This window comes from Typopeltis vanoorti, chromosome 12, assembly GCF_054136105.1.
Source record: "Typopeltis vanoorti isolate ZY-2024b chromosome 12, IOZ_Tvanoo_1.0, whole genome shotgun sequence".
Lineage (NCBI taxonomy): Eukaryota > Metazoa > Arthropoda > Arachnida > Uropygi > Thelyphonidae > Typopeltis > Typopeltis vanoorti.
In genome coordinates this window covers 95,272,807-96,361,412 of record NC_143560.1, presented here as the reverse complement: position 1 = coordinate 96,361,412, position 1,088,606 = coordinate 95,272,807, and the positions used below count along the sequence as shown (strand labels likewise).

The 1,088,606-nt window shown below is 35.6% G+C and overlaps 9 protein-coding genes and 3 long non-coding RNA genes across 15 annotated transcripts; 8 read left to right on the top strand and 4 right to left on the bottom strand.

Annotated features, from left to right (window-relative positions):
- The first annotated feature begins 42,999 nt into the window (after positions 1-42,999).
- Positions 43,000-62,511, top strand: LOC150101031 (uncharacterized). Of its 2 annotated transcripts, none has more exons than XR_016549147.1 (4): positions 43,000-43,135; positions 60,893-61,071; positions 61,188-61,266; positions 62,321-62,511. It is a non-coding gene; the product is annotated as an uncharacterized LOC150101031 (long non-coding RNA). The 2 variants fall into 2 exon arrangements; XR_016549148.1 differs by lacking the exon at positions 43,000-43,135 and adding an exon at positions 54,198-54,313.
- LOC150101032 (uncharacterized) lies at positions 47,831-53,047 on the bottom strand. Of its 2 annotated transcripts, none has more exons than XR_016549188.1 (3): positions 52,842-53,047; positions 50,424-50,562; positions 47,831-48,212 (listed from the first exon to the last, which is right to left on the bottom strand). It is a non-coding gene; the product is annotated as an uncharacterized LOC150101032 (long non-coding RNA). The 2 variants fall into 2 exon arrangements; XR_016549189.1 differs by having other exon boundaries at positions 50,424-50,524; positions 52,842-53,023.
- A 1,249-nt stretch (positions 62,512-63,760) lies between the features above and the next one.
- Positions 63,761-72,520, top strand: LOC150101030 (uncharacterized). Its single transcript, XR_016549185.1, has 3 exons — positions 63,761-63,802; positions 71,513-71,655; positions 72,386-72,520. It is a non-coding gene; the product is annotated as an uncharacterized LOC150101030 (long non-coding RNA).
- A 3,996-nt stretch (positions 72,521-76,516) lies between these two features.
- Positions 76,517-117,184, top strand: LOC150101029 (cilia- and flagella-associated protein 95-like). Its single transcript, XM_090402152.1, has 5 exons — positions 76,517-76,590; positions 90,142-90,253; positions 95,361-95,488; positions 104,203-104,332; positions 116,888-117,184. The coding sequence occupies exons 1-5, from the start codon at positions 76,517-76,519 to the stop codon at positions 117,182-117,184; spliced, it is 741 nt and encodes a 246-aa protein (XP_090258278.1).
- A 33,554-nt stretch (positions 117,185-150,738) lies between these two features.
- Positions 150,739-309,912, top strand: LOC150101028 (uncharacterized). The gene is made up of 10 exons (XM_090402151.1): positions 150,739-150,916; positions 228,101-228,249; positions 245,618-245,695; positions 255,767-255,864; positions 275,717-275,788; positions 276,598-276,715; positions 280,462-280,529; positions 294,996-295,071; positions 309,379-309,505; positions 309,794-309,912. Exons 1-10 carry the CDS (start codon positions 150,799-150,801, stop codon positions 309,910-309,912), a joined length of 1,023 nt encoding a protein of 340 aa, XP_090258277.1. The 5' UTR covers positions 150,739-150,798.
- Positions 309,913-316,431: 6,519 nt separating this feature from the next.
- Positions 316,432-425,157, top strand: LOC150101027 (uncharacterized). The gene is made up of 10 exons (XM_090401303.1): positions 316,432-316,511; positions 338,951-339,095; positions 356,031-356,099; positions 363,780-363,953; positions 369,386-369,451; positions 382,221-382,298; positions 386,136-386,225; positions 395,388-395,450; positions 410,101-410,367; positions 424,851-425,157. The coding sequence occupies exons 1-10, from the start codon at positions 316,501-316,503 to the stop codon at positions 425,112-425,114; spliced, it is 1,227 nt and encodes a 408-aa protein (XP_090257429.1). The 5' UTR covers positions 316,432-316,500; the 3' UTR covers positions 425,115-425,157.
- Positions 425,158-445,193: 20,036 nt separating this feature from the next.
- Positions 445,194-652,531, bottom strand: LOC150101026 (cytosolic carboxypeptidase-like protein 5). The gene is made up of 13 exons (XM_090401454.1): positions 652,520-652,531; positions 630,331-630,747; positions 616,943-617,114; positions 584,189-584,361; positions 579,684-579,867; positions 570,925-571,446; positions 555,166-555,429; positions 541,938-542,107; positions 537,189-537,315; positions 494,076-494,263; positions 476,453-476,607; positions 460,124-460,741; positions 445,194-445,919 (listed from the first exon to the last, which is right to left on the bottom strand). The coding sequence occupies exons 2-13, from the start codon at positions 630,714-630,716 to the stop codon at positions 445,657-445,659; spliced, it is 3,222 nt and encodes a 1,073-aa protein (XP_090257580.1). The 5' UTR covers positions 630,717-630,747; positions 652,520-652,531; the 3' UTR covers positions 445,194-445,656.
- Positions 652,532-708,415: 55,884 nt separating this feature from the next.
- Positions 708,416-806,556, bottom strand: LOC150101025 (KH domain-containing, RNA-binding, signal transduction-associated protein 2-like). Of its 2 annotated transcripts, XR_016549162.1 has the most exons (9): positions 806,403-806,556; positions 746,495-746,643; positions 738,628-738,744; positions 733,934-734,080; positions 733,454-733,840; positions 728,578-728,636; positions 724,086-724,165; positions 723,424-723,618; positions 708,416-708,573 (listed from the first exon to the last, which is right to left on the bottom strand). XR_016549162.1 is itself a non-coding variant. In XM_090401438.1 (8 exons), the coding sequence occupies exons 1-8, from the start codon at positions 806,545-806,547 to the stop codon at positions 723,503-723,505; spliced, it is 1,200 nt and encodes a 399-aa protein (XP_090257564.1). In that variant the 5' UTR covers positions 806,548-806,556; the 3' UTR covers positions 721,329-723,502. The 2 variants fall into 2 exon arrangements, 1 of the variants encoding a protein (XP_090257564.1); XM_090401438.1 differs by lacking the exon at positions 708,416-708,573 and having other exon boundaries at positions 721,329-723,618.
- A 15,327-nt stretch (positions 806,557-821,883) lies between these two features.
- LOC150101024 (uncharacterized) lies at positions 821,884-872,967 on the bottom strand. The gene is made up of 18 exons (XM_090402150.1): positions 872,859-872,967; positions 862,208-862,308; positions 858,376-858,453; positions 855,774-855,868; positions 851,716-851,823; positions 848,342-848,459; positions 846,939-847,006; positions 846,769-846,844; positions 846,548-846,653; positions 843,240-843,321; positions 831,477-831,621; positions 830,794-830,970; positions 830,619-830,684; positions 830,051-830,128; positions 829,130-829,219; positions 827,333-827,395; positions 827,043-827,201; positions 821,884-822,377 (listed from the first exon to the last, which is right to left on the bottom strand). The coding sequence occupies exons 1-18, from the start codon at positions 872,965-872,967 to the stop codon at positions 822,081-822,083; spliced, it is 2,016 nt and encodes a 671-aa protein (XP_090258276.1). The 3' UTR covers positions 821,884-822,080.
- A 10,752-nt stretch (positions 872,968-883,719) lies between these two features.
- RpL15 (ribosomal protein L15) lies at positions 883,720-920,507 on the top strand. Its single transcript, XM_090401253.1, has 4 exons — positions 883,720-883,804; positions 889,441-889,623; positions 911,261-911,397; positions 920,159-920,507. The coding sequence occupies exons 2-4, from the start codon at positions 889,452-889,454 to the stop codon at positions 920,462-920,464; spliced, it is 615 nt and encodes a 204-aa protein (XP_090257379.1). The 5' UTR covers positions 883,720-883,804; positions 889,441-889,451; the 3' UTR covers positions 920,465-920,507.
- A 29,636-nt stretch (positions 920,508-950,143) lies between these two features.
- LOC150101022 (sodium- and chloride-dependent glycine transporter 1-like) lies at positions 950,144-1,008,365 on the top strand. Its single transcript, XM_090402222.1, has 15 exons — positions 950,144-950,300; positions 959,001-959,178; positions 964,027-964,158; positions 967,325-967,497; positions 967,594-967,784; positions 971,198-971,330; positions 976,134-976,268; positions 979,275-979,378; positions 980,608-980,732; positions 982,020-982,132; positions 989,731-989,859; positions 996,554-996,653; positions 996,757-996,857; positions 1,001,600-1,001,755; positions 1,008,119-1,008,365. The coding sequence occupies exons 1-15, from the start codon at positions 950,256-950,258 to the stop codon at positions 1,008,311-1,008,313; spliced, it is 2,010 nt and encodes a 669-aa protein (XP_090258348.1). The 5' UTR covers positions 950,144-950,255; the 3' UTR covers positions 1,008,314-1,008,365.
- An 8,337-nt stretch (positions 1,008,366-1,016,702) lies between these two features.
- LOC150101021 (sodium-dependent proline transporter-like) lies at positions 1,016,703-1,087,684 on the top strand. Its single transcript, XM_090402149.1, has 18 exons — positions 1,016,703-1,016,717; positions 1,018,638-1,018,806; positions 1,025,474-1,025,605; positions 1,027,904-1,028,076; positions 1,030,896-1,031,071; positions 1,032,624-1,032,756; positions 1,032,975-1,033,109; positions 1,033,192-1,033,295; positions 1,035,696-1,035,820; positions 1,037,718-1,037,830; positions 1,039,188-1,039,316; positions 1,039,871-1,039,970; positions 1,040,438-1,040,538; positions 1,042,376-1,042,531; positions 1,045,954-1,046,098; positions 1,071,782-1,071,940; positions 1,079,692-1,079,823; positions 1,087,599-1,087,684. Exons 1-18 carry the CDS (start codon positions 1,016,703-1,016,705, stop codon positions 1,087,682-1,087,684), a joined length of 2,283 nt encoding a protein of 760 aa, XP_090258275.1.
- Positions 1,087,685-1,088,606: the final 922 nt, after the last annotated feature.

Genomic DNA, 1,088,606 nt, shown 5'->3' with positions numbered 1-1,088,606 from the left:
CAACACTTTTCGGTTGTAATGAGATGAGATGACAGTTTCATTAGGTTAGGAATAACATGTTCCTTTGGCAATGCGTCTTTTTTTTTTTTGACAATGTTTTTTTTTTGGCGATGTTTTTGACAATGCGTCTGCCAGTGCTAATCTCTACTTGATTATTTTTCGCAAATCGAAATCATATCGTTTTCCATAATCTCTTAAAGCTAGGCTATCAAACATGACTTTAAGAGAGTATGTCGATACTGCTATTCTGAGTTAGTCGCGTTCCACTAGCAATACCGCATTGTCACTGTGTGATCACCGGTGGTGGTTTATATTTCATTAGGTTTCTGAGATGAACAGTCCCATACTACTTGGAAAGCGAATCCGTTTTGTTTAAACACCTGTCTAGCAACAAGCTATATAGGAGTGGAGATAGCGCGGTATTGACTGCAGACAATCAGAATAATCTGACACGTCAATAGTGCTGATCACAATGGGACACACAAAGGATCTTTCGATGTTCGATAAAGGGTTTATTGTGGGTACCTGTCTTGCTGGAGTCACGATTTTGGAAACAGCAGAGCTGACTGGTTTCTGAAAAGGTGAGATATCCCAATTGTTTAATCAGTGGGAAAATAACCGTCATTGCTTGTCTAAGAGGCGCAAATGAGGTCCTAAGACAGTCTATCAGGAGAGAGATCGCCGTCGTCTGAGAAGGTTTTTGCGAACAAACAGACGGATGTGTGCAGCAGACCAAAGCATTTAATGAAGGCTGTTCCCGACCCATATCTCGCCGAACTATGTGCAGGGAATTGAAGAGGATCGATATTGGCAGTTGCATGCCTATACATAAAATAAAAGTTTCTGATTCATTGGCCTGTGTGTGTATACAGTAAGAGCAGGAAATTTTGTATACTCCCGATTTTCTAGTGGAGGATATAAAAATAGGGATATCTTAGATAGAATGAGAAGGATTGCTTTATTTCATGCTCTCTTAATATCTTTGATATTTTATCCGTCACGTGTTAGATATACGGTACATTACTCCTCCTGTATAGCCTGAATGTCCTCTTGACGATTATTGTGGATCAGATCCTTTAAGTGACAGGTCATGCAAATAGCTGAAGTCACAACGATGTCCAAAAAAAAAAAAAAAAAAATATATATATATATATATATATTCTATACTATAAAATGATAAGCTGAAATCTACTCTTACTATAAAATGATAAGCTGAAATTGGAAACGGATGTGACGTCGGCTTGAAACGGATGTAGGCTGTAACTTTTTTATGTAACGTTTTTGTCAAGTTATTTGAAACGTTTTGAAACTCAGGGGCTACCCTGAGTGTCGAGTCATCAGAATTCAAGGAGAACCGGCCTACCAGGGGTTGGGCGCCGTAGGCATCAGGGGGCGGAGCCCCCTAGTATATATATATAAAGTACTACAGCTGCTGAAAAGTGCTACAATTTCGTACTATAATATATGAAAGATGTCGAAACGAAAAGAAAATGAAAGATGTCGAAATGAAAAGTTTTCTTTTCGTTTCGACATTCCACAACAAATGAAGGTCAAGTATTCTGGGAACAAACCGAAATGGCCTATACCACCTACAACAGTGACATAATCAAATTCAAGGAGACATCCGAAGTGCTGTGTATTCCCAATGTAAGGAAAACCAATTACTCATTTTACATCACATCTGTGTTCTAAAATATCTCAGTCACTCAGATCTAGAAATGATGGATATTATGCTTTTCAACACGACAGTATTACACGCTTATGATACTAACATGAGCATATAATTAAAATAACTAACCGTTTATTATAACCGTGTACTTTGAATGTTGTAATTGCTGCTGATTTGTCCTATCCATATTTGTGTATTTCACCTGAAGAAGCGCACTAAAAAGAATGCGTCAGTTTATTTCCTTTTATTATTTCCATGAGTTGAATACAGGCAATCCTTAAACACATGTATAAATTTTTATATTTTAAGAATTAAAATTCACTTTATTTTAATTATTTAATATTAATTTTTACATTTTAAGAACTTTTGTTCTAATTCAAAATGCTACAAATCGGGTTTATGATGAGGCAGTAGGTGTCGAATTCCAAGAATTTGATACTTCAGTAAACCGTAGCGAGATTCACTCCGTATAACGCAAAGTCATTGATATAAGCAGTACAAGTGAGATTGTTATTGTTTCCTCCTGTCAAATATTTGATATCTTCGTTGAGTTGTAACAAAGGAACGTGTCACTAGTTAGTTATCAAGGTTATCTTGGCTTTGAGGAGTCCTTGCCAATTAGGTTAAGTAAAGTTCTCACATGACGAGAATGTTTGTTTCGCATCAAAACATTTCAGCGATGCGTGATTCGTTAGTGGGACCTTTTGTGAGCATGCAGTTCGAGTTTTAAAAGCATGAACTATGATATACATACAGTATTTGAAAAATTATGGGCTGGAAAATTTTAAAAGTTCTGAGGAATTTCTCAAACTTTCGACTAAGTTTCGTTTTAAAATATTTTTTTATGATGTGTTAATGTTGAAATTCTTGAACAAAACATTTTTAGTGAACTATTGAGAAATAATGCTAACATACGCCAAAAGTATGTTATACAGAATATAGGAATAGAAATCATCAATTTGTTAAAAAGTCACTTTTAAAAAGTGTGTAGTCTGAAAACTTTTCCAGAAAAGCTTTTTTGGCTGCAGAAATAATTAAATTTCAAATTTTAGTTTGATTCGTTTTTGTTTTTTTTTCCCTTTTTCTGCATTAACAAAGTAACCGAATATGATAGATTATATTCCAAACTAGTAGTCTGCAGATCTGTATCAATTCCGACGAAAACAATTAAAAATCGCGATACAGTACATGTATATTCGTAGCCGGCCTGGTTGGCCAAGTGGTTAGCGTATCCACTCTCCCACTAAAAAAAAAAAAAAAGATTGCTGGTTCGAATCCCGCTTTGGGCATAGATGTTTGTGATTGTCTGTGAAAATAGTAGTGATGGTGGTGGGCTGTAGATGATGCGGTTCGCAGTAGTTGGTGAAGACAGAGAGTTGTAGAGTAAGTCCCTCGATGACTCCTTGGAGGTGTCACGTAATAATAATAATATAATGTATTATATACCTCTTCCATAGCAGCAATTCAAAATCATATTTTCTCCTTTAGTCCTTTTTTTTTTTTTTGGCAACTCTCACCACATAAGGTTCTAAACCTAAAATATATTGGTACTGAGGATCAGTTAAAGGCCCTTGTAATAGTTCCTTGTATCGTCACAGACTACAAAGAACGGATTCTAGATTTGGCATTGTCTAAAATGAGATGTTACATCTAACGAATGCATAATACGTACTGTGAAGGAATCATGTAAAATGTTGTTCGGATAGTTAGAGTGGACAGATTGAGGTTTTCCTAGAAAGAACAGATCAAACAGATCAAGTTAGGGCGAGTTTAGTAGTAGTGCAGTTTATTTTTTAACTACGATACCAATGTAGGCGGTAGAGTATTTTGGATATATTAGCAGGTTTTTTTTATTAATAATTTTTTTTTGTTGTTGTCTTTCATAGTAGGTAAGAATATTTACATAAGGGATAGAGCATGCAGCGAGAGGTGAAAGTCTCCCCCCCCCCCCCCATACATACAAACACACACACAGAAAAATTGCTCTCCATTCGATGTATTTTCTCGACACTGCCACCACCAACATATTCGTGCTCCCTTCAGGCACGATCTTGCAGAATAAGTGATAGCAAGATTATTCGGTAATGGTTGAGACACCTCTTGATGCATTACGATCAAATTCTATATCGTGTGCTATCCAGTATCGGGATTTCAAGACTAGCTTACTGCTCTTCTAGAATTCTGGATTCCTATATTGTTTAGCATGTGTTATGCAGTACATTGTATGTAAGCTAAGGAAGAAGAGACAAACACCGCAGACCTTACTATACAAACATACTAATAGCTATATAAATAAGGCGTATAAATAATCTAGCAGGCGTGTTTTGTCGGGAGATGAAAGTCTTCTATCGTTTAATACTCTAGTTAGCATTTCCTCCATCTAGAGAAAGCATGCATTTACAACAGCAATACTTGCTGGGTTCCAGAACCCCGTTTATGGAAATACATCACACTGCGAGAAGGCAGAGTTGGCTTGGTTGGGAGAGGCTGTATTCTTCTTTCTTTACTTAATGTATATCCAGTTCCTGTAAATGCCACTCGTTTTATTTTAATCAAACATACCCTTCCATTGAGAAGAGAATTAGTAAACATTAAAACTGCATTCATTATGTGGAATCGCGCATATTCGGTTTTCTCCTCACAGCGTCAACACCGAACGCGGGCATAGGATCCTTTGGAAAGTCCATTATGCTCGTCAACAAGTCATATTAGGCATGAGTATTTGTTTAAGGAGAGTTCCGAAATAAATCCTATTGATCTCTAATTTTTTCTATCCAAAAGTTTGGAAAATTTTGATAATATACGGTTGTCAGGTAATTCTTATTTTAGCACACGAGTGTTATGTTAGGCAGCTGACACAAATTATTGTATAATCTGTTGTTACACGAAAGAATTCCATTCTGTTTGTCACATCATATGACCTTGACAGTTGGCTGCTTGTTATTATATGGTCTTACCTTGTTTCAAAATAGCATGTAGCCATTGCCGAGGATGGCTTGAGCTATTCTTTATATCGTGTTTACTCTGCTTACCGGTGTTTCATGTCGGATATTATTGGAAAGAGTACACGTTACTTATTTCCAGCAATATTGACGCAAAGAGTGGCGATAATCAATTTAAACAGAAAGTAGGAAAGAAATGTATGAATCTGGAATGTTATTCTGAGGATTTTTCGAAAAAAAAAAAAAAAAAAAAACAAGTGGGGGGGGGGGAATCACAATTCGAAAAAAAAAAGTTTCAAAAAAAGAAATGAATGTGAAAAACGCGCTAATAACAACAACGTCTAATCTCAAAATAGAAATGAATGCGGATTAAATCAATATTAGTAAAAGGAAGAGAAAATTAATTTAAGAAATGAAATAATTTACTATGAATAGTGTGGTATCTTAAACAACAGCTAACTTTAGTTTCAGCGCTGCCGCCGATGACTTGGGTTAAATACTACTCATACTAGTCTGGTAATTTAAATAATTTTCTAGCAACTTCTGGTAAATTTTGTGTGATGCATAAAAGTAAAGGATGTATAATAAAAAATGTTCGTTTTTTTTATTAGATTCTACTTGTTTAGGTGATTTGATCCCTATCAAAATTTCCACTGAGCTTCAAACCCCCACCCCGAAGCCAGAAATGCCGTAAATTGGATTTAAAAAAAAAAAAAGGAAAAGGGGGAAAAAATATAAATACACAGTGCTTGATTTTTTTTTTAATTTCCCTATTTTTTTCAACCATAGAGTAAATAGTAAATATGATGTGTTATTTTGTAAATTTTTGATTTTGAAAGATTTAGAAAATATCAGATTTTCTTAGTCATTACAGTAAAGCCTTCATTGATCGTTTTTTTTTTTTTTTAAATATTGCAGCAGTCTTTTTATTGAATCGTTTTCCATTTATTGTAACATTCAGCCACGTGTTTCATTCATTTCTCTCCTCCCCATATACTGCTATCAGCTATTCTTAGTTTTTTTTATTTATTTATTTATTACGACACCCTCTTGATTCATTCGTTGTTGGAAAGGCTGTTGTTATTTATTACAACAGCATTCCAGTCGTTTTTTTTTTTTTTTTTTTTTATCGTAATAAGTTTTCATTCAGTCGTATTTTATCCATTGCAACAATCTTTTAATTCAATTGTTTATTTATTTATTTATTAATACTGGCACCTTCATTGGAGTCCAAGACTCATCGCGTACAACGTATTTACACTTAAAATTTGCATTTATTACCATAGTCTTCTTATTAGTGTTTGTTATTTACTGGAAAGTTTTTTCATTCAGTTTTTTTTTTTTTTTCTTTTCCAACATGCTTTTCACTTCATTTTTTTTTTATTGCAAGAAGCTTTTCATTAATTTTTTTTTTTTTTATAGTTACAAACTTTTCATTTAATTGATTTAACCATTAACACTAGCACCATTTGCTTGTTTGGCGATGCATGAGTTCACATATGTACACAAAGGTGACTTCCCTTTCATATCGTGCTGATAGTCCATTAAGTTTTTTTTTTTTTTTTTTTGTAATCTGGACACAAAACTTTCCCGTTTTCTAAATCCTGAATGTACATGATGACGATCTTAAGATATGATGACTATTGATCAGTCTTTGTCGTGTGCAGGTAGCAATGACGTCATTCCTGGTAGTTAGTTCCATTTCTTGAACACGTTTGCGTCAAAGAGTTTTGACTGTTGTTCAAGGTTAAAACAATAAATTTTGAAGAATGTACAAATTGGTTTCCGAAAAAAAAAAAAAAAATTACCACAGCATAGAGCAGTCGTTGAAGTATTAATATATAGGGTTTGGACATATAACGCACACTTGGCATTTTTGATGTGTGTGCGTGTGGTGTGTGTGTAAGTGGGTGGATGGTTGGCCGCACGCACGCACGCACACACACACACAGACACAAATTTATGTTTGCAGTTGCGTTATTTCATAGCACCATGAGAATATTTCACTAATACATACACTGCTTGCAAAGAAATGAATGGACACAAGTGTGAGGAATAAACAGCTATGGCACACACATTAATAAGATGTAGGACCTCCTTTCGCTGCGGTGACTACAGCAATCCTACGGGGCATACTTTCCACAAGCATACGATAGCTATCAATTTTAAACCATTCTTCCTGTATGTATGTAATGAGGTCTTGGACTGAGGTGGGACGGACGTCCCTTGACCTGACCCAAGGCTCCACATAATCCCACAGATGTTCAGTACGGTTGAGACCAAGGTTCTGTGGAGGCCAGTCAAGTGTGGTGACGTTCATGTCCACAAACCACTCAGTTACAGCAGCAGCAGTCTTATGACACAGCGAGTTATCTTGCTGAATTAGACAATGGTAAGTTCCGTACAAAAGGCCACAAAATAGGAAGCATTGCATTGTCCAGAAGGTTCGGTTTTCTCTCGGAGTTCACTGTTCGTCACACCATAAATAGAAGTCCGCGAGGCCAAACCAGGACCATACCATTAGACCACCACCACCTCTGAATTTCATAGTTGGGGTTACCCACTCTGGTAAGAGACGTTCAGCAAGCATCCGCCATACCCACACTCATCCATTATATCCTGCCTCTGTTCGGTAGACTGATTCGCCGCGCCTCCATAACACAGCTTTCCACTCTTCCTTGTCCTACTGTACACGCTCTTTCCACCACTGAAGACGATGCTGCATGTTGGTTCGGGTAATGTCGGGCTTGCATATTACGGTCCTTTTCATAGAAACCCATATTGTAACCTTCGGTTCTGAAAGTTCTTGTGCAGATTCGTGTCCCAGTGGATCCCCAGAGCTCTGCATTCAACGTGTTGTCCGACGAATAGCGGTTTTTACATATTACCTTTCGTAGCACCCTACGGTCATACACATAACATCAGTTAATGTACATAATATTTACATTTAAAATTTGCCTTTATTTGCGATGGTCTTTTTATTAGTGTTTATTATTTACCGGAAAGTTTTTTTCATTCAATTTGTCAACAATTTGCCGAACATATAGACCTGCATCATGGCATCCTATCACGATGCTTCTTTTATATTCCCTCAGTTTTCTTCTCGCAGACATTTCACCTGGACACCGTGCACTGACTAAGGAGCATCATATTCCTCCAATATTTATATCTGCTACTAACATGTGACTCGTTACATGGCATGATGCACCTTGCCCATGGGGCAGGGATGTCCATTAACTTCTTTCCAAGCAGTGTATCATTGAATCAAGCTCTATACATGGCAGTAACTATGGTAAAATTTGTTTCATTTATTTGATCTTCTCTTCATCCACTGCCAAATTCTCTTTACTAGTGCGGTTCTTTATGATTATTTAGTCAAGTGTGTGTACACTCATTAACTGAAATATTAGAAGTCTCCAGGTTAAATGAAATCCATCAGTAGCACGTCATTCCTAACCATAAATGGCAAACATAAATTAGCAGCAGTATACATTCTGGAGACATCTGTATTCATGACTGCGAGTGTGTGATGATGGCAAAAATCGCGACAACATTAACTTCGAGCGGCAGATGATAGTGGAAATCTAGCTGTCTGGTAAGAGTATCTCAGAAACGGTTTTCCTGACAGGGTCGCCACGCACAACGATGCTGTCTCGGGTATACCAGGAATGATGTGGTAAAGAAAGTCAGCTTCCGGAATGTAGTGAGAAACAGTTGAACGATGCGAGAGAAATACAGGAATCGATACAGTCCAACATATATATCTCAAATGGTTGTACAGTGCAGTCCATGGCCACAAGTGTGTGTGTGTGTGTGTGTGTGTGCGCGCGCGCGCGCGTTTTCCTACCAGGAGGTAATTTATTCCTACATGCTCTATTGCATACAATGCATATATTACATGTAGCTTCCAAGTACTGATTAACATTTATATTTATATTCTTGTATCAATATTCGTATTTACATGTATATTTTTACATCTATATGTATGTATTCCAACCTTTACATTCATATTTATATCGCTCGCGCGCGCGCGCGCGCGTGTGTGTGTGTGTGTGTGTGTGTGTGTGTGTGTGTGTGTGTGTGTGTGTGTGTGTGTGTGTGTGTGTGTGTGTGTGTGTGAGAGAGAGAGAGAGAGAGAGAGAGAGAGAGAGAACCGCTAAAGTGGGCAGAGAATATGGGCATCGGGCGCCATAAGACTGTAAAAGGTCCGAAGTGATGAACCCCAGTTTCTGTTATTTAATGTGAACAAAAAGACAAAAGTGTAACCACAGCACGACTCCACTGACTCCATGTGTTTGATTACATCAATGAAAGGAGCGGAGGGATTGCTTTAGGCATGTTTTCCTGGCATGCCTTAGGTCTTTTGATACCAGTAAAGTAAGGGTGAATACTACTGCGTACCTGAATATCGTTGACGATCTAGTATTTCCACATTTCTGTACTCATGTAGTTACGAATAGTACAGAAACAGACTCCCCCCCCCTCACACACACCCAGTCACCAGATGTCAATCTCGTTGAGCATTTTTGAGATGTGGGGGAACAAGATATTCATCAAAGGCGCCCAGATCTATTACTTAACAATACTAGTCAGATCTATTCAAATTGGATAGAAAATGACGAACTCTTTATTTTCTAACCAGAGAAAAGAACCGCGAACTATTGCAGACCTAAATGAAAACACCAAAGTACCTATGGAAACTTGCGGACTATTTTATCCATCATCATAACTACGTTACCACTTCTAACCGAGGAATAAAAACGCCAACACGTTAGCTGCTGTCAAGAAACTATAGTATTTGATTGTAATTTTTGATAATAACCACATATAAAGGAGTCATTTTTCCGACGAACTGACTTACTATTCTCACTGTACCTGAAAGACACTTCTCCTGGGGTGAAACCCCAGGAGGTGTCTATCATTATCTATCATTTATCTATCATTAGAGAAGACAGTGAACATTTTATTAGGTACAGAAGATGGCATTTGATAAATAGCATCCCTTTAACCTTCAAAATAGACTTAAAAGAATCCTAAAGCGTTCAGTATGAATGCTGACTCATGCAGACTCGATAACATTCATTCCTAGTTGCCTGTGATCGGAATGGGGGCGGAACATTATCCTACAGATGTAGGATTGAGATTTGGTGACTGGACACGCTTATATATATTAGTCATCATCATCATGCTCGGAAAACATACTCTAATCATCTATGCCTCTTGTGATGGTGCGTTGTCTAGTTGTCCTGCTGGAAATGGCCATTTCCAAATGGATAAACTGTGAGCACATAGGGAAAACAGCAACACCGTTTCAAGTGGACTGTGGCATTCAGACGTGACTCCACTAGCATGAGAGGGTCTAATATATGATTAATAAACGTTCTCCACATTATGACGTCATCATCCCATGAGCCCTACACTCAACAACCAACTGAAACTGTGTCCCGTGATTTATTCTGCTGTCGCCATATCCTGGCAAACCGTTATTGTTAATCAGATGGAACTGGGATTTATCCGAGAAAGCGTTTTTTTTTTCTCTCTTTTTTTTTTCTGTTCACTCAGCTTATATAACTCATCGTTTGTCATACTTTGGGGCCAAAATATTTTCAATGCTTTACATGCAGACATTTTGTTAGAAAACTATTTAATTTAGCTTCCTGTTTTTTGTCAATTTCATGTCAGGATCACTATAGATGGCTATGAAAACTGAATATGGCATAAAAACTGAATATTAACACCTAGTATTAACACTACTATTAATACAACAAGCAAAAAAATCTGATAAGAATTCTCAGGGATGGGAAATTAAAATGTGCTGTGTTTACCTACAAGAATTTAATTTCCCATACTGGAATAGCAGAATGGAAGAACGGATCATTTGCTAAGGAAGCAATTATGAACGAATAGTTAGAAATAAGCTATAAAAAGTATTCCAAGTCAGTAAAAAGACCACACTTCATTATCGTTATAGTATATGAAAGCTTTTCCACGAAAAGTGAGTTAGTCGTTTTATATACGGAGATAGGAGGTTTTTCCACATGGATTATCGGGATTATTGCCGCAGAAGAGAATAAACCAGTCACGATACCGAGTCCATGAATATAACACTCGTTTACTTTGCTTTAGTACATATTACTGTTGTTTTAGGATTTAAAAGTTTATATAGAATCTGTAGGACAGTAAGTACTCTGTGGACGATTAAATTATCAGGGAAACCTAGTCTGAAGACCAAACAGTTTCATGACACTTCATGGAGAACGCGAAGAACCTTTATTATAAGAACCTTTGAACTGAACCTGACTTCTCCGGTTTCATAAGGAGGCGAAGGATTTTTATTTTCCAGAAACTGGGTGTTTTAATCCCGCAAAACGGACACACCAGCCAGAGAATACATATATTTATCACACATAATATACTGTCATAATTTATTATGATAAATTTCAAAAACCTATCCCGAAGATATTTTATAGATATTCATTCCACATTAGGATTCAAACCTACAGTGTATTTGCTAATAAGCGCGAAAGTTTTTTATCCTATGGACCATCCCTATATTTTTTGGTGTATCTATTTATTCATTTATTATTAGTATCATGAATAATAATGTTATTGATTTGCTGTGTAATAGTTTATGTAATTCTGGGCGGTTTTAATACTTTACATCATCGCTTCCCAACGGGGGGGGTACGTGCTGGGACGTTCAGGGTTTAAAACTGTACATTTTTTGAGGCACTGAACAAAAGTAATAAAATAGCTTATTTAAAAACAGCTATTTTAAAAAACAAGGAGTACAATTTATGGTTTAAAAGGGATACACAAGTGGAAAAAGGTTAGGAACCACTGCTTTACATGAATAATTTGTCCCACTACTATATATTTCAGTGCATTTGGGTATATATGCACCTGTTTGGTCTTAGAAACTAACTGGAGTGAAGACGGTTTGGCGGCCAGTAGTTGGCAACACTCATTGATCATATGGCACTAAGCCTTAGTTCTTTTATTGTCTATATGTATGCATATAAATATACACACAACTAGTTTCATCTTGGTTGAAGACTTCATGGTTTTTTTTTAAAATTTATTTTGTTATTTTCCCGGCTTTTAGTTACTTGTATATCATTCAATCATGATAGTATATTGCCTATAAGCGATTCATACATAGTGATCATCTACAAAAAGTAGCTATAAAACTTATTTTGTACCGATTTTTTCTATCCATTATTGCTTTCGCTTTCACGAAGCCTGGTTCTTTATGTTCTGTGACGATCCCTGCAGACATACTGCGTGCATTTTTGGACCTAATGACGTCGTGCACGTGAAAGACTTATGGGCGTAACTGCTGAATGATTTAAGTTCTTGCATGAAAGCAACTCCTGATCAGCAATGCAGTTGGTGAAACGCAGCCATTACAAACGAGCGTTGTAGTGCGGCGTCTTTCCCTGAATGTTTGCCTAATCTGCATAAAATATCCAACAGGGACTCTTAATATGAAGGACTAACAATTTCAACATGTTATCGTACGCATAAATAAAGCATTTTTCAAAGGGCATTAGAATATTACATTTTTAAACAATATAACAATCCTTAAGTATTACAAAATAAAACGAACTTATAAGAACTACTGTCTTTTAAATAAAAAAAATACTTTTTATATAAAAACACTACTTTTGTTGTTCAAATAGTACTGCTTTTATATGATTTGTAATTATTATTTCGACAGATAACATTTTGCAAAGTGAATTTTATGACCTTCTCACAAAATTTTCTCGCACCTACCAAACAACAGTTACTAAACTATTTTACGTTAGTAAAAATAATAATTATACTTATATAATTATACTTTAGCCTACTTCTCGTAAGGAAAAATTTTAGTTTAGCAGTATTAAAACCCCTCTTTCCGCTGTCTCTCTCTCCATGTCTGTATAATTCCCTTTTCCGCTAACAATCTCTGAAATCGTGAACCAACCGTCATCACACTGGATGCCTTCTTAATGCATATTTCAAATTGCGTTTAGCTGTTCATTTGTCCTGTACGCATATCTGTTATGCTAATTAGCATCAACTCTCGAGAATCCAAATAACTAACCATCATTGACCATCAACGCACGGCTTAATAAATCCTCCAGTTTACCGAGTTATCTTTATTTTATTTTATATTATTGTAAGCTAATAAAACACATTTCGAAATGAGAAGGCTGCACCGAATTTCACATACAGAATATATAGTTTTCTCCTGTCTTCAATTTCAATCAAATGGGCAATCGCATATTTCGTTCTAGATGACGTATCTTTCACTTCCCATGTGCAGGCAGAATCTCTTGCCATAGAAACAGGAAGCTTCCATGGCAAAAGTCAACGTAGATATACCCATAATAACTGCTATTGTTATTTATCTACTGCTATCTCCATGCTAACCTTTTCTTCATCTTAGCCACTGATATTCCTCGAATCTAGAAGAATGCTTGTCTACAAAAAGTAAAATACAACGCTTTACAGCGATTGGACAACATATAATTCTACCTATTTAAATTAAATCTTCTTTCCATATAAAATTCTAAGTGCTGTAGAATCCCATAAATGGTTAAAAATATACTACAATAATTTATAGTTTTATGTTTGAAAAAAGTTCGAAGAAAAAATTTTTCCGTTATTTTCATCAAGCCTAGAAAAATTTTTATAACCATCATTGGTTATAACTCATCTAAATTTTCTTGGGATACAATATTAAAGTGTTCATAGAAAATAAATATCAAGAAGGTGGCAAAATATTCTGGAGGTTGTTGAAGAAGCTTAGGAATGGAGGAAAGAGTGCTGTAAAATGAGTTAGAGATGATAAAGGTGATATGAAAACGGAAGAAAAAGATATCCTTGAAGTATGGAGTAATTACTTTGAAAAACTGCTAAATGAAACAAGCTGTGATGACAGCACAATGGTAAAAAACACTGACCAGGCATGCAGTCAGGAATACATATCCATACTTGAAGTAGAAAAAGCCATCAAAGACTTGAAATGTGGAAAGGCAGCAGGAGTAGAAGATATTCGACAGAAATGCTGAAGTATGGTGGTATAAGAGTCTTACAGTGGCTGCACTGCATAGTTCAGAGAGCCTGGACAGAGGGACGAATTCCCGATGATTGGAGTAGAGCTTTCATAGTACCCATATATAAAAAGGGAAATAAAACTGAACGCGAGAATTGCAGAGGTATTTCCCTACTGAGTGTTCCTGGCAAGATCTATGCAAGTATACTTGAGAAATAGTTGAGAAGAATTGTGGAAGAAAAGCTTGGTGAAGAACAAGCTGGATTCAGGCCAAATAGAGGCTGTCAGGATCAGATCTTCACTTTACGACAAATAGTCGAGAAAGCATGGGAATATAACAAAGATCTGGATTTAAGTTTTGTCGATCTGGAAAAGGCATATGACAAGGTGCCAAGAGAGAAGCTATTCAATATGCTGCAGTTATATGGTGTCAATGGGGCATTATATCAAGCAATACTTAGTCTTTATTTGAGTTGTAAGTCAGCAGTTAGAATTGAAGGAAGTACAGGAAGATGGTTTAATGTTAAATCTGGTGTGAGACAAAGATGTACATTATCCCCTCTGTTATTCATTATCTATATGGATCATCACATTATGAAGGAAAGTGGTATTAAACATGATATCAAAATTGGAGATGTTAATGTCAGCTCTTTGCTTTATGCGGATGATGTTATTCTTCTAAATAAATCCGCTACAAGTCTGCAAGATTCTCTGACTAAATTGAATAACTGTTGTAATAGATATGGTATGAAGGTCAGCAATAAAAAGACAAAGACAATGAAAATAGGCAGAATCATTGAAAATGTTAACAGTGTTGTGAGTGGAGAACCTGTGGAACAAGCAAAACATTTCAGCTACTTAGGTACGATTTTTACTGAAAATGGTACATTAAATATAGAAATATACAACAGAATCAGCAAAGCTGGTATGGTGGGAAGTCAATTGAATAAATTCATATGGAATAAGAGAGAAATTAGTCTGAACACTAAATTAGCTGTATACAAGACAATGTTCAAATCAGTTTTAACTTATGGATCTGAGAACTGGGTCAGAAGTAAAACACTTGACCAAAGACTAGAGACCGCAGATATGAGAGTCCTGAGAAAGATTATAGGCGTGAACAGATGGCATCAATAGCAATATCATATTAAAAACGAGGATATTAGGAAAGAACTTACATTGTCAGCATCCAGGAATGCGTTAGCAGAGCTAATCTCAGGTGGTATGGTCACTTAAATAGAATGGGTGAAGAAAGATTAGCAAAACAAGTGTTCTCTGCCAGGTTGGCAGAAAAACGACCCAGAGGAAGACCAAGATATAGGTGGATTGATACGGTACAAAGTGCCTTAGACGATAGAAATATAAGATTTGATAATGTTGGAGTCTTGACAAGTAACAGACTGATTTGAAGAAAAATTGTAGATAGGAAGTTAGTAATGATGTAATTTTTTTTTTTTTTTTCATGTAGTACTATCATATCCTGTATACTCCTGTGTGTACATGGCAGGAAATTAATGATGATGATGATGATGATCATTATTCTATTTTTATTTTTTATTTTTACTGTCTCCATTAGTTGCTATTTTTCTTTGGGGTTTTATCTCCTTTAAAAATATAATAATTATATGTTATTTAGACATTATATTCAATAAAACTATTTTTGCACTATTACTGATTACAATAACTTAAAATTTGTCTCAAACTATTTAAAATATTTTATTAATAATTTAAAATTATACACTATTTAAAAGAATACAAATGAGATTTCGGATGACCTTCGTCCCCTTAAAAGCTACTTTTGTAAAACGAATGTCATATTACTCAACATGTGCATTGTTTTTAAACTTAAGAAAAGATGCATCGTGGTGTTTATGAAATACTCTAATACATAGTTAATTGGCCGTAACAGTCCATTGAGCCGAACGTAAGGGGAAGACGAGAACAATGTATAGTTTCGCACTAGAAACTCATCGTGGGAGTATGTTGAAAACATTCTTTGTTATAATTGCCCCACTATTATTTAATGACGTCTGCAGACGGCGTGTTTTCTTTCCCTGTCGTTACGCCTGGCAACAGAGAAATAAAACGCCATCGGTTTAACTACATTCATCAAATAACCGTCTACGTTAGTAAACCCTAATTTGTTTATCAGACACTCAAAGTATTTCAATTACTTTAAATTTCATAACCTCAGCTATCGCTTCTGATTTATTTTCACTAGTGGAATAGACAACAACAAATATATATATATATATATATATATATCCACTGATGAGACTTCAATAAAGGTCGAAACCTGTCTTGGTATCTTTAATATTTAATACATCTCCGTTAGGGGATGTGCTTTGCATTAAGGGTAAATACCAAGGATAGTGATCAAAGCTTATCCCACCTTTACCACGAGTTGCTTGGACTTGCACTACGTGCGGAGTCGCCCAGACTTGCACTACGTGCGGAGTCGCCCAGACTTGCACTACGTGCAGACACAATCTTGACTTACTTCTCTGTTTGCTTACTTGGGAAATAGGATTAAAACCAAGTTTTATTTAAAATTGCTTGGTATCTTTAATATATAACATATCCAAGGTAAAAAAAAAACTTTCTACACACATACACACACACACACACACATATATATTATTCTTCTTATTGTGCTATCTTCTATCGAAGGTCAGCGACCATCTTGGCGAACAAACTGCGCTCTTGTGCTAATCTGAGCTGTTGTGCACTGCTCTTTCCTGTCCACGTCTTGATGTTGTCAAACAATGATATTCTTTTTCTTCCCTCTAGTTCCTTTGCCACCAATTCTTCCTATCAAAATAGTTTGTAGAAGTTGGTATTTGCTGTTTCTCATGATGTGGCCAAGATATGATGTTTTTCGTTTCTTGATTATTTGTACAAAATGTTTAGCTTTGCCAATGGATTTTAAGACATCTTCACTGGTAATTTTTTCTGTCCATGATATCTTTAGCATTCTTCTGTATAGCCACATCTCAAAGGCTTCAATTATCTTGATGGTTGTCGCCTTCAATGTCCATGTTTCAACTCCATAGAGCAGAATAGACCACACGTAGCATTTCAGCATTCGGCATCTGACTTCCATGTTTAGGTCTTTATTGCAGAATAGTGTTCTCATTTTCATGAAGGACTGCCGTGCGAATTCAATCCTTGTCTTTATATCTATTTCTGGATCCCACCGTTCATTAAGCCAGCAACCAAGATATTTATATCTTGACACTTGATCAATATTTTTCCCATTGAGTGTCAGTTTCATTGATGAGGCTGGATGTTTGCTGATGATCATGTATTTTGTCTTGTCGATGTTTATATTTATTCCCATTCTTTGGCTTTCTATGTATACTCTGTCACTGAGTTTTTGGAGATCCATAATATTATCTGCAATTAGCACGGTGTCATCTGCATATCGAAGGTTGTTAACAATCTTTCCATTTATTGTGATTCCCTCTGAACATTCTTCTAATGCTTTTTTAAAGATTACCTCTGCATATATGTTGAACAGGAGTGGTGAGAGCACACATCCTTGTCTGTGGGGGGGGGGGGGGGTGGGGGGGGGGGGGGGTGGGGGGGGGGGGGGGTGGGGGGGGGGGGGGGTGGGGGGGGGGGGGGGTGGGGGGGGGGGGGGGTGGGGGGGGGGGGGGGTGGGGGGGGGGGGGGGTGGGGGGGGGGGGGGGTGGGGGGGGGGGGGGGTGGGGGGGGGGGGGGGTGGGGGGGGGGGGGGGTGGGGGGGGGGGGGGGTGGGGGGGGGGGGGGGTGGGGGGGGGGGGGGGTGGGGGGGGGGGGGGGTGGGGGGGGGGGGGGGTGGGGGGGGGGGGGGGTGGGGGGGGGGGGGGGTGGGGGGGGGGGGGGGTGGGGGGGGGGGGGGGTGGGGGGGGGGGGGGGTGGGGGGGGGGGGGGGTGGGGGGGGGGGGGGGTGGGGGGGGGGGGGGGTGGGGGGGGGGGGGGGTGGGGGGGGGGGGGGGTGGGGGGGGGGGGGGGTGGGGGGGGGGGGGGGTGGGGGGGGGGGGGGGTGGGGGGGGGGGGGGGTGACACTTTCCAGATCCTGGCCATCTTGTCTCGCAAATTCCCATAATCCGGATGCCCAGCCTCTTCATTTCTCTTGTGGCATTTCTTAATTTGCCAGCTTCATACAGAGTTCTGACATTCCAAGTTACAATTTTAAAAGTGGACACCATTTTGAGCCCGGAGATTCTTCGCACCCCTGTCCCATTTAAGAGACGCCGGGAACTTGGAGCCAATTGTAAGGGTTTGCTCGCCATGGTGGTTGTTCTGGAGATAAGGTAGAGCAGTAGTTTCTCCGTTTGCTTTCTGCTCTGCAGTATTACAGACGTACACAATATAATCATATTGCCATCTGCAAATCTCTGATCACAAGCTTTTCCGTCATCATTTGGCTTCAACCTTGTGTCAGTACTGACAATGCTGCTTCCCAATGTCAGGGGCAGTGACCCCAGCAGGTGCTTATTTAATGGCGGCACTACTCGCCATGTCACCGAGTTGTCATTGGGCTTTGTGAGGTTTTAAGTGAAACAGAGTTGCCACTTCTGCTCCCCCACGCCCTGATAGCTCAGTCGCTGTTGGTCCACGGCTGCTTATTCCCCAGATTGCTCTGCTTATATCGCAGCTAGCCTCCATATCTGAAGGCTGTTCCCCGATCCGCCACCTGGGGACGCACCCGGTAGTAGTCAGCTCTTCCCCGGGCTATATATGTATATACATATATACTATATGTATATATATATATATATATATATATATATAATATTCATCAAAGCTTGATTTGCTTCCTCAGTCTTAAGAAAAGGCTGGTTATATTCCACCAATTTCAGCCTTATCCAAGGGCCTATGAGTTGTGGAAATACTTTCTGAAAATGAAACAAAGCGGCCTTTTGCAGCTGCCCAATTTTTAATCCATCTAACTCGAGTGCTTCTAGATGTTTTTTCAATGTTTTAGGGATAGCGTCTAAAGCACCTATTATTATGGGAACAACTTTCGTTTTCTTTTGCCAGATTCGTTCAACTTCGACTTGCAAATCGCGATACCTTGTAATTTTTCGTTTTCTTTGTCGTCAATCCGACTATCTCATGGTACTGATATTTGGATAAACTTAACACCCTTGTTTTCACTTTTTTCAACCACTGTTATATCGGGTGTATTACATTCCAAGCTTTTGTCAGTCTGGATTTTGAAATCCCAGAGTATTTTAGCTTTTTCTTTCTCAACCACTTTCTGGTGAACTTTATGCTTCCCATAGTCTTTAGATACACGAGTTGCTTAGACTTGCACTACGTGCGGAGTCGCCCTGACTATATATATATATATATATATATATATATATATATATATATATATATATATATATATAAACTCGGGTTTTTCGTCCCTAGAACAGATTTACAGCTAAAAAAAACAACTTGTCCTTACGGGATGCAACAGATGCTGCATTAATTCGTTCTGAATATACAATCATATATCATGAAATGTTCATTTTTTTAAAAAAAAGTTATTTAATCATAACTATTCAGCGAAGTTTTTAAACGCATGTATTTCAGTTTGATTAATACTTTATAATTTATTCTATTCCCAGAAATCCATCATTGTTTCTTTTTCTTTCTTTTTTAACCTGTGGGCATTTTTTCTCCCCACCGAAGAGTGTGCCACTTGTCGAATAGATTGCGCTATTGTAAGCACTTATTTCTTATTTGTATTCACAATTTATTCGTCTGGAAGTGTTGTTTCTTTGATTACATTCTACTAAGAAAACAAAGGCTGTATAGACTTTTGCTTGAAAAGTGACTTCATGTACGAGTCATGAATGTCACTAGTCTTACTACAATGAAAATGTATTGGATCCTTTTTATATATATAGAGAGAGAATTAAGCTACTTTTCTTTTCTTTTTTCGTTCTTTTTTGCAATGTGTTGATTGTAGGAGGCTACCTAAAAATAATAATAATAAAAGGGAATAAAATTTAGGCTACCCTAAATAAAAATAAAAATAACTTGTCTAACCTGTTCATTTGGTAAAGCTATGCCTGTTTATTACAAAATATGCAAATTCAAATTCAGAGCTTTGCAATTACTGAAGCAAAGATCTTTTAACACATGCATGCTCTTTTCCTGAGAGATTTTCTCTAAAATCCAATTTTGTATTGCAACCCTAACCATCTCCAAGATCTTCACTACTCCAGAAACGTATACTTGGCGATAATATTCCACACAAATGTATAATTAATGACCGATAGCCATACAGTTTGGTTAAACCTGAAGTTAAAGCACTTTTTCATCACAACACTGCATAAATAAGAGATATTTGCTAATTGTGATTGTATTTTTAAGATTTCTACTCTATACTCTAGCGTTAAAAATAGAGTATCGAAGAATCTCTAGTAATAACCTTTATCAATCCGCAGATTGATAAAAGAAGACTTTGCTCTTAGCTGAGGTAAATGACTGATATGTTAGCTTATACAAGTCATTCGCCACATGAAGTATTTTCTTGTGAATAAATATTCGAATGCGTATTCCCTTATGAAGATACGCAGAATTTTACTACTTTCACTACCGGCGTCTCTTCAGTGCTAATGGTGTGATGCCAGTTTCAATTGTTTAAATTAGAAACTTTTTTTTTTAGTTAAAAATTCGACTAAAAGTACCCATTGAATAATAAATATTTATTTCCGTTCAAATTAGAATCACCTGCTCTCTCTTAGTTTAGAGAGCTTGCGTAGTCCAGTCGGCAACGATGGCCTTTGGCTGGAAAGGCCTGAGTGCAAATCCCTTCTAAGATCCTCAACGAATAACTTATATGAGGGCTTTTCAGCTGATGGTAAGTTATACAGTCTCATACTGCTGGAAGGATCTGTAAAACCTGTACTCGCGGGATTCAACCCATCCTTGTATGAAAGAGCCTGAAAGAGAGAGAGAGGAGGAAGACTTCAATTTAGGTATCTAATTTTTGACGTAGTAGCTTTATATTGTTTTGCTTTTATTATATTTATTTATTACATTATAACGTAATAATAATGTTAAACTATATATATGTAAATATTGTATATGATAATAATCTTTTTCATTAGCAAAAACATTATTAAATTAAATTTGCCGAGAATATAATTTCTTGTCAATTAATTTAATTTATAACCAATTTTTTAAAAAAATACACAAAACATTATTAGTTGTAGTATTTATGTAAGTTGCAGTGTAATAATATTAATTACTTTGTGTAGGTGTGAACTGTAACTGTATTAAATATGCAAATTATAACGATATGAATTATGATCTATACTGCATCGCTGTAAAGAAAATGTGGTATTGTTGCCTCAGTTATACAATATAAGCATGCACAGTAATTTATTTGAGACAATAATATACTTAAATGTTTATAGAAATGTAAGTATAACGTGAAATATTCGAATATTTTTTAGTACGCGTTAAATATAATCTACCAATGGTAAAATCGCTAATTATTTTTTCAAAACGAGTTTGATACCATTTTCGTATGCTGTTATTCGGAATCAAGCGCATTCCAATAGCAAACCATTACTATCGCTGACAGGTCACAGAAGGAACGGAGATTTATGTTTTACTCAGTACTGCGATATGAATGACGATACTGTAAGTAAATCCAAATATTTATGCACTTGCACATTGCCCGGTTATGTTAGAATGGAGGGGATTAAGCGATAACTTGTCTTATCGCATTTGAGCAATTTCACGCAAATTGTTGATGAACAAAAGTTTACGTTAAACGGTGTATTGTCCTCTGAAAGCGTCCCTTAATCGCACTCTTGACTAACCCCAGCATGTTTATTTTCGACTGATAATTTAGTTTTACTCTTTACATTTCTTCATTCAGCGCACTCAAATTAACCCTCGATCGTCAAATATTTATTCTCAGTGGATTTTGATTCTCCATAGAGAATGGAAAATTTGTTATAGCAATCATTCATTATAATCTTATGGTATATGGCTAAGAATATATCAGTTTTTAACTGTTTCAGTTTATTTTTGTAGCTCAAATGATTATAAATAAGCATTTTAAAGTTATATATTGCGTAAAACTACTACAAAAAGTAATATTTTATTTATTATTGCTTTTTTGCGATGGTCGCAATACTGAGGAAGGAAGAATACGAGTAGGCCGTGTTTTCAAATGAAATTCTTGGGAGAACAGACTCCACAAAAGAGAAATTATATACAGTATATATATATTAGTCCTCAATAGCAAACTAACTGGAGATACTAAAGAAAGAGAAAATTGTTGATACAGTATGGCGCAGAAAAAAAAATACTGAATAACTACCATGAGATATGTTATGGAGTAAAACAGGTCTATTAACAAAGAAATATATGTTTATACGTGATGATTTGTACGTCCACAACTATCGGTGGAATCTTGGTCGGATAAAGCATTAACGACATAGATTACCTCGCTCGAAATCAGCACCTTGTCTTTCATGACAGGTTTCGTAGCGTATGCGAACTGTAGAACGTTACTGGTTTGATGGGTGAAGCATATATGCTTTTCGTATTCTCCTTTGAGAGGGAAGTTCTTTGAGTGGAGAGTTATTAAGCTTTAAGCTCGCCCTGGAAGGGCAATGAGATTAGCTGAGCATAGAATTGACTTGGGCCCTTTGTATTTGTAGACTTCTGCTTCATTGTAGTATGAAGCTTGTTTGATCAGCGGGTTTGGATGATTGCTTGTCTTGGTGAAGAACTTTTCTGCTAGATCATGAAGAAGAGATGTGATGTAGGTATAATGTTGATTTCTCTGTGAATCTGGGAGTTTCTAATGAACCATGGGGCGTCCAGAACCATTCCCAGGCATTTATTCTGTATCCTCTGCAGTTTTTGAATGTTTGTATCCGAGGTATGGCTCCATGCAGGAGATGCGTAAGTGATGACTGGGCGTATTACCATCCTGTATATGAGTAGTTTGTTCCGAGTATCCAGTTTGCTTCTTCTGTTGATCATAGGGTAGCGCATGCGACGGTTCTCTTTCAACTTGTATATTTACACATACAAGTAGCTAAAAGGTGTTGCACTTTATTACTAAAATACTCTGGATTAGAGATAGATGTTGAAAGTTTTTTTTCACTTGATTATACTATAAATTAAAGATGCCGAGAAATTATATTCTTGGTTTCATCCTTTATCCAAGTGGAAGCAAAGTTTGCGCGTTAAGTAATTTCACGGGTGCCAGCATCACTTCTGGGTCTAGTTCCCAGTGATGAGACCTCAATAAAGGTCTAAACCGGTCTGGATAGTGACCCTTCCCATAATGCATAGCGTTATACATGTCCGCAAGGATATGTTCTTTACATTATGGAATACTAAGGCAAGTGATGAGAACTTATACCACTTTACCACGAGTTGCCCCAGTCCTGAAATTACTTCAGGTGCAAACTTTGTTTGCTTACACTTGGATAAAGGATGAAATCAAGAATATAATTTCTTGGTATCTTTAATTTATATTTAAGGTGGTTTGTTATCAGCACTCAGTGTTTGAGAAAAATGCAGGTATCTGGATAAGATTTGCAACGCAAGTCTATGTTGTTTATAATAAAATAGATAGAGATTTGAAAGAAATGAACTTACCAAAAAAAAAATCCTAAATCAAAATGTTTATTTGCACTGCCATATTTAAAATATCTACTTCTGCAGGGGAAACATATTTATATTTTCTCCGTTCTCTTTCAAAAATAGCATCTGCAGGAGAGAGAGAAAGAGAGAGAGAGAGAGAGAAGTAAAGTACCTCGCAGGAGTCCATGTACGAATAGTGAGAATAGCAACAAGACTCGTTGAATGGTTAAACTAAGTAAATAAGAACCAGTATCAAAAACTTCGGTTTACTCGAAGAAAACAAAATTTGTCATTTTCTACAGATTTTTGTATCTTCTGACTTCACACAGTATAATGCACCTCAGAAGTCAGACCTGCTTGCTGAATATTTCAGATTAAAAAAAAAAAAAAAAGTAAAATAGCTTTTTAATGCATAGCAAAAAAGAAAAAAAAAGAGAGAGAAACTACTAAACATATCCAGTTTAGCAACTTTGCTTCGAATTCAAACAATTGAGTTCTACTTTTTTAAGGAAAAGAAATTTGCAAGGGCATGAACTGCAGGTTGATGAGCAAAACGTCGAGCGAATTCAACCGAATGAACAGGAAATTTTCTGAAATATTATGGAACAGTTGGAGTTCAGGCAACGAATCTTATAGATCGAACAACTTCCAAGTATTTATTTTAGGGAATCTTCTCTGCCATTATGACTCTCGCCCAGTAAAGGTTTTAAAGTATTGTACATGAGCTATTTTTATTCTCGGTAGTAGCAGGAATATAGATTTTATCTATAATCCTGCTACTACTGGCATTTGAATCCCCAACCTGTTCGCAAAGAGAAGACTTTAAATCCTCTACCAAAGCTTGTAAATCCAAAAACAGTTAACAGATTATGGATCCGTGACTAAAGACGGAATGAGAGCTTGAACTTTGACCTTTATCCCAATCGAGATGGCGTGGGATAATCACATAATCTTTAATGGAAATGAATACTAATATTACTTTTTGTTGCTGTTTCCGTCTCATGTATATTAGCTTGCATGCAGGGAAGGAGCACCGTCATGCGCAGTGTTCAACAAACCACCAATACCAGGGTTGCTATGGAAAGGAGCTGAAAAGTTCTCTCACAGCTAAAATCCATTTCACCAAGGCCACTAAGTGACGATCAACAACCTTTAAAGTGCATTACAGTGGCACACGAGCTTGCAACGTATGAATCACGCAATGCAGAACGCGCTGTCTGCAAATACATATGTTTATACCAGTTGAATAACTGGTATAAACTAATTCAGTGTCCCTTTTTCATATTTTCCAAGTTGCTAATAGTAATTTTGTCTTTCTAGACAGTTGCATCTAAAAGCAGCTGCTATTTTATGCCATGCTCTCCCATAGGTTAAGCCAAAGCCAACCTTTGCTATTAGAATAGACAATCCAGAGGAAAAACACATGGGGAGGAGGAAAAATATCACATTTAAAGCTTTTATAGCTATTATTACTTAGCATGTACATGCCCAAGACATTGCCCAGAACTCATTGTAGATTGGAGAACTTTGCGAAGTGAAAATCTGGATTTCCAGAATTGAAATCTTATAGTTCGATGTTAGTTTGTAACAAATAGCCCATTTTTTCAAATGTTATTCTGTACAACAGCACAGAAATAATTTAAATATAAGAATATGATTTAGTTTGCGCTTTTGGTCGTTTTTAAAAATTAATTAGACAGGTTAATTAGATCATACGACGTGTTAGGTTCCATACCATCTCGTACCACGAATTTCGTCGTATAGTGAACCACTTTTTTTTTTTTTTTTTGAGGTAAATATATGACGTAAATAAAGCCCAGCAGGTGGAGAGGATGTTGCGAGTGGGAACACTGAATGTTGGAAGCATGACTGGAAGGGGAAGAGAGGTGGCAGACATGATGAGGAAGAGGAAGTTGGACATTTTATGTGTGCAGGAGACAAGGTGGAAAGGGGGAAAGGCAAAGGAACTGGGAGATGGATATAAATTGTTCTACTCTGGAGCGAATAACGAGGGAAGAAATGGTGTAGGAATTGTGGTGTGTGGCAGAATGAAGGGTGAAGTACTGGATGTGGGTAGAAGGAACGACAGGATCATGCGAATGAAATTGGGTCTTGGAGAAGAGCGGGTGGTCGTATTATGTGTATATGCCCCGCAAGTTGGTTGTACAGCAGAGGAAAAAGATGAGTTCTGGAACGTGTTAGATGAAGAAATGAGGGAATTGGAAGAAAATGAGATGGTGATTGTCGGAGGAGACTTGAATGGGCACATAGGAAGACAGAATAGAGACTGTGAAAGGGTGCATGGTGGCCACGGAGTGGGAATGATGAACCAGGAAGGAGAGAGGGTTGTGGACTTTGCAGTAGCGTTTGATCTGGCAATTGTGAACTCGTTTTTCTTCAAGAGGGAAGAACATTTGATAACATTTAGAAGTGGTAACAACAGCTCACAAATTGACTACATTTTGACTAGAAGAAAACATCTTAAGGTTGTGACAAATTGTAAGGTAATTCCAACAGATCAAGTAGCACAACAACACCGACTGCTGTGCGCAGACTTTAAATTAAGATCGAAGATAAGAACTTCTGGTTGCCATGGGATGAAGACAATTAAGTGGTTTCGCTTAAAAGAAGAGAGTGTGAGGAATCGTTTTAGGGAGAGAGTGTTAGAGAGGATTTCGGATGGACTGGAAAGTGTACAAGATTGGTGGAAACATAATTCAAAAGTAATCCTGAGCTGTGCAATCGAGGTGCTTGGTGAGACATCTGGAAAGATTAGAGAGCAGAAAGAGGGTTGGTGGTGGAATAATGATGTACAAGTGGCAGTGACAGCTAAGAGGAAGGCAAAGCAGAAGTGGGATGAGTCAAGAGTGGAAGAGGACAGAGAGGTGTACAAACAGAGAAAACAAGAAGCCAAGAGAGTTGTGGCACAGGCGAAGACCATGGCATATCAAGATCTGTATGATCAATTAGAAACAAAGGAAGGACAGAGAAAAATTTACCAACTAGCGAAATGTAGAAATAAAGCAGCTAAGGACATCTTACATGTGAGGCAGATCAAAGATGCTGAAGGAAGAGTATTATGGAGGGATGTGGACATAAGAAACAGATGGAAAATATACTTTGAGGGACTTCTGAATGAGGAAAATGCAAGGACTCACAGAGGAGATGGGCAGCCTTCTGAGGGGATGGTGCAGAACATCAGTAGAATGGAAGTGACGGAGGCCATGAAGAGGATGAAGAATGGAAAAGCGGTGGGCCCCGACAGAATTCCAGTGGAGGCATGGAAGGCACTGGGGGAAGAGGGAATTGACCTGCTGTGGGACCTGTTCATGAAAGTTTGCCAACAGGAAAATATACCCGAGGAATGGAGGGAGAGTACTCTTGTTCCCATCTACAAGGGTAAAGGGGATGCACAAGACTGTAAAAATTACAGAGGAATAAAGTTGATGTCCCACACAATGAAGATCCTAGAAAGGGTTCTTGATGGTAGATTGAGGGAGGAGGTGGAGATTGCAAAGGAACAATTTGGCTTCATGCCTGGTAGATCAACAACAGATGCTATCTTTGGGTTACGACAGATGATGGAAAAATATCGAGAGAAACAAAAGGAGCTACATCTGGTATTTATTGATCTGGAGAAAGCATACGATAGAGTGCCAAGGCAAGAAGTCTGGAGGTGTCTGAGGGAAAAGAAGGTGCCGGAGAAATATGTCAGGTTGGTGCAGGAAATGTACAGAAATGTGAAGACAAGTGTTCGGACCTGTTTGGGACAGACAGAAAGTTTTCAAGTAACAGTTGGCTTGCATCAAGGGTCAGCATTAAGTCCGTTTCTGTTTAATATTGTGATGGAGGTGGTAACAGAGGAGGTGAGAGAAGATGCACCTTGGACAATGTTGTATGCAGATGACATCTTGCTCTGTGTAGATTCAAGAGAAGAAGCGGAAACTAAACTGGAAAGATGGAGAAAAGTACTGGAAGAGAGAGAGGTATGAGACTGAGCAGAAGTAAGACAGAGTATATGTGTTGCGCAGTGGGCGGTGGCCAGGAGACAGACCTGGAGCTGGAAGGAAATGTCATCAGGAAGGTGAGAGACTTTAGATACTTAGGTTCGACAGTGGAAGAAGATGGAGGAGGTGAGAAGGAAGTGGGATGCAGGATACAAGCAGGTTGGAGGAACTGGAGGGAGATGGCTGGAGTGTTATGTGATAAGAGGGTGCCGATCAATCTGAAAGGCAAAATTTATAGGACAGTAGTGAGGCCAGCTATGACATATGCTATAGAAACTGTGGCCCTGAGGAAAAATAACATTAGCAGGATGGAAGTAGCAGAGATGAGAATGCTTAGGTGGATGTGCGGTGTGACCAGAAAGGATCATCTGAGAAATGACTATGTCAGGGGAACAGTGAAAGTTACGAACTTAGGAGCAAAAATACAGGAGGCAAGGTTGAGATGGTTTGGTCATGTGATGAGGAGGGAGGACGAATATGTGGGAAGAAGGGTCATGCAGATGGATGTGCAAGGAAGGCGGAAGCGTGGGCGGCCAAAGAAGAGATGGAGGGAGCTGGTAGAAGAGGACTTGAAGATGAAGAACTTGGATGTGGTGACAGCCCAAGACAGGAAGGTGTGGAGGAGACTCATAAGAAACAGTGACCCCACTTAAGTGGGAGAAGCTGCAGAAGAAGAAGAAGAAGAAGAAGATATGACGTAAATAAAGCATTTATTTACGTCACTTATGCAAACGAAATACTTAGAATAAGTTTGCAAATGAAAGAGTCATTCGTTGAATAGCTTGGCATAAGGGAAGAGTTTGATCATCAGTCTACACCATTAAAAGTTTTTCCATTTTGACAAGAAGATTGACACGTTTTCGGTTAATTGTAACATTAACTAGTGTAGTACTTTCCACATCACTAAGAACTTTAATATTTGTTTTAAGCAACCGTAACAACATTAGTGTGAGAGAAGTTTAGCCTACTGCCTCTCTCAGTGTTCGATACACCAGCATTTCCCAAACTGTGGGCCTCGGCTTCCTTGGGGGCCGTTAGTTTTGTTGAGGGGACCGTGAAATAATGAAAACAAATTTAAAATGTTTAAGAGTAAGTAGATTTTTTTTACCTTAAAAGAAACATATTTAATTTTTATTATTTATTATTTCTTTTTTGTTATTTTTTATATTTTAATGGAAAAATCACACACACAATGAATATTACGAGGGTAGTCTGAAAAATTCTCGGCCTAACAATGAAAAAACGAATTTATAATTTCAAAATTATTTTTATTTTTCAACATAATCTTCCACAAGACTAATACATTTATTCCAGTGATGTTCCAGCGCTATTATCTCGTCCCTGTAGTAGTTCTCAGTAAGATCTGCAAAATACCCCTCTACAGCTGCAATCACCTCTTGATTCGAAGAAAAACGCTGACCAGCGAGGAAATTTTGGGAAGAGATAGAAGTCAGACGGAGCCAAATCTGGGGAACAGGGTGGATGTTCCAATAATTCATAGTGCAGATTCCTTAATTTTCCCATTGCCAAAACACCTTTGTGGGCAGGTGCATTGTCCTGATGAAAGATGATTTTTTTTTTTTCTTTTGCAAACCGGGTTTTTCTCACGATTATTTTCGTCTAGTCTTGTTAAAAGATCGGAATAATATTTCCCGGTTATTGTTTTACCCTTTCCAAGATAATTAATAAACAAAATGCCTTAAGCATCCCAAAACACCGATGCACAGAAACACCTTTTCTGCTGATGGAACCGACTTTGTCTTCTTTGGCGCTGAACAACCGGCTTCTGTCCACTGTTTTTACTGCTGTTTGGATTCTGGCATGTAATCGTGAATCCAAGTCTCATCCATAGTAATAAATCGACGGACAAAATCAGTTTTATTCTTGTTAAAACGCTCCACGCACTGTTCAGAGATTTTCATGCGAGTGCGTTTTTGCGCAAAGCTTTTTTCATTTGTAATTCTTTATGCAAAATATATCCTACACGTTCTTTTGAAATTCCTACAGTCTCAGCAATTTCACGCACTTTGACTCGCTGGTCATCCAATAGCATATCGTTCACTTGATCAATGATTTCTGGTGTTGTTACACTTTTTGGACGTCCTTCACAGGGATCATCTTTAAGGCTGGTACGGCCACGTTTAAACTCGGCAGCCCATTTCTTAATTATTATGTTTTTTTTTTTTTTTTTTTTTTTTCGATGTGGGCCATGAAATATTTAAATTTTTCCAAACGGGTCTTTATATCCATAAGTTTGGGTAGAACTGCGATACACCATTGTCACTAAACTTAATCATTTTAATCTTAGCATGTTATGTAATAGGTTTACACGTCGTTTTCTTTTCATTTGAGCAACTGCATCCCTACTTTGAATTTTCTCTGCCATTATTAAGATAAAAAATAATAGTTGTAAGTAGCTTATATTTCACAGCGAAACATCAAAACAGAAGAAAGAAGTAGCGAGCAACGACGTCGTAAAGAAACAGTTTACGAAAACCTGCATCGATTGATTTGGAGCGTTGTGTCGCTAAAAAAAAAAAAAAAAAAAAGACGAATGCATCTCTTTTAAGCGGGCATCGGTCATAATTGAAAAGCGTCGTAAAGCCGCGTATCACCGTACGTTTGTTTGTCAACGCAGTGTAATCGCTGTTTAATCATTTTCACCCAGCCGTATGTGTATATCCTTTTTTGTTTTTAGAAGTGACTTGAGGAAAACACAACAAATGAAAGAACATATTTAGAATTTTATGATGTTATTTCTTGGCACCTCGATATTGTAACATGACTCTGTATGTGTGTGGAGGGGAAGATACTACACTCACACTATTCGCCTGTTTTAATGTATTTTAATGTATAAAAAGAGTCTTAATACTCAGAAGTGATGCATAACTTTTTCCATCCAGGAAAAAGCTGATGATTTTCTTGAATGATGCTACGACATGAACACACAAATTTCCTTACTTTGACTGAAACATATCGCTGAACATATTCAGCGATATAGTGGCAACTCTAAATTTAGAAGGTATATTATTGAATGTGTATACATCAAGTATTCGCTTATTGCTATTATTTAAATTGCAATCTCTTAAAATAATTTGCATATTTTAGTTTGTCTAGTTCCAAGTGTACCAGTTGTCCATTTCTTTATCCCTTGTGTGTTAGGGCATGGAAATATAACAGGAATTTTCACCACACGCAGAGAATAGTAAGGAAGCATGAACTTGTATTTTAAAATAGCTTATGAAAGCCCAAGCAAGGAAAATATTTGGCGAATTGTCAAGTGGAGTAATGCCATCTTGTGTCACAGGAAAGTACTATTAAATTTTAAATATAGCGGCAAATTATAATGAATGGAGCTGCCCAGCATTTTTTTTTTCGAATTTTAATTTCCTGTGTTATCGTCAATTAGAATTTAATTTATAAAAGACATATTACCATTTGATTTAGTGGCAAATGAAAAGGTGCTTGCATTTTTTCGTAGATATTTTATTAAAGTGGTGGAGACAGTACTTGAAGGATCGATAAGAGAAGATATAGCACAAGTGTGACAAGGACTCTGCAGATTCAGAGCAATCTGATTCTGCAGAGTACTGTAGAAGGAACTGTCTGATTTTGTTCTCAGGACCAAGAAGGAAATATGATAAGGAAAAAAAAAGTAAATGTAAAGGATGAGCGATGAAAAAGAGGAATGAACAGATTCCTCTTAGCTCTGAGTTGTGTTTCGATCGTTTTTCACCAATTCATAAATTGCCTTGGTATTGCTCCCAGTGTTCCTTTGCTAATTGGAACGGTTGTTACTGTTTTGCTCTAAATTCATTGAATTTTAGTCGCATGAAAGTGCCTTTATACTTTGAGGCACTTTTTTGTCTATCCTATTACCCCCTTACACGACGTCAATAAACCATACATGTTGTTCTTCGACTATAGTAATGTCTGGCATATTGAAAGGCCATCTGTCTGAATTTTAAAGTCCCATAATGTCTTCATATTTTCATTTTCAACAACTTTTTCAATTAATTTCCATAACTTTTTCCTTTGACAAGTTCCAGTTGTGTAACTTTTGCATCCCAACGACGCCATTCTTTATAGTCTGTGTTTAGCAATCTTGTTGCACAAACTCATAAGATGATTCCAGTGTTTCTTCTTTTAGCTTTGCAGAGTTGGCATTTTATATTATTACCTATCTTGTCACTTTTTCGCCTTTATTATATATTAGTTTTTTAATTTATTTTTAACTTCATTTATCATTTTTGTAAACACTTTCAGAATTATACAAAATATACGTATAACCCAGGAGCATAAGACCTTCCGGACTACAAAACCCAGTATATAAATATTACGCATATACACATGGCAGAATAGCGCAGAACACAATAGTAGTGAGCGATAAACAAACATTTAAAAACAAAGTGTAAAATGTATACAGACTGTAAGAGCCAGCACTTCAGCTAATTCACTAGTATGGTATTAATTCATTTATAAATTTATTCTAAATAACTATCAGTATTCTTAGCGAAATTCAGGTACCCCTTGATCCGATTTCTGTATTTGTTTATGCTGTTTTCATTCTTATCAAGATTAATAGGATGTTAATGATTTGGAGGCCAGATAAATATAATGGTTATGTATTATTCTTTTTTGTACGTTTGTGATTACATATTTCCTGCCCGCCTTTCTGCAGAAGTAAACCTTCTTGTCTATTTCCATATTGATTATTAGATTTTAAGACCAGTAGTATCCTTTACCGATATATACCGTAATTGTCGAAGTACTAACATATTTAATAGGGCACATTTGGATTCATTTTAGCGTTAGTATGCAGGGGGTCATTTTAGTTAGTATTGTAGTATTCAGTGGGATGTACCACACTGACACCTCTAATTTAATTAGGTTCTGCCCCAGCTTATATCTTACAATATTTAAAAGTTAAGAATCATTTTAAAAAAGAAAACTGTAGATAGCATAAATCTTATCCTGTTGCATACTTTTCTAACATGTTTCCAGCTTATGTTGCTATCAAGTTTTAATCCTAAATACGTTTTAGTATTAAATTCGGATCCCACGCAGTTGCAATATAAGTTACGTTTACAATCCCAACTCTGTGGGAGTATATGGATGAAGAAATTCGTTTAACTAATGGTTGCATTTTTTTTTTCAGTTAAAAATTTATAAATCATAGACTATTAGTTTCAGAAAATCCATGTGCTATAAATTTTGTTTTTTCAGCATAGAGAGTAAGTTTATTAAAGTAGTTCCACTCTAATAAACGTACTCAGTTTGTCCAACTGATATCTAAAAATAGTGACAAACCAGTTTGTCACTATTTTTAGATTGGTATTTACCATATTTTGCATTTCATTAAAGAATCTACAGCGAAGATTAGTAAAAGTGTTTATTTTTCACAGTAATTGTAAATGTACATTATAAACAAAAGTGGTCCAAGCACAGAACCTTAGGGAACTTCGTAATTTAGCTGCACTAAGGTGGAGCTTTTGTTTATTCTACTATCTGTGATCTGGAAGTTTAATGCATTTTAAAATAGTCAAGAGCATTACCTCTAATCACTACAGCCATCAGTTTTTTTTATTTTTATTTAAAATATCATGGGATAAGGTGTCAAAAGCTTTCTGCAGGTCTATAAAGATTGCTAAAGTTAGTTTATCTTGATCTCCTAATGAATATATTAAAAATATATACATTATGAATATAGTAAATTGTGAAGTTCAGCAATGCGTATTCCGTACTTAGTTTCTCCTTTAATGCTTGTTCTTCAGTAACAAGTAGCTGACTTTCTGCCGCTTTCTTGAAAATGCCTTGTTAAAGTCATTGCAAAGTCAAGCATCTGTAAAATTTTCTTTCCATGCTCCGCAAATATTAACAATGGAGTGCTTTATTTTTCCAGCTTCTGATTCTTTTGTCATTTCTTTCTCCTTATACTACTCCAATATATTCATTGAGCTGAATTCAATTAGTGTTTTTTCTGTATTTACCTTGACGTAATCATTCATCATTTCAGTACTTTCCCTTTTTATTCTACTGTTACTACTTTTGTTTGCTTGACTTGTAAAAGCCCATGTCATTAATTCCGCAGTAAACAGACTAAAGGTCTCACTCAATCATCAATCTATTTATCATATACTATGCCTTAAACTTATTGAAACCCAGCATTCAAAAGAAAACACTACTGCACTGCATTTCACTCACCGACCACTTTTTCATGTAAAAAACAACAACAACAACAACAAAATCCCTACTTCCTTGTTTCACCGCATTCTTATACAATTTTCAGGGAGGGCATTTTTGTTCTACTCCATCTCTTTACTCTATGTATAATCTCCCTATTAAACAGGTAAAACTCCCTCGCCGACTTAAGCATCTATCATATTACCTCTTCTCCACAACATCATTCTGAAGTCTATTGAAGATTATTGCCTTAGTTCCTCATCTCTTTATTCTATACAGTTTCCTCATTAACAGAAACCAAACAACCAAATGTACGCACTATGCTTCCAAAACAAAGGTTTGCCCTTTTTTTTTATCTAAAAAAAAAAAGACTATAAATTTCTTTTATCTATATAAAAGAAAGACCTTACTCCGTACAAATCCCACAATTCTTGATGTTGTTCGTAAGAGGACAATTCGGTTGACTGATAGCCTCTCTCTCTCTCTCTCTTTTCAGACACTCTCATAGACGACCAGTTTCTGCATTGTGTCTCTCTTTTCTACAATAATTTGTAGATTATATTAGACTATTATTGATCACGTTTTCTGTCTCTGCCAAACCTACAACGACACAAGCAGCAGCTATCTGAGATCCTTTTACAGTTTGAACTTCTACTTACCGAACCTGCTACTTTCTTTCATCTTTTATTCCATCTACCTCTATTCTGTTGAACAGCGTTTCCTATTAAGTATTCCCCAATGACAACAGCCTCCAGTTCTTTAAAAAGAACATCAACAGATTACTTTTCTCTTAACCCCCTCCTTAAACACATAGCATTTAATTGCTATAGGTTCTGGTGCCTCTTGTGTGTGTGGGTGTGATAGAAAAAACAAACAAAAAAAAAACTGGGTTGGGGGAGATCAAATTTAAAATTTCAACTGTTATAAATATTTTGATTATTTTATTTAATCAAATTTCAGATAAGCCAGGTGTCCATTTTTACTCGCCTTATATGGACAACAATGCATGGAAATGAGACAGGAATTCTTGCCATACACATACTTAAGGAAGAATGAACTTGTATTTTAAAATAGCTAATGAATGACAGAAATACATAGATAATCTTAAGCAAAGAAAATATTTGACGTCAAGTATACCAGTGCCATCTCGTGTCAAGAGGAAGTACTATTTTAATGACCATGTTAGTTTCTTGTAAACAAGGTAATAAAAGAAAAAAGAAAATCAGTATATTTGGAAAAATGCTTATAAAATTTTTCAGATCTAATATCTGATTATATACCTGTCTAAAATATCAAGTTTTTCTGCAGTTTTTCTATATATGTAATTAGACACATCCGATCAAATAAATAAAAAGAAAAAATTTACAACGTTCCTTTTGATGTTAAATTTTGCGAACATTTTATAAATGAATTTCATTCAAAAAATGTTCATATTTAGTTAGTGTGTATTTCAGTTTATTGCATAAAATATTTAAACGAATAAAAACGAAGTTTCATGTCATTTACAGAATAGTGTAATGCATGATATACTGTGGATAGTCTCTTTTGCAGTAAAAAAGTAGTTTTTTACTGCAAAGTAATTTTTTCTGTAAACTACTTTGCAGTAGTTTACAGAAAACTGCATTTTCTGTAAACTACTTCTGCTGTTGCCTTATAAGGAGATTTTGTAATAGCGGTTTATTGCTGCAGTTTGATGTGGTTAGTATTGTTGGTGGCATGTGTGTGTGTGTGTGTGTGTGTGTGTGTGTGTGTGTGTGTGTGTGTGTGTGTGTGTGTGTGTGTGTGTGTGTGTGTGTGTGTGTGTGTGTGTGTGTGTGTGTGTGTGTGTGTGTGTGTGTGTGTGTGTGTGTCAGTGTGTGTGTGTGTGTGTGTGTCAGTGTGTGTGTGTGTGTGTGTGTGTGTCTGTGTTATGGTCCATCGAGTCGTTTCCGACTCCTGGCGACTCCACGAACATACACTCTCCATTTCGATCTGTCCCTGACCATGTCTTTCAGAACCCTCCAAGCACACTCCAGTTGCTTCTTTAACTCCATCCACCTATCTAATTCTTGGTCTTCCTCTTCTCCTGCTTCCATCAACTTTAGTCATCATCTTCTTCAGACTGTCATTTGCTCGCATAATATGTCCGAAGTATGACAATTTTTGCTTGATGATCATAGCTTCAAGGGAGCAATCTGGCTTTATTCTGTCTATCACTGATTTATTGGTTTGCTTTGCAGACCATGGTATTCTTAGTAAGCGTCTCCAAACCCATAATTCAAATGCATCTATCTTCCTTCTTTCACTGTTTCTCGGGGTCCAACTTTCACATTCATATAGCACCATAGGGAATACCATTGCTTTCACGATTCTGATTTTTGTTGCGAGGCTAATATCTTTATCTTTAAAGATCTTGCTTAAATTTGTCATTGCTTTCTTTCCGAGTAATAATCTTCTTCTAACTTCTTCGGTACAATAACCATCTTTATCAATTCGGGATCCTAGGAACACAAAATTGTTAACTGCTTCCATTTTCTCCCCATCTACTTCAAAATCATTAAGTTCACATGTTGCCATTACTTTTATCTTTTTGAGGTTAAATTTAAGACCATATTTAGCACTTTCTTCTTTAACTTTCATAATAAGTTCCTTCAAATCTTCTTTGCATTCTGCTAGCAAGGTGGCATCATCCGCATACCTCAAATTATTAATATTTTTTCCACCAATTTTAATTCCAACTGAAGACTCCTCCAGCCCTACATTCTTAAAATGTATTCGCTGTACAAGTTAAACAGGTAAAAAAGAAAAAAAAACAAGGATAAAATACATCCTTGTCGCACCGCTTTACCTATTGTGAAATACTAAGTTTCTCCAAGTTCTGTTCATGTTGGTAGCATAACTAGGAAGTAATTCTGCTAATGATACGAACTCTACTTACATATATGAATACAGAAATGTCACCAATATCACACCTAAATCGCCGCTTGTAAGTCAGTAGCTAAACTATTATACACTTGTCTACTAAAGTAAGCAAAGTTAGATAAATAGATAAATGGAGGGGGGGGGGAAACATTTAAATGATGGGCAGAGTTACTGAGAGTCAGTGAGTAGAGACCCGACCTCTCTTCTCTAATGAAGATATAAAAGAGTTTGTGAAAAATGAAAAAATATTTGAGATTAAGCAGTTTTTAAGTGGAACATATTGATTAACTGCAGGGAGGAACTATTATGCATACGGCTCTGCTTGCCAGACATTCTGAGAGCGTCTGTTTTTCTCTCTCTCTCTTTTTTTTTTTTTTTCCATTCATGAATTAAGCAGATAGGTTTTGCTCAAATGAGTCGCATATCAATTGAGCAATGATATCTGGAAAGTTTGCTTTTTGTTCGAGGAACGCCTTGGATGACTTTGAGGAGTTTGTGCAGTATCCATCTCATATGTGATAAACTCGGCAGTAGTTTCACAGGAAGAGAGAAAAGTACGTTAGCATATCTCATGGAAATCAGTGGGCGTTGATTATTGTATTCGGTCTATGCAGATTATTCAGTCTACTGACTGAAGACTTCAGTAACAGCGCTCAAAGAATGTTGTTATAGTTTTCTGTCTAGACTAGAATGTTTAAAAGAACACGGATTAGGTGGTAAATGATTTTAATAACCCGTGGCGAGACTACCGTCGAGAATAAAAGAGTACACTAAATTTAACCCATTTAAAGTAATTGTTGATATTAAACTATACACTACTGACTTTTTTTTTTTTGTTTCGATACCTTTGCGCACGTGAAACTTACCCTTCGACTTTGAAGAAGGGTAAGTTTCCTTCCTCCAGTTAATCATGCTAGTGTGAAGGATCCTGTCACAAATTGTTATGAGTATCATCTTTAAAAAAAACAATTTCCAATTTCTGCGCATTCTCCTTTAGAATGCGCAGGCTGCGCCTTGAAAAGTTTTTCGGGATTTATTACCATATATTGGAAAATTCTGAATCCTGAATATCTTCGTATTTTCTTCCATGTTTTTGACTTTATATATGAATCAAAACGCTAAGCGAGTGTTCCATTCTAACTCGGAGGAAACGCATGTCAATGCCACATTATTACTATTATTACTATTATTACGGGCAACTCCAGGGAGTCATTGGACTCATCGAGGGAGGCCCCAAATCATATTCATCACAACTATTTGACATTCATACAGTATCTATCATACCTCGCCTTAAACTCATTCACTGTCACAGCATCCACCACAGACTCAGGGAGCGCATTCCACTCATTCACTACTCTAAAAGTAAAGAACCCAGCTCTAACACCTTTACTAACCACACTTTTGCCCAGTTTCCATGGATGTCCCCTAGTCCTCCCACAACCAGCCCTGTACTCAAAAATATCTTCTGAATTAATTTTATAGAAACCCTTCAGTAATTTGAATGTCTCAATCATATCTCCCCTCCTCCGCCTATCAACCAATTTTTGCAACCCACAAATCCTCAACCTGTTCTCATACGGTTCATTCCACAGACCTGCTATCATCTTGGTCACTCGCCTCTGGATCCTCTCCACCTCCTCCCCATCAAGAAGAAACCTAGGTGACCAAATCTGAGCACAGTAGTCTAGATGGGGTCTTATCAAGGCTCGATAGAGAGGAACAATAACCTGCTTGTCATCGTATTCTTCAGCAACCAAGTGATTTGATGAGCTGTTTTGGTCACTTTTGCAATGTGTCCCCTAAATTTCAATTCCTTATCTACCAACACTCCTAAATGGACTCTACTCCCGAGTAAACCACTCTCTGATATCTCTCCGTCAACCACCCTCCTATCCATCTCACCAACCCTATGTCCATTCCCATATGCTGCAATTTACTGATTAGAATTCCATGTGGAATCCTGTCAAAGGCCTTGGCAAGGTCCAGTAGAATCACCGTAAACCCATTACCCTTATCCAGTTCAGCCGTCACTGTGTTATAATACGTGAGCAAGTTACTGAGGCATGACCTACCCTTCACAAAACCATGCTGTCCCCGATACAGTATCCCATTTTCTTCTATCCAATCTTGTATTTTCCTCTTGACTATTTTCTCTAAGACCTTGACAATGATTCCTGATATGCTAATCGGTCGGTAATTTACTACAGCAGTCTTGGAACCACCTTTATGCAGTGGAACTATTTTCCCCTCTTTCCACCCGCTCGGGACTAACCCAGACCCGAGACTCAAATTAAACAAAATGGTCAAGGGTACTGACAATTCTTTAGCTGCTTCTCGTACAACACGAGCTGGTATACCATCCAATCCCACAGATGTATTGACATTGAGGTTATGCAATAGACTACTCACCTCCACTTCATTCACCACAATTCCCGTATAATCTACTGGTTTATTCGTTTCTGCAATGTCACCACCTGGATGATATACTTTTGCAAAGTGCTCACTCAGTAACTCAACTATCTCAACTGATTCAGTTACCTCCCTACCATCGGCATTCTTTAAAATCAATCTGCCATGTACATTTTTCCTTTTACTTGCTACATATCTAAAAAACTGTTTAGGATTCTCTTTAGCCTGCATGGCCAATGTTCTTTCGTAATCCTTTTTTGCTTTTCTTACCACAATTATTATCCTGAAGAAAATATTCCTGCAACTTTCCTTTAATACCGGCTTATTCACTTTCGATTGCAAAATGTTGCTTACGTCCTAGACAAGGATTTAAACCGAGGTATTTAAACGATATACGTGGTTCTTTGGAATGTGCGACGAGCTCTACCCAGAGTTGTGTGTCTAATCCAGCATACTCAGATTTTAATCGGTTTCAGTATTTATTGCATAACTTCTCCAAAAAAAAAAGTTATGCACATTTGATCGAATACATGAAATCCTTTCCCCTCTAACATATGTAACAATATATATATATAAAGATTAATAAAAAATAAAGAGGTTTATAATTAGAATAATACACACGCATATTATGATTGCGTGCTATGGTGACTTTCCCTTTATTTCATATGAAAGAAGGAATTCATTTTCCAGAGCCGTTTATCCAAATCACGACTTCGAATCAGAATTCGAAAAAAAATGTAGTGAGATGTAGCGGGAATAATTTCTTATAACGTTAAATCATTGCTAAAATCAGCATGTATAAGATTTGTGTTGTTTCATTGGCAAGCATTAGGTACATTGGTCGTGTTGCAGTAGCAGACGATTTTAGGAACATTTCATCCAAGTTATGAGAAGCTAACAAATGTACTTGTTGTTAGTTATCAAGGTTATCCCAGCCAGACTTTAGAGCGTTCTTGCCAATTAGGTTAAGCGAAATTCTCATGTGGTAAGAATGTTAGTTCCCATGACACCAAAAAATTTCATTTAGTTCTGGAGGGATGACGTAGTTTGACAATTCTAGTTCATTGAGAGAAAACTATTTGAGAAATGTTTCAAATGTGAAGAGAAGTAACATTGAATTACATACTAAACGTGTGGACAGACTTATGTGTTCGTCGTACATGTTGTTTATTTTTTAACGGTATATATTAGAACACATAAAAATAAGTAAATAATTATTTATTAACTTATTGCTTATATTTCGCTGGTGTTATAACCAGCATCTTCAGAGCACAAAAACACAGTTTGTCACAATACGCGAGACTATAACAACATGATGTAAACAACGAACTAGTTAAACAAAATTTTAAACAAAATTTTAACAAAAATTTTGTTTAACTAGTTCGTTGTTTACATCATGTTGTTATAGTCTCGCGTATTGTGACAAACTGTGTTTTTGTGCTCTGAAGATGCTGGTTATAACACCAGCGAAATATAAGCAATAAGTTAATAAATAATTATTTACTTATTATTCTGTGTTCTAATGTATACCGTTAAAAAATAAACAACATTGAATTACATACTAGTTATTGCCATTACAGGATAATTGCGTGATTCGATTGGTTATGTGGGCAACGACTGAAACAGATAAACAATGACTGATAGCTTTTAACTGCTCCTGTTCTTTGGTCGGGTTGTTTGTTTTTGATGAATAATCCTTTCTTCTTTCTCCATATGAGATCCGGTAACTTACCTTCACTCGAAAAGCACTTCACATGTGAAATTTTGTCGCATATAGATCAGATTTGTTCCCATGTATTTCCAAGTGAAGGACAAATGTCGCATCATTCTCCTGATTGTGCTACGGAGGCACTGCCTGAAATCGATATGCATTTCTCATTTAAAAAAAAAAAAAAAAAAAGTACAGCAGGTACAACAGCACTCATTCCCGTACTCGACCAGAATGACAGTCAACCTCTGTCAATCATTAAAATACAACTTAAATTTCTCCAGTACCAAACGAGATGCAAAAAAGAACCAGAATATGAGTATGGCGAAAAGTCTTAGTAAGAATCTTTAAATTATGGTCAGTAAACTAAAAAACAAAGACAATAGTTTACGATGGGAACAGTATTGTCTGCACTAGTGTAAGTTCTATGGTCGATTTTTTTTTTTGGGGGGGGGGGAGGATGAATCGGGAGAAAACTTATTTATCCGCGCCAGAAACAGCTAGCTAACTCAGAAACTCGTGAAAAATGCTTAGACTTTGTCAGTGACTAGAATCGAACCTATAAAACGATCTTTCTTCAGGGATGGCCTAATGCTATGGATGCAAACGTCATTTCCACAAAACTATGCAGACACTCACACACGTGACAAACCCCAAAACCTATATTGCATTGTGGGACGGGTCAAGGAAAAGTACTCTGTTAATATTCTTTCTTAAGAGCTAGCGGTTATAGTCTTTGAAGCATACTTTGTGGAGGTGGCTGTTACCTAGAAATGAAGCAGATGGAATGCAAAATGAACGAGAGTAGAGGCTTAGCTGTAAAAGAATGATAAGCCACTGCTGCTCGTTGATTTAGCCTAAATAGGGAAACATAATGGATTCCTGTTCTGCTGAAGTTTTTCTAAGCCTTTCTTTGGCATAGGTGCCAGCAGTACACGAGGACTTTTCAGAAATATCCCGAACAGATTTTTTTTTTTTTTATATATAAAATACATACAATTTATTTTGATTGCTTCTCAGAGTACATTCTACTGGATTCCACTATGAGATTGTGCTACCTGACGTCTGCAACTGTCATATATTTGGTGGTATATGTGGATAATGCCAAAATATTGCATTGTTAAATTTGATTAGTATAAAACGAGTAGAGACCCTCTGGAGACGCCAGTCTTGTCTAAGGATTCCTTGCAGCTCAGGTTCGCGGAGGATAGTGCATTGTAATAGTGCAATAATCAGAATAACCGAATTTCCAACGTTTTACCGATGAATTGCACCTCGAAGGCGTTGGAGAATGCTTCTTTATCGTGAGGTTTATAGCTCAGTCTTCGCAAAGAAATTTCTAATACAACCACCCTTCGCAGGAAAGCTATCGGTATTTCCTTTAATATATTGAAATTTGGAATAAAAATGAAATGTATCGGAAGGACTCAACGCTGTTTCTCCGAATGTTTTTTTTTTTTTTTAAACATTTCATTAGAACATCCAGATATGTTGGCAGTTCAGCATATGTAGATGTTTAAAAGTGTATTGTATTATGGTCAAATAAGCATTTGTATTTGAGGCCATTTTGTATTATGGCCTCAAAGTAATAAACTTAATAATAAAGAACAAGTAAAACATGAAACAAATGAAAGTTTAGGGACAATCGTGAACTTTTATCTAGAATGAAAATAAACACCACGGAACGTGATAAATCTATTACACAGCTTGAGATTTCTGTGGTGTGAAAGTCCATTGTTATTTATCATGCGAGAACCACGTATAGCAAGAGAACTGTTTAATGATTAGTTACGTGCATCTTCAAATTAAATTACAAAATTAGAAAAAAGGTATTAGCAAATTTCTAAATTAATCACTTATGCATCGAATGAACTTAAACCAGATGTTGATATAGCACGGTGTGTCAGACACGTGACTAATTGTTGCGATGTGGTGTGTAACTTCTATAGACTAATTTTTTGATATGTCGGTCTTTGATATATGCCGACCATAGCTGGTTCAAGATGAGACCTTGATTTTTGTTACATTGGGTAAGACACCGTAGCATTTCGGGAGCTTTAAATCCGTGAACATACTTGTTCATCATTGGTATGTTCTCTGAGGTGGAGTTCTCCGTATCGACCCGTCTCTTCAACATAACAAATCCTTGAAAATTTTATCCCCTCCTGATTGTTTGAGAGGAGAAGGAGGCTGTTTTGGCGATCTTGGCATCATGGACACCTTTTGTACTACGTGTAGGTAACTTTCAAGTTGTATTGCTTGAGTATTTTTGCTTGATTTTTTTTTTTTTTTTTTTTTTTTTTAATGTAGGGAAAAAAACGGCAGTTAAGTTGGCTTGCTGCTGGATATTCCCTTGGAATAGTCTATTTAAGCTATTATCGATGGTTTTAAGATTGCAGATATTTCTTTGTGAGTACATCTCTAATATGTTATTTCTTGTTGCCTTTTATTGTTCATCACTGGGTATTGAATGCTCTGTCTGAGTGTTTTAATAATGTCCCTTTTTTTTTTTTTTGGCAGGCTGATGATGCGAGACACTAAGTAGGTATCTTCCAGTGTTTTGCTTTTTTCTATAGACTTCAAATAAAAGTGTGTGTCATGATTCTCAAGGAAAGGAAGTAATCTGATTCTTCGACTTCCAATGTGAACTGGATTTTATGGTTTGTTACCATGGTAAGTATGTGAAAGTATGCATGTTTGGTAAGTATATGAAATGGTGGATGGAGGGATTCTTCTATACCTGATCGGATGACAAAGATGTCATCCACATACCTCAGCCAAAGGCTGTGTTAGGATTATGGCAACTATTCAGGGCTGTTCAAATGACTCCATGAACATATTCGTCAAATGCGGGGAAATGGATGGATTGCCGAGTCTGTTTGTTCATAGCGAAGGTCTTGAAACTTGAAGAAAGCGTTTTCCAGGCAATGTTTGAAAGGTTTGCCAGTGTCGGTTGGAAAAATATCTTTTAATATTAGTATGGTGTCTTGTGGCTTCCAAACTTGTCATATCTGTTGGATCCAGTTCAATATCCTAGATTTTGTGTTTCAATAAGGAAATACCGTGAGTAGGCATATTTAAATAAATTATAATACGGGAATTAACTCACGTAAAAATTTGATTTTTTGGTATAACTTTCGCCTGAGTATCAAACGCATTTTCAGTACAAAGCTAATAGAACAATAACTGACAATTCCAGAAGGCTCCACTTAAGTAGCTAATGTAAGATACTCACGCAGTCTCTTGAGATCCTTCTGTAAGGCCACAACATCAGCTCTGATCTTTATAGTCTTGAACTAAAAAAGGTCATTAAATTTCCTAATTTATTAAATATTCAATACCTTGAACCTGAACAGTCTGGACTTGCAGAGCATGCCATCAACATTAGACATAGAGTTCACTGGAACAAGACAAGAGTCCTTCACAAAAGTCTGTTCCTCATGGAACGTCTTTATAAAGAAACATGTGAAACTTTACCTTACTCTCCTAACTTAAACAGAACCGATGGTCTACGTCTGTCCCCTTTGTTGGAGATAGTACTTTTTAAATCAGCTAATCTTTCCTAGCTTTTTTTTTTCTTTTTTTAATTGTGCACATATATATATATATACAGTATATATATATATATATATATATATATATATATATATATATATATATATATATGTTTAATTTTATTTATTTATCTTTTCGACAGTACTTTTTTAGTTGGAAAGACCTGGATTGAAATCCAGTATAGGACACGAAGAAATTTTGATATGGTTTTTCAGCTGAAGATGAATTAATCGGTCTTATATGGCACGGTTTTTCCTCTGGAAAAATCGGATTTTTCATCCTTCAAAAGCTGTTATTACTAGCCTAAAAATAAACGCATCTGATAGACTTGAATAAAGTGAACTCACCGTCAATTCTTTCGGCTATAATTCGAAACCAATCAATAGATATGCTTATATCACCAATTATCAAACTTTTATTATGATCAAATTTGAATTTTAATAATGTACTATTGTCAACTGTAGCTCTATTATTATTATTATTATTATTATTATTATTATTATTATTATTATTATTATTATTGGTGTGTAAATGTAATGAATATGTTTTTAGAAAAAGTTATTTCATTTGTTTTGTTAAATTCAAATTAATTTTTCATTTCTTTATTTCTCTTAAAATATAGTTTTCTTAATAATAACGTATCACTTATTGATATTAAATCAAAACATTTAATTAAACGCCTGTTCTTGGATGAGTTCGGAATGTTTAAATATATGACTGGCTTCAGTTGACGTCTTCATGGATGAAATTTTAGAAACATTAAGTACGTGAGAAGAAAGTGAGATGCTTTAAAAATAACATTCCATACATTTTTTATCGAATAAATAATAAGTATTTGAACCAGCCCTTAATTCTTAATACCTTTAATTTTCGTTATACTTTGAAATTTCGTTAACTCTGCATTATTGTGAATTTGAAGCATCCTTCAGATTTTTTCAATAAAAATCCTAATAATATTAGTCTCTCCCCCCCTTCCCTCCTTCAAATGAGTTATTGCTCAATGTAAAAATCTTCAAATGAAGTTTTCGTTTCAATGTGTTGAACGTTTTGACCATTATAAATCATTCTTTCTCCACTTCTAGCTTTCTCTAATGAGTAAGATCCTCACCTCCCCTTCCCCCTCCACACTAGGTTCCTGAAATACTCGGAGGTTGTTGACCTCCCTCAGTGCTTTGCTAGTGACAATCGGGCTATTTTTTGACCATCTGGTAATCGGAGATGGGCATCTAGAATTACTTTACATTACTTCAAGAGTTCGTGGGGTCCATTTCTTAAAAAAGGACACACACACACACAGAGAGAGAGAGAGAGAGAGAGAGGAGCGTACTGTTTTTTTTAATTTCTGATATATTTTACTATATTTTACTTCCACATTTTCTTTTAGTTTTATACATTTGATCTCTTTTCTCGTTATCTAAGTTTCTTTCTGCTTTCTCTTTCTCTCTCTCTCTCTCTCTGTGTGTGTGTTTTATGTGAGTCCGTCTCTCTCTTCTTCTCTCTTTCCTTCTTTCCACTGATAATTATTAATAGAAAGAATGAAACATATTTCCGTCTCCTACCGCTTGCATAAAGCAAGTGCTCGTCACGAAAAAAAATTTCCTTGTTCTCAATGAATATTTTAAAGAAACATGTTTTACAGAAGTTTTCATAGACTGTCAATACTTTTCTAGGAGGAATATTTTTGGCTGATTTCCTGTGACTCTACTTAATACTTGAATTTATGCATCTCTTCTGCCCGGTTTCTTTCTTTCATTTGAATATAATCGCTTTTCTGGTCCTCTGTTTGTTTGTTTTTCTTTCCAAATTTGCAAAACACAGTTCAAAAATTTTTTCTTTAATCGAAGTCTTATGATTACTCTTGCTGAATTAAACCTGCTTGACAAACTCGGACTTTTAAGCCATTTAGAAGACGAAAGAAATATTTGTTTTAATATCTAGATTTTCTATAGTTGAATTAGTTGCTCATAAGAAGATATGTGTGCTTTAAAAGTGAATATTTTGATAAATCTCGTGGTTCTATCAATTGTCTTGCGTATTGTCATGTAATTTGTATATTCATTTTGACTTAATTTTAACATTATATGAACGAAAATATTATTATCTCACTACATTTATTGAGTAGACCTAGCAGAAAATTCAATGTTATTATGAATAAGAAATAGGGTTAATCTCTGCCAATTAAGAAACATATTTCTGTATATGAGACACATTAATAAAAGAAAGAACCGTTTTCTGGAGGAAAAGTAAGACCAATCAAGCAGAAGCAAATATAATTAGGTAAAAAAAAAAAAAGCTAAAAGTTTGAAAAAGAACCTAGAGCCATTTTTATTTTATGTACTAAATAGTTAAATCTATTGTCATTTGTAACATAATTTTATACCGTTTTATAAAATTTTAGTGAATATTCAGAATACCAAAATTTCAATAGTCCCTCCACCATGATTGATATGATTCGACGTGCAAAATATTAACTACCAGGTACTACACATTTTGCAAAACTCACCGGATCAAATTGAATGACATTGGACTGAAAAATGAAAATTGCTATTTATTTTTCTCGTGACAGTGACTGAGTTTTTTCGGAATCCTGTTTTTTTTTTTTTTTTTTTTTTTTTTTTAATTCAAACCATTACTTTTCTAAATTAATTCGGTAATTTGTGGTTCCAATCTCACATAGGACTCGAACCTGTATAAGAGCTCTTCAACTGAAGGTGATTTAGCCAGTTTCATACGAAGGGAGAAGATTTTTTTTTTTTTTTTTTATTACTAAAACTCGGGTTTTACATTTCACATTACAGGTAAATGAGTCAGAAGTGCATCTGCAGTTAACAGACAATACTTTGGCTTCATAAGAATTAGTTGCTTCTGCTGTAATTTAAAAATAACCCAATCCAAACCTAAATTTATGAAGCTGGTTTGATGACTTTGTCAGTTTTGAAGATCTGCAAATAACGTTATTTTTTCTGTATTTCGTCTATTTTATTATTTATTTATTTATTGGTTTAATTGTTAGGAGATAAATCCTTCTAATAGCATAACTTCTGTCAAATTTCCATTGATTTTAAGGCAACTATAAACTTCCCCATTGTAGGGTTATTAAATTTCATACCAACCTGATATCTCCACTAGCTGATTACTTTCAGCTTTTTACCCCACTTTCTACCTGGTGTTGCTGTGGTATTTGCAAGTCTGTTAGTCTGCTAGTAGAAGGATTGTTCAATGATCGTTCGATGCAGGTGATCTACGCAAAATGGCTTGCATCCAACACGCACTGCAGGACAGTCAAAGTAGAAACTAGGCCTTGTTAAATACAAACTTCGTGAGTTAAATAAAATTTCAGCAATATTAGGATAGAAACATTAACTAGTAGTATAATGATAAAAAGAGAGTTAAAAGTTGAACACACACACACACACACACACACACACACACACACACACACACACACACACACACTTGCCGAACAGCGAAAAATGTCTAGCGTTGGTAGGCTATTTATATATCCTTTCTACTGTTATACTTTTGCTTTCAAACTTGATCACTGACATTTGCCTGCTTGAATCTTTGATAGGAGTGTTTTTAAAACATAGTGGAGGAGAATTTTGTTTCTTTTGGCTTCATATAGTTGTATTTTTCTGCTTCCGCTCACCCACTCCCAAATGGGATGTTCTGTAGGATTTGAAACCTCCCTTGGGATTGATTAAAAATAATACAAAATACAGATGAAATAATTAAGGAAGAATGTTGTGTAACTGCTCATCATGATTAATAAGTAAAAAAGCAGTGATGTTTATAGATATTTATTAAAATACAACTTCGGTAAAAGACACGTTCAGCAATGTAATTATAGATGGTAGAGGAATATATATATATATCATTTAAATGTATATAATGTGCACAGGCGTTAATTTAAATGAACGCCTGTTAGTTTTAATTAACAGACAAGAGACATTTTCTATTTTATGTTTCTCTTATTTATATTTTGTTTATTTTAATATTTAATTAATGTTTCTGCAAACAAGTTCACAGTTTTATTAATGATACAAGTTATTTATTTATTTATTTTTTGAACGTCTATTTACAGTATATGTGGAACATTAAACTGAGCATATCCAATGTGAACATAGGTACTTTGAATTTAAATGGACTCTGAAATCCTGGAGAATGGCTTTAACTATTCTTGAAGGAACTTTTTCTGAAAGATAATGTAACAATTTAGTGAGATATAATGCAAAGTAAAGCAAGCTATGTTTCCAAGTAATTATTAACATTTTATACATCATAATTATAATATCTCCCCTGCATATTTTTCTCCCTTGTTGGGTATGAAACATAAGCCAAGGAAAAATACGCAGATAATATTTCAGCAAGGAAAAAAAGAATAAATGAGAAGAAAAAGAGAAGAAAGAAAAAGGCATTATAGAATGAGATATGTAATCGTCTAAAAACAGTTAAAAGAATCTTCATTATTGTTAAATTATTTGGTCACTTAACATTAAAATTCAGTTATTTTCTTTTGCTTTATTAGTCGATCATAAATATTAAAAGATCTACAGAATTGTCAACAAGTTTCTCCAGCTATTCTGTCAGGCTTCTTCAGGACAAGAAAGTCGGTACAATAACGTTTACTAATAAAAAATAAGAATGGAGTAGCACAGTCCTCTGGTCGACTAATAAAGCAAAAGAAAATAACTCAAGTTAAAAGAATGATTATTTATCATTTCGTTCGATAAAATTCTTTCCCATAGAGGAAAAAAAACAGAAAGAAAACAAAGCTTCATTAGGGAAAAGCTTGGGATGTTTATTATTAAGAGAAGAAAAATTCATCCAAATGCAAAATATCAGATTATCAATGTGTACTTTTCTTTATTTGGGCACTTTACGGGTGTAGTGATTCATTCTTTTAGAAATAATTTCGATTTTTTCACTTGGTATCCGAGAACAGTTTCCCTCCAAACCATATTCCGCAGAATAAATGGTACCCAAATTCAGAAAATATCTATAGAAAAATTACGAAAAAATCTGCGAATTATTTTCTGTTATTCTGTTATACCCATTCTCTTTAACCTTCGGTTATTCCCATTGTTTCATTCCCATTGCCATACACACTATGTTGCAAAAGTGATACGGCCGTCTACATTATTTTTCCCCCCTTCGAATATTGATATCTATCGACGAACAACGTGCATACCGATTAAATCGTACGATGCTGGAAACGGGACATGGTTTGGTTTTACAATTGTTATAATAATATTCAAGCCCAAGTTGTGTGTTGTCTGTTGAGTTTCATGAGCAGTGTGGACTGGTCTTGCAACACGATTCTGCTCAGTTTCCCTCGGCGTTTTGCAAGAACTCTCCCTGCTGACTTTTGGGTTCGGCATCGGAACTTCTTTGGCTGTGGAGAACCTTTGTGTCTCCACTCTATTAACTGTTCTTTAGTCTCTGGGTCATAGTGATGAAGCCATGTTTCATCAACAATCACTATACAAGCAAAAAAATTGCACCTGATTTTTCAAAATGACCAAAAATCTCTTGAGATGACAGCACACGTTCTCTCTTTTGGTCGGAATTCAGACATTTGGGAACCCACTTCCTCAGAGCTCCTGCATGTCCAAATGTTGGTGGATAATAATCCCAACTAGTTCCTTGGATATCCCCAGAGTCTTTGCAATGTTTTTGGCTGGTATTTGTCTGTCATCAAGGAACATGGCATGCACTGCATCGATGTTTTCAGGTGTGATCGCTGTGGAAGGCCTTCCTGACCGGGGGACATCTGTTGTCTCAGGATGCCCAGTTTTAAACCTGACCACCCATCTGGAAACTGTTGGATATACTGGGGCATAGTCTCCCAAATTCTCACACAAAGTTTGATGTCGGTTGCGGACTTTTCTTGCAGCTCGAAAAACTTGACCTCTGTGTCTTCAAATTTCTTTAAAACCTCTGACATGCCTTCTTATATATCCTAAAAGAAAAAGAACAAATTACTACAATTTGATGAAACATGGGGATTAAAGGGTTTCAAGATATGTTCTTTCTTGTGGTTATATTAGTTGCTTTAATATCATTTATTCTAGGTGTTTATTAGAACTTTTCAGCCCCCCCCGCAACGTAACATGTTCAACTTTAGTGATTACCGGAAAAATGGTCCAAAACACCCATGCCTGTTTATTAACATTTAATTAAAAGTCTGCCTTGGAGAGTGGCGTGACATTCATGTCACGAAAAATTTTGTATTGAAGGTTTTTGCTTATTAATAAGTATTCAGTATTTTTGGCATCTGCAATGCTCAGAAAATTTTATTACTTTTAATAAGCAGTTCTGAACACTATTAAAAATAAAAATTATTAGGATGAAATTTCCTTGGGTAGTAGTGAAATTAGTAATTTTTATGTAGTAAAATACTCACCCACCAAGCATGGTTGACTTTTTTCTTCTGAGCGGCCATCAGCAACAATGAAACCAATATTAACATAATCTTTGCCATTAGAAATTTGAATGCGACCATTCCTGAAACGATCAAGAACAAGATGATACAAAAGACACATCTGCAATGAGAAAAGAGTATGAAGTATTTATTTGAAATCATCATGAAAATATGTATGCATTATTCCAAACAACTTAGAATATGAAGAATATCACATCGTTTGCATGTTATGCGGAATGAAAGACGTGAGCTTCTAGGAAGGTGAGTTGAGCAGTCCGGTTCCGGACTGCTCAACTCACCTTCGGTTAACAAGACCTTATAAATACTCTTGGCATCCTAGATGAGACTTGAACCTACGTCTTTTCAGTCACTGGGCAATGGCAAGCTGCAGTTTGCTTCATGAGGGAGAAAGAACAAGAACAAAATCTTTAGAAGCATGTTTCGTAAGATGCCCGTTTAGTAAGATTTTCGTTATTAGAAACAAAGTTCACATTTCTTTAGAAGTTTCATGTTGCAAAACAACCAAACCGGGCAGAAAAACACTAACAGAATAATACCTGACCATGTACATAGTTGTTGTTGTTGCTTCTGCCATAAATCCAAACAGCCACAATTTCCAGAATTTCTCTAATCGGGTATCTGACTGAACATGAAGCATACAACTACATTGCAACTAAAAAGTAGCTCATTGTTTAATAACTGTAAATCTTTATGAGATAGTATTCATAGGGCCTGTGTAGCTCATTAGACGTGACATGTGCTGTCCACAGCGTTAAACCGTCCGAAAGAAAAGCGTCACTAGTTCTATTCTAGTCACCGCCTACAGGAACTTTTACTAAGCTTTTTTTTTCAACCGATTCGGAGATAGGCGATCTCTGGCAAGTGTTTTTTTTCTCCCGTAAACGCAAGAAAATCGACCGTTTAGCCCCATTTGCAGACAGTAAAATATAGTGTTAGGATTAGGGACCATGAGATGGCGGCACTTGTCAGCCTCATTTCGCAGTGTTCTGATTTCTGAGTTCCTGCTTTTGTTTAATGTTATCACATCTTCAATTTCTACATTGTTCTCATCTCTATAGTTACATTTATTTAACGTATTCTCATATTTTTTTGCACGTGATTAAGCTACATCTGTGAATACTTGTCTGACAACTCGTTTGTACATTCTTATTTCTCTGCCTTTGTTCTTGGCTTGTTGGCTTGTTCTTGTGCGTTCTCAAACTGTTTTCAAAGTCCTTGTTGTATGTCTTATTGCATTTTTAGATTAGTTATTAGCTGGATTATTTTCATAAAACTTCCTTAGTATATGCCGCATAGAATTGTCTAAAATGTCACATTTCACATTAATTTTTCAAGGAATTGCAACAAATAATTCTGGTTGTTCTCCTGACATTTGACATTCGTGGTATGTAACCACGTCCATCTGATTAGTTGAATGAAGTTTCTGTGATTCCACACTCATATCAGCACTTTCTAACGATCCAGTCATGGCTAGTGGTTAGTTGTGTACAGTTAAAAGCGAGTCCGAGATTGTTTAAGCCGATGTTTGGTTTGTACTTAGACACCTTTCATTTAAAAGATGGCTATGGATTTCAGTACGTGAATTATGGCTGAAACTTGTAACATTTGTGGACACTCTAACTCCTGATTATGTCTTACTGAAACGTACAGCACTTAGTTTACGATGTTTTTTTTTCCCTTTTCACCATTCCGTCTTCATATTTTAATAACCTCATCTACAGTTGATTTCAGATGTTCCAATTGTGCTTCACTCGCACGAATTAACTGATAAATAGCATACTAACCAACTAACATAATATTGTAGAAGCTCATTGATTGGTAATCGCTCCCATTTTCCTCTTTTTTTTTTGTTTACTGTACATGTGTTGTTTAAGAAATTAAGGACGTCACTATGATTTTCTCAGCCCTGTGTATTTGCGTATATAATTATATGTGTATGTGTATTTAAGCATTTCTAATTCCCCTTGATAGCATTTACTTTTTAGTGATATTTGCACTGATCCGTGAACCTCTGAACTACGCAATTTTTCCTCTCCTCTCAAGAGATATTTGGATATGAAAACCAAATGAATTGGATTTAATTAAAATCGCGACAGTAATTTCGAATTAGTTGAAACAAATTTGACACAACAGAATAGAAAATGAAAAACTGCCGGGTAGTATGCACTGGTTTGCGCTAGTCGAAAAGTACTAAGTGGTGCCAAACATCCATTGAAAACTGAACTAATTCTTGTTTCCCACAATGAGAATTATTCTAATTATAAATGTTGAAAGTTTTGCAATTATGAACTTACATAGTTTCAGACATGCATTTTCTTAATTTTCAACAAAATTAGCAGTGTTAAGAATATTTTAGGAACATTATGTCATAATACTTACGTCTAGAAGGCATGTTGGCACTTCAAGTCTGTTTTCAGGGACTTAGCAATCAAAAGAATAATTAGATAAATAAAAATTTCGGAGTTTTAGAAAAATTAAGTGAATTATTCATTTATGTAATTTAAAAACTGATTGTTGCACCTTCGTATTTTGTTGTCTTCCGTTTAGGTATTTTCCTTTTAAAGTCTCGCTCTCGATCCACATGTCTTCCTCTTCCTTTCCATGCAGGACGGAAATCCTGTTCAGAATCTAGATAATAAATCGAGAAAGGAAACCGATTTCATATTTTTGTGGGAGAAAGAATCGGTCTTTTGAAAATTTGTATTTCTTTCTCAATTTCATGTTGACATATGAAAATTAGAAAACTAACTAAGCCATACGTAATATTACATGAAGCTGAACCTGTTTCTGTGTTTGCAGTAAAGTATTATTATTTTTTAAATGAGTATATACGAGGTTCAATGGAATAATCTTTTCCAACATTTTTGACTCATTTTAGTGTTATGAACCTTTATTTGCTTGACATATTTTTCAGCAGGCGACAACACCGCATCGCTGTTACAGCATTCCAAACATGGGATCTTTACTGTTCATGTCAACGAAGTGCTGTATGACTTTTATTATCGCGATAAGTTCACACCAAGTGACATGTATTGATACCACCCCTCCCAATATAAGAAGTTTGAAGGATTTACAATCCACGACGATGGAAGTATTGTTTAACCAGATTTATCATTCGTGGCTGAGTGCTATCAAAGCAGAATCACTTTGACAATAGTCTAGATGACGTCCTACCAGTTTCTTATAAAGAAGACGAATAGCTACTTTTTTTTCCCTAAAAGCCAGTGTCTTCAGCATCGCAATAATCCTTAAAATTTGCAATGGAAGAAATATTCATTATAATTTTCCTTGCATCATCTGTTCGAATCAATTAAATGTCTCCCTTCAATCCCATTATATGTTTTTTAGGTGACAAGTGAATTTCATCCCTAGCGTGAAACTGTCTCCCTGCTTATTGAAAGCCTGAAGTGTTTCATATTTGGTCTATAGAGCAGAATTTCTGGAGTATGTGAAAAAAATTAACAATAAAAAAAAATCTGTTATTCCTTTCCAATTACAACCTTTTGTAAGTGGAAATTACATAAAAATCCGTCTCCAATATCATTAGCATATGAACTAAATTACTGGCAGGGTTGGCCCAATCGATAGTTTCTGTTCTTTCTAACCTATACGCTGTGGATTCAAATCCAGCTGTGGTATGTTTGTTTGTGATTGGTAAATTATGTTCATGTTTTTTGGTGTCCATTGCTACACTGCTTACTAGAGGCCTCAAAGGGCTTGAAAAAGGTCCATGCTTACTAATTTATCTCAGATATCTACTTGCACCTATCTACAGAAGGACAGTCTATTTAGCTTCGTCACGTCAGCTCCTCGAATTTGAAACAAGTCAAAATGGATAATCCAGTTTTGAAGTAAGTTAATATTCATGGCTTTGAGTAAGTTAATATTCTAAGCTTCTTTGGGATAAGTAACCCACACCGATAGTAATCTTGCACTCTTTCTTCTCGCATTAATTTTTGCCTTTTATTTATTACGCATCAGTCGTTAAATAAGATATTTTAATATCGTGAACTCAACTGCAGTGTTACATCGTACGTATATTTCTAGCTTGATAGGTAGAAAATGTATCTATGTGCCTTTGAACTTTACCATTTCTAATCTTTGTATAATAATTTCGCAAGGAGATATTTTAATGAGGAAAGAGGTGAATTCTTTGCTTTGTATTTATCATTTTCATAATTTCGGCTGTAATTATACCGTGTGTAAATATATGTAGTTTTTATTTATTTCTTTATTAACTTTGCATGCTTTACAAGTGTCGAATTTACAAAAATGAACAGTACTGGTAACATAGTACTGGTAACATGATATTTCCTTAAAATTAACATTTTTACAGGTTCTTAGATTTGTTAGAATCGATTATATTCTTTATATACCCACAAAAAAGAATTCACACTTGCAAATCATTTCATGAAAACGAATTCCATTCAAAAAATAACCAGCAGACAGATGTTTTGCTAGCGTTATTTCTTCTAGCTTTCGCTATGTGTACTAATTTTATTTTTTTCATGAACTGATATTTAAAAATTTGGCATTTTGTTTGTTTTACATCATATAAAAATTGTTTGGTGTTAAACCTGGATTAAATGTCTTAGCACAGTTCTGAAAGGAACCTCGTTTAATTTTCTTCCTTTTATTTGTTTTATTAACTTTTGTTATCCTCAGTATCTAGAACCAGGAATTGAGTTGTCTTTCTGTTGCTGTGTAAAAATAACGTAGAACTTAACTTGATTTTTACACAGTAATACTAACTAGGATTAAGAACATGTGTAACTGCCGTACGTCGTCTTCACGAGTATTTGTGCATGACAGCTACATCGCACTTTCCATAGATGAAGAAGGGCACTAAAAGCCAACCGATTTTCAACAGTTAAAATTAAGGGGTTAGAACGATTTTCAACAGTTAGAACCCTAGCTCCCTTTTAGAGCATAAAAGCACCCAGTAATTATTTAAACGGGCAGTTAAACAATTATAAGTAGGTAGGGTACGCATTACAAATGAATACAATAGGTGCCGAAAGAAGGAAATGATTCTTTATTGATCTCAGAATTAAAAAGGACAAAACAGTTAGCTGTTGAAGAGGACCGAGACAACCCAGACAAACTTTGAGCGAGACGCAGAACAAGAAGTTCACCTGGAGACTGGATTGCTAAACTGGAGTCATAAAAAAAAAATAAATAAATAAAAAACCATACATTTTATCAACGAGTACAATGAGGGGACACAATTAGATGGAAATTGTGAAAAAGAGAGGTGATGTAATAAAATAATAGCGTAGAGCATGGTCAGTAACTGCAGGACATGGCTGTAAATATAACTGTGAGACATTGATGACAACCCGGATAATGTTTGTCTCGGTGTAGAAAATAAGATGAAATCGTAGTGCATATGAAGTATGACAAAAGATACTTTTTTTTTGACATTCTCAATGCAAGTTGAAAGGACAAACAGGTTAGTTTTATGCTTTAATCAAGTTACTACACGATATTTATATACATAATATCTTTCCTGTAGATAAAGTCATTCCTGCGTGTTTATTTAACCCGTTGGTTAAAGGATGATGTAACATCTCGATATAAGACGAATATAAAGCGAATAACTTATTTTTATATTGTGATTCCTCTGTAAATATTATTTCCTTTGGATTGTTGCCAACATGAATTGCAGGGAAATGACCTTGTCACTGTTTTTGACCTATCATCCGTGATTTATCAAATCATGTTCATTGACATTAAATATTGTACCGAGTTACTGAACTATACGAATATATTAAACAAAACGGAAAACTAGTAATAAAGTAGGAAAGCGGGCGAATGTTCCGTAAAAATCGGAGTCCTCTGAAATTAATCTGCTACCAAGAAAGTGTTTATGATGGTCAGATTTCATCTATCGCAATCAAGCTGAAGCCAGGCCTTCCCTCTCTTTGTTTTAAAATACATACAAACACATTCTTCTATATTATCATTATTATTATTATAAATTTGTGACCTGACAGACGCGATCTAACATGTAATACTATGTGACTGAGGGTTCAAAAAGTATCCCCAAATCGGACATTCTCTTGAGAATAACCAAAAAAAAAAAAAAAGACAGATCTCTAAACATAATTCGGAAAATCTTGTTTAATACAGCAATGTTATTTAAGCGAAGTTCCACATGCTTTTATTTCCGCAATAAAAATTAGAACTGTTAATTAGTTATATTTTAATTCATGTGGCATTAAGTACGCTTCCCACAACGAGCCTAGCAGATAGCACATTTATAACATTTCTTGTAAAACTCATTCTAGAATTCTTTTGTAAAACGTCGACACGATGAACATAATTATTATCATCACAATACTGTGTAGCTGCAACAACAATGTCAGTTTATTGTGAACTTGTTCGTGTTCTCTTTTTTTTTATTATTATTTTTTATTCTTATTTCCCGAAGTAAATGGTGAATTCACCTAGCCAACGAAGCGTGTATTAATAATAGCAAATTTTGTAGTTGAAATGCTTTCGTAGTTAACTACGAGTGACTGCTTAATTCCAGTTCGTTCGCCAGTTGATAGAATGCATAAAGCCAAAACTACATCTGTTCCGGACATGAAAGGTCAACCGAAACCGGTTATCCTAATGTAACCAGAAACTTCGGTATGTGAACTTTTCAACGAAGACTCAAATACAGGACAGAGGAGGCGCAAGTATATGCGCGTGTTTGATTATTTATGATTTCATCTTAAATTTTCAATTGTGAACTGTGCGCATGCTTGGTTGTCATAATAACAAAAATATAAACAACATAATAAAATATAATGTTTCTGCTCGTTTTATATTTCTAATATACTATGTCGCTGTTTTTACTTTTTTTTATTTTATGAGAAATTTGCAGGTGGCGCTATAACACGTAAAACTTCGTGGTGGAGAAAACAACCAACATTACCTGCTAGCTTCAATTAATTTTGAGAAAGATGATGAATCAGGGCCAATGATTTGTTGGAATGAGAAATTCCGGTAGTTAGCACCCCGGGGGCAAATTACAAGGGGGAAGCTGGGGGAGGGGGTGTATAAATAGGATGGCTGCTACGCTTGTGGTTATTGTTATTGCTTTGCACTTCTGTAGCATTCCTTTTCAAGTTAGGTAAGTTTGTGTTATGGAAGAATATTCTTGTTATTGAGATAGACGGAAAGATAATCAGATAGCCATTAAAATGTTAAATAAAAAATAGATCAAAGGAAAAGAAAAAGTGAGACTTTTGAGAAAAACATTAGCTTGGTATATTTAAATATATATTGCTAGACAGTAGTATTGATTCGTAAATATGTAATTTTATTTTTGGGAGTTGTGAGAGCATATTTATGCAAAATGAGTTATTGTTGCGTTAACATTAAGTATAGTTAACTTCAGGCGTTTGGAAATCAGTGATCTAAAGCATCGAAATGATAATACCATTATTTATGCATTATAATTTAATTATATATCATATAACTAGAAAATATTATTGAATCATATTGTATGGTTGCAACTTGAACGGAAAGAGCTTAGGTCACTAAATTAGGACTATCACATTTGACTACCAATAATCCCAATTCTTTTTCAGCACTTTTATGCTAATATGATAAATTAATAGTAGAGATAGGGGCAACGTTCATTATATTCATCGCATATAGGGCGAAACATAGCTAACGATGTTTATAATGCATTCTAAAAGTGTGGCAAGTATCCTAAACAGTTGTTAAAATGTGCGCTTCTTCATAGTATTCTTGTTATATATTTGGTTAGAGGGAAGTGGAGGAACAGTGGCAGCCAGTTCAGTATAATAGCGCCCTTGGGAATATCTATAAAAAGATATAATGTGGAAAGAGAGCATCTACAGGAACGCGACTAGTGGGAGTCAGTGAGAGAAGGGTCATCTATTAAGCAAATAGCTCTCTTCTGAAAACAGTCTAGAATTAAGGTAGTTTTCTACGCGCGCGCCATCCCAGATGTAAGAATAATATTCTTAAGTTGGGTGGATTTTGGATTTATAAAGTGTTAGTGTCTTGGTCATCTAAACAAAAGTTAAGAATACTGATGCCAAGAGGTCTGCCTTATTTTTAGGAGATGATACTATTGTTCCATTAGGATGAGCGAGAAGTAGAAACATTGTGTGGTAGAATTTTTTTAGAAGTTGTACGCTTGAGCGGTAGCAATAACCACACCTTAGAAAAGAAATATAGAAATCTCCCGAAGGTAATCCCAATTGTCACGTAACGATACAAAGTTGATGGCTGGTAGAAGGACGACGTGTAGAAAAAGAAACAAAAACATACACAAGGTTATGATCCGAATTGCAAGAGGAGAACTAAGTGAGCGGTGTGTTTGGAGGAAGAACTGGCGAAGATAATAATGAGGGAAAAAGGAAAGAATATAAATTTAAAATTAAAAAATGCTCCCGTTTTACCCTGGCAGACATAACATAATACTTATTCCTCACATGACTTGTTATATTCTAACTAAATGGACCAACTGTTTTTAGGTGCTTTTTGCCCAAACGTTCATCATCCATTAGATTCGATTTGATTGTTCATTCATTATTCCTTATTATTCGTTACTGGCTGAACGAATTTTATTGCAATTTGAGATTTGTATACGAGACTTTTTTTAAGCTATCTCAGTTTTTTTCCAGCTTTTCTTAATTAACAAAACTATATTGTGTACTGTTTTCATGAGTGGGAGAAACGGAGTGAAAAAAGTGCTCTTTTTGAAAGCCGACGGTACCCTTTCAGAATAGAGAGCCAGGTAGAAAATGACTTGATTCGAGTTGTTTTTATTTACGACCGAAATTACTAAGGTTATGAGATCAATATATTATATCTGTAAACTGCGTGTGTTCTGGCCATATTTATCTACTTTGTGGGATGAAAACCCTTCCTCTGCTACATGAGCACCATCTAACTCATCTTCACTTGAAAAGTCCTTATAAACGCTCTTCGTGTCCTAAACTGGATTCGAACCCAGGACTTTTCAACCAGAGGACATCGTCGATACTGACTGAGCTGCAGAGGCTCCCTCCCAGAAAATGGCACTGATGGTTTTGAGATTGTATGGTGTGAGAGCAGTTATTTAGTAGGATGTTGCCATAGACTAGCAACTTAAAGGGTGATGAGCAGAAAATGTTAAAGCAAATTGGCTTGGTAAATAGAGAGCCGATAAACATTATGGCAGATTTCAACTATGATAATATAGACTGAATAGGAAATGAGCATATTGTAATAATGGAATTCATTTTTTTTTTTTTTAGAATTCCTTAAGGACAAATGTTTTAGCATATGGTGGAAGGAACTTGAGGATCAAGGATTCTGGATTGGTTATAGCACCAGAGAATGTGATTATGACTGTATTTCGTGAGAAGGTCATAACACATTTGTCTTTATTTCATGAGAATGCTAATACAGTGGAGATGAGAAAGAAACTTAATTTGGGATTACAATGAAAGTGATGATAATAATCTTAGAAACCGGCTTGAAGTAGCATATTGGATGGAATAATTTGAAAGTAAAGAGATCAGTAGTGTATGGGAGATAGTTAAGGAACGTTTGTTAAAAGCAATGTCAGATCGTAAACCAAGGTTGAAAAAAAAAATACAAAATATGGAGTAAAATCGATTACTAAGGAAATTAAGCAGGAATTAGATGAAAAAAGAAATTATGAGAAAAGTATAAAATGAGAAATGGAGAGCAGTTCCGTGAGGAAATAAAATCCAAATTGGAAGGGCGACTAATATAGTAAGGAAGGAAAAATTAGACTTTGAGTGGCGACTAGCACTGCAGTCGTAGAATAATCACAAGGAATTCTTTCGTTATGTAGCGAGCAGAAGGAATGCTTGTGGACGAATGACCTGCCAGATGAAACAGGTAGTCAAGTGACCACTGCAAATGACATACAATAGTTATTTAATGAATATATTATTAGGATATTATCCTTAATTTTATCATCCTTTATATTATCCTTAGTTTTATCATCCTTTATATTATCCTTAGTTTTATCATTCTTTATATTATCCTTAGTTTTATACCTAAAGTGACTGAAGCGAATATATTTGAATTCTAAGTATTCTGGATGTCAACAAGGTGGTGGGACTGGATGAGATTTCGTCACATGTTTTAAGAAAATTTGCTAAGGAACGAATAAAAGGTGCCCTTGGCTTGGTTAATGATTGCATACGCTATTTGTACAACTATGCTGGAGGATAAAACGATGCCAAATTACACACGAATGCTGTCAAATGCACAATTTTACGTCTCTAATCATTTCCTGATTTCTTTCGTTATGAATAGGCTTAGTGAACATTTCCGAAACTAAGAAAGAAATGTCTAAACTTATGTAGAGAACTTGAAATCATTGTTTTTATTTTTTTTTCAAAAGATCTCTTACCACAATCCTTTTTTCGTATATTTTTATTTAGCAGATTTCTAGCTTTTCGCTGTGTAATATTGAAACTTCAAAAGCAATGAGAAGAACATGTGTGTTTTTCTGTCTGTTGTTTCTGCTGGCGGTGATTCTACCAAGAAATTCAGAGGCACAAATTAGACGCGCTATCTGTAGGCGTTTTCCATGGATATTTTTCTGTAGGCGTGGCTCTGGGTACGTTTTACTGTTCTCCTATCCTTTTGCATGAAGTATAAGTAAAATGCAAATAATAATAATTATTATTACAGATATACCACCAATCTACCTAACACTGTATTTTTATTCTTCAGTTCAAGGGAACATTTCGAGCCGTCGGTTGGAATAAAAAATGGCGAAGATGCTGACAACTTAATTTTATAAAATGTTCAGGTAAGTGTTGGAGAGCATCTGTTTGATCTGGAATCGAGTAATTCTTTCCAGAAATAAAATTTCTGGAAAGAATTACTCGATTCTATATTGATTTTAATCCTCTGAACAGTGAAATGCATGTGGGTTTGAATATATAAACTTTTCTTTCTATTTTGATTAGTATTTGTTTCATAAATGATATTCCGTAATCGTTGTTTCGTAAAATATAAAAAGAAATAAATGAATAAAATCTAGACTTTTAAATGTTTATTTACTGCCTGTGTGTTTGTTTACACTAGAATAAACTTTCAATCGTTATTTTCAGTTACTGTAATTTCCAATTTATTCTCAACCATCGTAATCACATATAATGGTTGCCAATCGTCATTTATAGCGCCACTTTCCTTTTCATTATTTTTTTAAGATAGTTATCATAATATATGGTGACCATTCGTTCCTGATTTTCGTGTACAGTCCACGGAACAAGACAGTATTTCTTACCTTGCTTTTTTTATTTTATTTTATTTCGTCTGAGGGATTCTATTTATTAGAGTTATTATCAGAGTTAAAAATATTTGCTTATGGAGCATTTATTGAGAAATGGAAGCAAATCCTTGTATAAAGAAGAATATACATTCTTCTTTATACCAGGAAGTGGAAAAATTTTTCCACTTCCTGTTAATAATGTAGCTAGTTAAGTTTCATAAAATTTGGCTTTTTGTAAATTAGATATGTATTATACAAATAAAATGCTTGTGAAAAAAAAGTATTATTTAAATATGGTGTCCATGTTTACGAAATCGCCAAGAGAAAATGCCTACGTTATCATAATAAGTATTTTATTTATCTAAAGTTTATTACTAAATTTAATATCGTAGGACCAAGTTATAAGATATAAAAAGAAAATAAATGCATCAAAGTTTGTGTGTGATGAACAGCGGGCAGTTGTAGTCCTTAGGGAAAACTGAGAAAGGCAGAATGAAAAATGTAGAATGTAGAATGAATTCAGAATGAATGAATGTAGTCTTTATGATTATATAATTTAGTTTTAACTATGTTTTTATGTTGGTTTCAGACATTCGACACCACTTTCTACTTCATCGCATAGATTCATCTTCCAGCGGGTCATATAACATTCCTAAGGAAGAACTCCAACAGTCTGGTGCTATGACAACATATAATTTATCTATGGAATAATTTAAAGATTTTGCTGTACTAAATGATATATAGAATGTATCGTTTGGAAAATATATAAGGCACTTCCTATGAAACAGTATTTGCACTATTCATATCTAATTTCATTGATTTATGTATTCTCTTCCTGGACATTGTTTTATACATTTTTGCTGTTTGTTTTTTTTTCCACTAAAAGTAAGTTATATGTGAATCATAAGTAACTCCATTGAAGTAATAAATGATTATAATTTATTTATCTTACTTTTTTTTTTTAATAACATACGCTCCATAATGAAAATAGTTATAGAACAAAATATTTATCAAGAGCACGAAGAAGGCTTTATTTTGTGAATAAAATAAGTAAGCCCAAGAAAATATTGTGACACGGGTAGATAATTTGACTCCAAGGTAATATTTTATATCTCCTATCAAATTCATGTGAGGCTTACTACAGTTTCTCAACTTTTGTTAGCTTCTATAAAGTATATATAACTTTAATTTTCTAAGTTTTTTACCACCTCCCTCCCCCCCGTAAGCATTTAGAGAGAGAGAGGTAAAGCTTAGAAAAATCTTGTACCAGGAGAATATCCTGCCTTGTAACAACATTGCCAAATTATCTTAACTCTTCTCTAAACAGAATTGCTAAGAGTTGGCTGATTAATCCTACCACTTATCATTATTACACGCACCCACACCCACAAATCCTATCCATGAAGGGTTTCAAATCTTTAGTACATTAAGCACTGTAGGAAAGTTAGATAATCCAGAAAGCCTGCTTACTAGAGAAAAAACATGGAACTTAACGTCGCTTCAGCCAGTAGATTGTGGTCTCCCACCAGATGATGATATTGAACCACCATCTAAAGGCATCCCGAAACATCCATACCATCGTGGGATTCTGATCCGCAGCCTGTTGGTTTAAGAGCGGAATACACAATCTGCTTGGCTAACTCAAGCCGTCTTAGTATTTAAGAGTGCGTTTTTTCCCAAATAATATTTTAATTGAAAGTTCAATAATATGAACTTTTTTCCTGATACTAATTACTGAGATATATCATTCTGAAAGTTTGAGCCTTCAATATTTTCTTACCCCGCTTTTATTATATCAAATCGAGACAGTATTTGCTGTGAGGAGAAGCTTGTGAAGCAAACATTTTAATGTTACATACTAAACATTCTAATATACTCACCCCTCTCTATATTTGTCGTTTGCTATATTTATTGGAAACTGTTACGTACCTTGTCAGTACGGAGAATTATTCCCAGGGGTTTCTACAGAAACAGGAAACAGTCGAGTAGGAGAAATATAAATAACAGGTGTCGTTCTGATGCTATTCTTGTGTCAAGCTAAAAATTGTTCTTTTCTAAGTTTGTTTTATTGGTGAGTAGTAATTTTGATATTCTCTTGTAATCGGTTGTTGTTTTATCGTTATACTTGCAAATAGAAATTTTTCTATTTGGTCACGTTTTTGCTGTATGTTTATATTTAAGGAGTGTGAAACTAAAATACGATAATACCACATGGTAATTTTTGTTTCTTCGTCGAAATCGCATTTACTCCTGCAAGAAACTTCCTTTGTAATCTTTTTGAAGTTAAAAAGATTACAAAGATTACCTCTTTCTCTTTCCCTTAGAATGCGATCATTCTAAGGGAAAGGGAAAGAGGAATGTATCTCCCTAATAATTTTCAAGTTAGAAGAAGCAAACTAACATATTTTAGAAAGAAAAAAAAATCATTATAAAATGATAAAATAGGATAGTGTAGATATTATCTGTAATTATTAAACTTTTAAAATATTATTAATATTATCTGAATAATAACCTAAATATCAGTACAAATATTTATATTATTATTATAAATCAATGTTTGTGGAAATTTTAAAGAGAACACATTATCTTGGCCCGGTTCGAATCCTACTGTGGGTGTGGATGTTTATGATGATAGCTGGGAGATGAATTTCATCGTTCGCTGTAAGACCACTGTTCCACATATTGGAAGCCTGAATGGCTTGAAAGAGTTATATTTTGGTCTAGATATACAGATCTAGGATTCCAGAACTGTGTAAAAATAAAATATAAAAAATTCAAAAATAAATAAAAATAACATTTCAAAAATCCTTATTGAATTCGTGGAACATTAGTACTATGGGCTGGTTAAGGATTTTTATTTATTTATTTTTTTTTTTTACCAAAAAAAAGTTTTGAAACTTTTCATGGGCGGGAGTTGCATACAGAAAAAGTCACTTAAAAATCATGACAGGGAGAAGGGGATGTAGAAGTGTGTGTGATTGTTTGTGATTGCAATCACAAATTAATAAAGATCAGCTCTGCTGCTATTACCCGACTAGTGGCGGGTAATAGCAGCAGAGCTGATCTTTATTAATTCGATATATTCAGATTTATAGAATGCGTAATTGGTTATTAGTACATTTAAGGTTATTCGCAATGAATTATCAGGAACAAAGAGTTTGTATGACGGTGTGCAGTGACTCTTAGAACATGAAATGTTTATTTAAATATAAAGAGCCAATCGGTTTCATTTCGGCGATATAAACATTATTTAAATTAACGGGATATTAAATCCCACATTGTTTTAAAACCGAATAGGAAACTCAAAGATTGGAATCAGAGAGTTTCATGCCGAATATAGTATAATAAACTATAAAAGTATCGGCGACTACTAGTCTTAGTACGTAGTACAAATTCGGGCAGCTCGTAGCAAAGGTGACAAAGTTCTGATCGCTATTCTCCATAATGTAAAAACACATTTCCTAGGAAATGTATGCTGTTATTACATTATGGTGGGAGGTCACTACCCAGACCGGTTTCAGCCTTTATTGAGGCTTCATCAGTGAGTAGCTAGACCAAATTAATACCAAAGGGTATAGCGAAAAGAACTTATATACTCTGCTATACGAGATGTCAAAAAGGTGCAACCATTAAGTTACTTAAATATAAAGAGCCAATCGGCTTCATTTCGGCGATATAAACATTATTTTTCCTATTCGGTTTTAAAACAATGTAGGATTTAATATCTTCCTAATTTAAATAATGTTTATATCGCCGAAATGAAGTCGATTGGCTCTTTATATTTAAGTCACTTAATGGGTGCACCTTTTTGACAACTCGTATAGCAGAGTATATAAGTTCTTTTCGCTATACCCTTTGGTATTAATTTGGTCTAGCTACTCACTGATGAAGCCTCAATAAAGGCTGAAACCGGTGGAGGATATTATGAGTTCGCTCCCTTAGGGTTTTTGCCTTAAGGGAGCAATTTGAGTCTCCGGGGAAAGTGTTCTCCGGCACAGCCCGCTGAGGGGCTTTGTCGGTGAATGATTTTCTTCGGAATTTGAGCGGTTCTGCTCGGTGGCGGCGTGTGGGTAGAAGGCCTTCACTGAGTGGAGCAACGCTGAGATGGACGGTCTTTCGCCCACGATTGAGGGGCCTAGGGATCGTCCGAATTTTTAGAGACGGCTTTACTTATTCATAAGGCTGAAACCGGTCTGGGTAGTGACCTCCCACCATAATGTAATAACAGCATACATTTCCTAGGACTTAATGGGTGCACCTTTTTGACAACTCATATAGCAGAGTATATAAGTTCTATTCGCTATACCCTTTGGTATTAATTTGGTCTAGCTACTCACTGATGAAGCCTCGATAAAGGCTGAAACCGGTCTGGGTAGTGACCTCCCACCATAATGTAATAACAGCATACATTTCCTAGGAAATGTGTTTTTATATTATGGAGAATACCAAGAATAGCGATCAGAACTTTGCTACGAGCTGCCCGAATTTGTACTACGTGCATTTGCTCACGCTAGTAGTCGCCGATACCTTTTTTATAGTTTATTATACTATATTCGGCATGAAACTCTCTGATTCCAATCTTCGAGTTTCTACCCAGACCGGTTTCAACCTTTATTGAGGCTTCATCAGTGAGTAGCTAGACCAAATTAATACCAAAGGGTATAGCGAAAAGAACTTATATACTCTGCTATACGAGATGTCAAAAAGGTGCAACCATTAAGTTACTTAAATATAAAGAGCCAATCGGCTTCATTTCGGCGATATAAACATTATTTTTCCTATTCGGTTTTAAAACAATGTAGGATTTAATATCCTCTTAAGTTGAATAATGAAATATTTATGATTGACGCCAAAAATGGTTTTGAAAACACTGCGTTCTGTTTGTGCCTGAAACGTGCAGACGAAATAAAAAAAACTCCCAGGTTTCTCATTCTTTGTATAAAATGACTAGATATCATTAATTTAGTTGACTAAATGAACCTCTACCAAAGTATTCTTAGAAGACCGAACGAAGATCGCATTGTTTCTAAGTTCGCCTTGGATCTGAAACAATGCGATTCCCATTCTGGGCGGTGCTTTCCAGGAGTAGATCAGATAATAAGAAAGTCGGGCTCTTTCTCAAAAGTCTTTACTGAAAATGTTGAACTATGAGTTTATAGCAACGAATCTGAAATCATATTTCCAATATGCATCGTTAAATAGTTTTAATTTCCCAATGTTCTTCTCACAAAATAGACGAAATAATTAACAGACACGATACACTGATCTTTTATAGTCTTAACTGATTCGAAGAGTTCACTAACAAAAAAAAAAAAAAAAAAAAAAAAAGAGCTCAGCGAATGAGATCGAAAATTACAGGCATACTCGGTTTTTTTCATGTTGTCGAAGAGATCATAGGGGATTTGTTCCGCAATACCAAAAGCACAAAGCGAAGTTCCCTTTTTGAAGGAAAGTATGCTCAAGTTCATTCCAGAACTTTTTATCTCTGTCTGAATGTGAACAGCGAGTTACTTGCCTATTCGACAATATTGTTCAACTCCAATTCTAAACCTGGTTTTCAAAGTTATTGCGCAATTGATGATGATGATACTAAATGTTTAAAATGTGTGTTGAAGTTGGCCAGTTACTTGTAATAAATACCAACCATTTGCGTCTATAATCTTTAAAATGTCTTCGGGTTTATGTAAAATATAAGATAGCTGTACACATAATCGGTCTTTGTATTTCCAATATTATGCTAAGTACACTTTAACGATGACACTCTTAAAACCTTTCTGATAAAGTCAATTTATCAGTAAGGTACTTCTGCTATCTTAATTTATAATAAACACGGCATCAATTGATTCAGAATAGCTATATTAAATAGGTATTTATATGCTGATAACGCTTTGCACAATACTCAACTACGCTTTGACTGCGTTCTGAAAATCCACTGTATAATCAGTGATGCTTTTATTAAACACGAGTTCTCAGTTATTGATAACAGTGAACGCTTCTTCGTAAAAGGTACAGGACACCTCCAAGAATTGACCATCAGCGAAAGGTGATGCCGCATACCCGAGACGATGCAGCATACCCGAGACGATGCAGCATACCCCCCCCCAATCCAGAAATAATAGCCAATGTAGGATTCTACACATCTTTCTAAGTTCATCATAAAAAGGCTAAAAAGGAATTACCAGAGACTGTTTTTTTTCATCTCGCAGAACAGACAAACCGGCTAGACGTAATTTACACACTATACAGGCTCTCAACCAGACAAATGAACTTCAGCTTTAAACATTATTAAAATGAACGATCTCAACTCACAGAATAAATGATCGCTTAAGTAAATGCACATGGTGGTTTTAGCCAACATTTTATAAATTTAAAGATCCATGGATGTCCTAATTTTCCATCGTTTGGCTCAGTCCTAATTTCTTATGGGACTGTAAAATTCTATATTTAACTTGTTCAACTATTATTTACTGACGTCAGTGATGTCACGAACGAGAACGGGAACAAGTAGTTGTGATGTCGGACTAGAGTAATGACAAGGACGACAAAAGTTCTCCGACAATAACCACACATGATAATAAACTATAATTTTCTCTCGTTTTTTTTTTTCTTTCTTCCTGATGTATCATTAATACCATCAGTATAATAAAATGAAAGATCAAAGTAACATAATACATCAATGTAACGAGTAACTACCTACTGTTTTTAGTATGTAGGAAAAAACAAAACAAAAAAACATTTGCTTCGTTTTAAAGGAAAGCAAGCACTATGATTAAAAGATAGATTAATATAAGCTTACAGTTCTGCATTTTTAAACATTTCAGTGTAATAGTAATTAATAAAAGAGTGGCTGGTGTTCACTTAACGAAGATCTGCAATATCTATCCAACAAATCAAAGATTTTTTATATAAGAATGACAAAGAAACTACACCCGCATGCTTGTATAAAATTCTGATCATATTACGAAAACTATGAAAATCCGGATTTCATTTTGGTGATAATAGGAGCAGAATATTAAGAAGTTATTCTGAAATTTAAAAAAAAAAAAAAAAGCTAGTTTCCTGAAGAGATGGATAGTTTTTCACAGCGTTAAGCATACAGACCTCAGAACAAGCAGTTCGTAGACAATACACACGCCTCATAACCTTAGTTTTGTCGATGTCGATTTAATTCAAGACAATCACCCGATCAATAATTTGAAACATAGGGATGATAAGGTTATATGTAATGAAATAATCGAAATTTAATAACCTAAAGATTTATTTCAGCATATAAATAATTGGCTTTAGCAACGTATCAGTATCTTTACAGACTTAAGTCAAAATGAATATCACGAAATTTCGATTTCCTCATACAAAAGCTACATTTAATTAATAAACAAAAGAGTACATTCTCAAACTTGTTATAGGATTTACCGTTTTATTAAGGAATGCTATATGTTGCAAACGATGACTATAATTTCACTTTCTACACAGAATGCATGATTTTGGTGCTTGAGAGAATGTCCGCTTCTCTTTTTCGCAGTCAAAGTTCCCCCTTATATCAGAAAATATACTTTCTTTCTTTTCTTGTTCTGCTGTATCAGAAAAGTTTTTTTCTTAATCAACAAATGTCACGTTTCCAAATGGAATTACTTTCTGTCTCCCCCCACAATCGGTCATAGCGCCTACTTACTATTTCTTTCGTTTTCTTTCGATTTTTTTTTTTTTTTCAATTCATAGTCTAAGTAACCATCATAATCTTTTGAATAATGATGCAACGTCTTCATTTTCTAAATAGAATAAATAATATTCGTTTCCGTGGATGGATTACTGCTTTTGTTTCATCAGTCATATCTTCTCTAGTGCGAAATGAAACTGGGTATTAAATTAAAGTTACCAAGAAATTATATTCTTGTTTAATTCTTTATTCAAGTGTAAGCAAACAAACTTTGCGCGTAGTGGCCCAGACCGGTTTGGACCTTTATTGAGGTCTCAGCGGGAACCAGACCTAGAGGAGATACCACCCGAAACTGGTCTGGATAATGGTACTTCCCATAATGCTATGCATTATGGGAAGTACCATTCTGAATACTCCGAAAGAATGTGTGTTTTGCCTAAGGATACTAAGGCAATTAATGTGAAGTATACAGAGATTAGTATACAAGTAGCCTAGTCGTAAATATACTTTACCGCATAGTTTGCTTACTTTCTTTTGGATAAAGGATTAAACAAGAATATAATATCTTAATTTAATTTATAACCAAGTAACTTTTTTTTTTTTTTTCAAAAACCAGGTATTACTAATAGTCCTTGTGTATCTCTGTGTAAAGCATTTGTTTCTAGACTACCCGAAGAACGACCGTTATTTGTTCGATTCTAAAGTACTTTTTTTCGACCGTTTCCAAGTTAATCGATCTTTTGGCACAGCCTATTAGAGTTTTCCCTCTCCCGGAAACTCGGATTTTACGCCGCCGTAGTTACTTCACGTAATCTCTTCCACAAGAACCATGATTTTTGGATAGCATGAGCTCACTCAGTGAGGGCTGAAGGGCATAGACCGGCTGCCCGCCAATCTTCAAAAACAGTTAGGGCTAAAGAAGCTCCGCTTACTCCCTTTGAGAATAAAATACCTTGCAGGATTCATTTATTTTTATTTTATAAATATTACTAACGATGTCTTTTTATCCTCGGTCGCTCAGGCCATATCAGAATATATCCAAGGGAACTCATTCGGTAGATATTAAAAAAAAAAAAACACTCAGTTACCTTTTTTAAGTGAAATTAAAAATCAACGATAAGTGGATTTTGAACGACTTATGGGTAGGATTACAAAAAAAAAACATGCCGGATTAGCTGATAATTTATGTGCAGTGTCTCATTTTAGCGTACAGATCTTGGTGAATCAAGGACTCTTTTAAGGGAATGCACATCACATGGATTATCTCCGCTTCTGGTAGCGCGCACACATACACACACCTTTGCTTAAGCCAAAAAAAAAAGAAAAAAGAAAAAAAAATAGACTTAATTATTCCGAACGGTTGATGGTGACCGTTTTCTTTTCCTATCAATCCGAAGACAAGTTGAAAGTATGGTAGCTGATCGGTTACTATTAAAATGAGTAAATGTCTAAGATTTATATTGGTTTGCTGTTTTGAGGGACTATAAACCCTCCATCTCCGTATGAGACCAGCTATTCCGATAAAGGTGCCTCTTGGCATAGAGACTTCGAATCCAGCTGTTCCAGTCCAAGGGCTCTGTCGAAACTAACTAGGGTACGAAGAGGCTCTTTAAACAAATTAGGTACATTTAATATTCGCTATTATTTTTGGAAAGAAATAACAATGTCTCATGGCTTTCTGTGCATAGCAAATGTTTCATTCAAGAGATAATATTTTAATTTATTTTAGGAACTTTTAGAAAGTACTAAATTATGCAATGTTAATCAGCAACTGTGGTCCGAACTTAAAATTCCAACTCCAACATGTGTCTTACAAATATATATTATGAATAATAAACATATTAATAAATAATATAATAATAAATAATAATACATATAAACAATATATATATATATATATATATAATAAACAGGAAGTCAAATTTTCTTATGACACTCCAGTAGTTATTAATAAGACCATTCTTCTTTTTTTTTGTAGTGCAATTTGTTTTTCTACTTAGATTTTGCTATGTAAGATGTGAATTTATGTCTTTGAGTCAACATATCTTTAAGCTATTTATTCCCAATACTATGTTTTTTTTTTGTTTGTTTGTTTTTATTAATTGTACAATGTTTTTATTTCAGGAAATACTTTCGGCGATGAACGCAACAGTAATCCTCTGTCTGTTGTTTGCTGGCATGATGATTCTTCCTACTACAACAGATGCTTTTTTTTTTGGAAAAATAATATGTTCTGTTTTTCGTTCCTTGAAGTTTTGCAACAAAAAGTAAGTTCCCCTTTCGGGACAGATGAATTTGCATTACTACAGTCAATGAAATAAATTTTAGGGTTATCATATATCTCACTAATATGAACTGTTAAGTAGGGAGAGCCTTTAGGAACAAGGTCGTGCTGATATTTCAGATCAGAATGCCACAACCAGACGTGATTGCCAAAACACGAAGAATGTTACGAATTAATATTTAAACAGATCTCATTGTCCATTCGATACAGAAACGAGTAATGACCTACGGCGAATGGAATTGGTTTTCCTGTTCTAATTAAAATTGTATGGACGTGCCTTTACTCTAAACACGCGTTAAAATCATAGTCACCGAGGGAGAGGGGCTCACTTAATGTGTTAATTATTAGAACAGTTGCTTTCACAGTAAAATACTACTGAACAGTGGTATCTTTTTTTTTCTTTCATCAGGGAGAGAGAGAGAGGGCTGAAATTATTTATTTCTTAAAGATTGTCTCTTACTCTCCATAATGAGTCTCCGTAGTTGTCGTTAAAGCCTAGGTCCTTTGGTCGGAAAGACCTGGAATCGTTTTTGTTAAAAAATTTTAGGTATCTTTAGAGAATGAATTGATAGGTAAATGTTCTGTATAGAGACTTGTTGAGATCAATACGTTTTTTAGGAAAATAGTATTAAGACTAAAGATAGTTAAAACCTTTCGGAAGCTATAGCTGATTTTGGGATTCCAAGTAATCTTTTTTTTTTTTTTTTTTTCAGTGTACAAGGTGAAGGCCTGATTGAACCACGAAGCTTGAAGAATGACAAAGATTCCGCTGGAAATTCGAATTGAATATTGTGTATGTGTCAAAATGGACTAGCTTGCAATAAACTCTTATTGGCTTAAAATGTAAATTAGTAATGTTTATTCGACCAAAATATGACAGAATTTTCTTCATTGCCATATCACCGCTGTTTCAGTATTTCAGATTAATGTAGAAAATGCTGGATATGTTGAGTAGGATACTTTATCTTCTGACACTTTTTTTATGTTGTATGTTAGAGCCTAGCAAAAATCGAACATATGAGACATTTTTTAGAACTGTATACACCCATTTATAATTTTTATTACCAGATATATTTAGTAATGTTAATGTTATAATTTTAATTTAAAATGTAAATATACATTAAAATTATGTACAGTGTGTAATAATGCACGTATAACACTTATATAGTAATATTTTCCATTTATGTTTAATGTGCAAATTGTAGCATAGAAACGGTTTGTTCTACAGTAAATTGCTTTCGGAAATTTAAGCCAAATCAGATAAAGCTTAAAGTCATATATTACTGCAGATTAATGTTAGATATCAAATCCAATATCAGGAAGTTTTTTTTTTCTTTCTTCTCAACTTTCTGCCCATCCACGGTATTAATGTGCTATAATTTGAACAGTCTCTTATGGGTGAGATTTTCATAGAACACGTGATTGTGATTAATTATCATACCCAGTTTGCTTTACAGGGAATTTTACTTTTATTTCAGTAGTTATTGTTTTGTGAAAGAATCTCAGAATCACATAATGGAAGTATTGGCACAACTTTTAGTCAATATGTGCATAAAGCAGCAGTGTACTTTGTAGTATATCAGAACCTGTGGTTCATATTAATAAAACTTTGCTTATCATTTTATGCAGTGTACTATCTGAAAATTTGACACTATATGATGCTGCTAAATCGGAAACTCATCGCTTCGATTCTAATAATTTCCAGTCGATTGTAATCGACTATAGGGTTTTTCTAGACCTCCCCCCCCCCCCCTCGGCCAGTTCTTGAGTTAATCGAGAACTGGGCGAAGAAAAAACTACTTTCGCGCAGAATTTTTTCTAGAAAAAAATTTTGGTTTTAAACCTTTTGTAATCCAGAAAAAAGACCCTACTGTAATTATCATTTAATACAATTATTACTTGTGTATCACAAGCATGAAATGTTAGATTCGTGAATCATTGTACTTCAGAATTTGAAAAAAATATCAAACTTTGGGATACGGCAACCAATGGAACTGTTGTCGACTAAATAAGTTCTTATGAATTTGTAAAATGCAATAAACTCTTACTTATGAATCAAATATAAGGGAATGGGAATTATGAAAGAAAACTTCAGTTGAAAATAGTTAAAAAAAAAAAAAAAAAAAGGAGAAAGGAATTGATTGGTCGAACTTTAAGGTTATTTAGTTTAATTTTTCTTTAGTTACCCGTGTTACATTGAAATAGTACTTCGATTCAAATATTGTTTTAAAAATAATATGTTACGATAATATTTTTAAAATAGTATTTCAAATAAGAAGGCGATTCCATCGTGCTTCTTTCAGGAAGGCCTGAAATCCTACGAGTACTTTTTTTGCATCTTTACGCGCGTCTTTCTTTTTTTTAACTTCACTCATTCGATAAAGCATTCCTTTCTTCCACTTCAGTTTCTTACTTACTTCTTCAGTTCGTTACTTTTAAAGATTTCCACACCTTCTAAGCAAAATGTGAGACTATAAATGCATAATTAGAATAATTGTTGTTTATTAATTTGTAATATAGCACTGTACAGAATAGTACAAAGGGTATGAAAATATGGAATATACGTACCAGATAACTTAGAACATTTATAATTGCTTTCCTTTTCTCTTGGCAGCATAAAATAATATTTTCTTAACCCCAGAAATGCTACCATTGAGACATTCTTGTTTTCACAAGAGACTTGTTCATATAGCTACAGAAACAAGCTACGTCATCTTTCACAAACTATGCAAAGCAACGCATCGGAGAGTAGCACTCTAGCCAGTAATAGTAATAATCACCAAAACAGGAAAACACATCACTGGATAAGAAGAATAATTCTTCTTGAAAAGGATGAAGTAGAAATGGAAGAAGACTAATTCTACTTCCTTTCACGGTGTTGAACTATCTGTAATATGGCCTCCGTAGCGCAATTGGGAGAACGATGGTATTGGAAGAACGACATTGCGTCCTTCGATTGGAATAGGCCTAAGTTCGATTCTCGTCGCGACAGGAGGAATCTTTATCTGGACGTTTTCAATCGAAGGTGAGTTAGCCGATCTCATACGGAGGTAGCAGGGTTTTTTTTTCTCCCGCATACAGACAAATCGGCCCTTCAGAACACACGCAATTTACAGACATAGAATACTAGTTGTGGTGGAGGTGGGCGGTAGATGGCTTTGATGGAGATGATTCGTAGTAGAGGTTCGGTGTAGTGGTTGAGACAGTTGTAGGTGTTCTCCCGCGATGAGTCTTCGGACTCCTTGGAGGTGTCAGGAATAATAATAATATGCTGTTAAGGTATATAAGAATATTTCTTAGTAACTTATCAGAAGTACATCAACATTCCTGTTAAATTAAAGCCTTAAATGGAGTTTATGCGAATAATACTAACAGCTATGTCTTCTAAATTGCAGAGAACACCACATTACCACATAAAGACAAAAGCAATACGCATTTACAGAAAATAACGGTCAGTTTAATTAAATTATTCAATTAGTTGTACAAACTAGTGAAGACGTTCATAGAATAATTATGTGTAATTGCAGCACTCCTTGTTTTAGAACAAAATCACAGGTTTTTATTTGAGGAAAGTATCTATTGTGAAAAATTCTGCACTTGGCTTCATTAACATTATGGAAACAAGAGGGATCATATGAAGTAGACGTTATGAGTACTTCTGTTTCAATCATTACGAACCTGCTGTAGTACTGTCTACTAAATTCTGCACTGTAGTACTGTCTACTAAATTCGAGGACGGTGGCTTGGTCCCTTGTTTATAGCAAATGTTCATCAGGCTCTTCTTATTACCATTGTAAATGCTTTCATATATCCATAATGGTAAGGAATTCAAGTTTAGTGGTCTGTATGAATCTGCTGTTTGCATGCAGTGAAAATTTATGACTCGTACAGCTCTTTTATATATTAAAAGGTTGGTCGATTGGTAGAGTCTCTGCTACTAATGGCTCAGTTAAGTAAGTTTGAGCGCGGTTAGTAGTTGGAAGGGTACCAATCGTTCGATGCTGTTGGCACACTCTCCCTCGATGAGTCTTTGGACACCCTGGAGGTGTCAAATAATAATGTAAAATTTTGAACTCTAGAGTTCTTAATTACGAACGAATTATATGAAATGCTAATAAATGATTTCTAGAAATACTGCATTTACCCGACTTTATCGCTCTGAAAAATCAAAATCGGTCCTAGAATGGGATATTGATGATGTTTTAGAAGTATTGGGGTAAACTGTTGAAGCAAGCCCATGATACGTGATTGCGTTGAGTCATACAGTTATCTTTCCTGCTTTCAGTAAAAAACAAAAAAAAAAAACCCTCAGTTTTTTTGTTCATTTTTCGTAAAAGGAAAAAGAATTGAATTTATTCTGCTTTCCGATGTTTGAAGCCTTTTAACAAGATTTAAATATGTCCATGTAGAGTCTAGCAGTTATAATTTTATGACAGATAAACGTTTAATTTTCATTTTATTAAACAGTTTTAAACATAAAGCTTTTATGATTTTCTCTGCAACTATGAATGATGATTTTCATATAATGTTTTTTTTCCTTTTTTTTTATCGACTCAGCCTCTACAATAGACATTAACTGTCCAATTTAAAATCACCAAAAGCAGATTTTGTAGTGGCGTTTATTTGCTGTCGATTTTTGAGTTATTTCGAAAATAATATATTTCAAACGAAAGGGGGCGTTATTTCATTCTGCGCTTACTAGAACTACAGTTAAGTATAACGATGAAAGTGATCTGTATAGCGAAGAAATTTCAGCCATTTTTCTGTGTTTTTTAGTTATTGATAACACTTCGTTTTTCGTGAAAGCAACTTCAACCTCCGATACTCAAAACTAACGCGCAAATATGCGTATAGGTACTCAGACGCTTAGATCAAAAGAAGGAATGAGATACAATCTTAACGTCCTAAACGATGAGTGGTAAGTGATATAGTCATGGAGCTATCTAATATTAAAATATAGTCATGTCGACTCCATATTATTATTATTTAATATACAATCAGTGCTTCAATTTCTACCGGAATCAAATCCAAATATAAATTGCAGCTATTCACGGTTTATAACCACGAACAAGTATCTGTTGGTGTCTCTAAGCCTAGCGAAAGTTCATTTTATTATTATTTCGTAAAGTGGGCATTACATATCTTAAAATTAAATTGTGTTGGCGGTAATGATTAATGGTAACAAATGTATAGATGGCGTTCAGACAGGATAACCAAAAGTTTAATTAAAAAAAAAAATCAACTTGGTAAGTTACAAATGGTGTATAGCCTGTTAAGAAACGGTAAACAAAAAGTTGAATTTTTTTAAAAAAATCAGGTTTTTATTTTTTTAACTAGTAGTTAATTATACATGCTATAGCTTATATCAAAATATCAGTAGAGGAAACACTCTTATTGCATAATATGGATAATATAAAAGTTGATTTTTGAAATTAAAATATTATTCTGAGGTATGTGCAGGTTATTATAAAGTAGGCTTATTAGAACTCGATTAATTTCTGTATAATTCCCGTTTACAGCAGCAAAATTTGTTTAGCATGTATGTATTTTAGTTGTTTTCAGTATGTAGGTTTGAAATATTTTAGATTCTTAAATAGCAGTGCATTAGCACTATATTTAATACATTTTAATAATTATTAGGTCTGGCTATTTTGTTAATGCAGTTGTTATTAAATTTGTTACAACCCGAAGAGTTGTTACCAATTTATTAGGGAGCGTAGGTTTAAAGGGTGGCTGGTGGATAGATATCAAAGAGTGGTTTATGGAGGAACTGGGTCCAGGAGAAGGCAGGTGACTAGTGGTGTACCTCAGAACTCGGTGCTTGGTCCTCTATTGTTTAATTGTGCATTAATGATATTGGAAATAATTTGAAAGGAAATATCCACTTGTTGGCTGATGATGCAAAATTAGGAAGAGCGATGGTCAATTCGGATGATGTAGATATCTTGCAGGATTACTTAAATAAGGCGACGGTATGGGCTAATGTAAACGGCTGTCAGTTTAATGTGACTAAGTGTAAGGTGATGCACTTCGAGAGGATGAGGTCACGTGCTGTTTTAGTATATTAATGGAATTGAACTGCAAGAAGTTGACCAAGCAAGGGACTTGGGAGTTATTGTGGACGGAGAACTTAAGTTTAAAGAGTATATTGCAAAAGTTGCCAAAACATCGCATCAAATTACATGGTTGTTGAAGAACACACCGACAAGCAGGGATAAGGAAGTGATTCTCCCACTTTATAATGCATTAATAAAACCGCATTTGGATTATTGCGCACAGATCTGGTCGCCTGGATTTCTTGGTGATGAAGGTGGAGAGGATTCAGAGGCGAGTTACAAAGATTGCTGCAGGTCTGTGGGATGTTTCTTTCCTACGAGGATAGATTGAAGATCTGTGGTCTCCAAAAACTAGCTGATAAAAGTAGGAGAGTAGATATGATAGAGGCATATAAATTATTAAAGGGGTTTTATAGGATTGATACTGATGACTTTTTTTAAGACCAGTGCAGAAAGGGGGAGAACGAGGGGCCATCCCTGGAGATTGTGCAAGAGTGTGGTTAACAAGGGTGTTAGGACTAGGTGTTTTGCTTGGAGGGTTGTGAATGGGTGGAATGCGTTGCCAGAGGTGGTTGTGAATGCTTTGTCTGTGAATGAATTTAAGAAGTATGATAGGTATTGTGTGAATAATGGTTAGTGTGTCAATGTAGGATCTCCCGCGATGAGTTTTTTGACTCCATGGAGACACCGTTATAAATTAAAATTTTTTTTTTAACATTTTATTATTTCTCAGATAAATTACATACATTATATGAAGACAATTATGCATAACAAATACTTTCTCGTACATAAAGTTTTTTTAAAATACTTTATGTACGAGATATGTATGTGATACGTATAATAACAATAACTGTTTACAACATATATTATTATAATATTCATAATGATGATTATTACAGATGTTTCTTTGCAATTTTACACTCTAAATATACAATATCAATGGATATAATCACTCTATATTGCATACTTTTGTTACAGTTATTACATACATTTGATTACATGTGAAACATTACTTACATTTGTTTACATATGATACTTACATTGCATTTGTTTACATATAATACATACATTGCATACTTTGGTTTACATGTGATACGTACATTACATGCACTTGGTTACATATACATCTTGGATGAGAACTAATATCTCTGCTTTTATCCTCGAAGCTTATATGTAAGCTTATCTGAGGATGACACCAGTTGGTTATTATTTATTGTTTTTTTTTTTTGCTGTGTTGGGAAGCTACGAAATCTGTGATTGAGAAATTCGCGCGTGCACTCGCACGCACGCGCGCGAACGAACGAACGAACGATAACTTGGAATGTATTGATGCGTCGCTGAACTGGAAGCCTGAACAAATATATTGTGTTTCATTAAGTTTGTATGGTATTTTGGGTGCGTGTTTCTTGTTCATAATATGTCCTTAGAGCTCTTTTCAGGCTATTGTAGTTTGTAAGGTTTCTGTATTCAAAAGGTAATTTGTTTATCATGTCTGGGATGTAGAAGTTTCGGTGGCCTTTCCGTAGTGATTATTGTATTTATATGTGATATAATTAGTAGTCTGAGGTCTTGTTATACGGTATGTATTTCTGACTGTCCTGTAGTTGGCATCGAAATAATGTTTTAGCAAAGCTGCAAAACCCTAAATGTTTTGCTGTCAGTATTTTGTGTTCTGACATTGCAATGTATATAAGGTCGTTATTTTCTCTTTGTTCCCAAAAGATCATTTTGTAGTAGCGACATTAATCTATTTAATTTGTAGGGTGCACAGAAAGCATACGTTGTTATAGCGTATCTTAGTATATTTTGGCATAGTGCTTCGTATATTAGTGTTTTTAGAATGGGAACTATGTCTTTTAACCTGTAGAGTTTGCCACTTTTTGTTCGGAGTTTGTTGTGTAGATCGTTTATGTGGCTATTCCAGTTCATATCTGCATCAAAGTAAATTCCAAGGTATCGTATTGTTTCAACCTGAGTGATTGTAGTGGTTTTGCTGTTCTGTGTGTTTTTTTATGTTGGAAAGTGGATGGTGGATGGTTATATATTTGTTATCATCTGGTCGAGTCAGTGGATTTCTGAATATCATTAATTTTGTCTTTTCTGAGTTTAGGTGTATGGAGTTTTTCGTGAGCCAGTCTATGATCAGATTTATGTCATGTTGCATATTTGTTTGGGCCATGCTTGCATTATTATGGATGGATATTATTGCTGTATCATCTGCGTATTTGGAATATCTTACTTTTGAGTGGTAGCTGATTAATATCGTGCGTGTAAAATGTGTCAAGAAACGTGCGTGTAAAGAAAGCGTGTAATAATAATAATACCCTAAGCACATTTGTGCCTTAATAAATTGCAACTAAGTGTCTTCGTAGCGGTGTTGGATGAACGGCGGGACATTGCACTCTTCGGTTGGAAAAGACCTCTATTCAATTTTCGTCATGACTAGAAGAATCTTATGTTTTTTATTATTTTTTATTTTAAGGTAAGGTTCCCCTCGTCCAGAAACTCAGATTTTTCAGACAATATCATTAGTGAGAGATGGTATACGTATATGGTGAATAGTGGAGTGGTAGGTAGATGGAGGATTAAGTAAGCTAGACAGTGGATCGTGGTGGACAGTGCCTTCTTACATGGATTCTTTGGACTCCTTGGAGGTGTCAAGTAATAATAATAATAATAATAAAAGTAATACAATCTGGTGGATAAAATTTCATATACCTATTTTTATAATCCATGATGTGAGATTAGCTCAAACAATAGACAGTAGTTGGCTGGTTGTCGTCCTATAATTGTGAGATAAAAACATAATTGGAAACCAAGCCACCAAATTTCCAAAATTATGCCTTTCTGAATTCTCTACGAAAATTGCCTATATCTATTTAATTTTTCAGGTGGACATGATTATTATAGAAACTCATCATTCATGGACTAGCCACCGAACTCATCATGCAAATACTTTACAGCCAATTTATTTGTAATAATCTTCTGTGATTATGAAACATGGAGTGGATTAACTCGATCATTTTTCATTGCGCTACATTGCGTACATTCAAGTGTAGTGTTGTTGAGGTTTTAGTATTTTTGTTTAAGAAAGCAGCGTATAATTTTATATTATTTGCGCAGTTTTTTTGGGACTAAAAGCTGTTAAGGATTTTTTTTTTTTAGCCTTAATTTAAATTAGTTTCTCTATCTGTTTTAGTTGAGAGAAGTTCGCATGGCCATTAAATTTTTTTTTCTTGATCCATCTGTATATTAGATACGTATGTTATCTGATCAAAAATATCTGGATGCCTGCTCATCCCAACTCGTACTGTAATATAAAAGACAGTATAGGTTCGATTCACCTTTTGCTGCTGTAACAGTCTTCCGTCTTCTGGGAAGGCTTTCCACTAGATTTTGGTACGTTACTGCGGTAATTCCTTTCCATTCTTCTAGAAGAGCATTAGTGAGGTCGGTCAGTGATGTCGTGCATTTGGCCTGGCTCAAAATCGACATTCCAATTGACAAAATCGACCTGGCTCAAAATCGACATCCCACATTTGTTCGATAGGATTACTGAACTGATCTCACTTTGTGGACGGCGCTGTGTTGATGTAGGAAAAGGCCTTCACTGAACTGTTGCATGCAACTCCACATGCATGGCAATCGAACTGTTACCATGCATGTGGAGACACAGAATTGTTTAGAATGTCAGTATAGTCCGCAGTGTTAATATTCCCTGGAACAAAGGAGCCCAGCCTGAACGATGAGAAATATTCTCCCAGACCATGATGAATTCTCTACCAGAAGCGCGATTCATCACTACACAATTTGCGTTTACACTGCTCCAGAGTCCAATGGCGGTGAGCTTGACTCCACTCCACCCGACGCTTGGCGCTGTCCTTGCTGATGTTAGGCTTGTGTGCGGCTGCGTGGCCATGGAAACTCATGTTTGCCAGCTCCTGACGAAAAGTTATGGTGCTGGCATGGCTTGCAGAAGCATTTCTGAATCGATTAGCGAGTCTTTTCAACCGAGGAAGGGCGATTTACAGGGTGTTCGGGATAAATTTGACAGTTTCGTAAGGAAAAAGAAAATCTTCTTTGTATCTATTAAATTTAATGAATTGACAAAAAAAACATTACAGGCAGAGTTAATTACAATACTATCAACAAGATTTACTCAAAATAACCACCATTAGCATCGATCACAGCTTCAATTCTGCTTCGGAACCTCGAACAAGCTGATGCTGCAGTCTCCCTGGGAAGGGCCGCAAAAACTGTTTTAATTTTATCCATTAACTGGGCTTTTGTATTACTGGAAGTGCGATTGGTGTCTTTTTCAACTGCGCCCCATACAAAATAATCCATGGGGTTAAGGTCTGGGGAGTTTGGAGGCCAAACATTTGGACTGGTGAAGTCGTAGAAATTTTCAGACAACCATTTTTGACTTTTCCCAGAGGTGTGGCAAGGGGCCGAATCCTGCTGCCATACATACGGCCTACCATTGCCTACCCTTGTTATCCAGGGCTTGACTACAGTTAGCAACTCCACGAACAAAGCCCGAATTCCAATGCCAGGGTTCTTCAACACCTGTTCCTGCAGATTTGCGAGGAATTCTGCTGTACGAACGCAATCAGATCGTCTGCTAGGGATCTTTCTTCTTGCTACATCCTCGTAGTCACCATTGCAAGTCTCTAGTTCATGCCTGATTGTTTTTACTGTATTCAGGGAGCATTGGGCAGCAGTCGTAATATCCTTATTTTGATGGCGGGCACGAATCATCATGATACAAGTTATTCTCTTCCATGATTCAGGTGGGTTCCAGCTATCCATCCTTTCTGACATCTTGTATGTGAATGAAGAAGGGTCCAAACTTTTAAATGAAGAGAAGTGTGTGTTAATACATGTAACTTACGGAAAAATATAATTAATTATAAATATGTCAAATTTATCCCGAACACCCTGTATTTGCGCCAAGCGCTTCAGCACTCGGCAGTCGTCCTCTCTGAATTTTATGTGGCCTTACAGGTCGCAATTGTGCGATTTCTGCTCCTTGGTGTTTACACTCAATAATAACATCATTTACAGTTGATCTGGGAAGCTGCAACAGGACAGAATTTTTCCCCTACTTTAGCTGTGGCAAAGGTAGCATCCTACGATAGTGTCATGTCGAAAGCCACTGAGCTCTTCAGTATGGTTCATTTTATTATTAATTTACTAATAATATTTGTATACGAAGACTGCAAGACTCGATGCTTCTTTTTCTAGCTGTGCGAGCTGGCCATGGTTGCGATGTATATACACTGGTGTCCTAAATCTAAGGACGAACACTATTTCTGATGATTACAACAGTAAATTCATGCGAATCAGCTTGTGGCAATTTGTATAGCTGAAAGAGTAGAAAGTAAGTACACATTCAAATTTTCAAATCGCGCGCAAAGGGATCACATGATAACACTCAACAGGATAAAATTAAAAGGCTGCGCTAATCGAATTGGTTTGAAGGAAGCTCTTTTCGTGAAGGAATAAAGTTGCAAACTTGGATGTCTTGTAATGTCTCAAAGACATAACTAGATGATTTCACACGGGAAAGAATTATTCGAAAGGTTAAAGAAAGCTGCAGAATTACTAATATTGACAGAGTTTGGAATCTCACATAGCGTTGTATCCAGGCTCTGGGTCGCGTTGCAAACCAATGGAATGTTTTCCAGATATTTGCTAAGAGGGCGTCTTCGCTCTCGCATGGAGAACGAAGACAGATTTTTGGTTATAAAGCAAAGTGTTGTCGACGCACCACCGCAGGTCAGCTTTCAAGTCTGCTCCATTCAAGCACAAGTACACGGATATCTCGACAAACTGGCAAGATGTCTGCGACAAGTAAGCGACCAGCATTAATTGAGAAATTTGATAAAAGGAAACCATCTACTATAACTGCAGTGAACTTCCAGAGAGGAAACTGGCAATTTCTGCTTATCAAGCTACCATCCTATGGTATATTAATACCATATGATGGTAGCTTGATAAGCAGGCCACAGTGCAAGACTCGATCAGGATGGACAAAAGATCCATCTAGGATCTCTTGCTTCCAGGCTAGATGGATGGTGGATGGAATAGATGCCAGATGAGTATGACAGCGTGAAGAGATGATGCAGGACAAGTGTGAGTTCTGGAGCTCAAGCTTTTAGTACAATAGGAGGAATACCACCAGGACCAGGAGACCTGTTGGTATCATGGCTGACGAGGATTTTTTCTGATGTGCATCTGATGAAATTTCATAAGAGATATACTATGAATAGTTTGTGGTGGGAAGAGTTCTTCCTTGGTCTTACTAGAGTTGGAGGACGAACTCCTCCTATCATTCCACAAGCTATCCATAGTATGCCTCCTCTGAAATTTCACTACTGACCTTCCATGTTTTCACTTCTCTAATGTCACCATTCTGATGGTATAACAGAAGTTGCGTCCTGCAGCCTTCGTAAGCGATCAGAAGGCACGACTGCCATTAGGATATGAGACAAACTTACTACACTTAGCTCTTAGAAAGTCTGCTTTGGATTTGTTGATGATTTTTTTTTTTTTCAATTATTAAGCTATATTAAGCTATATTGTGGGCTGAGTGAGAGACTAAAGTGTTTGACTGAAGCCATGACTGAATATACGTATTGTGCATATGTTGAATTTTTTCATTTGGACAGCTTTAGCACAGTCATTTGAAAACAAGAGTTTGGATAAAGGCTGAGCATTTTGAATGCAGTAGGGAATGAAGACACTCAACCATATGAGAACAGTCGAAAACAATAATCAGATAATAGAAACGATGCGTAAAAGTCCCGCAGGTCATCCCAGTTAGCACTCTTGATGTGTCACAGGATACGAGGCTGTGAATGACTGGGAGAAAGCCGATCTGTAGCAAAGGTTATTGTCAGACTTGCCAAGAGGAGGTTTAATATCAGTGGTGTATTTGTAGGGGACGATAGTTAAGAAAAGGTCTAAAGTGTTGGGACAATAAAGAGGAGTGTTTGGAATTCTGATGGGCTCGTGGATGATTTGGATTAGATCATTGCTGATAGTAAACATTTGGACCAGCTTGGTCTGCGAAATTGGAGAAGGGAAGCCAGTTCTGAATTGTGGATGTTGAAATCGCCGAGGAAGATTATCTCGCTCTTGAGGTAGTTAGATTGCATGTGATAGACTTTCAGAAATAGATAGTCAAAGAGGTCTGTGAAGTCATCCGATTTTGGAGAACAGTAGAGGCAGCAAATGAAGGCATAAAGTGAGTTAAAAGATCTTGAGCCAGATCAGATCATATAAACTGAATTACATGTCCAATAGCACAGCTTTCACTCTTCTTACGAAAGAAAATTGAGCAAAGTTGAGGTAAGAGGTTGTTGAAGGCACGAGCTCTGGTTCAGTGATAAATAGTATATCAGGTTTTGATGACTATAGGTGGTGGTGCACATCATTGATATTAGAATTAAGAACCCTGATATTAGTAAAGTCAATATGGAAGATTTTTTATTGTGAGCGATTCCGAGGTTCTGTTAGTTTTTTCTTTTTAGTGTATTTTTTTATTTAATTTATTATTATTATTATTATTATTATTATTTTTGTAAGTTTTTTTAAGTGATTTTGATGTTTTTTGCGATAATCTACATTATAATGTGGATTAAAACAAGAATGCGCATCTCTTATATACGGTAATATGCATTTTTTAAATATTGACGTAATACGAGACGAATAAAATGCTCTTTAGAGATTGCTTTTAATCTTGCACATTCCGATCACGATTCTTCCAATTCAGAAAAAAAAAAAATTTATGAACTCTAAAGGACCTAGCGGAATGCCACTTAAAGACGAATTCGCAATGCGTTCATATATGCCTTGATCATAAGGAATGGTTACATGTGGCTTCCTCTTGAGGGGCCGAAGAAGAAACCCTATAGTTATTTATAGTTTTGTTGATGAAAGAACCATTAGGCAGGAAAGTGGATTAGATTCGCAGAAACATTACTGTTCTTAAGAACTGATCTCCATCGAACTCATTTCCTTTGCTCCACTGCTACTTTCCTGCAGAAAGAAATATAAAACAGCAAATCCATTTTCTCATTTAATGGTTTAGGTAAGTCGTACATTAGCAAAACCATAAACAATGTAGGGCTCTTCCTTCAACCTATTTCTCGAGAAGACATGACCAATGTCATTCCTTATGCCAAAAGCATATCTGAATATACGTATTATGAAGAAACATAAGCCTCTCGGTCTTCAAGTGGCATCCTTTCCGATCCGTAATACTTAATTTCTAGGATTTGCCAAAGCACAGAGTTTTATATTGCTATCTCTGGAGTTTATCATATTCTTTACATGGCTAATTCTGGAGATCTCTAGCTTACATCAAGCCCAGACTTGTTAAACTTATTATTACTTCTCAAGTATTTCCCAAAGAATCTTAAGTACAAGATTCTTTGGGAAAAAGGCTCGAGTTATGCATAAGTGTAGTTTTATCATAGAAAGATTATATAAGGCTCTGAAACATTGCAATATCGGCCTAATCTCAATAGATCTGTTCGGTTATGTTCACCTCTGTTCTAGGAGGTAGTGCTCCTTAACGTTACACTGTCAATGCTTTTTTTACTTCATAGGACTTTTATGCATTCAGAATGTGTGATGGTCTATTCACTTATGATTTCACAGCTAGCATTGTTTAATTTTTTTATTTATTTTATTTTTATTTTTTAATAAATTTCCTCGCCTTGTATTCTAATTGAGTTAATACCGAGGATAATGCTCTTGGTAAGGAATGAAAATTTTATAATAAATAATTTTTCCTAAGGTGTCTGTGTAGGCTTGTAGCATTGCAGACTGCCATAAGAAAGACATAAGTTTCATTCTAGGCGCCCGAAGAGAGGAACGTACTCAAAGGCTTATTTTTATTTCTTTATTTATGTATTTGCAGCCAGTTCTTCTATTGATCTTTGGTGCAGGCAAGCAGGATTCCTCCCTTCCCTTGGAAACTGGCTTGTAACTCTGCCACTGAGAAAAAAAATTGACCATAAACTCACACTATTTTATACAGTATTACCAGTTAGGGATCAGGAACATGAGATGGCGATATTTATCTGTTACTCTCTCTTTCCGAAGACTATAAAATCATCGACAATCGTGAACTAAACTACTGCTGATAATTAAAGGTGGAGTCAGCTGCCTATCGATTTTCAACACAAGTTTGGACGGAAACAGTTCTCCCTGTTCCCTTTGGAAAATAAACGGGGTTAGAAAATTTATCCATCTCTCCACTTTTTATGTAAGTTGTCTGTTGTTTATTGTTTTAAAAATATAATATACAAGAAGACCGTTGTTTAGCAGTTAATAATTAATTAATGAAACCACACCAAACGTTCAGGTTATGATATTTGACATTAAAAAGATAATGGAAATGGTTATCTTACAAATACACTGAGTATTAAACTGGTTATCTGAACACAACATTATAAAAATTAATCGAGAATTAGATTAATTTTTTGAATCAAATAACATATTATGAAAGCTGAAATTATTATTATTATGACAACTAGATATGGAAAGAATTGTAGATAGAGAAAGTAGATTTAAGAGACAAAGCATATTTTAGAGACAAATATTAACTGCACACAAAATTATTTTAGATAAAATAAAATAAAATATTTTATTTTATCTAAAAATATAAAAAATAAATTTTATCTAAAAATATAAAAAATAAATTTTATCTAAAAATATAAAAAAATTTTAGGGATAAGACATTTCATATATATATGTGTGTGTGTGTGTGTGTGTGTGTGTGTCGTTTGCACACCACGGCGCCTAGAAGAAATTTTTCTAAGCCTTTTCTAAGCCAGATATCGACTAACCCGTTCCCGAGTTAGTCGATTTCTGGCACGGGCAAGCGGGTTTTTTTCTCCCAGAAACTCAAGAAAATCGACCGTAGAACCCACATTATTTCAGACATTAAATTCGAGTGTTGGGGGTTAGGGACCACGAGATGGCGGCACTTGTTGAGCCATCTCTCTTCACTGCGTGCCGCTTAATTAGTGATAGCCTTGGGCCAGCTATCTCTGATTGGGTACCAGTGGGGATTGAACTACCCACGCAGTCTCCAAAAAGGTTAGATAGGGCTAAAAACGGCCTCGCTTACTCCCTATATACGGGAATAAAAAGGCGTTAGTTGATATATATATATATATATATATATATATATATATATATATATATATATATATATATATATATATATATATATATATATATCAGCTGCATTACTTACTGCTTGTAAGTAATGCTAATATATATTATATGAAGGGTACAGGGGAAAAACAACTTCAGTCCAATTTTTGTGAATTCAACCTAATGCTGCCATCTGTTGGGGATTAAAGGAAGGTTTCATCTCATAAATACGACTTTCTGCATAAACAACCTCAGTCCAGATAAATGAACGGAGAATATTTCTTAAACTTGGGAAGAACACCCTCAGTCCGAGCGGTTGTATGGAAAAACAACTTCGGTCCAGTCACATCAACTATTATCACTATTGCATCAGCCATTATTTTGTTATCAGTGGTTTGTTGAATCACTACTAGTTTTGATTATAGTTTTACTGTTTTGGTTTTACGAGTATTTTAATTGTTTTTTTAATAATAAAAAGTAGTGTGGAAATGATAAGTGATTATTCTAATAGTTCTAATGAAAGTGAAGCTGATACTAAAGAAAAACTCAAAGAAACGAAAAAAAGACAGGTAGGACTAGAGATGTAATGAAAATTCTTCGCGCAGCAACACGAAGTTGGTCCTGACTTTATGCAAAAGCTATCGTTGTTTCGAAACTATTCCTGATGCCGAACGAAAAAGAATTATTCGTGATTTTAACTTATTAGGGAACTATAATGACCAAAACTCTTATTTCAGTGGACTAATTACAATCCTTCCCGTAATGAGAAAGCGTCCGCGAGGGTGAACACGGCTTTATTTGCTTTTCGTCTCAGATTACTGCAAGGCGGCGATGAGGGGAATAGCGAAGATGTCAGAATTTGCCGTAAAGCATTTATTTCTTTGCATGGTATATCTGAAGAACGAGTGAAAAGGATTAAAAACTGTTTGATAAATACTGGTCAGTCACCTAAAGATGGGCGTGGTAAACACCTAAACAGACCCCACAGACATTTCAGAAGAGACTAAGAACAAAGTTAACAGTTTTATTAAAAGTCTGAGGGGACGAAAATCCCATTATTCGCTAAAAGAAACTCAAAAATTATACCTTTCAGAGGATTTGAATATCTCAAAAGTTCATTTAATGTACATACAAAATCACCCAGAAAATGAAGTATCATATGAAACATGCAAATTTTAAAGGACAAAAAACCTACAGTGATATTTTACAAGTCGGCTTATTCCGGGGCGTATGAAAGTGCATCTATTGTAAAGAAAACTATAAAGAATCAGAAGAATAAAAAAATACATAGCAGAGAAACTGCGCTACAGAGTTTATACACTGCCAAAGTACCCATAAAGTTAGCGAAGTATAACGACCTACTCCACCAGTCTCAATTTTTAGAGCGGCCAAATTCAAAAAAAATTTACGAAGACTTGCTGTATAATGATGCTCCAGAGGGTGGCGATGACGACAACGTTGATGACCATCCAATTGATGATTGAAATAAATGATTATTTTAAAACTACAATATTTTAACTACTTAAATTTTTATTACTTTTTACCACATTTCATTTTTTGTGTATTATTGCTTACTTAATAAAGAAGCACGTACCAACCTTTGTTAGTATAATAATTCCCTTAGTACATATTATCTTTAAAACAAGGGATGCGATCTGATCCTTATTTATAAATTAAATAATTAATTAATTAAAAAATCAGATATTACCAATCCGATTAATAAAAAAAACGTGTATAACAACCATTTTTTTTTATATAGGCATCAACTTAGCTGGAATTTACCGGGGAAAAACCACTTCAGTCCGGCCATTTCGACAAAAAGTCCATTATTTGCCATTTTTTTTTAATTTTTAAGTACTATTTAAATTAATTATGCTTAATATACATGAATGTACCATATCTATTTTTTTTATTTTATTATGCTATGTTTACTTGCATTTTGGCAACAAGGAAAATTTAATTACGTTTTTTTCGGAAGTCAATATCGTGGACTGAAGTTGTTTTTCCCCTGCACCCTTCATATATATACTTACCTGCTTGTATGCTTACTTGGGAAAAAAGGATTAAAACCAAGTTTATAAAATTGCTTGGCATCTTTAACATACAGTATATATATACACTTTGGAGAAATTATTATAATAAAAGAAAGGAAATTTTTTATAAACCTGATATTGGATAAAAGAGCGCTTATGCATTAGACCAATAACTTTATAAGTGTATTTGCTTTATTTTTTAAGGCACGAGCTGGTCCAAGCTTTTCCAAAAGACTATGATATCGAGCATATCGATCCAGGAGAACGAAACCTTCGTCGGTCATCCTACCTCCATTTGGGATGGGTTCCAAGGCATGTAAGTATGCTCGAAGTTTTTAATAGTTAAAGCGAGCAAATTGTTTTAACTACAAAATTATCAAAGGAGACCATCCTTAAAAGAAATCAGTTTTTTAGAATTTTTTTATCCTTTTTTTTTTTTTTTTTTTTGTAAATACCTCTTCCCTCCTGAGTATTACAAAGATGTCACATTTTGGTAAAGAAAAGACGACATGAATAACTCTATTATTGGTTTGCATTTAAAATTTCCAATAAATTTAGTTTTATTTATTTATTTTCTTCTTCGAAAAAATTCCTTAGAAATGTGGCCGTTTTTTTGTTGGTCGCATTGTTGTAAATATAAACATTCGTCTACTGTCATATCACATTCTTTGCAGAGCTTAATAATAATAGTGATATAATTTCAGTAATTTATTCATGATTAGTACTGAAAAATTATTTTCAGAGAAAATATTTTGTTTTTCTATATAAAGGAGTCAAGAGCCGTAACTGGACAAAATAGTAACTTCTTTTATTGAAGAAATAAAATAATATTTCATTAGAATGCTCCGGTGTGTCGTATTTGAACATCAAAGCAATGTAGGAATTACTTCTTTCCCCTATCTCTGTTGACCAGTGGAAATTTCTAATTTGTTGGTCTCTCTCTCTCTCTTTGTCTGTGAAGGGGGGGGGGGAAGAGCTCTACTTTTCCATAACTGTTTCCCAGGATAAGAGCAGAGTTGTCCCCATGCTTTCTTTATTAATTACTCTTTTTAATATTTATTAGCATTATTATTATTACATAACGTATCCAAGACGTCAAAGGCTCCGCAGGAGGGTAATCTATTCCACAGAATCTAACGACTACTACCGCCATCTACCGTCCATTATTATTATTATGTTTCTGTAAATTTGTGTGTGTGTGTGTGTGTGTGTGTGTGTGTGTGTGTGTGTGTGTGTGTGTGTGTGTGTGTGTGTGTGTGTGATTTCTGACTGATTTTAGTGGCAAAGTATGCTTTTCTACCCTCAAGTTTAAAACTTCTGAACATAAAAGGAGGCGCGGAATCATAGCATCAGGAGCACTCGAAACCGACCAAAGATTAATTATAAACTGATTTTATAAATGCAAAAATGCTTAGTGAACTATTATAAAATCGTTGACAATTTTATGTGAAATTAAGATTTTCAGATTTAATGAAATATAAATACTTAGCACCAAGTATAAAGATATTTAATATGAACTTGAATACGGAGATTAAATGACAAAATCCATGACTTTCGACATTAGTTAACACTATAGGTTCTCATTATTATTAAGGGTAACTTCCGTTGTTTCAAATACAGTATTACACGACTGATGCTTTTTCCTTGTTATTATTACGCGCTTGAAGTTATTTGGTTCTTAAAGAACTAATTTATCTCGGTATTCTTTCGTGTTTTACCTGTTTGTCAATGAAATATTCGAAGAAAAAGAAAAAAAATTAAAACATTAAAATCGTTTTTTTTCTTTTTTCTTTTAGAATATTTCCATATCTTTCTCTTTGAAATAATCGTTTATTCTACAATAATTAAGGCATTTACATAAATTAGTATGCTTACCTCAGTTAGTCTGCGATAAAATAAGTTCACCCTCTTGCCGATTGCAGTATACTAATAAGGAATTTAAGGCGGATTTACGTTATGTAAAAATAGCTTAAAGATGTATTGACTTAAAGACAGTCATCACATCTTAAATAACGAGTCAAATAAATAAACTAGGACCGCCACTAAGGGCAGCTAAAATTAGTTACCTATTTAGGGTACTAGAAATATTTCAGTCATGATTTGTGTGTGTGTGTGTGTGTGTGTGTGTGTGTGCGCGCGTGCGTGCGTGCGTGCGTATGTGGGTGAATTTAGTAAATCAGCAAATATCACTGCTCTTAGAAATTAAGTCGCCTTGTATCCATGCGTCATATTTATATGATTTCATATCTAACAGTTACTGTTAGTATTATATAACTTTCCAAGAAATTCTAAAAGCAAATGCAATATCATTATTACTCAGCTAAAAAAATAAGACCAGATCGTCCATTAAAGAAACTTAATGATAGCTTCTGAGGCTGGAACAGGCCATAATAGGCCTAAATCCTTGAAATGCATAATGATGAAATATCATTAACACTTGAAAACAGTTGCTGTGCATGAGCCATAAAGCATTATTTCTTTCCACAAATAATTGTGGAAAGTACTGTACTTTCCACAGTACAGCGAACTCTAACGTTTAATTGTTATTTTAATCCTTTATGCAACATCAAAAAGAAGCTCATTTTCTAAAGTGATTTCTAATAGTAAAACTATAATTTATCTTAAATGCTTTTTATCTGACCCTTTGAAAAAGCCCTTGACACCTACTGACTTTATTGATTCACTCCTCAGCAGCTAACAATCGACTCGTTGATTCCAGATGTTTGATGCAAACTGCCTGGCAGAATTCCCATTCGTCATTGTTTCTAATTCGTTTGACGGTCCTGTTATTATCAGTACGTTTCATTTAATCTTCCGATTATTTCCTCTGGTGCTTTTGGCCTGAAGAGTTTTTTTTTCATTTAAATTTATCCTTCAAGACATGCATACCGCTAGAAGAACACACACAATTAATAGGCGTAATAAATAATATCAAACAGCTTTAGTTGCTTCAGTCGCAATTTAAAACAACCCATTCCAACATACCACTGGACGAAGTTACAACTTTCTCTTACCCACGTCAGAGATCAACATCATCCTATGTTCTTTCCGGTGTTTGTTTATAGTACCCTTCTTAGTAAGCAATCCTGTCTTTTCAATCAGTACAGACTAACATGAATAGAAACGAAGATATACGAGGGTGATCGGAAAAGTTCTCGTCCTCGACCATAGATGGGAACACTATCGGCAAGATTTTTTTGGTACATCTGTCATAAGCATCCATGTGAAATTGCAAGTGGTTTGTTTTATACAGCTGTCTCAAGCAAAAGTGTTGTCTGTATCCCTTGAGATGGATAAAATTGAGTATCGTGCGGTTATAAAATTCTTTATAAAAGAAGGTTTAACGCCAAAAGAAATTCATTCGAAGTTCATAAAAGTTTATGGGCACTCTTCTCCTTCGTACGGCCACTTTTAAACACGGCAGCCCATGAGAAATGGGCTGCCGTGTTTAAAAGTGGCCGTACCAGCCTTGAAGATGATCCACGTGGTGAAGGACGTCCAAAAAGTGTAACAACACCAGAAATAATTGATCAAGTGCACGATATGGTATTGGATGACCGGCGGGTCAAAGTGTGTGAAATTGCTGAGGCTATAGGCATTTCAAAAGAACGTGTAGGATATATTTTGCATGAAGAATTGCAAATGAAAAAATCCTTGAGCAAGATGGGTGCCACGCTTGCTCACAGCAGATCAAAAAAGCACTTCTTGAAAATCTCTGAATAGTGCTTGGAGCGTTTTAACAAGAATAAAACCGATTTTGTGCGTCGATTTATTACTATGGATCAGACTTGGATTCACGATTGCACATCAGAATCCAAACAGTAGTCAAAACAGTGGACAGAAGCAGGCTGTTCAGCGCCAAAGAAGATAAAGTCGGTTCCATCAGCAGGAACCGACTTTTTTTTCATCGGTGTTTTGGGATGCTATTGTTTACTAATTATCTTGAAAAGGATAAAACAATAACCAGGAAATATTATTTCGATCTTTTAACCAGACTAGACGAAAACATTTATGAGAAAAGACCCGGTTTGCAGAAGAAAAAATCATCTTTCATGAGGACAATGCACCTGCCCACAAAGGTGTTTTGGCAATGGGAAAATTAAGGGATCTGCATTATGAATTATTTGAACATCCACCCTATTCCCCAGTGGTGTAGGGTCGATGATCGCCCCTCTCAATACACACCAAAAATACTACAAAAAGTCAAAACTACCTATAGGGAAATAAAATAAAACACTATGTTTATTTTTGAAGTAAAACTTTAATTTCAACATTCTAAAATGTTATTTTTCTTGCTTTTCTATTAGCAAAATCGTCGATGACATTGGCGAAGTCTATTTCATAGTAATGTAGGTAATTATTAATCAATTTTAATTTAGAAAAACTCCTCTCACAACTAGCAACTCTTGCAGCAATTGTGAGGAAAATTCGCAGTAGTATTACAATATTTGGAAATGAGTTCTTGAGACTGTATTTTGGAATTAACTGCAAAAGTTTAAAAAGGTTCAAAATGCCGCCCGAGGCAGACTCCACATCCTATCTACGCCTCTGCCATTCCCTAGATTTGGCTCCCTCTGACTTCTATCTCTTCCCAAAACTAAAACTCTTCCTCGCTGGTCAGCGTTTTTCTTCGAATCAAGAGGTGATTGCAGCTGTAGAGGGATATTTTGCAGATCTTACTGAGAACCACTACAGGAACGGGATAATGGTACTGGAGCCTCGCTGGAATAAATGTATTAGTCTTGTGGAAGATTATGTTGAAAAATAAAAATAATTTTGAAATTATAAATTCGTGTTTTCATGGTTAAGCCGAGAACTTTTCAGACCACCCTCGTATATATTATCGTCATGAATAGTCTAAAAGTGAATATTCTGGAAATCGATTAATTGCTTCATAAGATGAAATAAAGGAAACTATTCTATATATAAAGATTGGAATCCCAAAATCGCTTGGAAGCTGCTCATATCCTACAAATAAAAACTTATGAACAAAATTGGAGTTTTTTCTCTTTAATTTAACTAAAATAGGCAATTTAAACGAATTAAGAAAACTTTGTATGGATTTGCATTCAATTCTTAATGATGAAAGTAATAGCCACTTTGACGGGAATGAACTCTTTAAAGAAATTAAATCTTTAAACCGTTTACTTCCAGAAAACATCAATTCGCCGTTAGAAACTTTACAATTTTTAAAAGCAAGCAATTTGCAGAATATAGTTCCGAATACTCTTTTTTTTTTTTTTTCAAATTTTTTTTCTTCCCATCTTGGCATCCGCAATTTGAAGGGAGTTAATATCATTTCAGTCTATTGTCATTTCTTATTAATTAGCTGAATTGATATTTTAAGCCTGTTAGATAGTAAATATATAAAAAGAATCCAAGCATTGAAGAAATGAATAACAAAAACAAACTTTTTTCCTCAGATGGTGAAGCCTAATTCAGAATCAAAGGATTCTATGGATGAATACGCAAAATGGAAAGAATATAAAGGCGTTTCCAGACCACCAATGGTTAATGCCGGTAACTTTGGAGATACTGTCCTAGCACAAAGGTAAGTTTTTTTTTTTTTTTTTCCATACTGTAGCCGTTTTGAATTATCTTGCTTTATGAATGTCCGCTCCCAGTGCCTTTAATTTCAATTAGATATCTCTGAACCAAATCATTTTTCAAAACAGAGTTGCATATATGATATTGGGTTTTAGTATGTAATTTATAACATTAGTGTAAGAGGTACAAGTAGGTTCGAAAGCAGATTTAATTCTGTCTTGTTTTAGAAATTGCGCTATGTCTCGAAAGTCTACCGACGTGAAGTAAGGAAATGGTACATTTATAATCTATATTTGTAAATGTTCGAGTTGGTTTCTCGGAGAAGAGTAATTTATTTAGTAACTTTTTCGAGTAGCCATTTAGAAGAAATTTATGAAATAGAGGATTACGTTCATCATTTTTTTTGTTTCATGATCTTAATTTTTTTTAATATATCCATTAGTACGTTCATTTTCCTCATGGAGTTGTTAGTCAGTAGACAGCAAAACATGTAGAAGCTGATATATGGCGACGATTAAATCCCGCAATTCAGAAACACACTTACTAAAACCCTCGTATTTTGGTTTTAGTAAGTGTGATTAAATAATTTAATTATTTACCAAATAATTTTTAAATGTGTTTTTAAGGTATGTGACTATTTCTCAAGTGACTTAATATACATTTTAATATGAAAAACAATCAGAAGAAATCGCGTAACGCTTTTCTGTTCCTGTCGGGAGTAGGTGGAACTCTTAATTTAGCAATAGCTTTTGGAACTCGATGGGCAGCTGATCTCCGTCCTTAGCCATCGCCAATATATTCAAAAATATAATAATAATAATAATAAATCTCCCAATACAGTTTTACTCTCCAAAGAATATGGAAGAAACTCTTTTACCTGCAACTAACTTTTGGAAATTAGTTGGTAGCCTTAATCTCCAACCTTAGTCATCGCAATATTCATGGTTAAGTTCATGGTTATCAATGATTTTCAAGGCCTAACTGGAAAAGTACAGCATATAACTGCTGCCAACTCACATCCTAAACTGCAGCACTCGTACTGCTGTTTGAAATAGCATGTTTTACGGTTGTTTTTTTTCTGAATTGCAGTTTGAAAAACTCGAGGGAGGAAAAACCCTATTTGCCTGTACCAAAAATCGAATAGCTCGAAAACCGCAAAAAAAATAAATAAATAAAATAAAATAAAATAAAAATAAAAGCGACCTACAAAACGATCCTCTGGTCTATGACTAAATTCGCACCTGTAACAGTCTCTTTTTGCGGGGGGGGGGGGGGGTCTGGTCTGGTATTACATCACAACCAAAAATGTTACCACAAGGCTACATACATCCTTAATGAAATTTAATTATTAAAGTACTTTCATTAAAGCAGTTAATAAACAAACGAACATATCAAATAGCCTAAATGACAGTTTCTTTGACGTTGTGTGCACTCTCTTCATGCCACTAAATTTTAAATAAATTAATATTGATTTTAGAATAAGATTATTATTATTATTATTTTATTTATTTATTTATTTATTTATTTTTTTTACCACTAAATTTAATGATAAATTATGCCAACAAGTTTCACCAACTGGGCTGTTTGGCTTCTTCAGGGCATACAAACAGTAAAGACAACTCAAAGTCGCTAGTACATAGAACAAACTATAAAATATAACAAAATTAAAAAGACGCGTAACACAATACGCATGGAGCGTGTGTTTCAGTAGTTATTGTTGTGTGTGCACGCTCTGTAGTCTGCAAACCTAGCGATCTTATTAGGGTTTTCCGTATGCCAGGCAGGATCATTCCTTGATTTCTGTTTAGGCTGCTTTCAGAACGGAGAACCACTGTGATTTCTTTGAAATTGCGACACCGGAAATTTTCTTCTAGATAGGGCATGGAACTTTTGTCCCGTTCAATAGTGTGGCTTGTGTTGAAGAAGTGGAGGGGTAATCATGAACTATCTGTTCTGTTGTTTTTAACTTCCCCTACGTGTTCCTTTTTGCTTATTTCAAGACTTCTTGATGTCTGACCTGCGTAGTTTAGACCATAAGAGCAAGGAATGTTGTATACTCCAGCGTATTTGAAGAAGGCATTGTGGCTTTTGGTGACCTTAATATGTTTCGGATCATCTTGATCGGTTTGAAAGTAACTCTAAGGTTTGAAGAGTGTTGCAATCTTTTTTGACACTGTTCCTGCATAAGGGAGGGCAATTGAGTCTTGGCAGATTGTTGTTGTGTGGGGTTGCTATGAAGAATCTTTTTAATTAAATTTCTTGGATAGCCGTTGTTTACCAGAGTCTGTGATATATGAGTTAATTCTTCCTGGAGGTCTTTTTCTTCTGATACGATGCTGGTGGCTCTATTTTTGAGCATGCGTATGATGCTGAGTTTTTAAGAAATGTCAAAAAAGATTGCAACACTCTTCAAACCTTTTGAAATTAGAGTAACTTTCAAACCGTCAAGACGATCCGAAACACATTTAGGTCACCAAAAGACAGCAATGCCTTCTCAAATACGCTGGAGTATACAACATCCCTTGCTCTTATGGTCTAAACTACGCAGGTCAGACATCAAGAAGTCTTGAAATAAGAAAAAGGGAACACGTAGGGGATGTTAAAAACAATAGAATAGATAGTTCCGGATTAGCCCTCAACACAAGGGATGAATGGGACAAAAGTTCCATGCCTTATCTAGAAGAAAATTTCCGGTGTCGCAATTTCAAAGCCACAGTGGTTCTCCGTTCTGAAAGCATCCTAAACAGAAATCAGGGAATGATCCTGCCTGACATATGGAAAACTCTAATAAAACCCTGACATATGGAAAACCCTAATAAAACCCTGACATATGGAAAACCCTAATAAAACCCCGACATATGGAAAACCCCAAGCTTGCCAGAATTTAATTTCTATGCAAACTACAGAGCGTGCACACACAACAATAACTAATGAAACACACGCTCCATGCGTATTGTGTTACGCGTCTTTTTAATTTTGTTATATTTTATAGGTTTGTTGTACGTACTACTAGCGACTTTGAGTTGTCTTTACTGTTTGTATGCCCTGAAGAAGCCAAACAGCCCAGTTGGTGAAACTTGTTGGCATAATTTATCATTAAATTTAGTGGTCAAAAAATATATGAATACAATAAATAAATAAAAACATGTAACTAAAAGAAGATATCTAGAAGCCAGATACTAGCCAAAAGAAGAAGAAGAAGGCTTTTTTATGAGCATTTTTCCATTGACCATTACTGTAAGAATATTAAATATACAGGAACTTTTTTTAACTGTAACAAGAGTGATTTCTCTATAACGCTATTTTAAAGTTTTAAGAAATAAAAGTCAAGATTTCTGTGTCCGTCATACATTTTACCTACAAACTTCAAATTCTGTGTGCACTTCCCATTTCTCTGATAGAAAACCGCTGTTTAGATTCAGTTTTACTCCTTGGCTTCGGATAATTGTCTTAGCTTCTTATCAAAAATGAGGGATTTAGTTTTTTTGATATTTTTGACACTAGATGGAGGCACAGGTTAAATATGTACTGATATCTATTGTTACAGGGGGATAAAATTCGTTAAAATGAGTAAATTATCTAATATCTTTTATTCACTGCAGTAGCGCACTCAGGGTTTAATCTTGGGGGGAGGGGAGAGTTGAGTAGACGATTTGAGAATACAGACTATGCATCCATACGACCTACTATGACTGAACATCTGCAATGATCGCTAATTCATAAGTAGTATAGAAATAGAAGACACGACACAACATAAATTAAAAAAATAATAATTTTATTAATTAGGAAAAGATTTTTGTAAAATTTTCTAGTGTTTTTTTCCTTTTTTCTTTGGGGGGAGGGCCCCTGTCCCCCCTCCTCTGGGTGCGCCACTGATTCACCGTAAGTAGTTAGAGCCTTTTTTAAGTACTAATAATATTTTGGAAATTTGCGGACAGCCGGTCTCCACTGTTAGCCATCATCGAAAGTTGAGTCCATTAGCTTCAATAAATTTAGAGGTATCGAGGTGGGGAGGGGGAGAATAAGTATAGCAGACAACGGACACCATCTCGTGATCGTAATGCTTTTCACTTATTATTGTGTGAAAAGGATGTAACATGGATCAGTTAAAACAGAAGCCAGTTCTCTAACTAAGAAAGCTGGGGGGAAAAATCTATATGACTGTTTTATAACTTATATTCAAATCTTCTAAAAACCATATCTTTTACGAGAAATCTGAAAATTCGCAAAAAATTATTTTATGAGTGAAGGAAAAACAGATGAAGCCACTACAAAAAATAGTTTTTAATATATACTATCTAGAAATAAATCAAAGTAAACATATTTATTTTTTTGAGAAAAAAATATATTTTAAATATATTTATTTCTTTGTTGAAAACTAATGCGCTTAAGAACTGAAGCCATTACTTACTATTATAATAACGGAATTAACTCACGCAAATTATTCTTTATTCGTAGAATTTTCGCCTGAGTATCACAGGCATCATCAGTACAGGTACAAAGGCTAATTAAACAATAACTGTGATATTCACAAAGCGCCACCTAAGTACCTAAGGTTAAATTTCCTAAATTTATTTAAAAACTTTTTTTTCCCAATATATATATAAATCAATATATTTTTATACAATTACAAGTTAGGACAGATTTGCTGATTTATAGAGTATTATCTCCCACAAGGGGTAAAGACGTAGACCATCGGATCGGTTTAGGTTAGGGGGGGTGAAGTTACGTTTCACATGTTTCTTTGTAAAGCCGTTCCATTAGGAACCGACTTTTGTGAATGACTTTTGTCTTGTTCCGCTGAACTCTATGTCTGGTGTTGATGGCATACTCTGCAAGTCTAGACTGTTCAGGTTCAAGGTACTGGATGTACGACTTGTGTTCTTCTAACCAGATCAGAGCAAATCTTCCTGTTTGTCCGAAATATGATAACCCACAAGAGCAGGGAATCTGGTAGACACCTGGATATCTGAGATGTGGGAGCTTCTCCTTTCTAGAGAGAGGAGAAGACATGAGGAATGTGGAGATTTTTCTGACGGGTCAAAACGCTACACAAATCTTTAATTGTTTTAACACTTTAGCTGCGCATTCGCTAATGCCTTGTACATAGGGGATAGGTATACGCGTAGGTTCTTCTGTATTTGAAGAGGATGCTGGAGCACGATTCAACAAATCGAAGGAACAGCAATGGGTAATCCAATATCTCCTGCTATTGCCAACTACTTCATGGAGCACTTCGAACAACGTATCTTTGACAACATTACACCCAGACCTAACCTTTGGTTCAGATATGTGGACGACATTTTTGCCATATGGAAGGGCACTTCGGAAGAATTACAACAGTTTCTCTCAAAAATAAATACACTTCATCCAAGGATCCAGTTCACCCTAGAAGTAGAAGTAAATAAGCAGTTAGCCTTTCTAAACCTCTTAATTCTTTGCCAACCAGATGGTAACCTACAATTCACAGTCTATAGGATGGAGACTCATACAGGCCAGTACATTCATGCTGAATCACATCACCATCCCAATCAAAAGGCAGGTACCATAAAAACACTAGTTCATAGAGCCCACTCCTTTTGTTCTTCAGAAGAACTATTACAAAAAGAATTGTAATATATTGATTCCTCCTTCATATTCCAATGGTTATAAGAATTCCTTCATAAAAAGAGCTTCAAGTAGTCATACTCTAGTATCCTCTTCAAATACAGAAGAACCTACGCGTATACCTATTCCCTATGTACAAAGCATTAGCAAATGCGTAGCTAAAGTATTAAAACAACTAAATATTTGTGTGGTCTTTCGACCCGTCAGAAAAATCTCTACATTCCTCATGTCTCCAAAGGACAAGCCCCCACATCTCAGCTATCCAGGTGTCTACCAGATTACCTGTTCTTGTGGGTTATCATATTTCAGACAAACAGAAAGATCTCCTCTGATCCGGTTAGAAGAACACGTCGTACATCCAGTACCTTGAACCCGAACAGTCTAGACTTGCAGAGCATGCCATCAACACCAGACATAGAGTTCAATGGAACAAGACAAAAGTCATTCACAAAAGTCGGTTCCTAATGGAACGGCTTTACAAAGAAACATGGGAAACGTTACTTCACCCCCCCCCCTAACCTAAACAGATCCGATGGTTTACGTCTTTCCTCCCTTGTGGGAGATAGTACTCTATAAATTAGCAAATCTTTCCTAACTTGTAATTGTAAACACATATATTTATTTATATATATTGGGAAAAATTTTTTTTTTTTAAATAAATTTAGGAAATTTAACCTTAGCTACTTAGGTGGCGCTTTGTGAATGTAACAGTTATTGTTTATTTAGCCTTTGTACTGTACTGATGATGCCTGTGATACTCAGGCGAAAATTATACGAATAAAGAATAATTTGCGTGAGTTAATTCCGTTATTATAATAGTAAGTAATATGTCTACTCACGGTATGTCCTTACTGAAACTTAAACCGAAGCCATCGAGTAATTTTGCGGGGTGTTGTACGGTAGAAGTTAGTCCAATTGTTTATGTAATCACCAGCTTGTTTTCTATTTGCATTTCATGTGCGTGAATTATTGTGCAACAAAATAACTTATAATTGTGGGATTCCTGAACTGCCCTTAATCACCCTCGAGACTAGTTGTATTCTGTAAATTGTAGAATGTTTATTTTCGACTGTTCATTCAGCTTTTTTTCCTCTTTTTTATTTGTTCATTCAGTGTTGCAAATTAATATTCGAAAGTCATTTTCTTCGGTGGATTGGTTTTATATTCTCCTTACTGGAATGTGGAAAATTGGTAAAACATTTTCCCTGACCATTGAGAACTCTCTTTACAAAGGAATTTTATATTTACAACACGTGATACTACTTTGGAATTATTATTTCTTCGAAAATATTTTTGAGCTATTTTTGAATTATTGTATTCCGATCATAATATTTCTTGATTTTAAGCTGTATGTTGTTGATACATCTTCCTATCCATTTACCTTTGTTTAAAGCTTTTCATTATTATAATGCCTATTAACTAGATTATATCAAAAGTTCCCATTTATTCCCCTCTAAAATATTTTGGGAATTTCATAAATTCATAAAACAGGTGTCATATGAAAATTAGCTATAAATAATCATATTTTTATCATATAAACCTAAACTTTTCAAATATAAAATATTGCTAATATAAAATCATTAAAAAGTGTTTCACATTAACACCTTCCCGAGAAAATTATTCATCCCCCCCCTCCCTCCACAAAAATGGACGTCCCCAACTCGGGAAGTTCAGTTTACTCATCCTACGGTCTGCTTTGCAATATTATTAAATTCTGTATATAATGATATTAGGAAAAAAATAATGTTACTTTACTAAATGTAGAAATTTTGGCCTAAAGCACTTTGTAACAGAGCCTCAGTAGCTCAGTCCTCACCGATTATGCCTTTTTCGTTGAAAGAAGCTGGATTCAGGTCCATTCGGCTAGAAGAACTTTTCAGTTGAATATGAGTTAGCCGGTGTAATGTGGAGGTACCAAGAAATATTCTCTGGGCTCGCCACTATTCTCAGATTTGGCAAACTCTTATTTGGAACCTTTGTCGAAAAAATCTCAAATATTAATCCAAAACTATCTCTTTGGCTTCGTTATGTGGAAGATGTCTTTGCCATTTGGAAAGACACAGAGCAAGCGTTTCGTCTCTCATGTACGAAAGGTTGGAAACCTCAGGTACATTGCTACTATAGGCAGGTTAAGGATATTTAAAATTTATATTTATTTATTTATTTAATCTGGAAATTCTGCTATAGAGATCAAAGATGGAACTTTTTTCATGCATCCAGACCACAGGCTGTTAGTTGGAGAGCAGATACATTAACCACTTGGCTAATCATGTCGGAAAATAAAAAGATTGCTCTTTTTTTATATGAAGTGAAATATTTAAAACCCAGAATAATTTTTATTTCGGAAAAAGAATCGCCAAAAGTAATGCCATTTCTAGATATATTCAATAAACATAAACTGATAGCTCATTGTCTACGTTAAATATCGTAAAATTATTTCCAGAAAATTGTTTTTTTCAACCATTAAAATGCTTAAAGTGGTCAGTGAATACACGCAGTTCGCTGCCATCAAGAGATAGAATTAACAGTCGTAATCACAGTATTAATTCCGTTTTTTTTTTTTTTTTGTGAAACCATGACATACCATTGAGTCTTACGTAGAGAACGGCTACTTTTTTTTTTTTTTTTAACCGTTTACAGATTGAGCTTTTGGCATTCGAACATTTTTGAGAGAAAAAACGTTTGGGTCACGTTTTATGTTTTTCCACTTTAGGTGTCAAATAGAACTTCCTTGTATCCAGGTTCACCAGTCAATCTTGTTTCTGAGGCAATTTAAATGTCACAAACAGCATCACTGTATAATATATTACTTCAGTTGTTATGAGTTACAAAAACAAAAAGAGATTACGATTTTAGGAACACGCGAATTTTAAGGAGAACAGTTTTTTGTTTTTTTTCCGCTGGATGACGATATTTTTAATATATTCATTTATTTAAAAATTTGTGTGTATGTATTACGCTATTCGCTTTCACAAATGATATCATCCAGCAGCACCAGCAACGCAATTACCCCACTTAGTAGCATTTAACAAATAACTAAATATAAGAACAAAACAACGTTTATTAATGATATCTTTCTTTGTTATTTATTTATTTATTTTTCCCTTCCAGTGATATTACAGAGGCTAATCCAGTACTGAAGACGATGATGAGACGTCATCATGTAGATTGGGATAGAAAGCCGCTATCCGTAACGAAATCGGACTTCACGTATCCCGAAAGGCTTGGGGTTCCTCGCCTGGTAAGTAAAATTCTGAATAAATTCACAACTCCCTAAAATGGTGGGTAGACTCAGAAATATATTACTTGTGCGATAAAATATATTCTTAGCATAATCGCTTACCATTGCCTTTTAGGCTACAGAAGCTGGTTTATGTCTGTTAAGTGCGTATATCCGATATTAGTTTTTTTTTTTTCTTCAAAAAAAAAACCTCCTTTTTTGGTAGTAAAACTCAACTTACCCTTCCCTTTAAGGTTGTTTGTCTCGGTGTGGTTTGAACGCAAATCTTTCCAAGCCACAGTAAGTGTTCAACGAAATAACGCTCAAGAAGCAAGATGATTGAGAAGAATACCCAGCACTTAAACTGCTAGTAATCTTATTTAATTTAGTTGCTTATTTGAAAGGTAATTACGGCAGTGAAAGAATCGAGGCAATGACACAATGCAGTGGAAAATATGAGATACGCAAATGATCATTGCAGCTCATCATCTCGATGTCAAATGAAGGCTGGAAGGTGTCTCTCTCTCCTTAAATGTAATGGGGATAGGGATCCATTTTCCCCACTGTTTCCCCCCCATTTTTATGGCAGTTGTCCATGAAATCTAAACTCCTAGTATCATGGGTGATCTAAGGGTTAGATAATCCGGAAATGTTTTGCTCTAAAGATTAAATCTAGTACTTTTTTCAGCTCCCAGTCATCGTTTTGTGATCTCGCATTGCACATTAAAATCACTTTCCACCTAAAGATTTTGTTTTTAACCACTTAAAAGGCGGGGCTTGTAGATCGTAATAATACAGACCATAACACCTAATTGTATAGCGATTTTTCAAATTAAAATATGCGACTATCCGTTATGTGGATTATTACGGACACACCTTACAAGCCTGGAGTTGCCATGGCGCAAAAATATGATTAAAAAAAAAAAAAAAACACTAAAATGCAAATACATTGCTGCAATAGGTTTTTAAAGTAGGATCCCCTTCCACCATAACGAATTTCGCAATTTCAGCGTTCACAAAAAAAAAAAAAAAGAGAAGAAAAGCTTGTTTCAAACACGCTTTATAACGTTTCCTTAAAAAGTAACTTTAAATATAATTTGTTGTGATTGAAATGTTAGTGAACATTAGATATATATATATATATATATATATATATATATATATATATATATATATATATATATATATATATATATATCAAGAATCTTTTTTGTTTTACTTAATGTCTAATTAAAAAAAATAACGTCTCGCAAAATTTTTAACAGTTTCGTTTTTCTACGGGTATAGTTGTTAAAATTCTCTTTTTTACCAGCTAGGTATTCTATCAAGGAATCTCGAATCATCAAGTAAAAATCGTTGGTTTGAATTTCATTCATCTATCGTTTTCGTTTGAAATTAGAATTAAACTATCAGTGGCAACAAAGTAAGACTTTGTGCCAAAGCATTCCCACTGATAACAGAATAATGTAATTAGTTCCTATTATTATTATTATTATCTTCTCAGCGTGATATCAATGCGAATTTGTAGTGGGATGGTTTTTTTTCTTTTTCCCCTTGCAGAGTAATTTCGTTTGTGTGCTTATTTTAAAAGCGACAGTTTGTAATTGTAAATCAAAGATGCAGACTATAGTTCTGACTATAGATTAGTTTTGGCATGACTGTGCAGCCAAAATTGGAAATTTCATGGAGTCAGTTGAGTAAAGGTTATATCTGACTATTTTATATTAGGCATTTTTTTCGAATTCTCACAATTCATATTCTTGTTAGTCTCACCTGGATTTAAAAATCTGTTAAAATCCAAAAGGTGCTCGCCAAGAGTTTTGAAGCTAACTTGGAAAGTTTAGTTTGAAAAGTGGTTTAAGCTTCTGTTCTTGGGATTGGCGCTGAACTATTGACTAATAGCGGGGGAAAAAAAAAAACCTACAACAAACCCTAAAGTTAAATATTTGTTTTTACAGGAAACAAGATGAGTGCACAAGATTTTATAAGGAAATAGGCATTGCTTGTCCTTGTATGACGGCTTCATTTCTGTGCTTTCGAGCTTTAACGTCAAATTTTCCGATTGCACTACGGAGGTATTACAAAAGAATGCAACTAAAAAGGAAATAACTTCATTCCTTCTGCTCTACCACTAAAAGGAAACAAATTTCAATGCCATTGTATTCAAATAACGGTACGGTGACTGTCACTTTAACACTATAGTGGTGTAATGGTGTAACAGTGATTTGTCGGTCATCACCATAAACAATAAAATTACACGATAACCACAGTAATAATTTAATGAGGATACAGGTATTTCGTATTGAAAATAACATTACATCATCAGTGTGTAGAAACAAACAAATCAAAGAACAGGAATTTAAGGTATATTACAACAATCGGTTTGCCAATTAAAAATGGTTGCCGCGAGCTAGAAATTCATGTTAATATTAATAAATAATATTAAAATTATTTTTGATGTTTACATGAAATTAGAATCTTACGTAAAAAAACTTTTGGGGGAGAGAGAGAGAGAATCTTCCCGACTCAGGTTAGGCCGATGTAAAATAGCTTTACAGCTTTCTTTGAAAAGGCGTTCATATTTAAAACTACTTCTGTGAAGAAGACGAGCTTCATCCCACCGGATACTGGGTTTTTAGTGTCAATACTATGCAGCGCCAGACCAGACTTTTGAGATTTCACGTATTTAATGTAGTTCCGATGTTCATAAATTATTTTTTCCTCAGAACAGCCTGTCTGCACAAAGTATGTCAGATTACGAGGGTGGTCTGAGAAGTTCTCGGCTTCGACCATAGATGGCAACACTATCGGCAAGATTTTTTTTTTCTAAGTTGGTACATCTGTCATAAGCATCCATGTGAAATTGCAAGTCATTCTATCAAGCAGTTTGATTTCTTCAGCTGTCTCAAACAAAAGTGTTGTCTGTTCTTTGAAATGGATAAAATCGAGTATCGTGCGGTTATAAAATTCTTTGTAAAAGAAGGTTCAACGCCAAACGAAATTCATTCGAAGTTAATAAAAGTTTATGGGCACACTTATCCTCGTTTTCAACAATTAAGAAATGAGCTGCCGAATTTAAACGTGGCCGTACCAGCCTTGAAGATGATTCACGTGAAGGATGTCCAAAAATTGTAACACCACCGGAAATCATTGATCAAGTGCACGATATGGTATTGGATGACCGGCGGGTCAAAGTGCGCGAAATTACTTGGACTATAGGAATTTCAAAAGAACGTGTGGGATATATTTTGCATGAAAAATTGCAAATGAAAAAGCTTTGCACAAGATGGATGCCGCGCTTGCTCACAGCAGATCAAAAACCACTCGCATAAAAATCTCTGAACAGTGCTTGGAGCGTTTCAACAAGAATAAAACCGATTTTGTGCGTCGATTTATTACTATGGATGAGACTTGGATTCACCATTACACACCAGAATCCAAACAGCAGTCAAAACAATGGTTAGAAGCCGGTTGATCAGCGCCAAAGTCGGTTCCATCAGCAGGAAACATCATGGCATCGGTGTTTTGGGATGCTAAAGGCATTTTGTTTATTAATTATCTTGAAAAGGGTAAAACAATAACCGGGAAATATTATTCCGATCTTTTAACCAGACTAGACGAAAAAATTTGTGGGAGAAGACCCAGTTTGCAGAAGTAAAAAATCATCTTTCATCAGGAGAATGCACCTGCCCACAAAGGTGTTTTTGCAATGGGAAAATTGAGGGATCTGCACTATGAATTATTGGAACATCCACCCTATTCCCCAGATTTAGCTCCCTCTGACTTCTATCCCTTTCCAAAACTAAAACCCTTCTTCGCTGGTCAGCGTTTTTCTTCGAATCAAGAGGTGATTGCAACTGTAGAGGGGTATTTTGCAGATCTTACTGAGAACTACTACAAGGACAGGATAATGGTGCTGGAGCATCTCTGGAATAAATGTATTAGTCTTAAGGGAGATTATGTTGAAAAAAAATTGAAATTATAAATTCGTTTTTTCATTATTAGGCCGAGAACTTTTCAGACCACCCTCGCAGACTTGCAGACCACTTCCGCAAACCTCGTACATTCACAAGGAATCTAGTAAACACTAGCTCAAGATAGGCGACAGTTTGTCTTTTGTAGATGGTAACAGATAAGAAATTTTGCTTATCGGAAAATATGTGGGATTGAGATGACATTTCTTCAAAATTCTAGCAGTAGGTTCAGAGATACCAGAAATATAAGGGGATTGGAACCCTGCGTTCTGTTGAAGAATCCTGAGGTGTTGGAACATAGGAATCAATTATCTGCTGGATTTGATGAGGGGTTGTAACCATTAAATTCGACTAAAGTTTTGATAGTGAGAAGTTCTTGTTGTAAGCTTGAAGGAGATGAGCACACATTATGTGCTCTATGAATTAAAGATTTGTTAACACCAATATCTGAGAGGTGTGATGAGAAGACTTTTGATGAATGTATCTGCCAATAAAGTAGGTTTTTGATAAACACTGGTTGACGAAGTACCGGAGGCTGTGCGAGTAAGCAGGATATCCAGGAATGGTAACTACCAGCATTTTCTTTCCCCATGGTGAATTGAATGCGTAGGAGACGGTTATTGATTCGATGTAGGGAACTGGTAGTAATGCTGCATTCTGAATAGAAGAAATTCGAAAAGTTTCGACCCATTATCAATAACAAATGCGAATTGATCCGAGAATTCTGTAAATTGGTTCAGGAAGGTGTATTCAAGATGTGATACATGTCTATTTAGGAAGATGAGTGTAGTAAGGTGTACAGGAAATGGAGAAAGAGAGAACACAGCTTAGTGGATATATGAGGCTTTCAAAAAAAAAAAGAAAGAAAGAAAAATGGAAAAAACGCCGAACATGTTTGTTTATTGTTTGGAATTAAGCCGAAGCAGCTAAAGCTAGAAGGTTCATATATTATTGTCTGCTGTCTATGTGTTCTTATGGCTGGCTTGCTTATTTGTGAGATGAAGTGCCCGAGTTTCTGGCAAGAAAAGTCTGTCATCTCCTCTTGCAACCTGTTAAAGATGAAGATGGGATTATTCAAATCAGAAGTTGAATGGTCGTAATCGCTTGCTTCGATGACCAATTCGACTAGCATTTCTTTTTCTTCAGAATTTCCAAAATGTTTATTGCAATAGTGATGTTATAGTGGTACGTATTATTATTGTTCTTCTAATGGTAGTTTTATGCAACTCAATTCAACTAGGACAACTAGATTCTGAAACCTCAAAATCGAAGCTAGCGTAGAAATTAACGGTCCCAGATGAGCGCATGATTTTATTTGTAACATATCTTTATTTACATATATTATAAACAAAAAAGAGTATGTAAAGTAAAAACTGTTCTTAACTTTTCATTGGACAAAGAGACATTCACGGGAAACAAATCCCAAAACATTTAAAAATGTTTATATGTCAATAACGTAGAATGTTTATATATAAATAATGTAAAATATTTATTAAATAATGTTAGTGTTATGAAAAAAATAAATCATTCATTTTTGTCGTTAATATTCGCCACTAAGCACTACAATTTTCTTAAAATTCAGTCGATAATACAAGAACATAATGAATATACGGGCAGGGGGGGGGGAGTCCGCTAAGTTCTGATAAACACTCAGAACAAAAATGTTTTTTTCAGAAAATGTATTTTCTTTTAGGATATATATAAGAAGACAAAATTAATTAATTTTTGTTCTAGGAGTTTATCGGAACTTTCCAGATCCCCCCCCCACCCCCTATTATATTTCGATCTGAAAATTAGAGATCATTATCAGTGGCATTAGGTAATGGAATATAAGGTAGAAATAGAACAATGGACACATTTAAAATTGAGAGCTGGGTAATATTATAAAGAAAATCAAACTGATTAATTGTATTATTAATTATTTAAAATTATTTACTTATGTGTGATTATGATAATCCCCCCCCCATATTTCTGAAAGTGAGCAGCAGTCGTTACAATTCAAATTCGGACGATGGGGCAAGGCTTTGGCGCTTATGGCTACTCCGACGGAGTAAGCGTGTTTCAGACCATGGGCTATAATGGTCGATATCTATTCCATGTTGTACAAGGCCCAGTTTCTCAGATTTTCCACTGATGATGATGTAGAATTGGTTTGTCCGAAATAAGAGAGGTGATAGTCACATAGAATCTGGTAGATGCCAGGAAGCGCCAGAGGAGAGCGCTTATCTTTAGACTATGCTTTGCTTCATCGTTCGAACTTGAATTGGAATAACTGCTTCTCACTTTAAAAAAAAAATATGGGAAAGTTTTATTCTAATCACATATGATTAACTTTTTTTAAAAATAATTAATAATACAATTAAGAATAGCTAATAATACTAAGATTCTTCAGTTTTTTGCTTTGGCTGTTTTATGTATAACATCACGCGGTTCTTGCTGTCTTAAATTAATCCATTATTCTCCTTCTCCTTGTATTCTATTACCTAATGTTATCTATTGCCACTGTTGATGACCTTAATTTTCAGATCGAAATATATGGCCTTTTAATAAATATTATTCATCCTTTTCTTGTGTTATCGTGTGAATTTTAAGAAACGTCATGACACAAGCATCCTTAAAACAGCGAGAGTACAATTTTCAGTAATATGGTATTATTTTTTTAAATTTTGTCGTAAAAGTTCATACATGTTAAAGCTAGTTCGAAATATACTTCCTCGTGATTTCAGTCCATTCATGAAATGCTATTTATAATGGAAATCATTCTAGCGTAGTTGAAATAATAGTAAACAAAATATAAATTTAGTAAGTACTGATTCAGAAAGACTCATTCGAAAAATTGCATCTATTGAATAACTGTGAAATTATTTCCCTACAACTGTCTGGTTCTTGACATTTTGTGACATCTGATTTGTTTTTTTTTTACAACATCCAGAAATTTTCTTTCAGCTATTTCTTAAAATTGCACACAATGTTTGTATCCTTCATTAAAGGTGTTTGTACATGTTTGCAATAAATATATATATTTACTAGGGCATGCAACATATAGATAACTGTGGTGCCATCTAGTGTACAAATAAAGAAAATAAAGAATTGCTCAAACAACTATTAAATGTAAGCAGTCCCCAATTAATTTGAAGATCAAACTGTTTTATTTTGAATTTATTAAAAATAAAAGCAAAACACTAAAGTTTGTTGCCGAAAACATGGAATAATATATCTTGACTTAGAAAATAAATAGAAATAACAAGATTTAATAAATATCCAAATATTATTATTATTTAACTGTCCGCCCAATCTGCAAAAGTTAAATAGGACTAAAATGGCCTCGCCTACACCCTATAAGGGAATAAAATGCGTTAGCTGGGTTTTATATCCATATAATATCCATTATTATTTTGTAGCGAAGTATGGAAACAGTATTTATGTATTGTGTGTATGCGCACTGCTTCGAAAGAAATCAACGGACACTCCCATGGCCAAGGTGCATGGGAGTGTCCGTTGATTTCTTTCGACACTCCCATGGCCAAGGTGCATGAGACCACAAAACGAGTTACGTGTTTGTAGCAGGTTTATAGGTCAGTGCAACTGTGTTCAGTTGTAATGGCTGCAGAAGGACACGGAGTTTGAAAAAGGCGTTGTGATAGGATGTTATGTTGCAGACCTATCTGTTCGGCAAATTGTTGACAAATTGGATCAACAATCAGTGATACCACACTGAAATGGAAGTTAAGGCAGTCAACTAAAAGTGCTGCCCGTAGTGGACGACCTATCACACTCACCGAACGTGACATTAGGGTGCAACGTGAAACCGCCATTTGTCGGCCGACACGTTGAATGTAGAGGTCCGGGCATCGACTGGAACACAAATCTGCAAAAAAACATTCAGAATCAAGTCTCGCAACATGGATTTCCATGACAGGACCGCAATATGCAAGCGACGCCTTAGCCGAACCAACATGCGGCGTCGTCTTCAGTGGTGTAAATAGCGTGTACAGTGAGACGTGCAAGCTTGGAAAGGTATGTGTTATGGAGTGACGAATCACGCTACATCCTCTACCGAGCAGATGGAGGGATGTGGATGTGGTAGATGCCCGATGAAAGTCTCTTACCAGAGTGTGTAACCCCAGCTATGAAATCCGGAGGTGGCGGTGTGATTGTATGGTCCTGTTTTTCCTGGTTTGACCTCGGACCTCTATTTGTGGTGCCACGAACATTGAACTCCGAGAAGTATCTGATCATTTTGGACATTACAATGTTTCTTATTTTGTGGCGTTTCTATGGAACTGACTATTGTCTCTTTCAGCAAGACAATGCACACCATGTCATAAGGCTGCTGCTGTAACTGCGTGGTTTTTGGACATGAACATCACCACTTGACTGGACTTCACAGAGACCTGATCTCAACCCTGTTGAATCTGTGAGGTGATCTGGAGCGTTGAGTGAGGTCAAGGGACGTCCTTCCCACAGCAATCCAGAACCTCATTACATGCCTATAGGAAGAATGGTCCAAAGTCCCCATTGATCATTATTGTACGCTTGTGGAAAGTATGCCCCATAGGATTGCTGCAGTCATCGAAGCGAAAGGAGGTCCTACAGCTTATTAAGGTGGGCTCCATGGCTGTTTGCTGCTCACACTGTGGTGTCCGTTGACGTCTTTCCAAGCAGTGTATATACGCGTGTGTGTGTGTGTGTGGTGGAGGTATATATTTTTACTTTCTTCCTCAGAGTGGTTTAACTCTGAACTGCAAAACAAGAAAGAAATCACTGAAACCTAATTCCTAATTAACCTTGCACACATTTATGCAACCTAATAATAGAAAAATAGAAAATCCCTGATTACCGGAGACTCAATAAAATCATTCCAATACATAAAAAATGAGATAAAGGAAAATGTGACAACTCTAGACCTATATCATTGCTGAGCTACGTGCTTACAAGATCTTTGTTAGAATCATTAAAGCGGAATAAAGAAAGAGTATGAAGAAGTAATGAAAGAAGAACAAAGGTTTCATATTTGGAAGAGGAACCAACGATGAAATCTTCATTTTACAGAGACTAACAGATGTAACTCGAGTAAAGCAAAAAGCCATTTTGTATGCTTTATAGACTGCAAGCAAGTTTAGATTCAGTAGAATTAAACTGCATGATAGAAATACTGCATAAAAAAGGATTGGAAACATATCTAATCAGAATGTGCTATAAAGACGCACAGACAATAGTAAAATTCAGGAATATTGAAAAACAAGTAAAATCCTATCCTAGAGGGGAATCATACAGGCCGCCCCCTCTCTCCTTACTTGTTCAACCTGTTCCTCGTAGAGGAAATTGGAGAATCCTTGGAAAATTGCCTTGGAGCAACTGATAGTCGATAATTTAGAGAACCTAAAATCAATTATTTCTGATCTAAATCAATTATTTCTGATCTAAATCTAATCAGCAACAAATGCCACTACAAATCTCGATAAGACAAAAATTATAGTAATGGACAGCGTGAAAAAATATATCAATGTTACAATAATAATAAAAGAATATAATACGTGGACAGTTTCAAATATCTCGAATCATTAATCACTGAATATTTAAGTTACGTGAAAACTATCAAGCACTGAATAAGTCTGGGATGGTTAGCAATAAATAAGTTTAATAAAATATGAATAAACAAAAAAGAAAATAGCCATAGCTTAAAGACTTCAACTCAGTGATCCTTCCAGTGGCACTGTACGGAGCGGAGAGCTGGTTCACTGGCAGACTAGAAGAAAAGATTAAAACATCTTGAATCAAAGTGCTTAAGAAGAATCAACGGCACAAAATGGGGGGGGGGGGAAGCAAATCATAAAGTAAGAGAAGAGTTGGGCTACAATGATAACACCCTAATTGGCTACACGAGAGACAGCTATGGTGGTTTGGGCACATAGCCAGGATGTCCCAAGAAAGACTACCGTATGTCCTGCACGGAAGGGTTGAGGGCGACCGAGGCAGTAGACAGAACCCAATTTAGAAAAAGAAGTCATGGAATACTTAACCCATCGTCATGAAAATGACGATGAAAAACTTCACTAATATCTCTTTTAAAGGATATACTCCCTCAGTCTTCCATGTGTAACTCTTCTAATTTCTGCTCAGTCTTCACATAGTGAAGACACAGAAACCTCACAGTTTTTCACCTGCTGTGCTTCTTTTCTTCCTCCGAACATCTGAAAGATTAGCATTGTTCCATAATATTCTTTTTACATCTGCATATGCATGGGAATACACAGAGCCTCCCGCTCCAGTCCACCATTATGCGCTACCATTTCAGCTCTGAGCTTGAAAACGACGCTAAAGTTCTCTGTGAAAAACTAGTGAAATGAAGAATTTTATAACTTCCGCTACTTTCATTTTGAATTTATGGTTAAACTGGCGGAAGTTATAACAATTCTTCATTTCACTAGTTTTTATGCACAGAGGTAAGTTCACGTTATCCCGGATCCACCCCAGAATCCTTGGGAGTAGATCCGGGATTTAAGGATTAAGCTCTGACTCCTGATTCTTAATTTTGATGTTTAATCATTTCAACCTAGTGTACCCCTTTTAATATGATTTTTACAATTGTTTTTATGTTGTTTTATGTAATTTGTATGTGTTATCCTGAGACTTTTTACATCATACTAAATAAAATAATAAAGTGCACTTAATTATTTTCACAACGTGAACACAGCGGTAACTTTCGCTTCCCTGTCATTGACAACATATTTTGCAAATAATGTTTGTCTACATACAAACAACACCAACATTACGAAACATGAACAGCTCATACAAAATTACAGTCAAGCTGTACTCATTTAATAAATTTCTTTTATGTCTAATCAAGCAACCAAAGACAAAATAACATTTCAAAACGTCTTGCTCTCCACATACAAAAAGAACAAACGTTTAACAACTTTACAAAATAATGCCTCATTATTCAATTCTTACTTTAACTTAATTATTTTCTTATTTTTAATTTGTGGGATATCTGAATTCTAATACAGATATCCTATACTATGAAACTTTAAGTTTCGAAAGTGATGTAAAACTTCAACTTGAGTTGCCTTGGTATTTTACCAATTAAAAGATAAGCTTCTCAGGAGTCTATATAGTTTATTAGTACTTTACGTATTTCACTATCTTAATAGACAGCTGTTTCGGAGCATTGGGTTTTATCAGATAGTCAGAGATCCAATGAATATCGGAAGCTTAGTTCATGTTTGATATGTGAAGGGTGTGTATGTTTCGTAAGTGAATAAGCAAATTATGTAAATCATACTTATTGAAGAAAAGAGCTCATTAGACTGAATCATAGCTTACAAATTAATTAGAAGAGACCATGGAACTCTTTCGAGCCTATTCAGCCCTCCAAGTTCATCTCCCACCTAAAGATATTGATAAGCATCCATCCTGCAGTAGGATTCGAACTTCCTACTACCTCTTGGTTGCTAGTGCGCTAACCACTCACCCAACCAGGCCAGTAGTATGCAAGTTAACTAGTAAATTTCATTGCAGTGGTTTCTAAATATAATATCCACAACGTTGTTTGTAATGCTGAAAACATCTGCGAAAGATTTTTCCATTTTAGTGAAATCATCAGAGTCGCAGGGACTAACATCAAAGGCCTATGGTCGATGTTTTTCAGTTCCATCGTTTTTTTCGGTCACTTGGCAGATTTTGTTATGTAGCTTAGCCTAGCGAATAACATTTCTTTTCTGTCAAAATGTGGCTGGATATGAGTTTAATTATTTTCAAATTATTATCAAATATCAATGGATTTTGATAATATTTATTCTATTTTACTCATTAATTTTGTAAGCCTCCTAAAGACTTTCGTCCGATGAGTCCACCACCAATGTCAAGTTGAACACGGTGTTATACTGGGAACACCGATTATGGACTGAATCCATAGGTGAAACGTGATTTATTTATTTCTATGAGAAATCATTTCACCAATAATATGAACTTCTCTCAGTTTTGAGAAACTTAGCCTATGTTAATCTCTGCATATCAATCAGAAGGAAATGCATGAGTAAATCATTACCTAAATAATATAATAATAATAATAATAAAAAAACGGTTGAACCATGTAATCCATAGCAGCCGTATCTACAGCATTTTCCTTGTTTCTCTCCCTTTTACAAATCCGCACTCTATTTAGATTCCTTTGCACGGGGTTTCAGATGGTCTTAAACAACGACAGTGTAAGAAACAGTATTAAAAAATTGAAATTGTTAAAATGATTGAATGTTGCGACCTCTTAAGGCATCTTAGGTAAAAGTGCGAGCACCCTCCACGCCCCAATCAACAATCCGTCCTTTCATTTTAGCCCAAATGGGTCGAATTTCCCAGGTGAGTTGAAACAACGAAGAAACAAACATATTTCAAATCTGTTGAAATCGAAATGTCTGAAACAGTTATGTTCAAAAGTTGGTCGAAGTCCATTGAACGAGGAGACCTGCAAAGATGTATCATCTTTGCAGGTAAAATAGGTAAAAAATGACATTTATATATTATCATTGAATTTACCTATAACACTGTGTTCAACTTGATGTTGTGGTGATTTATTCATTATTTTACTCTTTGATTTTGTAAGCCTCCTAAAGACTTTCGTCCGATGAGTCCACCACCAATGTTGTATCGTAAGTGTCACTCACAGTTCACTGACATTTTTGATGGACGTCACAGAGGAGTCCAGATGTTCCCCAAGGAGAGCGGAGCTTATGTCAACACACCCCTTAAAAGGAAGCACTTTACTGATAATAATCCCATCCTTGGCGAACCCTTCTTTGGGGTATTAGAACAGGTAAGAGATATTCTTAAATATAGTGATATAGAATCAACATTTAGTTTCCTTCATGAAGAGTTAAACTGTACCCCAGTTAACAAATGAATTACCGAAAGTTATTTCATTGATTCTTAGCTGGGACCTGGAATTAAAATCTTTTAATTTTAATTCCATTTATTAATTTTAATAAAATTAAAAGATTCATTACTTCGCAAATGCAATAGAATTATTGCATTTGCGAAGTACTTCGGCAGAGCTGCTGGCAGATCATCAGAGAAGTTCCCCAATTTAGGTATCACTGTAGGGGGTGGCAGGGAATGCACTACTTAAGTAAATAACATATGCATCAACAGATTATTATTTTTATTGGTTGTTAAAAATCTGTACTTGTCATCGTGATGACACGTAACAGAATTTTAAAAAAAGTGTATTATCAACAGAAAGGATCAAAGTATTGGTTACATTGATTTTTCTCTTTTAAGCTTATCACACAACTTTTAAACCTGAAATTAAAATTTAACTCTTAGTTTAAAATAATCGCCTGTCATCGAAAGTTGATTGACTTTTGTAGCAACTTCTGAGTTCGTTTCTTGGCACACAGCATATGAAGTTACAGTCGTTCTTAAAAGCTTAAAAATGGTACTTGCTTGCTTTTCAGGGAGCGTGCATTTTAAGGGAGCATGCGTTCCAGTTATTTGTCGACTAAGAGTTAAATTTGATAGCTGATTATTTCAGCAGAGGAACAGCGAATAATAGTATTTTGCAATTGCACGATGTTTTCTATTAAGAAAAAGATTGTCTCGGGATCCATCATAGAGAAACTGAACATGGTTTCTTCCGTCTGCTCGAGAATTCACGAAATATTAGTAATCTTGAAGGACATGATTTTTTAGAGAGAGTTCATCTGCAAACTTGTCTTAACATAAATGAGCAGATCGCCTGCATTGTAATAGTGAACCGGAAACCTAACTCTAGATGAGATATCCTTACTGGGAACAATTCCCATCCAAAAAGTATTATAGAAGAGGTAGAGGTGAAGGAAAATCGATTCTTCCTAATATAGACATTGTGCTGAAGATGCCATTCTTCCCGCTTTTTTTTTTTTTTTTTCATGGATAGCTGTGTTGCTTTTTCTAGAGCGCAATCATTTCGAAGTATGAAAGTAAAAAAAAAAATACTGAACAGTAAAAAACGAGAAGCGATTAATAGCTTCATATATGAAATGTATTTAATGAATTTTGTTAAGTCGATAACTCTTTTTGGAATGCCTAGCTTTTTGAATATTTACAGATCGTTAAAAAACTTCGAAGATGAATCATGAAATATTAAAAAGTTGCGCTCATAAATACTGTGTGACTGAAATTTATTTTTTTCCATGCAAAGAAACAGTATTATTCACACTTGCTTTGTGATTAGTAATTGTCCATATAGATTTAAAGGATAACAAATAAGAATCCAACTCTGATAAATCGAACTCGTACTGTTTTCATACAGTAATGCCAGTTAAGATTGGGAACACGAGATGGCAACAGTTTTTACCGTGTGCTCCTTTGACCAGCAGATCTACAAATTATCGGCAGAAATGAACTCAACACCAATGAGACGAAGGATGCAGACCGGTTGCTTAAAGTGTCCAAAAGTTCGAGTTAAAGAATTCCACCTGCTCTCTTTGGGAATGAAAATGCATTAGCAGATATAATAATTATTATTCTATTTTAAATAAGAAGGCAGTCATTTCCCCTAATGTTTATTGAAAGCTTCTTGTTTTAATCAATTGGTTTCCAATGTTTTTGGACCTCTAGATAGCTAAGCAGATCCAAGGTAATATCTTGTTTTGCCTAAGTATGACATAACATTTTTGTCATACGGTTGTCAATATGTAGTAAACATAAGCTAAGCAGTCTGCTGACCACAATAATGCGTTTATTCTGCTTATGATAAGAGACTGCAAATATTTTGAGAATCATACGATCTAAGGCCTAATTATTGTAACTTTATTTCTGACAGCGTTAAGACGTCTTAGGATAATTAGTATCAAACAAGACATAATAGAAGAGGTCTGGTGATAAAACAGAACCCTCGAAAAATCATGGCAACACTAAATTGTACATTCACGTCTAGTCTTCTCAATTGAATGATTAAAAAGAACAAACTGGAAACTTTGTATTTTAAATAATCATGCTCTAGTTCACACTTTTTTATTTTGATGTATTGTGTGCTAGAAATAAAAATTAATATTTGGAGATTTTGAGTTTTCACTTCAAACTCTATACAGAATCCTAATGAAGTTGAGTGTGTGATTTCAGCAGGAGACGAAAGTATTAATGGAGACCGAATTTGATCAGTATTCATTGAATTATATACATACGTGAAACTTGAATGTCTACATTATAAGCCGACACTTTAATTCTCGAGTCTCAAGAATGACGCATTTAAAACAAAAGGTAACTGTTTTTTGAAATCTGTTTTAAAATGTTTCAGAACTACTAGTCTTCTCCTAAATCTTGTTTTCAATTCAGATATTCGTATAAATCTTTGATGTATTAAATAGCTGGATTTATTAATTAAAAGCTTTATATTTTCAATAATTGCTTATAAGCATCTGTCACCCGGGCTATCTGCTGTGTGTACGTTCAAAAACTTCTATGAGTCCTTTCCTCCCAATATACTTATTCAAGGTCATCACTAGAAGGGAAAACACGTCCTGGAGTTGGTGCTTTAACTGGTCTTCGTATTCCTAAGTTACTTCAGAGTTCTGGGTTCTAATTTGGTTATTTCGTATACAAGACGGAGCTCGGTCATTTCCTAGTTAGGAATAACTCCAATGCATGAGGTGTCGGTTCTCTAACCGAGAACCCATGCCGTGGCTAAAGTCCATTGTACGGAGAGGTCTGTACTATTTTTGTTAAGCGCGAGAACTTGTTTATGGATCAGGTATTAAGAAGATGAAGACGAAAAGAAAGATCATGAGTGTGTTTTGATTCTCTCCAGCTTTTTCCTTCTCGCCTGACTATCATACAGATGTTTCTTCCTGGAAACTCGGGATTTTCGTCCCCAAAACAGGCAAACCTGTTAGAAGACATGCAATTCACAGACATAATACGCTGGCATATAGCCTTATCTGCTGCAATTCTAAACAGTCCATCCGCCAACTGACGTATATTGCTTTTTGGTAACCAGTATTAGGATTTTATAAAGCATATAGCTGAAAGTTAGATTCGCTTGGTGATCGCTAATTACGACGGAATGTTGTTATTTGGTTTAAATGAGAATTGTCTGTCTTGTTAGCCAAGTGGACAGCGCCCCAACCAATAGGCTGGGCGTTCGAATCCATGTTTGTGAATTTTTCGGTGATATGTGATCTTCATTTACACACTGTGAGATCCTCCCACGCTTAGTAGAACCCGAAATTGGCTTGAAAATTGTTTGGTTTATAGAGCAGGAGTTCCTAATTATACTGCCCAAGGTAGTGATCCTGTTCAATGAGAAAAAGAGTTCTGCAAAGCTCCTCAGGTTATTATATTCTCATGACTGCTTGGGTCATTATAATGACCCGAGATTCCTTCCTTAGGTCACTGGAAATTGGAAAAAAGTACAGCAAAAATCTGTTTTTTCATTAAAGTAAAAGTTGAAAAACTAAGCCAAACGGTTAGTTTCGCAGCACCCTTCCATTATCGTTTATTAATCTACTGTATACACCAAAAATTGTTTGCAAGATACTGATGGCTACAAAATATATTAATACGTCTGCTTTTGTACTTTATGTATTTTTTGTTCTGGAAATGTTGTAAGTTATTTTTATTTTTTGTAGTCATGCTGTTTCGTTGAAAATATGATTGCTTTGAAATAAATCGTTCATTTGGTATCTTTACCGGAGCTTGATACGTCTGATGTTACAAGAAGACGCGATAACAAATCGGAGAGAGTAGGAGAGAGATTCAAACCTAGATATTCAGATAAAAAAGGTCTCCGTTTCCACAATAAAGTTGTCATAGACTGTTATTGCAGTTTGTCAGTCTAATAAAGAGAATCGCTATCTCGTTATATAACAGCTAATGATTGTAAATGAGCTCAAATATCATCTTTGATAGCGTCACCACCAGTGTTTGTTGGATGTAAAATTTTATTGATGGCATTTTAAATGAAGGCGTGTTAGTTCTGGCTGATAAGAATGTTTGCATTGAGCAGAGCAACCAACAACATACCCTAGCTGATACTGTGTCAAACAGCTGCGAACTATGAGGAAATAACCTATCTTTTTTTATGATATATACTGAAGGTAACGTAACAGGGAAAATTAATTAGGATGGATTTTCAATACCAAGCATTATAGCGTACATATCTGCTCTCCATTTAGACCGGTTGTGGCCGCCGTATACAGAATCTGAGTTGACTAAACCGATAATAACAAATATTCAACTACCGCATATATCTCAACATGCCTTTTAACTGTGTGTGATTGTCCGTAATTGCGTTCCATTTGAAATATACAATAAACGCTGCAAAAGTAATGAAAGTTATGTTTCCATCGCTTCTGTAGTTCTTGTTTTTTTTTTTGTATTATTATTATTATTATTATTTAAACAGCTTTTTCTGTATCGTAGAAGCTATCCGTTATGTGGATTTTGTTTCTTCGATGACTCAGATGCTTCATATTGATGGACTCTCTGAAATTCTTTTCTGCAGAGAGTCAGTCAATCTGAATCATCAACAGGCATATTCTTTAGATTCAGAAGTGGGTTTTCAAAGCCAGTTGCCAGGAATTCGTATTAATCGTTATATACGCTGTGGCAGATTTGAATTACATATATTGCTATGAGGCCATAGTTATGTAACTATGTTACACAAATATGGCCTCATAATATAAACTGTTTTGTATTCAGGCCTTAATGGAGTGGTTCGTGGAGAGTCAGCCGAGAGATGCTGAGTAAATACTATTTCTGTTGTTGTGGTCCCATTCTTGATTTTTCTTGTAATTGTAATTTTTGATATTTTGATTCTCAGCGGTTCCATTTTGTGATGATTGTGCTTTTAGATGTTTCTGCCGTAATCTCAAAACATTCCAATCCATAACCTTCCCTGCTGGCATCCAAATCATTGGTACTAACTAACACCAGCATGCCTGTTCGAAACCTCAGTGATGTCACAACTGTTTACAACTCACAGCTGATATAGAGGGAGGATGTTTGTTATTATATCGCACATGCAAAAATGTATTGAGCAGTGATATGCTCAAGTCTGAAGTGCACGTATGGCACGTCCATAACTGATGTCTTCTTCAGGGATTACAATAAGATCAACAATTGAAAAAAATCCTAAAACCATTCCGCCTCTTTTATTACACTGGAACCAACTAAGTACAAGTTAGAAACCTCAAAACGACAACTAGAGTAGATCATGACAGAAAATTATAGATGTGATAAAAAAGTATCAGAAATAAATTTGTGTGTATCCACATCGCTGAACGCGTGGGGATTTGCATCTACAGTACATTCTCAGTAGAGGTCACATGCACGGCAGCAACTGCCTGGTTCATTCAGTAACGACTTAGAACTTGTTCTATAAATACATCCGCGCTCATTCGATGTAAATGTAACGTAAATTTTTTCTGCAGTCTATTCTGACAAAATTTAGTTCCATAGCCTCCCCCTACCTGACAATCAACAACCGACACGCTTGCCAGTGTGGAAAGAACTTCTTCAGCGATCTACACGCAAAGAGAAATTATTAAACCATATCATAACTTGGAATGCTACCAGCGCTCAGGATCTCGCGCTGCTTAACAACAACAATAATAATGCTTACTAACCCCCCCCCCCTGTCGCTAGAGCACAATCAAATAACCTAACGTGCAAAGTTTTCGCCTACGATCCAAAAACCAATGCTCAGTTATCTCAGCGAAAAGAGGTTAAACCTAACTGATATAAAAAATGAATATATGGTGAATCAATAGTAATTTAAAACTATAATTAGTAATAATATAAATTATTATTGATTGCAATCTTACGTTATTGGTTGATTCCATATAGTTCATTTATACCGATTACGGTCATATTACAGTGATATTAAAATAGCGAAAACGTTTTGCGAATTTTGACATTTTTGTTTTATCATTTCATAAATTACAATTGAAAATCATCAATTGACAAAATATAAAGATCATTCATTTTATCCGTCAGTTGCAGTTCTCTGCAGTGACCTTTCGTTTTTACGGTTTCGGAAAGTTCGAATTCATAAAGCAAAAGTATGAAATGGTTTTGGCAACCCGAAATCAATTAATACTGTTTTATTTATTTATTTTGTGTGGGTGTACCAATCTTCAAGACACAGACAAGTCTTTGGAGTGTCCATCAAATCTATTATAGCTTAAAAATACACCATATATTACTAATGTATTTCCAAAATATATGAAACGATATGCAAATCTAGCACTTATTCTTAGATAACAAAATTATTAGTTGCCACTCTGAGTCAAATCGAATAGAAATGCGATAAATACTCTATGAATCCGATAGACCATTCTAATGGATAACTATCGGATTTCCACTTTTTGATTTTTAACCTCTGGTCTGCCTTCCGTTAACTTAGATTGTGCGTACCATCTTCTTAGCGCGTGACTCATTGATATCTCTATTTCAGCAAACCAGTTATCACTTACAAGACCCATTTAGATACTAATAACACCATAATCACACGCGGAGCCTGCCGATTCCGCCTCTGTAGTGGCGCTGGTTATCTGTTTACCCTTCATTTTAATAGCCCTTAGAAAGCAAACGACTTGCTGATTATCTGGTTTACTCGCGAAACAATTCTATTGTTCCTCTACGTGTGTGTTTACAAGTAGTTTGTCAAAATCCTCTTTTTTTTTTAAACTAAATGTTTCTACCCTACCATATCCTGTTTCTTTTTAATATTATGAAACAATTGTTGGAAATATGCACTTGCAACTTATGATACCTATATGTTTGTACCAGCTGCTATAATTTCATGTCCATGATAACGAATCTGTTTAGTAATTCACATATTTAACTTTCATGGTTATTGTATGGCACGGGAAGTGGAGTTCTCAGAAAAACAGTCGATTCAGAAACGATTTTATTGCACCATTTTATTATTATTATTTGTATCAATAAATAACACTTGCAAAATTACTCATTTAATTACAAGCCATACTTTCACATTCAGTCCATTATAACGCAGCTGAAAAGCTAGCTTCATAGCACTTTGAAAAAGCATTGAGAATTTGATTAATTTTCATTGCCAAAAATAAAGGAAATTAAATAAAGTAAATCAGGAAAAAACAGTAAATCATCACGGCAGGGACTCTTATACCAAGTACTGTTGTAAGTATCCTACTGCTCTTATTATGAGCATCATGAGAATCGCCATTCGACCCGATGTACTCTTCGATTCCAATTTGAACTTAGATTGTCGCGGCCTCTTTATGTTAATTACTTACTTCGGTTGTAATTTCAATTATCCAACATTGAAGCCTTAAATTGAATTAAGGAAGGAACTATAGCACAACGAAACGTGAGAGAAACGTCCATAAAACATGCTTAATTTCCCTCTTCCTCAACAGACACCTCTGCATCGTTCAAATATCGACCGAATTTGGAATTATTTCTTGTGTTGCTTTTAAGTCCCCTGGGAAAATGAGCCCATTGGACTAAAACGAAAGCGAGGATCCTGACGGTCTTTCCTTTGTAGATATCTCTAACGATCATTGTTTCACCGTTTTTGATCACATTTTGAGCAGAATTTGTTGTTCCTGTGTTGTTTTTTATGGTTCTCTGACCATTTCGTCACAGAAACAAAATGGAGGATATAGCTGTAAAGGTGCGAAAATATATGAAATCCTCTAAAAATAAAATAAAAACTCGTCTCGTATGTGAAAATGAACGAAATACAGTACCGAGGAAGCTAGTTGGCTGCAATTTAAAAGGGTTACTGACGGTTAAAATGTTATGAATTCCCTTCTGAAATTCAAGAAATATCAGCAACAAACCCATTGAATCTAATGCAAGCAAAGTAGCCGATTCTAAAGTGCAACGAACTCTTTCTTCCTGAAAGCTCACTTACTTTTATACACGTGTGCTTCTTTTATGAAATATGAAGTACACAGCATAAGTCTTAATCTTCATTAATAGTATGGTATAGCTGAAAATGAAAATGAAATGTGTACAACATATCAGGCATTCACCAGACAGTCTTTTAACTGGCTCAGATTTGGCGGAAGACGACTTTTCTCCCGGATCTGTTTTTCTAATATGTCCCACACATTCTCAGTGGGGTTCAAATCCGGGCTTGGTGGTGGCCAGATAACATGGCGGAAGTTGATGTCTGCTGTCATGCTCGCTGAACCACTGCTAAACAATTCTTGCGCGATTGACAGTAGCATCGTCGTCCATGAAACGACCTTTATGGACGATGGAGGGATAAAAAGTCAACAATTGAGGATGGAGTTGATCGGCAACAATATTTAGATATTCCTTGGAAGACCCGACCTTCCAGCAATATCAGGGGACCCTTTCCGTACCAACAAAACATGGCCTACATCATGACACCACTTGCAGACCCTTGTGTTGTGTTTTACAACGCAAGCTGGGTTCATTGTTTCATGGGGCTCCCGCCAAACTGTGCCTACCGTCGGTACAGAACAAGGCCTACTGTGACTCGTCGAACCACATGACTTTTTTTCCAGTCTTCCAGTCACTGTGTGATCCTGACACCACTGTAAACGAAATTTCCGATTCTTTGCAGAAATAAGTCGTTTCCGCATAAGCATGCGACTGCCAGTACGGATCCTGTTCAATTCCCTGCACATAGTTCGGTGAAATATGGGTTAGGAACAGCCTTCATTAAATGCTGTGGCCAATTGCTGCCCGCAGGATGTTTGTTCGTTCAAGCCTTGTCAGACGACAGCGATCTCGTTTCTGACAGTCTTAGGACCACAGTTACGCCTCTTAGATAAGCAATAGGTTATTTTCCCTAAAGGCACTGATTAAACGCCAGGGATATGTCGCATTTTACGAAACCATTCAGCTTTGCTGTTTTCAAATTCGTGGCTCCAGCCATACGGGCACCCACAATATCTTACTCTGAAAGATGCTTTGTTTTTCCGATTGTGATCAATACTGTTAACAGTTACTGACCTGCAACATTCTTATATAGTTGCCTAGGACACGTGATGACTCACATGACCAAGTATTTTGCATATATGCTGCATAAGTAACGTTTATATACATCTGCATAAAGGTTTCTAATTCAGTGGCCGGTATGTGTATTAGGAAGAATGAAGAGGGTGAGTAGTTAGTATGGTTATTTCGAAGGTGGATTGTGAATCAATGACGACTACTCGTATTTAGAAGATTACAGATGTGATTAGTTGGCAGTGAGTATGAAAGTGGCAAGGATGTTGTTAATCACCATTCAACAGAGTTTAGGATTTTTAAGAAGAATTTTCAAAACGCATTCTCGAACGAGGGATTAGTATTCCATGAACATGAGACAATTGTTTTTGAGGTCTTCATTTCCCAACCATCAGCTTCAGAGTTTGTCCTAAATTCTTGATTGTTTGTTCATGACAACGTTTCCGAGTTGAAAAGGATTCTCACCAGAAATACTATGAATGCAATCTTCTAATGAAAGAAAGAAGGAAACCGAAGGGGATAAATGGAAGCAGTTCGCTTCGATGATTTGGATTTCGGGTTGTAACACTTAAAAGACCAGAACCTTAAAGGCACTGGCGGAGAACTATAAGGATTAAAACGCCATCCATTTCCTGGAAAGAATGTGGATATCAGTCGCAAAATGTTGAAGGAAAACCGTTGGAGATCGGTTTGTGTGTGTGTGTGTGTGTGTGTGTGTGTGTGTGTGCGTGCGTGCGTGCTGCTTATTAATAAATTTAGATCAGGGTTTTGAATTAAGGACGGTTATACTTGGATATTCAAGAATTGAGTTTGGGTTATTTTGAGCATGATAAAGTTCTATTCGAGTGAATGCAGAGGAACCCAGTTTTAGAAAGGATATTTTTAGAATTGAAAGAATTAGGATTTCAGGAATTAGTAGAAAATGTAAAATAAAGAAAAAATTGTGTGATGATTTTTCCTAATTTTCTACAAAGTTTCTTGTCAGACTTTTCACTGTTGCATAACGAAATTTCATCATTTGATATCTGATAAGTAAGTGGCAAAGTTTGAAAGAGAAACAAACGGAATTCTTTAATTGAACACGTTCTATATTTGAATGCAGTACCAAAATAAACACCCGTAAGAGCTGCTCTTTTTGTGATAACATAGTTATAATGGCTCAACAATAACAACACAAAAATTTTGTTGTTTCATATATTGATTTTCCAGGCCTTCATTTTCCCTCCACCATAACGTATAATTGTTTCCTTCTTCGCGATTATATCCTCAGAGACCACTGACTAAGCCATTACATTTATACAGTGGATCTCATGCAGTGTTGATAGAATAGCACTGCTAAATTATAAATGAGTGCTGAGGAGCTAAATGTGCATTAGGGAACAGTGGCTGCCATAAATGGTGGTAGCTAAAGTTGCCTAATGTTCTGTTTACTTTTACCGTCAGCTTCGGGTCTCATTAAGAAATTGACAGCAGTTTCAATCGCTCCTGAATGTCAGAACCTCAGATGCGTTCTTAAGAATTGCGATGTAAATAGAAAGTAATAACTTTCTCAACCGCTATATTAAGGAGTTGTTTTTGGCGTACATCTTCTCTAAAACTCTGAATATATCTAAGTAGTCGTCCTGGTTAAAGGAGTGGACAGTGTCTCCGCTATCCAACCAACCGACAGGCTAGTTTCTAATTCCATTAGATGAATTTCATCGTCTGATGTGTGATAGACTATTAACTTTCTTAATAAGAGTTTAAAAAAAGAATTCTTGGTTGGTCTATAGAGTAGGATTTCTGGATTATCTAACTTTTAGTCCACCCACGCACTAATGTACAATAACTTTGCACTCTTTGGTAAATCCGATATGGATTGTATATAAAAGTAATAATATTGATTGACAGTTTGGCCCACAGGAACGAATTCTCGATGCACAATTCTTTTCGACACACACCCACACACACAAATCATACTTTTTTTTTCCTTTGAGCTCAGTACTAACCTTAGAGTAGTCCCTCATCTTTCTTTGAAATCTATGAAATTTCAAAGATTTCAAAAATCTCCAAACACAGTAAACAACTGGGTTATAAAAGAAATTAAGCCTCATACACATGATATGAAAACAACCAAATAACTCATAATGAAGTATACTACATTATGCTATATACTACAGTATACGCAGTTGCCTAAGTCGTATATCTGTCCTATGGTCATAATACGACCAGTGGCGCACTCAGAGGGGGGGAGGGGACCCTGCCCCTCCAAAGAAAAAAGGACAACTAGAAAAATTTCCAAAAATCTTTTCCTAATTAAAATTCATTTTTTAAAATTTATGTTGTGTCGTGTCTTCTATTTCTATACTACTATGAATTAGCGATCATTGCAGATGCTCAGTCATGGGTCGTATGCGATGCGTACTCTCAAGATTAAATCCTGAGTGCGCTACTGAATACGACGAACACATAACTCATAGCCAATAAAATTGAATATGCCTACTAAGTTAATGCATAATAATAATAATCAGTTAATCAACCTTTAATTTTCATTCGGACAACTTAAATTATTTACGTAGGTCCGTTTGTATCATGCTTTGAAAAACCATTCCCCAGATTTAAAATAAGCGATTTAAACTCACTTACGCGGTAAATATTATGAATATGTACGTGTTGTTAACGTGAGGTATCACCACTTTTCAGTCTCAGTTCAACTAACACTTTAATTAACCAACATCAAGAATTTAACGTAATGCTTGTTTACAGAATAATTAACGCATCTGACTGACTTGGATTGAATTACCAAAACTTATTATGCGGCTCTTACCTAGAGGGTGAATAGTCACGTACAAATTTCTTAAGCGTATATACACCCTTTTGTTGCGTAATTTATAAGAAAAAAAAATTCTTTGCATTACAAGCAAAAGAAATTTAAGAGGACAAATTCTGTTTACAATATTTTTACTGGTACACAATTCATGTACAATAAGCTATATTCACATAAACGAGATTTGAGTGACATTTTTTGTAGTTTACAACCCCCCCCCCCCAAAACGCACGCACGCACGCATATAGACCCACATACACAAATATTTATATATGACACATATTTATAGGTACATGGGCGTACTGATTGGGTAAATTGTTGCTATTGGTAAAGTTGTGTACAGGTAAAGTTGTGTTATTGGTAACATATGTTTCGGCACACATTTTCTCACTTCTACGCTCTGAGGATTCAATTTCGTTTCTAATTGCTTTTGGGGAATTAGATCCAGAAATATTTGAAATGCAAGGGGGGATAAAATTACTTTTAAGCATAGTTGTTGAGATTGGGGATCTGAAAAACTTGGTTGAAACCACAGAATACATCCGGGACTTCCCGAAAGTATGTGTTGGTGTGGCTTTCACAATAAAATCATACAACTTTTTTTTTTTTTGGTGGAAACAGCCAATGATTACGGCAATGATTTCTTTGGAATGAATTACATTTTATCATGGTCGGAAGCAGGAGTCTCATTTTTTCTACAGGATGGAGAGCCGCATCGCTTCGTCACTTGCAAGAGATGTACCTAATTAGAAGTTTCCAGCCTGTGGGAGCGGAGGTCCAATCACTTGGCCTTCTAGATCGCATGATTTAAATCTCTCTCTCTCTCTCTCTCTCTTTTTTTTTTTTTGAGTCATATCAGAAGTGTAGTCAGGTATACGAAAGATGTGATGAACAGCACTAATGACGAATGATATGTTTCCGATGAAGTATAGGAAAAGACCCTTAGGGTGCTTATCTGCGCTGAATTTATTTCAAATAAAGTTCATTTGTCTTCTTCTTTTACTGGTTCAGTTCATCACTAGTTAAAATTTCAACTATAGATAAGAATATAACGCGTATCCTACAGCGCGTGCGTGCGTGTTATAATATAAATTTCGAGTCGCTGAAATCATAGCAGAGTGGCCGGAGTCAATTTCTGGGTTCTTTATTACAGCGACTCGAAATTTATATTATAACACGCACGCACGCGCCGTAGGATACGCGTTATATTCTTATCATCCACTTCAAGGTTAATCAATGAGTCGCATACCAACATCATTAACGTGGTGTCCTAGATAAAGTCGCATAATTTAGAAATCAGTTCAAAAGTGCTTTCTGTTGTAGATGTCACTTTATTAGCAAAAGCTTAATTCATAATATAAGCAGCTGTGTTTCCAAACAAATCCCTGACCTATATAAAAAAATAAAACATTGCAAGATCTCCATATAAATTAAGCGTAGAATAGAGGAATTCATCAACAGTGTGTGTGTGTGACCTTTCTTTTGCAAAGATGACACTACCAAATTTGAGGTTAAGCTGTTTAGTCTTTTTTTAGATTCGTGGCGAAACAATGTAAGATTTTTTTCTTTATCCGTCTGTAGGAATGGAGACGAATTTTAATGAAATTTGGAATTTGTTATGTTGGCTAAATTTTAACAGACAATTTAATGTTTGTTTTAAATTATATTGATTGCCTAAATTAGGCGAAATAATTAAATGTTTTTGTGCTACTATACGAACTAAGAAACAGCAGTGTCTGAAACTATCATTTTTTGTTATAATTAAAGACGTCACTGTTCTGTGATTAACAGGACTGCACTTTTTTTCCCCAGTAGTCTCTTGCAATATATTCATACCCTTTTTTTTATTGTACCCTGACTAATTTCAAAAATGTCGGTTTATTCGATGTCATTCACTAGCGCAGCTGATAGCAACGGTACGCCGTATAGGAATGATGCAGTTTGCTCAATTAATCATCATGCTATAACGCTCCTTATTAAAACATATCAGTTTATTGATGCAGAGTATCTTAGCGATAACGATTTCACTTATTTCTATCAGTTGAACCTTTTTTTAAAAGTTTCTATGAATTGAGGTATGGTGAAGTGTTTATTTAATCAAGAACGACGTATATTTAATTGTGGAAAAACTATTAACGAAAAAGGACATGCTTAAATTTAGCGAGTCAGGCAAGACTTTAGGTTCTAATTGCAGTTATCGGTTAGCCTGATGGATGTTTGGGTTCCTCAGAATTGACACTGAGGTAACTAGCGCTACGAGGCGAGCAGTTGTCTCTGAATTGCTTTTATTCACTGAAGTAAAAAAAAAAAAAAAAAAAAATCCTGCCGCAACGATGCAAAATTGGCTAAATCAACCTGTGGAAAAAATCTTGTTTGGATATCGGTATGCAGTACCATTGCATACCGATATCCAAACCAGATTTTTTCGACAGGCTGATCTAGCCAATTTCGCATCGTTGCGACAGAATTTTATCTTTTATCTTTTTCAAATCGCCGTAGTTGAGTGCATTTCAGCGGGACTAGACTTTTCTAATCCTAAATAGCATTCCTTTCCATGTAATTGTTTGTTTGTGTGTGCGAGAGAGAGAGAGAGAGACTCTAATAGTCGTTGAATGGAATCATATCCGTAATGATCTTCAGTTGAAAAGCCTTATAAATATACCTTGACGACGTTCAAACTAAAATACCTGAACTTAGTATTTTCAGCAGAAGATCGTTCTTCCACCTACTTCACTCAAGCATATTTTGGCTTTGATTATGTAATTATATTCAGATACTATCGTGTATTTTTATTATCAGAAATTTAACACATAATGCGAATAAACAGTTGTTTATCATATAGGCTAACATTGAGTGATGTTCAAATATTGCAATACCATATATTTTAACTTCTGGAATCCCAAATGCCCATTAAAAGAAGGCATTTATGTAGTATATGAAATAAGTTTTTTTTTGTTGTTGTTGTTACTCCTTTCAAAATGAAGCTACTACATTGCCTTTGCATTAGAAGTATCACTTCACTTTTAGGTGTTTCAAAACAAATTATTAGAAGGGAGGGATACATAATTACATAATTCGAGGTTCCTCTTTGAGACCTCTTGGGGAGAAGTCCTAGAAGCAATATTTTGCCGAGTCTTGTCCAGTCTCTGATTTGAATTGTTGTTGATGACTGCATGGAGTGACCTGTGAAACACTACACATGCACACGCATGTTATTTTCATATACAGTAACATATACCCATCATGGCGTCAGTTACTTTTTCACTAATATGTAACCCAACCACCTACAGCGGTGACTTATAGTCTGACACAAGGTGTGTCATTTATTCACCTTGATTCCTGGAGTAGTGTAAGAAATCATGCCAACTGCTATCGGTTTTGCAAAGTTGTTCATAGTTTTTATGAAAAGTGAGAGGGAATTTACGTATTTTTAGCAACCCACAAAATTAATGACGCATTTGTGACGTCACCACTTCAGCCCCTGTGCGCTCATCCTTGAAATATGACAAAACTTAGTAACTCTGAAACTTACCACTACAGAAGAATCTCTATACTTTTTTCTCTTCAGACATACCTCTGTCTGTATATAAAACAACTGTTGCATCACATGACGAGAAGTATTAGCCCTCGCCCCCTTTTCAGAAAATGCTGCGTCAGCCAGTGGCGAAAACATCCTGAGATTTACAGAACACGTTGCATGATACTTAATACACTTTAAGGTAAACAGATCTCATTTAGCAGTTTTATGTTATAGTTTCTGGCTGCTCAATTGAAATTTTGAGACCTCAGAAATGTATTAAATAACTATATTTGAAACAAATGTTAAAATATTGTCTTATGTAAAAAATCTTAACAGCTAAAGTACTATATATTAATAATAACTAGAGAATGTAAAGAGAAGACATATCTTAACTACAATGATCTTTTAGAAAATACATGATGTAGGGTGAAATTCGAAACGAAGTTATCACTGGAATGTTAATGATGGCTTCATTTCCTTGCTTATCTGTTAGAAGAAAAAGGAGGTGCGGAAACGTAGATAAAGTCCTCTGTTAGGAATCTGTGTTCATGATAGCATTTTATGAGATAAAGCAGATTCCTCTGTTGCTAATATTCGACACACTTATTTTTTTAAATTGGTTTTTCAGTTGCACTGATTTGCTTCTTTTTTATCATATTTTTATTGCATTTTTCTTTCTTTTTATCGAATTCGTATACCCCATAGAAAAAGTCAGTTGCTTCTATTACTCATTCTGTAACTTCAAACGCCATGCAAAAGTAAAGAGGACCATAACAGCAAAATTTTGACATGATGCGTCAACTAGCAAATATAAGTCAGACATGCCGGATTTAAATGTCGGTTATATAAAATTCCATTTAGATTTTATTAGCAGTTTCCATTGAATTAGAAACTAAATCTCCTCATTACAAAATAATTAGCCACATTAATTTCTTTTCCTGACCTTGCTGAGATGGAAGCGAGCACCGCGAAGTATTAGCATCTGATACGTGTAGCGCATAAAATACCATCATTCCGATATCAGATACGCATCCATCAAGATTGACTCTTTGTTTGTTGATAGTACCGGGTCATCTATAACATTCTGTTTTCGCACACTCAAAGAGACCTGGTTGTGGCCTATTCAACAGTATGGAAACCATGGATTGATGCAATTAAACCCAGCCTCACATTACAATCATAATACAATGCCGCTGTATTAGTGCTATCACTATGGTTGATAAGGTTCTATGATTTTTAACTGAAAACCTTGTCATTTACATCTCCTAAGGTAGCCTATCAAAAGATTGCTCCCTAGTTTCGGAGTGTTTAGTGGTTCTGATATTTAGTTCTTTTTTCTTTTTTTGCTGTTGTTCCCCATAACAGACTCTATTTCAGAAGTTCTGCTGAATCACCCTAGGAGTATATCCTCTGAATCATCCATATATTTGATTTTGACCTAGACGAAACTATTACCTCCGGAGTTACTGGAGCCTTACTTTGATTTGAATATCTAAAAGCTTTTCCCCAAGTTTTTACTTGCATCCATCGTTATGCTATGAGCAGTAGCATTCTATCTTGTTGCTAATTACACATAGATACAAGAATAATACTCTCTAAGCACACTGGTGTACACCTGTGCCTTTCCATCAACTTATTTATCTTGTGTGACATAAAGTCACCTACTAAATTCACGCTAGTGGATTTCAGTCACTAAGGTTCGTGATGGAATACGTACAAGGATTTTCAAGAAATAGTAGAGGAAGTAAGTGATAGTAGAGGACATTAGAGGAAATAAGTGATAATTCTAGTTTATGAGCCTTTATGCTGAAATCCCTCATACACCTGTTTGTCTTCACTATAAAGTAACTGATCAAAAACAACTATGTTTCCCTAAAGACATTTGTTTGGCTCTCTCCTATTTTTAAATGCCATTATATAAAAGAAACACACACACACACACACACACACACACACACACACACACACACACACACACACACACACACACACACACACACACACATATATATATATTTCGAGCAACAAACGAAGTGACCGTTATTTGATTGGTTAACTATGAATTTCTTCCCTTAATAAATTACGTACAAACTAACAGCAGTGTAAAGGTAGTTTAAAGCATACATCCAATTTTTTTAAAAGAAATTAATATCTATCCCAACTGCAATACTAGAACTGATATTCATATTGAACTATTTTTGGCATTACAGAATCCCGTTTTTTTCCCCGTTTTGAAACATGACTGCCATGCTTCTACGTAAAATGCCAAGATGAATATTTTCAGGTTGTTCAAATGATACAGAAATAGTTCAATACCCATTTCAGCTAGTCTAAACGACGTATTTTGCGTGACTTAGTCTAGCTGATTATTAAGTTGAAACAACTTAATAATCTACAAATATCCACTAAAAGCCACAGAAAAAAAATGCGGCAATATGGCTGTAGTAAGAATTTATTATAAAATGCTAACATTATTAATAGTCCTCATTTTTTCACTCCCACCAAGAAAGGTTGCAAACTTATTGTACATTAGTACTGGGTGCGCTATGGATTTTTTTTATTATTTTTAATTTTATATCCTTCACGAATTTTATTATAGCCCATTCATTCGTCCGTTTTCCCTATTTATCTTTGTTCGATAGGCGAGAAAGGAATGCTGCAGAAATGTGGATTGTATGCTTCTACAGTACAAAAATATTTCAGAGATTTATCACCCTATCAGCATGTCCAGAAATTTCTACATGAGGGAAGGACGTGAGAAGGCCATGATTATGATGGCTAGATATGCCTACTGTTAAAAACGCTCACCTTCCGCGATAACTCACTCGATACGATTGATAAAAGCCTCAATTTATTTAGTACAAAGACCAGCCACATTCGAATCCGGTTTAAGGCATAATATTTGTAAAACTCCATTTTAGTCATGATTATATAGCTTCTGAGTTTGATTATTTATTTTTTTTAGAAGAAATAAATAAATAAATCATTCCACTTGTGGCATACCTGGATCTACCCTACAAATTATTATTCACTGTTTTTTTTTTTTTTTTGAAAGAAAAAAAAATCATAAATAAGAGTTATATTAGTGGAAAGGGCTAAACTCAATGCTTAAGAACTAAATTTAAATGGAAACCAATCTGCATGTATACCTGAAACACGTTTAATGTAATTTTGGTACAAAGCTGTGAATGATAGTTTGTTCGTGAACAGAAGTAGAAAAAAACATTGTAGCAAGTGCGTTAGGCCCTTCTATCAGATTTTAGAATTAACAGGCTAGTTCTGATGAACCATTTTAAAATCTAATCTCCTCTAGTTTTTCTGAAACCATTTTCTAAATTGAATATCCGGTGGGAATTCTAAACTTGATTGTGATACGTACATCAGATATGCAATTAGATTATTATTCCGGCAAGAAAACGGTTTTTCTATACAAGTGAGATAATAAGAATCATTGATTTTTATGTTTGCTGTAACCAACGGGAAAAAAAAACTCCCATGCGACTCGGAGCAAGTTCTCAAATCGACCAAACCGATTATTTAAAAAATTATTGATAATTACATAGTTTCTTAAAACTTTGGTAACATGGTCCCTAGAAAATTGGATACCAGAGCTTTGTTTCTCATTTACCAATTTCGGATTTACCAATTTAGATGAATAACGCGCATGGAAGAAAAAGAAACGTCCTGAATACGCGACAGTGTTCAGTAATAGGGTGAATTGATAGCATAATCATCAAATGTGAGATATGTATTGGAAGGATTATCATGACTTTCACTTTTCCTTCATATTTATCTATTGGAAGAATATGATACTTATGTTGAAGAAGAAACGTGTTCAACGGTCGCAGCAGCATTCTCACATTTAATTGCTTACATTCTCTTTCTCGCAGTCGTTAAGGATGATGTCCCATGCTCAGAAATATTGGGGTTCGAATCCCATCTAGGATTCGAAGAACCTTCATAACAGTGCTTAAGCCATGAAGTAGTTTATCTAATATTGAGGTGACTGAGTTTACTCTCCGGATACCGGGATTTTTTCATCCCGTAAACACAGGTAAACTAGCCAGAAGAATGTACGTTATTAATAGTCATAATACATTGGCCTCATAACCTTAGTTGCTTTGGCTGTAATTCCAAACACTAGCCCTCCCCCCCCCCCTCTTTTCGCAATTCAAATACCAGTAAGAAACCAATTTACATACACAGTAAGGAACCAAATGCTTAAAACATTAGAGCTCTTGCTAAAGTAAAATTTGATTCCAGTATTTCCTTTTGGTTATTTTGCCTTTTCAATTAATATTATACTATTCATTACACAAACCCATTTTATCTTCTCTTTCTTCTGATGTTTTATTCGGTTTCATTATAGCATGAACCAGTATTCGGAATATATCTTATTTGAATCCACTAAACATCTCATAACTGCACATTTTTCTTTTCTTTTTATCTCCCCTCTCCTTTCGAATAGTAGGTAAAATATTAGAGTGATTCATAAATCCAACTAGTTGGTCTACATAACGTAAGGCTTTAGAAATGATACAATTACATTTGCGAATTTAGTGAATGACTTTTTTTTTTTCATGTGCATCCCATTCATGAAAGACTGTATATCATCGGTAGGCTAAGGGTAAGAAAAATCAGTTCTCTGATCCAAAGACCAAACATGAAATGTTTTCAAGCTGCCTCATGCATCTGCTAAGCAGGATGATGGTCTTACGCTTGCTGCTGAAAATCATTTCCCACCTAAAGAGAAACATTCGTGCCTTCGTGGAATCCTAATGCACAGCCTGTTGGTTGGAGATCAGGTAAGCTATGTATTGACAAACAAGACTAGTAGGTCTACTCTGAAACTTAATATGAATAAAATAGGAGACGAGCATATTATAAATAGATCAGCGAATGCCAGTTAGAGGGTAAAAATAAAGGGATATTTTGAATTGTGATTATGTTTTGACAGCTTGCCAGGGATCTGATCGAATTCAGGATCGGTAATTTTTCAGAGATGACCAAGTATCCAGCTGAAACCGATTTCATAACAATATTTTTTGTGTGTCTGTTACTCCTGTACATTGTGACTTTCCTGTGTGCTTTGTATCTTTTTTGTTTACCTTAAAGTTGTATCTTTTTTGTTTACCTTAAAGTTAAGAACACCAATAAGATATCTTATTGGTGTTCTTTTAGCCGCTAACATTGTTAATGTAAAAAAAACGTGTAAATCTGGCTAAAAAATTCTACCAGTACAGAGAGAGTTATACTTCTGAAAAACAATTAAAAAGGTGATTATCCAAAGCCTGTATGAGCTTACGTTAGATACTTCGGTGAAGTCAGCTAAGAAACTAAAAATTAAGTTTTAATAGCGCAAACTGTGCTTCGATCTTGCAGATGATTTCTGGGCAGCAGCAACAACAACCAGCACTTAGATTCGAATTAATTCGAATTAGTGATTATAGCCATACAGGTTTACGGAAATAAGAAAGGGATCTTACTGACATGTTTATTTACGTATCATCCGCAAATTGAGATACAATGGTTAATTGGGTACACGATGGAAGAATGATATTAACTGATCACTGCTCTTCATGGTCATTGATTTCTGAACTGGGTTTTTAGTTAGTGGGACTATTTTGGAGCTGAACCTAACTATTTTAGCGTATTATTGTAGTGTAGGCTGGTAAGCCTTCGTTGTGTGTGTGTGTGTGTGTCTTGATTTTTATCCTTTCCCGTAACGTGCGTGAAACTGATGCATGCGCTTTAATGATCCCATCTCATCCTAGAAATATGAGTTAAGGAAAAGAGTAACGGACACGCTGTTGTCAACTAGTAAGTTTGTTTTTGGCCACCAGAGAACAAACTTACTTTGGACACAAATGCTTACATCATATATTCGTATAGCCTTAGTTACTTTGAGTAATCTAAATAATCAACTAACAAAAGTAATGTCAGTTTAAAGTTGTGAGCGTGGTCTTAAAAAAGGAGCTCTGGTATAGTTTTCGTCACGTTCGATTTATGAATCACTCTAATATTTTACCTACCATTCGAAAGGAGAGGGGAGATAAAAAGAAAAGAAAAATGTACAGTTATGAGATGTTTAGTGGATTCAAATAAGCTATATTCCGAATACTGGTTCATGTTATAATGAAGCCGAATAAAACATCAGAAGAAAGAGAAGATAAAATGGGTTTGTATAATGAATAGTATAATATTAATATTTGCAGTATAATATGAATACTGCAAAGCGGCATTTTTGATACTGAAAAATGCATCGTTTAATTGAAGTTAAAGTGTGGCTCCTCGTGGCATTTGGTTTTTTTTTACATGAGATATTGTCGCATTTAAAGCAACTCTCGCAAGAAACTTATTTATTTATAATGATAAAATATATTTTGTAAACGTTTTTAATGCATAAATTCATTTCAAAATTATATCTTTAAATGAATTTAAATTTTAAATTTAAATAAATTTAATTAAAAAAATTTAAGCTCGAATACCAATGAAAGCTTATCCAGAACAGGCTTTTATAAAGATAAAGACCTAAAGACCACTGAATTTTACCAAGTTAAAGGAGGCGAAGTTAAATACAACAAAGTAATGATTCATGAACTTAAAGCTAGTAAATTTTAATTTATGAATTATACGTTATAAGAATATTAGTGGGATTATTGGACGATATCAAGGAAGGAAAGCTTTATTTGTCAGTCAGACCGCTTTTTTTTTTTTATGTTGGGCCCATACACTACAGATTGGTTGGTCAACCTATAGTACATTAGTACCGTGTATGGGAATAGAATTGGGAAACGAGGAACTTGTTCACATTGGATTTGAAGGCCTGCTCATTGCATTCCTTGGGAAACACGAAAGAGAGGACTGTTCCAGAATATAGCAGCAGTAGAAATGAAGGAGGAGGAAGAGAAACTTGTTCTATGAGTATGGAGTTTGACAGTGAAGGGATGTTGGGTGGTAGCTGCATGTTTTTCAATGGATTTGGTAGAGAGAGAGAGGGAGGGGGATTATTGAAAATAGTTCTGATGAATATTTGCCATGGAAATATGTATAGAAAATGCATGCAGTGGATACCTAGACCCCTGTGCGAGAATGGTTGGAATGAGATGAGTAAGGGATGAGTAGTTAATCAGTCTGACTATTCTTTTCTGTATTGTGTCAAGTATGTTTAGGGGCACCTCCCAAGATGTGTGAGCAGTACTCAATGGATAGACTGATTTGTGATTTGTACACGGGAGATAAAGTAATTCCTTGAACGAAAGAGGAATCCTAATTTTTGGATGTTGTGTTTAATGTCGAGTTTAAATCGATATGAAAGTTTTATTTGTCAGTTAAACTGCTTTTTTTTTTATGTTGGGCCCATACACGACAGATTGGTTGGTCAACCTGCAGTACACTTAAAAAATTACATGAACTTATTTTTTTTTAAGATATAAGCAACAAAGAGAAAACGGTTCATTGATTGAGTGTACCACGTAATTCTTTGGACTCGATGCGAGGTGTTTTCCCGGAGTCAGATATGAATAATTTTTCAAAATTACTGTATGTTTCAAGTGCGGAATCGTGTTTAGTTAAATACAGTGCAACTCGTGATTTTGTAGCAGAGGGGCAGCATTCAGAATTATAGTAATTCATTCATAAAATATTTCACTCCTTATCTTGTCTGTTCAGTAAGTTTAATTGTGTAATATTACAAAAGAAAGTAATTAAATAGCACTGCATTTTTGTTATGAACTATTGAAAATTTAAAAGGCTAACCGATAATTTGTCAACGAAGTAAGAATACTGACCAACTCTCTAATCTTTTCTTCAGTAAAATGTAAGTAAAATAGGTTAAACCAGAACTATAATTGCAGCTTTTTTTTATTAATGTATCGTTTTTTATAAATATATTTATATAATTATATAATTAAAAAAAACTTAATATATATAAACATTCTGAAAGGCAGTTTACTAAAATTGTTGAGATTTTTATGAATTAGCTTGTTTATTAATTATTTTATGTGGATGCCAAGTTATATTTGCCAAAAAATAATGTATAATGCTGATTAATTGTTTATAAGTTGCATTCATTTGTTTCCTCTGAGAATGGCAGATTAATTGCAAGTCATAACTATTAAGTGACGTTTGTTTATTAACATTTTCTGGCTCTGATAATATTAGGTATTTTACGGGTACACTTTCTGTTCACTCTGAATTACTAGCGCACTCTATAAATTCATCAGACTGTGATGAAATGCTGTTTCAACTTCTCAGACAAAAAGACTTGGCTGCATATTATCTTAGTTATATTACTTGCAACAAACCGCTTGCAAGTAACGAATGGACGCAGGCTGTGTATTCGACTCTGGCTACATCCATAGCAGTAAAACAGAACATAATTACAGATAGTAGTGATCATGGTTAACGGTAACGTAGTTGGAAAAAATGCGCTGACTAGAGACCTTTAAGATGTTTAATATGGAACGTTGAAGAATGGGCATGAAAAGGCCTGAAGCACGTTTCACAATTGTTTATTTTGCAATTAGTGCTTCAAGACTGATGCATTTGCATATTTTAACCTTTTGGTTTCCGTATTCCTGCGAAGAGAGACCATTTATTGAAACCAGTGCGCCCTTGGCACGCATCTGAAGATTGAGGAATACAACTTCATGTTTGTTAATTAAATCGTTCAACCTTGCAGGGTTGTATTGAGAAATGCATTTTATGGTTGCGACGATCAGTTAGCTGCAACAACGCGATATAATTGGAGAATATCCCCACAAAGTTAGACAGCGAAAGAGAATGAAATTAATAACGTTAAGAGTGATGCCATAAACAGGAAAATATAGGACACATTTGAATCCTGACATCGTGAATATTGAAGGCCAGAATGGCCTTCTGTAACACTAAGATTTTCTCATTCATCGTGGGGGTTGGGGAGGAAATTCTGTTTATATGCGATGTCCTCTCTTCCTATAGAATTTATCTTGTCTTGATGAAACATGAAACAAATTAGGAATGTCCATTGCAATTGGTTCCGCCCATTGTTGGCGTGACGTCATGTGTTCAAAGCTGTATTAGGGGGCTATCATTTATCAAAGGAGGACGCCTAACGACTGAATATAACCGACGGTCTATGTTGTAACCAACTGCCGTCCACATCCAAAGTGACGTCAAAAAAACTCTCCAAAGATGTCTCTGTCCTATCCTGTCCGTCACGCCAATTAGGAGCCGTGCGTTCCTTTACAGTATACCTTTCTAGCTCGTGCCGTCGCATGCCACATCAGCAAGAATATTTTCACGGGTGCGTACTAAGTAGTTTTCTCGGCTCATTCGTCAGAGTCTGGATGAGAAGCGTTTTCCGCCGGTTCATAATCGGCGGCCACAGAGAATATGCCAACCTCATTGACGAAATGGTAATAAGCAGCGGGTCATGTGTCATCCGTCTTCTGTCCGTGGTGTCCGTGACGGCGAAATGACACGGGTCTAATACGATGACTAATGTTATACAAGCTAATACAAATGGACTGTTTACCTAGTGCAAACTCGATTCCGTCTTTGAATGTGTCAGTGACAGTCGATATTTCTTCTATGCTAAATTGAAGAAAGTCTTACTTCAAAGCTGTTTAAATTATAATCGTAATTCAATGGGTTAGATAGTGATAAAGGCTAAAATAATCAAACAGTAAGCAGTGCTTCCATAGAACTTGAATGCGCAAGTTCTATGGAAGTTCTATGATCGCTCATAGAACTTGCGCAAGTTCTATGATCAATGGTGCCTTAAAAATTACATCAAGAAATTAATTCTAAAGAAAAGTAAGCTAATGGGGCTTAACAGGAAATGGTCCAATTAGAAAGTAAAATAGCTAGAGAGTCCTTGCTGTTAATTAATATGAATTAATAGTTCTAAATAGCCTAAGAAGAAACTCGATTAATAAGATGGCTATATTATCTAAGTTGATTATGTTATGTGGCGTCGAGGTATGGACAAAAGAGGAAGATGACAAAAGAAATTATTTTTTCTAGAAATGAGTCAGTGGGCGAAAAAAAAGTGGGCATGATAGAAACATAAGTTATTACAGGGGTTTTATAAGATTGATACCGAAGAGGTTTTTTTTTTTTTTTTTTTTTTTTTCCATGGCAGAAAAGGGGGGGAGAACAAGGAATCACCCCTGGAAATTATATAAGAGTTTAGCTGGAAAGGGTGTTTAAGGACCGGATCTTTTACTTGGAGGTTGGTGGATGGGTGGAATGAATTACCAGAAGTGGTTGTGAGTGCGTTGGTGAATGAGTTCAAAGGAGAGGTATGATAGGCATTGTGTGAATAATGGTTGCAGTCAATCTCCCGTTTTGAGGCTTTGACTTCATTGAGATGGCCGAAAATTAATAATAATAATAATTTATGGAAAACATTGGAATGGAAAGAATATCCATACAAAGGATTCCTAAAAAGATGCAAATATTAGACGATACAATGAATCGAAATTCACGAAGTGACTAAAGATCGAAACCGGTCACTTATTCCCCTAACATCACGAAATGGTGATGGTAATGTGAAATAATGTCAATAAGCAAAGGAGACACTATTTACCAGTATATATTGGAATCTGCATTTCGACTATCCAGAACAGTGTAAGCACACCCAGAAGCCATGACAATATAAAAATATTAAAAAATGGTTTTAGACGATATATTATTACTGAAGTTTTAATGAAGCTCCTACAATTTCAAATCGATATAACACAGCACACTTATTTTGTTTAGGAGTACCCCTAAGCCAGCAAGTTCAAAAATTAAAGGTGCTCCTAAATAAAATATTGATCATAAATGGTAGCTTGATTGAAAATGAGCAAGATGGATCGAGAAAAAAAAAGATATTAACCCATTTGTGAGCTGTGTTATAGTCGGATGACACATTGCAGGCGTGTTTGTATGTCTGAAGGTTGTAATTCTGGTTGTTTTCCATGTGAATTCCACTCACGAAGGTAGTAAACTATAGTGCAATAATGTTGGCGGCCTAAGAAGATATCCGGAAGACCCTCTTTCTGAGACCAAATGTGGACGTTTTTCAAACCATTTCATTCCTATAAGAAAACACCTTCCTTCTAATGACTGCTCAACATCCATGCAAGAGTAGGTACGAAACCTGTCTGTTGGTTGGACAGCTAAGAACCTCCAATCGGCCAACTCGATCGGCAAGATGGGACGCATGCAGTCAGTACTGTTGAGCAGACAGAAGAAAGTCTTCCTTTCTGCAGAAAATCAGAAGTTAATGCTAAGAAACTTCTAAAGTCTGGTAAATCTTTAATAGTAACAGTCAGCACCACCAGTTGCATTTGAAACGTTATCTGATGCCAGCTTGTATAACCACTCTTGCAGCAGTTGCTAGCTTGCATAGACAGCAGATAGTCACTAGACCAGTAACCACCAGAAAGATGCTTCATAAAACAGGACACCGCATCCTCTATAAGTCTAGATTGCCTTCTACCAACTCCATATAAATCATCGTGACGTATGACAGGAAAAAAAAGAAAAAAAATTGCACTACTGTATATGCATGTGTGAACCGCATTTAGCTAATGTATGTTTTTTTTTTTTAGCTTAAAGGCGCTACACACTTCCATTGAACACATCTGAAATGTTTCACTATGTTTCACTATGTTTCACTAATGAGCTAGATACTATTTTGATGGAGGAAGGGCGGTGAAGTAAGATCTCTGCAATCATCTCGCTCTTGTTGGGATTGTGCTCTGAAGAACTGCATTATGACGCACGGTAACCCTGCTCCCTATTAAATGTTACTCTTTTTTAATTTCAAATAATAATCTCTGTTTTTATCTGTGTCCAGATACTTTCGGAGGATAATGTATTCATAAATAATAAAATAATGCAATATAAAAGGGTTCCCAACTTTTATTATGTATCGACAAATAACGGAAATATTTGTGCACCATTAGAGGATGGGAATTTGGGATGAATACTTTTCGTTCCTTAAGAAATAAATACAGTCAGAAAGTTCACTTCATATTTTAAATTTAAATTTCTAATACAATAGTACAACACCTATTAGTAGATTATACAAGATTTTAATACGAAGTCTTAATTGAGTATTGATTGCTTTATTGAGCATAATTATGTCCTATCCAGTGTAATATTAGTTAACTCTAAGGGAAAGGCTGGCTGCAACTTTAGTTGATTTGTTTCTGTATTCGTTTTTAATGGTTAGCATTGCTGAGAATTCCGTTCGACAAAAATATGATGTGTAAGAAAAAAGTTTTTTTTTTCAAAATTTATTTGTGTCGTTTGCTTAATTTGTAGTAAAAAGGAATACAATTTTTCTTTTTTAAAAGAATTCTCTATGGCTATATTACAAAATAATTCTATTCATTAGAAATTTTTTAACTGAGAAATCATTCAGAAAAAGTCCTGAATAGTTTTCTTCATAACCATAAAGTTCTGTATATGTGTTTCTCGTAAACTGAAATTTAGTCTCGTTCGTATTTTCAGGAATATCATGTAAATACATTGAATGTAGCACGCAACTCATCCAAAAAGAATCCAGGCAATTAAAATTTTGACTCGTGAAACGTTTATACTTCTTGAGGATGCAACTGAAAACGTTAAAACTTTCTGCGTGATAATTACTGAAAACGAAGTTTCTTATATCACTTATTTCATTGCACAAATTGTAAAATTTTGTGAACTCGAAATTTAATATAATTGACTATATTTAATTATTAGTCTAAACGTTTTTTTAAATAGGGTAACCACTTTGGTAATTAATACTTCGCAATTATACTTTGATATTGGGAAATTTTGTCTCAGGTGCAAGTTACTTCATTTTAGCTACATTACTTTCATCTGTGCCTTTTATTTCACGAACTCTGACAACACACTCCAATAAAGTGATGCATCTTCAGTGTGCAGTTGAAGTATAAGTAAATGAAGAATTGATGCATCTTCAATTCTTCATTTACAATTTTATTTTAAAATTTTAATATGAATTATTAATTAAATTTTGGATTTTTAGACGCTTGGTTATTTAAATGAAAATGCGCACTTACTTTATTGTGATTTCTTGAAGGGAAAAACGATACGACTGTCCTTATTTCTTTCTTCTTCATATATCATCCCACACACTTTTAATCAGTTTAATCCGTTCTGTTTTCTGAAATATTTCATTCAGATTAGGGAGTTCCCAGAGCGAGAAGTCTTTTTCTTCTTTTCTATTTATTATTTTTTATGCCGAATTTATCATCCGGGTAATTAGTTCAGTTTATAATCGTACCTAACTGTGGTGCATGGAGTGATAAACTGATTCAAAACTGAAACAGCAGTTAAACAATAACAACAACAACACATCACAAAATAATGGCCCTTCATAAATGGGCGTCTCATTCTATGTAAACATCTCATTCATATTGATCGCACTAAACAATACTCAGTTAATTAGTCTAGAACATTATTTATTAACAAATTTTATTTAATAAATTGATTGCGTTTTATATGTAATTGTTTTTAAAATAAATTGTCAATTTCGATTCATATATTAGCGTAGTATTGTTTGGTAGGTGGTACGTCAGTTCAACTCATAACTCAGCTACACACTTTCTATGAAAATAAGACATCAGTTATTCCTTACCTTAAGCGTGGAAATTAGATTATTCACGTGAGAGAGAGACATGAATTGTGTGTGTGAGTGAAATCGATTGGCATTAAGGCACCAACCAGAGCTTGGTTACTGGTTACTTTATATATATAAAACGTATATATATATATATATATATATATATATATATGTGTGTGTGTGTGTGTGTGTGTGTGTGTTTATACTTTCTACATTTATATATATACTTTCTACATATATATATATATATATATATATATCACGTTTTTATGTCACGTTTTTTGTCATACCAGCTACCGGCTCTTACCAGCTCGGGGAGGGGGGGGAATCCTCCCCTAGTATATATATATATACATATACATATATATATATATATATATATATACTAGGGGAGGATTCCCCCCCCTCCCCGAGCTGGTAAGAGCCGGTAGCTGGTATGACAAAAAACGTGACATAAAAACGTGATATATATATATATATATATATATATGTGTGTGTGTGTGTGTGTGTGTGTGTGTGCACACTGGTTGGAAAGAAGCTAACGGATACCATGGTGTAAGAAATAAACAGCCATGGCGCCCACATTGATAACATGTAGGACCTCCTTTCGCTGCGATGACTGCAGCAATCTTACTCGGCACTTTCCACTCTAGCGATCAATAGGAATTTTGGACCATTCTGCCTGTAGGTATGCAATGCGATCTTGGACTGTGGTTGGGCGGACGTCCCTTGACCTCACTTAAAGTTTCAGATCATTCCACAGATGTCCAATAGGGTTGTCAGGGCTCTGTGGAGGCTAGTCAAATGTGGTTATGTTCATATCCACAAATCATGCAGTCACAACAGCAGTCTTATGGCAGGGTGCATTGTCTTGCTGAAATAGACAATGACCAGTTCTTGTGTAGAAACGCCACAGAGTAGGAAGCATTGCATTATGCAGAATGTTCCGATACCTCCCGGACTTGTGTTCGTGGCATCGCAGAGAAAGAGCCAAGGTCAAACCATGCATTATAGGTTTTCAATACACGTTCCCTTATGTTTGCACAGATTAAATACAGATAAAGAAAATTATTAACGTCTCTTTAAATGTATGCACATTTTTTTTAAGTTACTGGAAAACTGATGTCAGATATATGATCTACAAGACAGAGGAATGAACACAGACTATAACCATGTATAAACGAAGAGAATTAATATTTAGAGTGACTTTGCAACTGAACCGAGAAAGAATGTTCAGTCCATTCTCTTTCCGGTTTTGAAACGAAACTGGACTAATATTGAGAATTATTACTGAAGTTTTTGCATTTTGAAAATGAATTGAATAATAGATGAACGATGCCCATGATAGTATTTGTAGTAAAGGTGCAGAGAAATCGAGCAGTATTCCTCGTTTCACTGGTGGTATCTTTAAGATTTTGGCTTGGACTCTCCAGACGTGGGAGAAAATATTCAGTCCTGGACGAATGTAGAATTTATAGAAAGTAAGCAGTTGCTCAGTTGAGTAGTAATGTATAAAGCAAAAGAGAAAGCTAAACTTTTAGCTTTGAAGACAACTAAGATATAATAGATAAGAGAAACACGATTATTATTTTAAGGAGGTAGGTTGGTAGTTTACAAATGATGGTCACTGATGTACTGAAGGAAGAAAGTGGGGAAAAGAAGATCCACGATGTATCACAGTATTAGTACAGCAGTCAGAAAATGCAAAGTTATTCATTCATCTTAATGTACAATTATCGTCCACAGAGAGGAAAGTACACATCCTATAACAACGTGCAGAGGAGGAAGAAAGGTTGCTGAGGAGAAATTTATATCAGATCCAGTCAGCTTTTAAATTATTAAGCTAACAAAATGGACGGAATCAAATATAATAAAATATTCATTCCCGCTTTTTTAATATCTATTTGATAACGAAGATTTTAATTAGCACACGTTAGATGAAAAACAGTTTGCATAGTGTTATAGTCTCGGTCAAATTCGAAAGAAGGTTCATAAATTACTGGTGTATGTCTTCCTGTTTCCGTCTTTAAGGCTGATCCAGAATTCAATGACTTTTGTATTCTTCCGTGTTCTTTTAGCCTGAAGTTTCCACAGTATGTTCTACTGAACTCGAGAATAGTGCATTTTATGTAAATTACTTTTATTTACATAAAATTTTCTGCAATTTTTTTATGGTTTTTATGTGGAGTTTGCTAATTAGATTATTTTAACTTAGTATTTATTCTAGACAAATACTGTTCAGTCAGTGTACTACAAATTTAAATGAACTTTTTTTTTTCAAAAATGGCTGTAGTGTGTGGTGCATAAAAATGTCGATTGTATTTAAATAAGGAAAGGATTCAATAACAAACACGAATTTCTCAATTTGTTTATTTATTTATTTATTTATTTATTTTTTTTTGAAGTCGGCGCTTTCCATAATGTTTAAAATTAGTTGATCAGTTGTATGCCAATTTCTGCTAGCATAAGAGAAGCAAAACTGTATTGGAAGGGGGAAAAAAGGAATTTTGCGGAAGTCACATAAATAAGATTTGTCCTCATCTTCATGTTTCTACTGGATGTGATAATACCAGCCAGTAGGAACAAAAATAAGTTTTAGTAACTTTCATAATACAATACAGCGTAATAATGAAAATAACTATATACAGTATATGACTCGGATTTTCATTCCGTAAAACAGGCAAATCGGCTAGAGAACACACGCACTGAACACATTTCCAATCAACAACTACCCACGAAAAGCTACAAACCTGTAGTACATCAGTACCGTGCATGCGATAAGGGTTATATAATTCGGAAACTCTTCTCCAGAGAGACATTGAATTTTTTTTCAAGCCATCCAACTTCAGTCTTCCAATAAGCACTTCATCTACCACTTTAATGACATCTGTAGATATACGTGCATGTATTGGGGTTCGAATCCACCTGTTGGTTGAGGAGAAGCTGTCCACTTGGTCAACAAAATCAGCGAATTACTGAAATATTAACGAGTTAAAAGTTTTCATATTTGCAATTCCGCCCCTCTTACGGGTTATCGACCAATTCCGAATGCGAAATCATGACTTACTCGTATTTCCCATAAGGTGTTCATTACAAGGATCAAAAGTCAAGCCATCTCACCCCATTTCGAGGAACCATAAAGAGGGCATTTATTTATATCGTACATTTTCTCTCTCTTCATTTTGAGCGGTAATGGCTAATGCCTGGTACTGCTACAGAGCAACTTATCACGACTTTTATTATTGCTTTCAAATCACTGCTTAATGATTGCTCATGCTTAATTCCTATATTTTATTTTCGAAAGCATAAAAAAAGTTCTAAATCATTCGCAGGCTCCCCGATGCCGTTCTTAAATTTCTTTTGATACATGAATGATGGAGAGAGGGGGAGAAAGAGAGCATTGGCTAAAGTCCACAAGAGCAGTCGACCTTGTGATGTGATACTGAGAGGTAAAAGAAGTGAAATAGCATTCGCATGTGATACTTTAGTTTCTGCTGGTCAGAACAAGAGTACAACCGTGTGTGGAAACCTTCCTGGTAGACTTGGATGTCATTCATCTTCACAATTAAATTTTTAAGACACTTCATAGAATTCTTTACGTGGAACTTATTTACCGGGGAACGTATTGCCGGCACGCATTTTTCACATAATGCTTCAAACATTCTCTCTCTCTTTCTTGTCATAGACTACTAACGTAATCTTTACTTGACTTGAATTGTAATTCATATTGTCATGACAGTGCTGGGATATGTACAACTATTTTGACTTTAGCCGAGGTGTGATTTTTAATTATACATATCATCTCCTAAAAATTCGAATCACTTGTCAATCATTTATTTGTCTTAAGTGCCGAATTTTTATCTCGAAGTGTTGCTCAACTTTTAAGTTTAGCGTAATAGTGAATCACTATATTAAAAGACAGACGTAGGAAACACCTATCAGTAATACTCGTTATCTGACCTTATAAAACGACTAGATAATATTTTTCTTTGCAGTTCAATTGTTTTATTCTTAATCTTTCTCTCCTATCATTCCTATTCTTATTTCTCAGTATTGCGTGTTCTTTAGAGTGATCATCTTTGATTTCACATTCTTTTCCGTTACGTCTTATCTGCTTCCTATAGATTTCCTTTGTCTACTAACACATTATTATTTCTTCTCTTTTATATGGCTAATGTTAAACCTAATTTATTTGTTCCCTGTTGTTAAATAATCAGCATTTTTAAATAAATCGACATTAAACGTACATTACACAAATGTCGTACTTCCCAGGCATATTACTTCCTGCTTTTGCTGATGTCAAATACAAAACACTCACTGTGGCATAATGAGTAAGCTACCTTTCTCTCGGAATCGTAAACAGTTGCAGAATATGATGAGAGACGCTCCAATAGGAGCGTCTTGCCAGGTACATTCCAACGTCAGATTTCACGTGGGGGTCTAGCTTGTACACCCTTCGTAATGTCAACATCTCAATTCCTCAACGTTGTCTTATCACTGATACCTGTACAGCCAATCGAAACACATCGGAATTTCACAGGGAGAGAAAGAGAGGGAGAGCGAGCAAGCGGTACATCACACGCAAAACACGTGCAAACGCTTCAGTCTTGATCAGCGACGTGAACAAGCGACATGGCAGGAGTTTGGTTTGCGGTGTCCGTACCTACGGAAAAACATGAACGTAAGTTGAGACACTTGGATGAAGACAAAAGTAAAGGCCAGAAGGTTACTAATGAGCGGAATAATACAGGTAGGTTTATTATTTATTTTTTCGTTGCGAAGACTTATTTGCGTGTTCCTTTTTTATTCTTATTTAGATTTTGTGTGTATGCGTAAGATGCGAATATTGTATTAGGTACGAACGTTGTTTGTCGTACATTATCACGACAATTTCTTTAAAGCTATTGTTTGTTTGTCTGTCTGCTATGCAAATTTCGCTGTTGGACCCCCCCCCCACACACACACATCATATTTTGCTTTATCTTTCTATTTGATTATTCGAAGATCGAATGCTATGTTTGGATCCAAAATTTTGCCTTTCCATCCATTCTTTCCTTCGGATTATCTTTTCTTCTGATGCGTTTTTTTTAAAAATTATTATTATTATTATTTTTTAAATAAAGAAAACTGCTTACCTTTTAGGTTTACTTCCACCCCCCCTCTTCTTGGTTCATTTTTTTCCTCATTTGATGTAGGATAGCAAGTTAAAATATTTGAAACACTCTTAAAATTAATTGAAATTTGAAGATGTGTTCGTGTATAATTAATGGAAGAAAACTTGGGTTTAAATATGTTGCGTGGAATTTGAAAAATGAAGTGGAAATATAATTCTTCAAGACTGCAACAGGTCATTTAAAAGAAATGAAATAACAAACATAATTGAATTAAGGGCTTGATCAACGCGCTGTTTTGTTTTGCTATTCAATGCATGATATTCAATGTTTTGCTATTTTGTTTTGCTATTCAATGCATGATAAATGTGTAGTGTCTGAGGTTGGTTTCAACGTTCAAGTCTCGGATCGGTTTAGTAGAGCTTAGTTATCTCACGGGTGTGATAATAGTAACCAAGCTAGTGGTCGAATTCGAGACGAGTGAATGAAGACGCTGTTGTCTAATATAATAAGAATAATTATTTTGATTAATTTGATTGTAACTTTTGTGGCGTACTATCACTTGTACTTAATTTTCATGATAAAATCATACTTTATGCAAATAAAAAGTTATGAAAGTAAGAAATGTTGTTAAAATTATGTCAGTAAACTCTGTCGTTGTAATTTATTTTTTTTTTATTATTCCGCAATTATTTCTCTACCGGGGAGGGGATGGGAGAAGTTATCGAACGGAATAGATAGCGTTTATCCAACAATTACCAGCGAAATAAAGACTTGCAGTAATAACGTATTAAAAATGAACAAGTAGCGAGCATTAAAGAGCATAAATCCTCAAAAAATAAAATAAAACGAAAAAATCTAGATGGAAAAAATCGCAGAAAATGAGCAAATCGGGTCCGCTTGTTTTCTGCTAGAAGAAATCAGAAAGACAGAATTCGCCCTTAAAGTCGCGTGTAATGCCTAAAGAGAGACTCGCATACAGTGATAGCATTCAGCCTCTGGACCGGATCGAGTGGGAGTTTACTTTAAAAATTCGTTATAAGCAAAGTTCTTCGTATACGAAGTATGGCTAACTTATATTCTAAAATAAAATTTCAATAAACGATTGTAAATCTGATCATTTATTTCGCAGAGTAACACAAAAGTGCACTTTTCTTAATTTTTGCTCAATACTATTACTTAAAAAAAAAATCATTATGTTCGTTGTCCTCAAACTCAAAACATGCGTTTTGAGTTTGAGGACAACGTTGGAGGTTGTCCCAATGCCGTTGGGGGTTCTTCTCCGTGTTTAAAATCTCAGTTTATCAGATCTGCAAGAGTTAACGCGGTGAGGTAAGCTAGATCTTCTCTCTAATAGCGCGTTCGATGTCACGATCTGTACAAACCTTATTAATGAAGACCTGTAGGTAGTAGAATCGCCAAGTGAACCATCATCACTTTTTTTTTCTTTTTTTTTTTTATAACTGGAGGCTTGAAGTGATTATTGCCATGTTTGGTTTCCTTTCGTGGTTCGTCTCTATCAACTAAGCTACGGAATCTCGATACATGCATCTCAAAGAGTCAAACCTAGAATGCCTGTTGAATGATCTTGCTCAAGTTTCTTGTCATGCTTTTGTTTTCCTTTGTTGGATTTATCGTTTATTGGATTCCATGATGAAGTAATTAAATAATAAGTACAGCAAAAACATTAATTATTTGAAAATATAATTTACTACCTTTTCGTTACTGGATTGGCCCTTTAAATTTCTCATATTCGTTTGCATTTTCGTCAAGTTAAAAAAAAAAAAAATGTTTTGCTTAGAAAATTATTTTTTATTCGATTTTATCCAGTCTGCAGCTACTCGCCGGCTGGCAAGATGCTCGAGCAAGTGAGCGAGTGTATTTGTTGATCTCTGCCTTTCAAGATATAGCAGTTCCGTAGATCGGGTACGCCGGACCAGGAGGCTTACTTCTCGAGAAGTTCGCGAATAATCCTGCTGCCGCTTGCTCTGCCATATCATGCCTGGAGGGAATCTGAATGTAGACACATATGGGGAAAGGCCTTGTCGACGTAAGAGCAGATGTTTCTAGTTTGTCGAAAACTTAATGTTGCTCTTCATCTGCAAGCTTGTACTCTGTTATTAACATCCTCGGATCACCCAATCCGAACAACTACACTTTGCATTATTTCTTCCGTCACAGGAAGTTTCCGTAGTTCAGTTAGTAACAATAATGTTCTTTGGTTGGAAAGCCCTGGGTTCGAATGTAGGAAGAGAAGAGCCGTTATAAGAATTATTTCATCTGAAGACGAATTAGTCGATCTCACGGAAGTGGCAGGGATTTTCATTCGGCAAAATAAACCTGCCAGGAGAACATGCATTTAATAGATGAAATACGCTAGCCTCATAGCCTTAGTTGCTTTGGCGTAATTCCAAACATTCGCAACCTTCCATCACTGCTACTCGAGTATTTGTCAGATTTGGCGTGCATGCCTTCTTCAACCCTCCATCCTTTAGGATGGGTAGAGTGTCCTGATTAGGGGTTACGGCGAATTAATGCAGTTTTCATGCCACTCGTTTGCGGTCTGTAGATTTGTGTGTTCACGAGGCCTTAGGGATGAAAAACAAGCCTGACTTTCCGGGAGAAAAAACCCTCCACCTCTGTGTGAAACCGGCTAATTCACCCTTTAATCGAAAAGAGACGTGGTAAAAGTTCATCACGTCATAGACGTGATTCGAACTCGGGTCGTTCCAACCAAATAGTTCGTCTCTACCAACTAAGCTACGGAATATCGACAGATGTATCTCAAAGAGTGTCCAACCTAGAATGCCTGTTGAATGATCTTGCTCAAGTTTCTTGCCACACTTCTGTTTTCGTTTGTTGGATTTATCGCTATATAAATTCCGATAACGCACTCTGATATCTTTGAATAGTTATCTCTGAAATTTTGGTATTGAAGTTTAAAGGTATTGAGTAATCGTTATAATCGAAGAACCGTTATACTTAAGATCGATGAAACCCATGGAATCTTATAATTACGTTAGTATGATAAGTTGATCACGTGTTAAATAAACCAGAAACACTTCTGTTGAGTGTACTGTTTTCGATGCACATCAGGATCTTGGTTATGCGGGAGTGGTAGTAAAATTCTCTAGGTATTCGAATATATACACAGAGGCCTTCTGAACAAGCTGCCATCGTATGGCCTCCCTTCTAAACTGGATTGCCAGCTTCCTCACTGATCGTCCATTGTGTGTCATGATGGATGCTTCCTCTCATCAGATTTCCCCATAAAAGAAGTGTCTCAAAGTTCTGTGCTCTTACCCACGCTCCTTCTCCTTTCTCTGACTTCAAATCCTATTCACAGCTTCTTCGACGACAGTACTTTTCTTCTCTTGCTCATTCGATAAACCCTGCAGTACCCTAATATTAGATGCCTCAAGTTCTTCCATAGCTAGACTTGAACACTGACCTCCTTAACATCCTGAAATGGGGCGAAGACAACTTAGTAAATTTCAATACAAAAAAAAAACAAACTCGAGCCTGCCTTATTACCTACAGGAAAAAATTTACCTCATCCCTTCCCCTCTCAGTTTTGACAATGTACCAGTTTCCTTTCAAGATCAACTTTCTCTTCTTGGGTTGACTTTGACATCCAGTTTATCCTGGCACAAACATATTACTCACGTAACCTCCTTTGCCTCTAAAAAGCTTGGTGTTCTTTTCAGTTCTAAGCATTACTTCTCTTCCGCTCAACTTCTAACGCTTTATAAGTCTCAGATCCTTCCAACTGAAGTACTGTTCCCACATTTGGGGTGGAGTACCCAAGATCTCTCTAAGAATTCTTAAGAGAGGTCTTGAAACTAACACGACCTTACAGACTTCCTTCCTTCGTTCACTTTATCATAGGTGCTCTCTTTCAGCTCTGTGCCCGTTCTATAGGTACTTAAATTGGCATTGCTCCTTTTGAATTCGCTGCTACCATTCCTCTACTTTCTTCTAATCATAGAACTAGAGTGGCCACTGACCAACACCCATATACTGACCTGCTTCGAACACACCAAACTAACTTCTCATCAGTCTCTTTCACTCCATCCACCTATATTCTTTGGAACAATCTTCCCAATGCTGTTTTTTTTTTCACTGAGTGCAACCTCCCGCTCTTTAAGAAACCTATCAACAGGCTACATTTTTTCCTTACATTGCCTTACACTTGCCACACACGGTACTATAGTGTTATAGATTTCTTTACCTTTTATGTGTGGGGTCAACATAAATTAATCAGTCAATAAATAAATATAAATAAACACACACACACACACACACAACATTAACACCACTGTGAGAATATTTATTTTTAGTACGTATGGCGTTCCCCCGTCTCTTAGGACGGGTTGAGCCCTCCTAATGAAGGATTAAGTATGTATTTTATGACTGTACCGTGTGTGTGTGTTCATGGAATCGGTTTGCCTGTTTTGAGGGACGAAAAACCCTCCACCACTCCGTATGAGACTGGCTAACTCACCTTTAGTCGAAAGAGACCAGATATATAATGGAAGGGAATTCCCTTCCTCACGTCATGGAAGGGAATCGAACCCAGTCCGACCAAAGTGCTTTTATACCGACTGAGCTACGGAGGCTCCTGATATTAATGTATTATCACGATTCACAATTTACCTCGAAAGTGAGTTATTTTATATGAAATAAGGGAAAGAGGACATGGTACATGCAGAATAAGTTTCCACCGATTCATTCAGTGGAAACATATGTCGTAGATAATACGGAGGAAACTTGTTTCGGTGCTACTTTTCACTATACTGCTATTATTCTAAATACAATACAACAGCAGTGTAATTGGCGGCAAAATGATTCAACAGGTAATTAAAAAGTTTCGGTGCTCTACAATTAGTAGTAGTACTACACGAAACTAACTACAGTGTATTATTAATAGCTAGTCTACAGATCTTTTTTTTATTTTTATTTTAGTGTAATGGAATGAGAAGAGGTGTTACGTTTCTTGGGGTGACTGTCATATATTTCAAGGATATCATGCTCGTCGCACGGTAGGAGTGAAAAACAAAAGAAAGAGAAATACAAGAACATAGCTCTGAATTTCTAATGTGGTTTTAGTCGTTTTAAGTCTCTGATAAGTTGTTATTGGTAACACTGAGTTTTATAACAAGTTATAAGTTCAATAGGGTGCATACAAATGCTTATTCTGATAAGTGTCATGGTCTGTATGTTAGATTTAATGGATTTGAAATTTGAATCACTGAAGTTCTGTGCATTCTAATAACAAAAACGCTGTGATGTGCATGAGGTTCGGGTATGATACTTTATTATTATTAGTTGACACCTCTAAGGACTCGTAAGAGGGCGCTCCATTCCACACGACCTATCGTTTTCGCTATACTTAAGATTGGTATAACCGATTCATAAACACACAGCCATTTTCTGTCCCCAAATATTATTTTTAGTTAAATTATGTGTGTTTTTGGCCGATTTATCTGTATGCGGGATGAAAAACCAGAGTTCCTGGGGGAGGAATCCGCTACTTCCGTGCGAAATCGGCTAATTCACCTTCAGTTGAAAAAGCCCATTTAAAGATTCCTCTCATTACAAAAAGAACTGAACTGGAACATTTTCTAATGGAAGGGAATGCCCTGTCGTAGTTGCGCTACTGAGACGCTTATATTTGTATCTGAACGTTCGAGTATACTGTTTTTCGAGTATTACAATTTCATTGCAAGTACTAAGTAACATTTGGAATAAAAGGATTTACTTTCAATTCGTCGTCTCTAAGGATCATGGGTAATTCATAGGCAACGGATTTTGTAAGCCTTTGGATTCTGTCTTTGAATATTTTGAAGACAACTCCATCCATAGTACTTATAGATCACCATGATCAGCGAAGATGTATACCTCTTGGCCTTTCTTTTATGTCAGTCTTCCTAGCACTTATCCCCAAGGAAAGTTCTCCTCTCCCATTTGTGTTCCCTCGTCTTATTATTACTCGTGTAATTATATTTTCCTCATTAGTTGCTATATTCATAATCTTAGCCGCTTCGGCTGTAATATTACCAACCAAACCCGCTATATCATTCATATTTTCCTCGCATCGTCATTCTACTTCGTCTAAATAATGTATCTTTAATAAACTTAGGCAACTCTTCATTACAAAACCCAGCAATCTTACAAACATGAATTTAGATGAAATCTTCTTGTTCATCTGGTATATAACACATTGGCTTCCATAAATTAAGAAACAACGAGAAAAATCACGGTAACTCAAAAGCTGTGCGATGAATTTTTATACAGTTCGGTGATAATCAGTATGATATGAGACGTGAAAGAAACGACGACAAAAATTTCAAATAAATAATTTAATTCAGTCACAAATGGGTACACGAAGACAATGGTCAAAAACAAGAGGGCAAAATGAGATTGTCAAATTGCCTCAATAAGGAATGTGGTCACTCACCCCCCTCACAGCAATACAGCGTCACAACGACGTTTCATACTGTTTTTAATGGTGTTCACCAGCTCAGTTGGTAATAACAACCATTGCGTCTGCAAAGTTCTCCTAAGTCCTTCAAGATTTTGCGGAGGAAGATTTGAGAGCAGCACCACGCCTACTCAGAGCATCTCAAACATGTCCAGTAGGATTAACGTCAGCAGATTTGCCTTGCTAGTCAAAACGTACGATAGTTTCTTCTTGAAGATAGTGGTCTACGAGCTTCGCTCATTGAGGACGAGCATTATCGTCTTGTAGGATAAATGTCTCCCCTTTTGCACCCGCATACGAACGAACATGGAGATCCAGGATTTCGTCTCTAAACGTTGCAACATTCGTGGTTTCGGTAGGTAGTACATAGAGGTTGGTGCGTCCACCCAACGATATGTCTCCCAAAACCATCACACTGCCTCCATCATAAATATTGTTTACAGACGAGTCCCGATTTGCTCTACAAAGCAATACGAGCGATACTAGACGTGCTCTGATTTGGGCAGAACCAGGGACATATCATTCTCTAATGTCCGTGAAAGGAACGCATTGTAGATGAAGGTAGTATGATGGTTAGCGGAGATCTAGTTGTGTGAATACAATGATCTGTATGTTCTTCCTAAAGAAACTATGAATGCTGCAATATATAGAGACGAAGTCCTCTCATATGGGTGCGATAGGGAAGACATCTTACAAAACAATAATGCCCGTCTTTATCGAGCGAAGCTCCTGGAACAATATAGTTAGCCAGGTCTTCTGACCGTAATTCTGTTCAGCATGTCTGTGATGCTCTACGTAGACGTGTTGTGGCTCTATACCCCCACCACCACAAAAAAAAAAAAAAAAAAAAAAAAAAAAACTTGAGGGACTTAGGGGAGCTTTTCAGGAGCAATGGTTATTACCAAGTGAGCTCTCCTGGATGCCATTATCAACAGTATGAAATATCAGTACTGTATTACTGTGAGGAATAACCGCGTTTCTTATTGAGGCACTTAGAATATCTCATTTTCACCTTCTTGTTCTTGACCATTGTCTTCATGTACCGATTTATTAGTGAATTAAACTATTCATTTACAATTCTTATGAGTGTTTCACATCTCATATCATACTGCTTTTTACCGAATTGCATAACAGTTCATCATACTTACAGTTTTTGACTTAACGTAATTTTTTCTTTTTTCCTTAATTTATGGAAACGAGTGCATGTAAAATCACTATCTTTCTAGAAGCTTAAAAAGTAATAGTTGCGAATCAAGATTTTCAATAAACTATTATTCTGAGATATACTTGCAGCACACATAGGGTACCAATTTGCCAATCGGTGTTGATGTTTTATAGATAATAGGTAATGCTTCGAAACTTAGTAGTAAGTAGCTCGTACGTGTTGTTAGCGATTCAGTCTGTTTGTGGAATCGTTTTCGGAATACGTAATACTTCACCTTATTAGTTATTTTTTTTTCCCCTCCAAAATTGGCTCGTATTTTCGTTTTCTGTATCGATATTTGTTTCGTTGCCAAAGTTTTTTAGTTTCATTAATTAGATCTTCCACTGTTGTAAAAGTATTGCAAATCCTTTACAATTTATAAACAGGCCAAACACTAATCCTATAAATTATCATTTTATCGGATTAGTATTTCATTCATTATAACATTTGATGTGATTTTTAAATATATTAATACTTTGAAATATATTACATAAATTCATGAGTCACAATTAAACGCCGGGTACCTCTCATAGCAGTTTGAAATGACGTAATTGTCCTTCAGACAGGGAAATCTTGGGTTCGAGTCCCATCTAGGAACAAAGAATTTTTATAAGGGCTTTGAGTTAAAAACGAGTTAACTGGCTTCATACAGAGTTGGTAGGGGGTTTACTTCTTTCAAAACGGGCTCATCAGCCAGAAAACACACGCAGTTAATTTACAATATATGGATGCTTCTGTCGAATTACAACCAGATCAGTGAAACGCCATGAATGTAAGCTTAATGTGTTCACCATAACAACGTTGGCAGTGGGATGCGTTAGCGGTGTTTGTTCTCTTTGTTACTTCAATAAGAGATCACAAATCTTGAAGCAATACGAATTACAGAAAAGATGGACATAACAGATAATCGATTTTTGCAGTATTAGGATAGTACTATTGTTGAGTAGACTAGTAATGATATCTTTCTAATAAAAATATAGTACTGAAATGAATTAACAATAACCAGTTAGATGTTAAATTACTGCGGCCAGTTAGTGTGTGTGTGTAAATTCACTAACACCTTTTTGATTTCCCCAAGAGAGTAGGCCGCACTCTTTCCCCACCAATTTTTTTGCAAATCAATAGGCAGCCGGTCTTCACCTGCGCTATCCCCGTAGTTCACTGTTCCTCAACGTTGTTTACGAAAGGCGGAGTTTTCTCATCACTGCATACAAGCAACTGCCACCATCTTGTGTTCCTAATTGAAGTTGATATTTATTATATATATATATATATATATATATATATATATATATATTTGGTTTTCGTGGTCGAATTTGAATTGCAGGGTAAAAGCTTGCATATTTTCTGGGAGGGAAAATCAAACTGCTTTTATGAATCCCCTTCTGAATCTCACACCTTCAGCAAATTTCGCTGCTTGTACTTTGTGCTACAGCATATTTGGAAGCTTCGTCTTTCGAACTTCAGGCTAATAGCCAAGGGTATCCTCTGTCCTCTAGGTGGCTTCCTTCAAGACTGCACGCTTTTTTATTTACTTGCTCATTTCAGTCGTCCTTACCAACTTCGTTAACATGAAAAAAGTATGCATTGTGTTGTTCTGGTCATGATGCCAGTATGCTAGCAAAATATTGGAAACTAGTTATTTTGTTTAAAAAAAATTACTATATACACTGGTTTCCATAGATTAAGGAACAAAAAAAAAATCGCGATAACTCAGAGGGAGGGAAAAAACATATCAAAGTCAGGTACGTTATATAAAACGTGACGCTGAGTCTTTTTATTGCATACAAATGAGTGACATTTGTCAGCGGTATATGCAAGTAAGCCACGGCATAAAAGCGGACGTTTTGTCCATTTCGTGCCTGGAAAACGATATTTCTTCATAGCAAGCATCTTGGCTATGGTACTGCAAAGCAGAATTTAACTGATGAATTTAGGTGGCGAGCCATCGTAAAACTAAAGGCTGGCCAAAGCCAGGCATACGCAGCCAGATGATTGCATGTGAGTCGTTCCGTGGTTCACAGACTCTGGAGCGAATTCCAAAAGTCACAAACAGCATCCTGGAGATACAGCGAAGGAAGGCCATGGGCTACGACCGCAGTGGGTGATCGATATCTCCAACTATTTTCTCGCCGAATCAGAAGTGCTACAATGAATTAGCTACGATCTGACCTCTCGCCGGCTACAGGAACATCGATATCTGCATCCACTGTGTGCAGAAAGCTTCACGAAGGTGGTCTATTTGTTAGGCGACAGTTAGTCTGCGTGGCCTTTGCACGCCACAGGAAAGAACGTTTGAAATGGGTCAGTCTCCATATCAACTGGATTCAAGACCAATGGAGGTCGATATTGTTTAAAGATGAATCCCAATTTGCTCTACAAAGTGATACCTAATCAACTTCATGGGTTGGAAAGGCATCTCGTTGGGTGGACGAACCGACCTGTATGTGCTACCTACTGACTATGAATGCTGCAACTTAGAGAGACGAGATCTTGGATCCCTATGTTGGTCTCTATGCAGATACAATAGGGGAGACATTTATCGTACAAGACGATAATGCTTGTTCTCATTGAGCGAAGCTCGTGGACCAATGCTTCAAGAAGAAATGTCGTACGTATGGACTATCCAGTCAGGTCTCTTGACGTTAATCCTACTGGGCATGTCTGAAATCTTCTTGGTAAACGTGTCGCTGTTCTCAAACTCCCTCCCCAAAACCTTGTGGGACTAAAGAGATCTTTGCAAGAGCAATGGTTGTTATTACTAATAATACTAACTGAGCTCTTCAACAGCATGAAACAGCGTTGAGAGCGCTGAATTCCTGTGATTGGTGATCACATTCCTTGCTGAAGCACTTTGACCTCTTATTTTTGACATCGTCTTCAATACTGTAGTATACCATTTATTTATAATTTTTCTGGGTATTTCTTCCACATCTCATATCATATCATACTGATTTTTACCGAATTGTATAAAAATTCATTATACAGTTTTTGAATTATCGTGATTTTTCTCATTATGCCTTAAAATTCTAGTTCATAACCGTTGTCGACCGATCCTTGAAAATTTCAAACCACTGAGTATATTAGGCTGTCCGATGACTATCTGTACAGTATTATTGATACTATAGTGCAATGGTTGCCGAACTTCCTCGGACACCGAGTTGAAATCGCAAGGAAAAAAGTAAAATGAAGGCTATGTCATCCATGTATACAGAATTGGAAGAACGGTGATGTAACTGAAGAAAACTGTTGATAAAATGCGCGCGCGGTGTGCATATACAATGCATTGTTAGAGCGATTATAATGCTTATTGAAAAAAAAAATCAAAATACAATTGTATAGCAACCACTTAATACACTTCTCTTACAATAATGCATATATATATATATCAATAAGATGATTGTGTGTGTGTGTGTGTGTGTGTGAGAGAGAGAGAGAGAGAGAGAGAGAGAGAGAGAAACTTTTGAACTCGGTTTTCAAAAATGTCACATCACGTTTCACTGGAAAAAAAAAAGGATATGAAACGATCAACTGATCGTCTCATATCCTCTTTTCTAATCTTAGATTTATTCAGTTTAATACGACAATTTTTTTACAAGTACATTGCGATAGAAATCAGTATTAGAATAAAAGTAAAATTAAAAACCAAAGTAACCAACGCTTTAACTGCTAGTCGGTGAACTTGTTTTAACACCTGTCTAAATATTAGGCACTTACATATCATTTGTGGCTGTGAGTGTTTGAATGTAGTGACTTTATATAACCAAATTACTTTTAAACTGTTTTCTTATATATTCTTGAGGACTGAATGAAAATCATTAGCGGATGCGTACAATAATATATAGGTTTATTTGTGTGGATCAGAATTCACTTATCGATTATAAATTACCTGTTTTTGTTCCACATGCGATTAACGAAAGGTTCATTCATTTTTAGGAAAACGTCATGATTTAAAAATTGATTCTTTGAATGGTGATTTACTTAAGTTTAAATTTTCCGTTTCTTCATTCATTTTCAGCTTTATAGAATTAATTGTGACTCATTACGCAAGAACTAGATTTTAGATATAATATTAAGCGGCAAAATCTCATTTAGGCGTGAAATTGAATCAGTAATTTTAATAGTACCACTTCCGTATTTGTGTATCAAGATCAACATTTAATGCGACTAATACTAAAAATTTACTAGCACGTACTCCGCCATTGCTAGGCTTTAGTTAATTTTATACTGAATTACATTGTTTTGTGTCTCAGATCCACCTTTTTGGTATAATGAGCCAGATAGACAGTTCGTACACCAGAAGTTTTTTAACATTCTTAATTAGAACCGTTACTGAAACGAAGATAGCTGGTAAGTGGCTGACCAGTTATGTTATAGCGTGTTCATCAGTTGAGTGTAGAATATGTTTTTGTTGCGTAGGCTTGAAATTACTCATCCTAGGTATGCCACTTCTCCATTATGGTTATGTGAAAATCATTTATGCCTGAACGATGCGTTCCACTACGACATCTCATTTTTTTACAATGAAATTAAAAGAAAAAAGTCATGTCATAGAAGTAGATTCAAATATGATTAAAATATCATTTTCCATAATTATATTCTTCCAGTTGTGAAAGTTGTTCTGGGATGTAATATGTCACTGACCAACGGTGAACCATCAGTTGGAGAATATCGTGGGAATTATTATGCGCTTTTCATCCTTTTCAAGAGTGACACGAACAAATTAAACCATATAAAGTTAGAACCCAATCTTAATCATTTCAGAACAATTGCCTTTCTGATTACATACAGAGTTCTGCATCAGTAAGGTACCTGGCGGGAAAGGTCAGTGTGCTCTGATTATTCCTAATAGAAGTTCTCACTTTCTTTATAATTTTTTTTTTTCTATCTACATGTTATCATTCGGCAAGAAAACTTCAATACAATTATGAAAGTTTCCAAGACAAATATTAAATCGTCATTTTGGTATAGTTTTTTCGACAGAGATATATGTTATTGTTAACGGTGAGGGAGAAGAATCTATATTCCTTAATTTTTATCATACATACGCCACCGCTGTTTACTATTCTTCTTGGTTCTGCAAGTTTTCTTAAATAATCTTCCCTTTATGTATTAGGCTCAGCGGCCTAATCCTGTCAAAGCCATATAACTTTGGCTTGATAGAAATCTAACTATATATTAACTGGTGGATTTGTCTGTTTTGCGGAATGAAGAACTGGAGAATGTACATACCTTTCTGCCCCTGTATAAGACCGGATAACTAAGCTTCAGTTGAGAATACCCTTATAAAATTTTTCTACATCGTGGATGGGATTCGAACCCAGGTCTTTCAAATCAAATATCATCCTGGTTACCGACTGATTTACGAAGGCTCTTTAAATATTCTCTTTGCATAAATTTCGGCAGTAAATTCATCGAATATTTTCCAACTTCTTATTATTCTTTCTGTTATTTTCTACTACTTATTTCTGCTCTGAAAACTTGGGCTCATATCCCTCCCCCCTCTTCCTCCTTATGCTTATGGACAGAGCTGACTCCAGCCAGAAAATCATGCGTAAGCTTGGGCGACACGTTTACGAGAGTATGCCACTCTTCATTTTGTTTTTTTAATTTTAATACTATAATTCTGTAACTGTTGTTATATTAAAATAAAAAACGATTTACATTAGTAGAAAAGGTTTTATTTAATGAAATACGTATATTTCTATTTTAATTTTGAAGTAAAAAAAAAAGTCAGCCAAAAGAGGGAATGCTAAAATATTTTGCTTGAGACGGCAAAAATCCTAGAGCCTGTTCTGCTTATGGAATAAAAATTTAAAATTCGTAGAAATACTGGCTCCGCATCCCCTTTCTCATTCGTACATTCTTCAGTTATTTTTACCCTTTCCCCCCATAAATGTTCATCTTATTGATCTAGTCGATTTTTCACGAACAGCATTGATGCTTTCGATTCAATAACTCCTTATTGCTAACAGTGACGTCATTACAGGTATCACGCTTAGTATTAATTAGAGTATTTGCATCAGGTATGTTTTTCTTCTTTTTTACGATAACAACGTTGTCTCTCTCTCTCTCTGTGCTGTAATGATATTGTTAACACTAGGAACACTACAATTCATGTCCAAAGGTTAAGGAGAAGAAAATGATTTGAATGATCCTGGCCAATTATGTCTTATAGGGAATTGTTTAAGAATATCGAATGCAGAGTTTTCCATTTACTCTTCAACTAAGGCTGTATGAGTAGTATTCTTATATCCGAAAGGAAGAAATCTCCTTTCTGGGAAGACATTAGAGACGGGAATCGCACACTGAATATACTTTGACATTAAAACAACTTGCCACTGAGAAGTTATACTGTATTTATGATCATTTGAGCTAACCTGTGTGCACCTTTATGTATTAACCAGAGCATATTTTAAAATGCGAATTAGAATGTCATGCATTCAATAAACGTTTTGGTGCGTGTGAACACGCACAGTTTATTGAAATTGGAAAGTGATAGTCTCATTCAATATATGTGACAGGTTATATTGTCCCAAACAGGAAAAACGACAACAACGGTTTAGGTTATATTTTTAATTCTCTTTTGTTGAGCTTTTGCTAAGGCTTAAAGCAGACTGCGTATAAAATAGAAACGAGAATGATATAAAAGCGGATAAATAATGCAATCTCCCTCCTATATGCACACCTTCGTCATGATGCGTGGTGTACAGTTGGTTAATTATAACGATTATTTTGAATTATAACAGACTGCTTTCAAGAGTTAATTAAAACACTTACCAACTTTCTTATAAGGTAAACGAGGGAAAGAAAGGAAAAAAAAAAAGAAAGAAAGATAGGATGGATATTCAAGCGAAATTGTTAGCTGTGCGAGCATAATGAAAGCAATTTCTAAACCTCAAATCAAAATAAAATGAATACATTTTTACGAAAGAACTGAATAAATAAACCTAAAAATAGCTCGAAACCTAAATAAAAAATAAGAGAAACTACAAAGTAAAAAACAGTATATGAACTTTTCTCCGCCATATTATTTCTGAATTTATATATTCCTGAATAAATTAATTGAGATCCTATCAAAACTTCTGAAAGAGTGTGAAACGTTCTCTAGAACTCTATTCTGTTAGCATATTTTTATGCTTTGCAAGAACTCCATTCTATTAATGAGAAAGTTTATGCTTGTTTGCTCAATACACCTTATTCAAATATAACTCCGCATAAGGAACCAGATGTGGCGGATAGAGATTAATCTGCCAGATGAGATGACCCTTATTCTCAGAAAATGGATGTTCCATTTTAGAATTTCGAAGGCATAGATGATCCTGCTTTTTTATCAAGTTGGTTATTCACTACTATCCTAACGTTGGGACTCGAATAATTATACTTCCTATTCTTCTGTTCTCACGCAATATCCTGCCATTTCCTTTTATCTGAACTGGTCTGCGAAAATTACGGAATCATCGAACCATCTTTTCTAAAAGTGCAAGATATCTGATTCATAATGTGTTCTGTCAAACTCAGATGTTCCTAAACCTTTTCTGCTGATGCTCCGCATTATTTATTTCAGACACGATTACTTCATGCTCAGCTGAAATGCCTTTTGATTGAATAGTGCTAGTTTTCAAAAAAAAAAAAAAAAAAACTTCCGTGACCATTTCTAATGAGTTATTTCGCAAAGTTTACGAGAGTTTTCTTTAATTTTAGATGTTGTGCACGAAGGTCATATTTTAGCTTGCTAGGTCTGACGTTTGTTGCTAATATGTCAAGAAATATTATGCGCCGAAGCTGTTCCTTATCACTGAACTAGTAAAATTTAAACTATTAATGATTCATCGTATTTTCTTGATTTTGATTTGTTAGTCCCACAACTTTAGTACTTGCGGTTTTATAATCTTTGTTTTCACTCCAGGCCAATACTTATTCTTTACTACTATTATTGTAATAAAAGTATTTTAGCTTTCAAGAAGCGTTGACTGAAATACATATTTAGAAATGCGCCATTTTGCCTTCGGGTGTTGAACTGGACCGAAATACATGCTCAGAAATTCGCGATTTAAATTTCTTGATTGAAGGAAAAGTGAAAAATACATAACAGTGAAGAATACACAACCTCGTTTATGCGGGATTATTCTTTAGGGTAAAATTTTCCATTTCTGGAATGAATCGTAATCGCAGAATACTGCCATAGAAAGACTATGGAAAATAATATACAGTACATCAACATCACCGTTCTTGTCCCAAAGTTTCAGTGGAAATATTAACTAAATTTTAACCAGAAATAAGTGCTTGAAACTCTTTCGTTATTTTCTATTACATGCATAATTAATGAAATTAACTGAAACTTACTTTATTTTCTTGTGAAGGAAAATATGAACTTGGTAAATGCTAGTAAATTCATTGCTTCGCAAGTCACCTGCCTGTATTCCTGCAGGAACAAGTGGTAGTTCTCCCATGAAATTATTTAATGGGTAAACCTGAACGCTTCTCCAGTCTTCTAATTACCAGACCGTGCCTCTAGTAAATATGGAACTGGGCTGATCACGTTGTATCTGTGTGAGCTTCCTTTGGGAGGTAGAAAATTCATTTTGCCAAACTTCGAGAAGATGATACACTACTGAGAAGCAATATTTGACAGTATATTTAATGTTATGGTAAACAATTTGGTACCCGTTATATATTCGATGTCAGTATGATCATCAGGGGCTAGGGGCTAACTTCATAATCATTGGTACGTTCGTGAAATTGAAACTCTTTCTCATATTTCAGAAAACCATTCTTGTTTAACTTCTGTTTTTTAAGCAGCCTCCTTCACTCTGTCTACCCCAGAGACAACCTTCAGTATTTCAAGAAAGACATCGACAGATTCTCCTTTCCTCTTAACCCTTGCTCTCTCACAATGCCGATGTGGTATAGGTTTTGCAACCTTTCGTGTGTGAGTTGGATATAAAAACTTATAAGGATGCTTTGTATCGATATTTAAGCGATTTTTCACATTCCTACTTTGCCAAAACATAAAGTATATTATCGTTGTTATTACTTTCCCCACATTGGCTCACAACCTATCCATTAGGTAGCACAGTATCTATTTGACGTAGAACTTCATTCATTTAGGCACCACTCTGATCCGAATTTATTTATACCCAAGACTATTTACGTGATTTCCCATTACGTGATTAGACTCCAGATATGTAAATATTTATTTTTACATCTGGCATGACATGTTTGTGTAGGTTTTCATCCATTCCTTTACTGTGGTTATCGTTGTTTTTGTTTCCCAGATACATATTTTTAGACCAAATTATCACATCTCTCTGGCAAGTTTAACTATATCTTTCTGATTCCATCATTTTCATTGTTTGTTACCGTGTCATTTGCATATCTTGGATTATTTTTCTTCCACCGAATAAAGAGACACTGCTTTGTATTTCGTATTATTCGTATTCCAAACAACGTCGATAATACACAGCTTTGCTGGACTTTTCTTTTTCTTTTATATCTATCCTTTCTGAAAGCGTGTTGTTTTTTAATACTAGAGATATTGTTGGTTCCAGTATGTTATTTTTTTTTATTATCCTTAAATCTTTTTCAGTTCAGTCAAATATTTTCCTACAATATATGAAAAAAACTGCAATTTTTGTTTGACATCTATGAACCAGTTGTAGACCTGTTTTTGTACCACAATTGATCTTTCGAGGTTTGATGTTGCATCGCTTGTGCTTTTCTACTTCTGAATTTTTATATTATTCTTCAGCTGTTATTTCATTTATCGAATTTTGACTTCTATCCAATGTTTTTAGAAGAAATAATTTGAAGGCATTGCTCATTAAGTTAATTGTTCTGTAATCTGAACATATCAGTGATTTTAGCTTCTTTTGTATCTGGATGATAATCAATTTTTTTATAGTTTTAGACAATATGCTGTAATAATTTATTAATTTTTTGCTAATTGAACGATACTTTTTAATCTCTTAAATTCTTTAAAAAAATCATTTGTTACTAAATCTTGATCTGATGCTTTTTTTACATCTTCGGTTAAAATTGAAGTGTCGTCTATTCCATTCTCATTTGCTTATTTATTCATTGTTGTTTTAATATATTTCTTCCATTGTTTAATATTCGGACAGAATATTCCTTTTTATTTTATTTAAATTGTTTTTCTTTTTTAATTCTGAGCTCCTTTATTTTAGTGTATTTTGAAGAATCAATATATCGCAATAGATATTAGCAAATCAAAATATTTTGCAGAATCATAATGATGACAAACGCTTTAATTTCTTGTTATATTTGATATTCAAATATATTTACATTGCCTCATTATATTTCTGTGTTCTTTCTTTAATAAATTTTTATATTTACGTAGATATTTACCTGTCTCCTTGTTTTCTTTCTTTTTGGGAATGGATAACTGGCAATTTTATAGCATCCATTTCCCCCCCCACCACCACCATGTTCTTTGGAGGTATGGACTATGAACTATTTTCTTTTGAGCATATTTTCTTGAAATTATTCCAAGTCTTCATTATAACACCCGCCCAATTCTCTTTATTTTCCATCTCGTTTATTATTTTCATAATGTAGTAATTCTTTAGAGTAGATCGTTCTGGGGCGTATTCCAACTTATCGTTGAGTTTAATCTCAAGGTTTTGTTAATACTATTTCTTACTTTGAATTTTATTTCTACTCTGGCCAGTGGATTGTCGTCCCTGAATTACAATCAGCACTAGGCAAATTTTTAGTTGTTGTTGATGAAATTTTAAAACCTGTTTTTGATCATTATAAAATGGATTTGATTCCTTGTCAGATCCACAGGATTTTTCCATGTATATAGTCGTCTGCACCTTGGATGGTTTTTAAACTAATTCTGAGCTTTAGTGTATTTTGAAGAATCGATATATCGCAATCAATATCAGCAAATCAAAATATTTTGCAGAATCATAATGACGACAAAGGCTTTAATTTTTGTGCCTCATTATATTTCTGTGTTCTTTCTTTAATAAATTTTTATATTTAGGAAGATATTTACCTGTCTCCTTATTTTCTTTCTTTTTGGGAATGGATAACTGACAATTTTATAGTATCCATTCGCCCCCCCCCCCCCTAAAGTTTAAACTAAGTACTAAGTAAGAAATAATTTTTCTTGCAAAAGTCAATATTTTCCTCACAATATATCTGTGTTATTTCCTAATTACTCATTCATGACACCCATTACTGCCATCAGAAACTCATCTGGTTTGACTTGTTTTAACGTTTCTGTAACCTTTTCAATTCTATCATCCTCATGATTCGAGGTAGGGCATATACTTATGTGAATATAATGATGTATTTATATGAATATTGTGCCGCGAAGGGTTGCTGCACAGAAACTTAAAACAGCATTATTTAAAAAAACAATACATTTATCAAAAATTCGAATGGCTATTCTGGTCCGTCCAAAATTCATCGTTATTATACAATGTGCAAACAATTAATTCGTTCTTTAACAGAAATTGTCCGAGAAGTAGTTGAGTGAAGGTAAATTAGGCCTAGATGTTTTCAGGGCAAAATGTTGCAATAACAATTAATTCAGTGCTATCATTTTACTCCTCTCCTCTACTCTAACATTCTTTTAGGTCATCTTATTAGTCGTCTGCTTACCTTCATTCTGGTCATTTAGTCCTGCTCATGTATTGAATAAATTATTTAAGTGTGTAAGGACTTGCTCAGTCATGACGAAATGTAAAGTAAAATGGTTATATTTTCGAACAGTGTAATCGCTGTATGAAGGGACGACTTCTGTGGGAGTTCTGAAGGGCGATGAGTCCAATTAAATACTTCTTTAGCTAACGGTGTCAATTACGCAAATTATATTTCCCAAAGCAAACGGTTCCCGTTAGGGTGTCATTTCCAAGCAGTCAGTGACTCGTATTTGGAGTTACCGAATCAGGGATCACTTAAGGGTTACTAAATATAACCTTCTTAAATTGGACTTAAAAAATTCCTCCTGTTTTTAATGAGAAAAAGATTTATTCTCGCCTTACGAGTTCTAATGTCACTTCATTCTTATAAATCGAGTAGTAAATAACTCCAAGTAGTAAATACTTAATGGCATAAAACTGATTGCTTTATAGTTCAGAGTTCTTCAAACAAACTTCAAAGTTTGTTTGAAGGTAAAATTTATTAAGAATTTTATTCTTATTCACATTCCAACTCTAAAAGACTCGTTTTGAACTTGCGGATTTACTCTTATAAAGTATTATTGTGTTTACTTTCAAATTTTCCTTCGCATATTTTTCCATTACTGTTTTTGACAGGAAAGTTAGGGAAAAATTCCAAATAAATCCCCCTCCCCCCATATATTTATACAAAAATTCTTTCAGGAAGTAATCCGTCATCTTGGTTGGATATTCACGGTAAAGAATCGTATACGCTTTATTCCTTTTCTATCTCCTGAGCGTATAAGGGAGAGAGGGAGGAAGAGAATGAAATAGCACTGAAAGATAAATGGTTTGATCAAGGACACGTAGTGAACAATACGAAATTTTTTGTCTTGTTGTTGTTGGTTACTGGCGATTCCGTTTTAATTGACGTCCGGATCAAATACGCTGTTTGCCCCTCAATTGTTACCTACCCCGAGATCCAAATTAATGTCTATATTATATTTATTAGTCATAAATTAAATGTTTAGGAGATATCCTAAGTGATGCCAAGCTTTTTGGACAGAAGGAGATGAATCTGTCGTTTATTTATAGATATAGAAGTTATATTATGTTGCAAAAAAAAAAATCAAAATGTTTTCTTATAAAATTAATTTGTTTTCGATTAGAAAGAGGCGATTTTTTTTTTGAAAAGCTTTAAAAATTTAAAAACATATCAACAAACAATTCAAAATATTAAAAAAAAGAAAAGGTTGCATTGGCAAATATAAATGATGTAGCTGGATAGAAATTTGCCATGAGAAAGGAGATGAAGAATTTATTATATGAAGAAAGAAAAAAGAGCGAGACTAAAGAGATTGACTACGCTACAGGTGTAACAATGGTGACTAGAGTCGGAGAGTAGAATTTTATTTTTTATGCGAATCCAACCTGGATTAGCCTGTTATCAGTACATCAGCATGCGCTGACGGTTGGATAATCCAGAAATCCTGCTATTGAGACTAAACTTGAAACCTTACAGACTCAGATTCTCCATTTTAATGTTTTATTTTGTAAGTCTTTATTTTGTTACATACGTCACCATAACACTAATTACGGGTATAGACCATATTGGTCTGTTCCGGTCTCATTATCCATCTAATATCCTTTTTTTGAAATCTTCCCTGCCTTCTCCTTCCAATTGGCTTATATTTTAGTATTCGTTTAGGATGTCGGGTATTGGCCATTCGGTTTACATGTTCAATCCATTTTTGTTTATAATTGTTTAGTTTTTCTTCTATTGATTTTGTTTTTAGTTCTTTTAAAATGTCTTCATTCCTTTTTTGATCTAATAATGTGTATTTTGCAGTTCTTCTCATAAATCTCATTTCACTTGTTTTTATTCTTTGTTTATCTTGTTTGTTTATTGCCCAAATTTCACTGCCATATAATAATGTGGACACTGCTAAAGTATTGTATATTTTCAAGCGTGTTTCTTTTTGTATTATATTTGGGTTGAGTGTTCTATTTATCAGGCCTATACTCTGTAAAAATTTTGAAGTTTTTAATTTTGTCTTTTTCTCCTTCATATGATATTTCACATCCAAGATAACTGAAAGTATTTATCTGTTCTATTATTTTATTATTAATAACTATTTTGCTTCTAACTGGAGTTTGTCCACAAAATGCTATTGTTTTAGTTTTATCTATGGAAATTTTCATTCCAAACTGTTCTACTATAATGTTTAAATTATATATTGCTCTTTGTAAATTGTCTTCCTTATCTGATATTATTACCTGATCATCTGCAAATAATAGCGTATTTATTTTGTTCTTCCTGGAAATTTCTATACCTTGATTGTTTAAGGTGTTCCACTGTATTAATATTTCATTAATGTAAATATTGAAAAGTATTGGAGACAGAGGGCATCCCTGTCTTACTCCTTGGTTTATAGATTGTTTTTCAGACAACTTTTCATTTATTTTTATTTCATTATCTTTGTATATATTCAATATTGCATGTAGTAAAATATTAGGTATATTTATCCTTTGTAATATATCAAACAGTATATTGATATTTACTTTTTACTTTGCCAAATGCTTTTTCGTAATCTATAAACAAAAGATGACTTTCCAGATTTAATTCTCTTCTTTTTTCTATAAGTAGTTTTAAACAGAAAGCTGCATCCATTGTAGAGCGTCCTTTTCTAAATCCATTTTGACATTCTAATAATATTTTTTCACACTATGTTTTTAGTTTTTCATTAAGCATTCTTCTGTATATTTTGTAGCATGTATTCAATAAACTAATACCTCTGTAGTTAGCAGGATTTGTTTTATCCCATTTTTTAAATATGGGTATTACTATGCTTGCATGCCATTCTATTGGTATTTGTCCATTTGTATATATTTTATTTAAACATTTTAGTAATCTTTGATGAAATTTTTTTTCCAGCAAATTTATACAGTTCGGAGTTTATCCCATCTTCTCCTGCTGATTTGCCATTTTTTTATTTTATTTCGGCTGTCCTTTAATTCTTTCATTGTTATCATATCATTTAAGGTATTTTGCAAGTTTCTGGTGTAATTATTTTTGATGCCAGTATTATCCATCCAAAGATCTGTAAAGTAATCCAAGAATTCTTTTACATATATTTCACAATTTATATTTGCAGTTTCTTTTATATCTGCATTCATGGGTTTTATTATTTATTATTATTTTGTGTTTTAGTATTTTGTACACACTGGATCTTATTTTGTATATGTCATTTTCTAGATATGATACAAATTTTACGCAGCTTTCTCTGTGTCTCTTTCTGGTTTCTCTTTTGGCTATTGCTCGTCTTTTTTTATATTCAATTTCATCTTGTTTTTTGCTACTTAACCATCTTTTAAAAGCCAGCTTTTTATTTTCAATTTTTGTTTTTATTTCATTGTCCCATATATGTAATTTTTTATTTTTATGATATTTTTTGTGAGTTCATAGACTTTCATGTGCTGATGATGCGATAATTTTTTTTATATTATTCCATTCTTTCTCAATGTCTTCATTTTCTTGTATTTTTTGTAAGTAGTTATTAATCCTCTGTTGGTATAAATTTCTTATACTTGAATCATTTAGTAGTCTTACTTTGTAATTAGATTTTGTTTCTCTAGTTTGTTTATTTTTTTTGTATTTTTTGTAGCCAGTTTGGTGGAAACCTTAGTTTTGCCCGTACTAAATAGTGAACTGTGTCGATTTCTAGCCCTCTTCTAACTTGAACGTCTAGGAAGAGGTTTGCTGCTTTTTCATTTGCTATCAAGTAGTCTATTATTGATTTTTGTCCTCTTGCACACCATGTATATTTATGTATATTTTCATGTTTGTAAAATGTATTCATTATTTTTAAATTATTATATATTGTATAATCAATGAGTCGCTTTCCATTTTTGTTTACTGTTGGTTCTCCAAATTTTTGTATTTATATTATTATTTTTTTAAAACAATAAAATATTATTATTTAAAAATAAACAATGATATTTTTATATTATTGTTTATTCTTTCATTCCTATTCAGGCATTAAGATCTCCGGCTATAATTATATGATCTGTTTTATTTAATTTTTCATATATTCCTTGTAACACTTTGTAAAAGTAATCATTTTCTTCTTCTTTTCCTTCTTCAGGGGCATACACTCCAACAGCTGTTAAATTTTCTTCATTTAATTTTAATCGCACTTCTAATATTCTTTCATTCCAGTATGTATAAAATGAGTTATTTTTACTTTAATTGATTTATGGATTCAAATCATTAACAACAGCTTCTGCATGTATTTGTTTGTCCACTCCACTATATATGATATTGTAGTTAGCTATTTCTTTTGTTCCTTATAAGTTTCTTTTTTTGTTTCTGTAAGAACTTTCTATATTTTCGTCATTTAAAATTTTTATCTAATTCTTCTTCTTTATGTGCTATGCTTCTAATGTTCCATGTAGCATATTTCACCACTTTTTTTTCTTTTTCCAAAGTTTCTTAACCTTTTCCAGTTTGCGGTCGTTTCCCATGTTTTCTGTCCGGTTTGGAGTTCGTTGAGACTTTCGTTGTTACATACGTAATAATAAAAATTCACACGCTTCAGTAAGCCAATGAAGTAAACATGCATTTTTTCACTTCACCTATGATATTTAAATCGTGCATGTTGTTGAACGTGAAAAGTTTTACGCTAATAACAATCGTAAACTTAGCGCGCATACGGCACTGATCTACTCTATAGGTCTTGTGACCTTTCGTATGTGAGTCATATATACACTGCTTGGAAAGAAGTCAACGGACACCTCATGGGCAAGGTGCATCGTGCCATGTAAGGAGTCGCGTGCTTGCAGCCGGTATAAATTGGAAGAATATGATGCTCCCAAGTCAGTGCAACTGTGCCGGCGTGAAATGGCTGCGAGAAGGAAACTGACGGAGTTTGAATGAAGCGTTGTAATAAGATGCCATGTTGCAGGCATAGTCAAATTGTTGACAAGTTGGGCCATCATCGGGTCAACAATCAATGATGCCATTCTGAAATGGAAGCACATGAGTCAACTGCAAGTGCTACCTGCGGGACGACCCACCATACTCACCTAACGTGTCCTTAGGGCACTACGAAGAATAATATGTACAAACCACCATACGTTGGCCTAGACATCGAATGCGGAGTTCCGGGCATTCTGAAAGTCTGGAGCACGAATCAGTACATAAACATTCAGAACTAGCTCACAACATGGGTTTCCATGGTAAGACTGCAATATACAAGCCCGTATTACCCGAACTAACATGCAGCATCGTCTTCAGTGGTACAAAGAGTGTGTACGGTGAGATGTGGAAGCTTGGAAAGTTGTGTTATGGAACAATGAATCATGCTACACCTTCTACCAAGCAGATGGACTGGTATGGGTGTAGCGGATGCTCGGTGAACGTCTCTTACCAGAGTGCATAATCCCAACTATGAAATTAGGGGGTGGCGATATGATAGTATAGTCCATTATAGGAAGCCAACTTTAAACAAATTTGGCTTCCTATAATTGCCAATTTATACAAATAATTGCCAATTTTCTGATTAACTTACTTAAATTTGCCATAAGTTTATTATTATGTAATTATCTAATAATAATTAATAAAAAAACTTAAAAATACGTGTTAAATATACTTCATCTGGCGGTTGACTGCTAAGTGATCTGGCCTGTAACGGGTTACTTATTCCTCAATACGGACTAAAGGAAACTAATTGAGAACCCTTGTCCTCTAATGAATATTAATATGTCTTGCAAGTGCCGGAGCATTCATTAAAACAGGTGGTCTCTCTCTACATAATCATGTCTTGCTCAAACAAACGTTACAATAACATTGGTCTGACAACAAACCTAGCTGGTTAAATATTTTCTTGTTGCAGTTTCCGTATGCAGCTGTAAATACAATTCACAATTTCTTACATGTCTGAACGTATAACAAAGTATAGCATGAACAAAAAAAAAAAAAAAACATTTTCTGTTGTCTTTGTAAGTAGTATTATAGTATTCCATTCCACATATCACTTCTTCCGTTGTTCCCACTGATTTAAAATTTCATAGGTGACATTCATCCACAAACTTGGTTTCAAACTATTATGATTACAGCTATTTTGCCTGCTTCAGTTTAGGAGTACCCCTGTTTAGATGTCATTGGCTATTTACTCATGGATTCTTAGGGCATTATGAGTGTAGATGTACTAAAAAGTATATGTAGCCTAAGGAATAGAAAATTGCACATACCTTTTTCTGGGTGTTGTGGCTTTTCCTCAGTCTGCGATGTCGAAAACTGCAGAGTGTGTGTGTGTGGGTGGGGGGGTAGGCAGTATGGTAGAATAAGTTAGAAAAACCCGGGTTTTTTTCGTAACATATAGAAACATATACTTTTATATAGGGTGGGGAAAAATGAAAGGGTTAATTTTTTTTTTAAAATAGGGAGGGGGAAGGGGAAAGGTGGTTGACGGGGTGTGGACCGTTTCGACTATTCGTGGTCGTCATCTGAACACATTGGGAAAGTGGAAGCTATGGCAGGTCGGGTGAGTGCTTTTGCTTTAGAGGTGTTTGTGTTGTCTCCTATTGGTCGGGGTTGTGACCTCAATTTTATGTTGTGAAGCTTCCAATTACATAATCTCCGAGGTTTGGAAGCTTCACAACATAAATTTCAATTTTTTGCGCTTTGCGGGGCCCTGTGCCACAGCACACCCATGAATACGGCCTTAGCCAGGGGCGTTATCAGACTTCAAACCTCGTGGTCTCTCAGCAGAGCGGCTTTTGCAGTGCGTAGTTGCGTCACTGGTGAAAGCAAAAACACTCTCCATCTTATTAACTAATTTATCCATATTCTACTTGACTAATTTTTGTCTGATATAGTTCTCGTTTCCGTAGTGCAGTATGTTTACGAGAAATTTTAAACTGACAAGGGGTTTAGCTGGCAGGATTTTTCTCCCTTAAACTTCGGTTTCTTCTCCATGCCAAAATAGATAAGCGGATCTTAGAACCTGTTCCGCCATACAAAGCAGACCATTGTTGTAGAGTCTTCTACAATGTAGACATTCTACATCAGTACCAAATTACGCTTATAGGAAGCTAATTTGGCAGCAATAAGGACATTCACTGTAGGTGAAGGAAGACGAGATTGGATAATTATCCTAACGGTGCAACGTATAAATAGTTAGCAGTAATACAAATGGCAACTCATGCTGAGTAGGTGTTTATTTAGTTTAAGTTAAGGGATATTACATCCCATATCGTTTCTTAGCCGAATAAGAAACTCAGAGTTTCATGCCGAATATAGTAGAAACTATATAAAGTTCGGCGATTCCAAGCGTAAGCAAATATCTGGATACTGCAGCAACTGACCCTTAAGGTAGTGCAAGCTGAGGCAACTCATGTCAAAGGTGGAGCAAACTCCGATCACTATTGGTTTATTTAGATTTTCGATAGCTTTTGTCTTTAGATTGGAGATGAATTTCATCGCCAGTGAGACCACTGCCTTGCTTATAGAAGGTCTGAAATGGCTTGAAAAAATTTCATATTTGGTCTCAGAGCAGTTTTTCTCGACTATATAAAAATAAATTTTAAAAAATACATATATAAGCTTATTTAAAAAAATCCTTAGCCCACCCACGATACTTATAGGTTTACAAAAGAAACCTTTCGTGTAGTAGTCACAAAACGTTTCATATTAATCTCAGAAAAGTCAGAGCTCTGAATAGGCAATGAAAACGGTCGATATATTTTCAGTATTATATTTTCGCTCAGGAATTTAGTGTACTGCTGTTGATTCTACTACAGAACAAGTTCTGTTTCGTAATATTTTTCATTCAGAACTAGCAACTGAAATTCCGTGGACTGAAATGTCCTCGGCATTTCAGTCACTAATTCTAATAGTTAGCAAACACAGCAGAACAGCATATTCTTTGTGACAGTCATGAAAAGAAATTTGTAGTTTCTGTTACTTCAAGAAGGGAGATGTTTTTTGGATTGAAGACATTAATAGAATCATATATTAAGATCAGATCAGGAGAAGGATTCTGTTTTCGTGAAATAACATCATTGGATTTTAAAAGGATTAAAATTGAGTAGATATGGAAATCAGCAAGAGTTTGGATGATCTCGGAGTCTTAATTGGTTTGTACATTACAAGGGCTTCAAGGAATGAGGAGAGCAAAGCATCAGTATATGAAAAGCCATAAAGCTGACTAGTGAAAGAAGATAACCGATAACAGAAGGAATAATGGATGAAATAATCGAACCCGGGAGACTCCAGCCTTGGTATAGAGGTTGGAAGATATAAAGCCATCTTCCATCCTTACACGCAGCGGGTGACAGAGAGGAAACTAAACACAACTACAAATTGTACGAGAAAGATCATAGGAGGATGTCTCTCTCTCTCTCTCTCTCTCTCTCTCTTGTGTGAACTTTTTTTGGAGCATGTTTTGTTCGGTTGATTGATCGGAAAGACGTAAACAAACTTAGAGTAGTAATTTCATTTACTGATATTTTGTGTTTTTGAAGGAATTTTTTAGTATTTTAACTTGGAAAGCTAGGCTATTTTTTTTTATTTTTTTAGATTAATGATTTGTCTTCGTCATTTGAACATTGCTGAGTTAACCTTTTTGAATTTCAGATCCAAAAGGTGGCTACTGTTTAACAGAAGGTCGGGAAGAGTAGATTAATTTATGACCAAAGTGACTAAATCTGTAATACCGTAATATTATGTCAGTATGTGCATGTATTCTTCGGTAGTTTGCTCTTCCTAAGAGAGGGAACCCTCACCCCTGTCACTTCTATGAAACGCGCAGGAGGGACAAAAATATACAAGAAATTTTAGGATGTCCAGCAAATACATAGAAAAAAAAACAAGCAATAACATACCAATTTAGATGATATTATCACAAAAACACATAACGAAAATTATTTCCCAGAAGACCTGTTCTCATTAAAAAAAAACAAAAAAACTCAACAACCAAGTTAAAAATATCCCAAAATAACTGCTATGAATTTAAGCCTCAAGGTTTGCTAAGGACTTTGAAGAATGCAGTTAGCTCATGCATATGTTTGAGTTATGTGGCTTAGCAGCCATAACTTTTAGGCTTTAGATAATTGAAATAATAGATTGTGCAAAAATGTTACAGGCAATGCTCATAACTCCAAAATTTCAAAATAGTTAAATATCCCCAAACCTCTTAGTGGTGCTTGGCGTACGAATTCGCATCAGTAATACTTTTTTAACTTGATCTTCTTTTTTTATGCAGTCATCTTTTGGTGGGAGGGTTGATCAAATATTTGAATGCAAATTACAATGTTTGTTATCTAAACAAATTGCATAATATGAGGTGTAATATCTGCCAAAACAAGTCTTTATTTTAGCTTTCGAACTGTTTTTTAAAATAAAATAATATAAGCGAAAGAAGAATAAAAGACGGAGTTATTTTGTAATCCGCATGCCTCAGATTTTATTTAATGCAGTTGTCTCCAACATTTTCAATTTCTTTGTTCATCACTGAGTACTAATTTGATGAGCAGCTATTTTTCAGCTGGCGGTTCATTCTCATCATTTCTAAGAAAAAAGATTTCATTTCATTTTATTTTATGCAATCTCCCAGAAAGAGAGAGACAAATAGATTGGCTCTCTGATATGTATCAGCGAGTTGTCTATGGAGGAGCGATATTCCCAGAAGAGGAAAGTTACTAGTGGTGTCTGAGAGGTCTGACTGGTGATATTCGGTTGTTTGCAGATGATGCAAAGTTGGGAAGAGATATAAGGAGTAGAACAGATGCTGTAGCTTTGCAAGAGGACTTGAATACACTGGATAAATGAGTAAATGAGTGGGGATTTCAATTCAATGTTGGAAGGTGTAAGGTTTTGAAATTTGGGAAGAAGAGATGAGATGTAGAGGACACAATCGGTGGAAATATCTTGGATGTGGTAGAGAAGATGAGAGATCTGGGAGTGATTGTAGACAAGGAGCTAAAATTTCGGGGACATGTTGCTAAAATTGTGAGGACAACACAGCGGATGATGCGGAGGGCACCGACTTGTAGAAGTAAGGCTGTTATGTTATATATTCCCTTGTATAAGGCTTCGATCAGGCCACGTATGAATTACTCTGCACAGATTTGGTCACATGGTTTTCAAAAAGATAAGGTGAAGATGTATTGGAAAAGGTTCGGAGACGATTGATTAAGGTAATTTCTGGTCTGGAATGTTGAGTATGAAGATAGAGTGACAAAATGCAATTTGCAAAAATTGGTGGATAGAAAGAAGAGACGGGATATGATCGAGACATATAAGCTGTTAAGAGGTTATTACCAGATTAATATCGGAGAGGTTTTGCACAGAATGGGTGAAGATAGGAAGAGAACAAGAGGTCATTCCTGGAAGCTGTATAAGGAGTGTGAGCAAGGGAATGAGGAGTGGGTTTTTTTTTGCATGGAGAGTGGTGAGTGATTGGAATGCATTGCCCGAGAATGTGGTGAGCCCAGTGATAGTGAATATATTTAACGCGCGGTATGATAAACTGTGTGTATGATAGTGGACCTTCCACGATGAGTCTTTGACTCCATGGAGGTTTTTTATAATAATAATAATTGCAAAACAAAATTGAGAAAATTCTCATGAATCCAAGATAGATTGAGATTTTAATGATATAACGAATGGAAACTAGATTCTCATTAAATTATTTAATTCGTTCATTAAATTAGAATAAAAAAATTAAGGTTTTAACTTAAAAATTACAACAAAGTAAACCTGCTTATTATAGAGTTGTTGACTCCTATTAAAAATGGGCAAAGCGTTTACTTATTTCGAAGGGGAAGGGAATGGCGATGGAAGTAGGAGTGCGAAATCGAAATACTGTATGCGATTTTAAATTAAAGATTGGGGAAAAGGGAGGAATAGTCTTCAAAAATATTAAAACGAATGAATTTCTGATGGCATACTCTGATCCACTTTCCAGTGCTTGTAGTATGTTAGTATTAATCCACTCCAGCACAAGGAAGCAAAACGATGCACTATTGATGTCTGCACGTATCAAAAGCAAAATGTCCTTGATAGTCTCGTACACAAATTATTCCCGATTAGGTACATCACCAAACAAACGGAACACTGTCACACTAAGTAACCCCTTTCAAATAATTGCTCATACTATCTTAAATTCGTTTTTGGTATCTGATCCTAAACAATAATTTCCAGAAGTTTATTTTAATAATCAACTACTTACTGAAATATTTCCTTATTTCTAATGTTTCCCTGACCTTTCATTATTTTAAATGATCTCATGGGATTCCATTTTTGAAGAAAAAAAATTTAAAAACTACTAACTCTTTTCATTTTTGTCATAAGAACCGACAAGAAAACCTTTGCTTGCCTTAGTTCGCTAGATCATAAAGTTTAAACAGTTTATGATAATACGGCTGCTAACAATACAGCAGAAAAAAGTATTCAATATTAGCGATTATTTTATTAATCTAAAATAATTTTGCTTTCTCAATATTTTTAGATTTAAATGAAATGAGCTCTCTTAATGCTCTGATTAAGTCGTAAATCCTCTCACTTTAAAGGTTTATTATTCCGTTGCTAAGATCATAACAAAGGTGCCAAAATTGTTATGTCAAGTGGTACTTTGCATGTCAAGCCTGTGTGAAAATAAATATGCAAGTCAGCATTCTTCTGTCGATTCGAGTTGAGATAACGTAGCGAATTTTTCTTAGTCAGTCATCTACATTGTGAAATTTCCTGTTAAAAAGAATTAATGGCACTTCTGCTACAAGCGATACATGAATATTGCAGGTTTTAAAGAGGTTTATAGTAAGGTAAAGCGGAATACACTTACCTTGCAGTTTCCATAAGTGCATATTAAGTTTTCGAAAAAACGTATTTGACACTAACGTATAATTTTCTGTCATATGGATTTGAAGAAGATGCCGTAGGATAGTAACGACGAGCCTTTTTCATCTAGTGTGCCATCAAAAGGGTAAAAGAGAATTTTTCCCCATCTTCGTCTGCACCATTGTACAGACTGTATATCAGTTTAGGATGTGAAATATAGTAAGGAGGAAAAGACATCAAATTAAAAACTTCAAAAAATTTTTCAGGTTACGGGCCTGATTAATAGAACTCTCAATTCGAATCCTGTACAAATAGAAACACGCTTAAAAATATACAATACAGTACTTTGGCAGCTATTACATGCTAGCGAAATTTGGGCAATAAATAAGGTATAACAAAGAATAAAAAAGTGAAATGAGATTTGAGAAGAGCTGCAAAATACACATTATTAGACAAAAAAAAAGGAACGATGATATTTTAAAAGAACTAAAAATGAAATTAATAGAAGAAAACCTAAACAGATATACACAAAATTGCATAGCATGTAAATCGAATGACCAACACCCGATATCCTAAATAACAATTAATAAAACATAATAAACCAATTTGAAAGAGAAGGCCAGGTTGACCTCAAACGAGGCTATTAGATTAAAATTAAGACCCGGAACAGATTATAAGGTCTATATCCGTATTTAGCGTTATGATATATAACCATCCCTTCATAAGAAACGATTCAAAACCAGTGAGGGCAAAAGGAAGACATACAGGAAGAAAGGAAATAAGGAACGCGTAATAAATAAAATATGTAAATAAAGATGATAGTTTGATACTTCAAAAGAACATTAAATCGGGATTTGAGTGTTCGATGCCTTGTTGCTAAATCATTCTTTGTTTACCCACTCTAACCTGAGTATGGCATACTATATCCGCTTTTAAAAACATATATAATTCAGATACACAATTTAGATTTTTTTTTTTTTAAGAGTACTTCTGCGGCATGCTACTTTTAGCATGCGTGCTATGAATTCTTCAGCTTGCATCACAGTCTGTTTATTAATAAACTGAAAAAAAAATCCATATAAGCACGGTGTAATTTTTTATATATTATTCCCCCGCCCCAAGAAATGTTGTAAACCTTTCTTGGACGGGGGGGGGGATAATATATAAAACATTAACTTGGTGGGTAAGCTAACTTTTTATTTTATTTCTTTTCCAAATTATCCAATTTTATTTTCCAAATTATCATTATTTAAGAAGATTGTTCAATGCCAAACATTAACAGCCGGTTGCTCTGTCTGTTTTCCAGATGCGGGGACGGGGCTAGGCATAGCTCTTATTCTAACAGGGAATGCTATTCAAATTTCGAGAATAGACTACATAGTGGCAGCATCCCAACGCAATATTTTTGAGCTGGGAGCAGGGTGGTAATTATGCAAGTTCTCCTCTTTTTTCTTCTTATTTCCTTCCCTGAAAATAAGCCTTCAATGAGCTCCTTTAAATTTTTCACAGGACCAGATAGCTCTTTCATTAGCCTTGTTTCGCCCTCGGTTCTCTTTTCTCTCCCCACTCATTTCCCCACACAGCTGGATTACACAGCACAAAGTTATGCCACTGTAAGCTGACGGAAATCCACATCTCGTGACGTCAAACGTGATGTAAAGCATGACTTGATCCCTAATAACAAAAAGAAAATATTTGTAGCACCGTAAAACTAGGATAATATATATACTAATAATTATATATATGATATACAAAGTGTCAAATTTTAGATGAGTGTTTTAAACCGCGTGCCTATATTTAATATCAAACCACACACGACAAGCGACAAACCTGTATAGCATATCATTGCTGTGTGTAGCGTATAGATGGAAGTTATGAAAGAAGACATTTTATTGATATTTTTCTTGAACAGCTAAAGGGTTGTAGTTGTTTATTAGGAATGCTCTTCTAGAGAAGAGAAGGAGACTGAAATGAAAGAGGAAGAGAAGCAGACTCTGAGTTTGCAGTTGGACTGTAAAATGTTGGGTAGCTACTGTTCATATATTAACAGGCCCAATGAAAATTGGAGAAAGGATGATTACTATTTCGGTGAATAAACGACCCAGAAGTGCCTATAGAAAATGCATAGAGCAGAAATAGATCTTGGGAATTAGTGGTTGAATTGAATCCTTGAGAGAGGAATCTACCAGCCTAATTACCTTCCTCTGGAGAGCATAAAAGATTTTTAGGGAATTTTAAGTGCATCAACAGTATTTCTAACGCTGGGTGGAACGGAAAAGGATGTTTAGTTTTTTCCAGATAAGAAACTATCGATGTTAAAGTACTTTTTGTAGAAGATATTGAGGATATTTGTGCACTTCAGAGTTTATCGAATGAGTAGGAAGATAAAGTACTGTCATCAAAACCATGAATAGGATTATTGGTCAGTGAAATAAGAGACGGAGGGTAAGCAATAGAACATATTCCTAAAGCACTATTTCATTGGTGAAGTTCTAAGAGGACGTTATCCATCATTACATGATGGATGGCGTCCATTCACTGGTCAACCACAGGGAAAGATAGCTACCCAATTACAGAGAGTAGAAGGTAGAACAAAATGGATGACAGTTTACTGAGAATGCCTCGATGCCGTCCAACGTCTCGCAGTCATCAAAATTTTCCGGAAATGTCAAGAGCAACAACGCAAGTTGTTTCTCCAAAGCTTTCCATGGCACGTTCCTAGTGGTGAGTGATGTAGGTTAACTCCACTAATCTAAAGTGGCAAATCCATACTGCTGGTCACTGATGTCCTCTAGTTTTTGAAGAAGTTATTTATTAGCCTATGATCATACTGTGGCTGGGATGCCCAGACTGACGTTTGGCACTATCTTATGAAGCCAATATATTACTATTCGTTATAATGTATTTTTGTCAATAAAATGCTTGTTCTACTGGCTGGTTTGTCTGGTTGTGGGAGAAAAAAATTCTTCCACCTCCGTATGAGTTCGGCTAACTCACCTTCAGTTGAAAAGACCTGATAAAGGTTTTTAGTGTCCTAGACAGGTTTCGAACCCATGTCTTGCCAACCGAAATGCTTTGTCTATACCGACTGAGTTATGGAGGCTCTGTTGGAGGAGTTGCTGTTGATGACCTCTATTATTTTGGGGGACTGACATGTATGTGATTAATCAGTAGTTTGACCACAGATTCATCTCTCGTGTGTAGAACGACTTGCTTCCATGTATTGGGATAGATGCCAGCTGAGTACAAAAAATAGGTGTTAGTTCTAGTTAACAACTTTTTAATATAACAGGAGATATAGTATTACGTGACTTGCCTTGGTCATCTGTGTGTAGGAGCTAGAGGAGAAAAATTGTCAGGAAGTCAGCATTATCTTTAAGTTCTGTGACACCGGTGCCATCTGGATGAGAAAAAGAGAAGTAGAAGCACCTGGCAAGAGAAAGCACGACTTTCTCTTGCGAGTTCTCCTCTCATTTGGAGAGGAGAACTTTTTACTAATAGTCCTTACAAAGTTTGATGTTTGCATTTGTTGTGAATCAGTGTAGGGTGGATGTGCAGCTAGGATTCTTGCCATATGAGACACCTGCTGTGTGCTGAATTTGTTTTGGAACTGCCTTAGTACACCTGTTGTTAAATCATGGCTTGAAAAGGGATATTTTTAAGGGGAGGGGGAAGAATGACATCCTCCTTCTTCTCCTTACACACACTAAAAGCTTTGCATAAGATTGTTCCTGCGTTAAAACAGATCGATAACACATTCGCTATGGATTTTTCGGTATAACTAACAGTAATTCCTTTAATCTAGATATGTGTTAACCAGGGGCGAATTCTCCATGCTTGCTATGCTTGCTGCGCAAACTCATTAATTAAGAAAGAAGTAATATTTATTTGTTAATAAATGCATGCATTTATAAGCATTCCATTTAGGCTTTTACTTTTGTAGACAGAAGACGTCTTAAGCTTGCGCGGCAATAATTGAGCTTTACGTTGTGTATCGAAGGCCGATGCTTACTCGTCTAGTCAAAGCTACCTTGACGTGCTCGGTTGTAGGAGCTCCCAGGTCTTCACTGCAGCACTGAGATTTCATGCGCGCGCATAGCATTTCCGCTCTCCACGTCGTCTTAAACACAGGCCATACGCAGTCAACGTAGCTCTAACCAGTGAACTTCAGCCAGCCTTTATAAGTGTGCGTATTGCTTGGGAAAATTAAGTTACAACCATCTTTTTATGACGATGTTATTGACCAGTTCATAAAGAAGAACCGTAGGGTAGAATTTGTATTCAAGTAGCTAAATTGAAAAAGATAGAATATCATTTGTAAAATAAATGTTGTATTTGTATGATTAAATGTACATAAATTTCTAAATATATAGTTTTAAATGATCAGTAATTCATTATTCTGCTAATCAAACTTCAATCACACCTCTCACTCCCTGAACGATAACAAGAGCAAGCGTGAATTTCAAGACCAGCATTCGCCCCTGGTGTTAACCCGGTATCTGCAATCAGTTTCTTCAGAATCTCATTTGCATGCCGAAAAACGCACAGCGTATAGAAAAGAAATCAGATAAGGAAAACGTGAAGCATAAAAACAAACAGAAAATCCTACCTGGCTTACTACGTTACAAAGAAAAAAAAATATTGGTATAGTCCGAGCGATAATACAGTATATCGCAAACTTCCAGAGAAACTTGAATCTTCAGAAATGATAGCCCACACACACTAAATTAAGCCTTGCAGACGAGATATACGTAGTATTATAAATAAATGAATAAAACGATTTTCTAGGAAATCACTGTTACAGTCTCATAGGCGTTAGCTTAGTAAGTACGCCTGTGCTAATTTCATTTATTGTGGGGAGGATAGCAGCAGGATTTGTAGAGCACGTATGACAAAAATGTTGTGTAAATGATAATGTAATACATTTATTTCTGTTACTGTGTTTACATATAACGTCTTCATATTTTACAGAAGAGAAAAAGCTAGGTGACAGGAATAATAGGAGGCGTATAAACTTCGTTCTACAATTGCATATTAAAGAGATTATTATGATGTTTCTTAGCGATTTTTTTTTTCTTAAATTTAAAAATTTTCAAACACTCCAATAAATAAACAATATTTTTCAAATAATCCAAGGTATTATTTGTGAAATATTGTTTGTTGTCATTTTGCTTTGGCGTGATTCTTTCTTAGCAACTAAAAAAAAAAAAAAAACTCAGTGAATAACCATAGTTTGTCTCGACGTTTAAATTTTGCCTTAAGGTTGCGCAATTTAATATTTTCTGCTATGGTGATGTATTATTTTATTTATTATTATTTCTTAATTGTATGCCGCGCACACTTGCTTACTAAAAATTATAGTCATACCATAGGCTGATGACAATCAAATGTAAGGACAATTAAATATTAGAAAAAAATATGACGTAAACACGACAGACAAATTATTCATCATATTAGCATTCCAATGTGTTAAAGAAGATAGCCAGACTAGTCTGCTACTCATGTTTAAATTAAAAAAAGTAATAATAATAAAATATGTAAGTTATAAGTCCAATTATAAAGGCAAATCAGTTATAGAGCACACGCAAAAAAAAAAAAAAAAAAATCAGTGTCTGAGTAGTGTAGACCGTGGACTGTTTGGTGTATTAAAAGAGTAGATGCAATTTCTTGGAGGTGTCATGTAATAATAATATTATTTAGTCTGAAAACGGATTTTGCTTATAATATAATGTTCAAATATATGAATAGTTATTGGTATAACCGTATAAATTTATTATATAAATCAATTTGGATTTTGAATCTACTTTTTTTTTTACTGCTATCTATTGAGAGCATGCAAAAAAAAAAATAATAAATAAATAAAAATAAATAAATAAATAAATCATTTCCTCGAAGCTTTGTTATTCTCTGTATTTCACTATTATGCTTAAGTAATGATTTGACGAAAATACTCATATTATATTTAAATAACTCTAACTATGATAACAAAATATTTCCTTGGCTTGTGGAGCATGATTGCTTGCTGCTGTTTCATGCAGAAATAATTCTTAGAAGTTAGAAATTCGAATTGTGATTTATGATCCATTTCATGTACGGTTGTTGTGTTGTTTTGCATAGGAAATGGGGTCAGATGAGAATCTGACAACCTCAGAGGAGTAGAAAGCAACCAGTAGAATACAAGATGAGAATGCCTTCTGCTGCCTCGCTTGAAAAGATATTTTCATTATGGAAGGAAAAGACTGTTTCTTAATTGCAAGTGGACGGTGATGAAACACATTCAGAATGAATGATTCTTCACCGATAACCTCGGTGATTGGTGGCGTAATTTACTTATTTACTGAAGGATATTGAGGAATTTTATTTACTTATTTGTGTACGTTGTGAGATGCTCTATATTTAGCTTTAACATAATGCACAACAAAACTGCTTTCAGTAAATCAGTCTTTATTAAACCTCTTCTAGGAAGGTAAGAGCAAGCTGGGCCTTGGAAAGACCCGAATTGGAATCCTGTCTATGACGAGAGGAACTTTTGTGGTATCAATCAAATCATGAGTTAGCTAGTCTCATATGGAGGTGAGATTTATCCTCTCTCAAAACAGGCATATCGGTCCAGTGAACGCATATCCATAGACATAACATACTCACTGTGAGATGAAAGAGATTAGAGCCTCACTATCTTATCTTTCTACTGCACATTATTGATCTCAGGAGTAGATCCATAATGTGCAGTAAAATAGAACATAACTACTGATATTGGGTTTTATGTTCCATTAAACCCAATACCACTATCTGGATCTTTTTAGAAGATCTTTGACTCGCCTTCCTCCCAATTCTAACTCCCAAATCTCTTAAATATGTGCATGATAACTTTTTAATTTGTTGCTAGTTTTTCTTTGCGAAATAAGTGGGAGGAATAAATACAAGTCAACTGGCTGTTGAAATTGCCCACAGATAAATGACTCGCATAATCCTTTGTAGGTAATTATTTACTCAAGAAGCAAATAGCAGAACTCTTATGGGCTGTATCCTAAACAAGTCGCAGTTTTCTCTTTTAAAACAGCTCTTATGAATTTTAATAGAATGGGATCTTTATTAAAACATTCGGTTTTAAGTCGGATGTACAATTATAACTACCCTTTTACTGTGTATAATTGAAGTTTATATGTGATGGATCATGTATAAAGAAAAGTTTTCAGTTTTCCATCTTGACTGCAGCAATTATGATTAGTGCCAATGGTACTTCCTGAAAAATCCGAGTTTCCGGGATGAAAAATAGACAAATCACCTAGAAGAAAGAACGCGCAATTTAGTCAAAATACACTGACATTATAGCCTTGGTTGCTTCGGCCGTAATTCTAAATAACAACTTTCATTCTTGCATCTGATTAAAAGCCAGTGGATAATTTATTACTTTGCTATGTATTATGTGCTACTATTACAATGTGATGTGCTAATCATTATGCAGGGGAACTCCATTTGTGGGTAACAACTAATGGCTTGTTTACTCGGGAGCATTTTAACACACACACACACACAGAGAGATGCAAAACACTTTCTTTTATATTATAAACGGCAATTGCTTTAGCAGCAGTTAATAACTTTTAAAGAGCTACTTCATGCCGAATGAATTTTCAAGCATGTGTATTTTACCAGTTTAACATCAGTAATGCCACTTTGAAAAGTAATCCAGCTGCAAGAGGAGAAGCTATTGCAGGGATGAGCACGTTCCATTTAATTATGAATATTAACAAGGATGTACATTTAGAATTCTCAGACGACTGTTACTTAAAATGAGCCAGGTGAGAAATTGTTTCTAATTTGTGGCTACCAATTTTACATGGGCTTAGTGAGAAACTTCGGTATCCGATTCGTTTTTATCAATTAGTGAGGGGTAAGACGAATGCCGTTCACTATATTCTACCATTGGGATTTAATAAATTAATAAAGCCCTAAAATTAATTAAACCCGAAACGTGTACTGAAGATTATATTTGAAGAATATCAAAGTCACCATCTGGAAAGGTGTGTCAAAAAATTTCTTCGAAGTAGCATTTTATGGCGAAACCGTAATGCTGGTTAGCCAAACAGCTATTTGTGAATTTAACTTCAACATCATTCCATGTCTCAAGGCAGGTCCAAGGTTATAAAAGCAATCATTATGGAGGTAGTAAAAAATTTTAATTCAATCTAATACACTATTTAAGTATATATATTAATGTATAATACTTAAAGTTGAGTTAGCGGAACACAATTTGACTTTTTTCCGTAGTCTTAATCACCCAACCTGCCGAAATGGATCAGATATCATTCACCTGTCAGTTCGTCCAGGATAAACAACCAACTTCTATCTGTTTATCTTAATTACCTTACTTGGCTTTTAATTCCTTAGTGGTAAATTCATTAACAGATTAACTGTGATGGAAACGTGACCTTTAAAGACTGCATAGCTTCAGAAATTTTAATGTGTGCGTGTTTCAGTATTTTAACAGTGTGCTAAAAATAAATCCTCGATGCGTTTTAATCCCCAAAGGGAAATAGCCGGTACTTCTTAGTCCAAATGTTTGGCAAACAATTGGCGTCCATTTCATTCTTCAGAAGATGAGTGCAGTCTCTAGCTTTCGTCGACAGAAGAAAGCAACATGAGCAATATGGCCGACAATTGCCAGTTTATGTTCATAACCTTGGCTAGCATAATACAATATGTCAAAACAGTATGTATTTTACTGTCCATTCTTGCGATTTGTGAGTTTGTGTTTCTTTAATAGGAATCCCCTTCCCTGACTACTTGCGCAAAGATTAGCTAACCCAGGGATGCTGAAAAACAGTTCCTCTGGTTGGTTACTAGAATCGAATAGATTTTTTTCTGCTCTAAATTCCTTCAGCCTCAGTGTTATGAATTGAGGTTATGTTTTTGACAGTACCGATTGAACCATATAATACCACACTGAAGTAGCATTTAAACGGTAAATAATAAAGAAAAAACGCATTTATTTAATAATGAAAAAAAAATGAAATGTTACAAATACTGTTTTACTTTCTTAGAATAAAAATCTGCGCTTAGTTCTAAACTAAGGATTTTTTTTTTTCCCTCAATCAATTTTGCTGTAGCACTAAAGCCATCCTGACCATGGTCGTAACCTTCGCGTTCCATGTTTTTTCAGATATCCTTTCCGTATCATCTTCTTTAATCGTTCCATTTCTATAAATTTCTCAGTTGTAGGCTCCTTTTTTTTCATGCGAATTCAGCAACCCATTTGAACTCGCATGGAAAAAAATTAGCCTACAATTGAGGAATTTATCGAAATAGTACTTTTAGGAATGAAATAGAACTTTTAGGACTATTTTTGGAACTTCTAGAGCACAACCGATCTGCTGTTTCAGCTGTGCATAGTTTTCTTCCTACTCTTTCTTGATGAGATACGGCGTGTTCATTCTAGATCTAATCGTTTTTATAGCATCCAAGTTTTGAAGTTTCTTCAGAACTCTTGGATCGCTGGATTAACTTCCAGCGATCCAAGCATCAGTTTAAAAAGGGAGAAATGAACGAGTATATTATACAATATTTTGTGATATAACGCAGTTATTAGACAAAAAACAAACCACGCTGATTCAATTATTAGAAAATAATTCATACGTGTTAAAATATTGTATTTTTAGTTGCGCTGCTGTCTCAGTCAGTCGGCAGCTGCTGTTGAATGATACTGTCCTAATAGAAAAGTATTGTACTGTATTTTGTTTGTTCACAAGATACTGTATATGAATTAAAATAACTTTATTTACATATGAATTACAATAAAATATTGCAAATATTTCCAGTAATTACTGGAATTATTTGGAAATATTTACGACTAGTATAAATTCTACGAGATGCCGGGAGATAGATGCAAGGCGATCAGGATGCCTATCCGTGTACGGCAGAATGATGCTGACTGACAGACCACAGCGTACAACCGATAATAAAACTTTTAAGCAATAGGAGTTCTAATAACTTTAGAAACATGATTTGTTTTTGATCGGATAACGTTTACGTCACAAATTGCTGTATACGTATTTGCGTTTAAAAAAAAAAAAAAAACTGTGCATCGTGCGTAAATCGCTTCACTGGCGCAGAGAAGAATTAGACTGTAGCCTACGGTTGTAGTGAGCTATTGTAATTTTCTTCGCTCTTCACTTATTAACAGTTAAATTCCAAATTGTTTACAGTATGGTTCATATTTGTGCCCTCATAAATGCACGGAAAGAGAAAAAGTGAATATGAAAAACCTAATCCTATCCATAAGTTTACATTACAAACTTAGAGGCGTTTTGAATTGACTGCGGTCTATAAGAAATTTGGAAAGTGATGAATTTTTAACGGAGTTCGAAGATATCCATCATGGTCAGCAGTGCCTTGTCATTGCTACAGGGAAATTTATTGAGTTCAGAACAAACTACATGCCAATTTTTTTATTTTAAAAAACTAAAAAAGTAAATCCTGTAATATATTTTTATATTTGCATAATTATATACATTTCTCGAAGTATTGGATTTTAGTTCGATGCATTGAGTGTAGTCTTTTATAGCACAACCTTTCCTAGGAACAAAACCTTAATTCATAACAGTTTTATGGTAAATTAAGGTTTTACGATTTTTCCAGGAACCACTTAAGAATCCAGAGGGGTGGGGTAGAATCTACTGTATTTTTATTTTCCAATCAGTGCAGTAATCAACATATTTTATTCCTCTTTCGTTTAACTGGTAACACTGCAGCAATTCCAAGGACGGGTTCGGCTAAAGAAGCGAGTCCAACAGAAAGAGAGAGTGTGTAAAGTAAGAATCGGGTCGCTGAATGTGGGTACAATGAATGAGAAGAGTAGGGAGATAGTAGACATGATGAGAAGAAGGAAGCTGAAGATCTTGTGCGTGCAGGAGACAAGGTGGAAGGGCAATAAAGCAAAGGAGCCGGCGGAAGGATATAAATTGTTTTACAGCGGGATGAATGAGAATGGAAGAAACGGAGTTGGAATCATCATCGACAAGGAGCCGAAGGGTGGCGTCTGCGAGGTATACCGGAAGAACGATCGGATTATGAGTGTTAAACTTGAGATTGGTGGAAGCGTGGCTGTGATAGTGTGTGGATGCGCGTCACAAGTAGGTTGTGATGAGGAGAAAGAGGCATTCTGGAGAGAACTAGACCAGGTAGTAATGGGAATCCCTGATGGTGAGAGAGTGATCGTCGGAGCAGACCTGAATGGCCATGTAGGAAGGCGAGGAAGTGGTGAAGAAAGGGCGCACGAGGGTTGGCGTAGTGGTGAAAGAAATGAAGAAGGTAAAAGAATCGTAGAGCGTGCTGTGGCCTTCGACCTGGTTATAGCTTACACGTGGTTTAAGAAGAGAGTTGGACACCTCATAACTTATAAGAGCCGGGATAGGATGAGTCAGATTGACTATATTATGTGCAGAAAGAAACATCTGAAGGAGGTGAAAAACTGTAAAGTTATTAATGGAGAAAGTGTAGCGGCACAGCACAGGTTGGTTGTGGTAGACTGTGATATAAAAGGGGAAAAGAAGAATAGACGGAAGTGGCGGAAAGATAGGCAAATAAAGTGGTGGAAATTGGAAGAGGAAGTCCAAGGAATGAGTTTAAAGAAAAGATATTGGAAGGAATGAAGTTACCAGAGGATGTGAAAGAATGGTGGGACGTAAATAGTCGGAATATTAGAAAAATTGGAGAAGAGGTGCTCGGTATAACATCAGGAAAGGGGCCGCCTGAGGATAAGGAGGCATGGTGGTGCAACGAGGAGGTGCAGTTGGAGATCAGGGAAAAGAAAGAGGCAAAGAAAAAATGGGACATGACTGGAACCAGAGCGGATAAGGGGGCATATAGATTAGCGAAGAAAAGTGCAAAGAGAGTTGTGGCAAGGGCGAACCCGAGGGCAGTTGAAGAGGTTTATGAAGTACTGGAGAGAAACGGTGGTGAAGCTAAGTTGTTGAGAATAACGAAAGCTAGAGATAAGGCCTCGAAAGACATAACACCAGTTATGTCTAGTTAAGCAGATAAAGGACGCCACAAGAGTAGTACTACAAGAGGAGGACAAAATCAGAGGAAGATGGGAAGAATATTTTCGTAATCTACTAAATGAGGAGAATTAAAGAGAGAGGTGTGAGGATGGAGAAGCAAACGAGGGATTGGTGCAGGACATTAGCAGAGAGGAAGTTTATTGGGCACTAAGAAAAACGAAGAATGGAAAGGCTGTGGGGGGCGGACCAGATACCTGGAGAAGCTTGGGAAACGAGGGCATAGCCATGTTATGGGATCTGATGAAGAAAATAATCCAACAGGAAAAGATACCAGAGTAATGGAGGAAAAGCATTCTCGTCCCAATCTGCAAGGGACAAGGAGATGTTCAAGATTGTGGCAACTATAGGGGGATCAAGCTGATGTCACACACGTTGAAGATATGGGAAAGAGTAATTGAAGGAAGGATACGGCGGGAAACAAAAATTGGTGAGGAGCAGTTTAGATGTATGCCAGGAAGAGGGACAACGGATGCAATATTTGCGCTAAGATGATTGATGGAGAAATATAGGGAGATGCAGGCGGAGCTACATATGGTGTTTATAGACCTGGAAAAGGCGTACGACAGAGTGGCCAGACAGGAGGTATGGAGGTGTATGAAGAAGAAGGGGGGCTGTCGAAAAAGTACGTGAGGTTGGCGACGGAGATGTATGAGGGAGCGAAAACTCAGGTCAGGTCTAGTGTCGGCATGATAGAGGGGTTCCCCATTGTCGTAGGGTTCCATCAGGGATCAACTCTGAGCCCCTACCTCTTTGATCTGGTCATGGATGTACTAGTGGAGGACGTCAAGAAGGATCCGCCAGGGAACATGATGTTTGCCGATGATATTGTTCTCTGCGAATCATCTCGAGAGAAGCTTGAAAAGACCCCGGAAGAGTGGAGAAAGGTATTGGAGGAGAGAGGCATGAAAATTAACCGGGTAAAGACCGAATATATGTCAACGGGGAGTGACAAGGATATGATCATACGACTACATAGTGAAAGGTTAACTTCAGGGAAGAAATTCAAGTACCTTGGGTCGGTCGTCGAGAGGAATGGTGACCTGGATGAGGAAATACAGCACCGAATAACATGCGGCTGGATGAACTGGAGGAAGATGAGCAGGGTCCTGTGCGACAAGAGAGTGAGTTGTAAGATGAAAGGAAAGCTGTATAAGATGGTGGTGAGGCCGGAGATGCTCCATGGCGCGGAGACGTGGCCTATAACAAGGCACAGGAGAGGAAGATGGAGATGCGGATGTTGAAATGGATGAGTGGTGTGACAAAGAAGGACAGGATAAGGAATGACTACATCAGAGGGACGATCAAGGTGGGACCGATCGGTACGAAGGTACAAGAAAGCAGGCTGAGGTGGTTCGGTCATGTAGAGAGGAGTGAGGAGTATGTTGGTAAACGTGTGGAGGGAAGGAGGAAAAGATGCAGGCCAATACTCAGATGGAGGGATAAGGTGGCAGAGGATCTTAGGGAGAAAGGATGAAGTCGGGAAGATGCCCTGGACCGGAGAATCTGGAAGAAGAAGATTAAAGATGTGAACGCCGACCCCGTTTAACACGGGATAAGGCATAGCGTAAGAAGAAGAAGACTGCAGCAATTATTTTTGCATTATTTTGATGAGCGTGTGCCTGGAACATATTCTGTGTCATAATGATTTTTTAATGTAAAATGATACTAGCAAATATAATTTATTGAAATAAACATGATTTTGAAAATTTTATATATATATAGACTGGGGGCTCCGCCCCCTCTGGCGCGTACGGCGCCAAACCCCCCGAGTTCCGGGCTGGTAAGCCAGTAAAGACAAAAAACATGACATAAAAATGTTTCAAATTTCGGCTTATCCTTTTATATATAGAGAGTAGATATATTTTTTAAAAAAAGAATCGCTGGAAAGATTCCAATGTAGATTGCAATGCCAGAAATCATAGCTTCAAAATCATAATCTTTAGCTTCAAAATGCAGTCTTTGTAGGATACTCATTTCAGTAATATATTAATACTTAACTGCTTTCAAATATAGTATTTTGCTTTTATTAAGAAGAGATGTCACAGTATACTTTGTTTCCAGTATTTCAGTAGAAATGCATTTTTAAATATCACAAATTGACTACAGGAAGTTTTTTTCAAGACCTTTCTTCGGCTGGTTCCTGAGTTGTAGATCTTTGGCACGGCAAAGTAGGGTTGTTTTCCCTACTGGAAATTCGGGTTTTTAACCCCTCATATAAAAAGCCGAGCGTGGAACTCTCACTATTCGAGCATGAGCTCATATAAGTAAAAGCTGACAGATAAAGACTGCCTACCCATCTGCCTTCAAAAGGTTAGTTAGGACTAAAGAATCTCTGCTTGCTCACTTTGGGGAATAAAAGACATTTGAGAATTTATATTTGTTTTTCACGAAATTACAAATAATGATACTTCTTGCAGACTATCAGAAAAATCTTTAGCTTCAAAATGCAGTCTTTGTAGGATACTCATTTCAGTAATATATTAATACTTAACTGCTTTCTGTAAAATATATTATGTTGCAGGAAGTCTGGATATATAACATATACAAATTGATTCAAAATTTATGTTCACTGCGAAATTTCAGAAAAGAAATAATCTGTTGTCTTTATTGAAACAGGTGGATTGTTGTCTTTATTGAAATCAATTTTGTAATTCGAGTATTCCAGCCACTACCTCCTGTTCTCTAGTTCGTGCACGCATGCGCGAATGTGAATGTAAGTGTGCGTGGGGGCGCACACTTACATTCCTAGCTTGGTTATCATTATTCGAATTTTTACAAAAAGATATTTCTTTTATATTTTATGATATAAGAATTGTTCTTTTTATTTGTCATAAAAATATTATTGCTTAGCATGTATCGCAAAATGCTTTTAAGAACCTGGTAGTTATTGTTGTCCGTTTGTATGTAAATAATTCTGAGACTTTGGCTCGAGGGATTTAAATGAAATTCGGTGTTTGGATTTCTTACAAAAATTGTCTCCATGTATATTAAATTTTTGATCCAGCTGGACAATCAGAATTATCACAAAAGAAATTATGTCGAACTTACAAGTGTAGTCCAGTTTTGATTTCAATCGCGTCATTTTTATTCCCAGAATTTGGCAGAACACTTCTGGCTGATATTATTAATTCCCTACTGATGTTGTATTTAAAGCCTTTATTTCGATTTGTCCAGTCGTTTGTGGTGAAAACACGAGATAAAATGAAATACATAGATATATATATATCTCTATGGTACATAAGCTAATATTTAACGAAATGCTTGCAGACTATCAACTGCATTTCATAATAGATTTTTTTTTTTTCAATAATGACACCATTCCTTGTCACTCCAGTCAACCGTAGACTTTTTTTTTCTTTTTCTTTGGCACATATATTGTAGACAGAATTTTGTTATGCTATTATCATGGTCCCGTTGAAATGACAACTTTTACGTAAAATTAGTTTATTCTAAATGCTAAATTTAATTCAAGACAGAAGAAATTGTTATAGCTAGGAAGAAAAAGTTATCATTTCAGTTCCATTAATCAATAAACAAGGACAAAGAAATGGAAAGGATAATTAAATTATAACGAAAAAATCTTCCATCCACAAGCCAGCACATTGGACAGCTACAATAACAAAAATTACTACATTGTAGTTTGTCCATATGACCAAATTAAAACTTCATTTATTTATATACTTCGGACCATTTTTCCTTCATTACCACAGTCTGTGTATCGTTGTTGGACGCACTAGACGGATTCGTATCTGACGTTGCAGTTCATCCTAAAGTGTTATGTTGGTCTGATATCAAGGCTTAGTGCAGATCAGTTGAGTTTTTCCACATCATTTTTCTCAACTTATATTGCAATGGAGATTGTAGCAGAACATGACGCACTATCGTGTTGAAAGAAATATGGTTCTGTTCAATAGAACTTTCACAGCTGTGAAAGTATTTCTCTATTTAGAACTATTGCATATCATTTGGCATTCATCCCTTCAGGTACCAGAACCAAAATTACTCAGTCGATACTGGGAGAGAGAGTTCCAAACCATTGCGAGTATAGGGATGTTCAGTCGACTTTAACAATTTGTTCTATATGTGAGTGTAGGCAGAATACGATGATAGGAATGTAAATCTCGGAATGTTTCGTTCTGAAGCAACGAACTTCCTAAAAAAATTTTTATTTATATTTATTTAAATAATTATTTTAAAAAATCATTCTGATTGCAACTTCCTTTAGCAATATTTTGCTAACAAAATATTGCACGAGTCGACGGGGAAGGAAAAAAAGAGGATAAATAACATAGTTATGTAGTAAAAGTTGATGAGCTATGAAAAGAATGGAGTCTGGTCAGTTTCCTATTTTTTTTATATACCAATACCAAGCGGCTATTAATAATCCACTTTAACCTTGGTTAGGCTAAAGATCAGATACATCAGAAACTTTGCTCTAAGGACGAAACACGAAATTTTTAAAAGCACTTCATGTCTCCAATAAACAGGTGATAGTCTGACAATATGTAATGAAATTGATCTCCCCACCTTAAAGACATTCACAAACTTTCGTGTCTGTAGTGAGATTCGAACCCGCGACCTACTTGGGGAGAGCAGAGATGCTATACATTTCCGTCAATCAGGTTGTTAACCAGTTATCTGTTTACAAAAAGATGTTGAAACTGTTCACCAGCCAATATTTATACACTACATTACTCATAACATCAAAAACTGTTGGAGGTATGCCTAGAAGGGTGAAATGTGTGATTTCGGTTTAAAAGACAGCCCACACGTTATTGTAGTGTGTGCGTGTGTGCGCGAAATTTAGGTTTCTCTGAAAATATAATGTTGTCTAATTGATTCTAATTTTAATATTCCGTGTATGTGTTTGTTTGAAAATAGAAACGAAATTTAACATGTTGATAATCCGTAAAAACCTAGATAAAAAAGTAAATTCTAAATTTTTTTTACCACCTTTTCATTCTCCAAAAGGAGTAAGCAGAAATATTTTTAAACTTCATTTTTAGAATTCGATAAGCAGCCGGTCTTCATCTTTAGGTTGGCAACTTATAGCACAGTTAGTACCCTAGGCAAGCTATAGTACTAACTGTGCATTAAATACTATGCAATCCTGATCGTTTTCTAGAAACTAAATACAGAAATTTTTCAAACCACATCTCCATTAAGCAGCATGGTGGTCTCACGTTGGGCGGAAAAATTTGTCTACCACCTAAACACTTTCCAGAAACAGTAATACTGCAGTGGAATTCCTACCTGTAAGCCAGACAGCAAAACTATCCATTCGGCCAATGCGGCCGGCTTCATTTGGAAAGGCCTTGGTTAGAACCTTGTCTAGGACCCGAGGAACCATTGTAAAGGCTTTTTCAGTTCATGGTATGTGAGCAGGTCTCATACGGAAGGGACACGGATTTTCGTTCTTCCCGAATTGGTAAGATATAATAATTATAGTCTTTTTCAATTAAAGGTGAGTTAGCCGATCTCATACGGAGTTAGCAGGGTTTTCCTCGGGAAACTCGGGTTTTTCATCCCGTGTACAGACAAATTGGCCTTTAGAACACGCAATTTACAGACCAAAAAAAAACTGTTGTTGGTGATGCTGGGCGGTAGTTGGTCCATAGTAGTAGTGTCGTAGTAGGAGAATTAAATAGTAGTGGAGAGCGTGATGTATTTAGCGAAGTAGAGTAGATTGTCCTCCCGCGATGAGTCCTTGGACTCCCTGGAGCTGTCACGTAATAATAACAAATAAATATTAGTATATATAGTATTAGTATATATTAATATATACTATATATTATATATAGGGTGACCATAAAATAACTTTTCCTCTTTAGAGGCATCTGTAACTAAATGAGACCAAATTTTATATTGAGACTTTTGAAGGCATGGGGAGATGATTTCCGCGAAAAAAAAATTATTATCAAAAGTCACCGATAGAGGAAATTTTGGCGCTGGCGGAGCCGAAAACAAGCGGATGATTACATTAAAGGCAGATAAAATGGAATAACATTTCGACTGTGCAAGCGACAACCGCGTCACTCATTCCAGCTGGATATGTGGCGCGTTACAATGATGATAATAATAATAATAATAATTAAACTAAAACAACTTGCGAGAGACACAGAAATTAATGTAGTGATTGAACTCACAGGAAATAATGTTTTATTCATCAGAATTAGGGTCCCTTGGACCACATACACGATTTTCAATGTGCTGACCTTTCTTGTGTACAACAAATTGCATCCGGTGTGCGACATGCTCTACAGCTGAGCATAAGGAGTTAGTTGGATGTTCATAACAGCCCGTTTTATGTTCTCTTTCAAGACATGCAAGTTGGGAACGCCACCAACATACACAACGGATTTCAAATACTCCCACAGCCAAAACTCACATGGAGTGATGTCCGGGGATCGAGGCGGCTATGCTGTCGGAAAAAACTGACTGATAAGCCTCTCATTACTGAAATGCTGGCGTAAACGGCGCTGTACTGAACGTTCAATGTGTGGCCATGCTCCATCCTGCATAAAAATTATGGAGTCCAAACATTGTCTTTGCTGCAATGCAGGAATGACAAAATTTTCCAGCATTCGTCGTTAAATCTCTCTCCAGTAATGCAGCAGGTTACAGGACCTGTAGGGGTAATATGCTGAAAAAAGTATGGTCCTATTATGAAATCGGCTGTGAAGCCACACCACACGGTTACTTTTGGAGAATGCAGTGGTACTTGCTGGATCTCTTGGGGATGTTCAGATGTCCAAATTCTGCAGTTGCGAGTGTTGACCAACCCATTCAGATAAAAATGAGCCTCATCACCCTACAATATTCTCCAAGGCCAGTCATTGTCGACCTCCATTCGGGCAAGAAACGTTAGCGCGAAGGTCATGCGCTTATCATAATCTGCGGTAGTTAGTGCTTGTACACGACTGAATTTATACGGATAGAAGTGAAGCATTTTCCGTAAGATTTTCCAGACTGTACCATAAGCTATATCAAGTTTGCGAGCTATGGCACGAGCGCTTGGACCAGTACTGGTCCATGTGTCGTCGAACACCACAGTAGCAACGTCTGTTACTGTCTCTTCTTGCACTGCTTTCCGTCCTCTGCCAGGCCTAACTCCTAGTGATCCAGTTTCTTCAAACTTTTTAATCATAGCTCTCAGTGCTACAGCTGATAGAACCTGTACGCAGGTTATGAAGCCTTCTAAATTCCCGAAGAGCCGTAAGGTATTGCACTGTTTAAGGTAAAACAACATAATAAGTAAAGCACGTGGTAGGACGCGTATTGGGCACAATTCGTCAGTCATTCGAATAACTGCCTGAGCGTTCCCAATCCCCTTTTAAGTGGAATTAGTGGCGCTGCTCTCACGTACGCACAGTAAAATTTGCATAATCCTTTTTACCTGCGTTTACTGAAAATATTTGACTGCTTTCGGCTCCGCCAGCGCCAAAATTTCCCCATATTGGCGACTTTTGGTACTAAATCTTTTTTTTCGAGGAAATCATATCCTCATGCTTTCAAAAGTCTCAATATAAAATTTGGTCTCATTCCATTTATTGGTTTTAGTTACAGATGCCTCCAAAGAGGGAAAGTTATTTTATGGCCACCCTGTATATAGTATATGTTAATATATATACTAATACTAATAAATATTAGTATATATATATATTAGTACGAATATTTATTAGTAGAAAATTTTCGCCCTAGTATGAAGGGCATCTTCAGTATGACTTTCAAATTAAACTAGAACAGAAACCGGTATATTTAATAATGACACGCATGAGCTGCACGTATATGACGTAGAGCGTCATGGTCTAATTATATTATCTCATGTCATCTTCCTTTCCCTCTTTTACCTTGCGGTGTCGAGGGTTTATTAATCATCGGACCCCAAACCGTTCACAGGATAAGGTAGTCAGCCCTACGCCCCGGTGTATCCTATGTGTGTAGTGTTGAGTTCTCAAGGCTGGTTTGCCTGCTTTGCGGGATGAGAAACCCCAGGATGAACTGGGGGTAAAACCCTACTGTCCACACTCAAGCCCGGCTAACTTGGCTATGGCCGAGGAAGATTCTTCAGCTCCTCACGTCACCGACGGGAATCGAACCTAGGACACTCCTTCCCCAAGGCATATGGTTGCGAAGCGCACAGCCAATAGGCCAACACTGCGGATCTAATTATATTAAGGTTCTAGTAAAAAGAACTTTACCAAGATTTAATAAAATATAATAATAAAATAAAAATGAATAAATCAGTTCTTCACAAATTCCTGATTCTCATAAGAGGGATAATTTAAGTCCCTCGTTTCTGTTTAGATTTGATCGTTATAGCAAGGTCTCACAACTCTCTTTCTATAAACGTTCCAAGAGGTTATTACCTTTAGACTACACTAAGTTCAATGAGCCAAATCAATCAAGACTTGGGGAGCATGCTATTCACCACCGGACACACAGTTTTTTGGAAGAAAATTAAGGTTTTTCATAAAAGTATTAATCTCTTGGAACGTTTATGTAAAGAGAGGTATGAGACCATGCTACATCGTCTGAATCTAAATGGGAAACGATGGACTTTTCCTCTTATGGGAAAAATAGTTCTTAATTCCGGAAAGTAAATAAGCTAAGTAAATGCTGAAAGCAGAATCGATCTTTCTTTGATAAATTCCTTTTTTTATTATTATTATTTCTTTATTTTTTATATTCTTGTTTCAGCGCATAAGGAACTTTATGTTTTAAAACGATTCCTACATATTATTTTTATTCATTTACAATATCAAAAATAAATATCTTGCTTCAATTCACAGAAATGCTGTTCTCAAATAATTTTCTTTTTCGATGCTGCAATTTAATTTTGAAGGAAAGAAACCTGTCTTCAAAAATACTGAATTATTATTATTTTTTCTTATCATTAAAAAACTATTCTCTATGTCTACCTTGATAAAAACATAATAATAACCCTAGTGCACTATTTACTCTTGAATAATAACACAGAGGTAATTGAGATGGCAAACTTTGCAAGGAACGAATATCTGTTTAACTAACCCACAGCACCGGCGCAGAGTGCTGAAATATCGCTGTTCAAACACTAAATCTTTGGAAGTAGTACGTGCATTGCAGCTAAATGTGGAATTTATTGTTGTCATGAAAACGATATTCCATCAGTTTTTCTCAGAAGAAATTATTATATAGAGAAGGTGAATAACTTTGAATACAACCATTGTAAATATTTAAAAAAAAATCGCTAAAGCTTTTATTCACCAAAGGGATTAGGCGAGATTGCTTCAAAACTTATTTTGAAGATCGATGGCCAGTCAGCCTTCACCCTTAGCTGTTATTGATAACTGGCACACGTCCAGTTTCAGTGATCCTGGACAAAGGAGAGTGACAGCAAAGGTATGCCGTCACCACCAGATGACACGTACAGCTGCTGCATACAACACTACATATTGTCTAAAATACTGTTAAGTTCTACCGATTTTTTTGAGTTGCGTGTGGTTAAAATCCAGAGTTCCCGGAAAGGGGAAAACCCTGTTTTGCCTATGCCAAAACTGAACTAAATCGACAACTGGTTGAAAAAAGGCCTAGATAAAGCTCTTCTAGTAGGCAACTGGAATCGAATTTAGAAGGACCTTTCCTCAAGCAGGCTAGCACTATGGAAGCAGACGTAATTTCCTTGTGGCTACATACGTATCTAATAAATATTTATAAGTAAATAAAAAAAAATCGCTAATTCCTTTTTATTCCTCAAAGGAACTTAGTGGCACTTTTTTTGGCCTAATTATTTAAGTCGGTAGGCATCCGATATTCACCTGTCTTAATCGCATCAGTTTGAGTGCATTTTTGGGACGTGCTAGGCTAAGGAAAATACTGAAGACTGCAATCGTCATATCGTATTCCTAGTCATAACTCGTATTTTTTTTTTTTGTATGTACTCTTGTGCATTCTATCATTTTGCTAATATTGTGGATCCCCTCTTGAATATTTCTTTTTCCCTCCCTCAAAGAGAGAGAGAGAGAGAGCGCTGAAGTTACGACCAAAAAATGCCTAACCAAAGTCCGCTTAAAAAAAAAAAAAGTGTAGATAGTTTCTCATGCCAGTAATTAGAATCGAACGTGTAATTCTTTATTTTACTGACAGCGTTGTGATAATTGTGATATGCATGTACCTTTGTAGATAACTTTAAAATTAGAATTTACAACTATAGTGTAAAATTACACTGTAGTTGTAAATCATTGTCTAGTTGCTTCTTTGCGAAAATACTGCACCAAACTCCAAGTCAGAAGAGCTTTTTAAAGATTATAATAAATCAGCAATCCTACAGACGTTGCTACAATGCTTATTTGAAACAGAACACACCAGGCACCACTTGTGAAGGAGAAATTCAAATTAATTTAAAAATTCACAATGAGGGAACAGTTGTCGCAGGTAAGGAGGACGAAATAAACAGCAGAAGCAATGCCATTTGTCTACAGATCACCGGTGCTGCTCTTCACATCCAGGTTATTTGTCTTAAATGCATATCTCAAACGGATACGACATGAATTATTTTGTCGTAATTGCCTTTGAACTTCCGTACATTTCTAATTCTGTCCTGGTTATTTCTACCACTAACATTACATCTGACACTGCATGATTTTTCCTTGCTTAGTGGTCGGCTACCCGGAAATACAGACTTGTACTAAGAGGGGTTTCGTAAACAGGCTACAGGTGCATATCATCCAATGCAGTGTAGTTAACTCAGTGGGCATAACGAATAGACTAAGTGCGCTCCTTCCTCACTTCTGGATGAGTGGAAAGATTCGTAGATCGGCTGGTACTCACTACAGACCGTTGCTAGCTCGGCTCTCCTATAAACTAAACTTTTTTTGGTGTAAATAAAATCTTTATTTTCTACAAATATCTACACATTCAGAACTTTTATTTGAATCCTTTTGGTGCTATACGATATTAGTCGAACTAGCTGTATGAAGAAATTGCATTTGTTATTAATGTTTAGACATAAAACGGTCAAAGCAATTTTTATCCATGGATTGAGATTATTATTATTATTATTATTATTATTATTATTATTATTATTATTATTATGTGACACCTCCAGGGAGTCCAAAGACTTATCGAGGGAGAATGTGCTAACACCATCGAACGATTGACCCCCTTCTAAGAATAAAGTTTATCTAATGTATATACTAACAATTGCAGCTAAAACTAAATTTTATCCCTGGAGGTTCGGGACACCATTTATTAAATAAATAAAATTTTTATTTGAAATTGTTATAATTCTTGATCACAGATTAATGAATAACTAACTCTTATTTAGAAGTATTAAATAAGTATCGAATACTTCCAAATAAGAGTTAGTTATTCAAAATTTTTATTTATTTTTTCGACTTTGGATTACAAAAAAAAAAAAAAAAACCCTGTAGTATAATAAATTTAGTTTAATCCTTTATCCAAATGTGATCTCATAGGGAGGCGTAGGGTTTTCCATCCCATCAACCAGCCACAAGAACGTGAGCGTGCATAAAATTCAACAGTGAAAAATCAAACTTACTCTTTGCTTGTGTGTTCTAACACGAGAAAGGATATGTGATGTTGAACAGTTGATTGTTTAATATTTACATTTCTTTTAGTACACAAACACAAGTTTCAAAAAAGGAAAGAACGCTACGATGGAATGTTTAAGCCATTAAATAAGCTCCAGCAGATTCTGGAGCTTATTAATTAATTCTATTAGCAGAATTTGTCGCCCTTGTTTTAATGATAATCCCACCCAGAAAACGTTGGCTGACAATCTACAGTATTTACTGTGGATTATGCTGAAAGTTAGGTAATTTGGAAATCATGCTCCCGAAACCGGTCCGCAGTGATCTCTAATAAACTGTGATTTTTTTCCCCTCAGGGTAATCTGCGGTTTTCAAATATTTGAAGATCTACATTATCTTGATTCGTTTGACTCCGAGTCACGAGGAAAAAAAAAACAAACAGATCTTGTGATAGCTGTATGTTGTTATCCCTTTTGTCGAAATGTTGTGCTTTCAAAATGCTACGAAGGTTTTTAACATAAAAATAAATTAGCTGGTTAGAGATATTCTTTAAATGATGCTACTTTTCGGAATTTTTGCACCACTGCTTTCCTCTGTAACACGCCGCAGATTTATGTACCTTAATTGAACTTTATTAACCGTTACTTTTAATTTGAAAAAATTCAATTATAAACATTCGAAAGTTTTTTTATCATTCCCCAAATAGAATTCGCGGCACTCTTTAATTCTCTTTTTAAAATTCGGTTGGTAGCCGATGTACACTCTTGCCATCGTCTAGATGAGTCCCAAATGTCATAGTGCAGCGCTTCCCAATCCGTGGGTCGCGCTCCCTTGGGGTCCGTTAGTTTTGTTGAGGGGGGTGGACGTGAAATAATGTCAACAAATTTAAAATGTTTTAACACTAAGAGTGTCATGTCAATGTGTATATAAGATGCTAAAAATGTAATATTCGTATTTGATTTTTGCGATATTCGCTGTGTATGTTTTGTATTGAATATAAATGCAATAAATATCATAATAATATATGTATTTATTACGAATTTTGTTTTGAATGGGGGCTGTGAAATATTTCAGTTTTTCCAAGGGGGCCTTTACATCCATAAGTTTGGGAAGCACTGTCATAGTGTACTGCTTTTGGGGCATTACTTTATCGGCATACCACAGACCTGAGGCGGGGGGATAGGGGTAAGATAATTATGGAAAATCTGGGCTATAGGAAAAACTGTTATGGGGTCAGTATAGTTTACTGAAAAAACAGCATTTTCAACAATAGCCCCCCCCCCCCCAAAAAAAAAGAGTTTAATTTGAATACAAAACAGATTATTATTTGATGAGAGGAATGAATATGAGGATAAATATTCGCAGTACTGTATTAACACGAAGTGCGTGGTTCTATCAGTAATGCTTTCGCTTTTTTTTTTTTTTTGTATTATTATTAACAAGTATCGAGAATCCAAACTCGCACATATATGAAGTCGAGAATGGCAGAAGGTACTTCAGTGCTTTGTACGATAGAGCTGGATATTCAGAATTAACACTCGACCAGAATGATGTTGGCGCAGTTTATGTGGTTTTCTGGAATCCATCTGAAGAAAGCCCCAAGAGTTTTTCTTGCTCTGAATTTGGTAAAGAAAGGATTTTTTTTATCCATTCAAATCTGCTATCCGGCTTACGGAGGTACTTAATGAAGACCTATTTGTGTCAAGACGTTGCTTAATATTTTGCAGTCCATCCAAATTGATTTCATTAATAGAGTTTAATATTAACTCATGAAGGGGTAGGAAGGAATCAAATTCGCCACGATTAAGGTATGTACGATTATGCCACAGCTGCGCGTTTTTAGCTACCGTTTGTGCATCCAGAAATATTTCCCGTTTAATTGTTTTGAAAACTTCGTGTCTTTCGAAATTTAGTGATTTATTTTCGTATCCAGTGGTACGAATATCACACTTTGGGAAACGCTGGTCTAGAATGATTGCATTTCCACGACATACTACACAATTGATTATTCTAAATTTAATTTGTTTATTTGTCTGTGTGTTTTCTACCATCGATTTGATTGGGTTGTGAATTAAAAAATCATCAGGGAGTTTCTTCAGAGAGAGAAATCCTATTTACCTGCGCAAAAATCAGATCATTCCGGAATAAAGACTGCAAAAATAGCTTAGAAAAATTCCTTTAGTCGGTGAATAGAACTGAACCTGTAAGGTCGTTCTTTTGCATACCTGTCACCATGGAAGTTTATGCCAGATCCAGAAGCACCAAATTTCTAAGAAAATACTTCAATTTTTTGACATGTAATTCCAAATAGCCCCCGTCTTTCCCCTTGTCATATTATAACAGTAAAATATAAAAAAAAGACATCGTTTAAGATGACGACTTAGTAACAATGAAAGCCATTCAGATTATTATTTTTTATTTTACCCACTTTTAAAAAAATGTACACGCAGATTAAGCAGATGAAGTCGGTTGTAAAAAAAAAGTTTTTAATAAGCTGGTTTATTTTTTCTCCCATCGTTTTAAATCCCAGATGAGTCTTTGACTCCATGAGGTCTTGGGGTAGTAATAATAATAAAGGTTTTTGAAATATATCCGGTTTCTCTAATCTCGTTCCTTTTTGTTAGAACCAGTAGCGGCTCGCAATGATTCCAAAGAGAAAGAGAATTTGCATTCGATTTCGTCGAGGGGCAACTAAAATTTTATATATCTTATAAGTTTTGATACTCTTCTCCCCCATTCATTAATCACTATATTTCTCCTCTAAAAGAGTAATAAATTAGCTCCTCCTTAATGCAGTTGGAAGAACGAGAGGACATTGTGCCCTTGTATTCTTATTGTGATGAGATGAGAGGAATTTTTATATGGGCTTTTTTCAATAGAAGGTGAATTAGACGATCTCATATGGAGATAGTTGGGGCTCCCACCTCCGGTAAACTGTGTTTTTTCATCCCGCATACAGGCAAACCGGCCGGAGAATACATGCAGTTAAAATTAATACTATTGGTAGGCGGTGGACAGTAGGTGTGTGTGTACGTTAAAGATTCCAAGCAATTTTATAAACTTTGTTTTAATCCTTTTTCCTAAGTAAGCAAACAGACAAGTAAGTCAAGTTTACGGCTGAAGTATTTTCAGGTCTGAGGCAACTCGTGGTAAAGGTGGAGTAAGCACTGATCACTTTTCCTTAGTATCTCCCCTAATGCAAAGCACATCTCCACAAGGAGATGTATGATGCTTACCACCAGTAAAAATACTTTCTACATTTATTATATCTCCTCCAGAGATTTTTATTTAATAAGGTTAAAACACCTTATGGTAACTTGTTTTGGTGAAATACTTACAAGCTCTGTATTACTAAATCTTAGTATATTTCTAGCCTAGCTCCCACTGATGAGACCTCAATAAAGGTCGAAACCGGTCTGGGTAGTGGCCCCTTGCCTTTAATACAAAACATCATACATCCCCTTCTTGGAGATGTGTTTTGGCATTAAGGGTAAATATTAAGATTAGTGATCGGAGCTTGTTCCACCTTTGCCACGAGTTGCCCTGGTCTTGCACTACCTGTGGGATCAGTTAGACTTGCATCAATTGCAGGTGAAAACTTGACTTTTGGTCTGTTTGCTTACTTGGGAAATGGAGTAAAACCAGGTTTAAAATTGCTTGGTATCCTTAACATATTTATACCCCAAGGTAAAAATACTTTCTACATATATATATATATATATATATATATATATATATATATATATATATATAGTGTAGATAGTGGACAGTAACTGTGCGTGTGTACGTGTATGCATGTATATATATGTGTGTGTGTGTGTGTGTGTGTGTATATATATATATATACAGTATATATATGTATGTATATGTGTGTGTGTGTGTGTGTATACAGTATATACACACACACAGTGGCGCACTCAGGATTTAATCTGGGGGGGGGGCGAGTTGAGTAGACGATTTGACAATAGACACTACGCTTTGCATACGACCTATGACTGAACATCTGCAGTGATCGCCAATACATGATATTCGTGATCTCCTCTGGCCCTGCTCGAGCAAACGAAGTAGCACTCAGTCCGCCTCGCGTTCATAGCGGCCGTGATTCCCGAGAGCTATAGGGTAGTGTTTCTCAACCTGTGGTTCCCGACGATGGGACAGGTGGTCCGCAGGCAGACTTAAGTTAAATAAATAAAGATATATATTTTAATTATCCAAACAAAACAAATTAAAATTGAATAAGTAAGTAAAAATTATTGAAATAAAACGGAAAGTTAAAATAAACAACAAATAGCGGCAGAATGTTCATTCCGAGTAATAAAAGAAGGGTGAGGTGAACAATATGGTTTTATTGCTTCAGCCTTCCCTTGCTGTTTTGACAGATTTGAAGTAAACATATGTTATCTACATTTCAACCAATTGCTTGTTGTTTATTGATTTTTATTATTGAAGGGTTTTCCTCCTTCAATTAAGGCCCAGAATATATTCAGAAGTGCTAAGTGATACTTGGACAAAGTGTATCCTGAATTAACCCCAGTTTTTCGCAACTAGGACGTGGAAAAGAAAAGCAAATGAAACAGTTGATGCTAACCCTAATTGTGATATTATTAAAATAGAAGAAACAAACAGTCCAAAGAAAAAATACAGTAAGAAATATAATAGTTCATATTTGGAATTTGGGTCTACTTGTTGTGGAGATGAAAGTGAACAGAAACCTCAGTGTGTGTTGTGTTATGAAGTGTTGTCGAACGAGTGCATAAACCTGCATGAAACTCCGACGACATTTAGAAACTAAACATTGTGATGTGAAAAATAAGCCAGTTGAATTTTTTTCACGACTCTTCGGGACATTAAATCACGGGAAAGATATAGTTTTGTCCATGGGTTCGATTAATAGCGACACTGGAAGCATCCTATCTCTTAAGTTTGCGCAAAACGAAAATAGGGAAACTTCATTCTATTGAGGAAAATTTACTACTTTCAGCTATAAAAGATGTGGTAAAAACTATGTTTGGCAACATATTTTAGTAACTTGTTGATTTGATTTGTAAATTGATTTGATTCCTCTTTCAAATGTTCGTCGCAGAATTAATGATATGGCAGGTGACGTAGAATCTCAGTTAATCAAAAGAGTTAAGAAGAGCCCTTATTATGTGTTACAAATAGACGAGACTACTGATGTTACAGATGATGAGCAGTTAATATGCTAATAAGATAAGTGCATGATAACGACATTCATGACGATATTCTGTTTTGTAAAACTTTGTCATCCCGAACAACTGGAGAAGAAATATTTCACACTCTCAATAATTACAATAATTACAGTAAATACACAAAGGGTTCCAGTTGGAAAAATGCATGGGCTTCTGTTCTAATGGAGCTCGCATCCTTACAGGCAGGCATAGTGAGGTTGTTTCTAAGGTCAAGGAAGTAGCTCCGGATTTCATACATAGGGAAGCGTTAGTCTCCAATGGAATGCCACCAGAATTTAAAATTGTGCTATATAATGCTGTAAAGCTAGTTAATTTTATTAAGGCTTGACCGTTAAATAACAGGTTATTTTCAGTATTCTGCGATGAAATGGACAGTGAGTATATACAACTTTTGCTTCATTCTGGAATTCGCTGGCTTTCCAGGGCAAAGTACTAATAAGGTTATTTTAATTAAGGCATGAAGTTTTATTTTTTGTAAAGGAAAGCAATTCTGATTTTGCATCACTCCTTGTTGACAAAGCATGGTTATTAATACTATTCTATCTTTCAGACATTTTTTTCGAAATTAAATGAATAAATCTCTCCCTTCAGGGAAATTCTTTAACTGTTCTTGATTGCCTACGACAAAATAAAGGCATTGGAGAAAAAACTGCATTATAGATTAGGTATGTAAAAGACAGATAATTTGCACCTTTTCCAACTTTGGAATCCTTTTTAGTGAAAAATTATATTTTTGTTGATTCTGAGTTTCTGGAAAGGGTTTGCGACTACCTCAAAACTCTGAAACAGAAATTTGAAACATATTTTCCGAATAATTTATAAGAAATTTCTGTGGGTTCGCGATCTATTTCAGGCTCATAGTCACGAGAACGACTTTTTATTATCGAAAAAAGAACAGTTAATTGAGATTTCAAGTGACAGTGGGCTTAAAATGCAATTCCGTGATCTTGGTTTGGCTCTATTCTGGATCTCGCCTTCAGTGAGAAGTGCATTTCCTGGATTATCTGAAAAAGCAATGAAAATCGTCATGCAGTTTTCTATAACATATAACCTATTTTTGTGAGAAAGGATTTTCATCGCTCCTTCAAATAAAAACAAAATACAGAAATTCTTAGTGTGTGGGTTGATCTTCGACTGAAGTTGACCAATATTTAGCCAGATATCCAGCAACTCTGAAAGGGACGAGAAGTAACGTAACATAGTAACATAATTATATCATATTATTTATTTGTTTAATAAAAATTAAAACTTTCTTCAATGATGATACACTTTTAATCGTTTACTTCCACTTTAATTATGTTTCCATATGTATTCAAAGCATGCTTTTAGATTTATTATGTTATAACTGACTCAGTTTTTCTCGAATGTTGGTAATCCCCAAATAGGTTTTTAAAAAAATGACAAAACTTAGTGGTCCGTAGAATTGTTTTAGGCATTTTACTGGTCCTCGTGCTTTGAAAGGTTGAGAAACACTGCTATAGGGTATTCCCACATTATGTGACAGCTAATGCATAAGTAGTATAGAAATAGTAGTCACAACACAGCATAAATTTGAAAAAATGAATTTTAATTAGGAAAATATATTTGGAAAATTTTGTAGTGTTTTTTCCCTTTTTCTTTTTTTTTGGGGGGGCCCCGAGCCCTAAGGCAGAGGTTATTTTATTACTTGTTTTATTTTATTAAATAAAAGCAGTTTTGATATTTGGGATTATTTATTGTCCTACTCTTCCCCCCTCCCTCCACCCCTCAAAAAAAGAAAAAAAATCCCAGAATAACCGGATCTGATCTTGACTGAGATATTGAGACATGAAGGAAGGAAGAATCATTTTTCACACATTAAAATGAATGTTTTATAAACTTCGAATGGATTTTTACGTTTAACACCTAACACCTCTGTGATCATCAGTTGTCATTTTGCAATTGAATATCCATTTTTCCCCAATGAAAATTAATTCATGAGAGCACTGTTTCATTATTGTAAAATATTTTTTCTAGATCTAAGATACTTCATTAAGACACAGACCTGTATTGAAAGATATTGGCCAAAAAAATCTTGCAGTCCATAGTGAATAAGAAAACAATACATCTACTTCATTTTTTTTTTTTTTTCTCCCATTGTGAAAACGTTTACATTCTGATAATTCTTTCTTCATATGTATTACGCAGGTAAGACTTTAGGTCTAAATTATTTTCGATTATAGTATTTTTAACATTTTTTTAAAAAAAAAATTCTTTGGAATAATGGTTTTTCATATCTTGGAATCAGTCGTATGTAATAAGTTGTTCAAGCTGAGTAAGAATGAGAACGAAGCTGAAAATTTTTATTTTGCCACTTAACTTCTCCAGTAATTTCAGTGGTAAAGCATAAAGAAGGTGTTTTTTTTTTTTTTTTTTGGTGTTATTTTTAAATCATCGGACGTTGCAGGGGTATTGTTCTACTACACACGAAACAGGAATTTATCTAGCAGAACACATTTCTAGCATTTCCAAAGTGAGTTCAGAGTTCAAATATATTATTGCAACATTCCTTCAATTGCAGTTGAATTGATAATCATAAGGTTTGAGTTGTGCTGCATATGAATTTCAGAGAAGTCATTATATGCCAACCAGGACAATCTGCTTACTATTAAGCAGATTGCCCACTTCTGTATACCATCAATAATTCTAAGGGAGGCTTTAGGTCTGCCACCCCAAATTTGGGAACAGTATTCTAAGATTGGTCAGATCTGAGACCAGTGGCGGCCGGTGAAAATTTTAAGTGGGGGTGCTGCATATAAAAAAAAAAAAAGAGAAAGAAAAATTTCTAATCGGTAACGAATTTATTAATAAATAAATTTTCATATTAAAATTTGCTTTATTAAAAATATTTCATCCTCACCACGAACAAACACCAATAATAAAAGTTTCGTATCGATAGCAATGACAACCGCAAACGAATATCGGCGTTAGATCGCAGTGCATTTGTTTCGTGTAAAGATAATTGAAAAAATATAATTCTTTTCATATTTTCGACAGTGACCCTCGTCATAATTCAGCCTTGTATCTATAATAAATAAATAATTATATGTTATTTTAACAAAATAAAATAAGATTTACAAAAAATACTTCACCACGCACCAATAATAAACGTTTCATATGCCGGCAAAGGTTGGTCGATTGGTAGAACCTCTGCTACTAATGGCTCAGTTAAGTAAGTTTGAGCGTGGTTAGTAGTTGAAAGGAGTTCAATCGTTCGATGCTGTTGGCACACTCTCCCTCGATGAGTCTTTGGACTTTCTGGAGGTGTCAAATAATAATAATAATAATATCTCACAGAAATAACGTGATAAGGATACTAAAAATACACTGCCGTTTGGGCAGTGTGTAAATGACGTAACGTGCAATGACAAGCGCCGACGAATATCGGCATTACATCACAGTGCTTTTGTTTCGTGTAACGATAATTGAAAAAATATAATTCTTTTCATATTTTCAACAGTGAGACTCGTCATAATTCAGCCTTGTATTTATAATAAATAAATAATTATATGTTATTTTAACAAAATAAAATGAGATTTACAAAAAATAGTTCACCACGCACACGCACCAATAATAAACGTTTCATATCTGACAGAAATAACGTGCGTAAGGATACTAAAAATACACTGCCGTTTGGGCAGTGTGGGAATGACGTAACGTGCAATGTAAAGCGCAAACGAATATCGGCGTTAGATAGCAGTGTATCTGTTTCGTAATCTAAAGAGGTAATCGAACAGTTCCAATTATTAACTATTCAGTCAATGTCAAAACATAAGCTGTAACCTTTAACATGTTGTATTGCATTTATATAATGTTGTAAGCATTGTTATTATTTATAAACACAAAATTTAAGTTTTTAATTTTTTCCTTGGGGGTGCTGCAGTGTCTCAGTGCTTATGTACAGGCCGCCACTGTCTGTGAGAGGAAGTGAAGTAACATTTTGATTGGAAAAGAACAGCAAGCTTTTTTTTTTTTTTTTAGAGTCTGAAGAAGTTATGTATGCAATCTGATTGTGCCAGGATAAACTGGATGTGACAATCAGCCCAAAGAAAACAGAAAGACATGAATGAGAGTACAGAACTCTGGGGTACTCCAGCATTAATAAAGAAGTTGATGAGTGAAAGCCACCATGGCATGCAATTGTGAATGACCATTGAGGAAACTGGCAATCCAGTCATAGAGGGCAATAGGGCAACCATAAGATGGTAACTTGTTCAAGATGCCTTAATGTCAGACACGATCAAATGCCTTTGAATTATCGAGAGCAACAACATGGGTTTCTCCAAATCTTTCCATGGCCTGTGTCCAAAGATTGGTGAGATTGGCAAGGAGGTCAGCTGTAGGAGAATGGTAGAATTCATATTGGTGATTGCCAGTTAAATGATGAGTCTCCAGGTAGTGAAGATGCTGGTTGTTGATAACCTTCATCACTTTTGAAAGTACTGAGGTGAGAGCAATGGGAAGATAGTTAGATGGCCGACTGTTGTCTCCCTTTTTGGGTGACAATATGGAAGCAAGCCTACAGGATAAAGGCTTGCTTCCTTGTTAGGTAGATAGTAGTAGAATATGATAGCTTATATCGGCGATATAGGATGAGTGTTAATTCTAGGGCACAAATTTTTAACACAGCTGGAGGAATACCATCTGGACCAGGAACCTTGTTGGTCTTGAAGTTAATTCTTTCTTAATGTCCTGGCAGAAGTTCAGAGGAGGCATGCAATGGGCAGTTCGTAATGTTGTTTGAATCATTTGATATTTTTTTTTTTTTTTGAAACTTGTTTTAGGCTGTTGTATAAGCTGAATAAGAAACTAGAGTTTTTAAGTTGAGCCATTGAACATATGCTGCATTTTTATCATGGACTGTAAAGATACTTTTTTTGAGAACCAAGACTGGAATTTGCAGTGGAGTTAGGAATGAAGGCTTTCATTCCAGTGAGGATTATTTCAGTTATTAGTTCAGTGTAGATTTTTAGATGAGGAGAGCAAAAGCGGCAATCTGACCATGAAAAAGACGCATAAAAATTCCAGAGGTCATCTGAATTGGCACAATAGTAGTGCCATAGGTGGCAAAGTTGAGATTGGCTGAGAGTAGGATAACTGTAGAAAAGGAGACTTGAATAAGATTGTGACCAGAGTTGCCAAGGGGAGAGCAGACATCCACAGTGTATTTGGAGAAAGAGCTAGTTAAGAAAAGGTCCAGTGTCTCAAAGAATGGTGAGGACTCCAGTGTTCTGGTTGGTAGCTTAACTATTTCTAATAAGTCATGACTAATCATTTGCATTAATCAGTCATGACTTACTTGTAATAAGTCATGACTGATTAATGCAAATGATTCAGCTTCCCTTCTGGCCTGATCTGTGATTTTAAAGTAGGAGAGCCAGTTTGTATTAGGATGTTGAAGTCCCCTAGGAAGACATTCTCACAATTTGGGTAATTAGTTTGCATGACATCAATTTTTAGTGATAAGTAGTCAAAAAGAGTAGTATGGTTGTCGGAGTTAGGGGAATCGTAAAGGCAGCTAATGAAGGCTATAGAGTGAGATAAAGAAATCTTGAGCCAATGCAGATCGAAAAGTGGATATTTCAGGTTGGATAAACCTTTGGCAAGGGATATCTGATTTCATGAAAACACGTTCCTCCCTTTTTTTGCAGAATGCATCATGTAGGATGTAGAAACGTTGAAGTAGGCTATGGTAATGGAGGATGATGTTTTGTTTTGCATATATAAAAATAATAAAATTTAAAAAGCAAAAGATAAATGATGAGACTAAAAGGAAGAGAGGAAGTAGTTGTGAATTAAGTGATTTTCCTTTGTTGCCTATACAACTGTTGGGATAGAAGCTCTTTAAGAGATGAAAGCATGGAATAGCAGGATTGTGCCAATAGAGATGGGTCTGAGAGAGGAACCAGAAGGCTTGATTACGAGGTGATTTTTTTTTCTGCATTTGTCCGTTTCCTAGACTGATTTGGATTTGTTGATGAGTTTTTCACAGATGTTTTAAAATGCATTTGATGATGGAAATGAGTTGCATGCAAAAATGGGTTGCATCTAAATGGAAAGATGCATGTATTTGGAGGAGATTGTTGTTCTATGAGCAGGTGAGGGGTTGGGATAGGTAAATTAGGGTTACTAGGGAAGAGGTAGCATGGGTGTCCCCATGTTATTGCACAGCTATGAGTATGAATGAAGTGAATTCAAAATGGGAATGAGATAATAGTGACTTGGATACAAATTATGTGAGGGGCAGTATCCATCACATAGTAAAAGACTTGAGATCATGGTAGTGAAATTGCCTAGGAAGAGAGATGCAGAATATGTGGAAAGTGCTTGATCATAGAAGCAAGAGAGATGTACAGAAGAAGTGGGTCTCATTTAAAAGCTGTAGGAATGCAGTCATTGGTAGAGGGGTTATTCTCTGGGAAAATGAGAGTATTAGGTTTGCAAAACTTCAGTTATCAAGTTGTAAGGTAGCTGGAATGACTCTGTATAGAGATTGCAGTTTGGAGGCTGAGAGGATGTATAGTGCACAAAGCTGAGTGGGATCTGGGAAGAGTAATAATAGTTACAGGAATATAATTCATTGGTTTTTCTGTTTACAAATGGAGCAGATCAGGAATAAAGAAAAGGAATTTCTGGCATGGTTGGATTAGCTTTGTGTGTGTGATAGTGTGTACCTCCCACAATGAGTCTCTGATTCCATGGAGGTCAGATATTAATTATACTACTAATAATAATGACATTAATAGATTGTCTGTCTGAAGATTATTGGTATCAGCAAATTATGGTTTTCGGAGGATAATGTCAGAAGGAAAGGAAGTGTGTCTTTCATGATGATGAGTGGGAAATGTTCAGGCAAATTGGTTTGGCATGTGCAAAACAGCAATATTTTAGGGAATTAACTATAGCAATATAAATTAGGCATGGTATATACAGTAATAAGGGAACTAAATTTCTGGAATTCTTGAGGGACTAATGTTTTAGGCTATGTGGTGGAGGTAACATATGGGGATCAAGAGATTTGGATTTTGTCACCACATCATCAGAAGATCTGATTTTGACTGAGATGTCTTACTCGTCCCCATTTGGTGAATGTGATCATATAGGCTTGACTTGGAAGATGAATAGGCATGCAAAAATAATAAGTAGGAAGGAATTTACCTGGCATTATAAGGCAGGTGATTATAATAGACTTGGAAAGAATTTCAAAGAAGAGAGATCAGCAATGCATGGGAGCTAGTTAAGAAATATTTGTTAGCAACAAGTACTCTAGATGACAGGAAGGCAGCAGGACTAGAAGGGATTTCATTAACCATGTCATTTACCTTACTATGTAATGAACGTCTTGGAACTGGGAAAGTCTCTAATCAGTGGAAGAAGGTAGCAGCACTGCATAGCGGTTGTAAAAAAAAAAAAAAAAAAAAAAAGGAAGTATACAACTGCATACCAGTTTGTATTTCTTTTATGGTTAGGATTTCGGAAAAATTTTTAGGAGCTGGTGTACAGAATTGGACAGATGAGGATAATATTATTTATAAAAAGCAGCATGGTTTTATTAGGGTGTACTCCTTTATTTATTAATCTTGTTGCCTTTTATAATAGAGTAACAAGAGTGATTGATGAGGGAAAGGCATGTACTGTTTCTGGAGAGGTTGCTACATGACAAATCGATATTAAAGTTGAAAATTATGAGTTGTTTAGATATCAGGTTAGTAGATTGGAATGGAAATTGATTGTCTGATAGATATCAAAGAGTATGTGAAGGAGTAGTATTGCTGGAAAAGTGGTCTTAAGTGGGGCTTCCACAGAGTTCAGTTCTAGAGGTGTTACCTTCAAATATTCATGTCAATGACAGTGTCATTGAACTACAGGCAGATGTTCAATTATTTGAAGATGATGGCAAGTTTGGGAGGATTGTTAGTGATACATTAGAGTCAGTGTGGTTCTTCTGAAGATTTAAATAGACTGTAAAGGTGGGAAGATGACTGATATCTTTATTCATCTTTTTGGATCCACATATTGGTGGAACTATACTGGAGTTAGAGGCAGTCAGGGGAAGGGGAAAGAAATTTATAGTTCTGGAGATATATTGCAAAAGGTTGTGAAGGCAACCAAGAGCATTGTTGCAATACTAAGAATGTTGACCAATAGCACTCATATACAGTGCTATTGGAAAGGGTACAAAAAGCTAATATCAAAAAATGATATCTGGTTATGAATATAGACCAAAGGCAAGTAATCTGAACCATTTAGTCAGTATTTGCTGAACATGTGACATATAATTGAATCAATTAAGCTGTTGAGAGGTATTTATTGGATAGATATTGGCAAGATTTTTCTTATTGTAGAAGAAGAAGATGAAGGAAAAAGGAGACAAGGGACCATATCTCCCTGGAAATTGCAAAAGTAAGTAGTGAGTAAGAGGGTGAAAATAGCTCTTTTATTATTTATTTTTTTCATGGAGAGTTGTATGAGCATTTAGAATGCATTGCTTGAGAGGATTGCAAGAGTGCAGACATTGATGAATAAGTTTAAGGGTGGTAAGACAGACTTTGTGTTGTCATATTATTATGGACCTCCATGGTATCATAAAGGCACATTATGGTAAGTAGACCTACCACAATGAGTTATGATCCCATAGAGATCCATAATAGTCACATCACATGCTGTAGTGTAAGCTGAGTGTGAATCTGAGCAATTTTTTTAATTGAACTGTTTGAGATATGCTGATTCTTCTCTTCAACTACTTTGGCAACACTGGTAGAGAATAGTGAATGAATAGTGGTTTGGGATTTTATGGTGAGTGGGTGGCAAAGGCTTTCATTCCTGTAAGGATTATTTTATTTATTCATTCAGAGCAGGAGTCTGGATCAGGATCAGTACAGTAATGAGGGTATGAAGTGCCTGTGGCAAGTTTATTATTATTATTATTATTAAACAAGACCTCATGGAGTCAAAGACTCATCTAGGAGGTCCTTTTTATCTTACACACACATCTCATCATACCGTGTCTTAAACACATTCAAACTACTTGCAGACACCACGCTCTCAGGCAAGGCATTCCAATCACTCACAACTCTGCACGAAAAAAACCTGCCTCTCACTCCCTTACTCACACCCTCCTTATACAGTTTCCAGGGATGACCTCTGGTTCTCCCCTGATCTCCCACTATTCTCTGTAGAACTTCTCCACCATTGATCCTATAACAACCCCTTACCAACTTGTAGGTCTCTATCATATCTTCCTTCTCTCCACGAGACTCTGCAAATTACATCTTTTCAATCTTTCCTCATACTCAACATTCCAGAGGTTAGAAACTACCTTAGTCAGTCGCCTTTGGACCCTTTCCAACATCTCTTCATCCTTCTGAAAACCCGGTGACCAAATCTGGGCACAATAGTCCAAGTGTGGCCTAATCAAAGCCTTATACATTGGAACAAGTATCTCCCTACTTCTACATGTCAGTGTCCTCCGCATCATTCCCAGAAGTCTTTGTGTTGTCTTCACAATTTTGGCGATGTGTCCCCTAAATTTTAGATCCTTATCCACTATCACCCCCAGATCTCTTATTTCCTCTACTTCCAACAATATATTCTCACCAAGCATAAATTCTGCATCCCATCTTTGTTTTCCAAATTTTAAAACTTTACATTTTGCAACATTGAACTCACATTCCCATTTGCTTGCCCAATCACTCAATTTATTCAGGTCTTCTTGCAAGGCCACAACATCTTCACTACTCTTTATGGTTCGTCCCAACTTTGCATCATCTGCAAACAACTGAATATCTCCATCCAAATCTTCACCAATATCATTAATATATAAGTTAAATAGTAATGGCTCTAAAACAGACCCCTGAGGCACTCCACTAGTGACTTTCCTTTTCCTGGATATTGCACCCCCATACACAACTTGTTGATACCTATCAGATAGCCAGTCTCCAATCCAATGCACTAATCTAATATCCAACCCCATCTGCTCTAGTTTGATTGTCAACTTATCATGAGGTACTCTATCAAAAGCCTTTGTGAAATCCAAGTATATTACTGTGTATCCTTCTCCTCTGTCCAAGGACGCAGTCACTTTATTGTAATAAGTAAGTAGATTACTAAAACATGACCTCCCTTTAGCAAATCCATGCTGTCCATCAAAGATTATACCATTGTTGTCAACCCAACTCTGGATCCTAGTTCTCACAAGCTTCTCCAACAACTTAACCACAACACCTGACACACAGATAGGCCTATAGTTTGATGCTTGAGTTCGATCACCTCCTTTATGAAGTGGCACAATCTTGCCCTCCTTCCACTCTTTAGGAACTTGACCAAGTGCAAGACTCGTATTAAAAAAATATGTCAAGGCAGGTGTCAACTCTCTGGCACACTCCTTCAGAATACGTGGTGATATATTATCAAGTCCCACAGCCTTATTTACATCTAGTTTACTCAACTCCCCAAACACCTCTTGCTCACTTACAGTCAGTCTCTCCTCCCCATCATCAACTGCTCTTAATCTCTCCATGAAGTCACATTCACAAGATTGAAAGATCTTTATGAATTGCTCATTAAGTATCTCCACAACACATTCTGCAACAGCTGTCTTTATACTATTTCCTCCAATCAATGTCATCCTTCCATAATCATTCTTTCTTTTGCTGGCTACATATCGAAAGAACTCCCTAGGATTCTTTTTGGCTTCATTAGCTAACTGCTGTTCATACCTCTCTTTAGCTACTCTCACCAACCAAGTCACCCTCCTTGCCTGGTCTTTGTAGACCTCATGAAATTGGTTACTTCCACTTCTCTTATGCTGTCTCCACAATGCCTTTTTTTTCTGTATTGCATGCTTAATCTCTTTATTCATCCATCTCACACCTACCTTATTTAACCTTCTCACCCGTGGTATACATTTAGAACTTGCACCCCCTAACCCAATGCAAAAATGACAAAAATGTTGAAAAATTTAAATGTAACAAGTTAAATTTTACTAAATGCAATATGTTAAATACTTACTATTACCCCCATCAAAATGAGTTGCAGTGTGTTGCAGAATTTGTGTCTAAAGCAGTGTATTGTTGAAATTTAAAAATACAATATAAAATGGCAGACTTTTATATCTATTTATTTATATTTATTTTTTATGTTTTACGCCCCAAACCTAGTTGCACCCGTGGCGGGCGCCTCTTTTGCCATGCCCTCATTACGGCACTGATCAGGATAGCAGAAACAGTAATCAGAACATAGTGCTAGGCATCAGATGACATGTGAATTCACTCAGGGACTGGGAGATTTGGCTGTTTGACTGAGGGTTTGATTATTTAAGATTGTCTAATTTGATCAGCAATCACTATAGTATATCCAGCCATCAGGCAAAATGCCTTTGAATTAGACTTGGGTTATTATTAAACTAAGTTTAATTCATTCAAAGCCATGTTGCCTAACAACTGGATATACTATAGTGATTCAGGACTTTCATGGAGACTCATCAGGTTTAAGACTCATCTTAAACAAATGCCTCCATGAATAAAAGCCTCTTTTCAACTTCTTACACCTCTTTTGTAACTTCCAGGGTTGGTCCCCTTGTCTGCATTCCTTCCCTTATTCTACTATATAAATGTCTGACATGCCCTCAGTCTCAAGTAGCATTGTAAGGTCCTGATATTAGTTTTGTTATTCACCTCAGTACTCTCTGCAAGGTTAAGTTATCCTCTTTAAATCCTGGTGACCAAATCTGACCATAGTAATCCTGGTGTGGTCTGATTGGGCTTTATACAATGGAATCACTATGGTCAAAATCCTTGTTAGAATTGCAGAAATCTTTTGGGTTAACTTCACTATCTTCATAATACATCCCATAAACTTCAAATTTTTATCAACTATTACCCTAAGATCTCTTTCCCTTTCTGTCTCTGCCTTTATTTCTGCCCATGGTGAACATTAGTTAGATTAATATTATTATTTATTATTATTATTTCATGGTACCTCCAAGGAGTCCAAAGACTCATCGAGGGAGAGCACCTACACTGCAACTCTCCACCTCCACCACTTAATCCACCAGCTATACCAAACTGCCACTATCATCATCTACACCAATGCCATCTACTGCCCACCACCACTAGTATTTTTTGTCTGTAAATTGCATTATGTTCTAATGGCTGATTTGCCTGTATGCCAGAAGAAAAACCTGAGTTTCTGGGAGGAAAAAACTCTGCTACTTCCATGTGAGATCAACTAAGTTACGAAAGGAAACTGTGAGCAAGAGGTTGAGGAGTGGTTTCTTTACAAAGAGGGTGGTTGAACCATGGAATGCATTGCCTGATGGAGTAGTGAGAGCGAGAACGTTCAATGAGTTATAGGAGTGATATGATTGACTTTGTGTTTCTTAGGAAGGACCTCCCACGAAGTCTTTTGACTCCATGGAGGCCTGAATAATAATAATAATAATAATAATAATAATAATAATAATAATAACTAACTCACCTTTCAGTTGAAAAAAATCCATATAAAGATTCTTCTCATCATGACAAGAATCGAACTTAGGCCTTTTCCAATCGAAGATTGCAACATACTGTCGTTCTTCCAATTGTGCTATGGAGGTGCATATTAATTATTAGTCCAATAATCTTGGAATAAGATTATTGGACTAATAATCTTATTAGTTCCTTTAATTATTTATTTTCTCAAAACAAAATATTTCACCACAATTTCAAGTTGGAAATTTTAATTTTCGCTATAATCTCAAAATGAAATATTTCATAAGAAATGAAGTATTTTTATAAAGTGCAAGGTAACTTCCTGTATGCTATGAGGATTGATTGGACAAGAATAATTGCACATTGTAATAAATAGGAGAAGAAAGGTTGATATGATCAAGGTATAGAAGTTATTAGTAGCTTATTAGATAGATATTGATAGGATTTTTAAAAAGATGTAATGAATAAAAATGAGAAGTCAAGAAACACTAGAAATTACATAAAAATGTGTTTAGTTAGAATATAAGAAATAGGTTTCTTTTCTGGAGAGTGGTAGGTGATTGGCTTGCCAGAGTGCTGAGTGTGCAGACTGTGAATGAATTTAAGATATGGCATTAAGGTGAACCTCCTTTTGACTCCCTTTAGAGGTGTGTGGTAGTAGTAATAATAATAATATTATTATTATTATTATTAATAATACTAATAACAGTATATAGGATAAAATATGACTTATTATTAAATTGACCATATATTTAAAACGTACTTCTGTTCGTACAAATTGCCAACCGGTTTCGCTAGAAACTGACTAGCTTTCTCAAGGCTTGCACAGTACAAAAATGGTAAATGCAAAAAGGTTTAAGAATACAAAGAACCATTAGTACTGTTAGGTAGCTAAGGTAACACGTTCACGCGACATATCTACTCAGCATCATGAACACGCGTTACATGTAAACGCGTAATATGATTATTCGCGTACTGTAGCTCTGTTGAACTGAGGGAATTAATTAGATTTTTTCAAGTATCGTTCAGTATGGCCCCCTGATTTCTGTTTAGGTAGCTACCCGTACTTAGTACAACTGCTGCTTCTTTAAATAGTCGATGTCTGTAATCCTCGTCTACATAGGGCATGGAGCTGTTATTCCAGTCTATAGTGTGGTTCAAAGTTGAAAAGTGATGTGCCAATCCGGAGGTGATCGTTCTGTTGTGATTAACATCGCCGACATGTTCTTTCTGTCTTATTTCCAGGCTTCTCGAAGTCTGTCCAATGTAGGAAAGACCGCACGTGCAAGGAATATTATACACACCTGGATATTTATAAAATGGAACACTGTCTTTCGGAGATCTTAGAAACTGTCTTATGCTATTTGTTGGTTTAAATACAACCCTGATGTTATGGGTCTTTAACAATCTCGCAATTTTTGTGGAAGTTAAACCTATAAAGGGGATGATTGCTGTTGAAATTTGCTGGGAGACTGTTCTTTCTTGTTGGTTATCTTTGTATTTGAACTTCTTTCTCATCAGAGATAAATTTTCTAGCTCGATTTCTCAACATGCGGATGATGCTATGTTTCTGTGACCTATGATGGTTTGAAGAGTAATGTAGATATCATCCAGTGTCCGTTTGGTTTTTTGTAAATTGACAGTTTGATGCTGTTACCTTGTCTTTTTACTAGTAAGTCCAAGAAGTGTAGCTGTTCGTTATTTTCTACTTCTAGAGTAAATTTTATTTTATTGTGGAGTGCATTGATTCTATTAACAAACATATGTCGGTTTTCTAAGTTGTCCTTCCATATGATGAAGATATCATCCACATATCTCCACCATATAGAAGGTTTAGGATTAATGTTAATGAAGATTTCATCTTCAAATTTCTCAATGAAAAGGTCTGCACATGGTGGCGACAGAGGGCTGCCCATGGCTAGGCCTTCTAATTGTTTGTATACTTGTTAACTTTGAAAAAATTTGATTGTAGGCAATGCTTGAACATCTTTGTTCATCACTTTTCAACTTCGAACCACACTATAGACTGGAATAACAGCTCGATGCCCTACGTAGACGAGGATTACAGACATCGAGTATTTAAAGAAGCAGCAGTTGTACTAAGTACGGGTAGCAACCTAAACAGAAATCAGGGGGCCATACTGAATGATACTTGGAAAAATCTAATTAATTCCCTCAGTTCAACAGAGCTACAGTACGCGAATAATCATATTATGCATGTACATGTAACGCGTGTTCATGATGCTAAGTAGATATGTCACGCGAACGTGTTACCTTAGCTACCTAACAGGTACTAACGGTTCTTTGTATTCCTAAACCTTTTTGCATTTACCATTTTTGTACTGTGCAAGCCTTGAGAAAGCTAGTCAGTTTCTAGCGAAACCGGTTGGCAATTTGTACAAACAGAAGTACGTTTTAAATATATGGTCAATTTAATAATAAGTCTTATATTTTGTAACATTTTATGACCAAAAACATGTACAATTTAAATAGTATATAGGATAGCATATCTGCCAGTTGAGTTAAGATAATTTAAGTTGGTATGCAGCAATAGTTCTAATTTTGTTCAATTCCTTATTTTATGCTTGGACTAAGCTAATTTTCATAACAAAAAAAAAAGAAAAATGAAAATATTCAACAAATTATTATTTTTGATAGTGTGAAAATTTTGTGTGATGTTCTTTTAGTGAAAATGGATTTAAATAGAAAATGGATTTGATTTGGGTTAAAATTAAGGCTGAGACAATTTGCACCACAAGCTACATGCCAGCCTGATTGGCCTAGTGGTCAGCATATCCGCTCTCCAGCTAAAAGGCTGCAGGTTCGAATCCTTCCATGGGCATGGATGTTTGTGATTGTCTGTGGAAATACTAGGGGTGGTGGACAGTAGATGGCATTGGTGTAGTTGCGGTGGGTTGTTGTTGGTGGATTGAATGGTGAAGACTGAGAGATGCACGAGTAGAGTAGGTGTCGAAAGTTTATTTTTCACTTGGTTAGAGTATAATAAATTTAGTTTAATCCTTTATCCAAGTGTGAGCAAACAAAGTTTGCGCCTAAAAGTATCTTCAGGACTGGGTTAAGGTGGTACAACACCAGGCAACTCGTTGCAAAGGTGGAGCAAGATACCAACACTCCTATCTCAGTATCTCCTATAATGCAAAACACATCTCCTTGCGGATATGTCTAATGTTATGCATTAAGGGGAGGGCCACTACCCAGACTAGTTTCAACCTTTATTGAGGTCTCTTCAGTGGGAGCCAGGCCCAAGTGGAGATATCAGGCAGAAGCATTAGCAGGTCATCTCTACCTATAGGAATTGCCAATTGGTGTGCCACCCTTTTTTTATAATTTACTCTGGATTTAGAGAAAGATGTTGAAAGTTTATTTTTCACTTGGTTAGAGTATAAACTTTCAACATCTTTCTCTAAATCCAGAGTAAATTATAAAAAAAGGGTGGCACACCAATTGGCAATTCCTATAGGTAGAGATGACCTGCTAATGCTTCTGCCTGATATCTCCACTTGGGCCTGGCTCCCACTGAAGAGACCTCAATAAAGGTCAAAACTAGTCTGGGTAGTGGCCCTTCCCTTAATGCATAACATTAGACATATCCGCAAGGAGATGTGTTTTGCATTACATTATAGGAGATACTGAGATAGGAGTGTTGGTACCTTGCTCCACCTTTGCAACGAGTTGCCCTGGTGTTGTACCACCTTAACCCAGTCCTGAAGATACTTTCAGGTGCAAACTTTGTTTGCTCACACTTGGATAAAGGATTAAACTAAATTTATTATAGAGTAGGTGTCCTCCCTCGATGAGTCCTTGGACTCCCTGGAAGTGTCACATAATAATAATAATACATGTCTTTTCTGTCCATCAGTCATGTGTTTTTCCACCAGTTCTTTGTGAAGGTGAAAACTGAAGAAGTTTCGGTGAATAAGCTTTTCAATCTCTACATAAGACCTGCTAATTCATTTTCATCTGAAAAGCCCATATGCCCATACAGTTTTCTCATATCTAGATAGGATTTAAACCACGGTTTTATCTGTTGAAGGATGAATGTTATGTCACTGTTGTGACAAATAATCATTATGATTCTTAGCATTTCAGAAAACAGGAAAGAAATGTTAAGGGTCAAAGAAGCGTTATTCTATCCTCACTAATAGTAAAGGTGTTAGCAGTACCATAAATCTAAATAAAAATAATCTAATACTTGAAAAGATAATGATGAAGAGAGAACCATTGTAAGTACATTTTTAATAAAGCAATTATGCAAAATAGTATGGTATTGAACAAATGCTAATTTTGCATTGGTGCTGATGGCTTGAGTCTAGTCACACTTTAAATGAAATAATTTAATTTCTGAATGCAGCAAATCAAAATCTGAGGAGTGAAGGGAATAATGAAGAGAATCGTAAAAATGAGGCGATTAATCGAGATTGCCACATCATAGCCCCTGCCAAAAGAGATGAAAATGATCCTAAGAACAAAGACCACCAAGACGATAGATCACTGGAAAAGGTAAGTTAAGAGTTTGAATTATGTATATAATCATTGAAATAAGCCTGCAAACTAATGTTGAAGTTACCATAACATTTCTTAGATCCACCAGCACTGCACACAGAATCAGCTTATTAGTTTTTGATACTTGAATGAACATTATTATACTGGTATCTCCATGGTGTCAGAATGCTTATCATGGGAGACCCCACATACTATCTTTTTTATACATACAATGCCCATCTTGCTTCCCCTTAAACTCATTCACTGTCAGGGCACTCACAACTACTTCTGGCAGTCCATTCTACTCATTCACCATTCTCTAAGCAAAAAAAATGTGATTAGTGTGATTGTGAATAGTGACCCCCACTAGTCACTCACATTCTCTTGGTTTCTTCTCCATCATATACTATTCTCTGACGTCTGTCAGCCCCTTCCTATCCATGCCACCAGTTTCATATCCATTCCCATTTGCTCCGAGTTTCGTAATAGTTTTTCATGCACTACTCTGTCAAATGCCTTTGCAAAGTCTAGCAGTATATCATGGTAGCCATTTTCCTTATCTAATTCTACTGTCACTCTATTATAAAATGTAAATTACTCAAGTAGAACCTATCTTTTACAAAGCCATGCTATCCACCTAGAGTATTGTATTCCTGTCCACCCATTGCTGGATTTTACTTTAACCAACTCTTCAGATACTTTAACCACTACTCCTGAGATATTAATTGGTCTGTAATTTTCTACTTCTGTATTGGAGCCACCTTTATGTGATGGAACTAACCCTCTTTCTACTTCCTTGGAACCTTTCCACAGGTGAGGGATTGAGATTAAACGATTTTGTCAGAAGCATTGACAATTCTCTTGAAGGTCATACCAAGAGCAAATATGGCTATTGCAGCAACCAAAAGATGTATTGTCCAGTTAGTTTGTTGCAAATGCCAAGGTGAAAACATTCTGAAAGGAACTGCTTGAAATCCACTTTCATCAACAGTCTTAGATGATACTAAATATGTCAGGGTGTTAGTTGGCATATCACATGCTCACTGAAATTTGGTAAGGTTTGAGTGAAATACGATGACCAGCATTGCCAATATATGTGATTCTTACATATACAAGTGAAGAAAGAGGAAATCTGTAAACTAAAAGTGAATTCCTTAATTGTTTTTCTGTTCTGTTCTAAAACTGACTAGTAATATAATTGGAAGTTATATCTGAAAAAATGTATAACAAAACAAGAATATTATAACAGTGGAGGATTTAGGGTTTTTAGTTCTAAGGATTTTGAGAGCCATCAGTCTTAATGCAGTGCAACTTATAAAAATGTATTGTAGAACTATGGAAGCATAATGAAATGTAATTCATCTATGACTTCATGTGATGTTATCCAGCACATTTACTGCTTTCAAAACTATCATATCAAGAAATATTCTCAGGTTAAACATACCTATTGCAGCCATGAGGAGATGTACTGTCTAGTTAATTTGATGTGAATGCCAAGGTGAGAATATTCTAAAAGTAACTGCCTGAAATTCACTTTCATCAATTATCCACAGTGGCGCACTCAGGATTTAATCTTGGAGGGGGCCGAGCACTCAGGATTTAACCTTTGGGGGGGGGGGCGAGTTGAGTAGACGTTTTGCGAATACACACTACACATCGCATACGACCTATAACTGAGCATTTGCAGTGATCGCTAATTAATAAGTAGCACACAACATAAATAAAAAAAAATGAATTTTAATTAGGAAAAGATTTTAGGAAATTTTTCTAGTGTTTTTTCCTTTTCTTTGGGGGGGTGCCCGGCGCCCTTGCCCCCCCCCCCTCTGGGTGTGCCACTGATTATCCATATATCATTTACAGGTTAAATGGTCAGTGAACTCTTTAATTCCTAACTCCTGGAGAGTGATGATTCTGCAGACAGAATCTATTATGTAAGAAAATAAGAATTAATTTTATAAAAGAGTAATATCTCATATCAGCATGAACCTTTGCTGATTGATTTTTGCTTTAAGTATCTTATCATCCCTTTGCAAAGTAAGATTTGGAAATAGAAGCCAGATGAGATCCTTGATGTTGAAAGTTTTTCCACTTGATTATAATACAAATTAAAGATGCCAAGAAATCATATTCTTGGTTTAATCCTTTATCCAAGTGTAAGCAAAGAAAGTTTATGTGTGAAATAACTTCATGACTGGGCAACTCGTATATATACAGTTTTTATATAGGAGCTATTGACTTCACATCATTGCCTTAGTATCCCATAATGCAAAGCACATATTCTTATGGACGTGTATGATGCTATACATTATGGGAAGGGTCATTACCCAGACTGATTTCAACCTCAGTGGGAGCCAGATCCAGAAATTGATATCAAGATTGAAAAAAATATAAAAAATAATAAACCAAGAATATAATTTCTTGGTATCTTTAATTTATAATATAACCAAGTGGAAAAAACCTTCAATGTCTATCTGTAATGCAGAGTATTTTAGTAATAAGGTGAGGCACCTTTTGGCTGCTTGTATATGGAAATATGACTTACACATTCCTTCAACCTTGGTATCACAAATTAAATTGCAAAATCTCATGTATGTATGTATCTACTATTTCTATCATATCTCCTCTGCATCTATTCCTCAAACTCTGTAAACCATATTCCCTCAATTTGTCCTCATATGCTCAATTCATGCAATGCCTTAAACCACCTTAGCAGTATTGTCCCCAAGATGTAATTCTCTGTCCATAACTTCTGACTTTCTAGCTTCATTAACCACTTGCTTCAAAATTCCATAATATAATAATCTGCTTGGATCTAATGCCGTCAGTTCAAAATGCATCATGACCATAACCTTGCACTTAGAAACATTAAATTGACACTCCTTATCTACCCATAGAATAGTGTTAAAGTTCAGCCCTGAGATTCTGTATCAGATATATCCTTTATCACTTGTTCCTATGAGGGTTGTTCGAAAAGTTTGGTAAAAAAATAAGTTACACACATTTTTTTTTGGAAAAAATCACCTTTATTTCTCAACATAGTCTCCATCGAGGTCTACACATTTGGTCTAGCTAGTTTCCAATTTTTTCATCCCATCTAAAAAGTAGGATTTGTCAAATTGTGCAAAATAGTCATTGAGTCTTGAGGACATCCTCGTTCAAAGAAAATGTTTTCCCACCGAGCCAGATTTTTAAGTTTGGGAACAAGAAGTCACACGGGGCCAAGTCTGGAGAATACAGTGGATGTGGAACCAATTTGTGCACTTTTGTCATTGTCATGGTCGATGTGTGGGATGGTGCATTGTCTTTTTTGTGTGCCAGTCTTGGCCGTTATTGTCTTACCCTTTTCCAAATAGTCTATTATGATAATTCATTGGGAATGCCAAAAAAACAGTGACCATCACCTTTCCAGCTGACAAATCGTTTTTTCCGGTGCTCTTTCAGTCAGGTGTGTAGTGGTGGATCCAAGTTTAATCCACAGTCATGAATCGATGCAAAAAATCTTGCAAATTACAATTAAACACCGCGTTGAAATGTCTTTTCACATGCGCTTTTGATCGACAGTCAACAATTGTGGCACCCATCGTGCACACAGCTTTTCATGTGCAATTTTTTGTGCAGGATACACCCATTCAGTTGAGCTTCCTACAATCTCACTCAGCGGTCTTCTATAACAATGCCATGGAAATGATTGACAAAATCATTTCCTTCATAGTGACTTCAACCAGGCGTCTGGAGTGCGTTTCATCTTCGATGGACTTATGACCATGTTTTAACTCATTTATCCAAAAATAAATAGTCTCTAATGCTGATGCAGTGTCCCCATGAATTGCATCTAACTCAGCTTTGATCTGCATAGCCTTTTCACTTCTTCAAATAAAAGTGTTTTATCACTGTACAAAACTCGTTTTTCTCTATTTTTATGGAAAATGCAAACATGGTCATTTTAAATGTTTGCCCAACAAAAACTACGTGTTGCACATGGCTAAAATTTTGACAGGGATTATGAAAAAGATATGTGCTGACACTGGTATGAATGAACGAATTGTGTCGTCTATTGGTAATTTACCAAACTTTTCAAACAACTATCATAATTAGCATCATCAGCATAACTGAATATTACCTTCGAAGGTGATATTCAGGTATGGCTAGAGACCATCCTCAATATCATTAATGTACAAATAAAATAACAATTTCCTGGGTACAGGAAATTCCCTGTGGTAATCCACTGGCAACCTTCTCTTAAACTCGGAGATACTTGTCAATCATCCAGTTTCCTATCCATGTCAGAAGCCCATTTTCCATACTCATCCCTTTGAGTTTGTTACACAAACTCATACATGCAATCCCATCAAATGATTGGGAAATCTATAGGTAGAATGGTATATACATTTCCTTCTTCCAGTTCTGTTGTCACTCTCTTTAAAACATGAGCAACTTGCTAAAGCAAAATATTTCATATGGGAAACTCATTTATAGACAGTCAGCCCAACAGCCAAGGACACATAACCAAAGCTAATAGATGGCATAATTTTAGGACTATAGGCTTCCCTGTATTTCTCCTGCTTATTCTCAGTTACTGAAGTGTACTTTGCATTCACATTTTGATACAAGTGTATTAATCTCCTGAAGATGACAATTTAATTTTGGCAAATGTTAGAAAGTACTGGAGATACCGACTGGACTGGACTATGTATCAGTCCTAACTCTACCCTTGTATAATGGAATTATTTTGCTATTCCTCCACTCATTAGGAATCATGTATATGTTAAAGCTAAGACTCAAGTTGAATAATCAGGTCAGGAATGATACTAACTCTCCTGCACATTTTTTTTCAGCACTCATGCCAGCTCTTGCAATAGCTATAACTAGCTACCTATATTGTTTTCATCCAGTTCCCTCTCATATCCAGAGAGATAATGGGTCTGCTTTTAATTCAGTAGTATTTCAGTAATAGCTAAATTGAGCACTTAACTCAGCTATTTCTACTGCATCTGGCAATTTCTTACCATCCAAATTCACTAAGCAACAACAAAATTTCTCTTGGATTTTTCTTGTCCTAGTATGAAGAGGTTAAACTAACTGGTGTTAAATGGATGGTTAGCATCAAAAAACAAGAACTCAAAAAAGAAAACTTCTGGAGGGTAAACAACAAATTACACGATTATTTGTTATTTATACTTTCTTATTTGTTATTTATACTCTATGAAATATCTGTACTTTCATTTCAATGAAATATCTGTACAGATATTTCATACTGAAAATAACAGTACATCATCAGTGTGTAGAAACAGGAACACAAGGTACATACAACAGTTTGTAGTTTACTAATTAAAAACTGTTGCCTCTGCTAGAAATTAATATTAATAAATAATATTACTAAAAACTATTTTTTTGATGGTTACATAAAATGAGAACGATTGTCTCTCTATCCCAAACATTTGGGATAGAGAGACAATCATTCCAATTCAGATTTGGCCGATGTAAAAGGGCTTCACAAATTTATTATTATTATTCGTGACACCTCCAAGGAGTTCGAAGACTCAACACAACATCTTCACTACCATGAAGTGTAGTGAAGATGTTTGAAGACTCAACATGGGAGGACACCTACTGTGCAACTCTCTGTCTCCACCACTACACAGAACCTCTAATACCAATCACCTACATCAACGCCATCTACTGCCCACAACCACCACCACAGCTAGTATTTTTTTTTCTGTAAATTGCGTGTGTTTTGAAGGTTTTGTCTGTATGCAGGATGAAAAACCTGAGTTTCCAAGAGAAAAAACCCTGCTTCCATCGTATGAGATTGGCTAACTCACCTTCAATTGAGAATGTCCATATTAGGATTCCTTCCGTCATGACGAGAATTGAACTTAGACCTTTTCTAAGCGAAGGGCGCAACATACCGTCATTCTTCCATTTGTGCTATGGAGGTGCTTTCTTTGAAAAGGTATTCTTATTTAAAACTGCTTCTATGGAGAAGACAAGCTTCATCACGCTGGAAAGATTATACCCATGAGTAGTACAAAGCACAGGCAAGAAGGATCACTAAGCGACTCTAATATGGTACAAGTATATGCTAATATGGTAATATTAGTGACCCTTCTTGCTTGTGCTTTGTACTGCTCATGGGTATTCTTTTCCTGTATATTCCCTCCAGAAGTTTTCTTTTTTGCAGTTCCTGCTTTATGATGCTACCCATCCATTTAACACCAGTTAGTTTAATCTCTTCATACTCAGTATGCAGTCCAGTACTATTTCCCTCAAACAACCTCTCACCATTTCTCATACACTGCTGACATTAGGAGAACTAAATCAGATTATGAGAAAAAGTTAGCTCAGTAGGCCAAAGGAAATTTGAAAGGGTTCTTTTGCTATGGAGTGAATAAGATGAAGGATTATAATGGATAACTTTAATCAGTACCGATGTTAGGAAAGTCATGGAAACAAAAGATATAATTGAGTTTGCTAAGTGATCACTTTGCAAGAATACATCATATCCAATTGAATTTTTATTGCAACAGAACCTGATGTAAGAATTCAGGCAGATGGAGGTCAACATACAGGGGGGGGGGTCTCAAAAGTTCTCAGCCTAACAATGAAAAAAAACTAATTTATAATTTCAAAATTATTTTTATTATTCAACATAATCTCCCTTAAGACTAATACATTTATTCTAGCGATGCTCCAGTGCCATTATCCCATCCCTGTAGTGGTTCTCAAGTAAGATCTGCAAAATATCCTCTACAGCTGCAATCACCTCTTAATTCGAAGAAAAACGCTGACCAGCAAGGAAGAGTTTTAGTTTTGGGAAGAGATAGAAGTCAGAGGGAGCCAAATCTGGGGAATAGGGTGGATGTTCCAACAGTTCATAGTGCAGATCCCTTAATTTTCCCATTGCCAAAACACCTTTGGTTGGTTCATTGTCCTGATGAAATATGATTTTTTTTCTTCTGCAAACCGGGTCTTTTCTCATGAATATTTTCGTCTCGTCTGGTTAAAAGATCAGAATAATATTCCCCGGTTATTGTTTTACTCTTTTCAAGATAATTAATAAACAAGCATTCCAAAACACTGATGGCATGACATTTCCTGCTGATGGAACCGACTTTGGCACTGAACAACAGACTTCTGTCCACTGTTTGGATTCTGGTGTGTAATGGTGAATGCAAGTCTCATCCATGTTAATAAATGAATGCACAAAATCAGGCTTATTCTTGTTAAAATGCTCCAAGCACTGTTCAGAGATTTTCACGTGAGTGCGTTTTTGATCTGCTGTGAACAAGCACGGTACCCATCATGCGCAAAGCTTTTTCATGCAAAATATGTCTTACACGCTCTTTTGAAATGCTATAAGTCTCAGCAATTTCACGCATTGGACTCTCCAGTCATCCAATACCATATCGTGCACTTGATTAATGAATTTTGGTGTTGTTACACTTTTTGGACATCCTTCATGTGGATCATATTCAAGGCTGGTACGGCCATATTTAAACTCGACAGCCCATTTTTTAATGGTTGAAAACAAAGGAGAAGAGTGCCCATAAACTTTTATGAATTTTGAATGAATTTCTTTTGGTGCTAAACCTTTTACAAAGCATTTTATAACTGCATGATACTCAATTTTACCCATTTCAAGGGATAGAGACAACACTTTTGCTTCAGACAGCTGTATAAAACAAACTACTTGCATCTGTCATAAGCATCACATGGATGCTTATGAGAGAACAGAGCTGCATTTATACTTCTGGAGGCCCGAGGCGCAACATCATTATGAGGCACTCAAAAATAAGCAATTTTTTAGTTTATTGAAAATAAAAGTCAACATTTCCATAATAACTCATTTTAATAACACAATACAACATTGGTATACATATATTTGCATTTTTAAAGAAAGCATAAAAATAAATCAGTTCAAATTTAAATTGAACTTCATTAAAATTAATAACTAAAAGTTTTTTTTCTGGCTTTGGTTTTAGCAAATATATCTATAATGTCATTATAATTGATTGAGTCTATTACATCTGATTCGATGCATAATAACGACAGGTCACTTGTTTTATTTTGGTGCAAGTTGCTTCTTAAATAATTTTTTATTTGTTTCAACACTGAAAATGAGCATTCAGCACTTGCATTTGAAATGGGCATCATCAAAAATATTTTTAAAATTGTTTCTACATTCGGAAAAGTAGACCTTAACCCATCGTTTATAAATTTGTACATATTTTTAATTGAAGAATTTTCTTCCTTTATCATTATTAAAAATTGCTTAACTTCATCAGTAAATTTTTCTGGATCAATATCAGCTTCATAAGTTTGTAAAATTTTATCAATACTAGTCTTGTACTTGTCTTGATCTATATATTCCTTCAAAAAAATGTCAAACATATCTAATATGTCGAAATAGCTTTTTGTTCTTTCATTAATTTCCAAAATTACTTATCGCAAATGACATTAAAAGTGTTCACAGCGAAATTTTCTTTCCCATGTAATATAATTATTATTATTATTATTATTATTATTATTACCCCAAGACCTCATGGAGTCAAAGACTCATCTGGGAGGTCCTTTTATCACACACACACACATATCATTATACTTTGTCGTAAACACACTCATACTCCTTGCAGACACCACACTCTCTGTCAAGGCATTCCAATCATTCACAACTCTGCACGAAAAAAACCTGCTCTCACTCCCCTACTCACACCCTCTTTATACAGTTTCCAGGGATGACCTCTGGTTCTCCCCTGATCTCCCACTATTCTCTGTAGACTTCTCCACTATTAATCCTATAACAACCCCTTACCAACTTGTAGGTCTCTATCATATCTCCCCCTCTTCCTCCTGTCCACCAGACTCTGCAAATTACATCTTCTCAATCTTTCCTCATACTCGACATTCCAGAGATCAGAAACTACCTTAGTGATTGTTAGATTGTGAAACTTCATCACTCATTTATTTTTTTTCGTTTTTTAACTCTTTCCTATTCATCTTTAAATTTTGTCTCATCTGTTAATAAATTCGCTTCTTCATTTACAGCAGCAAAACTATTTCTTATATCTAAAATAAAACCAACTAAAGAGTGTAACAAATTATTAGCTAAAAACAAATCCATATCAGGATCTTGTAGAGATTTACTAGTAGCATTTATTCGTTGTAAAATTTTGTCCCTCATAACTGTTAAAATTGCTGTTTCTGGTTTGTTAAAATGTTCAGCCAATGATGAGCTCTCTAATTTAGAAATAGGTTTTTCATGAGGAAAAATGGATAGTTCAAGTAATGCTTCTTTCATTTGTTTATATCCACGTTTCAAAGCCAATATAGTGTCAGCTCTTGCAGAGCACCTCGTTTCACTTTGTCTTTTAACGTTAAAAGATTTTTTTCTAAATGTTTAAGGAGTATACCCCATCTTCTTGTTGTAGATGAAAAGTAATTATCTACATTTTGAATAAAACAAAAGCATTGCACTGCTTCTGGACAAGATTCCCGGCATAGTTGCCAATTAAATTTAAGGAATGACTGGAGCACGGTATATAATGTGCAGAGGGAGCACGTTTTTTTCAGCCTAGCTTGTAAACCTGTATAGATACCTTTCATATTGGCAGCATTATCATAGTTTTGCCCTCTGCACATTTTTATATCCAAAGATAATTCTTCTAATTTTTTTAATACTACCTTTACCAAATATAAGGAATTATGTTGTGTAATTCTGGTGAACCCAATAAATGTTTCTCTAATGTCAGAATTTGCAGCAACATACCTAAATATCATCATAGCTAGTTGGTCATTATGGGCAATGTCTGGCATTGAATCGAGTATTATTGCAAAATAAACAGCTTCCTTAATTTCTGATATTAATATTTCTCTTGTTTTTTTAGCTATTAATTCATCAACTTATGATAAGAAAGATAATTTGATCTGCCAGACCCACAGTTGGCATACATTTTCATGTGATGTTTTAAAAAATCATCAAATTCACTTAAATAATGTAAACACGATAAATAATTTCCGCACGAATCAGAAAAAATATTATTTGTATTTCCTCTAAATGCTAGCCCTAGTTTACTCAGTAACTTAATGGTAGCTATTATTCTTTTTAAAACCTCTCTCCAATTATTTTCTTCAGATTGTATTTATTTGATCAATTCGACTACTTACAGAACTTGATTTTCTTTTGCAATATGTGCACATCGCTCGTATATGCTCAGTAGAATGCTCGTGATCACATAAGGTTCGTGTTATATTTTCCCAGTCATTAAAACCCTTCATTAAGCTATTATTTGACTTAGAAAACAATTTACAAACAAAGCAGTAAATTGCTTTGCTGGTTTCTGAAAAAATTAGACACTCTCATTTCTCCTTTGTTCCATTCGCCTTTTTACAGTAAAAATATGATACATTTACATTTCTGAGATATGTTCTGTGTATCCTTTTTTTTAAATTTTCGATTATTAAAATATGCTCGATAAACTGTTCATTAATAGTTAGTGGCCACACTGCTATATCGGTAGAATAAGAGATAGCTTCCTTGCTGGTAAGTACAGACTCCTATTGAAAATTTTCTTCAGAATCCTCTTGATTTGTTTCGTTTACTTCTTTCTCTCCTTCTATGTTTTCCACGTCATTTTGATGTTCTTCATTTTTACTTTCATCTCCTCCTGATAATGATACCAGTGTTTCATTTTCATTCCGAGAACTGTGAAGTACAACTTCAGTTCTACGAAATTCTTCATTTTCAGAACGCAAGAAAGACAAAATTGCCCCTTTTGACTATTTAGCTGTTTTTCATTTTCTCTAAGTCGTTTTCTTTTACTAGCTCTGGATTCAAATTTTCTTGGCATCATTATGTGTATTAATCTATCAAAAGCAAAATAAATATTTATTAATCCAAAATAAACATATAAATAAAATAAACAATTAGGTTAAAAGCTTAAAAAATACAAAAAATAGAAACAGTAGTATCTTGGTTTTGTTAAAATAAACGAGTAACAGTAAAATAAGAATAATAATTAATTGAATAATATATTCTTACCGCCTACGACAACTACTTTAACCATATAATTAGGTATATACACTTGTATACAATATACTGCTTTACAAGTGCTAGCCAAATAACGGTAACTAAACTATCAGTTTAATTGCCGTTTTTTGGAATTTCCTTTACTGTTCTATGATATTTGACCCTTTTTGGTGCACAATTTATATATTGTGTCTTTTCCCAAAAATATAAACGAATTTCACGTGTATACAATAAATATTAATATTAAAAAAATCTTGGTAATATTAAACTAGCAACCTTGTAAGTCATTTTATATAAATGACTTACTCTCCCAGATGAATCTTTGACTCCGTGAGGTCTTGGGTAGTAAGAATAATAATAAATAAATGACTAACTGATATCGATGGATTATAAATAATTATGCAACTTCTACGATACTTTATATTTAATATTAAATTTTCTAAATAGTTTAAAATCTTTTAATGTAATTCTAAATATATATATATTATTTACACTTTTAAATATTCGTGTAATTGAATTATAATTAATTTAAAGAAATACAGTATGTAATTAAAATCTTTCTGTGAAAGATTTCAATTGCAGTATTGATTATTGCTTTTGAGAACGTTGATTTTGTTTGACAAGCATCATAGTTGCTACAAAAATTCTGAATACCGAAAAAATATTAAAAGGTATGGTAATAATTTAGTAAAAGGATAAAATTTTTTTTTTTAAAAAAAAAAAGAATTTAAATGCAATCAAATTAAGCTTGCATCAAGGTAAAAATTGGAACTTCATGAACTGTAAAGTTCAGATAGCAAAAATCATCATATTTATGGAATTACAACATTCATTTATTACAAGATTTATTCAACTCCAGCTTTGATTTTTTTTTAAGTTGCAGTAATAAGCATAATAATTCCAGCTTCAGTTAAAACGTAGAGGCAATAAATAGTAACGATAACTTGCTATGCTTGCTAACATCCACTTTTTTACTCGACATTTTACTCTATAATGACTAGAATCTTGATGCACAAAAAAATGAACTGAAAAATCAATTTAATTTATAAATAATAATAAACTTGAAATTCAAATGCTCTATTTGTGTGATATAGAAACTTCTCTTACCCAACTAATTAATACAAATAGCAGTAGCACACAAAAAAAAAAACCTCTGTTGTCTCTGGAACATGTTTCAAAATGATCAAACTTTCTTTAACTCAAAAACTTATTTACTCTGTTTACAATTTCCACTAATTAACCTTCTAGTATACTTGCAAAGAGGTTAGCTAACTCTCTATTAAGTTACTTTTACAAACTGTATATCAACTTCAAATATGCCAATAGATTCTCTTAATGACACTTCTTGTTACTGTTAATCTAAATCTTAATTGTCCAACTAAAACACATTATAAGAGGAATTGTACAAAGATATATAATTTACAAAAGCTCTATCGCACATTCAGTCAAAGGTCTTGCACAAAAAGTTCTAAGGCAATTCTCTCATCTCAGATCTTGAGCTTCCTTCAGGGAATCTGACTTCAGAAATATCTCATCGGGAAAATAGCAGACTGTGAACTGTGCCCTGTGGTACTCATATACAGCTCTGGCAAAAAGTTATTCTCTCACAGCGAAAAGAAAAACTTCCGAACGAAGGTGCTTCGGGTATGTCTCACCTTTTCTCCTCTGCTTGGGCTCGTCAAAATTGCCTGAACGACTGCCTCCTTTTTCTGCTGCCTCGACTAACTCGAATTGTCGCCAATGTCAACCGGGATTCCTCTCTAGCCTGGAAGCTTTTCTCCAGCGATTGGAACATCTTCTTTCGGCAACTCGAAGCCTTCTCTTAAGACTGGAAGCAGGAAGCCCTCTGTCCAGTGACTTCTGGATCAGGGAAGCCCTATATGCTTGGCTCTGCCCACTTTTATTATGCCTTCTCTGAGACCTCGCACAAAGTTTGTAATCCCCGAAGAATTCGGTATGATTCTTTCATCTTAAGTTTCAAGTTTCGGCCTGCTCTTTGTTCTCTTCTGTGCCTTCTTTTGATTGTAAGTTGCTGATATCGGAAAGTTGTTTGAACCTTTCTGACTGACTTCTAGGTGTTTACGTGCAGAGCTTGCAAGCCTTTCTCATACACACAAAATTTAATAAACACCTTTTCTAATGCCGCCATGTAGATCTATTACATACAGCTCCAGCAAAAAACATTGCCTTCGTTTTTAACACTCTAACATATTCTTATTAAAGAAGTATATACAGTTCATTTCCAAAGGGCTATTTATAAAATATCTAATACAAAATATACAAAGACAAACGAGGTTATTTTTTACAACATTCTTATGGGACTTGACCTAAGTAAAAAATCGATGTAATGTGCTTTGGAATATTTAAGCTACAATCGAGTTTTTACAATATTGATAAGAACAATAATCTAAAAGTCCAGGTAGTCCAGCAAAAACCATCTGTGACAAAATGAAACTAGTTTATTAAAAACACAAAAATACAAATTTATTAAATATATCTTTATAGAGTTCATAATTAAAAGGACTCTAATAATATTAATAATAATAATAATAGATTTCTACAGATGTGTCTCATCTTGTTTTGGTATTATCAAAATTATCAAGTTATTCTGAAACATTATGAATTTTGCTATTTTATTATTATGTTGCTAATATTTCTTCAAATGTGGCACTTTTTACAACAAAACTGGCTAAGTTATGTTGAATATATCTGTTTGCAAATATACTCAAAATCCCTTTTGACCTAATAAAAAGGCAGAATGCTGATGAAACTTCATCAGCATTCTATCTGTTAAAATGCAATTACCCCCCCCCCCCCGCAGTTAACAGATTATTGTAGTTATGTGCACTGTATTTCATGGATTGACCCTTTTTTGCTGCACAATTTACTTATTGTGTCTCCTCCCAAATAACAACGAATTTCACATGTGCAAAAATAAATAATCAAAATGTGTGTTTCATTGGAAATATTATGTCAAATATTTATATTGTTTAAATAACATTTATTGAAAGAAATATGATATTTTGCTTCCTTTCCTTGCAAAATAAGATTATATGGGTCACACATTTCAATTTTAGGAACGATTTTTTATTTTTTTTATGAACAACAAATGGTGTTAAACTGCATTACTCGGGGTTTCCGATTGTGAGTCTTTTTAATTTATATCCAATGGTATTTTATCAGAGATTCTACGCCTTTGTTTTTTGCTTAAAACTGCAACAGTACAATTACTTTGGAAAAATAACGAATTCAAACAAAAGGAAAGTGCGCACATGTTATCTATCAGTATTTGTGTGTGTGTGTGTGGTGAAAATTTTGGGAGGGGGCCATTAAAGGCGAATTAATTCTGTTATAAAAATTTTGGGAATAAAATTTCATTTTGATGCATGTACCTACACATGGTTCAAAAGATAAACTGTAGGGGAAATATCACTACTTCAAAACTGCCGCATAATATCAAAAATAGCTGAAAATATGTACATAACAGTTGACTTCATAACTGCCATTTATTTCGATTTGTAGTGAGTGATTAGGGGGGGAAACCAAGCAAGTTGAAATGCAAAAACCTACAGATTACGTTATAAAAATGATGCATTACATGATATGATTCAAGATTTACGTATGATAACTAACCTTCGAACTAAGATTAAGAATAAAATAGGAAACTTAAATTGGAACAGATGGAAGCTGTATTCATTTTTAGATTCGGATTTTCATGAATTTATAAAATAATTGTTTGACAAAAAATTATGCTGGCATTAAAAACTATAATTATACGATAAAAACAAGCAGCAAAATGAATATAACTCATAGGTATTTAGTCTGATATAACTTAGATTCTGGTTACCAAGCAAACGGCAAGCAACTGCATTTCTTGCTGTAGGCCACAGAACGTAGTGCCAGGTAATGTAGTTAAGTGTTCTTTTCAGCGTGAAGGATTATTGCACCTTCTAATGAATATGATGGTCAAACTACACTTCTTATCTATGTTCTTTCAGCAGCAGGTGGACAGAATATTATCCAGGTTTGCTGGACATGTGTATACGTCCAGCAAAGAAATGATATGTTTACATACATGAATTTTATGAAATACAGAGTTCCTGTTAGTTTTATATTCTAAGGAAAGAACAATGTATTTCAAATGGAAGCCTTACAAATTTTTCAGCAGCCTCTAGTTTTTATATTATGAATTTAATATTTAAAAATAAGTATTTTATTTTGTAAAACTATGCTGTTTTTTTTATTGTTCTTTGTGAGGAGTAAGGTTTTAAAATGAGGCCCCCTAGAGAGTGAGGCCCCATCCTACGCCTCATGCACCTAATGGTAAATGCAGCCCTGTGACAGATGTACTAACTTAGAAAAAAAACATATTGACAATAGTGTTGCCATCTGTGGTCGAGGCCGAGAACTTTTCAGACCACCCTAGTACTGAAAAATATCGATGCAAATACAGTAGGGAGATTAAATGGTATGTTGGCACATGTGTTACAAGAACGTGTAACTCGTGGAGGCCCATGTAGATACCAAGAAATTATATACTTGGTTTAATCCTTTATCCAAATATAAGCAAATAAGTTTGCACCTGAACTATTTTCAGGACTAGTGCAAGAGAACTTGCATTGTCTTATCAAACTGTTCAAGTAAGTCATAGTTCTGGCAAGGTTCCAAGGAGTTGAAAGAGAGCAAACTAGTTCTGTTGCATAAAGTAGAAGCTCCAAGACAGAAGTAGCAAATTATAGGCCAGTTAGTTATCCCAGGAACAGTGGTTCAAGTATTGGAAAAATTGGTTCAAGGTGGATTCAGGAATGGGCAGATAGAAATATGATGCTTTATGGTGAGCAGCATGCATTTGTGAAAGGTAGGCCCTACCTTACCAATAATTTATTGACATTTTATAATAGTAACAGCTGAATTGGATAAGGAAAAACAACTCTACACCATGATACTGCTAAACTCTGTAAATGAATATTAAGCTGGTAGCATGAATCGAGGAGTGGCACACACACAGAGAGACACGTAGCACATAGAGACACATAGCAGACCTCCCACGATGAGCCTTTTGACTCCATGGAGGCCTGAATAATAATAATAATAATAATAATAATATGGTGGAGTGTAATCCAGAAAAATGAGGATGACTTATGGAGTGCCTCAGAGCTCTATACTATGACCACTGCTGTTTAATTTGTATATTAATGATATAGGTAATGATATGTTTGCTGATGATGCAAAACTGGAAAGGTCAATAAAGGTAATGTAGAGATCTTACAGGATGATTTCAATAAATTGGCAGTGTGAGCGAAAGATAATGGTTGTCAATTTAATGTGGCCAGATATAAGGTTATATACTTTGGGAAAAGTTACATGCTGTGTAGTATGTTTATGATAGTAGAACTACCGGAAGTTGATGAGGCTACGGATGATGATAGTGGAATGAGAGTTGAAGATCGGAGGTATATTACAAAAGTTGGCAAAATAATCAAAGGTTACTTGGATTTTGAAGGGCACTTTGACAAGTAGAGTTAGGGAAGTTATCTCCCTTTAAGGCTATGATACTCTGGGATTATTCCCTATGAGGATAGATTGAACATGTGTAGGATTCAAAGTTTAGTTAACAGGCAGAAAAGAAGGAACGTGATAAAAACTTGTACGTTACTAAAGGGGTCCTATGAGATTGATGCAGAATCTGTAGCTCAATTGGAGGAATGATGGTACATTGCACCCTTCGATTGGAAAAAGTCTGATTCAATTCTCATCATAACAAGAGGAATCTTTATATGTTTTTTCAATTAAAGGTGAGTTAGCCAATTCCATATGGAGATTGCAGGGTTTTTCACCTTGGAACATGGGTTTTTCATTCCACATACAGGCAAATCAGCCATCATAACACATGCAATTTACATACAAATTATACTGTTGGTGGTAGTGATAGGTAGTAGATGGCATTGATTGTATTTGTGTGTAGAGGGAGAATTAAGTAGTAGTGAAGTGGAGTAGAGTCCTCTCACAATGAGTCCTTGGAGGTGTCACATAATAATAATAAGAAGAAAAAAGTGTAAGACTCAAATTTTTTGCTTGGAGAGTAATTAACGACTGGAATGGATTGCTAGAGGTAAGTTGTGAGTGCTCTGACAGTAAATAAGCTTATGGAGAGGTATTGAAATTCAGCTGGTCAAAATAACACATTACTGTAGAATGCACAAGAGAACATTTAAAATACTATAGTTACTAAGTGATAAAACTCCATATATTGTTCAGACTATGTTATCATTTTTTTTATTTATTTTATTATAACATAATGGGCCTTTGGTGCTTTATTCTAAATGTCAATGATAACATTTTTTTCTCCCCTTGATTCAGTTGCTTCAAGAAGTTCTTGAACTACTTGGTATCAATGAAGCTGTGTGGGTGCTCACAAAAGATGAAACATTTTACCAGGTTAGTATATAATTAAATTCATAATGATTTACTTTTACATGTTTATTTACAATGTGCACTGAACTGTGCATAAAATAAAAGTACTGAAATGAAATTTAAAATGGAGTGTTTTTTGTTGTGTTTTGGAATAGGGAAAGATAAGATGCTTTAGCAATAAGAATGAATGAGCATTACAATATGTTATAGGATCCTCATAGATCTAGTTAAAATCTCTTTCTGTGCCTGTCGTAGTTGTTTAAATTCATATAATCTTTTTTTTTATCTTCTTTTCATCATTTCCACTTGTGGGTGGTCAACTGTGATCTAGCAAACTTTATTATGTCAACTGCTGAGTGTGGCTCTTTTTAGTATGCTTCTTATTATGTGTGTTAGTTTATTTATATATTTTGCATTTATGACAGAAATGAAAAACTCAATACCTTCTCTTCTTAGAACTAGATGAAAAAAGGCCATCGTAGATAGGATTTGAACCTTGATCTTTCCTGGGTAGATATATAGTAAAACTGTTCCGATTGAGATTGATACTTATCCCATTTTCTCCATACATGTTAAGCACAATGGCCTTTCATGGCCACGTAACTTCTTTGAAATCAAATTAAAGCTCTGATAGGGTGGCCAATCCTGTCTGCATAGTGCAGTATGGTTGTCAATGGTATGCATTCTTGTGGCCAGACTTCCTGTTTGGCAGGATGATAAACTTGATTTTCTGAGAGAAAGAACTCTGGTACACCTTGATTATATTAGCTAACTCACCTTCAGTTGAATTAAAAGAATATTATACAGGTTCTTTTGTGTTCTAGACAGGATTTGAACCCAGATGTTTCTAACCAAAGGGCATCATTCAAACAGACTGAGCAATAGAGACAAAAGATGCCACTTATAGTTATCATGCCTGTCATTCTCCTTAAATTCATTAATGCTAGTATATTTGATCATCCTCCATAAGAAAAACTGCTGTTTTTTTTTACTTTAAAATCTTTCCTGTTGATTTTCAAATGAACTTTTATCTCCATCAGATCCCCCCCCGGTTTTGGAAATGCAGCGATTCTTGACTTTGGTCAAGATTATTGATAATGAAAATGGTTGTTAAATAGAGATAAAATCCATTTGGGGACATTTCAGCCAAAATATAATATTTATAATATTCATTTGTTACTATTATGTAATTCAGTGGCTTCCATAAAAAGAAACTCAACTGAGTTGAGTTTTTTTATTTTCTTTTTATGTTTTTGTCATAAAAAGAAATTCTTGATGTCCTTGGTACTTTGCTTATTTTGGCATTTTTTAAAATAAAATGTAGGCTGTTTGATCAGCACTGACTTGAGGAGCATAATAATCTTTTCCTTTTTTTTTTAATATAAATCTTCTGATAGTTTCATGCTTTCCTGCTAGTGTGACTCATATTTGACACTTCATTTTTTCTTTCCATGTTTCACTCTGGCCAGATTATCTCCAGCTCCTTTTGTCATTTGAGAAAGGAGATTTTTCAAGTAATCTTTTGATAATGTTTACATGCTTTACATTGGTTCGTATTCAGTCCTGTAACACATTGTTATTCAGTATTATCCATTTAGGATTTGATTTTCTTCACATTGTTTTGCATTGTTCAAGATCTTCGGGGATAAGGAGTGTTAATTTTTTACTTCTAAACTTGCTGTCAGAGTTATTTAGTTTGCTTTCTCAAAATTGAAACATTGATAAAAAGTTGACTTGGTTGAGTATAATGACTCTCTGAATTTGAACCATGAGACCTGTGCTGTGTACATGAAATGTTATCTTGACAGAAATCTTGGTAAGTTGCTGATAACAAAGATAAAGAGGGTGTGGGTTGCATACCAACTCCAGCATTCACTATTAACAGGAGAAGGAAGTTTTGGATTATGTATTAAATCAAGGGAGATAACTTCTATCAGTTGTTTCACAATATTCACCATCTTTGCTAGCCTGGTTGGCCAAGTGGTTAGAGTATCCCTTCTACAACCAACAGGCTGTGGGTTCAAATTCTGCTAGGGCATGGATATCTGTGATTGTCTTTAGATGGGAGATGAATTTCATCGCCTAGTGTGAGACCTTACAGTGCTTATTGCAGGAGAAATATTATAGTACGGGAAGAATTTTATGGCATTGAATGATTGAGTTGCTCCAAAAGTCACTGACTTTAATAAAATATGAATGACTGAGGGATATTCTAACAGGAATAGAAGTCTGTTGTATATTGCAGGAACATAGGCCAGGGTAATAAACCAGGGTGGAAGAGAAAGCAGGTAATGATACTGGATTTGAGAATGTGTAGTGTGAAAGGGAGGTAAAATATTTAATATAGAATGGTTCTAAAGAATGGAAGTATGAAGTGAGTGACATGTTTTGTGAACATAGTTTAGCAAATAAGAAGAGGTTTATTATTATACAAGATTTCAACCATGAGCATACTCCAACTATTTCAGCTATATATTATTATTATTATTATTATTATTACCCAAAGACCTCATGGAGTCAAAGACTCATCTGGGAGGTCCTTTTATCACACACACACACACATATCATTATACTTTGTCGTAAACACACTCATACTCCTTGCAGACACCACGCTCTCAGTCAAGGCATTCCAATCATTCACAACTCTGCACGAAAAAAACCTGCTCTCACTCCCCTACTCACACCCTCTTTATACAGTTTCCAGGGATGACCTCTGGTTCTCCCCTGATCTCCCACTATTCTCTGTAGACTTCTCCACTATTAATCCTATAACAACCCCTTACCAACTTGTAGGTCTCTATCATATCTCCCCTCTTCCTCCTGTCCACCAGATTCTGCAAATTACATCTTCTCAATCTTTCCTCATACTTGGCATTCCAGAGGTCAGAAACTACCTTAGTCAGTCGCCTTTGGACCCTTTCCAACATCTCTTCATCCTTCTGAAAACCCGGTGACCAAATCTGGGCACAATAGTCCAAGTGTGGCCTAATCAAAGCCTTATACATTGGAACAAGTATCTCCCTACTTCTACATGTCAGTGTCCTCCGCATCATTCCCAGAAGTCTTTGTGTTGTCTTCACAATTTTGGCGATGTGTCCCCTAAATTTTAGATCCTTATCCACTATCACCCCCAGATCTCTTATTTCCTCTACTTCCAACAATATATTCTCACCAAGCATAAATTCTGCATCCCATCTTTGTTTTCCAAATTTTAAAACTTTACATTTTGCAACATTGAACTCACATTCCCATTTGCTTGCCCAATCACTCAATTTATTCAGGTCTTCTTGCAAGGCCACAACATCTTCACTACTCTTTATGGTTCGTCCCAACTTTGCATTATCTGCAAACAACTGAATATCTCCATCCAAATCTTCACCAATATCATTAATATATAAGTTAAATAGTAATGGCTCTAAAACAGACCCCTGAGGCACTCCACTAGTGACTTTCCTTTTCCTGGATATTGCACCCCCATACACAACTTGTTGATACCTATCAGATAGCCAGTCTCCAATCCAATGCACTAATCTAATATCCAACCCCATCTGCTCTAGTTTGATTGTCAACTTATCATGAGGTACTCTATCAAAAGCCTTTGTGAAATCCAAGTATATTACTGTGTATCCTTCTCCTCTGTCCAAGGACGCAGTCACTTTATTGTAATAAGTAAATAGATTACTAAAACATGACTTTCCTTTAGCAAATCCATGCTGTCCATCAAAGATAATACCATTGTTGTCAACCCACTTTGGATCCTAGTTCTCACAAGCTTCTCCAGCAACTTAACCACAACACCTGACACACAGATAGGCCTATAGTTTGATGCTTGAGTTCGATCACCTCCTTTATGAAGTGGCACAGTCTTTCCCTCCTTCCACTCCTTAGGAACTTGACCAAGTGTAAGATTCGTATTAAAAAAATATGTCAAGGCAGGTGTCAACTCCCTGGCACATTCCTTCAGAATACGCGATGATATATTATCAAGTCCCACAGCCTTATTTACATCTAGTTTACTCAACTCCCCAAACACCTCTTGCTCACTTACAGTCAGTCTCTCCTCCCCATCATCAATTGCTCTCAATCTCTCCATGAAGTCACATTCACAAGATTGAAAGATCTTTATGAACTGCTCATTAAGTATCTCCACCACATCTTCCGCAACATCTGTCTTTATACCATTTTCTCCAATCAATATCATCCTTCCATAATCATTCCTTCTTTTGCTGGCTGCATATCGAAAGAACTCCCTAGGATTCTTTTTGGCTTCATTAGCTAACTGCTGTTCATACCTCTCTTTAGCTACTCTCACCAACCAAGTCACCCTCCTTTCCTGATCTTTGTAGACCTCATGAAATTGGTTATTTCCACTTCTCTTATGCTGCCTCCACAATGCCCTTTTTCTCTGAATGGCATGCTTAATCTCTTTATTCATCCATCTCACACCTACCTTATTTAACCTTCTCACCCTTGGAATACATTTAGACATTGTCTACTAGACAGTTTTTGAAAATCCCTCAAACTGCATTGATCTCTTTTCCAGCTAACTCCTCATTCCATTCTACACCTGCAAGCTGTCTCCTGAGCTCTTCATAATCACCCCCCCCCCCCTTGTAGTTCCACATATACCCTTTTCTCACAGGGGTCCTCGCACTGCTGGCAACCACCCAGGTAATCAGCTCATGGTCACTCTCACCAATTGGTGGATGATTTGACATCCCCATTTATAATTACATCCTCTGATGAGATGACCAAATCCAAGACCCTCAATCCTCGTGTGCCCTCTGTTACATACTGTCTGAGGTAGTTATCCCTCAAAAACTCAAGAAACTCATTTTATTTACTTCCAGTTGTTATCTCATCATTCCAGTCTATATTGCCATAATTAAAATCACCCATAATGATCACCCTTTTCTTATTTGCTTGGCTAATTTGACTATACATTTCACTATCACCACCATCCACATTACCTGGTCTATAACAACATCCCACCAAGTATTTGATTCCATTCACCTCTATCTCACACCATATTGCCTCAAAACCACTGGCACTATTTCCGTCTTGCATCTCTACTTTGTATGGACATAACTCTTTCTCTATCATCAATAGCACTCCCCCTCCCTTTTTATCCCCTCTGTCCTCACGAAACACATCATACCCTTCCATCTCTATTCCTGTCAGGATGTCATCCTCTTCCAACCATGTCTCACTTATTCCGACAATCTTTGGGTGAACAGACAAAATAAATGCAACCATTTCATCTGCCTTGTTTCTTATACTTATAGCATTTGTATACAAACACAACAGCTCATTTCTGGATCTACAGCTAGTTCCACTGATACCACTCACTCGATGTGATCTCTCCATGCTCGACTGGGGCCATTTCCCTTTCTGCTTCTTCATTTTAGAACCCTTTTCAATTCCAACTGTTTCCTCTTGATCCCTGGTCATCCCATTCCTTTCCTGCCTACACATGCTCTCACCTCCTCTTGGAGCATCCACCTTTCTCATGCTGTGTACCCCTGTTCACCCTGAGCCTTCCCATTTCCCTGCTCCTCTTGCACACCCATTCTCTCATTTTCTATACTCATACCACTCACTTCCCCATTTATAACCATCTCTTCAATCTCTCCTGTCTTACTCTCCTGCTCTTCCACAGCACTCCCCCTCTCGATCTGATTCATTCTCTCTATTCACTTCTGTACTTTCCAGCAGCAGTCTCTCCAAGTGACTCACACCGTAACCACTCAAATCAGTCCATCACTCCCATAGAACTCACTTCATCCCTCAAACTCATTCCACACATTAACAAACCGTACTCCCATCTCCTCACACATTTCAGCCAGCATATCATTCATAATCCTTGCTCTCCACCTCATTTCACCACAGTCATACCTAGGCAACACACTGACTACCCTTCCTGTCACACTATTCTCTTTTATCCTTCGAAGCAGCCTGTATTGGAATTAGAAAATCTTTGCGTGGAATAAAGAAAGTGAGCTTCTTAATTAGTGAGAGATACAAATCTTAGGCACCATGAGGATTATCTGTTTTATGTTTGATAATAGCATCGGAAGATGTGATTGAAAAGGAGCTGTTGACTCCTCTTCCCTTCAGATTAGAACTGATTGTGTGTCCTTAAATCTTTGAATTGAGCAGACAATAGAAGTGTCAAAAAAAAAAAAAAAAAAAAAAAAAGGAATATGTGCAAAGTTACAGAGAAGTAGATTGGTAGACTTAGAAGACAGAATGGACAAATAACATGGAAAACTTAGAGCTAAGGGATACAGTGTTGCTTAGTATTTGCTGGCCTAGTTGGCTGAGTGGTTAGTACATCCACTCTGCAACCAACAGGCTGCAGGCTTAAATCCTATCCTGGGCATGGATGTTTGTGATTGTCTTTAGGTGGGAGATGAATTTCATCCTTTCCAGTGTCCGATCACCATCATAATATTGGAGGACTGAAGTGGCTTGGAAAAGTTCTATGTTGATGTATAGAGCAGGGTTTCTGGACTATATAAAAAAAATAAATAAAAATACAAAAAAATTATAAAAGTAATAAAAAAAAATCCTTTTCCCACTCATGGTACTAACGTACCACAGGCTTACAATCTTTCATGAGTGGGAGTCACATGAAAAAAAAGAAAAGGAATTGCAGAGCTGTTTGAAAACATTAGAAGGAATATAGCATAGAAGGAAGATAAAATTAGAAGTTTGAAAAGAGACTAGCTAAAACAGCCAAAGGAATTCAAAGAAGTCCCAAGGAAGAAAGATAGATTATTTCAAAATTACTTTTAGATAGAAAAGATGACTATTAAGTTGGATAGAAGATAATTTAGTGATCATTGTCAGTGTGTTTAATGCTGGTAAAAAAAAGATGGGATTTCTATGGAAGGGATTGGAAAACAAATGCAGGAATAAGGAAACATCTAGTAGTAATAGAAGTCTATTTAAAAGTCACTTTTAGACAACATTCTGATATTATTATTATGATTATTATTTACATTTGACCTCATGGAGTCAGCGATTCATCATGGGAGGTATACACTATTGCACATACTGCTCATCCATCCGTGCCTTAAATTGATTCAATGTGTCTACATTCGCAACACACTCAGGCAATGCATTCCACTCACCAACCCCTCTCCATGCAAAGAACCTATTCCTCATTCCTCTGTTCACACCCTCCTTATACAGTTTCCAGTGATGGCCTCTTGTTCTACCCCCCCCCCCCAGTCTCCCATTCTATGAAAAATCTGTTCAAAGTCAACCTGATAACAGCTCCTGACTAGCTTATATGTCTGTCATTTCCCCCCCCCCCTTTCCTCCTATTCATGTGGCTCTGCAACTTATGTTCTCTCAATCTGTCCTCATACTCCACATTCCAAAGACCACTGACCAGCTTTGCGAATCTTCTCTGGACCCTTTCCAACATATCCTTGTCACCATGAAAACCCAGTGACCAAATCCATATGAGGCCCATGAAATAAATTTCATGTCAAAAGTAGTCATTATTGTCAACACCTATCTACCAACAATATCTATGGAGTCAAAAGACTTCACAGGAAATACATGCTGTCAAACACAAAGCTCATCCATGCTTTAAACTCATTCAGCATATCCAAATTCACCACCACTCACCATCCACTCCCTATGCAGAGACCCTGCTCTGTAATCCCTTGCTCACATCCTCCTTATATAGTTTCCAGAGATGGCCTCTTGATTTACTTCTTTCTACATTCTATGACATTTCTTCCACATTAATCAGGTAACAGTCTCTTACCAGCTTATGTCTGTCATATTCCTTCTCCTCTTGCTATTCACAAGACACTGAAAATGCATTTTTCAGTGCCTTGTGAATAGTGCTTCCAAACTGCGAAAAACACTTGAGTCAATATTTTGTGGACCCTTTTTAATATATCTTCTTCTTCCTCCATGAAACCTAAGTAACCAAAATCTTTGCACAATAATCCATATGAGACCTGATCAAGGCATATACAATGGAACCGTAATGGAACCTCTTTATTTCTGCAGGTCAAGTTTCTGCACATCATTATCATCATTCAATGTGATGACTTCACAACTTGAGCAATCCACCACCACTACTTCCGTATCTTTCATCTTCTCCAATTCTTTCAAAATTTCATCGCCTAGCTTATACTTTTTATCCCGTTCTTGCCTAAGCAAATTTCAAAACCTCACATTGCCACGTTGAACTGGCATTTCACTTGTTCTCTTATACAGTCTATTCCAATCCTCATGTAGGGACACCACATTTTATTGATTCCTCATCATTCTTCCCAATTTTTTGCGATCTGAAAACAGCATATTTCCAGTTCAGCCCATCTCAATATCATAAACAACAACAATCTCAATACAGATCCCTCCAGCACACCACTTGTGACTTTCCTCTTTTAGGAACTGTGCTTCAAACTTGCTGATACCTATTTAACAGCCAATCACCTATCTAACTCATTAGTATAGTATCTAATCCCATTTGTTCCAATTTATTACCAAATAAATCAATATTTATAAAGATATTCACAAACATGTTTGGGTGCAAGACCCTTATCCCCAACCTGTTTAAACATATTCCTCTGTACCTGAACAAGCCAACATCCCAGAATCTAATTTACTACAGAAAAGGAAAACAAACAATAGTCTGGCTTTTCTAGACACTTAAATGACAGCTGAGAGAGAGAACTCAAGTAGCACAGGTGGAACATCATTTATGAGAACAGGCTGAGAAAAAATGTCGTCTCCTAAACTTGGTGAGTAGAAAGAAAAGGAGCGATATGACTGAGACACAATTTGTTTAGACGACTTATTTGATGGATATTGCTGGTATCTACCAAAAAGCAGGAATAAAAATGCCATCTCTAAAAGTTGTGTAAAGAAGTGGTGTGTAAGGAAATGAGTAACACGCTGAGTTCAGGCTCAGTCTAAGTTCTTTTGCATAGAAGGTGATCAAATGAGTGGAGTGCATTGTGGAGAAGGTGAATGAATTAAAAGTGTGATAGACCTTCTATGATAAATCTTTTGATTTCTTAGAGGCCATTATTTTTTATTAATAATAATAGAAGATTAATCCTTCAATGCATATTCCTTCCCAAAAGAGAATAATTGGCAAGAGCCTCCCTAGCTCTCCTTAGTCCTAATCATTATTTTTTATTTCTTTTATTTGGAAATTGATAGGTGACCAGCTCCACCTTTAATTGTTTGCCAGTGGTTGAATCCATGGCTACCAGTGGTTTAAAAATTTTGTGGGGGAGGGTGAGAAAGAAAGTACAGACAGTACAACAGATAACTTCTGCTTATCAGATTCCTTAATCTTAACTGGTAATTATTGTTTGAAATAGAGTTTGAAAACATTGCAGAAAAATCAACCAACTTTTTGTTAAAAAAAAAAAAAAAATGCATTGAAGGGTTAAAATCCAGAATTTGAGATGTTCTTACTTGCCTGTACAAAAAATAACTTATTTGGGAACTGGTTATTAAGGACAGGATGAAAAGACCTGGAAAAAAAAGTTTTTTCTTGTACAATTAGAATTGAACTCTATAATGGTCTTTTTTTCTTTCTGTCTAGCAGTCTACTATTGTAGACACAAAAGCATTACCACAAGGTTGTACAGATGCCATATAATAGTTAGAGAGATCTCATAATAATTCTGGGTGTGATTTTCCAGGATTATTTTGTCATTCATTGCCAGATAGATGTTAGGATTTGAATATATATAATTTGTCAGATGCTTTTATAATTTATTCCTTTTGAATGAATATGACTTTTTTAAATCATACTTTATAACTATCAGTTTGATTATTAACTTTTTTTATTGGATTTTGTTTGATTTTTATTTCTCCCTTCTTCCATGGAATCCGGTGAGTCATATTCAGCTACTTCGGGAGTGCAAATAGATGAAAGGAAAAAAATGACAGAAAGTAATCACCACTGCTCTCCTTTCTCACTACCTTTCTGCACAAATTATGTGAATGTTTTCTTGTATTATTGTTTTAGTAGTTTTGCTATGTGTTAACATCATAAAATATGGACCATTTATTTCCTACTTAGATACAAACTATTTTTATATTTTCCAGGTTTATTTTCCTTGTGAAGGTCCAGGTTTGCATTGCGATTTTGTACTGCAAAGTCTCACATCAAGAGGAATAGGAGATAAAGGCTATTCTACTGTTGGGTGAGATCTTTAGTTCTTATTTCAATGACTTATTTTATCAATAAATATGACTGATGTTTTCAAATATGATGTGATTTGAAGTTTTTAATATACTGAGAAGTCTGTGTTTGTGGATGAATAAACTTTATTATTGTGCCTGATAAGTCAAAAGTCAATTTTTATTCTATCTTTCAGACAATGTTGATTGAAAAAAAATCAATCTGTTTTTATAGTTACCATTTTTGACTTTTACATCACATAAGTTATCATTTTTAGACTTTCACATGTCTCCTGATCACTTAATGATCAGGATAACAGTAATCCATGTGTTATCTTATAGAATGAAAAATTACCTTTTTATCTCTGCTGACTGATGTCATCATCACTATCAATAGTAATGAGATGTGGTTTAACCTCTCAATGAGTCTGCTCAGCTTCAGGCTCACTGCCCACTATATTACTAGATACTCTTTCTCCTTCAGCACTTTCAATACATCTCCACTATTTCTCTAAACAACTGAACATTTCCATCAGAGTGGAAGGTATTAAGCAGTTTGAATACCTCCCATTAGAATGTGGCCAGTTATTAAGTGATACCTTAACAAAACCTTACCCTTCTAGGATTGCCCTTTGTTATATTATACAACTTGCTGATGCCTATCAGACATCAGTCTTCTTCTCAGCCTATTAAATTTATTATTCATTTCTCTCCCTTCTCCATTTAATACATGCTTGCCAAAAGGCAATCTGTGAAACACCTTTGCTGTATAGAAATATTACTGAATGTTTGGTGGTGATAAGGCTGCAGTTTCAAATTATAGGCCAATCTGTATATCTGGAGTTGTGGTGAAGGTATTGGCGAGAAGTAGGATACAGAAATGAGATGATAACAATGATATTCTCTCTTGTTATTAGTATGGGTTTGTTAAAGGGAGCTCATGTCATACTAACTTACCTCTGTACTATAATAAGGTGAAAATACCTTGGACAGGGGGAGATAAATATATATGTGTGTACTTGAATTTTGCAAAAGCTTTTGATAGACTGCCACATGACAAACTGTTAAATAAATTGAAACAGATGAGATTGGATAAACAGACTTCTGAGTTGGATCAGTGACTGACTGTCAGATAGGTATCAAAACATTTTATATGGGATGGTGTATTGCAGGGGTCAGACCATTGTTGTTCAATTTGTATGTTAATGAATATTGGGATGGGTTTAACTAGTGATATGCAGCTGTTTGCTGCATTGGGGAGAGTAATGCATTGTCTAGCAGATGTTATGGCCTTACATAAAGACTTGAATGGGCAGGGTAAGCGGAACTGTCAGTTCAATGTTGCAAGGTTTTGAGATTTGGTAAGCAATGATGGGATGCAAAGTACACACTTGGTGGGAAAACTTCAAAGGAAGTAGAGGAAATGAGAGATCTAGGAGTGATGGTGGACAAGGACATGAAATTCAGGTTCTTATCTACCTTGTGGATAAGGACCTTCACACTGCACAAGTTGTGAAGATGTCACATTGGATAATGGCAATGATGCGAAGGACCCCTGACATGCAGAAATAAAGAGGTTATTATGCCATTATATAATCCCTTGATCAGACCTCATATGGATCATTGTGCACAGGTTTGGTCACTGGGTTTTCATGGTAACAAGGATATGTTTGAAAGGGTCCAGAGAAGATTCACAAAGGTGGTCAATGGTCTTTGGAACATGGAGTACAAGGACAGATTGAGAGAATGTAAGTTGCAAAGCCTCATGAATAGGAGGAGGCGGGGGGATATGAGTGAGACATATAAGCTAGTCAGGGGTTTTTATCAGGTTGACATAGAATGGGAGATGGGGAGTAGAACAAGAGGCCATCACTGGAAACTGTATAAGGAGGGCATGACAGAGAAAGGAGTAGGTTCTTTGTATGGAGATGGGTTAGTGAGTGGAATGCATTGCCTGAGTGTGTTGTGAATGTAGACACATTGAATCAGTTTAAAGTATGGTTGGATGAGCAATATGTGCAATAGTGTGTACCTCCCACAATGAGTCTCTAACTTCAAGAAGGTCAGATGATGATGATAATAATTTACTTCCGTGCCATAAAAATGATAAAAAAGCTTTGTGTCCACTGTCCATATACTGTCTGATTATCTCTTAGTTACTAATGAACTTCCCTTTTCTTTTCATAAACTGTCCATGCTTCTGCAGCTAGTTTGCTTAAATGTGATATTGTATGCCAGTTTTCCTCTACTAAGGTCTTGAAACACTTCTAAAAATTGTTATTATATAGGCTCCTCTAAGGAGTCCAAGGATGCATTGAAGGATGACATTTCTAGATCACACAGCATCTAAATACCTCTCATATCTCTTCCTGAGCACATTCACTGTAGATGTACTCAAAATACCAATGTCAGCCCATTCCACACACTTACTGCATGCTATAGAAGAACCTGGATCTCGCATTCTTCTTAACCACATTCTTACTCAGCTTTCACAGATGACTGCAAGTTCTCTCCTCCACACATACCTACCACAAAAGGCAAAATCTCACATATCTCTGCTGCAAAATCTCCTTACTGACTTTTATGTTTATATTTCCTCTCTATTTATTCCTCAGAATTTGATGGTTGCATTTCCTCTGTCTATCCTCATATGCACAATTCCCAATAGTGGATCTATTTAGTTGTCTGTGCAGAACTTAAGTGACCACATCTGAGCCAACATGTCCAAAGGTGGTCTTATCAAATCTCTATAAAGTGGGAGAATAATTTCCTACAAGTTAGTGTTCTCATGAACATTGCAGTTATCTAATGCAACAACCTTAGCAACCATTTTCTGTTCATGGCTGGAGAAAGGCCTCCACTAAAATCCTCCATTGTGTCCTACTTGAGCTTTTCTGTGTCATTATCATAGATAATTTAGTTCTTTCCCATTTACGGCAGTTCCTCTATTTTTCCATTTCAGATTTAAAAGAAAAATTTCTTTGCATTTATGATGGCCATAATTTGAAAAGAAAACAAGTCCCTTTTATATATTAGCTCTTCTTTATATATATATATATATATATATATATATATATATATATATATATATATATATTATTACTGTATAATAAAAACCATCTCTCCCCCAGAGACATTATACACCCACCCACCCAGAGTCAATGTGTGTGTATGTACTGCACAAATGTAAGCAAAAATACAGGTTCTATTATTGCTCTAAATACAGACCATAGCTCATACATTATCATGAGTGGACTATGGATTTTTTGTTTTGTTTTTATTAATTTTATAGAATTATTGTATTTTTTTTAGTTATTTTTAACATTTTGTACTATATTTAGTTATATTTAGAATATTAAGGATAATTAGCAAAATAACTGAAATTAAAATGATCTTGTATAGACAAAGCATCTCTCCACTCTTAAACACCACTGAATGAAGCCAAACAGGAGTTGTCCGTGCAGAAGTTAGCATAGAATACAGTACAGTGTCCTAACAACCTATTACAAAATAATTGATAAAGAAAAGTTATTCTAAGAGTTTTTGTCTATTTCATATTCTATCCTTCTACTCCTTTACTCCAGAAAGAAAGGACTTTAGTTTTGGAATTTATTTCCAAGAATAGGAATGTTAACCCTTTATTCTTTTCCCTTCCTTTGGAAATCACCTGGAGTAGTGGGGGGGGGGGGGAAAGGGCAGAAGTACGAAATCAAGAAACTTTATGCAAAATCTATATTTCAAACCTGTTAAACTGTTTTTATAATTATTACGTCACCTCCAAGAAGTCCAAAGACTCATCGAGGGAGGGCACCTACTCTACGTCTCCACTACTTAATCCACCAACTACAGCAAACCACCACTACCTTCATTTCCTACACCAACACCATCTACTGCCCACTACCCTACTAGTATTTTTGAATGTAAATTGTGTGTTCTCAAGACTGATTTGTCTGTATCTGTGATGTAAAACCTGAGTTTCCAGGAGAAAAAATCCTGCTACCTCCATATGAGATTGGCTAACTCACCTTTCGATTGAAAAAATCAATATAAAGATTCCTCTCGTCATGACAAGAATTGAACTTAGGCCTTTTCCGATTAAAGGGACATTTCCAATTACACTACTTGATGCAGGATTATTATGTGAAATGTAATATTACAGGATTTAAAATTTTCTTTCATAAATAAAAAATCATGTATATGATTATTTTATAAAAGTAATGATAACATAATGTTTTGATTGTATTTTTGATGACTGTAGAGGAGATAAGAATGGAGACTGTACCCTTTGGTTTAATATTTGCAATAACTAGCAGTATGTCAAAATCATCACAAATTCATTGAACTGCTAATGACTATGACAGAATTATTGTGATGAATGCTGATGATAAAAGAGGTGAATCAGACAAAATAGTGGAATTACTGAGTGATCACTTTTCAGAGGTGTATCATCCAGGTGGTTGAGATTAAAGTAGATGGAGTAGAGGTGTATAGGATATTACAATACTGAACCTTGATGCAAATGCAGCTATGGGATTAGATAATATCATCTTGCATATTATGAGTATATGCTAGGGAATTCACATTGTCTTGGACCATATTTTTTCACTTGGTTATACTATAAATTAAAGATGCCAAGAAATTATATTCTTGGTTTCATCCTTTATCTCAGTGTAAGCAAACAAAAAAGGTTGCGTGTGAAGTAACTTCATGACTGGGCTACTTGTATATAAAAGTTAATAACTTTACATCAATTGCCTTAGTATTCCATAATGCAATTCATATATCCTTATAGACATGTATAATGCTATACATTATGGGAAGGGCCACTATCCAGACAAGAGGTGAAAAAAGTAAAGGGATGTTCATCACAAGCCTAGATTAGTTAGTATAGGGGTGCAAGAGAATCTGATAGTATTAGGAGAAAGAAAAGACAGATAGATGGTATGAGAGATAGAGAAAAGGCCTCGGCTCTTTTATATCATCATATAGCCAAAGGCTATCAGTTTTCCTTTTTCACCAATCTCATCTAGATGAACAACCAAAAGACCAATTGAAACTAAAGTGCAAAGATGGCTGATACTCAGATGGTTAGCGTTATCTGAGTTAACTGCCTTGAGTTGGCCTTCTCTGCCTGGGATTGCTCTCCAGTCATCCCTGCAATTGACTATAACACTACATTGAATTAAGAGGATGGGACTATTTACAAACTTCTCATAGCAAGAATAGACAGAATTTTATCTCCCCTGGTGAGTATTGCATAATGTGAATGGTCTATACCACCTAGTAAAAAATTTGATATCTTTTAGAATGCTTCTTTCTAAATACAAAAATCGTCTAACTGAACAATAAAATTTTCACAGTGTACAGTATTAGAAAGCATTTGGATGTCATATTGCTGGTTTTCAAATCCATGTTTCTTTCTAAACTTTCCTAATTAGTATTTTAATTCATTAATTATAAAAATCAAAATTCTCTTCCCTTTTTTGCTGACAAGCGGTGGATACTGAAAAAAAAAGAATCTGTTCTGTTGTAAGTAATGGAATGCCCAACACGTTACATAATGTCGGCTTGTCGAGAGCTCCTGAAAAGATTAGTAGTATTTTGTGTTAACATTTTATTTTACTAGATATTTTACTAGAATTTTAAGTAGTATTGTTTGCTTTTTGTTTCTTGGTGTGTCTGTGCAATTTTTGCGTGTTTCTGTTATTTTAATTATTATTTTTAAGAAAAGATAGCGTACAAATGGCACCGATAAAAAAAAAAATGGCGGCCAGGTCGCCATGTTTGTTTAAGAGTTTTAATGTAAACGAATTTATGCAGTGTGCTGTCTGTGAGATGTATGCCTTGCGAAGAGCGGTGGGAGTCTGGTTAGAAATTGATAGTGGAGTTAATATGTGTAGAAAGTGTAAAGAGAATGAGGACTTCAAGCGTGTTTCGAGTGTCGAGAGTGATATCGTTAACGATAGTCAGAATGTAGAAAATGGCGGTGTGCTAGAGAATTGCGTGGTAGTGCCAGATAGGTGTGAGAGCGTCGCTGAAAGTGTAAATGAAGGTAGAAACACAGAAAGAATGGATGATTTGATCGATAATGAAAATGGTGAGATAAATGCGAGTAGCGAAATTGCCCATTTGAATGGTGCGATACACAGAGCTAAAAGACAACTGGAGCACATGGAAAAACATGTGTTGAACGTACCGACAAATAACCGGCGGAAGTCTGTGACAGCAAATAATAGAATGTTCGTAAACGTCAATAAAATGAAGGAGCGAGTGCTGTATGGGGATTCGCTATTAAGAGGTGTAATAATTGAGAGTTTAACGAAGTCGTACCAGCCGGGTGCGAACACAAAGGACGTCAGCGAATCTATTCGACTGCAAAAACAGAGGGTGAAAGAGATGATAATCGTGGCAGGAACGAATGATTTGAAAGAGGACAAAATGGAAATGATAGAGGATGTGAGGGAGTTGTTTGAGGTAGCAAAAGAGAAAGGTGAGAGAGTTAGGATGGTGAGTATCTTACCGCGGTATGACAGCGAAGTGTTTAGGAGGGCCATAATTGCCAATGACTTTATGCGTGGGTTATGCATGGAGAGTGGTGTGGAATTTGTGGATGTGTGGAATGAGTTCGATGGGCGAAAGGACTTATATAAGATGGATGGGTTACATTTGAATGGAGTTGGTGTACGGAGACTTGAAAGAGTGTTGATGAAGGATGTGGAAGTGGATGTACAGACTCAGGGAAACTAGATTTATTAAGAGGGGGGGAGTAGATATGCAGACTTTAGGGGGGGCAGTTAAGTGTATGAATGAGTATATTATGCCCGAGCGAGTACGACGGACAACAAATCAGAATGGGATAGTTAGTATAAGGCATCAAAGTAGGGATGGGACAAATGGGCTTCTGCGATTCATGTACACTAATGCCAGGAGTATTAGGAACAAGAAGGAAGAGTTTTTGGCCATGGTTGGTACTTCCAGGCCACAGGTTGTCGGTATTAGTGAAACATGGCTGACAGAAGATGATAAAGCTAGTGGGATTGAATGCGACGAGTATAGCGTGTTCAGGAGTGACGGGGTGAATAAAAAGGGGAGGAGGAGTGTTATTGATGATAGCTGATGAGCTTCAGCCAAGGAGTATAGAAGTTGAACTGCAGGATGGGGAAAAAAGCACATTTGAGGCTGTTTGGTGTGAGATAAAATCTAGCAGAACAAAATATACAATTGGGTGCTGCTATAGACCGGGTGATGGAGTGGATGGTGGGGATTGTATGCATAAGCAAATAGAAGAAATGAGTGGAAGGAGGGTAATTATTATGGGTGATTTCAATTATGGTAACATTGACTGGAAAGAGGAGAGGGCACATGGGAGGAAGGAATTAGATTTTATGTGGTTATTAAGGGACAACTATCTACGGCAACATGTATTGGAAAATACCAGGGGGCAGAGAGTGCTGGACCTAGTAATTGCAACTGAGAATGTGGCTGTAACGAACATGACTATGTTGCCACCAGTTGGTGAGAGTGACCATAAGGTCGTGACTTGGGAGGTGGCTAAAGGAGTCGAATTTACAATTAAGTCAGGGTACATGTGGAATTACCGGGCTGGTAAGTATGACAAGCTTAGGTGTGTGCTTGGCTCAATGCCATGGCATGTGAAGCTACAGGGGCTGGATGTTGATAGTGCATGGGAGGTGGTTAAGAAATGTTTGCAGGAGGCAATGGTTGACTGTATACCAAGAGTCCAAATAATAAATCAAGTAGGGGTTAAATGGATGAATAACACTATTAAGCTTGAGCTGCAAAAAAAGAAACAATTGTGGAGGGAATTTAAAGAGAAGGGTGACCATCAGGCACAGGAACAGTATAAAGCTCAGGCCAGGATGGTAACAAGGTTGGTAAGAAAAGCAAAAGCAGATTACGAAAGGAAATTGGCCACGCAGGCTAAAGAGAATCCCAAACAGTTTTTTCAATATGTTGCAAGTAAAAGGAAAAATGCTCATGGTAGAATGATCTTAAAAAATGCTGAGGGTAGGGAGGTAACCGAATCAGTCGATATTGTGGAATTACTGAACGAGCACTTTTCAAGAGTATATCATCCAGGTGGTGACTTTGCAGGAATGGAAGAACCAACAGCTTATACTGGAATTGTGATGAATGAAGTAGAGGTAACTAGTTTATTACAGAACCTCAATGTCAATACATCTGTGGGATTGGATGGTATACCAGCTCGTGTCGCACGTGAAGCGGCCAAGGAATTGTCAGTGCCCTTGACCATTTTGTTTAATTTGAGCCTCAGGACTGGGTTAGTCCCAAGGGGGTGGAAAGAGGGGAAAATAGTTCTACTGCACAAAGGTGGTTCCAAGGCTGCTGTTGAAAATTACCGGCCAATCAGCATAACAGGAATCATTATCAAGGTCTTAGAGAAAATAGTCAAGAGGAAAATACAAGATTGGATAGAAGAAAATGGGATACTGTATCGGGGACAGCATGGTTTTGTGAAGTGTAGGTCATGCCTCAGTAACTTGCTCACGTATTATAACAGTGACGGCTGAACTGGATAAGGGTAATGGGTTTACAGTGATTCTACTGGACCTTGCTAAGGCCTTTGACAGGATACCACATGGAATTCTAATCAGTAAATTGCAGTATATGGGAATGGACATAGGGTTGGTGAGATGGATAGGAGGGTGGTTGACGGAGAGATATCAGAGAGTGGTTTACTCAGGAGTAGAGTCCACAAGATGGCCTCTGACTAGTGGTGTGCCACAAGGATCTGTTCTTGGACCACTGCTGTTTAATTTGTTCATAAATGATATAGGAAAGGATCTGAGAGGAACAGTTCATTTATTTGCGGATGATGCGAAGTTGGGTAGGGCAATAGTGAATGCAGATGACGTCAAAATTTTGCAGGATGATTTGGATAGATTGGAGGTCTGGGCTAAGGAGAATGGATGTCAATTTAATGTGGCAAAATGTAAGGTTATGCATTTTGGGGTGAAAAGATTGGCGGCAGTTTACTGCATTGGTGGAACCGTGCTCCAGGAAATTGATGAGGCACGAGATTTAGGAGTGTTGGTGGATAAGGAATTGAAATTTAGGGGACACATTGCAAAAGTGGCCAAATCAGCTCATCAAATCACTTGGTTGCTGAAGAATACGTTGACAAGCAGGTTATTGTTCCTCTGTATCGGGCCTTGATAAGAACCCATCTCGACTACTGTGCTCAGATTTGGTCACCTAGGTTTCTTCTTGATGGGGAGGAGGTGGAGAGGATCCAGAGGCGAGTGACCAAGATGATAGCAGGTCTGTGGAATGAACCGTATGAGAACAGGTTGAGGATTTGTGGGTTGCAAAAATTGGTTGATAGGTGGAGGAGGGAAGATATGATTGAGACATTCAAATTACTGAAGGGTTTCTATAAAATTAATTCAGAAGATATTTTTGAGAACAGGGCTGGTTGTGGGAGGGCTAGGGGACATCCATGGAACCTGGGTAAAAGTGTGGTTAGTAAAGGTGTTAGAGCTGCGTTCTTTACTTTTAGAGTAGTGAATGAGTGGAATGCACTCCCTGAGTCTGTGGTGGATGCTGTGACAGTGAATGATTTTAAGGCGAGGTATGATAGATACTGTATGAATGTCGAATAGTTGTGATGAATATGATTTGGGGCCTCCCTCGATGAGTCTAATGACTCGCTGGAGTTGCCCGTAATAATAATAATCTGTTCCAAATATGCAGGACAAGAGGGCAGCTGTAGAATGCATTTTCTACTGTTTCCAATCGGTAACAGATGTCACAGATTGGATCTCCGATACTAAAGTACCATCCATTTGATGGTATTGACGGAAGGTTGCCATATGCAATTCTCCAAGCAAGATCCTTCCTGTTAGGTTATCCTTGGCACTTCAATAAGTTATGAAACAAAGTATTGTTGTCAGTACCCAACTAGGGAAGTTTGCAGTAAAAGAAATTAAAGATTTCTTTATACCAAATTTACTTTTTTGTAACAGAAATAATGTAAATGCCAGAGTGTTGTAGCAGTCTTAGAGTTAAGCACAGAGTGTTGTATTATTCAGGAACATTCTTAGCTTTTGGACCTTTATAATCCTTTACTCCAAACAGGGGAAGATGTAAACCCAGATAGTACAGGAGAAGTCTACACATGTGATTGGTCTGCAATATTTTATGGATTTTTGAAGCTGTACTACTTAAATAGCAGAATTTTAAGATGAAGCTCAAATCCACCATGCTTCTTTGATAGTTGAAGAATTCCTTTTTAACTTCTTGGTATCGGCTGTACCAAAAAAATTGCAAGGCTTACTATATAATTGCTTTTCTTCAGCTTCTGTGATGTCAGTAATATTTATTATGTACAACTGAGCAGGAAAGATTATGGTTTTGAGTACTATGGCTTTAGAAGAAAAGGAAAGTGGTCTATTTTCCAGTCTTTTAAGGTTTCAAAGTTCTTGTATATAAATTCTTCAACTGGTAATATTGGGTAAGTGGAGAAGGGAATTCCAAGTGTAATGAGGGGTTCTCTCTCTGTTAGGGTTTAGTCCAAAAGGAATGCCTCCAAGATCCTACTTTCCATAAACTTTTAATTTTGTCTCGTCTGCATTAGTAGTTAATCCACTGATCTTGCTGAATTTTTCCAAAATACCAAAAAAAAAATATATATATATGGAATCATTATCCTTCAAAGTGCTCACTACATCATCATCGACATATGCTAATACTTTATTTTCCTTCTCATTTGAAGGAACTGTTATTCCTTAAGAAAGTTTCAAGAATCAATGCAAAGAGCAATGGACAAAGAGGGCAACCTTGCTTGACTCCTTTCCAAATTTTGACCGGGTCTGACAGGAACCCATTAACTAGGAGGTGGGTAGTTGAATTGGCATAGACTCATAGACTGGCATAGAATTGGAAAAACTTTCAACATCTATCTTATTATCCAGAGTATTTTAGTAATAAGGTGACACCTTTTGATTAATTGTACAGGGAAATATAACTTATGCATTACTTCAACCTTGATATCACTTTTGGATCTGGCTCCCACTGATCAGACCTCAATAAAGGTCAATGGTAGCACTATCAATTTTATTTTATTTATTTGTATGGGGTCCTCCCCCCCAGTTCCTCGACCATCCCTTAGGACTGGTTGAGCCCTCCTGGTGAGGGATTAAGTATGTATTTAATGACTGTAGTTCCGTGTGTGTTCACGAGCAGTTTGCCTGAGGACAAAAAATTTGAGTTTTTGGGTGAAAAAACCCTCTACCTCCACCTTTATCCTAAATTTATTAAACTCACCTTTAATAAATTTAGTTTAATCCTTTATCCAAGTGTGAGCAAACAAAGTTTGTGCCTGAAAGTATCTTCAGGACTGGGGTAAGGTGGTACAACACCGGGCAACTCGTTGCAAAGGAGGAGCAAGCTAACATCACTCCTATCTCAGTATCTCCCATAATGCAAAACACATCTCCTTGCGGATATGTATAATATAATGTTATGCATTAAGGGAAGGGCCACTACCCAGACTAGTTTCGACCTTTATTGAGGTCTCTTCAGTGGGAGCCTGGCCCAAGTGGAGATACCAGGCAGAAGCATTAGCAAGGTTATCTCTATATAGGAGTTGCCAAACGGTGTGCCACCTTTTTATTAAATTACTCTGGATTTAGAGAAAAATGTTCAAAGTTTATTTTTTACTTGGTTAGACTATAATAAATTTCTATATATAGACTATAATAAAAGCTCCCACTGAAGAGACCTCAATAAAGGTCAAAACTAGTCTGGGCAGTAGCCCTTCCCGTAATGCATAACATTATACATATCCACAAGGAGATGTGTTTTGCATTATGGGAGATACCGAGATAGGAGTGATGTTAGCTTGCTCCACCTTTGCAACGAGTTGCCCAGTGTTGTACCACCTTACCCCGGTCCTGAAGATACTTTCAGGCACAAACTTTTAACTCACCTTTAGTCAAAAGAGACCAGATAAAGGTTCCTCACATCATGGACGGGTATCAAACCCAGATCTTTCCGACCCGACCAAAGGGCTTCACCTGTATATTGACTGAGCTACGAGACTCTCAGTTGTGAAGATACTTCACATGCAAAATTTGTTTGATTACACTTGGGCAAATGATTAAACAAGTATATAAATTTCTTGGCAAGTGTAATTAAAGTGACAAATGAGTTGAATAAAGAGAATGGCAACATGATGATACTGCTGGAATTTGCAAGGGCATTTGACAGGATATCACATAAATTGAAGCAAATGGGTTGATGTGAAGCTGGTGAAGTGGACAGACATCAGAGATTAGTTTATAGAGGAATAGAGTCCAGGAGAGAAGGCCTATAACTGGTGGTGTGTGGCTGCACATGGCTCGGTACTTGAATCACTGATCCTTAATCTGTACATTAATGATAGGAAATGATAAATGGGGAAAGTTCAGTTGTTTGCTGATATGCATAATTGAGTAGTAGTAGTCAGTAAACATCATGTAAAGATCTTGCATGATGATTTAAACAGACTGTGGTATGGGTAACATAGAACAGTTATCAGTTTAACATGGCATTTTGGGATGAAAAGATTACCAGCTATTTACTACTTTGAATGGAACTGAGCTGCAGAAAATTAATGAGGCTGGAAGTTTTTTTTTTTTTTTTTTTTTTTTTTTTTTTTTTTTTTTTTAAGAGAGAGAGGAATTTGTTAGGAATGCTGTGGCCTGATTTCAAGTCCTGAGGGCATATTAAAAAAGTGGCTAAATAGCTTATAGGATTACCTGAAGAACACACTGAGAAGTAGAGTAAAGAGGTTCTTGTATTTCTTTATAAGACATTGATATGATCATGTGGATTTTTTTGGGGATGAAGGAGAAAGGGGAGAAGAACTAGAGGTATGTGACCAAGATGGTGAAAAGAGTATGGAATACTCCTTCAGTCTGTCCTTTTGGGGACAGACTGAAGATTTTGGGTTAAAAAAATTGGTCTGTTGGTGGCAAGGGGGGGTATGATAGAGACATAATGTTATTATTATTATTACCCCAAGACCTCATGGAGTCAAAGACTCATCTGGGAGATCCTTTTATCACACATACACACACACACATCTCATCATACCGTGTCTTAAACACACTCAAACTCCTTGCAGACACCACACTCTCAGGCAAGGCATTCCAATCATTCACAACTCTGCACGAAAATAAACCTGCCTCTCACTCCCCTACTCACACCCTCTTTATACAGTTTCCAGGGATGACCTCTGGTTCTCCCCTGATCTTCCACTATTCTCTGTAGAACTTCTCCACCATTGATCCTATAACAACCCCTTACCAACTTGTAGGTCTCTATCATATCTCCCCTCTTTCTCCTGTCCACCAGGAGGAATAGAGGAGATATGTTATGATAATGTTACTTAGAGTTTTGGGAAGAGGGGGGAAGGACAAGGAGTTATCCCCAGAATTGCATAAGAGTGTGGTTAGTATGGATGTGAGGGCTAAATATTTTTGTTTGGAGAATGGTGAATGAGTGAAATGACTTTCCAGAGTCAGTCACGAGTTCTTTGTCACTGAAGGAATTCACTGCGAAGTATTACAGATATTGTACAAATGATTACTTAAATATAAAGAGCTAATAAGCTTCATTTCGGCGATATAAACAATATTTTAAATTAAGGGGATATAAAATCCACATTGTTTCAAAACCGAATAAGAAACTCAAAGATTGGAATCAGAGAGTTTCATGCCGAATATAGTAAACTATAAAGTATCAGCGACACTAGCGTGAGCTAATGCAAGTGACCCTAGTACGTAGTACTATACCGGACTTTATAGTTTACTATTCTTTATAGTTTACGATATTCGGCATGAAACTCTCTGATTCCAATCTTTGAGTTTCTTATTCGGTTTTGAAACAATGTGGATTTTATATCCCCTTAATTTAAAATATTGTACAAATGATGATTAGTAACATTTGGTGGGCCTCTTACTCTGAGTCTGCTAATCCCATGTACTAATAATAATTAACATAACTAAAACAAAATGTACACAAATTCTGATCATATTGAACTAAAATCAGGAGATAATTCTATGAAATTGTGGATCAGTTTGATCTTGGGCAATCAGCTTTAAGGAAACACAAGATAAAGAAATAAATAGAAGAACCACACTAGGAAACAAAGCATTTTGGCTATATAAAGCTTATCTGTTAGCAGATTTAACTAAATTAAAAGAGAAAGCATATTTAACATGTGCATCATTCCAACATTTGCTTATGGAAGTGAAAGATGGACAACTACAAAAAAAAAAAAAAAAAAAAAAAAAAAAACCAGGAAGTCACGTTATGAGAGCCTTGAAAAAAAGAATGATCCACATAACAATAAGGGGTAGAATTAAAATAATAGAATTATAGAGACGACAGGAATAAGATGTTACTGCTATACAATAAGCAGTTATTGCGAAGCATGTAAATAAAGATGGCCTTCATGTTAGCATTAACAAAATGAAGAGATGATCTAAAATAGTATTTGGCTGTAGAAGGTTCAAGTTGTTTAATACTTCAAGATGCAAATCTGCTTTTGTATTTGACAGTATCATTTCACAGTACCTTTCTTAAAATCTTGTGGGGAGAGAGAGAGAGAGAGAGGATGCTGATATAAATAATATTTTATTTATGATGTACCTGTGTCTGAACAATTTCACCATATATCATTTATTTGAGGAACAAAAATCTAGGTTGAAATGTTATTTATTGAGACTGATACTTGATAAAGCCTTTCTTTCATGCAAGGCTAGGTTATCTAATTTTATTATATTTTGATTCAAAACCTCAAAGGAGTCACAAGACTCATTGTAGGAAGCTTACCCTAGAAAACCAATCTATCATGCAACTCCTTGAACTCATTCACCATTCTTTCTCTCACCACTCTATCAGGCATTGCATTCCATGATTCAACCACATTCCATGCAAAGAAACCACTCCACACCCTGTTCCTTTTATAACTTCCGACTTTTGCAAATTCAGAACCTCAAAGGAGTCACAAGACTCATCGTGGGAAGCCCACCCTAGAAAACGCAAAGTCTATCATACAACTCCTTGAACTCATTCACTATTCATGCTCTTGCTATAAGGCAATACATTCCATTTCAACCACCCTCCATGCAAAGAAACCACTCCACATTCTCTTGCTCACGACTTCCTATTGCAACTTCCAGAGATGGCCCCTTATCCTTGCTCCTTCCCCTTTTTTTACCAAATGTAAGAACTCCCCAGTGTCAACCCTGTAACTACTTCTCAACAGTTTAAATGTCTCAATCATATTACTTTCCTTTTTATCTAACTACCTTTGCAATCCACATTCTCATAACTAACATTGTACAGTCCTGATATCATCTTTGTTATCTGCCTCTGCACTCTTTCCAAGGTTAATTTATCCCTTTCAAATACTGGGGGAACAAATTTGAGCACAATAGTCCAGATGTGGTATGATCAGGGCTTTATACAATGGAATGACAATGCTTATCTCTCCTGGTCAGTATCCTTCTCAGTATTGTAGCAATCCTCTGGGTTACCTTCATCGTGTTTGCAATATGTTCTCTGAATTTCAGTTTTCTATCAATCGTTATCCCCAAATCCCTTCTCTCCCCCCCCCCCAACTTCCTACAGTACAGTTCCTCCAACAGAGAATGCAGCCTCTTGTCGATGTGTCCCAAACTTCAAGACTTGACATTTAGCTGAATTACACTGGTATCCCTGTTCATTAATTGCCCATCTATTTATTTTATTCAAATCCTCTTGAAGGGCTACCACATCTGAACTATTGCTAATTACCCTTCCAGCTTCACATCATCTGCAAACAACTGAATATCCCCCTCCTGAAATCCATTGACAATGTTATTGATATAAAGGTTAAACAATACATGTCCAACTACTGAGCCCTGTGGGACCCCACTTCTGCTTCCTCTAATACAGCCCCCTCATTCAACATTTATTATTTATTATTACTTTACAAATCTCTGCTGACTCTCACAGATAACATTACCCTTATCTGTCCAATGCCGTAAATGATCCTCACTAATTTCTCCAAAATCTTAACTATTCATGAGATACAAACTGGTCAGTTCTTTCCACACTGTGTGGAAAGAAGTCAACGGATATCCCTATGAGCAAAGGCATCGTGGCAGATAATGAGTATATAGAGGAATATGATGCCCTCAAGTCAGTGCAGCTCTGTCTGGATGAAATAGCTGCAAGAAGGAAACTCATGGAGTTTGAAAGAGGCATTGTGATAAGATGTCATGATGCAAGCCTATCTGTTTGACAAATTGCGCCAATCCAGGTCAACAGTGAGTGGTACCATACTGAGATGGAAGTGCAGGGAGTAAACTGCAAGTTCTACTCGCAATTGATGATCCACCACACTTACCAAATGCAACCATAGGAACTTACGAAGGATAATAGGAAAAAACTGCCATTCATCAGCTGACACGTTGAATATGGACTTCCAGGCATTGACTAGAATACAAATCTGCACAAAACCATTCAGACCCAAGACTTATGATGGGTTTCCATTGTAAGATCACAATATGCAGGTCCAGGGCCGGTTTGGCCCTGGACCTCTGCTTGTGGTGCCATGAACATTGAACTCAGAGAGATATCTGAACATTCTGGACAATGCAATTCTTCCTACTTTGTGGCATTTCTACAGAAAAACTGACCATTGTCTCTCTCAGCAAGACAGTGCACCATGTCTTGTTGCAAGTCTTGCTGCAAGTATGGTGACATGATGTCACCATACTTGCCTGGCCTCCACAGAACCCTGATCTCAACAGGGTTCTGTGGAGGCCAGGTTCTCCACTTGCCTGACATTCCAAGTTCATCCCACAGATATTCAGAATCCTTCTGAATATCTGTGGGATGAACTTGGAATGTCAGGCAAGTTCATTGGATGTGTGCCTCACAACAGTCCAGGACTTCATTACACGCCTTAGGAGGAATGGTACAAAATTCCCATCGATTGCAATTGTACATGATGCCCAACTTAATAAGATGTAGGAACATCTTATTAAGTTGAGCACCATGGCTGTTTGTTCCTCACACTATTGGTGTCCATTGATAATGACACTATTTTACCCTCTTTCCATTCCTTGGGCACCTTTCCTGACTCGCATTGTGAATGTCCAGGTTAGTGGAACTATCAGTTCTTTAGCACATTCTCTCAAAACCCGTGGCCAAATCCCATCGAGTCCCATTGCTTTATTGATATCCAGAATACTCATCAGTATTTGAAACACACTCTCTTATTGCACCTCTAAACCTTGACTCTGCCCCATCCCTTTAGTATTGAAACCTACTCCTCTAGGATGAAATAGTCTAATATAGTGTTCGTTGAACAACTCACCTATGTCCTTTGCATTAGTCACTCTATTCCCATTTTTATCCAACAATGTTATTCTTCCACAATCATTCCTCCTCCTACTGGCCACATAAAGAAAGAATTCCTTAAGATTTTCTTTGGATCTCAGGGCCAATCTCTTCATGTATTCCAGCTTTGCCTTCCTTACCATGCTGATCATCATTATCCTGGCCTGAGTCTTATATTCTTCATGCATCTGCCCCCCCCCCCCCCCCCGGTCACATCTCTTTCACAATCTTTTTTTTTAACCTACAGTTCCTGGTTGTCATCCACTTTATACCAAATTGTGTTCTTTTTTTCACTCTCAGTATACAACTTTCCATTGTTGCTAATAAATATTCCTTCACCAGTTCCCAAGCATTGATGATATCTTGCCCTTCCAATTCCTCCATCCATGGAATTTCCCCATGCTGATTTCTAAGAGTTATAATCACTGCCCTTATAATCCACATACATTTCTTTCTCTTTGATACCCCTGCATGGTTCTTCCAAGTCAAAATTACATGGTCACTCTCTATCTCTCTCTCCAACTGGGAGCAGAGATGCCATCTCAGTTATAATCAGATCTTCTGATGCTATGACAAAATCCAAAACTCTTGAACCTCGTGTTCCTTTTACTACCTGTTGCATAAGATATTTGTCTCTCAAGAATTCCAGGCTCCCAAGCTCAATTGCCTAAATATCTCCTTTTCATCCTCTATGTTCCCCAGCATATATGTTTTTAATTTTACCAACCAACAATTTTAATAAATCAATTTTATTACACTAAACAAACATTAACAATTATTAATGTTAATAAACAAATAAAGATATTATGTTATTAAACAATAATTATTAAATATTATTAAACAAAAAGTAAGGAATTTTTAATTTTAATAAACAACTAAAACTGTAAACATTCACTTTCCTCATTTTTGTGGTGAAATCTTTCAGGATATCTTGGAAGTCTACCTGAAGTCTACCTTTTTCTTTCAGGATCAAATCAATATTATTTTGATTCGTTGTTGAAGGGCCCTAAACGGCATGGGGCCCATAGGCTGGTGCCTACTCTGCCTATTTGGTAATCCGGCACTGCACTCACTATCTTCCATATCTCTGCCTTCTTCTATACAACCTCAAGCACGAACCTCGGATCTCTTGCCACCTGATTCATGCTGTCTCAAGTCATTCGTGCCCACCATCACAATCATCTCAGCCACTCTTTCACCTCATTTATTTGCCATAGTCACACTATCTATTATTCCTCCAGGTAGACAGCTCTTGTTCATTTGCATTCTATCTTGCACACCATGGATCATTGAGTTACCATACATCACACCTCTTAATACTCTCTTTCTTCCTTTCTAGCCTGCATCCCTCACTTCTCTTCTGACACTTTCTCACCTTGTTCTCCCACTTACTTGCATTCCTGTCATCTCTTTATCCTTGGTTCCTGCACTGTCTCACCTTCCTCTCTTTCACTGGTTCACCTATTCTCTCCATTTCTATCATTCCTATAATTCTCTCTCTCTCTCTTACTCTGATTCACTTCACATTCATTGTTTTCAATTTCATAATCTCTTCTTTCATGCTTCTCAGTTAGTTCCTGTTATATTCCACTCTCTCTGCAAGCTACCTGCCATTGCTTGACATTTTTCCTCCCTCCCAGTCAATAGCATATTCCCAAACTTCACCATCTTACATTCAATTCTCATTCACATGCCACTCGTTTTCCTTGCCCTCGATCATGCTAATTGTATCTCTCAGTCAGTATTCACCTATTTCTGACATAACGTTGCCAAGGTCATTATGCTAATTTCTAAATCACAAATTCTTCCCATTTTCCACATTTTATGCAGACATGCACTCCCTTGTCTTTCACCTTTTACATTTCTAACTGCTGGGATGCTTACATGCTGCAAGCATTGCATATCACAGAATCCTGCGTATATGTATGCTGTGTACAGCTTAGTCCTGAAACGGTGGGGGACTCAGTGAAAAACTAGTGGCAAACTGAATTGTGACTTCCACCATTATTTAAACACTGCAAAAGGAATACTAACAAACTATACTAATATTATGTTTAAATATAAATTCCCCAAGTGCAAACTACCCACAGACTATACATTCTGCTTAGCCTGGATTCTCCGTAAATTTAAATAAAACTTTGATAAATTATAACAAAAACTTTTATTTTTTTTGCTGCTATCTCATAACATGTCATACTATAACCTTGCCTTCTGGCTATCAACTTATTTTAGATGACGATTGTAGGAATTTTTTTTTTTTCTTCTGGGGATGTAGGGGTTTGTGCCTTTTAAATAGATGAGGTAGTCAGTGGATTAAAAAAAAAATAATAATTTTGTGAAAGTCAAATCATTTGATCATTATGGACACTAGACTTGATATACAACTGGAAATGATAATGATGATATTTGCTACTTTAATATATGAATTTTGATTATTTTTCTTTTTTGTTATAGAATAATACCTTGCTCAGTGTTCTACCAGGATAATGGAGAGGATGATTATTCTGATGGTGATGTTGATGAAAGGTATATTGTTTTGGATTTTTTCTGCTCTTATGATATATTTTTAAATCCTGAAAACATGAATTTTCTCTAGATCCGAGCTAGTTGTAGAAAGATTATTTTCATTTGGTTATAAATTATATTAAAAATACCAAGAAATTATATTCTTGTTTAAATCCGTTATCCAAGTGTCAGCAAATGGAATAATATATATGACTTCTGCATTACTTCAACCTCGGTATCTCTTCTGGGTCTGGCTCCCAATGATGAAACCCTCAAAGATCAAAACCAGTCTGGCTAGTGGCCTTTACCATATTGCATAACATTATACACAACTTGAAAGGATGTATGCTTTGCATTATGGGATACTAAGGCAATTAATGTGAAGTCATTAGCCTCTATATACAAGTAGGCTAGTTGTGAAGACAGTTCGTGTCTTCACTTTGTTTGCCTACACTTGGATAAAGGATTAAACAAGAATGTAATTTCTTGGCATTTTTAATTTAATGAATTTTCTCCTCCATCAAAATAAGCAAACCTGCACAGGAACAGTTGATCGTCAGGCATAATAGATATGCCATTGATTGCTCTGGTAAACAGGTGGCAAAATGAATAAATCAGCAGCTTACAATGGGGCCAATGCAAGGACTAAAAAATGATGGAAGATATTACTTTTTGATAATTTTGCTAGATGAGTTAAGTTATTTTCACCAAGAACAAAAGATCTAGTTTTAGTTTTGACACATCTTGAGTGATTTTTGAAATTTTATGTTTATATTATATTTATATTGCTAATATATTATAAGGTCAGTATTATTATTTTTTATTCTCAGTGAAGATGGAACGACAGAAGAGAAGTCAGAGGCAAAGAAAGGGAAAGGGCTGAAAGGATTTAAAGCAATGCAGCAAGCTTTCCTGAAGTCAGTAACAGCAAGACTTACAGTTGCTCAGGTGAGTATCTTGACTTACATAAACTAACTCTTTGTGCAATTAATTGCCAAACAAAAAATGAAACAAAAAAACTTTAATTATAATTTAAAAAAATGTATTTTTGTTTTTAATTTGGAGTTTGGAAAGGGAGAGAGCAGAAATATAACAAAATCCTGGAAAAAAATGAGGAAATATTTGCTGATTCATACTAACCTCAACAAATATGGTTGCATTATTTTTCAAGGATTATTAGTTTGGGAGACAGTCATTCTAAGATCAGGTAATTGAACTCATTCTCATGGCTATCTCCTCATTCCAAACCACATTTCTATATAATTAAGATCTCCCATTAAGATCACCTTTCTTTTATGCTGAGTTAGCTTTGCATTAGGAACACCCGCCTAATAATGCATTGGTCTACCTCTCTGTGCAATCAAGGCTTGATTATGCCATGGAACAGATTCCACAAGGTGTCAAACAGCCTCCGTACATAACTCGACCCATGTTCTGCAGCAACTCCATCAGTTCATGCTCATTCCATGGAATGAGGATCAGTAGTTCTCACATCCCATTTTAGCATGTCCCACACAGGTTCAATTGGTAGTAGTTGTATGAGCCCAATGACAAGATGCATTGTTCTGTTGAAAGATGGAACTGTGGTTGGGGTAGCCCTCCTGAAGATATGGATTGAGATAGTCGGCTAACAGGATCCTGCAGCACTCTTCAGTATTATTATTATTATTATTATTCCTAACACCTCCAAGGTTTCCAAGACTCATCGCGGGAGGACACCAACAATTGTCTCAACCACTACACCGAACCTCTACTACAAATCATCTCCATCTACTGCCCACCTCCACCACCTAACTAGAATTTTTTGTCTGTAAATTGTGTGTGTTCTGAAGGGCCGATTTGTCTGTATGCGGGATGAAAAATCCAAGTTTCCGGAAGAAAAACCCTGCTACATCCGTATGAGATTGACTAACCCACCTTCGATTGAAAATCGTCCAGATAAAGATTCCTCCTGTCGCGACGAGAATCGAACTTAGACCTATTCCAATCGAAGGGCACAATGTACCGTCATTCTTCCAGTTGCGCTATGGAGGCGCTATTTGTGGGATGATAACCAACAGACCTAGGATCTGCCAGGAAAAAGCTCCCCAGACCATAACACCACCACCAGCCTGTTGAATCCCAACTGTGCAACCAGGGGATAGGGCTTCGTGGTGTTTATGCCAAATGCGTAAACTCGGCCATAGGCATAGTGCAACAGGAAATGGGACTCATCACTCCAGACAACCTTCTTCCATCTGTTGAGGGTCCATTGATGAAGTTCCTTGGCCCACATGAGGTGTTGTTTGTGATGCGTGGCTGTCATCATGGGTATCCTCATTTGTTTTGGCTGTGGACCCCCAGGCAAAGCAAGGTATGGTGCATGATGCATGTGGAAATTGGTCGAACTGCCCCAACTGTACTGATGGATGAGCTGTTGCACATCATTGCTGAGATACCAGTCATGACATCTGACACTCACCTCTAAGATCAACCGCACATAGCTGACTAATGTGAGCCTTCCTTCTGGCTGGCTGTTCATGGTTAATCCAGTCCTGGTACATCCTTGATATAATGGAGCAACCAACAAGTGCAACTATGTCCAAAATGCTGGCAACTGCCTGCCCATGGTCATATTGGCTTATGTTGCCATGTTATCATTACTGGTAAACATTTACTGATTGTCCATTTATAGTTGAAATGAGGATCAGCAGGTGCCATGTGATGTTGATATGATGTGGTACTTTGTTATCGTGCTGAACTAACTCAGTGTACATGCACAATCAATTTCTCTAATATTTATGAAGAGAGGACACTGATAATTAGTACCCTCTATTTCCCAAGCCTATGGGCATTCTATTAGATATATAGTTCTGTTAATATTCACACCAAAGAGCCTTAAAATCACCACACATACTACTATGTTTTCCACCTCCACTCTTAGTAGACATGGTCTTTTGCTGTCATTAATGATGCTCTCTCTCTGCTCTTCTTTCCTTCCTATTCTTTGAAAGTTCTATAGCTCTCCAGTTCCATTCCCACCTGTCCAAGGTAGGTGATTTGGAATTGGAATAGGATATTACATTTCACTTATGCCAATTATCTTTGGCACTGACTTAATCAGTGTCACAAACTCAACTCCCTTATTTCTGATACTTGGTTCATTAATATACCAATCTAACAATCCCACTCTTTGAGGCCATCCCCATCAATATTCTCTCAACATTCTCCCAACATCCCCATTCAACATAGCTGCTATACATCTTTCTCTCTCTCTCTCTCTCTCTCTCTTCCCACTCTGATCACAATATGAGTTTATTATTATTTAGTACTAATTTACTATTTGTAATACTAATTTATCATCCCTAAATGCTCCAGTTTATACAATAACGTTCTGTGTAATATCCTGTAAAATGCCTTAGCAATGTATACTAACATGAAGGTATACTCATTTTCCCTATCCAAGTCAATTGTAATATTTTCATAAAACAAGAGCCAATTACTTACAGGATTTCTTGACATAGCCCCATTTTGTTCTTGGTTGTGGTTAGATTCATTGTCTATCCCTTATTGAATTCATACTTTGAACAACTACTCCAAAGATACTGATATTTTTCTATACCTTCACTATTCCTTGTTAAGTAGGGCTATATTATCTGCTTTCTATTCCTTCAGGATCCTACTTGTGTTGAGATTCTTACAACCTAGTCACAATTATCTGCTTATGCATATTCTTTTAACATACGAGGTGTAGCTATTAAATAATGAGACAAGGTGCACTGTGAATCATGTACTCATAGCAGTGAGATGTGCTTGCGCTGTAAATGGCCTTGAAGGTTCTAGAAGCAGTTGAGATAAGCATTGTTCGCTGTCACTCGTAATTCGTCTGTAGGCCGTTATAAAAGAAAAACGTGTCAAGTCGCTATAGTAAAGGAGAAAACGGCAGTGCTACTGAAGCAATAACACCTAATGACTTGCAGCACTGCTTCCAACAATGGAAAATTCGTATGCAACAGTGGGGAGTATGGGATAGAGGAGGGGAATATGTTGAAGGGGGATAACAATTAAGTTGTACAATTGTAATAATAAACTACATTTTTTCAACCAGTCTTGTTATTTAATAGCCATACCTTGTATATGCTGAAATTTTCTCTATCTGCCAATATTTGTATCATCTCTTGCATATGCTACTTGTGTACTTCTAATCTCTTATATTTCTCACCACAACATTAAAAACCATGCTATTTTTAGCAGGATGATAAAAATATTGAACTATTGAACAACCATCATTGCACAATGGTTGTGCAATAGTTCATTTTTTTTCCTCACAGCAGTTCTCGCTTATAGGCATTCAATAAACTCCTTTTTTTTTTTTTTTTAATTTCCACTTGTATAGCAGAATGCTCTAGGATTTCTTTTAACTTGTTCACTAACTGCTTCTTGTAACCTGATTTTTCTCTCCATATGTTTGTCGCTTCTGGTTTGTGTTTTATACCAATGCACTTGCTCATGATTCTTCTTCCAAAAGTCCCTCCGCATCATTTTCCTTTTAAGGATTTCTTGCCTTATAAGTTTACTCATCCATTTAGCTCATACTGATTTATTTTTATGTTTATTATAAACATTTAATTTGCTTCTTTTTTTGTTGTTCCTATTCCTTTAATTAAATCAAATGTTTAATTTTTTAGCAAATTATACTTATTTTGTGTTTTTAGGTAGTCGACAATGTTCGAACAGATGCAAATCTTACCTTCGATTTCATAACATTTGTAATTGTTGCCAGGTATGAAATATTCTGCTTATCTGTTTTGTTTTTATGGATCAGGCACCTTTAACTCTCACTATATGCCAATTAATTTATTATTAAATAGTACTGTTAATATTAGTGTGCAACTTAAAAGATATAAGCAAAGCTTATGACAATTTTTTTTTCTTGGTTGAATTAATTCCCTTGATTACCTTCTTATGCTGAGTGTGCTACCCATAGGACACTAAACTGTTGCCATCCAAATACTTTTCCTCTGTCTCTTGAAATTTGTTTAATGTATCTGTGTAATATTTCTAAGTTTAATCTACTATTTAGTCTGCAAGTTTAACTATTCTCTTTCACTGAAAGAATTCCTTAATTTAGAGGGAAATATGCTTTTTATTAGAATTAAACAGTATTCTGTAATATGTAAATTTTGGAAATCATAATTATATTATATTATGATATAAACTTGATTATTTAATTTATTTAACTCCTTCACTACTTTATAAAATTGGGTTCCGTGCTTCTCTTGTTCATTTTTCTCTGTATTTGATGCCTACAAAATCTAAGCATCACCTTGATATGAATTATTAATATACAAATACTAATTATTCATTATACCAATTAATACAACACTAAGACTAATACTAATATTCTGGTTTTTAAGATGACATAGTCTAGACATTTAACAGATATATGAAGTTAAAAGAAGCATGTTTAATATCCACTGATATTTTGCACAATATATATTAGTCCATCTTCAGAAGTAGTGTGAGGTAACAGGAAAATTGTTTTGGCTGCTGATGTTGTGTGCATAAAAATTATTAGAATATAAAGAAATGAAATAAATTAGAAAATTGAAATTTTGAAATTAAAAAATAATGGTTTAGGATAATCACTTCTCAGAGTTTTGATATTTCCATTTAAAAGTCATTGTGATTTTTTGAAAATTTCAAAACTTTCTTTGAAGAAGCATACAAATTTAAGAACGTCTCTGCTAAAACTTTGTTTTGTTCCAGTTTATCCTGTGATTTTTGGAGACTGCAGCTCTTCAAGGCCAAATTTTCAGACTAGAGGAATCCTATGTAATTTGTATGCTTTTTCCTTTTTACAGTACATATGTTGTAATGTCTTCTGTAAAATATAAATACACATTTGTATTTTGCAGAGATACTAAACTTTATCCTTTTAAATTGTATAAATGTTTAATTCAATGATTAATTCAATATAACTGTTATCAGTTTGGTCTGTCTCTCTCTCTTTTTCTCTCTGCATTTCTAGAATGTATCAGTATCTTTTTTCAGATGTGGAACTTCAAAAATGTATATAGCACTCTAAATGAGGTCTGTTATTTTATACAAAGAATAATTACATGTTTATACCTATCCGCAAAGGTCGTATATATTAGTGAAAGAATCTCACACTCTGCTTTTAATCTTTTATGTCAGTCATACTATGACTTTGATGTAATTATAGATTTTCACTTTTATTATTATTATACAGGCATCTCCATGGAGTCAGAAGACTCATCACAGGAGATCCATTATTCACACAATACTTATCATACCTCCCTTAAACTCATTCACTGATGAAGCCCTTGAAATCCCCTCCGGCAACCCATTCCATCCATTCACCACCATCCAAGCAAAAAATATACTCTTAACACTCTTTCTAACCATGTGTACACAATTTCCACTGGTGACCTCTTGTTTTCTCTCTCTCTCTTCCTTCCTGTCATATACTGAAAAAAGTCTTTTGTGTCAATTCTATAAAACCCCTTTAATAATTTATATGCTTCTATCATGTCCTTTCTTTTCTACCTATCAGCTAGTTTTTGAAGCTCACTGACCATTAATCTATTCTCAGAGAGAACATTCCATAAACCTGCCACGATCTTTGTCACTCTCTTCTGAATCCTCTTCACCACTTCTTCATCCCCATAGATCTGGGTATCCAGATCTGTGCACAGTAGTCCAGATGTAGCCTTATATAGAGGAAATATATAAGGCTACATCTGGCCTCTACACTAACCTCTTTATTCTGCTTGTTAGTGTGTTCTTCAACAAATATATAATATGATGTGCTGTTTTAGTTATCTTAGCAATATGCCCTCTAAACTTCAAACCCTTTTAACAACCACCCACAAGTCCCTTGCCTCATCAGTTTCATGCAGTTCAGTTCCATCTAATGTCTTCCCAAAGTGCATCATTTTACATTTGGCCACATTAAACTAGTAGCCATTTACCTTTGCCCATGCTGCTAGTGTATTTACACTGAGTTAGCTTTGCATTAGGAATCCCCCCCCCCCGATTTACATATTAGGCACGATAACGAAATAACGAAGTACTACCTGATATCAGTGCTGCATGTGGCTACTATAAATAGGCACAGCTATCCTCTGTACATAATTAGTAAATGTTTGCCAGTAATGGGGAAATGTGTCAGCATGAGCCAATTTGACTACATACAGGTACCAGTATTTTGGAAACAGGTGCACTTGTTTGAGGATTTAAGGATTTAAGGATTTGAGGATTTAAGTTCTATGTAGAATCAGTCCTGTCAAATGTTTTGCAAAGTCGAGCAATCACTGAGTTGCCATTTCCCTTATCCATCTCCACTGTAACTTTATTATAAAAAAGTAAGCAAATCACTAATTCAAGACCTAACCTTCACAAAATGATGTTGTCCCTTATAGAGCATCACATTCCTATCAACCCAACCCTGAATTCTGCTTTTAACAAATTTCTCCAACACCTTAACTACCACTCCTGAAATGTTGATTGGCCTATAATTTGCCATTTCTGTCTTGGAGCCTCCTTTATGCATTAGGACTATTTGGCTTTCTTTCCACTCCATTTAGCACCTTCCTAGTACTAAGGCTTAAATTAAACAGATTGATCAGAGGAGCTGAGCTTTCCACATGAATGACCTTATTTGTTATGTTAAATCATAACTACCAATTCTCAAACTGGTAAAAATATTGTACAGTATGTTTCTCTGTATGTTCCTTTTTGTGTGGTTCTGTTATGGAGTTTAAGCAGCTGCTGTCTTTTGTGTTGCCGATCCATCTTTTCTTGGTCTTCCTCTACTGGACTGTCCTTCAATTCTGCCATCTAATATGTTTGGTAGTCTTTCTGGGTTCATTCTTGAAACATGTCCAAACCAGCTTAGTTGACGTTTTAGTGTTGTAATTATTATTTCCTTAAATTTTAAGTTCTTCTGTGACTTTTTCATTTGTTTTCTTTCTGCCCAGTTTGTTTTATTGATTTTTCTTAGGCATTTCATCTCAAAAGCATTGAGTTTATCCATTTCTTTTTTTTCTTAGGATCCAGCATTCTGAGCTATACAGTACTATGGGAATTACCATTGTTTTATATATCTTCAGTTTGAGTTCTTTACTTAATATTTTATTGTTCCATATTTTTTCTAAACTGCCCATTGTTATCCATCCATTATTGATTCTATATTTTATGGCTTTGAAATAATTGAGATCTTTGGAGATCACTGAGCCTAGGTAATTGAATTTTTTTACTTGTTCTATATTATTGTTTGCCTTTTTCTTCCTATTACCATTAGTTTTGTTTTACTAAAATTAATTTTCATATCATATTTGTTACTTGTTTGATGCAGTTTGGTCAGAATATTTTCTAATTTTTCTTGGCTGTCTGTAGTGATAACTATGTCATCAGCATACTTTAAGTGTGTTATATTTCTTCCATTTACAGTTATGCCTTTGCACATCAGTAGTGCTTCATCTACTACTTCTTTTAGGTACAGGTTAAATAAATATGGTGACAATGGGCTCCTTGCATAACTCTTTTTTTTAATTGCTATTTGGTCTGATTCTATATTTATGTATTTTACTACTGCTTGTATTTCTGAATAATAATTCTTAATACAATTTAATAGGTATTTGTCAAACCCTCTATTTTCTAGTATTTTAATAAGTTTACTTCTGTTTAGTAAGTATGAAATCTATAAAGCAGCAGTAGAGTTTTTTTGTTTTTGTCTTTCATAAGATCTGCTAATCTGTTTAATATGAAGATTTCATCTATTGTGCTTCTATTACTTCTGAATCCCAATTGCTCTTCACCCATCTGTTCGTCATAGAAATTTTTAACTCTGTTTTGAATAATACTGATAAATATTTTATAAAAGTGTCTTAGATCTTAGAAGAGTAATGGACCTGTAGTTAGTGCAGGATCTGCCATCTCCTTTTTTTGTGAATGGGTATGATCTGACTTGTTCTCCATTCATTTGGTATATTTCCTTGCTTTAGTATTTTATTGAACAGTTTCCTAAAGTAATTTATTGTGCTTTCCCCCCTTTTTTCCGGAAGTTCTTTTTCAATGCTATCAATGCCTGGTGCTTTATCTTTTTTCATTTGTTTGATTGCTCTATATATTTCTTCATTTAGGATGTCTTTTGTGTCAGAAGTTTCTTCTGGGTGGAAGACATCTTGATCTATACTTTATGTTAAAGATACCAAGCAATTTTATAAGCTAGGTTTTTAACCCTTTTTCCCAAGTAAGCAAACAGACAAGTAAGTCAAGTTTGCGGCTGCACGTAGTGCAACACTAGGCAACTCGTTGTAAAGGTGGAGTAAGCTCCGATCACTTTCCTTAGAATTTTCCCCTAATGCAAAGCACATTTCCTTGCAGAGATGTATGATGCTATGCATTAAGGTAATGATCACTACCCAGACCGGTTTTGACCTTTATTGAGGTCTCGTCAGTGGGGGCCAGACCTCAAAAATGCCAAGGGTGAAGTAATACAGAGCTTATATAAATTTTACCTAAACAAGTTGCCATAAGGTGCTTTGACCTCATTAAATAAATATCTCAGGATGAGAGTAAGATGTAGAAAGTTTTTTACCTTGGGTATATATTATGTTAAAGATACCAAGCAATTTTATAAGCTAGGTTTTTAATCCTTTTTAATGAGGTCAAAGCACCTTATGGCAACTTGTTTAGGTAAAATTTATATAAGCTCTGTATTACTTCACCCTTGGCATTTTTTAGGTCTGGCTCCCACTGACGAGATCTCAATAAAGGTCGAAACCAGTCTGAGTAGTAACCATTACCTTAATGCATAGCATCATACATCTCCGCAAGGAAATGTGCTTTGCATTAGGGGAAAATTCTAAGGAAAGTGATCGGAGCTTACTCCACCTTTACAACGAGTTGCCTAGTGTTGCACTACGTGTAGCCGCAAACTTGACTTACTTGTCTATTTGCTTACGTGGGAAAAAGGATTAAAAACCTAGCTTATCAACTTGCTTGGTATCTTTAACATAATATATACCCAAGGTAAAAAAACTTTCTGATCTATACTTTCTTCAGCTGCGAATGTCTCTTTATAGTGATTAGTCCATATATCTTTTATGTTTCATTGCTACTTGTTGTAATTCCATCTTTTTGCGATATTCAAACTGGGTTGGGTGAGTATGTTCTAGTTATTTCTTTAATTATTTCATAAATGGTCTTGGAGTCATGTTTTTTGTTTGCTTAACACATTCCTGCTTTTCTTATAAATATGTGGTTTTTGCTAATCTGAATTTTTGTCAATTTCTTTTTACAGATTTTTGTATAGTATTCTGTTTTCTTTGTTATCTTCTTTCTGAAAGCTTAATTTTTGATGTTCTCTTTCTTTCCCAAGACCCCAAATTAATGTTTGGAGTCAAACATTGATCTAGGAGGTCCTTTTGTCATACCATGGCTTAAACACGCTCAAATTCTCTGCAGACACCACACTCTGAGGCAAGGCATTCCAATCATTCACAACTCTGCATGCAAAAAAACCTGCTTCTCACTCCCCCCTGCTCACACCCTCCTTATACAGCTTCAAGGGATCACCCTGATCTCCAACCATTTTCTGTAATTAAATTTTTTAAAACCTCTTCAGTATTGATCCTATAACAAACCCTTATTAGCTTGTAGGTTTCTATCATATCACCCCTCTTTCTCCTATCCACTAGACTGTAAATTGCATCTTCTCAACCTTTCCTCATATTCGACATTCTAGAGATCAGAAACTACCTTGATCAGTAACTTCTGGACCCTTTCCAACATCTCTTTGTCCGGGGAGTGACAGGGAGAATAAAATGGGGGGAGGAGTGTTATTATTATTATTATTACCCCAAGACCTCATGAGTCAAAGATGTTATTGATGATAGCTTATGAGCTAAAGCCAAGGAGAATAGAAGTGGAACTGCAGGATAGAGAAAAGCGCACATTTGAGGCTATTTGGTGTGAGATTGAAACTTGTAGAACAAAATATACAGTTGGGTGCTGCTATAGACCAGGTGATGGAATAGATGGTGGAGATAGTATACATAAGCAAATAGAAGAAATGAGTGGAAGGAGGGTAATTATTATGGAGATTTCAACTATGGTAACATTGATTGGAAGGAGGGTAATTATTATGGGAGATTTCAACTATGGTAACATTGATTGAAAGAAGGAAAGGACACATTGGAGGAAGGAACTGGATTTTATGCGGTTATTAAGAGATAACTATCTGCGACAGCATGTAATGGAAAATACTAGGGGTCAGAGAGTGCTTGACCTAGTAATTGCATCTCAGAATTTGGCTGTAACGAATCTGACCACATTGCCACCAATTGGTGAGAGTGATCATAGGGTCATGACTTGGGAGGTGGCTAAAGGTGTGGAATTTACAGTTAAGACAGGGTACATGTGGAATTATCGGGCTGGTAAGTATGACAAGCTTAAGAGTTTGATTGGTTCAGTGCCATGGCATGTAAAACTGCAAGGGCTAGATGTTGATAGTGCATGGGAGGCGGTTAAGAAGTGTTTGCATGAGGCAATGGCTGACTGTATACCTAGAGTCCAAATAATAAATCAAGTAGGGGTTAAATGGATGAATAACACCATTAAGCTTGAGCTGCAAAAAAAAAGAAACAACTATGGAGGGAATTTAAGGAGAAAGGTGACCTGCAGGCACATGAACGGTATAAAGTGCAGGAAAAAGGGTAACGAGTGTGGTAAGAAAAGCAAAAATGGATTATGAAAGAACATTAGCCATGCAGGCTAAAGAGAATCCCAAACAGGTTTTTCGATATATTGCAAGTAAAAGAAAAAATGTATATGGCAGAATGATTTTAAAGAGTGCCGATGGTAGGGAGGTAACCGAATCAGTTGATATAGTTGAATTACAGAGCTGCAAAAAAAAGAAACAACTATGGAGGGAATTTAAGGAGAAAGGTGACCTGCAGGCACATGAACGGTATAAAGAGCAGGAAAAAGGGTAACGAGTGTGGTAAGAAAAGCAAAAACGGATTATGAAAGAACATTAGCCATGCAGGCTAAAGAGAATCCCAAACAGGTTTTTCGATATATTGCAAGTAAAAGAAAAAATGTATATGGCAGAATGATTTTAAAGAGTGCCGATGGTAGGGAGGTAACCGAATCAGTTGATATAGTTGAATTACAGAGTGAGTACTTTGCAAGAGTATATCATCCAGGTGGTGACATTGCAGGAATGAATGAACCAATAGATTATATGGGAATTGTGGTGAATGAAGTGGAAGTGAGTAGTCTATTACAAAACCTCAATGTCAATACATCTGTGGGATTGGATGGTATACCAGCTTGTGTCGTATGTGAAGCAGCTGAAGAATTGTCAGTGCCCTTGACCATTTTGTTTAATTTGAGTCTCGGGTCTGGGTTAGTCCCGAAGGGGTGGAAAGAGGGGAAAATAGTTCCACTTCATAATGGAGGTTCCAAGACTGCTGTTGTAAATTACCGACTGATTAGCATATCAGGAATCATTATCAAGGTCTTGGAGAAAATAGTCAAGAGAAAAATACAGGATTGGATAGATGAAAATGGGATACTGTATTTTGGTCAACATCGTTTTGTGAAGGGTAGATCATGCCTCAGTAACTTGCTCAAGTTTTATAACACAGTGACCTCTGAACTGGATAAAGGTAATGGGTTTACAGTGATTCTACTGGACCTTGCTAAGGCCTTTGACAGGATACCACATGGAATTCTAATCAGTAAACTGCAGCATGTGGGGATGGATATAGGGTTGGTGAGATGGATATGAGGGTGGTTGATGGAGAGATATCAGAGAGTGGTTTATTCAGGAGTAGAGTCCAAAGGACGGCCTGTGACTAGTGGTGTGCCGCAGGGTTCTATTCTTGGACCACTACTTTTCAATTCGTTCATTAACGATATAGGAAAGGATCTGACAGGAAGTGTTCACTTGTTTGCTGATGATGCAAAGTTGGGTAGAGCAATAGTGAATGCACAGGATGTCAAAATGTTACAGGATGATTTGGATAGTTTGGAGGACTGGGCTAAGGAAAATGGATGTCAATTTAATGTGGTAAAGTGTAAGGTTATGCATTTTGGGGTGAAAAGATTAGCAGCAGTATATCACAATGGTGGAACTGTACTCCAGGAGATTGATGAGGCCAGAGATTTGGGAGTATTGGTGGATAGGGAGTTGAAGTTTAGGCGGCACATCGCAAAAGTGGCTAAATCAGCTCATCAAATCACTTGGTTACTGAAGAATACCTTAACAAGCAAGTTATTGTTCCTCTGTATCGAGTCTTTATAAGACCCCATCTTGACTAATGTGCCCAGTTTCTTCTTGATGGGGAGGAGGTAGAGAGGATCCAGAGGCAAGTGACCAAGATGATAGCAGGTCTATGGAATGAACCTTATGAGAACAGGTTGAAGATTTGTGGGTTGCAAAAATTGGTTGATAGGCGGAAAAGGGGTGATATGATTGAGACATTCAAATTACTGAAGGGTTTCTATAAGATTAATTCAGAATATATTTTTGAGAATAGGACTGGTGGTGGGAGGACTAGGGGCCATCCATGGAAGCTTGGCAAGAATGTGGTTAGGGTGTTAGAGCTAGGTTTTTTACTTGGAGAGTGGTGAATGAGTGGAATAAGCTGCCAGAGTATGTTGTGGGTGCCATGACTGTGAATGAGTTCAAGGTGAAGTATGATAGATACTGTGTGAATGTCAAATAGTTGTTCTTGACATGATGTTATGGCCTCCCTCAATGAGTCTGTCGACTCCTTGGAGTTACCTGTAATAATAATAATATTCATCTTAGAACCTTCTTCAAATGCCACTGTTTTCTCTTGATCCCAGGTTATCCCCTTCCCTTTTTGCTTACAGACATTCACATCCTCTTGGAGCATCAACCTTTCTCATGCCATGTTCACCTGTCCACCCTGAGCCTCCCAGTTTCCCTATCTCTCTTGCATGCCTGTTCCCTCATTCTCTATACTCATGCCACTCACTTCTTCATTCATAACCACCTCTTCAGTCTCTCCTGTCTTACTCTCCCATTCTTCCACATCACCACTTGATCAGATTCATTCTCTGCACTCACTTCTCTACCTTCCATCAGCAGTCTTTCCAAATGACTCATACCAAAACCATTTAAATGCAGTCCATCACTCTCACCTAGTTCTCTTCATCCTTCTTTGTCCAGCCTGGTTGGCGAAGTGGTTAGCATATACACTCTCCAGCCAAAAGGCTGTGGGTTGAAATCCCACCATGGCTATGGATGTTTGTGATTGTCTGTGTAAATACTAGTAGTGGAGACAGAGAGTTGTAGAGTAGATGCCCTGCCTCGACGAGTCTTTAGACTCCTTTGAGCTTTCACGTAATAATAATTCTTTAATAATATTATTATTATTATTATTACTACGGGCAGCTCCAAGGAGTCCTTAGACTCATCGAGGGAGGCCCAACATCATGTCAAGAACAACTATTCAACATTCACACAGTATCTATCATACTTCACCTTGAACTCATTTACAGTCATGGCACCCACAACAGACTCTGGCAACTTATTCCACTCATTTACCGCTCTCCAAGTAAAAAACTTAGCTCTAACATCCTTGCTAACCACATTCTTGCCAAGCTTCCATGGATGGCCCCTAGTCCTCCCACCACCAGTCCTATTCTCAAAAATATCTTCTGAATTAATCTTATAGAAACCCCTTCAGTAATTTGAATGTCTCAATCATATCATCCCTTTTTCGCCTATCAACCAATTTCTGCAGAAATTGGTTGATAAGCGAAAAAGTCAAGACCCTATGATCACTCTCACCAATTGGTAGCAAAGTGGTCATATTCGTTATAGTCAAATCCTCAGATGCAATTACTAGGTCAAGCACTCTCTGATCCCTAGTATTTTACATTACATGCTGTTGCAGTTAGTTATCTCTTAATAACTGCATAAAATCCAATTCCTTCCGCCCACGTGTTCTCTCCTCTCTCCGATCAATGCTACCATAGTTGAAATCTCCCATAATAATTACCCTCCTTCCACTCATTTCTTCTATTTGCTTATGCATACTATCTCCACCATCTTTTCCATCACCTGGTCTATAAAAAATAAAAAAAAAATTTTAGCCTATTTTTTTCTACCCACTACCAGGTGAAGGCCTCTCCCATTGTGGGAGGTTTGGTGTCTACTGCTCCCATGGTGACCCAGTCCATATTGGGAGAGGAGATAACAAACATCCATGCCTACTTGGGATTCGAACCCACAGCCTCTTGGCTGGGAAGCGGATATGCTAACCACTCGGCCAGCGAGGCCAGCTACCTGGTCTATAGCAGCACCGAATTGTATATTTTGTTCTGCTAGCCTCTATCTCACACCAAATGGCCTCACATGTGCTCTTTTCTCTATCCTGCAATTCAACTTCTATTCTCCTTGGCTGCAGCTCATCAGCTATCATCATAATATCTTTCCCTTTTTTTTTCCGAGACTCTGAAACTATCTAGAGCAAGATTATTTAAGTTTTCTTCCAATGCTCTCTTGTAATTCGATCTGGTTAGTCTATCTTTGAGTTTTGATATGTCTAATTTCCATTGTTTTAGACATTTGTTCAATTCCTTTTAAGACTGATTTTCAGTTTGGCTGATAGTAGTTCACTTTCTGTGTCCATGTCAATCTTTTTTAATGTTTTGACATTTTGGAATGAATATTTCCATTTTTGTTGATGATTATATAGTCTATACAGTTTTTAATTTCATTCTTTGGTCCTCCCCTCTCTCATTCATATCTCCATGTCGAAATTTTCCCATTACTTTTGCTTTATCTTCAGAGCATTGACCAATGTTTGCATTAAAATTTCCCATAATAATCATAATATCTGGTTAGCCAGTTTGCCACTCTTCTGATGCATATGCTACTCATTGTGGAGCATAGACCCAAGGGAAGTAGTCTCCCACTGTTTTCAAGTAGGCTGTCCCTAACCTGGAGTACAGATGCCTTTTTGAAGTTGCCCCTGATGGGGGACAGACACTGCATTCACAAGTAATCCTTAGCTTGGGCCCAATCTGGGTACTGACAGTTGGAACCACCTGAGCCCAAGTATTTTATAGAGGTATGCTTTCTTTAGAAGATGTAGAGGAACCAGAAACCAAATAGCAAACATGAGCTGGATTATGGAAAGAACAAGAGAATTTCAGAAGGAAGTATTCATTTGTTTTATTGATTATAAGAAAGCTTTTAATTGCTTGGATCACAACAATCTGTTGTGATCCAATGGACATACCTGAACATCTAATTCTCTTGATAAGCAAGCTGTATAACAGGAAACCTCATTAAAACAGTCTTTGGAGAAACAGACAGTGTTCAAGTGGAAAAAGTGGTGCAGTAGGGTTGTATACTATTGCCCTACCTTTTTAATATTTATAGTGAATATATTATGAGATTGGCTGATTTATACAAAGATTCACTGGAATTAAGATTGGTGGCAGAAAAATAAATAATTTAAGATATGCAGTTGATACAACCTCATAGCAGAAACTAAGGAAGATCTGGAGCAGTTGATTTGATTAGTTAAGACAGAAAGTAACAAAGCCAAGCTTAATTTGAACATCAGCAAAACAAAAATTATGGCTTCTAGCAATTTAAATGAATTTATAACAGAGAGATAAAACAGAAATCATTGAAAGTTATGATTTACTGGGGTTGAGAATTGGAAATGATGGTAAATGTGAAGATGAAATTAAAAGGATATTCATAGGAAAAAAAAGCGATGTTAAACCTGACAAAAATTATGAAAAATAGAGGTGTGAGTAAGGCCACGAAATTTAGAATTATGAAAGCAATGGTATTTCCAGTAGTAATGTATGGACGTGAAAAAAACTGGATTATCAAGAAGAAAGACAGAAAGAGAATTCATTCATTTGAATTATGGGTGTGGAGGAGACTATTTAGAATCCCATGGATTGCAAGAATGACCAATAAGAAGGCTTTAGAGAATATAAAGGCAGCATACTTCTTGGAAGCAATGAATGCCAAACAGAAGTTGATGGACTTTGGTCATTTTATACAAACTGATGAATCATTGGAAAAGGCAGTTATGTTGGGGAAGATTGAGGGAATGAGAAGTGGAAGATTACAAAAGAGTTGGATGGACAACAAAAAATAACTTACCAACTTTAACTTACAATTACTTAAAGAAAGGACAAGAAGCCAAGTGGGATGGGGAACCTTTGTTCACAGGATCACCAAGAGATGAAAATGACTGGATGGCACATAACAAAAATCCTCATTTGAAGGCTCTTCTGCATCTATCATCATTTGACCTCCATGAAGTCAGACTCATTTCGGGAGGTACACACACTATTGCACACAATGCTCATCCAACCACTTGTTAAACTAACTAAACTATACTAACTATAACTATACCTAAACTACATTCACAATACCTCTTGTTCTGTTGCACCCTACTTCTGTTTCCTCATTCATTCTTCCTTTCGCTTCCACATTCTTGTGTTCTTTCACTCCCTCAGTTTTAGTAGCTTTTGTTTCATTTCCATTTCTTTTATTTATGCTATCTTTTATTTTTTCAGTCTGTTTCATATTCAAGAACTCATCTGTTAATAATATATAGCACTTCCTACAAATCCACACTTTCTCTCATCTCCTGTTCATTCTCTCCACAAACATATCTCTTACATTTCACCATGCTACATATTACATTCATGACATCAAATCGTTTTTGAAAAGTTATGTCGTTAATGGCACTCGATTTTTGCAGTACCACGAATCCATGATGATGATGATGATGATGATGATAATAATAAGAGTTTGACAACAATTAGTCAAACTGGAGATATCTTCTAGTGGATCTGAAATTGGAAAACTATTCTTTCCAGTGGGGAATTTTAATGAATAGCATATTTTTCCATTATGATAACTTTTTTTTATTTGAATTAGGAATCTATATTAATTAGAATATATTGAACTTATATTCTAATCATTGTACTTCACTGTTCTACTGCAAAATGTGTCAGAATGGCTCATTTAAGTAGCAGTATTTCCTAGATATCTACAGCTCAACTCCTGTTTATTTTTCTGGGAAATTCAACTGCAGATTAAACGTTAAAGATACCAAGCTATTTTAAATATAAACCTGGTTTTAATCCATTTCCCAAGTAAGCAAACAGACAAGTAAGTCAAGTTTGCACCTGCAAGTAGTGCAAGTCTTAGGCAACTCATGGTAAAGGTGGAATAAGCTCTGATCACTATTCTTCGTATTTACCCTTAATGCAAAGCACATCTCCTTGAGGATATGTATGATGCTATGCATTAAAGGCAAGGGGGGGGGGGCACTACCCAGACCAGTTTTGACCTTTATTGAGGTCTCATCAGCGGGAGCCAGGCTTAGAAATACCAAGGTTTTAGTAATACAGAGCTTATAAGTATTTTACCAAAACAAGTTATCATAAGGTGCTTTTGACCTTATTAAATAAAAATCTCCAGATGAGAGATAGATGTTGAAAGTTTTTTACCTTGGGTTTAATATACGTTAAAGATACCAAGCTATTTTAAATATAAACCTGGTTTTAATCCATTTCCCAAATAACATCTCCTCAAGGAGATAGGAGATGTGCTTTGCATTAAGGGTAAATATGAAGAATAGTGATCAGAGCTTATTCAACCTTTACCACGAGTTGCATAAGACTTGCACTACGTGTGGGGTCACCCAGACTTGCACTATTTACAGGTGCAAACTTAACTTACTTGTCTGTTTGCTTACTTGGGAAACGGATTAAAACCAGGTTTATATTTAAAATAGCTTGGTATCTTTAACGTATATTATACCCAAGGTAAAAAACTTTCATCAACTGTAGATGTTTAAAAAATTCTGTATGTTCCAGAATTCACAGTATCATTCCTTTTTTCAGTTTTCTAGGATAACTTTTTTATGACAAATTTTTGCAAGTGTTGGCAATCACTGTGACTACTGCCCTATCTGCATTTTTTATACAGAACAAAGGTTTATTTACATAAGTCTGTTATCACTATCAGAATATATCATTATAGAAATGATATGCTGGAATTTTTGATGACACTGACAAATTTCAGATCATTATAATTGAGTGACTGTAAGTAGATGATTTTCAAAGTAAAACAGTGTTCTAGTTTTGTATATAAAACTATCTTGTTTTAGTTATGGTATATTTGTTTTCTTCACAGCATGGTTGCTGCTCTGGGTCTAATGGAAAATAGTGCAGTTATAATTGTAGCTGCTATGCTGATATCTCCAATCATGGTAAGTTTATCTATACAGACTAGTTGGAGTTTTGACCGTTGATTTTAAAAGTGTTATTTACAGGAATATTTATATTGGACACATACATGATATTTTTAGAAAGTAATAACTTAACCTACCTACTGGCAAGGTGGATGAAATAGTGAGACCAAATTGCACTTCTTATCCATGTTATTCAATGGGTGTTACAGAATCATATCCAGATTTAGTTGGATATCTATAGACATCATGGCTGGTTGGGGTGTTAATTCATGATACTATAATAAGACAAAACATCATCTGTTCTCAATCCACTGCTGGATGAAGGTCTTTCCAAGATTTCTCCACTTGGTCGTCCTGGACTGCTTGTTGCTGTGCAACTCCGTATTTTTGGTCAGATTTTCTAGCTATGTTGCTCGCCCATTTTCATTTTAGGGTTTTCACACAGATAATGATGTCTTCCAGTCTTGTCATTCCTCTTATCCATGTATTCCGTTTCTTGTCCCTTCTAATTCCCATCATGCATCTCTCCATGCTTCTCTGAGTGGTCTCCAGCCTTTGGAGACCACTTTTTAGGGTTTTCACACAGATAATGATGTCTTCCAGTCTTGTCATTCCTCTTATCCATGTATTCCGTTTCTTGTCCCTTCTAATTCCCATCATGCATCTCTCCATGCTTCTCTGAGTGGTCTCCAGCCTTTGGATGTCTCTTTCTTGGTAAGGGTACAAGTCCCCGATCCATAGGTAAGAATCGGTAGGGTGCACTGATTAAACACCTTTCTCTTTAGACATAAGGGTAGGGTGCTCCCTAAGATATTGTTTTTTTTTATGAATTTATTAACTCTGCTGATATTGTCAGAAACATAGGCACTACAACCAAGTATATAGTAGAATGGTTCTAATTGTAATTGAGAAAAAGCAAAATTAAAGTCCTAGTAAGCATCCTCAATAAGCATTGCTGCATTAACTTATCTAAAAGACCACCTTTTGTCCTGTCCAGCTTTCAAGTTACCTCTATCTCCAGTGAGGGGGGGGGGGCTTTTGCTATAGCTTGAGTTTTTGCTTTTATTTTTTGCTACAATTTAATTGTTCAACTATCTATCTGGTTCCAGCACCCACATTTATGAATGGTACTTTGTGTTTTAAAGATGCTGATTTGAATCCAGCAAAATATCAGCACCCTTAATAAAGTCTTTCGTTTATTTTGCTTATTAAGATGTGTTTCTCTGTGTGATTCTCTTCTACTAAAGGTTGGAAATGTATAGTACATTAGAACTGTGGGTGGGCTGTGCTTTAGATTATCCAAGAAACCTATTTAGAGATAAAACCTGGAACTTTTTTCAAGCTGGCTGGAGAGTGAAAATGCTATCACCTAAGGCTTTCTACATGTCTGGGCTGATCATAGCTACAGGAGGGAAAAGAAATAGTAAATGGTGTTATAGGATGACCTAAAATATGGTACATGAAGTGATGCAATTCATAGGCGATTCATCTAAGTCATAGTCAATATGTCTTATTACTGACTATAGTGTATAATATTTTTTCATGCAGCAAATGTTGTTATTCAGTCTTTTTTTTTATGTGCTATTCAATTTTAGATAAAATATTGTGGCTATTAATAATAATTACTACCAAGTTTCTGTTAAAAAAAAATAGAAAAAATCTTATTTGCAATGAAGTGCAGTTTCGGTTTGCTGGTTAGATCTCGAACAATTTTTACCAATTACTAATAAGAATAATTATTTTGTGATTAGAAAGAAATAACAAAGAAACCATGGAAAAAATGGAAAGTAGCTAGAATAAAGAACTGGAATGTCTGGCAGGGGCAAGGGGGTGCTTAAGGGTCAAAGCTGTATAACTGAGAGGAGACCTCCACATAGCCTTTAAAGGAATGCAGAGAACCGACCAGGGCTTCTGACCTAATGTCCAATCCTCACCTTCTCGTGGTGCACCCTGTTGGGTATCTACTTTGATACTGAACGAACGAGGATGGGCTGGCAATTTGGGATTTAGCCGACCAAATTGTATTCTTATTGGTTAAACCAAAATAAAAAATGATGGTACAACATGACGAAATTTCATGCCGGCTGGGGCGTCGCCCGGTTAAACAAGGCCCCCGTTGTTTTCGCCAGGGAACCAGGGCGAACAGCGAAAAGTCAGCTACTGGAACAAATCTGAAAACAAACCCCAACTCAACATCACCAGAGTTAAAGATCGGTACTATCAACGTAAGAAGCCTGAATGGCAAAGAAATGGAGCTAGCTGAGGAATTAGATAAGTACCAGATCGACATAATAGGGGTGACTGAAACAAAAAAGACCAAAACTGGTGAGATCTTTCTGAGCAATAAATACAAAATGTTATATTCAGGCAATAACAATCAAGGAAAAGAAGGAGTAGCCATAGTATTCAACACAAAATACGAGGCTAATCTTCATGAATGGCAGTCAGTCTCAAGTAGAGTAATGTGGGCAAATATGAGAATGGGGAACTGGACAATGAGACTTATTTGTGCCTATGGTCCCACAGAAGGTTCTACTAAGGTAGAAGTGGAGGAATTTTTTGAGGCTTTAGAAAAAGCAACTGACACAATGAAAAAGGAAAAGTTGGTCCTTGTTGGGGATCTAAATAGTAGAGTAGGAAATGATTGTGAGACATACAAAAATATTTTGGGAAAATTTGGAGAAAAGAGCAAAGCTAATAATAATGGGAAATATCTGTTGGATTTCTGCTCAGGACATGGACTGGTTATTACTAACACCATGTTCCAACATAAAAATGTGCACAAATTCACATGGAGAGAAGAGGCTAGGAATAAGAAAAGTCTCATTGACTATGTTATTGTTGATAGTGATGTTTTCTCCCTGGTGCAGGACACCAGAGTGTACAGAGGATTTGAAATTGGAAGTGATCACTATTTAGTCTTGAGCAGGATAAAATTGAATTTCATATTGAAAAGAATAACATGTAAGAAAGTTTTAAAGCGAATAAAAGTTGAGCAGCTCTCAGATGTAAACTGTAGACTAAAATACAGAAAGATTATTGAAAAGAAAATGAAAGAGTTTGAGAACAGGAATCAAACCTTGGAGATTCAGTGGCAAACTCTGAAGGAAACATTGATTGATTCTGCCAGAGAGGCATGTGGTGAGGTTGTGTGCAAAGATAAAAAAATCAGAACTCCCTGGTGGACACAGGAAGTTAAAGAGGCAGTGAAGGAAAAGAAGAAAGCATATCAAAAGTTCCTAGCAAATAAGTCAGCTTTTACTCTTACAGAATACAGAGACAAATGTAAGAAAGCTAAACAGTGTGTAAAACTAGCTAAACAAAAGTCATGGGAGGACTTTGGCAAGAATATAGAAAATAAATATCAAGAAGGTGGCAAAATATTCTGGAGGTTGTTGAAGAAGCTTAGGAATGGAGGAAAGAGTGCTGTAAAAGGAATTAGAGATGATAAAGGTGAAATGAAAACAGGAGAAAAAGATATCCTTGAAGTATGGAGTAATTACTTTGAAAAACTGCTAAATGAAACAAGCAGTGATGATAGCACAGTGGTAAAAAACACTGACCAGGCATGCAGTCAGGAATACATATCCATACTTGAAGTAGAAAAAGCCATCAAAGGCTTGAAATGTGGAAAGGCAGCAGGAGTAGATGATATTCGACCAGAAATGCTGAAGTATGGTGGTATAAGAGTCTTACAGTGGCTGCACTGCATAGTTCAGAAAGCCTGGACAGAGGGACGAATTCCCGATGATTGGAGTAGAGCTCTCATAGTACCCATATATAAAAAGGGAAATAAAACTGAATGTGAGAATTACAGAGGTATTTCCCTACTGAGTGTTCCTGGCAAGATCTATGCAAGTATACTTGAGAAACGGTTGAGAAGAATTGTGGAAGAAAAGCTTGGTGAAGAACAAGCTGGATTCAGGCCAAATAGAGGCTGTCAGGATCAGATCTTCACTTTACGACAAATAGTCGAGAAAGCATGGGAATATAACAAAGATCTGTATTTAAGTTTTGTCGATTTGGAAAAGGCATATGACAAGGTGCCAAGAGAGAAGCTATTCAATACGCTGCAGTTATATGGTGTCAATGGAGCATTATATCAAGCAATACTTAGTCTTTATTTGAGTTGTGAGTCAGCAGTTAGAATTGAAGGAAGTACAGGAAGATGGTTTAATGTTAAATCTGGTGTGAGACAAGGATGTACATTATCCCCTCTGTTATTCATTATCTATATGGATCACATTATGAAGGAATGTGGTATTAAACCTGATATCAAAATTGGAGATGTTAATGTCAGCTCTTTGCTTTATGCGGATGATGTTATACTTCTAAATAAATCCACTACAAGTCTGCAAGATTCTCTGACTAAATTGAATAGCTGTTGTAATAGATATGGTATGAAGGTCAGCAATAAAAAGACAAAGACAATGAAAATAGGCAGAATCATTGAAAATGTCAACTGTGTTGTGAATGGAGAACCTGTGGAACAAGTAAAACATTTCAGCTACTTAGGCACAATTTTTACTGAAGATGGTAAACTAAATATAGAAATAGACAACAGAATCAGCAAAGCTGGTATCGTGGGAAGTCAATTGAATAAATTCATATGGAATAAGAAAGAAATTAGTCGGAACACTAAATTAGCTGTATACAAGACTGTGTTCAAACCAATTTTAACTTATGGATCTGAGAGCTGGGTCGGAAGTAAAACACTTGACCAAAGACTAGAGACCGCAGATATGAGAGTCCTGAGAAAGATTAGAGGCATGAACAGATGGCATCAATGGCAATATCATATTAAAAATGAGGATATTAGAAAAGAACTTGACATTGTCAGCATCCAGGAATGCGTTAGCAGAGCTAATCTCAGATGGTATGGTCACTTAAATAGAATGGGAGAGGAAAGATTAGCAAAACAAGTGTTCTCTGCCAGGTTGGCAGGGAAACGACCCAGAGGAAGACCAAGATATAGGTGGATTGATACGGTACAAAGTGCCTTAGGCGATAGAAATATAAGATCTGATAATGTTGGAGTCTTGACAAGTAACAGACTGATTTGGAGGAAAATTGTAGATAGGAAGTTAGTAATGATGTAATTTTTTCATGTAGTACTGTCATATCCTGTACACCCCTTGAGGGTACATGGCAGGAATTTGATGATGATGATGATGATGTCTGGCAGGATCTTATAAATATTATATTAATGAATATTTTATGTTTTACTTATATGATTTTATTGAGTGTGAAAGTCAGAAACAGAAGTTAGTATAAACTCGAAGGAAAAGAAATACAAAGGATGTTATTATCATTACTGCACCTCCTTGGAGTCCTAAGATTCATTGTGGGAGACCCAAACTATCAACATAATATCTATCATACTTCTCCTTGAAATTATTAACAAACAAAGCACTCACAACTGAGTGAAGCAACCCATTCCATTCATTCACCACTCTCCAAGTGAAAACTTTTTCCTCGTGCCCTTGCTAACCATATTCTTACCCAACTCCAAGGGATGTTCTCTTGTTTTTTTCCCTCTAGCCAAGTGCTGAAACATTTCTCCTGCATCAGTCTTATAAAATTCTTTAAGTAACTTAAATGATTCTATCATATCCTGCCTTTTTTTTTTTTTTTTTGCCTATCAACCAACTTCTGTAATTCACAAACCCTCAATCTATCCTCATAGCCAGCATTTTGCAGACTACTCACCATCTTGGCCACTCGTCTATCCTGATCTGGATCTGAACCTGAGCACAGTAATCCGGATGTGGAAGTATCAAAGTTTTATAAAGTGGAATGATAACTCCCACATCTTTGTTTGTTAGTGTGTTCTTCATTAAACAATTAATCCTGTGAGCTACCCTGACAACTTTAGCAATATGACCTCTTAATAATAAATTACATGATAACCATAGTAGTTAACTTAAATGAAATGAAAGTAAAAATATTTTGTGCTGAAAATAACAGTACATCATCAGTGTGTAGAAACAAGCAAAGCAAAGAAACGGGAATACAAAGTACATACAGCAGTCGCTGGTTTATCAATTAAAAATTGTTGCTACGTGCTAGAAATTAATATCAATAAATAATATTGAATACTATTTTTAATGGTTACATAAGATAAGAATCTCCCGAACTTTTGAGAGAGTGAGAGAACCGTTCTGATTCAGATTTGGCCGATGTAAAAGGGCTTCGCAACTTTCTTTGAAAAGGCATTCATATTTAAACCTGCTTCTACGGAGAAGATGAGCTTCATCCTATTGGAGGTGGAGGAAATAAGAGATATTGGAGTGATAGTGGATAAGGATCTGAAATTTAGGGGACACATTGCCAAAACTGTGAGGACAACACAGACTTCTGGGAATGATGTGGAGGACACTGACTTGTAGAAGTAGGGAGATTCTTGTTCCGTATAAGGTTGTTCCATATTCCTGTATAAGGATTTGATTAGGCCACATGTGGACTACTGTGCACAGATTTGGTCACCTGGTTTTCAAAAGGATGAAGAGATGTTGGAAAGAATCCAGAGCCAATGACTAAGGTAGTTTCTGATCTCTGGAATGTCAAATATGAGGAAAGGTTGAGAAGATGCAATTTACAGAGTCTAGTGGATAAGAGGAAGAGGGGTGATATGATAGAAATCTACAAGTTAGTAAGGGATTGTTATATGATCTATGTTGGAGAGGTTTTACAGCAAACAGTGGGAGATCAGGAGAGAACCAGAGGTCATCCCTAGAAGCTGTATAAGGAGGGTGTGAGCAGGGGAGTGAGAAGCAGGTTTTTTGCATGCAGAGTTGTGAATTATTGGAATGCCATGCCTGAGAGTGTGGTGTCTTCAGAGAATTTGAGTGTGTTTAAAGTGTGATGAGCTATGTGTATAACAAAAGGACCTCCTAGATGAGGTCTTTTACTCCATGGAGTCTTGGATAATAATAATAATACTGTGTTTAGTTCCAATACTATGTTGTGCCAGACCAGACTTTACAGGTTTCATATATTCAATATAATATTGATGTTCATTAATTCTTTTTTCCACATTAGTGTTATATTGAATACATGAAACCTCAAAATTCTGGTCTGGCACAACATAGTATTGACACTAAACACAGTATCCAGTGGGATGAAGCTTATCTTCTCCATAGAAGCAGGTTTAAATATGAATGCCTTTTCAAAGAAAGTAATTTCTTTACATCAGATAAATCTGAATTTTATCAATCGTCTCTCTATCTCTTTCTCTCTCTCTCTGCCAAAAGTTTGGGAGATTCTTATCTTATGTAACCATCAAAAACAGTCTTTAATGATATTATTTATTGATATTAATTTCTAGCATGCAGCAACAGTTTTTAATTGGTAAACCATCGACTGCTGTATGTACCTTGTATTCCCATTTCTTTGATTTGCTTGTTTATACGCACTGATGATGTACTGTTATTTTCAGTATGAAATATTTGTACTTTCATTTCATTAAAGTTAATTACTGTAGTTATATTGTAATTTATTGTTTATAGTAACCACAGGCACCTTTTAAAGATTATGATCTCTTAACTTTAACTCTCTGTCTACTACTACTATTCCCAAATCCTTGGGAATAGTAGTAGTACATCATCAATTTACTGGAGTATACAGTTCCCTCAATGTGGTACACAGCTTGTAATCTTTGTATCCCAAAATGATGATGTACTACTACTATTCCCAAATCCTTGGGAATAGTAGTAGTACATCATCAATTTACTGGAGTATACAGTTCCCTCAATGCGGTACACAGCTTGTAATCTTTGTATCCCAAAATGTATAACTTGACACTTTTCCACATTAAATTGACATTCATTATGTTTTGCTCATACTGTCAGCCTATATAAATCATCCTGCAAGTTCTCTGCATCACCTTGATTAACTACACTGCTTAGAAAGAATTCAGTTGACACCCCCCATGGGCAAGGGGTATCATGCCATGCAATGAGTCATGTGTTTGTAGCTGGTATAAACTGAAGGAATATGATGCTCCCAAGTTAGCACAACTGTGTCCAGGTGAAATGAGTGAGAGAAAGGAACCGACACTGTGATAGGATGCCATAATGCAGGCCTATCTGTTTGGCAAATTGTTGACCAATTGGGCCATCCCAGGTCAACAGTCAGTGACACTATACTAAGATGGAAGTGCAGGGAGTCAGCTGCAAGTGCTACCCACAGTGGATGGCCCACGATACTCACCAAACATGACTGTAGAGTGCCATGAAGGATAATTTGTAAAAACTGCCATTCACTGCCCAACACATTGAATGTAGAGTTCTGTGCATTGACTGGAACACACTGCACAAAAATATTCACAACTGAACTCATAGTTTTCATGATAGGACTGCAATATGCAAGCCCTACATTACCCAAACCAACATGCAGCATCTTCAGTGGTGCAAGGAATGTGTACAGTGAGATGTAGGAAGCTTGGAAAGCTGTGATATGAAGCAACAAATCATACTACACTCTCTGAACAGATGGATAGCTGTCGATGTGGCAGATGCCCAGTGAACATCTCTTACCAGAGTGAGTAACCCAAGCTATGAAATTTGGAGATGCTAGTGTATGTTATGGTACTGTTTTTCCTAGTTTGGCGTTGGACTTCTGTTTGTGATGCAATGAACATTGAACTCCAAGAGAATTCTGGACAATGCAATGCTTCCTACTTTGTGGCATTTCTATAGAACTGACCATTATCTCTTTCAGCAAGACAATGTACTATGTCATAAGGCTGTTGCTGTAACTGTGTGGTTTGTGGACATGAACATCACCATATTTGACTGGCCTCCACAGAGCCCTAATCTCAACCCTATTGAACATCTGTGGGATGAACTGGAGCATTGGATGAGGTCAAGGGACATCCATCCCACAACAGTCCAGGACCTCATTACATGCGTACAGGAAGAATTGTCCAAAATTCCCATTGATAACTAATGTATGCTTGTGAAAAGTATGCCCCATGGGATTGCTGCAGTCATTGCAGCGAAAGGAGGTCCTACATCTTATTAAGGTGGACACCATGGCTGTTTGTTCCTCACACATCTGTTGACTTCTTTCCACACAGCGTATTACATTAAATGAAGGGGGATAAGAAAAATTACTTTTTATTAAACCTTATTTCTTTCCAGTTCTTTTTTTTTTATTAAGATTGCTTAATACAGATTCACCTAATAAAAAAAAAATTAAAAATGTTTATCTGAACGAAATTCATAAGATATACCACACATTCTCACTTTAAAATAAATTTTTAACTTTTAATACATTTAGTGGAATTTCAACTAATATTAGATTATTTGTATGGACATAAGTTTTTAAAACAATATTAAATTAAAATATTGTTGCAGTTATAAAGGAATTACTACTTTAACATTACCTGACTGAGAAAAAACTTAATTCTCTTAAATTGCACAGAATTTGAAAATCCGCTCATAGCATCTGTTCAAGATTGCATAACTCAGTCAAAAAGGGGGTTGTTAAATCTATTTCTGTCTTTTTCCACATATGGCCAAGATAATATCAGGAATATGAAAATAGATTATGAAGACACACCGAAGGAATGTGATCTACAAAGATGACCGAACATAATATTGTTGTCAGGATCATATAGAGTAGAAACATTTTCATAGAATATTTTCAAAGTTAGTAAAGAGTGAAAATAGGTTAAGAAGAAAGAAAATAATATATAATTATTAATACCAGATCTCTATGGATTCAAAAGACTCATCATGGGAGTTACACACAGTCACACACAATGCCCATCAAATGATGCTTTAAATGCATTCAATGCATCTACATTCACCACACTGTCAGGAAATACATTCCATTCACTAACCATTCTCTATGCAAAGAACCTGCTCCTTATGCTCCTGTTCTACCCACATCTCCTATTCTATGAAAAATTTCTTCCACATTAACCCAGTAACAATCCTTTAACAACTTAAATGTCTTGATCATATTTCCATACTTCCTTCCTAATATTCACAAAGCTTTGCAAACGGCATTTTTCTCAATCTGTCTTCATATCCCAAAGACCAGTTACAACCTTAGTCAGTGTTCTCTGGACCCTTTTCAATATATTCTCATTACTATGAAAACCAAGGAACCAAATCTATGCACAATAATCCATATGAGGTCAGATCAAGGCTTTATAAAATGGAACCAGAACCTCCTTATTTCTGCCCATCATTGCCATAATTTCATGGGAAGACTTCACAACTTGTGCAATGTGATCTCTAGACTTCAGATCCTTGTCTACTACCACTCCAAGGTCTCCTGTCTTTTCTAAGTCATACTAGAGTATCAATCAAGTGTATAGTTTGCACCCAATTGTTGCCTAACAAATTTCAGTACCTTACACTTTGCAATATTGAACTGATAGTTCCGTACTGTTGCCCACTCATACAATCTATTCAAATCCTCCTGCAAGGCCACAGCATCTGATTTATTCCTCGTCACTCAAAGGTGGATATCACCAGTTAAACCCATCTCAGTATCATTAATATACAAATTAAATGACAGTGGTCCAAAAATAGACCCCAGTGGCACACCACTAGTGACTTTCCTCTTCTGAAATACTGCAGCCCTATATATAACTTGCTGATACCTGGGGGGGGGGGGGGTGGGGGGGGGGGGGGGTGGGGGGGGGGGGGGGTGGGGGGGGGGGGGGGTGGGGGGGGGGGGGGGTGGGGGGGGGGGGGGGTGGGGGGGGGGGGGGGTGGGGGGGGGGGGGGGTGGGGGGGGGGGGGGGTGGGGGGGGGGGGGGGTGGGGGGGGGGGGGGGTGGGGGGGGGGGGGGGTGGGGGGGGGGGGGGGTGGGGGGGGGGGGGGGTGGGGGGGGGGGGGGGTGGGGGGGGGGGGGGGTGGGGGGGGGGGGGGGTGGGGGGGGGGGGGGGTGGGGGGGGGGGGGGGTGGGGGGGGGGGGGGGTGGGGGGGGGGGGGGGTGGGGGGGGGGGGGGGTGGGGGGGGGGGGGGGTGGGGGGGGGGGGGGGTGGGGGGGGGGGGGGGTGGGGGGGGGGGGGGGTGGGGGGGGGGGGGGGTGGGGGGGGGGGGGGGTGGGGGGGGGGGGGGGTGGGGGGGGGGGGGGGTGGGGGGGGGGGGGGGTGGGGGTTGTTGTTCTAACTATATTATTATTAATATCTAACCTCCATGGTGTCAAAGGACTCATCGTGGAAGGTCTATACTCTATGATACTAAAAGATCATTGAGCCATGCCTTGAATTCATTCACAGTTTCTGTGCTCACCATGCAAAGAACCTGCTTCACACTCCCCTGCTTACACCCTACTTATACAGCTTCCATGGATGGTTCCTAGTTTTTCTCTGCCTCCCTCTACTCTGTGAGATATCTTCTCCACATTAAACAACCCCCTCACCAACTTATGTCTCAATCATATCCCCCCTCTTTTTCTATTCACAATGCTCTGTAAGTTGCATTCCCTCAAACTCTCCTCATTTCTGACATTCAATAGACCTGACACTAACTTAGTAAAACTTCTCTGGACCTTCTCCAATCCCCATGCTCCCTCTGAAAACCGGATGACCAAATCTGTGTACAGTAGTCCATATGTGGCCTGATCAAAGCCTTATACAGGGGAACCATAACCTCTTTGCTTCTGCATGTCAATGTCCTCCTCCTCATTATTGCCATAATCTACTGGGATGTTCTTACAATTTTATCAATATGACCCCCAAACTTCAAGTCTCTTCAAAGTTGAAATTCAGGAGGGAATACTTCATTGATGAGATTTTACTCCATGAAAATGATGTGACTCTGAATCTCAGAATAGTGGTAGATATAGAATTTAAGTTCAGGGGCCACATTGCAAAGATGACTTGTCAGAACAACAAAGGATAATAGCAGTGCTGAGAAGAACACTTTACTGACATGTAAAAATATAAGGAAGTTATGGTGTTTCTTTATAAGAAGTTGAAAGTTTATTTTGCACTTGGTTAGACTATAATAAATTTAGTTTAATCCTTTATGCAAGTGCAAGCAAACAAAGTTTGCGCCTGAAAATATCTTCAGGACTGAGGTAAGGTAGTACAGCACCAGGCAACTCGTAGCAAAGGTGGCCAAGCTACCATCACTCCTATCTCAGTATCTTCCATAATGCAAAACACATCTCCTTGCGGATGTGTATAATGTTATGCATTAAGGGAAGGGCCACTACCCATGCCGGTTTGACTTTTTTCTGTAGGTGAAGCGGGCTCTAAAAATAAGATGATCCTGAAAGATCGCCCAACTCAGCATTGTTCCACTCAGTGACAGGCTCACCCTATCACCGAGAAGAACTTCTCTGCATTGGCTCTACCCAGTGGCAGGCTCACCTCACCATCAAGCAGAGCATAATCTCAGCGGTGGCCCCACTCGGAGACAGGCAAAAACCTACCTCCAAGCGGAGCCTCTCAAAGCCAGATCCACCCTCATTTGGGGGTCTCATCAGTGAGTTTGACCTTTATTGAGGTCTCGTCAGTGGGAGCCAGGCCCTGAAGTGGAGATACCAGGCAGAAGCAATGGAAAGGTCATCTTTACCTATAGGAGTTGCCATAAGGTGTGCCACCTTATTATTAAATTACTCTGGATTTAGAGAAAGATGTTGAAAGTTTATTTTGCACATGGTTAGACTATAATAAATTTAGTTTAATCCTTTATCCAAGTGTGAGCAAACAAAGTTTGCACCTGAAAATATCTTCAGGACTTGAGGTAAGGTAGTACAACACCAGGCAATTCGTAGCAAAGGTGGCCAAGCTACCAACACTTTCTTTATAAGAAGTTACAATCACATCTGTCCTTCCTCATACCCACTGTTCCACACATCTTGGTTATTTGCTTCTGTACCATTTCCTCATCCCTCTCTAGAATCTTGGAGATCACATAAAAGAGAATGTAGGACTCAAATCCTGGTGATGAATTATGACAGAGACATTACAAGCCTGTGACAAAAAAAAAAAATAAATAAATAAATTTAAAAAAAAAAAAGGTAGTGAGTGAAATCCTTGGAAGTTGAGAAATCTGATTAGCGATGACCTGAGGACTAAATTTTTCCTCTTGGCTAGTGATAAGTGAGTGGGTTGCTGGTGAAAATATGGTCTGTAAATTAATTTAGGAAGAGAATGATGTGATAGGTGCTGTCTAAGCAGAGCGAACCTCTTATGATGAGTCTTTGGCCTCCATGCTAGGTTTCATGTTATAATAATAAAAACAGTGTTTTTTTTTTTCACATTAGATGTTTAAAAACCATTGATTAGGATGTGCTTATTTTGTTTTTAAGTTTTATTAAAATTTTATCTCTTTTTTATTAAATATTTTCTATGTCAGAGAATTGCTAATTTTAAAGAAAATTAATAAATCCTTCAGAAATATGTTCCCCCAACCTGTTGTAATTTGTGAATATCCCCCCCCCCCATTTTATTTAAAACTATACTTTCATGGATCCCATTGAGAGAATCAGTTGTAAAAAAAAAAAAAAAAAGCACAAAGGCAAAAACAGATATAACATATAAATACAACTGAACTAATAAGAGGGATGATGTTTTTTCAATGACAAGATATCTGGTATGTTAAGTTCAATGGAACGTAGCTGAAATTTTATTTCGTTTCTTATTTAGTTGGTATCTATATTTAGGATTTTTTTTTTTATTTTTTCAAAAATAATGGAAAACATTCTTCAAAAGTCATTATGGGAAACAGGATTTTCAGTGCTCTACTTAAAAGTTAAGGATAGGTGCACCTTGCATGACATCTCTACTAAGCTCTCTTCTTTTCATGCCAAATTGGCTTGATCTATTGCTATTTGAACAAATGGATTTTGAATCCAGTTATTCTTAGGGGATTGGGCATAGGAAAATATTATCTCAAAGATTTTTTTTTTAAGTTCTTCAGATACATTAAGAAAATTATATAAAAGAGGAAATTGATTGTGTACAGGTACTGCAACCATAAGTTCAGTTTTCTTAAAAAATGCTTCCACTTTATAGGCAATATTAAATGTAGTAATAATTTTTTCATTATATATGATTGAAGTCCATTGAAATGGCTAAAAGTATCTGATGAATAAGCCAAAATAATTAATCAGAACTTGTATGGCTCGGTGGGAAAGTCTTATCTAATATTCCCTCCGTAGCACAATTGGCAGAATGATGGTATGTTGCACCCTTCAATTGGAAAAGGCCTAAATTCAATTCTCGTTGTGATGGGAGGAATCTTAATATGTTTTTTTTTTTAATTGAAGGTGAGTTAGCCGATCTCATATGGAGGTAGCAATTTTATGATTTTTGATTTTATAAACTTTGATTTTTCATCCCACATACAGACAAGTCGGCCTTCAGAAAACACAAAATTTACAGACAAAAAACTAGTGGTAGTAGTGGACAGTAGATGGCATTGGTGTAGATTCAGTGTAGTTATTGGATTATGTGGTGGACACAGAGAGTTGTTGAGTAGGTACCTACCCTCCCCTTGATGAGTGTTTGGACTCCTTGGAGGTGTCACAAAATAATAAAATAATAATAATAGATATGATCACACCTCATTTTAAAGTTCAAATAGTTCAGTATTTTCCCATACAACAGCCACTACAGAAATAAATTTTTACAATACCTATTTTATTAATATCTATTATATTAAAAAAAAGTGGGGGGAGAGAATTCAGCAGTTAGATTTATAAATATTTGGACAGTTTTATTCATAATATACTTCAATAATAATTGCATTCTGAATTCTGTTAGATTCAGATCTAACAGAATTCAGAATGCATTTAAATACTAATGGTCCAATGGATTCTGGTGGTATAGCTTTTGCACATGCAGTTATCACTGATCTGCTAGACACTGTTCAAGCACTATAAGTTCTGATTTTTATGCATTTTGTCCACTCTAAGCCCCCACTTATGCAAAATCATTTTAAACAACCAATATAGTTTCATCTGTTGTTTGCCATTAAGGTTTGACAGAATGAAAAAAAAAAAAAATTTCACCAGACATCAAGAGCTTGATCTGCAACATGAGATAAAAGAAAAAAGATAAGTTTCGATAAGTTATTAGCAATTTTATTATAATTTTAGAATAAATTTTAGACTGAGTTAGCTGTGACTATGTGGTGTATTTGGAAGTTTTTTGAATTTGAAGCACTTTTCTGATATATTGTTTTGTGTGTTGTACCATTTTTTTCCCTATCATCATGGCCACTATATTTCTATTTACTGATATGTTGTCACCCAACTCTCCACCATTTAAAGATTATATTTTGCATAGTATCATATAAGATTTTGCACCATGAAAGCATACGTCTGCAGCAGTGTATGCTTTCCACCATTTAAAAATGTGGCTGATAAGAGGTGGGGGGAATATGTTTGCATGAAATGTAGACAGTGGGAAAAGCTAAGTGACTTCTGTATCACTATCTCTGGTTTCATTGTAGAAATGGTGATGTGATGAAAATGATGTAAAATGAGAGAGTACAAAAACAAGGCATATATATATATATATATATATATATATATATATATATATATATATATATATATATATATATATATATATATATATATATATATATATATATATATGCCTTGTTGAAATGGATTTAAACCTGGTTTTAATCCATTTCCCAAATAAGCAAACAGACAAGAAAGTCAAGTTTGTGCCTGCAAGTAGTGCAAGTCTGGGTGACCCCCACGTAGTGCAAGTCTTAGGCAACTCGTGGTAAAGGTGGAATAAGCTCTGATCACTATTCTTAATATTTACCCTTAATGCAAAGCACATCTCCTTGAGGAAATGTATGATGCTATGCATTAAAGGCAAGGGGCCACTACCTAGACCGGTTTCGACCTTTATTGAGGTCTCATCATTATTCCACCTTTACCACAAGTTGCCTGAGACTTGCACTACAGCGAGTCACCCAGACTTGCACTACTTGCAGGCGCAAACTTGACTTTCTTGTCTGTTTGCTTACTTGGGAAATGGATTAAAGCCAGGTTTATATTTAAAATAGCTTGGTATCTTTAACGTATATTATACCCAAGGTAAAAAAACTTTCTACACATATATATATGTATGTATGTATAGGGGGATATGGGGGGTCTGTGAGGGGGGGGGAATGATATATGGAGACTCAGTGATTCATAATATCTGGACTACGATATAAGAATAGCATTGTTCCTGGAGGAACAATAACTATATAATAAAGCAAGGTGAGAATGTGGATAAGATGACAGTGATGGTAAGTGTGAATGAATTGAGTGGTGATAAATATGAGGATAATGCTAGGAATTGTGCAGCAGAAAGTGTTAGAAGAAAGATAGTGAACCTTGCCCAGATAAAATTGAGAGAGGAGGAGAGCAGCATTAAGTAATGAAATATGACAGTGAGAAGTGTCAAAAGAGAGGTCTGGAATATGTGGATGTTTGGAGTGCATTTGATGATACAAGAGAACTGTAGGTGAGAGGTGGGCTGCATTTAATGTGGAAAGACACAGCACCTGGAGAGATTGTTCTCTGGGCAAGTTGGGGCAGGGAAACTAGTTGCCAAGATAGATGGCAGTGGGGTTGACCACTTGAGAGAGGGGAGAATCTATGGTATATTACAAAGCCAAATGGAGTCTCGAGTGTATAATAATAAGTATAGAAATGCTGAAAATTCACTGATATTTCTTTATACAAATGTCAGGAATATCAGATTCGTCTCCTTTATTTCAGTAACAGGAATAAAGGAAATGATTTTAGTGGGATGTTGCTATAGGTCTGAGAACACAAAGGTGATGGGCAGGAAATGTTTAGGCAGATAAGTTTGGCAAGTACAAAGCAAGTGATCATTATGTGATATTTTAACTACAGTAGTATAAACTGGGTAGAGGAAACAACATACGAAAATGGAATGGGATTTCTGGAATTCTTGAGTGAAGAATGTCTCAGGCAACAAGCAGTAGAGAGAGCATGAGGAATCAAGAATTTTGGATTGTTTCCTAGAACCCAGAAGATTTGATAAATTTTAGTTTCCCCCCTCCCACTGCTGTGAGTGACCACATAATCTTGGCTTAGGAGTTGAACAAACAAGCAGAAAGGAATTTATATGGAATTATAATGCAGGCACTAATAAACTTAGAAATCATGTAGGGAATATTTCCATGGATTGAAAGGGAGAGATATCTGCAGTGCACAGGAGCTAGTTAAGAAATATTTATCAATAGCAATGGCAAATTACATTTTTAAGAGAAAAAAGATAATGATTTAGTGCAAAATGGATGATAAAATGTATAAAGAGAAGGGTGGCCAGCAGTTGCATGAGGAATGCAAGACCCAAGCCAGGAAAGTGATAGTAAGGAAGACAAAAATGAAATATGAGAAGAGACTAGCATTACAGTCCAAGGAAAATCCTAAGGAATTCTTTGTGGCCTGTAGGAGGAGAAATGACTGGATGAATGACCATGTTTGGTGGAAATTGGAGTTATATAACCAGTGCAGATAACATAGTAGAGCCGTTTAGTGATCACTTCATTGGAGTGTTTCATCCTGGAAAAACAGGTTTTATTCTTGGCCGAATGGAAGAGTTGAAGGTTTAGAAGTGGATTAAGAGAATGTTTTTCGAATATTAAGTACTCAGGATGTTAATAAAGTAGTGGGACTGGATGGCTTTTCATCGTATTTTAAAAGAATACTAGATGACAGCTCCATTGACTTAGCTCTGGGAAAGCTCAAGGAGTGAAAGGAGAATAACATAGTGCAATTCATTGGTGGTAGAATGGAAGCATCAAATGATGGTAATATTATCTGTGAAGGTCAGCATGGATTTGTTAAGGGGCATTTTTGTTTGGTGATTTGCTTTCCTTTTATAATAAAGTGATAAAAGTGGTTGATGAGGAAAAGGCATATATGGCTTTTTTTAGATTTTGCACAGACATTTGATAAGAGATAAGGTGCCATGCTTTGATATTTAAGTGACAACACTTGGGATTATCTATCAGGTTAGTGAATTCGATTGGAAATTAACTGTCCAACAGATATCAGATATCAATAGCAATGGCAAATTACATTTTTAAGAGAAAAAAGATAATGATTTAGTGCAAAATGGATGATAAAATGTATAAAGAGAAGGGATTAAGTTGTATACAGAAGAGTAGTATCAAGCAAAAGGAAGGCCACAAATGGAGTTCCACAGGGATCAATACTGGAACTGCTTTTTAACCTTTATGTCAATGATATTGTCACTGGGTTACAGGGAGATATTCAGTTATTTGCATATGATGAGAAGCTTGGAAGAGTTATTAGTAGTAGTGTTGAATGATTCAAATCAGGAGGATTTGAATAAGCTGGACAGATGGGCAAATGAACAGGAGTATCAGTTTAATGCAACCAAATGTAAGATTTTGAAATTTGGTCTCCAACAGAGTAGAGTATGCAGCCTCCAGTGGGAGGTTGTATACTGTATTGGTGGAAATGGAGAAACATTTGAAGTTTAGGGGACATATTGAGAAGGATTTTAATCATACTGGGATTTGAAGAGGATAAATTAATCTTAGAGAGGGTGCAGAAGCTCATAACAAAAATAATATCAGGACTGTACAATGCTAATTATGAGAGTAGACTGGTGGATAGAACACAACGCAGTGACATGATTAAGACATTTTAAACTGCAGTAGCAATATTTATAGATTGATGCTGTACATTTTAATTTTTTAAATTTAAATTTTGATGCTGCAGAGATTTTTTTAAATGGTAGAACAAGGACAAGAGGATCATTCCTGGAAGTTTCAGAAGGAGGTGGTGAGAAGCAGCTTTTTTGTGTAGAGGGCAGTTGGACTTGAATTTATTTCCTGATAGGATGATGAATGTGCAGATGGTGAACAGGTTTAAGGACTGGTATGATAGGCTTTGTGTCATCTAAGATGAGCTTATTGTGATGAGTCTCTTGATCCATGAAGGTTTGCACAGTAATAATAATATTGTTATTAATGTTTCCATTAAACTTATACTCAATAAATGCTAACAAGTTGGGTGAAAATACAGACATAGCTTGTAATGCTAACTGGAAAACATAAAACTGACCTTAAGACACAATTGCCAACAGTTGCTCTTTTACAGTCATTCCCAGCAATTTCTTGGCTTCTGTGTTTGAATGGTATTATTTGATGAACTTACTTCTCTAGAAATTTTATCATCATGTAATTGTTCTTGCCATTGTCACTGTAGTTGGATGAATAATATTTTTATCTGAATTATGTGGCTTTCTTTTTTTGTTATAAGTAATAACACTAGATATGATGCTAAAGCAGCTTTTGCATTAGAAACATCTTATTTTCTTCTGTTTAAACAATTCTTCCTTTCTATTTTGAAATAGAAAGCAAATAGTTATCACTGATATTTTCATACTTTTTCTGTAAATGATTGCTACCAGTACTTTCATTTTCCAATTGTGTTGTTTCATTCTTTTTACTTTTTTACATTTAAAAATTACCTGACTTGATTGAACTAACACCTGCCTATATCTATTCTTGTCCAGCAACTGCTGCTGCTCTACGGAAAATTGACAATAACCCTAAAGAAAAGCTCTACTCCATCAAAGTTCAACAGATTGCCATAGCAATTCTACAGATCCATGGTCATATCTAGAAGCTCTTCAATGAACTTGACAACAAAAACAACCTCACTTGATTAAACATTGCTCCATAGCTCAATAATCTAACAATTTTTATAATGCATAGTCAGTTCTTGACTTAGAATGTTGCAATTTAAAATCACTTGTATATATGACTGCTATCTCATTAACATGTCCATCAAATACCACCTCAATCCTGCTACTCATGGACAAAGGTGTTATTGCTGTCTTCAAGGCATATTACTGAAGATATATTTTTGTTCAGGCTACTGCTGCTAATGAAGGTGAAAAAACTTTCAGAAGGAACATATCTTCCATGTACAAAGAATGTAGATGCAGCAAGCGAGGTGACATACAGGGTGTATGAATGGAGTTTGCAAGAAGTTGTGAAAATATATAGATTCGTGCATTCAAAGGATTCAACAAAGATAAAATTCTACAAGAGACTGGTGACAAGATAGTGCTACTCACTAAAGAGTAGGTGGTTTACAATGAAGATGTAGAACAGCTGGTGGAAGCTGTGGATGAAGAGCTTTCAAATTAAGACCTTGCAGAGTTAGAAGCACAGATTTGCAGGAGGAGGGAGGGGAGAGAGAATCAGAACAAGAATTAGCCAAGCCATCAAAAAGTTTATTGTGAAAAGGCTGGCAGAAGTATTTGCCTTTGTTAATAAGGCAGTTTGGTTGTTTGAAGAAATGAACCCAAACATGGAGAGATTTAGCAAAGCAGACAGAATGATGCAAGCTACATTTGCTTGCTATAAAGAAATTTATGCAGAAAAGAAAAAGGCAAAGTGTGCATAAAAAGCATAAAACTGATCTTAAGACACTCTTGCCAACAGTTGCTCTTTTACAGTCAGTCCCAGGAATTTCTTGGTTTCTATGTTTGAATGGTATTATTACTGTTCAAAAGAAGCCTGCCCCTGCTGTCACACCTTGAAGATATGCCTAGACCTTCTACAAGTCATGCATGCATCTGATGAACAATCCTTAGAATGCTTCATTTCATTTCCTGAATTTGAAGACACTTTGTTGATCAATTGAATTGTCCAATTAATAAAGCAGCAGCTTTGAAGAATTATTCTTGCTACATGTTTCCAGATGATTATTTTACTGTTAATTACACAAAAGCACTATACACTTATATTGAATTATTTATGTGTGCAGTTTATATAGAAATTTGATATTATAATTTGTATATTGTACTATTTCACTACAAACAAAGAGTTAATTAGTTTAAAATTATAACAAATCACACCTGCCTATTTTTGTGTTCAGGCATGTTAATTATTAACATATCCTTATGATTCATATGATGATTTCTGATTTATGACCTTTTTGACTTATGATGGAATCTCATCAAAAGTTGATGGACTGGCTGTAATTTTAAACAAATTACAAAGATAGATGAGATACATGAAAAATTTATCATGATACAAAGATACATGAAAAATTTCTGATTTACTAACAGTGTACATGGATGACTGCAAAGCAACTACTAACTAAAACAGCTTCACACTGACCATGAATCACAGTCAAATGTTTTAGTTCACTGCAAATATAAATTGGTAATTTCTTGCTAGCTATCTTATATGCTAACTAGAAATGATTGAATAATACACTGGCATCCAAGCAGGAAAGTGTCTGTTTATATTTCTGTTTAAAAAAAAAAGTGTCATTATATTGTCTCACACTGCAGCCCATTGGGATCCATGGATTCTAGTTAGAGAAGAAAAACTTATTAAATATTTGACTGAGAATTCATTTCTTTCAGGTTTCCTTTTTGGATTTATTTGCGGCAATTTTGGTGATACCTGGGGTGCAGGAATTTGGCCAACCACAGAAATGGCAAATAGGTGAGGATAGATCATTATCTAATAAATTATTCATTCTCACTGTAGTAAGTTTTCCACTGTCTTAAATATTTTTTTTTGGATCCACTGAGTTCACTATTGTGAGAATGAAACATATAAAGTAGGTTAAATAAATATCAAATATTTATTTAACATAATTAATTTAATCAAATATTTAACTTGTTTATTCAGATAATAAACAAGTGATTATCTATATTTAATATGCGAGCAACCTGAATCATGGGTAATTCATAATGAATTAGCAGAATACATATTTTATATTCTACTCAATTAGAAATTATAGTAATGATATTATTTCAGGTCTCCACAAAATCACTTATTGAAGGTGGCCTTCAAGTGTGTTGTCCATTAATATTTATCATTACTGGAGTTCAAGGCTATTTTGTATGCAAATGTGTAATTTGTAATACAGATAGGCGATTTTCTTTATTTCTTTAGCTTTTTTTTTAATTAGTTAGTGTATTATTACTATGTTATTGTAGTTTTTACTGATTTTATTGTATCTAGTACATTGGCTGAGACAGTTTAAAATGGTGCCAAAAATCCAGTAGAACAATATAGTATTATTATTATATGGGCACCTCTCTATGGAGTCTGAAGACTCATCACGGGAGACCCAGTCTATCCGCACAATTAATATCTCTCCTTGAACTCATTAAGACAAAGTACTCACAACTGACTCTGGCAACCCTTCCACTCATTCACAACTCTCCAAGAAAAAAAATTTAGTCCTCACACCTTAACTAACCACACCTTTATTCAACTTCCAGGGATGACCCCTTGTTTTGGTACCTCTAGCCAAGAATTGAAACATTTCCCCTGCATAAATCCTATAAAACCCTTTAAAGCGACATAAATGTTTCTATCATATCCCCTCTTTTTCTCCTATCAACCAACGTCTGTAACCCACACACCCTCAATCACTGGCGCACCCAGGGAGGGGGACAAGCCCCCCCCCCCAAAAAAAAGGAAAAGGAAAGAAAACACTAGAAAATTTTTTAAAAATCTTTTCCTAACTAAAATTCATTTTTTTATTTATGTTATGTCGTGTCTTCTATTTCTACTTATGAATTAGTGGTCACATAAGGTGGGAATAGAAGACAGGAATCACTGCTGCTGTGAACACAAGGTGAACGAAGCAGTGCTCGGCCAGCCAAGAGCTACTTCGTTTGTCTGAGCTGGGTAAGAGAAGATCGCAGGTATCATGTATTGGCGATCACTGCAGATGCTCAGTCATAGGTCGTATGCAATGCGTAATGTGTATTCTCAAATTGTCTACTCAACTCGCCCCCCCACACACACCAATCATGAGTGCTTGGCCCCCTCCAAGATTAAATCCTGAGTGCACCACTCCCATCAATCTATCCTCATAGGGAACATTCCACAGGCCACTCACCATCTTGGTCACTCGCCTCTGAATCCTCCACTGCTTCCTCATCCCTGAGAAACCCAGGGGACAAGATTTGAGCAGAGTAATTCAGATGTGGGTGAATCAAGGCCTTATAAAGAGGAATAACAACTTATCTCTACATGTTAATGTGTTCTTCAATAGCCAAGTAATCTTATGGGGTACCTTAGCTAGGAATATGTCCTCTAAACTTTTAACTCTGTCTACCACCGCTAAATCTCTAGCTTCATCTATTTTCTGGAGTACAGTGCCATCAATGTGATACACGGCTTGCAATCTGTTTTTCCCAAAATGCATAATTTGACATTTCTTCACATTAAACTGACACCCATTATCTTTTGCCCATACTGACAGCCTATTTAAATTGTCCTGCAAGCTCTCCACATTGCCTTGATTAACTATTACTCTACCTAATTTTGCATCATCAGCAAACAACTGAATATTTCCTTTCAGATTATTTCTTATATCATTTATGTACAAATTAAACAGTAATGGTCTGCACTAAACCTTGTGGCACATCCCCTAGTCATCTGTTTTTGCCTTGCTTCTCTCCCTCCATATACCACTTTTTGGTCTGTCCAGCAGTCACCCTCTTATCCACTTAATCAGTGTCATGTCCATCCCCATTTGTTCTAATTTGGTTAACAGAGTTCTATGCGGTATTCTGTCAAATGGCTTTGCAAAATCGTGTAACCATTTTCTTTAGTAGCTTTCAATGCTACTAAAGAAAGATAATCAATGATAATGTGGAACCCAAAAATGAGAACCTTTATATTGATGACATAAATGAAGAAAAATGAACTTACAAAATATCCAAGTTAAAAGGAATTATTTGAAAATTGATCAGGGAGTTAGAGAAAGCAAAAAAGTTTATAAGAACTAAGAAAGGAAAAGAAAAACAAGCATAACAATAAGAAGAAGAAAAGCATAGAAATTCATAAGTTATCACTGAATAATAATAATAATAATAATAAGAAGAAAGTCAATTAGAATATAAGAAAAAAGAAGTAATATGATATAGTCATTCAATAATTAGATTTCTGCTTGACGACTGAGTCACTGTATCGAGTTTCCCAGAATTTAAAATAGAGCATGTGACAGAGAAACAGAAAAGTAAAAGAGAATAGTGCTTGTCAGAATTAATGATTTAATTCTTACTTTCTTCACACTTTTCACATTCAATGACAAAGCACTTACAACAAGCATGTTCTCCAGTTTCATTCTCTTTCCATAAACCTCTCACTATATAGTGATAAGTTTTGTTGGTGACATATAAAGGCATCCACAAATTACCCTGATGGGTAATAAATGAGTGATTATTATGGGTGACTTAAATCAACAGAATATTAATTGGATAGCAGAGAAAACTTAAGAACAAAGGAAAATTTACTGAACTGTTGCAAGATAACTTTCTCAAGCAGCACGTGAGAGAAGCAGTTCGAGGACAGTAAGTGGCAGATTTGATCATAGCATCAAAAGGATGTGACTGTGTTGTGACCAGTTGCAATATCCATATAGTTGGCTACTTCTCAGTTCATGATGGCATGATCACAATCTGTCACCAACTGGTGACAGTGATCATGACAAACTATAAAGCTGGAAATTATGACAAACTCAGGAGAATACTATCTTTGGTCCTATGGCATCAGTTACTGAATGGGAAGCTTTTGAAAAGATGCTTAAATAATGCGGTAACTGAATGTGTTCTCACAGTTCGAAGAACAAATGAGATGGGAGTAAAATGAATAACCTTATTAAGCAAGAGATTTGTAAGAAAGTGTGGAAAGAATTTTGTGAGAATAAGAGCAAGAGGAGTTATGAAATATATGAAGTGCAGGCCAGAAAAGTTAAGTGTATTGTATGGAAACTAAGCTGGAGAATGAAAAAAAAAAAAAAAAGTGGGCTGCACAGGCAACCCAAAAGAATTTTATCATTATGCTGCAAGTAAAAGAAGAGTGAATGGAGAAGAATAACTTTACTGAATGCAGACACACGTACCCTGGTGTCAAAAGCAGACATAATAATTGAAATAATAAGAGCTAACTTCACCAAGAATTATCAACATAGTTCACAGTGGTACTACTACTACTACACTGGTTGAAGAGATAAAGGTACATGAGAAGGAGGTTTTAGAGTTGTTGCATAACTTGGATAAGAATTTGGCAATAGGGACAGATAGGATGTCAGCATACATGCTAAAGGAATGTTTAGCCAACCTGGCTATATCTTTGACATGTTTGTATAATTTGAGTCTTAGCTCAGGAAAGATCCTATGCGAATGGAAAGAATGTATGACAATTCCATTGCAGAAGGGTGGTGCAAACAGACATGTTTAACTATTGACTTAGAGTCAGTATTTCTGAAATGACTGTGCAGATTTTAGAAAAGTTGATAAGAGCTCATATACAGAAATGGGTGGATAAACAGCATGGGTTTACAAAAAGGGAGGTCATATCTGAGTGTTTGCTCATATTTTCTAATAATGTTATGGCCGAGTTGAAGGGAATGAACTTTGCTAAGACATTTGATAGACCACATGAAGGGCTGTTGCTGGGATTGGAATTGAACTACTGGCTTGGATAAGTGAGTGGCTAATAGACAGATATCAGAAAGTGGTGTATGGAGGGTTGTAAATCCTAAGGTGACCAGTGGTGCGCTCCAGAGATCAGTCCTTGGACTATTGTTGTTTAATCTATATATTAATGATATTGGAATGGGCCTGACAAGAGATATTGAATTGTTCGCTGATGTTGCAAAGATGGTAGGCGATCAGAAATGCTACTGATATATAACATTTACAGGATTTGAATGGACTGGAATGTGGACAAATGATAATGGCTATTACTTCAATGTTAGTAAGCATAAAGTACTACATCATACACTTTGGTATGATGAGGTATCCAATACCTGTATATTGGTTGGATTATGCCTGGAGTGGCTGATAGGAAGAGAGGTGGATAGGAAGTCGAATTTCAAGGTTTATACAGCGAAAATTGTAAATACAACTTACAGGATAATTGCAATGCTGAAACGAACATTGTTGTTGTTGTTGTCGAGTCCATTGAAGAGCTTCTGGATATGACCGTTGATATGTAGAACTGCTTTGGCAATCTGTTGAATTTTGATGGAGTAGAGCTTTTCTCTAGGGTTATTGTCAATTTTCTGTACAGCAACAGCAATTGCTGGACAAGAATAAATATAGACAAGTTAGTTCAACTCCTGAACAGTTTTTTCATGTCTCATAGCTCCTACTACCATATGGCTGAATTTTCATGCCTTTAACCTCCCTACCGGCCAATGTGGATGAAATAGTGACACCAAATTGCACTTCTTATCCATGCTATTCAATGGGTTTTAGAGCTTCCTATCCAGATATCATGGCACTGGTTGGAGGCTTAAAATGTTCTGTCCTTGGTCTGGTGATGATTGTGGTTATTTTTCTATTTTCATTCTTCTTCTTGATCACCAAAATAAGATTTACCAATCTTATTTTGGCGACAGAGTTGGCATCAGTTTGTGATAGTGAGTGTAATTTTTGAGGTAAGTATCTTGCTTCTTTGGCTAGTCTGTCTGCTCTTTCATTGCCTTCAATATTTACATGGGCTGGTATCCATTGCAGTGTGCAGTTCTTATTTTTCAAATTTAAGGTTGTTAGTAGTTCATGAATTTCCTGTGAATTGTTTTGTTTTTCCATTTTTTAATGCTTCAAGTGCAGATTTTGAGTCACTGTGGATGATTATTCCTTCTGTAATTAATTATTATTGGATTTGAGAGATAGAATTTGAGAGCTGTTTGTATGGCTGTTAATTCACAAGTGAAGTTTGAAGCTATTTTGCCAGCTGTGGTTTTGATTTGCATATCCTCACCTCCAGGTGGAGTTAGAAAAACCCCTGAACCTCCTTGGTTGAGTGCTTCATCAGATGATCCATGTGTAGGCAATAACATGGTTTTGGATTATTTAAGTGATGTATAGTGTTCAATCCTTTTCTTTTATTTTCTTGTGATGTGAATCCTTTTTTGAACAAGGTTCAAGGAAATTTAAGTTTATCATTGTGTGTTTTGGTAGAATAGTGGAAAAGAATGGCTCTTTGCTTATTTCAATGGATAGGTGCTCTAAGTCAATCTGTTTTCTAATTTCGTGATCATATTGTAACATAGATGATCTCTTTAGTCTAGATTTTCTTGTCCAGGCATCGAAAGTCCTGAGTGAGATGTGATCCTGTTGGTGGCTCCTGATTCTGTTAGTGAATTTAACTGTGGACAGTTTTCTTCTGTCTTCTAGTATGTGAAGCCCACACTCCTGTTGGGCTTTTAAATTATTTGTGGATGAGACTGCACCTATGATAATTCTGCTCTTGATTGTACTCTGTCAAATTTTTCTTTTGAGCTAGTAGAAGCTGGAGCCCAGATTGATGAGGTATATTCCATAGTGGGTCATATGAGTGCCATATATGTAGTTTTGAGTGTCTTCAGTTTTGCACCCCCACTTTGATCCACAAAGCCTTCTGATGATATTGAGCTTTTTAAGAGCTTTATTAGATATATTTGTAATATGAGTTGTAAATCTCAGTTCAGTATCTAGGGTTAGGCCTAAGTATTTTGGAGACTCTGTTGTTTCTATTTTGGTATTATATATTTTGATTTGAAGGTTTGTAATTGTGTCCATTTTTTCTATCAGTGAAGAAGATGCTCAGTTTTGTTTTGTGTTTTTTCTGGGTTTATCTATAGTTTAAGTTCCTTTGCCCATCTTTCTAAGCCTTTTATTGAATTATTTAGGACTTTTTCAGATTGTTGAGGATTACTGCTTGTGTGCCAGATTGCTATATCATCTGCATAGCATGCTATTTTTGTGTCATTTATTATGTGAGGATGGATATTGTTCATATAGATGAGAAATAGGAGTGAGCTTAAAACAGAACCTTGTGGGACTCCAGCCTAAGTTCGATGCATGTTGGAATAAATTCCATTAACTTTTACTTTCATTTTTCTTCCTTTCATGAAATCTGAAATCCAAATTAATGCATTCCCCTTTATTCCATATAGCATGCAATTTTTATTAACTTTTATCTCCAGATGTGATCGTAGGGGCAGCTGTGGGATCCAAGAATATTGCTGTTGTCTTCTTTGGTGGTTTTTCTTGAAAGCCATCTGTGACTGATTGGCAAAGATAGAATAATGGATCTTCTGTACTGTGTTGAGACCTGTATGCAGTTTGGTAGAAGTTGATCTTGTTATTTTCTAAGAGCCAATTCATAAGTCTGGTATGTATTATTCTTTTGTTTAGTTTACAGAGAGTGCTAGTCAAAGCTATTGGTCTGTAGCTTTTATAGCCACTAGGTTTTTGTTAGGTTTTAGTAAGGGGTATAATGACTGATGTTTTCCAGATGTTTTGGTAGTTTACCTGCATTCCAAGAGGTGTTAAATATCTTCAGAAGGCAGTTTTTGACTATTTTTCCCATGTTTTTAATCATATGTCCAAAGATAAGATCAATTCTGAGTGATTTATCAGGGTCAATTTGACCAATTGTTCTTTCTAATTCTGTCATTGTGAGGTCCTGAGTAAAGATGCCTTCAGAAGGATAGGTTCTGGATTGTATGAGCAGATGTTTTGCAAATTTTCCTGCACTTTTTGTCTTTGTTGTTGTATTGCAGCTTGCTTGCATTAGAGTAATTTTGGCTAGTAAATTTGCCATCCGTTTGTTTGTTGCTGCTGTATTGGTTCCCTGAGGAAATCGTGTTTGAACAGTAATCAGTATCCGGAAATGTTGCATTGTTTAGTAATCTGATGATGATGTTCCAGTTTTGTGAGGCTTTTCTTGGATCTAGTCTATGATAGAATCCTTCCCACTTTTTTTGTTTGCAGTTAGAAATTTCATCTTCTATGTTTTGAGTTAATTCTATTAACTTCTTTCTGTTATCTTCTGTATTATTTTGAAATTTTGAATATTGAAATGGACATTGACATATGGATATGAAAATCATTTTCCCCTCTATACAAGACCTTGATATGCTGTACCTGACTACTGAGCACAGATTTGGTCTCCTGGTATCCAAAGAGATTAAGAAGCTGTGGAAGGCCTTTAAAGAAATTCAGATGATATCAGGATTATGGAATGTAAATTACAAGGATAGATTGAGAGTAGGTGGACTGTAGGCACTGGTAAAAAGGAGGAAGAGGGGTGATACGATAGTGGTCTATAAACTTCTGAGAGAGCATTATGGGGTATTGGTTGATAAAATTTTTCATTATATGGAAGTTGGGGAGAGGACAAAGGGGCATCCATGGAAGTTAAGTCTGTGTGCAGTTAAGAAAGGGGTGTTAGAGAACTAGATTTTTCTTTCACAGAACCATGAGTTGAGTGGAAAGGTTTACCTGTTGAAGTAGTGAGTGCATCTAGTGTGAATAAGTTTAAGAGAAGGTATGACTAGCTAGTATAGGTGATGTATAGCCTCCCTCAATGAGTCCTTGATTCCCTGGAGGTCTAATAATAATATCTTATCTTAAGCTCTTGAAAATTTATTTTTCACTTGGTTAGAGTATAATAAATTTAGTTTAATCCTTTATCCAAGTGTGAGCAAACAAAGTTTGCGCCTGAAAGTATCTTCAGGACTGGGATAAGGTGGTACAACACCAGGACAACTCGTTGCAAAGGTGGAGCAAGCTACCAACAACTCCTGTCTCAGTATCTCCTATAATGCAAAACACATCTCCTTGCAGATATGTCTAATGTTATGCATTAAGGGAAGGGCCACTACACAGACTAGTTTCGACCTTTATTGAGGTCTCTTCAGTGGGAGCCAGGCCCAATTGAGATATCAGGCAGAAGCATTAGCAGGTCATCTCCACCTATAGGAATTGCCAAATGGTGTGCCACCCTTTTTTAATAAATAACTCTGGATTTAGAGAAAGGTATCTCAATGCTTGGTATCTCAATTGGGCCTGGCTCCCACTGAAGAGACCTCAATAAAGGTCGAAACTAGTCTGGGTAGTGGCCCTTCCCTTAATGCATAACATTAGACATATTCGCAAGGAGATGTGTTTTGCATTATAGGAGATACTGAGACAGGAGTTGTTGGTAGCTTGCTCCACCTTTGCAACGAGTTGCCCTGGTGTTGTACCACCTTATCCCAGTCCTGAAGATTCTTTCAGGCGCAAACTTCGTTTGCTCACACTTGGATAAAGGATTAAACTAAATTTACTATACTCTAACCAAGTGAAAAATAAAATTTCAACATCTTTCTCTAAATCCAGAGTTATTTATTAAAAAAGGGTGGCACACCATTTGGCAATCCCTATAGGTAGAGATGACCTTTTAATGCTTCTGCCTGGTATCTCCATTGGGCCTGGCTCCCACTGAAGAGACCTCAATAAAGGTCGAAACTAGTCTGGGTAGTGGCCCTTCCCTTAATGCATAACAATAGACATATCTGCAAGGAGATGTGTTTTGCATTATAGGAGATACTGAGATAGGAGTGTTAGTAACTTGCTCCACCTTTGCAATGAGTTGCCCTGGTGTTGTACCACCTTAACCCAGTCCTGAAGATGAAGATACTTTCAGGCACAAACTTTGTTTGCTCACACTTGGATAAAGGATTAAACTAAATTTATTATTATCTTAAGCTCATTTAACATCAGTACATTCACTGTCCACTCTGGAAACACATTCTATGCATGCACTACTCTCTCCATGCAGAAAATCCACTTCTCACATTGATAAACCCTCCTCACCACTACTCACCCAAATGTTCATATTGTAGATTCTCCAGGTACAGAGAATAGACATTTCTTCTTGTTGAGGTTGAGCTAGTGTAAAAGTGCATCACAAGATTCTTTCAAATGTTATTATTGCATAGGAACCTCCATGGAGTCCAAAGACACTGCAAGAGGTGCACACTATCTATCATACCTCTCCTTGAATTCACTGACTTACAAAACACTCACAACATGAGTGGAATGGAATTCTCACAATTCCATTCCACTCATGCATTCTCCAAGTGAAAAATCTAGTTCTCATACCCTTCCTAACCACACTCTTACAATGACAAGAGTGTAGTTAGCAAGGATATGAGGACTAGATTTTTTGCTCTCTTATCATTGTCCAAAGATGATCCCCTTCTTCAGCTGCCTCTAGCCAAATGCTGAAATATTTTCTTTGCATCAATCTTGTAAAACCATTTTAGTAATGTAAATGTTTCTATCATATCTCCTGTTTTTCACCTATCAGTCAAATTTTGCAACCCACAATCTTCTGGGTTGCTGGATTCTAGATCCTCACCCCCAAAAAACCCAGGTGACCAAACCTGATCATATCACGACTTAGAAATGATAACTTTCTTATCTTTGCTTGTTAACATATTCTTCAATAACCAGATAATGCCGTGAGCTACCTGCAACCTTTGCAGTATATCCTCTGAACTTCAACTTCCTATTCCCCCCCCCCCCCAATTCATAGTTTTAATTTCCTGGAGTACAGTTCCATCAGTATTGTACATAGCACATAATCTTTTAATCCAAAAATGCATAACTTTACACTTTCTACATTTAAACTGGTCCTATTAATTATCTATCAACCTATTTACCTATCTACATCTCCTTAATTACCATTACACTAACCAATTTTACATAATGGGCAACAATTGAATATTTCTCTTCAACTCATTTCTTACATAATTTATGTACAAATTAACCAGCAGTGGTCCAAGCACAATACATTGCTAGTCACCTGCTTTCTCTTGGATTCTTCTCCTCTATATACTATTCTTTGGTATCTGTTCATCAGCCACCCTCGTATGTATATCACCAACTTCATATCTATCACCTGATTTGTTTCAATTTGTGTAACAGAGTTCCATGTGGCATCCTATCAAATGCCTTTGCAAAATTCAGCAGCATCATCATGTAGTCATTCTCTTTATTCAACTCAACTGTTGCTCTTTTATAAAAAGTTAATAAATTACTAAGGCATGACCACAAAGCATCATATTCTTACCCACCTATTCCAAATCTTTCTTTGACGAATGTTTTAAATACCTTTTTCCACCACTTCCAAGATACTGATTGATCTAACTTGTTACCACAGTTTTGGATCCTCCTTTATGCAACGGAACTATTTTGCCCTCCTTCCACTCCCTTGAGACATTACAAGAGCTGAGACTTTAATTTAAGTCTTAGTTCTGGTCAGCCTAGTTTGAGGGAATTTCAGTTCCATTGTATATTCTCATAAATATGCAAGTTGATATCCCATTATCAGCTTGTATATCCATTTTCAATTCTAAGTGGAACAGATTACTAGCACTTAAGTGATAATAATTCCATGGCAGTATTTGTTTTGAGATTCTACAATATCCTAAGTACTTTGAGCCTCTATATTCACATCACTTCCTGTTGCATTTGTTATAGCAGTATCCTCACTTGGATGATAGACTCTTACAAAGTCATCACTGTAGAACTCAATTATTTTGTTCATTTTTATCACCTTGCTACTATCAGCACTTGTTAAGGTTATCCTTCCATAGTCATTCTTTCTCTTACTTGCCACAAAGTGAAAGAACTCTTTGGGATTTCCTTTAGTCTACTTGGCTAATTTTTTCTCATCATAATTTGATTTCACCTTCCTTACATTTTGAATGAGCTTGCTGATCACCTTTCTCTTTATATACCTTCCCCTGCAAATTCTTTCTTTCCTTTTTTGTAGCCTTTGTTTAATGCTATTCTACTCATCCAACCCCTACTTAATTCATCCTCCTGATGTTGGATGTACAGACTGATATTGTTTCCTTCAGATATTCCTTGACCATCTTCCATGCACTGCTGATTTCATTTCAGGATGTTATCTGTGTTCATACTAGTATGAACATTAGTGTAAAGCATCATTTGGTTCCATTGATTCTTCAGTCTGTTGACAAGGCATGATCCACCTCCAATCAGACTTGCTATGCAGAGATAGCGGATAAATTCAAACATTCTTCTCTTTTGATTTCTGCAATTTCATTTGTTTGCCTATCAAATGAAGATGCAACAATAAGGAATTTTATATGCTTGAGAGGGACCAAGGATAAATTGTCTTTTGACAACAGCAAATACTGGGGTAATTTTCTAGCAGGCAAAAACAATGTAGAATAGTTATATTTTATGAGGATACATGCTGATTTTTGTTAGCTTGGGAGCTAAAGTTTGATGACAGTGAATTTTTGATTATTAAGATGATGAGGGATGCATTTCTTTATTTTATTTTAATTTTTTTTTTGCGAACAGAGAAGCTTAAAAAGTTCTCTGAAGGTCTTATGTTTATCGATTTAAACAGATATACATGTTTCCAAAAGACAATTATGTCTTTTTCTTCTCCCCCTCCCTCTGCAGTTCTTCTCCCACTCCTATAATAATGCCCAGCTTAGCAGTCAAGACCAGAACTTGTTTCAGAATGGTGGCATCTACTCCTAGTTTTTGCTAGCATAACCACAACTTTTATAGAATCCTCAGCTTCAAAAACACTTATCTTTTTTAATCAAGATATTAATTTTCATCTGTCCAGCTACTATAACTTTACAAATCACAAATCTGCTCTCACATTTTGGGTAGTGCACCTAATATTTCTCTCTAAAAGTTCTTGATGCTGTTCGGAAGTGGACAGTCCAGCTAATTGACAACCTATCTCTCTCTTGACTCTCCAGTTACTGTGTCACTTCTACAGGTATTTTCATGGGCAGTTATTTCCATGATAGATGCCAGCAGAACTGGCATCTATCATGGTTCTCATTTCTGATAAACTTATGGTAATATGTGCAAGAGCTGCAAAATATTCTTTACAGTTGAAGGTGCTGACTGAACCTGCTACTTCCATTTCTCTTTCATTATACCTTTCCCCATGAAGTATTCACCAAAGATTCCAATTTTCAATTCTAAGTGGAATAAATATAACAGATTACTAGCATAAAAATGATAATAATTCCACTCTGGCATGATGAAAGTTAATGAAATTTGTTATTCAAGATTCTCAGTCAAAACTGGGAGGTAGTACAGTATTTCAATTTTAGCATCACTTACCCCATTTTATTGGTAAAACTAAACTAATGAAAGTAGGTGTTCAGTATAATTGCTGTGATGATGAATGCTGTCCTGTACATTGATAATATAAAACACTATTTCATGATTGTCTAGGATCAATCCTTACCTCCAGATCTTCATTGAATCGGAATTACTTGGTAGAATACCAGATAATGTGGATGACATGCATTGGCAAATTAGTGCCATGAAATGCAGGATGAGTAATCATTATTAGTGACTCCAGTTATGGGGACAGGGAGGGGAGAGAAATAGAATTTATATAGCTGCCAAGAGATAATTGCCTGGCACGATGTGTAATGGTGAGGAATTGTGGTTTGAGAATGCACACTCATCTGGTGACAGTATCAGAGAACTTAACAGTAACCAAGATAGCTACACTGCCTCTGACTGGGAAAATCAATTAGTAGACTGCTAGATATGCAGAATTTTCAGTTGAGAAGTAGTATATATGGAATTACAATGCAAATGATTGACAAATTTGAGGAGTCAGCTTAAAAGTACTATGGCATAAGAATTTGGAGGGGGAACAATGTTAGCATTGAATAGAAGATGTTTGAAGAAAGAAGACTGAGTATTCAGGGTTATAAGGATAAATTGGGTAGGAGTTAGGCCTACTCTTTTTATAATCCCTTCTGTATTAATCCAATAAAACTCTCTTACTAACTTAAATGTTTGTCTTTTTGCCCTATCCACCAAACTTAACCGCTGGGCTGCGGTCCACCGGTTAAGAATCACTGGTCTAAGCAATGTTTTATACAGTGGTACAACCACCTCCTTATCATAGTAGCAATGCATTGTTGCAGACTTTGGAACACTTGCAATGACCCTGTGAACTTCATTCCACTGTCAACCATCATTCTCAGATCTTGAATCTAGAAATGATGGTTGACAGTTGGAAATGGTCCACTTCCTGAAGCACAGTCCAACACCCTTATATCTTGCCACTCCAAAGTGCAACACCTTACACTTATCAATACTTAAACTATAACCCCACTCATTTGTTCAAGCAAAAAGTCTATTTAATCTTCCTTAAGGGAATTAACATCAGTAATACCCCTTATGGTTCTTCCCAACTTTGCATCATCAGCAAACTGAAGATCCTCAGTTAATCCACACAAAACATCATTAACAAATAAGTTAAACAGCAGCCCCAACAACAGATCCCTGGAGCATACAACTGGTTATCTTCATTTTTTGACACACACTTCCATTATACACAACTTCTTGGTATCATTCAGAGACCCAATCTCCAACCCATCTTTCCAATCTATTATACATTCCCATTCTCTGCAGCTTGTACCCCTATCATGAAGTAATCTACCAGATGTCTTTGCAAAGTCCAAGAATATAACTATATATATGAGTCGCCCTTATCCAACACATTATCATAAAATGTGATTATCTAAAACAAGGCCTACACTTTACAGATCCTGCTGATCATCATAAAAAATCCTGTATCCAATAACCCAATCCTATATTCTATTCCTAACCAACCTCTCCAATGCCTTGACCATGATTACAAATATATACAGGGTGTTCGGGATAAATTTGACAGTTTCATAAGGAAAAAGAAAATCTTCTTTGTATCTATTAAATTTAACGAATTGACAAAAAAACATTACAGGCAGAGTTAATTACAATACTATCAACAAGATTTACTCAAAATAACCACCATTAGCATCGATCACAGCTTCAATTCTGCTTCGGAACCTCGAACAAGCTGATGCTACAGTCTCCCTGGGAAGGGCCGCAAAAACTGTTTTAATTTTATCCATTAACTGGGCTTTTGTATTACTGGAAGTGCGATTGGTGTCTTTTTCAACTGCGCCCCATACAAAATAATCCATGGGGTTAAGGTCTGGGGAGTTTGGAGGCCAAACATTTGGACTGGTGAAGTCGTAGAAATTTTCAGACAACCATTTTTGACTTTTCCCAGAGGTGTGGCAAGGGGCCGAATCCTGCTGCCATACATACGGCCTACCATTGGCTACCCTTGTTATCCAGGGCTTGACTACAGTTAGCAACTCCACGAACAAAGCCCGAATTCCAATGCCAGGGTTCTTCAACACCTGTTCCTGCAGATTTGCGAGGAATTCTGCTGTACGAACGCAATCAGATCGTCTGCTAGGGATCTTTCTTCTTGCTACATCCTCGTAGTCACCATTGCAAGTCTCTAGTTCATGCCTGATTGTTTTTACTGTATTCAGGGAGCATTGGGCAGCAGTCGTAATATCCTTATTTTGATGGCGGGCACGAATCATCATGATACAAGTTATTCTCTTCCATGATTCAGGTGGGTTCCAGCTATCCATCCTTTCTGACATCTTGTATATGAATGAAGAAGGGTCCAAACTTTTAAATGAAGAGAAGTGTGTGTTAATACATGTAACTTACGGAAAAATATAATTAATTATAAATATGTCAAATTTATCCCGAACACCCTGTACTTGTCTATAATTGGAAACTTCTGTCCTAGAATCATGCTTATTGAGTGTTACTATTCTGCCTTCTTTCTACTCCTTAAGAACTTTTCCCGCTGCGAGACTTCACTAAATAACCAGGTTGAGAGCATAGCTAAATTATTTTTGCATGCTACTTAAAAATATCTAGTGATATCATCTATCCCAGTCAGTACCCAATTCTTTCACTTCTAATTTCCCTAATATTTGGCTCCCTTCTATATGTTGCAATTTACACCAATATGATACACACTGTTAAGTTATTCATTAAATAACTACCCTGTATCCATCGCTGGTTAGCTACTGTAACTGTCTGTCAGTTTCATCCTTTCATAATTATTCTTTGTTTTGCTTGCCATATAGCAAAGGATTCCCTTGGGTTATCTTTGGCCTGACTAGCCAATCTCCTCTCATACTGCACTTTTTCTTTCTTAACCATAAATTATATATTTATTTAGCTTAATCCTTTATCCAAGTGTAAGCAACCAAAGTTTGTGCCCGAAGTATCTTCAGGACTGGGACAACTCGTGTGCAAAGGTGGACTGACTTCACATTACTTGCCTTAGTATCCCATAATGCAAAGCACATCTTCTTGCAGACATGTATAATGCTATGCATTATGGGAAGGGTCACTACCAAGACCAGTTTCGACCTTTATTGAGGTCTCTTCAGTGGAAGCCAGACCCAGAGGTGATACCAAGGTTGAAGCAATGCAGAAGTCATATTTCCATACACGAGTTGTCCAAAGGTGTCGCACCTTATTATTAAATTACTCTGGATTAGAGAAAGATGTCGGAAGTTTTTTCACTTGGTTAGACTATAAATTATATATTTATTTAGCTTAATCCTTTATCCAAGTGTAAGCAAACAAAGTTTGCACCTGAAGTATCTTCAGGATGTATATGGAAATATGACTTCTGCATTGCTTCAACCTTGGTATCACGTCTGGGTCTGGCTCCCACTGAAGACACCTCAGTAAAGATCGAAACCGGTCTGGGTAGTGGCCCTTCCCATAATGCATAGCATTATACATGTCAGCAAAGAGATGTGCTTTGCATTATGGGAAACTAAGGCAAGTGATGTGAAGTCAGTCCACCTTTGCCACGAGTTGCCCCACTCCTGAAGATACTTCAGACGCACTTTGTTTACTTACACTTGGATAAAGAATTAAGCTAAATAAATATATAATTTATAGTCTAACCAAGTGAATAAACTTCCAATTTCTTAACCATGTTAGTTACCTTTCTAGCCTGCACTTCATATTCCTCATACATCTGATCACTACTCCTTGTACACCTTGTACCTCCTCCTTAACATCTTTTCCAATACCACCTGTCTGATTTTGCTGTTCATCCATTCCACTCCTACTCTATTTATTTATTCAACTCTTGGTATACAGTTGTACATTGCTTGTGTCAGATGCTGCCTAATTGATTCCCATACCATCAACTTCTTTTATGCTCATCAACCTAAGTATCAATGCTGACTATGGAGCTTATCATAATCACCCACCTTATAATTCCACATATCTCCCTTTTTTTGACAATAACTGTCTCCTATTTGGCCATCTCGATTTCCAATTGTTTAGGTGGGAGATGAATTTCCTTGTTTGTGTGAGACCATCACCACACTTAATAAAAGTTTGTTTGGTCTCCAGAGCAAGGTTTCTGGACTATATAAAATATCAATAAAAATACAAAAAAAAAAAAGAAAAAAAAAAAAAGAAAAACAACTTAGCCCACTCATAGTACTTCCAGGCTTACCACCTTACATGAATGGGAGTCGCATAAAAAAACAGTAGCTGAGTTGATACTTCATTTACAACCATATTCTGCGAGGATATTACCAAATCCAACACTAAAACCTTGAGTTGCTTCCATTATCTGCTTAATTTGTTATCGCTTAGAAATTCACTCTCCTTATTCCCATACACTATCTCCTCCTTGCAATTCATATTCTGATAATTAAAATCTCCCATTAGAAGCGCCTTCTTGTTACATGCCCATCCAATGTGCCCTAAACATTTCATAATCAGTGCTATCTACATTCATTGGTCTATAATAACACCATATTAGACATGTTACCGCTAAAGTGCAGAAATCAGTTATTCTACAGATTATCTAGGTATTGTGCAGATTAACTAGGGTGATCCGTTAACGTGCCGAAAATTGTTTCATTTCTCAAATTACCTAGGTAATCTGCACATTACCTACTAGGCACTCGTTAAAGTGAAAATAAGATCTTTGCTGGAACAACAGCAACGTTTCTGTACGCTTAAATTAACATAATGTTATTTATTTATTTTTCGATATCTAAAGAATCAAGTTAATACAATCAAACAATCAACAAATTAGTTGATAGAATCAATCATCAATCAATTAAAAAACTATAATACAAAGGATCAAACGGTTTAAAATATTATTACAATTAAGGAAATGAATTTGCAAAACATATGATAAAATTATGTTTATTTATTAGTGCAATCTAAAGATTGGTGACACTTTGAATTACATAGCAATTGGTTTTTGCGACAAGCACACCTATTTGTGGTACATTTAGATTTACAGTCACATTTTCTGAAACCCTGCCCGGTACCAAGGGATTGTTTTATTGCTGTTTGACGTAAAGATATTTCTACAGCAGGGACATCTTCTTTCATTAAAAATCTCTCTTTGCAAACACTGAATTCAGATTTTGCATACAATTGTTTTAAAATACCCGTCTTAGCACCAAGTTTATAAAAGCCATCCTCTGTTTTACTAAGAACCACAGCTAAAATCGAGCGGGCATCAGTTTTTGCTCTGTCTACTTCCGGTACTTTAATTCTCACAGTGACACCTTCATCAACATTTGGGTGCTTTGCATTAGAAACTGCTAACATTTTCTTTACTTGCTTTTCTAAACCTTTCTTGGCTTCATCACGCTGTATTTTCTGATCCACAGATGCACAATACATTCTTACCATACCCTTCCTCTTTAGGATCTATTTCACCACAAATTACGTGAACAAACATGTCACAGGATTTACACTTGTGAGCATCTGATGCTGCTTTTGAGCAAACAATACAGACCATTTCTATAGTCCTCTTTACAGACTCTGTACGAAACTGTGATGGTGATTCTGCTGAAGTTGAGGGTAACTCAGTGATGACTTCTTCAACATGCAGAGGTGATTCCTTGGAGGTGCAGGGTAACTGAATATTCTTCATAACTGTATCCTCAATCAACAGTATAGAAGGCAGTATAAGATTACTATCGATAAATTCTTGTATTTCTATAGGTGATTCTGTAGAAGCAGGGGATAATGGAATGTCCTCTTGAGTAAGATTTGACTGTGATCTCATAATCACAGTTTCTTGTGAATCTTCTAATTTTTCAAGGTCTTCTTCAGTATTTATCGAATGTAATACACTTTGTGGTATAATAGAAGAAGACAATCCCACTTTTGCGGGACAACCAAACATGGCTTCGTATGGACTTCTTTTAATTGCAGAATGATAGGCACGATTCTTCATGAATTGTACAAATCATATGGCCTCACTCCACTTGTTAGTTTGGTTATCAGCCATCCAAGTAGTGAGCATGTTTTCAATGTCTTGATTCACTCGTTCTACACTTCCTTGACTTTGGCTGTGTCTAGGTTTGCCATTAACCATTTTGATTTCTGGCCACAACTGTGTTACACATTCTAAGATTTTATTACAAAATTCGCGTCCATTATCAGAATGCAAAACACTTGTAGCGCCAAAAAGGAGAAAAATATCAAGCAAGTTATAGGCTAATTCATCTGCCCGTTTTGATGTGAGTGGCTTCAACAAATTTTGTTAAGTGGTCTTGGTATACGAGAAGAAACTTAAACTTTCCATCTGGTTGAGATTGGTAATTGATGAGATCCACCTGGCATCTGCTATTGAAATGTGATGAAATAATCGGCTTTACAACAATCCCTTTTTTTGCACTTTTTTATTTTTGTTGACAAGGTTCGCATAAATCCAAAAACATTTTTATTTGGGCTTGGGTTATGTTTTTTAAAGTGTATTTAATTGCTTGATCATTCTGTCTCTTCCACCGTGGCCAATTGACAAATGAGTAGAATACATTATTTCAAACAATTCTTCGGCACGGACAAACTTTTTCACACTTTCTCGCGCATCTGACAACGGCTCAATGAGTTTTTCACAGCCTTGTACAGTTCACACATCATACCTTTGAATTATTCGATAATCTCGAGATGATTCTTTCTTCTTGGAAACTTTTATTCGCTTTACATCTTCAGTTATGGAATCATACTTTCGTTTTGTCATTAAAACACTATTATATTTTGAATCTTCACTAAAGAGGTTTGCGAAGAATCTTTTCTTCATTTTACTCACCAATTCGGTGCTTGCTTGCATAATAGGAGCTAAATTTATCTGTTTTAAAAAAATCATGACACAAATTCACATGCTAACAGGCAGAAACGAATTTGAAAACAAAACCAAACTAAAAGTGGAGGGAGAGGGGGGAAGGAGTACAGAAAGGAAATGAGAGAAACAAACTTTTGAACTTTAACGATACGGAAGCCATTAATGTGCACATTACCTAGGTAAAATGCGGAAAACTCTTGATTCCGCACGTTAACGGAGCAAATCAGTTAATCTGCAGATTAGCTAGGTAATGTGCACGTTAACAGCTTTCGAGCTTTAGCGGTAACAGATATACTATTCTATTAATTTCAACTTCGCAGCAAACAGGTCTATCATCACATATACTACAATTTTCAATTTCCACTCTTAGTGGACATAATTCCTCTATCATTAATATTAATCACTCTTCTTTAATTAAATTATCCCACTCCTCTTTTCATATTCCTATCACTATGAAAAATTCTGTATCCTTCAATTTCTATTCCTCACAATACATCAACTTGAGACAGTAATTTCATTTACATCAATTATCTTTTGGCAAGCTCACTCAATCAATTGATAAAGTAGTGTACTAACAAAACAGTTTCTTATAAACTTCTGCTTAGTGATTATTAAATATGGTACCTTGATTTTTCTAATTTCATGATAAATACAACATTATTTCATTCTACAGAAACAGTTTTGTGTTTATCATGTTCTCATGATTGTTACTATCAGCAAATGCTGGATTAGGCAAGTGAACTCCTACTGCATTATTCTCAGATACTGCTTTTCTATTCAGCTTAATATATATATATATCTTATAATTTTTTTTCTTTTTTATATACACTGTTTGGAAAGAGGTCAATTGGCATGGTGTATCATGCCATTGGAGATGTCCGTTGACTTCTTTGTCCTGGTGAAATGGCTGTGAGGGAACTGACAGAGTTTGAAAGAGGCATTGTGATAGGATGCCATGTGCGGGCCTATCTGTTCAGCACATTGTTGACTAATTGGGCCATCCCTGGTCAAAAATCAGTGATACCATACTGAGATGGAAGTGTGCAGGGAGTCAATTGCAAGCGCTACTTGCATTGGATGACCCACCACACTCACCAGATGTGACTATAGGGTGCTACTGCTACGAAGGATAATATGTAAAAACTGAATGAAGTTTTGGACATTGATTAGAACATGAATTTGCACAAAAACATTCAGAACCAAGGTTCACAACATGGGGTTTCCATAGTATGGCCACAATATGCAAGCACCACATTATCTGAACAAACATGCAGCATCATCTTCAGTGGTGCAAAGAGCATGTGCAGTGGGACATGGAAGCTTTCCAAGCTTTCATGTCCCACTGTACACACTACAGAGTGAAGAATCATGCCACACCCTCTACCAAGAAGATGGACAGGTATGGGCTGGTGAACGTCTCTTACCATAGTGCATAACCCCAACTATGAAATTTAGAGGCGGCAGTGTGATGATATGGTCGTATTTTATTGGTTTGGCCTTGGACCTCTGTGGTACCATGAACATTGAACTCCAAGAGGTATTTGAACATTCTGGACAATGCAATGCTTCTTACTTTGTGGCGTTTCTATGGAACTGACCATTATCTCTTTCAGCAAGACAATGCACCATGTCATAAGGCTGCTGCTGCTGTAACTGCTTGGTTTGTAAACATGAATATCACCACACTTGGCTGGTCTCCACAGAGCCCCAATCTCAACCCTGTGGGATGAACTGAAGTGTCAGGTGAAGTCAAGGGACATTTGCCCCCCACAAGTCTAGGACCTTTACATGCCTACAGGAAGAATGGTCCAAAATTCCCATTGATCACTTTCGTGTGCTTGTGGAAAGTATGCCTCGTAGGATTGCTGCAGTCATTGTAGTGAAAGGAGGTCCTACATCTTAAGGTTGGTGTGCCATGGCTGTTTGTTCCTCCTTTGCCTTCTTTCCAAGAAGTGTACTAGTTTTATCTTTTCTTCATTAGCTCTTCAAATGTTGTTACGTAGCATGATTTGAAGATCTATTGAAATTGACACAAAAGTGTTTATATTATTATTTTAACTTTATGACGCCATAATTTTTTTTCTATACAGATAAAAAAAAAACCTCTATAAAATATCAGATTTAAGGTGGATCCAAAACTGTTTTCTATGTTTAATCAGGAAACATAGTAGACCAAACCCACCACATTTAAATGCAAAATATTACGGAAATGGTTAAGATGTAGAATTTGATACATAGCTTTATCCATTTGATGTAATGATTATCCTGTTTAGGATGGTGCCCTTCAAACCATTCTATAAAACCACTGATTGTTTGATTTCCCCTGATACACTTTGTCATTCAGATTCAGCTGTCTGCTTTTCTTCAACTGTATTGAAAAGCATACAGAACAGTTGATGTAAGAGAGATTGGTATTGCAGAAACCATTTATTGAGAATTAGTCAGAAAGAATACATGGAATGGTATGGTGAATAATAAGATTATATTAATTCTGACTTCAATGAGGTTCATTTTTCCTATATATGTGAAGTGAATTCTAAAATTTTTGGAAATTTTATTTTATTATATTTTTTCCCCATAAGTAGTTTTTCTGTTGGTTTGACTTTTCTCGGTGAAAAGTATGAAGTGACAGGAGTTTTAAGTATGATGTGCATATGGAGAAGTATAAGTGAATGGTGTCAGGCCATTTACTTTTTCTGTATTTCTCGGCATACTACTATTACTTCATTTCTCTTACAAGCATAATTTGTAGAGTAGCAACAATAAGGTTTAGTAGAACCAAAAGTTTATTAGTACCATTGAAGAAAAAAAGGAATGAATACTATTTGCTTTGTCTGGTTGACTATTGTATAATGTGTGATCATGTTTAAAATTTACTCTTGGAATAGAAAATATGTTAGGTTTTGTTCCTCTAGTATGAGTAACATAATTTAAACCTATGAAAATGGTCAATCATGGCAGTTTTTCTGCAAATATCTCTCAATAACAATTTTGTGACTTCTGTTGAAATTTCATTTTTCGGGAAGTATTAAATGAATGATTTCTCCGAACTCCAAATTTTATATGCATTAACTGTTTTCCAGAGGACAACTCAGAAGTCTTTGGGCAGGTGCTCTAATTGCTCTACCTTCAGGTGCTGGTGTAGCTATGTCTGTTCTTGGAGGTAATACTGCATCTCTTGTAGGGGTTGCCATATCAGCATCACTTCTTCCTCCAACAGTGAACTGTGTAAGTATATTGCACAGAAGTTTATGCAGCTCCTGCCTTGAAATGTTTTTGTAAACCTGTAGTACATTCGTCCTGTGACTGGACTAAGGATATTTGTTTTTACTTTTTGTATTATCTATTAATTTTTTTATATAGTACACATATCAATACCTTGTTATTTTTACATAATGATCTGACAGTCACTGTAGTACTGCTACATATAAAGGAACTCAACTAGCATATGTATTTTGATATAATTAATTGTTCAGTATATAATTTTATGAAGTTACTGTCTATATACATTTTTTAAATATTATTGAGGTTGATGTCCATGCTTAGATATCAGACTGTATGTCTTATTTTGCACAGTTTTTTTGTAGAATCTCATAAGTTATAACAGTACAATATTAGACATACTGTACTTGTACTTCAATTTTTCCTTTTTATGCATTCCTCCCACCAATTCATCTATCTGCAAATGTCCTATTTTTAGAAAACAGTTTAAGAAAGTACCAAAAAATACATGCTTGTTATGCGTTGCTATAATTATAGAATCTGCTGGCAACTGTATTTTTCCTCTGACTAGTGTGTGTGTTCCCAGGTTTAAAAGGTTTGTATGGCCTCACTGGGAGTAATAGTGTCAAGGTCTTATTGAATGACAGGGTGAGAGAATTATGAAAAGGAAAGGAAGATAGGAGCAATCGATAGTGCTTATACATTAGTGCAAGAAGTACTTGGAAAGAAGGACAGAGTTTTATGAACTTGATAACATTAGTTAGTAAATTAGCATCAGTGAAATATGGTTGGTTGAGGATAATATACTGATGGTAATAAAATATGATGATTACAGCATTTTTTTTGAAAAGACAATGGATTAAAATAGGGCATGTGGAATATTACTTATGATATCAGAAATGTCCTACGAGATGAATAATGGTAATAATCAGTTGCATGAAGAGTAGGCCAGGAGAGTGACACAGTTGGTAAGGACAACAGAAGTGCAGTATGAGCAGAAATTAGTAAACCAGGCCCTTGTGTTTTTTTTTTTTTTTTTTTTTTTTTAATATTATATATATATATATATATATGTGTGTGTGTGTGTGTGTCAAGTAGAAGGAAGAATGATTATGGTAAGATGCTGTTAATGGATGAAAGTGAGAGATTGATGACTGCTGCAGAGAACAGCCGAGGTGCTCAGTGAGCAGTTCATCAGGATATTTCATCCTCAATGTGAAATCAGAAGCTCAAGTGTAGAGAATGAAATGAGAGAATACTTATGAAGAGGTGTATGAGAAGTTAGTAAGCTAGATATCAATAAGGCAAGAGCACTTGATGATGTATCACTACGTGTCTTGAGGGAATATTCCATGGCGTTAGCATCGGTTTTGTTGTACCTGTTTGACAAGCATCTTGAAACAGCACAAGTCCCAAAGGAGTGGAAGGAAGGCAGAATTGTTTGACTTCACAATAAGGATAAGGGCCACAAATTATAGGCTAATCTGGAGTAGTTAAGATATAGGATACAAAAGTGAGTTGATAGCGGTAGTATTCGTTGTACTTGTCAGCATGGTTTTGTTAAAGGGAGGTTGCATTTTACAAACTGCTTTAGTACTATAACAAGGTGACAAATGTATTAAACAAGGGAGATGCATATAAAGTAGTATACTAAGATTTTGCAAAGGCTTTTGATAGACTGCCACACCACAAGTTAGTCACTAATCATAAACTGAAGCAAATGGGATTGAATGATATACTAGTGAGATGGATAGGTGAATGGCCATTGGATAAGTATCAGTAAGTTGTGTATTGAGAGGGGAGGCACTAATGGTGTGCTACAAGGGTCAGTTTTTGGACTATTGTTATTTCATTTGTATATTAATGATATTGGGATAGGTTTAACTGGTGATATAACTGTTTGCAGATGATCCAAAACTGAGGAGAGTGATGAGGAATCTAGCAGATGTTGTGGACTTACAGGAGGACTTGAATAGATTGTATGAGTGGGCAACAGTATGGAACTGTCAATTCAATATTGCCAAGTGTAAGGTTTTGAAATTTGGTAGGCAATAATGGGATGCAAAGTATACATTTGGGGAAATTCTGGAAGAAGTTGAAGAGATAAGATACCTTCGAATGGTGGTGCACAAGGATTTGAAGTTCAGAAGTCACATTGCACAAGTTGAAGATTATGGCAATTCTGCAGAGGACCTTAACATGTAGAAATAAAGAGGTTCTGGTACCATTGTATAAAGCCTTGATCAGGCCTTGTATGGATTATTGTGTATAAATTTGGTCCCCTGGTTTTCATGGTGATGAGGATGTGTTGGAGAGGGTCCAGAGAAGAATAAGGTCATAACTGTCTTTAGGATGTGAGGCCAGATTGAGGGAATGCAGTCTGCAAAGCCTTGTCAATAGGAGGAAGAGAGGATATGATTGAGACATTTAGTTGCTAAAGGGTTGTTACAAGGTTAATGTACAAGAAATATTTCATAGAATGGGGGAAGGGAGTAGACCAAAGGGGACATACCTGGAAGTTGTATAAGGGGGGGGGTGAGCAGGGACATAAACAGAAGGTTCTTTGCATGGAGAGTGGTTGGTGACTGGAATGCTTTGTGTGACATTTTGGTGAATGCAGCTACAACGAATGAGTTTTAGGCACAGTTTGATTGGCTTTGTGTGTGACAGTGTTTGCCTCCTAAGATGAGCCTTTTTTACTTTATGGAAGTCTAGTGTTAATAATAATGTGTATCAGGTGTAGTAATGAAGTGTTAGAGGCTGGTTAAAGATAAAATACAAACTTGGATTGATGAAAAGTACAAATCTTTTGGGAGAGCAGTATGGGTTTGTTAAGGGGAGGTCTTGCTTCAGTAACTTAAGTTACATTTTACAATAGGTTATAAGTGTATGGCAAAGAGAAAATACTTATATGGTGATTTTTCTGAATTTTGTTAAAATGTTTGGTAGAATACTACATGACAAATTTCAATTGAAATTGAGCAGGAAAGTATAAATAGTCAGTTGGTGGCGTGATTACTAGAGGGATGGTTAGCTAATAGAAGCCAGTGAGTTGTGTCTAGGATAGCAATGTCCCAAAAGCAAAAAGTTACAAGTGAGATGCCACAAGGTTTTTTCTAGGATTACTGTTGTTTAATTTATATATTAACAATATAATTCAAGGTCTGAGAGGAGATATTTAATTGTTTGCTGCTACTAATTGGAAAGAACAAAGTTAAGGAAGCACTGATATACTGTCATAAGGAGATATAAATAGATTGGTAACTTTGGATAGATGAATAGGGATTTCATTGCAGTGCTGAGTGTAAAGTCATGTACCGTGCCCAGAAAAGGTGGAATTAAGTTTATGATATTGGAAGACCTTTGTTTCAGAAGGTATAAGAGGCATGGAACCTTGAGATCTCAGTGGATCAGGATATAAATTCAGGGGTTACACAGAACAGAAAATTTCTGCTATAACATGAAGGACACTAACAAATAGTGATAGTTCTACTGTATAAGGCACAATTAGATTGCATTTGGTCACCTAGTTATCAGGCAAAAACAAAACATTAGAGAGAGAGCTGAAGTGCATGTCTGAGGACTCTTGATTAAGGGAATATGGTCCATAGAACTTAACAGATAGGAGGAATAAAGGTGATATAATTGAAATGTTAAGTTGGTGAGATGAGTGAGTGTATTACATAAATATATATATACAGGGTGTTCGGGATAAATTTGACAGTTTCGTAAGGAAAAAGAAAATCTTCTTTTTATCTATTAAATTTAATGAATTGACAAAAAAACATTACAGGCAGAGTTAATTACAATACTATCAACAAGATTTACTCAAAATAACCACCATTAGCATCGATCACAGCTTCAATTCTGCTTCGGAACCTCGAACAAGCTGATGCTACAGTCTCCCTGGGAAGGGCCACAAAAACTGTTTTAATTTTATCCATTAACTGGGCTTTTGTATTACTGGAAGTGCGATTGGTGTCTTTTTCAACTGCGCCCCATACAAAATAATCCATGGGGTTAAGGTCTGGGGAGTTTGGAGGCCAAACATTTGGACTGGTGAAGTCGTAGAAATTTTCAGACAACCATTTTTGACTTTTCCCAGAGGTGTGGCAAGGGGCCGAATCCTGCTGCCATACATACGGCCTACCATTGGCTACCCTTGTTATCCAGGGCTTGACTACAGTTAGCAACTCCACGAACAAAGTCCGAATTCCAATGCCAGGGTTCTTCAACACCTGTTCCTGCAGATTTGCGAGGAATTCTGCTGTACGAACGCAATCAGATCGTCTGCTAGGGATCTTTCTTCTTGCTACATCCTCGTAGTCACCATTGCAAGTCTCTAGTTCATGCCTGATTGTTTTTACTGTATTCAGGGAGCATTGGGCAGCAGTCGTAATATCCTTATTTTGATGGCGGGCACGAATCATCATGATACAAGTTATTCTCTTCCATGATTCAGGTGGGTTCCAGCTATCCATCCTTTCTGACATCTTGTATATGAATGAAGAAGGGTCCAAACTTTTAAATGAAGAGAAGTGTGTGTTAATACATGTAACTTACGGAAAAATATAATTAATTATAAATATGTCAAATTTATCCCGAACACCCTGTATATATCTAATAGATTCATAATAGAACTTTGTATAGTATTGAAAAGGAGAATTATTGCACAGGATAACAGCTGGTGGGGGAAACAAGAGATTATCCCTGGAAACTGCATAAAGGTCATGGGTAAGGAAGTGAAAAGGCATTGTTGGAACACACCTGGATTAGCACTCCAGTTATTTTTTTTTTACTCTTTGGTCTTCTATAGAAAAGTGGATGCCCAAGATTTACATACAAAAGTGGCAAAAAATAGTCAGCTATAGACAATCAAACAAGAGCATGCAAAGGTCAAGAAAATGCTCTCTCAAAGTTATCTGTAAATGCATAAAAATGGTCAGAACATGTCTTAATATTTGGATTTTCTTTAGCAATAATAGTAAATTTCAAAATATTATTATCACAAAAATTTATTCCTACATTTTTTTTTAAGAATTTACAGGTCATCAGAAAAAAGGGTGAGGAGAGGGATTAATGGGGAGTGAAGGTAAATAAAAGATCATAATGCTTCATATTTTTGCTTTAAAATTAGCAATACATTAGATGAAAAGGGAACTTTGTATTGTCAGTGGCTGGCGAATGCTTCAACGCAATGTATGACTTTTATTGTGGTCTGAGTGTTTTGCCTATTATTATGAGTCATCTGACTCCATGGAGGACTAATAAATAATACTAATATACACTGAGTTAGCTTTGCATTAGCCCCCCCCCACTCAGATTTACATATTCGGTACAATCAATAGTACCACGTGATATCAACGTCACGTGCAGTTACTATAAATGGGCACACCTCTGTTGGAAGTTTTTTTTACACTTGGTTAGACTATAATAAATTTAGTTTAATCCTTTACCCAAGTGTAAGCAAACAAAGTTTGTGCCTGAAGTATCTTCAGGACTGAGGCAACTCGTGGTAAAGGTGGAAGAAGCTCTCATCACTCCTTGTCTCAGTATCTCCCATAATGCACAGCACATCTCCTTGGGAACATGTATAATGCTATGCATTAAGGGAAGGGTCACTACCCAGACCGGTTTCAATCTTTATTGAATGTTCAAGTACAGGTCAAACTCCAAAAACTCAGTGTTGTTCTCCTCAGTAACAGACTCACCATGTCACGGAGAAGAACTCTCAGCATTGGCTCTCTATTCCGTGGCAGGCTCACTCTGCCACTGAGCAGAGCCGCTCATTTGCTCATATGTCATCTCAGGGGTGACAGCAACAGCCGAGACTCAGTTAAAACTTCATGGGCTACAGCATTGTCATTCATCTCCCAAGCTTCCAACCAGTTTCGACCTTTGTTGAGGTCTCGTCAGTGGGAGCCAGACCCAGAGGTGGTGATACCAAAGTGCAAGCAATGGAGAAGTCATATTTACCTATACGAGTTGCCAAAAGGTGTCTCACCTTATTAAATTACTCTGGATTTAGAGACAGATGTTGGAAGTCTTTTTCACTTGGATAGACTATAATAAATTTAGTTTAATCCTTTATCCAAGTGTAAGCAAACAAAGTTTGCACCTGAAGTATCTTCAGGACTGAGGCAACTCGTGGTAAAGGTGGGCCAAGCTCTCATCACTCCTTGTCTTAGTATCTCCCATAACGCACAGCACATCTCTCCTTGCAGACATGTATAATACTATGCATTAAGGGAAGGGCCACTACCCAGACTGGTTTTGACCTTTATTGAGGTCTCATCAATGGGAACCAGACCCAGAGGTGGGGGGAGCAATGGAAGTCATATTTCCTATACGAGTTGCCAAAAGGTGTCTCACCTTATTAAATTACTCTGCATTTAGAGAAAGATGTTGCTTCCACCTTGGTATCGCCACCCCTGGGTCTGGCTCCCACTGATGAGACCTCAATAAAGGTCAAAACCGGTCTGGGTAATGGCCCGTCCCTTAATGCATAGCATTATACATGTCTGCAAGGAGATGTGCTGTGCATTATGGGAGATACTAAGACAAGGAGTGATGAGAGCTTCGTCCACCTTTACCACAGTCCTGAAGATACTTCAGGTGCAAACTTTGTTTGCTTACACTTGGATAAAGGATTAAACTAAATTTATTACCTATCCTCTGTGCATAATAAGTAAATATTTGCTAGCAATAGGAAAACATGGCGATGTCAATTTGACCCCAGGCGAATAGTTGGGGCCCACAGGGCAGGTGCCAGTATTTCAGAAACATGTGCACGTGTTGCTTGTTCCCATACTACTGTATCAAGGTAGTACCAGAACTGGATTAACCATCACCAGGCATCCAGTAGAAGGGCTAACATTGGTCAGTCCTAGAGGGTGGTTGATCCTAGAGGTGAGCATCAAGTATCATGACTGGTATCTCAGCAACGAGATGCAACAGTTCACACAGCTCACCCACCAGTCCAACAACAGGGCAGTTTGACTCATTTCCACATACACCATGCACTGTACCTTGCTTCACTTGGGGTTCCACAGCTGGAGACCAACAAGGATACCCATGATGACGGCCAAACATCTCGCATGGCCCATGGAATGTCGGCAATGGAACCTCGACAGATGGAATAAGGTCACCTGGAGTGATGAGTCCCATTTGCTGCACCATGCTGATGACTGGGTTCTCATTTAGCATACGCAGCATGAAACCCTATCTCCTGATTGCACAGTTGGGGTTCAATAGGCCGATGGGGACAGTGTTATGGTCTGGAGAGCTTTTTCCTGGCATGCCCTAGGTCTGTTGGTTATCATCCCACAAACACTGAATAGTGAATGCTACAGGGCTTGTTAGCTGACCATCTCCATCCACATCTGCAGGAGGTCTACCCTGACCACACTGCCATCTTTAAGCAGGACAATGCAACTTGTCATTGGGCTCATACAACTAGGAGGAACATGACAACAAATTCACCACATTGCCTTGGCCCCCAAACTCCCCTGACTGTAACCCAATTGAACATGTGTAGGATATGCTAACGAGTTATTAGGTGGGTATTCCTAATACCCACCTAATAACTCGCTAACTTAAGTGTATATGAAAATGCCAGCATAGTTGAACGCATTGGGCAGTGGTCTTCATTTGCTGCCACCATGCTGTAGGGCAGATATGGCAGATGATTTTCATTACCCAGTGTGAGTTCTAGATACAATTGAAACATTAACTCCACAGTACTTGTGGACCATTGGATTGAACTTTTCCTGAGTTGGATTATCAAATAAAAAAACTTCATACTAAACAAATGAGATATCTGTTCTGGATATATTTAAATTCAGATTGGGAGGTAAATGCACTTAATATGGATGATGTTTTACCCATTGCTGTGCTATTATTGGAAGTTAGTCATGAAACACACATGATGTTTGTGCTCCTGCCAAATCAAGTAAAAATTTTTATTTTTAAATTAAATGAAAAAAGCACTATGATATTCCCTTGAGTTTTGAAATATCAATACTTGATACACAAATAGTATTTTCACATACCTATTGGCATGAAACATTGATAACTTTTACAATAGCCTAAACAATGGATTGCAGTACTGCAAAGAAAGATTGTATCATATGCTATGGTTGCCTGAAAACATATCTGGCTTTTCAGAGGTCAAAGTCCAATACACACAGGTTATTATCATCCTCAAACTTCCATGGAGTCACTCACTCACACTATCATACATCTTCTGTCCAAAAAGAAACAACTTTTTGAAAATAGAAGAAACTAGTGGCACCACCTGTTGTATCTTTTTGTTGTCGAAAGCAGCAACCTTCATTAGTGTTGTATTAACTGTTTATGACCTTTGTTTCATTAGAAGCTGAGTTATAGTGCCAAGAGTGACAGTGTGTTTTGACGAATGGTCGGAAAATGAGTTTCATACAGAGAGCTGCAATTGACTTTTGTATTAAACTTGGTAAAAGTTTTACTGAAATGCATCAAATGCTTCAAAAAGCATACGATTATGAATGCTTATCCTGTACTCAAGTTAACGAGTGATTTAAGCGATTTCAAAGTGGTCGTGAGACGCTTGAAGACGACGAAAATCTGGGCCATTCAAAAACTGGACTGAGCGAAATTAACATCCAAAAAGTGCGCGATTTCATCAAAATAAACCCGAAATCGTCTGTGAGGTTGATTGAAGATGAATTGGGGATTCTGAAATCAACTGTGCACAACATTTTGACCATGTGTTTGGGCCTTTGTAAATTGAATTCACGATTTGTTCCCAAGTTGACGATGATCGAAAAATGCATCGAACTGAACACTACAGGGACTGCATTAAAACCACTCGTAAGGACTCGAACTTCCTTGAAATGATCGTTACTGACGAAATGTGGTGTTTTGTGTACGAGCCCAAAACAAAGTGCCAGAGTGCTGAGTGGAAACCACCAGAAGAGGGGCATCCAAAAAAAAAAAAAAGTCGCTTGGAGAAGTCAAAAGTAAAGACAATGCTGATTTGTTTCTACGATTCCAAGGGCATTATCCACAAAGAATTCATTCCGCCTGGCCAAACGGTCAATGGTGATTTTTATCTCAAAGTTTTGAAGCAATTGATAGTGAGAATTCGTCGTGTACAGCATGAATATCGTGATCCAGGCAGCTGGTCACTTTTGCACGATAATGCAACATCTCATCATTCGAACAATGCGAGACAGTTTTTGAGAAAAAACCAAGTTTATGTGTTGGATCACTCACTGTATTCACCTGATTTAGCACCCTGTGACTTCTTTCTCTTTCCCCGACTTCATTTGCCAATGAAAGGAAAGTGATATGACACCATTGAAAACTTTCAAGCGGCAGTAACCATGACTTTCAACAGTATCCCAAAAGCCAATATAAAAAAACTAATTTAATGAATTAATTGACTGTGCCAAATGCTGTAGCGAAGCTGAGTGAGAATATATTGATTGAAATAAATTATTTGAATAATTATAATTAGCCTGTGTTTTGTTTTCTATCAAAAGTTTGGTTTCTTTTTGGACAGGGGTGTACAACACATTCCAATGTGTGTGTGAGACTCACTCACTCTCTCTTACACACACACACACAGCTCATCATGCTGTGCCTTAAATGCATTCACCACACTATCATACAACACATTCCAATCACTACCACTCTCCATGAAAAACTCATCTCCCTTATACAGCCAGGATGGCTTCTTGTAAATCTGCTAAATCTGTAAATCACAGTTTTATGAAAACCTTCGTCCACATTAATCTGGCAATAACAATCCCATACCAACTTGTATGTCTCAATTGTATCTCTCCACCTTTTCCTATCCACTAGACTCTGTAAATTGCATTTCCTAAATCTGTTTTCATACTCAACATTCCAGAGACCAAACATCACCTTAGCTAATCGTCTCTGGAACCTTTCCAATATCTCTTTATCCTTTTGAAAACCAGGCAATCAAATCTGTGCACAGTAATCAAAATGTGGCCTGATCAAGGCCTTATATAATGGAACAATAATCTCCTTACTTCTACATGTCATTTTCCATATCATTGTCATAATCCATTGTGCTGTCCTCACAATTTCAGCTCCTTATCCACTATCTCTTCCACTTCTAAGATATGCCCACCAACTATATATATATATATATACTCTGCATCCCATCTTTGCTTCCAACACTTTAAAATCTTATATTTTGCAACACTGAACTGCCAATCCACTTACCTATCCATTCACCCAGTCCACTCTTCATGAACTGCAGTGGTCCCAAAATAGACCTTTGGGGCAGACCACATACACACCTTACTGATAACTATCAGACAACCAATATTCAGTCCAGTGTACTAATCTATGATATATCCAAGTCCATCCATTCCAGTTTATTTACCAGCTTGTCATATGGCATTCTACCAAAGGCCTTTACAAAATCTAAACACACAATTGTGTATGCATCTCTCTTGTCCAATGTATTTTCCACCTTGTTATAAATAGTTTGCTAAAACATGACCTTCCTTTAGCAAACCCAGGCTGTTCATCAAAGAGAATGTTGCTGTTGTCAATTCAGTTCTGATTTTTGGTCCTCACTGACCTCTCTAACACTTTAACCACCTTCAGATGCAGAGAAGCATTGGTCTTATCACCTCCTTTATAAATTGGAAAAATTTTGCCTTCTTTCCACTCCTTTGGAACTTCACCTAATCTGAGACTCATATTAACAATGCTGTTACTAACTCCTTGGAACATTCCTCCAAAACATGCAATGGTATATCATTAATTCCTACAACTTTATTAGCATTAAGTTTACTCAAGTCCTTGTATATCTTCTGATCACTCACCATCAGTGCCTCCTCCTCCCTTCCCTACACACTCAAGAGCATGTTACTAACTCCTTGTAACATTCCTTCAAAACGTGCAATGGTATATCATTAAGTCCTACAACCTTATTAGCATCAAGTTTACTCAATTCCTCATATATCTTCTGATCACTCACCATCAGTGCCTCCCCCTCCCTTCTCTATGCACTCAAGTTCTGTATGATGTCACATTCACAAAGATGAAATACCTTTTATAAAGGTTATCATTCTACCATTTTTCACTAACTAGTATCATCCTTCCATAATTATTCTTTCTTCTACAGGCCATATATGAAAAAATCTCCCTAAGATTTCTTTTAGCATTATTAGCTAACTGCTGCTCATACTATGCTTTTGCTATGATTAGCAAGCAAGTCACCTTTCTCACCTGCTCTCTGTACTTTTCATGTAACTGATAATAACCACTCATTTTGTGTTGCCTCCATAATGTTTTCTTCTTCTAGACTGCATGCCACACATCTTCAATGATCCATTTCATACCTAGCTTATTTAACTTACTACCTTTGGAATATATTCAGACATTGCCTCTTCCAAATGTTTCTGAGTAGGGGCCAAGCAACAATGATCGCCTTTACATCCAATTCCTCATTCCATGATACAGCTGAAAACTGTCTCCTGAGGTTACCATAATCACCAGATTTATAGTTCTGCATGTATTCCTTTCTCAGAGGGATATATGTTAAACTGGTCACTTCGTAGTCAAGTGATCACTTCATGGTCACTTTCCTCAACTAGAGGGTGATTTGACATCCCTTTTATAATCACATCCTCTGATAATATGATCAAAACACTAAATTAGCTGTATACAAGACAGTGTTCAAACCAATTTTAACTTATGGATCTGAGAGCTGGGTCAGAAGTAAAACACTTGACCAAAGACTAGAGACCGCAGATGGGAGAGTCCTGAGAAAGATCGGGGGCGGGATATGATATTTCAATATCATATTAAAAGTGAGGATATTAGGAATGAAGGAATGCATTAGCAGAGCTAATCTCAGGTGGTATGGTCACTTAAACAGAATGGGAGAGGAAAGATTAGCAAAACAAGTGTTATCTGCCAGGTTGGCAGGAAAATGACCCAGAGGAAGACCAAGATATAGGTGGATTGATATGGTACAAAGTGCCTTAGATGATAGAAATATAAGATCTGATAATGTTGGAGTCTTGACAGGTAACAGACTGATTTGGAGGAAAATTGTAGATAGGAAGTTAGTAATGTAAATTTTACATGTAGTACTATCATATCCTGTACACTACACCCCTTGAGGGCACATGGAAGGAATTTGATGACGATATGATCAAATCTTGATCATCTCTGCATAAGACAGTTGCCTCTCAAAAATTCAAATTCATTTCCTTTGCTCCCAGATGTCACCTCTTCATTCTAGTCTTTATTACCATAATTAAAATCACCCATAATGATTGCCCTTTTATTTGCCAGGCTGATTGGTCTATACATTTTCTTCTCACTATCCCCACATTACCAGTTCTATAGCAACACCAAATTAAATATTTCATCCTGTACCTGAAATTCACATCATGCTGTCTCAAAAACCACTGCGACTATTTGTCTCTTGCATCTCTACCTTGGATGAATATAACTGCTCTGCCATGTTTGTTTGCACAAAATAAAAAATCATATTCCTCTATCTCTATTCCTGTCAACATGTCATCTTCTATACAGTAACAACAAAAGCATATGCAAAAAAGCGAAATGAAATTGAGAAGAGAGTAAGTATTCAAGAAAAGACCAAGACAACAGATAGTGGCCTTTTGAAATGTGGTGCTACAGAAGAGCCCTGAAAATCTCATGGACAGAGGATGAAAACACAGAAATCTTTATTGCAGGAAATGATCCGGAGAAAGATGAGACTAGCAGGATATGTATTAAGGGGATCAGCAGGACGGAGGACATTAACAGTTTTAGAAGGAAAGATTATGGGAAGAGGATCAAGAGGTAAAAAAAGAAGGATGTGGTTTGATGATATAACTTCATGGACTGGATCATTTGACTATACTGAAACAAAAAGAAGAGCTGCCAACAGAAAGGACTGGAAGGATATGATACTGCACCCTCGCATTGAGGAAGCTACATGAAGAATTGACCTACACAATGAACACATGAGATAAACAGTTCAAAGGATGTAGATAATGTACTAGAAACAGTTGAGCTAAATTTTGATTTTAATGTGGAAAAGGAGATGACTTAAAGAACTGCACCGCTTTTGCACCCACTAACAGAATATGCAGAATTTCACCATTAATAATGGATATGAAAATTTGTCAAGTTGAATAAGAAGTATGATAGGTTTTTTTGGTCCCTCCCCCCACCCCAACTTATATAATTTCTTTATATTTATTCTAAATACCTAGCCTAAATATGCTTCAATTGTGTTTTCAATGGCTGCTGCATGATGAAAAATTTATAACTATTTTTTAGAAAATAGTTATGAAAATGCATGATTTTTTCTTCCTATCTTACAAACTGATAAATGCACAAATATATATATATATATATATATTTGCTTTAACACAGGGTAACACATAGCTACATAGGGTAAAGCTTAGGTAACATACACAGGATAAAAATGAGTCACGGCAGTAACAAAAGCTTTTAAATTGAATCAGCTCTGGGACCGCACATACAACTTCAACTAAGGATCAATATCCCAGAAGTGGAAGTTCACTAGTGGTGTATCTCAGGGGTCTGTTTTAGGGCCAATTCTTTTTAATCTGTATGTTAATGATATTACTGAAGGTTCAAATGGGGATATTCAGTTTGCAGATGATGCAAAGTTTAGAGCTATGAGAAGTACAGCAGATGTGGCTTTACTAGAGGGTTTGAATAAACCGAGTGAATAGGCATAGGAGTGGGATCACCAGTTCAGTGCTACCTATCCCTGCAGGTTTTATCTCTACACTTGGTAAGGATGTATTGAAAGTGCAAGAAATAAGAGATCTGGGTGTGAAGGCAGATAGGGGTCTAAAATTTAGAGGATGGATTACTAAAACTGAGGACAAGTGCAAGGAATTCTGGCAGTGATGCTGAGGACACTGACTTGTGGAAGGAGATTCTGGTTTTGCTTTGACTAGGCCACATAAGGACTACTGTGCACATATATTTGGTTGCCTGTTTTCAAAAGGATGAACAGGTATTGGAAAGGGTCCAGAGGCGATCAACTAAGGTCGTTTCTGGTCTCTGGAATGTTGAGATGATGCAATTTACAGTCTAGTGAATAGGAGAAGGAATGATATGACAGAGATGTACAAGTTGGTAAGGGATTCTTATCAAATTAATGTTGAAGAGGTTTTTCATAGAATGTTGGGGCAGGGGGAAAGAAGTCACCCTGGAAGCTGTATATAAGGATGGTGTGAGCAGAGGAGTGAGAAGTAGGCTTTTTTTTTTTTTTGCATGGAAAGTGGTGAATGATTAGAATGGATTGACTGAAAGTTTGATGTCTGCAGAGAATGTGAATGTATTTAAAGCATGGTATGATGAGCTGTGTATGATGGAGGGGGGGGACTTCCCATGATAAACCTCTGACTCCATGGAGATCTGGGAATAATAATAATCACTATTTACTAATATATATATTTTGAGAGTACTTAGCATACTAATTACTACACACGTTTACATTTTTCGTGTTATCTAGTTTTCTGCCAAATTAAACATTGTTTGATAGATCCCATAATTTGCCTTTTTAATGACACAACTAATTGCATTAATTCACCTATATTTGGGTCTTTTTTTTTTTTTTTTTTTCTGTCATCAGTTGAATGCTATGTTAGAATCTGATCTAATATTTATATTTTTAATGGTTCTGCCACTGATGCCATTCATTCACTCCTTTAATTTTCCTCAGAACTCTAACATTACTGGCCTGTAGTCTGTTTTATTTCAACCCAAACTTTCAGATCCATAAATTAAAATTAGTTTAAACACACTTGTTTATTGCTAATAAGATGTTTTAGCTAATTTCTGCCTTATCCTACATAAATGTATTCATGTGGCTTCCCAGCATACCAGCTTTTGCTTTGCTTATCTCTATCCATAAATAATATGCCATATAAAAAGTGTGCATAAATAACTGACATTTTATTTGTTCCATTGAAAATGTAGTTGTTTTTTTATGTTCTTGCTTTTTTTCCCTAGTCTGTCTTTTTGTTGTGATTTTCATGCCAAATCAGTTACAGCAGCTATTCAATTTAGTTGGGGGGGGTGTTTAAGAGGAATCAGAAGTTTATTTGGTTCTCTGCAATTCCATTCCAGTTATCTAGCTTTAATCCTTAACACGTTCGCTGCCACGCTACTTTGGCATGGTCTGGTCCCCTACGCCAAGCAGTTTTACTTCTTCAAGGTCAGTACGATAATCTCGTTACCAGAGGTAAACGTCCTACGAGTATACTCGTAGTTGGCTTGTACAGAGCATATACGTTCTATGAGAATACACAGTTTTGATGCTAGCCCCACAAGCCAAGCATTTTCACTTGTTCAAGGTCACTACAATAATCTCATTCCCGGCGGTAAGCGTCATACGAGTATACTCGTAGCTGGCTTGTGAAGCAGGTTTACCCACTACGAGTATACTCGTAGTTGGCAGCGAACGTGTTAAACTGGTGAAAACATTTTGACTTATAATTCCAAGTACAATAATGAGTAATATTTCATTTTTTATTAAATAATAAAAGGTACCAAGATTTCTGATAAGATTAAAAAGCAAAATTTTCAATTTACTTTTCCATTATTATTTTATAATCATTATACAGGTATCCCTTGCTCAATGCAGTTTTGCTTAACGTGGATTTGATTAATGCAGCGAAATTAATTGCGACAATCCCTTTATATACACGGCAAGAGTTTTAATTAACACACCTTTAAATTTACCATGTAAGCCTCGAGGAGTGTTTCCTAGCCGAGAGAAAGTCGTGAGCATGATGATGTCATTCCTCCTATTAAGCATTAAGAGTAGGTGTATTAGCTCCAATTGTTGAAGATTGGTTTAAGTCTTATTTTTGTCCAGCAGCTGAAGCTTATTGCAAGGAAATAACTTAGCTTTCAAAGCTCTTTTGCTTTTAGCTAACGCACTTGGTCATCCAAATTCTCTTAATGATTTGTGTGAAAGTTTTATTTTTTCCACCAAATACAACATCATTGCTACAACCCATGGACATGGGCATCACTGCAACTTTTGAAAGCCTATTTTCTTAAAAAGACATTCTCAAAGGCAGTAGAAACAACAGCAGGAGGAAATGCGATTACGCTCCAAGAAATTTGGAAAAATTTTAACATTAAACGTGCAATTGAAAACATTCATGACTAGTGGGAGCAAGTGTCTTCTGGCTGCATGAGAGCTGTTCAGAAAAACCTTTTGGCAGAATGCGCTAATGTCTTAGGTGGTTTTCAAATCCTGTGAACAACATGGTTGAAGAAATCGTTGCAATTGGGGAAGACCTTGTTTTTATGGTGTTGATGCAGAAGATGTTAAAGAATTATTGGATTCAAATTCAAAAGATTTCAGTGACAACGATCTTCTTGAAATTGAACAACAATGTGCATATGAAGACAACAAACAAAAAGAATATGAAGATGAGGTTCCAAAGGAAATAACAATCAAAGAACTGGAAAGAACTTGCTTAAGCAGCAAGTAATAGATATGGATCTAGATGTTAATCGAAGAATGCTTGTTTGCCAAGGTCTAAAGAGTAATTTTTGCTTGTTATCATAGAATTTATGCTGATAAGAAAAAAAAAACAAACTGTTCAAATGACTCTTGATAACTTTTTTGATAAAAAAATTGCGTAACTAATGTAGGTACAAACATTTATTTTGCATTCATTTTTTTTTGTCTTTCCTAAAAGAGTACCATATAAAACGAATTATTAATACAGTAATTGATCATGGACGAATTTTAATTATTACCATTGATTATTATACTTGATTAATGAGATTTTGATATAGTAACATCGAGGGATTACTTAATCGTGTTATTCAAGGGATACCTGTATTAGTTCTGAGTATTTTCAATTATTTAAATTTTTTAAAATTCAATTTCAGGGTCTTCTGTGGGGATTATCAGCTATTAAAAGAGTTAGAGCAATATATGAATCTGAAGTTGGGATAGTGGTAAATGTTTAGTTCATTTCATTAAGAATATTAGCAAATTATGACTTTAATAATCTTTGGATTTATTAATACCTAGTATTAGTACAAGTTTTATAACCTGATCTTAGCACAAAATCACTGTTAACCAACTGATGACAAATATATGGTCAACAGCCCAGCTATATATAGAAAATATGTAGCTTGACAAAATACACAGTTGGTTGCTGATGCCAGGGAGTTGGCTGGTTAAGGGTTTACTGGGGCAAGGACAGCAAAGGTCATGTTGCATTCTTACAAGGTTACATGAGGGAGTGTTAGTCAAGAAAAGATATGGATAGCATATATTGGCAAATTAGCATAAAGTACAGGTTGAGTAATCCTTTCTTTTAGTGTTACACGGTGATCAGCATTCATTTTTGAAATTGTGGATTCTACAACCGTGTTAAAATAAGTCTTTTTATTATCCCGATGTTTCGATGTTCATATCAAGATCATCATCTGGAGCATACATAAATATACAAGACTAGCTGCGTTACATTTCGAAACCATAAGCTAGAAAAACAATGATTTGATCACATGCTACTCACTGGCATGACCTCTAGTGAAAAAAAAAAAATTTTTTTTTTTTTTTTTCCTCGGGATAATAAAAAGAGTTATTTTAACACAGTTGTAGAATCCATAATTTCAAAAATGAATGCTGATCACCGTGTAACACTAAAAGAAAAGATTACTCAACCTGTACTTTATGCTAATTTGCCAATGTATGCTATCCATATCTTTCCTTGACTACCACTCCCTCATGTAACCTTGTAAGAATGCAACATGACCTTTGCTGTCCTTGCCCCCAGTAAACCCTTAACCAGCCAACCCTCAACTAAGTAAACAACAAGTAAACCCTTAACCAGTTGTAGAATCCATAATTTCAAAAATGAATACAGGTTGAGTAATTATTATAGGAACACTTCAACTAGGGAGAGATTGGAAGGAAGAAAGATCACATGGAATTTATACATCTGTTAAGATATAATTACTTGAGTTAATTACTTTTCAACTTGGGAAATTTCCAGTTATCTTTTCCAGTTAATCGGGGGCTATATGTGGAGCTATAGGGCAAATGATATGACAAGAAGGCAGCGCCATAGTAAGAATCTGTAAGGAAAGGAAGAATGTTAGCAGCACATGAGAAATGGTCAAGGCATGTCTGAAGGAAGTAGTATGAGTGTATACTTAGAGTAAGGAGGATAAATCATGTAAGAGTTACATGGATGATAGCAATATTAAGCAAGGAAATCAAAAAAAAAAAAAAAAAAAGAAAGAAAATGTTATGGAGGCAGGGGTGGGAATAGGAGTTGTTAAAATTTGAACTTCCAATTTGCAGTAGTGATGTACATGTTACTGACACAGGTGCATGGACCTAACGAAGATTTAGACATATAAATCAAGACAGTATATCTACTTTGTATTGGGCAGGCAACTGGTTTCTAGGTACATAGTATAAGCATAGGGTAGAAGTGGCACTGGTTTATGCATAATATGTAATATTTTTCATATTATGCATAAACAATTGATTTGGTGAACATAATTCTGTTTATCCTCACAAATTGAACTACTATCTCTTGTGACTCAGAGGGAAGTGGCTCCAGCACATTTCTGGTGGAGAAAAGTGATCAGCATGCTCACAAGAAATACAGATTACAAGTAAGGCAGGTGACCAACAGTAAGAGGAAATTAGGAGCAGACGAAAGGAAATCTCACAGAAGTTCTTTGCTACATGACAAGTAAAATAAACTATGAAGGATAACTTTATTGAATGCTGATGACACGGAGATGATAGAAGCAGATGAAATACTACTCATGAATGGCACTCTGCAAATAGCTACACTCAGGTGAAGATATTGCAGTGATAGTTTACAAGAACCGATGTAAGAATGGAGGTAGCTGAATTGTAAATGCTAGGATATTTTACACTCTTAATATGAATGTGTGTATAGGATTAGATGAGATATTGTCTCGTGTATTATGAAAATGTGCACAAGAAATGGCAGTATCTCTGATTAGACTGTTTAATTTAAGTGAAGTTCTGGTAAGGTTGCAAGAGTGAAAAGAGGATAAAATAGTCCCATTGCATAAAGTAGCCTCCAAATCACTGGCAGAAAATTATATACTGATCATTATCTCAAGAGTGGAGGTAAAAAGGTATTGGAGAAGCTGGTCAGAGGCAAAATTCAGGAAAGGGTAGATAGGAACATGGCATAACCATGAGGAGCAGCATTACTCAGCTTTTATAACAGAGTAACAGTTAGTTGAATAATGAATATGAGGGTAGCTGATGGACAGATATCAGAGAGTAGTATATGGAGGAATAGAAGAATAAGAATGCAAGTGACTGTCAGTGTGCCAAAGGACTCTTTACTTGAACTGCTCCCATTAATGATGTAGGAAATAATTTGACGTTTTCACATCATCGGTGGTTTGTTCACCGATGATGTAAAAACTGGATAGAATAGTGATGGAGAGATCCTACAGATTTAAGAATGAACTTAAATAGACTGCTTGTATGGACATAGGAGAATATATACTATTTCAATGTGGGAAACTGTAAGGTTATGTACTTTGGGATGAAAATATTACATACACCAAAGGAAATGAATCCCAGGAAATTGATTTGGTTGAGAATTTAAGGGCAATGGTGGATAAGGAGTTTAAGTTCAGAGGGCATATTGCAAAACTGGCCAAAGTTTGTAGGGTTAATTGGTTATTGATGAACACACTGATAAGCGGAGATAAGAAAGTTATTATCCATCTTTAATATGGCCACATCTGAATTACTCTGTAATCCAAATGTAAATTATTTGGCCACCTGAGTTTCTTGGAAATGACGTAGTGGAGAAGATCCAGAGGTGAGTGACCAAGGTGGTGATTTGTCTGTGGGATGCTTCCTACAAAGACAGACTGAGAATTTGTGGGTTGTAGAATTTGGTTGGCAGGTGGAAAGAGGTATATGATAGAAATATCTCCATCTTATCTTTTGTTATATATTGTTAAGCTCAGTGTCATGCCATGGCCAAGTTACTTGGCTTCTTAGAAACCTGATAGTGCTTATGATAGCGCAAATATACTGTTTAATGTTAATTTCAATTGTTGATAAACAATTCATGTTCCAGTTCTAGCCAGTGAATTGGTAAAAAAAATTGCTGCATTAACTCCCTTTACTTTTGTATAATCTGGTTCATGCAGAAGTGTCAGTCATTCTAATCTGAGAATCTGAATTTAAACAAAATACAGATTCTCTTTCCAAGTATTACAAGACTGTTCATCTCAGAAACCTTACGAAACATAAATCACCAATAATCATGACAGCACCCATCTTTTTGCATTTTGAATATAAAGAAAGTAATGGGGATTAAGCTGTCCTAAAAGTTAGTCTCTAATATTAGTTCTTCTTATTGTGATATAGTAACAGGTGAGTTTCATTATCAGCACAAGGCACATGTTTGAGAAGATTGGGATTAAGCATGACTTTTTTTAATGGTCATTTTTGTTTGCTCTTCTTGTCTTTCCAGAAAATGCTGTATCCTTAATATTCTGTCTGCTTCATTATTCTCTTCTCTGCAGTCATGTCTCATTTATCTCAGTCATTTTGTTGCTAATTAGTTATGTATACGGTTTTAGTAATGTATCCTCTAAATTTTAGATCCCTATCCACCATTCCCTCCAGAGCTCTCCATCTCCTCCAATATCTTTCCACCAACTGTAAACTCTACATCTCATCTTTCTTTTCCAAATATCAAAACCTTATACTTGGCAACATGAACTGGCAATCCCACTCCCGTTAGTGAGAGAACTGTTACATTATAATAAATGTGAATGTAAGGAGGATTTTATCCTTACAAGTCTGTAGTTTATCATCAGCAAAATTAGTTGTATTAGTATCGCATGGATCATGATGAAAATAATTTGTATGAGCACAATCACTTTGTTTCAAAATTACATATAAGTGAATAATGAGCAATATCAGATTTTGTCATAACTGTGGCTTTTGATGCATCATTCATACTCCCACTCAACATAACAGTATCTATGCATTGTACTAGCAAACTATTAGAGACCAAAGAAGCACTTTGTTATAGTGGAAGATTGATTATAATGAAATTTTCTTTATCACAGCACTATTTGCTATGGTATTTTGTCCAGGACTTTCCCGTGGTTTGTTAAAAGTGACTGAATTTGCTATAATGACATTTACTATAATCAGAGTTGACTATCACATACAGATTTCCAGATTAAGGAATTGGGTTTCAAACCAAATGTCATCATCATCAAATTCCTGCCATGTACCCTCAAGGGGTGTACAGGATATGATAGTACTACATGAAAAATTTACATCATTACTAACTTCCTATCTACAATTTTCGTCTAAATCAGTCTGTTACTTGTCAAGACTCCAATATTATCAGATCTTATATTTTTGTCATCTAAAGCACTTTGTACCCTATCAAACCACCTATATCTTGGTCTTCCTCGTTTTCCTGCCAACCTGGCAGAGAACACTTGTTTTGCTAATCTTTCCTCACCCATTCTGTTTAAGTGACCATACCACCTGAGATTAGCTCTGCTAACACATTCCTGGATGCTGGCAATGTCAAGTTCTTTCCTAATATCCTCGTTTTTAATATGATATTGCCATTGATGCCATCTGTTCACTTCACCCCCCTCTAATTTTTCTCAGGACATTCATATCTGCGGTCTCTAGTCTTTGGTCAAGTGTTTTACTTCTGACCAAGCTCTCAGATCCATAAGTTAAAACTGGTTTGAACACTGTCTTTTATACAGCTAATTTAGTGTTCAGACTAATTTCTCTCTTATTTCAAATGAATTTATTCAATTGACTTCCTACCATACCAGCTTTGTTGATTCTGTTGTCTATTTCCTTATTTAATTTACCATATTCACTAAAAATCGTGCCTAAGTAGCTGAAATGTTTTACTTGTTCCACCGGTTCTCCATTCACAACACAATTGACATTTTCAATGATTCTGCCTATTTTCATTGTTTTTGTCTTTTTATTGCTGACCTTCATACCATATCTATTATAACAGTTATTCAATTTAGTCAGGGAATCTTGCAGACTCGTAGTGGATTTATTTAGAAGTATAACATCATCCACATAAAGCAAAGAGCTGACATTAACATCTCCAATTTTAATATCATGTTTAATACCACTTTCCTTCATAATGTGATTCATATAGATAATGAATAACATACGGGATAATGTACATACTTGTCTCACACTAGATTTAACATTAAACCATCTTCCTGTACTTCCTTCAATTCTAACTTCTGACTTACAACTCAAATAAAGACTAAGTACTGCTTGATATAATGCCCCATTGATACCATATAACTGTAGCGTATTGAATGGCTTCTCTGTTGGCACCTTGTCATATGCCTTTTCCAGATCTACAAAACTTAAATACAGATCTTTGTTTATATTCCCATGCTTTCTCAACTATTTCTCATAAAGCGAAGATCTGATCCTGACACCCTCTATTTGGCCTGAATCCAGCTTTTCTTCCACAATTCTTCTCAACCGTTTCTCAAGTATACTGGCATAAATCTTGCCCTGAACACTCAGTAGGGAAATATCTCTAATTCTCACATTCAGTTTTATTTCTCTTTTTACATACAGGTACTATTAGAGCTCTACTCCAATCATCAGGAATTCGTCCCTCTGTCCAGGCATTCTGAACTATGTAGTGCCGCCACTGTAAGACTTTTATACCACCATACTTCAGCATTTCTGGTCGAATATCATCTACTCCTGCTGCCTTTCCACATTTCAAGCCTTTGATGGCTTTTTCTACTTCAAGTATGGATATGTATTCCTGACTGCATGCCTGGTCGGTGTTTTATACCACTGTGCTGTCATCACTGCTTATTTCATTTAGCAGTTTTTCAAAGTAATTACTCCATACTTCAAGGATATCTTTTTCTCCCATTTTCATATCACCTTTATCATCTCTAACTCCTTTTACAGCACTCTTTCCTCCATTCCTAAGCTTCTTCAACAACCTCCAGAATATTTTGCCACCTTCTTGATATTTATTTTATATGTTCCTGCCAAAGTCCTCCCATGACTTTTGTTTAGCTTTCTTACATTTTTCTCCGTATTCTCTAAGAGCACAAGCTGACTTATTTGCCAGGAACTTTTGATATGCTTTCTTCTTTTCCTTCACTGCCTCTTTAACTTCCTGTGTCCACCATGGAGTTCTAATTTTTCTATCCTTGCAGACAACTTCACTACATGCCTCTCTAGCTGAATCAATCAGGGTTTTCTTCAAGGCTTTTTCTTCAAGGCTTGCCACTGAATCTCCAAGGTTTGGTTCCTGTTCTCAAACTCTTTCATTTTTTCTTCAATAATCTTTGTGTATTTTAGCCTACAGTTCACAGCTGAGAGCTGCTCAACTTTTATTCGCTTTAAAACTTTCTTACATGTTATTTTTTCAATATGAAATTCATTCAATTTTATCCTGCTCAAGACTAAGTAGTGATCACTTCCAATTTCAAATCCTCTGTACACTGTAGTGTCCTGCACCAGGGAGAAAACATCACTATCAACAATAACATAGTCAATGAGACTTTTCTTATTCCTTGCATCTTCTCTCCATGTGAATTTGTGCACATTTTTATGTTGGAACATGGTGTTAGTAATAACCAGTCCATGCCCTGAGTAGAAATCCAACAGATATTTGCCATTATTATTAGCTTTGTTCTTTTCTCCGAATTTTCCCAAAATATTTTTGTATGTATGACAATCACTTCCTACTCTGCTATTTAGATCCCCAACAAAGATTGACTTTTCATTTTTCATTGTGTCAGTTGCTTTTTCTGAAGCCTGAAAAAATTCCTCCACTAAGGTTGAAACCTTAGTAAAACCTTCTGTGGGACCATAGGCACAAATAAGTCTCATTGTCCAGTTCCCCATTTTCATATTTGCTCACATTACTCTATTTGAGATTGCCTGCCATTCAAGAAGATTAGCCTCGTATTGTGTGTTGAATACTATGGCTACTTCTTCTTTTCCTTGATTGTCATTGCCTGAATATATCAATTTGTATTTATTGCTCAGAAAGATCTCACCAGTTTTTGTCTTTTTTGTTTCAGTCACCCCTATTATGTCGATCAGGTACTTATCTAATTCCTCGGCTAGCTCCATCTCTTTGCCATTCAGGCTCCTTATATTGATAGTACCGATCTTTAACTGTGGTGATGTTGGGTTGGGGGTGTGTTTCAGATTTGTTCCAGTAGCTGACTTTTCGCTGTTCACCCTAGTTCCCTGGCGAAAACGGGGGCCTTGTTTAACCGGGCGACTCCCCAGCCGACATGAAATTTTGTCATGTTGTACCATCATTTTGTATTTTGGTTTAACCAATAGGAATACAATTTGGTCGGCTAAATACCAAATTGCCAGCCCATCCTCGTTCGTTCAGTATCCAGGTAGATACCCAACAGAGTGCACCATGAGAAGGTGAGGATTGGACATTAGGTCAGAAGCCCTGGTCGGTTCTCCGCATTCCTTTAAAGGCTATGTGGAGGTCTCCTCTCAGTTATACAACTTTGACCCTTAAGCACTCCTTAAACCAAATGTATATATGTATATTGTTATTTTCTGTAACTGAAATGTTTACAAATGATTTGTAGGTTATTCATGGTGTCAATACAACAGTGAAGCAATCTTTGATCCCACCATACACTCATACTCCAACTTACTATCCAACTATGGACAAAGAGTGTGCTGTATTAGGTATAGTGAGTTTTATGTTGACCGTTGTAAATATTGCTTGCATCATCGTTGCTGCACTGCTTATTCTTAAGGTAAGTATAAAATACTGTTTAGAACTGAATGTGTGTATTTGCAGTCTTGTGCATGTTAATTAGTACATTTGATAACAACTTGCATAAGATGGATTAACACTGAATTATCAAATTTAAAAAAAAAAGTAAAACAATTTCCTCTAATACTTTTTTTTATTTCTCAAAGGAAACAGGCAGAACATTTTAGCTCTAACTTTTGCAATTAGGTAGGCAGCCAATTCCTCTCATAGTTGTCACTGAGACTTGAGTTTTCCGGCTACTGCTGACTTTGAATACTTGGGAACAAGAGTACACAGAAACTGTCATCATCTTGTGATCCTAAATGCTAACTGCATTATTATGCTGAAATGGTGAAAGTTCTGGGTTCTATTTTCCAAGCTATGAGTTAAAAACTCAAATTTACAGGAGAAAAACTCCTATTTACCTGTGCAAAAGATGGACTAACTTGGGAACTGTCTGAAAATGGTCTGGAAAAAGGTTCCTCTAGCCAGCAACTAGAATCAAACCTGTAATGGCCTTCTTTCTCGTGATATAGCATTAATGAACTAGAAATGTTGTCATCACAAGGATACACAGGTGCCTTGCATAAAAAAGAGAATATTTTTGATGTATAGTATAGCAATCTTTTGGTATGTCATCTGAAGGTGAGTCAGCCTCACAGTGTTTCAAGTTCGAGAATCACTGCTTAAAAGCATTTCTCCACCTCGAAATCAGGATTTTCATACCCTCCATAACAGACAAACTATCTACAGAATAAGAAATAAAATCAGTGATAATTCATTTTCATGGCCTTAGTTGTCACTTATTTGTAATTCCAATCATTCCCAACCAACATAAATGCTAAATTTCAGTACATGAAATACTAGGTACTCCATGCCACGTTTACATGAAAGGTGATTTACCAGTGGTCCCCCCCCCCCCCCAATGACTGTAAATATTAAGATGATGAAAGACATTATCAGTAGGTTGTCCACTATGCAGGCATTGTGAGCCATCATCCAAGTGCTTCAAGGTTTTTGGGTTTTCACTTATACACACACATACTTGCTAGAAAGATTGGTCATCATGTTTCCAACCCTATACCAATTGTACATGCCTTTTTATAGTATATTTCTCTGCCTCAAATTCTGAAGTACCAAATCCATACATGGTACAAACTGAACAAAAGTATCTCAGTTTCTTAAAACCTCATTATTCACCTGCTTTACATCACATGAAACCATCCACTTCCTTTCTACAGCTGTCAGTTATGCCTAAACCAATAGAATGAATTGTTTTGCTGCTGTCATATAAACATCTTTGTATTTATGAATTGATAACCATCCTTATGAATGATTTTGTAACTAAAGAGATCTTTACATGATAATAATGTTCTCATTTATTACATTAAGGGTATGACTGAAACAAGCTAAAATAAAATTTAGCTTACTGACTTGAGAACTATTTACTCTACAAGCAATGATAGTTGCCTTATGTGTAAGTCAAAATCCATGCTATTCAAACTCTGGTTAGCATGGATTTTTATTTAAACACGATAAGGTAACTGCCATCACTTATAGAGTAAATAGTTCTTGAGTCAGTAAGCTAAATTTTATTTCAAGTTGTTTATGCAATTACATGAGATGAATTGTGCTATCTTCCTAGCTGGTAATATGGCAGACTACTAAAAGTATTTGAGACCCATGTAGATTCCTGAACAGTTCTTATAGTTTCACACTTTGAATCTAATGAACATAAACTTAGTTAGACTCAGACTCATGGCTTTTTTAAGATCTTGGTTTAATTTTATTATTATTATTATTCAGGCCTCCATGGAGTCAAAAGACTCATCATGGGAGGTCCTTCCTAAGAACATAGTCTGTCAAGATTCATCGAGGGGAGGTCCCCCTTAAGAAACACAAAGTCTATCATACCACTCCCTAAACTCATTGACTGCTCTCGCTCCCACCACTCCATCAGGCAATGCATTCCACGGTTCAACCACCCTTCACGCAAAGAAACCACTCCTCACCCTCCCGCTCACAGTCTCCCCTCGCAACCTCCAGGGATGGCCTCTTGTAATCACTCCTTCTCGCTGTTCAACCAAGCGAAAGAACTCCCCAGTGTCAACCCTGCAACCACCTCTCAACAGTTTAAAAGTCTCAATCATATCACCTCTCCTTCTATCCACCAAACTCTGCAGTTCACATTCCCTCAGCCGATCCTCATAATTATGCTTGTACAGTCCTGAAACCATCTTTGTATCCTTTCCACAGTTAATTTATCCCCTTCAAATCCTGGGGACCAAATCTGAGAACAACAGTCTAAGTGTGGTCTGATCAGAGACCTACACAACGGAATGACAACCCCTTCATCTCCACAGGTCAGCATCCCTCTCATAATTGCAGCAATCTGCTGTGTTACCCCCACCACCACCCCTGTAACATGTCCCCCAAATTTCAGGTTTCCATCAACCCCAGATCCCCCCCCACCTCCTCCAGTATAACTCCTCCCATAGAGAATGCAGTATCCCATAGATGTTTCCCAAACCTCAAGACCTTACATTTCACTATATCAAACCGACATCCCCATTCATCTGCCCATCTATCTAGCCCATTCAAATCCTCCTGCAGGGCCACCACATCTGCACCATCACCAACAACCCCTCCCAGCCCCACATCATCTGCAAACAACCAAATATCCCCTTGCAGTCCACTGGCAATGTCATCGACACAAAGGCCAAACAATACAGGTCCTAGTACTGAGCCCTGTGGGACCAACCACTTGTAACCCTCTGCCTCCTTGAAACTGCTCCACCATACACAACTCTCTGATACCTATCAGACAGCCAATCTTGAATCCAGTTGACCAATCTGACATCCAGACCCATGTGCTGCAACTTAAATATCAGCTTATCATGTGGCACCCTGTCAAATGCCTTCGCTAAGTCTAAGAAAATTGCAGTATATGCCTTTCCCTCATCTAATGTTCTTGTAACTTTATTATAAAAGGCCAGCATATTACCAAAACAAGAGCGCCCCTTCACAAATCCATGCTGACCCTCACAGACAACACCACCCCCATCCACCCAATGCTGCATACAGTCCTTCACCACTCTCTCCAAGATCCCAACAACCACTGATGACACACAGACTGGTCTATAACCAGACACCTCCAGTCTGCCACCACCCCCACGCAATGGCACTATCTCCCCCCCCCTCCACTCCCCAGGCACCTTTCCCGTAGCCAGACTTCCCATTGAAAAGCCAGGTCAAAGGCATTGTCAGTTCCCCAGCACATCCTCTCAAAACTTGCGGTGAAACACCATCCAGTCCCAAAGCTTTACCGACATCCAGAGCACCCAGCATCCGAAACACACTCTCCTCCTGCACATCTAAACCTCGAACCAGCCCTATCCCTCTAGCATTAAAACCGACTTCTCCAGGATGAAATACTTCAATAAAGTGCCCACCGAATAACTCCACCACACCCTCCGCACCAGCCACTCCACCCCCATCCCACAACACCACTCCTCCACAGTCACCCCACCGGCCACACAGCCAAAAATGAACATACTCATGGTATTTGGGGAGAACCTTTATAAAGGACTTTTCAACTGAAGGTAGGTTAGCCATTCTTATGTGAATATGGAACAGGGGTTTTTTACTTCCTGAAAACTCAAGTTTCATTCTGCAAAACAGGCCTGAGAACTAGCAGTTGGCAGACTATGTAGATATGATTATCTACTCGTTAGCCCTATTATAACATTAATTAGGCTTATATGAGGTTAAATTATTTGGCCATGACATGTTATAGCCAAATAATTTAACAGTAAAAAGTCTTCAAAATGTTTGTTGCTTCTTAGAAAAATTGCCTATAACCTATAATTAAACACCTAAAGTTTAAGATTTAAATTTCAATAACTTCAAAGAAAGCTACTTTACTGTTATAATGGCATTATGAAAATAAAATAAATATAGTACACTTGGATGCTTTGTATATAATTGAAAAGTAGTAGCTTAATAAATGTTTATCACAAAATACAGCTGATTGTCAGATATTCAAATTTCATGACAGCTGTATGACATTGGTCATACAGCTGTCATGGTATAGCCAATTTAAATCACACTGGTATAGCCAATTTAAATTTTTCTTAATTAATTCATATGAGGCTGAATTTCTAAAACATGAATTATTACAGTTCCTAGAAATACCGTATTTGCTGGCATATAAGACACACTTTTTTCCTTTGAAAATGGGTCTGAAAAACAGGGTGCATCTTATATGCCAATACTCAGTTTTTTATTACTTTAATTTCTGGAAATTTTCTCTGTTCCGAGTTACACGATTTCTTTCTTGCTTCCTTGCGGTGTGTGAGCATTCCAGTTACATAGAGTTCAGTGGATGTGCATGTGCTGTCATCGATGATCACAGCTGTATTCCTGTTCGTTTAAACTTTCCAATTGTTGTCGCGGTTGTTGTGAACGGTGATAAATTTCCTCTAAATTTCTTGGCAAATTATGGCTGAAAAACGTGGGCATTGCTACAATATTGCATACAAGCTATGTGTGATTACATATGCTAAAGAACATGGAAACAGGGCTAGTATGGGATCAGTTTCGTTCTCACAGAACAGAAGATGTTAAAAATAAACTCAAGGAATTGAAAACTCAGTTCGCTGTAATTCCAGGAGGTCTAACTAGTCAGCTTCAACCTTTAGATGTCTGTATTAATAAACCATTTAAAGGATTTATGAAGGAGAAGTGGAACAGTTGGATGCAGTCTTCAGATTTTGAGGTTACACCAACAGGAAGAAGCCTAGCATTTCGCAAGTTTGTGAGTGGGTCAAAGCTTCATGGGATGCTGTGTAAACTGAGACAGTGTGTTAAATCATTTAAGAAGTGTGGCATTAATAATGCACTGGATGGTACAGAGGACAATTTGTTGTATGAGAACTCAGATTCTGATTTAGAAGAGGTTTGAAGTGTCTCTTCATTTAGCTCTGGAGATGAATTTCTGGTTTTTGATGAAGAAGATTAAAAGGTGGGTACTCTTTCCTAGTTAGATTAGGTATTTGTTGAAAGTAGACCTACTTATTACTTTATATTTGAAATACTGTAAATTATAATATTCAGTGATCAAGTTTTTTTCCTAAAAAATGTGTATAAAAAAGGGGATGCATCTTATATGCCCGCAAATATGGTACCTTTCTGTTGAAATTAACTTTACAACAAGGAAAAAATGACAGTTATAAAGGTTGTTATTATTTTCCCATATGGTGCAATGAGTTTGGAGTATCCTGTATATCTTCTGCATTTGTTATTAAAATTGTAGCTTATTTCTTGATCAGATTTCAGCAATCATAGTTACAAATGCCGTAGATGTTACTCTATAATTTGTTGTCTCAGCTTAATAAACAGTGTCTAAAACATGTCATTTTCTTCTTCTTCTAGATCAAAGAAGTTGCTCCTAATACAGCAGAGCCTGAAGTTACACGCTTTTGGAAACATGACCTTAAGGTACCTATAGTTGCAACATATAGTGTATATTATTAACTGATATCTATATTTATCTAGAATTAGTATCTACAATTTTGAAACATAATTTCATCTATCAGTCAGATGCTACTTATTTATTGCTTTTTTTTATAACTTCTAATTTGGTTTGTTACACTGTTAGCTAATTGGTTGAGCCTCTACTTCAGCAGAAAGCAATGGCTTAAAATCCTGTTGTAGTTATGACATTGTAAGTGCTCAAGCAGCAGATTATTTTCCACCAAGTTCACTGGAGACTAAGTAAAATGGGAGAGGATGTGGGGGAGGATCAGATCCTTAACCTATGTGAGCTTTAGCTTGTCCATGACATTACTGTATTTCAGTGTTAATATTTAATCTATGGTTGAGTTTGCAAGTTTTTTTTTTTTTGCCTTTATTTTCTCAAAATAATCATATTTCATATCTAATACCACTAAGTTTTTCCTTTCCCTATTTTTTTTTTTTTTTTTTAATTTCTGGAAAAGAAAAATGTACTCAATGGACAAAGCATTAGAGATACCTACCAATAGTATGTCAGTCCTTCTCTAGCATTAATAACTACTCACCAGATGCCAGAGGTAATTCCAGCCATGTCTGCTGCAGCATTCCAGAGAGACTTGACCGGATTCAAATCCAGATCTTGGGGACCACTGGATGGTCCCAAACTCAGATGAGTGTTCCTCAAGCCATGCCTGGGTGGTTGCAGCCTGGTGAGGTGGTGCATTGTCCTGCTGAAACAGACCATCAGCTGCAGGATGTGCAAAGGCCATGAGAGTGTGTAGGTGATCAGCCAGCACATTCTGGAGCCACCACCTCCTTAAACAGAGCTGACCAGGCACAACAGGGCTATGATCTCATGCTTTTGACACCACACCTGCACCTTCCCATCAGTTCAGCACAACTGATAATGGTTCATCAGACCACATGACTCTGGTCCACTCTGCAGAAATCTAGTTTTGAGGGTCCCAGCACTAGGCGATGTTCAATGATAAGCTGTCAACAGTGGCACATAATTAGGGCATCAGCTCCTATAGGCCATGGTATGCAAGCTATGCCATATGGTTTGCTTGCTGATGCTGCTTGGACCTCCAACATTGAAACTGGATATGATTTGTGCCGTCGTTGCCCTGCAGTTGGTCTGTACGAGCCTGGACAGTCTACATCATCCCCAGTCATAAATGGTGTGTGGTCAATCACCACTTGCTTGCTGAGGGCAGGTACATCCATTGATGGTATACTTGCAGTAAACCCTTGATACAATTGCCCTCGAGAACCCTAGGGTTCTTACCACTTGGGTGATAGAATGGCCCATCTGTCTTGCACTGATAATACATCCCCAATCAAAGTTGCTAAGATCGCTACATTTACCCATGTTTGTTGATTGCAATACACTGTTGGGAAGCCTCGAAGTATGCCTATTTACTATCTGCATTCGTTTGGGTACATTTCACCCTGTGTGGGGAATACCAGTGTCAACTTCCCACCACCCTTATCTCTAATCTTTTGTCCGTTGAGCGTATATTAGAATAACCCAAGAATAATGACTTGATTGAATATACAGTCATTCAGTTCAGATGAAATGATTGCTAGTAAGGAAGAAGAGACTGTTGTGTCATAAAAACAGAAGCAAAAAAAAGTGATATCAAATTCCTGATATGAACCCTTGTGGGGAGGTACAGGATATATAATAGTACTACATGAAAAAAGTTACATCATTAATAAATACCTACCAACACTTTTCCTCCAAAATTAATCTGTTATCTGTCAAGATGCCAATATTATCATATCTTAATCTACTAAGGCACTTCTTGCTACTATCAATCCCCCTTGGTCTTTATCCTGACATTCTGGCAAAAAAGCACCTGTTTTCCTAGTCTTTTCCTCTTCTATTCTTATTAAATGACCATAGCATCTGAGATTAGTTCTGCTAACACTGTCAGATTCTTTACTAATGTTCATGTTTTTAATATGATGCTGCTATTGTTGCCATCTGTTAATTCCCCTAATCTTTCTCAGAACTTTCATATCTGAGGTAACCAGTTAATTTTGTTATTCCAAAAACAATTTTAACATATGGTTTGAATGCTGTGTTGTATACTAGTTTAATGTTCTAATTTCTCGCTTATTCCATAGGCATTTATTCAGTTGACTTCCTGCCATACCAGCTTTGCTAATTCCGTTTTCTATTTCCATATTTAATTTGCCATCTTCACTAAAAATTGTACCTAAATAGCTGAAATGTTCTCCTTATGTCTGCAGGATTCCATGACTAAATTGAATAGCTGCTATAAAATTTGATATGAAAATCAGCAATAAAAAGACAAAGAGAATGAAAATAGGCAGAAAAATGGAACACATCAAATGCAATTGATGATTTTCATATCAAATTTAATAGCAGATATTTAATTTAGTCAGGGAATTCTGCAGACATAAGGAGACACCTCAGAAAGAGTAAAAATTGATTCCTCATGTTAAAATTAAAATTCTCATTTATTCAGAAAATTTTTGATCCATATCTCATAGGAATCTTTAGTATGAATAAAATTGGAATAACAAAAGATCCACAATGCAAGCATGAAATCTAACTACTTAGTCAGATGGCAACTAAAGTTCAAAGGGATATAGTAAAAAAAAAAGCTGCCTGTGGCACTATCTTCAACAATTGGGATAAATGCAAGCTCTCAAATCAGTGCAAGATCTATTAAGATTAGGATGGCAAAAAAAATGCTTAAAAGCTCTCTTTATATAATACTTTCTCCAATAACCTGTTCTTGTAAAGGATGTCCTTTTCCAAACACAAGTTTCTCTGGAAGAAAACTTGTGTTTGGAGTTAGCATTTTTTACAAATTCAGAGACTGTTCTGGCTCATTTGGTGATCTGATAAACATCATGGATTGCCACACCATCCATGTTATCATTCCTTGTGATCTATAACGGAATGTATCACAAAGATAATGAGGTCTCTTGACATTCCAGTGGCATTCTACTCTGTCCATCAGATTTATTCTTTTTTTAAGACAGAATTCTATGACATCTCCATTTATTTCCACCTTATACATAAATCACTGATACCGAGGACTGTTATTTTCCTATTGAAGCAGGTGTTAAAATTGCAAAATTTTGATTTTAGCAAGCAACAGTAGGGTACTGGATACATATCAGTGTATGTCTTAAAGGAAGATGTGAAGAAATTGAGAGTACTTTTGAAATGCTTAATTTAAACCTTAATTCTGGGTCTCAAAGTAGCAGGTCAAATTTTATTGGTGTCAAAATGGAGGCAGTGAATCATAAGCAGGCCAGTAGTTCTGGATTGGTGGAAACCTTGAAGATATTGGTTAGCATCAGAATCTATGAGTTGGTAGATAGTAATATTAAACTTTATTTATGATTTTTACAGGAGGAAGGGGAGGAACATGACTGTGTTAAGAGAGACTTTGTCAGATTATTATTACTGATGTTTTATAATAAAGTGCAAACAAGTTTGATAAGGACAATGACTAGACTAGACTATGAGATATTAGAGGTTCAAAGTCCAAAATCTAGAATGGATTTTAGATTTTTCTAGGTTATGGAGACAGTGTATGGAAGCATTATATATTAAAAAAAAAGTATTCTGTGGTATAATTTTTTAGCAGAATCCCATCAGCCTGAGTTGTAAAGAAGAAACTTTTTTTTTTCAATAATAATATAAATGTAACAAACAAAGATGAAACCTATAGCATGTTAATTATTGTGAGTAGATTAAGTATTAGGTAATGTGAACCACCATGCTCTAGTTACAACACACATATTGGAACTGAGAAAACATAAAGGCAAATATTATGCTAAGAAATGTGTATACCAGATGAGAGCAGAGGCACAATTACAAGAGGATATTTGGATTAGTTTGTAAGCTTAAGCACAACTTTAAGCCCAAACTGAATTTTTATGAAGGGCAGAACTAATGGAAGAATGATGTGAAGAATTGTACAAGAAGAGGGCAGGGGGGTGAGAAAGCAAAATTTGAAAAAGACCTTAATTTGGAACCACTTCCACTTAGGTATGAAGATGAAAGAGTAAAGAGATTAATAACAAAATGGCTATGGTTGCAGTGCAATTCATACAGAACTAATTATTAAGGCCAAAGGAGATGAAGGATAAGAGTGTTTCATAGATTTGATTATGAAAGGAGATATGAAGGACTGCAAGAACTACAGAACTATTAGCTTAATATCTCATGCAAACAAGGTTCTACTAAAGATTATCATTCTAAATAGAATTGAAGCCAAAGTCAAGTTCTGAGTTCCCCGAGGAACAAGTGAATTTCAGGTAAGGCAAGTGTACCAAAGCTTAAATCCTTTGCTTAGGCATATCATTGTGAAGCATACTTCTTAGACTACTCAAAAGCTTTTTGCCTTTGACTGTTCAGCTCGTGAACCAGATTGCGGTTGTCTCGCTATTGTAACAAACTTTGTTTGTGTGCTCTGAAGATGCTGGATAGAATGCCAGCGAAATATTAGCAATCAAATCAATAAATAGATATTTTCTTATCAATCTATGTTCGCATCTATATCGTTACAATCCGAGAATTAGCCGTATATAGGTTTTTTTTTTTTTTTAAATAAGTTAAGAAATTCACTGACCTTTTTTTAGTTATCTTACATTAAATACATAAGTGACATTTTTCGGAATTGTCTGTTATCTATTATTGCCATTATTTGTTCTCATACTGAAGATGCTTATGATACTTAGGCAAAAATTCTATGCTAATAAAATATATTACATGAGTGATATTATAATTATTTGTAACAGAGGAGTACTGTATCATCAGCATATCTTAGATTACTGATCCATCTGCTACCTATTCTAATTAGTGCCCTCAGCACAAATACTGAACAGATGGGGAGAAAGTAAGCATCCTTACTATCTTGCCTACCTGCAATCAATCTGTTACCAACCACCTATTCTTATTGTATCATCTTGCTCACTGTACCAGTAAGCTGTCAACCTGATGTGTTGATCAAACAATTTCCATAAGATACTATATTGTTGAGAAAATATGGTATCTTAAAAACACTAACCCACAGAGCTAGAGCAATTTGTTCCAATGACATTGCTCTCACTGCTGAACTTTCTCACCTAAGCTACACCTTCCTGACCAATGGCTATAATCCCCATAAGATAGATAAAATACTAAATGCTCCCCCCAAAATCCCCCCCCCCCAATGTCTACAACAAAACTGTCACCATCCCATACAATTAAAGGCACATCTGAAAAGATATCTAGAGTGCTTAACAAACACCAACTACGCACTGTATTTAAACCTTCTGTGAAATTGGCAACTCTCATCGTTCAGGACAGATTCTCTCCTTTATTACATCCAGGAGTATATGAAGTGCCCTGTTCATGTCATCGAGCCTACTATGGACAGACAGGAAGAACTGTGGACATCTGCCTCAGTGAACACAAAAAATATATGCAGCACTTTCACTATGGCAAGTTGGATCTAGCAGACCATGCTTTGGATATCCCCCACACAAAGGATCAATTGGAAAAAACAAAAGTGCTGCACAGAAGCTTTTACAAGTCAGAGCGGTTGTTCCTGGAATCAACAGAAGCCTTGAAACATACTCCAAACCTCAACAAGCATGGCTGTATAAATCTACCAAAGATTTGGGAGACAGTCATCCTAAGACCAAAGTAATACCTGCTTTCTCTCTCATTTTTTTTTTTTTTTTTCCAACTTAGATGGAGCCTAATTAGGACTTTAGTCTTTGTGTTGCGTGCTATAATTGCTCATACTAGTCCCACTGTTACACCGGATTGCGGTTGTCTCGCTACTGTAACAAACTTTGTTTGTGTGCTCTAAAGATGCTAGATAGAATACCAGCGAAATATTAGCAATTAAGTCAATAAATAGTTATTTTCTTATCAATCTGTGTTCGCATCTATACCGTTAAAATCCAATCAACATGTGCGATGAACACACAAGCCTTTCCACATGGTACAGCTAATTCTCTTTTTACATGATTTTGAAATAACGTAGTTTAGAAAACAAAAGTGATTCTATTTTTACATGGTATATTTTGATTTAATGGTTCAAATGGCACTTATTTTTAAAATTTCTGCTTGAATTCAGTTCTGTTAAAAAGGGTATTTCCATTATAATTATCATTTCCTGGAATGTACTTAAACTTGAATTTTGGGGAACCCCCTCGATGTTTTAAATATCAGGGATTACTCTATGCTACAGAATGTAGATAATTGTGGTGACAACAGAAAAAAATCAATTTTTGTAATTATGATTCCCTGAAGTTAAGTTGTTTGCTAAACAATCATTTCTTGTTTACAATTTGAAATGTTTACACATCTTGTGTTTTGTTTGTGCAATAGATTTTGAAGTTTTGTACGCGTAAAATTAATTATTGATTATTTTCACATATTTTCGTACCATTAGTCATGATGTCAGATAATTCATTTAGACAGAAGAAGAAAAGCAAATTTTAGATCGTTTAGCAGCTGGAGAAGGTTCAACATCCTTAGGGAAATATTTTGGATTGAATGAAGCTACCATGAGAATGATTAAGAAAAATGAAGAGGCCATTAGAAAATCTGTTCTAATTGTTTGTATGGAACAAAATTAGTTGTCAAGTCGTCATCATATACGAGAGACATTATAAAAGTGAAGATGGAAAAGACCCTAGTGATGTGGATAGAAGATTGCTCACAAAAAAGAAATACCTTTAGATGGAAATGTGTATCAAACAGAAAGCATTACAGTTGTACAAACAGATTTAGGAAAAGGAGCCAACATCAAACAACAATTGTGACTTTTCTGCAAGCATAGGCTGGCTTACAAAATTTCTCAAAAGGTACATGCTTTGTAATGTAAAAATAAAAGGAGAAGCTGCATCTGTAGATGAGCTGGCAGCTAGGGCATTTCTTTCAAAACTGTCCAAAATTATTGAAAATGGTGACTACACTCCTGATCAAGTTTGGAACCCAGATGAGACTGGCTTTTTGGGAAAAAAATGCCAAGTAGAACTTATATAGCGAAATCACAAAAAAGTGTTGGTGGCTTTAAAGTAGCTAAGGATCATGTGACTATTATTTTGCAGCAATGCTTCAGGAGATCATATATTATTATTATTCCTGACACCTCCAAGGAGTCCGAAGACTCATTGCGGGAGGACACCTACAACACCTACAAATATTAAAACCATTACTCATTAATCAATCCCTAAGACTGTGGGCAATGAAAGGTGTGGATTTTAATGTGTTACCTATTGCACTGGAAGGCAAACAAAAAAGGTTGGGTTACAAAAGAAATTTTTAATCAATGGTTCCACCTGTGTTTTGTTCCAGAAGTTAAATGCTATTTGATGGAAAAATATCTGGACATAAAATTTTATTGATTATAGACAATGCACCTGGCCATCCTGTTTTAGAACACACGAATGTGGAATTTTGTTTTCTGCCACCTAATACAACATCCTTAATACAACCACTAGACCAGGGTGTGAACACTACCTTCAAAACTTACCACATAAGAAAAACATTCCAATACATCTTGGATAAACTAGATAAGGATAATTTACTGACAGTTATTGATGTGTGGAAGAAATTTTCTATTTTGGATTGCATCAAACTTGCTAAGTTGGCATTATCAGAAATGAAACCATCAACTTCAAATGCATGCTCGAAAGTTGCTTGGCCAGAATATGTGAAAATGAAAAACCTTGTACCTTTGCATACAACTGAATATCCCAATATCATCAGATTAGCACATGCAGTTGGCAGAGAAGGATTTGATGATTTTTCATCTGCAGATATTGAAGAATTGACAGTTGACAAGGCTGTTAGTGATGATGAAATAATAGAAGCTGTCCTTGAGGATCTCAATGAAAAAGAAAATTGCGATGATGATGAAGAGATTCCATTCACTGCAGAATTAAAGAAGGACTTCAAATGGCTAGTAAAGTCATTTTTTTACACATGATCCAAATACTGAATGAGTTGACAGTTTAAATGTGAACTGAAGTCACCTATTATCTCCAAAACTTTTCCATTCATCACTCAGTAAAGCAGAAGTATACAAGATCACTTGTTCATACGGAATTTGTTATACTGACAAACAGGCTTGTCAGGAGACACACAAAGAGAGAGAGAGATACAGCAGAGACAAAAAAAATTGAGTACTATAGCGTACAAAAATGCATTGATTACAATTTCTTCATCAGGGCATTCAAAGAGTCATTTGAAATGTTAAAAACCTGCTATGTGATCCTACATCAGATTTGATCATCTTTTTGCTTGTTTGCTCACACAGATTTCAGACAGTCTTCTCAGTGTGTCACAAGACAGCATAATACAACACAAACTGTGCATACTCATCTATTTCAAATATCCTGTGTTAATGTTACCCTTAATTTGCTTATTGCAGTCAATGTAATTTGTTTATTTTGTTATTATCTCCTGATGAAGTGGGTTATAATATATGTGAAACTAATTTAAAATCAATAACTCAGTGTAGAGTTATTGATTCTAAATTAGAATCAATAACTTCCTCTCTCCATTCTTTCTATGTACCCAAAGGACTTCAACTTTCTTCTGTCAGTGTTCTTAAGGAGTCTTAAAGTCCTATTGGGTCCATTCATTTGTCTGTCTTTCAGTGCATAAGATCCTCAACAATCTTTTGTATCACCACATCTCAAAAGCAGCTATCCTTTTCCCATCAGACTTTAGGTTCCATGTTTCACCTATAAGTGGCTGCTCTTAAAAATCAGCTGCATCCAGAATCTTCCACTTTGTTCCTGTAGCAATAAATCTGTCCTTCTGGATTTTAGATAAGTTTCTATTGTCATTCCTAATGACTGATATCTTCTGGACCACAATTCTTCATGTTGATAATGTATCCCAGATACTTAAATTTGCTGACCTCTTCAGTTATTTCTCCATTAAGGTACACTTGTTTCTCAGGACCTTCTCTGTCTGTTTTTTTCAAAACCATAATCTTCATCTTACTAGGATTGAGCTGAAGTTTCCTGTTCATGCTAATCTTTATTAACTGTCAAGAATTCAGCCTGGCTCTTCACTGTTATTACAGAGGAGCACTGTATCATCAGTGTATTTCTTTCCCAAAGCCAATCAGTTAATTCAATCACTTGTTACTGTGGCTATTTGCTAAGCATATTATAAAACTAAGTCTGAACTCTCAAGGACAGAGAGCAAACTCAACCCTAGTAAGATAAAGATTATGGTTCTTCAAGGAAAGTCCTGAGAAACAACTGTACTTTAATGGAGAAATAACTGAAGCTTGAATAACTAACAACATATTTGAGTAAATAAGATCCATTATTAATGTGAAGAACTGCTGTTCAGAAGACAAGAAGAAGAAGACTAGGAGTGGCTATGACAATAGTCAAAGACATATCTAATGTTCAAAAGGACAGACCTATTACTGCAAAAACAAAATGCCAAAATTCTGCATGCAGCTATTATCTCAGAGCAACCTGCTTACAGATATAAACCTTGGAATTTAAAAAAAAAAATCTGATAGAAAAGGATAGCTGCTTTTGAGATGTTGTGCTAGATGACTATTGAGGATCTCATACACTGAAAAACAGACAAATGAATTTATCCTAGAAAGGATCAATAGGACTTTAAGATTCCTTAAGAGCACTGACAGAAGAAAACTAAAATACTTTGGATGCATAAAATGGAAGGGCAAAGCTTCTCAAATCAGTAATAGAGGGTAGAGCACTGGCAAAAAAGAGAAGTTGATAGATAGACCCCCTCAAATGAGATGGAGGAATGGTGTATTTGGAGTGAGTGAACTGAAGCTTCAAGAAAAGCCCACGTAGTGAGCAGGTGTGCTTTTCATGTATGTGGCACGTTACCAAGGTATGGAGGGACCATAGCATCTGCTGACATCTAAAGAAATTAGGGTAATACTTAGTCCAACTGACAGTGCAATAGTAATTATTATCATCATCATCAGACCTCCATGGAATTAAGACTCATCATGGAAGTTCCCACTCTCACATGCACAGCTCATTATACCTTGACTGAATCACTGTCTCTGCATTCACCACACTTTCAAGCAATTCATTTCAATCACTCTCCATGGGAACCCCCCCCCCCCCTTAGCTCATGCTGTCCTTCAGCTTCCAGGGATGGCTGCTTGTTCTCCCCCCCCCCCCCCAGCTCCAGACATTCCATGAAAAATCTAATCTACATTAATCTGGTAATTATCCCTTACCAATGTATGTCTTGATTGCCCCCCCCCCCTTTTCTTCTATTCACTAGGCTCTGCAGTTTGCATTCCCTCATTCTGTCATCATCATATGCCACATTCCAGAGACCAGAAACTAACTTTATTAATCATCTCTCTGAACACTTTCAACAACTGATCTGTTCAAAAACCAGGTGACCAAATCTGTGCACAGTAATCCATATACAATTTGATCAAAGTGTAGTGGAATTATAACATCCTTACCTCTACATGTCAGCATTCTCCACACCATTCCAATAATATGCTGTGTTGTCTACAGTTTAAACAAAATGTCCATGAAATTTCAAGTCCCTACCCACCATCATCCCAGCTCTTCCATCTCCTCCATGATATTCTCACCAATCCTTACTCTACATCTCATCTTTGCTTCAGAAATTTTAAAACCTTACACATTTGGCTACATTAAACTGATATTCCCACACACTTGCCCATTCAAGTCCTCTTGCAAGGCTACAACATCTCTACTTTTCATTTCTTTTAATTTTGTACAAATTAAATTGCAGTATGTTTTTGGCAAAAGTTACTAATTTCCTAAGGACATAGTGTTAAGGATTTAATGTATAATGCTTACAGAAAACTATGCGGAAAGACATTTCAGTATAGAATATGTCCATCCTGAAATGTGATACAGCATTCAGAACATTGTATCATGCTTTGCACCAAGCGATTCAGGAGTTCTTGAGACAAACTGGCCCACTCCTCCTTCTGAGCAAGGATAAGGCTTTGTTTTCTGCAGGGGAATTTCGAGGAGCAATGCACATCCCTATCTCATCCCAATGGTCTATGGGATTGAGATCTGGGGAGCGTGCTGGCTATGTGATTCAATTAATATCCTCAGTCTCCAGAAGTATCTCCCCTGTTTATGTAAAATGTGGTGTGGCATTGTCATCCATAAAAATGAATTCTTTGCTTACAGCACGACAGACCAATCGAACATGATGTTGAAGAACTTCATTTCAATATCATTCTCCAGTTAGTCCCTTTTTCCAGCACTTATTGCTCAGTGTATCCATTAAGCATAATGCCTCCCCACACCATGACCTCGGCACTGCCTATCCCTTTCAAGAACATTCTTGCAAGGATAAGCAGTACCAGTTTCACACCAGATCGTGTCATCTAGAATCAGAGGAAAGACTAAAACAACTCTCATCTGTAAAGAGTACATTAGCCCATTGGTGTCTTGTCCAATTTTTATGAATATAACACCACTGAAAATGTGCTCTACAATGAGCTGTGGATAAAGGGATGCAGACTACAGGTCTTCAGGCCTACTTGTCACAGATGTCTTGCCACAGTTCGTCAGGATATCTGCATACCTATGCTTGAATGGAGCCGACTTGCAAGCACCACGACATAATTGACGTAGTGTGTCAATTATGTTTTGCTGTTATAACCAAAAATCTGTCTTCATGCTCCATGGTAGAGTGAGGGTGATATCTTAGCAAACTTCTGGAACACATTCCACTGGTTTGAAATGCTGCCTAGAGCCTGGATACAATGCTACGTGATATTCCAAACTATCTGGCAATGTCAGTAATTCTGCGGCCTTCTTCAAGCTTTCCAATAATTCTTCCCTGCGTGAAATCATCTAGATGATGTCTTTGAGACGCTGCAAGACATCCACATTTGCAACTTTATTCCTTCATGCAAAGAGATTCCTTCAAACACAATTTGCTTAGTACAGCCTTTTGCCTCCTTTTATCCTGCTGAGTGATACCACGTGACACCTTTGCACATGACTGACTGGAAAATTTGAATGTACTTGCTTTCTACTCTAAATCAACATTTATACAAATTACCACAAGCGGATTTGTCTGAATTTGTGGTTATAATCTTCAGAAATAGTGTTCATAATTAAGTTTTGAATACCAGTGTAGATTTTTCATTCTGTTGTATCTGCTCTCATCTGCTGTGTTTTGTATCATCAAACTATCATTCCTTCACCCTTACTTCAGTCATCTTAAAGTAATGGAGAAGGTCACTGACAGTTCTGTACTACTTGAAAGTCCACCAATTAATTGTTAATGAAAAGTTGCAAACCTTATAGCATCTCAGTACTGTAAGTAGACTTACTTGTTTCTTGTAATCTAGAAGACCATGTGTGGTATTGATACATTTTTAATGCACTTCAACTTTCCAAATAAGCAGGCTGGTAATTTCACACTGGACAATGAATATCACTTGTCACTTATGACATTCACAAACCTCCACACCTCTCTTGCTATCCACTCAGTGAACCAGGTTTGCATAATGATACAGTAGTTATACAGTATTAATAGGTACATAAGATGGATTAAAATTGATGACTAAAAATAGTCTGCAAGGTAATATGTTGTAACGTATTTTTTATTTGCTTTGATTAAGTTGGCATATAAACAGCACATATTTCTTAATCTTTCTGAGGTTTTGAGCTGTCAATAGTTTTTCATCATATTTAATTATCCTTATGTTTGTGCTGAATAGTTTTAATTATTGAACAGATTGCTCGGGACTACAACAGAACTGTAAGTCCAGCTGATGGAGAACAACTTGGTAAACAGTTCCTTCAGGAATGGGCAGTAAGTATTTTGGTTTTGGTCTTTTAAAATATTCTTTATGCATATGTCTATTTTAAATCGCACACTGTTTATCTGCAATATATAAATATGTTTTTCTGAATTACAGGAGCTTTGAAAGTTTATGCCATTGTTAGAAAATGAAATAATCACACAGAGAGAGAGAGAGAGAGAGAGATGTTTCAGTCTACTTTTCAAATTAAAAACAGTATGTGGGGAGATTGTTCTGTATAGATGACGCGTATAGCATGAAGTAAAAAAATATTTTAACGTTGGCTAATTGCAATAACTTAGAGCATCAGACAATTGAGATTTCAAATTGGCATGAGAATACAAATGATGAACAAATATTTATTCTTCATAGGTGGAAGGGTATAGGATTGCTAGATAAATCTAACAGTATATATACACACACACAGTCCCCCATAAGTTCCTAGATATTTCAATAATTTCAATTTTTCTAATTTCAAAAATTAGAAAAATTGGTATATTAGAGTGGGTTTGCATGAAAGTGATTCGCAAGGAAGGAATTCTTTCTGGCAGGGAGAAAAAAATTTACTTCAAATTTTCACTGATAGAGGGTGCTGTACCACAAGCAATGTTTACAAATACATGCAAATGAGAGTTCTATAAAATGCAGATGGTACTGGTGACAGCTCATAATGAATGTGTGCGAATTCCCAGTCACTGGGGGTGAAAAGAAAAATTTGTTGTTGCGACACTTACTTTGGTGGATAAGCTATTGTTAGTGAAGTTGTCTTACATAAGTGGGGAATCGGTAGCAGAAGTTTTACGAAAGTTTCAAACGCAGAAAAGAATGAAGAAAGGTCGAGATATCACTCTTGCCAGAATACAGTCTCTAATATAACATTTCGTGAAAATTGGAAATTTGTGAGATGGCCCTCGAACATGCAGACCGGTATGTCTGCATATTCTCAACATACAGGAAAAAATTCAACATTGATAGATATTTACATTCTATTTCTCACCCTCACCCTACATAGAAATGGTGTGTCATAAAAGCAATTAAAGATGGTGTGAGCGACTATAACAACAGCAACAACAAGGAATATCTCAGAGAAGTACTGGTAAAGAATGGACACAATATGAAAATAATAACATTCTACAAAATCCACCATATGTCACTACAAAGATAAACTATAAAGATGGTCACTTTACCATATACAAAGAGCATCATGGATAATATAGCTAGCATATTAAAACAGTACAATATCAAAGCTGCCTGCAAACCTATGAAAAAAATTCTCATTTGCCTCTTGAGAAAACAGGTGTTTATGTGGACAAATGGGACATCTGGGAGAAAATCTAATGACTGAACATATTAAGGAACAGTAGGAGCACACAAATCAAGCCTGACTTTTCATACTGCAAGGGGAAAAACATGAGGTAATTCAGGAATTGACAAATATGCTGTATATTGAATTCAATAGCTGTATTCACAAGTTTAAAGATGCCCCCAAGATTATATGATCCCAAGCACAGTAATATAAAAATGAAGCCATTATCCTCAAACAGTTGTGGTCAACTTGCATAAATGACTAAAAATTTGTGGAATTAGGTTATGAAAGATGTCATTACACAACACAGATCAACAATGAAGAATATGACATCTCAACATGATATGCACTGTTTGGCATGAAAGTGAATCGCAAAGAGGGGATTCTTTTTGGCAGGGAGAAAAAAATTTACTTCAAATTTTCACTGATAGAGGGCACTGTACCACATGCATTGCTTATGAATACATGCTAAACTAATATTAATGGATTGTTAATATATTAAAAATCATCCTGCTGCTATGTGGTTTTATTCCTGATGATGTATGCCATAATGCATAGAAAACTAGTTGAATGAATAAATAATTTTTACTTTCATATTATATTGTGGCTATACTGGAACCATTATGATGGCAAAATTTTATTTATTATTTTCCTAACTTCATGGAGTCATAAGACTCATCGTAGGAGGTCAACACTAGTCAACTTAAAATCTATCATACCACTCCTTAAAATCATCAACAGTCTGCACATTCACCACCTTCTTTTGCAACTTCCAGGGATTGCTCCTTTCCCTCATTCTACCATATGAAAAATCTCATCAGTGTTAATACAATAACAACCCTATAATGGCTTAAATGTCTTGATCATATCCCCCTTTTGCCTTCTGTCCACCGAACTCTGCAGTTTCATGCCCTCAGTCTATGCTTATAATGAATGTTGTACAGTCCTGATATCATTTTTGTTATCCGTCTCTGCACCCTCTCCAAGGTTACTTCATGCCCTTCAAATTCTGGTGACCAGATCTGAGCACAGAAATCCAGATATGGTCTGATCAAAGCTTTATATGACATGACAGCACACTTTTCTCTCTCATGGTCAGTGTTCTCTTCAACATTGCCATAATTCTCTGAGATATCTTCAGAACCTTTACAATATGGCCTCAGAACTTCTCTATCTACAATCACCCCACAATGAATATGAAGCATCCCATCTGTGGATCCCAAATTTTAAAGCCTCACATTTAGTTTGTTAAACTGGCATCCCCATTCGTTTGCCCACCTTTCCAGTTTATTCAGATCCTCTTGAAGAGCCAAAACATCAGCAGTATCACTGATAACCCTCCCAAGCTTCACATCATCTGCAAACAACTGAACACCTCCTTTTAGTCCCAGAACTAAAACCCAGTGGAACTCCACTTGTAATCGCTTATTAATGATCATAATTCTTTTGGAGTACTTGCCTCTATTTCATTTGGCTAATTATATTATTTATTCAAGATACTAAGTAATTTTATATAAACTTGATTTTAATCCTATTTCCCAAGTAAGCAAACATACAACAAAGTCAAGTTTGCGCCTGCAAGTCCAAGGCAACTCGTGGTAAAGGTGGATAAAGCTCTGATCACTTTTCTTAGTATTTTCCCCTTAATGTAAAGCACATCCCCTTGTGGAGATGTATGATGCTAAACATTAAAGGCAATGGTCAGTACCCATACCGGTTTCGACCTTTATTGAGGTCTCGTTAGTGGGAGCCAGACCTGAAAATGCTAAGGATGAAGTAATGCAGAGCTCATCTGTATTTTACCAAAACAAGTTGCCACAAGGTGCTTTGACCTTATAAATATAAAATCTCAGGATGAGAGATAGACGTAGAAAGTTTTTTAACTTGGGTATATTATGTATTCAAGATACCAAGTAATTTTATATAAACTTGGTTTTAATCCTATTTCCCAAGTAAGCAAACAGACAAGAAAGTCAAGTTTGCGTCTGCCATTGACAAGACCTCAATAAAGGTCGAAACCAGTATGGGTAGTGACCATTGCCTTTAATGTTTAGCATCATACATCTCTGCAAGGGGATGTGCTTTACATTAAGGGGAAAATATTAAGAAAAGTGATCAGAGCTTTACCCACCTTTACCACGAGTTGCCTTGGATTTGCACTACTTGCAGGTGCAAACTCGACTTTCTTGTCTGTTTGCTTACTTGGGAAATAGGATTAAAACCAAGTTTACATAAAATTACTTGGTATCTTGAATACATAATATACCTAAGTTAAAAAAATTTTCTATAATTATATTATTATTGGATTTTGGATAATATAGGATTATTTAAAGTAATCAATTTTAAACTGTCAATTCCAATAAAATGAAATAACATTCATAAAATTTTGATATTTTATATTATTTTTCCACGTGATTTTATATCTGAATAAAGGTCTGTAAATATTCATGTTTTCTGTAGAATATGAGAGACATTTTAATATGTATATGATTATTCGTTTGCAAAATTTCTTTTTAAAATGTTATTTTATACTTTTTTGCAGAATCTGAATGGTTTAGATCCCAACAGTGTTTTGAGTAACACCACAGAAGCTCGCCTTATGCAGATTAACACACTAAAAGATCTTGTAGAGGTAAGTGTGTAGAAGTATGTATTACCATCATCTTCATTAAACTGGATAGATTGCAATCTTGTGACGCTTTATTTTTGCCACCTCCTAGCTTGAGGTTAGTTGAATGTAAGTGGACATGGGCTGGTCAGTCTATTTTACAGGCAACCCTGCCATTTCCATCTAAGACTGGCTACGTTAGGCATAGCAAACTTATTATTATGCATTCTAGATCTGCGTTTCAGAATGCTATCAGTCTTAACTCTTCGAGCAGTATTTCAACTCGTGTAAAATCAGGAAGTTAACTCACCGTCATATGTCCTAACAAAAAGCAGTGTTTATATAGTATGACTCAATTACGTGTCCTATTTTTTAAGTGCTTTTTTAACTCTTCAATTTCACTTATCTTGCAGATGGTTCATATTATTTTCTTATTCCTAAGAAGAGATATGATATTTACAATCAAATCACTTTTTTTTTTTTTTTTTTTATTCAGGAGTAGAGCAGTAACACTGAACACTGAAATATTTCTCTCAAATCTGTTAGTGAGCTGATTATCAGTACAGATTCTGTCAGTAGCAATTCATGTGTGCTCTTATTTTATCTATCTATGCAAAAAAGCCATGGAAAAGTTAGAGAAACTCAAGTGACTAGTCTTTATACCTCTCAGGTATTTGATCAGATGTGTTATAAAGACCTCTTAAGTAATCTCCCATGTAATTATTTATCTTGCTTTTTGCAAGTGGACTATATATTTTGACTGGTATTACATGCATATAATGTAGATATATCTTTATCTTCAAACTTTGCAATTAATGTTGGAATAAAACATTCCTTTATCTTTTCTCTTCCTCCTATACATATTAATTTTAATTCTAATATTTTTCTAATATTCTAATTAATTTCAATAGATTTACATTCTCAAACTGAATGTAAATCTAATTCACAGTTTTACTGATGATCACACTCCTTTTTTCTTATTTCATAAATTTTGCACAGCCAAATGAATAAACTTTTAGCATATCCACCTCTACATCCAACAATGAGTTGATAATTTTTTTTACTTTTCATAATAGTGATTCTTTGATAATAGATTCAAATAACCAGAAAAAGATATGTCTCTTCCTTGAACTAGCATTAATCCTTAGTCTTTATTGGCATAAACATATCATATATATATCACCCCACCATCCTAGAAATACGGTTTGCTCTTTTGCTACACATGTTACTCACGAATGCAGTTTTTACATCTCAGATAAGATTTCCAAGAGCTTCTTAATTCTGTTCAGAACAGCATTTACAGTGAACATGAACAGTTCAGAAACTGTAGTTTTGTATAATAGAAGGCTGATTAACACTGCCTTTAGAATAGCTTTAATACCATGGGGCATCAGCTATTGTTATCTGACCTCCACAGAGTCAACTTATTATGGGAGATCCACTATCATACACACAGCTTATCATACTGTGACTCGAATGCATTTATAGTCTCCACACTTTCAGGTAATGCATTCCAATTACCCACTACTCCCCATGCAGAAAACCTACCCCCACCATCGTTCACACTATCCTTATACAGCTTCCAGGTATAACCTCTTGTTCTCTCCCTCCATTCTATTAAAAATCTGATTCACATTAATCCAGTAATAACCCCTTACCAACATATGTCTCTCTATCCCCCCTCTCCTATCCACTAGACCCTGTAATTTGTATTCCCTCAATCTGTCTTTGTACTCAACATTCCAGTTGAGTACAAAGACTACCTTACTCAATCATCTCTGAACCCTTTCCAATGTCTCTTGATCTTTTTGAAAGCAAGGTGACCAAATATGTGCATGGCAATCCATATGCAGTTTAATCAAAGCTTTATACGGTGGAATCATAACATCCTTACTCCAAATGTCAGTGTTCTCCACATCATTGCCATAATACGCTCTGCTGTCCTCACAGCTTTATCTGAAATTTCGGGGAAATTTTCTTTCTATCCAACAACACTCCCAGATCCTTCATCTCCTCCACTTCCCCTAAAATATTTTTACCAATCTTATCCTCTTAATCTCATCGGTGGTTCCTGAATTTTAAAACTTTACACTCTATTATATTGAACTGGAAAGCCACTCATTTTTGCTCATTCACCCAGTCCATTCAAGTACACTTGCAAGGCTACAACATCCATTCTCCTCCTCATAGTTTTCCCAACTCTGTTACCTGAATGATGTGTTTCCCAACACATCATCTAGAGCCATACCACTGGTAACATTCCTCTTCTGGGATATCACTTCCCAATACACAGCTTGCTTCAGACAGCCAATCTTCAACTCTATCTTTTCCAATTTAATTACCTCCCTTGATATGTGGCAATTCTATCAAAGGCTTTTAGCAAAATCTTTCACTGTTATAAGTAGATTGCTAAAACATATCTTCCTTTAGCAAACCCATGCTGTCCATCAGAGATTGTTGTTTTCAACCTAATTCTGAATCCTGGTCCTCATTAGCTTCTCTAACACCTTGACCATAACTCCAGACAAACAATTTAGCCTGTAATTTAAAGTATTAATCTAATCACCCTGGAACAATTTTGCCCTCTTTCCACTCCCTTGGAACTTAGGCCATTTTAAGACTCATGTTAAAGAGGTACATCAGCGCTATTGTTAACTCATTGGAACATTCCCTCAACACACATGATGATATACTATCAAGTTGATTCAATTCTTCATAAATCTCCTGCTCATTCACCATCAGTGGTTCCTCTCTCCCCCACTGCTTTCGAGTTCTACATGTGTTACTTTCATGAGGATGAAATACCTTTATGAATTGCTTCATTTAGCATCACTAGTATATCTTCCTCAGTGGTTATCATTCTACAATTATTATTCTCCCATAATCATTCATTCTTCTACTGGCCATATATAAAAAAAAACTCTGTAGGATTTCTTTTGACCTCATTAGCTAACTGCTGCCAGTGCACTTTTGCTACCCTTACCTTCCTTCTTTGTACTCCTCATGCAACTGACTATTACCACTCATTTTGTACTGCCTCCATAATGCCTTCTTCCAACTAACAACATTCATCCATTTTACACCTACCTTATTTGACCACCTAAACTTGGGAATGCATTTAGACATTGCATCTATCAGACAGCTTCTGAACAGGTCCCAAGAAACATTGATCTCCTTCCCATTCGACTCCTTATTCTATGATATAGCTGCAAGCTTTCTCCTGAGCTTGTTACCTGCCTTGTAGTTCCACATGTATCCCCTTTCTCACAGAAGTCCTCATATGGCTGGCCACCACCAAAATACAGTTAATTCACCGAAATTGAATTAACTGTAAAAAAACAAAGTAATCACTTCATGGTCACTTTCACCAACTGGAAGGGGTGGGGGATTCGACACCTCATTTATAACAACATCCTCTGATGAAATAATCAAGTCCAAGACCCTTGATCTCTGTGTATCCTCTGTTACATACTACCTAAGGTCCCTCAGAAACACTAGAAATTCATTCTCTTTGTCCCGAGATGTTGTCTTCATTCCAGTCTATATTCATCATCATTGCACATGAATCCAATGCCTGTTTCACCATTCTTTGCCACTTCTCTCTGTCCACTTCCAGATGACTCAAATCCTGCAAACTCTTTCTGCACTGCTCTTTCATATCATCTACCCACTCTTGCCTTGGCCATCCTCTTCTATTATACCATCCATGAAGATTTTGATCTTTCTACTGTTATCAATTCTGCAGGTATGTCCAAAAAACTTTGGTTTCCTTTGAATTATTTTCTGCATTAGATTTTCTTTGTGGTTTACTTTATGATACAGTTATTCATTTGTTACTTTTTGTATCTATCCAATTCAAAGAATCTTTCTATGACATGTTCTTTCAAAAGCCAATATTAATTTCACAGTCTTTGACCATTACTGATGACTCACAACGAGAGAGAGAAACATATTTCCAAGTGCTTTCTCTCTCGTTGTGAATCATCGGTAATGGTCAAAGACTGTGAAATTAATATTGGCTTTTAAAAGAGCATGTCATAGAAATCAGTGAGAAAGAACATGTTATAGAAATAAATCAGTGAGACTGCTTCCAGCGGTCTCAATGATTTATTTTTTCATATCCTGTCCATTGCCTATCGGATTACTTTAGCTTTTGTTATCCAGAATCATGTTTCTTATTAGCCAGACCAATATACATTTCCTTCTCACTGCCCTACACATTGCCAGGTCTATAGCAACACCCAACTAGATAGTTCATTCTGTTCATCTCCACCTTAGATGGGATTAACTGCTCTGCTACTATCCCGAGATGGTAGTAGAGCAGTTAATTCACTCTTCCCCCTTTTTGCCCTGCCTATCTTCATGAAAAACATAATTGCCTTCATTTTGAATACTTGTGGCATTGGTAAACATACATATTAGCTTATTTCTGGTTTCATAACAAGTCCCACTGACCCCACTTCTCAGATATGACTCCTCCATACCCCTGCCCCCTATCATCACTGACCTTGCACCTTTCCTCAGACCTATTTGTTTCCCCCTAGTCATTCCAATCCTTTCTTGTATACACACACTTGCTCCTGTATCCATATCTGCTCTTCTCATGCAATGTTTCTGTGTCCCCCCCCCCCATTTCCCTGTTTGTCTTGTATACCTTCTCTCTCATTCTCTTCACTGATGCTACTCACCTCTTAATTTACAAGCTCTACTTTCCTGCTCTTCCACGTCACATCAGTACCACCTCTTGCTTTCTCAGCTCTTCCCTTCACTTCAGTCATCACTCTCTGTATTTTAGGCAGAACAAGTGCAGCTATCTCGTGCTCTCAACCCTAACAGTGTCATATTGTTGCCAGTAATAGTCTGATTTCTATGGTCGATTTTTGAGATGTGGGGTTTAAAAGTAAAATTTCCATGGTGGGGAAACCCTACCGTACCACAGATTGACTTCAGGAAATGACCAGAGAAAGAGAAAATTTCCTCCAGTTGGCAACTAGAATCAAAAAAATTTATAATGGTCTTTCTTCAAACAGGGATGCAACCTCCATTTCCAGAGGGCTACACCACAGACACTAGCTAAGGCTATAAGGGTGGTGTATTATGTCTGTAAATTGTGTGGCCTTCTAGGATGTTTGCCTGTTTTGCAGATGAAGCAAATACAATTTGAAGGAGTTTAAATGTTAAATAAAATTGGATGAAATATCGCCACATATGTAAAGAAAAGTAACCTAGATGAGGTAATGAATTAGCACTAACTGGTTTAATGCTGTGATTTCTTGAAACTAATTACATTAGAGCACTAAGTAAGGATTTAAGTGGGTTGGAAAAATTGTAGAATAATGTCCAAACTTACTATGAAGTGTATCCTTCCTATAACACAATGTCTTGAAAGTTATTTTATTTATTTATTTTTTAATTACAGAGAAGATATAATAGTGTTAATGAACTTGAAGTTTTCATAGACACCTGAGAGAGAGAGAGAGAGTGAGTGATAAGCTTTTGCAATTCTTTACTGTGGACATATCTGGATCTCAGTTCATTCAAGTAAATAATAAAAACTACATTAAATTTGTGAAAGATAGGAGGAAAAACTAGACTAGCAAACTGAAGTTTATCCAGTGATAATCTTAATACTAGAAATAACCAACTGCAAGATCTAAATTTAAAAATTATTTTGAGGCTTTATCGACTACATCTAATATAACATATGATTTTATATGCATCTCTATTAGAATTTTTCAGTTGGTATCACGAAGCACATTCTTATTTATACAAATGTACTCCTCGACAATTTGTTATATCACTTGAAATTAATTTTTTTTTTTATGAAAAATTTAAAAATTCTGCACACTTTATTAAATCAAACATTTAGCTAACATTCTGCCCTTCAACATTTGGGTAGTTTGTATTCTTGCCAAAAGAAACCTCATCAATGGCAGAGAAGTGTTTCCCATGGTGTGATTCATTCAACTTAGGGATCAGATCAAAGTCTGAAGAGCAGATGTCAGGACTATGGATGGGAGGATTGGAGGTGCCTGCCTGACATGTACCATCAAGGGGTGTACAGGATATGATATTACTACATGAAAAACTTAGAAAAAAAAAAAAAATAGAAAAATCGGTTGTCTATTTCCATATTTAATTTACCACCTTCATTAAAAAGCATGCCTAAGTAGCTGTAATGTTTTACTTGTTCTATAGTTTCTCCATTCACAATGCAGTTGATATTTTCAATGTTTCTACCTATTTTCATTGTCGCTGACTTTCATACTATATCTATTACCACAATTGTTCAATTTAGTCAGGGAATCTTGCAGACTTGTAGCAGATTTATTTATAACATCATCTGCATAAAGCAAAGAGCTGACAATAACATCTCAAATTTTGATATCAGTTTAATACCACTTTCTTTCATAATGTACATCCTTGTTTGACACCAGATTTAACATTAAACCATCTTCCTGTGCTTCCTTCAATTCTAACTGCTGACTTACAACTCAAATAAAGACTAAGTATTGCTTGATATAATGCCCCATTGACACCATACAACTGTTGCGTTTTGAATAGCCTTAATCTTGGTGCCTTGTCATATGTCTTTTCCAGATCTACAAAACTTAAATACAGATCTTTGTTATATTCCCATGATTTCTCAGCTATTTGTTGTAAAGTGAAAATCTGATCCTGACAGCCTCTATTTGGCCTGAATCCAGCTTGTTCTTCACCAAGCTTCCCGTCCACAATCCTACTCAACCATTTTTAAAGTATACTTACATAAATCTTACCAGGAACACTCAGTAGGGAAATAACTCTGTAATTCTCATATTCAGTTTTATTTCCCTTTTTATATATGGGTACGATGAGAGCTCTACTCCAAGCATCTGGAATTCGGCCCTCTGAACTATGCAGTGCAACCACTGTAAGACTTTTATACCTCCATACTTGAGCATTTCTGGTCGAATATCATTTATTCCAGCTGTCGTTCCACATTTCAGGCTTTTTCTACTTCAAGTATGGATATGTATTCTTGACTGTATGCCTGTTGAGTGTTTTTTACTACTGTGCTGTCACATTGTTTCATTTAGCAATTTTTCGAAGTAATTACTCCATACATCAAGGATTTTCTCCAGTTTTCATGTCACCTTTGTCATCTCTAATTCCTTTTACAGCACTTCTTTCTCCATTTCTGAGTTTTTTCAACAACCTCCAGAATATCTTGCCACCTTCTTGATATTTATTTTCTATGTTCTTACCAAAGTCTTCCCATAAGTTTTGTTTCGCTAGTTTTACACAGTGTTTAGCTTTCTTATATTTGACTCTGTATTCTCTAAGAGCACAAACTGACTTATTTGCCAGGAACTTTTGATATGCTTTCTTCTTTTCCTTCGCTGCCTCTTTAACTTCCTGTGTCCACCATGGGGTTCTGATTTTTCTATCCTTGCAGACAACCGCACCACATGCCTCTCTGGCTGAATCAATCAGTGTTTTCTTCAGGGTTTGCCACTGAATCTCCAAGGTCTGATTCCTGTTCTCAAACTCTTTCATTTTTTCTTCAATAATCTTTGTGTATTTTAGTCTACAGTTCACATCTGAGAGCTGCTCAACTTTTATTCGCTTTAAAACTTTCTTACATGTTATTCTTTTCGATATGAAATTCAATTTTATCCTGCTCAAGACTAAATAGTGATCACTTCCAATTTCAAATCCTCCGTACACTCTAGTGTCCTGCACCAGTGGGAAAACATCATTATCAACAATAACATAGTCAATGAGATTTTTCTTATTCCTTGCTTCTTCTCTCCATGTAAATTTGTGAACATTTTTATGTTGGAACATTGTGTTAGTAATAACCAGTCCATGTCCTGAGCAGAAATCCAATAGGTATTTGCTTTTTGCTCTTTTCTCCAAATTTTCCCCAAAATATTTTTGTATGTCTGACAATCATTTCCTATTCTGCTATTTAGATCCCCAACAAGGACCAACTTTTCCTTTTTCATTGTGTCAGTTGCTTTCTCTAAATCCTCAAACAATTCCTCCACTTCTACCTTAGTAGAACCTTCTGTGGGACCACAGGCACAAATAAGTCTCATTGTCTGGTTCCCCATTCTGATATTTGCCCACATCACTCTTCCTGATATTGTCTGCCATTCAAGAAGATTAGCCTCGTATTTAGTATTGAATACTATAGCTACTCCTTCTTTTCCGTGATTGTCATTGCCTGAATATAACATTTTATATTTATTGCTCAAAAAGATCTCACCAGTTTTAGTCTTTTTTGTTTCAGTTACCCCTATTATGTCTATCTGGTACTTATCCAATTCCTCAGCCAGCTTCATTTCTTTTCCATTCAGGCTTCTTATGTTGATAGTACTGATCTTGAAATCTGGTGATGTTGAGTTGGGATGTGTTTTAGGATTTGTTCCAATAGCTGACTTTTTGCTGTTAACCCTGGTTCTCTGGCAAAAAACAACAGAGGCCTTGTTTAACCAGGTGACGCCCCAGCTGGCATGAAATTCTGTCATGTTGTACCATCATTTTATATTGTGGTTTAAGCCAATAAGAATACAATTTGGTCATCTAAATCCCAAATTGCTAGTCCATCCTTCAATTAGTATCCAGGTATATACCTAACAGGGTGCACCATGAGAAGGTGAAAGTGTTTCCCATGGTGTGGTTCTTTCAACTTGGGGATCAGATCAAAGTCTGAAGAGCTGATGTCAGGACTCTATGGATGGGGGGGGCAGGGAATTGGAGTGCCTGCCATCCATACTTTTCTATAAAATACTTTATATGAAACATGTGGCATGGTACCTAACCTGAGTCAGATTCTTCCTCCATTTAGAAGTCTTATTTTGCAGAACATCATAATCAGTTAATGATGTTTTTACTCAGCCTAGCTTAAAACTGACATGTAGTTAGAAACTATTACATCATCCTAGTGACAGTGCAAAACTTTTGAAATGTAATGTTTTTTTACGTTTAGCAATTCCTGAATAAGAAATGCAGGTTGTATCATAGTATCATTTTATACTTAAAATTTCTGTTATAAAATTTGAAATTGGTAAGAAAAATTAGGGGTACAAAAAATTGGGATACCAGTTAAAATTATTTTAAGCTATTCGAAAGTGTAAAAACTATTTTATACTTATCCTGATTTTTAATATTAGTCCAAATAATTTTATCTTTCAATAGGATGCTATGGCAGATGATGTTTATCAGACACTTATGAGACATGTGCCAGGAGCTTCTCATCAGGTTAGTGAGTCTGTTTTTGAGTGTTTACTGTTACATGAATATATGATATAGGAAGAGAGTATAACAGCATCATTCAGTATTGTTAGGAAGCTGTTAGTGAAGTCCATACGATCAGAATGAGGACACATACTAGAAAAATTATATTATACTATTATGTGTACTCAAATTTGGTCCTCTGACCTTCACTAACTTGAGCAAATTCTTTAGAAAAAAAAATGTGAACACATGTATAGGGCTCATTATATTTGAGGTAAGGCAAATGGCCTTATACTCACATTCTGTGTAACTATCTTGGCTGCCATAGAAACCTAATTAATACCTATGTTACAGCAGTCATATGATAGGGCTGTTATTTGCATGCATTCTTCAGCCAATTGTTTATCTATCTTGTAGGATGAAAAAAAAAAACAAAAAAACTATTTTTTTTAAATCTTACAAAGACACCTGTATAAAACTGGCTAATCACCCTTCATTGAAATACTCTTAAAAGCTCTCAAGACAGGATATGAACAATGAACCTAGATCTTTCCAGCCAGGATGAAAGCCATAGTTATCTATAATTTTGGTGATGTTGGAGTTGTAACATTAAAGATGAAATGAGCTCTAATATATGACAATTCTTTTTTCAGAAGAGAATATTTGGAGAATGATGAGAAGAAGTATCAGTGTGTCTCTCTATCGTTTTTTATTTTTGTATGGGAAAACTGGAGACTGCTATTAGGTTGTCTTTGGATGAGAATATCCAGGAATGAAAGGCACTTATGTCTTCCTGGCTAACAAACTGGCTAGACATTTAGCTAAGCTACTAGCCACTCTCACAAACAATTCTCCCTCCTTTGTCAAAAATTCAGCCCACCTAAAAAGCATCTTACAACACCATACCCTAAAAAGCTCAGACTTAATAGTAAGCTTTGATATCACCTCACTATTCACAAATGTACCACTAATAGAAACCCTCAATCTACTGAAGTCACACTTCCCTCCTGATATATTTGAACTATTCAAATTCACAATACATGCAGGATATTTCACATGGAAAGGAAAAATATACATACAAATAGATGGGACAGCCATGGGCTCCCCCCAATTTCCCCCCTCTCCCCCAAGCCAACTTTTACATAGAACACCTGGAAAAACTAGCAATCAATACAGCCACTCTCAAACCAACACTTTGGCTACACTATGTTGACGATGTGCTTGCTATTTGGCCACATGGCCTAGAGAGACATTGGAAACATTCTTAGCGCATTTAAATAGCCAACATCCTAAAATCCACTTTACAATGGAACTGGAAGCTAATAACTGTCTGCCCTTCCTGGATACACATCTTCCTGATGGTTCCTTATCATTTTCAGAAAACCCACATACAGGGAGATATTTACACAAACAATCACACCATCACCCTTCTCAACAATATGGCAGTTTAAAAATGCTAACCCACAGAGCGAGAGCAATCTGTTCCAATGGCAATGCTCTTGCTGCTGAACTGGCTCACTTACGCCACACCTTCTTGGCCAATGGCTATAATCCCCATAAGATAAACAAAATACTAAATGCTCCTAAGAAACCCCTCCCACTATCCACCACAGAGAACTACAACAAAACAGTCACCATCCCATACATTAAAGGCACATCCGAAAATATTTCAAGAATTCTTAATAAACATGAACTACGCACCACATTCAGACTGTGTGGCAAATTAGCAACCCTTATCCGCTCACCCAAGGACAGCATTCCCCCTCTATCACATCCAGGAGTCTACGAAGTACCCTGCTCATGTAATCAAGCCTACTACGGTCAAACAGGAAGAACTGTGAACATCCACATCAGCGAACACAAAAGATACGTCCGCATTATCACTATGGCAAGTTGGGCCTAGCAGACCATGCCCTGGATACCTCTGCACACAGGATGATCAACTGGAAGAACACAAAAGTACTGCACAGAAGCTCTTACAAGTCAGAGAGATTGTTCTTAGAGGCAACAGAAGCTCTGAAACACACTCCAAATCTCAACAAATATTGCTGTATAAATTTGCCTAAAATCTGGGAGACAGTCATCTTAAGAAAAAACTAGTACCAGTTTTTTCTCTGTTTAGGACTCTAGTCTTATGTGATAGCTGCATTTTTTTTTTTTTTTCAGATAGAGGGCGCCTAAATCAGGACTCTAGTCTTTGTGTTGCTGCTACAATTTTGTTTAACTAGTCCGTTGATTACACCATGTTGTTATAGTCTCGCATATTGTGACAAACTGTGCTTTGTGCTCTGAAGATGCTGGTTATATCACCAGCGAAATATCAGCAATAAGTTAATAAATTAATTATTTTTCTGTGTTCTAATATATACCGTTAAGATATAAACAACATGTACGACGAACACATAAGTCTGTTCACTCGATACTCGCAGTTGGTATATGAGCCTCACAAGCCAACTACGAATATACTCGTATCAACCTCCTATGCCAAGCACGAGTTAACCCTTACTATAAGTACCTTAATTTGGACCCTTTGCTTGTGAATAAAGTGGAGAGCACGTCTGGGGGCTTGGTAGAAGGGAAATAATTTCAGCTAAAATATAGTATATTATATATGTGCTTCAGAAGCCAACTACGAATATACTCTTATGTCGATTACCGACCTCCTGTGCCAAGCACGAGTTAACCCGTAATTTGTAAATCAAATTAAAACACTAATAAAATCAATAAAATAAAAACCGATTTATTCAAATTATGAATGGTACACTTTAAAACAATTTTCCACGCACAACTGTGGTTATTCCTGGCAAACAGGATAATAATAACGTGTTTCGTGTCATTGTTTCGTGTACATACACGGCATGGCTTTGTCGGGCGATTCTTTTTTTCTGTAGGTGATAAAATTTCCAAATAATGAAGATCCCGAATCTTGTTGATATTCTGCAATGCAGTAAGCTCATCCATTCCAACAAAAACTGAGATAAATTGATCTCTAAATTTTAACGCAGTCATTGCAATTCCAGTAATTATATTATAAAATTTATGCGCATTTTGAATGTATATATCAAAAATACGTATTGCCAATTTCTTTGGCCATCTAATTGTCTTTCATAAGGCAGAATAGTAAGAAAGCATTTGATCAGAAAGATCGATGCCTGACATACCCAAATTATAGTCCCTAATGATATTTGGTTTTAACTGAATTTTACCATTCCGATTTTTCGCTTCAACCATTTCAAATTTGTGCATATTTGAAATGGAAAGAACTTCCCTCTTATCCTTCCATTTGTTGACTAAAAGGAACTCTTCTTTGCCAGACAAATTCCCCTTTCTTTAGTTTCTTCTATATAACATCTGGTGGATTGTTTTTCCCATTATTTCTCAGCGTTCCACACACGTAAGTTTTTCTGTCAGTCAGAGCTACAGAATTATAAAAATTGTCCATATGCAATACATAACCCTGGTCTAAATATTCTTCCATCAAGTGAAATACAATATCATATGCGTGACTCATTTTCGCTAAAGAGGATTCAGATTTACCTGTATAAATTTTCATTTTTATCACCAATCCGTTCGATTCACATAGTTCATAGAATTTCACGCCATATTTATGTTTTTTTTGTTTTTTATGTATTGCCGAAACGCCAGTCTACCGCACCACAACACCGTTGACTCATCAATACATAAGCTTCTGTTAGGTGTGTAGCTATTTTGCATTACACTATTAAAATGATCTAGGCTGGTCTTAATTTGTGCAATTTATCATTAGCTGCTTGGAAATTATCTGCGAAATGCAAATAACGCAAATAAAATTTGAAATCAATTTCGGCTCATTTTAGAGCACCAAAATGGTAAATTGTAAAGTTGATTTGTACTCCAATAATGCTCAATAGATGGTAAATTACAAGGATCCATATGAAGTCCAAGAAATAATTTCATTTCAGGTATGTCTGTTGCTTTCCAGTTTGAAATTCTTTGACTTTTTTTGATCTGTGCTCGCCTTTGCTCAACATTTTGTAAAGCATATTATTAGCGTAGGCTTCTAATTCTTTATCAGTAAGTTTTCTTTTACTGGCCATGGCGAAATCGAAGGTTTTTAGAGACTAGACGCAATAAACACCATCATCAGTGCATGTAATATATAGGTGGGCGTGATACGAGATTACTCGTAGTTGACGTATGAAACAAAATTCTGTCTGATAAGCCGGCTATGAGATTACTTGTAGTGACCTTGAAGACACGAAAGCGCTTGGTGTGCAGTAACAAACTATGCCCGACGAGCGTGGCAGCGATTGTGTTAACTGAATCCTAGAGAACCTATCAAACAAGTAATATACTTCAGTTAATTAGGCAAAATTTTCAGTCATGGTGGCAAATTAAATATAAAAATAAACAGAATAAGCAAAGCTGTTATTGTCAAAGGAATAAATATACATGAAATAAAGAAATTAACCAAACACTAAACTAGCAGTAGTATATGAGACAGATTCCAACTCATTTTAAACTAGAGATCCGAGAGCTGAATTAGAAATGAAAGTTGATCAAAGACTAGAGAGCAGAAATGTGAGACTTATGTGGAAAAAGGAGCATAAATAAATGGAATCATATGACAATGAGGATACAGTAATCCCTCAATCACCCAACCAGATCAGGAAAAGTAACTGGTGGTCAAATAACTGCAGGGTTGGTTAACTGAAGATAGTTACATGGTACTGTAGCAGAAGGGTTGGATAATTGAGAGATCACTGCATTAGTAAGGAACTTGACATCGTTACCATTCAGGAATGCGTGAGCAGAGCTAATCTAAGGTAGTATGGTCCTTAAACAGAATGAGACAGGAAAGGATAGCAAAGTAGGTATTTGATTCTTATATTGCAGAGGAAGCCTGCAATATAGAAGAGAATATTGGATTCCTTGACAAATAAGAGACTAATTTTGGAGGAAAACAGTCAATTTCCAGATGTATATCAAGGGTACATATCAGGAAATTGATGATGGCATACTGCATTTCTATTTAAGGGCTTGGACTAATCATCACAAACACCATATTCTAGCCTAAACTCATCTTCCCTATTTCTTCAACATGTATTAGGCTCAAATGCCTGGCACAGCCAAGTAATTTGATGAGAATGACTCAGTTGGTAAGGTAGCAAAAGTTCAATATGAGCAGCAGTTAGCTAATGACGCCCCCCCCCCCCAAAATAAGAATGATTATGGTAGAATAGCATTGATTGGAGAAAAAGGTATAAGGACAACTTCTGCAGATGATATATTTAAGATATTTAATGAGCAGTTCATAAAGGTTTTTCATCATTGTGAATGTGACATCATGGAGAGTTTGACAGTAGTTGATCAGGAGGAGAGACTGACTGTGAGTGAGGAACAAGTATGTGGGGAATTAAGCAAACTTGATATAATAAGGCTATGAGACTTGATAATACATCACCGTATATTTCGAAGGAATGCACCAGGGAGTTGATATCTGCTTTTAATGTGAGTCTTACATTGGGTCAAGTTCCAAAGGAGTGGAAGGAAAGCAAGATTGTACTCCTTTATAAAGTAGGTGACAGAATTAGAGCATCAAATTATATGGCAATCTATGTGTCAGGTGTTGTGGTTCAAGAATTGGGTTGACAAAAATGGCATTATCTTTGATGGACAGCACGGATTTGCTAAAGGGAGGTTATGTTTTAGTAATTTACTTATTACAATAAGGTGACAACAGCATTGGATGTGGGAGATTGATACACAGTAGTGTACTTTAGACTTTGCAAAGGCTTTTGATAGATTACTGCATTATAAGTTGATAGTCAAATTAGAGTGGAGATGGGGTTGGATATTAGACTAATGCACTGAATTGGGGATTGGCTGTCTGATAGGTATCAACAAGTTGTGTATGGGGAGCAATATCACAGAAGAGGAAAGTCGCTAGTGGTGTGCCTCAGGGATGTTTTAGCGCCACTGCTGTTAAACCTGTATGTTAATGATATTAGGGATTCATTCACTCAGTCTCTTCAAGTCTTACAAGAAGACTTGAAGAGACTGAGTGAATGGGCACAAGAGGTTGCCAGTTCAATGTTGCAAAATGTAAGGTTTTAAAATTTGGAAAACAAAGACAGGATGTAGAATTTACTCTTGGTGGGGATACATTGTTGGAGGAAATAAGAGATCTTGGGGGGTGATGATGAACAGGGATCTAAAATTTAGAGGACATCACAATGAATTCTGACAAGAATGTGGAGGATGCTGACTTGTAGAAGCAAGGAGATTCTGGTTCCATTATATAAGGTTCTGATTAGGCCACATACAGACTAATGTGCAGAGATTTGGTTACTTGGCTTTTAAAAGGATAAAGAGATGTTGGAGAGGGTCCAGAAGCGATTGACCCAAATAGTTTCTGTTCTCTGGAATACTGAATATGAAAAAAGGTTGAGACGATGCAATTTGCAATGTAGTGGATGGGAGGAAAATGGGTGATATGATCTCTTACAAGTTGGTAGGGGTTGTTACCAGATTAGCATTGAAGAGTTTTTCATAAAATGGTGGAAGATTGGGAGAGAACAAGAGGTCATCCCTGGAAGCTGTATAAGGAGGGTGTAAGCAGGGGAGTGAAAAGCAGGTTTTTTGCATGGAGAGTTGAGTGATTGGAATGCATTGCCTGAGAGCATAGTGTCTGCAGAGAATTTGAATGTGTTTACAGGCTGTGTTGTTGCACCATATAATTCAGAAGGCTAGAATTCTAGATGACTGATGTAAAGCACTAATATGCCCCCCTAAAAAAAGCTAAGATCCAGGTAAGATATATGCACACATGCTTCAGAAGATACCAGAAAAACTGGAAGAGAAACATCAGGAAAAATAAGTATTGGGTGCAAGCCAAGTAAGGTATTGTCAGACCTGGATTTTTTTTTTTTAATTTACAGCAAACAAATGAGAACTCATGGGAATATAACAAGGGTGTATTTGAGATGTAAAGCTAAAAAAAGGCATAAACAATAAGGTGCCAACAGGAAAGCTCTTCAAAAGACCATAGTTATGTGGTATAAATGAGGCATTATATACTTCCCTATTTAGATAAGAAATGAATTTCATTGCAGTGTGAGACTATCCCCACTGTTTAGAGGTTTGAAGTTCCACGTTTGGTGGTCTCTACAGCAGGATTTCCAGATAATCTAGCTCACCCACCATACTAATACACTACAGGCTAACAACAAGCCTTTTGGGAGTGGAATACACATAAAATATTTGAAAGTCAGCAGTAATTAAAGGAAAACGCTTTGATGTAAAATCAGTCTAAAGCAAACGTGCATTCCACTGTTTTTGTCCTGTTTATAGATCATATTATGAAAGAAAGTGGCATTAAGCCTAATATCAAAATTGGAGATATTGAAATAAGCTTGTTACTCTATGCAGATGATATTATATTCCTAAATAAATCTAGTACACATCTTCAGGATTCTTTAACTAAACTGAATAAGATAAAAACTATGAAAATAGGAAAGAAAACAGAAAAAAAAAAAACAAAATGCATCTTGAATGTAGAACCTATAGAACAAGTAATTATTTAATCTTTAACATAATTTTTATTGAAGATGGCTAACTAAATTTAGCAACACAATACAGCAAGCAAAGCTGGTATGGAAGGGAGTCAAATGAATAACTTTTTATGGAATAAGAGAGAAATTTAGCCAAAATACTAAAATAGCAGCATCAAAACAATATTCCATCCTAAAATGAAGATTTAGGATGGAACTCAATATTGTTAGCATTCAAGAAGTGAGTCAATTTCTTGAATCTAAGGTTACTTAAATGGACTGGTATAACAATACAAGTGTTTTATGCTAGGATCAAAAGGCCCAGGAAAAAAAAAAAAAAAAAAAGTAAGATCAAAGCTGATACAGTTAGTAGTGCTTTAAAAGACCAAAACATAAGATTAAGTTTAAGAAATGTGTTGACAAGAGTTGTTAGTAACATGAACTTAATTATATAGTATTTTCATAGTACATGTTGGAAAATGGTGATAAATATTTAATACAATGAAATGGTACATCAGGATCAATTAATGGACTGCCTATACACATAAATAATATAATTATTATTAAGCCAAGCCTGTGGGGAGTCAAGGATTCAGTAAGGGCGGCTACACCCAATGGCAATCCATCCCAATCACACACCACTCTGAGAGAAAAATCTAGCCCTAATCCCCTTCTTATTGATAGCATTCAAGAAGGGGATTAGGATGTGATGGCATCCTTCCAAGGATGTTCCACAATCCTGATGTCATGTTTAACACTCTCCTTTGTACACACACTCTCTCTCTCCTGTATCAGAATCACCAGGAGACCAGAACTGTGCAGTCCAAGTGAAGTCTTATCAAGGCCTTGTAAAGAGGCAAAGTGACTTCTTTATCTTTAAATGTCAAAGTTTGTTTCAGCATTGCAATTATTATCTGAGTTGTATTTGCAATCTTTGCATGGTCTTTGAACTTCAATCTATCTGCTAAAACTGCAAGATCCCTAGCCTGATCAGGTTCTTCTATAATCCCACCAAAATGCATGCCTTTACATTTGCTAACATTGAACTAACAGCCATTTTCACATGCCCACAATTCCAGCCTATTCAAATCATTCTGCAAGTACTACATAACAGCTGAATTCCTGATTACTCTACCTATCATTGCATCATCAGCAAATAGCTTACATCACATGTGAAATCCTTCCTCATTAATATACAGATTGAATAATAATGGACCAAGGACTTATCTTTCTGACACACCACTAGTTACCTTAAAGTTTGAAGACTCACAATACAATCCCCCTCATAGCATTTTTTGATATCTCTCAGTCAGCCATCCTTTTATTCATGTCAATATTTTATAATCCATGGTTTATCCATTCCCCTTTTCTAACTCAACAGTAACATTATTAAAGAATGTGAGCAAGTTACTCACCCTTAGTAAACCCATGCTGTTCATTGCATAGGATAGAATCTCTGCCCATTTTGTATGCAAGCCCAAACCAAGTTTTCCAAAATATTCACCACACCCACTCCAGAGATACTGATAGTTGGATACATCAGTCTTTTGCAATGGGGATTACCTTAAATTTTTCCGCTCCTGTGAAATCCTCCCTTTTGATAAAGCCCATTACTAATACATCATAATTAAGCCACTGTAAATAAAGTATTTAAAAAAAAAAATAATGTTAAACAGATTGTTTAACACTGTCCATGAAAATACTGTACATACAGAAGAAACAGGAGGTCTGTGAGAGAGAAGGTTCATTAATTAATTGGCATGTCCTGTTTTGGATGACATTAAGCATTTTTAGGGAGAACTTACACACTTGGATGTACCATCCCAAGTGTGTAAGCAGCACTCCATGGTGGGGCTGATATGAAATTTATACAGTATTAACAGTTGTATTGGTGAGTAGTGTCTTGAGCAGAAAAAGTACACCTAGTTTCTTGAAGGCTGAAGAAGCTGAGATATTTATTGTCAGGAAAGGCTAGAGATGAAAGTCAGTTCAAGAGAGAAATCTAATTCTGTTTGGAGATCTGAGTATTATCAAAAGTAAGGGAAAGTGACATTAGCTCTTTCTTGTGAGAAATGTGATAGGACTGTGCTTTGGTGCCATTGAAGTTCAGAAGATTATCTATCCTCAACCTGCTGAAAAATAACAAGGAGATCAGAGTTAAAAGGCATTAGTAAGATCTTGAAGTTTGCATTATTGTACACTAGAAGGTTTGTCGAATGGAGGGTAATGTTATCAAGAAAGCTATGGATAGGATCTAAAGTCAATGAGAGACAGAAAGAGAGTGAGTAAGAGTACACAGAGCAGTGGGGGTATTCTAGCATAGGTGGGTAAGCTGAGGAGAAGCTCATCTATCATGATGCATAGTGAATGACTAGAGAGGAAGGAGGCATGGAGGTAATGTGGGAAATAATTTGTCATAATATATACAGGAACTGGAGGAGAAGAATAATGTCAGGAAATCTGCCTTATCCTTGGGTGAGGCTGTGCTTGTAACCTCAAGATAAGTGAGTTATATGGATGGCATTGAAGGGCAAGAGCTGCACACAAGGTGAGGGATCAGGAAGCAAGCTTTTCTTTACTTTGCTCTTTCAAAATCTGTATATTGATACATATAATAATTAGTATGTTTATTTGTATTAGTTTTGTTAATTAAGCTGCAGTGAAAACCCCAGGACCTCTAATTCCAGAAGCATAATTATTGTCAGGGTTTCTGTGGCCTCTAATTTTCAATATTTCATATACATTCTTTAATTTTGAAGGTGGCATTACACAGATAAAACCTTAATGCCATATGTATATGGTGTTAAGGTCGTATTTGTATGAATCATAGGTCAGAGAAATCGGACTAAGTGAAATAACGTGATGAGAATTCTACACTACCACTTTAGTATGAATATATATTCATATACTTGAATCATGCACAAAATGTGCTTATATTTTTATTATTATTATTTTCATCTGGGACCTCCAGGGAGTCAAGGACTCATTGAGGGAGACTATAAATCACCCGAACCAGCTGTCATACCTTCCCTTAAATTTTGTGAATAAACATAACTTCCATGGATGCATCCGTGTTCTTCCCCCCCCCCCTTTCCACATAATGAAACGTTTCATCAGACACTACCTTATAATCCCCATTCAAAAGTTTATATATATCTCTATCATATCACCCCTCTTTCTCCTGTTAACCAGAGTGTAGTCCACATACTTGCAATCTGTCCTTATAATCTAAATCCCATAATCTTTGTAACTTTTCTTTGCACCCTTTAAACAGCTTCTTTATCCCCTTGGAATCTGGGAGACCAAATCTGTGCACAATAATCCAGGTGTGGTTTTATCAAAGCCTTATAAAGAGGCAAAATTACTTCCTTATCCTTACATGTCAAGATTCGCTTCAACATCGCAATTATCCACTGAGTTGTATTTGCAATTTTTACTATGTGACCTTTGAACTTCCAACTCCTATCCACCAATACTCCAAGATTTCTTGCTTCCTCAGTTTTTTGTAGCATAACCCTGCTAATATAATATGCCACTGGAAATCTCATCATGCCAAAGTGCATAGTTTACACTTAATAGCATTAAACTGACAGCCCAAATTTCCAGCCTATTCAAATCATTTTGTGAATGCTGAATATCAATAGCATCCCTGATTGCCCTCCTATCTTTGCATCATCAGCAAACAACTCCAAATCTGATTTTGGATCCTACCTGATGTCATTCATTTTTATTATTATTATGTGACACCTCCAAAGACTCATCGAGGGAGGACACCTATTCTACAACTCTTTGTCTCCACCACTCAATCCACTAACTACAGCGAACTGCATCATCTACACCAGTGGTGTTCAACTTTTTTTAACTATGCGAGCTACTTTTCTATAAAAAGTTATTCGCTGATCTACTCTCTTATATAGATCACGTTCCCCCAACCTGATATCTGATTATGCACAAATAAACAACTTAAAAAAAAATACACAAAGTTTTTAGTTGTGTATTTAAAAATTTATTTATCACTTTTAACTATTTTAATACAACAAAAAATATATATATATATATTGGAATAAAATATTTATTTCTTTATTTTGGAAAACCAAAGTTAGAAAAAACAACAGATTGATTACAAACCCACAAGTTACAGGAAATGCTGGTTGATTAAAAAAGTTAATGTGAAATTTGGCATTGTTTGGACCTCCCAATATTTTCATAGTCAAGTTGATATGAAGAAGTGGCCAATCGCAGACAATCATCCAAATGATCATTTGTAATTTGGTTTCTTAATTGATTTTTTATGATGGTCATATTTGAAAAAGCAGATTCTGACAAGTATGTTGATCCAAAACACGAAAAACATGAAAACAAAAATTTTCGCACAATATCAGTTAATATTGGGAATTTTTCATGTGCATACTTCCAAATGACTTCATTGTTTATTGATTTTAAATGTAAACTATTCTGAATGTTTATTATCTCAAGTTCTACTTCAGCTTGGTTTATATCAAACAGCCCACTAATTTTATTTGAAATTTCTGTGATGTTCAAGTTTTCTTGAAATCGATTACTGATAAAAGATACAGTCATTTCAGTTTTATTAAAATCTTTAAATCTTGAATTTATTTCTTCCTCAACTAATTCTATTTCATGAATAAATTCTTTTAAATAAATCATAGTGAAGCATTTCTTGATTTTGGTCAAAAAATTTTAATAAATATTGGAGATGTCTAAATTCACAGTCATTTATATTTTTCTTTAATAAAAGTATGAACTTAACATGTCAATTAAATTTTTATCTCTACCTTGTAACTCTAAATTTAAATTGCTTAATTTCGTACAGAAATCTACTAAAAATGATAAGTGTAACAACCATCTTTTATCACTCAATTGTGGATAAATATCTCCTTTTTAATCAAGAAAAATTTTTATATCATTAATTAATACAAGAAATCTTTCTAAAAATTGACTTCTGCTGAGCCAGCGAACCTTATTGTACAACAGAAGTTCCCTATCATCATCTGCCTGTAATTTAAATGACTGGTGTTGCAGGACTTTTCCTCGAACAGAATTTACAATTTTAAATGTAATATCCAAAACATCTTTTGTGTTTAATCTTTTACTACAGAGTACTTGTTGGTGAGTGATACAGTGGTACGTTAATAAATCTGGATATTTGTCTTCGTTTTTACATAATGAAACGAAGCCTGATTTATTACCTATCATTGCAGGAGCACCATCAGTAGTAATAGACCCAAGTTTAAAAAGTGGAAGTTTGTGTTGTTTCACAAATTCATCAAATGTCGAAAAAATATCTTCTCCCCTAGTCCTTCCCAATAATGGTATAATTTTCAAAAGTTCTTCTTTACTTGAATAATCTTGAAATACCATGCAAATAAATACCATCAACGTCGTTTGATTCATCAAATTGTAATGAAAATGCAACACACTGGTAAATGTCTGACATTAACCTGGCCTGGTAACTTTTCTCCGACAATTGGAACTCTTCCTTTCGGCAATTTGAAACCTTGTGTGTGGTCTAGAAGTAGTCTCTCTCTAGCGATGTCTCAAACCGAGAAGCTCCTTTCTGGAAGTGGGAAACTCCTCTCTGACAGCAATTGTGGAACTGGGATCTCTTCTGCTTGCTTCAGTCCCTTTTTATTAGGCCTCCTCTGAGACCTCGCATGAAGTTTGGCAACCCCTAAAGAATCGGTACGAGTCTTTCATCTTAAGTTTCAAGTTCAGCATGCCTTTTGTTCTCCTCTGCTTTCTTTTGATTGTAAGTTGCCAGCCATCGGAAAGTTGTTTGAACTCTTTCTGACTGACTTCGGAAATGTTTACACTTAGAGCCTACGAGCCTTTCTCATACATACAAGTTTCAATAACAATCTTTCTAATGCTGCCATGTACAGCTTCGGCGACAAAAACATTGCCTTTGTTTTTAACATTCTAACATATTCTTATTAAAGCAGTATATACAGTTAGCTTCAAAAGAATTATTTACAAAAACATCTAATACAAACTATACCGAGACAAACAAAGTTTATTTGTTTACAATATTCACATGGGACTTAACCTAAGTAAAAAATCGATGTAATGTGCTTTGGAATATTTAAGCTACAATCGAGTTTTTACACTTTGCTTATAATCGTATTCACTCAACTCGCTGTTTGACTTCCACTGATCCAAATTAATTAATTTACCCGGACTTATAAGAAAATTACTGATTTGACAATTTTAATGAAAAGTAAATAAACACTAGCAATACACTTAAAGCGAATTAAAAATAATACAAAATAATGATAAATAAAATATTATGTTTTCAGTTTTAATTAAATTTGTAAGTAAGGAGGAATACACAAGAGATCGACCAAAAATCGCTCCGCGATCGATGGGTTGAACACCCCTGATCTACACCAATGCCATCTGCTGCCCACCACCAGCACAACTAGTATTTTCACAGACAATCACAACCACCCATGCTCATGGCAGGATTCAAACCCACAACCTTTTGGCAGATACACTAACCACTCAGCCAACCAGGCCAGCCATTAATGTATAGATTGAACCATAATAGCCCAAGGACTGAACCCTGAAGTACACCACTGGTCACTTTCAATCTGGCAGATTCACACCCACTGTGCATCAGTTTTTGATATCAGTCTGTCAATCAATCATTCATTGATCCAAGTCAAGAGTTTATATTCCAATCCTATATTCTTCAGTTTATGCAACAGCCTTTCATGTGGTATCCTATCAAATGCCTTAGAAAAATCCAACATTATCATAGTGCATCCATTCCCTTTATTCAACTCAGCCATAACATTGCTGTAAAATATGAGCAAATTGCTAAAGCATGACCTTCCTTTGGTAAACACCTGCTGCTCCTTGTGGAGTATAGCTTGTTTGTCTATCCATTTCTGTATGCAAATTCTTACCAACTTCTCTAAAATCTTCATTACCACCAGAGATACTGATAGGTCTGTAGTTAGACATATATAGAGAGAAAATTTCCTGCAAACACAGCTGTTCTAAAATTATAAAATCACATTAATCTTTCCTTCATTATACAGTATTTAGATATTTTATGCAGCTTTCATGAGAATTACTATTTTAGGATGTGAAATAAAAATGATAATTATACATTTCAGGTAATCAACAGGTGCCTTAACATGCCTTCATTATCAGCTACTGAGCAAGATGATGGCAGACCAAAAGTGTGGGATGTGGAATTCGGACCCCCTGGAACACAACCTCGTCGTCGAAGCAGCTTGGCTATAAAATCTCGGAAAGGAAGCCTCTCTATCACAGCTCGGAGGAGCAGTTTAGCTCCAAGTGCATATGTTGCTAGTAAACCTGAGTATATGATAAACAGACGTAGATGTAGTAAGGCACCAAGTTTTACAATGAAGCCTGTGGTAAGATATGTTAACTTATTTAACATATCTTATTTAGAATTGTTTAAGCAGTAGGTTGTTATCTATAAACATGAGATTAACTATATAACAAAATATATTTTCTAAATAGTGTTAAGTTTGGCCAAATATTAGACAGGTGTTTTATTTTGCTTTTATAGGATGTTTAAGTGAATTTTCAACAGACAAGAATTTTGGTTAAAGTCGATTGCATACCAGTAAATAATAATAGTAAAAGTTGAGTTGCTTCCTCCCCATCAATTAAAAACTCATATGGACCTCATACTACTTTGTGCATAGTTTTTTCCATCTCATAACAAGTGTGTGATACATCCATGAAGGCTCAGAGCTTATTTACCATAGGAAATAGTTTTTTACTTTAACCTGTAGTGAATTCTATTTTATTGGTTATTTACATTTTTGTTAACATTTTTCTACTTGCAGAGGTATAAAATTTTCTGTACTTTAGCTAATTGCCTTCTTTTGTAAAAGCACCAGTTAGCTGTTCTTGTATGGCATTATTACGTTGACTAGTGTGAGAAAAGCATATTTTAGAAAAATAAATGTTCATATTCTTTTGTGTTAGCAATTATACAGTAGGATATATAGTGGGGCCAAGGTTGCAACTGTTTCTGGCATAAAATTGAGAAATCACAATACTTATTTAGACATGACTTAACGTTTTTCAATTTTATAAACTAAGCTGCCATAACCATACTACATCCTCACATTATGAACTGGTTAGCAGCCTAGATATTCACCGAGTGACCTCCCCATTTAGGAAAATAAACAGTTCCTGAAGACGTTGAGTCACATGGCTGCAGTTTTCTAAATAAATCAGGCAGACCTGGATAAACTGGTTCTGTATTTTGTGTTTAATGCATCAGAATGAATAAAAGGCATGACTTATGATCGAGTGGGTATGATTGTTGATGCCAGTATCACACAAACATTTTTTCTATTGGGCTTCTCATGCATAACATTGTTTAGGGTGCACCAGGAATGGTGTAATAACTACCATTAGAACACTTGAAAATTTCACATTCTAATGACAGTTCTGTGGACAGAAATAGCTCATTGATGCACGAGCTCCAAAATGATCTGACCCCTCCCACTGTTGTACTAAGCTGGGATTTGACAGCTAGTGGCCTCCTATCACACTTCACAGTCTTTGCTGTTCTTCTTTGACCTCATGCAAATGAGGAACAAGAGCAGACAACCATCCCTGGTCCCAATGCTATCAGCTAAGAACAAGAAGACGCAGCTTCAGTGGGCATGTGATTACCAACACTGGACTCCTAATGACTAGAAAAATATATCCTGGTTTGAACTGTACCATGCTGATGGCAGAACCAGAATATGGCAGCAATAACATGACACCATAGACCCTTCCTGCCAAGTAGCAACAGCTCAAGCTGCTGGCAAGGGATGTAATGGTGTGGGGAATGTTACCTTTCCTGATATATATGCTGAACACTGCCTGAATGCCATAGCCTATCCTAGCATTGTCACTGATCATGTTCACCCACTGTTAAATGGTTACCTCCAGCAAGACAATGCACCATCCCACAAAGAGCGTATCATTTTTAAGTTGTTTGAGGAAAGTGACTGAGTTTCCTTTACTTTGGCCAGCTCAGTCCCCAGAACTCAACCCAACCGAGCATCTCTGGGATGAGGTGGAATAAGCAGTTCAGAGCAGCAACATGTCACTATCCAATCTGCAACAATTAGGTGATGCTATTGTGACAGCATGGTTAAAACGTCCCAGAATAGTTTTAGACACTTAGGTGAATCAATGCCACGAGAATACAGGCCATTCTTAAGGCCAAAAGGGACCCCACTCATTGTTAAATGCTGTTACTAAAAAAGTGGTTACTCCTGTGTATCCAATAGCCAAACAGGCATTAAACCAAACTGTGGCATTCCTGCACCTCAGAAAAAAGACCAAACCTCTGTGATAGCAAACACTACTAGGTTGTCGATGAGTTTCACAGCCAGGTGTAATTCCATAACATTGGATCTTGTAGTAGTCAAATTTGGACTGTAGAATAAATATTGTTTACTTTTCTCCCATTTTTTCTGTCATTCAATATCAGTGATAGTTTCAGTTGTTAGATATCATTGAGAGAGAGAGAGAGAGATCCAATATTTCTTATTTCTATTTAGAGTAGAGCTTTAAAACAGTTTTTCTGCAGTTTAGCTAGTAAATAGTGTAATGGACCAAACTTAATGATAACCTATTTTAGGTGGCTGCCATTGTTCTGCCACGTGTTGCTGGAAACAGAGTTTGAGTAGTGGTATAAGCAAAGGGACACATTTTGCAGAAAAGCTGAATGAAATTCTCTTTGTTAGGCTTCACAAAGATTCTCACTATATCTCCCATGTTCCTCCCCAATTCCACTCACACAATAGCCATGAAAAGTCAAACCTCCCAGAGCCACCTAAGATTCATTTCACAAATATACATGGTCTGTCTTAGTTCTAAACTCGGTAATGTTCATTTTTGTTTCCAGTCTGTAAGACTATTCAAAGCAGATAATCAGGATTTCCACTTTTTCAGGCACTACTTATCTCAGTCTTTCCCAGTTGTGCACACTATGATTCTTTTCATCTCAAAGGTAGCATTTATGCATATGTTTGCCATATCGAAGACTTTTCAATTTAGAATATATATATATTTTTTATCTCCTTTGGCTAAAAATCTACTTGCACCTTCTATTGCCTATCCTACTACAATTCTGAACTTTGCGATTTCCTTTCTTTAAATGTCACTTTACTTCAATCCAACTTTCCAGATAGTGAAGTCATCATCCTTAAAAATTCTAGTGTTCACAACACTGCACTTAGCTCTCTTTTTCCAACTGCACTGATCTAGCAGGCAGAGATGCTTAGACATTTGTTATCACCAATTATCTTTTACAAATGGTTCATAGGTCTACCAGCATATTAGATAACGTTAACTATTATTCAGTTCAGACGGCAATCGGGTGTTAATTTCTTCTCCTGTGGAACAACACCCACACAATCACGCTTATCCATGTGTCGTCTAGCATTATACTGTTGCTAAGAGATAGTTACCGGAAACAACATGTTACAGAGGGGAACAAGGGTTTGAGAATGATGGATCTGGTAATAGCATCAGAAGATATATCCATAACCAAGGTAGACACCCTGCCTCCAACTGGGAAGAATGACCATGCAATTTTGTTCTGGGAAGTTGCGAAAATCGCATTATGAAAGGAAATTAGGCCAAAGCAAACCCACAAGAGGTTTTTCATTATGTTAAGTACTAAGTAAGAGGAAAAATTAGTGTGGTAGGATGACTATAAACAATGCTCACAGTAGGAAGGTGACAGATGCAAAAGAAATAGTTGAGTAGCTGAGTGATCATTTGCAAAAGTGTATCATCCACGTGGAGATTTTGCAGTTGCTGATGTGACAGAGACACATATCAAAATTGTGGCAGATGAACAGGTATTCAGCATATTGAAAAATATGAATGTGAATACAGCAACAGGAATGAATGCATGTCAGCCCATGTGAACGTGCAAGAGATTGGCATTGTCTCAGCTATGGTGGGGTTCCAGGGGAATGGAAAGATGGTGAAATACACTACTTGGAAAGAAGTCAATGGACACTGCCCTATAGGCAAGGTGCATCATGCCATGTAATGGGTCATGTGTTTGTAGCAGGAATAAACTGGAGGAATATGATGTCCAAGTGCAACTGTGTCTAGGTGAAATGGCTGCAAGAAGGGAACTGAAAGAGGCATTGTGATAGGTTGCCATGTTGCTGGCCTATCTGTTCAGCAAATTAGGAAATCCCAGGTCAACAATCAGTGATACCATACTAAGGTGGAAGTGCAGGGAGTCAATTGCAAGTGCTACCCACAGTGGACAACCCACCACACTTACCAAACATGATCAAAGGATGCTCAGAAGGATAGTATGTAAAAACCAATATTCATTGGCCAACATGTTGAATGCAGAGTTCCAGGCATTGACTGGATCACAAAACTGCACAAAAACATGCAGAACTAAAGCAGGGGGTTTCCATGGTAGGATTGCAATATACAAGCCCCACATGCAGCATCATCTATAGTGGTGCAAAAAGCATGTACCATAGGACATGGAAAGCTGTGTTATGAAGCAACAAATCAAGCTACATCCTCTAATGAGCAAATGGACAGATATGAGTGTGGCAGATGCCCAGTGAACATTTCTTACCAGACTATGTTAACTCCAGCTATGATATTCGAAAGTGGTAGTGTGATGGTATGGTATGGTTCTGTTTTTCCTCAGACTTCTGTTTGTGGTGCCATGAACACTGAACTCTGAGAGGTATCTGAACATTCTGAACAGTGCAGTGCTTAACACTTTGTGGCATTTCAATGGAAATGACCATTGTCTCTCTTCAGAAGACAATGCACCATGTCATAATGCTTCTGCTGTAACTGCATGGTTTTTGGAAATGAATGTCAACCACACTCAACTGTCCTCCACAGAGTCCTGATTTCAATCCTATTGAACATCTGTGAGATGAACTGGAGTGTTGAGTTTATTTATTTCATATCCAAACACAAGTGGTATAGTAGTAAGTGATTGGTACAACATTATTTACAACAGAATCAGAACAGCTTAAATTTAATAGATAGATTATACAGGGAATAATAGGTAAAATATGAAGGAAAAAGAAACTATATATAAGTTTTATATAATAAATATGGTCAGATGCTCCAGTATCTTGCACAATCAACCGCTATTTCTGTGCAAGATGTAATCCTCTTTTGTGTAAGGTGATTGAAGAAGTGGGCAAGAAAGAAGGTGTTCCATGGATTGGGTTGTCCCACGCTCACAATTATATGGTCCAGTGAGTTAGCCCCATTTGATGAGGTTTTGTTTGCGGTGCCCTATCGTTCGTAGTCTATTGAGGCTTTTCCAAGTATTATAGTCAGTGGGCACCATGTGGAAGGTATTGAGCGAGGTCAAGGTACATCTGTTCCACAACAGTTCAGATACCTCGTTACATGTCTACAGGAAGAACAGTCCAAAGTTTTCATTGATTGCTATCTTGGAAAGTATGCCCCATATGATTGCTGCAGTCATTGCAACCAAAGGAGGTCCTACATCTTATTAAGGTGGGTGCCATGGCCACACTATGGTGTCTGTTGACTTTCTTCCAAACGGTGTAGTTCTATTGCATAAAGGCGGATCCAAGATAGAGGTAGCAAACTACAGATCAATTAATATATCAGGAGTAGTTGTTAAGTAACGGAAAAGTTGGTAAAAGTAAAATATAGCAGTGGGTGGATAGGAATGCAATACTCTACAGTGGGCAGCATGGCTCTGTGAAAGTTAGGTCCTGTCTTAATAATTTATTCACATTTTGTAATAAAGGAATGGCTACACCATGATACTGCTGGACTTTCAAAGGCATTTGCAGAATACCACATGGAAATCTATTACAAAAGTTAGAGCAATGGGAATGGATATGAAGCTAGTAGCATGAATAAGGGTGGCTGACAGACACCAGAGAACAGTATATGTGGAGTGGAATCTAGGAGAATGAGGGTGACCAGTGTAGTACCCCAGGGTTCTGTACTATGGCCACTGCTCTTTAATTTGTATATCAATAATATAGGGAAAGATTTAAAGGTGGGAGGAGTATTCAGTTGTTTGCTGATGATGCAAAGTTGGGGAGAGCAAGAGTTGATAAAGGTGATGTAGATATCAAGCAGGATGATTTAAATAAATTGGCATTGTGGGCAAAGAATAATGAGTGTCAATTTAATGTTGCAAAATGAAAGGTTATGTGCTCTGGGTTGAAAAGGTTGCATATGGTGTGTGATATTGAAGGTACTGGATTGCTGGAAATTAATGAGACTATGGAATTGGGGAATGGTGGACAGAACTGACGTTCAGAGGATGTTCCAAAAGTTGGTAAAATGGCCCAAAGGATTACTTGGCTGTTGAAAAACATTTTAACAAGTAAATATAGAAAAGTTATTATTCCTGTTTATAAGGCTATGATTCGGCCTCATCTTGACACAAATATTGTCACCTGGGTTTCTTGAGGATCAGGAAATGTAGAGAAGATTCAGAGATGAGTGACTGGTCTGTGGAATGCTCCCTATGAGGACAAGCTGAAGGTTTCCAGGTTACAAAATTTAGTTCATAGGCAGTAAAGAGGGGATATGATAGAATCTTTTAAGATATTAAAGGGGATTTGTAAAATTGATGCAAAGGAAATTTTTCAATATATGACAAATATTCAGAGAAGAGAACTAGAGGCCATCTGTGGAAGTTGTGTAAAAGTGTGGTTAGTAGGGGTGTGTGGACTAGATGTTTTACTTTGAGAGTAGTGAATGAGTGGAATGGACTGCTGTAGTTGTGAGTGCCTTGACAGTGAATGAGTGTAAGGAGAAGTATGATAGGTATTGTGTGTAGAGTCTGCCATGATGAGTCTCCAGACTCCATGAAGATACTGTATATAACAATAATAATTACTAGAAATAAGTTATGATCTTCATGACTTCCATGCCTCATTCATTTGGTTCTATTAAATTTGTTTTCAGTCCACTGATCCAAACATGTACACAAAAGCAATTCTTACTGGTATGGAGGCATTCACTTCCCATTCCAATTTAAATTTTCATTCCTTTATCTGAATCTTGGTTCTCCAAGAACTGTGCCAAGGCTGTACAAGAGAATAACAAGACATATCATAGTTGACTATCATCAAAATCTCCATCTTCTTTTACTGATTATAGTAAAACTCAAAAAAAGTTGCAAGTAAATTATCAACATATCCAAAACAGAATCTGTGACAGCCAAAATGTAGAGAAAACTCATGATGTCCAAATGATAATTATGCCATTGGTCTCTGCCCAAGCTACAGGCCATACATTTATCTAACCCTGCTTCCACCTCTTTTGTACTTGGTGGTTCCACTGCATTCTTATCCATAGAAAAAGTCAATCTCCTGGCTTCTCTTTTCTTGTAATTTTTGGTAAATGTTTACCTACCATTCCACATAAAGCATTCAATTCCCTCTTGATTTTTTGCAAGAAAAAAATCAAAAGAATCTTGTTCTATGCCTTTCTATTTTCTTTCAATCTTATGAGTCTATCCTGGTCTGGAAATTACACTATACTCAGTACATTCCTAAGAAAGGCAAAACAAATCTTTACCATCAAATCATCATTGTTGTTTCTAAAGTAATATAGAAAACCATTAACACTCAACTTCTGCATTGTCTGTTTAATTTTTAATTTCCAACTGTATTACACTGATGACGGTCCATGATACATAAATCGAAATATTTGTAGTTCATCTAAGCTAATTAAATTTTTTTTTTAACTGTTTCTATGTGTAACTTGAGTAGAACGGTACCTCATTTGATGGTGGCATCTTCATACTTAGCAACCAGTGCTAGAATTTTACAAGGCTCTGTTTTCTCACTTGCTCCCTTTCTTCTAATACGAGGGTGGTCTGAAAAGTTCTCAGCCTAACAATGAAAAAAAGAATTTATAATTTCAAAATTATTTTTATTTTTCAACATAATCTCCCTTAAGACTAATACATTTATTCCAGCAATGCTCCAGCGCCATTATTCCTTCCCTGTAGTGGTTCTCAGTAAGATCTGCAAAATACTCCTTTACAGTTGCAATCACCTCTTGTTTCGAAGAAAAATGCTGATTAGCGAGGAGATAGAGGGAGCCAAATGTGGAGAATAGGGTGGATGTTCCAACAATTCATAGTGCAGATCCCTGAATTTTCCCATTGCCAAAATGCCTTTGTGGGCAGGTGCATTGTCCTGATGAAAGACTCTGCAAACCAGGTCTTTTCTCAGGAATTTTTTCATCTAGTCTGGTTAAAAGATCGGAATAATATTCCCCAGTTATTGTTTAACCCTTTTCAAGATAATTAATAAACAAAATGCCTTTAGCATCCCAAAACACTGATGCCATGACCTTTCCTGCTGATGGAACCGACTTTGTCTTCTTTGGCGCTGAACTTCGAATGAATTTCGTTCTTAAACCTTCTTTTACAAAGAATTTTATAACTGCACAATACTCAATTTTATCCATTTCAAGGGATACAGACAACACTTTTGCTTCAGACAGCTGTATAAAAAAACTACTTGATAGAATGACTTGCAATTTCACATGGATGCTTATGATAGATGTACCAACTTAGAAAATAAAAATCTTGCCGATAGTGTTGTCAAGGCTGAGAACTTTTCAAACCACCCTCGTATATCCATAACCTTCTCCATTTGACTGCAAATCTAATATATAGTTTTGCTGATGATAGTAAATATTATATTACACTTTTTTTTCATTTAACAATCCTTAGACTATACAAATCAACTTCTGCAACTGTAAATTCTGATAAATTAATATTCACTGGGGTTATGATATCCTTGTTAAATTTTGATACTATTCAAAGTCACTCTTATCTTATTTCTTGCCAGAAAGAATCCCCCCCCCCTTCTTACTTTTGACAAACACTCAAATCTTTGCACAAGATGAGATTTGTCTTCTTGTGAAATCTCTAACTTCCGTTCTTTCTCAGAATAGTACAAATATGGCATCCTCAGCACCCAAAAAAATTAATTTTCTCTTCTCTCAAAGCATTACTTTACCTCTGAACACGTGTCCCAAAACCGAATGCTGTTCTTAATTTGGATTGGCACTCTGCTCCTAATAGCTTAAGAATACTTGTCTCAGCACAGAAGGGAAGAGTTAAGTGGATTAATGACCCATCTCACACAAATTATTTCTCTTTCACACAGACATACAGTTTTTATTACACATTATCTACAAATACTTCCATGTCACATGTTCATTATAAATAGTATAGATAATTTTTCCCACTTCCTTCTAAATCTGTTAAAATACATGCAACAGCTATTCAATACTCTTTCACAGCTCAATCATAAACTCACAGAACAAATTCTTTCCACTTTCATTTCATGCTGTTCACTAGCAAGAACATCCCTCTCTTCATTTTCTATAATACTCATCACACTTATTTGTTGGTTTCATGAATGTAACCACAAGGTTGGGTTCATGAAATTCAACTCTTGGTTCAGCATTTATCAGGTCTTCTTGTGTGAACATCCTGAAGAAATAAGGTGAAACTATTTGTATATAAATTCAGAAGAGATAGATAAACTGAGACAAAGTTGTTTCATACTAAAAAACTTTGATTTTAGTTGTAAATTTCATTACTTATAAGTTAGATGCTTAAAACAAGGGATTCTCAAAATTGTGGAAGGGAATGCAAAGTGGTGAGAATGTGGAATGCATTCTCAGAGAAGGTGGTGGGAGTGCAAATAATAAATGAATTTCAGGAGTAGCGTGATAGATTTTGTGGCACCTAGAGCATACCGTCTCCACAGAGTCCTATAATAATATGCATAGGGTGCATTTTCCAACCAATGGTGTTTTTCTAAATTGGTCTGTAATTTTTTATTTCTCTAATGTTATATATATCATTGGCAGATGCAGAACTGGATGGTCAGCTAGATTCTACTTCCATATCTCTCTCTGCTAAATATGCCAAAATGATGATGTATCACTGTAATTTTGAAAATTCTGACTTCAATTCTTGTTATTACAAACTGAAACATATTACAATAATTTTCTTGTTATAGCAAGCTCTTGAAAAAAATCTACATCAAAGCTCCACAGCCAAACAATGCTATTCTAAATGAAATTCATTTTAGTAAACTATCTACCATAACAAGCTATTCACGAGGTCCTTGCCAGTTTGTTATAATGAGAGTCAACTGTAATACATAATAACAGAAAAAAGCTAATTAAAGAAATAGATCTCCCATATTTAAATTTTCTAAGCTGGCATCCTTGTTAGTGTGCATGTATTATTTTTTAGAAAGTTAGTAGTGATATTAATTACTGCATTGTATTAATTAAATAATGCTTACCTTTTGGGGATTGAATTTCAAGTTTTAATAACTTTTAGTATGATAGAGTAGGTATGGTCCTATAATAAAATATAATAGTGAAAAGTGTGATTAGAGATGATCACATCTTTAACTAATGGCTTAGATGCTGATAAAAACATACAAAGACACATACTTCTAAAGGAGAGGATACCTTACATGGTCTGGTAGAATTAAATGTTTACATGGTTTTAAACACTGTGTACTTATTTTCCAATTAATGGAAGAAGAGCTTTCAATAAACTGCAACATTCTATTTACTATAACAATGTCTATTAGGTGTTATAATAATAGTTTTATTTATTGTATAAAAAAAAATCAACAAAATGTTTTATTTTTATTTTCTTACATAAGGTCACATTAATTCTTTAATGTTCCTTTTATTATTATTACAACCAGTATACTTGAATATACTTTAAGAGCTATATCAAGCTACACAGCCTTTCACATATGCTTGCCTAGCAAATATTACTGAAAATTTTTTAATTCCTGTCACTTTTGAAATTAAATGAGAAGTTTTAAATAGAAGGGATCAAATTCACTTCAGACAACTGCAGCATAAGTAGTCAGTTCTCACTATAAGTGATACTATTTGAGTGAATTCATTACAATGGTTTGCTATAGCTGCATTTTTAACCATCATTTGCCATAACATTCACCCAAACAACAAACAGGTTATTCACTTAAATAATTCCTTGTTCCCTAAGATTTCCTTATAGTGTAAGAATTGATTATACATGATTATTTTATCTATAAGTTATGAACGTGGTGCCCCATGCAGATAAAACAATAGGCAGTTTTAAATTTTTTTTAAAAATTGACAGGAATAATTCAAAGTACAAACAATAGGTTTAAAAGAATTACAAATGTTTATATAAACCTGTTTTATAAATTATATTAGTGAATACAAACCAAAAACTCCCATGTAATTATAAATCATAATAGCATAATTTGTATGCTATTATTGAGATCTAATGGGAACAAAAGTATAATACAATATTGGTAAAAGGTGGAATTTTGGCAAAAAAAACCAGCATCATTGTTCAAGTGGAAGGAAAGAAGGAATGAATAGCAGATTAATTTCAAATCTTGGAGCATTACCTGTAAATTAAATAAATAAATATTTCAAAGAACATCCCCTACAGCAGTGATTCTCAACCTATGGGATGTGTGAAATACCTAAGGGGAGGGGGGGGGGTGCAAAGAAAGTGAAAATCAAAGGAAAAATTGAAAAACTACTTTAGTGAAACAAAAGCATTTAATGAAACTATTTATTCACACAAAAACATAAAATACACTCTGAAAATATAATAAAATGTATAAAATCCACTCTGAAAATATAATAAAATGTATAAAATCCACTGTACTGAATAGACTAGTTACACTTACAGGAACATATCAATATTGCAAAATATACCAAGCAACTAATTACAACAACAATGAATCTAAAAATTAATGATTTCCTTGGACCTGTGTTGTGGAGCAAAGTTTTTCTCATGATGGTGATACATTGGAAATTGACACTCTTAGTTCTCTTTCTATATTTATTTAACTGAGATCTATATTTGTTTTTAAGACAGCCACTACAGAAAACCCGATTTCACAAAGATGTTGGAAATGACATAAGTGCACAAAAAGCTCTTGCTCTTGACTTTAGCGAAGAAAATTCATCATCAACACCAGCCCAAAATTCAAACAGCAATTTAGATGCAAATTGTCTTTTGATTTCGACCCTTGATTATAAATTGTTCCTCTTCTTCAATTGAGAAACCTTCAGGGGTAATTTAAAATGGGTTTCTAATCCACTCGTACATTGCCATTATGTTGTCATTGGTTATAAAATGGTATCTAAAATTCATCAACATTATTAAATAATTTTCAATAGTTGCAAATAAAACTTTGATGTGTTGCTCTTCTGCCATGTAGGTTTTTGATAAATTCATCCACATTTGCAAACATTTATAATTTTTGTTGCTTTACCTTTTTGTTCCATAATTCTGGTTTTTTTACAAAAAGCATTAACTTTGTAACTCATCTCTAAGATGTGTGTATTTTTTCTTTGGAGTTGCAGGTTTAATATATTTAGTTTCTCGAATAAGTCCACCAATAGCTCAATTCATCACAAATAAGTGGTCTCTAAACTTCTCTGCTTCTTCGTGAGGGCATTCGTAAACACGTTGTAAACATTTTCTCTATGATAACCATCTTGTCTCATAGTAAAATAGTAACACTGAATGTTCTTCCACAGTGATGACTTTGTAAAGTTCAGAAAACAGTCTTGATTTTAAGCATCTCATTTTTATATAATTCACCATGGTTATAACTGTTGTTAACACAATGTTTAGACCAGGACTCATTTCCTTTGCAGTGAGAGCTTCTGTATGAATTATACAATATGTCCAAATACACTGTGGGGATTTTTCCCTCACAAGGGCTTGTAAACTTTTAAACCTTCTAGGTTTAACTCGAGCACCATCAGTACAAATTCCAACACAATTTTTCCACTGTATGTTTGTCTTGCATATAAAATTGTCCAATATTTTGAACAATTCAGGTGCTGTGACTTCTTTCTATTGGTTTACAAAACAATAACTCTTCAGCTGCTGATAATTCATCACAAAATCGAACATAAGCAATTAGATGACAATCCTTGCTATCTGTTGCCTCATCAAGATGAATTGAGAATAATTGGTCACAAAAGTTTCGACAAAAATTGTTGCTGCATATCTTCACATATATCACCAATTCACCAAGCAACAATACCATTTGATAGAGGTATGCACTGTAGTTGTTTAGTAAAACTTTCTCCAAGCATAGTTCCCACAATATCAATCGCAGCTGGCAGAATTAGGTCTTCTCCAATAGCATGGGGCTTTTTACACCTAGCTATTTTATATGCAGCTAGTAAAGCTTTTTCATTAACAGACAAAGTTTTTTTAGTGCTGGATTTTTGCTTTTCAAAATATTTCAGCTTGGCAGCAAAGACCTCTCGAGGTTTGTTAACATACTCCTTATGAAGTGTTTCCAAATGTCTTAAGTTTATTCAGTTTCATGCTATCAGCTGCCAAAATTTTCTAACAAATAACACACAATGGTCTTTCTTCATCATTTACAAAGTTCTTCTTTGTAAAACCAAAATCTAATTCTGCTGCATACTTTCTTGATTTTACTTTCAGAGTAATATTCTGTGAACCTGAATTTGTTGACAACTGTCTGATAATCCATCGCAAAATCGAATATAAGCAATTAAATGACAATCCTTGCTATCTGTTGCCTCGTGAAGCTGAAGTGAGAATAATTGATCACAAAGCTTCAACAAAAATTGTTGCTACATATCTTCACATATATCGCCAATTCAGCAAGCAACAGTATCATTTGATAGAGATATGCACTGTAGTTGTTTAGTAAAACTTTCTCCAAGCATAGTTTCCACAATATGCAGCTGGCAGAATTAGGTCTTCTCTGATAGTGTGCGGCTTTTTGCACCTAGCTATTTTATATGCAACTTTGTAAGAAGCTAGTAAAGCTTTTTCATTTACAAAGTTTTTTTAGTGCTAGATTTTTGCTTTTCAAAATATTTCAGCTTGGCAGCAAAGACCTCTCGAGGTTTGTTAACATACTCCTTATGAAGTGTTTCCAAATGTCTTTTAAGTTTATTTGGTTTCATGGTATCAGCCACCATAATTTTCAAACAAATAACACACAGTGGTCTTTCTTCATCATTTACAAAGTCTTCTTTGTAAAACCAAACTATTCTGCTGCATACTTTCTTGATTTTACTTTCAGAGCGATATTCTGTGAACCTGAATTTGCTGACGTCGATGACCAATTAAAAATTTATTCATTTTTCTATGCTAGAAAAGACTGTTTTTATACCTTGTATTGCAGTTGTTGTGAATAGGAGTAAAATAATGCCGAACTATCGACTTCTCACTGTTGGTCACTGTGCAGTGTTACTGCCGTCTTGCCATTTCAAGCCTTATTTATACTCGCAGAAACATTTTCAGAACATTTGAGACTTCTCGTGATGAAATTGTGAATGTTTACAAAAGGCCAATACGATTCAACGGTCTGTGCAGTGATGCCAGATCTATGCAATTTTCAAAAGATTTGATGATGTATTTAAATTTGTATGAATATTTAAAAATTTTAATTAATTCCTAGTTTTTTTTGTTAACTTTTATGCGTTTTGTCAGTGTCTCAACACAAGAATTGCAAGGAAGGAAGGTGGGGAAGGGAGCACCGTAATATTAAAAAATGGAGCACATGAAAGAAGGTTGAGAAACACTGCCCTACATTAAGGAAATAAATGATTAAAAATAGTTTCAAGCTAAACTGTTTTTGTATTTTTTTCTTTTTTCCAAAACAAAACAACTGCTAACTATTGATATCACTGAGTGTCTGGACCCTATTCTATAATATTATAAATTCACCTTTAGAAAGTTAACATTTACTGAAACTGAATTTTAATATGATTTCTGGTATTTCTATTCATGGCAGAATTTTTTCTCTTTTAGGCTGAAGATGAAATCTCAGATACCAATCATCATCCTGTTCATCCAGTGTCAGCCATTCCTAGACGAAGTATTGCTTTTGGGCGGTCACTAGTGAATGTTGATAATCCATATTCCATATGGCCATCACGTAATTTACATTCAGATTCCAGATTTGAAGTAACTCCAGTGAATGATTTGCCACCCATTTCTCATGTACCAAATAGACCTCGTCGCAGCAGATGTTACTCTGCCACTAACTCTGAAACTGTTACTACAGCTTTCTAATGTAAAGAATGGTAGACTTACATTAAAACCTCACAGAAACCTAGTGCCCAGATGAACATAACAAAATAAACATGAGTTAAAGGTCAGCAATAAGGAGTGAATAAAAAAAAAAAAAGAAGCAACAAATATTGACACCAGCAAAAAAAAAAAAAAAAAAAGGTTCATTTTTGAAAAATGATAAACCACATGGGGTTATTTATCTTTTCAGGAATAATATTAAAAATTACTGCATGCATTTTTTTTTTCATTATTTATCAAAGATCCAAATATAAAATTCTAATATCATTTGTAATTTTAATCAGGCAACACATATTTACAAAATAATTTGCATAGTGAAGGTTAAAAAAATTACTATATTGTCAGCAAAAATGGTATTAAGCTTTTTGTTTTTAAATAATTATAAAATATTATTTTCTATAATATTGATAGCATAGTGATAACAATTAATCAATGTATATTTGCATACTCCAGTGGTTATTTGTATTTACATATAGCTCACTAAAATTAATAAAAATCTTTGTAAGAGAATTTTGGATCTTATAAGCGATACTTTGAATCGAATACAATGGAAACTAGGGGTTCGATGACTAAATCATTGTAGTATACTGCACTTATCATTTATATTTTCTACCAGAGAAATACAGTACTGTGTAAAACAGACTGTAGTATGAAAAGAATTATAAATATGGTGGAAAACTCATGTAAAAAAATTTAATGTAGAATTTTTGCCTAGGTGTATCATCAGTACAAGATCACAGAATGGCAATTAAACAATAACAGACAATTCTAAAATATGCCACCTGAGTAGTTAATGTTAAATAACAAAAACGGTCAATAATTTCCTAACTTATTTAAAAAATCATATAAATATATACACAGACAAAATAAAGTTAGTACTTTTTAAATCTGCTAATCTTTTGTATCTCCCACAAAGGGGATAAACGTAGACCATCGGATCTGTTTAAGTTAGGACAATGAAGTAAAGTTTAATATATTTCTTTATAAGGACGTTCTATGAGGAAACAACTTTTATAAAGAACTCTTGTCCTGTTCCAATGAACTATGCTATTGGTGTCAATAGCAGAGATTCATAAGCAGTGCAGGAACATTTTCTATCAGAAAGCAATGAGGAAGTACACTACAACATTTTGTGAAAAGTCTTATGCTAAGAAGGTAATGGTTAAAAAAAAAAAAGTATCTAAAGGGATATTAGAGCACAGTTAGTAGTTGGATGGGAACATTTTCTTCGAGGAAAAAGCCATCTCTAAAGCAACATTAAAACCTAGAACATGGCTCCGCTATGTGGACGATATATTCCTTATTTGGAAGCATGGTGTAGAGAATCTTCACATCTTCATAAATCATTTAAACAACTTCTACCAAGACATAAAATTTACCTTCGAGATTGAAGAAAATGGTTCCCTTTCATTTCTAGACATGAAGCTTACCAAGATGTCTGATTCTTTAAGGATCTCAATCTTCAGGAAATCAACACACATTGATAGATACCTACATGCATCCTCACATCACTATCCTGCACAAAAGTTAGGTATCATTTCCACACTGGCTTAACGTGCTCGCTCAGTATTGTCCGATGAAGAAGAACTAAAATATCTAGAAAGAACTTTCTTAAATAATGGATACTCTTCCAAAAACATTAAGAGGCAACTATATCAGCCCCCTCGAAACAATACAGAGAAACCTAACAACCCCAAGGGTTATATTTCTTTACTGTACATCAGCTCGCTCTCCCAGAAACTAGGAAGAATTTTGAAAAAATTTAATATAAAAATGTGTTTTCAACTCTTCCAAAACTAAGGTCAGTTCTAAGCCACCCGAAACAAGCTCATAACCATCTTCAGTTCCCCAGTGTATATAAAATAATATGTGATTGTGGAAGGTCATACTATGGCCAGACTGAGAAGTCAATCCTCTTACGGCTAGAGGAACATCAGAGAGACATTTCATACAATAAAATCAGAGCAAGCACACTCTGTCACGTGTTATTTTCAGTGAATACAAATGATGAAGGCCGCCAACACAGAGTAGATTGGAAAGCAACATCAAACGTTTATATTTGTCACAATGAAGTGGAACGATGCATAGTTGAATCCAAAGAAATTTTCCTAGACCCTTCTCACATCAACAGCAACCTCAGTTATAGTCTACTTGACTCGCATAGTTCTGCCATTAGATACGAGTTAACGTGTCCACTTGAACTCATACGCTCGCATTTGCACAATAGAATTACAGAACGGACTACAACAACAATTCAAACTTAACTTCAGTTTACAAGTCTGTTATTATAATGGCACAGTGTTTTTATGGTTTTTTTTTTTAATTTGCTTTAAGTGTTACCACACCTGAAAAAGTCATTTTGACGAAACCGAAACATGTTGTGCTCCATTAAATTAACTTATCTATTTTCTTGATTTCAGTCAGTCAAAAAAAGACGAATATATATATATATATATACAGGGTGTTCGGGATAAATTTGACAGTTTCGTAAGGAAAAAGAAAATCTTCTTTGTATCTATTAAATTTAATGAATTGACAAAAAAACATTACAGGCAGAGTTAATTACAATACTATCAACAAGATTTACTCAAAATAACCACCATTAGCATCGATCACAGCTTCAATTCTGCTTCGGAACCTCGAACAAGCTGATGCTACAGTCTCCCTGGGAAGGGCCGCAAAAACTGTTTTAATTTTATCCATTAACTGGGCTTTTGTATTACTGGAAGTGCGATTGGTGTCTTTTTCAACTGCGCCCCATACAAAATAATCCATGGGGTTAAGGTCTGGGGAGTTTGGAGGCCAAACATTTGGACTGGTGAAGTCGTAGAAATTTTCAGACAACCATTTTTGACTTTTCCCAGAGGTGTGGCAAGGGGCCGAATCCTGCTGCCATACATACGGCCTACCATTGGCTACCCTTGTTATCCAGGGCTTGACTACAGTTAGCAACTCCACGAACAAAGCCCGAATTCCAATGCCAGGGTTCTTCAACACCTGTTCCTGCAGATTTGCGAGGAATTCTGCTCTACGAACGCAATCAGATCGTCTGCTAGGGATCTTTCTTCTTGCTACATCCTCGTAGTCACCATTGCAAGTCTCTAGTTCATGCCTGATTGTTTTTACTGTATTCAGGGAGCATTGGGCAGCAGTCGTAATATCCTTATTTTGATGGCGGGCACGAATCATCATGATACAAGTTATTCTCTTCCATGATTCAGGTGGGTTCCAGCTATCCATCCTTTCTGACATCTTGTATATGAATGAAGAAGGGTCCAAACTTTTAAATGAAGAGAAGTGTGTGTTAATACATGTAACTTACGGAAAAATATAATTAATTATAAATATGTCAAATTTATCCCGAACACCCTGTATATTTTTTTTTTAAGTAAATTAGGAAATTGATCTTTTTTTCCCTTTTGTTATCTTACATTAGTTACTCAGGTCACAATTTTTAGAACTGCCTGTTATTGTTTAGTTGCAAATCATGTATTGATAATGCCTATGACAGTTAGGCAAAAATTCGATGTTAATACAGTTTTTTATGTGAGTTTTCCTCCATTTTTATAATTCTTTTATTTATGCCCATGGTATTTCATTACTGAAACAAGACTAAGGGAAAATTTAATGAAAGAGATGGCCCAACTTAAGATGCTTAAATAAAAGATAGCTTTGTTTCCATTGTAGCTGTATAGGCAACCGAATGGCAAATAATTTTTAAAGGTAGTAACTAATTTGATAAAGATTTCAGTTTTGCTGATGTCTCACAAATTTACATATTTTGTATGTTGTCAGCCATAAGGTAAAGTACTGTTTGACAGTATAGGAAACAAAATGGCATACAATTTTTAAAGGTGATAAGTCGTTTAATAAATATTTCAGTTTTGCTGACCTATTTACATAGTTTGTATGCCATAAGGTAAAGTAGTGTGACATCTGGACAATAATATAATTATTATAGATATGTGCAATACATTAGAGTAGGATCTAATAAATTAACACAGAGCATCTTGGAACTTAACTTCCCCTTCCGAAAAGCAACTCAGGACTTGGAATGTCAGAGATGTTCCATATGATGCATTACATTGCAAAGGGGATAAAAATGTGTTGGTCTTTTTAACATTCTTGGTATTTTTGTTGTTTTCACTGCTATCATATTAATTACATTTTAAAATATATTTCCATTCATTTTTGTAACGTCTATGACATTAAGTCAAAATACTTCCAGGCTGGTTATCAGATTTGAACATACCTTGTAAACTAACTTTGAACACTTATTTAAATAAATTTTGTAAAATATAATACCATAAATCATATGTATTCACTTTGTATTCATTCATTATTTTTCATCTTAAAATAACAGGTTTTTTGTGAATTATTTAAAGATATTGTACATTATTATTATATACAGCTGTTATTAGTAAAAATAAATTCTGTTTAATTATGGTACTTCTTTTTCCTCAGCCTCTAATTATATATATATATATATATATATATATATATTAAATTAAAGACAGTCTTATCTTGCTTATTTAAAAAAAATAAACACAATAATGATTATACAAAGTATAACCACTTCACACTTAAAATAATAGAGTAGAAGCAACCAAAAGTGAACATTCATTCAGAAGCAATCAATTACACATAAAATTATTAAGGCAGTTATTTAAATTTTGTATTTTTAAACTATTTCAATGTCATTAGTATTCATATTTTTATTTTAAAAAATGCAAAGTTGAAGACAGAATATGACAAGAAAAACACTATATATATACTTTAAATGGAATCAGGCAGCATAAGAAAGAAAATAAATAAATTTAAAGAAAAACAAGTTCAAAATATACGAGGGTGGTCTGTAAAGTGCTCAGCCTCGATCATAAAAATGGCAATACTATCAGGTTTTCTTCCATGATACACAGGGTATCATGGAAGAAAACCACCATGCTCCACCACAGCAAATTCAAGAAAGAGAGACTTTTCTTAGAAGCAGCAGCAGCTCTCAAAAACCAACCAAATCTCAATAAATATGGTTGCATTAAGCTTCCGAAGATTTGGGAAACACTCATCACCAGAGTTCCCACCTTACATTCCAGGCCACCTACTACTGCCCTTAGAGGGCGCTCTACCTAGATAGGACTTTAGTGTCACCCACGTGGTTGGGCTTAGTATTGTTTGTTATTTGTGTATATGTTACATTAATTGTTTTTGTAATCCCCGTAGATGTCCTAGTGACTAGGATGAAATATAGGAAGTATTAAATTCTATTTTAATTCTTTTTGAGTGTTGTAAAAAATCCATTAAGCCTCCAACATAATATGGTATTGGACGACCAGTGAGTCAAAGTGCATGAAATTGCTGAAACTATAAGGCATTTCAAAAGAACATGTAGAAGATATATTTTGCATGAAGAATTGCAAATGAAAAAGCTTTGTGCAAGATGGGTATTGTGCATGCTCACAACAGATCAAAAACACACTCACATGAAAATCTCTGAACAGTGCTGTTTGGAGCATTTTAATAAGAATAAAACTGATTTAGTGCGTCGATTTATTACTATGGATGAGACTTGGATTCACCATTACACACACCAGAATCCAAACAGCAATCAAAACAGTGGACAGAAGCCAGTTGTTCAGTGCCAAAGAAGACAATGTCGGTTCCATCAGGTCATGGCATTGGTGTTTTGGGATGCTAAAGGCATTTTGTTTATTAATTATCTTGAAAAGGGTAAAACAATAATCGGGGAATATTATTCCGATCTTTTAACCAGACTAAACCAAAAAAATCGTGAGAAAAGACCTGGTTTGCAGAAGAAAAAAAATCACCTTTCATCAGGACAATGCACCTGCTGCCCACAAAGGTGTTTTGGTAATGGAAAAATTAAGGAATCTGCACTATGAATTGTTGGAACATCCACCCTATTCCCCAGATTTGGCTCCCACTGACTTCTAATCTCTTCTCAAAACTAAAAATCTTCCTCGCTGGTCAGAGGTTTTCTTCGAATCAAGAGGTGATTGCAGCTGTAGAATGGTATTTTGCAGATCTTACTGAGAACCACTACAGGGATAATGGTGCTGGAGCATCACTGGAATAAATGTATTAGTCTTAAGGGAGATTATGTTGAAAAATAAAAATAATTTTGAAATTATAAATTCATTTTTCCATTGTTAGGCCGAGAACTATTCAGACTACCTTCGTATAGTGATACATGCTAAAAAAACAAAACAGTAAAATGTGATATGTTTCATATCTTAACGAAGTCTATTTATTGCTGTTTGGAGTGAAGAAAACATTTTGTTTAGCTAAACAGAATTAACTAGCAAGACAATCAATCAATCAATCATCTTGCAAGCCTATCAAGATTGTTGACTGTCTGGTTAGTTAATTCTGTTTAAATGAACAAATGTTTTCTTTGTATTTGAAATGAAATTAAACTTACCTAAATAAAGTGGAGCAAGCTTCTCACCTCTGCTACCTTTACCCATCCCTCTCTTAAATTTTACATTACTAATCTCATCTGATGATATATAAATGATAAAAAAAAAATTCCACACCAAATAGATTGTTTTCAGATGTTTTATGCTTAAGTGAAGCAGAACACTATATCAGATATTCTGTTCTTTTGTAGCATGGACATTTGCTTCTCTGCTCATAATCAACATGTATTATGTTCCATAATTCAGTAGTTGGTTAAATAACAGTTAATCACCCATAACGTGGCTTATTTCATTGTCATATTCTTTATGGCTTCACTAACTAATGAAATTAAAATGTTCATAATGCAAATTTTAATAAACTGTTACTTCATTGCTTAATATGCGTCTTTGCCTCCATGCTATGATAATTGATCATAGCCTTTATCTTACTATCTGAGTAACACACTAGCAACTGTTCATCATCCAGTGGCTTATAACTGTACCTTCATAAAATCAAACTCTTGTAATGGCTTCAGGAACATGAACATCATGTAGGTTGAAGAGTGTCTTAATAAGTGACATTTATTTTAGTGTTGTATCCTCAGGAGATATAATCCTCATACAGTTTTGAATTTGTTATTACTGGCTGACATCTTTTCAAAGTAATTTACCTGAAGCGAAATCTATTCTTTGATCCTTGTTTAAATTATTCACTATGATGTAGTTTTCACTGATGAAAACTCTTCGAATTAATAGAAGTGTTTCGCTCAATTAAAAAAAAAAATTCAAACTTACTTGATAAACTGAAACCACAGCTGTTTAATTTCATAATTTTATGGACTGATATACAGTATTCAAACTTTTCAGTAGCTTCTGGTCAATAAGCTTAATCACGTATATATGTTACATTTAATGACACATGAAGGTGTATACTAAATCAATTGAAACTGATCAACTTGTATATATTTAAAGCAGAATTTTCAGATTTTGAGGTCATCGTTTATGCTAAGTCAAACTGAAGTGTGATCGAATGTTTAAACATAAGTGTAGCTGTAAGGCACACAATACGATTTTTAGACCTAGTGACCTGAATCTAAATTGCTATTAGAATTCAAGTGGTTGTTATATTAAAAATAAAAATGATGATAAGTGTTTAACAAAATCACTTCCTAAAATTGATAAAGCCTAAAATAATCACTTATACTTAAATTCTGACTGTGGGATAAAGCTCTATGGCTTTCCATGTAAAGTTTTTCAATTAAGAAATGAGTTTTGTGAAGAACCTTTGTTTTATTGCATCGAACTTGGCATCTTGCAGCGATATCATGTCCAAGAAGATTGGACTTTGTCTGACTAGGTATCTGATGTAACTTTGCGTTAAGATTCTTTTCACTTGGTCCCAAATATTGGATATTTCAAAAGTCAAGAGAAATTACATAGACTGAGGGAACTACTGTGGGCTTGCCTATTTCACCTACACTTTCCAATTATTACATATAGAACTTTATAAGAAATGCATAATTAAATCTACCATTCCTCTATGTAAGGATATATCATATTAATGATATTTTTGACATTTGGAAATTCTTCCAATTGGAACTTGAAGCTTTTTTTTAACTGCAGAGGTCCAGTTACACTAAAAAATAGAATCTAATAACTAATATCTGAAGATTAAGCTTCTGTGACTGGTAATCATAATATACATACGAAACAGTATAACAACATTTTCTCTGTTGTTATACCAATTTACATTAATATTAAACTTTCTCCCTTTCTAGAGCTTCTCATGGCTGGATAGTATCCTCCAATTCTCTATCTAAAAAAAAAGATACAGTTATTCTAAGTCTCATCACCATCCTATTCTAAAGTCCATACCATCAAAAAACTTTAACCCACCATGCTCACACTTTTTATTTCACAGAAGTGCTTTTACAACAGGAACTGATTTTCTATTCCATATGTCCAATGTACTTCTGAGAAAAGAGCAAGCCATATGCTCTAAAAACCTACAAGTCTCTTTTTATCCTATGTCCAATTTATCTTCCATTCTGTGTTCTAAAGAAGTTAGAATGATTATCCTATATATATATATATATAGGAGTTTATTGGGTACTTTGCTTTTGTGGCCTCTCTTACTTAAGACAAATACTAAACTTTAAAGTAAATTTCACAGCTTATACACATAACAAAAATTATATAGAATTTAATAAAAACTCCAGTATATTTTATCCTACGTTAAGTGAACATCATCAGTGAGATAGATCATTAACTACATTCAAAAGATGAATCAAAATAATGAGTCACAAATCATGTGTATATATCTCGGTCGCAGCTGAAATATATGATATTAGAGTTCAAAGGAACAATTGTAGGTTGCATAGATAAAAAATTATTAATTAAAAAAAAACACTTATGAACAATTAATAATGATCACTTCCCAAAACCTGGATACTGGCATACATTCTGGTTGGTTCAGGCTTAGATAATGTCTTAGCATTTCACATGGTTCAAGGAAAAGACAAATTAGAGCTTGCTGGAGTGAAGAGGTTTTGTCAGGTTCCAAAGAACTCTATGTCTAGTATTAAGTATGAGAAGCAGGGCCAGACGTGTCAGATTCCAAAAATGCAATATAAGTTCTTGATGTTTTTCAATTCTAATCAAGGCAGAACAGCCAGTCTGTCCAAAATAGGAAAGATGACATGAGTAGGGTACTTGATAGACACCTGGTAAGGAAACAGATGGCAGTGTATCCTTTGTTGATGGTAGGAAAGAAGACAGTTTCCAAGCTGGTTTGAAAGAAGCATATAGACTGAATTTATGAAAAATTCTTATTTGTTCTGATGTTCCTTTAAGGTAGGGCATTGAAATTCTTTTCACATCAGATTGTAATCTGGTAGAAGAATGATAGTTTTGTTGTATCTATTACATACCAGATTGCTTTTAATTTTCTTCAGTTCATCTAACAAAAGGGGATCAAGAAGAGCAGATTGTATGAGCTCTGTGCACAAGACTCTTGATAATAACCATTTTTTTTTGTAATGAAAGATGGTGGAAGGATGAGTGAATTTATCTGCCAGTAAAGATTAGCTTCCAATAAACTGAAAATTCAACATGAACTGTGGAATTATGAATTATTACAGTATCTAAAATGGGTAGTTGGTTAATTGGATTCACATTCGATAGTGAACCTGGATATGGGAGTACAAGGAGTTTATTTTCTGTAAGAACTGAAGTAATTCTGATTCAGTGTGGAACCAGATTGCAAATATGTCATCAACAAAATATAACCATATGTGAGATTGAGGGAATGTATTGTCAAAGAGTTATTTTTCTAGCTCCATGAAATAATCAGCTAAGGCTTGTGGGATTAGGACTGCGCATTGCTGTTCTTCTTATTTGTTTGAACAACTTACTATGCTATGTAAAATAACCTGCATTGATGGTAAATTTAAATAGGTTGAATAAATAAATGTCTTCTGGGAAATCAGATTGTAAAAACTGGAGAGTCTCTTGTAATAGTATTAAGTGATTCTTTCATCACAAGAAATGGGTATTATTAAGTCTTGTACACAGAGCTCATATAATCTGCTCTTCTGATCCCCTTTTGTTAGATAAACCAAATAAAATTAAAAGCAATCTGAAATGTAATAGATACAACAAAACTATCATCCTTCTACCAGATTACAATCTGATGTGAAAAGAATTTCAATACCCTACCTTAAAGGAACCTCAGAACAAACAGCAAGGATTTTTCATAAATTCAGTCTATATGCTTCCTTCAAACCAGCCATTCTGCCTTGATAAGAATTGAAAAACATCAAGACTATATTGCATTTTTGGAATCTGACATGTCTGGGCCTTGTTTTTCATAACTGGACATGGAGTTCTTTGGATCCTGACAAAACCTCTTCACTCCAGCAAGTTTTAATTTGTCTTTTCTTTGAAACAAGTGAAATGCTAAGACATTATCTGAACCAATCAGACTGTGCACCAGTATCCAAATTTGGGGAAGTGACTATTAATCGTTCATAAGATTTTTTTAATTAATAATTATTTTAAATACTTTTTTTTTTAATCTACACGACTTATTACAATTGTTCCTTTGAGCTCTAATAATGTAATATCATATACTTCAGCTGCAACCAAGACACAAACTAATATATGCATGATTTATGATTCTTTATTTTGAATGTAGTTAACAGTATCTTCCTGATGATGCCCATGTAACGTTGAATGAAATATATTGGAGTTTTTTTTTTTTAATAAATTCTATATAATTTTTGTTACATGTGTAAGCCATGAAAGTTACTTTAATATGTCTAGTGCATATGTTCCATTAAAGCTATTAATAAGGCCACTGTCCATTTACATGGAGGAACATGAAGACTGCATCAGATACCTAGAATCTGATGCAGAAGTCTGATCTTGCTCCAGAATGCTACCTCCACTATATATACATACAGAGTTCAGTTAAATAAAACCTATATTTTCAACCAAACCCATTTTTTTAATGAAAAGACTTTACAAAGTTGTGAAGCACTACTTCACAAACCAAATTTAAATAAGGACAATTGTCTCAGGACTTTCCTGATTTTGTTAAGTAATTCTGTTAAATATTCATCATAACTGCTAATTTCAACCTACAATGTTGTGTAAATCACATCACATTTACATGCCTTTTTGTTCAAGTTGACTTCATGTAACAAAATACAGTGCACAATATGAGGTATCAAAACTTCTACTTTGAATAAACACATGTCAAATTATTTATCCAATTCAATTTATTCACAAGTATATTAGGTAGAAATGATTTTCCTATGCATCAGATCATACTACCTATTCCTGAAACATTCTTCTTAGGAAATACTGAAAATTATTCTTTTTTAGTCACTGTGGTTGGTGAAAAAAGTTATAGCAGCACACTTCCTGAGGTTTGTTCTCCAGTGATACCTAATTTTTGGGAATAAGTTAAGTCAGCTGCAACATATACAAATGTTTTTGAAAAATATGTGATGCATCAGTATTAACAGAATTAATATCAATGTGGAAAAATTCTTAAATATTTTAAAAATTTATATTTCCATAGAACCATTTCCAATACAGATGATAATGATAAAATAAACTCAAAAGATATAAATTTTTAAGAAATTTAAGAATAGGAAATCACCTAGAAAAGATGATATCTCACAATGAATTATTAAAATTTGGTGCTTGTAAAGAAACAAAAAATATTTCTGAACATTCTTGCAAATTATAGATCATTCAAACATACCAAAAGAGCAAAAATGAAAGTATTATTACACCCATAGAAAAACAAAACTATAAATATATATTTCTTAAATAGTTAGTTTTAATAACAATAAAAAATCTTTCAAATGAAACTGAAGAGAAAATCTGACTGTGTGAGAAGTAACAAGAACTTGGATAAAACTGGTCCTGATAATAATAACAGTAAGAACATATAACAGAAATTGTATAAATATTTCTTGGTTTGACTGCCCATTAAATACTTTGTTTATAAATAAGCATTTGTTATGTTGTAAAATTGCGACATATTTTAACAATATTAAATAGAAAAATACCAATGAAGGTGATGAAATTAAGGATGTTTACACAGATAAGGTGAAATTATCTAAATAGAAAAATTACCAGAGGCAGCAAAAATTAATGCAGGAATGAGATTTAGTACTCTTAACAGTTCTCTGATGTTCTCATTAATCATAAATGAAATTAGTAAAGAAATTAAGGAAAGATGTTGAGGGGTAAGGATTAAAAACAAACAAAATACTTGTTTTTTTATGTGAATCCCACCATAAAATGCTCACACTTACTGTACAATAGTACCATGGGTGGGCTAAAAGTTAGATAATTCAGAAACCTTGCTTTAGAAACCAAAAGTGGAACTTTTTCATGTTTTATCTCTCTTCTCCAGCCTTCAATAAACAGAGAAGGTATTTAGCCAGGATATATTTGTGATTTATATTTGCTTTTGTTTTGTATTTGTTAACAGTTCTCAGGGATAAACTAATGACTTTGGCAAAAAAATAAAAATTAAATAAAATAATTTCTTTGACACCCAGGAGGCAACACTTGTAACATGTTTATAACAACAAAAACTGAGAGGTTAGAGCTATCCTAAACAGAGATTTAGGTGTTTAAACAGTTAAACTATTACATTTATGAAAAGAAAGATTTCGGTATTGTGACCACATGTTTATTAAGATAAATAAAGATAAACAAACTCGACAAGTTTCGTACATCGTTTGACTCATCTTCAGGGGGTTGCAGGTAACTAAAAATTTAAACACAAGAAATGAGAAATTACTCAAAATAGTCCATTATGTTGTTATGGCAGTCTAACTGTTCATCAAATTAAAAAATCCGAATGAGGCATCTATACATATGCTAATGCATGCTATGTTTGAACAATGCTGGATGTTGTCATGTTCTGTTGTTCATGTTCACTCTGTCCGAGGTCTGACTTAGGTATATTTTTTATGAATGCTGACTAAACTTGCTGTAGAATTAGACCCTAGTTTCTGTTGCATTGCATTGGGATTCTAAGTGTATTTGCAGCTTCCTTGAATTTTCTTGTGAAACAGTTTTTTTCAATATAAGACATGTTCATTTTATGCCAAAGTACATTATGGCCAGTGGAAGTTGTGTGGGATGCTAGGCCTGATTTGTGTGCTCTCCTTTTTTGGACGTCTTTTTGATGTTCGTTCATACGAATTTCTCCTAATCTTCCTGTCTGGCCTATGTAACAGATGCCACAGGAACGATACATTTTATAGACAACTAGTTTTTTTTAAATTGTGATGTGGTGATGTGGAGGTTTTGGGGGATGTAGAAATCTTGATATTTTTTCTAGCGGTAGAAAAGCTACTTTAATGTTATGTTTGTATAGTAATTTGGCCAATTTGTCTGTAACATTGTTGATGTATGGTAGCGTAATTGCGTTCTTGAAATCTTGCTTTTGTGAGATGCTTGTAGGAGGTGTGTTGAGGATTTTCTTGATTATCTTAGGATTCAAAACCATTTTTTGAGTATCTGTGTTAAATAATGTAATTCTTCATTCCGCTTTTCTTCCGTTCTGGACATATTGTAAGCTCTCTCCCTCAAGTTTTTTTTAAACCTATTTTTTGCATGGGGTGGTGGTGTGAGGCAGCATTAAGAAATCTTCCTGTGTTGGTGGGTTTCTATAAACGGAGAAAGATAATCTGTTTTCTTTTTCATTGATTTCTATTAGGATATCAAGGAAAGGTAGTTTTTATGTTCTTCCTGTTCGAAAGTGAATTTTATGTTGTTATGAAGATTATTAAGATAATCTTTAAAAGCAGTGAGTTCCTCTGTCATTCCTGGCCATATGATGAAAATATCGTCTATGTATTTTGACGAACAGTTAGACTGCCATAACAACATAATGAACTAATTTGAGTAATTTCTCATTTCTTGTGTTTAAATTTTTAGTTACCTGTAACCCCTGAAGATGTAAGTCAAACGACATACGAAACTTGTCGGGTTTGTTTATCTTTATTTATCTTAATAAAGATGTGGTTACAATACCGAAATCTTTCTTTTGAACTGCTAAACCACAGAAACCTATGCCTACAATTACATTTCTGTTTTGCAAGAAATAAGACCTAACTAAGTTTTATAAGCATAAAAATTACTATAATTTTTAAAGATTGAATACTTACATTTTTTTCTCTAAATTATTCCATGGCACTGGTTCAAACATAAGAGAAGATCCTCTAGTAACTGACAGTGGCAGCATCCATATTAGTGATTGTTTATTAGTTAAAATGTAACTAGGTAGCAAAAATGTTGAATGGTAATTTTTTTATTTTATTTTTGAATTATCTAGAACAAAAATAAGAGAAAGTGGAAGGTAATTTGTCATCCTACTTAGGAACAAGTTAAAGATGGGTTAATTTACAAATTGTGGGTAAGATACCAGTAAAATAAGATAGCATAAAAAGATGATCCAAAGCAGAAGTTAACTCCAGAGCATAAACTTTCAAAAAAGAACTGGAGAAATGCCATCAGGATCAGAAGACTTTTTTAGCATCAGTCCAGACAAGATTTTTTTGATCTTTTTCTGTTTAAAAATCAGAGGAGGGATTGTTGCAAGTCTGGAATAAAAAAAAAAAAGTTATTTATTAAAAAAAACTTCTGCAGGAATTCAAGGAAAAGTAAAAAGCCAAAAGCATGGCTGTTTTTATGTGATTCACAATGCAACAGAATCATCAGAGTGCAAGAGAAGTGGAAGCTGAATTGAATAAAAGTTAAATAAAAAGCAAAGCTTTTATATTATGGAGCACCCTTGGATCAGAATGTGTCTCTTGACTACAACTCTTTTTAAATTAAAAACTTAATGAAATGATCACATATAGGTGTTACTGCAAGGCAATAACACCTATATAACTTATAAGTGAATTTGGACATAATGCATTTCCTGCTTTTGTGCTTTCGACATCACTTTTGGACATGTTGATAATCTGCTTACAACTATTTTGAGCTTTGGTGTAGAAAAGGATGGAATTTTGATGAAAACCAGCTGTTCTATACTTAATTCTTCTCTTGAACAGCCTTAGCACATTTGAAGAACACAAGCAAGAATTCTATTAAATAAGGGACAAGAATTTAAAGTGGGTGACAAATGGAGAATGAATAGTTTCAAACATATAAGAATTGTTTCAGTTTTTGCATTCAGTACAACTGGATCAGAAGTTTGAAAACAATAATCCAATCAAAGAAATGAGGCATGGAAATCAAAATTAATTCATTTCTCATTCTTATATGACAACATGATGAGAGTGACTATGGGAGAATAAAATCAATGCTAATCAGGATAAACATTATCTACGGTATATTTAGGAGGATTATTAGTGATGAAATGACCGAGTCTTTGAGTGGTTAGAGTTATCTGGTATTCTGGAGGGAGATGAACAATTTGCATGAGATCACTGGTGATAGGTAAATGCCTCAGGATATCTACTTATTAGATCCATGCAGCTGGAAAACGATAGCAGACTTCCTTAATAAGATAGCTGGACTGGTGAAAGTCAACATTTAAAGAAAATGTCACCAAATGTTTCAGAATGGTTGGCTGTCAGGAGCAAAGCAGAGATAAACAAATTTGATAATTGTGTAGCAGTCTAATCCTATGAAGTTGATGCTTCACTCTTTAGAAGCAAATTATTTCCATATATTTATATTTACTGAATTCCATGTGCTGGTTTCATTGAAGCAGATAAAGGAAAAGCTGTAGTGGTTATAGATAAGCAACCATGAGCGGAAGATAGATTGCCATTTAACAGAATACCTCCGCCCTATCAAGAAATGAGTTATAATCCCCACAAAAACACAGATTAACCAATTAAATAAGCTCAAGCTCCTTGATGAAATTGTTAGCTGGGATCAAATACGTTTTAGAAGTTACTTACTCATTTTTGAAGGATTCCTTGTTTATATGGTCTACCAAAAATTCATAAAGGTTGTCCAGTAAGACCCATCATGAATTGTACTGACTCATCCACATATAGAATTGGTAAGTTTTTTTTTCATGTTTATTAACTGCCTATGTTGAATAATCCAGATGGTTCATCAGGAAGTCTTGAAAGATATTTTGCCAAATAATAAGTAGGAGATCCTTTGCAATCAACTATTAGATGTAATGGATCACCAGTTAGCATTAGCATCCAAGGAATATGTTTGATCTAATAATTTATTCAATTTGTTTAGCTGGCTTTGCATAGGATCTCTGTCAATTATACTATAAGTAGATCTGTCGTGCAGTAACACATTAAATTTGTGATTAGCCAGCGATATTCATCAGAACCATTGCATTTCCATTGTCATACTTTGTTATTAGAGCCTCCATAGGTCAGTCAGTATAGACAAAGTGCTTTGGTCCAAAAGATCTGGGTTCAATTCCCATCCAAGATGTGAGGAACCTTTATCTGGTCTCTTTTGACTAAAGGTGAGTTAGCTGGGCTCATATAGAAGTAGGAGGTTTTTTCCACCTGGAAACTCGGGTTTTTTGTTCCCCAGAACAGGCAAACCAGCTCCGTGAACACACACACATCTACAGACATAGGACACGCTGGGAAGCATAGGGCTAACCACCTATTATTGAAGCGGTTGTGGTTTCAAATTGTAATAGGCTATGCCTAATACAAACATAACAGGCCACTAGGCCTAATACATGAAAGGAGGGTTATTATTATTATTATTTACACTTTGTTATTACAATGTTATTATTTTGGCATACAGATCAGAGAGTCTGTAATTCAGATAAATTTCCCAATGGTTTTTTTCTACACCTATGATAAAGTTGAAATAAGGCAAATGATGAGGCATTACAATAACAAATTACAATAGCAGGGTTTCTGGACTATGTAAAAATAAAATTTAAAAACAACAAAAAAAAAAATTTTTTTTTAAATTTAATTTTATATATATATACATGTATATAAAAATTAATAAAAATAGAAAAATCATTCATGGTACAAATGTGCTATAGGTTTACAAATAAACCTTTTGTAGGGGAGCCACATAAAAAAAAAAAAAAAAAAAAAAAAAAAAAAAAAAAAAAAAAAAAAAAGCTGAACTAGATAATCTGGGAGCTTAATTATCTCTCTATCTGAATGAATGAACACCACTTTCCTTAATGATATAGTCCATATAAATTTTAAATAACAGTTGAGATAAATCCAGTGTAAGGCAAAGTTGTAGTTAGCATCAAGCTATCTTCTTGTATATTCCTTACTCCAAACTACCATTTTCTGCATATAGTCCATTACACATGCAGATTTAGCATTCTGAGCAGTTTCCCCCTCCCCAAGTACTTGATCATATGCATTTTTCAAAATCAACAATGCTTAAAAAACTGTTATTATATTCCCATGATTTCTTGACCATTTGTCATCAGGTGAAAATCTTTCAAACCCTATTTAGCTTAAATTCAACTTTTTCTTCATCAATTAGCTATTCAGTAATTTTTCTTAAGTGTTTTCTCAAGTTTCATTCTGAACATTCAGTAAGGATCTCATTCTATAATTCTCACATTCAATTTTATTTCCCTTTCTCTAAATAACTAATATGTACCTCTCCTCAAGTCATATGGGATCAGACAGTTTGTGCACTTTGTGATCAAGCCTTCTGGATTATTCAGCATAAATAGTGCTAAATTTCTATTACTGTATTTCAGCATTTCAGGCTGAAGTAGAGTAATAGAATATAATCCAGTTCCAGCTGCTTTGACACATTTCAACTCTGTGAACTCAAATATCGAGCTGAAAAAGTATCCTCTACATAATATTCTCTTGGATATTTTCTAAAATTATTCCATTTAATAATTTTTCAAAGAAACTACTCTAACATCCGGAGTAATATTTATCTTCAGTTGTTATATTATCTTTATGATCTTTGACTCCTTTTGTGGTGCCTCTTTTCTTCACTGCTAAGCTTCCTTAGATTTCCAGAACATTTGCAACTTTTATGTTATTTATCTTCTGTATTTTCCCAACATCTTCCCATGACCTTTATTTAGCAACTTCCACATATAACTTAGCATATATATACAAATGCTGATTTACTAGCCGTGAACTTTTGTTCTGTTTTTTTTCTTTTCTTTTCATAGAGTGGTTCTGTAGATCCCATTTTTCAATCTTTCCGAACAATTTCATCACATATTTCCTGGCTGAGTCAGTTAATGTTTCCTTTAGATTCTATCACTCGAGGGTAGTTCTTGTTTTTTTCTACTTCATTTTTTTTGGCCTGAATATTTGTATATTTTTTTTCTACAGTTCACATCCGAGAAGTAATGTGACTTTGATTTTTTCCAAAACTTGAGCATCCATTTTTCTTTTCAATGAGATACTCCTTATCTTAAATGCCTACATTATATGGTGGTCCCTTTCAATTTTTAATTTCTTATACACTCTTGCAACTTAGACTAAACTGAAGAGACATCACTATCAGTAGTTACATAACTGATTATGTCCCTTTTTTTGTGTGTGTGTGTGTGTGTGTGTGTGTGTGTGTGTGACTGTGCACATTTGGCATATCAATTTGAGCACACTTTTATGTTGGAACATAATGTCAGTAATGACTATGTCATATCCTCCACAGAAATCTAGCAGGTATTTGAAATTATTATCATTTCTGCCTTTTTTCCCCCCAAAGTTTCTAAAAACAAGTCTGTACATGTGGAATTCCTAGAGGTACTTTTGGAAAATTTTCATTCTTTAAAAAAAGTACTTATACTTGTTCCTTGCTAGAACCTACTATGAGAGCAGTTCAAGAAATTTATCTTCATGATGAGTGTTGTATACTACAGCTTCTCTGTTCTTATCATGATTCCTAAACTTGAATTAATTATTATTCAGATGAATTCCATTTTTAGTCTTCTTAGTCTGGGTAATACCAGTTATGTCAACATGATATTTCTGTAATTCCTAGGCCAGCTCCATTTCTTTTAATGCTTCTTATACTGATTAAATATAGTACACTGATGGTAGTACCCATTTTCAACTGTGTCAAGGATGTTCCAGTAACTGACTATTCACTCTGTGCCCTGGCTTCCTGACACAAATTTGGGATCTTGTATAATTGGGCCATACCCCCAGTTAGCATGATATCTGATTTTGTTTTCCTGTAATTTCAGCAACATGGAATGTGATTTAGTTTGTTATAGCTCATCCTTGTTCATTCACCATCCAAACGAATACCCAATAATGGAATGCATTATGTGAAAATAAGGAATAGATACTGGGTCAGAGGGCCAATCAATTCTCCATATTCCTTACAGTGTTGTTAACAACATTGTGTGTGTGGTAGGTATGTTGTTGATAAGAATTACTTTTTGAAGATATATGGAGATACATTTTTAAAATCTTTTGCTTGATTGAGATAGTTTAGTTGTCACACAGTACTGCAGAATTTGAACTCAGAACCTCAGCAGTTTTAGAAAGCAAATTAAAATACATGCTCTTATGAACACTTCAAATGTATTTTTAAAATTTCAATTCACCAACATTATAACATACAAGAAGCTAACTCTTTGCAGCAATCCTTTACATTTGAAAATTTTATATTTAGCTTTATATTATATATATATACACACACTCAAAGATGTATTATGATAACAATACACATGATAGATGTATTATGATAAACTAAACTTCTACATGTTTCACTATTTACTAACAAATCTTTATCTGCATTTGTTCTAGAAGGGGGAGGAAATTTATAAAATATTTTATGAGAGGAGGTACAAAGTATAAAAGTTTGGGAACCTCTACCTTATAGGCTATATAGAGGTCCGTTTCTATTATCAAGTTCCAGTCTTTACACAATTCCTAATATATTGATAAATAGAATGCCGATATATTTATAATAATGATGTGAGATAAAAGACAAAATGACAATCTCATAGTGAAATATGTAGTGTTATTGATTTAGTGATTTTTAACCATTTGAGGTTTTTATTTAACTTGTAATGTTCCAGACACTATTTAAAACATTTCTGTTATAGATTAAAACCAAATAGGATGTGTGGATAGAAGAAACAGCATATAAATGTATAAATTTTTCAAAGAAGAAAACAAACTTGGCCACCCTAAAATCATTTATTTTTTTAAAGTACAATTATCAAAATAAAGGTAATCTTGATAGAAGAGGGACAGTGTTATGAACTATATATGACGATAAATTTTCTATCCACACACAGTTATTCATATAACACAAAAAATACACATTCCCATATACATGACATACATACAAAACACACATTCCCCATATATATATATATATATACACACATATGACACGCGCACACACACACATGCATTGTATATACAAGCAAATATTAACATAATATTTAATTTATTCAAAATATCAAAATTTAGTATTCATAATCATAATTTATCCAACAAACAATATAACTGTAAAAAAATATGTTACAAAATCAACAGTTTAAATAGAGTTGTGTTATGATGTCAAAAGTTTGAAAGCAAGAGATCATGATTGTGCAGTTTAAGACAAATGTTTATGTCATGCAATATATCTGAAAACATACAAAGACATCAACACAAACACTTCTACTTTCTTTTCAAGGATCCATCAGCAGTTGTAACTGTCCTTAAAACTTTGCTTCTTGTTCCACACACACGGGCAATTGCAAGACAACTTGAAGTGTTTCTTCGTCTTGTTCGTGTCCTGTGTTGAGGTGCAGAAATAGAAGGAGATCTTGTTTGTAATTCTGTAAATGACATGCCACTACTGCTAGGTTCTAAGGTAGCAGCAGTACTAGCAGCAGGTGGCACAACACAACTAGCTGTAGAGACATATCTTTGTTGTCCAACTATAAAAAAATACATGATATGAGAAATTTTCCCTTTCAAATTAAAAACAAGAATACCAATTTTTATAAACTTGTTATGCTTTAGGCTAAAAATGAGACAAAATCATCTGTTTCAAAATAAGCAGTGGAAGGAATGAAAGAGGAAAATGTGAAAATATACAAGCACAATCCACCACTCATCAAGCATGTGTTCATGAACAGAATGACAGAGAGCAAAGCAGTTTTTCCTATAAGAATGAATATAATAGCCGATACGCACAGCAACTTAAATATAATTTAAGAAAAACTAACTTAGCAGAATTTACTCATAGATGTACTATGATAACAAACTAAACTTCTACATGTTTCACTGTTTACTAACAGTTTATTCGAGAAGATAAGTACTAGGGGAGAAAAAGCATGTGTTCATGAACAGAATGACAGAGAGCAAAGCAGTTTTTCCTATAAGAATGAATATAATAGCCGATACGCACAGCAACTTAAATATAATTTAAGAAAAACTAACTTAGCAGAATTTACTCATAGATGTACTATGATAACAAACTAAACTTCTACATGTTTCACTGTTTACTAACAGTTTATTCGAGAAGATAAGTACTAGGGGAGAAAAAGCATGTGTTCATGAACAGAATGACAGAGAGCAAAGCAGTTTTTCCTATAAGAATGAATATAATAGCCGATACGCACAGCAACTTAAATATAATTTAAGAAAAACTAACTTAGCAGAATTTACTCATAGATGTACTATGATAACAAACTAAACTTCTACATGTTTCACTGTTTACTAACAGTTTATTCGAGAAGATAAGTACTAGGGGAGAAAAAAAATTGACCACTATTCTAACAGCAATTGTTTTTGAAAACATTAATTTAAAAAAAAGAAGTATATTTCTACATTATTATTAGTTATACATTTCAAACCAACTGCTGTTCAGAAAGTATTCAGATTTTTTTCTTTTTGTATCTTTTCTAGTATGTATATCTTCCTGATGAAACTGTTAGTAAACAATGAAACACACAGAAGTTTAATTTGTCATTATAAATCTACAAGTAAATCCTATAAAGTTACTTTCTGTTAACTATTGTCCCTCCTTATAGTCTGGTTTTGATACAATTTAAATTTGAACACATTTATTTTGGTAAAAGAAGGAAAGAATGAAGGTGAAAGAATAACTATTAGATGTGTATGGCAAATGCAGAAGAGATTGTGCAAGTAATGAGTGCCCATTTTGCCGAACTATCATCTTGGTGAATGTAACATACAATCAATGCTACTTCCACATTGGATAAAAACACTCAGGTGTATGAAAAAGAGGTACTGAAGCTATTGCATAAACTGAATAAAAATTCAGTTTATTTGGCACTACACATGCTAAAGTGTTTAGCCTTTCAGCTAAACTAGCTGTGCCTTTGACTTAGTTATATGATTTGAGTTTCAGCACATGGAAGATTCTATAGCAGTGAAAATAATGTATGATAATCCCATCACACAAAGGTGATGCAAAAACTGGAATGTAACTATTGAATGATCAGTATCTCTGGAGTGGCAGTGAAGGTTTTGGAAAAATTAGTAAGAGCTCTCACAGAGAAATGGATTAACAGAGAATCTATACTTAGCAATCAACATCATGGGTTTACTAAAGGAAGGTCATGTTTGATTAACTTGTTCACATTTTATGATAATGTTATGGCTAACTAAGCCGAGGGGAATGGACACATCATAATAGTTTTGGGATATCAGTACAGGATATAGCATGCTAAAATCAGTTCATCAATCTAATAGACAAGCATAGGTGTTGAACATTAGTCATAACTTATTTTAACAGTATTACAATAGCAAACCAACTAAAGTATAAAAAAAGATGTTCATTAATTGGCTTATATTTTGCAGGATTTCAAACCAGCATCTTTCAGAGACACATTACATGTTGTACTTAACACCAACAACAAGTGAAACTATTCAAATTGTAATGGACAAAAGATCTCAAGTCCTAATTTGGCACCCTCTAGTGTTGTAAAAAAGAAGTATTACAGCTATGTAGGAGTTATCTTAAAATAACAGTCTCCTAAATTTTTTAATATAAAGGTTTTCTAGATGTATGATTAATTTTATTTTATTTGGCTCCCACCCACAAAGGTTTATTTGTAAAACTATAGTACATATGTACCATGGGTAGGCTAAGGATTTTACTTTTCTATTCTTATTGATTATATATATATATATTGTACTGTTTATTCATTTTTTTACATATTCTGAAAACCATGCTTTAGAGACCAAATTTGGAACTTTTTTTAAACCACTTCAGGCTTCAAATGAGTGGGGCAGTAATCTCATACCGGATAATGCAATTCATCTCCTACCTAAAGACCACAGTGCGATTTGAACCCACAGCCTGATAGTCGGAGAGCAGATACACTAACCACATGGCCAACCAGGCCAGAACTTTGTGAGATTTGAATTACTTTGAAAGATCTAACAGATAAGCTTAGGTGTCGATGGTAATTCATGACTTATTTTTCACGGTATTAACAACACCACAAACACTTTTATCAACAAAGATGTTTTATTAATTCTTCTATTTCGCTGATTTTCAACTCAGCATCATCAGAGCACAACACACTTGTAAACGTGACAGTGAGTGAGTGAAACAATATAATTGCAAAAGACAAAAGATCTAAAGTCCTATTTTTGGCGCCCTCTAACGGAAAAAAAAAAAAAAAAAAAACAGCAGTTATCCAGGAGTTTTTCTTAGGATAACCGTCTCCCAAATTTTTGGCAAATTAATGCAACCATATTTGTTAAGGTTGGGAGAATTCTTCAAAGCCATTGCTGACTCAAAAAATAATCTTTCAGATCTATAACGACTCTTAAATAGCACATTCGTTTTCCTCCATCTAATCCTGTGTGAAGGAGTGTCCAAAGCGTGGTCTGCCAGTCCCGACTTGCCATAGTAATAGTAGCGAATGTATCTTTCATGTTCTTGCAGGCAGATGTTCACTGATCTTCCTGTTTGCCATAATAGGCCAAGTCACAGTCACAAGGAACTTCATACACTCCTGCGTGTGCTAAAGGGTGAAGTTTATCCTTAGGCGAACGGATCAGAGTCGCCAGCTTGACATGAGGTTTGAAAGTGGTGCAAAGGCCATGTGTCAACAATACTTTGGCTATCTTTACTGATGTACCTCTGATACAGGGAATAGAAATGGTCATGTTGTATTGTTATGTATTAGGGGAGGGCAGAGTAATGGGCCTATGTAGTATTTTATCTATTTTGTAGGGATTGTAGCCGTTGGCTAAGAATGTATGGCACAGGTATTGGAGTTCAGTGGTCAGAGCTGTATCATTAGAACAAATGGCTCTAGCTCTGTGTGTAAGTGTTTTTAAAATGCCGTACTGTTGGACTGGATGATGATGTGATTGTTTATGTAGGTATCTTCCTGTGTGTGTAGGCTTTCTGTAAATAGAAAAAGATAGTGATCCATCTGAAAGACGGGTGACTAATGTGTCAAGAAATGGTAAACAGTTATTAAGCGTGATGGTTCGGTAAGTTGAAACTGAAATTGTCCAGAAAATTTAACAGGTTAGCCTTCCTTAAACGATGCCGCGACAACAATATAATTCCATCTTTTCTGAAATTTAAAGAAAAGTTGCAATCGGCAAAGGCACATCGTATTTATCGACGGGCGAGTTTAGTGCTTCTTCAAGAACAAATCGCTGCTACTCGCATAGAGTTTAGTAAGCTAAACAGCTCTATCACAGCTCTACAACAAGAACTAATCAACGTGTTAAATCCTGAAATATGGATTGTCCTACAGCACATCTCTGAAGTTGCAGCAAAAAAAGAATTCACAAAAGTATAAAGCAAACACCTAAAAGAAATATGAACTCCTACAACAGCGCCAACATACGAATTCCCGACTGCAACTTCGACGAGACTACGTGGTCGTAAACCTATCGTCGGAAACACTCACTGAAGAAGCCAAGAACGCTCTCAGTCTAGGACATAACTTTGCTGTCACACCCAAACAAATTCATAAACTAGAAATTATGATGAAAGTAGAACGGGGTATCCACGATCTTCCGTCAGCAATGGCCAATAACGTGCAACTAGATATAGCAAGTATTATAAACAAGGCTAAGCCTCCAAAAAGCAATATGCCACATATGCAAATAACTGTCCTAAAAAGTTATATAATAATAAAAATATTATTACAAAAGCCGATAAAGGAAATGCAACAGTTATCATGAATAAAGAAGAGTATAATAATGATAACTAATATTTAAGGAATTGACAGCGTATACTAGAAATATAGATTAAATAAACTTTAATATATACTTTCCGATATTTCGGCGAACGTCACGTTGTCATCTTCTTGGGAACTTACTACAAAGACACGTGCACACAAGTACTAATAACAGCAAATGAGACTGAAGCTAGGAAGCTAGCGTTTTCCTAAAGGCCTGATGGTGCCCCCTGGCGGGCTATATTGGCAGTTCTTGGCCTTTGGGCTGAAGTTCTTCTGATAAAAGTTTCCCAAATTTGGGGCAGTCTCATGCATCCAAATTTGTTGAGGTTTGGCATGTTCCTAAGGGCCGAGGCTGATTCCATGAATAGTCTTTCATACTTGAACTTGCTGCGGTGTATTACTGTGGCTTTCTTCCATCTTATTCTGTGGCGAGTATCCAGAGCGTGGTCTGCAAGCCCAGAGTGGCTGTACTGGTGAAATCAGATGTAATCCTTGTGTTCTGAGATTCTGATATTTGCTGTCCTGCCTGTTTGGCCAAAGTAGGACAGTTTACAGCTGCACGGGACCTGGTATACACCAGGTAGGTCTAGAGGAAGTGGTTGGTCTTTGGTGGAGCGGATAAGGGATGCCAGTTTTCTATGTGGTCTGTAACAAGTGGTCAAGTCATGTTTTTTTAAGATTTTATTGATTTTTTCCGAGGTGCCTCGGATGTAGGGAATGGTGATGGATTTAGAGTAATCTTTTTTGTGAAGGGGAGGGGGTGGTGGATTGTGGATAACTGGGTTAAGTATTTTTTGGAGGGGGTAGCCGTTAGCTGAGAAAGTGTCACGGATGTGATTTAGTTCAGTGGTTAGGGCTTGATCATTAGAACAGATTATTTTTGCCCTGTTGAATAATGTTTTAATAACTCCATATTGTTGTGAGGGGTGGGATTGTTGGTGAATGTATCTGCCTGTATGGGTGGGTTTTCTATAAACTGAGAAAACCAAGGTTCCATCAGGTTGGCAGGTGACTACTGTGTCTAGGAAGGGGAGGTTATTGTTTTCCTCTTTTTCCAGGGTGAATTTGATTCTAGAGTGTTGGTTGTTCAAGTGTGTTAGGAAGGAGAGGAGTGAATCCGGGCCATGTGGCCAAATAGCGAAAACATCATCAACGTAGCGAAGCCATATGGTAGGTTTTTGTGGGGCTGAGTTTATGGCTTTCTCTTCAAACGTCTCCATGAAGAAGTTGGCCAAGGGTGGGGAAAGTGGTGAACCCATGGCTGTCCCCTCTATCTGTTTGTAGAATTTTTCCTGCCAAACGAAATAGCCTGAGTTCATTGTAAACTGAAATAGGGCTAAGATATCGGGAGGAAATTTAGCTTGGATTAGCTCTAAGGTTTCTTTGAGGGGGACATTCGTGAATAGGGAGGAGACGTCAAAACTGACCATTATTGTCATTATGTTGGAGTGTAAGGTTTTCTATACTGGCTTTGAAGTGGGCTGAGTTTTTTTTATGTGTGATGGTGTATTGCCAGTATAGTGTGAGAGCACTTTGGCTAAATGCTTGGCTAGTTTGTAAGTGGGGGAATCAATGCCATCCACTATGGGACGTAATGGCACATTTTCTTTGTGTATTTTTGGGAGCCCATATATGCGGGAGGGGTCTAGAGTTATAGGGTTTTAGTCTGTTGGTAATCTTCACAGGCCAAGAAGTGACCTTTTTAAGGAGCCTATGGAGTTTTCTAATTTGTGAGTTGGTGGGATTGTAATCAATGGGGAGGTAAGTGGAACGATCTAATAATAGATCATTGAGCTTACCTGTGTAGTCTTTAAGATTGAGTACCACAGTACCATCACCAAAGCGGATAAGGGGAACGCCACTGTGGAACTCAATCTTAAAGACTACACAGGTAAGCTCAAGGCTCTATTATTAGATCGTTCCACTTACCTCCCCATTGATTACAATCCCACCAACTCACAAATTAGAAAACTCCATAGGCTCCTTAAGAAGGTCACTTCTTGGCCTGTGGAGATTACCAACAGACTAAAACCCTATAACTCTAGACCCCCCCGCATATATGGGCTCCCAAAAATACACAAAAAAAATTACATCCCATAGTGGATGGCATTGATTCCCCCACTTACAAACTAGCCAAGCATTTAGCCAAAGCGCTCTCACACTATACTGGCAATACACCATCACACATAAAAAACTCAGCCCACTTCAAAGCCAGTATAGAAAACCTTACACTACAACATAATGACATAATGGTCAGTTTTGATGTCTCCTCCCTATTCACGAATGTCCCCCTCAAAGAAACCTTAGAGCTAATCCAAGCTAAATTTCCTCCCGATATCTCAGCCCTATTTCAGTTTACAATGAACTCAGGCTATTTCGTTTGGCAGGAAAAATTCTACGAACAGATAGAGGGGACAGCCATGGGTTCACCACTTTCCCCACCCTTGGCCAACTTCTTCATGGAGATGTTTGAAGAGAAAGCCATAAACTCAGCCCCACAAAAACCTACCATATGGCTTCGCTACGTTGATGATGTTTTCGCTATTTGGCCACATGGCCCGGATTCACTCCTCTCCTTCCAAACACACTTGAACAACCAACACCCTAGAATCAAATTCACCCTGGAAAAAGAGGAAAACAATAACCTCCCCTTCCTAGACACACTAGTCACCCGCCAACCTGATGGAACCTTGGTTTTCTCAGTTTATAGAAAACCCACCCATACAGGCAGATACATTCACCAACAATTCCACCCCTCCCCCCTCACAACAATATGGAGTTATTAAAACATTATTCAACAGGGCAAAAATAATCTGTTCTAATGATCAAGCCCTAACCACTGAACTAAATCACATCCGTGACACTTTCTCAGCTAACGGCTACCCCCTCCAAAAAATACTTAACCCAGTTATCCACAATCCACCACCCCCTCCCCTTCACAAAAAAGATTACTCTAAATCCATCACCATTCCCTACATCCGAGGCACCTCGGAAAAAATCAATAAAATCTTAAAAAAACATGACTTGACCACTTGTTACAGACCACATAGAAAACTGGCATCCCTTATCCGCTCCACCAAAGACCAACCACTTCCTCTAGACCTACCTGGTGTATACCAGGTCCCGTGCAGCTGTAAACTGTCCTACTTTGGCCAAACAGGCAGGACAGCAAATATCAGAATCTCAGAACACAAGGATTACATCTGATTTCACCAGTACAGCCACTCTGGGCTTGCAGACCACGCTCTGGATACTCGCCACAGAATAAGATGGAAGAAAGCCACAGTAATACACCGCAGCAAGTTCAAGTATGAAAGACTATTCATGGAATCAGCCTCGGCCCTTAGGAACATGCCAAACCTCAACAAATTTGGATGCATGAGACTGCCCCAAATTTGGGAAACTTTTATCAGAAGAACTTCAGCCCAAAGGCCAAGAACTACCAATATAGCCCGCCAGGGGGCACCATCAGGACTTTAGGAAAACGCTAGCTTCCTAGCTTCAGTCTCATTTGCTGTTATTAGTACTTGTGTGCACATGTCTTTGTAGTAAGTTCCCAAGAAGATGACAACGTGACGTTCGCCGAAATATCGGAAAGTATATATTAAAGTTTATTTAATCTATATTTCTAGTATACGCTGTCAATTCCGTAAATATTAGTTATCATGTTTAACCAGCGTATAAGCCTCTCAACAAGAATAAAGAAGAGTATAACAGAAAAATGCAAGATCTCATATGTGACAGTTCCACATATTAAATTTTACATCGAGCCCCTACGATGTCTCAAAAGAAAAAAGTCCGAAAATTACGGAAAAAAGTGACATCATGACCCAAAGAAAATCATCAGGAAAATAAAACCAATTCATGTTAAACCACCCCGTATTTATGGATTACCAAAAATCCACAAAACTAATATTCCCCTATGCCCCATAGTTGATAGCATAGATAGTTCCACATATAAACTGGCCCGGCATTTAGCTAAGTTGCTTGCCCCCCTTACTGGCAACTCCTCTACTTTTGTAAAAAATTCAATCAATTTCAAAACACTGGTTAAAAATCTCATCCTAAAAGATTCAGACATAATGGTTAGTTTCGATGTCACCTTCTTATTTACCAATGTACCTTATAGACACTCTTGAATTAATCAAGTCTAAATTTCCCCCAAATATTTTTGAATTATTTCAATTTACCATGAATGCAGGTTACTTTACATGGGGGGGGGGGGGAATTCTACAAACAGATTAATGGTACTGCTATGGGTTTCCCCCCTCCTCTCTCCCCCGTTAGCAAATTTTTACATGGAACACTTTGAAAACAAAGTACTTACCACAGCTACGTACAAGCCACAAGTGTGGTTACGCTATGTAGATGATGTGTTTGCCATCTGGCCCCATGGACAAGACACTTTGGATGCTTTTGTCACCTACCTAAACAGCCGACACCCCAAAATTCACTTCACAGTAGAAAAAGAATCAAATAACTGTTTACCATTTCTTGACACATTAGTCACCCGCCTTTCAGATGGATCACTATCTTTTTCTATTTACAGAAAACTTACACACACACAGGAAGATACCTACATAAACAATCACATCATCATCCAGTCCAACAGTACGGCATTTTAAAAACACTTACACACAGAGCCAGAGCCATTTGTTCTAACGATACAGCTCTGACCACTGAACTCCAATACCTGCGCCATACGTTCTTAGCCAACGGCTACAATCCCTACAAAATAGATAAAATACTACATAGGCCCATTACTCTGCCCTCCCCTAATACACAAGAATACAACATGACCATTTTTCTTTCCTATATCAGAGGTACATCAGAAAAGATAGCCAAAGTATTGTTGAAACATGGCCTTCGCACCACTTTCAAACCTCATGTCAAGCTGGTGACTCTGATCCGCTCGCCTAAGGATAAACTTCACCCTTTAGCACACCCAGGAGTGTATGAAGTTCCGTGTGACTGTGACTTGGCCTATTATGGGCAAACAGGAAGATCAGTGAACATCCGCCTGGAAGAACATGAAAGATACATTCGCTACTATTACTATGGCAAGTCGGGACTGGCAGACCACGCTTTGGACGCTCCTTCACACAGGATTAGATGGAGGAAAACGAATGTGCTATTTAGGAGTCGTTATAGATCTGAAAGATTATTTTTTGAGTCAGCAATGGCTTTGAAGAATTCTCCCAACCTTAACAAATATGGTTGCATTAATTTGCCAAAAATTTGGGAGACGGTTATCCTAAGAAAAACTCCTGGATAACTGCTGTTTTTTTTTTTTTTTTTCCCGTTAGAGGGCACCAAAAAATAGGACTTTAGATCTTTTGTCTTTTGCAATTATATTGTTTCACTCACTCACTGTCGCGTTTACAAGTGTGTTGTGCTCTGATGATGCTGAGTTGAAAATCAGTGAAATATAAGCGTTAATAAAACATCTTTGTTGATAAAAGTGTTTGTGGTGTTGTTAATACCATGAAAAATAAGTCATGAATACTTTGAAAGATTGTTAAATGAAAAAATAAGTGACAGAATAGTGGTAGAACATATTCAAGCGGAATGCAATCAGGAGTTGTCAAAAACTTGAAATGTGGAAAGGCAGCTGGCATTTGACCAGAAATGCTCAGATATGGAGATATAAAAGTTTTGCAATTGTTACACTGCATGATTTATAAGGTCTCATCAGAAGGTCGAATCCAGGTGATTAGAGAAGAGCTCTCAGAGTTTCCATCTACAAAAAGTGAAATAAAACTGAATGTGAAAATTACAGAGGAATTTCTCTACTAAGTATTCCAGGTGAAATTTATGCAAGCATAAGCATACTTGAGAAGAGACCACAGTGGCATGTGGTGAGGTTATCTGTAAGGATAGAAAAATCAGAACTTCATGGTGGACACAGGAAGTTAAGTCAGAACTTTTGAACATATCAAAAGTTCCTGGCAAGTAAGTGAGCTTGTGCTCTTAGAGAATACAGTGACAAATGTAAGAAAGCTAAACACCTGTGTAAAACTTACTAAACAAAAGTCATGGGAGGACTTTGGTAAGAACATAAAACATAAATATCAAGAAGGTGGCAAGATATTCTGGAGGTTGTTGAAGAAGCTCAGAAATGGAGGAAAGGATGCTGTAAAAGAATTAGAAATGATAAAGATGACATGAAAACGGGAGAAAAAGATATCCTTAAAGTATGGAGTAATTACTTTGAAAAACTGCTAAATGAAACAAGCAGTGATGACAGCACAGTGGTAAAAAACACTGACCAGGCATGCAGCCAGGAATACATATCCATACTTGAAGTAGAAAAAGCCATCAAAAACCTGAAATGTGGAAAGCCAGCAGGAGTAGATGATATTCGATCAGAAATGCTCAAGTATGGAGGTAAAGAAGTCTTACAGTGGCTGCACTGCATAGTTCAGAAGGCCTGGACAGAAGCATTTCTCTATTGAGTGTTCCTGGTAAGATATATGCAAGTATACTTGAGAAATGGTTGAGAAGGATTGAGGTAGAGAAGCTTGGTGAAGAACAAGCTGGATTCAGACGAAATAGAGCCTGTCAGGATCAGTTTTTCACTTTACAACAGATAGTTGAGAAATCATGGAAATATAACAAAGATTTGTATTTAAGTTTTGTAGATCTGGAAAAGGCATATGACAAGGTGCCAAGAGTGAGGCTATTCGAAACGCTATAGTTATATGGTGTCAATGGGGCATTATATCAAGCAATACTTAGTCTTTATTAGAGTTGTAAATCAGCAGTTAGAATTGAAGAAAGTTCAGGAAGATGGTTTGCTATTAAATCTGGTGTCAGACAAGGATGTACATTATCCCCTCTGTTATTCATTATCTATATGGATCACATTATGAAGGAAAGTGGCATTAAACCGGATATCAAAATTGGAGATGTTAATGCCAACTCTTTGTTTTATGCAGATGATGTTATACTTCTAAATAAATCCACTACTAGTCTGCAAGATTCCCTGACTAAATTGAATAACTGTTGTAATAGATATGGTATGAAGGTCAGCATTAAAAAGACAAAGACAATGAAAATAAGCAGAAGCATTGAAAATATTAACTGCATTGCGAATGAAGAATCTATAGAACAAGTAAAACATTTCAGCTACTTAGGCACGATTTTTAGTTAAGATGGTAAATTAAATATGGAAATAGATGACAGAATCAACAAAGTTGGTATGGTAGAAAGTCAGATGAATAAATTTATATGGAATAAGAGAAAAATTAGCCAAAACACTAGAGACTGCAGATATGAGAGTCCTGAGAAAGATTAGGGGCATGAACAGAGGGGCATGAACATCAATGGCAATATCATATTTAAAACAAGGATATTGGGAAAGAACTTGACATTGTCAGCATTCAGGAATGCTTTAGCAGAGCTAATCTCATGTGGTATGGTCACTTAAACAGAAATTGAATATTCAAAGAGAGTGCTGAGGCCTTACTTCAACACCCTAACTTGAATTGAAATCACTGTATATCCTTATCAAAAATATGGGAAAGTTTAATCAGGATAACACATTAATTTTTTTTTTTAAATCGAGAATTTTGATTCCTACATTAGTCTAATGTTATTTATAAATTAAGATTATTACATGAAATTGTGAATTAATACCTATAATATAATAATCACTCTGATGAAATTTTTCCTCTCTTTAATGCTTAGCAATGTAACATCACGTGGCTCGTTGTACTTTTGAATGATCAATTGTTGGTATTTCACCTTGTTAAAAACTGTTCCTATGTAGCCACTGAAGATAGTCTGTTAGTTTCAGACTGAAATATTTGGCAAATATTAAAATATTTTTGTGTTAATGTGTCTATAATTCCTAATCATAATGTCACAAGTGTCTCTAAAGAGTAAAATCCAGTGCAAGTCTCTAGGATGCAGTCAACTGAATAATAGCTGTAACAAATTTGGTGTGAAAATAAGCACTATGAAAATAGTCTAGGAACATAAAAAATTTCAACTGTTTTATCAATGAAGAACCTACAGAATAAGTAAAATATTTTGGCTATTTTTTTTTTAAATTTTATTTATTTATTTTATTTTTTTATCCCACACAGAAAAGGCAGAAGAGCCTCTAGCAAACAGATACGGTGTGAAGGTTGGATCAGGAATACAGTAATCTATTGATATTCTTTTTGAACTGTTGAAGATTGGAAATGCCTCATGAGGGAGACTGTTCCACAGAATTGAGACTGGGAATAGCAGGTTCGCTGAGTATGCAGTTCGACTCTAAAAGGATGCTGAGAAGCTCTAGTATGAGTTTCTGTAGACCTGGCAGAAATATGAGGCATAATTGATGCTGGTTCTGCTAAACAAAGGCCATGTAAATATCTGTAGAAGAGACACAATGCAGAAATTGATCTTCTATGGGATAGTGGCTGAAGAAAGAGTCTATAAGAGAAATGTCATTTATCAACCAGTCTGCCCTTTTCTGAATAGCATCAACAAATTTTATGGAGGTCTTAGGTGCACTACCCCCACACGAGAGCAGTATTCATTGGATTTGGGATATATTTAGGCACAATTTTTATGAAGATGGCAAATTAACAAATAGACAACAGAATAGAATAAGTAAAGCTAGTATGATAGGTAGCCAGTTGAATAGATTTATATGGAATAAAAGAGAAATCAGCCCCCACAACAGAAAACAGTATGCAAGATAATGTTCAAACAACCAATTTTAATTTACAGATATGAGAGTTGGGTTAGAAATACAGCAATTGATCAAAGACAACAGATATGAAAGTTCCAGTTACATGCTGCTGTAGGAAAAAAAGACCCAGAGGAAGACCAAAATCTAAATAGATTGAAGTATTCAGAAATGTTCTAGATGACAATACTGGAGGGCTGACAATGATAGACTAATCTGGAGCAAAACTGTTCATAGGAGATTTGTAATAATGTAAAATTAAAAATGTAATACTGTTATAGTATCCTATATATCATTTGAAGGTACATACCAGGAAATTCATAATGATGATGATGGAGGAAGAGAATGAGAGAGCAGCTAGAGACTGCATCTAAATGCACCCAAGAAAGGAGCGAGAGCTAGATTTGATAATTTTTTCTCAAAGAGCAGCATGTAACTGGAATGGTTTGTCTTGAGGTGTTGGGTGCAGGTAGTCTGAATGAATTAATTCAAGAAAAGGTATGACTACCAATATGGATTATGTGGCCTCTTGCAATGAGTCCCTGACTTCCTGGACATCACTGATAGTAATAGTAATTAATATTGTTATCCTATAATATTTTCCAAATATTTCAACAATAAAAATTACTATCAAAGCCAATGAAGATTTTGATTGGCATCATTAAACATAAGATATAAAGTGAATATCATTAGTATGACAGATAAGTATATTTACTGAAATATCAAAATATTATACATAATAAATATTCATATAAAAATAACTGTATATAAAACTGCCATTAATATTAGAAATTGAAAGGATATCAAAGCCTACCATGTAATTCATATTTCTATACATTTTGATTAGCACCAGTGTGATGGGTTTTTTCTCCAGGAAATTCGGGTTTTTCATCCTGCATACAGACAAATAGGCCCTTCAGAACACACGCAATTTACAGACATAAAATACTAACTGTGGTGATGGTGGTGGGCAGTAGATGGCACTGATGTAGATGATTGGTGTAGTGGTGGAGATGGAGAGTTGTAATCCCGCGATGAGTCTTAGGACTCCTTGGAGGTGTCACGAATAATAATAATATATAAAATCAATAGCATATTTGGCTGACTTGAACCATGCACTCAATATGAGAACAGCTCAAATGACAGAAAAACAAAGTAATAAAGATGGTTAGAGCCAGTATCAGTTAATAAAAACACAAATGTGAATAGGCAAAGCAGAAAAATATGCCCACATATCTGAAAAATAACATTGTAGGTATAAATTTTTACATACCTGGAGTCATTCCTGTTCCAACAGCAAAACTGCGTACTTTTGAAGGTGATGTCATGTGCTTTCTTCGTGCTCGAGAACAAATTCCTTTAACTGCTCTTAACATTTGAACTGGTGCAGTAAGCTGATGTACTGATTTAGAATTATTTTCTATACCCACACCTCTAGAGAGACTTCGTCGGCGTGGAAGACAAAGAGAATTAAGAGATATATCTTCCTGACTAATAAAACCTTGGCTTTTGTTTCCCATTTTATGTGGTGCTGCTCTCACAGTACTAAATGCTCCTGATGTTTTCATCTTAGTCCATGGTTTGGATACAGAAGTACTTTCTCGAGAAAATCCATTTGATGAGTTTGATGATTTAAAAGTTCCTCTTACTCTGCTCCAGGGAGATCGTTCTTTCAATGGTGATCTCATTTGTCTGGCTGTAATTAAAGTTTTAGTTTGAGATGTTAATTTGTGAAAAGCTAAATGTGATGGTGTGCTACTTGTGCGATGTACTTCACTGGAGATTTCCTGATGTGTTTGTTTCTTGTCTGGTACAGTATTTTTTGCAGAGTAAGTTGCTGACCTTTGCTTTTTGGTTCGTGTAACATGACCTTTTTTGGAAAGCTTTTTTTCTATAAAAAAAAAAAAAAAGTAAACAAGACAAGTTTGTATCATAAATATATCTAAGAAAATTGAACTGTTTCAAATGATTTGAATCAAGATAACTTATTTGTGGCACAAGGAAAGTTATTTAAGAAATAATACTAAAAAGGAAAAGTATTTCAATAATTAAAAATATTATGTAGTTTTTATTTTTATTTTTATATATACACAAATTTGGGATATGCATTAGTTTTACAATCAACTCTCGATATGGGCAAACTTGTAAAGAGGGGATTTATGCTAGGGTTCCACTATAACACTCTAACTATAGTCTGTTACAGTGAATTTCCTCTAAAATAGCATTGCAGTGATGGTAGTACAACAATGCTTCAGCTGAGAATTTTCAGCCATTTTTCACAACAAGTGAGGTTGCTATAATAGTTTTCATAAGAATTGATCATAACACATTCAGAAGCACTTGAGCTACTCAAATTGACATGAAAAAGTTAAAACTAACTACCTTGAACTTCTTTCGTTCAAGAAAAAGCATGTAGTTTTTTTTTTTAAGGAATTAAAAGTTGTAAGTATAAAAAAAAGGCATTAATTTTTATTTTATTAATTTAAAAATAAAATAAAATGTCTATTAATCTTTCTTAAAAATATTTTTGTTTTACTATATTTACATGAATATTTTTGGAATTTATGATTGATTTTATGTAGTTTAAGTTATGCTAGCTCAGTGAAGTATATGTTATAATTACTACTGGCAAATTTCACTACACACATCAAAGCTGCCAGAGATGCACATATCCATTATCAAACTGTAAGTTATTGATTTATATATGGCTACTTAGTTTTTTTAATCTCATCTCAAATAAGAAAGGTTTAGGATCTTCAATTAAAAACCTGCCATCTACTATTCACCATAAAGAACTTTCATACTGGTTAATATATATAATAATATCCATCAAATGATTTAATTAAAAAATACTTTTATTTATTTATTTATTTTGTTTCTGTACTTCATTACAGTTTAAAGAATCATATCAAGCTATCCTTCATCAATCCAACTTTAATAAAAATGATGGCCTAAGAGTACTTAATATCTGGACTACTCCCACCACCACAACTCATTTTACACCTCCCAATGGTCTCCCTACATCCATCTGATTGCCTGCAAAGCAGATAAACCAGTCAGAAGAACTAGCTGTAGATGCTTTGGCCACAATTCCAAAACAATAACAGCACTAACTGATTGAATCAGGTACACTGCACTTGATTACTGGAAGCCTGAATCAGCTTGAAGTTCAATGTTTGATCTCTAGAGCAGAGTTCATGGGGTATTTAGCCTTAGCCCAGTGTACTAATATATGATAGATTCACATAAAAAAATAAATAAAATCTAAACATATCTAAACACTGGGTTTAGGAAACCTTAATTACTTGACCAAAGCAGAGCATTCAACCTACCTGAATGGAAGAAGAGATGATTGAAGAAACAACCTTGCATATAAAAACTATAGCTATATGAAAAATGACGGTGAAATGTTACTGGAAAGTAACATTTGACAGTTATGTGAATTGCGCACAGGATTGCAGTTGGACATTGTGTGTGTGTGTGTGTGTGTGCAAGTAGCACAAATGAATTCAAGAACAGCTGGTGTGAATAGTATGATCTCCCTCAATGAGTTCCTGACTCCCTGGAGGTCTCTCTTAATAATAATAATATCAGTTGCTTTAATATTATTTTTGTTCTAGGTGTTTATCAGAACTCTCCAGGTCCCCTTCATGCTTTGCTTTGAACTCATTCACAGTAACTGTATCCACAACATATTAGTGGTCATCCTTGCTCAGGATGACCAAGGTCAATTTCTTGGAGTACAGTTCAATCAATGTGGTACACAGCTGGTAATCTTTTTGTCCCAATATGAATAACCTTAAACTTTGCTGGATTAAACTGATATTCATTCTCCTTAGCCCACACTGTGAAGTTTATCTAAATCATTGCAAAAATTTAACATTGTCTGGATTAACTACTGCTTTACCCAACTTTGCATCATCGGCAAACAACTGAACAGTTCCTCTCAGATCCTTTCCTATATCATTAATGTACAAATTAAACAACAGAAGTCTAATACAGAACCCTGCAGCATGATGCTAGTCACAGGCCTTCTTTTGGACTCTACTCCTGAATAAACTACTCTCTGATAGTTCTCCATCAACCACCCTCTTATCTAGTGCCAGCACTTGAGGTCCTGGTGCTCTGATGCAATTTTAAGTTGAGCATTCCTTACTTTTTTTTAAATGCAGTTAAAATTTAAAGGTTAAAAAAATCGAAACATGAAAAATCGCAAAACATACAAAAATGCAAAGAATTACAGATACATAAGATGCCGATTACTAGCTATGAGCTATTATAATTGGAGATGGACAAACCTAGAAAAATTTTACAAGAATCATTTAATTTTTAATTAAAAAAAAATTAAAAATTAAATTATTTAAAAGTTTACTTTTCTCGATTTTATGGAAGCAAATTCATCTAAAATTTACTTGTTTCTAGATTCTAACTTCTATTGTGATCATTGACAGTCCAACCAGTCTTTCCTGTGAAACACTATATCATAGATATTTTTTATTTAGTTTCAGTCTTGAAAACGATCATTCGCCACTTGCTACTGAAACTGCAAGTATCAAAAATATTCGAAGAGAAACTGTTAAATTAATAAAATGCTTTCTAAATCATCTGTGTATATATGAAAATATATTGGAATATTTTCAGTGGGTCTCAGCTGTCACTATCCTGTATGATGTTGTTCTTTAGAATTTGTATTTCATTACATAATTCGGTGGCACAAATATCCTTTTCTTTACCATCAGTCATCACTTGTAAATCATCACAGTGTTTTCTTCAAGTGTCCTCATATTAGAAATTTCCTTGAAACTGGATAAAAACTGAAATGTTAAAGTGACTTGTCAAGAGATCAAACCTTTCAGTCAAAGAATTAATAATAGTATCCACAATTGTAAGGAAAAAAATGTTACTTTAAAGTTATATTGCGGATCAACTGGCACTTCATCCGAACAATCCAGAACATTATTTTCTTACGTCTGCATAATGTACTGCTTTTGAACTTAGGAGAAATTTCTAAGTCTAACACTAACACTTTTGCTAAATCAAGTATAACATTAAAATTTTCATCCAAACTAAATTTTTTAGTAAAGTCGATTACATTATTCAACGCGTTTATAGATTCACATAAATTTGTGTTTGAATTTTGAAGCGTTTTGCTCACTATATTGACCCTGCACAAAATTCATACCAGATTATAAGTGAATACAAAAATCCATAATCTTTTAATTTTCAAAACTAATATTTTTGTTTCATATTTTGTACTATTGTCAATTTGAATATTATCATAAATTTCCACAAAAGAATCGAAAACTTCTCCAATATTATATCTAAGTGAACGAAGAGCATCAATCCTCGCTTCTCATCTAGTATCTGATAAAGCTTTTAAGTGCAATTTTGCTGTACTTTATAGTACATCCCATCGTTTAGTCAAAGCACTAAAGAAATTATAAATTTCTTGTATAGTGCTAAAAAAAAACCCTCACTGTTTCAGTATTAAGTTTAGCAGCATCAGCGATCACCAAATTTAATGTGTGCTGTGCACGGCACTCTTTGTTCTGTGCACGAGGGCTAATATTCAATAGGTGTCTCTGAATGCCACGTGTGTTTTCCTCGCATATTCGCAAAAAAATTTACATACAGCGGTATCTCTCTAATCTGAACCTCTTTAGTCCAAATCCTCCAGTAATCCGTACTGCGGTTTGAAAGAAAAAAGTTTTATTTATTACATATTATTATTTTGTGTACTATAATTTGTGTAATTTATTTTTTTTCATTCACATTTAACATTGCTTATTATGTATTAATCATAATTTGTATAAAGATTATTTATTGTTCCTTAATTAAGGATTACTATTTAAATATTTATTCTAAACTTAACCTACTATTAATTTATTAAATAATAATATGTGTAGAAATTTATAACTAAAATATATATATAAAGTAACGAAAAGTGTTATTATAAATAATTGTATACGTAATGAAAAAGCTGATTAAGTAGCTCAAATATTCTGTTTATTCTTATTTGTAAAAATTTAACGTTATGTAATCACTTATGTAGTAGTAGAGCGCTGTATTACATTAGCAAAAGTTTTACGTTCATGCGTTGTCATGGAGACACATGAAATAAACAAGCATGAGTCGAAGAGTGTGTGACCTTGGAACGAGAAAGGAGGCAATAAGAATTTTAATGAGAAAAAAGAAAAGTGTTTTGCGGAGCCTGAAGGAAAGTAGGATATAAGCAAGGAAGTGAAAGAAAGATTATAAATTCTTTAGGGCAGAAATTCAAGAGCACAGTATTTAGAAGTGAGCAAAAAACGCAGTGAATCTTATACTCAGCTGCAAGTGAAATCAGCTGTGGTTATAGAGGAAAATTAATGCCATATCCGGATAAATAAAGAACTGGACATTCAATGAAAAATTCTGATTAGTTCCAGTTAGTCTAGGATTGCGTCTTAATTCTATGTTGCCCTGAGAAGAATTATAATGAACTTAACTAGTTGCAGGAAAGTAAACAAGAAAGGATATCAGTACCTTATTGCTGTTGTTTAGAGTAGTGAAGCGCGATTAACAGTAGTTCAGTTAAAGCGTTGGAGAATTTTATTTAATGTGTTCCGCTAGCTCAAATGAGTTAATTCATAAGTGTGCTCGCAATAAATTGATGTATTGAAGTATTGATGTATTGTATCTGGTAAGAGTAGTCATACATGTTCATTCATTCTAACATTAACTATAGCGTATTTTAGAAGTTCAAGGTCCGAAATAAGATTGCTTGGAATATTGTCTACCTTGATTAGTGCCTGCTGTGAATTTAAACATTAAGTACAACTGATAGATGTGTGCAGACTGATCAAATGAGAAGTTTTGTTTTATTAACTTGAATTAAGAAAATTTATAATTTTGAAGCAGTGAATTGTATGTTAAAGTTTAGAACATTGAATTGGAATGAGTGACTTAGCAAGATATATTAAATTATTTGTATTGTTTCATTTAAAAGTAGAATTCATGTATTTGCTATATATCGTATATTAAATGTTTTAATTTGTTAATCTAAATATTGTGTTTGCCTGAATTCCCTTTTATTGCACCGTTCATAAAAAAAATTAGAATCTTGCGGGTGCCCCAAGTAGAATGATAAATAATTCGGCCTAATGAGAAGACTGCTAACCTAATTAAGAATTGATCCTACTGTTTTATATAGACTAATCTAAAAATAGGGTGGCGCAGTATAATTATAAATTTCCCTACTTTTGGATCGGTGATCAATTTGCAATTAGTTATATTGATAAGAGTGACTTGAACCAAGATGGCAGATTTAGAACATAACATGAAAATAGAACGTCACGACAAAATAATTATTTTAACTATTATTATTTATTTTATTATTATTACAGTACAGTATTTTTTTCATACTATCGATTGTACGGTTATACTATAGGTCTATTCTGATTTATTGTGTTCACGTTTGCTTTTTTATACTGTACAGCCGGCATGAATCACCACTGTCGTTAATGAACTGATTAGTCACCACTATTGCACAATGTTTGCGTATCTTTATGTTCCTTCAACAATGATGATGATGATTTAGCCTAAAGCCTGGTTGTATATAATGTTCAGTTTTTCTTTGGTTATTGACTGGACTGGCTTGAATTACCATAAATGTTCCAGAGCAGCAAAAAAAAAAGAAAAGGTTCCGTGACATGGTTGCCAACCTCCTTCTAGGGAATGACACTTGAAGAAGATTGAAATGAAACGTCACAGTTGTCCGAGTTGTCGTTTATTGTTTTGTGTTTTCATAGTTTTCAGTGAATGATTAGCGATTGTTTTAGTAAGTACGATTTTATTTTTCAGATAAATTTTAAAAGTGACAGTTTCATTGTTTATTAACTTCTTTTTATTTTACTGTTTTTAACACTAAAATTTATTTCATTAAAATGGCTACTGGGTTGATGCCTACCAAAAGAAAACACGTAACATTATCATTGTCATATAAGTGTAAAATAATTCAGCATCTAAAAAAAAGGGGCTACTGAATACAATGGCTGCAAATCTACAATCAGTGACATAAAAAACAACAAAGACAGGATTTTAACTTATGTTTTAACCACAGAAGAAGGACCAAGCAAGAGACAAACTCTGTAAACAAGTAATTTTTCTTTACTTGATTCTGCTGTTTACATATGGTTTCTTCAGGAAAGAAGTCATCATAGCCCCATCTCCGGAGACATTTTAAAGCAGAAAGCTAAGCAATTCCATTCACAAATTTACCCAGATCAGAAATTCAAAGCAAGTGATGGCTGGCTAGAAAAATTTAAGAAACACCATGGTATTTGGTATCTATCAATATCAGGGGAAAACCTGTCTAGTGACGTGTCCATAGTAGAACCATTCCAAAAAGCTTTTTTAGAAAATAAAATTCTTGAATTAAATTTAACTGATGATCAAATTAATAATGTGGATGAAAGTGGTCTTTGTTTGAGGTCATTACCAGAGAAAACTCTAGTTCACAGAAATGAAGACTCATCACATGGTCGAAAAATGTCCAAAGAGCGTGTCACGATAATGCCTTGTGCAAACGCCTCAGGAAAACAATTAAAGTTACTTATGATTGGAAAATCAAAAAAACCAAGACCATTTAAGAACTACTGCCTTCCAGTTTTGTACCGAAGTCAACGTAAAGGATGGATGAATGTCGAACTTTTTTCAAACTGGTTTCACGACGACTTCGGTACCATCTGTTAAAACTTATTTAAAATCCCAGAATTTAGAACAGAAAGCACTTTTATTGGATAACTGTCCTGGACATCCCCCGGCAGATGAATTGATTAGTGATGATGGAAATTTTACAGCCATGTTTTTACCTCCAAACTGTACTCCATTGTTGCAACCAACAGATCAGAACATAATGCAATCCATTAAATTAAAATATTGTAAAGACCTGCTTTTAAATGTAATTTCCCAAAATTACGATGTTACCACTCTCATCAATAAAAAAATATAAATTTAAGGGTGTAGTATTCTCAGTTGCTGCTGCTTGGGAAGCAGTTGAACCTGAAGTAATTCAAGCGTCATGGAAAAAAACTGTGGCCTTCTAGAATTTAGATAGCTATGGTGATACACAAAAAGAGGAAATTCAAAACATGCATAATTTGGTTAAAAATATAAATTCAGATGTTGAAAATTTTCACAAACAGATGTTACAGAATGGATTACAGGTAGAACTGAAAGTGAATTCAAAATCAAATCAGATGCTGAAATTATAAATATGACGCTACAGAATGAATTAGAAGATGACGATAAAGAACTTGAAGAAAAACAAAAGTAAAACATAAAGAGGCAGTTTATAGTTTTAATGTGTGTATAGAATGGGCTAAGCAGAATGATATGCCATTCCACAAAATTTTATTGCTAATGCAGCTCTGAGAAGAAGCATTCAAAAAAAAAAGTTTAGCTTCCAAGAAGCAAAAGAAAATCAGTGACTTCTTTTTACATAGAAATAAAAAACTTTTTTTGTGTTATGTACAAGAAAATTATATTTTTTATGCAAATTAAGTTATGTACTGAACTATGTAATTTTATTAAATCAGAATCCTCAACAATACAGGTACATACAAACTAAATTTTTTACTAAAATAAACGTGTGCACTGTATTTTTTTTTTTTTTTTTAAGTTTTACATTACAGTACAGTAGCTTTTGTGAGATACCACTGTATTTTTAATATCTAAATTTAATCTTTTAATTTATCAAGAGGCACATGGATAAACCTTCAGACTTTTTGAGGAATTTAGTTAGCTGCCCTTTCTGTATCTCTTTTTCAAGTTCTTTTGTCGCTTTTCTTTTTTTATTTGCAGCTCTGGATAATTTTTTATTTCGTCTCCATAAAAAATCTATTGAACAAAACATTTGGTAAGACAAAAAATAAATGCAAATAAAAATAAATACTTAAAGAAATGCATACGTTTCTTTGATTGTAAAGCCTTAAGTTAAATTTTGAATCTACTTACCTCAGTGTAAATTACCTACACATTCACTGTGTGTTTAGCAATCAACAGTTTGATGATTTACAAATGACGCGTGAGGTCTGTTCCACAAAAGAATGCCCAAATGTCACTTCATAACAGAGGTTAAATCGGATAACCCGTGCATGCCACACATCCTAACTGGAAAATGCACGCTACATGTAAAAAAAAAAATTCGATAGTGTAAGGCACCCCATCTAACAGAATGCCCCAGGTGAGTACCTAGCTCGTTTAGCTTCCGCCAACTCTATAATCTACACAGAGCAAAAACAACTTGCAGTTTTTGCTAAATGTTATTAAGAGTCACAGTATTTATTACACATATTTAGTGCATATCCACATTTAATAAATGCTAACATTAAAATGTGTTTTTATTTTATCTTTTCTACTCACTTCAGCGCCTTGAAGAAGGGGTCCCGATACAATGCATCATTTGCTTGTCGTGTTAAGCTGGCTCTGCTCTTATCCACCTCAAAAGATATTTCCCCATTGATATCCACCCTCATGTGCTACAGTTTAATGATTAGAATTCCATGTGGCATCCTGTCAAAAGCTTTTGCAAAGTCCAGCAGTATCACTGCAAACCATTACCTTTATTCAACTCAGCTGTCACTATTATAAAATGTGAGCAAGTTACTGAGGCCTAACCTACCCATCACAAAACCTTGTTGCCCCCCCCCATATAGTATCCCATTTCTGTCTATCCATCCATTCTTGTATGTTGCTCTTAACCAACTTCTCCAGTACCTTGACAATGACTCCTAATATGCTGATCCACTGGTAATTTGCTATATCAGTCTTGGAGCCTCATTTATGCAATGGAACTATTTTCCTCTCTTTCCATTCCCTTAGGACTAACCCAGAGCTGAGACTTTGATTAAATAACGTGGTCAAAGGCACTGCCAATTTCCTAGCAACATCTGATAAAACTGGAGCTGTATACCATTTAATCCAATAGCTAAATTCATATTAAGGTTCTGTAATATGATGTATGCACCTCCAGTTCACTCACTTCAATTTCCATATAATCCTTCGTCTCTCTCATTACTACAATATCTTCACCTGGATGATATACTCTTCCAAAGTGTTCACTTAGTAATTCTACTGTTTTGTCTGATTCAGTTATCTCCCTACCAACGGCATTCATTAAAATCATCATGCAAACACATTCTTCCTTTTACTTGCAAGATACAAAAAGAACTCTTTAGGATTATCTTTGGACTGCACTACTAATTTCCTTTCATACTCCGCTTATGCCTTTATTATCACACTGGTTACCTTTCTGGTCTGTGCTTTGTACTGCTCATGTGCCTGCTATCAACCTTTCTCCTTGAATTCCCTCCACAAATTTTTATTTTTTTGTAGCTCCAGCTTAATGATAGTATTCATCCATTAACTTCCACTTGGTTTATTCTCCTGAACCAGTATGCAGTCTGCTGTTACTTCCTTCAAACACTGCTTTACCACTTCCCATGCCATGGCACTGATCCAAACAATCTCCTAAGCAGGTCACACCTACCAGTCCTGTAATTCCACATATATACCCCAACCCCCCTCTTAACTTAAAATTCCACACGTTTAGCCGCCTCCCAGATAAAGGCATATATATGCAGGTATAAGGTTTTACATTGGTCATAATTCAGAAGGCGAATTCCAGATGATTGGAGTACAGCTTTCATAGTATCTATATAAAATGGAAATAAAATTGAATGTGAGAATTATAGACGATTTTCCATATTAAGTGTTCCTGGTAAAATTATGCAAGCATGCTTGAGAAAAGGATAAGGAAAAACTGTGGATGAGAAATATGGAGAAGAACAAGTTGTGTTCAAGCCAAACAGAGGTTGCCAGAATCAGATTTTTACTTTAAGACACGAATAGTTGAGAAATCATGAGAATATAAGAAATATCTATATTTAAGCTTTGAAAATCTGGAAAATGCATACAAGGTGCCAAGTGAAAAGTTGCTCAAAATGCTATAGTTTTATATGCTGTAAAGGACATTATATCAAGCAAAACATGGTCTAATGTGAGTAGTAAATCAGCAATTAGGTTTGAAAGAGGGACAAGAAGATAATTTGATGTTAAATCAGGTGTGAGACAAGGGGTACATATTATTTTCAGTTATTCATCATCTATATCAATGGTTGCCAAAGTGGTCGTTATAACATTGTTAGGGATCGATTCGGGCTCAGGGGTCGATAGAAAAATATAAGACATCATTGTATGGGTAATTTTGAACCCAACATTGCTAACCTTGTCAAGAGTCACGAAGCACACCCTTCACATTGACAACGCTAGTAAATTGTATACTAAGTTAATAAGTCTTATTTTCATATATATATATAAGGAAGATTGTATTATTGTTATCTAAATTAAATTTTATATTTTATATATTATTTATCCCTCCTATCAAATATGTAATGTTAAGAAGGATGTTAAAAACAAAAACGTATCCCTTTAACGTTAAGCCAATATAATAATATATACTATATTATGCATACAATAAACACTAACTATAAAATAAACAATCTAAAAACTCACATAAGCATCTTTTTTGCTTGTCCTATTATAATTACGTAATAGTAAAATAGAGGGGGGTCGATAAAAGTCAAGAAACTCTTGAAGGGGTCGACGGTCAAAGAAGTTTGGTGATCCCTGATCTATATGGATCATATTATGCAAGAAAGTGGTATTAAACCTAATATAAAAATTTGGGATGTTAATCTCAGCTCTTTATTTTATGCAGATAATGTTATACTCCTAAATAAATCCAATGCAAGTCTGCAGGATTCCCTAACTAAACTGAATAACTGATGTAAGAAATTTGGCATGAAAATTAGATAACAAAAACTGCAAAAACTGATAACTGACACAGAAAACTTCAACTGCATCCTGAATGGAGAATCTATAGAAGTAAAACATTTCAGCTAACTAAACATGGAAACAGACAACAGAATTAGCAAAGCTGGTATGGCAGGTAATCAACTGAATAAACTTATACAGAGTAAGAGAGAAATTAGTCAAAACAAGAAACTAGCAATATACAAGACTGTGTTCAAACCAATTTAACTTATGGATCTGAAAGCTGGATTAGAAATAACTACAAGATGAACGAATGGAGATCATAGAGATTTCTGAGAAACATTAGTGGAGGGAACAGACTGCATCGATAGCAGTATCAAATTAAAAATGAGGATATTAGGAAAGAACTTGGCATTGTTATGCAGGGACATGTTAACAGAGGATGGTATGGTCACTTAAACAGAGTGGGAAGCGAAAAGTTAGCAAAAAAAAAACAAACAAAAAAAAAAACAAGATTACAGGAAAAAGACCATGAATTAGGTGGATTGATACAGTAAAATGTTCCTTCGAAGACAAAAACATATGATCTAATAATATTGGAGTCCTGACAGATAACAGATTAATTTTTTATGTCAGAACTTTATTATCTGTTGATAGAAAGTTAGTAATGATGCAATCCTTTCATGTAGTACTATCATAAAATCTTCTATACCCCCACCATGTGGGTACATGACAGGAATTTGATCATGATGTTGATATTTAATCCTATGTATACAAAACTCAACTACATAAATATATGAGTCCTTACAATTCTTATAATCATAATTAGGTCCCCATTTGTGCATAGATACGATCACGTAGATTCCACAGAGATGGTGAGACAAGTATAAAGATCTGACAGCAAAGTTCTTCAAAATTTGAGAAATTGACAGAAGAGTAGATATGTTAGAAATACATTGCTTGGAAAGAAGTCAATGGACACCACATTTCTCACACTGTAAATGGACAGTGTGAGAAATAAACAGTCATGGTACCCACTTTTTGCTGCAATGACTGCAGCAATCCAAAGGGCCCATACTTTCCACAAGCATATGATAGTGATCAATGGGAATTTGGACCATTCTTCCTGTAGGCATGTAATGAGCTCCTGGACAGTTAGTTGTGGGGCACACATCCCTTGACTTAACATGATGCTCCAGTTCATCCCACAGATGTTCAATAGGGTTTAGATCAGGGCTCTGTGGAGGCTAGTCAAGTGTGGTGATATTCGTATCCACAAACCATGCAGTTACAGCAGCAGCCTTGATAAAAGAACTCTGTAGAAATGCCACAAGGTAGGAAGCAATGCATTGTCCAGACTGTTCAGATACCTCTAAGGGTTCAAAGTTCATGGCACTACAAACAGAGGTCTGAGGCCAAACCAGGCCCACACCAGCATCTCCAAATTTCAGAGCTGGGGTTATGCACGCTGATAAGAGATGTTCACTAGGCATCCATCCCCCACATCCATCCATCTGCTTGGTAGAAGGTATAGCATGATTTGTCATTCTACAGCTTACCAAGCTTCCTCACATCTCACTGTACACGTTCTTTGCACTACTATAAGATGACGCATGCTGCACGTTGGTTCAGGTAATGTGGAGCTTGCATATTGCTATCCTATCATGAAAACCTATGTTGTGAACCTCAGTACTGAATGTTTTTGTGCAGATTCATGTTTCAGTTTATGTCCAGAACTTCGCATTCAGTGTTTTGGCTGACAAATGGTGGTTTTCACATATAATCCTTCATGGCACCCTATAGTCAAGTTCAGTGAGTGTGGTGAGTAATCCACTATAGGTAGTACTTGCAGTTTACTCTCTGCACTCCCATCTCAATATGGTATCACTGAAGGAATTGACCTGCTGTGGGACCTGTTCATGAAAGTTTGCAAACAGGAAAATATACCCTAGGAATGGAGGGAGAGTACTCTTGTCCTCATCTTGCCCAGTCTGTCAACAATTTGCCAAACAGAAAGGCCTATAGTATGGCATCCTAAAACAATGCTTCTTTCTAACTCTATCAGTTCCCCTCTCATAATCATATCACCTGGACCAGTTGCACTTACTTGAAAACATCATATTCATCCAATTTATACCGGCTACAAACATGCAACTCATTACATGGCATGATGCACCTTGCCCATGGGCTGTCTTCTTTCCAAGCAGTGTATATACTTGTTAGTAAGGGGGGATCTTGTAATAAAGACATAAGTGATATTTTGCAACTTATGAATGGTAGAGATAAAACTCAGTTATTCCTAACAGCTGGCAAGTGGTGTGGTTAAGAAGCATGTGAGGTCTATTTATTTCTCATAGCATGTATTGAGTGTGCAGAATGGTTTACTGTAAGATGTTGTGAGGGCAACTTCAATGAACGTGCTTAAGGAAAGGTGTTGGTATTTGAGTGTAAGAATGAGCATTTTGTTATTAACTACTTGAATTTCCTGGAGGAGCATTTCTAACAATAATTTACTCCAACTTGTCATAACAATAACATTAATTTCAAATTTATAAATATTGTTTCTGTTATTTAACTAAATAACAGAAACAAAATTTTTCTCTGTCTTTCCTTAGTTAAATTAAATTTAACTAAGGAAGGACAAATTTAGCTCACATATAAGGACATCTTATATGTGAGGCAGATCAAAGACGCTGAAGGAAGAGTATTATGGAGGGATGTGGACATAAGAAACAGATGGAGAATATACTTTGAGGGACTTTTGAATGAGGAAAATGCAAGGACTCACCGAGAAGATGGGCAGCCTTCTGAGGGGATGGTGCACAACATCAGTAGAGTGGAAGTGACGGAGGCCATGAAGAGGATGAGGAATGGAAAATCGGTGGGCCCCAACAGGATTCCAGAGGAGGCATGGAAGGCACTGGGGGAAGAAGGAATTGACCTGCTGTGGGACCTGTTCATGAAAGTTTGCAAACAGGAAAATATACCCTAGGAATGGAGGGAGAGTACACTTGTCCTCATCTACAAGGGTAAAGGGAAGGGATGCACAAGACTGTAAAAATTACAGAGGAATAAAGTTGATGTCCCACACAATGAAAATCCTAGAAAGGGTTCTTGATGGAAGATTGAGGAAGGAGGTGGAGATTGCAAAGGAACAATTTGGCTTCATGCCTGGTAGATCAACAACAGATGCTATCTTTGGGTTACGGCAGATGATGGAAAAGTTTAGAGAGAAACAACAGGAACTACATCTGGCATTTATTGATCTGGAGAAAGCATATGATAGAGCGCCAAGGCAAGAAGTCTGGAGGTGTCTGAGGGAGAAGACAGTTTCGGTTCTGGAGAAATATGTCAGGTTGGTGCGAGAGATGTACAGAAATGTTAAGACAAGTGTTCGGACCTGTCTGGGACAGACAGAAAGTTTTCAAGTAACAGTTGGCTTGCTTGCATCAAGGGTCAGCATTAAGTCCGTTTCTGTTTAACATTGTGATGGAGGTGGTGACGGAGGAGGTGAGAGAAGATGCACCTTGGACAATGTTGAATATAGATGACATCTTGCTGTGTGCAGATTCAAGAGAAGAAGCGGGAACTAAATGGAAAGATGGAGAAACGTACTGGAAGAGAGACAGAGAGAGGTATGAGACTAAGCAGAAGTAAGACAGAGTATATGCGTTGCACGGGAGACAGATCTGGAGCTGGAAGGAAACGTCATCAGGAAGGTGAGGGACATTAGATATTTAGGTTCAACAGTGGAAGAAGATGGAGGAGCTGAGAAGGAAGTGGGATGCAGGATACAAGTGGGTTGGAGGAACTGGAGGGAGATGGCTGGAATGTTATGCGATAAGAGGGTGCCGATTAATCTGAAAGGCAAAATCTATAAGACAGTAGTGTGGCCAGCTATGACGTATGCTATAGAAACTGTGGCCCTGAGGAAAAATAACATCAGCAGGATGGAAGTAGCAGAGATGAGAATGCTTAGGTGGATGTGCGGTGTGACCAGAAAGGATCGTCAGAGAAATGACTATGTAAGGGGAACAGTGAAAGTTATGAACTTAGGAGCGAAGATACAGGAGGCAAGGTTGAGATGGTTTGGTCTTGTGATGAGGAGGGAGGACGAATATGTGGGAAGAAGGGTCATGCAGATGAATGTGCAAGGAAGGAGGAAGTGTGGGCAGCCAAAGAAGAGATGGAGGGAGCTGGTAGAAGAGGACTTGAAGATGAAGAACTTGGATGTGGTGACAGCACAAGACAGGAGGATGTGGAGGAGACTCATCATCAACAGTGACCCCACTTAAGTGAGAGAAGCTACAGAAGAAGAAGTTTCTGTTATTTAACTGAATTCCAGAATGGTTGGCTGAGTGGATAGCATACCCACTCTCCAACTAACAAGTCCTAGGGTCGAGTCCTGCTGTGGGCATTGGTGTTTATAAAAAAGCTTGTTTTCTGGATGAGTTTGAGCAGCTGAGTTTATAAGGCTTGTTTATCAAAAAAATATATATATATATATATATATATTTTTTTTTTTTTTTTTTGAGAGAGAGAGAGAGAGATATATATATGCTGACATTTAACACGTTCATTGCCAATCACGCGATAGCACGTGACACGAGCTCTCACCAGGTGGCCGATCAAGCGTTATCGCGTGGATGTCGCTATCAAGTAAAAAAAATTTGGCCACCACACGAAATTCCAATTTTCAGCTTGGCAATGAACGTGTTAAGCATGTCTGAAAATTATAGTAAGATTCTCTCTCTCTTCTAGGATTTCTTAGTTGTGCCATGCTTACCTGGAGTGCTATTTGCAGGAAATTTTTCCACAAAGCTATTTGTTTCACCTTGGTCACTGCACATTGAAATGGCGTGATCAGATCCTCTTCTGCTTCTTAGAGGGATCTGTTTTGGTGTCTGACAGTCATTAAGTGGCTGTATTTTGTTGGGAAGCCTAAATTAAAGGAGAAAAAAAGAAAAAGAAAAGATTTCAGTCCAGATCTATGGATTAAAATACATATGATGTTATCTCTTTAAGTACTGAATATTTGGTAACACTTGCATTTAATGTAAATTATACTAGAATATCAATATGAACTATAAGGCACCATGAGACATATTCTAATCTGATATTTAGTTGATATGCTAAGATATTTTTGCTTCGATGTTTTGCTGAAGCATAAAAAAATAATTTTCCACTCAATGTATTAACATAGCAGTTAATATATAAATTAGATATTACTGAAGAACTGTAAAATTGTATACAGTGGTATGCAAAGTGAATAATGTATTTAACTTAACCCAAGAGTACACTTGTGTGTTTCTTGAATATTTATTCAAATAAATCATACATTGCTTTAATTATTTATAAAATAAATTTTATTGGAATACTTAACATTTGGTAATATGAAAGTGGAATAGAATTGATGCAATTATTTACAGCAATGTATGTAACTGATGATGGTGCTCACCATTATTGACATCATGAAGTGTTGTTAACACACAGCATTAATATTTTAGGTTTTGCAACCTCTCACGTGCGGTTGATATAAACATACACACAGAATTGCGCTGCTGAATGTGTTATGTTGTTCTGCGATGTGTATATTTAAAAATAAACAATTTTAAAACTAATAACAAAAAAAAAAAAGAATAAAAGAAAGGGAGATAATAGTATAGTGTGAATACTACAAGCCTACCTAAACATGGAAAAGAAAGAAATCTTAGATTACTTATACCAGTCTGACCAACAATAGTGATAGTTTTTTTTTTAACCTGCTGATAAATCAATCTTCTCCCAGCCCTTTCATTCCCAGCACTATGCTGATCAATGTCAGGCTTTAGTTTGGAGATTTAAACACACTTTTTCTGTGATAGCATTATGTTCTTATCAGTACACAGATGAAACTGAGTGATGATGTTAATGCCTGGCTTGAAGGACTTAGGTCCCAATCGGGAAAGCTGAAATAATGATAATAAAATTGTGCTCTGCTTGGCAAGTGACTCCTATTGCTTCATGAAAATATTTCCATGAAATTGTTTCCATAATGCATCAATAACGCATAAGACCAGCTAGCTACTATGTTGATATTATGATTTCTATCTTCCATAAGGAGACTTAAGTCCATTAAGGGTGGCTATGGCATTAACCATGGTGTGCAGTTTATACATGTATGGAGTGAATTCGATAGACACAAGGATTTGTATATGCATGATGGACTGCATTTGAACGGTTTGGGAGTTACATGTTTGGAGAAAGCATTGTTTAGTGAGCGTTTGGAAGTGCAAAACTCACTACTTCCCACTTGATCAGATTCATTCTCTGTACTCACTTCTCTACCTTCCAGCAGCAGTCTCTCCAAACACTCACACCAAAATCACTCAAATGAAGTCCACTTCATCCTTCAAACTCATTCCACACATTAACAAACTTTTTCTGCTAACATATCATTCATAATCTTTGCTCTCCACCTAATCTCACCATTGTCATACCTGGGCAACATGCTTACTACCTTTCCTATCACACTATTCTCTTTTATCCATCTCAACAACCTCCTGATATCCAATCTTCATGACATGTTCTTTGTTTACAGTCAAGTCATTTGTACCTATTACAACTATCCAATTCTTTTGCTTGTTTACTTCTCATATCTAATGCTTCAATCACTGTACTCATTCTACCTCCAGTAAAATATACTTTATGCATCCTCTCATCTAGCACACCTTTAATAATTGAATCACCATACACCACCACTCACGGGTCTTTCGTTACCTCTTTTATAACAGCATTATTTGTTTTTATCATTTTCACTCTTCCCTAAATATCTTGAATTCTCTTAACTTCATTCCGCATCCATTTCATCTCTTGCTTCATCTTAACCAACTGATCTTTCACACCTTGCATCACACTTTCGCTCTCATTCATCCATTTGAATTTTCAAACTTTCAAATTTTGCATCATACACACTTGTTCACAGTCATTGCTGCTCACCACCTTATCTTTAACTGCACTTTGTTTTGTAATTTGTGCTGCATTCGCATCACTTTTGTCTTTCTTATCATCTACTATTAAGTTTCTCAGATTGCTTGTTCTCTTTTTCAAAACTTTAACATTTTTTCCCATTTACACCGTTCTTTTCTATCAGACGAGCACTCATCCTCCTTGCAGCATTCTCACTACTTACACTTTCCGTTATTAACATATTAGCACTCATCTATTCCTCATTCAGTTCAGACTGCACACACCCTCCTTCCATCCATCTTAAATATCCATAATGTATCTATGTAATCAAACAAGTATATATATAGCACACCTCACATTTCATCTTTGGATATCTCATTTAGATTTAAAATAGCTTTCTGTAAGTTATCTTCAGAATTTGTAATTATTATTTGGTCGTCTGCAAAGAGGAGAGTGTTTAAGTTAACTGTAGGTGAAAGTTTAATTCCTTGATGTAAATTTTTACTCCATTTTATTATTATTTCATTTAAGTAGATATTAAAAAGAGTTGCTGAGAGGGGACATCCCTGTCGGACCCCTTGGTTTATCTCTCTTGTATATGATAGCTCATGATTTAATCTTATTTGTATTTGATTATTTTCATATATACTTGTGACAGCTTAAGGGTCAAAGCTGTATAACTGAAAGGAGACCTCCACATAGCCTTTAAAGGAATGCTGAAAACCGACCAGGGCTTCTGACCTAATGTCCAATCCTCACCTTCTCGCGGTGCACCCTGTTGGGTATCTACTTGGATACTGAACGGACGAGGATGGGCTGGCAATTTGGGATTTAGCCGACCAAATTGTATTCTTATTGGTTAAACCAAAATATAGAATGATGGTACAACATGACAAAATTTCATGCTGGCTGGGGCGTCGCCCGGTTAAACAAAGCCCCTGTTGTTTTCGCCAGGGAACCAGGGCGAACAGCGAAAAGTCAGCTACTGGAACAAATCTGAAAATAAACCCCAACTCAACATCACCAGAGTTAAAGATCGGTACTATCAACGTAAGAAGCCTGAATGGCAAAGAAATGGAGCTAGCTGAGGAATTAGATAAGTACCAGATCGACATAATAGGGGTGACTGAAACAAAAAAGACCAAAACTGGTGAGATCTTTCTGAGCAATAAATACAAAATGTTATATTCAGGCAATGATAATCAAGGAAAAGAAGGAGTAGCCATAGTATTCAACACAAAATACGAGGCTAATCTTCTTGAATGGCAGTCAGTCTCAAGTAGAGTAATGTGGGCAAATATGAGAATGGAAAACTGGACAATGAGACTTATTTGTGCCTATGGTCCCACAGAAGGTTCTACTAAGGTAGAAGTGGAGGAATTTTTTGAGACTTTAGAAAAAGCAACTTACACAATGAAAAATGAAAAGTTGGTCCTTGTTGGGGATCTAAATAGCAGAGTAGGAAATGATTGTGAGACATACAAAAATATTTTGGGAAAATTTGGAGAAAAGAGCAAAGCTAATAATAATGGCAAATATCTGTTGGATTTCTGCTCAGGACATGGACTGGTTATTACTAACACCATGTTCCAACATAAAAATGTGCACAAATTCACATGGAGAGAAGAGGCAAGGAATAAGAAAAGTCTCATTGACTATGTTATTGTTGATAGTGATGTTTTCTCCCTGGTACAGGACACCAGAGTGTACAGAGGATTTGAAATTGGAAGTGATCACTATTTAGTCTTGAGCAGGATAAAATTGAATTTCATATTGAAAAGAATAACATGTAAGAAAGTTTTAAAGCGAATAAAAGTTGAGCAGCTCTCAGATGTGAACTGTAGGCTAAAATACACAAAGATTATTGAAGAAAAAATGAAACAGTTTGAGAAAGGAATCAAACCTTGGAGATTCAGTGGCAAACTCTGAAGAAAACATTGATTGATTCTGCCAGAGAGGCATGTGGTGAGGTTATCTGTAAGGATAAAAAAATCAGAACTCCCTGGTGGACACAGGAAGTTAAAGAGGCAGCGAAGGAAAAGAAGAAAGCATACCAAAAGTTCCTGTCAAATAAGTCAGCTTGTGCTCTTAGAGAATATAGACACAAATGCAAGAATGCTAAACACTGTGTAAAACTAGCTAAACAAAAGTCATGGAAAGACTTTGGCAAGAATATAGAAAATAAATATCAAGAAGGTGGCAAAATATTCTGGAGGTTGTTGAAGAAGCTTAAGAATGGAGGAAAGAGTGCTGTAAAAGGAATTAGAGATGATAAAGGTGACATGAAAACAGGAGAAAAAGATATCCTTGAAGTATGGAGTACTTACTTTGAAAAACTGCTAAATGAAACAAGCAGTGATGACAGCACAGTGGTAAAAAACACCGACCAGGCATGCAGTCAGGAATACATATCCATACTAGAAGTAGAAAAAGCCATCAAAGGCTTGAAATGTGGAAAGGCAGTAGGAGTAGATGATATTCGACCAGAAATGCTGAAGTATGGTGGTATAAGAGTCTTACAGTGGCTGCACTGCATAGTTCAGAAAGCCTGGACAGAGGGACGAATTCCCGATGATTGGAGTAGAGCTCTCACAGTACCCATATATAAAAAGGGAAATAAAACTGCATGTGAGAATTACATAGGTATTTCCCTATTGAGTGTTCCTGGCAAGATCTATGCAAGTATACTCGAGAAACGGTTGAGAAGAATTGTGGAAGAAAAGCTTGGTGAAGAACAAGCTGGATTCAGGCCAATAGAGGCTGTCAGGATCAGATCTTCACTTTACGACAAATAGTTGAGAAAGCATGGGAATATAACAAAGATCTGTATTTAAGTTTTGTCGATCTGGAAAAGGCATATGACAAGGTGCCAAGAGAGAAGCTATTCAATACGCTGCAGTTATATGGTGTCAATGGGGCATTATATCAAGCAATACTTAGTCTTTATTTGAGTTGTAAGTCAGCAGTTAGAATTGAAGGAAGTACAGGAAGATGGTTTAATGTTAAATCTGGTGTGAGACAAGGATGTACATTATTCCCTCTGTTATTCATTATCTATATGGATCACATTATGAAGGAAAGTGGTATTAAACATGATATCAAAATTGGAGATGTTAATGTCAGCTCTTTGCTTTATGCGGATGATGTTATACTTCTAAATAAATCCGCTACAAGTCTGCAAGATTCTCTGACTAAATTGAATAGCTGTTGTAATAGATATGGTATGAAGGTCAGCAATAAAAAGACAAAGACAATGAAAATAGGCAGAATCATTGAAAATGTCAACTGTGTTGTGAATGGAGAACCTGTGGAACAAGTAAAACATTTCAGCTATATAGGCACGATTTTTACTGAAGACGGTAAATTAAATATAGAAATAGACAACAGAATCAGCAAAGCTGGTATGGTGGGAAGTCAATTGAATAAATTCATATGGAATAAGAGAGAAATTAGTCTGAACACTAAATTAGCTGTATACAAGACAGTGTTCAAACCAGTTTTAACTTATGGAGCTGAGAGCTGGGTCAGAAGTAAAACACTTAACCAAAGACTAGAGACCACAGATATGAGAGTCCTGAGAAAGATTATAGGCGTGAACAGATGGCATCAATGGCAATATGATATTAAAAACGAGGATATTAGGAAAGAACTTGACATTGTCAGCATCCAGGAATGCGTTAGCAGAGCTAATCTCAGGTGGTATGGTCACTTAAACAGAATGGGCGAGGAAAGATTAGCAAAACAAGTGTTCTCTGCCAGGTTGGCAGCAAAACGACCCAGAGGAAGACCAAGATATAGGTGGACTGATACAGTACAAAGTGCTTTAGATGATAGAAATATAAGATCTGATAATGTTGGAGTCTTGACAAGTAACAGACTGATTTGGAGAAAAATTGTAGATAGGAAATTAATAATGATGTAATTTTTTTCATGTAGTACTATCATATCCTGTACACCCCTTGAGGGTACATGGCAGGAATTTGATGATGATGATGATGATGACTTGTGACAGCTTTTAGGATATTATTTGGTATTTGTCTTTCTTTTAATATGTTAAATAATATGTTTCTTTTAACTTTGTCAAATGCTTTTTCAAAATCAATAAATGCAATATGTGTTTCTAAATTATATTCTCTTCTTTTCTCTATTATTAATTTTAGGCAGAAGGCTGGGTCTATACATGATCATCCTTTTCTAAATCCATTTTGTACCTCTAGAATAAAGTTTTCGGAATATTTCATTAGTTTGTTATTTAAGATTCTGCTGTATATTTTGTAACATGAATTTAGTATACTGATACCTCTATAGTTTTTAGGGCCATCTCTATTACCTTTCTTAAAGATAGGAATCACAATTGCTTTTTTCCATTCTATTGGGAAGATACCAGTTGAGTAAATTTTATTTAAAAATAATAAGAGTCTTCCTTTGAATCTTGTTCCTGCGTATTTATATAGTTCTGAACCTAGCTTATCTTCTCCAGGTGATTTTCCGTTTCTTGTTTCTTTCAGGCTGATTTCTAATTCTTCTTCAGTTATTTCCTTTTCATTTTCATTAACTGTTTGCCAGTTGTCTTTTTTAAAATATTTGTCTGTCCACAGTTCTGTGTAGTAATTTAGAAATTCTTCTAATTTCAATTCAGTGTTTAATTTTATGTTTTCTTTGGTATCTGCATTTAGGTGTTTCAAAATCTTATATACATTGGGTCTTATTTTATATAAATCATGTTCTAAATTAGAAACAAATTTATTTCATGATTCTCTATGTCTTTTTCTGACTTCTCTTTTAGCTATGGCTCTTATTCTTTTATATTCTATTTCATCTTCTAATCTTTTACTGCATAACCATTTGTGATAGGCTTCTTTTTTCTTTTTGATTATTTTTTTTGATTGTATCATCCCAGATCTTCAGTTTTTTTCTTTTATTGAATTTTTTGGTCTTTCCTAAGCTTTCATTTGCTGCTGCATTTAGTATCGTTTTTATATTAAGCCATTCTATTTCTATTTCTTCGTTTTGTTTTATTTTATCTAGATACTGGTTAATTCTTTGTTCATATAGCCATTGTACATTTGTGTCATTCAATAGTCTAGTTTTATAAACAGATGTTTCAATTTTTCTTTCTGTTCTTGTTACTTGTAGCCATTTAGGTGGTAATCTTAATTTTATTTTAACAAGGAAGTGGTCACTGCTTATTTCATATCCTCTGTGAACTCTAACATCTAGTGAAAATTTTGATGTCTTTTCATTTAATATGAAGTAATCTAATATTGATTTCCATCCTCTTGCTGCCCAAGTATATTTATGTATGTCTTTATGTTTATGGAAGGAATTCATTATTTTTAGGTTATTATAAACTACAAAGTCAATCAATTTTTTGCCATTTCTGTTTGGAGTGTGTTCTCCATGTATTCCTATATTATTATTAATTTTCGTGTTTCCAATTCTTGCATTTAAGTCTCCTGCTAAAATTATGTAATCATTTTTATTTATTTTATTATATATGTTTTGTAGCTGATTATAAAAATCAATATTATCCTGTTCTCTTCCTTCTGGGGCATATAAACCAATTATTGTTAAATAGCCTCTATCTATTTTTATTCTAGCTTCTATTATTCTTTCATTCCATAATTTATAATGTTTTAACTGTTTTGAAAGGGAGTTATGAATCCAAATCATGACTCCTGCTTGTGCTCTTTGGTCTCTGTCGACTCCACTGTATATCACATTAAAATTTTCAGTTCTCATAGTTCTTTTTAATTTCTTTTTTGTTTCAGTGATTACTGCTATTTTAAAATTTCTTTCATTTAATAACTGGTCTAATTCTATTTCTTTATATGCTATTCCTCTTACATTCCAGTTTGCTATGTGTATTATATTTTGTCGTTTCCATTTTCGTTTTCCCTTTTCCATTCCAAGGTCGTTTCCCATAGATTCAATCCGATTATCTTTTTCTGTCAGCTTACAAGTATGGTTATGTTCTCCGTGTCAGGGGACTAGCCTGACGATGGAATAGTTCAGTGGTAGGGCTGCTACCTTAAGGCTTCTGAACTCGCCTTCTTCTGAATTTAAACCCATAGGAGGAATAGGGTATATTGAAGGGGAAAGGGTAGATTATAGAAGAAATATAGTAAGGTTTATAGAGAGGACACAGTTGTAAGGCTAGAAATGAAAAGACCCCATGGCCCTCGAGTACTCTAATAGTAGCACAAGGGTCATAAAGTAAGAAGAGTTGGCTGATAAGGCCTTATAGGAAAGATTAAAGTAAGTGGGTCTTCCTCAAAGTAGAAGAAGGAGAGGATAGATCCAGCTAGGGGTTCATGGGAGTGCCGCTTCCCATACAATCAAGATGATTGCCCCTTATGGCTCTGTTGGTCCACGAGTCCTTATTCAGTATATTCGGACCACCCCACCATATATATATACACACACACGCACGCGCACACACACACACACACACACATGGTGGGCTCCCCTATCCGCCACCCAGGGGACGCGCTCTCTAGGGGTTACAGGGTCCCCTGAGAGTATGATAATATCAACGGAAAAATCAAAAACTATGGCCTTTAAAGGACAAGATCCAGCAAGAACTAAAATAGTATTAGATAACAAGATCTTAGAACAGGTGAATTCATTTAATTACCTAGGATGTATGATCACTTATGAAAATGAAAAAGATATAAACATAAAAATTGCAAAATATTTAAAAATAACAGGAGTAATTAACTCTATATTTAAACCAAACCTAGTTCAAAAACAAACCAGGCTAAAAGTATACAATACATTAGCCCTACCGGTCTTAATGTATGGAAGCGAAATCTGGACAATAAAACAAAAAGACAAACAAAGATTAACAACAGCAGAAATGAAGTTTATGAGAAAAACTGCAAAGTATACCCTATTTGATCACAAAAGAAACGAAGATATTATGAAAGAATTAAACCAAGAACCAGTAATTGAAAAAATTAAAAAATATAAACATAGATGGATGGAGCACGTTCAAAGAATGAAAACAGAAAGATTACCAAAACAAGTCTTAAAGTACAAGCCATTAGGAAAAAGAAAACCAGGACGTCCTCTTAAACGATGACTTCTAAGGCTGGAACAGGCCATACTAGGCCTAAATCCTTGATACGTATGATGATGATGACCTGACATTTCATGAAATGACTGAAATCGAAATTGAATTCCTGCATGGACAAAGCAGCCGCCATTTTTCCTTCACCAGTTACTATACTGAGCTGTAATTTCAAAGAATTTGTAAATAAACTTAAACAAAAAATCCCAACACTGCAAATGCACAACTTTTATTGCAACTCTTACTCATGCACACATACTTATATACTATTAATTATTTCGAAAAACTTAAGGGAGCCTGCTTAACACACCACTACTTGCAACATCGGCTTACATATTATACTACTAGAACCAATAAAAAAAAAAAAAGTCAATTATTTTCAATATTGAACTTCACTGGTTGAAAGCCTTTCTTCAAACAAAAAAAAAAAAAAAATTACTATTTCTCTTGAATGTCCATATGAACTACATATTAAAACTGCCATTCAAAATTTATCGATGATAACAACAACAATAACAACAACAATTTATCGATGATAACAACATCGATAACAACAACTATTGTTAGTTGTTGTTATCGATGATAACAACTAACAATAGTATCCACATTCCTTACTAGTTAGTAATTACTTATCACCTGACTTTTGAAACATTAACCATAACTAATTAGCAACAGAAATATCAGTTATTCAAGAAACAATTATATTATAATAGCTCTCCTTAGCCTTAATATGATTAAAACATTAACCATAATTTTATGAACAGCCATTCTATATCAATGAAGTGACATCAAAAAAATTCCACTCATTTCAAATCTCTAATCCAAAATTTTACTGCTTAAAATTTAGTGTTAAACTATAATGATATCAAGATGAGCTTTGATGTCACCTCCTTATTTACAAATATCTTCCTTTCTAACAATTTAAATTTACTGAAAAGTATTCTATTTCACCTACCAACACACTTTTTTTTTCTAATCCATTTTGTCTAATTCTCTTTACAGGGCATCTTATATAAACAGATAGAAGGTACATCCATGGATTCTCTACTTCTCTGGCTAATTTTTATATGGAGCATTTTGAAAAACTTGATACTGCCATTCTCAAACCTTCTATTTGGCTAAAATATATCCATGATGTGTTAACTATTTGGCCACATGGCTTGAGCACATTAAATTCTTTCCTCTGCCACCTCAATAGCCAGCAACCCTGAATCCAGTTCACTATAGAAAAAGAAAACAATAGTTTGCCTTTTCTAGATAATCTAATCACACATCTGCTCAATGGCACCCTTTCTTTCCCAGTTTACAGAAAACCCACCCACAAAAGCAGATATATAAACTTTGCCATCTCTCCCCCAATAATATGGTGTCATCAAAAGCCCTCGTCAACACATCCTCCAACATCTGTTCTACTCAGGCTTTCCTTACAGTTGAACTCTCCTTTATTTGTTAGACCTTTCTGTACAATAGCTACAATGCCAAAATGATCAACAAATTAGCTGTTCCTCCCATCTCTTCACACCCCTCTCTCAACACACAGACTACAGTAATGCTATTACTATTCCCTATATCCAGGGCACATCAGAAAAAATAGCCAGAGCTTGAAAGAAGTATAATCTCCACTGCTTTCAAGCCTCATTTGAAGTTAGCTTCTCTTCTCTGCTCTCCTAGAGATCCACTCCCTCCTCTCTCTCTCTCTGTACAAGGTCTTTACAAGGTTCTCTGCTCTTGCAATGTATCATATTATGGTCAAACTGGGAGACATGCTAACATCTGTCTTGGTGAGCACAAGAAACACATCTAGTGCCACAACTATGGTTGGTCAGGTCTGGCTTGGCCATGACTTGGATACCTTATGCCGATGGAAAAACTACTATGATTCATCACAGAAAATAAAAACACTTGAAACATTATTTTTAGAATCAGCAGCAGATTTAAAAAAATCCAGTCTAATCTAAATAAATATCATTATGCTGAACTTCCCAAGATTTGAGAAACTTTAATTCTTAGGTCTCCCACCCAACAGCTAAGGCTAACCAACTGAACTCATTGAGGGTGCCCCTCATAGAACTTTAAAATAGGCTTAAAACAGCCTAATTTCTTCCACTTATTGCTGTGTGTATTTTGTATGTATTATTACATGCAAAATGATTACATTAGGAATGAAAATCATCTATCACCTAGTGATGTCTCAGAGGAAGGGCTAAACCTCTGATGGTTTAGCCCTTCCTCTGAGGGATGCAGACACACCCATCTTAAAGCCTGTCTACACTAGTTCACTCCTAGATAGATTTCTTCCAGTCTAATGGTTTCATGAAGTTTTGCCCAGGATTACTAACTAATGGGTCCTCAACATGTGCTTGATATCTGTGGTTTTTTCAACATGTGACCAACTGCTTTATTTCTAACGTAACTCTCGAATCCATATGTTAAAACTGGTTTAAAATTTCTTCATTAAGGATTATGTCCTAAACAGTTAAAATGTGTTATACCTGCTCTATAGGTTTATTCATGACTGAGAATGCAGTTGATATTTTCTGAATTATTGTCTATTTTCATAATTTGTCTTTTAAACACTGATTTTCTTACAAATTTGTCAAAAGTATTATTTAATTTTGCTAAAGTCTTGAAGATTTATTTATGCGGATAATGTCAACTGCATGAAGGAAAGAACTATACTAAATGGGCCGTTGGCACAATATACAGTCTATTCTAGCTAAATCGAACCTCACTGAAGCATGACCCATTTCCATCAAAAGGGCTTAGGTAATACCAGTAAGCATTCCTGCTGTAAAAGGATTTCTTTCTAGCTTGAGAAAACGCCAACTAGATGTACAGGTTGTGGATGACCACTGCCTGGTGAAGCATCACAGCCTTGCTTATTGGAAGCCTGAGGTGGCTGTTGCCATGTTTGATTCCTTGAGCAGGAGTTCCAGTTTCTGCTCCCTCCCCCCAAAAAATTAAAAAAATAAAAATAAAATAAAATAAATAAATAATCACCCTCTAGCATGCAATGTGAGCACCCCCCCCCTCTCAAAGGATCAACTGGCATATAATCTCACTGCTATCTACACTGCCAAATCATGTCTGAAGGGAAGCCATGTGATGGTAGTGTTGAAGGGGCACTGTTAAGACCATATTACAGCATGGAGACCAGATGTTCTCCATATGGGTAATACAGTCATCTTCTCCCACAATATGTTTTCCTCATTTTTTTCCCTTTTCACTTCTGAAATACTAACACAACACTAAACCGAAAGAAATATAGTGTTACTGTGGTTAAAAATAAATAAATAATAATAATAATAATAATAATAAAACTTAAAAATCTCTCTCCCAAAAAATTAAAAAAAAAAAAAAAAAACTCAAAAACCTTTCAAAAAATTTCTTCAACAACCACTTCAACATTCATGATAAAAACATCAACCTGAATAAAGAACAGCAGAGATCCAGCTCTGATCTGTTTTTGACCAAATCCCACATTACTGTCACAATGAACACCATTTTAACTGTCCAAACTACTTGAATGATCCCTTTCACCATAGGGACAGTTACCTGTACTTTTTTGTGATCCAATATTTTTTGCCAGAAGATGCCTAATCTAGAATCTTTATTTGTCACTTTCTGTTGTTTAAGATTTCTTTGCCTCAACATGTATCATTCATTTACTTCTCTCCCACTTCTAAAAGTCATTTTGATCTTTGACTTCTTATCCTTGAACATTTCTTGCAATCAAACTACTCAAATGTGAAGTTATCTTCCTTTAATGTCCACAACTTCAACTGGCTCTCCTTTTCCAATTAAAGTGACAAAGCTGAAATAGAAGCTCTTCATCTTCCAACTAGAATTTCTTGAAAATTATCTTCATTCAGCCAACACTGGATCTTTTCTTAACCAGTTAAGATAGACTGCTCCTCTTGGTAATTCATATCACCGTCTCTTTATAATTTTCAAATTCTCTTTTTACAAATCAGTATAATGAATGTTCTAACCCAGTCAGCTGAGATTCAGCCAAGCTTCCTAAATTATGCAGTGTAGTTGTCGTATAACTTTTATACCTGAATATTTATGCATTTTAGATATAACGACACATATTTCAGATTTTCATTTTTCTTACCAAAATACAAATCGATGATACAACATGAATAAATTACATCATGTTGTACCATCAGGAGTACATATATACTTGAATTAGAAGAAGCCATCAAAAACCTGAAATTTGGAAATGCAGCTGGATTAGATATTTGACCAAAAATTTCAAATATGGGGGTACAAAAGTTATACACAGGCTACACTTCATAATTTAGATGGCCTGACCTGGATCAAATTCCAGGTGAATGAAGAAGAGCTCTCATAGTACCATCTAGTACCATAAAAAAGAAAATAAAACTGAATGAAGTGCAGAGGAATTTCCTTACTGATTCATAAGAATTATGTAAGCATACTAGAGTAGAGGCTAAGAAAAATTGGGGAAGGGAAACCTAAAAATCAAAGTTGGTTCAGGCCAAACATAGGTTGTCAGGACTGATTCACTTTAACACAAACAGCTGAGAAATCATAGGAATATAACAAGAATCTGTATTTGAAGGATCTGCATTTCAATACATTTGGCTTGGAGAACATAAGAAACACTTCTTTCGATTAACATTATTATGGTAAGTAAGGACTAAGTGTGTTATACAGAAGTCATTATAGATCAGAGAGACTATTTTTAGAGTTAGCAATGGCTATGAAGCATTCTCCTAACCTTAACAAGGATGACTGCATTAATCTGACAAAAATTTAGACAGTCATCCTAAAATCAATTTCTATACAACTGTAATAACTTCTTTCATACAACATTAGAGGTGCCAAATTCGACTTTAGATCTTTTGTCTGTTGCAATTTGAATTGTTTCACTTACTCATTATCATGGTAATCTGCACCATAGTTTGAAATCCAGAGAAATATAAGACAGTCCATAAACATATTTTTATAATTTAGTGTTGTTTTTTTTTTTTTTGGTGTTGTGATATCATTAACAGTTTGAGAATCCTATCAATGTAAATATACATCAATCGCACATGAACCCAGAATCCCATCAATGTATATTTACGTCGCTAAATTAAAAATTCCGAAAATAATAATACATGCTTGAAATTCATTATCAGACTGTACTGTAGTTAAATTCTAATATCAACTATTTTTGATATTCTAAAGTTAAGTCCAAGTAGGTCTAAGACTCAAAGTGTTTAACTTATGATCTGTATTTGAATTTTGTAGATCAAGAAAAGACAAGTCAAGGTACCAAGAGAAAAAAAATGTTAAAAAAATTACAATTATATGCTGTAAATGGGACATTGTATCTAGCAATATATAATCAATTACGAGTTGGAAATCAGCAGTTATAACTGAAAGAGGTAATGGAAAATGGTTTGATGTTAAATCAGGTGTGAGACAAGGGTACACATTATCTCCACTGTTATTCATCATCTATATGCATTGCATTATGAAGAAAAGTGGTATTAAACCTGATATCAAAATTGGAGATTTTAATCTCAGTTCTTTCCTTTATGTAGATGACGTTATACAAACATTATTTAAGAAAAACTCCTACAGTTTGAAAGCAAGAACTAAACCTTGGAGCCTGAGTGGCAAACTTGAATGAATAATGAAAGATGAATAAAAAAAAAGAAGGTTCATTTTGAGTGTCCGTTTTTTTTAATCAAGAAGTCCTTATTACACTACTTCTGCTGCTGGGTGTCATTTCTAAAATAAACTGTGGCATAGAAGTACTAAGTAATAATTCTCTCTTTCCAAGAAAGATGTAGAAAGCTTACTCTCACTGCTATTGGGAAAGAAAAGAATGAAAGAACACTTCACCAGAAACTAGAAGTCACACTAAATATCCCCAAAGCAGTAGTGTATTTTTTAAATTAAAAAATTTTTTTTTATCTGTTTGATTATCTAAACAGAAATTCTGATATTTCTTTTGCTGGCTGATACAGCATTTTTGTCAAAATTAATTCTGCCTAATCACACTCAATATCACATAATTATTATTTATAATAATCACATGTTCAGTTTTATTATCAAAAAAAATATAAATTATGCATCTTAGAAAGAATGAATGATTTTAAAGGAAAAAAAAAGTGCAGCTGTGTTATGAGTGTTCAACTTTTCTTTGGGAAAGGGTGGGGTGGGGAGGGGAGGGAGAGTTTACACACACACACATTCAAACACAGATATTTCAGATTATAATTTATTTTAAAAAACACCACATATCAAAACAAACAGTAAATGCATTTCTTTCTGAATGAGATGCTGTAATTTCTTCCTTGTACTCCAAGAAAATATTGAATAATAATAATAAAATAATAATATGCAGTATTTTCTTCTTCACTGAGCATGATTATTTCTGAACTTAATTTCATTTCTAATGCTCTTTCTTTTACAAAACAAAGTGCATAAGATTATTTTCTGCCTATTTTGAGAACTGAACATTGAAATAATTATAAGAATGACATTAATAATTGATATGTTTTATATCAATATTTATAAAATAAATATAAATTATTCATTAATAATTGATATTTATTTATTTAAGCATTATTCAGAAAGCTAAGCTAATAATATTTGTTTTATAATTGTTAGTTTTAATTTATTATGTGTGATTCTTGGAAATTGGCAAGGCAAATTGTAGTTCAACGTACAGTAGATAACATTTTACATCATTATAAATGTCACTGTTTATTTTCTGTGAATCAAAATCATACAAAACTGCAGAAACTGTAAGCATTCTGTGACGTGATTTCTGATTAAAATTATGAATAAACAATAAATAGTATTTAATCTTCATAACTTTTTGTTGCTTTTTGGGGGAGGGAAATGCAGCTTTTCTGATTTCTCATATAGCTGTAGCCTCTATTTTGTAAATTTATTGTCAACTCCTTAACGATAAGCATCTTCAAACACTTGGAATTTTAAAATGCATATAAATATATATACACATGTATATATATTAAAACCACACACACACACACACACACACACACACACACACACACACACACACACACACACACACACACACACACAACACACACACACACACACACAGAGCAATGTTTTGCTTGAATAAATTTAAATTTCTGTAACCAGAAAATGGTAAGAAATTCTTAATGCAACACTCATAGCTAATCAGTTTAGATGTATGCATATATTAGTGGCATTTAAAAATATGGCTCTTCAAGAACATAGTTAAGTGGCTCTTTGATAAGTCTGGATTGCCTTCTTAACTCAAGGCATTTCAGCATGCATTACCATTCTTTGACAAAAGAATTCTTGCTAAAAGTAACTTCTAGGTTTTTTTAAAAAAAAAAAAAAAAAAAAAGTTATAATGAAAATCTATTGGGGTCTTATAAATTTCTATCTTGGAATTTTAAAATGTATATAAATATATACATTTCTATCTACATTAAATTAAAATGAGGTAAGTTATTTTGCAATTAGAACATGCACAGCTGTTTGCAGTATATTTTACTGAATGTTGTATTACAGAAGTTATGATAAAAGAAGAAATGGAAATTAAATTTAAATTGCAAAGCCTGTCCACAATTTTTTTCCTATTATTCTTTTTCTTCTTCAACCTTTTGGTTCTGTCCACTGCTGGACGAAGGTCTCCCCCATGGTTTTCCAGATCACTTGGTTTTCTGCCTCTCCCATCCATCTTACTCCTGCAATTTGTTCAAGTTCATCCCTCCACCTTCTTCTCGGTCTTCCTCTTTGTCTTGCTCCATCCATTGGTCTCCACTCTGTTGTTTTTCTAGTCCATCTCCCGTCACTGCATCTGGCAATATGGCCAGCCCATCTCCACTTAGCCTGTTTAATGTATTTTACAATATCCATGACACCTATTTGAGATCTTATCCAGGTATTTGTCTTCCTATCTCTTAATGTTATTTTTAGCATACTTCTTTCCATGCGATGTTGTGTTGTTCTCAGCTTTTTGTTTAGGGCTTATGTTAAAGTCCATGTTTCTCCTCCATATGTTAGGACAGGAAGTATGCACTGGTCAAAAGCTTTCCTTTTTAGACTCATAGGGATATCACCTCTGCATATGTCTCTCATTTTCCCATAAGCCATCCATCCAAGGTGAATTCTTCATTCAATCTCTCTTCTTTGGCACTCCTCAAAGGATAACAATTAGCCCAAATATACATATGAAGTAACTTTTTCTATTATTACATGATATTATTAATTTTTTAAGAAAGTAACAAATAAAGTTTAAAAAAATTAGCACTTTTCACAATTTTTATATAACAAAATATTACACTCCTCCCCCTTTTTTTTGTAAAATGCAGTCTATAGTTAATTGAAAAGTTTTACAGTAATCAGAAGCCATTCTCACCCTATGCCTGCAGTCCAGCTATGATGACGATCACGCTGTCGAGGCATCCATTTTGTTCTTGAAATGTTCATGTGACGTCGTAGACTCTCTTTGATTCCCTCCAATGAGTGATAGGATGATACAGAAAGACGAGATAAGGGATTCTGTCCTGTAGTATCTAAAATTGACACCATTAAAGCTCTTCCCACCTAGAGGAAAGTAATAAGAAGGAACACTTAAAAATACCACAAAGCAAGTAGTTAGGCAGGATTGCAGTTTAATGACGAATCGACAAGTAAAGCCACATTGCATTATGACAAAGGTTACAGCAGCATACAAGATAAAAATAAACAACTGAAAAAAAAAACAAATAACATCATAAGTACAAGAGAACAAATATAAAAAGTTGAAAAGTACAGTATGTAGATATGTTTTTTATGTGACTCCTATCCACAAAAGCTTGTAAATCTATGATATATAAGTAATATGGGTGAGCTAAGGATATTTTTAACTTTTTTTATTCTATTAATTTTCAGTTAAATTTTATTTTATTTTATGTATCTTATATTTTTAAATTTATTTTTAGCACAATCCAGAAACACTGTTCTAGCAAACAAACATGGCATTTCAAGCCACTTTAGACCTCCAATAAGCAGAGTGGTGGTCTCGTAAAAGGCAATGAAATTCATTTCTCAGCTAAAGACAATAACAAACATTTATTCCTGCCGTAGGAACCAATGGCCAGTATATATACATATAAAAGACATTATAGTCAGATGCAAAATACAAATTAATTCTTTGTGAAATGGTAAAAGCTTCATGCATTTTGTCTGAGTCCAATAAGATCTGCTGAACATATACGGCTCAACCACAGAGTAGTATAAGATACTTCTTTCTCTCTCTCTCTGGAGTCAAGTGGTGGCATGGTAAAGACAAGGGTTACAGTGCATGCACACAAGGTGAATCACCTGCCCTCATTAGATAACTGATGCAGTCATACATTTCAGACAAATTATGGAGACTACAACTGTGTTAGAATTAATTACTTTAATTTCCTGACATTTCAACCTTCATATTAAGATCATCATACAGAGTGTGTGTGTATATATATATATATATATATACAACGACAAGTTATATTACATTTCAAACAGTATGCCAAAGAGAGAATGATATGATCAACCATTATTCTACTGCCCTAACCTCTGGTGAAAAAACACTACATCAAAGCTATATTCTATATTTCATTTTAGAAATTATGGACTTCACAACTGTGTTATAAATAACTCTTTTAATATCCCGATGTTTCGAACTTCATATTAAGATCATCATCTGGAGCATATACAAATATACAGGACAAGCTAAGTTATTACATACGGTAAGCTACAGAAACAATGAATTGATCACAAGTTATTCTACTGGCATGACCTCTAGTGAAAAAAAAAAAAATTATAAACTACATCATCATTTGTGGCCGTGTGGAATGAGTTTGATGGGCGAAAGGACTTATACAAGATGGATGGCCTGCATTTGAATGGACTTGGTGTGCGGAGACTGGAAAAAGTGTTGCTGAATGAAGTGAAAATGGATGTGCAGAACCAGGGAAACTAGAACTACCAAGGAGGGGGGGAAGTGGATATCCAGACATCAGTGAGACAGTTGAGTGTAAAAATGTATATAATGTACCTGAGCCAGCAAAAAGGACAAAAAATGGGAATGGGATATTTAGAATAACGCATCAAGATAGGGGTGGGACAAAGGGAACACTGCAATTCATGTATACTAATGCCAGGAGTATTAGGAACAAGAAGGAAGAATTTTTGGCCTTGATTGGCTCTTCCTGGCCACAGGTTATTGGCATTAGTGAAACATGGCTGACGGAAGATGATATAGTTAGTGGGATAGAATGTGTAGGTTATAGTATGTTTAGGAGGGACAGAGAGAATAAAATTGGGGGAGGGGTGTTATTGATGATAGCTGATGAACTGCAGCCAAGGAGAATTGAAGTATTGCAGGATAGTGAAAGGAGCTCATTTGAGGCTATTTGGTGTGAGATTGATACTGGCAGAATAAAATATACAGTTGGGTGCTGCTATAGACCAGGTGATGGAATAGATGGTGGAGATGGTATGCATAAACAAATTGATGAAATGAGTGGAAGGAGGGTAATTATTATGGGGGATTTCAACTATGGTAACATTGATTGGAAGGAGGAGAGGACACATGTGAGGAAGGAAATGGATTTTATTCAATTATTAAGGGATAACTATCTGAAACAGCATGTAATTGAAAATACTAGGGGTGTGAGAGTGCTTGACCTGGTAATAGTATCTGAGAATTTGACTGTAATGAATATGACCATGTTGCCACCTATTGGTGAGAGTGATCATAAGGTCTTGACCTGGGAGGTGGCTAAAGGTGTGAAATTTGTGATTAAGACAGAGTATATGTGGAATTACCGTGCTGGCAAGTATGACAAGCTTAGGAGATTGCTTGGATCGGTGCCATGGCATGTACAACTGCAAGGGCTGGACGTCGATAGAGCATGGGAAATGATCAAAGAGCATTTACAGGAGGTTATGGCTGATTGTATACCTAAGGTCCGAATAGTGAAACAAGGAGGGGTTAAATGGATGGATAACACCATTAAGCTTGAGCTGCAAAAAAAGAAACAACTATGGAGGGAATTTAAAGAAAGGGGTGACCTGCAGGCACACGAACGGTATAAAGTACAGGCCAGAAGGGTAACGAGTGTGGTAAAAACAGCAAAAGCCGATTATGAAAGGAAACTAGCTATGCAAGCAAAAGAGAATCCCAAACAGTTCTTTCAATATGCTGCAAGCAAGAAAAAAACTGTACATGGCAAAATGATTTTAAGGAATGACGATGGTAAAGAGTTCACTGAACCAGTCGATATAGTGGAGTTACTGAGCGAGCACTTTGCAAAAGTATATCATCCAGGTGGTGACGTTGAAAAAATGAAGGAACCATTAGTTTATATGGGAATTGTGATGAATGAAGTGGAGGTGAATAGTCTATTACAGAACCTTAATGTGAATACATCTGTGGGATTGGATGGTATACCGGCACGGGTCTTGCATGAAGCGGCTAATGAATTATCGGTGCCCTTGACCATGTTGTTTAATCTGAGTCTCAGGTCTGGCTTAGTCCCGAAGGCATGGAAAGAGGGGAAAATAGTTTCACTGCATAAAGGAGGATCCAAGACTATGGTTGCAAATTACCGACCGATCAGCATATCAGGAGTCGTTGTCAAGGTCTTGGAGAAAGTAGTCAAGGGAAAAATACAGGAATGGATTGATGAAAATGAGATACTGTACAGAGGACAGCATGGCTTTGTGAAGGGTAGATCATGCCTCAGTAACTTGCTCAAGTTTTATAACAAGGTGACGGCTGAACTGGATAAGGGAAATGGGTTTACAGTGATACTGCTGGACCTGGCAAAGGCGTTTGACAGGATACCACATGGAATTCTAATCCGTAAACTACAACATATGGGAATGGATATAGGGTTGGTGAGATGGATAGCTGGGTGGTTGATGGAGAGATATCAAAGAGTAGTTTATTCAGGAGTAGAGTCCAAAAAACGGCCTGTGACTAGTGGTGTGCCACAGGGTTCTGTTCTTGGACCACTGCTGTTTAATCTGTTCATTAACGATATAGGGAAGGGTCTAAGTGGGACAGTTCATTTGTTTGCTGATGATGCAAAGTTGGGTAGGGCGATAGTGAATGCAGAAGATGTCAAAGTCTTGCAAGATGACTTAGATGGATTGGAGTTCTGGACTAAGGAGAATGGATGTCAATTTAATGTGACAAAATGTAAGGTTATGCATTTCGGAGTGAAAAGATTAGCAGCAGTATACCACATAGGTGGAACTGTACTCCAAGAGATTGATGAGGCCAGGGACTTGGGAGTGTTGGTGGATAGGGAGATGAAGTTTAGGGGACACATTGCGAAAGTAGCTAAATCAGCTCATCAACTCACTTGGTTGTTGAAAAATACCTTGACGAGCAGAGAAAAACAAGTTATTGTACCTCTGTACCGAGCCCTGATAAGACCTCATCTCGACTACTGTGCCCAGATTTGGTCACCTCGGTTCCTTCTTGATGGGGAGGAGGTTGAGAGGATCCAGAGGCGAGTGACTAAGATGATAGCAGGTCTATGGAATGAACCATATGAGAACAGGTTGAAGATTTGTGGGTTGCAGAAACTAGTTGATAGGCGGAAAAGGGGAGACATGATTGAGACATTCAAATTGCTAAAAGGATTCTATAGGATTAATTCAGATGATATTTTTGAGATCAGGACTGGTGGTGGGAGAACTAGGGGACACCCATGGAAGCTGGGCAAGAGCGTGGTTAGCAGGGGTGTTAGAGCTGGGTTCTTTACTTTTAGAGTGGTAAATGAGTGGAATAAGCTGCCAGAGTCTGTTGTGGGTGCTATGACAGTGAGCGAGTTCAAGGCAAGGTATGATAGATACTGTGAGAATGTTGAACAGTTGCGTGAACATGATGTTTAGGGCCTCCCTCGATGAGTCTAAGGACTCCTGGAGTAGCCCGTGGTAATAATAATAAAAATAATAATAATCAAGCTAAATTCTATTTATAACATGAATAAACATTCTTTCTTACAGATAGTTTTCTTTCAGTAACAATGATGTCCTATTTTTAGCATTACAATTGTTATTTTTGATTTAGGATCCTGGATTTTCTAGTCCTGCTTATAGTTGCTCTTAGAGAGGAAAGTTCCGTGGGTCCAAGTGTATTTGTATATGCTCCAGATGATGATCTTAATATGAAGATTGACACATCGGGATATTAAAAGTTATTTATAACATGGTTATAAAGTCCATAATTTCTAAAATGAATGCTGATCACTGTGTAACACTAAAAGAAAGGACTATATTCTATTTATAACATAATCAGAAAAAAAATTCACATAGATGTTTTATTACAACAAAAGTGTCCTAATTTAACATCAGAGTTGTTATATTAGAGTTAAGATCCTGGATTACTTGCAATTCTATTTATAATTAACTCTTGGACAAAAAGGTTATATGGGTAGAACATGTGGCTTCCATATTATTGGGATTTTTAGACCATCACTATTGTTAAGATTAGGGTGGTTGATAAAATTTTCACAGGCCTCCTTATATTTTTATTCATAGCACGTTTTGATGTGATGTAAACAACAGGTGCCTTTACAGTCAATTCTATGTAGAGTATATTCAGGGCGCCGAATTTACCATAGTTAATGTATTTCCTGTTTCACCAATATAGGGCAAATTACAGGTGCAATGAATACGGTATAATCCAAGGTGGGCCCAGCAGAGGAAGTGGATCCTTGGATAAGTTGAATAAGTTTTTTAATTTTGCAGGAAGTTTAAAGGTGGTATTAAGGTTGTATTTCTGTAGTATTCTGTTTATTTTATCTGATATTTAATATATGTTTATTAAATGGAACGGAACGGTTACAGTTTTATTGTAATGTAGTTTATTCTTATTTTGAAGTGGGGTCGCATGAAGAATTTTGTTGATAGTATTTTGGCTGTAGCCATTTTTTAGGAAGATATTGCTGATAACTTTTAATTCATCTTTAAGTGCTTGTTCACTGGAGCAAATCTTCAAATCCCTGTTTTTAAGTGTGTTATGACACCTAGTTTTTGTGTTAGGTTGTGGTAGGTGTTCATGTGTGTATATACTGGACAGCATGTGTAGGCTTCCAGTAAACAGTGAAGGAAAGACTGCCAGAAGGAAGACGTGTGATAAATCATCATCATCATTAAATTCCTGCCATGTACCCTCAAGGGGCGTACAGGATATGATAGTACTACATGAAAAATTTACATCATTACTAACTTCCTATCTACAATTTTCCTCCAAATCAGTCTGTTACTTGTCGACTCCAACATTATCAGATCTTACATTTCTATCGTCTAAGGCACTTTGTACCGTATCAATCCACCAATTTCTTGGTCTTCCTCTGGGTCGTTTGCCTGCCAACCTGTCAGAGAACACTTGTTTTACTAATCTTTCATCACCCATTCTGTTTAAGTGACCATACCACCTGAGATTAGTTCTGCTAACGCATTCTTGGATGCTGACAATATCAAGTTCTTTCCGAATATCCTCATTTTTAATATGATATTGCCATTGATGCCATCTGTTCACGCCTCTAATCTTTCTCAGGACTCTCATATCTGCGGTCTCTAGTCTTTGGTCAAGTGTTTTACTTCTGACCCAGCTCTCAGATCCATAAGTTAAAACTGGTTTGAACACTGTCTTCTATACAGTTAATTTAGTGTTCCGACTAATTTCTCTCTTATTCCATATGAATTTATTCAATTGACTTCCTACCATACCAGCTTTGTTGATTCTGTTGTCAATTTCTATATTTAATTTACCATCTTCACTAAAAATCGTGCCTAAGTAGCTGAAATGTTTTACTTGTTCCACAGTTCTTGTTGAGAGCCTTATACACTGGTTAAACATGATAACTAATATTTAAGGAATTGACAGCATATACTAGAAATATAAATTAAATAAACTTTAATATATACTTTCCGATATTTCGGCAAAAGTCACGTAGCCATCTTCTTGGGAACTTACTACAAAGACACTTGCACAAAAGTACTAATAACAGCAAATGAGACTGAAGCTAGGAAGATAACGTTTTCCTAAAGTCCTGATGGTGTCCCCTGGCGGGCTATATTGGTAGTTCTTGGTCTTTGGGCTGAAGTTCTTCTGACAAAAGTTTCCCAAATTTGGGGCAGTCTCATGCATCCAAATTTGTTGAGGTTTGGCATGTTCCTAAGGGCCGAGGCTGATTCCATGAATAGTCTTTCATACTTGAACTTGCTGCGGTGTATTACTGTGGCTTTCTTCCATCTTATTCTGTGACGAGTATCCAGAGCGTGGTCTGCAAGCCTAGAGTGGCTCTACTGGTGAAATCAAATGTAATCCTTGTGTTCTGAGATTCTGATATTTGCTGTCCTGCCTGTTTGGCCAAAGTAGGACAATTTACAGCAGCAAGGGACCTGGTATACACCAGGTAGGTCTAGGGGAAGTGGTTGGTCTTTAGTGGAGCGGATAAGGGATGCCAGTTTTCTATGTGGTCTGTAACAAGTGGACAAGTCATGTTTTTTTAAGATTTTATTGATTTTTTTTCTGAGGTGCCTCAGATGTAGGGAATGGTGATGGATTTAGAGTAATCTTTTTTGTGAAGGGGGGGTGGGTTGTGGATAACTTGGTTAAGTATTTTTTTTGGATTTTTTGGAGGGGGTAGCCATTGGCTGAGAAAGTGTAACGGATGTGATTTAGTTCAGTGGTTAGGGCTTGATCATTTGAACAGATTATTTTTGTCCTGTTGAATAATGTCTTAATAACTCCATATTGTTGTGAGGGGGGGGGGGGGATTGTTGGTGAATGTATCTGCCTGTATGGGTGGGTTTTCTATAAACTGAGAAAACCAAGGTTCCATCAGGTTGGCGGGTGATTAGTGTGTCTAGGAAGGGGAGGTTATTGTTTTCTTCTTTTTCCAGGGTGAACTTGATTCTAGGGTGTTGGTTGTTTAAGTGTGTTAGGAAGGAGAGGAGTAAATTCGGGCCATGTGGCCAAATAGCGAAAACATCATCAACGTAGCAAAGCCATATGGTAGGTTTTTGTGGGGCCGAGTTTATGGCTTTCTCTTCAAACGTCTCCATGAAGAAGTTGGCCAAGGGTGGGGAAAGTGGTGAACCCATGGCTGTCCCCTCTATCTGTTTGTAGAATTTTTCCTGTCAAACGAAATAGCCTGAGTTCATTGTAAACTGAAATAGGGCTGAGATATCAGGAGGAAATTTTGCTTGGATTAGCTCTAAGGTTTCTTTGAGGGGGACATTCGTGAATAGGGAGGAGACATCAAAACTGACCATTATGTCATTATGTTGGAGTGTAAGGTTTTCTATACTGGCTTTGAAGTGGGTTGAGTTTTTTATGTGTGATGGTGTATTGTCAGTATAGTGTGAGAGCGCTTTGGCTAAATGCTTGGCTAGTTTGTAAGTGGGGGAATCAATGCCATCCACTATGGGACGTAATGGCACATTTTCTTTGTGTATTTTTGGGAGCCCATATATGCGGGAGGGGTCTAGAGTTATAGGGTTTTAGTCTGTTGGTAATCTCCACAGGCCAAGAAGTGACCTTCTTAAGGAGCCTATGGAGTTTTCTAATTTGTGAGTTGGTGGGATTGTAATCAATGGGGAGGTAAGTGGCACGATCTAATAATAAAGCCTTGAGCTTACCTGTGTAGTCTTTAAGATTGAGTACCACAGTGGCATTCCCCTTATCCGCTTTGGTGATCACTATTTCTTTGTTTCTCTTCAATTCTTGTAGTGACTTGTATTCACTAATGGATATGTTGGATTTTGGAGGTTTTGCTTTATTTAGAACACAGGCTACATCCAATCTAATATCGTTGGCGATGTGGTTTGGAAGTTGGCGAATCCCGCGTTTAATTTGGATCATTAATTCCTTAGGAGCAATGGTGAAGTTGTGACCACGTGACAGCGCGTTGAGTGCTTCAGACTTCAAGGTAGCTGACGAAAGGTTAACTACAGTGTTGGTTTGTAGTTTAGGTTTGGACGCCGAGTTCTTTATTAATTTATCAAACTTATTGATATGTCGGCTCCGTATTCATTCAAATTCTTTTTTTGCTGCCGTACACGAGACGTCATGTAGGACTGACCAAAGCTCGTGATTAAGCGTATGTGAAAGCTCATTTTCTAGCGTTAAAATAGCTCTGTTTATGTCGGCTAGGGAACCGCGTGTAGCGGTAATTTGCTCCCGAAGTAATGCCTGGCTAGCCCGGTTGTAAATACGGAGAGCTTTCTGTGAGACGAAGTGGTGTTTAAATTTTACACAGTTCGGGATGACTTGATTATCCCGGCAGCATTTTAGGAATGCCTGACGGTTAAGTTGTCTGGATAACTTCAGCTTCAGTTTGCCATAATGGCGGGCCTTGCGTGCGAAGAGATCTCTGTGGATGTTCCCAAGAAGATGGCTACGTGACGTTTGCCGAAATATCGGAAAGTATATATTAAAGTTTATTTAATTTATATTTCTAGTATACGCTGTCAATTCCTTAAATATTAGTTATCACTTGTTCCACATGTTCTCCATTCACAACACAGTTGACATTTTCAATGATTCTGCCTATTTTCATTCTTTTTGTCTTTTTATTGCTGACCTTCATACCATATCTATTACATCAGTTATTCAATTTAGTCAGAGAATCTTGCAGACTAGTAGCGGATTTATTTAGAAGTATAACATCATCCGCATAAAGCAAAGAACTGACATTAACATCTCCAATTCTGATATCATGTTTAATATCACTTTCCTTCATAATGTGATCCATATAGGTAATGAATAACAGAGGGGATAATGTACATCCTTGTCTCACACCAGATTTAACATTAAACCATCTTCCTGTACTTCCTTCAATTCTAACTGCTGACAACTCAAATAAAGACGAAGTATTGCTTGATATAATGCCCCATTGACACCATATAACTGTAGCGTATTGAATAGCTTCTCTCTCTTGGCACTTTGTCATATGCCTTTTCCAAATCGACAAAACTTAAATACAGATCTTTGTTATATTCCCATGCTTTCTCAACTATTTGTCGTAAAGTGAAGATATGACATCCTGACAGCCTCTATTTGACCTGAATACAGCTTGTATTTCACCAAGAACAATTGTGAAAAAAAAAAGCTTTTTTCCACAATTCTTCTCAACCGTTTCTCAAGTATACTTGCATATATCTTACCAGGAACACTCAGTAGGGAAATACCTCTGTTATTCTCACATTCAGTTTTATTTCCCTTTTTTATATATGGGTACTATGAGAGCTCTACTTCAATCATCGGGAATTCATCCCTCTGTCCAGGCATTCTGAACTATGAAGTGCAGCCACTTTAAGACTTTTATGCCACCATACTTCAGCATTTCTGGTCAAATATCATCTACTCCTGCTGCCTTTCCACATTTCAAGCCTTTGATGGCTTTTTCTACTTCAAGTATGGATATGTATTTCTGATTGCATTCCTGATCAGTGTGTTTTTACCACTGTGCTGTCCTCGCTGCTTGTTTCATTTAGCAGTTTTTCAAAGTAATTACTCCATACTTCGAGGATATCTTTTTCTCCCATTTTCATGTCGCCTTTATCATCTGTAACTCCTTTTACAGCACTCTTTCCTCCATTCCTAAGCTTTTTCAACAACCTCCAGAATATTTTGCCACCTTCTTGATATTTATTTTCTATGTTCTTGGCAAAGTCCTCCCATGACTTTTGTTTAGCTAGTTTTACACAGTGTTTAGCTTTCTTACATTTGTCTCTGTATTCTCTAAGAGCACAAGCTGACTTATTTGCCAGGAACTTTTGATATGCTTTCTTCTTTTCTTTCACTGCCTCTTTAACTTCCTGTGTCCACCATGGAGTTCTAATTTTTCTATCCTTGCAGACAATTTCACCACATGCCTCTCTAGCTGAATCAATCAAGGTTTTCTTCAAGGCTTGCCACTGAATCTCTAAAGTTTGGTTCCTGTTCTCAAACTCTTTCATTTTTTCTTCAATAATCTTTGTGTATTTTAGTCTACAGTTCACATCTGAGAACTGCTCAACTTTTATTTGCTTTAAAACTTTCTTACATGTTATTCTTTTCAATATGAAATTCAATTTTATCCTGCTCAAGACTAAATAGTGATCACTTCCAATTTCAAATCCTCTGTACACTCTGGTGTCCTGTACCAGGGAGAAAACATCACTATCAACAATAACATAGTCAATGAGACTTTTCTTATTCCTTGCCTCTTCTCTCCATGTGAATTTGTGCACATTTTTATGTTGGAACATGGTGTTAGTAATAACCAGTCCATGACCTGAGCAGAAATCCAACAGGTATTTGCCATTATTATTGGCTTTGCTCTTTTCTCCAAATTTTCCCCGAAATATTTTTGTATGTCTCACAATCATTTCCTACTCTGCTATTTAGATCCCCAACAAGAACCATCTTTTCCTTTTTCATTGTGTCAGTTGCTTTTTCCAAAGCATCAAAAAATTCTTCCACTTCTACCTTAGTAGAACCTTTTGTGGAACCATAGGCACAAATAAGTCCCATTCTGATATTTGCCCACATCAGTCTACTTGAGACTGCCTGCCATTCAAGAAGATTAACCTCATATTTTGTGTTGAATACTATGGCTACTACTCCTTTAACTTGATTGTCATTGCCTGAATATAACATTTTGTATTTACTGCTCAGAAATATCTCACCAGTTTTTGTCTTTTTTTGTTTCAGTCACCCCTATTATGTCGATCTGGTACTTATCTAATTCCTCAGCTAGCTCAATTTCTTTGCCATTCAGGCTTCTTATGTTGATAGTACCGATCTTTAATTCTGGTGATGTTGAGTTGGGGGGGTGTGCTTTGTTATGTTGTACCATCATTTTCTATATTGGTTTAAGCCAATAAGAATACAATTTGGTCAGCTAAATCCCAAATTGCCAGCCCATCCTCGTTCGTTCAGTATCCAGGTAGATACCCAACAGGGTGCACCACCCTGTTGGGTATTTTGTTTTTGTTGTTGGATATGTCATTGTTTATATAATCTGAAAAAAAAAACGATTTCTGAATCTAACCCTACTTTTTCTATGTGATCTGAGTCTTGCATAACACGATTTACATAATGCGGCATTTCTATGGAACCTAACATCCACATTATACGAGGGTTACCTGCAGTTGTAAAATTTTTGTCTATGTAGCATAGGCTAGGGATCCTCGGTACATTGAAAATGGAACACAATATATAATTACAATTTTTATTATTATTATTGGACCTCCAGGGAGTCGAATGACTCATCGAGGGAAGACATTACTCTAAGCTCTATCTCCATCACTCAATCCATCAACTACAACTAACCGCAACTATACCAACTATTATTTCCACAGACAATCACAAACGTCCATGCCCACAGCGGGATTTGAACCCACAGCCGCTTGGCTGAAGAGTGGATATGCTAACTGCTCAGCCAACCAAGCCGGCGAAGAATCTTTTCAAAATTAAAGAATCCTTTTCAAAAAATGCCACCACAGCATTAATAGGACAACAAATCATTATTATTAAGAGCGACCTCCAGGGAGTCAGAAAGTCATCGAGGGAGGCCACATACTACAACACCAGCTATCACACTTATTCTTGAATTCAATCATGCTACTTGCACTCACAACATCCAATGGCAAACCATTCCAATCACGTGACACCCTATGAAAGAAAAATCTAGTCCTCACCCCCTTCTTAGCAGCCTTCATTCTCAGCTTCCAAGGATGCCCTCTTGCCCTTTCTCCACCCTCCATACATTGAAAAATTTTATCAATTGAAATCCTGTATGACCCTTTCAGAAGTTTGTAAGTCTCAATCATATCTTCCCTCTTCCTCCTGTCTGCAGTCTACAAATTCTCAATCTGTCTTCATACTCAGTATTCCACAATCCTGATATCATTTTTAACACTCTCCTTTGTACTCTCTCTCTCTCTCCAATATATCAGAATCACAATAGAAACCAGGAGACCAGACTGCACACAATAGTCCAAGTGAGGTCTTATCAAGGCCTTGTAAAGAGGCAAAATAACATCCTTATCTTTACATGTGAACATTTGTTTCAGCATTGCAATTATCTTTTGAGTTGTATTTGCAATCTTTGCTATACGACCCCTGAACTTCAACTTCCTATCCATTAATACCCCAAGATCCCTATCCTCATCAGTTTCTTCTAGCTTAATTCCATCAATATAATACAACATTGAATATCTAATCACGCCAAAGTGAATGACTTTACATTTACTGACATTGAACTGATACCCATTTTCCCATGCCCACAATTCCAGCCTATTCAAATCATTCTGCAAGTACTGCATATAAGCAGCATTCCTGATTACCCTACCTATCTTTGCATCATCAGCAAATAGCTGTAGTTCACTTGTCAAATCCTTCCCAGTATCATTAATGTACAGACTGAATAACACTGGACCAAGCACTGATCCTTGTGGTATACCACTAGTCACCTTAAATCTTGCAGACTCACATTCCTCCGTACACCACTTTTTGATATCTGTAAATCAGCCATCCTCTTATCCTTGCTAATATTCTATAAGCATGGATAAGAGGATGAATAATATTAGCATGAATAAGAGGATCCATGCTAATATTCTATAACCTAGACCCCCATTTTCTCCAATTTAGGCAGCAGTCTGCCATGCTGTATTCTATCAAAAGCCTTAGAAAATCCAAAAGTATCATGGTGCATCCATTCCCCTTGTCTAGTTCAATAGTAACATTGTTATAGAATGTGAGCAAGTTGCTAAAACATGACCTTTCCTTAGTAAACCCATGTTGTTCATTGCAAAGTAGAGATTCACTGTCAACCCATTTCTGAATGCGAGCCCTAACCAATTTTTCCAAAATCTTCACCACCACTCCTGAGATACTAATTGGTATAGTTGGATACATCAGTCTTTGCACCCCCTTTATATATATATATATATATATATTAAAAAAACAATATATAATTAGGAATTTCATAAAAATGATATAATATTTCCCATAAAAGGGATAACAAAGGCCATCAGATTGTTTAAGTTTGGTCAGTGTAGAAAGGTCTCACAATTCTCTTTATATAATTACTCTATGAGGAATTAATGGTATATTGGCACTTTTTCAAAAATGATTCTATAGGGGCCAGGCACCACCTATATTTGTATAACTAGCCCAATAATTGTAGTTTTAAAAAATATGTTTCTTGTAATTATTGTTTTTTGATCTATTTCCAACACATTTTATTGTTTAATAAAAAAAATTACATTTAATTAAATTTAATTTAAATAATTAAATTAGTATTTTCTGGCAATATTGTATAATGCGAATTAGTACAGTCTCTGGAGTCAGCCACGGCTGGGCCCTATTTTATACATGTAGAACACATGGTAATGTGGCAAGTGCACTAGCGATCATGTTTGTTTACCAGGCGCAATGCTTATCTTGGGGCCAGTTTAGTCTGGTCCAGTCACTGTATTTTCACGTACATACATAGCATGCGATTCTTTGGTTGTGAAGCATGTGCACTAGCGATCGTGTTTGTTTACCGGGTGCAATGCTTATCTTGGGGCCAGTTTAGTCTGGCCCAGTCACTGCATGTGTGTATGTAAATAGCGGGCGATTCTTTCATTGTCTTATTATTTATTCTCGTTGTTGATCGGTTTTATTGTTTTTAATGTGTTTAATTATTGTTGTCGTTTTTTGTTATAATTTATTTTGAAGTTTAAATTTTTATTACATCCATAAACAATACATTTTAACCACAAACAAAATCGATTGTTTATGGGAAAAACGTTTCTTGTTATTTCTCGGAATCTCGACATTGATTTATAAAATAAATAATAGCTTTTTTGTTTTAACGCTTGAAAAATGAAAACATTTTGCAGGGCGGCCAGCTGGAGTCGAACCAGCATCTTTGGATTTCCGGTTCACTGCTCTAGTCCATTGAGCTTCTTTTTTTTTTGCTCTAGTCCGTTGAGCTATGCCCGCAACTATAAATCTTTCGAGTTTTTGTGTTATTAATACGTTGAGCCCATATATGTTATGTCCTAACAATTTTAAAAAATTAATAGCTCAATACATCGGTAGATTCTGACTAAACATTATTGTAATAGAAATATTAACTATAAATCAATAATAGAACCCACTATATAAATATAAAAAAATTAAGTTGTTTTTGGCCCTTGGCCCCACCTGTTTCTACTGTCACCAGTCGCCACTGGAAACAACTATTAAATTCATTTCATGTAAATTTTAGTTTCTAAAATTTACTTTAGTAACAGTAAACGAAATTTAATAATTCAGTATTCTGTTTGACTAAAGTTCACTGTTTTAAGAAATGGATTTTGGCAACACTTACACTTTGATCAGACTGATTATTAAGCTTAGTTTTTCCTGTTTAGTTTTGATTTTCCATACTAATTGAGCTCTAATGTGTTAATTGCCGTTCTCATCCATTTGATACTGACAAAAGGATATTATTATGCTATAGTGTCCTAAAAGAATTCCCTATCTGGATTTCCTACATGACACTGATAGGAACCTAACCACCTTCTCAAGTGATAACATTAATGAACTTTGACTAGAAGTCTCCTCAGTACTAATCACTAAACTTCCTCTCTAAAACTTGTCTCCAGCTGAAATCAAGGTTCTAAAATCCTTGAGACATATAACCATCTCACCATAACAAAAGTAGACAAGGGTAAAGCTGTAGTGATCATGGATACCACTGAATACAACAAAAAAAAAATTCTATTCTGTTACAAGACCAATCCATTTACTGGGAGATTACCCAGAACCTTACTAACAGTCGAATCAACAAACTTAATTCCTTATTCAACAATGTGATCAGCTGGGATGAAGACACTATCAAAAAAATTTAGGACTCATTTTGGTAGAACTTCACGTTTTTATGACCTACTAAAAATAAATAAGGAGTTAGACTCAAACCCATAGTTGATGCATAGACTCCTCTTGCCAATTGCCTAGCCAAATTTGTATTGACCACACACAAAGCTTCTGTGAAGAATTCATCAGATTTTCTTACAAAATAAAAAACCTAACTCTTCAGCCTACAGACCTCATGGTCAGCTCTGATATCCAGTCCTTATTTACCAGTGTACCTCTGGGTGACACTCTCTCTCTCCAAGTTTTATCAGCGGACTTCCCTCCAGACATAATAAAAAATTTTCATCTTTGTCATGCATTCAAGCTATTTCATCTGCAGAAATCAATTATACAAACAGACTGAAGGAACCACTAAGGGAAGCTCCTTGTCATCTGCACTTGCCATTTCCACTTAGAGCATCCTGAGGAATCCCTATTCTCTTCAATATAACACCAAACTTTCATTTGGGTTTAAAATGTAGATGATGTCTAGTGTTAAATCTTGAATAGAAGGAATTTTAGAAATATAATTCCTATTGTTCAGATTTAACAAGTATCAAAAATCCTGCTAAAATACTTATCTGTTAATAAGAGAAATTGAGTGTAAATGAAATAACATTAATGTCTTTTCCTTTAAATTTTGAATTTGTATTATCGAGTGCTTTGTATGAGAAAAATAGAAATTGTATATGTGGTGAATTGTGCATAAGTATACCAAGGTCAAACTAAAGTTCCAGACAAAATAAGAGGATTAATTCATGACTTGAGGCTAACACGAATGCAAAGGTCAACGTTGCAACAAAGGTCAACAAGGGGTTTCCTGTGGAAATGCAATGACAAGCAAGAGTATCGGGTGCAGAGTATCGCGGTGCCGAGTGGACGTTGACGTAAGAGCGGGAAGGTCATCAAAGCCCAATATATAGAAGTTTACGATGCCAAAAAGGGGCTCTTTTTCTGTTGTTTCCTGAGAGTCGAAGTTCAGTATGGTCAGGAGTGGAGTGTCCGAGTGCAGTTATGTGGTCAAGCAGAATTCCGACGTGAGATTTAGGACTCCGTACGGCAATGAAAGTCAACTTAACGCGAGGAGATTATGCGGAAATAAGAGGTCGGACAACAGCAGCTGAGCTTCGCAAGGATAGTGGGCAATGAATCGTGACCGTATTCCCAGACCTACATACAAGAAGCAAAGGCCAGAGGAACGTAGCAGCAAAGGAAACTCATCTAGGAAGAAACTGATGTGAAATTACGAGCCACAGGAATTCAAAAGATGTTTGCAAATAAAAGCCAGAGAGATCCTGACTTCACTACCAAGTAAGAAGTTTCCATTTTTTGTCTAGTAGGAAGAAAATTAGTAAATTTTGTGATGGTGAATGAAAATTATCTGGAAATTGTACTTTATGTAGTAATGCAGGACTTTAGGAACTATACCATTAGATGAGATCAATTCCTCTGTGCTAGAGAACATAGCTAAGCTATAGAGTGTAATTCTAGAATCTGATGTTATAGATAATTCCTGAACCTGAGTTTAATGTGATGATAATCTAAAATAAGCTAAGTTTAAGGGGTAAGTTTCAAGGCACGTGGTCCCTGAAAAGTTCAAGATTAGTTAAGGGACAGGAGTGTATATATTATATCGAGTTGCTTAACAGAACCTATAAGCTAGACTCAGTTGAATTTATTGAATGATAATTGTATATCTCTTTTTCTTAGTAATGAATAAATTCATTTTTTGTCAAACAAATAACTTGCCTGATCTCTAAATTCAATGCACTGCTCATAAAAGACTATGTGTCTGTTTATGAGCAGTGCATTGAATTAACAGACTATCTCCAAATACATACTATGTGTATGTATTTGGAGATAGTCACGACTGCAAAGTGAGAAACATATATGATTATAGTATGGGAATAAGATAGAGAATTAAGGATTGTGTGCCATACTGAGTGTTTTAATCTTGGACAAAGAAAATTCTCGTATCCTATAAATTTTGGTGGTCCAGCTTAAACAAATAAATTTCCAAAATTTTTAATCAGATTAAGCACTAGTAATCTAACAAAGAATTTGGCTCTAGCCCGAGGCATTTTCTTTGTTATCAGAGTTTCGCACACTCGAGTAATATATTAGTAGTGGCCATAAGTTTGAAGTACTACAAAGGATTAAGATTAGACAAGGGGCAAAACATAATATATAAGTAAATAACAAAATTAGCAGATTTTTTCAAAGACAAAGCTGAACAAGAATTAATTATAAGATTTAATTGATAACATAATTTAAAACAACCAAAGAATTTTACACTACCTTTTTAACCAAATTCAACAGCCTTTACCCACACATCAACTTCACGATGGAATAAGAAAAGGATGGAAAATTAGCCTTCCTGGAAGTACCCCTTTCTTGTATCCCTTCTGGAATATTCATCATCATCATCTTCCTTTCCCTCTTTTTACCTTGCAGTGTCGAGGGTTTATTAATCATCTGACCTCAAACCATTCACAGGATAAGGTGGCCAGCCCTATGCCCTGGTGTATCCTATGTCTCTAGTGTTGAGTTCTCAAAGCTGGTTTGTCAGCTTTGCGAAATGAAAAACTCTACTGTCTACACACAAGACCGGTTAACTTGGCAATGGCTGAGGAAGAACCTTCAGCTCCTCATGTCACCAATGGGAATCGAACCTAAGACACTCCTTCCCCAGGCATACGGTTGCGAAGCGCACAGCCACTAGGCTAACTGCACGGACACATACAAAAATATGTTGGGAAAATTTGGAGAAAAGAGCAAAGCTAATAATAATGGCAAATACCTATTGGATTTCTGCTCATGACATGGACTGGTTATTACCAACACAATGTTCCAACATAAAAATGTGCACAAATTCACATGGAGAGAAGAGGCAAGGAATAAGAAAAGTCTCATTAACTATGTTATTGTTGATAGTGATGTTTTCACCCTGGTGCAGGACACCAGAGTGTACAGAGGATTGGAAATTGGAAGTGATAACCATTTAGTCTTGAACAGGATAAAACTGCATTTCATAGTGAAAAAAAAGAACATGTAAGAAAGTTTTAAAGTGAATAAAAGTTGAGCACCTCTCAGATGTGAACTGTAGATTAAAATACACAAAAACATAATTGAAGAAAAAAATGAAAGAGTTTGAGAACAGGAACCAAACCTTGGAGATTCAGTGGTAAGCCCTGAAGAAAACACTGATTGATTCAGCCAGAGAGGAATGTGATGAGGTTGTCTGTAAGGATAGAAAAATCAGAACTCCATGGTGGACACGGGAAGTTAAACAGGCAGTGAAAGAAAAGAAGAAAGCATATCAACAGTTACTAGCTAATAAATCGGCTTGTGCTCTTAGAGAATAAAGAGACAAATGTAAGAAAGCAAAACACTGTGTAAAACTGGCTAAACAAAAGTCATGGGAGGACTTTGGTAAGAACATATATCAATTGAAAATAAATATCAAGAAGGTGGCAAGATATACTGGAGGTTGTTGAAGAAGGTCAGAAATGGAGCAAAGAGTGCTGTAAAAGGAATTAGAGATGATAAAGGTGCATGAAAGCAGGAGAAAAAAAAATCCTTGAGGTATGGAATAATCACTTCAAAAAATTGCTAGACGAAACAATCAGTGCCAACAAAGAGGTAAAAACACTTAACAGGCATGCAATCAGGAATACATATCCATAATTGTAGTAGAAAAAGCATTCAAAGGCCTGAAATGGTGAAAGGCAGCTGGAGTTGATGGCATCAGCAGAAATGCTCAAGTCTGGAGGTATAAAAGTCTTACAGTGGCTGAACTGCATAGTTCAGAAGACCTGGTCAGAGAGACAAATTCCAGATGATCCGAGTAGAGCTCTCATAATACCCATTTATGAAAAGGGAAAGAAAACTGAATGTGAGAATTACAGAGATATTTCTTTACTGAGTGTTCCTGGTAAGATTTATGCAAGTATACTTCAAAAACGGTTGAGAATGATCGTGGAAGAGAAGCATGGTGAAGCACAAGCTGGATTCAGGCCAAATAGAGGCTGTCAAGATCAGATTTTCACTTTACGACAAATAGTTGAGAAATCATGAGATTAATAACAAAGATTTGTATTTAAGTTTTGTAGATCCAGAGAAGCTATTCGAAATGCTACAGTTATATGATGCATTGGGGGCATTTTATCAAGCAATACTCAGACAAGGATGTACAATACCACCTCTGTTATTCATTATCTATATGGATCACATTATGAAGGAAAGTGGTATTAAACCGTATATCAAAATTGGAGATGTTAATCTCAGCTCTTTGCTTTATGCAGATTCTCTGACTAAACTGAATAACTGTTGTAATAGATATGGTATGGAGGTCAGCACTAAAAAAGACAAAGACAATAATGTAAATAGGCAGAAACATTGAAAATATCAACTGCATTGTGAATTTAGAACCTATAAAACAAGTAAAGCATTTCAGCTACTTGGGCATAATTTTTAGTGAAGATGATAAATTAAATATGGAAATAGCCAACAGAATCAACAAAGCTGGTATGGTAGGAAGTCAACCGAATAAATTTATATGGAATTAGATGCAAATTAGCCAAAACACTAAATTAACTGTTTACAAGACAGTATTCAAGCCAATTTTAACTTATGGATCTGAGAGCTGGTTCAGAAGTAAAACACTTGACCAAAGACTAGAGACAGTAGGTATGAGACTCCTGAGAAAGATTCAGAGCACAAATAGATGGAATCGAAGGCAATATCATATTAAAAACGAGGATATTAGGAAAGAACTTGACATTGTCAGAATCCAGGAATGCATTAACAGAGCTAATCTCAGGTGATAAGGTCACTTAAACAGAATGGGAGAGGAAAGATTAGCAAAACAAGGGTTCTCTGCCAGGATGGTAAGAAAAAGACCCAGAGAAAAAGACAAAGATATAGGTGGATTGACACAGTAAAAAATGCCTTAGAAGAAAGAAATATACGATCTGATAATGTTGAAGTCTTGACATATAACAGATTTATTTGGAGGAAAATTGTAGATAGGAAGTTAGTAATGATGTAATTTTTCATGTAGTACTATGATATATAAGTTGGTCTAAGTGCTAGTCACACCTCCTAGCTGCTGACCCCTGGGAAATGCTGGGCAACTTCCCAGTTACTACATGACAGGTGAAACATATTAGGGACAATCACCCAATATGTGGATTACCTCAGATTACGGAAAGAGACAAGAGAAACAATTTGAATGTAATGATACTTGCTACTTCTATTCACCATAAACCTACCCTCACAAGCCACTATACATAACAAGATTAAGTGCATTATCTATCTCAAAAAATAGGCATCTTCAAATCTTTGCACAACAGAGAACATATTATCTGTTCAAATTCTCAAGCTCTCCAACAAGAAATGAGTGCCACCCAGAATGCATCATACTACAGAATGACTTCACCTGAAGGAAATTTACATGCATCTTACAAGCCCATCTCCAAGAACCTTGAACCTGTATGGTGAGTTCCTATCTCATGCATTGCAGGTATCTCTGAGAAAATTGCAAAAATCCAGAGAAGATGCAATTTATGTTGAATTGGATTTAAACGGTATTGAATCGAACACAGATTGATAAGAAAATAACTATTTATTAATTTAAAAGCTATATTTCGCTGGTATTATATCCAGCATCTTCAGAGCACACAAACAAAGTTTGTTACAAATGCAAGACAACCACAATTCGGTGTAACAGTGGGGCTAGTATAAGTAATTGCAGCGTGCAACACGGTGCCATCTAAGTTAAACAGCAGTCCAAAGTTTTGAAAAAAATAAAATAAAAATAAATTAAATTAAAATAAATAAATTTTAATTTGGTCTTAGGATGACAGTCTCCCAAATCTTTGGTAGATTTATACAGCCATGCTTGTTAAGGTTTGGAGTATGTTTTAAGGCTTCTGTTGATTCCAGGAACAACCTCTCTGACTTGTAGAAGCTTCAGTGCAGTACTTTTGTTTTTTTCAATTGATCCTGTGTGCTGGGGTATCCAAAGCATGGTCTGCCAGACCCGACTTGCCATAGCAAAAGTGCTGGATATATTTTTTGTGTTCACTGAGGCGGTTGTCCACAGTTCTTCCTGTCTGTCCGTAGTAGGCTCGGTGACAAGAACAGGGCCTATGAAGGTCTATCCAGGAGTCTATGACTCCTGGATAGACCTTCATAGACCAACTGCAACTTCATAGACTCCTTCATAGACCAACTGCACACCGTATTTAAACCTTATGTGAAATTGGCAACTCTCATCTGTTCACTTATGGACAGATTCACTCCTTTATCATATCCAGGAGTCTATGAAGTGCCCTGTTCTTCACCGAGACTATAAAGGACAGACAGGAAGAACTGTGGACATCTGCCTCAGTGAACACAAAAAATATATCTGGCACTTTCGCTATGGCAAGTCGGGTCTGGCAGACCATGCTTTGGATACCCCAGCACACAGGATCAATTGGAAAAAAACAAAAGTACTGCACAGAAGCTTCTACAAGCCAGAGAGGTTGTTCCTGGAATCAACAGAAGCCTTAAAACATACTCCAAACCTTAACAAGTATGGCTGTAAATCTACCAAAGATTTGGGATATTGTCATCCTAAGATCAAATTAAAATTTATTTATTTTTATTTTATTTTTTTCAAAACTTTGGACTACTATTTTTCAAAACTTTCAAGGACTACTATATATATATTTTTTCAAAATTTTGGACTACTGTTTAACTTAGATGGCACCGTATTAGGACTTTAGTCTTGTGTTGCATGCTGCAACTTATACTAGCCCCACTGTTACACCGAATTGTGGTTATTTTGCATTTGTAACAAACTTTGTTTGTGTGCTTTGAAGATGCTGGATATAATACCAACGAAATATTAGCTTTTAAGTTAATAAATAGTTATTTTCTTATCAATCTGTGTTCGATTCGATACAGTTTAAATCCAATTCAACGTGTGACGAACACATAAGCCTATCCATGAGTTTCAGATACAATTTACTTCCTACATTTTTCCCTATCAACACAATCTCTGCTTGGTTATTGTCTGCAAAAGATAAACAGTACCCCCCCCCTCTTCTTACTGTTTTCTGGTCGAAATATTTGCAACAATAAATTATTATATTCTTGTGAATATCTGTGTGCCTAAAAAACTAAATTCTTATCCACTGTCATAAAAGAGCTTTTTGCTTCTCTTACAATAGAAAGAAAAGCCAATATGCACAGGAAAACCTCGCTTAACACAATTATTATTATTATTACATAACACCTCCAGGGAGTCCAAAGACTCATCGAGGGAGGGCACCTACTCTACTCTACTAATCGCAACTACCTTCATCATCTACACCAACGCCATCTACCGCCAACCACCACCTCCACCACTAATATTTTCACAGACAATCACAAACATCCATGCCCATGGTGGGATTCGAACCCACAGCCTTTTGGTTGGAGAGTGGATATGCTACCCACTTGGCCAACCACGCTAGGTCCATCAATTAATGTCATTAAGCGAAGTCACATTAAACGAATACAATAACCAATAGGAATAATTATAATTCATCCCTCGGCATAAATTTGGAAAAAAAATTACAGTATAAGCTATATTAGAGGATAAAATCATCAAAGTTAATAAAAATCAATTGCTTAAATTTTTATTTAATGTCTAAATAAAAATTTAAGCAATTTAAGCAGTTAGCTTCTTAGTCATAAGATTCTCTTCCTGTTTGCACTCCTTATCATCATCTTCTTCATATGCATGCTGTTCTAGTTGAAGGAGATCATTCTTGTTTAACTGTTCTGAATGGGAATCAAGCAAGTTTCTCACATCTTCATTATCCAGTTCATTAAATCCAAGTTCTTTTCCGACTGTGCTGATTTCTTCAAGATAAACTAACATAGGCTTGAGTTTCAAGTCGCCTTCTGCATTGCCTCCTAATGAAAGCATAAGACGATCTTTAGATATTTTGTATTCTGGTTGAGATGCTTCAGTTTTAGCAAGGAAAGTTTATGTTGGCATACGCTTCCAAAAGAGAGAAATTTTGTCGACTTTGAATATTTGCCAATCTTCATAATCACCCTCCTGAATTATGCTTTGCAATTCTTCAGGAAACTTGGCTGCCGAATCTTTATTAGCACTAGCAGATTCCCCAATTATTCTTATATTATGCAGTCCAGTTTGATTTTTAAAACAGTTAAATCATCCTAAACTCACAGTAAAGCTTTCAAATTTCAAGAGGAATTTGGTCTCTTTCATTGAGGTAAAAATATTGAGAGCTTTTGCCTGAATATTCTCTGTACGAAGAGGTATTCTTTTTTTAGTTATAATCCTCAATCCAGAGCGATAGCAATTCGATAGAGAGAAAGGAATTCGATAAAGAGATAGAAATCGATCATTAAATGGCTTCTATTTCGGGTAGCTGCATGCTTAAAGAAGCAGTAGCAACTTTTCCTTGTTCTTGGTATTCTTTGCTCATATTTAATATAGTCCAAACGTAGACTCGCTGTATCCTAAGTCTAGCACAATCATTGTATTACTAGCACCACTTTCCTGTCTCTTAATGACCTCTAGCTTTTCCATTCGCTGCAGATTAGCAACAAAAAATTTCCTGTAACGTAACGTAAAATTTATTTCGCATGATGTAAAAAAATCGTGTTAACTGATTATTCACTCGCTTAAAGCGGGAAATAGTATCATTTCACTCAATTACGCTAAATGATTATTGCACATATCGAATTCGCGTTAGGCAAGGTATTCTTGTATTGCAAAAGGGCAGCAATTGCTGTCCTTTCAGAAAAATATTACCTATTTATGATAGCAACCAGTGCAAAAACATCAACCACATACACTGATTTCGTTATTAATAAATTATTAAGAAACTTATATTTTATGAAAATAGTGCCCAAATACTATACGAGTGTGAATGCAAAATAAACCCTGATTATACAATGCTAAATTATATAGATTTACTTACATGCACACACACCTTCTAGTTTATTAGAGTGGGTCATGTAATTGAGAATTAATATGATTTCATAATTAACTTGATTATTTAAATAAAAAAATTCATTATACTCATACTTCAAAATTAATAAAATGACCAGCATAGAAAAACAAAACTGTAATTTAAAAGTAAAGTTACACTAGAACCAATGCAATTTGTGAAGGCTGAACAGACTGCACTACAATAGTGAATATATTGAAGTGCAGTACCTTGGATTTTTCAAAAATGATATCCATTAAACTGCTTAGGAATTAGAATTTATATATCAAAAATTTTAAGTCTGACATTCACCTTTGCAAAATTTCAAGTATTTTCTATGCTAAAAGAGAATAATTCAGAACTATCATAAATTCTTGTATGCTTCAAATTAGTTGTGATCTGCTTAGTTAACAGCTACTGTATTCAAATTAAAAATTAGGTGTATTCTGAATTAAACAAACTGAAAATCAGATATATTCCATTATCATTCAAATATAGTGAACTATATTTGAATGCTAATGGAATAGGATGCACTTTATATTATACAGTAGTATTATGAATTTTTTATATTATATCAAATTATATGTTCTTGTTGAGAGGCTTATACATTGGTTATACATGATAACTAGTAATTAAGGAATTGACAGCGTACACTAGAAATATAAATTAAATAAACTTTAATATATACTTTCCGATATTTCGGCCAACGTCACATTGCCATCTTCTTGGGAACTTATTACAAAGACAAGTGCACACAAGTACTACATAACAGCAAATGAGAACAGAAGCTAGGAAGCTAACATTTTCCTAAAGTCCTGATGGTGCCCCCAGGCGGGCTATATTGGTAGTTCTTAGCCTTTGGGCTGAAGTTCTTCTGATAAATGTTTCCCAAATTTGGGGCAGTCTCATGCATCCAAATTTGTTGAGGTTTGGCATGTTCCTAAGGGCTGAGGCTGATTCCATGAATAGTCTTTCATATTTGAACTTGCTGCGGTGTATTACTGTGGCTTTCTTCCATCTTATTCTGTGGAAAGTATCCAGAGCATCGTCTGCAAGCCCAGAGTGGCTGTACTTGTGAAATCGGATGTAATCCTTGTGTTCTGAGATTCTGATATTTGCTGTCCTGCCTGTTTGGCCAAAGTAGGACAGTTTACAGCTGCAAGGGACCTGGTATACACCAGGTAGGTCTAGGGGAAGTGGCTGGTATTTAGTGAAGCAGATAAGGGATGCCAATTTTCTATGTGGTCTGTAACAGGTGGTCAAGTCATGTTTTTTTAAAATTTTGTTGATTTTTTCTGAGGTGCCTCGGATGTAGGGAATGGTGATGGATTTAGAGTAATCTTTTTTGTGAAGGGGAGGGGATGGTGGGTTGTGGATAACTGGATTAAGTATTTTTTGGATTCTTTTTTTTTGGGGGGGGGATAGCCATTGGCTGAGAAAATGTCATGGATGTGATTTAGTTCAGTGGTTAGGGCTTGATCATTTGAACAGATTATTTTTGCCCTGTTGAATAGTGTCTTAATAACTCCATATTGTTGTGAGGGGGGGGGGTGATGGGATTGTTGGTGAATGTATCTGCCTGTATGGGTGGGTTTTCAATAAACTGAGAAAACCAAGGTTCCATCAGGTTGGCGGATGACTAGTGTGTCTAGGAAGGGGAGGTTATTGTTTTCTTCTTTTTCCAGGATGAACTTGATTCTAGGGTGTTGGTTGTTTAAGTGTGTTAGGAAGGAGAGGAGTGAATCCGGGCCATGTGGCCAAATAGCGAACACATCATCAACGTAGCAAAGCCATATGGTAGGTTTTTGTGGGGCTGAGTTTAAGGCTTTCTCTTCAAAATTCTCCATGAAGAAGTTGGCCAAGGGTGGGGAAAGTGGTGAACCCATGGCTGTCCCCTCTATCTGTTTGTAGAATTTTTCCTGCCAAATGAAATAGCCTGAGTTCATTGTAAACTGAAATAGGGCTGAGATATCAGGAGGAAATTTAGCTTGGATTAGCTCTAAGGTTTCTTTGGGGGGGACATTTGTGAATAAGGAGGAGACGTCAAAACTGACCATTATGTCATTATGTTGGAGTGTAAGGTTTTCTATACTGGCTTTGAAGTGGGCTGAGTTTTTTATGTGTGATTGTGTGTTGCCAATATAGTGTGAGAGTGCTTTGGCTAAATGCTTGGCTAGTTTGTAAGTGGGGGAATCAATGCCATCCACTATGGGACGTAATGGCACATTTTCTTTATGTATTTTTGGGAGCCCATATATGTGGGGGGGTCTAGAGTTATAGGGTTTCAGTCTGTTGGTAATCTCCACAGGCCAAGAAGTGACCTTCTAAATTAAAGTTTATTTAATTTATATTTCTAGTGTAAGCTGTCAATTCCTTAATTACTAGTTATCAGATTATATGCTAAAGAATTTAGCATATAATCTGATATAATTTAATTTTTTAGATAGCAGGAACATCAAATATTTCAAATACTTGACTTTTTGCATTTTACAAAAATCATTTTAAGCATATGAATGCATCTAGTGTTTTTTTTATTGGCCTCGAACATGGCAATTGTAATGATCACATCAACTCTAGTGAATCAACACAAAAATAAAATAAAGATCACGAGGTCTAGTTTAGAAAAACTGACAGCTAGAAAGTCAGATATGTCATTTCATGTATAAGAAAACCATTCTTTTTCTTTAAGAAAATCTTTCAGTTTGTTTTTAAATGTCAAAAGGTGAAGATAATATGCACATAACAGTACTGTTGATTCTTCTTCTCTTCCGTCTAAGACGGGTTGAGTCTTCTCTTGAGCAGGATCTTCCAGTCTTCTCTATTCCTTGCTGTTCGAAAAAGTTCCTTATATGTTCTACATCCCGAGATGTTCTTTATTAATTTCAGCCAGGTAATTCTTGGTCTTCCAGGTCTTCTTTTTTCAGTTTTAAAAGTATTGATTAGGACGTTAGGAAGTCTGTCTGCATCCATGTGTACAGTGTGTCCAAACCATCTTAGTTGTTGTTTTCTATCATCATCAAATTCCTGCCATGTACCCTCAAGGGGTATACAGGATATGACAGTACTACATGAAAAAATTACATCATTACTAACTTCCTATCTACAATTTTCCTCCAAATCAGTCTGTTACTTGTCAAGACTCCAACATTATCAGATCTTATATTTCTATCGTCTAAGGCACTTTGTACCGCATCAATCCACCTATATCTTGGTCTTCCTCTGGGTCGTTTTCCTGCCAACCTAGCAGAGAACACTTGTTTTGCTAATCTTTCCTCTCCCATTCTATTTAAGTGACCATACCACCTGAGATTAGCTCTGCTAACGCATTCCTGGATGCTGACAATGTCAAGTTCTTTCCGAATATCCTCATTTTTAATATGATATTGCCATTGATGCCATCTGTTCACGCCTCTAATCTTTCTCAGGACTCTCATATCCGTGGTCTCTAGTCTTTGGTCAAGTGTTTTACTTCTGACCCAGCTCTCAGATCCATAAGTTAAAACTGGTTTGAACACTGTCTTGTATACAGCTAATTTAGTGTACCGACTAATTTCTCTCTTATTTCATATGAATTTATTCAATTGACTTCCCACCATACCAGCTTTGCTGATTCTGTTGTCTATTTCTATATTTAATTTACCATCTTCAGTAAAAATCGTGCCTAAGTAGCTGAAATGATTTACTTGTTCCACAGGTTCTCCATTCACAACACAGTTGACATTTTCAATGATTCTGCCTATTTTCATTGTCTTTGTCTTTTTATTGCTGACCTTCATACCATATCTATTACAACAGCTATTCAATTTAGTCAGAGAATCTTGCAGACTTGTAGCAGATTTATTCAGAAGTATAACATCATCTGCATAAAGCAAAGAGCTGACATTAACATCTCCAATTTTGATATCAGGTTTAATAGCACTTTCCTTCATAATGTGATCCATATAGATAATGAATAACAGAGGGGATAATGTACATCCTTGTCTCATACCAGATTTAACATTAAACCATCTTCCTGTACTTCCTTCAATTCTAACTGCTGACTTACAACTCAAATAAAGACTAAGTATTGCTTGATATAATGCCCCATTGACACCATATAACTGCAGCGTATTGAATAACTTGCTCTTCTTGTTTTCTAATTTTTTTCTATTATTGTCTTTTTATACAACAGTTCTTGTCTGACTGTGATGTTTGTTTTCTTTTCTATTCAACTTGTTCTATTTATTTTTCTTAAGCATTTCATTTCAAATGCCAGCAGTTTTTTCTCCTCTCTTTTTTTAACTGTCCACACTTCTGCTCCATAGATGACTGTTGGTATAATTATTGCTTCATATAATTTGATTTTGGCTTGTTTAGATATCGTGTTTGTTTTCCAGATTTTCTGTAATTTTCCCATGGTGGTCGATTCTATCGCTATTCTGTGTTTGATTGTTTTGAGTTCATCTATTGTTTCTGTTAGTTTTGATCCAAGGTATATGAAGTTGTCTACTTGTTCTATTTGTTCTCCATTTAGAGTGGCTGAGATGGTAGTTCTGTTCCTCCCTATTTTCATCACTTTTGTCTTTTGTATATTTATTGTCATGTCATATGTTTTACAGGTTTCGTTTAGCTTGTGGATCAACTTTTGTAGTTCATTTGGGGTTCTTGCAAGAAGGACGAGATCATCTGCATATTTGATGTTATTTATGTTTAAACCGTTGACATTGATTCCATGCTCATTTTCTATTGCTTTCTTTACAACTTCTTCTAGATATATGTTGAATAGGCATGTGTATAATGGGCATCCTTGCATTACTCCTTTTTGTATCTCTATGGGTTCTGTTGTGAGTGTGTCCTTTTTAATTATTGCATTTGTCTTAGAGTAATATTTTATCAGAAACTGTATTATATATTTGTCTATTGCTTTTTCTAGTACAATTTTAAGAAGGATTTCTCTGTTGATGTTATCGAAAGCTTGTTTAAAGTCCACAAAACAACAATATAGTTCTTTATGGTCTTCCCAGCTGAGCTCTGCTAGTTGGTGCAATGAGAAAATTTGGTCTATTGTTGAATAGTTTCCTCTGAAACCAGCTTGTTCTATGCCTATCATTTCTTCATAGGTGTTTTTTAATCTATTTTGTATAATTCTTATGAATATTTTATAGGTGTGAGGGAGTAAATTGATTGGTCTGTAATTTCTGCAGTCTCTTTTGTCTCCTTTCTTGTATATTGGGATGATCTTTCCAGTTCTCCAGTCATCTGGGATCTCTCCTGTTTGTAGTATTTTATTGAATAGGGTTGTTAAATATTCTATTGATATGCTGCCTCCATATGACCACAGTTCAGTAGGAATAGTATCAATGCCTGGTGCTTTATTGTTTTTCATCTGTTTTATTGCATATCTAACTTCTTCTTGTAAAATTTTTGGGTGATCATTATTTTCTTCTATTGTTGGCATTGTAATTTTGTTTCCTTGGTGGAAGATAGTCTTAAAATGGTTTGACCAGATTTTTCTTATATATTCAATATTCCCGGTTTCAGTCATCTTGTTGTTTATCATTGTTACTGCTTTTGTTGAGAATTCCTTTGTAATTTCTCTTACAGTATCATGGAAGACTTTTAGGTTGTTTTGTTGGTATCCTTCTTGGCATTTCTTAGCTTTTTCTTCTAACCATTTTTCTTTGGCTTTATTTGCATAGATTATCAACTTTATTTTTTAGTGCTCTGTATTTTTCTCTATTCTCTTCATTGTTTTGTTGGTTTACAAGTACCTTGGCCTCTCTTTTCTCTTCTATGGTAGCTATGATTTCTTGTTACCCACTTCTATGATTAGAAGTGGGTAACAAGCGTTCTACTAGTTGACTGCTAATGTTAATATCTTTTTGAGGTGGTAATGTGAACACTACATACAAACTGCTGAATTCTCTAAACATCTTTAGCCACAGACTGCCTTTCTTTATTGAATATAATGAAGATAAATCCATACATTATATTTTATACATACATTAGCCAGGCGCTATCAGCCTGGGGGGACTTTTGGCCTCAAGCACCACATGTCGCCACTGGGCACGGTCCTCTGCGACTGTCTGCCACGTTCTGGTCTCCAGCCCGAGAGCCTGCAGGTCTTCCTTCTCCTGATCCGCCCATCTCTTTCTCGGCCTCCCTGATCAGGGTCGGGCCTCCCACGCTTGTCTCACAGTCCTTTCGGGCCCATACGGTACAGGTGCCCCAGCCACTGAAGACGCCGGGCTCACAGCTCCACCAAGACGTCCGCCGAGTTGTATAAAGCGTGTGTGGCAGCATTGGACCGCCTCCTCCAGACTCCGTCTGCCATGATCCCCTCCATAGATACGTCGCAGCATCTTGTTCTTGAATACTCTCAGGTGATTGGCTTGTCTCACCGTGAGAGTCCACACTTCAGCACCGTAGAGGAGAACAGGCCCAAAATCTTGTATAATCCCACCTTTGTAGTCCAAGACAGCAAGTGCGAGGCGAAAAGGGGACGCATCTGATAATAGGCCACATTCGCAGCATTTACCCGACTCTGGACATCAGCCATGAAAGAACCCAAGTACCTAAATACTTCACCCTCTCAAACTGTGCAGCTCCCTCTGGATCTTCAGCAGCACGGCGACTCATAAAAAGGTATTTTGTCTTCTCGGCATTTATTTTCAGGCCAACTTCTTCTGCAGCTTCTTCAATAGCAGTAACCAATGTTAAGATAAGTAACTAAGTAATAATAACTAATAACTTAGTAATAACTAAGTAACTAAGATAAATCCATAAGCTTTTAAATTTATTATCTAATCATTATATTAACACAAACCTACTAACATTGGCAATTACATTTTTCTTTCTGTCAGCCTTACTATATCCAAAGATCTGTCATATTGACACAGTTTATTAATATAGACAAATGCTCTTCCTCAAAAACTGTCATAAACCAAGAAATTACATGTTTCATCTTCTGTTTCATTTTCAATTACTTAATCTAAGAATAATATTTTCTGTAAACAAAATCATGTTAAGATATTTAAATATCTTAACAGTATGCCATAATAATAATTATTATTATCTGAGCCTACAGAGAGTCAAGGACTCATCGATGGAGGCTATAAATCATCCAAATCAGCTATCATAACTACCCTTAAATTTATTCACACTAGATGCACTCACTACCCCTAAGGGCAAATTATTCCATTCACTCACTGCTCTCAGGGAGAAAAACCTAGCTCTTACCCCTTTCTTGACTGCAAATAAATTTAACTTCCATGAATGCCTCCCCACCCCGTGTCCTCTCTCCACCTTCCATATAACGAAAAATTTCATCAGTTGATGAAATTTCTCCTGTTAACCAGAACCTGCAATCCACATACTTGCAATCTGTCCTCATAATCCAGATATAATCTTTGTAACTCTTTCCACAGCTTCTTTATCCCTTGAAAGCTGGGAGACCAAATCTGCACACAATAATCCAGGTGTGGTCTTATCAAAGCCTTATAAAGAGGCAAAATGACTTCCTCATCCTTACATGTCAAGGTTCGCGTCAACATTGCAATTATCCTCTGAGTTTTATTCATACCAATACCCCAAGATTACTTGCCTCTTCAGTTTCTTGCAGCTTAACCCCGCTAATATAATGCCACGGGAACTCTAATCATATCAAAGTGCATAACTTTACACTTACTAACATTAAATTGACAGCCATTTTCGTTTGCCCAAATTTCTAGGCTATTCAAATCATTTTGTAATTGCTGAATATCAGTAGCATCTGTGATTGCCCTGCCTATCTTCACATCATCGACAAAGAACTGCACATCTGATGTTAGAGCCTGCCTGATGTCATTAATGTAGAGATTGAACAATAATGGCCCAAGGACTGAACCCTGGGGTACATCACTGGTCACCTTAAATCTGGCAGATTCACACCCACTATACCACTTTTTGATATCTGTCTGTCAACCATCCCCTGATACAAGTCAAGAATTTATATTCCAATCCCATATTCTCCAGTTTATGCAACAGGCCTTTTGCGTGGTATCCTATCAAATGCCTTAGAAAAATCCAACATTATCATAGCGTATCCATTCCCTTTATCCACTCGGCCATAACATTGTTATAAAATATGAGCAAATTGCTAATATTTTATAACAATCTTATAAAATATTAGCAATTTTATAACAGAATTATTTGCATGTTACACTCTGCAAATAACTGTTCTTTACAGAGTGTAGCATGTTTGTCTAGTCATTTCTGTATGCGAGTTCTTACCAACTTCTCTAAAATCTTCACCACACCAGAGATACTGATAGGCCAGTAGTTAGACCAGTTGTGTATTTAGGTATTTGCCGTCCCTAAGCCTGCAGAAAGTGCCGCCCCTCATGACCTACCTATGGGTAGGTCATGATCCCGACCTACCTATGGGTAGGTCATCATCCCGACCTCTAGTGACTGAAGTTGCTATAGAATCCCACTTGCTTCACATCACGTAACTTTCTTCTGGTTGGTGTCATTTTCAATTTCGGACAAAGTGGAAATTATTTCTGTCCATCCCTCACGAAGACTCTGACAGGCATCGTCACAAGCTGACCAACGAGTAGGCGAAGGACGTTTGATTACTTTTGCAAAAGTTTCCAGGTGCTTTCTTAGACCACTCCACCAATGTGTTGAAGATGTGGAAAATATGTACAGTTTCCGAAGGACATCAAAAAATGCAGAAGAGTATGGACAGGATTCGGCAGTGCAAGTACCAATTTGAGCCAGAGAATATCCAGCACAAGGTATGAATTCTGCCAATTGATTTATTTCAAGAATTCTTGTTTGCAGTCCTGTGTACTTGCCTGACATGTTACTAGCATTATCATATGCCTGCCCTCTGCAATTTGCTACATCAATTCCAAGCTCGTTTAGTGAAGTCAATACCGCCTCTTAACTCTTCAGATTTGTGACTTATGTTAGGAATGAAACGCAAGAAATGCTCCACAGAAGTTTCATGTTCTTTCACATATCGTACAATGAAGAACAGCTGATCAACATGAGACAAGTCTAGTGTTGAGTCAATAGTACCTCGCTATTTTAAGTTCTTCCACAATAAATTTGATTACTTTCTCACCTGTTATTTTAATAAATTCCTCATGCGTGACAAAGGAAAGATAGGAAACAAAACTTTTTCCTTTTTTTCCCAGATTTTGGCAATGTGCTCAGCAAGAAAGGGATCAAAATTCACTAATCCCTAGTGCCTTTGTGTCGAGTTACTGACAACAACACAGCAGCTTTCCATGCACATGTCTCGGTCTATATAGTTATGAGGAATCTGATTACATGCCAATATGCTTGCAGACTAAACTTACAATGAGGAAAAGAAAAATACTTCTCTACTTGTGAGTAGATGCGGAATATAAGGAACATGTTATAATTAAAACATGAGAGCCTTGAAATTTCCGCCATCCCTCAAAATTTGCCACTCTAGGCCCAGGCATATACCTAAATACACCACTGAGTTAGACACATCAATTTTTGCACCACCCTTGTATGGAACTATCATACATCCCTTCCATTCCTGAGCTGAGACTCAAGTTATACAAACCTGTGAAAGGTGTATCCAATTCGGATGAATATTCCTTTAGCAAATGGGCTGATGTTCCATCTGTCCCTCTTGACAAATTCTTATCTAGGTTATGCAACAGCTCTTCAACCTCATTTTCACGAGCCCCTAACTCTTCATTCAATGTAGAAGTAGCACTGTGCACTATGTTACATACACCTGGTTGATATATCTTAGCAAAGTGAGCACTCATTAACCGAACAATCTCATTAGCTTCTGACATGCGAGTACTATCTACATTCAATAAGATTATTCTTCCACATTCATTCTTTCTTTTACTTGCGGCATAACAATAAAATTCTTTTGGATTGCCTTTAGCTTGAATGGCCAATTTCTTTTCATATTCCGATTTAGCTTTCCTCACAATACTCGTTACTTTTCTGACCTGAGCTTTATACAGGGTGGCCATAAAATAACTTTCCCTCTTTGGAGGCACCTGTAGCTAAAACCAATGAATGGAATGAAACTCTTAAAGGAATGGGGAGATGATTTCCGTGAAAAAAAGATTTAGTACCAAAAGTCACCGATAGAGGAAATTTTGGCGCTGGCAGAGCTGAAAACAAGCGGATAATTACATTAAAGGCAGATAAAATGGAATAACATTTTGATGGTGTTATCGACAGCTGCATCACTCGTTCCTGCTGGATATGTGGCACGTTACAATGATAATAAGAATAATTAAATTAAAACAACAACTTGTGAAGAGACACAGAAATTAAAGTGATTGAACTCACAGGAAATAATGTTTTATTCATCAGAATCAGGGTCCCCTGGACCACATACACAATTTTCAATGTGCTGACCTTTCTTGTGTACAACAAATTGCATCTGGTGTGCGACATGTTCTACAGCTGAACGTAAGGTTCAGCTGTACTATCTCTTCTTGCACTGCTTTCCATCCTCTGCTAGGTCTAACTCCTAGTGATCCAGTTTCTTCAAACTTCTTAATCATAGCTCTCAGTGCTACAGGAAAAGTATTTTCCTGTAACACTGAGACACATAACACTGCGTACAGCTGACATAGGACCTGTATGCAGGTTATGAAGCCTGCTAAATTCCCAAAGGGCCTCTACGGCAATTCACTGTTTAAGGTAAAACAACTTAACAAGTACAGCATGCTGAGGCAAGGTAGGATGCGTATTGAGCACAATTCGTCAGTCATTTGAATAACTGCCTGAATGTTCCCAATCCCTTTTTAAGTGGAATTGGTAGTGCTGCTGTCATGTACGCACAGTAAAATTTGCATAATCCTTTTTTACCTGCGTTTACTGCAAATATTTGACTGCTTTCAGCTCTGCCAGCGCCAAAATTTCCCATATCGGCGACTTTTGGTACTAAATCTTTTTTTTTGTGGAAATCATCTCCCATGCCTTCAAAAGTCTCAATATAAAATTTGGTCTCATTCCATTTATTGGTTTTAGCTACAGATGCCTCCAAAGAGGGAAAGTTATTTTATGGCCACCTTGTATATTTCATAACTCCTCTCACTCTTTATTCTTATGCTATTCTTTCCACATTATCATCTTCTTGTAGATTTCTTGCTTAATAAGGTTGGACATCCATTTCATTCCCAACCTATTTATTCTTTGAACACTAGGGATACATTCAGATACCAACTCATTTAAGCACTTCTTCAAAGATTCCAATGCATTACTGACATTTTCCCCATTCAGTAACTGATACCATGGGACCGAAGATAGTATTCTCCTAAGTTGATCATAATTTCCAGCTTTGTAGTTCAGCATGTAACCTGTTTTAATTGGAGCAGCAATACAATTAGATACTTCCCAAGAAAGTACAGCATGATCACTGTCACCAATTGCTGGTAAAATAACCATATTCTTGACAGACCTCCCCCCCCCCCTTCTGATGCTATGAGCAAATCCAACACTCTTTGATCTCAAGTTCAGGCTGCTTGAGAATATTGTCTCACAACAATTCAATAAATTCTTCTTCTTTCTTATCATGAGATTTCTCTTTTACCCAATCATTCTTTAGAAAATTAAAGTCACCCATAATGATCATTCATTTAGTACCCATAAGGCTAAATTGGCAATGAATTTCTTCATCTCCTTCAACTGAGCCGCCAGGTCTGTAGCAACACCCCACCATATATTTCATTCTGTTAACCTCCACTTCACACCAGATAGACTCAAACTCATCGCTACATGGGGATTGTTATTATCATTGTGTTCTTGTGTTACTACCCTAACTGGACTTAAGTCATCTGATATCATTAGTAGCACTCCTCCTCCTCCTCCTCTCCTATCTCTTCTGTCATTCCTAAAAAATAGTACACCCATTCCACTCTATCCCAGTTACCATATCTGATTCTGATAGCCAGGTTTCACTAATGCCAACAATCTTAGGCCCCATCATATTCAATAATGCAATGAACTCAACCCATTTGTGTATAGACATAATAAATGACCACCTAGCTTATTCTTAATAATTAGATATGCAATCGTTTTGGTCTTGTTCTAGAATTTTCTCTTTTCCTTCCCCAGTCATACTTAAAATGTCCAAACCTAAAGCATAAATGGAGGAATTTTTTGATGCTTTAGAAAAAGCAACTGACACAATGAAAAAGGAAAAGTTGGTCCCTGTTGGGGATCTAAATAGCAGAGTAGGAAATGATTGTCAGACATACAAAAATATTTTAGGAAAATTTGGAGAAAAGAGCAAAGCCAATAATAATGGCAAATACCTGTTGGATTTCTGCTCAGGTCATGGACTGGTTATTACTAACACCATGTTCCAACATAAAAATGTGCACAAATTCACATGGAGAGAAGAGGCAAGGAATAAGAAAAGTCTCATTGACTATGTTATTGTTGATAGTGATGTTTTCTCCCTGGTGCAGGACACCAGAGTGTACAGAGGATTTGAAATTGGAAGCGATCACTATTTAGTCTTCACCAGGATAAAACTGAATTTCATATTGAAAAGAATGACATGTAAGAAAGTTTTAAAGCAAATAAAAGTTGAGCAGCTCTAGGTTTGTGAACTGTAGACTAAAACACACAAAGATTATTGAAGAAAAAATGAAAGAGTTTGAGAATAGGAACCAAGCCTTGAAGAAAACCCTGATTGATTCAGCCAGAGAGACATGTGAAGAGGTTGTCTGCAAGGATAGAAAAAGCAGAACTCAATGGTGGACACAGGAAGTTAAAGAGGCAGTGAAGGAAAAGAAGAAAGCATATCAAAAGTTCCTGGCAAATAAGTCAGCTTGTGCTCTTCGAGAATACAAAGACAAATGTAAGGAAGCTAAACACTGTAAAACTAGCTAAACAAAAGTCATGGGAGGACTTTGCCAAGAACATAGAAAATAAATATCAAGAAGGTGGTAAGATATTCTGGAGGTTGTTGAAGCTTAGAAATGGAGGAAAGAGTGCTGTAAAAGGAGTTAGATATGATAAAGGTGACATGAAAACAGGAGAAAAAGATATCCTTGAAGTATGGAGTAATCACTTCGAAAAATTGCTAAATGAAACAAGCAGTGATAGCACAGTGGTAAAAAACACTCAACATACAGTCAGGAATACATATTCATACTTCAAGTAGAAAAAGCCATCAAAGGCCTGGAATGTGGAAAGGCAGCAGGAGTAGATGGTATTCGACCAGAAATGCTGAAGTATGGTGGTATAAGAATCTTACAGTGGCTGCACTGCATAGTTCAGAAAGCCTGGGCAGAGGGACAAATTCCCGATGAAACGAGTAGAGCTCTAATAGTACCCATATATAAAAAGGGAAATAAAACTGAATGTGAGAATTACAGAGGCATTTCCCTACTGAGTGTTCCTGGCAAGATTTATGCAAGTATACTTGAGAAACGGTTGAGAAGAATTGTGAAAGAAAAGCTTGGTGAAGAACAAGCTGGATTCAGGCCAAATAGAGGCTGTCAGGATCAGATCTTCACTTTACGACAAATAGTCGAGAAAGCATAGGAATATAACAAAGATCTGTATTTAAGTTTTGTCGATCTGGAAAAGGCATATGACAAGGTGCCAAGAGAGAAGCTATTCAATACACTACAGTTATATGGTGCCAATGGGGCATTATATCAAGCAATACTTAGTCTGTATTTGAGTTGTAAGTCGGCAGTTAGAATTGAAGGAAGTACAGAAAGATGGTTTAATGTTAAATCTGGTGTGAGACAAGGATGTACATTATTCCCTCTGTTAATCATTACCTATATGGATCACATTATGAAGGAAAGTGGTATTAAACAAGATATCAGAATTGACGATGTTAATGTCAGCTCTTCGCTTTATGCGGATGATGTTATACTTCTAAATAAATCCACTACAAGTTTGCAAGATTCCCTGACTAAATTGAATAACTGTTGTAATAGATATGGTATGAAGGTCAGCATTAAAAAGACAAAGACAATGAAAATGGTAGAATTGTTGAAAATGTCAACTGTGTTGTGAATGAGGAACCTGTGGATCAAGTAAAACATTTCAACTACTTAGGCACGATTTTTAGTGAAGATGGTAAATTAAATATGGAAATAGACAACAGAATTAACAAAGCCGGTATGGTAGGAAGTCAACTGAATAAATTCATATGGAATAAGAGAGAAATTGGTCTGAACACTTAATTAGCTGTATACAAGACAGTGTTCAAACCAGTTTTAACTTATGGATCTGAGAGCTTGGTCAGAAGTAAAACACTTGACCAAAGACTAGAGACCGCAGATATGAGAGTCCTGAGAAAGATTAGAGGCGTGAACAGATGGCATCAATGGCAATATCATATTAAAAACGAGGGGGGCTCCAACTGGAAGGTGTGGTTTGGGTTTTACCCCCCACATGTTTAGCATACATAAATTGAAAAACTTACTTAGTTCACTGAAGGTAAGATCTTACCGCTTTCAAGCAAACAGCCATTCAGATAATGTGTCATGGCAGCTTGTCTCATGACCAAATCAGAAACCAGAAGTATTATAAATGCTGAAGCATGTGAGAGTAAAAATAATATGACTAATAAACAGCTGGAGAGAGAGATGGAAGAATTTTTAGATCAAGTTAGAGAAAAGTTCCATTAGTAATGATCTTTCATAAAGCAAGAAAGATGTTTAAAGTTTTAGCTGCTTATTTTTCCTTGGAAATACTTGTACAGGAAGAAGAAAGTTGGGAATCTTGAAGTAGAAAGAAGGAACATTTTTTGTGACTTTTTCTGAAAGGCATTTTATGGAAGAACATGGGAAATGTTCAAAATTGAGGATTTTTTTTTCATCCAACTCTCCTGTCAATAGAAAATCTACATTATTATCAAGATTTTCCAGAAAAATAATTGTTTCCGATAAAGAAGTACAAGTTGCCTCATTCAACTTTTAGAAGTGCAGCTAATTTAGGATATATAGATGTTCCATTTTACCTGGCATATTTTGGGCCCAGATATGATATGCGATTTATTTACTGTATTTTTCAGACGATAAGACGCACCCCAAATTTATGAGACAATTTTTAGAAAAAGATATTTTATTATATAAAGATATTTACAAATTCTTACTTAATTTTTATTTATTGTTACAATCATTTGTATTAGCAATATTCAGTTCATATTCACTCTCGGTACTATCACTCCTCTTGTTAATGTCACCGTTCATATTACTTTAGTCTGAACTATTGTTGTCACTCCCTTCAAAAACTGCGTCATCTTCGGTACCATCCATCGCATTACTTATCCTGCATTTCTTAAATTACTTTATAATCGCCTCTTCTTTCATAGCTTCCCATGAATTTTTCACCCAGGTACATACTTCTGAAATTGTTGGCCGTTTCATACGTCCTGTTGCTATAACATCGTGATTTGGCTTTGCCGTCCATTTGTTCCACTCTTCCCACATAAAATTTTTGAATGGTTTATTAATAAATCCATCCAAGGGTTGTAATTAACTTGTAAGGCCTCCAAGAATGACAGCTAATTCTGTATTCAATTCTTTTAGAAGCTTCTTGGTCGATTCTGTTTTATGCGCTCTGAATTGATCCCACACTAACATCGCAAGCTTTTTAAACAACGCACCTGGACGTTTTGCCCATAATTTCAGTCCTGTTTCGTCCATCCAGCCTTTATCTTGAATGTGGATAATAATGTCACGAGGAATTTCATCTCTCAGTAACGTTTTTCTCTTGAAGATTAACATGGGGAGTAGTTTTGTTCCGTCTGCACAACAAGCTAAAACTACAGTGTAGCGAGTGTTTTCGTGACCTGTTGTTTCGATCACTATTGATTTGGTACCTCTTGAATCTACTGTACGATTTGAATGAATGTCAAAACGTCACTTCATCCATGTTCACAATTTGATTAAGCTCAAAGTTAAATTTCCTTCTTGCTGATATGACAAACCTATGGAATTCTATAATTCTAGCTTCATAGTCAGCCAGCATATTTTGGGCTAGAGTGGTTTTTGTATGCATACATAAGCTGTGTCTTTTCATAAATCTAAAGCACCAAGATGGTCCGGTAAAATCTAAAATTCCATTAGCAGTTGCCCATCGTTTTGCTTTAAAAATTATAATTTTCGTAGAAACAGATATTCCCATGTTTCGATGATTTGTTACCCAATTTTTCATTTGTACTTCTAATTCTGGCCATTTTTCTAGGTGCAAACATAATGTTTTCTTGTGTTTACATAGCAGTTTTAATTGTTCCTCTTGTTTTCTCCACTCACGAACCATTTTTTCTGTTGGTGGTGGACCAAGATGTCTTTCTGCTGCTCTGTTTCCATATTGTTTTGCATAATTTATCACATTTAATTTATAACTCACGTTATATGAATATTTTTTGTTTTACACTCATTTTTTCTAATTTTAAGATAAAAATTTTAACGACTTATAAAAAATAATTCAAATGAACCGTACAAAAGCTCATATGTTTACACGCTAATAACTATTGACGCTCTAAATCGTTGATTCAACTACATGCAGCATGATAACTTAGGTACCTACCTTCAGTGGCGTACTTACTAATTTTATTAACATATTGCACCAGTAATCGAACTTCGCTAACAGCTTCGGTACAGTGTAAAGATTCGTATTTTAATGTTACCTTCGAACCATAAGACGCACCCCAATTTTCAGTCGATTTTTCTATGTAAAAAGGTGCGTCTTATTGTCCGAAAAATACAGTAATTATTTTTTTTTTTAGATTAGATCTTTAGATAATTTTTTGCTGCTAACATTTGTTTCAGAATGTTGTATATTCTTTGTATCAATGTATCTTAGAATTATTAAAATGTTTTCATTTTTGTATAAAGAAAGGTGAAGATTCAATTTACTTAATTATGAAGGAAATGAATACAGATGGTTAAGAACAGGAGGGATCATAGCAATCTACATATATTTAGGATCTTATTCATGCACCTAGATTTAAGTATAGAAATCTGATACACTTGCAGCCTATTCTACAAATGACATAGACAACAACTATTTTTATAAATTCTCAGAAAATGGCACATTTGGCATGACACTTCATCATGTTATACCAATGTTTTGTTTTTGCTTTAGACAATACAGGCTACAGTTCTATCAACTAAGTCCCAAACTGTCAGCACATCTTCATTTAATCAGTATCCAGGTGAATACCTACTAACAAGGGTAAACTGCATTAAGAGGTGAGGATTGGAAATCAGGTCAGAAACCTAGGTCAGTTCTTCTCCTAGTTATCTAGCACTGACTCTTAAGCGATCTTAAGGGTTATTGCTATATAAAATTTTGAAGTTTTGCCCTTGCAAATGGTTTAACAGAAATAATAAACCAAAAAAAAAAAAAAAAAAAGGATGTCTCAACAAATATTTGCATGAATTCCATATTTCCATAAAATCCATTCAAACAAGTCCTGCAATAACTTGCATACAGATGAATGAATAAAACGAATCTATCATCATCATCATCAAATTCCTGATATGTACCCTCAAGGGGTGTACAGGATATGATAGTACTTGATAGTACTACATGAAAAATTTACATCATTACTAACTTCCTATCTACAATTTTCCTCCAAATCAGTCTGTTACTTGTCAAGACTCCAACATTATCAGATCTTATATTTCTATCATCTAAGGCACTTTGTACCGTATCAATCCACCTATATCTTGGTCTTCCTCTGGGTCGTTTTCCTGCCAACCTGGCAGAAAACACTTGTTTTGCTAATCTTTCCTTGCCCATTCTGTTTAAGTGACCATACCACCTGAGATTAGCTCTGCTAATGCATTCCTGGATGCTGACAATGTCAAGTTCTTTCCTAATATCCTCGTTTTTAATATAATATTGCCATTGATGCCATCTATTTATGCCTCTAATCTTTCTCAGGACTCTGATATCTGTGGTCTCTAGTCTTTGGTCAAGTGTTTACTTCTAACCCAGCTCTCAGATCCATAAGTTAAAACTAGTTTGAACACTGTCTTGTATACAGCTAATTTAGTGTTGCAACTAATTTCTCTCTTATTCCATACGAATTTATTCAATTGACTTCCTACCATACCAGCTTCGTTGATTCTGTTGTCTATTTCCATATTTAATTTACCATCTTCAGTAAAAAATCGTGCCTAAGTAGCTCGAATCTAACATGTTCTTTATGTATCTTACAAAACACAAGCAACTGGAAATGAATTTCATCACCTCATATGAGGCCACCACCCTGCTTACATGAAGTGAATTGAAAAATTTACATTCTTGGTGTCTAGAACAGGTTTTCTGGACTATGTAAAAAATAAATGAAGAAAATAAAAATCTTTATCCCACCCATATGAACATACTATATGTTTACAGATGCCTTCTGTGGGTGGGACACACACACACACACACACACACACACACACACACACACACACACACACACACACACACAAATCAAGTTTATTTCCTAAAGCATAACTTTTCACTTCTGAAGACCACACTAAGGCTAGGTTATAGGAGAAAGGTGCTCTTTTTTGGTACTGCAAATAACTGCCAACTAATCTTTTATTGTACTTGGATGTTTGGTGACATAAGAAGTCAACCACTAGCTCACCTGATAAAATATTTCTGGTGTGTAGAAAGGGACAGTCCTGGTATGCCATGGCGGTGTAATCATACCATCGCGATATGGAATAGGATTCACACAACGTCCTGTATTATAGTTGCATTCCAAGGTATAACTGATTAAAAAAAAAAAAAAATCAAAGTATGAATATGATATGCTCAATAGTAGTTATAATACTACTAATAATAATAATACACACACACACACACACACACACACCATATTATATAGACACTGTATATATAACATAACATATAAACTCACAGACATTTTTCATTTTCTTCTTCAGATGTTGTATAATATTTTTATTGTAGATATGTACCGATAAAAATTATATATTTATTTATTATTATTAGTTTTTAATCAATCCCATATGAGATTGACTAAATTCATCCATGTGTATGGGTAAGTGGTCAAGATTGTCAAGTTGAATCATACTTGATTCAATCATGAATCAAATATGATATCATGATTATCATGTCAATGATAATCATGATAGCAGATTATCATTGACATGATAATCTGCTATCATGTCAATCATAGCAGGTTGACATGATAATTGTTCAAAAATCATGTCAACCTGCTGATATGATTTTTGAACAATAAATGTTGTAGTTCCTAAGGTTTCACCATCACCAATTTCCTGACATGTATCCTTAAGAGATGTTCGGATACTATGACAGTATTAAATAATTAAGTTTATATCATTATTAATCTCCAATCAAAAATCTTCCTCCAAATTACGCTATTACATATTAACTCCAATACTTGTCATATCTAATATTGCAGTCTTCTAGGGCACTTCTGACTAAATTAATTCACCTAGATCTTGGTCTTTTTTTCTGCCATCTTGGCATCAAATGCCTCTTTTGCTAATCTTTCCTCTACAATTCTGTTTCAGTGGCCATACCTAAGTTTAGCTCTGCTCACACGTTCTTGAATGGTGATAATGTCAAGTTCCTTTCTAATATCTTCATTTTTAATATGATTCTGCTATCAATAATATCTGTTCACCCCCCACCCCCCAATTTTTCTTAGAACTCTCGTATCTGTAGTCTTGGATCAAGTGTTTTATGTCTACCATAACTTCCAGATGCATAACTTAAAACTGGTTTAACACAGTCTTGTATACTGCTAGTTTTTCATTAAATCAATGAAAAACTAGCTATTACATGTTAGTACTAATACCTTCCTGATTTCAATGAAATCAGGAAGCTATTAGTACTAATACATACACACACACACACACACACTGCTTGAAAAGAAGTCAACAGACACCCGATGTAACAAGTCACCTGTTTGTAGAAAGTATGCTCCCAAGTCAGTGCAACTCTGTCCAGGTGAAAAGGCTGCAAGAAAAGTATTGATGGATTTTGAAAGAGGCATTGTGATAGGATGCAATGTTGCAGGCATATCTGTTTGGCAAAATGTTGGCCATCAGGTAAACAATCAGTAATATCATACTGAGATGGAAGTGCAGAGAGTCCACTGCAAGTACTACCTGCAGTGAATGACCCACCACACTCACCGAATGTGACTGTAGGGTGCTACAAAGGATAATACATAAAAACTGCCATTCATCGGCCAACACGTGAATGTGAAATTCCAAACATCGACTGGAACACAAATCTGCACAAAAAAATTCAGAACCAATGCTCACAACATGGGTTTTCATGGTAGTGTGCAATAATGCAAGTCCCACATTACCTGAACCAAAATGGATAGCTGTGTTATCCAGTGACAAATCACACGACACGCTCTACTGAACAGATGGCCATGAACATCTCCTACGATCTTGTAACCCCCCAACTATGAAATTCAGAGATGGTATGCTGTTATAGTTCTGTTTTTCTTGGCTTGGCCTCAGACCTCTGTTTGTGGACAAAGCAATGTTTCCTACTTTGTGATATTTCCATAGAAATGCCATAAAGTAGGAAACATTATGGCATTTCTATGGAAATTACCATTGCCTCTTTGAACAAGACAATGCACTGTGTCATAAGGCTGCTGCTGTAACTTGGTTGTGGCCATGAACATCACTACACTTGAGTGGCCTCCACAGAACCCTAATCTCAGCCCTACTGAACATCTGTGGAATGAACTGGAGCATTGGGTGAGGTTAAGGGACGTCCCCCACAACAGTTCAGAACCAGCAAAAGGAGGGCCTACATCTTAAGGTGGGTGCCATGGCTGTTTATTCTTCACAGTATGGTATTTGTTGACTTCTTTCCAAACAATGTATATATACATATATAGGTGAACCACTACTAATGAAATTTCATGATACGAACAATTTATACTTATGAACACTGCACAGGCTAATAAATTGTGTCCCCCCAATTCATTTAACAAATACAGAACTCTGCACTTATGAACATTTTAAAATGCTTGAAGTTTAATGATACATTAATAAGTTTAACAATATATCTTATGAAAAATAAATAAATAAATTCAACTTGCAAACACATTTCAAGGAATGCATTATGTTCACTCTACTACTAGTATATGAACATACTAGTAGCAGAGTTATGAAGGTAACCTATGTTCTTATATTCTTGTACGTTCTTTCTTGTGGTTATATCAGTTGCCTTAACATCATTTTTGTTCTAGGTGTTTATAAGAACATTCCAGCTCCCCTCATGTGCGTAATCATTTCACCAAAGAGGTATTTTTCATTATGTAGAGGTATTTTTCATTATGTAGAGTTATTTTCATTCCAGTTGTTTCTGATCACACTGTTGTTAAATATACTATGTACACTGTAAATGTGCCTGTACCATATTTAGTGATACAAGAAAACTACTTTTTTTCTTGCATCTGCAGCATGGTACCTGTTAAAGATGGGATTTTTACAGTATAAGGACATTTTTATTGAATTCTTTGAAAAGAATATACATAGTGAGAAAAAAGTTCATCCTTTCTTGGATAAAAATGAATCTTTCTATGTACTGTAAGAAGAGGACTGCATCTAGTGATCTCCAACAAAATACTAGCATATGCATGATAGAACTGATAATGCAGAAGAGTCGCTTACAAAAACTCATGATGAAAATAGAATTTTCAAACAGGTGGATAACTCTGATGATCAGAAATTATTTGTGTACATATTACCATGTAAAAAAAAAAAAAAAAGTTATATACTGACCATCAGTGAATAAAAGAAAATTCTTAGAAAACAAAGTGATATACACTGATTTCCATAAATTAAGGAACAAACAGAAAAATCATGATAACTCAAACACATGTATGATGAATTTTTATGCAATTTTTTGCTTGATGAAAAGCAGTATGATATGAAATGTGAAAGAAGCACCCATGAAAACAGTAAATTAATAGTTTAATTCAGTAACAAATGGATACATGATAAATGGTTAAAAACAAAATAATAAGAAAAAAAAGAGCTCTCTTCCAAATGTCCTCTTCCATACCTGACCCACCCAGGAGTTTACAAAATTCAATGTACCTGTAAACAGAATGCACCATCCCAACCTGAACACAAACGACACATTAAATACCTCCACTATGGCAAAACAGGCCTATCAGGCCATGCACTCGAAACATGCCACAGAATTGACTGGAAAGGCACCAAGTTCCTACACTTCACCAAAACCTGGTTTAAAAGAAAATTCAAAGAAGCTTATGAAATGCTGAAACATTATCCAAACCTGAACAAAAATGATGGATTAATCATTCCAAGAATATGGAGGATCCATCTGCAATCTGTATAGCAACAAGAACAACCTGAAACAGAAGATCTCAATATGAGAGGACTTTGGAAATGTTTAACGTAGTTCTGTTATATTTTGTTTTATTTAAATTTTTAATTTATCTTATTTTATTTATTTCTATTTTATTTTTATTTATTTATTTTTCCACAAGAGATCAGGCTACATTAAATAATTAAAAACGTTTAGATTCATCTTACTTTTGTATAGTGCAGTGTCATATAGCATGTATCTTATACATGAGTATTTTTCCTGATGATGACCTCAATAAAGAGATCGAAACATCGAATGTTACTTTCCTAAAGTTTAAGTAAAGTAATTATTCTAACATGCATGTTGTGTCTCCATAAATTCTTTACTATGAATGCTGACCACCGTGTAACCTTAAAAGGAAGAAAATTCCTATATTTGGTTGGTTATTTAAATCACTAAAAGGTGTAAATATGTGAAATGACATTAATGAGACATTAGCCATGTGAAAACGATTATCAAATATAAGGAAAAGAAAGGAACAAGCATGAATAGAAATACTTTTATGAAAGGCAAATGAATTATTAATAATTTACAGTTGTGGTATTATACGTGTATGTCCCAATAAGTTGCTGGATTGGAGTGAATTACATGTGATCCCATAACCTCTAGATATGCATGTTCACACCTATGATGGGCATAACTGAAAAAAAAAAAAAAGAAAAGAGGAAAGAGACAAATAATGAATAATAAGTAACAAATCACATTAAAAGTGAAGATACACAATTATCAATTTCTTACAGCCATAAATACTAAACAACATAATAAAGCAATTATACAAAAATCAGTTTATCACACTTCTGTGACCAGCCACAGACAGTGAAAACCACTTAATGAAACCACTAAGTGTTTTCACTAAGGTTCATGATTTACTTCAGTTTCATTTCATTCAGTATAGAAATGTATTACTTTTGTTCAGATAAATCACAATCCCACATTTGGATCAAAGACTACTTCTTTACTTATTGTTATATAAAATTACCTATGAATAATCCCTGTCAGAGTATACAGTGCCACTCGACCACTACCTTCTTTACTTTGGCCTTCTTTACCTCCACCCTGATACATATTCTGTGCAGAGAAATTGCAAGCAGAAAAGTCAAAATGAGGACTGTTTAAGGCCATTAATTTCCCTAGTAACATGCATTCAACCTGTAAGCCAAATAAATTAATTTAAGAAAAACAAACTATACAAATAATATATTTGAAATTTATTGTCATGTTCTTGTTTCATATGCATGTATACACATACACACACATCCTTTTCATGTTCTAGATTTAATAACATGGTTTATTAATTACACTGTCCAACACAATTTTTGCTGACTTTTATATGAGACTTGTTTTTTACTAATTTGGGTGCGCTGATTTCAAATATCAAACCCATTTTTCTCTATCACGTCAGGTTTTTCCTCTATGGCATTTTCTTTTTGCTAATTTGTAAGTTTTTGATAGTTTTAAGGAGGCAGTACTATTTAGAGGATCAAAAAAATCGATTTTTTAATATTATTTTCTGAAAGTATGTACTTTTAAAAATCTGTTTCTAACTTTTTATCAAGAAATTCGAAAAATTCCCGAAGATAAAGCCTATTATTCAAAGCGGTGCACAGATCAGAATCGGAGTGCTCGCCGCTCTCGCTTGTTAGTAAACGAATAAATGCGTAAGAACCTGCAATGGCACGTACTGGCACTTTGAATGCGAGAGAGGCCAATAATTAGATACATAACTACTTAACAATATTCATTAAAAATTAGAAGAATATTTATAAAAAAATAACAATTTTACTTACACATGAGTTTCAGGGAATAAATTTTTGTTTGTAGCAATTTCTGCTGTGTGTTGTTTTGGCAATCCCTTTGAATACTCCAACAGTAGTCGGCCATCATGTGAGAATCCCATCTTCCTTGGTACCGATCTTCCATAGTTTTTAAGTCTTGATGAAATCTTTCGCCTTGTTCATCACTTGCAGTACCTAAATTTTCGGGGAATCTATCAAGATGACTGCATAGGAAATGAAGCTTTATGCTCATGTTGCAACCTAGGTGCTGGAAATTTTCAAGCATTGTTTCCACTAGATCTTTGTAATTGCACGCTTTTTTGTTTCCAAGAAAATTATTCGCAACCATCGTAAATGAAGTCCAGGCCTCTTTCTCAATTTCGTTCATAGAGTTGATGAAATTTGGGTCTCTCATTAAAGTTCTAATTTGCAGTCCATCAAATACACCGGCTTTAATTTTTTCATAACTAAGTCGTGGAAATTTTTCACATATGTATTGGAAACATCACCTTGTAAATCTAAAGCTTTAACATACTGCTTCATAAGACCTAGTTTGATGTGTAGAGGTGAAAAAATGATAGCGGTGAGCGCTCCGATTCTGATCTGCGTACCGCTTTGAATAATAGGCTATATCTTCGGGAATTTTTCGAATTTCTTGATAAAAAGTTAGGAACAAATTTTTAAAAGTACATACTTTCAGAAAATAATATTAAAAAATTGATTTTTTTGATCCTCTAAATAGTACTGCCTCCTTAAAACTATCAAAAACTTACAAATTAGCAAAAAGAAAATGCCATGGAGGAAAAACTGACGTGATAGAGAAAAATGGGTTTGATATTTGAAATCAGCGCACCCAAATTAGTAAAAAAAAAACAAGTGTCAGATCATAATCAGCAGAAAAAAAATTTTTTTTGTTGGCCAGTGTTATTGATTTAAAAATTGTTTTTACATATATCAACTCCAAACATGACAGGTCTCAAGATTTATAACATGACAGTGCCATATATGGGCTAATGATTAAAGAGAAGAAATGAATATGTTAATGTTGTTCATAAAGTGCTGGAGGTTATATTCATTGGGGAGAAATGGAATGAGAAAGATCCTTCCAAAAAGAAAGAGGAATACGAAATACAGGAAGAGTACGAAAAGTTGGTTTGGTAAAGTCTGGATTTGTATTGTACATGGATGTTGAACAGCACTTACCCATTTAAACTATACATATTTGGTCGTTTTATAATAGAAATTCAATTTTGTTAATACAGACCATTTTAAAATAAAACTTATATTAAAGCCTACCAGTTATAAAACGACTAAATATGTATAGTTTAAATAGTTTAATGAAACACAAAGTTCGGTGCATGGAAAGAGAAAAATGCAAAAAGGTCAAACTTTTGAACCACCTAACGTTCCTTAAATGTTGCAGGGAATTCTCCATCATTCCAAAGTTCCTCATAGTCAGAGGTCATATCAACTCTATGTCAGCTAAAAAAAAATTATCTACGCACTTCATTGGCGCTTGTAAGGGAAAGGATTCAACACACGAGATACGAACTTAATAAAAGTGATATTAATTGCCGCAAGTTCTTTGATGAAATTTCTAAATATTTTGGATTCAAATTAAGTAGGATAGCCAGTAATCACATTACACATTTACAACAAACACGCATGCATGACAATGAATAAGAACAATAAGTCCTCTCTGTCACGCGAACGTGTAACCTTAGCTACTAGTTGGTTTACAACGTTTTTTATGTTCCTTTCAATTTGCATTTATTAGGCTTCATGTCTTTCTATAAATGCCTTGAAAAAGCCCAACAGTCTGCTGGCAAAACTGGTAGGCTTTAATATAAGTTTTATTTTAAAATGGTCTGTATTAATAAAATTGTATTTCTAGCATTTACCCATGTTCATAACATGATTAGAGGAATGTGCAGGAATGGTAATGATGGCCATTTTAGTGAAGCAAATACATGGAAAAAGTACCTCTATTATAACTTTTATAATAATGCAGAAACAGAACATTTGTGAAAAAGAAACTGGAGGAAGTCAATTTCTCTATTTATTAGGCAAACGGCATTCTTCTGGATACAATCTTGCATTCTGAGGGAAGTTTTGGTGTGCCACCTCAAATATGAGAACAGTATTCTAAGGTTGAGCAGATTTAGGATTTATGAAGTGGAGTAAGCAGAAAAGAAGTAATATTTAGAAGGAAAAAGAATACGAAGCTTTTGTGTTGTGATGTATTTGTGCTAGGATAAGTGTGAAGATAGAGTGGACCTTGGTTGGTGAGTAGAATGTTAACAACCAACAGTGAAAGAGAGTGAAGCATGGTCTTTCTTCTGAGAAAGACAAAATGATTCTGTTTGGTAATATTAAAATACAAATTACCTTCATTCTCACTTGAGAATGGTTAGAAAACCTGAGTCATCTGCAAAGATATGAATAGGAGGAAGCATGCAAATAAAAGCACAAAGCATTGAGGTACTTCAGCTTTAGATGGAAGAATCAGAGAAGAGGTCATTCATTCATTGTGTGTTGTAAAATCTCACATGATAAGTTAATTTAGTTAACTTGTCGAGCTTGGTTTTACAAGGGTGTCAAATCAAAATATTAGAGAAAATACGATGTATTGCTTTTTTTTTTTGTTTAAGATATGAATTAACTACTTTGTATAATGTATTTGATATTACCTATGTAACTATAGTGTTTAAAAACAGAGGAAAGGAATTATGCCTTATTAGTATAGTGAGTCAGCAAAAAAGAAAAGGATATTAAGCTTGCCAAATTAAAGAAGAAATAAGATAAGCATATCGAAAAGGAAAGGTTTGTAACAACTTGCAAACATTTAGACACCTAAAACAAAGACTTTCAAGAAAAGAGAACATGAGTGATGTCATCAAGCTGGGAGGGTGATTGCAGACACTTCGGAGTCAAAACAAAGACTGAGGAGGACTTTTAAGAGGCTGACAAAAAAAAGAGAGAGAGAAAGGAGATGATTAGGAGTTCTTGGCTGGAAGTTTTGTAGCCTGTACTTCTTGACCCTGAGAGTACACTCATGGTTTATCATTGGAGTTTTGTTAACGGTCCTTCTCCCTAAAGTTCTCCAGACAGTTCCCAAGGCACGTCAGCCGATGTATCCTGCAGTACAGCAGGCCGCGCTCCCTACGATCTAAAGTACGATTGACTGGGGTCCAATGGATAAATATCGAAGGCGAGATCATAGTCTACCCAGTTACCTACTAATGTAAACTACAGGCAGTCACCAGCCGAGGAAGAAAGAAAGAAAAGGAAGGATATCGTTTGTTACTCAAGCCAGGACAACTGCAATGATATATAGTGTAAAATCTTGCACGATAAGTTAAATTAGTTAACTTAACAAGCTCAGTTTTACAGGGATTTCAAACACACACATATATATATATATATATAATTTAAAAAATGTGAAATTAAAATAATTTATTTTCTTGTAAGGTACATAAAATAATTCCTGTTGAAAGTTATATGAAAAGACTAAAGAGTGGGGATTAAACAAGATTTGAAAGGTGAATCAGCAAAAGTAAAAGTTCGCAAGGTCTTGTGAAAAAAATTAAGTGCCCACATTAGAGACGTTCGAAGGGAGAATGGCGAAATGACGTCATCATACATCACGGAAACTTCAATACTGAAGTTTCCGTGATTTCCAAGAAACAAAGGATTAGAAGGATATTTAAGGGGACTGAGAGGAGACAGAGGCTCTCTCTTTTTGCTTGTCCTTTACCCTGCTTGGAGGATCCAGTTCCAAAGGTGAGAAGACAAGGCCATACCTGTGGGGTTCCTGCTTCGATGCGCAGAAGGATGAGAAGGCAACTACCCGAGGACGTGACGGAGAGATCGGCAGTTAATTCCTAGCAACCTGATGAAAGATCGTAGTGGTTGTATCAACAGGATATCTCCCCGATATCATCGGACTTTTTCCAAGACGAGACCCACCACATGGATGCGATTTCTCCCCAATAAAGACCAACTGACTGACCAGCGAAGGTAGAAACAGCTGAGGTTGTATGAAGTTCGAAGAAAGGATATTATCCGCAACCCTAGCTTAGAGCACCGTAACTGTCCATGGAGCGCCCAAGTGACTATTGTTCCCTGAAGTAAAGGAAAGAGGCAAGAATCCGGACTGGATTATTGTTCATGTGACTGGACTGTGAATGTAAAAGGTACTGTGAGTAGGCTTGCTTTGTTAATGGTTTTTTTTTTTTATATATAAGATTAGCATTAGCATGAGTGATATTTGTGCTTACAGAAAGGAGTTGGTGTGAATTTGAATTTAGAGCTGTAGATATGCAAGAGAAAAATGTTACGATTATATACAAAGAATGGAAGGAACTAAATTAGATTAGAAATAAGGGAACAACTGCTCCTATATTGCAAATTTGTTAAATAACATCCTAAAGTTACATGAGAGCTATGTGTTTAACTATTAAATGTATGTTAAGTTGATTCAGTATAGTTTGGTGATGAGAAGTAGTTTCCTCCTCATGAATGTATTACTTGTAACCGCTTACTAGTTAGCAATAACTTGTTTTTATTTGATTAATAACCTTGCCGGATTTTTTGCCAATGCACTGTCTCAAAATAATTGTGAACTTGTGTGCAAATTGATAGAGAATCACCATGACATGCTGCATGAGTAAATGTAATTTAGCTGTAATTTTGCCTATGTTCCCCTTGCTAAAATTCTCAGACTATATTAATTCAATTAGATTGGAGCAGTTGAAATTAAACAAATTTGTCTAGTTGAGAAGTATGAGAATTTTGGCGAACTGCAAATCGGACACAATAGTAACTTTAAGGCCTGCTTTGTATGCAGTGGGAACTAGGGACAGAGTTAAGAAAGGACAAAAGAGGGTCAAATGTAAGGTAGGATTAGTTAAAGTAAAGTAATAAGGAGTCATGTTAGTAGCCCGTATTAATTTTTCAAAGGCTCATTCAAGGTCTATTTGAGAGTAATTATATTAGAATGATTGACCCTATGCTTACAATCCAAGTATACAAAACTGAAAATAACAATAACACTCGAGAGATTATAACAATAGCATGCTGAAACGTCCAAGTTAAAGAAAGAAATATCCAGATTAAGGCAAAGATACGAGATGTTCTGATCAGAACTTTATTTGTAGTAAAGGACTGTTTATATAGAAAAAACTGTGAGTAACCACATCTTATCGATGTTCTTGGATTGTAAATATGTATAACTGTATATATATGTGCTAAGCAAGATTCTGTCCTAGTTTTGTAAAATACTGAGAGTGTGTGAGAGTTACGTGTATGCAGAAATGTATAATAGTATGTGTTTTATTGTGCAATGTATTTTCTGAAGTTAGTTAAGCTGGGAGAAACAGATATTTCCCATTACTTGTCTAGTATGTAATTGCAATTTTCTTGTTAGAATAAATGCTTTGTTGAACAACAGTCTGATCTGATCATTGCCAATGCACTATCTTAAAAAATTTACGAACCTGTGTGTTAATTAGATATTGCCACGACTTGAGGTATGGAGAAGAGAAATTTGACTAGATATTGCCTTTAATCCATTTTTCAATTCCTCACTCTATTGTTCAGTCTGACCAGCGCAGTCATAAATCAAATAAATTTGTCAGACTGAAGAGTATGAGAAATTGAATAAACCGCAATCGTATAGCCAGCGATAACTATATTTAGAGTCTGCTGCACATGCGATAGGAACAAAGGGTAAAAGTAGGAAGATAGGTTGGGACGCAGATTAAGATAGAGCGAAATCACATCGTAGTGCAGGTAAGCTTTGTGAGACAGCACAGTCGATTCAGCATAGAGCAGAGGTCGGCAACACAGTGCCTGCTTTGGAGCTCGCAGCGGTAATTTTGCAGCGTAGATCGCACTATATCTGAGCGATAGATTCATTACTAGTATGTGCTAAAAAGGAAAAAAAACAAAGAAAAAACACTGCAAATATAATACATGATGGTACAAATTAAGTGAATACTGAATCCAACATTATTTCATAGCTGAATATAGAACCTGTAAGAGTTTCATGCCGAATATATAGAAACTAAAAGTTTTGGCGGATGCAAGCATAAGTAGTGTCTTATAGGCAACTCGTAGTAAAGGTGGAGCATGTTCAAGACCTCTTTCCTTAGTATTTTCCATAAATGTAAAGCACATCTTGCAGAGGTCAGCAACCTTTTTTAATATGAAGAGCGCAATATAAAATTTGAAAATTACGAAGGGCTCATGAAACAGGCATTATTTTCTCTCATTTCAGGCTTAGAAATTCTATATTTAGTTGTTTTTAAGGAAAATTAGATTTCAAATTTTAACATTATTTTATTTACCTCGCTTTTACATATTTTTGTCACATATGAATGAATATAAAATACCATAAAAAATAAAAATAAAAAATGAATACAAAAAGAATATTCATGTTAACAATTAGCATGTATCTGTCAGATCAGATGTGAGCACCTTGCTTTATCAATCATAATGGCAAATGTATTTTTTTATTATGCAATAATAGTGTGACTATTTCTAAAAAAAGTAATACAGAAAGACATTTCAAAACAATTCATGCCAATTGTAATTTTAAGTTTAATTATTTAAATCAGGAGGAGTCGACAATACAGCGCCAGCGAGCGTCATGGCGCCCTTCATATGAAAAAGGTTGCCGACCACTGGTATACAGGACTAAATATAAGATAAGCAAGATTTTCTTTAGCCAGTGAAGTTCTAAAGAAATAATAATAATAAATTTAAGACAAACATTAAATAAGAAGAAAAAAAAAAATTTTACCGTGTCATCCACCATGACACAGTGAATGACCAGAGAGGAAACTGGCAATCCACTCACAAAAGGCAAGAGGAAATCATAAGTGTCAGTTTGGCAAAGAAGAATGTGATGCTATAAATCAAATGCTTTGGAAATATCAACAGTGACCACATGAGTTTCTCTACATCTTTCCATGGCACGTGTCCACAAGTGGGGAGGTAAATTTGGTGGTATTGGTGGTATTGTCTGCTGCAGAATGAAAAATGGTGGACTCCATATTGGTGTTCGCTAAGTAACTGAACTGATGATCTTCTCCATCATTTTTGAGAACACTGAAATGAGGAAAATGGGAACAATATTTTGATACCTGATTTTCATCTCTAAGGCTAAATAGTATATATTGTAGAAGACCAGCTTTTCTTCATCATCATGTTTGTCAAGGATTTAGGCCGAGTGGCCTATTCCGGCCTTAGAAGTCATCGTTGAATCTGTTAAGAGGACGTCCTGGTTTTCTTTTCCCTAGTAGTTCGTAATTTAAGGCTTGTTTTGGCATTTTAAGCCAACAGAAAAAGGTAATCAAAATGAATCTATGGAAAACCAGTTTTTCTTAATCCTTGTAAATAATCAGAAAATCCTAATTCCAAGAAATTATATTTCTTTCTTCTGTTTCCTATTTCATGGCTTCTCTCTTACCATTCAATACTAATGCTCTTGCACACACAGCAACCTTCTTCCAGCAAGACATCACACAACATCAATAAATCAGACTGCCAGTCACATAAACAACAGTCTTAATAAAAATAAAATAAAATGGCTCACAGACATCTACAGTTACTGATTAAGTATAAAATCTTCATCAGGAAACAATAAATACACCATCCATAATTTCTAAACGAGGAAGAGTGATTCAGTCAAACACCCAAGTATGTATAATAAATTTATAGTTCCTTTGTTTTTCATAATACTGTCATATTTCTCTTTTGTTGGTCATTTGTTCTAAGGCATTCATATATATATATATATATATATATATATATCAGGAGCATATATTCAAAGTATGTTAGGTGTGTGGTTAATGCTTCATGAAGAAGACACTTTTCGACATGTAAACATAGCATTATATTCACATTAATAGCGTGGATATGCAGTCAAAAATACGGACACTTTTGATCTCTTTGAACAGATGTACAGATGGTGTAGTGGGTCAAATTCTTAGCGTTTCAGTGGTTTTAAACCACCCAGAAAGTGAGGTAGAGTATGCACTGAGATAATAGCACCCAGAAATTAGTGGCTGTGATTGGTTATTGTGTCAACCAATCCAATTGAATGTTGTCATTTGTCATGAGTTGCTGCTTTTGTTTTCTGAGTTTCTTCTGTTTTGCATGTGTGAAGTGTGAACCGATGTGTTTAAGACTGACACAGACAAGTTTTAAACATATAATTTTCTATAAATAATAACATTTTTGTCCATATTTACAATGGGAAATAGTGTTGACTATCTACTGAATGTCTCATTTTCTGCCAGAGCTTTTGCAGATTGCATGATTGCAATCGAAGGAGGTAAGCCTCGTCCTCCTCTTCCAAATTACACCTTTGAGTAATTCAAATATACCAACTAAATATAGCATTTGATTGGTGTGTTTGGATGATGCATAGGTAAACAATTAAAAATTTTAAGTAAAACTAAATAAACCAATAAATAATTCTTTAAGTAAATGAAGTCAATAATGGATATTTATTTATTGGAGAAGTAGACCTTGTGTAAAAATTAGGGGACACTACTGGTATAAAGGATGAAATAAAAACCAAAATAACCTCCAAAAATCTTAAACTAACTGCATGTGGAGTTACAATTTTTAATGATCTCAAACAAGCACAAGTTCAATAGTACAGAACCCAAAATGGGAATTTCGAAACAAAATAAAATAGAGATTTACCCCTCCCCATAACAGCTAGATGGGAGAGGGGGAAGCAGTGGAGATTCACAAAACAGAATGGAAATGTTGAAAATTTATATCCAGCAGAACTGCAATATTTTCCCAACTCATAAGCTCAAAAATAGCATGTTATGTGAGGTTTATTGAAAATCTCTAACTGTGATAGAATGAAACTGTGCTATTATAAGTATCCCACTGCAGAAGTGCCATGTTATTGGGGTTACCTGCATGTGTGTGTGCGTGTAAAGAAATTTAACAACTGGAAGTCAAGAGATACCAAAATAGAGAAAACTGTTTATTATTTGAACATACAACTAGTTTTGTCTTCTTACAAGACTTCATCAAGTGCATAATGAAAAGAGAAATACAAAAATAGAAGTTACAAGAGAACAACAGCTATAAATTAACTTGCAAATGTATTGCTGACATTTGAAGGTGGTCATGACCTCGTGTACAATATGCTAAAGTTAGTATTAAGATGGACTGGAACGAGGACAATTTCTGTTGATTCCACAATTCTTCTCTCCAGTTCATTATAGCATCTAAAAAGTTTTCTGATTTGTTCCAGATCACTGGATGAATGACAGTATCTTCATCTTTAGGGCGAGCAAAGCTAAGAACATGATGTCTCTCACATGTTCTTCCATATGCAACTCAATGGATTTAGATGAATATTTTTAGTTGCTACAATGAACTGGAGAGAAGAATTGTGGAATCAACAGAAATTGTCCTCGTTCTGATCCATCTTAATACTAACCTTAGCTGTAACTGATCTGACTATCACTCTTATCTATCCAGCTTTGGCATACTTGATCAAGCCTGCATGAATGTGCCCTTTGTAATGTATATTTTTGTATTTTTCTTTTAGTGTTATGCACCCAATGAAGTATTCTAAAAAGATGAAATTAGTTGTACATTCAAATAATAGTTTTTTCTATTTTGGTATCTTTTGACTTTCAGTTATTAAATTTCTTTAATCATGCCATATAGCCAAGTAAATCCATTGCATCAAATGTGACACACACACAGATATGGAGCTAAGTGCAACTATACTGATAAGTTACTTATATCTTAAAATTTGGTTTCAAAAACTTTACATTGTAAATGAATAGGAAGAAAAATTCCACAAAGCACAATTTTAAAACAAATTTCTCTTTTAACAGCTTTAATACATTTTAGAGATAACATATAAAAATAAATCTGATAATAAATATTTGAATAATTCAGATTATTTTACAGGTTCCTTCAAGTCTATGTGGAATTTGAACCCAAGTCTTTTCAACTAAAGGTAAATGTTAAAGCATCTTCATGATTTTAAATGCTGGATTCTGCAAAGACATTTCACAGGATGCCAAATGGAACTCGGTTAGTAAACTGGAACAAATAAGATGAGTATGGATATGAAACTGGTGATATGGATGCAAGGGTGGCTGATGGACAGACACCAAAAAGTAGTATATGGAAGAGCATAGAAAGCAGGAAACTAGTGGTGTACTGCAAGGATGGGCCTACTGCTGTTTAATTTGTATATATGTGATACAGAAAAGGATCTGAAGGGAGATATTCAGTTGTTTGCTGATATTGCAAAGTTAAGTAGAGTAATAGTTATCAAGGTAATGTAGAGAGCTTTGCAAGATAATTTAAATAGGTTTATATTATTGGCAAAACATAATGGATATCAATTTAATGTAGAAAAGTGTCAAGTTATGACACTTTGAGGGAACTATACTTAAAGAAATTGATGAAGCCTGGGGTTTTGGGGGATAGTAATAGGCAGAGAACTGGAATTTAGAGGACATATTGCTAATTTTCCTAGGTGGTGGCATATATAGCTACCCCTAAACAGCGGTAAGGCTAAATACTATCTACATTGCTAAAGTAAGTCAGGGTAGTTCATAGGATTACTTGGTTGTTGAAGAATACACTAACAAGCAGAGATAAGGGAGTTATTTATGCTTCTATATAAAGCCTTGATACAACTACATCTGGATTAATATCCTCAGGTCTGGTCGCCTGGATGTCTTGTGGATTAAGAAGTGGTGGAGAGGATCGAGAGGCAAGTGACCAAGATGGTTAGTGGTTTGTGGAATGCTCCCTGTCAAGGATAGAGTAAGGATTTTTGGATTGCAAACCGTTGGTTCACAGGCAAAAAGAGGGGGGGGGGGAGGTGTGATAGAAATATTTAAGTTTCTTAAAGCTTTTTATAATACAGAGGAAACATTTCAGCACTTGGCTAGAGGAGACAGGACAAGAGGTCATCCCCGGAAATTGGGTAACAGTGTTGTAATCAAAGGTGTGAGGACTAGATTTTTTTTGTTTGAAGAGTGGTGAATGAATGGAATGAGGTACCAGTGCAATAATAATATCCACTGAAGGCAACATCAATACTTCATTTACTATCACATCCAGAGACATTATTACCAAGTCAAGTATTCACATCCTTTTCATTGTCCCTATCACATACTGTGTTAGGTAATAGTCCCTAGACAACTCAAGGAACTTACTTTTCCTACTTCCATATGCTCATTCCAATCAAGTTCACCATAATTACAATCAGCCATTTTAATTACGCTCCATTTATTTGCTAATCTTATTTATTTAGCCATATGACAGAACCTCACTCAACATTTCCAAGCCTGTAACAACAGCTCATCAAATACTCCATGTTGACCTCAATGAGAAGGCCTTTATCTGTATTGTCTTTTTGGATCCCACCATGACAGGATACACACTCATTTTGATTTCAATCAGACTATTATTAGTAATGGCCGGTTAGTATTACTATCGAGGACTAAGAACATGAAACCAGCAAATTATTTCTGTTAACTGCATGCATGGGAAGACAGACCCTTCTAGTTTCAGAGACCAGCTAACTCACCTTCACATATAGCTGAAAAGCTCTTATAAAGTTTGCTCCTATCCTAGACAGGATTTAAATCAAAGGACAAATGTTGCATCATCCACATAACTGCAATGTGAAATTGTATCCCTTAACACATTCATGCTAGAGTATGTCTCGTGTTGTGTATCGCAAAGTACATTTCTATATACTTTGAAATACACACTACAATATCCCATAAAAATAAATAAATAAAAGTAAAATGAAAATGTTATTTCTTCATCAAAAATTAAGCCTAGCAATACAGTTGACTTTAACCTATAAGGAATGTGTATGGATCCCAGTAACAGTTTGCTATAGTGAGTTTTCTTTAGAATAATACTATATGCCTATGGAGCTTTCAGCAAGAATTTTTTTTTTTTGGCAGTTTGTGGTAATTAATGGTGTTTGCTGTAGTGAAAGTTCACTATGTTATGTCTAGCACATATTGAATGGTAGAGTTGATATGTTCTCTTCAACTAAAATGCTATGAATTTAAATCCTACCATGGAAGTTTGTGAATGTTTTTAGGTGTTAAATGAATTATAAAAAAATCATAAATAAAAAAGCTACTTCAGGTCTCCAATAAGCAGAGTTTCTGGATAATCTTGCTGTTAGCCAGCCTAGTTACTAATACACTACAGATTCAAAAATTCTCTTGTGGGTGGGATTCGCATTAAAAATAAATAAATTTAAGCTGGCATATAAATTGTAAGAAATCTAAAAGAGGAACTTTGATAATTAACCTTATACACTGAAAAGAAACGAAATGCATAAGTGAAGTATAATTCTCAATTTATTCCTATTTTTCATTTGCTAACAATCATTAATAATACCTTCTTTTCTGGTTCAACAAAATAGTTTCCATAGAGAAAGCAACCACGTTTGGAAGCATGGCCATGCAGATCCACATAAAATGCAATGCCACTTTGCTCTGCTGTCATGAGTGGGATATCTACTTTCTTCTCTTGACCAAGATGTCTGGATTTTAATGATGGTAGTATCACAGATAATGAAGCAGATACTTCTTCATCAGCATCACTAGCTTCTACCTCACTATTTGTCTTTGATCCATTATGATGGAAAGATGGTACTGAAAGCTAAAAAGAAGCTGATTATTCTTATATGCTAATAAAAATTAAGTATACATTTCTTTGTAAACTAAAAGAAAACCATAATTATATTGAGTGACAGAGTCAAATCAATGCATTATTTCAATCTGAATATGGAGTATTTATAAAAACACTTGTAGTATATAACTGCTGTAGGAAAAAATCAAAGAGAAAGATGATTAATAAATGCAAGAACAATTAAAGACTAAGTTAAGGGGATAAAAATCCCTTATTGTTTTTCAGCCAGAAGCAAAACTACGATCTGAACGTTTCATGCCGACGAACTGTCGGCGGATCCAAGCGTAAGTGACCACTTGGTAGTGCCACACCACGGCAACTCGTTGCAAAGGTGGAGCAAGTTCCCTCACTATTCTTGATATTTTCTCATAATGTAAAAACACACAGCTCCAAGGAGATGTAGTACTGTTTTACATTATGAGGAGAGGTCACTACCCAGACCGGTTTCAACCTTTTTTGAGGTCTCATCAGTGAGTAGCTAGACCTAGAATATCAGAGTTTAAGTGAAAAGAACTTACATACTTTTGCTATACGATTGCCCGAAAGGTGTGTCACTATATTATGTTATAACATATTATAACTAAGAAGTTTTAATTAAGAAGAAAAGCCGTTTTGGCTTTTCTTCGTAATTAAAGACTAAGTTGAAGGTTTTTTCACTTGGTTATACTATAAATTAAAGATGGTGAGAATATAATTTCTCAGCATCTTTAATTTATAATTAAAGACTAAATGTTATCTATTCATGTCTTTGCATCTGCAAAAGCAAGTTTTGTTCACTACTGATATACTAAACAACATGTTTTTTGAGCCTACTTTTATCCTACTTATCTCTGGATTTGTTCATGCCAGTGCTAATACTATTTGTGCTAGTGCCATTTAATGCTATTTGTAACAACATTTTTTTTTTCCCCAATCAATCCCACATCTGAGAGGTTGCAAAATGTATAGCACATCAGCACCATATGTGTAAAGAAGATTAAGGAGAAAACAGGATACTGATGATTGTTTCTTGAACAACTTTGCCAGGCTGGTTGACCAAGTGGTTAGCATATCCACTCTCCAACCAACTGGTCCAGGTTCAAATCCCACTGTGGGCATCTTTGTGACTGTCTTTATTGGGAGAAGATGAATTTCAACACCTGGTGAGAGACCATTCCCACTCATTGAACTCTAAAAAATAAATAAAAATAAAATAATATATATTTTTTTTAAATCCTTACCCACCTATGATATACACATGTACTGTAGTTTTATAAAAAAATCTTTCCTGTGTGGGAGCTACAACATTGCAGATTATGGTATGGAGAACACAGCATGAGAAAGGCTGTTTCAACAAACAGAAGTAGAAAGAATGAAAGAAGAGGGTGAAAATTTGGTTTAGTAGGTGTGAAGCTAGATAGTGAATGGACCAACAGCTGCTTGTGAAGCCCTAAAAGAAAGTGAAGGAATGATGGTGGCCAATTCAGCAGAGCAATGCCTGTAAAAATACCTATAGCTGTCACAGGTATACACATCAATATATTTTGATAAACACAGAACAGGTACCACCACTTACCCATCAGCTATATAAAAATATAGTACATTTAATGTAACTTTTATTTTTCAGTTAATCACATGATTTCATTTTGATGTGGATAAAATGATTCTGACAAAAAAAATTAATTAAAAAAAGCCCTTAATAGCCTTAGAAGAAAACAACAAAGATAGTGACACCTACTCATGATAAAGGTTGTAATTAACCTCTTCTCTACAAACCTTAAGGATGAAGCTGGATTTAACTCTCAAGCAAGTGAAATTATGCAAATGCATCAAGAAAAACTCTCGACAAGACTACAAACACAATCATCTGTTCAGCATTCACAGCTCTAGGATGATAAAAGAATCATATAAAATATCAGCTGATAAAGAAAATACTATATTGATACCAAATTCAGCAAATGCAATCAAAAATGTGCATAGCTATGAAATCGTCCACATATCAAATCACAGATAGAGATACAGTCCTTATTAACAGATAGAAGAAAATTTGCCACATCATCTAATTCCCCAATGAATATATGAAAAAACATCCTCCACTTGGCATTTAAAGCATTCCACAGTCTTCTGAAAATTATGGATACAACTTCTACATGGCATGCTAAAGTTACTGATCAACCATTAAAACTATTTGCCTGACCTCTGGTGCTTAAAAAAAAATCTCACTACATCAAAGTAACAAAGTTAAATTAAGCTGGAGAGTAACATGTACATACAGAAAATAATAGATAAATAAATAAACAGAAAATAAAATTACTTATATAAGTATACATATAAATTGCAACTGGTATAGATAGTGGCCAATAAAAAATAAAAAATTGCTTCGAGTCCTAAAGTCAGAGTTTGCTGGAAGCTAAGTATGATTAATGTGTGCCATCCAAATTCTTGGGATTTTTAAGCCCCCGTTATTATTAACATTAGGGTGGTTAATCAAAATTTCACAGGCTTCTTTAAATTTCCACCATAGCAAGTTTTTGTATGATACAAAGAACAAGTACTTTTCCAATCAATTCGATGTAGGGTGTTAAGAGCATGATCTCAGAGGCCTGCTTCACCAAAATTATTATATTTAATGTGTCATTTGTAGCAGCTTGTTTCTTTGTATATATACATATACTCCAGAATATGACCTTAATACGAAGGTCGAAACGTCAAGTGTATATTTTGGTTTATATTAAACTAAAGTTTTACTCCAACATGGTAGTTGTATCCTAATGCATTCCACAGTCTTATAAATTGGTTTATTACAACCAAATGGAAAGATTCATCTCTGTCAAAATTACTGTATAAATCAGTTCTTATTTATCATGTGATAACTCACAATTTGTGATTCAAGAATGCACTATGTTGTTATAATCTGTCATTCTAAATGGACTAATATCTCCTGAAAGGAGAAATAATGACAATGATACTAGTAATAAAAATAAAGTATTATATGTCAGTGTATAAACACTGTATTATATCAACCAGTGAAAACCTTCAACTAACGTCACCATCTAATAATGATGTTCTGAGATTTTAGAACAGAAGATCCGAAGTATGAAATAATCAAACAGCTGCTTTTGTTTAAAGTGTTTGCCTTGGTTGGTTGATTAATGGTTTGGATGCCAAATGATCTACTGAAAAGGCATTGAGATTTACAGTTTTCCCCATGTCTAGTTTTATGTAGTTTTATTTGGAAACCATGCTCTAGAGACCAAACATGGAACTTTTGCAAGCCTGAGTACAGCACAGGCCTCAAATGAATGAGGTTTTGATATCCATGAAGTGATGAAGAGATAACTATGTAGCAGTTGCAAAAACGTACAGCAAAAAAAAAACATATGCCCAGTGAAAAAAAGTTTGATAAATAACAATTAATTACACAAACATACATTTCCGTTTAAGTAGCTTAATATTTTAATATCTTTTCAAAGAAAGTGCTAAGGTCCTTCTTCACCATTTATACTCCATCTCAATGATGGACAGTCTACATCCAAATTTTGGGAAGCTTAACAATAACTGCATTACCTAATTTTTTTAACACGTTTCTCTCTCTCTCTCTCTCTCACACTTTGTTTTTAAATTATTCACTTTCTACTAACACTGATGATGGTTTATGATACTTAAACCAAAACATCTGTGACATTAATTATAAATTTATTAAAACTTTATTAAACTTTTTTTTTTACTTTACTTTTATTTTACTGTTTCATCAAACATTTGTGTGTGGTGTATCAAATTTTTTTCAGCACTTGAAAACTAATACTCTAGCCAATAAGAACATGAATAATAAAGTGCCATGGGAAAACCACAGACTAAATAATCAATAACTTATCAAATCACACTACACAGTGACAAAAATTAATGTTCTAATCTCAATGTTGAATTGTGTACTAATTCTTTTAAAAAATACTAATTAAAAAACATACTAATGAGTTTAAACCATGGTTTGATGAGCTTTATGTGTAATGGTATATTGCATCTTGAAATGAGCCTTTTGGCCTCATGGAAGTAAATGTTAATAATAATAATTTTATATATTCTAAAACATGAAGAGGGGTATTAAAACATGACCAACTATGGTGGTTAATTTTATCACTCAACACCAATTATTTTTCTGAGTACATCAAAAATCATAAAAATAAGCATTTTGAGAAGGAAATACAAGTTGCTACACAGAGCAGCTAGAAACTAACACTATGGATAGTGTTATTACAGAATAGCTTATAAAATGCTCAAACAAATCATTGAACAAACTTTTAATTAAAAAAAAATGTCCTTTACTATCTATAATGTGGAATTTTTATAATATAATATGGAAGGTACTTTGGTACCATAATTTGTTCCCTCTTTCATCATCATCATCATAAAGCTAATTACAGATATAGACTATAATAAATTTAGTTTAGTTTAATCCTTTATCCAAGTGTGAGCAAACAAAGTTTGCACCTGAAAGTATCTTCAGGACTGGGATAAGGTGGTACAACACCAGGGCAACTCGTTGCAAAGGTGGAGCAAGCTACCAACAACTCCTGTCTCAGTATCTCCTATAATGCAAAACACATCTCCTTGCAGATATGTCTAATGTTATGCATTAATGTGGAATTTTTATAATATAATATGGAAGGTACTTTGGTACCATAATTTGTTCCCTCTTTCATCATCATCATCATAAAGCTAATTACAGATATAGACTATAATAAATTTAGTTTAATCCTTTATCCAAGTGTGAGCAAACAAAGTTTGCGCCTGAAAGTATCTTCAGGACTGGGATAAGGTGGTACAACACCAGGGCAACTCGTTGCAAAGGTGGAGCAAGCTACCAACAACTCCTGTCTCAGTATCTCCTATAATGCAAAACACATCTCCTTGTGGATATGTCTAATGTTATGCATTAAGGGAAGGGCCACTACCCAGACTAGTTTCGACTTTTATTGAGGTCTCTTCAGTGGGAGCCAGGCCCAATTGAGATATTGAGATACCTTTCTCTAAATCCAGAGTTATTTATTAAAAAAGGGTGGCACACCATTTGGCAATTCTTATAGGTAGAGATGACCTGCTAATGCTTCTGCCTGGTATCTCAATTGGGCCTGGCTCCCACTGAAGAGACCTCAATAAAGGTCGAAACTAGTCTGGGTAGTGGCCCTTCCCTTAATGCATAACATTAGACATATCCGCAAGGAGATGTGTTTTGCATTATAGGAGATACCGAGACAGGAGTTGTCGGTAGCTTGCTCCACCTTTGCAACGAGTTGCCCTGGTGTTGTACCACCTTATCCCAGTCCTGAAGATACTTTCAAGCGCAAACTTTGTTTGCTCATACTTGGATAAAGGATTAAACTAAATTTATTATACTCTAACCAAGTGAAAAATAAAATTTCAAGATATAGACTATATTGGTCTGTTCTGGTCTCATTATCCACCTAATATCTTTTTTTGAGGTCTACCCATTCTCTCTTTCAAGTATCCCTGATTAAGAAATTATTTTCTGCCTCAAACATAAATGCTAACTGATCTTTTAAAATCTTACTATTCTAATGGAAAAACAAATTGTTCAAATGAATTCTGTATATCTGAGCAAGAAAAAAAAAAAAATTAAAATTTTGTAAAGATGTATAGACGATATCTTAACAAAATTTTAAGCAGAACTAGATAGACTAAAATGTTTGTGCATACAACTGTGTTGAGGAGTATGCTCTCTACAGAACATGGCTTGGGGAGGGGGATATAATACATATATCAATCACCTACTGGAGTCTGTATAATTTTCCTTTCTACATAAAAGCAGAAAGGAAAACATCATGAACAGAGAATCTGAATAATTCAAAAATGCTGGTGAGAAAATGGAGACAATAAAATCAAGGGTACTCTTTCAGTGGGACATTTGTAAATAGAGATGTAATATCAGTGCTCATCATGTGCGAGTTTTCAAGGATGACATTTTTTAAAGTTTAATTTACCAAATTTACTACTGTTCTGATCAGTGGCATATGGTACATATTCCAGTGGGTGTACTGTGGTAAGACAATATCATTAAAAAAATCATTAAATTTGTATAAAAAAAACTTAGTTTATTCAGAATAAATCGCATTATTTAAACATCACTTCAATCCTTCTTTTCTGAGATATAAACACTATGTAAATTTGAAATAGGAAGATGTTTTTTAACCATCTTAACATGACCTCATAGTATTGGTTTAAACAAGGCGTGCACAAAATATTGTCAACACTGTTTCAAGTTGTCAAGAAGGATAAAAAATTAATGTCAGTTTTAAAAAATATATGGTTATCTAACAGGAAACCACAAGGAACAACAAACTGCACTTCCCTTCTTGGCTGCAGGTAATATACCGAGTAGAACTAAGTTAATTGTACTAATGATAGTCCACATGCCTTGAATTCCCATGCAAATTTCAATCACTATGAATGCACCAGTGAATGAACTGAATTCTCTGCTTACCTTCAGTCATTAACAATGCACACAGATGCCTCACTGAAAACTCTGCATAGGGAATCACATTACTCTCTCTCCACATGTGATTAGTCAAGATATACTTCAACAGTAATGCTTGCCATATCTGATTTACAATTATACAGTGTGAATGTTCTGATGTTTGTAACAGTTCATAAATAAAAAAAATAAAAAAAAAAAAAAACTGATATGGCACCTACTACACCTGGAATATACGTCCCTGGTTTGGATAACAACAAAAAACATTTGACAGATTATCTTGTGACATTGTAACTCACTGAGAACAGACTTCTTGTTAGGATTATGATGAACAGTTTTTTTTTTTTATTGATGATTACCAATAATATATCAATAAAATCATAAGAATTTCTCAAAATATATTTCTGAAAGAGCAAATTCAGCCTTTGGACTATAAATTCATTGTTGTTTTATTGCATATTTTCTAATATGCCATAAAAATGGATAGCTTTGAACATCTTCGAAAAGACATTCAAATGGCTTTTTTATAGCAAGACCAAGTTTAGAATGCATTAAAATGTAACTCTATATAAATATATAAAAATATAATACAATATGACAGACAGAACTGACCTAAGAGTTCTAATAAAAAATATATACATATCATAATCTTGCATATATAAATTGACTTTTTTTTTGTAAAAATTTGAAAAAATATGGTGCCTTTGTCATGTCAGATAAATCTGTTTCACTGTATAAATGGTCAGGGAGATTACTAAAAATAGTAAATTAATGAAGGCTCTCATTAATAAAATGAGTTAAAACATAATGAATAGTTAAAGCAGATGAATAATAGTCACACACGCATATCATCACCCTATTGGAAAGATTGTGTAAAATGTGTATGACTTATGCAGAACTAAGCAAGAAAAACTTCCTCTCTATGAACACTGGAATAGCCTTCTAACTGGCAAAAGAGAAGATACATGATGGAAGGCAAGGTGGCAGCTTGTTAAGAGTACCTGTGGAATATTGTCTACAATAATATCCAGGGCTTGTTAACACATACTATTTGGATTACAAGACCGTAAGTTTAATACACATATGTACAAAAACATCTACTAGTTTTGCTAGCTGTAACCGACTAGCTTTGTCAAGACGAGCAGGTAAAAAAACTACTAGTAAATGCAAAAAAACAAAGGAATGCAGAAACGGTTAACAACAGTTAGACAAAATTGGAAAGATTCGCGTGACATGATACGCATAAAGAGTCAGTCATTTTTACAAAGTCGTGTTACATAATTTTCGGAGTAATGTAGCTCCACTAAACTTAATGAGTTAATCAGATTTTTCCACATATCCTTTAATATAACACCTTGGTTACGATTAAGGTTACATCCTGTTCGTAGGATGTAACCTTAATCTGGACAACTGTAATCCTCTTCTATATATGGCATGGAGCTGTTATCCCAATTTACTGCGTGGTTTGAAGTTGAGAAATGATGTGCTAAATCTGAGGTGTCTGTTCTGTTGTGATTAACATCTCCTACATGTTCTTTCTTTCTAATTTCTAGGCTTCTCAAAGTTTGGCCTATGTAGGATAGTGCATGGTATGCTATAAACACCCACATATTTGAAGAAAGCTACGTTGTCTTTAGGGGATCGTAAATGCTTTGGACTTTATGTGCAAGGCCAGCTTTTGCACATAAAGTCTCCTCATGTATGATGCAATGAAACCTATCAGCGGATGACATGTTTTGCAAACAGATTTACAAATCCAGCTTCCTTACCAATCCTGCTGGGTGCATCATCTGTTGTGATGGATACCACTTTTGAAATATATGCCGAATAGATAATTCATTCATAACCGCTTTACACATTTCAACCCCAGTGGTACGCTCAGGTAGTGTTACAAGGTTAATCATCTCTTCACATACTTTGTCAACCCTATAAAATCAAGCAAAGAATGCTAGCCTAAATGATGGTATAATGTCTTTGCTCTTATCAACACGAATAGAAAACAGCTTACATGAAGCCAAATCTTTTGTTAATTGTTCTGCTGTATTCCTTTCCAACTTAAGTATCCTATCCTTAACTGTTTTTCTACTCTCTCACACACACATTTTTAATGCGCTGAATAATTTTTACCTTTTCTGAAAGATTGTCAAAAAGGAAAGGAGCACATTCTAGCCATGCTTCTTTAATATACTCCCCATCACTGAGTGGTTTTCCATGTTCGGAAATAGCTTTTGAAACCTCAAAACTAGCAGCAACTATAACTAGGCCTACCTGAAATAAATTTCATGAAAGATCGGATTTTTTTTTTTGTCTTGCTCAGTTAATGAGAAATTAATTCTCTTTGTTCTTGCTCACTTTTATTGCTTATGTTCTTATGAACAGTTTCAAAATGTCTCTTTAGAAGTCCTACAAACAACTGATTCAGAACATAAAATGCATAATGCTTTATTATCTTTCTTAATCATACCAAATTTTTCAGTCCAGTATTCTTTAAATTCTCTAATATCCTCTTCATTTGAATGTCTATATTTCTTTGCTGGTGGCTGTGAGACATTCTGTACAATCTGTAAAGGGCAGGTGGCAAATAAAAATATATGATAATGGTATATTTATATATATATAGCATAAATATGAATAGGAAAAAGGAGGAAGAAAGAAAGGAAGTCAAGAAGGAAATAAAACTAAATTACAACTGAATGACCAAATTTGTACAATCACAAAGTACATACAAAAATAATTGCTTTCTTCAGACAGTTTCCAACTTCAATAAAAATTGGATCATTGGGTGTAAAAATGTGGACAGACGTATGGACACTGACAAAAATTATAATTTGGACTCAGAAAATCTCATCATTCTCTGCATACACCTACAAAGTTTAAGCAAACCAAAAATTAGTACAATTATAAGCCTGCCTACACATATACAGATGAAAGAGAAGGGTACGCATGCCATCTAATCACATGCGAATAACACTTCATAATCCTCAATATTGATAATAGATTTCACATAGCTTTAACAATAACTTATGTCGATGACAATGTAAAGAAATTTTGCATTCATATCTAATAAATTAAACATTAATTGACAATAAACACTTCCAATCCATATTTTAATGATTTATGATTTAATTAAATCCAAATCCACATATACACACACTTTAGAAAACTGAAATTCTTTACAAAACATGACAAAATATATAAAATGATGGTAAAGGAGTCCCCCACCTGGCGAATGATGCAACAACTGAACGGAACAAAACTTGTACATCAATGTATATCATGGAGATAATGGCTTTTTGAAACAGGATGTTTGTTTCATTATCTTATTACTTACTACTAAAATAGTTGATAGTGTTCATTTCTTTATTGCATTTTTATTTATATTTATCCTGGTTACTACATAACTTAAGGAAATTACAACGTACAATAGAATATGCATTAAATTAAACTTTAATAATGTTAAATTTTATTTAATGTTAACTTTAATAAAATTAAAGTTTAATTTAATGTATATTCTATCATACGTTGTAATTTCCTTAAGTTATTTAATAAGCATGTATAACCAACGTTTGAGCCTTGCTACGAGAATTTATCCTGATATTGCTCTACTTAATAAAATTGTATTCTATTAAGTTAAAATATACAACTCAGCAAAGATGCTGGATATGTATTTATCTATTTATTTTTTTAAGCTGAGCCCTGGGTTGCGTGCTAGAAAAAAGTCATTGATGTGCCACGTTTGGCATGCATGCCAAGGGTTCCCCACCCCTGACTTAGATACTTAACTGCAATCAAAATTCTTTACTGTTACCTTCTCAGTGTAAAAGGTTTTCCACTAGATGTTGTTACCATTATAGTATAGATCCTCTTTGCCTTCTGATACGGAATGATCTACTCAGTCTCAATGTTTTGAATTTCTTTCACATCCTTTCACCTTTGGAAAGCTCAGGAACAGGCAAGATATTCCCTCTTGCAGTTAGTGCATTCAGGTGTTTTGCACTTAACCATCTTTATTTTCATGCTCTTTACTGCAACACCAGGCACAGAGGACAGAGCCACAACAAACTGTCTAAAGCATGGGTGTCCAACCTTTTGGCTTTTCTTGGCCACATTAAGTGAAGAGGAATTGTCTTGGGCCACATAAATAATATATAATATTGTTAATGTATATAAATAACACAACTTCTTTATTTTAAAATTTTTTTATTGTAACATTAAAAAAAAAAGAGGAAAGCATAAACACAAAACTAGTGAGATATTTGACCTTGTTTACGTGAAACTAATGCATCAATGTCTGGTTCAATGGAAGTGGTTGCAATTCATAGTGAGCTCTAAAGATTCTCGTCAAAAATTTTTGATCTAATTTTACTCTTTGTATGCTTCATTTTTGAAAATAGTTGTTCACAAATGTATGTACTACCAAAAAGCAATGACATGAATAAAGCATGATTGCAAAGTGAAGGATATTTTTCTCTGGGAAGATAGATCTTATAAAAATCTAGCAAAGAGACATGATCAAATTTTTCTTTGAGTTGAATACCTGATTGCAACTCTATATATTCCATTTGAAAATTCAAAAGTAATGTATTTAGGTCGAATGAAAATGGAGTCGCAAATATACAAAAAAAAAAAATGATAATTTTTTCTGAAGTCTTGAAACCTATTCTCAAATTCCTGTATCAAAATGTAAAGAAAGACAACATATTTTTCGCATCACATAATAATGTTAAAAGTTTAAGATCTTATGGGGCCACATGCAGCCCATGGGCTGCACACCCCTGGTCTAAAACACTGTCATATTTTTGGCATTAAAACAGTGCAAAGGATTCAGGATGTAAAGTCTGACAGGGGAACTCAAATACCCTTCTTTCAGTAATGTTAGGATGTTAAATGTATGATATTCTTGGTTGGTACCAGGATGTTGTACCCATCCATCCTTCAATGTCTCACTCTGAAATTACTCCTCAGAAAAAATTCACAGTTTTGCATGTGCATGTTGGGAAAGGGGATTACTGTGGTTGGCATATCTCCAAACGATGTTGCATGGAAAAGTAGCTCTGAATGTCTCTGGCAAAATGTTATGAACTGGAATATCTCCTGAACAGTTTCTCAATGGTTGAGAACCTTGCCAATCCTTCCAAACCCTTCTGGATAAAGAGTGTCATTTTGCCAATTGGATGTTCACTTATCAAATGTATTATGAGGAATGATGGTATAAATGTAGGCATCTCAGTTTTCTGTTTCTCATTCTTGCAATCTGTTGATGTGATAATGGTTTCCAAACTTGGTTGGGACTTGAAGGATATCCTGATACACTTGATGAGGAGAGAAGACTCATTCTCAGAAGAAAGAATGCAAAGGCTATTCTGGATGTCATACAGGCACCACAGCAAGTATTGGACCATGTCTGTGGTGTCTGTGGACCATGAAGGAGATACTGCAATACTGATGACATCACAGTCAAGCCCACTAGCCAACTGATCCTGTTGGTTAATCCAAGACTGTCCATCTTGACAAATCAGAGGCCAAAGCAGTGCAAGTACCATAATTCCTCTTTCTGGATGTCTATGGGTAACTCTGCAGCAAGATACTATCCCAGTGATGGTGGTCCAGACTGGAGGGTAAAAGTCTCAGAAGTAAAAAACAGAAACAAATGAAAAGGGCAAGTACCATGGTGGGGAGATCCCCTTCATCACAAATAGGTGTCTCATATAGAGGGACTATAAGTCTGACAAATCTCACATGAAAGATGCAAAAATCTAAAGTCCAATTCATGGGGTAACTCTGCCACTCCTAGTCCCAAGCCCAGATGAGAAAGGAGAAGGGCTTTTGCTTGTAGTTAGCAACTACAATACATAAAAAAAAAATTTCCCTACAGAAACCTCAAATATTGAAAAATATCAAGACTAGTTCTTCTGAAGATCACCAGAAGAAATAATGCAGGTTGGGGAAAGGTCTCTTAGAGAAGCCAACAGGCAAAGACTCTTGGAAAGGATATTTTTACAGCCAAATCTGCAACTGAAATTCGATGTTAGAACATCAAAACAGAGCATGAATCTGGAAAGCACATCAAATAGCAAAGGAGATGGATAGATACAAAATATAAATGCTCTGTGAAACCAGTGGAATAGAACCAGTGAGATCAGACTAACATCAAACAAATATATCATGTATTCTTTAAACCCTGAGGGACACAGCAGGGGTGTTGCTCTGATCGTGACAGTGAAGGCATGAAAGGCACTATTGGAATGAAACTCAGTATCAGAAAGAATAATAAAAGCTAAGTTCAAAACCAAATATAAAAATGTTACTATAATAAACATGTATGCCCTTACAAACAGTGCAGACTGGGAAGAAAATTAAGATTTCTACGATCAACTACAGAGAGAATTAGACAAAAGTAGCAAAAGAGAAATGATCTTATTTCTGGGAGATGCAAAGATAGGCAAAGAGAACAGTGGATATGAAACAGTGATGGGAAAAGAAGAACTAAGAGGTGAAAATGAAATATTATTAAAGGACTTCTGCTTATTTAACAAATGAATCATAGGAGGCACAATATTTAAACATAAGAATATACATAAACAAACCTGAATCTTACTAGATGGAAAGAGTAAAATACAAACAGATCACATAACCACAAATAAATCATGTTTTCATATCTTTGCAGGATATGAAAACATGAGAGGAGCAGATGCATGCACAGACCATATACCAGAATTGGCAAAGATATTTAAGTCAAGGAGCTAAAGAAACTGTTACAATATAAATAAACTGAAAAATAAGAATACTATAAAAAAAACTCTGCTTGTATGATCAAAAGCGAATGTGAAACATAATACAAAAATGAAGGGGGAAAAAGAGCAAAACATAAAACAATTATACAATGAAACAGCTGAAGAAATATAAGGAAAACGAGAGAGAGCTCAAAAATAATGGATAATAGATAAAACAATGTTCTTAAATGAGGAAAGAGGATAAATTAGAAGAAAATTACTTCAAAATCAAAATAAAGATGTATAAGAAGAAAAATGCACAAATAAAGAAAAGCATAAGAGATGATAAAAGAAAATTCATCAAAGAACTCAGCAAGAAGGCTGCAGCAAACTCTGATTTCAAGAAACTTTTCAAAATAACAACAAAGATAGCCAGAAAAATATAAGAAAAGAGAGGCCAATAAGGGAAAAAAGACATAGAAAAGAGATGGATGGAACAATTCCACAATATATTAAACAGAGAAACCCCAATACAGGAAACTCTACTCCCAGAAAATACTGAAATGGAAGCATTAAATATAAATATAGGAGAGTAGCAAAAGCAGAAATAATTAAGTCAAAACAAAGAACTCAGAAATAGCAGAGCTGCATGGATACAGTATACAAACAGAACTACTTAAAGAAACATACATATATATCTACAGACATACTGTATTCCCTTCTAAATGAAATATGGAAGATTGACCAGAAGAGATATTCCGAGTACAGTTAGTAAAATCTTCACTAGAATAATAGTAGAAAGAATGAAACATGAAATATAATGTAAAGTGAAGAAAGAACAAGCAGTCTTCAGACCTAATAGAATATCAAATAATAACTCTGAGAATAATCAACAGAATGGCAGAGCAGCCTGTATTTGGATTCATAGATGTTGATAAAACATCTGATAGCATAAACAGGGAAGTAATTTGGCAATTAATGAAATCTTATGGCATACCAGAGAAAATAACTAATATAATGAAAGCAATGTATGACAATTATAAAATCAAGGTAACACATAATGGAAATTTAACTAAAGAAATAAAAACAACAAGAAGTGTAAGTCAAGGATGCATATTCTACACTACAATCTTCTTAAGAATTTTACTATTAAGGTAATGAGAAATACAACAGATGAAAGCCTTAATCTGCAATGCAGATGGACAAATAAATAAATTAAACAATCTAGATTTTGCTGATGACATATGTTTGCTAGCTCAAAGCACCTACATATGCAAACAAAAATATAATTTAAACCTGAAAGCCTCAAAGTGTGGCTTAAAAATAAACCAAAATAATGAGGATGAAACCAAAACAAAATCTAATACTCAAAATTATGGAAGAACCACTAGAACAGATAAACACTTTTGTTTATCTAGGATCAGTGATGATGAGCATTGAAGAATGAACAGAGGACATAAAAAATAGTATATAAAAGAGCCCAAACTGCCTTCAATACAATGAAAAACATATAGATAAGTAAAGATATAAATCTCAAGACAAAAATAAGACTCTTCAAAACAAATGTAGACTATTCTACTATATGGATTTGAAACTTGGAGACTAACCTAAAGGAACTTAAATAAACTGCAGTTTTATACAGATATAATAAATATTAAATATGTCTTAGGAAGATAATGGGAATATACTCACCAAATAGGATTTCAGACAAGATATTATGACATAAAACAAATCAATTTGACAACCAAACAGAAATAAATAAAAGAAAATGGAAGTGGATAGGCCACATGATCAGAAACCCAGATAAGGATATAGCAAGGACAGCCATGGAATGGTACCTACAGGTAAGCAGATGAAGGGTGAGAGCAATCCAAGATGACCTGGAAGAGAGAAATCAAAGCAGAGATGAAACAGGTGGAAAAATTCTGAAACAAGATTAAGAAAGAAACAAGGAACAGAGTTCGATGGAGAGCAATCACTGAGGGCCCCATGCTTCACGGGGAACGAAGAGGATAAGTAATTACATGGGGTATTAAATAGTGAATTAACTTTCCCAAAGTTTAACCAAAAGATATAGTAAATTTTTTAAATTATGATTTATTTTAGGTTGCACTTCACCATTAATTCTAAACATTTACCACAAAAGATATAAATTTTTACAATTCCTGGGAAGAGGTAAGCACGCATCTTGCCCATCCTTGTAGATGCATATGATGATTACAGCAATTTTTCTCTCTCTTATAATATAAAATAATGAATTTACAAGAAAATATATATACATACTCCAGCACAAGCATCAGCAACACTTTTCAGGCTGTCTGGTTCTGGATATTCTCGGAATGACACTTTTCTAGGAGTTGTAGATTGAGCAAGTACTCCACATGATGAACATATGCACTGCTTTAAGACATCAACTGTGTGGCATTTACTTGTTACAATAGGAGAATCAGTTAAACTATGTGGAGGATCAATAGATTCCACATTACAATCAAAATTTTTATTAGTAATATCAGAGTAACCAGAATGATAATAAAGAAGAAGACTGCGGGCTGCAAATACAGAAGGATGATTTTCTGCATTTGCAATCAGATACACACGGTTGAGATTAATTCCTCTTATGTCAGTTCTATACTGTCCATGAAATACTCCATCTGGATTTAGCATGGGAATTAACTTAAAAACAAACAGATGGCGAAGGGCAGAAGCTCGAGGGTCTGATGTTGACAAGAGAAAGTGGAGAAGGCCATTGAAGACAAAAGTAGCTGGAGTTTCACCAGGATGTACTCTACTACTAATAAATACAACCTATAAAAGATATAAAAAATGAATATAAAATGTGTATGAAATGGCATTTTATTATTTGAAACTTTGCTATAGCAGAAGTTATAATTACCATATTTAAATTATACCCGAAATGTATAGATAATAACAAGTACAGGGAAAGGAAGAAAATAAAGAAAGAGATAAATGAGAATTGCTACAGATTTACTGTTACTTATTAAGAAGCACCAAGTGGAACAAAATCAGAATCTGCAAAGGAAAATCACCAATGTTTAAAGAATAATAGATTACTTTGGAACAAGGCTTTTTAAATGAGAACTTGGAAATTATAAGCTAAACTGTACAATATTAAAAGTGTTGAGGCATCCTTATGTTTTATTCTAAAACAGGGATATATATATATATATATATATAGCTAACTTTATTGAGCTTGCAGGAACCAACAAGTGAATTTCCCTTAGAATAGAAATAGCATTGCACCTGAGGAGATTTTGTCAAAAATTTTCAGTTATTATTGTGAGAAATGAATGCACACAGGAATGTGCATTCATTCTTCAAGTAGTCCCCAAAATATATATACTTACTATCAACTGCACATGGAGAATAACTTATGGCTTTCAAAAAAAGATGCTATTTATAGGATATCATATGAATGTCTTATACATTCATGACATTGGTAAAAGACTGTCATCTACCAAAATCAACTGCAGACAACATTATTAGCAAACAGAAATGTGATGGCACCTATGCCACCTGCCCAAAAAAATGCAAAGAGAAAAACATAGGAATCACACATTAAGTGACCAAAGGTGCTTACAGGCAAGGCTCAACAAACGCTCCCCCACTTGCACATGACAGGTAGATTTTGCCAGTGAATAGCTGCAGACTGGACAAAATACAGTAATTTTTAATAAAAAAATACTTTTTTTTTTTTAAGAAAAGAGAAGAAATATGCACAGAATGTTACTAGAATGCCCTTTAGAGCTATTCTAGTAACAAAAATAAATATAATAATTTATATATTTTTAAAAAATTAATGCTGTTTTCTTTCTGTTCTTATTATTTATTGACTTTTCCTTTTTTCAAATGTTTCTCACAAAGGAAATCTCTGACCAAGATAGAACACTACTAATAACTTTATGAAACTCTTATTAACTTACTGGGACAAATTAAAAAATACATTTAAAAAAAATTAAGAAATGGGGTCTTGGGCAAGTATTTTTTCAAATGGTGAGGAGGACTTGGAATAATTTGTTGAGTCCAACTTAGGGTGGGCTCAAAATCATGGCAATCTGGCAGCAGAAATGTGAAAATTCAGTTAATGAGAAGAGGGAAATAATAGTACATTACATTCAATGCAGCCTTGATTTCTACAGGATGAAAATGCACATAAGTCAAACATTAACTAAGATTAGTAGTGCAAATCTTGCTAGTGTAAAGACCATCATGGTCAGTCAGTCCATAAAGCATTAGACGTTTGCAATATGGATCAAGATATCCTGATACATCTGTAAAGTAATTTTTAACTAGGATGATGAATAAATAGTATTTTTTTTTTAACCCGGCATTGGTAAGGAGGGGTGTCACAGACCTCAAAGATTTTAAATTGACTATAACTTTTTAACAACGCATGGCAGTAAGTCATACCTCAGTATAGTTTCCCCTCCCGTAACCTGCTACTCGACGCCATAAACGACAGGCTGTTGCGTGCAAGAAAGTTTAAGTTTAGCAAACAAAATATGTGTGTCTCGATCACATAATTCCAAGGTGCCCTGACTGTGCAATTACAGAAAATGAAAATTTTTATTAGTGATTTGATTGGAATCTCAAGGCTAAATGTTTATTATTGCATTAGCTTCTTATAATATATATGTTCCTTTTGTAAACCAATACCAAAGTGCCTAAAAATACTGATTTATTTAGTTCATTCATTATATAAGCTAGGAAGAGTATATTTTTGTTGAAAAATAAAGATGTTTAATTAGTTAAATATTTTTGGATAATAAAAATTTAATTTTGTGGATCTGCGTTTTTATTCTGTAAAATTACAGGACACTTAAACAATACGTAATCTAATATTGATTAAAAAGATATGGATTTCTATAATACACTACATTATTTGGGTAGGTCTGTGGGACCACATCTTATCACTTTTGTTACATTTTCCCACCTCACCAGCGGCGTGTTAAATTTGGATATATACATTTTTTTTTTTTTTTCATATATCTGATCCACACATGAAAGGCCACAAAACCTATAGTACATTAGTGCTGTGTGTGGTCAAGAGGAATAGAAGAAAAGAGGAATCTGTTTGCATTTTATTGAACTGAGGGTTGTAATCTTCGAGGAAGGCAGAGTGGAGTGAGACTGTTCTCAAAGACAAAAATAGATGGAATGAAAGAGGAAGCAGTGAAGTTTCAAGATGGACCGTAAAAGGGTGTTGGTTAACAGTTGCTCGAGTGGTTAGCGTATCCACTCTCCAGCCAAAAGGCTGCGGGTTCGAATTCCGCTGTGGGCATGGATGCTTGTGATTGTGAAAATAGTAGTGGTGATGGGCGGTAGATGCCATTGGTGTAGTTGCAGTTCGTTGATGGATAAAGTGGTGGAGACAGAGTTGTAGAGTAGATACCCTCCCTCGATGAGTCTCCCTGGAGGTGTCAGGTAATAATATTATCACTTATCTTTGGGATGGGCTGGATGTGGACCTGTTTCCATAGAGGCAATACAGGAGAGGTGTTAGTTCTGGGGTACAATTTTTTAACATAACAGGTGCACTACCATCAGGACCAGATGCTTTGTTTGTGTTCAGGTTAAGGATTCTTTGGATTTTATTTTGTCAGTAGACTATGGGAGACATGAAGGGAGCCATTCTTAGTGGAGTGGAGGGAATTCTGTCCGCATCAATGCAGAAATTCAAAGAGGAGTGATGCCAGTACAGTACCATCCAGATGTGCGAGTGGTGGAAACCTGGGTGGGCAGAAATTGCTCAATGGCCTTGGCAAGGGACCAGAAGAAGCGACTGTCATTTGGGGACAGGAGCATTTGGCCTTTTCAAAGTCTGAATAGGACTTGGTGATGATTAATTTACAACTCTTGTGAGCTGCAGTATAGGAAGAGAGGACAGCTGGAGTTTTGGTCTTTTTTTTTTTTACACCATTGGCACACTTTTTTGAGAATCAAGGCTTGGATGGTGGCTGAGAATTTGAAGTGGAATAAGGGATTAAAGCCTTAATTCCCGTGTGGACGATTTCTGTTATTCAGTCTGACCAAGTGCTTGGATAAAAAGAATGAAGCAATAGTTGGACCATAGGAAGGAGGAATAGAAGTCATGGAGATCCTCCCAGTTAGCAGCCTTGTAGTGTCAAAGGATACAAGACTGTGAATTGATGGGTGAAAGCTGTTCTGTGGCAAAAGAGACTTGCAGGAGATTGTGGTCTGAGTTACCAAAAAGGAGACCCAACAACCACAGTATACCTGGAAGGGGAGCTGTTAGGAAAAGGTCCAATGTATTGGCAAATTGGAAAGGATTGTCAGTAATCTGGTAGGAAGACTGATGATCTGAGATAGGTCAATGCTGATGACAAATACCTCAGCATTCCTGCCTGCTTGATTAGTAAAACTGGAGGAGAGCCAATATGAGTTGTGGACACTGAAGTCCCCAAGAAGACCTCAGCATTCCTGCCTGCTTGATCAGTAAAACTGGAAAAGGAGAACCAATATGAGTTGTGGACACTGAAGTCCCCAAGAAGGATGAACTCCTTATTGGGATATTTCGACTGCAGAAAGTCAAGCTTCGGAGAGACAGTTGAAGAGGCCAGAGTAGTTGACGGAGTTTGGAGAGCAATAAAGGGTAGGTTGATTTGGTAGAGAAATTTTGAGCAAGATCAAACAGTGGCGATTCAAAGATTTGCAGTCTCTGGCATGGTATGCTGGTTCTGATAAATGCACAAGTGCCTCCCTTGTGACAGAAAGAGCTGTGTAATGTGTAGTTTGGGCTGTTGAGGTTGCCAGTTGGGGTTTTGATAGGAATAGTAATTCTGGTTTAGATGACTGTTGGTAGCAGTGTACATCATTTATATGGTTGTTTAGGCAACGAATGTTGGTGAAGCAAATGTGGAAACTTTTTTTTGGTAAGAATTAGTGTTGGTGGGTTGTTTGGTTGGATTTTCGTTTTTTATGATATTTGGTTGGATTTTTTTAAACTATTTTTTGTGGGAGAATTTTTGAGATCCACAGTAAAATTACATTCCTATGGGTTGTGGTCCCTTATATTTGGTGAGGAAGAGATAAAGAGGAAGAAGCAGGGCATGCAGTGAGAGGAGACAGACTTGCAAATATACTGCCCACACAGAGGGAACTTGGTCTCCTGTCCACACATGGCCTCAGCAGTTTATCCTGCAGCCACAGTATTTGGTCTCCGTCCAGTCACATACTGGCAACATACGTGGTTGCAGGATTTGATTCTAGCTGATCAGGAAGCCTCAAGATTCATTACTAACCAGCAGCCAGCCTGTAGAGCTGTTTTACTGCTGTACCCTCACAAATGGGGGGGATCCAATGCCCCCCCCCTACAGTGAGATTGGTATGTCACTGAGGATATCACTCTCAATGCACGTGGGGTGAGTGTTATTTCAATTAATTTCAGCTAAACAATAACTGTTTCATGATTACAAGGAATAAAATTATTTGGAGAACAATTTAAAATTAACAGAATAATAATAATAATGATTCTGAGATTACATAAATATTATATCTACTTGCACTGGTACAGTTTAGCATATATCCATCAATCTTTTTTTTTTTTTAAATGATGATTAAAAAATCATATTACAATGGGAAGTTTCTCTTATTTTGTCCTGCTATTAACAACTATAATTATAATTCTTTCTTTTAAGGTTACATGGTGATCAGCACTCATATTTGTAAATTTAGGGACACAAAAACACACGTGTTGAACAGATTATTTTATTAATTACTAATAAAATAAAACTTGACGTTTCGACCCCTGTATCGAGGTCATCATCGGAAGAATACAAGTGTATACGGAACCAAGCTACATGCTCATGCCCTGTATACCGGTAAACTAAATGTATGTAGTTAGTTAATCCTTTTCCCTAGCCTGACCTCTAGTGATAAAAATAAATAAAATAAAATAAAATAAATAAATACAACTACAATAAACTGCTAAAGTCCTCATGTATTAATATTCTTCTGGATAGTTCTGATTGTTATAATATGATTTCTTTCAGTTGCTGTTGAATGTTACAAACACTTCACCAGGTTGTCTTTTTGTAGTGGGATTTTTCTATGGCTAGTTTAGGTTGTTATACAGGTTGTAGACGGGTCCTCCACATTCTTGAAATGGTTAGGCCATCATTTTTGTTGAGATTTGGGTTGTGTTTGAGCATTTCACTTGAATCTTTAAATTTTCTCTCAAACCAGGTTTTGGTACAGTGTAGGGACTTGGTATTTTTCCAATCAAAGTCCCTACACTGCACCAAAACCTGGTTTGAGAGAAAATTTAAAGAGTCATGTGAAATACTCAAACACAACCCAAATCGCAACAAAAATGATGGCCTAACCATTTCAAGAATGTGGAGGACCCATCTACAACCTGTATAACAACCTAAACTAGCCACAGAAAAATCCCACTACAAAAAGACAACCTGGTGAAGTGTTTGTAACATTCAACAGCAACTGAAAGAAATCATATTATAACAATCAGAACTATCCAGAAGAATATTAATACATGAGGACTTTAGCAGTTTATTGTAGTTGTATTTATTTATTTTATTTTATTTATTTTTATCACTAGAGGTCAGGCTAGGGAAAAGGATTAACTAACTATGTAGATTTAGTTTACCGGTATACAGGGCATGAGCATGTAGCTTGGTTCCGCATACACTTGTATTCTTCCGATGATGACCTCAATACAGGGGTCGAAACGTCAAGTTTTATTTTATTAGTAATTAATAAAATAATCTGTTCAACACGTGTGTTTTTGTGTCCCTAAATTTACAAATATGAGAACTATAATTATAAGATAAAAGGACTAGAAGTATAAAATACATTATACTGTTTAGTCTATCTAATATTTGTCCGTGTGTTGAGGCTTAAGTGCTGTGAAGAATTCATGTTGGAGGTTTAATGGAATATTATCAGCACTGAAAAAGGATTGAAAACAATTTTAATACTTCCAATATTTTGTCTCCGTCACAGAGACATCTTTTTGTTTAAATTCGGTTGTTTAAACAAATACAGTTGCATTAAACTTCCCAAAATTTGGGAAACATTATCAGAGGTCCTTCTTTACATCCTAAGCCATCTGCAAATGCCCATAGAGGGCACATCACCTAGACAGGACTTTAGTTTCACTCACTATTGTATTTTATTTGTGTGTGCTGTTACAAAAGTTTTTTTTGTAATCCCTGAAGATATCTCTGCAACACAGACAAAATACTGGAAGTATTAAAATTGTTTTTAATCCTTTCTCAGTGCTGATAATATTCCATTAAACCTCCAACATGAATGAACTTAATACTTGCATTTAAAATTAGAGATATATTATAAGGAAACAAGCATTTCTTGATTTCAATAGCACTGTCTCTGAGAATGAAAATGCAGCCACGAAAATGAGTTAATAGTAACCAATAAATTATTCACCCCCCCCCCATCATCCAAACTTCCAATAGAGAACACAGCTGGGATTATCACACAGTTTCAATCATGAGTGTGGATTACAGTTTACAACTGTAGCTATTAAAAATGCTATATACTAATATTGAACAGATTTATATCTTACTTTACTTAAAAATGTTGCAAGATAACTAAATTTCACTATTGATTTTTTATTTAAAACAATGACAAATTTCATAGAAATTATTTTTTCTAAATTAGCTTGATTTAAAAAATAATTGTATATTAGAAAATTATATTTTCATGAACAAAAAAACTGTCAAACAAGGAAATGACTTGAATATGTATGTGCAACAAACCTGCATTTAAGTAACAGCTACTGGATAGCTAACAACACAGATATGTTAAATAAAACTGCCACTTATCAGTCAATAAAAGTGACGTGCAGTGTATATAGTGTTTAATTAACACTAAGTTAGTTGTAGGCAGAAAATGAAGTTTGAATGTTGAGACTGGCAGGACTATTTATACAAGGAGAATCATAGAAGTTATAGCAGTATAAGAGAAAATTCAATGGCAAAACTAATCCTAAGCAAACATCATGACGAATGAGCGGGTGTTTTATTAAAGGAAAAAAGCACATTTTCCAAAACCAACAGTTAAGCATTTTTAAGTGCTAAAGAATTTTCCATTTTTAGCATTTAAAATTACAACACAAAAAAACATTTTACTGCAAAAACAGGAAAATTCTTTAAGTACACGCTAACAGCAAAATTTATGTAGCTTATCAAAATATTGATTGCTCACTAAAATGGGTTTTCCTCCCAGAACTATGATTTTGATATTTATGAGTAACTGTAAAACCATGTTACTTTTAGGTAGATTGCATCAACTGCCCTTGTTATTTTCAGCTACCTTTTTTATTTTACTAGTAAATTAATCAACAATCATGTCTGTCAACATTTGAATTCACAATACCTGTGCTTGCATGTAAGCAAATATAAATTATATGATCAGATTGTAATGGATATTTCTATAACCAATATCCATAATTAAGTTACTCATGCTGGCCTCGTTGGTCGAGTGGTTAGCGTATCTGCTCTCCAGCAGCTACGCTATGATGCTATAGACTCAAAATGGGGGGGGGGGGGGGCCCTTCCCGTGGCGGAATCTGAGTTCTGGACTGGTAGGCCAGTTCTCCTTGAATTCTGATGACTTGAATTTTGAAAACCCGAAAGGGGGTTCCCCCTCCCAGAGTTTTCGGCACCCAACCCCCTGAGTTCCGGACTGGTAGGCCGGTTCTCCTTCAGGCCCAAATGATAATATAAGTATGGAATTTTGACCATTTTATGACACTATTAATATGTATTTCAAGAATGGGATATATTACTACAGTACATCCAATTAATGGTACCTCTACAAGTTTAATTAGTAAAGAATTAACTTTTAATCATTAAAAACAAAATGCACACATTAATCAGAATGTTATAAATAAATACTGTACAACATGAATTAAAACTACTTTTTTTTTTTTTGGTTGCAGAAAATAAGATGCACAAATCTCTATCAAGCTTCTGAAAAAATCTGTAAGAATCTTAAATTAAAAACAAATAATTATTACAAACCTTTTTTCCAATAAACTTTTGGCAACGGGGTTTTGCCAAATCTGGAAATAAATATGGCAATCTAGCTTCACGTTCCTCAGTTATTCCTTGGTATGAACTTATTGTGAGCAATTCTACCTTGTGACCATCCAAAGAATGACACAATAGCTCTCGGCAGTAATAAATGTTCTGAGGTGATGGAATGCTACACAAGAAACTCAAGTTTTATGTACACATCACATCACAGTGAAATAATGATTTCAATAACATTTATAATAAGACTGAATATATAAATTAAAGATACGAAGAAATTATATACTTAGGTTAATCCTTTATCCAAGTGTAAGCAAACAAAGTTTGCACCTGAAATATTTTCAGGACTGGGGCAATTCGTGGTAAAGGTGGTATGACTTCACATCACTTGCCTTAGTATCCCATAATGCAAAGCACATCTCCTTGCAGACTTGTATAATGCTATGCATTATGACAAGGGTCACTACCAAGACTGGTTTCGATCTTTATTGAGGTCTTTTCAGTGGGAGCTAGACCCAGCGGTGATACTAAGGTTGAAGTAAGTATAACACAACATAAAACTATATTTTAGTGTGTTTGCAGGATTTGAATAATTGGCAATGGACAGAGAGAAATTGCAAGGAACGGTGAAGAGAGTACTGGATACCAACAGGCACTGGATCCATGGACACTGGTGATGATTCCTAGCTGATGAATTCCAAGATACCCATAGTACATTTCAATTCAGAAACTTTGCACATAAAAACTAGTGAAGCACACTGTACGCAACATAACGTCAATAAAAAAAAAAAAATGGATTTTTTTTTTTATATCAATCCCACCCACAAAATGTTATAAACCTATTGCCATTAGTGACATAGGTGGAATGTGAATCAAACTGGTTCCTTACTCTAAAGACCAAACATGGAACTTTTTAAAGCCACTTCAGGCCTTCAATAAGCAGTATGGTGGTCTCACACAAAGCGATGAAAACAGCATTACTGTGATTTCAGTCAGGATTTCTCCATGACATAAAGAGTCCAGCTATTTGTCTTGAGCCCCTTTCTTCTCCATTTTCTACCAACTTTCTTGATCACTGGGTCTTCCCACCTTAAGGGATGGTCTTCCAGGTTTCCTTTTGGTTTCTCTCAGATACCGATTACTCTGACTGTCCATCTGTTGTTTCTCATTCTGGCGAGGTGTCCTGCCCATTTACATTTTGCTGTTGTAGATTGTTTTTATTACATCTTTGATTCCAGACTTCTTCCTGATTTCTGTGTCTTACATGGTCTATTATATTTATGTTGCACATTCTTCTTTCTATTGCATGCTGGGTTGTTATTAAGCTTTCTTCTTCTTTTAAAGTTGTGTTCCATGTTTCACTGCAATAAGTTAATGCTGTAGAATGTTGAAAAGACTATTGAAAAGATAGGCTCTTATTTCTATATTATGTTTTGGTTGGTAATTGTTGATTTTATTTTGTTGAAGGTCATCCAAGGAGCTCTTTTTCTCCTTTATTTCATCTGATATGTCATTATTCATTTTTATAGACTGCCCAAGGCAGATATAATCTTCAACTTTTTTGATGGATTCTAGAGTGACTGTATAATCTTTACAGTATTTATTTTTCATCCATCTTGTTTTGTCCGAATCTATTCCCAATCCAATTTTTTGGCAGTTTTGGCTTATGTCATTCAGCACTAATTCTAAGAGTTCGGGGGGGGGTAAATATTAATATCACATTATCAGCAAATAATAGAATATTTAACAGTTCACCATCAATGTTTATTCCTCCTTTCATGTCATTTTTTTGAATGATGCTGTCCAGAGTAGATGTGAAAAGATTAGGTGATAAAATATCACCCTGACGTACTACTCTACTTAAATTAATTTTAATCAGGTGATCGAAAAGAGTGATATTTGTTGTACCTTCTATGCTATTTCTAATCCTTGTTCTATTAAAGCTTGGAATACTACGTTATGCAAGAGTAGATGATATTCGACCAGAAATGCTGAAGTATGGTGGTATAAAAGTCTTACAGTGGCTGCACTGCATAGTTCAGAATGCCTGGACAGAGGGACGAATTCCTGATGATTGGAGTAGAGCTCTCATAGTACCCATATATAAAAAGGTAAATAAAACTGAATGTGAGAATTACAGAGGTATATCCCTACTGAGTGTTCCTGGTAAGATATATGCAAGTATACTTGAGAAACGGTTGAGAAGAATTGTGGAAGAAAAGCTTGGTGAAGAACAAGCTGGATTCAGGTCAAATAGAGGCTGTCAGAATCAGATCTTCACTTTACGACAAATAGTGGAGAAAGCATGGGAAAATAACAAAGATCTGTATTTAAGTTTTGTCGATTTGGAAAAGGCATATGACAAGGTGCCAAGAGAGAAGCTATTCAATACGCTACAGTTATATGGTGTCAATGGGGCATTATATCAAGCAATTCTTAGTGTTTATTTGAGTTATAAGTCAGCAGTTAGAATTGAAGGAAGTACAGGAAGATGGTTTAATGTTAAATCTGGTGTGAGACAAGGATGTACATTATCCCCCTCTGTTATTCATTATCTATATGGATCACATTATGAAGGAAAGTGGTATTAAACATGACACAAAATTGTCAGCTCTTTGCTTTATGCGGACGATGTTATACTTCTAAATAAATCTGCTACTAGTCTGCAAGATTCTCTGACTAAATTGAATAACTGTTGTAATAGATATGGTATGAAGGTCAGCAATAAAAAGACAAAGACAATGAAAATAGGCAGAATCATTAAAAATGTCAACTGTGTTGTGAATGGAGAAACCTGTGGAACAAGTGTGGAACATTTCAGCTACTTAGGCACGATTTTTAGTGAAGATGGTAAATTAAATATGGAAATACACAACAGAATCAACAAAGCTGGTATGGCAGGAAGTCAAATGAATAAATTCATATGGAATAAGAGAGAAATTAGTCAGAACGCTAAATTAGCTGTATACAAGACAGTGTTCAAACCAGTTTTAACTAATGGATCTGAGCGATAGGTCAGAAGTAAAACACTTGACCAAAGACTAGAGACCGCAGCTATGAGAGTCCTGAGAAAGATTAGAGGCGCGAACAGATGGCATCAATGGCAATATCATATTAAAAACGAGGATATTAGGAAAGAACTTGACATTGTCGGCATCCAGGAATGTGTTAGCAGAGCTAATCTCAGGTGGTATGGTCACGTAAACAGAATGGGCGGAGAGGAAAGATTAGCAAAACAAGCGTTCTCTGCCAAGTTGGCAGGAAAACGACCCAGAGGAAGACCAAGATATAGGTGCATTGATACGGTACAAAGTGTCTTAGACGATAGAAATATAAGATCTGGTAATGTTGGAGTCTTGACAAGTAACAGACTGATTTGGAAGAAAATTGTAGATAGGGAGTTAGTAATGATGTAATTTTTTCATATAGTACTATCATATCCTGTACACCCCTTGAGGGTACATAGCAGGAATTTGATGATGATGATGATGATACTACGTTATGTTCAACAGTGTCAAATGCCTTTTTGAAATCTATAAAAAGAAAATAAAGTGACATCTGGTATTTTCTGCATCTTTTTGTTAGTTGAGTAATAGTTTGAATGTGATATTTTGTCGAAAAGCCTCTTTTGAAACTGGCCTGTTCTTTGCAGTTATTTTCATTGATGGATGTTTAGAATGACTCTGGCAAATATTTTTATATGTATGTGATAATATACAGATGGATCTGTAATTACTGATAGGCTGCCTATGTCCCTTTAATATGTAGTATGGAGATGTATTTGCTGAACAGTCTGTAGGTGAGAGGTATATTTATTTCATACTCAGATGCTATAGGGGGTGGGGGTTCTGATTCCCCCCCATACTTTAGATCACTGAGTAAATCTGATCTGGAAGATGAAATAAATAATACCAATCGTGATGCTAATCTTAAAACTCTCCTTTTGGGGAAGATTTTTTTTTAACCAATGCTGAAGGGTCTGCAGATTTCTTCTGGAAGTGGCTCCTCCACCCCACAGGAAAGACATATATCCCAGTGTTAAGACTTAATGTTCGACACTGAACTGATTTTCAAACAAGATTATTTCAAACATTTCAAACACTAAATGAAAAATAAATAAAACTATTTAATGCATGTATACCATACAGAAAAAATTTTCCTGTATGTGAATTAAATTTGGAAATTAAAATAAATTTAGTATTTACCAGTAATATAAGGCCAGCTTCTCTAAACATGATGAATATTTTCTTCAAGAAAAGACATTATCTTATTGATTAAACCTTAATGAAAAAATAACAGTAAATCTAGAGATCAATTCAAGTAAACATTAGCTATGTACATGTGCATTTACCTAGGAAATGCCTGCAGAGTGGGTAGAATAACAACAGACAGTTTTCTTGCTTACAGTTACTAGTATGAATAAACTGTTTTAAATCTAACTAAACTAAATTGAACATAATAATACCTTTCAACTTGCCTAAAGTATCTGTTACCTGTCTAGAACTGGGTAGAGTCCAGAACCATATGTTGCATCAAGCCTGTCAAGCATCTGTTGGCAGTCAGCATAGCTGAATGGATAAGTAAAGGCAAAATACAGAACAGAAGAAGAATCTTGAGGTAAGGTATGAAAGAAGGTCAGGATGAAATTTCCATCATCCCCAGTCTGCTGGAGAAACAAACAGTAACATTCTGTAAATAAAAGGAATTATTTATATTAATAAGTTTATACTTTCCTTTTTTCTAAGCTTTTCAAAACCAACAATTTTTTCCACATTCCAATATGTGAAAAATCCAGATTCACATCTCCTATTTGTGGATAACAAGGAAGGGGGGAGGGAGGGAATAATAACACACACACCTCTCCCCAAACACACACAGTAAATTAACTAACAGCTAAAAAAAAAGTATAATCAACTACTCTGATTAACTCGAATATGAACCTGGTTAATATCAACTGGCTCTGCAACAGGCTACCAGAGACAGTGCATTTTGATTTTAATTTCTGATGAGAGGTAATGTAATTCATTTCATTCTAATATTTTCAAGATTTTTTTTAATTGTTAAAGAATATAACTTGTTTGTTCTTGCATTCCAAAAATTATTGAGAATCATTATATCATCCCTTTTCTAACAATCTTTGAAGAAAAGATGAAGTACATTTATTTCAATAAGCAAGAAAAATTAACTGAATAATTTATTTATTTTTAATATAGGTGCATACATGGTAACATCCATGGTAATGGATGCCTCATGGTAACATCCATGATGATAGATTGGAAGAAGAAAAACTAGACTGTTATAGGTTCTAGGCACTGATCAGAGGAACTGTGCCAAAGATCAACTAACTCAGTTCTCAAGTTAGGCAGCACTCTTTAGCCTTAACTCTTTTTGGAAATCAATTGGTATGTGGTCTCAACCTTTATTATTTGACAGAGAATTAGAATAATTGCTCCTGAAAAGCATACTCAGAACTGCTGCAATCTCATGGTAAGTATATTTTCTCTCCCAGAAACTTAAACTGCAATACAGAGTGCACACATGCACTATTTCACACAATATACAATTTAGGAACTTAAGATTGCAGCAGTTATCTATCACATCATGTTCTTCAGTAACAAATACACTACCTTCCTAGTAAATGATGAAAGTGGAGACCACACACTAACTAATTTAAAAAAAAAAAGTTAGTCAGTTCGTCTATACTGACCAAGCTACATAGCTTGGTCAGTATAGACGAAGTCCATTGGTCGGAAAGACCTGGGCTGAATTCCCATCAGTGACATGAGGAACCTTTATTTGGTCTCTTTCGATGAAAGGTGAGTTAGCCAGTCTCATATGCAAGTAGGGTTTTTTTTCAACCAGGAACTCTGGTTTTTTCGTCCCCCAGAACATGCAAACCGGTCCTGTGAACACAGGCATCTACAGACATAGGACACACCAGGAGGCATAGGGCTAACCATCTTATCCTCAAGTTACAGTTGCAAAGTCCAAGAATACTTGGAAAGGTCATGGGTGCTTAAGTGTCTGTTAGGACCACTGATAGGATAGGACATGTCAACAAGTAGCTCAATATTCAGCAACTTGTTAGCCTGGTTATTATTCTTTTCATGCATTATCACAATAACAATCCTTCAGTCAAAGGGACAGGTATTGGTATAATAATAATAATGAATACATTTAAGAAAGAATAATCAATTCTATTTTCGATAGCAACTTCCACTACATTTCCCTTATTTTAAACATATATAAGCTAAAACAACTGAGTACAAAGATTATCATATGTGTTCCTCGATTCATTGATTACATCTCTCTTCATATATTGCTTTTGCTAATGTAGATGCCATAACATTAATCCTTAAATCTCAATGAAGAAAAACAAGCATTTATCAAAATACTTGTGAAAGTGTTCTGTTACTAGCTCACTCATTCAGACACAGACACTCTCTCTCATTCAATTAATAAAATATGTCTGTGCAGGTTTTAAAAGTTTAATATGGAATATCTTTTTAATAATAAAATATCAACTTTAATTCTTAATATTCAATTTATCATTGATAAACTGAATATTATCAATGTTATATTCATTGATCAATTATTATCAATGACAATGCTTAATATCATCAGAAGCGCTACGGTGCATATCAATTAAAGCAGTTCATACCTAAAACTTCATCTAAGTCACCTGGTTCTCTAGTTCAAGAGAACTAGACAACCAAGTGAACCTAAACTTTTATCAACATGTTCCTTTCATTTTCTGAAAGGCTTTTCACTTTCATAAATGGAAGAAACAAAATTTCATCTCAAGTAACAATAATAATCTTTCTAAATCAAAATCATTTTCTGGGACTAGTCTAAGATTTCTTAGGAAAAGAATTGCAGTCAATGAAAATGTTCACTTTGTAATAAAAATAAGGTGAATCCTATCTTAATATAGAAGAGCACTTTAGATCCAGAATTAAGCAGGAGAAAAATCAGAAAACTTCATGCAGTAATGGCAGGTCAGAGATTCTAATCACTTCTTTTTCAACTTTCTTTGTAAACAGGATTAATTAGCTTTAAATTGAGCTTTTAATTAACAGAAACAAAATATATTACTTCAAAGCATTTTCCTTTTTTTTTTTTTTTTTTTAAACACATGAAAATATGTCAACTTTTTTTTTTAAACTTGCAGTTTCTAATTGCTGGCAAAGCACATATAGCAGAGTACTTTTTTTTTGCTAAACTCCTGTCTTCTATTTATTAGCAAACAAAGCCAACTTGGTTGGTCAAGTGGTAAGTGTATCTGCTCTCCAACTAATAGGCTGTGGGTTCAAGATGAGTCTAAGGACTCCTTGGAGCTGCCCGTAATAATAATAATAATAAGCATAGATGGACATGTTTATATTTTACATGGTAGATGAATTTCAATATCCGATGCTAGATTACTGCCACAATAATTGGAGGCCTCATGTGGCTAGAAAAATTTCTACATTTGGCCTCTAGAGCAGGATTTCTGAACCAGGAAAATGAATTTAAAAAATACAAAAAAAATTACAAAAATCAATTTTAAAAAATAGACAAAAAATTCTTAGTCCAACCACAGTATTAATGTACTACAGGTTAACACTATGGTGGATGGGAATCACAAAATAATCCTTTTTCAGGATTCTGGTATCCAATTTTCTTTTTTTTTTATTATTCATTTTCCAAATGTCTTTTTTCCCCTCTCTCCTTTTGCTAATTACAGCTCACTTTTCTGAATTAGAGACACCAAATCTTACTTGCAAAGGACTGAACATAAAAATGACATTCACTAATAGTATTTTATATATTCAGGGATAACTTATGGTCAAAATCGGATAACTGGGAGAAGACTTCCATGTAGGAATGCGAAAATTCAACCAGGGATTCAGATTCAGTGTTGAATAGGAAGTGATCAACACTTAGTTTTCAGGATGCTAAAAATGAGTACCAAGTTGAAAAGAAAAATATGAACAAGTGTTTTAAAAAGAATTCACTGGATTTCAGATTTGGTAAAAACACATTAGCTGATAAAAGACTATACAGTGCTGGAAAAAACTGGGAATAAACAAATTTCAGAATCATATTAAAAATGAAAATACAGAAAGGTACTTGAGATCATTAGTATTCAAGAATGTATGAGTAGAACTACTCTCAGATGATAATACTGTCACTTAAACAGAACCTCCATAGCTCAGTTGGTATTGGTGATATCCTTTTAGTTAGAAAGACCTGGATTCAAATCCTGTCTAGGATGTAAACAATTTTTATAATGGCTTTTCAACCGAAGGTGAATTAGTCTCATAAGTGGGTGAAAGAGTTTTCTCTCCTAGAAAACTGGATTTTTCTTACTGCAAAATACCCAGAAAAATACACATACACACAATTTAGAGACATAATACATTGACATCATAGCAATGAGTTGCTTTGGCCATAAATCCAAAACCACCACCACCAATCACTTACACAAAATGGGCAAGGAAAGAAGACAGACGTAAGATGCCAAGTAAAAGACACACACTGCAGTGATCTACCAAAATCTAGGCAGATCACTGCAGTTAATATTGACTCACAATGCTAAAATGTAGAACATTTAAAAATAATCCAATATTTATAAGAATACTGGAGACATGACAAATAATGGATTAATCTGAAGAAAGTTGTTGACAAGAAAAGCTAGTAATGTAAAATTTATTAAACATACCACACCCCCTCAGAACCTGCATAACTGGAATTCATAGCTATTCATGTTAGTTCTTTACTAAAATGGCAACAGCCTTCAATATATAGTATGCATAATTTTTTTTTTTTTTTTAATGTGAATCAGAGCTATTATTTGACTGATTTATTTTCTAAAGTTAAACATTAAAATCTATCCTCAACAAAAACTTTCCGTTCATACCTAAATTAAACTTTCAATAAGAATTATTTCTTATCATGTGATATAAGTACATTTCACAAAAAACAATTCCATCAAGTGTGGTCAGCTCTAATAAAAAATCTACCTCAATCTGAGCTCGGACTGTATGAACGAGAACAAGTGACATCGTCCAGTATTGTTCAACATCAGTAACGTTTTATATCTGTATTCTGTTGTTTGAGTTTATGAATAGCCAGACGGTTATGATTTGTAGTTATTAATTTCTCTTGTTTAAACTTTAAGTTTTACTATTTACCCTCTGAAGATGTAAATCCTACGATTTACGAAACTTGTCGGGAACTATTATTTCAGTATTTTGTATAACTGAATAATAAAAAATGTGGTGTAATCACCGGAATATATCTTTTAATTCCATTTCCATTAAACGATTCTGAAATATAATTTTACATTTTTGAGAATATTCAAAATTAGTTGAAAGATATAATGCAATGGTTGAATAACAACAAGGACAAGGAGAAGACAGTTCAGGACTGAAATGTTGGCTGTGCCTTTGACTTGGTTGTTCTATAAGTCTCACAACAGGAACAAGTCCCACCGTCCTGGGACACTTCCTGTTGTGAGACTTTCCTTTTTGCAAAAGGGGAAACTCTCCAAGTCGACAGTGTCTAACCCAAGCCTTGGTTGAAGCCTGCCTAAATGGGTTAAACACCAGCCACTTAACGTTTTAGAGTGGTTGATTAGAGATAAGATACAAACCTGGACTGAAGAGTTAAGGTTTTGTATTTTGATAAAAATCTTTTGAGAGTGCAGCATGGATTTGAAAGGAGTCTTGCTTCATTAACTTGGTTATTTTATAATAGGGTGATAAATATATTGGATAAAGGCAATGCATATATGGCTGTTTTTTTTAATTTTGCTGAAGTGATTTGATAGAGCATCATATGACAATTACTGTTGAAATTGAGCAGAATGGAAATGGATTGAGAATAGCTTGATTACAGGTATAGTCGGTTGATAGGATCCAGCGAATTGTGTATGAGGTGAAGTATCCCAAACAAGAAAGGTGACAAGTGAGGTTTCATAGAGGTCTGTTCTAGGACCACAGTTGTTTAATTTATAGATTAATGATATAGTTTGAGGTTTGTAAGGAGATATTCAACTATTTATAGATTATGTTAATTGGAAAGAACAGTGTCAAGAGGAAACTCTGATGTCAGGTTATGTTGTTATGAAGAATGTGAATAGGTTAGTGCTTTGGGCTGAAGAATGTGGATACACTTCAATAATGATAGGTGTAAAGGCCAGAGAAACTAGACCAAGGTTTATTATATTAGAACAACTTTGCTTCAAGAGGTAGAGAAGGCAAGAAATCTGGGGATCTTGGTGAACAGGGAACTAAAGTTCAGGGGCTCACTGCAAAAGTTTTTAAGGTTACCTAGAAAACTGCTTATATACTGCAAAGAATCCTGATATGCAGGGTTAGGGAGGTGATAGTTCCATTATATAAGACACTAATTAAACATGTGGGAAGGCTTATGTGTTTGTTGTACATATTGATTAATTTTAATGGTATAGATGAGAACACAGACTGATAAGAAAATAACTATTTATTAACCTATTGATGATATTTCGCTGGTATTCGATCCAGCATCTTCAGAGCACAAAAATATTATAACAATGGGACTAGTTTGAACAACAATGTAACATGCAACACAAAGACTAAAGTCCTAATTAGGCAACATCTATGCTGAGTAAGAAAAAAAAAAAAAGAAAAAAAAAACAGAGAGAGAAAGCAGGTATTAATTTGGTCTTAAGATGACCGTCTCCTAAATCTTTGGCAAATTTATACAGCCATACTTGTTGAGGTTTGGAGTATGTTTCAGGGCTTCTGTTGATTCCAGAAATAACCTTTCTGACTTGTAAAAGCTTCTGTGCAGCACTTTTTTTTTCCCAATTGATCCTGAGTGCAGGGGTATCTAAAGCATGGTCTGCTAGACCTGACTTGCCATAGTGATAGTACCGGATATATTTTTTTATGTTTACTGAGGCAGATGTCCACAGTTCTTCCTGTCTGTTCATAGTAGGCTCAATGACATGAACAGGGCACTTCATAGACTCCTGGATATGATAAAGGAGAGATTCTGTCCTTGGGTGAACAGATGAGAGTTACCAATTTCACATACGGTTTAAATATGGTGCATAGTTGGTGTTTGTTAAGCACTCTGTTAAACATCCCATACATTAAAGGCACATTACTTACTATTATAATAATGCAATTAATTCACATAAAATATTCTTTGTAAGTAGAATTTTCGCCTGAGTATCACGGGCATCATCAGTACAAGTACAAAAGCTAATTAAACAATAACTGATATATTCACAAAGCGTCACTTAAGTAGCTAAGCTACTTAGCTTTTGTACTTGTACTGATGATGCCTGTGATACTCAGGCGAAAATTCTACTAATAAAGAATATTTTACGTGAGTTAATTGCATTATTATAATAGCAAGTAATATGTCTACTCATGGTATTTCCTTACTGGAAAAAAAATTAAAGGTACATCTCACCTTTAATCTCCTCTCTGGGGAGCATTTAGTATTTTGTCTATCTTATAGGGATTATAGCCATTGATCAAGAAGGTGTGACATAAGTGAGTGAGAGTGATGTCATCGGAACAAATTGCTCTAGCTTTGTGGGTTAGTGCTTTTATAATACCATATTGTTGAGATGGGTAATGGTGTGTATAAATATCTCCCTGTATGTGTGGGTTTTCTATAAACCGAGAATGATAAAGAACCATCTGGAAGATGTGTTATTAGTGTATTCAGGAAGGTTAGACAATCATAAGCTTCCAGTTCCATTGTAAAGTGGATTTTTGGGTGCTTGCTATTTAAATGCAATAAGAATGTATCCAATGTGTCTGGGTCATGTGGCCAAATAGCAAACACATCATCAACATAGCACAGCCAAAGCCTTGGCTTGAGTGTGGCTGTACTGATAGCTAGCTTTTCCAAGTGTTCTATGTAGAAGTTGGCTATGTAGAAGAGGGAGAAAGGGGTGGGGAGCCCATAGCTGTCCCATCTAAGTGTTTGTATATTTTTCCTTTCTATGTAAAATATACAAACACTTAGATGGGACAGCTATGGGCTCCCCCCCCCTTTCTCCATCTTAGCCAACTTCTACATAGAACACTTGGAAAAGCTAGCTATTCCAAGTGCCTGTACTGTGAATTTAAATAGTTGAAATATATCAGGGGGAAATTCTGACTAGTAAATCTAGGGTTTCAATTAATGGTTTAATGGTACATTTGTGAATAGTGAGGTGATATCATTATCTGAACTTTTTAAGGTATGGATTTCTAAAATACTTTTTAGGTGGGTAGGATTTTTAACAAAAGAGGGAGAATTGTTTGTGAGCGTGGCTAGTAATTTGGCTAAATGTCTAGCAAGTTTATATGTGGGACTGTTTGTACTATCCACAATAAGACATAAAGGTGTACCTCATTTGTGAATTTCTGGTGCTCCATACCCTGAGTATTTTAATGTGGAAGAGCTTGAGTTTTTTAACTGTTTCTTTAGGGCAGGAAGTGACTTTGTTCAATAATTTGCAACACCTTATTCTTTTGTGAGTTGGTGGGATCCTGATCTATAATTTGGTATGTTGAATGATCTTGGAGAAGTGTGTGCATTTTGCTTTCATATTCTGTTGAATCCATCACCACAGTTGAATTCCCTTTGTCTGCTTTGTGGCTATTATTCTTTTAGAGCAGGCACAGGCAACCTTTCCTAGTTCAGGGGCCAAATTATCATTCTGTCTCTGAGTCAAGGGCCAGACCAAATTATTAAATAAAATAAATTAATATTAAATGAATTAAAACAAGTTGCTACTCCATATTTCATTTATTTAATATAATGCTTGGGTATAAAGCTCTACATAAATTTTATAATATAATGAACGACATAACAATTTAATGTGAAGATTGGCCTTGTACTTCAACTACGAGACTATCAACATTGACGTTAATATTACTTAAGGATAACTGCATAGAATTTTCGAGGTTTTCGTCCATTATTCTTATCCGAATTTTTGAATTATTGTATTTTATCCTCGAAAAAAACTGTTCACACATGTGCTGCCGAAAAGACAAATGATTTTTCTTGAAAAGGCTCGTAAATTTGTATATTTTTCTTCCACCAAATAAAATTTATAAAAATCCATCAAAGCAATGTTGTTAAATTGTGATTTTAGCACTAAATCTGCCTGAAGCTCAATAAGTTCCATCTGTAAGTTTTCTGGCACATTATTTACATCAGCATCCATTGGACAAGCAAATATAGCGACTGAGGAGTCTTTGTTTTTGAAGTCGCCAAACCTTGTATCAAATTGCTCTATTAGTGACTTCAGTTCATCTCCATAACAATTGTAAGGGATATTTTTATGAGTTGCTAGAGTAGGAAAATGATAACAATTTTTAGCTCTTATCTGACTTTCTAACAATCTTAGTTTATTACAAAAAGCTTTGACATGTCCATGCAGTTCATGAACCAATTGTCCTTGTTTTTGCAATTTAAGATTTAGTTCATTTAGGTATCTGGTGACATCTACAAGGAATGCTAAATCACACACCCACTCATCATCTTTTACTTGGTTAATTGTGTTTCCTTTTATGTCCATAAAATCCAATGTTTTGTCTCAGATCATAAAATCGTTTTAACATTTTTCCTTTACTCAACCACCTCACTTCACAATAATAAGACACATCTTCATAATCCGAAAATAGGTCTGCCAAATACTCCTTAAATTGGCAGTGATTAAGTACACGTGACCTAATAAAGCTAATACTGGCTACTACAACTTCCATAACATTTGTGAATTTAATCGATTTTGCACACAGATTTTGTTGGTGGAAAATGCAGTGAAAATTTGTTAAATTTTCCAGATGGATCTGTAGTTCTATTGCTCTTTCATGAACTATTCCAATAAATCCCTTCTGTGCACCAACCATTGCAGGGGCTCCATCAGTGCATATGCCAAATAGTGAACTCCATTTAAGCCCAAATCTCTCGAAGACTGTGTTGACTGTTTCAAATATATCTTCACCGGTAGTTGTTCCTTTTAACGGCCAAAGCGCCAATAATTCTTCTGTGATGTTGAAATCCGCATCAACTCCTCGAATAAATATTGCTAGTTGTGCTGTATCGGAGGCATCGTTGCTGTCATCCAAAGCAATTGAAAATGCTTCCAATCTAGCAATCTTCTCTTTTAAACTTTTTTTGATATCATCAGCCATAATTTCTATTCGTCAGACAACAGTACGTCTCAACAAACGAATATTCTTGAAGTCTTTTTTCTTTTCAGAACATATTATACTTGCAACATCCAGCAGATATTCTTTGATAAATTCTCCTTCACCAAATGACTTAGAATGCTTAGCGATTTTTTCGCTTATCACAAAGCTGGCTTTGACAATGCTGTGGTGCTGTGTTCTTTGCTTGTTGAACATTTGCTGCTGGGTATCCAAGTTCTTCTTCAACTTCTGTATTTCATCTTTTCGTAGTTGTCCATCAATTTTTGGGTGATCCACATGTCTCGAAGTGTCTCTTCAAGTTGTATTCTTTGTTGACGGATACGGATTCGTTGCACAGCAAACATACAGGCAAATGTTTATTCAGAATAAAATAATAATCCTCCATCCAGTTGTCTTGAAATTGACGATTCTCTGCATCTACTTTTCTTTTTTTTGCAATAACCCCTGACATTGTCCCAAATTTATAAGCGATATTCAGAACTGTCAAACAAAACTGTCTTCTACACCGCAGGCACTGAACAGAACACAACATCAATGCAGACACTGAACAAAGCACAACACCAATGCAAGTACCAAACTAACACGTTGTAACACGTTCACACACGCTGCTAGTCAAAGTGAGAAAGAGACTTTGGTTGGAGAAAACAGTGTGTTTTGCACAAGTCATATGACGTAAGCTTAATGTGAGTTAGTAGAACACACCATGTTTTCTCCCACCATGAATCAGACAAATTTCGCTGAAATAGATTAGAGCCAGATCAAAGAAGTAGAGGGTCGGATCTGGCCTGCCCATATGTGTTTTAGAGCAATGATTTCTTTATGTGGGATATTATTTTTGGGAGACTTAGAATGAATTAGGATGTTGGCCACATTCTAACCAAATGTTACTGGCTGTTGTTGAGAGCAGGTCGTATATTCCCCGTTCAACAGAAGCCATTATTTTGGAACTTGCTTGGAAGTAATGGCAAAATTGTGCTGCCCCCTGACTTAACGCACTAGCTAGTGGCTTCTTTGGTTAAGGTTAACAATGATAAATTCACAACGACGCAATCTTGTTGTAACTGCAGTCGCTGCGTAGCACTGTGTTGTTGGAGGATTTCAAATTTTCTCTAGTGCCAGTTTTAACTTTGGCAAATCCTTTGTTAGCTGTTGCGTCGCAGATGCTGACCAGGAAATCCCACAGTTCCGGGTTTAAAAATTAGATAGTTTGTCATGAAGGTCATTGATGGATGAATTTATTTTAGATAGCTCCAGGCGAGTAGCATTTATCTGTTCCTGTAATAGTGCTAAACTCGCTCGTTTATAAATGTGCTGGGCTTTGGCCAAGTGAAACTTGTTCTTAATTTTTACACAGTTCGGTATTAAATTGGTGTCTCGGCACCTTTTTAAGAAGGCTAACCTGTACAGTTGCTGCACCAATTTCAACTTCCACTAACCGTATTGTCATGTCTTGCATACAACTGGATTCAAGTAGTTTCCAAATTATCTAACACTTGGTCCATATCTGCCTACAACTTTATTACTTTCTGTAGATAGAAAATTTCAAAAAAACACATATGAACTTCTCTCAATGATCTCAAATCTTATCCACAGTTTAGATGAATGAAAGTATACTCCATTCTTTCTTTCTCTTCATTTTGGTAAACCTCAGAGTGGAAAAACATTCCAAACTTCACAATCTTCCAAAACTTCCTCATAAACACTTTTCCTTGCCATGATTTAATGGTGTGAACAAATCTTGTTTGGCTGCTACAACTGTGCATGTGAGCTGGTGTACTGTCATGGTGAAACACCCTTTTTTCCCTTCACCATTACTGGTTCTTTTCTCGTGATTTTTTTCATTTAACTGTTGTAAAAGATTAGCAGAATACTCTCTATTTATAATTTGGCTCTTCAGAAGATAACTGATCTTCAAGGTGAAGTATGATAGATATTGTGTGAATGTCGAATAGTTGTTCTTGACATGATGTTAGGGCCTCCCTCGATGAGTCTATGGACTCCTTGGAGTTGCCCGTAATAATAATAATAATTATTATTATTATTATTCTCGTGGAATCCAAAAAAGCTGTGACATGACTTTGCTAGCCAAATGAATACCCATTGCCTTCCTTCTTGGAAGTGGAGTTTCAGGATATTTCCATTGCTTTGAATTGCTATTTCATATTTGTTTGTAGTGGTGGATCCAGGTCTCATCAGTAGTCGATCTCTTTAGAAAATTGGATGAAATCTTCATAAAACGCTCTAAACAAAAAAACAACCTTTCAAAATTTGATATGAAGTGCATTTTTGTTCCAGTGTCAACAAACATAGAATCCACCTTGCAGACATCTTTGATATACAAAATTCTTGAATTAGGATATAGTGTGGTCTTTCAACACCACAGTGTGGATTTCCTTGGTGGTTTCATTTGCCTGTGGATGGCCATCTTCTAAGCTTTCTCTCTGCTATGTTTAAATAGAGCTGCCCGCTTTTTACTATTGAAAATGAGGAAGCAGATTCCGATTCCCCTTAAGTATTATCTATGTTGGTTTTAACTTCAGTTGGAGTCATACCTTTCATTAGTCAATGTTCTCAGAAAATTGGATTGCTGGACAAAGGAATGCCCTTTGCCTTCCTTCTTGGAGATGGAGTTTCAGGATGTTTTCATTAAGAAAGCATTGTTCATATACTTTCCTGATTGAGTTTATCAATACTCAATAATTTCCATTTTTTAAAAAAAGTGATCAACGCTCATACTTTGATGGGCGGACAGCGTCCTCAGTATTGCAGCAATCCTATATGTACAACATAGCGGTAGCCTCTACCTCTATGTGGTAGAAGCTACCACATCTGCACTATTACTAATAACCTTTCCCAGATTCACATCATCCATAAACAACTGAATATCGCCCTGCAATCCATTGACAATGTCAATGACATAAAGGTTAAACAATACAGGTCCCAGTACTGAGCCCTGTGGAACCCCACTTGTAATCTTCTGCTTCCTTGATATTGCTCTGCCGTACACAACTCTATGATACCTATCAGACAGACAATCCTGAATCCAGTTCATTAACCTGACATCTAAACCTATGTGCTGCAACTTAAATATCAGATTATCATGTGCTACCCTGTCAAATGCATTCGTAAAAAAAAAAAAAATAAATAAATAAATAAATAAATAAATAAAGGCAGAATATTCCTTTTCCTCATCAACTGTTCTTGTCACTTTATTATAAAAGGCAATCATATTACTAAAACAAAACCGGCCCTTAACAAATCCATGTCGACTCTCACAGATAAAATAACTCTCATCTGTCCAATGTATATGGTCCTCCACTATCCTTCACACACACTACTCTCCAAGAACTTAACTACTGATAAAACACAAACCGGTCTATAATTAGACACTTCCAGTCTGATATCACCCTTATGTAATGCCACTATCTTACCCTCCTTCTAACTTCTTAGTACCTTTCCCTTGGCCAGACTTTCATTGAAAAGCCAAGTCAACAGAGCTGTAAGTTCTTTAGCACATTCTCTCAAAACCTGTGGCAAAATTCCATCTCATTTCACTGCTTTATTGACATCCAGAGTACTCAGTATTTGAAACACGCTCTCCTCTTGCACTTCTACACCTTGAACCCACCCTATCCCTCTAGTATTAAAACCTACTTCTCCAGGATGAAATATCCCAATAAAGTGTTTGTTAAACAACTCCACTATGTCCTTTGCAGTCACTCTGTTCCCATTTTTATTCAATAATGTCATCTTTCCACAATCATTTTTCCTTCTACTGACCATATAGCTAAAAAATTCCTTAGGATTTTCTTTGGATCTCAGGACCAATCTCTTCTCATATTCCAGTTTTGTCTTCCTTACCATACTAGTCACTCTCCTGGCCTGAGTCTCATATTCTTCATGCATCTGCTCTCCACTCCTCTCTTTATACGTCTTTTTTAACTGCAGTTCCTGTTTGATATCGCTTGTCATCCATTTTACACAAAATTGTGTTGTCTTCTTCACTTGTGTTTTATAGCTTGCTATTACTGCTAATAAATATTCCTTCATAATTTCCCAAACACTAATGATACCTCCCCTACCAATTCCTCTCTCCATGGAACTGCCCCAAGTTGATATCTAAGACAATTATAATCACCTGCCTTATGAATGATACTCCTACATGTCTATTTATCTTCCAAGTCAAAACCACATGGTCACTCTCTCCACCTGGGAGCAGAGATCCCATCTCGATTAAAATCAGCTCTTCTGATGCTATGACCAAATCCAAAACACTTGATCCTCTTGTTCCTTCTACTACATGTTGCCTAAAACATTTATTCCTCAAGAATTCTAGAAATTCCATTCCCTTATTACTACATGTGATTTCCTCTTCATGTAAAAATAAGGGAATAGGAGTTAAAATCTCCCATAATAATCATTCTTCTTGCACTTGCCAAGCTCAACTACCTAAACATCTCCTGCTTCTCACCTTATATGCTTCCTGTCTTGTAGCAACACTCCACTAAATATCCTCTCCTGCCTGCCTCAACCTCGCACCATATGCTTTCAAAACCATTAGTGCCATTTGCCCACCAAATCCTCCACTCTGAAAGGATATGTCATCACTTATCATAAGTAGTACTCCACCACTGCATTTTCCCTTCCTAGCCTGTTAAAAAAATGCTGTATCCTGCTACTTCTATTCCTGTTAGTATATCATTTCCTGTCAACCACATCTCAGAGATCACAATAATTTTTAGATAGGCTGATGCTATCGATGACACCAATTCATCTCCTTTATTCTGGATACTCCTGGCATTAGTATAAAGAATAAAAATGTCAATGTTTCTATACCTATCATTATCCTCTCCAGACTCCACTGGATTCAGCATTATCTGATGTATCCCCCCCCCCCCTTCTCCTAAGCATCTATTCCCACAAGAGGTCATCCCTGCTACCATCCACCGTGATAATTCTAGTTTCCCTGCATTAACACACTGACTCATTCAGAGAACAGCATTCTCTCCAGACGCCTACATGCTTCCTCATTCAAATGCAAGCTGTCTCTCACATACAGTTCCTTTCTGTAGTCAAATGCCCTCTAAGCATCCCTGTATTCCACGCCTAACTTTTGATACATTCTGGCTATCATACTATTCATTATTAATGCTCTTCTTCTCAGCTCTGCATTATCATACATGGGCAACACACACTATCTTCCCCCTCTGAATCTTCTTCTGTACAACCTCAAGCATGAACCTCAGATCTTTTGCCACCAGATTTACACTGCCTCTCAAGTCGTTCGTGCCCACCGTCACAATCATCTCATTCACCCTTTCACCAACCTTAATTGCCATAGCCACACTTTCTATTGTTCCTCCAGGCAAACACTCCTCAGGCATTCTATTTTACACATCTCGTTAAGTCTCCATACATCACACCTCTTACCACTCTGTTCCTTCCTTGCTTACCTGCATCCCTCACTATCTCTACTCTAACACTTTCTTTCACTGTTTCGCTACTTACATGTTATCCTGGCATCTCTTCACTCCTGGTTCCAGCACTCCCTTGCATTTTTCTCATTCCTTCTCCTCTACTGTTTCTAATCTCTCCCCTTTTATCATTCCCATAACTCTCTCTCACTCCTACTCTGATTTGCTTTGCATTAATAGTTTCCAGTCACTTAATCTCTTCTTTCACGCTTCACAACTCATTTCCAAGACATTCAACCTCTGAACCTCTCTCTCTGCAAGCTATCCACTCTTGTTCGCCATTCATCCTCCCAATTAAGACCATCTCCAAAACTTAACAATGGTTAATGTATCAAATGTATTAATAAATGCAGCAACAGAATGCCTCAGAACAAAAAGTAAATGAAAGAGGAGAAAGAGAATAAGAAACTGGGATGAAAACATTGCAGCAATAATAATCAAAGATAAGACAGAAGCATATAAACAATGGATAAACACAAAATCACTAGAAGCAAAAATTAATTATAAATACAAAAGAGCAATAGCAAAAAAAGCATGTTCAAAAAAAAAAAAAATAGAGAAACACGGGATAGCAAAACTGGAAAGAGATCATATAGTGAAGAGACCAAATACATACAAAATTCTAAAGAATATGAATAAGTAGGTTAAAAGCCATCAAAGGCTTGAAATGTGGAAAGGCAGCAGGAGTAGATGATTTTCGACCAGAAATGCTGAAGTATGGTGGTATAAAAGTCTTACAGTGGCTGCACTGCATAGTTCAGAAAGCCTGGACAGAGGGACGAATTCGCGATGATTGGAGTCGAGCTCTCATAGTACCCATATATAAAAAGGGAAATAAAACTGAATGTGAGAATTACAGAGGTATTTCCCTACTAAGTGTTCCTGGCAAGATCTATGCAAGTATACTTGAGAAACGGTTGAGAAGAATTGTGGAAGAAAAGCTTGGTGAAGAACAAGCTGGATTCAGGCCAAATAGAGGCTGTCAGGATCAGATCTTCACTTTATGACAAATAGTCGAGAAAGCATGGGAATATAACAAAGATCTGTATTTAAGTTTTGTTGATTTGGAAAAGGCATATGACAAGGTGCCAAGAGAGAAGCTATTCAATACGCTGCAGTTACATGGTGTTAATGGGACATTATATCAAGCAATACTTAGTCTTTATTTGAGTTGTAAGTCAGCAGTTAGAATTGAAGGAAGTACAGGAAGATGGTTTAATGTTAAATCTGGTATGAGACAAGGATGTACATTATCCCCTCTGTTATTCATTATCTATATGGATCACATTATGAAGGAAAGTGGTATTAAACCTGATATCAAAATTGGAGATGTTAATGTCAGCTCTTTGCTTTATGCGGATGATGTTATACTTCTAAATAAATCCGCTACAAGTCTGCAAGATTCTCTGACTAAATTGAATAGCTGTTGTAATAGATATGGTATGAAGGTCAGCAATAAAAAGACAAAGACAATGAAAATAGGCAGAATCATTGAAAATGTCAACTGTGTTGTGAATGGAGAACCTGTGGAACAAGTAAAACATTTCAGCTACTTAGGCACGATTTTTACTGAAGATGGTAAATTAAATATAGAAATAGACATCAGAATCAGCAAAGTTGGTATGGTGGGAAGTCAATTGAATAAATTCGTATGGAATAAGAGAGAAATTAGTCGGAACACTAAATTAGCTATATACAAGATAGTGTTCAAACCAGTTTTAACTTATGGATCTGAGAGCTGGGTCAGAAGTAAAACACTTGACCAAAGACTAGAGACCACAGATATGAGAGTCCTGAGAAAGATTAGAGGCGTGAACAGATGGCATCAATGGCAATATCATATTAAAAATGAGGATATTAGGAAAGAACTTGACATTGTCAGCATCCAGGATTAACAGAGCTAATCTCAGGTGGTATGGTCACTTAAATAGAATGGGAGAGGAAAGATTAGCAAAACAAGTGTTCTCTGCCAGGTTGGCAGGAAAATGACCAGGAGGAAGACCAAGATATAGGTGGATTGATACGGTACAAAGTGCCTTAGACGATAGAAATATAAGATCTGATAATGTTGGAGTCTTGACAAGTAACAGACTGATTTGGAGGAAAATTGTAGATAGGAAGTTAGTAATGATGTAATTTTTTCATGTAGTACTGTCATATCCTGTACACCCCTTGAGGGTACATGGCAGGAATTTGATGATGATGATGATGAGGTTAAAGAAAAAGTGAAACTTGAAATTTAATTATAATCAAAGAGAAAACCTGGTTGGCCTTCTTACAAAATTTATGGCAAGATAGTAAGGAATCTAAACTGACATAATGCTTACAGCTAACTATACGGTGGAAGAAATAACATTATAAGAAATCCAACAAGCAACAGAGCAAAACAAATCAGGAAAATCCCCTGGAGAAGATGGAATAAATATAGAACTTATAAAATATGCAGGCATCCTATTCATCAAACAACTTTTTTAAAAAAAATATTTTACAATATCTGTCAGCAAGGAAAAATCCCAGAAAGTTGGAATAAGGCAATTATCATCCCAATATATAAAAAAGGTGATAAGTGCAACTGTGAAAACTACAGAGAAATACTGGTTATAAGTTACATGCCCAAATATTAACTTTAAAACTTAAAAATCATATGTAGAAGATAAACTTTGCAAAAAACAAAACAGCTTTTGAAAAGGACAATCGTACATTGACCAGGCTTTTACATTAAAAATCTTACTGGAAAAACATTACTAATACAACATAAAAATCCCTCTGGTAGTCTACAAATGCACATAGCATTTGTAGACTACCAGAAAGCCTTCTTTGACAGAGTCTAAAGGAACAACTGTGGACCATACTCAAGAATCGAAAGATTCCAACTCAGCTTGCTACAATAACTAACATGTATCAGAACAACCAAATAACTGTAAAAATTGAAAACATTACAAAATGGGGGGATCTGTCAAGGATGCCCAATGTCACCACTGTTATTTAATATCTATATAGATGAAATAGTAAAGAAATGGAAGGAAAATATAAAATTGTCATTTAAACTGAATTGTGGAACTATACTTAATACCATTTTGTTTGCAGATGACTAAACAATCATAGCATGAAGTGAAGATGAATTCCAAAAATCAATATACAGGTAATCCTCGTATAACGTGGTTTTGATATAACACAGTCTACAAACTGTAGTAACCCTTTATCTTTTCATGTATTTTTGCAATGAGTATGCAATGAGAATTATGCAAATGATGTCCAAGAGATTTCAAATGCGTTGACCTCCGACCACTCATAAATAAAGAATATCTACAAAGTTAGTTTTGAAGAGAGTGATGACGATTAAAACTTACACTTTATTTTATTTGGCCTGAAACATGAAGTTTACGTACAATTTATAATTTTTTTATAATTTTATACTATGTATTTGTTTCATAATTTATTTGTTTTCTTAACTTACATAAATTATCTGAATTAAATAAAAATTTATTTTTGTTGGATATGTCATTGTTTATATAATCTTAAGAAAAAAATGATTTCGGAACCTAACCCTACTTTTTCTATGCAATCTGAGTCTCGCATAACGTGATTTATATAACGCGCCATTTTTGTGGAACCTAACATCTGCGTTATACAAGGGTTACCTGAACACAAACATAAGGGGGAAAAAATTTGGAATGCGAATATCAACAGACAAAACAAAAATCGCAGCTTTTAAAGAACCATTTCCAGTCAGAAGTAAAATCATGATTGAAAATAAAATTTTAGAACAAGTTACTGTTCATATACCTTGGATGTGCTATATCATATACAAAAGAAGCTGACATTTACATCAAAATTTCAAATTTTCTAAAGATAACAGGAATGATCAATAATATTTTCAAACCAAACCAAATTCAAAAGCATACAAGAATAAGAATTTATAAAGATTATGATATTAAAAAGTTTATGATATCTACTGTAGCATCTCCACAGCACAGCCAGCCTAGTTGGCCGAGTGGTTAGCGTATCCGCTTTCCAGCCGAAAGGCTGCAGGTTCGAATCCCGCTGTGGCATGGATGCTTGATTGTCTGTGAAAAAGTTGTGAAACCACAACTACACCAACGCCATCTACTGCTCACCACCACCTAGTGGTGGTGAGCAGTAGATGGCGTTGGTGTAGTTGTGGTTTGTTGTAGTTTGTGGATTGAGGGTAGAGACAGCAAGTTGTAAAGTAGTTGCCCTCTTTCGATGAGTCTTTGGACTCCCTGGAGGTGTAATGTAATAATAATAGTAATAAAGTTTTGGCAAGACCTTCTCTACTGTATGGAAGTGAATTATGGACCATAAAAACTGCAGAAGAAAAAAGAAACAGAAACTGGAGAAATGAAATTCCTGCAAAGGACAAAAGGCTATACTCTCTGGGACAAAAGAAGAAGCACAGAAATATGTAAAGAGCTAAAAATAGACTCAGTATTGGACAAAGTATATGAACACTGAAAAAATGGGATCGAACATATTGAAGGAATGGACAGTTCAAGACTACTCAAAAAAATATTCTGATACCACCCAGTTGGAGGATACAGAAGTTAGGGAAGACCAAGGAAAAGATGGAAAGAGACTGGAACAGACCACTGGGCCTAAATCCCTGAAAGGATGATGCTATTAGCAATAATGTAATTAATAAGACTAGATGTTTCTTCAGTTCTCTCTAACTTAATTTATGCACATGTTTATGTCTATTGCAATGGAGCTGAACCGAAATCTAGCAAGTATTTAATAATTATTATGTCTGCCTTTTTTTTTTTATCAAATTTTCTCCAAATATTTGTATAATTCTGGCATTCATTTCCTGTGCTGCTGTTTAGGTCTCCAACAATAATTTTTTTTTTTTAACTTCATCAGTTATCCATTTTAATAACTGAAATAACTATGCCTATAGTCCAATGAAGTGCCGCTTATATTGTGGATAGCCTACCATAGTGAATTCCTTTGGAATATTTCTATGCTCAAGAGGCTTTGTGTGGGACTTTTTTTGGAAGTCCCACACACACCCTCCCTTTTAGAAGCTGATTCTTTTCTGTTAGCCCAGTTGAAAATAGAAGAAAGCTCTGTTTAACTGTGCAATAACCCACATGATTTTTTTTTTAGTGTACAATTATAATGTATAGAATTACAGCCAAAACAACATAATCTTTCAGGTTATTTATTAAGAGAACATTAGGAAGTAAGGATGGTCTAACTGGATGTTAGATCAGAGGTTTCAATTTCTGTTACCTACATCAGGTGTTCCTCCCAGTTATCTAACTTTAACACTTAACCAACTCTGTAATTAAGATTCCTTTATTAAAAATAATGATTTAAACAGATTCCTTCAAATATTCTGCCTCTTTCCATTATTGAAAAATATGATAAATAATATCTTCTAAATCACCAGTTCTTTGTATTCATCAACTAGACATTATCATCAATGTCAATCCATTTTTATTTTTCCCAACAGCCAATTAATTTCTAAATTAGTGAAATTTATACCTATATGCACAGTCACTAAAGGATCAAAGCCGGAAAGCTGAGAGGTGATCTCCACATAGTCATTTAAGGAATATGGAAAATTAGCTATGGCTTCTCACCTGATGTACACTGTTTACCTTCTCATGGTACGTCCCTTTAGTAGGCATCTACCTGGATACTGAATGAACAAGAATGGGCTGAAAATTTGGGTTAAACAACCAAATTGTGTTCTTAATGGCTTAAACTAAAATAAAATGATGGTACAACATGGCAGCTGGGGTAGTTCCTAGTTAAACAAGGTCCCTGTTGTTTCATCAAGAAACCAGAACAACAGTGAAAAGTCAGCTACTGGAATACTTCAACTCAACATTAGCAGAGATCAAGACTGGCACTATCAACAAAAATCACATGAGTAGCAACTCAACATAATGTGTGTTAACAAAACAAAGAAGACAAAAAAACTGGTGAGAATCTTCAAAGCAACAAACACAAGATATTATATTCATGAAATAGTGATTGGGAAAAAGAAGAGTGGCTATAGTATTCAATACTAAATATGAGGAAAATCTTCTTGAATGCAGACAATATCAATTACAGTGATGTTGACAAATATCAGAATGAGGAAAACTGGACAATGAGACTTTTTTCTGCCTATGGTCTGACAGAAGCTTCTACAAAGGAAGAAATGAAGGAATTTTTGAGGCATTACAGAGGAAAATTGACACAAGGAAAAAGAGAAAAAAGTTGGTTCTTGTTGGAGACTAAACAATGGAATATGAAATGATTACCAAGCATATGGAAATGTTTTGAGAAAATTTGGAGGAAAGAGCAAAGCTAATAATAATGGAAAGTACCTCATGGATTTAACAGCATGTTCTAACAAAGGTGTGCACAAATTCACATGGAGAGAAGATAAAAGAATTAAGTAAAGTCTAATTGAGTATGTTATTGTTGATAGCAACATTTTTATGCTGGGCTGGTTAAGGACATGAATACAAATGATCAGAGACACATTGAAATCAGAAGTGATTACCATTTACTTTTCAGCAGGATAAAATCAAATATCTCACTGAAAAGTAAAGTGTGTAAGAAAGTTTTAAAAAGAAGCATAGTTGAGCAGCTTTCAGAGCTGAACTGCAGACTTAAATACAAAAATAGTATTTGAGAAACAATGACAGAGCTTAAAAAACAAACCAAACCTTGGAGATTCAGTGGCAAACCTTGAAGAAAAACATTGTTTGATTAAGCCAGAAAAAACATGGAGAGTTGTCTGCAAGACAGAAAAACTAGAACTCCATGGTGGATTCAGGATGCAGGTGGAAGCATGGTGGAAACAGGCAGTCAAGAAAAAGAAGAAGGCATATCATATCAAAAGTTCCTGGGAAGTAAGTAAGCATGTGTTCTGAGAGAATACAGAAAAAAAATGTAAGAAAGTGAAGTAACATGCAAAACCAATTAAACTTGGGAATACTTTGGTAAGAACAATGAAAAAAAGTTAGAAATGGAGAAAAGAGTACCTACTGTAAAGGATTCTAAGATTATTGATAAAAGGCAACATGAAAACTGAAGATAAAGATATTCTAGATGTCTGGAGAAATTACTTTAGAAAAAGCCATTACAAATCTGAAATGTGGAAAGACAGCTGGCATAGATGATGTCTAACCAGAAATGCTCAAATACAGAGGTATAAAAGTTTTACTGTGGCTACACTGCATAATTCAGAAAGCCCAGTTAGAGAGTTGAATTACAGATGATTGAACTAGAGCTCTTATAATACCCATCTATAAAAAGAGAAATAAAACTGAATGTGAGAACTACAGAATAATTTCCTTACTAAAAAGATTTATGCAAGAATACTTGAGATAAGGCCAAGAAAATTTGTGGAAAAAAATTTGGAGAAGAGCAAGCCAAGTTCAGGCCAGAAAGAAGACTGCCTGGATGATTTTCACTTTAAGAAAAACAGCTGAGAAAGGGTGATGGTCAAGTGGACAGTGGTTAATTAGGCAACCATCATATGGGCGACAGAAACTTAAAAATTTTTAAGTTTCTGTCACCCAAAGACACAAATAAAAGATTCATATTAATTGTGCTTAGCAATTTGTTTCATTTGACAGATAATCAATAATTTAAAATTTATTTAAATTAATTTAGATATACAATTTGCTTCATGTTACTTATAAATATGCCAAGTGTTAAAAAAAACAACAATAGTCCCAAAAAAAAATCAGTATATGATTAAGATTATAAATTTTGAATATATACCTTTTATTTACTTACAGTTGTTCTTTGCATGTTGTAACTTTAACTTGGACACAAATATCGGAAACAATGTAATAAAAATCAACTAGTCTTGATTGTTCAATAAAAGCCAAAATATCTTGCGAATGTTTACTGAACTAAATAACTGCACAAAATGCACAAATGATAAATTCCCAAAGAAGAAACCTTATGCAATGAAGCTTAGAAAGACTTGTAACTCATTTTTGAAAATGATTCTCTTATACATACTTATTTTAGATTCACAGTAAGTTCTTTAAAAATAAATTTTGAAAGCAAACGACAAAATATTTATTAACTAGCTGACTCATTTTTTGCATGGGAAATTTCAATATAACTTCTATACAATTTTGTAATTTTACGCCATAAAAATAAACTTAATTAAAAGCAAGAATTTTTCAAATTTTATGTTCCAGGTAGTAGATCAATAGAAAAGAGTGATTTTCATAAAGAAAATTATAATTTTTTTTTTATTTGCATTGCATATTTGATCTATTATTTTGTCGCCCAGATGTCTGGCACCCACTCGCTGTCGCCCAGTTGACCATGGGTGCTGAGAAATCATTAGAATATAACAGATCTGTATTGTAGAGTTTTGTAGATCTGAAAAAAAGAATGCGACAAGGGGATCAAGATAAAAGGTGTTAAAACACTACACGTTATGGTATAAACCCACTTATTGAAGGCCTGAAATGATTTGAAAAAGTTCCATGTTTGGTCTCTAGAGAAGGATTTCCGGACTATGTAAAAAATAAATTAAAAATAAAATAAAATAAGGAAAAAATATCCTTAGCTCACCCATAGTACAAAAATGTAATATAGATTTGCAAATAACCTTTTATGGTGGGAGCAACGGGGGGGGGGGGGGGGGGGGGGGGACTATATTAAGGATTACATAGTATATATTTGAATTGAAAGCCAGAAGTTAGTTAGAAGCAAGGGAAGTACAAGAAAATAGTTTGATGTTAAAATGGATGCAAGACAAGAGTGCACGTTATCTTCACTGTTATTAATCATCTATATGGATCACATTATGAAGGAAATTAGCATAAAACCTGATATCAAAATTGGAGACATTAATCTTAGCTCTTTACTTTATGCAGATGATATTATACTCCTAAATAAGTCCAGCAAAAGTGTCTGTAGGATTTCCTAATTAAGCTGAATAACTGCTGTAATAAATTTGACATAAAAATCGTTAATAAAAGGCCATGAAAAAGGCAGTTTGAAACATCAACCGGATCAAATGGAGAACATATAGAACAAGTAAAACATTTTAGCTGTTTAGACACAATTTTTAGTGAAGATACAAATAAAATATGGAAAGAGATAACAAGAATTCGCTTAGCTGGTATGGTCGGAAGTCAAATTTATATGGAATAAGAGAGAAATTAGTCAAAACACTAAACTAACTATATACAATACGGTGTTGGATTCTGAATGAAGAGAAATTTAAATTATTAATACTCTCTTCAGAATCCAACATAATCCACCATGGCAAAGGCTACATTTGTAAATATTATTTAATGTAAATCACTTATTTATAAATTAATATTCATATAAACTACCTATAAGTTGATTTAATATTTAATTATTTAATCAAGTATGTGCACTAATAAAGAAAAACTCTGTATTAAAATATTATTAAGTTATTTTATTTATTGCTATGTTAATATTATAGGAGTTTGTATTTAACATTTAACTGCATATTAATTGAAATGTAAATATTCTTTATTTGTTCCTGTTTGTAGAGGTATAACGTTATGCAATGCCTCAATTTTATTATATTTTGTTTTGTTGTCATGGAAACGTAGGTTAGATAGCTTGCGCGAGTTTGGAACAGAGCATGAGGGAGAATGTTGAAAGTTTACTGGAAAGGATTTTAGTTAAAGAGAGCACGAGAACAATTTAGGCGGGAAGAAGGGATATATAAGCTAGGAACGCTGAAAAAAGGAGGATATTCTAATTCGGCATTCGGAGGAAGGAAAGAAAAAAGGAGATTGATTCGGGGAATCAGAGTGCGATATTAGCGAGTCGGTGAGTCATCAAGTAGCTAATTAAAGTCTGCTAGTCGTGGAGCGGGTTAGCTAGTAAGTTGCAGAATAACAAATAAAGTAACGGAAGATAGCTAAGTGACTACTGAATGACTAGCTGTACTTTAGTTGAGATTTAATTTCAGGGCCGACTTTTCAAGGACACACGGAAACTTGAAGCATAGCACGGAGTAACTAGAGAATAATTAGAGGCAACAAGGTTGAGTTTAACGATAGCTGTGTTAAGAATTATGGTGCCTAGAGGATTAATTGAATGCCGGAGGAATAGGCAACTGTGCATGAAAACTTCAAGTTAAGGAATTGTTGTGTGTCACCTTAGTTCGTGAGTGATTAGTAGAATACTGAATTGGTCAAGTAATGTCTAAGATAGTACAAGCGTTTTACTTCATGCAAGAACATTTAACCATGTGAATTGTGATCGTTAATTAATTCAGTTATTACTAAGAAGATTTGCTTTAATGAGTGCCGTTAATTCTTTAAAGTGTATAAAGTTATAAAAAGTGTTCGTATATAAGTAGATGAAAAAGGAAGATTACCGGTAAGAATATTCCAACCATTGATATTCCTATGCAGAGATATGTGCGTGTTTCTTCCTAAAAAATCCCCATATTAACAGTAACATTTTTGAGGAGATTAGCTTTAGTGTGGATTTAAAAGTGTATACTTGTGAAAAAGTGTTGCTGCCATTATATTGTATTTGAAACTTAAGTAACTGTGAGATATTTGTGTAAGTGGTTACCAAGGAACTTTATGACTTTGAGCTTTACCAAGTGTATAATTGAATTTTGTGAAGGCTGTGTTTCGGACAACAGATTTACCATTGCTTAAAATTATATGACTGTATTATCACAAGAGCTAAAATGTTTATAATATCTCATTTAGTGATTTGAACTTAAGTGTATAATTTGTGATCCTAAAATTAAATGTTTGTTTTTGTTAATCTAAAGTTGTATTTTGCCTGAATCTCTTTTACTGCACCATCCATAAAAATATTCGAACCAAAGCGGGAAAGATAAGTAAGTTAAATAAACTCGGCCTGTAAACATAATAACAACATATAAAGGAGAAATAGTTGAGAGTTGGTTTTTCTTCAATTCTTGAACTAATTCAGATATAGAGTGACGCAGTCTATAAATATAAATTTTCTGTATATTTGGATTAGAAATCAACTAGCAACCTATCAATTGTTTAAGAACATCGTAATAACTAAATATCGGATCCAAAGTATAGGTTAAGACGAAGTAGGATCCACAAAGGCATTGAAACAAATTTTAACTTACAGATCTGAGAGATTAGGGGAGTGAAAAGATGGCATCAGTAGAAGAACCATATTAAAAATGAGGATAATTAGGAAGGAATATCAGGAGCAAGTGAACAGAGTTAACCTCAAGTGATATGGCCACTTGTAGAATGCAAGAGGGAAGGTTAACAAAACAAGTATCTTTTGCCAGGATGGCAATAAAAAGAAACAGAGAAGGACCAAGATCTAAGAAATGCCTTAGAAGACCAAGATATAACATCTGACAATCAGGACTTTAATCTTGCATTTATGTATCAGATTAATTTAGAGGAAAATTGTTGATAGTAAATTAGTAATGATACAAACTTGTAGTGCTATCACAATATTCTGTATATCCCTTGAGGAAGCATACGGGGAATTCAATTATGATACAGATTTTTTACTAAAATAAAGAGCCAAGAGGCTTCACTTTGGCGATGCAAAATTTATAAAAATTAAGTGGATGTTAAATCCAGCAGTATTTCAAAGTCGAATATAGAAAATATAAAAGTTTCATATGAAATTTGACCAGAGAACTTACGAGAATACATCATCATCATCATCATCATCATCATCAAATTCCTGCCATGTACCCTCAAGGGGTGTACAGGATATGATAGTACTACATGAAAAAAATTACATCATTATTAATTTCCTATCTAAAATTTTCCTCCAAATCAGTCTGTTACTTGTCAAGACTCCAACATTATCAGATCTTATATTTCTATCGTCTAAAGCACTTTGTATCGTATCAATCCACCTATATCTTGGCCTTCCTCTGGGTCGTTTTGCTGCCACCCTGGCAGAGAACACTTGTTTTGCTAATCTTTCCTCGCCCATTCTATTTAAGTGACCATACCACCTGAGATTAGCTCTGCTAACGCATTCCTGGATGCTGACAATGTCAAGTTCTTTCCTAATATTCTCGTTTTTAATATGATATTGCCATTGATGCCATCTGTTCACGCCTATAATCATTCTCAGGACTCTCATATCTGTGGTCTCTAGTCTTTGGTCAAGTGTTTTACTTCTGACCCAGCTCTCAGATCCATAAGTTAAAACTGGTTTGAACACTGTCTTGTATACAGCTAATTTAGTGTTCCGACTAATTTCTCTCTTATTCCATATGAATTTATTCAATTGACCTCCCACCATACCAGCTTTGCTGATTCTGTTGTCTATTTCTATATTTAATTTACCATCTTCAGTAAAAATCGTGCCTAAATAGCTGAAATGTTTTACTTGTTACACAGGTTCTCCATTCACAACACAGTTGACATTTTCAATGATTCTGCCTATTTTCATTGTCTTTGTCTTTTTATTGCTGACCTTCATATCATATCTATTACAACAGCTATTCAATTTAGTCAGAGAATCTTGCAGACTTGTAGCAGATTTATTTAGAAGTATAACATCATCCGCATAAAACAAAGAGCTGACATTAACATCTCCAATTTTGATATCATGTTTAATACCACTTTCCTTCATAATGTGATCCATATAGATAATGAATAACAGAGGGGATAATGTACATCCTTGTCTCACACCAGATTTAACATTAAACCATCTTCCTGTACTTCCTTCAATTCTGACTGCTGACTTACAACTCAAATAAAGACTAAGTATTGCTTGGTATAATGCCCCATTCACACCATATAACTGCAGCGTATTGAATAGCTTCTCTCTTGGCACCTTGTCATATGCCTTTTCCAGATCGATAAAACTTAAATACAGATCTTTGTTATATTCCCATGCTTTCTCGACTATTTGTCGTAAAGTGAAGATCTGATCCTGACAGCCTCTATTTGGCCTGAATCCAGCTTGTTCTTCACCAAGCTTTTCTTCCACAATTCTTCTCAACCGTTTCTCAAGTATACTTGCATAGATCTTGCCAGGAACACTCAGTAGGGAAATACCTCTGTAATTCTCACATGCAGTTTTATTTTCCTTTTTATATATGGGTACTATGAGAGCTCTACTCCAATCATCGGGAATTCGTCCCTCTGTCCAGGCTTTCTGAACTATGCAGTGCAGCCACTGTAATACTCTTATACCACCATACTTCAGCATTTCTGGTCGAATATCATCTACTCCTGCTGCCTTTCCACATTTCAAGCCTTTGATGGCTTTTTCTACTTCAAGTATGGATATGTATTCCTGACTGCATGCCTGGTCAGTGTTTTTTACCACTGTGCTGTCATCACTGCTTGTTTCATTTAGCAGTTTTTCAAAGTAATTACTCCATACTTCAAGGATATCTTTTTCACCCATTTTCATGTCACCTTTATCATCTCTAATTCCTTTTACAGCACTCTTTCCTCCATTCTTAAGTTTCTTCAACAACCTCCAGAATATTTTGCCACCTTCTTGATATTTATTTTCTATATTCTTGCCAAAGTCCTCCCATGACTTTTGTTTAGCTAGTTTTACACAGTGTTTAGCATTCTTGCATTTGTGTCTATATTCTCTAAGAGCACAAGCTGACTTATTTGCCATTAACTTTTGGTATGCTTTCTTCTTTTCCTTCACTGCTTCTTTAACTTCCTGTGTCCACCAGGGAGTTCTGATTTTTTTATCCTTACAAACAACCTCACCACATGCCTCTCTGGCAGAATCAATCAATGTTTTCTTCAGAGTTTGCCAGTGAATCTCCAAGGTTTGATTCCTGTTCTCAAACTCTTTCATTTTTTCTTCAATAATCTTTGTGTATTTTAGTCTACAGTTCACATCTGAGAGCTGCTCAACTTTTATTCGCTTTAAAACTTTCTTACATGTTATTCTTTTCAATATGAAATTCAATTTTATCCTGCTCAAGACTAAATAGTGATCACTTCCAATTTCAAATCCTCTGTACACTCTGGTGTCCTGCACCAGGAAGAAAACATCACTATCAACAATAACATAGTCAATGAGACTTTTCTTATTCCTAGCCTCTTCTCTCCATGTGAATTTGTGCACATTTTTATGTTGGAACATGGTGTTAGTAATAACCAGTCCATGTCCTGAGCAGAAATCCAACAGATATTTGCCATTATTATTAGCTTTGCTCTTTTCTCCAAATTTTCCCAAAATATTTTTGTATGTCTCACAATCATTTCCTACTCTGCTATTTAGATCCCCAACAAGGACCAACTTTTCATTTTTCATTGTGTCAGTTGCTTTTTCTAAAGCCTCAAAAAATTCCTCCACTTCTACCTTAGTAGAACCTTCTGTGGGACCATAGGCACAAATAAGTCTCATTGTCCAGTTCCCCATTCTCATATTTGCCCACATTACTTTACTTGAGACTGCCTGCCATTCAAGAAGATTAGCCTCGTATTTTGTGTTGAATACTATGGCTACTCCTTCTTTTCCTTGAGAATACACTCGCTGGTATTTACGAGTTGCCTTAGCCAGATCTTATAGGAGACATGACTGCTATGACAGTATTCATATATTCACCTCCTATTGGTCCATTTTGATAAAGTTTCGCTGGCCTGAAAGGTATTTCGAACTGGTTAGTTTTTGTCAGAGACCAGGCAGAAACCTTAAGAGAGCAAAAACTCACAGTACTAAGGAACTTGAAACATTGGAGAGCTGTATTTTTTGTGAGCGAACGCTTGGTCAGTAAAGGAATGTTCAGCAAAATTGGCTAAGCCTTTCACATGGTTGTATAAATAGTCTCAGCTTAGGAATGATACTACAGGAATGGAAGGAATGTATGATAGTTTCATTGTACAATGGTGGTACAAAAACTGAGATGGCTAACTCCTGGCCTATCAGCATCTCTGGTGTGGTAGTGACAATTTTAGAGAAGTTGGTAAGAACTCACGTACAGAAATGGGTAGACAAACATGCTATACTCTGCAAGGAACAGCATGGGTTTACTAAAGGAAGGTCATGTTTTAGCTATTTGCTCATATTTTATAATAATGTTACGATGTTGTATTATTCTAAGACATTTGATAGGATATCACATGAAAGGCTGTTGCATAAACCGGAGAATATGGGATTGAAATATAAACTCTTGACTTGGATGGATGGGTGACAGACAGATATCAAAAACTGCTATACAGTGAGTGTGAATCTGTGAGATTTAAGGTGACCAATGGTGTACCTCAGGGTTCAGTCCTTGGACCATTATTGTTCAATCTATACATTGATGACATCAGGCAGGATCTAACATCCGATGTGCAATTGTTTGCTGATGATGTGAAGATAGGCAGGGCAATCACAGATGCTACTGATATTCAGCAAATTACAAAATGATTTGAATAGCCTGGAAATTTGGACAAACGAAAATGGCTGTCAGTTTAATGTTAGTAAGTGTAAAGTTATGCACTTTGGTATGAACAGAGTTCCAGCAGCATATTATATTAGCGGGGTTATGCTACAAGAAATCGAAGAGGCAAGGGATCTTAGCATATTGGTGGATAGAAATTTAAAGTTCAAAGGTCACATAGCAAAAGTTGCAAATACAACTCAGAGGATAATTGCAATGTTGAAACGAACCTTGACACGTAAGGATAAGGAAGTCATTTTGCCTCTTTATAAGGCTTTGATGAGACCACACCTGGATTATTGTGCACAGATTTGGTTTCCAGGGTTCCAAGGGGATAAAGAAGCTGTGGAAAGGGTGCAAAGAAGAGTTACAGATTATATCCAGATTATGAGGACAGATTGTGAGTATGTGGATTGCAGACTCTGATTAACAGGAGAAAGAGGGGGATGATATGATAGAGGTCTATAAACTTTTGAATGGGTTAGTTATAGGATATCAACTGATGAAATTTTTTTGTTATATGGAAGGTGGGGAGAGAACACCGGGGCATCCATGGAAGTTGAGTTTGTTCACAGTCAAAAAAGGAGTAAGAACTACGTTTTTCTCCCAGAGATCAGTGAGCAAGTGAAATAATTTGCCTTTAGGGGTAGTGAGTGCATCTAGTGTGAACGAGTTTAAGGGAAAGTATGATAGCTGGTTTGGGCTCATTTATAGCTTCCGTATAAGTCGATGAGTCCTTGACTCCCTGGAGGTCTCAGATAATAATGCTGTTTACATTAATTTTCATCAACAACTAATTTACATCTAAATCAACTTGATTCACAATGGACTTGGAAAAATAAAGAACTCTAAAGAAAACAGCCAGAGTTTCCAACAGCAAGAAAAAGCAATTGCTGTCCAATATCTCACAAATGTCTACTAGTTATTAAGATACAAGCTATTTGTCATTGTGATTTGCAATTAAAGGAGACGAAGATGCTTCTGATGCCCAGTGTAGATTATGTCGTAAAATACAGGATGGGCCAAAAGTCACAAAGGGGTTTCAATATCTAATTACTCCTTTATTTTTTGCTTTAAATTTACAATATCATAGCATCATATATAGTATACATAGGAAATAAATTTACACTAGGTGTGAAAAATCAAATCTTATAAATGGCATCCATTTTCTGCTTTGCACAAATGTGCCCTTTCTAAGGTGTTTTTCATGACACCTCTTAGTGTTTCAGGTTCCAGTGCTTTGATTTCAGCCTGAATATTGTTCTTCAGCTGTTGGAGTGTCTGAGGCTTGTTAACATAAACTTTTTCTTTGAGATAGCCCCATAGGAAGAAATCAGGAGTCTTCAGATGTGGAGAACGTGATGGCCAACTTATGTCGCAACCAGGAAATTATTTTTCTCTCAAAAATTTGCATGAGCAGTTGGATTGTGGCCCTTGCTATGCGAGTTGTCGTTCCATCCTGTTGGAACCATATGTCATATTTATCTTGAACTGCTAGGAGTAAGAAAAATTCATCTCCTGTAACACTGACAGAGTTCCCAAAGTGGTCTTCGAAAAGTAAGGTCCGATCACTTCTTCCAACATCACCCCACACCAGACCGTACACTTGGGGGGGGGGGGGTACAATTCCCTTTGGTGAATTGACATAGGATTTTCCAAACCCCAAATTCTGCAAATTTGTTTGTTAATGAAGCTATTTGAATGAAAATGTGCTTCATCTGAAATTATCAGCTTGTGGATAAATTGGGGATCTCTCCTTGCTAATTCTTGAAATCTGACTGCATATTTAAATCTGTGGGCATAATCTGGTGGCTTAAGCTGTTGCACTAACTGGATTTTATATGGAAACAGGTTCAAGGTTTTCAGAATACGTCGGAGTGACGTCCGAGAGACTCCAACCTGTCCAGACCACCTCTGAGTTGATCTTGTCTTCTGCAACACTCTCCTTCACATGCTCAACTGTGGCTTTGTTCCTAACTGAGCTCGGTCTGCCTATTCGTGGAAGGTCGCTTATTGAACCCTATTCCTCAAAACGACCAATCAAACGTCTAACATTGATTCGCTTGGAGAATTTCTCATGCCGTAATGGCGACAACATGCTCGTTGGGTTGATCCTTGGTTTTGGTATATAATCCATAGGCACAGTGTCTTCTTGCTGTGCTATGGATTTTATATATATAATCTTTTATTAATCATGCTAATTACACAAAAAGTTATTTAACCAACCTTAAATGAAACTTTATTTGGAATTCTTTCCCACGTTTCTGTACCTGGGACAACTTTATATACAGGTGCCATGCCATGTGTGAAAAGTTTGCCTTGCCGATTGAGATTCATTACATGAATTTTTATTACACATCCTGGTGGACCATCTTGAATTCCAAAGTAGAACCATGTTCTAAAGAAATAAAAACAGTAAATGACAGAATGCAGTTGACTGCTTTTTTTTTTTTTTAATTCTTACATTAATGAAAAATAAAAATCTGTATATGTTGTTTCTGAATGTATTCCAAAACATTTGAGAAACAACTACATTCATGAGAAACACAACTGTAAGAAAAATAGTTGAAACAGTTGCAAAACAGAATCTATACTTACTATAGTGACACCATTTTTCTCTTCTCTATAGCCAGCAAAACTTTTTAGATATAAATTTTGGAAAAAAAACAAGATATACTAGAAGCTATCCTCTTGAATATGAAGGCTAAAGTCAGTACAAATTCCACTTCTTTCCTGCCATGTAATTTTTCCTCCTTCCAATCTATGTCTCTGTTGAAGACGCCCATATAATTACTTGACTTGCACACATTGTACTGATTTGCTGATGCATGTCTTCAACATCATCTCTGGCACCCCTGGCCTACAGCAGCTACCAATTTTATATTTTGTCCTATTGGCCTTAATCTCGCACCAGATTAACTCAAAACAACCATCTGTCCAAATGATTCCTACTCTTGTTGGCTGCAATTAATCTGCTATCATCAGCGGTCCCCCCCCCCCCACAGTCCTGTGTACTCTATCCTCCCTGAAAATTATAAATCCATCACTTTCTATCCCTGTTAATAATGATATGCTAGTATATCTCATAAGAGTACACTGCAGTAAAGTCCAAAAAAAAAACTAGATATGAAGAAGTATGTGAATTGGTGATATTTCTTCTTGTTATTGATTTTAAAATTAATAAAGTAGATAGGAGAGCAAATGAGGAAATGGAATAATAAAAGGATACATAAACATCTGCTGACTTTTAAGATCTACACCAATAAACTAAATAATAGTTACTACTGAATGTGTAAAACCTTCATAGTGATCTGTGTGTGTGTGGGGGGGGGGAAGGATTTCAACTGTTTGCCAGAAACGTAGCAAAGCTGAGTGTGCTTTCTATAGGGAATAAAGCTAATCACTAAATGGTTTAAATTTACCCTGCAGCTATTTAATCAAATCTCAGCTCATGTACTTTAGCACACTACAGTGCCAAATTAGGATTTCTATACCTGTTTTAAATGATCTTATTACTATTTCGACTATTCCAATCAACACACACACACACCTGCTCCAAATGAATAACTGAAACAATCTTTGCTGGAACTAGAACCCCAGAAGAACCTACTCTACACAAAACCTCTGATCAATAACCAAGCTATGGGTCTCATTCAAGGATAAAAAAAAAGCCAATCCAAATCAGACTTTGAAAGAGCCAAGTAATAATAATTCTCCTGTTCAAGCAGCAGTACAGTGGTGCAACCTTAGCAGAGGGCACAGTACCAGAAGTTCCTCAGCTAAGGTTAGCGGATGCAACTCTCATCTTTCTACTTGTCTAACATCCAGACAATAGCATGATAACATCACCTAAAAATAATACTGACATCTGGGTAATAATCTTATAAGCTTCCAGATCCAATAGTATCCCTTCATATGTGCTAGAAACTTGTGATCCAGAATTAAACACCCATCTTACACCAACTACACAAGCTCAGACACTTGCTGACATTTATAGTATAATTACTAAGCAAAATAGTAGAATTACTTAGTGAACACTTTGCACAATGTATATGAATCCAGGTGGAGACATTGCAGTAACAAGAGAGGTAGAGGCTATTTACATATAAGCTTCTCCCTCTCTTGTTATGTAATAAATATAAATACAGCTATGGGATTAGATGGTATAGCAGCTCGAGTTTTACAAGGTGCTATGGAATTGGCAGTGCCTTCAACCATGTTGTTTAATCTAAGTCTTGGATCTGGATTAGTCCAAAGCGGATATAAAGGGAGGGGGTAGTTCCATTGCATACAGGAAGCTCCAAGACTGATGCAACAAATTTCCAACTAATCAGCATATCAGGAGTCCTAGTCAAGGTACTGGAGAAGTGAGTCAAGAGCAAAATACAGGAATGGATATAGACAATTGGGGTACTTTATAGGGAAGGACAACATGGTTTTGTGAAGGGTAGGTTGTGACTCAGTAACTTGCTCATGTTTTATAATATAGCTGGATTTTGTAAAAGCTTTTGACAGGATACAGCATGGAATTCTAATCAGTAAATTGCAGCACATGGGGATGGATATAACTGGTGAAGTGGATAAGAGGGTGGTTGATGGAGAGATATCAGATAGTAGATTATTCAAAAGTAGAGTCCAGTAGAAAGCCTGTGAGTAGTGGCATGGCACAGGGCTCTGTTCTTGGGCCACTACTATTTAACTTGTTCATTAATGATATAGGAAAGGATCTGAGAGGAACTATTCAGTTGTTTGCCAATGATACAAAATTGGGTAGAGCAATAGTTAACAAAGATTATGCTAAAATTTTGCAGGATGATTTAATAGACTGGCAGTCTGGACAAAGGAGAATGGATGTCAGTTTAATGTGGCAAAGCGTAAGGTTATGCATGTTGGGATAAAAAGATTATAGTTGTGTATCACATTGATGGAACTGTACTCCAGGAAATTGATAAAGCCAGGGATTTGGTGGTAATGGATAAGGAGTTAAAGTTTAGAGGGCATATTGCAAAAGTGACTAAAGCAGCTGACTGGATTACTTCGTTACTAAAGTATACTCTGATGAGCCAAGATAAGCAGGTTATTATACCTCTTTATTGAGCCTTGGTAAGGGTAGGCTTCTTGGCTACTGTACACAGATCTGGACACCTGGATTTCTTGGGGATGAGGAGAAGAGGATCTAGAGGTGAATGACCAAGATGGTATCAGAACTATGAAATGAGCCTTATGAGGACAGGTTGAAGATTTTTGGCTTACAGTAATTGGTTGACTGGTGGAAGACAAGTGATATGATTGAGACACAAATTACTGAAGGGTTTTTACAAGATTAATAGGGAGAAAATTTTTCAGAACAGGTCTGGTGGTGGGAGAAACACATCTCCTTGTATATGTATCCACAAGGAGATGTGTTTTGCATTATGGGAGATACTGGGATAGGAGTGTTGGTAGCTAGCTCCACCTTTGCTACGAGTTGCACTACTTACCCAGGAAAGATAGTACAACACTATATTCAGTCCTGAAGATATTTTCAGGTGCAAACTTTGTTTGCTCTCACTGATATAAAGGATTAAACTAAATTTATTATAGTCTAACCTAGTGAAAAATAACTTTCCTCAGGATTCTATTGGAATTGCGGTGATAGTCTCCTCTTTGCTTATATTTCTCAGGCAGTGTTTGTTTCCATCTCTCTTTTTTATACTTTTGTCATAGATTTTTGCATAACCAATTCCTGTTTGAGATCCTTAGTTATCCATTTTATCCCAAATGCTTTATCTTTTTCATTCAAGGTATACAATTTGCCACTGCTACAAACAAATATTCCTTAACTAGATCCCATGTACTATTGATGTCTCTCTCTTTTATACAAATTCTTACAAACATTGCACTGTACCAAGATGGTGCAGTGCAATGTTTGTAATATAGTTATACAGGAACCAAACTTGGAGATTCGGTGGCAAGCCTTGAAGAAAACCCTGATTGATTCAGCCAGAGATGCATGTCGTGAGGTTGTCTGCAAGGATAGAAAAATCAGAACTCAATGGTGGACACAGGCAGTGAAGGAAAAGAAGAAAGCATATCAAAAGTTCTTGGCAAATAAGTTAGCTTGTGCTCTTTAAGAATACAGAGACAAATGTAAGAAAGCTAACCACTGTGTAAAACTAGGTAAACAAAAGTCATGGGAGGACTTTGGCAAGAACAAAGAAAATAAATATCAAGAAGGTGGTAAGATATTCTGGAGGTTGTTGAAGAAGCTTATAAATGGAGGACAGAGTGCTGTAAAAGGAGTTAGAGATGATAAAGGTGACATGAAAACAGGAGAAAAAGATATCCTTGAAGTATGGAGTAATTACTTTGAAAAATTGCTAAATGAAACAAGCAATGACAGCACAGTGGTAAAAACCACTCAACAGGCATACAGTCAGGAATACATATCCATACTTGAAGTAGAAAAATCCATCAAAGGCTTGAAATGTGGAAAGGCAGCAGGAGTAGATGATGTTCGACCAGAAATGCTGAAGTATGGTGGTATAAAAGTTTTACAGTGGCAGCACTGCATAGTTCAGAGTGCCTGGACAAAGGGACGAATTCCCGATGATTGGAGTAGAGCTCTAATAGTACCCATATAGAAAAATAAAAATAAGACTGAATATGAGAATTACAGAGGTATTTCCCTACTGAGTGTTCCTGGCAAGATCTATGCAAGTATACTTGAGAAACGGTTGAGAAGAATTGTGGAAGAAAAGCTTGGTGAAGAACAAGCTGGATTCAGGCCAAATAGAGGCTGTCAGGATTAGATCTTCACTTTACAACAAATAGTTGAGAAAGCATGGGAATATAACAAAGATCTGTATTTAAGTTTTGTTGATCTGGAAAAGGCATATGACAAGGTGCCAAGAGAGAAGCTATTCAATACGCTGCAGTTATATGGTGTGAATGGGGCATTATACCAAGCAATACTTAGTCTTTATTTGAGTTGTAAGTCAGCAGTCAGAATTGAAGGAAGTACAGGAAGATGGTTTAATGTTAAATCTGGTGTGAGACAAGGATGTACATTATCCCCTCTGTTATTCATTATCTATATGGATCACATTATGAAGGAAAGTGGTATTAAACATGATATCAAAATTGGCAATGTTAATGTCAGCTCTTTGCTTTATGCGGATGATGTAATACTTCTAAATAAATCTGCTACAAGTTTGCAAGATTCCTTGACTAAATTGAATAACTGTTGTAATAGATATGGTATGAAGGTCAGCAATAAAAAGAAAGACAATGAAAATAGGTAGAATCATTGAAAATGTCAACTGCGTTGTGAACGGAGAACCTGTGGAACAAGTAAAACATTTCAGCAACTTAGGCACGATTTTTACTGAAAATGGTAAATTAAATATGGAAATAGACAACGGAATCAACAAAGCTAGTACGGTAGGCAGTCAATTGAATAAATTCATATGGAATAAGAGAGAAATTAGTCGGTACACTAAATTAGCTGTATACAAGACAGTGTTCAAACCAGTTTTAACTTATGGATCTGAGTCAGAAGTAAAACACTTGACCAAAGACTAGAGACCGCAGATATGAGAGTCCTGACAAAGATTAGAGTTGTGAACAGATGGCATGAATGGCAACATCATATTAAAAACGAGGATATTAGGAAAGAACTTGACATTGTCAGCATCCAGGAATGTGTTAGCAGAGCTAATCTCAGGTGGTATGGTCACTTAAACAGAATGGGCGAGGAAAGATTAGCAAAACAAGTGTTCTCTGCCAGGTTGGCAGGAAAACGACCCAGAGGAAGACCAAGGTATAGGTGGATTGATATGGTACAAAGTACCTTAGCCGATAGAAATATAAGATCTCATAATGTTGGAGTGTTGACAAGTAACAGGCTGATTTGGAGGAAAATTGTAGATAGGAAGTTAGTAACGATGTAAATTTTTCATGTAGTACTATCATATCCTGTACACCCCTTGAGGGTACATGTCAGGAATTTGATGATGATGATTATATAGCAATCTCTCAATTAATGTGCCTAATGCACTATTTAAATAGGCACATTAATCGAAAATGCACTAACTGGATGTAATAACCTATTGGAAAAAGTAAAATTCGTTCCTCAAATTTCTTTTTTATAAAAGAATTCGGGTCTAGTTAAAGGAAAACTATGAAGTTGAAATACAATAAAACATATTCAGAATATGAATTTATTATTCTACTTCTTAACAAAGAATTGAGCTAACGTAGTTTGGCAGCCATTCTGTTTCTTTTTTTCATACAACTGTCCATATGCCCTATTGCCTCTTCTACTACTGCAAATTTTACTGCTTCAATCTTCATCTGGGTCAGCCTCTAAGCTTTCCTGCTTAAAAACTTTGATTATGCGAAAAATATTTTCAATTGGTTTCTGTGAAATCTCTTTGGGCTTGTTGATTAAATTTTCTTCATATTCATCAGGATCTTCCTGCTGTGCATCTAAATTTAGCAGGTCAGAATCACTCAATTTCTGAGAATGAGATTTAATTAATTTAGATTCATTTGAAAAGTCTCTAAAATCATTTGCACAATGTGGAAGAATGTGCTTCCAAATGGCTTGCATATTGCTAGCAGTAATTTCATTCAACTTTGCGACTTTATAACAGGCTGAGATTTCTCTGATTTGGCCAGAAAAGTCTTGGAAGGTATTCACTTCCAAAAAAGGCCAGTTTCACTGACATTAAATATTTGTTGGTCACAATAGACCCCTTTTTCCACAATTTTCTTCAAAATCTCTGGATAATTTGCAGCCACCCCTTATCTACACTGCACTTGCAGCTTCGCCTCTGATTAGAACATTATGTAAGCTATTTCTCTTTTTGAAACGCTCAACCCACCCAGCACTAGCGTGGAATTCTTCTTCTTTTCCATCATTGATAGTCCTTTCTTTCAAGGTTGCAAAGAAACTTAATGCTTTTGATTTAATAAGGTCAGTGCTTAGCGGGATACATTTTTCGTTACAATATTTGATCCATGTAGAAAGAAGTCTTTCTAATTCAACCATTATAATACTTTGATTTCAATTGCATGCATGATGAACTTGAAGCAGCTTTACCTTTCTCTTTGTAATCAGCTGCTTTGCTTAAAATTGCTCTTACAGTTGATTCATGATTCATCCATTTTTGTGTTCTTGTCCTATCTTTGCTCTGGACTTGCCTTGTTCATTTTTCTTTCAATGAGATTACTTTTCGAATAATTTTTCTACTTCTAGTTTTTTGCTCACTAATTCTTTTACTCATGATGAAAGGTTGGGAAAATACTTTAAAATAAAAAAAAAGTAAGGAAAACAATTGCAAAATAGGCAAGAAATACGATCAGGAAAATGCTATGTAATTAGCAGAGAACATAAATTTTGGGGGTAAATTTGGAACATAGTGTACATGAAAATTGTGTAGTATGCCATTAAAAAAATAACTTTGTAAATGTTTTAAATCGGTAACTAAATTATTTCATCCTGGTGAGTGAATTTTTAAAACAGTTGGCCATAAAAAAAATGTATAAATAGAAAATTTTTAAAATTTAGTAATCATTTATTTTTAAGGCACACTAACTGAATTTGGTATAGAAAAAAAAATGATGCACTAGTCGAAAATGCAGTAATCGGAGGCACATTAATCAAGGGATTGCTGTATTACAAATTATATAAGTATTATAATCACCTACCTCATAATTCCACATAAATTCCTTCCTCCTTGATACCTCCACATAACTATTCATCCTTCAAGTCAAGACTACATAGCTCTTATCAAATGAGACAATTAAAGTGGCTTATACCAACATCTCACAAATTAGCCTGTTCTGCTCACCTTTACCTCGAAACATACACTTGGTACTGTTAAAGCTACCAGTACCATTTTCCTCCTGATTCTCAATCCTAAGAGGACACAAAACTCTTCACTCATCAACAGTTACAGTCTGTCACCTCATTTATTCTTCCTTTTCAACCAAAATATACTATCTTTTTTAACTTCTATCCTTTTCTAACAACAGTTTGATGATACCAATAATCTTCAGACGGACTGAGCCTATCAATGCCACAAATTCATTCCCTTTATTCCTTTATGTAAAAAAAAAAAAGTACACTTCAATATTCCCATAACTAATTAACTACTGCTCTCCCAGACCCCACTTGTCTCTACAATATACTATACATCCTCTCATCTTCCAAGCTGCTTGTCCTATATAAGACCATTCCTGTCACAGTCCACCCCGACAACTCTAGTTTCCCTGTTCTGATACTCACCCAGAGAACTACCTTTCCAAATACCTGCATCCTTCCATGTTTAATGCCATCCATCTCTTGCATAACTCTTCTATCATACTCCATACAGTTTTCTTTCACTAGCATCCTTCACTCTCTCTCCCTTGTTTTCTCTCATTCTCCTTAATCTCTCCATTTATCCCCCTCAACTTTCATGCCTTCCGCTTCCTTTCTCAGTATCTCTATTTCTCTCTCTACACAGACATCTTGCTTTTACATGACATTCACCCACACACACTCAAAACTGTTCTCAGAACATCTTTCTCAGCCACACTAAACCTCCACTAATACCTCTTGCACATTTTCCTCACCCTCATAGACATTACTCATAGTCTTTCTCTCTCTGTTAGCACTCACCCATTTCCAATTTGCAACCTATACTGGTATTAAAATCCGAAATTGCATTATTCAAGTTGCCCAGTGCTTTTCACTGCCTGCATTTCATGCACATTCCCATTTTTCACTTGCAACACTTTTAATTTATGGAAAGCGTACATACCATAAGCACAGAATATTACAAAATTCTATACTATACTATGTAAAATGTGATCATTAAATGGTGGTAAGCTGGGCAATAGTGTTAACTGAAGAATGGCAACTGCCATAATGGAAACAAAGAACAAACGATACTACACATAAGATACAACAGACAAAACTCATCAAAAGAATTTGCATAACTTAAATACTGTCTAAACACAAACATCCTTTTTTTTAATGTGCCTTTTGCTCAGAAAAAGTATTTTTTGTAAAACTATGGTATGATACATTGGGTAGGCTGAGAATTTTTTTTGTTACTTTTATTAATTTTATTTATTTTTTGAATATTTTTTTATTTTTGCCTAGTCTAGAAATCCAACTCTAGTAACGAAAAACAGAACTTTTTCAAGTCACTTTAGGCATTCAATAAGTAGAGTGATAGTCTCACATCGGTTGATGTAAACCATCTCTCATTTAAAGACGATCATATACGCCCATGCCGGGATTTGCACTTGCATCCGGTTGGAAAGTGGATATACTAACCACAGCCAATCAAGGCGAGACAGGATTTTTCTTTCTTTCTTTATTATTTTTTTCTAAACTCCCCAACCTTGATATCAACAAGTGAATTCTAGCTTCATCATCTAGCAGTCCCCTGTAATTTCTTGGAAGAAACTGTGACTCTACACTTTTAATAATATTTTGATATACAGTCAAGATCAGTTTCTCTTCTTACAAAAACTTTGAAAATCTTTGCAAGAAGCCTCACCTGGCACAAACGCATCATATTGATAGTCTTCTCAGCCTCCTAAAAATCTGATGTTCTCTTTCATTCAAAATAATACTTCTCACTTGTCAGATACTACATGGTATGCCAACTGAGTAGGATGAAGGGAGGGCACATTCATCTGCAAAGCTGTGGATAGAATTTATGTACAGGACAAAAATAGCATTTGATAGGTTATAGCATAGGTTCCCAAAGTGGGTGGTACCGCCCCCCCCAGTTGCCGCTGAAGCCTTCTGGGGGGGGGGGGGCTATAGTGGGATCAGAAGCATTTGGGAGCGTTCAGGCGGTCTAGGCAATGGCTCTTTATAGAAGAAATTAATAATATATATTTAAAAATTAATTATTTTCATGATTTTGCGATTAGATAATCATTTAAAATTTAAACATTGCATTTTAATTCATCTTATGCCCATCTTACACGATCAATTTTCTTATCAATTTTCTATTTTAATTATTTAATCATTTGAAAATTTACCATGTCAGATAGAAATAGATGTCAATTTTCTATGTCAATGAGAAAATAGAGCATGTATATGTGTGTGTATAATAGGGAGGCGTTACAAAATTTATGTCTTGCAAAGTGGGCGGTGGCCCAAAAAAGTTTGGGAACCTATGGGATAGAGCCTCGAAGTAGTCCTGCACTGATGTGAAGTTCAAAGAGAGGGAGTCATCTACCATGACTTGCAGAGAATGATTAGAGAAAGCTGGATACCCAATTACTGAGGAGGGGCAATAAAGGATGGCAATAAAATGTCCAGAGTGATGCCACAAGTTTTTCTGACATTTCCATGGCATGTGTCCAGTAGTGGAAGACGTATGCTAAGAGGTCAGCTATGGATCTTGAATGATAGAATCCATACTGGCAGTTAGTGATTACTCGGTGACTTCTAAGTAATGGAGAAGTTGGGTGCTGATGACTTTCTCCATATACACATGTACTACACATACCAGCCACTGAATTAGAAACTTTTATTTAATACCACGTTGGACTTCCTTTAGATCTCGTTCTGACAGACTGTTTTAGGACCACAGCTACACCTCTTAGACAAGCAATGTGGGTTAATTTTCCAATGATTAAACACCCAGGATATCTCACCATTTGAGGAACCAGTCAGATCTGTTGTTTTCAAAATCATGGCTCCAGCTAGACAGGCATCCACAATAAGCCTTTTATCGAACTCCAAAAATAGTTTTTTCCATTGTGATCGACCCTGCTGATGACTGACCAACCACATTCTTAAATAGTTTCCTAGAACACGTGGTGATGCACGTTACCCATTATTTTGTATATATGCTGCATAAGTGATGTTTATATATCTCTGCATAAAGGTTTTCAGCTCAGTGGCTAGCGAGTAGAGTACATGTGTAGAGTACAGGTCTAAAAGGCTTCGATTTTGCATAATTAAGTAATGAATACTGAGGATATTATACATCCATTATCTTTTTATACCAAATAGAATTGAAAGTTTACCAGAGAATTTTTAAGAGCATGACCTTTAGCATAGCAGCTGTACTGGCTTGCATTAATTAAAAGACACAGACTCTGCACAGGAGCCCATATATTCACCTTTTATTAGTGCTTCTGACTAAGGTTTCACTATCCTCAGAGCTGTTTTGAACTGTTGGTTTTCATCAGACTGAGTAGAAACCCTCTGTTTAATACCATTTTCAGAAAGCCATAAGTTTCAAAACTGATAAACAGGACAAACTTGAAACTTTTTTTAAGTGTCAGTGATAAGTGGTTAGGATATTAAAGTTCTGAAGACGGATTGCAAAGATGGATAAAAGACAACGTAGAACACTGCTGCTATGATGAGGATGATACTAATAAGCTGAGACAAGGCAATGACTATTCTTTTGTACCATTGTTCTTTGATCGGACTATACCTGAACTATTTATAGTTATGATTCACATGGATTTTGCAGTAATATGAAAATCTTCTAAAGACACAGAGACAGTTAGCTAAGGTAATTCCAGAACTGTGCAATGAGTTATGAGGACTAAGGCAATGCAAATTAAAGAACTTAAATAGAAGAAAATATATAATTGAGACCTCTATAAGAGTTATCAGAGAGATTTTCAAAAATAAAAGTAGAAGGAAAAAGAATGAGAATAATCTGTGAAAACTACATCAGAAAAATTGAATTCTAAGAAGTAATATGGATAAATGGAATGTAATGCCAAAGTATAAAATTTCTCATGATGTGTAACTATGTAACCCATCATGTTCGTTTTACATGTTTTTCTAAGGAGATTGCACTTAAAAGAAATGTCAATTTTGTCTGTAATAATCTTGTATTTGTAATAAATTAGCCAGTAGTCTTTGTTAAAATAATGTGGCATATGACATCACTATGTGACACTGTTAATTCATGTCCATATATGGCGATTTCAAAAGACACACGAAGTATAATGTCATCATGGTCAGATGTTCAATATGTGACTATATATGAAAGTTTCCAGAGACACGTGCATGTGTAGAACAGACATCTGGGCCTTTATAAGGCAAAATGTTGAGAAAGACTTTGTCTTAAGGTTTTTGCCTTCTCTTACCTGGATCTGGTGCCACATGAGGTCTGCTGTCAGTAATCAAAAGAGGAGCACTGAAAGTCTTAGGATTCTCAATCTTCACTTATCTGGGTCCGTCACCATGGAAAATATAGTGTCAATCATTGAGGTGTCTCGCTAGGAAAGAGCTGCACATTGCCACCATGTTAAGGGTGCTAAAGGGCATAGACTAATCGATGACTCGAACAAAGAAGAAATTTGGTGGGAAATCAAGAACGAGACAGCAGAAGGAAAGAAAAACAAAAGGGGTGCTTTCATGTGGATAAAAGATTCATGTAAAACACATGCTGAATCAAAATTATACATGTGCTATTTCCAAGCAAGAATGTACATATGTGTATAAGTAGAATAAGATTGTGTAAACAATATTGAAGTAAGCTCACTCTAGGTGTGTCTTAATCTCAATTGTGTATAGGTAATTATTGTAAGAGTGAGAAGAGTACTGTACTAGATAATGCAAATTAATATTGATTTAAGCTAACTCTAGGTATGCAATATTTTCAGCTTGTGATTTAACTTTAAGAAACATAGAACTAAGCCTGAATCAGGAAGAATTGAAACTGACAAAGACTTGTAATGCAATTGTGTTAATGTGGATCAAACTGTGTAAATATCCTTTGTTGATTTAATTAAATGGTTTGTGAACATTGGACTGATTCTGTTAATGCACTATCCTGAAAATTTCAAACCTGCATAAAATAAAGTTTAAGTGATCAATAATCAAGTCACAAATTAAAGATAAAGATTAACATAAATGGGGAATGCTAACAATATCTACTTTGTATTTAGTTTAAAATCTTATAATCTCGCACTCAATACATAGTCTAACTGGCACAGTTGAAAAACAAATAAATTTGTTTGATTATAGAACGCGAGAACATAAGATACAGCAGAAATAAATAAATGGTGGCAGTTGACCATTTATGACAGTTCACAAAGCAGTGTTGAGAAATACAGAATGTTTAAACAAGAGAATGATGTGACTGTAAGGACTATGAATGAATTTAAGATGTAGTATATGAGAGATATTACTGTCATTTAGAATGCAATTCCTGCAATGAGTTCTGATTTCAAGGAACTGCTAATAATAATAATAATTTCATGACTAAAGGCAACAAATTTGTTTATTAAAACTATTTAACATCTGAGGCAATTGCCAGACATAACAACAAACTCTATATTTGCATATTTTATCAACAGATATTTATAAAATGAAAATTTAGGATTACAAATTTCCCTAATACGTCTTGGAATAATCCCAGTTTGTAACACCACTTGACAAGTGATTCTGAATCATATACTATTTTACCAGTTTGACAACCCTGGTTTAAAATAAAATAACATTTAAAACTTTAGATAACAATAACCTATATTTTAGCTTTTAGATTTTAACCAAGCTTCTCATACTTAAATGTAAAAACGTTTTAGTCCATACAACTCTCAGATAATACTATAACGTTCATGTGTTGCAATATGACAAATTTTCTTACCTATTTCCATTCTCATAAGAAGTTCCTGCACAATCAGGCTTTGTCCAGACCCGAAATTCAAGAAATTTTCTCTGCTGAACGTGCCCCAATTTTTGTTGAATGCACTTGTTCCTTTGAATGGCAGTAGTATTAGATATTCTGTTTAGGTGGGCTTTACCCTGAGATTCCCTTCCTGCATTAGAAGTTTCACCTGAGTGGTGATTTAAACTCTGCTGCTTATTTTGACGACCTGATGGACTAGACTCAGATCTACTACTAGGTGAACTACTACTACTACTATTGACTATATTTCCTCCTGAAAATTCAGGTGTCACAAGTTCTACTTTGCCTAAGTTTCCTGAATCAAAGTCAGACATAAAGAGCAGGCCACCACAACGTACCTTCATAGTTTCAAAAACTGCATTCTTGATAACATATCTGTCAATTAAAGAAATTTATGCCAGTTTACGAGCTTGATCTACATAATTCACTCAAAGATATGTACAAAATTAATGTGAATTGCTAATTAACAATAAAAGTACATCGAAAATATTTTTTCTAGATAACAACAAGATAACAGGGACATCATTTGAGATAGAGAAAAGAAATGCACATGCAGATGATTATGAACATGGTAAACAATTTAAAAAAAAAAATTAAAATATAACATCCCAGACAATAAATTAGCCATGTGATTTCTTTACATCAATAACGCATGAAATACTAACCAAACTTTCCGCCCACCCAACAACAAACATTCCCATTCAAATGAGAAGTATCTAATCTTAAATTAATGCTTATCTTTATACTTGATGTTTCCAAATTTCCCCTTACTTTCAAACTTCCTCTCCAATATACTTAACTTTTTACTGTTCACCAAGCATTTCTTCAAATTACAGCCACCATGATAATTGTTATTATAGTAATAATTCATTTCAACTAAAAATTATATGAACAAGTAATTATATCATTAGTTATCAATATTATATCTCATGTCTGCCACATATCCTTAGCATGTGTGTGTTATGTTCCATCGAATCGTTTTCGACACCTGGTGATCCCACAAACATTCAGATCTGTCCATGACCATGTCTTTCAGAATTTCCAAGCACACTCCAGTTGCTTCTTTAACTCCATCCACCCATCTAATTCTTGGTCTTCCCCGTCTCTTGCTTCCATCAACTTTAGCAAGCATCATCATCTCCAGACTGTCAATTGCTTGCATGATATGTCTGAAGTATGACAATTTTTGCTTGATGATCATAGCTTTGAGGGAGAAATCTAGCTTTATTCTGTCTATCACTGATTTATTGGTTTGCTTTGCAGTCCATGGTATTCTTAGTAAGCGTCTCCAAACCCATAATTCAAATGATCTTACTTCTTTCATTCTTTCTCAGGGTCCAACTTTCACATCCATACAGTACCACAGGGAATATCATTGCTTTCACGATTCTGATTTTTGTTGTGAGGTTAATATCTTTAAAGATCTTGCTTAAATTTGTCCTTGCTTCCTTTCCGAGTAATAATCTTCTTCTAACTTCTTCAGTACAATAACCATCTTTATCAATTCGGGATCCTAGGAGCACAAAATTGTTAACTGTTTCCATTTTCTCCCCATCTACTTCAAAATCATTAAGTTCACATGTTGCCATAACGTTTGTCTTTTTGAGTTAAGTTTAAAACCATATTTAGCACTTTCTTCTTGAACTTTCATAATAAGTTCCTCCAAATCTTCTTTGCATTCTGTTAGCAAGGTGGTATCATCTGCATACCTGAAATTAATATTTCCCACCAATTTTAATTCCAACTGAAGATTCCTCCAGTCCTCCCATTCTTAAAATGTATTCGTTGTACAAGTTAAACGTGTACAGAGATAATATACATCCTTGTCGCACCCCTTTACCTATTGTGAAATATTCAGTTTCTCCAAGATCTGTCAGGACAGTAGCTTCTTGTTCATAATAAAGATTCCTCAGAAGGATAATGAAATGATCTGGGATTCCTATTGTTCTTAACACATTCATTCCACAGTTTCACATGATCTACAGAGTCAAAAGCCTTACTATAGTCAAGGAAACAAAGGCAGACATTCTTTTGATATTCCTGTGCTCTTTCTATTATGCCTCTCACATTGCCGATTTCATCTCTTGTTCCTCTGCCTTTTTGAAATCCTGCCTGTTCATCTGGAATTTCTCTATTCATGAATGGTTCCAGCCTTTTCTGAATGATCTTAAATAAGAATTTACTTGCATGAGAAATCAGTGCTATAGTTCTGTAATTTTCGCACTCTCTTGCATCATTTTCTTCAATAAAGGTATATAAACTGATTTTTTCCATTCCCTAGGCCATGTAGTTATGATCCAAATTCACTGACATAAAGCTGTTAAAATTTTAACTGCCTCTTCTCCCAGGGCTTTGAGCAGCTCAATGGGTATTCCATCTCCTCCTGGTGCTTTCTTACTGGATAGCTGTTGCAGTACCCACCTCACTTCACTCTCCAGTGGTATACTGGTTCCTGTGTATAATCCTGCTCTTCAAATTTCTCAGTAATTTTGGAGTCCTTTCTGTAAAGGGCTTCTGTATACTCTTTCCATCTTTCTTTCATGTCTGCAGCTTCTGAAAGATATCCTTGGTGTTTACTTTTCAATATTGTCACCTTGGCACTAAACTTCCCTATTAGTTCTCTGATCTTTTTTGAAAAGATCTCTTGTTTTTCCTTTCTTGTTTTGGTCTTCTATTTGTTGGCATTCCTGGTTAAAGTATTTTTCCTTATCTCTTCTGGCTTATCGTTGAAACTCTGCATTCAAATGCCATACTTCCAGCAAATTTCCTGTGGCCTTCATTTTCCTCCTTTCCTGAGCAGTTTTGATGGCATCTTCTGACAGTCATTTGGACTTCTTACAAACTGTTGGAATATTCCTCCTTGCTTCTGTTTTAATTATATCTTTAATCTCTTCCCATAGTTCATCTAGTTCTCTTTCACACAAATTGATGTGTTGAATTTGTTGAGTATGCTAATATTGTATTCAGCTTATATGTTTCCAAGATCATATCTGATCAACATTTGTGTTGTTTTCAGTTCGGGTAATTTCACATTCCATGTATTGTAGCCACTAATAACTCATGGTCTGTTCCACAGTCTGCACCTGGAAAAGTCTTGACAGACTGAATTGCACTTCTCCATCTTCTTTGTCTAAGTATATAGTCAATTTGATTTCTGTATTGTCCATCATGTGATATCCATGTGCACAATCTTCTTTTGTGCTGTTTAAAGCAGGTGTTAGCATCAAACAAAGAATTCTCTGCACAAAACTCAACTAGTCTCTTTCCTGCAGTGTTACAAATACCTAAACCAAAATGACCTGTTATTCCTTGTTCCTCAGTCTCTCCCACTTTTGCATTCTAATCTCTGATAAGTAGCCATAAATCTCGCTTTGGTGTTGCATCTATCACTTCTTGTAACTTGCCATAAAATTCTTCAATGTCTTTTTCTGGTGCCTCTGTAGTAGATGCATAAACCTGAATGATGGTCATATTCGTTGGATGTCCACTCACTCTGAGAGAAATGATTCTATCACTCACTGGATTATAACCTAATACATACCTAGCCATCTTTTTCCTGAGTAAAAAAGATACTCCATTTTTATGATTTGTCTCATGGCCTGAGTAATACATCATATAGTCCCCTAACTGAAAATGGCCCATTCCGGTCCATCTAAGTTCACTTATTCCCAATATATCCAGCTTCTTGCTCTCCATTTCCATCTTTATTATTTCCAGCTTACCTTGGTTCACACTTCTAACATTCCAAGTTCCAATCCTGTGGTTTCTTGTGAAACAGGGAGCCTCCCTTTTCCAATCAGCAACATCCGTGACCAAGCTTCCTTCTGGGTTTGACCTGGACACATCATAAAAACTAGTTCTACTTGTGGAAGCCCTCTGTTCTTCCCCAGTTGCATATTGGATGCCTTCAAGAGGGGGGGGGGGTCTTACCATCCAGCACCATATCGTACTTTCTCATTTTTGGCATGTTCATGGAATGTTCTTGGCAAGGTACAGAGGTGGTTTGCCATTACCTTCCTCTGGAATATTTTTCGACTTTCCAGTCTAGATCCGCACTGTTCTGTGAAAACGGGAGCACCTCTGGAATGATGTGACTCTTCGCCACGCAGTACGATCTTGGTAAAGAAAAGGCTAAATCTCTGTATTAGAGATATATTGCACATATCTTTATCCTGGAATAATTCCCTGCAAAGAAAACTATCCCTTATCTCCTTAGCATACATGTTATAAATTGTGGCAGACATTTCTGCAAATATGTCTGCCAAAATTTATTGCATGTATGCCAAACATGAAATTACTTAGATTGATATCAATCACAGAATTACCAGAGATCTGTCATCACAATACTCTCCTCAGTTATAAGTATAATATGAATATAAAAATTATATTTTGGTCACCATTACTATACTATACTAAATTCGACTAAACACGCTTTAAAATCCACTTCATGTCTCCAATAAGTAAGGTGGTAGCCAAACAGCAAGTGATGAGAATCATCTTATGCCTAAAGATCAAACCTAGAGTCTGCAAGTTGGAAAGCAGAAATTTTATTTTGACAATCAAGCAAGCATGCTGATTAGAGATGGGTAAACCTGACTGCATGTTTGTAGTACTGTGTCAAGAATATTTTTAAGAGGCTGACTGGGGCACTATTCACAAATAAAAAAAGAATATTCTCTAATGTTAGGAAACCAATACATGACAATTTTTTTATGACAAACTGGATGTTAAATTCATATGGTATGGATTTTGGGGTATTATTGAAAATAAGGGGCAAGGAAAAAAGAGTTTTTTTTTTGTGAAAAATGAGACAGGATAGAATTTTATCAAGAGTGACAGGTAATTAAGTTATTGGTTTCTTACTGAAGAACAGTTTGGAAAGCTATGCTTATGACTGTCTAGGTATACATTTAATTCACCTGTGTAGTATGTCAAACCATAAAGTGCAAAGTGCTGTCAACAGCAAAATTATGGACTGTATTTGTAGTTCGTTAGCCTGGTTGGCTGAGTAGATAACCTCTCTGATTCCAAACTTACAGGCCATGGGTCCACTCATTTTGTTTTTTAATGTTTTTACATAGTAGATTATTTTCATCATCCAGTACAAGACTACTACGCTGCTTATCAGAAAACCAAAGTAGTTTAAAAAATGTACAACATATAGTACTCTACAGAATTTCTATCAGATTATCTATTGGTAGCCCACTACCAATAGATAATCTGATACTAATACGCTATACATTTATGACCTTTCAACAGCAAGATTCACAAGTATTTCTTTTTTTAATTAAGAATGCTGATATTTACACACACACACACACAGAGCAGGAAACAAGTGGGAAAGGAACAGATTCTGCAGTAAGAAAAAAAAGACAAACTAAAAAAAAAAAAAAAAGCTGACGACACTTGCCATGTTTGAGAGCTTATTTTATGTCAAGCCTAATCAAATGCTTTAAAGATAACAGGAAAAACACCCAGTCTCAGAATTTTCCATAGTATTTGTCCAAAAGATGGACTGCATGAGAAAGAAGATCACTGTGGATCAACGCTGGTGGAAGTGGAATTCATAATGGCAATCATTTTTAGTTCAGATATTTCAGGTAATGAATTTATTAACTTATTGCTGATATTTTGTTGGTGTTATAACCAGCATCTTCAGAGCACAAAAACACAGTTTGTCACAATACACGAGACTATAACAACATGGTGTAATCAACGGACTAGCAACACAAAGACTAGAGTCATGATTTTGGCTCCCTCTATATGAAAAAAAAAAAAAAAAAAAATTGCAGCTATCACATGAGACTGGAGTCCTAAACAGAGAAAAAAACCGGTACTAGTTTTTTCTTAAGATGACTGTCTCCCAGATTTTAAGCAAATTTATACAGCCATATTTGTTGGGATTTGGAGTGTGTATCAAGGCTTCTGTTGCCTCTAAGAACAATCAGTCCGACTTGTAAGAGCTTCTGTGCAGTACTTTTATGTTCTTCCAGTTGATCCTGTGTGCAGGGGTATCCAGAGCATGGTCTGCCAGGCCCAAATTGCCATAGTGATAATGCCGGATGTATCTTTTGTGTTCGCTGAGGCAGATGTTCACAGTTCTTCCTGTTTGACCGTAGTAGGCTTGATTACATGAGCAGGGTACTTCATAGACTCCTGGATGTGATAAAGGGGAAATGCTGTCCTTGGGTGAGCAGATAAGGGTTGCTAATTTGCCACACAGTCTGAATGTGGTGCGTAGTTCATGTTTATTAAGAATTCTTGAAATCTTTTCGGATGTGCCTTTAATGTATGGGATGGTGACTGTTTTGTTGTAGTTCTCTGGTGGATAGTGGGAGGGGTTTCTTAGGAGCATTTAGTATTTTGTTTATCTTATGGGGATTATAGCCATTGGCCAAGAAGGTGTGGCGTAAGTGAGCCAGTTCAGCAGGGTTAGCGTTTTTAAAATGCCATATTGTTGAGAAGAGTGATGGTGTGATTGTTTGTGTAAATATCTCCCTGTATGTGTGGGTTTTCTAAAAACTGAAAATGATAAGGAACCATCAGTAAGATGTGTGATAAGTGTATCCAGGAAGGGCAGACAGTTATTAGCTTCCAGTTCCATTGTAAAGTGGATTTTTGGATGGTAGCTATTTAAATGTGCTAAGAATGTTTCCAATGTCTCTGGGCCATGTGGCCAAATAGCAAGCACATCGTCAACATAGCGTAGCCAGAGTGTTAGTTTGAGAGTGGCTGTATTGATTGCTAGTTTTTCCATCTGGGGGGGGGGGGAGCCCATGGCTGTCTCATCTATTTGTTTGTATATTTTCCCTTTCCATGTGAAATATCCTGCATGTATTGTGAATTTGAATAGTTCAAATATATCAGGAGGAAGTGTGACTTATGTCCTCTCAGAGTGGAAGATTTGGAAGGCAATGGCACTAATGGTTTTGAAAGCATATGGTGTGAGGTCAAGATAGGGATAGGATATTTAGTGGAGTGTTGCTACAAAACAGGGAGCATATAGGGTGAAGTATGACACCCCCAGTTCTCCCACCACCAGACCTGTTCTGAAAAATTTCCTCAGAATTAATATTGTAAAAACTCTTCAGTAATTTGTATGTCACAATCATATCACCCCTTTTCTGCCTGTCAACCAGTTTCTGTCAACCACAAATCTTCAACCTGTTCTCATAAGGTTCATTCCATAGTCCTGCTACTATCTTGGTCATTTGCCACCTGTATCCTCTCCACCTCTTCCTCAATGCAAAGAGACCCTGGTGACCAGATCTGCACACAGCAGTCAAGATGGGGTCTTTAATAAAGTGGAATAATAACCTGCTTGTGTCTGTTCATCAAAGTATTCTTCAGTAACCCAGTAATCTGATGAGGTGCTTTAGCCACTTTTTGCTATGTGCTGTTTAAACTTTAACTCATCCACTAACACACCGCTATGCCATAGGGCACGGCATTTTTTGACAGGATAGGAAGGGAAAATGTGGTGGTGAAATACTGCTTATGATAAGTGATGACTTATGTCCTCTCAGAGTGGAGGATTTGGAAAGCAATGGCACTAATGGTTTTGAAAGCATATGGTGTGAGGTCAAGATAGGGATAGGATATTTAGTGGAGTGTTGCTACAAGACAGGGAGCATATAGGGTGAAGTATGACACTCCCAGTTCTCCCACCACCACCAGACCTGTTCTGAAAAATTTCCTCAGAATTAATATTGTAAAAACTCTTCAGTAATTTGTATGTCACAATCATATCACCCCTTTTCTGCCTGTCAACCAGTTTCTGTAAACCACAAATCTTCAACCTGTTTTCGTAAGGTTCATTCCATAGTCCTGCTACTATCTTGGTCATTTGTCACCTGTATCCTCTCCACATCTTCCTCAATGCAAAGAAACCCTGGTGAAATCTGCACACAGCAGTCAAGATGGGGTCTTTAATAAAGAGGTATAATAACCTGCTTGTGTCTGTTCATCAAAGTATTCTTCAGTAACCAAGTAATCTGATGAGGTGCTTTAGCCACTTTTTGCTATGTGCTGTTTAAACTTTAACTCATCCACTAACACACCACTATGCCAACACTGTAGTCACAGGTCTTCTTCTAGACTCTACTTCTGAATAAACTACTTTCTGATATCTCTCCATCAACCACCTTCTTATTCATCTCACCAACCTTATATCCATCCCCATGTGCTGCAGTTTACTGATTAGAATTCCATGTGGTCTGTATTCTGTCAAAGGTTTTTGCAAAGCCCAGCAGTATCACTGTAAACCCATTACCTTGATCTAACTTAGCCGTCACTGTATTATAAAACATGAGCAAGTTACTGAGGCATGACCTATCTTTCACAAAACCATGTTGTCCCATTATGTACAGTATCCCATTTCTGTCTATCCATTCTTGTATTTTGCTCTTGACCAACTTCTGTTGTCTAGTACCCTGACAACAACTCTTGATATGCCAATCCATCGGTTTTTACATCAGTCTCGAAGCTCCTTTATGCAATGGAACTATTTCCATTGCACCTCTTTCCACCCCCTTGGGACTAATCCAGAGCTGAGACTTAGATTACATAACATGGTCAAGGGCACTGACAATTCCCTAGCACCTTCACGTAAAACTCAAGCTGGATACCATCAAATCCCATAGCTGTATTCACATTAAGGTTCTGTAACATGTGCACCTCCATTTCACTTACCTCAGTTTCCATATAAGCACTTTTCTCCCTCGTTACTGCAGTATCTCCACCTAGATGATTATACTCTTGCAAAGTGTTCACTTAGTAATTCTATTTTGACTAATTTAGTTACCTCCCTACCATCGGCATTCATTAAAATTTCTTCCATAAACATTCTTTCTCTTACATGTAGCATATCAAAAGAACTGTTTGGGATTATCTTCGGCCTGCACTGCTAATTTCCTTTCATGCTCTGCTTTTGCCTTTCTTACCACACTGGCTATCCCTCTGGCCTGTGCTCTCATTTGCATGCTGGTCACCTGTCTCCTTGTATTCCCTCCATTTTTTTTTTTTTTTTTGCAGCTCTAGCTTAATGGTGATATTCATCCATTTAACTCCCATTTGATTTACCTCCTGGCTAGGTATGCAGTCTATTCCCTCAAACACTCCTCTACTACATCCCATGCACTATCAATATTCAGCCCCTGCAGTTTCACATGCCATGACACTGATCCAAGCAATCTCTAAGCTTGTCATACTTACCAACTCTGTAATTCCACATACACATACCCCCTCTTAATTGAAAATTCCACACATTTAGCCACCTCCCAGGTCAAAATCATATGACTCTCACCAATTGGCAGCAGTGTGGTCATACTGGTTATAGGCTCTCAGATACAATTACTAGATTGAGCACTCTCAAACCCTTAGTATATTCCATCACATGCTGTCTCAGGTAACTGTTCCTTAGTAACTGCATAAATTCTATTTCCTTCCTCCTATGTGTCCTTTCCTCCTTCCAATCTATGTTTCCATAGTTGTAATCCCCTATAATAATCACCTGCCCTCCACCCATTGAGCCTATTTGCATCATCTTTTCCATCCCCTGGTCTATAGTAGCATCTAACTGTATATTTTGTTCTGCTGGTCTCTATCTCACACCAGATAGCCTCAAATGAGTCATTTTCACTGGCCTGCAGTCGAACTTTTACTCTCTTTGGTTGCAGTTCATCAGCTATCATCAATAGCACTTCTCCCCATTCTTTTCTCTCTGTATCTGCCCTGAACACACTATACTCTTCACATTCTATCCAACTATAACATCTTTTGTCAGCCATGTCTCACCAATGCCAATAACCTTTGGCCAAAATGAACTAACCAATGCAATGCAAAATATTCCTCCCCCTCATTCTGAATGCTCCTAGCATATGTGTAGCATAAAGGATCTTGGTAGATCTTGGGGTTTCTAATAACTGGGTACTACAAGGCTTGAAATGAAAAGGCGGAATGGAGTGTGCTGTTTTGCACTGGTGGGGAAATCCTCACCATGTGACTCGTAGTGAGTGACTAAAGAGAAAGCTAGTGATATAGTTACAAAGAGAGGAACTCAGGTCATAAAATGGTAGTTTGCTGAGCAGACCTCCATGCTGAACCTGAACAAATACCTTAATATGTCAAGAGTGGCCATGTGAGTTTCCCCCAAATTTTTCCATGGCTTGAGTGGACCAAGAGTGGCAGAATCCATATTATTAATCACTAATAGCTGGTGGGCATCCAGTTGATGAAATAGTTGGCTGTTGATAACTTCCTCCATAGTTTTTAAGAGAACAGAAGTGAAGGCAGGCTGACTTTCATCATCTTTCTTTTGAATGAGCTGAAAACAGGCCTGCTTTAATGCTGTTGGGTACATGCCAGTTGAATAAGATAGATTAAAAAGGCAATATAGGATGGGTGTTATTTCCAGAGCACAAGCTTCAATACAGTAGGTAGGATGGATACCAACAGGACCATATACCCTGTTTGTGTACAAGTTATTATTTTTCAAATTTCTTTTTGGCAAAAAAGACTAGGGGTGGTACTGAATAAGGAGTTCTTGGTGAAGTATGGGGGAAGGAAGGGGGATTTTGCCTTGTCATCAATGCAGGAGTTGGAAGTGAACAGTGATGCCAATAGGTCAGCAGTGTCATTGGATGAAGTTACTATAGTTCTATAGTTGGTGAAGAAATTTTAATCTTTAAAGGTACCTGTGACATAATGATCAACTAGAAAAATCGCACAATAAATACAATAATAAACTGTGATGAAACCGTACAATTATTTCATACTGAAATTAACAGCATTCCTGTTTCTTTGAATTGCTTGTTGTTCCACAGAAATATTTGTGCAATTTCATCAAAGTTTATTACTATGTTTATTGCTTTTTTTAGTTAAAGAAATTTTGATTTGAGCAAAGAAAGATCAAACAGGAGGGGGATCCAAGTTTTTAGAATCTCTGCCATGGGATTTAAGAGATGATGAATACTCTTGTGGCAGAAAGAACTGTATAATGTGCAGTTCAGGCAGCTGAGGTGGACAGCAGTTGTTGATGTTGCCAGCTGAGATTCTGTTAGGAATTATTCTGGGTTGGATGACTGTAGGTAGTTGTGCACATTATTTATAATGCTGTTAAGGACACAAATGTTGGTCAAGTGGATGTGAAATTTTTTTTATTTTTTATTTTATTTTGCAAAAATTACTATGTATTTTTCAGTGAGCTTTGTTGCTTTTAATTTTTTTTTATGAGTTTTTGCAATTGTTTTTTGTGGGAAATATTTTTATGATCCACAAAAAAAAAAAAAAAAGAAGTTTCATGGAATTGTAATTTGCTACATATGAGGAAGTAGAGATAAAATAAGAAACAGATGAAATATGATGAAAGGGATGACAGACTTGCAAACATACTGCCCACAGGGATAGAACCCAGTGTCATGTCCACACATGGCCTTGACAGTTCTCCCTGCATACCATTGTACTTGGCCTCTCCAGTCCTAAAATGGTAGAGTAAGTGGCAGGAGGATTTAGAACTAACTGATCAAGAAGCTTCTATATTTGCTACTATCAGGTTCAGTCCTATGTACCATCTACCAGCTGTCCTGCAGAACTGCTTTACTCTCGAATGCACTCTCAAATGGAGGGGGGGGGAGAGGTCTTGAATGCCTCTAGAGCAGTGTTTCTCAAAGTGGGGCAATTAGAAAATGATGTTGCATTCATCACTGACATACTCAAAACACTCACCACTGTCGGCAAGGAGAGACATCAAAATCTTTGAGGCGGGGCACCATCCAAAACAACGTTGGGAAATACTGCTCTAGAGTGTGACTGGCAGGTCCTTAAGCATATCACCCATACTGCATGTGAGAAGAGAGGAGGGAATGGAAATGGGAGTCCTTGCTCTGGGGACCAAACATGGCTGAAAGCAACTTCAGGCCTTCAATAAGCAAGGTGGTATGGTATTTCACTAGACAATGAATGACATCACCACCTAGAGGTCTAGTTTCCATTCCATTTCCAACTAAGGTACTTGCCGAATATACCAGAGGCATATTTGTGAAAAGATTACCTGACTGTGAAAGGCTATATGCTACAGCCCTTTAGTAGCCTAAACCCTAAGAGATGATTCCTCACAGACCACATACAGATGTAGCAGGATTTTTATCTTGGAAAACTACAGTTTCTCATCCTTTTAAACATGCAAACTAACCAAAATAAGGTATGCAATTAAGAGACATAAAATAACCTTATAGCATCAGATACTTTTCTCCATACTGCAAAACAAACAAACCTAACTCTTTCACAGATTCCCTCTGATCATCACTTTCTCATAAATGTTCTTGCTTCCTTATGCCTTTTCTATAAGTATTTTAATGAATGTTATTCTGCTGAAATGATTACCGTTATTCTCATACTTTCCTTGAAAAATCTGATAGTCAACATCCATTCAATGTCTATTTCATTTTATCTATTAGTGATCAGGAACAGTCTTATCAAACTATTATTCCCGTAATACTAACCTCCAGCTTTCATCAACAACTTGCCCACACATAGCACTAATGTACTCTATGTTGGACAACTTTTCATGGGTGATATATAACCGCTATACCTTCCTAAGATTTCCATATCACAGTGAAAAATGACTGACTAGATATGTATGCCGCAATTCAGTGTTTTTTTTTTTTTTTTTAATCAAAGCCTTATACAAAAGTCTAAGGGAGAGAACTAGAGGGTCACTTAGTGAAAGGACGTCAAAAGTTGCTGCTGAAGTGATAAGTTTTATATGTAGCGATTTGGATTTGCATGTTGGTGTAGTTTTATTCTTCATAGCTTAGCATAACTGAGTGATTGTGGAGATTTGTGTGTTTGAAATACTTTTATTTTTGAAGCATGCAGTGAACAATGACAAAATGGCAGTATGAACAAAATCACCTCATCGCACAGCATGAAAATCAAACATAATTAACAATGTGGACTTTTCAAAAATAGTACATTGTAATGAATGCTACATATATATGTGATGGAATGTGGAGAGACTGAACAGGAGATGAGAAAGGGTATGGATAAGTCAAAAGTGTGATATTATGTTGGACTATGAATGATCGGAAATGAGAAACTGGTGGTGGAATGAAAGAGTACATAATTGCAGGAGCAAATGACCATATGAATCATGGGATGGAAGCAAGTGGGACTATGGAGGCAAAATAAAGTGTTGCTGAAGAAACAAAAGTGAGTGACACTGCGGAAGCAAAGGAAAGCTGGAATGAGGAAATGAAAGAAACTAACTACTTATTAACTTACTTATGTACTATAACAAGGTGAAAATGTCTTGTACAAGGGAGATGCTTATACAGTGATATACCTAGATTTTGCAAAAGCTTTTGATAGACTGCCACATGATAAGCTATCAAATAAAATTAAACCGATGTGATTCGATAACAGACTAGTGAGTGATCAGTGACTGGCTGTCAAATAGGTATCAAAAAGTTATATATGGGAGTGCAGTATCCTGAAAGAGGAAAATCACTAGTGTTGTGTCGCAGGGGTCTGTAGTACTGAGGCCATTGTTATTCAATTTCTATATTAATGATATTGGGATCGGTTTAACTGGTGATATCCAAATGTTTGCAGATGCTAAAAAATTGGGGAAAGCAATGCAGAGTCAAGCAGATGTTGCAGGAGGACTTGAACAGATTGTATGAATGGGCTGGTAAGTAGAACTGTTAGTTCAATGTTGCAAAGTGTAAGGTTTTGAAATTTAGTAAGCAAGAATGGGATTTGTATCCCAAGTATTCACTTGGTGGGGAAACTTTAAAGGATGTAGAGGAGATGAGAGATCTGTGGGAGTGGTGGTGGACAAGGACCTGAAATTCAGGGGCCACATTGCACAAGTTTTGAAGTCATCACATCAGACAATGGCAATGATGCAGAGGACCCTGACATGCAGAAATAAAGAGGTTATGATGCCACTGTATAAGACCTAGATCAGGCTTCATATGGATTATTGATTTGGTTGCCAGGATTTCATGGTGATGAGGATATGTTAGAAAGAGTCGTCCACAGAAGATTCAAAAAGGTGGTAAGGAGGGGAGTGGGGTATGATTGAGACATATAAGTTAGTCAGGTGGTTGTTATCAGGTTAAAATGGAAGAGGAGGGGTGGGGGGAATAGAACAAGAGGGCATTGCTGGAAACTCTACAAGGAGGGTGTGAGGAGCAGGTTCTTCACATGGAGAGTGGTTGGCGAGTGAAATACATTGCCTGAATGTGTTGTGAATGTGGACACATTGAATTGGTTTAAGACTTGGTTGGATTAGCTTTGTATGTGATAGTGTGTACCCCTCCCCCCCAATGAGTCTCTGAATCCATGGAAGTCAGATGTTAATAATAAAAGTACAAATCTCCCCCATCCCCACCTATTAATGCCCTTATCACAACATTGTCATGGCCAAGAGTGCCAACTCTTAGTAGTGCAAGTCACCTTACCTGTTAAATCATATTAACTGACTACATTTTCATTAAAAATGAAAGTTAAAATTACAAGAAATCATAGGAAGTAAAAATTAATCTACAGCTGAAAAAGAATATTCAACACTTGAATGAAAATAAGAACTTCTGCCTATAACAAAGGAAAAGATTCTGATTTAAATGCATTTTTCATCTGTATACCTTAACATAAACAAGTGCACAAAACAGAAATGAAAAGGCAATTAGCAAAGATGATGAAATTCTAAAAGCTTCCTATCAAGCTTAAAGGGACAAAGGCAGGTAACTGAAAGATCTGCACTTAGCTTTTGACTTAACTCCAATCCTTGAAGGCTAAGTGCAGATCTTTCAGTTAGCTGCCTTTGTCCCCTTAAGCTTGATAGGAAGCTTTTAGAATTTCATCATCTTTGTTGAATATCCAGGTGGAGTCCTGTTAACAATACACACCAAAAGAAGTGTTTCATGGAATTGTAATTTGCTACATATGAGGAAGTAGAGATAAAATAAGAAACAGATGAAATATGATGAAAGGGATGACAGACTTGCAAACATACTGCCCACAGTGTCCTGTCCACACATGGCCTTGACAGTTCTCTCTGCATAACATCATACTTGGCCTCTCCAGTCCTAAAATGGTAGAGTAAGTGGCAGGAGGATTTAGAACTAACTGATCAAGAAGCTTCTATATTTGCTACTATCAGGTTCAGTCCTATGTACCATCTACCAGCTATCCTGCAGAACTGCTTTACTCTCGAATGCACTCTCAAATGGAGGGGGGGGGAGGTCTGAAATGCCTCTAGAGCAGTGGTTCTCAAAGTGGGGCATACGCATAGTCAGGACTCCACCTGGATATTCAACAAATGAAGGTGGGTTGGCAATTTGGGACTTAACTGAACCAAACTGTAGTCTGCATTGGCTTAAACAAAACAAAATAATTGTATTTTGTATGAAATAATATCATGCTTGTTGGGTGTTGCCCAGTTAAAAAGGCCCCTGCTATTTCTGTCAAGGGACCAGGATAAACAGTATAAACTGAACTACTGGAACAAGCTCAACATTAGCAGAATCGAAGAATAAGAAAACTAAAACAAGCAAAATTCTGCCAAATAAGAATTGTAAGATGGGTTTCTGTGAACAAATTTCGACATGGAAAATTGGACATAAGACATTTCTGACTTTGGTCTCACAAAAAGTTATATGAAGAAGAAGTGAAAGCATTTTTCAGTCATTAGAGAAGGTGGCTGACAAAGAAAAAGCTGCTTTTCACTCGAGATCTAAACAGCAGAGTAGGAAATGAATACCATACTGAAATGTTTTGGAAGAATTTTGAGAAAAGAGCAAAGCTATTAATAATGGTATGCACCTGCTGGATTTCTGTTAAGGACATGGACTGGTCATTACTTAATACTACGTTCCAACATATGAAAAGCACTGATAATAATATCATCAAGTTGGTTTGGAGGATTTAAAAAAGTTGCGAAATGAAATAAAAGTAAGAAGCTTTTAGAAGTAAAACCGATTATATTTGTAAAACTATACAAATATTATTAAATAAAAAAATTAAAAAGTTTTAAAACAAGAACTAACCTTTGAAAGTCTCAGTGGCAAACTGAGGAAAATATTGCTTGATTCAGGTAGGCAGCAAGGTTGTGTACAAATATAGATTGAATATAGGAAAAGAACAAAGTATAGCGAAAGCACCTCAAAAGTGAATCACCAGATACCTCGAGAGAGTACAGAAAAATAAGTAAGAAAGCTATGTATAAAAGTAGCTAAACAAAAGTCCCAGTTACTTTAGTAAGAATATAGAACATAAATATTATGAAGATGGCAAAATGTTCTGGAGGCTGTTGAAAAAAGCTTACAAATGAGAAAAGAATACAGAAAATTAATCAGGATGATAAAAGTAAAATGTACACTGAAGATAAAGATATTCTGGTTGTTTGAATAATTACTTTGTTATATGAGAGTGACAGAACAATAGCAGAAAATATTCAATCAGTGGAATGCAATAAGAAACATAAATGTGAAAAGGCAGCTGGAATAGATGACAACCAGAAATGCTGAAATATGAAGGTATAAAAGTTTTAAAGTGGCTATGCCTGAATAATTCAAGTCTTAGTTTAGAGGGGTTGAATATTGGATGACTGGGTAGGGGTCTTGTAGCACCCATTTATAAAAAGGAAAGAATAATAGAGAAATTTTCCTAATGAGTATTTCATTTAAGATTCATACAAACATACCTGAGAAAAGACTAAGAAAAATTGTGGAAAAGAAAACCAGGGAAGAACAAGCTGGTTCCAGCCAAATAGGGGTTGTCAAGATCACATTACAATTTTAAATCAAACAATTAAGAAATCATGGGAAAAGGCATACAACATAATGTCAAGAGAAAAATCTGTTCAAAATGCTACAGGGTAAACTAGACATATCATAGTAATATATAGTGTGTCTTTAAGTTATGTCAGCAGTTAGTATTGAAGAAAGTTTGATACAATCAGGTGTAAGACAAAAGTATGCACTTTTTTTTTTTTAATCATCATCTGTGTGGATGACATATTATAAATCAAAGTGATATTAAACCTTAAAATATCTAGACATTTTAAGGTAACATGTATCATAGACAGATCAGAGATATGTAGTGTATCCTTAAGTTATAAGTTAGTATTGAAGGAAATGCAGGAGGTGGTTTGATAAAATTAGGTGACAAACAAAAGTGTGTACTATTTATTCATCATCATCATCTATGTCAGGGATGGACAACAAATGGCCTGTGGGCCAGATGCAGCCCATTCAATAATTTAATGCAGCCCTAAGCATAAACTGAATAAATAGAAGAAAATATATTTGTATAATATTAAACAACAAAAACTAGCTGTTTAATATCCTCAGCAAAAGCTGTGCAATGGGACAATAATTCCTCAACTATTTTAAAAAATCAGTAGATTCATATAGTTATTGTTTATTATTCTATTTTTACCAAAAAAATTAAAGTTTTAAAAAATGCAGCCCGCATAAATGTAACAATTATTACATTTGATTCATGACAGCATTTAAATTATGCATCCCTGATCTATGTGAATGACATTATAAATTAGATATTAAACCTGATTTCTAGACATTTTTAAGGGAACATGTATCATAGACAGATCTGGGGTTGATGATTGATAGAAACCTGAAATTTAGGGGACATATTACAAAGGTGGTGAAGGTAACACAGAGGATTGCTGCAATAATGAGAAGGACACTGACCAGCAGAGATAAAAGAGTTATCATTCCGTTGTATAAGACTCTGATCAGACCACACTTAGACTACTGTTCACAGATTTGGTCCCCAGGATTTGAAGAGGATAATTAACTGTGGAAAGGGTAAAAAAGGCATATAACAAAGATGGTTTCAGGACTGCACAATGTTAGTTATGAGGATCGGCTGAGGAAATGTGGACTGCAGAGTTTGGTGGACAGAAAAAGGAGAGGTGATATGATTGAGACTTTTAAGCTGTTGAGAGGTGGTTACAGGGTTGACACTAGGGAGTTCTTTCTGAAGTCAAGTCAAGAAAGAAAGGGTATAATTGAATGGAGCTACCTGTGAGTTTCATGTCCTGGAGTAATTCAGGTAAAGAGTGATCCTTTAGGGTCACTCAGTGAGATTTAGAATGATCCTGTAGATCACTCAGAGTTTTTGGAGAGACAAGCCCAATAAGGGTTGAAACCAGTTTGGGTAGTGGCCCATCCCATAATGTTTGCGCACTGTGAGACATTGACGCAAATGATGTAAACCCAGAATACTTCATGTGAAAACAAAGTTTGCACAATAAGCATTCTAAATAATAATGTTATTTAATGTTATCTTCCAACATTATAACAGAATAAAACAGATGTCTACAAATCACACAACAAATACAAAATTGTAATTTTCTCTTCAGTAAATCCCCTGCAGCTCCAATACCAATAATAAAAAATTTCATGCATGGTGGCACCATTTGTCATCGTCGTGAATGACTCTTTCAGCCAAATACAAAATCATTAAAAATGAAGTTAAAATTTTAACTGTTCACAGAAACATATTCAGTTTCTAAACAGATTGGCTAATTTAACTATCTGATTAATCCGTTTGCAGTATGAAAGCAAGAATCAGATTCACGAAATTAGCCACGGCATCCAGATGCAAAAAGGTAAGTCGAAGGAAATGATTGTCTTGGTTGACAAATGATATGAGAAACAAGAAGTATTCTGAGGGAAAATGTAAAGGAGTTGTTAAATCTTAATGAGTGATAACAGTCATGAGGAGACAGAAGCAGATAAAATAGTTGAGTTACTAAGTGACCACTTTGCAAGGGAATATCATCCTAGTGATGTTACTGCTTTTAACATATGTGGCTGAAGTGAATGAATTGAAGATTCCTAGGATATTGCAGAATCTCGATGTAAATACAGCTGTGGGATTAGATGGGATATCAGTTAAGGCTATGCAAGAATGTGCAAGGGAACTGAAAATGCCTCTGACTAGGTTCTTTAAATCTCAGCTCTAGTAGATTCCCAAGGGAGTGGAAAGAGAGTAAAATAATTTCCTTGCATAAGGGAGATTCTAAGACTGCGTTAGCAAATTACAGACCATTAAGTATCTCAGGCATGGTGGTAAAAGTACTAGAAAAATTGGTCAAAAAGAGAATTCAAGAATGGGTAGATAAAAATATGATAGTGTATGAGAGTCAACATGGCTTTGTGAAGGGTCAGTCATGCCTTAGTAATTTACTGACTTTTTATAATAGAGTAACAGCTGCATTGAATAATGGAAATGGCTACACAATGATTTTGATAGATTTTGCCAGAATACCGCATGGAACTCTGTTATGCAAATGACAACAATTAGGGATGGACATGACACTGGTTAAATGGATAAGAAGGTGGCTGCTGGATAGATATCAAAAAGTGGTATATGGAGGGGCAGAATTGAGGAGAAAACAGGTGACTAACCTGGGAGGTGCCTGTATAATAATATCAACACAGAAGACATATCTGACCACCAAAGAACAGGTCAACCATGCTGTGTGAGGATATATTAGCATGCGAGGACTATACCTCTGCCATAATCCTGTGAGAATACAGAAAGTGATGTTGCAAGAGATGAATGTTTAGCAGAGAACGATGTCACATGTACTAATTGATGACCTCAAGGTGAGAGAAAGCCTATCGTAGTTCTACTGGACACTTCCCTAACACGAACAACAGACACAGAAATATTCTGTTTACAGATGAGAAGATTTTCACCATTGAGGAGTCATTTAACCACCAAAACGATCAGACATGTACCGGAGGATTGCACAGCATGTGCCATAACACCCAATATTCAGAGAGGTTACCACCCTACATCAGTGATGGTTTGGTGTATGTGTGTGTGGGGGGGAGGATGATATATCAGGGTATCCAAGTTGCATTTCTGCAAAAAAGGGACCAAAAATTCTGCCAAAGTGTATCAAACACCTTGCTGGAACATGTAGTATGGCCCCTGAACAACACCTTGTTTTATGGTAGGAAGTGGATCTTCCAACAGGACTCAGCCCCTGCACAACAAGGCAAGGACCACACAACAGTAGTTGGAGGTGAATGTGCCTGATCACCATCTGACTGGCCATCTGGAAGTCCTGATGTGAATCCATTGAGAAAGAGTAGCCTGCAAGAAACTACACCCCAGCATCACCAGTCAGAAGGTGGATTTGGAGTGAGCAGTGACAGCATTTCCATTGGATGTCGTGCATACCACCATCGATACATGACCTCACAGACTTCAGGCATGTGTGAAGACAAAATGGGAACATTTTGAACATTGATTACTACTGTATGCAAATTGTACATGTGGTTTGTATGTGCTGAAAGCTGTAAATTATTTACTGATCAATTATAGGTGTATGCAGTATGCAACAGTATTTATGGCTAGACATAAATACTGTTGTATTTATGTTGTATTTATTAAGACATAAATACATAAGTATTTTTGTTGTTCTACAACAACAAAAATACTTTATTCAAAAGGAAATATTTATAAAGAAACCAGAAACGTACTTCTTCCATAAAAAAAAGTCAAAAAATTGCTATTTTATTTTAAAAATAATACTGATGAGATGATTATATATTTTAATAAAGCAATGTAAAAAGAACTAACAATCCATTAGTTTGGTGGCAAGAATGGAAAATCTTGTTACACATTTTGAGTAAATTAGCAAGAAATTTTCTTTCAGCACTTGTTAACAGCATATACAACATTTATAATGAAACCAAAACCAGACTTCTTCCACAAAAAAAAAGCCAAAAAATGTTATTCCTTAATTTTTTTTAATTTAATAAATATTCAGAGTAAAATTAAATCTATTTTATCAAATTTTAGAAAGCTAAAATTAGATTTTTGCATATTCATGCAGTTACACTATTAGGTAAGTATTATCATACACATTTTTAATTTTTGTTCAATCTTTATAAAATCAATTTTTTAATAAGTGTATTTTTCACTGTTTTTACTATTATTATGTGACACCACCAAGGAGTCTTTGGACTCATTGTGGGAGGACATGCTCAGAAGCATATATTATGGGTGCACTAGGCATGCACAGTACACCCAGAAAATTTATGAAGAAATAACATTTCAGCAGTTATTTACTTGAAATAAATAGTCATGAACTATTGCAAAATATCAACACATTCATACCATATGACAGTGTGTATTTTCAATTGCTGAAGGTGAGCAGACACAAAGCAGCACACTCACTGGCACATTCACGCTGAGTGAAATTTGTATGGGAATTAAAGGTGTTTAGGCTATCAATAGCACAATTCACTTAGTTCTACTCAATAGATTACCTGCAGCTGGAACACCAGCTGAGAAGGGAAGTGCAGTTAGTTATTCTTTGTAACTTCCTGTTAGATAATTGTCTATTTTTTAAAAACTGACAATGTTTATCCTTCTCAACAACTCGAAAGTGTTAAAGATATTTTGTGAACACTTTTTTTAAACCAAAGTTAAGTTAAAAACTGTTAAAGACAGTAAAAAAAAAAATGTACAGAAAGGCTTAAGTATTGTTTATTTATATATAATTCGCTGGATGGAAAAACTAGTGAAATATCAGAAAATATAATCAATGTATTTCCCCCCCCCCTCTTGATGTCAAGTTATACTGTTAAGCTTTATTATGGACAGTAAAAAAAAAGTCTGCTGCTTCCAAATTTATGTAGGATTTACATTTCAGCAATGAAACATGGAAGTGATGTATAAAAAGAACAGTTTTTTTCTTAATAAAGTAAGTTTTTAATACAAATTTAATGATTTTTAATAGCATTGCCTTACCATAGCACATTGACTAGAATACCCCACTATATACCACTGGGCACACTACTCCACTACATAACTCACTGTCTCCTCTACTAAATTCTCCAACTACACTAATAGCATCAATACATAATGCCATCTACCACCCACCACCACCACCAAGTTTTATTCAAATCTTTTTTTTTTGTAAAATTTAATTCAATATGCTTCAGCTGAATTGGAAAGCATATATTCGGTATTCATTTATTTGGCAAATCAACCTGTGGTGTATTCCTAAATTTAATTATGGTAATATAGATTGGAATGAAAAGGCAGCAATTTGGAACAAAGAGAATGAATTTGAGTTCTAAGGGACAACTACCTTAAGAAGTACATAACAGAGGTTGTACGAGAATCACAGGTCTTGTATTTGATCATCTCATCAGAGAATGTTATCATCAAGGTGGTATCAAATCTTCCTCCAGAGGTAAAAGTGACCATGAAATGATTACTTGGGTGGTGGTGGTCAGCCATATAAGAAATCTAGAAAAGGATATAGGTAAATATAGGTGAGGTATGGAAAGTTTAAGAAAGGGCTCGTCCAGCAAAAAAAAAAAAAAAAGCCGCATTTCACACAAAAACTTTTATTAATACAGCTTGTGTACAAATTCCAATCAAAAAGTATGAGAGGACAATCAACTCTAAAGGCTATAATTTTTAAACAAATATTTCATGATCTAAACATGAAATATTTGCACACAATCAACTGTGTTAATTTATCTTACATAAGAAAAACATTTTTTAACTATCAAAATATAATAAGAATGAAATCTTTTATAATCTTTTATAAAAACATTTGATTGGCTATTGGTTTTATCATACAATTGGCTACCAGAAGGGAGAAGGGTAAAGATAGCGCATGCGCTTATTTTATTTTCAAACTTGGGCGCATTTGTTATAGAGGAGTTGAAACAATAATTCCAAATAATCTATACGCTGCCGAATAGACTAACTTTTGTTAGGTTACTGTAGGAGTTTGCGCTTAATATGTTTCAAAAAAAAAAATTTTTTTTTGAAAAAAAAAAAAAAAAAGTAAACAATAAGAACAAGGAGCTCGCAAATTTCAGAAAAATTTAACAATAGGCTTGCGCGAGCCCCTTATAGCTCATCACTGACTATAAGGCTGTGATTATGAGGAGCTCAGGAGATCGCTTGTAGTTATATCATGGAATGATGAACTGGAAAGAAAGGAGATCAGTGCTAATTCAGATCTGATCAGGAACTGTCTAGCAGAGAAATATCTGAATGCAGTCCCAAGGCCAGGAGGTCAAATGAGATAGATATGGATGAATGGTGTGGCATTCAAATTAAAAAACAAAGGCATTAAGGAGACAATGCAAGATGAGTAGTAATAGTCATTTGAATGACGAGTGCAAAGAGCAAGCAAGAAAGTTACTTGGTAAGGGTAGAAAAGTGCAGTATGGGGAAGGGGATGGACTGGAAAGTTCTGATAAACACCACATCTAGAACTAAAATAATATTAAAGCAACTGATATAACCACAAAAAAGAACATACAAGGATATAAAAATATAAGAACATAAGTTACTTACTTTCATAACTCTGCTACCGGTGTGTTCTTTCTTGTAGTTATATCAGTTGCTTTAATGTCATTTTTGTTCTAGATGTTTATCAGAACTTTCTATTCCCCCTTGTATGAACAGCAGCTAGTTAATGAGGCCAAAAGAAATCCTAGGGAGTTTTTTCAATACACTGCCAGTAGAAGGAAAAAAATTATCATGGAATGATATTGGTTAGTGAAAATGGTAACATGATTACCACTGAGGAGGATATAGTAGAGATCATCCTCTTGAATCATCTTACAATTATCCTCTTGAATGTAACACCATGCAGAACTTGAGAATAGTAAAAAAGGATCCACTGATGGTGAGTAAGTAGATGGCATATGAGGAATTGAGTAAACTTGATGTCAATAAGACTGCAGGACTTGAAGGGTACATTATCATCTTGGAAGAATGATCCAGGCAGTTAACTTTAATGTACTTCTTGATACATCTTAAATGGGTCCAAGTTTCAAAGGAGCAGAAAAGGGTAAAATTGCTCTGCTATTTTGCCCTTTTGTTTTCAATAAAAATTGATTTCATAAAGGGAGATGATAAGACTAAGGCTTAGAATGACAGGACAATCTATCTGTCTGGAGCTGTGGTCAAGGTGTTAAGAGAGGTGGCTGGTGAGGACCAGGAATCAAAATTAAATTGACAGTGCAATCTCTTTGATGGAGAGCATGGGTTTGTTAAAGGAAGATCATGTTTTATCAATATAATTACTTACTATAACAAGGTGATAAATGCACTGAATGGAGGGAGGGGGGGGGTACATATACAGTGGCACATTTAGATTGTGAAAAAGTCCATGATAGAATGCTACACTGGTAATTAAATTGGAACAGATGGGATTGGAGAGCAAATTAGCGTGCACTGGATTGGTGACTGGCTGTCTGATAGGTGTATCGGAAAGTTGTGTAAGAAGAAACAATATCCCAGAAGAGGAAAGTCACTAGTGGTGTGCCCCAAAGGTCTGCTGCTGTTGTTGAACTTTATATGTAAATTATATTAGGAAGAGCTTGAATAGTCATATACAATTCTCTGCACAAGATGTAAATTATTACTGGTAAGAATTATTAGGAACAGAACGGATGTTGTAGTCTTGAAAGAGGACTTAAGAGACTGGGTAAATTGAAAATTCAGTGGAGCTACCAGTTCAAAGTATCAAAGTGTAAGGTTTAAAATTTGGGAAACAAAGATGGGATTCAGATTATAACACTTGTAGGGATATAGTGAAGAAGGTGGAGGAGATAAACAATTTGGAGTAATGGGTAGGAATCTGAATGTAAGAAATATTTGAAGTAGTAGTATGGAGTGTAAAATCTTCCATTTGGAATAATTATACAAGTTCAATATGAGCTCCATGTGTAGAATAAATCCAACATTTAACTCAGCTCTTGAAAAATGTATTCCACCATTTCTATGGTTATCATTTGTTACAGAATCTGTAATTTTTCTTTGTGATGTGCAGGAAATCAGTATACTTCTTCTCGACTGCCTTAGGAAACTAGCATCCCAACTTGATGCGCAGTGTTTCCAAAATGCAGGGAATCTCATCCATCTGGAATGTGATATTAACACATCTCTCATATTGTGGGAAAATCATAAATTTTAACATATAAAAGAAAAATATATATTTCTTAGGTTATTTTAGGTAATTAGGTTATGTGACCATCACTATATTAGCATGCGTTTAAAACGCAAATTTTATTCTCTGGTGGAAATCTTGTATACTGGGGAAGGGGGGGGGGGATTCAATAAGGAAAACCTTAACTAACCAAATAGTTAAACACACACAAAGTACAAACCAATATGCTGAACAAGATTTTTTATTATTATTATCTGTTTATGGTCTCTAGGTTTTTCTTCGACATACTTTATACATGTTTTTAAATAAATAATTTAAAATAGAGGATAAGAAAATACTCAAAAACGAATATGAAATGTAACAGTTTTCATAGCCTCGAGAAGGAGTATAAGATAACCAGAAAATCAGCATTAGAAGCAATTTTCATTAAAATGCAATGTAATAAATGCGAATTTGCAGATGCCCTTGTATATGGTATACGAGAGAATTATGCGATAAAAGAATAATACAGGATATTTTTATCCTATTAAAAATTACTAAACTCCTTTTCCGTTCGCTCTGTCAAAGAACGGATTCTGTTTATTTATATATATATATATATATATATATATATATATATATATATATATATATATATATATATATATATATATATATATAAAACATCTTAAACAATTAGTCAATGATACTGACGTTTTCAGATGGATGCACTCTCGTGCATTCAACTCATTGTCTAGGCATTATTTTTTAAAAGCTATTTTTGTTATTTTCGATATAACGTTGTGTCGAAAGAGAAATTACTTACCTATATGTTCCCCGAAATTGTAAAGTAACAAAATTACTTCCTGATTTCACTACTAGTAACACCAAAAGAATGAATACTTCATTCTAACACATGCATATAAAATAATAATAATAACGCGAACTTCTGGATATGTTGGTAGGAGGGGATATAAATTAATTTACAGATTTAGTTTTTTACCAAAAGAAAATTCCAATTATAAAAAATAAATAAAACAACCACAAGGTACGTTAAACCAAACCAACGAACCCTGCTTCTTTTCACTCTAGTTCCACAAGTGCAGTTTGTTTACATACTACTGAAGCGTCCTCTACACTCGCTATCTTAACATTTATGATAATACTAAAATATAATCCAAAATATAGGTCAAATTGTTTTTCAAGGTTGTGTGACGACGACTTGTAGTTTCTAGTTATAGTAAAAAGTTACTGTATATTTTTCCACGACAAGCTGGCATGCTATCAGAAAAAGAAAGGCTAAGTTCCTTGTTATTTCAAGATAGAGTTTTTATTCACTCGGCAATCCTTAGAAACGGAGACATTGCGTGCAAAGTAGTATTCAATATGCAGCCTATCGAAATGTTTCTAACCTCATTGCTTCTCTCATTAAAAAGCAACAAAAAAAATCTTTTTAATCGTAAAGATAAATGCAACAGAGACAGAATTAGTATGTGTCACAAATGTTGAACCTGACTTCAAGGTAAACTGTTTTATTTTTAGCAAGAAATGATATTTCGAGTATGCATGTAGGTACGTGTGGGTGTGTGCATATGCAGTATATATATATATATATATATATATATATATATATATATATATATATATATATATATATATATATATATATATATATATATAGAGAGAGAGAGAGAGAGAGAGAGAGAGAGAGAGAGAGAGAGAGAGAGAGAGAGGGAGGGGGGGGGGATTGATTTACTCGGTTGATATATATATTTAAAAAATTGAATGATTAGAAACCGAGAAAAATGAAAACAAAGTTTATTAGCACTACTAGTTTCAGCTTGTATCAACCTTCTTCATGTGCACATTAAAAAAGAAATAACCAGTAAAACATAGAGGAAATAAATGTAAACATCACGTAAACTGTAAACATAACTGTAAACATTAGTGTAATATATACACTAACTTTTCGTGATGTTTACAGTTTTCTCGGTTTATATTCGGTTTATTTTTTTCGTTTTCATTTTTCTCGGTTATCACACACACGTGTGTGTGTGTGTGTGTGTGTGTGTGTGTGTGTGATTAATTTTTTAACTTGGGGATACTGTATATTAGAGTTACCAAGTAATTTTATAAGCTTGGTTATTTAACTCAGTTAAATAACCAAGCTTATAAATTACTTGGAAACCCTAATATATATATATATATATATATAAATTTATTTTGTCAATTACTTTTCGCAACTTCAAAAGATGTTTCGCAAAATAATCGACGTTTTAGAACTTGCATTAGGAAAGAGTTGCTTAGCATTATGTTATTCGTGTCATCGCATATTTGCTAACCTGCACTTTGCTACTCATGAGTTCACTATATTATTATTATTATTTAGTGCATATACATGGCGCATAAAAAGAAAAAAAAAAACAGAACTGATTAACTATGAAAGCCTATCGATTCTGTCGAAATTCAGTACTTTTTTTTTTGCGTCTTACCTTATAATCCAAATATTAATTTATACCTGTGTACTTTACATATTATTAATATTTCATGATAATTCAGTTAATTCAAATGATAATTCAGACTGTATTGTTTATTTTTCTCAGAAAAACTCATATTTCTGATAGAGAAGCCTTGTTATCTCCGTATGAAAGATTACAAGGTTTTAACTTGCTTTCATTTAAAAAGTATGTTACTCACGTCCTAGACTGGATCCAAGCGCAGGTCTTCAAACCAAAGACAGACTGTCGTTTTTTTTTTGTTTTTGTTTTTTTTTTAAATGGTTTTATGAAAGCAGAGTGACAGAGATTACTTCTAATAAAATATCCATTATGCAATTATATAAGTTGTTAATGAGTTTTAGTTTTCTGTTAATGTTATGGGTAGGCTGACCATATTTTCTTGAGACGAAAACGAGACATTGGAATGGCAAAAACGTGACGGGTGTTATGTAATATTCTGTATTCATGAAAAATTAAGACGATAAAAAATGTTTTATTACATAAACATATTGAGCTTATGATTATTCTTCAGTGACAGAACCCGTACAAAAATTCAGATAGACGTAGAGAGGGACTTTATTTCACCACGATCGTAGCATGAATATTTCTCCGATGAAGCAGATTTCGGTCTTTCAATACCTTATCATAAAACTTCTCCCGCTCCATAACACAATTTTGTCTTACAACTAACATAGCCCTCATTAGTTCAACACTTAATCTAGATTTCTCCTTAGACAACATACTGTTCATAACAGAAAATATTTCCTCAACAGGTGCTGTACTTCCCTGGAAGACAAAGAATAAACTCTACAATATTACAAAACGTTTGAAAGTCTAGGTGTTTTTCGCTCATTTCAGAAAAAATCTGTACCCATCTATCAGAGATATAGGAATGTTTCTTTATCCCATGTATCCAACTGCCTCACAATTATAGATTTTATGAGGATCCGCTGATCGAATACACGAGTTTCTTCTGATTCTGTGCGTGTGATGAGTTCCTCGTTCAGACTGTCCTGTATTTCTTTCCATTCAGATGTCTTCCTTAGTAGCACCCACTTCAACTTTTCAGTGTTTCCTAAGCTGTACTACCACTTGTTCACATATTCTAAGCTGGTTTCATAGAAATTCTCGACTTCCTCAAAAAACTTAGCCTCATTAATTTCTCCTGAATCTACTAACATTTTTCAGTTGTTTTTTGACATCAGTAGTTACAAACATTTCACTTTTTCTGAGCTCTAAATTGATTACAAGATTTTCAATGTTCTTACTACTTCTGTAGCTGAAATATTATCTTTTTCAATTAAGCTAATGTATGTTTGGAACGTACACACTTGATCTCTTGCAAATGACGACCACAATTTCAAACAGGGATCTTTAAACAATTTCCGCAATATAACAGGACATTTTTCTCAAGAAAGAAAATAAAAACGAAGCCCATCAACAGTACAGTAACGAGGGTACGAAGCGCCTGTGGCAAGTGTCTAACTTGTGCCCCCACCCCCGACTCCAAAATTGTGAAAAATTTAAATATAACAAGTTAAATTTTACTAAATACAATATGTCAAATACGTACTATTAACCCCATCAAAATGAGTTGCAGAATTTGTGTCTAAAGCGGCTTATTGCCGAAATTATATATGAAAGAGCGTACTTTTATATCTATTTATTTATTTTTATTTTTTATATTTTGCGCCCCAAACCTAGTTGCGCCCGTGGCGGGCGCCTCTTTCGCCACGCCCTCGTTACGGCACTGCCTATCAAACATGCTTAAAATTCTGTCAATTGATGGACCCAAGGACAAAAATCTTATATTTCCATGCTCTAACAATTTAGCGTAATTGTTTCCTGTAAAGTCACAAACGCTTTTCAGTTCTTTAACTCTGAATGTGTATACTCGTATTTTTTTTTTCTCCGAATAAATCACTGCATTTAGTATCCAATAATTCGACTCCATTGTTATACAAATTACTGGTATCCATGATATTGATATACGATTATAGGTTATAAATAATAATTTATGATTGACCAATATTAAAGTATATTTATAGTTTTTAATGCTGACATTTTTTTTTTTTATTAAAACGACGGAACAGCCGGGAAATATGAAAAAAACGATACGGTTCCGTTCAAAACGGTACGTATGGTCAGCCTAGTTATGGGGTATATGCGTCTCCATAGCGCAGTTGGAAAAATGGCGAGATAGCGTGTCTTTCGATTAATAAAGACTTGAGTTGGATCCTCTTCATGACAAGAAAAATCTTTACATAGACTTTTCAACTGAAGGTGAATTAGATGATCTCGTTGGGGAGTAGTAGGGTTTTTTCTCCAGTCAACTTGAGCTTTTTCATCCCATATAGAAACAATCACCCAGAAAAGTTAACAGACAAAAATAGTATTAGAGGGTAGTAGATGGTTTAATATCACGATGACGTGTGTTAGTGGAAGGTTGAATGTCTAGTGTGAGGCTAAAGTCCTCTTCATCAATGACTCCTTAGAGGTATCACATAATAATAATATAACAATAATGATAGTACCCCATAAACAGTAGATCTAGCACCATCCTTAGATTTCATTCTAAACGCCCACATTATAGTAATTTAATAATCACCAGGCTTAATGACTTACTCGATTTTTCTCGAGGGTGAGAAGTTGACATATAACATATAATCCATGTTATGATTTATAAAATTAAAATAATTTATGAGCAATTCTCAATAAACAGAGTATGCCATATCATTAATATGGCATACTAAATGTGTGTGTGTGTGTGTGTGTGTGTGTGTGTGTGTGTGTGTGTGTGTGTGTGTGTGTGTGTGTGTGTGTGTGTGTGTGGAATTTTCTTTATTTATTTAGATAAATAAATCACAAACTATTTAAAATGCTAGTTGTCCTTTTTATCTTTTTTTTTTATTATTATTATTTCGTGTTTTAGAATATCCCAAATAGCGCATGCGTATAATTTTCCTCACTATTCTCAACAATGCATTATGCGTTTTAATAAAGTGCAGGTATCCAAGTAGTATCGTGGAAATTATCATGATTATATCGCCACGAGAAAGATCATTATAGATTCGATTCTAGTCCTTACTAGAGACCCCACCCCTAGCATTTATTGTGTCTTCAGATTTTCGATGTAAATAAACACAACTACTGATTCTGTCAGAGGGTGAACACTTGCTGCTTACTGATTTCCAGAACTTCACTCATAAAAGAATTCCATTTGCCTTCCATCACATTGGGCAAATGAAAAAGCTTTAGAGAAGCATTTCCCAGATTTAACACTGAGAATTTTTTTTCACCGTAATTCTGTGTAGTCTATCATAGTCTATCACTTCTATGCATTTCATCATAAAATCACTCATATGACAGCCTATTTGCATTTACATGCCTCTACATATCACAATATCTTATACTCCAGTATCCATATGCAGTCCATCATGTATTCACTAATATGTTGTTTAATGAATTTAATAAGGTGATCTATAATACCAATAAAAATATGTGATATTTGTATTGGTTATCTGATATCAGACAGCGGTGCATTTCTCAATCGACAGTTCACATGTATATTTGAATTCTTATATTTTCTGTGGACCAGTAAATAAATAAATATATGTATACACTATCTACCAATAATTGTCAGGAAAGCCCTGTTATTTGAAGTTATGAATCATTATTCCAGGTTTGATAATAACATAAAAACTGGTGTACAGATAGTAGGAAGCAATATTTCATCGTAGCAGTTGAGTACAGGTTGTAGACTTCGAGAGAGGTGTAGTTGTGGGATGTCACATCGGTGGTATATCCATACCAATAGTTAGCGATTTTATCAACAAATGGAGGCGTTCTGACATCACTAGTGCAGGAAAACACCCAGGAGGGCCGCCGAAAATAACTGACAGAGACAGAAGGATGTTAAAACGGATGTCATCAAAAACCGACTACAATCGGCAGACCATCCGTGATGAGTTCCAGAGCGCCAGTAACACCATGGTGAGCACTAATACTGCACGAAAAGAACTCAATTCTAAGAACTCAAAGAACTAGGTTTCCATTTCCACGAAAAAGCAGCTGCACACAAGCCGAGCATCATAACAACGAACAAGGCGGCTCGTCTTGCCTCGTGCAAAGAGCGTGCGAACTGGATATTTGTCCAGTGGTAAATGATACTCTGGAACGATGGATCAAGGTTCTTCTGTTTCCAGTCTGATGGCAGGGTGTGGGTGTGGAGGCAGCCTGTTGAATGCTTGTTACTACAGTATGTTGTACCCACAGTAAAGTTTGGTGGTGGAGGAGTAATGATGTGGGGTGCATTCAGCTGGTTTGAAGTGGGACCACTAGTCGTTGTTCATGGTTCAATGAAAGCAGCTCAGTTCCTTGATATTCTGAATAATCAGGTGCTGCTCACACTGTGGAGTTTTTATGGAACGGCCTAGGTTACTATCAAGACGACCATTCCCCATGCCACAAAGCTTCAGCTGTTATGGAATGGCATGAAGAGATGGGTGTTAAACGATTGCCCTGCCCTTGGCAGAGTCCTGACCTCAACCCCCATCAAACACCTGTAGGACGAATTGGAGCAGCGATTGAGGTCCAGAGCAGCAAGTCCTTGATCTGTCGCTGAACTCAGTACTGCTTTGATGGAGACAAAATTTCACTTGATGTCTGCTGCACATTGGAGGAAAGCTTCTCTCAAAGGGTGCAGGAGATGATCAAAGCCAAACGTGGATTCGCCTGCTAGTATCACTTATTTACAATTGCTAAAGTGTCTAGACAATTACTTGTAGTGTTTATATACATAAGCTCTCTAATTTTCACTCTTCAGCTATCCAGCTATGGTGTACACATATATTTGGCATGTGTGTGCGCGTGTGTGTGTGTGTGTGTGTGTGTGTGTGTGTGAAAGCCTCTGGGTGCTAGGCCACCCGTAACTTCTAGTCTAGTCGCAGACTAGAGGATTTTTTTCCTAGCGCTTCTCGATCTCTGGAAAGGGCCAGTGGGTTTTTCCTCCCAGAAACTCAGGTTTTTAGTTTTGTCCTATAAATTTAAGAAAATTGATCATAGAACCACGCTATTTCAGACAATAATATATCGTGCTAGGGATATAGACCACAAGATAGACCTCATGCATGCCAGTCTTCTCTTCCTCGGATGCTGCTTATAATTAGTGATAGTCTTGGGTCATCTATCGCTGATTGGATACCAGTGGCGATTGAACTGTCCACTTAGCCTCCAAAAATTAAAGGTAGGGCTTTAACACTTACTCCCTATAAGGGAATAAAAGACTCAAAATAAATAAATGTATTTATTTATTATTTTGAGGAGAAAAAAAGAAAAGACACTGATCGAAATAAAATTAATATTCATTTCCTTATATACCGATTTTCGATAAAAAAAAGATTGAAAGCATTATGAAGTCGAACTAAGAAAGAGGAGAGAGAGAGAGAGAGAGAGAGAGAGAGAGAGAGAAGAAATACAGTGGCACTCTGAAAGATTACTAACATACTAAAGATGAAAAAATTAATATTTTAACCACAGAAAATGATATTTTCTGTGGTTAAACCTGATAACCTATTTAGGACCGCTACCAACACAGAAATAAAATAGTTGTGTAAAATTTTAGATCGATCAGAAGGAGAAACATTAATGTGACGGCTGCCATTGAGAGATTATAATTTAGATTTATAAAGGAATATAAAGACATAGAATGAAAATTACAGACTAATGTCAACGTTCCTTTGATGTTGTGTTACTCAGGGACAGCATATTGATAATAAGGAGGGCAGAGAAAAGGCTTCGAGAAGAATGATAATTTTGATATATTGATACTTTCCATATTACACATACGTTTGCTAGCTTTGATATAAATGGTATTCTAGGATATTTACAAGGCACGCTGACAACATAAACACTGAAGCAAATAAATTTTAATTCGATATCATCTCTGTCTCTCTTTGGCCTAAATGACAGCACTAATCTTTTGGAAATTCTAGACTAGATCGTTATAGAATGCCGTTAGAATATTGCGGAAATAGTGTTTCTTAACCTAAATGCTTAAAAGTATGGAATTTATGGACTCGAGCACTATCATGCAGGAGGGATGAATTGGAAGCTAAAGATTCTTGCTCCACAAAAAATGCCCAGATTGTGGCCATTGAGAAATTAGTATTTAACATATAACCATCACGGTATTAATAACAAGAGGGTTTTTAATTCTATAACAATTGTGTCTCTCTTTGGCCTAAATGACACTAATCTTTTGGAAACTCTCGATCAGATCGTTATAGCATGCCGTTAGAATATGGCGGAAACCAGTGTTTCGTAACCTAAATGCTTAAAAGTATGGAATTTATGGGCTCGAGCACTATCATGCTGGAGGGATGAATTTATATAGGAATTCATAAATGAATTTATAAAGAAATTTATATATTCCTTTATAAATTCCTTCAGGGATAAAGACCATGAAGACCGAGATATAGATGGATTAATACAGTAAAATGTGCCTTAAAAGTCAGAAATATAAGATCTGGAAGCGTTGGAGTCTTGACAGATAACAGATTAATTTGGAGGAAAATTGCTGATTGTAACAGAGTGGCCCATAAATCACGAAGGGTTTAAACATGTAATAACTGTTTATTTAATTATTTATATTCTTTTTTGTCATAATGAAATACAGAATCTGGAGTTTTTATTACTTATGAAAAAATTACTTAGAGAAAAATCTGAGATCTGAGAGTTGAGTTAGAAATAAAGCACTTAATCAAAGACTGCTCACCTCTTATATGAGAGTTCTGAGAAAGATTAGTGAAGTGAACAAATGCCATCAATGGCAGTATCACAGTAAAAATTGGGATATTAGGAAAGAACTTCCCATTTTTAGCATTCAGGAATGTATTAGCAGGGCTAATCTCAGATGGTATGGTCATTTAAACAGAATGGGATGAAAAAAAATTAGCAAAACAAGAGTAATTTGCCAGATTGTTAGGAAAAAGACTCTGAAGAAGACCGAGATATAGATGGATTGATACAGTAAAATGTACCTTAAAAGTCAGAAATATAAGATCTGGTAATGTTGGTGTCTTGACAGATAACAGATTAATTTGGAGGAAAATTGCTGATTGGAAATTAGCAACGGTGTGACTTTTTCATGTAGTACTATTCTGTACACTGATTGAGAATACATATAAGTAATTTGGTGATGATAATGATGAAATAACCACATTACGTAAATGCCTTCGATTTTCGGCTTCACAAAGACAGGTCCTTTCTACTGCATGTTCCATGACAGCTGTTAATGTTTCTGGCTGCAGCACCCTAATTTCTACACCAATGTAGAAATTAGGGTGCTGGGACTTGTTTACATACATCTTTTCCTTCAGGTAACTCCATAGGAAGAAGTCGGGAGTCGTCAGATCTGGGGAACGTGATAGTCAACTAATTGCAGATCTTGGCAAAATTTCATAAGCGAATGTTGATTTTCAAAATAAAATTTCACGATTTTGGTTCGATGTTCGGTTGTAAATTTCTCCACGATTAATTTCCCAAATGTCACTTAGAACAGCTGAAAAAATAAAATGAAAATAATATTTAAAAAAATTATTCCCATTTTAAACCTTAACATGTCTTATTGGCCACCCTGTGTAATCAATGGGTACGATCAGAGCTACAAGAACCACTTCACTGTGATCCCTTTGTTTCCTCCTCCTTGTCATTTAAAACTTCATTATTGAAACAATGTCCTATTCTTTCAATTCAAATTTCACTTAAGTATGTTTAGTAGCCAATGATTCACTGCAAAAAATGTGTCTGTTATTCTGATGCTCTTATAATGGACCAGTGAATCTTAGATATCACACTCACTAATAATTCTGTATCCAAAACCACGTATAGAAATTTACAGTGACATTTATCGAAACTGTTCCCTTGGATAATAATTATTGTAACTTGGCCAAAACCCTAAATTATTTTAGGTTATCTAATCATTATGTAAATACAGAGTTTAGCGATGATAATGTTCTAAATTTTTATAGAAAATCGGATAAGTTCTTACTGAATATTTCAGGTGGAAATATCTCAATTTAACGATGTCTGCTCCTTTTGAGATAAAAGGTCATTTCTTCATTTTAAATAATTTCTCAATTTTTTAAACTTTATTAAGATGTTCGAAAAATTTAAAAATATATAATATTCGTTTTAGTGTTGTAATGACATTTTTTGTGATTACTGTTTAAAAAGACGTAATCAACATAGAAAATCAGTTCGAAAAAATTATTATTTTAAAGGAATAGTTGGTGTACATTTGGCGGTGAAAAGAGAAAGCGAAATATCTTAAGCATGTGTGTGTGTGTGTGTGTGTGTGTGTGGATAAAGTCCTATAATTTTGTTTTGACATCTGGTCCCAAAATATCCCTTCTTTTGAACCAGAAATTAAGTAAAAGACACAAGTAAAAAATAGCTAAGATCACCACTTAATCGACAACCTATTGGACGGTCAAGTGGTAATTTAATAGGTATTTTTAACTTGTGTCTTCTCTTTTGGGACCAGATGTCAAACCGGAATTATGAAACTTTATCCGCACACACACACACACACACACACACACAGAGAGAGAGAGAGAGAGAGACGCTGCTCATTTTAGGAGGTTTTTTTTTTTTCTATTTTTTTAATATTTATATTACTGATGTCGGCTAATAGACTTTCACACTTGGATTAAAATTTTCTTTCTGAATATTCTTTAATGGTAAAATGTATAACTCATCTTTTAAATTTAAATTTAAATCGGGGGGGAGGGACCTTCCATTACATGTTTCCTTATTTCATTTGAGCTTCTGTCACAGACTATTACTGAAGGCAATTTATCATGATTTTTTTTTTGTCTCTGTCATTCATTGAATATTTAAACCTCTGGCCTCTAGTTGTATCAGAAATATAGTACATAAATAAATGAAATGAAATAAGAATGCCCTTTTGCCATCAAGCTGTTGGATAATATAATAAAATCCAAAACGCTGTAAAATCGGACATAATGTGTCTGAAACTATAGCTAATGATTAATCACCTTAATCGTGTGCTTGTTTTCTGGGTTACGACTTTAGGATTTTATTCATAGATTATTTAACAAAACACGTCAATTTTCAACACGAAATCAATCCCCCCCCCCTAATAGCTCTAGTTTAAATGTTTAAATCTTTGAAAACACAGCGAAAGTACCGATCACTGGAAAGATTTCTGTCTACTCAGTACGTTAATCCCGATAACCCGACTAAGAGCTTATTACTAAATAAGAATAATAAGAATACAGTATTATCTTCGCGTATGTATAATACGCATTTTTTTTAAGCCGGAACGAGTTTCAAAACGGGATGTATTATTATTATTATTATTATTATTATTATTATTATTATTATTATTATTATTATGGCAACTCCAAAGAGTCCTTAGACTCATTGAGGGAGGCCCTAAACATCACGTTAAGAACAACAATTCAACATACACACAGTATCTATCATACTTTGCCTTGAACTCATTCACAGTCATGGCATCCAAAACAGACTCTGGCAGCTTATTCCACTCATTCACCACTCTCCAAGTAAAAAACCTAGTTCTTGTTGTTTCAAGGATACTTGTGACATAAGACCGAATGATATAATCACGTAATCACAAGAGAAATATTTATTTAACCAAATATTTCGGTCTGGAAATAGCAGAATCAACCCGAATCGTAATGCCTGTATATCAAAAATCTGGGAAGTCTAATCAAGATTACTCATTAATTATTTATTTATTATTTTTTTTAATAGCAAATTCAATCATGTTTCTGCTTCAAAATATTCCGTTTCATACTTAGTGATATAACATCACGCGGCGTGTTCTAATTTTAACGATCTATTGTTAGTATTCTAGCTTGTATTCTTTAAACTGTTCTTGTAATACCACTGAAGATGGTCTGCTATTTCCAGACCGAAATATTTGGTTAAATAAATATCTCTCGTGATTACATCATTCAAACCTAGTTCTAACACCCTTGCTAACCACACTCTTGCTCAGATTCCATGGATAGCCCCTAGTCCTCCCACCACCAGTCCTGTTCTGAAAAATATCCTCTGAATTAATCTTATAGAAACCCTTCAGTAATTTGAATGTCTCAATTATATCACCCCTTTTCCGCCTATTAACCAATTTCTGCAACCCACAAATCTTCAACCTGTTCTCATAAGGTTCATTCCATAGACCTGCTATCATCTTGGTAACTCGTCTGTGGATCCTCTCCACCTCCTCCCCATCAAGAAGAAACACTGGTGCCCATATCTGGGCACAGTAGTTAAGATGGGGTCTTATCAAGGCTCGATACAGAGGAACAATAACTTGCTTGTCTCTGCTCGTCAAAGTATTCTTCAGAGACCAAGTGATTTGATGAGCTGATTTAGCCACTTTTGCAATGTGCCCCTTAAACTTCGAATCCACCAACACTCCTAAATCCCTGGTCTCGTCAATCTCCTGGAGTACAGTTCCACCAATGTGGTATACTGCTGCTAATCTTTTCACCACAAAATGCATAACCTTACACTTTGCCACATTAAATTAACATCCAATCTCCTTAGCCCAGTCCTCCAATCTATCCAAATCATCCTGCAAAATTTTGACATAATGTGCATTCACTATTTCTCTACCCAACTTCGCACCATCAGCAAACAAATGAATAGTTTCTCTTAGATCCTACCCTATATCGTTAACGAACAAATTAAATAGTAATGGTCCAAGAACAGAACCCTGTGGCACACCACTAGTCACAGGCCGTCTTTTGTACTCTACTCTTGAATAAACTACTCTCTGATAACTCTCCATCAACCCCTCCTATCCATCTCACCAACCCTATATCCACCCCCATATGCTGCAGTTTACTGATTAGAATTCCATGTGGCATCCTGTCAAAGCCCTTAGGAATGTCCAGCACTATCACTGTAAACCCATCACCCTTATCCAGTTTAGCCGTCACTGTGTTATAAAACGTGAGCAAGTTACTGAGGCATGATCTACCCTTAACAAAACCATGCTGTCCCCTATACAGTATCCCATTTTCTTCTATCCATTCCTGTATTTTTCTCTTGACTGCTTTCTCCAAAATCTTGACAACGACTCCTGATATGCTGATCGGTCGGTAATTTGCAACAGCAGTCTTAGAACCTCCTTTATGCAGTGGAACTATTTTCCCCTCTTTCCACCCTCCCCTCGGGACTAACCCGACCCTAGACTCAAATTAAACAAAATGGTCAAGGGCACTGAAAATTCTTTGGCCGCTTCACGTAACACCTGAGCTGGTATACCATCTAATCCCACAGATGTATTCACATTAACGTTTTGTAATGTACTATTCACCTCCATTTCATTCACCTTAATTCCCGTATAAGTTATTGGTTCCTTCATTCCTGTAATATCACCACCTGGATGATATACTCTTGCAAAGTGCTCGCTCAGTAATTCCACTACATCGACTGATTCAGTGACCTCCTTACCATCGGCATTCCTTGAAATCATTTTGCAGTATACATTTTTTCTTTTACTTGCAGCATATCGAAAACACTGTTTGGGATTCAGCTTTCGTGGCTAATTTCCTTTCATAATCCGCTTTTGCTTTTCTTACCACACTCGATACCCTTCTGGCCTGTGCTTTACACTGTTCGTGTGCCTGCAGATCGGTCACCTTTCTCCTTAAATTTCCTCCACAGTTGTTTCTTTCTTTTTTTTTACAGCTAAAGCTTAATGCTGTTATTCATCCATTTAACCCCTACTTGATTTACTATCCGGACTCTAGGTATACAGTCAGCCATTACCTCCTTCAAATGCTCCTTTACCGCTTCCCATGCACTATCTTTCAAACCTCCACCCTTTGCAGTTTTACATGCCATGGCACTGAACCAAGCAATCTCCTAAGCTTGTCATACTTACCAGCTCGGTAATGCCACATGTACCCTGTCTTAATTGTAAATTCCCTACCTTTAGCCACCTCCCAGGTCAAGACCTTATGATCACTCTCACCAATTGGTGTCAACGTGGTCATATTCAATAAGTCAAATTATCAGATGCAATTACTAGGTCAGGCACTCTCTAACCCCTAGTATATTCCATTACATGCTGTCTGAGGTAGTTATCCCTTAATAACTGCATAAATTCCAATTCCTTCCTCCCATGTGTTCTCTCCTCCCTCCAATCAATGTTACCATAGTTGAAATCCGCCATAATAATTATCCTCCTTCCACTCATTGCGTCTATTTGCTTATGCATACTGTCTCCACCATCTATTCCATCATGTGGTCTATAGCAGCACCCAACTATATATTTTGTTCTGCCAGTCTCAATCTCACACCAAATAGCCTCAAATGTGCGCCTTTCACTATCCTGCAGTTGAACTTCTATTCTCCTTGGCTGCAGTTCATCTATCATCGATAACACTCCTCCCTCCATTTTTTTCTCTCTGTCCCTCCTGAACACACTATACCCTTCACATTCTATCCCACTAACTATATCATCTTCTGTCAGCCATGTCTCACTATTGCCAATAACCTGTGGCCAGGAAGAGCCAACTAAGGCCAAAAATTCTTCCTTCTTATTCCTAATACTCCTGGCATTAGTATACATGAAGTGCACATGAAGTGCACTCCTACCTTATACTAACTATCCCATTCTGATTTGTTGTCCTTCGTACTAGCTCGGGCATATTATACATATTCTTACACTCAACTGCCTCACTGATGTCTGCATATCCACTCCCCCCCCACCCCCTAATAGCTCTAGTTTCCCTGATTCTGCATATCCACAAACCTATAAACCACACACCATATCCGTTCAGATGCAAACCATCCATCTTGTATAAGTTCTTTCGCCCATCAAACTCACTCCACACGTCCACAAACTCCACACCACTCCTCCTGCATAACCTGTGCATAGATTCATTTGCAATTATGGCCCTACGTCTCAAGTCTTCTCTGTCATACCGCGGAAACAGAGTCACTATCTTAACTCTTTCATTCTTCTAACACATTATACATTGACTAGGGGTGCTCCGCCCACTTACGACTACGGCGCCCCCCCCCCCCCGAGTTCCGGACTGGTAAGTCGGTTCTCCTTGAATTCTGATGACTCGAATTTTGAAGACTCGAAACTCAGGCTAGCCCCTGAGTTTCAAAACGTTTCAAATAACTTGATAAAAACGTGGCACAAAAACGTTTAAAAAAAAGGCTTATCATTTTATATTATAGAGTAGATATAAAGCAAAAAGTCTTAAAAGCAAAAAATATATTAAAAACGTACCGGAAGTAAGCAAGTACCTATTTTTAACCATAGACATGCTTCACCTAGTAAACAAGTGATGAACTATAGGTAGTTTACATGACGGAAAAATTGAATTTGCCCTATTTTCAAGTGTAGTTTATGGTGATTTCTGTATATGCTGTTGTCATTTTTGGGAGAATATTTCGTCATCCAGTGAAAGTAGAAGCATTAAACGATAGTTATTAGTTAACAAAAACACTAGGCGCTTAAAATTACTGTACGAAACTTTGAGTTTCAAATTTCAAACTATCTGTATTTGTTGATTTTCTTGTCCGCACATCAGTACACTGTCCATACTTAAAATGGTATTAATTCATGACTGTCGGCGCGGTTAGCCTAGTACAGTGATGTTCAACCTTTTTTTACTACGCGAGCTACTTTTCTATAAAAAGTTATTCGGCGATCTATATATCTCTCTTATATAGATCACGTTTCCTCAACCTGATATCCGATTACGAACAAATAAACAACTAAAAAAAAAATACACAGCTAAAAACTTTATTTGTGTATTTAAAAATTTATTTATCACTTTTAATTATTTTAATACAATAAATATTTTAATACAAAAAAATATATATATATATATATTGGAATAAAATATTTATTTCTCTATTTTGGAAAACCAAAGTTAGAAAAAACAACAGATTGATTACAAACTCACAAGTTACAGGAAAAAAAAAAAAAAGAAAAAAATTAATGTGAAATTTGGCATTGTTTGGACCTTATTTTCATAGTCAAGTTGATATGAAGAAGTGGCCAATCGCAGAGAATCATCCAAATGATTATTTGTAATTTGGTTTTTCAATTGATTTTTATGACGGTCATATTTGAAAAAGCGGATTCTGACAATTAGGTCGATCCGAAACACGACAGAATTTTTCGCGCAATATCAGTTAATATTGGGAATTTTTCATGTGCATATTTCCAAATGACTTCACTGTTTATTGATTTTAAATGTAAACTATTCTGAATGTTTATTATCTCCAGTTCTACTTCAGCTTGGTTTATATCAAACAGCCCACTAATTTTATTTGAAATTTCTGTGATGTTCAAGTTTTCTTGAAATCGAGTATTGATAAAAGATACAATCATTTCAGTTTTATTAAAATCTTTAAATATTGAACTTATTTCTTCCTCAACTAATTCTATTTCACGAATAAATTCTTTTAAATCACAGCGAAGTATTTCTTGATTTTGTTCAAAAAAGTTTAATAAATATGGGAGATGTCTAAATTCGTGGTCATTTATATTTTTCTTTAATAAAAGTAAGTATTGTTGGAAAGTTTTTATTGAACTTAACATGTCAATTAAATTTTTATCTCTACCTTGTAACTCTAAATTTAAATTGCTTAATTTCATACAGAAATCTGCTAAAAATGATAAGTGTAACAACCATCTTTTATCACTCAATTGTGGATAAATATCTGGATTTTTAATGAAGAAAAATTTTTATATCGTTAATTAATACAAGAAATCTTTCTAAAAATTGACCTCTGCTGAGCCAGCGAGCATTATTGTACAACAGAAGTTCCCTATCATCATCTGCCTGTAATTTAAATAACCGCCGTTGCAGGGCTTTTCCTTGAACAAAATTTACAATTTTAAATGTAATATCCACAACATCTTTTGTGTTTAATCCTTTACTACACAGTACTTATTGATGAATAATACAGTGGAACGTTAAAAAATCTGGATATTTGTCATCGTTTTTACATAATGAAATGAAGCTTGATTTATTACCTATCATTGCAGGAACACCATCAGTAGTAATAGACACAAGTTTAAAAAGCGGAAGTTTGTGTTGTTTCACAAATTCATCAAATGCCAAAAAATGTCTTCTCCCCTAGTCCTTCCCAATAATGGTATAATTTTCAAAAGTTCTTCTTTACTTGAATAATCTTGAAATACCATGCGAATAAATACCCTTAACTGAGCAATATCAGTGAAGTCGTTTGATTCATCAAATTGTAATGAAAACGCAACACACTGGTGAATGTTTGACATTAACTGGTCTGGAAACTTTTCTCCGGCAATTGGAACTCTCCCTTTCGGCAATTTGAAACTTTGTCTGCGACCTAGAAGTAGTCTCTCTCTAGCGACCTCTCGAACCGAGAAGCTCCTTTCTGGAAGCGGGAAACTCCTCTCTCAAGCAACGTGGATCCGGACAGTCTCTCTGACGGCGACTCTGGACCGGGCGGCCTCCTCTCTGAGCAATTCTGGAACCAGGACCCCCTTCTGCTTGCTTCAGTCCCTTTTTATTAGGTCTCCTCTGAGATTTCGCATGAAGTTTGGCAACCCCCAAAGAATCGGTATGAGTCTTTCATCTTAAGTTTCAAGTTCGGCACGCCTTTTGTTCTCCTCTGCTTCTTTTGATTGTAAGTTGCTGGCCATCGGAAAGTTGTTTGAACTCTTTCTGACTGACTTCGGAGATATTTACACTTAGAGCCTGCACCTTTCTCATACATACAAGTTTCAATAACAATCTTTCTAATGTACAGCCATGTACAGCTTTGGCGACAAAAACATTGCCTTTGTTTTTAACACTCTAACATATTTTTATTAAAGCAGTATATACAGTTAGCTTCAAAAGAGTTATTTACAATAACATCTAATACAAACTATACCGAGGCAAACAAAGTCTATTTTTTCACAATATTCACATGGGACTTAACCTAAGTAAAAAATCGATGTAATGTGCTTTGGAATATTTAATATTTAAGCTACAATCGAGTTTTTACACTTTGCTTATAATCGTATTCACTCGGCTCGCTGTTTGACTTCCACTGATCCAAATTAATTCATTTACCCGGACTTATAAGAAAATTACTGATTTGACAATTTTAATGAAAAATAAATAAACAATAGCAATACACTTAAAGCGAATTAAAAATAATACAGAATAATGATAAATAAAATATTATGTTTTCAGTTTTAATTAAATTTGTAAGTAAGGAGGAATACACAAGAGATCGACCAAAAATCGCTCCGCGATCGACGGATTGAACACCCCTGGCCTAGTGGCTATGCGTTTCGCAACCATATGCCTGGGGAAGGAGTGTCCTAGGTTCGATTCCCGTTGACAACGTGAGGAACTTAAGGATCTACCTCAGCCATATCCAAGTTAGCCGGTCTTGGACGTGGACAGGAGATTTTTCCCCAGTTTATCTGGGGTTTTTTATCCCGCAAGCAGGCAAACCGGCCCCGTGAACACAGACGGATACAGTCAGGAATACTTAAGACAATCCCTCCAGCTATAGGTCTGAATTGTCAGCTACGCCGGTTCCGAGCCCGGCTAAAAATAGGGAGAATTGAGGTGGTGCCGTACCTCCCTGTAAAAGGGGCTCACGGCCGTTGAATCACCATACGCCATACGAAATGAATAAATGAATGAACTTCATAACTTGAAAGTTATGTTGCTTTTTTATTTTTTTAGGACTTATTATTAGAACTTAGATGAAGACTGTGTACATCATAAAAATTGTGGACTATTTTCGTATTATTTATTTATTTTTAGTTTCTTCAGGTGCAAATGACTTTTGTTTGTTTATTTGTTTAACTGAACTTTTGGAAACTCTTAAGTAAAATCCCTCAGCTATTGGATGTTTTTAATAATTAAAAAAGTTATTCACATTTTAAACTTCGTGACTTATGGGCCACTGTATAAGAAAAAAATAAAATTTATATAAATATAATATTCGATGTACAAATTATTTGTACAGCTGCATATACAAGGAAGCAAATTTTGTATTAGCTAAAATAAATACAATTAGAGTAAGAAATAAATATTCAACATCCAAATAAATTAATGTACATGAAAGCAAATTAATCTTTCTTCATAGCCAATCATTTATTGAAAGCAATGGCTGACAGATGCAGCCGACAATTTAAAGAATTTTGCCTCATTATTGTTACAACGTAGCAGTGAACAGCAGAGGGCGACTGGAGAAGAAGAGATGAATATTGGTTCCTATTACTGCATGCAGAATGGACAAGGATATAACAACGAGAATACGAGTCTGGAGTGACATGTTTGCTTGTCACTCTTTAGGCCCATACCATTAAAACAAACGATGAAAGTGCAGACCGCTTCGTAGCCGATCATGTACATCTGTTCATGCTCGCCTTTAGCTTTACATATGATGGACATTCCTAGCAGGATAATCCACCATTTCGCTGAGCATATCGTCCAGAAATGGTTTCAAGAACATGATCGTGACTTTAACTTATATTGCCCCTTCATCACTGAATCTCAATTCTAGTTGATATATTTGAGATGTGATGGAACCTGATGTTCGTGACAGCGACCTATTAACAAATCTGATCGATATGCAGGCGTTCATCATGTTCTCGAAGTCTTATAGAGTCAACATCTCAGGATATCGTGGCTTTCCTCAAGGCTCAAGGTATTTAACACGCTGTTTAGGGATTTAATAAGCTGGATATTCAATATATATATTCTGCAGTTTCTGAGTTTATTATTTAGTAAACCTTACTGTGGTGATGATGATGATGATTTTGTGTGTGTGTGTGTGTGTGTGTGTGTGTGTGTGTGTGTGTGTGTGTGTGTGTTGGGGGGGGGGGTGGGGGGGGGGGGGGGTGGGGGGGGGGGGGGGTGGGGGGGGGGGGGGGTGGGGGGGGGGGGGGGTGGGGGGGGGGGGGGGTGGGGGGGGGGGGGGGTGGGGGGGGGGGGGGGTGGGGGGGGGGGGGGGTGGGGGGGGGGGGGGGTGGGGGGGGGGGGGGGTGGGGGGGGGGGGGGGTGGGGGGGGGGGGGGGTGGGGGGGGGGGGGGGTGGGGGGGGGGGGGGGTGGGGGGGGGGGGGGGTGGGGGGGGGGGGGGGTGGGGGGGGGGGGGGGTGGGGGGGGGGGGGGGTGGGGGGGGGGGGGGGTGGGGGGGGGGGGGGGTGGGGGGGGGGGGGGGTGGGGGGGGGGGGGGGTGGGGGGGGGGGGGGGTGGGGGGGGGGGGGGGTGGGGGGGGGGGGGGGTGGGGGGGGGGGGGGGTGGGGGGGGGGGGGGGTGGGGGGGGGGGGGGGTGGGGGGGGGGGGGGGTGGGGGGGGGGGGGGGTGGGGGGGGGGAGCCAACGCTGAGATGGACGGTCTTTCGCCCACGATTGAGTGGCCTAGGGATCGTCCGAATTTTTAGAGACGGCTTTACTTACTCATAAGGCTGAAACCGGTGGGGGCTATTATGAGTTCGCTCCCTTGGGTTTTTGCCTTAAGGGAGCAATTTGAGTCTCCGGGGAAAGTGTTCTCCGGCACGGTCCGCTGAGGGGCTTTGTCGGTGAATGCTTTTCTTCGGAATTTGAGCGGTTCTGCTGGGTGGTGGCGTGTGGGTGGAAGGCCATTACTGAGTGGAGCCAACGCTGAGATAGACGGTCTTTCGCCCACGATTGAGTGGCCTAGGGATCGTCCGAATTTTTAGAGACGGCTTTACTTACTCATAAGGCTGAACCCCGTCTGGTAGTGACCTCCCTCCATAATGTAATAACAGCATACATTTCCTAGGAAATGTGTTTTTACATTATGGAAAATACCTAAGAATAGCGATCTGGACTTCCCCCACCTTTGCAACGAGTTGCCCGGTATTGTACTACGTACTAGGATCACTTGCATTGGCTAACGCTAGTTCGCCGATACTTTATAGTTTACTATATTCGGCAAGAAACCCTCTGATTCCATCTTTGAGTTTCTTATTCGGTTTTAAAACTATGTGGGATTTAATATCCCCTTAATTTAAGTAATATGTAATAAGGTTTTTAACTTGGGGATATTGTATATTAGGATAACCAAGTTATTTGCAAAAGGTGTGTTTATTAAAAATAAACACACCTTGTTGCAAACTCTATAGGTAAAGTTGATAAGGCTCCGTATTACTATAACCTTGGTATTTAGGGTCTAGCTACTCACTGAGGAGACCTCAAAAAAGGTTGAAACCGGTCTGGGTAGTGACCCCACCCATAATGCATTGCAGTATACATCTGATGTTTTTTATAATTAAGAATAGTGATCAGAGCTTTACCCACCTTTACAATGAGTTGCCCTGGTGTTGTATCATCTTTAGACTTGAACTTTGTTTCAGGGCAAACTTAATTGTTTGCATACTTGGGATTAGGAGTTAAAATAACCAAGTTTATAAAATAACTTGGTTATCCTAATATATATATATATATATATATATATATATACTGACTATAACCGAGACTAGAATAACAATTAAATTTATTCAAAAAGCAACATGTTTCATCAGATTGTCCGACTTCTTCAGGCGTGGGAACATACATGGTTGACAGGGCACTTGCTCTAGTTCTTTTGTAGGCAATGTCCCTCTGGTGTTCTTCCAGACGTAGGAGGATGGATTTTTCAATTTGGCCACAGTATTGCTTCCCGCAGTCACACGTGATTTTGTACACTCCTGGGAATTGTAGATGGTTGTGAGCTTGTTTGTATTTGCTTAAAATCGATCTTAGTTTAGGAAGAGTAGAGAAACAGGTTTTTATGTTGAACTTTCGTAAAATTCTTCCTAGTTTCGTGGAGAGCGAGCTAATATATGGTAAGGAAATATAATTTTGGGGTTGTCTTGTGTTTCTGAGTTGTTTTGATGGCTGCGGTATAGATGATTATTAATAGTTTTCGACGAGTAGCCATTACTTGTGAAGGTTCTTTGTAGATGTTGTAGTTCATTTTTTAGCTCTTCATCATCTGACAGTATAGATCTGGCACGATGTGCTAGGTTGAGATGATACCCACTTTCTGTGCAGGATAAGGATGTGAGGACGCATGCTGGTAATCTATTTGTGTGTGTGTGTTAGATTTTCTAAAGATTGAGATTTTAATAGAAATCAGATGTCTTAGTAAGTCTTACGTCCAGGAAGGGAAGAGATTCATTTTCTTCAACCGCCATTGTTAATTTGATATCTTGATGGAAGTTGTTTAAATGATTTTAAAAAGACTGAAGGTTATCGGTGCCATGTTCCCAGATAAGAAATATGTCATCTACAAATCTCAGCCAAATTTTTGGTTTAAGAGTAGCTGAGGAGATTGCCTTTTGTTCGAAACCTTCAAAAAATATGTTAGCTAATATAGGAGACGGGGACTGCCCATTGTCAATCCCTCATTTTGTTTGTAAACTTTTTTTTCTCGTATTGAAAGTAGCCGGAGTGGACGCAATGTAATAGCAAGGAAAACATCTTTTTTGAAATCTTGTTCTTTAAAATATCGAGAACCTCTTGAGTTGGAACGTTTGTAAAGAGAGCCACCACGTCGAAGCTCACCATGATATCTGAAGGCTGGAGTTTTAAATTTTTGATTTTCGAGACGAAATCTGTTGAGTTTTTTATATATGAAGAAGAATTTCCTAATATATATATATATATATATATATATATATATATATATATACACCAGGGGGCTCCGTCCCCCTGACGCTTACGGCTCCCCCCCCCCCCGAGTTCCGGACTGGTAGGCCTGTTCTCCTTGAATTCTGATGACTCGAATTTTGAAGACTCGACACTAGGGTAGCCCTGAGTTTCAAAACGTTTCAAATAACTTGACAAAAAAACGTGACACAAAAACGTTACAAAAAAGTCTTATAATTTTATATTATAGAGTAGATTCAAGATACCAAGTGATTTTATATAAACTTGGTTTTTAATCCTATTTCCCAAGTAAGCAAACAGACAAGAAAGTCAAGTTTGCGCCTGCACGTAGTGCAAGTCCAAGGCAACTCTTGGTAGTGCCAGTCGAAGCAACTCGTGGTAAAGGTGGGTAAAGATCTGATCACTTTCCTTAGTATTTTTTCCTTAATGTAAAGCACATCCCCTTGCAGAGATGTATGACGCTAAACATTAAAGGCAATGGTCACCACCCGTACCGGTTTCGACCTTTATTGAGGTCTCGTCAGTGGGAGCCAGACCTGAAAATGCTAAAGTTGAAGTAATGCAGAGCTCATTATGAATTTTACGTAAACAAGTTTGCCACTGACGAGACCTCAATAAAAGTCGAAATCGGTATGGGTAGTGACCATTGCCTTTAATGTTTAGCGTCATACATCTCTGCAAGGGGATGTGCTTTACATTAGGGGAAAAATACTAAGGAAAGTGATCAGATCTTTACCCACCTTTACCACGAGTTGCCTCGACTGGCGCTACCTAGAGTTGCCTTGGACTTGCACTACGTGCAGGCGCAAACTTGCCTTTCTTGTCTGTTTGCTTACTTGGGAAATAGGATTAAAAACCAAGTTTAAAAAATTACTTGGTATCTTGAATACATAATATACCCAAGTTAAAAAACTTTCTAGCTATATATATATATTGTTGCATCTGAATGAATTTCTTTGTTTGAGACAGATACGTTCATGTTTCCATGACAACGAAAGGTTCTTCTAGGGAGTAGATAATTAGCAAAGATTTCACGCTCTCGTACGTAATATAGGGTAAATAAACGTTTTTTTTTTTTTTTTGTATTCTATCTATATTTCTTTGCTAGTGGAAGCTTATCAATTGCTAATAAATTAAATAATTAACTTCTTTACGTGATTATTTAATTCTTCCGGATAACGCAGTTCTTGAGTATTTGCACTGTAAATCAGTATTTTTTTAGTGTTTGGTTTGCTTGCTGCCTTTCGAAGCGTATTCTTCCCTTTTAATGAAAATTATTGTCACTTAGTTGATGCCTTGAAATTCGTTATAATGATATTTTATTTTCTCTGTAGAATGATAAGAAAACATGCATTATGAGTATTTTAAGGAAACATATTCATATAGCCTAAGAAGTTTATATAAAAATATAAAATGAAAGAAGCTTCGATCGGTTTCATTAGACATATGAAACAACATTCGATATAAATGCGTTTATATAGCCTTATATAGACGTATGCGGCATAAGAAGGTTATACGGATACTCTGAAGAACATACAAAAAACACGAGAATATCTTCGAACTCCAAGATGTAGGTGACATTGCGGTGTGCGTGTTTGTAAATTGCAAGCTATCGAATTGTTTTTATGTTTTTTTTTTTCGGGATAAAAAAAAACCTGAGAAGGTAGAATTCTTGTTTTTCTGTTCCTTTAAACCCAGATATTCAAGTATATTGTTTAAGTTTTAAAAGAGGTAAACCGTGAGTAGACATATCGGTACACAATAAATAACGGAAAAAACTCACGTAGAAAGATTATTTATTAGTATAATTTTCGCCTGTGTGTCACAGGCATCCTCGGTACATTAAGCTCAAAATTAAACACTAACTGACAATTCCAAAAAGCGCCACCTAAGTAGCTGGTGTAAGATAACTAAAAAGGTCAATAACTTTCCTAAAAATAAAAAAAAATTAATATAATAAAAAGTTAGGAAAGATTAGCTGATTTGTAAAGTACTATCTCCCATAAAGGGGACAGACGTAAGCCGTCGGATCTGTTTAAGTTAGGAGAATGAAGTAGAGTTTCACATGATTCTTTATAAAGGCGTTCCATGAGAAACTGACTTTTGTGAAGAACTCTTGTCTTTCTCCAATGAACTCTATGTCTAATGAAGATGGCATGTTCTGCAAGTCCAGACTTTTCAGGTTTAAAGTATTCAATATAAGATTGGTGTTCTTCTAGCCGAATAGAGGCAGATCTTCCCGTTTGTCCGAAATAAGATAATCCACAAGAGCACGGAATCTGGTAGACACCTGGATGATTAAGATGTGGAAGGCTTGTCCTTAGGAGAAGTGAGAAAGGTGGAGATTTTTCTGAACGATCGAAAGGCAACAAAAATATTCAGTGGTTTTAAAACTTTTGCTATACGTTCTGGACTTTCTGAACATGCCATCTTCACTAGACACAGAGTTCATTGGAGAAAGACAAGAGTTCTTCACAAAAGACAGTTTCTCATGGAACGCCTTTATAAAGAAACATGTGAAACTCTACTTCATTCTCCTAACTTAAACAGATCCGACGGCTTACGTCTGTCCCCTTTATGGGAGATAGTACTTTACAAATCAGCTAATCTTTCCTAACTTTTTATTATATTAATTTTTTTTTTTTAATTTTTTTTTAGGAAAGTTATTGACCTTTTTAGTTATCTTACACCAGCTACTTAGGTGGCGTTTTTTGGAATTGTCAGTTAGTGTTTAATTTTGAACTTAATGTACTGAGGATGCCTGTGACACACAGGCGAAAATTATACTAATAAATAATCTTTCTACGTGAGGTTTTTCCGTTATTTATTGTGTACCGATAAGTATGTTGTTTGTTTTCCTGTTAAGTGAAATTCCTAGGCTAATTAACTCTTGTAAACTTACAAATCACATAACAGGTTAAGCAAACTAGGTTGGTTCATTATATTTGTATTGTATATTAATGCAGCGTCTTGTAGAAGGCCTACAAAAATCAAAATATCTTTCAAATGAGTTCTGCCTATGGAGTCATATCTCGTCTTAGCATCGTTTCTTTGCTCTATTTTTATTCTTTGCTCGTTCTATAATTAAAGCGTGGTGACACGTGACTGTGCAGAGCAGTGTGCGATTACAGGCCATCCTTACGGTCTTTACGTGACTTCATAATCGAAGTGGACATCGCCAAGGAGGGATAATTTTATCGGCGACACGTAGAAAAGGCTCTACAAGGGTAGTCACGATTCAAATAACAAGGAGTTTCGCTAGTGGCTTGGAAATGAGCGTTGAGATATTTCTGATTTGGGGAAGTGCAAGTGCTTTTGCCGTTACTCCCTTTCCTTGTCGTCACTACTAGCCCACTAAGTATTTCTAACAGAACAAATCAAAAGACCGAAATAAAAAGTATTGATTTCAATAAATGATTCATTTTTATAAAATGATTTAATATTTAATTTCACAAATGGCCTGCGAATTACTCGGAAGAGAAATCTGTACGATTATAAGCTTGAAGCTTGGAAAATACATAAAATTATCTGGTCCAGCCTCTTTAAATCGTAAATAAAATAAAACGAGGGTGTTTTTTAACCCTGTTTTAAGGAAGCGGCAGTGAGTCATCTTTAAATGTCATCCACATTCCTTTAGCGATTTATTTTAGGATTCCTCCCCCTTTTTTTCATGGCATGTCAAATTAAAATCCAAATTTTGTAGTGACATGTACCATCGTTTGAAATCTGGGGATAAATTAATAACCGAAGTTTGTTTGTATTCAACAAGTTGTCTTCGATCTTTGAATGCCTTTTAAACTTTTTAATACGTTACTCTGTTTTGAAAAATTCAAAAAATAAATACAGGTATCCCTTGATATATGCGGTTAATTAATCCTCAACGGACACCGCATATATCAAAACCGCATTATTCAATGTTAAGAATTAATGGGAATAATTATAATGAATCCTACAAAACATAAAAATTTAAACATCATTTATTTTTTAAGGTGACATGTATTTATATATTTTATCTATACATATTTGTTACATAAAAACTTATCTAAATATTTATTTTTTATAAAAAAAAACTTATCTAACGTAAATTGAACAGTGGTAGCTTTTTTTTTTCTCCTCCATGATTTTACTCTACATACTCAAAGATGCAGATGCCACTTTGTCTTGTTCGCGGTACTCAGTCGCTTTATTTAAAATGGCTCGTATAGTTGATTCACCAAAGCCTAGATCTCTTCCGATGTTTGCTTTGCTTTCTCCGTTATGAAACCTTTTAATAATGTCAATTTTAGTATCCAAAGTAATATGTTTTCGTTTATTACTCTTTTTCGAGGCCATGGTTACGAAGGGTAATGCTTTACATAATTTGAAAATTACATGATATGCGAATAGGCCGTAAGCGTACACTGTAATACATACAGTACGTCTGTATACCTATACGTCTGTACGCGCCACTCTTTGCTGATAAATTGAAACACTGAGACTGAGGCCGAGAGTGAGTTACTAACGTTGGAGCACGACTCGTACCACGTGATCTGATCGGTTTTATTGACCAAGTCTAACGCTTTGCTTATTTTCAATTTTTTTGGGCCGCACTAATCAAATTTGATACCATAGATCAAGTTTATGGTCACAATAATTTTTTGTGCACTAATCAAAACCGCATTAATCAAAACCGCATATATCAAGGGATATTTGTACATAAATAATCAAAATTTTCGCTTTGTGTTATCATTTTTAATATTTTTCCCAGCCATCTTCAGTGTCGCATTTTTCTGATTCCTCGAAGGGTGTGAAATTATTAAAGATCCGCTAACCCAGAGGAGGGAAAAAAATCGGCTTGATACTTCTAAGTTGGACGCTAGCAGAAAACAAGCCCTATTCTGGTTTGTTATCTTAGTCGTGTTCTTGTTTGGAGACTAAGTGAAAACTGCAAATTTTTACGAGAAATAAAGACTTATTTGTTTAAATAAAAAAAATGGAATTGTTTGTAGATTTGTGCAGAGTTTTCTGGTAACCGTGAATCAGAAATCAAGAAATCAAAAATGTACATGATAAAAAATAGATATTCAATCGATCATCGTGAAAACGGAATGAACAATGAAAATAAAAACAGTTCTAGTGAAAATAAGATATGACTCATCACACATAAAATATGATAACTATCTGTATTAATTTTAAAAGAAGTATATTATGGTATTTCAAGAAAATGAATGCTAGTCTATGTTTATTTCAATATACTTATGAGCGGATAACTGGAATCGCAGTCATTTTATTCGGCCAAAGGGAGAGTAATCATTTCTTTGAAAGATTATTACTTTGAACAAGTTAGGAAAAAGACAAAACAGCTTACAACGACTTGATATAATTCCACAAGAGCGGGTGATATTTCTCATTTCAATTCCAAGCAGCAATCTGTTGTCAAGGCAATTTTCTCGAACAGATAAGCAATGACATTTCTGCTAAAGGTTCTGTGACGTTAGTTCCTGTGAATGAGACTTCCTTGCATGGTTCCAATGCATTACCTGAACCGGATATTAAGATTAAATGATATTTCGATGATTAATGCCAGATTCCGGGTCAGTTCTAATATCATCATTAAACATGTCATGTGAAGTGTTTTAAATAGACTGCGGGCGATTATTTGAATGAAGATTTTATTTTCGTTTCAAGGTTATTGCTTCGAAGAACACCAATTGGATTTCAGGGAGAGAAATCAATGACTAGTTTTAGAAGAACAAAAAAAAAAAAAAAAGGAAAAGGAAGAAACTAACTGAAGTTTTGCGACATTATCCGTGCTTGGAATTCGTTTCAGAATTTCTGAGCATATTTTGGTTGATTAAATACAGTAGTATATTATTTTTAATCCTATAATCGCATTCGTCTCAGTTTGAGTATGCCAGTCAAAGCTTTAATCTAAGTTAGGTAATGGTCCACAATAATGGTTTAAGCATTATTTTCAAATAAATATGAAAATTTAATAAGTGAATTTAATAAGAGACATTGGATTTTGATCAAAGTAGAATATCTCTTTTAATCCATTTTTTCTCAGATAACTTGTTCATCTTCACCATATTCTGTATATTTCTACGTATTATTAAGGGACCGCATCCTTGCTCGCTGACCTATACAGAATTTGATGGTCCTGCCATCTGCAAATGATATTCAGATACAACTGACAAAGGAATGACCCCTCCAGTAGCACTTAACATAGCATATGCAATGGGAAACACACAACTGATTCTGAATCCCTTCTAGGGAAAGAGGAACATTATATCTACTTTTAAAGTGACGATCAATCAACTGGAACTTTAGCAGAGTTTACCGCTTAAAACTAAATGTCTAACAGGTACCCATCAAATGTTGGATTGAAAGTGAGCTTACCTGGTGTGAAGCAGAATTTGATGCAAAAAGCTGTTCTTTGAAGTCGTCTTTTTTTGATGAAGCGAAAATCAAACGCATTTCCGTTCATTTTGTTAAACACAAATAAGCAATATTGGTATTTAAAATCGAAGAGGAATTATCGGTCTCCTGTAAGAGTTGCTAAAGAGATAATACTTTCTTTTACTATTATTTTAAGTTGTTATTTGAGATTACGGTCAAAGCAATAAAGCTATGAGGCCAGTGTATTATGTCTGGTAATTACGTATATCCTTCTGATCAGTACTAAAAACCCTAGGAGGAAAGCCCTGAGACCTCCGTAGGAAATAGGGTAATTCAGCTTCACTTGAAAAACTTTTGTAAAGATTTCTCGTGTCCTAGTCGAGATTCGAACACCGGTCTTTCCTAACAAAACGGGTCGTACCGACTGAGCTATGGAGGTTTCCTTTTTTAAATCTGCTACTCTTAATGCTATACTTAGAATAATGAATTTAGATTAGATCACAGCTGAAATAGCAATAGATCGATAATTTAAGCAATAAATAGAAAATTTCAACAAGAAATATAAAGCATAGAAAATAAACATGCAGCTTTTTGCTGAGTAATTTGCCGTTTTGTGAGTTTTGTGCTAGGGATATTTTTCTAGTGATAAATAAATAGTGACAAGATCGCTAAAGTCAGTTCATTAACAAGAATTCTGTGGTATTCACTACCAAGATTTTAAAACAGTGTTTTTTTCCATGTTTATGGTTACTACTTTGTAAGATTACATAAAGAAATGAATCTGCTTCTTCTTCTTCTTCTTCTTCTACAGCTTCTCCCACTTAAGTGGGGTCACTGTTTGTTATGAGTCTCCTCCACACCTTCCTGTCTTGGGCTGTCACCACATCCAAGTTCTTCATCTTCAAGTCCTCTTCTACCAGCTCCCTCCATCTCTTCTTTGGCCGCCCACGCTTCCGCCTTCCTTGCACATCCATCTGCATGACCCTTCTTCCCACATATTCGTCCTCCCTCCTCATCACATGACCAAACCATCTCAACATAAAGAAATGAATACTAGTACGAAATCAAACTATAGTGTACAAATTTGTTACTACAGCGTGTTATGATGCCGCATTATTATTTTTACCTCTATGTTTTTGTTTGATGTATTCTAGATTTTTTACTAGTGCTGCCTAAAAGTTATTTATTTTTCTGATTTCTGTTTCATTCTTCCCCAATACAAGAATAAGAGAGGAAGACTTCCTCAGATATCAAGGAAGTAGGAGCTACTAGAAATCAGGTAAAATAAATACAAGGATTTTTGGCATTCAGCACTGAAGTTTGCTAAGTAAATAAACATATTTTTATTGTAATTAGCATTACATACGAGCCTACAATAGGGCATCTGTTATGTTTGTGGTAACGTTCCTAGTTCCATAACGTTAGCCCTTCAATAAAAAAAAAGATTCCAGTTGCCGGCTAGAGGAACTTTTGTAATTCTTTTTTCGTCGGGTTCCTGGGTTAGGCGATTCTTGGGAAGAGAGGTCAGTTTTATCCGACCTGTAAGCTTGGGTTTTAACCCCGAAACTCAGAAAAATCCACCTTAAAACTCTCACTGATTCAGACAGTAATATAATTTAGGGCTTGGTAACAGGAGAATGCGACAGTTGCCTCTCTTTCCCTCAAAGTCCACAAACCAGCTGCCTACCAATTTCAAATTGGTAGGCAGCTGGTCTTCATCCCCAAAATAACACAAATAATTAGGCTAAAGAAGTTCCCCTTAATGTGAATCCTACTAAAGAAAACTTGTTTGCTTACAGTACATTAGTATTAGTGCCATGGGTAGGCTAAGGGTTAGATAATCAGGAAACTCTGCTTCAGAAACCAAATATGGAACTTTGTCAAGACATTTCAAGATGGTCTCACATCGGACACCTAAGTTCATCTTCCACCTAAAGACTCAAAGACATCTATGCCCACCGTGGGATTCGAACCCACAGCTTGTTGGTAGGAGAGCAGACACACTATCCACTCATCGACAAAGGATCATGGTCCTTTAGGATCGCTTCAAAATAACTATGTATACAAGGCAGGATTAGTGTATCTAATGAACGTGTACATTCTCAAGTAGGTTTGCTTATTTTGAAAGGGAACTCGATTTCTAGAAAATATAAAACTTCTATCTATGCATCAGATTAGCAAACTCATTCCTCAGTTGAGAAGTCATAAATATTTTTCGTTTTTATGTGGGATTCAAACTCAGGTCTTTCCAATTCTGACGGACTGAGTTTCGGTAGGAATTTGAGATAGGTTCAAAAGATTTCAGAATTGCATTTTTCCCCTTCTAAGACGTAACATTTATCCGCTTTTCCGCGTTTTTTCCTTCTAAACAGTTTCCTTGGGACTTCTGTGAAACATCTAGAATTCGAGTTCAAACCAGAGGACCGCCAGTGTTGCAGTCCTTTGTTTCGAAATGAGCCTACATTTTCCTTTTAGAATTAAAATGGCACGATTGATTTTCAGCATCTTTGGTTCTGAACAGAAATCGTGCCATTATAATTTGTGCTTCCAGACAAAGTAGAATGAGAAGGAGAAGTGTGGTGGAAGCGAAATCAATCACTTGTATTAAACTTCTCAGATTTTTTTACTACGTATCTTCTCTTTCACTTCAGAATATCTGATGACTTCGACTCTTGAAAACAAATTCATGTTGTATAATTTCATGAATATCAAAAGAAAATATCACACCACACACTATTATTCTTTTGGAAAACTTGGAAAAATCTAGCCACTATTTGAATTTTGCTTCTTGTTCTTCCGTAGAAATCATATTTTATATTAAAAATTGGCAGGTTTTCTCGGTTCGAATGCAGAACTTAATGTACATCACCAAGTTCCTTTTTCAAACAGTATTTCCACTGTTTAAAATAGTACATGCACTGCTCCTTGAAGTCAAACAAATTTTCTTACAGAGGATATTGGAAAAGGTAAAAAATGCAATCATACTTTACAAGGTCTTTCTTTTAAGGTTACACGGTGATCAGCATGAATACTTTACAAGGTGTTACTTCGAAAACGCAAGTTACAAGTTTGAAAAATTAATAAAAGACCAGAAGATCACAGTTAATGAAGATCTAGTAGAAGGGATATGTACTGCAGAAGTATCGCCTGCTAGTTAATCCGTAAACTGTTTTAAATATGTGTCATTAGTATTTTATAACTGTTCTGCAAACGCCATGAACCCAAGTGAATATATTAACAAAACAATGGGTTCTGCAATTGAAATATATTTTAAAACGAATCAGCTTGTTTGTTTAAAATACACCCTCTGTCTAAAAAGAAACGGAACGTTTCGAAAATAGAAGAAACTAGTGGGCCACCTGTTGTATCTTTTTGTTGTCGAAAGCGGCAATCTTCATTAGTGTTGTGTCAACTGTTTATGACATTTGCTTCATTAGAAGCCGAGTTACAGTGCCAATTAAACTTGGTAAAAGTTTTACCGAAACGCATCAAATGCTTCAAAAAGCGTATGGTGATGAATGCTTATCCTGTACTCAAGTTTACGAGTGGTTTAAACGATTTCCAAGTGGTCGTGAGACGCTTGAGGACGACGAAAAGCCTGGCCGTCCAAAAACTGGACTGAGAGAAGTTAACATCGAAAAAGTGCATGATTTCATCAAAGAAAACGCCGAAATCGTCTGTAAGATTGATTGAAGATGAATTGGGGATTCCAAAATCAACTGTGCACAACATTTTGACCGAAAGTTTGGGCCTTCGTAAATTGAATTCGCGATTTGTTCCTCACAAGTTGACCGAAGACAAAAAAATGTATAGAATTCAACCCTGCAAGGACCTCATTAAAACCGCTCGTAAGGACTTATACTTCCTTGAAACGATCGTTACTGGTGACGAAACGTGGTATTTTGAGTATGAGCCCGAAACAAAGCGCCAGAGTGCTGAATGGAGACCACCAGAAGAGGGACATCCGAAAAAAAAGTCGCTTGGAGTAGTCAAAAGTAAAGACAATGATGATCTGTTTCTACGATTCCAAGAGAATTATCCACAAAGAATTCGTTCCACCTGGCTAAACGGTCAATGGTGAGTTTTATCTCGAAGTTTTGGAGCGATTGATAGCGAGAATTCGTCGCGTACGGCATGAATATCGTGACGACCGACCGTTCGTCAAAACACACTGTCACTCTTGGCACTATAACTCAGCTTCTAATGAAACAGATGTCATAAACAGTTGACACAACACTAATGAAGGTTGCCGCTTTCGAAAACAAAAAGATATAACAGGTGGCGCCACTAGTTTCTTCTATTTCGAAAAGTTCGGTTTCTTTTTTTTTGGACAGAGGGTGCAGGATGTTACAATCACATGGAATATGTTGGATGCTAGGATGGAGAAATGTTAGCTTTATCACAAGTAGACTGATTCAGATGATAAATTTGTATTGTGACAAAAGTTGAAATTTCTTCAAGACAAAGAAATTTGTTTAACTCAAGAAATTTATTGAGAACAGAGTTTTGCTTACTTGCAGAAATTTCTTGATGAGGTAGCGTTTTTGATGAACAGACAGTGCAGGTTCTTCACAGCATACATTTGATTATATCATCGAGTTTGAGAAATGTGCCAATGTGTGATGTATAGTAACGACCAGAAAAAAAAAGTTTATTGTATACCGATGTGGTAAGAGAGCCCGCTGTTTTTCTTTTGATCAAAACATCTTGAAAGGCAAAGTTCTATTTGACTCTTTTACCAGGGTAAATTTGATTAAAAATATACGAGTAAGTCATTGTTTTTATTTATTTTTTTGTGAGAAAATTTAGCTTTTTTCTATCCAGTATTGTATATGGATGTCCTTCTTAACTTTCCGGTTCTTTCTGTCCATCATCTCATGTTCATGTCAAACCTTTGTAGATCATCTACATCTTGTTGTTTGGAGAATTTCTTTCTCTTTCATTTTATTGGTATACCCAACCAGTCCTTAATTTTATCCATATTTTATTTGATAATTTGGTCAGCCCATCTCTATTTACATGCTTCAGAATACTTCACAGTATCCTATACTCCAGCCATCTCTCTAATTCTGTATTTCTAATTCTATTCTTTTTTTATGTGGAGCTTTCTTCTCTGCAAGGCTCTTTGGGCCACAAGTAACCTACCTTCCTGTTTTATTTAGTCATTTTCCATGTCTCACATCCATAATTAAACACTGGAATAATGCACATATTAAATAACTTTCTTTTTAGACATTCAGCAAATCTCCTAACAGATAATCTTTATACAGCTAAAACTCTTTCTTTCCTTGTTCTATATCATCCGAAATGTCAACTGAACTATTCAATTCCCAAAATGGGGAAAATTTTTATTAGCAGCTGTGTCGTAATTTTTTCTACGTCATTCCGAAACCTCGATCCTGGACTATTCATGCTTAAAGTTCTGGAAACTTATTGGCAATATGTTATTTTTTTGATCATTTTAAAAGTGCAATAGTTTGCAACCTGTCACCCTCGCGACTACACACGAGACGAAAACCGTTGTTTATCGGCATTTGGTACTTGTGTAGCCCTGTGGAAATGGTATCTACATCCGTGGCGCTAGGACACACTACTAGTTCCCAAGTTAGTTCAATCTTTGTCAATTGCGTCTAAGGTCTTTTTCTTAAGAAAAACAGAACTTCGGATTTTAACCCCGCTTCTAAAAATCAACCATCTCACAGCATTAAGACAATAATACGAGTGTCAGAGTCTCGACAAGAGATGGCGGCAGTTGTCTGCTGCACTCTTCCTTTATGTCCTGAATAACCTTGATTCATAGATAGCTTGGGATCACTTTCAGTGAAGGATGAAGACTGGCTGCTCATATATGCTCATAAAGTTAGGACTAAAGAAGTGCTGTGCCTTTATGAAATAAAATACGTTAGAAGATTTGTTTATTTATTTATTATTATTTCATTCCACACGAAAGATGGTTTACGAGTATGATAAATAACCAGAAATATTTTAATAGTAGTATAATCATACTAAAATCTTTGATGTAGTTACATTTTATAACCGCTCTCTCTCTCTCTCTCTGTCCCTTGATAAGTGTTGGACTTAAGAGTTGATATATTAATATTTTTTTTCTTATTTAATATTGCGTGCTATATACAGGAGATTTCATAAATCACATCACGAAATTTTGGAAATAGTTGTTGAGAAAGATTTATAAAATGATATCCATGAAAGAAAGCGGAATTATAAACACGAAAAAAAATCCCATTTAGCATGCAATTTGGATTTTACAAATTCAGTTCAACACAAGTAGAAAAAAAAAACTGTTTCTATACTGTCGCTAGGTGTCACATCATCTTGCCAATAACTGACGTTGATGCACCAAGTTACAGACGACGCGGGGAATTATTTACAAATGGGTTTGACAGACTATTTTGTTTATATATATACAAAATAGGTAAGTTTTTAAAATATTAAAATTAATATGAAATGATATATTAAATTAAATATACATTTAGGAATAGTGTTGTTATTATTCATAATGAAGCAGGTAGTAAAGTATCAAAGTCGCAATTATATTTGTGCAGACGATCATATGAATTTATGCAATAAACAATCTTCATGGTGTTTTTAAAGGCATTATTATAGTGACAATTTAAATGCATTTTATTCTTTTTCTCCAAGTTTATTTTATTTGTAAAATAAATTTTACAATAAATTTCTTCAATATGGATGAAGATAAACAATGCAGCATATTTTGATCCCAAAGTAAGTAATACCTCTAAAATAATAAAGAAGACTTAATAAAATAATAGTCTTCTAAAATAATACTTGGAGTATTATTTTATTACTATCTGTAGCATAAATAATACTTGTATTATTATAAGGATATTGTGCACTCTTCATTGAATCAAATGGGTATGGGGCTAAAAGGTTTGAGAAATATCGCAATAAATAATAACGTAGTGAAAGATTGCTTTGTGTATATGCATTTATAATATTACTTGATATTTTTCTTATCTTAAAGTGTGTTTTCAATGAGTTACAAATACATATGTTTAAACTAAAATTGTAATTTTTATGGAGTGTTTGCTTTTTTGTAAACAAATTACTATTACATTCAAAATAATTTCTATTTATTTTGATTAAAACTATAAATAATTTTATTTAATGTTTGTGTTAATCTTGTGTGACACAAAGAATCAAGTTCCAGATGTCATCTCGCTTTCTTTTTCTGTTTTGTAAAAAAAAAAAAAAAATGTTTATGATTTGTAAATGCCTTGTGGATAATCACGGAAATATTGCTGGACGATTAATTCCTGATAGCTCAACTATATGACTTTACGAAAAGTACTTTGATAGATTCAATTTAATAACTGAGTGAATAAGATCTCCACTTTTTCACTGAGTGGATGTAGATTTGAATCCAACCTCGCAATGAATGTCTGTTAAGTTCTTTAATTCGTGAATGATTTTCAATAGCTGTGTGAATGACGCTGATTCCTCACATAATGGAACCTGAAAATGGCATATACAAATGCTACTTCAAACTACACACTCTGGCATTTAGGGCAAAGCTCCCAGTTCCTTCCTTACTAATCCATATCTCATCCAGACTAACGTGCTGTACATTTGCAACCTTCTTAGTGAGAATGTCATATTAAAAAAAAATAAAATAAAAATAAGTATTTCCCTACTGCAATCGGAAGCGAACGCTCTTTAATCGGGAAAAAAAAAAACAACCTAAGTTGGACATTTATGAAGTATTTTCACCTAAAGCTAAGTAAGCCAAACTCATATAAATATCTTTATAAAATAAATATATTAAAAATGAATTTCACAATTATAAATAGTGTTGTTTAAATACTAAGAGCTTGTCATAACAAAGCTACATAGTTACGAAACAAACCAACATGGGGGGGGGGGAAGGCTTATAGGTTAGATTCTATTCTTCGATGAAAGAACCTTTCTTAGTTCCCCCCCCCTCTTCTTCTTCAGGATATTCACAGCTGCCGTGCTTAGTGACAGAACATTACTGAATTGAAATCTGACAAATTGCTGAGAATTTTTTTTTCAAGTTGATTCCAGTGCTTGTTGACTTTTAGCGAGTAAGCAGAGTTTTCGATAGATAAATATCATTTTTAAGCGGCCACCTCACAAAATATAAACCGTTGAACCATACTCATGCACCCAAGTGCATACACATATAATACTAGTCAGAATAAGAAACGCGAAGTGGTGGCCGTTTACTAAATCCTTGCCATTCACTTAACATGTTAGCAGATAATGCACACAATTGATGCAATGGTGAAAGATAGAGATCAGACAGACTGATTTCCAAAAGTTAGGTTTAAAAGAGCGTAACCAACCCCCTTTTTCGACGATATCCAAACCCAGATTTTTTATTTATTTATTTATTTTTTTGGTTGAAAAGACCTGGGTTTGAATCACATCTCGTACAACGCGAAGAAATTTTATGAAGGCTTCTCCAATGGTCAGTTAGTTGGTCACGTATGGGAGTGGCAAGTCTTTTACTCGGGTTTCCATCCGCAAAAACAGGCAAAAAGATTAGATGCAATATACAGACATAGGAAACTACGGGAATAAGGGTAAACCACCCTATTCCAGTGGTGATGAACCTTTTTATGTCCGCGTGCCAAAAGTTTACAAATCAAGTTGCTGACGTGCCGGTGCGTGCCAAAAATTTACAAATGAAGTTGCAGACGTGCCAGGAACGTCATCAACTAATTAATACAACACTAATTAATTAATTAACATTAATTAATACAAAATTAATTGCAGAATTTTATTGAGACAAGTTTAAAAATCAATATAGAATTTCATAATAATGAACACAGAATTTGGCATACACATTGTCGTATACAAATCAATATTAACCTGTTATTAATTTATTAATTTATCAATGTCAATATATCAATGAGATTTTTGTTGTTGCACATTAGATTATCATGTTCATATTTTGTCACTTTTAGTAATATCAGTCATTCTATTTCTTAAACTTTCTTTTATAAAATTCGTTTCAAAAAATAATGACTCACAAGCATATGTAGATAATTATGTATATTTATAATATAGCCATCGCTAGTTTTTTTTAAACAACAAAAGGTTTCAGGAATGGCATTCCAAGTTCTCAATATTTCCTCTTCTGCATTCATTTTAATTGCCCCGAATAATCGATCATTTTCCATTATTTCCAAGTCATTTCTCAAATCGACAAACTTGTTTCCATATAGAACTATATTGAAAATCGATTAGTTGCATTTCTATATCTTCCAAATTCAGCCACTCGAAAATCTCCAAATTGAGTTTATCTGTTGATGTTGTGTCTGGATGCAAAATAAATTTTGATGTCTCTGCAAATTGGCTGAACTGCGTAAATCTCGAAGAAAATTCGTTGATTATCGACTGAATAACTGTAGAAAACTGTTTTGTCAATTTAACTTGATCAAGTTAAATTGACATGGGATTCTAGATCTGCAAAGACATTTTTTGTATTTGGAAAATATCGGAAGGTATTGGAAATGACGTCATGATTAAAAATTGGTAATTTAGCTTCGAATGCTTTGATTAAATCAAACATGACAATAATTGTCTTGTTAACACCTTGTTTAACATTTATTTCATTTAAATGTAAACGCAAATCAGTAAAAAACATTAATTTCGAAAGCCATTCGACGTTCATTAATTGATTTGTATTTTTCAATGATTTTCTCATTATGTAAAAAAAAGTCTGACTTCATCTAAGCACTTAACAAATCTTTGAAGAACTTTCCCACGACTTAACCATCGGACGTTGTTGTACATAAGTAAACCATTGTACACCGAGTTTACCTCACTTAATAATTCTATAAATTTTCGTTTATTTAAAGCGCGTGCCGATATAAAATTGACCAATTTTGTTACAATGCTCATAATATCTTCCAGCGGCTTGAAACCAGCCTTTGCGCATAAAACCTGCTAATGCATAATTCAATGAAAACCCAGAACTGAATGTCCAATATATTTGGTAAATGAATTGACGAACCCATTTTCCTCTCCAGTCATACTGCGAGCACCATCAGTAGTTACTGATACAATTTTGGAGGGATCTACATCTCTTTCAGCAAGTGCATCTATTCCTTTTGTTGTTGCTAATGATGTTAAACTTATCAATTCTTCTTTGATATTATTCCCAACATAATAACGAATAAAAATTGCTAAACGAGCTTATCCAGTTATGTCAGTACTCTCATCAAGACAAAGAGAAATTAAACCAGATGATTTTATATCTGTTTTTTGCTGATGAATTATATCTTTGGCCATTTCTGTGATTCTATCTTTCACCGTGTTTCTAGCCAAAGGCTCATCTTTTATTGTTTGAATAATTTTTTCCTTGTTTTCAAAATCTTCAAAGAGAACTGGTGCGCATTTTAACCATGCTTCTTTTATATATCCCCCATCACTAAAAGGTTTCCCGTGTTTAGCAATTATATTTGAGGCAAAAAAACTAGCAGCAGTTATATTTGAACGACTGCCGATAAATTTCATTAGGGTTGTTGACTGGATATTCCTATTTTTAATTGCCCGAACAATAAATTCTTTCTATTCGTCCTTGCTTTTCTCAAGGAGCGATTTATGGTTTGTCTCATAATGCCGTTTTACTGACGACGTTCTGCACACAACTGTCCCGAAACATAAAACGCATATTGCTTTATTGTCTTTATTAATCATGCCATACTCTTCAGTCCACCAGCTTTGGAACTCTCTGTTGCTTGACTGTGATAATTTTCGTTTTTTATTTTCGCCAGCCATGTTCGGTAGAACTGTAACAAAATAATTCACAACTTAAATCAAATGCATTTTTTATAGTTTCAAAAAAATCAACATTTTATTACATGCCTAAATTAAATTATCTTTATAATTCCCATTTACAGTAGCAAAAACAAAACAGTGCACACACGCAACAATAATGCACTTGCCGCTGCTTATTTCTGCCTACTGGCGGATGCGCGATGCGAAATACATAATAAACGCACGTGCGATTTAGAAAAGGGAAAAGTCAGGGAATCCTAAGGATCAGTCGTTCTCAATTCTTTTTCTATAGACTGTATTTTTATTTATTCTTACTGTATTAGAGGGCTCAGTCCCAACAAACGTACTCGTAAATACCGTTCCCATTTTATTAAAGTTCATATATTAAACTAACATAAGTATTAATATTATATAAATTAAGTGGATATTAAATCCAACATTATTTCAAAGCCGACTACAGTAACTATAGAATTTTCTTGGGAAATTTGGCGAGTGTATTCCCGTAAGATCTCTGGTCAAATTTCGCAAGAAACGTCTATAGTTTCTGAAGTCGGCTTTAAAATAATGTTACATTTAATATCCACTTAATTTATATAATTTTGTATCGCCGATGTGAAGCCTTTTGGCTATTTATTTTAGTAAATAAGTATTAATAATTAATTATGGCATAATCATAGAGAGTATTAATACACTTAATGTATACGGTGCAGCATGTTGACAAATATAAAAGTACACATTTAAATTAGTTATCAATCACAGAACTAATGTTACAATATTGTAGTTTCCTCAGGCCAACATCATTAAATTAGCTTCTGGTAAGTTTCATTGACATATCCCATTGTGATCACCAAAAATTTATAATATTATTCAGTATTAAAATTGATAATTGCATTATTAAATTGATTTTAATGATGTTGGTTTGGACAAAAAAAAAGAAAAAAAAACGGTAGTGAGAAAAATATTTATGCATTGTAACTCACCATAGAAGTCAGCGGAGCAGGGGAAGCAGTAGAAGGATGTCGACTTGTCGGCGAACGCTTACCGTCGAATATAACTTGCCCTCGCGTATAACTGGCACCCCTGATTTCACTTTACGAAAAAAGGCATTAAAATGTTTTGCATATATACCTCCCACACAAAAAACAACACGCCCTCCCAACAGCCATTATATACTGTAGATGCAAAAAAAAAATAGTTTTATTGTATCCCTGAATAAGGTACAGAGGCTTTTGCAGTCTGTGTAATATATTTCTCAACAAATAGTGCAATTAGAGACAGCTGCAATAAAAACGGCGCCTAACTAATGAATCACATGTCCCCTCTCACAGAAACTATGCTTTATAGACTCAAGAAAAACCATATGTTTTGCACCGGAAACACAGTATCTGACTAAAACTATTGTCCAATTTTTCAATTACAGGAAATACGTGTTTGTTTGATTGTATTTGAATTCTCGATGTCATTATGACAGATCACAGAGGCTAACGTCAAATAAAATTCTACTACGAATTGAAACATGCCATATAATGCTTGTGTGAGTTCTCCTTCCAAACAAGGCAATAAAAACCAATCATGGGTTGAAACTGTGTGAGTTGAGCCGGCTGGTAATGAGAAGTTCTGTCGGAACGATAAATGACACCCCGTCGTGAATGTCTTAAAACTAAGAAATATATAGTGAATGTTGTTATGACAGTTGCAGATGTTATGGAATTCGGTTGAAGAGAATTAGCATTTCAACTCAAAAATTGTCGGTTCCATATTTGTCTCTGGGTCGCGTGATCTTTTGTTAATACCGCACCAATCAAATCATATATTCATGTCTTCATAGCTGCTCTCTCCTGTAAAACAAAATTTAACTTGTACGTATTGTAACAATTAAAAAAAAAAGGCTGAATAATTTATAAGCGTATAAAAGGATATCACATGTAAATCGTTGACGTGCCAGCAAAATTCTCGGGCGTGCCGTCTCTGGCACGCGTGCCATAGGTTCGCCACCACTGGCCTATTCCATCGGAAAGCCTGCATAGTACGGTGTGAGTCTGCACATAAGCATAAAACAGATAGACAGGTTAATACCCATGTACGATACTGACTCTTAACGTATTTCCTTATACTACAGAAAGTCTCATCAACGTAAGGAAAGTTAGCAAACCTGGAAGAAGTTATTAGAAATTAACATTAACTACCATTTTTGTCGGTAATAAACCCAGTAGCACAAGATATAAAGGCAAGGAATGTACGCTAACTGCTGATATGTGTGCAGTGTTTGAAAATAGAGCAAGGTTTGTAGTTAACCACTTCAAGTGAGTTGTAATACGGACTGTCGTATTAGTCATCAATCAATTTGTGTGGTTGCAGTACAATTAGAGGCATCAGATCAACTGTGAATGGCATCGTTAAAAGATGGAAACATCATCATCATCATGAAATTCCGACAAGGGGTATACAGGATATGAAAGTACTGCATGAAAAATTTACATCATTATTAACTTCCTATTTACAATTTTCCTCGAAATCAACCTGTTATCAGTCAAGACTCCAACATTATCAAAACTTATATTTTTGTCTTCTAAGACACTTTCTACCGTATCAATCCACCTATATCTTGGTCTTCCTCTGGATCTTTTTCCTGCCGACCTGGTAGAGAGTACTTGTTTTGCTAATCTGTTCTCTCCCATTCTTTTTAAGATGGAAATGTGAAGGTGTAAAGAAAACCAAGAAACAGGCAGACAGCATAAATCGGTCGTAAAATATGAAAGAGTATTGAAAATGCTCTTCATCAATGAATTCTTTGCATCGAAAGTTCAGGATCTATAGTTGTAGAGGTTTGTGTCAGAGCATTACTTACTGAAATTTCTAGCGTTGGTTTTCATTGAGGGATGCATATTCCACGATACACACGCTTCAAATCAGATGAGTCTATTTGGGTACAGGTAGTCCTCGACTTGAGACGATTCGCACTTACGACGGCCAAAACGTATTATTAAAAATTCTCTAATTTAACTTTGCCGCCAGCATATATATATATATATATATATATATATATTTTGTATATGCATCGCAGCGTCGCCATTGGCGCTTTGCTGGAAGCAGCCAATATACAGGTAGTCCTCAACTTACGATGGGGTTCTGTTCCAACGTCGCCGTCGTAAGTCGAGGACTTTTTTAATTCTTGATTTGATTAATATTTACTGAAATTTCTAGCGTTAGTTTTCATTGAGGGATGCAATTCCACGATACACACTTTTCAAATCAGATGCGTCTATTTGGGTACAGGTAGTTCTCGACTTGCGACGGCCAAAAATCATTATTAAAAATTCTCTAATTTAACTTTGCCGCCAGCATGTATATATATACATATATCACATTGCTTTTGTATACGCATCGCAACGGTCACCATCAGTCGACAAGCAAAGTCTATCACGAATTACTTAATTTTGTATTTATGTATTTATATGCGCTAATAAATAATTTATAAATGTTTATGTAAGTTTATACATTTTAACTGTTTTAAGTTAAATAGTAACCTACTTTATGAAAATATTATAACAGAAGTGAAACAAATAAAGAATTAAAAAAAGTCCTCGACTTACGACGGAGATGTTGGAACGGAAACCCGTCCTAAGTCGAGGACTACCTGTATGTATGGCTGCTTCCAGCAAAGCGCTAGTTACTAAAGAAGATCTTCCCATCTAATAAATATAGCGATGATCATATTATAGTATAGGGTTAATTCTCATGTCCGGACTAGACATTAAGCACCTAACAATATTTTTGGTCTTCATTTTTGTGTTATAATTCTGCACAATTCTGTTTTATTTCATGAGTTGTGATTATTTTATGGAGGCGATACAATTGAATATCAACATGGCAATTATCAAGGAGGCTGAGGAAATAAGATTTCAGAGAGAGAGAGAGAGAGAGATTAGATTGGTAACCGCACCTATTTGAGTTCTATAAAAAACATTTGACGATGAGACCGATACTCTCAAATGTTTAGTGGAGTAATGATCCGAAACATTTGTGTTCATTTATCCATCAACAAGTATGATGTATTGAAGTTTATGAACCCTCGTTGAACATTTTATCTAGATAAAAATTTGGAGAGATTGCGATTCCGTAGATTGGTAATCCATGTATCATACTCGGATAACCTGCATTTTACATATCACTCTAAGTATAGTATGTAATAATAATAAGCTGTGATATGCACCACGAACAGCAGGGTGACTTCTGGAGAGATCATTTGTGAGGCATGCACCTAAGTGTTTCTTTAAATTAGCTCTAACCTTTTATAGTTTAAGAAGTTTCTCGATGAGAAACGGCAGAGGAAACTTGCAATAGCAATAATAAGTCTGGCTTTTAAGACCAAGTTCCATGTATACCAGCGTAGTCGTCTAATGTAAAACTTTTCCCCAGGAAATCGGCGGTCAAGCAGTCTGTTGGGAGGGGCTTTCATACAAAGGCTCTGGTCTCCATTTCGAAGAGGAGAGTTCATTGAGAACATCATCGGTGGAATATTATTTTATCTGAAAAACTGTCCTCTCTGACAGCAATAGGAAATTTACCTAGTAGGGTGTCGAAAGCAGAGATTTTCGTCTGCTGACCAATTCTACATTCCATAACAAATTTCATCAGTTTTGTTGGATTGGATTATGTACTACAATGCTTCTTGATGGTCGTTTGTCAAACTATGTATAAGTTATAATTGCAAAATACTATTCTTTCCCACAAGTGATGGAGCTTTCTAAGATTGCAAGACCATCTAAAAACTGTTCAAGAATAGTCCATAGCGAATGACAGTGAGTTTCATCATTATGTCCTTGCCAGTATTCCTGACTTGGAACCTTTCCAACATACGTGGATAAGATATAAGGCAACAGGAACACATTCATATTGTCGTTGTTTTTTTATTTCTTTCTCTCCCGTCTAAAAAAAATATCTGAAAGCCTATAAACGAAAGCTTCTCATCATGTCGATATTGCGAGTTTTTGTGATGTGTCTAATTCACCGTAGCTGTCTTGATCTATTCCACCTAAAAAGTCCTCGATCTTAAAAGATCGACCCTTTTAAGACTTCACTTTTTTGGAAGAAGTAAAAGTCAAACAAGGAAATTCTACTGCGCAAAGAGTATTGTCAATATAGTGCGCCTTGTTTGGTCCGTACGATGACCGAAATGAGACCTACGAGGTGTGTTATTGTCATGTTCAATTAGTCATCTGATATTCTTCCCCATTGAGCGGTATTTCTTAGACGCTTCAATACGCTTCTGTACTGCATTTCAGATAGCTTAGTCGTTTTCTGTTCGTCATGAACAATGCATTCTGAATCAAAAAATAATTTCAATATGCCCTTATGCCGCGGCCTACAAAAAGGCTCTATTTTAACACGATTAAGTAAGTCACTTGAAAACAGTTGCATGGACTAGAATAAGATCCCTATTTATTTTTATCGTTTCGTAATAGTCCTTTGGTTTGACACAAAATTTAACATTCTCACGCAATTCAGCATTTGCCATTGTGACGAAGCAAAAGATTGTGCACAGAAAGATGTCATAACAGCCTTAAACTGCTGATCACCACGCAATTTTTTCTTCAGTGCTGTTAGATATTCCATGAAGCAGATGAATAAAAAAAAAAAAAAGAAACCAAATTATTAGTATGACATTTAGTAGAATGAGGGGGGGGGGTCTTTCATAGGCCTTTAATATATATATATATATATATGTATATATATATATAAAACTGATTTGACAAAACCATAAATTGTATAATGAGTTGTAAAACCTATTTTATAAAAATTGTTTATAGATTTTATGAAATTTCTACCGGATGAAAGAAAAAAAGCGAGTGAAGGCCCTGGAAGCGTTCCACCTGTCTTTAGTGGAATTCGAATGCAGCTTTTCTCAAGTGAGTAGCGGCGTATCTTGGGAGCGCCGTAGAGATATTTTCCTTAGGAAGAACAAGTTAAATGATATGTTGAAGTCAATTAGGTTGCTTCATCGATACTTAAATTTATTAATACCAGATGCGTAATTTAAACCGTATTCCAATCTGGACAACATTAGTAGTAATGGGTTTAGTGTGCTGCTTTTAGAACTAATTATTCTTCAAGCATGAAAATGAAATAAATGAAAAGCAATATAGTCTTAGTGCTGAAGTATAAATTTTTCAGAGTATAAGATCACGGAGATGGCAGCAGACAGGAAATTCACGTGGAAAATAAAGTTCGATAGATAAAATGTTTAGATATAAATATTAGGTGTTCTTCAAAATTAAGGGAATTTCACAGTTGCGTAACTTCTGCAGATTCGTAAGGTGTGTGTTGAGATAACATTCCATAATTATTATTTATGATATTTGAAGGACTTACGTACATTAATAAAAATAAGCTGAAATCGGTATTTCAATGGAATATTTTAAGAACACAGTGTGTAAACTGCGCCCAGGGATTAATATGACCTATCTTTGTTTAAAAGTACAGAGATGAAAAAAAAAAATTACAGTCATGCTCCCATATAATGTTGTTCCTGCAAGCAGCGGTAATTCGAGTGCTAATTCAAATTAGAAAATAATTATATTAGCATTATATCTCCCTCGCGTATTCATAACAACAACGTTTCTCGCTGGACTAAACTACAGAATATCCAAAATTTTGTTTTAAATTATCAAATAAAATGACGTAGGCGAACTGTAATAAAACGTTTCACGTCAAGTAAGCTCAACTGCACAAATTCAAAATTTTCTATTTACTTCCAATTTTCAATAGGCTTTCTCTGCACGGATTTCCCCTTTTCTGGCCTAAGTCAAGGTTGTACTTTATGGCAGATTAAATGGATATTTACCTGTGTGTTTTCTATGAATATGCAATTATTCTTGAAAGGCACATTAACGGGTTCTAAATCTGAGATTCTGACAAGGAATTTTTGAAACAATTCCAAATCCTTCATAAAATCGCATCTTTTATTTTTATTATTATTTACTTTTGTTTGCTGCAATAAACTCTTACGATCCAGAATGAATCAAAAAATAAAAATAAAAAACGACGTTACAAACAAAAACATGTTTTTTTTAAAAAAAATCAATAAAAGCAAAGTTAGAGGAGATAACCTGTTTACACTTTCCACACATTGCTTTCATAATGTTTCCGGTGATTGACAGCTGTCTGCGTGCCTCAGGTGGAGGAAGACCACGCAGTTCCTTGGCCTACTTTCTCCAACATAATCTGAAATTTCGAGGAAAACGACTTCCTGAATCTTCTTTTTTGCCAACCATTAATTACTTGGGCTATTATCATAGGACAATTGCACAGTGCACTACAGAGAAAAGCGATCACTTCCGTGTTGGGTGGCACGTAGCTTTATGGCCGAGTATGCCTACTCCAACATCTTTTACTTTTCCTCTGTTTGAGTGGGCCCTCCTTACCTAATTCAGAGAAGCAGTCAAACTGATTTAAAATTGATCGCATTCTCTGTATTTTAAAGGAAATCGCCATAGCGTTACTCTCCTCTCAGAAGTATGTGATTTGTTTAAGTGCTTTGACATGTTTATAGAACCAAAATTGTTCGAATATCATATCAGCCGCTTATATTCAGTTGAATATAAGTTGCCGGGAATTAGGAATATTTAATTTGAAAGAAAATCCGAGTTAATATGTGTGTGTGTGTGTGTGTGTGTGTGCGCGCGCGCAACAATTTAGCATTCCTCACACACATCGTTATTTCGTTTGATGCATCCCGAGATCCCGAAACTATAATAGGTTGGAGCAATACAAGCGATGATTTGCTGCGTCTGTTGTTGGCAGAAATAAGCATTTGGAGATTGCAAGCAGGGAATCCTTCCGGTTCTCATAGCCATTGCAAGAAGATCAAGCAACTCGCAGCATTAATATTAAAGTAGCGTGACCTACATGGATTTTTTTTTTATCCAACGCGTAAAAGCATAATAAATATTATAACATGAAAAAACCGTTATTAAAAATGTTAAATAACGGATATCATGTTTCTCATATCGTATGTGTTCCTGCTGGATTGTTTGATTTCGGCTGTATCATCACGACTTAGTTCTGTGGATTTCGGATCTTTTACAAAAGCCGACCATACAGAGTTTAGGCAAATGAGATCTTGATTTTTGTTACACTTGTCAGACACCATACATTTCTGATTGAATTTTCTTAGTAGTAGTTTCATTTGTAGTATGAAACAACAGACATGGGTGTGTATGCTCTTTTTTTCTCTCTAAATCTCTTTGAAATGTTCTTTCATAGGTATTTTTTTCTTGAATAGCCTGTCTGTCAAACGGAACATTTTCCCGTAATCATTAGAAAATAACCTCCTGGTTTCTTGAAAGGTGAAGGAGATTGCTTAGGTGATCTTAGAATTGAGGAAAAAATTTTCATGGGTGTGAATGCCACCGTAATTTTATGTTCTTTCGACAACACAGCTGTTTTATCTGTTTTAATTTAGATGTACGGTAGAATGACTTCTTACCACGAATTCTAAAAAATTAAAAATTGTCTGGTTATACATTGAGTTCAATAGTTAGATTTTGCAAGTATAAAGAAGCCACAGGATTGATATTTTGATGTTATTAGATTGTATTGTTTTTTATGTAACTGGTTGAACAACCTTTATATTCCTGAGCGCGTAAGAAACTAGTTAAATAAAAAAAATTCGTACTCTGTATGAAGTCATTCGTTTTATATATTAATGATTACCAGCCACAAGTCTTCGAGTAAGTCTTTGTTACACTCAGTGGCCAGTTGTCATTAAGTACGCTTACGTAATAATAAGTAACTTCTTCTTTCCCATTTATCCCTCAAGAGAGTTCGGCTTCTGATGAAATTTTTTACAAAGATGCTGTACATGTAGTCTTGATCTCAACCTATATTTTCCTCAGATTAGAAAGCGACGGAGCCTAGTCTAACCGCTGCTTTCCAATCCTAGCGGCCGAACAACTCGTTCCGCCTCACCCTATGAATATTCATTTCGCTGGCAAGTGGGTTTCTGCGCAGACCAGTGAAGTATGGTAAATTCACCTTCATGCTCGTGATAGCATTTGTGATTGGTTTAGTTTGAATGAATTTACAAGCGAACATTCTAAGCCCGTGGTAACAGTATGTTATGTCTGTCGACTGGTCTCCCTGTTTCAGTGAAACAGGAAACTAGAGTTTCTATCGGGAAAATCACTGCTATCTTTCTGCGATTTTTTTATAAAGGTTTCTCGCGTTCTAGCTGGAATTCGAATCCAGGTCTTTTCATTCGAAAGGAAATTTCGCGTCTTCCCAGCTACACTACCGGGAAGCTAACCAATCCCCAAGAACAGTAACATGGTGTTTTATTCTGTTGGATATAATCGTTTTAAGGCGGATAAACTGCGAGCATGAAGAGAGCTATAGTTGCATATAGAACGTTACTCTCCCGGTATCAGAGATCGTAACATTTTCCACGAAATCACTACCATTTTCATTGTCATCGCGTGAGTGCGGAACAAATGAAACCGAAATTTTGTCCTACTAGTCGACCTTTTTCCCACTTCTCAGTAATCAGCGGCATTGTTCCAGTTCTCACTGTACCAGCCAGCTAATAATAAGCATCTGGCCAACTGCTTGTTATTAACTCACAGAGTGCAACTCTGTTAATTCGTATGCTATAACTGCTATAACCATTCTTTATAGGTATTGTTCATTCTGATATGCTCGATTGCACACTGTTATTATAGATCTGAACGAAGAGGACAAGTTGGGCGCAGTTTAAGAGTTCAGTAACCAGATCTAGACAGTTGCTTAAAGGAAAACATAAATCGGAGGCCAACCCGAAGGTAGAAACATAAGAATTAATATTCTCTTCCCTGTATTATTTTTGTAATCCTTCGTCGATTTATTACAACAAGCTCTTTCAGTGTACAAAAATAGCTTAGCTTAGAGCTGAATGGATGTTTTCTGGTTGTTGTGCCATTCTCGTTATATTAGCATTATGAATGAAGGCCATAGCAGGACGGCTGTTTAGTTATACTTGCACCTACATGACTGGCATCCATTGTCATATGCTCAATACATTGCGCGCGCACACACACACACAATACTAGAGACCTGTACAAACCAAGAAGGACCTTCAACCGCAGCCCACTCTATCAAGTTGATGCCCAGTCGATTCCGGTCTATTCCAGTCGATGCCCGGAACTCCGCATTCAACGTGTCGGTCGACGTTTTTTTTTTTTTTTTTGCATATTATCCTTTGTAGTTCCCTACAGTTACGTTCGGTGAGTGTGGTGGGTCGCCATGTTGGTAGCACTTGCAGTTGACTCCCTGCTCTTCCATCTCATTATAGTATCACTGGTTGTTGACCTGAGATAGCCCAATTTTTTAACAATTTGCCGAACAGATAGGCCTGAAACATGGCATCCTATCACAATTGCGAGAAAAGAACCGACTCCGTCAGTTTTTTTTTTTTTTTTTGGCAGTCATTTCCCCGAACATGGTTGTACTGACCTGGAAGCATCATATTCCTCCAATTTATACGGGCTGCAAACACGTGACTTGTTACATGGCACGCACGATGCATCTTGCCCATGGGACTCTCTGTTGACTTCTAGCCAAGCAGTGTACATATAAAAAAGAATTATAGCTTCGATAGCTTGAGCATGTTATCAGCCACCGCATGAAGGCTATCGCACATTACTATGTATGGACGGAAATATAAACAAGTCAAAATTATGGTGCTCCATATCCTGATCGAAGAAACGAACTTCGTGAGTACCGTCAGATGAGACAGTTAGCAAAAGAAAGATCCCGGATAACTCTTATTCATGGACGACACAATCCATCATGAAATGCAAGCGGAGGAGGAGAATAAGTGCATTCAAATACGATGCGAGTCAAGATCGCTATTTCCGCGTTCGGTGATTTACACTTTCAACGGCTGTTGCACAGTGCTGTTCATATAATTGCGATCATTATTATCAAGATTCTAGCTTAAAAAAAGTTGATCGCCTAAAATGAGTTATATGACTTTTCAAAGTCAGTATGCTTCACAAAACCGATTAGAATTTCTACCCCACATAAGTGACACTTCACCGTGTATCATAACAGGGAACATCTTTAAATGCTTGACATTCAATTTACAGACTGTTTCTTGTTTTAACTTCTCTATAGAATACAATATTGGAAAATGCACAAAAAATGAATTTCGAGTTTTTTTAATGCTAATGATTTTTGATCAATTTGTAGTCCTGGAATTTGAGTTTCAGTTTCGAATCATATTTTTGTCTAAAAAGTTGTTTTGATGAAGTTGTGTAAAATTCCATCCGAACAACTTTTCTGAGTTGATTTAATATTGTGTGTGGTGTTTAATTCGAATGCAAAATAGCGAATCAAATGCATCTACATAGTCGAATTCCCGTTTTGAAGTTACTAATGAATTTACGCATAATACTTGAACATTTCTGCACACAGTGTCCATATAGAAGCAGCGGGGAGTTTTTCTTCTGGTATTCTTCCTGCAAAAACAGGTAAACCAGCTAGAGAATACAAGCAATTATGGAGATAGATGGACTGTGAAGTGTAGTGGGGTATAGTGTAGTTTGGACAATCTTCCAGCGATAGATTCTGGGACACCATGCAAGTACCAAGTAATAATACTTGCACATTCATGTCTTAGTTCTATTCTCGATAGATATACGTTCATTGAGACAATTTATTACAAAGAAGCTAACTGTTTGACTATATAACATGGAGGGAATATTAATATGATATATTTTTTACATTCATATTTTCTTTGTTTGTAATAACATTCTCTCCTCAAACTCTGCTCTAAATGTATTGAAATCTATTCAACAGCACAAATCTTATTTCTTGTAATCCATCCCTCCGTACTTGCGCATTACTTGATCTGTTAACAACCTTTGAGTTGTGATTTAAAGTTACTCCAAGAAAAATAAAGTATACTTCATTTTCCTTGAAGTAACTTTAAGTCTTATCATCTTATTGCTTGATGTGGATATTACTCAGGGATAAAAATAGATGAGGTGATTTCCTTTTGAGGAAAGATTCGACAGAAATAGCGTTTCTAGGCATTGAAGTTTGACTGGTTTTCAATTTCAGGCTTTAAAGAACAATTGCCACCGCCACTACCATCATTCACTCTGCTAATACTGTGGAATTGTCTTTGAGGAAGGCATTGGATATGTGAGATCTTTTTTTTATTTGAAACATTCTGAAAAATTAATAACTATACTCTGTTTTGAATTTGCTTAGTTTCCGCTTAAGTAATACGTTCTTGCATAATAAGCAAATACTGCAGGATAGCATATGTTCTGTTTTTAATCCCATTACACGTGGATAAAATAATGCATATATTTCAAGTATATTTGGGTATACATGAGCAAAGTCACAAATTCTATCTGTGATAAGAACGAATAATCATAACAGATCAAAAACTACTATCTATTAAAGCCAAGTCTATAAATCGAAAAATAATATGCAGTGTGTGTATCTGCATTATTATTACTTTTCAGCTTACCGCTGCTGTAATTAGATATAAATGCAATTAAAATTAACTGTATACGCATTCTTATCAACAAATTCACAATTTGCTGTGTCCCAGTCAGTACAGAAATGAAACATCGTGCCTGATTGTTTCTTTTATTATAAAGAAGTACAGTAAATTGCTTTAGTCGTTCTGTATTCAACATAGTTCATCCTTTCAGGTAAATTGGAATGTCGTCAAAAGAACAAGAGGGATGTTCGCTGCCAAATAGCCACTACGAAAACAATGTCACCATACATCTGGCAGCGTATTATTCGAATGACTCGCTTGGTTTCAGATTCAGCTTTTTTCTTATTCCTCTACAGGTGACGAGTCTCAGTTAAGCTAAAAATATCCCTGCAAGAATTCAAAGTATCGGGTCATTCATACAGGTCAGTGGTACTGGTAGAATGCTGAGATGAAATGATTTAAGAGATAAGAGGTTATTGCGGGATGCAGGAATAAGTGGGACTGAACTATTTTTGACATTTTGCTGTAAATATGCGTGGAGTACTAGTTAGAAACATCAAGAGAGAAATATGAGCATCGGAGGGGGAGGATAGAATAAAAAGACTCAAGTAAAAAAATGGAACATATTGAAGTATAACAAGGTATAAAAGGAGGGAGGATATTTCAGTTATTTCATAAAAACGTGAGGAAGAAAATTATTTCGAGAATATAGTTTTCGCAAGAAGTGCGAAACAGCATTTTATTATTATCCTCTTTCTGATCCATGTAAAAGTGTAATTATTTAACTACGTTTCTGTATATAACCGTAACAAATAAGACGGGACTGCATTTATTTTAGCCACCTTTCTCTGTCATATGAACTAGAGATTAAGACGCATGTAATGGAAGAATTTTTCTCTGCCTTTTGTCAAAGATACGTTACAAATGAAATGATGATTTTACTAAATTTACAGTTAATATATAAATGATTAAATCATTTAATCGTTACAAATCACTTTTCAATAATTAAAATAACTTCACAAACTCATTATGAATAATGATAATAAAATGACTTATCACAATAATTGAAATTTATTAGTGAATAAGAAAATTAAAATCGTATTTGAAAAATGCGGTGAAAATGCAATAATAAAGATTAAGTGAGAAGGACGGCGGCACATGTTCATCAGCCAAAAGTTTGGGGTCGAAACTACTGAAAGTAGGTACACGACTTAACGAATGTTTTTATCCAATCGGACCATAACCGTAAGGACTCAAGGGTCAAAGAAAACAGAATTTTTACCTTTAATGCCATTTTGATTTGTTAAATTAGGCTATTGTTCTCGGTATTCTATTTTCACACGGAAATATTGATATTTATATAAATAAACAGCGCACATATTTTTATAGATATTTAATAATATGATTTCTAGTTGATTCGCAAAAACTGATTAATTTACTCTTAGGCGCATTCGCGTGATAATTTACTAACTTTATATATCTTTCATTACAATGCCGGATTATACCCATTTAATAGTATGTCGAATCTTCGGTACATCCTTAATTCCACAAGATTTCGGAAACACTCCATAGGCATCATGCAAAAAGTGTCCATGATGGATTTCTGTAGGTGCATTACATTTTTGGAGGTTAGTTTCTGTCACGAACGTTGTTTCACCATCTCAAAGATGCTCAGTGGAATTGAAATCTGGTGATTAAGGAGCTAATTAATTAAGGTACAAACACCATCATGTTCCTTTAATCATTCTTGGACGACACGTGTCTTACGATATAGCCCACTTTATCCGAATGGAAGTGTCCATCACATGCTGGGTAAAGAGTCAACACGAATGTGTACTTGTCGGCAACGATAAAGTAATCCTGGGGATTTAATCCTTGCTTTACAAGGGCAGAATGGTTGAATCAAGAGACCAAAAGCCAAGAAGACATGCCTCCGACTTTCACTTTCACCACATCCTTTTATTTTATGTTGTTCCCACCCACGAAAGATTATTAGTAAGCCTATAGTATATTTGTACCGTGGGTGGGCTAAGGATTTTATTTTTCATTTTTATCAATTTTTTTTGTATTTTTTTTAAATTTATTTTTACAGTCTGGAAACCCTGCCCTACAGACCAAATATGGAACTTTTTCAAGCCATTTCAGGTCTCCAATAAGCGGGGGTAGTGGTCTCACACCGGGCGATAAAACTCATCTCCTGCTTAAAGATAATCACAAACATCCATTCTTGCGGTGGGATTCGAACCCGCGACCTACTGGAGAGCGGGTACGCTAACCACTTGGCCAACCAGGCTGGCATATTTTATAACTCTGTTCAAATATGATGGAGCGGGAGTAGGCATGATGTATAGTCATTTTCTATTATGTTAAGTCGATTGCCACTAGTGTATGGATTTCATTTGGTATGTGGGAGGTTTCTAATATTTTGCCACTGATAATTTCAATCATTCACTGTTAGTTTTTTTTTAATGTATATGTTTGATGTTACTCGTAGATTATTTATAGAAAATATTGGATACTTTTGAAGAGAAATATTTTTTATTTCTTTCAGAAAAGCCAGTTCTATTTTAGTAATAACCTAGCTCTAAAAAAGTGTTCAAACAGCATTTATTTAAAAGCAAACATAAGAGAAGTAAGCAAACTGATGTGAAGTAAGTTTTCAGCTTACTTTACATCATTATTAGGTTTTAGTATTAGCTGTGGATAAAATAGCAATAATGTTATTCACAGCTAGTAATCATCAAAATATTTTTATTAGAAAAATAGTAGGGTTTCCCTTTTTCCTAGAAGGAAAAGGGAAGCAACTACAAAGAAGATACGGATTTGATTCTATGTGGCTTAACAGAGTTTCCTATCTTTCACTGAAAAGAACTCCACAAAAAAAAAAAAAAGCAGACGTGTTGCATAATTGAGGAAGTTTGTCCGGAGCAAACGGCTGTTTTTCCAATAAGATTTTACTCCATCCCAATAATAAAATAAAATATGAGTTAAAACTACATTCGTTGCATCGAGTTTGAGAATTCTCATCATTTACAAGGCCAATCAGTATGGCAACATATCAACGAAGTTGTTAGGAATGAAGAAAAGGAGAAAGTATATAAAATACCAAACAGTGAGATGCAAAATTATATTTCTATATTATAAATGATTAAATATTGTAAATGATTCATATTAATTTGCACAAAAGTGTACATATACAAGTTGAAGCAGTATTCTAAAGTCTTTCAATGACTCAGCACAACAAAAGAAGAAACTTTTATTAATAAGTAAATCTGTGAATTTTAAGTACCTGTCGTCAAGTAAAATTACATGAGAAAAGATTTCTTCTGGTTTCCATCTGCCATACTGCCGCGGGAGGGTAGCTAAATGCTACCATTCTAGGGAGAAATGATTATGAGCAAGGTGGTTTCCCGTTGCCTTCCTTGCCGTAAGTATTTATGACTGTAACCTGTGTGTTCACGGGGCCGGTTTGCCTGCTTGCGGGATGAAAAACCCCAGATAAACTGGCGGAAAAAACCCTTCTGCCCATGCCCAAGAGCGGCTAACTTGGCTATGGCTGAGGAATATCCTTAAACTCCTCACGTCGTGGACGGGAATCGAACCTAGGACACTCCTTCCCCAGGCATATGGTTGCGAAGCGCAAAGCCACTAGGCTAACCGCGCGGACTGAGAAAAGATAACAAAATGTATATTATCAACAGACCTACATGGAGTCAAGAGACTCATCGTGGGAGGTCCCACTCTCACATGCACAGATCATCGTACCTCGACTTAAATGCATTCACTTAAGTCGAGGCATTGCATTCCAATCATCCACCACTTTCCATGCAAAAACTCTAGTCCTCACACCCACCTTATACAGCTTCGAGATGGCCCTCGTTCCCCCCCCCCTTCTCCAGATATTCTATGAAAAATCTTATCTACGCTAATCTGGTAATTACCCCTTACCAACTTATAGTCTTCCCTCTTCCTTCTATCCACAAGGCTCTGTAATTTGCATTCTCTCAATCTGTTCTCATAATCCACATTCCAGTAACCAAGTTAGTCAATCGGCTTTTGGACCCTCTCCAACATTTCATCATCCTTTTGAAAACCTGGCGACCAAATCTGTGCATATCCACAGCAATCCTATTATAAATCAGTAAAAATGAGAAACCGGTTAAATTTATTTTTTAATGTATTTAGCAGGTTCCTTTTTCTTAAGCTTTCTTGTAACCTAACTCAAATCTCCACATCAACTGCCAGGTGATTTTCAAATAAAATCATCTGAAAATCGACTAATTTTCAAATGCGAACATAATATACGTTTCAGTGAATAATTCTCCATTCCATATTGTTGCTCTTTTTCCCTTTGTGGTATCAGTGAAATCAAATTAAAAATTAAACTGTGATTGCATAATTTTGTATTTTGATGAAAGTCAGTAATTTGATTAACCTCTCCTTTAGATGGAATAAAATATTCCATCTAAAGAATTGGGTAATCATGTTAAAATGGCTGGCTAAACTTTTCTCTTTGTTAAAAATTTCTTTTTTAAATTATTTCGTATTAATTATAACAGGATTCAAGAAAAAAATTTAGGCAGTCGTTTTTACTCGGCAGATCCACAGAAGTTTTGCAATTGTGGAGGGTTTTAAAATTAATCATCACAGCTTATTTCGGTATTACCCGATTTTTAATTTCCATTTTAATGCGTACTTTTATTCTTATTTGCATTTTCAGGCAAATAATCCGTTTTCAAGATGGCTGCCACCTGCTTTAAAAGGTGTTACGAGTACTGTGCTAGTCTACCCTGTAAGCCCTAGGTTGATTTTAGCAGTTTTGTATGTTTCATTTATACAGGGTGTTTCAAAGAGAATGACCCGATTTCAAATAGTTATATTTAATAATGAAAATGTGGTACAGTTACAAAATAAATTACCAAGTATGAAGTAAGGCCTAAAGTTTCACTCACCACAATTACAAATGCTCAATGTGCCCTCCACCTGCTGCACGGACAACATCAAGCCGATAGCTGAATTCATCCCAAACGCGTCTGAGAGTGTCTTCTGTCACAGAATTTACTGCAGCCGTGATTCTGGTTCTGAGCTCATCCAAGTCAGCGGATAATGGAGGAACATAAACACAGTCTTTTACGTATCCCCATAAAAAGAAGTCACAAGGTGTGATGTCTGGAGATCTTGGAGGCCAAGAGTGTAGTGCCAAGTCGTGGGGTCCCGTGCGTCCAATCCAACGCTGAGGCAATGTTTCGTTTAGAAACCAACGAACTTGGAGGTTCCAATGTGGCGGTGCTCCGTCTTGCTGAAAAATGTAATCTTCAGATTCTTCATTCAGCTGTGGAAGTAGCCAGTCCTGCAGCATTTCAAGATAGGAGTTTCCCGTAACAGTGTTTTCCTCAAAAAAGAAAGGGCTATAAACCTTTCTAACAGAAACCGCGCAAAAAACATTAAGTTTTGGTGAATCACGTTCATGTTGTACAATTTCATGTGGATTCTCAAGTCCCCATATGCGAACATTGTGGCGCGAAACTTTACCGCTTAGATGAAAGGTTGCTTCATCACTAAAAATCAACCTTTGTAGGAAGGTGTCGTCCTCCATGTCCTCTAACAGATTAGCACAAAAATCTGTTCTTTTTTTTTTTTTGTCACCTACACGAAGAGCTTGCACCAGTTGCAATCTGTATGGCTTCATAAGCAAACGTCGTCGTAACACACGCCAAACAGTCACATGAGGGATGGTAAGTTCTCGGCTAACACGACGAGTGGACTTGCGCGGGCTTCGCTGAAAAGCCTCTTGAATTCGTTGCACATTCCCCTCTGAGGTGCGTGGTCGTCCAGGACTCTTTCCCTTACATAAACACCCTGTTTCTTGAAATTGTCGATATCAACGACGAATGTTTTTGTCCAGTGGTGGATCAATTCCGTAACGTCGTCTAAACGCACGCTGCACCGTAATCACAGACTCAGCCTTGCTAAATTCGAGAACACAAAACGCCTTCTGTTGACTAGACGCCATCTTCTCATTAACTAAGTGTATCGGCTATTTGGGCGCTAGTAGTGGCATCTAGTGGTCGTCATATCAAACTCTGGGCCAAAGCCGTTCACATGGTACAAGTCGCATTCAGTTGTGGTTCGTAGTTGCAGAGATATACAATTTTCAAATCGGGACATTCTTTTTGAAACACCCTGTATATTACTGGAATGTATAATGTATACCTAAAATTACTTGATTGCAGCCTATCGTCTAAGATAAATATTGCCTCATAATTTGCAAAAACGGCTGAATTTGAAGATAAAAAAATTGTGGAGGACCAAATAAAAAGCATGAACATTTTATGGGAGATATTCTTGTTAGGTTACTAAAAAGCCAAAGTAGTCTTATTTTCATCCCTTTAGCCTAGGAAGCCTTTTGAAATTAAGAAAACTTCATTTCTTTCTGCATATTTAGTGCATCCACCTATCAAGACAATATTTTAGGATTCGTGTGACGTGAATGCTTTATATAGGTACATAAAGCTTCGAGCGTCTAATTTGCAGAAACTTTAATTTAATCTGTAATTCTAATTTCTTTTTTTTTAATTTCACTACATTTCATTTTCAAAAGAATAGCATTTTGATAAAGTGATAAAATAGTCTGGTCATTAAGGGTTACATAGCACCTGACTGGTTTTAAAATAGGATATGGTAATATTTTAATCCAAATTTCAAAGAAATGTCGAGAGGGTAGCACTTGTGGCAATGCAGGCAAGTTTGAGAATCTGTGACTTAAACGGCATGTTGATGGAGGATGAGACAGTATTCAACATACTGCTGAATGTTATTTGCCATTCTATTCCTTTCACTCCTCACTCCGATTTTGTTCAGATTCGTGTTAGCTATCTTAGTGTGAAAAATCATTAAGAGAAATCACTCTAGAGCTGTGAGAGAAAAATGAATTGCTAGAACATGAACCAGGTAAGACTTATGCACTTGATGGTTTGAGAACTAAAAAAAAACTGTAGAATTAGAAGCCGAAGAAGAAGAAACGCGTTACAACAGTCTTTTGGCCAAAGTATGTTCTAGAATCAGTTAACTATAAATACACTGCTCATGATGAATCTGTTTACAGACTTTTCTAATAGAAAAAAAATCAAATAAGGTCAGAAGAAAATTACAAAGGGTTTCTGTATTCCTGATTATATTGGCAGAAAACCCAACTCCTCGTCCTTGTCTTCAGTCAGATTATCTTAAAATAATACAAGAATTAAAGGATAATATTCTCGAAAGATCGAGACCAAAAAAACTATGTCAGCTAGTGCTCCTCACTCAGTACGTGTATTGTGCTACATCAGAATGTGGAATTAATGCTGGAAGTTATCAGCAGTAAATTGCCTTAAAAATCTTTTATTAGTGTGATTATTTGTGATGCCTCCAAGGAAGTTGTATGCATTCACACATTAATGTCAACCTACAGATAAAGAAGTTTCAGATGAGGACGAGATATTGACTGAAATTAAATATGACCAGCGAATATCAACCAACCTATGTGAACTTGTTATTGTGGTGAAAAGCAGATGCCTGCATAGCTAAGCTACTAGTATAAAAGTAAAAAAAAAAAATCAAAAATTGTATTTTTAACGGTTTTTTCCTACTTTTACATTAATGCTGGTGACATGTAAAACTCTCAATGTGTAATCTGCTTAGTTCACGCCACTCAGGAGAGTCCTGAAAATTGTTTCATTGAAAAGTGAATGTAGTAAATGCATTGAAAGATTCAACAAAATTGCAGTTTTCTTAATTTTAAAGGATTCTAAGTTGAAAATAACAGAATGAGACCAATTTTTCTTTATAATCAGCAATTAAGAATATCTTTCATAAAAATTTGATTTTTATTTGGTCCTCTAAAAAGTCTGACTGTGAATTCAACCTTAGCCTGCAGAGTAGAAATACAAAATGGGAAAATGAGCACTCGAAACATCTAAAGCAGGTAGCTGCTACTTGAAAAAAAATAGTTTGTCTGAAAATGCAACTAAGAATCAAAAACGTATACCTTGATTATTAAAACAGCAGTAAAAAATGAGAAATTGAACAACCTGGAAATAAGGGATATTTTAACTCTCTCTCTCTCTGATACTAGGAAAATTCTGTGGATCCGTCGAATAAAATGGCCGTGATAATTAAATGTGAAGAGAGAAATATTTTATTTTATTTAAAATAACTTGTTTTCATCAAAATCAAAAATTATTCAGGTTCAACCCCTCCCCACCTGTGATTTCACTTGGAATAACTCATTGATATACGGCAATTACTCGTCTGTTCTAACCAGACTTCGTAATTCTTATTTTCTAACGACTGCTGAAGTACTGAAGCTTTTTGTATTAGTGATTGTTACTTACCAAGAATTTAGGATACAGCAAAGCACTAGCTTTCTGCCAACAGACTAAAGCTTTATTATACCTAGATAGAAATTTTGAATTACGGTGTGAAGACAATTCATCGAACAAATGACAAATAACAGAAAACGTCAATCATCGAACATTTAATTAATTGAAAAAAAAAAGCAATTCATTGAACCAGCAATTATATGTACCTTCAAGCAGGATATTATGATAGTATTACATGAAGCGATTACATTATTACTAACTTTAACTTCCTATCAACAATTATTCTTCAAATTAATCTGTCTGTCAGGACTCCAGTATTGTGAAATCTTATATTTCGGTTTTCTAAAGTACTTCTGATTGATTCGTTCCCCCTAGACCTTGATATTCCTCTGGAGTCTTTTCCTTGCCAGCCTGAAAGAAAGAAAGAAAAAGAAAAAAAGAAAAAAAAAACTTGTTTTGCTAACCTTTTCTCTCTCATTCTGTTTAAGTGGCCATACCACCTGACATTACCTGTGCTCATACATTCCTGAAACGCTAACAGTGTCAAATTCCTTCCTAATATTCTCATCCTAATGCCATCTGTTCACTTCCCTAATCTTTCTCAGAAATTTCATATCCTCCAGTCATTGATCAAGCTTTTTTTCCCTAACCCAGCTCTCAGATCCATAAGTTAAAATTGCTTTGAACACTCACTGTCTCGTATACAGCTAGTTTAGTGTTCCGACTAATTTCTCTTATTCCACATAAATTATTCCGTTCTGTTGTCTATTTCCATCTTATTCATGCAGATGATGTTTTCAGTGTTCCTGCCTATTTTCATACTTGTAATGTCATTATATTTTAATCGCTGATTTTCGTACCGAAATTATTACAACTGTAATTCAGTTTAGTTAGGGAATCCTGCAGACGTCTACTGGATTTGTTTTGGAGTACAGCATAATCTGCATAAAGTAGAGAGCTAAGTTGAATATCTTCCATAATATCAGACACAACGTCAGTTTCCTTCATAATTAGTTCCATATAGATGACGAATAGCAGTGGGGTGGAGAGAATGTGCAGTCATCGTTTCACACCTGCTTTAACATCAAACCATCGCCCCATTCCTTCTTCAATTCTAACTGCTGACTTACAACTCAAATATGGACTAAGTAATGCTCGATATAATGTCCCATTTACACCATGTACTTGTATACTGTTTGAATAGCATTTTTCTCGAGACCTTGTTATGTGCTTTTTTTTAGATCTACAAAATTTAGATATATATTCTCTGAAAACGTAATTCATTGAAAAATCAAAGTCAATCTACACAACAAATCATTGAGGTCAAAAAAATTTAATCGAAACAACAAATCGAAAAAAAAAACAGTTAATAGTAGAGCAATTAATCGATAAGCAGTTGAATGAAATGTAATTTTCCGAAAGGCACAATTCACTGAATAATCAGTTCGAAATAGCAAATCGGAAAGAAAACAATTCACTGAAAAGTGAGGTGAATTGTTTTCACCTGAGTGAGATTTCATCAAAACATTAACTGATTTCTAAAATATTTTCGGCAACATTTAAGTCACTAAAGGTGTTATCAATCATCCCTACAACTAGTATTTTTTGAATGAACTATGACTTTAAAAAAAAATTTTTCTTTATGCGTCTCCATGTACGCGTTTGTTTTGTGCTAGTATGGCAAATAAATAAATAAATAAACCTAAAGAAAGAAAGAGAAAATGAAGTGATGACCAAAATGCACAATGAGATTATTTTGTTACTAACAGTTGAAAAATTTTACAACTTTCTCGATTATCAACAATTAAGATTTTGTTGACCAGAGGTACGGAAGTAAAGATATAGGTAGTTAATTATGTAATGAATGAGCATTTTAATATATTAAGATTTACGAATGCCCAATTACAATAGTTACATTTTCTTATTTACTCTTTACCCACATGCATAGTGTACCATAGAGTTTATAAACTCTCGTCATGTGTGTGTGTGTGGGGGGGGGGAGTTTGATATAAAGATTCAAATGAATATGAGTGACTTTTTCATTGCCTAGGGATAAAGGAATCTTTAATCCGTCTCTGGGATAGAGAGTAAACAAGTTAGTAGCTAGAATAGGGAACGCATATTCCTTAGGAAAAGAAAAAGTGGAAAAACGCTGGATTCACCAAGTTACATTACTAAGAGAAATACAGTATATTGTATACTTACGATTGCAAGTAAGAATGAAAAAAAGCTGTAGAGTACATCAGTTGTAATTTTTAAGCTAAAGGTGAAATGACTAGAGTAACTGAGATATCCTATTTAGACTGTAAAACTTACTAGAACTGCAATAGTTAGTAAAAAGCATTGCAGTTCTTTTTTTTTTTTTTACATAACCAGAGAAGTGCAAAATATCAGTAATATTTCATAAAAATTAAACAAAAATTATGGTATTAATTAATTAAGTAAAATAAATAATGGTATTTTTTATGAATAGCAGTCATCAAGACATTGAGATTTTCGCAAGCGAAAAAAATAGGAAGAAATCTGTAATTGGTGAGTATTTTAAAGTTGATTAAATACTGATTTTTACGTAAGTACTTTTCACATTCTATTCCCTGACATTGACTGTCAGTGTGAGTTAAAATACTGCAGCTACCAAAGAAAGAATCAGCCTTGCAATGAAGTATTACATGGACATTAAAGAATAATATTCTAAAATAGAACAAAATAGTTAAAATCCTCGTTAAATACTAATCATATTGACTGCATGGTAATCTTAGATAATTCAAAAGGAAACACTGAAAGCACATTTCCCAAGAAAATGAATATTATGAAAAGGAATTCATCGAAATAGTGAATTGCTTTTCGGTAAATCATTATTTCGATGAGTTGTAATTCACTGAATTGTTATTTCTATGAATTGACATTATGGTTTAGAGTTTTCGATAGCTACGAGTAAATTTATTAATGGATGATGTTTTCGTTTCTTTCTGTTTGGCATTCATTATCAGCACACTACTCAGTGTGCTGATGATGACGACGTATGCACACTGAGTATGATGATGATAATTGTTGTACTGATTGGTATTTTTATTTATTTTTTTTTTTTTTAACAAAAATGCATTTTCACCTCGATGATAAATATTTTGTGTGCGGGAAGGAGCTATTTAGATATCCTTTTCCGTTAGTCTAGATTAAGAATTTCAAGATATCTTTATTCTAAGACATGATTCATTTAAACATGCAGCATACAACGTGTCACTAGATGAATAACCAGCTAGTCGCATTTACGACTTAAATGAAACAAAGAAAAACAAACATGGACCAAGCACATATTTAAAATCAACAAAAATAGAGAAAATGGCGCAGTATCATTGAAGCTTTTAGTTTCACTATTTAGATTTGTTTAAGGTTTTTTTATCATCTTAGCTGTCATTCAATATATCATTTTCACTGGGGGAGATGAAGGAAATCTGCTAAAAAACAATCAGTGGAATTCATTTAGATTTCTATAATCTAATAACATTTGTTGGAAAATTGAATCCCTCCTGTCATCAATTGTTACGCCATTATTCCCATCATTTACGTACAGGCAGTCCCCGGGTTACGGACGAAATACGTTTCTGAGAAAGTCTTTAGGTCGGATTTGTATGCAACTCGGATCCCTGATGAACAGCGCATATACGGTAATAATAATAATAATACTACATATAATGGCTCATATGTGGCAATAATAATACAGTGTAATACTGTAATAATAATATCCCTGTAATGTAATAATAATAAGTTACAGAAACTACTGTACCATTTCTTTTAATTCAAACAGAACATAAAAACAAAATTTCTCCTCGTGCTTAGCAAATCAGTGAGACGAAAGGTTTCAGCTAATTCTTTTGTCGTAAACTGTTTTGGTTCTAGATCTTCTGATTCTTCGTGTTCTTGTGTTTCTATCAGCTGCATCTCTATCTCCATAATGTCTTCATTGGTTAATTCTTGTGAATAGACCTGTAGTAAGACAATGACATCATTTTCATTGATGTCCAATTGCAGTGCATTGCCACTATCCCCCACAGCTTTTCTAGCTTTGTGATGTCTTCTTCTTCTGTGAAGCCACGCAAATCATCACAGAATTAAGGAAGGGGACAGTTTATTCTACCCCCCCCCCTTTCATTGTTGATTGCTTCACTTCCTCCCAAGAATCAGCAATGTTTTTGACGGCACTATAGATGTTATAATTAAGACTTCCAGAACTCTCTAAAGGTCATCACAGCATCTTCCGTAGCCCTGACTGCTTGCGGATATTAAGTAATAATCCTTAACTGCAGAAATGACTCCCTGGTCCATTGGCTGTAGTGGCGATATAGTGTTGGATGGTGAAAATACGACCTTCACATTAGAATGAAGGTCATCTAAAGATGTTGGATGTCCAGGAGCACTGTCCAGCACAAGCAGAATTTTAAAATAGAATTTTCTTTTCGAACAATAACGTTCACAGTAAGAATGAAACAGTTCAAGAACCAATCTTCAAACATGGTAAGTGTGACTCAGCGTAAAGGATCACACACTCGCTTACGCCATGCGGGTTTGTTTACATGCACGGAAGAAACTAGTTCCAGAATTATTCATTTAATTATTTGATTATTAATTATCCTTATGGGGAGCCCGTTCGTAAGTACGGAAAGCCGTAAGTCGGGTTGTCCGTAACCTGGGACCGCCTGTATTTACGATTACAGAGAGAAATTTCCGAGGAGGAATCTCTCTATGGGATCACTAACAGATGTGAAAAAAACAACAACAGCACTCTGGCATTTTAAAAAATATTTTATTTCAGAGTAATTTTAGCAGTTTTACTTAAGTCTTATGCTTATTTTGAAAAGTTCTGTTTAGCATGTTCAGTTCATTTTACAACTCAATGTTTACATACTTCTTAGATAACTTTACCACATATCACATGTTATGAAAACACTTTTTAGGAACTCGATACAATCTCCTTTTTTTTAACATGATTAAAAATGACGAACTGTCAAAAGAAGTGAGTTCGAGCGTGTTTCGTCATGACAAATCCAAACATAGTTCTAAAAACAACAGCAAATGCTGTGATATATATGAAAATCACAGAAATCTCTCTCTCTCTCTGTGTCATCGATCATTTGAACACGTCCTTTGTTTTGTATATCTGAATCAAACCGTTTTAGCACCATTTCGAATCGAAGTAATATGCATGTTTGAATCGATTAAGAAACTGGTTTCACAACCAGTTTCTTAATCGATAAATATTATTTAATACTTAGGATTTTATATTTTTAATAGCACGAATTACAACTCACACAGTTTTGAATCGTTCCATTTAGGGCAATCATTAAAAAAAAAAAGTCGTACACAGATGGACAAGCAACCGGTACTATTATTTGAGAAGTTGGATTCCTGAAAACCAAAGAACATCTGTCGATTTAGACTTCAGTTTATTTTCCTATTTATTATTGTTCATGTTTAGTTATATATTAGCCTTTAGTTCAGTGAATTAAAGAGAGCAATTCTGAAAGTATCGTGTTTCCTCTATTTAGTTGATATTTTGAGTGAATTTTAGTGACGAAATTGTTATACAATATTAAATTGCTTCGAGTGGACAAATATTCTGGCTCATACTACAATTATAAGGAAGAGTAAAAAAAGGAGGCCTTCGATACAATGCCCGGCCATTTTGAAATTTCGAATCTACAGATGAATTTCAGCTATTTACCACAGCGAGAATTTTATTTTCATGGATATATTCAAGAAAAGCACAAAAGTTAGAGGGATCTAAAGTATACGACTTAGCATAATCAAATTGATTATGAACATTATTGTAAAATATACACATCAAGGACAGTACACGTTGTCATATCAGATGTTTTAAAGACTAATAAGAACAGCAGCGGTGCTAATATATATACTGATTATTACAAGTTTCCGTACATTAGCAGAAAGATGATATTTCAAGAAGAAGAAAGTGTAATTCGTAAAAACATACTTAGTATGAAATGGTATATATAATTATGAATTAAGATAACTGAAATAAGGTTAAGCAATTTCTATTTACGTAATTTGATGACCTAGTAGAACATGAACTGGAGAAGGAATGCTCTGACAGAATGAAGAGCCTGATAAAGAACAGAGTGGTAATTAAACAAGCTGCCGAAAATAACGACATTGTATAAAATATCTCTATACAATATTGTTGTACATAAAAACACGCGACTTCACTGATAGATAATGAAAAATACGACACATGTGCAGTAGCATCTATTAACCAAGAGGCAAACTAGCGATCGCCTACTTCTATGAACACAAAAATACAAAATGTAATCTCCATCTGAGTCAGTGTCTGAACAATCACACATTTTACGCGCAAGTAAATAAAAGTTAGGTCACGTACGTAAAAAGTTTTTAGAAAAAAAGTAGATGGCGAGTGTCGCCGAGCAGCTTGCAGAGTACCCTGGTCATCATACAAAATTATCCTTCATAAAAAATGACTGCCTGTATATATATAGAGAGAGTGACTTACGACCACAAATAAGAATTTAGTCGAACAGCTTTCATAGAATAAAAGAAATTTTAAGTGCTACAAAGGACTCAATCTACTTTTAAGAGAAAATTATTCTTTTTGATCAAAGGATAAAAGAACTCCACCAAATAATGCAATATATATATACTGAAATCCAGATATCGCATTTCCCCATGCTATGATCCTTCACTTATGAATATGGAATCTGTTGTCATGGGGGGGGGGGGGGTGATTTGTTTCATGAATTATACGACGAGGCGATCAGAACAAAGAAATAAAATGCTTTTTTTACGAATGCGTGCACAGTACATAGACAAAGTTACACATGATAAACCACTAGAAAATTCTGGATACCGTTAAGTGGTGCAAGTAGCACCTGTTGTTCTTGATGCTCGGGAAAACGTCGTGATTCTTGAGTGAATTTGAGATGATTCTAGAACCGCGATGACGGAGGTACACCGTAAGGGTGGTTTCGATAGCGGGTCACAACCCTAGGGACTCCAGCTACTCTGCTCAGAACGACGGGACTATGAGGGGCAGTCCATTCATCTGCAAGAAAAGAAAAATATATCCAGATTAGTGGAAGCAAGGATAGCATGCAATTAATTCGAATTTGGGATGGCGAACTGTTATTAATACTATGATACAAAAGGCACTTAAAAAGAGTACTGTGTTATACTGGGGAAAAAATAAAAAAACACGCAGACGGTATTGTGCCTTAATATTACACGCAGAGAGTGTTGATAAAAGAGACTGAAATTCAGTTTGGGTAAACCGAGACCTTAATAAATGCATCTCTTTACTCTGTTATAGCTAGAGATAGCTAATTACCAAAAGAAACGGACTCACTCGATTCTTCTTTCCTTTTATATTGAAAATTATAGTTAAAAAAAAGTTAGGGACTGAGAATGACGATTTGTTATGGAATGAAGATTGAACATTGGATTCCATGGCTAGAATACAAAATAGAGAATACTGGCGTGCAATATGTTACGTTTTCAGTAATTAATCCTTACCGACATACTCTGTTTCAGCATAACCGTTCCCTTGGAAGGTGTCCTCATCCGGGTACTGATGATTCAAATATTCTTCGTCTCTGTAATATACAATTGCGAGAGATTATCTCTTCATTGAAGACAGATTCAGTCCATACATTTTATTTAATGAAATAAGCAGTATTCAGTAAATTCTACACAATAATGCAACTGGTTCGATTGTGAAATAAAGTACAAAAACAACTTTCATTGAAGTTGTATTTGTACTGAAAGTTGCTGCATTCTGCTAAAAAAAATGTTATTAGTGTTGAAAGCAACATACTTAATAAAAAAAAGAAAGCAAATTACAAAATAAATAGATATGTGTTGTTCCATTCCACACGAAACTGCAAAAACAAACAATTCAAATGGCTCCATTCAACCTTTCCTTGCTACATGAGCGGTACAATAAAAATATTACGGCAAAGTGCTATTTATTGCTATTTTGTTCGACTGACTATTGCGTTTATTATGGCGGCACATCTGTGGTATGCTGCAGTACACTTTTTCTACAATGAGATCAGGATTAGAACTGTTATCAGACCATGATAGCATTGTGATGTTTCATCTCTTCAGATATTCCTTTATCTAAGGAGGGGGGGGGGGTTGTGAAAGTAACCTGCACTTTTACTTAGGAATTATTTGAGTGTGAACATAAATCCATGCTTTTCTAGCAAGATTGCATGATCAGAATCATCCCGAGTCCAGCTCTCAAATTCAGGATGCCAACGTACCTAATCACTTTTGTGTATTCCTTACACGAAATGTAGTCGACTAATCCCACTCACTCGAAAGGAATTAAGAAACTATACGGGAAGCAGGAAACGTGGACTGCATCCTCAAACAATGTGGGCGAAATCTTACCACGTCTGTGTCTTATAAACTCAATTCCACAAAAGGCTTTCAAGTTGCTGTCCATTAACGACGTCAAACAACAGCGCAAATAGCATCAACACTCCACTGATGTTCCGGTTTAGTTGATATATCCTTACGGATTTGTAGTAATAATTGCTGCAAGGAGAGGTCATGCTTCTCCGTAGATACTCTTTCCTTCCACTTCCAGGTTTCCTCTTTCCATCGCTGGTCCCCGAATTTTTCTTGAAGAAACGCGATACTGTGGAACGATGCCAATCTGACTTTCTACTAATACAGTATTTCGCAGAGAACGGTTCTCTTCAAAGAATTGCAAGCAAAGCATTTTAACGGTATTATTGCATGTTCAGAATTTCCATGAAAAATCAGTAGCTGAGGGCCTTTAAAATCTTGACCACTTCAGCTTGCAGATAATGCAATACAGTCATTGCATCATAATCATTATTGCATGTGAGACATTTGAATATTATCTCTATTCCGATCAAAAAGGAAATTTACAGATTTGTTTAGGTGCTTAATTTTTAACACACCACTACTGTGCATTTCCCCAAGTTGAAATAAGTACTGAAACATTGGCTCTTTAAGAATAAAAACAAGTGATATGCATATTCCTAACATCACACGTAGTCTGTGCAGCTATATAAGACAAAGGGATATTATCATACTTTGCCAGATTAATGGCTCATCCTTGAGTTTGATATTGGTAAAATTATTGCATAACTCGAAATAAACTTTGGCAATATGATCTGCCGATGGAAATGTACGGGTGTCGCCCTCAGTCAAGAAACGCACTCGAGGATCATAGATACCAATCCTAAGGAACCAAAGGGTGCTCAAAAGAGCGGTTGAGAAATCACGAATGTGGAAACAATTGACCAAGAATTCAAAAAATGTACAGAGGGTTCAGGTTAATATTAGGACATTAAACAAGCAGCTGCACAGTCTTGGTTTTTATGAAGAGACAGCTGCACATAAGCTAAAACAAAACAACCATAGCAATCAACAGCGCCAACTACCTTAGTGCAAATAATATCATGATTCGCTGGAAATCCGCGACATGGAGCAACAAATCATGTTATACGAGTTCCTGAACGGTTGGATGAACGCTGTTTGACAAATGAATAAATATCTTATGCCCAAGTGCATCATCCCAACAGTGAAGCTGGATAGCGTACAGTGTAATGATCTCGAGCTGTTGTTCGAGGTAAGGACTCGGATCTTTGGTTGTAATACCTGGAACGGTAAATGCCGACAGGTGTACAACAAACGCTTCTGTAAAATGTAATCTTTCCTACATGTAGCAGTTTTATGAAACAGATCCATGTAATACAACACATGTAGTCTGACAAGTCATGCTACAGGTGTTACTGCCACATACTGTGAAGAAAATGATTTGGAAAAATTTGAATGCCGTATGCAAAGCCTCGTTCTCAACGATCAACCTACAAAACATCTTTATGGTGTTGAAATGCTAGGGGTATTAATAAATTAATAAGTACCCATGCTATATCGCCTTCACAATTTTTTCGTTCTTATCCAGCATCCGCCTTATTGCACAGAAGAATGCAATCCATTCTTCACCCTTCGGTCTGTGGGATTAATATCATATAAGAAAAAACTGCCTTCTTCGGCATGCCAACCACTCCCAATGCTAGGATAATAAGTTTCTCTCTACAACTATCTCCAAGAAATCAGTGGTATTCAGAAGAAACACGAAGAGCTTTCTTCTTGTTATCTAACCCTTGCTCCCTGTATAACGTGTGTGCTACAGGGTATGAATATGACTGCTGAATACAAATAAATTGCCCATTAATGAAAGCAATCTTTGCGACTTAACAGAATAGTCTTATCTGAACGTAAGGGATTTCATGTTTAAGTATTTTACTTGTCTGACGAAAAGACTAAAGTGTATCCTGGAAAATTCGTTAGGCTTACAGCATAATAAAGAATGCATTCTTTTACCAACCTTTACCGGCTTGGTTGGCGGAGTGGTTAGCGTATCCGCAACCAACAGGCTGCGGGTTCGAATCTCGCTTTGGGCATAGAAGTTTGTGATTGTCTTTAGGTGGGAGATGAGTTCCCTCATCCGGTGGGAGACCACCACCCCGCTTATTAGAGGCTTGAAAAAGTTCCATATTTGATCTCGAGAGCAAGGCTTCCGGATTATGTCCGGAAAATATAGAAAATTAATAAAAATAGAAAAATTCCGCGCCCTCCCCCACAGTAATAATGTTCTACAGGTTTACAACCTTTCATGGGTGGGAGTCACGTAAAATAACATTTAAAAAATGTGTGAAGTGACAAAATAAACAAACAGTACCGTATCTTTGTTAGAATTCAATAATGGTCGGAGAAATTACAAATCACAACAATTAGTGAAAATGGGCTTTAAATTTATCATCATAGTTTGATTCCTAGAGGTTTCATCAAGAGGTGACGACATCACATTGTATGACAAAAGTGCGAACACACAAAATGTTATCTGTAGATGAATTACAATTGATCTCAAACCCTTGATGATGCTATCGTGCGAACTTCCTCGAAGAATAGTACACTAATTTCAGATAATTTGTCTCTATTTTTTTTTTTTTGTTTGTTTTCTTTTCTGTATCATAATGAAGATGTAGGTAACAAGCAAGCTGCAATTCTTGTTTTGTGTCGCAGCTCGTGAGGTTGTTTTGCTAAAGGGGGAAAAGCAGGACAAGTCTCGAAAGTAAGAAATGCAGTCAGCTTGTACATCCAAGGCATGGAACTTAAAAAAAAAATGTAACCAAAGTGTCGTAATTACCATAGAGTGCTGTGGCCCACATTTCAACACACCGAACATATACTCTTCCTGGTTTACTTGACACGCACAAGTGAGGGTTAATTGCTTAATAGTAACTGATGAAGAAACAGAGCCAGTTGATTGCAGACGCGCCGATCCAGTTTCTGCTGTCATCTTTCTTGTTATGCAAGAAAAACTAAACAGGCATGTTGATAACAAGTCCGTCCTTTGCTGCATATTAGAGGCTTATGTGCTACAACGATTTTGTTTGTTGCTTTATGTTGGAGGTCACTCTGTCAGTAATCTAGGTTGTTCTACAGAAATGAGAAATTAAATCCTTTTGGCAACTTGTCTATCTACATGCCTGCCAATCCGGTAGGATTTCATTAGCATACAAGACATTGGCCTGATTGTTATGTGTGGTTCTACATTTGAAGTCTGTCGTGCGTTGGTATCTAAAACGGCAGACCACAAGCTAGTGGTGATTAGATCTCTTTGGAGATAAGCAACGTCGTGAAACATTTTCAAGTATAGAACTCCTTGCTAAAATTCAGAGAATATGAAGCAAAAGAATATCAAATTAATAGTTCTTTGGCGTCGCATCTCAAGTAAAGATAATTTGGTGCATCTAAATCAATCGCGTTGGCGAATATAATTGCATTTTGTTATAATATATATCTTAACAAGATTAAAACCACAATTAAGAGTGGTCGCCTAATTAAAAGGCATGGCATACCAGATCATTATATAAGTTCATATTAAGGTTATAATGGTTTGAAAAAGGTTACATTTATAATCCATCACCACCAACTTTCTCTGACCAAAGCATCTTACCTATGTAAATTCTGACCAGGCACTTCGTAGATTTGTTCCGAAAAATCATCTTTGTAGGCCTAAAAATAAGCAAACAAAATAAAAACGTTGCTAGTAATCAAATGTTTGGATAGAAAAATAACATCTATCATTCATTTGTCAGATATCATCTTTTTTTAAAAAATACGTTAGCTATATTTGCTAAATAGCAATACTGTAGGGGGAGGAAGAAAAATATACTCCAGAAATGCAGACACAGGTTTCAAATATGTCCTTGGCGGAGTAATTTTTGCCTTTTAATTTCTAGTCTTTCAACACAACCTATAAAAATGGTATGCAATATATGCTTGTTTTTATTAAAGATTTAATAGTTGTTTTAGAGTAAATACACATAATCCCACAAGATTCAGTTCTCTCACCGACCTTCTTCCTTCTGTATATCAATGACCTACTTCAGTTGACCTCTAACCCAATACACAGTTTTGCAGATGACAGCACACTACATTCCTCCCTTTCATTTGACAAACCTTACTCTACACAACTCACCTCAATCCACAGAACATCAACTACCGCTGCCCTTAATTCTGACTTCCAAACCATCCGCCAATGGGGCTCAGATAACCTCGTCAACTTCAATGCTAGTAAAACCCAGTTCTGTCTTATTTCTCAAAAAAGAACCATTTTCTCCCAGCATTGTTTTCGATAACTCAAATTCTCAGACAAGGTGAAATTTCTCTCCTCGGAATTACCTTGACATCAAGCCTCTCCTGGCACAAACACATCACAACCATTGCATCCTCAGCTTCCAAAAAACTAGGCTTCCTCTTTCGCTCAAGACGCTACTTCACTTCAAAACAGCTGTTAACACTATATAAGTCACAAATCCGCCCAGCTCTCGAATACTGCTCTCACACCTGGAGTGGAGCTCCAAAAAAGCTCCCCCCTCAAAATGCTTGACTCAATACAGAGGAGAGCAATTAGACTAATAAATAACTCATCCCTCACCAACTTTCTCCCCCCCACTTTCACATAGACGCCTGGTCTTCGCAATCTGTATATTCTATAAATATTTCCATGGGAAATGTTCATCTGAAATTCCTCCACCCTGTACTAAGCCCATCGGAACACGTACAGCTGCCGCCCAACCTCCTTTCACAGTACACCTCGAAACTCACAGAACAAGTTTCGTTTCCTCCTCCTCCTTCATCCCTGCTACTGCAGTACTGTGGAACAGTCTTCCCCCTGACGTATTTCCCAAGAAATACAACATATAGGCGTTCAAATCTAATGTAAACAAGTTTCTCCTTTCGCAACCCACCCATATACGGTACTAACGTACTATAGGTTGACCAGCCAACCTCCTGTATATGGGCCCAACATAAAAAAATTAAAAAAAAAATGGTATAATACTTATCAGAAATCGATCTTCGCTCACATAGTTTTGAATACGATACCAAATGCTACTGAAGGAACAAAAAACTTCATAAATGATATATTTTGTTTTGTATGCATAACTAACATAATGCTAGTCTCTTTCACTACGTACAATTGCAAAAGATATCATCCTAGCTTATCACAACATCCTGCATTATTAATTCCAAAAGAAATACAGTTTTAACGACTTTGAGGCAGTTTCTTAGTTTGTACAGTTCATACAATGGAAAGTTGATTGATTGATTAAAACTAATGGAATATAATGAGCCTAAGTACTTGAGTTGGTTTTAATAAAGCCTCTTTTAGTTTTAAAGACATGGGTTCGAATCTCATCTAAGACGCGAGGAACCTTTTTCTGGGCTTTATTTTAGATGAGTTGGCTGGCATATAGAGGTGGCAAAGTTCTTCATCCCTGGCTGATTGCATATTGTACTTGCATTCGATTTCTTAAAACTTTCATATCATGGATATTTCAAATTTTATTTAAGTTGTGAGGAGAAATAAAATTTGAAAAAACTTTAAAATTTAATAGCGCAAACTAATAAAATCGTGCAAAAAATACAGCGGTATCATCTTATGACTTATCTTCCACCCATTGTAACTGGATAGCCATCTTTCCATCTCTTTGCCATAATGGATGATTTCCTCTCTGCAAGCTTCTCAAATGAAGAGTGCCTCAGGGCCCTATTCTTTACTTACTTCCCTCCTTTTATACATAAATGACATTCTCTCACCGACTTCAAATCCTATCCATTGGCTTGTTGGTAATAGCATGCACTATTTCTCATACTCATATGCCATACCTCGCGGTGCTCAACCGTTCCAATATTAAAGATCTGCTACAACCAGTACCCTACACACTAATCTCCACACCATCATTCAGCTGAGTTATAGCAACTTTATTACTTAATGCTACAAAAACACTTTTTTTTAAGGGGAGAGATCTAATTAATCTCTCCCCTTACCTTTGATAGCACTCATCTCAAGACCAGATCTCTTGTTTGGGCATTTTTAACATTTTATCTCTGTTTCTCTCGGGTCGTTCATCATCATGGAGAATGGATTCCTCTCTTCATATATCTTCTATTATCTTTATGCAATGCGTCTCAGAGCTCTGTGCTTTCGCTCAAGTTCTTTCTTCCTTCTCTGTAGAAATAGCTTCGCTATAATCCTGCCCAAAGTTGTGTATGGCGGGGGCCCACTACTCTTCTTCATTTGATGGGTCTTGTAGCACTCCAAGCATTACAATCGGGTATGTCTCATATCCGGTAATATGGGAAATGATTCCCTTGCCGTTCTAGTGGGATAGGAATGGCCTTATCAACGTCATTTCTATCACAGTTCTCTCCTATTCTTACAAAGGAAGGTCTCGCTTTGCCTTTCTTTCCTCCCGATGGTGCCAAGAACTCCGGAAGGACCACATTTCTCATGTTGGGCTATGACTTGAACCTCTGGCCATCCATAGGCTCAATGCTCAATAAACTGTGTCCCACTTCTCACCTGAACCTCTGTTTAACAGTGACAGCTACTTACATTATATAAATCTAAGGTTCCACAGGCCTTGAAGTGTTGTTCTCGCAATGCTACACCGGAGACCTTTATAGCAGCACTTGATGCTATTCAGAGAAGGCTGTCCGGTCGGAGGATGGACTCCTCGATCGCTTTTTTTTTATGTATAGAAGTTCTGCTTCTACCTTATTAATGTTCTATTGGTATTTTCATCGGTACTATATTGTTGATCTGGCTTTTAATAATCCTCCATTTTCTTCTGGGCCTCTAAAAAAAAAATAAAAAATAAAAATAAATAAATAAATAAATAAAAATAGAAGTAACTGCTAGCCAAGATTCATTCACAGCAGCCCGAGATTCACAGCTACCGAACAAATTCAACTTCTCTAAGACTTTCTCAAGTTTTAAGTGACTGACGCTTGAGTGTTTCTTTGTGCAAAACATGCATGCTGTCCAGATAACACACGCCAGCGACAGTACGTTGTTCTCACGGTCGTAATTGCTTCGGCTGAAATACCAATCATAACGCTGATAGAAATAGAACATCTAAAAGAGCAGCTGTGCATTGTTAAAATTAAAGATATTTAGTCGTCATGATCTCAATGATTCAGAAATTCTCTCTCTCTTTTTTCTTTTTGTAAACCTAAAAATACGAGGATCATTTCAAAGGTTCTTCTGCGCACTGAGCATGCGTACTATTAGAATGATGTAACATACTCCATCATGATCTGTAAGCCCAAACCAAACCAAACTGAGTAAAAATGTCGTGCTTCTTTTCTTTTTCTGATCATATTTCGCAAAATAAGACCTCATATGGAGGCAATCGGAACTCCGGTCGGGTATCATCCAAAAATGTTGGCGTCAACAATCAATTGGCTTACGAAGGATCAACTACGACAGCAGGATACTGCAGGAAGTTTCTGAAGACTTGCCCAAATATTCACAACGAAATAGCTGACATATTTATGACTGGAGAGCCCTCATTTTGCATGAAAATGCGAGAACACATTTCTCCTTGGACGTATCTGATCTTATGGAAAAGCATGAATGGTAAGTGCATCCTCAATCTCTCCTCCTCACGACAGGTCCAATCCTAGAGACTTCAACCTATTCTCTAAGATGAAGAGGAAAAACACACATACAAAAAAAAACAGCAAAAAAACAACAACATTGGAAATACTTCACTACCATTTATGAGATTTTTGCTGAAGTTACCCGACTTATCAAGAACAACAACAACAAAAGTTTGCTAAAAAGAAAGTAAAAAGAATACAAGGATTATCCATATTGGATAACAGTGATAAATATTGGGTTGAAGGCCAGGAATACTGTGAAAAACTTTTGAAATGACTTTATTGCATTATACCATCATCGGATGTCCTACACCATCAATAAAAAGAATGTAATGCAAAATAAACAACTAAAGTCACTATATGAAATATGAACTGGAGAAGAAAGCAGAATAAACAAGTAAAGTACAGCGGTTAACAGAGGTAGTAGGTTTAATGCAATTGAAGGCCTCGAAAACCTCACTTAATTGGCTAGAATGCAATGGGCCAAAATGACCCAAGATTCCGCATGAGTTACAAATAAGGGCCGTAAAGGAGAAAATTGTTTGGAAGAAATGCCGGAATAAATATAAACTGTGCAGCTTTTCTCTAGTCAATTTTTTTATGCTGCCCCAGGTTCTACTTCCGATAATACGAATCTGATAATCATGATTGCGCCTTTTAATTATTATAGCAACCTTTATATAATTTCTTTAGCTAGATACGACATCAGCCTAAAAAGGTTCAGCAAAATATTAATTATAATTCAGAATAAATTCACCCACCACAAACATATTCTGAATATAAGCATCGGACGCGTTCTAGTTTTGAAGTTTACAAGATTTAGACAAGTCAGTACATTTGAAAATGGAGAAGACACAGGCAAAGATATATCACATACTTACATAATCTTCTTGTGTGACTAGATATTCTGGCACGGGGTTTGGAACAGCTCTCCTGTATAGTGTTCTATGATGAGGGGGTGAAGAAGCTATTATCCTAACTGGTAGGCGGCCAGCTGGCTTGGACCCTAGGGACAACGGGGATCGAATGGCAGGGATGGCGTTAGTTCTGCTTGCTTGCTGCGCCAGGCGTTCTCTCAAAGGAACTGGTCGGGGAGTTGACGTTGTGGACAGTGCTGTGGTCATCATTATGGGCGATTCACCGTCCAAAGGCTGGTCGCTCAATGGAGACGGCGAGTAACTCTGGTTTGAGGGTGTACTTTGTTTGTGTTTTCCATTCATCTGCGCAAGTTCTCGGAGTTGAGTCTGTCGTATGTCGTCATAATAATCCTGGAAAAGGTGAATTAGTATATACTCTGGAAATATATAATAATGGCCACGTACTTTGAAAGCAGAAATAACTTTAGCACAGAAAACACTTACTGGGACAAGAAATCTCTTTATTTCAGACAATGCTATGGCAATTCTGGAATACGCTTCAGCAGCTGGAGCGAAGGCACTAACTTCCACATGCAGATCTTCATGTAGATGAGCATGCTTAGGATCTCCTGTCTGCCGAAGTTCTTCTTCCTGAAAATGCGTACATCTTTCACGGGATTAGAAGTTGAATTTTAAAGTAGAATTATAAATAAAACATTTTTGTGCAATATTTAACTACAGAAGAAGGAGACAGAACTCCATTCACTTCAAATAAATACAAAAGTTAAAAAAAAAAAAAGTAAAACAAACTTTAAAAATATAATACAAGAGTGGTTCAACTGAACGTCGGGAGTATATTCTCATTCAAAAAAAATTCCAAAGTATTGGACTAGTAGTAATGACATAATAAAAATGTTTAACGAGAACTAAAGAAGCCAGAATAAAGAAATTCATTACTACAGAATCCTTCAGAAACTTGCTTTTATTAATGCAAGTGATCGACTGGCAGCCAAGTCAGAACGGCTTGCTCACATGAGTGGTTTTAGTATTGAACTATTCACTGTGTGTTAATTGCGTATTCTCCGGCGAGTTTATCGACTTCTCGAAAAAACTCGATATTCCGGTAAGGTAACCTTGCTATCTCCCTATAAGACCGGCTATCTCACCTCCTGTTGAAAAGTTATTGTAAAAGTTCCTCGCATTCTAGAAGAGATTTGAACCCGTCTTTCCAACGGAAGGACAAATGACTCTTCATCCTCGTGAGTGTAGTAAGGATTACAATAAAAGAATACGTATCCATACTTAGAAAAAGAATAAAGGAAAAGTAATGTTTTCAGTAGCAGCCTAAACCACTTCGTAAGACGTTGCAAAGCAATGCTGTTGAACAGTTAGTAGCAAATGCTCTTTGGATAGAAAAACCTAGATTCGATCCCTCACCGTAAGCATTTAGAAAGGCTTGTCAACTAAACGTACGTTAGTCAGTTTCAAATGGTGGCAGAGATTTTATCCCCTAAAATATGCAAGCAGCCAAGAAAACATATGCAGTTTATGATAATAGACTGACCTCAACTTCAGCTGCTTTGGTGAAATCTTAATAAATAACACAACTCGGCCTCGGTATATCCATTCTGGATTTTTTTTTAATGTTTCTCACTCCCACGAAAGGTTGTAAAGCTACAGTAAATCAGTATTGTGGACGTGCTGAGAATTATTTTATTCGTGTGTGTGTGTGTGTGTGTGTGTGTGTGTGTGTGTGTGTGTGTGTGTGTGTGTGTGTGTGTGTGATTTTACGAAAACTGAAGTATTTTTTATATTTTTATTTTTTACATAGTCCGAAAATCCTGCTTAGAGACGAAACAGTGAACTTTTTGGCTTCTAATAAGCAATGAGGTAGTCTCGTACTGGGCGATGAAATTCGTGGTGCATAGAAGATCAACCTACAGATCAAACTTCGTATAATTCCAATAATTCTAATTACACTGTTCTTATCAGAAACGCCTGCTTATCTGTGCATTGGAAAGACATGTTAGATATTGGATCTTAAAATACGCTTACTTTTGCAAGTATGCTTTTTCTTTAATAAACAGTTTTAATGCAAGCAGGAGAGCGTGGCAGTTTTCTTTAATATTATATATATAACAAAACAAGCCTTAAATTACAAACCATTAGGAAAAAGAAAACCAGGACATCCTCTTAAGAGATTCAATGATGACTTCTAAGGCCCCGGAACAGGCCACTCTAGGCCTAAATCCTTGACAAGCATGATATATATATATATATATATATATATATATATACAGGGTGTTCGGGATAAATTTGACAGTTTCGTAAGGAAAAAGAAAATCTTCTTTGTATCTATTAAATTTAATGAATTGACAAAAAAACATTACTGGCAGAGTTAATTACAATACTATCAATAAGATTTACTCAAAATAACCACCATTAGCATCGATCACAGCTTTAATTCTGCTTCGGAACCTCGAACAAGCTGATGCTACAGTCTCCCTGGGAAGGGCCGCAAAAACTGTTTTAATTTTATCCATTAACTGGGCTTTTGTATTACTGGAAGTGCGATTGGTGTCTTTTTCAACTGCGCCGCATACAAAATAATCCATGGGGTTAAGGTCTGGGGAGTTTGGAGGCCAAACATTTGGACTGGTGAAGTCGTAGAAATTTTCAGACAACCATTTTTGACTTTTCCCAGAGGTGTGGCAAGGGGCCGAATCCTGCTGCCATACATACGGCCTACCATTGGCTACCCTTGTTATCCAGGGCTTGACTACAGTTAGCAACTCCACGAACAAAGCCCGAATTCCAATGCCAGGGTTCTTCAACACCTGTTCCTGCAGATTTGCGAGGAATTCTGCTGTACGAACGCAATCAGATCGTCTGCTAGGGATCTTTCTTCTTGCTACATCCTCGTAGTCACCATTGCAAGTCTCTAGTTCATGCCTGATTGTTTTTACTGTATTCAGGGAGCATTGGGCAGCAGTCGTAATATCCTTATTTTGATGGCGGGCACGAATCATCATGATACAAGTTATTCTCTTCCATGATTCAGGTGGGTTCCAGCTATCCATCCTTTCTGACATCTTGTATATGAATGAAGAAGGGTCCAAACTTTTAAATGAAGAGAAGTGTGTGTTAATACATGTAACTTACGGAAAAATATAATTAATTATAAATATGTCAAATTTATCCCGAACACCCTGTATATATATATATATATATATATATATATTATTCATATTTATATATACTGACTATAACCGAGACTAGAATAACAATTAAATTGATCCAAAACGCAACATGTTTCATCGGATTGTCCGACTCCTTCAGGCGTGGGAACATAGAAAGCAAGTGAACATTATAAGAAACATCGCATCACTGTAAAACGACTATTACAAAATCAGTTAGCTTTGAACTATAGCTACAGTCGGTGTTGAAGTTCTATTGTTAAGTAGCTGCATGCGTCTGATTTCACGCGTGCGCCAATATCGGATAGCAGAGCTGAAAGAGTCCGGTAGATTATAGCTGAGGTTATTATTCATGTGATGAGGGTCCATAACAATTTCCTTAGATTCGACTGTGCGTCGCTCCACCTCGTCACGGCATATATGAAGGTTTGAAGTTGTTGTCCAATTTATCTCATGTTGACGGCATTCATCATTTGTGTTTACTGAAAACAGTACATGGCTTGACAGGGCACTTGCTCTAGTTCTTTTGTAGGCAATGTCTCTCTGATGTTCTTCTAGACGTAGGAGGATGGATTTTTCAGTTTGGCCATAGTATTGCTTCCCGCAGTCACACGTGATTTTGTACAGTCCTGGGAATTGTAGATGGTTGTGAGCTTGTTTGTTCCATGTTCCACTTTCCTTAGTATTCCCCCCCCCTCCTAATGCAAAGCACATTCCCTTGCGGAGATGTATTATGCTATGCATTAAAGGCAAGGACCACTACCCAGACCGGTTTCAACCTTTATTGAGGTCTCATCAGTGGCAGCCAGACCCAAAATATGCCAAGGTTGAAGTAATGCAGATCTTATAAATTTTACCTAAACTAGTTGCCACAGGGTGCTTTGACCTTACTGAAAAAGGATTAAAACTTAGCTTATAAAATTGCTTGGTATCTTTAACATAGTATATACTCAAGGTAAAAAACTTTTTACATCTTACTCTCATTCTGAGATTTTTATTTAATAAGTCAAAGCACCTTGTGGCAACTTGTTTAGGTAAAATTTTATAAGCTCTGCATTACTTCAACCTTCGCATATTTTGGGTCTGCCTACTCACTGAAGAGACCTCAATAAAGGTCTGGGCAGTGGCTCTTGCCTTTAATGCATCTCCGCAAAGGAATATGCTTTGCATTAGGGAAAACACTAAGGAAAGTGATCGGACCTTACTCCACCTTTACAACGAGTTGCCTTAGACTTGAACTACGTTCAGGCGCAAACTTGACTTACTTGTCTGTTTGCTTACTTGGGGAAAATGATTAAAACTTAGCTTATAAAATTGCTTGGTATCTTTAACACACACACGCACACACACACACACACACACATATACACACACAATATTTTATATTATTAATTTATATTTAGAAGAATTTGCATATTTTGATATATCAAATCTTCGATGATGTATTTTTTTTTTCTGAAGAAACAGCTAGCCCCAGATGTAAAAAAAAAATAATCCCATAGTGAAAACACAGGAATATGTTTAGAGAAAGATACTGAAAATATTCTTTTTAAAAAAGTGGTTGGCAGTAGCATGTAGGGGAGGAGACGCAGTGTAACCCAAGATTTACAAATTACCTATGTATATTTCCCTTCTCTCCCGTCCTCGCACTTCATCCACACCATACAGTCAAGGCCACGTGCGTGTGCTGTCATAGCGAAATAAGATCAGTGGAACTAGTGTGGAGCTCCAGCTCACGATCACTGCAGCCAAATTCTCAGGAATTTTATCGCATGTGAATTCCAAAACAGCTGCAAATTTCGCAATAAGCAGATTGATCAAAAAAATCTGCAATAACAAGAAGTATCAAAGTAACTGGACTGAAATTAGGATAATTTATGAATATGGGGATTGATGAATGTATTAAATGCCATTAACAAACGAAAAACAGTCAGGGCAGATTATATTTATTTGCAGCATATCTAGATGTGAACAAAGTAACGATCACCATGGCATATTTACCTGAGTTTTGTCTCTCATGGAGCCTCTGCCCAAGATGGCCATCCTCGTGTGCGTCTCTTCTTGTAGCCGTTTCAAGGAGTTCCCTTTTGGACCAAGAAGTTTACCTACAAAGTTAAACTGGAAAAAAATGTCGAAAAAGAGTTTAATACCCATTATACTTATAACAATAGGGAAAAAAATTAAATATTAATTAGTTTTAAGCAGCAAGTAGGTTCGAATTCCATTGTGGAATGAATGTTTGCGGGTGATACATTTCGTCTGGGTTGGGCTTGTGCAAATAGAAAGATAAAAATAGAAAAGTGAACGCGCGCGCGCGCGCACGCACGCACACACACACACTAAAACTATGTGCTAAAAATCAAATTTAAATTCAAATTGTCTGCATCCGGAGTAGCCTGGAACTGGTCTGTCGATGTGCCCTGAAAACTCTGCAGTGAGCAGTCCTGAATAATATGATTGACGGTCTGTTGATCAGCACCGGTCACATGTTGGGGATTAACGCATGATATGTTTCTGGTTGCTAATTTTTCCAGATCGGGTTGCAGGACTTGAAGCGAATAGGTGGTAGATTTTGGAGGTCCTTATGGATGGGTAAGTTGCTATTGCTATTTCCCATACATTTCATCCGCTCTCTGTTGAGGCAGCTTTCCTCCTCGTGTCTGGTGGTATGATGTTAGAGAGTGTTGGTAGCCACTCAACAGTTGTAGTTGAGTGGCTACCAACGATTTCTTTGTATTACATTTTATTATATATATAATATTATTTTATATTATATTACAAATATTACATTGAGGAAACGTGTGTCTTGTGTCGATGTTGTGTATGGCTTGTTTTAATATTTTCCCTTTGTCTTTTCCACAATGTACAGCGTTTTCTTTTCATAATAAATGAAATGCAGGTGACGATAGATATACATGGATAGATCATAGACAATGCGAGAATGCCTAAAGGAGGCTTGAAATGGCTTGAAAGCGCATTATGTTTCGTCTCCAAAGCAAGGTTATCTTGTCTCAATCTTAACTTACCCAATTATTAAAATATATGGAAAAGGTGATTGCAAGCTCTCTCCAAATGGTATTATACTGCATGTCTGCGTAAAAAGGAGTTCCGGATAGAGATGAAAAAAGGCGAGTGGAGATATATCAACAGCAATGTAATACATACAATTTTGCAGAAGAGCGTGTTGAAATTCCTTTAATAATGCTGAAATAAGAAGTCTGTTTTAGGTGAATACAAGTTAGGTTCTTCCTGTCTTGATTTTCCGGTCATCATTCTTTTTTCTACATTGCTATAAGCACTAGAAATTTGAAAATGGAGGAAGACATTCAAATTAATAATAGTGTCGAGCATAAAAACAAAAGTAATAAGAGCATCGTAAAATGCAAAAAAAGTTAATGTATTTATTATGAAAAGAAATCGCTGTACGTTGTGGAAAAGACAAGGAAGAAAATATTAAAACAAACCACATATAATGTCAATGTTATATGCCGTTTCCTCAATGTAATATTTTGTAATATAATATAAAATAATATTTTTATATATATATATACTAAAATGTCCATCCATCCATCAGCGCCCTTAAGGCACTTAAGCACCCACGGCCTTCCAAGTATCCTTGGATTTCCTAACTGTAATACGAGGATAAAGTTGATACCCCTATGCCCCTAACTATTCTTGTCTGTAGTTCGCGTATGTTCTATTGGCCGATTTGGCTGTTCTGAGGGACGAAACACCCTCTACTTCCGTATGAAACCGGCTAACTCACCTTTAGTCGAAGGAGATCAGATACAGGTTTCACATGATCTACGTCATGGACGGGAATCGAACCCAGGTCTTTCCGACAAAAGGGCTTTATCTATACAGACTGAGCTACGGAGGCTCTATAAAATAAAATGTAATATAAAAAATCGAGCCAACATAAAAAGAAACACATAAAAACACAAATAAGCATCAGGGCCAGTACAGGTTTTGAAAAAAATAACAGAATTATAGCACTGATTTCTCATGCAAGTAAATGCAACTGAATGATCTTCATCATCATCATGAACCATGGGCTCACTGCCCGTTGATGTCTGATTCACTATCTTCTTCCACCTTTTTTTGTCCAGTGCACAGTGTCGCAGTTTTTGTACACCCATTCCGCACCAGTCTTTTATATCGTCTATCCATTCTCAATATGGTCAACCTCTTCTGTTTAAACCATCCAAAATACCAAACATAAATGTCTTTATCTTCCGGTCCTCACTCATTCTACAGATATGTCCAAATAATTGCAGCTTCCATTTTATAATCTTCTGCATTAGATTCTGTTTTTTTGGTTGTATCTTCTGATAATAGAGCTCTTCATTGGTGATTTTCTGTACCCATCCTATTCTTAGAATCTTCCTGTAACAAGTTCTTTCAAATGCCAAAATTCTTTTTCTTGATTCCTTATTCATTACCCACGTTTCAGATCCGTACAGTACACTGCTGAAGATGCATGTTTCCAATACTCTTAGTTTTGTTTGCAGACTGATCACTTTAATTTTCCAGATGTTATCCATGGCCTTCAGATTTGTTCTTCCCTTTGCAATCCTGATCTTTATTTCTTTTTTACAGTCCAAGTCATATGTCAGTTTACTTCCCAAATATGTGAATTGTTCTACATTTTCTATATCAGTTCCATCCACTTGTATCTTTTGTTTCATATTCTTCTCACCAAATACCATTGTCTTTGTTTTTTCAAAGTTCATAACAAGTCCAAATCTCTTCCCTTCCTCATTTAACAGTTTCAGTGTTTTTTGTAGTCTCTTTCGTCTTCTTCAATAACAATGTCATCTGCAAATCTCAGATTGTTAATTCTCATTCCGTGTACAGCTATTCCTTTGGCATCTTCTTTCATTTTATCTATTGCTCTTTCTAAATGTGCGATGAAAATGCTTGGTGATATTGGGTCTCCTTGTCTAGTACCTCTGCTTGTTTTAAACCATTTCCCCAAATCATCACCTATTCTAACTGCTGCAACTGCATTCTGATAAACATCTTTTAATATAGCTATTAGTTTTTTTATCAATTCCATAGATTCCAGAACTGCTAATGTCACTTTCTGGTCAATACTGTCAAATGCTTTCTGAAAATCAACAAAGCAAGTATATATGTTTTTGTTTTTTCTCCTAGCTTTCTCTGCTATTAACCTCATTGTCAAAATCTGTTGAATTGTAATTCTATCCTTCCTAAATCCTGCTTGCTCGTCTGCAAGGAATGCTTCCAATTGTGTTCCCAATCTTTCTGTCAATATGATCATCATCATCACTTGACCAAGGTGACGTATCAAGGCAATTGTTCTATAATTTTCACATTCTAGCTTATTTCCTTTCTTGTATAATGTTAGTAATATTGATTTCACCCACTCCTCTGGCATTTTTCCTTCTTTCCATACATATTACATAGTTGGTGCATTTCTGTAACCATACTTTCACCACCATATTTAATCATTTCTCCAGTAATGTTATCGTTACAAGGACTTGTTGTGTTTTAGCCTTAATATTTTCCTGAATGATCTTACTTAAGATCATTACGGAAAGACTGAAACCATTCATGAAGAGAGAAATGCCAGATGAACAGGCAGGATTTCGAAAAGGCAGAGGAACAAGAGATCAAATCGCCAATATGAGATGGATAATAGAAAGAGCATAGGAATATCAAAAGAATGTCTACCTTTGTTTCCTTCACAATAACAAGGCTTTTGACTTTATAGCAGTGGCGGCCGGTGAAATTTTAAGTGGGGGTGCTGCCTATACAAAATAAAAAAAAAATTTTTTTTTTTTTTTCCTAATCAGTAACCAATTTAGTAATAAATAAATCTGTAGATTTATTTATTAATATAAATTTCACCGGCCGCCACTGCTCTGTAGATCATGTGAAACTGTGGAATGTGTTAAGAACAATGGGAGTCGCAGAGCATTTCATTATCCTTCTGAGGAATCTTTATTATGAACAAGAAGCTACTGTCCGAACAGATCTTGGAGAAACTGAGTATTTCACAATAGGTAAAGGAGTGCGACAAGGATGTATTTTATCTCCGTACCTGTTTAACTTGTATAGCGAATACATTTTAAGAATGGCAGGGCTGGAGGAATCTTCAGTCGGAATTAAAATTGGTGGAAAAAAATATCAATAATTTTAGGTATAATACCACCTTGCTAACAGAATGCAAAGAAGATTTGGAGGAACTTATTATGAAAGTTAAAGAAGAAAGTGCTAAATATGGTCTTAAACTAACCTCAAAAAGACAAAAATTATGGCAACATGTGAACGTGAACTTAATGATTATGAAGTAGATGGCGAGAAAATGGAAGCAGTTAACAATTTTGTGCTCCTATGATTCCGAATTGATAAAGATGGTTATTGTACTGAAGAAGTTAGAAGAACATTATTACTCGGAAAGAAAGCAATGACAAATCAAAGAAAGATAAAGATATTAGCCTCGCAACAAAAATCAGAATCGTGAAAGCAATACCATTTTCCCTGTGGTACTGTATGGATGTGAAAGTTGGATCCTGAGAAAGAGTGAAAGAAGGAAGATAGATGCATTTGAATTATGGGTTTGGAGACGCTTACTAAGAATGCCATGGGCCGCAAAGCAAACCAATAAATCAGTGATAGACAGAATAAAGCCAGATTGCTCCCTCGAAGCTATGATCATCAAGCACATATAGTCATACTTCGCATATATTATGCGAGCAAATGAGAGCCTGGAGAAGATGATGCTTGCTAAAGTTGATGGAAGCAGGAGAAGAGGAAGACCAAGAATTAGATGGGTGGATGGAGTTAAAGAAGCAACTGGAGTGTACTGGGAAATGCTGAAAGACATGGTCAGGGACAGATCTGAATGGAGAATGTATGTTCATAGGATCATCAGGAGTCGAAAACGACTCGATAGAACATAACACACATGTTTTTGGTGTTAATGTTATTTGACTTTTCATTATAACTGTTGTATTGTCTTTATTTTAGTCTACTATGTTTGCTGCTTTGAGTTTTTAAGTGGCGGGATTTGTTAATAAACTTTAATCTGCTGTCATAATCTGTATAAAGCAGTCGAAATATCGTTTGCTTCTATAGTGTTAGGCTGCTCAAAGAAAGACCATCATTGAGTTTTCCTTTAGTTCCCGACTAGATGAGCTTTCTCTAGCCCTTATTCAACCACGACATGGTAGAAGTCTTCTGCCGTACTCTCTTTCTCTCTCTTGAAAACTTGGTTCACTGATTGCTTGAGCTATCGGCTAAGGCTGAAGGATGGAGACTGACTGATAACCTGTCTTTAAGGAATTAGGACTAAATGAGCTCTGCCTACTCCTTTCAGGGAATGAAAAGCGTTAGAGATTTATTTACTTAATAATCCTATTTCTAAAAATATTTCTAGTTTCTCTCTGCTTCCCTCCACCTTCTATTTGAGCATCTGCTGTTTACTTCGAAGCTGCACCTGGTGATAATCGAAAATATGGAATAAAAATGTCAACTTGAGAGAAAAGAAAACCTCATTTCCTTCCAACGTACATTAAGCGAGTAAGAAATAATATTCTAAATTTCAGGTCCTTCCAGCTCACATAAAAACGTCTCAACTGCACGAAGTACGTCCCAATACCCCCCCCCCCCCCAAAGAGAGAAGTTTTATGCCAAATTCCAAGTCTTTCTGACTCATGTATATATGGGCAAATATATTGGAGTATATATTTGCCCATACATAGGCAAATATATACTCCAATATATTGGAATATATTTGCTCTACAATCTCAACTCTTTCGTGACTTATGAGCCACCCTGTATTTCGAGATGTGACGTTCAGAAAAAAATACATGACAAAAACAGTCATCTGCTTGTTTTATTTTGACAGCATGAATTCGATTTTCATGATCTCTTACTATCCTTATACATTTTCTTTTAATCTGTCTTTATAAATGTGTAATAAGACAGACCTTGTAATTTAAATTGGTAAAAGTATTACTTACTGTAATTATTTAGTGCTTGAAAGTGAAGATCAAAATGGCACAGATGTCTTAGGCCTTCCTCTGGAGAATATTATGTTCCCTGAAAGCGCTGCACGACAAAAAAAAAAAAAAAAAAAAAAAAGAAAAAAAGTTGCAGACTGATCTAGGGAAGTGATGAATAAGCCGCTCTTGATATTGAGCCAAACAGTAATCTGAGGAGTTTCCTTTCATTTACATCTTAAACATTTCTACGTAGACCAGTGAAAGAGTATTGCAGAAAACCGCGTTACACAGAAGTACATGTGTAAAAAACGAGAAGCATGGGGGGGGGGGGGGGGAGGGAAAGGGAAGAGAGTAAATAAGGGGTATATCGTTATAAAGCCCAAATCTTATCTAACAGAAAATAGTAGCAAAACGTCAAACCAACTCATTAAATATAGTAACTAAGCAATCAAGATGAGAAAGTTAGCATCGAAAAAAAAAAAAAACTTTTTTTTTTTTTTTTTTTTTTTACACCTGACGAGTACTTCCTATTTTAAACCGCCTTATTTCTTAAGATTTTAGAAAAAAAAGATAAAAATGCATATGTTCAGCTATGTAAGGATAAACACATTTTTCTGGAGTCATTTTAATTTCGTGTAGAAACGTATATTTGCATAAAAAGAGCAGTTTCTGATGATCTATCACAACACTTTTTTTTTCGAGGTAAAATACCGAGGAAATTCACGCGCTCATTCTCAGTGTTAATTTGTATCAAATATTGTAAACGAGAAAATCAGTCCAGTTGTATGTGTGCGTGTGTGCGCGCGCTTTTCGGCCTTTATTACTGACGACTAATTAAAGGATTATCTAAGTATTTACTATAGTTAGTTTATCCTGTAATAAACTAACTACAGTAAAACCCCGTTTTTACGTTCCCGCAATTTACGTCATTTTCTGTTGGTCTCGTCTTAAGGCCTATTCTCACGATGTATTGTTTTCCCGCCATTTAACAACTTGATGTGGACGTTATTTCCCGTGATTTGCGTTTTTTTTTTTCTCGGTGGGAATACCGATTTTCGAATCGATTTCAGCGGAAATCTACGCATTTCTGTTCTCAGGTGGCGTTGCTTTCGGCTGTAGTTTCGTTTCCGCCATCACGGTGACTTGCGCGCATGCAGCAGTACTGTAGTGATGAGCGATGCCATGATTTTTCAATCACAGTACGAATTGATATTGCAGAATTTCTGCAACGTAATTTAGCGTGTGAAAGTTGCTTTCAAGTTGCGGTGGTGGATTATCCATGTTAGTAACATGGAGAAAAAAGACAGAAAATGTATTTCGGTAGAAGAAAAGATGGCAATTCTGCGACGTGTAAATTGGCATGCTGGAACACGTGTACATTTACCATAAGATCTTGGACTCTCCGTGTCAATCTGGCGCTAAGTCAAAAAAAAAAAAAAAAAAAAAAAAAAAAAAAAAAAAAAAAGCAAAAACAATCAACAATTAAAGATTTTTTTAAATAGATAAATGTAAGTACATTGTAAATTCATTTACTTTGTTATTAAATTTTGCAATCTAGTATGTAGACTCACATACTAGCAGTAAGTCATCTTTTAGCCTTTTTTTAATGTTTTTTTTTTTTTTACATTTCCTGCTATTTGCACTTTTTTTCATCAGTCCCCTGAAAAGTTTAAAAAATGGGTTTTACTGTAGTTACGTTGGGCAAGATTTTTTTTTTCAGTGCTGTTTGGAAAATAGTTGCTTTATTAAGTGTTTTTTTATTTTTTTTTCATTGCCACTGTTGAGGACGAGTTATTTTCGTTAATTGCGTTTTGGACTATATATTTTTTCTGTCCTTGAGAGAAAAAAATATAAAAATTGCTTGAAAATAGGAGAAGCACAAATTAAACACTTACTGTTGGATGATCTTTTACTGGAACCATAATTTTTACTTGTAATCTTACGGGTCGCCCTTTGTGAATATCTAAAAAGGAAGTTGATCCTTTGGCATCAGGATGAGGAGCTAAACGATCATTATGGCCACCTGACCGGATCCGCTGGATTTCTTCAACAAATGAAATCAAGTGTGGTTAAGCATTTTTGCAAAACAAAACAAAATTAATAATAGTAGTAAAGATATTATATATCAATTGATATATTTTATGTAATTTATTATAACTGTAGTGCGAGAAAGGGGTGAACAGAGTAACTTCTACAGTCCAATAAAATGCTTCAGATCTAGGAAAACATCCAGAAATGCTTACTCTCTGAAAGTATGGAAAAATAGTTAATCAAACTCTTGCTTTTCAGATAAGTATTTCATCAATTTCATGTCTTCCTTTTACTAACACATTTATGAAATTAGTGACTTTTTTATATCTCTTGTACGTACACTGATTCATGTATTAGATTTGTAAATCCTAAATAAAGGCTGTCAATATATAAGTCCAAATTTGAATCAATTTAACACGTTTTGAAACTATCATTTTGCCACACTTCTGAACTATAATATGACCCTCCCACTTTCCATTTTTGTCCATTACCTTTCAATGATAGTAGTAGAGCCGAAAGAAGCAGCTTCCTCTCAAGTAACAAAATGATCTTATTTCTCTATACATTCATGCTTTTTATTCTAACATTACTTGAGTTATTTTAAATTATCTATTTTCTTTAACTATGCTCCTTTTATTAAAAACAGTCATTTTATTTTACATTATTTTATGATTACACTTGATAACGGCCTCACATTCACATAATTTATTTTAGCGTATGATGATATAACGGCTGGGATACCCACACAGGCATTTGGCACCATATTATGAACCCGATATATTACAGTAGGTTGTAATGTATTTTTGTCTGTGTTCTAACTGGCCGGTTTGCGTGGCTGCGGGACGAAAAATCGAATTTCCAGGAGGAAATCCTTTCACTGCCGTATGAGACTGGCTAACTCACCTTTATTTGACAAGCCTTGATAAAGGTTCTTCGCGACCTAGATGGGAATCAAACCCAGTTCTTTCCAACCAAAAGGCATCAGAACAAGCTGACTGGGCCAAGAAACCTTCTACATCCACATAATCACTCCTTTTTTCGAATATGATGCAGGCCTGGTGGGTTGTAAGCATACGTCTCCGCCCTCCAACTAATAGGCCGTGAATTCGAATCTCAATTCGAAATGTTTGTTAATAGTAGTGAACGATTTTCATCGTGCAGTCTCAGATCATCATCTTGCTAATATGGTCTGAAGTAGCTTGAAAAAGATACGTACCAGGATTATCTGCCAACCCAAAGATCTAAATTATGTTTCATAAATAGATTTGCCGCCATCTGTGGGCAGGATGTCGTCATACAGATATTGAACCTGTTGACGATTGCTTACCTTCTGGCTTTAAGCAAATCTTTCGAACCTTTTATTTACTCGATTTAAAATACCTTTTGAAGACTTTTCGACTAAAGTGAGTTAGCTGGTATGGAGGAGGCAGGAATTTTCCTCTCAAAAACAGGCAAAGCGCGAAGAACCGAAAATAGCTAACGTGCATCATACAATAGCTTCATAACTTTATTTGCTTTGACCTTAATTCCAACTGACTTCAGTTTAATATATTCCATTCCATCCAATTCTCATATTTCCAAGACGGATTGAGTACCCTGATAAGGTGTAATAGGCAATTAATACAGCCGGCTTACCATTCCTCAGATGCGTCCCCTAAGGGCGAATGTTTTAGGTATGTAAATAAGTGTGTTCACGGGTCCGATTTGAGGGTCAAAAACTGGAGTTTCTGGAGGAAAACTCTCCACCATCGTATGAGACCGACAAACTTGCCGTCTGATTGAAAAGACCAAGGTTATTGGTTCTCACGATAATCTGAACCAGGATCTTTCCGACCAAAGGATTCGTCTATACACCAAGTGAGCTGCGGAGGCTTTGTTTAATATATTGCAAAATTAGAATTTCAAAAAGAATAGTGAATCTTTCTGTATCATTGTCAATGAAACTACGAAGCTGAGCACATCATAAAATCATAATGCACATGATAAACTTTAGATACAATATTGTGAACAATAATTTTCATATCTATAATTTCAAAATTTAAATTTATTAAAAATCAACTGCTTTTAAATAGTGCAACTGTTTTTAAATAGTGATAACTTCTGATCAAAATTTATTTTAATTAACCTCTTAACATACAAAGACGTCTGTGACACGTCTTTTGTTTATTGCACCAAAATTGATTTTGAATTTTGGTTTCACATATAAATACAACCGAATATAGACGCTAAACAATCTTGTGCCTATTTCCTTTCAGCCGAGAAAAGTTGCTAACAGCGTGTATCAGCTATTTTGTTTGCGTTTGCACAAATTCATCATTTTTTCAAATAATGATGAATTTGATCCAGCAAATCACTCTCGCCCAAAAAAATGGCAGAAAAACGACCGCTTTCTGATTTTTAATTGGTACGTTAAGGGGCTAATAGAGAAAAATGTTTCAGTAAGACATTGCAACTTATCACAAAATAAATGAAATCAATGAATGGATCAATCAGTGATTTATGTGTGTATAAATGATTAGGTATTCTCCAACCTTCCATAGCAGAATATATATAATATCAAACTAAGTTTGGATAATGCCATACTAAAACTTTATATAAATAAGAGTTTATAAGGCAGTAAACTGGAATAAGATATTAACAATTATTTTAAATATTATATATAGAACGATTTTAAAATATCTCTAATGGTGCGTGCTTACGCAAATCGCGTACACGCGTTTGGCTAATTATGGCTAGGATGTATTCGACAAGTTGATACTTGGGTTTATATTTAACAGTTTTGGATCCAATGTCATTTTTTAAGGATTCGCAAATTCTTCTCTCGGTTATGTCATAGCAACGGTGTAATAGTTCAGATTTATCCCATAATACTTGATGTCTCATTGCCAAAGCTTCTTGTGGGTCAACTGAAGAGAGTACATGTGATAAAGCGCTGAAGCTTCACTTCTTCGGTATTCAATATCTTGAATGTGTCTTCAATGCGTTGCTCGATTGATTTTTCTGTGCGCCCAAATTAAGACGACTTGCATTTACACCATAGCCGGTACCACACCAAGATATTTAAGTGGACCATGTACATAGTAAAAGAAATTTAATGACTAGAAGCCGAGGTATATCAAGTTAGAAAAAAAAAACCTATTACTGATACAACTAGTTTCGTCTTCTTAGAAGACTTCATCGGGTGCATAACATGAAAAGAGAAATACAGAAATGTACATTACAATAATTATAATATCCTTATTTTTCTGTAGATTCTTTACGAGTTCGTGCTGCAGTAATAACGTTTATATAACATAACATACAAAAATAGAGAGAGCAAGTTCATTCTTTCCACCTCAAGGAGCCAGTTTACTTTGTATCGAATTCATCTTCACAAGTAACAATTCAAAACCCCCAAAGGTAATGTTAGTATTGCAGAACGTCAAGCGCCGTTAAGAATCTACAGAAAAAACAGATATTGCAATTTTTCTTGCAGACAAAGGTAACTCGACTGTCATCCTAGATACTGAAGCATACAACAACAAAATGTTACAACTACTACATACAGATACGCATTCAATTCTTGAAAGGGATCCAAGTAGTGAACTTCATAATCATATTTGAATGAAGAATATCCTAGAAATCCTTAAATTTCTAGGATATTCTACAGAATATCCTAGAAATTTAAGGTCACCTCTTCGTTCACTTCATTCTCTCATATCCTGATTAAATACATAAGGAAAACACACTCTACTAACACCCATCGTAGAAGGAATTGATTCTCCCACATATAAGCTTGCAAAACATTTGGCTAAAGTTTTAAGAAGTTTAACAGGCTGGACCACCTCCTTTTTCAAGAATTGTAAACACTTTGTTTCGATTGTTCAAAAATGCATCCTCAAAAAGATGAAATTATGCCAAGATTCGATGTTATTTCCCCTCTTTACTAATGTGCCTACAGAAGAGGTTTTAATTCTTCTAAAAGATAAGTTATCAAAAAACGTTATATATAATGTCACTTCTGACCCATTGCATACATTCTGTTTATTTTCTTTTTAAAAATACTATTAACAAACAGAACTTCGGCTTGGCCATGGACAATCCATTATCTCCTATATTAGCAAATTTATATTTAGAAGCCTTTGATAAAAAAAAAAGTAATAATTTCTTCCGATTAAAGTCAAGTTACAGAAAAGATATATTGGAGATGTTTTCTTAATTTGGAGTCATGGACCAGATTCTTTCAAGGAGTTCGTGAACCATCTCAACAACCAACACCCAAGAATGCAGTTTACCTCGGAATTGGAAGTTAATGGTTCTCACCTGTTCATGGATGCCAAACTCACTTGTGTTAGAAAAGCTGAAGATCTCTATTTATAGAAAAGATACCTTTACAGATATTATCATGCGCAATCTCATCATTATCCTCCCCAAAAGCTTGGCATCATTTCTACATTAGGTAAATATGCTCGCTCCTTCCTCAGTGAAGAGATCGCTCCAAAGAACTACAGTTTCTTCTTACAACCTTTAAGAAGAACGGTTATTCTAAACAGACTGTTCGTAAGCTACTATTTAATCCACCTGTTCCCCGTACTGAAGATATTACTGATGTAAAAGGCTTTATATCTCTACCGTATATCAGCTCCGTTTCACCAAAGTTAGCTAAAATTCTTAAGAAATTTAAAATCCGCACTTCTTTTGCTCCTCTATCCAAACTCCGATCCTTACTCGGTACACCAAAACATAACAACCTAAAGGTATTCAGAAGTTTATCGCCTTTACTGTAACTGCGAAGTGCCCTAATTTGGCACATTGCAGTTACACGGAAAAATCCATTGAGTATGGAAGAACATGTGAGAGATCATGTATGGCAGAAATAGAGCCAGCAAACTATCTAATCATGTTCTTAAATTTGTTCACCCCTGATGATGAAAATTCTGTCATTCATCGTGATCTGGAACAAATCAGAAAACATTTTAAGATGCTACGATGAGCTGGAGAGAAAAATTTTGGAATCAACAGAAATTGTCCTCAATCCGGTCCATAACCTATCTGTCACTCTTCAGTTATCCAGCTTTGACGTACACAAGATCATGCCCGCGTCACCGTGCCCAACAATGCTCTGGCATCCAGAACGCCTTTAAATGTCAGCAATACTTTTGCAACTTAATTTATAGCTGTTGTTCTCTTGTAATGTCTATTTTTGTATTTCTCTTTTCATGTTACTTATCCCGATGAAGTCTTCTAAGAAGACGAAACTAGTTGTGCGTTCAAGTAATAAATAGTTTTTTTTATTTTTATTTTGATATCTCTCGGCTTCTAGTCATTAAATTTCTTTATATTAGCATGTAGACTTGGCCAGTTCATGGTTGAATATATATGACTTCATAAGGCATTAAACCAAAATAAGATAATAAATTATATATTTTAATATAAAAAAAGTTTCATCCTAATGGCATAACTCTTCCGATGTAAAACGAAAACTATTAGACAGAGAAACAATAAAAGATTAACAAAGTGACAACCCTTCATATAGTAATACAAGAATCCAATAAGTTTAAAAATATTTCATCTAGTTATGCGTTGTATTGTTCAGCACGTTGTGCATATTTACACGTTCACTTGTTTCGCTAGTATCAACTTGTCAGGACATATTCTGACAAGTTGATACTAGGGTTTTATACAGGGTGGCCATAAGTCACCATAATGTGGCCATACAGGGTTTAAACATTCAATAACTTTTTTTATTTATTAATTATTTTTATTCTTTGTTTTGATATAATGAAATAGAGAACCTGGAGATTTTTATTAGTTATGAATAGCCACGCGTTTCATGATAGTTGTTAATGTTTCTGGCTGCAGTACTCTAATTTCTCTTCAAATATTCTCTTTCAGCTGTTCAATTGTCTGGAGCTTGCTCACATACACCTTTTCCTTCGGGTAACTCCATGGGAAGAAGTCAGGAGCCGTCAAATCTGGAGAAAGCTGAAATCGAATACTGATTTTCAAAATAAAATTGCACGATATTTGTTTTCGTTGTTGGGGGTGTGAACATTTCCATGATTAATTTCCCAAATGTTCCTTAGAATACCTGAAAAAAAATAAATAAAATTAAAAAATTAATAATCAAAAGATTATTCACATTTGAACCCCTTTCGTGACTTATGGACCACCCTGTATTTAGTTATTATGCAAGCTTTGTTTCTCACCGGAAATTATGTGATACCGGATGTAGGAGTAACTCATATATCCCCCCACACACACACACAGACTCCTCTCATCCACACTTAATGAAGAGAATTTTGCAAGACTAAATCATCTAGATGAGCAGTGATTGCATGATTTTATTGGGAGGAGGTTCCAGTACGCTTCACCTTAATCTTATTTTGAGCGCGTTTATTCAATAAAATAAGACCTTAATATAGGAGTGGCTGACAAAGTTCTTATGAACCAAATTTAATTCCTTTTAGAGAGTGTATCGTCTTTGTGCAACTATGCAAGCTTTGTTTCTCACAGAGAAACAATGTATCACTGGTTGTAGGGAGTACCTCATATCTGTTCTCCCCCCCCGCTCCTCTCATTCACACCTAATGAAGAGGATTTTGCCATCGGGAAATGTAAATTGATTGCAAATTTCTCCACACTTGCCAATCATTTCTTCTCTTTACTGGTTTCTGCACCTTCGGGCAAAGAAGATAATGAATGCGAAAAATCTTTCAACTCTTGCTAAGCGTAATTCTTTGACTATCCAAGCAACAAAATATTTGCACGCCTAGATATTGGCACAGAAATAAAGATGGCTTCATTAGAGGTCAGCTTGTTCGCTTGTCTTTAAGAAACTGCTTCAAATGCAGTATACGCGATGGCTCGAGCGCATCCAATTAGTAGCGGACCATGGCCCGTGAGCAGAATAATAGTAGCAACAAGACATACCTTCTCTCCTCCAACCTGCACACTTATATATACACTTCCTTATCTTTGTCTTTAAAATGGGTTTTCTCTGGTTAAATATGGAAAGAATTATCTACGGTTAGTTTATTTTAAGCTGTAAGACGAATTGAGCACTGATTTAATAGTATTCTATGCTAGGTTTGTTGTGATGATCATTTTTTTTTTCGCCATCAAGTTTGCATGTGAGGACTGTACTGTGTAAGAGGGGCACGGGAGAATAAAAAAAAAAAAGTTACACCGGCCTTAAGAAATCCTGCTACTAAAGAATAGTAGTATACTATTAAGAACAATTATTAAGCTGGTTTGTATTTCAAAATGAAAATACTTCAATCGAATAGTAAGACCTCTTGCTAAAAGGTATCTTAAGTTCATTCACTATACAAATTGCACTATTGGATCTATCACTAAATTTTTCATCACATACTGTGTTTATACAGTAGTAGATAATTTACTGATTATTTACTACTGTGTAAATAATATACAGTAGTAAATATAGTGTTTATACAGTAGTAAATAATCACCTTTAGTGATTATTTACTACTGTATAACTCACAGGAGCCCATTTGCCGTTGGGGATTTTTTTTTTTTTTTGTACTTTGTTCATATTTTTCATCAGTCACTTAATATATGACAGTATCAGTCGTTTTCAAAATCGTACTTAAAGTTTGAAACAAAATACTTCGAACTGAGTTTCGAAAATTACACACACGTTATATATATGAGAGAGAGACAGAGAGATTCAAGAACAGTAAAACTTCTTGAGATGCTGTAAAACGTTTGCCATAATTTATTAAAAGGGCTAATTTGAGGTATCACCCCTATTAGGCCACATATAAACAGAATATTTTCATCAGACATTGAATATGCAGTGTGACAAATGTCCACACCACTTCGCAATACTCATAACACATTTCGCTCTCCACTTTCTATTGATCTCAATGCAGCTTTACCACGACCGCATTGTAACCTTACGTGTTACCCGCTTGGCAGATGATCTTCGAAGCGCCAATCACACTGTCATCAGGAAACGCACAAATAGCACTCCTGCTGACATTCCGAACATCTCACAGTATGATTTCTGGCGCCCGCGCGTGCATGCGGGGTCATGTGGAACAAGGTTGGATTATTAGGTTTTACGCGCAACCCGTTTGTTTGTCACCTAGTGTCAATCAAAGTGAACACGATCGCCAGGAATTGTTGGCTTCTAATCTTATAATTGCATGTCACATATACGAGGATCAACGATTATGGCTCGATTCGGGCATGCCAACCAGAGACCACATCACCAACCCATGGAACTAACAGACGGAAAATATGCTCTTTCATTTATGGAGCTAAAAAGAATTTTCTAATACAACCAAACTAATTCTGCATTACAAGCTCCTGTTAAACTATATGCATTTCGAAATTGAACACATGTCAATATATTATTTTAATTTTCATTAAACCGCTATTGGGCTAAATCTTAATATGATATTAACTGATTGCAGTTGAATTAGAATATTCAGTTGAATGTAGAAGACGGATGGATGGTAATAATAATAACTTACCACAAAATGATAAGTTTTTTTTTTTTTTTTGTAATGTAATATCTAGAATCATGGAAATACAATGTTCTTGCTGTGCATTGTATTGTTTGTGAAAGATGACACATGCGCCACGTATTCAGAGCGTGCTAAGATTTGTTAACTAGAATAGCGATGAGCAACCATGAGTCATGACATAGTTATTTTCTTCTATTTAGTCCCTAATGCTTCCTTCACACAAATCCAGAAGCAAACATGTCTGCATTTTGGCAGCGCAGTGCATTTAACTTGTTACAGGAGGATGTCTTTTTTCGTCAACCGGTAACGTTATCGTCAGTGGTAGTGAATAAAAACGAGCGGATCTTAACTGTGTAATGAAAACTGATAGGATTTCACACGAGTTGCTAAGCCAACAAAAATGACAGCTTATTTTGTTGGCGTAGTATGAAAATGGAGAATGAGAGAGAGAGTGCTTTGCTATTCTTATCCTTCACCATTAGAGTGAGAAGATACCAAGATCTGTTAAGTAGCACGCAGATGAAAAATGCATGGCAGGTTTCGGCGCACTGCACAACGTTAGATGTTCATTTATATATTTCCATAAATATTACACTTTGGATAAACTGCATTTCATATTTTGAACGAAACTTGATTAAAAATGAAAACAGCAACTTTCATTTGAGTGGATAATGTGTATATTGAATTGACATTTGAGGAATTGAGTAAACGGGAATGAAAAAAAAAATAATAAGTAATGGAAGTCGATCACAGAAAGAGTGCTTAAGAAAATAATATTACAAATTTAAGGGGCAGAATAAACCAACTGAAATTTAAACTCCTTAAGCTTTTCAAACATTTTTTTTTATGAATTCCATCTCCATGAACGGTTTTTAACGTATAATGCATTGGTGCTAAATATTAAAAACATTGGTTCGATGGGTTAAAGTAAAATCTTGTTTACTACTGAGCAACCATCTTTTCAAGACACTCCAGTTCTCCAATACAATAGGTGGTGATCTCACACTGACCGATTCCAACTTAACAGATATTTGCAAACAGCCTCCTTCTATGGTGGAATTTTGTTTGGTTAAAATCATGTAGAGGCAACTAAGCCTATGTTATGCCTGACCGCTGATATTCTTCGGCCAGTTATTCTGTATATCGAGGGGCGAAAATTCCTGACACTTTTATACGAAACTGTTTATTAAATGATGGAATTCGAATCAAGGTGCAGTACAAAACATACAAAGAATACGTATCCTTCTTCCAGCTGCGCTACGTAGGCTAGTGCCTGTTAGTTGGAAAATGTAAGCACCTACTCCTGCCTTTTGTCCGTCTATCTGTAGACGTTACACGTCTACAGATAGACGGACAAAGTTTCTCTAGCTGGCAAGGTTTTAACAAAAATTGGCCTTTGAGGTTTCTACTAAACTCTGTCCAGCCATTTCAGTTTTCGTCAGAATAAACGAAAATAAACGTTTCAGAATATAGCAGAACTGAAGCTCAAATCCTGTTAAGATTAATCTGATCTTTAATTTTATTACAGGTCAGATTTTAATTTTATCCCAGAAAATATTTTAAAACCTGTTACACATAGCACCTTTATTCTTGAACTTGCAATATACAGAAACACCGTATTCCTCTGTGTGTGTGCGCGCGCGGGCCATAAAGAAGGCACAGCTCATAATAAACAACATAAATTAAAAATATGAATTCATGCTACTTTAAATACATTCAACTGTATGTATTTAAAGGACTTCTATTCTTTCCAAACCCATTGAGCTATAATTAATGTTGCTATAAGTTCCATGAGACGGCTGGTTTACTATATATTATTCTGCCCAGATAGCAGTAATTTGTGAGTGAATGTCGCAAATCTCTCTACTCATTGCGTATAACAACCATCATTTGTTTAATAACAGAACCAGTGTTCGCGAAGCAACAACCGGTGACACTGCAACATTGTCAAATGTTGCAGACACTTGTCTCCCACTGGTTCGTCTGTGCTCAGTTACATTCTAAACAATTCGCACGTGCATTCAGCGGTGCTCTCACCACGGCGATTGCTGCAAAGTGGAATGCTGTTTACTACCAAGTGTCATAGTTGGCCTGATTCCAAGACCATGCCTTCGGTATACTATACAATACGGTGTGTGTGTATACGCACGCTCGCATACACGCACAGATTACGTACTTAGTATTTGCAAAAGTCCCGGAATGTGATTTTGTGAACTGATACACAATAAATGAGCCATTGTGCATTACAGGTTATGATTATGTTCACAAAAGCAGTCAATTATTGCTTTATTTTTTTCCAAGTAACTTATTTGAATTTATGGGCGCATCATAAATTCTTGCAAGAGTAATTTACAAGCAAAAAGCAACAACTTAAATCTCGTTTTTATTTTATCGCACCTTAACAATAAAATATTATGTTTATAATGAAAGATGTGAATTCGTAATTTAATCTGACGTTTGACTGGAAAATAACGGGACAAATTTTCATTTAATCATAAATTTGGTTTGGTATATTAATAGTAGTCATGAACTAGAGAAAGGCGTCTGCACAATATCTAATTCTAAAGCTCCCAACCAGAGAGTTAATAAAGAGTCTGGGCCGATCACACTCAGTAATCCAAAGTGTGAATCAAAATATTGACCTTCAATGGTCTCAGCATTCTGAGTGGAAGGGAAAAGTAATCGTTCATCAGTGCTTTAAAAATTAATTATAGAAGGATGGATATCGAGCTATTTTATGTATTGAAATAAACGAAATGTTAAAAAAACAAAACAAGCAAGCAATAAATGCATTTAGGAAATTTTATATACAAACAAAATTTGGGAGGTTCAAGGCTCTGAACTCGTCCACCACTCAGTTGAAAGAATGACTGAAGCGAAAGATACAAAATTCTTAACTGCAACAGCACACGGTTGTTCGTTTCTTTATATTTCACACATGCTTCAGTTCACACGATCTAAGGAAATTTCCCGTAGTTTGGACATGAAATTTGAACCAAGAACTCGTCACATGCTGTGCCTTTAACACGTTCATTGCCAATCACGCGATATCGCGCGATGCGAGTGCTCACCAAACGGCCGATCACGCGTTATCGCGTTGACCTGGTTAACTAAATAAAAAAATAAAAAAAATTTGGCCACCACACGAAATTCCAATTTTCAGCTTGGCAATGAAAGTGTTAAAATAGCATCAAAAATACTGACTGGCCACTGTCGCAGCTTGAAAATTTTCTGTCCTTTCATGAGAATATTTTGGCTCACTGGGTTACTGCTGAGTATGACCGGCGCTGAATTTAATATTTTGAAAACGGGCACTATTTTTAGTGCATCTTTTTTCTAATTCAGTAGTATAACCATTATTATTTACATATACTTTTAAATTTAATAATAATCTAATATAATTATAAAATAAAACGATTTAAATTATTAAATCAAAATATTTTTAAACTGTACAATATTTAAATGAATATATATTTAGCAACACGGACATTTGCGTATGCAAAGTACAACACTAGGTATGGCATTGAACCGTAAAGGGGACTTCCCTTGACTGGTAGTGTGTTGGGATGTGTTGAGTGGAACTGCAATCCATTTAAGATATGAGACCAATTAGTTGTTTGGTATTCTTCTAGCTGGTTTGCTTGTTCTGTGAGGGAAAAAACCCAATTTCTTAGATGGGGAGGGGGGACCTTGCCACTTCGATATGAAACCAAAACCAGATAACTCATCTTCATCCCTTAAAAAGGGTTCTTCGCGTCTTAGACGGAATTCGAACTCTGATCTTTCCAACCAAAGGGCATTGTCGATACCAACTATGATAACATTGTATGCCATCTCTTAATTACGTATGTCTATTTCTGCAGTATGAAAAATCCGAGTTTATGGGAAGAAAACCTTCCCACTGCATATGAAACCACAGAACTCATCTTCAGCTGAAAAATTCTTATAAAGGGATATATGTTGAGACATCTTCGTCGCTGGTTGTAGGAAGGAAGGACTACAAATACACTTAAGGCTATTTAGAAGCGTGACGATTTTTTAGAAGCAAATAATACCCAGAAATTACAGAAGAAAGAAGCATTACAAGATTCAAATATCACGAAAAAAAAAAAAAAAACGCTGATATTTCCAAAAATTCGTGTAAAAGACAGCACACTATTAAAAATGCCAAGGCCATTAAGGCATAGAAAAAAGTTCATGTAGAAAGTTTGAGTTATATAAACTTGTACACTATATATATATAAGAATTATTTTATTTACCTAAAAATATTACTATGTAGCATGACTCAACCTGTGCAATGATGAAACTTATCGAAGCGTAACTAGCTCTTGGGGAGGCTTAAAATTATATAATTTTCACTCTTGAACTCGACGTTCTTTTTCATGCATTTGGAGAGATCCTCCCCCCCCCCCTTTGACCAAATGCATTAATATATTTCTTGAATCATCCAGATATATCTGACGTAACAACACTGCCAGGATTTTTTCGTCTACTGGTCATTCATTCGCTCTCACCACATACACTTTCATTCCTTTACATTTTCCTTCTTATAATATTCCTCCCATGTGCTCAGGAAATGTTTATAAAAGAAAAAGAGAAACGGAATCTGAAAACTTCTGCTAATAACACACGACACGAGATCTCGCGTGACTGATTGAATAGCAGTTCCTATAATGGGAATTTGTCAAGAGGAATGCACGCAGCTCACTATTAACAGTCAGCATTTACCTGATAATTAATTTACGAACTAGAAGGGCAACCTTCGAGCAGTATGATAGCGGGGTGAAGGAAATTTCTGTAGATGATGATTCAATGATGGTGATTCTAAGTCATGGATCTCTCACACACACGCACACCACTGGATTCATGTCTCAGAATCACCATCATTGCATCATACCAGCCACTTTCCAAATTACGATGATTAATTACACTGGCCAACAAAAAAAAATTTTTTTTTCTGCTGATTATGATCTGACACTTGTTTTTTACTAATTTGGGTGCGCTGATTTCAAATATCAAACCCATTTTTCTCTATCACGTCAGGTTTTTCCTCTATGGCATTTTCTTTTTGCTAATTTGTAAGTTTTTGATAGTTTTAAGGAGGCAGTACTATTTAGAGGATCAAAAAAAATCGATTTTTTAATATTATTTTCTGAAAGTATGTACTTTTAAAAATCTGTTCCTAACTTTTTATCAAGAAATTCGAAAAATTCCCAAAGATATAGCCTATTATTCAAAGCGGTGCGCAGATCAGAATCGGAGCGCTCACCGCTCTCGCTTGTTAGTAAACGAATAAATGAGTATGAACCTGCAACGGCACATACTTGCGCTTTGAACGCGAGAGAGGCCGATAACCAACCTAATACATTTAAGTGATGAAAAGTAGGCGATGACAACTGCCTAAAACAAATGAATGCTATATGCGTCATAGCGGCAAAGAACGATCTAAATCAGTCAATCGTTAATCGATCGTGAAAGTATGATGAGCGCTTATAACGTTTCAATAAAGTCTCTGGTTTTTTTTGTCTTGTTAATTGAACGTTAATTCACAATCAATGAACTCCAAGGATATTAACTCATGCAGAGTTGATCTTTGTCGTACACTCTTGACTCTCGAGTTTACAAGATCTTGGAGTACGAGTTTTATATTTTTCCTAATCCTTGCTCTATCAGTAAATTTAATCTTAAAACATATGCTCTTTTAAAACCTTCAGGTGTGTAAGTATTCAGGGAATCATTTAAAACTATTGGGGATCATTAGAAATCATGCAGTTAAAGATAATTTCCCAAACTTTCGGTAACAGAAAGGCAGTCTTTGCGATTTAGGATTGGCTTAAATTGTGAGATAAAAAACAAACTCGAATATATTGTTTAAACTGATAACATTCACGCAGTTTAAGCATTTTAGGAACTTTTCTAATATCAAAATCAATAACCTGAATCATGTTTTTTTTTTTTTTTTGCAGTAACTGTATATCCTGAATTTTACATTATTCTTAATTAATAATCCCGAAGCCTAAAATCACAGTGATTGCCTTTCTGTTATGAGAGTTTGGGAAAATGTTATCCCTAATTGCAATATGATATATTTAAAAAATGATTCGAGTGGTGTTTATTGTAACAATCCATGACTACAGATGTGAACAACATTCCATTGTCATCGCACTTATTTCTTCAGTTTTCTATTATTGTTCTTCAATCCACCACAAATATGCTTTGCGAGAAGTAAAACGAATATGTTAACGTTTTGATTAATGAAGTTATTTACTGTGGTAAACGTGTGTTAATTATCTAATATAATCTTGACCCGTGGGGGGGGGGAAATACTAAAATCACTAAGCAGCCTCATCCAGCTCTCGAGAAAACCAGGTGCATAAAAATCGTCTGCTCATATGGCATATATTACATTGGACAGGTGGGTGTTCTACAGAAATATAAATGAAAGAACACTTCAGAAAAAGAGAGAGAGAGAGCATGCGCATAAGGTTTGGTCTTTCATGCTACGAATAAAAACGCAATGGAGTCCGACAATTAGTAAAAATTGGCATACGTAAGTATCGTATAAAGAAATCTCTGAGATGGTACATTATCCAACTCAATGCAACAAAACTCAAGGCCTCGCCCTAAAGCAGCTGCGGTCCACTTTTGATTAATTATTACTTTTTAACATCGATTGTGTTACAGGTGATGATTTATTTAACTTTCATATGTGATCAGTTTTGTTAGCAACTCTCATATTTCTGAAGAAATATGGCGTAGTGCGTAGGAAAGTAAACGGATAAAATATATATCTTCTGGTCACACAGGGTTATAGTAACGTGTTTCAAAATGAGATCAGACGTTTGATGTTTCTTAAACATATATCTAAAGAAATAAGTATTACAGTTTAAGTTTTGGATTAATGCAAATATTTTACCTTGCTTATCATTACAACAGTAAACAAAGAAATCGAAGTAGCACTAAGAAATGAATAACTTGGCGTTTATAAAGCAATTTAATTAAATGATCCTAGATATTTCTCCCTTGTTACAAAGACACTGTCGGAGAGAGAATAAAAAAGATCGTAAAACAGCGTTCAATTTAACACGTGTCACACCGTATGCGTTTATTATTCGCATCTCAGTCATCTATGTAAGCAGGAAAACATACTATTAGGGTTCAAGGAAAAAATAGTTAGTTCTGTATTTAGATACAAGTGTTACATAAATTTTTCACACAAAAAAAAAACTAAGAACAGTTAATTGTAATTACTGCTCAGAACCTTGAGATAGATATGCAATCAGAGCGGTAGTGATTGATACCGTATCGTAATAACATGTTTAGTTTAACATGTTTCAAGGAAAAGATGAACAAATTTAAATCTATACGAATTCAGTATCTTGCTTTAAATCCAATAAAAAAAAATAAAAAATAAAAATCTCTGGCTGATATTGGCGACATGGTAAGCAAGGAAAGACATCGGATTTCAAGAACTCAATGCGGTCTCGGTGTTTCTGGATTTTAATCTCAGCAGAACAATCCGTCTGTTCAAAATAAAGTCGACTGGAACAAGGTACCCCGGATAAACTTTAGGTAATATTTTATCATTGGTGAATGATAGAAAGAAGCCAGTTTCCCAAATGTTTTGAACGTGGTGAGCAGATTAAACTTACGAATAATCAGTGCTGTTATTTTGATATTCCTTTAAAGGTAGGGTATAGTAACTCTTTGAAGAATGTCTTAATAATTTCTGTAACACGTGTTCCCTTAAAATGTAAGTAGCAGTTTATTTTCTCCTTGCATTCGTAACACAATTTATCAGTCTTATTATGCACCAGTTGCGATGATCCATTACTGACCTCTATCCTATTCTTCTCATCCGTCCTAGGACGAGTTGAGTCCCCTCTTAATGAGGGGTTACTGGCGTATTAATGCAGCCGGTTCGCCACTCCTCTGCTGCATTCCCTAAGGATTACCGAACACACACATGAACACACACGGATTACATGACTGTAATCCGTGTGTGTTCATGGGCCGGTTTGCCTGCTTGCGAGATGAAAAACCCTACTGTCCACGCCCAAGACCGGCTAACTTGGCTATGGCTGAGGAAGACCCTTAAGTTCCTCACGTCGGCGACGGGAATCGAACCTAGAACACTTCTTCCCCAGGCATATATTATTGACCTCTATATAATTTAATTTCCAAGCAGAATACACACCATAAACACTTTCCTTAAGGATGAAGCGACTCCAGTCACTCGCATGGAAGAGGTTGGATAAGTTTCAACTTTATTTCATCCGTAAAGAAGCGATGGCTCGTAGACGTGCACATTTAGAATGAAAAGGATAACATCAATATCATAAAAAAAAAATTTAAAAAAAAAAAAAAAATATATATATATATATATATATATATTTTTTTTTTTTTTTTTTTTTTTTTTTTTAGAGAGCTGTAATATATACTCGTAGAGAAATTCAAACTGAAATTAGTGTATTCCTGAAACGTTGAAAATTTTACATTCTTGAATGTAAAATTTTCAACGTAGTGCAGTATTTTACTTCGACAATTTCAATTTTAATTCGTATTTTTCCCCATCCCGGAGTAGAGCAACTTTTTTTTTTTTAATGTCGCTCCCATCCACTAAAGGTTATTTGCAACTTACTACTAAAATAACATAAGTCGGGTCCAAATGAAGTAGGATTCTCGCATGTAGAGTAATTGTATCTTATTTGTAGAGTAAGATTGCTATATCTTTCAACGAAACAGCAACGCTATTAAATGGCTGGATGCTTTTCCAGATACCAACTACAAATAATCCTAATCTATATATCGATGTATATCCAAATACCTATACAAAGATAAAGCTATAGGTAAATACTGCACTACGTTCCTTTACATATGCCTCACGATTGTCAGGTGAAGTAATATATGCGCGCGCGCGCGCACACACACACTGTATATGATGCTGTCAATGCCTCTGATGAGGGTACGAAAATCATTGAAGGCAATGATTTTCCAGCATTTTAGATGGCATATTAAACTTAACGCTTCGTAAAGTAAGCCTGTACTTTCCCGAGGGCTGGGGATAACAGCTGAGTTATAACTGCACCAAAATACAATCTCTCCAAATGAAAAAAATGAACGAAAGGATGATATGTGCGTAAGAGGTCAATCAGTTGGGTAAATTCACTCGCATATTCTAGTGTTGGTCTCCACAGCAGCAAACTATATTCCGAAAGTAAATAAGTTTTGAAACAATTCGTGGGAAAGTATCAGCTGAAGTCCACTCTTAGTACTGTTTCCATGACGACCGCTGCTAATAGTGGCTCTACCGGAGGTCAGGGCTACAAACCCTCACGATGGTGCACAAAGTCGTGACTTGGCGCTCAAGGTCGACTGACAGACCTCTTCGGGAGATAGGCCTGAGTCACGGACAGTATGTGTTTGGGGTGAGGGGATGATCGCGAGCAATAGGCATGATTATTAGTGGAGGCCCCTCCAGAAGTTCAGGGTTACAGGGGGCTCATTTTGTGGGACGCGGCAGCTTTTGCGTCTTCCGTTCACATGCTAAACATCCGAAGCATGCGAGGGAATGCATTCTTTTGCAGAGTGAGTTCGTAACACGATGGATGAAAGGTCACCCTTGGGCGGCTTCCTTCCGAAAATTTTATTAAAATGTGAGAATGGTGTTGTGAACAAAGAATAAATTACAGTATTTCTAATATCGGAAAAATGGCATATTTAATTTTTTCTGAATAGGTAATGAGAAACTAAAAAGATTATCAGCCACACTGCCATTTGATCAGAGACTTAGACCAGTGAAAGATGAAATATTTGAAAATGACTATACATATGGTTTTCTCATTCTTCGTGGGGGGGGGTTCAGTTATACAGTTTACAAGAGTTTGACAATGTTTTTGCGTCTGCTATGAGAAAAAAATGTTGAAGGTTTTATTTACATTGTACAATCATATTGTAGGCAACTTCCCCCGGATGTTTCTACTTTGTTCTTACAACGATTAGACAACAACAACTGAAGAACTGGTGATCTCATTGTAGACACTTATAGTTCAGTGGACTCTACTCTAACTGGAGAATCTGCATATAGCAAGTCGCTCTGGATATGAAAGCACCTGCACAAAGGCAATTTCGAATAGAAGGAAATGCATGGGGGGGGGGGGTATTAATGACTTCCAGAACTTATTTATGAGGGTACGTGCATCTTGGGCATTTTAAAGGGCTATAGGGACTTTATTGGGCGGATTAGTGAACTGTATCTAAGGGATAGAGAGAGATCTATGAACGATAAGAAAACTTGCCACAGTAATAATAACTCTGAGCGAAAGACAAAAGTGAAGGGCAGAAACTGTCAGTGCTAGGTTGGTCAAGTGCACAGTGTCTACGCTTTAAAACCAATAGGTGTGTTCGAATCCCACTGTGGCATAGACATTTGTGAAAATCTTTAGTGGTACATCTTACAGAGGGCGATTTTGATCGCCCTGTGTAAGATGATTTTGATCACCCTGAAAAAGTTACGCTTAGTCTATACAGCAGGATTCCTGTATTTTATAGCCCATAACCATTCATGGTAGTAAATGTACAGTAGCTTTACAATCTTTTGTGGGTGGAATTCCCATTAAAAGACTAAAGTAGAGAACATTTTAAATATTATACAAATTTAGTGGATAAGTGTATAATTTTACATCGCCGAAGTGAAGCTTTTTTTTTGACTCTTTATCTCAGTACATTTTAAAGAATTTTATAAGACATTCAACAAAACTACGTAAAGAATGTTCTTATTTTGAAATCCCTTCGCCTATAGTAGTGTGAACAGTTTGACTACTGATGAGAAGACTGCACGATATGACGAATCATTATGAGATAAATCGTGTATGAAATGATGAGGTTCGAACTGGTAACGGATCTGTCATGATCTAGGAAACGTATTATTGAAGAAGGAATGTGTGCTGAAGTAGCTCTCGAGTTTCAAGCATACTTGTAATTCCTACTGACTATGTACAGCCTACTTTCTGTAGTCCTGTATTCCTCAGGTAATCAGAATCTTTCAAGATGATAATTCCACCACTTTCTATAAAAAAAAAAGAGAGAGAGAGAGAGTTAAAGAATGATTTTTTGAGTGAATTTCAAACCCTGCACTGAAATTTATTGCATGAAAGTGAATTTCAGGAAAGAAGGCCGGGTAGACTTCAAAAAAGGATATTAGATGGATAACGAGACCGGAACAGACCAGTATGATCTATATCCATAATTAGCATTATGATGATGAGTGAATTTCAGTACATGTTCTTGCTAGCACAATATCCTAATCGAACATGTGTAGAATACTCTACAGCAGTGGTTCTTAACCTTTTCGAAGTCACGGAACACTTTTGATTATAAGAAAAATTTGGGGAACACCAAAAGCATTAGGGTCATAAAACTAACAATAAAAATATGCATAGACTTGCCTTTTATAAAAATGGAACTTGTTTTAATGCGATAAATGAGCTTGTCGGCTTTTGCAAATTTCAGCAATATCAGATCCAATATGTGATATAGCTACCCTCATCTCTTTGTCTATATTAGTAAGTCTTTCACGCTTTTTAGTTTTTTTATATTGTTAATATTGAGAATCCGAGCTCACACAAATATTGAAAACTGTATCAAAATTTTCAGTGCTCTTGTGGAGAGAGCTGGGTATTCGGCTTGGACAAAAATCCAAAATTCCTCAAAAGTTATTTCAGAGAATTTCATTTTTTGAGTACGATCCGTTAACAAGGTAACTAATTGTTCTTCTTTTAACGAAAATTCACAACTCGATGTATTAACTGTGCCAAATTCGTATCCAGTCATAATTGTGTGTATTTAAGAAAGGAAAGTAACTTGAAATCTTTTCTTCCAATATTGTTAAATGTTATTTAACAATATTGGAAGAAAAGTTTTGGAAAGTTATTGGAAAGAAAAATAAATGCATTTTTATTATGGAGCGAAGGAAACATATCTACTGTATTTTTTTCTGATATGTGGTTTTTCAATGGAATCCAATCATCCAATTTTTCAATGGATGTTAAAATATTTTCATTTTTCCCTTGGATATTTGTATCAACGCTATTTAAGTAATTAAAAATATCTATAGTAATTATATTTAAGTAATTAAAAATATCTATAGTAATTATATTTAAGTAATTAAAAATATCTATAGTAATTATATTTAAGTAATTAAAAATATAAAATGCCATTTTAGCATACCAAATATCGTTTTGAAGACATTTTACAAAAGCATCTGTACCTTCATTTTGAAAAAAGGCCAATAATTCATGAAGTTCTAAAATTCGGAAAAGCACTTTACCCCTCGATAATCATCTTATTTCGTTGTGCAAAAGCAAAGATTCGTACTTGGCTTCCATAGATATGCAAAGTTTTTTTAAAAAGGCGCGCTTTTAAAGGTCTTGACTTGATGTAATTTACCATATGTACAACTTGGGTTTATTTTCTTTGCAAGGGTAACAAATCGTTTAATAGAGCCTAGTATATGGAGCACCATCCGTACATATTCCTACACACATCTCCCATGAAATTTTAAAATTTTCTAAATATGACGTAATAGAGTCAAAAATATCTTTTCCTGTTGTACGTTCGGTAAGTTCTCTGCAGCATAGAAATTGACTCATTAATGAACCACTGCGCTATTTGGATAATTTTTCTGAGTGTAAATGGAAATAGTTTTTCCAATTATGTGTGTTTCACCAGCGGAACACTTCTAACCACTGCTCTAGAGGAATAAAAAGACATCAAGAGAAATTGTCTCCAGTCTCTCGCTTGCGAGACATTGTTCGAAGGAAGCCGTAAGGATGAATTTGACGACGTCTCCGACAGCGGCGAACTGGAGAATAAAATAGGCTTTTTATTTTAATTCACAATACAAAATGGCCTATTATGTTATATTGCTAATTAAAATAACTGCTTTTTGACTAGTTCATTAAGAACATCCTTATTACTTATTTTATTAATCTTTTTCGCATGCCGTTAACGTGACTAACATATCATGAACTTCATGTGACTTTCAACTCAAGGGATTTTTTTCATTATATTTTCCAATAAATAATTTCATCAATTTCCTGATATGCACCCTCAAGTTGTGCACAGCATAACTCCGACACGATTAAGTTCACATTATCAATCTCCTGTCAAAATTTTTCCTCTAAAGTAGCGTATTACTTGTCAGCACTCAAATATTGCCAATATTATTTCGATTGTATTTTTATTCTAAGTAATAAAATATATAATGAACTTTTTATTAATTTTATGCTGTTTGTATAGCTCTATATTTGGTTCCAGAGCAAAACCTTTCTCTAGGACCAAACATGGAACTTTTTCATGCCACTTCAGGTCTCCAATAAGCAGAAGGTGTTCCCACACCGGGCGGTAAAATTAATCTCCAACCTAAAAATAATCATAAACATCCATGCATGGTGGGATTCGAACCCACCACCTGTTGATTGGGAAGCGGATACGCTAACCACTAACGCATATTTATACACAATATAAATATTATATATATTATTTTTAAATATTAATGCATATTATAATTTATAAAAATGTTTGGACGTTAATTCATTAAGAATATCCTAGTTAATTTTAGTATGTTTCGCATGATGTTAATTAACACGAATGTCACGATATGGATGTGTAAGAATGTCTCAATCTGTTTGGAATGCATTTTCGTCTAGAGAAAGACCTTTCATAGCATGTTTTGACGATAAGGTTAATACATATTTATAGGCTGAAAGATAGGCCAATATGTGCAAATTAAATTTAGTTAAAACCTGATAACAGCATGGTATGCTGTTTTCGCAGGATTTACAGTTTTCAAAATCAGTAATAACAGTTATCAGCGTCAATATTTTCATACAGTACATTTTCAGTAAAAGATGAACTGAATGTTCTCTCTTTCTTGAAAAATTCATCAGCTCTTTTTGTACGATTTCTTTTGTAATATCGTTGCCATTTTTAATAACTCAGTCCGTTTTCTAAGGGCATTTTCTAGAATATGATATTGAATATTTTCAAAATTCTTGTAATCCGGTATGAAAATGCTTCGTAAAAAATTACGATATTTTAAATGCCTTTCATTAAAACATTGAAGTACTCTATCCATTGTTACAGTACACACAATTATACGATAACTTTCTTTCTTACCACTTTCTCCAGGATTTTTTTTTTTTTAATTCTAATCCGTTTCTGATTTCTAATACTTCATTTGCCAATGTTATAAATTTTCATGCTGGAAGAAAGAACTGTTCAAAATTTCTTGATATTCCAGATAATTCAGAAATTATCTATTAAAAGTAAATTGTTTCTGATGAAACTCCACAAAATAATTTCGATTTTCTTGCTTTGGGCATAAAAAATAATCATTTTTACGTTAATTATCTTCGTGTTCATCTGAGGATAACAATGCCACAGAAACAAAATCATTAGGGTTACCAGCAAAAAGATTCTGAATTGAACAGCTCTTTGGGTTTATGCATAGAAATATCAAAACATTCTGAAGGTGGTCATGGAATGGCCATATTAACATCGAGTGTACGCACTACATTGCTAATTATCATTAATGCCAAGATATATTTATGGAATCAAATGACTGCATTTTTTCTTCAAAGTGCGAGAAACCGGCGACGTCTGCACCAACATTTATTGGTTAATCATATTCACAACTGGAGTATCACGTGACTGACTGAATTATTAACTGCTAATTTCTGTAATTCTGTTCGTAACATTTTATAACTTCTCCAACCAACCTTACAGTTTCGTTTTTGTCATATGTATTGGCATATTATTATATACCACTATTTAATGGTTATCACTACTATTTAGTAGTCAGAAATGCATTTAGTTACTCGTAAAGTATACAAAAAAATACTGAATAGCTGAAACGCCAATATGCAGCTACGCCGGTCTGGCTGGCCGAGTGGATAGCGTATCCGCTCTCCAGCCAAAAGGCTGCGGGTTCGAATCCCGACATGGATGTTTGTGATTGTCTATGGAAATACCAGTGGTGGCCGGCGGTAGATGGCGTTGGTGCAGTTGCGGTCAGTTGGTGACTGAATAGAGTAAGACGAAGCTATAGAGCAGGTGCCCTCCCTCGATGAGTTCTTGGACTCCCTGGAGGTGTCAAATAATAATAATTGTGCGCAGCCCAAGTCTGAATAGTGGGAGATACGACTATTCAGTATTTATTTTTATAGTGGGTGATACGACCCAAGCACCATTACATTGGCGTATGTGTATTTCACCGTGATGACGCATGTTTAGAAGTACATTTATTTACGATCACCTTTTCTGAATAAAAATGACGCTTGAGTAATTTAAAAATAATAATAAAAACCACTATGGCAGATATTTAGCCCATTCGCACGTCATCTCATCGGGAAATACCCGGTAGCCCACCAGGCTAGTCCAACCCTGATCTCCGAATTTATGTTGTGACATGCAGTTTTAAATGTTAAAGGAAACAAACTCGCTATTTATCGCCATTCTTTTTTTTTTCTTATATACTGTATACTAATCTTAAATCGCTATGTAATTAGGATCATTTGCAAAACAATGCTTAAGTTATGAGAAGGAAAAAGTACCTAGAATATCACTTTCACAGTTTAAACTTTCATTTTACAAAAGAATAAAAATAATTGTCATATAAAGACAATTATTTCGTGAATTTCTTATCTTTGACAATACTTGTCTAGAAAGTACACTTTCTACTTCACTGATCGGATGTGTTGGGAGGAATCGTGGTTTAGTCTTAGGGCAAGAGTCGTAGTTGAATGGAAAACTCAAAGTGTTCGATTAGTACGATCCACGTTTCAAATATTTTATCGACTATATATTTTTACATGCTAGTAAGTAATCAACTGCTAGACAACAATAGCATGTTGATAGACAGGCCGACCTAGCCGGGCGCACATGATGTGTAGTTGGTCCATTGCTGTTCTGGATCAGGTTGGTCAACCTGAAAGTTCCTACCCAGCGGTCACGTAGACCAGTTTGACCTTTCATCCTTTCTACTGTGGGAAGCTTCCACACTTCCGTAACATCATATTTTGAGATCTCGTTTCTCCATCACGATTTCCGTGAAGAGAAGAAAGAAAATAAAAGAAAGTGGATAACAAGAAAACTATTAGGCAAATACCAATATATATTCGTAGATGCGCAACGCTAAATAATTTTTACTGTTTGTTACGCTTAAAACTTGCTAATTATTCAGGAAGACAAAAGAAGAAAAAATATGAACTAAATATGAAAAATCCACATTTAACTGATATTATAGAAAGAAAGGGAGTCAAATACAGCCTAAGAAGCGCCAATTAATATTTCGGTAATGCTGTTCGTTGAGATTAAGATGGTTACGATGCAATCAGAGAGGAAGAAAAAAAAATTCCAGTTTCATAATGAAATAAAAATACAGGACACACTTAACGAGGAGAGGGCTGACTCGCATCCGTAAATTAACAAACAAAAGTTTCATTAACGTAATTAACTATGGCCTTCATCCTTCGATAATTAGTTGTACAAATTAGAGCTTATTCAAATGACTAATTGCTGCGTCTTGAAGTTAAGAACAGATAACATGTTTACGTCACTATCAGGCAGTCACGAACCGGTAAGATTGGCATAGCAGAATCAGTTTCAGTTCTATATCCCGCGTGGCGCTGTTCCCTTGCTGGTACATGTAGGTCGAGGAGACGTGATACATCCCCCCCCCCCCCCAGTATGTCTGTAAGTCACGTGCGCATAATTCCATTCCTGAGCTCATAGTAGCATTCTTATCATATCTGAAGTTACGCCAACCTGCCACCTAAAAATCCTTATCGGTTAACAGACAATGCTTCAAGACATTTTTTTAATATTAATAATAGTATGATCAACTATAAAGGAATCGTGTAATGTTAATGAAACAGGAAGTGCGATTTTAGTTTATGACTAACTCGTAAAGTATAATTAACCCCCTACCTGCAACTGAGAGAGAGAAAGAAAGAACAATTGTCAATAAATCAAAACGCAACAAAAGGATTTTTTTCTTTCAATATTTAAAATAAAAGTTTCACTATTTGATGGAAACGATTATAATTTGAGCTAACAGAAGCATATCCTTAAAACATCAAATAACTTGAAAATTAAGAATAGAAAATGAGGACGAAATATAAAAACAACAACAAAAAATACTTGTAGGTTATATTTATAAGAGAATTAATAAATCAGTACATTTTCTTCATTCAATTAATGTTATAATTTATGTAAATACATACTAATAAAGAGCTTCTCTCCATCTTCAATTTTATGTCAGACTGAAAATTCTGTGACAGGGCATACATCAAGCACCCTGTTAAGAAACAGTTTGAAGTTTTCTATAGCGAACAATATGTTTAAATATTAATATTTCATTTTTACATAGATGAACAGAAAGCACAGCCTCCATATATATAAAGAACCTCCCAGATGAGTCTTTGACTCCATGAGGTCTTGGATAATAATAATAATAATATGTATTATCTTCAGAAGTTTTGTTTTTATTCCATCTCTTTTTCCTCCGATGCTTGAAGCAGCCTTCCTTCGTCGCTAGTTTTCAAGAGCTACAAATCAATCGTTTCTACGTAATATGAATCACAGGGAGGGTTGCAAAGCCAGTAGCACATTTTCTCTCTTCGAAATGCATAATCCATCAAGAGTAACATAGGTTTTATAATGTTTCGATAGGCAACTGCTGCAAAAATATTATAAACACTAGTCCATTCGAATATGGACATTCATCGATTACCAGTATTAGATTTGATTTTTTTTTCTCGATTGAAAAATGTACTTTATTCAAAATTTGCAAAAATACTGACGCTAAAATGTTAAAACCATACTTCTCATATTATACTATATATCTTGATCCTGATTTGCGCTCACGCATTAGACCCACACTTCACAGTGTAGGTGTTTGAAACCGAAATCCTACGGAGTAGGTTAGTTAATCCTTATTCCAGGAGTGTCTTATGTCTGTAGATGTGTGTGTGTGTGTGCGTGTGTGTTCACGGGGACGGTTTGCCTGTTCTGAGGGACGAAAACCCGAGTTTATGGGGTGAAAAAACCCTCTACCTCCGTATGAGACCAGCTAACTCACCTTTAGTCGAAAGAGACCAGATAAAGGTTCCTCACGTCACTGACGGGAATCGAACCCAGGTCTTTCCGTAGGGCTTCGTCTTTACCGACTGAAATCAAATCTAATACACCATCATCAATGAATGAACCGAAAATAATAAAACTAGTGAAAATTATACGAAAAACGCGCTCTCGCTTTAAGTCAGTTAAATCTTTAGAGCACATGTATGTCGCCACCTTCATCAATAATTCCATGTTATTTAGAATCAAGAGCCACCGTATAGACGAAGGCTTTGGTTGGAAAGATCTAGATTCGAATCCTGTTTAGAATGTGAATAACCTTCATTAGGGCTTTCCGAATAAAGGTGAGTTAGCGGTCTCATACGGAGTTGACAGGGGTTTTTTTTTTTCTCCCGCAAGCAGAAAGATCGGCCAAGTAAACACACATATATCTACAGACAAAGTATTCTTAGAAGACACAGGAACAGCAAGCCGGTCTCATTAAATTCCCTAAACCACCTAATCAGGGGGCTCAACCTCTGATTAGGGGTTGAACAATTTAATGAGGAATTCGCAATTTAATTAGAAATTTAATGAAAAACCCGTGACGGCCGGACGAGAGAAATAGGATTAAGAATCAAGGCGCGCTTGTGTGCGCGGGCATACACACAGTAAATTGTGATAGTTCATACCAAACTTACTGTGTGGGAGGGTGGGGGATAATCCTGCCGGAAGTTCGACTTAAATCAACGACTTATCCCTATTTTCCTTCTGATATACACAAAAATTAGCAGAGCAAATCGCTACTCTCCATTTTTTTTTTGCATGTAACTACTTAATTCTTTCCGTCTATCATCTTTGTATCTGAATGCACAGCTTTGCTGGTTATTACAGCGCATCGCACTCTCTTTCTCATTTGACAAACCATGTTACATCCTAAATGAACAAAACTTTTAGAATCTCTACTTTTGTAATCTTAGCTACTGATATTCCAAGCTATTATTCACTTGAATTTTGATAACTTTTACTTTTTTACTTTTACTTTACTTTCATTTTTACGGTTTTACTTTTCGTAAAAATGAACTCTTTCTCTTTGGTTCCACGTATTACTTTACCTCTCGACAACTATCAAACCCATACAAATCACGAAGTCCACCAAAAGTGAAACATTCTTCACACGTTTGTGTTAGTTCTTTTGAAGGTTCCTTCAAAATTCTTGACTCGGTACAGAAGAAAGCAATCAAGTTAATCCGCGACCGCTCTCGCACCGATTCAGAATTCCACACTTCATGGAAATATCTGAGGAAATGCATGAAATGATTCAGTTTTTGCTTCATGCATTGTCTACAGATATTTTCATGGTTTGGGATCAGTATTTCCCTCACTTTCCTCGAAACTGTTAAGTCACGTGCATCAGTCACCATCGTTTTGCGAACGGTTTCATAGCACCGTGCTTCGATCACGTGCTAACAACACCGTTGTGCAGGTCAATTCCAAATTACAACAAATTTTCTTCTTCCCTCATTTCCTCGACTACAAATGTCCTTATAGATATTCAAAACAAGTTCCTTCTTTCTTCTCAACATGAGGCATTGTAACCCTGAAGCTTAAACAAGTATGCTTAAGTACGGGTTTGGTTCACCTCAGAAGACAGGCAGAAATTTTAAATTATAATTACTATAAAAGTGCGTAAAAGCCTTCACCTTGGCTGAATCTTATATGGAAAAATAAAAACAGCTCTATATTCATCCACAAATTCCCACGTTTCTTTTAAGTAATGGAATACTAAGACAACTCATGAAAATGATAGTAATGTTCTGTGTCACTTTCGATAAACTGAATTCTAAGAATCTTCTTTGAAGTTTCCAGCACAATTATGTTTGTCGACTTGGCTCAGTGGATATTTTTATCATTTCGTTAATAAGCAGCAGTTCCTGCAAGGGGAAAAATGGACTTTTCTTAGTAATTATATGAATTATTTTCTTTTAACATTGCTTGCTTATTTCTGAGTTGGTGATGTGGAAATTCTGTCGTCGTTAAAATAAAACTTTGATTTAATGTTAATGTATAAAGGTGCATCGCAGTGGGTTATTCACTCTGAAAATTTATAGTCATTGAACAATGTCAAGCGGGTGGCTAGAACAACAAATCCTAATGATTGTACTTCAAACAAGCGAAGTATTTAAGTTGCACTATGTCATTAAACAATAGAGAGAAGGGATGGATATTTCGTTGATGTATAATGTTATCAGAGTGTTGTCAAAACCTTAACCAATTAAGAAGTTCATTGTTTAATTAAATACGCAGCTTAAAATTCAGCATATTTTTATTAAGCGCCTGACATTTATCATATATAAAGTTTCACACACTTGTAAAGTAAAATAGAAAGATTTCACTTAACTTAAGAGAACTCATATTGGGTATTAAATTTATTGAAATTATTTCAGAAAAAAAATTACCAATTAAAATTTTCAGAAATTAAAATTTCGCATTTCTACTATGCAGAAAATGTTCATCCAAGCACGATATATGATTCTTTATGCTTGCTTTCATAATATTCTTACTGGGCAGAAACAGAGGAAATTATTAAACAAGAGTGATAAATTTAGCATTTCACTTTTTATGGGGGGGGGGGGGGGTAAATGCGTACCGTAATCAATCATAGATATGAATGGTAGGGGAGACAAATTTGCTTTTGCAGTTGAATACAAATTAATACCTGCATATTCACTGGATTACCCCCTTTATATTTTGAACAGATCAGCTAAAGATTACTTTCAATGTTGATTAGTGAGGAGAGAATGAAGAGGAAGGGTTGATTATACTGGTTCTGCAAGAAACCGTCAGGTGAGCTCCTAATGTACATTTAAAGCAGTATGGCTACGCATTAATTTCTTTATTTTCACCTCATGAAGGCATCAATCAGGCTTGGCCATGAAGTCAAGGACTTATTGATGTTGAGTTGATTTTGTATTGTGTTGGCGTTGCCATCAGACTTATAAATCATCTTGTTCCTCGTCCTCAGGCGATTATGTCGTTTCCCCACAGCTCCGTTTGTTAGAGGTAATGGGAGGTATTCCATAATTCCACGAATTTAAAGTGTAATACGGAAGTGACACTCGTATGACTTAAGCGGAGGCAACAGTCTTTCATGGAAATAAGCCACTTATCGGTAGTCATTGCACATATTGCTTGTATGATGCGTAGTAGCTGGAGAGGGTCTAGGTTTTTTTTTTTTTTTTTTTTCATTTGATGGATTCAGGTCAGCTGACTTATTCTATCCTCGAAGCAGTTATGACCCTGACTATGAAGGACTGAACTACTTTTTAAAGCACTGCTTCAGGTTTTGAATGTGTCTCACGGTGTAAACAAGGTCTAGTTGATGCATCTTTCATTCATTAATTTTTATTAATAAATGTCAAAATTGTTAGCAAAGTTCCAGAGGCATTGAAAGTTTGTAGGAACATTAATAAATACGATCTGACCTGTGCACAAAAAAAAAAAAAATAATAATAAATAAAAAAAAACCGACTAAGAACTAACTTCGAGAAGAGATTTCAAACGATATGATCTGCAATCAGTAGACGTCGCTACATGCTTACGTAAAACAGAAAACCGTACTACTGCTCTGAAATGCAAGCACTGGGAAGGGTTGGGCATCGCTGTTATTGAGAACTACGGCAGAAGGAACTTACACTATAAGGACTGTCAGTGTATTATGTCTATTAACGGCTTGTGTTCTTCTGGCGGTTTTTCTGTTTTGCGAATGAAAACAAAAAGCTGAACAACAAAATCAACAACAGTAGGGGCAATATTCAGAAGTAGAAATGGCTTAAATTCCAGGCCAAAAAAAAAAAAAAAAGACTGTGTTTTTATCCCTCAAAACAGAAAGAAGTCGATGAGCTCAACTGCCAAACACACAATGAACTCATTTCATAGCCCCTGGGTGACAGCGTATATAACCCCAGTACTGTTGAGGTTATTTACGCTGTTATTAAACTATTGTTCAGTAGTACTGGTTCTTCCAGCCAGAAACCTTCCTAACATAAGAATTCGTTGTGTTAATCAAGAAAATGATAATTCACTATGATCCATCTGTAACTGACATTTCCTATTTACTTTCGCACGTTGACTTTATAGGTATTTTCGTAGTCGACATTCTCCCTCCCTTCGCCGAACTTGCCACCATCATTCCTTCATTTTCCTCTAAACGTAAATGCACAAACGGCTGCTGGTCAACATTCTTTTGCTATCCAACCTCTCCTTTTTTCATCTCATCTACCTCTGTGCTTCGAAATGTCCTTCCTGAAATAGTTTTCCCCAGAGACCGCGACTTTAAGTTGTGCAAAAAACACAACAGGTTCCTTGGTTCCTTCTTTCTCCCTAACCACTGTTTCTCAAAGTACCATTCCTACACACAATACTTTGTGTTACAAGGTTTTGTGACCTCTCGTGTGTGAAGTTGTTCCATGTTATATACAAGTTGATGTGTATATAACATGGAACAGAGCTAGATGCAAATTTGTGCAATTCCTACTTCATCAATGCGTGAAAACAGTCACTTTGCTTCTGCTAACAATAACACACAAACACAATGGTAAATTGCATAACTGGGCGTTTTCGTACTATAGTATGAAAACCATAGTTCTGTAAAGTATAAAGTACAGGAGTTTTTTTTTTAAAGTGAGAGAGAAAAAAAAATTTCGCTGTGAGCCAAAATTGAATTCTGTCATTAAATATTGATGAAGCTCTCGAAGACCACTTTTCTTGAAAATCTCTCGTGCGGTTCAAGATATGAAATATGTGATGACAGACGAAACTTCGTAGTTTTGTTTTAGGCATTAAAAACGTCTAAAACTGAAAATGTGCCCACAGCGTATTACATTTTAATCAGAAATTCTACATAAATAACTAGATATTTGCTATTACGTGACACCTCCAAGGACTCGTTATTTGGCTGACCTCTCGTTAGAATATCTTTTACGCAATGGTTAGCTGAAAACTGATGTTTTTTTTTTTTTTCAAGACATTCAAATATTTGGATATTAAACATTTTGTTTAATTGAGTAGATTCAGCTGAGTAGACTCAAAGTCTTATTTCTTTAATGTTCTTTAGTTTTATGAGTTTAAGCATGTCAACGTTCAGTAAATCACTTCTCTGAATGCGCAGAAATTAATTCGTAATCAAGGTAAAGCAGATCACCTTCAGCCGTTACACGCACACGTGAGAGTGTGAGTCAGTAACATATTTATGTGACACTGCACAATCTGTACAAGGATTTCCCGCTGCCAGCCCATTAGCAAACTGCGCAAAAGTTGCCAATATACCGGTATATATATATTTTATGTCAGATGGAGGTACCGCTGGCACCTTTCCAGATAATTCCTCGCCAAGACTGGAAACGTATTTTTTGTCTGTCGTTTTTAATCCTCTCTACTCAACTTATTATAACACGCTTGACCTGAGAGGGTGCGCCGTGCTCTTAACGCACTATGCTCTCACCTACGCACAAGATATACGGATAGTTAGGAAAGCCATGCCGCTTAACTGGGGAAGAGAAGGAATGATTAATGGCACAAAATGCAAGCGGGGCACTGGCGAGGTCGCAGATCAGGGTCATCATTTCAAGTTTCATTTCAGGTAACACTTGTTTGTACCGCGTAACAAGTGCAGAAACAGAAAAGGATGGTTGTCAAGTGATGCGTGGCGATTCCAAGAAAGCCCGAAAAGAACCACATCCTGTGTGTGTGTGTGTGTGTGTGTGTGTGTGTGTGTGTGTGTGTGTGTGTGTGTGTGTGTGTGTGTGTGTGTGTGTGTGTGTTCTTGCATATGTGATTAATAACATACTAAACACTTTGGCCAGAAATTCACTACATTATTTTTTGCAAATTACCCATAAATTGTCTATAAGAACCTGGAAAAATCATCGCATCACAAGGAGGCTGTGAATATCTCTAACGGGTTACAGCTCTTGTTCTCAGACTCGATATGGCCTCCCATTGAGTTTTGTTCATTCACACTCTCAAATTCGGAATTGCTGAGCTGGTGAATATCACAATCTTCAAAAGCAATATCAATGTTTTTATACTATTATGTGGCATTTGATTAATTTCATATGCAGATTAAGTGTAAGAAGTACTTTAAAGGATTTTAGACATTATTTTGGCTCTTGCTAGGACTATCGTGTTCATATCACGTGGATTGGTTAGGTTTAGTTCAGATTGAAGCCAAAGTAATTACGGTTATGGGATAAGTACATTATAACTTTTATTTCGTGATTTCCTCAACCTGTTCTGCAGGGAGAAAACCCAGAGTTTTGGGAGAAAAAACAATCTTGCTATCCCCATAACCGGTTGACTCGCTTTCAGTTTTCATGTTGACTGTGAATTCTACACTAAAGTATGACACCTGAAAACGGACAGAGGAGCACACGTAAATAACAGATGTATACACTATTCTTACACTGTTAGTTGTTGTTTCGGCCGTAATTCAAACTACTTCCAGTCAAGCTACATAACTGGTGTTTATTTTGTCGGTCAGTTGCGTGTTCTCAATTTTTTTTTTTTTTTTTTTGGGGGGGGAAGACTTTTTACTTCAAATTTTAAGAATGGAAACTTAACTGAAAAACTAAGGCGAGATTTGAACCCAAATTTTCCAACCACTGGCTGCTATTTCATCTCACTATATCGAGGAAGTAGCAGACTTTGTACATGCTTACAAGTACAGACATCTGTACTTGTAAACATGCACAGATGTCTGATGACCAAATGGTGACTAGTAAATAAACTTTGGGCATCCAAAATAACATGGGTATGAACTCCTATAATTATTACTTGGAAATATTTGAAGAAATATTTAATGAAACACTCTTTCTTTACAAATTACTATTTACTGCTGCCATATCAAATTACTCAGCGTTTGTTTATGGTTGGATTTGATAACTTTTCCACATATGTAAAGTATACTGAAACGATTCCTCATTAACTGCACTCTTCTTTATTAAAATAATTAAAAACTAAACCATTAAGTACACAGATAATTAAATCAACATTTAGTGCTTAATTAGCTCACTGTTTAAATCAGAATTGGTGTAATTAATAAAAAAGCATGAAATTAACTGGGTTGTATAGTCATTTAACTATACGAAATAAAGTATTTACACAACATTAATTTCAGAGAAATGATTTTAAAAAATCTTTCCACAACATCGAATTCGTTGTTAATTTTAAAGTTGATTTCATTCCACACTTAAGCCCATTACACAAGGACTATTCCAGTTTCTCTCCTTCGCATCTCGGGTTAAATCATTAGATAAGCATATGCCTATCACGCAGTCTAAGGAAGTACTCACGAGCATTATCACGCCATCAAGGGTTAAAAGGACACACAGCAAAGAGAGCAATACAAGCTAAGCAACTGTGCACTCACACTTTCTCTAAAAGTCGCACATTTTTTCTCAATAGTTAGCATCAGATGAAGATCACGTTTCAGGTGGAATATCGCTAAATTGTTTGGGGTGTGAGACGATGTTAAAAACTGTAGATTTCAATGAGCAAACTTCTGTGTGTATACTGCCATAATAATAATAAACAAAATTATATTTATGTACTAGAGAGAATGATCAGTTAACAAACCTAAGATGCCAATTATTTATTTGTTTTATTCACATAGCACAGAGATAGTGATAGCCATTCATTTGAAAGTCGAATCCCAATTCGGACACGAGAAACTTTTGGATCATCAGCAAATCTAATGAAAAAAATCAACCTACAATGCAGACAGAAACTTAAGAAATAAACATAAATCCATTGGTAACGCAAAAGAAACACACAGCAGATATTCAAAATGATCTCCATTGCCAGCCATGCGGATGTTGAGAAGTCAACTGACAAGCCTCGAGCGTTCATAAGTTTTTGGGTAGCGTCTGACGACAATGTATGCATGTTCAATATGTTCCTGCAGTTCATCAAAATTCCTCACTAGGGTAGAGTATAACAATCATTCCAATTGAGGGGGAAAATAAAAATCCGCCGGATTTAGGTCAAGTGACTGAAGAGGCCATATAACTCGCCCACCTCTACCAATCATCTTTGAAGAAACCTTTGATCAAGATATCCTCGGGCCAGATGACTGAAGGGTGGTGGAGTTCCGTCATGAATAAACCACTTTTCTCCTTCACGGCAAAAGAATGTCATCGAGCACATTATGGAAAATGTTTTCTACCACGTTCTGCCAGTCACGGTACAAAGGTCCTGTAAGCCAGTCAGTTTAGTAAAACATACAGCCCTATTAATTTGTCTCCAAACATATATGCCCATACGTTGATGGAAAATTGCTGTTGACACGTTAACTGAACTGCATGTGGATTTTAATTGGTCCATGTGGGACTGTTCTGATAACTGAAAACACTATCTCGAGTGGACATCTCCTAGTCTATGAAAAGAACACCAAAGAGAAATCGTTGGACGTGTGTACATTGTTGTAGAGGCCGGTGAAAAATGTTAGTGGACGATGATGACCGGCTAGAAAACTGCTCGAGTCCGCTGGAAATGGTAGGAGCAAAGTCAATTTTCATGCAAGTTATGCCATACAACTGCTTAGTAAACACCCTCTTCTACTGCAATTCTTAGTATGCAGGTCCGTGGATTCCGTACCACAAGCGCAGCATGTTTTATAGTACCATCACGCTTCTTGATCTCTGCTCCTCCCCCCTCCTTCCTTCCCGTGGGTAAGAAAATAAAGTTTCTATTTTGGAGAATAGGAGGGGGGAGGGTATGAACTTTTCTTAGGCATCAGTCATACTCAAGAAATTATGCCCGACTATATCTCTAAAAAACCGATCCTCTGAACAGGCAAGTGATGACCAAGAAGAAACTGCACCGAGATACGTTTTCCAAATAGACTGCTCAGTATAAAATACTGGTTTGAGTGACTGCCCTAGGATAAAGGAAATGAGTTTTGTGTATATTAGCGGTGCATTTTTAGTAATTTCTCGGAGTTTCTTCCTCTCGCTCTGTTAAAATGCAACATTCATTTGGACGGAATTAAAGTGCTTAGCATCAAGCAAATGATGTTTGATTTCCATGGCAAAAGCTGATGTGAAAGTACAGGTGCTACGAACATCAGCCTTAAGAATGATGCGTTGCTTATTTTCAAAAAAAAGAAGAAAGTAATAGTCACAGCGAGTGTATATATATATATATATCCTAATTGAGTTAAAATAACTCAGAATGAGAATGTTTATGACATGAATCAATTGATACCTGTAAAGACCACTTTCTTAAATCACCATTATTAGAAAATCGTTTCCGACATCGTTATCGGATTTTAATAGCTGTGTTTAGTACATTATCTCGTACCAATTTCATATACAGAAGAATGCTGTTTTTCAAATGCTTGCGCTGGCTGAATTAACATTGTGTGGCTACTGTTATCGGCCTACAAAATAAAGACGATAATCAACAGCAGATATCATAGATGCGCATTACACGCGGTTACATAGCGCATCGGATAAGTCATACCGATAGGCTCAAGGGTGACATATTTTACATTTCACAAACTCCGATTTAAAAGGAAACAACTAAATATAATAATATATAAATAATTATGCCACGTTAATTCAGATTACAGACTAAATCTATCAGCCATTAAGACCATACAGGTGAACTGCATTGTAATTCAATTCATTTTGTGACTTTAGCAATGCAATGAATTTAATGGGTGTGCGTGAATTCAACCTGCAATGCAATTTCACATAAAAAAAATAAAAAAAATTTTGATCCTTCGCCCATACGTTTTCTCATAGTCCTAATGCTATGCTAATTTCGAAAGCTTTAAACACTGTACTCGTGCTGTTAGATCAAGAACACTTACAAGGGATCAAGAATATAATCTCCAGTCTGCCTTATCACTATTGCCTAACATCTTAGTAAGACATATTCCTGTCAGTAAACTTTTTGTTGTTGTTGATATGTTTGATAAGTTGGGACATTTTAGCAGAAGCCTCGTCAATGATTGTGAGGTGTTTCCTACAGAGTGGTTATTTCGACTCGGGAAACATATCGAAGTCTGGAGGATTCATGTCAGGCCTGGGAGGAAGTGAGAGGAAACACTTGTCCAGAGCCATCACCAGAACGTCAGACTAGTGTAATCAGTTAACAAAGCAGCTATACTATAGTTAATTACGTATTGTGATGTAGCTTGTGTTTTGGTCTATATATGTATTTGTACTCGCATATGTATTCCTGGTGATGACCTTAATACTCATATAGGCATCAAAACGCCGAGGGTGATTTTTCTTAATTAATTTTAAGCAAAATAATTGCTCTAACACGCGTTTGTCTCCATAATTTAAACACAATGAACATCAAGCAACTAAGACAATGCCCAGGACCGGCAAATTTAGAGGGCGACAAAACCGGCAAAATTGTATCTCAACTACAAAAACACTTTTAAAAAAAAATCACGTTTTCTGGAATTTAGAGGAGACAAAATAGTTTTTGCCTAGGGGAAGGAGCATATACCTTAACAATGGTCTTGCACTTGCCATCCATACTATTCCACAAGATCATATACTACACTAGGAACACGTGCAACCTTCCACTATCACGCCTTGATACGTGACGATTCATCCTCCATTTTAATCTTCTTTCGCAGAAGATCAGAACAGAAACGAGCATACGATGTTTTTACTTAGAATCTAGCAGACAACATGAAGAAAGAAACCACTGCATCATCCCGTTGACCACGCATGCATGCGTGAAGTGCAGAACGTTTGAAATAACCTTCGCAGACTCGCCTACAAAAACTCCGAACTGTATTACGACATCATCTTCAAAATGCATTTATTCATACATTAAGCGACTGCACACATTATCGAATGGCAGGTACACGGAAAATAGGCCGGAAGCAATTATGGCTACGAGATCAATGGATTATATCTGTTAATTGCGGTGTCCTCAGGTCTGTATGCCATTTTGTAGGACGAAAACAAGTTTCCGTGATCAAAAACCCTACCGCCTCCATGAGACCAATTAACGCACCTTCACCTGAAAAGTCTTTATAAATGTACTTCGTCTTAGACAAGATTCGAACGCAGTTATTTCTACCCAAATAGCATCTTCATTACCGATTGATGCTACAGAGGCTCCATTCAATTACTTTCCTAATACAATCGCTAAAACAAATTCTCCGCAGGAAATGATCAGCCACTACCTTTCTAAGGATTTATTTCAAACGGATATAGTTGTGCATTACATAGGTATAACGATTTTAAGGGAAACTGAAGCCTTATTTCCAGTATTAAATGAGGAGTGGAAAGAAACTTACTGCGAATGTCTCACTCCCTTCGTTTCAAATATCAGAATTAAAAGCAAAACAAACAAAAAACAAGAGAGGAAGAAAATGTTCAGTAAGTGGCCGTTCGCTTCACAACAAACGTCTCATGAAACTAGATGCTGTTGAAATCGCGTAATCGTTTGATGGAGTACGTATTGAGAGGGCTTCTCATTCTCCCTGTGACATACATTTCTTTACGGAGTAGCGCTGCTCGGCCTCACTATCTGGGTCATAAGAAATAAAAACAAATACCTGTGCTTGTAAACGAAGTCACTGTGACTGGGAATGGATGTGTGTGTGTGTGTCGTTAAACAAAAGGATGCTGCAGGGTGGCTTAATCATAAAACTTTGACACACTTAAAACCATTCACTTCCTGGCTGACGCCTTAATTGAGGTCAAAGGGTGAGAAAGGCAATCTAGAGTAAATTAATGCAAAGCAAAGAAACGGGAATCGGAAGACATACCATCCTTACATCAGATTGAATGACTGTCCGGGATAAATATGAACCAAAATTCATAAGCAAAACAAAATATTACCGCCTTAGCAGTTTTATAATTAAAACCAAAGTCACTAAGCCTAGTCAGCACTGCATAATTTCACAGAGTCCTAAGCCTGGCGACATGGGGTGCCCTCTTAAAGGGATTTGATGTAGAAACTGTTTGACATAATAGAAAAATGTAAATATAACATTTGATAATACTTTTAAAACTTACTGCTTACTAACAAGCCAATTTTATGAGCTATGTCGAAATTTTTGTTCTTATTTCATTTTATCAAGATAGTATGATTAGATTAATTTAGCACAGTAAGATAATATCTTATTGTGCTAAATTTCTTCAGCATCTTAATTGCTTTTGTCACTTCCATAATTTATGAACCGTCAGAATAAACGGCTGAACGTGTTCCTTGGTAACATACTTCCCGTACCGCTGCTATTTTGCATCTCTTGTTTCACTTGAAACAGTTTGCGATGTGTATTTCAAGAACAGACCTACTGACTCATTGCTTAGATTCATTGAAGAAGCCTTACAATCAACGTCTAATTCATCGTAGTTCTTTCAACATCCTTTCCCAAATTTTGATTGAAATTTGTTTGATACAAGTTCAGTTAATCCTTGTACTACCTCATGAAGCTGCACATAGAAGTTTATATAAGCAAAATACCTACCATCTAGATTTTCAATTACGCGCTCTGTAATAAATTGCACAACATTTCCTATTGGAGATAAGGGAATTATTTCGATTATACATGTTTCTATTCTTAATGTAATGTGTGTCATAAGTATGTATGTTATCGAGCTGGTCAAGTTATACTGTGAGTAAACATAGAAAAAGAATTTCTTTTTCTTTCTACCTGGAAGTATTCCAGTATCTGACGAGTTTCGGCGCTTTAAAAAAGATCCCTCGCAGCAGTAATGGTCACAATCTACTCTTAGCAAAATTAGCAGAGCAACTCACACGTTGAAGCAAACATCGCTGAGATGTGTCAAATTTTTCAGCGGTAAAGCTTGAATGTGAGCAAGATATAATAAAGATGAGTCGGTTCAATGAAAACGATCCAAGTTGATTGCACAGTTTATTCAATCATTTAAAACTTAGCTTCGTAGTATCGTTGCACAAAAAATTGCGGTTATAATTTATGATTGTGGGCAAGTGTAATTTTGTCCAAGAGCTGACTCTCCTGGTGGCGCTGTTGTGTGCAGAATATCATCTGTTCATAAAAGCGTACGGATTATCTATTTTATCTGTTTATATGAATAATAAATACTTTAATTATTATTTCCGTGCTAAAGAGCATACCACAATTTCAGGATCTTTACAACAATCATTAATATGGACAATTCCTGTTCGTATTAATACGAATAATGAATATAACTGGAATTAATAATAAATACTATTAATACTATAAATAAATAATAAATTTAATAAATACAAGCTCTACGAATGTCCAGTACCTTTAAGATGGCATACATTTCCGAAAACATACCTCATATGATGAAAGTACTTCACAAAACAGTTACATGAACACTTAGGAGACCAATACAATGGGGATACGGGTGTATGAACGGATTTGCTACAAAAATAGCACAGTTACAGACACAAAAGTTCTCTAGCTTTCCCCCATCTCTGCAAGTTACGAGTATGAATCCTACTGTGACATAGATGTGTGTGAATGTCTTTAGGTGGCAGGTGACTTTCTTCACTCAGTGTAAAGCCCTCGCCTGCTTACAGTGAACTAAAGGTGGCTTGAAAAGTTGAAAAACTTGAGGGTTCTTCGCATTACAGGGGAATTCGAATCCATGTCTTTCAAACTCATATGTTTTAATTCCAGTTACAAAATCCTTGTCGACCGAGTGATTAATATTATCATCGCAATGTACAGAGATTATGCATGGTGCTCGGACGAGTCAGAGGTGGGGGCAAAGCATGATGAACAGTTAAGAAAACAGAAACCGCAAATATTACAAAAGATGAATTAATGGAGAAGAGAGGCTAATTAAGGAGATGATTGCTGATACTGATAAACTTCACTATTCTCTTTACAGACATCCAATTAAGAAAATCTTAAAAGGAAAGTCAGGTGGAAGGCAACAACCGGACAGACCAAGGCATGATGTGGCGGAGGGTGAGAGGAGTTTAGAATGAGAAGAATGGAGGAACAATGTTGAGGTCCAGGGCCAATATGGCTTGGAGTGAAAAGGTAATACACTTATTACTTTCTGATAGTAATATTATTACTATATTATCTTATCTTTGTCATTTTATACTTAAATTCGAAACTGGAATATGTTAAAATTCGAAAATTTAACGTTCTGTCCACCTGTTTCTCTTAAAAGAAAGAAATGTCCCATAAATCAACTTCTTAAACTCTTGAAATTAAGCATGTTTTTTTAGTATGCAGAGTTAAAATATAATGCTTTTGTTAATCACCTGAGTCACGCTGATACGTTTTTCAACTAGTGCATGTAAAGCGGTAGAAAACTCTGGACACCAGTACAGTAATGTGTATAATATATATGATAAGGTTGTACTGCAAGGATAGTGAAAATAACAAGCAACGTTGTACTTATATAAGAGTAATAAATTTATGCAAATTGTCTGTTTTCTGTTTATTATATCTCCAAAACATTTTTATGTTGATTCTATACATGAGAGGTCAAAGAAGCACATCAGTACAGCGTATGAGTTTCAGGCGAGGATTGAGAATGAAGTTTATTGACATTTCTATTGAAGAGTTGCAGGTTGAAGTTGTATGGGAATACTTCGTGAGGAAGGCTGCTGCAAGAGACAGAGGATGGAATAAATAAGACCTCTTTCCTCCAAAACCTGATGTGCCTTTTAAGAAACTTAAACTGTTGGGGGAGAGAAAGGAATGTTGTTTTTCTAAAAAGTCAGCGCTTCGGTTTATAGTTTCGAGTATATTGGAGCACAACATTACCAAGCAGTAGTATTTAACACGAAGGGGGATGAAAGACTATACAAATACACTTGGGATATTATTAGTAAGGTAGGTTAAACATTTTAGAAACGAATTCTGTCCAGAAAGCAGATGAAAAAAATGTTATTTAAACGGCAATTATTATTTATGAAAATTCAGATATTATTAACGCAAAAATTGATATCTCTTCCGCAGAAAGCTAAGATAAAAATACTTTAAAAATTACTAATGAATAAGTTCTGCGTACGAACATGGATTTTTGATTTGCAGATTTTTGATTTTACTTCTCAGGCAATCATTCTTGGACAAATACAACAACGAGGAAATAGGAAACGGTTCTTGCTACCAAGTCGTGTAAACTCAAAACATACTCACGATGTTAAATAATAATAATAATAATTGAGGCTACGTTCAAATGTAATTTTAGTTGTTTCTAAACTGATTATTTTTATAAGTAAAAATTTTAAGCAAAATTTATAAATCAAAAATTATTAAAAATGGATACATCGTACTACTGGTACTGCAATCCACAAATATATATATAACTGTTTTAGCAAATTAAGTTTATTGAAGACAAGTCAGAGCTGCGAATTCACTAGACAGAAAACTGAAATGTCAAAGTCACTATACTTGACATTACAAATCAGCACTGAAAAGATGATTTTTGGTTCCATTTGTTTTATTTTTACTTAAGGAAACAAAGGCCGACAATCGAGGAACTACAGAAAGCTGCTAAGTTGGGCTATCATAACCGTCCTTTCATGCAAATAAAGGTGAGCTGTACTTCCGTAAACACGGCTAGCAAACTTTTGCAAAGATGAGCACGTACTGGTTATTCCTGACTTAATTGTGGGACCACTGAAAGGACATTGACATTACCAACACTGGAAAGATTCCGCAAACTCGCTTGAATAGAAGATAAAATAAGCAAATAGGACAGCAATCGGCAAATATTTCCAATTCTTGATTTACCAAATCTGTAATCAAATTTACACGCGGTTATCACTGAAGCTGCAGCGATATAAGTCTTTTTAAACGTGTAAAAATCAAGTGTATTGGAGTCACCCACCAAGAATCGCTGCTTCATGACCCGAATATTCGCAGCCTTTTCAGCAACTAAATATAGATTCGAACTCCCACAAACTTTAAATTATATGTCAGTGCTACGACAACCGGTGTGGCGTCACCTCCGGTACATTATAGTAAAAACGTGACTTTACACCCAGTGCCCTTCGCTTAGTTGCCTTGGAGCTATCACGACCAGACAGTCTACGTGCAGATGGTGAAATTCTGCACAACAAGTACACTCCCATTAGGATTTCCTTCAGTGACTTACGTCATTTAAGCAACTTATGTAGAAACACAATTTCGGCATCAAAAAACTAGCAGAGCGAAGTTGAATGTTTCTGGATCAACTAATGTAGAAACATCATGCACGAATGTTTGCAACTATATGAAGGTTAATCGAAAGTCTTCGCTAACATTTTTTTAGTGGGCATACTCTATGAATATTTCAAAATATACAAAATAAAATTTAAAAAATAATAATTTCAAATGTTGAGGCATATTCCATCATTCTTTAATATTTTTGCTTTGTGCGATTTTTTAAATGCTTCTGGGATCGGCTACCACTCGAAATCATTGGCAAATTACTGATTTTACACGTCGCTGCTTGGATAATGGCAACCAGAAAAAGTATCTTCATCTCCCAGTGCGAGACCACCGATCCGCTTATTGCAGGCCTGAAGGGACTTGAAATGTTTCATGTTTTGTATATCGACTATGGCTTCTTGATTATGTAAATAAATTTATATAAATAAATTTAAAAAAAAAAAACTTAGCCCACCGACTGCGCTAATGTACTATAGGTTTACAACCTTTTTCCGGTTAGAAGTCATATGAATAGGGACCGACAAATGTGAAGTCGAGCATTATTACGAAGCAGGAATGCTTCATATTGTAGCCAGTTATCAAGAACCCATTTTTGGACAGCAGCACGTAACCTGTTGTAATACGATTAAGTGTTTACAGTTTGCTTTCTCTTGACCGGTATTGTGCCTTTATAAAGTGACTGAAATACACTTGGATGTAGTTACTTATTGCAGACTGCGTGATTCCGATTGTCGTCTGAAGTTAGAGTTGCATGATGTCTGGTAATTGTGTATGAACTGCACAACTTCATTTTCTTTGTGTGTGTGATGAAATGACACTAAAATGAGAGATCAGGACGGGATGTTGCAGCAGTTGTGCACGGGATTTAAGAGGTATAGAAAGAGATAGCCTATAGCCCATGCCAGTCTGTTTAACAAACATCTGTTAATGTAATAAAATACTCAAACCATCTGAGACATGGACTGTAAATGAAGATATCCGGACCAGAAAGTGTTCTCGTAAACTGGAAATCTCCTGATAATATACTCGCGACATTTACCTTGGGCTGTTAAACACGTAGGTTAAAATCTCATCTAGGATGAGAGGATTCTTCATGAAGGTTTATCGACTGAAGTTAGTTGATGTCATAGCAAGATTTTTCCTACTCGAAACTCTGGCTTTTCATTCTGCAAAGCAAAAGAACAAGTGGGAGAACGCACGCAGCTAATAGGTAATACTAGTGACACAGCCTTAGTTGATTCAAACAATCCCAATCGTAAACTGGATTCGGATTTGCAGTCAGCCTTTTACTAGCACCTGATCTGATGCTCCACTATGCAGAGATCTTGTGTATATTTTAGATAAATCCATCCATCCAAAGATATACTGAGATGGATTTTGATAAAATTAAAGAATTAATGGTCTACTTAAAGTTATTATTTGAACTGCAGATTATATTTTCCTAATCTGATTAGAGCTTATATTTAGGTAGTTCTAGAATTCGCGCAAAAGTGAGTCAACGGAAAATCAAAACGATTGTAACTAATTACTTTGCGCAGATTTTGATTAATCCTGGAGTAGAAAACGGGGGGAGGGGATTGTTTAACCCGATCAATAACTGATCGAGTAAAACATTTAACATTTAAACAGATATTCTCTGCACACTAATGGAGAATCGATGTGATATATAATCTGTTTTTCTTTTCAATAACATCTAGAACAGAACAAGGCCTCTTAAGATTCTGACTTTCTTTGTATCTTTCAATAGTCATCCGCCTGATTGAAGGCTTATGGTAGTGACAACCACTGCTATAAAACAGCCAACCGCGCAATGCTGCTAAATGATCCTGATTTAATGAGAGGGTACAAACTCGCTCCTCCTAATCAAATGGCACTCTGGGGCAATGACGCATTCCCCGCTTTTCCACAGAATAAAACTGAATCCCAATAAAGACAATTTTATAATGACCCACCGGGCGGTTCTAATATCGGAGGAACTTTAGACAAACTAATCTGAAGAAAATGAGTTGCTTCCGACTTCTGATCTACCGAACGACGCTGGCAACGGTTACAAAACTACAACAATCAAGCAAACGGACGCAATACGATGCTTCCCGTTGTTCCTTACAGCGCATTTCTAGCGAAATCCAGCTCAAAGGTGGTGTTACCATGACTACAGTGGTATCCATTGAAGATCGCTTTCATTAGGTTGTCAACACTCAAACTAGAGTGAAAGGAATATAAGAGCACTCGAGGGCTACTTTAATCTTGCGGACAATGTCGACTCGTACCACGTATTATACTTAGTCAAGGGATGCGCGCGTGCGTGTGTGTTAGGAAGGGGAATGGGAAGTTATGCAGTAGACAGAGGTTTGCCGAAGCTCGGTTCTTCATTCATTGACGCAACGTAGTTTTCCAAGTTCGTTCGCTTTCAACAGCTGGAATGAAGTAAAAAAATAAATAAATAAATAAATAAATAAAAAAAACCTCACTAGTTTATGAAGGAAAAAAAAACAAAATTTTAGTAAAAAAATTGATTAAATATTTTGATTAATAACACCAGTAAGCAAACAAAAAACGCAGTAGCAACGATTCTTCTGTCTTATTAATCATCTAATAAGACAGATAATCATTTGTTATCGCTTGATAAGACCAATCAGGTACATATTTTAAACACGTGACTGTCAAATTTCCGAGTATAAATTTTGCAAAATTTCAATTAAAAAAAATAAAGCATATTGGCCTCATTCAAGCTTTTACTCCTTTGCTAGAATACCCAACATCAAAGTAACTGTCCAAGAACATAAAACTTGCATTCTAAGATAATCACTCCCTGTGAAGAATCGGAGTTACGAAAACAGTTTCCAGAAAATTGTGCAATGAAATTCGATCCTTGAGGAACTACTTGTTTAAAATAGATACGAACACTAAAGAGCTCATATATTCCAAACATACTTCCGTAATGAAAACTATTTTTTTCCAGTTCCGACTTTGCAAAATTATTAGTTGACTCAGCGAGATCACAAAACTAGCTTTATATCTGTATTTCAACACTTCAAACTTACCTATAAATTTCACTAGCGAAATTTAAAAAAATAATAATAATAAAATTCAGTTTTATTAGTATCAAGCATGTAGAAAAAAAAATCAGGTAATTTATTAAGCTTATGGTTTCAAAAAAAAAAAAAAAAAAAAAACGCCTCAACAGGGAAACCGGGATGATATGAAAACCGCTCATGAGCCTGGAAAATATACGGTTTGTTTCTCGTCATGATTTAAAGAATAATGTCTTTTTTTTTTTCCTTTAAAGAAGGCTCACACGAAGAGAAGTGTTTTTTCCCCTTCTTGTGAGCGAAAGGAAAAAACCTGAAACTTTTTCCTCCTTAAAGCAAACAAACCGGTAGGCGAACACACGCAGTTAGCAGCTGATTTAATAGATAAAATAGAGTAGAATGATTGCATAGGGCACAGCTTATTAATTGTGACCTTAAATAACGACTAGAAATAAAAATATTTTCTGCATAAATAATTATAAGAAGCGCGTTTTACTGTTTTAGAAGGAAATTAAAAGCAAAAAAAAAAATTGTTAATTCTATCGGAGAAAGGTTGTAAACATAAAGCACATTTATTACTGTTAGGAATTAGATAATCCTGTTAGACGTCTAGCAGGGATTTCAGGAACAGGATTTCAAGCTACTTCATGTCTCCATACCATCCAAATTTCCAGTTACATTAAAAAAAATCTTATTTTTGAAATTTGCAGTGAAAAAAAAATATTAAGCAAGCATCTCCATGAAGTTCAGACTCATCGCGAGAGGACCACACAACCATCCTACACTCAATGCAGCTCCTGAAATTCATTCATTCACCAGTAATTCGCTCACAAACCTCCAACAATTCATCCCACCATTCACCAGCCACAAAGCAAAAAAAAATTTGTCCTCACACTCTGATAGCAATACTTTTACTAAACTTCGAAGGATGACTCCCCTTATTCTTGCCTCCTCATATCATGTTATTGTAAATTTGCTAGGCATCTTTCCATAGAATCTCTCTCTTTTGCAACTTATCTTTCTATCATATCACTTCCCCTTCAGTCTTTATCAGCCAATTTTTATGACAAACTTTCAATCCCTTGTCATACAAGTCGTTCCACAGACTAGTTCACTATTTTTACTATTTTGGTTTTATCACCTCTGGGTTCTTTCCCTTTCCTCATTTCCCAGAAACCGAAGGGATCAAATCTCAGTAAAATCAAATCTGAGCAAAGCCTTGAAAAGAGAAATAATTTCGTTATCCCCACTTGTCAATGCATTTTTCAATGTAAGAGATCCTCTGTGCTATTTTGCTCATTTTGACGTTGTCTTTTGAACTTCAGTTTCCTGTCCACTATCATTCCTAAATCACTGGCCTCGTTCAATAAAACCCCATCAGTATAAAGTGCATAACTTTGCACTTTGTCACACTGAACTGTAAACCATTATCCATGGCTCGCAAAGTCAGTTTATTAAAGTTACGATGCAGGAACCTTTACTAGGAGTTTTCGACCAAAGATGCGTTAACCGGTTCCATACGGTGGTAACATTAAAAAATTCTCGGATTTTTCATCCCGCAAAACAAACCGGCCATAAGAACACACGCAGTTAACAGGCGTAATGCATTGGCCTCATGGACCGAGTTGATTCAGCCGTAAATGTAAAGCAATCAACACTGCAGAATATCTGTCACTTTTATTTACTATTATCCTGACTAACTTAGGATCATCAGAATAATTCTCATTAGATCAGCTTCCTAAAAATAACCAGAAGTATGTCTAAAGCTTTAAAATTACTAGTAGAGCTGCCCTCTTTCCCTTGAGCAGCCAATCCTGCTGCTGAATGACGTCACAGGGGAACAGTTCGAGAATAGTGAAAGGGCGGAAAATTGTAACAGCTTGATGATAGGCTTAAAATCTAATTTCTCCGGTTCCGCTTCCTCGATAATTTATTATTTACTTATTTTTTCGGTAAAGTATGGAGACTTACAATTGTCGTTATTGCATATGCATTATTCCTAACAGGGGATTCCACTGAAACAAATAGACTACTTAAACTCAGAAATATCAGCGGTTTCAAAATTTTCTTCGTCGATTGCATGCCAAAAGCTACTTTGGTGCAAAATTGAATCAATCGGTTAGTTATTCAACTTGGGTGAACCCAGGAAGAATAACTGCCAGCCATCAAGGATTCATTCCTTTACTGATTTAAAGAATGACTTCATACTGACATTGGTCTGATTCTGGGAGGGTTGGGATATATACGGTCGTTTCGGCCACGAGGTAATTGCAGTATTGCCTAACTGCGGCATCTATCCTGATCTAGTTTCGTAGCCTACTTCAAGCAAGTTCGGTGCTTATAAAGACCTTGTTGCATCGTGTGTTATTCGGTAAACCGTATTCTTTACCGAAAGAATGGGGAAAGGGTTGTTTGAAAATAAGAGTCCAGTAACATCACTTTATTTGCAATGTCAACATGAGAGCTGTTGCTGGGGATACCGACGACAGCATCCAGACGATATCATCCCTATTAGAGGCCTTTTAATGCACATGTTTGAGAAACTGGTCATTTGGTATTGTATCTGAACGTGACATTAATCACCAACAGGGCCGGTTGTATCGTTAGGCGAACCTAGGCAATCGCCTAGGGGCACTAAGACTTCGGGGCGCCAGATTTTGCTGCATAGTTCGGGGAAAAATTACAACCTTCGAAAAAAATTATATAGAAACACTGTATAGGAGCGCCTAAATTTTCTTTGCCTAGGGGCATCAGATGCTCTCAGACCGGTCCTGATCACCAATTGTTTCGAGCAGTGCAACGCATCTTGAAATGAAAAATCAGATATTCGCAAGCCTTTGGCTACTTAAAACAAATGCTTAAGGTAGTAAATAAAGAGCGTTTAAAGACAGAACGAAGCGAGCATTATTACGCCGCGTGGAAACGTATATCCAAGTAGAAGCAAACATTTTCAACAACTATTAAAAGACTTACTGATATTCATTTTTATTTTCCAATTTTATCGTAAATGTTATGATTTTTAATTCTATAATAAACATTCAGTATGCAATATTCAGTTATTTCTTGTTCGGGTAGTATCGTTTAAAAAAAGAGGGCAAATAATGAAAATAGAAAATTTATTATTTCATTATTACCGTTAGGAAACTTATTCTAAAGTGAAAATTCGTGGATATGTTTCGGATGGTTGGCCGACTATGCGGGTCAACCATCCGATCCCACAATGGCATTGATTTGTGCGGATCTTGTGATTTTCACAGCTTGGTGTGAGATCATTTCCCGCTTACTGGTGGCCTGAAGTACCATATTTAGTCTCTAGTGCAAAGTGCTCGGATTAATTCACGCAAAGTATGAATAATATGCTACAGGTGTACAACTCTTTACGGACGAGACTGCCATGAAAGAACATTGAGGACTAAATTCATTAATGCTTATTTGCAATCCGAATAAACTAAAGGAAATTTCCGAATACTCTTGAGTGGATTTTCTAAGTTTCCAAATGCTCCCGAATTTGTTTTCCAACGGGAAAAAAAAAAAAAAAAAAAAAGATCATGTATTGCTTTTCAAGATACTTCGAATTACAGACAATGAAAAAAATAGAAAGTAAGTTAAATCTTAATTGATAATAATAATAATATATAGAGATACGTCCATTGGGTCCGTAGACACATCGTGGGAGGTCTATTTTAAAGACATTAATCAAGAATTGTTGATACCTGCACATCTGTAATATTTTGCCTTAAAATCGTTCACCCACAAAGCGCACGCCCGCGCGCACACACACACCTGACTCCTGCGATCTCTTCCACTCATTCGCCACTCTCTAAGCAAAAAATTTAGTCCTCATTCCTTTGATAACCACACGCTTACTCAATTTACATGGATGATCTCTAGTTTCCTTACATTATTCATGTACTGAAATATTTCGTACACATCAATCCTATAACTCCCTCCCCCTAAGCAACTCATACGTCTCTATCATATCACCGATCAACCAGCTTCTGTAATCCACAAATCTTCGATCTCTCCTCATGTGGAGCATCATACAGGCCTCCCACCTCATCCACATCTCCAAGAAACCCAGGCAACCAAATCTGTGCGCAGTAATCCAGATGAGGCCTTATCAAGAGGAATAATAACCTTATCTGTGCATGTCAGGGTGATCCTCAGAAGAATAGTTATAGGATGGCAGAGTTCAACAGTTCAAAATCTCAAAAAGTTATTTTCTCCAGGACAGAAAATTCAGACATTATCAGTTGAAATTACGGCTAAAATAAGGCCATATAAAGTCATATAATGATGTCTCTTAATTGAGTGTTTTTTTCTCTAGTTTTTCAATGTAGCGGAGTAAAATCCCTCACAGCTATTGGACATTAGATAACAAAAATTCAAACAAAATACTAATATTTCACAAAATTTAAGCCAACAACCCTTCATCTATTTAAAAAAATAAAAAAACTTGACGTTACACCTTACTCCAAAGAGCAAATAATAAAATTAATTAAAAATAAAATTACCAACACAAAACTAGAAAATAAAAAGAAGTGAGGTTATGAGCAGTCTTTCAAGCGTATAGCGGTGTAAGAAGAAACATTAAAAATATACAATAAAAAAGAATTTAACATTTTGTGGAGGAGTCTATGCGATTATGATGCATAAAGATATGCACAGTAGAAATTAGATGCACGCTGCATATCAGCTACACGTGCACTTCATTAATTTTCATTATTACTTTTAATCAAATCCAGTGATTATGAAATTAGAAAATTACGAAATAATTAAATGCCTAGGATTCTTCTATGCTAGTTATTTTTCATAGCTTTGGGAAAAAAATATGCGAAGCTGTAACATACTTCAAAATAAAATTAAAAAAATATATATTCACCAGAACTTGTTTTATAAGCTTATTTTTCGGATATGAAAAGATTCGTTACACCTGATGCGAGGTTAAATTTCTGTCTAAAAGAAGAGCCCGGTTATGTGATTTTATGCGTTGCCATAACATTCCCCCTCCGGACTGATTTCTCAAGTGATCTTTTGTGCCCTCCGCTATTTTCTCAACAAACCAAGACTGATATTGCAGAAAATTAGAGGGTCGGCCCCCATCCAACAGTGCGCAATATCGCTATTCATTCCGCCGTGTTTAACCTCTAGTGCCCACAATAGGTTTCCATCCCACTCCTGCAGGCAGAAATAATGTACGAATGTAGCACGTGTATGTGCGCTGTGAGATATGATTTCTTTGACCCTTTCATCGGTGCGGCCTTGACTGCATAAGAGTGTAGCCTCGACACTTTGAACCAACAAGTTTTTTCAGCATCCGCTTGGATGCGAAAGTATAATTGTAGATGTGGAGACTACAGCATTGCCCATTAGCGGTCTCGTGACCTGGGCAAATTTTCTTTATCATCCCCGTTTTCTTACTCAGCGAGTCAAGCGATCATTATCTGAAGTTGCCATGACAGCGTTCACAGCGATAATGACGTCTGTGTTTGATTTCAACAGTGGTAAACATCGAAAAAACGTTTAACATCCACTTTAAATCGATTCGATGTCGATACAAAATCATTCAGAACAAATAAATATCAAAATTATTTTTTCAGAGCTTCTTTCAGTGTTTACTTGTTTACTCTTAAACATCCAGGAAAGTCAAAATTTTGAAATCAGGATGCAGAAACTCTTATTCTATAAAATGTCTTTTACTAAACTAATTTCACTTTTTTTTCATTCAGATAACTCAGCATCCATTATAACATATTTTAAAGAATTTTTTTTTTCATGATAAAGACAGCTAATAAAGAACGATTCAAATTCTTCTTCTTTCATGAATAATTAGGATTTTGGGGTAATTAAAGCAACTGAGGGTCTACTACAGCAGGAATATCCAGAGGAAATTATGAATTTGCTCAGTATAATGTAAGCTTAAATATAATGTTCTAAGTGAATTGCACGACACGTAATTAACATCGATCTATGGGACGGGGGGAGGAGAATCGGGAACAATTTTGTTACCTCGATTCTGAATAACATTGTCGCAGTATAAATAAGCGAATGATAATTTTTGTGATATCGTTCATTGTCAAGAAAGCTAGTCCTAGAGAAAAGCTATAAGACGATGCTTTCTACACTTCAATTTTCTCTTTAATTAAAGATCATCGCTTAGAATAGAACGCTTTAATAACACATTTCAATATTAAGTTTGTGACTGACTTGTCCAAGACGATCTGTGCGTATTAAATTATCGTAGCATATCAAGGCCAACTCTTTTAGAGCACGTCGGTAAGTAGATCACTTATTTTAATGGGACAATTTTGTCTTTCTTGATCTGCAAGTTGAGGATATGGGTGTAGTATGTTACAGGCTTTCATGATGTAACGAGGCACTGCTCGGTAAGAAAGGAATAAAAGTAGACGTAGAAGAGCATTCGCAACAGTGCATAAGAAAATCGTATTAAAAAATAATCTACCAATTGGGAACCACCAAACAGTTGATCTAATCCAGACAATGAAAACCAAAACCGAAATATTGGCAACAGGGGAACGTTAAAAAAACTTGACTGAAGTAAGAAACACTATGCACACTTCACACGAAAAACTTTTTATCGCTGTTTAATATTTGAAATTAATTATTACATTGAAGCGTAATCAGTATTACACTCAAAGTACCTGACAAAATGATTTAATGAAAGCAATAAACCATGTTTAATTTTTATATTATAATTTCATAAAATAAATTTTATTTAAAATTGAATTATGATTACAATATTAATTATAAATTAATAGCTCCTACAAGCATCACTTGAATGATGATAAAACAACACAAAGTGGCCTCTCCCGTTACATCTCATTCAGTTCTACATACACTATCCCCTAATCCTCCACAACCAACTGAATGCCTCAGCTTAGCACATGCCATATCGGTTCTCCTTTGTGTTGTATTGGAAACCTGGTTGATGCATAACAGAATAAACGAAACTTAATCAGTCTTCGAAGTTTAGTGCAGCTTTTTCATTCGTTTCTTCCAAAATGTTTTTCTTACATTAGACTTATATGATGACGGCAAAGCGTTCATAAAGTAGTTTTTTTATACTAAATTACTCTTCGCCCACAGGGTTAAAGGCGTTTTGAACTAAGGAATAATGCTATTGAACTCGACGAAATATTTCTACTATGGGAAAAAAAATAAAAAAAAAAAACATACACACAAAAACCCTTCGAAACAAACCGTTTCAGAGGTAAAAATGGGCATGCACACAGAAATACTTTCCCCGCCCTCCTTCAGTCAATTACAAATTGAGTGATATTAAAAAAGATATCGAAGAAGTAAATGGGAAAGTGGTAATTCGTTTTGGAAAACGATTAAAACAGTCTTGTTTGTAATTTGAAAACACCTTCGGGGCAACGAGGCTATAACGAAATAATTTCACTTTGCTAAGCAATTCGACTTGCTGATATTCTGACAAATTATTCCATTTTGCTGGCCGCTTCCTACAAATGGAATCAGATTAACAGAATCGATTTAATTTAAAACGTTATACCCTGTCGACTAATGCATTCTTTCAACTTCTTTACTGATCATTTCATGTCAACGGTTTTGTCATTTCTTGGAAGAACTGTTTCCAGACACATATTTGCATGACTTCTCTAAAAACCAATACTAGCAGCGAAGAGCAAGCATTATTAAAATAAGAATAACGAGGCATTATTACTCTAATACTCAGAAAAGAAGAGAAGAATTTCCAAGAAAAAATGATGAATCTATTTCTTGCAGAAAAGGTGCCAAATCTTGAACTCTTTATTCGAAGTAGAGAAATTTCTTGGTTTCGAAAAGGGGGGAAAATAATTAGAAAATATAAATAAAATAAGAAGGAATTAATTCAGAAATAACAGACAAACAAACGAAGATAACCTGAATAAATACAAATGTACAAACATTTAATACATTATGGTAGTTTCTTTTCTTTTTTTTCCCCAACAAAATAAGCTTAACCTACACAAGAACATGAATGCAGGGATTATATTTTGTGTAAGTTGAGTTAGCAAACCAAATAATGATGTAACTGTTGTTGCATCAGATGGAGATTGATGGGGGGGACGCACTGCCGTAAACAAGATAAGTTCTTTACTGTATGTGGGTAATAGAAGGTACCGCCTTGTCCATTAAGGACTGATCTCTATAAGATCATAGTTAAAATAGCTTGGCTTTCTTATTTAGTGTTTCTTCGTTCGCAATAACATATTTGGCTTAAGCTTAAATTTCTTTTGAGAAAGACACCGGAACATAATGCAACAGGCAGAATTCAGATAGTTCTGGTTTACTGCAGTCTAGTTTCGCCGTACATTTGCGGCTAATCATTGGGATAAAGAAAGAATTAGAAAGCTAGTAACTACTCACTGAGTCACCTAATCTAGTTTCTGAACAGGTCATCATTTTGGCTTATTACGTCAATTCCTAATATGTATCATCAAAGGGGATGCATGGAATAATAAAATAGTACATACATTTTACCTTATTTCTAGCATCCTATCCATTATTACTTCATTCCTAACCCTTTGCAAATTAGTATGTTACTTCGACTTTAAACGCATTGCTAATTTCATCATCAAGAACTTCATCTTGAATTTTTTAATATGCGTATGATGTACATTTTAGAATACTATGGATAGACTGACGGTTAGATAATCCGGGAGCGTTCTGGCTAAAGACCAACTGGGATACTTTTTCAAGCCACATCATACCTCCACTAACCCGAGTGGTGGTCTTGCATCGGACAATGAAAATTATCTGAAAGTGATAATGACGTCAAGTAACTTTCTAGTTATCTTCTATTTTCGTGATTCCGCTACAGATGTCATCTGTTCATTCACTCTCCTAATTTTCCTAAGAAGTCTCATATATTTGTAATCTGGTCCTCGATCAACTTTATTTCTAACTCAACTTTCAGATCTATAAAAAAAAAGTGGGTTTAAACACTGTTTAAACACTAAAAATAGTCAGATGCTGCTAGCTTAGCATTCTGGCTAATTTTTCTACATCAACTAAAAGAAGATGAGCAAACAGCTCACGAGAGGCTTGCGAATAACTGTAGCACCATTATGAGATTGAAGGCAAACAGTTTATGAACCGAACTGTTGCCGCAGAGGAAGCAGGTTGAGATTTTGAACCAGAACAGAAAAAGTTACTCTTACAGTGGAAACATCAAACTTCTCCTCGGCAATGAAAGGTTAAGCTAATCATAATATTGCATACCACAAGAATGAAGTGATAATATACCTGCAGGGTCAACTACGACAATAGCATACTACAGGAAGTTTCTACAAGACATTTTATCCAAACGTGCTTGCGGCCGGAGCCTTATCTTGAATGAGAATGCGAGATCACATGAACCAGTGAATTATCTGAATATGGATGGAAAGCACTTCCTCTCCCCAGTAGTCCTAACATGAATATTCCAGTCCCCGATCTGTTCCCTAAGAAGTTTGAAAGACCCACTCCGTATACGATCACTGATCAGTTTCTCGCTTCCTTTGTGCCATAGTGACCCACCATGGCACAAAGGAAGCGAGAAACTGATCGTAAAATTAGGGACAGGTGGTAACATCACATTAATAACTGCGAAACTTAAATGCATTAATCCACCTTTTGTATTTCTAATCATCCATCTACTATGCAAATATAGATGTTTAATGTCCGTAGTTGATGTCACATTCATCTCATTTACCAAATTTAATTATTTCTAGCTTTATGTTACTTCGCTTTATAGTTGCTTTGTTACAGCCTACAGACGTGTAGAGAGATTCGGAGTAACCAATAATCATAATTCGCAATTCAAGATATTTTCCTTAGACAATTGTAGTCAACTGCTAATGCAATACAGAATTTTTTATAATTTAGGATTCATCGCTGTGATTTCAACTGTAGCGACTGCATATAAGTAGGGAAAAAAGTTCCTCTAGTCGTCGTCTTTTGCTTGGAAAATTAGTTGCAATTGATGCATATGGAATGATCCAATGATAAAGAAAAAAATATTTCTGTGATAATCCTGGTTTTAATTAACCTATTTTAAAATTGTCCAATTTGATTTGAAATTTAATGATAGTCCGCTGGCTATATAGATTTTAACAGGCAATGAATGTTTCGATAAATTTCTGTAACGATACAAGTACTGAATTTCACCAAAATTGGGAAAGTGGGCAAACAGATGAAATAACATTAATAGGTTTTGTTTATATGTAAGAATCATATCTCTAAAAAAAACAAATGCCAAACAGATAATTGGAAAAGAGTTTCAGCTGCACTTCCACAAATAGCTGTGTTTTATTTATAATGTCTACTCTTAAGATCCAGTGATAGCTTTCGGTCACTTCGAAGATTCTCTCGAGTATTAGTCAATAACTTCTAAGCATGTCGTAATTCATTAAATATAATGCGGACAGCCATTGAAATAAAAATAACTAAATAACTATCACGTGGATATTTTTTCCCTCAGAAACTGATCTTGAACTTGAGTTATGGACCATTCTTGGAACCTCTATAATTAACCATTCTTGTTTGTACATATTATTTTCATGGAACTATAATTCAATCTCTCGAACAAATCGACTATTGCAAAAGAATTTGTTATGCATACAGTTTATCACTTACGAAGTGAATCTGATTTTCCAAAAAAAAAAAAAAAAAGAAAGGAGAGAGAGATCGTCCTCGAGTTGCGCGGCGCACCATAATCTTGCCTGTCGAAATTATTTACGATCTATTCGGCGGAACTATTTTTTTTCAGTATACAAGGTCAAAGTGCGGAATTTTTGTCAAACAAATGTAAACACTTCTTTGCTCAAAAAAAGATTTGTTATATTTCTACTGATTACATGGAGGGTCTCACATCTTCGAACAGTTTTCAATTTCTTAAAAAAAAGAAAAAATAATAATTTTGCAATCAAAACTTAATATTTATGGGGTCAGACATCGTAGATAGCGGCGTGAGATTTGGCAAGAACTTGGCGAATTTGATCGTGTCAAAATATCTACACAGAAAGTAAATTTAAATATGAATAGGCAAAATGTGCAACTCTCATGACAAGAAAGCATCAAAGGAGGGGCTCGATAGGTTGTTTTGTGGTAGAAAAAGCAGATTTTTTAAGGGTTGTCAAAATTTAAAACTGGAATCTGTGACCGACTTATAGCGAAACGACATTTCTTGCGATACCTCTGCAATCAAGCCAGAGGTATCGCAAGAAATAACACATCGTCAAAATAAAAATTGGCCTCACAATTTTTGCATAATTTTTTTCCGAGATACTTCAAGTCTTCAATTAGGCCTAACGGCAGTCTCACACCGGGAGATTAAACTCATCTACAACCCCTAAAATTTTATGCTTTATGTTGACTTTCATGGGAAACCATACGTCAGAAGCAATTTCCACATAAAGAGAGAGAAAGGGCTAAAACTTGAAAAAGCGAACTTGAAAAAGAAATTCTTAGAAACTGTTTCCTACGAACATACGAAATCTAAGATCCGCTGACCAGGCCTTTCTCCCACCCCTTGGATCAAGATGACCAAAAATACCAAATTTTAGTTATTGCAGATATTGTTATTTTTTTCATTTATGACTATAATTATGTGTTGCTGTTTGAAAATATTTGAATTTTAGAACGAAGTTTATTTTATTTTAGTGTTATTTTATACACTTTTCACTTAACATCGTTACAAAATAAAATTCGAAGTAATTTGATATTAAAATAAAAAATATAAAAAACTTAAAAAATAAAATGAGTTTGTTTATGACAGCCTGCATGTTTACATGAAACTTTGACAGTAATAATTACAACCCATACAGTTTAAAAAGAATATTTATTAAGTAATTTGCACAGTAATGTACTGGCAGTCTCTTAGATACTACACAAATTTCTTTCACTAAAGGCAGTTAAAGAAATGGATAACTCATAAATGATTATTATTTACTGTGTAAACAAATATCGTAAAAAGTGACTTCCCTTTCCAAATATAAATTTTAGAACCCCAAATTTAAGTGGATCAAATCTTTCTTTTTTAATCTCAAACAGCAAATTACAACTCTATGCATACTAAAAAATGTCTGATAGTTTTAAGAATTCCATACTAAGTGACAACTAATAAGCTGTATTAATGTCTCTCTCTCTCTCTCATTCACACACACACACACACAAAAAAAAAAAAGCGGGGCGAAAATCAAAAGTTATAAAGATGTTTAAATGACACTGTCTAAAACACAAAACCGATATTTTGGGGAGTAGGCAGCTGCCTATACAAATACGACTGACCATGTTTACAAACTTCGAAAACAGGATGTATACAATGAACACACACACAAAGTCAACATGAGTTTAAATCTACTACTGGCAAATTAAACTGGGACCATAAAAGCAGAAATTGAAGAATGTGACCCACACATACAGGGAGAGAGTATTTAATTCATGAAAAGAAATGTTTCAGAAGCAGAAGGTGCGATATTGAGTCAGTGTGATATTTCACCTAAAACTTCGTCATCTTGCAATTGTTTCGGCAAGCACCCTGCTCACTTATCGTCGATCATCGTAATATCTCGCTTTATCTCAATGCATTCGTCCACGAAACACCGTCAAACCTGTTCAAGTTGCGGAAAGAAAATGACCAGTTACACCACCCCCGCTTAGAGGCAGACGACATGACAACGGGGGTCAGTGAGGGCGTGCGACCACCTATTACTGGTACGCGAGAGAAGGGCATAAATAATAAAATGCAGACGGCAGGGGCTAATGGAATGTAACCTGCAGAGGCAACCCATTCTTGAAGATTGTGCTATTAATAAAAGGCTCGAGTTTATCACTTCTCAACAATATAGAAAGAAGGCACATAAAGGCTAGAAATTATCAGCAAGAAAGAATTTTATTCTTAAAGTCATAGGGGGTAACTATTATCTCAAATATAAAAATTGATTTCGTGACTCCTTATAAAGATGAATACTTAACAGCACAGATGTAATCATGTTAAATATCCTTATTGTAATAAAATCCAGCCTTCTCACTCATCGTGTATTAGAGAACTGTAGAAGAAAATAACAAGAACATAAATATTATAATGAGAATTAAGTTGTTGTTTTTTAATCAGGCGAGATATTCCAATTATTTTTGAGAGAAACTGGTTCTGCGATTTTTATAATCATGTTCAATGGTGAAGAATCATTAAAAGCTAAGACATTTTATTTTTATTGGTTTTATAACATGATATCTTCAGCACCTGTTCCAGAATGAGCATTTATCTTTCAAGGAGATCAAGAATTCTTCAAATAGGCAGAGTTAAAAATATTAAAAAAAATATTTAAAAAAAACGCAGAAGAAGATTTATACTGTAGAATAAACTGCAATAATAACTCACAAATAAATACGTAACACGTGAATAAACTATTATTCTTCAAGCAAGAAATCCTATCACAAAATTATTTGATCACCCAATTAAATTATTTAAAAGAAACATCCGGATCACTGAATCATAAATATGTATCGCTTAATGTGCAGTCAAACCAATTTCTCATACAATAAAATACGATGATGAATACAGTATCACTTATGCAAGGCATTTAATTGTCTTAATATCGTCTAGAAAATAAGGCAGACACGTGTTCTTACACTGTGCGACCTTTGCTACGTAACACGTTAAGAAAATTGGAAAGCGCGACACAGGAAGACTTCTATGAAGAGAATCAATATCAAGTTCACACACATTAAGCCACTGGCTTTCTGAAATGTTTAATGCTGCCCTCTAATCATGGCATACTTTTTTAAAAGCTCAAACTCTCGTGTTTAGGTTGCTAAAGTGTTTTTCTGTGCATGATAACAAACTCCTAAGGTTCATTGGCATTGCAAGTATGAAATTTTGGTATCAGATAAGCACGGTTTTAACCTAAATTCAAATAATCTTCCCATTATAATCAAATATATAGTATATTCAAATATAAGGCTTACCTTGGTCTAGCAGACGACCAGCATTTACGAATTCCGATCCCAATTTTCCCCTTTCGGCGACAAGTTCGGTGATATACGGTATGTTTATATCCTCAACCATATCATTACCCTCCTGTGAGGTTTGTTGTTCAGCTGATTCCGACATTACCTTGCGCTACGAAGCCCAAAGCACGTTTGTTCATCGTCTGCCTGAAAGTTTATGCTCACACTTCGAATGTGTTAGTACGCGTTGCCTGTAACCAATTGTTCCTCCGCTATAAAAAAAATAGCATCATAATTCCTGCTCATTTTAGCCAACAAAGTAAATATTTCATGAACTAATGAAGGATGTATATCTAAAATATCATTTATTAGTGTACTGGATGATTAATATTCAACGAAACTTGCAATACACAACACTGTGATATAATAAGTGTTTCTCAAACAAACAAGCGAAGTGAGGTTTAAGGTGAAGCGAGGGGTAATTAAAACCCATTCTATTTAAACTCGCTTATACGACTTATTTTATTCTAGAAATAAATTATCGTTATCTCCGCACGTGAATGAAATAAAATACGCAGATTGGATAAAATAAATAAAATAATGGGATAAAATACTGAAACTGGTAACCTTTATACTCAATATTAATCAAAATAACTAATTAAGGAAGAAAGAGGTGTGGGTATCATTATCTACTTTTCTGAAGAATTAAACTAAGTGTAATCGGAACTGATTTAAAGTTACTTTTATTATTATTATTATTGTTATTATTATTATTATCATCATCATTATTGGAATTTACTTCGATGCAGATATGAACTGGAATAGCCACATAAACCATCTACACGACAAACTCCGAACAAAAAGTGGCAAACTCTACAGATTAAAAGACATAGTTCCCATTCTAAAAACACTAATATACGAAGCACTATGCCAAAATATACTAAGATACGCTATAACAACGTATGCTTTCTGTGCACCCTACAAATTAAATAGATTAATGTCGCTACAGTACAAAATGACAAAACTGATCTTTTGGGAACAAAGAGAAAATCACGACCTTATAAACATTGCAATGGCAGAACACAAAATACTGACAGCAAAACATTTATGTCACTATGCAGCCTTACTAAAACATTATTTCGATGCCAACTACAGGACAGTTAGAAATACATACCGTTTAACAAGACCTCAGACTACTAATTATATCACATATAAATACAATAATCACCACGGAAAGGCCACGCGAAACTTCTACATCCCAGACATGATAAACAAATCACCTTTTGAATACAGAAACCTTACAAACTACAATAGCCTGAAAAGAGCTCTAAGGACATACTAACAACAAGAAACACGCACCCAAAATACCATACAAACTTAATGAAACACAATATATTCGTTCAGGCTTCCAGTTCAGCGACGCATTAATACATTTCAAGTTATTGGGTGTGTGTGTGTGTGTGTGTGTGTGTGTGTGTGTGTGCGTGCGTGCGTGTGTGCGCGTGTGTGTGTGCGCGTGTGTGCGTGCGTGCGCGCGAATTTCTCAATCATAGATTTCGTAGCTTCCCAACACAGCAAAAAAAAAAAAATACATAATAACCAACTGGTGTCATCCTCAGATAAGCTTACCAATAAGCTTCGAGGATGAAAGCAAAGAAATTAGTTCTCATCCAAGATGTATCATATGTAACCAAATGCATGTAATGTACGTATCACATGAAAACCAATGTATGTAATGTATGTAGTATATGTAAACCAATGTACGTAATGTAAATATCACATGTAAACAAATGTAAGTAATGTATCATATGTAAACAAATGTATGTAATGTATATAATAACTGTAACAAATGTATGCAATGTAAAAAAAAATTCTTTTAAATGTAAATCATGAGTTTACACTGTATGTTTGTGAGAATAAGGAAATATAATATTTAGATTGCATATGTGTAAATACTGTTGTATAATTACACGTTTTCAAACTTGAAAAAAAAATAGTAAACTACAACATGTAATATTATACAACTTATGTAATTCTGAACAATATAATTGTAAATTATTATTATGATTGTTATATAAAAAAAAAAAAACTATTATCATCATTACTATTTAAATCTCATTGTATGTAGCACACAAAGTGCTGAACTTGTAAAATAATATACTGAATAGATGATCATTGTACATATGTAAATATTTGAAAGAACAATAAAAAAAATTATTATTATTATTATTATTATTATTATTATAGCTTCCCAACACAGTAAAAAAACCAATAAATAATAACCAACTGGTGTCATCCTCAGATAAGCTTACATATAAGCTTCGAGGATGAAAGCAGAGAAATTAGTTCTCATCCAAGATGTATCATATGTAACCAAGTGCATGTAATGTGCGTATCACATGTAAACCAATGTATGTAATGTAAGTATCATATCTAAACAAATGTAAGAAATGTATCATATGTAATTAAATGTATGTAATGTATGTAATAACTGTAATAAACGTATGCAATATAGAGTGATTATATCCATTGATATTGTATATATAGAGTGTAAATTTGCAAAGAAACATCTGTAATAATTACCATTATGAATATTATAATAATATACGTTGTAAACAGTTATTGTTATTATTATTATTTAAAAAAAACTTTATGCATAATTGTGTTCCTATAATGTATGTAATTTATCTGAGAAATAATAAAATGTTAAACCCTGCAAGCAGGAGTGATTTTCCGTAATAATGGCAATATAGTAATCTTAAACTCATTCACATTCTTAGCATTTACAACACATACATCATATTCCTCCAATTATATATACTGTATATACTAGCGGGATCCTTCCCCCCCCCCGGCGTCTACGGCGCTCCCCCCCCTCCCGAGTTCCGAGCTGGTAAGTCGGTAAGAGCAGGTAAGTCAGTAGGCTGGTAAGACAAAAAATGTGACATAAAAACGTTTCAAATTTCGGCTTATCTTTTTATATATAGAGAGAGTAGATTTTGAATGCGCAGGTTTCAACGTTGAAATATATACACTAACTTTTCGTGGTGTTTATAGTTATTTCCTCTGTGTTTTTACTGGTTATTTCTTTTTTGATGTGCACCTGAAGAAGGCTGATACAAGCTGAAACTAGTTGTGCTATTAAACATTGTTTTCACTTTTCTCGGTTTCTAGTAATTTAATTATTTTAATATATATATATATATATATATATATATATATATATATATATATATATATATATATATATATATATATATATATATATATATATATATATATATAATTGGAGGAATATGATGCTCCCAAGTCACTGCACGTGTGTCCCAATGAAATCGCTGCTGGAAGGAAACTGTCGGAGTTTGAAAGAGGCGTTATGATAAGAAACTACTGTACGGGCCTACAGGTCTACCTGTTTGGAAAATAGTTGACGAATGATACCATACTGAAATGGAACTGCAAGTGATAACCTCGGTGGACGACTCACCACACTCACCGAACGTGACCGTAGGGTATTACGAAGGTTAATATGTAAAAACCTCCATTCATAGGTCTATACGTTGAATGTGGAGTTCCAGGCAACGACTGGAACTGGTCGATGCCTGGAACTCCACATCTACACATAATCTACACAAAAACATTTAGAACCGAGGTTCACAACATGGGTTTCCATGGTAGGACCTCAATAAGCAAGCTCGAACCAACATGCAGCGCTGTCTTCAGTGGTGCAAAGAGCGTATACAGTTGGACATGGAAGTTTGGAAAACTGTTATGGAGCGACGAATCACTGTACACTCTCTACCGAGCAGATGGACGGATGTGGGTGCGGTGGATGTCCGGTGAACGTCTCTTACCAAAGTGCGTAACCCCAACTATAAAATTCGGAAGTGTCAGTGTGATGGTATGGTCCTGTTTTTCCTCGTTTGGCCTTGGAACTCTGTTTGTGGTACCACAAACATTGAACTCCAAGAGGTATCTGAACAATGCAATGCTTCCTAGTTTGTGGCGTTTCTACGCAACCGACCATTGTTTCTTTCAACAAGACAGTGCACCATGTCATAAGGCTGCTGCTCTTCAACAGCAGTTAGTTGCTGTTAATTTGTTCAGCAAGGTATTAGGTGTTAGTGTGCCAAACGCTTTTGTTAGGTTAATAAAAACAACTAATACTATTCTCTTTGTATCTAACTCAGCGTTTATTAAATCTGTGAAATCTTCCAGGAATGTTACTGTTCCTTTTTGTTTGGGATGATCTGGAATTTTTCAATATATGTCGATAGTTTGCAATGCACAATCCACTTTGTGATTTGGTTGATTACAGACAATGTGGGATGGGTCTGTAATTACTTATGTTTCTTTTTCCATGTTTATATAGGGGAGTGATTAACGCAGTCTTTAGTGTCCAGGTATGTGCCCCGTTTCGAAGGTTTTATTTAACAGTTTTAGTATAACTGGACAGAGGTTACTTGAATGTGTTTTGATGTCTTTTGGCCTGATTCTGTCTACTCCTTGTCCTTAGGGTTAATTTGCTGAATTGCAAGTGCCAGTTCTTCTTTTATTACATTACTGCTGGGAATAGCATTAACTGGTTTGTCCGTGGTCTTAGTAGAGAATATTTCTTTGTGTAAGTACGGGGGGAGGGGATGTTTCCTGAAGTTTTTAGATAGAGTTCTCAAAGTGCTGATTAAAGTTGATGAATTTGGGCTCGCAAACAAAGCTGTGTTTTATCGTTTCAGAGTCGGTGGCTTTATGTGCATAGACTAACATGTTATTGATCAGGCCAGATTTCCTTTATGTCGCTCTGAGCTAATATTAGTTTGTTTCTATAATAGTTTCTTTTTTCGGTTCTAATCTGTGTTGTTAAGAGATTCCGTTTTCTTTTGTATTCCGCTTGTTAAACCTATATTATCAGGCGACTTCTTAAGTTGTTTCCATAGGGGCATCTTTTCTTTGTATTCCTATTAATATGCTTTCTGTTATCTATGGATTCTGTCTGATATGGGAACGTATTTTTATTTTTGTTATTGCTTTGTTATACCTTTTATTAAATGTAAGCTTAAGATTAGTATATATAGTATCACTAGAGTTTGAACGCTATCTGCCAGTCTATTTTTCCGATTTGGTCATTTACAGTTGTTTCAGTAATAATAATAATAATAATAATAATAATAATAATAATAATAATAATAATAATAATAATAATAATAATAATAATAAATTGACTAGTTTATATTTATTACGTGGCTTATATTTTGCTGAGTTTGGGACCAGCATCTTCAGAGCACAACTACTTACAGTGAAAACGTGACATTTCAAACTGTAACGAACAAAAGATCTCAAACCCTAATTTAGCGCCCTCTAATGTTGTATCGAATAAGTTTTTATAGTTTTCAGGTTGAAGTTAATCATAAGATGAGTTTAACAAAAAATTTTGGCATGTTTGTAAGCCAGCGAAAAATAGCTTTATATGATTTATTGTTTTTGTGTTGTAATGCTGTGAAAAGAGATGAATAATGTCCACCAACTAAGCCTGTCTACCCAGTAACAATATTTTCTATTTGAACGAATGAACTGTAAACTTTTGTGATATCTAAACCAGAAACGCTTTCACTTTTGGACTGTTGCGAACGTGCTGTACAAACATAATGGATCTCTTGCTTTCCTAGAGGGTTGCGTATTGTTTATGAAATCGTTCTTGTATACATTCATTAATGAAAATTGCTAATTCTCACTATCCCCAATATTTATAATATTGATCTCTCCCAGTTACGCCACGCTGAATGTTTGAAATCCTAATTTCAAAAACATTACAAAGTTTGAAATCCTAAGTTTCTTTATTAGTAATTTATATTTCGTTAGAAACATTTTGGAAGCAGTTTATTAGACTTCTAAACCACCTCTGGAAACGCATTCCACCCCTTCACAACCCTTCAAGTAAAAAATCTAGTCCTAACACTCTTGTTAACCACACTCTTACATAATCTTCAGGGATGGCCCCTCGTTCTCTCCCTTCCTGCACTGGTCTTAAAAATGTCATCAGTATCAATCCTGTAAAATTCCTTTAATAATTTATATGCCTCTATCATATCCTCTCTCCTACGTCTATCAACTAGCTTTTGGAGCCCACAGATCTTCAGTCTATCCTCATAGGGAACATCCCACAGACCTGCAACAATCTTTGTAACTCGCCTCTTAATCCTCTCCACCATTTCGTCATCACCAAGAAATCCAGGTGACCAGATCTGTGCGCAATAGTCCAAATTATGTCTTATTAATGCCTTATAAAGTGGAACAATAATTTCCTTCTGCTTATTAGTATGTTCTTCAACAACCATGTAATTTGATGTGATGTTTTGGCAATCTTTGCAATATGCCCTTTAAACTTAAGTTCTCTGTCCACAATAACTCCCAAATCCCTTGCCTCGTCAACTTCTTGCAGTTCAGTTCCTTTAATATAGTAAACAGCATGCGATCTCATCCTCCCGAAGTGCATCACCTTACACTTAGCCACGTTAAACTGACAGCTATTTACATTAGTTCATACCGTCAGCCTATTTAAGTCATCCTGCAAGATATCTACATCATCTGAATTGACTATCATTCTTCCTAATTTTGTATCATCAGCAAACAAGTGGATATTTCCTTTCAAAGTATTCCCAATATCATTGATGTACAAATTAAACAATAGAGGACCAAGCACTGAGCCCTGAGGTACACCACTAGTCACTTGCCTTCTCCTGGACTCAGCTCCTCCGTAAACCACTCTTTGATATCTATCCACCAGCCATCCTCTAATCCAAATCACCAGCTTCGGATCCATACCCATTTGCTCTAATTTATGCAACAGAGTTCCATGTGGAATCCTGTCAAAAGCCTTTGCAAAGTTCTAGCAGTATCACTGAATAAAGATTTCCTTTATCCAACTCCACTGTTACTTTATTATAGAAAGTAAGCAAGTTACTGGGGCAAGACCTACCCTTCACGAAACCATATTGCCCCTTACAAAGTATCATATTACTGTCCACCCAGTCCTGAATTCTAATTTTTACTAATTTCTCCAAAACCTTAACCACCACTCCCGATATATTGATTGGTCTATAATTTGCAACCTCAGTCTTGGAGCCTCCCTTGTGCAGTGGAATTATTTTCTCCTCTTTCCACTCTATTGGTACTTTACCAGAACTGAGGCTTAAATTAAACAGCCTGGTTAGAGGAGGTGATTATTAATTGTTATTAATAATTAAGAATTGTTTATAAATATATTTTATCTCCCTAATAGGAAAATAAAATGCCCATAAAAATTTTTATATGAAAATATCTTCTGTTCTATGCAGATTATGTATAAAATATTTCTTAAAAAATATTCGATTTTATATGCACTTTATGCCCGGTTAAGAATGATAAAAATTAATAAAATTAACGAATCAGCAAATAAACATCAGGCAGACGAACAACGAAGTTAAAACTTCAAACGTAAATATTTTTGTCAAATTACTAAAGTTTATTGCAGTCTTGTTTAAAGTTTTCATAGCAAAAAATTCGTCCAATTACTTTTAATGTGAACATTTAAAAATAAGACAGTTGCAATTAATATTACAATTAGTAATGTTTTAAACAGTGATACTTCGAGTAGAAACATGGTTGTCTTTTTCTTTTCTTTTTTTCCCCGAGGACCGAGATGTATATATATGGAGAGTTTGAACTGTGTAGGAAAAGTTCAATTATACCGTTAGGTTCTATGAAAATTTTGATATTATTCTGTTGAAGTTTACGTTCATAGATGACGTCATAGTATCATTCTACCAGCACTGACCGTTATAAAGAGGCTCTTAATTTTCAATTATTAACTTGAAACGTGTGCTTCTTAAGGATTCACGGAATATTCTTGTCGATTCTCGTAAGTCGGAAATTAGTTCACTGATTCTTAATTTGCATGGTGTAGCGGATCGATCTGCTTAAGTTCTAACTGAAGCGTTCTTTAATTCTAATTATGAATAATCGAATTGTCCTACTATCAACTTCAGTGAGTTTCATTCAGGTATATGTAACAAAGTGGATAAGACTCGTGCGCCACTTAAGCCTCATAAGCATTAGTTATAAACTGCCAAATTTAAATGCGAAAGTTAGAAAGTACTTCTAAAGCTTTCTGAAAATCTTACTTTTGGTAATTTTGGTTGAACTTCTCAATCAAAAATCACTTCTGAGAGAAAAAAGTGGAACAAACCAAGGATTTGGGATTAAACGAATTCCGGTTTTCCCTTTTGTCATCATATTTGAAATAATGTTGTGTTGAATCTCTTCAGGATCGTTAAACAGAAATTTTGTCCATTTTCCTTAGAGGAGATGTTGGATGATAGATAACTACCATCGCCCGATGTGTATCGACTACAGCTAAAGATATTCATACTAATAAGGACAATTAAGAATATAATGGATTTCATTTAAAATGTTGACGAGTCTCGACCGAATGAAAAGATGTTTTCTATTAATATACCGAAGGCAACGTATATGTCATTCTCTACCTTATGTTGCTCTAATTAGTGGTCCAGTCCATCCATTTTCGCCACGCTGCTTTGGGAGTTATTCGGTTAGTTGGTCAGTATTTTACGGCGTTAAGTATCTAATTCTTCCCATAAGTCTCTATTTGTTCATGTAGGTTCTGCTCAGATATCTTCCAATCCCAGGTTCTCATTTTATTAATCCGTAATAGATGTTCTCGTTAATTAACCCTATCCGAGTTTCCCATTTAACCACGCTACCGGTCAAGACATATATATACTTCAAGGTTATCATGGATACGAAGTGCATATTAAAACTGTAATACCATTGATATTACATTGAAATATATGATGGATGCGAAGCGTATGAGGATGCGTATTTGATCCATAATGGCCGGTAAGGTGGTTAATTATTCCCGCTTCAACTTTTTAATTCATAATTATGAACCGATATTCATAACTGTGAACCTCCGTAGCGCAGTCGGTATCGGCAATGACCTTGGTTGGAAACACCCCAGTTCGAATTCCATCTAGGAATTTAACTAGAGGTGAATTTGTTGCTCTAACATGGGAGGTGGTGGGTTTTTCCTGGCAACCTAGGAAAACAGGAAGACCGATCAGAAGAACACACGTATTTAAATGGCACAATACATTGCCCTCATAGCCTTAGTAGCTTCGGTCGTAATTTCAAAACAAAACATCATTACTCTTCTGTACCATGTTGTCAGGTCGATTTTTCTGTTTTGCTCATAAAAAAAAAAAAGACTTCTCTAACCTTCACACATCCATACGAGACTGACTAGCGCGAGTGATTTATACAATTATTATTCGAATATAATCTAAGTGAACATCATTGTTCGAGAGTAATTAAACATTAATAATGTGCATACGTAAAATACACTTGCTTCACAACATGATATTTTATTAATGGAAAATGAATTTTATTGGAAGAATTTTTAATGATTAAAGTGATTCTAGTTCCTTTTGCATTACTGATCTATTAATCTATTTTACTAATTAATACAATGTCGAAAGTATGCAATCAATGAGAAAGAGAATAACATTTATATGATTAACATAATCTGTGAACGATTTTGCGAATTTCTTTCCCAATCAAATTATTTAACGATGTCTTAACAGTACTGCCACCTGGCCGCAGGTTTAAATTCCCAAGTGTCGACAAAAATGAACAGATGTGGCAACCCATGAAGATGCTTAATAAAGTAATGGTTTATGCTCTTGCAGAACAAAGGCAAAAACAACAACAACAAAAAGCTTTGTTGATTACAAGAGTAAGTCAGGACGCATCTCGAATGTTTTTATTTATTTTACTGTTTTCGATTAGGCTTGTTAAATGATTGTATTGCCGTAAAACATGAAACCTCAATGTCATGTAAGTGAAATATTTTACTTTGACTAATCAGCTCTCACCGAATTATCCGCGTGAATATGATCATTTGCTGAACTATTTGGCTCTTGTTGCACAGTCGGCAAATCGGCTTTGGCATTCAAGAAGAAAAGAATACAGCGAATCCAATTTTAGTAAGCTGGATGAAAGAAATGTAGAATTCATTGAACACGTACTGCACAATTCCTAAGTGAGTCTAAACCAAACGACTTCACACATTAAAAAACAATCGAACAAGCGTGACTGATGAACAATTAAAATGCAAATTCACATCGGTGTCTCACGAAAACATTGAAAAACAAAAAACAAAAACAAGTGCACTTGTTCTTGACAACAGGATGGTGAGTGACTATTGATGAAAAATCAACTGCACATGCGTCATTGTTTTATGTCTGAAGTTATCTGCTGAAGACTTTCATAATTTGGTATTAGATGAGGCTGAGTTTTAAAGAACTCAGATATGATGTAACGTTAAGCCATTTGAGCGTTTATAACTACACATACCATCACTGAATTAGAAACCTTTACGCAGATATACGTAAACGTTACTTACGCAGCGTATGTGCAATTGGTCACGTGCATCACCATGTGCTCTAGGCAAGTTTTAAGAATGTTACTGGTCAGTAATCGTCGATAGTGTTGATCACAAGGATAAAAACAAAAAAACTTTCGGAATTCGATAAAGGGCTTATTGTGGGTGTCCGTCTGGCTGGAGCCACGATTTTGGAAAACAGCAGAGCTGACTGGTTTCTCAAAAGGTGAGATATCTCGGGTGTTTAATCTATGAAAAAATAATCCGCATTGCTTGTCTAAGAGGTGTAACTGTGGTCCTAAGACAGTCTGTCAGGAACAAGATCGCCATCGTCTAAAAAGGCTTGTATGGATAAACAAAACTTCTTGTGTGCAGTAGATGACCGAAGTATTTAATGAGGGCTGTTTCCGACCCATATCTCACCAAACTATGCTCAGGGAATCGAAGAGGATCGTTATTGGCAGTGGCTAAAGGGGATCCAACACGGTATTAAATAAAATTATGTACCAATATCATGAAGAAGGAGACATCTTCCTAAACTGCGTTTTCACCGATTAATAAATGCTGGTCCACCATTATGAGTGGAGGATATTTTGGAATGGACGAAGAATTCCGAATCACGGTCTTCATTGCGAAAAGTAATGCTCGCATATTCACATCAACCGATTGTTGAACATAAGTAAGAAAGGGATATGATGGTAAACGTTCCGATGAGAGGGTCCACAGATTTCGAAGAAATGCCGAGGTCTGCTCTCGCAAGATATTGACTGGGTTGTTTCATGACAATGTTCCCTTTCCTGTTGATCAAATTTGGAAAAGAACGCCGGAGACGTTACGATATAATGTCTGACCATACAGTCCCTACCTAGCTCAATTTGATTTTCATTTAGTTGACCACTGAAACTGTTTAAAAGAGCATCATTTTTCGAGAAATAGAAGTAAAGGAGGTGAGTATGCATTGCTAATTGCGAAGTTATTTTTCTTCTGCAATTGTTATTTGAAGTTATTCTTCTTCTTCAATAAACATGGGTGTGTACAAAAGCTTGTGAATACCTAGAATTACTCGTTGAGAAATGACACACTCTCTTTTATTCTTAAACTAATGTTAATTAACCCATTGCTGATATCTTCTTACATCACATTTGTGGTCACTTCTGCGTCATTTCAAATTATCTAAAGACAAATAATGACCGCAGAATATTTTTGCATGAACAAACTTGTTTCTGAATGGGGAAAAAAAAATAAAAAAAACGTATTAAATGATGGAACTTGGAATCGTTCTATTAATCATCATTGAAATTTATTTAAAGAATTTCTAATATTAAAGGTTTCGTCCACATAAGCAATAAGTGATCTTGCTAATCAACAGGAGAATCTCAGAATAAAGTTTGCTGCTCTCATAAGAAATGAATTTTTGCGTTCAGAAATGGATTCGCACTTACTTTATCTATTATAAAAATAATTTTCTTTTTAAAAAATAGTAAAATACGTTGTGGGTTTCGAATCAGCCAGTTCAGATGTTCCAAATAGTGACTGCCAAAAACTTCTCTTTAGATTAAGGGGAAAAAATCCCATGACATCATCACTTAAGATATAAATAATAGCCCTCACCTCCTTTGCTTAGCTGAAGAGAGAAAGAGAGAGAGAGAGAGAGAGAAAGACTAATTTATTTAAGGAAATAGGAGTTTACCGCTGTCGGCCACAAGACCTAATGACTCCGCACCTCCGGCTGCAATTACTTAAAGTGAAACGAAGGCGACGCTCTACTAATGTATTTTACAGGTAACTTTCCGAATCGATGATCGGCTCGTTAAAGTTAATGAAGGGTAGATGCGGAAATGTGATTGGGTATGCTGACAAATTGCGACTACTGGGACGACGATTAGATGGCGAGGAATACAAAGCTGCGGTAATTTCATTTGGACAGGTCTAGAGGTCTCGTGACGTCATACTACAGTTTAGAAAAATTGCAACGGAGAGGAATTTGCTCTCCGGGAATTCTTTCAGTGCGAAGATCGTGAAATTGATAACAAAAAAGTAGAAATCCTGGTTGGAATGATCTGGATGTCTCTTAAAGAGGAATGGGAAGAAGTGACGTCGTCCTCAGTTTGTTAATTCCAGTATACAAACTGGTAACACGGAATGTTTTGAACTTTTCCCAGTTGTGCATAAGTATTCGAGACCATTAGTTATGTCAACGAGGTGATAATATTAAATTATGCAAACCACATCTAGCACTTACTTATCATGAAGTAAAACTCATAAAATAAACAAATAATTTACGGGAAAAGTACTCAACGGTAAACGTGTCGGCATTAGCTCACTACTTTTTATCATCAGTGTCATCGGTGTTCATCATTTAGGATCACTCTCACACAAAACTGCTATACCGAATACAAATCCTGCTGTTAACTGAAAATTAAAGTTTGATTCCGCCCCCCCCCCGCCCCCGACTATGGTCTGTTTTTCTCTCGGTTTACATACTGCATAACAGCGCAATTGGATAATTCATAGAATGACACAGCGAAGTCTGTTTTCTTAAAAAAATGCAACTCATGTTATTAATGGGAATTACACAGACTGGTAGAAATAATTATGAATGATTTATTCACTAGACGGCGTTGTCGCGATGGTATTAAGAGGGCACTTCAGTATTGTTGACAACAGCTTTGTGATTTTTTTTTTTTTTTTATATAAATCCCATCCGTGAAAGCTTGTGCATTAACATACTGCGTGAGCGAACAAAGGGACAAATAATCCTGAAATCGTGCTCTACAAACACGGAACCTTTTCAAGCCACTCCAATAAGCAGGGTGGTCTTACACCGGGGAATGAAATAACGCATATTGTGATAAAAAAAAAAAATTGTACGATTACCTCAGTGTTTCGCAAACCTTTTATATGCTGTTCAATCATCTTTAGCTGATTACAAATGTGGCTCTTTAATCAGGCAACTAAGAAGTTGGTATATGCCATAAAAGTTAAAAAAGGAAGAAAGTAAATATGCATTTTGCGACATGCGCACCTAAAAAATAGAGAGGACACTTATATTGCTCGTAGTTCGTTATAGTGCTAAGAAAAAGAAGTAGAGAATATTTCGAGTGCTTAGAAAATATCAGTAACATTAAGAAAAAACGAGGAAATTGGCTCTTGTTTTGTTTTATGTGAAAAATTATTATTTATTTATCTGAAAATCAAAAACAGATATGAACAGCAATAATCGAAGGTACTGACAAAAGAAAAAGAAAAGGGTATGAAAATAACATTGAAAGAAATGCTTCAAAAAATGTTAAAATTCTATATTATAGATTAAACATTTATTCAAATAATCACAACACAAGCGTTAAGACAATTAGCAGACGGCTTATGTAGCCATTGTCCCATACGGACTATTAATGGACAATTAAAGTATCAAGAAATTGGAGAAAAATACAGCAAAACCAGATGATGTAAATATTATCAGTATATATTACATAGTTTATAGGAAATAAATCCCTGACGCCTTCTTATTTCTTAAAGGGAGTAGGTAGAACAATTTTAACCTTTTTTTTCCCCCCCGAAACCATCCTTAGTCGTAACTGATACTCGAGCTCGTGTCTCTCTATGATTTACAGATTCCATGAGCATGGGTGACAAGAGTACAGTAAGACCACTGCTGCCATCTCGTATTCCTAATTCGAACTAAACTAATGTCATTGTTTAAAATAGCATGAGTTCTACGATCGATTTTTCTGAATTGCAGCATTTTAAAAAAAAAAAAATCCATTTGCCTAGCCAAAACTCATTCAACTCAGAAAAAAAACTTAAAGTTTTAAATTTCTTAAAGTGCATACAGACAATGGGCCGACGTTGAGACTTAAGGTGATAGCGCCTGCGTATGGAGTGTAGCTACACTGAAGTCCTGTTTTTTTTTTTTCCAGATTAGAGCAGAGTAATTCAATAGATGGATGAAATTCGGTCCTCATTTGGTTGTTGTTGTTGTTGTTGTTGTTGTTGTTGTTGTTGTTTATTCCATCGCAAATGCGTAACAGAATTGATACTAATAAATAGAAACTTACCTTGAATAACCAGCACAGATGTGAACTATGAAATACTTTACTGGAAAGTAGAAATCGTTATTGCCCTCTTGTGCCAACGTACAAAGAAGTCATTGGTGCTGAAAATGTGCGTGTTTTGTTGAGATAAGCACACAAATTTCTCAGCGATCAGGAAGGAAACAGTGTCAGTGGGATGAATGAAGAAGATTCCAGGATTATATCATAATGGATTACAAGATGACAGATATGGGCTACCGGAGTAAATAAAGTCAACAACCCCGAACACGCCAAAGTAGACCAACACGCGATGCTACCAGCTTAATGGAAATTGACTCTGTTCTGACATGTTTCGCAGATAAATGGATAATGATGATACGGCTTCTTTTTTACTTCTTGTGGTGATTTTTTTGGGTTCGATGCCCTGCCATAATAGTACAGAGGACTACTATGAATTACTAGATATTGTCTATCATCGTTTATGTGGGTAAAAGTAGAGATGTTTAAGAACAGGCGTGGAAAACGGTGCTCGTTATTTCAAGTTATTAATATCGCTGTTGCGAAATCAGACGCGATAGGAAAAACAATCCAGTAACTCATCATTCATGCATGAGGATTTTACCATGAAAGGAAAGCACAACGAAGGATCTTTTCCAATCATACACACACACTCGTACAACCGACTTGTACTCACCTTTCGCACTCGCCTACTCTATTTTTTTTTGACCAACTTCAGCCAGAATTTTGTCTTTTAACTCTTGTAGCGAAGTCATTTTTGCTATGTCTACTTTATTTTTATAACTCTATAGAAAAAATGAAGGGAAAAAAGCCGAAATTAGGAGGTGATCAAGAAATTGGTCCTTTCTTGGATTTCAAAAAGGTAGAATTATTCAAAGAGACCTATATAGATGATCTGGATAAAAACATCTTTATTTTATTAATTTGTTTAATATAAATAACAATTAAACCCATTTGAATTTCAGAACTCGAAACATCAATAAAAGTTGAATTTAGCTAGAAATTATGTACATGCAAATAATGATTTTAGACAACAACGTTCGTGAATTGAATTTTTCTATAGTGGTGACAAACGGCAAATTCGCTTACCAGAATCTTCTGTGGTTCCAAGAATTGAATTCAATACAAAAAATCAGAAGCTAAAAGTAATAAGTTATATATATATATTACATAACATTCATTTCATATACAAGTCACTTTAGACGCAAATTAACAGTTTGTTTCCCTGATAATGTTAACATTTGGTACAAATCGGGATCTTATGACTGGCTGTTGTTGTGCAACCATTAGCGACAACGGACGAAGTGAAGACCTCGACTGTATCCTAAGAGAGGATGGACTAGAACCTATTGGATCACGTGGCCACAACGAAAACGGATTGCCTTCGCCTGCTTGCAAAGACTCCCTCAAAATGTCGCTAACACGAACTTGTCCAGTAGAAGGCGTGCGCTGTCTCATTTGTATTCCTTCCAGTTCTGGATCAGTTTGCTGTGGTGGTTGGACTGGCTGCAAATGAAAAGCAAATTAGTCGCCCAAAATTATTCTGCTAATTAACAGGAATGAAGATATATATTGCAATTTAAAATATGTTCTTTTAATTTCTCCTATGCTAACAGAATTTAGCGTTTGTTATAAGGAAGAAGCACCGATTTGCTATGGTTGTTACTTAAGTTATAATTCGAGTATTTCTAAGCAATCAAACTTGGTAATAATAAATTGATCAGGCTGATTTTCGCAAAAACAATGTTAGCACTCCGGATTTAATTTCTTATTGCTAACACCAGCGACATTATTGGTCATACCATTAGTAGTGGTAACAATAATCTCATTAAATATGTTTTTCTTCTTTTCACAAAAAATTCGGAATCATATCGCACATAATCACCAGTCAGCGACCATTGGAACATTTTTCTAGCCATTTTCTTCCAGCTAATTCCGGACATTTACAAATATCTATACCACAGCAGATATGTGATTTGTGCCTGAAGTAGCTTCAAAAAATATGACGTTTGGTCTCTAGACCAAAGGCGATATTTTTTTTCAAGATCCAACATGATCCAGAAACCTTGTCCTAGGACAGGGTTCCTGGATTACCTAATTCTGGGCCACCCTCCACGGTGTTAATATTCTTATTTTACAATCATTCATGGATGAAACTAAATATCAAAAAAAAAGAAAAAAAACTTATGGCTAATATTGATCAAGAGGGAGAGGCAGACTTCATGAACCCGACTTTACTGTTCTGAACGTTCATCTAAAGGCTGTGCGACAGCTAACTCCAGGGTTAGCCGGCGCAGAGCAGTGACATTAAGAACTGTGACGCCTCGAGCTCACTTTTCAAGCGTTAGACGGATTCGTTTCTCGCATAGGAAGATTACCATTAATTCTTCCATACGCCACCGAAACTTTTGAAAAAAATTATGGCTTCGTGCACAAACATTGTATGTTGCATTCACATAAAGAAACAATATCGATGATTTTATCCTTCTTTCGAGGGTAACTGTATCGTGTATTAGACACGAATATATATTAGAATAAACAGAATAAAGATGCTATGACAGAAGTCAAAATGCAGAAAAGTGTTTGAAATGTGGCCCTTTTGTTAGATTTTGATACTTAATATAAGATAATAGAATGCCCAATCCTATACCAATACTATTGATGAAATTACCAGGATGGCTGGTGACGATCAGAACAAATAATTTATTCTTCGAATGATGGTATGGGTCAATACATGTTTTATTCTCTCTCTCTCTCAAACATTCATCTTCAGAAACAGAATAAGTGGCCGAAAGTGTGGCTGACTAGCATACAACAACAACAACAGTATTTGTAGTATCCTAACAACGTAACTCGTATTCCTAGAAAATATCGAAAGTGAACTATTTTAATTCTTTACAGGAAGAAAGGGTTGTAATGCATGCAATTATATATCGTTAAGGACGTGCAGGAAATTCACGAGTTGTTCGATTTTTTTTCTGGCTTCAACAGCCTCTTGGAGTATAATTTAATAAATCCACATTTTGTTTTTCTAGAAATCTGTGCAATCTTTAAATGGTGCATGCGGCAAATTCCAGAATTTGATTGGTGCTTGGTGAGCAGTGCATTATTCCACAAAATACTCACCAGTTTTTGTTACGCTTGGTCAACGTACTTAACGGGAAACTTTAGGAAAGAGCTTTAGCAGTCTTCTGAGTTGCGGAAACCTCGTCGACCTTCTGGCATCAAGATCATTTAGCTCTTCCTCTAGTTTCTCATAGCAATCGTTTCTCTGGAATGGGATGAAAACAAATTAAACCGCAAAACTTTCTTCAAATTTTATCTAATAAAAGTTTCTTATTATGGTCGAAACTATTTATCTTCGATAATATGATTGGCCCATTAATATAATACAAAATATTTACAAATGCCTTGACGCATCGTCCATGTGTATGTATCTTGATATCTGTTTATTGTCTTCCTTGATTTCTGCATATTTCTTGCTGTTCATATGGAGATCAAAAATAAAAATATTTGGTGATACAAAAATATTTTGGATCATCTTCATTAACGATCACGACCACAGCCTCGAAATGGCCGTTAACATTCTTTCCTTACAAGGACAAGATATTTCCAAATTACTTCTAAATATGCTGATTAACCACATCGGAATTAATCACCTTACCGGCCTTGACGTGTTTGTATGCCAATAATCACAAGGATGTGAAGTGTCCATTGAAATAACTTTTGCATACTAGTGAAATAACGTGGATATTATGCATAAATTAATCGATATATTTCATCCATACAGCATGCTGCCTGGCTGGTTAAAGATGAAGAGAGTTTCCATTGCTATGAAATATCAGACATTTAAAAATATTGTGACGGCGTTAAAAATACTGTGAACTCTTTATCATTAGAATTGTTAACTACATCTAGCGACCAGCATATCATTTCAAGGAAGACAGATGCATGTATATACGTCTGTTCTTCTTGATGAATATAAGATTCATCCATCCATCTATCCAGTTCTCGTCCGTCCTTAGACGGATTGAGTCTCCTAATCAGGAGTTTTAGGCATTTTAATGCAGCCGGCTTGACATTCCCCTGTTGCATCCCCTCTAAGGATATTTAAGGATGTTCACGGTGCAGGTTTACCTGTTTTAAGGAGTGAAAAACCCTAGTTTCTAGGAAGAAAGCCATTTTTCCTCCATATGAGACCAACTAATTCAATTTAGTCGAAAGAGACCAGATAAAGATCCTCGAGTCAAGAATAAATTAGAACCTGTCTTTCCAACCAAAAGGGCTTCGTTGAAACTGAGTGAGGTACGGAGACGCTTGAAATGGCAACTGTATTCATCTAAACGAAATGAGATTGAAAATTAAGCTGCGGATTATTTTCAAACGTCCTGTATAAGACTGCTAACATACTGCTTAACATAGTCCTAAAACGTCATTCTGTTTGTACATGCTTATATACTGTACTTTTGATAACTGAATATGAGATTTAAAAGATACTAGTCTTAATGATGCGAAGAAATATCATGCTGATAATATGACAGTTCCAACTTTTAGTTTAAATAAAATAAAAGTTTAATTAAGTAGATTTTTAGCGTCTCTTATTTCCGTGATATGTAGAAGAAAGATAATAAGAGGCTGGTTGTAGTCACCAACTAGTGGAACACTTTTCTACCATTTTCTTTCAGACTTTGTTTGATCTTTAGTGCAAATAAATAAGGTTTTTTTTTTCGTGCACTTTTTTTACACCCAGAAATGGCAATCATTCACCTAAATTGTTATCAAAATTATGGAACACCATTCCATATCTTTAGTTTATTAGATTAAGTTTTTGTACTCTCTTCTTTCTCTGTAATTTTGGCAAATTCAATGCATTTTTAAAATAAAAAATACCGTCCATTTTTAGGTGGTAGACGATTATTATCACCAGGCGTGAGACTACTAGCGTGGTTACTGCTTGGATGTTTAAAATGACTTGAAACATCTCCATTTGGTCCCTAAGATTATCTAGCAGTTATCCTACCCACTGTATGATACGGTGTGGTAAGATGCCCACTTCTCACGGATGGGACATCAAAATGATATCGAATGAAAAATGAATATGATTTAAGGTGCTTGTGTATCGTTACTGGCCATCGATCTTCAAAAAAAAAAAAAAAAGTTAGTTAGAACTGAATTGGCCTCACCTACAGCTCATATTGACCAGGTATGAGTTACGTGCTCCAATCAGAAAAAAAAAAACTTAGATAATTGTGAGTTTACTGTATTTATGATGTACACTCATTTTTAATGTATTTCAATACTGAACATTAATAGAAATCTAAAATTTGTTCATTCGATATTTTGTTCGCAACTTCGCCAGTAGATGAAAACACATATTAAGGTGACTGAAAATACTTCAACTGCTGGCTACATTAATGCATCCCCTATCCGACACATCAAAGGGGTAAAAATAATTAAAACACAATTTTTTTTTTTTCGCGCAGACATGGAAGCGATAGATTACAGCTATTTCCCTGGCGACAAGTTAGAAAGTTAGAAACAAAATCCTAGGAGAGAAAACTTTTGGTTAAGAAGTTTCGTTCGCTAGTTCACTCATAACAATTTACAAACCCAATCTTTCTAAAGTCATTCATAGTTCGTTAAAGCTACACGTTCGTTTAGATTCCTAGTTCGTGTAGGATTGGACGCTAAATCTACTTCAGAGATACAATCAAAATGTGATAGCCGTTCACTTATATATGGATGCCTGAAAAAGCAAAAATCAACCTTAAAGTACGTTATGATGAACGAACAACTCCGAATCATTTGGTTAACTCAGTGGGCTTTAATTAGGGAATCATCACGCATGACGTTTACCTGTGAGATCATTTTTATGTGACTTTTACATACGAAAAAAAGTTGTAAATCTAAAGTAATAATACTATGGATATTTTTAGTATTTTTAACTTTATTTTTTAAAAATGTTTTTATTTATTTTTTACATAATCCGTAACTCCTACTCTAGAGCCCAAACATGGAACATTTTCAAGCTACTTCAGGGAAACAAACTCGCACTTGCTGATTGGAAAGCGGATAAGTGAACTGCTACGCCAACAAGCAATAAAATAACACAAAGAAATAACATTAAAAGGAGAAGGATTGTTCTTAATGGAAACCATTAACTTATCTTACCATCGAACTGGGTATCCAGCTAAGCAGGTTAGATCTTCTTTTGCTGGATTCCTTTTCTTTACAACTAGTAGTAGATATTTGTGAGTGTCTTAAGGAACTTGTTTGCTGCTGATTGTTGTTGTTATTCCAATGTATGCAACTCAATCGATGAGACACCTCCTGGAAATGGAAAAATTCGCTAAACCGCCACCGAATCATACTCAGACAAGTATTAATTGAGCTCAAATTTAAGTGCATTAAACAGCATAAACTATATTGTCCTATCTTTACGAACTTCGAGTGAAGCTTACCACTGACGAAGGACGAGGCAGGGAATCCAGAACACACTGATACACTTCATCCGACTCTGCATCCTGCAAGAAACATTGTGTGATAGCAATGAATGGCGTTTCTGTTGCCTTTCTGAGCATTACAAAAGAAACAAGACTTATTTGTGCATAACAAAAGTTAAAGGACATTTCAAGAGTGTTTCCATGAATCATAAGTGTATGTTTACGATAACTTATCGTGAGAATCAGATTAGAAACATCTTTCATTTCAATTTAACTGTAATGCCAAATTCCTGAGGTCATGAATAGTGTAAACATCAGCATGGCTATGGGTTACCATGAGTATCTGTTACAGTGTATGTATTGATGTCGAACACAGTTGTTACCTGACCCAGAGATACTTTATCCACAAGGCACCTTCATATAACTGAGCTTTATAATTGCCAAAACGTGCTTGAAGCTAAAATAAAATATCGGATTATGTGACTAGTCTAGCTCTAGTCAACTCTCACAAACACAGTGATGTTTCATTTTTGTATTTTGCTATTCTGCGAAACAGTGACAGTTTACAATAAACGAACTCCTAACAAATTTAAAGGCTAAATTATACTTGTGGCTGTCCCATGCTTACGCAATAAAAGAGTAACTTTTAGAATTTATACTGAGTCATATTCTTCTTCTCATTTGCTAATACTGGATGCTTTACTCAGTGAGCTGTTACGCAGTTATACAAGCTATAACTGCGCAATTTGCTCCACATAAAAGAAAGATAAACTGACTTTATAGCACAGCAGTAACTGAGAATTTTTATCAACATGATATTAAAAGTATCTAGCTCCATAATGATGACATCGGATGTATGATGCTTATCGTATCTGATCTGATCCTTGGCTTCCTCTCTTGAGAGGGTTGCAGCTGATTACTAGGGAGATAGTGACGCAAGGTGGTTTTCCGTTGCCTTCCTTGCCGTATTTATGACTGTAGCCTGTGTGTTCACGGGTCCGGTTTGGCTGCTTGCGGGATGAAAAACCACAGATAAACTGGCGGAAAAAACCCTGCTGTCCACGCCCAAAACCTGCTAACTTGGCTATGGCTGAGGAAAATCCTTAAGCCTCTTACGTCGTCGACGGGAATCTATCCCAGGACACTCTTTCCACATACATATGGTTACGAAGCGCAAAGCCACTAGACTAACCGCGCGGACGTTTATCGTATAACATTTCAAATTCGCCGCAACATCTTACCCGCTACAAAATACACCAATTCTATTCACTCATTTTAGAATTATTTTGTTCTTCGGATGTTTTTTTTTTTTAGTTTGTTTACTTTAAACTTCGATGCCTTGATTGAGATATCATCGAACTTATAAGAAAAGAACCAGAAAATTGAAAGATTTTTTCATTCTCGGAGTTGCAGTGAAACTGCATGAGTAAGTGATCATGCCTACACTTTCTATCACGCTGCATAAATAAATTGGAAGTTATTTACACCTTGTAGATATTGATTTATAATAAACCAGTTTATAATGTGAATTTCTATCCTCGTTCCGTGGCAGAAATTCAACTCATCATCCCAGATCAACTGGAATGGACCGTTTTCGACTCTATCTCTGAGAACTGTATAGTTGTGTAGTTATGAGAGTCTTGGTTATGAAGTATGTATAAACAATTCAGCTGTACACAAAATGTTTTACATGTACTTGGTTTGGAAAGTCAAAAATCAGTCATAAACGCTATCTTAACTTAAAACGCTATCTTAACAATAAACATCAGAAAACGTTGCATGTTTTGGAAAGAGAGTTATAAAAGTCAAACTAACCTGAATAATATCTTGTAAAGTCTGGCTTTGAGTTAATCTCGCTTGGTCTGTATTTGCCAATATCTCTCCTGGATCAACTCCTGTTAGATTCTGGTTAATGAATAAAAATAAATAGTACTGTTTATAATAAACAAAAATATATACAACTAAACAAATATATTTCTTGAGTTTACCAGGTCAATGTAAACAGCTCACAAAATTCAACACGAATACTGACTACAGATAAAAAAAAAAAAAAAAAGAAATACTTCCTCCAATCTTACGCAGATTTTAGACGGTACTAAAAATAAGAAATTCTTCGTATTGTATATTAAAGTACTATTCACATTACTCTTCTTCTGTTGAAAATGAAAATGAATTTCTTTTTAGTATTCTTAGTTCCGGGCCTGTTGGGAAGAAAACGCAATGATCTTTAGGAGCACCGCTTTAAAAAAAAAAAAAAAGTGCATAAAATGCCAAAGGATAAATCACGACAGAGTGATATAAAATATATCGTTTATCATTTTTACTTATTTATTATTTCGTTCAGAAACCAGAACGACAAATCGAGAGCATATGATAGGCAGCAACAATCACTGTGCAATGATGCCGCCATGCTTCTTAGGATTCTTGCCATTAGAAACATGATCACTGAATACAGAGATAACGTGACCACTTTCTACTCGTTACATTCCTACTGAAAAGTGTGAACAAAGCATTTAAGGGTTCGCACTTTTTAGTAGGGATGTGACAAGTGGAAGTGGATGCAAAACGAGTGACCACACGTGACATTGAAACAAGGTGGGAGGTAGTAAGAGTGAAGGTTACAGATATCATTCTCATTTAAGAAATGTCTTTGGTATTAGAATCACCTTGTAAGCTTCAATAACAGTAACATTTTTACTTTCAAGAAAATGTATTCTACCATTTCTTTACACTTACCGCCCATTCCACCAAGAACTGCTGTCCCAACTCGCGAGATTCTCCTGGATGCAAATTTTTGTTATATTCCCGAGCTATCTGCAATAACAATAATGATAAACCAATTAGAATTGCGAATATAAATTATACATATGGGTTGTTTTTGTTAATTTCTATCCCTCCCCCCCCTTTAAAAAAAACCCATCTCCAAATATGGAAAATATAATGAAATCATGAACTTTCTCTTAAAAAGGTAATTCATTTTTTATAAATTGTATATTTTTTAAATGAAGCACGAAATTTATATTCTTGAAATTCACTCTATAGAAAACTGCAAATATAAAAATCAAAGAATAGCAGATATTAGCATAACACACAGCTCACGGTCACGTATTAGAGAAAACGAGTCCTATTTTTCTTCCAAGTTACCCTTAGACACAGATAATTAATAACTGTTAACTTTAGTATTTATGAACACGGAATTTATTAAAATCAATAACAGTATGCAGAATATGTCAGTTAGTCTTCGAGCTTAATGAGTTCATTATTTTTCAATAATTATTAAACGTCAAAAAAATCTTATAATGACCTTCACATCTTCTTTCCAGAAACGGGAAGTTTTAGGCATTCTTGTGTGCGGAGCGACCTCTTTTATCTAAAAGTAGAAACATTTTTATTATTTTAGCTAGATGTGCTGAAATTTACTTGAATATTGACAGCAAAAATCGTAAGAGTTGGCAGGAGTTTTATCAGAAGCAATTTACCTTCAAAACTAGAAGGGCTGTCAAAAAGATGCAGAAAATGTTTACCAACGTCAAAACTAGACTAACCAGTCCTAGAATTGCACATTCTTTATCCATCTCATTATAATATGCAATGTTATATAGATCAGGAGGCGCCAAAGAAGGCTTCATCATCATTTTTACGTTTCCGAACGTTATCTAGAAAAGAAAAAAAAAAAAAAAAAAAGGGTTGAGATAGGACAGTGCTGTTCTTCACATTCACAAATGTAATTACTTATTGTCTATTTAATATTAAAAAAAAAATTCATGTACCTCCACAGGATATTCCTTTCTTGCTTTTATGGCTTTCATGGCAGCAACTCCCCATAAAAGACCCTTAAAAATTAAATAATAATCATAAATTTAAAATTTTGATTTCTTCTGTGAATAGCTCATAGGCGACTAACTTTTGTTACTGTTCGTGTGTCCGAAAGTAAATGGATGACGTCTTTTTCAACATTTTTTTTTTTTTTTTTTTTTTTTTTTGAGAGAGAGAGAGAGAGAGAGAGATGGATTTTCTAGTGAAAATTAATTAGCTAAAGAATTGATTTCTGGTTTTCTTATTAATTGAAAATAATAATATCTGTACACATACTCCATGCTCCATTTTTTTTTATATAATTCGAATTAATAAAATCTTGAGAAAAAAAATAAAGTACACTTACGGCATTTACTGCAGGAGGAAGCAAAGATGCAGAAATGGCAACTCCGACTAACGATGCAGCATTCCCTCCAAGTACTGAAAGCGCTACTCCAACTCCAGATGGCAAAGCTATAAGAACACCCACCCACAGTCCTCTTCCTTGTCCTCTACAAGATACAGAAGAATTCTACAATCCCAATACTTTAGGCTGGAATTTGTATCAATAAACGAAACAGAAAGTCCAAATAAAAATTAAGCTGAAAACTTATTTTAAGTTTCGAGGTTGTGTTTATTGTTAAAAAACTTGCAAAGCGTCAAAAGACTCATAGTGTTTGCTCAGTTTTTTTTAAGTATAAACAAAGGCAGCAGTTTCCACTTATCATCTCAAAGTTAACCCGAAATTTACAGTGAAGACGCTAATCGGGATGAAATTAAATAATATTTGACCGAAACATGAGAAACAGAACCCATGAAGCCATAATAAGTCACCTGTTGTCGTCGGATGATATCGAGGATCAACTTAACCAACTCGCAAGTTTATATTTCCATTTCATACTGGGATAAAATTATGGTGTTTGTATAATTTCGATGGCACTTAATCAACTGACAAAATAATTTTAAGGTTGAATTCTAGTCACTTAATAAATGAACTTTTTAAGCCTTTTTTCAGCGAATTCCGGAATTGGCCGATTAGTGGTGCAGGAAATTAAATTTTACCTCCTGGAAATTTGTATTTTTAACCCCAAGATTCATAAAAATCCCATTTTCACAGTAATGCCAATTAGGATTCGTTCATTGGAATGTTCTCGCGATGGTGAAGACGCTGACAATCGGTTTCCAAGAAGTTTGGGCCGAGTGTCATCTGTCACCTATTTGTATTTCCCTTCGGGGAATAAAAAGGCCTTAGAGGATTTAACTTTCATTAGATTAGCGTGTTTGAAAGCCTCCTCTCTTTCAAACAGGAATCTTCCCTAATCTCTGGAACGTATTCTCTGACACAAGGACTGCGTTTGAAATGGGGACAAATCCACAAACAGCCAAAGACTAAAATACAAATCACTTGACGTTTGTATAATAATGAAAAAAATAACAAAATTATTATTTTGAATTTCTATAAACACATACGCATAATCACTAACTCTTCTCTCATATTCAACAAATCTTTTTTTTTATCTGCCATATTCTTCAATGTTCTTTCAACAGTCAGAACAAATCCTGAGTACTAGCGTGAACTGCTAGACAGAAAGCACTGGCTGTGTAAGCTCTATACACAAAGTTGATTTCTCAATGTTATTGATATATACCTGAGATCCGTTTGCGGTATGCTGAGGCACAAAAAGCTGCTGCTGAGGCACAAAAAGCTGCTGCTGAGGCAGTAAAGACAGCAAAGCAGAAGGCTTGGGAATCCTTTGGAGAAAGATTAGACTTATCCTATGCAAATGCAAACAAAGTATTCTGGCAGACCATCCGCCGCCTTCGAGAGAGGAAATCGTGCACAGCAAGGGCAATTAAGGCCTCTGATGGTGCACTTTTAACAACTGAGAAGGATATCCTCCACAGATGGAGGGAATACTTTGAGAGCCTTCTTAATCCGGGTGGCCCAGCAGTTGTGGACATACAAGAGGTGCAGATCGGGGTAATGACTAGCACAGCAGAAGAGGTCCATTTAACAATAAAATCTTTAAAATCTGGCAAGGCTGCTGGCGATGATGAAATTCGGTCCGAAATGCTAAAAGCCTTAAATCGAGGCGGTGTTCTCTGGCTGATCGAGTGTGTCAGGCTGCTTGGATATCTGGACGAGCACCAAAGCAATGGCAGACAGGCATAATAATACCAGTTTTCAAGAAGGGAGACCAGAAGGATTGCAGTAACTATCGTGGCATCTCTCTGCTCAGCCTGCCTGGGAAAGTATATGCTAGGTGCTTGAAAAGCCGGTGCAGGAGCATAGTTAAGTCAAAGTTCCAGGAAGAACAATATGGCTTTCGTCCTGGTAGAAGCACAACTGACCAAATCTTCACTTTAAGGCAAGTCGTTGAGAAATCTTGGGAATATGCCAAGAATGTTTACACATGTTTTGTGGACATGGAGAAGGCATATGACCGGGTTCCTCGGGATAAGCTTTGGCAAGTAGTACAGGAGTACGGAGTGGATGGACCAACTATTAGCTGCCATCAAGTCTCTGTATGAATGCCCAGAGTTTTGTGTCAGGGTAAACAGCACAAAGTCTGAACCTTTCACAGTCTCTTGGCCTCTGCCAAGGGTGTGTTCTATTATCCCTCCTTTTCATAATATTTATGGACTGGATTGATAGGCACAGTCGAGGCAGTGAGTGTACCAGAATTGGAAGATGTAGCACTGGACGTCTGCTTTTTGCAGATGACCTAGTTCTGCTTAGTTCTTCCACAGATGACCTCCAGCGGACCCTGGATAGGTTTGTAGCTGTTTGTGCAGACGCCGGAATGAAGATCAATGTGGCCAAAACTGAAACATTTGTGGTCTCAAGACAACCATCCCAGTGCACTCTACATGTAAGTGGAGTCCCAGTGAGGCAGGTGGAGAAGTTTAAATACCTTGGGTCCATATTCACGAATGATGGAAAATGGGACGTAGAGCTAGATACTCGAATTGGCTTAGCAAGCTCAATATTGCCGGAGCTTGGCCGTTCGGTAGTATTGAAGCGGGAGTTATGCCAGAAGGCAAAGCTGGCTGTCTTCAATACAGTCTATGTCCCCATCCTCACCTATGGTCATGAGAGTTGGGTAATGACCAAAAGAATGCGGACACAAATCCAAGCGGCTGAAATGAGGTTCCTTCGAAGGGGTTGCGGGGCTGACAAGACTCGACAGGGTCAGAAGCTCTGCAATTCGGGAAACCCTCAATACTCAACCGCTGCATCTCTATGTTGAGAGATCACAGTTACGTTGGTATGGGCACCTGGTCAGAATGCCACAAGAGAGGCTCCCTCAGCAGGCCCTCTTTGCCAAGCCAGAGAGTGGTAGGCCACGTGGAAGGCCAAGGACTCGCTGGATAGATTATATCCAAAACCTTGGGTGGACGCGTTTGGGAATCCCACCAGAACACCTGAGCTCGGTGGCAGAGGATCGTGACCATTGGATGTTCGTCTTGCAGCTGTTGCCCCCACAACCCAATTAGGAAAGGTGGGCCTTGAAGATGTATGTATGTATGTATGTATGTATGTATTGATATATATTTCCATATTAGTAAATAAATATAAAGATATGTATATATTACAAAGAAAAACATTAATTTCATTAGAATATTTTTATAAGACGTAGAGATTTATTTATCCACGGGGTTCACATCTAATCTTGAGCTTATCCTAATCCACCTAACGGCCAAACGTTTATTTTTAAAACAATTCTAATTTGATTCATTCCTAATTAAAACACTCCTAAAGAGAGTGTGGATGTAACTTATAATATTATATAAAATGAACGCGCGCGCGCGCGCGCGTGTGTGTGTTAGTGTTGCCAAATGAAAATTACTAAAAATAGCTAAATCTTAAAAAAAAAAGAGCTAAAATAGAGTTAAAAATAAAAATTTGAAGCTAAAATTTAAAAAGTAATAGCTAATACGTTTAAGTTACTTACTTACTGTATTCAAGTTGAAATGTTACTTGCGTATAAGTGGCTAAATACATCTTCCATGTTGTCTTCTGCGCTTAATTCACCCACGTTTTCACTTAGATTTTCAGCTTTATTATATGTGGCTATCGTTCCAATATTACTCAGTGTTGATGCTGGTAAACAATAGTCTATACAGCACTTGTTGTTACGCCTGAGGCCATACTTGACTGATAAAATAGCTGTCAGCATTTGCAATTCCATCTTGTTTCTTAATTTAGTTTTAACTACATTCATGGAACTAAAAATTCGTTCAATTTCCACATTAGAATTTGGCAGTATTAATAAATTTATTGCACACTGAGCAATTTCTTTAAATGGATTCATTCCAGATGCATCTTTATATTCTCGTACTTCAGTCCAGAATAGCTCAGTGTTTTCTATATTTGGCCATTTATTTAAGTGGATAGTATTGTACTGGTATTCAGCAGCAGCAGCAACATCTTTTTCTGTTTCAGCATTATTTATAAGATGGGAGTAGCAGATTCTTTTATATGTTTTAGGATATTGTCAACAGAAAAAGAAGACATCATTTTTAAAATATTCAAGTTTTCAGGCAACCTTTGCTTAAGCTGTTTGAAAAGACCAAGAAGAAACTGTCTTGCTCTACTTCTAAGATTTCGCTCATCATTTTGCGGTATTTTCTTTTGTATCATCGACCCTGAAATTTTTCTTTCAAATCTGTAACCAAGATTTGGACTGAGATCCAAATAGCCATCAATCTCTGACTCTAGAGGGTCGACTGTGGATGATGGTCGCAATAACATATTAGCAATAGAGCGAGTCAAACGAGAAAAGTCTTCAAACAATCTCATCTTATCCGCACTGTTAGATGCAAAAATTTTGTTAACTTGCTGAACCTTGAACTAGAACAGGATGCAAAAATTAAAGATACAACAGATTCCTTTCATCTTTGTACATCTCCCACAAAATTTGGGCTTTGTAACATTTCTCAGTCACACTCACGACTTCGAAGTGAATTTTAAATTCCAACCACTGGCTGAGAATTCTGCTTACTGCAGATTCAATGGAGAGCCACCTCGTTGCACAATTGCTTATAATTTTCAGAGGAGCATCATTTTCGTTGATAGTTTGATACAGCTCTTTGTATGCTGCTTGTCTTGAAGAAGAATGTGAAAACCACTTATATGTTTCGGCAACTAAAAATTCTAATTTTCTTGGGAGAGATTCTGCACAAAACAACTGAAGGAATATATGCCTTCAGTTGTTCATAAACGCCATTATTGACACCAACCATAACACTGGCATTGTCTGTACCGATTGCAATGAGATTTTTAATGTCCAGTTTCTTGGTCAAGAGCTCTTTTTTCAGTGCAGCCACAATACCACTAGCGTCACACTTTTCTAGAACCACCATGCTCAGAAATGTATGCATAATTTTGTTGAATTTCCGGCTATAATAAATGATGGCCATTCCTAAAATCTTATTCACTGTGATATCATTCGATTCGTCTATTAGCAAGCTGAAATTTTCATCTCCAATGTCCGCAATTAGATCTTCTTCAAAATGCTCACTTAGAGTATTCTTTACAATTGAAGAGCACTTAGTTCGGTGCATTTTTACCTTTGGTATAATTTGACTGTCTGGGATGATATTTTTGCAAATATCTACAAGATGATTGCAACTGTTGAATGATGAGTGACAACAAAGAAATAATGCTAACCTACCTTCAAAGTTCGCGGTCTCATCAGACTTTTTCACAAGCATATTTTTAATTGTAACAGCCTTATATGGAACTGCAGCAAGATGTTTCTTAGTTTCGCTATGCTTTACAAGCTGACAATATTCAGCAACTATATCACATTATTTAAATTAAGGGGATATAAAATCCATTGTTTTAAAACCGAATAAGAAACTCAAAGATTGGAATCAGAGAGTTTCATGCCGAATGTAGTAAACTATAAAAGTATCGGCGATTACTAGCGTGAGCTAATGCAAGTATAGTTCGCCCACCGTTTGTAGGTCTCTGCTTCGCGTCTTGCCAAGAATAGTCGATTCATGCTGAAGGGAAGAAAGAAATGCAGGACGTCCGAATTGGTCGCCAACACGTGAAATCATGCTTTATAGGTAAAATTTTCCAACTGTTATACAAGCAACATAGTTAACTACAATAATCATAAAAGAGAAGTTAATTTTCCGACCGGTAATAATAAATAACTCATCCCACAATACGGACTGATTACCCTATTATCGGAATGGATTCTCCATTTTCTGACATGCGCAGAAGTGTAGAAGGATCTCTAATCGGTGGGCGAACTATAGTCCTAGTACGTAGTACAATCTCGGGCAACTCGCAGCAAAGGTGGTAAAGTTCTGATCGCTATTCTTGGTATTTTCCATAATGTAAAAACACATTTCCTAGGAAATGTATGCTGTTATTACATTATGGTGGGCGGTCACTACCCTGACCGGTTTCAGCCTTATGAATAAGTAAAGCCGTCTCTAAAAATTCGGACGATCCCTAGGCCACTCAATTGTGGGCCAAAGACCGTCCATCTCAGCGTTGGCTCCACTCAGTGATGGCCTTCCACCCACCACCACCACCGAGCAGAACCACTCATATTCCGAAGAAAAGCATTCACCGACAAAGCCCCTCAACGGGCTGTGCCGGAGAACACTTTCCCCCGGAGACTCAAATTACTCCCTTAAGGCAAAAACCTTAAGAGAGCGTACTCATACAATAGCCGAGCCTCAGTTAAACTTCATTAGCTACAGCATTGCCGTCCTCTCAGAACCCCCCCCCACCGGTTTCAGCCATTATTGAGGCTTCATCAGTGAGTAGCTATACCAAATAGATACCAAAGGATAAAGCGAAAAGAACTTATATACGCTGCTATACGAGTTGTCAAAAAGGTGCAACCATTAAGTTACTTAAATATATAAAGAGCCAATAGGCTTCATTTCGGCGATATAAACATTATTTAAATTAAGGGGATATTAAATCCCACATTGTTTTAAACCGAATAAGAAACTCAAAGATTGGAATCAGAGATTTTCATGCCGAATATAGTAAACTCTAAAAGTATCGGCGATTACTAGCGTGAGCTAATGCAAGTAGTCCTAGTACGTAGTACAATCTCGGGCAACTCGCTATTGGCTCTTTATATTTAAGTAACTTAATGGTTGCACCTTTTTGACATCTCGTATAGCAGAGTATATAAGTTCTTTTCGCTATACCCTTTGGTATTTATTTGGTCTAGCTACTCACTGATGAAGCCTCAATAAAGGCTGAAACCGGTCTGGGTAGTGACCTCTCACCATAATGTAATAACAGCATACATTTCCTAGGAAATGTGTTTTTACATTATGGAAAATACCAAGAATAGCGATCAGAACTTTAACTCCTTTGCTGCGAGTTGCCCCAGATGGTACTACGTACTAGGACTACTTGCATTAGCTCACGCTAGTAATCGCGGATACTTTTACAGTTTACTATATTCGGCATGAAACTCTCTGATTCCAATCTTTGAGTTTCTTATTCGGTTTTAAAACAATGTGGGATTTAATATCCCCTTAATTTAAATAATGTTTATATCGCCGAAATGAAGCCTATTGGCTCTTTATATTTAAGTAGCTATATCACATTACAAACTTACAGTGGCCTTTTGTAGCGTCACCAGGAACTTCACACAACCATTTACTAAACATTCCCATTTGTAACCACTACCTCCTAAATTTTTGCTTGTAAGCTTTAGTTTTCCCTTTGCTCATTTTTGAAGAAGAGTATACAACTCTTTACTGCAACGAATTACGATCAGTCTTTGAAAACTTTCCACTCCTAATCGTAACTGCAAACCTTACTGTGCAAAGACTAACTTGTAACGGTGCTATCAACTTTAAAACGACAAAATGGCAGACTATTGGGCCACGTGACTGACTGACGTCAATGCGAACATCTGGAAAACTTTTAAAACAATTTCTTTCTTTAACAGTAAGTTATAAAAACAACTAAAAAGAGCTGAAACTAGTTCTGAAGGAGCTAATTTTGGAGTTGGTGCTAGATTAAAATTTTTGGAGCTAGGGAAGAAAAAAAGAGCTAGATATAGCTCCAAAAGAGCTAAATCAGAATTGGAAATAAACTGCAAAATTGGTGTGTGTGTGTGTGTGTGTGTGTGTGTGTGTGTGTGTGTGTGTGTGTGTGTGTGTGTGTGTGTGTGTGTGTGTGTGTGTGTGTGTGTGTGTGTGTGTGAACAATAATAATGCGTATTCATGCGAATAACTATTCCCTGTTAAGAGCATGAATGCTGAAATTAAATGAATTAGATAATTAGATTTTTTAATAGGGAGAGAGAAAGAATGAAAGAGAAATATGATGGAAGGTAAGGTAATTTAATTTCGATAACAAAGAGGAGGAGAGAATTATCATTTTTATTAGTCTAGAATTACAATAATATGCATTTCTCTCTCTCTCTCTCTCTATCTATCTATCTATCTATCTATCTTATCGATGTTGAACACATCTTATCGATGTGTTCAACATCTATATACCACAGCAGGATGCTCTGGCATCACAAATCCTGGATTTCGTTCAAAGCCATCTTTCTAGTATAGACCAAGAAACATATCATAATAGCTGGAGACTTTAGTTGCACTATTGACCAAGAAAAAGACAGACTTCAGTGGGCTGAACATCGTAGCCAATTAATAAACAAACTTCAAACACTGGTAAACGATAATGAACTCATCGACGTCTTTCGGCATCAACATCCTGATAAGAAATCCTACACATGGAGGTCAGCAATCACAGCGACAAATAGACCATTCTACTAAGCACGACTGGACAGATACTATATTTCCAAACACACCTTGCCTCTAGTTAGAAACATCTCACACATCCCTTCCTACATTTCAGATCATTGCTTCGTCAAGCTGCAACTTTCATTATCTTTGGAAGCATCCAAATCAGGAAGTGCCTATTGGATCTTCAACAATACTCTCCTGAAAGATCCAGCTTATATAATAAACATTCAGGCTTTAATAACCAACCTCACTCACTCGAAAGTAGATACCGAATCAATCAAAACTTGGTGGCCCCACTTAAAATCACGAATAAAATCCTTTACGCAGATCTACAGTCACCAGAAAAATCAACAGAGGAATCCGACAACTTGAAGAACAGCTCAAGTATATCCCAGAAGAAAGCCCTGAACATCATTCTGCCTTCCAAGCCATGCAAAGACAGGCAGAATTATCGGCAAAAGGTGCCCTACTTAGATCGCGGCATACACAAATAAATCTTTCAGACGCCCCCACAAAATATTTTTTCTCTTTGGAAAAAAAATGCCAGGCAGCAAACTCCATCTCTGCTATCAGATTTCAAGATGACAGCGTCACAGAAGATCCAAGTAAAATCACCTCTGAAATCCTACAATACTACAAGAAGGATGTTCCTGCATACAGCACTGCAGGAACATCCCATCATGCCATTTACGAAATACTGAAAGAAACAAAAAATATCTCTGCAACAGATCGGAACCACTTAGAAAACAAAATCACGCTAGATGAACTGAAAACCGCATGCACATCTTTGCCAAAGAACAAACTCCTGGCCTTGACGGTCTCACGTCAGAATTTTTTCAACTCTTCTGAAATCAACTCGGACCACTTCTCCTCAAAACACTGCAAGAAGCCCACATCAATGGCCTCCCACAATCCGTCACGACCTCAGTAGCACAATTGATACGAAAGAAGGGAGACCACACGGATATCCGAAACTGGCGTCCAATTTCCCTAATTAATACCGATTGCAAAATCATTTCCAAAGTTATAGCAAACCGAATAAAGCCAACACTGCCTGAAGTTATTGGCCAAACGTACTGTCCCAGGAAGATCAATACATGATAACCTCCATTTAATAAGAGATCAAATCCACATCGCAAACAGCCAACATGAAAACCTAGCACTCGTCAGTCTTGGTCAGGAGAAGGCTTTCGACAGGGTAGAGTACGAGTACCTTTATGAAGTTCTAAAGGCATTTGGCTATGGTCCTCTCATCATTGAAACAGTGCAATTGCTTTACAGAGATGCACACTTCTGTTTAAAAATAAACAACAGGCTCACTCGCACTTTGTCATATTCTCGAGGGATCAAGCAAGGATGTCCCCTCTCCGGTCAGTTATACACACTGGCCATAGAACCCTTCTTAAAAAGAGTACACGACACCATCATCTCCAAACGAACCAGCATAATAGAGCCACATCAAAAAATTACCCTATCAGCATATGCTGATGACGTCACTGTAATAGTCCGAAATGAAGAAGACATGACAGTAACCGAGGAAGCACACAGACTATATGCACAAGCCTCAGGGGCCAAATTAAATTCTGCAAAATCCACGGGCTTGTGGTCAGGCAGATGGAAGTCTAGAAATGATTCTCGGATCGAATGTATTTGGTCAAGCGAAGGACAAAGATAGGTATGCACCTTGGCAACACCAAAATATATAACACACTGAACTGGACACAGCTGCACAACCGTTTTAAACAGGTGCTAGGTAAATGGAACAGCGTTCGTTCCATGTCTTCACTTAGAGGAAGAGTACTAATAGTTAAAGAGATGGCTGGGAGTGTCTTATGGCATACACTCAAAGTACTCACACCTCCTGAAGAATTTCTCTACCACATTCAAAAGGAAACCAAACGTTTCCTCTGGAACAAAACTTACTGGATAATATACTCTCAACTCTGCAAGCCACTCAGCAAGGGAGGTCAAGGCCTGATTTTCCTTGAAAACAAGATTAGATCCTTCAGGATAATCCTCCTCCTAAAGACACTTCAATGCAATCACACTTATGTAACCACCTTTGATTACATCACGAAATCATCCACTAGAGGACTTACACTTTCCATAATCCTCCGAATGGCTAGTCCTGCACCATCTCCTCCTAAACTATCTCATTTTTAGAGTCAGCTGTACTTACAGAACCACTATTTTCGAACAGAAACATAACAAGTCTCACAACTGGCCAGGCCTTTCTTTTCCCTACATGGAACTGGGCAGGAATAAGAGTCATAGGGGACCTCCTAACCCCAGATCCTAAAGTGGAAAGCATTCACAAGCCTACCAATGAAGAACCCAAAAACTGAAAAGCAATATCAACAGCTGCAAACCTCCATTATAAAAGCCTATCCAGATATCGCTACACCTCAGTAAATCCGTATTCCTTCTAGAAACTGCTCGGGGCCGATACAATATACAATACAATCTTGTACAATCTGAAGCCTCACTTCCAATTATTCCCTCCAATTATAAGAAAATATACCACTTCCTCATGTCAGTGTCTCCATCCTCGCCCTTCTTATATTCATCCTTAACCCATTCATCTACAAGGCTGCACTCAGTTTTCAGTGGGATCTGCCATATAAATCGAAGTGTGCCAATCCAAATTCCGACATACAGTGGAGACTATGGCATAACATCTTGCCAACTCCTTCTAAGCTCCACAAATTTCAGCTAAGAGAAACGGATCTGTGTCTATTCTGTGGCGTTTCAGGTACCTTGGAACACACATATCTAATCTGTCCCGCAAACAAAGTGATAATCACCTATGCCCTGAATACCGCCTCTAGCATCTGTAACTACGCACACAGCCAAGAAGACTACTGGAATTTAGTCCACACAGAAGAAAACAGACACTGAGCATGCAATTTCCTCTTCATCTGCGCTAAGGCCGTCATCTACAGCTTCTGCCTAAAACAGACAAGAAATAACCAGCACCCATCCATCACTGAAATTGCACAAACCCTCATGTATATCCTCCGTTGGAAATTAAAAAGCAGGCTTTCACTGGAACTTGAGTACTTCAAAGAAACAGGAACTATCGCGAAATTCATAGAGTAGTGGAATCCAACTGGTACCCTCTTCTGGATTGAAGACGACAATACGCTTCATCTGAAAGATAACTCAGCCTGAAACTGAATTGTAAATTTTGAATTCATTTATTGCATTCTCTGTTGTATACCCGAAAGGAAAATATTTCTTTCTCTGTAATATATATACTTATATACTTATAATATGTAAATAGTCCTTGTTACCTATCGTCTAATGTATATTTTAACAAGTTGAATAAAAAAATATTTTTTTAAATATCTATCTATCTTATCGCCGTGAAAAATCTTACCTGCTTGCCATTTCCATCGTTGGCCACTCTCTCTTTTCCAGTTCATTATTTATACTAATCCATAGTAATCCGAAGACGTAACCTGTGGAACAGAACAAAAAAGCCATCGTTTGTGAATGCAGCTATTAAATGAATCCTTTTTAATACAAAGCAATAGTATGAAGTATTACGTACGTGTATACAAGAACAACAAATATGCAGTTGTACAGTATTTATATAACAGAAAGAACTAAGTGAAGAAGAATTGAAGACAAAAGAGAAGCATCGAAAAAAGATTTCTTCCGAATTAAGTGGAATGAAAGTACCGAAAAGTGAAAAATTCCTGACTTAAAAAAAAAAAAAAAAGTAAAATAAATAAATTCGTGTCTGGATGATGATCAAGGAAAACACGGATTCGATTACAGTTCATATGCATTTTCGGAATACAGCGATATATTTCCCAAGTTATTTAATATCTTGCCTATCCAACGGAATTTCTTGACGTGATTGAGATCTGAGTTTCACAAAATTTCTTTATTTGAAGGCATCTTATGTAATATCGAAACGAAAGGGTTATTAATCATAACCCTTTCGTTTGCACCAAACGAATGTGAATTATGTTTCCACGACAACTTCGCATTTTAGTAGCCTTGCGAGCACTTTTTTCCAAGCTTTTCCATTTTCGTCCAGCTTATCCATGAGTGCAGTCCAGAAGTTCAAAGAGCGAATGGAATACTATAATTTTTATGGAAGGTATCACAGACCTGAATATTCATCAATGCAAACTAGTGACAGGTATTACTTAACTTTCAGCCTTTAAAACCCAAATATATATTTATTAATTCATTATGTACAACATTTGCACATCATGTAGATGTCGGTTTGCGTGGCTTTACTCCAAATTGTGTGATTAGCACACTGAAAGAAAAATCAAAAAAAAAAAAAAAAAAAAAAATACTGCGCCGTGCCAGAGTAAAATTAAACCCTCTAAAAGCAAAATGCTGCCAAAAAAAAAAAAATGAAATTTTTATGCATGACAGTTTAGAGTAGATAGCAGACCATGATCTGGAAGGATAACTTAATTAAGAAAGCTGCAAGATGATATTAATAAGTATATTTAAGTACGTTATTTACTCTTCAATATATTTAAAGCCTGTGTAGCTCAGCGGATGTGGCGTTTGCACACCGCCGCGCTTGGCCGCACGAAGGAAGACTTGGTTTCGAGTCTAGTCGGCGACTAGAGGAAATTTCTCTAAGCCTTTTTTCGACCGGTTCCCGAGTTAGTCGAACTCTGGCACGGGCAAGCAGGTTTTTCTTCCCGGAAACTCGGGTTTTTCGTCCTGTAAACTCAAGAAAATCGACCGTAGAACTCACATTATTTCAGACATTAAATATATTGTTAGGGTTAGGGACCACCAGATGGCGGCACATTTGAGCCGTCTCTCTTCACTGCGTACCGCTTAATTAGTGAGAGCCTTGGGCCATCCGTCTCTGATTGGGTACCAGTGGAGATTGAACTGCCCACTCAGTCTCCAAAAGTTAGATAGGACTAAATGGCCTCGCCTACTCCCGTATACGGGAACAAAAAGGCGTTTGCTGATTTTTTTTTTTTTTAATATTTACCACGAGTACAATAAATAAACGGGGTCCTTCTTGTCTCAAAATAAAGTGGGCTGACTGATGTCCTCTGTTGATAGGACACTTTCCTCTGCTTATGACTTACTCCTTGACACTGTCATTTTTTGAAGGACCTTGGCCACCTTCACTATAGCAGCCAAGCTTGTTTTCTTTTTCTTGCTTTCTCCATCTTATTCGATACATTATACAGAAATATTTTCTGTCTTCCTCTCCCTCCCCTCCCTCCTCTCCATCATCCGTTAAACACTTTTCCTACACTCGTATCTTCTTTCTTTTTATACTTCAAATCATTCAGTTTGCGTTTCACACATCAGGATAAAAAAAAAGTATATATATTGGGTATATTATGTATTCAAGATACTTTATCTAAACAAGTTGCCACAAGGTGTTTTGACCTTATTAAATAAAATCTCAGAATGAGAGATAGATGTAGAAAGTTTTTAACTTGGACCAAGTTAAAAACTTTCTACATCTATCTCTCATCCTGATATTTTATTTAATAAGGTCAAAGCACTTCGCGCAACTTGTTTAGGTAAAATTCATATAAGCTCTGCATCACTTCAACCTTCGTATTTCAGGTTTTACTCCCACTGACGAGACCTCAATAAAGGTCGAAGCCGGTCTGGGTAGTGACTCCTGCCTTTAATGCATCTCCGCAAGGGGATGTGTTTTGCATTAGGGGAAAAATACTAAGGAAAGTGATCAGAGCTTAATCCACCTTTACCACGAGTTGCCCGGTCCTGGACTACCTGCGGGAGTTGCCTCAGTCTTGTACTACGTGCAGGCGCGAACTTGACATACTTGTCTGTTTGCTTACTTGGGAAATAGGATTAAAAACCAAGTTTATATAAAATTACTTGGTATCTTGAATATATATATTCATCGAGTGCCATAGTATATTTTGGTGATGGATAGTGACGGCGAAATGGAAAGTAATAATGTAAAAACGCCACCAAAAAAAGAAATGTTAATGTTTGTGTGTTTATCTGAAGAAATGGGAAAAACAGTACTCGTGGCTAAAACCCGTGCCATCTAACGTTCGCAAAGCTAAGTTGGTCACCAATATATATATATATATGTTAAAGATACCAAGCAATTTATTTTATAAACTTGGTTTTAATCCTTTTTCTCAAGTAAGCAAACAAGCAGGTAAGTAAAGTTTGCACCTGAAGTATTTTCAGGTCTGAGGCAACTCGTGGTAAAGGTGGAGTAAGTTCTGATCACTTTCCTTAGTATCTCCCATAATGCAAAGCACATGTTCTTGCGGACATGTATTGGGTAGTGGCCCTTCCCTTAATGCATAGCATCATACATGTCCGCAATGAGATGTGCTTTGCATTATGGGAGATACTAAGGAAAGTGATCAGAGCTTACTCCACCTTTACCACGAGTTCCCTCAGACCTGAAAATACTTCAGGCGCAAACTCAAATTACCTGCTTGTTTGCTTACTTGGGAAAAAAAGGATTAAAACTAAGTTTATAATATATATATATATATATATATATATATATTATAATCTGTCATATCTGTCAAAATATACCTGTCATATTTTGTCTTGAAATGATTCATTATCTAATTTTATGAATCATGAATTAAATATTTTATAAATTTAAGAAACAAACAGCAAGATGAGTACTTTACACACAGATAATCGAGAGTACAATATAAAGTTCTTTGTAAATCTTCTTACCAAACAGCAAGCATAAAAGAAGTCCCACAATCTCTGCTTTGATTCCAAGATTCCTTAGCGATTTATCTTGAATAACAGCTCCGAATGTAGCAGCTAGAATTGGGCCCTAAAGTTGGATAAAAAAAAATAATTAAATAAAAATAAAAATAAAAACTTCAGTAAGACGTGGTAAGTAATACATGATTTTAATCCGAACACATGAGGCAAAGGAGAACACTTACCATGATAGGCGATATTAGCATCGAAGCTACAATCGAAACGGTACTATTTTCCAGCAAACCGATGGCCGCAATCATACTAGAGAGAGAAAGAAAACGTAATACTTACTTAACTTTGTAGTTATAATATTAAAAAAAAAGCATAAAACATCTTTAAAGAAAAACTAACTTACCTAGCAATTATAACAAAGATGATATAATCAAATGTCATCTGGGATCCGGCTCGAACTCCTTCAACCACCTAATAAACAAAGATTGGTTCCATTTTAATAGGAAACAAATCGTGACTGTCCAAGGTATACATATCAAATACTGTTTAATGCCTAACGCTTAGTTTTATTTATTTATTTATTTTTAGCTTCAAGTCCTTAAAAGGTCAAGAAAGTTGGCATTTTTTATTCAGTATAATCAAATAACAGCTAAATCGCATAGTCCTAAAGAGACCTTTACGTTACTGAAATTTGCTTTACCCTCGTTAATCGCCTCCAATATGTTGGGATAAGCTGCAATTTACTTTTGTTTCTTTCGGAACAAATAAATACATATGTTTAGGATTTTCTCAAATTGTAACTCCTAATATTAGTTAATCGACAAGGGAAAAAATAAATAAATGGCTTTTAGAGGAATGGCGCTGCTTTTGTATTCCAGCCTATTGGCTAATAATTAGATTTAAAAAATAAATAAAAATTAAATAAAAAATTTTAAATAAAAACAGAATTAAAAATAAAATTAAAGCCTCTTCTATTTTTGGTGATTAAATAAATGTTCTTTGTGTTAATGTGAGTGAATGAAAGAGTGTTTTGGAAGCAGTTAACATTAATTCATATGATATAAACTATAGAAATACATTTATTTTACTTCTATGTATAAAGTCTGCAAACAACACGGTCTTTGACTTCCATCGATAAAAGTAATTGATACGTCTGTCGCATTCTATCATACACACATGCTAAAGATCGATAAAGTTCATTATAAAAACCAGTTTTCTCTCGAATAACTTGCATGGCAGGTTGTTCACGAGAGGAAACGATTTTCCCTCTGTCTCTCTCTTTCTTTCTTTCTGAAATAGGAACCTTTTCGCTGGTTTACTACTTAGGTTGTGGCGAAATACTTTAGCGATTAATGTCATTAAACTATTAATCTGTATTAAGAGTAATATCTTCTCGATATTGGATTTTTTTATATTTTTTCATATTTACAACTGCAATAATTATACGTTACTTTAGACATAATATTTAATACAAGGTACATTTCAATTCGTTACTATATATTAATAATTATTATCGAAAATTATTCTATTAAATATAATTAATATTTATTCTGTTGATAGTGAGAAATATTTATATAATTATAAATATAAAATATATAATTAAAATCGTTATATTAAAAATCTTAAATTATAATACTTAAAATAAAATGATTAGCCACTTTTGATAAATGTATTTGTTTATCTATGCCTATTAACAGCAAACACGATATCAAACTAGCAGATGGTGATATCAAACTCAAATGCGCAGAAACGTAATATGTTTCCAATGCAAGCGACGAAAGCAGTTTTAATATATTCTTTACTGACCTGAGCAACGGTTAAGCGAGCAGTGACCGACTCCAAAAATTTCTTCTGCATGGATTTAAAATTCTTGAATGCTTTCTTAACGGTAAATTTATTTTTTATTGAAGAACTCGAACATTCACTGTAAGATAAAGAAAATGAATGTTTTACTAATTAATTATCTATTCAAATATTACAATATTTACTATAAACGTATTTTGTGTTTCCGAAGCGGTTTTAATATTAATATCATGTTCAGCATGAGACATATAATAACAAATAAGTAGTAAGCGAATATTTTCTGAATTATTATAAAAATTAAATAATTACAGAGTTAGATATTTCTGATAAAACTTGTACGGGAACAACATATAATCAAAGTTAGAATTATTTAAAACCATAATTAAATATAGCACGTTTCTTTAAATGCAAATTTACAGATTGAATACAGAGTTTAAACTTGCAGTTATTTGAATATAGATTCACATAACCGCAGTTATTCGAGGAAGAACTGGGAGGGGGTAACAGTGCTAAATGGAAGCAGTATGCAAATTTTGAAATAATACAGAATACTAAAATATAAATTTATAAAATCATGTTTAATATTACTTTTACTGGTAACTTGGATATTAAAAATGTTATTATGATGAAAAAATACCTTATGGCATGCAGTATTTTGATAGAGTTTCACAGATAAATAAATACGAATCGAATGCCTAACAATACAAGCATTCGCTATTATTTTGTGTTCAATGTAATTAGGTTGCTGTGTTTCTTTGTAGTTATTTATTTATGTGGAGTAAACTATTTATTTCTACACGAATAGGAATAATGGGTGTATTCCAATTTCTGTAGCGAATAAATATTGTAGGTATTAACCTGTAATGTTTATTTATTTAGTTTGTTTTTTATTCACCTTAGGCTAACCCTAAAGTTTTGAACATCAGAATCATTTTGCTGCGTAGAATTCAAGGTTGAGCACAAAGTAGTTCAAACCATCTCGCTTTCAATCGTCTGCTGATATGCTCTCTAGTCGTTTCTATATCCGTCCCTTGTATTGCTGTGTACAGGATAACTAAATTTGTTTACTTCGCTGTGACACAAACATAGAAGTCCAGAAATATGTTGGAGTGTGTATATATCTCAAAGCTGGAAATTCAATATACTCTCGGTACGAATTTTATTTGTTAGAGAACGGGAATTGAACTCGAAATTTCTAAATCTTGAGAATTACTAAAAGATGAGTTGTCGAAAAGTGCTCGATTAGGAGGTCGCTAATAATAATAATAATAATAATAATACCTTCTGATAAAAAAAAAAAAATATTGATAATTCTTTGCACATGTCTCCTCTTGTTCTCACGTGTAATACAGATTGTTTACTTAAAAGTTTACTAAAGTGGTCAGCTCGAGACCACTTTCTCCAAATATACTCCAACTTGTAAGTAGTCAGAACCTGACAGAGAGAGAGAGGGGGAATATATGCAGTGGTTATTTTTTGGGGGAAGGAATCTGTATTGCAGTTATGCCACTGCGAACAAATAATTATTATAACTTGGTAATTAACGAAGAATTATTAACAACTTTAAGCCATAAAACTCTAGAGCATCGTTTCTCAAACTGTAGTACATGTACCACTAATGGTACATTACGTTATTTTTGGTGGTACAATTTTTACACAAAATATTTAAATAAATGTTCAGAAAAATGTATTTATTACCCACCATTTACTATATTTCATTATAATGTAAAAGTTTCATTTACGAATATAAATAAATAATATAAATTTAAAATGTTTTATTCTTTGATTATAAACACTCCATTTGGAATGTATTGATTTTTAATCGGGAAATGCTTTTATGGTGGTACATATATTTTTTGATTCTTATTTATGTGGTACAAAATTTAAAAAGTTTGAGAACTCCTGCTCTAGAGCATCACCAATATTAAAGGCTGATGTTGAATATGCGGACGTCGAAGAAACTTTCTTTAGTAATTTCTTGAATTTAAACCAGTATGGCCTGTTTTTTTAAAGCAATAAACCATGACCTTAATGTTTGGAGACATAAAGCGGCTTGAATAAGTTCGATAATTTTTTGTGGAGAGGATTTTCATACCAAATAAAATATTCATCATCATTATTGTTACTTCCTGATATTTCCACTCAAGGCGTGTGAAGGATGCTGTTAAAAAAACACCACATGATCAAGTACACAGTATTATCATATCAACAGTTTTCCTCCAAATTAATACGTGTATATTATTTGTCAGTCCTCTGACACTGTCAGATCTCATATATTTATTTTCTGAAAAAGCACTTTAGAAGAAACCTGATGTCAGACACCTATTTTGCTAACCTTTCCTCCTCCCTTCGGTTTAAGTGCCCATTCCACCTAAAAATTAGCTCTGCTCACGCATTCTCGAATGCTTGCAATGTTAAGTTTCTTCCTAATATCTTTATTTTAATACGATTTTGCCATTGACGCCATCTATTTACTCCTCCAATTTACTTGGGAATTCTCATACCTTTTGATAACTGTTTTATTTCTGAACAAACTTTCTGATCCATCGTTTTAAATACCGTTTAAACCATTTTATAAAAATTAAATAATAAATTAAATTAAATATTAAATAAGGTAATGCCTCCGTAATGCAGTCAGTTTCGACGATGCTGATTCATTAGAAAGATCCGTGTTCGAATCCCGTTTAGGACGCGAAGAACCATTATGAGGAACTTTCAGCTGAAGGTGAGTTTAGGTGGTCATGTACTGGGACTACAATATTTTTATCCTCCAAACAGAAGTTCTTTCATCCCCCCCCCCCCAAAAAAAAAACAGACAAACTGGTCTATGCAGATAGGATTAACCATCCTATTAGAACATTAATTATTATTATTTGACACCTCCAGGGAGTCTAAAGACTCATCGAGGGAGAGTGTGCCAACAGCATCGAACGATTGTCCCTTTCAACTACCGACCGCGCTCAAACTTGCTTAACTTTTTGCGTGAGCCATTGGTAGCAGAGGCTCTAAGGAGCCAAGTTACTTGGATGACAGACTATCGAGCCTAACATTCAAGATAAAATGGAATTATTAAATAAAAAATAAATAAATAGTGTTAAACTATTAAATAAATATTATTGTATTAAGTAAATAAAAATATTCAATTATTAAATAAATAAATGGTTATTATTAAATTATTTCACCCCTAAATATTTTGAATTGAAAGCTATGTTATTATGGTATCCCATTTAGGTTATTTTTAATGAAAGAAGATCAAAGTTAATCTGCTACTATATTATACATGAGAAGAAGGTGAGTTGTACAGAATTTTAGTTTATGCATCTTATATTGAGAGTGTAAATTATTTACTTGTTTAAGCACCAGATGGCGCCACTTACCTTGTTTCTAATGTCAGCTTTGGTAATTCGTCGTACTCTTCGTCATTATCTTCTAAAATATATTTATCCATAAAGGCGTCTCGGCAAAATACAGAGCAAGGAAATGTTCTGAAATAAAGTAATAAAATTTTTAAAAAAAATACTGATTCACTGTTATAATTATGGATGTAGTTAACTTCAGGGAATATTTTTGGCTATGGCAGAAAGCATTTACTCACATCATTTAAAAAAATCGTCTGACTCTTTTCAGTTCTTGTAATAACATTAACTTTTGGTTCTTTTAATTGGTGAGTACTACACATTCAGCTAGATTAATAATAATAATAATGATATTATTATTATTATTATTTGACACCTCCAGGGAGTCCAAAGACTCATCGAGGGTGGTAACAGCATCGAACGATTGGACCCTTCCAACTACTAACCCCGCTCAAACTTAACTGAGCCATTAGTAGCATGAAATTAATTTCTCTGATCGCTCTCTCAAATAAGAAAATGTTCCATTCTTTCTGGTAGTCCCCCCCCCCACTTTCCCCTTAACAATGTCCGTTTCTTTCTTTTTTTCTACCTCTTTCCCTAAGAGACCTGATTGATTAAAGGATTATTGCCGTAATCATGTTCTTCTCTACTTATTTCCGGCGGCGGTGTGTGTAGGGGGGGGGGGGGACGAATAATAAATCAATAAATATTAACCGAATAAGAATGCTTTCAGGTTCGTTTCGCAAAATGAATTAGCGTCTATTCTTTTCGTCCGTATTGCGCAGGTTAATTCAATTCATATTGATTTGATATTTGGAATCATTAGAAAACTTTGTCGAGCGTTTCCTATTTTTCTTTCAACTTGACCCCATACAGCGATATAAAGTTGAGAAAACGTGCTGGCATATTTTGCAGGAAATCCGCCTTAATTGTGTGCATTAAAAAAACGAGAACTAAACGAGATTTAGAATGTCCACCACAATTGAACCCCATAGACTGGAGTGCACCCATGTGGTTGGTTTTTACAACTGGATGATTTACGGCATAGATGCCGTAAATCATCCAGTTTTACAACCGGTTGTAAAACTGGATGATTTACAACATCCAGTTGTAAATCAACGAAGTACAACATCCAGTTGTACTTCGTTCAGTCGGAACGAAGCCCTTTGGTCGAAAAGAAAAAGACCTGGGTTCGATTCCCGTCAGTAACGTGAGGAACCTTTAGCTAGTCTCTTTCGACTAAAGATTAGTTAACCGATCTCATACGGGGGTGCCGAGTTTTTTCTCCGGTAATTCGGGTTTTTCATCCCTCGAGACAGGCAAACCGGTTTCGTGAACACACATGGCTACGGTCATAAAATATACTACGGCAAGGAAGGCAGTTTTGCCAACGTCTCTGGTATCTTAATCACGGTTCACGGACAGTTCATCGCGAGGGAAAATTCGTCGAGAGGAAAATTCATCTCGGGGGGAAATTCCTCGAGTGGAAAATTTTACGCTGTGAAAATTCATCTCGGGGGGAAATTCCTCGAGTGGAAAATTTTACGCTGTGAAAATTCATCTCGGAAAAAATTCGTTGAAAGCATAATTCGCTAGAAAATTGAAATTGCATTGATACTGATCTACGAAAAGTAAATGTAGTGCAAGATAAATTTCGCAAAATATAGTTTTTTTTTTTAATTTATGTATTATTTGGTTAGATTTTCATAATATTTTTATACAATGAAAGTAATATATTATTGATTGGTGAGTTTCCTGATTTCTGTTTTGTCTTAAAAAGTTGTAAGTATATTTTATTACCTAAATACTGCAGGTTTTGCTGAAGAAATATTAATATTTACAAAACTGGAATAGGTATAGGGATAAAGGGCATCACATTTAAAAATACTTGTTCTGCGAGCCTGTCAGACACCCATCCAGATGTGATTCTCGTATATATACGAGGGTGGTCTGAAAAGTTCTCGGCTTAACAATGAAAAAACGAATTTATAATTTCTAAATTATTTTTATTTTTCAACATAATCTCCCTTAAGACTAATACATTTATTCCGGCGATGCTCCAGCACTATTATCCCATCTCTGTAGTAGTTCTCAGTAAGATCTGCAATCACTTCTTGATTCGAAGAAAAACGCTGACCAGCGAGGAAGAGCTTTAGTTTGGGGAAGAGATAGTGGGCAGATGCATTGTCCTGATGAAAGATGATATTTTTCTTCTGCAAACAGGGTTTTTCTCACGAATTTTTCGTCTAGTGTGGTTAAAAGATCGGAATAATATTCTCCAGTTAATGTTCTACCCTTTTCAAGATAATTAATAAACGAAATACGTTTAGCATCCCAAAACACCGATGCCATGACCTTTCCTGCTGATGGAACCGACTTTGTCTTCCTTGGTGCTGAACAACCGACTTCTGTCTACTGTTTTGACTGATGTTTGGATTCTGGTGTGTTATGGTAAATCCAAGTCTCATCCATAGTAATAAATCGACGCACAAAATCAGTTTTATTCTTGTTTAAACGCTCCAAGCACTGTTCAGTGATTTTCGTATGAGGGCGTTTTTGATTTGCTGTGAGCAAGTGCGGCATCCATCTTGCGCAAAGCTTTTTCATTTCCAATTCTTTATGCAAAATATATCCTACACGCTCTTTTGAGATGCCTATAGTCTCAGCAATTTCACGCATTTTGACTCGCCGGTCATCCAATAGCATGTCGTGCACTTGATCATGATTTCTGGTGTTGTTACACTTTTTGGACGTCCTTCATGGATCATCTTCAAGGCTGGTACAGCGACGTTTAAACTGGCAGTCCATTTCTTAACTGTCGAAAACGAAGGAGAAGAGTGCCCATGAACTTTTATGAATTTCGAATGAATTTGGTTTGGCGTTAAACCTTCTTTTACAAAGAATTTTATGACCGCACGATACTGAATTTTATCCATTTCGAGGGATACAGACAACATTTTTGCTTCAGACAGCTGTATAAAACAAACTACATCATAGAATGACTTGAAATTTCGCATGGATGCTTCTGACAGATGTACCAACTTAGAAAAAAAATCGTGCCGATAGTACTGCCATTTATGGTCGAGGCCGAGAATGTTTTAGACCACCCTCGTATAATCAAAATATTATTATTATTATTATTATTATTTGACATCTCCAGGGAGTTCAAGTACTCATTGAGGGAAGGCACCTGGTCTAGAACTCACTCTTCAAGATTCAATTACCAACTGACTGCAACTACACAAACGCCATCACCCGCCGATCATTACTCGTATTTCCACAAACGATCACAAATATCCATGTCCACGGCGGGATTTGAACCCGCAGATACACCATCCACACGGCCAACCAGGCCGGTTATTTCTTAAATGTTATTTTAAAAAATATTTCTTTACTTTTTTTAAAATATTTCTTATATGGGAAATATTTCTTTTTTTTTTTCACATATATCCGCAATGAATAACTTTATATCGAATAAAATTTTGAAAAAGCTAAATATAATCGAAATATTAAATAATATTTCTTATATGGGAGATTTTTTTTCACATATATACGCGATGAGTTGTCGGGGAATAACTGTCCGGACACGCTTAATCACCACTTCTGAGATACTGACTGGCCTACAGTTTGCTGCCACTTGAAGTTACTTCTCGCCTCCTTTATGCAGGTGAATATTTTGTCCTTTCTGCACTGCCAAGGCAACTTCCCAGAACTGATGCTTAAATCAAATTAATAATGCTTCTAATCCATCTGCCTTTTTTTACTGTTCACACTGCCACAGAAGTATTGTTCGCGCCAGAGTGCAGGAATAATTTTTTCCTCGCCTCAAAACCTTTTCAACAACAAAGGTGCGTTGATTACACAGAATTTGTTTAACAAATAACAAATAAATAAAGCAATCTTTGAAAACTTACATTGAGTTAACAAATTGAGTTCACTCCCACTTTTCAAAAATTTGCGGTTAAGAGGGTTGAACGACGATTTATGTTCTACTTATTTTTTTAAAGTATTTATTATATTTTTGATATAAAATGCTAAACTGTAACTTGTACTGTACTTAGTAAACAAACAATACGTACGCTACGGTTGATCCTCGAGTTAATCCTATTCCCCTGGTGGCTAATGCGGTCATCACTATGTCACACCGGAAATCAGCGAGGCAGGGGAAGTACACCTGGTATGAAATTATAAAAGAAATAAATCAGAATAAATGAGTAGTTATCTGTTTACGCCTTGGAGGTTTTTTTTTTTTTTTTTTATGTTTTAAGATCCGAGGAAAGGAGATTTGGGATAGTGTCAACTAATAAAAGGAGTGTCAGCATATAAAAATAGTGTTTAAAAAAAAACAAAAAAACTCGAACGTATATTTTATGCATATTATTTTAGCAGATGTAAAATCCGAAAAACACTGCATAGAACTTTGCACTTCGAAACAGATATTTCGCTGGCGTGAGCCACAGAAAATGCGAATCTTAGCTGTTTGAAACATAGAGCGTTGCTATTTCGACTTTCATTAGAGTATATTGATGTGATTTCATTAACTACGCTGTCTGTTTTGAATCTTACTGGATTCTTCCCGTTGGAAGCAGCTGGTTGTTTGAGTTACATGGAGTTGTGGTCGAAGCAAGCAACTAACGCTATAAATCTAATGTGTTATTCTGTTCATCATGTGTGTGTGTGTGTGTGTGTGTGTGTGGACGCGTGAGCGCTTGCTTTTGGTCGATTTGCCTGTTCTGAGGGTTTAAAAAATCAAAGAATCGGGATGCTTAACATCTATTTCGTTCCAGAGATCCCCCTCTTCCGAGTCTTAGACAGAAAGCGTTTAAACTCAGGTAAGTTTCGTTTTTATGCGATTGTCGGATGTGTTTCAGTTCGTTTGCCACTCAGGAGACTGCAGCGAGCTCATGGCATACTAATAAAATAAATGGATCTTAGGATAGACGAAAAAAAAGTTTTATTTAAAAGTTATTAAATATAAAATTTAACTTACCAATTCTTTTTTTATGAGTTATCCGAAAAAAAAGTGCGTATTTCTTAAAGATTGTAAATATGAACTATGTGGTTCTAACAGATTTATGTTGTAATAAATATCGATGTTCCAGTATACCATAGAAGTGTCATTCTGTTTGCAAGTTTTTGATGTTCTCCATTCTTTAGCTCGCGCGAAATTAAAATGTGCATTGCACTACTGTAATACTGTAAGAGATAAACAAATGACACATTTTCTATATTAAAATGATCTAATTCGTGCAAGCAAATACACACACACACACACACACACACACACACACACACACACACACACACACACACACACACACACACACAAATAAATAAAGGAATTAATTAAGGGGATATTTCCAGCTATGCACAAACATTAAATAACATATATTATGTTGACAAAAGTATTTAGTTGTAGTAAAAAAAAAAAAAAAAATTAACTGCATTTCTAGTACCAAGTGGGTCCACCTTTGGCTGGAATGATAGTAACCATCCTAACGGGCATGCGTTCAACCAATTTCTGATACGTCACAACAGGAACATTCTTCCATTCCTCACGCAAATCCTCTGCCATTACTGATGACGGCCGCTGTGGTCTGGAGTGAATTCATCCCCAAAAATGTTCGATGAGGTTGTCTCTGGACTCTGAGCCAGCCAGTCCAACACTTCAACGTTGTTTTGTGGAAACCAGTCTCGGACACAGTGCAGTATGGCATGGAGCATTGTCGTGGTGAAACATGCAAGAGTCACTGCCGAAATACTTCCACAGCGTTGAAAGCATGAAGTTGTCCAGGTAGCCATCAATGAACCGAGCCCCCTATCCAATTGAAACACTCCCATACCATTACCGAGCCTCCACCAAACTTGAGAGTTGGTTGTGATGATGCAGTCTTGCTGGAACCGTTCACCGGGTAATATCCAGATCCAAACGACCATCAGACAGAAACATTGGGAAACGTGATTCGTCGCTCCTCAGAATCCTTTTCCAATTATCTATGGTCCAGGAACGGTGTGAAAGACACCCGTCCAAATGTCTTTGGCATTGAGGGAGTGATGTGTGGCTTGTTCTCAACACCTCTGCCATGATAACCTAAGGCATGCAACTCACTGCGAAGAGTTCTAATGCTGATAGATGTCCCTTAAGCATTTCTCCGGTTGACAGCGTAGTTCACCTCTGATGACGTGTGGGAAGCTCGAACTTTCCGAGACAGAACTCATTGATCTCGGTCAGTGAGTATCGTGACCTCCCAGGGCGTTTCCTGCTGTGGTTGCAGTATAAATGTTTCATCTACGAATGACACAAGCAACAGTGGATTTCGGTATTCTTACACGGGTAGCAATGTGATGGACAGAAAATCCACTATTGTGACACGCATCCCACATTGGAAGTTTGTTAGTTTAGCTGGGAGAGTGGCATCGAGTACAGTGCAAAACATGCAGCACATCCCACCTTTTCTTACCAGACTTATGCAGACACTTTCTGAATATTTGCATGTAGTAAAATGCAAAATTTGCATGGCACTTAAGGTCCAAATACTTTTGTCAACATAGTGTAATACCCATCCTCTTTCTCCGCCTTTCCCTATTAGGATTTGAAATCGCGACCGCTTCGAGGATAAAGTGGTTAGCCCTATGTCTCCCGGTGTGTCTCATATCTGTAGATGCGATATATGCACATACCTGATAGAAATGTCCTTTCTTATGGGTTGCCCATACTGCATCCAGTATTTCCAGTTCCTTAAGTATTTCTTCCAACATCTGAAAAAAAAAGTAAATAAATAAAATAGTAAAATAAAATGCGGGCTTAAAATATAACAGAATTCACGTTATGTTACTATTAGTAACAAAACCCCGAGGTAAGCTTTTCAGCTCTCTCTCTCTCTCACTTACTGCTGAGAATTGCTTCTCTTCTTCCAAGGTGACTCAGTTCATCTTGCAAGAGTGTATCTGCATGAAATGAAGGTCACAAATATCCATGCCCAAGGCGGGATTCGAACCCTCAGCCTTTTGAATAGAGAGCGGATACGCTAACTAGTGGCCCAGCCTATTAACAACTGAAAATACAAAATCCACACGACTTTTTAGATGTTCTGCATTGTGCAATAAGCAAACTCAAATTCATTTGCACTCCAGTTTGTGTGCATGTAGAAAGTTTGATAAGTTTCAGACAAATTCCCTTAAAAGTAATTCGTATCCAAGGCAGCAGCAGCAGGAGAAGCGTGTTCTGTTATAATCCTAATTATTTGGGAAGCATAATTTCTCGAATTATTCTATAATGACTGCGTAGTAAATGATGAATCACTATTCCGTTATTTCATATGCATCATCAGACTCGAATAAACAACGTTAATATTTTAGGCTTGGAACGTGAAACACCCATTGCAGTTATATCTGATCTGTCCATTGTCAACAGCAGTGCAAGTTAGTTTAGGAGATCGTGAACCATGATAGGTTCACAGCAGATCCACTCGCTGGACATGGACAGTGGAAAGAATCGCAGAAAGAAACCTGAGCTATTGCACTCGACATTTTTTTCCAAGCCTTTCTTCTCAGCAAATTGTAATTTTATTGTATATCTTCCACCCTTTGTAATTGAATTCATTTTTCTTGGATCATTCGATGCGTGTAATGGTGGAGTGTGCAGGTGTTCTTCAGGCGTCAAATTACCCTCCCACTTCCATATATACATGAACAACCTCTCACTTCAAATCACAGTTTTGCCGATAATAGTGTTTTCCGTTCATGCTCATTCGATAATGCTTTCAGTGATAAACATCGACATTCAAGTTCATCTACAATCAGTACTCTGCACATTGATCTGCTCACCGTCCTTCAAAGAGGTAATAACAGTCTAGTCATCTTCAGTACTTCCAAAACGCAATTTTGTTTTTCTGCTGGAAAAATGACCTTAATTCTTCTCCCCTCACCTTGGATAATGCTCAACTCAACGATCAAGGCCAGATCTCAGTCTCTCTCATGTTGGATTTATTCTTATCTCTAATCTTGGAATAACACCAAAACCTTGGCATCTTTTTTCCTCTCAAGACGTTACTTTTCATCTGTCTGACTTACTCTATACAAATCCGCTAGATGTTGGTTGCTCTCACATTTGGGACAGTGCACTTAAACCTCTAAAAATCCTTGATGCTGTTCAGAAGAGGGCAGTGGGGCTATTTTATGACTTCTCTCTCATACACTCTTCGGCTGCTGTCTCACAGATGAGTCATTTCGGCATTGTGTCTCTTCTCTTTTACAAATATTTCTAAGACCGTTATTGGGCAGAAATAGAATCCATCGTGTCCTTCCCCATTTCTGCTAAACCTACAATAGCATTAAGCAACAGTTTCCCGACATCCTTTCACAGATAAATTGCTGACTCACCAAACCCGAAATTCCCAGTCGTCGTTGATTCTGTCTACTTCATTTCTGTGGAATAGCCCTCCCCATAAAGTATTCCCCAAAGACCACCGCTAGTTATATTAAAGAAAAAAGAAAAAAATCAACAGATTACTTCGCTCGTGATTCCTATCCGCATGGTTGATTTGTTATAGGCTTTGTGGCCTCGTATGTGGGAGTGACATAGAAAAATAAATAACATGACATAACATAATAAAATATAACCTTCAGAAGCAGACCTTTCTGTAAAGTATTTCACAATCTTTTTCGACTGTCCAAGAAAATAGAAAGTAGGCTCCTAAAATATTTTTTCGCCTAAAGAACTGTTTATGGAGGGGAAAAAAAATATTGACATACAACCTGAAAACGCTCAGACATTATAAGGATCTGACTAGACTGTTGGATGTTAAATGCTGAGTCACATCTGCCAGTTAACACTGCATAATAAGATGTACGTGTAACAACACTTTTCGCCAGTAACTACTTAAAGACGATTGCTTTGAACACCCCTTTTTATTATTACCATCGTTTTCTCATTCCCTCTAGTGTTGCAAAAAAAAAAAAAGAAGTAGTAGTTTCGGCTTGTGTTATAAAATATTGCCAGTTTTTCTTTTCTTAATTTACTAATGGTACTTACTGAATTTATTTCGCATTAAATTATTATTTTCTGATATATAAGAATATATAGAAAAGTGATAAGGAATTGTATTCTGTCGTATGCGTAAGTGATAATACAACTGATAATACTTGGGGGAGCATTCCTTCACCTCATAGACTTTCGAAGGTTGTAATTAAGCTTTTTTTTTTCTTTTTCTTTTTTATTCAAACAGGAATACAATTATCCGTACGTTATAGCAAATATTGTCTACGTTAGAGATTGACTACATACTGGAGAGCCTCCGTAGGTCAGTCGGCGACAAAGTTGTCCTCTGGTTGCAAAGGATTTAAATTCGGTGAACGCGAAGGATCTTTATTGGCGCTTTTTAGCCGAACGTGGATTACAGGTCTTATACAAGATGTGGGTGGGGGATTTCCTGCGTGTAAGACCCGGTCTCACGTTATTTGGTTGTAAAGTCATTGCATTTAATACTTTAAATTCAAGTGCGCTTTGTTAAAATTACTGCAATATCCGAGAAATGTAGATGCATCGCAGCATTTAAGTTTCTTGGAAGCATGTATCTTCTGACAAATTTAAAGAAATAAACCTCTATTCTTCACACACACACACACACACACACACACACACACACACACACACACACACACACGCGCGCGCGCGCGCGCGCGCGCGCGAGTTCGTTCCACTTCATCTAATGAGTATTATTCATCTGTGAGTGGGCCAATGCATTTTTAGTTCTGAACTAAAATGACACCGATTTATCCATTACATGCAAACAGTGCTTTTCTTAGAATGTCATTTACAAGATGTGCATGTTCTTGGCATCATATACGCTTCTGCAGTAGTGTTATTCATCTGGTGAACAGATGAAGTCGAATCTAATGAAGAGAGAGTGAATATGAGAATATTTCATCGTTGAGTAATTGTGGCGAATAATATCTCTCTACAAAATTCCGATTAAGAATCATTCACCTTAACACCGATCATCTTTATAATAACGATGGTTGTATTGTTTAGATGTTGACCAATTCGCATCGTTGATGCGTTTTGCGATCTCATGTAAAAAGATGGTCTCAAGAATCAAATGCGCGACTTTGTTTTAAGCATTTTTGCAATTCGAGAGATCGAAAAAAAATCTATACTGACTATTCGCAGTGTTTGACATAAGCATAGGATAAACATTCGTCACTTTTCAGAATTCGTCTCAGTTTATTAATAAGTTTTTCTCCCTCTAACGAGTACTTCACTTTATCCACGTTGCACATTTCGTGTTCTATTTAGTGCTCACTTGAAACACTTGCTCTAATGGCAGCCAGTTTATATGAAAAATCGTATATCACATTAAAATGATAATTGTGCGAAGACGAAATTTATTATTCTTCGCATTCAGCAAAATAATCAAAAGAGAGAGAGGATCTCGAGAACTCGAAGATCGTTTTCAAGCTTTCAGCTTTCAGAAATCAGAAGAAAGAAGAACAAAATGAGTTTCCAACTTACTTTCTCCATAGACGCTCCTCGCTTTTCTCCATTCACTTTGCTGTTATTCGGTTGGGCAGAATACTGAGAGTTAATGTTGTATTCTTTTGCTATCTTGTTATCTGGAAATAGAGTGAAATCAAAGTAATTGTTATATATATATATAAAACACAAAACACTAAATAATTGTAAACGATACAACAAACTCCGAAATCTACTGACTCATTGCTGGGGGGGGGGACGACGAATCGCATATTATAAAGCACTGAACTAGTATTTCTCAATCTCTTTTTAATCCGTTCTCCCCTTTTCATAAAGAAAACTATTAAGACCCCCCCCCCCTTCAAACTTGTCATTCCACGAAGTTTATCTGAATTTCAAAAGACCAAAAAGGAATGTAAACAGTGATGAAACCTAATTATTGCAATGATTCTTGTTATTATTTTTCACATTTTATGCTTCAATTGTCATTGGTTTGAGCATTGATTTTAGATGTAAGGTAGAGCACAAAGTAGATGACTTTAAAGAAAGTAACTTTGTGTGTGAGTGTGTGTGATTGATGAGAAACGTTTTTCTTATCGAGAACCACTAACTGAGCAGCAAATCCTTTTAAGCTTTTTTTTTTTTTTTTTGAAAATTCTATTCAAAATTCGTATTAATATATTAGTTGCTGTTGTTGTTTTTATATAAGTTTTAGCAGATTTGTTAATCTGTGGCTTTATTTCTAAATCAGAATGTCTTTTGTTATTGTATGTACCGGCAGGTGGCAAGAAATCGTTCCGCCTTGATAACTCTTTGACACGTCTATGGAAGAAATATATTCTCATTTGTGTTGAATCATCACTAGAAATTATTGCAGTAAGTTTCCTTATTGTGCTTATCGCGCTGCAATTTTTTTTCGATGTATTTTATGAAATCATTCGCCTTCGGCGTGTGCTTTATATCTAGCTCCGTTGTTTCAGGGATGGTTTATTTGATGCTTCATAGAGAAATTAACACATTTCCTTAATTTACTAATGGTATTTACTGAATTTATTTCGCATTAAATTATTAGTTTCTGTCCAATTAATAAAGAAATCAAAATCACGGAGTGGATAACAACAACTAGACACATAATTAGTAAAATAAAATGTAAAATAAATAAATAAATAAATAAAGATTTTATTCCTCCCAAATAACTTCGAACCCTTACCAGCGTCTTCTATATTACTTCGATTAAATAATTTTCATAAATAACTTAAAAAAAGTTACTTGTGAAATAAATAACTTTTAGTTATTATGAAACGTATCTAATAAACTAACATTTTATTAATTTGTATTATAGTTATCTAATAAATAAATATAAATAATATAAAGTATAATAAGAATAAATCTAGAGTTATTCTTTGCATATGGTACCTATTTTATTTAAAAAAGAGCCTTTCTTGCTCAGTCTGTATTGACGATGTCCTATTTCTAAAAAAAAAAAAAAAAAAAAACTCCGCATTCAAATCCCGTCCCGAATGTGAGTTAGTCGGTCTCACGAGAGGGTCTTCCTCCTGGAAGTTCTGGATTTTTATCCCGCAAGACGGATAAACCGACCAGAGAATACACGCAATTAACAAATATAATCTGGCATCATTGCCTTAGTTGCTTTTATTATACCTCCAAATAGTCCCTGAAGAAATAATTGACATCCCATATATAAGAAAAAAAAGTTAACCGTATACTGAAAAAAAAAAAAAGGTTTGGCTTATACTTAGATTACCATCTATAAATATATGAAAATATTGATATTAACCAACTTTCTGTCAAAGTAGCCAGGGGCGAATGCTGGTCTTGAAATTCACGCTTGCTCTTATTATCGTTCAGGGAGTGAGAGGTGTGATTGAAGTCTGATTAGCGGAATAATGAATTACTGAAAAAAATAGAACTTAAAAATACTGAAAAATAACAGATATAATCTGGCCTCATTGCCTTAGTTGCTTTTATTATACCTCCAAATAGTCCCTGAAGAAATAATTGACATCCCATATATAAGAAAAAAAAAGTTAACCGTATACTGAAAAAAAAAAATAGGTTTGGCTTATACTTAGATTACCATCTATAAATATATGAAAATATTGATATTAACCAACTTTCTGTCAAAGTAGCCAGGGGCGAATGCGGGTCTTGAAATTCACGCTTGCTCTTATTATCGTTCAGGGAGTGAGAGGTGTGATTGAAGTCTGATTAGCGGAATAATGAATTACTGAAAAAAATAGAACTTAAAAATACTGAAAAATAACAGATATAATCTGGCCTCATTGCCTTAGTTGCTTTTATTATACCTCCAAATAGTCCCTGAAGAAATAATTGACATCCCATATATAAGAAAAAAAAGTTAACCGTATACTGAAAAAAAAAATAGGTTTGGCTTATACTTAGATTACCATCTATAAATATATGAAAATATTGATATTAACCAACTTTCTGTCAAAGTAGCCAGGGGCGAATGCTGGTCTTGAAATTCACGCTTGCTCTTATTATCGTTCAGGGAGTGAGAGGTGTGATTGAAGTCTGATTAGCGGAATAATGAATTACTGACCATTTAAAACTATATATTTAGGAATTTATGTATATTTAATCATACAAATGCAACATTTATTTTACAAATGATATTCTATCTCTTTCAATTTAGCTACTTGAATACAAATTCTACCCTACGGTTCTTCTTTATGAACTGGTCAACAACATCGCCATGAAAAGTTGGTCGTAACTTAATTTTCCCAAGCAACACGCACACTTGTAAAGGCTGGCTGAAGCTCACTGGCTAGAGCTACGTATGGCCTGTGTTCAAGCAGCAGAGTGAGATGATGTGAAATGGCTATGCGCGCGCATGAAATCACAGCTTCTACAACCGAGCAAGCCAAGGTAGCTTTGATTAGACTAGCAAGCATCGGCCTTCGATACACAACGCAAAGCTCAATTATTGCCACCAAGCTTAAGACGTCTTCTGTCTACAAAAATAAAAGCCTAAATGGAATGCTTATAAATGCATGCATTTATTAACAATTAAATATTACGTCTTTCTCAATTAATGAGCTTGCGCAGCAAGCATAGCAGGCATGGAGAATTCTCCCCTGAAAGTAGCTAAAATTTGGAATAAGTCCAAAACACACAGTCTTTATCCCTCTCATTAGAATACAATCGTTATCTGCTAAGCATAGATACAGTTCTCTGAAATTCGCAGTCGTCTATGATGGAACTGTAAGACACTATGCTAAGGACAGACAGACAGAGAAATCTATTCAGTAACGCATCGAGAAGCATGTCAGAGACATTGACTGCCAGACACCTGAAGTCACATTACGTCATCACGTGTTATCTTCAACCAATCAGCGTGATACCTCATCGGAAAGACAGGTTATGTGGCATAACGAACTGAAAATGTTACGCCCGTGTTGTGACTAGACTGAGAGATAAATCTGGAAGTCCAGCATTCGTCTGAATGTTTTCTTGCTATGGTCTGCTAAATATACAAACATGCACTGAAATGCACAACCATGGACGCATAGCTAATTTGAGTTATCGGAATCCTATATAATACCGTATTTGTTGTTACTGTGTTAATGTTGTACTATTTTTATATCTGCCTCTTGATATTTTATTTTTCTTTTACGCCCGAAAAAAGTATCATGTAATTAAGACGAAATCAGTCCGACTTCAATCACATGAACTCTCTCTCTGTCTCCCTACCCACACACACCCACACACACACACACCGTATTGGTTGATATTATTAAATTAATAATTTTCTACATACAAATTGGATACGCTGCTCCTAACATTCCTTAGTCATCCTTTCCGAGGAGACCTTTCCCCAGTTTAGATTGAAATTTGTGAAATTGGTGTAGGAATGATCATCTGTCTTTCCCTACTAATTATTGAAAGAAAATGATTGTGATTTGGATTTCATAGTGTTTAGTTCCTAAATATCAACGAACTTAGGACACAGAGATTAGTAACTTGCAGCATGCCATACACATGTTTGCTTTCCACAGTGGCAGCGAAATTGATTTGCCAAGAAAGTAAAAATAGTTTTGCCATGTACACATTACGTGTAGTCACACGCTACTTAGTGGTGTGCTGTGGAATTTCATGGTGATGTCACAAAATATACAAGTTGTTTTATACAGATATCTGATTATTATGATGAAACTGAATTAATCGTTAAACATTTCAAGAATTATAATAATCAATTAGTGAATTTAACAGAGAAGAATAACGTTAATCCAAAGGGTTGAGCCGAAAGCTTTCAGTTTTTTGAAATCCTGCACAGAAGGATGTCAGGAGATGAGTGGCAAATAAAATTCAATGCAAATTTTATGACTGAATATATTTGCGTTAAAATATAGAATTATTATATAACATTAACGTGTTTTTATCATTTGAAGATAAGAAATGCGTTTCACAAACTGATGAACAAATAAGGTAGAGCCGTAATAAAAAAATTTAAATTGACTTGCGAATTTCTGTGTCAAATTGAAAAAGATTCCTGAAAATTAGCACTTCTTCAGAGTTAAGAACGAAATGAAAGGCAAAGTATAAAAGAGCTACTAATATCCTTAACGTATCCTTAAATAGTTTTTACCCTTTTTTTTTTAAATATCATATATATAGTGAAATTTTTCATCATATTGAAAAATCTTGAGTTTTTTTAATATAAATTGCAGATTTTCTCAATGAAGCTATGCAAAATAAATTGCTACTGCACCGATTTGCTCATTATCGAAAAATGTACAAGCAGCAACGAGATTCCTTTAACGAATTGAGGCCGTTTCTGCTCTATTTCAGTCTAATTTCGGTTTCTCTTCTGTCTTCCTTCGGTCCCCCCCCCTTTTTTTTTCTATTTAAAAGTTATTTCCATATTGCCTTTCAACCTTTTGAAGATAAAAAAAGGATGTTTCACAAAAACTATGAACAAATGAGGCCAGTCTCTTCACACCACCTTGCCAGACTGTTCGGCAGATCGGAAAGTGCGTCCTCTCTCCAACCATAGGCCGTGTTCAAGTTCCATAGCGGTATGGAAGTTTGTGAACCTCTTTAAATGGTAACTGAAATGCTTTCTCCTGATATTCCAGGAGAAAGCATTCAATTTACACACAAAGATATATCCATCCATCTAGTGGTGTAGCTAGAGCTTTTGCCGCCCGGGGCGGTCCCTGAGTTTGCCGCCCCTCTCAATAAACACTAAAAATACTACAAAAAGTCAAAACGACGTAGAGGGATATAAATTAAAACATTATGGTTATTTTTGAAGTAAAACTTAATATCAACATTTTAAATGTTATTTTTCTTGCTTTTCTGTTAGCAAAATCGTGGATGACATTGGCGAAGTCTATTTCATAGTAATGTAGGCAATTCTTAATTTTATTTAGAAAAACTCCTCTCACAACTAGCAACTCTTGCAGCAATTGTGAAGAAAATTCGCAGTATCATAATACTGAATTATAATATTTGGGAATGAGTTCACGAGACTGTATTTTGGAATTAACTGCAAAAGTTCAAAAAGGTTCAAAGCGCCGCCCGGGGGAGGACTGCCCTTTCCTCCCCTCCCTAGCTATGCTTCTGCATCCATCCATCTTCAAGGCCCACCTTTCCTAATTGGGTTGTAGGGTCAGTAGTTGCAGGAGGAACTTCCAATGGTTGGTGGGACTCCGGTGGGACTCCGAAACGTATCCACTCAAGGTCTTGGATATAATCTATCCATCGAGTCCTTGGCCTTCCACGTAGCCTCCCACCCACTGGCTTGGAAAAGAGGGCCTGCTGGGGGAACCTCTCTTGTGGCATTCTGACCAGGTGCCCGTACCAACGTAACTGTGATCTCTCAACACAGAGAAGCAGCGGTTGAGTATTGAGGGTTTTCCGAATTGCAGAGCTTCTGACCCTGGCGAGTCTTGTCAGCCCCGCAACCCCTCGAAGGAACCTCATTTCATCCGCTTGGATTCGTGTTCGCATTCTTTCGGTCATTATCCAACTCTCATGACCATAGGTGAGGATGGGGGACATAGACTGTATTGAAGACAGCCAGTTTTGCCTTCTGGCTTAACACCCGCTTCAATACTACTGAACGGCCAAGCTCTCGCAATATTGCACTTGCTGAGCCAATTCGAGTATCTAGCTCTACGTCCCACTTTCCATCACTCGTGAATATGGACCCAAGGTATTTAAACTTCTCCACCTGCCTCACTGGGACTCCACTTACATGTAGAGTGCACTGGGATGGTTGTTTTGAGATCACAAATGTTTCAGTTTTGGCCACACTGATCTTCATCCCAGCTTCTGCACAAACAGCTACAAACCTATCCAAGGCTCGCTGGAGGTCATCTGTGGAAGAACTAAGCAGACCTAGGTCATTTTCAAAAAGCAGACGTCCAATGCTACATCTTCCAATTCTGACACACTCACTGCCTCGGCTGTGCCTATCAATCCAGTCCATAAATATTATGAAAAGGAGGGGGTGACAGAATACACCCTTGGCGGAGGCCAACGGAGACTGTGAAAGGTTCAGACGTTGTGCTGTTTACCCTGACACAAAACTCTGGGCATTCATACAGGGACTTGATGGCAGCTAATAGTTGGCCATGCACTCCGTACTCCTGTACTACTTGCCAAAGTTTATCCCGAGGAACCGGTCATATGCCTTCTGCAACTCCTCAAAACATGTGTAGACATTCTTGGCATATTCCCAAGATTTCTCAAAGACTTGCCTTAAAGTAAAGATTTGGTCAGTTGTGCTTCTACCAGGCCAAAAGCCGCATTGTTCTTCCTGGAACTTTTAGGCTTAAGTCTAATCACTTTATCCTAAGATTATGGTCACAGAAACCAAATCTTGGTGGGACCTTCAGGGCTTTTATATACAGCATATGTTTTTTATATATATAATATTTCCAAGGGATAAAAACTAAATTTAGCACGCGCGCGCGCGCGCGCACACACACACACACACACACACACACACACACACACACACACACACACACACACACACACACACACACACACACACACACACACACACACACACACACACACACACGTACGCACATGTATATTTAAGTGAGCTGAAGATCATAGTTTTTTTCATTCACAAATGGTGACGTACGTTTCACGCACATTAAAAACGGTTAATGTCGTGGGAGGAAACGCATTCCACACGCACTCGTATATTACCGTTTTTTAATAAGGGGGGGGGGGGACATTACACCTAAGTCAGTTTAGACCACTCTCGTTGTCAGTGTCGTGAAGTACCATGTGGACACTTGTCCTACTTTGTACTGCTTAGTCATGCGTGCCGACAGCTGTACATATCAATCTGTTGAATTAAAAAAAGTGAACAGATTGAAAGAGACAGAAGTAAACAAAAGTCAAACCTTTCGATTCGAAATAGAAACATCGAGAACTCTTTGCATTAGGCAGGTGGGCAAGTGGATTATTTTCTAACTGCAATGTTGGTTTTCTTTTTCATTGTTAGCTATCCGTTTTTTCTACAAAATAACATTATGCACCATAGGCGCTACTGATAGCGGAAAACATTTTATGTTTCAAAAATATTTCAGTCCTGCAGATTAAAAAATAATAATTTTGCAGAATAGCCATTTTCTCGCAATAAGAAAAGCCATTCTCTCTAATGGTATCATTTTATATTATACTCGTCATATAATTCTATGCTAAATATAGTCTTGTGTTGTAGCGCTAATGAGTATGATGCGTGTTGTGTCTTTTATTGTTGATAACACTGTTCTATATTTTGAAAGTATAAGTAGTACAACAAGCGAGTCGATATATTTTTCAATGATCGTTGACTATTAATTGACATTGCTAAAAACGCGAAGCACCTTTATAAGGGCTTTTCAACAAAAGGTAAGTATTTGGTCTCATACGGAGTGTCGGTTTTTTTTTTTTTTGCTTCCGGACAGAGGCGTAGTTAGGGTGGGGCGATGGGGGCGATCCGCTCCGGGCGACACTTTGAACCTTTTTGAACTTTTGCAGTTAATTCTAAAATACAGTCTCGAGAACTCATTTCCAAATATTGTAATACTACTGCGAATTTTCCTCACAATTGCTGTAAGTGTTGCTAGTTGTGAGAGGAGTTTTTCTAAATAAAATTGATTAAGAATTAAGTACGTTACTATGAAATAGACTTCGTCAATGTCATCGACGATTTTGCCAACAGAAAAGCAAGAAAAATAACATTTTAGAATGTTGAAATTAAAGTTTTACTTCAAAAACAAACAGTGTTTTAATTTATTTCCCTATACGTCGTTTTGAATTTTTGTAGTATTTTTGGTGTGTATTGAGAGGGGGCGACAAACTCAGGACCGCCCCGGGCGGCAAAAGCTCTAGCTACACCGCTGCTTCCGGAAACTCTGGATTTTCATCCCGCGATACAGATAACCGACACAAATTCTCTGGCCTCAGAGCCTTTGTTGTAATTCAAAACACAACACTGCTAAAAAAAGCAACAAGAACAACAACAAAAAAAAAAAAAAAAAAAAAAAACCAACGAAGTTGATTCCCTGAGAATAGAAGAAAGTAATATATCTCCAATAGCCACATAAATAAATATAGGATTAAATAATTTAATATTTCTTGCACAAGTATTAGGCTCAGTACTTAGTAAAGAAGAGATTCATTCTTCACTATTTAGATAAAAATGGTATTGATATGCCTAAGTTACGATGCCAAGGATACAATAATGGTCAGATAATATGGTTGGTGCCTAACCAAAAGGTCAATTACGGCTACTAGATAATTTCTTGACATAATCGCCGCTTATCGCAATTTGAACTTAACTGTAAATGATGCGATAAAATTATTGATAGCTCATGTTTAAACGTTATTTTCTTGACCACGAAAACTATGGAAATGACTTCTATTTGGATTTATTGATCTAGTATTTTGGTATAACATAGTTGTTCTAAAAAATACTTGATCAATAAATCCAAATAGAAGTCATTTCCATATTGATAGCTCAGTTGATCATGATGATGTTTTGTGGCTAGTAAAAGCTGGGTTCGAATCCCGTTTAGACGCCGGAAACATTTATAGGTTTATATATAAAAGTGCAGTGTTTTTCTCTCTCGAAAATAGTCACTGAAATCGTTAACTCCAAACTGTTTCTCACTTTAAACTGAAATTCTGATTGCTACTTGCATTATGTAGAAAGTCATGAAAGCAAACTTCAGAACTTCAGTGAGTACACGAACTACTTGCACATCTTTAGGATGAGATGGCAAAGTTTAGAAATGAAGTCAATAAAATGCTTAGTAGTTGCCGCTTCAGCGTTATAAACTCGACATTTTTTTTTATCTTCAGACATCAACGGTTTAGTAAAGAGTTTTTCTTTAGTTTTCTTTAGTTATTCACATTTGACATCACTGGACGCCGCTCCCGTATCTCATAGGGTTTCGGAAGTGAGGACTTCTGCTAGAAGAAGTGATACAATCGCAGATGTCCTTTCCACACACACACACACACACACATTGTTAGTAGGACAATTACGAACATTTGTGGCCATGGCGGGATTCGAACCCGCAGCCTCTTTGCTGGAAAGCGGATATGCCAACCACTCGGTCAACCAAGCCGGCTATTAAAAAAAAAGTATTAATACTTTTATCAATCATCTTTTTATTTAGTGCTGCAATTAATAACTGCTGGTAATTCTGGAAATGATTCTGGATAACAGAACCTGGGTTAAAGATGAAATAATAGACCTTTCAACTCTTTCTTTTCTCTCTCTGCCTTAACTGATTTAGTTCCGTACTCCCACTTAAATCTTCCTAAACGCAATATCTGACCTTTCCAAAAGGATGACTGTGAAGAAATTATAGATTTTTAAAAAGCTATAATTTGTTCAAAATCTAATGTCAAAAATACATTAATTTCGGTTTATTTGCATAGTTAAAATATTTAGTGCAAAGTAATTATTTCCTTGCATTGAAATAAAAAGAGTAATTTGTATTTTTTCGAAAACAGTGTGAGAATGTTCAGTTTCTGTTTTTTTTTTTTTTTTTTTTTTTATCTAATAAACATTGATAGCCTTAGGCAAGCAATCAGTAATTGCAGTTGCCAATCAAATCTTCAAAAAAAAAGTTAGGGCTAAACCTCCTTGTGTATATTCTCTTCGGGGGAATAAAAGGCGTTAGGAAGACTTTTTTTTTTTTCCCCAATCTAATAAACGTATTCAGAATGGTTATGAGTGCATACCTCTGTGAGACTGTCGTTGGCGTTACTACCAAGTTTTTAAGCGTATACTGTGTTAAGAAATGGGATAAATAACTAATTTTTTATTTGCTTGCAAAAACAGACAGACAGGTGGTTATAAAATCTCGAAGACAAAACCTGTTTAGAACACATATCTCTGAGACTGTACATAAAGTTGGAAAAATTCCAAGCACGATTTAAATATCAACATTATAATTAGTGTGTATATGAAATAATAGTTAGGTTGCTAGCGGGGGGAAGGACTAACAGAAATTGGCTTTAAAATAAATAAGAGCTTTTCACTATTCTAATAACAAAAGAAGTTCAAACTAGAAAAGGATAACTTTTCAAAATAAATGAATTATTGACCATAAACTCCTTTTCAGTATTAAAAGAAACACAACACTATACAAGAAACAGTGTTTATGCTAATATGGATACTCACCGCTTCTCTCCTTACTAGAGGCTCCTGTGGAACTGCTGCCATCTCCCCATATTTCATTTTCATATCGCTCTGAAGGCACACTTACCACAAACCATAGTCCTCCCGTCATGACTAGTTGCGAAGTCTGATATTACGATACCAAGTATCTCACAGTGACTGCTTATTTTGTGATGACGTCATTCTCTCACGACCTTTAATTGGCAGCTGTGTTTGCGATGTTTCACACTTGTCTGTCATGTTACTCTTTCTCGTCTGTCATTAATATGAACAGTATGTTCAGAGTATGGTAACAAATTCTGAAGAGGATTCATTCATGGAAAAGGAGTAAGTTGAAGGTTTTTGTGTTGCACCCCAAAGTAAATAAGCGACACTGACACCACAGTTTCCCTAAGTTCACCTTTACATAACAGCTAAATTGCGACTTTCTTGCATCGTCCGTTTGCTTTTCCATTCTGCAATCACATCTAAACGTGGCATTCCTCAACAGTAATCGTGTTAATTTCTATTTCACTTGAAATCATTCTAAAAATAACATTTTAAACCTTCGTCGTTCCCGGAAACAGCATGTAACGTAAAGGTGAACTTAGGGAAACTGTGGTGTCAGTGTCGCTTTTATCACTTCCTCTTCTGCACTTTAACACGGGGAGCCTTGAGAAACAATACCTTCACGGAAGACCTACCATGCGTGATCTCTGTCTATCTATCTATCTTTCTCTCAAAAATCAACGTCACACACCTATCAATACTACTTTTTGACTTCCTCCACCTACATCTACTGACGTTCCATCCGGTTTTAAACGTATAATTAAATGTAAGTACATACTCAATGGTACTGCAATAAGCAAAACCTTAACTTTACATATTAAAAGAACTGTCTTCAAAAAATCTAGAATGAATGGAAAACTGCAGAAAAGAATGACTAGTGTAAAACATTGGGATTCATCCCCATAAGAGAGAGAGAGAGAGAGAGAGAGAGAGAGAGAGAGAGAGAGAGAGAGAGAAAGAGAGAGAATTGGAGGAGGGAGGAAAAGAAGAAGAAGAAGAAGAAAAGATAAGTATGTGGTACGAATGAAGGAAAATGTGCACTTATTATTTATGTCATTCATAAGTTTATTTCTAAAGACAAATCATAATTACAAAAGGAAATAATTGTTCATATTATTACCACAGTACACATAAAACATACTCTACTATACAGATTAGGAAGAAATAAGACCTAAATAATATTTCGTTTCTTGGGAAATTGCGACACATAAGATGATTACGAAAATTATTTTTCCATATATGCATGTATCAATAGCATGTTCTTTATTACATTCATATACAGTAAACGCAGCAGTCTGTTTGTTTGTTTTTCTAATGAACGTTTATTTAAATTTTTACAAGTGTCTAATAGTGTGCTGATTATAATTCAATACGAAGAAGAAGAAGAAAGCCAAAATATCCATAAAAAATTATCATATCCATTTCTTTTGGTGTATACAGAGATACATGTCCATATTGTGGAGTGGGGGGGGGGGGGGAAGAGAGAGCAGATCCCATGAAAACACTTGCATATGCCACTGATATCAATGGCATAAACTGAGCTCGAATTCAGAACATTTGGAAATAACACAAGCCTTCTGATTTGGCTACGGTTGGCACTTTTGTTCTTGACCCAAACTACCACGCACCACCTGGGAACAACCTACAATTTTTAGTGTTACCATGGAAACACAACAGAAAATAACGTCATCTTCTTATAACTAGAAGTATTATTATTATTATTATTATTATTATTCCTGATACCTCCAAGGAGTCCGAAGACTCATCGCGGGAGGACACTTACAGCTGTCTCTACACCTAACCTCTACTACAAATCATCTCCATCAACGCCATCTACCGCCCACCTCCAACACTACAACTAGTAATTTTTTTGTCTGTAAATTGCGTGTGTTCTGAAGGGCCGATTTGTATGTATGTATGCGGGATGAAAAACCCGAGTTTCTTGGGAGAAAAAACCCTGCTACCTCCGTATGAGATCGGCTAACTCACCTTCGATTGAAATCGACCAGATAAAGATTCCTCCCGTCGCGACGAGAATCGAACTTAGGCCTGTTCCAATCGAAGGGCGCAATATACCGTCGTTCTTCCAATTGCGCTACAGAGGCGCTCAAGTATAGCGAAACGGGTTCATTATATGAAAATATACACCACAAATAATGATAATAATAAGTTAACGCCTTTTATCCCCTTATATAGGGAGTAGGCGAGGCCTCTAAGCCCTATCTAGTTTTTGGAGACTGAGTGGGTAGTTCAATCTACAGTGATAACCAATCAGGGAGAGCTGGCGCATGTCTATCACTAATTATAGGCAGCCACCGATGAAGAGACCGGAAAACAAGTGCTGCCATCTCTTGGTACCTTACCCTAACAAGATATCTTTCTGTCTGAAATAATGTGGGTTCTACGGTCGATTTTCTTGAGTTTACTGGATGAAAAACTCGAGTTTCCGGGAGAAAAATCCACTTGCCTGTGCCATAGATCGATTAACTCGGGAGCCAGTCGAAGAAAGGCTTAGAAAAAGTTCCTCTAGTCGGCGACTAGACTTGAACACGAAGTCTATCTTCGTGCGGTCTAGTGTAGAGGATGCAAGCGCCACTTCCCCTGTGTAGCTCAGTGGAAGTATACACTATGTTGCAAAAATAACACAGACCCATGACTGTTTTTCAAACCCATTATTTCACAAACCTCAACACCTATTCCTCTTCTGAATATTCTTAGTTCATCTTACTAAATGGACAAAGCAATTTCTCCCTTTCTCCACCAAAAGGATAACCATCTCTTGTAGCAAAGAAGAACGAGTTGGTGCTGTTATCAGCAAAACTATGAATAGGGTTTACAGTCAATGAGAGAATATAGTTTATATAAATCACAAAGAAGTTCGATGAAATGACAGAGCCCTGAGGGGCACCAACATTGACAGGAAAGTCTGAAGAAAGAACACCATCGATCATTACACATAGGAATCGATTTGAGAGAAAACTGACAATCCAATTAACAAGGATGAAGGCAGTCCAGATGATGGTAATGAGAAGATCTTGATGCCAGACCCTATCAGTAGCTTGGAGATGTGAAGATTAATGGCACAGATTTCTCCAGACCTTTCTAGGGTCAAAGCAGTGTAGATTGTGTTTTTCGAGATTCCTCGAAAAAATTCATAAAGAACTTGCTCTGAAATACCAAATGGTTAATAGTCATACTATCTCCGTGTCGCGAAACGTCTGCATCAACGCATGAGAAGACTGAGAGTAGAGCAGAACCGAACGAAGTGCTGATTGTTTCTGCACGAGAATGCGCCTGCTCATTGTTCGTTAAACGTCAAACAGTTTCTCACTTCAAAATGCACACCATGTCGAACACCTGCCGTATTCGTCGGATTTGGCAGAGACTTTTTTTTGTTGTTGTTTCCGAAAGTGAAAAGGAAATTCAGAGAACGCCCATTTCACTCAGTGAAGATCATTCGGAATAGTCTGACCACTGAACTTAACGCTACAAAAGCCTACCATCGCTGTTTCGGAAATGTATATAATTTATATAAAGGATAATAAATCCCTTAATTTTATTTGTTCTCCAACTGGAATAGGCACAGCGGTTTAGATCTAACTTTTAAAGACTGACCAGAAGCTGGTCTACACCTTCAGACTTTAGAGGTAGTTAGCCAAGGACATCGGTGATTGTTACTGGCATCTGGCGAGGGAAGGTATGACAGACAACTGCTGGTCTCTTTGCGTCACCTCGTGCGTCCTAATCCTCATTATATATATATATATATAATGAGGATTAGGATTATATGAATAATCCTCTGAAATACCAAATGGTTAATAGTCATACTATCTCCGTGTCGCGAAACGTCTGAATCAACGCATGAGAAGACTGTAAGAAGGTTGTGAAAACTATACTTCATATCAACAATAAACCCATAGAAAGAGTAAAGGATTTTCAATACCTTGGATCGTATATCAGCAGTACAAAAAATGATATCAGGAAACGTAAACAGCTGGCTCTAGTCTCCCATAACAAACTGGGATGAGGATTATATATATATATAATATATATATATTTGGTTTTATCATTAATACATCCACCCATACCATGCAAATAATTGATCTTAGCGTTGCTGACGATGTTGTAATTATTGATACAGAACCAACAAATGCACAAAAACATCTCAGTCTACTAGAGGCATAGGCTAAACTTATTGGTCTGCAGATCGACATCCAAAAGTCCGAAGTATTCTCAATAGGTTGTGAAAACTTTATACTTCATATCAACAATAAACCCATAATAAGAGTAAAGGACTTTCAATACCTTGGATTATATCAGCAGTACAAAAAATGATATCAGAAAACGTAAACAGCTGGCGCTAGTCTCCCATAACAAACTCTGCCCCATCTGGAAATCATCATTACTATACCATGCAACCAGTAGATCCATTATAGTTCTCAAACCTGGACAATAAACACCAAAAAACTACAGATCTAATTAACTCCTTTGGAACTACATGTCTCAGACTGATCCTTGGATACACCTGGATGGACCGCGTCACTAACTCTGCTGTGCTGAATCTGGCTAAGCAAGAACCACTTGTCCATATAGTCAAAAAACTACAACTCAGATGGCTTGGGCATCAACTCAGACATCCTGAAGTCTCGCCCTTTTTGGAATCACTCATCCTGTACAAACACCAGAAGAGGGCAAATGCAGTAGAGGAAGACTATGCAAACAATTTTGGCAATACTTATGTGAAACCATCAGTAGGCTGAACTGCAACACTCCATCTGACATCTACCAGTTAGCTCAAGATAGAGAGACTTGAAAGACCATAATTTGCAATATTTCATTTTTAATATAAATCTCTTATCCCTTTTCACATTGTATCATATTGTGAATAAACTATATATATAGTGTCTGAAATAGTGTGAGTTCTACGGTCGATTTCTTGAATCAAGTAATTAAAAAACCAGATTTTCAGGAAAAATAACCTACGTGTCTGTACCAGATATCAACTAACTTGAGAACTAATGGAAGAAAAGCTTAGAAAAAGTTCTAGTTCCTGACTAGAATCGAAATTATAACTGTCTTTCTTTCATAGTTAAAAGACTTGGGTAGCTCAGTGGAAGTAGCATTTGGATTGTTATGTCGCCGAACAAAGACCTAAGCAATTTTAGTCGCCGACTAGTGGAACATTTTCTAAGTTTCTTCAGTTGTTTCCCTAGTTAGTCGCCCTAGTTAGTCGATCTCTGACACGGGCAAGCAGTTTTTTTTTTTTTTTTTTTTTTGCTGAAACTCGAGTTTTTCGTCCCGTAAACTCAATAAACTCGACTGCAGAACCCACACAATTTCAGATAATAAATGTATCGTGTTATGGTGAGGGCGTCACTGTCTGCTGTCTCTTCAAGGGATTCCACTTATAATTAGCATTCTTGGCCAGCCATCCCTGATTGGCTACTAGTGAGATTACCCCCCCCCCCCTTTATCTTCAAATAGTTAGGAAGTACTAAACGGCCTGGTGTACTCCATATTTCAGGGAATAGAACATCTTATTTATAAGGGATTTATAAATATAGATATAAACATAAAATAATATAAATAAAATATATACAAATATAATTTTTGTTATTATTATCATTACAAATCAAACAACTCCTGGAGTCAAGACTTGTCAAATAAGTGATAGCAGGAAGCAATATTGATTCAGTGTCTGTGCACTTACCTTCTAATGTGACAACACTTAATAACTACTCGCCATGCAAAAAAAAAAGTCACATGATAAGTGAGACAACAGTTTCATACAATTTCCAAGGATAACCTCTTGTCCCTTTTCCTTCCTTTCTGAACCATTTGAAAAATATCCTAGGTATCTATCTGGTAAGCTGCTCTTAACAATTTTTATGTCTAGATCATATCACTCCTCCACCTCGCTCTGCTTGCCATGTTCTGCAAATTACATTTCCTCAACCTGTTGTTATAGTCCATATTCCACAACTCCGATACTGTTTTTATCTTTTTCTGAATCCTTTCCAGAGCTTGCTTACTTCTCTCCTATAAATCATTTCAACTAAATCTGTATGCAGTGTAATCAGAGGTGTTCTAATCAAAGGCTTGTACAGTGGAAGGGCCACCTCCTTTTCTGTACTTGTCAATGTTCTTCTTACTATAGTGGCATTTCTTGATGCTGTTTTTTTATCACTTTTGCAATGTCCTTTCCATTTAAAGTCTCTATCCACCAGTATCCCAGGATCCCTCTCTCTTCCTCCACCTCCTATAACACAATTCCATAAGCGTAATATATACCATTACACTTCCAGGTTCCGAAAGCAAAACCATAAATCCATCGGTGAAGAATTTGTCACCACTCATCTGCCCAAATAGCCAGCCTATTCAAGTCTGTAAAGCACTAGTATAGTACGCCCACAGATTCGAGACCCTTCGACACTTCTGCGCATGTCAACAGAAGGAGAATCCATTCCGATAATAGGGTAATCAATTCGTATTGTGGGATGAGTTGTTTATTATTAGACGTCGGAAAATTAACTTTTCTTTTATGATCATTGTAGTTAACTATGTTTCTTGTATAACAGTTGGAAATCTTTACCTATAAAGCACGTGATTTCGCGTGTTGGCGACCAATTCGTACGTACTTCATTTCTTTCTCCCCTTCCGCATGAATCGACTATCCTTGGAAAGTCTCCAAGCGAAGATCTCTAAAGCGTGCGCATACTATACATCATCATCATTCTTAACAGTTTTGCCACACTTGCAACATCTGCAGATAGTTGAATACCAGTTTGCAACGCAGCCGCACTGTCATTAAGAAATAGATGAAATAGCAGTAGTCCCTAGTATAGATACAGGAGGGCTTTGGTATTGTGCAGTTGCCAAAGGCCTAAGTGACATGATATTTTACCAATTATCGCAACTGTCTCTCTCTGTAAAAGGCATTTAACTATAAATTTGCCAATGGTGCTAAAAGATTAACTACGTCGTTGGTCCCAAGGAAGAAACCTATGGATCTTCACTAGTTAGTCTCCTGCTCATACTATATCCAATATACCAATCGATTATTCAAGTCCATTTGCTGAAATTTACACGTACATTTTTTATGTCATAGTATGTCAACTGCCTTTGCGAAATCCAGAATGTAATTCTATATGAATCGCCCCATTCTGAGTAAATCACTGAAAGACAACATCCCTTTAAGAAACTTGTGTTCCTCTACAGAATTTTTGTCATATCAACCCAGTCCTGTTACTTCAAACTAGTCTCTCCAAAACTTTATCAAGAACTCTCCAGAAATGCAAACATTTCTGTACTTTGAAACATCTGTTTTGCGTCCATCTTTATGCAGTGGAACAACTTTCAACTTTGCCCTCTTTCCACTCATTAAGAATCGTTCCAGATCCAAGCTTCTGTTAAACAACTTCAGTTTATCAATGTCAGCATTGACAACTTCTTTAGCAAATTCTTTCGTAATACATAGCCAAATTCCATCCATGGCAACAATGTAATCATGATGAGTTGAGGTATTGATTTGTCAACTTCCTGATTCCTTCCCTACTTTCTTGGTCTACCTTAGTCACTGGTCAGACCGTCTCCATTCGCCAGAGTTCTCTTTCCATAATCATGCTTTCATTCTTCTAGCTTGTTTATTATACGTTTTTCATGTAACCAATCACTCCGTCCAAGTTTATATTTCCTCATCATTGTTCTATTTTCCTGTTGTTCTTGCTTAATTTCCCTATTCATCCATTTTTCTCTACTGCAATTGCAGTTTACAAAATGGTAATTGCAGTAGAGAAAACGTGTGCATTTACCATTTTGTTTACAAATTGCTCATGGGCAAACATCCATGCCCATACCCACCATGGGCATGGATCTTTGCACACAGTCTTTTAGTGTCTTAATGGAATATTTCTTTCGACCACACAACTTTACCCGTTTTCCTTTTCAGTTTCTTTTCCTTCCTGGAAGAAGGTAAGATTATTATTATTATTATTTGACGCCTCCAGGGAGTCCAAGACTCATCGAGGGAAGGCACTTACTCTACTCTACAACTCTCCATCTCCACCACTCAATCTCATCTACCAAATGCATCATCAACTGCAACACCATCTACTGTCCACCACCACCAACAACACTAGTATTTTCACAGACAATTACAAACATCCATTCCCATGGCGGGATTCGAACCAGCAGCCTTTTGGCTGGAAAGTGGATACACTGACCACTCGGCCAACCAGGCCGGCGTTTATAGAATGTAGCTGATATGAAGGTTATCTCGCCTCCTTAGTGCAATTGGAAGAACAACGGGGCATTCATTCTTCGACTGGAAAAGACCTGAGTTCGATTCTCGTCATGACGATAGGAATCTTAATATAGGCTTTATCAATTAAAAGTAAGTTAGCCAATCTCATACAGAGAAAGCAGGATTTTTTCTTCCAGAAACTCGGGTTTTTCATCCTGCGTACAGACAAATGGTCCATAAGAACTCATGCTTACAGACAAAAATACCATTTGTAGTAGTGGGCAGTAGATGGCATTATGTGCTGATGATAGTGTTGTTGTGTGTAGCTGGCGGATAAATATGGAAGACAGTGAATTAGAAGTAGTATGCCCTCCCGCGATGAGCGGACTCCTCGTAGGTGTCACGTAATAATATTAAGATATTGATGACTGACTCATTTTAGCACATTTTTAAATGAATTAATTAATGTAGAATGAAGAGAGCAATGAAATATACTATGATCAGCAAAACTATGGATAGTACCTGAAATTAGTGAAAGAATATCATTAATGTATAGGTGAAATCAAATAAGAGGAAACTGTGCAGAATGCCATGAAATTAACGATCAGATGAAACTGGCAACCGGTCACAAAAAACTTGGAGGGAAACCATAACACAGTAGCGTCGTAAGAATGACTATATGCCAGATTCAACTGTATGCATTGGAAGCATCGGTAGCAACCATGTAAATTTCGCCTAACTTTTCCATCACTTTGAGCACCCAAAGATAGGTGAGGCTTGCTGGGAAATCTGATGTTAAGCATAAGTGGCATAATTTATACTAATGCACAGTTTCCTCTTATTCGATTTCACCTATACATTAATGATATTCTTTATACTATGATAGTGAAGAAGATGGGTATTAACTTTTCACGAGAATGTACGAGGTTCTCATAGCGAGAAAAATGAGAAAGTTTTTTGATGACTGATTTTTATTTACCGTCGTTTTTTTAGGCAGACACTGTGTAAAAGATCGCGTTTTTGGAGGAAACATACCAAGAGTGTTCTGGCTTATCTCTAGTTGATGTTATCATAGTATTTTTAGTTGCAGGAGAGAGAGGGATGGAAACATGAACGAATAGAAATAGCATCCAACAACCTTAGTGATGAACCACAAATTTAGCTTCTCCTAGTCCTTTGACCAGGAGTCAAGTTTCTTGGATTTGTTTCTTACCAATTCTGCTTTATGTTATGATGATGATTTATTTTTCTGATACTGTGGGCTGTAGTTTAGGCTAGAGTTTTGAGCTGTGCCATTTAATTTATGGTGAATTTTTATCTTGGACTGTTTTAACATTAGCTGGAGAATTATGGGTTGATAAAATAATCATGGGTTTTGTGGGGAGTGGTTGTGCATGATAGTTCTCATTTCAGCAAAGATTATTCTTTGGGAAAAGGCTTTTGTATCAGGAGAACAAAAGCAAAACTCAAACCATGATAAAAATGAAAAAGAGGCGTAGAAATTCGGGAGGCTGTTCCAAATCGTTGTATTGACAGATGACATGATGCAGAGATTGTCTGAGCGAAATCCAAATAATAGAAAAGTAAACATTGACAAGGTTGTGCTCAGAGTTGCAAAGAGGAAAAAAGTCTTCAGCGTACTTAGAGATAAGGTTGCTATGAAAAGGTCCAGAATATTTTTAGAATAAAGAATGATCCGATATTCTCAATGGTGAGGGAACACTTTGTTAGAATTTTTCTGAGAATAAATATTTTGGCTTCAACTTCAGCTTGATATTTGAAGTCATGAACGTAATTTTGAATTCTTAACACTAAAATATTCAAGGAGATGATTTCATTGAGTAATTAGACTTTCGAATAAATAACTACAAAGAGATGAGCATAGTCATCAGAATTAGAAATGTAGAAAAGGCTGCCTGTGAAAATAATACTGTAGAATGAATGAATCTAGAAACTCTGAGGAAGAGTAGCCCATATAGAGGAGATTAAACGTCGATCTGAGAAATGCATACGTAATTACCACTTCTAATGAAAATAAATCATGGGTTACTTAAGATGAACTGGTTGGTTTTTCTGAGATATAAGGATATATAATTATAATATATATATAAAATAGATATATTTCTGAGATATATTAAACCCTATTTTCAGTAGAAAAATCCTATTTGCATGTACCAAAAAGGATCCAACTCGGGAACGGGCTGGGAAATAAAATCCTCTTATAGTCAACTACGGTGTTTGTTCTGGCGATATGGTATAAGAAACCTTGTTATTACAAAGACACTGTTATATCTTCCTCATTCCTTCGAAATTACACATTACTCAGAATTTGCCTAATATTGTACTCTCTTCTGTTAGTATACTATTTGAATAACATACAGATTGCGAAGTTCGATATACTTAACAATTATAATTATTTAACTACTATTAATAGAATTTGAAATGAAAATGAATATCAAATAATAACTGACTGAAGTCTCTTTATGGCACAACAGATAGAATAAAATGAAACATTAATTACCATTGTAGTTTTCCTATGTATTTCAAACTCAACAATATTTTACAACACGATAATGGGATTCAAAGCGCCCTCTATAAAGAAGAAATTTTATTTTTTTGCTAACTGTTATTTGAGTTTGGCTGACTTGTAGTGTCGTAGGTAAGGAAACGTGTTTTTATATCTCTGTAATCTTCTTTATGTAGTGAGATGATTTAATTTTCTCTCCGCAGGCATTCACACTATTCAAGCACTTGTTAGTTTATATTATTAATTGCTCTCCAATTGCTGTTAATACGAAAATATGAATAACTGAAATGGATACATATTTCTACTATGCCTAAGCCTTTCTTACTTTTAGCTACATTACATAAGTGCATTTAGTTCAGTAGTGGTCGTAATCGTTGTATATTTGCGTTTTTGTCTTACGAATTATTTATTTATGAAAAATGGAAATAGACGTGAATTTTGTCTTTCAGAGAGTGGAATGCCTTGTTTACGGCATTGACCAACTTTAGCATATGAAGAGTATTTTTAAGTAATATATCCACATAAGTGCTGCATCTTGAGCATTTCGTTATTTATATTTAATGATATAAAATATTAATTAATAAAAATTAAAATATTAAAATTGCAGAATGGAAAGGTTGGCGCTCTAATTGGTCTATTTTAGGTCTTTATAATGCCCATATTCTTGCCCTCTGAGGGTCCATTTTCCCCATTGTTGAGTTTGTGAACTCGAGAGTTGAACTTTATGATTTTGTTACACAAACTGGCAAGATTTGAGGAGAGTAATGCATGATTGCTAATTTGTTTTTAATTACTACATACTGTAAATGATATGTATGAAAGCTGGATATATTTTCCAGCCTCATTTGCAAAATTATGAAATATCAAACTTCACATCTAATGTTGTTTTAATATTTTTTCAGTTAATAAAATTTACATCTTTCAACATCAGTGTACCATAGACCTAAGGTTCAATGCTTCCTCAGTTTTTCAATGACAGTAAGATGCAGAGTGTAGAAGGCTGAGTTTGTGCCATCTTTATTTTTTAATTTTTGTGAAAGGTCATTGGTCAATCATACATTAGTATTTGTACTACAGATGGAATAGAAGTATCCTGAAAAGTCTACTTTATAGGCCAGGTAACCCTGTATTCAAGTATCACTTACAATCAGTACCCTCCACAGTATGTCCAGTGATGTTTTAGTATTCTGAATTTTTTTTTTTTTTTTTTTTTTCTCTGTTAGGCAGTAGAAAGCACCTGTGTTGCAAGTGGACATTAATCCCTCCCAGTAGTAAATATTATTATTGCAGGCACCTATATGGAGTCCTAAGACTCACTGTAGGATGCCTAAACTATCAACATAATATCTATCATACCTCTCCTCGAAACCATTAACAGATAGCACTCACAACTGACTCAGGCAACCCATTCCATTCATTCACCGCTCTCCAAGTGAAAAATCTAGTTCTCATGCTCTTGCTGACCACATTCTTCCAGGGATGACCTTGTTCTCCTTCTCTAGCCAAGTGATGAAACAGTATCATACCCCAGCATCATTCCTATAAAAGCCTTTAAGTAACTTAAATGTTTCTATCATAGTTTAAGTTTTTTTTTTTTTTTTCACCTATCAACCAACTTTTGCAATCCACAAACCCTGAGTCATAGGAGTCTTCATAGGAAGCATTCCACAGGTTACTCACCCATCTTGGTTACTCATCTTTGGATCTATTCCACCATGTTCTCATCCTCAAGAAATCCAGGTGACTAAACCTGAGCACAGTAATCCAGATGTGGTTGCATCAATGCTTAATAAAAAGTAAAGATAATTCCCTTATCTCTGCTTGTTAGTGTGTTCTTCAATAATGAAGTAATGTTGTGAGCTACTCTGGCTACTTGAACAATCATCATCATGCATATCAAGGATTTAGGCCTGGCATGGCCTGTTCTGGCCTTGGAAGACATCATTGAATCGTTTAAGAGGACGTCCTGGTTTTCTTTTTCCTAATGGCTTGTATTTTAAGGCTTGTTTTGGTAATCTTTGTTTTCATTCTTTGAACGTGTTCCATTTATGTTTATATTTTTTAATTTTTTCTATTACTGGTTCTTCGTTTAATTCTTTCATAATTTCTTCATTTCTTTTGTGATCAAATAGGGTATACTCTGCCGTTTTTCTCATAAACTTCATTTCTGTTGTTGTTAATCTTAGTCTTTTTGTTTTATTGTTCAGATTTCGCTTCCATACATTAAGACTGGTAGGGCTAATGTATTGTATACTTTTAGTCCGGTTTGTTTTTGAACTAGGTTTGGTTTAAATATAGAGTTAATTACACCTGTTATTTTTAAATATTTTGCAATTTTTAGGTTTATATCTTTTTCATTTTCATATGTGATCGTACATCCTAGGTAGTTAAAGGAATTCACCTGTCCTAAGATCTTGTTATCTATTACTATTTTAGTTCTTGCTGGATCTTGTCCTTTAAAGGCCATAGTTTTTGATTTTTCTGTTGATATTATCATACCATAATCTTTGGATATCTCATTTAGATCTAAAATAGCTTGCTGTAGTTTATCTTCAGAATTTGTAATTATTATTTGGTCGTCGGCAAAGAGGAAACTTTAAGTTTACTGTAGGAGAAAGTTTAATTCCTTGATGTAAATTTTTATTCCATTTTATTATTATTTCATTTAAGTAGATATTAAAAAGAGTTGCTGAGACGGGAGATCCCTGTCGGACCCCTTGGTTTATCTCTCTAACAATATATTAGTAAAATATTTTATGAATTTGCTGGTTATCAAATTCCTTATACATACACCCTTATTAATATAAGGATGTACAAAATATTATGTATTACATGAAGTTTGTCATTACCTCCTATTCACAATTTTTCTCAAATTAATCTGTTATTTGTCAGTACTCCAATATCATCACATCTGATATTTGTCTTCTGACACATCATTCCACCTATATCTGGATCTTCCCTGTTATCTTGGCGTCAAACATCTGAATTGCTAATCTTTTTTCTCTTATTCTGTTTAAGTGACCTCTTGAAATTAGATCTGCTCAGGTTCTGCCCTAATATCTTCATTTTTAATGATTCTGCCATCGAATTTATTTTTTTCACAACTCTCATTTCTGTAGTCCCTAGTTTTTGATCAGCTGCACTGCTTTATTTTTAAACCAGCTCTGAGCAAGTTAAAATTTGTTTAACACTTTTGTATATAGCTGTTTTAGTATTTTGACTAATTCCTCTTAGAATGTATTAACTGATTCCCTGTCATATAACCTTTGCTGATTCTGTTTATTTCCAGATTTAGTTTACATCTTCACTAAAAACTGTGCCTAAATAAGCTGAAATATTTTATTTGTTCTATGAGTTTCCTATTTAGGATGCAGTTGATGTGTCCAGTGTTCCTGCCCATTTTCCTAGTCTTTTCATACTGAATTTAAAACATTTGTTATTTAATTTAGTAATCTTGCAGACTTGTACAGGATTTGTTTAGGAGCATATTGTCAGGTGCAAAAAAGTAGAGCTGGAATAAATATCTAGTTCTTAATATCCAGCCAAACCATCTTCCTGTGTGCAAGTTCTTGCCATCTGTCGTTCCCTAAAATATCACTAATTTTTCACTCGCATTGCTACATGAGTATGTGCTGGGCCGTTCAGGGGTACATAAAAAATAATCAGTAATGGCGTTAATGGCCTCATTTCCACTATTTTACATTAAGATAGGCAATGAACAAAAGTGTCAGTTTTTAAAAACAGGGGGGTGTACAATTTATAGAAGGGGTTTAAAAGGGGTACACAAGTGGGAAAAGGTTGGGAAACACTGCTCTAGGATAATAATTCTCCAGGCATAGATGTATAGATGTGTTCAAAATCTTAATTAACACTGTACTGTACAGATGTCAGTTTGGTAAATGTATTATACATCTCATTTTTTAGAAATAAAATACATGCAGGATCCTGATTTGTGCATTGCTTAAATGATTTCCATATTTTATGTACTTGCATAAAATTCATTGAAGTTAAGGAATTTCAGCATGGGTTGCCACATGGCATTAAAGTAAATATAGTACTATAACTAGTTTAATTTATACTCCTCTATTTTAATAGAATGTTTCTCAGTGTAACTGCATGGTAGTGTAACTGGCTAGGGTGTAATTAGTTATTGGATGGTCATATATTGATATTGTAAAAAAAAAAAAAAATTGATTGTTGTTACGGTTGGTCAAACAATACAGGATACCTAGCTGCAAAATGTTCAGGGTTCTATTTTGGAAATTATTTTATTACAAAGTTGCAGTTGGCAGTGATGAGTGGAACTTGCCCTCTCTGAGTGTGCTATTGCTGATAAACTAGTTCCAGAAAATCTGAGCCTTTCATGTAAATATTGTTTATATATTCATGTGTTTAAAATTTAGAAAAATTAAAATGATGAGAAAATAGCTATTTAGATATTGCTTTGAATATACACAAGCTAAGTTACAAGTGGATGATTAATCCCATGTGATGTGTATCAAACTTGCCACAGTGCTGATTACTCATTATATATTGCTCACTTAATAACATTCATCAGCAAGATGTCAGTGATAACTTACTTTCAGTGACACCTTGCCTAGCAGAGAACAAAAGTGTGAAAATGTATTACTTTAGAGCACCGAAGCCTTCATTGGTGGGATTGGTATTACAAACTTTCTCCCATAGAATTGCATAGTATGCAAAAGTAGGAATTGGCTAATTTAAGGAAATTGTTATTGCCTTTCAGGGTTACACAAAAAATAATCAATAATGGTGGAAATTGCCACATTTCCACTATTTTACATTAAGATAGGCACTGAACAGAAGTGTCAGTATTTATGCTTTTCATAGTTGGTGTGACTTGGAAAAAGTGTAGTGTTTGGTTTCTAGATGGCATTTGTGGATGCCCAGTGAATAGATGATTATCTTTTACTTTTCATGGGTGGATTTAGCATTAAAAAAATATACTTTTCCAGTGCATGTGACTGTTCTAACAGTGTTTGATGTTAATTTTATATTTGCAAATGGAAAGGAGCATCCAAAGGAAAACCCATTTTGTAACAGTTAGTGACTAACCTGGTAATCTGGGTTGGAAAGAAAAATTGCAGGAAAGCAAAGGTTGGTCGATTGGTAGAGCCTCTGCTGCTACTAATGGATCGCACAAAAAGTTAAGCAAGTTTGAGCACAGTTAGTGGGTGGATCAGTCGTTCGATGCTGTTGGCACACTCCCTCAATGAGTCTGGACTCCCTGGAGGTGTTGCATTATAATACTACTACTAATAATACTGTGGAACAACTGATATACTTTATCAGCTGTTCACCCATACTACAGTTAGGGTTAATAAATTAACATAAATTAGATATATTTGTTACTGTAAATACAATAGCCATGCTTGTTATTATTTATGATTTATGAATTTTATTTACAAAATGTTTGAATGTTTTTAGTAGTAATCATGCCATACTGTATAGAATATCTATGGTTAAATTAATTTCCTTCTAAATTATTTACTGCACATGTTTAATTAAATGCAGTTTATTAAAAACTTTAGTTAGTAAATTTTGAATTTATTTTGTCAAGAAGCTTAGATTTCCGAATCGTATGAGCCTTGATCTTTTGCACTCCCCTTTCCCAACTTTGGCTGGTCAGATGGACATTACTTTCATACATTAAGACTTACTTTTAAGATTCCTTTTTAATATTCTAGTCCTTTGTCCAACAGATAAGAAGTGAATGAAGAATAGTTTCATAAAATGCTTTAATTTAGGTAATCCAGATATGGGTGCCTACAAATATATGCAGGAATTATGGAGAAAAAAGCAGTCGGATGTTATTAAATACTTGTTGCGGTTGAGGTGTTGGTATTATCGCCAGCTCTCAGCAGTGCATCGTGCTCCAAGGCCAACTCGTCCTGATAAAGCTCGTCGACTTGGTTACAGAGCTAAACAAGGTATTTGTTTTGTTGTTGTATTTACTTTTTAAATATTTCAAGTTGGTGTTCTGTGTTTATTAAATTATAAATTATATTTCTTGTATTGGCAAGAATATAATTCTTGCCTATTCTTTAATATAATTAATTCATTAAATGCTGATTCAAGGTATGCAGCTTTATACACTGACTGGTTTCACATTTTGGAGACAGCATTTAAATTGATGAAGTAAGCTGGTTGAGCTAAATTTTGATATTTCACAATGAAGAATAGGAAAACTGTAAGCACTGAAAGTTTATTCACTTGGTTACAAAGTAAATTATATTTGACAAGAAATTATATTCTAGTTTAATCCCTTACCCCAAGTGTATAAGCAAACAAAGTTTGTGTGAAGTAGATTCACATCTAGATTACTTGTATATAGTTGGCTTCACATCTGTTATCTCATTATCCCATAATGTTTATGCCTAAAAAAAACCTGAAATATGGAACAGCAACTGGAGTAGATAAAATTCAAACCAGAAATGCTCAAGTATGGAGATTTAGAAGTTTTACATTGGCTGCACTGCATAATTCAGAGGGTATCTAATCACTCCAAAGTGCATTACTTTACATTTATTACTCCCCCAACCGGCCACGACGTCTGTAGACGTCGAGATAAATCTGGATATGAAGCTTTAAAACCCATTGAATAACATGGATAAGAAGTGCAATTTGGTGTCACTATTTCATTCACATTGACCGGTAGGGAGGTTAATGAAGTGAGCCATTTTCACATGCCCACATTTCCAGCCTATTCAAATCATTTTGCAAGTATAGTTTGCCCACCGTTTGTAGATCTCTCCTTGGCAGATTACCAAGAATAGTCGATTCATGCTGAAGGGGAGAAAGAAATGAAGGATGTACAAATTGGTTGCCAATATGCGAAATCACGTGCTTTCTTGTCTGTCGCTGTATTAGTACAAGCTTGATTTTTGTTGTCGCTTTTTTGCATTATTTTTTTATTAATTTGTATGATGGATCCAGTACAGTCAACAAGTTCTGTTGTTAAACGTTTCAGTAGCTCTTGCAAAAGAATATTGAATAATGTGCTGACATTCTGCGAAAAAGTATCATCTCCTTGTTCCCCTTTCTCAAGTCATAAAACGTGCAAGTGCAATTGTGGGCATATCGGGGTCGACTGTTAAAAGAATTCGTAGGGAATCAAAAGGTGAAGGTAAGCCAAAATTTAAATCTCCTAAAATAAAAAAATAAAATAAAAAAGCGCCAGAGTAAAGAAAACCATCAGAACCGTAGCTTTGAATGATTTTAATGTTGACGTTATAAGAACTATTTACGAATTTTTTACGTGGTCAAGAAAAGAGTGCCAACTGTTCCGAAATTGATTCCTGTGCTTAAAGAAAAAATTAATTTTCCTTGGAAAAGAGAAACTTTAAGGAAAATACTTCATGAAATCGGATTTTGTTTTAAAAAGTTCCAGAATAAAAGGAAACTTATAATGGAGCGAAGTGACATTGTTTTATCTAGAAAGCAGTATTTGAGAGCAATAAGACATTTCAGGGAGGAGAAAAGTTACACAGCCTTGTCCCTGAAGAACCTCTCTGTATGGATGGATCATTAAAATATTAGGCAAATCTTGCACTCGCCATGGTATGCTTCTAAAAAAAAATAGTTTGTTTTTGTTACTCATATCCTCAAAGGGTTGTAAACCTATAGAACGGGTTCTCAACCTTTTCCAGTGGCGTACCACTATATTTAATTCAAGATGTTAGATGTACCAGTAAGGCAGTGGCTCACATACCACCAGTGGTACGCGTACCATAGGTTGAGAATCCCTGCTATAGAATATTATTACTATGGTGTGGGTGGAGTAAACTGCTGTGTAGAAAAAAAGGGCAGCTACACGGTAGTACAGATTCTCAAGACTCCTTGAAGTCTTAAGTAATATGAAAAATTTAATCGTTTATAAATTTATTTATTTTGATATTTGCTAAAGAAATTCATTTTTAAGATGTCAAATACAACTCTTGCAAGATTCTGGAAAGAAAAAACTGCTGTTGTGTATATTAACCAGATGTTAGTTGAAGTACTGGAAAATTTATGTAAAACTGAAAGAAAATTGGAAAAGTGATTTTTCAATATTTGGAGAAATTTTACTTGTGATTCATAGGGTTAATAATTTATTACATTTTGAAGATAGCAATAAATTGATTACATAGAAAAAGTAAAGTAATAAATAGCTAAATACTAAGGTTGCCTTGAAAAACAAATCACTTTACTGTTATTCTCCTATTTTTGTATTTAGCAAGAAAACTTTAGGAAAATATTAATGAAGTTGGTGAAGTTTATTTTCACAAACTGGATTTCCAACTTTATTGCTTCTGTGGCATTTATTATAATAAATATTGCCTGCTCTGAATCATCTTAATCGTTTGAATTTTGTTTAGTTTGAAAAGTACTACAGACTGCAGTAAGTCATCGTCATGCATAGCAAGGATTTAGTCCTAACATGGCCTGTTCCAGCCTTAGAAGTCATCGTTGAATCTTTTAAGAGCACGTCTTGGTTTTCTTTTTCCTAATGGCTTGTACTTTAAGGCTTGTTTTGATAATCTTTCTATTTTCATTCTTTGAACGTGTTCCCTCCATTTATGTTTATATTTTTTTATTTTTTCTATTACTGATTCTTGGTTTAATTCTTTCGTAATTTCTTTGCTTCTTTTGTGATCAAATAGAGTATACTTTGCAGTTTTTCTCATAAGCTTCATTTCTGCTGTTATTAATCTTAGTTTGTCTTTTTGTTTTATTGTTCAGATTTCGCTTCCATACATTAAGACTGGTAGGGCTAATGTATTGTATACTTTTAGTCTGGTTTGTTTTTGAACTAGGTTTGGTTTAAATATAGAGTTAATTACACCTGTTATTTTTAAATATTTTGCAATTTTTAGGTTTATATCTTTTTCATTTTCATATGTGATCGTACATCCTAGGTAGTTAAAGGAATTCACCTGTTCTAAGATCTTGTTATCTATTACTATTTTAGTTCTTGCTGGATCTTGTCCTTTAAAGGCCATAGTTTTTGATTTTTCTGTTGATATTATCATGCCATAATCTTTGGCTACCTCATTTAGATCTAAAATAGCTTTCTGTAAGTTATTTTCAGAATTTGTAATTATTATTTGGTTGTTGGCAAAAAGGAGAGTGTTTAAGTTCACAGTAGGAGAAAGTTTAATACCTTGATAGAAATTTTTATTCCATTTTATTATTTCATTTAAGTAGATATTAAAAAGAGTTGCTGAGATGGGACATCCATGTCGCACCCCTTGGTTTATCTCTCTTGTATATGATAGCTCGTGATTTAATCTTATTTGTATTTGATTATTTTCATATATACTTATGATAGCTTTTAGGATATTATTTGGTATTTGTCTTTCTTTTAATATGTTAAATAAAATGCTTCTTTTAACTTTGTCAAATGCTTTTTCAAAGTCATTAAATGCAATATGTGTTTCTAAATTGTATTCTCTTCTTTTCTCTATTATTAATTTTAGGCAAAAGGACATGATCGTCCTTTTCTAAATCCATTCTGTACTTCTAAATAAAGTTTTTGGAATATTTCATTAGTTTGCTATTTAATATTCTGCTATATATTTTGTAACAGGAATTTAGTATACTTATGCCTCTATAGTTTTTAGTCTTATCTCTATTACCCTTTTTAAAGATTGGGATCACAATTGCTTTTTTCCCCATTGTATTGGGAGGTTATTAGTTGGATAGATTTTATTTAAAAATAATAAGAGTCGTTCTTTGAATCTTGTTCCTGCATATTTATATAATTCTGAACCTAGCTTATCTTCTCCAGGTGATTTTCCATTTCTTGTTTCTTTCAGGCTGATTTCTAATTCTTCTTTAGTTATTTCATTTTCATTAAATGTTTGCCAGTTGTCTTTTTTTAAAATAGCTATCTGTCCACAATTCTGTGTAGAAATTCTTCTAATTTCAATTCGGTGTTTAATTTTATTTTCTTTAGTATCTGCATTTAGGTGTTTCAAAATCTTATATACATTGGGTCTTATTTTCATCATCCCATATCTTCGGTTTTTTCCTTTTATTGAATATTTCGGTCTTTCCTAAGCTTTCATTTGCTGAGCATTTAGTATCGTTTTTATATTAAGCCATTCTATTTTTATTTCTTCATTTTGTTTTATTTTATCTAGATATTGGTTAATTCTTTGATCATATAGCCATTGTATATTTGTGTCATTTAATAGTCTAGTTTTATAAACAAATGTTTAAAATTTTCTTTCTGTTCTTGTTACTTGTAGCCATTTAGGTGGTAATCTTAATTTTATTTTAACAAACAAGTGGTCACTACTTATTTCATATCCTCTGTGAACTCTAACATTATTATTATTATTATTATTATTATTACTATGGGCTACTCCAGGGAGTCCTTAGACTCATCAAGGGAGGCCCTAAACATCATGTTCACACAACTGTTCAACACTCTCACAGTATCTATCATACCTTGCCTTGAACTCGCTCACTGTCATAGCACCCACAACAGACTCTGGCAGCTTATTCCACTCATTTACCACTCTAAAAGTAAAGAACCCAGCTCTAACACCCCTGCTAACCACGTTCTTGCCCAGCTTCCATGGGTGTCCCCTAGTTCTCCCACCACCAGTCCTGATCTCAAAAATATCCTCTGAATTAATCCTATAGAATCCTTTTAGCAATTTGAATGTCTCAATCATATCTCCCCTTTTCCGCCTATCAACTAGTTTCTGCAACCCACAAATCTTCAACCTGTTCTCATATGGTTCATTCAATAGACCTGCTATCATCTTAGTCACTCGCCTCTGGATCCTCTCAACCTCCTCCCCATCAAGAAGGAACCGAGGTGACCAAATCTGGGCACAGTAGTCGAGATGAGGTCTTATCAGGGCTCGGTACAGAGGTACAATAACTTGCTTGTCTCTGCTCGTCAAGGTATTTTTCAACAACCAAGTGAGTTGATGAGCTGATTTAGCTACTTTCGCAATGTGCCCCCTAAACTTCATCTCCCTATCCACCAACACTCCCAAGTCCCTGGCCTCATCAATCTCTTGGAGTACAGTTCCACCAATGTGGTATACTGCTGCTAATCTTTTCACTCCGAAATGTATAACCTTACATTTTGTCACATTAAATTGACATCCATTCTCCTTAGTCCAGAACTCCAATCTATCTGTCATCTTGCAAGACTTTGCCATCTTCTGCATTCACTATAGCCCTACCCAACTTTGCATCATCAGCGAACAAATGAACTGTCCCACTTAGACCCTTCCCTATATCGTTAATGAACAGATTAAACAGCAGTGGTCCAAGAACAGAACCCTGTGGCACACCACTAGTCACAGCCGTCTTTTGGACTCTACTCCTGAATAAACTACTCTTTGATATCTCTCCATCAACCACCCAGCTATCCATCTCACCAACCCTATATCCATTCCCATATGTTGTAGTTTACGGATTAGAATTCCATGTGGTATCCTGTCAAACGCCTTTGCCAGGTCCAGCAGCATCACTGTAAACCCATTTCCCTTATCCAGTTCAGCCATCACCTTGTTATAAAACTTGAGCAAGTCACTGAAGCATGATCTACCCTTCACAAGGCCATGCTGTCCCCTGTACAGTATCTCGTTTTCATCAATCCATTCCTGTATTTTTCCCTTGACTACTTTCTCTAAGACCTTGACAACGACTCCTGATATGCTGATCGGTCGGTAATTTGCAACCGTAGTCTTGGATTCTCCTTTATGTAGTGAAACTATTTTCCCCTCTTTCCACACCTTCGGGACTAAGCCAGACCTGAGACTCAGATTAAACAACATGGTCAAGGGCACTGATAATTCTTTAGCCGCTTCACGCAAGACCCATGCCGGTATACCATCCAATCCCACAGATGTATTCACATTAAGGTTCTGTAATAGACTATTCACCTCCACTTCATTCATCACAATTCCCGTATAAACTAATGGTTCCTTCATTTTTTCAACGTCACCACCTGGATGATATACTTTTGCAAAGTGCGCGCTCAGTAACTCCACTATATCGACTGGTTCAGTGAACTCTTTACCATCGTCATTCCTTAAAATCATTATGCCATGTACAGTTTTTTTCTTGCTTGCAGCATATTGAAAGAACTGTTTGGGATTCTCTTTTGCTTGCAGAGCTAGTTTCCTTTCATAATCGGCTTTTGCTGTTTTTACCACACTCGTTACCCTTCTGGCCTGCACTTTATACCGTTCGTGTGCCTGCAGGTCACCCCTTTCTTTAAATTCCCTCCATAGTTGTTTCTTTTTTTGCAGCTCAAGCTTAATGGTGTTATTCATCCATTTAACCCCTACTTGTTTCACTATTCGGACCTTAGGTATACAATCAGCCATAACCTCCTGTAAATGCTCTTTGACCACTTCCCATGCTCTATCGACGTCCAGCCCTTGCAGTTGTACATGCCATGGCACTGATCCAAGCAATACAGTCAAATTTTGAGATGCAATTACCAGGTCAAGCACTCTCACACCCCTAGTATTTTCAATTACATGCTGTTTCAGATAGTTATCCCTTAATAATTGAATAAAATCCATTTCCTTCCTCACGTGTCCTCTCCTCCTTCCAATCAATGTTACCATAGTTGAAATCCCCCATAATAATTACCCTCCTTCCACTCATTTCATCAATTTGTTTATGCATACCATCTCCACCATCTATTCCATCACCTGGTCTATAGCAGCACCCAACTGTATATTTTATTCTGCCAGTGTCAATCTCACACCAAATAGCCTCAAATGAGCTCCTTTCACTATCCTGCAATACTTCAATTCTCCTTGGCTGCAGTTCATCAGCTATCATCAATAACACCCCTCCCCCAATTTTATTCTCTCTGTCCCTCCTAAACATACTATAACCTACACATTCTATCCCACTAACTATATCATCTTCCGTCAGCCATGTTTCACTAATGCCAATAACCTGTGGCCAGGAAGAGCCAATCAAGGCCAAAAATTCTTCCTTCTTGTTCCTAATACTCCTGGCATTAGTATACATGAATTGCAGTGATCCCTTTGTCCCACTCCTATCTTGATGCGTTATTCTAAATGTCCCATTCCCATTTTTTGTCCTTAGTGCTGGCTCAGGTACATTATATACATTTTTACACTCAACTGTCTCACTGATGTCTGGATATCCACTTCCCCCCTCCTTGGTAGTTCTAGTTTCCTTGGTTCTGCACATCCATTTTCACTTCATTCAGCAACACTTTTTCCAGTCTTCGCACACCAAGACCATTCAAATGCAGGCCATCCATCTTGTATAAGTCCTTTCGCCCATCAAACTCATTCCACACATCCACGAATTCCACACCACACCGTCCGCATAACCTGCGCATAATGTCATTTGCGATTATGGCCCTCCTCCTAAACTCCTCTCTGTCATACCGCTGTAACAGACTCACCATTCTAACTCTGTCACTCTTTTCTTTCGCTACCTTTAACAATACTTTCAAGTCCTCTCTCATAAAAAAATTTATCACCTTTCAATTCATTCGTACCCGCCACAATTATTAATTCTTTCACCCTCTGTTTTTGCACTCTAATACTCTTACTTACATCCTTAAATTTCGCACCCAGTAAGTACGATTTAGTTACACTCCCATCTATTACTCCTCTTAATAACGAGTCACCATACAACACTCTTTCCTTCATTTCGGAAACTCTCACACGCTGTTTATTTACGTTAGCCGAATCACTCTGGAAAGAGTTTTGTAGGTGCTCTAATTGCCGCTGCGCATTTTGTATCACTGCGCGCAACCTAGCGATCTCACTTCCTACAAATAATTCCTCATTTTTTTTATCATTCAAACCATTTTCTCTTTCTGTATAATTGCTCTCACTCTTTCTTAGATCACTGCTCACATTGCCATCTTGTACACTGCAATTTCCTATCAAGCCACTATTTTCACTCGCATTCTGGCTTTCTTCAACCATAACTGTCTCACAACCTGACACATACTTCGACTCCTCACTTTGCATACACTTTTTACACATTCTCCCACCACTATCACTTTCAATCCAAACTCCAGCCTCATTCGAGAATGCATACATTCCACACACATCACATTGGACAAATTCTCTCACATTATAGTTTTTGAACAATGGCGTCGTATTTTTGGACGCCATTATCTTACGTCGCATTGGCGCCATATTCAAATCTATGAAACGTATCGTTAAAAACTAAATTAATTAACGGAATTTACACCAAAATCACACAGACACAACAAGCTACCAAATTTAGACAATATTACGTTATGATTTTAACATATATTCTAATTTCCATTCAAAATTATACTTAGCTTTCGGGAGCTCCCTGAAAACATGACCGTTCGTCTGGCCCTCTAGCGGCGACATGAGGGAACATAAATTTATAGAGGGAACATCTAACGAAAGCTTTGTCTTTTCATTTAAGATAAAAAAAATCTAATATTGATTTTCATCCTCTTGCTGCCCAAGTATATTTATGTATGTTTTCATGTTTATAGAAAGAATTCATTATTTTTAGGTTATTCTAAACTACATAGTCAATCAATTTTTTACCATTCCTGTTTGGAGCATGTTCTCCATATGTTCCTATATTATTATTAATTTTCATGTTTCCAATTATTGCATTTAAATCTCCTGCTAAAATTACATAATTTTTATTTATTTTATTTTAAATATTTAGTAGCTGATTATAAAATTCAATATTATCCTGTTCTCTTCTTTCTTCTGGGGCATATAAACCAATTATTGATAAATAACCTCTATCTATTTTTATTCTAGCTTCTGTGATTCTTTCATTCCATCATTTATAATGTTTTAACTGTTTTGAAAGGGAGTTATGAATCCAAACTATGACTCCTGCTTGTGCTCTTTGGTCTCTCTCAACTCCACTGTATATCACATTAAAATTTTCGGTTTTCATGATTCCTTTTAATTTCTTTTTTGTTTCAGTAATTACTGCCATTTTAAAATTTCTTTCATTTAATATTTGCTCTAATTTTATTTCTTTATATGCTATTCCTCTTACATTCCAGTTTACTATATGTATTATATTTTGTCGTTTCCATTTTCATTTTACCTTTTCCATTCCAGGGTCGTTTTCCATAGATTCATTCCAATTACCTTTTTCTGTCAGCTTAATAGTAGAATTAAGTTCATGTCAGGTGACTAGCCTGATGATGGATAGTTCAGTGGTAGGGCTGCTACCTTAAGGCTACTGAACTAGCCTTCTTCCAAATTTCAACCCATAGGAGGAGTAGAGTATAGTGAAGGGGAAAGAGTAGATTAGAGTAGAAGTAAAGTATTATTATAGTAAAGGTTTTTATTATATTATAGTAAAGGTTTATAGAGGGAACATGATTATAAGGCCAGAAATGGAAAGACTCCATGGCCCTTGAGTACTCTAATAGCATAAGGGTCATAAAATAAGAAGAGTTGGCTGATAAGGCCTTATAGGAAAGATTAAAGTGAGTGGATCTTCCTCAGAGTAGAAGAAGAAGTGGATAGATCCAGCTAGGGGACCACGGGAATGCCACTTCCCTTATAATCAAGATGATTGTCCCTTTTGGTTCACGAGTCCTTATTCAGTATATTCTTAATTAAGTTCATTCTTCAGTAAGTGGTATGGCCAAACAGATAAACTCCAAAAGCTGTTTTTCTGAAGTGAACTGAAGGTGTGGCTGTAGGCTGATTTGATGTTGGAAGGTGAAGATCATTTTCAAAATGAAGATGAATGTAAAATATATCATGAACCTGGAAAGGGGGTTGAGGATAAATGGTTGAAAAACAAATTTACAAATGGTTTAAATAGTGGTTTGAATTTGCAAGGGTGGCAACTAAGGACATCCCATGGCTTATATCTGTTCATCATCATCATCAAATTCCTGCCATGTACCCTCAAGGGGTGTACAGGATATGACAGTACTACATGAAAAAATTACATCATTACTAACTTCCTATCTACAATTTTCCTCCAAATCAGTCTGTTACTTGTCAAGACTCCAACATTATCAGATCTTATTAGATATGTGAAGAGCCAAAGGCTTCAATTCGGCGACATATAACTTGTTTAAGTTAAGGGATATTACATCTCATAGTTTCTTAGCCGAATAAGAAACTCAAAGAGTTTCATGCCGAATATAGTAGAAACTATATAAAGTTCGGCGATTCCAAGCGTAAGCAAATACCTGGATACTGCAGCACTGATCCCAAAGGGTAGTGCAAGCTGGGGCAACTCGTGGTAGAAGTGGCGCGAGCTCCGATCACTATTCTTGATATTTGCCCATAATGTGAACTTAGCTCCTAGGAACTGTAATTTTTGTTCACATTATGAGAGAAGGTCACTACCCAGACCGGTTTCGACCTTTATTGAGGAGCTCGCACCACTTCTACCACGAGTTGCCCCAGCTTGCACTACCCTTTGGGATCAGTGCTGCAGTATCCAGGTATTTGCTTACGCTTGGAATCGCCGAACTTTATATAGTTTCTACTATATTCGGCATGAAACTCTTTGAGTTTCTTATTCGGCTAAGAAACTATATGAGATGTAATATCCCTTAACTTAAACAAGTTATATGTCGCCGAATTGAAGCCTTTGGCTCTTCACATATCTAATAATTTATTAGAGCACCTCACGGCAATACTCGTAGAAGGGGTACAAGTTCTGTTCGCTACAAACTTGATATTAACTGGTCTGGCTACTCACTGATGAGACCTCAATAAAGGTCGAAACCGGTCTGGGTAGTGACCTTCTCTCATAATGTGAACAAAAATTACAGTTCCTAGGAGCTAAGTTCACATTATGGGCAAATATCAAGAATAGTGATCGGAGCTCGCGCCACTTCTACCACGAGTTGCCCCAGCTTGCACTACCCTTTGGGATCAGTGCTGCAGTATCCAGGTATTTGCTTACGCTTGGAATCGCCGAACTTTATATAGTTTCTACTATATTCGGCATGAAACTCTTTGAGTTTCTTATTCGGCTAAGAAACTATATGAGATGTAATATCCCTTAACTTAAACAAGTTATATGTCGCCGAATTGAAGCCTTTGGCTCTTCACATATCTAATAATTTATTAGAGCACCTCACGGCAATACTCGTAGAAGGGGTACAAGTTCTGTTCGCTACAAACTTGATATTAACTGGTCTGGCTACTCACTGATGAGACCTCAATAAAGGTCGAAACCGGTCTGGGTAGTGACCTTCTCTCATAATGTGAACAAAAATTACAGTTCCTAGGAGCTAAGTTCACATTATGGGCAAATATCAAGAATAGTGATCGGAGCTCGCGCCACTTCTACCACGAGTTGCCCCAGCTTGCACTACCCTTTGGGATCAGTGCTGCAGTATCCAGGTATTTGCTTACGCTTGGAATCGCCGAACTTTATATAGTTTCTACTATATTCGGCATGAAACTCTTTGAGTTTCTTATTCGGCTAAGAAACTATATGAGATGTAATATCCCTTAACTTAAATCAGATCTTATATTTCTATCGTTTAAGGCACTTTGTACCGTATCAGTCCACCTATATCTTGGTCTTCCTCTGGGTCGTTTTGCTGCCAACCTGGCAGAGAACACTTGTTTTGCTAATCTTTCCTCTCATATTCTATTTAAGTGACCATACCACCTGAGATTAGCTCTGCTAATGCATTCCTGGATGCTGACAATGTCAAGTTCTTTCCTAATATCCTCATTTTTAATATGATATTGCCATTGATGCCATCTGTTCACGCCTCTAATCTTTCTCAGGACTCATATCTGCGGTCTCTAGTCTTCGGTCAAGTGTTTTACTTCTGACCCAGCTCTCATATCCATAAGTTAAAGCTGGTTTGAACACTGTCTTGTATACAGCTAATTTAATGTTCCGACTAATTTCTCTCTTATTCCATATGAATTTATTCAGTTGACTTCCCACCATACCAGCTTTGCTGATTCTGTTGTCTATTTCTATATTTAATTTACCATGTTCAGTAAAAATCGGGCCTAAGTAGCTGAAATGTTTTACTTGTTCCACAGGTTCTCCATTCACAACACAGTTGACATTTTCAATGATTCTGCCTATTTTCATTGTCTTTGTCTTTTTATTGCTGACCTTCATACTATATCTATTACAACAGCTATTCAATTTAGTCAGAGAATCTTGCAGACTTGTAGCGGATTTATTTAGAAGTATAACATCATCCGCATAAATTGCGGATGATGTTACAGCTGACATTAACATCTCCAATTTTGATATCAGGTTTAATACCACTTTCCTTCATAATGTGATCCATATAGATAATGAATAACAGAGGGGATAATGTACATCCTTGTCTCATACCAGATTTAACATTAAACAATCTTCCTGTACTTCCTTCAATTCTAACTGCAGACTTACAACTCAAATAAAGACTAAGTATTGCTTGATATAATGCCCCATTGACACCATATAACTGCAGTGTATTGAATAGCTGCTCTCTTGGCACCTTTTCATATGCCTTTTCCAAATCGACAAAACTTAAATACAGATCTTTGTTATATTCCTATGCTTTCTCGACTATTTGTCGTAAAGTGAAGATCTGATCCTGACAGCCTCTATTTGGCCTTAATCCAGCTTGTTCTTCACCAAGCTTTTCTTCCACAATTCTTCTCAACCGTTTCTCAAGTATACTTGCATAGATCTTGCCAGGAACACTCAGTAGGGAAATACCTCTGTAATTCTCACATTCAGTTTTATTTCCCTTTTTATATATGGGTACTATGAGAGCTCTACTCCAATCATCGGGAATTCGTCCCTCTGTCCAGGCTTTCTGAACTATGCAGTGCAGCCACTGTAAGACTTTTATACCACCATACTTCAGCATTTCTGGTCGAATATCATCTTCTCCTGCTGCCTTTCCACATTTCAAGCCTTTGATGGCTTTTTCTACTTCAAGTATGGATATGTATTCCCGACTGCATGCCTGGTCAGTGTTTTTTATCACTGTGCTGTCATCACTGCTTGTTTCATTTAGCAGTTTTTCAAAGTAATTACTCCATACTTCAAGGATATCTTTTTCTCCTGTTTTCATGTCACCTTTATCATCTCTAACTCCTTTTACAGCACTCTTTCCTCCATTCCTAAGTTTCTTCAACAATCTCCAGAATATTTTGCCACCTTCTTGATATTTATTTTCTATATTCTTGCCAAAGTCCTCCCATGACTTTTGTTTAGCTAGTTTTACACACTGTTTAGCTTTCTTACATTTGTCTCTGTATTCTGTAAGAGTAAAAGCTGACTTATTTGCCAGGAACTTTTGATATGCTTTCTTCTTTTCCTTCACTGCCTCTTTAACTTCCTGTGTCCATCAGGGAGTTCTGATTTTTTTTTATCCTTGCACACAACCTCACCACATGCCTCTCTGGCAGAATCAATCAATGTTTTCTTCAGAGTTTGCCACTGAATCTCCAAGATTTGATTCCTGTTCTCAAACTCTTTCATTTTCTTTTCAATAATCTTTCTGTATTTTAGTCTACAGTTCACATCTGAGAGCTGCTCAACTTTTATTCGCTTTAAAACTTTCTTACATGTTATTCTTTTCAATATGAAATTCAATTTTTTTTATATCTGTTTATAGATCTTATTTTTCCAGCTTAAATGTTCTGATTATATGATTAATTTGAATATCTTCAAAACATCTGTAGGGAAATTATCTTTAGAGGGCAACTAGTCTCACCCAAAGAGTTAGTGAAAAGAACTGCGACAAAGCTGGTTAAAATACCAGGAACTTGTGATTTTTTTTTTTTTTTTTTAATTGTGTAGCATTCATGATAAATTATTTGGATTGATCAATATATGTGCATTTAACCTCCCTACCGGCCAATGTGGATGAAATAGTGACACCAAATTGCACTTCTTATCCATGTTATTCAATGGATTTTAGAGCTTCGTATCCAGATGTATCTCGACGTCTATAGACGTCGTGGCCGGTTGGGGAGTTAATAGACATGAAAGGAACTTAGCCATGTAGAGTTAATTTATTTTTTTTCTGATATGTCTTTCTCTATACTATTACCAGACCAATGAAGATTAAAGCTTTTTTCTCCTGTACTTTTAAGTGATACAAAAGATAATGTGATATAACATTACATTATCTTAACTGAAAATGAGAAATCTTACAATATACCTAGTCTTTAATGTTTATAGTCAGTGATTTTATGCAGCTTATGATGATACAGTCATTTAGAATGCATGCACATAATGAAAGTATATTCCTTGGACGTCTGAAGCTGCTGCTAACATTTGTTAAATTCATTGGATTCTTTTCTATTCATTGACTATATACATAGACTTGTTTATATATATACATACACATTGCTCCAGAAATCAGACTTAAAAATGAAGTAATACATTCTTTAATTCTGACTATATATTACATTTAATTATACAAAAAGATGATGCTTTTTCCTTTACTGTGGGTTCAAAATCTACATCACAACTCAGTTTGTGTTTTCTTTTGTTTATTGTTCATAATAAACAATAAACAGATGGCAGCAAACAAGTGCTGCCATCTCTTGGTATCTTACCCTAACAGGATATGTTCTTGCCTGAAATAGTCTAAGTTCTATATTCAATTTTTTTGAATTTATGGGAGAAAAAAATCTGCTTGCCTTTATCAGATCAAGTAACTCTGGAACCAGTTGAAGAAAGGCTTAGAAAAAGTTCTTCCAGTTGGTGACTATATTTGAATTTAAGTCTATTTTTGGGCTGCCTTGTGTAGAGAATGCAAGTGCTGCTTGCATTTAGCTACACAGCCCTGTTTTAGGTTAGGGCTGAGAGAGTATATTGTCAGTTAGACCACTCTGAATTGAGCAGCATCTTTTAATTTTTTTAAATTAAGAATAAACAGGTAGAATCACAAATTTCTCATTCCATAAAGTCTACTGATTGTGATAAACTTCGGTAATACAAACTTTGTTCTGATTGTCCTGAACTTTCAAATAGTTTTTATTAACAATGTTATAGTTTATCTAGTGCTGTGGTCCTATAGGGAAATGCTATCACTCTTGACAAGCAATGCTCTTATTAGCATGTCTTTTGCAGTAGCCTTCCTGATAAATACTTGCAGCAGTATTTATTATTACTCCTTTTGAACTCTGGTTTTTATATAGAGAGCATTGAGGATGGCTTGACACAAATCCTTTCAGCATTCTGTAACTTGTTAAGCATTTTTTAAAATTAATGTTTTGCAGGGAAATGTAAAGATGTAGTTTGGTTAATTTATAGGATTTTTAAAATATTTCCAAATCCTAAAAAAATTCTGAAATGATGAGATTTATACAAAACCTTTAGCGTAGAGGGGGGGTGGGGATTAGTACTGAAAAGTTTTCTTGTTAATTATTTCAAAATTTTGAATTTTTATAAACTTAAAAAGAAGATGAGTAAAACTTTTATCTGGACTTTAGAACCGAATGTGAATTAGCCATTCTCATACAGAGGTAGTAGGATTTTTCCCCAGAAATATGGATATTCCTCCTGCAAACTAGCTAGAGAATACTCAGAAAAATATATTATGTAGATACTACCAGGGTGTGGCATTAAAGACTGAATCTAAACTGCCGTGTAGGAGAGTGGACACCTATACAGTAGTACAGATGCTCAAGACTCCATGAATTAAGTAATAATATGAAAAAAAAAATTGTTTATAAATTTATTTATTTTAATATTTGCCGAAGAAATAAATTTTAAAATGGCAGACACAACTCTTGCAAGATACTGGAAAGAATAAAACTGCTGTTGTGCAATTTAACTAGACGTTAGTTGAAAGTACTGGGAAACTTTATGTAAAACTGAAAGAAAATTAGAAAAGTGATTTCTCAATATTTGAAAAAATTGTACTTGTGATTTCCATTCATTGGTTTAATACTTTATTACATATTGAAGATAGCAATAATTTGGATACATAGAAAAAAGTAAATAAATAGCTAGATACTAAGGTTGTGTTAAAACAAGTCACTCTACTGTTATTTTCATATTTAGCAGGAAAGTTTTTTGGGAAAATATTAATGAAGTTTGTGAAAGTTTATTTTCACAAAGAATGAATTTCAAACTGTTGCCTTTGTGGCATTTTATTATAATAGATATTGCCTGCTCTGAATCATCTTAATCATTTAAATTTTGTTTAGTTTGAACAGTACTAGAGGCTGTACAGTAAGTGGGATGGCCAAACAGATAAACTCCTAAAGCTGCTTTTCTGAGGTGAACTGGAGGTGTGGCTGCTAGCTGATTTCGATAGGAAGGTGAAGATCGTTTTCAAAGTGAGGACAAATGTCAAATATATCATCTATATCATGAACCTGGAAAGGGGGTTGAGGATAATTTTAAATTTGTTTTTAAACAGTTAAAAACAAATTTATAAATGGTTTAAATAGTGGTTTGAATTTGCCAAGGGTGGCAACTAAGGACACCCCATGGCCTATATCTGTTTATAGATCTTATTTTTCCAGCTAAAATGTTCTGATTATATGATGAATTTCAATATCTTCAAAACATCTGTAGGGAAATTATCTTTAGAGGGCAAGTAGTTTCACCCAAGGGGATTAGTGAAAAGAACTGTGACAAAGCTGGTTAAAATACTAGAACTTGTGACTTTTTTTTAATTTTTTTTTATTGTTGTAGCATTCATGATAAATTATCTGGATTGAGCAATATGTGCATTTAATAGACATAAAAAGAACTTAGCCATGTAGAGTTAACTTATTTGTTTCTGATATATCTTTCTCTATACTATTACCAGCCAATGCAGAATTAAGGTACTTTTTTCTCCTGTACTTTTAAGTGATACAACAGATAGTGTGATATAGCATTACATTATCTTAACTGAAAATGGGAAATCTTACAATATACCTAGTCCTTAATGATTATATTCAGTGATTTTATGCAGCTTATGATGATACAGTCATTTAGAATGCATGCACATAATAAAAGTATATTCCTTGGATGTCTGAAGCTGCTGCTAACATTTGTTAAATTCATTGGATTCTTTTCTATTCATTGACTATATACATAGACACCTTGTTTATATATACACATACACATTGCTCCAGAAATATGTTACATTTAATTATATAGAAAGATACTTTCGTTTCCGTGGGTTCAAAATCTACATCACAACTCAGTTTGTGTTTTCTTTTGTTTATTGTTCATAATGAAGGGCAAATATATATTAATTCTCCCTAAACAATAATTTACTATGAAAGACAAATTAATGAAAGCAAGAAAGGCAACACGATGTGGGGCCAAACTCATATTTGATAATGCACTCATACTATCGTGTGTCTTTTTTTGACTTTGTTACAATCTATGTGGAGGTCTTCCAGTTATACAGCTTTGACCCTTACCTGTCTTTATTGATGGAGCATTAAATCATCCACATACAGTGGTATGCTTCTAAAAATAGTTCGTGTTTTTTTACTCTTACCCTCAAAAGGTTGTAAAGCTATAGTATATTATATGGGGGACCGGAAAGTAATCAATTATTTTTAATAGGTCATTTTTAGCTGATTGTTTTTCCTTAAATAATAAATTATTAAATTTGATTTTTATTTAAATATTGGCATTTTTTATTTAAAAAATCTGTTTTTTTTTTTTTAATTTTAGATTATTTTTTTTAATATGTCGGACTTTAAAGTTGAAGAGCATCATTTACGTCATTGTATGCTGTTTTTGTTTCACCAAGGAAAGAATGCTACCGAGGCTACCAAAATCATTTGCTCAACTTATGGAGATGTATTGAAAGTTAACAAATGTCAGCGATGGTTTAGGAGATTTGCAGAAAAAAAAAATTTTTTGATCTCTCTGATCGTCCTCAATCTGGAAGACCTCTTACTCTAGATGACGATGCTCTTAGGACTCTCGTTGAATCAGATCCAAAACAAACCATACAAGAAATAGCAGAGAAACTTAATTCGTCATGGTCAAGAGCACTTACATAAGAGTGGCAAGGTTCTTAAACAGGGTGTATGGGTACCGTATGAACTGCCAGAAAACAGTAAAGTGCAGAGACGGGCGATTTGCAATTCATTGTTGACCAGACAACAAAATGACCCCTTTTTGGATCGAGTCGTAACTGGTGATGAAAAATGGGTGCTGTATAAGAATAATAAACACAAAAAAAAAACAGTGGCTTTCTCCAAATCAAACTCCAATTCCAACACCTAAAGATGGACTTAATCCACAAAAGGTTCTGTTGTGTGTTTGGTGATATTCATGGAATTACTCATTACGAACTCATGGAACAAGGTAAGACTATCACAGCAGCCATCTATTGTGAACAATTAGAGCGACTACATTAAGCATTGTTAATCAAACGTCCTGCGCTTGCCAACCGAAAAGGAGTAATTTTGCAGCAAGATAATGCAAAACCACATTCTGCAAGAATGACTCGAAAAAATTAGGCACTTAGGAGGATGGGAACTTCTACCACATACTTCATATTCGCCGGATATTGTCCTAGTGACTATCACTTATTCAGGTCCTTAGAACACACCATAAGAAATAAAACCTTCTGTTCACAAGATGATGTCCAAAGGAGTTTGATATCATTTTTTTGCCTCCAAAGAAAAAATGTTTTTCAAATCCATCTTTAACGATGGCAATTATAGAATTGAATAATGTTAATTTGTTCTTAATAAAAATGTAGTTCAAAAAATGATTACTTTCCGGTCCCCCTTATATTACTGTAGTGTAAGGATTTTTTTTTTTTTTTTTTTTTACATAATGTGGCACTGGCTCAGGTGGTGTATAGGATACTGTTACATTACTACACAATTAAGTTTCCTTTATTACTAATCTAGCATTTTCCTCCAAATTAGTCTCACTTATCAGCACTTCTAACTTCATTCCGTCTACATCTTGGCCTTTCTCTGAGTCTTTTCTGCTATCTTCATATTGCACTCCATTCTGTTTCCTTTCTCATTTAAATGACCATACCACCTTAGATTAGCTCTGCTCGCACTTTGATGTTAATTATATCAACTACTTTCTTCATTTTTAATATGATTCTGCTGCCAATGCTGTCTGTATATTCCTCTGATTTTATTTGGAAGTCAGCTTTAGTCTCTAGTCTTTAACTGGTTTATTTCGGACCCAACTCTCAGATCCATAAGTTAAAAATTGTCTTGAACAGTGAGTTTAAAATTACATCACAACTCAGTTTGTTTTCTTTTTTTATTGATTGTAATGAAGTGTAAATTCATATTAATTCTCCATAAACAATAATTTAATGGGAAAGACAAATTAATGTAACACGATGTTGGGCCAAACTCATTTTTGATGATGCACTCACACTATGCAGTCTTTGACTTTATGATCTGTGAAAATAAGCTTAGGACAATATTATTATATCATATTTGCATATCTTAAGGGATAAAGGCGTTAGAAGAGAAAAATAAGATTCACAGATATACTACAGTACAGTATAAACACAAAAATTAGAATTAGCATAATGTAGCCAATTTTAATTTTTTTGTTCTTATAATTACTGATTTTGTTTGTTAATTAAATTATGTCATGAGAAAAGGACTACTGTTTTTTTAATAATAGATTATCTATTACATATGTCGCACTTACTGTATATGTGTAAGGTTAATGAATTAAACGTGAATGCATTGATTTGATTAAATAACTTACATGTTTTCTCACATGCTTCGTGTCTAAGATTTATTGTTTTCAAGTAAAGCAGCATAACTAATACATAATGTAGGCTCAATTTTCTTGCTTCATGACTGAAATGAGAACCAGAAGTGTATAGTGCATGGAGTAAAAAGAACACTATAATATCTCTGCAAGAAAAATGATGATTTTTGGACATTGATGGCAGATATAAGAAGTCTTTCATATAGAAAGAAACGTTTAACTTGTATCAGTTGTTGGAGGAAGAAGATGACAGGTTTTTAATGACTTCCTTTTTCCATAATCTTTCTTGTAGAAAGACTATGGAAAAAGGAAGTCATTCACTTTCTTCTAAAGAAAAAAAGTTTAATTGACCAGATCCAGTAATAAACACGACTGATATATTAGGCAAATGCTGTTGAGTATACCCAGGCTAACATCGTGGGAGATATTTGCCTGACTGGTGAGCTAAAGTCTATAAGTCTCCATATAAAAGTTGGCCAAGAGTGGAGAACCCATGGCTGTCCCCTCTATTTGTTTGTAGATGGGTTCACCACTTTCCCCACCCTTGGCCAACTTTTATATGGAGACTTGAAGAGAAAGTCTTAAACTCTGCCCCACAAAAACCAACCATATGGTTTCACTATGTTGATGATGTGTTCGCTATTTGGCCACATGCCCCCGATGCACGCCTCTCCTTTCTAACACACTTAAACAACCACCATCCCAGAATCAAATTGACCCTGGGAGAAGCAAAAAAAACAACTGCCTTCCTTTCTTAGACACATTAGTCACCCACCAGCCTCATGGAACCTTGGTTTTCTCAGTCTATAGAAAACCCACCCATACAGGTAGATACATTCACCAACAATCCCCCCCCTCACAACAATATGGAGTCATTAAGACACTACACAACAGGACTAAACTTATCTCTTCAAATGACAATGCCCTAACCACAGAACTAAACCACATTCTCAACACTTTCTCAGCTAATGGTTACCCACCCAAAAAAATCCAAGAAATATTGAAACCAATAACCACAATTCCCCCCCCCCCTCTCTCTCTCTCACAATAAGGATTACTCTAAATCCATCACCATACCCTATATCCGAGGCACCTCGGAAAAAATTACAAAAATCCTAAAAAAAACATGACAACTTCCTGTTACAGACCATATAAAAAATTGGCATCCCTTATCCGCTCTACTAAAGACCCCCCCCCGACCTACCTGGTGTATACCAAGTCCCTTGCAGCTGTAAGCTGTCCTACTTTGGCCAAACAGGCAGGACAGCTAATTTCAGAACATAAGAACTACATCCGGTTTCACCAATACAGCCACTCTGGTCTTGCAGACCATGCGCTGGATACCTACCATAGAATATGGTGGAAGAAAGCCATGATAATACACCGTAGTAAATTCAAATACGAAAGGCTTTTTCATGGAATCAGCCTCAGCCCTAAGAAACAATCCAAACCTCAACAAATTTGATTACATGAGACTGCCCCAAATTTGGGAAACCCACATCAAAAGACCTTCAGCCCAATCAGCCAAGAACACCAACTTTGCCCGTTAGGGGCACCATCGGGACTTTTAGGAGAAAGAATAGCTTCCTGCTTCTTCCTCATTTACTGTTTGTTGTGCCTGCGTGCACGTGTCTTGTTTTTAAGTTCCTGTGAAAATGGCAAAGTGACGTTGCCGAAATATTGGAAGTGTATTAAAATTTATTTTAATGTATATCCTAGTATACATTGTAATTTCCTTAAACCATTTAGTAAAAAGGTGGTATTTTATGCCTCCTATTTGCATCTTTATTTTCATAAATATGCATAGTTATGCAAGTGGAAGTTATAAGTATTATTTAATAAGGAAAATGTGAACTTTTTTTATATAAAAAATAAAATATTTGTTTTGTCATGTTGAAATTAAATTGGGGTGAATCTTTCCAGGATATGTAATTTATAGAGTTCGGATTCGCCGTGGTGGTAGAAAGAAGCAAGTTCCAAAAGGTTGCACTTATGGGAAGCCAAAAAATCATGGTGTAAATCAGTTAAAGCCTGTTCGTAATCACCAATCTATTGCTGAAGTAAGTTTTAACATTTTACTCATCTTTTTACAACAGCTTTTGTAAAAAGATTACCCAACCAGTATTGGGTAACAGTAGAATTTAGACTTTGAGCAGTTTCATTGAAGTAATTAGTGTATCAGAATAAAATTTAACACGATTTGTGTTTGAATGAGACTTGGACATATAATGTATTTACATGTATGTGCTTGGACAGGTATGACTTTGAAGGTTATCATCAAATTCCTGATATATACCCTCAAGGAGTGTACAGGATATGATAGTATTTAATGAAAAATTTATATTGTTGCTAACTTCCTATCTACAATTTTCCTCCAAATCAGTCTGTTACCTGTCAAGACTCCAATATTATCAGATATATTTCTGTCTTCTAAGGCACTTTTTACTGTATCAATCCACCTATATCTTGGTCTTCCTCTGGGTCTTTTCCTGCCAACCTGACAGAGAACACTTGTTTTGTTATTCTTTTTTCTCCCATTCTATTTAAATGACCATACCACCTGAGATTAGCTCTGCTAATGCATTCCTGGATGCTGACAATGTCAAGCTGTTTAATATCCTCGTTCTTAATATAATACTGCCATTGATGCCATCTGTTCATGGCCCTAATCTTTTTCAGGACTCTCATATCTGCGGTCTCTAGTCTCTGGTCAAGTCTTTTACTTCTGACCCTGCTCTCAGATCCATAAGTTAAAATTGGTTTGAACACTGTCTTGTATACAGCTAGTTTAATGTTTTGACTTCTTGTGGTGCACCCTGTTGGGTATCTACCTGGATACTGACAAACGAGGATGGGCTGGCAATTTGGGATTTAGCCAACCAAATTGTAATTCTTATTGGCTTAAACCAAATTACAAAATGATGGTACAACATGACAGAATTTCATGCTGGCTGGGGCGTCGCCCGGTTAAACAAGGCCCCCGTTGTTTTCACCAGCGAACCAGGGTGAACAACGAAAAGTCAGCTACTGGAACAAATCTGAAAAAACACCCCAATTCAATATCACCAGAGTTAAAGATCGGTACTGTCAACATAAGAAGCCTGAATGACAAAGAAATGGAGCTACCGGTGGAATTAGATAAGTGCCAGATCGACATAATAGGTGACTGAAACAAAAAAGGCAAAAACTGGTGAGATCTTTCTGAGCAATAAATACAAAATGTTATATTCGGGCAATGAGAAAAGAAGGAAAAGGAGTAGCCATTGTATTCAACACTAAATACGAGGCTAATCTTCTTGAATGGCAGGCAGTCTCAAGTGAGTGATGTGGGCAAATATCAGAATGGGGAACTGGACAATGAGACTTATTTGTGAATATGGTCCCACAGAAGGTTCTACTAAGGTAGAAGTGGAGGAATGTTTTGAGGATTTAGAGACAGCATCTGACACGATAAAAAAGGAAAAGTTGGTCCTTGTTGGGGATCTAAATAGCAGACTAGGAAATGATTGTCAGACATACAAAAATATTTTGGGAAAATTTGGAGAAAAGAGCAAAGCTAATAATAATGGCAAATATTTGTTGGATTTCTGCTCAGGACATGGACTGGTTATTACTAACACCATGTTCCAACATAAAAATGTGCACAAATTCACATGGAGAGAAGAGGCAAGGAATAGAAAAGTCTCATTGACTATGTTGTTGTTGATAGTGATGTTTTCTCCTTTGTGCAGGAAACCAGAGTGTACAGAGGATTTGAAATTGGAAGTGATCACTATTTAGTCATGAGCAGGATAAAATTGAATTTCATATTGGAAAGAATAACATGTAAGTAAGTTTTAAAGCGAATAAAAGTTGAGCAGCTCTCCGATGTGAACTGTAGACTAAAATACACAAAGATTATTGAAGAAAAAATGAAAGTTTGAGAACAGGAACCAAACTTTAGAGATTCAGTGGCAAGCCTTGAAGAAAACCATGATTGATTCTGCCAGAGAGGCATGTGGTGAGGTTGTCTGCAAGGATAGAAAAATCAGAACTCCATGGTGAACGCGGAAGTTAAAGAGCCGGTGAAGGAAAAGAAGAAAGCATATCAAAAGTTCCTAGCAAATAAGTCAGCTTGTGCTCTTAGAGAATACAGAAACAAATGTAAGAAAGCTAAACACTAAATAAAAGTCATGGGAGGACTTTGGTAAAAACATAGAAAATAAATATCAAGAAGGTGGCAAAATATTTTGGAGGTTGTTGAAGAAGCTTAGAAATGGAGGAAAGTACTGTAAAAGTAGTTAGAGATGATAAAGGTGGCATGAAAACTGGAGAAAAAGATATCCTTGAAGTATGGAGTAATTACTTCGAGAAATTGCTAAATGAAACAAGCAGTGATAGCACAGTGGTAAAAATCACTCAACAGGTATGCAGTCAGGAATACATATCCATACTTGAAGTAGAAAAAGTCATCAAAGGCTTAAAATGTGGAAAGGCAGCAGGAGTAGATGATATCCGACCAGAAATGCTGAAGTGTGGTATAAAAGTCTTCCAGTGGCTGCACTGCATAGTTCAGAAGGCCTGGAGAGAGGGATGAATTCCCGATGATTGGAGTAGAGCTCTCATAGTACCCATATATAAAAAGGGAAATAAAACTGAATGGATTACAGAGGTATTTCCCTATCGAGTGTTCCTGGTAATCAAGTATACAAGTATACTGGATCTCAAGTATACTTGAGAAACGGTTGAGAAGAATTGTAGAAGAAAAGCTTGATGAAGAACAAGCTGGAATTCAGGCCAAATAGAGGCTGTCAGGATCAGATCTTCACTTTACAACAAATAGTGGAGAACTCATGGGAATATAACAAAGATCTCTATTTGCATTTTGTAGTTCTGGAAAAGGCATATGATAAGGTGCCAAGAGAGAAGCTATTCAGTACATTACAGTTATATGGTATCACTGGGGCATTATATCAAGCAGTACCTAGTCTTTATTTGAGTTGTAAGTCAGCAGTTAGAATTGAAGGAAGTACAGGAAATTGTTTAACATTAAATCTGGTGTGAGACAAGGATGTACATTATCCCCTCTGTTATTCATTATCTATATGGATCACATTATGAAGGAAAGTGGTATTAAACCTGATATCAAAATTGGAGATGTTAATGTCAGCTCTTTGCTTTATGCGGATGATATTATACTTATCAATAAATCCACTACGAGTTGGCAAGATTCCTTTGACTAAATTGAATAACTGATGTAATAGATATGGTATGAAGGTCAGCAATGAAAATAGGGAGAATCATTGATAATGTCAACTGCATTGTGAATGGGGTAACCTGTGGAACAAGTAAAACATTTCAGTTACTTGGGCACGATTTTTAGTGAAGATGGTAAATTAAATGGAAATAGACAACAGAATCAATAAAGCTAGTATAGTAGGAAGTCAATTGAATAAATTCATATGGAATAAGAGATAAATTAGTCGAAATACTAAATTAGCTGTATATAAGACAGTGTTCAAACTAGTTTTAATTTATGGATCTGAGAGCTGGGTCAGAAGTAAAACACTTGACCAAAGACTAGAGGCCACAGATATGAGAACCCTGAGAAAGATTAGAGGCATGAACAGATGGTATCATTGGCAATATCATATTAAAAATGAGGATATTAGGAAAGAACTTGACATTGTCAGCATCCAGGAATACGTTAGCAGAGCTAATCTCAGGTGGTATTGTCATTTAAACAGAATGGGCGAGGAAAGATTGGCAAAACAAGTGTTCTCTGCCAGGTTGACAGGAAAATGATCCAGAGGAAGACCAAGATATAGGTGGATTGAAACGGTACAATGTGCCTTAAGAGACAGAAATATAAGATCTGATAATATTGGAGTCTTGACAAGTAAGAGACTGATCTGGAGGAAAATTGTAGATGGAAGTTAGTAATGATGTAAATTTTTCATGTAGTATTATCATATCCTGTACACCCCCTTGAGGGTATATGGCAGGAATTTGATGATGACTGTCTTGTTATTGCTGACCTTCATATCATATCTATTACAACAGTTATTCAATTTAGTCAGGGAATCTTGCAGACTTGTACCAGATTTATTTAGAAGTATAACATTATCAACTTAAAGCAAAGAACTAAGATTAACATCTCCAATTTTGATATCAGGTTTAATACGGCTTTCCTTCTTAATGTTTTCCATATAGATAATGAATTACATAGGAGATAATGTACACACTTGTTGCACCTGACTTAACATTATATTATCTTCCTATAGCTCCTTCTTTCTAACTGCAAAGTGAGAATCTGATCCTGACAACCTCTGTTTGGCTTGAACCCAGCTTTTCTTCTCTAAGCGTCTCCACAATTTTTCTTAGCTGTTTCTCAAGAATACTTGCATAAATCTTACCAGGAACAGTAGAGAAATTCTGTAATTTCTGAAATTCTGTAATTCTCATATTCAGCTTTATTCCCTTTTTTATAGATGGGTACTATGAGTAGCCACTGTAAACTTTTGTTTTTATGTGGTTACCACCTAAGAAAGATTATTAGTAAACCTGTACTACATTTGTATAGTGGGTGGGCTAAGGTTCCTCCCCCCCCACACACATAAATTTTTTGTAAATTTATATATTTTTTATTTATTTTTACATGATTTATACCACCATATTTTAGCGTTTCTAGTTGAAAGTCATCTGCTCGAGCTGCCTTTCCACAGTTTCAGGTTTGTGATAGCTTTTTCTCCTTCAATTATAGATATATATTCCAGATTGCATTCTGTCACTTCTTGTTTTATTAGCAAGTAATTACTCCATACATCAAGAATATTTTTATCCTCAGTTTTCATGTCTCCTTTATTATCTCTAATTTTACTGCACTCTTTCCTCTATTTCTGAGCTTTTTCAATAGCCTCCCAGAATATTTTAACACCTTCATATATTCATTTTGTATGTTCTTACCATTCTTCTCCTGACTTTTGATTAGCTAATTTTATACTGTGCTTTGCTTTCTTACATTTGTCTCTGTATTCCCTAAGAACATAAGCTGACTTGCTTGACAGGAACTTGCGATATGCTTTCTTCTTTTCCTTGACTGCCCCTCTGGCTGAAACAAAGTTTTCTTTAGGGTTTGGTGCCTGTTTTCAAACTCTGAGTTTTTCATGAATAATGTTTGTGTATTTGAGTCTACAGTTCACATGTCAGAACTTGGTGTGTTAGTAAAACTAGTTCATGTCCTGAGCAGAAATCTAACAGACGCTTACCATTATTATTAGCTTTGCTCTTTTCTCAAAATTTCCCAAAATATTCTTATATGTCTGGTAATCATTTCTTACTCTGCTTTTTAGATCTCACAAGGACCAACTTTTCCTTTTCATTGTCAGCTGCTTTTGCTAATGCCTCAAACTTCCTCAACTTCTTAGTAGAACTTTCTGTGGGCCCATAAGTCTCATTGTCCAATTCACAAAGAAGTCTAGCCCAAAAACTACATTGCCTTTGCAGCTTGAGTTGGCTTGGCTAACTGTTTCATGAAAGCATTTCAAACACCTGCTTAATGGAAGACTGATATTATGTTTTGAGTTTATTCAGTATTAAGATTAAAATATCGCTAGATAGACATCCTAAAAGGTGAAAACAATAAATACATTGCCGGCTTTATAGATAAATCTATATATCATAAAAACTTTAAATCCAAATCATGGCTCGTTTGACTTCCAGTGGTACTGCATAATGAACAAGTATGCATTTTAAAGACAAACCAGTTGCTGGGTACCCAAGCTGAAATTGCAAGAATTAGTGGTAAAAGAAGAAATTAGGAGCAATGAGAAGGTGGTGCTTTGGTTGATTTTTTAAATGTAGTGAACTTGATGTTATAATTTTAACTAACAAATTGACTTGCTAGCAAGCAGAGATTGATGACTAGGCAAATGTTGATTGTCATAATTTGATATGGTAGTCATGTTTTAAAAAGTGCACACCAAAGAAAAACTAATTTTTTGTTAAAATAAAAATCCAGTGGTACTGCATAATGAACAAGTATGTATTTTACAGTATGTTATTGAAGTTTAACATTATATTTCTTTCCTTTGCAATAATTGTTGCTGTTTTTCTAATTCATGTTTTAAAAATTTGATTTTGGTTCCTTGAATTCAAGGAAGAGCCCTTAGCTTGCTCAGTATGAGCAATGTACTTTAGTTGGAAAGACCTGGATTCAAATCCATCTAAGATATGAAGAGCATGTATCAGAACTTCAAGTGAACTTGAGTTAGCTGGTGTTACAGGGGTAGTAGAGTTTTTTCCTTTTAAAAGCTCTGGCTTTTCATCCCACAAAGGCAAACAGGATAGAAGAATGCATGCAATTTATAGACATAACAGACAATGCAGGTTGGATTAACTGTGCTATCAGAAAGCAGTGATCAGATTTTGAAGAAGCCAAGTTACCTGGCTGTGGTAGGCCACTCAACCTAACAAAGACTAGCTGGGTGTTCATCTCATCTTCATTAGGCTCATGAGAGGGATTCTTACCAATAGATTATTTGCTCTTTTTATGCAAATTATGGTGGAAGATAAGCCTTTGTGGGTACATACATTAGATTGTTGTAGAGAACTGGAAATGAATTACAGAATTCCATATGCATATGCTTAGCATGAAGTTATAATCAGAATAAAAAATTACATTTGGAAAAATGAAACCTTTTATTACCATTTAGACAAATTTTTTGTTTCCAGTATGGCAAATATCTTTTAGACACTGCAAACAATGTCTTGTAAAACATGCCAAGCTAAATTTTCTCTTATTCTCAAGTATTCTGTCAAAGGTTATTATACTTTAGAAATATATACACGTTAACACAAGAATAATGTTTAATTTGCCAAATATTTCGGTCTGAATATTACAGACCATCTTCAGTGGCTACATAGGAATAGTTTTAAAAAAACAAAGTGGAATACAAACAATTGATCATTCACACATAGAACAAGCCGCGTGATGTCATATCGCTAAGTATTAGAAGAGTAAACATTTTTAAAGTCATAATTAAAGATATTAATTCAGAAATTCATATAATAATCTTAAATAGCATTAGACTAATAGGAAATTTACAAAAAAAAAAAAAAAATCCCGTTATCCTGATTAAACCTGAGAAATCTGGATTAGAAACAAGCCATAACATCCTTTGGTCCAAGACTCTCCTCCTACACAGATGTCGCTACAAATTTGAACGTTTATGTAAATAAAGTATGGAGGCCTTACTTCAACGTCCTAACTTGAATTGTAATGACTGTATATATCAAAAATTTGGGAAAGTTTAATCAGGATAACACATTTTTTTTATAAAAAAGCTGTGGCTGGCTTCAGATCCCATTGATTTGCATTCATGACTATCCTGCTTATTAAATGCCTCAGACACTGTGAACTACTGTGTTGTGTGCTGCAGATTTCTAACCTTGTAGGTGATGTTCGAAAAATAGCATCGCACTTTTATTTTCAAAATGAAAACTGATATTTGTCCTGTTTTTAGATTTCATCCAGAATTCAGCCTGAGTACGTAAACTGTTATTCTGCAAATGTGCAACAATAGCAAAACTTCAGTTATGCTAGTAAGTAACTTTTCTACAGAAGTGCAACCAGTTCTCATTTTCCTTCTTTCCCTCTTTTACCTTGCGGTGTCGAGGGGTTATTAATCAATGGACCAAGCGGACGTGCAACCAGTTTTAATTTCCAATTTTCGTGATGTGAAACAAAGGGAAAATTTCACTTGGCATATTTTACAAGCCATTGCCTGCCTGTTTTGGGGAGAGTTTTAATGGCTGAAAACTCCAATTATTTATGACCATATAAGAGAGGTGACAAGTTCTATAAGCACATTTTTTCTTTAAAGCCAGTCTTTCCAGCTAAAGGGCATTAGCATTATCGGAATAGAATTTCTGCTGGTATGAGATCCAGATCTAAGGTGCCTGTGTAGTTCAGTTGGTTTTGAAAAAGTCCTTTAGTTAGAATGATCTGTATTTGGTCCTATCTAGGATGCAAAGGACTTATGTCAGGGCTTTTCATTTAAAGTTGAACCTGCAATCACATGGAAGTGTGGAAGGGTTTTTCATCCCATAACAAGGCAAACTGTAAAAAAAAAAAAAAAAAAAATGATGGTTATGAGAGCCAAGGATATTTTGCAAGCTGTGGGTTTTTTTAGTACAAAGCCAGTAAGTAGTGAAGATTATTAGTGGCATGTCCACATTAATGGAAATAATTCACTTGTATCATAACAAGTCTTTGTCTTAGACTGCTTGGTAACTAGCAGTCTGAGACAAAGGTAATCCAGTTGACTTGCTCTAGTGGCTAAGCAAAAAAGTGAAACTAAGTGGTCACACACCACCAGGTAGCAAGAATATTCTGACAGTTGACGACTTCCATGCTACAGTGGGATCAATCCCCTACAAACTGATGGTTGGACAGCAACATTATCCACTTAGCTAATTAGGCCCTTTCTGAAAAATAAGTTAATAAAAAGTAGCACTTGTCTGGTTGTTTTCATTGTTATCCATGTCAAATTCCCAAAATGGTTTATTTTAGGAGTTAATAATATATATTGATAACTTGAGAGATTGAAATATCTTTCTGCGGTATCACAAATTTTGTGATATTTGTATACTTTTTTTGGTTAAGGGTTGAATTATTTTTGATTGTATTATATAATTAGTTTTTGCAATAATGATGACATACTCAGTAGTGATTATAAAGATGAAATATTTCCTTGGATGTCTGAAATTGTTTACTTTTTTTAAACCTTATTTATGTATTCTGTGAGTTTGAGTTACATATGAAATTATTTTATTCTGTAGGAACGTGTGGGTCGCAGGTGTGGAGCCTTGCGTGTGTTGAATTCATATTGGATAGCTCAAGATGCTACTTATAAATTTTATGAAGTCATCTTGGTTGATCCCTTTCATAAAGCTATTCGTCGAGATCCAAAGGCTAACTGGATTTGTAATGCTGTTCATAAGCATCGTGAGCTCAGAGGCTTGACATCAGCTGGTAGAAAATCTCGTGGTTTAGGTAAAGGACACAAATTTACGAAGACCATTGGTGGCTCTCGTCATGCTTCATGGAAGAGAAGAAACACTCTTCAGTTACGAAGAAAACGTTGATTTATTTGTGTATCATTTTGGAAATAAAATTTCCCACATCTGAGTTAAGTAATTAACTTACTACAGTTTATACTGATTTGGTATTTGTTAATAAACAAACAGACCTGTTATTGCATCAAAACATCTGCTTATTGTACATGATTAGTTTTCAATGAACCCTTTATTTTAATTCTTCTATGATCTTAGTTTCCCTATAACTCCAAAATGGACTTCAGTTTGGAATTATGCGGAAACTTCCAATATCCATGCTAATAGTCCTGAAATATCCATTGCAGCTGGTCCAGTTATTGCTATCTGATAGTCATGTAACTGGAACAACTTTTTTTTATTTTATTTTAATCCCTTGAATTTTTATTATTCATTTCTTTTGCATTTATTATTATTACATGACACCTCCAGGGAGTCCAAAAACTCATGGAGGGAGGGAGGGCACCTACTCTTATCTCCAACTACAACATCATCATCTACCATGCACCACCACTATTTTCATAGGCAATCACAAACATCCATGCCCACAGGCAGAGTGGATATGCGAATCACTCGGCCAATCAGGCCAGGCTTCAATTTATCTTCGATGTATATATAATATATAATTTTATAAGCTTTAAAAGAAATTCCCTTCTTAGGCATCGACAACTAATAAAGAGGGTGTTATAGTGAATTAACTAGGCAACTATCGTTGCCTTTCCCATTAACAAGCATGTGCCCATGCAATAGGAAAATAACTGCAAAATGCAATAATCATTGATCAAATTATATTTGTGATGAAGGACCAGTGCTCGAGCTTCACATTAAATAACTATGAATATAAAATTTTATTACTGCAGAATAGCAGTGAAATTCATAACTCTTGTATCATAACACCAAATGAGGAATTTTATTAAAAATGTTATTAAACTGGCTTTTATTTTCTGGATTACAAACCAGCATCTTCATAGCAGAACAACATGCTACAGTTTACATGTGACAATGAGTAGATGAAACAACTCAAATTGTAATTATGAAATATCTAAAGTCCTGATTTGGTGCCCTCTAATGTAAAAAAAAATACAGGTAGTCCTCGGTTTATGATGGTTCAATTTACGCAGATTCACAATAACGCCAGATGCCTGCCCATGCTTTCTTACTGTAGTGTGGTCTGACTGAGAAATGACGCTAGCAGGCACTCTAGTGTTTGAGTGTTTATTGAGCTACTATGATGTATATGTATCAAACCTAGTTTTACTGTTGAATCTACCTAATTGTTCTATTTAATTTTTTTACATACATACGTATTTAAATTGATAAAGTATGTAATTATATACCATGTCTGATAAAAGAAGTGCAAAAAAGTTAGCAGAACTTGGTGTTAAGAAAGCCCGGAAATCAATCTCACTTGAAAAGAAGATGGAGGTGATTCGAAGAACGGAAGATGGGCAGACGTGCTAATGTCTGTAGAAGTACGATCTTACCTCCATCGACTGTAATTATGAAAAATGCAGATAGGATAAAACAGTCTGCACAACAATCTACAGCAGCATTAAATGCAAAACATATACGTTATAGCAGAGGTAAACTTAATGGAAAAATTATAATGGGTGGATGACTTGAATCAGAAAACTCCTCTGATGCAGGCTGTTATAACCGAGAAAGCAAAAACAATTTTTGAGGATCTTAAAAAGGCAGGTGGAGGGGAAGAAACATTTTTAGGAAGCAAAGGTTGGTTCATGAGATTTAAGTCTCGGAGTAAGTGCCACAGTCTCAAATTATGTGGTGAGGCGGCAACTGCAGATGTGGCAGCGGATGCTTTTCCTAATGAATTTCAAGACTGTAGAACAAGTAAGTTATCCTCCTGATCTCATTTTTAATGTTGATAAGACTGGGCTCTACTGGAAAAAATTGCCATCACCTTCATTTCCTGTGAAGAACATTCCACTCCAGGTTTTAAAGCTGCAAAAGAAAGACTTAAGCTTTTCTTGGGTGCAAATGTCTCCGGAACTTTGAAGCTTAAACCAATGTTGGTGTATCATTCACACTTCAAGGGTCTAAAAGCCATGCTGCCAGTTTATTGGAAATGGAACAAGAAAGCTTGGGTTACACAAGATGTTTTTATAGATTGGTACACAAATTATTTTCATCCTACCGTGCGTAAAGAAAATGATTTGCCAGCCAAGGCATTGCTTCTCTTCGATAATACTCCTGGACATCCTCAAAAATCTTGCTGAAGTAAGAATAACATTGAATGTCAAGGTTGTTTACATGCCCCCAAGCACAACATCGCTTTTGCAATCGATGGATCAGGGGGTTATAATCAATCTTCAAAGCCTATTACCTCCGTATAACATTTATGGAAATGGTAAGAGTCTTGAACACTTCACGAAAAACTTAGACTTGGCGGTCATTCGATATTTTGAAGGGCATTAACAACATCAAGGCAGCTTGGAACGAAGTGTCAGCAAAGTGTTTAAAAGGAGCATGGCAACCCTCTTCTAGCATTTATGCACGACTTCGAGGACAGGGGCATAAAAGAGAATGTTATTGAAGATGTTACCAAGCGTGCGCGAGAGGTGGGATTGGACGAGAATACAGCTGAAGATGTGACAGAAGTTTTAGAGAGCCACTTTTCAATGAAGACTTAAAAGAATTAGCCAATCAATATAAGTGAACATTCAAAGGAGGAGAAAGAAAATGAAGAAGGTCGTCTGAGAGATACAAAAATGGTCGATTTACAGCGTATCCTTGCAAGCATAGAGACATTGACTGATGAACTCTGCAAAATGGACCATGATTGGGAACGGAGTGCGAACGTCAAAAGGAGTGTAACCGCATCTATTCGACCTTACACTGAACTCCTTAAAGAAATAAAAAGAAAATCTAGGCAGTTAACACTGGATACTTTTTTCAGAAAAAAATGCAGGTGATCTGAAACCACAAACTTCAACATAGAAATATGTAATATCTTTTCGAAGTTTCATTTTTTTTAATATAATTTTGTTTTGTTTTTGTTATTAATAATTTTATTTTAACAAAATGTATGTATTATCAAAACTTTAAATATAATAATGTTACACATACTTCATGTGCATATTTTTTGACTGCGTGGAACATAACTTCATACCTCCCATTTTACGTTATATTTTACGTTATCCAATACTCCCATTGGATTCATTTTACGGCAATTCAGTTTATGCCCATTTTTTCAGGAACAGAACTGCGGCGTAAACCGAGGGCTGCCTGTATTACAATTGTGTAAGAATTGATCTTAGGATAAGTCTCCCAAATTTTTAGCAAATTGAGCAGCCATGCATGTTTCATAGCCCTTGGTGATTCTGAAAATAATCTTGAACAACTTCTATTATAGCATCTTGGTTTCCTTCTATTTAATCCTGTGTGAAAGGTGTACAAAGCATGATCTGCCAGTCAAGACTTTCAATAATAATGAGAGCAAATGTATGTATTTCTTATCTTCTCCAAGGCAGATGTTAACAGATTTTACTGCTTGTCCATAGTTGGCTAAGTCACAGTCATGGGGAACTTCGTACTCTTTTGCTCCAAAGATTCTGGTTCAAAATTTATAAGCCAGTTAATAAACATCTTTTTATAATTTAGTTCATTTTGTGTTGTAATATCGTTAAAATAAGTTATGAATAATGTCCAACACCTAGGCATATCTGTTAGATTAGGGGTGAAATTATGTTGCAAGGATTATACAGCAGAATCTCTTAACTGGCAACAACGGGACTTTGCCGATTCTGGACACGAGATTTTGCCAGATAATTGAAAAAAAAATTTGAGAACTTACCTGTTCATGTTTTGTGATGCCATCTGTAGAAATTGCAGCATGCGAAGTTCATTGGTCTTGTTTTTCGATCTGCCAGCCATAATTAAATAACATCAAAAATCGTGCGGATTTTTTAAATTTAAAACACACACAATTTTATATTTCACAAAATCAAATTTAAACAGCATTTAAAAATTGCAGTATGTATTATCACATGAAAGTTGTGAATTTCTTAGTGTGACGACATAACTTTGAATGTCTGCCTGCTTTAGTCTTTAACTTGAAAATGAGAACATTTCTCTTATGTTTCACAGGAGTAGCCATAGTGACACCATGTGGGCTAGGAGCATACATATATGAATGCAGTTTGTTGGCACGAGTTTTAGTAATAATGCAATGGGCTAGCATTCTGGTTGCCAGAATGCTAGCCCATTGCATATTTTTCTTATCTCATAGGTTTAAATTTAGACCTTCGAAAGTGCCGTTGTTTCGGTATTGCCGTTATTCGGATGCCAGTTATGAGAGAGTTTATTGTATATTTATAGCATGCAGGGAAGGTGCTGAAAAGTTCCTAAAATAGGAAATAATTAAGTTCTCTCTTGAAGCAGTTGAAGAATTAAACTAATAATTAACAAAATACAGTAATTAGAATAGTAGCATGCAAGAAACATAAAAACTGCTTTGCATATTAGTTTAGTGTACCATACAGCCCAACATCCAACACTGGGTTTTTCTCTGTATGTTTGCATCTGAGATAAAAGTATATTATTTCATTATTCTTGATTTATACTTCTGACAAGGTTTTGTCCACAAAATGTCAATATCTGCAGCATATTTGTTATTACTTGAGATTTCTACACCTCGATTAGAGTATTCTGTTATATTAATATTTCAGGTATACTGAATGTTATTTTCTTGATATTTTTTTCATATGTACTTCATTTATAGATTTATCAAATGCTTTTTTTCTATCAAATAGTCTAAATATTTGTCTATAAATTTTAAACATAATGCAGAACACCCTACCCTTTTCTAAATCAGTTTAATTTGGCATTCCAATATTTTTTTCCCATGCTATATTATATTCTTTTAATTTGTTTAATTCTATTCTTTTGAAACATCAGCTTGGTGGTGAAGTGGTTATCATAACTGTCCTCCGATCAGTCGGCTATGCGGTCAATTCCTGCCATGCTTATGCATGAATGTGATCATCTTGGTGGAAGATGAATTTAATCTTATGTATTTAAAAAAGTACAAGTTTTTTTCAGTATAATTTGTTAGCATTAGTGAAACCTGGCGATCAGAATCAGATTGTAACTGTGATCAAGTGTATTTTTAGGAATTGACAGAAAAGATATGGGGGGGGGGGGAGTACCACTAATATCAGATAGCCTCAAACTCTAATACATGGGATATTATTACCTTTATTGTTTTCATGCAATTCTACCTTAACAGGATGAAGTATAGAGTAGGGAGGGACCTCACAGTTTAGTTGCAGGGGACAATGAAATACATCACCAGTGTATCCTGATGGGTACTAAGCAAGTGGCCATTATGGGTGATTATCCAAACAAAGATTGGGATGGGAGATTCTTATCTCATGATAAGAATGAAGAGGAATTTGAGTTATGAGAAATTTCTCAAGCAACATGTGAAAGGAAAGAACTTTACAATGTTAGATTCATTCATAGCATCAGGAGTCTGTTAAGAATATGACTATTTTACAACCAATTGCTGACTGATGCTTTCCTTGGGAGTGGTTAATTATATTGATCAAATTAGGACAGGTTACATGCTAAATTACAAAGCTGGAAATTATGATCAGCATAGGAGAATGCTATGTCCCATGGTGAAGGAAACACAGCAATGTATGGAAATTTTTGAAGTTCTTAAATGATGTGGTATCAATGTATCCCTAGAGTTTAAAGAATAGGGTTAGGATCAGTGGCAGCTTGTGACTTGAAATCGTTGGGATGCTGCAACTTTCGAAATATACACACACACTAAGTACAGCGTATACGTGTCGGATAAAATATCAAAATTATAGTAAAAATTGAAAAAAAAAAGTAAATATGAAAAAATATTGCTTATTATCGATAAAATTAGTTTGGTATTAAAAATAAAATATATTCTTGTTTTGTTTCATGAAAAAATATTTATTATTGATAAAATTATACAGTTTAGTATAATTGAAAATTACTTAAAAATAAAATTCATTAGCCAATAATGTTCTAAAATAAAAACTATAACAAATGTTGTCTTTAATTGTAATGTCCAAATATTTAAAGAGATTGAGTAAACATGATAAGCACTACAAACACTACTACTGGTGCAAACTGCATATAAACAACAGTGGAACTGCATGATGGACAGTGCTGCATTACGCTACATTCTCATCTCACTATGACATGCATGTGCTTGCGCACGTCGCAACGCCACACTAGTAGAGTGAAGGACTGCTAGCGTCCTTTGCCCTCCTAAATGCTAGAAGATGGATTTTTATTATTTTTTATACAAAATAAGAGAATTGTATAGGATTGTTAATAAAATTAAAGATTACAAGCAAATATGAATAAATTAATATATTTATATATCGAGAAAATTTGGGGGTTCTGCAGGTGTCTATGCACAAGCTGCCCCTGGTTAGGAGAAATGAATGTGCAACATTATTAAGCAAGAGATCCACAAGATGATTGTGGAAGGAATATGGTGAGAATAAGAGTGAGAGGAGTTATGAAATACATAAACAAAGCTCAGGACAGAAAAGTAATGAGTTATGAATAAAATTAAGTCAAGAGTAATTGATATGCAGGCTAAAGGCAATCCAAAATAATTTTATCATTATGCCCCAAATAAAAGAAAGAATGAATGTGGAAGAATAACTTTAATGAATGCAGGTTACCCTAGGGTCTGAAGCTAATGAGATTGTTCAATTAATGAGTGCTCACTTGGCTAAGATATATATATATATATCAACCAGGTGTATGTAACATGGTGCACAGTGCTATTACCAGGGGAAAATGCTGGTCTTGAAATTCATGCTTGCTCTTGTTATCATTCCGGGCATAAGCTGTGATTGAAGTCTGATTAGCGGAATAATGAATTACTGACCATTTAAAACTATGTACAGGTAACCCTCGTATAATGCGGATGTTAGGTTCCCGCAGAAATGCTGCGTTAGGCGAGTCTCAGATCACATAGAAAAAGTAGGGTTATGTTCTGAAATCTTATTTATTTTTATTTAATTCAGATAATTCATGTAAGTTAAGAAAACATAAACTATGAAACAAATACATAGTATAAAAATTACAAATTGTACTTAAACTTCATTGCACATAATGCATAAATGTTTTATGCAAAATAAAATAGTGCATATTTTAATCTTTAATAGCACGAGGATTTGAGGATTGGTTAATAAACACTGGTGTTGTCGTGTAATCACCTGATGCATTACTACAAAACAGTAGAGTAATTCTATCTTTGGAAACTTTGAATCCAGGAGCTGATCTTTCATTTTTCGAAATATAGGTGCCTTTTTGTACTTTTTTCCCAATATAACCTGGATTCATCTGCATTGAACACCTGGTCTGCACTATATATATATATATATATGTTTATAAACTTTAAAAGTTTTTTGTATAATAAGATTTCCATCCATAGGAAATTTTCTTTTGAGGTTGCAATATTCTATCGAAATCATTAGAGATTTTTCCATTAGAATATCGCATACACGAGCAACGCACTTTGCACTTATCGTTGACCCAGCAATAAACACTTTCTCGGATTTTATGTTCATTTTGTTTGATTGTTTGAATTTGAGTCATTTAAATTCAAAGTCCCTGCAAAACTCCTGGTTTTTCTCCATTTTTCAACTGATCCAAGATTTTGAATATTTTTCTTCGAGAGAAATTAATTTTGTTTTCAATGTTGGTTTTCTTTGTCCATTGTGAACATATCTGGTATAGCTACTGATGGTGCCCCAGCGATGATAGGTAAAAGAGATGGACTTGTAAAATTAAGAGAAGACGATGCAATTGCCTCCCAAAATTTAAGTATGATGAAATATCACTGCATAGTACACCAAGAAAATTTATGCGCAAAAGCTTTAAAGATGGATAACATCATGCAGATTGTTATCAAGGCTGTAAATTTCATAAGGGCCAAGGGATTGAAACATCACCAATTTCAATAATTCCTTAAATTTACGGATGCTGACTGTGGGGACATCATTTACTTTTCGGAAGTAAGATGGTTAAGTCGAGGTAAAATGTTGAAAAGATTTTATGATTTGCGAAATGAAATCAAGTCGTTTATGGAATCAAAAACAAAATTTGTGCCAGAACTTGACGATGAAAACTGGCTCACAGATTTGGCATTTTTAGTAGACTTGACCGCTCATTTAAATGAGTTAAACATACGTCTTCAAGGTGAAAACCAACTGATCAATACAATGTTTCAAACTGTAACAGCATTCGAAATGAAACTGAAACTATGGCAATCTCAAATTAAGGCAAACAATTTTATGCATTTTGACACATTGGCTAAACACGGTCCTGTGAACAACGAAAAATGTGCAGCCTTGCTTTTCGATTTAATACAGGAATTTGAGAAGAGGTTTCAAGATTTCCGGAAAAATCATCAATCTTTTGATATTGATATATTTGCGATTCCATTTTCAGTCGACATAAACATGTTACCTGCCAATTTTCAAATGGAATGCATAGAGCTACAATCTGACATTCAACTTAAAGAAAAATTTAACCATGTCTATTTACTGGACTTCTATAAGCTATATATATCTTCCCAGAGAAAAATATCCCTCGCTTCACAATCATGCCTTATTCATGTCATCGCTATTTGGAAGCACCTACATTTGTGAGCAGCTATTTTCAAGGATAAAGCACACGAAGAATAAAACTAGAACCAAAATATCTGATGAGCACTTTGAGAACTCACTGAGAATTGCAACTACTTCCATCGAACCAAATGTCAAACATCTCACTAATTTCATGTTGCTGTCTTGTCTTTTACTTTTATAATAAAAAATTCATGAATTAATGAAGTTTAAATTACTTAAATATGTTAACTATACATTCTACGTTTTTTTGCTCATCAGCTATCGTTAGTGTTAGTGTATTTTATGTGTGGCCCAAAACAACTCGTCTTCTTCCAATGTGGCCCAGGGAAGCTAAAAGGTTGGACACCCCTGGTGTACAATGTTATGGTTGAGTTGGATAAAGGGAATTGATACACTGATGCTGTTGGAATTTGCTAAGGCATTTGATAGGATACCACATGAAAGGTTATTGCATAAGCTTGAGAACATGGGTTTGGAATATAAACTCTTGACTTGGATTAATGGATGGTTGACAAACATTGAAAAGTGGTATACAGTGGGTATGTTTTTTCCTGGTTTAAGGTGACCAGTGATGTACCACAGAGTTGTGTCCTTGGGCCATTGTTGTACTATGTATACATTAATGAAATTATGATCTAACAGATGTGCAATTGTTTGTTGATGCAAAGATAGGCAGGGCAGATGCTGATGTACAGCACTTTCAGAATCATTTGAATAGGCTAGGAATTTGGGCAAATGAAAATGACTATCAGTTTATTGTTAGTAAGTGTAAAGTTATTCACTTTGGTGGGATGAGATTGCCAGTGGCATATTATATATTAGTAGGGATTACGCCACAAGAAACTGATGAAACTAGGCGTCTTGGCTTAATGGTGAGAGGATAGTTGATATTGAAGTGAACATTTTTAGGAAGTCATTTTGTCTCTTTAATGTGCCTTGTTAAGACCACCTGAACTAGTGCATAGATTTGGTCTCCTATGTTACAGTGGGATAAATAAGCTGTGGAAAGACTGCAAAGAAGAGTTGCAGATTACATTGGGATTATGGAATTCAAATTATGAGGGTAGATTGCAAGTATGTGAACTGCAGACTGGTTAACAGGAGAAAGTGGGGTGATATGATAGAGGTCTACAAACTTCTGAAGAGTGTAATTGTATATTATTAGAAGAAATTTTTTATTGTGGGGAGAGAACAAGAAGGCATCCATTGGAAGTTAAGTTTGTTTGCATTCAAGAAATTGCTAAGAGCTAGATGTTGAAAATATGCTAAGAGAGAGGTTTTTATCTCTCAGAGCAGTTAATCAGTGGAATAGTTTGCCTTTAGAGGTGAGCATTTGTTGTGAATGAGTTTAAGGGACAGTATGACAGTGGTTTGAGTGATGTATAGCCTCCCTTGATGAATCCTGACTCCCCAGAGGTCTGAGATGATGATAATAATTTTAAATAATTTGAAAAACAAAATTCTTTCAGTCTACTTTATCAGACTTGTATTTGCAGTTTATAATAAATGTTATGCGTTTCCTCATAGGCATTAGGCTTACTTTATCTATACTTTCCTTTTTGAAAAAAAATATTTTGTATTATTTTTAATTCGCTTTAAGTGTATTGCTATTGTTTATTTATTTTTCATTAAAATTGTCAAATCAGTAATTTCCTTATAAGTAAACGAATTAATTTGGATCAGTGGAAGTCAAACATCGAGCCGAGTGAATACGATTATAAGCAAAGTGTAAAAACTATTGTAGCAAGATTTTTTTTTTTTTTTTAAAAAACATGAACAATGGCCTTAAAGTGGCAATCTATTTTTGTTGCTAATAACATGATAGAGGAAAATAACTTTCAAGCCCCAAACAGGAAAGATCTGTTAAGTAGAACAAAAATATATTGCAATTTAAAAGTGGAATCCTTGTTGAACATGAGTATTCTTAAACATGCTTTTGCATTAAAATTTTCAACTTTTTATGACATATAATGACATATATTATGAATGTAACCCAGTTTAACATGTCTGTAGGTCTTGATGTTTCACATGTTCCATCTCTTAGGATGGTAAAAATTGTATGCTGATTACAGTTTGCATGATGAACTTTTTTACAAATTCATCAGGAAAGAAAGTCAGTCCAGTCAAAAATGAAGTCTGATTGTGGAATAGAATGCATTAAGAATATGGGAGAAGTTGAGGGTTAAGAATGATTATAAACTGCTGAATATTTGCATAAAGAAGTACAGAAAGTTATTTTTTCACCTGTTGTACAAAACAGCTCTAAATATTGGCAGGCATTGTACATAGAAAAAACAATACCAGCAGATTTTCAGCTAACACTCAGAAATTTTTCAAAACTTCCATCAAGAGCATCCACTAAAATAGGCCATGCATAAACTTAGTGATATGTCCCTTGGACTAAGAGGAAGACACATCCCATTCCTGCTTCTTGCACTGAAGAAAATATTGATGTGTTTGTTCAAACACCACACTTGAAGAGAAGACAGAGGAGTCATATGTTTGACAGATGTGTATATATATATCTCTTTCAAAAAAACAACAGCTAAATTTTTGGAATGATGTAGGTGATGAAAATGTACAGTATTGCATAAAAATTCTGAGCAATATTTTCAGTAAACATAAATGTCAGTTTAGGTTTATTTATCCTTTATTTAGAAAGAACTTGCTTTTCATGCTAGTTTTTTAATCAGTCTTGAAAGAAAATCATTAAAGTAAGTTGATAAGGAGAGGTGGGCTAGCTTCTGTTTATTTTAGCATTGAAAGCATTAATGCCTAGTTTTTCTTTGTATCATTTAAAATTTCCATATCAGAAAAGGTAACTGAAAATTACTTTAGCTTGTTTTTCAATTTATTTTAGCATTCATTAAGTCCTTTTCCAAATTTTTTGTAAAATTTCTCTTTTACAAAAAATTTTTCTAATTTTTCTCAATCTTAAATATCTAATTTTTTTTTTTACTTGGAAATCTCTTAGGCCACTTTATTTTTAGTTATTGCTTTTAAAATGTTTTTTAATTATTTTTAAAATCCTGTTAGACAATAGGATTTATAAAATAATGGACATATTTTCTATAAATATAAAAACAAATGTGTACAATAATTATTTATTATGATATGTTCATTTTTCTAAATTATATTGCATGATTTACATTTTCCATTTATTCTTAATTTTGTCCATTTCTTGCATTAAAGTGATATCCTAATGGTGGGACTGCTGTGTTTGGGCCTCTAGGCTTGCCTTTTTAGGTAATTTAATGATAAAATTATAAAGTAACAATGTCATTTACATTAGGAAAAATTATTTAATATTTGTAGAATCTTTGGCTGTTACCTAGCCATTGTCAATACAGTTGAAAAGATTTAAAAAAAAAAAAAAAGTGCAGTCATTTGCTTGAATTGCAAGCAAAATGACAGGATTTGCTTGCAATTTCTGTCATTTGCACTAGCCATTCTATGACTAGTCACCACCAGGCATAGAATTTATAAGAATAAAACTAAAGCTCTACACAAGTTATTTTCTTCAGAGATTATATAAAGAAAGTTATGAAGCTTGCATTCAGTCTGAACCTCAACAAAAATTATTGCCTTAAACTTTCCCAATTTTGGGAAGTCATCCTAAGTAACACTCCTCATTCTTGTGTTTCATAAAATTGTAATTATTTTATTTCTTTGACTTCTTATAGTGTAGATGGAATTATCCTCCTGCAATTTGTGGCATATAGTGTCATGTACTTGCAGTTTAAGTGTTGTTATTGTGCTTATTTCTTTTCAGCTGTATCGACAATGACTGAGAAACCTAGCCAAAAATTCTACAAATATTAAATTTTTTTTCTAATGTCATTTCATTACTTTATAGTTTTATCATTGTTGTCTGCTTACATCTCAATATTTAAATCTATTTTAGGTAATCTGTAAAAGTAAATCCCTCCTGGTCTATCTCAGATTTTGCTATTTCACATACCAGTAAGGAGTTTTCACTTTGTGACTGTAATATAATATTGTGGATGCAACTGCTTTTAAATGTCTAGCATTCAAACAAAAGAATTTTTTTTTTTTTTTTAACACAGTAAATACATCACTGGCAATGCATTTCATAGCATACAATGAAAATAAATAGTATAACCACTGGTACTAATTCAAAATATCAGAATTCCAGATACAAAAATAGAATATGCCAAATGGATAATAAAAGAAATAAAGGTTTTTATAATAAGTTTAATTTACTCCTTTATCCAAGTGTGAGCAAACAAAGTTTGTGCCTGAAAGTATCTTCAGGACTGGGGTAAGGTAGTGCAACACCATGTAACTCATAAAGGTGGAGAAAGCTCTCATTACTCCTATCTCAGTATCTCCCATAATGCAAAGCACATCTCCTTGTGGATATGTGTAATGCTATGCATTAAGGCATAGCATTACACATATCCGCAAGGTTATCTGAGCCCCATTGGCAGATGGCTTGGAGGTCAGAATTAAGGGCAGCGGTGGTTGATGTTCTGTGGGTTGAAGTGAGTTGTGTAGGGTAGGGTTTGTCAAATGAAAGGGAGCAAAGTAATGTGCTGTCATCAAAACTGTATTGGGTTAGAGGTCAACTGAAGTAGGTCATTGATATATAGATGGAAGAGGGTCGGTGAGAGAACAACCTTGAGGGACCCCGGCATTAGTTGGATGGTGAGAGGATAGGGAGCCATCTACCATCACACATAGTGTGCGTCCAGGCAGGAAGCTGGCAATCCATCTGCAGATGTCCTGAGGCAGTCCAAATGATGGGGGTTTGGTTAGTAAGCCTTTGTGCCAGACTCGGTCAAAGGCTTTGGAGATATCAAGTGCAACTACTTGAGATTCACCAAATTTTTCCATAGTGTTTGTCCAGTGAAGGGTGATGTATGAGAGTAGATCTCCTGTTGAACAGCTTTGGCAGAATCCATACTGGTGGTCGCTTAATAGTCAGGTACTTTCAAGGTAGATTAGGAGTTGAGAGTTGATTTTCTCCATTACTTTTGATAGGACAGGTGATTGAGATGGGGTGGTAGTTTTTTAGGAATGGGTTGAATATAGGCCAGTTTCCAGGTTTTGGGATATATACCAGTGGAGTAAGAAAGTGTGTACAGGTGGCATAGGACATAGGATAGGAGTCAGTTCAGATGCACAGATCTTCAGGATAATTGGAGGAATTCTGTCTGGGCAGGAGACTTTTTAGTGTCTAATTTAAACAGCAGGTTTGTGATGCCTTTTTGGCAAAAGGATACAGGGAGCATTGTATGTTGGGCAGTTGGAATGACTGGAGGGCATTCATTTGCCATTGTCAGTTATGTGTGCATTGGAGGCAAAGGCAAAGTGTGATGCCAGGAGATTAGCTTTTTCTATGGGTGAGGTTGCAGTTGAGCCATCTGGGGGGGGGTATGATAGAGGTGGGAATAGTGTAGAGCAAAAGTTACGGCCAATTGCCTTGGCAAGAGACCAAAAGGCACGGCTGCTGTTTTGACAGGCTGCAAGCTTCTTGCTTTTGGCCCATTCAAATTCTGTTTTGGAAGTATTGATAATTTTCTTGCATTTGTTACGGGCTTCAGTATAGGTATCGAATGAGGATGGGATTCTTGATTTGAACCAGTTGTGGTATGGCTGATTCTTCATTTGTACAGCCTTGGCACATTTTTTTGGAAAACCAGGGTTTAGTTAGGGGACGGCAGGTCTGAGTAGTGGGGAATATATGTTTTCATGCTTGTGAGGATTTGTACTGAGCCTTGCATTTCGGAAGCATTGACACCGAATGGCATTGAAAATAAATCTAAAGACTGGGTTACGAAAATTACTAAATCTGTCTTCGAACTTACTTCCCAACACGGCTAATTTTTGTAGCGTATTCATCAAGAGACAAGCAGTTTTTACTCAGCGAGAAGCTGAAAATGAGTTGTCTTTTTTTGCGAGTTGTGCTTCCCAAAGTTTGAGCTTGCCACAAGAGCTTTGATGTGATCAAACAGAGTGTGCACCAGTTGAACTTTGGATTGTAGGCCGCATATTTAGGTCATTCATATGCAACGAGATGTCGGTCACCAAGGCAAAGTCTGTCATCCACTTCGGATCCTTGAATTCCGCAATCGGCTTCCCCTTGGTTTGCATGAACGCTGTATTTTGCTCCTTAAGTCAAAGACTTTTAAGAACCTTCCCTCTGCTCAACTAACGCACATCACTATAATAAACCACATCGCCGTGATCCGCTTCGCGCAATTGGGTCAAAAACACTTGGAATTGACGATGATTCAATCCTCTTGCCGTAATGTTGAAGACAGTCACAATAACTTTCATTACATTCTCAAATCCAATGGTTTTCGGGCGCAAATTCTGGAGGATTAAACAGTGGTAATGGACGGCATCTTTTCCTTCTAGCTTCCATTCTTTCCGTAGCAGCGCAACAAACACTTTGTTCTTCCCACCATAGCAGGGGCACCATCAGTTACCACACCCTCGAAGTTAAGCTGAGGTCGAAACGTCTTGGCGGCTTCAAGAATATCAGTGCCTTTCGTCGTTCCCTTCATAGGTACGAGCGCTAGCAGTTCTATCATAGTGAACTGTTGATCAATGCTACGGACAAAGATCGCCAGTTGTGCTGTATCCTTCACATCTGTGCTCTCATCTAAAGCAAGTGAATATGACATAAATTCGGACGACCGTTTTTTTAAAGTTATTTCAATGTCATTGGAAAGTTCTCAGACACGTCGTGCTACAGTTACCCTAGACAAACTCGGTTCTTTAAACACTTCCTTATTATTTGGGCACAGAATTTCCCCAGCAGCGACGAGACACTTTTTCATAAACTCGCCGTCCATGAAGGCTTTTAATTTTTTAGCAATTTTTTCAGATATTACATAACTAACTTTGACGCACGCTTCGCTCTCCTTCCTCTGCCTTTTAAATATACCCTGCTGGCATTTTAAATCAATTTGGAGACGGTTCACTTTGTCCACACGAAGCTGTCCTTGAAGGTGACAGAAACTGGACGCATGCTTTGTCTCATAGTGTCGATGTATATATTGTGTTCTTTTAATACTGACACTGACTCACGACAAAATAAACACACTGGCTTATCGTACAAGAATCACTCGATTTACGCTTTTTACTCGTAGACGCCATAGTGATGGAAGGTGAACCCAAAAAATGATCCAAAATAGCCGTGTAACGGTTATTTTGATCATTTTGAGACTGAATATGTCTCAAGCTAATGAAAAAAATCTGGCAATATAAAACCACAATAAGCTATGGCTGACACGACAAAGCTGCGTGTGCTTACACGCGAATATCACATTGTTCACGACTGATTGCTGTGGATGAGAACCTCTTGTATTTATATTTATATGAAAATAATGTAGTTTCGAGCGCACTCGAACGAACTACTGCTTCAGCCATCTACCTGCGACGTTAGTACTAGTACTTAAGAAAGAATGTCTATTTAATATTTATTTTTATAGGATTTTATTATTATTCCTGATACTTCAAGGAGTCCGAAGACTCATCGCGGGAGGACACCTGCAACTGTCAACTACTACACCGAACCTCTACTACGAATCATCTCCATCTATTGACCACCACCACACCTAGTATTTTTTGTCTGTAAATTGCGTGTTCTGAAGGGCCGATTTGCCTATGAGGGATGAAAAACCTGAGTTTCCGGGAGAAAAAACCCTGCTACTTCCATATGAGATCGGCTAACTCACCTTCGATTGAAATCGTCCAGATAAAGATTCCTCCCTTCGCGACGAGAATCGAACATAGACTTATTCCAATCGAAGGGCGCAATGTACCGTCGTTCTTCCAATTGTGCTACGGAGGAGCTTATGTAAAGTATCAAATGCACAGCGTTCCTCGTGAATCTCGAAAGCATCTAACAATTCCAAATATCGCAGAATAGCTTAGTGGCCTAAGGGGCTAGTAGTAGGGGTGACGGTAGTGACCAAATGCTTCCGGTGGGCGTGGCTTTTCCCTGAGGGTATATGTGTCAATGGCTTCAGCTCATAGTAGGGGTGACGGTTCTGACCAAATGCATCCGGTGGGCGTGGCTTCATGAGTCATGAAATTCACTGAGGGTATATGTGAATGGCTTCAGTTCTTGTGTTTTGGTTCGCGTATGGAATTATGGGTGATTTTTTTGGTTCGCGTATGGGATTATGGGTGATTTTTTTGGTTCGCGTATGGAATTATGGGTGATGGTAGAGATAAGGATTCGTGTTGTGATTGGTGGGACACTTTAAACCAAATGCTTCCGGTGTGCGTGGCTTCATGGGTGTGGAATGTTTGGAATTTCCATGTGGGCAACTGTGTCACTGTCTTCAGTTCTTGTGTTTTGGTTCGCGTATGGAATTATGGGTGATGGTAGAGATAAGGATTCGTGTTGTGGGTGGGTGTTGTTTTCAGATGTAGATAAGTGACGTCATTTGTTATTTGTAAATAAATGTCGTCATTTGTAAATAAGTGACGTTATTGTTTTGAATGGAAAGGGAAATATATGTGTGTATAAGTAATCGTGTTGTCATTGGTGGACACGTCTGACCAGATGAAGATCAAGATAAGATAAGGAATCGTGACGTGAAAGTTTGTTGTTATTGAGTTTGGAATGATAATTTAATTTAACTATATTCTATGTCACACAAACATACAGTTTTTTTTATCTTCTATAGATGGTTGTACTAATTTTCCAATACATTTTGGGTATTTCTTTCCTGTTAAAGTGTGGGAATTCTTAGAGAAAGTCGTGATGGCTCTCGTCTTTCGAGTTTTTCTGAATAATTAATTATATACTTAAAGTACCTGTCCTTAAACACACACACACATACACATTAGACATAAAAAATCGCTAATGTGTCCATGTTGATACTCTAATATATACCCTATGATTATTCTTATGAAAAAAAAAAATACTATTCAGTATTAGAATTACGCTTACCAAACAAGACGCGATCAGTTATGTTTAAGTTAAAAAAGTACTTACAGCTTTCCAGATGACTCTTCTAAATACGAATATTCCAAAATAGTTCAATTTTATATCCACAACACAACACAAACACAAAAACCACAAAGAATGAAATTTCTTTTATTGAGCTTGGAATGATAATTTAATTTAACTATATTCTATGTCACACAAACATACAGTTTTTTTTCTTCTATAGATGGTTGTACTAATTTTCCAATACATTTTGAGGTATTTCTTTCCTGTTAAACGGTGGGATTCTTAGAGTAAGTCGTGATGGCAGCAGCCTTTCGAGCTTTTCTGAATAATTAATTATATACTGATGTCACTAAACACACATACTTTTTTTTTTCCATACCTCATCTGTATTTTCTTCTATATACATGTTCTAATCAAGTTCATATTTTATTCATAATTCATCCGAATATTTTGATTTGTCTAAAATTAAGATCTTTAAATTCAATAAATAAATAAATAAACAAATCGTGTGTGTATTCACGGTTATTGCAAAAGTGTTCTTTTAAGTTTACATATTTATTTCACAGATATTATTTACAATGCAATATGCAGAAATAGGAATTTACACATATCACCAATGCAAATGGTATTTTTCTTGGTGTAACATTTCTTTGAAAAAAAAAAATAACTTACATTTCTTTACAGAATGGGAACATCTTGGTACTATCTAGGTTTTCTGAATATTCCAAATGTTGATTAACATATATTCACAGAACACAAACACAAGTCTGAAAGGACATTTTCATTATAGGTTACTGTGCCTAACATATATTCACACCACAAAACATAGGAGTTGATAGATATTTCTGTAAATAACCAGAAAAGCTAGTGGACTACTTAATTTACTTTAGTATCCGTTTGGTTCTCTGTATTAATCTTTCCCACGGGTGCCCATCCTTGGTTGGAAAGTCTATGCGCCGTTTTGTTTAGGGTAAGTGTTATTTCCGGTTTCGAATTCCGTTTGCTGTTAGAGTATAGAATTCAGACAAGTGAAATTTTTATTTATTTTTTTTTTCAAATTGATTGGTTATAATTCACAAATTGGAAATAATTCACAAATAAATTCTACTTACAGAAATAGGTTAAGAGCACAAGGAAACGAAGGTAAAATTAATAGTTATATTGGTAATTTCCCAACGGAAACCAAGAGTTCGAAACAAAACACACGATTTCTCACCTACGTACAACAAAAGGTGACCGGATAAGATAAGAGTTAATGAGAAATATACAGTGTTGGAAAATAAATTCTCATATACTTTATATATTTATTAATTCTGCTCAGTTATTCTGTTAGAATATGACCTGTAAAAGTAAAATACAGAAAATAACCAATCAATTTGAAAAAAAAAATAAAAATAAAAATTTCACTTGTTTGAATTGCATACTCTAACAGCAAACGGAATTCGAAACTGGAAATAACACTTACCCTAAACAAAACGGCACATAGACTTTCCAACCAAGGATGGGCACCGTGGGAAAGATTAATACAGAGAACCAAACGGATACTAAAGTAAATTAAGTAGTCCACTAGCTTTTCTGGTTATTTACAGAAATATCTATCAACTCCTATGTTTTGTGTGTTTTGTGGTGTGAATATATGTTAGGCACAGTAACCTATAATGAAAATGTCCTTTCAGACTTGTGTTTGTGTTCTGTGAATATATGTTAATCAACATTTGGAATATTCAGAAAACCTAGATAGTACCAAGATGTTCCCATTCTGGAAAGAAATGTAAGTTTTTTTTTTTTTTCAAAGAAATGTTACGCCAAGAAAAATACCATTTGCATTGGTGATATATGTAAATTCCTATTTCTGCATATTGCATTGTAAATAATATCTGTGAAATAAATATGTAAACTTAAAAGAACACTTTTGCAATAACCGTGAATACACACACGATTTGTTTATTTATTTATTTATTGAATTTAAAGATCTTAATTTTAGACAAATCAAAATATTCGGATGAATTATGAATAAAATATGAACTTGATTAGAACATGTATATAGAAGAAAATACAGATGAGGTATGGAAAAAAAAAAAGTATGTGTGTTTGAGTGACATCAGTATATAATTAATTATTCAGAAAAGCTCGAAAGACTGCCGCCATCACGACTTACTCTAAGAATCCCACTGTTTAACAGGAAAGAAATACCTCAAAATGTATTGGAAAATTAGTACAACCATCTATAGAAGAAAAAAAAACTGTATGTTTGTGTGACATAGAATATAGTTAAATTAAATTTTCATTCCAAGCTCAATAAAAGAAATTTCATTCTTTGTGGTGTTTGTGTTGTGTTGTGGATATAAAATTGAACTATTTTGGAATATTCGTATTTAGAAGAGTCATCTGGAAAGCTGTAAGTACTTTTTTAACTTAAACATAACTGATCGCGTCTTGTTTGGTAAGCGTAATTCTAATACTGAATAGTATTTTTTTTTTTCATAAGAATAATCATAGGGTATATATTAGAGTATCAACATGGACACATTAGCGATTTTTTATGTCTAATGTGTATGTGTGTGTGTGTGTGTGTTTAAGGACAGGTACTTTAAGTATATAATTAATTATTCAGAAAAACTCGAAACACGAGAGCCATCACGACTTTCTCTAAGAATTCCCACACTTTAACAGGAAAGAAATACCCAAAATGTATTGGAAAATTAGTACAACCATCTATAGAAGAAAAAAAAAACTGTATGTTTGTGTGACATAGAATATAGTTAAATTAAATTATCATTCCAAACTCAATAACAACAAACTTTCACGTCACGATTCCTTATCTTATCTTGATCTTCATCTGGTCAGAAGTGTCCACCAATGACAACACGATTACTTATACACACATATATTTCCCTTTCCATTCAAAACAATAACGTCACTTATTTACAAATGACGACATTTATTTACAAATAACAAATGACGTCACTTATCTACATCTGAAAACAACACCCACCCACAACACGAATCCTTATCTCTACCATCACCCATAATTCCATACGCGAACCAAAACACAAGAACTGAAGCCAGTGACACAGTTGCCCACACGGAAATTCCAAACATTCCACACCCATGAAGCCACGCACACTGGAAGCATTTGGTTTAAAGTGTCCCACCAATCACAACGCGAATCCTTATCTCTACCATCATCCATAATTCCATACGCGAACCAAAAAAATCACCCATAATCCCATACGCGAACCAAAAAAATCACCCATAATTCCATACGCGAACCAAAACACACGAACTGAAGCCATTCACATATACCCTCAGTGAATTTCATGACTCATGAAGCCACGCCCACCGGATGCATTTGGTCAGAACCGTCACCCCTACTATGAGCTGAAGCCATTGACACATATACCCTCAGGGAAAAGCCACGCCCACCGGAAGCATTTGGTCACTACCGTCACCCCTGCTACTCGGGCTTCATTGAAATTATTTTTTATTTAATCGCGTTTTAATGTTAAGTAGTTAATTTTTCAAAATGGTGGGCGGGCCATGCGTTCAAGACAAACCTCTACAAGTTTGCCATGGTGAGTTCATTGAAAGTTTTCAAAATAAACATGAAAGCCAGTAAAAGAAAAGTGATAGTTCACAATTTTTTTTAAAAATAAGTGCTTTAGCAAACTTAATATTCAGGGAATTCCGGCCATCATCACATCCATGATTCTATGTAGCTTAATACATTCATTCCTCACCTGAATTTTGTAACAAATGGAATCTGGCAAGTAACAGCACAGTACAGAAAATGAGCTACTTTTACCGGTTGATGCAGAAAATCCATCTGCAGTGTATTCTGCATTTCTAGCTGATGACATAATGGAATTTATGGTGAGAGAAACTATCAGATCAGATCACAATCTACAAGGATTGTGAAACTCGGTAGACAAATGAGAAAAAACTTAAGAACAAAATTTTTTTACAGAGTATATAAAAAAAATCAGCTAACGCCTTTTTATTCCCCGTATACGGGGAGTAGGCGAGGCCATTTAGCCCTATCTAACTTTTGGAGACTGAGTGGGCAGTTCAATCTCCACTGGTACCAATCAGAGATAGATGGCCCAAGGCTATCACTAATTAAGCGGTACTCAGTGAAGAGAAACGGCTCAAATGTGCCGCCATCTCGTGGTCCCTAACTCTAACACAATATATTTAATGTCTGAAATAATGTGGGTTCTACGGTCGATTTTCTTGAGTTTACAGGACGAAAAACCCGAGTTTCCGGGAGGAAAAACCTGCTTGCCCGTGCCAGAGATCGACTAACTCGGGAACCGGTCGAAAAAAGGCTTAGAGAAATTTCCTCTAGTCGCTGACTAGACTCGAAACCAAGTCTTCCTTCGTGCGGCCACATCCACTGAGCTACACAGGCTCTTACAGAGTATATATATATATATATATATATATATATATATATATATATATCTGTATATATATATATATATATATCTGTATATATATATATCTATATATATTAATGAATTGACAAAAAAGCATTACAGGCAGAGTTAATTACAATACTATCAACAAGATTTACTCAAAATAACCACCATTAGCATCGATCACAGCTTCAATTCTGCTTCGGAACCTCGAACAAACTGATGCTACAGTCTGCCTGGGAAGGGCCGCAAAAACTGTTTTAATTTTATCCATTAACTGGGCTTTTGTATTACTGGAAGTGCGATTGGTGTCTTTTTCAACTGCGCCCCATACAAAATAATCCATGGGGTTAAGGTCTGGGGAGTTTGGAGGCCAAACATTTGGACTGGTGAAGTCGTAGAAATTTTCAGACAACCATTTTTGACTTTTCCCAGAGGTGTGGCAAGGGGCCGAATCCTGCTGCCATACATACGGCCTACCATTGGCTACCCTTGTTATCCAGGGCTTGACTACAGTTAGCAACTCCACGAACAAAGCCCGAATTCCAATGCCAGGGTTCTTCAACACCTGTTCCTGCAGATTTGCGAAGAATTCTGCTGTACGAACGCAATCAGATCGTCTGCTAGGGATCTTTCTTCTTGCTACATCCTCGTAGTCACCATTGCAAGTCTCTAGTTCATGCCTGATTGTTTTTACTGTATTCAGGGAGCATTGGGCAGCAGTCGTAATATCCTTATTTTGATGGCGGGCACGAATCATCATGATACAAGTTATTCTCTTCCATGATTCAGGTGGGTTCCAGCTATCCATCCTTTCTGACATCTTGTATATGAATGAAGAAGGGTCCAAACTTTTAAATGAAGAGAAGTGTGTGTTAATACATGTAACTTACGGAAAAATATAATTAATTATAAATATGTCAAATTTATCCCGAACACCCTGTATATATATATATATATATATATATATATATATATATATATATATATATATATTATACTATGTAAAAAAAAACAGATCATTAGTAAATAAAAGAATCATCAGAAACTAAAGTGAAATATATAAAAGGAAAGAAATACACATAAGCATAATAAATTGTGCAAGATGATTTGCTCTTCCATCGCACATGTATTCCTGCCACACCCACACAAATCACCTGAGCAACAGCATTATGAAATCATAGGATTAGCCCCTACCTATATAGTTATTCACTGAACTAGCAATGTATATAAGCGCTGTTTCTGATTGGTTAGTGATTTATATTGCGCAAATAAATCGCTTTCCATCTATCATTTCTTAATTATGCACCTCATAAATGCAAATATGAAAATTGAGTTTAAGATCATGTATTCTTCATATCAGTCCATGTTCAAGACTATGTGTACAGGACAATTGGAATACTTCAATGAAACACTTCTCAAGGCAAGCCATATGTGGTGCAAGCAAGTAAATTTTTTTTTCTCTCGTTCCCTCAGAAATTTGTTTTTACACCCATACTTACTTGCTTGAGTCACATATCTTTTGCCTTGAGAAGTGCTTAAATGAAGTATTCCAACTATCCTGCACTTTAGCCCCAAAGTCTTGAAGATGTCAGTAGGTCTACTACTATGATAACAATGGCAAAGGTTGGCTACTTACTGATATACACACTTTGCAAAATATTCTAAAATATACAGAAAATGCTCTGAATCAATTTATATAAACAAGATTTTCAACTGATACCTCTGTAGTTCAGTGGAAGTGGTGCTTGTACTCAGCGTTAAACCGTTAAACCTTAAGTCGGCAACTAGACTTAAGTTCAAGTCTAGTTGCCGACTAGAGGAACTCTGTCTAAACCTTTTTTTTCCCCGGCCAATTTCCAGAGTTAGTCGATCTCTGGCACGGGTTTTCTCCGGGAAACTCGGATTTTTGTTCCCGTAGTCAAGAAAATCAACGTAGAACTCACGCTCTCAGACAATAAAAATATTGTATTAGGGATCACGAGATGGCGGCACTTGTTGAACCGTCTCTTCACTTCGGGCTGCTTAAATTAATGATAGCCTTGGCCCAGCTATCTCTGATTGGCTACCAGTAGGGAGTGATACATCAGCTCTCTTCAGTCTCCAAAAGTTAGGACTAAAACGACCTCGCCTACTCCCTATATGGAAATAAAAGGCATTAGCTGATTTTTGTTTTTTTTAAATAAATATTTTGATGGAATGTCTGCTCTTTCCCTAAGTGACCTTTTCATGGAAAATTTTTAATAACATTCCTCTGAAGTAAAGTTCCGTGACAGCTGAAAATTTCTATAAAGAAGATTAATGCTTGAAGTGAAATATCTTCTCTGTTAAGTTAAATGACAGGAATATCAGAAAGGAAATTCTGGACCATCAGCAAGGTTCTTAAGTGCAACTTCTGCCCTTCCACTTCCCTCCTTTTATGTCTAGATGGTATCACTCTAATATCACCTGAAGAGAAATTTCACCTCTTGGCCAGTCTTCTCATAAATAGCCCACAGAATGTCTCCCTGATCAGTCAAAGATGTGGGAAGAATCTTTCAATAGCATGGATACTAGCTATATCGGGTACTTTTCGCGATACATTCGTACAGCGGCTAGTCCATTACCGTCAGCTAACCCGTAAACGAGGTACATGTTTGCCATCTCAATGTTCGTAAAACGACGATATATCTATATATATATGTGTGTGTGTGTGTGTGTGTGTGTGTGTAAATAAGTTTTTTTACCTTGGAAATAATGTATATTAGGGTTATCAAGTAATTTTATAAAATTACTTGGTAAAATAAGTTTTTTTTTTTACCTTGGGAATAATGTATATTAGGGTTACCAAGTAAAGTTGCACCACCTTTAGACTTGAACTACGTTCAGGCGCAAACTTAACTGTTTGCTTACTTGGGATTAGGAGTAAAATAACCAAGTTTATAAAATTACTTGGTAACCCTAATATACATTATTCCCAAGGTAAAAAAACTTATTTACATCTATATCTCCTCCAAGAGATTCTTATTAAAAATAAAAACACCTTGTAGCAACTTGAATAGGTAAAGTTGATAAGGCTCTGTATTACTAAACCCTTGGTATTTAGGGACTAGCTACTCACTGAAGAGATCTCAAAAAAGGTTGAAACCGGTCTGGATAGTGACCCCACCCATAATGTATTGTAGTATACATCTCTTAGTGAGATGTGCTTTACATTATGGAAAATACTAAGAATAGTGATCAGAGCTTTACCCACCTTTACAGTGAGTTGCCCTGGTGTTGCACCACCTTTAGACTTGAACTACGTTCAGGCGCAAACTTAACTGTTTGCTTACTTGGGATTAGGAGTAAAATAACCAAGTTTATAAAATTACTTGGTAACCCTAATATATATATATATATATATATATATATATATATATATTCATCAAACCTGTCAATTGTCCTCACCTCAGTTCTCTGGATAACAATGGCGAATGCAATTTCACTATCCTCACACCCACCAATCAATTAATTATTACCAATACAGATTCACCTTTGCTCCATAGATCTCTTAGCCAACCCTACTTATCTTTTGCAAAATATGGAAAAGTTTTGAAATATGAGTGTGGTGTGTGCTTGACAATTCCATATCGTTTGATTGGTTTGGCATTCACCACTGTCCTCACTAAGTTACCATCTTATGGTCAACATTCGACCTTTAACAGAACTGGCAGTTTCCTCACTACGCTGTTGGTGGATGTTTTCTTTTCAGCTTCCCCAACTATATCCTATTTCTTTAACTCCTATACAGGGTGGTTCAAAATTCCACTTACAAACTTTGAGGGGAGGTAGAGAACATCAAAATCAATCATATTCACATAGGAAAGCATGACCAGAAACGCCACCCGAAAGTGATAGGTGGCGCTGTTCGCCAGCGCTCCAGGCGAGCAATTGGGGCTTTCTCATTCAAGCTTTCGACGTCGTACGAGGAACATGCGTCGTTTTACGAACACTGAGATGGCAGACATGCACCTCGTTTACGGGTTAGCTGACTGTAATGGACGAGCCGCTGTACGAATGTATCGCGAAATCTACCCAAACAGACGTGTACCGCATTACCAAATGTTTGAGCATTTGCATCAGAATTTGTCTGACTATGGATCATTCAGGGATTACAGGCATGATAGTAAGCGGCCACGATCGATGCGAATTCCCGCCATGGAAGAGGAGGTGTTGCATGCGATGAACAATAATCCAGAGACAAGCACACGTGCCATTGCCTCTATAGGAGTATCTCGATTCAGTGTATTGCGCGTTTTGCACTCTGAGTCCTTACGTCCATTTCATCTGCAACGGGTTCAGTTACTGATGGCTGAAGATTATCCTCGACGTGTGGATTTCCCGCAGTAGTTTCTGCTGAAAAGTGCCTTAGACCTGGATTTTCCAACTTGTGTTTTGTTCACGGATGAAGCTTCATTTACTCGTGAAGGGGGTCTTCAATCACTACAATGCTCATGTGCGCGCCCATGAGAACCCACACGCTGTGCGATCACATGCTGCACAACAACGTTTCGCCATTAATGAATGGGTAGGTATCGTCGCTGACTGTTTAGTCGACCCTACCTGTTACCACCCCGACTGGACTCCCAGAAGTATCGGACCTTTCTGGAAGAAGTTCTGCCGGATTTACTGAACAATGTTCCAATGACTGTGCGTCGGCAGATGTGGTTGATGAGACTCGTCAGTGGGAGCTAGGCTAGCTCCCACTGACGAGACCTCAATAAAGGTCGAAACCGGTCTGGGTAGTGGCCCCTTGCCTTTAATACAAAACATCATACATCCCCTTCTTGGAGATGTGTTTTGGCATTAAGGGTAAATATTAAGATTAGTGATCGGAGCTTGTTCCACCTTTGCCACGAGTTTCCCTGGTCCTGCACTACCTGTGGGATCAGTTAGACTTGCATCAATTGCAGGCGCAAACTTGACTTTTAGTCTGTTTGCTTACTTGGGAAATGGAGTAAAACCAGGTTTAAAATTGCTTGGTATCTTTAACATATATATATATATATACACATCTCTTAGGAGTTGGGTTTTACATTATGAAAGAATATTAAAGTTAGTGAGGGATCTTGCTCCACCTTTGCATGGAGTTGCCCTGGTGTTGTACTATCCAAGTGATCATTTACACTTGGTGCCGCCGATAGTTTTTTCGGCATTGAAACTCTATGGATTTCGACCCGCGTTTTGTACCCGGCTATAAAATAATAAAAAAAAATAATAATAAAACGGGATTTAACATCTCCCTCTTAAATAATAACAACATGAGTTACAATTTAGAGCCACGAGATGGCAGCAGTTATCTCTCATCGTTTGCGTGATGAAAGAGCCAGTTTCTTGAAGGGAAAATCCTAGAGCATCCATATAAGCCCAGCTAACTGATCTTCTATTGATCAGCCATTATAAAAGTTCTTGTCCTGGCTTAATTCTTGATACTGAGCTACGAGATTCACAAAAGTTGTGAAAAACATTGCTTCTTCCTTTGTGGTAATGAAAAGGTGTTATGAAGTCTTGGTTTATTTTTCTTTTCTCCTTTCTTATCCCCCTCTTTGGTTTGCTTGTATAAGACATCATCACGGAGTGACAAAGGATGTACCTACCATAGGTCATGAAGTACTACGTGATGACAATAGTACTACAGTTGGAAGTTTTTTTTTTTCCTCTTGGTTAGACTATACTAAATTTATTTTAATCCTTTATCCAAGTGTAAGCAAACAAAGTTTGCGCTTGATGTATCTTCAGGACTGAGGCAACTCGTGGTAAAGGTGGACCAAGCTCGCATCATTCCTTACCTTAGTATCTCCCATAATGCAAAGCACATCTCCTTGCAGACATGTATAGTGCTATGCATTAAGGGAAGGGCCACTACCCAGACCGGTTTCGACCTTTATTGAGGTCTCGTCAGTGGGAGCCAGATCCAAAAGCTGTCAAAAGGTGTCTCACCTTATTATTAAATTACTCTGTATTTAGAGAAAGATGCTGGAAGTTTTTTTCTCCACTTGGTTAGACTATAATAAATTTAGTTTAATCCTTTAGGGAGCCAGACCCAGAGGTGGTATCATCACTTCTGGGTCTGGCTCCCACTGACGAGACCTCAATAAAGGTCGAAATCGATCTGGGTAGTGGCTATTCCCTTAATTCATAGCACTATACATGTCTGCAAGGAGATGTGTTTTGCATCATGGGAGATACTAAGACTAGGAGTGATAAGGGCTAGGTCCACCTTTACCACCAGTTGGTAAAGAATATATTACTCAGTCCTGAAGATAGTTCAGGGGAAAACTTTGTTTGCTTACACTTGGAAAAAGGATTAAACTAAATTTATAATAGTACTACAGTTCGACTAAGCCTCTATCATCTGTAATTTTTTTTTTTTTTTTTGTCGATTTGCCTGTTTTCCGGAATAAAACACCAATTTCTGGTAGGGGGGAACTGTGCACTTCAATATGAGACCTACTACTTCACGTTTAAATAAGAAGCCTGTCATTACGACTTCTTACGCCATTGACTTGGTTCGAGTCCATATTTTTACGAGCGAAGCGAGGTGCCTTAGACCATGTCCTCGCGACTGGCGCTACGGAGATGCTGGATTTTATTGTAATGTGATTTAATACCAAAGCAATACTCACCTGAATATTGAGATGAAACATTAACAATTGAAGTTATTCTTAGCATTCATAGTCATCTTGGATTCTTTAGCTTAGAATGATCCACTCAGTATTTAATCACATCAGCACAGACTTGATTTTTTTTTTTTTTTCACCCCAAATTGCAAACTTACCAGAAATCCCCAGTTGTCCGCCTCTCTACATGTTGCTACTCATAGTATCAAGAATTTGTTCCGCATTTCTGAAGAAGCTTTGCAGTGGCTAAAGCACGTTAAACCTCTGATTGAAACTATCGCATGTTTTTAGCCGTCGTATGGTTTCATATCAGTAAAATAGACTAATTCAGTTAAATTAGCGCTGGAAATTTTCTTTAGATATTCTGTTCCTAAATGCTTTAGCAAACTTTAATTTTTTTTTTTAATGTAGTAAAGAAATTTGCACAACATCTGACAATTCTGCAATGCACTTCAGACCTGAAGTAATAGTCTTTATTAAGATGATGACCTATTTTTACCCAGAACAGAACAGCGACATTCACCCTTTAGTTGCCAAACACAAGGTTTTGTTATGAATGAAGAAACTTTATAAGCTCTTTTTCAATTGAAGTAAATTTAGGTAGGATTTTTATTCTAGTTTTGAAGTTTTTCCGCCCACAAATTAGACAATTCTACTGGAGAACACATGCAAATTGTAGTGTAGTGTAGTGTAATGTAGAATAGAGCGGTACTAAATAATAATAATAATAATAATAATAAGTGAAATCTATGCATTCGTTTTATGTGCTTGCTTATTTATTTCCGTTTCCATTCAATTCTTTATTTGAGGATCTGTTACTTTGAAATGTCCGCATCATTTCAGTTGTTGCCAAAGTGAGTTTATTTTAATCTTATTTTAGCCATATGGTTTCGGATATAACTAGTTACATTTACGGCATTACTATCCTCGTGCTAAACAGACCGGTCTGATATTTCTGTTTACCCTTGACGTATGGTTACACACACAATGTGAATGGCCAAGAGGCTACATGACACAGGAAACTTCCACTACGTACACGTCATACTACAGAGCTATCACACCGTGTGCCAACGCTACCTATTGATTCGTTCTTTGTGATGCTGGTTCATTATGACAGGTGATTCGCTGGAATGAAAAACCGACTCCGCTTTATTTTCTTGTACCGCTTCTCAGCTGATGGATATTTCTAAGGATGGTACAGTCGTTGCTGTAGTCAGCAAGGTAAACGAAGCCTTTAATATAATATTTCAAGTGTTAAATACGCATTCCGAAAGTAAACTAATCGTAACTGTGCAATGATTTCTATAAAATGTTACTGAGATGGAATTGAAATATTCTTGCTCAAAATTCGTAGACCTTTTTCGGTGAGGAAGAACTCATTTAGTACTGAATGTTTGTTCTGGAATCCTCAATAATTCGAAATATCACTTTCCCTAGGAAATACTTTTTTTTTGTTTGTTTTTATATTTGCTTTTCTTGATCACCTTTGCCTAATCAAGAACAGCCAAGATAACGTCACCTAAGTATGCGTAATATATTAATAAATGACTAGGCCCTTTATCCCCTGTAATTCGTACTGCCATTTTTCACTTGGACAAAACCAAGAGGGCTAAATGATTACACCTAATAAGATACTCTGTGCCAAAGTGGATTTTGATCGGTTATTCTTACCTGAGTTCATTTGCGGAAAGTTCTAATCCTTTACGATTAGACCTTTACAAATACAAGAAATCATCCATTATCTATTATTATACAACTATTAGAATAAACAAACTGAAAGATTCTATTTAAAAAGATAAGAACTGTTATCAATTTATAAACTGACACTTACTAAAACATGTTCTATAAATTTGTATTTGTCTCTATGGCAAAATTAGCCACAATAAGATTAATCAAACAAAGGCATGTATGTGCGAATTTCACATTATTATTAAAGTTGCTTGTAAAATTAACATATTGCTCAAAAAATGCTTCAAAATGAACGTAAAAAAATTTAGGCTCATTTCGGAGGAAGATTTTAACGTAACGATTAATGACAGTTAGATTAACTCCTTATCTCCTGTTAACACGAAATTACTCGTATTTGCAACGCAATAAAACATAAGTCTTATCTAAAGTTTAATATGATCGAACAAGAAAAAAAAATATATATATATATTGTATATAGTACTATAACGAAATATGGTGATAGTTTGCTATGCTCGGTATTCCTTCGAATGCAAGATGTGAATATAACGTAAAGTGTTCTTGAATGGTCTGTCAATAAGGTAGAGACATTGTATTCAATAAGTAAACTGAATGAAATCAAGGGAAACCATATTATACTTGCAGTTTGCAAAGACGTGGGACGACATTTCATTAAAAAAAAAAGGATTATTTTTTCCATGTTTTTATAAAAGATTTTAAATGAGCATACGACTTTCACCAGAATGTGAAATTCTGAATTCTGGTAAAAGAATTTCACAATCCAAGGGGACTCCTATTGTCTATTCGAGATACGTTTGCCATGACATCATCATAATTTCTGACCCAAATCATGTGAACATTCCAGAGGCACTTTTTATCGCTCTATAAGCTGTGACCTAAAATAAGAACACACACACACACACACACACACACACACACACACACACACACACACACACACACACACACACACACACACACACACACACACACACACACACACACACACACACACACACACACACACACACACACGCGCGCGCGCACACACACGCACACACACGCACACACACACACACACACACACACACACACACACACACACACACACACACACACACACACACACACACACACGCACACACACACACACACACACACTTGCCTTTATAATAATTAAAGATTCACTGACATTGGTATTGGTATTGGTAATAAGAAATGTACGCAGCTGTGAAGATACGTTTTGTCATCTCATCTTCTTTGGCATTACGCTTCTTGCGGCTCAATAACTGTTTCTTTCTATACATAAAAGAGGTACGTAATCTCGGCTAACTCTTGCGAGAATGGGTGCCGCTTAGCCTTGAGCCGTGGCCGTTCCCAATCTCGGTAGCATTTGTGATATTGGCTACCAGCTAAAGCTTTAATCTTGACATGTGAAATTTGCTATGGCAAGTTAATGGGAATATCCAGCCCTCTTGCTCAGTGTACTCGCTACGAAGTTGTTGATTCGTGGATAAGCGACTGCTGAATAATGATGCTAGTGTTGGCAATAAGAAGTTATTGAATAACGAGCATGAATCAGCGCCATTTTCACGGTGTTTTTCGAAAAACCAACGTGAAAATGTTGGTTTCTTCTTTTTTTTGAAAGATGAAAAAATAAGACTGAAAAGCAAACATAGATGTTAGGGCGACCAACGAAGAAAACAATATAGCAACAAATACGATAAAAGTACGAAAAGAAGTCAAATGTTATCGTAAGGAGCGCCTTGGAATCATCTTTGGATAGTGCAGTGAGTGAAGCAGAGAACGCAACTCCCCCCTCTTCCCGCCTGATTTTGCTAGAATGGGACAATCAATCCCATCTACACAGTTTGTAATATCTGCCACTGTCCGGTTCAGCTGCCTTTCGGGTTAGGGAGCTCTGTCACCTCCGTATGAGATCAGCTAGCTCAGTTTTATTTGAAAACTTATAAATGGAGTTCTATTCTACGGAGTCTAATTTAAATCTGAAGTAACTTTATTGCGCAGCGTAATCAAAAAAAGACGCGAAACATCAATTATTCTTCAAAAGACAGTCAAAATAGGAACACTCTTTATATGTAAAGAGTGTTCCTATTGACAGAATAATGTATAAAATAGATATTATAGTTCAATGAACTATAATATCTATTCATATATTATAGTTCATTTTTGTCTTTCGATTGTGTCTCAGAATAATAATATGCAAATGCATATTTGTCATGAATCTGTGACTATGGCTCACATTGCAATTCACAAAGGCTGAAATATGTTATTTATTTTCTTTATTATTATTTTTTTAATGACCGACGATGGATGCAGCATTATAGTATATTAGTAGCTTTCATAGTCTAATCTTGCTCTTGCGACGAAACATGATATTTTATTCAAGCCACTTCAAACCTCCATTGTGGATGCTTTTCTAAAGAAAAGTGAAACACGGAGAGGATAAGAAACGCATTTTCTCTTCCTTAACACAATGCTGGAATCTCACGTGTTCACCTGAATCTGGAGCAGCTGTACACTTTTGTTTTATGGTTCAGCACTAACTTCAGCATCAGTCACATGACTCCGATTTTCTCCGCCTCTTTTTGGGTTTAATAATGCCAGAAGCACGAACTGCCCTGCTGACGAAAGCACAAGATAATTGAGGTCAGCGATATCTCCAACTGTGCGGTTGGTGGCCCATCATAAAGAAGTAGCTGTTTTTGTTTCATGTACCCTTGAAATAAGGAATAAGGCAGGAGTAATGGAGTAGCTGAAGGCTATTTCAACTCTTTTTTTTTTTGCAGATATCACGCGCAACACCTCTACACTCTGATAAAAGTGTCTATTCATATATTATTTCTAAAATTACAAAAGCGGAAACACAATGAATAGTCTGCAATTTAATATTCTCTAATATATGTGTGCAATAAATAATGGTTTCTGAGTAGCAAACGATTATTAATCATCATAACATTTCTATGACTTTTTATGGCAGCTTCATAACGACTTTCTTCATATTTGGAAAGGCAATGCAGAAATGAAGTGTTCAAGTTCGCAATTTCACCGGAATTATGAACAGTCCTCTTAATTTCTGCAGTGTTGCAGTAATATAAGAGCAATTGTAATTTGAAGTATTACAATAGCAAACAATTTAGAGAGAGAATGGATTTAAAAAAAAAAACATGTTTAAACGAACACGTTTAAACAGAGAAGATTCCAGGCTAATTACACTTTATCTGATACAAGGTATTATCAGTGCAAACATACGCATATGCACCTGTTTGTGCCAATATTCCATATCAGAGAAAGCAGAATCTTTAAAGTAATTAGAATATGAGATTAGAAATTATAAATCATTCTAATGAGGTTAGATTGCAGTTATGTATATTTGCTAAGTGGAATATTTTTTGATTATTTTTAAGATAAAAGGAAAGGAGAGGAAACAGGTTTAGAGAGAAAAAAAATGATAAAGTTTTGAGGTAATTATATCGTACACGCACACACACACAGAGAAAAGCATACTAAATTTAGTTAAGCATGATTTAGGCAGTTGCCCTAACAGACTATAGTGACAACCCCACGACCTGCATTCTCTCTATTACAGTGATTCTTATTTTTTTTTTTTTTCAGTCGAAGACTATAGCAAAATAAAACAAACAAAGAAACACACTGAGATACATTGTGAGAAACAGTAGGCAAGAGCAAAATGTTAAGCAGAGTTCATTACATACATACATATAACACGGACTACTCGAAGTATCATTGTTTCAACATGTTGGACAAGCCATGAAATGTAATAAATGAATGTGCAGTGATTTTTAACATAGATATAGATATCACATGCAATTTATGACAGTAAAAAATATACATAATGCCGTGACACACACACACACACACACACACACACACACACACACACACACACACACACACACACACACACACACACACACACACACACACACACACACACACACACACACACACACACACACACACACACACACACACACACACACACACACACACACACACACACACACACACACACACACACACACACACACACACACACACACACACACACACACACACACACACACAATAACAACAACTGACCAGTGTTTCCAAGAGGATAAAGACAGCCACCTCCGTATGAGACTAGTTATGGAATATAAACTCTATTACCGTGATTAAGATATGGATGATATAATAAAGCCTTGAAGTTTTCTCTGAACAAACGTAAATATCTAAGCTTCAGTGTAGCAATTTCGAATTATCCCAATAAAGTCTACAGCTACTGTCAACTCCATATTGGACCAGTTCAGACTATGCGATTCTATAGGCAGAAATAGGGCTGATATTCAGAAATTTGCTTCTCAAATGATGGCATGCTTCATTAAAACTAAGATAGCGTACAAAGCACGAGACTTCGTAAAGGGACAAGTCTGTTTAAGGGAGAGCAACATAGATATAGATAAAGATAAAGATACAGATAAAAATCCACAACAGCTTGTGGATTTTTGTTAATGGTTTGAAGGTGGCAGTGAGCTGAAACTTCTCGAGAACTACGGCCAAACAGACGGATTCGTTTCTTAGATGAACTATACTTGTCTGACATAACCACCTACGTGAGAAGTGACCCAAAATGGATTTAACACTAGCAATGGAATTCATTACATTAATTACAAATTGCTATATTGAAGCATCTTTAAACATAAACCTTTATTCAAAAAAAGTCTGAATCTTATTACGTCGTCCAAATCCTAATGGCAATGATGGGGTTTCTATTCAAAAAGTTTACGAAATCGTCATTTCTAATTGCATAAAATATTGTTATATATTTCACTTTCCTAACACTATTATGTAGCCCTGTGGAAATGCCGTTTTCCTCTATAGCTACCCACAGTTGGCAGAAAGACCGAAACGTTTCGGTTTGATTTTAGTCACCGACTGAGTTTTGGCACATAGACAGAATTTTCCCTTCTGGAAACTTGAACTTTTACCAAGGTTAAAAAATCGAACGCAGAACTCACTATTTCAAACAAGAATATATACTCGTTAGGGTTTAGAACTCAGACGGCAGCAGTGGCCTGATGTATTCTACACCATGATGTCTGTGAAATCTCCGTCCTAAGTGTCCAAGAAGAAGTCGTTGGACTTGACTTCAAACCGATCTTCCAAGATAAGTTTGCTTAGAGCTAAAAGAGCTTTATCTACTTCGTTGGAATAAAATACTAGAGGATTTAATAGATTATTTACCTTTAAAATATTTTATATACTTCAATTTCTTAAGATTGTTCTAGTTTTAATCTGGTATACACCCAATCGCATTATTTATTATGATTGTCGTCATCAATGGCTGTTGATGGTGTAAACGTAAAATGCATAATGCAAATAAATATAACTGTAAAATGTATTACGTGTCAATGTAAAATTATTATCTGTACTGAACTGTTATGATATTATAACAGTTCAGTGCAGATTATAACTGCTATATATGATATTATATAGCAATTATAAACAGCTGTATTTAAATTTCTCATTGTTCTCGGCTTTATGAACTGACAATGTTGTGGCAAACTCAAACGATCTGTTGATTAGTTTATTTAATTAAATATCCAACCCTTTTTACTGTGATCACGTGTTCTTTTTTTCACACATTTTAATATTCTTTTATATTAATTAAAAATAAAAAAAATATATTCTTGTTGTTCCTTGTGCCCGCCATTCACAGGTGCAATATCAGGTGTAAGAAAGCAGTCTGAATACCTAGAATGTCTTCTGACTATTAATGGTAGCACACCGATTCGAGAGTGACTGCTATGACATGATATCTGAAACTCTGCTTACAGGTGCGAACATTGTTAGAATTATTCCACAGATAATTAGAATGCCAGAGTACACAGTGGTGAGGTTGCAGATGAACGTGATCCTTGTTTCTCATAAGATGCGATATGATATCAAAATGCACACAATAGTGAGAGGTTGTAGGTTAGAGCAGAGTAATTTATATTACCTTAACTCCATCATAACATCGTACAACAAAGATTAGATTACTGATTACTCGCTATACTCATAAAATTAATCAGTTTCAAGATAAACTTTTTTTTCTCTCTTTCACGAGAGGCAAATTGGCTATGGTTAAATGTTACATTTACATTAGCAGAGGACAGTTACATATTCTTCAAGGAAGTAAATAACACGGAAAATAAAATGTACGAGGAGAGGCAACTAAATGGATTATCTCCTTCAGTGTAAATGAACAAAGATTATTCTACGCTGTACATGTAAATTATTAGCAACAGATGTTGATTAATATCAATAACTTTTTCAATTTTTAACTATCTCGCTACTAACAATCTGGAGATAATGTCCTGTCCTGCACCACCGTCCTTTAAAAAATGCTGGAAAGATTTAAGGAATTAATGAAAAATTTTAATCTATTTTATTTGGGATCGCATGAAACCGCATCGAAGTTTGCAATAAAGTTCATTTGGGGGTTAAAAAAAAAGAAAAAGAGAAGGTGTTGCCGAAATTGAAACCAAAAATAACGCATGGCATCTATATCAGAAAAGGCTGATATGTTTGTGTATTAAACTGAGTTTCATAATGCTAAAGTAATCGCTTACGATGAATATTAAAATAAATTATTCTTGTAAATCAAAAAACGCTAAGAGATATTTCCGTATTTTGAAAAAAAAGGCAACTAAAATTGATATCCTCAGACTTTCCACATTAATCCAATTATAATGGTTTTATATAAGTTCTGCCTTTTACATAACGCATAATTGTTTTTTCTTTTACATGAATTTTTCTTTTCTTTTTTTATCCCAACAGACCTGTGATTGTGCACTTTCTGCAGAACAGAATTCTAATAACTGAAGTCTGCTAAATCATCCAACAAAGTAGCATTTTTGGTTTTTGTACATTTTTGGTTTAAGTTATACAACGGCGAAGTTGTATAACTTAAACGAAGTTATACAACTTCGCCGTTGGCAATTTTTAATTTTTTTATACCTGTTAGAAAATAATAGGCAACTGCTTAATTTTTATTAATACACCGGTTAAGAGACACAGCTACTACACCATTAAACGTGAAATAAGAGAACGGTCATGTAATATTTGTATTAGGCAATAATAATTTCTGCGAAAATTCTCTTTCTTCTAACAACAAAATTTACATAATAATAACAATATGATCGAGTTTTCTGGTAGCAAGAGCTAGTATATTAATATTGCCGGACTAGTGGATTCAAATTCCACTGCGGGCATGGACTGCTTTAGGTGAGAGACAATTTCATTCCTCGATATGAGGCAGCCACTACTCAACGGAGAACTGAAGTTTATTGAAAAAGTTCCATGTTTTGCCTCTAGAATAGATTATTCCTAGTCCACAGAGAATGGCCTATTTATAGGTTTATGCATACAGCGTTTCGTAGAAGGGATTCAACTAATAAAAAATATGAAATGAACCTAACTTACGAACGAGATTTACAAACCAGAGAAAGGGAAAAGCATTTTCCCATGTTTTGCTTTCCTCTGAAAGTTTTAGATGATCGGAAGAGGAAATAATTTTAGAACTCTGCATGTTGATTTAAGTTGCTCTGATGTTCTATTCAGAACCTCAGGGTGACTTAAATCAATATGCAGGATTCTAAAATACGAATGAAAGATTTCGATTGCTCTTTTCTTTTGTATAATTATTCCTAACTTGAAAATTAATTATAGAAATTCATGCGAAACGAAATGGGATTGGCAGTTTTTCTGCTTATGCTTTTAATATGCCTTTACGCATTCACAACCTTTCAAGCATCCTTAGATTTTCTAATCGTTATTGCAGGATGTTGTAATTAGTGCTATGCGTATAGTTTTTGTATGTAAATTGCGTATGTTTTCATGGCCGGTTTTCAGGAAGAAAACACGAATTTCCAGAAGGAAAAAAACACTCAAACTCTGTATGTGACAGGCTACCTCATCTTCACTTGAAAATTCCTGACATAATAGTTCTTCGCTTCCTAGACGGGATTCGAAGGCGGGTCTTTTCAGCCGAAAGGCATACCGAAACTGACTGAGCTACGGAGACGCTGGAATGGCAGTTACGAATACGAAGGGTATTGAAAACTCGCTTTCTGTAGCATTGTTATTAGTATTTTTGAAAACCAAAATTTGCTTTTCTCTTGCATGACTTTATTATTATAATTTTTTAAATTTATTTTTATTTTCAAGATCAATTCTCATGAAACGGCAGAAAATTCAGTTAAAAGCGTGAACACATTGTCAAAAGACGCCAATGAACGTGGCCAGTGGGGAAACAAGGCGGAGTTCATCCTGTCTTGTATCGGACTCTCCGTCGGCATCGGAAACGTTTGGAGATTTCCATACTTGGCATATCAAAATGGAGGAGGTAAGCAGTTTATTCACTCTCCCCCCTTTTTTTTTTCTCTTTCCATTTAATGTATTTGGTTTTTATTTTGTTTTCTGTTCTTTTCTTGCTTCTTTCTCCCGCTATTCTGTCACGCGTCTTTCACCTATCTTTGATATTTACGTCATGAATAATTCATTGTAATACAGTTTTCAGAACACGATCTCATGACCACCTCATGCTTTATTCGTGTTTTTTTACGTATCCTGTAAGTTGCTGAAGTATTGCATCGGAACTGTACGTTGTTTTGAATGAATTCTTATATGTCACAGCCAGTGAATATTTTGGAGATGAGAAAGGAGTAGGCAAAATAATAATAATAATAATGAAAAAAATAAAGCCACATTGACACCATTTAAAAATCAACCGTCACTAGTCTTATGATAGATTTGCAAGTTACTATTTCTGAATTTGTAAATCTGGATTTTGGATAACTGTCGATTTCGAGCACAACGGGATCACATGGCAGCATTCAACAGGATAAAAGGCTGCGCTAAGCGAATTGTGTTTGAAGGAAGCTCTTTTTGTGAAGCAATCAAGTTTCAAACTTCGAGGGCTTGTAATGTCTCAAAGACATCATCTAGATGATTTCATGCGGGGAGGAATTATTGGAAAGCTTGAAGAAGGCCGCAGAATTACGGATAATGCCAGAGAGTTTGGAATTTCACATAACGTTCTACACAGGCTCTGGGCAGCGTTTCAAACCCATGGAATGTGTTCCACACGTTTGCTAAGAGGTCGCTCTCGTTCTACCGCGGAGCATGAAGACAGATTTTTGGTTATAACAGCGAAACGTAAATGATGGCAGGTCACCTTGCAAGTCGGCTCCATTCAAGCACAGTTACGCGGATATCCCGACAAACTGTGGCAAGACGTCTGCGACAAGTAGGCCTGTAGTCTGCATCCCTTTATCCACAGCTCGTTGTGGACCTTTTTAGTGGTGTTGCATCCGTAATAATTGGACAAGATACCAATGGACTAAAATGTACTCTTCATAGATGAGAGTCATTTTAGTCTTTCCTCCATTCTAGACGACGCTTGATTTGGTGTGAAAGTAGTACTGCTTATCGTGAAAATTTTCTTGAAAGGGATCATGGTGTGAGGAGGCATTATGCTTAATGGACGCACCGAGCTACAAGTACTGGAAAAAGGGACTATGACTGGTGAACGATACTGCAATGAAGTTCTTTAACATCATGTTCGATTGTTCGGGGTGCTGTAGGCGAAGAATTCATTTTCATGGATGACAATACCACACCACATCGTACACGAGCAGTGGAGGTACTTCAGGAGGTCGAGAATATTAATCGAATCGAATCAGCATGCTTCCCAAATCTCAACTTCATAGAACACGTTTAGGACGCGACAGGGTGACGCATTGGTGCTCGAAATTCCCTTCAGAAAACAAACAAGGCTTTATCCTTGCTCTGAAGGAGGAGTGGGCCAGTTTGCCCTCAAGAACTCCTGAATCACTTGGTGTAAAACATGATACGACGTTTTGAGAGCTGCATCGCAGTTCAGGTGGACATATTGCATACTGAAATGCTTTCTCAGCATAGTTTTCTGTAAGTGCTGTACATAATTCCTTAACTACATCCTTAAGAAAATTGTAACTTTTGCGAAAAACGCATTGCAGTTAATTTGTACGAAATTTATAAAACATTTTTTGTGTAATATAATTTATTAATATGCTGGCAATAAATTTATGTCCACATTTGGCTGTAGTCAAGAAAATTTTTTCATATACAGGTAAAAATGTAGTTCGTCCTTAGCTTTTGCCCAAAAGCTAAGGACGAACTAGTTAGGCGAACTAAGAGCGCTCTAGTTATGAGAGTGCAAATTTAGGCAAGTTGAGTTATAGGCTGTTAGTCTGCTGCTACGAACAATAACACTAAATGGATTTTTTTTCCGTAACGATTTTGGCGTTGTTTGAAAGTATATTTATAAATTTTAATTTAAAAAAGTTAAATTTCTTTATTCGCAAACCGTAAACATGATTTCCTGTAAACAGCGTATGAGGATACTGTTATGAGGCACACCAATCTTTGAGTGGGTCTGTCGATTTAAGAGGGAAGGGAAGGGATCGACGCGCTGAACAACCGTCTGTGTCAAGGAATGGCAAAACTGTATCGTCAGATAGCATAAGAGGATGAAACTCCACAGTATCATGTCACTCATCTAACAACGAAGGAAAAATGTTTAATTCTTCGCATTTTAATGAAATTCGAGGAAAAGATTTTAGAACATTCCAAAACCACATTTCAATAACAGTTTGCAACAAAGGCAGAAAATACAAAGTTTTAGGTATCTCCCACGAAAATGGACACCTTCTGAATTGAAGGAGATTCATCTTGGCATCCTGTCAGAGTCTATTCTTTATGCAGTCACATTAATCATGAGACTTTTGAACGGATCCTTGACACAATTCGACAGCCCATTTACCTTTTCTAAGTTCAGTGTATTTGTGAATTTGTTTTTTTTTATTTTTTTCTAAAAGCAATGGTGGAATTTCATTAGTAAATTCTGCCATCTGCATATGCGTAAATACTAAGTGATAATATACCAAAAAAACAATTAAGTAGGCAGTTAAATAGCATTAACGTATTATGTGGTCGCTTTAAGATAAAAATATAACATGTTCACGTTTTTTTTTTTTTTTTTTTTGTCGTTGTTGTTCTAGTAAACGCCTTTGGAGATACGTAAGGTGTCTTAATGTCTTAGATCACGTTATTACTCTTTACTAACGAGCGATAACATAGTAAGAAAGCTATCGAATGCACTGAATGATAAAGGTGAAATCACAGAACGTAGCTTGCTAACTACATTTCTTCATATAGCAGCATTTGAGATTCCGAAATATTCGACATTGCACAAAGTGAATCCTTTTCTTCAGAAGTCTATAAGCAGAACACATTTCGTGATCGTGGCCACAATAAATGTTGTGAAATGCCCGCTGATCATCAAGAAATATCCCCAGCAACACTGTTTTCTCAGAGCAAGTATATTTGAAAATCGGTGCATTTTTCTAAATGAAGAACGTTAGGACTAAAACCCCATGATCGAGTATGTTGGTGTAATTAGCAGAATTTGGTAGGCACTCGAGGTTCGGTAGGTGTATATTAACCTACCTTAATAGCTTAATTCCGCTGTTCTAATTGATTTTAGTTTCCTCGTGTCCTTATCTGTTAGCATGATTAATCTGCGGATTTTGCGCAATATTACATAAACTGTATAAAAAGGGAAGTGTGTGTAATTTGGTGTGATTTCAGCCCTTTATATTGCATGACGGTTCTCAACAGTGAAATCATTTGCTCAAGTATTCGCCACCACACAATACAGATGAACTCCAAAATAAAAACTGAAACAGGAAAAGGAATTTAAAAAAATGCTTGAAATTGAAGGAAATAAGGGGATGCTTTGCCATAAAATGCATATATCATGAGGTATTTAAAAATAAAAATAATATGGAACAGATTATGAAGATAGATTGAAAAATTGTGAACTGCAGACGCTAGTAAACAGGAGAAAGAAGGGTGATATGATTGAGACTTACAAACTTGGGGGTGAGGGCTAGATTTTTCTCTCAATGAGTGGTATGGATTGCCAGTAGAGGCGGTGAATGCAGGTGGTTTGAATGAATTCATGAACAGATATGGCAACTGATACGGGTAATACAGGGTGTTCGGGATAAATTTGACAGTTTCGTAAGGAAAAAGAAAATCTTCTTTGTATCTATTAAATTTAATGAATTGACAAAAAAGCATTACAGGCAGAGTTAATTACAATACTATCAACAAGATTTACTCAAAATAACCACCATTAGCATCGATCACAGCTTCAATTCTGCTTCGGAACCTCGAACAAGCTGATGCTACAGTCTCCCTGGGAAGGGCCGCAAAAACTGTTTTAATTTTATCCATTAACTGGGCTTTTGTATTACTGGAAGTGCGATTGGTGTCTTTCTCAACTGCGCCCCATACAAAATAATCCATGGGGTTAAGGTCTGGGGAGTTTGGAGGCCAAACATTTGGACTGGTGAAGTCGTAGAAATTTTCAGACAACCATTTTTGACTTTTCCCAGAGGTGTGGCAAGGGGCCGAATCCTGCTGCCATACATACGGCCTACCATTGGCTACCCTTGTTATCCAGGGCTTGACTACAGTTAGCAACTCCACGAACAAAGCCCGAATTCCAATGCCAGGGTTCTTCAACACCTGTTCCTGCAGATTTGCGAGGAATTCTGCTGTACGAACGCAATCAGATCGTCTGCTAGGGATCTTTCTTCTTGCTACATCCTCGTAGTCACCATTGCAAGTCTCTAGTTCATGCCTGATTGTTTTTACTGTATTCAGGGAGCATTGGGCAGCAGTCGTAATATCCTTATTTTGATGGCGGGCACGAATCATCATGATACAAGTTATTCTCTTCCATGATTCAGGTGGGTTCCAGCTATCCATCCTTTCTGACATCTTGTATATGAATGAAGAAGGGTCCAAACTTTTAAATGAAGAGAAGTGTGTGTTAATACATGTAACTTACGGAAAAATATAATTAATTATAAATATGTCAAATTTATCCCGAACACCCTGTATGTGGCTTCCCTCGATGAGCGCCCCACTCCCTGGAGGTCTCAGATAATAATAATAATAATAATAATAATAATAATAATAATAATAATTATTATTATTATTATTATTATTATTATTATTATATTTATTTATTTCACTGTACAGTTACAAATCTGCAAATACAAATCAAATCTTTAAGATTTTTCATCTTAAAATCATTAAAAGATTAGTAGGAATGGTATTAATTTCAGTTATCTTCTAGGTGCATTCCTGTTACCGTATTTTATTTTGCTAATTGTCGTTGGAAAACCCATGTATTTTATGGAGTTGGCTCTGGGACAGTTTTGTAGCCTGGGACCGATAAAAGTGTGGACATGCTTCCCTCTGGCGAAAGGTAAGAAAACTGTAAGAATTCACGCAATGAATACGCTGTACAAATAGAAATAATGAACCTAAAATGATTACTGTATTTTCAGAACTCACTTTTAAGCAGAGTGATAATTGGCGGGAAAGAAAGAAATATAAAAAAAAAAAAACGGAATGCAAGTAACATTATAAAGTTAATTCTTTTCTTCCCTTCCATCTCTTATTAATAGATAAATGTACGCGGGAGGAGCTGAAAAGTTCTGATAAACACCTACAACAACAATTATATTAAAGCAACTGACATAATCACAAGAAAGAACATAACTTAAAGCCCTCTAACCCCCATGTTTCATCAAATTGAAATAATTTGTTCTTTTTATTTTAGGATATATAAGAAGACATGTCAGAGGTTTTAAAGAAATTCGAAGACACAGAGGTGAGGGGCTGTCATCACGTGTTTTCCTACTACAAGAAAAGTCCGCAACAGAGATTCACCAAACTTTGTGCGAAACTTTAGGGGACTATGCCTCAGCATATCCAACAGTTGCCAGATGGGTGGCCAAGTTTAAAACTAGGCATCCTGAGACAACAGCATCTCCCGGTCAGGAAGACCTTCCACAGCGATCACACCTGAAAACATCGATGCAGTGCATGCCATGATCCTTGATGACAGACAAATACCAGCCAAAAACATTGCAAAGATTCTGGGGATATCCATGGGACGAGTTGAAGTCATTATCCACCGATATCTGGGCATGAAGAAGCTCTAAGAGAAGTGGGTCCCGAAATGTTTGAATGCTGACCAAAAGAGAGAACGCGTGCTGTCATCTCAAGGAATTTTGGGTCATTTTGAGAAATCAGGTGCACATGTTTTGGCTTGTATTGCGACCGTTAATGAAACATGGCTTCATCACTATGACCCATAGACCAAACAATAGTCAATGGAATGGAAACACAAAGCTTCTCCACGTCCAAGGAAATTCCGAACCAAAATTCAGCAAGGAAGGTTCTTGCTATTGTCTTTTGAGATATGGATGGTGTAATCCTTACCATGTACCTCAAAAAAAAAGTTGAAACTGTTACAGCAGCAGTATATTCAACCGCTCTGAAGGAAAATCGCAGCGGGAAACTGAGCAGAAGCGTGTTGCATTTGCAGGACAACGCACATGCTCACACTGCTCATGAAACCCAAAAGATAATACTGTACATAACTTGGGCTTTCAATGTCTGCCTCACCCACGTTATTCCCCCAGACCTGGCCCCACCTGACTATTTCGTATTCCCAAATTTAAAGAAACACTTAAAAGGAATACATTTTACCACAGATGAAGAAGTCATATCTACAGCTGAGGACTGGTTTGTGCAACAAGGGAAAGATTTTTTTCCAGAGGATTGCAACTGACGCAGCAGCGTTGTAACAAATGTCTAACACTTTGTGGGAATACGTAGAATCATGTGTAAGTTATATGGTTCTACCTCAATTTCTTCATGGTGATTATCGTAACTTTTCAGTACACCCTTGTATGTACTTTTGACAGCAGTGCTGTACGAGAAATCTAGTTTAATCTATTTTTGCAAATAGAATAATCACATTTAGAACACTTCTTGATGATCTTATATGCGACGAATTTATTTTGCATTGTTATTGCAATCATGAAATATCCTCCTTTTCATTTTAAATAAAATTATACAAATATGTTTAAAATTTCTGCAAAATATTTAACTCTAAAATTTGCAACATTTTACAATTAAATATTTATAACATATTTAATAAAGAATTAGGTAAAATCACGCAGAACGAAAGCAATCTGTTGATCAATCTACAAAAGACATCGATTGTTCAGCAGTGGCATAAGAGAAAATCGGGACATTCCTCGCAAGTAGTACGTCGTCCCCACCTTCATAGATAGCTATACAGCTGAAGAAGATGGATGACTTTTTTTATTATTAAATTATTTAATAGATATTTATATTTAGAAAACAATTAACACATTGTAGTCATAAACATATTTTCTTATTGCAAACAATATTACTTATGATCAAATAATAGACGCGATGAAATACAAATTACAGTAATCGAATAAGTTTCTTACAGCAACACTTATGCAATACTTTTTTTATTCTTATATGCTCTCTAATTTTGGACTCTTTCATTACGACACCGCACACTAGCTTCCCAATTCTTTCAATATAAACCATAATTGGAAGTCTTTAGATAACCTACTTTCAGAAATGAGTTATCTATAAATGTAGATCTATTTACTGGCTTTGTATATTCAGATAACTTATTTTCGAGCAGAAATAGAAGCGTTTACATTTGGTTTTTCTGATTTTTACACCTCGACACTCCTCTGTAAGAAAGAGGGTATATATAACAGCTTACTATCACACGGTTCATTTATGCCTACGTTTTTAGGGGCAAATATGATGGGAGTAGAAAACTCCTGTCAACTGGTTTTCTTGATATTACGGTTCTACGGTATTTTTTTTTTTTATTATTATTAATCTGGGAGTTAAAAACCCAAATTTCTTCTGTGAGAAACGAGCTGTATCATAATACAGATAATTGTTTTCATATGCTTTCGAAAAGCGATCTCAAGGGGGTGGGGTTATAGTTATGAACAGATATTTTCAAAAAATAAAGATGCTAATGTGATGCCATGTGGCTAAAATCATATTATTTGGTGCCTACTTTTCAGATATACGAATGCCAGTTATCTCAAACTCCAATTAAGGTAAGATAACTGGCCGTTTGCAATATTTTATTATCTTTCAAGCGGTCAACGGATGTAATTTAAACAAATGAACATCAACACAATTAAGCATTAATAGTTACATATACCGATTTATATTCTTCGCTTGCTACAATCAAGATTTAAGTATATCATAATGTGTTACCCCTGAATCATCATCTAAACCAAAACCTTCCTATCAGTCTCTGGGAGCAGCTAATAGAGAACATGCCTCTTGGGTGGAAAGATCTTATTTTGAGTTCGTCAAGAATGAAGTGAAAATATTTCTGATCTTTTCAGTTAAGGATGAGCTTATCGTTCTCAGAAGGTGGATGGCTTCTCTGATATTCTGCAGAATTTCATTATTTTATAGTTGATACTGTTCTGCTCATGCCAATATGTTGTAAGAATATTATTTTTGACGACTTTAACTTGATGACAATTGAACTAATTTTTCTGCAGGTGTCGGCTTTGCTATGGTTGTACTGTGTCTTATTGTTGGGATATACTATAATGTAATTATGATGTACACCTTCTACTTCATCGTGCAGTCCTTCCGGGCTGTAGTTCCTTGGAAGGAATGTTTCTCTTGGTGGGGTGCCGATGACAACTGCTATGTGAGGGATACAAACGAGGTGTGTATATACGTACAGACTCATTCGAAATTATTCACTTTCCTGATAGATGAAAAAAATACGAATTAAAATAATCATCTTCTTTCATCTCTGTAGACACTTTGTGTGAAGACCATCGAGAATCTTATTAAGAAATACAGCAACGGCAGCCATCTAGATTTCGATGATGTTTCAGTGGTCCAAGTGACAACGCGGCAGGCCAATGTATCCGTTCCAGCAAACATCTACTATAGTTCATTATCCAATTGTACCAATGCTACACAAACGGCCTCCGAACAGTTCTGGGAGTAAGTTAAACATTTTACACTGTCTATATGATTAACTTTTAAATTTCGTTTTGATTTCATTCGATCTGATATCAGTCTTTGTAATAATAATAATAATAATAAAAAGATTTTTAATTGTTTGTAAAGGAGACGTTTGTAAAAATATTATGTACTTTTATACGTAAACTTTATACAATTTTATTTTAATACTAAACTTTATAAAAATAATAAATACAGTGGTAATTCTAAAATAATGCAGTGTGTTTAAATAAATAAATTCTTTATGGACGTGGATTATTTTTCGTACAGGATAATCAGTACGCAAACAATCATTTCAGCTGGTTATTGCGTTTATATAGCTTGATGTTATATTGATATGCAACATTTATCCAGAGACATAACTACAATAATGCGAAATCCTATAATGGAGGGAATTAAATAGGTCCAAGAGCTTTCGTAGCTCAGCTGGTTACGAAGGAATACTTTGGTCGGAAGGGGCCGGATTCGAATCCCGTCATGACGCGAAGAATCTTTATCAGAGTTTATCAATTAAAGACGAGTTAGCAGGTCTCATAGGGAAGTAGAGGGTTTTTTCTCCCGGAAACTTGTGTTTTTCGTCCTTTAAAACAGCCAAATCTGTCCCGTGAACACACATATATCTACAGACGTAAAATGCTCTCAGGGGGTTGAATTCTGAAACGGAATTCATCGAAATTCATCAAAACCCAACATCTTTATCATTCTAAAAGCAGCAGTTTTATAGTTTAGCCCAGGCATGTCAAACACGCGGGCCGCATGAGGCTCGCCAAACTTTGTAACCAATATGGTTATTTAACTTTTGACAACACCGAATTAAATAAACATATTTAAAAAAATTAACATTTCCATTTAAGATTATTTTATACGCCAAACTACTCTGCAATTTCTAAAGGAAATAATGTTCTATTTATCATTTCGAAAAATCTTGTTACAGAACTGCATAAATATCGAATTTTAACGAGCAAGTCTACGTACGCGGCTACATCCGCTGACCACAGCAATCGGAGGCTAGCCGTTAGCAATTTTCAAGTCGTAAGAAAGTGTAGTGTTTTCTTTATAATTAATAAAGAATTTATAAAAAATAATGTCCAAACCTTCAACCAATATGAGTAAAAAAAAAAAAAAGCATTAATTGAAGAAGAACATAGTAGTTTTGAAGAAAAATGGGAGTTACAATATTTTTGTATTCAAGAAAAAAATTATGCCTGATATGTAGAAACTCTATTGCAGTTTGTAAAGAATATAATATTATTAAAAGGCATTACGATACAAATCATAAAGAAAACTATGACAAATATGTTGCAAAACTTCGTGAAGATAAATTGTCAGAATTAAAGTTGACACTTCAAAATCAACAAAATGTATTTACTAAACCAATTGAAGATAATAGAGCTACGGTAAAAACCAGTTATTTGTTATCACATTTAATTGCAATCAAGTCGAAACCATTCACTGAAGGGGAATTTATTCGAGAATGTATTATTAAAGGAGTTGAAGTGTTGTGTCCTGATCAATTAAAGAAATTTAAAAATATAAGCTTATCTAGAAATACCATTGCTAGCAGAATTGATGATAATATAGACGGGAACTTAAGGAATCAACTAAAATCAATAATTCCAACATTTCAGGCATATTCCCTTGCAATTGACGAAAGTACAGATGTACGCGATATCGCTCAGCTGGCTGTTTTTATTCGTGGATGTGATATGAACTTAAAAGTAAGTGAAGAACTTCTAGAAATTATTCCCATGCACGATACACTGGAGTTGATATTTTTGATATCCTTATGGAAGTTTTGAATGAATACAATTTACCGTTAAAAAAAGCTAGTTTGTCTTGCAACTGACGGTGCTCCTGCCATCACTGGTGTTGTTAAGGAGTTACAAATTTAAAAGATGCAAAGAACAAGGGAATAATCATTTTCAACATTTTAATTGTATTATTCATCAGCAAACACTATGCTCTAAAGTTTTAAATATTGAACATGTCCTAAAAATGTCAGTAAAATTGTAAATTATATTCGTGCACGTGGGCTTAATCATCGCCAATTTAGTAACTTTCTAAAAGATATAGAAAGTGAATATAGCGATCTACCTTATTATACAGAAATTCGATGGCGTCCCAGTCGTGAAGTTTTAAAGCGATTCTTCGAATTGCTGGAAAAAATTACCATTTTTTTTAGAATCAAAAAATGATGAATGTGAAATATTAAAAAATGATCAATGGATAAAGGACCTGACTTTTTCAGTTAACATTACAAGTCACCTTAGTCAACTTAATCTTAAGCTACAAGGCAAACATCAAGTAGTTAACATGGTATTTGACAATATTAACATTTGCAAACAGAAATTATTATATTTGGCAAAAACAAATTCAAAAAAAAAAATTATCCCATTTTGAATGTTGTCAATCATTATTACAAAACTCGCCGAAATTGAATATTTCAGAATATGCCAATCAAATGAAGTTATTAGAAAATGAATTCGAAAGAAGATTTTTAGAAACCAGTTTCACGTATTTACTTCTCCTCTATCGATTGATGTTGAAACTGTTGATGACAATTTACAGTTGGAATTAATTGAAATTCAGTGTGATTCTGTATTGAAGCAAAAATATATGGATGTTGGAATTCCAAAGTTCTATAATTATTTATCAGTCAATCGATACCCCAATGTGTTATGCGCAATTAAGCGTATTTTATCTATGTTCGGTAGCACATATTTATGCGAACAACTATTTTCGACTTTAAAGAATAATAAAACTGCGGAAAGATCAAGATTAACAGACCAGCATGTGCAAACAATCTTGAAAATAACTACAGCTCAACAAATTCAACCAAATTTTGAAGATTTCGTTAATGGAAAACGTTGTCAAGTTTCTTCAAAAAATGATATGTATAATTTTATTTAAATATGTAAACTTTATATTTTAAATGCATTTTTGTAACACAGTTGTATTTTGTACTTATATGCTCTAATGTTAATATTAAAAAATCTGTTTCTTCTTTATTTCGAGATTTTTTTCTGTTGCGGCCGCGGCTTGATGTATAATTCTTAATTTGGCCCTTGGAGGCAAACGCGTTTGACATGCCTGGTTTAGCCTATTGCAATCTACCCAATGGAAACAAAAATATGTTACAATTAAAATGAGTTTTTATCAAGCATTAAATATTCGGCATTCCACACTCAAGAAGAGGGTCTCTTATTACAGAAAAGAAAATTCTAATAAAATGTTTAACTCATTTTATTCACAACCGAATTCGAGAACCACTCTTTTTTTATAACCAAACACGCAAAAACTTAAGCGTATTAACTTTTTATGAAAATTAAATGCAAATTACAAAAAAAACATTTGAACTGGTTTGTTAATATCTTTTTATTTTATTTATTTTTTAGACGTTATGTGTTGTCCGTTACTTCTAGCATAGATGACTTAGGAGGATTAAAGTGGGATCTTGTAGGCAGTCTATTCGCTTGCTGGGTTATTGTGTTTCTTGGTCTGATGAAAGGTATTAAGACATCTGGTAAGGTAAGAAATACCAAAAGAAATACTTTTATCTCATCATCTTCCATGAACGTATTAGGGTCAAAGGTGTTTTTAAACCTAATTTTAGTAATGGTAGCCTGGTTAATCTCATTTCCATAGTCTACCATGTTTGACAATGCATTTATTATTCTGGCCCGTTTGTCTGCTTTCTGTGGAAGAAAAACCCCTCTATTTCTGTATGAGGCTGCTAGCTCAATTTCAGGCTGTAAAGTCTGCTTTCAAATATTCCTCGAACGAGCATTTTCCATCAAAGATTAATTTTTTCATCAAAGATTTGTGATGAATTTTAATACCAAGTAGCATTGATAAAACTTTTATCCTCGTTTAAAGATTTATTGCATAATCCTAAAGGAAAGAGTAGTAGATGTAGAAAGAGTTTATTTCAGTAATAATGGAACATCCATCTCCTTGCTATCTGAAGTTCTACTGGAGCACTTGCTTGCCTATTAACATATCCAGTCCTGCTCACACACATATTTCCAACACGTCTAACTTCGTAACCGTTAAAATCTGGGTCCATGTGGCATTTATGACTGCGGATGGTCTTCAGAATAAGACCTTGGAGTACTGTCAAAAATAGCAGAGATACCCATCTGTGCTATTTTTGCCATCATATCCATCACTTAAGATATTAAGTGATGGATATGACGCGAGGTTCGCAATGAATGATTGACAATGATAATGATTGATTAGAAGTGATTATCTCGATGCGGATAGACGTGTTTTATTTATTGTGCTTGAAAACCCACACTTTTTTAGGCTGTACTACACAATTTACGGAGGTATTCCGTGAATCTTGCATTGCACTGGCTCTAACTCTGTCCGAATTCCTACTATCTCCCCCTATACACGAAATGTGTATGAGGTCAATGGCCGCGTAGGCCCCCACCCGCAATTGATGACCAGTGGTGGATGTATGGTTTTCGGGAGGTAGGAAATCCGAGCTGAGCCAAGCAGTTTTAAGGTCTCTCCCCACAACACTACAACACAACACGGCTTCTCGATCTTTGCTAGCTGACTATTCCAATCAACAGGATTGTGCTGGCAAGTCCTTAGGCCTGCAGGAATATAATTGTAGGCTCACCGTCCTACTTAATTACCAAGTCTTCACAGCCCTCAAATAACTCCAGGAGACGCCCCATTGGCATCGAGGGCATCAAGGAACAGATCCGGACTCTAAACAAGGAGGAGACACTAGATGTGCTAAAGTTCATCATGACAAAGTTTGAGACTGACTGGCCGGGTTATTTAAACCTGTACGCCCAAACAAATGATCCAGAAGGAGAGGATGAGGAATCTCAAGGGGAATTCATTACAGTTCAGCCACCTAACCTCCCCCCCCGCCATAACAACTCACAAGGGGAGCATTCAAACAAACGGCGAAGAACAACAGAAGATCTTATGGAGGAGGACTAACCCACACAGAACGTTCCGAAAAATTCGGAGAAGGTTCCCCCCCCCCCCAGTCATATTACCGGATAAGGAGAAATGGATTTCTGTCACATCAGCCTTCAGGGAGTACAACATCACATACTCCTGGGCAAAAAACTCAGATGTGGGAGTCAAAATCCAGCCATCTACTGTCACTGACTAGAGGCAGATGACAAGGCTAATGGACAACAGCAATCTTCCCTACCATACCTTTGCTTTGCCAAGCGAAAAGACCCTAAAGATGGTGATACGCGGTGTCACAGAAGGAATCACCCTAGAAGAAATCTCCGCTGATCTAAGCAACCAGAGCCTGACCCCAATCAAAGTGAACAGGATGCTCAGGTCTGACAAAATGCCAATGCCTTTAGTAGTTATGGAGATTGATAACACTCCGAAGAAGATATAGGAACTGACTGTTATTTGTGGCCTCAGAATTACCACGGAACCTCTAAGAAAGAGAGCGTCAGTAGGACAGTGCCACAGATGTCAGCGGTTTGGGCATGCCCAAAAACTATGCCAGGCCAACTTCAGGTGCTTAAAATGCGGCGAAGGCCACCAGATCGTCACATGCACCAAACCAAGATCTACGCCGGCTAAGTGCGCAAACTGCGGAGGTCCCCGTCCCGCCAACTATAAAGTGTGCGTAGCACACCCAAAGAACCACGGTTAAGCAAAAGCCGCCCATCCACCGCCCAGCAGTGACACTCCGGGCAACCGTGCAGATCGCCATCCAGTCCAATCAACATCCACTTTGACAAATCAGGAGGGAAAACAACCTGAAACTAGGACCAAAATATACGCCATGACTGCACGAGCCAAGGATACTTCCTCCAACGAAATTACAAGCTCCAACCTAACATCAGTACTAACTGCCTCACTAGCAACCATGCTTCAGGAATTCAACAAAATAAATCCTACACCATACTCCACGGAGAAATTCCGCATGAATTCCTGAAATTCATGTGTAAAAAGTCGTCCTTACAAGGCTTCAATCAGCAATAGATAAATTAGGTATTATTCAAAATGAACAGTTCGGATTCAAAAAAAAAAAAAAACTATAGCACTGCACAACAAATACACCGACTGGTCGAATATATCACAAAAGGTTTCAACTGGAATCTCCACACAGCTGCGGTCTTTATAGATGCTGCGAAGGCTTTGATAAGGTGTGGCATCAGGGTCTTCTGTACAAACTCATCAAATTCAATATACCAATCAATTTAATAAAAATAATTGACACATACCTCAAAGACAGATACATGCAGGTCAAAATAAATGAAACTGTATCAACCAGACGCAAGATCCTAGCAGGTGTGCCGCAGGGCTCCCCCCCTGCTAATTTCAACAATCACAGCATTATATGCAGATGATACTGCTTTATTAGCTAGATCTCTCAGCCCCAAACTGGCAATTAAAAGACTCTAAAGCAGTAGTCATACACTGGAGAAGTGGCTGATGGACTGGAGGATCCAAGCAAACCCCAGAAGAGTTCAGCCATACTGTTCTCCAAAAAGAAGGTCCAGACCAAGGAGGACATACACCTGCTAGGAGTCAAGATTCCATGGCAAACTGAAGTCAAATATCTCGGCGTGATGCTTGACAAAAAAAACTCCAATTCACCAGTCATATAAAACACATAAGTTCGAAGACATCCAAAGTAACCGCGCAACTCTACCCTATGATCAACAGAAGAAGCAAACTGGATACTCGGAACAACATACTCATATACAGGATGGTAATACGCCCAGTCATCACTTACGCATCTCCTGCATGGAGCCATACCTCAGATACAAACATTCAAAAACTACAAAGAATACAGAATAAATGCCTGAGAATGATTCTGGACGCCCCATGGTTCATTGCCAGAGAAGTCAATATTCCCTCACATCCTCCTTCATGATCTAGCAGAAAAGTTCTTCACCAAGACAAGTAATCATCTAAACCCGCTGATCAAGCAAGCTTCAGACTACAATGAAGCAGAATTGTACAAATACAAAAGACCCAAGTCAATTCTATGCTCAGCTGAATACAACTATTCTCACTGCCCTTCCAGGGCGAGCTTAAAGCTCAATAACTCTCCACTCAAAGAACTTCCCTCTCAGACAAAAGAGAATATGAAAAGCATATATGCTTCACCCATCAAACCAGTAGCATTCTGCGAGGTTTACAATACCATAGGTTCCTAAAGGAATATATAACATCGCGTTTTGCCTTGAATGTTCTCTATTCCCGAAAGTGCTAATTTTTGTAAAGAAATTTAAATTGTGATTTTTTTTTTCTGACAAGAAATGCGCTAACATTAAACACAGATAAATTAGTGAATTTTCCCTATTAATATTTATACATTTCTTTAGTGCGGATAAATCCATTTTTCATTATGTTAACAGCTATAATTTTATAGCATGTTAACTAAACAGTATCAAAAAAGACTAGTTTTTAGTTACCGTATATTATTACGCTAATAAATTAATAATTTCAGTTCTAAATATTATTTGAAAATAAGTGTAACATTTCATATAAATGTTAAATAATTATTGAAACAAAATGCAATAGTGGAAGTTTACTTTAGCATAGTGACTATAAAAATACTTTTTACCTGAACTGTTTCTTTTTATGCCTCCGAGTCTTCTGACATGTCAAAGAGGGCACCATTAATAGCTTCTCTGACGTCATTATCCACTTAAAAAATGCCTATAACAGAAAGTGATATAATCCTCGATAAATATTGAAAGGGAAACATAAACTAGAACGGCCAGCTAACAGCTAGAATATAAAAGAAATTTAAATAAACTTGCTATTATATTGCTAACGAATAGTGGAAGGCGTTTCTGCGTCTTGTGCACTTCAAATTATAACTGAAGTCATTCATATTTTGTCTTCTGCAAAATTCAATCTTTAAATCCAAAATAAACATAAACTTTTATATTTAAATAATTACCGAAAGAAATTATATATGCATTAATCTATAGGAAATCTTATAATTAATAAGGTTAATTTTTTGAGGTAAAGAGAAATCTATTCATATAAGGGAACTATTTTCTCTAGGTCGATTATAATTTGGTGAAGGTAATAAAAAAATGGAATATTAAGCGCTTTTGTTATGACTTACAAATGATTTTAAAATTGAACCCTACATAAAACATAAACATGCACAATTTTAGTTTCACTATAATGATTTAAAAATATTGAGGAACTTATTCGGAAGCGTTATATTTTCTAAACTAGATTACCTGTAAAGAAATAAAGCACGTATTTCAATCACTACGTTAAACTAACGATTGTGCTGTCAACTATTGTTATAGATGCGCACGCATCGTTTCTTGCACTTAAAAACTAAGCCTTTTTTCATTCCAGGTTGTTTATTTCACGGCAACATTTCCTTACGTCATTTTGATTATTCTGCTTGGATATGGAGCGTCGTTAGATGGAGCTGTAGATGGTATCAAGTATTTCTTCATTCCATCTTGGGAAAGATTATTAGATATAAAGGTAATAGTCATAGCAACAGTTGCGATATATTATTATTATTATTTGACACCTCCAGGGAGTCTAAAGACTCATCGAACGATTGTTCCCCTTCCAACTACTAATAGCGCTCAAACTTACTTAACTGAGCCATTAGTAGCAGAGGCTCTACCAATCGACCAACCTTCTAAAAATCATTACCTGTTAACTGTAATAGAAAATATTTTAAATTTCGTAACGGTGTGGACTGAAACAGAAATTCTTATGGTGTTCTTATTAATTTTGTAATTATTACATAAAACATAAATAAACAATTTCGTCTTTATGACCTTAGTTTAATGAATCAGTATGATAGATGTTACTGGCAGAAGAGATTTTCCGTGAGTCTGTGGACTCTTGTAATTTATGTATACTTATTTCACATGTAATATAATATGATGCATACTTTTATATATGTAACTGTTAATGACATAAATCCCCCCCCCTCTCTCCCTCGATGATTCTTTGACTCCAGGAGAGTTAATATAATAATATTTTTAATAATATTCTAGCGTTTTTTCATCAAATACACCTTGGACTTTTGGAGCAGTTTTCAAGATTAAAATTTCAGTAATATGTCATATTAATCTTATGCGTAATCATATACCCGTTGTTGTTGTTGTTCAGTATGCCTGACATGAACAGTAACTGGACCTAGCACGTTGGCCGCTATAAGCACAGGTAAACTTCATTAACAATGAGAGTGATCTAAGTACTATCAAGGTACGCAGACACCACTTCACTTTTATCAAGAATAGAAGACTGTAATAATAAAAACAAGTCGAAATAATTACAAAAGTTTTCCCGCTCCGCAATAAGAATTCTATTATTTAAAAGAAACCTAATTAATGAACAGTTACGATAAATCGTTGATATTTTTGTCCACCACTTAAACCAGCAACGACATTGAAGGGCGTCACAGAATGCCCAAATCACATTTCCCAACATCAAAAGTTTTTAACAAGAATTACAGTCTATCTTAAACAAGAATGGAGGGTCTCCATATTTTAACTTTGATTAACTTGATGAACTTTAAAGGATTAGTCTGTATGACGTTTCGAAATACAATATTATTAATTGCTTCAGTTAAATAAAAATTTATATGGAAAAATAAACTCTTATACGTTAATCACTAGATTCTCAAATACTTTCTCTTTTATTCGCATAACATTTTGATAATTATTCCTTCCACAGCCTATATACATCAATAAAAGGAAACAAAAATTATTGACGACTTGTGCGGTTAATAAAAAGAATACGAAGTAAATGGGACAATTAAATATATTTTTCATTTTATGTGAAAATGGGAGATCAAACATCCACTTCAGACTAATATTGAAATTGGGAGCTATATTTCGCTTGGCACACCTATTATTTATGAGAATCCGTTCTAAAGAAAAATCGAATCCACGATGAGAATAAAGGAGTGACACACATAGTTACTACGAGTCGCAGACAGACAGTAAATACCCCACAACGTTTACACTTCTTCTTGTTTAAACTTTAAATCTTTTAAACAGTGCTCAAAAATCAGGTGTTCGTAGTATCCAAAACGATTTTTAATGTAATTCCTATATAGACTACATATCAGGCTACAGTCATGGTCAGTACTGTAGTTCAGAAAAATCACAATTGGATAAAGATGCTACTGTTCCATTGTAACATTATATTCCTGAACAAATGGTGTACATGTTCGAATCTTAACGAGATTGACATTCGAAAACGTACGCCATTTGGTCCAAAAAAAATCATTTGTTCAGGAATATAATGGTCTTGTTCTGATATGTGCCGCACACGTTTTCGATATGCCATTTGTTTCTATGGAAACAAATGAATGAGGATTGTATGTTGGTACACGATCATTGTTCGAAGCGAACTATGGATGTACCAACGCATAATGCTCGTGAGATTATGGTAGTGATTTCACTTTCCAGTGGTTTCTTCTCCGTCGATGACACTTCGCCTCAGATAAACTCCATTCAATGGCTTGTGTATATTTGTTCCTCTCTTGGCAAACGCCAAATATATTTGGCGAATTGTTGATATCTTTGAGGGACTGCTAACTAAATTTCTCTAAATATCTAAACATCAAAATTCAAGTCCTCAGTATGCAAAAAATGTTGCATGTATTATGTATTACTATGCTTACTCCACTGATGTGTTTAATTAATCTTAAATGGATATCACTTTCTTTGATGAATAAAAGTCATTCGATTATTTTTTTATTCTAACTTATCTATATAATCATCACCATCATCATTTATTTATAATTTTACAATTATAAATAGCGAAACCAATCAAAACAAATAAGTACTCTGTGTACACTTAGATAGGACTTGGAGGTTATGACGTGAAGGAAAACCAGGCTTCTCTGTCATATGCTAATTGACGGATCTCTGATCCAGAGAGTTGGGAGAAAACGGGGAGAATATTGCTGATGTATTTCCAACATGGTGTTCGGGAATCTGCCTCTTTTTCTTTTTCCATCTGTAGGGGCGTAGAGGACCAGTTCATCAAAGGGTACAGAGGGTGGATGTCTAAGTTCGTGGCCGAGCCATTTTATTTGGTTTCTTTGAACAGTGCTGACTAGAGGATCTTGCTGGGTTTCATCTAATATAGTAGAGTTGGGAATGTGTTCTTCCCAGGAGTAATCCAGGATATTTCTTAGACAAGTAGTTCCAAAGCTATTTATAATATTAGTCTCTGCTTTTGTTGAGATGTTCCAGGTCTGGTAGCCGTACAGAAAGATAAACTGGCTGGTGCACTTGTAAAGACGAATCTTCGTCTCCTTTGAGATGAGGTTCGACTTCCATACTTTATTAAGACTTCCTCGGAACTGCAGAATATGTCTATATAATGCTGGCTTTAAAAAAATAAGATTAAGTTCCTCTCTTTTAAGAATATTTAATAAGTGGTTAGCAAAAATTTAAAAAAATCCATTTTTAATAGATTATGTAATTAATGGTACTTTTCTATTTCTGTTATGTACAGGTATGGCGTTTTGCTGCTGAGCAACTGCTATATTCCCTGAGCATTGGTTGGGGTTGTTTGTTAACATATGCCAGCTACATGGATTTTCACAATAAAATATACAGGTAAGCAGGTGCTGTTGTTGTTGACTGTCTTGGTGATTCATCTCAACATCAAAGCAGTAAGATTTTTATACGTTTAAGGGTGGAGGAGATAAGGATACATTTGCATCGGTCAACCAACTCTATCAAAAAAAAAAAAAAAACAGACATAGTGACGTTTCAGACATACTGATTTGAAATAATTAAATCAGCTAACGCCTTTTTATTCCCGTATACGGGAGTAGGCGAGGCCATTTAGCCCTATCTAACTTTTTGGAGACTGAGTGGGCAGTTCAATCTCCACTGGTACCCAATCAGAGATAGCTGGCCCAACGCTATCACTAATTAAGCGGTACACAGTGAAGAGAGACGGCTCAAATGTGCCGCCATCTCGTGGTCCCTAACCCTAACACAATATATTTAATGTCTGAAATAATGTGGGTTCTACGGTCGATTTTCTTGAGTTCACGGGACGAAAAACCCGAGTTTCCGGGAGGAAAAACCTGCTTGCCCGTGCCAGAGATCGACTAACTCGGGAACCTCGAAAAAAGGCTTAGAAAAATTTACTCTAGTTGCCGACTAGACTCGAAACCAAGTCTTCCTTCGTGCGGCCAAGCGCCAAAGATCTACAACGCTCAACTCCGGTCGCAGCGCTCTGCACGTGAATTCGTCTGAGCAAGCGGCTTCCGGAGATGCATTTCTAATCAACGAGTTTGCTGCCTCTCCGACCGAGCGCCAAGATTTCTAACGAGTCGAAGCCGATGTCCGTGCGGATGCACGGGATGGGGTCGAGGCGAACCGCTCCTCAGAACGAGGCCTAAATAATTACGATTGTTTCAAATTTCTTATTATGATAAAATAATAACATTTTGCGTCTCTTAGTGATTTAAAAGGGCGCTTTGGAAGTTTCTTCTCTCCTCGCTCCCGATTCGTCGATCGAGTAAATAATTTTTTTCAGCATATCTAATTCAATTATTTAAATCTCATATATCGTTGGCAATTTAAATCATCTGTATTTTAGCGATTCCTTTGTTAATGTTTTGTTAACTCTCGTAAGAATAACTCTTCATCCTCGTGTTTTTGATATATTATAGTAAAGAAAACGTTCGCAATTAAAGAAGAACAAACCTTTCAGTTGACGTGTGAGCAACTTTGTTTCTATATAAGATGACACTTAGTATGTTATAATATTTTTGTCTTTTTGTCACAATCAAGGCCAATAAAAATTAATGGGAACCTATGCCATATTTCAGAGATGCCATGTACATCAGTTTTCTGGACTTCATGACAAGTCTTCTGGCCGGAACTGTCATTTTTTCTATCCTTGGCAATATGGCTAAAGAAATGGACGTAGACATCAGTGAAGTGGTGAAAGGAGGTAAGTATTTCATAATTTGCGGATTATGAATCTCGCGCGGACATGGATGTTTGTGATTGTCTTTCAGCGGAAGATAAAGTTTATCGCCCGAAGTGAGATCACCGCCTTTATGTAAAAAATACAAAAACGTATATAAATTAATGAAGATAGTAAAGGTCAATATCCAGCACAAGGTATTACAGGTTTATACTCTTTCAGAGGGAGGAGCCATATAAAAAAAAAAAATAATAAGTTGAAGTTATTCCGTGATCTTATTCCACTACCCATTTTAAAACTTACACTGAGTTGATAGTGGCAAATACAAGCTGTCTTTAAAATTTCGGAAAAATTTGCATAAAAAGTATATTTTCTAATAATTTAAATTTTAACCTAGCGATAGATGTATAAAGTTATTCTATTCACTTTAACGCTTCAGTTCTTCAGTACGATAACTATTCATTCTACTAATGATTTTTAAGATGTCGAGGCGAGAGTACGAAAGCAAGTGCCGCCATCTCATGATCCTCATCCTAACACTTACATAGCTGTATGAAATAATGCAAGTTTTTCGATCGATTTTCTGGAGTTGTGGGATTAAAAACCTGTTTTCTGGGAGGATAAAAAACCTTAGATACCTGCATCAAAGAACTGAACCCGACTAAAGAATCAAGGTCTAGTTAAAGTACCTCTTGTCGGAAACTACAATCGAACCTACCGATCTTTCTTCTGATGGTCAGGCAATAATAATAATAATATACATTTCACCCTTATTTTATTAAAGGAGTAGTTTCTGCTAAATAACTGATAATATATTTGAATGCCAGATGTCAATAATATTTTGCTCATACTGAATGATCGGTCTTAGGTTTAAAAACTGATAATTCAATAAAATGTATTCTGCATTCTTTTCCATCAGTATTAGAACTAATTGAAATTAAGAACATGAGATGGTATACTTATTTGTCGTATTCTCGTAGCTTTTCTCTTGGTGACTCGTCAAACAATACGCTCAATAGCCACGATGGTTAACAGTGGAGATTGGACAAACTATCTTTTCAAAACAGAGCTAAGACACAGTTATTGACTGTTTCCCCTTAGAGAATGAAAGGCATGAAAAGATTTATTTATTTCGTTTAGTTGCTTTTATCTCAGTACTTTGAAATAGGTTACGTCAGGTTAAAAAAGAAAAGTATGAAAAATCATTACGAAACAAAAAAAAATATTAATACCGAAGATAGTTATAATGTAGATTCATTTTTCAATGTCATGTAACGCAAGCTGTTTCTCTCATTTTCTTTGTTTTTTTAGGACAAGGACTAGCATTTGTTGCTTATCCTGAAGCAATTGCTCGATTGTGGGTTCCGCAACTATGGTCTGTTCTCTTCTTCTTCATGTTGTTTCTACTGGCCATTGACAGTGAGGTAAAAGTTAAAACAATAGAACTTCTTTTTAATTATGTTTTCAAGTACAGGTAGTTTGTGACTTACCTGGATGTTTTCTAAGAAACAAGTCGTCAAATGAAAGTGGGATTTTCCGTAGCCAAAGTTTCGCAATGAATACAAGGCTAAAATTTGAAAGTGAAACAATATTACTAAAGAACAACGTATCTAAGCGCAGTCACATACCAGCACAAGCACAATAATTACAGCACGATAATAATTAGGATCTGTAATATTCGAAAATTTGGACCCGACAAAGTATGGAGTATAATAATAATAATTGAATATATTATATTCTGTTATTATATTTCAAGTATTGTCGGTTGTATAAATCTATACATCAATACTTGAGAGAGATATAGATTTAAAAATTTTTTTTTTATTAATTCTATATTTTTATATAATCCGCCTAAAACACTGCTCTGAGGACCAAAAATGGAACTTCTCCAAGCCCACTTCAGGCCTCCAATAAGCCAGGCAGTGGGTTCACACCGATCAATGAAATTCACCTCCCACCTGAAGACAATCACAAACATCGACACAGGTTTCGAACTCACAGTCTGCTGGTTGAAGAGCGGATGCGCTAATCACTCAGCCATGCAGACCCGCAATTATAATGCTGGTTCTAAATAATATCCTCGAAGCTACTTTGTTAGTTTTTTAAAGATACTTTTGTAATTAGATGACGATTTATTATCGGTTAATCGTATTGCATTATGCAGTTTGCAGGATGTCGCATCGATTTGTAATTTCCGTATAAAGAGTCTACAAGATCTGTTCAAGCGGAGATCATTTGAGTCATTGGAACTACATTTAACTGTAATAGAGAGGTAGCTGTTTCTTACTGCTTGACCATAGGTGTTAACTGTAGCAGCTGGTATATCTTGCTAGACTGAAAACATTCAATTATTAAGAAATATATTGTACATTATTTCAATTGAAGGTTTATATTATATCATACATATAGGTTTATATTTCCGGATTTATAAACAAGCAAAAAATGTGTTTGTTTTTGAATGTTTGAGTTGAATGACAGGCATTTTTCGCAATTATAATTTTTATTTCAAAAATAAACATTTAACATACCAGTTTTTTAATCGGTAGTCATGTTTTTCAAGATATATCTGATAATCAACCACATTTGGCAACTTCCCCTAGAGTATGATTTTCGTTCAAATGATCATCATCAGGTCGATGATTACTCTCCAAACAGGTTCTCCAGAAAACAATCTCATTTACTTTCATGTACTCAATACTATAAAGAGTACACCTATGAAAACGGCTGAAATAACAATCAATGGATCCATACGTGGATCCATTTCTCAGGGCCGGCGGAAGCGGACATGCGGACACCGCTACGAAGGGGGCGCCGCCACCGAAGCACCTTTCATAAGTTCATTTTTAAGAAAAAAAATTTTTATCATAAAAACAAAAAATTCTTAGAATGATCAATATTAAAATAAATAAGGCCGGATACACCGAATAAAAATTAAGAAAAATTGCATATTGCCGCCTCTTTGATCAGCCAGCTGTTTACAATTTTGCAGCGAGAGCAGACTAAATGCTTGCGTAGAGAATGTTGTGTCTACTGCAGTCTATCTAAAGTGAAATGGTGAACGGTTTTCATGTGCAGAAACGAATTTTCATACAAAACATTTGTTGCTAGTTAACCAGTCATATGGTACGCATCTCAGTAGGCTACTGACCGTAGCGCAGTGCGGACTATTATTTCGTCTCTGTGTCGTGTTGTGTAATAATTTCTTGTGGGTATAAAATAGAAATGGAATCAAAAATTTAAAAAAAAAGTTATCCGGTGCACAAAATCGTAAGCGACATGCTGCGAAAGAAGCAGATGTTAAGAAACAAACTGGGGCTCTTAATAAATTTGTTAAAATATCAAAATATTCTGATGCAGATTGTAACCAACTCGATATATCAGAAATCAGAGTTCAAGAACCGTGCACATCATCCAGTTTGCATCAAAGTGCTATTGCAAATATGAACAAGATAACAAGACGCATGATTTAAGTGAAAAACAGTTAGGAGAAGATTTAGTTGTAGTTGACCACGAAATTAACACATTGTTAGTCTCTGTAAATTTAGAAGATCCAGGTGAATGGGGAAATATTGATGAAAAGTTACGAGTTGTTTTAATTGAAATGTGGCCTGTTCAAAAGAAAAATATAATATATCCCAGAGATACATATGGTCGTAAATTTGGCGACACGTATTATAATAGAAAAATGGAAAACGGGGAGCTCGTGCCAAGAACATGGCCCATTTATTCCGAAACTTTAAATTCTATTTTTTGCTTTTGTTGCAAACTTTTTTGCACCTACTGAATCAAGTAGTTTTGTAGAAGGTTATAACGATTGGAGAAATGTAAGTACAACTTTGCATAGACATGAGACTAGTTTAACTCACATGAAAAATTTCTTAAAATGGAAGGAACTTTATAAAAAAATTAAAAAACAAAACTACTATTGATTGCCAGACTCAAAGCGTGTATGAAATGGAAAAGAAACATTGGACGAGTGTTTTAGAACGCTTGATTGAAATTATAAAATTGCTTGGTAGCCAATTTAGCTTTTCGCGGATCATCTGATAAATTATATGAAAGGAATAACAGAAATTTTTTTAAAATTAGTACAACTTTGTGAAGTTTGATCCAGTTACGGAAAAATCATGTCGAAAGAGCCCTACATCGAAATAATAGAGTACACTATTTGAGTAAAGACAGACAAAATGAAATATTGGAAACTTTAAGAAACGCAATCAGGGATACAATTTTATTATCAATTCGAAAATCTAAATATTATTCCATAATTTTAGACTGCACACCTGATGCAAGTAAAACAGAGAACAAATGACCATTATTATTCGCTTTGTTTCCTGTGACAATGGAATTGTCAAGATCAGGGAAAACGTTTTAGGTTTTGCAGATATATCAGATTCCACAGGACGTGGTCTATGTGCAACAATAATGGAACAACTGAAAAAATGGAACATCCCCATTGAAGACATACGAGGTCAAGGACATGAAAATGCGGCAAATATGAAAGGGGAAAAAATATGGTCTCCAAAATTTCCTTTTGAACAAAAATCCTCGAGCTTTTTACGTGCCATGTGCTGCTCATATTCTAAATTTAATCGATACAGCCAAAGTATATGCAGATACAATTAGTTTCTTTGCAATTATTCAAGAAATATACAATTTCCTTTCATTCTCTTACAAACATTGGGCAATCCTTTTAAAGTTCGTAAAAATTTTAACATTGAAACAGCCATCAAAAACGCGATGGGAAAGTGAAATTAATGCAATCCGTCCTCTACGATATCAGTTAGGAGAAATTTACGATGCACTTTTTGAAATTTTAAATAATGAAAATTTTAATAAAGAAACTCAGCATGAAGCACAAACATTATGTGCTAAAATAAAGGACTACAAATTTATTTGCTCTCTTATAACTGGGCATGATTTACTTAACAGAATAAACCCTGCGAGTAAAATGCTTTAAGACAAATATATGAACATAACACTTGCTTTAGAATCTATCGAAAACTTAAAAATATTCTTACAAGAGTATCGATCAGATACAAATTTTAAAGAAGTTCTAAAACGGCAAAAGAACTGAGTGAAGAGGTGGACGGAGAACAAGAATTTAAAACTGGTACGGAAGTCCGACGACGAAAGAAGACACAACAGTTTGACTACGAGCATCATGACGAAACGCCACAATCGCCAGAAGATAAATTTAGAGTGAATGTATTTTATACACTTCTAGACGTTGCAATGTGTTCGTTAATAGAACGTTTTGAACAACTAAAAACATATTATGATAATTTCAATTTCTTGTATAGATTACTACAAATTAATAACGAAGATTTACAAAAAAATTGTGACGATTTAGAGATTCTCTTGAAGGACGGCGACAATAAAGACGTAAATGCATAGAACTATATGACGAGTTATGTGCTTTCCGGGATATTTTTTGGAAGGTTAATTTAAATATTCAAAACCCTTTCGATATTCTTAATTTTATTGTGTCCAATAATTTATCTTTCCCTAACTTTTCAATTGCTTTAAGAATACTATTAACCTTACCTGTTAGTGTAGAGAGCGGTGAACGTTGCTTTTCCAAGTTGAAATTGATTAAAACCTACTTAAGAACAAGTCTGTCACCAAAAAAGGCTTGTTACTTTGGCGTTAATAGCTATCGAAAATGATATATTTGCGGAATTAGACGTTAAGACCATTATTTCTAATTTTATGAATATGAAATCAAAAACCCTAAAATTTTAATTTAAAAAAAATTCAAGTATATTTATGTAATTTAATTTATTTTCTGTTATTCTGTAAAGATTTTATTTTTTGAATACTTATATTAAATGTTCTAATTATTTCTGAATTCTTTTCTTATTTTCTCATCTATCTTGAGTTTCTTTTATTTTCCTAAAAGATAGTTCCACTTATAAAAATTATTAAAAAATTTTTACAAGTTACTAAGAATTTAGTAACTTGTAAAATGCAAGAATTTTTTAAACTTTAGTTCAAATAAATTTTAACTTTAATTAAAATTCATTTTAATTTTGTTAGCGATTCGGTTTGGTGAAAAGGCTAAAATCCCTGTATCATTATATTGAACGATTAAAATGAAGTGGCTTATCAAAATTTGCTTTAACTTTTGAGAATGTTTTGAACATTCGGGTTTTTAACGATTATCCTGCCTAGTCAACACCCCCGGTTCGTTACATTTAGCGAACCAACGTGTGGCTGTTCTGTCAAAATTTATTTAAGAAATTTCAAATAATTAAAATGTTTATTATCGTAAAAGAACCGGGGTTCTTTTACGAACACACGCCCGGATCGTTACAGGGGCGCTTAGATAGACATTGCATGCGGGCGGCAAAGACCCTAGCGCCGGCTCTGCCATTTGTCATTATGATTCCAAACACCAAAATATCTACTACCTTCTAACACAACCTTGAACTCTTCATCTGAATGAAGATAATCTGAGAAGGACTTTTTTAACTTTACATCATCATTTGGTAGCTTATCTCTGACCGTACGCAAGAAATATCATAGTTATAATCCCTCTCTTTTCGTATTTCTGACAATTTTCCTTCCTTCTCATAATTATCAGCATATATTTTCCAACATAAAACTCCTGTTAATCGGTCTAATTCATCTAGCTTAGTGTTTCCCAGAATTATACTCCTATCAGTAGTGATATACAGATTTTAGGTGATACACAGCGAAAAGAAATCGCTAAAATTCAAAAGAAAAAAAAAATTAAAAAAAAATATAATTTCAGAAGTCTGCTTCGGCTCTTTTTGAATGATAACCTATTTCTTTTCGGTTGTTGAATAAGGATTAAACAGCCGAAAAGAAATCAGTTACCTTACTTGCTTTTTCTTGAATTTTCTAGAATAAGTATAAATATTACAGATAGGTAAATTAAGTGGAGAAAAAGCAAGCCAAATCGGAGTTAACGCCAAAGACGTTAGCACATGTTTATATTCATGCTTCGGCCACGGTGCTACAGTAGTTGATTCACAGTATCCATAGCATCCGTCATCCAATAACAACATAGAGTCACCAGCCAACTACTCAGTGAACAGATTTGTAACGAGTATATCACTATATGCGTGTGGTATTATTTGCTTGATTTTTTAAGAAAAGTGTCGTATATAGACTTGTCATGAAGGGTGCACTTTAACAATTAAACCCGATTACATAGACATGTGGATAAAGTCGTTGTTTGTGTCTGGTCACAAATAGATCCATTCCTCATAGCAAACAATTTGTTTCTTTTCTTGAAAATGGTGATTATTGAATAAACTATAATAACTACATTATAGCTTTTCTACACGCCTGATTTTCCATATTATCTTCCCATAGATTGGTGGTAAGCCAATTAGGTTATGTCTCAAAAACTGCTACGCGACTATTATAACTTTGGAAAACAGTGATTTAGTCAATATAGTGAAGAGGAATTCAGTGATAGTTTCTTTGATCATCGCTAATGTCATTCATATACCACGTATCTACCATAAGTAATACAATAATAACAAACAACAACAGTACATTAATAATTATTACGGTAATAATAATAATATTCTGTTTTCTTCTTCTTCTTCTTCTTCTTTTAGTCCTTTTATAGCCATTTCTGGCTATAGGTGTCTCCGAATTCTCTCCATGTGTTTCTATCCTGAGCTGCTTGGTGCCAAAGAGTTCCAGCTGTTTTTTTCTTATATCACCTGACCATCTTCTTTCAAGTCTTCCAGCTGATCTTTTACCTTCATATGGCCGCACTCCAGTCAAACTTTTGTCCATCTATTGTCCTTGAGTCTTGCGATGTGTCCCTCCCATTTCTATTTATTTCGAAGTATGTTTTCTCCAATATCTAAAAATTTTCTTTGACTTCTTTCTTCATTTTTGATTTTATCTCCGAGTCTTATGTTTGGCAGACATCTTTCCATTTAAAATTTTTTTTTTTTTTAGATTTCTTCCTATTCTTCTTTTCACTTTTTCCATGACTCATTGTTTCTTCATTGTTAACAATTTTCATCTACTATTTCTTCTTCCTCTTGTGCCTTATCCCATCTATTTGCGGTCAGCCATTTTACATGATGCGGCCTTACGCGCTCGATCCCAACCGACTTGTCCTAGAACGAAAAACCCTCCGCCACCGTATGAGAGCGGCTAACTCACCTTTTAATCGAAAGAGACCAGATATAGTTCCTGACGTCATGGACGGGAATCGAACCCAGGTCTTTTCGATCAAGGGGGGGCTTCGCCTATATCGACTGAGCTACGGAGGCTCTAATACCCATCTACTATTTCAATTTCTGTATTATTTACCTTAAGGTTGTGTCTTTCATCGTATCCTTTTCGGTTTGTCATTATTCTGGTTTTCTCAGAATTAATGTGTAATCCAATTTCTAGTTATTTAGTTGTTAGATCTTCTATCATTTTTTGAAATCTTTCATATTGTTTGCAATAATAAGAATATCATCAGCAAATCTTAGGTTATTAATAATAATTTAATAATAATAATACAAATACATTTCATTTATACTGTTTTATAAATAACAAAATCATAAAATTTTGATCAACAGATAATGTAGTTTGTTTTTCGCTTTCATTAAGAATTTTTACCTTATAATTAAATTTTAATTACATATGTAGGAAGCAATCAATTAAAAATAATGCGATGTCAGCACCACTTAATGCCGTAAGCCCGTCAAAAAAATGATGGCTTCAATACTAGGTATTTACGCCATTATTGTTTTCACTAGCTTACGACACTAAGTGGTGCTGATGTCGCATTATTTTTTATCAGAATAAAGTCAGCACAATCAGCTACGAAAAGACGTAAATCGCAGAAATTTGTAGCATTACAAATGAACATTCCTTAGAGTACTTTCAAATATCATTAAAAACTACAGTAATCTGTCGAAAATGTTGTATATTCTCCTTTGTTTTAAAATATTTATTAAGTGTTTACAGGCAGGCTACTCATCAACCTAAATATTTTGAGTTGGTCAATACATTATTATTTTTTTCCTCTGTATAGTTCTCTTATCTGGAGACCATATTTACCGCTATTTACGATGAGTTCCCACACCTGCGTAACCGGAAAGTTCTGGTGACCTTTTGTGTGTGCGTTATATGTTTTCTGTTTGGACTACCATGCGTCACAAAGGTATGTAAAAAGAATAATAATAAAGAAACGAAATACAAAAAAAAAAGGAAGTAAAGGTAATTTGAGATAATTATTAAAGGTGTTAATACACTTGCTAGTATTATTATATAGTTAAGAAATGTTTAAAACAATGCTGTGTTGTTTACTAAACATCCAAAAAGCAGGTAGCAGTTGATGCGTGCATTTTAAAAATGCTGGCAATCAACTGCTTTTATTATTATTATTATTATTATTATTATTATTATTATTATTATTATTATTATTATTATTATTATTATTATTATTATTATTGAATATAACGACAACATTAAGCAAACATGGGCTACACTCAACGAATTAGTAACCCGAAAAAAGAAAACTTAAGCACAAGATTTTATTGCAAAAAGCTTCGGTCAGGAGACACAAACCAAGAGGAACTAGCAGACTCATTCAACCATGCTTTCACAAACAACATAACACAACTCAAAAAAGACAAACTATCAACGATCAACAAAAAACTACAGACACAAAGTCAACAACAAACGATGTATTTTCCACCCATAACAAAACAGGAACTGAAAGAAGCAATCCTACAACTAATACCAAAGACCACTCCAGGAATAGACAAAATAAGACTCACAGACCTTATAACACACTTTGAACAAATAAATCCAATACTTTTGAAACGCGTGAACATAATATTCGACACAGGCATTATTCCACAACAACTAAAAACTGCAGTAATTACGCCAATATACAAACACGGCAAAAGAAACGATACTCAGAACTACAGACCAATAGCTACACTACCAATCATACACACCAGACTACAGAACTATTTACAGAAGTACAACATCATCTCACAAAACCAATACGACTTTCAGAAAACAAAAAGCACCGTTACTTTATTAGAAGACATCGCCGACACAATAAACAAAGCTCTCGACAAAAACAAGTACGCCGTCCTTATACTGCTGGACCTAACCAAAGCATTTGACACACTTGAACATGACATACTACTCACCAAACTATACTCAATAGGTATAAGAGGAACACTGCATACATGGTTCAAGAACTACCTCTCAAACAGAACACAAGTAACAAAAATAGGTACATGTCACAGTCGGAGTATACAAGTAAAACACGGTGTACCTCAAGGTGCCATATTATCACCCACTCTATTCAACATATACATTAACGATGTTCATAACATATCCATAAGAAGTCAAATATTTCAATACGCAGATGACACTGCACTACTAGCAATCCACACAGACATTAACACAGCTCTCTGCAAAGCATAACAAGACCTAAACGAAATCACAACATACTTCCACCAAAACGCAATTCTAATCAACGGCACCAAAACACAGATGTTGATAATACACAATCCAAGAATCATACGCCGTGCATCACTATCGATACATTGTCACACATACCGCTCCATTAACAACAAAAATACCTGCAATGTTCCGAAATCAAACATGTAACACACGCAAAATACCTCAGTCTCTATATACTGTAGATTCCCACCTCAAATGGACAAAACATATAGAATACCTACACACCAAACTCCGGATCATCGCAGCAAAACTCTTCCAAGTTAAAGACATTATTCCACCCAATATAAAAAAAAAAACCCTATATCACGGTATCTGCAAATCCCTACTCAGATACGGAATAACAGTCTATGCAAATACAACAAACAGCCACCTAACAAAATTAGAAACACTACACAGGAAAATCGTGTCAACAGTGATCTGGACACCTTACACGCAACAACCAATATCCGACAAGCACATGGCGATACACAGAATTCTGAGCATTAAAAACCTGAAACACTACATCACGTTAAGAAGGAATTACTTCAGCATCACCTATCGAAACAACAGAGACACATATCTTATAACACGACCTACAACAACTATCTCATCCCCACACCCTTCAACAACTCATACGGTTCTTTTGTGAGATCACATCAGATACCCACGCAATTCAACAACCCACCAAGAAAGTTAAAACACGTAGATAACTACAGAACATTAAAAAACAAACTCTGGAAAATATACCAACAAAGTTAATATACCATTTACACTAATATACACACAAATCACCAACATCCAATGCCTACATCCCACACATAAACAGTAGCAACCACATAAATAGTGAAGCCTAAATCCCACTCTCTTCACAAAAGCTAACCCAAGCTTCGAAGTAGGTGGGATTAACTCGCCTCACTCAACCACACGTAATCCATATAACCAAAGAAGCAGATTATGTAATAAAACAGTTAGTAAAGTATACAACAATAAAAAAGATACTGAAGATACTGATTATTATTATTATGTGATAATATCATTAATATAATACTCTTATGTAACATGAAAAAATAATGTAATAAATTATTCTTATAATTAAAAAATTATATAAACAAAAATTATTATACAAAAAATTCTGAATAATCTTCATTGTTAACATTAGAAGAACATGTGTTGTATATACATAATATAGAGCCAAAAAATACTATTAAAAATTTTAGTTGAAATCAATGTAGAAAATGCAGCACTTAGAGCTGAATTCTGCAAAATTATAAGTTGCAACGTCACTCAAGATGTCTGTTGTATGTGTAAATATTTTAGCAATCAATAAATTACTATTACTATTAAAAAATATATTAGTACGCAGGTGACACCGCACTACTAGCAATTCTCACAGACATCAACACAGCTCTGCAAAACACAACAAGACCTAAATGAAATCACAACATACTTCTACCAAAACGCAATTCTAATCAACGGCATCAAAACACAGGTGTTGATAATACACAACCCAAGAATCATATGCCCCGCACCACGATCGATACGCTGTCACCCATACCGCTGCATTAACAACAAAAATACCTGCCGATGACCCTAAATCAAACCTGTCATCTTCTTCTTCTTCTTGAGTATTCTGCAATTCAGCAGGTTTTTCTTCTAGTAACAGAACTTTCCTTCCACTCTCTTCTGTTCTGAGCCTTCTCTTTCAAGGTTGTGTACCTGTCTCCATTCAGCATGTCATCTAGCATTGTTTTCCTTACTCTTCCTCTGAATCTTTTCCCGCCTATTTTTACTTCTATGGCATCTCTGATTTTATTTAAATTGCATAGATAATGATATTAACAATGTGTTTTACATCTTTTTTCACATATTTATTTACAAAGATCCATTTAAATTTACTATGATTCATTTTTTATTAAATCGATTATAATATTTACTTGTTTCTTTGAGTCGAATTTCTGATTTCTTCCTCGAAGCTTTGCAGAGCTTATGTGAGGAAGGTAATAGATGGCGGTGGTTTCGTTGTTTTGTTTCTATACCCTTCGCAAGCCAAGTGTCGATTTTACTGTTTGTAGATAGGTGCTTAGAAGACTACTACTGCTTGTCCACGGTTTAACTTTTTTGCAAGTGGGGTTGGATTTGAGTATGTTATGTTTGCGTCCTTGTAATGGTGTTTTTTGAGAGGGGTTTGCTATAGTTTTGTGTGTGTGTGTGTGTGTGTGTGTGTGTGTGTGTGTGTGTGTGTGTGTGTGTGTGTGTGTGTGTGTGTGTGTGTGTGTGTGTGTGTGTGTGTGTGTGTGTGTGTGTGTGTGTGTGTGTGTGTGTGTGTGTGTGTGTGTGTGTGCGTGTGTGTGTGTGTGACTAAGAGAGAAAGAGAGAGAGGAATTTCTCTAACTTTCCATCTGGCTATAATATTTATATAGCGCCTGTTTCAGCTCCTTGTAGGTCCCTAGGTTTCTGTCGTCGAACGGCAGTTTGTTTATCATGTCAGGTACGTAGAAGTTTCTGGTGGCTTTTCCGTAGTGATTATTGTACTTATATGTTATGTAGTTTGTTGTCTGTGGTCTTGTTATCTGGTATGCTGTTCTGGTTACTCTGTAAGTTGGACTGAAGTAGTGTTTTAACATGAATGTGTAGTGGCATAAGAAGTATTTCACCTTAAATATTTTGTGTTCTGTCCATGCTGCCCGCATAAGTGTGGGTTATTCCCAGAAAATCAGTTTTACCATTTTATTTTGCAACCATTGTAACTTGTTAAGTTTGTAGTCTGCGCAGAATGCATATGATGTGATTGCGTTTCTTAAAACGTTTTCACATAATGCTTTATAGATTAGTATTTTTGTGTGTGTCGGGGAAATATCTTTCAATCGATATAGTTTGCTTGCTATTATCCTGAGTTTAATAATAATAATAATAATAATAATAATAATAATAATAATAATAATAATAATAATAATAATAATATAGGAAGTAGAGTTGATCCTATCAGAATGAAGTTGATCGTTGCTGCACTGATCACATTGGATTGCTATTTCAAGAAATAAATAAGTCAAATAAGCAGTATGGAAATGTCGGAGACAATCATAGAAAGATTCTTTTGCAAAAGAATTCTTCAATATGTCATTCATTGTCACAGAATTTGAACCTTCGCAACCGAACCTAAAACAGTTTTTCGCTTATGTACTGTAGATAGTTTATTTATTATTATTTTTAGCATTATAATTAAATATCGTTTGAATATTTTTACTAAACTGGACACTAATACGATCCCATAAATAAAATTAAATAAATCCTCTAACACCTTTCTTCATTATTTTTTCATAATTCGAGAATAATCACTAATTTTTGGTCCTAACGTTTTGTTTCTCAAGCTATTTTAAACCTGGTTTTACTCCATTTCCCAAGTAAGCAAACACACAAACAAGTCAAGTTTGCGCCTGTACGTATTGCGAGTCTAGCTGATCCTCAAAGTAGTGCAAGACCAAGGCAACTCATGGTAAAAGTAGAATAAGCTCTGATCACTAATCTTAATATTTACCCTTAATGCAAAGCACATCTCCTAGAGGAGATGTATGATGCTTTGTATTAAAGGCAAGGAGCCACTACCCAGACCGGTTTCGACCTTTATTGAGGTATTAATATTAAGATTAGTGATCAGAGCTTATTCTACTTTTATCATGAGTTGCCTTGGTCTTGCACTACTTTGAGGGTCAGCTAGACTCGCAATACGTGCAGGCGCAAACTTGACTTGTTTGTCTGTTTGCTTACTTGGGAAATGGAGTAAAACCAGGTTTAAAATAGCTTGGTATCTTTAACATTTCATTATACCCAAGATAAAATACTTTCTGCATAAGTATTATTTATTTATATGCAGTCGGGCGCATTCTCTGATATAATGATTCGATTAAAAATCTATCTGATTACAGCAAAGTTATTATGTGTAGGGACAGATATAATAAATCTACCAGGAAATTACGCAATTTGAGAAACAGGCGAAAACTAATTTTAAGCCTCATATCTCAGACTAATTGAAACATATTTTGAAAAAGGAAAAATATTTCTTATTCTTTATGACTAAGGAATTCTCAAACTTTTTTACCTCTCCATTCCATCTTTTAGGATGAAAGTTTACTTAAAAAAGCTAACTCTAAAATATTTTGTAGTGTATATCAAAGAATGGAATGCATATATAGTATTATATCGTATCCTTAGATTTTAAATTATGTCATTTACACTCAGTAACCCATTCCCTTGAACAGGAGTTCCTGAGTGTTAGGATACCCACTGATTTACCCATTTACATGGAGATACAGTGCCGCACTCAGGATTTAATCTGGAGGGGGGGGGGGAGAGCACTCAAGATCCGAGTTGAGTAGACGAGTAGACGATTTACGAATACACACTACGCATTGCATACGACCTATGACTGACTGAGCATCTGCAGTGATCGCCAATACATGATAAGTAGTATAGAAATAGAAGACACAACATAAATAAAAAAACGAATTTTAATTAGGAAAAGATTTTTGGAAAATTTTCTAGTGTTTATTTCCTTTTTCGTTTTGGGGGGAAGAGCCCCTTGGCCCTCTCCCTGGGTGCGCCACTGTGGCGATATGATCAGACCCCAAAATATCTGTATTTTGGGGTCTGATTATACTGTTTACTTTTTCTGCGGTGACGGATTAAATGACAGATTAAAGGACGATGAAAATTAGTCACAAGAGGTCACAAGAACGCGACTTAAGCCATTCTCGAATCTAGGACTGGTTTTAAAAAAAAATCCGATGAGTAGTCCAAAGTTGTCACTTAGCTCGGAGGGTCATATATGACCTCCGAGCTATTTGGGGCTTATGGATTCTACATGCATAAATTCGTTTTTGCCTGGATTTCTCATTACAAGTGATCCCTTTGAAATCAGAATTTTAATGATTTGACAAATATTAATAGAAATATATTCATAACCTTGAGTAGTCCTGCAATAACTTGCGTAAGAATGAATTATGCCTTACAAGTACTTATACATTTTGCAACTGAAGATGAATTAGCAGTTCTCATACTCGTTTTCTACCGTTTTACAGTTCATTTTTACTGTTGCATTTAGCAGTGAAATATATCCACCCATCCATCAGTTCATTGTTCCCATTAGGCCTGGTTCTTCTTCAATCTACAAAGACTGTGTCGTGAGGGACTCATTTGTGGTAATAATGTTGTTCAGGAAAACACATAATAATATTAACAGTTGGAAACCTTATTAAAATCATTCACTTGTGGGATTTTCTTTTCGATTTCACACTTAATTGAAACATAACACTATGAATACATGATTCTTGGTGATATTGTGTTTTTGTATTTTGTGGTTTGAAAGTTTTATCTGTCCATATCATTCCATACTTTAGGGAGGACAGTATGTTCTTAATCTTATGGACGCCTATGGAGGAGGATATGCGGGATTATTTGTTGCTACATCAGAACTCATTTTTCTCATGTGGGGCTATGGTAAGTGGAATTGGAACATCTTGAATCCCTAAAGTAGCTTCTTGTTCTTTTTGTAAGTTGTTGTTCTCTTTTGGATTCTGAGTTTACTTTTTTTTTTTTTTAGGAGTGAACAAATTTTGCGATGATATGGAGTTGATGCTCGGATTTAGACCAGGTTTATACTGGAGAGTGTGCTGGCAATTTATTTCACCTTTAGTCATGTTGGTAAGTAACAGACTACATGTACACTATTACTCTGATCAAGTAATTAATTTCTTCAACATGGAGCAAAGGAAGTTTTTTTATGGTGCCTAATAGTAACGTTCTAATGTTTGCATTTTGTTTTTCGTATAAATGGATTTTTAACCGTTAACCGTTTCAATATCTAAAAGGTCGATGAATGAAACTTCTCCTTTCGCGATTTTAAAGGAAATAATTAGAGATACTTTAAAATGAAAATAAACTAACATAAACACCGTAATCCACAAAAATTCAAAGAAATTCAGGGATGTTGAATCTCAACGTTTAATAATTAACTAGCAAAATAACAAGAAGATATTTTTGATTGATGTAGTTTAGTTGACAGAGTACTACATAATTCAAAGTCATAGCACTTAGGAGATTTTAACGAATAAACAGCAGTATACTTTCTCATATTTTTAAAATTTAAATTCGCAGACCATATGACATACAAGAAGCAAACTCTTTGTAGCAATATTTTATTTTTATTATTATTATGTGACACCTCCAGGGAGTCATCAAGACTCCCTGAAGGTGTCTCTATAGGATCACTCAAGGGAGAGTGTGCCAACAGCATCGAACGATTGAACCCTTCCAACTACTAACTGCATTCAAACTTGCTTAACTTTTTGCGTGAGCCATTAGTAGCAGTGGCTTGATATTTATAAGAAATATACACCCAATGAGCTAAAATATTATGGCCACCTTGTTTTTGTATCTGGGAAGTACCACGTGCATGTTGTAAGAAATTATTGTATTTAATAAATAGTTTCGTACAACATTTACGTGTAGTTCTTCAGATTAAAACAAATAGACAAAAAAAATATTCGCAGAGATATTTCTGAATTAGCAACCGTTATTATGTGGGGAAAAAAAACGGATGTGGGTAAATTTCAAAAAGCGAGCGAAATTATACAATATTCGACACAATTATTAATTTGTTCGGACGTTATATCAGTCTATTATATGAATCAGGCTGTGAGAGAAGTTATACGGCACATTGCAATGAGCCCCTGTATGACATTTCCCTACGTTATTCAACATTTAGTTCAAGTTTAATTTGAATAATGACAGTTCTTAAGTGAGAAGTCTTTCTCTCTGTGAAATACCTTTTTTCTATTTGTTTTTTAATTTGGAAAAGTACACGAAAATGTTATACGAAACTAGTTATCAAATAAAATTATTTCTTACTAAAAAAAAAAAAGTTGCACGAGGTACTTGTCAGACACGAAAGCATAAATATATCAAGCCATGAAAATTTAACTCATTATAACCAACTAGCTAGCAGGCGTCGGGCTTCCTTTGGCTAAGATAACCGCTTACAACTGTCTTGGCATTGACTTCGCTAGATCACGGAAGATGTTCTGAAGTCTTCTAAATGAACTAGACAGAAGAATCTCCGGGAGGGGAGGTCAGCGACTGAGCCAGGCACAAGTGTCGATCGTGGATGCTGCTTTATACACATGATAATTTGATTCCCACAACTGTTCGATGGGATTCAAATCAGGAGAATTAGGCGGCTAGGGAAGTGTACGGAATGATTGGATATGCCTTTCGAATTATGCTTGCGCAATGCGATCCTTTTGACAATATCGTTGGCTTGCTAGAAGGGTCCAGATCCATAGCTCCATTGTTACCATGTAGGGCAATATGTGGTCCGAAACAATCCCCGAGTAAGAATTAGCGGTCAAGATGTGTTCAGTGTGTGTGTGTGGGGGGGGGGAAATGAGAGAACCCAATGATATCCATGAGAACAATCCCCATACCAAGATGCCACTACCACCAGCCTGCTACTGGCTAACCGTGCAGCCAGATTGACCCGAAACAGGCTGGATGATAATGTTTTTATTCATAAGTGTGTGTGTGTGTCTTATCATGGCTAATTTGTACGTCAAATCTATGTACTTGCCCTTGCTTTGGAAGGAGATATGAAATTTACAAAATGTTTTAATGGATGGTATGCAAAGTATAAAAGTTTGTAACCTCTGCTATTAACATTAAATCTTATTGAGTGGGTTGACTGTCTGCAACCTGCACATTTTTATGCAGGTCGAAGCTTTAGGGATTATTGTTAAATAATGTTACATTTAATGGGGTGCGTAATTGGAAATATCTGAAAGACATCACGGGATTTGCTTTAGAAAATTTTGTGATTAGAAAGTCACCACATTTTAAAAATCTTTAAGAAAATTGTAAAAATTCGAAACACCGTTAAATAGTTATTAATTTATTTCATGATTACAAAACACAGCGGTGTGGATATTGTTATTACATGTATTTTTTGCAGTTTACAGAAATAGAAACATTTTTCAGAAATTTTAGATGATAAAATCTCATATATTTAAAAATTCTTCCTCCGTGATGATACTTTGTGTGAGAATGGGGGAGAGGATTCATTAATGCTAGAACCCTGAACGCTGTCATATCATTTTAAGAACGCTACTGTATAGACCAGTGATTCTCAACCTATTGGCTGCGCCCCTTTGGGAAAAGCGAAATACCTAAACGGGGGTGCGAAGAAAGTGGAAATCAAAGGAAAAACTGAAAAACTACTTTAATGAAACAAAAGCATTTAATGAAACTATTTATTGACACAAAAACAATATAAAAATAAAAACATAAAATACACTCTGAAAATAAAATAATAAAAGGCATAAAATCCACTGTACTGAATAAACTAGTTACGCTTACTCGAACATATCAATATTGCAAAATATACCGAGCAACTAATTAAAACTAAACAATAACAATTAAGCTAAAAATTAATGGCTTCCTTGGTCTGTGTTGCGGAGCAAAGCTTTTCATACGATGGTGATACATTGGAAATTAACACTCTTAGTTCTCCTTCTTTCTTTAGTTCTCTTTAACTGAGATCTATATTTTGTTTTTTAAGGCAGCCACTTCAGAAAACCCGATTTCACAAAAATAAGATGTTGGAAATGGCAAAAGTGCACGAAAAGCTCTTGACTTTAGTGCAGAAAATTCATCATCAACACCGGCCCAAAATTCAAACAGCGATTTAGATGCAAATTGTTTTTTGATTTCGCCGCATGACGTAAAGTCAATAAATTTAATCTTCTTCAACTGAGAAACCTTCAGGGGTCATTTGAAATGGGTTTCTAACCCACTCTTACATTGCCATTATGTTGTCGTCGGTTATAAAATAGTTTCTAAAATGTTTCGTCAACATTGTTAAATGATTTTTAATAGTTGCAAATAAAACTTTGTTGTGTTGCTCTTCTGTCTTGTAGGTTTTGCAGTTGCAGGTTTATACAGTATCCAGTATTTATACAGTATTTAGTAGATCGCCGAATAACTTTCTATAGAAAAGTAGCTCGCGTAGTAAAAAAGGTGGAACACCACTGGTATAGACCATTTCAGATATGCACTCTCACTATGTACGTGCAATTTCAGTATATCAAACAAGTTCACAAATATCACAACAGAGCGTAAAGTTTTTCAAACGAGCGTAATATGTGGCTTCTCATAGTATAATAAATCACGTAAATAATACTAACGACTGCATCATAAGCTGCAATATTCTGTGTAATAGAGTAGATATAGTGCCAAGTCATGTCAGGCTCGTTTATAACATTTCCAGGAATTTTTCGTAGCCTAAGGAAATGCGGTATCATTTTCATGTTGGTTCATTCCAACGCCCACACTAGTAAAGATGAGTTATAACTAATAGACAACAAACAGAAACTAGTTCTATGGAAAGACTTAGTTCCTGAAACAATGCCAGAGATATACAGAAAGACAAGCCATTTCAAATGAATGTATTAGCTGTTTCTTGACAAAATTTCAGACTAAGATAAAATTCTCGGTACCATTCTCAGTGTAATTTTCAAGGAAAAGGACTAGTTCCTTGACTTTCTCTGTCTCCACTGCTACGCTTCACTTGGAAGTATGTGTACTTGTTTATATTCCACCGCTTTCAAGAACACTTAATGAACTTACAAAAGAAGAAAATGCATCAGCAAAGTCCAATGAATGAGGATACAGTTGTATTAAATGACACCTTACAAGTGTTTTTTTTTGCGGGGGGGGAAGGGGAGGAGTAATCAGTCGGGTATTTTAGAAACGCCTTGTATTATTCATATTTCACTCATGTGAAACACCTGCTATTTCTTAACCCCCCCCCCCCCTGGGAAAAAAAATCAAAGCACACTCGCTTCAATGTCATTTCACAAAACATGTCATTCGCAAAACGTGTTTTGGAGCAATTATTTAAAGAATTATATTTAAAAGATTCAAATTTTTTCTCAACAGTTCCATTCCATTTCAAAGTTTTGAGTGGCTGTCCCTCTTTATTTTCTTCAGGTACCACGTGCTGTAAGTAACTCGATCTGATATCATGGTATTCATTGGATATTAATTATTTTTTAAATTCTGCCTCACGATTCAAACGATAGGCAGTTTCGTTTCTAACAACCATCATTGCTTTATGGTCTCTTGTATCTTGATAATATTGTTGGGCAGTAGAAAAAGCCACAATAAAAAAATAAAAATAAATCCATTTTTACCTACATTACTTTTGAGCAATTTAGATTTTTAAAATGCATTATACTTTATAGATAATAAAACAGAGTTAGAAATCCTTTGTTTAAATATGAAGGATTTTGATTCAGTTTTATCATCAAATAAAAATAAAAATATTAATTTTTCCTCTCTTTATTTCCCCCTCCCACACCATAAATAGTTTTCAACTAATATTCTGTTCACAGTTTCTGCTCATCTATAGTCTGACAGTTCACGAAATCATTAAATATAATGGAGAACCCTATCCATTCTGGGCTGAAGTAGTAGGATGGCTGTTGATGATGGCGTCAGTGGCTCAAATTCCCATTTGGGCAGGAATAGCGATCTTCAAAAACAGACAGGTACTCAGTTATTATATATATAATACACGGTAAGACTTAAAACTTAGTTCAGCTTTTAAATTTCCATACCTCCTGAATAGGCAGATCAATGTACAGCATTTGTGTTGGTCTGTTCATTTGTGAATAAAAAACAACCGATAGTGTTAATAAGAAACAATCTTATTGACACTATCTTACGAAATTACTAACGGTTTGCCTGTTAAATGGCTAAGATGAAATTCCTAATCCATTTCAAGAATGACGTTTTGGATCTTGTTCGTGTTTCTGTGAAATGATTATGCATGCAGTATTTGATTATTGATATTAAAATTTTGCTTGCAGTAGTGTAATTGTTCCATAACAACCTGATTACTGTTAGAATCATAATGTACTAATCACTTTATTATTAGTAATAGTACTAATAATAGTACTACGGAGACAACTGGCAGTTTCTCCAGTCATTCATATAGCTGGTGACAACATCTAGGTTTTTTATTATTATTATTATTGTTATTTCTTTGTCATTACCATCATCAAATTCCTAATATATTCTCTCAGGAAGTGTATACAGAATATTATAATAGTACTACATGAAAATGTTACACCATTACTAACTTGCTATGAATTTTTCTCCAAATTAATTTATTATCTGTCAACACTCCAAGTTATTATCTTATATTTCTGTCTTTTAAGGCACTTCTTATTGTATCAATCCACCTATATCTTTGTCTTCCTCTGAGTCTGTTTCCTGCCAAGCTTGCAGAGAACACTTGTTTTGCTGTTTCCTCTCCTATTCTGTTTAAGTGACCATGCCACCTCAGATATCTCTGCTAACACATTCCTGGATGCTAACAATGCCAAGTTATTTCCTAATATCCTCGTTTTTAATATGATATTGCCATTGATGCCATCTGTTCATGCCTCTATTCTTTTTATAGGACCCTCATATCTGTGGTCTCCCGTCTTTGATCAAGCGCTTTATTTCTAACCCAGCTCTCAGATCCATATGTGCTTAAAGGTCAAAGCTGGATCTTTGACAAAGCTGGTCAAAGGCTACGCGGAGGTCAAGGGACCTCCGCGTAGCCTTTGTTAGGAATACCGACCAGGGCTTCTGACATAATGTCCACTTCACACCTTGTGATATACTCCGTTAGTAGGTATCTACCTAGATTCTGAAAGAATGAGTTGGCAATTGTGGATTTAGCTGACTAAATCATATTCTCATTAGCTTAAAACAAAAGAATATGGTGGAGCAACTATTTTTAAACTCAAAATATATTTCTGTAGACATAAATATTTCTATCAAAGTGTCTATGAAAGTTCGTCTATTAATTGTTAATTTTGAATGTCTTCTGATCGATTTGCGCTTTGATAAAAGAAAAAAAAACTGTCTTCGAATAAGAACAATTACATCACCTTTAGATATGTCTGTGTAACTCAGTGGAAGTTGTGCTTGCATCCTCTGAACTTGTCCGCACGAAGTTAGACTTATAGTTCGAATCTAGTCGCCGACTGGAGGAGCTTTTTCTAAGCCTTTCTTCGACCGGTTCCCGAGATAGTCGGCCCTGGCACTGGCAGGCGGGTTTTTTTCTCCCTGAAACTGGGGTTTTTCGTCCCGTAAACTCAAGAAAATCAACCGTAGAACCCACATTATTTCAGACAGTAACATATCCTGTTAGGGCTAGGTATCAAGAGATGGCAGCACTTGTTTTCCAGCCTCTTCATCGGTGGCTGCCTATAATTAGTGATAGACATGGGCCGGCTATCTCTGATTGGCTACTGTTGGAGACTGAACTGCCCACTCAGTCTTCAAATGCTAAATAAGGTTTAAAGATCACCGCCTACTCCCTATAAGGGAATAAATGGTGTTAATTTATTATTATATTATATAACTCACCTTTAGGTTAAAGAAAATAAAAAGGTTCCAGAACATTATTTTAAACTCGCCAGGAAGTAGACATCTATCGAAGTTGAGCGGGTTTTTCCCGTGTTAGTGTAAGAGAGAGAGAGAAAGAGAGAAACTGGTCGCTTTGCTCATCGTAAACTTTATATAATTCTACATCTGATTTTAATGTATATGATTTAGTTTGAGTTTAATTTATATTTATTTATTTATTTATGCTTATGGCTACATGAAACTGGTAAGTGAACAATCACAATTTCCAGCAACAAATTATGAAAATCTTAACATATAAAAGTTCATTATATAAAAGGCACAACCAGTTTTCCAAGTCTTTTCTTTTTTTTTTTTTAAATAAAGCAAAAGTAACTTGTCATAATCAAGCCAGGGACAATAATCGTCCTACTGTAGCAAGTATGACAAGGCTGCATGTTCTCACAACACTTCACAACATAAATGTAGCTGCATCCTAGGTTTAATTAGAGAGCAGTTGTGTCTTGTGTGAGAAAACTTGATCCATTAGAGGGGGGGCCCATTTCACATTACATCATCATCTAACATGAAGAGGAGTTCTGTCGATACCATGACGAGGACTATGAGAGTGACTACGAGAATAACGTCTTCATGGTGAGGCGGGACCATGATCTTCTGTTTCCTCCATAACCACCGCCACACCAACTACAGGTCAAGGTCCAGGCTGGAAAGCCAATTCAATGCCTCATCCGTCACTTTGTGGATGTCCTGTAGGCCACCACCGTGAAATTGGCACCTTGGGCAGTCGTACATAATATGAGTAATCGTCTGAGCCACGGGAGAACAATCACAATAAGGGTGATCTGACAGCCCCCATTTATGTAGAAGGTAGCCACATCTGCCCTGACTAGTTCTGATCCTGTTTATTGATGACCAAATCTTCCTAGGATGATCAAAGCCAGGCTACAGAGCACAAGGCTCTTCTACCAGGAAGCCGTTTGTTGGTAGATTGTTGGACTAGTGTTCTCTCCATATGTCAGATATTGCTGGCAGCACAGCTGAAGAGAGTTCGTCCATGGACCAGAGAGGCTTTCCAGATTTGAGGCATAGACTAGGTGGGTTTATTAGAGTCTAATATAGGGGCAGGAGTGGGTTGCTCACTGCTTTATTAAATTCTTTAATCGAGGCTTGTCTTCTCCGTATGTGTGTGGGAGGCAATGTTAGATAGAATATTGTTAATAATGTTAGTGTATGTACTTCTTTCCCAGACAGAGGCACAATACTCTGCTGCAGAGAATGCGAGGGCTAGTGCAGACGACCTTAGGACTTCTGCATCACAACCCCAGGTTGTTCCAGCAAGCCTTGAAATGATATTATTTCTGGTTTTAATTTTATTGGAGAGGTTGATGATGTCCCTTTTATAGGTTAGGCTTCTGTCCAGGCTCACCCCAAGGTATTTTGGGTGAGGCTCGTGTTCTACCATTTTTCCACAGAAAGAAAGGTTGAGTTGTGGATTCGCCTCTGCATTGTACAGGTGGAATACTGAGGGCACTGTTTTCGTTGGATTTGGCTTCAAGTACCACTGCTTAAAGTACTCTTCCAGGGTGTTCAGGTCTGTATTCAAGATTGATTCTAGGTTAGTAAAGGAGGTGGATTGATGTAAGATTGCTAGGTCATCGGCATACATATACTTGCTTGATCTGGTATGAGGTAGATCATACACGTAGATGTTAAAAAGTATAGGGGATAACACAGAGCCCTGAGGAAGACTGTTGTGAAGGAATCTGGGTCTGCTCTTTTTTTCCACCAATATAGACCCGAATCTTTCTGTTGGAGAGAATAGAATCAAAAAGTTCGAAAGTTTTTTTACACTTTATAATATTTCCTAGTTTTAGGAGGAGGCCCCTGATCCAGACAGTGTCATAAGCAGATGTTAGGTCAATGAAAGTGGCTCCAGATTTAAGTTTCTTCTGGAAGCCTGCTTCAATTTGAGTTATCAGGGCCAGGACCTGGTCACAGCAACTTCTTCCTGGCCTGAAACCAGCTTGTTCAGTCGGCAGTGCTCTTTCGATGAATGGTGAAATTCTTTTAAGGAGAATTCTTTCAAAGAGCTTAAAGGTGGTGCAAAGCAAGGAGATAGGTCGCAGGTTTTTCATATCATTTGGATCTTTCCCTGGTTTGGGCACGGCAATTATTTTGGCTTCTCGCCACAGCTTTGGTAGTTTACCAGTCATGATGATTTCTGAGAAAAGGGCAGCCAGCCATGTTTGGCCATGTTGACCAAGATGTTTTAGAAACTCAGGGAGTATACCATTCACTCCTGCAGCTTTGCCATTCTTGGTAAGTTTTAAGGCAATTTGTACCTCTTCCCGAGATACTGGGTGTACGAGTTCAGGAAGCTCGGGTTCCATCTTCAGGATTTATCTGGTGGAAGCTTGTACAGCAATTTTCCTGGTAGAGCTGGGATGAATCTTGGAGGTTTCAATAAATTGTTGGCTCTGCTCCACCTAATTTTCTCAGAAGTGACCAGCTTCTCCGACTAGATGTGACGAAATCGAGTTCACTGATGATTGAGATCCATCTTTCCTTTCTGTTTTTATCCAGGGTTGATATGAGTTCCTTAGCAATAGTTGGATCTTCAGTTTCCTCATATTTGGCTATGAGTTCCTCACTTTCTCTACTCCAACATGGGATGTATTGTTTTCTGTACTAAAGGGAGGAGGGAGGATTTGCCTCCCTGGCGCCTACGGCACCCAACTTCCCGAGTTCCGGAATGGTAAGTCGGTTCGCCATTGTTTTGAAACGTCCAACAAATTGTTGTCTCATTAAGGCAAACACATTGTTGGACATTTCAAAACAACGAAGAGACAAAAACGTGACATAAAAACGTTTCAAATTTCGTCTTATCTTTTTATATATATAGAATAGATATAAACAGACACGACAATCTCTCCATCTTCTGTTTGAACAGCTGCCATATTGATATTCTGCAGATTACTCCAGGAAATAAAAACATTTTCATATGAAACTTAGCATAGGAAATAACACAGATCGAGTTATGATACGGTCTGTTGATCTTTAATTTAGATTCCTTTTTTTTCCTCCTTCACACAAACCTTTTATAATAATAAATGCAAAAAAAACGAAAGAATACAGTAACCGTTAGGCAACCAAATTGGACAGCTCGCGTGACAATGTATGCATGTAGCAAGATGCTACAGTCATTATTGTGTTTTTACTCTTGACAGTTTGCTAGCGAAACTAGTCGGCGTTCTTGTACATACAGTATGTGTATTAAACCGATGGTCTTGTAATCAGAATAAATGTTTGTGTTTATTACAGTATATAAAGACCAAATATGAACAGTCTAAATGGACACATGAAACATAAAGTACGAACCCTTTATAATATTGTCATTCCATATGGTAGAAAACTTCTATAAACTTAGTCACGCATTCGTGGTTCTGCTTTCTAAAGAAAGTCACCATCAAGGCTGTAGTTGCCATGGAAAGGTTCAACGTTGCATTTTATACGCTTTCCACTTTTCTCACACCTGTTAGAAATTCAAAGTGCGAATTCTTCTTTAGTATGAAGACATTTGTAATATGTTCCTTTCTTAATTAAATTCTCTTCTCATTCGAATTCAGTGGCGGCTCGTGGCTTGAAATCGTGGGGGGTGCTGCAATCGAAATATCCATACACTGTAAATACAGCGTATACGTGTTTGGATAAAATATCAAAATTATGGTAAAAATTAAACAAGAAAAAGTATTGTTTATTATCGATAAAATTATACAGTTTGGTATAATTCAAAATTACTTAAAATTAAATATATTCTTCTTGTTTTGTTTCATGAAAAAGTATTGTTTATTATCGATAAAATTATACAGTTTAGTATAATTCAAAATTACTTAAAAATAAAATCCAACTCCAATACTGTTCTAAAATAAAAACTATAACAAAGGTTACGTCTTTAATTGTAATGTCCAAATATTTAAAGAGACGGAGTAAACACGATAAGCACTACGAACACTCTACTAATAGCGCAACCTGCATATAAACAACAGTGAGACTGCGCGACGGACAGTGCCGTATTACGCTAATAGCTCGCATCTCACTATGACGTGCATATGCTTGCGCGCGTAGCAATATGACACTATGGTAAACACAGCGCTGCTAGCGTCCTTCGCCCTCCTAAGTGCTACAAAATGGATTTTTGTTATTTTTTATACAAATTAAGATAATTATATAGGGTTGTTGATGATAAAATTAAATATTACAAGCAAATATAAATAAATTAATAAATATATTTATATATCGAGAAAAATTGGGAGTGCTACAGTTCCGTAGAGCCTATGCACGAGCCGCCCCTGTTCGAATTACTGCTCCTTTAAACAAAGAATTGTGAATAATTTCAGAATTCAGTATGCGAATAATAATTACTCAGACAGGCGTCGCTTCAGCTCACGTATAATCATAAAGACATCACAATTTCTTTTATTATTTTTCAGAATCTTCGGAATGTGCTCATACCTGCAGAAGAATGGGGTCCATGTGAACCAGAAATAAGGAAACAATATAAGATGACATCAGGAGTGACTTCATTAGGTGCAGAGGAAAATGCATTTCATCCAGAGATTGTCAACAACAATCCCTATGCAAGCACGTTGGTTCTTATGACGTACCAGCAAACGAATCATACTTGACCACATTCCATTTTTAATTTCGAATCCATTAAATAATTGTATTGAGAGAATACTCATTTGTTTCCCTTCAAACATACACCTACGTACTTGTCTTCCCTTCTAATATAAATAAATGACAATAGTCATAATTGAGAACACCAGATGGCAGCAGTTGTCAGCTGTATTTTCGCTTATCCAGCTCATCGTAGAAAAATGCACTTGGTTTCCGAATAATAATAATAATAATAATAAAGCAACGCCATCAACTTTATCAAAATAACCTTACTTTTAAAAGAAAATTAAAACAGTGTAATAACTTTCCAAATGCAGTACCGAGAGTCAATTTTTGATTTGCGTTCAACTTAATAAAATAAGCTTTAATAAATCTCATTTCAATATTTATGAAAATAATATCAACCTTAGAACAGTGTTCTGATTTACCTAAATACTGCTTATGCAGCTTATACTGATGTTTATATCTTGGAAGAATATTATTCTCTATCTGTCAACAGTGACTTTGAAAGTCATATACTTGTATATTGTAAAGATGAATTTCGTCGCCCTGTGTGAGACCGCGTCCAGCCTATTAGTGGTCTGACGTGACTTGAAAATGTGCCATGTTTGGTCTCTAGGGCGAGGTTCCGGTCTATGTGAAAAATAAATTAAAAATTTAAAAAATATATACAGCCATGAAAATAGAAAACTCCTTAGCCCACACACGGTGCCAAACATACTATAGGTTTGCAAATGACCTTTCGTAAGTAAGATCAGCATAAAAAAAATCGTGAAAAGGAGGCTATCTACACCACGTAGTTTATTATGTTAGTTGAAGTGCACACAAAAGCCTGCAATTCTTGTTTTTAGCTAGTACGCGTTCAACAAGCTCAAATGAGATGAATAGAGAAATTGAATAAGCATATTTATGAGGATATTTTTCTTCAAATGAATTATAATGACCGAGTGGTTAGCGTATTCGCTCTCCAGCCAAAAGGCTGCGGGTTCGAATCCCGCTGTGAGCATGGATTTTTGTGATTGTCTGCGGAAATAGTGGTGGTGGTGGGAGGTAGATGGTGTAGGTGCGATTATAATGAACTGTAGAGTAGATAGAGTTGTAGAGTAGGTGTCCTCCGTCGATGAGTCTTTTGGACTCCCTGGAGGTTTCATATAATAATAATAATAATAACAACAGTTTAAGCCAGTTGCGAGTTACAACAACAGTTTTAAAATCGTAGATTACAAGAAGAATTCAAATTTCAGAAAGAAAGAAAAAATCAAATATAAAAAATGTTATATTACAATATTTATTATAAATGCTATATCACAAACCTAATTTTAAATTATTTCATATACTTAATATTAAATAAACACTTGATATGTAAATATAGAACAAGACGAAATGACTGAATAATTACAAGATCACAGTTTCCAATAGAGAGGTCCATAAAATGCGTTGTAGAAAAATCAAATCAATAAACTTTACTAAAAAACAAGATTTACAATTACTGTGGTAAATACTGTTGGTAACTTTCAGAATACATAGGCCTGTAGCCATATGGAAATGACGTTTGCATCCATAATGCTAGGCCACCTGACGAAAGTCGGCGTTCTAGTCGCCGACTAAAGGAACTTTTTCTAAGCCATTCTTGAACTGTTTCCCAACTTAATCGATCTGTGGCACAGACAAGCACGGTTTTCCTTCAAGAAACTCGGATTTTAATCCTGAAACTCAAGAAAAATGGACTGTAGAACACACATTATATGTTATAATAGGGTTCCTAGACTACAGAATGGTGGCAGCTGTCTGCCATACTCCCTTGACTTGGACGCCTTTTAAAGTCATTGATTCTTTGGGCAGCTATCTCTGATTGTCTAAGGGTAGAGACTGAATGCCTCTCATTCAGTCTCCAAGAGTTAGATAGGGCTAAATGGCCTTGCCTAGTTCCTTTGGGGAATAAATTGAGTTAGCGGATTTTTTATTTATTTTGTAATTTCAGAAGACATCTTATTGGTTCTCCTACTTGACACTCTACAAAGCAATTAATTATCAGAGAAAATATTTAAGCAAAATACTCATATCAGGGACAATATATTTGTATTGTTACAAAAATGTTTTTATTACTGGAAATTAGTCAAATAAAAATGCCTTGTATTGTTTTATTCTTTCCTTTTCTTCTTCCAGCCAAACCTGAAGTTTCCAAAACTATTTAACTTGAAATTCCAGCCACTGGCTCTTCACTCTGGTATGAGCTTTAGCCTTTGGCTGACTTGCAGGTGCTTTAACAACTAAAGATCATTCTTTAGATTCATCTGCAAGTCTCGTTGGTACTGAATAATTCTCATATTCGTCTTGGTTAATAATGAAAATAAACAAAATCAAGCTTCCACCATTAACAAGCCTTGATTTTTGCTCGTTTAGTTTAAACAAATCTAAATGGCTTGTCCGGCACACTTGGTAAACGATAATCTTTTAGGGTTAGAAAATCTGAGTACAAATCCCGTCTAAGATGCAAACAACTTTTACTTTACCAAGACTTTTCAACTGAAAGTAAGTTAGCTGTTTTCATACGAAAGTAAAAGAGAATTCCTCGTACAAAGCGACAAATTGTTAGAAAGCAGATATAACAAATATAAAACAGTATTAAATTAAAGTTTACGAAAGCCAAGTGTTAATAGCAAGCAACACAGCCACAACTGACTGTGCTGCTTGTAGTTAACACTTCCTCTTCCACAATGCTAAACAGCCAGAAGAAAGATCGTCATTTGACTCTCACCGTCAACTAAAACCTTTTTAGACTTATTTTTCTGAGTGACTATTTTTATCCGGTTCCGAGTGAATAATCTTTAGATACTAGGGTTTAAGGCGAAGTTTCCAGGGGAAACTCTGCTTGCCTGTGTCAAAGACCAGAACTTAGAAAAATTGAGCAAAGAAAACACTTTATTATCTGAAAGCGATTTCAGATAATAATGTGAGTAAGAAGTTTGGTGGCAGTCCATACATACTTTTTTTCTCTCTTTTCAGAATTTTCAAAATCTTGGTTTTCCTATCAGGGAAAGCAGAACTCAACTATCGGTGACGTATGGAAGTAGATATCGCCTTCTTCCCGCTATTCAGAAGTTAATTAAAGCTAAAAGAGTTCCGCCTATTTCCACTAGAGAATAAAAAGCGTTAGAGTATTATTTTTATTTTATTTTATTATTATTATTTTTTTTTCAAATTCGCAAGAGATAATGCGTGCAGTGTGGAAATAGTAAATATAAAAAGCGTGTTTTACAATTGCTCTGCAGTTCACATGGATTATAAGTACTGTATTAGGATACTTCCTGATTTTCCCTTCCCCGCTCCCAGAAACAAGGGTGTTTCATTAGACAAAACAGGCAAATTGGCCGGAAGAAAACAGGTAAATAATAGATATAACCATTGGCCTCATAGCCTTAGTTCCTTCAGCAATAAATCCAAAATACCTAACTGATTTCCTGATCTAGAATGAATCAGACTAATAAAAAGGAAGTTCGAAAAGTTATCACCCATTTTACCGAGGAAAGATGAAGAAATACGTCTTATATTTTGCTATGGACTCAAAAATCTGGATGTTAAAATCGAATTTCTTTCATCAAAAATTTTGACTATGACCATTTTGAGAAGGATTTTTCTTAATCGCATAATCTCAAATTATGACGACCTGAGTTACTTTGCGATCTCCTAATTTGACTGACCCACAAAGCAGATGGTTTACATCCGAGCAAGTTGATATCTATCGGAAAAATTTTGCATGGTCATGAAAAGGCGAAAGAGCTAGAGTCTGCTTGCGCAGTTTTATTGGTTCAAAAGTTATAAGCCAAACAAAGAAGGTGATGACTTTTGGAACACCCTTTGAATATTGCTGTTGTCATACTTTGTTGATACTGCTATATAAGGAAAACAGATAAACTGATAGGGTCGAATGTCTATCTGATATCAGATAAACACTCGGTTACGAAGCTAGGTATCAATCTAAAGGGCATATCAGACATTGTAAAAGATTGCACCCAAATTCAAATAAAGATAGGCTGACCATATTTCCTTGAGACAAAAACGGGAAATTAGGATGGCAAAAACGGGACGGGGTTACGTAAGATTCTCTATTCATGAAAAAGATGATAAAAAGTTTTATTACATAAACATATTGAGCTTACCATTATTTTTCAGTAACAGAACCTATACAAAATATTTAGGTAGATGTAGAGGGAGACTGTATTTCTCTACAATCGTACCATGAATATTTCTCCGATGAAGTGAATATCCTATGCAGCAAATTTCGGTCTTTCAACACCTTATCATAAAACTTCTCACACCACATGACACAACTTTGTCTTAAAACTAAGGTAGCCTTCATTGTCTCAACACTTAATCTAAATTTCTCCTTTGACCACATCCTATTCATAACAGAAAATATTTTCTCAACAGGTGCTGTACTTCCTGGAAGACAAAGAATAAACAACAATATTAAAAAACTCTTGAAAGTCTAGGTGTTTTTCGCTCATTTCAGAAAAAATCTGTACCATCTATCAGATACAGGAATATTTGCTTTATTCCATACATCCAACTGCCTCACAATTATAGATTTTATGAAGGTCCACTGATCGAATATACGAGTTTCTTCTGATTCTGTGCGTCTGATGAGTTCCTCGTTCAGGCTGTCCTGTATTTCTTTCCATTCAGGTGTCATCCTATTAAGCACTCACTTGAACTTCTCAGTGTTTCCTAAACTGCACTTCCACTTATTGACATCTTCTAAGCTGGTTTCATAGAAATTCTCAACTACCTTAAAAAACTTAGCCTCATTAATTTCTCCTGAATCTACTAACATTTTTCAGTTGTTTTTTGACATCAGTAGTTACAAATATTTCACTTTTTCTGGACTCTAAATTGTTTACAAGATTTTCAATGTTCATGGCTACTTCTGCAGATGAAATATTATCTCTTTCAATTAAGCTAATGTATGTTTGGAATGTAGACACTTGATCTCTTGATCGTTGTAAACACTTGATCGTTGCAAATGACAACTACAATTTCAAACAGGGATCTTTAAACAATTTTCGCAACATAATACAGCATTTTCCTTGAGAAAGAAAATAACAACGAAGCCCATCAAACATGCTTAAAATTCTGTCAATTGATGGACCTCAAGGACAGAAATCTTGTATTTCCATGCTTTAACAATTTAGCGTAATTGTTTCCTGCAAAGTCACAAACGTTTTTCAGTTCTTCAACTCTGACTTGTGTATATATATATATTGAAGTATTTGTATTCACTGCAAAAGATTCAATCTCAATTGGTAAACAGTCGACAGCAGCAGAACGCTACAGCATAACAGACGCCTCGTCTGAGACGTGTAAGTGTTGCCAACATGTTTTTTTTTTTTTTTTTTTCTGAATAAATCACTGCAGATTCGATATTTAGTATCGAACAATGCGACTCCATGGTTATACAAATTACTGATATCCATGATATTGATATGCGATTATAAGTTTTGAATAATAATTTACGACTGACCAATATTAAAATATATTCCATTATTTTTATTAAAAACGGAACAAAATTGACATTTTTATTAAAACGACGGGACGGCTGGGAAATATGAAAAAAGGTACTGTCCCGTTCCAAACGGTACGTATGGTCAGCCTAACTAAAGGTAACATTATCTGCAGATGGACATATCAAGCCGCCTCTTCATCCAATAAAAGCTCGGGAAGACCGAGGAAGCAACACCTAAGGGATTCAAGAGTGTTCAGAAACATGGTTCCTAAATCTCCCCAGTTTGACGAAAACGATCAACTAGGGAGTTAGTTCAAAGAATTTCAAGGGATTCAAGTTATTATTGTGATAACCATATAAAGAACTGCGCAGTCTCATTCTGTACTTAAAGGCATTTGCAAATAAGCCAAACATTAATCACGGCAGTCAACAGCGCCGTCTACGCTGGTGTAAACGAACGATGTGGTTGATCTGTTGAATGTTAGTAGTCCATTATATAAAGTGATGAATTCGGACTTTACCTATTTTCGATCGGATAGATGAATATGGCATGCAGTGAATGTTTGGGGAAGGCTTTATGCTTGAATGCCTTCAACCCAAATGCGAAGTAATGGTTGAAGTACAATGGTCCGGATCTAATTCTTCTGGTATGGATAGACTACAAACTCTTAGGTGCAGGAAGGTTGAGCGCCAATGCCGGATTTAGACTTGCTGAGGCCCTAAGCTATACAAAACCCAGAGGGCCCCCCTACTGTTTTAAATTACATCAGCTGGTCTTTTTTGTTTTTTTTTTATTTGAGGGCCCGGCAGATTGCGAGGCCCTAAGCTGTAGCTTTTTTATCTTATACGTAAATCCGGCACTGTTGAGCGCCAAGGATATGAACTACTTCTGGATACTGCAGCGCTTCCTACACTACCCTTCCTACTACTCCCATTTTTATGCACAGGTCCATGTCCCTATCAGCATAACTATTCACTCTGTCATAGCGATGTGATAATGCAATCTGGTTTGAAGGAAATCATGGAAAAAGTTGGCTGTCTGCGCAGTCTCCATCTCGGACCAATAGAACCCCTGACTAACTGAAACGTCTAGTGCTGGTTAATGAATGGACAACATTTCATACGATTACTGTGTACAGTCTCAGTATTCATTTCAACACAGGTACATAATTTAAAATGGAAAATTCAGATGATAGGAAATGTAAAGCTTGGTAAATCAGCCATTATATAAACTCTTAGCAATGTGTGATAACTGCGTTTCTTTGCAATTTATATTGAATATTATTGAAGTAACACCTTCGCAAAGTGTATGAAACCAAATCTTCCAAGAACCTCGAGTCCATTGTCCAAATGACAACAAGCATTTTAATGATTTAAAGATTATTCGAATCTTGTCAACATAATACGATTTTTTTTTTAATTTGGGGCTGAACGAATATGTATCGGAAAATGACAAAAATGTTTTTCTTTAGTGAAAGCAAACCAGCTGTTGAACACACGTAATGGAAATACATAAGTATATTTATCCGATGACCTTAATTGTCTCATTATAAATAATCTTAACTCAGATAACTTATGATAATTGTTAGTTCATATGACCATTTTTATCTGTAAACTATTTTCAGTTAACAAGGGAGATTATAATAGGTCCATTTGTTGCATACGATGAAGGTAGGATCAGAATTTTTCGTGATTTATTGTCGGGCAACAGTACTGTAGGGGGAACAGAGCTTCTCTGTCTAGTGAAGGTAGAGAGTAGAATCTGCTGGATCATTCGCACTTTATTTCAGGATTGCAGCTTGTTATTGAGAATTAATAACGGAATGATTATGCCAATTGAGATTTTTACTATATATAATAATAAATGGCATCCTTCCAAATACAGTGAGTATGCAGTCCTCTTTCAAACATGGAAAACTACAAAAAAAAAAAAAAAAACCCGAGATCACTTTCGAAGAGAAAACAAGCATAATTGATATATTTGATTGGAATACCATCTGTCGACATTTTTAGAAGTGTAGTTTATGAATTCAATTCCTTGGAGATAAGCTATAAAGAAGCACTTCTATTCAGATATTCTTCTTTGTTTTTAGTAAGATTAGCTGCGAAAACGACTAAACAAGTGGTGCACTGGAGATTCATATTTCTACAAAGACAATGCTCCCAATCACTCTGCTGGGGCTGTGAAGGAGTTTCTAGGAAATAAGTAAATAACTGCACAACTGTTTGGCATCCTTCTGTTTTCTCAGTGACTTCTTTCTTTTCTTTTTTTTTTTTTTAAACTCAAGTTGACAGTGATAGAAAGAAGAGTTGATGACATCATCCATTTTGATTGTGTCCTAGATGGGATTCGAACCCCAGTCTTTCCAACCAAAGGGCATTGTCGAAAAAACCGAATGAGGTCGGGAGTTTCGCTAAGAGGCAAAACTGCTTCATAGACGGCAGCATGAAACACCAGGTAAATGCCGGTACTCAGGGAGAGGGGGGGGATATAGAATTCGAAAAATGTTGATTATTGTGATCTGCTACATGTCAACAAAGGAATCTTATCCGTTATAAAATTTTTACAACAACGAAGCTGGAGGGACCTTGTACATTAAATTACCAGTTTGTGCATATCATGACGTATCCAATTGACATGATTTGAAAGAAAATCTTCGCTTCATTGACAAATCATGTTATTACGGGGTAGTATTAGTGTGTTTATAGCAGCCATGATAGAACAGATGAAACGTGTTTTAACTTCTGATTCAACAGTATGATATAGTGCAATAATGAGAACAGCAATGACATCAGCATGTCATTAAAGCGAGTTTCGTGTTAGCAACAAAAAAGAAGCAAGTCATATACATGTACCAACTTATACCTGAAGAACTCTTAAAAAGATTATAAATATGGAAGTTGTAACGGTAAGTGCTTTAAAGTATCTTATTGTCTTAATCTAATTCTTAAGTTGGTTTTAAACCTGAACTAAAAGAAAGCTTATATGCAATGGTATTTAACAGCTTCATCTTTGCCACTAACCTTTTTAAAAGAAGGAGGAATTATGGCTATTTTTCTAAAACTATCCGAATGAAAATGACGTTTTCTAAATCAAAGGAACTATATTAAGAAAAAGAAAGAATGTCTTGTTATTTTAATTGGTAAAAAGATTTCATTTTTACTTATTAGATCAAGATCAAATAACTTTAGAATCGCTAAAGAAATAACAATCATCTCTATGAACACGGCATCAATTGAGTAATTTACGTCCGAATATAAGTCTGACTGCTACTGAATATTTCAAAATGCATATCCGGACACTCAGAGACAGTTACAATAGTTTCGTATATGGTTTCATACACCGGGGAGTATATAGAATAGCTTTGGGATAATAGAAAACTTGATGGCACAAAATATTATAGCTATTATTATTGCTTTATTTAGGCAGATTTGCGAAGTTTTTAATAAAACATTAATTTAGCGACTAAATTAATGTTTTATTTATCATCCTCTTTCTCCATTGGATTAAACTAAAGCTGTGGCACTAAGTGTTGCAGTTTTAGACAGAAAAAGACTAAAAAAATGAAGTTTTTCTTATTTATCTGTAATTTATTTATTTTATCTGTAATCAAGGAGAGAAGTGAAACTACGAATACCTACGAAACCATAAAGTTATTTAACACACACGAATAACTATTTTTGCAAGTATTTTAGGAAGATCATATGCAGAACGATCTTATTTTTTTTTTATTTTTAAATTAAATTTAATTTTATTTCTTTGTTTTGTTTCTGGAAAAAAAAAAAAAAAAAACATTTTTCCTATTTCACTAACTGAACTCAAAAAGAAATGTACGAAAAAAAAAAAAATTCTATTTGCAAATTCATTTTCGTTATATCTGAAAACGGGTAATATGATCATATAGAAAAAACCATATTTCATTGCTTCGTGTATTTACCTGAAATGAACTGAGAGGCGCTATTAAGCAAGCTGTCATCGAATGCATCACGTGCAATACATTAAGTAGCCAATGAGAAAACGAACATAGTAGTAACTTTTCTATAACATAGAGAAAATATAGAATAATAATGTGTAAATTAATTAATCATTTTAATTAGGATTTTTTATTGACCTTTCCTTGGTTTTCGCCTACAAAACGATCTCGCTCATTATGTTAGCTTCTTTCCCCTTTTGCTTCAAAAAGAATTCAGCGCTATTGCAGACGACAACTTATGCAGTAGTAATGTCAGGAAGCAGTTTTTTAATCCACATGTAATTTGAAAATAATTATTGTTATTTTTGATATCGTAATTAATGGGTGTGTCAGATCTCGCATTGCCTAAACTGAAATTCAGGAAGAAACAAATTAAAGATCAAAACAAAGAGAAAAGTGAGCGAATTAAAAAAATATCGGTAGGTGTTTTCATTGATAGTTAATTTGTACTGTTAACATTTTAATGGAACTGCCGGACTTTTGAACGTTTGCTTACAATATCAAATGTAATGCTAAACAAAATTATTCATTGCTTAATTTCAGCACTCATTCGCAGTTAATAGTGAGATCTCTCGCTGCACTATGACAAATCAATTCTAATAATGAAACCAGGTATGAAATCGAATTGAATTAAACTGATGCAGATACTGTACACTAAGCTAAGTTGTAAACATTACCGTGAATTTACATTATGGTGAAAAAAATTTCTTGGGGGTCCCAAAGTAATAATTTTGTCACAACGAGCCTTCAAATCAATCTATTGCGACCATTTATTTTGTTTTCTTACTAAATTATTTATTTTCCGCGATTCTTTTCGATTATAAGATTTTTACATAATGCGTCATTCCTTTGTAGCTAAATAATCTCCCATCAGAAGAAACGAGAACTAAAGTTGAGGATCATCCCCAGTACGAGAGAGAGAAATGGGGAAGTAAAGCTGAGTTTTTATTATCCTGTATTGGCTATTCTATTGGACTTGGAAATATCTGGCGGTTTCCATACGTAGCTTATAAAAATGGTGGAGGTATGTTATTATATATATATATAATATCATTAGATTGAACTGCCTCGCCTACCCCTATAAAGGGAATAAAAGGCGTTAGCTGATTATTATATATATATATAAAATATTATATTATATTATCTTTTAACATAATTCCGTAAATTTTGACAAACTTTGACCATTATTTTTTACTCATCATATTACTTAAAAAAAAAAAAAAACAAGGGCCTTCCTTAAAATACTTTTATTATTGTAAAATATCTTAAAAGTGCTTCCTTTTAGCAGTTGGGACAAAAGTGCAATTCTGAAATGCTAGACGATATTTCTCCAAAAAAAGATGGGAGGAATGTCTTCTAACATTTTCAAGGAGAAGTATGATAGGTACCCAGGAGCTGTATAACAACAACAGTAACACAGATCTAGTAACTTTGTTAGCAATGGAAGATTAGCCGTAAATGTGCATGACAAGTGCGAGTTAAAATGACGAGGCTAAGGATCTGGGGATGATGGTGGATAGAGATTTGCAATTCAGATGACATATTGCAAGAGTTGGCAAAATAGCTTAGAGGATTATTTGGATGCCGAAGAACACATTGAAAAATAAAGATAGAGAGGTTATTATCCCTCTTGATAAGGCTAGGATTCGGCCACATGTTGATTACTATGCACCGATTTGGTCATCTGCATTTCTTGGAAATCTGGAGTTGGTGGAGAGGATTCAGAGATGACTGACCAAGCTGGTGACAGGTCTGTGGAATGTTCCCTATGAGGATAGATTGAGGATGTGTGGGTTCCAGAGTTTAGCTAACAGGCGGAGGAGAGGGGATATGATAGAAACGTATAAGTTACTAAAGGGATTCTATAAGATTGACACAAAAGAAATTTTTCAATACATGGAGAATTGGGGGGGAGGGGGAGGAAACAAGGAGTCACACTTGAAAGTTGTCTAAGAGTGTGGTTAGTAAGGGTATACGGAGTAGGTTCTTTACTTGGAGAGTGGTAAATTAGTGTAATGAATTGCCAGGGGTGGTTGTGAGCCCTCTAACAGTGAATAAGTTTAAGGAGACATATAATAGGTATTAAAAGATAAATGGATCTATTGTGTTAAATGATAAATGGATCTCCCGATGAGTCTTTTTACTACATGGACATGGAGTATCCATATAAATAAATAAATAATAAAAATGCTTCATAGGTTACTAAAAATTCATCAATAATTTAAGCGGAAAATTTATTCTGATTTTTATTTTTCACAAAAAATTGATAGTGGTTATCTTTTTTTATTAACATTGTTAAAATCATATGCTTAAAATTTCATTGATCGGAGAAAATTGCATCTCACTACGTCACCAATAACTTACTGCATATCCTCTATGGCCTATCGTCAGAGACTGCTGGTTGGTTGGTTTATTGGCGGAAGGAGTCAGAGACGGCATGCAGTGAGTTATCAGAAGAAACCTTAATAGCTTGAATATGCACAGCTTTTCCGATCCATTTGGTATCTCGGAATTATTCTTAAAATTTTTGCGCTAGAACTAACTTGAGTCATTTAACTTTATTATTGTTCATACTAATCTGCAACTATTCAGTTCATTCCGGAAAAGAGAGACAGGGGTGGGGAATAATAAGAAGAAGGTGATAAATGCAGGCTATTAAATTGTTGTTCCGATTCTCTCACTTCAGTTCTCTCTAACTCTCTAACATAATAGAAATCGTCAACAGCAGATTACTTAACTACTTAGTGAAGTAGTATTCATTAGTATGTATTATTGATGAGTAGTATTCATTAGGCTACCACAGTGGTTCTCAAACTTTTTGAAGTCGGGGCGCATTTAAAATCCTACAAATAACTGTAGGCGCACTATATACAAATTTCTGAGTTATAATAATATGTTATAATAATTAAGTCAAATATTACAGAAAAAAAAATAATGCGATAAAATAAAATAAAATGAAACATACCTTAAGTTTATTCATTCTTGTGTTTATGAGAAACATGAGCCTGGTGTGTCCTAGCGATTGCTTCACTGTTTGGACATATATTTGAAAGGAAACTCTCATTTCCTCGTCAATACATTGAAGAGTTCCTCTCTTTTTACACTTAATTGTGGTGAGGGTAGAAAATCTTAATTCACATAAATATGATGTTGAAAATTGTAGTAAAATGTTCAAAGCTTTTTTAGATATTGATACATATTCTTCTTTTATAGAAATCCAAAAGGCTTCAAGAGATAATTCATGTTTAATCATTAATCCACGATCAGTGGATATAGCTGCCAGTTCTTCTTCTTCTGTTAATGTTAAACCAAAATCACTTGAAGTTTCCATAAATGGGTTTCTAATCCAATCGTATTGTTCAGTGTTAAGTGATAGAAAATAAGAACTCAATTTTTCTTCTAAACTTGTTAAATGTTCAACTATTATTGGAAGTGTTTCATTTATGCAAATGTTACTTACCAATGGAAACATTGGTAAGTAACACTTACCAAATTACCTTCAACAGCTTTTCTTTTCCAAATCTGTAGTTTTCTCTGAAACGCTTTCATTTTGTCAGTGGATGTGAGAATATTTTCTTCTTTCCCTTGCATGCTAGTATTCAAAATATTGAGCTGCTGAAGTATATCGGCCAAATACTGTAACCTAGCAATCCAAAATTCGCACCGAAGGAGGTTACAAAAATGTAATTGTTTCATCTCTTCAAAAAACGCAAGAAGTTCTTGTCGTAGCTCGTGTACACGGGTAAGTACTTTCCCCCTTGACAGCCACCTCACCACAGTGTGTAAAAGCAGCCGTCTGTGTTGTGAATCCACATCGATACAAAGCTTTTTGAATAAATGCGATTTGAGGTCTTGATTTAATAAAGTTTACCATCTGAACAACTTGATCTAAAGATGTAAGGCCCTTAACACAGCCTACCATGGAAGGGGCTCCATTTGTACAAATGCCTACACACGATTTCCACGTTAACTGCCATTTATCAAGATAGCTATTCAAAATGTTAAAAACGCCCTCACCTTTTGTAGACACACTTAATTCTTTGCAAAAAAAAAGAAACTGATTTACTATTTGATCTTCATTAATAAAACGGACGAATGCTAAGAGCCTTGTTGGTAATGTCTGTTGACTCACCAACTTGCAATGCAAAATTTGAATACTGAAGTTTATTACTGCATACATTTTTCTCGGTATTAGAAGACATTTCTATAATACGCGTGTGAACTGTATCGTTGGACAGAGGAATTTTGCTTATTTTCATTGCTGCTTCGTTTCCTAATATTGTCATGACCATTTTTTTGCATGCAGGCAGAATAAGTGACTCACCTAAAGTATGATCTTTCATATTTTTTGCTATCAGTTCTGAGACTTGATAAGAAGCGATTTGAGCTTTATCAGAAACAGTCGTTATATTTTTAAAAGAATTTGGCGCTTTTGTTTGCTGTTCAGACAATCTCTTGAAAAAAATTACAGATTTATCTTGTAAATTAGAGTGTATAGTTTTAAAATGTTTACTCAATTTACTAGGAAGCAATGATTCATTTGCCATTTTACATCCACATACTAAACATAGCGGCAAAGGATGATCTTCACTTCCGGTCCAAGTGAAACCAAAGCTTAAATAACTTTCATTATATTTGCGAGTGTCCGCGCGGTTAGCCTAGTGGCTTTGCGCTTCGCAGCCATATACCTGGGGAAGGAGTGTCCTAGGTTCGATTCCCGTCGGAGACATGAGGAGCTGAAGGATCTTCCTCAGCTATAGCCAAGTTAGCCGGTCTTGGCACGGGCAGGAGGGTTTTTTCCGCCAGTTTATCTGGTGTTTTTCATCCCGTGAACACACAGGGATACAGCCAAGAATACCTTGCGGCATAGGAGTGACCATTCTATCCTCGTATTTCGGATTACGAAATCCAAGCATGCTTGGAAGGTTGTGGGCCTTAAAGGCCTGTTAAAGCCATTGAGATAGAGATATTTGCGAGTAGGCCGCGATTTTGCTTTCTTACTTGCACTTAACTTTTGCTCACTTCCAGAATCTGATTCTTCAATATCACGCTTCGTTTTGAGAAATCTATCCATTTTATTTGGGTGTATTTATCTGAAAATAAGTAATATGCACATAACATCCACTTCCAACACTTTTAAAATAAGTATACACAACAAGAATAAACTTGTTTTCTTTGCAAGAAAAACCGCTGTTAATTAACATAATAATGATGTGTTGACAAAAAAAGCGGTATATCCGTAATGAAAAGGTATAATAGAGTAACTATATTTATTTTTATATCTGGACACATATTTCTCTGGAATACCCACAGGGCGCACCCGGAAATCCTCTAGGGCGCACCCTTTGGGGAACCACTGGGCTACCAAATAATTAGTGGACTATTATGGATTCTCCCTCTCTAGATCCACAGAAGATCGCTTAGCATCATCATTCATTTTTGGATGCAGCCCGCAGAATAATTGGAGAAAAGTCATGCGATAGTTTTTGACATTTCCAGAAATTTTAATTGGGTCTGGAACACAGTATTTATCAATCTACTATCATTGTCTACCATTCATCCATTGCAACTGGGCCGCTAATTTACCCTCTGGTCGTTTTCTGTGAGTAATGGTGGATGGTATTTTCCTCTTCGGATTTCTCTACAAACCCTGAAATATCCGAGTGCTCTGTACTCTCCTCTCTTTCTTTATACTCAAATTATATCTCGCTCACCTGATGACAATGCACTCCATTCCTCTCAATTTGACTTCATTAGAATCAAATAATGTCATCGTTGAGCAGTAAAACCTTGTACTGCACAATGATTCGAATCTTCAAGATCTTCCATATTCCATAACCAATGTCTTAAAAAATTGTCTGGCTATTCTCACGTAGTGAGAGGACAACCTTGACACATTAATGCTAACAAAACACAGCCCTGTCTTATTTCTCCTAAATAAAGATCGCACTTCAGGCAAAACCAAATTTTTCTTCTTGGCTGAATTATACTTCTTGCTTTGCTTGCCATTAACAAACATAATCTCCTCCCCAGTCTCCAAAAAAGTTTCGTGCACTACTGCAATCTAATAAAAATAATATTCCCCTCTCTCTCTCTCTCTCTCTCTCTCTCTCTCTCTCTCTCTCTCTCTCTCTCTCACACACACACACACACACACACACACACACACACGTGTCACAAATATGATAATAGATAAACAGACATTTTCCAAGGCATTTTTTTAATACCGCCAAAAAATTACGAGAATAAGGGTAACGGTGCCTGTGTTAAATACTGGTACCTTTAGAGCATTTCTCTCAGTATTCGGGAGATAAAATATCCTGCGATTTATGGTTAATTCAGTTTCATCACAAAAGTTTTTTAAATGTTCCTCTTAAACTTCACGAGATTGAAACTAAGGTCTTTCTAACCAAAGGATGTCATTCTTCCGGGGATAAGAGGAATTTTTGTGAAAGAAAGCTTCAATCGTGATTAGATTAAAAAAAAAATCAGGATAAATAAATAAATTGAGCTAAAGTAATCTATTCAAAATAAATTATAATTAATAATAATAATTCTGGATTGCAACACGTCTCAAAAGATTTTCTTGGGTATTACAATGTCAAACATCAAATATCAAAAAAAAAAAAAAACTAGCTCCAGTACCCATCATCCATTTAAAGTCTTCTTCGCAAGCTAATAGACATCTGATCACAATATGTGTAGTAATAAAGGAGGAAAACTCGATCCATCTTTCTACTACTGAATATTTTTGAAGTTATTTAAAGTATTTTATTGGCATATTTTTCGAGATATGCATTGCATTTATTATGAAATAGTATGTCAGTTATTACAACACTAATAATATATCAGTGTTTTATTTTTCTTTAAATGACAGTGGTTTATGGAGTGCAGGAATGTGATACCACGAGTCCAGCTGAGTTTAAGCAAATCAGTTGTGAAATCGTAGTCTTAGTCCATTAATTAGCAAAACAGCAGCTGCTATCATTGATAATTAATTAAGGAATCATCGCTGGAAATAACAGCATCTTAGTAGAATGACTCGATTATTTTATAGTTTAAAGACAGAGAGTCGATATCAACTCAATAAAGAAATCACGAAGTGCAAAATATAGTTCGTTCTACCTTTGGACCAGGGTCTCCGTAGCTCAATTGATTTAGACTGAGCCCTTTGGTCGAAAAGACCTGTGTTCGAATTCCGTCTATGACGCGAAGAACCTTTATCAGAGCTTTTTATCAAAGATGAGTTAGCCTGGTCTCATATGGAGGGTTTCTCCCCTCCTGGGACCTGAGTTTTTCGTTCCTTAAAACAGGCAAAGCAGTCCCGTGAACACACACATCTTTACAGACACAGAATACTATTGGACAAGGAAGGCAGCGGTAACCACCTTCTTCTATAATAATTCCCTGGTAAAGTAGCATTGCTACCTCACCAACCATTGGGTTGAGGGACAAACACACACACCTTTGGACCATTATGAAAGTAGAACATTTTGAGAACAAATGACTGGTATTTCTGGCGAACCATTACTGCAAGATTATATTCCCAATATTGCAATTTTGTAATATTACAATATTGCAATAGTGGAATTCAATTTTCACATACTGTAATTTTAAAATATAATACATCAATCAACGTAATTTCTGAGTTTTTCATGAACAAAAAAATCTGATATATTTTTCCTCTGCAGGTGCTTTTCTCCTACCTTATTTTATACTTTTGTTATTGGTTGGGAAGCCAATGTATATGATGGAACTATGTTGGGGACAGTTTTCTAGCTTAGGACCAGTGTCTATATGGAGGTGTTTTCCAGTGGCAACAGGTAAGTGGTCGTAAAAATGTATAGTAATTTGCGAGGCCCTTTAATGATAGTGCTTATTTTTGTCTCCTTCCTATTCTTACTTTTTTCTTGTTAAAGCAATAGATAAAAAAGATACGCAGATAAAGGTATGCAAAAATATTGCAAGAGCTTGATTCAAGCGCAGCAGTAGTTACATGTGATATCAACATGTGTGTTGATATCACATCTTACATGTGTTACGTCAGTCTCTACACGAATACGATTCCAAATGAGTGGAAAGAGGACAAGATAATTTATACAAAGATGGAACCAGAACTGATGCAGCGAATTATAGACTGGTCTGTATACCAGGGCTAGTTATTAAGGTATTATACGGGCCTCTTACAAGTCGCATCCAGATGTGGGTGGGTAGATATATTTGTTCTTTTTGTTTTAACAATCTATTCATGTTTTACAATAATGACAGCGGAGTTTAATACGGAGAATAGATACACAATGATTATTTCAGATTTTGGCAGGCATTTGACAGATGAGACTATTTTAGAATATTTTAGTTTATAATAATATGAGAATCATGAATTCGGTGTCTGAAAATAAAGAAATACGCGATATGGTCATTCCATGGATATAAATTAATTATAGCTTACGTAATTGTAAAATATTAAGCTATCCCACTTAATGCTAGTTGTTAGAGCATATTGAGATATCAATATGCTCCAAAAAAAAAAAAAATAGTAAGAGACAACTTGGCCTAAAAAGAAAAAGAAATATAATCATATGCATCGAAACCTTACTTATGCATTAAGAATATGGTTTCTTCTGTAGATAATTAATTTTATCTGTGTTTTAACCTACAGAACGAAAACCTGGTTACAGATCGAGTATGCAAGCGTCCTAACAGAACCAAATTTTGAATTTTAAATTGACTTTTTAAAAAAAAATATATATATATATATATATATTTATTCATATATGATGGAAGATAGTCATCAAAGAAAAGCTTGGGACTTGTGTGTGTGTTTAAGAAACGATCTGGGTACAAACTTTTAGAAAGCTTCTGTTCTTTATTTAGAATTTAAGACTATTAAGATCTTGAGTGTGTCCGAGGTCTGATCAGAGATATTTGAGACAAAACTTTTTTTGTCTGGAAGTTACCCGTATCGAAGTCCCAACCATGCAAGATATTTGGTAACGTGCCTACTTTTCTGATAAAAAATGTGGCGACTTGATGTAATTGTGAGTGATCTAATGGTCTATTTTTCCCTCAACAATCACACGATGAAAAAAATAGGTATTTTTGAGAAACAATGATGTGTGCAAGCTTTGATAAATACATCGTTATTTATCACAAAAGCGTATGAAATGTTACACGTATCCAGGAAAAGCTGAATCGATCCGAATGAAGTTCTGATCAAATGGAAAGACAATAATGACTGAGTTCTTTGGTGATTTTGGCGAAATTCTTCTCCGCCTGGCTACGACTCACATGCTAACGCCTTTGCGATGGTCTCTTTTCCAAATATTTTTGTTTTTGTCGATAATATACCATAGCACATGGTGTTTGGTATCCAGGAATTCTTAGCCATGCAGAATATCGATGCCCAACACCTTACTCACCAGAGTTGGCTCGCTGTACCTTCCACTTTCGCTGGAGCTAAAGAGCACCTCGAGTTTTTGAAGACGTCTCGGATATTCAACTAAATATGGCTAGGAAGCCATTTAGAAATGGCTTCCTAGCAATTAAATGGCAAAGATGCACTGATCAAATAGAATGTTAGCTGCATAGAATCAATGGATCACCTTATAGGAGATGACTTGAAGTAGCGTGCTTTAATTCTTAGGTAGCAGACTCCCCCCCCCCCCCCGTGTGTGAGACTATTACCATGCTTATTGGCTGCCTGAACAGGCTTGAAAAAAAGTTCCCTCTTCGATCTCCTAGAATAGAGCTTCAAAAAAAAAAAAACCACCTACGTACCGATACTAATGAAGTATAGGTCAACATCCTTTCATGATTGGGATTCAAAGGAAAATTTTTCCTACAAAAAATACTGTCCCTGTTGTGTTTAATTATTCCTGGATTGAAAACATCATGAACGTAAGGCTTTTTCAGACGTCATGAAGGCTTCATATGACTTCATATTTTGCATGTCCTGTGACATGATGCTTTGGTATTTTATACAGAACCGGAACATTATTAAATTCAGATTTAAAATTATTTTTTTAAATACTATTGTGCTTAATTATATAATTTTAAATTAATCTGTACTATTCCGAAGATACATAAACAATTCGCCTTCTCGTCATTTACATTTTTCTCAGGTATAGGAGTTGCTCAAGTAATGATATCGATGATAGTGTCCATATATTACAACGTGCTAATGGCTTATGCTCTGTACTTCATTGCTCAGTCATGTAGGTCTGTGCTTCCGTGGAGTGGCTGTTTCGAATGGTGGGGAGCTGATAGTGATTGCTATGTTAGAACCCCGAATCAGGTAAGTTACTTTGTAATCTTTTGTCCAAAGGTATACTGTTTTCTCATATTCGGTTATTTTGTAATCATCTAAATCTACAAAAAAAAAGATAGAGGGATTCATTCGCATATGAAGATGAATGTGATCACACCTTTTAAGCATATATGATGTTTCGCCTTAAATCTTGATAACATTTGTCAAGAGGGGATAAGTATATGATAAACGTTATTTAACGCATCGAGAGAAATAAAAGTGTACCAAAAGGTAACACAAAATACTAGCCATGTTCTTTTCAAGTTCCATAAATAGTGTCATATTTAATTGTGTTTTGTTTATTATTTTTTTTTTATCCAGGAGGCATTTATTTTGGTGATCTAAAAGGCTATAAGAGATACGCTTTCACTAAGTTTGCTTTTATGTTCCCCTTTCAAATTTGAAAATAAGAAATAAATTGATATGGTTCTGATGAGAATTACGAGGGTGGTCTGAAAAGTTCTCGGCCCTAACAATGAAAAAACGAATTTATAAATTCAAAATTATTTTTATTTTTCATAATCTCTTAAGACTAATACATTTATTCCATCGATGCTCTAGCGCCATTATCCCGTCCCTGTGGTGGTTCTCAGTACGATCTGCAAAATACCCCTCTACAGCTGCAATCACCTCTTGATTCGAAGAAAAAAACCGCTGACCAGCGAGGAAGAGTTTTAGTTTTGGGAAGAGATTGGGAGCCAAATCTGGAGGAACAGGGTGGATGTTTCAACAATTCATAATGCAGATTCCTTAATTTTCCCATTGCCAAAACACCTTTGTGGACAGGTGCATTGTCCTCATGAAAGATGATTTTTTTCTTCTGCAAACCGGGTCTTTTCTCACGAATTTTTTTTTCGTTTAGTCTGGTTAAAAGATCGGAATAATATTCCCCGGTTATTGTTTTACCCTTTTCAAGATAATTAATAAACAAAATGCCTTTAGCATCCCAAAACACCGATGGCATGACCTTTCCTGCTGATGGAACCGACTTTGTCTTCTTTGGCGCTGAACAACCGGCTTCTGTCCACTGTTTTGACTGCTGTATGGATTCTGGTAAAATTATCCATAGTAAAAATCAGTTTTATTCTTGTTAAAACGCTCCAAGCACTGTTCAGAGATTTTCATGCGAGTGCATTTTTGATTTGCTGTGAGCAAGCGCGGCACCCATCTTGCCCAAGCTTTTTCATTTGCAATTGTTCATGCAAATTATATCCTACACATTCTTTTGAAGTGCCTATAGTCTCAGCAATTTCACGCACTTTGACTCGCCAGTCATCCAATAACATATCGTGCACTTGATCAATGATTTCTGGTGTTGTTACACTTTTTGGACGTCTTTCACGTGGATCATCTTCAAGGCTGGTACGGCCACGTTTAAACTCGGCAGCCCATTTCCTAATTGTCTAAAACGAAGGAGAAGAGTTCCCATAAACTTTTATGAACTTCGAATGAATTTGTTTTAGCGCTAAACCTTCTTTTACAAAGAATTTTATAACTGCACGATACTGAATTTTATGCATTTCAAGGATACAGATAACGCTTTTGCTTCAGACAGCTGTATAAAACAAACTACTTGATAGAATGACTTGAAATTTCGCATGGATCCTTCTGACAGATGTACCAAGTTAGAAAAAAAATCTTGCCGAAAGTGTTACATCTATGGTCGAGGCCGAGAACTTTTCAAACCACCCTCGCACTGTGATTAGAATCTGTTTCTCTTGAACAATGGATGGACGGATCCTCTTCAGGAGATATTTTTTATCTACAATTATTTAGTAATAAAGCAATTAAACATCATACAAGGTGTATAGTTATTACTGAAGAGTCAGGTATCCTTCTTATAATCACTTAATCCTATAATGGTTATCCTAAATTTTATTTATTGGGAAACAAAATATGAGAAATTCCTTGGATAACTGCGATACTTCATAATGCAGTTTGGTAAGATTGATAGAGGGGAACTATCAAAAAAAACAAAAAACAAAAATATTATTCTGTTCTTTGACATTATTCTCTTATTATACTCAGAATATTCACTATTTTCCCCATTTCATCATTTTGAATGATTTTTTTTCCCCATAAAACTTTGCATGTTTATTGAAGGAACATATCATAAGTATCCCTTCCGTTATTCCAATTAATGTCAATTCCAGATTTCTAGATGGAAGTCATATGACGATGTGATTCAAAAATAAAGCCTCGGCCGTGGATTTTATACAGTTTCCAATTGCAGATAGTCATTGTTGTATATGGGTGTATGGCATGACAAACATGTTTTGATAGCGACATAATTGATCTAATCTCCGAATAAATGTCGAAAATAATAAATCTCACAACGCATTGCCCATCATACGAACTTTATTTCTATAATTCAATTAAAAAAAATCAATAACGGTAAAGTTATTTTTATGTTGACATATCAGAAGGGTTCCCATAATGAAGGAAATTTAGAATCGGGACGCCTTCAATCATTCCATGGAAAAAAAAAAAAGTGTAATTTCTCAGATGCACTGTCTCTTTCGGTCTTCATCGACAATGAGTTCAAATTATGAATGTACCAAGACTTTCCAGAAAGAGAGCACGACCGACAACTGCTACCTTCTCGTGGTCCTAAGCAATAATGTGGCGTTTTTTTTTTTTTTTTTTGAAATGCAGGATTAAACATGCATTTTCCGACCAACAAAGAAAGTCCGAGAAGGCGGAAATTGTTTAATTTATTACCTTTTCAAAGTAAAAATATATGTTAATCATTTTGACTCATAAAATTTTAATCATATTTTCTTACTTTCCTCTGTTATATCTTTCAGTCTCTTTGTGGTAATGCGAAATTATCCGTAAACGTCTCACGTGCTTCTGATATAGCTGATGCGATTAAACTAGCTTCTTTTGACGTGTACAGAAGTTCCTTGCTTCCTTCCTATAGCCAGCAACAGATCCTTAACTGCACTACTACAAAGACTACTGCATCGGAACAATTCTGGAAGCAAGTATTCATTATTATAATTGTTAAACTATTTAAAGAAGTGTGTCGATAGTGTATATTAAAGATTCAATCGTTAACGTAACTCAAGCTAATATTTAAATTAATTAATTCTTTGTAATGCAAAGCTTTTAAGCAAAAATATAATTTGGGTCTTCAGTTGGGGTAAGAATAACCTCAAAACAGTGAAGGTGAAAACAAAAACTAAAAATAACAGTACAGACAAATATAAAAATTTCTGAACAGCTCAGTGAAAAAATGTTTAGGAAGCCAGAATTACAAATGAATCCTATAATTTGGGGATGGTGGACAGTCGACAATATAATATTATATGTTATAATATTATATTGTATTCAAGCATTGAAGCAAAGCATTCAAGCAAAGGTATTGAAGCACTCAGTCAAGATGGAGATTTCTAGAAGTTATAGAAGAGTAGCAAAAATAATTGCTATTTAATCCTAAATTTGCACGCATCAAAATACTTAAAGTGAAAACTCTTAGCGGGGCTTGGTTTTTAAACTCACAGTAGCAACTTTAAATTTAAAAAAAAAAAAAAAAAAAAAAAAAAAAAAAAAAAAAACATCCATTTAAAATGTTTGTGATGTTTGTGTGGTTATCCTTTTTTTATTTGATAATATTTGGATTTGTATAGTCCTTTTCGATTCTTTCTTTTTTCTTTCTGGTTCATTTGGCATAATATGTTTCTAAAATTCCCAAGCATCCATTTTTATTATTATTACTTTTTTAAATTCTCCCTGGAATCCCATATCTTTATTACCTATTTATTGTTTTACACATGGCATTAGCAATTTAGCGAAAGTGGAGGAAATTAATACATTAAAAAATCATTTAATAAGGCGTCCTGTTGAATATTAAAAGCATATCAGTGAGTTAATCACGTTTTATATTATTTTATATTTTAAATAGTTTTTAAACTGGATTGATCGTCTTTCGAAATTTAAACATTTCAGGTGCACTAATTTTGAGAACTTTATAGTATCAAATGATTAGAAAATCCAATCAATACAGTTATATCTTTGGAGAGAACGGACTGGTTTACGTTAAACTGTTAAATCCCATGTAATGACAATTACATATAAAAAATAATACAATAATCTTTTAACCTCCTTTTATTTTCCAACTTTTTTAGAAATCGGTACAGCTAATCTACTTCCATTTCTCACAAACGCCGAGGTGGAGCACATTCCTAATTAAAAACCCGAGTTTATTATTCCAGATGCATATAGAAGGTTTATTGAACCCTAGTGTATTCGAACAGCTCGCAAAAGAAACCCAAATGTTTTCGGGCGTGAGCAGTTTTTAAAAAAGTTCTTCGCATTCAAGCAAAGAATGAGAAAGCACGTAGTATTTATGCTACACCGGAGGAATGTGCGAAAGTGTAGACCAAAGCATAAAGAAATTATACATCACTATGGGTAAACTAAAAATTTTCAGGTTATATAAAATTATGTGTTATTGCTCCACTTAATAAAATATGCAAGCAATGATTATTTCCTGATAGTTTTATTAATAAATCTCATGCTTTTATTTTCAGACGTTATGTTCTGGGGATGAGCAGTGGAATAGAAGATATTGGTAACATCAAATGGGATCTGGCTGTCACTTTATTAGCAGCTTGGATTATAATTTTTCTTTGCCTGATTAAGGGCATCGTTTCGTCAGGAAAGGTAAAGGAAACATCTCTTGAGGAGCTTTCACAAAAAATAAGAATACGAACACTAATCAGCAAACTCTCTCTGTCTTACTTTTTGCTTACTTATAATAAAAATGTGTATGAAATATATTCGTGAAATTTATTTCAAAAACTAAAAGCTCTTTGTAGATATATGTTCAATACTGTTTCTTTTTTTTTAAAACTTCAATGCTATGAACGTTTGCTTTGTAGGTTGTATATTTTACTGCCACGTTTCCTTACGTCATTCTTATCACTTTATTGGGTTTTGGATTGTCATTAGATGGAGCTATAGATGGAATCCACTTTTTCTTTATACCGGAATGGGAAAAACTGAAGGATATCATGGTAGTGATATTATTGTTTCTTCTATTTTTGTTTTTTAAATTGTCATGGGGTAGTGTTTCTTAAACGCTTTTTTTAATTTTAGGTATGGAAGAATGCTGCTAATCAACTGCTTTATTCTCTTGGTGTCTCATGGGGATCTCTAATTGTCTTTAGTAGCTATAACAAATTCGAAAATAAGGTCCACAGGTAATTTTTTTTTTTTTTTTTTCATTTGTAAGGTATAGTTCTGTGTGCTATGGACTGTTTATAGATATCTTGTTATATCGATAAAGTAGCAAACGTAATCAATAATTTTAATTTATTCAAGAATGCTAACTTGGATATCAAACCACGTAGGATGAAATGAATAACCAAGGCCGGATCTAGGCTTAGGTGCAAGAGGCACTGGCCTAGGGCTTGAATGGCTCTGGGGCTCCAACATCGTAAAAAAAAAGTAATAGTATTAAAGAGGACCAGAGAGTATAAGCGTTGGTGGTGCGAGCAGTGTCCCCCCCCCCGCTCTATATGTACTTTTTTGGCAATAATTATAAACTGCTTTTAACAATGAAGAATTTTATGATGCCTGTCTTGTCTTACAATGCGTTGATAAAACTGGCCTAGAGGCGCCACAAACTGGCCTAGGAGTGCCACATACCCTCGAGCTTTATTGTAAAAAGCTCATCCTGTTTCGTATTATATAACCATATTTGCCAAAAGCTTGGTTTATATTTTATATGAAGATTGTCTCCTGACAAGAGCCCATATGTTGGAAGAGATAAATCTTGTTGTGGTACTTTGCCCTTCGCCTTCGATGAGATAGAACTCATCGAGGAGGCGTAGATCACCCACAACAGATGTCATACCTTCCCTTAACACATTGGATGCACTCAACACTTCAAAAGACAAACTGTTCCACTCGCTCACTGCTCTGTAAGAGAAAAAACCTAGCTCTTATCCCTTTCTTGACTGTGAACAAATTTAACTTCCATGGATGGCCCCGTGTTCTCTCCCCCACCATCCACATAACGAAAACATTCATCAGATGATAACCTACTACATCCTTTCAGAAGTTTATAGACCTCTATCATATCGCCCTTCTTTCTCCAGTTTACCAGTATCTGTAGTTCACATACTTTCAAACTCTCCCCATAAGCTACCTTCCATAATCCCGATATAATCTTTGTAACTCTTCTTTGCACACCCTTTCCACAGCTTCTTTATCCCATTCGAACCCAGGAGACCAAATCTGCGCACAGTAGTCCAAGATCGTATCAAGTCTTTGTAAAGAGGCAAAATGACCTCCTTACATGCCATTATTTGTTTCAACATCACAATTAGCCGGCAAAGGTTGGTCGATTGGTAGAGCCTCTGTTACTAATGGCACACTCAAAAAGTTAAGTAAGTTTGAGCGCGGTTAGTAGTTGGAAGGAGATCAATCGTTCGATGCTGTTGTCACACTTTCCCTCGATGAGTCTTTGGATTCCCTGGAAGTGTCACATAATAATAATCCTCCGAGTTGTATTTGTAATTTTTACAATTTGACCCTTGAAATTTGGTTTCCTATTCACCATACTTCAAGTTCTTTAATTACACCAGTTTCTCCAAGCATAACCTCATTAATATAATATACGGTTCGAAATCTCATCACGCTGAAGTGCATTTAAAATGAGAACGTTTATTTACAGGGGCGAATTCTCCATACTTGCTGCGCAAGCTCATTAATTGAGAAAGAGATAATATTTATTTGTTAATAAATGCATGCATTTATAAGCATTCCAAGGCTTTTATTTTTGTAGACAGAAGACGTCTTATGCTTGCACGGCAATAATTGAGCTTTGCATTGTGTATCGAAAGCCGACGCTAGTCAAGCCACCTTGGCTTGCTCGGTTGTGGGAGCATCCAGGTCTTCGCTTCAACACTATGATTTCATGCGCGCGCATAGCCATTTCCGCTCCCTTCACGTCATCTTAAACACATGCCATACGCAGTCAAAGTAGCTCTAGCCAGTGAGCTTGAGCCAGCCTTTACAAGTGTGCGTGTTGCTTTGGAAAATTAAGTTACAACCAACTTTTTATGACGATGTTATTGACCAGTTCAGGATAGAATTTGTATTCAAGTAGCTAAATTGAAAAAGATAGAATATCATTTGTAAAATAAATGTTCTATCTGTATGATTAAATGTGTATAAATTTCTAAATATATAGTTTTAAATGGTCAGTAGTTCATTATTACGCTAATCAAACTTCAATCACACCTCTCACTCCCTGAATGTTAACAAGAGCAAGCGTGAATTTCAAGAACAGTATTCGCCCCTGTTTATTTATATTCCTTTTTTTTCAGTAGAAATAAGCATTCTATTTGCAAAGCAGAGGATATACATGAACAGCAAGCAAGTTGAAATGTTCGACTGCATGTAGTTTATATACGTTAAAAATAAAGGTCAAGTTAAATTATTAATGCTAATGATAATACAGTTACGTATGTTATAGCTACTCATATTCATAGGGAACTGCATGCATTTTCCATCTATACATAACTTATATTGAGATAGATGCTTTTTTTTTTTTTTCCACAGTGATTGATTAAATGCTTTCTATAATTTTTCAGAGATGCAATTTTCATCAGTTCCTTGGATTTTATCACAAGTCTCATGGCTGGCGTAGTCATATTCTCAACCCTGGGAAACATGGCCAAAACGATGAATGTTGATATCAGGACGGTAGTAAAAGGAGGTAGGAATCTGAATACTTTAGTTTCTCTCTCTCTCTCTCTCTCTCTCTCTCTCTCTCTCTCTCTCTCTCACACACACACACACACACACACACACACACACACACACACACACACACACACACACACACACACACACACACACACACACACACACACACACACACACACACACACACACACTACCTTTTCCCAATTTCTGAAGTAAGGTATTCGGTGTTTATACCAAACGGTGATTGGCAGCTTACAATTTTGCTGATAAGCTTCAGTGTAACTTAAAATTATTAGTGATGGTGAATTTTAGGTCAATCAAAAGCAATCAGATTGCATTACCATATGATTGCTCATCTTAAGACGCAGATTTGAAACAGATTTCTCAATTCAACTATATGTTCGACAATGGCACAAAGAACACAACCCAAAATAGCGCCTCCGTAGCGCAATTGGAAGAACGACGGTACATTGCGCCCTTCGATTGGAATAGGCCTAAGTTCGATTCTCGTCGCGACGGGAGGAATCTTTATCTGGTCGATTTCAAATGATGGTGAGTTAGCCGATCTCATACGGAGGTAGCAGGGTTTTTTCTCCCGGAAACTCGGGTTTTTCATCCCGCATACATACAAATCGGCCCTTCAGAACACACGCAATTTACAGACAAAAATTACTAGTTGTGGTGGTGTTGGAGGTGGGCGGTAGATGGCGTTGATTCGTAGTAGAGGTAAGGTGTAGAGACAGTTGAAGATGTCCTCCCGCGATGAGTCTTCGGACTCCTTGGAGGTATCAGGAATAATAATAATAATAATAATAATAATAATAAAAATTGTAAGCTACTAAGCTACTGATATTAATGAGACCGAGTACTCATTACGGGAGACGAATCTACACTTCCCAATCCACCGTCTATACTTTACATTCTACCACCCACTACATAGTAATTTGTCTACTTACAAAACCCGAGCAGAGGCGTAGCTAGGGGAGGGCGAAGGGAGCGGTCCATCCCGGGCGACACTTTTAACCTTTTTGAACTTTTGCAGTAATTCTAACATACAGTCTCGAGAACTCATTTCCAAATATTGTAATACTGCTGCGAATTTTCATCACAATTGCTGTAAGTGTTGCTAGTTGTGAGAGGAGTTTTTCTATATTAATATTGATTAAGAACTGCCCACTCAGTCTCCATCACTATGAAATAGACTTCGCCAATGTCATCGACGATTTTACTAAAATGCAAGAAAAATAACATTTTAAAATGTTGAAATTAAAGTTTTACTTCAAAAATAAACATAGTGTTTTAATTTATTTCCCCGCGTCGTTTTGACTTTTTCTAATATTTTTGGTGTGTATTGAGAGGGACGGCAAACTAAGTGACCACCCCGGGCGGCAAAAGCTCTAGCTACACCACTGAACCCGAGTTTCCATTAATATAATAAACCTGCTACCTTCTGAGATCTGCTAACTCTACTTCAACTGAAGGTGCTGGACAAATGTCTCATTCAACTTGTGATTACGTGAAAAGCTACGTGATGTAAATGCAATTCAAGTTGTTTAGTTTCAAATACAACTCTGTTTGTGAATTATGGACTATATTCTTATTTATCATCATTGCACTACTTTACTCGTATATACATTGAAGAAACAGAATAAATTTTAAAGAGAAGAAGTAATTAAAACTTCATGCGATTTTCTATGATATGATGTTCGATTTTGTAGAAAAAACTTTAAAATCGTTGAACATCAGAACAGTGTAGATTCTGCTACAAACTCGCTTTCATCAGAAATATATTCAATGATTATTCATATTTTTTAACTTACTCATTTTCATAATAAACTATACTTTCATCTTTAAAGAGTTGAATTAAACTTTTTCCCCCTTAAACTTTGATTTTTATTTTTTTACAGAACAAGGCTTAGCTTTTATTGCCTACCCAGAAGCCTTAGCTCGGTTGGTAGTTCCCCAACTGTGGTCCATTTTATTCTTTTTCATGCTACTTCTTCTAGCTGTAGACAGTCAGGTGAGTTGTAACTAAATACATTTATATATCACAATTACACTTGTTTTCTGTATAACACTGTATAACATTTCTATATACTGTTTATATACGATACCGATTCATTTATTTATTCATAAAAAACTCACATTTAATTATATCAGCTTGGAATTGTTTGGTGTAAAAGCAGTAAGTTATGAAGCTTCATATTTTCTCCTTCGGGTTGGGCTACTCCCAGCCAAATAATTCGACTTTTTTTTTTTTCCCAACATAACTTAATAATAGCTAACAATTAGGTGTGTGTGCGTGTGTGTGTGAATTTGTTTGTCTCTCTTTTTTTTTTTTTTTTTGGATCACAAAAGGAAGAAAACCCTGCCACATCCGCATGACACCGGCTAGCTCATCTTCATTTGAAAAGCCATGATAGTTCTTCGCATATTAGAAGGGATTCGAACCTGGGTCTTTCCAACCAAAGGTCGAAACCTACTGACTTACAGAAATTACGCGGATAAATTCACATAAATCCTTCCTAGTTAGACAGAAGCAGAATCATTTCACACAGTTTTAGTAATTTCACAATTCCTTTATGTTTAATCAGTTAAATGCTAAACATATTTTATGAGGTTAATTGATGCATATGTTATGAAGTTTCAACTCTTAAGAACTTGAAAATTTAGATGATACAGTTTATTTATTTATTTATTTATTCGTATGAAGTTTCCTCCCTTTTTCTCCCCCGTCCCTATTGGGGCGGGGGAGAATAAATAAATAACGATCTACAGCCATAAATACTTAACCTCCTCATGGGGGGGGGGTAAGTATTTATGGCTGTAGATCCGTGTTTGTTCACGACGGGGCCGGTTTGCCTGCTTGCGGGATGAAAAATCCCAGATAAACTGGGGGAAAAAACCTGCTGTCCACGCCCAAGACCGGCTAACTTGGCTATGGCAGATCCTTAAGCTTCTCACGTCGGCGACGGGAATCAAACCTAGGACACGCCTTCCCCAGACATATGGTTGCGAAGCGCATAGCCACTAGGCTAACCGCGTGGACAGATGATACAGTGACCCTTCAGGTAGCTTCCATGGACACTTAACTTGAGTTTATTAATATCTTTCAGACCTGGAACAATAAATGGTCACTTTTGTTTTATCTTTGGATGAAGCAAAAGTGCCCATGTTGTTACTGACGTAATTAAAACAGAAATAGTTTATTTTCAGTTTGATAAAAATTATAGTAGTTCAAGATGAAACAATTGGAATTTATGTCATACTATTGCATTTCAAGAAATGCAACTAATGAATTTAAATATTTAAATTAAGAAAATTGAGTAATCATATCAAGTTTCGTTATTCTAAAAATCATTATATTTTTATTTAAGTTCTCTTATTTAGAAACTCTTTTCTCTACGCTGAACGATCGGTTTCCACGATTGAGAGAGCACAAGATGCTAATGAGTTTCATAACATGCTCCGTATGCTTCCTTTTAGGACTTCCTTGTGTGACTAAGGTAGGAAGAAGTATTTTATATATATGATATGGTACTGTATTGTTTTTTATATTGACATACCTTTTGTTATGCGTGGCTGTAGTGTATTCACTTCTTAATGGATTGGATTATAAAACAAAAGACGAAGTGCTTTATATGCTCTTCGCGCATATTTCGTTCAATCACCCTTCGGCAGATTCTCGCGCTTTTATTCATTTCTGGATTCGATGATACAGAAAGCATCTAGGATCGAGTTTCTCAGACTTCAGCGACCCTAACCCACTTTTCATTAATATATATATATATATATATATATATATATATATATTTCGAACCCCTCCCAACTGTTGGGGCGCATTTCTGTTGAAAGCATAATACTATATATAGGAATATGTATATATTATTGCTAATATGAAATAATAATAATAATAATAATAGTTATTATTATTATTATTTTAATAGTAAATACTCTGTAGCTGGTCTACAACTATTTTTCAATGTTACTAAATAATTCTCTGCATTAACTCTCTCTCTCTCTCTCTCTCTCTCCAATCATCAAATTTTTCTACTTCCAGGGAGGTACTTATATTATGAAGCTAATGGACGATTATGCAGGAGGATTTGCCTTACTCTTTGCTGCCACTTGCGAGATGTTCGCACTCATGTGGGGCTATGGTAAGTTCCTCTCGAATTAATGTAAATGGTGAACTGTATATCATTAAAGAAATTATACATACGTTTTAACAACTGTCTACATATCATTAAATATGCAATATTTAGATCTCATAGGAACATTGAAATATATTGAGGTTACTGGTTACTGAAATAACTGTAACAACAACAACAACAACAACAAATAGATATGCATTTTCAAAAGCTGAGAGAGAGAAATAGTTTATATTATACTTCGAGCATTTATGGCGATAATAAACTTTAATGGAGTTTGTTCTGAACAGTCAGTAAAGGTTACTAAATATTTGGCAAACATTACGTTGTCTTTGCTAACAGTCCTCTTTTTTTTTTTTTTTTCACTTTCAGTTGAAATGTGCTTGTTTTTAGTTGTTCTTATTTCCTAAAAAAGTGTCTCCGTTTTGCTACTTAACTATATTCAATTAAAAAGTTTATACGGTTTTGATTTTCAGGTACTGCAAACTTTTGCTCAGACATTGAAATGATGGCTGGCTTCAAACCAGGGTGGTATTTCAAAATATGCTGGAAGTTCATCACGCCTGTAGTACTTTTGGTAAGCGCTTTTGTTCCTTCTTTTTTTTAAAAAAGGAATTATTGATATTGGTCACGTATACGTCGAAAGCAATCCATTTATCACCTGTTTATCCCTGGCGCATACATGCCACTAGATTTGCAAACAATATTTCTTCATCTCTATTCAGTTTTAAACATTCGATTAAAACAAAATACTGGGTTATTATGACAAAAATTATTTTGTTTTAGCGACTAGAACACATATGAGTACATACAAATAAATACTCGTTAGGGTTAGGAATATCACCTCTCTCTCTTTCTAATACTCATCGGGAACGCACATAACCAATACGGCGACGTTGGGATGTTAGACTAAATATTCAATGATTACAAAAAAAAAAAAAAAAAAAAAAAAGTTGGGATTATAATGAGGACTACCCACACCCAGTTGGAAAAGGAAAAGGCATCCAGAGGATTTCTTTCTTTATTTATAACTTTTACTGAGGTGCAAAAATTGCAAAACTAATTCCAGCGTACTTTACAGAAGATTTTTTTTTTTTTTTTTAAACTAAACAGCACCAGATTTCAAAATGTTTGGAATCGTAATGACATTTGAAAAGAACAAACTAGTGTATAGATTCATTTTAAGAAAATCATTAAAATCACAACTTCTTCCTTGTACTACGGAGTATATATTAAATATGCTTTCAGCTATTTAAAGAGCTGTTACACTTTTTGATGGCTATAAAACGGTGCAATCTTGCTATCACTCTTTTCTGGTCATTTAATAAAGCATATAATGAACAAGAGTCTAGTCCATAAATAGGGAGTCTTCCAAGATAGCAAAGCAACAGTCATCGGACTGGTCGCTGGCTCAAGAATGATTCAGAGAGCATGAAAATGATAATTTAATTTATATCTGACCAGTTTATCCCAATTTTGAATGCTCTTGAAACCAAGGATGGTAAGATTAAGAACAGAAGTTAGTCTGGTAGAGTGTGGAATTCAATCATTGGTTTAGCGATATCAGGAGCTCTCCCCCCCCCCCACCGCATCGTTCCTAATCCAATCTTACTACTACTAGTGAAACAACTAGAACTGAGATTCATCGACCATTTTCCACTACACACGTGTTTACTGTTGTATTTTTAAACTAACGTATACTGATGTATGTCCTCTATCACAGGGGTTCGATGTGTTACTCATTTTCGTACGGACAGTTGTCTTTTCGCTTGCTATTTAACTAATTTTAGCTTGTCTATTAGACTGCACGATTCATGTAACTCTCCGTTAGTTTTTCACATCAGCATGCTATCTCCAGCCATATGTTTTAGACGAATGTGTTTTTTGACAGTTGGGCCACTCAGAATGAATTAACCATAGTAGAGCTGTTTCCGTGGTATTATATCGGGAAGACTGTCGTACAGCATTCGGGTCATGCTATGGGCATCACTATTGAGTTAACACACACACACACACACACACACACACACACACACACACACACACACACACACACACACACACACACACACACACACACACACACACACACACACACACACACACACACACACACACACTGATATCTACCTTCCTGCTTTAAATCATAAGACAGTTTCTGAACAATAACTGGGTTATATCATATAAACTGGCCACAATTTATATATATATATATGCATGCCTGATAAATGCCATGTATCATATATTTAAAAACCTTCTGTAATAAAATATTAATTAACTTCACTGAAATTAAATAAATTTAGTTTACTTCAATTAAATATAAATTAATAATCATTGACTTTAATGCAGAAAAAAGCAGCAGTATAATAAATTTCATAAGATTTCAATTTTCATTATTTTCTGTTCTCTTGTAGTTTCTTTTTGTGTACTCCTTGGTGGAATATGTGCCATCCGGATACGAAGATAAGGTATTCCCACCATGGGTTAATGGAATTGGATGGATACTTGCTCTCATTTCTATGATTCAAATACCTTTATGGGCAATATACATTGCTATTAAAAATCGCAGAGTAAGTTGGACTTAAATGTACGTTTTACAACACTGTAATAGCTTACAAATTATCTAATTTCAGATGTAAGTTGATGTGAAAAACGGTCACTTTTATAGTACTAGCTAAATTCCTCACTACTTATTTTGTAGTTAGCAATCATTTCTGACGATTTTATTTTATTTTATTTATTCTTCAATTAGATTATTATATACCAAGACATGTCCAGACATATATTGACGTCTGCTAGTAATAGTTGCGCATTCGCTGGATTAAGTTACTGCTAACTGGTTATTACAACAAGAGAACTAAATTGCTATTAAGTAATTGATCCTAATACCCTAAATTACGATTAACGCATTCTTAAAGCACATAATGAAAATAATCGCCGAAATGAAGCCATATGGCTCTTTCTTTGATAATTGCATTATTCTGTTTTTGTTCTATGAAAGGGAAAAAATCCTGTTGTGATTTCAGCTATCTAACTCACTTTCAGCTGGAAGTCGTTATCAATGTCACTTCGGTGTGACGCGATTCGAATTATTTTCTTTTCAACCAAAGGACACATTGTTCTTTCGATTGCCCTACGGTAGCTTGCTACCGGTGCATGTTCTAGAATTTATTCCTAAAGATGAGATTTCATTATTTAGAAACAAATTACCGTAACTTTTATAGAAAGTTTTTTACCTTGGATATAATATATTTTATATGTTAAAGATACCAAGCTATTTTAAACCTCGTTTTACTCCATTTCCCAAGTAAGAAAACAGACAAATAAGTCAAGTTTGCGCCTGCACGTAGTATCTGACTCACAAGGTAGTGCAAGTCTAGGCATCTCGTGGTAAAGGTGGAATAAGCTCTGATCACTATTCTTAATATTTACCCTTAATGCAAAACCCATCTCCTTGAGGAGATGTATGATGCCCCTTGCCTTTAATGCATAGCATCATACATCTCCTCAAGGAGATGGGCTTTGCATTAAGGGTAAATATTAAGATTAGTGATCAGAGCTTATTCCACCTTTACCACGAGTTGTCTAGACTTGTACTACCTTGTGGGTCAGTTAGACTCACACTACGTGCAGGCGCAAACTTGACTTATTTGCCTGTTTGCTTACTTTGGAAATGGAGTAAAACCAGGTTTAAAATAGCTTGGTATCTTTAACATACCGTAACTTTTTTTTTTAAATTGGGACGACCTCTAAGTGTGATATTTGAAATACTACAATAAATTATTATGGATCGAATCATGTCACAAGTAAGATTATTGTCGTCAGTGGCGACAGAAGTTTTAAAGGATAAGAAATTAGGCTTCATCGGATATTAGTTATATTACGACGCGGCTACTCGTAGTTCCGCTTAGGGATATGAATCGGTCTTTAGGAAGATCATCACTTTAAAGAGTAGCATTATGAATTCAGCAGTCACATTCCCACATCGCGCTTATCTGATAGATTTTAATGGAAGATGTTTTTCAACCAAATGTAATTCTGATGTAAAACCTGGATTTGAATTTACCAATAATGCAACGATCCTTTCCTGGACTGTTTCAAACCGCAGAAAAGAAAAGATCTCGTTGAAAACTGCTTGGAAATATGAGTAAGATATGACACGCTTTTGTATGTCTTTCTAACGGTTAGTCAGCTTGTAGAACGATTGCATCGCTGAGAGAAACAGCGTCACTACAACTACTAACATTTGCTTATTAAAGGTATGACGTGGCTAAAATCATGTTTGTTCTCCAAGCCAGATGGTCTAGCTTCCCTCTCCCCACTCGCCTGCTTCTCTTTCTTCTACCGTACTGAGAAGCGATAACTTTCAAGGATATGAAAAACATTTATTTTATTTGGCTCTTTATAAAAGTCGTTCATGTGAAAAGCGGAAAAGTAGAAAATAAAACATGTATTTTATCACCATCATCACATTCAAATCACTGTTCACAGTATTGAAGAGCATTTATGTTTAACTGGCTTTTAACAGGAGAAGAATGGTTAACTTTATGCCTGCAGGCATATGTCTATCGAATGAGTGTGCTCCCGGGCTGTTTGGTCTGTCTTACACACAGAAAAATCCTGCCCCCCCTTCCGAAAAAAGACCTGCTATCACCTTCTGGCTAACTCACTATTATCTAATAATAATAATAATAATAATAATAATAATAATAATAATAATAAATCAGCCAAATAAAGCTTCTCTTTTACTGTAATTCAGTGTTGTGCACTGGAGTATGAATTCTTACATTGTATACACACGTGTTTATTCTAGACTAAAATAATAATCATACTTTATCATCCACGTTCGTCTTCTTATTTATCTGGTGAAGTGCAGAAAATTCGCGCATCAAAGTATATGTTGATGTTTTCTCAATAGCGTACTCGCTATCCACCTCCATACATATGTAAATATCACTTGGTGTCAAGACCGACCAGGCAGTGCAGAAAACAGACCTCTATGCATATTTTTGGATTTTTCGGAATGCCAGAACATGTTATAAGACTCTTGTTTCCCCAAAATTTGCGGGACTTAAATATTATTATTTAGTACGTATGTTGTTATTAATGACATACAACTAATCATTAAAGTACATTTTACTGTACTGTGATGGAGTTTATTTATAAAAGTTTATCACTTTAAACTTACGAGAGTTCACTAATGTTCAATCACTTACCAAAGATATAATTGTGTACTTTCTTCAAAACGACCGTTATATTTCACTACTATTAATTTGCAATAGACCTGTGCAAAATCTGGAAGGATGGATCTATCTCCACGGGAACAAAGTTGAAGATTTTGGATGCGGTTGTTTTTCCAACAGCGACTTATGGATGCGAGACTTGGAACCTAAAGAAGTCAGATAAGAAACGGATATCTGCTTTTGAGATGTGGTGTTACAGAATGCTGTTGAGGATATCATATACTGAAAGGCGTACAAATGAATGGGTGTTAGAAAAGATCAGTAGACCTTTAAGGCTCTTTAAGGATATTGACGGAAGAAAGTTAAAATATTTTGGACACATAGAAAGAATGGAAGGAGGACTTCTCAGAACAGTAATAGAAGGTAAAGTTCCTGGAAAAAGAGGCAAATGTAGACCATCAATGAGATGGATGGATGGCGTGTGTGGAGTGACTGATTTTCAGAGAGTTGAGGCTGCCAGAAAAGCAAACAACAGGACTACATGATGAGGCCTGGTGTGAACATCACCGAGCATCGGAGTCACCATACGGCATCTGTAGATGCCCAGTGAACATATTAGTAGTAGCAGTAGTATATAAACAAATAAATTCAAAATGTTTAAGACTGATGACGTTAATCAAATGTTTCATGTTTAGTGAAGTTTAACTTAGATATGACTTAAAATTTACATGTGCAATTATATGTATATGGTTAACATTTAGATATACTATGCAGTTCAAATAAATGTTTATCCAAATATTTTCTTCTAGAATATTTCAAAAATATTTCGGCCTAGTAGCGAATGGGGACCTGGAGATCCGCGTTATAAGGAAGCTTACAAGTTAAAGAAATATAATCGATACGAGTCAGAAGAAAATCACCAAAATGGATCAAGTGAAAGTAATGCAGAAGAGAGTAAATTTCGTGAAACACGCTTAGGTCAAAAGAAGAACAAAAGTCTAACTCTTAATATTCCAGCCATTTCTGTATCGTTTAATGATTCCAAATTCTTTTGAGGACGTCTACAATGGAGTTATATTAGCGAGTAACATTAATTTGTCATCCAAATATCTTAGTTGTCACTCGCTCCACTGTAAATTTCGAATGGCCTGAAAATTTAAATGCTTCCGTTGGAATGTCCATTAATTAATATATTTTCACGCTTATTATGTGTTTCATTAATGTAATATCTCGCTGCAATTCCTCAATGTGTAGTAATTCATGATATTAAAACATTCATTTCCATTTATGCATTAGATCTCAATAATAGCCATAACATTCTGAAAAAGGGCTACTTTTCGAATTTCACGGAATACAAAAACTTTAGATATCAGTAATTATGTTGTAGCATAGCATAAATAATGCATATGTATAATAAATTAACAAAAGTATAACTTGGAAAAAAATCATGTAACTCATGTCAATGTACTGAAGCAAGAAACTTACTGAGGCTGTGACAAAAATGCATCAAAACAAACAAATGCCATTCCTCCGAATGATTCAGTTCAGAAACATTTAAATTCTAAATGCACAGCTTACCACGTATACGATGACTATGGTAGTGTTTACCAAAGTATTTTATTATCGAAAAAGGAGTATTATTAATAACAGTAGGCAAGCTAACACAAAAGAGTTATGATAGAATGGTGTGATAGGTGAAATTAGAGATGTCTATCAGGACGTTTCTATTCCTCCGATTACTTGCAAACGTGCACAATGCACTCGTATAATTGATCACAAAAAAATAAAAATAAATAAATAATAATAAAATAAAATAAGTACATAATCCTCTGGCACGTTTTCCAAAAGCTAGTGGAACGGCACTTTTCTACTCCAAACCCTTTAGAAATCGGTAGGCAACCTCTAGCCGAAAGTGGTATTTATTTATTTAGAAGTTGCGTCTATGTTTTGAGTCGATTTTGATGAGTTATAGAATTAAAAACTCGAATTTATAGAGCAGACTCAGGTTTTTAATTGCTTACTTGCCTGTTCCTCGAGCAGATGACTAGAATTGAACCGTAAAGATCTTTTTCACATGTAACGTAATGAAAGTTCCATCCTGATACAATCTTCAAGATCATTATGAAATGCTTTATTTAAACAAAAATCATTCAAAAGCAAATGTCAAATATATTGGACATAAAAAATCATACTATTTTAATTCAAAAGCTAAAATCTATGACTGCTATTACTAAGACATAATTACGATGACCTTGTTAAAATTCTTGAACGGTGGACTCTCACTATAGGAGACATGTAAGGAGGATCACACGAATATCTTGTTATTGTAGACAGTTTGCCACAGTTTTTTTTTTTCTAAGCATAGCATTTTACTATAGCCTTTAGTCAATCTTTTTTTCAGCAGTTTGTTATGGTGAAAGTTGACGTATAATCCTTACTCCAAATCAAATAAAAGAGAAAAAAATCACAACACTTAACTATTCGCAATTTACTCAAAATGGTTACTCCTATCTCTTCAATGTAAACATTCAAATTTAATCATTTCATGTTCAGATATTTCACAGTTCAATATCTCAGAATATTATTATTTAATAATAAGATTATTATTCAGGACCTCCATGGAGAAATTTAATGACTTTGTTATTTAAATCCTTACATCTAAAACATCGTGCTTGGAATCTGGAATATACAAACACAAGGCTGTTTTATAACAAAAGTTATCCAAACGAAAATGAACGTCATCCTGAGATCGAAATAGCTTCACAGCTTCATTTGTTACATAGGGAATCACATATCCAATAAATAGGAGTAGAACTGGTAAAAGTATAACCATTTTAAGGCAATATGTTTTCGGCCATATTTAGGGTATCAAAACTTTTTGCAAGTATTTAAAAGCAAAGCCATCTTTAAGGATACCAGGCACTTTTTATGATTTTAGTGTAGTAGGAAATTCAAATAACGTTTTCTTCCGTTTCCTTAAAATCTGTAGATGATAATTATCAACTTTGTTATCAACGTGTTTGACTTTTGCATTTAAGTGATAAAAATGCTAAGGCTATATATAGCAGATGAGACAAAAACCTTTATCAATTAATAGCCCAAATCTATGATAGAGGAGAAATACCAAAGGAGTTTATGAAATCAACCATAATACCAATACCAAAAAAGAATAATGTAAACAAATGCAGCCAATTTAGAACAATAGCTTTAATCCCACATGTTAGCAAAATTCTGCTAAAAATTATTCAAAATAGAATTTATTCAGAAATAGATGTCTATTGGATGAAGACCAATTTGGATTCAGAAAGAATAAAGGACAAGAGAGGCAACACTCTGTTTAAGAACAATAATAGAGAGAAAATTAGAAATTAGTCAAAATACTTACATTTGCTTCCTTGATTTAGAGGAAGCGTTTAATAAAGTAAACCAGCAAATACTCCTAAATTGTCTAACTAATATCTGCATAGATTTGAGCGATAGGAAAATAATTGATCAAATTTACAAAAATCAAAATGGACGGATTAAAATCAATGATAAGGAGAAAATAATGAATATCAGGAGTGGAGTAAGACAAGGATGTATATTTTCACCACTTTTATTTAATTTATATATTGAAAATGCCATTCAGGAAACTAAAGATAAAATAAATAGTGGCATAAAGATAAATGGTGAGCAAGTCATGTGTAAAGATTTGCTGATGACATAGCCCTTGCAGCAGAAAACAGAAGAACGTTAAAAACAATGCTAGAATTACTAATTAATAACTTTGAAAAATATAAAATGAAAATCAACACAGATAAGACCAAAATAATTGTTACAGGCAAAATCTCTATCAATACAGACCATATAGACATCATCGAGGAACAAATAAAACAGTTGAAGAGCTTTAAATATTTAGGTAGCCTAATAACAGAAGATGGCAGAACAAGAGAAGACATAAGATCAAGAATAAACAACGCAAAAGCCCAATTCTGCAAGATGAAAAGCATTTTAACAGGAAACCTCAAAATATAATTGAAAACAAAAATTAGTAAAGACATTGATATGGAGCATTGTACTGTATGGATGTGAAACCTGGATTCTAGGCAGAGAAGATGTAAGAAGACTGAAGGCTTTTGAAATGTGGTGCTGGCGTCGCATGAACAAAATAAAATGGACAGAAAAAAAATCAAACCAACAACTCCTGAGAGAGATAAACGAAACAAGAACTCTAATAAAATCCATCAAAATTAGAAGGGATATGTGGTTTGGACATATACTTCGACAAGATGGACTTGTGAAAAGAATAACTGAAGGCAAAATAGAGGGGAAAAGAAGAAGAGGCAGACCAAGGAAAAGCTTTCTTGACCAAGTCAAAGACAGCACTGGTTTGAGGAGTTACCAGGAGGTTAAGAAGAAAGCCAATGACAGAGCGGAATGGAAGAAATTGCTGCTGAGTTACCAGTCCCAAGACTGATGCAACTGATGATGATGATGATATATAGCAATGTGTTTATTGCTTAAGTTTCGTACATTTTTATTACTACTTTTGATTACTTAAATGTAAAGATTATTTATATTCTTAGGCATGATGTGGAATACCTTACTAAGATTTTTTGTAAAAGGACTAAACAATAATCATATTAATTTTCTTTGGTATAATTAAATGCGAAAATTTAAAACGACGACAAAAAAAAAAAAAAAAAAAGCGGCAGTTTTTTTTATAATACCCTATAAATTATTAGAGGATATTATAACATACAAATTTTATAAATATACAGATCGTAGCGCTTCTATACGGAGTGGTGGTTAACCCGATTCTTCTAATTCACTAATTTAGGTTTACTAGACTAAAGGTAAATATTTAGGGGAGGGAAAATATATTTATACAAGTGCATCAGGTATGTTTTTATAAAATTTATGAATATTTTATCACAATTGTTTGTAAACACAAAGTCATTTTTTTAAAATGATAAATCGTACATGCGATATTTAAAAGTATAGTTTTCATTTTATGGTAAGTGCTAGATGAATATATTAATATATATTATTTAATTACTTAATATTTTTCATTTATGCAAATATGTCTATAATATACTACTAATAATAATCACAATAATAATCAGATTTCTCAGCAACGTCTACAACGATGTAACTAGTGGTTCTAAACGCGCCCGGGGAGGGGATAACGGTGAATCAAGAGGTACGAATTAATGTTCTAGCTAATCATTTAACAGTTTTACTTGTTAGTAATTAATACAGTTAATTATTAGCACTTATTAAATAATTACTATTTATTGTGGTGAGTGTATTTATTGATAAAATACATATTAATGTATTTTATTTGTGAAAAATTATCTGTGAAAAATTATTTCATAAAAAAGATTTTCTTTGATTGGAATTATGGCTGAAGTAACTTAGGTTATTAGGTCAATATATTTATGGTTATTAAATGTGTTTACCTGTTATGCTGATGAAAAACACAAGTTCGGGGAGGAAAACGTCAGTACCGTATATTCGATTGGATAACTAATTTTCAGAGTGAAAAAAAAAAAAAATCTCATTTGTAATAAATATTTGTAAATGTATAGGTGCAAATGAAAATAATCCCAATATGGAGACAGAAGAATGGCAGAAAACAAAATAATATAACGCATAATAACGCATAACGTTATTGGCTGGATGGGTGAAGCAAAGATGTTTTTCGTTTTCCCCTTTGTCTGTAATGGAAGTGTTTTGAGTGGATTGTTAATGAGCTTTAAGCTTTCCCCGTGATGGCTGTGAGTTTTGCTGTGTTCAGCTGGACATAGGATGGACTTGGGCCTTTTGTATTTGTATCTTTCCTCTTCATTATATTCCGAAGCTTCCTTGATCAGCGGGTTTGGGTGGTTGCTTGTCTTGGTGAAGAACTTCTCAGTTAGATCTAGGAGTAGGGAGGAGATGTAAGGGATGTTGATTTCTCTGTGGATTTGTGGGTTTCTAATGTATCAAGGGGCGTCTAAAATCATCCTCAGGCATTTGTTCTCTATTCTCTGTAGTTTTTGGATGTTTGTATTCGTAGTATGACTCCATGCATGGGATGCGTGTGTGATAACCGGGCGTATTACCATCTTGTAGATGAGTAACTTGGTTTGTGTATCCAATTTGCTTTTCCTGTTGATCATAGGGTAGAGGTGAGCGATTACGTTCGCTGTCTTTGAGGCAGTGTGTTTTATGTGATTGCTGAATTGGAGTTTTTTTATCGAGTATTATTCCGAGATATTTGATGTCATTCTGCCATGGGATCTTGACACCTAAGAGGTGAATGTTATCCATGTTGTGGGCTCTCTTTCTGGAAAACAGTATGGCTGAGCTGTCTTCGGGATTTACTTGGATCCCCCAGTCTGCCAGCCATTTTTCTAGTATGTGAGTGCTGCTTTGTAGTTTTCTAATTGCCAGTTTTGGGCTCATAGATCTTGCCAGTATCGCAGTATCATCTGCATATAATGCAGTGATTGTTGTTGTTCTCGTGTTCTGAGGTATGTTCACGATGAAGATTGAGAAGAGGAGAGGTACCAGAAGGGAGCCCTGAGGAACGCGTGCCAATACTTTTCGTCTGGTTGATACTGTTTCATTGATTTTGATTTGTAGATATCTGTCTTTCAGGTATAAGTAGATTATTTTCGTTAGCTTAACTGGCATGTTAAATTTTATGAATTTATATAGAAGGCCTTGATGCCATACTTTATCAAACGCCTTCGCCACATCGATGAAGATGGCAGCTGTATAGAGTTTCCAGTTGTAGCCTTTTGTGATAATCTCCACTAGCCAGTGCTATGGCCCTTGCGGATGCCGAAACTGCTTGTTTGGTAAAATTCCCAGTTTGTTTGTTTCTGCTTGAAGCCTTGTGAGGATAACTTTCTTAGTCACCTTTTCGAGGCTGGATAACAGGCTGATTGGTCTGTAGCGTTCAGGGAATTGGGGATTCTTTCCCAGCTTCTTCAATGGTATGATATTTGTGATCTTCCAAGCTGTGCGGAAATGCTGGTATCTGAAGATAGTGTTAGTTATGTTAACGAGATGTACTATGGCCTTTCTTGGAAGTAGTTTTATTATTCGGTTGGTTATGCCATCTGGGCCTGGAGCCTTTTTGTTGTTTAGATGGTTTAGGACCATCAACCTGCTATCGTAGGGTTGTCTTAACCTGACAGTGTATCTTGTATACAAGGTTGATGTTTAGGTTTGCATAAGATGGATTGCACAGTGATTCAAAGTTTTCTGCTAGTGCTTCCACTTTATCTTTGTCTGTGTGTGTACGATTCCTTTCTTGGTTTGTTTGTTTGTTGTTTGGTGCAGATGGCTCTTAGGAATTTCCAGACAGAGTGATCTTCAGCATCGATGTTGGGCAGTTTGCCTTCTCATTTTTGGTTTCAGTGTTTTTGAAGAGCCTCTCGGACCTGTGTGTTTAGGCTGTTCAGTACTCTTTTGTCTTGTGGAACTCTTGTGTTATGGAATACCTTTCTGGCTTTGTTCTTTGCTCTTATTGGTCCATGATTTCCTCTGGGATGCGGCTATTTGGGTGGAAGACTGTAGTTTGTTTGACTGTTTCCATTGCTTTTTGGACTTGACTAGTTAAGTTATTTACTGCTGTGCCTATCTCTTCCTTTTTGCAGATGATTGGCACTGGACCGATATGCTCTAGAGGAACCTTGGCTATCTTGTCCCATGGTATGAATGTGTGTAGAGGAGAGAATAGGTCTGATGAACCTAGTTGGAGCAGTATGGGATTGTGGTCCGAAGATAGTTCGTTTACTGCTTTCAATTGGTATTGGTATCTAATATTTTTAAGAATGATGACGCCTAGCACATCCAAGGGCTGTAGTGGGTAGGTTCTGTGGGACCAGCCACAACCACAGATTTGAGCATTGCATAGTTAAATAGCGTGGAGCCTTTGGTGTTAATTGACGAGCTAAACCAAGATGTGTGTTTTGCATTGAGATCCCCTGCTATGATAACGGAGTCATTGGATCCTAGGATGGAGTCCAGATCTGTTGTTCAGTATAGCTATGTTTGATGGCTTATAAGCGGCATAAATTTTGAGGTTGCTGGTGTGCACTTCCACTCTGGTTACTTCCAGGTTCCTGGTGGGGATTGGGTATTATGTTGTGATTTAGGTAACTTTTGATGCATATAGCAGTACCTCCTCCTCTTGCGCTAAGTCTATAATTTCTGTACATAGTGTAGCCACGTACTCTTGGGTTGTTTGCTGGCCTTAAGTGTGTTTCTCCAATTTAGATGATGTCAAGACTGTGTCTGGTTGCAAATTCTTGAAGTTACAGGAATTTGTTTGTCAATCCATTTGCATTCCATGCTACTATCTTGAATGACTTTGGTTTATATTTTTTGTTCATCGTGTGTGGTTGTTATGGTGGTTTGAGTTCCTTGAAGCAGTCTCTTTCTGGAAGATGGTGAGATTCTGGAAGATTGTATGCTACTATCTTGAATGACTTTGGTTTATATTTTTTGTTCATCGTGTGTGGTTGTTATGGTGGTTTGAGTTCCTTGAAGCAGTCTCTTTCAGGAAGATGGTGAGATTCTGGAAGATTGTTTTTCAGAGTTCTTGCAGCATGTTGAACAGAGAAGCTGTTAAAGCATCTGTTAAGTCTGGGCTTGCTTGCTCGTGAGTTGAGGGAATCTGATTTCTTGCAGCCTCTGCATAAGTGTTGATCGTGGTTGTCGGTCTCGTGCCTTCCTGTGTTGATGTTTTTGGGACTGAAGGGCGACCTGTTTCATTGCTTTTGGTGTAATTACGGGGGAGCTGGGTTAATTCTTGCTGATTCATATGATTTTTTGGGTGGTAGAGGCATCCTTTGTAATTGGCTAGGTGAGGTCCTCCGCAGTTTGCGCAACATGCAGGAGTTGTGCGTGGTTTGGTGTAGGTGTTGGTCTGGTGTCCCTTGCCACATCTCAGACATCTGCACAGTTTTTGTGCATGCCAGAACTTTTGGCATCTGTGGCATTGCCCTGCTGATGCCTTTTTCCTTAGTGGCTCAGCTGTTATTTTGAGCCTGCAGATATCTATAAGTTCATATATTCTTTTTTGGTTATTGCTGGTTTCGACCAGCACAAGTGGCATTGGCGTTTTGTTGGATCATATCATTCTGCTTAATTTGACCAGTGTCAAGCCTTCATTGATTAGATCAGCAGTGATTTCGTCGATCGTGATGCCCTCGGCAACCCCTCTGAGCACCACTTTAAGGTTTTTCTCAATTGGTAGTGCGAAGGTGTGGAAGGGCAGCTTGGTGCTGTCCAACATCTTGGTCATTTTACGATAATAGGTGACTGTAGCTGGCTGGATCTTTACACAGTTGTTGTCTGTGTTTCTGGCCCTGAAGAAATTGATGTTTTGTTCTCCGAAGGATTTTGAAACTAAAGTCCACTTCTCTTTATCCCAGAGGATGACTAGTGAATTGGAAGAATTTTATCTTTTCGGTTTTAACTTTGTGGTCTGTGTGAGTTATGTCTTCTTCCATGTGTTTTTGGTCTGTCTTCCGTCTCTTAGGTGCCTGTTCATCCTGGGAGTCCATCTGTATGGATCGTGGGTAATGATATAGTTGTAAGCTCGCCCTCTGTATCCTCTTCTTCTACCTCTTGATCGTTGACCTGTGCATATATATTTATGAATCCTGGGAATTCTGTGTCAAACCTTTTTGGTATCTTCTTGAATAGGTCAGCTAGCTGGTCTTTGTTAAAGGCTTGAACTAGATCGTTGGTGACGTCCATTCTGGTAAAAATAGTGTCCTGTTAAAGCTGTACAGTGTTGGAGGGGGAGCTGTATGTTCCAGGACCTACCTTGTCCCTTCCTTCCACCGAGTGTAGACCGGCAGTCGAAATCGCCTTCTGGAGGTGGAACACGACTGACGGGCACTGGACAGGGAACAGGAGAGAAGGCCTAGGTGAGTTGCACAATAGACAAGAGCTTACCTTGCATTGCACTAATGTTCTTGTGAGCTGCTGTTGAGCTTTTGATCCGCGGTCGTCGATCGAACACCGTCTTCGTAAAGAATCCTTCCTTCGCAATCCTACTTTCATCAATTCAGATCTCATTAATCACGATCTCTCAATACTCTGATCCTCCTAATCTAATTTAATCCTCCATTCCTACACTCTTCCTCCATACACTCCTCTCTCAATTACTCACCATTCCATTCAGTAAATAATATGGAAAGGCACTGCTCTATATACAGGGGTTGATAAATACTCTCGTCTGCTCGTCAGTGACGAGCGAGAACTTTTAGTTGAAGAGGGGTAAAAATCAGCTTCGGTTTAATCGTCAGTTTTATTTATGTAATGCTGATTCTGTTTAAGGTCGTAAGTAGTTTTAATTTGCACGTTTTACATGCAAATTAAATTTACAGGACACTATTTTTAACAGGACATTAGTTTTACATGCTTTGCCTTATTTATCGCATCTATTGGGGAATGCGGGTCATTACAAATATGATGTGCCATTATATTGATTCTAATGCGATTGTTTTTTTAGTATCATATCACATCGCATTAGGGGATTAAATGGTGGAGAGTTGTTCCTTCTTTCGATGAGTCCTTGGATGAGTGATGTTATTATTATTATTTATCTAATAATAATAATAACATCACTAGCCTACATCTGATGATTTTCGGAGTTCAGAAATGCACCAATGTAGTTATATGTATTAATCCTAAGGATTTTATTTTATTGAGAGTTTATGTGATACTGAATGTTTTCAGTGTTTGCTTATAATGGTACAGAATAAATGGTTTGTTTCTGACATAAAAGCGATTCAAGTCATATAGTGTTAGGAACAAAAACGTAGCGAAAAAGAGTATTATTAATATAAATAATATTCCGTGTTTGTGAAAATACTAGTGGTGGTGGTCGGCGGTAGTGTAAATGATTAAGGTAGTTGCTGTTGTAGAGTGAGTGGCGGAGGTGGTGACCTCCCTCGATGAGTCTTCGGACTTCCTGGAGGTGTCAGGTAATAATAGTAATGATAAAATGGTCTTGTATCACTTATAAAATAAATTATTTTTTCCCCTCCCAGACTGATAAATACAGCAATACACATTGTAAGTAGTTAGCATATCTACTTCATTAGTCGCACAGTAAAAATTATCTAGATTAAAAAATGCTTATAAACTGACCAGATCGACGAATGAACACGTAACTGTGATATAATAGGCGACCGTGTTGGACCGTGTCCCCCCCCCCAGGCTGATGAGTGAGATATTCGCCTGAATGGTGAGCCAGAACAAAATTGTTCAAGCCCTAGCAATATAAAATTTGGAAGCCGGTGATATACAGTATGATATTTATCTATTGAAATAGTTAGTAAATTCTTTGTTGTTAGAGCTAAACTTCGACGTACATATTTTCAGAATTTAGCCCAACAAATAAAAGTCCTTAAGGAAATTTACTATTTTCGTTGAAAGTAAACTTATCAACGCTTACATTATTATTTACGTTTACAAATGAATTTATTTCGTGCTGACCTGCTTGCAGGGTCGGGCAGAGAGTATCTGATGACCCTATACATTGTCTCTCTCTCTCTATATTTCTTCATACGCACACAAGCACATGTGGATATTTATAAAAATAATACCATTATGAACATTAAAACATTTATTAATCAAAATCAATACATTTGTATACATATATGATTACTCCTAATATTTGTATAGCAAAAAAATTATTATATCTTAAATACAAAAATTATGAAAAATTAATCTTTCAAGCTTTTGCTATGGCAAAGCGCCCCTAGGCAATTGCCTTGGTTCGCCTAATGATAAAACTGGCCCTGCCTGCTTGTGATTCTTGGCTGCAAAGTGAGCCTTATTTCAGTTCATTTACAAAATTCTGTCTTTGTGTTAGCTGCTACTTGGACCGCGCAATCTCAAGTACAATGCGACATTTCCCTGCAATTAGAAATACAGTGGTTTGAATTCCATTTAAAAAAAAATCGAAGAATTTAAAATCGCTCTTAAAGTGAATTTGAGTTAACTGATTTCATATAAAAGTGTTAGGATTTTTCCTCCTAAAACAAGTGGACCAATCAGAAGAACACAGAATTAACAGACAAAATATACTACTCTCGTGGTCCAGCCAGACTTACTAAAACTTTGGGCCTTTTTTTTATTTTACTAATTAACAAATTGTTAACAACCAGGTGGTGGACCAATTAATTAATTATCACCAATATGGTTCTGGCACCATAGTAGATCTTCTGTCCAACCTTACCTGTTTTGGGACGAAGGTTCTGGAAAAGTTAAGAAATTCATGTGGTAGCTCTTGATATTTCCAATGCATTTGAATCTGATCTGAATATATGTTTCCGTACATACCTACCATTCTTTGGTTTGCTTTCTGCACTTTGTGATTAGGTTGCTAGTTTCCTCTTTGGTCGTTCACTGCATGTCATGGTGGATGATTTCTTCTCACCAGATTTCTCTATCAATGCTGAGTATCCACAAGGTTCTGTGCTGCTTTCGACTACACTCTTCCTTCTATAAATTAATGACTTTCTCTCACTAATCTCCATTCCTAGCTATAGTTTTGCTGATGGCAGAACACTCCATTTCTCTTTTTCGTTCGAGAAATTTTGTAGAAACCAGCTTAAACGCTTGTCTCCTAACCTTTCTTCAGTGGGTTGAGGATACATTATTGAATTTTAATACCACCAAAACACAGTCCTTTCTTATTTATCAGAAGAAAGATCTCATTCCATTTTCCTGTACTCCTGACAGTATTCTGATGTCTAGTCAAGATTAGTCTTCTCTTCTTGAGTTGATTTTCACTTCTAATCCGTTCTGGCATGAACACTTCACATCCATAGCATCTTCAGTCTCTGATAAACGTGGTGTTTTGTTCAAAACTCTGCTTCTCGCCTGCAGAACTCCTAACACTTTATGATTACAAAATCATCACCACCCAACCCAAGTGGGGGACCAAAAAGATTCCCAATGATGCTTGATGCTGTTCAAGTTGGATCTGCTTAATAAATGGCCCCTTTCTCACAAACTCCTTCAAATCACTTTCTCCCAGTCGTTCTCTTTATATGTATTTCTTTTTTTATAGATATTTGCTGGTCTGTTTGGCCGAGTGGTTAGCATACCCATTCTGAAACCAATAGGTCACGGTTGGAAACCTGTCATGGGTATGAATGTTTGTAATTGTCTTTAGGTGGGAAATGAACTTCATCACCCAAATTTAGGACCATATATTACAGATATTAGATATTAAATACTGCCTCTGCTTATTGGAGGCATGAAGCAGCTTGGAAAAGTTCCATCTTTAATCCCTAGAGCAGGATTTCTAGACTATGTAAAATAATAGGAGAAAATCCTTAGCCCACCAAAGTATGATTGTACTATAGGTTAAAAAAAACCTTTCATATGCGAGGGACACAAAAAAAATAAAAATTTTTCATGGGTGTGCTCCATCGAAAGAAAGATTATTAGAAGAAGCAAGACTAAACCTTATTATGCATTCACACGTCTATACTTTGCTGTAATGTGCATTTGAAATAAGTAATTGCCCGTAAATCCAAATAGTTGTATTTGAATTATTGTGCAAAGAAAAAGCTGTTTCGCATGATATTGATTATCAGTGAGGGAATTCTCCTCCTCACGTGGCAAAAAAACCCTGGCTGTTGCTATGGCTTCAGGCAGTTTCTTTCGTCAAAACAGTTGTCTCTAGATGTCTGACTCCATTTGAGCTGGTGTAAAACTTAATTCTGTTTTTGCTCTCTGGTCTTGCTCATCGCATTATCCTTAACGTTGAATGTTTTACATACAGTTGTCCGTGTACGAAGATAAACAAATATTTTTCTAATGAAAGTCAACAGTCAAAGCTCTTGATCAACAGGACAAAAGCCACACCCACCTTCAGCAAACAACTGAAGATCTCCAGTCAGTCTGCATGATATATCATTTACAAATAAGTTAAACAGAGAGGCCCAAGAACAGAACCATGGGGCATACCACTGGTTATCCTCCTTTTTTGACTGCTCCATCATGCACAACTTGCTAGTGCCATTAAGAGAGATGGTCACCAATCCATGTAGCCAATATACTTATCATATCACTCACCAATATAAATATCATATCACTCACCAATATAATAATAATAATGTTGACCAGCTGTATCCACCAAGAAGAATGGGTGATAGGGTCTTCTGCAAGTGAGACAGACTGTTGAAGAAGAAATTAGTTTAAAAAATTATATCAACAAATCGAATTATGATCGAAGTAATTAGATGTAATTGAAATAATTCAAATGCTTCAAGCCATTTCAAGAAGGCCTTCTAAAAGCAATAGGAAATAAATCCATTACAAAAAGGAACAGCAAAATAACTATGTGCACTAGAAAAATAAGCCTTTGCAATGCCAATTTTTTTGAGATGCAGAGAAAAAAACTTACCTAACCAAGACATGGCAATGACTACAATATGGATATATTAAAGAAAAAAAGAAAAAGAAACAGAAGGATTTATTCTAGCCTCTCAAGAACAGGCGTTACAAATTAATGCAATCCCACCAAAATTTTTGAACATTAATAATAACAGCAAATGCAGATTATGCAATCAGAAAGATGAGACTGTAGAACATCTAATCAGTGCTTGCAGCAAGATAGCCCAAAATGATATTAAATACTGCCATGATTAAGTGGCTGAAATAATTCATTGGCATGTATGTAAAAAATATGCTTTTCCTACTTCTGATAACTGGTGGCAACCTATAATAGAGAGTATTGGAAAACGAAACAACAGAAATTCTCTGGGACTTTGGAACACAAACCGATCAGTATTTGGAACGCAATAGACCTGACATCACAATTATTGAACATCGACAAGTTTGGATTATTGACATTGCATTACTCATTGATAACAATATCAACAACGAATTGAAGAAAGAAAAAATGACTGAAAAAACACACCATAGTCATCCCAATTGTTATTGGTGCACTTGGTGCCATTTCAAAGAAGGTATCCAACTATTTACAAGAATTAAGTATCAACAAAGTGACCACATATGATCTACAAAAAACGACATTATTTGGAACAGTCCATATTTTTAGGATGCTACCTGACAGGCAGACTGTTCTTAGATTCTTGGATATAATCTAAATTGCTCTGTAACAACAGTCAAATAGTTGTTTGAATGATATCTTGTTTTGAATGTGTTTCCATTATGTGAATAATAAAATTCGCATATAACGAACTTCTCTCTCTGCTTACTTGGGAGTCTCTGTAGCTTATTTGGTGTAGACAAAACCCTTTGGTTGGAAACACCTGGGTTCAATTCCCATCTATGACGTGAGGAACCTTTATTTGGTCTCTTCCATCTAAAGATAAGTTAACCAGTGTCATACGGAGGTAGAGGGTTTCATCCCTTGAAACAGGCAAACTGGTCCTGTGAATGCACATGGTTACAGTCATAAATATACTACAGCAAGCAAGGCAATGGGAAACCATCTCCCTAATATGGTAGCAAATAGCTACCCCCCCACCAGTCATATGGCTGAGGGAAATAGAAGAAGAATCTGCTTGCTCGTTCTAAAAAACATTGTGAAAAGAATTTTCATAAATTTTTCCAGCACATATAGTTCAACGCATGGGGATTTCTCATTTCAGTGATTCAATTGAATATATAATAAAAGGTGTTTGTTATTGGGATTCTAGGGCCATCTTTTTTTTATTATTATTATTATTATTATTATTATTATTATTATTTAGGTCCCCATGGAGTCAAAAGACTTTGTGGGAGGTCCTTTCTAGGAAACACAAAGTCTATCATAACACTCCTTGAACTTGTTGATCATTCTTGCTCTCACCACTCCATAAGGCAATGCATTTCACAGTTCAACCACCCTCCATGCAAAGAAACCACTCCTCCTCTTGCTCACAGCTTCCTTTTTGTGACTTCCAGGGATGGCCCTTTGTCAACGCTCCTTCCTGCTGTTCCACCAAGTGAAAAAACTCCCAAGTATCAACCCTGTGACTACCTCTCAACAGTTTAAAAGTCTCAATCATATCATCTCTTCTTCTTCTATCTACCAATAGTCCACATTCCCTCAGCTGATCCTTATAACTAACATTGTGCAGTCCTGAAATCATCTTTGTTATCTTCCTCTGTACCCTTTCCACAGTTAATTTATCCCCTTCAAAATTTGAGAACAATAGTCTAAATGTTGTCTGATCATGGTCTTATACAATGGAATGATGCTTCTTTTATCTCTACAGGTCAGTGGCCTTCTCAGTATCGCAGCAATCCTCTGGGTTACCTTCACCACCTTTGCAATATATTCCCTGAATTTCAGGTTTCTATCAATCATCAACCCTAAGATCTCTTGTCTTCCTCTACTTCCTTCAGTACAACTCCTCCAATAGAGTATAACGTGTCCCATGGATGTGTTCCAAACCTCAAGACCTTACATTTTGCTGCATTAAACCGATACCTCATTCATTTGCCTATCTGTCTAGTTTATTCAAATCCTCTTGCTGGGCTGCTGCATCTGCACTATTACTAATAACCCTTCCTGGCTTCAAATCATCTGCAAACAACTGAATATCCCCTGCAATCCACTCACAATGTCATTGATATAAAAGTAAAACAATATAGGTCTCAGTACTGAGTCCTGTGGGATCCCATTTGTAACCTTTTGCCTCCTTGATACTGGCCCACCATACACAACTCTCTGATACCTATCAGACAGCCAATCCTGAATCCAATTGACTAACACGACATCTAAACTCATGTCCAATGCCTTTGCAAAATCCAAAAAAATGGCAGGATATACCTTTCCATCATCAACTGCTCCTGTCACTTCATTATAAAAGACAATCATATTACTAAAGCAAGAGCACCCCTTAACAAATCCATGTTTACTTTCACAGATAACATTACCCTCATCTGCCCAACACTGTATATGGTACCTCACTAATTTCTCCAAGAACTTTACAACTACTGATGAAACACAAACTGGCCTATAGTTAGACACGTTCAGTCTGCTACCATTCTTATGCAATGGCACTATCTTACCTTCCTTCCATTCCTTGGGTACCTTTCCCATAGCCAGATTTTCATTGAAAAGCCTGGTCATTGGAGCTGTCAGTTCTTTATCATATTCTATCAAAACCCATGGTGAAATACCATCCAGTCCCACATCTTTTACTGACATCCAAGGTGCTCAGTATTTGGGAAAACACTCTCCTCTTGCACCTCTAAACCTCAAACCTGATCTGTCCCTCTAGTATTAAAACTTACTTCTTCCAGATGAAATATTCCAATAAAGTGTTTATTGAACAACTCCACTATGTCCTCTGCATCAGTCACTCTTTTCCCTTTTTTATCTCAGAATGTCATTCTTCAACAATCGTTTCTCCTCCTACTGGCCACATAACTAAAAAATTCCCTAGGATTATTATTATTATAATTATTATTCAGGCCTCCATGTAGTCAAAAGACTCATCGTGGGAGGTCCTTCCTAGGAAACACAAAGTCTATCAAGACTCATCACAGGAGGTCCCTCCTAGGAAACACAAAGTCTATCATACCACTCCTTAAACTCATTGACCGTTCTCGCTCTCACCACTCCATCAGGCAAGGCATTCCCTGGTTCAACCGCCCTCCACGCAAAGAAACCACTCCTCACCCTCTTGCTCACAGCTTCCTTTTGTAACTTCCACGGATGGCCCCTTGTCATCAGTTCACATTCCCTCAGCTGATCCTCATAACTAACATTGTGCAGTCCTGAAATCATCTTTGTTATCTGCCTCTGTACCCTTTCCACAGTTAATTTATCCCCTTCAAATCCTTGGGACCAAATTTGAGAACAATAGTCTAAATATGGTCTGATCAGGAACTTATACAACGAAATGATAACTCTTTTATCTCTGCAGGTCAGCATCCTCAGTATTGCAGCAATCCTCTGTGTTGCCTCCACCACCTTTGCAATATGTCCCCTGAATTTTAGGTTTCTATCAATCATCAACCCCAGAACTCGTCTCCCTACTTTCTCCAGTACAACTCCTCCAATAGAGTATGAAATGTCCCATCGATGTGTTCCAAACCTCAAGCCCTTACATTTTGCTGCATTAAACCGATACCTCATTCATTTGCCTATCTGTCTAGTTTATTCAAATCCTCTTGCTGGGCTGCTGCATCTGCACTATTACTAATAACCCTTCCCAGCTCCAAATCATCTGCAAACAACTGAATATCCCCTGCAATCCACTCACAATGTCATTGATATAAAAGTAAAACAATATAGGTCCCAGTACTGGTCCCTGTGGGACCCACTTGTAACCGCGTGCCTCCTTGAAACTGCCCCACCATACACAATTCTCTGATACCTATTGGATAGCCAATCCTGACATCCAAACCCATGCACTATAACTTAAATATTAGCTTATCATGTGGCACCCTGTCAAATGCCTTTGCCAAATGCAAGAAAGTGGCAGTATATGCCTTTCCTTCATCAACTGCTCTTATAACTTGATTATAATAGGCTAGCATATTACTAAAACAAGAACACCCCTTAACAAATCCATGTTGACTCTCATAGATAACATTACCCTCATCTCCTCAATGCTGCATACGGTCCCTCACTAATTTCTCCAAGATCTTAACAGCTACTGATGATACACAAACTTGCCTATAATTAGACACTTCCAGTCTGCTACCACCCTTATGCAATGGCACTATCTTGCCTTTCTTCCATTTCCTGGACACCTTTCCCGTAGCCAGACTTTCATTGAAAAGCCAGGTCAAAGGAGCTGTCCATTTCTTTAGCACATTCTCTCAAAACTCATAGTGAAATACCATCCAGTCCCACAGCTTTACTGACATCTAGAGTACTCAGTATTTGGAACACACTCTCCTCCTGCACCTCTGAACCTCGAACCTGCCTTATCCCTCTAGTATTAATATGGTCCCTCACTAATTTCTCCAAGATCTTAACAGCTACCTGATGATGATGCACAAACTTGCCTATAATTAGACACTTCCAGTCTGCTACCACCTTTATGCAATGGCACTATCTTACCTTTCTTCCATTCCCTGGGCACCTTTCCCGTAGCCACACTTTCATTGAAAAGCCAGGTCAAAGTAGCTGTCATTTCTTTAGCACATTCTCTCAAAACTCATAGTGAAATACCATCCAGTCCCACAGCTTTACTGACATCTAGAGTACTCAGTATTTGGAACACACTCTCCTCCTGCACCTCTGAACCTCGAGCCTGCCTTATCCCTCTAGTATTAAAATTTACTCCTCCAGGATGAGATATTCCAATAAAGTGTTCATTGAACAATTCCACTATGTCCTCTGCATCAGTCACTCTATTCCCATTTTTATCCCACAATGTCATTCGTCCACAGTCATTTCTCCTCCTACTGGCCAGATAGCTAAAAAATTCTGTAGGATTTTATTTGCACTTACGGCCAATCTTTTCTCATGTTCCAGTTTCGCCTTCCTTACCATACTACTCACTCTCCTGGCCTGTGTCTTATATTCTTCATGCATCTGCTCTTCACCTGTCTCCTTATATCTCTTCCATAGCCTCTTTTTCACATGCAGTTCCTGTTTAATATTATTCATCTACTTTACACAAAATTGTGTCCTCTTCTTCACTTGTGGAATGCAACTTACTGTTGCTCCTAACAAATATTCCTTCACTGTTATCCGCACTAATGATATCCCAGCCTTCCAATTACTCCCTCCATGAAACTTCCCCAAGTTTCTGAAAATCTAAGACAATTATAGTCACTTGCCTTATAATTCCACATATGTTCCCATCTCTTTGATACTCCTGCATGTCTGTTCTGCGTGCATCTGCATATATATTATCTTTGGATTTTAGTGGCAGTCTCTTTTCATATTCCACTTTCGTTTTCCTTACCATATTAGTCACTCTCCTCACCTGAGTCTTATATTCTTCATGTAACTGCTCTCCACCTCTCCCCTTATCTCTTCCATAACCTCTTTTCACCTGCAGTTCCTGTTTGATATTGTTTGTCATGCACTTTACACCGAATTGTGTCCTCTTCTTCGCTCTTGGAATACAGCTTACTATTGATGCTAACAAATATTTCTTCACAATTTCTCACACACTAATGATATCCTGGCCTTCAAATTCTGCCCTCCATGGAACTGCTCCAAGTTGATATCTAAGACTATTATAATCACTTGCCTTATAATGCCACATATTTTCCCCTTTTCTTTGATACTCCTGCATGTCTATGCATCTTCCAAGTCAAAAACCACATGGTCATTCTCTCCAACAGGGGGTGAGATGTCATCTCAGTTATTATCAGCTCTTCTGATGCTATGACCAAAATCAAAACTCTTGAACCTCTTGTTCCCTCTATTATATGTTGCCTAAGATATCTGTTCCTCAAGAATTCCAGAAATTCCTTTCCCTTATTACTACACACATTTTCCTCTTCCCAACTTATACTGCTGTAGTTAAAATCTCCTAAAACAATGATTCTTCTTGCACTTGCCAAGCTCAGCTGCCTAAACATCCCCTCCTCCCCACCCTTTGCTCCTTGGCTTGTAGTAACATCTCACTAAATATCCTGTCTTGTCCACTTCTACCTCACACCATATGCTTTCATTAGTGTCACTGCCCTCCAAAGGCTCCACTCTTAGAGGACATAAGTCATCGCTTATCAAGCAGTACTCCACCACTGCATTTTCCTTTCCTATCCTGCCGAAAAATGCTATACCCTGCTCCTTCTATTCCTCTTTTGTGAACATTGTTTTGGTTTATTTTATATGGAACAGGATGCTACTTGTGCTCTAGCTTTGTAATTTTAAATAGAAATATATTTATTAAAATGGACTAATTCAGGAAACGATTGAACAACAAAAAAAGTTTTCTTGTTTGCAACTACAGTCGAGCCTATTGTCCTAATTTTTTTATTTGTGTACGTTATTCTCACTAATTACATCCTTACGGGTATCAAGTTTTCATATTTCATATCGTGCCATATGTTCTTAGTCATTTTTTTATCTCCAATTTAGATGGTGGGCTGGTATCAATTTTTCATTCATCTACCCCTTTGTTTTTATTTCTGTTTTTATTCTATCACTGCTATTGTTCAAGATGTGACTAAATGTTGTCTTCATATTTCCAATTGTTCTTCTGTTGACACTAGAAATTTTCCATTTGAGATCCTTCACTGGTATATTCTTTTGCATGGTTTCTCCAGAAATTCTTATTATTATTACATGACACCTCCAGGGAGTCCCAAGACTCATCAAGGGAGAGCATCCACCCTACAACTCTCCATCTCCAGCAACTACAGTCATCACTACTAATGCCATCTACCATTCACCACCACCACAAGTATTTTCACACACCATCATACACGTCCATGCCCACAGCAGGATTCGAACCTGCAGTCTTTTGACTGGAGTGCGGATACACTAACCACTCGGCCATATAATACCGTGTAACTCTCTAATGTTATACTTGTCTGCAGCTTGTTGTGCCCTTGATGCTAGTGCTTCAAACCATTGCAGTTTATCTTTTCTAACACTTCTCGTAACTTTTTTTATTTAAAATCTTATATTTGTCTTTAAGTACATTTTCCTTTTGGGGAGTATTTCTTGCACATAATTTCAGCTTTATTTTTTTCCTTTCATCCACTAGTCTCCAAGTATCCATCGATAACCATTCTTTCTTTCTTTCATTTAGCACATATTCTGTTGTATCATTAAGAACTTTTTTTTTACCTTTTTCCATTTAGCCTCATTTTTCCATCATTTCTTATATCCTCTCCTTCATCAAAATCAATATCCATATTTTCCTTTAACTTTATTTTAAACTCATTGCAGACTTCAGCATTCTGTAATTTAGCAACATCAAATTTCTGTCTATTAAATGTTTTTCCCCTGATGATTTTTTTCAAATATATAACTGTATTTCCTATTATTAGGTGATGATCTGAGTCAATATCAGCACTTCTTTTTATTTTAGACATCTAATAGCATTTTCCTGCACCTTTGGCTGATGGCAATATGATCTATTTGATTCTGTGTTTTGCGATCTGGTGACACCCCAGGTTACTTTATGTATTCTCTTATGCTGGAAGATTGTGCCACCTATTACTAAGTTATATTTACCACACAGTTCCACCAACAGTTCACCATTTCCATTTCTCTCTCTCCCAAACCATGCTTGTCCATTACATTCTCCAGCCCCTCATTATTTCTACCAATTTTAGCAATGAAGTCATCCATGAGAAGTATGCTCTTGTTACCATGTGTCATCATCAAGGTCTTATCAAGCAGACTATAAAACTTTTCTTTTTATTGAAAGGTTGCATTCTCAGTTGGGGCATAGCATTGAACACCTCTCATTCTTCCAAATTTAGTTTTAAGATTTACTGTTATTATTCGTTCTGAAATTGGCTCCCACCCAATCATTGCTTGACTAAATCTTTTGTTCATGAGGATTCCAACTTCATATTGATGTATATCAGTTATATTAGGTATCCATGAGTAAAGAAACACGTTCCCACTGGGAAAATTTATTCTACCAGTACCATCCTATCTTACTTCACTAAATTTAATTTTATATTTTTGCATCTCCTTTCTTAGTTGTGCTGGTTTTCCTATGTGATAGTGTTTTAACATTCTATTGGCCAATTTATGTCCTAATTTTCTACGCTTTAGTCGATACCAGGGAGTCTGTCTGATTTGTGCATTTATTCGACTTGAAAATAGTATTTAAATTTTTGGACACTTGCTGGTTGTTGGCCCACAGAGTTCCTATTCTGGTGGTAGGCCTGATACTCCAGCATCTTTGGACATGCATTTTATACACAAGCATTTGCTTTCATATAAATGTTTTGGTTATACCATGTATACCTGATCACCAGAGCCTCGTTTGTGATAACAAGTTCTACCATGAGAAGGTGAAGATGGTATTTGAGTGGGAGAGGTATATGTTATATATCAAGTCAAGGATTTCATAATATTATGCAATCACCACCCATTAGAACCCAGTGGGCTGGTTAAGTTGCTTAAACCAGCAGCCACATGTTGAATACAATCAATACAGTTGGATACAATACTGAGATAATAAAATCCTAACAAAATACCACACAGTCATACAAAAAATCATCAGTTTAAATAGTGCACACTTAAAAACCAGTATTTGCAATGAAATAAACACAGTATCTTTCCTTACTACTAATACTTATTTTTTTGTACCTCCATCTTTGCATGCCACCAGAATTATACATCTACTATTTGTGGACTCCAAACAAGCATATGGCAGTATACAAATGCACTATGGGATGCATTGCAACTTTTTTTAGTACCACAGAAATATGTAAATAAGACACAACTATGTAATTACCACACCCACTGCAAGGTACATTTCCTACAGGAATATTCATCAATTTTTGAAATAAAACTTGGACTTCACCAAAGAGATGCTCTCTGACTGGCTCTTTTCAACTAGCATTGGGAAAAGCCATTCGAGATTTAAATGAATGAAAGGGAATGGAAATGAATGGGAATAACATCTCATTGGGCTATGTTAATGACATCATTATCTTTTGAAACTCTCATCAGGATGTTATACAAACTACATTTAATTTAATTAAAAGCAGTAAGACCTGTCATTGTAAGTCTTGTCATAGCCGGCAAAGGTTGGTCAGTTGGTAGAGCCTCTGCTACTAATGGCTCAGTTAAGTAAGTTTGAGCACGGTTAGTAGTTGGAAGGGGACCGATCGTTCGATGCTGTTGGCACACTCTCCCTCGATGAGTCTTTGGACTCCCTGGAGGTGTCAAATAATAATAATAGTAATAATAATAAACAAGGAAAATACTAAATAGATGTGCATTTCAAGGACCTATTCAAGACTGATCCAATTTGTTGATAAGTATATCTTTCAGCAAGTGGATAATTTTAAATATCCATTAGTTAACATTAACCTATAATAATATACATCAAGAGATAGAGGAGAGAACTGCAATGGCCAATCATGAATATTTTGCAATCTTATAGCTTTTAAAATCCAAAATGTTATCAAGAAAATCCAAAGAAAAGCTCTATTTAAGTTATCTACACCCATTGTTCATGGACAACAACAAATGAAGATAATAGGAAACTTATATCATTTAAAAGAAAAAAAAAATTAGAAATTTTTTCAACGACTTTGATATCAAAATACTGGACTACATGAATGAAGACATAATGAGTAACTATGAAACAAGTAGAGTACATGTTTGGAGAGCAGATATCTGTTGATATCTTTCTCTTCTAGCTGATAGCATTCTCAGTCTTAGTACTTCACTGCCTTCCACCTTTCCACTAATATTCACTCCTCATCCTCGACTCTCATTTAACTCCCTGAAATCTATTAAAATATAATACTTTCTGCAGACCCACACCTTCTCATGTTCCTTGTTAAATTCTCTCAACAAACACATCTTTCACATTTCCCTCCCATGCATACATACATACTACACACCCAACAATAAGCTATGTTTGAAAAATTTGTATATTGCTCACCACATTAAATTTTCAATGCTACCCATCTGGTAGTTCTTATTTTCACTGCATCATCCCTTAAGCTTTTGAAGAAGCACAAGAAGAAGTCATCTCATAGTTATGTGTGATGTATTCTTTGTATTCCCATATATTGATTTCTCTTGCCAGTAGATATTGCAGAATTGAAATCCCCCACCTTATAAATATTCTTTTTGCATTTTCTAATTTACTTTGCCTAAATATTTTCCATTATAATATTCGGTCCTATAGGCATCTATTAAATATTGTATACATACTGCTTACTTCTATTTTACACTGCATGCTCCCAAAGTAAATGTAACCACTACTTTCCTCATAAATCCTCCAAGAATCAGCAAGAAGGTATCCTAAATAAGGAAGTGATGCTAATCATGCTATCATCATTTTCATTTTCTTCATTTATTGTTTCTGTCTTCTTAGAATTTAACAGTACACCTTCAGTTTTATTCCACTCATGTTTCACTTGGCCTTGGACCAATAATCATATTATTCTCCACACATCACCAGACCTGACTCCTACTTTAAACTTGTGTTGTTCCATTCAGTTCTCTGTTCTGACAGTTACAGTATCCATCTGGAACCATCCATCATTGCATTCTCCCTAATGCAATAAATTTTCCTTTCATTGGATGCAGAAATATAGGATTGGATTATGTGAATAAACATTCACATAATCCAATCCTATATTTCTGCACATTTGCTATAATCTGTTTTATCAATAATGCCTGTCTCCTCAGTATTTATTGGTGTAATATCTAGCAACATATTCTCTAGTCTTCCTACAACCTTAAGCTCTTCTCTGCAACATGCAGAATTTCACATCCCCCCCCCTGCTTTTTTTTTCTCAGTTCACACTGCCTCTCACATCATCTGTACTCACAGTAATTAGCATCTTGATTCAATATACTCTGTCATGCTACTTTTCACAGGCAGAGTAACATCTCCACCATTTCCCCTAACAATCATTCTTACATCTTTTTTTCCAGATATCTTGAATTATCAGTTTACATTAGTCCTATACATTAGTTTCTTTATCCCTCCCTCATGCAAATCTTTTCTAGTCCTCTCACAGGTTACCATTCATTGTAGCTCATGCACTGCTGTATCAATAATGTTATTTAGTTGAAAAAGACCTGTGTTTGGATCCTGTTATAGGATGCAATGACCCTTTATAAGATTTCTTTTCTCTAGGTGAGTTAGCTAGTCTTATATAGAGGTAGCTGGGTTTATCTTCCTATGAAACAAGTATACTAGACTGAAAAAGACATGAAATTAACAGACATATTATATGGACCTCGTAACCTTGCATCCTTTGGCTACAATTCAAAAGAACCCAACCTGATCATTTATTATGTGCATTCTTCTTGTTCAATTCCATGCATATCTTTCAGACAACTTCCCTAAAATCCCCTGATTTCACTATACTTTTCTCAACTTAATATTCATCTTTCCAAATTTCATACTACTTATATCCTCTGCACTCAGCCTATAGCATTTTACACATTCTAATCCTTCTGAACTCATTTTAAATATTTTTCTCTCTGCACTATTATTTACATTAGTTTACATTTTTATGTTCATCCATTTTCTCTATATAGCTTACAGTTTGCAATACTTCTGTTCATTATTGCTTTATTATATTATTGCAGACCTCTATTGAGTGACAAGACTCATTTGGAGGTGCATCTTAGACAACACAGTCTTTTATAACCACTCCTTAAACTCATTCATTATCTGCTCTCAGCACCTTCTCAGTTCCTTTTGCAACTTTCAGAGAAACAAAACAAAACAAACCATTCATTCTTCATAGTAGCTATGTTTAAAACATATGTAAACATTTATCTCCATGAATCCACTGCATAGCATTGATCATAGAAATTTTTAAAAATGTCCTTAAATGGAGACTACAATGTATCAAATAGTACGAGAGAACACATCAGCATAATTCTGACAATAATGCTAGAAAGTTCAATCTCCAATATGTGGACAGATAATATGGTCAGAAAATAAAAAAAAAAAATAATCCATACTATACAATGAAGACTCATTCACACCCATTTGTTAGTGCATTAACTGTTCTTCTCTGCTTTAGGAAATTGTACTTTCTTCAACATGAGCGAAGTGAAGATAGGATTACCACAGCGTGACGTATGGGGACATAAAGCAGAATTTCTCCTCTCTTGTATTGGGTATTCTATTGGTCTTGGCAATATCTGGCGATTTCCAGTTGTTGTATATCAGAATGGTGGAGGTAAGAACAGTTATTTATAACAAATGAGCCTTTTGTTATGATTTGCATCTTGATTAAAAAAAACCCAAAAAACTGTGCATTTATTTTCAATGCTAAATATGTCATTGGAGTTTAAATATTTTGGGGGGTTTAAAGGTTTGCATGAAGGCATGTAAAACCAAAATGAATTTTGCTCTAAGTTCCTCCATCCAAACTCTGTGCTCTTCTTCAGGTCCAAAGGAAAATCCAAAGGAAACTAGTTCAGTGAGAAACGATTGCTGGGGAAGCAGTAAAAAATAGTTGGTTGAGCTAACTTAACTGAGCTACTGCTAATGGTAGTCACAGCCTAAATACTTTCTACACAATTTCACATCTATGTGGTGAAAGGAAAGAGGAATAAATGCTGTCACTATCTAAGAGGGAGAGCAAAAAATACTTCACAATTCTAGAGGACTTCTCTCTCCTTCCCTTGAGCATGGCCTAAAATTGAAATGAATCAGTTGAAAAGTGTTTAAGTAATGGGTAGCAAAACATACCAGTTTATCTACCAAAAAAATAGATAAGCTAGAAACCATGGTCTGGAAATGTCCATACCATAATTCTGACAATATTTTTCATATTTTTCACCAAAAAATTATTGGAATAAGTAAAATATGGTTGGATGAGAATGACATCCTGAAAGGAATAGAGATGGAAGGGTATGATGCTTTTTTGTGAAGTTATAAAGAGGAAAAAGGGAAGTGGAGTGCTATTGATGATAGAAAAAGAATTATGTCCATACAAGGTAGCAATGCGAGGAGGAAATAGTGAGACTGTGGCTTTGAGGCAGTATGGTATGAGATAGAGGTCAAGAGAATGAAATACTTAGTCAGATTTCATATTTATAAATTTAGGGACACAAAAACACACGTGTTGAAAAGATTATTTTATTAATTATTAATAAAATAACACTTGATGTTTCGACCCTTATTGAGGTCATCATCAGAAGGATACATGCATATAAGGAACTAAGCTACATGCTCTAGCCCTATATATCGGTAAACTAAATCTACATAATTAATTAATCCTTTTTCCTAGCCTGACCTCTAGCGAAAAAAAAAACAATAATAATAAAAAAATATATATATGTAAATAAATAAATGAATAACAAAAAATTAAAAATTAAAAAAAAATACAACTATAATAAACTGCTCAAGTCCTCATGTATTAATATTCTTCTGGATTTGTACAGTTCTGATTGTTATAATATGATTTCCTTCAGTTACTGTTGAATGTTACAAACACTTCACCATGTTTTCTTGTAGTGGGATTTTTCTTCGGCTTGTTTAGGTTGTTATACAGGCTGTAGATGGGTCCTCCACATTCTTGGAATGGTTAGGCCATCATTTTTGTTGAGATTTGGGTTATGTTTGAAGCATTTCACATGACTCTTTAAATTTCCTCTCAAACCAGGTTTTGGTGCAGTGTAGGGACTTGGTAATTTTCCAATCAATTCTGTGGTATGTTTGGAGTGCGTGGCCAGAAAGCCCGGTTTTTCCAAAATGAAGGTATTTAATGTGTCGTTTGTATTGTCTAATTGGGATAGTTTCCCCTGTTTCCCCTATGTTACAGTGCATTGTATTTTGCATACCCCTGGGTGGGCTAGGTGTGGAAGAGGATCTTTAGAAGAACTGAGTAGGTGTCTTAACTTATTCGGGGGCTTAAAGGTGGTTTTAATATTGTATTTATGTAGTGTTCTGTCTATTTTTTCAGAAATGCCTCTAACATAAGGAATGGCAATAGCATTCCTAAAATATTTTTTGTTCTTACTGGTATCTTTGTGGAGGAACTTGTGAATGGTTTTTTTACTATTTATTCCATTTTTTTATAAATGTTTGGTTGATGATCTTGTATTCCTGGTTTAGAGCTTGTTCATTAGAACAAATAGTTTGAGCTCTGTGTTTAAGGGTGCTTATGACACCTAGTTTTTGTGTTGGGTGGTGGTAAGAATTTTTGTGTATGTATTATTGGCCTGTGTGTGTAGGTTTGTGGTAGACTGAGAAGGAGAGACAGCCAGAGGGAAGACGTGTGGAAGAATTTATGGCCTGCCAAAAATACACAAAGCAGACATACCATTACGTTCGATTGTTGAAGGAATTGACAGCCCAAATTATCACTTAGCCAAAAAAATTAGCAGCCACACTCAAGGAATTGGTAGGTCAGTCCCCTTCCTACATAAAAAATACACATTTCATAAATAAAATTAAAAACATTATATTCAATGACCAAGATTTATTAGTCAGCTTTGACATAACTTCCCTTTTCACCAATGTCCCAATCATTGGCACTATCTTGCTCTTACAGAACATATTTCCACAAGACATCACAGCCCTCTTTGCCCACGTACTTCGCCCCGGATATTTCGTGTGGCAAAACAATTTTTACCTTCAAAAAGAAGGTACAGCCATGGGCTCACCGCTTTCCCCCCAATAGCTGACTTTTATATGGAAGACTTTGAGCAACGTGCTCTATAGACAGTATGTCTAAAGCCCAAAATTTGGCTCAGATACGTCGATGATATTTTTGCCATTTGGCCCCACTATCACAAAAGCACTAAATACATTCCTTAGCTACCTAAACAAACAACACAAACTTATCCAATTCACCATTGAAATGAAAAAAAAACAACTCTCTCCCTTTCCTAGACACACTTATCACACGTCTTCCCTCTGGCTGTCTCTCCTTCTCAGTCTACTGCAAACCTACACACACACACACAGGCAAATACATACACAAAAATTCTTACCACCACCCAACACAAAAACTAGGTGTCATAAGCACCCTTAAACACAGAGCTCAAACTATTTGTTCTAATGAACAAGCTCTAAACCAGGAATACAAGATCATCAACCAAACATTTATAAAAAATGGATATATTAAAAAAACTATTCACAAGATCCTCCACAAAGATACCAGTAAGAACAAAAAAGATTTCAGGAATGCTATTGCCATTCCTTATGTTAGAGGCATTTCTGAAAAAATAGACAGAACGCTACGTAAATACAACATTAAAACCACCTTTAAACCCCCGAATAAGTTAAGACACCTACTCAGTTCTTCTAAAGATTCCACACTTAGCCCACCCAGGGGTATACAAAATACAATGCACATGTAACATACCATACATAGGGGCAACTATCCCAATGGAAGATTGGAGAGAAATAGGGTGTAAGGAAGGGAGTAAGAAGCAAGATTTTTTTGCACGGATAGTTGTGAATGATTGGAATGCATTGCCTGAGAGTGTGGTGTCTGTAAAGAATTTAAATATATATATAAGGGACAGCATAATGAGCTATGTGTATAACAAAGGGACCTATTATGATGAGTCTTTGATTCCATGAGGATTCTTGGGATGATAATAATAATAACAATAATTACTGTAATTAAAAACACGACATTTCATGTTTTTTATTACATGGGATTCCAATATTTAAAAAACACTTTTTTTTAAAAAATGGCTATAATGAATGCATTGTTACTAGACAACTTAACCAACAAGGGATCCAAGATATTTCTAATGACAAGGAAAACCAGAAGCTTAATCGCTCTTCCATATATTAACTCTATTTCCATAAAATTTGCAAAAATCCTTATAGAACATAAAATCAAAATAATAACTTAAGTTTGAACTGTGGTATGGTCCCTAGGGAGAGAAGGAAGGCAAAGTAGTTCATTTGCGTAAAGGTGGCTCTAAAACTGCAGTAGTTAATTACAAGCCAATCACCATCTCGGCAGTGGTAGTAAAAGTATTGGAAAAGTTGGTTAAAGACAAAATTCAAGAATGGGTGGATCAGGATATGATACTCTATAGGGGTCAACATGGTTTTGTTAAAGGTCAATCCTGCCTTAGCAATTTATTAACTTTTTATAATAGAATGACATCTGAGTTGGACAAAGGAAATGGCTACACAAAATCCAGTAGTTCTGGATTTTGCTAAGGCTTTTGACAGGCTACCCCATGGAATACTGTTACACAAATTGGAGCAGATGGAGGATGGATACTAAACTGGTGATATGGATAGGAGAATAGCACAGGGAGAGATACCAGAAAGTGGTGTATGGAGGAGCAGAGTCCAGAGTGAGGTAGGTGACCAGCGGTGTGCCTCAGGGCTCTGTGCTTGGGCCATTGTTGTTTAATTTGTACATAAACGATATAGGAAATGGCTTAAAGAGAGATATTCAGTTGTTTGCTGATGATGCAAAGTTGGGTAGTGCAATAAAAAATCAAGCTGATTTTGAGAGTTTGCAGGATGGTTTAAATAAGCTGGCAAAATGGGCAAAAGGTAATGGATGTCGGTTCAATGTGGAAAAGTGTAAAGTTATACATTTTGGGATTAAAAGATTACTAGCTGTGTACTACATTGCTGGAACGGTACTCCAAGAAATTGATGAGGCTAGGGACTTAGGGGTGTTGGTGGATAAGGAGATGAAGTTCAGGGGATATATTGCTAAGGTGTCCAAGATTGCACATAGGATTACTTGGTTATTGAGGAACACACTAATATCCAGAGATAAAGAGGTTATTATTTCCCTTTATAAACCGTTGATACTTCCGCATTTGGATTACTGTGCTCAGGTCTGGTCACCTGGATTCCTTGGAGATGAGGAAGTTGTGGAGAGGAGGTTCCACCATATCTGTCGGTTACCTGTCAAAATTATCAGATCTTATATTTCTATCTTCTAAGGCACTTTTTACCGTATCAATCCACCTATATCTTGGTCTTCCTCTGGGGTTTTTTCCCTGCCAACCTGGCAGAGAACACTTGTTTTGCTAATCTTTCCTCTCCCATTCTGTTTAAGTGACCATACTACCTGAGGTTAGTTCTGCTAATGCATTCCTGGATGCTGACATTGTCAGCATCCAGGAATTCCATCCTTGTTTTTGATATGATATTGCCATTGATGCCATCTATTCATGCCCCTAATCTTTCTGAGGACTTTCATATCTGCGGTCTCTAGATAAAAGTCCAAGGGTGTTAAATCAGGAGAATGTGGGGGGAACTAAAAATGGTCTTGTGTTTCTTGAACAACAATCGTGCCTTGGCCATTTTGTTTGACTGCCTTACTGGTCATGTGTTGATGCTAGTATTCATGTGAGTAGCGACATCTTTTGAGAGAACATCATACTACACATTGCTACCATAATTCGATCCAACTTAGAAAAAAGTCCATAGATAACGTCATCTGTTAAAGTGTGTATGCATTTTTTTAGCAGACTCTGAATTGTTATTCAATTCAATCTGAATTGAATCGATTTTTATTATAAATAATGCCAAACCTCCAACAGATAATATTTCAGTGTCTGAAAGAAAAGCCCTAAAAAATCTAAAACAGAACAGTAACATTATTATTTTACCTGCAGATAAAGGCAACTCTACGGTCATCCTCAACTCTGAAGATTACCACAACAAAATGCTTCAATTACTTGAAGTTAGTTCAATATATTCAATTCTTCAGGAAGATCCTACAAGAGAATTACAAAACCGTACAAACAACTTGTTAAAGACTGCGAGTGAGCTTCCTCATAATATTCACCTCTCATTACGCTCTCTACATCCCCTTATCCCACGCATCTATGGAGTTTCAAAAATTCATAAAGAAAACATCCCTCTTTGCCCAATTGTGGAAGGAATTGATTCACCTACATATAAACTTTCAAAATATTTAGCAAAGTACCTCAAGTGTTTCTCCAATAAATCTTCATCTTTCATCAAAAACACCACAGATTTTGTTTCTCATATTAAAGATATTCCCATCGATGATAATGATATTCTAGTTAGTTTTGACATTATATCTTTATTTACTAACGTTCCTACGGACGAGGTACTTACATTACTACAGGACAAATTATCCAAAAAAATGTTCACTTTATTAAAGCATTGCATTCATTCTGGTTACTTCAGATATAAGGACTCCATTTACCAACAAAAACAAGGCCTGGCAATGGGCAACCCTTTGTCCCCAGTGCTAGCTAACATCTTCCTTGAAGACTTTGAAAAGAAAGCCATATCTTCCTTCTCATTTAAACCAAAAGTTTGGAAAAGATATGTTGATGATATATTCATTATTTGGAATCACGGGCACACAGCTCTCACAGATTTTCTTCATCATCTAAACATCCAACATCCTAATATAAAATTTACTGCTGATATAGAAAATAATAACTCTTTACCTTTTTTGGATGTTATGCTTACATGATGCTCTGAAAGATTAAAAATCTCTATGTACAGAAAACCTACGCATACCAATAGATATCTGCATAATCTTTCTCATCATTTTCCACCACAAAAACTTGGAATTATATCTACCTTAGGACACAGAGCACGTTCTCTCTTAAATGAACAAGATGAACTACAAAAAGAAATGAATCACCTCACTCTTATTTTTAAACAAAATGGATACTCTGAAAAAACAATTAAGAAATTTCTTCTGAACCCTCCTAAGCAGTGCACAACAGAGACTATTAATTTTAAAGGTAGCATCTCCATTCCATACATTAGCACAGTCTCTAAGAAAATAGCTAAAGTCCTTAAAAAATATAATATCAGGACCTTCTTCACCACACTTCCAAAAATTCGCTCTCTAATCAGCCACCCAAAACCTACTCATCACAACCTTAAGTACCCTGGAGTATATAAATTGTGGTGTGATTGCAATATCCCATACTTTGGTCAAACTAACAAATCTATTGAACAACGCATAGAAGAGCATAAGAGAGACATCTCATACAAAAGATCTCATGCAACTGCGTTATCCAGTCATGTTCTTTTTTCAAATAATCCTAATGATGACCAACAAAGCCACTCTGTATGCTGGAATAGATCAGAAAATATTTTTCGCTGTGAAGATGAGTTTGAAAGGAAAATCGTAGAATCAAGGGAAATCCTACTGAACCCGGTCCACTTAAATAATAATTTAAGTTATAACATCCCAGATAGCCATGCTGCAGTTATTCAATATTGGCGTTCACATGAACTTGCACGCACAATTGCAACAAACAATGGCACGCCAGTTGGAACAACTTGAAAAATACGTTTTTATGTATCGATTATGTGAGGCAATTTGTACCTGTAATTTCCAGTTTGTTTAAATAATTCAATGTTTATTAGTATTCCTTTCCTTTATAAATACCTGAAGAAGGCTGCTATATGCCGAAACTAGTAGTATTTATCATTAAAATCTTTATATGTTTTCTCGGTCTTGGAGTCATTAAATCTATTTTTTTCAAATATATATATATATATATATATATATATATATATATATATATGAACTCCAATTGGTAGATGTCTCCAGATCTTATTAATAAAATTTGACACATTCGAGAATAAGAGTTTATCTTTCGTTTTGCCACATGACAACAAGTTTCAAAATTTCTGTCATATCGCTAATTTCTTATTTAAATGATTACCTAGATCACAAGAAATGAAATAGGGAAGAGAGAGAGAGCCTGCTAGTCAGACAGAAAACGATTAACTGATGCTTCCTCATATAAAAAAAAATACTCCAAATAGTAGTTATCCAAATATGTTATTTATGAAAATCTGACACAAAAGGATGAGTTATCATCTTTAATTTTGCTATATGATAACCAAATTTCAAAATTTCTATATTTACTCTAATATCTTATTTAAATGATTATTTAAATCATAAGACATCAAATGAGGTGAAGAAGAGAGCCAGAGAAAGATTAACTATAATGTTTTTCTTTCTTTATTTATTTATTTTGATAGCTGCATTCCTCTTTGCATATGTTATTCTTCTCGTGCTTATGGGAGCTCCTACGTATCTAATGGAATTAAGTTTAGGACAGTTTTCAGGTCTTGGTCCAGTGGGTATTTGGAAATGTTTTCCTGTTGCAGTAGGTAAGTAGCTGATAATCTGGGTATCAGATTACATATTATTAATAATATTGTACTTAACACAGTTTTTATGCTCGATATTGCCGGCAAAGGTTGGTCAATTGGTAGAGCCTCTGCTACTAATGGCTCAGTTAAGTAAGTTTGAGCGCGGTTAGTAGTTAGAATGGGACCAATCGTTCAATGCTGTTGGCACTCCCTTGATGAGTCTTTGGACTCCTTGGAGTGTCAAATAATAATAACAATATGTGGCAGTAACATGCAATATTGTATTAATAAGTAATAAGGTTTCAGTTTGTGAGAAAAAATTCTATACTTATATCTCAAATAGTATTAGTACTGTATTACTTCCAAGTCTCCTTGGAATCTGAAGACTCATCATGGGAATATAGCATGTGAATGTGAACACTCACATACTATAATAAAAATAACTACCATCCATGCCTTGAAGACATTTACCGTTGTAGCACTCACCACCCATTCCACTCTTTCACCATATGCCATGTAAAGTCTCCTTTTCACTTCATTATTTACATGATCCTTATACATTTTCCAGGGATGACTGCCTGTTTTCTCTATGCAATAATTTCTTTGTATCTATTTGATAGGCTTCTCTCACCAATTTATATGTTTCAATAATATCATCTCTCTTTCTCCTCTTATCTCCCATGCTCTGCAGGCCACATATCCCTAATTGGCACTCATACTCAACATTACAGATTGCAACAATCTTAGTTATTCATCTCTGCACTCTCTCCAGTATTTTTGTTATCACAACATAGCTAGACGACCAGATCTGTGCACAAAAATCTAAATGTTGTATGATAAATCCACTGCTTTTTACAGTAAAATTATCACCTCCTTATACATACATACATACATACACGATTTTTTTTATTCTTGCATTAATTATGGAGCAGTTTTCTGGGTCACCCTTACAACTTTCACAGTGTTTGCTGAACCTCAGTTTCCTATTCATTAAGATCATCTAATCCTTTGCCTCCTCTAACCTCTTGAAGCAAAATTTCTCAAATGTGCTGACCTCATTCTACCTTCTCTGCTAAAGTGCATAACTTTACACTTGGAAACATTGAAGTGATATCTCAATTCTTCAGCCCAAAGCATGTATCCATTCAAATCCTTTTGCAACAGAATCACTTCAGAACTTCCTGACATTCTTGTTACTAATTTAGCATCATCAGCAAACAACTAAATATCTCCTCTCATACCCTAAATTATATCATTGATATATAAATCAAACAACAGCAGTTTTCAGAATATAATGGAACTAGCTGTTTATTTGCTGAAAAAAAAAAAAGAAGAATTTAAAAATAATATTAACTTAGTGTTACATACCATACATTATGTAACACTAAGTTAATATTATTTTTAAATTCTTCTTTTTTTTTTATTTTATTTTTATAATACAGTATTTCTTTTAAGCAGTGCTTAAAAGAAATACTGTATTATTATTATTACTACTACTATCAAGAGGGTAGTTAATAAGGCTGATTTACTGAAATGCACATTGTTTGATGTTGTAGTGAAGTGATTGAATATTAGTGCAGCTTAAATACATAGTAAAAGCGAAACTTGACCCATATTTCATATAGGTATGCCATGCTTATAGCCATCATTGCAATGGAGAAAAGGGATGAGTTGTTTTTGAAGAAATGTATATTCAAATGGAAACAAAAAAGGAAAATAAAGGAGTAGAAAAAAGGAAACTGACATGGAAAAATAGTTAATAGGACAGTTTGGAAACAATATTTTTTTTTTGATAAAAGTGGGCTTTTATCTTAGTTTATCAGATTGTTTCATATCACACTATTTAAAAAAATAATAATAATCATAATGAGATGGAATTGTGTGAGAAGAAAGGAATGCTTAGTTAAATTAAGGGGATATTTTATCCCCGTAATTTAAATAAACATTATTTCAAAGCCGAATAAGAAAACTCTAAGATAGAAATCAAAGAGTTTCATGCCGAATATAGCAAACTATATTCGGCATGAAACTCTTTGAGGTGGATAAAGGTGGATAAAGCTACGATTGCTATTCTTAGTATTTGCCCCAATGTAAAACTCATCCCCTAGGAGATGTATGTTGTTTTACATTAAGAGAGATAGGTCGCTACCCAGACTGGTTTCAACCTTTATTGAGGTCTCATCAGTGAGTAGGTAGACCTAATAATACCAAGATTATAGTGATAATAGCTTATGGCTTGTTATAGATCTAAAAATTAACTGCCATGTTTATTTACATGTGCCTAGAGCATCAGAAATAAGGGAAATTAATTTTATTTAAATTAAGGGGATATTTTGTCCCACATTATTTCAAAGCTGAATAAGAAAACCTTTACAATGAGTTGCCCGGTATTGTACCACCCAGGTGTTTGCTCATGGTTGGACTTGCCGAACTTTTATAGTTGTTTATATTTGGCGGGAAACTCTTTGATTTCTATCTTAGAGTTTTCTTATTCGGATTTGAAATAATGTGGATAAAATACCCCCTTAATTTAAATAATTTTAACATCACCGAAGCGAAGCCTTTTGGCTCTTTATTTCATTAAGGGAAATGAAATTATTGCATTGATTGAGTTGAGTCTCCAAAAATTGTTCAAATAAGTGAAACACGAGGAGGGCAGAGCAAGAAAGATGGTGCGGGATGATAATAACAAGGGAAATCATTTTGAGGTGGGTTGTGGGCATATGTAATGAAGGCATACAGGGATATCAAAGAGAGAGAGAGTCTTAGATGAGTCTTTGATTATATGTAATCAAGGAATGTGATTGTGACTGGGACGATGAATCTTCCTCCACTTGGCAAGAATGACTATTATTTGATCAGCTGGGTGGTGGAAGCCATGTGAAGACTTCTCTGACAATATATATAGAACCACAAGGCAGGTAATTATGAAAAGCTTAGGATTTAGCTTGAAACTATAGCATAGGATGAGGAGTTATGCAGAAAAAGATAAATGCTGCTTGGGCAATGATCAGGAGCTGTTTAACATCAATATATGATTGTATTCCAAAAGTTCAAAGGCTATATAAGGTACTTATAAAATTAAGGAATGAAGAAGTTAAGGATGTAATCTGGAAGAAGGCATTATAGAGGAAGCACAACTAAGGTAATAATTTGTTGTGTGAAGAGTATAAAAATGCAGTGGATAACAGAAGTGTAGTAAGAACAGAAATTTGCCATACAGGCCAAGAAAATTACTAGATCCTTTCTTTTAGGCTTGCACGGTGATCCGAATGCATTTTTGGAAATTATGAAGACAACTACCGTGTTTGAATAAAAACTTTAGTTTACTATTACTAAAATTTTTTTTTTTTTTTACTAGATTTTTACTAGATACTAATAAAAATTACTAGATTTTTATTAGTATTTAGAAGAAAGAATGGTTGTGAAATGTTAATGGATGAAGATGGTAGATTGGTAACAGCTGCATAGGGTTTCCAAAAATCTGGGCATTGTGGTGGATAGACAGGATTTTAAGTTTAGAGTCATGCTGCTAAAATTGTAAGGACATCACATTGGATTATGGCCTGATCTGGAGGTCCTTTATATGTAGAGTTTTATATAAAGGAACTAAACAGGCTATGGTTCCTTTATATAAAACCTCATTCAAGTTAACTAGATTACTTTGCACTGACCTGGTTATCTGGTTTTCCACGGGAGAAATATTATTATCTGACCTCCATGGAGTCAAAGACTCATCCAGAGATGGCCTTTTGTTTTACCTCCTCTCCTATTCTATGAAAAATCTTCTCCATGTCAACCTGATAACAACTCCTGACTAACTTATAAGATCTTATAACAATATATACCCCTGTGGCACACCAATAGTAATACCCTTCCTCTTTTGGAATACTGTATCCCCATATACAACTTTCTGATACCCAGTCACTGATCCAACTCAGAAGTCTGTTATCCAATCCCATCCCTTTCAATTTATTTAACAGCTAATCACGTGGCATTCTATCAAAAGCTTTTGAAAAATCTAAGTATAACACTGTATATGCATCTCCCTTGTCCAAGATATTTCTCACCTCATTCTAATGCATAAGTAGTTAGTAAAATATGATCTCCCTTTGACAAACCCATGCTGCCAACCATAGAGAATGCTGCTGCTATCAATCCATCTATGTATCCTAGTTCTCACCAATATCTCTAGTAGCTTCACCACTACTCCAGATATACAGATTGGCCTATAATTTGTAGCCACAGCTTTATCAAAACCTTTATACAGTGGAACATTACCTTATTTTGACTCTCTTGGAACCCATGCCATTGTAAGACTTATTAAACAGTCATGCATTGTTATTGTCAATTTCCTGGAGCATTTCCTTAAGACATGGTGATATATCATCAAATTCTATTGCCTTATTGACATCCAGTTTATTTATTTCGTCAATTACTCCTGCTCACTCATAATTAAACCATTCTCTCCTATGTCCTCTACATTAAGTTCCTCATGATTCCACCCTGATCAGCATTGAAACACATTTATAAATTGATCACTGACTAAACAATGTCTTCTTTAGCAGTTACCATTCTACTTTTTCATTGATTAACATCATCTTACCATAATCATTCTTCCATCTACTTGTCGCACATCTAAAAAACTCTCTAGGGTTTTTCTTGGCCTGATTTGCTCGTTTCTGCTCATACTGCATTTTTGTTGTCCTTACTGAGTCACTCTCCTGCTTGCTCTTTATACTCTTTATACAATTGATTATTACATTATTCATCTTGTGCTGGATCCAAAGTGCCTTCTTTTCTTCCAGATTTCATACTTAATCCCTTCATTCATCCATTTTACACCTTCCTTATACTTCCGTATAAAGAGCAAGCAGGAGAGTGACTCAGTAAGGACAACAAAAATGCAGTATGAGCAGAAACGAGCAAATCAGGCCAAGAAAAACCCTAGAGAGTTTTTTAGATGTGCAACAAGTAGATGGAAGAATGATTATGGTAAGATGATGTTAATCAATGAAAAAGTAGAATGGTAACTGCTAAAGAAGACATTGTTTAGTCAGTGATCAATTTATAAAGGTGTTTCAATGCTGATCAGGGTGGAATCATGAGGAACTTAATGTAGAGGACATAGGAGAGAATGGTTTAATTATGAGTGAGCAGGAGGTAATTGACGAAATAAATAAACTGGATGTCAATAAGGCAATAGAATTTGATGATATATCACCATGTCTTAAGGAAATGCTCCAGGAAATTGGCAGTAACAATGCATGACTGTTTAATAAGTCTTTTGTCCTTTGGAATATATTCACACATTGATGCTGTTATGTATTTCTATATCAGCTCCCAAGCAACAGTTATTTCCTTACTACTCACCTCCTCATTCTATTCTATAGCTCAAAACTGTCTCCCAAGCTTGTCACAATCAGGAATCTTGTGCTTCCACATATATCCTTTCCTCACAGAAGTCTGCATATGGCTAGCCACAACCGATGCAGTCAGTTCATCATCACTCTCACCAACTGGAAGGAAAGGTAATTGTGAGTGTGAAATCCCACTCACAATTACATCCTCTGATGAAATGATGAGATCTAAACACTCTATCCTCATGTGCTCTCCTTTATTTGCTGCCTGAGATAGTTGTCTTGCAAAAACTCAAAGAATTCATTTTCTTATTACCAAATGCTATCTCTTTATTCTAGTCTATAGTGCCATAATTAAAATCACTCATAATAATAATCACTCTTTCTTTGTTCACTAACTCAAGTTGTTTATGAATTTCTTCATCACTACCCTATACTTTCCCTGGCTTATAGCAATATAATCCAACTAAAAATGTCTTTCTGTCAACCTTCATCCCACACAACACTGCCTCAGAACCATTAGCACTATTTCCCCTCTTTCATGTCTACCTTATGTGGACATGCTATCAGCAGCAACACTCCCCCTCCCTTCTTATCCTTTTTATCCTCACAAAAAACACTGTACCATTCCATTTCTCGTCTTGTTAGTATATCATCTTCATTAAAGATGATATGTTAACACGTTTCACTTATTCCACCAATTTTGAGGTGAATGAACTCAGTCAGTGAAACCATTTCATCTCCCTTATTTCTGATACTCCTGGCAGTTGTAACTAAACACAGCTGTTCACTTTTAGGTCTATAACCAGTCCCACCCAAGCCACTTGGTGGTTGTGATTTCTCCACCACAATTGCCCTTGCCTAATCACCTTTATCAATGCTTACCACAAGTGTCTGCTCAGTCTCATCTACCTCACTCACATCCTAATCTATTCCATTTCTATGCTGATTATCTCCATACATACATTCATTCACTACTAATTCACACATCACTCTCCCTATGCCATGTCTCCCTGTTCATTTGGGCTACCACTGGTTTTTCCTGTTCCTCTTGCATTCCCATTCTCTCTTCATCTCTCACACTACTACTGTTTCCATTGACAAGCAAGTACTTCATTTTCTTCAATACCAGTCTCCTGTTCTTAATTTTTTCTCTTACTTCATCTTTTACTTCTGATCTCTTGCTCGCATCATAAACCACTTCCATCGAGCAACAGTTTCTCCAGTTCACTCACTCCCAAGCCATTCAAATGTAACTCATCATGCCTGTATAATTCCATTCTTCCCTCACATGCATACTATACATCCACAAACTGTACTCCCTTCTACTCCCACAGCTCTGCTAGTATACCATTCACAATTCTGACTCTCTGTCTCAACTCATCATTATCATACCTTGATAACACATTGACAATCCTTCACACTATACTGTTATCTTTCACTCTTATCTTTCACTGATATTTATCCTTGCATCCTCCTTTTGTTCACTTAAACCATTTGTCCCTACAACCAGTACTAATTCTCTCACTCTTTTCCTTCTCATGTCCAAAGCATGAATTATCTTGCCTGTTCTCCCTTTTGGATAGCGGACCTTATGGACTCTCTCATTAACCAATCTTGTACCAGTGCAATCTCCTTACACTGCTACTCTCAAATCATTCGTCACCTTTTTTATCCTTTTTTCTTTTATTCTTTTCTTTTGCACATTTTCATTTGCTTTCACTAAACATCTAGCCCCATTTTCATTTCATTTTTTATTTTGAATAACTCTGTCCTCAAATTTGTATTCCAGCAATTTCATTTTCTGTCACTACCATAGTCTCACTATCTGTCATTCTTCCATACCTTCCTTTTGTTCCCTCATTCATATACTTCCTTTCACTCCCTCATCACTTACGTTTTTCTTCATTCTTGTGTTCTTGCACTTCCTCAGTCTCACTAGCTTTTGTTCCATTTCCATTACTTTCATCCATACTAACTTTCATTCCTTCAATCTATTTTGCATGTGTTAACTCATCTATCTATCTCAACGGCTTTAACAGGCCTTTAAGGCCCACAACCCTCCAAGCATGCTTGGATTTTGTAACCGAAATATGAGGATAGAATGGTCACCCCTATGCCTCGAAGTATTCCTGGCTGTATCCCTGTGTGTTCACGGGGCAGGTTTGCCTGCTTGCAGGATGAAAAACACCAGATAAACTGACGGGAAAACCCTGCTGTCCATGTCCAAGACCAGCTAACTTGGCTATAGCTGAGGAAGATCCTTCAGCTCCTCACGTCGTCAACGGGAATCGAACCTAGGACACTCCTTCCCCAGTCATGGTTGCAAAGCGCAAAGCCATTAGGCTAACTGCACGGACTATTTGTTAACTCATGGTGTAACAAAATATCACATTTTCTTCAGCCCCATACTTTTTATTATTTCCTGTTCAGCCTCTTCACATACACATCCTTCACATTCCACACATATATGTGTTACACAGGATCTCAAACCATTTTTGGAAAATCAGTGTCATTAATGGCATTTGATTTTTGTACCGGTCAATGCCTACTTGGTTGATCTCATGAGTAACACCATTGTGTTCCATGCATAGAGGGCAAAATTCAAAATTTCAGTTAATAAAGTCAATAACAATTCCTCAGTGATCATGTAGACACATTAAATTATCAAAAATAAACAACAGTATTTTCCAAGCAACATTGCCAATCATTATGCAACGAACACTTATATTTTCCAGGGCTCTTTACTAACATTATGCACATTACTGCCCTCTAGTAGGTAATATAACTTCAGTATCTTAAGAGTACATTGAATATCTTAATATCCTTAAGAGTGCATCTAGAGAAGATTGATTAAGGCTATTTAAGGTTTTTAGAATGTGGGATATGAAGATAGATTTGAGAATAAGTTAGTGAGGAATTGTTACTGGAATAAAATGGAGTTTTTATAGAATGGAAATAGACAGAGGTAGAGCAAGAGGCTGTCTTCTGGAAGTTGAATAAGCTGGGTCAGAGAGAATGGCAGTGAGGGGCATTGAGAGTGGTTGGTGAACAGAATGCATTTTCTAAGTGTGGAAATGATTGATGGGTTTATAGCACAGCTCAATGAACTTTGTGTTTGTTGGTAAGGACTTCCTGCAGTAAATCTTTGATTCTATGAAAATGTTAATAATAATAATAAAAATAATTTCATTTTTTCCTCTTATGATTTTTATCATGGAAATATATAGCATTATTAAAATAAAGACTTATATTAAATTAATATTGCATAATTAACTGATTTATTGCTTATTATTATTTTTCTCTTATTGTTTATTGTGCAAGACCAGTATGATTATTCAAAACAAAAGTTTGCTTTTATATTCTAGTTTTTGGCAGTTGAATTTTTTTTTTTTTTTTTTTTTTTTTTTTTTTTTTTTTTTTTTTTTTGCTAGTACAGTT

Coding starts and splice junctions, on each gene's coding strand:
- LOC150101029 (XM_090402152.1), top strand. CDS start 76,517: ATGCGTATAGGTACTCAGACGCTTAGATCAAAAGAAGGAATGAGATAC. Junction 76,591..90,141: donor AACGTCCTAAACGATGAGTG/GTAAGTGATATA, acceptor TTATTTTTTAAG/GCACGAGCTGGTCCAAGCTT. Junction 104,333..116,887: donor GGCTTGGGGTTCCTCGCCTG/GTAAGTAAAATT, acceptor TGATTTTGTAAG/CCTCCTAAAGACTTTCGTCC.
- LOC150101028 (XM_090402151.1), top strand. CDS start 150,799: ATGGCAGGAGTTTGGTTTGCGGTGTCCGTACCTACGGAAAAACATGAA. Junction 150,917..228,100: donor TAATGAGCGGAATAATACAG/GTAGGTTTATTA, acceptor TTCTGAATGCAG/CAAATCAAAATCTGAGGAGT. Junction 255,865..275,716: donor AAAGGCTATTCTACTGTTGG/GTGAGATCTTTA, acceptor TTTTTGTTATAG/AATAATACCTTGCTCAGTGT.
- LOC150101027 (XM_090401303.1), top strand. Junction 339,096..356,030: donor TTCCTCCAACAGTGAACTGT/GTAAGTATATTG, acceptor ATTCAATTTCAG/GGTCTTCTGTGGGGATTATC. Junction 356,100..363,779: donor AATCTGAAGTTGGGATAGTG/GTAAATGTTTAG, acceptor AATGATTTGTAG/GTTATTCATGGTGTCAATAC.
- LOC150101026 (XM_090401454.1), bottom strand. CDS start 630,716: ATGAAGGTACGTTGTGGTGGCCTGCTCTTTATGTCTGACTTTGATTCA. Junction 571,447..579,683: donor AAAAGTTTATTGGAAAAAAG/GTTTGTAATAAT, acceptor TATCTTTTATAG/GTTGTATTTATTAGTAGTAG. Junction 445,920..460,123: donor TGGAACAGGAATGACTCCAG/GTATGTAAAAAT, acceptor ATTTTTTTATAG/TTGGACAACAAAGATATGTC.
- LOC150101025 (XM_090401438.1), bottom strand. CDS start 806,547: ATGTCGGAATCAGCTGAACAACAAACCTCACAGGAGGGTAATGATATG. Junction 746,644..806,402: donor TGGTCGTCTGCTAGACCAAG/GTAAGCCTTATA, acceptor CATTTGTTGAAG/AAATCCAGCGGATCCGGTCA. Junction 728,637..733,453: donor TAGTCACACAAGAAGATTAT/GTAAGTATGTGA, acceptor GCTTATTTTTAG/GCCTACAAAGATGATTTTTC.
- LOC150101024 (XM_090402150.1), bottom strand. CDS start 872,967: ATGACGGGAGGACTATGGTTTGTGGTAAGTGTGCCTTCAGAGCGATAT. Junction 858,454..862,207: donor GAGGAGCGTCTATGGAGAAA/GTAAGTTGGAAA, acceptor TTTTTTTTTCAG/ATGTTGGAAGAAATACTTAA. Junction 829,220..830,050: donor AGTTCTTGGTGGAATGGGCG/GTAAGTGTAAAG, acceptor TTCATTAACCAG/AATCTAACAGGAGTTGATCC.
- RpL15 (XM_090401253.1), top strand. CDS start 889,452: ATGGGTGCCTACAAATATATGCAGGAATTATGGAGAAAAAAGCAGTCG. Junction 889,624..911,260: donor TGGTTACAGAGCTAAACAAG/GTATTTGTTTTG, acceptor GAATCTTTCCAG/GATATGTAATTTATAGAGTT. Junction 911,398..920,158: donor ATCACCAATCTATTGCTGAA/GTAAGTTTTAAC, acceptor TTTATTCTGTAG/GAACGTGTGGGTCGCAGGTG.
- LOC150101022 (XM_090402222.1), top strand. CDS start 950,256: ATGGATATTTCTAAGGATGGTACAGTCGTTGCTGTAGTCAGCAAG. Junction 967,498..967,593: donor ATGTGAGGGATACAAACGAG/GTGTGTATATAC, acceptor TCATCTCTGTAG/ACACTTTGTGTGAAGACCAT. Junction 996,858..1,001,599: donor TTTCACCTTTAGTCATGTTG/GTAAGTAACAGA, acceptor TTCTGTTCACAG/TTTCTGCTCATCTATAGTCT.
- LOC150101021 (XM_090402149.1), top strand. Junction 1,025,606..1,027,903: donor GTGTTTTCCAGTGGCAACAG/GTAAGTGGTCGT, acceptor CATTTTTCTCAG/GTATAGGAGTTGCTCAAGTA. Junction 1,031,072..1,032,623: donor GCATCGGAACAATTCTGGAA/GCAAGTATTCAT, acceptor TTTTATTTTCAG/ACGTTATGTTCTGGGGATGA.